Below are 1,153,433 nucleotides of genomic sequence, written 5' to 3' on the forward strand. Positions count from 1 at the left end.
TGCATTTTTGCGATGCTTTTGTAGTAGACATAAACCACACACAGCATTTTCCAGCACCAGCAAAGTGATGGAGATATGTGACCACTCGCGCACAGTCACTTTTCCTTCCTAGCAGTCTGAGATCAGCAGCATGTCAAGGCTTTCCGCATTATTGCCGTGTTTTCCACCAATTACAATGAATGGGCAAAAAATGGCCCAAATGCTCTTATTTTTCCTGCCAAGACATCAGTATTTGCAGCATTGTATGAGCAACTATACCACCACAGAGTAACTGAACACAATTCACTATGCTAACACCAAAACTACCAACAATACAGCTGCATAAAGAAAAGTACTCTCACCACTCAATGACCACATATAACCTCCACATGATGACCAAATAATACCACCATATGGTAATTAACAAAAAAAACACTCCACTAAAACCAATATTACCACCATACAGTGACCGTATAGTGGTAGATACCAGTTGTATATGTGGCACTCCAGGAGTCCAGTTGCCACAATGGCATTGCCTCCCTCACAGGGGGTGATGCCATGCCTGGAAGCAAGGAGGGGTCCCCTTATCAGGTAACACCAACATCCAACACTTTCCTGGCTCCAGACCAGAAGGGGGAGCTCTAACCAGGTTTCAGGGGAGCTTCCCCTTTAAATTGGGGCCCGGAGGCGGGGGTAGGAGAGTCAGTTGGAGACGGAGGAGAGTCAGTTGGAGACGAAGTAGAGTCAGTTGGGGACGGAGTAGAGTGAGAGAGAGACGAGGGAGAACCTGGGGAGGGATGCTGTGACCAAGCTTGCCCCAGAAAAAAGCGCCAGAAAAAGGACACCGGAGTCCGTGGTTGCTCAGGTACTGAAGCCCCGGCAGCTAAATCCAGAGGGCAGGAGACTGCAGGTCTCCTGGCCCCACCAAACACCCGGTGGCTCAGCGGCATACTAGAGCCCGGAGCATCCACGAAGGAGCGACACCTGTAAAAGGCTCGAGCTGCCTGCCATACGGGCTAGGATTTAATGATCACTCAGGAAAGAGGGCCTCAGCATAGCTTTAGGCAGCAGGGCTAAAGAGGACAGCGCAGAAGGAAGGCCTACAACCCCACCTGGCGAGGTGGATCCCAAATTGCTTCTAGGCTGCCCCGATTTCCATTACCTTCTGTTACCAGTGCCCCGGTCTGCACCATCAAACATCAAGTAAAGGTAGAGGAAACCACCATTCCTGTGTCGTCTGGTCATTATCTGCACCCTCAGTCCTTCACTCCAACATCCACAATTACCTACATAAACCGTACCGGTAGCCCTTGGGCCCCGCTCTACCCGTGGAGAGGAAATCCATCCCAGCTGCGTCACCAACGGCCCCAGCGGTCTCTTTAGGCAGCGGTGGCCACCTATAGCCGCATACCACTGGTGGCGTCACAAAACTTTTCCCCTAAATAAACTGTCCTTATGATTGACCTCCCAGAGCCCCGGGCCGGGTCATGCCCCCGTGACTATCTCAAGGAACCAACCAACCCGGTGGCGAGTACCGCACGGTCCTAGGGGGCGCGTCATTTTTGGCATCACGAACAGGATTGTCGTAGCCCAGTATAACCGGATACTGTGTGCCGTAGACTTTGTTGAACTGTATAATCGCATCATTTGACATTAGCCGGGGGGAAGTAGGAGGCCCCGATTTGGAACCGCCGGGTAAGCGATTCCTCTCGCCTGCAGAGTAGCAGACTGGTGCGCCAGCAGAAACCCAGGACCTGGCTGAGGTTCACTAGGGTGGGAGGAAGATGCCAAATCTAGAAGAGGGTCCTGTTGGGGGCGCGGACGCAGCAACTGTAATGCCTTTATCCATGCCGTATATCCCAGGGGCGGCATGGTTGCCTCAGTACTCAGGGGAGTCGCACACCCTGAGCGAACTTTGAGGAGAGACTTCATAGTTTGTTCGAAGTGTACCCCCTGTCTGAGAAGCAAAAAGTCAGCATCCTTATAGGCCAGGTAATCGGTGCAGCCCAGAGGGAGATGAAGTCCTGGCCGGGTTGGGACAAAAGAACTGTTAAGCAAATTCTGGCCAGGTTGAAGGATACCTTTGACACCCGCACAGTAGCGGAGATTAAAATGAAGTTCTACGGGTGCAAACAAAGGGTTCAGGACAGTGTACGGGACTATGCTCTAAACCTGCAGGAAGCGCTGCGGGCCATTCAACAGGTAGACCCCCGACAGTGTACGAGACAAGGACAGATTGCTAACCGAACAGTTTATTGAGGGGCTCCTGTCTAACGCTCACCGGACACAGCTGCGAATTATGGCTCTGCAAAACCCTGATCTAGACTTTGTGCAATTTAAAGACCGGGCCATCCGGGTGCTGCGAGAATCAACTCCGAGTGGCACTGCACCCCTCCGGCGCCCAGCTATCACATACCACCAGGAGGCGGCATCCTTTTCCCCGGCACCTGTGGAGGCTGACTCGCAGACCCTAGATAAAGACCCCTCTGCAGACCTACGCCTTCAGGTCCAGGATCTGACCAAAAGTGTGGCTACACTAACCAAAACCGTGCATGGCCATGCAAATGTCTCCAAAGGAAAGGATCCAGCTGGCTTCTAGTTCAAATGATGTCCTGTGGCCATGGTAGAGAAGAATTCCACCGATACAGCGATCGCTACGACCAGAACGGACAACCCATCTGCTGCCGCTATCAAAAGGCGGGGCACATTGCAAGATTCTGCTATTTAAATGAGCAACCTCTGGGGCAGAGGGTCAACCCCCAGGAGTAAGACGACCAGGCCCACAAAGCTGGCGAGACAAGTACATGGGAGGATGACCAGTCCTGCCTGTCGTGCTTGATGGCATCCCGGTGAACGCGTTACTGGACACTGGTTCCCATGTGACAACGATGCCATATATATGCATGTTTAAACGGTACTGGGCTGATTCAGACATTACCCGCAGTCCAGATGAACACTTTAACATCTTTGCAAGCAATGGTCAGCCCTTGCCTCAGGTGGGGTATAAAGAGGTGACCATAAAGGTTGGCCGTGTAGAATTGCCATCACAAGGGTTGATTATTGTAGATATTGATCTCCTAGAAAGCCATCTCATGATAACTTTAGACACCAATGTGATAGGGAATTGTCTTGTGGAAATTATTGTTTTGTTGCAACAGGTTGCAGAGACTGCCAGTTCCAGTCAGCAGCGAGTTCTGCAGAAGGAGATCAAAGCCCTGATACAGAGACAACAGGTAGAGCTGTCTGGTGGAGAAGTCGCCAGTGTCAGAGTGAGTGATCCATTCCCCATTGCAATACCCCCTAGGAGTGAAATGTTAATATGGTGTCGGGCAGCAATAGGTCTCAGGGGTCAAGATTATCAGACCCTGGTAGAACCCGTGTACTCTGATAGTAGGCCCACCATCTTGACGGCCAGGGGAATAGAGCAAGGGGAGAGTACCGATACGCATCCTGAATTGTGGGAGGAAAGAGGTCCATTTATCCCGGTATGCCACCCTTGCTATGCTGTTTACTGTCAGTAACAACGCAATAAAGGCAGTGGAACCCTTGCCTCCGTCTGAACAGGCGAAGGACTATGGCTCCAAGGGGCAGATGGAGGATTGGTGTCAGAAGCTACAAGTAGGCACTGACTCCACCCCTTCACACTAAAAGCATGAGGTATACCGGGTGGTCCAAGAATATGAGCAAGTCTTTAGCAAACACCCACTAGACTTTGGGCAGGTAAAAGGGGTCCAACATCATATCCCCACAGCAGATCATCCGCCCATTAAAGAGAGGTACCGGCCTGTACCCCCAGTTCACTATCAATGTGCCAAGGGAATGTTACGGGAGATGAAGGAGACTGGGGTGATCAGAGACAGTTGTAGCCCCTGGGCAGCTCCATTAGTCCTCGTTAGAAAGAAAGATGGTACAATGAGGATGTGTGTTGATTATAGGCAGATTAACCGCATTACACATAAGGACGCCTACCCATTACCCAGAATTGAGGATTCATTAGCTCCACTGAGATCCGCTAACTATTTCTCCACTTTAGATCTCACCAGTGGGTATTGGCAGGTTCCCGTGGCAGAAGCGGACAGAGAGAAGACCCCGTTTACGACACCAATGGGCCTCTGCGAGTTCAACTGCATGCCATTCGGGCTCTGCAACGCCCCCGGAACATTCCAACGTTTAATGGAGTGTTGTCTAGGACACAAAAACGTCAAAACCATTCTGCTGTACCTGGACGACGTAATCGTCTACTCAAAGACGTACAAAGACCACCTGGAGCACCTGGCCGAGGTGTTTGAGGCCTTATCCGGTTTTGGCCTGAAAGTAAAGCCGTCCAAGTGCCACCTGTTGAAGCCCAAAGTGCAGTACCTCGGCCATGTGGTAAGCGCCGAATGTGTAGCACCAGACCCTGAAAAAGTCACTGTGATCAAGGACTGGCTAAGACCCTCCAATATCAAGGAAGTGCGGCAGTTCCTCGGGCTGGTAGGCTACTGCAGGAGATTCATCAAGGGTTTCACCAAGATAGCGGCACCCATGCAGGACCTCTTAGTGGGCCAGTCCAAGAAGGCCAAGAACCTGAATCCTCTGTTCAAATGGGGTAAAAAAGAAGAAGAATCCTTCACTCGGCTGAAGGTGGCTCTTACGGGAGACAAAGTCCTGGCCTACCCCGACTATGGCCAATCCTTTATACTCTATACGGATGCCAGCAACATGGGATTGGGAGCGGTACTGTCCCAGGTACAGCAAGGCACAGAGAGAGTGATTGCCTATGCCAGCAGGAAGCTCCGTCCCACGGAAAGGAACCCCGACAACTATAGTTCCATTAAGTTGGAGTTTCTAGCCATAGTCTGGGCTGTAACGGAGCACTTCAAACACTATCTGGCTTCAGTGAAGTTTACCATTTTCACAGACAATAATCCACTGACCCACCTTGAAACAGAGAAGCTAGGTGCGCTGGAGCAGCGATGGATGGCCCGGCTGTCCAACTACGAGTTTACCACCAAGTATCAGGCGGGGCATAAAAATGCTAATGCTGAAGCGCTGTCCAGGATGCCCGACTTTTCAGATGGGGGAGAAGACCCGGAAGAGCTGGGGGAGAAAGCTACCAGCTTTCCATCGCCACGGGGTGACCCAGTGCTCCCACTGTGTGAGGGACAAGCGCTCCGCCAACAGAGAGGCCACGTTTAACCCATTGCCCCACCTTGGATGGGCAGAGATGCAGGAGAGTAACCCGGATGTCCACCTAGTAAAGGAGTTGCTGACACAAGCTGACTCGCACCCTGGTCAGATGCTCCACAGGAGACCCAACTGTTGTGGAAGGAGAAGGGCAAGCTGTTCATCTACGAGGGAAAGCTGTGTCGGAGAAGCATCAACTCCCGGACAAACAAACTGGTCTGGCCAGTGGTAGTCCCGAAGTGGGATGCGCCAATGGTCTTAGAGGTGTACCACGATGGAGCAGGACACGTTGGGTGGATGAAGTTGGAGTCCTGCTGCGTGACCGATTCTACTGGGTTGGCATGAGAAAAGCAATCGAGAGATGGTGTCAAGAATGTGATCCATGCAACCTGAGACGGAAAGACCGTGATAGCCAGAGGGCTCCCCTGCAGCCCATAATCACCAAACAACCACTTGAACTGTTAGCCTTGGACCACGTGAAGCTAGCCCCAAGCCGGTCAGGCTATGTCTACGCTCTCACCATAGTAGACCACTACTCCCGGTTCCTGGTAGTAGTGCCAGTGAAGGATCAGACGGCTAAGACGGCAGCCAAAGTGTTTCAACAACACTTGTTGTCCGCACGGTTACCCTGAACGAGTGCTTACTGACCAAGGCACAGCCTTTGAAGCAGAAGTGTTTCAGGAGTTCTGCAACTTGTACGGCTGCAAGAAAATAAGGACGATGCTGTATCATCCCCAGACCCACGAGTTTTGCGAGAAAATGAACCAGGTAGTAATAGACCTGTTGAAGATGCTGCCTGTTGAAGAGCGTAGCCTGTGGCCATTTACCATATTTGGTAGACCCATATAACCACATCCCGGTGAACTCCACCAACTGTACACCCACCTACCTGACGAGGGCAAGACCTGACAAGTTATCCATTGACTTAGACATGGGAGTTTCAGCACCTGAGACGACATCACCAGATGCAGATTGGGATACGGAGCGGCAGCAACAATACCGCAAGGTGCAAGAATGTTTAGAGAGAAGTTTGTCCCAGGCGAGACAGAGGCAGGAAAGAACTTATAATCAGCACGCACCTGTAGTTCCCTTGTCACCTAGAGAACAGGTACTCAAAAGGAAGAGACGAGTTCACAAATTAGATGATCAGTGGGATGTTGAGCCATACACCGTCTTACCTTCAAATTTCGACAACACCAAGATATGCCTCATCAGTAAAGATGGAGAAGAGACTTCGGCGGCAGTCTCAAGAGACCACCTAAAGATATGTGCTGATCAATTGAGACACCAAGAGGAAGACCAAATCAGCCCCCAGCACACAGAAAAGGTGGAAGAAACAGTCCAAACCATCCTTGGAGAATGTCTCCGGTCTTGGACGCAGGTGAACCAAGCACTCGTGGTACCTGTCCTGACCTTTCCCCAAGTAGCCTTACTAGAAGCTGAAGAGACTCTAGAACAGCTGGGAGACCAGACGACCCCAGCAACAGATGCCACAACCCCATTGGAATGAGTGAATCTACCCCCTGCTAGCGGTGAATCTGTCAGTCCCATTGTGAGTTTAGGAGTTCGCAGAAGGCAATCTGGTATACCAGTACTACGTAGGTCCACAAGTAGCGTAGTGAATAGGGCAACCACCACACCAGCGGTAGACACTAGAGACCCAGTTAGGTCATTAGCAAAAACTGTACTGCGTAGATCAACCCGTAGTACCAGAGGTCAGCTTCCTGCCTGTTATAGGGACTAAGGTGTAATAAGATAATAGTGTATAGTATATAATTGCAACCGTTAAGCATGAGAGCCTACAGAGACTTCCTGTAAGAACTTTTAAGCAATCGTGAGTGCATATAGTTATTATATTTATGGACAAATGGACCAGATGTGGTCAGAACAATATTGTGTAAAGTTAATTGTTAGCCTTGAAAATAAACCACAGGCGTGGCCGAAAACCAGGCCCAGTGACAGAGTGCTCTGAAGCCACGCCCAGGAACGATACACGAAGTGGGTTAAGGCGGTTCCCACAACCAACCTTCAGGTACCCGGAAAAAGACAATTCCCGGATAGCGGTGTAAAGAATAAGCGCCGCAATGACTGCTCCCATTTTTTTTTGTGTGTGTGTCCTGTAATTTTTGCCTTTTTTGAGACTTTACACATTTTTGGTAATATAAATAGCTATTGTTGTTAATTGTTTAACTCTAAAGGTGTCCTCAGTCCGGAAGTACTGAATTTAACTAGGGGGGAATGTGGCACTCCAGGAGTCCAGTTGCCACATTGGCATTGCGTCCCTCACAGGGGGTGATGCCATGCCTGGAAGCAAGGAGGGGTCCCCTTATCAGGTAACACCAGCATCCAACACTTTTCCTGGCTCCAGACCAGAAGGGGGAGCTCTAATTCGGTTTCAGGGGAGCTTCCCCTTTAAATTGGGGCCCGGGGGTTAGGAGAGTCAGTTGGAGACAGAGTAGAGTCAGTTGGAGGCGAAGGAGAGTTAGTTGGGGCAGAGGAGAGTGAGAGATGAGGGAGAACCTGGGGAGGGGAGCTGTGACCCAGCTCGCCCCAGAGAAAAGCGCCAGAAACCGGACACCGGAGTCCGTGGTTGCTCTTGTACTGAAGTCCCGGCAGTTAAATCCGGAGTGCAGGAGACTGCAGGTCTCCTGGCCCCACCAAACTGCCGGTGGCTCAGCAGCATACTAGAGCCCGGAGCCTCTACGAAGGAGCGACACCTGTTAAAGGCTCGGGCTGCCTGCCATACGGGCTAGGATTTAACGATCACTCAGGAAAGAGGGTCGCAGCTTAGCTTTAGGCTGCAGGGCTAAAGAGGACAGCGCAGAAGGAAGGCCTGCAACACCACCTGGCGAGGTGGATCCCAAATTGCTTCTAGGCTGCCTGGATTTCCATTACCTTCTGTTACCAGTGCCCCGGTCTGCACCATCAAACATCAAGTAAACGTAAAGGAAACCACCATTCCTGTGTCGTCTGGTCATTATTTGCACCCTCAGTCCTGCACCCCAACATCCACAATCCCCTACATAAACCGTACCGGTAGCCCCAGGGCCCCGCTCTACCCGTGGGGAGCAAATCCATCCCAGCTGCATCACCAACGGCCCCAGCGGTCTCTTTCAGCAGCGGTGGCCACCTATAGCCGCATACCACTGGTGGCGTCACAAAACTTTTCCCCTAAATAAACTGTCCTTTTTATTGACCGCCCATGGCCCCGGACCGGGTCACGCCCCCATGACTATCCCAAGGAACCGACCAACCCGGTGGCGAGTACCCCACGGTCCTAGGGAGCGCATCATATACATGTTCTCTGTATAGTATAATGCACGTATCATGTAGAGATAAATCCAGTAACTCACTGGAAACATTCTCTGTGATCGTAGCCATTTATTGTCTACAAAATGATGGTAGTCTTACGTTCAAAGCAGTATTGGATGGTGAAATATAGAGCCTGAAAGTCAAAACCTCAAAACATTGTTACCCATTTGCTCGTCACTATATACAGGTGCATCTCACTAACTTAGAATATCATCAAAAAGTTAATCTATTTCAGTTCTTCAATACAAAAAGTGAAACTCAAATATTATATAGAGTCATTACAAACAGAGTGATCTATTTCAAGTGTTTATTTCTTTTAATGTTGATGATTATGGATTACAGCCAATGAAAACACAAAAGTCATTATCTCAGTAAATTAGAATACTTTATAACAACAGCTTGAAAAATTATTTTAAAATCCAAAATGTTGGCCTACTGAAATGTATGTTCAGTAAATGCACTCAATTCTTGGTCGGGGCTTCTTTTGCATCAATTACTGCATCAATGCGGCGTGGCATGGAGGCTATCAGCCTTTGGCACTGCTGAGATGTTATGGAAGCCCAGGTTGCTTGGATAGCAGCCTTCAGCTCGTCTGCATTGTTGGGTCTGGTGTCTCTCATCTTCCTCTTGACAATATCCCATAGATTCTCTATGGGGTTAAGGTCAGGCGAGTTTGCTGGCCAATCAAGCACAGTGATACTGTTGTTTGTAAACCAGGTATTGGTACTTTTGGCAGTGTGGACAAGTCCTGCTGGAGAATGAAATTTCCATCTCCAAAAAAGCTTGTTGGCAGAGGGAAGTATGAAGTGCTCTAAAATTTCCTGGTAGATGGCTGCGCTGACTTTGGTCTTGATAAAACACAGTGGACTTACACAAGCAGATGACATGGCTCCCCAAACCATCACAGATTGTGCAAACGTGACAATCGACCTCAAGCAGCTTGGATTGTGTGCCTCTCCACTCTTCCTCCAGACTCTGCGACCTTGATTCCCAAATGAAAATTGGAACTCTGGGACCTTGTGGAGTGTGTCAATGACTGCCTTCTGGACATCTGTCAAATAACAACACAAACAACAATAACGTTGTTATTTTAATTTGTCCAATCATGGCATATGAGCATATTTGGTGGTGGGAGTTCCCACCTAAATGTAGTCTATTTAAAGGACCCATTTTCTAACACCAATTACCTGTTTGATACCCCCATCCATATCTTATAGGGTGGGTGTTTACATCTTATTCCTGATGTGGAGATGCATGTGCCATTCCGCTGATGACTCAGATTCCTGAAGAAACATGTCGGGAGGCACAAAGAGTCAGTTCAGGGCTGTGATAGTTCAATAGGGCCAGCTGTGGACTGCCCTTGTGAGGGCGGAAGCTTTGGGGTCTCAGGGCCTGCTCCAGTATACAGGGACTGGCAGGGACAGTGGATGACCAGGACTCCGCTACTCACAGGGGACATAGAGAGGACATAGAAGATATAACCACATATGGGTGAGATCTTTACTTTTTATTCCTCTTAATATTCTAACAGTGTATTTACATGAACCTGATCATTCCATAGGCTTATTCGTACTGTGACATTTTCTACATAGATGTCCTTACCCCAAGCGTTCTCCTACAGAGACAGGGGTCTCTTCTTTTGATTTTAACTTGAAATATGTTTGTCTGCCCTAAATAATGATTATATTTTAATCCTATCTAGTAAAAGTTAAGTTTTAAGTCCACAGTCTTGCTGTTTCTGATATTATTGCCTACGTGGATTCATAGAGTAGGTCCTGGACTGGATCTTTCTCTTATATTCTAGCTTCGATATATTTTTGCTTTTTTGGTTACACATCTGTCAAGTCAGCAGTCTTCCCCATGATTGTAGAGCCTACTGAAACAGACTAAGGGACCTTTTTAAATGCTTAGGAAGCCTTTGCAGGTGTTTTTTTGTTAATTATTTTAATTTACTGAGATAATGACTTTTGTGTTTTCATTGGCTGTAAGCCATAATCATCAACATTAATAGAAATAAACACTTGAAATAGATCACTTTGTTTGTAATGACTCTATTTAATGTATGAGTTTCACTTTTTGTATTGAAGAACTGAAATACTGAAATTTTTTGATGATATTCTAATTTAGTGAGATGCACCTGTAACTAACAAAGTTGCACTCTGTAGCGCTATAGTATGCAAAAATGAAATATATGAAATTGGAATTGCATTACTCCTCTAGAAAAAAGGAAAAAAAAAATTCTTAGCACAGGAATTGGACAATTTTAGCTGCCACTACCATAAAAGCGCAGCGGCGGCCCAGGGACACCGGAAAGATGTTCTTCATGCGATGTCCAGGTCAGGAGGGAGAAGAAGTCCTCAACCAGCGGCATCCAGCGCTTCGATTCTGAGGAAGACGATGACCAGCCTCCTCAGCGGCCACATTCTCCCACCGGAGGCTTGAGCGCAGGAGACGCTGAATCCATGGACCAGGATCTGGACAGTTCAAGGAGGGATGAGAGCATCAATGTTCCCCTGTCTGTCCCCAGTATACATAAGTTTAAATCCTTAAGGTACCGTCACACTTAGCGATGCTACAGCGATCCCGACAACGATACGACCTGGCAGGGATCGCTGCTGCGTCGCTATGTGGTCGCTGGTGAGATGTCAAACAGTCAGATCTTCCCAACGACGCAGCAGCGATACAGCGACCATAGCGACCTGTATAACGATGCAACTCAAATGCACGCCTATGTGTCTCAGTTCTGAGTCGCCAACGAGGTCGTTGGTAAGGTGTCAAACACACCAATGCATGCTACCCAGCGGGACCTCAACGATCTAAAAATGGTCCAGGCCATTTTGACACGACCAGCGAGCTCACAGCAGGGGCCTGGTCGCTGCTACGTGTCAAACTTGTGACTCAGCAGCGATCTCGCTAGCGATCTCGCTTCTTCTTTAATAAGAAGCGCCCTGTCAGAGCTACTAATTGAGAGTGAAGGGCACAATGATATTGAAAAACAGCAGGTTTTTCTTGATTCTGGTTCTGTGGTTAAATCCAAAGTTCCAGAATCACATTTAAAAGAAGCCTTAATTTGTGAGGTCTCCCCTCTAGGCTTTCACCTGAATAATTCTATGAAGGAGAGGATATGGAGGGGAGACTATACAGACTTATTTTCATTATTACCTAGTTTTAAGGAACAGCCTCATATATTGGAAAAGAGACATGATAAAAATGATAGAGATGAAAATAAGAAAGGTATGCCTAAACCTTTTAACAACTGGTTACAGGCTTTTGAAATCTATGCATCTGTTCTAGGTGAGAAATCACCTGGATTATGTAGTGGTTTGCAGGCTGGGATTGCTAATCTGCTTTATTGGGCAGATGCCCGGTGGGCTGGTCTGTTAGGTCATAAAATGGGCTGCCTGGCTACTGTTGTCAGCAGAAGGGGGCCCAGAGCCATCAGTAGCATTAACACTTAAGAGGAGTGGCTGCTGCACACTACACAAAATTATGCTGAAAGGGGCCTCTGTCCTCACCTGATAAGGGTTAATGCTGCTGTCCTGTCTTATCTATGTGCAGACACTGTGGGGGAGGAGGGCTGTGATTCCCTGTGCTGTGCTGATCTGTTGGTATATGAAAAGGAGGGAGGTGCTGGGAGGAAGAGCGGATCACTGAAGCAAGACATTAACCATGTCCTTATCACTATAAGAGGGTCTCCAGGGCACCCCTTCATACACCATTATAAAGTTATAGGCACTGCAGACAGTGACATTTGTGCCTCATTGCCTGTCAGCCAATCACAGACTTTGCTTTATAAGCACATCTGTGATTGGCTGACAGTGAATGCTATCTCTGTGTCCTCTCTGCCCTGCAGTCACAGCTTGGTGCAGCCATAAAGCTTCAGCAGAAGATGACTGTGGCCGAGACTGACAGGATGGTAAGACGCCCAGACTGACAGGATGGTAAGACGCCCAGACTGACAGGATGGTAAGACGCCCAGACTGACTGGATGGTAAGACGCCCAGACTGACAGGATGGTAAGACGCCCAGACTGACAGGATGGTAAGACGCCCAGACTGACAGGATGGTAAGACGCCCAGAATGACAGGATGGTAAGACGCCCAGACTGATAGGATGGTAAGACGCCCAGACTGACAGGATGGTAAGACGCCCAGACTGACAGGATGGTAAGACGCCCAGACTGACAGGATGGTAAGACGCCCAGACTGAAAGGATGGTAAGACGCCCAGACTGACAGGATGGTAAGACGCCCAGACTGACAGGATGGTAAGACGCCCAGACTGACAGGATGGTAAGACGCCCAGACTGATAGGATGGTAAGACGCCCAGACTGACAGGATGGTAAGACACGCAGCCTCTCCTGTTGAAGTTCTGGAATAGTATTGTTTTTAAGAAATCAAAAATTCCTATATGAACATGTTGGCAGCAGTGGTCACCTGCGGAAAGTGCCAGTCACATATCCACAAGTTGTGTGCACAGCGGCTGCCAGTGACATGCACTAGTGCCAGCTGCAATCTCACATAGACCATAAGTCTGTATGAAGAATCGCTGAAGTCCCCTGGTACACTGGTCATTATGGGGGCAGTTTCCTGTCTGTTGAACATGGGCATCATGCTGACCCAATGTACAGTACAATTGTTCAAATCAGCCTGTTACATCCCTTAAAATAAATTGCAGTCCTGATTCCCAGTGCAAGTGGGCAGTGGCGTGATCGCTTGTATGTATTTGCGCTGCTGTTGTAAGCAGCATGTACACAGTGTGTGGACCCATAGGATTACTATTCACCCCATGCACTGCTCTATGCGTGTGCTGCTTACAAGAGCAGCGTAGTTCTGAGTCGTGTTTTGAGCAATTGGTTGGGGACTCAGGACCCAGACACAAAGCGATCACAAGCTATTTGCAGTGCCTATTGTATATTTAACAAAATAATTGTTATAATACTAAATAAAATGACTGTGAATGTGAAGCAGCTGAATCACATGCCAAAGCCGTCTGTGACCCCTCTATGCCAGCACTGGGTAGGACAGGCAGGAAGTTAGCAACCATCTGCCTGTTAGCGCATAGGCCCATAGTAAAAAAAAAAAGAAACCGTTCCAGATAATCCCTTAGAGTTTTGAAAAAAAAAAAAAATTTCTCCTAACTACAGTATTATTTCCTCCAATATGTAAAGTAGTGAGAGTCTGGACCACTTGATAAGTGATAGGCCATGGTAAGCCCATCCAAATACGACGTATCAATGGCATGACTGCTCTGTGTGATATTCAGATATTAAATATCGAGCCTACATTTATTGTTTAGATTTAATAATTGTGTTCTAAACTACAGGGTGGGCCATTTATATGTACACGCCTAAATAAAATGGGAATGGTTGGTGATATCAACTTCCTGTTTGTGGCACATTAGTATATGGGAGGAGAAAAACTTTTCCAGTGCAGAGGATTATCGGGCAGAAAGATAAGGACTAGAATGAATCATGTCACAGGGATCATCTCCCTCATCAAACCCTCTCCCCCTCCATCACTATGCAGGATAAAGAATGCTGTGTAATATTGAGTCCTTGTGAAGGAAAAGCCTGTCCTTGTGTATGCATAGAAGTGTGCTGCTAAGAGATCTAATCTATGCAGAATTATGATACTGAAGAGACTGTAATACTGTGCCTTGGTGAAGAAATTACTGTATTGTTATTGGAGCCGGTTGCTCAAGAAACTCAGACTGTACTGTAATGAAGATTGTTGCTGTAGTATCCTTGAATTGCACTGGCCGTGCTTCAGATTAAATTCCAATGTTAAGCTGTTGAAAAAGACTCCTGTCAGATGTCTCTGGTCAGCAACTGAATCTATCGTGTGCCTGAGAGAAGCTGCATCCTATGGTCGCCCTGAGTAACGGTTCCCCCAGGATTCCAAAGAATTAATGAAACCCGTCTCATCCTATCTGAACCTAGCGGCGTGCATGTAACATTGGTGGCCTGTACAGGGAATCCTGAGTGGGAATTAGCGTGTAGAGGGAGAACAGGAAAATTATCTGGAAAAACACAGCAGCACAGCACCTCAATTCAACTCTGCTACACCAGTTAAAGGGGACCAGCCCTAAAGAAAACTCACTAGCAGCAATGGATGTGGAAATACAAATGGACAGAATTAGTGAGCTGCTTCTTCAGTGAACCTGCGCAGAATTGAGAACAGTAGCAGAATATATAAAGATGTCAGACGAACAGTTTTCTAAAACACACAACCGCAGGCAACTGTTAGCTGCCATTAATGCAAAAATGGATGAGCTGGGGGAGAAAGAAGCTGAAGACGTCATGGGGACGTTCCTCCAGGAGCTAACACAGTTTCTAACTAGGTTGAAGTTGAAGGATGGAGGGGCGGCACCAATTACCAAAAGCGGGAATCTCCATCCACAGACAGAACTACAGGAATTGAAAGAAAAATTCAAAGCCCTAACAACAGCCCTGCAGGAATTGACCAAAACCTCTGAACGGGCGATAGACTCAGACAGGACCTTTAACCTGCTCAGGTTAGATAAATCAGGAAGACAGTTCTCTTTAACACCACAAATCACTATAAGGAAAGAATTCAAGATCCTGGGACAGATTGGAGAGTGTGAACAGTAAGAGAAACTGTCAGTAGTGTAGCAGACCTATGTTATGTCAAACTCAATTTGACAGTTGCCACGCCCCTAGCAAAGTGTATCAAAGTGTGTAGCCACACCCCTCCTCCCGCTTCCCCTATCAGGCCATGTGTTGCATCTCGTTCAGCATTTTATAAGAATTTTATGAGTTTGATGTTGCTATCAGATTATTTCCTCTTATTTGTTAGTATAATTCTCATTTTATATGAGTTTATATGAGTATTATAGCCTCAACATTTTATTCTCATTTTATATGGGCATATTATCTATATGGTCAAGTTACAACTCCCAAGAATAAAGTGTGTGCTTTATGAGTTTGTAAAAACCAGCACTGCTAATCACCAAACTGATGATTCAGAGCTGGAATTTTGATGCTGCTATCAGATTATACAAGCCCAGGTATAAACAAGATATTACAGAAATGGTCAGACACTTCACTGATGAATTGTGATTCTTAGGTCATATATTTTATACCTTTGTAAAAAAGCAAAGACGCATTAAAAGTTTTAAAAGAATTTATTGTTCTAAAAATAAATATATGAAAATATAACACACATTTACCCCTACTGCTAATCACCAAGTAATGATCACATTTCACTGATGAAGACATGTAATGCAGTCTAAAATAAGATAGCTACACATTCATGCTGTTTCTGAACACATGTATTGTTCAGAAGAATCAGCTCAATGTGTTTCACAGAGCGCCTCAGACATGGGGGTGTAAAAGTCTTAATTTATTGTTCTTCAGCCAGCAGCTGCTCCGATGGTCAGGCAATTCCAATAGGGGCGCATAGGATGGAAATCATGATGCAAAAGTATTGGCTTTTAAGATCCATAGATCAGTTGCTTCTACAACAGACCATGTAGATCAGATACGTGAAGAATATTAATAAAACTGTCTAAAAGAAAAACTGCCTTGTTTACCCATTAGCTGTGGTCACAAAGCCGCACACATCTCTGCTTATAAAGACAACTATTATTATACCTTGAATGTTAGTTAGAAACACAGCCCAAAAATCAAGATTAAGGTGTACGTGGGGAGAACCACTTCCCCCAAACACCCCTCTATACCGACTCATTGGAAACATTTTTTATAAAGAGAAAGGCAGAGTCTTCACGGCTTAGAAAATAGTACATATTTTATTAGACAAAGTTCATTAAAAAAAGAGAACCCAAAACATCAGGGTAAAGTGCAAGGTGAACAATGATATGAGTGACCAGACTAAAACACAGCCCACTATATAAGGTGCTATACATTCATTCAATTTGTGCAAAGTTGCAAGAATTGGTACCTAAACAGCCATGGATTTAAGACACTACACCTGTAGCCCCCATTAATGGACAGAAAATAATCAATCGCTTATTATTAGAGCCAAAGTCACAGAAAAATATGTAGTACACCTGTGGCTCCGAGAGCTTATTAAGTGTGACAGCCACACCATGACTGGCAGGCTGACAGTAGGCTGGCCAAACAGTGACATGCCTGTGCGGCACAATAAAAGGAACGACCAGACCTGCAGTATATAAAGTGCTGCGTGCTATTAATATGGTAAGAGAATACCCTTATACCCCTTAATCACTAAGTAACAGGAGAAGATACCTATGGTTTTAAAGAATTATATTTGGGGTGGTATTCTTACCAGAGTGGTAGGCAGGGAGCAGGCTGGTCAAGCAGAGGTCACAGGGGGTTCCCCGATGCGCGTTTCGCGGCGTCTAAGGCCGCTTTCTCAAGGGGCAGTAGTTGTATTGACAGTAGAGGACCTTTTAAAATCTTTTGCACCGGTCACGTGCACTGTCACGTGACTGGTCACATGATCAGAGAGGGGCGGGTGCTGGTGTCCCACAGTCGCGATGGCGGCGCATGCGCCCGCCGGGTCCTACGTCAGACGCCAACCCTGGGCCGTCAATACCCTCCGCGCACGCGCGGGCACGCCGCAAGAGGATGCGGAAGTGCCCGACCGTGCGCGGACGTCATATAGACAGCTGGGAGCACGTCCAACCTCAGGAAAGCCGACGCATGCGCACCGCATCAGGGGACAGCAGCACTCGCCATTAGGTATATACAAGTGAAGGGATCCTAATTGGCAACCAGTCATATACAAAGGAAAAAGTTAAGATAAACAGATAAATAGATAGATGATTCAGTATATAGTATATTTGGTCCATAAGTGTTCTTTTCCTTTTCCTTTTTGATCATTTTGTCATCCCATCCTCTATGTGGTCTGAGATGTAGACTTCACAGAGTTCACTTGAGACAGATAAGGAAAGGTCCAATGCAGTGCAGAACGAGAAATTATTAAATTATCTAGAAAAAAACTAAAGAGATAAACCAGTTAGAAGAGAGGAGTAAAAACATGGGATTTTTAAAAACAAAAATAAGCCCGCAACCACTAGTGCCCAAATGGATGCAGTAGGGACAGCTGGAAGGGTCAACATGAGATATAATGTTATTCAAAAATACATAATATCCTATTACAGAAATGAAGAGAACGATAAAGACTCATTCAGACCATGAGGTGACAATGTACCAAGTCTTACGATCCACTTGGCTTCCACTTGTGCCAGGATCTTTCTTACATTGCCACCCCGTGCGCCTAAGTGTATAACATCTATCCCATGCACCTTAAGACAACTAGGATCACAATTGTGGGCTGCCCTAAAGTATGTGTCAGCCACAGGTGTACTACATATTTTTCTGTGACTCTAATAATAAGCAATTGATTATTTTCTGTCCATTAATGGGGGCTACAGGTGTAGTGTCTTAAATCCATGGCTGTTTAGGTACCAATTCTTGCAACTTTGCACAAATTGATTGAATATATAGCATATAGTGGGCTGTGTTTAGTCTGGTCGCTCATATCATTGTTCACCTTGCACTTTACCCTGATGTTTTGGGTTCTCTTTTATTAATGAACTTTGTCTAATAAAATATGTACTGTTTTCTAAGCCGTGAAGACTCTGCCTTTCTCTTTATAAAATTTTTTACCTTGAATGTGTAGATAAGAGTGATGTTACAAGACTCGAGACTAATGCATCATTTTTTTGTTTATTATCACCAAAGCACTTTAAAACATTATTGAAGGGCAAGCCAGGGGCTAAATGATACAAAACAAAAATACAGTAATGGCCACATACAGAGCTGTATGTATCCTAGAATTGAGAGTTTTGATAACAAATAAGACTCGCAATTCTTGTTCCGGAATGTCACAAAATCACGAGGAAAGATAATACTACTGGACAAAAGCCATAGCTATCAAAAAATATGCCCTTTTTATCATTGCAGAGTACGCCCAGTGCCGACTCGGCTGGCCGGCTGAGTCGGTGTTCACAATATATGCAGATGGTCTTTGATCCACTCTGTGCGACGGTAGCAAGTCACACGGAAACACACCGACGAATATGCATTCTGTATAGCGATTGGCCTTCAGCAGTGTTGTGAGTTGTAGATTGTAGATTATCCATTATCAGTTAAAATCATACAAGATCTCTCCTATTATTAATTTACAGAATGCTGGGATTGATTGCAAAAACAAGCATGTTTATTGTGTGGGGGGTCAGTAGAGCAAACCGAACTTCAGCGTGTAGGTTACCTGTTTTAATAAGCGAGAAATGCCCTCCCGGTTCTTGATCGGGCGATAAATCAAACGCAAACAAAGTGAAACCGTCCATAAATTCTTCACGATCTATTGCCATGGCACAATCAGCCTTTTGCTTCCCAGATATATGGGCAAGCGCCATATACTCTCTGATGGCTAAATCAATATTAAAATTAGGTTGAAAGGGTCTTGCAGCTGAAGCCTCGTTCTATCCTGGACTGCTATGCACCCGGATCGTGGTCCCTGGAGGATTCCTTTGGACTGGCCTGTCTGGATGGGATACCGGAGTCGGATCAACGGGACACTGTAAGTCTCTACATCTGAGACGCTGGACATCCACCCGGCAAAGCGCTCACCTGTGCCTGCTCCTTGGTCTGCGAGAGCTGGTGGCCGGGGACGCATCACTTCCTGCTCCGCTGGCTTCAGTCGGGGAGGCCTGGCGGTCGGAGGGTCCGTGCCCTGGGAACGGTGTCTGAGACCGGGGATTTCCCAGCGGAGCTTGTGGCACCGCCACATCGGTAGAGGAAGCCACGGCGGAACAGCTCTGTGGTATCAGGGGAAGGCTGGTAGACCCATAGTCTCAGTGGGGTCCTGTTAGCCCCCTGGGGTCGGAATTGTCCCCCCACCCCGCACCCCTATATTACAGGGAGATGAACTATTTGTTGATGGAGGAAATGTAAAAGTAAAAAAAAAAAAAAAAGAGAGTTGAGCATTTATATTTTTAGTGGATGTGACTTGTTCTAATCCTTGAGCTCCATCTAGTGGACCCTTGAGAAACAGCAGTTACAAATTATTGCCAGCTCCGATCATCGCCATCTTGTGGACCAAAAGGGAGTTGCAGCCCAAACTTATAAAAGCTGTTGTTTCATCTTCACCTTGTGGTCTCAACCAGGGTCTCTGCTGCCATCTAGTATCCAGTCCTGGCATTGCATCTAATAACCTGACGACCTCACAAACGCAGTTTATTACTGGACATTAGACAATCGGCTTTGGTGTTCCCTCCATTCCTTATCATGAAGTAACCACTATCTACAAACCATGATTCTGTGAGTCTTCCGGTTCAGGCGCCGACCATGTGATCTCTGTTTACCGGCTCATGTTCTCCCACCCTGTATATCACCTCCAAGTTCCTGATTTTTGATCCCGCAGCTCAGAAATTTTTTGTAATTTTCACACAGCTGAAGGTCGTCTTCAAAAAATATCTTTGGCCTATATGGACCGCTACCTTCTCCGTAGCGGGCAAAAACAATCTTCCTTTTCCAATCATTCTGACTTCTCCAATCTTCATAATATGGCTCCTACCCTAGACCAAGAGGAACAGCACGTCCATCTTGAAGATGGAGGGGATCTACGTCAACCCCCTAAAACACCCCGCAATTCTACTTTAAGAGAAGGGGAATCACAAATGGACCCTTCGGAACTAGCGGCTGAGGTCACTGCTAGGCTACTTCCTGAAATCAAAATCATAATTCAATCCACATTAAATACTGCCCTGATGGATCTTCAGGCCAGACAGGAAGAACAAGCCGAACAGCTTACTGAGCTAGAATCAAGAGTTTCAAACATTGAAGATGATTCAAATAAGGACCACTCCAAAATAATGGCTATGGTTCGATAAAACTCAATTCTGAGAGACCGTATAGATGACTTTGAGAACCGCTCTCGCAGAAGCAACCTGCGTTTGGTGGGTCTACCTGAATCATATCATCAGAACACTCTGAAGCCCCTATGTGAGAACGAAGTCCCAAAAGCCCTAAAATTATCTGAAGGTTTAAAGGTAGAAAGGGTCCACAGAATTGGTCCTCCACCCTCTGTCTCTGGAGCCCACAATACTACCAGGCCAAGACAGGTCATTATGAAATTTTTGGATTTCAATGATAAAGCTGACATTATCCGAGCTTACAAACAACTAAACCACCGATTGATCATTCAAGGCCATAAAATCCTGCTTTTCGAAGACTACTCAATTGAAGTAACCAGGAAAAGGAAGTCCTTCAGTGCTTTATGCACCAGACTGCAGAAAGAAAAAATCCGCTTTCAACTCCGCTACCCGGCTACTCTGCGCCCGAAAGACACTGATGGCTCTTTCTGGGAATTTATCTCACCTGATAAGGCAGATTCTTTTGTCAACAGTCTCCTAGGCCCAGGGGCCAGTCCTGAGTTTCTCCTTTTATACACCTGGAGACGCTGGAGTAAAAGTCTTTTATGGAGGCAATTGCTTGAGAAAATTCTGATAAATAACCTTAATTAAGGGGGGAGTTAGGTTTTGAATTTGAATCTAAATTTAAATTTAAATGTAATCTGTTATATTGTACACATGGTCGGGCAGAAGTCTAGCTCAGGAGATAGTTTTTTCCCTAGCGAGCAGTTAAAAATGTTTACGCTCTTGCTAGGTCAGTTCTTTAAAACTTTAGTATATTGTTTTTTGATTTTGGTTTCGCTGGTTAGTATATAATCTAACTACAGTCATGGCCAAAAGTTTTGAGAATGACACCAAAATTATATTTTCACATGATCTGCTGGCCTCTGGTTTTTATTAGTGTTTGTCTGATGTTTATATCACATACAGAAATATAATTGCAATCATATTATAAGTACCAATAGGTTATATTGACAGAATGAGTTAATGCAGCAAGTCAATATTTGCAGTGTTGCCCCTTCTTCTTCAAGACCTCTGTAATTCTCCCTGACATGCTCTCAATCAACTTTTGGACCAAATCCTGACCGATAGCAGTCCATTCTTGCATAATCAATGCTTGCATTTTGCCAGAATTTGTTGGTTTTTGTTTGTCCACCCGTCTCTTGATGATTGACCACAAGTTCTCAATGGGATTAAGATCTGGGGAGTTTCCAGGCCATGGACCCAAAATCTCTATGTTTTGTTCCATGAGCCATTTAGTTATCACCTTTGCTTTATGGCAAGGTGCTCCATCATGCTGGAAAAGGCATTGTTGGGCGCCAAACTGCTCTTGGACGGTTGGGAGAAGTTGCTCTTGGAGGACATTCTGGTACCATTCTTTATTCATGGCTGTGTTTTTAGGCAAGATGTAATGCACACGCCCGGGCTGAGCGGCGTGTGCGTGTGATTCCACTGGACCGTGCTGGAGAGTGAATGCCTGGAGGGGCGTAACTAGGTATTCACCCGATCCGACCAAGGTCGCACGACGGCATACGACGCCAGTGCACCAAGGAGGAACCGAGCAGAGGGACCAGGTGCTACTCCAGGACAGACCCCGGACACGGCTGTTGACCCACACAGGGGAATACAGGAACAGACTGGTTAGGCTGGCACACAGACTGGTGGGAATAGGCAGGCACGACTGGTATGCAGGCAGGCGGGTATGCAGGCAGGGGGGTACAGGCAAGCACGACTAGAGTGCAGACAGGGAGGCACTAGCAGGTAGGAACACAGGCGGGATAGGACCCAGTACACACTGGGACTCAGTAACAGAACCACAGATGTGGCGGACAAACAGCAGAGTGAGGCCGCCCAGAGAGGTGAGCGAGAGCAGGGCAGGACGAGACCGCTTGGAGCGGTGAGCAAGAGTAGAGCAGGACGAGGCCGCCAGGAGCGGTGAGCAAGAGTAAAGCAGGACGAGGCCGCCTGGAGCGGTGAGCAAAGGGTCAGAGCTGAGCGAGACTGCCGGAGCAGTGAGCAAGGAGTCAGAGCAGAGCGAGACTGCCGGGGCAGTGAGCAAAGGAGTCAGCAGAGCGAGACTGCCGGAGCAGTGAGCAAAGGAGTCAGAGCAGAGCGAGACTGCCGGAGCAGTGAGCAAAAGAGTCAGAGCAGAGCGAGACTGCCGGAGCAGTGAGCAAAGGAGTCAGAGCAGAGCGAGACTGCCGGAGCAGTGAGCAAAGGAGTCAGAGCAGAACGAGACTGCCGGAGCAGTGAGCAAAGGAGTCAGAGCAGAACAAGACTGCCGGAGCAGTGAGCAAAGGAGTCAGAGCAGGCTAGAACTGCCGGAGCGGTGAGCAAAGGCAGAGCAGGCTAGAACCGCCGGAGCGGTGAGCAAGGCAGAGCAGGCTAGAACCGCCGGAGCGGTGAGCAAAGGCAGAGCAGGCTAGAACCGCCGGAGCGGTGAGCAAAGGCAGAGCAGGCTAGAACCGCCGGAGTGGTGAGCAAGGCAGAGCAGGCTAGAACCGCCGGAGCGGTGAGCAAGGCAGAGCAGGCTAGAACCGCCGGAGCGGTGAGCAAGGCAGAGCAGGCTAGAACCGCCGGAGCGGTGAGCAAGGCAGAGCAGGCTAGAACCGCCGGAGCGGTGAGCAAGGCAGAGCAGGCTAGAACCGCCGGAGCGGTGAGCAAGGCAGAGCAGGCTAGAACCACCGGAGCAGTGAGCAAGGCAGAGCAGGCTAGAACCACCGGAGCGGTGAGCAAGGCAGAGCAGGCTAGAACCACCGGAGTGGTGAGCAAGGCAGAGCAGGCTAGAACCGCCGGAGTGGTGAGCAAGGCAGAGCAGGGGGGACAGGGCTCTGTTCACACGGAACAGACAGGAAGGGAAAGGCAGAACCAGATACCCACAGGGTACTTGCAGTGAAGTAGCGAGTGGACCACAAACTCACAAACGGAAGTACAGTGACAACGAGCAGGAGTTAGGTACGAGTTCAGACTCTGCAGAAAAAGGGAAAGTACGGACATAGAGAAACACGGGAAACAGGCTAGAAGAGTATACAGACAAGAACAGACACAGTAGCAAGATACAGGAGTGGGTCTAGGTAGCAGCCCCTAGAAGGCTGGAGGAACAGGCTAGGAGCGTGTTCAGACAGGACAGACAAGATACAGGAGCGGGTCTAGGTAATCGGCCCCTAGAAGGCGGGAGGAACAGGCTAGGAGCTTGTTCAGACAAGACAGACTAGATACAGGAGCGGGTCTAGGAATGCAGCCCCTAGAGGGCGAGAGGAACAGGCTAGGAGCGTGTTCAGACAGGCCTGGAAATACAGCCTCCAGGATAGGCAGACAAGAGAACACAGAAGGGACCTGGCACATTCAGAGTGCAAGAGCACACTAAATGAAACACAATGCTCAGGCATGGGTTAATTGGAGCAGCTGGTTTAAATACCAGGTGACAGACAGCAATAGGCTGAGGACGCACAAGGGGTGGGCCTGCAGCAGGTACAAAAAAGCAGGAAGTGATCGGGCGCCGCCCTTAAGCAGCAGCACACAGAAGCAAACAGACAGCATGGAGGGAAGCCAGAGAGATATTCTGGATTGGAGATCAAGTGCGCGCTCTTGCACAGTGGGAGATGGACCACTATGCAAGGACGCCGCCAGGTATGTTACACAAGACTGTGAGTGAGCCGATTCCCTTGGCTGAGAAGCAACCCCACACATGAATGGTTTCAGGATGCTTTACAGTTGGCATGAGACAAGACTGGTGGTAGCGCTCACCTCTTCTTCTCCGAATAAGCTGTTTTCCAGATGTCCCAAACAATCGAAAAGGGGATTCATCAGAGAAAATGACTTTGCCCCAGTCCTCAGCAGTCCACTCCCTGTACCTTTTGCAGAATATCAGTCGGTCCCTGATGTTTTTTCTGGAGAGAAGTGGCTTTTTTGCTGCCCTCATTGAAACCAGCCCTTGCTCAAAGAGTCTCCGCCTCACAGTGCGTGCAGAAGCACTCACACCAGCCTGCTGCCATTCCTGAGCAAGCTCGGCACTGCTGGTAGTCTGATCCCGCAGCTGAAACAGTTTTATGATACGGTCCTGGCGCTTGCTGGTCTTTCTTGGGTGCCCTGGAGCCTTTTTGACAACAATGGAAGCTCTCTCCTTGAAGTTCTTGATGATGCGATAGATTGTTGACTGAGGTGCAATCTTTGTAGCTGCGATAATCTTCCCTGTTAGGCCATTTTTGTGCAGTGCAATGATGGCTGCACGTGTTTCTTTACAGATAACCATGGTTAACTGAAGAGAAACAATGATACCAAGAACCAGCCTCCTTTTAAAGTGTCCAGTGATGTCATTCTTACTTAATCATGACTGATTGATCGCCAGCCCTGTCCTTATCAACACCCACACCTGTGTTAATGGATCAATCACTAAAACGATGTTAGCTGCTCCTTTTAAGGCAGGACTGCAATGATGTTGAAATGTGTTTTGGGGGTTAAAGTTCTCTGGGCAAATATTGACTTTGCAAGTACAGTAATTGCTGTTAAGCTGATCACTCTTTGACATTCAGGAGTATATGCAAATTGCCATTACAAAAAATGAAGCAGTAAACTTTGGAAAAATTACTATTTGTCTCATTCTCAATACTTTTGGCCATGACTGTACATGTCATCATTATTTTGTAAGTTGCTCACCACATATGTTTATCTTTACAGTCTTTGAATATGTATATCATATCTTGGAATGTTAAAGGTTTGCGCTCTCCCCAAAAACGGATGAAAGTCCTTAGACATTTAAAACGTTTAAAGCCTGACATAGCCCTTCTACAGGAAACGCATTTGCCTGAAGCAGATTTCCCCCGGATGAAAAAATTATGGGTTGGGGGTATCTATGGTTCACCGTCCGTAGATAGGAAGGCTGGAGTCTTAATCCTTATTAATAAACAGTTTATACACCAGGTCATAAGTTAGCAGCAGGATGGAGAAGGGAAGTTGATTCAATTAACATTATCTACGTCTTGTGGAACCTTCTCTATCTACAATGTATATGCGCCTAATATAGGCAACAAATCTTTTTTTAAACAATTGGAGACTAGACTCTTACTTGACTCCAACCCTAACAAAATAATAGGTGGAGACTTTAACTCGGTGGTTTCAGTTCATGAGGATAGGAAAAACACTACTGGTACTCCGCAATCGGTTACCTCGCATGACAAAGCACTAGCACCTCTTTTGTCTAGTTGCCAATTAATTGATTCATGGAAGTTTTTGAACCCCAGTAATAGAGAATATACTCACTTCTCACACGCCAATGACTCTTGGTCCCGTATTGACTACTTTTTTGTATCCTCTCCTCTGTTGGCTAAATTGGTAACAGTGCAAATTGATGATATTGTTATTTCTGATCATGGTCCGGTGAGGTTGGAACTGTCAAGGGATTTCCCTCGGGGCCCAGACTTCTTGTGGAAATTTCCAGATTATTTTTGCAAAGACGACTCTTTTATTTCCTCTCTCAAGATTTGGTGAAACGAGTTCTTATCTGACAATTCGGCACACCAAGATAACCCCACATTATTATGGGAATCGGCCAAGGCGGTACTTAGAGGGAAAATTTTGGCGTATACTTTTTCTCACAAAAAAAAGGGTTATGAAAAAATATAGTGAACTGTCCTCTGAACTGAAACAAGCTTACACTACATTTCTTCTTGATCCTTCCCCTCTTAATAAAACACATTGGTGTCAAAAGCAATCTGAATTCAACCAATATGCAGATATGAGAGAAAAATTCAATTTATCTCAAACAGAAGCATACTTTTATAGGTTTGGCAAGAAATCAGGGAGGATAATGGCCAATTTAGCTAAAGGTATGAGAAAGCCACAGGGAATTTTTCAATTAAGAAATAATAATGGGGTTATTCACACGGACCCTAAATCAATTAATGAGATTTTAGGCTCATTCTATAAGGACCTATACAAAAAAAACAAAAAAAAAAACAAAACTTGCCCCTCTCTGATACACTCTTGGATAAGGTCAAATTACCTATATTTTCGGAGGAACATAAATCTATATTAAATAAACCTATTTCATTGGTGGAGATTACCACTACAATTAAAAATTTGAAACCAAACAAAGCCCCTGGACCTGATGGATACACTTCTGACTTCTTTAAATCCTTAACGGAAGAGGTGTCCCCGCTATTAGTACCAATCTTCAACAAGATAATTTGTGGCAATCCAATTTTTCCTTAAGCAAATATGGCTTATGTCAAATTATTACTAAAGCCAGACAAAAATCCATTATCCCCCAATTCATACAGACCGATTTCACTTATAAATATCGACATTAAGCTTTTATCCAAAATAATGGCTGATAGACTGGCCTCCATTCTACCCCACCTTATATCCCCTGCACAAGCAGGCTTTGTTAAAGGTCGCTCAGCCACACTAAATATTAGGAAAGTATTACTGGCGCTCGATAAAATCCACTCTACTCCTGATCTAAAGGCTTCCACAGCAATTATCTCCCTTGACGCCGAAAAAGCCTTTGATAATATAAATTGGGATTGGTTATACATGGTTTTGACTAAAATGTCATTGTCAGGCACCTTTTTTAATCACATTCGTAATTTATACACGTCTCCTAAAGCCCAGGTATATACCCCGGGTTTTCTAGTTTTCTATCCTCTCCCTTCCCTCTTGAAAAGGGAACGAGACAAGAATGTCCTCTATCCCCCTTAATTTTTAATCTGGCTCTAGAACCCTTAGTCCGTATTTTGTCAGACCCTTAAACTTTTTCAGGCATCCAATTTAACAAAAAATCAGTTCAGGCGGCTTTTTTTTGCAGACGACATCATTTTATTCATGTCAGATCCCTTCTTACATTTACCTCTGGTGTTGGATCTACTTAAAAAATTTGGCTCATATTCTGGTTTCAAAATAAACACTAAAAAATGTGAATTGCTACCATTAACTGAAAAGGGTATGAAACTCTACCCAAAGAAATCTTTTTATGATATTAACATAATTACATCCCATATCACCTATTTGGGTATAAAAATAGGCCGGCTATCATCTTCTCTATATACATTAAATTATGCACCCCTCATCAAAAAAATTACTGATCAGTTGAAGTCGTGGCAGGATTTACCCTTGTCTTTTTTGGGTAGGGCGCATCTCGTTAAGATGATAAGTACCTCTAAAATTATGTATCAACTCCAAACTCTACCATTACTATTGAAACACTCTGACGTAATCACACTTAATAAGGCATTCAGTTATTTTATATGGAAAGGAAAACGTCCTAGGATTAGCCTTGACAAACTTATGTCGTCCAAGGATGATGGAGGCATCAATTTTCCAAGTATCAGGAATTACAACCTTGCTTGCCTTTTTCGCTACATAATTGACTGGCTCCACAAAAGACATACATGCTCTGATTACTCTTTGGAATCAGACTATGCTTACCCCTTTAATTTAACTGCTGTTCTACACTCTCGCTACTCTTCTGTACCCCCAGCAATCAAAAAATCAGTAACTTTTAAAAACACCATTTCCGCTTGGAAAGCAGTTAGAAAAAAATATGGCCTTTCTTTCAGAGTTTCTAAGCACCTGCCGCTATGGCGGACCCAGAATTTCCACAGGGCAGCGAAAATAAATTATTTCTTAAATGGCAGCAAGCAGGTATAAATAACATATCTCACCTACTTCACCCAACCGATCGGAGATGGTTGACGTTCCCAGAATGTATAGATAAATATGATCTACCTCTACAGCATGGCCTCCAATTTGAACAAATTAGATTATCCATTATGTCAAACTTAAAGGATGTCACCTTCGAGACCTTTCAAAACGAATTAGATATAATTTTACTATCTCCAACTGGTACTCCCTCAATTTCTAGTCTTTACTCGGCTATGAAATCTAATTTATTAAAGATACACCCTGATGTTTTCTTTAAATATTGGAAGCAGCAACTAGATGACGTTGAAATCCCTACTAAGATCAGATTAGTCTGGAAAATATTTAGAAAATGCATTATAAACGAATCATGGAGAGAGACTCAGTATAAAATAATACACGGGGCCATTTACGCCTTTAATATACCGAAAAAAGATCCCTTGTCAAATAGGATGATTGCATGCCCTAAATGTCATCACCCATACTCTGATCTTATGCATGGCCTATGGTCCTGCCCTGATTCAACAGTATACTGGAATCAAGTCTCAGATGTGATAAAGACTATATGGGGCCCAGGATACAATCTCTCTCCATATGTAGACATATTACATCATTGGGATAAACCAGAAAACCCTGACCAAAAATCAAAAGGCCCCCCAAAACTGCTTCATACTCTATTCTTGCTGGCAAAAAAACAATTACTTAAACATTGGCTGGATCCTATCATTCCCCCTATAGCAGAGCTAATAATCCAAATGAAACATTTTATGGGAGTAGAGCAATTAGATGCCCTTTGTAACAAAGAACAGCAAGCTGGCAAATTTCTATCAAAATGGAAACAGTTTATTATAACTTGCTGTTCTCTGTCTGAAAAGAATAAAATTGTCAAACCATTTACTTCTACAGAATGGTATATTCTGGAGGATCTAAATAATAACCTAGGACTCTTACGTGTTAACTAAAGCAGGGGAGAAATTCAACACAATTTATCGTTATTTAATTAATTCCATTGACTGTAGATGACTGTAACTTGCTAATACTTAGCTTAGATGTCTATTTGTTAAGCCAGCTAACCGGAACTTATTCATTATTCATTGTACATGATCTGTGTACAGGTCCTTTATTTTGTACATCCTGGCTTTATTTTATATGTTTTTCTATGATTTGTTCTGTTAAAAAAGCAAATAAAAATTATGTCTGAAAGAAAGGGTCTTGCAGGGATCTGCAGGCCGTCCAGGTATAGAGCTGTGTTGTTCACATTGTAGTTGCTGAAACAAAGTGGGTTTTTAGCATAATAGCTACTAAATGCTTCATTATCTACAAAGCACAATATAACAGCTTTAGGGATCTGTACTAGGAAGAGGTTCTCGTGGTTCGTGACCCGTGTACCGGCAGTGATGCTGTACACCTTTATGCAGGTTTGGTCAATAGCATACTTGGCTGTTGCGGATAAGAAGGCCTGACTGTGACCTATCGGGACTGCTGGAGAGACCTGCACTCTCTTTACATAGAGAGACGTTTGTAAGATTTGCGCTTCCAGAGGATCGACTTCTGATGACATCAAACAGAAAGTATCCTTATTTCTTGTTAACTTGACGTTAAGGTCAAGACCGTTCAGTATTAGCTTTGGTTGATTAAATATATCTCCAAAAATGGGGCCCAAGAGATCAACAGCTTGGAGTGGGAAGTTGCCAGGGATCTTTTGATAAACCCGACATTTGCGCCATCCAAGTTCCGATCATTATGATGGCCTGCAGTGTCTTTATAGAACAATCCTGCAGTAAACTGTATTGACAGTGTCTGCGAGCTGTAATTTAAAAGAGCCTCTATGTATGCTCTATAGCTGTAGAGATTGTCCGATTGTGAGATAAGGCGATCTACCAGAGTAATATCGACCTGAATAAAAAGAGTGGCTAGAGAGTAGTTTATAAGCGCCACACGTGCTCCATCACCGATAGGAGTATCATCCTGTTTGACGATGCGACAATTTATGTATAGCAGCGTGTTATTCAGGTCAAAATAATAATCTCCACTCCCCGATATGAAAATTCCAGGGGTACATTGTCTAACAGAGCTGCAATAGGTTGTACTTCTACAAAAAGAGATTTCTCTATACTCGTTTGTGTCGGAGGAATATCAAAAATATCTAGTTCAGATTTTGCGCACTCTACAGAAGCATCATGCAGGAAGGCCATGATAATTGGTTAGAAGATGTCGTCCGCAGAGCGTCTTACTCTTTTCTGACGGGCTTGTCTCTTGGTTGTATTTTTATTCATGAGCATCGGTGGTACTGGATGGTTCGCGCGTCTCTTTCTTTTTGTGTTTTTTTTAGCAACATAAACTATGCCAGATCCCTCCTGCGGTGGTGTATTTATCCTATCCATAATGGCTGATGAGACAGTTGTAACAGCATCTTTAGCAGTGTTTCTGACAGCCGTTGTAACATCCTTCGCGGCGTGGTGGCATGGCTTACCATGTCCCACCATGCAAGACTGCCAACTTACCTACCAGTCCAGGCTGCACACTATGCTCCTCGTCCTGCTGTGTGTATGTCTCTTGTCTACTGGCTTAGGGCAGCGGCGCTGGCACTTCCTGATTCTTAAAGTTACAGTGTGCGCAGTCCTAATGCGTCCCCAGCCTATTGTTGTGAGTCACTGGATACTTAAACCTCCTCCACCCAGTGGGAGGTGCCTGAGCAAAACTTTCTTTCAGTATGTTCTGTGCAACTGAGTTGCCAGGTCCTGTCCTGTATCTTGTCTGTTTCCGCCACCCTGGGGGCTGAGTACCCAGGCCCATTACCTGTATCTGTGACTTCTGGTCTTTTCCGCCACCCTGGAGGCTGTATGCCCAGGCTCGTTCCTGTATCTCATTCCAGTGTTAGTTCCTGTCTGAACAGTGTCCTAGTTTGTTACCTGTTTGTCTCTATGACCGATCCTTCCCTTTTCCTGCAGTGTCTGAACCAGTACCTAACTCCTACTCATTGTCTCTGTACTTCTGTTTGTGAGTTTTGTGTCCAATCGCTGCTTCATTGCAAGTACCTTGTGTGTATCTGGTTCTGCTTGTCCCGTTTCCCTGCCTCTGTATCTACCTCCTGTGTTCTAGCTATCTTCCTGTGTTTCCCAGTCTGTTCCATGTGAACAGAGCCCTGTCCTGTCTGCCCGCACCTGCAGCTCTGCTCCACTCTGCTTTGCTTCGCTTGCCCTCCGCACCTGTGGATTTGCTCTGCTCTGCTCCGCTTGTCCTCCGCACCTGCGGCTCTGCTCCACTTTCCTCCGCACCTGCGGCTCTGCTCTGCTCCGCTTGTCCTCTGCACCTGCGGCTCTGCTCCACTTGTCCTCTGCACCTGCGGCTCTGCTCCACTTGTTCTCTGCATCTGCGGCTCTGCTCTGATCCGCTTGTCCTCTGCACCTGCAGCTCTGCTCTGCTCCGCTTGCCCTCCGCACCTGCGGCTCTGCTCTGCTCCGCTTGTCCTCCGCACCTGCGGCTGTTACACTCGCACCCGGACTGACTGGCGTGAGCGTGATTAGTGATCCCACTGTACCATAAACCGAGGAGTGCCTGGAGGGGAGTAACTAAGTATCAACCCGATCCGACCAAGGTCGCACGCGTGGCTTAGTTGACTCCGTGGACCAAGGAGGAACCGAGCAGAGGGACTAGGTGCGACTCCAGGTCAGACCCCGGTCACAGTTGTTGACCCACACCGGGGAATTCAGGAACAGGCAGGTTAGACTGGCATACAGGCAGGTGGGTATTGGCAAGTACGGCTGGTATGCAGACAAGTGGGTACTGGCAAGTACTGCTGGTATGCAGACAGGTGGGCACAGGCAAGCAGGGCTGGTATGCAGACAGGTGGGCACTGGCAAGCACGGCTGGTATGCAGACAGGTGGGCACTGGCAAGCACGGCTGGTATCCAGACAGGTGGGCACTGGCAAGCACGGCTGGAGTGCAGACAGGGAGATACTGGCAAGCACGGCTGGAGTGCAGACAGGGAGATACTGGCAAGCACGGCTGGAATGCAGACAGGGAGGTACTAGCAGGTTGGAGCGCAGACTGGATAGGGTCCAGTACAGACTGGGAGACTGGTACAGAGCCGCAGATGCAGTAGACAAGCAGAGTAAAGCGAAACCGCCGGAGCGGAGGACAAGGCAGAGCAGAGAGGAACTGCCGGTGTGGTGAGCAAGCAGAGCGGAGCGAAAACCTGAGGTGCGGTGGGCGAGGCAGAGCAGAGCGGAACCGCCGGAGCGGTGGACAAGGCAGAGCAGAGAGAAACTGCCGGAGCGGTGGGTAAGTCAGGGCAGAGAGAGCCCGCCGGAGTGGTGGGTAAGGCAAGGCAAAGAGAAACCGTTGGAGCGGTGGGCAAGACAAAGCGGAGCGAAACCGCAGGTGCGGTGGGCGAGGCAGAGCAGAGCGGAACTGCCAGAGCGGTGGACAAGGCAGAGCAGAGAGAAACCGCCGGAGCGGTGGGTAAGTCAGGGCAGAGAGAAACCACCGGAGCAGTGGGTAAGGCAGGGCAGAGAGAAACCGCTGGAGTGGTGGGCAAGTCAGAGCAGAGAGAAACCGCCGGAGTGGTGGGCAAGTCAGAGCAGAGAGAAACCGCCAGAGCGGTGAGCAAGACAGAGTGGAGCGAAACCGCAGGTGCGGTGGACAAGTCAAAGCAGAGAGAAACCGCCGGAGTGGTGGGCAAGACAGAGCAGAGCGAAACCGCAGGTGCGGTGGATAAGGCAGAGCAGAGCGGAACCGCCGAAGCGGTGGATAAGTCAGAGCAGAGAGAAACCTCCGGATCGGTGGGCAAGACAGAGCGGAGCGAAACCGCAGGTGCGGTGGACAAGGCAGAGCAGTGTGGAACCGCCAGAACGGTGGGTAAGTCAGAGCAGAGAGAAACCGCCGGAGCGGTGGGCAACACTGAGCGGAGCGAAACCGCAGGTGCGGTGGACAAGGCAGAGCAGAACAGGGCTGAAGGTGCAGGCAGAGAGGTCAGGGCTCTGTTCACATGGAACAGACTGGAAAATGCAGGAAGGTGGCTAGAACACAGGAGGTGGATACGGAGGAAGGGAAAAGGGACAAGCAGAACCAGATACACACAAGGTACTTACTATGAAGTAGTGAGTGGACACAAAACTCACAAACAGAAGTACAGAGACAATGAGTTGGAGTTAGGTGTTGGTTCAGATACTGCAGGAAAAGGGAAGGTACGGACATAGAGAAAAACAGGTAACAGGCTAGGATACAGTTCAGACAGGAACTGCTACTGCAATGAGATACAAGAACGAGCCTGGGTATACAGCCCCCAGAGAGGCGGAACAGACTAGAAGACAGAGATAACAGGCCTGGGTAAACAGCCCTCAGAGATGGCGGAAACGGACAAGAAGTCACAGATAACAGGTCTGGGTATGCAGCCCCCAGAGATGGCGGAAACAGACAAGAAACAGAGCTGGACCTGGCAACTTCAGAGTCAAGGAGCACACTGAATGTTAGTGTTGCTCAGGCACCTCCTACTGGGTGGAGGGGGTTTAAATATCCAGTGACTCACAGCAATAGGCTGGAGATGCATTAGTGCGCCCACAGCAGCTATAAGAGTCAGGAAGTAACCTGGCCGCCGCCCTAAGCAGTCAGTCAAGAGACATGCACACAGCATGAACTGGAGCAAGGTTTGTAGGCTGGACTGACAGGTAAGATTTGCATAGTGGGAGGTGGTGCACTATGCAAGCACGCAGCCAGGGATGTTACAGCGGCTCTGCTCCGCTTGTCCTCTGCACCTGTTGCTCTGCTCTGCTCCGCTTGTCCTCTGCATCTGCGTCTCTCCTCTGCTCCGCTTGTACTCTGCACCTGCGGCTCTGCTCTGCTCCACTTGTCCTCCGCACCTGCGGCTCTGCGCTGCTCTGCTCCACTTGTCCTCTGCACCTGCAGCTCTGCTCTGCTTGTCCTCCGCACCTGCAGCTCTGCTCTGCTCAGCTTCCCCTCTGCGGCTCTGCTCCGCTTCCCCTCCGCACCTGCGGCTCTGCTCTGCTCCGCTTTCCCTCTGCACCTGCGGCTCTGTTCCTGTATCCCAGTCTGTACTGGTCCCTAACCAGCCTGTTTACCTACCTGCCAATACCCGCCTGTCTGTATACCAGCCGTGCCTGCCAGTACCCGCCGGTCTGTATACCAGCCGTGCCTGTCAGTACCCACCATTCTGCATACCAGCCAAACCTGCCCGTTCCTGCATTCCCCGGTGTGGGTCAACAGCTGTGTGACCGGGGTCTGATCTGGAGTAGCACCTGGGCCACCTCCCTCGTCCCTCCCCAGACCACAGAGTCGATTAAGCTGCCATGCATCAGTAGTCGGATCTGGCGAGGCCCCTAGTCACGCCCCTCCAGGCACTCCTCGGTTCGTGGCCCAGTGGAACCACTAACCATGCTCACGGCAAACAGTCTGGGCGTGAGCTTAACAGTTTGCTCAGGCCATGGTCCCCGTTGAGTGCCATGATACTTTGCTCTCGGAGACATTTGAAACCTTGTCTGGCGAACACATGCACCAAAAATTTTTGTTTTCCCAAGCTGAGGTCCAGGCGATTTACGCACCAGCCCAAATGGAGCTATCAGCACTCGTTCCTGCGGATCCACCACGGTACTATTAGAATCCAAAACAAAGCCGTGAGTTCGTGGAGCAATGCATGCTGCATTTCAAATTCTATGCTCACTATTTTCCCACCGATCGGGTTAAATTAGCATTTCTGATGTCCTACCTAGCGGGTGATGCCTTGAATTGGATCACCCCCCTATGGGAAGCCAGGGACCCTACCATCTCTGACCTGCAGGCCTTCCTGGTGGCCTTTCTAATGGTCTTTGATGACCCTAACCCTGAATCTTCCGCTAAACCTTCCCTTCCTAATATCCGGGAGCAGTCCAGATGGGTGATGCGTGTAGGTAGCCCACCAGTTCCCCAGCCTGAAGAGGCTGCTTCCCACGCAGAATCCACAGAGGATGACAATGCTCCACAGAATACTTCCCTTCCCAACCTCAAGAGGCAGTCCAGACGAGCAAGGCGTAGAGGTAAACTGTCACGTCAGGTTCTGTCCTCCCAAAGACCTCCTGTTCCCCAGCCTGTAGAGGCACCTACCCACACAGAATCCATGAAGGTTGACCATGTTCGTCAGGCAAAGCAGAGGCCGGAACTTAGTCATAAAATCAGATTGCGGACCCGGTGCGGTTGTTTGGAACACCCTGACGGTCTTTGTCCAGTGAGGGTTGGAGAGTCCCAAGACATTAGGCCTGTAGGAGAGGCTGCCCTTGGCGTTAGTGTTTCCTCTCCACAGATGACTGTGACTGTCTCCTTGGCAAGTGAAGGCCTCGTATTAACCGGAAGTTTCTGGCTGAAAGCCGTGAAGAGTTGGTGTCTGATCCCCGTCCAACAACTCTAGAATCCGGTTTGGGCATTGTCAGGGGTAGGATGAGCCCTACTCAGAAAGAGTCAAAATATGTCTGTACAAAAAAAGCTCCACATTGGAGCATTACACATGAAGAAGTTCACATTCCAGGTGCTGTCTGGTTTACCCACAGGTCATCCAGAGCCGAGAGCTCTAGTGCCCGCTCAGGTCTGGAGATCCTGCATGGTGTTTACTGGGGGACTGCTGAGGTACAAGGGGTGTCCAGTCCCCATACCTTCAGGACAGTTAGTAATGTCTTCTTCTTCTTCACCCGATCTGCTATTCGCTGACTCGCTGTGCGCTGAAGTCTCCGAAGGAAGGGAAGCGGAGGCGATGTCCTCACACAGTTTTGACGAATGATCTGGCTTCAGGTACCGCCCTGCCTCGTAGATGTGTCATCTCAGAGACCAGACTGAAGATGGTCCCGAAGCAAGGATCTTCCATCTCTAATAAGTCTGGCAATAAGTCCATCAAGGCGGTGGCTACCCCCAAGTCTCTGCACCCCTCCTACCAGGTGTAGGACCCCCAGTTGTCTCTTGAATCCTCCGGGGTGCTACCTGATTTTAAAAAATGGAGAGAGACTTTCCTACACCCTGTTCCTGGTACTTCACCACTTCATCCAGTAAGCTTGGCAAAGTATACGTCAAGGCTGTGGTTACCCCCGAGTTTCTGCACCCCTCCAACCCGGTGGAAGATCTCCAGTTGTCCCTTGAATCCTTTGAAGTGCTACCCGATAGTAACAAATGGAGATAGACTTTCTTAGGTCCTGTTCCTGGTACTTCGTCCACTTCATCTGATGCTGAGGATAGCTCGAAGGGAGGAAGCATCCTAGTCACCAAGATGGTGAGACCTGTCTCGTTCCCTCTAGTGCACAAAAGAGGTAGTCGTCTTGAAGAGAAGTCTTGGGAGTCCATTGAGAAGGATCGGCCTCCAACTTCTCTGCAGAAAATCCTTGCGGGCTTGAAGAAGATGGGGCGTAAAGGGGGGGTACTGTAACATCCATGGCGGCGTGCTGGCATGGCTTACCATCTCCCACCATGCAAGACCGCCAACTTACCTACCAGTCCAGGCTGCACACCATGCTCCTCTGCCTGCTATGTGCATGTCTCTTGTCTGCTGGCTTAGGGCGACGGCGCTGGCACTTCCTGATTCTTAAAGTTACAGTGTGCGCAGTCCTAATGCGTCCCCAGCCTATTGCTGTGAGTCACTGGATACTTAAACCTCCTCCACCTAGTGGGAGGTGCCTGAGCAACACTTTCTTTCAGTGTGTTCTGTGCAACTGAGTTGCCAGGTCCTGTCCTGTATCTTGTCTGTTTCCGCTACCCTGGGGGCTGAGTACCCAGGCCCGTTACCTGTATCTGTGACTTCTAGTCTTTTCCGCCACCCTGGTCGCTGTATGCCCAGGCTTGTTCCTGTGTCTCGTTCCAGTGTCTGTTCCTGTCTGAACTGTGTCCTAGCCCATTACCTGTTTGTCTCTATGTCCGATCCTTCCCTTTTCCTGCAGTGTCTGAACCAGTACCTAACTCCTACTCGTTGTCTCTGTACTTCTGTTTGTGAGTTTTGCGTCCACTCGCTACTTCATTGCAAGTACCTTCTGTGTATCTGGTTCTGTTGACCCGTTTCCCTGCCTCTGTATCTACCTCCTGTGTTCTAGCTATCTTCCTGTGTTTCCCAGTCTGTTCCATGTGAACAGACCCTGTCCTGTCTGCCCGCACCTGCAGCTCTGCTTCGCTTGCCCTCCGCACCTGCGGCTTTGCTCTGCTCCGCTTGTCCTCCGCACCTGCGGCCCTGCTCTGCTCCGCTTGCCCTCCGCACTAGTGCCTCTGTTCTGCTCCGCTTGTCCTCCGCACCTGCGGCTCTGCTTTTGGAAGTGCATTGAGGTGAAGGGTGCATTGCTGGAAAAGGGAAAAAAAAAACAAAAAAAAAACAAAACCCTCTTTAAATCTCTTAGTTTGCGAGTGTGAACGAGCTGCGTGTGTCCGGAGCGTAAGTGCGAACGAAAGTAAGTGTGTGACTTGTTTTTCAGTGAAGAGGTATTGGGAATCCTGCAGAAAATACCTGTGTGAATTGCGGTGAGTGCTGCATTGTGACCTGCTGAGTGGTTTTCTACCTGTTTAGATTTATTGGGCTTTTTAAAACTTATTTTCTCACTACAGTTTTAGTTTCTTAGTTTACTACCTGTGTATTTAAGGGTTAACTACATTGCACTAAAATCCTGAGGTGTAGATTTACTCACAAGGGGTTAATTAAGGGGAAGGGGTCATAATTAAGGGTTTATAAGGGGCAGCTGGTTGGGCATCAAGTCCTTTGGAAGTGCATTGAGGTGAAGGGTACATTGCTGGAAAAGGAAAAAAAAAACAAAAAAACCTCTTTAAATCTCTTAGTTTGCGAGTGTGAACGAGCTACGTGTGTCCGGAGTGTAAGTGCGAACGAAAGTAAGTGTGTGACTTGTTTTTCAGTGACTTTGTATTCAGGGAGTTTGGAAGGGAGGACTTAGGACTGAATTGCTGACTGTATTTCATTAATTCTTTACTTTACTTTTTACTTAACATTTCTGTCTAGTGCAATCCCCATTAGGAAATGAGCTCCATTATTGACAATGCTATCTAGTGTACATCTTGCCACATGTATGTATTCCTTGAACAGCCGGTCGTGGGTGCATACTGCTGTGCGAGATGTGTGCACGTTGTGCGTTTGGAAGCCCAGATACTGGATCTAAATGAGCAGCTGGCAACACTGAGATCCATTGACAACATGGAAAGGAGTCTGCTGCTCACTGAGCAGCAGCTCACTGGGGTAGATGTGGGGGAGGGTGGTAGTCGGGAGCTGCAGGACAGTGAGGTCGCTAGTTGGGTGACAGTTAGAAGGGGGGGGGTAGAGGGAAGAGTGCCAGGGAGGCTAGTCCTGATCTTGCACACCCCAATAAGTTTGAAAAGTTGGCAGATGAGGGGAGTGACGGTACAGGGGTAGCACTACTGCAGCAAGGCATGTCCTCTGAAAGCCGGAGGAGTGTCAGCTCCAGTAAAGAGGGAAATAGCAGAGTAGGGCAGGCCAGGCAGGTGCTGGTAGTGGGGGACTCAATTATTAGGGGAACAGATAGAGCAATCTGTCACAAAGACAGGGATCGTCGAACAGTGTGCTGCCTACCTGGCGCTCGCGTCCGGGACATCGCTGATCGGGTTGACAGATTACTGGGAGGGGCTGGTGAGGACCCAGCGGTCATGGTGCACATTGGCACAAATGACAAAGTTAGAGGTAGGTGGAAGGTCCTTAAAGATGATTGCAGGGAATTAGGCTGCAAGCTGAAAGCAAGGACCTCCAAGGTGGTATTCTCTGAAATACTTCCGGTACCACGTGCCACGCCAGAGAGGCAACGGGAGATTAGGGAGATAAATAAGTGGCTCAAGAACTGGTGTAGGAAGGAGGGATTTGGGTTCCTGGAGAACTGGGCCGACTTCTCAGTTAGCTACAGACTCTACGCTAGGGACCGGCTGCACCTTAATGGGGAGGGTGCAGCTGTGCTGGGGGAGAAAATGGCTAGAAGATTGGAGGAGTGTTTAAACTAGGGATTGGGGGGGAGGGTATTCATTTTATAGGTGGGGAAGATAGTGCAGATAGTGACCTGGGCACAAATAAAGAAATTGGGGTTGGGGTTAGAACAGTCAATAAAGTAAGAAGGAATAGAGGTACAGAGAGATACATAAAATGCATGTACACTAATGCCAGAAGGCTCACCAACAAAATGGAGGAATTAGAATTAATTTTGTTGGAAAATAATTATGACATGGTAGGGATATCTGAGACGTGGCTGGACGATAGCCATGACTGGGCAGTTAATTTACAGGGCTTTAGTCTGTTCAGAAATGACCGTACAAACAAGTGAGGGGGGGGGGTGTGTTTATATGTAAAATCATCCTTAAAACCTGTCTTGCGGGAGGATATATGTGAATCTAATGAAAATGTAGAGTCCCTGTGGGTGGAGATAAGGGGAGGGGGAAAAAATAATAAATTACTGATAGGGGTTTGTTATAAGTCTCCAAAAATAATGGAAGTAGCGGAGAATATCCTCGTAAAGCAAATAGATGAAGCAGCGACTCAAGGAGAAGTTATTATTATGGGAGACTTCAACTACCCTGAAATACATTGGGGTACAGAAACATGTAGTTCAAGCAAAATAAATAGGTTTTTGACTACTATTAGAGACAATTACCTTTCACAACTGGTTCAGGACCCAACAAGAAGGGGGGCACTGCTAGACCTAATATTAACCAATAGTCCAGACCGCATATCAAATATACGAGTTGGGGGTCACTTGGGTAATAGTGATCACAAAATAATAAGTTTTCATGTAACCTTTAATAAGATGTGTAGTAGAGGGGTTACAAGGACACTAAACTTCAGGAAAGCAAATTTCCAACAGTTAAGAGATGATCTTAGTGCAATAAACTGGGACGATATCCTGAGACATAAAACTACACAAAGCAAATGGGAGACATTTATTAACATCCTGAATAGGACCTGTGCACAATATATACCCCTTGGGAATAAACATGCTAGAAATAGGAGGAAACCACTATGGCTAAATAGAGCTGTAAGGGGCGCAATAAGTGACAAAAAGAAAACATTTAGAGAACTAAAGCAAGTAGGTAGTGATGAGGCATTAAATAAATGTAGAAAATTAAATAAATTATGTAAAAAACAAATCAAGGCAGCAAAGATTGAGGCAGAGAGAATCATTGCCAGAGAAAGTAAAAATAACCCCAAAATAGTCTTTAACTACATAAATAGTAAAAAACTAAAAAATGATAGTGTTAGCCCCCTTAAAAATAGTCTGGGTGAAATGGTGGATGAGGATGAGGAAAAAGCCAATATGCTAAATGATTTTTTTTCAACCGTATTTACACAAGAAAATCGCATGACAGAAAACATGATTAGTGATGACAAAAATTCTCCATTAAATGTCACTTGCTTAACCCAGCAGGAAGTACGGCGGCATCTAAAAATCACTAAAGTTGACAAATCCCCGGGCCCGGATGGGATACACCCGCGAGTACTGCAGGAATTAAGTAACGTCATAGATAGACCATTATTTTTAATCTTTAAAGATTCCATAATAACAGGGTCTGTACCACAGGACTGGCGTATACCAAATGTGGTGCCATTATTCAAAAAGGGGACAAAAACTGAACTTGGAAATTATAGGCCAGTAAGCTTAACCTCTACTGTGGGTAAAATCCTGGAGGGTTTCCTAAGAGATGCTATAATAGAGTATCTGAAGAAGAATAACCTCATGACCCAACATCAACATGGGTTTACGAGGGACCGTTCCTGTCAAACTAATCTGATCAGTTTTTATGAGGAGGTTAGTTCTGGACTGGACCAAGGACATGCAGTGGATGTTGTGTATATGGACTTTTCAAAAGCTTTTGATACGGTTCCACACAAAAGGTTGATACATAAAATGAGAACAATGGGGATAGGGGAAAATATATGTATGTGGGTTAAGAATTGGCTTAGTGATAGGAAACAAAGGGTGGTTATTAATGGAAAACACTCAGACTGGCTCTCAGTTAACAGTGGGGTACCACAGGGGTCAGTATTGGGCCCCCTTCTTTTTAACATATTTATTAATGACCTTGTAGGGGGCATGCAGAGTAATATTTCAATATCTGCAGATGACACTAAACTCTGCAGGGTAATCAATACAGAGGAGGACAATTTTATATTACAGGAGGATCTATGTAAACTAGAAGCTTGGGCTGATAAATGGCAAATGAGCTTTAATGGGGATAAATGTAAGGTAATGCACTTGGGCAGAGGAAATAAAATGTATAATTATATGCTTAATTGTAAAACACTGGGCAAAACTGTAACTGAAAAAGACCTGGGTGTATTGGTGGACGACAAGCTCACGTTTAGTGGCCAGTGTCAGGCAGCTGCTGCAAAGGCAAATAAAATAATGGGATGCATTAAAAGAGACATAGATGCTCATGAGGAGAACATAATTTTACCTCTATACAAGTCATTAGTGCGACCACACTTAGAATACTGTGTACAGTTCTGGTCTCCGGTGTATAAGAAAGACAAAGCTGAACTAGAGTGGGTGCAGAGAAGAGCGACCAAGGTTATTAGAGGACTGGGGGGTCTGCAATACCAAGACAGGTTATTACACTTGGGGTTATTTACTGTGGAAAAAAGAAGGCTTAGGGGTGATCTTATTACTATGTACAAGTATATGAGGGGACAGTACAAAGACCTTTCTACTGATCTTTTTACTCTGAGGCCTGAGACGGGGACAAGGGGGCATCTTCTACGTCTGGAGGAAAGAAGGTTTAATCATAATCACAGACGGGGATTCTTTACTGTAAGAGCAGTGAGACTATGGAACTCTCTGCCGCATGATGTTGTAATGAGTGATTCACTATTAAAATTTAAGAAGGGCATAGATGCCTTTCTTGAAAAGTATAATATTACAGGTTATAAATACTAGATTCCTTGATAGGGCGTTGATCCAGGGAACTAGTCTGATTGTCGTATGGAGTCGGGAAGGAATTTTTTTCCCCAATGTGGAGCTCTGCTCTGCTCCGCTAGTCCTGCGCACCTGCGGCTCTGCTCCGCTTGTCCTGCGCACCTGCGGCTCTGCTCCGCTTGTTCTGCGCACCTGCGGCTCAGCACTGCTCTGCTCCGCTTGTCCTGCGCACCTGCGGCTCTGCTCCGCTTGTCCTGCGCACCTGCGACTCTGCTCCACTTGTCCTCCGCACCTGCGGCTCTGCACTGCTCTGCTCCGCTTGTCCTCCGCACCTGCGGCTCTTCTCTGCTCCGCTTGTCCTCCGCACCTGCGGCTCTGCTCTGCTCCGCTTGTCCTCCGCACCTGCGGCTCTGCTCTCCTCCGCTTTCCCTCCACACCTGCGGCTCTATTCCTGTATCCCAGTCTGTACTGGTCCCTAACCAGCCTGTTTACCTACCTGCCAGTACCCGCCTGTCTGTATACCAGCCGTGCCTGCCAGTACCCGCCCGTCTGTATACCAGCCGTGCCTGTCAGTACCCACCAGTCTGCATACCAGCCAAACTTGCCCGTTCCTGCATTCCCCGGTGTGGGTCAACAGCTGTGTGACCGGGGTCTGATCTGGAGTAGCACCTGGGCCACCTCCCTCGTCCCTCCTCAGACCACGGAGTTGATTAAGCCGCCATGCGTCCGTGGTCGGATCTGACAAGGCCCCTAGTCATGCCCCTCCAGGCACTCCTTGGTTCGTGGCCCAGTGGGACCACTAACCACGCTCACGCCAAACAGTCCGGTCTTCAGCGTAACAGCCGTCTTCACGTGTGGTTTTACTAATTCTAAGCCCTTTCTGAAAAGGGGCACGGCGTGGCAAAATAAACCTTTAAATATGCTGGCCAATCCTGAGCCATACATGTACTCACTGCCGGTGAAACCCTCTAAACCGTGGCCCGACTGCGCAATATAGTAGCGGGCATAAATGGTGGGATCTCTGTATGCCCTTTGAGACACCATTTTATCGTGTCAATACTGGCGTGGTCTAAAATGTAATCGCACACGACTTTTTCCATACTTGAATTTAACTGGGGAACCTTGGTCTGATAAGATAGAGATTGTCACAGAATCAAAATGGTGCTTGCATAAGGGCACCCAATTGGGTCTTGCGTACTGAAGAGTGATAATTTCACAGCTCTTGCCGGTTACCTGAGCCGTTCTCGAAAGTTGGACATAACTGTCCCCCACAAGTTGATGCTGTATTATATCTGTGTACATAAATAATGTATACAATCCGTCTTTTATATCTTCATAAGCCTTCATCCGCTTAAGCAGGCTGTTATCTATAGAGGCCTCAATATAGGCGGGGAGGCCTAAAATGTGTGCCAGTTTCTGCCCTGGTGCAAAATGTATTGTCGAATCTGTTAGGGTAACACTTCTCTTCACATCATCATAACGCAGCTTAAAACCATCACCAGAAATTTTCAGAATATCAATTCTCTCATTAATCGCTCTTATAAGTTCTGTGATTGTTGAATAAAACCCTGACTTTACTTAATATTCCTTTAGCACATCTCCACGCTTGTCACATCAACCAGCCTGCAGCAGATTATACTGTGAAAGCTATGATTGTAGCTATGCACCAGATCAGCTAAAATATCAATATACCTAAAGGTATTATGCTTCGTAATATAGCGCCACATCCGGGTTTTCAGTGTGCGGTTAAATTGTTCAATAATGGAGGCTTTTACTGTATTATGCGTAAAAAAATTTTACCAACACCCTTCACAGCGCTATTCATAAATTCTTTGCCCTGGTCCGTCTATAATTTCTGCGGTATGCGCTGATCATTTTCAAATATTAATTCGAATGCACAAGAGACATATGATCCGGTCTTGTTTGGTAAGGCCACGCACCATGAAAATTTTGACAGCACATCAATTACCGTCAGGATGTATTTGATATCATCATTTTCACGTGAAATTTCAAACAAGCTAACCAAATCTGCCTGCCATTGCGAATCAATGTATGAGACACAAATTTTATTTGTCAAAAAGGCTTGTGTAGTGTGTACGAATCTTGTTTTATTCAGCCAATTACTTCAGGCTTTTTAATACCGTGCTTTCTAGTTTCTCTATATAAATTTTCAAAACCGCCAAATGAGGTGGCAGCTTTAGGTATGAAATATTGTTTCTGTAAAATTTTTTCATTGCGTTTAGCCGTCATGATTGAATAAATGAGTGAGTGGAGCTCATCAACACTCGCTTCCCTCTATCTGAAATATAAGTGTATAAAATGTTACACTGGTTTTAATCCAACTATATCATGATTGTGTTAATACAATCAATAATCATTGTGGAGAGGCGTACCTGGGCTGTGTTTGTGGGTGTTAACAGAAGGTGTGTTTTTCTGGTAGACTCCTTTATATTCATGTATTCTTCCAGCCTGTCAGTATGACACCCAGCTAAGAGACAGAAAGCCTTGACCCCCAGCAATTCTCACAGCTCAGATAGACTCCAAAAGGAAGTATAATCAGCCCATTATGCCTTATTCTAGTTATTTTGTCTTATCATTATACCCAGTTGTTTAATTTTGTTTAACCATGCATAGTTAAAGGCTCTGCAGTGTCTATGAAGGATGGCATGCTGGATGGCAGTGCTCAACTGCCATCCAGCCTGTCATCTCAATGCCATCCCAGCGTGGGAGAATTCTCCTGCTGAAGCGCTGAGCGCAGGAGAATTCTCCCACGCTGTCAGTGACGTGCATGAGGTGAGCCGAGTTCATTGGACATGACCTCGGCTCATCTTTATGCCGTCACAGCGAGACACTGAGGAGCGCAAGCATGCCTGTGCTTCTCAGTGTGTGCTTCATGGCTTCAGCAGGAACGGGCGTGACGGTAAGTATGGTTTAATTTAGAACATTAAAAAATTGTGTGTTTATTTCAATTAAAGGACTTTATTCTGGGTGTTGTGTTTTTTTAACAACTTTAATAGAAATTCATGGCGATCATGTCTAATATTGGCGTGACCCCATGAATTTTGGGCTTAGGGCCAGCTGATAATGCCAAGCTGGCCCTAACCCCTTTATTACCCAGTGAGCCACCGCACCAGGGCCCTGGATGAGTTGGGTACAGCGCCAGAAGATGGCGCTTCTATGAACGCGCCATTTTGTGGGGTAGCTGCGGACTGCAATTTGCAGCGGGGGGGGGGCCAAGAAAGCTTGGGCCTCCCTGCAATGCGGATTCCAGCCCCCAGCAGCCTAGATGTACCTGGCTGGACACAAAAATAGGGTGAAGCCCCACGTATTTTTTTTTTAAATTATTTCATGAAATTCATGAAATAATTAAAAAAAAAGGGCTTCCCTATATTGTTGAGTCCGGCCAGGTACAAATAGGCAGCTGGTGGTTGGGGGCAGCCCATTCCTGCCTGCTGTACCTGGCTGGACACAAAAATAGGGCGAAGCCCCACGGCAATTTTTTTTAATTATTTCATGAAATTCAGGAAATAATTAAAGAAAGGGCTTCCCTGTATTTTTGTTTCCAGCCAGGTACAAATAGGCATCTGGGGGTTGGGGGCAGCCCGTTCCTGCCTGCTGTACCTGGCTGGACACAAAAATATGGCGAAGGCCACGTCAAATTTTTGGTGAAAAATTCAATAAAATTAAAAAAAAAAACCACATTTAGGGACTGCATCTTTATTAACCCCTCCACGCGAGGGGTTAATAAAGATGCAGTTCCTAAATTATTCTCAGTCTCTGCAGCCCGGCAAGCTGGATGGCAGCTTTCGGCTGTGATCCAGCCTGTCATGTGAATGTAGCAGAGCTGGAGCCATCGTGGGAACCATGGAAAGGTAAGGATGAGGTTGCTTTATTATCTTACTTTTATTGCAGAAGACATTGGCTTCAGCTGGAATGGGCGTGATGGTAAGTATGGTTTAATTTAGAACAATAAAGAATTGTGTCTTTATTTCAATTAAAGGACTTTATTCTGGGTGTTTGTGTTTTTTTTAACTTTGACTATGGGGTTAGTAATGGGGGTGTCTTATAGACGCCTCTCCATTAGTAACCTGGGCTTGATGTCAGCTGGCATTATAAGCTGACATCAACCCCAACTCTATTACCCCACTGCCACCGCTACAGGGCAGTGGGAAGAGCGAGGCTAAGTGCCAGAATTGGCACATCCTATGGATGTGCCATTTCTGGGGCGGCTGACGGCTGGTGTTTCTAGCCTGGGAGGGGGCCAATATTCATGGCACCCTTCCTGGGCTATTAATATCAGCCCCCAGCTGTCTGCCAAGCCTTTGCTAGCTATAAAAATAAGGGGGACCCCACGTCATTTTTTGGGGGGTCCCCCATTTTAATAGCTAGTAAAGGCTAGGTATTCAGCTGAGGGCTGATATTAGTAGCCTGGGAAGCTCCGTGGGTATTACCCCCTTCCCAGGCTTCAAACCTCTGTCCCAGCCGTCTGCTTAACCTCCGCTAGAGACTAAAATTACGGGGAACCCCATGCCAATTTTTTTTTTAATAAATCCTTTATTTTAACACTAAATGACAAGTACAGTAATCAACACTATCACTGTACTTATTATATATGTGACAGACATGTTTCTATCTATCTAATCTATGTGTGATTCTCTATTCTTTCTATTCTAAATTGTCGGGTACCGCTGCTGAATTGCCGGCCGGCTTTTTTAAAGAGACGGTGCATGAAAACACTGTTATTTTCTTGAATAAATCCTTTACACTAAATGACAAGTACAGTAAGCAACACTGTCACTGTACTTCATATATATGTGACTGACGTGTTTCTATCTATCTAATCTATGTGTGATGCTCTATTCTTTCTGTTGTAAATTGTCGGGTACCGGTGTATGCCGCTGCTGAATTGCCGGCTTTTCATGTAATACATTCTACATTATTCTTAGTTCTTTTCCCACATGTAGAATTAACCTACAAGGAAAGAAAGGGTTTATTTTCATTCCGATATTTGTGTCCCATTGACTTGCATTGGTTTCAGGTATCGGAATCGGCGATATCCGATATTTTTTGGGTATCTGTCCGATCCAATCCGATCCAATATTTCCCGATTTTGGAAGGTATCGCTCAACACTAGTCACGTCTCTTTGAAAAACAACTGTCGTTCATATGTATTTACACATGAAACTAAATACAAATTTTTATGCAGGCGGCAAATTGGTTCATGCGGGGTCTGCAGGTGGAACCAACCGCGATTCTAAAGCAGCTAAAAGACCGGGAAAATCACTACGCGTGCTGGGCATAAATAGTAAAGGTAAGACTAATATGAAAAAATATGTGGAGTACGGGTTCCAAAAGAAAAGCATTTTTTCAACAGGCTAATGGTTTTATTTTATTCACAGGCCTTAAATTGAAGCCCAGGAAAATCAACTTTTCAAAAGAGAATAGACCTATACCACCAAGTGCAGACCAGAGGGACTCTAGCAGCAGCAACACGTCAGCCTGTGAAACACCAGCTAATATAGCGCAAGCAGTCGGCAAAACGACCTTTCATACTTGTAAGTATCTTCCTAAATATTTCTGTTCAATATTTATTCATACAGCGTTACACAGATTTCACACGTAACTGACACATGTATAACACTTTTCTTTTAGCTACACACTGCGACCAAAATGAAGCATCTACATCAGCTCTACTGCCGTCATTGGAGCCTCAGAACACCACAACGGCGCAGATCCCACTACAACCAGCTAATGGGGCTGTGAGAAGAATACCTCTATCTCCAATCTGTGTGATCCAGCAGGGAGGAAGCACTGTGACAGCAAAACGACCTGTAAAGATCTGGCCGCAACCACTACCCCGAAAAAATAAGAACCGTACAACTTAGAACACTACAGCACCTTTACCAACCACAACACCCCAGATCATTTCCATGAATGTCCCGACAAGTCTTGAAGCTCTTGACAGAGAAATTGATCAGCTCGCTGATGGTATGATGGTAAGCACCCTATCACAAATCTGAATATACGGGCGTGTCATACTGTAGAGAGCATGACGCGCCCCCTGGGACATATTCCTTTTTGAGGGGAATACCCGGCACCGGATCAGATGGGGGTGGGTTGTAGTCTCCAAGCGGCTGTGACCCGGCCCGTGCCCAGGGCGTCAAACTCAGTGTTATGTGGCAGTCCTACAGATGTTATTAAGAGTTCTTTTGTGTCGACTACGCCACCCGTTGTGATGCGGTCACTGTGGCCGCCGCTGCAGCAGGGTCCGCTGAGACTGATGGTGGGTGCGCAGCTTGGTGGGATAACCCCCAACGGGAGGGGTATAGCCTCAGGGAGGACAGGTGCAGAGGATGGGGGTTGTGGTGGTGTAGTGCAGCCGGCAATGAAGACAGAGTCGGGTTGTGCAGTTAAGGGTGTTTACTTACTGCAGATGTTGTACTGGTCACTCCAGCTGCGAGTGACCACCCGAGCCGTGCTGCGTCCACCAGGTCCTGGATCCCGCCAACCCCCAAACAAGTCCGGAGCGTGGCCCTGAGCTCTCCTTCTGTCCTGTTCTCTGGCCGTCCCCACCAGTGATCCACCTAGGTCCAGCTCCCTCGGGCCTTCTGTTGGGACACCCTTGGCCTTGGGTTCCCTGACCCTTCATGTGGTGTGCCTTCGGGGTGGATGTGATGGGTGACCGTGGCAAACGCTGCCCACGATCTCCGGTCTCTGGCTGGGGTGTGTTTTCTGCCCCCACCAGCTTGGGTTCCGGTACCCTGTGCCGACTCCTCACCCGGTGCTTTAATTTGGGTTCTTGGGTCCTCTCTGTTTTCCCCTCTGGGTACTCCTTCTCTGCTCCTCTCTCACTCAGGGTCTCTCTCTTGCTGCAGGCTGACTTCCTCTCTGCTTGCTGTCTGCTCCTCTGCAGCTGTCTTGCTGTCTCCAACTGACTTGTTCTCTGCATCTGACCCTGTTCTTAGTTGGTGCCCACCTTATATACACCCTCTATGTGTGAGCTCAGGTGACCAGCACCCAATGAGCTCCTAACTTTACCCAGGCTGCTCCCCCTATCTGCCCCTACACTACATGGGATGTACCACCCCCCTCCCACTCCAGCCAGGAACAGACTCGGTTGTACCTGCACATTTCTAAGTGGGAGTACCGTCGGTCTGCTCCTCGGAAATGGGATGTATGTAGTGCATGCAGCCTACCGAGCTCAGATCCACACTCCATCCTTACCCGGGAGTGGAATATCACACCTCTGGGTTGAGGTGCAATACCCCTGTAGCAGCCGAATCCTCAGGGTGCTACATTCCCCCCTGGTAAATCACAGCACGTCCTCGGGCTGTAAGACATAAACAACACCAAAAACATACATTTTTTTTTTTTTTTCCATAAACATATAAAACAACATATATTAGAAAATAAAACATTCTCGTCGCCTCTGGCTCCTCCTCCGGTCACTGTGCAACGTGTGACCGGGTAAAGTGCGACAGTCTCTCTGGAAAACTGGTTTCCCTATAAAACCAGTAGGGGGCGCTTTAGGAAGCGCAACTATATACAGGGGAAGTTGGCCGCTCTCAGTCCTCGGCCAGGTAAAGGGAAGGGAATGGCTGCTCACAGTCCTCAGCCTGGTATGGATTACGGAATAACGGGTAAACAGTTCACTCATGCTGGTCCCAACGGGGACTATATATATGTAGCAACAGTTTCTTTATACCCCGGTCGGGTAACTATTTACATCTCCTGCTCTGCCGCACTCAACGGCGTCTTCCTCCTGCTCTTTGCTTATAGCTGGTTGTAACTTCAGACCCGTCCGGGTCCTCTTGCTCCTCCTCCTCGCACTGCAACTCCTCCTCCGTCAGGCGGTGTACGTGGAGGGCATAAGGTCCTTTGGCACACTTGTGCCGGGTAAAGGTGACCTCGTCTCCGATGTAGAGGTCACGACCTCTGTGCCCCTCCGGCAGATGGGACTCCACGTCTCTGCGCGTGACAAAGACGTCGCCGGGGGTGTTGTTGTCTCGAATGAAGCCCCACCCATGCTGCTGGTTGAACTTGATCACTGTCCCGATGGTGCGGGGACAATGCGCTGCACGGGGGTCCCTCCTGGTCCGGCTCTTCTGCTCGGCGCTCCTTATTTGGGCCTGTTGTTCCCGGACCCGCCTCTCTCTCCGCTCCCTCGCGAACTCTTCGAGCTGCTGTCGGCAACACTCAGCGCGCTCTGCTGCAGCCGCCCTAGTTTCCTGAGTGAACCCCATTAGATCTTCTCCGGTGGGGTCCCACTCAAACTGTGCTTCCGCTAGCGGGGGCGAGATCCGTGCCACGGGCTTCGGAGCCGGAATCAGGGGTTCATCCAGGGGTCTTAGTTTCTGCTGCCGTTCCAGCTCATGGTATCCTTCGGGCCAGATGAAGGGCCGCCCGTCCGGCCATGTGAGCTGGCTGAACAAGTCCTCCCCCAGGTGTGGCACCCTTGGTTTTACGGGCGCGGGCGCGGTGGTGGTGGCGCCCGGGTTGCCCAGGCCTTGCGGCCAGGCCTGGGGCACCTGGAAGGTGAAGGGCACCGTTAGGACGGCGGCGCCCTGGGCTACCTGGCCTTGCGGCCAGGCCGGAGGCTCCGCGGAGGTAGGGGGCGCTGTTGGTGATGCGGCGCCCGGGGGTACTAGGCCTTGCGACCAGGCTGGTGGTGTTTCCTGCTTTGTCACGCTCCGGGTCGAGGCGCGTGACGTCACAGGGGTCGCTTCGGCGGCTTCCGGTCGGGGCCTAGTCCATAGCGGTGACATGGCGGCTACGGGCACAGCAGGGGGACTTTCGGGCTCTGCGACGGGGAGCTGGGGCAGGTGGGCGGTTTCTCGGCTTGGGGTATAGGCGTCCCCTTTACCTGCCTCCATGCGTTCGGCTCCCTTCTCGGCGCCGTCTTCAGCCTTTGGTCCTCCCGCGCCATCCTCAGAGGCGGTCTGTTTCCTCTTCCAGGGTAGCGTGCTCCGTTGACTGGTCTCAGCTTGCTGGGTCATCTCCCGGCTCCACTCCGCCAATATCTCGCGCTGTACCCGGGCCATCCTCCGTGCGAGGCCCTCCAGGGCAGTCTGTGCACACTCCCGGTCTCGGGGGAGCTGTGCTAGGACCTCCACTAGGCCTAGTGGGGTCGTGGTGTCTAGCAGGCTCCTGACCAACGGGTCGGTGCTGCTCTGCTCTTCTTCCAGCAGGCTCCTGGCCAGCGGGCCGGTGCTGCTCTGCTCTCCTTCCTCGGTCTCTAGCAGACTCCTGGCCAGCGGGCCGGTGCTGTTCTGCTTTCTCTCCATATCCGGGTAAGCTCCTCCGATACTCTTCGTTAGACCTCTTGCCTCCGGGTGCGCTCGCTCCAGACTGCTCCAGGCGGCACCCATCTTCGTTCTTTTCTTTCGTCTCCTCCCACTTCGAGGGCGGTCCCGGGGCAACTCGGTGACTGTCAGCTCCAGGGGTAGTTCTTTCACGCTGACAGACACCTCCAGCATCACAGTCTCTGTTGGTGGGGGCGGTTTCCACTTTTGGCGCCATTTTCTGTCCTGGCCCACGATGGGAGGCGGCCTCCTGCCCTCCTTTGGCACGCCCATAATGGCGTCCGCTGCTCTTCCAAGGCGGGAAATCTTCGGATTTGGCGGGAAGCGTCGCCCAGTGGCGGGAAACTCTGCAGATGGCGGGAACAAGCTGGAAATGGCGGACAATCGGCGGGAAACGACCTGTGATGGGGTCCGATGGCGTGGACCCTCCGGAACCGGCGGGAGACTTCTTTCTGAGGTAAACTTGCACTTTTCTTCAGGCACGCAGTACCCGGGTGTTGCGGGCACGTAATCCTGCCGACTACGCCAAAGTTGACGCGCCCCCTGGGACATATTCCTTTTTGAGGGGAATACCCGGCACCGGATCAGATGGGGGTGGGTTGTAGTCTCCGAGCGGCTGTGACCCGGCCCGTGCCCAGGGCGTCAAACTCAGTGTTATGTGGCAGTCCTACAGATGTTATTAAGAGTTCTTTTGTGTCGACTACGCCACCCGTTGTGATGCGGTCACTGTGGCCGCCGCTGCAGCAGGGTCCGCTGAGACTGATGGTGGGTGCGCAGCTTGGTGGGATAACCCCCAACGGGAGGGGTATAGCCTCAGGGAGGACAGGTGCAGAGGATGGGGGTTGTGGTGGTGTAGTGCAGCCGGCAATGAAGACAGAGTCGGGTTGTGCAGTTAAGGGTGTTTACTTACTGCAGATGTTGTACTGGTCACTCCAGCTGCGAGTGACCACCCGAGCCGTGCTGCGTCCACCAGGTCCTGGATCCCGCCAACCCCCAAACAAGTCCGGAGCGTGGCCCTGAGCTCTCCTTCTGTCCTGTTCTCTGGCCGTCCCCACCAGTGATCCACCTAGGTCCAGCTCCCTCGGGCCTTCTGTTGGGACACCCTTGGCCTTGGGTTCCCTGACCCTTCATGTGGTGTGCCTTCGGGGTGGATGTGATGGGTGACCGTGGCAAACGCTGCCCACGATCTCCGGTCTCTGGCTGGGGTGTGTTTTCTGCCCCCACCAGCTTGGGTTCCGGTACCCTGTGCCGACTCCTCACCCGGTGCTTTAATTTGGGTTCTTGGGTCCTCTCTGTTTTCCCCTCTGGGTACTCCTTCTCTGCTCCTCTCTCACTCAGGGTCTCTCTCTTGCTGCAGGCTGACTTCCTCTCTGCTTGCTGTCTGCTCCTCTGCAGCTGTCTTGCTGTCTCCAACTGACTTGTTCTCTGCATCTGACCCTGTTCTTAGTTGGTGCCCACCTTATATACACCCTCTATGTGTGAGCTCAGGTGACCAGCACCCAATGAGCTCCTAACTTTACCCAGGCTGCTCCCCCTATCTGCCCCTACACTACATGGGATGTACCACCCCCCTCCCACTCCAGCCAGGAACAGACTCGGTTGTACCTGCACATTTCTAAGTGGGAGTACCGTCGGTCTGCTCCTCGGAAATGGGATGTATGTAGTGCATGCAGCCTACCGAGCTCAGATCCACACTCCATCCTTACCCGGGAGTGGAATATCACACCTCTGGGTTGAGGTGCAATACCCCTGTAGCAGCCGAATCCTCAGGGTGCTACAAGCACAAATACAGGTCTCACTCACAAATCTAACGATTTTACTGCTGTAAGAGCTCCAAAGAGACAAGCACGTTCAGCTCCTACTAGAAGTAAAAGTCAGAAAACACATGACACGGCACCATACCCTACCCATATTGGGTGGGTTGGAGCTGAATTAAAAGTGTTTCATGACTTGGGTTGGCGCTACATAGAGTACAGAAACTTGCGCAACCAGATACATTTTTTCTGTGATACTTATGAAAGATTATTTTCAGCACTTCCAACACGTAGAAATATTGATGAGCTGCACACATTCAGACGCTTGTATGCAGATACAGCATCAACATCTGTAGATTCAAATAACATGTGACTGACACTGATTGGTTGTGGCCTTCAGGAAATGGATAAAACCCCAATACATCTGTATAACAGACCTAGAGTCATAAAACGAGCTCTAAAACTATTGATGAGCACTAAGCGGTCTCTAGCTGCTAGAAGGCGACGAGAGGCCTCTCGTGTCACAACAACTAATCAGGAGCCACAGTTGCTGATACAACAACCCCACCAACATTTACACAGTCAAGATGCCCTGGCAAATGTTAGCAGCAGCGTGTTTCAAAATTCACAAAACAACTCTCCCAATGAACCCCATGCTGAAAATGTAGAGGATTATGTTGCTGATGATGTTGCCGCAGGTATTGGTGGTGATGATAATGTAGCGGGGACAGATCATTCAGTATTTTTACAGCATTTTCACCACCATCAAAGACACCTCCGCAATTTCAATGCACACATGTATACTGATCATTTCAGATTTGAAAATTTAGACCGAATACATTCATTTGTAGATGCCATGAATGCTGTGCATGCCGCCATCCAGTCATTACTGGACAGAATCATCCAAGACATCGATCCTGGTGATTTTGTACAGTTAAGACTCGAAGGAGGTGACACCTTAGATCCCATTTTTGCTGCCAAACAAAGTCGGGAGGATTTTAGTTCGGAATCATTTTTAAATGCTGTTGCTCGCGCACTGCAAAGTAATGCTGAATGTTTAGCATCCAATTCCCTGAAATTAGTCATTACAGTCATTAAAAACAGACGAGGTGGTGTAAAAGGACGACTTAAATCTATAGCGTGCAGTCAAATCATCAAACAAAAGAGACAGTGGCTGTACGACTTTAACAATTACAGCACAAATCTGTGTTTTGCTGCTAGTGTGTGTGCACCTTGTTGGCAGACACTGATGTTGGTGATGCAGCTTTACTGCTAACAGCCTACACACAGACTTGTGCATACCTGATAGCCAGCTAGTAAGCTTCAGTGATATTGCAGCTTTTGAGAAGCATCTGGACGTCAACATTAACCCCTTAAGGACCCTGGGATTTTCTGTTTTTGCATATTCGTTTTTTGCTCCCCTTGTTCCCAGAGCCATAGTGTTTTTATTTTCGGTCAATATGGCCGTGTGAGAGCTTATTTTTTGCGGGACGAGTTGTAGTTTTGAACGACATTACTGGTTTTACCATATCTTGTACGGGAAAATGGGAAAAAAATTCCAAGAGCGGTGAAATTGCAAAAAAGTGAAATACCACAGATGTTTTTTTTTTATTTTTTTTACCACGTTCACTTAATGCTAAAACTGACCTGCCATTCTTATTCTCCAGCTCATTACGAGTTCGTAGACACTGAACATGTATAGGTTCTTTTTTATTTAAATGGTGAAAAAAAAATCCAAAGTTTGCTAAAAAAAAAAAAAAAAAATGGCGCCATTTTCCAAGACCCGTAGCATCTCCATTTTTCGAGATCTAGGGCCAGGTGAGGGCTTATTTTTTGCGTGCCAAGCTGAAGTTTTTATTGATACCATTTTGGGGTAGATCTGATGTTTTGATCGCCCGTTATTGCATTTTATTGCAATGTTGCGGCGACCAAAAAACGTAATTCTGTCGTTTAGAATTTTTTTTCTCGTTACGCCGTTTACCGATCGGATTAATTCTTTTTTTATACTGATAGATCGGGCGATTCTGAACGCGACAATACCAAAAAGGTGTATGTGTTTTTTTATTATTATTATTTTATTTTGAAAGGGGGGGTGATTTATATATTTTTTATTTTTTTTATATTTTTAAAAACATTTTTTTTACATTTTTTGCTTGCTTCTATAGTCTCCATAGGAGACTAGAAGCAGCAACTGTCCGATCGCCTCTGCTACATAGAGGTGATGAGCAGATCACCTCTATGTAGCAGAAATGCTCCTGTGCTATGAGCGCCGACCACTAGGTGGAGCTCATAGCGATCAGCACATGACAACCACTGGGGTCTGCAACAGTCCCAGGGTTGTCATGCCCACCCATCAGTGACCCGCGATCACGTGACGGGGTCACTGATGGGCGGGGTAAGTGATGAGCGGCACTGTTAAATGTCACTGTCAAAGATTGACAGCAGCATTTAACATATTAACAGCTGCAGGTGGATCGCAATTCCACCTGCGGCTGTTGCGGGCACATGTCAGCTGTATAAATCAGCTGACATGTGCTCGGTTCAGTGTGGGCTCAGCGCCGGAGCCCACACTGAACAGGGGGTGACAGCCTGGTGCGTACTATTACACCCCACGCTGTAAAGGGATTAAAGTGATGTACTACAGTCAGGGTGATTGGCGCCATCACCCCCTGCACTACACTGCACCACGAGTGCTACTTCCATAACAGCAACATCTACACTGCCCTGGAGTTAAGCTCTACCTGTGGAGAGCTAAACCAACTCTGCTGCATTCACACCAGCTCCAGAGGACCTGCTCCGCAGCGGCGGCTCCATATAGCCACATACCACAGGTGGCGTCACGAACTCTATATAAGAACTTTAATTCCCCTGTAAATATCTCCCTTTTACTGACCGCCCTGGGTCACGGACCGGGTCACCGCCACTGTAACATCTCCCCTAGCAACGAGTACCCCACGGCCCAGGGGGCACGTCACAGGTATCTTTCGTGGGTTATTCCACCGGGCCGTACCACTTTTCAGAAAAGGCCTAGAATTAGTCAAGCCGCATGTGAAGACGGCTGTCAATTACATTGCTAAAGACGCTGTCACTACCATCTCGACAGCCGTTATGAATAGGATAAATAAGACGTCGCAAGATGGCTCTGGAATAGTTTATGTAGCTAAAAAGCAAAACAAAAGAAAAAGACGCAATTCACAGCCACCAATGCTCATGAATAAAAGCGTTTCCAAGAGACGCCCCGACAGAAAAGAGTAAGACGTTCTGTGGAAGACATCTTCTAATCATGGCTTTCGTACACGATAGATCTGTAGCGTGTGAAAAATCTGAATTGGATATTTTTGACATCCCACCGACACAAACAAGTATTGAGAAAAATATTGCCTCTTTGTAGAGGGTCAGCCTATTGCTTCCCTGTCAGACAATGCACCTCTGGAATTCTACATATCGGAGTGTGATGAATATTATTATGATTTGAACAACACTCTGCTGTATATAAATTGCCGTATCGTCAAGCAAGATAATATGGCTATTCCTGAGGACGCGCGTGTGGCGCTTATAAACTATGCTATAGCGACGCTTTTTAATCAGGTTGATATCACTCTGGGGGATTGCCTTATCTCATAATCAGATAATCTCTACGGCTATACAGCTTACATCAAGACCATTTTAAATGATAGTTCATCGACACTGGCGTCGAAGTTTACTGCCGGATTGTTCTATAAAGACACCATAATGATCAGCGCTTGGATGACTCAATTGCCGGTTTTATCAAAAGAGCCAGGGCAATGACCCACTCTAAACCGGTCGATCTCTTGGGCCCCATTTTTGGAGATATATTTAATCAACCAAAGTTAATATTCAACGGACTTGACCTTAAGCTCAAGTTATCTAGAAGTAAGGATGCTTTCTGTCTCATGCCCGCAGAACCAATCTGTTTAACGTACAAATCTTACGGGCCGCTCTCTATGTAAAGAGGGTGCAAGTCTCACCGGCTGTCTGTATAGGCCACAGCCAGGCACTGCTTGCAGCCACTGCCAAATATGCCCTTGATCGGGCTTGTTTAAAAGTGTACCATATCCCAGCTGGTACTCGAGTAAGCAACCATGAAAATATCTTCCTCGGCCAACTACCTAAAACCGTTATATTAGGTTTTGTCAATAATGAAGCATTTAGAGGCACACTTAATAAAAATCCATTGATGTTACATCATTATAATGTGAACCACGCGGCGCTATAGCTGGATGGACAACAGATCCCAATTTTAATGTCGATTTAGCAATCAGGGAGTATATGGCCCTCACGCACATATCTGGCAGGTACAAGTCTGATAGCAGGCTGTCAATAGACCATGAAAATTTATGAACGGGTTCACCTTGTTTGTGCTTGATTTATCACCCGATCATGAATTGGTAGGTAATTTCTCCCTCATTAAAACAGGTAACCTGCGTGCTGAAATACTTTTTGCCCTACCAACACCCCACACAGTTAGCTTGATTGTCTATTCAAGAAGTACTGCCATCTTGGAAATAAATCATTGAAGAGAGGTCTTGTACGATTTTAACTGATGATGGATACTCTAGAACCTGTTGAAGTCTGACCGCTATACACAGCGCATATTTGCAGGTGTGCTGCCCTGTGATTTGCTGCTGTCAGAGAGAGTGACCCAGAGACCTGCTGCCTTCATTGTGAACACGGATCAATCAGGCCATCGCGGCCAGCACTGGCTATTGATATAGTGCTCTGCAATGATAAAAAAAAGCAATATTTTTCGATAGTTACAGGTTCGAGCCAAATAATATTTTATTTCTCTATGACATTCTTGAATAGGAACTGTGCAACATATGCCTATTAAAAACAGCAGTTTCAAGATACATATAGCAGTGTGTGTGGACATTTCTGTGTTTTTTTTTTCTGTATCATTTTGCCTGGATACTGACCTATAACAAGATATTGACATTCTTTAATAATGATTTAAAACGAAACGATCAAATAGTGGCTGAATTTCTGCAGAATAATCTATGTCCTGCACATTCAGCCTATAGAACAAGCTACCTTTATAAGCAGCGCTGTTTGGCCCTTTTTGATCATTGTTAATAATAAAATCTTTGTATCATTTTGTGGTTGCTCATGCTTTGTGTGTACAGTACAGGATGTATTTGTGATCATTATTAATAATAAATTTATGTATCAATAAAATGTTTAATCTTTGCAATATTGTGTAATCATTCGCTGCCTGATTTGTATTTGATAATACTTTGCATATGATCATACAGGATGGTTATTCTTAAAACACTACATGAGACCCACATTCCAGCTCATCATTAATAAGCCTTTGCTGTATTACTGACACTTTGAAATGCCTTATTGATGTAACTGCTGGATTTTCATTAAGTCTGAAATTACCTAATGACCTCAAATGATCTGTAGCGTGGTGATTTGTGCGTGGTCAGCTTAAGATACTGATCACAATGGGTCTTTGCTGTATTAGTGAACTAGCAAACCGCCTGATCAATAAATCTAAATGACCTAATGCCTTCATGATCAGCACGTGTGTTAGATACAATAACACAGTGAGAGCCACATTCTTTTTTTACAAACAGTATAAAATACACACTATTATACTTGGGGTAGTTATAAGTTGCCCATATACATAATCAAATCATTTGGGAATTACACTATCATATAATATTGATCAATTAATCGTGATAGTGACATATCGAAATTGATAATGACATACTCGTACATAACATGCCATTATCAAATTCTTTGTGCAGTACAAGTCACACAACATTAGCAGTAATGGGAATAGCAAGAATTCAACAATTACAATATCTTATTCCTTATTATGTCCAGCTATCTCTCATTAACTACTGTGCCTTACTGCCCTTCTTCTACTACTTCCACAGGCAAGTCTAATAATGATAGAACCATAACTACAGTAAGTCTTTCAATTAGTTTTTGTTGTTACTCTGACACAAATGGGATTCAGCGGTATTTACCATTAGGTTGCGAGTCTCTAGTGGCCAGTCACGCAACACTTTATATGCACTTGCCAATTTGGCCGGCCCTGGTTCACTCTGGTGCACATCGCTGTACCACACCCTGTACTGTGCATCCACGTATGAAGTAACGGCTCAGTTCACTCATATATATTTGTCACCATAGCAGACGTCTGGCCCTGTACAATGAAGAGGATTCAACTTTCGCTGCTTCATCCAGATATCGAGTCCAGTCAGGGTAACACTGAGCTTTGGGTCATAACCAGTGCAGTCTGGATCTGGGGTTTTGACCTGCAGCATCTGGAGTTTAGTGCTTGACTTATGATGTCCCACTGGTCTCAGTGCCTAGCCACTCCTCAGTTGCTCAGCCTCTGCACTCCACCGCTAATAAATCATTCCTCTCACTGGTTGGCACCAATTGCATTTCCGCCTTGCTGCTCCGCCCTTTTATATTTGATAACTGCACCAGAGCTACCACCTGACCTGATGCTTTCTTCAAAAACATTCCCCCAGGAACACTTCTTCCAGCTTCCACTTTACTCAGCTTACTAGTGGATGGCAAAATTTAGTTACAAGTGCCGTGGAACTTTGATAAACCGTATCTTCAATTCTCCACTCCCTTACATACTGTATGTATGATATAAAGTCAGTAAAATTTGTGTTCTCTGCTGTTCATCTCTTATATTTTGACATTGCACAATGCCACTTCAATTACTCTGCATACGTATGTGGGTACTATCAGTACAATTTCTGTTATTTTCTCAAAACGAGGGGTGTACAACCTTTTGGCGTCTTTCAGCCACAACGAAAGAACAGTTGTATTAGGCTGCACATACACACAAACACTAACAAAAGCTGATGTGCTAAAACAAAACCCGTGCATAACTTTTGTGGTTTCTGCCATCACAGATGAGCTAAAAAAGTCCTCACATAATGATTCTAATTATGCAGCAACCAATTTGGAGAGTGTTTTAAAATTGTCGAGTAGGTCTCAAGATTGTAATAAATAATATAGAAAATGTAGAATAAAATGCTACACTGAGGCTCCTGCATACATCATATAGGACACACTGAGATTCTGCTGTATTCATCACATAGGAGACGTGAAACTGCTATACACACGTGGTCAAAATTGTTGGTACCCCTCGTTTAATGAAAGAAAAACCCACAATGGTCACAGAAATAACTTGAATCTGACAAAAGTAATAATAAATTAAAAATCTATGAAAATGAACAAATGAAAGTCAGACATTGCTTTTCAACCCTGCTTCCACAGAATTTGTAAAAAAAATTAAACTCATGAAATAGGCCTGGACAGAAATGATGGTACTCCTGAAAATAATGTGACAAAAAGGACATGTTAAATCAAGTTGTGTCCACTAATTAGCATCACAGGTGTCTACAATCTTGTAATCAGTCAGTGGGCCGGTATATAGGGCTATAGATACTCACTGTGCTGTTTGGTGACATGGTGTGTACCACACTCAACATGGACCAGAGAAAGCAAAGGAAAGAGTTGTCTCAGGAAATTAGAAAGAAAATTATAGACAAGCATGTTAAAGGTAAAGGTTATGAGACCATCTCCAAGCAGCTTGATGTTCCTGTGACTACAGTTGCACATATTATTCAGAAATTTAAGATACATGGGACTGTAGTCAACCTCCCTGGATGTGGCCACAGGAGGAAAATTCAAAGAGACGGATAATTCAAATGATAACAAAAGAGCCCAGGATAACTTCTAAAGAGATTAAAGGTGAACTTCAAGCTCAAGGAACATCAGTGTCAGATCGCGCCATCCGTCGTTCATTGCTCCAAAATGGACTTCATGGGAGACGACCAAGGAGAACACCATTGTTGAAAAAAAAAAATCATAAAAAAGCCAGACTGGAATTTACCAAACTATATGTTGACAAACCACAAAGGTTCTGGGAGAATGACCTATGGACAGATGAGACAAAAATGGAAGTTTTTGGCAAGGCTCATCAGCTCTATGTTCACAGATGGAAAAATTAAGCATATCAAGAAAAGAACACTGTCCCTACTGTGAAACATGGAGGAGGCTCTGTTATGTTCTGGGGCTGCTTTGCTGCTTCGGGCACAGGGTGTCTTGAATCTGTGCAGGGTACAATGAAATCTCAAGACTATCAAGGGATTCTAGAGAGAAATGTGCTGCCCAGTGTCAAAGCTTGGTCTCAGTCGCAGGTCATGGGTCTTGCAACAGGATAATGACCCAAAACACACAACTAAAAACACCCAAGAATGGCTAAGAGGAAAACATTGGGCTATTTTGAAGTGGCTTCTATGTACCCTGACCTAAATCCTATTGAGCATCTTTGGAAAGAGCTGAAACATGCCGTCTGGAAAAGGCAACCTTCAAACACGAGACAACTGGAGCAGTTTGCTCATAAGGAGTGGGCCAAAATACCTGTCCAGAGGTGCAGAAGTCTTATTGACTGTTACAGGAATCGTTTGATTGCAGTGATTGCCTCAAAAGGTTGTTCAACAAAATATTAAGTTAAGAGTACCATCATTTCTGTCCAGGCCTATTTCATGAGTTTAATTTTTTTTTTAAATTCTGTGGAAGCAGAAAAGCAATGTCTGACTTTCATTTTCATAGATTTTTAATTTATTACTTTTGTCAGATTCAAGTTATTTCTGTGACCATTGTGGGTTTTTCTTTCATTAAACGAGGGGTACCAACAATTTGGGCCACGTGTGTATATACTTCAATAGAAAAAATTACCCTTAAAAAATAAATTTTCCTTATACCATCTTTAGTATTGCCGTCACACAGCTCCTCCTTGCTGTTTAAACATGCCACAAATGTATATACATTACATAGGAGACATGAGACTGCTGTTGGTAAGTGCACCAAATAGAAGAATGGTTAACTTTCATCCCTGTCAGGGCACTTTTATCTCCATTCATCCTCTTTGGGGCTTTCAGAAAAAGAAAGCGCTTAGGAAATAGATGTATCAGTGGTCGAATCAAACATTCTGCTGATCAGCCAAGTCCCAGCAGTTGAACCCCCACCAATCAACAACTTATCACTTTTCCTTTGGTCATGTTTACACGTTCAGTATTGGTCTATATTTTATATCAGTATTTTCCAAAATCAGGAGCGGAACAATCAGAGGAAAAGTATAATAAAAATACGTGTAGCACTTCAGCATTTTTTACCCATTCCAGGTTTTGGATTACAAATACTGATGTAAAATATTGGCAAACACTGAACGTGTGAACGTGGCCTTAAGATGGGTGATCATTACCTTTTTTCACCAGCGAAACCCTGTAAGGGCATATTTGCACTGTACAGGACAAGGAGGGGTTAAACTTCCAAGTATTTAATCTCTAATGGAAATAAAGAATCTTCTCCTTATTGATATCAGAGAGAACAAGTGACCTCCATACACAACACAATCCACTGTACCAAGACCAATAATACAACATGCAAGGGTCAAATGCTGCCACACCATGACTGGACTACATATTACCACAAAATAGTGACAGAATAATAACACAAACCAAGGAGAAATACCACCACACCATGACCAGACCAAATCTTATCAAAACAAAGTGACCAATTAATAATACATAGAAGGGACAAATACTGCCACACCATGACCAGACTACATATTACCACCAAATAGTGTCCGAAAAATACCACATAATAGAGTCAAATACCACCATACTGTGACCAGACCACATACTACTACCACAGTGTCACGGGTGTGTCGCCACGAAGATCGTCACGATTACACAGCCTGACTTCTCGCAGCTGACTTTTTGGTGCTTTGTGTTTTTCGGCAGTGAGGGAGTTAATTCTCTCTCTCTCTGTGCTAGACGAGGTCCAGCCTCGCCCAGCTGCAATCAATGCTGCTGTAGTGAGACTCCTTCAAATGCCTGCTGGTCTGTTAGGGAAGTGTCGGTGAAAGCATTTCATGCAGACTAACAGAGCGGATCGTGGTTTTTGGAGTTTCAGAGATAAGTGTATTTGGAGAGTTTTTTCCCTTCCTCGCTTTATCATTTATCTCCTTTCCCGTTGGTGTTCCCTCTGTTGTAGTTGTGTAGTTTTTGTATGCAAGGTGGTTTTGGTTTTTCCCTTGTACTGTCTCGTTCGTCTAAGTACTGTGTGTGGGCATATTATTACTTGTCCCCTTTTGTTGTGATCGGGGTCCTTCTCAGGACTAGATTACTTAGGTGCAGGGATCCTCAGGAGGTAGGGGTTACGCTGGTGGCCTGGACCTCTGTACCTTTAACAGTACCTCCAGGTTGAGGGATTAGTCAGGGCCCCAGCTTAGGGTCAGCTTAGGCCCCCCTCCTCCAGTATACAGAGACAGCGTGACACACAGTGACTAAATAATATCACATACAGTCATGGCCAAATGTGTTGGCACGTTTGAAATTGTTGCGAAAAATGTAATATTTCTCCCAGAAAATTATGACAATTTCACTTGTTTTATTATACACATGTTAATTTCCTTTGTGTGTATTGGAACACCAAATGAACTGAGAAAAAAGGTAAATTGGACATAATTTCACACAAAACTCTAAAAATGGGCGAGACAAAATTATTGGCACCTTTCCAAAATTGTGAGTTAGCAACTTTATTTCAGGCATGTGATGCCCATTCAAACTCACGTGTGGCAAGTAACAGGTGTGGGCAATATGGAAATCCCACCTGAAACCAGATAAAAAGGGGACAAGTTGACTCAATCTTTGCATTGTGTGTCTGTGTGTGCCACACCAAGCAAGAACAGAAAGAGGAAAGAAAACTGTCTGAGGACTTGAGAACCAAAATTGTTGAAAAATATCAACAATCTCAAGGTCACAAGTCCATCTCCAGAGATTTTGATGTTCCTCTGTCCATGGTGCGCAACATAATAATGAAGTTTAGAACCCATGGCACTGTAGCTAATCTCACTGGACGTGGACGGCAGAGAAAAATCCATGAAAGGTTGCAACACAGGATAGTCTGGATGGTGCAGGCTCAGGGTGCATTAGTGTCAGCACAAACTATCCATTAACATTTGAATGAAATTAAATGCTATGGCACGAGATCCTGGAGGACCCCACTGCTGACACAGACATGAAAAAGTTAAACTGCAGTTTGCCAAAATGTATGTAAGCTAAAATCCTTCTGAGAAAGGACACGTGAGACCAAGATAGAGCTTTTTCGTAAAACACATCATTCTACGGTTAACCGAAAATGGAATTAAGCCTACTAGTGATGAGCGAGCACTAAAATGCTCGGGTACTCATTGCTCGGGTTGAGCAAATTGGAATACTCGGGTGCTCGACCCGAGCAACGAGCCCAATGTAAGTCTATGGGAAACTCGAGCATTTTTCAGGTGGCTCCCCCCAGCGGTCTGCAGAGGGCCTAAAAATTGCCCAAATCGATGGGAACAGTGCTCAAATGACATGGGAACAGCATGGGGAAGACCCCTGGAAGCATTTCTGACTCCCAGGTCACTGCTGTCAACAATGTTGTCAGAGTATTACGCCACTTTACGGACTCACAATAAAATAGTTATGTTTTGCAACTTAGAACTAAGGAATAGGAGGGAAAAGCTGTCCCTGCACTGAGACTCACCTTAACCCTACGCTGGGGTGGGTGCCCTATTCCTTATGAATAGCCCTACCGAAACTCCTGCACTGAACTCAAACGCAGACATGTAGGACAGGGAAAGGGGTCCCTAAAAGATCTAAGGAGTGGGAGCAAAAGCAGGAGACCTCCTAACAGAAAAGTTAGTTGCAGAAATGAAAATTAAAGGAAACAAAACTGGTGGAACAAGAAGTCCCAGGATAACAAGAGTCCAAAGCAAGAAGAACTAAACAAGGCTACTTAGCCAGAGCACGAGCATTACAACACTGATGTCCAGCTGGGAATGGGAGAGAGGTGCTGGGTAATAAAGAGTGCAAAGATCAAGTGACAAAGAAACCCAGCACCAGAGGAAAAGACTAGAAGCCAGCAAACCACAACAAGATGGCCGATAGTAAAACAAAATAGATTCTAACAAAAACATACAAAAACGAAACCAAAATTGATTTTCCTGGGAAATATATTAAGGAACATCCTTTACAGGGTAATGACTTGTATATAAGGCAAAATAAATAACCAAAAATACTCCTCCACACCTTGGGCTATGTTCACACGTCGCGTTTTTGATGCGTTTTTGCACTTTTGCATTGCTTTCAACCAAGACAAATGCATTCACTGGGAAATGTCATTTTAACATTTTACAACCTTATCTGGCCATGTGCTGTGTGACACATCATCAGACTCATGTATACAGTGCTGAAAAGATATGGGAACAGCATGGGTAAGACCTCTGGAAGCATCTCTGACTCCCAGGTCACTGCCTAAAAGTGTGCCCATAAGTGATCCTTGGCGCATGCGAAGATGCCTCCCGCCATGCACCTGTCATTGCAGATTTGCGACAATCACCATCCACGTCCTTGTCCCAGTGCAGTGTTCAGTTGTCCCTACCCCATTCCTTGGAATGCAAGCGCAAGTATGCAGCCAGCCACCCACCCACCTACAGGCTGCAATACTATACTGCCAAATTTTTGACAGCTGCTTGCACTTGAAATGTGGCCTTTTAGGCTCGTGGAGGCGGAAGCTGTCTATAATCTTATGGTATCCATACTCAGTCCCCAGCCGCCACTATTTGTCCCGGTGTCGTCTCTGCCTTCCACAAGCACGGGTCCCACAACATTACCTGTGCCCTTCCCAGTGCACCTAATGGAAAGGACCACCTAACCACAAATACGTGGACATGTGAATGTGGCCAAGGAAGGTACGGAGCCAGTCCACAGCTTTTTTTGCTGAGTTGTATTTCACCACAGTCATATTCTTTAGCTTGGTGAAAGGACTTGGGAAACCATATCTACCCAGCTGTCATTTCTCCCAGAAAGTCCTCTAACGCTGCTTTCACTTGAAATGTGGGCTTTTAGGCTCGTGGAGGCGGAAGCTTTTCATAACCTCATGCCGGCGGCGGCCGGGTGTCCATACTCAGTCCCCAGCCGCCACTATTTCTCCCGGTATTGTCTCCGCCTTCCACAAGCACGGGTCCCTCAACATTACCCGTGCCCTCCCCAGTGCACTTACTGGGAAGGACCGCCTAACCACAAACACGTGGACAGGTGAATGTGGCTAGGGACGGTACGGAGCCAGTCCACAGCTTTTTTTGCTGAGAGTTGTATTTCACTACAGACATATTCTTTAGCTCGGTGAAAGGATTGGCATGGAGGGAAACCGTATCTACTCTGGGTGTCATTTCTCCTAGGAAGTCCTCTAATGCAGCTTGTTGCAGAAGCAATGGCAGCCCGTCCAACATCAACTCTAAGTTGTCGGTGGTGCTTTGACACACAAACATCTTTCTTTGCGCATTTAATCTCATGACTATAGAGTTGGGCAATGGCTTGATCTGTAATGCGGTTTGAGAAATAACATGCATAAACACGTCCGATCCACATTAAGAAAGCAGCCATAGAGTGTCCGGGAACCTTCCCCCACACTTTTCTTAGCCAGGGCTGCTTCTCGGCAGGGTAGACTCCTCTGGTGGGCCCTGGCTTCTCTTCAGGAGAGTTCATAGTGCCGAGGTGAAGCCATGATGATGATAGAGACCACCATCTGCTTAGTTTTCTGTTACTTGGAATGCAAGCGCAAGTATGCAGCCAGCCGCCCACCCATCCACAGGCGGCAATACTAAACTGCGAGATTTCTGGGCAGGTGCTTGCACTTGAAATGTGGCCTTTTAGGCTCGTGGAGGCGGAAGCTTTCACAACCTCATGCCTCATGTCCATACTCTGTCCCCAGCCATCACTATTTCTCCCGGTGTTATCTCCGCCTTCTACAAGCGCGGGTTCCTGAACATTACTGCTGGTACTTTTCTGTGGGAATTTGCTTGCCTCCTACCAGTCTGGAATATTTCCAGTAAACTATGGTACGACGCCATGGTATTAGCACTGCCCCCAGTACCAGTAGCGAAGCCATCCCCAATTTCCTTCTCAGGAATTTTATTTGGTAGACTGAGTGGCTGCCCAAATACATTAGTTTCTCACAAAGGAGCTGAAGATAGAGTGGCAGTAGGTGCAAGTTTCTCCAGCCTGTTAGATATTAGAGGGTGACCGGCAGCACATTGGATCAGTGGTTAGCACTGAAGCCTTTCAGCGCTGGGATGTTGGGTTCAAATCCCAGCAAGGACAACATCTGCAAGGACTTTGAATGTTTTCCCGTGTTTGGTGGGTTTCCACCTCAGTAAAAAAGGGAACCTTCCCACACACTTTTCTTAGCCAGAACTGCTTCTCGGCAGGGTTGGACGGTCCCACCAGAGAATCCTCTGGTGTGCCCTGGCTTCTACATCAGGAGAGTTCATGATAGTGCTAACTTTGCAGCTGCTTTGGGACTCTTAAGTGGGGGAGAAAGGTGAGCCCTCAGAATCAAATCCTCTGGTGGGCACAATGTTTTTCAATCTGAAACAGCTTCTCAGTGGGAGTTGTATTTCACCACAGCCATATTCTTTAGCTCGGTGAAAGGACTGGCATAGAGGAAAACCGTATCTACTCCGGCTGTCATTTCTTCGTCACCAGGTTCCACCCATTGTCACACACGACCATGCCTGGCTGTATGTTCAGCGGTGAGAGCCACAGATCAGGCTGTCGTATTACAGCTTTCAACAACTCTGCAGCGCTGGGCGGTTTGTCACCTAAGCATTAAGCATATTATCTTCAGCACAGCCTTTTGCCGCTTGGCCAAGGCAGTGCTGCAGTGCTTTCAGCTTGTGACTGATGTGGTCATTTCGGAGATGGAGGAGGAGGTGCAGGAGCTGAACAATGTGATTACATTGAGGTTACATTGGCGACTCTGTTTTTTATATTAAAGAAAGATCCTACTGTTATGGGTTTTTTTACCTTATTTTTTAAGACTGCATTCACTGGGAAATGTCATTTTAACATTTTACAACCTTATCTGGCAATGTGGTGTGTGACACATCATCAGACACACCTGTTTCATTTATGATGGAGGGATTCTGAAAGTCACAAAGCCTATTTTTATAGGGCCATTAGGCGGCCCTTACTATTCTTAAAAGGCCTCGCCATTGTTAGAAAGCCATCAGCCGGCTATGCTTTGTTGTTCCCATTATTAACGAGTGGGTCTTCTATACTGTTATTGCGTATGTAGTGACTGCAATGGCTGCCAAAATTTTGGACACAACCCAATACCCCTTTGAAGAGACATAGAGGAGGGTCTCAGTAAAAAAAAATGTTCCCTATAGTAGTAATGCCCATGCTGTGACTGCAAGGGCTGCCAAAATTTGAGAAAAACCCCACAAACAATTTAATGACACATACAGCAGAGCCACAGTAACGAGCATGACATGTTCCTATTAGAAAGGAGAGGGTCTGCTATACAGTTATAGGGTATGCAGTGAGTCCAATGGCTGACCAAATTTAGGAAAAACCCCACTAAGAATTTAAAGACACATAGAGCAGGGCCACAGTAACAAGTACAACATGTTCCCATTAGAAAGGAGAGGGTCTACTATCCAGTTATAGGGTATGCAGTGAGTCCAGCGGCAGACCAAATTTAGGAAAAACCCCACTAAGAATTTAAAGACACATAGAGCAGGGCCACAGTAATGAAAAATTCTCATTAGAAAGGAAAGGGTCTCCCATAGTGTTGGCCTATGCAGTGAATGCAAGGGCTGCCAAAAATTGGGATACACGCCAATGCCCCTTGAAGAGACTTAGAGGGCCTCATAAAAAAATGTTCCCATTAGAAAGGAGCGGGTCTCCTATACTTGTAATGCCCATGCACAAAGTGTATGGGCTGACAAACATTTACCCCTGGGGGGTATACATGAACATACTGTATACATTTTTTTTTTACGGGCATCATAAACACCCTTTAAAAAAATTATGTGGGTGTTGCATCACGGACCACGGTCACCCTGGTGATATGGTGGTGGAGGATGAGGATGAGGAGAAGGAGGAGGGCAAGAGCAAATAGCCAAAATCAGGAAGCGTATACTCATGTGTAGAATGGGAATACACCTCCCAAAAAAAAACACTGGATTTGAGTTTATGTTACGCTGCTATCATTCGGTGGTGTTGAGAAGTCTGGCCCAATCCAGCCCTTGTTCATTTTTATAACAGTCAGCCTGTCAGCATTTTCAGTTGACAGGCGGATGCACTTATCAGTTATAATTCCACCAGCGGCACTAAAAACCCGCTCTGATAAAACGCTAGCGGCAGGGCAGCTCAGGACCTCCAAGGCATAGAGAGCTAGTTCATTCCACGTATCCAGCTTGGATACCCAATAATTATAAGGCACAGAGGAATCACGGAGGACGTTGGTACGGTCGGCAAGGTACTCTCTCAGCATCTTCCCAAACTTTGCACTCCTTGTGAGAGTACCCCGCACCTCAGGGCCTGTGCGATGGTAGGGTCTGAGAAAACTTTCCCAGAACGTTGACAGTGTTCCCCTGCCTCTGCTGGATTGAAGTTGTGTCTCTCTAGCCTGTAATCCTTGGTTGTCCAACGAACTGTGACCTTTGCCGCCAGCGTTTTTAGATGGGAATTTTTTTAATAGTTCCTCAACAAGGGCCTTCTGGTACTGCCCCATTTATGTAGACCAGTCCGCCTCAGGAATAAGAGATATAAAGTTCTCTTTGTTGCGTGGGTCTAGAAGTGTCACCAACCAGTAATGACTGTCACCCAAAATTTTGAGAACGTGGGGGTCATGGGAAAGGCAGCGTAACATAAACTCAGCCATGTGTGAGAGACTGCTAACAGGCAAGACTCCCGTGTCCTCCTCACCAAGAGGATGACTGACCATACTCTCCTCCTCCTCCTCCTCTCTGTCCTCTGGCCATCCACGCTGAACAGACGGTATGACAGTTGTGCAGGTAGTACCATCTATAGCGCATGAAACTAGCTCCTGGTCTTCCTCCTCTTCCATATTGTCACCCAATCCACTTTGGGATGAGATGAGGCTGGGCTGTGTGTAATCACCCTGTATGGTTCCTTGCTCCATCTCATCGTGCTCTGCCTGCAATGCATCCTCTTTGATTGTGAGAAGAGAGCGTTTCAGAAGACAGAGAAGCGGGATGGTGATGCTAATTATGGAGTCATCGCCGCTCACCATCTTGGTGGAGTCCTCAAAGTTTTGGAGGATGCTACATATGTCTGACATCCGTGTCCACTCCTGAGGTCTTATGTGTGGAGTCTGAACTGAAAACCGATGGCCTTGTTGATGCTGGTACTCAACAACTGCCCTCTTCTGCTCACAAATCCTTCCCAACATCTGCAGTGTAGAGTTCCAACCCGTGGTGACATCACATACCAGTCTGTGAGCCGGAAGCTGCAAACGCTGCTGAAACACGGCAAGGGCGGTGGAAGCTGTAGGTGTCTTTCTAAAATGGGCACACAGGCAATGTACTTTAACAAGCAGATCCGGCAACTCCGGGTAGGATTTGAGAAACTGCTGAACCACAAGGTTAAGCACATGGGCCAGGCATGGTACGTTTGTGAGCTCGCCTCGCCTCAGAGCCGCCTCCAGGTTCCGGCCATTGTCACACACGACCATGCCTGGCTGTAGGTTCAGCGGTGTGAGCCACAGATTTGCCTGCTGTCCACAACTCTTCAGCATTGTGCGGTTTGTCACCTAAGCATATTAGCTTCAGCACAGCCTGTTGCCGCTTGTCCGAGGCAGTGCTGCAGTGCTTCCAGCTTGCGACTGATGTGGTCAGTTCAAAGATGGAGGCTGAAGAGGAGGAGGAGGCTGAGGATGATGAGGTGCAGGAGCTGTAGACTGTGGGGGTAACCCTGATTGACCTAGGGCCCGCAATCCTTGGCGTCAGGAGGACGTGTTCCGTCCCAAGGTCCGACTGAGTCCCGGCTTCCATTATGTTAACCCAGTGTGCCATCAGCGAGATGTACTGTTCTTGCCCACAAGCACTTGTCCACGTGTCCGTGGTTAGGTGGACTTTCCCGGCAACTGCGTTGTTGAGGGCACGGCTAATGTTTTGGGACATGTGCTTGTGTAATGTGGGGACGGCACACTGGGAGAAATAGTGGCGGCTGGGGAACGAGTACTGAGGAACGGCTGCCGCCATAAGGTTGCGGATTGCTTCCGTCTCCACGAGCCTAAAAGGCCACATTTCTAGCGCAAGCAGTCGCGAAATGTGGGAATTTAGTAGTGTGGGGCGTTGGCTGCGTATTTGCGCTTGAGTTCCAAGGACTGGGGTATGGACAACTGAACGCTGCGCTTAGACAAGGACGTGGACATGCTTCTTGATGCTGCTATTTGAAAGTGTGCAATGACAGGTGCAAGGCAGAAGGCATCTTCGCATGCACCATGGACAGGGGATTGACTTGAATGCACAAAAGCGGAAGAAGCAGTGGTGCCACCCGCTGACACTGGTCGTGGACCCTGGGTTTCGCCCCACAAAGTCGGGTGCTTTGCTGCCATGTGCCTGATCATGCTGGTGGTGGTCAGGCTGGTCATTTTGCCACCCCTGCTGATGCTGGCCTGGCAGGTGGTGCAAATGGCCTTTTTGGGGTTATCGTCAGAGTCTTTAAAAAACAACCAGACTCGGGAAGACCTAACAGTTGTACTGGCAACTTCCTTCGTGTTGGTGTTTCGGGGAACGGTTGCCTGCCTTCTTTCTGCAGCCACCACACTGCTTCTTCCTGCCTGTTGGGGTGCTCTGCCTCCCTCCCCCTGTGTGCTGCTCTCCTCACTCTGCATGTCCTCCTGTCAGGTTGGGTCAGTTACTATATCATCCACCACCTCGTCTTCCACTTCTGCACTCTGGTCCTCCTCCTGACTTTATGGCAATTGTGTCTCATCAACGTCCACCTCTTGTGACACTTTCCCACCGTCGCCTTCGTGTGACCGTGGCTGCTCAAATATTTGGGCATCGCTACGTGCGATCTCCTCTTGCCCCACTTCAAGTGGATCGGGCTTGATGCCCGAATCTATAAATGGAAAAGTGAACAGCTCTTCGGAGTGTCCAAGTGTGGGATCAGTTGCCTCTGGGCACTCGGCATGGTGGTAGGAAGGAGGTTCAGGGTGAGGAATATGCGGTCCAGACTCACAGCTACTGAGACTTGACCGTGTTGAAGTCAAGGTGGTGGAGGTTGTGGCTAAGTGACTGGAAGCATTATCTGCTATCCAACCAATAACCTTTTCACACTGCTCTGTGTTCAATAGTGGTGTTCTGCGGTCCCCTATTAATTGGGACAGGAAGGTCGAGCGAGAAGATGTGGGTGTTTGTTGTGGCACAATTTCAGCTTGCCCACGGCCTCGGCCTCTGCATGCACCATCATCACCATCATGTCTAGTTCCCCGTCCCTTGCCACGTGCCTTGCCCATTTTAAATGGAGGACAATATCTTGCACGCTCACTACAAATGACTGAATTTGGAGCGAACTTATATGTGATCTGTGTGACGGACAAACCACAGTTTTAAATACCTGGCCTGTAGGTAACTATTTTGAACAGCAAACTGGTGTCGATTGCAACACTGACACACTGAAATTGTTTTTAATGGAGGTCAGAAATGGCAGTACTTTCTGAAAATGTATATGTGATCCGTGTGACGGAGAAAACCCAGTTTTAAATACCTGGCCTGTAGGTAACAATTTTGAACAGCAAACTGGTGTCAATTGCTTCACTGACACACTGAAACAAATTTTTAATGGAGGTCAGAAATGGCAGTATTTTCTGAAAACGTATATGTGATCCGTGTGACGGAGAAAACACAGTTTTAAATAGCAATGAGTCCAGATCTAAATCCCATTGATCACCTGTGGAGAGATCTTAAAATTGCTGTTGGGAGAAGGCACCCTTCTGGAGCAGTTTGCTAAAGAAAAGTGGTCAAAAGTTCCAGTTGAGAGGTTTAAGAAACCTGTTGATGGTTATCAACCATAGTTGAGAGTGGCAACAATCTTGTTTGGCCCATGTTGGGGGTTTTGTGTAAAATGATGTCCAATTTGCCTTTCCCACAGTTTTTTTTTGTGTTGTTCCAATATACGCAAAGGAAATAAACATGTGTATAACAAAACATGTGTAATTGCAATAATTTTTCAAAGAGAAATATTTCACTTTCTGGAACAATTTCAAGGGTGCCACATCATGACCAGACCACATATTACCACCACGATGTGACTGAATAATACCACATACAAGGGACAAATACCACCACACTATGACCGGACTACATATTACCACATACAAGGAACAAATACCGCCATTTCATGACCAGACCACATATTACTATCACATAGTGACCAAAAAATACTGCAAAGCAAAAATAGAGACTATGTGGAAAATTGCATGAATATGAATAAAAACGTACTTTATTAGTTGTTCATTTAAAATGCAAAAACAGAATAGCAGTAATTCTGACGCATGATCACTGTATTACCTATATACTATACACTGAGCTCCTGTGTATCATGTCATCATTATATTAGTGTTATCAGTATTATCATTTTTATTCATGATCACTTTTGTACTATTATTCAGTCACTATGTAGTGATAATGTTATCTAATCATGGTGTGATGATATTTAACCCTTGTATGTAGTATTATTCAAACAAAGAGGATTAGGAGTCTTGATGGAGTGTGATGCAATAAAGTTGTTTATGTGAATCAAGCCTCAGTCTCATCGCAAGCTGCAGCAAAAACAGAGCAAAAATAGAAAGACAAAAGTGGCAAATTGCATGAAGATGAATAAAAAACTTACTTTATTAGTTCTTAATTTAAAATGCAAAAACAGGGTAGCAGTAATTCTGTAGAAGCTTTTCAACAGCTCCTCTGTCTTAATTGAAGCATGTCCATATCAGAGAAACCACTTCCTTTTAAAACTATACACCATACCCCAATTAATGACATCATAATAAACTCATAATCGATACAGAAGAAAAGTCAATATAATACAATCAATAAATATACATGAGGTCACTGCGATAATTCATACTTAACGGTTGTGTCATGCTCCCTTTCAGTATCCAAATAATTTCTTTATTTAACAACAGCTTTCACCAGTTTCCACCTCATCTAAATGTACTCACACAAACATTTCATGCTAGGTATGGTGAGAACCCAGCATATAAAGACGGGAAAAGGGGAGGGAGCCCCACAACTAGGGAAAGGGAGCATGGAGACCCCTAAACAGATCTAATGACAAACCCTGACTCCACTATAGACAGGTTCTGCACCTATCGCCAAGCAGGAACCTGGCCCTAGCTGACCCTTAGGCTAGACTCTAGGTAAGGAGCAGGAGGGGTGAGCACTAAGTCAGCCCCACTACAAAATAAAGTAAACACAGATGAAACAAACAGGGGAATATACTTAGCTCCAAGAAAACACCAGAGAAAGCACAGCAACAATCCACGAAGGAACTCCAAGGTAATTCTAGTCAACTACTAGAATCCCGGGACTGAATAGGTATAAAACGCTATCACCAGCAACTCTCTGAGGATCTGAGTGTGTTTAAGGACACAGCAAGAAAGTGCTTATTAACAGCAGAAAGGTGAGGATACCTCAGGGTCCTAAAGGGAAAGGTATAATCCCCAAGCAAGGTGAGGATCACCTCTGGGTCCTTGATAAAGGACGAGGTTTCCCTCCAAAAATATCAGTAATTAATGGGGGAACTCTCCTACACCTCTATTCAGGTCCGATGTTAACTATTAACATCAAACTTGACTATTAATAATTAATATCCACTAACGTTATCTGTGCCTTATACTATACACCAACTGATACAAAACCATGTGCTAATAAAAGGTATTTATTACACAAAAGTCTACAGTTAATATACTACTATTTATCCCACTAACACAGTACACAATAATAATAACAATATACAATTCCCAATTACCTATTTTCCACCCATGTTTCCTAATCACTCATGCGGCCCACCCAACTATACTAACTTTCCCTATATATATACAGATACAAGGATATCAATATTTAGGAGAGTTAGTACAGGGTATGTAGGGCTAGTAAGTAAAGAGTTACAGGGGAAGAGAGATACTCAGCCATGTGTTGTGTCCATGGTCTCCAAGAGTCCAAAGGGGCCTAGCACATGTGGGCTCTGGGGTTTTAAGTCCAGCACAGGAAATGAGGTATTATTCCCCGCCCACTGGCTAAGGTCTTTGTTCATGTCTAGCCAAACCTGTTTTAGTACATGGCTGGACATTCTGTTGATCCTCCCCCAGCAGCAGCAAACAGACTGAAGCACATAGGGAGATGTGAGGCCAATATATACATGTATACGTATCTGCAAGCATGGCTAGCATGCAGATATATATATACATGTACAACCTAAGACACTTCCCTTTACAATCCCCCTGTTGTCGAGAACACGACAATGAAATTTGAGGGAAGTGTTGTACTGGGATATATTTGCCTACTCAAGCACCATTTATAAGTTGTGACACTTCAGGATGGAATGAACTATAATACTGCACTTAGGTACCTAGACATCAACCATTACGGCCATCAACTCTTCCCTGCCTTTCACCGTAATCCAACGTATCTCTCCTCAGAAAACACTCTGTTTCTTTCTTGGATCTTTACTCAAAGTCTTTTTGTTGTTAAAGTCTTTTTGCTGTGGTCATGTCGTTGCCAGTCTTCAGGTATCTGCTTATCCCAAAGTCGTCTTGCTGGTCAGACTCTGGAATGGCTTTACCCTCAGTGTATAGGTTGGCCCAAGTCACTATCCTGTGTACACCCCTCACCCTGCCAGTCTTTCTATTCCTCTCCCGCAGCTTGCTTCTGCAGGGTTATGAGTAGGTCTGGCCTGATGAGACTGCTGGGTGTCAGTCTGTAGTTGGGCGTCACCACGTGGTTTCTTTGAGCACCTCCTTCTTTTTGGGGTACGGTCAATCGTGGTCTTTCAGTAGAGACACGACATCCCTCAGGCACGACTTTCATCAGGCACTTTTCCTGTAGTCTTGATTGAAGATCGTTGATGAGTTTCTTCCATGGGTAGATACACAGATCTTTACTAGGCAGATCAGAATTTCTCAAGTAGGGAGTGATGTCACAATACCTTAGTTGACTGCGGGAAGAAACACCATCTGATTCTAAGGCTATGTGCCCACGATGCAGAAATGCTCAGGATTTTTTCCTGAGCGTTTCTGCATCTCCCTGGCAGAAAAAACTAATTCGGATTGTACATGCGTTTTTCCTGCCAGGGGCATGCGGATGTGAAGCGTTCTTCACTTGCATTTCCACATGCGGTGTCAAGAGCTTTCCAAGCGATTTTAGCATCACTCGGAAAGTGCTTGGTCACACTATATAAATCCATGCAAACAGCATGGATTTCTATAGTGTGACCCGATAGAATGTCAAAAAAATAAAAAATAAACGTATACTTATCTTCCGATGGCCCCTGCAGTCTTGCTGCGGGCAGATCGCGGTACGCTGTACTGAAGGACCTGCCGTCACATGACTGTGACGTCACCGCAGGTCCTTCAGTCCTGCGCGATCTGTAGGCAAGCACAGGGAAGGAAACCGGGGGCCGTCGGAAGGTGAATATAATCTTTATTTTTTATTTTATTCTTTTTTTTACAGCTTTTTGGGTACCTGGGTGTGGAGGAGAGTCTCCTGTCCTCCACACCCGGGTACCATCAGCACATTAGAACGCGCCAATTATACAAGTACAGATGCAGTGATGCGGATTACATGCGTTCTAATGCAAGTCAATGGCGGCGAAAACGCAGCACTTCCGCAAAATAATTGGTAGTGCTGCGTTTTTTTACGCAATGATATTCCGCAGTGGAAATTTCCGCAGCATGTGCACAGCACATGCGGATTATCATTGGGGAACATGGCAGGCCTTCTACCATGCGTTTTTTAAGCGTTTCTGCAGCGTTTTTGCCGCTGTGGAAACACTTAAAAAACGCATCGTGGGCACACAGCCAATAACAGACATTCAATCCATCCCTTACAAACTTCACAATCGCTAGGGTTGAAGTGGCAAATACTTTATAAAGTGAGGGGACCTGTCCCTAGAGAAACCTAACTCTATTCCCCCATTCACACAGAACACACATTACAATTCGATTCCAAAATAAGCTTTTGGTTTGAATGCATATAGAGACTTGAGCTAAAATAGCATGTATTCTAACTGATCCATAGAGCACATGCAGATCATTGACCCATGTGCAATTGGAGTTCACTACCGGCTCCAAATGCATGAACACCGCTACATGAACACACTTACTGTGGACTGAGTATGTCCATGTGACTCGCCCCCTGGGCCGTGGGGCACCCGGAACCGGGCTTCTATGCGATGCTGGGGGTAGTAGTGGCAACCCGATCCCATGGCTCAGGGTGGTCAGACCAAATTGTGGCAGTCTATTTATCAGTGTTTTGAATGTCCGACTACGCCACCCGTGGATTGCGGTCAGAGATAACCGCCGCTGCGAGGCAGACCACTGAGGCTGGTGTTGGTGTGCAGCACAGGGGTAGGACAACTCCCCACGGGAAGAGTGTAGCCTCAGGGCAGTGTAGGTGAATGCTGGGGGTGATAGTGCAGGCCGCAATAGTAAGAGTTCAGAGTCCGCTTCAAACAGTCCAGGGTCTTTATTGCAGATGTTATTACTGACCCAACAGGAGTACTGGTTAGGAATGGGCCTGGGTATCTGAGAGCATTCGGGCGAGCCCCACTGGTCAGGGTGAGTGTGTAGGCCTACCGTTCTCTCTCTATGCTCTTGCTAACTATCCCCCTTTTCGTGGTGTAATAGCCCACGTCCCTGAGCTGGCCGTGTACTTTGCCTGTATGGCTTGCGACTCGGGCCATGGGTACCTTTTGCTTCTCCTTGCTGTACTGGTCCCTCTGAGTGGCGGAGCCTCCAGGCTTCTTAGGCCAAGGGACCTGAAATCCCTCGCGGGTTGGTTCTCTGCTGCTGGGCTTGCAACCCTGACAGCCTCGGACCCCAATGTCCGGTTGTGTACTTCTCTCAGCCAGGACCGGCTCTCGTCGCCTCTGTCCCTGGCTCGCAGTCTCTCCTCTGCCTCACGGACTCCTCAGTTGTTGCTGACCTGTCCCTCTTCTCTGAGAACCCTTCTAGGACACTTCAGAAGTGGGTTCTGGTCCCTCTAACCCTGCCCCAGTTCCAGCTTTTATAGGGGCAGCCTGCTCCCCCTACTGGCCTGGGACAGGAGGTGCTGCATGCTATTGGTCCCTGACCAGGGAACCTCCCTCCTGCTCTCAGACACAGCCTTTAATATTTGTGGCATCCAGGCCTGGGGTGACACACATGCACAGATAGTTCTGCACTTACACCTAAAGTGTCTATATGCACACATATGGAATTTCAGTATACAGTAAAACTCAAAAATTTACATTAAATTATATATATACACAATATATATTGGATTCGGGGTAAAGGACTGTGTTTGTCTTATGTCCTTAACCCCCGTCTCTGGCTGAGGTTATGGTGCTCAGCCTGACTTCTGTGCAGTTGGGCAGACAGTCTTTTGAGCCTCATGCAAATCAGAAAAAGTCCAATATATGAGATTACGACCAGGAGACAATGACAGGAAGAGGCAGCTTTGGGGCTTTATTACAGTCTCCTCCTCATGGCTGAAATCAAAGAGGAGATGTTTCAGCTCTGTGACAAACACAAGAGGGGTCTTCTGGTGTCTCTCAGGGGTATCTGCGTGAAGTTCAAGACTTCTCTCAGGAGTGATAGGGGTTCTTCAGCACTATGCTCTGCTACATCGATACCTAAAATGGGATTAAGGGAACAGTTCTCCCGGTGCAGTTATTCAACATCCTGGCACTGGATAACCTTCCTTGTTTTGATCTTCCCTGTCCCATCAAACTCCTGTTCCTTCAGGGTGACCTCCCCCTGTTACCCTTTCCTGGGCTGCCTAGCAAGTTCCTATTGCATAGGCAATGCCTTGACTCTCTTGAACCCCACAAAATGAATGTAATTTTTCTTTAGTATACTCCTAGTCAATTGCTTCTATTTCCCATACAGACACCCCTTCCAGTTTATCACAATACAAAAGAGTAACACACAGCCCTCGCAGCTACTTATTCTCCTGTACATAGCTTCAAACAGACTACACAGAGACAAAGGCTCATCGTGTATAGCTGGCTTGAACCAATACAGGATTTCTGGAGTAACATCCCAGTTTGCCAGCCTCATGCCTCATCATGAAACTGCCCATCCCTGGGTTCGGTACTCCCCGTTGCCACATACTACCGATTATGATATGTAGGCAACCACAACCAGCTGGACCTTCAAGACCTAGGTGCACAATATATACCTATCCACACCTTTCTACCTATCTTAGTCCATGCCGCAAAACCAGCTCACTTGTGGATATGGCTCTATTATCAAAGGAAAAATGTTAACACACTTAGGAAAACTAAACGTTAAACTAAGGTTCACTGTTTTAAGTTGTATCCTGCATCAAGATTTAAACAAAACCAGGTTATCCGTCCAAACTTCAAGGTCTAAGCACACAGTATAACACGACACTCCATAGTGTACGTCAGCTACCTGTCCATGCTTCTCTTCCTGTCTTAGCTCACGTAATACACCCTTTATTCAATCCAAAATGCATAGAAAACATAAAAAAAACAGCCATTAACAAATCCTGTTATAAATTGCATGCACATTGAGACCCCTATAAAGTCTTTCTGCCACCTGTCTGAGCCTCACAGGTCTAACCATATATTTAAACTGTAAAAGAACAAACCTAGTAAACAACAGAACAGTAAAATAAACTAATAAGACAAAACAAAGAGAGGAATCATAAAAGGATCAGGGAGATGTTTGTAAGGCCAAACGCAGCGATCTTCTTCAGCCGGACAACGTATGACTGTCTGTAAACCCGAACACACCCGTGATAAAAATGTCAGCAACATGTTCAGAAATACGTGATTTTAGCTTTCTAATGGTGCATCCAATATAAAATAAATTACATACAGTACAATTAATTTCATAAACAAGATATTTAGTGTAGCGCCGGCATCTCTGCATTGTTTCCTTTCTCCCCTGGCAGAGATGGCAACTTCCACATGGCCACATCCTCCGTCCCGCTCCTTCTACTCCTGCTTCTACTTTGGATCTGCGCATGGCTTGCAGGTCCATGGGCGCTGTGCTTAAAGGGACAGTGCATGCCGTCCTAAAGACGCTCATTATTTAAGGCATCTCCACCTGTTGGGAGGTGCTAGAGCAATGTTGTTAGTCTGTTACCTGCACGTTTGCTAGTTCTCAGGTTCCCCCAGTTTATTAGTAGCTGCCTGAACCCACCTGTTCCTGCTGGTGTCTGCACGTACCTGACTGTACCTGCTCGTTCTTGCCTTGTTCCTTCCTGTCCTTGCTTGTGCATTCCGGCATACCTGCCTACATCAGCCGTGCCACCTGTATACAAGCCGTACTTGCCTGTACCTGCAGGTGCCCATCTGTATACCAGCCGCACTTGACTTGTCCAACTGTATGCCAGCCGTGCCTGCCTGCACCTGCCTGTGCCCACATGTATACCAGCCGTATCCGCCTGCACCAGCCAGTGCCTGCCTGTCTACCAGCTGTGCCCGCCAGCACCTGCGAATCCTGGGTTCCTGTTGCGCCTACCTGTACCAGCTGACCTTTCCCTTCTAGGCCGTTCCAGCTTCCTGTCCCTTGGGGGTCAGCTGCCGTGCATCCAAAGTCAGTCCTGGTGTAGTACCTAGTTATACCTCTCCAGGAAAAGAGTGTTCGTCATATTAAACAAAAATCACTCTTTTACGGGCATAATGGCACATATTACATTTGACTTCCACACACTTGAAAAAAAACCTTTCTGGGCTAATCAAGTCCTATTGGAGAAAGAATCCTGAGAAAACAAGCTGGGAGAGAGAAGGTCACCCAGAGATTAACCCTTTATTGGAACATATTTTACACAAGGACTAGTGATGAGTGAGTATGTTCTGTTAACCCTTTCAGCGAGTATGCTTGGACGAACACCGAGTATCTTCCCGGTGTTCGGGTTTTATGTTTCAGTCTCTCTGTGTGCATGATTTGAGACTGTTTGACAGCTTTAATACATGTGAGGAATGCCTAAGAAGCAGACATTCCTCATATGTATTAAAGGTGTCAAATAGTCGCAAATCATGCACACAGAGACTGAAACATAAAACTCGAGCACCGGGAAAATACTCGGTGTTCACCCGGGCATACTCACTGAAAGGGTTAAGAGGACATACTCACTCATCACTAACAAGGAAGCAATACATTAATCAAAATAAGGTTCTAGAATAAAATAGGTAAGTATTTAGAAACAATCTTTATAGCATTAAATTGTGTTCCAGTTCATTTCTTTTGGTTTTGTTTCAGGTTCTTGCACTCAGTGCAGGTAAAGGTGTGACCTTCCTTTCTTTGAGCTGGGCATTATGTTTATATAGATTCTCATAGCTGGGTGTCCATAGTCAGGACCTGGCCCTGCTTGGCCCTTATTCACATTGACATCACTTTGACACATGGTAGGATTTTAATAATAGAGGTTAGGACCGTCTTAATTGGGTACACCTTGGCGCTAGTGGGATGGCTTTTACGCTTTTTTGATCAAAAACAGTGTTTACTAAGTACCCTATGTTATTTACATGCATTATTGCTTTTTACTTACTTACAGCACTGTATATGTTCATTTTGTTTTTATCTTAGGTTTTACATACAGTACAGACCAAAAGTTTGGACACACCTTCTCATTTAAAGATTTTTCTGTATTTTCATGACTATGAAAATTGTACATTCACACTGAAGGCATCAAAACTATGAATTAACACATGTGGAATTATATACTTAATAAAAAAGTGTGAAACAACTGAAAATATGTCTTATATTCTAGGTTCTTCAAAGTAGCCACCTTTTGCTTTGATGACTGCTTTGCACACTCTTGGCATTCTCTTGATGACCTTCAAGAGGTAGTCACCGGAAATGGTTTTCACTTCACAGGTGTGCCCTGTCAGGTTTAATAAGTGGGATTCCTTGCCTTATAAATGGGGTTGGGACCATCAGTTGTGTTGTGCAGAAGTCTGGTGGATACACAGCTGATAGTCCTACTGAATAGACTGTTAGAATTTGTATTATGGCAAGAAAAAAGCAGCTAAGTAAAGAAAAACGAGTGGTCATCATTACTTTAAGAAATGAAGGTCAGTCAGTCAGAAAAATTGGGAAAACTTTGAAAGTGTCCCCAAGTGCAGTTGCAAAAACCATCAAGCGCTACAAAGAAAAAGGCTCACATGAGGACTGCCCCAGGAAAGGAAGACCAAGAGTCACCTCTGCTTCTGAGGATAAGTTTATCCGAGTCACCAGCCTCAGAAATCGCAGGTTAACAGCAGCTCAGATTAGAGACCAGGTCAATACCACACAGAGTTCTAGCAGCAGACACATCCCTTCAACAACTGTTAAGAGGAGACTTTGTGCAGCAGGCCTTCATGGTAATATAGCTGCTAGGAAACCACTGCTTAGGACAGGCAACAAGCAGAAGAGACTTGTTTGGGCTAAAGAACACAAGGAATGGACATTAGACCAGTGGAAATCTGTGCTTTGGTCTGATGAGTCCAAATTTGAGATCTTTGGTTCCAACCACCGTGTCTTTGTGCGACGCAGAAAAGGTGAACGGATGGACTCTACATGCCTGGTTCCCACCTGTATGAAACTATAGGTGTATTTGATTTTTGTAATGCATATATTCAATAAACTTTGGAATACTTTTTTCTACATCTGATCAGTTCTACTTCCTTTGTATCGCTGTAGGTGCATATGTATACATCTCAGGTTACAGTACAGAGGATTAGGGGAGGCAGTACGCGAGATCTCGCACAAATACATTTGGCTTAAACTATGGGGGGAATTTATTAAGACTGGTGATTTGAGCTGGCATCAGTTTCACCTACAATATATCTGTCTTCTTGAGTACAATATACAGGTGCTTCTCACAAAATTAGAATATCCTCAAAAATGTAATTTATTTCAGTTCTTCAATACAAAAAGTGAAACTCATTATATAGAGTCATTACAGACAGAGTGATCTATTGCAAGTGTGTATTTCTGTTAATGTTGATGATTATGGATTGCAGCCAATGAAAACACAAAAGTCATTATCTCAGTAAATTAGAATACTTTACAACAACAGCTTGAAAAATGTTTTTAAAATCCGAAATGTTGGCTTACTGAAATGTATTTTCAGTAAATGCACTCAATGCTTGGTCGGGGCTCCTTTTGCATCAATTACTGCATTACTGCGGTGTGGCATGGAGGCGATCAGCCTATGGCACTGCTGAGGTGTTAAGGAAGCCCAGGTTGCTTTGAAAGCAGCCTTCAGCTCGTCTGCATTGTTGGGTCTGGTGTCAATAAATTGGAGGGTATGACAATTGAGGAGGATGCAATCCTGGCCTTGATTGATATGCTGCTATACAGAGACTCCACATCGCAAAGCTCGGGCCTAGAGACTGTTGAATATTATCTCAACACTAGGGGTCCACATCTTAGACCACATAGTGAGTTTGTTCTTACACTGCTGCAATTCATCCTCCACCACAATTTCTTTACACTCAGTGGTAAATACTTCCACCAGCTCAGGGGCACGGCGATGGGGAGCCCTTGTGCCCCCACCTACGCCAATCTGCTCCTGGGCTGGTGGGAGGATACCATTGTGTTTAGGGATGGGGTTGAGACCTGGTGCCCACAAATAATCTATTGGGGCAGATATATAGATCTTTGTACGTGATATGGGCAGGCACTGAAATTTCATTTAAATAATTTGTATCTCATCTGAACAACAATGAGATTGGCGGTGGCCATTTACCTTTTTTGGATATATCAGTCAGGAAGGGTGAGGGCGGCTCATTGAGTACATCTATCTTCAGGAAACCCACTGCAAAGAATAGCCTGTTGATATGGGAGAGCCATCACCTGACAAACCTGAAGAGGGGCATCCCCAAAGGGCAGGTGCTCCGACTTCGGAGGAACTGCTCAGATCGAAGGGACTTTAACATCAAGAGTGGGGATCTGAAACATAGGTTCATGGATAGGGGCTACCCACGCCAGGTCATTAACACAGCTTACCAACAAGCACTAGCCGAGAATAGGACAAACCTCCTGGTACCTAAATGAAAATTGACAAATGAACCCCTTACTCGATTAGTTGGCACGTATGATGACAAAGTGGACCAGGTAATGAACATTTTGAGGAGACACTATGAAATCCTTAAGGCTGACCAAGATATTAGTGGGATTATCCTGGATACACCATTGGTCACCTATAGGCGGAGGAAATCCCTTAGAGATCACCTGGTTTGGAGCTATATAGTGGCTCCGAAGCCAGGTGGAACTTGGCTGAACAGGAATGTCATCAGTACACATAGGTGCGGGTCATGCAGTTACTGCAATTATGTCACAGTGGGGAAAAAGTCCAACAGGGCCTCCACAGGGAGAACTTACGACATGAGACACTTTGCCAACTGCAGAACGGCAGGAGTTGTGTATTTATGTACTTGCTCATGTCTCGCCAACTATGTGGGGAAAACTATAAGACAATTAAGGGTGCGCATAAGCGAGTACCTTGGAGACATCAGGAACCAGAGGGACACGCCCCTGGAACGTCATGTTATAGAAAAACATGGAAGTAATCTGAACGCAATTCGATTTACGGTAATTGAGGTTGTTCCTCCCTCCACGCTATTGGGAAATTGGGACAAAAAAATCCTGCAAAGAGAGGCAAGGTGGACCTACTGGCTTGATACAGTCGCTCCTAAGGAATTAAATGATCATATCAGTTTTGTTAGTTTAATATAATGAGTGACATCTTTTGAGCCATCACCTTTCACTTGTACATATTTCTTACGTTTGAGGTTTCAGCCAGTATGTGTTGAATTTGGAATTGGGCTAACTGTAAATTCTGGTTTAGCTATTATGTTTATGAGACAAAAATTTGAAGAATTACCATATATACAGTGCTGGCCAAAAGTATTGGCACCCCTGCAATTCTGTCAGATAATACTCAGTTTCTTCCTGAAAATGATTGCAATCACAAATTCTTTGGTATTATTCTCTTCATTTAATTTGCTTGCAAGGAAAAAACACAAAAGAGAATGAAGCAAAAATCAAATCATTGATCATTTCACACAAAACTCCAAAAATGGGCCAGACAAAAGTATTGGCTACCTCAGCCTAATACTTGGTTGCACAACCTTTAGCCAAAATAACTGTGAACAACCGCTTCCGGTAACCATCAATGAGTTTCTTACAATGCTCTGCTGGAATTGTAGACCATTCTTCTTTGGCAAACTGCTCCAGGTCCCTGATATTTGAAGGGTGCCTTCTCCAAACTGCCATTTTGAGATCTCTCCACAGGTGTTCTATGGGATTCAGGTCTGGACTCATTGCTGGCCACCTTAGAAGTCTCCAGTGCTTTCTCTAAAACCATTTTATAGTGCTTTTGAAAGTGTGTTTTGGGTCATTGTCCTGCTGGAAGACCCATGACCTCTGAGGGAGACCCAGCTTTCTCACACTGGGCCCTACATTATGCTGCAAAATTTGTTGGTAGTCTTCAGACTTCATAATGCCATGCACACGGTCAAGCAGTCCAGTGCCAGAGGCATCAAAACAACCCCAAAACATCAGGGAACCTCCGCCATGTTTGACTGTAGGGACCGTGTTCTTTTCTTTGAATGCCTCTTTTTTTTCCTGTACACTCTATGTTGATGCTTTTTCCCAAAAAGCTCTACTTTTGTCTCATCTGACCAGAGAACATTCTTCCAAAACGTTTTAGGCTTTCTAAGGTAAGTTTTGGCAAACTCCAGCCTGACTTTTTTATGTCTCGGGGTAAGAAGTGGGGTCTTCCTGGGTATCCTACCATACAGTCCCTTTTCATTCAGACGTCGACGGATAGTACGGGTTGACACTGTTGTACCCTTGGACTGCAGGGCAGCTTGAACTTGTTTGGATGTTAGTCGAGGTTCTTTATCCACCATCCGCACAATCTTGCGTTGAAATCTCTCGTCAATTTTTCTTTTCTGTCCACATCTAGGGAGGTTAGCCACAGTGCCATGGGCTTTAAACTTCTTGATGACACTGCGCACGGAAGACACAGGAACATTCAGGTCTTTGGAGATGGACTTGTAGCCTTGAGATTGCTCATGCTTCCTCACAATTTGGTTTCTCGAGTCCTCAGACAGTTCTTTGGTCTTCTTTCTTTTCTCCATGCTCAATGTGGTACACACAAGGACACAGGACAGAGGTTGAGTCAACTTTAATCCATGTTAACTGGCTGCAAGTGTGATTTAGTTATTGCCAACACCTGTTAGGTGGCACAGGTAAGTTACAGGTGCTGTTAATTACACGAATTAGAGAAGCATCACAGGATTTTTCAAAGGGTGCCAATACTTTTGTCCACCACCTTTTTTAGGTTTGGTGTGGAATTATATCAAATTTGGCTTTAGGACAATTCTTTTTGTGCTTTTTTCATTGAAGACAAATTGAATGAAGAGAATAATACCAAAGAATTTGTGATTGCAATCATTTTCAGGAAGAAATTGAGTATTATCTGACAGAATTGCAGGGGTGCCAATACTTTTGGCCAGCACTGTATGATTGGACACATGATAGAAATGGGCCGTTGACATTACCAACACTATCCCTCTATGCAATAAGTGGTTTTACAATATAAGTGTTCCTTTCACTCTATGTAATAAGTTGTCATCTGATGTATATGTATATCCCTTTGGGATGTTGATATATTGCGCATAATGGTGTAATGTTGGAATATGCAACTTATGTTATTATCCCCCCTAGGGGATTGCTTTCTGCGTATTGCTCCTGCATGTGTGGTTACAATTAGGCACAAGGTGGGTGGACTAATGAGTATCCCACCGGTACTAAAGTTACCCTGGGGTGGAAACCCGCCTATCATATTCTTAGGATACAGTTGAGAATCCCGCCCATAATGGGAATAATAGGTGTATTACTTCCCGGCAGAGTGCGGGCAGATGGAGCGCATTTGGGGTCCACCGACGCGCATGTCATTCCCTGTGGGTGGTGACACTTCTTTTGGCCGCAAATCTGATGACGGCGTGGGCTGGTGGAGTGCATATGCGTTCCATCGGCGTCCACGTAGTTTTCGGGGGGCGGAGACATTGTTCTCGGCCAGACCCTTGATGGTAATGTGTGCTGGAGCGCATGATGAGTTCCAGCACTCTCTGCTGTGAATGGGAGGAAGTGATCTTGTGGCGCCCCTGAGGGTTCGGCCGCCACAGGAATGTTGCACTTCTTTAATGGAGTGTGGTGTTCCTCCTCTGAGGTAAGTCCGGTGATATGGTAGCTACCTGCTTTTGCATCCAACACCACACATTTCCACCAGAGGGAGCTAGTATGCACTAGTGCTGCTCCCCTGGTTACAGGGAGACTGGGGAACACAAAGTGGTAGGAACCAGTTAGTGGGTGTGGGTGGAGGAACAGTTAGTTAGTGACACTTCTAATTTCATATTTAATAGAATGCCATCTTTGATCTTGGTCTTTGCTGTTCTTCTGGTTCTCGGTGGTTCTGAGTTGGTCCATCTGACCTGTGTGGTCTCTGACAGTGTGTCTGTCAAGTGGTCGAACTGTGCTGTCCAAAATACTGTGCGTTAAGTGACTTCCCTCCGGGAGCGCAGATCCTGTGTGGGCCTGCACCGGCATGGGACACAGCCCTCGTACCCCAATCTATGGGACGAGAGGTAGGTTGCAGACAAGGAATGTCTCAACCCGACCAAGGACCAGGATCAAGAAGGCCCGGGAGCTTTAGAGTGTGGCTCCCTAGCAAATGGGTCCCGGGGAGGATGCAGACGGAGCGGAGGACGCCACCTGTCCTCTTCTACCTGATCTATTCAGAGGGATTCCGGCTGCAAGAGGGGTACCGGCCCCCGACACCCGACCTCGTACTCTATGTCCAGGATGGGAAAGCCCGGTTAGGCCCTGAGGATCCCGGCGGGCTTCGGATGGAGAGGAATTGCCACCTGAGCCGTACACCTGAGAGGTCAGAGGGAGACCCGGCCTATTCACACACGCACAGACGGGAAGGGGTAAAGTCTGTAGTGCAGGAACACTCTGGTGTAGGGACGCTGCCGGACACTGGACTTCCTCAGAGGTAGTCGGACCCCCGTTCCTGATGGCCGCAGGACTCCGCGAGGAGCAGGGAGAAGCCTTGCGCTGCTTATGAGAACTGTGAGTAAAGCCTTGGAAATTCATCCCTATGGCCTCCGGACTGTTCATTACGCGCCATCCCTAGCGACGCCGTGTCCCTTTTCCCACACTACTACCCCCTTCATCCCGGCCTGCCTGCCCTGAGGCCGCGCTCCGCCTGTGGGGAGCAGTGAGAACTTTAGCCGCCATGACATCGGGCCTCAGCGGACTGCTAGCGGCGCTGGTGGCGCATCACCAGACAACACAGGTGGCGTAGTCGACAAAATACCACTCAACCCGGATAGCCCTAACATAATTTTTAATGTGACGGCCCTGGGCACGGAACGGGTCGTGGCCACGACTGCATCCCCTCAACATCTGACCCGGCTCCGAGTACCCCATCTTCCCAGGGCAGGGCTTGAGAGGTGTCACAATCTCACTTAATGATGGAGGATATATGCAGCACATGATGTTTGGAGCGCACGCAGCGTTCCATTGGGATCTCTGGCGGCCACTGAGGGGCACACTGAAGCACCTCCAGGCCTTGTGATAATGACTGAAGATACAGATTGATGTACCCATTTCTCCTATACTTAGCCCCTGATGAACCCCGAATTGGAAGAAAAAGGGGGGGAACAAGTCGGGAATTGTCTGGAGAATCCGATGAGCTAAGTACATTTTCTTCTTAGCCCATATGACAAGGACTTTGTATGCCTAAGAGAGTCTCTGCATATTTTATGGCTGAGATAGCGTGTGCATAAATATAATATATGCCTGTCTCAAAACATTATCTTTTAGATGAGTTGTGCATACACATGTGGATATTCCGTCCTAGTACCTTATGTTGACCAACTGGTATTAAATATCTTTTTACGCGGTTTGGTCATAGGCAGTACAGGGCATTTCTTCCGCTCTTTGATCTGTCCCCTTTATCATTTCCCTTCCCAAACACTGCAGGGTCTGGGTAGGGACTGTAAAGATCAGTCGACGGTGAGTGGGGGTACCAGTACACAGCAGGGTTTCACTCTGCTGTCAGGTAGGGTCAGTGGTAGGGCGAATATTAGGCCCCAAGATATACCCTATGACTGTCTGCACAGATTCATTACTTAACTTTATTTTTGAGAATTGATTACCCTACTAGCACATTACACTACTATTTTATCACCGCCTGTGCCCATAGACCTCTATAGGGGTTATTAGGAACAAACAGGGTCAGCCAATGCGGAGCGGGGGCACCACTCGAACATTTATTAGGGTGCCAATCCCCGCAGACAGGCAGGGGCACTGAGAGGGCCTGATGAGGGACCGTTTAGTTCACTCATTTCCCTGCACTGGCCTATTTATGAATTTGTGTCATTTATGTGTGTGGTTTTTCATATTTTAAATATACCTAAAAAATAGTGATTTTATAGGAGGATTTTTTGAATTTGTTCTTGCTGTCATAAGGGCCCCTGATGTTATCTAGATTGCCTTTTTGGGTCTGGTGTCTCTCATCTTCGTCTTAACAATAAGGTCAGTCGAATTTGCTAGCCAATCAAGCACAGTGATACTGTTGTTTTTAAACCAGGTATTGGTACTTTTGGCAGTGTGGACAGGTGCAAAGTCCTGCTGGAGAAAAGCTTGTCAGCAGAGGGAAGCATGAAGTGCTCTAAAATTTCCTGGTAGACGGCTGCGCTGACTTTGGTCTTGATAAAACAGAGTGGACCTACACCAGCAGATGACATGGCTCCCCAAACCATCACCGATTGTGGAAACTTCACACTAGACCTCAAGCAGCTTGGATTGTGCGCCTCTCCACTCTTCCTCCAGTACTCTGGGACCTCGATTTCCAAATGAAATGCAAAATTTACTTTCATCTGAAAACAACACCTTGGACCACTGAGCAACAGTCCAGGTCTTTTTCTCCTTGGCCCAGGTAAGACGCTTCTGGCATTGTCTATTGGTCATGAGTGGCTTGACACAAGGAATGCAACACTTGTAGCCCCTGTCCTTGATACGCAAGTGTGTGGTGGCTCTTGACACAATGATTCCAGCAGCAGTCCACTCCTTGTGAATCTCCACCAACAATCCTTTCAAGGCTGCGGTTATCCCAGTTGCTTGTGAACCTTTTTCTACCACATTTTTTCTTTCCACTAAACTTTCCATTAATATGTTTGGATACAGCACTCTGTGAACACCCAGCTTCTTTAACAATGACCTTTTCTGGCTTATCCTCCTTGTGGAGTGTGTCAATGACTGCCTTCTGGACATCTCTCAAGTCAGCAGTCTTTCCCATGATTGTGGAGTGTACTGAAACAGACTAAGGGACCTTTTTAAAATGCTTAGGAAGCCTTTGCAGGTGTTTTTTGCTAATTATTCTAATTTACTGAGTTAATGACTTTTGTGTTTTCATTGGTTGTAATCCATAATCATCAACATTAACAGAAATAAACACTTGAAATTGATCCCTCTGTTTGTAATGACTCTATATAATATATGAGTTTCACTTTTGTATTGAAGAACTGAAATAAATTACATTTTTGGCAATATTCTAATTTTGTGAGAAGCTCCTGTATATATATAGTTTGCATTTGTTGTGGGTGACACCCTCCAGGGCTCAGAACCCTAATCAACACAGAAAGGTTTAAATTTAAAGCGAAGCCTGGACCCCGTCTCTTACTCAGTTCACATGAGGCCTGATTGGGCACACTGAGAAGTGAGTCATTAGAGAAGGGGTGGGGAACCTTTTTTCTGCCAAGAGCCATTTGCATATTTATACCATCATTTGCCGGTCGAACAGAATTATCAACTTAATTATCCTGCTATATTTCATTAAACATTTAATTAACTTACCCCTAATGTGATGTCTGGAACTCCTCTTTGGGGAAATATGTGATGTTAAAAGGTATTGATGTTGCTACTCACAACTGATTTTCCAGGTTTGCGTCGGTCTAGAGCGCAGCCGGATATTTATGCTGATAAGTTTTGTAAAGAATGGCTCACAGCAGTAAGTTACACAAATGTGTAACTGCATGTCTCCTCACCGTGGTAAATTCATCGCTGTTCAAATAACGTTTACAGAACTCAGGCAGTGGGATGTCTGCTGTATCCATCACATAACAGGCACTGAAACTGCTAAATACATCACATAGGAGACAATGAGGCAGCTGTGTGTACATTACTTGGATACACTGAGACTGCTGTATATATCAAATAGACACTAAGATTGCTGTATATATAGCACATAAGAGACACTGGGACTGGTGTATATATATCACATACGAGACACTGGGACTGGTGTATATATCACATAGGAGACACTGGGACTTCTGTATATACATCAGAAATTATATACAGGCTGCTGTATGCATTGCATAGGAGACATTCTGAGTGCTGCCTTCCCAATTGAGATGGCAGCATAGAGGGCACTATCTCCGCCGAAAGAGACAATGTCCTGATGCTAACACTGGCCAGCACCAGAACGTAATCCTTTCATTGCATGAATGCTGTCTGCATGTGTTCACAGTTTAGGAGGGAATTAAAAGGCTGGCAGTGGGCCAAGCTGGAAAAATGACATTGGGTTGGAGGTTCTCCACCCCTGCATTAGTGTTAAGGACAATCCAAAACTGAGGTACACCTTGGCGTGTTTGAATGGCATATTCATTTCTTGATTAAATTTTTTTTTTAATTAAATGGGTATTCCCATCTCCAAGATCCTATCCCAATATGTAATAGGTGTAATAATAATAATCTTAGCAAATACCTCCAATTAGAAATGTAGTTAAGTATTTTTGATTCACTATCTCTTTCCTCATGTGCAGGCATTGCAGGACCTTAGGTATCCATGGTTATGACCACTAGCAGCTAGCTAACTAAGGTCCTGCGATGCCTGCACATGAGGTAAGAGAAATAGCGAATCAAAAATACTATACTACATTTCTAATTGGAGGTATTTGCTAAGATTATTATTATTACACCTACTACATATTGGATGGGAATACCCCTTTAGGTATCTTAAGTTTTTTTGTGTAAAGCAATAATGGTATTCATGTATTCAGTAATCGCAGTGTGCTAACTGATAGTATAGATAGGTTTTTCTCAAATATATGTCATTAGCAAATAAGTTGCTTTTTCTCAGTATTACAGGGACACAGATTTTATTTTACCAGAGTGAGCTGAAAATCTGCTGAGATTTTCTTCTCTGGGATTTACTGTGAGGGAAAGATAATTCACTACATTATAGGAATAGTAAAATAGAACCCTACGCTCAAATCCAGCAAGATTTGGATAATTTTGCCGTTCTGTTGACTCTTTGGTCCATAGAATACAAAGAAAGAATCCATTCACCTATTCTTGTAAACTCATCTAAAGTAAATCAGTGAAATGGAAATCAAAAATTTACCTCAACTCCAAACAGGAGCCTAAGGCTATGTGCCCACGATGCAGAAATGAAGCAGAAAATTTCTGCATCATTTCTGCATCTCCCTGGCAGAAAAAACGCATGCAGATTGTGCATGCAGATTGTGCATGCGTTTTTCCTGCAGAATACATGCGGATTCACATGAGGATTCACATGCGTTTCCGCATGCAGATTGACAAGCGCTTTCCAGGCGATAGCATCACTTGGAAAGTGCTTGACAACTAGGTCACCGTAAAACAATAAAGCTATACTCACCGCCGATGCCCCGGCGTGTGCTGCAGTGCTCCTTCCTGTCTGGTTCCTGGCTGCCGGCATCTCGCGAGACACAGCGGTGAATGGCCTGTGACGTCACCGAAGGTCCTTCAGCGCTGCCGGCATGCAGAGAGAGCCGTCGGAAAGGTGAATATAACTTTATTTTTTATTTTATTCTTTTTTTTACAGGTACAATGGTACCCAGGTCTGGATGAGAGTCTTCTCTCCTCCAGAACTGGGTACCATCCGCACATTGAATTGCATATAATCCGCGTGTACAAATATACAGACGCGGATTATATGAGTCTCAATGCAAGTCAATGGCGGCGCTTCCGCTGCTTGTCCGCAAAATTAATGAACATGCTGCGGATTTATGAGCGCCGCAGAAACGCTGCGGAAAAATCCGCAGCATGTGCATTGACATTGCGGAATGCCATTGAGGACCATGTGGTGCGGATTACCAAGCGTTTCCGCAGCGGAAACGCATGAAAAACGCATCGTGGGCACACAGCCTAACAATTGAATATAGTTATTTATCAGCTAAGATGTCCATATGATAATGCAGCCCACACAAAGGATTAATCTGGGCAAGAAGGAATCGACAGTAATGGATAAACAGTCTCTCACTACATCCTGTACACGGAGGACCAGAGACAGAAAATGAAAGAATTGCAGCTGCTGTTTTAGCCTTCTCCATCACATAGAAATCAATCTTACATTCCTTCTTTCCTAACTAAATATAATCAACATAACAGCATCTCTTCTGTGCTTACATGCTGGTCAATTCCAGTCTTCCCTCCACACAATGTTATCCCCCTGCTAAGAAGCAGTTAGTTTCATACAGCTGTAAAGGGAATCTGTGGCTACATGTGACCTATCTAAACTATTATTATGGGCATACAGGTTATAAAAATGCTGAAAAAAGTCCTCCCTGTATGTCTCATATCAGATGCCTTGTTGTTGAGAAATCATCTTTTATCACTATATAAATGACCTCTTCCAGGCTATGGGGAGGACGCTGCCTGAAGAGAACTCTGCCTCCAGACCTTAGTTACCAGTGTGATGGGTAATGGCTGCTCTCTGCTCTCCTGATCTCACTGCAGAGCTGTGTGTGATTATAACTGACACATCTGCAGGTTCCTCTCAGCTTCAGCTTCCATCTCACAAGAAGACAGGGTTGCAATATTGTTGCAAAATTATTACAATACAGCAGAGCTGTGAGAGCTGCAAAAAATGTGTTTGCAAGAAGACAAATTTAATTTCTCCTGTTCTAGGTCAGCTACATGCGTAAAGGGAAAAACCAAAGACAAGCAAAATACCAAAATAACTGGAAGTAAATGGATAAAAAAATATGATAAATAATAAAGGGTATTTAGTTAACATAATTTTGATCAAAATAATGTAAAAGCCATCCCGCAACGTCAAGGCAACCCTTATGGGACAGCAGTCCTAACTCTAATATTAAAACCTTACCATAGTGACATACATATGGATAAGGGCAGAGAGACTGAACCCCTAGTAGAATTTACGTTTCAGTTCCGACTCCCAGGTTTTTTCTATGTGTAAACGGAAGCTGAAATATCCCTGAAGAGTCCTTGCGGAAGGTCACATTAGTGGAAAAAGACAGCCATCTGCTGGCCAGGTGAAATGAGACAGAACCAATTTGCACCGGAAGATTTGCAGGGAGAGCAACTTTGGGTGCTGGACCTGATCAGGTAACTGTCAGCCCAGAGTTCCAGAATATAAAATGCCTGGGCGCCAAACGGCAGGCAGATTTGGCACCAGGAAGGAGAGCAAAGCAGATGCAGACCAGAGATGGCGCCAAGGCCTGCATGACAGCGGGAGGTCCACGCCACCAAGATGCCGGTCACCGTCTGACAGGGCACAGACTACGGCCAGAAAAACCCAAAGTTCCAACTACACCGGTCAAGGCCCGGATCTGCACCCTACGCTGGTCAAGACCCAGAGGCAAGATGTCGCTCATCAAGAGCAGAGGCCCAGACCTTTCCGCCCTAGGCCCAAGAGACTGCTGCCAACGGTCAAGCCGCGAGATGATGACTAGAGGGGCATGCCTGCGGTTGCTTAGGGAGAGTGCTTGTGAGCAGGGCCGCCACTTCCAGCTCTAACAAACAGTATTAGTATTGCATTTAAACAATTGTACTGTTTCCTGACTGTTCCAGCCTTCTGTCCTCTGTGAGTTGCATCCTGACACTTGCATTATATTTGGCAAAGTCGGCAGGATGCAACATTCAGACACAGAAATGATAGACCAGTCCATGACTGAGCCTGCCATGGGACATATACCCTTGAGATGTATACCCTCTGCAATCTTCCTAAGTTTGCAGGAAGCAGCGTGTTGCTGTGCGATTGAGTAGAGAGGCTTAAAAGCATGCTGTGCATGTATCCCCTGACTCCCTCTGTTGAGGTCGAGTTAGCCCTCCTGACCCTCGACTGTGAGGCCCAGCAGATGGTTATGTACCGCCCATTTAGGGACCATGACAGTGCGGATAAGGTGATAAAAATCTTGGAGGACATGCACTGTGACAACCCGAACCTAGGGCGCCTTCACATGTGGTTGTTCCAGCGGGTCCAAGGGGAGTATGAGACTATAGCTCAGTGTGTTAATGCATTGCAGGAAGTGACGGCCCAAATCACCAAGAAAACCCAAAATGGGCAGAGAGGACTAGGTCTATTGGATGAAGTGCTGTGGGACCAACAAGTTGCAGAACTGAGGGATCCCTCCCTGAGGCAGGCCTTAAAGGAGTGCCTACGACTGAATCCAGATCTGGGCTTCCTTGAGGTCGTGCCTGAAGCTAGAGTTCTGGAGAGAGAGGCCCCAGTCCTGACCGGCGAGGTCCAGAGTCATCCCTAAGTCAACCCACACTGAGTCCACCTGGGTACGGGAGATACGTTAAGAAATCCGGGACGTCCGAGCTGAGCTATGCAGTATCAAGGGAACTCATGTTTTTGTCCCTCCAGCTGCACACACGACCCAACGTAAAATAAAGCCAGAGCGGGAAAGTCATTTCTCTAGAGTTACGCCACGCTGCGTTTGTAGTGTTGGAGCTACGGTGGAAGAGGGCATATCTCAAGAGACTGTTCGAGTCGAGAAAGAAGAAGGGGCGTCCGTTAAACTGATGCGCCCCACGGTCATGGAGCATACTGTGGGGTTTCAAGCCTCAGAGGGCGGAGGAGAGAACTCTTAGGGTATTGTCTCCGAGAGACCCATTACCTGGGCTGAGTTCAATGGGCAATGCATTCGCTGCTTGATGGACACCGGGTTCCAGGTGATCACTATCCAGATGATATTTCCAGAGTCACTTTCCCGAAGTGGCTTACTCCAGAAAAGAACACACCATCCGACTTGTGGCGACCAATCAACTGCCTATCCCAGTAGAGTAGTGTGGATGTTTGTATGGGTGTGCAGAAAAGACCTGGGCTGAAAAGGAATAGTGCTGATAAAGGGGTCCAGAAGAGTAAAACCCATCATAACCCTGGGCATGAATGTGCTAAAAGAAGTGGGACAGTTCTTGGCCAAGGGCCTGGACAAAAATAACTGCACCTGTACCACCCATGATCCAGCCAGTAAGAAGGTGTTTCAGCAACTTGTGCGAGTCAGCCAAATTCAGAAGCTAACCTCAGCCTTCCACATCTCGGCAAAGTATTGCTACCGCCCAAAGCCACAATAACACTGCCAGTGTGAAACACTGTAATCACTATGCTGGTACTTGCCCACATATCCTTAGAGGGTGTGGATGTATAAATTGAGCCAATAGAGGGAGAAATGATCTCCGGATTATTGGTTGCCCGCACTCTGGCCTGAGCATTGTATAAACCTGACTGGAGCAAGTTTACAGTTGATGCCCTGACAAGAAGTGGTCCGAGTTTGCATAATGCCAGAAGATCTCACCAGAGCTGATGATATAGGACTGACACCAGTGGGAGGAGACCCGTGGACCTTGAAAGTGTCCCTCAATTGCCAAGAGAGCAGTAGTGAACCACTGGCTGGACGTCATCTGTTGGAACAGATGGAGGCCAACCTCAAAGAATTTTCCTTGAGGCAAGTTGGACAGGTTGAACAGTTGTTACAGCGATATCAGGGGAGGTGTTTGCACGACATGAAGATGACTTGGGCTGCACCCAGGCTATTCAACACTTGATTCCTACAGAAACCACTTCTCCCATTCGAGAGAGGTATCAGCAGATTCCACCTGAGATGCATCAGGAGGTGAAAGAACTGCTGGCACACATGCTGTGCAATGGCGTGATCCGCAAAACTCAGAGTCCCTGGGCTCCATCATTGTATTAGTTCTGAAAAAGTTTGGTACCCTGAGGTTCTGCGTGGACTAATGGTGGCTAAATGTGTGTACAGTATGGGACTCCTATCCCTTTCCCAGAATCGATGTGCGTTGGGAAAACCAAATATTTCTCCTCCCTCAATCTAGCCAGTGGCTACTGGAAGTCCTGGTGGCTGTGAAGGAACGCCCGAAGACGGCCTTTGCCCTCCCTTCGGGGCTGTTCAAGTTTAACCAGATGCCTTTCAGACTGACAAATGCACCAAGTACCTTTCAGCGTTTGATGGAAAGATGCTTGGGAGGTCTGAATTTCGGAGCCACTTTGATGTATCTGGAAGACAATCATTTATCCCGCTACATTTGAAGATCACCTTAACCGGCTTGAACAAGTATTAGAGCAGCTTGGAAGCAAGCCCTGGAAGTGTCAAATATTCAAGAGGGATATTAAATACCTAGGACAAAAGGTGCCTAGTGCGAGAATTTACCCCACCGCAGCCTACCAACCTGAGGGAACTGAGAGTATTTCTGGGGCTAGCTGGATACTACCAAATGTTCATAAAAGACTTCGCCAAGATTGCGGTTCCACTCAACGAGTTGTTGCGGGGGAGGGCCGGGGGAGTCAAACGTCAGCCAATCCAGTGGGGCCCACGACAAGAAGAAGTGTTTCAGGCATTAAAGATGGTGCTGATGGATTTCCTAATCTTGGCCTACACTGACTTCTCGCAGCCCTTCGTGCTGTACACCGAAGGGAGCCTATATTTACTGGGGGCAGTACTGGCCCAGGCGCAAGAAGGAAGAGAGAGTAATTGCGTATGCCAGTAGGTCACTGAGAGACATGGAAAAGAATCCAGACAATTATAGTTAGTTGAAACTGGAGCTGCTGGCAAGGGTATGGGCCATGACAGAGAAAGTCACATAGTATTTGTCGGGGTCAGAAATACACATGCGGACAGACAATAACCTCCTGGCCCACCTAGAAAATACAAAGCTGAGCGCACTAGAACAGCGGTGGGTCACGAGGATGTCCATATATCAGTACAAGATCTCCTATCAATCTAAGTCTCAAAACACACATGCAGATGCCCTGTCCCAAGTCACCAAGCTGGGCCAACTGAACATGGATGAAGAGCTTGATGGTGTCAAGATCTCAGACTTTAGGCTGTTCGCAGCGGCTGTAGTAACCGCTCAGGAGTCCAGACCAACCCAGATTCTGGACCGCTCAAGAGACGTGTGGATACACCTGCAACAGTCCAATCTGAAGCTGGCGAGGCTGAGAAAATGGGTTGATCTGGAGCAAAGACCTGACCAGGAGGCTAGGACTGCTTTACCCCCAAGCACCCTGCAGATCTTTGGCCAGTGGGAAAGGTTCTTCCCGAAAGATGGCCTGCTGTGCCGGATTCAACTCCCTCGAGAGTTCGATGTTACCTGGCAAGTAGTGGCCCCAGAAGCACTGGTAGTACAGTTGGCTAAAGACGTTCATGAGAGGGGTGCCCACTTTGGTGTAGAGAAGAACTTTCGGTGGTTGCAACGATTGGTATACTGGCCCCAACTACGACAAGAGGTCAAAGGTGTTTGCCGAAGATGTCGCCAATGTGACCTCAGCTAAACAAAAAGCTCCTATTCAGCCTATCTGAACCTCTGCACCCTTGGAGGTCCTGATGATCGACTGTCTGATGATCAGATTTTCACACAATGGCTATGAGTATTGATTGTTGATTACTGATCACTTCATCAAGTTTGCGGTGGTGACCCCCACCCGGGATCAGACAGCGAAGCTGCAGCCAGGGCCATTTGTTGAGACTTCATCCAATATGTGAGTGCCCTAAGTGAGTTCACTTTGACCAAGGTGCATGCTTCCAGGTGAGTAATGGATGAGCTATACTGTATCTATGGAATCGATAAGTCCCGAACCACGCCGTATCGTCCATCAAGGGAACAAGGCCTTTGAATGCTTCAACCAGATCTTGTTATAGATGTTGCAGATCCTGGAAGAGGATAAGAAGATGAGGTGGCCCGAATTCATTTCTGAGTTGATGTGGGTTCTTAACAATCGAGTCCACGGGACTATAAGCTATACTCCTTACATGCTGTTTGGGCGAAGCGGACATAGATCTCTGAACTGGAGCTGGATTCGAGAAACCCTGTCTGGGCAGCAGTCCAAGTGCCTGGATCCGAGAATGCCGACACACACTTCAGACAGTAAGGAAGTTGGGTGAGCAGAGGCTTCGGGAAGTAAAGCACTCAGGCCGATCCCCGATGTCGGGGGACCTTGTGCTAGTGAGGGCCAAGCGCCCCAGAACCAAGCTGGATCACCATTGGGAAGCGGTACCCTACTGAGTAGTGAGGAAGATCCACCTGGATAACTCGGTCTATGAGTTTAGGCCTGAGAAAGATGACGCAGTGGTGCCTCGAGTGTTGCACCGAAATATGCTGCGACCCTGCTCCTCCAAAGCAGACCACACCGAGGCTGGGCCCCCAACAGAATTAGCCGAGGTCCCACTAAGGGAAGCACTTAGAGGAGCAAGGATAACTTGCAGTGCCGCTGAGACTCCACCGGAGTAGTACTCCAGAAGTCAGTCGCAGAACTGAGTGGGCCAATGCCGGAATTTTCCCCATTCGGTATGCCCAAGATGAATTTGTCTGATCACACATACAGTAGAAAACCAGGGAGTGTGTTCAGCTGTTGGCTGAACTTGGGCAAGAATTCTACCCACCCGAGAACTGGCTAGCTAAAAGGGGGGAGAAATGTAAGGGGAAGCAGAGATATCTCTGAAGAGACCCTGCGGAAGGTCACATTAGTGGAGAAAGACTACTATCTGCAGGCCATGCGAAATGAGACTGAACTAATTTGTATCAGAAGATTTGCAGGGAGAGCAACTTTGGGTGCTGGACCTGATCAAGTGACCAGCAGCCCAGAATTCCTGACTATAAAAGGCCTGCACGCCAAACGGCAGGCAGATTTGACTCCAGAAAGGAGAGTGAAGCAGTTGCAGACCAGAGATGGAGCCAAGGCCAGCGTGACAGGCCCCAGCGGGAAGTCCATGCCACCAAGGTGTCAGTCCCAGTCTGACAGGGCCTAAACTATGGCTGAGAAAACCCAGAGTTCCAACTATGCCGGTCAAGGCCACTATCTGCACCCTATGCTGGTCAAGACCCAGAGGCTAGACATTGAGAGGCGAAGCCCAGTGCTTTCTGCCCTAGACCCAAGAGACTGCCGATAGTCAAGCCGCAAGGAGACAATGACTAGAGGGGCACGCCGTCACGGGTGAAGTGACAGTCGCCCAGCAGTGGATTGCAGGAGATCTCTACATTTGGCATTGCAGACACCTTCTTAGAGGCTGTCTCTAGGACCCAGTGGCTACCTTCCTCTGGCTAATTAACACCCTGGCCTGGGTGTATAAATACCTGCTGTGTTCCAGAGGGAGGTGCTGGCGATATTCATTACTCTTTGGGAAGGCTTTAGCAAGAGCAGTACTTCTTCCTCCCTGGAGCTTGAAGATGTGTGCGCATTTGTCTGCAGTCATCTAAAGCTAGGCAATTTCCCCCGTTTGTCCTCTCTTGTCGTCTTTGGTGTTTGGTGGGGATCGAGCAGAGCTCATCTCCTCCCTTCCCTAGTCTTAGCTATACGCCAGGGAAAGACCAATATAGGGTCGTTAGGGGAGACAAGGTGACACTAGACCAGCCTAGGAGTTCTCACTCCCCCCTTTCCCTAGAGTCTGGGCTCCCTTTTCCTTTGTGTTGTACTAAGTCTTTCCCACACCTTGCGTGACACACGCCTGCGATTGTGGAGGGAGAGTGTCTGTGAGCAAGGCCGTCACTTCTAGCTGTAACAAACAGTATAGGGGTTGGCTGGGATTAGGACATGTTGGGAGGGGGCCGGATAGTGCGACGGAGGCTCAACGTGCTCTAATAGACGTCAGAAAGACTTGCAGCCTAGTAGGAAAACCCGGTGACCCCCGCTAGGGCCATACCTACAAGAACAACTCATGTGGTAATCCCTGTGAATGGGCATACCACCTCTCTAAAAGGAACATTTCAAACTTATCTTTATTTCGTTCATTTTTGATGTTCTTTGCCATTATTACTAATTGTTTAGAATTACTGTTAAGTACTATTGCATTTAAACAGAATTATATTGTTTGCTGACTGTTTCTGTCTTGTGTCCTCTGAGTTGCATCCCGACACTTGCATTACACATCTCACATTGGTAACGTCGCCTTTTATTTAAATTAAGTTCTGGAGGCAGAATTATCTTCCAGGCATCATCTTCCTCATAGCCTGGAAGAGGTCATTTATATATAAGAAAAACGTGGATTTCTCTGATATAAGACATCCAATCATTGTTATCAAGGTATCATTTTATTCAGCTTCCTATGACCTACATGCCTATATAGATGGCTTAGGAGGGTTGATGCTATTGAGATTCACTTTAAAATAGGGAGACAGCAGAAAGTCACACTTTCAGCCTCTTGTCCTTAAATAGATATTATTGCTAAATTTGATAGGAATTTTTTAGATTTCCTAATGATATACAGTATTGTGCACAACTTTTATGCAGGTGTGGAAAAAATGCTGCAAAGTAAGAAGAATGCTTTGAATAAATGAAATATTAATAGTACATATTTATGAATTCTTCTAGGTACACTTGCACACAGTTTTTGAAGGAACTTAGAAATGAAGTTGTTCCAAACATCTAGGTGAACTAACCACAGATCTTCCATGAATGCAGGCTTATGCAAATCCTTCTGTATCTTCATGTGATCCCAGACAGATTCAATGTTAAGATCAGGGGTCCATTTCATCACTTCCATGACTCCTTGTTCCTTAATAAAAAGTGATGTACTACAAAATTGTACCAATGAAAAGTGCAATGTGTCATGAAAAAGAAAAGATCATATACATTTCCACTGACAGAACAATTAAAAACTCCTAGACTATGACATCACTAATAATTTTTTTCAAACGGTTTAGGTATGTGCAAAAGTAGTGAAACATAATACTATATAAATTTGGTATCATCATCAGTAAGTTAATATGGACTCCAAAATGGTGCCACTGACAAACCTGTCACTCAAAAATAAAAATGAAAAAAGGCCTCACCATGTTGACGAGAAAATAAAAATCCAATTAATGGTCATTAGCGCCAAAGTAGGTCTTGTGCTTTAGCAGTTAAGAATTTGTCCACTGTCTAAAATTTGACAGTTTTAGCTAATCTGCAACATTGACTCCAATTGGATTGTACTCACCTGTTAGCAGGGTGTGGGTAAAATCACTTCTTAAAAAGTGTGCCCACAAACTTTTGGACTTTTAATGAAAATTGATGTAGGCTGCTCTATACACAATAATGTTTATAAGTATATTTGTTGCTCAGTGCAGCCTTTATCAAAACTGTAATAAATGAAATTAGTTAATATACCATAGGGTATAAAGTGACATGTTTCACTGTACAGTAACTTATAATTTCAATTTCTCTGTCTGCAATCAGTGTTTTGATTCAGAAAAATACTCTATAAATCGTGCAGTGTAACATGATAGAAAACGGAGAAAAGAGGAATGGGGAGCGCAGCTGCCGTATCACTTTTGCTGCGAGACTGCACAGTATGAGGAGGAATGGTGAGCATATTATTATCTTTTAATATTAAGCGAAGGAAAAGTATCACATGAGGTTGTCTACAGTAAATCACCATGCTTTTTTAACTTGTGTATAGAAGCATTAAAAGAAAACTCAAATCCCATAGGTTTGACCCGATCTTGTTGCATTACTTCTGATACACGTGTGGACAGGTTCTCTTTAATGTTTTGCGATTTACATTTCTAACTGAAATTGTTAGAACTTAAGTAAAGGATGTTCTGGGGAATAACAACCATTCCTGTGCTCTTCCCATCACTGCTAGTTTGTGCTTCCTGGTTCCATCTTCGACATGCCGGAAACGTTCACTCAGCCAGTCACTGGATGAATTGGGTCAGTACTGCTGCTAATGATTGCGTGAGTTGCGATTTCTAGCCATTTTTAGCGTGTTGAGGAAAGGATCAGGAAGCCCAGACCAGTGGACACTGGGTATGCACTAAAACTTGACCTGTGGGGTATCTATAAATTGTTTATTTTAACTAGTACAAAGACTTTAGGCAACATTTTGGATTTCCGATATACCCCATTACAAAATGGCTCCTAAAGTTCCCTTTACTAACAAGATGCAAAAGAAAGCTAGAAATGAAGATTTTTACAACTGTGTTTTAAATGTATTAGTAGAAGACTATAAAACATGTACACTTAATTTCCTTTTTTAAATATTTTATTAAGCAATAGTTATATAACCATTACAAATCCAAGTCATCATGGAAGAAACAGAGCAGTCATTTCCTTAAGACCATAAACTACCTACATCTACACAACCAGACAAACCACATTACGTCTTCCCAGTGCCAGTGGCACAGTTTTAATACAGTACACATAATAAAGAGAGATGATGAAAAATTGCAAAGTTTTTTTTTTCTTTTTACAATGCAATCAGCAATGATTCTTGAATGCATTTTAAAAAATATACATAAATAAGTAAAAATATTACATACGGGTTATACTAGAGTACATGCTGCTGCAGTCGATCATGACTGCATAACCAGTCTGTTTAGGGTTCTCATAGTGCACACACTGATCAGATTGTGTTGTGTTTTTTTTGTTTTCTTTTTTTTTTAATAGAAAACAGCAATATCAGCAATATGAATAGAAATAATCTCTAAAAATACAGCATTAAAGTGATGCTTTATCTGAAAATAAAGGTAAATAAAAACCATTGACTTTTTCTTTTAAAATCAGCAGCATGCTATATCATCTAAACAATACAAAGTATGTACAAGTAAAATTTGGCTCAGTGGTCACAGGACATCGTTTGTGATGTGTTTAAGGAACACAGATGTCTTCTTGTTTTGCTGCTTTAGTACATGTGTTACGTTTGCTGCATAACCCATATATGCAGTCATTTTGAAACGTTCCGATTTATATAAATATGTGACCTATCTGAAATAGAAATGATAAAATGATAACATCTCAACAATGTCAGTGGTTCCCAGCAAAAAAAAAAAAAAAAGAACTACAAAGTGGATCATCCCACAAAATAGCTACCAATAAGGGACATGGTAAAAGATGGCCAGATAATTTATTTTCTTCTATTTAAAGACAACATTAGGGATGCCCTTTATACAAAAAAACAAATAAACACAAAATTTCCTATCATTTTATTCTAGAAAAAAACTCAAAACATGCTGGCTTTATATATTGATAATTTGTCTATGCCTGTGAATGATCCTACAGTGATGGGGTAGCTAGAATGGGGAAACTAACATGATGAATAACACACATTTTAGTATTGCATACAATTACAAATTTGTAGAATACCATATAAAACAGGGATAAAAATTGCTAGGTAGATTAAAACAAAACCTGATTGATGGCCAGGAGAAATTGCTATTTTTTTTTTTTTTACAACAAACAAATTGGTAATAGGATAAGCAGCGAATACTATGTATTGTTTTCAATTGGTTCCAAAATGAAGTGCTCACCATTTGTTAATAGCTTTAAAAAGCAAAATTAGAGCAGTGGAAACTACATTTTTTAGCAAATATTTACATTGAGTTAAGCATTTTCCTATCAAATTATTTTTGAATCCCCATTAAACACTCATGTCTAGTTATATGATATATATACAGAGGGTGAAATAAGTATTGAACTGGTCACCAATTATCTAAGTGAATATATTTCTAAAGGTGCTATTGACATGAAATTCTCACCAGATGTCGGTAGCAGCCCATCCAATCCACACAGGTAAACAAATCAAACCATAGATGTCCATAAATCAAAAGGGTTGTCTGTTCCAAATGGATAAATTTGCAGATACTCTGTGTGACTGCAGACTTATGAATCCCACTAGCACACGCACTGCAGGGATTCACCGTTTTCTGAGCGGGGACCGGAGGGTATGTATGCGTTATAAATACTCCAGGCCAGTGGGTGCGATCTCGCTTCCATACACTTGTATGGAGCGAGGCTGCGCCCTCTAGATGCCTGTGTCTCTAGACAGGGCACGGTCTCGCTCAATGCAAGTGTATGGAGTGATGTTACGTTCACTAGACGAACCCTGGCTGGGAGTATGTATAACACATACATTCCCTCCGGTCCTGGCACAGAAAAACTGCAAATCCCAGCAGTGAATAGTGCATACGCTGGGGGAATTCATAAGTTTGCAGCCGCACAGAGTGACTGCAGACTTATCCATTTGGACCAGACAACCCTTTAAAGTTATGTGTAATAATGAGAAATGACAAAGGGAAAAAGTATTGAACACAAAGAAAGAAGTGCAAAAAGCCGTAGAAAGTCATCACACCAGTTGAAATCTATCAGTAATTAGAAAGCAATCCTGTTACTTAGTGAAAAATATCAGCCAGTTCAACTGATGGCCTATAAAAAGGGGTATCATTACCAAGGTGTCACACAAGAAACATCTCATGATGGGTAAAACCAGTGAGCTGTCTGAAGACCTTCACAACCTTATTATTGCAAAACATACTGATGGCATAGGTTACAGAAGAATTTCTAAACCAGTGAAAGGTTTCAATGAGCACTGTTGGGGCCATAATTGGAAGCAAAACAAACATAATTTCATCATAAACAGACGACCAGGTGCTCCCCGCAAGATTTCAGACAGGTGAATGAAAAGAATGATCTGAAGAGTTGTACAAGAGCCAAAGACCACCTGTAGAGAGCTACAGATAGACCTGGAATCAGCAGGTACCATTGTTTCAAAGAAAACTATAAGTAATGCACTCAACCTCCATGATGTCCAGTATGCATACTCACCACGCAAGATTCCATTGCTGAACAAAAAGCATGTTCAAGCACGTTTAAAGTTTGCTAACAACATTTAGACAAGCCTGTAAAATCCTGGGAGAATACAGTCTGGTCAGATGAAACCAAAATTGAACTCTCTGGATGCCATAATACACACCATGTTTGGAGGCCAAAAGGCAATGCATATCACCCCATAAATACCATACCAACAGTGAAAGTTTGGAAGTGGGATTGTCATGGTGTAGGGCTGTTTTTCAGCATACGGTAAACTTCATACGATTGAAGGAAGGTTGAATGGACAAATGTACCGAGCCATTCTTGAAAAAAATCAGCTGCCATCCACCAGGATGATGAAGATGAAATGAGGGTAAACATTTCAGCAAGACAATGATCCCAAAACACAGTCTAAATTGATTCAGAGAAAGAAAGCAACGCAGCTAGAATGGCCTAGCCAATCACCTCACCTGAATCCAATAGAAAAATTATGGAAGGAACCAAAGCTCAGAGTTCATAGAAGGAGCCCACGGAACCTTCAGGATTTGAACAGTGTTTCTGTGGAAGAATAGGCCAAAATCACACCTAACCAATGCATGCAGTTTCTCCATGCAGGAGGGGTCTTGAAGCTGTCATCATCAGCAAAGGCTTTTTTTTTAAAGCATTACCGTATCTTTCAGACTATAAGACGCACTTTTTTCCTCCAAAATTTAGGAGGAAAGTGGGAAGGGTGTCTTATAGTCCGAATGTATACTTGTTGCTGTTGCTGAGCGGGGAGCGGCAGTGGCGGAGGAGCAGGGCACAGGAGGCAGGAGCCGGCGGCTACAGCTCTTGCGTGTGCCCGCTGTTAAAAGAATATGAATATTGACTGCTCCCCATGCCCATGAGCGTGTGGAGCACTGAATATTCATTTTCTTTAATAGCGTGTTAGTCCAGCCATCGGCTTCCTGCAGCAGCTCGGTAGCCATGTGTGTCCGCTATTAAAGTGCATGAATATTCACTACTCCCGCACTTCCATGGGCGTGGGGAGTAGTGAATATTCATGTGCTTTAATAGCGGGCACATGTGATCGCCTGGTCGCTGCAGGAGCCGCGGCTGGGCTGACGCTGTGCGTGCTATTAAGGAAAGTGAATAGTCACTGCTCCTCACATCCATAGTCTCGGCATGGGCAGCAGTGACAGCTAATCTCACCGTATGAGGGAGCATTGCAGTGGTGTCATGCACGGCTCACACGCTAAGATCAGCTGCTGGCAGAACAGGACGCAGCAGTGGAGCAGAACAGTTTTTTTGTGTGCACAGTATTGGGGATGCCATGCATATCAGGATTGGGGTGCTATGCATACCAGGATGGAGGTGCCATGCAAACGAGGATGGGGATGCCATGCATACCAAGCTGGGGGTGCCATGCATACTATGATGGTGGTACCATGCATACCAAGCTGGGGGTGCCATGCATACCAGGATGGGGATGGGTTTGCGATGCATACCAGGATGAGGGGGCCATGCATACCAGGATGGGGATGGGGTGCCATACATACCAGGATGGGGATGGGGTGCCATGTATACCAGGATTGCGGACAATGTATACCAGGATGGGAATGGGGGCCACGTATAACAGGAAGGGGGGGGCATATATACCAGAATGGGGGCATAAATATACCAGGATGAGGGAGATAGATACAGAACTGGGGGGACATTACCTCTATAACAGTGTCAGCAGCCGCCCCCCTCACCCATAACAGGGCATTATGACCACATATTTTTTTCTATTTTCCTCCTCTAAAATACTTTTTCCCTGTGTCATTTCTCATTATTACACATAACTTAATTTATGGACATCTATGGTTTGATTTCTTTGCCTGGGTGGATTGGATGGTTTGTTACCGACATCTGGTTAGAATTACTTGTCAATAGTAGTGTTGAGCCACCCCCGTAGTGTTCGAGTTCGGTTCGTCGAACACCCTTGTGTTCGCCGAACTGTTCGTTGAACACCTTTGAACACCGTTAAAACCAATGGCAGGCAAACAAAAACACATAGAAACACATAGAAAACACCTTCAAAGGTGTCCAAAAGCTGACAAACTGCTCAGAAGACATAACTAACACATGGAAAAGTGACAAGTACATATAGTCATGCGAAAAGAAAAGAGGTGGAGGAGTAAAAGGAGGGGGAGACACAGATATAGGCATGTCATGCCCTTCTAAAATCCAAAAAGTGAGAAGCCGACACGGCCAGTCCGTTCCTGCCCGTGCCACCTCGGTGTCGCCGGGTTTGTGCCAGAGCCGCGGTGGACCCTGACGGCCAGCCCCCCTCTCCCAATACTGGTGCCTGTCCGCTGGTGGGTCGAGCGAGCCCCCCTGTGTTGGAGGCAGCTCTAAACTTTTTAATTTAAATTGTCTCTCTAAGGGTATGTGCACACGATGCAGAAATGCTCAGGATTTTTTCCTAAGCGTTTCTGCATCTCTCTGGCAGGAAAAAACGCATGCGGATTGTACATGCGGTTTCCTGCCAGGGACATGCGGAAATGAAGCGGTCTTCACTTTCATTTCCGCATGCGGGTTGACAAGCGCTTCCCAAGCGATTTTAGCATCACTTAGAAAGTGCTTGTCAACTTCACACTATATAAATCCATGCAACCGGCATGGATTTATATAGTGTGTGAATGTCAAAAAATAAATCTATACTTTACCCTCTGATGGCCCCCGGTGTCCTGCTTCATCGGTCCCGGCTGCCGGCAGTGAAGACTTTAGGACCTTCCGACGTCAGCGTCACGTGACCCGTCACATGACTCTGACGTCAGCGAAGGTCCTTCTTCATTCAACCGCGAAGTGCGCGGGAAGCCGGCAGGACGCAGCGCGGGCCGTCAGAAGGTGAGAATATATATATTTTTTATTTTATTCTTTTTTTTTTAATGGTACCTGGGTCTGGATGAGAGTCCTCTCATCCACACCCGGGTACCATCCGCACATTAGACCGCATGAAAAGCGCATCAACATATACAGTGATGCGGATTCCATGCGGTCTAATGCAAGTCAATGGCGGCAAAAGAGCAGCGTTTCCGCAAAATTAATTGACATGCTGCGGATTTTTGACCGCAGCGTTTACGCTGCGGAAAAATCCGCATCATGGTCACAGCACATGCGGATTTCCATTGGGGAACATTGCTGCCCTTCTACCATGCGTTTTTCATGCGTTTCCGCGGCGTTTCCGCAACTGCAAAAACGCCGCGGAAACGCATGAAAAACGCATCGTGTGAACTCAGCCTAATTTGAATGAATACACTTTAAATCCTTTTACAAGGATCTATTGGAGGGCAAGTCTCATGCCAGCAGCCGCGTAATTCCAGCTCCAGTAGCGTCCACTAAAGCTGCTGCAGTTAAAAAGCTTTTATAAGGATCGAGCTCGGCTGTCCACCGCAAGGCATCCTACCGCCAGTCCCAGCCCCTATGCCTTGGGGTGCCTCCTGATGCTCTTCACTGAGTATCCCGTGGTCCCGAAGCATTTCCTTTGAAAAAATTAAGTGTCCAAACTACAGGTGGTGTAGCTTGCTTAACAGCCGGGATAATCCGCTGACTAGCAGACACTGCTACTAGGCACAAAGTATTTCCTGGGCTAAATGCAGTTAAAAACTTGTAATTAAATACTCTCGTTGGATGCTGAGAAAGCATTCCATAGAGTCTCCTTGCACGCCATATATTATTCTCTTAAAAAGCTTGGGGTAGGGGTCTAGGGGACCCTTTTATAGCCAAAATCATGGCCCTGTATCGCAATACGTCACCTAGGCTGAAGATAAATGGAACTGTAGCACCCCGAGGGCTCGGTTGCTACAGAGGTATTGCACCTCACCCAGAGGTGTGATATCTCACTCTCAGGTAAGGATGGAGTGTGGATCAGGACCCGACACCTGCATGCATTACACCACATTGCCGTGGGGCAGGGCGACCAATATGCCCCTGAGATGGGCACGACAGTCCTTTTCCCTGGCTGGAGTGGGGGGAGGGAACACTGAGGAAGGGGAACCCTGTAGTGCAGGAGCAGGGAGGAAGCAGTTCCTGGGTGCATTGAGAAGGGAGTATAAAAGGTGGGCACCATCTTAGTTCAGTGCAGAGAAGTCTGAGCAGAAGTGACAGGGAGCAGGGGCTCTGCATGAGCTCTTCTCCGGAGGCGGGCCTAGTAACAGAGGCCCAGGCCTGGAAGAGGGAGAAGGAAGGAAGGGGAGCGGAGAAGGCTCCAGGAAAGAAGGGATCCCAGGGGTGTGGACGGGCGAGTCGCCACCGCACGCCTGAATCCACCTGTTTGGAGGGGTCAGGCCAAAGGGGGAGACCGGTCCCCGAAACTAGTGGAGGCGGGAAACGACCCTCAGCTAGAAACCGGAGGCTGTGACATTTTATGTGGCGCAGCCCCTCGCTACACCCGCTAGGAGGGCAGCACATAGGGTCAGGAAAACTGGCGCCAAGTTTACCAAGAGAAGGCCCGAGGCAGCCGGACAGAAGGGTTGGTAAGAAAGGCCAGACAAAGGACACACAAAGGGGGTCCTGTGAAGCGCTCCAAAGTTATCTGGGAGTTGTCTGAGCCCCTCACCTGGTGAGCACAGTACGACGTGGGCAGCCGTTACCTGCAGAAGTGGTCTGGATAATAAGAACTGTGAGTAAAGGCCCTGGACTGCATCACTGACTCCGTGTCGTTACTGCTGCTGCCCTGCACCATCACCCCCATCCTCCACATACACTGCCCTGAGGCTATACTCCTCCCGTGGGGAGTTATGCTATGCTCTGCTGCATCCACAACACCAGCCTCAGTGGTCTGCCCTGCAGCGGCGGTTCACTCTGACCGCAATCCACGGGTGGCGTAGTCGGACATTTAAACATCAAAACCACATAAATAGTTCCGCCACTGGTTTGACCGCCCTGAGCCACGGAACCAGGTCGCCGCCACGGAGACTACAACCACCAGCATCCACCAAAAAGGGTCCGGCTCTGGATGTCCCAAGGCCCAGGGGGCGCGTCAGAACATTTTCATCACTTTTCATAATCACCAATGGGACAAGGCAGGGATGTCCTCTGTCCCCTCTCTTATACATCCTAGTGACGGAGCACCTGCTCTCATCAATTCGCCATAACCCCAATATTAGGTGGATTGAGGTGGGAGGCACCGAGTACAAGTGCTCTCTATTTGCTGATGATGTCCTAGTATATATCACTCAATCACATATATCCATCCCTGCTGTTATGGCTGAAATAGATCACTTTGTTACATGGTCAAATTTTAAAATCAATACAGCGAAGTCTGAGGCCCTCGGTGTCTCCCTCCCCAAATCCATACAGGATTCCATCCAGTCCAACTTTCCCTTTGCCTGGCCCTCACAGGGTATCAAATTCTTAGGAATTCCTATTCATAGAGACCTCACCCATCTATGTTATCTTAATTTTGGGCCCTTTATTGAACAACTCCATACAGACCACGGTTGGCAAGTTAGAACTGTAAGATTAACTACGTGAACCACTGGTGTTTTGTGGAAAAGCACATGTACACTGTGTTCCAAATTATTATGCAAAAAGTGTTTAGGAGTGATAGGGGAAGAATTTGTTCGTTTGTCAGTTAAACTCATTGATGGTGATGTGTGGCAGGGCTCTTTATATCACTGTAAGCAATTGCAGACACCTGTGCTAATTAGTTTGGCAGGTGTGTCCAATGAACGGCAAGACTACTTAAGAAGGCTGTCCCACATTATTAAGCAGCCTACATTTTCTGCCAAAATGGGAAAGAAAAAGGATGTGTCGCCTGCTGAGAAGCAACAAATTGTGGAGTGTTTAGGTCAAGGCATGACTACAATCAACATTGTGCGATGATCAGGATGAAGTGTCTTGGCAATCAAGAAGTATGTAGCTGATTCACAGTACACACGTGTGCGTGCTGATAAGGGCAAATTGAGGACTCTTTCCTACAGGCAATTACGTCAGGTTAAAAGAGCAGCGGCAAAAAAGCCTTGTCATAGCAGCAGACAAGTTTTTGAAGCTGCTCCTTCAGAGGTTTGCAGCTGTGCATACGCCATCCTGTCGACCTCCTCTATCCACTGCACACAAGCAGAAACGGCTCCAGTGGGCCAAACATTACATGAAGACTGAATTCAAAACTGTTTTGTTCACGGATGAGTGCCGTGCAACGCTCGATGGTCCAGATGGATGGAGTGGAGGATGGCTGGTTGATGGACACCCCATGCAAACACGGCTACAGCGCCAACAAGGAGGAGGTGGAGTAATGTTTTGGGCTGGAATCATGGGGAGAGAGATTGTCGGCCCCTTTAGGATCCCTGAAGGGGTAAAGATGAACTCCATAATGTATGTGGAGTTTCTCAAACAGCACTTCCTGCCATGGTTCAAGAAGAAGAACCGTGTATTCCACAGCAACATCATTTTCATGCTGCACATAACACATCTGCATCTCTGGCTGATATGGGCATAAAAGGGGACAAACTTATGGTGTGACCCCCATGCTCCCCTGACCTCTACCCCATTCAGAACCTCTGGAGCATCATCAAAAGGAGTGTCTATGATGGCGGGAGGCAGTTCACATCTAAGCAACAGCTCTGGGAGGGTATTCTGTCCTCATGCAAAACAATTGAAGCAGAAACCATCCAAAACCTGACAAATACAATGGATGAGAGAGTTCAGAAGCTCCTTTCGAATAAGGGGTCCTATGTGCAAATGTAACATAACCTAGAATAAAGTTTTGAGTTGAAAACTGTTTGATTTCAGTTTCTAATAACCTGCTAATGCTTATAATTTCAAAAATGACCATTTTTTTGGTCTTTATTAAAATGAAAAGGTTGATCGAAGAGTGTGGGGGATCTAAGAGTGTGGCAACCCAGTAGTCAGGATTACTTCAAATTCTGACAATCTGAGGGTCATGTTGCAGGTAGTGCAGCAAGAAGGCACTTATGTGTCTTGCGCATCTCGGAGCCCAAAAATTATTTTCCAGGCTAGATGCAGCTAAAAATTATTATTAATTTTAAATCTGGTGGAGCTTAGTATAGATGGCCTAATAGAATCAGTACTGCACACTGCTACAAAGCCCAAATTATTTTCCAGCCAAGATACAGATAAACATGATTAGTAATTTGAAAGCTTAAAACGGTTGGTGAGGTGATTTTAACCAATCATCAAGCTTTTACTCTCCCCAGGATGACACAGGGGTAGAAAAGTCGTTTCGGATCCATGATTTGTTCATCTTTATGAACGTGAGTCTGTCTACATTATCAGTGGAGAGCCGCGTGCGCTTATCTGTCAGCACACCACCAGCAGCGCTGAACACACGTTCAGACAGAACGCTGGCTGCGGGGCATGACAAGATCTCCAAGGCGTAAGTGGCGAGCTCCGGCCATTTATCCAGATTGGAAGCCCAAAAAGAGCAAGGGTCCAGTGACACAGTCATGGCTTCAATGTTTACTTGGAGATTCTCCTGTACCATCGTCTCTAGGTGTTGACTATGTGTCAGACTTCTTGTCTCCTGTGGCCTTGCAAAGGATGGGCTAAAAAAGTGGTGAAATGATTCCGCAAAATTGATGTTACCAGCAGATACTGTGTTTCTGTTACGGTTTGAGTGCTGAACACTCGACGGTCCCACGGTTGGCAAGTTGGAACTGTGAGATTCACTACGTGCACCACTGGTGTTTTGTGGAAAAGCACATGTAAGATTCTGCAACAGTCTCTGCTGATACTCCTGCATGCGTGCATCCCTTTCTATGGCAGGAATAATTTCTGCTAATTTACTTTTGTACCGGGGATCTAACAGTGTGGCAACCCAGTAGTCAGGATTATTTCTAATTCTCACAATTTGAGGGTCATGTTGCAGGTAGTGCAGCAAGAAGGCACTCATGTGTCTTGCGCATCCAGGAGCACCAAGTCCCTGTTGTGTTGGTGGCGAGGTAACAATCATGCTTCCTTCCTCTGTCCTCTCCCTCCAACCTCGCACAACAGAAATGTGATCAAGGTCTCCCTCATCTGATGAGTCTTCCATCAGTTCGTCCTCCACTTCTTCCTGGGCTCCTGCACCTTCCTCACTAGTTTGGCTGCTACCATGCGCCCTGGTAAAACCATCTTCCCCACCCTCACATGCCTGCCGCCTTGGTGCTGCCGACCGTCTGGACCTTGCAGATGTTAGCCCTTCCGCATACAACTCCTCCTCCTCTACTTCCTCCACCTCCTCTTGTGCCACCACCTGACTCCGAATTCTGTTTAACATGTGCTCCAGCATGTAAATCACCGGAATAGTCATGCTGATAATGGCATCGTCAGCACTAAACATCTTCCTCGCCATTTCAAAACTGTGCAGAAGGGTGCATAGGTTCCTGATCTGAGACCACTCCTCCAGCGTGATTTGCCCCACCTCTGGATCTCGTTGGCCCAGGCTATACGTCAGAACGTATTGCACCAGGGCTTGTCGGTGCTGCCACAGTCGCTGCAACATGTGCAGAGTTGAATTCCACCGGGTAGGCACATCGCATTTTAGCCGGTGAAGTGGCAGGCCCAACGACTTCTGTAGAGATGTAAGTCGCTGAGCTGCGGGATGCGAACGGCGGAAGTGAGCACACAGCGACCGTGCCCTCTGCAGAAGGCCATCTAGTCCGGGATAGTGGGCTAAAAATTGCTGGACAACCAAGTTCAACACGTGAGCCATACAAGGCACGTGTGTGACATTGCCCCGGCGAAGGGCCGCACCCAGGTTTGCAGCATTGTCGCACACGGCCTTCCCTGGTTTCAGGTCCAGTGGAGACAACCATTCATGAAATTGGTTCTCCAGAGCTGACCACAACTCCTCAGCTGTGTGACTCACATTTCCCAGACATTTCAAAGTAAAAACCGCCTGATGACGTTGAGCCCTACTGCCAGCATAGTAAGGAGGTGTGCAGGATCCCTTCTGCGCAGTTAGAAAGCTTGTGGCATGACCAGACAGACTTTGGGTGCAGGTGGAGGACCGAGAGGAGGTTGAGGAGGCAGAAGCAGTGGAGGAATTTTGAGATAAAGAGGATTGACGCACAACTCGTGGGGACGGCAAGACTTGGACAGCAGCCCCTTGTCCTGCTGTCACCATAGTTACCCAGTGCCCAGTCAGCGACATGTAATGCCCCTGTCCATGCCTACTTGTCCAAGTGTCTGTGGTGAAATGCACCCTGTCACACACAGAGTTTCTCAAAGAAGCGGTGATGTTGTGTGCGACATGCGGGTGGAGCGCAGGCACACCTTTCTTTGAGAAGTAGTGCCGACTGGGCATCTGGTACTGGGGCACTGCGACGGACATAAGGTCTCGAAAATCCTGTGTGTCCACCAGGCGGAAAGGCAGCATTTCTGTAGCCAAGAGCTTGCAGATGGTGAAATTCAACCTCTTAGCTTTCTCATGGCTAGGAGGAAATGGTCTTTTACTTGTCCACATCTGAGGGACCGAGGGCTGGCTGTTGTGCTTAGACGGGGTTGATAAGGGTGTCCCCGGCAAACTGCTGGTCTGTGAGGAAGATGCAGGCGGACATGTTAGGTTGCCTTGATCCAAAGGTGGTGCTATCGATGTCGGACAGCGCTCAACACCAGCTGGTGTTACCACCTCCAAAGAAAATGATGACCTGCCAATCACGCTGGCTGTTGCGGGTAAAGAGGTGGCAGGTCTGCATCCCAAAACAGGTGTGACTGCTGTCCCCCCAGTCACAGAGGATGAAGAGGCCGTAGATGCACAAGATGGGGCAGATGGTGGTTGGCCCGGCCGGCTAGGCCGCATTGTAGCACAGTGAGCTTCCCACTGCAACTTATGCTTCATGTCCATGTGCCGGTTCATGCATGAAGTACTCAAACTATGTATTTTTTGGCCTCTACTTAGCTTTTGTTGACAAATGTTACAGATAACACGAGTTGGGTCATCTTTATCGATCTGAAAAAATGCCCAGGCTATGCAAGGCTTAGCACCCATGCTACCTGAAGAGTCACGACTTGTGGTCAGAGGCAGAGTTGTGTTTGAGGATGCAGTTGTTGACGTGCTTCCAGTACTATGTCTCTGTCCAGGAAGGCGCAACCTGACCTCGTCGTCACTAGCATCCTCCTCCACCTCCTCTGCTGACCTCATCTCTTGGCTGACTGTGGGTTGACAGTAAGTGGGATCTCCAACCTCATCATCATCACCCTGTGTGTTATCACACCCGTCGTCCTCAGAGCCAACCTGTTCCTGCCCTGACAAAAAACTAAAGTTGTCGCTCCAATCAGGTATTTGAGTCTCATCATCGTCTTCCTCATTGTCTCCACCAACAAGAGTTACAGTTTGGGAATGAGGGTCTACATTATGTTCAGAACGTTCTGCGTCTGGTCCTGGATCCGACTCAAAGATTCTGGGCATCAGTGCAGATCATTTCCTCGTCTGGCTTCACAGAAGCGCTGGAGCCGACCTTTGATTCCCAGGCTATAGTATGAGTAAACAGCTCTGCAGACTCAACCATCTGTTCTACCTCATACTCAGACGGGCAGCTGGAGATTTGGGAGCTGTGAGGAAGCAAGTGCGATTGGGGTGACACCTCTGAGGACTGGAGTATTTGTGATGTTGAAGTTGATGTGGAGGAGAGCCCACTTAAAGGAGCACTTGATATCCGTTGAAGCACCTGCTGTTTTTGTGCCTCATCTGGAATTTGTAGCGATTGGCGTGGCCGTAAGAAAGGGATCTTATCACATTGTCCACTAAAAGAAGTAGACATTTTAGTTTGACTGGAAGATGGTCTTTCTTCTGCAGATGTTACTGTTGCTTTAACACCTACCCCACGGACACAACCTTTTTTCCCCTTCCCAACACGCCTATTCCCCTTTCCACCAGCAGCAGGCCTTTTTCCACTCATTTTGGTGGTTAACTAATTCACAACTCTGGAGTTGTTTGCACAAAAAAACAATGGATGGGAACCGAGCAGAGCTGAGTGGCCAAACTGTGGTATTAGGCCAAAACTATCGTCTGGGTTAGATGCAGAAAAAAATTATATTCAGTTTGCAACCTGATGGAGGTCAGTATAGATGGACTAATAGAACAAGTCCCACACACTGCTAGAAGCCCAAATATTTTTTCAGAGCTAGATGCAGAAAAAAATTATATTCAATTTGCAACCTGATGGAGGTCAGTATAGATGGACTAATAGACCAAGTCCCACACACTGCTAGAAGGGCAAATATTTTTTCAGAGCTAGATGCAGATAAAAATTATTTTTAATTTGCAACTTGATGGAGGTCAGTATAGATGGACTAATAGAAGAAGTCCCACACACTGCTAGAAGGGCAAATATTTTTTCAGAGCTAGATGCAGATAAAAATTATTTTTAATTTGCAACCTGATGGAGGTCAGTATAGATGGACTAATAGAAGAAGTCCCACACACTGCTAGAAGGGCAAATATTTTTTTCAGAGCTAGATGCAGAAAAAAATTATATTCAATTTGCAAACTGATGGAGGTCAGTATAGATGGACTAATAGAATGATGCTATGCCCAAAAGGTTTTACTTCACTAGGTGCAGTAAAAAAATTGGTATTCTATACACAGGTGGTGTAGCTTGTAACACAGATAGGCTACTCCACTGACTAACACACTCTGCAATAGGCCAAAAAGGATTAGCTTTGCTAGATTTAGCCAAATGCTGTGAAAAAAACTTGCACAGCACTGGCACAGACCTGCCTGGCAAAAACTGATAGGAACTGATGTAACTTAGTCCTGAAAAGGACTGCAATTACAATTAGTCTTTACTCCCAACCTATCTATTTAAGAGCACAGACCTGCCTGATAAAAGTCGTAGGAAATGCTGTAACCTAGTCCTTAAAAGGACTGCAATCACAACTATTCCCTACTCCCAAGCTATCTGTAGATTTGTGCGAAAATTGGCTTGAAATTAACAAGGTATAGCGCACACAGCAACAGCGGTGCCGTCTAACACGCAGCTGCAGCAGTGAGAAAATGGTGGCGACGGGGAAAATGGCTTGGTCTTATAGGGCAAGGACATGTGACATACACTGCCAATGACACATGCCCTTGCTTGTGTGAAAAAAAGCACTTCGCTCCGTGTGTGCGCTGCTGATAGGCTGACAGACTGCACCTCCCCACTGTAAATGCGGGAAAGAGAAAAAAAAATGGAGATCTTCATTATTCCTGCAGAGATCCATCCCCTGCCCCTCCCCCCGCCCCGCTGTACACTCAAACTGCGTATTAACATTAATTTTCAGCATTACTGAGAAAAAATCCAGTTATGATTTTGGTGCACGAACAGTTATCGAACATAACCTCGAACAGCCGAATTCTTTTCAAATCGTTCGTGTTCGCCGAACGGCTCGAACACCGCCCAAAACAGCTCGAATTTGAGATTGGCGAACAGTTCGAGTCGAACAACGCTCATCTCTAGTCAATAGCACATTTAGAAATATATTCATTTAGAAATATATTCACTTAGAAAATTGGTGAAGTGTTCAATACTTAGATCACCCGCTGCATATGTATAAATTAGGGAACATAAGTAACAACACTGCTGATTTTGCAAGTTTTCCCACCTACAAAGAATGGAGAAATCTGTAATTTTTATCATAGGTACACTTCAACTGTAAGAGACAGAATCTAAATATAAAAAAACAGAAAATCACATTGTACGATTTTTAAATAATTAAATTGCATTTTATTGCATGAAATAAGTATTTGATCACCTACCAACCAGTAAAGAATTCTGTCTCTCACAGACCTGTTAGTTTTTCTTTAAGAAGCCCTTCTACTCTGCACTCATTACCTGTATTAATTGCATCTGTTTGAACTTGTTACCTGTATAAGACACCTGTCCACACGCTCAATCAATCGCACTCCAACCTCTCCACCATGTTCAAGACCAAAAAGCTGTCTAAGGACACCATGGACACAATTGTACACCTGCACAAGATTGGGATGAGCTACAGGACAAAAGGCAAGCAATTTGGTGAGTAGGCAAGCACGGTTGGCATAATTATTAGAAAATGGAAGAAAAACAAGATGACTGTCAATCTTCCTTGGTCTGGGGCCCCATGCAAGATCTCACCTAGTGGGGTAAGGATCAGAAATGTCAGGAAACAGCCCAGAACTACATGGGAGGACCTGGTCTATGACCTGAAGCTCAAACATTACCATTAGTAAGACACTACACCATCACAAATTAAAATTCTGCAGGGCATGCAAGGTCCCCCTGCTTACACCAGCATGTTCAGGCCAGTTTGAAGTTTGCCAATGACCATCTGGATGATCCAGAGGATGCATGGGAGTAGGCCATGTGGTCAGATGAGACCAAAATATAACTTTTTGGTATCAACTCCACTCACAGTGTTTGGAGCAAGAAGGATGAATACAACTCCAAGCACACCGTCCCAGCCGTGAAGCATAGTGGAGGAAACATCATACTTTGGAAGTGTTTTTCTGCAAGGACAGGATGACTGCACAGTCTTGATGGGAGGATGGATGGGTTCCTGTATCGCGAGATTTTGGCCAACAACCTCCTTCCCTCAGTAAGAGCATTGAAGATGGGTCGTGGCTGGGTCTTCCAGCATGACAATGACCCGAAACACACAGCCAAGGCAACTTAGGAGTGGCGCCGTAAGAAGCATTTCAAAGTCCTAGTGAGTCTCCAGACATGAACACAATAGAAAATACTTGGGGGGAGCTAAAACTCAATGTTGCCCAGCAATAGCCCCAAAACCTGAAAGATTTGGAGAAGATCTATATGGAGGCGTGGTTTAAAATCCCTGCTGCAGTGTGTACAAACTTGATCAAGAACTACAGCAAACGTCTGACCTCTGTAATTGCAAACAAAGGTTTCTGTACCAAATATTAAGTTTTGTTTTTCTATTGTATCAAACACTTATTTCATGCAATAGAATGCAAAATAATCATGTAAAAATCATACAATGTGATTTTACGGATTTTTTTCTAAGATTCTGTCTTTCACAGTTGAAGTGTACCTATGCTAAAAATTACAGACCTCTCCATTCTTTGTAGGTCGGAAAACTTGCAAAATCGGCAGTGTATCAAAGATTTATTTTCCACACTAATATATATATATATATATATATATATATATATATATATATATATATATACACACACATATACATACACATATATACATCTATATACCGGTATATATTACTGATCAGAAGGCGCCATGAATGTACCAATGTACCCAGATATGTTTTCTAGTTTGAAACCAGTAACTGTTTCATAAATATACATGATCTATGTGCCTCTGTAATAGCACTAGTAAGAATACTAGTAATAATAGCCAGATTCTGCAAATATGAAGTGACAAATGATTATCGCTTTGTATATTACACTGTGTCAGCTACAGATCATGTGATTGATGCATAGTCTCATGTTTAGTGCCCAAGTGCCTCGTAAGTGCCAATTTAGAAAACTACCAAGCTTTCAAAAGAGGCGCGTTCTTACCATTTGACATTTTATTTCTAGAAGACAGACAATTGAGAACTAGTGTAGTTATGAAGGCTTCCACTGTCCTTATGATATTCTCTTGCTATTTTATAAATATGATTGCCCTATAAAAGACAAGAAATGGTAGTTTTACCAAACAAAATAATTATCACCAACTATCAAGTAGGCAAGATTACAGAAGGTTTAAAGGGATTGTCCACCTTTGGCACATTTTTTTTCTTTAAACGCAAGATCATTTTTATTTTTACAATTGGGTTTCACTAAAAATGTTGTATCATTTGGCTTTTACAGGCTCTTTATTTTGCTGCACATTCAACTTTGATGTGCTCTATTTATATATACATAGAAAAGTAGATAATCAATACATTGGTAAAATGTGATGTGGGTTAGGAGGCTTTGTCCTATTGTATGCTTACCGCCATCTTGTGTTCCTTATTTTCATATTTATATCATCTTTTATGCACGTCTCTCCTTTGTAAACTTTACTTGAAAATGTTCTGAATATGGATGATTTCTATTCTCACTTTACATCTTTAAAATATATTAGCATTAACAATTCTCTGTTACTTGTTGCATTTTAATGTAATGCTAGTTGTATGTATCATTTATGGCTTCATATGATTGTATATATCCAAGTGGTTTAGAATGCTTGCCTGTATTTTTAGTATTTTTCCACTTCTCTATGTATACTTCTCTTATATCCTGTTTTTATATTGAATGAATAATTAAGCTAATGAAATGTATTTTTTTTGAAAGTGTCAGTATATATGTTAGCTGTAGGTGGTACAGGTGGCTATATGGCTGACGGTTTACTGCTAGCTCAGCGCATTATCGCCATGCATAGCAGACAGCTGGACAAAGCAGAGGAGGAGCCATGAAGAGGCTGTATTGTAGCGGTGCTTTGGCTACCTCCTCCTCCTCCTCCTCCTCAGCGCTGGTGATGTCATCCCCTCAGCAGGCAGCTGCCTTCATTTCCTCTTAGCTTCTTATTGTCTTCTGCAACTCTATATAGCCATTTCCCACAGCCTCTGCATACTTCTTTTCTCATCAGTATGTGTATTCAAAATGCACACACGACTCCCCATGACACTTCCCAAACCTGCACATTCTCTTTAATTATCAGTTTTTAGTTACAGGAGGGGAGTTCATAACAATGGCCATTTTACATCATTCCAATTCTGCTCGCTTAGATATCAAAAGGCTAAAGGTCCATCAGGTCAACAGATACCTGATGGGTCATGTGCATGATTGGGAGATATGGTGCACCTGTGTATGACACCTGCTGATGTTGCACTTGCCCCAGTGGGAATTTGTAGATTCACTGGCGCTGTTCACCTCCCAATACAGAAGGGAACTGGTATAATCCTTTAAAAATGAATTTGATTTAATTGTAAATTTTGCACCATTTATGTATATAAGTCTTGTGGATTATTCCTTGTCCTCTCACTTACGTATGTGGAGATTAGCAATGCTGGTAGCATCATATCTACAGACGTCTTCTGGGACACATGCCATTACCAGTTGCATCTATCCTATTTTAATGATATCTGTTGATCACGCAAAAGTTCTAGGAGGCATCTGTAGATGTCATTTGGTTTTGCAATTCAAAAGTGAGCAGCACTGTAACAACACTTTAACAACCAGTGATAGATATACAGTATCCAAAATTAGTAGCATCCCTATGTGTGGAGAGCGCTCAGAAGTTGAGCATTGTCTATACACAGCATGTTTTGGCTGTTTTACATAGTCTGCACTCGCGGGCAGCTGCTGATCCCAGCAGCTTAACTCCAGATAAGCCAAGTTCAATACCAACTATGACATCTGAAGAATCAGTCAAGGGGTATCCTTCGACCATTTGTTTCATTTGTGTTCTGTTTTCTATTGGTTATGTGGCTTTCATGATTTCTTCTCACAGATTGGGGCTCGTGACTATTTCTCATAGCTGAGTGTGGCTCTAAGGGTACGAAATGTGTATATTATACCTTAGGATAAGTTACATTTTTGTTACTTTTACATTTAGAAGATAGACATTACAAAATAGCAACAATGCTAGATTAATTTTCATCTATTAGCAATTTTATGTACAATACACAAGTTTGCTGTTTTTTTCATCAGGGCTCAGTGATTTTTTAGCAAGATGAAGTATTTTCACCTATAGCAAGTTATTCAACTATTTCTAGGTATTGAAAGCAAATTATTAACCTGTAGGATCGTAACACAACCTCAGAAACTTTGCTGAAAAAAACAGAGGTAATGCTTTCCAACAAAAATTAGTAGATGTGCTTCTGTCAGGGGTTCATATTAGCATTAAGAAAAAAAAAAAGGATTGCAACCTATGCCACTTTCAGAACATGTTTGAGTTCCCTTTCCAAATTCTGCTCGAGGCTTATGCCTGAAGGCCAGAAAAGTAGGATTCAAAAGAAATCCCTGATGGAGCTATAGAGTACAATGAGTCAAACAAAATACAAAATTACAACTTTCCAGTGGAGTTTGTCCTTTAAGCAAGACAATAGTATAGTAGACTACTGTACTGTTAAATTCTATCTAACTGAGGTACAGATAGGGGGGCACATAGGTAATAGCGATCATAATATTATCAATTTCAAAATGCCCTTCAGTAGGGTTATCAATAAGGGAACAACTAAAACATTAAACTTTAGGAGGGCGAAGTTTGATCAGCTGAAAGAAAGCCTTCAACTTATAGACTGGGACAAAGTTCTTAATCAAAGGAATACGAATAGTAAATGGGAAACCTTCAAAAGAATTCTGAATACTCAGTGCGAGAGGTATATACCGTATGGGAATAAAAGGGCCAGAAATAAGAGGAAACCAATATGGTTGAACAAGAACGTAAAAGGGGCGTTAAATAGCAAAAAAGAGGCATTCAAGAGATTAAAACAGGAAAACAGTAAGGAGGCACTAATGTGTTACAAGGAAAAAACGAGAACCTGCAAAAAACAAATAAAAATAGCAAAGGAGGAAACAGAGAGACGTATTGCTAGGGAAAGTAGATCAAATCCCAAACTGTTCTTTACATATATAAATAGTAAAAGGATTAAATCGGATAATATTGGACCGATAAATGAGGAAGGCAAAATCATAGAGAAAGATGAGGATAAAGCTAATCTATTAAATAATTTTTTTTCGACAACTTTCACAAAGGAAATAGAACTAACAGGAGAAATGAGAAGTGATAAGCTTAATCCTCCACTAAGTATGACTAATCTAACCCAAGCTGGGGTACAGAAACGCCTTAGTAACATTAAAATAAACAAATCACCAGAACCTGATGGCATACACCCACGGGTACTAAGGGAACTAAGTAATGTGATAGACAGACCGTTATATCTTATATTTAAGGACTCTGTTGAGACTGGGTCTGTACCACTTGATTGGCGACAGGCGAATGCAGTGCCAATATTCAAAAAGGGAGCGAAAAGTGACGCCGGAAACTATCGGCCGGTGAGTCTGACGTCCGTTGTGGGCAGAAGGCTTTATTAATGAGGCAATTATGGAGCATCTTGATGCTAATAATCTATTAACCCCGAACCAACATGGATTCATGAGGAATCGCTCCTGCCAAACAAACCTGATTGACTTCTACGAGGAGGTTAGCTCTCGAGTAGATCAGGGGGAACCAGTGGATGTCGTGTATCTCGACTTCTCAAAAGCGTTCGATAGCGTGCCACATAATAGGTTGGTATACAAAATGAGAATGATGGGGCTGGGGGAAAATGTCTGCAAGTGGGTAGCTAACTGGCTAAAGGATAGAAGGCAGAGGGTGGTTATAAATGGAATATACTCAGATTGGGTAAGCGTCACTAGTGGGGTACCACAGGGGTCTGTACTAGGCCCAATGTTATTTAATATCTTTATTAACGACATAGTCAACGGGTTAAATAATAAAATATCAATATTTGCAGATGACACAAAGTTATGTAAAACAATTAATACAAAAGAGGACAGTGCAGACCTACAGAGGGATTTGGATAAGCTGGGTAGGTGGAGCATTAAATGGCAAATGAGGTTTAACGAGGAGAAATGTAAGGTCATACATATGGGAAGGAAAAATGGAAGTCACCAGTACTCACTGAATGGGAAATCATTGGGGAATTCAGAGATGGAGAAGGACTTGGGCATCTTAATTGATAGCAAACTAAATTGGAGTGCCCAAAGTCAGGCCGCTGCTGTAAGGGCAAACAGGGTAATGGGATGTATCAGAAGAGGTATAGCTGCAAAGGATGAGAACATTGTTCTTCCACTGTACAAAGCACTGGTCAGACCACACTTGGAATACTGTGCTCAGTTATGGGCCCCAATATATAGAAAGGATATAAATGAGCTTGAAAAGGTACAAAGGAGGGCAACAAAATTAATAAGGGGAATGGAGGGACTGCAATACCCAGAGAGGTTGGCAAAACTAGGACTATTCAGCCTGGAAAAGAGAAGGTTGAGGGGGGACATAATAAATGTGTACAAATATGTTAGGGGACAGTATAGAGATCTTGCCCGGGATTTGTTCAAAAGGAGGAATATTACGGTAACAAGAGGGCACTCACTAAGACTGGAAGAGAAAAGGTTTCAGCACCAGCATAGGAAGGGGTTCTTTACGGTAAGAGCAGTGAGAATATGGAATTCACTGAGTGAGGAGACGGTAATGTCAGATTCACTACACCAGTTCAAGCGGGGACTGGATGCATTTCTAGATACCAGGCAGATTTCAGCGTATACTTAAAAATAAAATAAAATAGTAGGTTGATACAGGGATTTATTCTGACTGCTGGTTTCAGAGTCGGGAGGGAATTTTTCCTCAGGTGAAGATTGGCTAAATCATTTGGGGTTTTTGCCCTCCTCTGGATCAACTTCAGCAATTACAGAACTTACAGGTCGAACTTGATGGACGCAAGTCTTTATTCGGCTTTACTAACTATGTAACTATGTTCTGCTACTCATTTACATACAGGTATGTAGTCATTAAATATGTACAAGTAGCAATAATTAATGTCAACATTAAACATCAGAATCAGCCATCACTCACTTTAGATAGAAATGGGTTTAATGAGTAACAATTCACAAAATTTGATAAAACTATATCCACAACTAAGAATTGAATTTTGCATAGATTTTAGATATTCAATAAAACAACAAAATTCCTATGTTCCCCCTATAATGTGGCTAGTAAATGCCCCATGAAAAAAAACCATCTGCCATAGTCCAGTCCAGCAGTTTAGAGGGAGAATTTTTAACCATCATTTCAATAATACGATTTCTACAATTTTGTAGGAAAGCCAGAGAAATAGATACATATATATATATATATATATATATATATATATATATATATATATATAATATATATATATATATATATATATATATATATATATATGCACACTGTATAAATACACACGTACATATGTGTATTCAGGAGTGGAAACAGACTGCAGAGGGCCCCTGCACAAGGACAATATATGGGGGTCCTCCTGCTCTGGAGCCAGTAGTGGGCCCCCTTTCCTCTTGGACCCACTTCTGCATGTGTGTGCTTGTGTGTATATACATATATGTTTATATACCCACACACACACATAGATATTACATAAATGTCCAACCCCATTAATACTATGTAGACATGCAAATTTCTTTAAAGTGGATTGATGTTTTGGAAATGGCCACCTTATACAAGGTCTCATTGGTTGACCTCACTACACATTTATATGGGATCCAACTGAGAACCTAAACATCTCTATATGAAAAATTATAGGGAAGAATGTTTCTATAGGGCCATAGTAACCAAACACTTAACCCTATAACTACCAGAGGGTTATATATTTCCTTATTAGACATTTCCAACGACTTAATTTCTCTTTTCTTATATTTCATCCTAATCAGTGTGGATACCAACAAAAAGCCCTTGTTACATGTGCTTCATAAACATGCATTAGTTAATTGAAAAATGAAAAGGATCATTTAAGTGGATAATGGGATTCAAAACCCTTTGATTCTTATGAAGCTAGTCATGCTGTAGATTTGATCGGTAACATCTCAGGCAGGTAAAAGGCAGAGATCTTGCTTTTTCACTACGAGAGGGGCCACAGAGAGTTGTGGGATTAAGATCTGCATGCCAGGATCCTACAACATAGAAGTTCTAGCAAAAGTTAGGCCTCTTCAGGGCTTTAGGGGTGCTACTGAGCACTTTGGTTAATAGGTGATATTTAGAAAAATCACTAATCTGCGACTGTCAATTCTTGTATAAAAAGGGCAGCTGCAGATTGGTATTTTTAAATGTGGAAAGTGTGTCAGAACTGCAGCATTAACACATACAATCTTCAGTTGCCTTCTTAGGTGGTAAAAATTGTATAAAGTTTTCTTAATTTTTAGGTGCTGGTTAACAAACATTTCTGCCACTAACACAAACATGACAGGATTAGTCAGCTGGCTTTTCTAGAGCGTGAATATCAAATCTGTCTTGTGCAGTAACGCCTCCAGAATGATGGAAACATTACTGCATACCTCAGCAGATATGCCGTTCCAGGGACAGATAAACCCATGTGTGAGCTGGAATGGTGGCCATATAAGTTGCCATACATCTGTCTTAGAAACCAATATAAAGATTAAATGGTTGAGCAGAATTTTTTGCTAACTACACTTTTAAGAGTGACCAAGTAAAGAAGAACGTAATACTAAGATGACCGTGAAGTTACTTAAGTAACAGTGGTTCAGTGCAGTTGTGAATAATTTCAGTAATGTAGCAAATGCCCTTCAGTTACCCACATCACTACGGTGAAGCCTTAAAAATCTGGTGTAAACCATAGTAAGACGCCACTAGCAGTACCAATTTTTTTCTTATTTGCCTTGGGAAATGTAGATTGGAGATAAAATCTAAATGTAATACTGCTCCTATATTATAAAGTAGAAATTAGGAAACAAATAAATAAATGATGCAATGCTCCAACGTTTAGAGCAGAATGTGAAAAACATAAAATAAGAGGAATATTCCATACAAAATATACAGGAAGTCATTGTTATCAACAGTACAGCAAATTGATTAAACATAAAAATGAAGAGTAATTGGCAGAAATGTGGACACCATACACACTGCCCTTTTATCTGTAGCAGGTCCTATCTACTTTTAAATGTACAATAACAAGTCAAATTGGGGTTTGGGGCTAAATTTAGAAATAAAAGAATATAGAAATGTTAACGACACTTCTGCATTTTATCTTCTGATATGTTGCTCCATACTAGTATGTTCCTTTAACGTCCACCGATTTCAATGGTTGTTGAAAATATGCAGACCTCTCTCTTCCATTGGATGTGCTTAACTGCATGTTCTGAATGCCATCTACCCCTCTCCCCAAAAATGTCTTCTGATGGCAAACCAACATTAGAATACCCCTTTGCTCGGCAAATAGGGATCATTGATAAATTATTCTTCGAATAGTTGAGTGTTCCGGAGGAAAACATTTAATAAGTATTTTATGGATGGAACAAGTCTTTAAGTGGCATATTTTATATAAAACACCATCCTCTGTCACCACCTTATAAACAGCAGGCAAGAGGGCTAGGTCAAAACGTAAGGTAACCTGTCCAATTACCTAACTTATTTGGGTTCTGGTCCCTCATATCGTATTTTGAATGCAATGTTATTTTTGGAAGGCACACAGTCACTATGGACAAAATATACAAAAAAATCGCTGCACTGCTGTGTAATGGTGCTCAAGTAGGGGCCGAACCCACTGACATACAAAAATAGCCTTGGCACTCAAATATTCAAAGCAGTGAAATTTTATTTGCAGTCCATTAGTGAAAATAAAACGTTTCGGTCGCAGTGACCTTCATCAGTTAACTGCAAAAGTGTAGAACAACGTGAATACAAATGCATAACAATATTACAATTTACACTTGTCAATTTCAATTGCATAATGTATCCCATGAACCGGGATAGTAGAGAGGGAGGGAAGACATAACTGGGATAAAACAAAAGGAATAATTAGGTGGGGGGGGGGAGGGCCTAGGTAGGAAAGCGGATGGTTATCCATACTAAAATGAAACTAGGGCAGCGAGACCTACCGATATTGCAGTATAGTTTGGGGGTTTGGATGTTCAATAGGACAATCCTATGGGGAGCAACTGTTAAGGACCACATAGGAGTAGGAAAATAGATTCAACATAGATGAGCATACTATGTGGCACCTGGAACATAGAGACAACTGAAGATATTACCTTAATACATGGGACCTGGCAGGCTTCACAACGCGGTGTCCACCGCTTGTTGTTGTGGCCTGATATGTGCGGAGGGGTCCTTTAAATAGGGGGCAATTGACGCGTGTCTGAACGCTGTATGCGGAGACAGGAAATGCGAAACCAGAAGTTGGATGACGTCACCGGAAGTGACGTTCCTCCGTGACGTTTGCGTTCCAAGGCTGTGGTGCTTGCGTTCCAACGGACAGGAAGAGGTAATCTGCGCTATGAGGATCTAATACTATACTTCCTGGACTACAGTGTAGTTTTATCTGACAACGGAGTAGTAAGGAGAGGAGGCTGAGGAGGGGACCAGGGAGAGGGATCTGTAACAGAAATAACAGAGATCAGCATCATTGAATCTCATACATGGCATTACAATGGCAGTGCCTCATAATGGGAACTAAAAACATGGTGACAGTACAACATATGCAATATATACAATCAATATAAGGATCGAGTGCACTTAAGTGAAATATCACCTTGAGGTGGCTCAACATGAGGTTAAAACATGTAAATATATACGTGTGATATACGCAGAAACTATATGCATTGGATATCTTATGTGTAACGTCACTATGATGGCGGCTTAATACAAAATTGAAGTATGGTAGTTTACCGACACATGTGTATGTTACATTCTACATGCATACCTCTACCCATAAATGCACCAATAAGAGAACATTAAAGAGGTCAAAAAAAACCTTTGTCAGGGCGAGGCCTAATGGGATCTGTTTGCTGGGACTGTAAAATGGACGGAGGGTAACCCCTTGCGACAAACTTGGAACCCATCTCCTGTAATCTTTGTTGTCGAGTGTCGGGTGTCAGCACACATCAAAAAATCTATTCCTCAATCCCAATTCAAGAGAGTAGAAAGGATAGTATCAGACCCTGACACCCGACAACAAAGATTACAGGAGATGGGTTCCAAGTTTGTCGCAAGGGGTTACCCTCCGTCCATTTTACAGTCCCAGCAAACAGATCCCATTAGGCCTCGCCCTGACAATTCAGATCGGATTCCATTTATCCACACATATCACCCCTTTGCCTATACCCTACACAAAATAATCCGTAAACACTGGAATATTTTGAGTACAGGATATCCATCCATCACCAGTTTCCAAAAACCGTTTATGCCCTGTTTCAAGCGTGCCCGTAATCTCAGGGATTCCCTGGTGCGAGCGGACATTGGCAGCACTAAACAGGGACCTGTTCAGAGGTTCCTTCAAAATCCCAAAATGGGAACCTTCCCGTGCCTCCAATGCAGGCAGTGCAGCAATGTCCTGAAAGGCAGTACAATACATCATCCTTACACGGGTAAACAATACAACATCAAGGGCTACTACACTTGAGAAAGCTATTACGTGATATATTTGATCAAATGCCCGTGCGGTATGATATACATAGGGGAAACCACGCAACCCATCAGGGACAGAATCTCAAAGCATAAGTCTACTATACGGTGCAAAAATCTACTACTACCCATCCCCCACCACTTCATAAATAATGGACATAATATCTCCCAACTGAGATTTCAGATGTTGGAACAAGTTCAACAACCGCGGCGTGGTGGTGACCGCATCCGCCTCCTCAAACAGAGGGAGGCGCATTGGATTCACAAACTACAGTCACTTTCCCCTAAAGGTCTCAACAGGGAATATGACCTTCTCTCCTTTATCTAATCATGATTTAACCACTAGCACTGTAAAGGTTTTTTTTTACCTCTTTAATGTTCTCTTATTGGTGCATTTATGGGTAGAGGTATGCATGTAGAATGTAACATACAGTACAGACCAAAAATTTGGACACACCTTCTCATTTAAAGATTTTTCTGTATTCTCATGACTTTGAAAATTGTACATTCACACTGAAGGCATCAAAACTAGGAATTAACACATGTGGGATTATATACTTAACAAAAAAGTGTGAAACAACTGAAAATATGTCTTATATTCTAGGTTCTTCAAAGTAGCCACCTTTTGCTCTGACGACTGCTTTGCACACTCTTGGCATTCTCTTGATGAGCTTCAAGAGGTAGTCACCGAAAATGGTTTTCACTTCATAGGTGTGCCCTGACAGGTTTAATAAGTGGGATTTCTTGCCTTATAAATTGAGTTGGGACCATCAGTTGTGTTGTGCAGAAGTCAGGTGGATACACAGCTGATAGTCCTACTGAATAGACTGTTAGAATTTGTATTATGGCAAGAAAAAAGCAGCTAAGTAAAGAAAAATGAGTGGCCATCATTACTTTAAGAAATGAAGGTCAGCCAGTCCGAAAAATTGGGCAAACTTTGAATGTGTCCCAAAGTGCAGTTGCAAAAACCATCAAGCGCTACAAAGAAACTGGCTCACATGAGGACCGCCCCAGGAAAGGAAGACCAAGAGTCACCTCTGCTTCTGAGGATAAGTTTATCCGAGTCACCAGCCTCAGAAATTGCAGGTTAACAGCAGCTCAGATTAGAGACCATGCCAATGCCACACTGAGTTCTAGCAGCAGACACATCTCTACAACGTCTGTTAAGAGGAGACTTTGTGCAGCAGGCCTTCATGGTAAAATAGCTGCTAGGAAACCACTGCTAAGGACAGGCAACAAGCAGAATAGACTTGTGTGGGCTAAAGAATACAAGGAATGGACATTAGACCAGTGGAAATCTGTGCTTTGGTCTGATGAGTCCAAATTTGAGATCTTTGGTTCCAACCACCGTGTCTTTGTGCGATGCAGAAAAGGTGAACGGATGAACTCTACATGCCTGGTTCCCACCGTGAAGCATGGAGGAGGAGTGGGGGTGCTTTGCTGGTAACACTGTTGGGGATTTATTGAAAATTGAAGGCATATAAGGTATAGAATTCCACATGTGTTAATTCATAGTTTTGATGCCTTCAGTGTGAATGTACAATTTTCAAAGTCATGAAAATACAGAAAAATCTTTAAATGAGAAGGTGTGTCCAAACTTTTGGTCTGTACTGTACACATGTGTCGGTAAACTACCATACTTTAATTTTGTATTAAGCCGCCATCATAGTGACGTTACACATAAGATATCCAATGCATATCGTTTCTGCGTATATCACACGTATATATTTACATGTTTTAACCACATGTTGAGCCACCTCAAGGTGATATTTCACTTAAGTGCACTCGATCCTTATATTGATTGTATATATTGCATATGTTGTACTGTCACCATGTTTTTAGTTCCCATTATGAGGCACTGCCATTGTAATGCCATGTATGAGATTCAATGATGCTGATCTCTGTTATTTCTGTTACAGATCCCTCTCCCTGGTCCCCTCCTCAGCCTCCTCTCCTTACTACTCCGTTGTCAGATAAAACTACACTGTAGTCCAGGAAGTATACTATTAGATCCTCATAGCGCAGATTACCTCTTCCTGTCCGTTGGAACGCAAGCACCACAGCCTTGGAACGCAAACGTCATGGAGGAACGTCACTTCCGGTGACGTCATCCAACTTCTGGTTTCGCATTTCCTGTCTCCGCATACAGCGTTCAGACACGCGTCAATTGCCCCCTATTTAAAGGACCCCTCCGCACATATCAGGCCACAACAACAAGCGGTGGACACCGCGTTGTGAAGCCTGCCAGGTCCCATGTATTAAGGTAATATCTTCAGTTGTCTCTATGTTCCAGGTGCCACATAGTATGCTCATCTATGTTGAATCTATTTTCCTACCCCTATGTGGTCCTTAACAGTTGCTCCCCATAGGATTGTCCTATTGAACATCCAAACCCCCAAACTATACTGCAATATCGGTAGGTCTCGCTGCCCTAGTTTCATTTTAGTATGGATAACCATCCGCTTTCCTACCTAGGCCCTCCCCCCCCCACCTAATTATTCCTTTTGTTTTATCCCAGTTATGTCTTCCCTCCCTCTCTACTATCCTGGTTCATGGGATACATTATGCAATTGAAATTGACAAGTGTAAATTGTAATATTGTTATGCATTTGTATTCACATTGTTCTACACTTTTGCAGTTAACTGATTAAGGTCACTGCGACCGAAACGTTTTATGTTCACTAATGGACTGCAAATAAAATTTCACTGCTTTGAATATTTGAGTGCCAAGGCTATTTTTGTTTACTATGGACAAAATGTCACTGCAGGTATCACTTGGTCATGAGATGACAATATGTTGCCATCAAGGGTAGGCATTAGGAATTTTACAATTTTTGATTCAATTTAGTCCAATTCTGAGTTGCCAGTAGGCCATTACGATAGTGATTTTAACAATAATCCATTAATTTCTACACTTGGAATAACTGCGCAGGGCAGACTATGTAAATGCTTGCATTTTACAACAATTGAGTGGATTAGATTTCTGAGAACTATATTCAGATTTAATAACAAATCTACCCTAGAAATAAAAAAAACATCAAGAGTTTTTAGGGTTTGTAGAGATTCTATTAAAACCAATCTGCACACGGACTTGAATAAATACTAGCTAAATAAATGTATCCAACTCTCAGTACATACCATCCATCTTAAATGCATTCAAGTATTGAAAAATATTTTTAGATGCTATTTTTTGTTTGTGATTCTACAAAATGGAAAAAAAAGGTGAATGAACCACATCGCTTACAGTTAAAAAAAAAAAATTATAAATAAGGCAGTTTGTAATATTCTAACATCTATTGAACAAACACAACAGAACCGTCAACTGTCACACTCCCATCAGGACACTTAATGGCTCTTGTTCAATCAGCAATATTGCATGTAAAAGTAAGGAAAACAACAATAGTGCCTTCACACAGGAATTTATACATCTTTCCAGTTGAAATGGTTTCAATTTTTTTTGCTGTCCGATTTGAGCTATCTATACTATTGAAACTTTCCTTTATCCACTGCTGTTAAAATGCTCCCATGCCATAGCCTCATTTGAGACGCTGAGTCACATTAGCCAGAGCAACAGCAAAGGCTTGGACAGCTGAAAACGGATATTGAAAGTCTAAAATGTAGGCATTGCCATCAATCCTTCCAAACTGCATTACCTGTCAAGGAAAAAAGAAAAAGGCCAATGTATATTACAAAACATTTTGCAAGACAAGCTCAATTTACATTTCTTAACGGGGTTGTTTTGGATTATGTTTTTTTTTTTTGTCTATAGGGTTGGAACTGTAGAAAATTACCACCATAGCAATACTCACCAATCCCAAATGCAGTGATGCTGCTCCGATCTTTGCCGACATGCTGTAGCGGTGATGGCTGGTTAAAGTACATGTGACCACTGCAACCACTATTGTAGGTGGCACAAGCCTCTGGGCCCAGAGTTGCAGAAGTCACGTGCACATGTGAACTGGCAAAGTACTACAACTTTCAGCTAACTGCTTACAGGTATACTAAACACGGAAAATTGTCCTAATCTTCTATCTTTAACCTCCTCTCTATGCTTTTCGCAGCTTACTAACTGTCCTACACATGAAGACAGAAACACACTAAACCAGATCATCTCCGCTCTCTGTTCAGTGTATTATTTTACTTACTCTCCTATCACAATCTCTGACCATAACCTTCTTTATCAAGATTTGTCATCCTACTCGGAACATACCTAAAGACCACACACACAGAATTTTTTTGTGCCATTTTTACCCAGAAACTTATCAAGAATGTACAGTCATCATTGGCCCCAATCTCCTCCCTCTCCTGTCCTGACTTAGCTTTAACGCTGTTATGCACACGCCCGGGCTAAGCGGCGTGTGCGTGTGATTGGTAGTGATTCCACTGGACCGTGCCGGAGAGTGAATGCCTGGAGGGGCGTGACTAAGTATTCACCCGATCCGACCAGGGTCGCACGACGGCATACGACGCCAGTGCACCAAGGAGGAACCGAGCAGAGGGACCAGGTGCTACTCCAGGACAGACCCCGGACACGGCTGTTGACCCACACAGGGGAATACAGGAACAGGCTGGTAGGCTGGCACACAGACTGGTGGGTATAGGCAGGCACGACTGGTATGCAGGCAGGCGGGTATGCAGGCAGGGGGGTAAAGGCAAGCACAGCTAGAGTGCAGACAGGGAGGCACTAGCAGGTAGGAACACAGGCGGGATAGGACCCAGTACACACCGGGACTCAGGAACAATACAGGCAGAGGGTTACAGGCAAGCACAGCTAGAGTGCAGACAAGGCTGAGCAGGGAGGACAGGGCTCTGTTCACACGGAACAGACAGGAAGGGAAAGACAGAGCCAGATACTCACACAGTACTTGCAGAGACAACAAGCAGGAGTTAGGTACGAGTTCAGACTCTGCAGAAAAAGGAAGGGAACGGACATAGAGGCAAAACAGGTAAAGGATAGGAGAGAGTTCAGACTGGAACTGAGTGTACGGAGGAGACCGACACTGCAGCGGGATACAGGAGCGGGTCTGGGAATACGGCCCCCAGAGAGGCAGGACGAACAGGCAAGGAGCGTGTTCAGACAGGACAGACAAGATACAGGAGCGGGTCTAGGTAATCGGCCCCTAGAAGGCGGGAGGAACAGGCTAGGAGCGTGTTCAGACAGGACAGACAAGAGAACACAGAAAGGACTCAGTTCAGACACGGGAACTAATACCGAAAAGCAGGAGACATACAGGACTCAGTTCAGACACGGGAGCTGATACCGCAAAGCAGGAGACATACAGGACTCAGTTCAGACACGGGAGCTGATACCGCAAAGCAGGAGACATACAGGACTCAGTTCAGACACGGGAGCTGATACCGCAAAGCAGGAGACATACAGGACACAGTTCAGACACGGGAACTGATACAAAAAGCAGGAGACATACAGGACTCAGTTCAGACACGGGAGCTGATACCGCAAAGCAGGAGACATACAGGACACAGTTCAGACACGGGAACTGATACAAAAAGCAGGAGACAAGAGACGGGACCTGGCACCTTCAGAGTGCAAGCACACACTGAAGGAAACACTATGCTCAGGCAGGGATAGAAGGGAGCTGCTGAGCTATATACCAAGTGACAGACAGCAATAGGCTGAGGACGCACAAGGGGTGTGACCCACAGCAGGTACAAAAGGCAGGAAGTGATCGGGCGCCGCCCTTAAGCAGCAGAAACAGACACAAACAGACAGCATGGAGGGAAGCCAGAGAGACATTCTGGACAGGAGATCAAGTGCGCCCTCTTGCACAGTGGGAGATGGACCACCATGCAAGGACGCCGCCAGGTATGTTACAGTACCTCCCCCCTTACGCCCCCTCTTCTTCAGGCCTGCCAGAATCTTCCGCAGGGAATTCGAGGGCCAGTCGTTCACTGGGTTGGAGGGGGACAGAGACTTAAGGGTAATCTCTGCTTCGAGGTACATCTTGTCAGCTCACAGGAAGAAATAGACGGGTTATCAGGTACATAATGAGGAAAAGTCACTGTCTCTTTGTTATCTGGTGGTATCCCGGAGGATTCAGGAAACAACTGGAGGTCCTCCGCCGGGTCAGAAGAGTGCAGAGGCTCAGAGAAAACAACTGCTTCAGAGTACACTAGGTCGGACTCACTGGAGGAAGCAGGCGAGGTATCGGGTACCGAGTATAGGAAAGTCTCTGTCCATTCACCACCAGGTGGCACCCCGAAGGGTTCTGGAGACAGCTGGCGGTCCTCCGCCTGGTCAGAGGGGTGTAGAGACTCACGGGTAACCTCTGCTTCAGAGTACACTAGGTCGGACTCACTGGAGGAAGCAGGCGAGGTATCGGGTACCGAGTATAGGAAAGTCTCTGTCCATTCACCACCAGGTGGCACCCCGAAGGGTTCTGGAGGCAGCTGGCGGTCCTCCGCCTGGTCAGAGGGGTGTAGAGACTCACGGGTAACCTCTGCTTCAGAGTACACTAGGTCGGACTCACTGGACGAAGCAAGCGAGGTATCAGATCCAGGATATAGGAAAGTCTCTGTCCATTCACCACCAGGTGGCACCCCGAAGGATTCTGAACACAACTGGAGGTCCTCCGCCTGGTCGGAGGGGTGTAGAGACTCAGGAGTAACCTCTGCTTCGGAGTACACTAAGTTGGACTCACTGGGCGAAGCGAGCGAGGTATCAGGTACAGAGTATAGGAGAGTCTCTGTCCTTTCGCTACCAGGTAGCACCCCGAAGGGTTCAGGAGACAACTGGAGATCCTCCGCCTGGTCGGAGGGGTGTAGAGACTCGGAGGTAACTACCACTTTGGGGTACCCATTGTCAGGCTCACAGGACGAAGCGGACAAAGTATTGAGTACCGGGTGTAGAGAAGTCTCTCTCCATTTGTCATCGAGTGGTATCCCGGAGGGTTCAGGAGGCAACAGGGGATCCTCCGCCAGGTAGTAGAGGTGCACAGACTCTGAGGTAACCACAGCTTTGGAGCATCCTTGGACATGCACACCGGTTAAAGAGAAAGAAGCATCTGATGCCGGGTGCAGGAAGTTCTCCTGTGTGGAGTCTGGATGGGCAGAAGTCTCTTCGGCCAGGAGAACTGGTGCACTACCCACGCACATTACCCATTGGGGTTTCTCCGGGATACAGGGAGATGAAGCTTCAGTAGGGACTTCAAGGTTGGGGTCAGGAGGTCTCAGGGAGGACAGACCCTGGCGTGACGGCTTGCCTCTAAGTCTAGCACGTCTGGACTGCCTCTTGAGGTTGAGAGAAGTATTCCGGAAAGCGTAGTCACCCTGTGAGGATTCTGGGTGGGCAGTAGTCTCATTGGGCTGGAGGACTATTGCGCTACCCACACACATTACCCGTCGGGGCTGCTCCGGGATATTGGGAAGTGAAGCTTCAGCAGGGGCTTCAGAGTTAGGGTCCTCGAAGACCATACGAAAGGCCACCAGGAAGGCCTGCAGGTCAAGGATGACAGGATCCCATGCTTCCCATAGGGGGGTGACCCATTTCAAGGCATCACCCGCTAGGTAGTCAATCATAAAGGCCACTTTAGCCCAATCGGAAGGAAAATAGAGAGGGTAGGCCTTAAAGTGTAGCATGCATTGCTCCACAAATGCACGACACTGTCTTGGATCCCCATAGTAACGTGGCGGATCCGCAGGAACGAGAGCTGATAGATCCATCTGGACGGGTGCGTAATTCGCCTGGAACTCAGCTAAAGGGGGAAAAAAATTTATTTATTTATTTTAATGCATGTATTCGCTGGAAAAACTTCTCAAAGAGCGAAGGCCGTGGGGCTCAACGGGAACCATGGCCTGAGCATGCTGTTATGCACACGCCCGGGCTAAGCGGCGTGTGCGTGTGATTGGTAGTGATTCCACTGGACCGTGCCGGAGAGTGAATGCCTGGAGGGGCGTGACTAAGTATTCACCCGATCCGACCAGGGTCGCACGACGGCATACGACGCCAGTGCACCAAGGAGGAACCGAGCAGAGGGACCAGGTGCTACTCCAGGACAGACCCCGGACACGGCTGTTGACCCACACAGGGGAATACAGGAACAGGCTGGTAGGCTGGCACACAGACTGGTGGGTATAGGCAGGCACGACTGGTATGCAGGCAGGCGGGTATGCAGGCAGGGGGGTAAAGGCAAGCACAGCTAGAGTGCAGACAGGGAGGCACTAGCAGGTAGGAACACAGGCGGGATAGGACCCAGTACACACCGGGACTCAGGAACAATACAGGCAGAGGGTTACAGGCAAGCACAGCTAGAGTGCAGACAAGGCTGAGCAGGGAGGACAGGGCTCTGTTCACACGGAACAGACAGGAAGGGAAAGACAGAGCCAGATACTCACACAGTACTTGCAGAGACAACAAGCAGGAGTTAGGTACGAGTTCAGACTCTGCAGAAAAAGGAAGGGAACGGACATAGAGGCAAAACAGGTAAAGGATAGGAGAGAGTTCAGACTGGAACTGAGTGTACGGAGGAGACCGACACTGCAGCGGGATACAGGAGCGGGTCTGGGAATACGGCCCCCAGAGAGGCAGGACGAACAGGCAAGGAGCGTGTTCAGACAGGACAGACAAGATACAGGAGCGGGTCTAGGTAATCGGCCCCTAGAAGGCGGGAGGAACAGGCTAGGAGCGTGTTCAGACAGGACAGACAAGAGAACACAGAAAGGACTCAGTTCAGACACGGGAACTAATACCGAAAAGCAGGAGACATACAGGACTCAGTTCAGACACGGGAGCTGATACCGCAAAGCAGGAGACATACAGGACTCAGTTCAGACACGGGAGCTGATACCGCAAAGCAGGAGACATACAGGACACAGTTCAGACACGGGAACTGATACAAAAAGCAGGAGACATACAGGACTCAGTTCAGACACGGGAGCTGATACCGCAAAGCAGGAGACATACAGGACACAGTTCAGACACGGGAACTGATACAAAAAGCAGGAGACAAGAGACGGGACCTGGCACCTTCAGAGTGCAAGCACACACTGAAGGAAACACTATGCTCAGGCAGGGATAGAAGGGAGCTGCTGAGCTATATACCAAGTGACAGACAGCAATAGGCTGAGGACGCACAAGGGGTGTGACCCACAGCAGGTACAAAAGGCAGGAAGTGATCGGGCGCCGCCCTTAAGCAGCAGAAACAGACACAAACAGACAGCATGGAGGGAAGCCAGAGAGACATTCTGGACAGGAGATCAAGTGCGCCCTCTTGCACAGTGGGAGATGGACCACCATGCAAGGACGCCGCCAGGTATGTTACAAACGCATTATAGTACAACACCGAAAAGTGGTCTATATGAACCTGCATCTCTTGCACACAAATCAACCTGGCACAGATGACAGCAACCCTAGCTACCCAGTAAACATATTTTCTCCAGCAGTCACTACCAACCTAAACTATTTAAAAGATGTGGTTTGAAGTCCAACGTAATTTTCATCCTAAACCCCTATCTATTTAGTGCTATGATCGAAACTATTTTTAATATACTTGAATTAAAAATTCCCAATCCTTCCCTAACTACACTTTCTAACAGCTTTACTATTTTTTTTCACTTCCTTTTTGATAACGCTTTGTTTGAGAATCCCAGTGCATGCTGGGACACTCAAAAGAAGCATTATCAGGGGGTCACTGCCACAGCCTTGCTCCCTCCCTGAAAGCAAGCGTCATCATTGACACTCGTTACAGGGGCTGGGATAGTTCTTGCATGCTGTGCATTGTGTGATGTGCACAATGACAGCGAGCCCCTGTTGCCAGCACTGATCAGCAGTAGCAAGCCTGCAACAGAGCGCGTTGTCAGAATATTCAGCGTGCATAGACTAGCGCTGGCCCTGCAAGTGACATCACTGGTCTCGGCACATCTGTTTCCGCTCTTTAGACTACTACTCTAAGGCCAAGGCCCCACTATCAGTATTTGGTCAGCATTCAGTCAGTATTTTTTCTCAGGAATGGGTGCACTTGTTTCTATTATACCTGTTCTCTGATTGTTCCTCACCTGGTTTTGTCTCCCACTCCTAGAAAAAATCGTGACCAAATACTGATAGTGGAGCCATGGCCTAAAAGGGTTATGCGGACTTTGTTGACAAAAAAACTGTCTTTTTTTATTAAATCAAGGCAATTTTTTAAGTTGTTTTATTTTTACATTTTTTGATACATTGGTGCACTAAAATGGATGTGAATGTGTAAATATACATAACCATTTAGTTTATAAATACTTAGTTTATGAAAGTCTTCTTACATATTAAAAAAAATAGTTTCCATACCTGTCTACCTTCCAGTTCTATTTGGAAATTTTTTGCAGATTCCTGAGTAACCCGACCTCCAAAGTCCAACTGGTAGACCTGTGTTGCCTCATTCCAAAGAGGCTGCTTGTTGGCCATTACATATACAAATCCCTGACTTCCCAATCTGCCGTCATCCTTATCATTTGCTTTCCGACATTTAAACTCATCCAAGTCACTTGCTGTCCTAAGGTTTCGCTTTGTTTTCCAACCCTTTTTATTGCTCTGGCTCTGATTCATCAGCTCATCTCCACTTATGAAGAGCTCCGGTTCACTTTCTGAACTATCTTGAAATTCATTTGTCTTATTTAGCTTCTTGGATTTTAGCTGATCTTTTTGACTTTTGACCTTCTTTTTTTCTCTTCCAAGTCGGGGGCTAGATATGAGAGAATTAAAGTCACCCAAAGTTCTTGCTTCCTTTTTCACCTTACCCTCAGTAATAGCCGGAACGTTTCCTTCTTCAGCCCTGCTATCCAAACGCTTTCGATTTTTCTTACCAAATTTGTCTGTTCTCTGGGGTATCGGGCTCTCTGTCAAGGAAAGGACTTCTTGGGAATTATCAGCAGTTTCCACCATTACCTCTGTACCCACATTATTTTGGAGCTCAGGCTGAAGAGGAGCAATGACAGTTTTTTCTGGCAACAAAAGAGGTTTTGGTGGAAGGGCAGCCTGTGAGCTTGGAAGAGGGGGGCATGCACTGTATGTGTTCCATGGGTGCAAAGCTATTGCAGGAAGTTGCAAGCCATTGCAATTACTGCTTCCTGGATACATGGGTGGCAAGGGGCAAAAAGGCAAGTTGGGTGGATATGCTGGCTGTACTACTATAGCAGGCTCCTGTTGAACAAACTGTGTTGGAGCTAGAGCCTCTTTCGGGGAGCAAGGTTTTTGTACTTGTTGAAGAGGAGGTGGCATATTATAATTCCCAGAAAAAGGTATACCAACACCAAAATTTGATTGGAATGTCGAAATGGGGCTAGTAGTCGACTTAGGAGAAATAAATGGTACACGTGACATATCGTGATGTTGGCCTTGTCCTAATATTAAGGGAGGAGGCCTTTTGGGAATTGGCAACGTGTTGTGAGCTGTCCTTTCCTGTGGAACCCATACATCCTCACTTACCATTGGGTCCCATTGGTATGGCGGGGGGCGTTTTATTGTTAGTCCTGCCTCAGCCAGGTTAATATGCATGACTGGCTTTTCTACTTGGCAGTGTTGAGAAGCAGATTCATCTTCTGTAAAGGCTGAGTTTATATACTCTGTCCTGTCTCTGCAACTTTCAGCAGGACTTAAAAGGTTATAAGATGACTGAGAAGCTAAAGGAGTTGTGCTGGTAGAGTGAACTATAACAGTACTCTGTTGAGGACTACAGGCTGATGAGAGGTCAGGGCGAATACTTCCAGCACCAATGGTACTAGTGCTTATATTACTATTATGATTACTAATGCTACTGCTGATAACTCCAGTGCTACTGCTACACTGGCTGCATGTGTACAATGCTGTTGGTGTCCTCTGTTGGTACTGTCCGGTCACAACATTGCTCTTTGATTTGGGTAGATGTTGTAGTGTTGCCCTCTGGTTATCAGACATCTGAGCCATTTTAAGAGTAGCTTCACGACTATTTCTCCTTAGAGTAGCATGGATAAGACTGCTGTCTATTCTTTGAGCTGCACCCCTGCTTTGAGCAAGCTGTGCAGCAATCTCAGGATATGGTGGTGGATCTCCAGGGGGTATAGAATAACGAGGAACAGTCAGTCTATTCAGTGTGGCACTGGTGCAAGGTTGTTTAATCTTCTTTTCTGTTGCAGAAACTCTTAGTGTTGCAGAGCTTCCTGGGCCAGGAAGAGTATAAGTATTTTGAGTACACAGTATTCGAGTTCGTGGTCTGCACACCTCTTCCACATTGCCACTGCTATCAAATGTTGTGATTCTTTCATAACCTAGTGGAGTCTGGTAGTGCGCACTAGAAAACAAGGAGAAATCTACCTTTTTCAGGCAGAGATCTACAGGAGGCTGAGGAATTGGTGGTGGAGGTGCTGCCGAAGTTGGAGGAGCTGGGATTGTTCCTGGATATGGAGGGGGAGGATTGAGTTTGTTCAACTGCATTTCTTGAACAGTGGTGAAAACAACAGCATCAGCATCGGCAAACTGTGGAATTGGATGTATAGGTTTTGATTTTTGGGGAAAGTCATGGTCTCGTTCAGTGTGCTCCATAGACATCTTTACTGCATTTTGGGGTAGGTGAGGCAAAGGAATCTGGGGAGGTTGCAACATGCGGCTCATTTCAACTCCACCAAATATTACTTGCCCTGGATTAGAATATCGATTCTGTGCAGGATACTGAACAGAATTTTCCGTTGAATGATCTTGTGGTGCTGGGGCTACCATTTCTTTGGCCAAAACATCTAGTTGTACATTTTGATTTGCTAACAATGACTGAACTAAGCCAATGCTTTGAGATGGCGACATAGCTTGGGCAGAGCAATGGATAGGTGCAATGGGGATGTTCACAGTGCAAGGTGGGTTATTTTCAGGTGACCCAGAAGTTCCAGTTACTGTAAAAGAGGGAAAAAAATAAACATTTGAAACATTTTTTAAATAAATAAGCAATTATTTTAACTTAAATACAGTAAGTTGACCACTGAGTGGCAGTGCTAAGTATTAATACTGTAGACTGAAGAGAGAAAAATACTATTAAAAATATTTCTCCATACCTCAGCCTAGAATCATCAATCTATTCAGAAGGTGAGTACCGACATCTAGAACATATTACATAAGATGGGATAGACACATTATGGGCAACACCCAGTCAATTTAGATCTTTTTCAAGAAAGAGGCAAGCACCATAGTGGTGTTCAGTCTCCCTGGGTATCCATCCAACCATGCCCCCGATATTTCCGCAAATATATGTTTCCTCTTAATATATGTTGTCTTGTTACCTTTTCAGACATTTCTCTTTTCAACCATTTCATTGTATAGAGTAGAAAAAGGAACAGACATTTTAAGTGTGGGTAGTGTACAACAATTTACAGTATGTGCAGTTTGGTACTTGAAGTGGGTATGAGGTCACCCAAGGGCTAGACAAAACATACTATTTAAAATGGTTGTTCAGTTTTATATTGTATTACTTTGCAGGCTAAGAGACTAATAAAATAACAGAGTTAGATAGATGGCACAATGTCAACATCATAACATGACAACTTCAGAGTTTTTACTCAACCTCCATGGCCTTTTTGCCTCCACTCCATGATTTTTTAATTGGTTGTAGAGGCGACAGTATATGTATTAATTGGTTTTAATTGGTTGTAGAGGCGACAGTATATGTATAGCTCTGCACCCAATCAAAGGGTTCAGCAGCTCCTGTGGTCTCCATCGGTAGAGACGTAGAGCTCAATGATTGATACAGCAGTTATGAATGCTTGTAAACATGACATCACTGTTGTGGCCAATCAGCAAAAAACTGGTGCAGTGGCAAAAAGGCATCGCTGGACCAGTGGAGAGTGAGTAAAGCTCAGTTTATTTTGCCAGCCTCTGAGTCTATGGCATAATAAAGTTAACACAGTGTAACGGCTCTAATCAGTGAGTCTGATTTTGTAGGATCGTTAGCCTTGTTGGGAATAGCTTGCTTAGTAAATAAGGACCTGATTCCCCATTTTAACTCTAGATTGCATAGGTTTAATCTTCCATGCTACTACCTCATCATTAACAACCACAGCCAGTCTTTTAGCTAGTACTACTTGCCGAATGTGCCTACTAGTTTTTGAAAACCTGTACAATTATTCCCGCTTATCCAGCTCTCCTTAAACCTCATGGTTTCAACTAATTCTCTTGTTTTCACCCCAAAATACTTCCTATCATGTTTGTAGGCTTCAGAATATTTTAACTGGATTTTGTCAATTATAGTAAGCTATATATAAGGCTGCAAACGCACATACAATAGTGAATACTTCTTTCTAGTCAGGGCTGACTATGACAGATTTCACGAGTGTTGGATGGCTTCGACCAGTCTATAGTTTCTATTAATGTATCCAAATATTGGTGAGAAGAAAACAGATTAATGTACCGTAAGTAAAATTCCAATGGATAGGTTATTTTTTCAAATACTTACCTGGTAAATCATCTTCATCTTCACTGAAAACATTTGTATTAAATACTGGCAAATTGATGTAGTCCATAGAAATTTTTCGCACTTCCGGAAGGTAAATAGTCATCTGTCTTGGCTGGAGGTGCAGCAAACTCGTCTTATAAATAACTATATAATGATATTAAGAGGGTTAGTGTTAATAACAGACAATGTCAATAACTATTAATTAAACATTTATTCCCATCATTTAATTATATGGCATACTGCCATAGTCCTGACCACCTGCTGTGCAGAAAAGGTGTTACCAGTGTGACAGTGTCACTGGTGTTATATATGAGGGGAGGTATGTGTCACTCAGGTTGCTCTCCTGTATGAACTGAAACCTACCAAATTTCTGCCAGCATGTTATATGCTGGGGGATAACTCTCTTAAAGGGTGTGGTTTTATGGGAAGGCAAAGAGGGTGGGAGGCCATTCCCCTACCTCCCCCCAGGGTGTGGCTGAGCAGGGTTAAATGCTCAGTCAGTTTTTTTTTCTCTGGAGTGTGTGGTCTGGAGAGTGAAGCCTCCAGACTATGTTTGGTGAAGCCAGAGAGCAACACCGGAGGAATGGTGTTGGTGAGATTTCATTGTGCTACCTGGAGCGGGCAAAGGCTTGCTTGCTGATGGACTCTGTTCTACTTCATCTTTTGTTTTCCTGTTAACTCCCGAGAGGGTCTGTTTATTTTTATGGGATGCTGCTGGAGTTTATGCCACACAATAAACCAGCAGGAAGTTTAAGTGTGTCCTGTGTCTAGCTCTGGAGAGCCAAGCAAGTCGCTTTACCACAGCAGCTTTATTCACTTGCTAAAAAAAAAATTGCGTTAAATAACTTGAAAAATAACTGAGCTCCAACAATTCTGATCTTGTATTCTGTTTTGCACTGTATCATCAACTGCAGAGGATTTCATATTTGTTGCTTTTGTAGCGCAATATGTGAAATTTGTGCTTGTAATGCAACTGGGTGTAGTAGTCTCAGAAGCTGCTCAGCTGTGATTGGCAGTGTCTGAGGTAAAAGTGCACATCCTCAGCGAAGACTCAAACTGTTTTGCGGTGATTGGCAGCATCTAGGAGGGAGAAGTGATATCCCACACCCCCACAGAAGACTCTGAAAAAACACCTCAGTTGCACTACAAGTAGAGATTGCTCATAATGCACTCCAAAATCAATATGAATAACTCTGGAATGAAGCGACTAAACGTAAAATGGAAAAAATTGGCTAAATCAGGGGACCTCAGTGATTTTTGCAAGCTATTTAAGGCTATGCGACCACGATACAGAAATGCTCTGGATTTTTCCTGAGTGTTTCTGCATCCCTCTGGCAGAAAAAACACATGCGGATTTTACATGCGTTTTTTCAACCAGGGACAAGTGTTTGAGAAGCGTTTTTAGCACGCGATTTCACATGTCAAGCGCTTTCCAAGCGATTTTAGCATTACTTGGAAAGTGCTTGACAACTTGGTCACGCTATATAAATCCACGCAACCGGCATGGATTTTATATAGTGTGACCAATTTAGTTTAAAAAAGAATAAAAATAGTAAAAAATAAGAAAAAAACATTATTCTCACATTCAGATGGCCCCCGGTCTCCTTCTCCGGTCTTCCCAGTGTCTCGCGGTGGTGTAAAAGGACCTTCCATGACGTCATTTAGTAATGTGACAGGTCACGCGACCGCCGACGTCAACGGTCGCGTGAAATGTCACATGACTGAATGACGTCATGGAAGGTCCTTTTACTCCATCGCGAGCCACCAGGGAGCCAAGATGTACCGGATAGAAGACCGCTGAGTATGTGAGTATAATGTGTTTTTTTATTTTAATTTTTTTTTTTTTTACAGGTACTAATGGTACCCGGGTCTGGAGGAGAGTCTCCTCTTCTCCAGACCCGGGTACCATCCGCACATTGAATAGCTTAATATCCGCATGTGCACATGTAGTTATGCGGATATTAACCGGTTCCCGACCGCCCACTGTAGATAAACGTCGGCGCTTGCCGGGCTCTGTGCAGTGCCGACGTTTAAAAACGGTGGGTGGTCTCGCAGTGCTCAGGACCCCCAGGGTCCTGCAAGCACTGCGATTCCGGTGCAGAGCGTTAGCTCTGACAGGGTACATCATCGGGACCTGATTAGATCAGGTCCCAGTGATGTTAACCCTTTGCTGTCTTCTATATGCTGTGATCTATAGTGATCACGGCATATAGGAGACAGCAGGAAGAGAGGGGGTCGTCTTACTTACCTCCGAAGACCTCCGTTTCGTTTGAGGACCTGGGGTTGCTATGGCAGCTGGAGGTCACATGACCGCCTCCAGCTCTGCCATATATGGTGTCCTTCCTGTCTGACTTCAGCCTGTATGTAGCTGAAGTCAGACAGGAGACTCTGACTGAAACAGTCAGTGAAGATCTCATATAATGTAATATATGTGTATTACATTACATGAGATCAGTGATCAGAAAAATAAAAATTAATGTCCCATACAGGGACTAAGTAAAAATGTAAAAAAAAGTAAAAAAAAAGTTTTTAAACTATTAAAAAAAAAAATCACAAAATAAATAAAAATAAATAAATAAAATATTAAACCAATAAATCCGTAAATTATTACAAAACCAAAAAAAGTACACATATTTGGTATTGCCGCGTCCGAAACAACCCGAGCTATAAAACTGTCACACTAATTAACTCCTTCTGTGCACACCGTAATAAAAATAAATAAAAAACGAAGCAAAAAAATATGCTTTTTGATCATATCGCCAAACAAAAAGTGGAAAAAAATGCGATCAAAAAGCAGAATAGAAATAAAAATGGTACCACTGAAAACGTCATCTTGTTCCGCAAAAAAAAAGCCGCCATACAGCTCCATCAGCCAAAAAATAAAAAAGTTATAGCGCTCAGAATAAAGCAATGCAAAAAAAATATTTTTTTTTCTATAAAATTGTTTTATTGTGTAAAAGCGCCAAAACATGAAAAAAATACAGTAAGTGTAGTATCGCTGTAAACGTACTGACCCGAAGAATAACGCTGCCTGATCACTTTTACCACACGCAGAACGGCATAAAAAAAAACTCAAAAAACAATTCCTGAAGTGTTTGTTTTTGTTAACTTTACCTCCCAAAAAACGGAATAGAAAGCGATCAAAAAATGTCACGTGCCCAAAAATGGTTCCAATAAAAATTTCAACTCGTCCCGCAAAAAACAAGCCATCACATGACTCTATCGGCCGAAATATGGAAAAATTATAGCTCTCAAAATATGGTGATGCAAAAACTAGATTTTGCAAAAAAAGCGTATTTTAGTGTGTGACAGCTGTCAGTCATAAAAACCCGATATAAATCTGGTATCTCTGTAATCGCACCGACCCGAAGAATAAAGTAATCTCATCACTTATACCGCACGAGGAGCGGCGTAAAAAATAAATTAAACAAATATTATTCACCTGCTACTGATTTGTTTATTATGTCTCCCAAAGATCCCAGTAAGGCTCTGCTCACATTTATCCTGTGCTCTGCGCTGAGCACTTACACCAGAGTTTCCGTGTAAATCTCTGAAATACGTGATTCAGCCAGAACCCATGATGGAAGATTCCCTGTAATGAGGCAGATATAGGCCACTGTGGATGCCGTCTAGCCTGGGATCCCACGGTGTCATTTGTTTTAGGCGTGCATAAAAGTGCGGTTGGCCACAGTTTTGTGCACTTCTGAAAAAAAGGACACCACTAAACAGAGGCCAGACGGAGTCCAGAGTAACTCTGCTGCCTCATTACAGTGAATGGATCCTGCAGGGGTTTCATCTGAATTACATCACTTGGAAATTTAGATGGAAACCCCGATGTAAGTGCTCAGCCTAGAGCGCCGGATAAATGTTACGTAAAATGTTCCCAATAAAAGCTTCAACTCAGTCCTCAAAAAAAGCTAGTCCCCACTCAGGTCCATCATCTGTTAAAAATATAAGGGACTTCCAAGTTACTGGTAGCAGAAAGGCTCTGGAAAAGCAAAATGGTCCTTGCCCCCCAAAACAAATTCAGAAAATTTTGTGCTCCCAAATCCAAATGCCTATTCTACAATAATTTGTTCTCCAATTGTCAAATAGCGCTCCTTCCCCCTCAAATCTCATCGTATGGCTAAGTGGTACGATACAGCCACATATGGGGTATTGACACTTTTAGAAGAAATTGTGTGACACATTTCGGCACCATTTTTACCCATTGCCCTGTGTGAAAATGTAAAATCTGAGGGTAAAACATTTTTTTGTGGTAAAAATATAATTATGCTTTTTTCACTGCCCAATGGTATAAATTTAAAAATTAAAAAATGCTCACTACTTCCCTAGATGAATTCCTTGAGAGGTGTAGTTTACAAAATGGGGTCACTTGTGGGGGTTTCTGCTGTTTTGGCATGTCAGCGACTCTTCAAATGTGACATGGTGTCTGCTGCCTATCCCAGCCAACATAGCGCTTCTTTCTCTTCCGAACCCTGCCGTACACCAAAGCAGTGGTTTTCCCCCACATATGGGGTATCGGCGTACTCAGGAGAAATTGTACAACAAATTTCATGGTGCAATTTATCCTGTTACCCTTATGATAATGCAAAATTAGGGAATGAAAAACATTTTTTATGGGAAAAATGTGAAAATTTTATTTTTACGGCTCAATATTATAAACTTCTGTGAAGCAGCTGGGGGTGCAAGGTGCTCACCACACATCTAGATAAGTTCCCTAAGGGGTATAGTTTCCAAAATGGTGGCACTTGTGGGGGGTTTCCACTGTTTAGGCACATTAGGGGCTCCCCAAATGTGACACGGCGTCCGCTAATTATTCAAACAAATTTTACATTCAAAAAGTCAAATGGCGCTCCTTCCCTTTCAAACCCTGCCATGTGCCCAAACAGTAATTTGCCTCCACATATGGGGTATCGGCGTGTTCAGGAGAAATTGCACAACAAATTTCATGGTGCAATTTTTCCTGTTACCCTTATGATAATACAAAATTAGGGAATGAAAAACATTTTTTGAGGGAAAAATGTGAAAATTTTATTTTTACGGCTCAATATTATAAACTTCTGTGAAGCAGCTGGGGGTGCAAGGTGCTCACCACACATCTAGATAAGTTCCCTAAGGGGTCTAGTTTCCAAAATGGTGGCACTTGTGGGGGGTTTCCGCTATTTAGGCACATTAGGGGCTCCCCAAATGTGACATGGCGTCCGCTAATTATTCAAACAAATTTTACATTCAAAAAGTCAAATGGCGCTCCTTCCCTTTCAAACCCTGCCATGTGCCCAAACAGTAATTTGCCTTCACATATGGGGTATCGGCGTGTTCAGGAGAAATTGCACAACAAATTTCATGGTGCAATTTATCCTGTTACCCTTATGATAATACAAAATTAGGGAATGAAAAACATTTTTTGAGGGAAAAATGTGAAAATTTTATTTTTACGGCTCAATATTATAAACTTCTGTGAAGCAGCTGGGGGTACAAGGTGCTCACCACACATCTAGATAAGTTCCCTAAGGGGTCTAGTTTCCAAAATGGTGGCACTTGTGGGGGGTTTCCACTGTTTAGGCACATTAGGGGCTCCCCAAATGTGACATGGCGTCCGCTAATTATTCAAACAAATTTTACATTCAAAAAGTCAAATGGCGCTCCTTCCCTTTCAAACCCTGCCATGTGCCCAAACAGTAATTTGCCTCCACATATGGGGTATCAGCGTGTTCAGGAGAAATTGCATAACAAATTTCATGGTGCAATTTATCCTATTACCCTTATGATAATGCAAAATTAAGGGATGAAAAACGGTTTTGTGGGAAAAATGTGAAATTTTTATTTTTACAGCTCAATATTATAAACTTCTGTGAAGCACCTTGGGGTTCAAGGTGCTCACCACACATCTAGATAAGTTCCCTAAGGGGTCTAGTTTCCAAAATGGTGTCACTTGTGGGGGGTTTCCACTGTTTAGGCACATCAGGAGCTCTCCAAACGCAACATGGCGTCCGCTAATTATTCAGACAAATTTTACATTCAAAAAGTCTAATGGCGCTCCTTCCCTTCCGAACCCTGCCGTGCGCCCAAACAGTGGTTTTCCCTCACATATGGGGTATCAGCACGCTCAAGAGAAATTGCACAAAAAAATTTGGGGTCCATTTTTTCATGTTACCCCTGTGAAAATAAAAAAATTGGGTCTAAAGTAACATTTTTGTGAAAAAAGTTAAATGTTAATTTTTTTCTTCCACATTCCAAAAATTCCTGTGAATCACCTGAAGGGTTAATAAAGTTCTTGAATGTGGTTTTGAGCACCTTGAGGGGTGCAGTTTTTAGAATGGTGTCACTTTTGGGTATTTTCTGTCATAAAGACCCCTCAAAGTGACTTCAAATGTGATGTGGCCCCTAAAAAAATGGTTTTGTAAATTTTGTTGGAAAAATGAGAAATCACTGGTCAACTTTTAACCCTTATAGCTCCCTAACAAAAAAAAATTTGGGTTCCAAAATTGTGCTGATGTAAAGTAGACATGTGGGAAATGTTATTTATTAACTATTTTGTGTGACATATCTCTCTGATTTAAGGGCATGAAAATTCAAAGTTTGAAAATTGCAAAATTTTCAAAATTTTCACCAAATTTCTGATTTTTTCACAAATAAACGCAAGTGATATCGAAGAAATTTTACCACTATCATGAAGTACAATATGTCACGAAAAAACAATCTCAGAATCAGGGGAATACGTTGAAGCGTTCCAGGGTAATTACTTCATAAACTGGCAGTGGTCAGAATTGAAAAAATTGGCCCGGTCACGAAGGCAAAAACAGGCTCTGGCGCGAAGTGGTTAAGAGATTCAATGCAAGTCTATGGCAGTCAAATCGACGCGATTCAACAAAATATATGGTAGTGCTGCGGATTTTTCCGCAATGATAATCCGCAGCGGAAATTTCTGCAGCATGTGCACAGCACAATGGGATTATCATTGGGGAACATAGCAGACCTTCTACCAAGCGTTTTTAAGCGTTTCTGCGGCGGAATTGCTTAAAAAAGATGCATAGTGGGCACACAGCCTTTCATTGCAAAGATTGATGGGGGCCAGGAGGTCAGACCCCCATCAATTATTAAGCGATGGCATATACTAGCCACTTTGTGTGATGGGAAAACCCCTTTAAAACTTATATAAAGAGCCAGGCTCTTATAAAAAGAGACCATGCATTCATAGTAACAGCAACTAATAATATAAATACTATACTAGATATTGTATTAAAAAGTGTAAAAAATATATTCTCTAATTTGAGTCAGAATGTCAAACAGTATGTCTTTATTAACAAACTAACAGAAAAAAAGGAAGAACCAGATTATGCACAATCATTCTGTATCTAGACTAAATTGAACAAGTGCTTACCTGCTCCAAGATTGGCTGGTAAGAATGCTGCTAATCCTACTATTTTAAACTTGGTTCCCCATATATTGGATGTGACCTGAGCAAGATAGTTATGCTGCAATGACAGATGACATTATTCATGAATATGACTTATCATCAATGAGATATAATACATTTGAGCTTTTTTGGCAAAAACTTTCATCACATTCAAGCTGATATTTCAAATATTGGTCCTGAAAAAACATCCATGTGTCACGCATGTACATTTTTGGTCAACATTAAAGTCACCCCTGAATATTACTTCTTTAGCTTTATATACACTGCTCAAAAAAACAAAGGGAGCACTGAAATAACACATCCTAGATCTGAATGAATGAAATATTCTCATTGAATACTTTGTTCTGTACAAAGTTGAATGTGCTGACAACAAAATCACACAAAAATCATCAATGGAAATCACATTTATTAACCAATGGAGACCTGGATTTGGAGTCACCCCCAAAATTAAAGTGGAAAAACACACTACAGGCTGATCCAACTTTGATGTAATGTCCTTAAAACAAGTCAAAATGAGGCTCAGTATTGTGTGTGGCCTCCACGTGCCTGTATGACCTCCCTACAACGCCTGGGCATGCTCCTGATGAGGCGGAGTATTGTGTGTGGCCTCCACGTGCCTGTATGACCTCCCTACAATGCCTGGGCATGCTCCTGATGAGGCTGAGTATTGTGTGTGGCCTCCAAGTGCCTGTATGACCTCCCTACAATGCCTGGGCATGCTCCTGATGAGGCTGAGTATTGTGTGTGGCCTCCAAGTGCCTGTATGACCTCCCTACAATGCCTGGGCATGCTCCTGATGAGGCTGAGTATTGTATGTGGCCTCCACGTGCCTGTATGACCTCCCTACAACGCCTGGGCATGCTCCTGATGAGGCTGAGTATTGTGTGTGGCCTCCAAGTGCCTGTATGACCTCCCTACAATGCCTGGGCATGCTCCTGATGAGGCTGAGTATTGTGTGTGGCCTCCAAGTGCCTGTATGACCTCCCTACAATGCCTGGGCATGCTCCTGATGAGGCTGAGTATTGTGTGTGGCCTCCACGTGCCTGTATGACCTCCCTACAATGCCTGGGCATGCTCCTGATGAGGCTGAGTATTGTGTGTGGCCTCCACGTGCCTGTATGACCTCCCTACAACGCCTGGGCATGCTCCTGATGAGGCTGAGTATTGTGTGTGGCCTCCAAGTGCCTGTATGACCTCCCTACAACGCCTGGGCATGCTCCTGATGAGGCTGAGTATTGTGTGTGGCCTCCACGTGCCTGTATGACCTCCCTACAACGCCTGGGCATGCTCCTGATGAGGCTCAGTATTGTGTGTGGCCTCCACGTGCCTGTATGACCTCCCTACAACGCCTGGGCATGCTCCTGATGAGGTTGCAGATGGTCTCCTGTGGGATCTCCTCCCAGACATGGACTAAAGCATCCTCCAACTCCTGGACAGTCTGTGGTGCAACATGACGTTGGTGGATGGAGCGAGACATGATGTCCCAGATGTGCTCAATTGGATTCAGGTCTGGGGAACAGGCGAGCCAGTTCATAGCTTCAATGCCTTCATCTTGCAGGAACTGCTGACACACTCCAACCACATGAGGTCTGGCATTGTCCTGCATTAGGAGGAACCCATTGCCAACCGCACCAGCATATGGTCTCACAAGGGGTCTGAGGATCTTATCTCGGTACCTAATGGCAGTCAGGCTGCCTCTGGCGAGTACATGGAGGGCTGTGCGGCCCTCCAAAGAAATGCCACAGAACACAAGGATTGTTAAATCAGAGCGGGAATGGCTTCGGGTACCGTCTGCAACACAGCGTCTGGGGTGTGGAAGCGAGGTGAGTATGAGTTGTGTTTATTTTTTTAATTATATATATATATATCTCCAGCTATGGGGGGCTCATACTGTATATAACCAGCTATGGGGGGCTCATATTGTATATAACTAGCTATGGGGGGCTCATACTGTATATAACCAGCTATGGGGGGCTCATACTGTATATAACAGCTATGGGGGCTCACACTGTATATATCCAGCTATGGGGGGCTCATACTGTACATAACCAGCTATGGGGGGCTCATACTGTATATAACCAGCTATGGGGGCTCATACCTATGGGGGGCTCATACTGTATATAACCAGCTATGGGGGCTCACACTGTATATAACCAGCTATGGGGGGGCTCATACTGTATATAACCAGCTAAGGGGACTCACACTGTATATATCCAGCTATGGGGGGCTCATACTGTACATAACCAGCTATCAGGGGCACATACTGTATATAACCAGCTATCGGGGCTCATACCTATGGGGGGCTCATACTGTATATAACCAGCTATGGGGGGCTCATACTGTATATAGCCAGATATGGGGGGCTCATACTGTATATAGCTGGCTATGGGGGGCTCAAAGTGTATATTGCCAGCTATGGGGGCTCATACTGTACATACGTGTATGAGGGGAAAAAAAAGAAAAAAAATCAGCCTACCATACATATGCCATAAGGGTCCACTGGTGCACAAAAATCCTTGGTAGCAAATCCAGGGATGAGAAGCAGTAAGAAGTAGATTAGAAAAACTCCAGCACCTTCTCCATATCCATCACAAGAGATGTAAAGTTAAAACGTCCATTTTATTAGTTCCATTAAAAAAGCGCCATATGTAAGGCAGACCTTACGCGTTTCGAACCAAACAGGGGTTCTTAATCATAGGTTACATTGCTGTAGTTAAAAGACATTTACATATGGACTGAAAACAAAAGAGAAAATAGGGTGGAGACCAGAAAGAACAGCAAGTTCATTAGTGGATGAAAACCCTCCTGAGGATAATTGCTCAGTAATGTGCATAAATTAAACTTATCGGCAGGGTATGCTGGCAAATCATGTACACCATTAGATAAAAGTATCAAAAAATGTACATTAGATCATTGCGAAAATTGAGACCATTGGGAATGCGAGAGTTAAGTTTAAGAATCCATGAGGCTTCTCTGGCTAGGAGACCCTTGCCTCTATCTCCTCCACGTATTTGTCTTTGCACCTTGTCTATACCAATAACCTTAAGACTACGTTCACACAATGCGTATTTTTTGTGCGCTTTTTTTGCGCGCGCTTTTTCAAAATACGCAATGTGCCTTGTGTCTGCCGGCAAAGGGAATGGGAAATTCACTTTGCCGTTCAGACACTGTGTAATTTTACGCAGCGCGAAAGCGCAGCTGCGTAAAGAATTGACATGTCAATTCTTTACGCAGCTGCGTCCTGCGCTTTCTCCTATTGTGCCCATTATAAGCGATGGAATTACGCAGCGGTGTTCACACACTGCGTAATTCCAGCGCTTTTTTACGGAGGTGCAGGAGAAATGAAGGATGTGATGTCACACGGGGGCAGCCCTAGGGAAAACAGGAACCGGAAATCCCACTTCATAGTAGCACTTCAGCTACTAGAATGAACCCCAGCCGATGTCTGTTCCGCTTGCTGAGGCGTCTTTGACTCAAGGCCATTGCAGCTGCCAGATTAGCCATGCTGTATACTCCAGTGTATACTCTCTTCTCAGTAGAGAAGACAGGAAATGACATTAATGACACTTTTTTTTTCTCTTTTTTTTTCCAACAAACTTTGTCTGTCTTTGTAGTGTACACTGCAGAAAAAACCGCATGCGTAAAAAAAAAACGCAGCAAAAAACGCAGTGTGTGAATGGAGGTGTATTTTTTACCTGCGTAAAAAAACACAGGTAAAAACAGCAGGAAAATACTCACGCGTAAAAAAAAAGCAGCAAATACGCAGTGTGTAAACGTAGCCTAAGTGTGGTAAGATCACCACAGTGAAAATCAGCAAAATGTTTGCTGAGCCCTGACATGGAGGACTCCCTGCATTAGGATTCGGAGTCCTCCAGTAACGTGCTCTGCGATGCATCTTTTGAGCATGCGGCTAGTGCAACCCACATAAAAATTTTTGCAAGATGTGCACAGTGCTTGATAAATGACATATGTACTAGAGCAATTAATAAAGTGCTTAATATTATATATTTTGCCTGCACTGTCAGTAAATGTCTGGGTCTTAAAGATAAATTTGCAAATATTACACTTGGTTCCTCCACATTTCTAGGATCCATTAATATGAAGCCATGTGTCTGACCTTGGGCTTTTGGTGGACAAAAAACTTGTAGATAATAAATTTCCTATATTGGGGGATTTTTTTTAGCACCAAAATTAATTCCTTCCTTAAGGATCTCTGAAGTGCTTTGTCCTGATGTAATATACAAGCATATTTCCGAATTAAATCTGTAATAGCCTGATAGTCTGTACTATAATCTGTGGAGAAAGTAACTTGTTTCTTTCTCTTACATACCGTGTTATTCTCCAGTAAAGATGCTTGTGTTTTGTGAAAGGTTATGTTACAGGCTCTGCAAATATGTGCGTTTGAATAGCCTCTATGTATAAACCTGCGCTTCAGTATGTCACATTCATGAATGTAGCTCTCATCCATAGAGCATAGATGTCTGGCTCTAATGTGTTCACCTAGTGGTAGGTCTTTAATAGTATGTGCTGGATGACAGCTGTTTGCCATCAATGTCGCATTGCCACTGGTTGGTTTTCTGTCCAGACATGTGTGGATGCAGTTATTGCGGCTGTCTCCAGTTAAATATACATCCAAAAAGGCGGTCTCATTTTGACAAATGTTAATGGTAAATTGTAAATTAAATGTATTGTCATTTAAAAACTGTAGAAACGTGGATAGCATATAAAGTACCTCATCATCAGAGGTACGCCAGATCATGATGACATCACCAATGTGTCTGGCGTACCACCTGATGTAAGGCAAAAAAGGATTGTCAAGAGTGTGAATATGAAAGAATTCCCACCTAGCTACATATAAATTAGCTAATGATGGGGAAAAATACGCACCCCTGGGGCAACCGCAGATTTGCAGAAAAAAATCTCCATTAAAGTAAAAAAAATTATTTTCAAGTAAGAATCGTATCAAATTTAGCATAAACTCATTTAATTATTTTGTATAGAAATTGGTATTGTTAAGGTGATAGGAGATAGATTGTAATGAGAGATGGTGCGGAATGCTAGTGTACTGTATAATGACTAGTGATGAGCGAGCATGCTCGCCACTGCTCGGTATTCGCCCGAGCATCTCAGTACTCGATATGCTTGGAGCTCGTCGGGCTGGAGCTCGGGTTCCCGTCCTGCATGTTTGGCGCTATTTAGAGCACCAATCATGCGGGGATTGTCTGCCACTCACTGTAATGTCACAGCCATGGTGGTTGTGGCATTACAGTGATTGCCCAAATTTTAGTCTCTAGTGGAGGTTAAGCTGACGGCTGGGGCAGATGTTTGAAGCCTGGGAAAGGGTAATACCCACGGAGCTTCCCAGGCTACTAATATCAGGGGCTCATACTGTATATAACAGCTATGGGGGCTCACACTGTATATATCCAGCTATGGGGGGCTCATCTATATATATATAATCATCTAATTCTGTCTGTTTATCTGTAACGGAAATCCCGCGTCACTGATTGGTCACGCCAGCTGCCCGCGACCAATCAGCAACAGGCACAGTGCGGCCGCGAATTGGCGCGGGATTTGAACCACACTTCGCTGATTCGCTGACCAATCAGCGATATTGGCGCGCTACTTTAAATTAACCCCCCAATGAATTTCGTAAATACCTCATGTTGCCAATACTGCCTGTGCGCGGCGCTATCGCTGACCGCGCACAGGCAGCACGTTACCCCCGGCTGCAGCCGGCTCTTGCTTCCACTTACGTCACGACTATTTGCAGCTGCAGCCAGGGGTCTCCTGTTCCGCGTTCTATGGTGAGTGATGGGTTGTGGGCGGGGTTATCCCCCATCGCATCACACCCAGCATCCACTGCGCCCTCTCTCAATCAATGGGCACGAGGTGGATGCAGTAATCGAGGATTACTGCTTACGTCTTCACAACAGAAGTGGACATTGTCAAAATTGCGAATCTTATGCCATGCAAGATGTCTTACTACTGCATGGAAAAATGTTTTCAGACTTTAATTTGCCACAAACTGCAATTGAAGTTCCACAAGTTCCAGAGTATGACGAAGTATTACGAATTATTGTTGGCAATAGAGAAGAGAAACTCCTTAAATGAACAACAACGGATTGCATATGACACTAAACTGTGTGCAGAATTATTAGGCAAGATGTATTTTAGAGGATTATTTTTATTATTGATCAACAACTATGTTCTCAATCAACCCAAAAGACTCATAAATATCCAAGCTTAATATTTTTGGAAGTTGGAGTGGGCTTTTTTTCGATTTTGCTATCTTAGGAGGATATCTGCTTGTGCAGGTAACTATTACTGTGCAGAATTATTAGGCAACTTAATAAAAACCAAATATAATCCCATCTCACTTGCTTATTTTCAGCAGGTAAACTAATATCAGTGCACAAAATTTAGAAATAAACATTTCTGACATGCAAAAACAAAAACAAAAAAAATTAGTGATCAATATAGCCACCTTTCTTTACGATGACACTCAACAGCCTTCCATCCATAGATTGTCAGTTGTTTGATCTGTTTTCAATCAACATTGCGTGCAGCAGCCACCACAGCCTCCCAGACACTGTTCCGAGAGGTGTACTGTTTTCCCTCCCTGTAGATCTCACATTTTATGATGGACCACAGGTTCTCCATGGGGTTCAGATCAGGTGAACAAGGGGGCCATGTCATTATTTTTTCTTCTTTTAGACCTTTACTGGCCAGCCACGCTGTGGAGTAGCTGGATGCATGTGATGGAGCATTGTCCAGCATGAAAATCATGTTTTTCTTGAACAATACCGACTTCTTCCTGTACCACTGCTTGAAGAAGTTGTCTTCCAGAAACTGGCAGTAGGTCTGGGAGTTGAGCTTCACTCCATCCTCAACCCTAAAAGGTCCCACAAGTTCATCTTTGATGATACCAGCCCATACCAGTACCCCACCTCCACCTTGCTGGCATCTGAGTTGGAGTGGAACTCTCTGCCCTTTACTGATCCAGCCTCTGGCCCATCCATCTGGCCCATCAAGATTCACTCTCATTTCATCAGTCCATAAAACCTTTGAAAAATCAGTCTTAAGATATTTCTTTTCCCATTCTTGACGTTTTATCTTATGTTTCTTATTCAAAGGTGGTCGTTTTTCAGCCTTCCTTACTTTGGCCATGTCCCTGAGTATCGCACACCTTGTGCTTTTTGATACTCCAGTAACGTTGCAACTCTGAAATATGGCAAAACTGGTGGTGAATGGCATCTTGGCAGCTTCACGCTTGATTTTCCTCAATTCATAAGCAGTTATTTTGCGCCTTTTTTGGCCAACATACTTCTTGCGACCCTGTTGTCTATTTGCCATGAAACGCTTGATTGTTCGGTGATCACGCTTCAAAAGTTTGGAAATTTCAAGACTGCTGCATCCCTCTGCAAGACATCTCACAATTTTGGACTTTTCAGAGCCCGTCAAATCTCTCTTCTGACCCATTTTGCCAAAGGAAAGGAAGTTGCCTAATAATTAAGCACACCTTATATAGGGTGTTAATGTCATTAGTCAACACCCCTCCTCATTACAGAGATGCACATCACCAGATTTACTTAATTGGTAGTTGGTTCTCAAGCCTATGCAGCTTGGAGTAGGACAACATGTATAAAAAATATCATGTGATCAAAATACTCATTTGCCTAATAATTCTGCACGCGGTGTATTGTGAGCACTATAGAAAACCAAGCAGATGCAAGGCCAAAATGTTTCTTTATTGACGGTCCAGGAGGGAGCGGTAAAACATACCTCTATGAAGTTTTAATGCATCATGTTAGAGGGTTGGGAAAAGTCGTATTGCCATCGGCTACAACAGGTATTGCAGCAAACCTTTTACGAGGAGGTCGCACTATCTATCCATTCACTCTTTGGGATACCGGTTTGAGTCAACGAAATCTCCGTTTCCAGAATAAAACAAGACACATTTGCAGGAAGACAGTTAAACAACGCAAATCTTTTGATACTTGACGAGTGCACCATGGCACCCAAATACGCTTTGAGCTTAATTGACAGACTTTTGCATGAAGTAATGACTACAAATGTTACTGAAAAAAATGAAATTCCGTTTGGAGGTGAAGTTTTTGTCATTGGCGGAGATTTTAGGCAATGCCTTCCAGTCATACCAAATGGAACAAGAACAGATGTTATCGAGTCCAGCTTAAAAATGGCTGACCTTTGGAAACAGTTTAATAAACTTCAACTAATTAGCAACGAATACAACCTTGGAGAAGATATTATTGAAATACCAGAAGACATGTTGTGCACTGACTGCACCGTAAGTGATGTTTTTGGACAATGCATTGAAATTGATGTGAACGACCAAAGCAGTGTTTAGAGGGCCTGTTCCCATGCAATTCTCTGTCCCAAGAACGATGATGTGGCTCTACTAAATTCCCGTGTGATGGATAGAATGCTTGGAGAGTATAAGTTGTACAAAAGTAATGATTCAGTGGATGTAGACAATGAAGATGAACGAGAGCATTATCCAGTTGAATTTTTAAATAGTCTTACGCCATCAGGAATGCCATCCCACAGACTACAACTCAAAGTTGGAACAATCGTAATGTTGCTGCAGAATCTAAATACAAAAAATGGTTTATGTAATGGAATTTGCCTTATTGTTACTGGACTCCATGCCCATGTAATTCAAGCAAGAGTGATCACTGGATGATCAGCAAAAGGAGATGAAGTGTTCGTTCCACGCATTGATTTATGTTCTTCGGAGACCGGTCTTCTACTTAGGCTTCGGCGTCGACAGTTTCCGCTAAAACCAGCTTTTGCCATGACAATAAACAAGTCACAAGGTCAAACTCTACACCGTGTTGGCATATATCTACCGGAGCCGGTTTTTGGTCATGGACAACACTACGTTGCATTTTCAAGAGTTAAAATGAGATCCAACGTCAAGGTGCAAGTTCTTCATACCCCTTTATAAGGAAAGTTGCTTATAGTCAAAACGTATTCACAAGAAATGTGGTGTACAAAAATATTTAGGGTTGATATTGTTAACAAATATTATATTATAGTGTCGATGTACTTCTTTCGTCCGATGATTTATTTAAATACAGTTAGACATTCATGTAATGGTTTATATATTTTGATGATCTGTTTAAAAATTTCGTTCAGTTGTATTAAGTTCTATGAGCAATAAAATGTAATGATAATGTATATATTTTACCCGGAAAATCCTGTGTATTCATTGCATTATTCTTAAATCTTCATAAATAAACTGTTAAGCTCAAGCCCGGACTGACTGACGTGAGGGTGGTTAGTGATCCCACTGGGCCACGAACCGAGGAGTGCCTGGAGGGGAGTGACTAGGGGCCTCACCAGATCCGACCACGAACACACAATCGACTCTGTGGTCCGAGGAGGGACATGGGAGGTGGCCCAGGTGCTACTCCAGGTCAGAGCTGTTGACTCAAGTGGGTACTGGCAGTCACGGCTGATATGCAGACAGGTGGGTACTGGCAGGCACGGCTGGTATGCAGACAGGTGGGTACTGGCAGGCACGGCTGGTATGCAGACAGGTGGGTACTGGCAGGCACGGCTGGTATGCAGACAGGCGGGTACTGGCAGGTAGGAAAGCAGGCTGGATAGGGACCAGTACATACTGGGTTACAGGAACAGAGCCGCAGGTGCAGTGGAAAAGCAGATCAGAACCGTAGGCGCGGAGGACAAGCGAGCAGAGCAAAGCGAGACCGTAGGTGCGGAGGACAAGCAGAGCGGAGCGAAACCGCAGGTGCGGAGGACAAGCAGAGCAGAGCAAAACCGCAGCTGCGGAGAACAAGCAGAGCGAAACCGCAGGTGCGGAGGACAAGCAGAGCAGAGCGAAACCACAGGTGCGGAGGACAAGCAGAGCAGAGCGAAACCGCAGGTGCAGAGGACAAGCAGAGCAGAGCGAAACTGCAGGTGCAGAGGACAAGCAGAGCAGAGCGAAACCGCAGGTGCGGAGGACAAGCAGAGCAGAGCGAAACTGCAGGTGCGGAGGACAAGCAGAGCAGAGCGAAACCGCAGGTGCGGGGGACAAGCGAGGCAGAACAGAGCAGAGAGAAACCGCAAGTGCGGAGCACAAGCGAGGCAGAACAGAGCAGAGCGAAACCGCAAGTGAGGAGGACAAGCGAGGCAGAACAGGGCAGAGCAAAACCGAAGAGCAGAAGGTGCAGGCAGACAGGACAGGAGGTAGATATGGAGGCAGGGAAACGGGACAAGCAGAACCAGATACACACAAGGTACTTACAATGAAGTAGCGAGTGGACACAAAACTCACAAAACGAAGCACAGAGACAACGAGTTGGAGTTAGGTGTAGGTTCAGACACTGCAGGAAAAGGGAAGGTGCGGACATAGAGACAAACACGTAACGGGCTAGGGCACAGTTCAGACAGGAACTGAGCCAGGAACAAGATACAGGAAAGAGCCTGGGAACTCAGCCCCCAGGCTGGCGGAAACAGATTAGAAGTCACAGATACAGGTCACGTATCTGGGTATATAGCCCCCAGGGTGGCAAAAACAGACTAGAAGTCACAGATACAGGTAACGAGCCTGGCTATACAGCCCCCAGGGTGGCGGAAACAGACAAGATACAGGACAGGACCTGGCAACTCAGTTGCACAGAACAGACTGAAAGAAAGTGTTGCTCAGGCACCTCCTACTGGGTGGAGGGCGTTTAAGTATCCAGTGACTCACAGCAATAGGCTGGGGATGCATTAGGAGTGCGCACACTGTAACTTTAAGAATCAGACAGTAACCGCGCCGCCGCCCTAAGCAATCAGGCAAGAGACATCCACACAGCAAGTACTGGAGCAAAGTGTACAGCCTGGACTGATAAGTAAGTTGGCGGTCTTGCATGGTGGGAGATGGTAAGCCATGCCAGCACACCGCCCGGGATGTTACAGTACCCCCCCTTTACGCCCCCTCTTCTTCAAGCCTGCAATGATTTTCTGCAGAGAATTTGGAGGCCGATCCTTCTCTTCAAGAAGATTACCTCTTCTGTCCACTAGAGGGAACGAGACTGGTCTCACCATCTTGGTGACTAGGATGCTTCCTCCCATCGAGCCATCCTCAGCAACAGATGAAGTGGATGAAGTACCAGGAACAGGAAAGTCTCTCTCCATTTGTTAATATTGGGTAGCACCCCAAAGGATTCACGGGACAACTGGAGATCCTCCACCGGGTTGGATGGGTGCAGAGACTCGGGGGTAACCACCGCCTTGACGTACACTTTGCCAAGCTTACTGGATGAAGTGGGCGAAGTACCAGGTACAGGGTGTAGGAAAGTCTCTCTCCATTTGTTATCAGGTAGCACCCCAGAGGATACAAGAGATAACTGGAGGTCCTCCGCCTGGTTGGAGGGGTGCAGAGACTTGGAGGTAGCCACCGCCTTGATGGACTTATTGCCAGATTTATTAGAGATGGAAGATCCTTGCTTCGGGACCATCTTCAGTCTGGTTTCTGAGATGACACGTCTGCGAGGCAGGGCGAAACCTGAAGCCAGATCATTGGTACAATCGTTGAGACTGTGTGGGGACATTGCCTCCACTTGCCTTCCTTCGGAGACTTCAGCGCACAGCGAGTCAGCGATTAGCGTATCTGGTGAAAAAGAAGAAGACATTGCTGACTGTCCTGAAGGTATGGGGACTGGACACCCATTGTATCTCAGCAGTCACCCAGGAAACACCATGCAGGATCTCCAGACCTAAGCGAGCACTAGATCTCTTGGCTCTGGATGACCTGTGGGTAAACCAGACAGCACCTGGAATGTGAACTTCTTCATGTGCAATGCTCCATTCTGGAGCTTAATTTGTACAGACATATTTTGACTGTTTCTGAGTAGGGCTCGTCCTTCTGCTGACAATGCCCAAACCGGCTTCTGGAGAAGTCGGACGGGGATCAGACACCGACTCTTCACGGCTTTCAGCCCCGAAACTTCCGGTTAATCCGAGGTCTTCACTTGCCACGGAGACAGTCACGGTCATCTGTGGAGAGGAAACACTAACGCCAACGGCAGCCTCTCCAACCCGTGCTGGACAAAGACCATCAGGGACTCGGCGGCACTATGGGACTCGGCGGCACTATGGGACTTGGCAGCGGGTCCACAATACGATTTTATGACTTAGTTCCAGCCTCTGCTTTGCCTGACGAACATGGTCAACCTTCATGGATTCTGTGCAAGTAGCTGCCTCTACAGGCTGGAGAACAGGAGGTCTTCGAGAGGACAGAATCTGACGTAATGGTTTACCTCTACGCCTTGCACGTCTGGACTGCCTCTTCAGGTTGGGAAGGGAAGTATTCTGCGGAGCATTGTCATCCTGTGTGGATTCTGCGTCGAGGCTGGGGAACTGGTGGGCTACCTACACGCATCACCCATCTGGACTGCTCCAGGTTATTGGGAAGGGAAGCTTTAGCAGAAGCTTCAGGCTTAGGGTCATCGAAGACCATTAGAAAGGCCACCAGTAAGGCCTGCAGGTCAGAGACGATAGGATACCTTGCTTCACATAGGGGGGTGATCCAATTCAAGTCATCACCCGCCAGGTAGGACATCAGAAATGTTACTTTAACCCGATCGGTGGGAAAATAGTGAGCATACAATTTGAAATGCAGCATGCACTGCTCCACAAACGCACGGCTTTGTTTTGGATCCCCATAGTACCGTGGTGGATCCGCAGGAACAAGTGCTGATAGCTCCATTTGGGCTGGTGCGTAAGTCGCCTGGACCTCAGCTTGGGAAAACATTTTTTCTTGGTGCATGTATTTGCCAGACAAGGATTCAAATGTCTCCGAGAGCAAAGGGCCGTGGGACTCAACGGGGACCATGGCCTGAGCAAACTGTTACGCTCACGCCCGGACTGACTGACGTGAGCGTGGTTAGTGATCCCACTGGGCCATGAACCAAGGAGTGCCTGGAGGGGCGTGACTAGGGGCCTCGCCAGATCCTACCATGAAGACACGGCGGCTTAATTGACTCCATGGTCCGAGGAGGGACATGGGAGGTGGCCCAGGTGCTACTTCAGGTCAGACCCTGGTCACAGCTGTTGAACCACACCGGGGAATGCAGGAACGGGCAGGCACGGCTGGTATGCAGACAGGTGAGTACTGGCAGGCACGGCTGGTATGCAGACAGGTGGGTACTGGCAGGCACGGCTGTTATGCAGACAGGAGGGTACCGACAGGTCGGAAAGCAGGCTGGATAGGGACCAGTACAGATTGGGACACAGGAACAGAGCCGCAGGTGCGGTGGAAAAGCAGAGCAGAACCGCAGGCGTGGAGGACAAGCGGAGCAGAGCGAAACCGCAGGTGCGGAGGACAAGCAGAGCAGAGTGAAACCGCAGGTGTGGAGGACAAGCAGAGCAGAGCAAAACTGCATGTGTGGAGGACAAGCAGAGCAGAGCGAAACTGCATGTGCGGAGGACAAGCAGAGCAGAGCGAAACCGCAGGTGCAGGGGGACAAGCGAGGCAGAACAGAGCAGTGCTAAACCACAAGTGCGGAGGACAAGCGAGGCAGAACAGAGCAGAGCGAAACCAAACAGCAGAAGGTGCAGACAGACAGGACAGGGCACTGTTCACATGCAATAGACTGGGAAACACAGGAAGATAGAACACAGGATGTAGATACGGAGGCAGGGAAACGGGACAAGCAGAACCAGATACACACAAGGTACTTACAATGAAGTAGCGAGTGGACACAAAACTCACAAACAGAAGCACAAAGACAACGAGTTGGAGTTAGGTGCAGGTTCAGACACTGCAGGAAAAGGGAAGGTACGGACATAGACACAAACAGGTAACGGACACAGTTCAGACAGTAACTGAACCAGGAACAAGATACAGGAAAGAGCCTGGGAACTCAGCCCCCAGGGTGGCGGAAATAGACTAAAAGTCACAGATACAGGTAACGGGCCTGGGTATACAGCCCCCAGGGTGGCGGAAAACAGACTAGAAGTCACAGATACAGGTAACGGGCCTGGGAATACAGCCCCCAGGGTGGCAGAAAACAGACAAGATGCAGGACAGGACCAGGCAACTCAGTTGCACAGAACACACTGAAAGAAAGTGTTGCTCAGGCACCTCCTACTGGGTGGAGGGGATTTAAGTATCCAGTGACTCACAGCAATAGGCTGGGGACGCATTAGGAGTGCGCACACTGTGACTTTAAGAATCAAGCAGTAACCGCGCCGCCACCCTACGCAATCAGACAAAAGAGACATGCACACAGCAAGTACTGGAGCTAAGTGTGCAGCCTGGACTGATAGGCAAGTTGGCAGTCTTGCATGGTGGGAGATGGTAAGCCATGCCAGCACGCCGCCAGGGATGTTACATAAACTACATACATATTCTAGAATACCCGATGCGTTAGAATCAGGCCACCATCTAGTACTGTACATAACCAGCTATGGGGGGCTCATACTGTATATAACCAGCTATGGGGGGCTCATACTGTATATAACCAGCTATAGGGGGCACATACGGTATATAACCAGCTATGCGGGCTCACACTGTATATAACCAGCTATGGGGGCACATACTGTATATAACCAGCTATGGGGGCTCTCACTGTATATAACCAGCTATGGGGGGCTCATACTGTATATCACCAGCAATGGGGGCTCATACTGTATATAGCCAGCTATGGGGGCACATACTGTATATAACCAACTATGGGTGCTCACACTGTGTAACCAGCTATGGGGGGCTCACACTGTGTGTAATCAGCTATGGGGGCTCATACTGTATATAACCAGCTATGGGGGGCTCATACTGTCTATAACCAGCAATGGGGGCTCATACTGTATATAACCAGCTATGGGGGCACATACTGTATATAACCAGCTATGGGTGCTCACACTGTGTGTAACCAGCTATGGGGGGCTCACACTGTGTGTAATCAGCTATGGGGGGCTCACACTGTATGTAACCAGCTATGGAGGCCTCACACTGTATGTAACCAGCTATGTGGGCTCATACTGTATATAACCAGCTATGGGAGCACATACTGTATATAACCAGCTATGGGGGGCGCACACTGTGTGTAACCAGCTATGGGGGCTCACACTGTGTGTAATCAGCTATGGGGGACTCACACTGTAAGTAACCAGCTATGGGCGGCTTACACTGTATATAACCAGCTATGGGGGCTTACACTGTTGTATAACCAGCTATGGGGGGCTCATACTGTATATAACCAGCTATGGGGGCTCACACTGTATATAATCAGATATGGGGGCTCACACTGTATATAACCAGCTATGGGGGCTCACACTGTATATAACTAGCTATGGGGGGCTCATACTGTATATAACCAGATATGGGGGCTCACACTGTATATAACCAGCTATGGGGTCACACTGTATATAACCAGCTATGGGGGCTCACACTGTGTGTAACCAGCTATGGGGGGCTCACACTGTGTGTAATCAGCTATGTGGGGCTCACACTGTATGTAACCAGCTATGGGAGGCCCACACTGTGTTTAACCAGCTGTGGGGGGCTTATACTGTATATAACTAGCTATGGGGGCTCACACTGTATATAACCAGCTATGGGGACTCATACTGTATATAGCGGGATGTCAGCATACTTTATTCCGCTCTATATTAAGTCATACAATTAATGTAAACAAATAATTATAATTAATATGTTAATATTAATATTGTGCAGAATTAAAATTAATTTCAGCCTATTGATTCGGCCTCCACAACAGTCACGGTCTCTCATGTGGCCCCTTGGGAAAATTGATCTCCCACCCCTGCTCTATTTTGTATAACGCTATGTTATGTATAATGCTGTACACAAGGGAAAAATTAGCGCTATCTGCTTTTTTTCCATTTACAGATATGCACCAAACCACCTGTGTGTTGCTCACATGACCTATCACATGCTTTAACAAAGGGGATCATGTGACATGTCACGTGACACATCAGGTACCCGGGGGGCCCACACTTTCTAAACTGCACGGGGCCCTGGCTACTCTCAATCCACCCCTGCATGGGGTAATATAATTTATACCAAAAACAGTGATTAATCTAGTTAGTCATATCTGCAGCCAGAGCCAGATATACAGCCAGAGAGTCAGTCAGAGCCAAAGGGTGAAATATACAGCTAGTGAGCCAGCTCAACAGCCAGAGTCAGACATACAGCCAGAGAGACAGCCAGAGACAAAGAGCTAGATATATACAGCCAGAGCCAGAGAGCCAGATATACAGGGAGAGCCAGAGAGACAGTCAGAGAAAGAGAGCCAGATATACAGCCAGAAAGTCAGTCAGAGCCAAAGGGTGAAATATACAGCTAGTGAGCCAGATAAACAGCTAGAGTCAGACATACAGCCAGAGAGACAGAGAGCTAGATATATACAGCCAGAGCCAGAGAGACAGAGAGCCAGATATACAGGGAGAGCCAGAGAGACAGTCAGAGAAAGAGAGCCAGATATACAGCCAGAAAGTCAGTCAGAGCCAAAGAGTGAAATATACAGCTAGTGAGCCATCTAAACAGCCAGAGTCAGATATACAGCCAGAGAGACAGCCAGAGACAGAGAGCTAGATATACAGGCAAAGCCAGAGAGACAGATATACAGGGAGAGCCAGAGAGACAGTCAGAGAAAGAGAGTCAGATATACAGCCAGAGAGTCAGTCAGAGCCAAAGAGTGAAATCTACAGCTAGTGAGCCAGAGACAGAGAGTTAGATATACAGCCAGAGAGACAGAGAGCCAGATATACAGGGAGAGCCAGAGAGACAGTCAGAGAAAGAGAGACAGATATACAGCCAGAGAGTCAGTCAGAGCCAAAGAGTGAAATATACAGCTAGTGAGCCAGAGTCAGAGAGACAGCCAGAGACAGAGAGCTAGATATATACAGCCAGAGCCAGAGAGACAGATATACAGGGAGAGCCAGAGAGACAGTCAGAGAAAGAGAGCCAGATATACAGCCAGAGAGTCAGTCAGAGCCAAAGAGTGAAATATACAGCTAGTGAGCCAGATATACTGCTAGTGAGCCAGATATACAGCCAGAGTGACAGTCAGAGACAGAGAGCTAGATATACAGCCAGAGCGACAAAAAGCCAGATATACACAGCCAGAGCCAGTGTCAGGATTTCTCTTGCCCTTCTACACTTTAACCACTAGTAGCCGCTATTGTTCACTTCAATAATTGTGCTGCAGTTTCACTCCTTACTAGTGAAGATGGCGTGTGCCTCATTAACCCTTTTGGCGAGCATGCTAGACTGCTGTTCGCCAGGCTATTTCTGCATGTGTCACGGCTGTCTAACAGGCGTGACACTTACCGGTGCGGAAACAATGAATGAAACAACGAACACACCAAAATATTCGGCAAGCACCTAAGTGTGCTCGCCAAAAGGGTTGATGAGCCTTCTCGATCATCACTATTCCTTAACACTGGAGGCTGCTGTTGTGTTCTACAATTGTCCTTTACCAAGATGGCGGATTCTGGATCTATGGAATCCATCTTGTTTCCTGTTTGGGCCTACTTAAAGCCACACAGACCACTCACTCATTGCTTGAGTATTGTGTATAGCTGTTAAGCTAGTTTCAGGCTCCAGCTCCTGAACATTCTTACTCAGATTGTTCTAATTCATCTACGGATTGTTTCCTACAACTCCTTGCTAATTCCAAGGACTTCTACTACGGCCTGCAGTTCCTGCTTGTGCTCTGGTGCTAAGAAGACGTGTGTTATCTCTCTGAAGTCGGCTCAAGCTAAGTTATTTTTCCCCATGTCTGTCTTCCTTGTTGTCTTTAGTTGCTAGTGGGGATCGACTAGTGCTCATCCCTCTTCCCTATCCAGGGCCAAGAAATGGGGAATACAGGGGTAGCTTCCTGTGCGGCGATCGGTGAAGAACCAATATGGGGACGGTAAGGGAGACAGGGTGATATCAGATAAGCCTAGGAGGTCTCCACTCCCCCCTTTCCCTAGAATCTGGGCTCCCTTCCACTCTTCCTTTTGTGTTGCACTTAGTCTTTCCCACATCTTGCGTGACAGCAAGATCTAAGCAATAAGATTGCACTGCACTCTGAGCAGATCCTTCAATTACAAAATCAACATATTGCTCCAGCCCCTCCACCCACCCTTTCACTCCCACCTTTCAGGTTTGGTGGAGACCGTGATAAATTTTGTGGATCCAAATCAATCAGTGGAGATACTTTGCTGCACACCCTGCTCACTTCCATACTGACAGATCAAAAGTATTGTGTATTACTATGCTACTGACACAAAACATTGGCCTGGGCCAATTCGCTCATTGAAACTCATGATGATCGACTTAATGATCTGGAGGATTTCCTAGCAGCCATAAACCAGGTGTTTGATGACGCTAATTGTTGTGCAACAGCTTCAGCTACACTGATGGCTCTACGTCAGGGTAAGCGCTCTGTTGCAGAATACGCCACAGAATTCAGACGGTGGGTGACGGATACCGAATGGAATAATGCTGTGAAATTAAGGAACCTCTAGAGCACTCAAGGATGAACTACCCGGGCCAATGCCTACCACTAGTGGTAGTGGATCCCAACTTTTCTGACGAAGAATCAGTCTTGTCTGAGCCAGCGCCTCCAGTGAATGCTGTCATCCATACAATTTCTTCTATTGCACCCAACATTAAAGAAAACAAGGACTCTCACTCTTTAATTTCTATCAAATTTCAAGTTAATTCTCATTGAATGTCTACATCTGACATGGTTGATTCAGGAGCAAACGGACATTTTATAAACATCTCTTTCGCAAAAAAACATGAGGTAAAAATTCAAAACAAAGTTTCATCTATTATCATGGAAACTGTTGATGGATCTCCACTAAATTCTGGGCCAGTGAATCAAGAGACTGAACACTTAGAGATAGTTATGGAACCTAATCACCATGAGGTTTTATCCATCCCACTAATCTCATCTGCACATTTTCCAATAATCCTGGGGGTGCCATGGCTACAGACTCAAAATCCCACAATCAATTGGCGAACCAAAGAGGTGTCTTTTCATTCTGTTGTTCACTCCCCACAGGTTTCATCAAATGAAGAAGTGGCAAAGTATCCTGAACATTCTTCTAAAATACCATCTATATAAAAGGAAATGGCTGATATAGGTGACAAGAAAAATGCAGACAAACTCCCTCCTCATCTGCAGAATGATAGTCCAATTGCTCTAATACCTGGAGCAGCAATACCCTTTGGAAGCATTTACCCACTGGCAGAGCAGGGATTTAAATCACTCAAGGAATGAAGATGTAGCTAAAGGGTTTATTCGTCCATCTTCATCACAATCAGGTGCGCCTATATTTTTTGTCAAAAAGAAAGATGGTTTCCCTTAAGACCCTGTGTTAATTACAGAGAATTGAATAAAATTACTGTAAATAATCATTGCCCTCTAACTTTGATCACTAAGTTGCTGGACAGAGTTCGTTATGCAAAGTTGTTCACAAAACTGGATCTTCGAGGGACATACAACTTGGTTCGTGTTAGACCAGGTGATGAATGGATAACGGCACTCAGATTACGTTATGGACACTATGATTACTTAGTCATGTAATTTGGACTGTGCAATGCTCCTGAAATGTTTCAGCATTTTGTTAATGACATTTTCAGAGACTTGCTTGATCAATTTGTAGTGATTTATCTGGATGATATACTAATCTTTTCTAATTCTGCAGAAGAGAATCAGAATCCTGTGAAAACTGTGCTAGAGCGTCTAAGAACCCACTATCTTTATATTAAGCTGGAAAATGTTTGTTGCATCAAACAGAGATCCAATTCTTGAGGTATATAATCTCTACTCAAGGATTGCAAATGGACTCTAGCAAGATTCAAGCTATCACTGAGTGAGCAATGCCAAAAAAAAGTAAAAGTTGTCCAACAATTTGTGGGCTTTGCCAATTTTCACAGACGTTTCATAACAAATTTTTCAGGTATAATTGCACCAATCACTGAATTAACAAAGAAAAGCATATAGTTGGTTTGGCCTCCACAAGCACAAGGTGCTTTTTCTTGCCTGAAGACAAAGTTCACCACAGCTCCTATACTAATTCATCCCAATCCTGAACATGCCTTTATTGTAGAAGTGGATGCTTAAGACCGTACAGTAGGGGCCGTTCTATCAGAAAGAACAGGAACAAAAGATTTGCTACATTCTTGTGCTTATTTCTCCAGAAGTTTGACCGTGTCAGAGAAGAATTATGATGTGGGGAACAAAGAGCTCTTAGCTATCATTGCTGCTTTCAAGGAATGGAGACATCATCTAGAAGGAGCAGCTCAACAAATTGTTCTTCTAACTGACCATCGTAACCTTGAATTTATCAGGTCTGCCAAATGTCAGGCTCGATGGAGCCTCTTTCTAAACCGATTGAACTTCGTTATCTCTTACAGACCTGGCTCCCGTTACAGTAAGGCGGATGCTTTATCTAGGATCTTCTCCAAAGATCCTTCTACAGCAGCACCACCAATAACTATTCTGCCTGGGGGTCCAACTTCCTGAGGGTGATTCATAACAAAGACTTGCTGGAAGATATACGGGAAGCATATGAGACAGACCCAATTCTTCTGCATCCACCAGATGATATATCTCTTACCTTTCAAAATAAACATTGCATCTATGTTCCAGAAACTGTGAGACTTAGGCTATGTTCACACATCATGGTTTTTTCAGCGTCGATTTTCTGCAGCAAAACCTGATCTCTTGCCAGGAGGTTGTTAAGGATTTTTGTTGCTGCATTCTTGCTTTTTCTTTGGTGCATTTTTTTGAGCGTTTTTTTCACGGTCCTTAAGTCTCTGCTATGCATGTACATATAGTTCAGTGAAAAAAAAATCTCATTCTGGTTTAGGCACAAAAAACGCTGAAAAAACGACGAAAACTTGACACCTGCGTTTTTTCAGCGTTTTTTTTCACCACCCATTACTTACAATGGGTGAAAAAATGCTGAAAAAACGCTGAAAAGTAGTGACATGCTCTATTTTGCAAATAAAACATGCAAAGCACAAAACCCTGAACGAAAAAAAACATGATGTGTGCATGGGATTCTCATAAACTTTGCTGGTACTGCAAAACGCAGCTGAAAATCTGCATAAAAAAACGCTGAAAAACCATGATGTGTGAACATAGCCTTAAAGTATTAAAACTAATCCATGACTCCAAGTTAGCAGGACACAAAGGAATTCAAAAACCACAAGAATTTCTGTCTCTTTCTTTTGGTGGCCCAATTGCCAAAAAGATGTTAAACAATATGTATCTTCCTGGAACACCTGTGCTATGTATAAAACTCCCCGCACATCACCCACACATCACCAATGGAATTATTGCAGCCTCTGAAAATTCCATCTCGTCCTTGGGGCTCATATCTATGGACTTTATTGTGGAAATACCAGTTTCAAAGGGAAAGAGTTCAATCCTAGTAGTGGTGGACCGACTTACCAAAGCAGCACATTTTGTCTCCTGCACTGGTTTACCTTCTGCTAAAGAGACAGCTGATCTTGTAATTCAAAATGTGTTTAGTCTTTATGGGGTTCCAGATGAAGTCGTTTCTGATCGTGGAACACAATTTACATCGAGATTCTTAAAGAATTTTTGTGCAGCATTGGACACTGATCTCAGTTTATTTTCTGCATTCCACCCCCAATCTAATAGTCAGACTGAACTGACAAACCAAACCATAGAACAATATCTCAGATGCTACATTTGTCATCTCCAGGATGACTTGGTTGATTTGCTTCCTATTGCAGAATTTTCATACAATTCTCAAAATGCTTCGACCAAACAAACACCATTTTTCGCAAATTCTGGGCACCATCCAAGTATCCTTCCTGATTTTCCCAGAGAAACGCCTATCGTGCTGTCACCGACAGAATACAATCCATGCAACAGAATTTAGAAAAACTAAAAGACAATTTAAGAATTGCCCAAGAGAAATATAAGAAAGCAGCAGATAAATCTTGCAGACCTTCTCCAAGCTTCCAAGTGGGTGATGAAGTATGGCTTTCCACCAAGAATATGAAACTCCAAATAACCTCACCAAAACTGGGTCAAAAATATATTGGCCCTTTTAAAATAATAGGACAAGTTAGCTCAGTAGCTTTTCACCTTCAACTTCCCAGGACAATGAAGATACATCCAGTGGTCCATGTCTCCTTACTAAAGCCATTTGTTCCAAATCCTTTTCCAAAGCGTCGTCTACCTCCTCCAGATCCTAGTGAAGTGGATGGGCAAGAACACTACACAGTTGAAAATATCCTGGATTCCAGAATATTCAGAAACAAGTTGCAATACTTAAAAAAATGGCAAGAGTATGGCCCTGAAGATAACTCCTGGGAACCTGTAGAAAATGTCTATGCTCCTCAACTGTTTAAAGAGTTTCACCAAAAATACCCACAAAAACCAAGTCAAGCATCGTCCCGAGGCCGCTGTTGAAAGCGGAGTAATGTCAGAATTCCCCGGACACTTCTTCTTCGGCCGGGCCAGCACTGCAGCTGTTAACTTACCTGTGTGCTGACCCAGCCGCGTCACAGCTAGGAGACATGGCCCTGTGCGCGGCCGTGTCTCCTAGCTGTGATGTCACGCAGTGCGCGCCCGGCCTGCACTGCTGCACCGGAGAGGAGCAGGAGGACTGGAGCCGGGGGATGGTGAGTCTGTGCGTGTGTGAGTGAGTGTGTGTGTGTGATTGAGTGAGTATGTGATTGAGTGAGTGTGTGTGTGCGTGTGCAGGCAGATATCATTGTGTGATGTCTGTTTATATGTATTTTTGTGTTTCAAATGTGTTTGTGCGTGTATGTACATGTCTGTATATGTTTATGTGTGCGTGACTGCGTGCGGCCTCCCGCTGTCTCTGGGGGGGGGTGCCGTGCGGTCTCCTGCTGTGTATAGATGGCACCGTGTGGCCCCCTGCTGTGTATAGATGGCTATGTCTGGCCTCCTGCTGTGTATAGATGGCTACGTGTGGCCTCCTGCTGTGTATAGATGGCTACGTGTGGCCTCCTGCTGTGTATAGATGGCTACGTGCGGCCTCCCGCTGTGTATAGATGGCTACGTGCGGCCTCCCGCTGTGTATAGATGGCTCCGTGTGACCTCCCGCTGTGTATAGATGGCTACGAGCGGCCTCCTGCTGTGTTGGCTACGTGCGGCCTCCTGCTGTGTATAGATGGCTATGTGCGGCCTCCCGCTGTGTATAGATGGCTACGTGCGGCCTCCCGCTGTGTATAGATGGTTACGTGCGGCCTCCCGCTGTGTATAGATGGCTACGTGCAGCCTTCCGTGTGTATAGATGGCTACGTGTGCTCAATATTAAGCCATACAATTAATGTAAGGCTATGTGCCCACGATGCAGAAATGGTCTGGATTTTTTTTCAGCGTTTCTGCATCTCCCTGGCAGAAAAAACGCCTGCGGATTTTACATGTGTTTTTCCTGCCAGGGACAAGCGGAAGTGAAGCGTTCTTCACATGCATTTCCGCATGTGGGTTGACAAGCGCTTTCCAAGCGATTTTAGCATCACTTGGAAAGTGCTTGACAACTTGGTCACACTATATAAATCCATGCAACCAGCATGGATTTATATAGTGTGACCGTAAAAGAATGGTAAAAAATAACAAATAAATATATAATTACCTTCTGATGTCCTGCCGACGTCAGTGGTCGCGTGACCCGTCACATGACTAAATTACGTCACCACAGGTCCTTTAGTCTACTGCGAGCTGCCGGCAAGCCAGGACGCATCGGATAAAGACACAGGGAGCCATCAGAAGGTAAGTATAATATTTATTTTTTATCTTATTTTTTTTTACAGGTTCTATGATACCTGGGTCTGGAGGAGAGTCTCCTGTCCCCCACACCCGGGTATCATCCGCACATTGAAACGCATGGAATCCTCATGTACAGATGCAGTGATGCGGATTCCATGTGTTCCAATGCAAGTCAATGGCGGCGAAAAAGCTGCGCTTCCACAAAATAATTGGTAATGCTGCAGACTTTTCCGCAGTGATAATCCGCAGCGGAAATTTCCGCAGCATGTGCACAGCACATGCGGATTGTCATTGGGGAACATGGCAGACCTTCTACCAAGCGTGTTTCTGCAGCGGAATTGCAGCTGCGGAAACACTTAAAAAAAGCATAGTGGGCACACAGCCTAAAAAAAATATTATAATTAATATTGTGCCAAATTAATTTCACGTGAACTATCACATGATCTATCACAGGGGATCATGTGACATGTGATACATCAGGTGTGTGTGTGGGCGGGAGGGTGGGGGGCCCGCGCCTTCTAAACTGCCCGGGGCCCTTGCTACTCTTAATCCACCCCTGATGGCATGCATTATATATACCACCCAATTGAAAAAACATAATGATGTAAGGTACCAAACACCTACAGTGAAACATGGAGGTGGCAATGTCATAGTTTGGGGCTGCTTTTCTGCATCTGCCATTGGTCCTCTGCATAGAATTGATGGAAATATGAATGCTATCATGTACAAGGATATACAGTTGTGCTCAAAAGTTTACATTCCTCGGCAGAATTTTTGACTTCTTGGCCTTGTTTCAGAGAATATGAATGATAACAAAAAAACTTTCTCCACTCATGGTTATTGCTTCGGTGAAGCCATTTATTGTCAAACTACTGTGTTTTCTATTTTTAAATCTTAATGACAACCAAAGACATTCAAATGACCCTGATCAAAAGTTCACATACCCCAGTTCTTAATACCGTGCATTGCCCCCTCTAACATCAATGACAGCTTGAAGTCTTTTGTGGTAGATGTGGATGAGGTTTTTTATTTTCTCAGATGGTAAAGCTGCCCATTCTTCTTGGCAAAAAGCTTCCAGTTCCTGTAAATTCTTGGGCTGTCTAGCATGAACTGCGCGCTTGAGATTTCCCCAGAGTGGCTCAATGATATTGAGATCAGTAAACGGAGATGGCCATTCCAGAACCTTCATTTTGTTCTGCTGTAGCCAATGACAGGTCGACTTGGCCTTGTGTTTTGGATCGTTGTCATGTTGGAACGTCCAAGTACATCCCATGTGCAGCTTCCGGGCTGATGAGTGCAAATTTGCCTCCAGTATTTGCTGATAACGTGCTGCATTCATCTTTCCTTCCACTTTTACCAAATTTCCTGTGCCTTTGGAGCTCCCACATCCCCAAAACATCAGCGATCCACCTCCGCGTTTTACAGTAGGAATTGTGTTCCTTTCATCATAGACCTTGTTGACCTCTCTCCAAATGTAACGTTTATGGTTGTGGCCAAAAACTTCAATTTTGGTCTCATCACTCCAAATGACCTTGTTTTTGAGGATTGTTTCTGTGCTGTTTGGCATATTGTAGGCGAGATACTTTGTGGCAATTGCGCAGTAATGGCTTTCTTCTGGCGACTCGACCATGCAGCCCATTTTTCTTCAAGTGCCTCCTTATTGTACATTTTGAAACAGCCACACCACTATTTTTCAGAGAGTCCTGAATTTCAACTGATGTTATTTGTGGGTTTTTCTTTGCATCCCGAACAATTTTCCTGGCAGTTGTGGCCGAAATTTTTGTTGGTCCACCTGACAGTTGTTTGGTTTTTACAGAGCCCCTGATTTTCCATTTGTTAATCACAGTTTGAACGCTGGTGGCATTATCGATTCCTTGGATATCTTTTTGTATCCCTTTCCTGTGTTATACAGTTCAACTACCTTTTCCCGTAGATCCGTTGACAATTCTTTTGCTTTCCCCATGACTCACAATCCAGAAACGTCAGTGGCTGGATGAAAGATGCAAGAGTCTGTCTGGATCCCAGAAACTCACTCAGTTTTTATGCACACACACTGATTACAAGCAAATAGGTCACAGGTGAGGATGTTGCCTTTAGCAGCCATTCAAACCCATTTGTGTCAAATTCTGTGCATGTTATCAGGCCAAAATCACCAGGGTATGTGAACTTTTGATCAGGGTCATTTGGATGTTTTTGGTTGTCATTAAGATTTAAAAAGAGAAAACACAGAATTTTGACAATAAATGGCTCCACCCAACCAATAACCATGAGTGGAGAAAAAGTTTTTTTTGTTATCATTCATATTCTCTGAAACAAAAATTCTGCCGGGGTATATAAACTTTTGAGCACAACTGTATTGAAGATGAAAATTCCAGCAAGACAATGATCCTAAGCACACATCCAATTTAGTCAAAAACTGGTTAGCAAAGAAAAATGTTCACCTGTTGTAATGGCCAAGCCAATCACCTGATTTAAACCCTATACAGCACCTTTAGGATGAGTTAGGGCGACGAGTTGGGACCTTTACCCAAATCAATAATGACGAATTGTTTGCAGATTTTCAAATGGAATGGAGCAAGATCCCTCAAGATGTCTTGAATACCCTAGTGGCTTCAATGCCCGTTCAGTGTGGTGCAGTAATTAAAGCAAGAGATTATGCTACAAAATACTAAGTTATGGCATTGTAAACAATGAATTACTCTCTATGTTGTGATCAATAAATAGTATATGCAAAACTTTTGACAGTTTTCTTTAATTAAATGATCATACCTATATTCAAAAGCATTTTGGTTAAAATGAAGGTATTACATGATGTAAACTTCATGCATTTTCAATTCATCACCAAGCAAATGGCATCACAACAACCAGACTGAAGGAATCACAATTTTAAAAAAAAGCAAAACTTTTGGTTGCCATGTATGCCGAAATTAAGAGCTGACCTCTTCTTTTCTGGGAAAAAGACACTCGTCTGAGCTGTGTCGAACAACATTCCCAGAAAGAGTAGGCATTGTGCTGACACCAGAGAGGACTTTGCCCTGTTGAGAATCCACCTGAAACATGATAGGGTATTCAACACATGGCGTTCTCTCCAACTTCGTCACTTTGTTCGCTTCCTTCCAAATTATGCTCAAAATACACAAACTCCCTCCTTGTTTGAAACACTTTGTATGGGTGAGGGGGTGATTTGTCTTGCACTTTCCTCTGTATAGTCAATGCTAACTAACCCAATGGATTAGCCTCCTCCCAGATTTTTAACACAATGGGAAGATGACTTGGGCATCACTATCTCCATGGAACAAAGGGAAAAGGTTTTGTCCTTAACTCATAAATCTTCTACAAGTTCTCGTCTTCAGGAAGCGAATTTCAAACTTCTTTCAAGGTGGCACAGGGCTCCGATTAAGTTAAACAAAATGTTCCCCTCTATTGACCCTAAGTGTTGGAGATGTGGATTAGTCGAGGGAGATTTCCTTCATATCTTCTGGTCCTTTCTGGTTTTACAGTCGTTCTGGACTTAAGTGAAAAGCATTATCAGTTTGATTACAGGCATTTCATCTGAAATGAGTCGTAAATTATTCCTTCTACAGCTCTGTGAGACCTCTGTTTCCTCCTACAAACGGTCTTTACTAACATTTTTGGTGATGGCTGCCAGAGCTTCTGTTTTCTGTTATGGAAGAAAGCCAATCCACCTAGCCCATCCCTCTGGATTTCTAAGGTCATGGAGGATTTGACAGTTTCTCTCTACAGCAGTAGTTCTATAAAACATGGCTCTATTGGATGGAATTTAAGCACTCTAATGAACATGTAAAAGCCTTGTGCAACTCGACTCTCAGACTTGATTGCCATGTGGGTTTTGGTTCGAATGGATGCCTGGATTGGGATGGTTCTCTCCCCCCTCACCCCACTTTTTTTTTTAATTCTCACCCTTTCATTTCTACCTTCTCTTTTTGTGTCTTCCTTCATGCCTGAAGTTCTACTATTTTCTCTCGGCTTTTCATCTCCTCCCTGTCTTAATATGAAAATTGGACGAAACTAAAGTCACATGTGGATTCTTGATCACTTTACAGATTTTTTTAATATATATATATTGACAGTTCTGTGATAATTTGAGAAGAAACCCTTGGAAGTGTTCCTGAGGCAAGATTGGCACAATGACCCCTGCCCAGAGAAGAAAAGCCCTGGATAAGCAGAAACTGGATGAAAAACATCTGAAGAATTGGTCATGTGGGATAGTGGTGAATTTTATCTTGTAACTGGAAGAGACGACTTTTTGTCATCAACTGTGGAAAGCCATGCATCCTGGAAGGGAAGGAGATGGTCGCCCACTGGGGGGGATAGTCTGCCATGATACAGACATCCCATTGCCTCTTGCAGGACACTATTGCTCACAGCTTTGGCCAAGCAGACATCAGCATTCAAGGAAACTTAACAAAAATACTTGCCAGCGTGAGCAATCTGAATGGCCAGGAATATTAACCCCCGTTTTTGGAGTTCCAGAAAGAATCTCTGCTGGTGGTGATTAGTCCAGGTGGTAATCGCTTTGGAAACCCAATTGGCGGTGATAGTCAGGCACAGGGTAGAGCTTGCTGCTTCAAAAGCGGACCTGGCCATGGATATACACCTATACATAGGGTCCTTTAGAGCTGCTATCGGTGCGAAAGAGAGGGTGACAGTTCTCAATAAACGAGACACTAGCATTTCCACCACAGGGGGAGGGCTAAGTCGTTACCAGCACTGCTGGGAAGGAGTATAATATTTCCATACGCTTCCATCTATATAAGCGTCTGTCTGGATGTTCCCATTTCTTATCAAGCATCCCAACAAACTCTTCATGACTGGAGAAACATCTAGCCATACATCTGTCCCTTCTGAAAAACCCTGCCTCTGTAGAGGTAGAGGAGTTTTCGTTATTGACCTTTAGAGATTGATGGTCTTGTGTAGGCAGTGAACCAATCATGTCTTATAGCTTTCCTATCCATTATCGTCAGAGATAGGTTCTGTGGAGAGAAGGCCCCATGAGAGGTAAAGAGAGACCACAACTGCTTCACAGAAGATGTGGAGGAAGATGATTAACTGATCCGAGATTGCTTGGACTGCTTATGTGATCTGTTATCTTGGTTAGGTGTAGCTGGTGGGTATAACTCACTTTGGACAGTGGTCAGAGTACTAAAGGTGGCAGAGGCCTTGGGCAGATGTTCAACAACCAAAACCAACATCTGGGACACTATTGTTAACTCAGCCACTTAATGAGATAAAGCGACGGTCTACACTGAAAGAGAGGGGCATACTCTCGCTACATGCAGCGGAGGGGGGTTCCTGAGCCGGTATCGGCTGAGGAGGCTGGGTACCAGCTACACAGTTCGCTACAGATTGGCCCAAAGGAAACTTGTGCTTACAGGAGGTGCAGGCATAATTGGTAACCAGGCTAGGCTGGGCAGGCAAGCAAGCGCAATCCTCTCTGGGCTGAGACATAATAAGAGACAGAGAAGGTAAAAAGATAAGGAAAGTAAAAGGGATAGCTGGGGTCAGAAAAGAGGGAGAGATCTCCTGGGGCACAGTTTTTGTCAGTCCCCCAGCAGACAAACAGCCTACCTGGTACTGGAGAGATAGTCTGTGTGTGCTGAGGCCTAACAAGTCCAAGTATGATGGTGAGTAGATAGGCCCGATGCTGACTGAGGACAGGCTGGATGGTGACTGAAGATAGACTGGATAGGGCTCGCGGGGGAGCCGGATGGTTACCGTGGCAGGCAGGCAGCGCAAGGGAGGGCCCAGCGGTAATGAGCACCCAAGAGGCAGCAAGCATTGCTCGAAGTGTGGCTCAACACTGCATTGTGCGGTTGAGGAACTACAGGGCAATGGAACCATAGGAAGAGTCCCTGAAAGAGCTGTCCCAAAAATGGTTGTAACATAACGGCACCCATGGAAATGGAAACGGAAGAGTGGGAGCCTTTAGCTTGTGGGAACCAGCCGGCTAAGATAACTGACCGAAGAGGGAGAGAGAGCCTTGACCTGCCAGGAACTGTTTAGGCCGCAAAAAAGCCGGGGACTAAATTAGAGTCTTGGCCCTACCGGAAACACAGGGGCACTATGAGCAACCGGAAAAGGAGAGATGTGAACCTCCAAGCTCTGGGAGCCCAAGGGACCCGCGGAGTGCAGGGAGGAACACCCATAAGATGAAAGTGTAAAACCAAAAGAAAGGTCTAAGGGAACGGATAGGACCCTACACTAAAATGCCAAAGGAATGCCATGGACCCGTGAGGAAAATGTCACTGGAGAGGCCACAGGGAAAGCAAGCACAATGCAGGACCCAGCAAGTGACATACTTAACTGTTCTAAAGAGGCTTGATACTGTGGTCCTGGAAGTCAGGGTTCCATCCTCTTCTCCATGCAACGCGCCACATTCTTAGGGGGGAGAAGGGGTGAGCGGGCAGAAGTGAAAAAGGCTGTTTGCCCCAGTTACCTGATCGTCGCTGTGCCAAAATATGATACCAGGGTGCCATTCCCTGCTCTGTTACCCAATCTAAAAGGAAGTAAGGGTGCTTTTACATTGAGTTTGTGGATCCTGTTGGGACATACGTCCAAACTCCCTGCAAAACGAGGTTCGTACGTATGTGCTGACGGGGCCATAGACTGTAATGATGCAGACAGAGAGATGTGCGCTCTGACGTGCATCATTTTTGGGAGTGCATGCCTAAAGGAGGCAGACACTCAGACATACAATGGATGCAGAAAGTATTCAGACCCCTTTAAATTTTTCATTCTTTGTTTCATTGCAGCCATTTGGTAAATTCTAAAAAGTTCATTTTTTTTCTCATTAAAGTACACTCTGCACCCCATCTTGACTGAAAAAAAAACAGAAATGTAGATATTTTTGCAAATTTATTAAAAAAGAAAAACTGAAATATCACATGGTATCAAATTTGCAAAAATGTCTACATTTCTGGGTTTTTTTCAGTCAAGATGGGGTGCAGAGTGTACTTTAATGAGAAAAAAAATGAACCTTTTAGAACAGTGGTTCTTAACCTTGTTTGAGGTACCGAACCCACCAGTTTCAAATGCACATTCACCGAACCCTTCTTTAGTGATAAATCAAATATGATTTTTTTCCAAATTCAAGACATAGGTATATGTTTTTTTACTGGTACACAAAATGAACCGTGCATGAACATCACCTTGATGAAAGAACAAAACCAACACAGTGCATGAACTCACAACAAATTATATACCTGCAAATCAGTATGACTTCTGCTGTTGTTTTTGAGAGACCAGTTCAGATATGCGTGGCTTCACCTTGGCAAGTGCTACTCTCATGTCATTTTCACAGCAAAGTCTGTTCCTTTTCTTTATTTTTATGTCCAGCATCCTCGAAAAGGATTGTTCGCAGAGATATGTTGTAACAAATGGTATAAAAAATTCCAGGGCTTTCTTAGCAATAATTGGGTACTTTTCCAACTGTCGACACCAAAACGTTGAGAGTGTTGTTCTGAAGAGTTGCTGTTGAACCTGGCTCTGCTGAATTTCAATGATTTCGTCGAGGTATTCATAATTGACATCTGCTGTCTCAACAGCAAACGTGAACGGCTGTCTCATCCATGCTGGATATGACTCTCTTGTAGGGAAATATCCGTCGAGAGACTTTGCAAGCTCATCTAAGTGCATGGCAATTGTTTGCTTCAGTTCCATGGATACAGAAATGTCTCCGATTCCAGACACATCTTCCATCTTACTTACACAGTCATCCAGAAGGGGAAAGTTTGCGAAGTTATTGTTCTTTGTTCATCGTTTCCATAACGGTAGTTTTTTTTTAAAAGCCTTCAGGTTTTCTTCTGCTTCCATGATGTTGACTCCACCACCCTGCATCTGCTGATTGAGATGATTTAGAGCTGCAAATATATCAGCCATGTACGCTAAAATGAGAATGAACTCAGGATTTTTGAAACAATCTGCATGACAATGTTGGTGCTCTTGCAAAAACAGGGATCCACACGCATGGCAAAAACACGATTCAGCACCTGTCCCCGGGATAACCACCGAACATTAGAATGGTACAGGAGTACCTCGAATTCAGAGCCTATTTCTTTACACAGCTCACTGAAGATGTGGTGCCTCAGAGCACTATTTCGCACATAGTTCACACATTCCACACAGTTTTTAATACTTTTGCCATTTTTGGAGGCAAGGTTTTTGTTGCCAACGCATGCCTGTGCAGAATACAATGCGTAACAATGATGTGTGGTGCATTGGATTTTACTAGCGCACCAAAACCAGACTTTCTTCCCAGCATGACTGGAGCTCCGTCCATACAAACTGCAGAAACCATATCCCATGAAAGATTGTTGTCTCTGAGGAAGTCATCCACCAGCTTCTTCACATCGACTGCCTTAGTTGTTGTTGTAAGAGGCTTACAAAATAAAAACTCTTCTTTTATCATGTTGTCTTTCACATAGAGCACGAAAACAGCAAGCTGGCTTAGATTAGAAACGTCTGTGGTCTCGTCGAGTTGAAGGCTGAATTTTGCCGGACTTGAAATTAGATCTGCGACTACTTGAGCCAAGATGTCTTTACTCATGCACTCTATTCTGTCACTGATGGTGTCCTTTGAAAGAGGAATTTGGGATAATTTAGCTTCGGCCACTGTTCCGAGTATCAGATTCGCCATCTTTAACGCTGCTGGTTTTAGGAGTGTTTCACAGATGGTGTGCAGATTGCCCTGCTTTGCGATCAGGTAAGCAACTTCGTACGATGCGGTGAGGATCGGTTTGTTCACGGGTACAAATCCAAGAGCAGGCAGAGTGGCCCTTTCATCGAATCTGGCTCTTTTCACCTTGAATTCAGCAAGCGTTATGTTCTTGTATTCCCCATCTCCATGCAGCTTCAAGAAGTGTTCCTTCAGTTTTGCCGGTGCGAGACTAGAGTTGCTCAACTTGGCATTGCAAATCATGCAGATAGGACGCTGACTCCCATCACGTTCCGTGATACATGTGAATCCATGTTGTACATATTCGTCTGACCACTTTCTTTTTTTGCTCGACACAGTTAGTATGGATTACTGAGCACACTAAATTCCCCGCAGCACTGATTGGCCAATTAATGTAACGTGATCATCTGCAGCAAGTGATGGCCAAGCGGGGCGTGTCATCACAAATTTACTTAATGAGTTGGGTGTGTCTTGACATCCGTGGTGGAGGCTCCGCCGAACCCCTGAGGCCGACTCACCGAACCCCTAGGGTTCGAAAGAACCCCGGTTAAGAACCACTGTTTTAGAAATTACCAAATGGCTGCAAACAAAGAGTGAAAAATTTAAAGGGGTCTGAATACTTTCTGTACCCACTGTATATGCCAGTGTTTCTCTTTAGTTAATGCATACTCAACAACTTTGAAAGTTAGGAAGGTGGGACAAATACGGGAATTTTAATTTTTCACTAAGCCATTTCCTTAATCTCACCCAGTACTTTAAATGTCCTAGTGAATCATATTAGTATTCCCACACAGTAGGAAAGGCCTTTCAAAGCCCCCACAGTGTTCACCCCATAGACTATGATGCCACCACACACACACACACACACTGATGCTCCCCACAGTGCCTACCACACCCTAAGATGCACCCATAATTGTGCTACCAACACATAATATAGGATGATGCTCCCTGCCCCCCCACAATATGATGCCTCCAAAACCCTATACATTAAAATGCCCCTGCCAAATATAATGTCCTCCCAATCTCCTGCCCACAAAGTATCATATATCCAGAATCCCTCTCACCTCACAAAGTACAATGCCCACACAGACCCACACTCACAAAATACAATGCCCCCACAGAGTATAATGCCCCCCCACATTATGAATTTCCCATATTGGTACCCACACTGTATGAATTCACCAAAGTGGTTCCTACACAATATGATGCCCCGCAGTGTGAATTCCTCAAAGTGGCCCCCACGCAATCATCCCACTTGCTTGTGTGTTCTTTCACATCAACTGTTCCTCTGCCCAATCACATGACCTGAGCATGACATGTGACCTAAAACTGAAGGTCCTTGCCGGTCTACAGTCTCAACCCAGACATAATGGTGGAGCAGAGATCTGACGGCGTCCTGCGCCAAGATTTGACGGTTTCCTCAGGACACAAATACAGTTGGAGTCAGGGCATCCCCATATCTCCCGGGACAGCTCCCCAAATTTCAGACTGTCCCACTGTTATTTAGGGCAATTGGGAGATTTGGTTAATTTGTGTTCAGACTCAACTATTACACACAAACTAATTCCATTGCAAAACATGAATGTATCCTTTTAATTTCCATATCTTATGTATATAAAATAATGAGACCTTAATTCACTCTTATCACATTGGATGATCCAATGTGACCTCTGACCCTGCTTTTACAGCCATTCACGCGTTAAATCCCTAGTTAGATTTTAAACATTATAATGACCATTTTTTAATAAAGAAAAAACATATCCATAATAGCCTGGAAAAATCTTTTACACTTTACTACAATACTGATGACAGCGCATTCCAGAGTCTCCCATTTACTACTTGTATTTCTGGTTTTCACCAGTTGGCTCCCCCTTTGTTTTGATGTCTTAGCTGAAAGAGAAAGGCAGCAATCATCAACTATACATCACTTCATGAGAGTGGGGCTCTGAAATGCAATGTCGGAGTAAAATTCAAGTAATGAAAGTTAAAACGAAGCTGAATATGAATTACATCCACTAGCATGGAATTAGATTTTCGCAATACAGAAATAGCATGTATGTTAAAAATCTCACCTGTGTGATGTCATCTAAAGGAAATTCTCTTCGAATTAAGCTTGGTGACCCAATTGAAGGCTTCCTTATAGGTAATCGAGGGGACCTTGTAATCTCTTGTGCAGCACGTGACAGCTTAGGGGATTTTCTTGCTTCTATGTTAATTCTATAAACAGAATATATGTTGAAAATGGTGATTTAAAACAAAATCAAATTACACATAGAATTGCAGCAGTAGTGTAAAAAAATAAAAGGTATGCTATAATCACCTTCTCTGTCTGTTATATGGCTTCCTTGACTGATCTTCTGCAGGTCCCTGTACAAACTGGTTTCCTACAATAACACTTCATTTCATGTGAGCACTGCAAAATCTGATGGGCTGCAGTGGTCACATGGGATGAAAAATCTTCACAGAAGACCACCTTGAACAGACAGCGCATTACACATCCAGCTAAGATCCGAATTGGGAAAGGGAACGGCACATAAAATTTCCACTATATGGTGCAATAATTAGTTTAATTCAAGCTACATTTAACAACAGATGATTTAACAATTCCCTTCCATGAGAAATAACAAGTAACAAGAAGGTGAATTATTGATTTCAATCTGTTCTGTTAAAGCAGTTGTAGGAGTGTCATTGTCACTTTCATCTGGAAAAAGCATCACTTTTGTTCATGGGCTGTATCTGGAAGTGGAATTCACCTTAATGGGAAGGGGCCGCAATAACCGTAACAGACCAAGGACAATAACAGAACTGCTTCTAGGACAAAACATAATGGGGCAAATTTATTATATATATATGTCTAAACTAAAGACTTAGGGAGGCAGGCAGAATTTGCATCAAGTTAATTACAGTGGTATACACTGCATGATAAATTTCGTCCACCCTAACTAAACACTTTTCTCTAACTTAAACAATCTATTTGGTTACTTCCCATTAGATCATTATTTTGCGCTAAAATTGTGGGGCACATTAATAATAATTCTGGGACTCTGCTTTTTGAAGCCCTCTTTTCTAGACTCTTTTGAAAAGTGTCTAGTAAGACGCAAAATCAGACTCAGATGATGTATGTACCATATCTTGTATATTCTTACACACACAAACTACTGATTTTGCATATTACACTGTACTTTGCAAAAGTTTTATGCAGTTGTGGATAGAAGTGTTGCTGATTTATTTTTCTCAAGTAAGAAAATGCAAAGTGAATGAACAATAGGGAAATCTAAATCAATTAAATATTTGACTTGACCGCCCTTTTGCACTGAAAACAGCATCAATTCTTCTATGAATACTTGCTAAAGTCAAGGATTTTCTAGGGTTATAGTGAAGTGTATGAATATCAAATTATATCAAGCAGATGACAATGATCATCATTTTAATATGTAGACTGAAACCGTCACTAACTGAAAAAGCTGTGTAGGAGGCTTAAAACTGAGTGAGGAACATCCAATCTCTGCTACAAAAGTGAGGCTGCGGAAGACCGTTTCATGTCACAGGTCATACGCCATGGCAAGACTGAGTATAACAACATACAAAGTAGTTAGTTACACTTGTTATGGTTAAAATGTTATATCTTGCTTTGCTTATCATTTAAACAATTGATATCTCGCTTTAAGAACTGTTTTTTGCATTAGCTTTATAAGTATTATTCATAAAGCAATGAAAAAGCAACTATTTAAGACATTGAGAGATGATTTAAGCTTGTTTGAGAAAAGTTAGCAGAATCCATGCCTTTGTTCTTAAAAGTCACATTTTCTTTTCTGATGGAAACAATAAAAATCTGTCTATAGACCACTTGTGTTACACACCCCAAATAAGCTCTTCCACAAAAATGGTTTCCATGACATACAGGTCTCTTGCAGGCAAAGATTTTAAAGCAGATTGGAGCTTCAAGATGTGCTGTTCAAGCTCTTTTAAGAAGCTCGAACAAAAGAGCAATATTAAGGATGATAGGCACAGTGGTAGGCCAAGTTAAACAGATGAAAGATACATTTATGCTTACATCTCCTCAAAATTGGAAGATGTCCAGCAATGCTGGCAGTAAACAGTGAGATGCAGCTACACCCATTTACTGTATGGAGAAGTCTGGCCATAAGTAATTTTCATGGAAAAAAAAAGTGATTTATCGAAAAAGCCATACCTTCAACATAACAAGGTGAAGCAACTCAACTATTCAGGAAAACATAGGAATTGGGGTGCAGAAAATGGCAGCCGATGCTTTAAACTCAAAAAAGTCAAAATGTGAAATATTTGGCTGCAATGGAAGGCAGTTTATTGTACCACACAACAGTCCTTTAGTGAACAGAGTCTGCAGGTAAAAGTGAGACATAGTGGAGGCGTGTGGGCTGCACTACAGCAAATGGAGTTGGGGAGTTGGTCAGGACTAATGGTGTCCTCAGAGCTGAGAAATACAAGCAGATACTAATCCATCCTGTGATACCATCCAAGAGGTGTCCAATTGGCTCTAAATTTAGCGGCTGAAAAGCAAACCTAAAAATACAGCCAATGATATTAAAAGTTTTCTCGAGATTAACCGTTTAGGGACCGAGCCAATTTTGACCTCAATGACCAGGCCAAATTTTTGATATCTGACCAGTTTAAGTGATAACTCTGGAACGCTTCAACGGATCCCACCGATTCTGAGATTTTTTAGTGACAAATTGTACTTCATGATAGTAGTAAAATTCCTGTACAATGCAATATGTCCCACTGTCAGTTTTCATTGGGTGGATGCAGATATTTATCCTTTAGGGATACTGCAACACTTATTTATATATGTATATATATCTATATTAGCTCCTATAACTGGGTGGATTTAGATATAGATCCACTACGGATATTGTAACGTCCAAATACATATATGCACATATTAGGTAAAAGAACAATATGGCTCTATATAAGCACACTTCTATATACGGTATGGAGTCACACGTCACGTTGACTCCTGGGTTCATATTACTAGGGACAATGTTTTACCTATAGGCATACTGGAATGTTGTTGTAATTAATTCCATCTGGTCGTTCCCCTTTTATCCCTGTTAGCACACTGGCATTTAAATCCTATCTTACCTCTTTACATGGTGAGAGCACATGCGTGCTGATCCCCTCTTTGCTGTGCACCCATCTCCCTGTCTGATCTCCTGTCCCCGTTGAGTGGTTTGCGGCTGCCCTACGTGATCATGATATTAGGGTGACGGCCTGGTGGATGTGCCGTCGATTGTGAAATCGTCATGCATGTGCTGAACGAACCATCTCTCAGTGGACCAAGTCGGTCATGTGACCGTAAGGTCCTAATATTTAAACAGGACATTATCACACTATGGCCACGCCCCCGAGGAAGCTATTATAGCGAAATACGCGTTGGGGATCAGGAGTCTGGACTGCCACAACCTAGGACCATGGGTATTTAATCTTTTATATATTTACATAATCGTTCTATCACTACAGTTTACTGTTTTGATGTACAGGACTAATAGCGATGGATGTTAGCATACATGGGTAGGAGACCCTGCACATAGTCACATTGTATCATTGAGAGGGGCTCTCCAAACGCAACATGGTGTCCGCTAACAAATTGAATGGAAAATCGGCTCAAATTGTTAGCGGACACCATGTTGCGTTTGGAGAGCCCCTGTGTGCCTAAACATTGGAGCTCCCCCACAAGTGACCTCATTTTGGAAACTAGACCCCCCAAGGCACCTATCTAGATGCATAGTGAGCACTTGGAACCCCCAGGTGCTTCACAAATTGATTCGTAAAAATGAAAAAGTGGAAAAAAAAACAATTTTTCATTTTTACGAATCAATTTGTAAAGCACCTGGGGGTTCCAAGTGCTCACTATGCATCTAGATAGGTGCCTTGGGTGGTCTAGTTTCCAAAATGGGGTCACTTGTGGGGGGAGTTCCAATGTTTAGGCACACAGGGGCTCTCCAAACGCGACATGGTTCCAATTTGTTAGCGGACACCATGTCGCGTTTGGAGAGCCCCTGTGTGCCTAAACATTGGAGCTCCCCCACAAGTGACCCCATTTTGGAAACTAGACCCCCCAAGGCACCTATCTAGATGCATAGTGAGCACTTGGAACCCCCAGGTGCTTCACAAATTGATTCGTAAAAATGAAAAAGTGGAAAAAAAAACACTTTTTCATTTTTACGAATCAATTTGTGAAGCACCTGGGGGTTCCAAGTGCTCACTATGCATCTAGATAGGTGCCTTGGGTGGTCTAGTTTCCAAAATGGGGTCACTTGTGGGGGAGCTCCAATGTTTAGGCACACAGCGGCTCTCCAAACGCGACATGGTTCCAAATTGTTAGCGGACACCATGTCGCGTTTGGAGAGCCCCTGATGTGCCTAAACAGTGGCGCTCCCCCACAAGTGACCCCATTTTGGAAACTATACCCCTCAAGGATTTTATTAAGGGGTATAGTGAACATTTTGAACCCAGAGGTACGACACAGAATTTGATAACATTAGGTCATCATATTGAATAAGTTGTCATTACTCTTGAGCGCAAGTGCTCGCTACTTGAGTTTGCATAGGGTACTCAGTTATGCACCATGTATCACGGGTGCTCAAGTGAAATGCTTGAGTCCCAGCCCGCATGTTTCACGGTTATTAGACACCCCCCAAAAAACATGTGGGGATCGCTCGTGCATGGCAGGCAATCCCCGCGAGTTTTTTTTGGCCGCGAAGCATATGGGGCGGAGACTCGAGCACCTGCGATACTCAGTGCATACCCGAGCACCCGATGCAAACTCAAGTAGCGAGCACTTGCGTTCAACACTAGTTGCCATATCGTCATCTTTTTTTTTTTTTTTTTTTTTACTTTTGAAAAAAAACAACAACCCCAACCCTAACATTAGCATAACCCCCAACCCCAGCCCTAGCGTTTATTTTTTACGCCGTTCCTAGTGCGGTATAAGTTATTAGACGACTTTATACTTGGGGTCGGTGCGATTACAGCGATACCAGAATCATATTGGGTTTTTATGATTGACAGCTGTCACACACTAAAAGACACATATTTTGAAAAATCTAGTTTTTGCATCGCCATATTTTGAGAGCTATAATTTTTCCATATTTTGGCCGACAGAGTCATGTGACGGCTTGTTTTTTGCGGGGATGAGTTGACCTTTTTATTGGTGCCATTTTCAGGCACGTGACATTTTTTGATCGCTTTCTATTCCAGCTTTTGGGAGACAGAACAAACAAAAACCAACAATTCAGGAATTGTGTTTTTTTTACATTTTTTTATTCTACTCCGCGTGTGGTAAAATTGATAAGGTAGCTTTATTCTACGGGTCAGTACGTTTACAGCGGTACCACATTAATATCGTTTTTCTATGTTTTGGCGCTTTTACACAATAAAAGCTATTTTATAGAAAAAATTATTTTTTTGCACCGCTTTATTTTGAGAGCAATAACTTTTAGATTTTTCGGCTGATGGAGCTGTATGGCGGCTTGTTTTTTGCGGGACAAGATGACATTTTCAGCAGCACCATTTTTATTTATATTCGTCTTTTTGATCGCGTTATTCCATTTTTCGTTTGGCGGTATGATGAGAAAGCATTGTTTCTTGCTCCGCTTTTTTTTTTTTTTTTACCGTGTTCACTGAAGGGGTTAACTAGTGGAACAGTTTTATAGGTCAGGTCGTTACGGACGCGGCGATACCAAATATGTGTTTTTTTTTCATAATAATATTTATTGATGAGTACATTATATTTTTATTTTTAGTAGATTATTTTTTTATTTCTATTTTTTAAATATTTTTTTAAAAAAAATGTATTTATTTTTTCACTTTCTGAGAGTTTTTTTACTTTTTTACTTTGTCCCACTATGGGACTTTTACTTTTTTTATTCTGATCGCCTGCCTAGCATAGGGATGGAGCACAGTGATAAGACTGCTTGGTCATGCACTGCGCATGACCAAACAATCTTCCTGCTGTCTGGTGACCCGGATGTTGTCATGACGACATCGGGTCGTCATGGCAACACCCGGGAAGACGCAGCAGACAGCGCTGGAGGCCGGAAGAGGAGGTGAGTATACCGATCACCTCCCCTTAGCCACCGCAATGCTGCGATCGACTTAGATCGCAGCATTGCGGGGGTTAATGTGCCAGGAGCGGTGCAGGACCGCTCCCTGCACATAGTACCGGGTGTCAGCTGTGACAATCAGCTGACACCCGGCGGCGATCGTGCCCGCACAGCCGGTGTGCGCGCGCGATCGCGATGACGTACTAATACGGGTCAGGCTCTTAAAGCCCAGGGCACAGACGCGTATTAGTACGTCATGGGCTTTAAAGGGGTTAATTAAATAATCATACCTATATTCAAAAGCATTTTGGTTAAAATTAAGGTCTTGCATGATGACAACTTCATGCACTTTCAATTCATCACCAGGGAAATGGCATCACAACAACCAGACAGAAGTACCGTATTTTTCTGACTATAAGACACACTTTTTTCCTCCAAAATTTTGGAGAAAAGTGGGGGGTGCGTCTTATAGTCCGATATACATAAAATACTGTGGCTGTGGGTGGTGGGGGATGTGGGGGAAGCGACAGTGGCGGAGTAGCGGTGCACAGGAAGCAGCAGCGGCCTGCTAGAGCCTACACTGTGCCCGCTACAAAAGAAAATGAATATTCACCGCTCCCCACGCTCATGGGCTTGGGGAGCAGTGAATATTAATTTTCCTTAATAACCGGCACACTGTGCCTGCAGTGCGGCTCCTGATAAGTATGGCACCCTGTATGTATGGCCCCCCTCATCCTTCATCCCGGTATGCATGGCCCCCTCATCCTGGTATGCATGGCCCCCTTCATCCCTGCATGTATGGCCCCCTCATCCAAGTATGCTTGGCACTCCCTGATCCTCCTCACGCTGCACAGAAAAAAAATAAACTTTCATACTTACTTACTCTCTCCTCCAGCGCTGTGTCACGCTCTGTGCCGGAATAGTCACTGCTCCCCACGCCGGGACTGCACTCCCATGGGTGTGGTGAATATTCATGGCCTTTAATAGCGGGCACACTGAGAGCCGAGCGCAGCAGGAGCCGCGCTGCGGCTAAAGTGTGCAAGGATGAAGGGGGCCATACATACAGGGATGAGGCATGAGGGGGGCCATACATAAAGGGATGAGGCATGAGGGGGGCCATACATACAGGGATGAAGGGGGCCATAAATACAGGGATTAAGGGGGCCAAACATACAGGGATTAAGGGGGCCAAACATACAGGGATTAAGGGGGCCAAACATACAGGGATGATGGGGGCCAAGCATAGAGGGATGAAGGGGGCCAAACATAGAGGGATGAGGGGGCTATACATACAGGGATAAAGTGGGCCATACATAGCAGGATGAGGGGGCCATACATACAGGGATGAAGAGTCCCATACATACCAGGAAGAGGGATGAAGGTGCAATACATACCAGAATGGGTGGGGGGGGCATACATAACAGGATGAAGGGTGTCATACATAACAGGAAGAGGGATGAGGGGGCCGTGCATACGAGGATGGGGGATTGGGGTGCCATGCATATCAGGATGGGGATGAGGGCCACATATAACAGGAAGGAGGGGTCTATATATACCAGGATGGGGGATATTAACAGAATTAGGTGACATTAGGGGACATTACCCCTATAACAGTGTCAGCAGCAGACCCCCTCCCCCTTAACAGGGCATCATGACAACATTTTTTGCTTACATTTTTTATTCTATTTTCCTCCTCTAAAACCTAGATGCGTCTTATGGTCCGGTGAGTCTTATAGTCCGAAAAATACAGTAATCACACTTTAAAAAAAAATGCAAACAACCTTTGGTTACTACTGTATGCATTAACCCCTTTTGCACCAAATATTTCTGGTGCAAGTAATTACCTTAATAAATCACATGTTTAGTGAAAGGAAGTCCGCCTGAGTGCAATCTAAGTGTCACATGGTCTTTCAATATATATACACATCTTTTCTGAAAGGCCCCAGAGGCTGCAACACCATTAACCCTCCGTCAGGGGCAATATGGTTCATAACGAGTTTAGGGGCATTGCGCCTGTCAGGCACAGGCTAGAAAATTGGCTATATTTTCCTTTTTTTTTAAATTTCAATGCTTTAAAAGTGATCAGTTACCTTAATAGGAATGTAATAAATGAGAATACACATAATCACACAGCCTTTAAAGTTAGGAAGGTACTGGAAGGAGGGTGTTTCCCAGACAAACCACTGAAAATAGAGAAATGAAACTAAGTGAGCTGCGCCTGTCAGATCAGTTGCCACTGATGGAGGGTTAAGCAAGAGGCACCACTAACCAAACAACATCATGAAGACCAGGGAGATCTCCAAACAAGTCAGGAACAAAGTTGTTGAGAAGTACAAGTCAGGGTTAAATTATAAAAACAATCTCTGAGGATCCCCCGGAGCACCATCAAACCCATTATCATCAAATGGAAAGAACATGGTACCACAACAAACCTGTCAAGAGAGGGCCACTCACCAAAACTCTCAGCCCAGGCAAGGAGGGCATTAATCAGAGAGGCAGCACAGAGACCAAAGGTGAAACATGGTAGTGGTAGTATCATGCTGTGGGGATGGTTTTGGGCAGCAGGGACAGGGAAAATGGTCCACATTGAGGGGAAGATGGATGGTGCGAAATACAGGGATATTCTTGAGCAAAACCTGTTTCAGTCTGTCAGTGATTTGAGACAGACTGAGGTTCACCTTTCAATGACCCAAAGCATACTGCTTAAGCAACACTCGAGTGATTTAAGGGGAAATGTGTAAATGTGTTGAAGTGGCCTAGTCAAAGCCCAAACCTAAATTCAATTGAGAATCTGTGGTCTTGAAGATTGCTTTTCAACAGAGGAAACCATCTAACTTGAAGGAGCTGGAGCAGTTTTGCCTTGAGAAATGGGCAAAATCACAGTGGCAGATGTGGAAAGCTCATTGAGACATATACAAAGGGGCTTCCAGCTGTAATTGCAGCAAAAGGAGGCTATGCAAAGTTCTGACTTTAGGGGGGTGAATAGTTAGGACAAAATAACTGAAAACTTCAGCGTGCATATTTGTTGTTTGTCTCATAATAAAAAGAAAAACAAAATATTCACAGTTGTAAGTATGCTCTTTACATGAACTGATGTAAGCCCTAAAAAAATTAGGTTGTGAGGTGGCAAAACACAAAAGATACCAAGGCGGTGAATACTTTTGCAAGCCACTGTATAAATAAATACATACACATATATATTTATACATACATGCATATGGATCTATAGATATAGATCTATATATTGTAGGGATTTGCGCTCTCCGGTAGGCATTAAGTAGTGGTTCACACAGGCACTGGATTCTTGGGTTAAAACAATGTGACATTTATTTCCACTGGTTGCACAGAACCAAAACAAAATTATAAGCACAAAATCCCTGGCCATGCAACTAAACAGAACAGTTCCTGGCTACTGAAACATGGCTTATCTCGTCCCAAGTTTTGTCAAACAATGGCTATTGTCCATAGCAACTAGTGATACTTGCAGTTTGGTGCACATGGCCTGTGCAGAAACTTCTCAGAGAGGAATTCTAGCTTGTCTCTCTGTCTAGCTCCAATACAAGCCACTCTGGTCAACTTCCCCAGGTAAGGTAAACACCTAGAATGGTTAAATACAGGGCCAGCCAGGTGCAAATAATGAGAGCCTGTAGAGCTAGGATTTAACCATAGCCTACCTGGCTTTTCTAACATATATAGTGGCGAGAGGTTTTTATTGGGTCCGCATTATTCAATCATTACAGCTGGGTAAGACTTGCAGTTTCCATTCCTCCAGTTCCAGGTCTTGGAATGCCCTATTTTAGGCAGTCCAGCTGACTCATTCAGTGTCTGTGAGTGGAGGTAGAAAGACCTCTAGTGTTGTTTTGTCCTGGCAGAGACAAAGAGTTGGAAACTTATTTAAACGGGTGAGCCCATGATATTGTATGGACTATTTATTTCTGTTTTTTTGTTTGTCTTTATTGTGAAGGAAAGGCCGTTTGTTTCCCTTATGCTGAAAGTTTATGAAGCCTAATAAACTTTCCTTTTTGCACTAAGAAGCTTTGTGCCTGTGCAGACCTGGCGAACACCAAAGTGTGAAATTCCTATAGGGCACAGATGTCACGGGAATACCGCGACAGAGGGGCCAGAAGACTGCAGGTTCTGGTTTCACGAACTTCTGCACTGGTTAGAAGTACTTCACTATCTTATTAAACAGTGCTGTTTATTTTCCCTTGCTAACAGTGCAAGGTTTAATCTGTTCAGTAGAAGCTCCTGGAGCTTTCCTACATGGACTGTCTCAGCTGTTCAGTGTTGGCCACTCCCCTCTGCTATATACAGTACAGACCAAAAGTTTGGATTCACCTTCTCATTTAAAATTTTTTCTGTAATTTCATGACTTTCAAAATTGTACATTCACACTGAAGGCATCAAAACTATGAATTAACACATGTGGAATTATATACTTAACAAAAAAGTGTGAAACAACTGAAAATATGTCTTATATTCTAGGTTCTTCAAAGTAGCCACCTTTTGCTTTGATGACTGCTTTGCACACTCTTGGCATTCTCTTGATGAGCTTCAAGAGGTAGTCACCGGAAATGGTTTTCACTTCACAGGTGTGCCCTGTCAGGTTTAATAAGTGGGATTTCTTGCCTTATAAATGGGGTTGGGACCATCAGTTGTGTTGTGCAGAAGTCAGATGGATACACAGCTGATAGTCCTACTGAATAGACTGTTAGAATTTGTATTATGGCAAGAAAAAAGCAGCTAAGTAAAGAAAAACGAGTGGCCATCATTACTTTAAGAAATGAAGGTCAGTCAGTCCGAAAAATTGGGCAAACTTTGAATGTGTCCCCAAGTGCAGTTGCAACAACCATCAAGCGCTACAAAGAAACTGGCTTACATGAGGACCGCCCCAGGAAAAGAAGACCAAGAGTCACCTCTGCTTCTGAGGATAAGTTTATCCGAGTAACCAGCCTCAGAAATCACAGGTTAACAGCAGCTCAGATTAGAGACCAAGTCAATGCCACACAGAGCTCTAGCAGCAGACACAGCTCTACAACAACTGTTAAGAGGAAACTTTGTGCAGCAGGCTTTCATGGTAAAATAGTTGCTCGGAAATCACTGCTAAGGACAGGCAACAAGCAGAAGAGACTTGTCTCGGCTAAAGAACACAAGGAATGGACATTAGACCAGTGGAAATATGTGCTTTGGTCTGATGAGTCCAAATTTGAGATCTTTGGTTCCAACCACTGTGTCTTTGTGTGACGCAGAAAAGGTGAACGGATGGACTCTACATACCTGGTTCCCACCGCGAAGCATGGAGGAGGAGGTGTGATGGTGTGGGGGTGCTTTGCTGCTGACACTGTTGGGGATTTATTCAAAATTGAAGGCATACTGAACCAGCATGGCTACCACAGCATCTTGCAGCGGCATGCTATTACATCCGGTTTGCGTTTAGTTGGACCATCATTTATTTTTCAACAGGACAATGACCCCAAACATACCTCCAGGCTGTGTAATGGCTATTTGACCAAGAAGGAGAGTGATGGGGTGCTACGCCAGATGACCTGGCCTCCACAGTCACCAGACCTGAACCCAATCGAGATGGTTTGGGGTGAGCTGGACCGCAGAGTGAAGGCAAAAGGGCCAACAAGTGCTAAGCATCTCTGGGAACTCCTTCAAGATTGTTGGAAGACCATTTCCGGTGACTACCTCTTGAAGCTCATCAAGAGAATGCCAAGAGTGTGCAAAGCAGTCATCAAAGCAAAAGGTGGCTACTTTGAAGAACCTAGAATATAAGACATATTTTCAGTTGTTTCACACTTTTTTGTTAAGTATATAATTCCACATGTGTTAATTCATAGTTTTGATGCCTTCAGTGTGAATGTACAATTTTCAAAGTCATGAAAATACAGAATAATATTTAAATGAGAAGGTGTGTCCAAACTTTTGGTCTGTACTGTATGCTCGCCTCCAGCACTTTGGAATTGCCAGTGTTAGATCTTACTGTCTGGTTTGCAGTTGGAGGGGTAGTTTGTGGTTAGAGTTTGGAGATTGTTCAGGAGATTGTTGCTTGGAGTTTTGTTTGTGTGCGCATTCTTATCCTCTTCTATTTGGATTCTCCTTCCTTTAACTCCTCTTTGTTCCACTTCGTTGTTTGGTGATTGTATTTTGTATGATTGTTGTTTTCATTTATCCCTGTCCAAAATCCCTTGTTTGTCTGGTTAGTGTATACCTATACACTTCGGCTTCCACTTCCCTGGGTGGGGGACACATAGGGGCTCATATAGGAGTAAAGCGAGGCAAGCGAACCCAGTGTCTCCACCTTCAGGAGTAATCCGGGGGACAGGGATACACTAGGGCTCCCCTAGTTCTAGGGACCTGGTTAGTGCCTGCAGTCCCAAGGCACTGTGTGACATTAACAATGGCCCATCCCTTTTTTGATCCATCATGGATCCAATGGCTGCACTGGCAGGGCAACTGCAGAAACTCAGCCTGGAGGTGGCAGACTTGCACACAGTTGTTTTGCAGTGCCCAAACAATTCAGGCTTAGGGCTCACGGCTCTCGGGCAACTCCTGGTGAAGCCCAAGACCGCTCTACCGGGTAGGTTTTCTGGAGGTTGGGGTAAGTTCATTGTTTTCAGGAAGGCCTGTAAACTCTATTTTAAATTACATCCTCACTCCCCAGATACCGATGAGCAAAGGGTAGGGATTGTAATTTCTCTCCTCCAGGCATTATTTCTCCCATCAGACTCTCAGTCGCTTCGTACGGTTGAGGATTTTTTCTGGCTCTGGGTCATATACAGTACAGACCAAAAGTTTGGACACACCTTCTCATTTAAAGATTTTTCTGTAATTTCATGACTATGAAAATTGCGACTGTTTGACAACTTTAAACACGTGTGAGGAATGTGTAAGAAATAGACATTCCTTACATGTACTAAAGCTGTCAAACAGTCGCAAATCATGCACACGGGAGTGATTCACACATAACACCGAGTAGCTGTAACTACTCGGTGCTCAGCCCGAGCATACTAGCCGAAAGGGTTAACAGAACATACTCGCTCAACAATAATTATCATTGACTTTGCACCCTTGAGCAGGGGTATTTTACAGCCATGCACTCGGAATTGCGACTTTTGTGCTAGAAGGCTTGCCCTTTCCTGTGGCTCTTGGACTATCTTGCTTTACGTTGCACAATCCCATAGTGGACTGGCAGACTCGAGAGGTGGTAAGGTGGAGCAATTACTGTTAAGAACAGTTCTTGGGCCCCCGGTTAGCCGGGGTGGATACCCAGTCTCCGCCTGAATACCTTTTTGACGTCGGGGTGTCAGAAAATGGGCGTCAAGCACTCCCTCCTCATTGTCCTTATGATTGCGCCGTTCATCTTATTGCTGGGGCCAGGTTGCCTAAGAGCAGGTTATATAATATTTCTGGTTTGGAGAGGTAGGCCATGAAGGACTATATCGCAGAAAGTCTGGCAGAGGGTCATATAAGACCTTCCTCAACTTCTGTTGCAGCGTTTTTGTTTTCTTGATAAGAAAAATGATGGTGGGGGGGGGGTACGCCACTGCCTAGATTTCCGTGAACTTAATTGTATTAAGGTCCGGGACCCATATCCTCTCTCTCTCATTCTAGACCTCTTTAACCAGATTGTTGGGGTAAAATGATTTTCTAAACGGGATTTTCTAAACTTGGGATTATCCTGAAAACTTAAAAGCTATACATAGGATTTTAGGTTTCACCAATTATTACCGTAAGTTCATCGAGAACTTTTCGGCAGTCGCCAAACCTCTGATGGATATGGACGGACGGACTTTTCCAAATGGTCCAGTCCGGCCAGTGAGGAATTTGATACTTTAAAAAAATGCTTTGCTTATGTGCTAATTCTTATATAGCCTGACGACACGCAGGTGTCTCAAGTGGGGGCTGTATTGTCGCAGGGCGCATCTCCAAGTAAATGGTGTCCGTGTACATACTTTTCAAAGAACCTGTCGTCCGCTAAGAAAAACTGTGTTATGCTCGTGCTCGGACTACTTGACGCGAGCGTGGATCATGGACCCACTGTGCCAAACCCCAGGAGATCCTGGAGGGGCGTGACTAAGAACCACAGCGAGACTGACCCTGGATGCACAGCAACTGACGGTGACACATTCCGAGGAGAGCCCGGGAAGGCAATACCAGGTGCTACACGTCACCTGACCCCCAAGGTTACAGGGAAATGTAACGGCAGGTGGTGGCAGGAATGCAGCAGGTATACTGGCATGCACGGTCGATATACAGGAACAGGTAGGACTCAGTGCAGACTGGACGGACAAAAACAGCTTCAGGAAGAACTGGGTCAATAGCAGGTACGACTGGAATACAGGAACAGGTAAAACCAATTCAGACTGTACGAACAGTAACGGCTTCAGGAAGAACTGGGTCTCTGGCAGGGGAGGTACTGGACTGCAAGTGCGGACAGGCAGGGAAGCGGAGATGCGGATAGGCAGGGATCGGCAGATGCAGACAGGTACGGAACTGCAGATGCAGACAATCACGGAACTACAGATGCAGACAGGCATGGAACTGCAGATGCGGACAAGCAGGAAACCGCAGATGCAAACAGGTACAGAACTACAGGTGCAGACAGGCAAAGAACCGCAGATGCGGACAGGCAGGGATCCGCAGGTTCTCACAGGAGAGCTAGGACTCTGTTCATGTGGAACAGACAGGTCAGGTTAGCACAGGACAACTACAAGTACTTACAGGACAGACAGGACCAAGTTCACACAAGATCAATACAAGGACAGGTACACACAGGACAGACAGAGCCAAGTTCACACAGGGTACTTACAATGAAGTGTACATACTAATCACTAATGTTGCATAGTGACAACAGATTGGAGAGGTAAATATACAGACTCAACTGGTAAAGGAAAGGGAGCTGCTGCAGCAGGTTTATGGTAAGGACTAATTCAGACAAGAGGTTTGGAGGAAAAAACTGAATCAGACACAGCTGGTGTTGAAATATGTGCTGATTAGATACAGAGATAGGTTCAGATACTGGCAATACACAGAATGCACAGAGAAGGATAAAGACTAGATACAAACAGGAAAAGAGTCCAGTCCTAATTCAGACTAGATCAGACACAGGTACAGGATTCGGGCCTAGGTATACAGCCTCTAGGGTGGCAGACACAGACTAGATCAGACACAGGTACAGGTTCAGGGTACAGGCCTGGGCATACAGTCCCCAGTCTAACAGGTTCGTCAAGGAGTGAACCTGACAATGGACCTAGCAGCTTACAGGCAAGCCACACACTAAAGTCCTTGATGTTGAACAGGCACATCCCAATGGAGGAAGGTGCCTTAAGTATCAGATGCCTCTCAGGAATTAACTGGGGACATCTAAGGAGTGTGCACGCTACCCATTTAAGAAAGAGGAAGTGCACACACATGCAAACTAGGATGCCTGCAACAAAAACGCAGCCGGGATGATGAGTAATGCCAGCGAACCTGCCAGAAGGAGGCATGCATGGACGCTGGCATTACAGTACCCCACCTTTTACGCCCCCTCTTCAAGCCCGCAACAAACTTCTGCAGAGAAAGTAAGGCAAGAATATTCCCCTTGAACTTCCACAATCTTACTTTGGGGCAAAGCTCTCTCGAGTCCAGTAGAAAAAAATTTTGAGCAATTTTTTTCATGGTCATGATGCCTCTTCTCCCAAAGACATTCATGGGGTAGACTGGAGCAGGCGTAGTAGCGACAGGATCCATGAATTTCAAAGCCTCTTTCTGTCCAACTTAACTCCAAAATCAAGTTGTAGCTACTGCTCTAGGTCGGTGGTTAAGGGGACTTGGGAAGTGCCTCCACCTTGACAATTTTATCCTGTGGCGAATAGAGAACTGAAGTTGCCCTTCCCAGGGGCGTCTTCAAACTGGTGCCACAAAGGTACGTCTATCAGGAGGTGTGGATCTTGGGAGCAGATCTACCACTTGCTGCGAAAAGTCTCTAGTCAATATAAAATTGAAACAAACTGCCTCCACAAAGTGGAAAGATCCATAAGTCTCGGATGAGGGCAGGAGTCAATTGTGGAGAAGAGTTACTCCCACTCAGGGTAGCTTCTTCTACAGACCCTAGGTTGGGGAGTTCTCTAAACTTCACAGGGCAAATTCAGACAATAAGTTCTTTGCCACTAGTGCAGCAGCACAAGTCTTGCAAAGGCGGTTCTCCTGCTGTCGCTCAGCTGGCTCAATGTGGCCAACCTGCATAGGTCCACCATGGACCGCAACAGCAGGTGTCCTAGGAATGAGCAGCCTCTGAACGGATGGGGCCAAACGGATTAGTCGCTTCTCAGGTACTGGTTCTCTGGCACGTTCTTTGAGGGCGCCAGATTAGAGGAATCGGAGAGGTCCATGGCCTGTTCACTGTGCCAAGACCTGAGGAGGGCCTAGAGAGGCGTGACTAAGCACCACAGCAAGGCTGACCCCGGATGTACGGCAACTAACGGTGTCACGGTCTGAGGAGAGCCCGGGGAGGCAAGACGAGGTGCTACATGAAAATTGACTTCGGGTACACGGCAGCTGACCCCCAAGGGGAAAGGGAACTGTAACAACAGGTGTTGGCAGAAATGGCAAAGATACAGGCGGGTGAAGCAGGTATACTGACTGACACGGCTGATATACAGGCATGCAGGTGCTGGCGGGCATGGCTGATACACAAGCAGGCAGTGTTACGGGTGTGTCAGAGGTGACAGACAGTCGCCCTGCAGTTGATTGCAGGCGATCTCTACGCTTGGCATTACAAAAATCTTCCTAAAGGCTGGCTGTCTCTAGGACCCAGGAGCTACCTCCCTCTGGCTAATTAGCTCCCTCGCCTGGGTGTATAAATACTTGGTGTGTCTGAGAGGGAGGTGCCGACGATATTCATTACTACTTGTGAGGCTAAGCAAGAGCAGTACTTTGTCATCCCTGGAGCTTGAGGTCGTGGGCGCATTTGTTTGGAGTCGACTAAAGCTAAGCAATTCCTCCTGTTTGTATTCCCTTGTTGTCTATAGAGTTTAGTGGAGATTGACTAGTGCTCATCTCCTTTCTTCCCTAGTCTTAGCCATACGCCAGGGAAAGCCAGGGCGAGGCATGCGTGCGGCGATAGGTGAAGAGCCAATATATGGACGGTAGTTGAGACAGGGTGACACTAGACCAGACTAGGAGGTCTCCACTCCCCACTTTCCCTCTTCCCTCTGTGTTGCATGAAGTCTTATCCACACCTTGCGTGATAGGCAGGTGCTGATGGGCATGGTTGATATATAGGCAGGTAGGTGCTGGAGGGCAAGGCTGAGATACAGGAACAGGTAGAACCCAGTGCAGACTGGACGGACAGGAAAAGCTTCAGGAAGAACTGGGTCACTGGCAGGTATGACTGGAATACAGGAATGGGTAGGACCCAGTTTAGACTGGACGAACAGGAATGGCTTCAGGAAAGAACTGGGTCTCTGGCAGGGGAGGTACTGGACAACTAAGGAGTGTGCACGCTACCCCTTTAAAAAAGAGGAAGTGCACTCGTGTGCACACAATGTAAAATGTCTGCAACAGGAACACGGCCGGTATGGTGAGTACGACAGCGTTCCTACCAGGAGGAGGAAAAGAAACGCATGGACGCTGGCATTACACTATAACATTGGTAATGGGGAACTCTTGGCAATAATGTGGGCTTTTGAAGAGTGGCGACATTTTTTGAATGGGGCAGTACATTCGGTCATGGCAATCATTTTATATTCATATTTTATATTTGGAATCTGCAAAGCATTTGACATATAGACAGGCAAGATGGTCATTGTTCTTCACCAGATTCAACTTTTTTGTGACATATAGGCTGGAGGATAAGAACATTAAGGCGGATGCCATATCTTGTTGTTTTCCTGGGGGAGGAGATAATTGTGAACTGATTCCTATTTTACAGAAAGGGGTAGTTATTGCAACTATATGTTCTGATCTGGAGAGGGAAGTCGTAGAGGCTCAGGGGAACGCCCCTGCTGCCTGTCCTTTAGGTAAACTGTTTGTTGCTGAGAATCTCTGTCTAAACGCTTTAAGCAAACATCATGATTTAGTCTTGGCCGGACATTCTGGTAGTAAAGACATCAATGATATTCTTACTCGTAGTTTTTGATGGTCTGGGGTGCACCAGGATGTTCGGGATTATGTAGCTGCCTGCAGTATTTGTGTGCGTTCTAAGACCCCACATACTCGTCTGTCTGGGGCTCTTCAACCTTTGACGATTCCCTGTAGACCTTGGACTCATTTATCGGTAGATTTCATCACTGATCTACCCATGTCAGCAGGTAATATTGTTAAATTGGTGGTGGTGGACAGATTCAGCAAGATGTCTCATTTCAGTGCGCTACCCGCTATACCTAATACCAAGACCTTGGCGCTAATTTTTATCAAAGAAATGGTGAAATTACATGGGATTCCTAAAGATATTGTTTCCGACCAGGGGGTGAAATTTATTTCCAATTTTTGGAAAGCATTTTGTACTCGGTTGGAGATTCCTCTTTCATTTTCTTATGCCTTTCAGCCACAGTCTGAAGGGCATACTGAACGTGTGAACCAGAATTTTGAGAGATATCATAGGTGTTTTGTGCTTGAGAATCAGGAGGATTAGGTTTCTTACTTACCTCTACCTGTATTCACTTTGAATAACCCTTGTCTTGAGTCTACTGGCAAGTCCCCATTCTTCGTGGCATATGGATTTTATTTTCAATTCTGCTCTTTCAATAGAAATTGTTATTCAGGAGTATCTGAAGAAGAACAGTTTTTTTCATCTATTATATCAGTGTGGCAAGGTTCTTGATCATTTGAAGAAGACGGTGTCCAAATATAAGAGTGTGGCTGATCGGAGATGTTCGATGAGCCCTGTGTGTTGGAGATGTGGTGTGGCTGTCCTCGAAAAACATTAAAGAGGTTGTCACTACTTTTATATTGATTACCTATCCTTACGATAGGTCATCAATGTCTGATTGGCCAATGTCACTGATTTGAATAGGAGGTGGATGTGCAGTAACAAGCCCCGGCCACTACAAGTAGACAGGCAAGCTCCGCAAGTAATTACTTCCGGTCGGTGGCCGCTGTCGATAACAGCTGATCGGCCGGGGTGCCGGACCCATGCCGATTAGAGATTGATGAGCTAGTCTAAGGATAGGTCATCAATGTACAAGTAGTGGACACCCTCTTTAAGTTGAAGGTTCCTTCTTGGAAATTGGGACCCAGGTTAATCGGTTTCTATAAGATTGTGTTCGTCATCAATGCAGTGTCGTTATTCCCTGCTTTCCACCCACTTTTAGGATTCATAATGTGTTTCACCCATCTGTACACAAAAAATACATTGCTTCCTTTGAAACATCCCCCTCACCACCGTCCCCAGTCATTGTTGATGGGAATCTGGAGTTTTCCCTTCACCCATGACAGCACTCCTGAGAAAGGGATCCACACACCAAGGACAGAAAACCTACTGAAATAAAGGGTGGTACCTCTCTCCCCTTCATGAATTGGTTTCCTGTCTCTGATGGGAACCTATTGCTAAAGCAAGGTCCCACTCCCTGTTGGAAGCAACATAATTATGATCTCAGCAGTCTTGAGGAAGATAAGGGAGAATCAGACAAGGGTGATTTTGATTGCTCCATTCTGGCCAAAAAGACCATGGTTTTACTTAATAAAAATAATGTCTGTGTCAGATCCATGGATCCTGCCGGGGATCCCAGACCTTCTCACTCAGTTTCCAATGTGCCACTCTCAAGCAAAAGGCTTCCATCTAACAGCATGAAATTTGAGAAGGCATAGTTGAGTTAGAAAGGATTTTCTCCAGGGTTAGTTTCCACCCGTATTGAAGAGTAGTAAACCTATAACAACAAAAATTTATGACAGAACGTGGAAAAAGTTTTTTGAGCTTTCAGGAGAAGTCTTGCGAAAGAAAGTTCCAATCACTTCCATCCTAGAATTTCTCCAGAGGGGGTTTGAGCAAGGGTTAGCTACCAATACCCTTTAGGGTTCAGATTTCAGCCTCGGGAGCTTTATACAATTACAATCTCGCTGCTAATACACGGATATTGAGATTTATAAAATCCTAAGACAGCTCTAGATCAGTCCCAATCACAAGAGTTTCCCCATGGGGTCTAACCTTAGTGCAGGAGGCATTAGCCAAAAATGTATTTGTACCTTTACAGGATTTTTCGGTGAAGTATCTTACTTTATAAACAATAATATTGCACAACACTTTACACGGTGAATGGTTAGTCACTAGTGTTGATCGAGCACTAAAATGCTCGGGTGCTCGAAGCTCGGGCCGAGCTCGCCGTGATACTCGGGTGCTCGACCCGAGCAACGAGCCCAATGTTAGTCTATGGGAGACCCGAGCATTTTTGCAGTGGCACCCCCGGCAGTCTTTTAAAAGCCTAACAAGTGCCCAAAACGATAGTAACAGTGCTCAAATGACATGGGGACAGCATGGGGATCGCCCCAGGAAGAAGCATTTCTGACCCCCAGGTCACTGCTGTCAACAACGTGGTCAGAGGTATTAAGCCACTTTTACGGGCTCACAATAAAACGTTCAAAAACGAAAGTGAAACTTTTTTCCTGTGAAATATGTTAAGGAATTTCTTTTCCAGGGTAAAGACTTGTGTATAAGGTAAAATAAATAACCAAAAACAAAAATACTCCTCCACACCTTGGGCTATGTTCACAAGTAGCATTTTTTATGCGTTTTTGCACTTTTGTATTGCTTTCAACTGTGACAAATGCATTCACCGGGAAATGTCATTTTAACATTTTACAACCTTATCTGGCCATGTGCTGTGTGACACATGCATAAAATGCTGAAAAGACATGGGAACAGCATGGGGAAGACCCCTGGAAGCATCTCTGACACCCAGGTCACTGCCTAAAAGTGTGCCCATCAGAAGTGATCCTTGCCGCATCAGAAGATGCAGACTTGCAACTATCCCCGTGCAAGTTCTAGTCCCAGGGCAGTGTTCAATTGTACCTCCCCCATTCCTTGCAATACAAGCGCAAGTATGCAGTCTGCCACCCACCCACCCCCAGGCTGCAATACTATACTGCTTGCTTGCTTGCACTTGAAATTGGGCCTTTGAGGCATGTGGAGGCGGAATCTGGCCACCACGTCACGGCTGCGTTGGCGGCATGAAATCCATACTCAGTCCTCAGCCACCCGGCGGCCGGGTGTCCATGCTCGGTCCCCAGCCGCCCCGCGGCCGGGTGTCCACACACGGTTCCCAGCCGCCTGGGGGCAGCCGGGTGTCCATAAACGGTCCCTAGCCACCCCTATTTCTCCTTGGAACATCCCCCCACACACTTTTCTTAGCCCGGCCTGCTTTAGGGCAGCATTGGACGAGCCCACCAGAGAACCAGACTCCTCCGGTGGGCCCTGGCTTCTCCATCAGGGGAGTTGAGAGTGCCAAGGTGAGGAGCATGATGATGATGATAGAAGTTAGCATCTGCTTTGTTTTCTTTTAATGCAAGTGTAAGTGTGCAGCCTGACACCCACCCACCCCCAGACTGCAATGCCATACTTCTAGCTTGCACTTGAAATGGGGCCTTTTAGTTTGGAGGAGGCCGAAGCTGGCCACTACCTCATAGCTGCTTCGGCAGCGAGGTATCCAAACTCAGTCCCCAGCCGCCCCTATTTGTCCTGGTGTGCCTTATACATAAGATTAAGCGCGTATACCAAAACATTATCTGTGCCCTCCCCAGTGCATTTAGTGGGAAGGAGAGCCTATTCCGCTGTAGTGTGTGCATGCCAAACCCCTGTTCATGGTACATGCGAAGATGCCTCCCACCCTGCACCTGTCGTTGCAGACTTGCAACTATCCCCGTTCAAGTCCTTGTCCCAGGGCAGTGTTCAATTGTACCTCTCCCATTCCTTGCAATGCAAGCGCAAGTATGCAGCCTGCCACCCACCCACCCCCAGGCTGCAATACCATACTGCTTGCTTGCTTGCACTTGAAATTGGGCCTTTTAGGCATGTGGAGGCGGAATCTGGCCACCACGCCATGGCTGCGTCGGCGGCCTGGTATCCATACTCAGTCCCCAGCCGCCCGGTGGCCGGATGTCCCCGCCTGCTCCCCAGCCTCTAGGGGGCGGCCGGGTGTCCATACTCGGTCCCCAGCCACCCCTATTTGTCCCGGTAACCTTTCCCACACTTTTCTTAGCCTGGCCTGCTTTAGAGCAGCATTGGCAGAGCCCACCAGACAACCAGACTCCTCCGGTGGGCCCTGGCTTCTCCATCAGGGGAGTTGAGAGTGCCAAGGTGAGGAGCATGATGAGGATGATAGAAGTTAGCATCTGCTTTGTTTTGTTGGAATTCAAGCGCATGTATGTAGTAGCGGCTAGGCCTGAGGTGGTCAGCGTTTTGGCGCATATCCTACCTCCGAGGATTGCTGGATGTTTTCCTGCTACTATCCAAGTTCTATGACTCCCGTTAAAACAAAGCTTCAGGTGATAAATGATGGATGAGGTAGTGGCAAAGGAGAAAGAGCAGAAGGAACAGGGACCATTCACCTCAATATCAGGCCAGTCAACCAGATATGTCTTGTAGGATATGTTTCTGTAACAAAAGGAGTGGTTCGGCTACACAGTTATAGGGCATAGAGTGAGTGCAATGCCTACCAAAAATTTCGAGGCACTCCAATGCCCCTTGGAAATGACATGGAGGTCAGAGGGCCTTAACTAAACCTTTTTTTCCATTTATAGCAACTGGGTCTCCTGTGCACTGTTGGCCTAAGCAGTGAATGGAAGGCTTTCCAAAAATTATGAGGAACTGCAATGCCCCTTACAAGATCCATGCAGTACAGCATATTACAAACATAAGTCCCATTATTGGGGAGTGGGTCTCCCATAGGATTTGCTTATGCCTTCCAAGCAAAAGCTTCCAAAAAATTAGGATGGAGCAACTTGCAATGCCCCTTACAAGAGCCATGCAGTACAGCATATTACAAACATAAGTCCCATTATTGGGGAGTGGGTCTCCCATAGGATTTGCTTATGCCTTCCAAGCAAAAGCTTCCAAAAATTAGGATGGAGCAACTTGCAATGCCCTTTACAAGAGCCATGAAGTACAGCATATTACAAACATAAGTCCAATTATTTGGGAGTGGGTCTCCCATAGTATTTGCTTATGCCTTCCAAGCAAAAGCTTCCAAAAATTAGGACGGAGCAACTTGCAATGCCCCTTACAAGAACCATGCAGTACAGCATATTACAAACATAAGTCCCATTATTGGGGAGTGGGTCTCCCATAGGATTTGCTTATGCCTTCCAAGCAAAAGCTTCCAAAAATTAGGACGGAGCAACTTGCAATGCCCCTTACAAGAGCCATGCAGTACAGCATATTACAAACATAAGTCCCATTATTGGGGAGTGGGTCTCCCATAGTACCGTATATTCCGGCGTATAAGACGACCTGGTGTATAAGATGACCCACCTACTTTCCTGTTAAAATATAGAGTTTAGGATATATTCACCGTATAAGACTACCCCTTTTCCAACGCATACCAAACACCGGTGAAAATTAAAAAAAAAAACAGATTTGAATTTAACATGGTCCTTTTTTAATTTAAAATCTTATGACATGCAGGTATATAGCAGGAAAACTGTCACTCATAAACATAAGGCATACAACAACATTACTATCATCCATTTTACTGTAAATGTTACCATACTGTACTTTAAGTTTTTTTTAAGCTGTCAACCAAACAAGAACTGATAATGATAGGAGAAAGATATGGTACAGCAACAAACAAACTACCAACATCTATCATAACCGTCAGCTACAGTATTTTACAGGTTTCCCTTTCTTTAAAAGCCTTCAAAATCCTCCTGTTCGCCATCTGATATCATAAGTACATCAATGAGATCTTGTGACACATCTGTAAAGCAGTCATCATATGGATCGAATTCGGTATCAGATGGTGTGGTGTCAGATTCAGCTTCATCTTCATCTTGCCACAAGTAGTCGTCCTCCATACCATCTAAGGAATTAGATATGCCACACTTCTTGAAGGACTTTTTAACTGTTTCTGGATCAATATCATTCCAGGCATTTCTGACAAACTGGCACAGAACATCCAACTGTGGAGCACGCATGTTTCCTCCTTTTGTGAAAGTCTTTTCACCACTAACCATCCATTCATTCCACTGTTGTCGAATGCGATCTTTAAATGGCTTGTTTAGGCACACATCCAGTGGTTGCACCAATGATGTCAATCCTGCAGGAATAACTGCCGCATCTGTGTTTAGCTTTGCAAGTCTTTGCTTGGTGTTAGGCGTTAAATGAGCCCTAAACATATCCCACACCAGTAGACTTTGTTTTTGCGTAAGTCCACCTGGTCGCTTGCTCCATACATTGTCAAGCCATAGCTTTACCCCCTCTTCATCCATCCAGCCTTTCTCATGCACATGTACAAAACAACCAACAGGAAACTTTAGTTTTGGCATTGTTTTTCTTTTAAAAATAATCATAGGTCTCAGTTTGGCGCCATCAGCTGTGCATCCTAGAACCACCGTAAAACTGGACTTCTCATGTCCTGTTGTTTTAATTAAAATAGTTTTTTCTCCTTTTTGATGGACAGTTTTATTTCCAATCATATCAAAATTCATTGGAGTTTCATCCATATTTCCAATGTTATTTAATGTATAGCCATGTTTAGTGCGCTGTTGTATGACGTAACGATGGAAACTATTGACTTTATTGTCAAGATCTGCAGGTAATTTTTGGGAAATTTTTGTCTTTTGCCTCAGTACCAGATCATGCCTTGCCATAAATCTAGTACACCAGGATGCAGTGGCCCTAAAATTGTTGATATGATCTGGGTTTGATTTTGCCCACTTAAGTGCAAACAAACGTATTGTATTTCGTGTCACTACGTAACCATTTTGGCGATGTTCAGTGACCATATCTGCTACATGTTTTTCTAGTTCTGGCCAATGTGGGGTACCTTTTCTTAATGCACACTTCCCCCTTGGCATACTCTTTAATATTTTTTCATTTGCTTTCCAGTCCCGAACCATCTTTTCTGTTACTCCATATTGTCTTGCAGCAGCACAGTTTTTATGTTCCATGGCAAAGTTTACAACTTTAAGTTTGAAACTGGCATCATATTTCTTTCTTCTTGATGATGAAGCCATGGCAGGGTTTTCACAGTTGGACATTTTATACTGTATTGTGCTTTACTTAAAGACAGGTACAGTACTAGTGCTGTATTGCATGTGGAATACAGTATACAACAACCAGCCAATCATGGCAAATAATGTTCCAGCCAATGGCTGGTTGTTGTATACAAAACCTGCTCTCATTGGTCTGCCTAGCCCTCCCTGTCTCCATGACATCAGGGAAGACTTTTCTGTCCCACCCTTGTAGCCTAATACCGTACCACCCTCTGCCTCTCATAAACAGTAGCACTGCATCCTCAGAAGCAAGATCTAAAATGCAGAAAAGGAGGTACAATAATAGGGATACAAGGGTGGGCTGATATTGGCGCTGTGTGGAGGGCTATGTGGAGGGCTGATATCTGCAGGGGCTGGGGATGCGGCCGCGGCTCTCTTAACCCTTTACTGTTACTGTGCTGTCAATTGGAGCAGCGCTACTCATGTGACAGCATACAGCCTTAGTGAAGGCTGTCAGCTTATAGCCCGCACTATTATGATTATACCGTAATTAATACTGGGAAGTGAAGTCCGGACACAGCGCAGGGCTTCTGTGCTGACAGCTTTCACTTGTCACAGAAGCGATGCGAACTTCCCAGCTCCGGACACAGCGCAGCGCTTCAGTGACAAGTGAAAGCTGTCGGCACAGAAGCCCTGCGCTGTGTCCGGAGCTGGGAAGACACTGCGATGTGTCAGAAAAGTTCGCTAGGTTCTGTCTGTCTCCGCTGCTGGGAATACGCTGCGCTGTGTCCCAGGCCTGAGAAGACACAGCGCAGCGATGTGTCAGTTTCAGCACAGAAGCGCTGACTGTCTGGACCTACCGCCGCCGTATTTTAACTTCCTCCACCTTATATTAACTCCCACATGGCAGGGATACGGCCACGGCAGCTTATTAACACCCCCAGAGTATCCCCGCATGTCAATTTCTGAAAGTTCAAAAACATTACCGGCGTATAAGACGACCCCAGACTAGACAGAAGATTTTTCAGTCTTCAAAAGTCGTCTTATACGCCGGAATATACGGTATTTGCTTATGCCTTCCAAGCAAAAGCTTTCAAAAATTAGGACGGAGCAACTTGCAATGCCCCTTACAAGAGCCATGCAGTACAGCATATTACAAACATAAGTCCCATTATTGGGGAGTGGGTCTCCCATAGGATTTGCTTATGCCTTCCAAGCAAAAGCTTCCAAAAATTAGGACGGAGCAACTTGCAATGCCCCTTACAAGAGCCATGCAGTACAGCATATTACAAACATAAGTCCCATTATTGGGGAGTGGGTCTCCCATAGTATTTGCTTATGCCTTCCAAGCAAAAGCTTCCAAAAATTAGGACGGAGCAACTTGCAATGCCCCATTCAAGAGCCATGCAGTACAGCATATTACAAACATAAGTCCCATTATTGGGGAGTGGGTCTCCCACAGTCTTTGCTTATGCCTTCCAAGCAAAAGCTTTCAAAAATTAGGACGGAGCAACTTGCAATGCCCCTTACAAGAGCCATGCAGTACAGCATATTACAAACATAAGTCCCATTATTGGGGAGTGGGTCTCCCATAGTATTTGCTTATGCCTGGCAAGCAAAAGCTTTCAAAAATTAGGACGGAGCAACTTGCAATGCCCCTTACAAGAGCCATGCAGTACAGCATATTACAAACATAAGTCCCATTATTGGGGAGTGGGTCTCCCATAGGATTTGCTTATGCCTTCCAAGCAAAAGCTTCCAAAAATTAGGACGGAGCAACTTGCAATGCCCCTTACAAGAGCCATGCAGTACAGCATATTACAAACATAAGTCCCATTATTGGGGAGTGGGTCTCCCATAGTATTTGCTTATGCCTTCCAAGCAAAAGCTTCCAAAAATTAGGACGGAGCAACTTGCAATGCCCCATTCAAGAGCCATGCAGTACAGCATATTACAAACATAAGTCCCATTATTGGGGAGTGGGTCTCCCACAGTCTTTGCTTATGCCTTCCAAGCAAAAGCTGACAAAAATAAGGACGGTGGAACTTGCAATGCTGGCACCCTGGTGGTATAGTGGTGGTGGAGGCTGAGGATAAGGAGAAGAACATAAAACAGCCGAAATGAGGAAGCGTATACCCATGTGTGGGTGTGAAGCGGTGCATGTGAATACACCTCCCGAAATAACACACAGGATTTGACTTTATGTTACTCTGCTGTCATTTGGTGGTGATGAGAAGTCTGGCCCAATCCAGCCCTTGTTCATTTTGATAAGGGTCAGCTTGTCAGCATTGTCAGTTGACAGGCGAGTGCGCTTATCAGTTATAATTCCCCCAGCGGTGCTAAAAACACGGTCCGATAACACGCTAGCGGCAGGGCAGGCCAGGACCTCCAAAGCGTACAGAGCGAGTTCATTCCAAGTGTTCAGCTTGGATACCCAATAATTAAAAGGCACAGAGGAATCACGGAGGACGCTGGTACGGTTGGCAAGGTACTCCCTCACCATCTTTTGAAACTTTCCACTCCTTGTGAGAGTACCCCGCGCCTCAGGGCCTGTAAGCTGGGTGGGTGTCAGAAATCTGTCCCAGAACGTTGACAGTGTTCCCCTGCCTCTGCTGGATTGGAGTTGCATCTCTCTCGCCTGTACACCTTGGTTGGGCAACGAACTGTGACCTCTGCCGCTAGCGTGTTCAGATGGGAATTTTTTTAAGAGTTGTGCAGCAAGGACCTTCTGGTACTGCCCCACTTTTGTAGACCTCTCCACCTCAGGAATAAGAGAGTGAAAGTTCTCTTTGTAGCAGGGGTCTAAAAGTGTCACCAACCAGTAATGACTGTCACCCAACATTTTGACAACGCGAGGGTCCCGGTTAAGGCAGCGTAGCATAAAGTCAGCCATGCGTACCAGACTGGTAACGGGCAAGATTTCCGAGTCCTCACCAAGATGACGACTGACCATGCTCTCCTCCTCCTCCCCCCTGTCCTCAGGCCACCCACGCTGAACCGACGGTATGACACTTGCACAGGTACTCCGGTCTACAGCGCATGATAGCAGCTCCTGCTCTTCCTCCTCCTCCTCCTCTCCCTCATTGTCCCCCAATGCACGTTGGGATGAGATGAGGCTGGGCTGTGTGTAATCGCCCACTACGGCTTCTTGATCCATCATATCATACTCTGGCTGCAATGCCTCCTCTTTAATTCTCTGCAGAGAGCGTTGCAAAAGACAGACAAGAGGGATGCTGACACTAATGATGGCGTCATCGCCACTCACCATCCTGGTGGCCTCCTCAAAGTTTGTCAGAATGGTACATATGTCAGACATCCAGGTCCACTCTTGAGGTCTTATGTGTGGAGTCTGACCTGAATATCGACGGCCTTGTTGCATCTGGTACTTCCCAACTGCTCTCGTCTGCTCACAAATCCTTTGCAACATGTGGAGGGTAGAGTTCCAATGTGTGGGGACATCACACACCAGTCGGTGTACCGGAAGCTGCAAACACTGCTGCAACACAGCAAGGGTGGCGGAAGCTGTAGCCGACTTGCGAAAATGAGCTGACAGGTACTTTCACGAGCAGATCTGGCAACTTGGGGTACGATATAAGAAACCGCTGAACCACGAGGCTAAGCACATGAGCCAGGCATGGTACTTGTGTGATCTCACCTCGCCTCAGAGCCGCCACCAGGTTACGGGCATTGTCACACATGACCATGCCGGGATGTAAGTTCAGCGGTCTCAGCCACAGATCTGCCTGCTCTTTCACAGCTGTCCACAACTCACAAGCAGTGTGAGGTTTATCACCTAAGCTTATGAGTTTCAGCACAGCCTGTTGCCGCTTGGCGGAGGCAGTACTGCAGTGCTTCCAGCTTGTAACTGATGTGGTGATATCTGAGATGGAGGCTGAACATGAGGAGGAGGAGAAGGAAGATGATGCGCAGGAGCTATACACTGTGGGGGCAACTATGACTGACATAGGGCCCGCAATCCTCGGTGTGGGGAGGACGTGTTCCGTCCCAAGGTCCGACTGGGTCCCGGCTTCCACTATGTTTACCCAGTGTGCCGTCAGAGAGATGTACCGTCCCTGGCCACAAGCACTTGTCCACGTGTCCGTTGTCAGGTGGACTCTCCCAGTAACTGCGTTGTTGAGGGCACGGCAGATGCTTTGGGACACATGCTTGTGTAGTGCGGGGATGGCACACCGGGCAAAATAGTGTCGGCTGGGGACCGAGTACCGAGGGACAGCCACCGCCATAAGATTGTGGAAGGTTTCCGTCTCCACCAGCCTAAAAGGCAGCATTTCCAACGCAAGCAGTCGTGAAATGTGCGAATTTAGGACTGTGGCCTGTGGGGCGTTAGCTGCGAATTTCCGCTTTCGTTCAAAGGTCTGGGATATGGACAACTGAACGCTGCGGTGGGACGTGGACGTTGATGCTGTTTCTTGAGAAACTGCAATAACAAGTGAAGACTGAGAGGAGGGGGCATCTTTACATGCAGTATGGACAGGGGATTGCCTTGCACACACAACAGGGTTTCTATTGCACGCACAACAGTGGAAGAAGCAGTGGTGACACCCGCTGACACAGGTCGTGGACCCTGGGTTTCGCCCCACAAAGTCGGGTGCTTTGCTGCCATGTGCCTGATCATGCTGGTGGTGGTCAGGCTGGTAGTTTTGTCACCCCTGCTGATGCTGGCATGGCAGGTGGTACAAATGGCCTTTTGAGGTTATCAGCAGAGTCTTTAAAAAAATTCCAGACTCTGGAAGACCTACCGCTTGTACTGGCAACGTCCCTCGTGTTGGTGTTACGGGGAAAGGTTGCCCGCCTTCTGTCTGCGGCCACCAAACTGCTTCTTCCTGCCTGTTGGGGTACTCTGCCTCCCTCCCCCTGTGTACTGCTGGCCTCACTCTGCATGTCCTCCTGCCACGTTGGATCAGTTACTAGATCATCCACCACCTCCTCCTCTTCCACTTGCGCACCACGATGCTCCTCCTCACTTCCTTGCAATTGTGTCTCGTCATCGTCCACCTCTTGTGACAAATTGCCAGCGTCGACTTCCTGTGGCCGTGGCTGTTCAAATATTTGGGCATCGCTACATGGGATCTCCTCTTCCACCACTTTAAGCGTATCAGGCGAGGGGCACAAATATGGAAATGGACCAGTGAACAGCTCTTCAGAGTGTCCAAGTGTGGGATCAATTGCTGTCTGACGACACTCGGCATGGTGGGAGAAAGGAGCATTAGGGTGAGGAGGAGTATGCGGTCGATACTCACGGCTACTAAGAGTTGACCGTGTGGAAGACAGACCGGAGGTGGTGGTGCCCAGGTAACTGGAAGTATTATCTGCTATCCAATTAATAACCTGTTCACACTGATCAGTTCTCAATTATGGTGTTGTTCTGTGCTTCCCTAGTAATTCGGTCAAGAAGTGGGAGCGAGAAGATGTGGCTGTTGGTTGTGGCACATTTTCACCTTGGCCACGGCCCAGTCCTCTGCATGAACCATCACCAGAACGTCCACTTCCACGTCCCTTGCCACGCGCCTTGCCCATTGCAAAGGAAGTAAAATAGCTTACACTTGCACTATCAATGGAAAAAGGGTAATAAAAAGTAGATTAGAACCGTGGAAGAGGAAAACCACAGTTCTATTTCTCTGGCCTACACCCGACTCTTTTAAACAATCTGAACAATCAGGGAGAAACTATTACTGTTTTTCTTTACGTAAAAAATAACAAAACCTGTATAATAGAGATTTTTTACCGTGGGATGGTAAAACCACAGTTTTTGTTTACTGGGGTATACCAGACTTTTTTAAATATATAGATTTGCGGCTGAACAGTGAACGACACACTCAAACTGTGTTTTTTTAGATACCAAAGGCCCAAAACTGGATAGTACAGAGATTTGACCCGTGGAACTGCAAAACCACACTGGGATTTGTCGAGCCTACACCAGACTATTTTCAATAGATATATTTTTGTGTCACAACAGTCAGGAGACACTACTGTTTTTCTTTACGGAAAATATACCAAAACCTGAATAATAGAGATTTTTTACCGTGGGATGGCAAAACCACAGTTTTTGTTTACTGGGGTATACCAGACTTTTTTAAATATATAGATTTGCGGCTGAACAGTGAACGACACACTCAAACTGTGTTTTTTTAGATACCAAAGGCCCAAAACTGGATAGTACAGAGATTTGACCCGTGGAACTGCAAAACCACACTGGGATTTGTCGAGCCTACACCAGACTATTTTCAATAGATATATTTTTGTGTCACAACAGTCAGGAGACACTACTGTTTTTCTTTACGGAAAATATACCAAAACCTGAATAATAGAGATTTTTTACCGTGGGATGGCAAAACCACAGTTTTTGTTTACTGGGGTATACCAGACTTTTTTAAATATATAGATTTGCGGCTGAACAGTGAACGACACACTCAAACTGTTTTTTTTTTAGATACCAAAGGCCCAAAACTGGATAGTACAGAGATTTGACCTGTGGAACTGCAAAACCACACTGGGATTTGTCGAGCCTACACCAGACTATTTTCAACAGATATATTTTTGTGTCACAACAGTCAGGAGACACTACTGTTTTTCTTTACGGAAAATATACCAAAACCTGAATAATAGAGATTTTTTACCGTGGGATGGCAAAACCACAGTTATTGTTTACTGGGGTATACCAGACTTTTTTAAATAGATATATTTGCGGCTGAACAGTGAGCGACACACTCAAACAGTTTTTTTTTTTTAGATACAAATGGCCCAAAAGTGGATAATACAGAGGTTTGAACCGTGGAAGTGCAAAACAACACCTCTGTTTCTCTAGCCTACACCTGACTATTTTCAACAGATATATTTGTGTCTGAAAAATCAGAGACACGCTTTTTTTTGGGGGGGGGGGGGGGGACACCAAAAGGTTAATAAGACGGGTATTTGTACAGTGTGAAGGAGGAAAAAAAAAAAGAGGATTTAGATGAAAAAAAAAGGATTTTTCCTGTCCCCTGAGACCTGGAGCTAAGTCCAGCAATTTCAGCAACAGGAGCAGCACACAGGACTGTAATGCAGCGTTTGCTGGTATAACCACTGCGTCTCCTATAGAGCCTGCCTGCCTGATATCTGGGATGGATATTAGCCCTGAGAAGGACTGTTTGTTTGATCTGGTAGCCTTTACAGACCCTACACTAACTATTTTGCAGTTTATATCTCTCCCTAAATCAGCAGCGCTGTCCCTACACTGTCTGATCCGGAGCGACTGTGTCCAAGATGGCGGCGCCCGGTTTTAAATACTCGATGTGGCGCTGTGCAGCCAGCCAATCACTGTAATACCCACAACCAACATGGCTGCGGCATTACAGTGACTGGCTGGCAATCCCTGCATGTTCATTGGCTCTGTAAAGAGCGCCAAACATGCAGGACGGAGACCCGAGCTCCAGCCCGAGTAACCCGGAAATGCTCGGTGCTCGCCGAACATCCCGAGTAGCGTGCTGCTCGGGCGAGTACCGAACAGTGTCGAGCATGTTCGCTCAACACTATTAGTCACCAAGTAACAATAGAAGTAACTACAATATAGTATATTAAAATTAATCTTTTATTTTTGACATGATAAAATACAATAAAAAAGGAACAAGGTACCAAAAAAATAAGGGAAGATCAACAAAGCCTTTTTATACAACAAGCGTGATTGGTGAATATAAAAGACACTACAAATGGGTCATAGACATCCTTCAATTATTAACCATGGGGCAGGAAGCAGGAGCCTTCATATTGGTACGTGCTACACAAAACAGGTGACTATTTGACACCATCGGGGTCTCCTTTTGTCTACTACCATATAATGTGCCAGTGACCTAGAAAGCATTAGCTCACATTTGATAAGGTTGTATGCCATATATTTATGATTTATGCTGTGGTCTGCATGCACTAAAGCACTTTACTGATACCTATACTATATGCTGCTACTTATATACCTCATTAAACTCACCTGATTTAGAAGTGCCACATGTATTTGATATCGATTTGAGTAAGATGGCATGTTAGATTGGATGCTTTGTGTGATCTATATGCACTTAAGCACTTTATTAATATTACAAACTGCTAGTATCCATCTCATGTGACTTTGAGGTGATGAATGATTTTTTTTCAGTATAAAGGATCTTCATGGTTTATAATTGAAGGATGTCTATGACCCATTTGTAGTGTCTTTTATATTCACCAATCACGCTTTTTATATAAAAAAGGCTTCGTTGGTCTTACCTTATTTTTTGGGTACCTTGTTCCTTGTTTATTGTATTTTATCATGTCTAAAATAAAAGATTAATTTTAATATACTATATTGTAGTTACTTCTATTGTTACTTGGTGACTAACCATTCACCGTGTAAAGTGTTGTGTAAAATTGAATCTGGAAGTACAAATTAGCTCCGATATATAAATGGACCTTTTGTGTTAAACAATAATATTGGTAGCACTGACCTCAGCCCGTAGGGTATGTCATATTCAGGGCCTTTCAATAAACTCTCCCTACAACTCAGGTATATGATGATAGAATGTATTCAACTAGTCAGTGGATGAAAAAAACAGTCCTTGTTTGTAGTCTTTCAGGGTAGCAGGAGAGGGTGCAAGGCTTCAAAACGTACCAAAGCAAGGTGGATTAGGGAAGCTGTTAGTTTAGCTTACTCCGCTAGAGACGTTCCAGTTCCTGAGGGCATCAAAGCTCACTCCACCAGGGCTGTGGAAGCCTTGTGGGCAGAGAAAGCAGAGGTATCTATGTATCAGATTTGTAAAGCCGCAATCTGGCCTTCACCCTCTACTTTCTTTATGCACTATAGACTAGATCTATCCTCCTTCGCTGACTTAACCTTTGGTAGAAGGGTGCTGCAAGCGGTGGTCCCTTCCTAAGGTGTTTTGGTACTCCATAATTCTCTCAGGTGTGCTGTCATGGGTGAAGGGAAAAAACCTAGGTTACTTACTAGTAGCCAGTATTTCCAGAATCCATGAAAGCACTCGTATATTCTCCCCTCTTTTTCTCACTGTGTTGGCGTTCACTATAAATTTGGGTGAATTGATGTTGGTGTTGGTTATGCATATAATTTTTGGAGGTCCTCTCATGCTCTGTAACCCAACTGATTCAGGGGAGAGGTACCAACCTTTTATTTCAGTAGGTTTCCTGTCCTTGGTGGGTGGATCCCTCTCTCAGGTGTGATGTTATGGGTTCTGGAAAAACCGGCTACCCGTAAGTAACCTTGGTGTTTCAGATAGCTAAGATTATCAATTCTTGCTTGTTTTGCCATTCTCTTCAGTATCTGGTACACTGGAAGGGTTACGGTCCTCAAGAGATAATGTGGGTACCAGCTTCTGACGTTCATGCGATCAGGTTGGTCCTTTCTTTTCATGTGTCTCACCCAGATAAATCTGGCCCTGAGGTTCTGGAGGTCCCTCTTAGAAGTGGGAGTACTGTCACAAAAACACTGCGACACAGAGGGGTCAGAAGATCGCAGAGTCTGGTTTCACAAACTCCTGCACTGGTTAGAAGTACTTCACCATCTAATGAAACAGTGCTGTTTTTTTTCCTTGCTAACAGTACAAGGGTTAATCTGTTCAGTTGAAATTCCTGAAGCTTTCCTACCTGGATTGTCAGATGTTAAGTGTTGGCCACTCCCCTCTGCTATACACTGTGTGCAGAATTATTAGGCAAATGAGTATTTTGATCACATGATACTTTTTATACATGTTGTCCTACTCCAAGCTGCATAGGCTTGAGAGCCAACTACCAATTAAGTAAATCTGGTGATGTACATCTCTGTAATGAGGAGGGGTGTTGACTAATGACATCAACACCCTATATAAGGTGTGCTTAATTATTAGGCAACTTCCTTTCCTTTGGCAAAATGGGTCAGAAGAGAGATTTGAGGGGCTCTGAAAAGTCCAAAATTGTGAGATGTCTTGCAGAGGGATGCAGCAGTCTTGCAATTTCCAAACTTTTGAAGCGTGATCACCGAACAATCAAGCGTTTCATGGCAAATAGCCAACAGGGTCGCAAGAAGTGTGTTGGCCAAAAAAGGCGCAAAATAACTGCCCACGAATTGAGGAAAATCAAGCGTGAAGCTGCCAAGATGCCATTCGCCACCAGTTTCAAAATATTTCAGAGCTGCAACGTTACTTGAGTATCAAAAAGCACAAGGTGTGCGATACTCAGGGACATGGCCAAGGTAAGGAAGGCTGAAAAACGGCCACCTTTGAACAAGAAACATAAGATAAAATGTCAAGAATGGGCCAAGAAATATTTTAAGACTGATTTTTCAAAGGTTTTATGGACTGATGAAATGAGAGTGACTCGTGATGGACCAGATGGATGGGCCAGAGGCTGGATCAGTAAAGGGCAGAGAGCTCCACTCCGACTAAGACACCAGCAAGGTTGAGATGGGGTACTGGTATGGGCTGGTATCATCAAAGATGAACTTGTGGAACCTTTTTGGGTTGAGGATGGAGTGAAGCTCAACTCCTAGACCTACTGCCAGTTTCTGGAAGACAACTTCTTCAAGCAGTAAAAGAAAGGAAAAAATCAGATCACCCACCTAGAAGATCAACAGCACAGAGCCAGGAGTGCTACCAGACGAACAATGAGGAACCAGGAAGATCCAACTGAACAAATGTTCTAAAATCCATATTTTATTGGGTCATGCAAAAAATATTTTAAAAGTCCACCTTGGAGAAGAACAGCAAACGCGTTTCGAACTAAAAGTTCTTAATCATTGCAGAGCAAAAAAACAGCAAGGAAGTGGTATTTATATGTCATGTCCTACTATGCACCTGTTCAGAGCTAGGTTAATCAGAAATTTAAACACACATACCATATTAAAATCGTATAGCATAGAAACAATGCATATAAATGTGAATAATCCAAGAGAAAAAAGGGAACATAAACATAATAATAATCCATAAATAATCACTCATAATGATACATCAAATCATGTCTGATATTTAAACCTGCTGGTACTACTAAGCAGTTTTCTCCTATGATCACCCCCTCTAGGAGGTTTCAGCACTTTTTCTATGCCCGTTACTATAAATGTTGAAGTATCTCCATTATGGCATAACGAAAAATGTCCTGATGCTGCAGAACACCTGATACTTCATTTATTATGTGCATCTGATAAATGCCGTCTGATGCGTTTTTTCAAGGGAGTACACGTACATCCCACATATTGGAGACAGCACGCACTGCATGAAATAATATATATGACATAAGTAGTGTTACAATTAATAAAATTTTTTATGTTATATTTTATATAGAAAAAGATGTAAAAGTCGCTGCATTTTTAACATGGCTGCAGCAAGTGCAAATGGAGTGACCACATTTATAAAAACCAGTTGTGTGTAACCAGGTACTAGAATTAGAAGGATCTTGTTTGAGAAAAAGACTAGGGGATAAAAGATCCCCCAAAGTGGGGGGCTTATGAGCTGTGAACCTAACTGGTGTTAGTAGTACTTCTCTCAATTTGGGATCTGTAGAAAGCATAGGAAGATATTTGTTAATAATATTTTTGATCATGGAAAATTGGGGGCTATACTGAGAGACAAAGGTGACCTGGTTGGATCCATTCACACCGTCTGAAGGGTGATTGCTGAATTTAGGTCCAATCATATCACTCCTGTTTTTGGAGCTAACTATGTTGTATGCTCTTTTTAAAGTCCATTTGGGGTAATGTCTAGCTGATAGTCTATCTAGAACATTTTTTGCTTCAACCTCATATTGTGGTGGGTTACTAGTCTTTTTATTATGACAAGAGGAAGCCAATAAGGTAGAATTTCTTGATAAACTTTTTCTATAGGGTGTGACAGTAACGGTGTGATCAGTCAGAGTCAAAGTAATATCTAAAAAATCTATCGAATTGGATTGTATATTATGGGTGAATTTAAGATTCATAGAATTATCAGAAATGAATTTAAAAAATTCATTCGCCTCTGACCTTGTCCCGTCCCATATCAGGAGCAGGTCATCTATATAGCGACCATACCACCTGATATGGGAGGAGAAAGGACCAGAGTCAGAGAAAATGTACTGTTTTTCCCAAAAGGCCATGAAAATATTGGTTATAGAGGGAGAGAAAGCCGCCCCCATTGAAGCTCCGCATGTCGGTAGAAAAAATTGTTTATTAAAGGAAAAATAGTTGTGGCTGAGTAAATATTCGACTGAAAGCACCAAAAACCATTGTAAATCTTCACTATAAGTGCTATAAGTATGGAGATGGTATGATAATATGGAGATCATTAGTATGTGTGGTATACACGGATAAAGACCTATGACATCACATGAGAGCCAAAGGGATGAATTCCCCCATTCAGTATTATCAAGAGATGCTATAAGATGTTTAGTATCTTTAATGTAACCAGGTAATTGTTTGACTAAAGGTTGTAGGAATATATCGACCCACATACTGAGTTTTTCATTTAAGCTACCAATACCTGCCACTATTGGGCGGAAGGGTGGGGAAAAATACCTTTATGTATTTTAGGAAGGGAATTATATATGGGAGTAATAGGACATTTTACCAAAAGATCCTCTGCTAATTTATCAGTGATAACTCCCAATTGTATACCATAGGCTAATACATTTTCTAATTCTTTTTTAAATTTAGATGTAGGGTCATTTGATAGTGCGTCATAGGTATTGCTGTCCTGTAACATATCTAGATTCATTTTCTCATATAGGCCTCCATCTAGGAGGACCACTGCTCCTCCTTTATCTGCTGGTCTCACTATGAGATCATTATTATTTTTGATATCCATGATAGCATCTCTTTCCAGTTTAGTCAAATTGGAAGCCAGTCTCCCTTCATGTTTTAGAGATTGTTTTAGAGAATGCAAGTCCCTTTCAACAGCTTCCTGAAAGTCATCTAGAACAGCCGGTCTTGATTGAAGTGGATAGTAGTAAGGATTCTAGATGGTATATTTATGATTCAAATTAGTGCAGTCCTGTATATTCTCCAACTGTAATAATTGTAGATCAAAAAGGGATTTTTGTTCTTCATAGGTCCCTATGTTCGGGATTTCTGAAGTCCCCAAGTTAAATTGTCCCTGGTCCTGGTCTGTACTCATTAGATCAACTGGTTCTTCAAAAAAAAATGACAATGTGTAGCGCCGGCGTCCCTGCCCTCTGCTAGGCAGGGACGCTGTTCCCCTCACCTCTCTGCTCCGTGCCCGGCGTCCTCCTCCCGCTCTGCTGGCAGCGCGCGCTCCTTCCCGGCCACTGTGCTTAGGGCGCGCGCGCTCTCCCTCCCTCTTAAAGGGGCCGCGCGCGCCGTCCTAAGGAGTCCCCGGCCAATGGCCGGAGGACTTCACCATATATAAGGCACCTCCTCCAAAATGGAGGTGCCCGAGCAATGTTGTTGCACTGTTCACTACTCTGCTTCAGCCCTCAGGTCCCGTTGCCAGTTACCTGCCAGATACCTGCCAGCTTGCTGTCTTATTCCTGCCTGATATTCTGCTACCTGCCTGCTAGCCTGAGGTCCGACGGTCTGCCTTACAACTCCTGTCAGTCTGTCTAAGGACCAGCTTGCCCGCTCACCTGGGAGCGCACATCAGCTACCTGCCTGCTTGCCTGAGGTCCGACGGTCTGCCTTCCAACTCCTGTCAGTCTGTCTATGGACCAGCTTGCCCGCTCACCCGGGAGCGCACATCTGCTACCTGCCTGCTAGCCTACCTGGAGGCTCCGCCGTCACGTGCTGTGACCACCTGCCTGTCCAGTGACTCCTGCCCGCTCACCTGGGAGCGCTCATCTGCTGCCTGTCTGCTAGCCTACCTGGAGGCTCTGCCGTCACGTGCTGTGACCACCCGCCTGTCCAGAGACTTCTGCCCGCTCACCTGGGAGCGCTCATCTGCTGCCTGTCTGTTGGTCTTCCTGGAGGCTCCGCCGTCACATGCTGTGACCACCCGTTTATCCAGAGACTCTCGCCTGCTCACCTGGGAGCTCACGTCTACCATCGGCCGCCACAGGTCGTACCAACCCTTTACCCAGAGACTGCCCCGGTCACTTGCCGTGACCATCTGCCCGTTCATCCAGAGACTGTCCCGGTCACTTGCCGTGACCATCTGCCCGTTCATCAAGAGACTGCCCCGGTCACTTGCCGTGACCTCCTGCCCGTTCTTCCAGAGACTGTCCCGGTCACCTGCTGTGACTGCCTGCCTGGTCGCCACCCGCTCCCTTACAAGGACCGCCCCCTTGTATAGTAGCTCAGAGGTTCCGCCTCCCAGACCCGTTACACAATGTAAAGTCAGCGCTCTTGCAAATTTACTAACATCCATCATGGTTTTATATATATCAAATTCATTAGAAGGGGAAAAAGACAGTCCCTTGGATAAAACAGAAATTTGGGATTCGGACAATATATAGCTTGATAAGTTGATTAGCGGGCATTGTATTTCTTCTTGTATCTCAGCGGGTACGATATTTGTTCTTTTGTGTTTTCTGCCCCCTCGTTTCCTCCTCTTCCGCTTTTTGACGTTATAGTAGTATTGGGCGTGTTCACACCCATGGAACTTTTATTGTATGCAGTATTGCGCCTTGTTGCACTAAAAAAATCAGTTGAGGAGTCTGAAAGGTCATCTGAGGTGGTGGCTTCTGAATTATCCCAGGATGAATCTGATTCCAAAAAACTGACTTTTTTGCCAAAATGCCTATAGGTGCTTTTTTGTTATTATTTGGCGTGCCTCCCTGTCTGAGTATGGGTCTTTGGAAAAAATGTCTCGTTTTCCGTTTCCACAAATAAACTTCTTTATTAGCATAGTCCTGTGTGTCTCTATCAAACTTGTTCTTTTTCATTGCAATAATATTATTTTCCAAACTAATAATTCTTTGTTTCATAGAGGCATTCCAATCATCATATGTTTTGTCCATTGGAAGTGTATTAATGAGTGATTTAATTTTTAAAATTTCCTGTTTAGTAGATGATAACTGTTGTTCCTCAAAGGTTATTAGTAACTTCATCAATTGAAAAGAACAATTGTCCAAAATATCAAACCACTTCGTACTAAACTCATCATTAAATGCATGTGTAGCAAGTTTTCTAATGCGCAATCCCCGTGGTATCATATTGTTTTCCACGTAGGATTGCAGAGTAGTACTATCCCACCATAGTTTTGTCTCTTTAATGAGAAGGTTCTCTAATGCTTTCAGGTGTGGTGTAACTCTTCTCCTGCTTCTGCAGGTTGGGATGAGTTCAGACAGAATATAGACGCTGCTTTACTGCGTCTTTTTGTGTGGTCTTCATCATATTGAAAATCTGGCTTGCAATAAGCTCCATTTTCCACTTCCAAGGTTAGTGACATTTTACGACCCAAAGGAATTGTTTGTGGTAAAGTTTCCAGTAATAGTAAAAAACAATGGAAAAATATGTATATATAACCACAGAAAAAATGAATGATTATATTCAATAATGGATATATATCCTATAGTGGAGAGCACGATAGCACATGGCATATGGCAGGAAAAGAAAGGGAAAAATCAGCTCACCCACCTAGAAGATCAACAGCACGGAGCCAGGAGTGCTACCAGACGAACATGAGGAACCAGGAAGATCCAGCTAAACAAATCTTCTAAAATCCTTATTTTATTGGGTCATGCAAAAAATATTTTAAAAGTCCACCTTGGAGAGGAACAGCAAACGTGTTTCAAACTATAAGTTCTTAATCATTGCAGAGCAAAAAAACAGCAAGGAAGTGGTATTTATATGTCATGTCCTGCTATGCACCTGTTCAGAGCTAGGTTAATCAAAAATTTAAATACGCATACCATATTAATATCGTATAGCATAGAAACAATGCATATAAATGTGAATAATCCAAGAGAAAAAAAAAAAGAACATAAACATAATAATCCATAAATAATCACTCATAATGATACATCAAATCATGTCTGATATTTAAACCTGCTGGTACACGTGTATTTAAAGTATAAATCCACCAACTTTCTCTATTAAGGAGTTTTCTCCTATGATCACCCCCTCTATGAGGTTTCAAAACTTTTTCTATGCCCGTTACTATAAATGTTGAAGTATCTCCATTATGGCATAACGAAAAATGTCCTGATGCTGCAGAACACCTGATACTTCATTTATTATGTGCATCTGATAAATGCCGTCTGATGCGTCTTTTCAAGGGAGTCCACGTACATCCCACATATTGGAGACAGCACGCACTGCATGAAATAATATATATGACATAAGTAGTGTTACAATTAATAAAAATTTTTATGTTATATTTTATATTGGTAGAAAAAGATGTAAAAGTCGCTGCATTTTTAACATGGCAACATCCCTTTGGCTCTCATGTGATGTCATAGGTCTTTATCCGTGTATACCACACACACTAATGATCTCCATATTATCATACCATCTCCATACTTATAGCACTTATAGTGAAGATTTACAATGGTTTTTGGTGCTTTCAGTCGAATATTTACTCAGCCACAACTATTTTTCCTTTAATAAACAATTTTTTCTACAGACATGCGGAGCTTCAATGGGGGCGGCTTTCTCTCCCTCTATAACCAATATTTTCATGGCCTTTTGGGAAAAACAGTACATTTTCTCTGACTCTGGTCCTTTCTCCTCCCATATCAGGTGGTATGGTCGCTATATAGATGACCTGCTCCTGATATGGGACGGGACAAGGTCAGAGGCGAATTAATTTTTTTAATTCATTTCTGATAATTCTATGAATCTTAAATTCACCCATAATATACAATCCAATTCGATTGATTTTTTAGATATTACTTTGACTCTGACTGATCACACCGTTACTGTCACACCCTATAGAAAAAGTTTATCAAGAAATTCTACCTTATTGGCTTCCTCTTGTCATAATAAAAAGACTATAATTAATATACCAGTAGGAGAGTTAATACGAACAAAAAGGAACACTAGTAACCCACCACAATATGAGGTTGAAGCAAAAAAAGTTCTAGATAGACTATCAGCTAGACATTACCCCAAATGGACTTTAAAAAGAGCATACAATATAGTTAGCTCCAAAAACAGGAGTGATATGATTGGACCTAAATTCAGCAATCACCCTTCAGACGGTGTGAATGGATCCAACCAGGTCACCTTTGTCTCTCAGTATAGCCCCCAATTTTCTATGATCAAAAATATTATTAACAAATATCTTCCTATGCTTTCTACAGATCCCAAATTGAGAGAAGTACTACTAACACCAGTTAGGTTCACAGCTCATAAGGCCCCCACTTTGGGGGATCTTTTATCCCCTAGTCTTTTTCTCAAACAAGATCCTTCTAATTCTAGTACCTGGTTACACACAACTGGTTTTTATAAATGTGGTCACTCCATTTGCACTTGCTGCAGCCATGTTAAAAATGCAGCGACTTTTACATCTTTTTCTATATAAAATATAACATAAAACATTTTATTAATTGTAACACTACTTATGTCATATATATTATTTCATGCAGTGCGTGCTGTCTCCAATACGTGGGATGTACGTGGACTCCCTTGAAAAGATGCATCAGACGGCATTTATCAGATGCACATAATAAATGAAGTATCAGGTGTTCTGCAGCATCAGGACATTTTTCGTTCTGCCATAATGGAGATACTTCAACATTTATAGTAACGGGCATAGAAAAAGTGCTGAAACCTCCTAGAGGGGGTGATCATAGGAGAAAACTGCTTAGTAGTACCAGCAGGTTTAAATATCAGACATGATTTGATGTATCATTATGAGTGATTATTTATGGATTATTATTATGTTTATGTTCCCTTTTTTCTCTTGGATTATTCACATTTATATGCATTGTTTCTATGCTATACGATATTAATATGGTATGTGTGTTTAAATTTCTGATTAACCTAGCTCTGAACAGGTGCATAGCAGGACATGACATATAAATACCACTTCCTTGCTGTTTTTTTGCTCTGCAATGATTAAGAACTTATAGTTCGAAACGCGTTTGCTGTTCTTCTCCAAGGTGGACTTTTAAAATATTTTTTGCATGACCCAATAAAATATGGATTTTAGAACATTTGTTCAGCTGGATCTTCCTGGTTCCTCATTCTTCAAGCAGTGGTACAGGAAGAAGTCGGTATCGTTCAAGAAAAACATTATTTTCATGCAGGACAATGCTCCATCACATGCATCCAACTACTCCACAGCGTGGCTGGCCAGTAAAGGTCTAAAAGAAGAAAAATAATGACATGGCCCCCTTGTTCACCTGATCTGAACCCCATAGAGAACCTGTGGTAAATCATAAAATGTGAGATCTACAGGGAGGGAAAACAGTACACCTCTTGGAACAGTGTCTGGGAGGCTGTGGTGGCTGCTGCATGCAAAGTTGATCGAAAACAGATCAAGCAACTGACAGAATCTATGGATGGAAGGCTGTTGAGTGTCATCATAAAGAAAGGTGGCTATACTGATCACAAATTTTTTTGTTTTTGCATGTCAGAAATGTTTATTTCTAAATTTTGTGCACTGATACTGATTTACCTGGTGAAAATAAAAAAGTGAGATGGGATTATATTTGGTTTTTATTAAGTTGCCTAATAATTCTGCACAGTAATAGTTACCTGCACAAACAGATATCCTCCTAAAATAGCCAAATCTAAAAAAACCCACTCCAACTTCCAAAAATATTAAGCTTGGATATTTGTGAGTCTTTTGGGTTGATTGAGAACATAGTTGTTGATCAATAATAAAAATAATCCTCTAAAATACAACTTGTCTAATAATTCTGCACACAATGTATATGCCCGCCTCCAGCACTTTGGAATTGTCAGTGTTCTTACTTTCTAGATTCGTGGTTGGAGTTGGTGTTTGGAGATTGTTCAGGAGATTATTGCTTGGAGTTTTGTTTGTGTGAACATCCTTATCCTCTCCTATTTGGTTTCTTCTTCCTTTAACACCCCTGTGTTCCACTCTTTTGTTTGGTGAGTGTATTTTGTATGATTGTTGCTTCCTTTTATCCCTGTCCATCTTCCCTTATTTGTCTGGTTAGTGTATACCTATATACTTTGGCTTCCCACCTCCCTTGGATGGGAAAGGGGACAGATAAGGCCTGATATAGGAGCATGAACCCCCGTGAACCCAGCATCTCCACCTTTAGGAGTAATCTGGGGGACAAGGAAAGACTAAGGCGCCTCCAGTTCTAGGAACCGGGTTAGCGCCCACAGTCCTAAGGCACTGTGTGACAACAGATGTAAAATCAGAACTGGACAAATGCAAATCCAGGTTGCTATAGCAACTAGACAATCATCCTCAAATACAATATAAATTTTGCTAAGCACACTGGATTGACCTGATGGTGCTTACACCCACATTCCAATGCACGGGCTAAGACTTTAACATCAAAATAACCTCAAATATAACCTGTTCTAGACACAACACTCTTACAAGTAAGCCTACAAAAGAAACACCTGTGAAATGAGAACAACTGCCAGGTTATTGATTCATGATAGGAAGGTAGATGCTAGTAGCCTGACAGTTACATTGATAGGGGGCATAGTACAAAAACATAATGCAAGTCAGTGACTGACTACCCTGGTCATGCAGGATCAGGGTATCAGCCTCATAAGTAGCAATGCAATGAGCCATGGTATTTGTACTTGCTACGATATGCCAAAGTCAAAACTAAATGACACAATAGAAGTGAATTGAAGCATCTTTTATAATTCAGGAAAATTAAATTAATCTCATCCTGATATATTTATATGGGCAACACGGTGGCTCAGTGGTTAGCACTGCAGCACTGCAGCCCTGCAGTGCTGGGGTCCTGGGCTCAAATCCCACCAAGGACAACATATGTTTGTATGTTCTCCCTATGTTTGCGTGGGTTTCCTCCGGGTTCCTCCCATACTCCAAAGACATACTGATAGGGAATTTAGATTGTGAGCCCCAATGGGGACAGTGCCGACATTGTCTGTGAAGCGCTGGGGAATTAATGGCGCCATATAAGTGAGTAAAATAAATAAATAAATATTACTGCTCACTACATGGCAAAATGGTGATGAAACCCAAACATCACATGAATTAGTTTATTTTGTGCTTCCATACTCTGCGATAGTTTTCTCTGAATGCTGTAAATGGCTTTTGTCACGCTGATCATTGCCATTGTCCAAGTACTTCTATGTACAAATGATCTTTATTCCTCCCGGTAGCATTCGGGCTTCAGTCACGGGGTGGCATCGGGGTGGGTTCAGTCACCGCTCTGTTTAGAGAGTGGTAAACACGCCCTGGCTCTGATTGACAGCAGCTCAGCTTTAACAGAGCTTTAAGTAAAGGCGCTGGACTGGTTCAGAATACTATTAACCTGCAGATTAACCCCATATCGGCAGGTTGAAGGTAATCTGTCAGAAGGATTTTGCTACCTCATCTGAGAGCAGCCTGTTGTGGGCAAAGAGAAGCTGAATCCAATCAGAGCTTTTAGATTTAGAATGAAGCAGAGCTGAGAAAGCTAACCCCGCCCACACCACGCTCTCCATGTACAAAGTCCATAGTCAAAGTCCGCAGACAATGAGGTGCTTAGTTGATGGACTAGTCCAGCAATACATAGTAACGTAGGTTGAATAAAGACCTAGGTCCATCAAGTTCAACCTTTCTCTTACTGATAAATTCTTTACAGTCAGTAAACAACAGCAGTTTATGTGTTTATCCCTAAATTTTGTGTTTTAGCCTCTATCTCCTGCCGTCTTCGGTTTACATATCAAAAACCTGCTGTACAGATTGCCTTTAATAGAGTTTTTTCATGTGACAAGTTTCCTTTAAGTCTATGTTTTTTACTTAGCATTTACATGTTTCTTTCATGAAATAAAAATGAATGGAGCGGAGGTGCTCATGTTTGACACCCACTGTATTCAGCCAGGGTTCCACAGACTTATGTTCTCTGCATCAGTGATTTCCTAGCGGTCAGACATCAAGCTATCAGGAGGCTATACTTTATCCTACACATGGGATAACTTCTCAACTTGGCACAAATTTCTTAACCATTTCACAACATATGATGTACACTTAAAGGGGTATTCCCATCTCCAAGATCCTATCCCAATATGTAGTAGGTGTAATAATAATATTAGCAAATACCTCGAATTCTAAATTTAATATAGTATTTTTGATTCGCTATGTCTCTTTCCTCATGTGCAGGCATCGCAGGACCTTAGGTATCCATGGCTAGCTGCTAGTGGTCGTAACCAGAGAAACCTAAGGTCCTGTATTGCCTGCACATGAGGTAAGTGGCATAGTGAATCAAAAATACTATACTACATTTCTAATTGGAGGTATTTGCTAATAGTATTATTATTACACCTACTACATATTAGGATAGGATCTTGGAGATGGGAATACCCTTTTAAGTCATATGTTGTGGTCCCCACCTTTGATGCAGGATCACAAACTGAGCCTGTTCACATCTTTCCCTGCACATAACGGCTGATTTTAATCAGTGATCATCTACCTCTAAAAGCTGCAGGTCCACCCATGGCTGTTAACCTGTTAAATCCCATTGTCAATCTCTGACAGCGGAACTTAACATGCGCCAACAAAAAAAAGAAGAAGCCACAATTACGTTTGTTTTGGCCGCCGCAACATTGCAATAAAATGAAATAAGAGGAGATCAAAACATCATATCTACGCCAAGATTATATCAGAAAAAAACTCTCTGCTCAGGGAGCAAAAAATAAGCCCTTACACAGCCCAGTATCTTAAAAAATAAAAATTTTATGTTTCTCGGAAAATGGCGACAAAAGCTAAAAAAATTTTCATAACAATTTTCAAAATTTTTTCACCACTTAAATAAAAAAATATGCAAGTTTTGTGTCTGCGTACTTGTACTGACCTGGAGAATTATATTGCCAGGTAAGTTTTACCATATATTGAACATGGTAAATAAAAAACCCAAATAACAATTGTGAAATTGCCCTTTTTTTGCAATTTCAACGTAATTTTTTCCCCATTTTCTAGTAAACTATGTGGTATAATGAATGGAGTAATTCAAAAGTAAAACTTGTCCCACAAAATACAAGCCCTCTGACGGCTATATTGACGGAAAAATAAAAAAAAGTCATGGCTCTTGGAAGAAAGGGAAGAAAAAATTGAAAATGGCCATGGCGTAAAGGGGTTAGAGGGAACCTGTCAGCACGATTATGTAATTTAAAGTAAAGACATGGCAGTAATGGTACTATAATCCAGATAAAATGATTTTTCTGGTTAAGATATATTCTTTGTTGTTTTTTAATCATCATTTGAAGTTTTCTGCTAATCAGATCTGGTGCACAGGGGTGAACGGTACACTGGGTCTTCTCCTCCCGCTCTGCCATTCCCTGCCCTTCTGCCTGCCTCCAGTCTCTGGAATGACAGGTCACTGCTGAGATTTCAAGCAGGCACAGGCCGGTCATTCAAAGACCGGAGGCAGGCGGAGGGGCTGGGGAATTACAGACAATTTAACAATTCTTTTTGGGGGTTTTTATTTACAATGTTCACTATACAGTAAAATTGATCTGGCAGTATGATTCTACAGGTCAGTACCATTATGCATATACCAAATGTATAATTTTTTTTTATTTAAGCGGTGGAAAAAAAAATGGAAATCTATATAAAAAAAACAAACAAAAAAACAACAACTTTGCTTGTTTCCCTATTTTCCACAACCTACAATGCTTTCAGTTTTCAGAATAAAGAGCTGTGTGATGGTTTATTTTTTTTCCGCATGAGCTGGCGTTTTTACTGATGCAATTTTGGGCTAGGTACAATGTTTTGATGGCCTCTTATTGCATTTTATTGCAATGTTTTTCATATAACTTTCATTTAACTTTTCACTTTGTTAGTCCCTCTAGAGAACTTGAAGCTGCGATCATCTGATCACTTGTGCTATACTCTGCTACTGCTATATGTATAGAGAAAATCACAATCTCCTACAGGATGGCTTTCACAGGAGAATCACCATGACAAGCACAGAAGTCTGTGGTCTATAGCAGACCTCCAACTGTCATAGCAACCCATGGGCGCCTCGCAATCACGTCACAGGCACGCCAATGGGCACGTGGAATGATGCGCCTCCCTGTTGGCGCATGTTAAATGCCAATGTTAGAGAGTGAAAGCAGTCACCCATGGCTGTTAATGGCACATGATGGCTGATTAAATCAGCCATCACTTGCTGGGGAAGATGCGGGTCGGTGTGCGAGCCTGCATCAAATTCAAGGACACGACAACGTAAATATGTGTCATATGTCATGAAGGGATTAAAGAAGAACCACAAAGTGGATTTTTTTGCCAAAGGTATCAATTTAATCTGTGATACTTAGTACATTACAAAATTGTGCTGTACTCTTTAAATCCCCCAAAATTATTTTCTGGACTAATCTAAGGACAATTTTTCTTTTCAATCAAATTTTACAATTGGCACAATGAAGTAAGCATTTGATTCCAATTTAACAAACCTAGTTGTGGCAGCTCTAGCAAGGCAGAAATTTTTAAACCAGAATAGTGACAACATATACAATACTTAAATGCCTACATTTATTAATTAGCCAAGATGTACATACCAAATACTAAATCAATTTACCATACACACAGGTGTCAGTTTGTTAAAAAGAAGCACAGACAGGTAATATACCAATTCTCACCAGCTGACACAAGGGGTTCATGCATAACAGAGAAATTAATGTGGGCTGACAATATGGTAGTGTGACACACAATAGAACTGCAACGTGTCAGTGAGCTTATTGATTTTACAGGTGAAACATAATTAAGAAATATGTTTCAATCCACATAGGCAATAACTGCACCACACAACTATAGCGATTTTGCAGAGTGTCACACTACTGTTTGCATGAACCCAGCATGAAAACGATTGATCTCATTCTCTGCTATGGGCATCACTGGCACTTTTTCCCGTACAGATGTAAATAAATAAAATAAGACTTCAAGACCTGGATAATTTGGGTGATTTGCCGGCTCTTGTAATCTTTGGAGATTTCTTCGCCGCCCAGTCATCACTTAACTCGATGTCACTGGAGTCAGAACAATTACAGCTGTCAATAACGGTTGAAATCAATCCACTGCTGTAAATTTCATCTGGCAAAACAGAAAAAGAAAATAAACATTTTAAGGTAGAAATGTATATATATATAGTATACAAACAATCTATCTCCGCTACTTACAACCCACTATACATGGCTTTCGCTTGCGATATGGCTGGCTTGTCCATAAGGATCCAAAATACCAACCATCATAATTAACCTAAAGCTCGGACAGAACCCAATGAAGAGAAGCAGGGAAACAATTCCAACAGGAAAACTTTTGGAATGTTTCACTTTCCTGTACTAGGAACAACAATTTGGACAGTGGAACAACAGTGAATGAAGCCTTAGCCCCTTCACTCCGAAACCTGTTTTCACATTCCTGACCAGGCCAATTTTTTTTTTTAATTCTGACGACTGTCACTTTATGAGGTAATTACTCTTGAACGCTTTAATGGATCCCGCTGATTCTGAGATTATTTTTTCATGACATATTGTACTTCATGATTGTGGCAAAATGCATTTGATAGGACTTACGTTTATTTGTGAAAAACTTGGAAATTTTGCGAAAATTGTGAAAATCTTGCAATTTTCAAACTTTACATTTTTATGCTTTTAAATCAGAGAGCTATGTCACACAAAATAGTTCAGAAATAACTTTTCCTACATGTCTACTCTACTATCAGCACAATTTTGGAAACATATATTTTTTTTTGTTAGGAAGTTATAAGGATTAAAAGTTGACCAGCAATTTCTAACTTTTCCAACAAAATTGACAAAACCATTTTTTTTAAGGGACCACATCACATTTGAAGTGACTTTGAGGGGTCTACATGACAGAAAATACCCAAAAGTGACACCATTCTAAAATCTCTAGCCCTCGAGGTGCTTAAAATCACATTCAAGAAGTTTATCAACCCTTCAGGTGCTTCACAGGAATTAAGAGAATGTGGAAGGAAAAAATAAACATTTAACTTTTTTTTTCGCAAAAATTTTACTTTAGACCCAATTTGTTTTTAACTTTCACAAGGGTAAAAGGAGAAACCCCATAGTTTGTTGTGCAACTTCTCCTGAGCACATCTATACCCAATATGTGGGGGAAAACCACTGTTTGGGTGCATGGCAGGGCTCAGAAGGGAATGAGCGCCATTTGACTTTTTGAATGTAAAATTTGCTAGCATATTTAACGGACGCCATGTCACGTTTGGAGGGCCGCTGATGTGGCTAAACAGTGGAATTCCTCCACAAGTGACACCATTTTGAAAACTAGACCCCCTCAGGGAACTTATATACATGTGTGGTGAGCACCTTGAACCCACAGATGCTTCATAGAAGTTTATAACATTAAGCCGTGAAAATAAAGAAATCACATTTGTTTTTTTTTAGCCCCAAGTTTTGCATTTTCACTCGGGTAACAGGAAAAAACTGCACAATACAATTTGTTGTGCAATTTCTCCTGAGTATGCAGATACCCAACATGTGGAGGAAGACTATTGTTTGAGTGCACAGAAGGGCTTGGAACTAAAGGAGCGCTATTTGACCTTTTGAATGTAAACTTCGTTGGAATAATTAGTGGAAGCTATGTCGCGTTTGGAGAACCCCTAATGTGCCTAAACAGTGGAAACCCCCCACAAGTGAGACCATTTTGGAAGCTAGACCACTCTAGATGTGTGGTGAGCACCTTCAACTCCCAGGTGCTTCACAGAAGTTTATAACATTGAGCCGTGAAGAAAAGAAAAAAAAAGAAGAAAAAAAAAAGCACATTTTTCCTGCAAGAATGTTTTTTAGCACAAAATTTTGCATTTTCACAAGGGTAACAGAAGAAAATAGACCCCAACATTTTTTGGGCAATTTCTCCTGAGTACGCAGATACCCCATATGTGGTCGAAAACTACTTTTGAGGCATAGTGTAAAGCTCAAAAGGGAAGAAGCGCCATATTGGAGTTCAGATTTTGCTGGGCTGGTTTGAGGGTGCCATGTCACCCCTCATAAGTAACCCCATTTTACAAATTACACCTCTTAATGAATTAATCAAGGGGTGCAGTTATCATATTGACACCACAGGTGTGTCACAGATTTTTATTCCATTGGGCAGTGAAGAAAAAATAATGACATTTTTACGAATATTTTGTTTTAGCCCCAGATTTTACATTTTCACACAGGGAAATGGGTAAAAATGGCTCCAAAATTTGTCCAAAAATGTATGCTGAGTGTAGAAATATCCCATATGTGGCTGAACAGTACTACTTTGCCACACGACGAGACTCGGGAGGGACGGAGTGCTTTTTGCCTCCTGGAGCGCAGATTTTCCTAGAATAGTTTGCGGACTCCATATACAGAGCTCCTACGTGTTAGAAGAGCAGAATCCTGCTCAAGTGACCCCCATTTTGGAAATTATACCCCTTTGTGAATTTATCCAAGCAGCAGTAGATGTTGCTAAGTGAAGATTGCAAACTACCGTTGTAGTGTCAAGTACGCTGTAGTGACCAGGACGTTATGCCCAGCTTGTTCTTCTGGAGAAATGCACCCGTAAATTAGGCAGACTCATCGCTACAGAAATGCCAAACATATAGATGCTAACTGCGGTTTAGACACACACTGGAGACCAGAAAGGAGGGGGACATTTGGATTTGGGAGCACAGAATTTGCTGGATTTCTTTTGGAGGCCGAGGAGCCGTTTTTCCAGAGCCTTGCTACCAGTAACGTGGAAGCCCCCTATATTTTCGGGAACAGATGATGGACCTGAGTTGGGACTTGTTTTTTTTTGCGAATGGAGTTGAAGCTTTTATTGGGAACATTTTGCATAATATTTTGGATCACGCTTATCCTGCGCTCTACGCTGAGCAGTTATATCGGGATTTCCATCTAAATCTCTGAGTGACTTGATTCAGATGAAATCCCCAAGGGATCCATTCAATATAATGAGGCAGCAGAGTTAGTCTGGACTCCATCTGGCCTCTGTTCAGTGGAGTCCTTCTTTTCAGAAGCGCCCACAGTGTCTCCATCTGCCTCAATGTAGGGAATCTTCTGCCGGGGGTTATGTCTGAATCACAGATTTACACGGAAACCCCGGTGTAAGAGCTTAGCGCAGGATAAATATGAGCTGAGCCGTACTGTGATCTTTGGAAAACAGAAAGAACCAATCAACAGCAGGTGAAGAATAGGTTTTACTAATTTTTTTACACGCCGTTTCTCGTGTGGCATAATTGATTAGACGACTTTATTCTTTGGGTTGGAGCGATTACAGCGATACCAGATTTATATCGGGTTTTTATGTTTGGCAGTGGTCACACACTAAAAAACGCTTTTTATTGTAAAAACAAGTTTTTGTAGCGGTACCATTTTAAGGCAAATTACAATTTTTGATCACTTTCTATTCTGTTTATTGTGAGGCAGATTGAACAAAAACCAGCACTTCGGGAATTGTTTTTTGCCTATTTTTTTATGCCGTTCCCCATATGGTAAAATTAATAAGGCAGCTTTATTCTTCGGGTCAGTACGATTACAGCGATACCACATTTATATATTGTTTTATGTTTTGCCGCTTTTATACAATAAAAACAATTTTATAGAAAAAAATAATTATTTTGGCATCACTTTATTCTGAGCTGTAACTTGTTTTATTTTTCAGTTGACGGAACTGTATGGTGGCTTGTTGTTTTGCGGCACAAGATGACGTTTTCAGTGGTACCCTTTATTTACAGGCATCTTTTTGATCATGTTTTATTCCATTTTTTGTTTGGCCGTTTTTTTTATATTTTAACAATTTTCATTAACTTTTTTTTTACTGTTTCACATTGTCCCACATTGTCTGCACTATGCACTGCAGAGCATCAGATCAGAGTCTGACAGGCAGGAAGGAGGCATCTCAGCTCCTGCTCTCTGAGGAGGCACTGAATGGCCACCTGTCACGGGTGTGTCAGAGGTGACAAACAGTCGCCCTGCAGTTGGTTGCAGGAGATCTCTACAGACATTTTCTTAGAGGCTGTCTCAAGGATCCAGTGGCTACCTCCCCTATTGGCTAATTAACACCCTGCCTGGGTGTATAAATACCTGCTGTGTTTGAGAGGGAGGTGCATTCATTAGTACTGGTGAAGGCTTTAGCAAGAGCAGTACCTGTTCCTCTTTGGAGCTTGAGGACGTGTGCGCATTTGTCTGGATTTGTCTAAAGCTAGGGAAAGACAGGGCGAGGCACGCGTGAGGCTATTAGTGAAGAGCCAATACAGGGACGTTACGGGAGACAGGGGGACGCTAGATCAACCTAGCAGGTCTCCACTTTCCCCCTTTTCCTAGAGTCTGGGCTCCCTTTCCTTCTTCTTTTTGTGTTGCACTAAGTCTTTCCCACACCTTGTGTGACATTACCTTTCTGAAGGACCCCGCGCCCATCTTGGGACCGGGGGTCACCATGGAGACCATCAACACAACGCGATCGCATCACGTTGAAGGAATCACAGAGGGAGCTCACTCCCACTGCAATGCCCTCCGATGTTTCTGTCACTATTGACAGCGGCATCAGAGGGGTTAAATGCCTGTGATCGGTGCTAACACCGATCGTGGGAGTTGCTGCGGGGTGTCAGTTCTCACAAAGAGCTGACACCTGCATATGATCACAGTGGCACTCAGCGTGAGCCCGCGCGATCACTGCGCCGTACATATACTGCTCCGCAGAGTAGTACATGTACGGTGCATGTCAGGAAGGGGTTAATATTAGTACTTTAATAAATTAAAATATTTTTTCCCATGTAGGATTACTGTTTTCATGGTATGCACCACATATTTCTACATAACCCAGCACAGTTATAGAATATGATCGACTTAAATGTTTAGCTCAAATGCAGCATATCCTCCACATCTTCAAAGCCAAGCTGTAAAAAGTTAAGATAAATTGAGGACTCAGAGATTTAAAAAAAAAAAAAATTTCGCTTTAGCGTGTTTAGAGCTCAAGTTTAAAAATCTAGGAGCCGAATGATATTCCTTTCCAAATTGAAATATCAACTTTATTAAATGTGTAAAAAATATAACAAAAAAAACCCTGCAGCATTTCTACTAAATTGTAGCCTGTCCAGCAGCAGGTGCAAATGTTTGGTGTATTCAGCATCACGTCCACAGGTAATGATTAAAATCAAAGTCCTTTATTTTTCCTCTTAAAATTAAAGATTAAAAATATTCTTGAAAAATAGTGCAAAAATATTTGGGATAAACCTTCGAACAATTCAGTTTTTATTCATAGTACAATCCCAATATGTATAGAATCCATTTTATATGTAATGAAAAAGGAAGCGACGTTTCTGTATTAAAAAAAAATATATATTTTTTTCTTTTCTTTTTTTTCCCTTATCCTCCTTCCTTTCTCTTCCCTTCATAATAGAAATAATAAATCAATACTTTATGGAATATGCTACTTTAATAGATATACATAACATCTAATATTAATTTTTTTTTGCGTACTACAATTAATGAAGGATGTCATGCCTTCAGCATTAAGTTTCATTGTTGATTTTGTTTGCAGTACACAGGCTCCATCTAGTGGCTGAATTTATTTATTGGCAATAGTTTTTTGTCCCTCAGCTCTTTTTATCCCTTGCTCTGTAGTGGTGCATATTGGGAAGAAGCAGCTCATTACGTCACAGACTGGTATACAGAGGACATTTTACTCCTCTTCGTGATAGCATCGCTGGTATGAAGGATTATGTGGCACTTGTTTGCAGACACCAGATACGTAAGACTCTCACCCCTGCATTAGTCAGCTGCATTTATAAGATTGGATAGCAGGCTGGTTTAACACATGTTGTTTATAAACTGTTCTGCCATTTGCCTTGTGTATTTCTGTGTTACCTGTATACATGTACTGATACCTTGTTATTTCATTGCTCCTAGTTTCACTGAATGTATTTTCTAATGTTGAATAAACTGCACAGACTTCAAACTACAGTCTTCTTATTGAACTACGGTAGATCGGTTTAGCTGTCTGTCAGACTACGCGCACACCTCAGGGTAACTTGTAACGAGAACAGAACAAAACACCAAGGTTACTTACCGGTAGCCGGTTTTTCCTGAACCCGTGACAGCACACCTTGAGAGAGGGATCCGCCCCACCAAGGACAGGAAACCGTCTGAAATAAAAGGGCGGTACCTCTCCCTCGCTTCAGTTGGATTACAGAGCATTGAGTGGACCTCCAGAAAAGGTTAGACACATAACCAACACCTACAATATATATATATATTCACCCAAAATGTAAAGTGCTTCACCAGGGCGTGAGAAAGACGGGGGGAAAACTGCGGGTGCTGTCATGGGTTCAGGAAAAACCAGCTACCGGTAAGTAACTAGTGTTTTCCCCTCACCCATGACAGAACACCTTGAGAGAATTTTGGAGAATATGAGCACCCTAGGGAGGGACCACCGCCTGAAGTACCCTTCTCCCAAAGGTAAGGTCAGAGGAGGATAGATCCAACCGATAGTGCTTGTAGAAGGTGGATGGTGCAGACCAAGTAGCAGCTTTACATATCTGGTCAATCGAGACATCTGCTCTCTCTGCCCATGAGGTTGCGACAGCTCTGGTGGAATGAACTTTAATACGTCCAGTGCGGGAACACCTGTAGATGTATAAGCTAGACAAAGGGCCTCCCTAAGCCACCTAGAAATAGTTCCCTTTGATACCCCGTGACCTTTCCTACTCCCCTGAAAGGCCAGAAACAAGGACTTGTCCTTCCTCCACTGACTAGTCATGTTTATGTACTGTAGTAATGCCCTTCTAACATCTAGATTGTGGAACCTAACCTCCCCGGGGTTTTTAGGGTTAATGCAGAAAGAGGGAAGTACAATCTCCTGATTACAGTGGAATCTGGATACAACTTTTGGAAGGTACGCCGGATCTGTACGCAGGACAACCCGGTCCTCATGAATTTGGGTGTATGGGGGATCAACAGAAAGGGCCTGCAGGTCACTCACCCTACGGGCCGACGTTAGGGCCACTAAGAGGATGGTTTTGAGGGTGAGGATCTTTGGAGAGATAACCTGCAGGGGTTCAAATGGGTCGCCAGAGAGTGCATTTAAAACCAAATTCAGGTCCCAGGGAGGAACTCTGAGAGCCCGAACTGGCTTAGCTCTGGAACAGGATTTAATGAATCTAGAGACCCATCTGTTCCCTGCCAGGTTACAATTATAGAGCGCCCCTAGGGCGAACACCTGAACTTTAAGTGTTCCCGTAGCCAACCCTAGGTCACGTCTCTTTTGTAAAAACTCTAGGACTTCTCAAACTGGAGGTTTATCGGACAATGGGGAGTCTATAAAATCCAGGCATTTTCTCCAGATTCTGGAATAAATTTTAGTTGTTATGGGCTTTCTACTACCCAACAGGGTAGAAACTAGACCTGGTGAAAACCCCCTATTGCTCAGTAACATCCTCTCAAATTCCAAGCCGCCAGATGGAAACCTTTGGCTTGTGCATGGAATATTGGCACCTGGATGAGAAGGTCCGGCCTGTCCAGCAGGACCCAGGGATCTGAGACCGACATTAGGCGAAGCAGGGAGAACCAGGGTCTTTTGGGCCAAAAGGGGGCTATTAGAATTATCCTCGCCCCCTCCTCCCGAATTTTCCTCACAACTGCCGGGATCATCGCTATCGGTGGAAAAGCATAGGCCTTCCTGAACTTCCAGGGAATGTGGAGAGCGTCTACAGCATAGGGATTCTCTGTTGGATTTAGTGAACAGAATCTCTCCACCTTCCTGTTCGCCCTGGTGGCGAAAAAAATCTATGTCCGGTGACCCCCATAGCTGTATAATCTGTTGGAAGACTATTGGGTTTAGAGCCCACTCTCCTTGTCTTAAAGTGTGGCGACTGAGGAAATCTGCTCTTGAATTTTCTACCCCCCGGATGAAAAGAGCACTGAGGGATGGGAGATGCTGTTCTGCTAGATGCAGGATCCTGTTTGCCACTACCATAAGGGAGCAAGATCTTGTTCCTCCCTGGTGATTTATATACGCCACTGTTGTCCGATTGTCGGACCTGATCTGGACATGGCGACCCTGTATGTGGGGAAGGAAGCCTATCAGGGATTTCTCCACTGCCAAAAGCTCTTTTAGGTTTGATGACGCTTCTTTTTCGTGACGTAGCCAGAGCCCCTGAACTGAGAGCTCTGCCAGATGACCCCCCCAGCCGGAGCCACTTGCATCTGTTGTAATTGTGTGGTCGACTGGTTTGGACCATTGTAAGCCTGCGGTCAGATTCTCCCTGTTTGTCCACCAGGAGAGGGAGTTTACTGTCCCCAAAGAAAGAGATAGTTTTTTTCCTAAATGTCCGTTGAAGGATTTCCGAGCCGACAGGACCTCCCACTGAAGAAGCCTCATATGACTCTGGGCCCATTTGACTGTCAGGAGACAGGAAATCATGGAGCCTAGTATGGACATTGCTTCTCTCAAGGACATCACGGGAGACCTTAGGGCCCTTGAGACCAGGCTGATTATTTTGCAAACCTTGTCTTCCAGGAGGAAACAGGATTGGCGTTGGGAATCTAGGGTCAAGCCCAGAAAGATCTGAGTCCTTGAGGGGGATAGCTTTGATTTTTGAATATTTATTAACCACCCCAGGTGATGTAAAGGTGTCCTGACCTCTAAAAGTTGAGAGGAACAGTGGTCCTCCGATTTCCCTATTATCAGAAAGTCGTCCAGATAGGGAACAATCACCACGTTCTTAATTCGGAGAAAAGCTGTCACCTCCGCTATAACCTTTGTAAATACTTTCGGTGCTATCGAGAGTCCAAAAGGTAGGGCAGTGAATTGGAAATGTCTCAATTGCCCTTGGATGAACAGGGCTACCCTTAGGTACTTCCGGTAGTCTGGATGGATTGGGACGTGATAGTAGGCATCTTTTAGGTCGATGACCGCCATGAAACAATTGTGGTGTAAGAGTTTCACTGCAGAGTTCACTGATTCCATCTTGAAAGTCTAGTTGATTATCAGCTAATTTAGACTTTTGAGGTTGATAATGGTCCTTAAGGACCCATTTGTTTTTTTTTATCACAAACAGGGGGAATAAAATCCCCGTCCCCATTGTGAAACTCGAACTTCGTGAAGGACCTGCTTGTTGACTAAGTCTAATACCTCTGATTCTAGAGCCATCTGCTCCTCCCTGGACTTCCTCCTGGAGGTGATAATGAAGGTTCAATGAGGGACCTGACAGAAGCGTATCTTTAGGAAGTTCTTTATGATATCCAACACCCAGGGATTTGAAGTGATGGCTTTCCAAGCTGGGATAAAATGGGAAAGCCTTCCCCCGACCTCTAGCCTCGCGTCATTGGGGAGATTTTTTGGAACTGGAGGATGGTCCTCCAAACATGTAACCAGAGTCATTTTTAGATCTGGGCTCCCATCTTTTCCTTTCTCCCGGAGGGCGACCCCGATTAAATCTCTTCCTCCGAAAATAGGACCTTTTTGTTTCCCCCGTGATCACTGGGAAACCTCTCTTTCTGTCGCCAGCCTTCTCCAAAAGCTCGTCCAGTTTTTGGCCAAACAAAATTTTACCATCACAAGGAAGAGAACAAAGCTTATGCTTAGATTCTAGGTCTCCTGGGCAACCCTTGAGCCACAGGGCTCGTCTGGCAGCATTAGACAAATTCGCCGATCTGGCAGCGAGTTTAACTGAATCCGCTGAGGAGTCGGCCAAAAAAGCAGATGCTGCTTGTAGCAAAGGCAGATTAGAGAGGATTTTATCTCTGGACATCTTTTTATCCTTGAGCTGGTCTCCTAATTGCTGAAGCCACACCTTAAGTGACCTAGCGACACAAGTGCCTGCTACTGCTGGCTTCAGGCCCCCTGCCGCTGCTTCCCAGGTGTGACGCAGGAAGGAATCTGCCTTCTTATCCAGAGCATCCTTTAGGCTGCCCGAATCTTCCAGGGGTAGGGACGATCTTCTGGATGATCGGGCGACAGACCCGTCAACTTTAGGAATTTTGTCCCAGGACTCAGAGACACTATCCTCAAAGGGGTACCTCCTTTTAGAGGATGAGGGAAATACTCCTGATTTCTCTGGCTTCCTCCTTTCCCGGTCTATAAGGGTCTGAATTTGGGGATTCACTGGAAAGGAGCGTCTCTTTTTTTCCTCCAGGCCTGCGAACATAATATCTTCCAGGGACCTGGCTGCCTTCTCCTCCCTCAACCCCATGGTAGATCTGACCGCTCTGAGCAACTTGTCAGTATCCTCAATAGGGAAACAGGGCTTACCACTGTCTGATGAAGAGGAGGATGCCGAATCACTGAGGCAAAGATCCTCTGACTGGGAGGATAAATCATAGTCGGAGGAGATATCTTTATGGGATCTCTTTTTCCCCTTTAGTAAGCCTTTCAGGGAATCCTGCACCTCTGAACAGATTACGGACCTCAAATTAGAAGCAAAATCCAGGGTGCTCTCCGCTATCGTTTGGTTAATACAGCTTGCACAAAGCTGTTTCTGCCAATCTATGGAAAGGGGGGCCTGGCATAAGGCGCAAACCCTGTGCTTTTTTTTGGCGCTACTCTTCTTAGGTTCCTAAGGAATGAAGCACATAATAACTTTCCATTACTATTAAGTGACATTCACGAAGATCACTCACCCCTGAAGTCACAAAAGGGTACCGGATTTGGAGGCTGTGGCGGGACATAAGACGAATCCCTTCTGGATGGCCCTGAAGCGTCCGACACCTTACTCCTCCTGCTGCCGCTGCGGTTGCTGGAGCAGCCGTCCGTGTGCGAGGTGTCCGACTGCTTTTTCCGCTGGTGTTGATGCGGTGGAGGGGTCAGCTGCTGCTGCTCCTGGCTGTCCTGGTCTGCCATAGCTGCTACACCCGAGCTTGAGTATAAGCAGCGCTTATCAGGAGCCCCCCCACCTTAAATAGGGCACATCCGGACCCCCTCTGGTTCATGTGTTCTTTCCACTTCCTGACACCCACCGGCCGATCTTTGAAAAAACCGTCCGGCAAGCGGTTACAGGGAGCCACCATCTTGGTTCCAGGTGCCGGCCCCGACGTCATCGGGCACACCTCTCCCAGCGTGAACCGCGCCGTGACGTCAGGCGCGTCATACCCGGAAGACGCTGCTCCCGGCGTGCGACCAGCCAGGAGCCTGCGGCAGGGAGAGGACAGCGCAGCGGTCTGCGGGGAGCCTGAGCCCTCCTCACCGCCTGCGCCCGCTCGGACATGGCTCCAGGGAACCGCGGACGGCGCTTCTGGGACCCGGAACCCGGTGCACAGGCAGGTGCCCGCTCTTCCACACAGGAACGGGCCCAGGTAAGAAGACACCTTTCTTCAGACAGGTTCCCATCAAGGACAGGAAACCAACTGAAGTGAGGGAGAGGTACCGCCCTTTTATTTCAGATGGTTTCCTGTCCTTGGTGGGGCGGATCCCTCTCTCAAGGTGTGCTGTCATGGGTGAGGGGAAAATAATTCATTTTAAATTCTTTATTAATAGAAGTGGAAGTGCAGTTTTTTGTGTTGGCCATATGGGTCATAAACCGAAAGCTTTTTTGCCACATTATTATTATTTATTTATATAGTGCCATTGATTCCATGGTGCTGTACATAAGAAGGGGTTACATACTAAATACAGATATCACTTACAATAAACAAACTAACAAAGTTAGACTGGTACAGAGGGAAGAGGACCATGCCCTTGCGGGCTTAAATTCTACAGGAATGAGGAAGGAGACAGTAAGTTGGGGGGGGGGTTGCAGTAGCTCCGGTGTTATTGAGGTGGCAGCAAGCAAGGTCATGGCAGGCTATAAGCTTGTTTGAAGAGGTGGGTTTTCAGGTTACGTCTGAAGGATCCAAATGTGGAGGCTAATTGGACGTGTTGAGGCACAGAATTGCATAGAATGGGGGATATTTGGGAGAAATCTTGGATGTGATTGAGTGAGGAACAAATAAGTGTGGAGGAGAGAAGGAGGTCTTGGGAGGACAGGAGATTACATAAGGGAATATATCGGGAGATTAGTTCAGAGATGTATGTAAGAGAAAGGTTATGGATGGCTTTGTTAGTCAGTGTTAGCAGTTTCAACTGGACATGCAGGGCAATTGGGTGCCAGTGAAGCAATCTGCAAAGGGGGGTAGCAGAGGTGTAGAAAGTTGAGAGATGAACTAGTCACGCAGCAGAGTTAAGGATGGACTGGAGGGGTGTGAGAGTGTTAGCAGGTAGGCCACAGAAGAGGGTGTTACAGTAGTCAAGGCGGGAGATGATGAGGGCATGCACAAGCAGTTGAGTAGATTGAGGGTTGAGGAAAGGACGGATTTTGGAAATAATTTTGATCTGGAGGCGACAGGAGGTGGCAAGAGCTTGGATGTGGTGTTTGAAGGACAGGGCAGAGTCAAGAGTTACTCCGAGGCAGCAGATTGCCGGTACAGGGGAAAGTGTGATGTCATTTATTGTGATAGAAAGATCAGGTGGGGAAGATATGCAAGATGGGGGAAAGATGAGGAGTTCAGTTTTGTCCACATTGAGCTTGAGGAAGCGAGAGGAGAAGAAGGAGGATATGGCTGATAGACATGCTGGGATTCTGGACAGCAAAGAGGTGACATCTGGGCCAGAGAGGTAGATTTGGGTGTCATCAGCATACAGATGGTACTGGAAGCCATGGGATTTTATGAGCTGTCCCAGGCCAAGGGTATAGATTGAGAAGAGTAGGGGTCCTCGGACAGAGCCTTGAGGGACTCCAACAAAGAGGGGGCGGGATGAGGAGGTAGTGTGAGAGTGGGAGATGCTAAATGTGCAGTTAGAAAGGCATGAGAAGATCCAAGATAGGGCAAGGTCTTTGATGCCAAAGGAAGAGTGGATCTGTAGTAGGAGGCAGTGGTCAACTCTGTCGAAGGCAGAGGGCAGGTCAAGAAGAAGGAGTACAGAGAATTGTCTGTTAGCTTTGGCTGTAAGTAAGTCATTAGTAATTTTGGTAAGGGCAGATTCAGTGGAATGGTGGAGGCGGAAGCCAGATTGTTGGTTGTCGAAGAGAGAGTTAGATGAGAAGTGAGAGGAAAGTTCAGCGTGAACGTGTTGCTCAAGGAGTTTGGAGGCAAATGAAAGCAGCGATATGGGGCGATAGCTGGACAAGGCGGTTGGGTCGAGGGTAGCTTTTTGAGGATGGGGAGTGATTGTGGCATGATTGAAGGTACCAGAAGCTAGTGATAGGTTGAAGAGATGAGTTAGGAAAGGGATGAGTGTGGGGGAGAGGTTGGGGAGAAGATGGGATGGCATGGGGTCGAGTGCACAAGTAGTGAGGTGTGATTTGGAGAGGAGACAAGTAAGATCTCCTTCCGTTATGTTGGAAAGAGAGGTTATGGGGGAAAAGCAATGGTCTAGAAAACAAAGGGGTTGTGGTGGTTGGAAAGTAAAGACTTGCCTTGTTTGGGCAATCTTGTTTATGAAGTGTGTGCAAAACTCTTCAGCAGAGACGGTGGAGGTCAGAGGGGGCAGTGGTGGGCGGAGGAGAGAGTTAAAAGTGTTTCATAATTGTTTGGGGTTGTAGATATGAGGGTTGTGAAGTAGGCCTGTTTAACAGAGGTGAGGGCTGATTTGAATATGAGTGCTGCTTATTTGAATGCGGTGAAGTCATCTTGCGAATGTGTTTTCTTCCAAAGCAGCTCCGCAACCCTGGACGCTTGCCGAAGCTGTATAGTGAGGTTGTTGTGCCAGGGTTGCCTATTGACTCGTCGCGCTCTGCCATGCACAAGAGGTGCGACCGAGTTAATAGCTGATGTGAGAGTGCCATTGTAGAAAGAAGGCGCTGTCTGTGTTGTGGAGTGAAGATATGGATGTCAGTGGCTGAACAGAGTAAGAGAGTGTGCGTGTGTCTAGATGTGCAAGGTTTCTGCAGGGTGTGCTAGTTGCTGTACATGGGTGACAGGAGAGGAAGACAGTGATGAGAACGTGAGTAAATGGAGGTCAGATAGGGGTAGGGGGAGGTTTTGAGGCTAGATAGAGAGCAGAGTCGGGTGAAGATGAGGTCTAGTGTGTGTCCGTCTGTGTGGGTGGCTGAGGAGGACCACTGAGTAAGTCCAAAGGATGAAGTAAGTGACAGGAGTTTGGATGATGCTGACTGGCGAGTGTCAGTGGGGATGTTAAAATCGCCCATGATGATTGTGGGAATGTCAGCAGTGAGAAAATAAAGAAGCCACGTGGAGAATTGGTCAATAAAGGCAGTGATCGGGCCTGGAGGTCGGTATATGACAGCCACTTGGAGGTTGGAGGGAAAGTAGATGAGGACAGAGTGGACTTCAAAAGAAGGGAGAATAAGGGAGGGTAGAGGTGGGATAGGGCTAAAGGTCCAGTAGGTAGAAAGGAGAAGACCCACTCCTCCACCATGTCTGTTTCGAGGGCAAGCAGTGTGGGTGAAGTGGAGGCCACCATAACACAGCACAGGAGGGTAGGCAGTGTCGGTGGGTGTCAACTATGTCTCTGTGATGCCCAGGAAGGAGAGATTGCGAGAGGTAAAGAGGTCGTGGACATAATGGAGCTCGGTGCAGACAGAGTGGGCGTTCCAGAATGCTCCAGAGAGAGGGAGCAGGGCGATGGGCGTCCTGGGCATGGGTTTTACGTAGGAGAGGTTGCGGTAGTTTGCACTTGGTTGGAAGCGATAGGAGGGGGAAATGGTGGGAGGTGTAAGCTGTGGACGTCCAGAATTTGGAGATATGTCACCAGCAGTGAGGAGAAGCAGAGAGAGTGAGAGCAGGTAGGAGAAGGGTAGTGGCCGGCTTGTTTTATGCTTTGGCAGGCTAGATCTGAGGTTGAGGAGCAGGTCTGCAGAAGAGGTCAGGTGGGGACGTAAGAGAGAAGTAGAGATGATTATTTGATTAGAGGGTGCTGGAGTTTGAGGATAGCGAAGGAGAGTGAGGATTAGTGGTGCAAAGACAGTAAGGGTATAGACACGTGGTCAAAATTGTTGGTACCCCTCGTTTAATGAAAGAAAAACACACAATGGTCACAGAAATAACTTGAATCTGACAAAAGTAATAATAAATTAAAAATCTATGAAAATGAACAAATGAAAGTCAGTCATTGCTTTTCAACCCTGCTTCCACAGAATTTTTAAAAAAATGTAACTCATGAAATAGGCCTGGACAGAAATGATGGTACCTGTAAAAGGAAGTGTCCCAGGTTATACTTATATACACTGCTCAAAAAAATAATGATGGTACTCTTAACTTAATATTTTGTTGAACAACCTTTTGAGGCAATCACTGCATTCAAACGATTCCTGTAACTGTCAATGAGACTTCTGCACCCCTCGACAGGTATTTTGGCCCACTCCTCATGAGCAAACTGGATATATGAAGCACTTAAAAGCACATGGGGTGGATAGTGTGCAGGAGGGAGGAGCAGCAGGGAGAGTGGTCGCAGAGCTCGGGGTGGAGGGGGAGGGAGGGAGTAATTAGGACACAGAGGCTAAATGCTTTCAGGAAATAGACAGATAGGGACCAGTGTGCATTGGGATCAAAGGATTGAGGTGATAAAGTTTGCAGATGGGTTCAGAAGACACCAGGAGAGACAGGATAGATACAATATGAAAGGCAGTCAGATATGCAAAGGTGGGCCACATCTGCAAGGGTACGCTTTTTGTGCATTTTTGATTCGGTAAATCAACACGGAATTGGCCCCGAAAACGCATTACAAACCTTATCCCAGCATTTTCTATGAGAATTTGCAATATCTGTGCACATGATCAGGAATTTTCCTGAAAGGATTTCATGTGTGTTTAAATAAGCAGCATTTCAATTCTTTGTTTGTTTTTCCTATACAGTGCATTGGAAAAACCGCATGGCAAATCCGCAGGCAAAAACGCATCAAAAACACTGCGGAATCTCAAGAGGTGCAGAATCTTGCAGAAATGCTGTAGAAATTTCTGCAAGCAAATATGGATAGGGCACACATACCCCAAGAACCATTCGTTGATAACCAGTTTTAAGACGTTTTATTTATATTTTTATTAGTATGATCACTTGAGAATATAATGTTATCTATAGTGGTTCCATGTTTAGACACAAATTTGTAACCGGTTTGTAGAATATTTCTCAAAGAATTATCAGTGTCCAAAACAGTTAAATATTTTTTAATATTATTGGTAATTTGATAGTACAAATTACTATATTGAGTGGAAAAAATTATTGGATTATTTTGTGCATATTTTGTGTTATTTTTTTGTGTAAAAGATATTGATCCCGGGATTTGGAATTAGCTGTCTTTTTTGCCAGGATTAAAACTTGTTCTGAATATCCTCTTTTCAAAAAACTTAAAAAAATCTATAATATTCACGTGAATATTGTTTTTTCTGTGGTACATCTTTGCCCTCACATATTCTCCTACTGGTAGATTTTCTATGACATGTCTAGGGTGACAATTAGTATCATACATAGTTTTTAAGGTTGAAGGAAGACTAAGTCTTTCTAGTTTAACCCATAGCCTAACATGTTGATCCAGAGGAAGGCAAAAAAAAAAACATGTGGCAAACACTAAGCTCCACATTGGGGAAAAAAATTCCTTCCTGACTCCATACGGCAATCAGACTAGTTCCCTGGATCAACGCCCTATCAAGGAATCTAGTATATATAACCTGTAATATACTTTTCAAGAAAGACATCCATGCCCTTCTTAAATTTTAATAGTGAATCACTCATTACAACATCATGCGGCATAGAGTTCCATAGTCTCACTGCTCTTACAGTAAAGAATCCGCGTCTGTGATTATGATTAAACCTTCTTTCCTCCAGACGTAGAAGATGCCCCCTTGTCCCCGTCTCAGGCCTCAGAGTAAAAAGATCACTAGAAAGGTCTTTATACTGTCCCCTCATATATTTGTACATAGTAATAAGATCACCCCTAACCCCTAAGCCTTTGTTTTTCCAAACTAAATAACCCCAAGTGTAATAACCTGTCTTGGTATTGCAGACCCCCCAATCCTCTAATACCTTGGTCGTTCTTCTCTGCACCCGCTCTAGTTCAGCTATGTCTTTCTTATACACTGGAGACCAGAACTGTACACAGTATTCTAAGTGTGGTCGCACTAGTGACTTGTATAGAGGTAAAATTATGTTCTCCTCATGAGCATCTATGCCTCTTTTAATGCATCCCATTATTTTATTTGCCTTTACAGCAGCTGCCTGACACTGGCCACCAAACGTGAGCTTGTCGTCCACCAATACACCTAGGTTTCTTTCAGTGACAGTTTTGCCCAGTGTTAACAATTAAGCATATAATTATACATTTTATTTCCTCTGCCCAAGTGCATTACCTTACATTTATCCCCATTAAAGCTCATTTGCCATTTATCAGCCCAAGCTTCGAGTTTACATAGATCCTCCTGTAATATAAAATTGTCCTCCTCTGTATTGATTACCCTGCGGAGTTTAGTGTCATCTGCAAATATTGAAATACTACACTGTATGCCCTGTACAAGATCATTAATAAATATGTTAAAAAGAAGCGGGCCCAATACCGACCCCTGTGGTACCCCCACTGTTAACTGTGACCCAGTCTGAATGTGTTCCATTAATAACCACCCTTTATTTCCTATCACTGAGCCAGTTCTTAATCCATTACCATATATTTTCCCCTATCCCCATTTTTCTTATTTTATGTATCAACCTTTTGTGTGGAACCGTATCAAAAGCTTTTGAAAAGTCCATATACACAACATCCACTGCATTTCCTCGGTCCAGTCCGGAACTTACATTTTCATAAAAGCTTTTCAGATTAGTTTGACAGGAACGGTCCCACATAAACCCATGTTGATATTGGGTCATGAGGTTATTCTTCTTCAGATACTCTAGTATAGCATCTCTTAGGAAACCTTCCAGGATTTTACCCACAGTAGAGGTTAAGTTTACTGGCCTATAATTTCCAAGTACTGTTTTTGTCCCCTTTTTGAATATTGGCACCACATTTGCTATACGCCAGTCCTGTGGTACAGACCCTGTTATTATGGAATATTTAAAGATTAAAAATAATGGTCTATCTATGACGTTACTTAATTCCTGCAGTACTCGCGGGTGTATCCCATCCGGGCCCGGGGATTTGTCAACTTTAGTGATTTTTAGACACTGCCGTACTTCCTGCTGGGTTAAGCAAGTGACATTTAATGGAGAATTCTTGTTATCACTGATCATGTTTTCTGTCATGCGATTTTCTTCTATAAATACTGTTGAAAAAAAAATCATTTAGCATATTGGCTTTTTCCTCATCCTCATCCACCATTTCACCCAGACTATTTTTAAGGGGGCAAACACTATCATTTTTTAATTTCTTACTATTTATGTAGTTAAAGATATTTTGGGATTATTTTTACTTTCTCTGGCAATGAGTCTCTCGGTCTCAATCTTTGCTGCCTTGATTTGGTTTTTACAGAATTTATTTAATTTTCTGTATTTATTTAATGCCTCATCACTACCTACTTGCTTTAATTCTCTAAATGCTTTTTTTTTGTCACTTATTGCACCCCTTACAGCTCTATTTAGCCATAGTGGTTTCCTCCTATTTCTAGCATGTTTATTCCCATAGGGCATATATTGTGCACAGGTCCTATTCAGGATACTAATGAATATCTCCCATTTGCTTTGTGTAGTTTTATGTCTCAGGATATCGTCCCAGTTTATTGCACTAAGATCATCTCTCAACCGTTGGAAATTTGCCTTCCTGAAGTTTAGTGTCCTTGTAACCCCTCTACTACACATCTTATTAAAGGATACATGAAAGCTTATTATTTTGTGATCACTATTATCCAAGTGACCCCCAACTCGTATATTTGATATGCGGTCTGGCCTGTTGGTTAATATTAGGTCTAGCAGTGCCCCCCTTCTTGTTGGGTCCTGAACCAGATGTGAAAGGTAATTGTCTCTCATAGTTGTCAAAAACCTATTACCTTTGCTGGAACTACAAGTTTCTGTTCCCCAAAGTATTTCAGGGTAGTTGAAGTCCCCCATAATAATGACTTCTCCTTAAGTCGCTGCTTCATCTATTTGCTTTATGAGGATATTCTCTGCTGCTTCCATTATTTTTGGAGACTTATAACAAACCCCTATCAGTAATTTATTATTTTTTACCCCTCCCCTTATCTCCACCCACAGGGACTCTACATTATCATTAGAGTCACATATATTCTCACGCAAGATGGGTTTTAAGGATTATTTTACATATAAACACACTGTTAGAACCCTCCTGTTTGTTTTTTCCATCTTGTGTGCCTTTATATTCCAGCTCCGCCCTTTTGGCTGAGCTGGACTTCAGTGTTTGACTGTTTCTCTAGCCAGGTGCTTCTGTGCCTTTCTCTGTCAGTTTGCTTGGTCCTTCTGGGACCTCTAGTACCTTTTTGTCAGTTTGTCTTTTTGTGTTCTTTAACAACTTCCTTGGTTAGGAGGAGTCCCATTTTTGTCCCAGTCCTTAGTTCTTTTAGGGACCCCTCCCTTTATGCCATAGGTCTTTGTTCAGACTAGCTGAGGACTAAGGCGGGTCTGTTCGCTAGGAACAGGCAGCCCGCTACATCGTAGGGATTCAGCTTAGTCTTACTGTAGGGACAGCTTTTCCCTTTCTTTCCTTAGTTCATGTTGCAGATCACAACACACACACCCCCCTCACTTGTTTGTACGGTCATTTCTGAACAGACTATAGCCCAGTAAATTAACTGCCCAGTCATGGCAATCGTCCAGCCACGTCTCAGATATCCCCACCATGTCATAATTATTTTCCAACAAAATTAATTCTAATTCCTCCATTTGTTGGTGAGGCTTCTGGTATTAGTGTACATGCATTTCATGTACAGTACAGACCAAAAGTTTGGACACACCTTCTCATTTAAAGATTTTTCTGTATTTTCATGACTATGAAAATTGTACATTCACACTGAAGGCATCAAAACTATGAATTAACACATGTGGAATTATATACTTAACAAAAAAGTGTGAAACAACTGAAAATATGTCTTATATTCTAGGTTCTTCAAAGTAGCCACCTTTTGCTTTGATGACTGCTTTGCACACTCTTGGCATTCTCTTGATGAGCTTCAAGAGGTAGTCACCGGAAATGGTTTTCACTTCACAAGTGTGCCCTGTCAGGTTTAATAAGTGGGATTTCTTGCCTTATAAATGGGGTTGGGACCATCAGTTGTGTTGTGCAGAAGACAGGTGGATACACAGCTGATAGTCCTACTGAATAGACTGTTAGAATTTATATTATGGCAAGAAAAAAACAGCTAAGTAAAGAAAAACGAGTGGCCATCATTACTTTAAGAAATGAAGGTCAGTCAGTGCAAAAAATTGGGCAAACTTTGAAAGTGCCCCCAAGTGCAGTTGCAAAAACCATCAAGCGCTACAAAGAAACTAGCTCACATGAGGACCGCCCCAGGAAAGGAAGAACAAGAGTCACCTCTGCTTCTGAGGATAAGTTTATCCGAGTCACCAGCCTCAGTAATCGCAGGTTAACAGCAGCTCAGATTAGAGACCAGGTCAATGCCACACAGAGTTCTAGCAGCAGACACATCTCTACAACAACTGTTAAGAGGAGACTTTGTGCAGCAGGCCTTCATGGTAAAATAGCTGCTAGGAAACCACTGCTAAGGACAGGCAGCAAGCAGAAGAGACTTGTTTGGGCTAAAGAACACAAGGAATGGACATTAGACCAGTGGAAATCTGTGCTTTGGTCTGATGAGTCCAAATGGTTCCAACCACCGTGTCCGTGTATATCATTCAGATATATTCTATGGAAACACATGATTTTTGCTTTATTTACCTAAAGCATCCGACCAATCAGGGTGCCTGATACCAACAACCTCTAAAAAAAAAAAATATCCTCCCCGTGATTGGTAATAGTATTGACTATGGTGATTAGATCCCATACATCAGAGAATCACGCCTCCAAACAGGGAAGATAAATATACATATTTTTTATATGGTTTACCTTTTATACACCTGATGAATCTTCATAGAGTTGAAATGTGTTGCGTTTTTAATATTTTTTATTTATTAAATTACAGTCCTGCTCATCGTTATTGCCACTCATGAAGTTTAAGTACCTAATGTGGAACATCTCCTGAAAAAATGTATCAAGTGAAAGTTTTTTTGCATAGAGCACTCGTGTTAAAAACGAAAAAGTAAATGATAAACAATAATTTAAAACTAAAAACAATGGAAGGGAAAATTTGAAAAACCTAAAGCTTGCTGTGTCACTGGTATTGGCTCCCTTTACATTAATTTCGTATGAAACATATTTTGACTCGTCTGTGGTAAATAAAAAAAGAGATTCACCTGAGATTGTCGGTGCTCATGTGACATGAATTAGCCAATGAATGATGACTTCAGTGTTTTAAAAAGCCACATGGTAGGCCCAGTTCCTTTGTCATAATGGGAAGACAAAGGAGCTGCCTGAGGACATCAGAACTGCTATTATTAGAAAACACAAGACTTCCAAAGGGTATAAGGCCATCTTCAAAGATCTTAGTATCCCAGTTTCAACAGTGCCCAATTTTATTAAGATGTGGGGGAAAGAAGAAAATTGACAAGAGATGGCTTTGAAGGATGGTGCAAACTGTGGAAAAAACACCATATCAAATATCCAAAGACCTGAAGGCCAACCTGGAACAGTCTGGGGTCATGGTTTCAACAAGTACCATTAGCCGCACATTAAACCAAGCGTTTATGGGTGAAGGTCAAGGAAGAAACCATTGCTGAAGAAAAGACATAAAAGGAATGACTGTTCTTTGCCAAAGAGTATATTGACAAACCACAATCCTTCTGGGAAAATGTTCTGTGGATAGATGAAACAAAAATAAAGCTTTTAGGCAATGCAAAGCAACAGTTTGTCTACAGAGGAAACTTATAAGGAAAATAACACCTTACCAACAGTTAAGCCTGGTGGAGGATCTATAATGCGGTGGGCTTGCTTTGCTGTGTTTGGTCCTGTTCTCAAGGCTTTGACCGTATCACAGGAATCATGAAATCAGAGTATTATCAAGAGATTTTAGAGCGAAATGTTCTACCCAGTGTAAGACAACATGGTTTGAGTCGAAGATCATAGGTCCTCCAGCAAGACAACGACCCAAAGCACACATCAAAAAGTACACAGGAATGGTTGAAGAAGAAAATATGGACTGTTTTAAAATGGCCAACAATGTGTCCTAACTAGTGTTGAGCGAGTATGTACGGTTAACCCATTCGCCGAGTATACTCGGCCGAGCAAGGAGTATTTATAGAATGCTCGGGCTTTAAGTTTTCGTCGCTCCGTGAACATGATTTGCAATTGTTTGACAGATTTAATACATGTGAGGAATGCTGGAAAAACAGGCATTCCTCACGTCTTAAATATGTGCAAACAGTCGCAAATCATGTTCACGGAGCGACGAAAACTTAAAGCCCGAGCATTCTATAAATACTCGGTGCTCAGCCGAGTATACTCGGCGAAAGGGTTAACCGAACATACTCGCTTAACACTAGTGCTAACCTCAATCCCAATGAAAATCTTTGGGGTGAGCTTGAACAAACTGCAAAGAAAGAGTGGGAGAAAATTCCAGCTGAGAAGTGCAAGAAGCTTATGGATGGCTACAATAAATGTTTGGAGGCTGCCATCAATGCCAAAGGGTGTGCAAGTATTGATTAGGGGTGCATTTATTCCTGCACATTCTGTTTATTCTGCTTCTTCTTTGAAATTGCAATATGGAAGTTGAAAAACAATGTTTTATTGTTGTATTGCTTTGGACCGCTAATTAAAAATCCTGAGGATATAACTTTGGTACATTTCCATTTATTTCTGAAGATATTGTACAGTCTATAAAAAAATGAAGGGGTGCCAATAATAGTGAGCAGCACTGTATATGTGATTTAACAGTCTTACTTTGATTGTAATCACAACCAATAAATTTATATCGATTTCAATGATTATATATGGAAATTGATTTTTAAGCAACCAAGGTTCACAAATCACTTAGCATAGCCTACCAACTTAAAGGTATTGGGAATCCCTTCAAAAAAATGGAAGCCCCATCAGAGACTCACTTTCTATTGCATTCACGTGGAATAGCTTCTGGGCCAGGAAAAATACTGCCATGTTTATCAGATGAGTTGCATGTCGCATGAGAGATCCCAAGTGTTTGAAAGCTTCTTATAGTGTTGTGTCTGTATACCACAACCTGCTCAGGTGAGCACATTATTTTTATTCATATTAGTCTATATCACATCTACTGTACTTAGGTAGAGCTCTCCCTTTCTTTCCTCCCTGTTTTATCTGCCCAGGATATTTCTAAACAGCATGTAAAACATGTTTAGTATCACAAATATAGCTGGAGGACAATTGTGCCAAAGGTTGAAGTCTATCATCTAATTCACAGACATTCTCCAAGGAGGATACAATGCCAGATACAAAAGGTCTGAATGGTGGTGGAAATTTCTGCTTGTGCATTTTTAGGAGAGCATGAAATAGAGGAGTCCTTGGAAAGGGAGGATTTAAATATTCAGCTTGCTTAGTTGTAATAAGACCAAGTTGTACGCCTTCATCTAGACATTTTGTTAACGATTCCTTGATTTGGTTAAAAGGATCAGAAACCAATTGCTGATAAACCTTGGAATCTTTTAGCATATTTTAAATTTCTTTCTTATATAGACCTTTGTCCATAGAAAAATGGAACCCCCCTTTGTCAACAGTTTTTATGATGACATCGTCATTAGTTTGCAACTGTTTTAATGCTTGTTGTTCACATCTGGTAAGATTTTTTTGAAGATGTTTTTCAGTTTGATATAATTTTTTCAATTATTCTTCTACCAGGTATTGAAAATTGTCCAGAACTGGACTACGTGACTGTAGGAGGCAAAACTCTGGATTAGGTACCCTTTTCAAGAACTTATAATCATGTAATTTAGAAGACTCTGTAGTGGGATCTGATAGCGCTCATAAATTGGTCACAGTAAGCTGTTCCATGAAATGCAAGTTGATGAATACATTTTCAGGTGTGAAATCAGTAGTAGGTTGATTAGAGGTTAGTTCATCATTTAAAAAATGTTTCTTGATTTTTAGGCGTCATATGAATTTATTCACATCCATCATAGTTGAATAACTGGCAGCAGGTTTAGCACTGTGAATTGACTGGAGGCTTGACATTGATTGACAACAGCATTTTCATTAGGCCATCACTAGTAGGAGTGTAGATACTTAATGAACATTCTCATTAATTGAAGTTAATAACAAAGTAATATCATGTGCTTCCTCTAGTGGTGGTTATGTCATATTTCAAAGGGAACGTGTCACAACTGCAGCCAGTTATGTCATTTGACATGCTTTGGCGTATCAGAGAAAACATAGTTTGAAGAATAGCTGGGAACTTTAGGGAGAGACCTGATTACTGACTAATCTGGTGCCACTCCCGACCAGCTTCTCCTTCTTCTCCACCTCCAGGTAATTGACAGGTCTCTCCCGTGTATGTACATAAAGACCTGTCAATCACCGGAGTGGTGTGGGGAAAAGCCGGAGGTGGGACTACACCAGAGTTGTCTCATCACTCTCTATTAGTCCTCAGCAGCGTCATCAGTCTATGCAAAAAAAAAACATACCTGTCTGCAATTGTGCAGCCAGGCTTTGATTCATACCGCCCATGATTTGGGCAGCACAAATCGAGTGACAGGTTCCCTTTAAATCTATGTTTATTTTGAGAAAATCACTTGGTCACTTTTGGCTCCCAAGTCTTACAATTAGAGAATGAAATAATATTTTTTGGTTGAATTTGTTACTATTTTAGCAGCTATCTAAATTTTCCACCTTTTAAAGCTGTGACATTGTTTCAGAGACAGAGCTCTGAATCTCTGCGTTGGAAGGGTTAAATGACCAAACTCTAGCTGTTTACAACCACCATTTGTATAAGAGTACTGGAATTTTCTTACAGAGTTCAATCTAGCACAGTACACTATGCTCCCTAGCTCACACAAGCCTAGAAAATAAGTTATCAGCTTCATAATACTGAGAAAAAAAACTCTTTAAGAGCCATGATATACTCTTTTTCTGGGAGGGGGGGAGGGGGGAGGCACAAGAATTGGGTAGGTATATGTTTTAATCTTTTTGAACAATAAAGGCTTTTTTTGCTAAAAAAAAATTACTTATGAGCATAAGAAATATAAGTTTAGAAGATAACAGGATGTAAATAAAGCAGTAGAAATACCTGTTTTGCCATCTGTTTTAGGATCCATGATCACAAACTCAGGGCGCAGCTTGCTAATTCGACGTCCTTTGAGAACAGGCACCAAACCACCCAGATATTCTAAATAAAGTGTGTAGCATGGCCCCCCAACCTCTGGGTCATCCTCTGTCCTCTTCATAGTGCAGTGCAGCCTCTCATTTCCAGATGTTGGGTAACTGACAAAATCTCTCATATTATTGGGGTCTGGTATGGGAGGCTAGATAGTATGTAAAAAAAGAAATACATATGACACACAGAAAAACAGCACAATATAAATGAGTATAATTACTGGCGGTCTTACTAACTAGTTTTACATCATTATATATTGAGAAATATGTTTTGTGGATGGTAGGGTCAGGCATCAGGCATGAAGATTTTCTCCTTGTGACTGTTGAGACCTGCAGAAGGTAAGTCTCTGCCTGGGATCTCTTGCAGTGCCTTATACCCTCCCTCCATGGAAATAAACAGGCATGATTGGCCTAGCAAGAAGGTGTACAGTTGCATTAGGGTATTTCAAACCTTGTTTTTGCCATACAGTAAAAGCTTTTTTTATCACATAATGCAAAAAATAATACTGCTATAATATGTTAGCAACTCGATGCTTATACAGCTTGATCTGGTTGCTACTGACTAGTGTTGAGCGAGTGTGTTCTGTTAACCCTTTCACCGAGTATGCTCGGGCCGAGCACAGGGTAGTTATAGCTGCTCGGTGTTATGTTTAAATCGCTCCCGTGTGCATGATTTGTAACTGTTTCACAGTTTTATTACATGTGAGGAATGCAAAAGAAACAATCATTCCTTACATGTAATAAAGCTGCCAAACAGTCGTAAATCATGCACACGGGAGCGATTCAACCATATCACCGTGCAGCTGTAACTACTCGGTGCTCGCCCGAGCATACTCAGCGAAAGGGTTAACAGAACATACTCGCTCAACACTACTACTGACTTCTATAATAGGAAAAAAAAGTACACACGTGGTCAAAATTGTTGATACCCCTCATTTAAATGAAAGAAAAACCCACAATGGTCACAGACGTAACTTGAATCTGACAAAAGTAATAATAAATTAAAAATCTATGAATATGAATAAATGAAAGTCAGACATTGCTTTTCAACCCTGCTTCCACAGAATTTAAAAAAAAATTAAACTCATGAAATAGGCCTGGACAGAAATGATGTTACCCCTGAAAATAATTTGACAAAAGGGACATGTTAAATCAAGTTGTGTCCACTAATTAGCATTACAGGTGTCTACTACAGTGTCCATTTTAGGACATGATCAGATATCAAAATCAAACATCAGAATGATGTCAGTTTGAGGCTCAACACCCTGTCTGACAAGTGATTCTGACGAGTGATCCTGACGAGTGTCTTTAACAAGAGACTTTGACAAATGTAATAATAATAATAAAAAAAAAAGTAACTGTTCGCTGATGGGACTTGAATCCATAATTCTGTGTCCCAAAGCCAGTGCACTAACCATTGAGCTATAAACTCAGTTGTAAAAATCTAGGAGTTCTATTTGGTTATATGATTTTCAGTGCAAACTTGTCTGAAACTCATTGGGACTTATGCACAGACTGGAAGCAAGCCAAATTGAAATGATGTTTGATTTTGATGTGTGAGTCTGTGTAGCATCGGCGTCTCTGCCCCGTTCTAGGCAGAGACGCCGTCCCTCTCACCTCCCCGCTCCTGGCGCGGCGTCCTCCAGCGCTTCTCTCCCCGCTGCTTCCGGCACGCGCCCCTTCCCCGGCAGTGTGCTTAGGGCGCGCGCGCGCTCCCCCTCTCTTAAAGGGACCGCGCGCGCCGTCCTAAGGAGTCCCTGGCCAATTGCCGGAGGACCTCCCATATAAAAGGCACCTCCTCCAAAATGGAGGTGCCCGAGCAATGTTGTAGCACTGTTCACTACTCTGCTTCAGCCCTCAGGTCCCGTTGCCAGTTACCTGCCAGATTCCTGCCAGTCTACTGTCTAATTCCTGCCTGATATCCTGCTACCTGCCTGCTAGCCTGAGGTCCGACGGTCTGCCTTCCAACTTCTGTCAGTCTGTCTAAGGACCAGCTTGCCCGCTCACCTGGGAGCGCACATCTTCTACCTGCCTGCTTGCCTGAGGTCCGACGGTCTGCCTTCCAACTCCTGCCAGTCTGTCTAAGGACCAGCTTGCCCGCTCACCTGGGAGCGCTCATCTGCTGCCTGTCTGCTAGCCTACCAGGAGGCTCTGCCGTCACGTGCTGTGACCACCCGCCTGTCCAGAGACTCCTGCCCGCTCACCTGGGAGCGCTCATCTGCTACCTGTCTGTTGGTCTTCCTGGAGGCTCCGCCATCACATGCTGTGACCACCCGATTATCCAGAGACTCTCGCCTGCTCACCTGGGAGCTCACGTCTATCATCTGCCGCCACAGGTCGTACCAATCCTTTACCCAGAGACTGCCCCGGTCACTTGCCGTGACCTCCTGCCCGTTCATCCAGAGACTGCCCCGGTCACTTGCCGTGACCTCCTGCCCGTTCATCCAGAGACTGCCCCGGTCACTTGCCGTGACCTCCTGCCCGTTCATCCAGAGACTGCCCCGGTCACTTGCCGTGACCTCCTGTCCGTTCATTCAGAGACTGTCCCAGTCACCTGCTGTGACTGCCTGCCCGTCTACCCTGGTCGCCACCCGCTCCCTTACAAGGACCGCCCCCTTGTATAGTAGCTCAGAGGTTCCGCCTCCCAGACCCGTTACAGTTTGCTCGGGCCATGGAACCCGGTGGCACCCAAGCTCCCTCGCTCTCGGACCTGTGTCATGAACTGTCCCGTCAGAGGTCCCAACAGGAGTCCATCCTGGGTCACCTGCGGAATGTCAATTCTCGCCTGGACACTCTGACTGCTCTGCCTGCAACCACCGCCAGTGCCATGACTCGCAATCCGGCAGCTCCACTGCCCACTAATAACATGGTATCCTACCCCAGACCCCGGCTTTCTGCACCTCCTCGTTTCGGAGGCGACTCTGCCCAGGCTCGGGGCTTCATAAATCAGTGCACCCTGCACTTTGAACTCCTGTCTCACCAGTTTAACTCCGACCGGGCCAAAATTGCCTTCATCATGTCCCATCTCACCGGAGAGGCCCTGGCCTGGCTAAATCCTCTATGGGAGAGAGGAGACTCCCTGGTGTCCGACTTGCCTGCCTTTCTCACGGCTTTCCGGAAAGTCTTCGACGAACCCGGACGGAAGACCTCATCCGCATCATCTCTGCTACGCCTCCGTCAGGGAAGTCTCACCGTGGGCCAATATGCCACACGGTTCCGTACCCTTGCCTCGGAGCTGGCCTGGGATAATGATGCTCTGGTTTCCGTCTTCTGGGAGGGTCTGTCCGGCCGTATTAAAGATGAACTTGCCGGTCGGGACATTCCTACCACTCTCGATGACCTAATAACTCTTGCCACCCGGATTGACCTGCAGTTCCAGGAGCGTGCCAAAGAGGTCACCCGTGAGAGGAGGTTTCCACGTCTAGCGCCTACTTTTCAGAAACCCGTCACTCCCTCCGTCTCTCCTCAGCTACACTCTCCTGAGCCTATGCAGGTCGACCAGACCAAGATGGTCGGTTCTCGCCAAGAATCTCGCCTAGCCGAGGGAAGCTGTTTCTATTGTGGCAGTATGAAGCACTTCATCCGTTCCTGCCCGGAAAAGCCGGGAAACGCCAGTGTCTAGGACCACTCGGAGAGGTCGTCCTAGACAAAAGTAAGCCCTCTCCGTCTCTGACCTTACCGGTCTCTATTGCTTGGGGAGAAAACCGTCTCTTTGAACTCGCCCATCTGGATTCTGGAGCTGCTGGAAACCTCATCTCCCAGTCTCTGGTAGAGAGATACCATATTCCCACCAAGTCCCTGGCTGAACCATTGTCAGTCGCCTCCGTGGATGGAAGACTTCTCTCGGAGACCATCCTGCTCGTCACCGAACCCATAACCCTGCAGGTGGGAATGCTGCACTCTGAGGAGATCTCATTCCATGTGCTGTCCGGACTTTCTCACTCCCTGTTGCTAGGTCTACCTTGGCTCCAGACACATGAACCCGTATTGAACTGGCGGTCCGGTGAAGTACTCCGATGGGGTCCTGACTGCCATAGGACCTGCCTGGTCCCGGTCCGTCCACTTCGCCCTCAGCCTACTCCAGCTAACTTACCTGGTCTCCCGGCTCCCTACTGGCCCTATGCGGACGTCTTCGGTAAGAAGGAAGCTGAGACGTTGCCACCCCATAGGCCATACGATTGCCCAATCGACCTGGTACCTGGCACCACTCCTCCCCGTGGGCGTATCTACCCGTTGTCTGCAGCCGAGACCCGAGCCATGTCTGAGTACATTGAAGAGAATCTGGCTAGGGGATTTATCCGAAAATCTACCTCCCCGGCTGGAGCCGGATTCTTCTTTGTCAAAAAGAAAGACGGCTCGCTACGTCCCTGTATTGACTACAGAGGACTCAATCTCATCACGGTAAAAAACAAATATCCCCTGCCACCCATCTCCGAATTGTTTGACCGTCTCAAGGGCGCCAGGATCTTCTCCAAGCTGGATCTACGAGGAGCGTATAATCTGGTCCGTATCCGTCAAGGAGACGAGTGGAAGACGGCATTCAATACCCGGGACGGTCACTACGAGTACCTTGTGATGCCCTTTGGTCTCTGTAATGCTCCCGCTGTTAAAACCTTGCTGTTAGGTTTTTTTTCCTTTGCTGGTCACATGACCTTGTTGGCCTATTTAATCCTGCTCCGCCCTTCTGGCTTTGCTGGACTTCATTGTATATCTACTTTCTAGCTAGCCTGTGCTCTGTATCTAACTCTGTTAGTTTGCTTGGTCTACGGACCTCTATGTTCTATCTATTTTGTTTGTTCGTCTGTCTGCTACTATTTCTGTTAGGAGGTGTCCCATATTCCTCCCAGTCCTTAGTACTTGTAGGGATTCCCTCCCCACATCTATAGGTCTCCGTACAGACTAGATTAGGACTTTAGCAGGTCTGATCGCAGGATCAGGTTCCCTGTTACATCGTAGGGATTCAGCTGAGTCCTATAGTAGGGACAGATCTCCTCTCTTTCCTTAGCTTTGGTAGCAGAACATAACAGTAAGTCCAGCCTGCAAATTCTCTAAGGAAAGATTTTTTTTTTTTTTTGTTCCATCATGGTGTCGGTTCAGGATTTGGCTAAACACCTGCAGGGACTCTCTCTGGAAGTGGCCGAGCTCCGTCAGCACGTGAGTAACTGTCCTGGAGCATATTTCTTGGAGCCTAAGGTATGTTTGCCGGATTTATTTTTTGGTGAACATCGAGAATTTTTTTCATTTAAAAATGCTTGCTTATTGTATTTTCGTTTGAGACCCAAGTCCTCTGGGGATGAATCCCAGCGCGTAGGGTTCATAATGTCACTTTTGCGCAAAGAGCCTCAGGAGTGGGCCTTTTCTTTGCAACCTAGTGATACATGCTTCAGATCAGTGGATAGTTTTTTTTCTGCTTTAGGACTATTATATGATGATCCTGACTGTGTGGCATCAGCTGAGACTGAGTTGAGACGTTTAAAACAAGGATCAGGTAATGTCGAAAAATATTGTACTCATTTTCGTCGTTGGTCTACTCAAACAGGGTGGAACGATTCTGCTCTGAAAAGTCTATTTCTTGCTGGGCTCAGTGAAAGGGTTAAAGACCTGCTAATTGCTTATCCTACACCTGAGGATTTGCAACAGGCTATGCAATTAGCTATACGGGTGGATAGAAGACTGCGTGCTAGGGTTAATGAGAGCAAATCCTCTGCTATGTCAGTTTCTGGTTATGATAATGTGTGTACTAACAGTGGTGAACCGATGGAGATTGGATCGGTGGCACCTCGCTCTCAAGAAAAAGACCGTCGTTTTTCGGAAGGCTTGTGTTTCTATTGCGGAAAATCTGGTCATTTGATTAAAGGCTGTGAGCTTCGTATGAAGAAAGAAAAAAAAATGGTCAGTCATGCCCGTATTGCCTGTTTAAATTCCAAGGGTATATTTTTAGCTGCTTCCACGATTGCTCAGGAAAAATTAATGGAATTTCGGGTGTTTGTTGATTGCGGGTCTACACTGAATGTAATTGATGGGGGATTCGTGGAAAAACTCAATTTAAAACCTGAACCTTTATCATCCCCCATTGCTGTGGTTTCTGTGGATGGCTCCCCTTTGAAGAATATTACTCTCAAGGTCAGTGAATTTCCTCTCACTATTAATGGTGTTCACCACGAGAAATTGGATTTGGTAGTGTTGAATAACTTGCCTTCTCCAGTAATATTGGGTTTGCCCTGGTTAAAATTTCACAATCCTGTACTGGATTGGTCTACCAGTGAAATTAAATCCTGGAGCCATAAATGTTATGACAAGTGTTGTAACGGGCGTATTGCAGCTTTGGATAGGGGAGAATTGCCTGTTCCTATTCAGGATTTTTGGAGAGTTTTTTCTGAGAAGGAATCGCAGGTTTTGCCTCCCCATAGAGACTATGATTGTACCATTGAATTTGTCCCTGGAGCGACTCTTCCTAAAAGTCGTTTATTTAACCTTACTATTCCTGAGAGGAAGGCTTTGGAGGAATACATACAGACAAGTTTGGCCGCCGGTCACATTAGGCCCTCTAAGTCTCCTGTGGCGGTTGGATTTTTTTTTGTAAAAAAAAAGGACGGCGGTTTACGTCCTTGTCTGGATTTTCGTGAGATTAACAAAATTACGGTACGCAATCCTTACCCACTGCCATTGATTCCTGATCTGTTTAACCAGTTATTGGGGGCCAAGTGGTTCTCTAAAATTGACCTTAAGGGGGCATACAATCTGTTGCGCATGAAGGAGGGTGATGAATGGAAGACTGCTTTTAACACTCCTGTGGGTCATTTTGAGAATCTGGTTATGCCTTTTGGTCTTACTAATGCTCCTGCATTTTTTCAGAATCTGATTAATGACATCCTTAGACCTTTGATCGGTAAAAATGTGGTTGTGTATTTGGATGACATTTTGATTTATTCGCCAGATCTGGAGTCTCATTGGCGGAGCGTGCGTGAGGTATTACAGTTATTAATGGACAATTCGCTTTTTGCTAAGCTGGAGAAATGTGAGTTCGCTGTACAGAGAATTAGTTTTTTGGGCTACATTATCTCCAGCAAAGGTTTTGAGATGGATCCGGTTAAGGTTCAGGCTGTGCAGGAATGGCCTAGGCCTATTGGTTTGAAATCGATACAGAGGTTTTTGGGTTTCGCCAATTACTACAGAAAATTCATAAAAAATGTTTCTAGTATTGTCAAACCTCTGACTGATCTCACCAGGAAAGGTGCTGATGCGGTTCAGTGGTCTTCTGAGGCCATTGAAGCTTTTGTGTATCTCAAGGAGAGGTTCACCTCTGCTCCCATCCTTATGCAGCCTGATGTTACTAGGCCGTTTTTGGTTGAGGTTGATGCTTCCTCTGTGGGGGTTGGCGCAGTATTGTCTCAGGATAACGGGGATGGATTACATCCCTGTGCCTTTTTTTCAAAAAAATTTTCGGAGACTGAACTGAATTACGATATTGGTAATCGGGAATTATTGGCTATTAAACTCGCATTTGAACACTGGCGCCACTTCTTGGAAGGTGCGGAATTTCCCGTTCAGGTTCTTACGGATCATAAAAATCTGATATATCTTGATGCTGCCAAGCGCCTGAATGCCCGTCAGGCTAGGTGGGCACTGTTTTTCTCGCGGTTTAATTTCTCCGTTACTTACATCCCTGGTACTAAGAATGTTAAGGCGGATGCCTTGTCTCGCAGTTTTTCTCCCATAGTCGGTGCTGAGAAAGAGGAAAACATTTTACAAGAAGGTGTTGTGATAGCTGCTTTAGACTCCGTTTTGGAAGATGAGATTCTTAAAGCTCAGGAGAATGCCCCATCTAACACTCCTCATGGGAGGTTGTTTGTGCCTGGGACCTTTAGGAGAGATTTGTTTGTTGAGTGTCACGAATCTCGGTTGGCAGGTCATCCCGGAATCTCTGAGACCAAGAGACTGGTGGGTCGCAGTTTTTGGTGGCCTGGATGGCAGAAGGAAGTCATTAAGTGGGTGCGCCAATGTACTATATGTGCTAGATCTAAGTCCTCACATACTCCTGCTGCGGGGTTGCTTTGTCCTTTGGAGGTCCCCAGTGCTCCTTGGACACATTTGGCTATGGACTTTATAACTGACCTTCCCCCCTCTGAGGGTTTTACTGTCATCTGGGTGGTCGTGGACCGTTTTAGCAAGATGTGTCACTTGGTTCCCTTCGTCAAACTGCCCTGCGCTAAAACTCTCGCTAAGGCCTTTGTCAAGGAAATTGTCAGACTTCATGGCGTTCCTACTGACATTGTTTCTGATAGGGGTCCTCAGTTCGTGGCTCGTTTTTGGCGTGCCTTTTGTGACAGGTTGGGAATTCATTTGTCGTTTTCGTCCGGATATCATCCTGAATCTAATGGCCAGACAGAAAGGAAAAACCAGGATGTTGAGCAGTTCTTGCGTTGTTTTGTGGCAGACAATCAAGAGGGGTGGTCTGAGTTTCTGCCACTTGCCGAATTTGCTCTGAACAATCATACATCTTCTTCTGCTGGTTGTTCGCCTTTTTTTTGTTGTTCTGGGAGACATCCGTCGTTTGGGTCGTTCTCCAAGTTGGGATCTGCCGTGCCTGAGGAGGAGAATTTTTCCGGTGATTTGGAAAGAGTTTGGACGGATGTGCGTGGTAATCTTCAGGAGGCCAACAGAAAATCTAAAGACTACTTTGATAGGAAACGACAGGAGGTTTTGTTCGCTGTTGGTGACATGGTTTGGTTGTCCTCTAGGAATCTGCGGTTGAGGATTCCTTCTAAGAAATTGGGTCCCAAGTTTGTAGGGCCCTTTAAGGTGCTTCAGGTTGTCAACCAATCTGCTGTTAGGTTGGAGGTTCCTACCTCCTGGAGAATTAATCCGGTCTTTCATGTCTCTCTGTTAAAAAAAGCTGTTGTGTCGGATGGTGACGCCTCTGCCTCTGTTCCTCCGGTGGTGGAGGACGGGGAATATGAAATTTCTCGCATCCTTGACTCTAGACGGTATAGAGGTAGTTTGCAGTATCTTGTGGCCTGGAAAGGTTTCGGACCCGAGGATAACTCTTGGGTGAGGTCAGATGATGTTTCCGCGTCCAGACTTATCAGAGCGTTTCACAGGAGATTTCCTGATAAGCCTGGTCCTAGGGGATCCGGAGGATCCTCTTAGAAGGGGGGGTACTGTTAGAACCTTGCTGTTAGGTTTTTTTTCCTTTGCTGGTCACATGACCTTGTTGGCCTATTTAATCCTGCTCCGCCCTTCTGGCTTTGCTGGACTTCATTGTATATCTACTTTCTAGCTAGCCTGTGCTCTGTATCTAACTCTGTTAGTTTGCTTGGTCTACGGACCTCTATGTTCTATCTATTTTGTTTGTTCGTCTGTCTGCTACTATTTCTGTTAGGAGGTGTCCCATATTCCTCCCAGTCCTTAGTACTTGTAGGGATTCCCTCCCCACATCTATAGGTCTCCGTACAGACTAGATTAGGACTTTAGCAGGTCTGATCGCAGGATCAGGTTCCCTGTTACATCGTAGGGATTCAGCTGAGTCCTATAGTAGGGACAGATCTCCTCTCTTTCCTTAGCTTTGGTAGCAGAACATAACACCCGCGGTCTTTCAGGAACTAGTCAACGACATCTTCCGTGACCTCCTGTAATCCTGCGTAGTGGTATACCTGGACGATATCTTGGTCTTCTCTCCGGATCTCCCCACACACCGGAGGGATGTTCGTCAGGTCCTGCTTAGGCTTCGGCAGAACCACCTTTACGCCAAATACGAGAAGTGCCTCTTCGATCAGACCTCCCTTCCGTTCTTGGGCTATGTCATCTCCCAAACAGGTCTGCAAATGGATCCCGAGAAGCTCTCTTCCATTCTAAAATGGCCTCGTCCTGAAGGTTTGAAGGCGATACAGCGATTCCTGGGCTTCGCTAATTATTATCGTCTTTTCATCCCACACTTCTCGTCTCGGACTGCTCACATATCTGCACTTACCCGTAAGGGGGCTAACCCCAGGACATGGTCGCCTGAAGCCGAGGAGGCCTTCCTTTCCCTAAAGAAAGCCTTCGCCTCTGCTCCCGTCCTGCACCGTCCGGACTGTAATAAACAATTCTACCTGGAGGTTGATGCCTCCTCCTCCGGAGCCGGAGCGGTGCTCACCCAGAAGTCTTCTACCGGGAGAATGGTAACGTGCGGCTTCTTCTCCAAAATCTTCTCCTCGTCGGAGCGCAACTACTCCATAGGAGACCGTGAATTGCTAGCCATCAAATTGGCACTGGGAGAGTGGCGCTATCTGCTTGAGGGGGCTCTCTACCAGGTAATTATCTACACGGATCACAAAAACCTGGCATATCTCCAAAATGCCCAGAGACTCAATCCTCGCCAGGCCCGGTGGTCGTTGTTTTTTGCCCGCTTCGACTTCATTCTTCATTTCCGTCCGGCGGACAAGAACGTCAAAGCTGATGCCTTGTCCCGGTCCTTACTGTCCTCCGATCAAGAGGAGGAACCTACGCACATCATCGACTCCTCCAAGGTGATGAATGTGGCCCCCTTGGATCTGACTCGTCTTCCACCCGGTAAGACGTTCGTAGCTGTGCCAGATCGGGAGAGGGTTCTTCGCTGGGGACATTCTTCTAAACTAGCTGGCCATACTGGCCAAAAGAAGACCTTCCAACTTATTACCCGGCATTACTGGTGGCCTACCCTGCGTAAGGACGTGGTAGACTTCGTCGCGGCCTGTTCATCCTGTGCCCGTAACAAAGTTCCCCGACATCTACCTGCCGGCCATCTCCTGCCCCTTCCCGTACCTGCTGCTCTTTGGCAACACATCGCTATGGACTTTATCACCGACCTTCCAGTTTCTGCCGGTTGTACTGTCATTTGGGTTGTCGCTGACCGTTTTTCTAAGATGGCCCACTTCATTCCCCTGCCTGGTCTTCCGTCTGCACCCGAGCTGGCTAAAGACTTTATCCGCCACATCTTCCGTCTCCATGGTCTGCCCCTCCACATCGTGTCGGATCGTGGGGTTCAGTTCACCTCTCGCTTCTGGAGAGCCACATGTAAGCTGCTGGACATTACCCTGGATTTCTCCTCCGCTTACCACCCTCAGTCCAATGGTCAAGTGGAGCGGATCAATCAGATCTTGTCCAGCTACCTCCGGCACTTCGTTGATGCTCACCACTCGGACTGGGTGGATCTCCTACCATGGGCCGAGTTCTCTTATAACAACCATGAGAGCGAGTCCTCTTCCAAATCCCCGTTCTTTATAGTCGGTGGCCAACATCCCCGGATTCCACTTCCTGTCTCCGTTTCTGTGGACAACCCTGCTGCGGAGTCTCTTGTCAGCGAATTTTCTACTATTTGGGAGAGCACCAGGTCCGCTCTTCTTCTCTCCTCTGAGCGGATGAAGAGATATGCTGATAAGAGACATCTGGATCCGCCCCAATTCCGTCCGGGAGACAAGGTTTGGCTCTCATCCAAACATGTGCGGCTCAAAGTACCCTCCTACAAGTTGGGTCCTCGATTCATCGGCCCCTTCGAAGTCCTCAGGCAAATTAACCCTGTGGCCTACAAATTAAAACTCCCGGCCACCCTACGGATCCCCAACTCCTTCCACGTATCTCTCCTCAAACCCGTTGTCTTTAACTTTTTTTCCAAAAATCCAGGTGCCCCTCCTGCTCCGGTTTCCGCTGATGACATCTTTGAGGTAGAGAGTATTCTGGCCTCCAAGAGGGTAAGAGGAAAAACCTTTTTTCTGGTAGATTGGAAGGGGTTTGGTCCTGAGGAGAGAACTTGGGAACCCAGGGAGAACATCAACGCCCCGCTTCTCCTTGAGAAATTTCTTTCTGGCCATAAAAAGAGGGGGCCTAAAGGGGGGGGTACTGTAGCATCGGCGTCTCTGCCCCGTTCTAGGCAGAGACGCCGTCCCTCTCACCTCCCCGCTCCTGGCGCGGCGTCCTCCAGCGCTTCTCTCCCCGCTGCTTCCGGCACGCGCCCCTTCCCCGGCAGTGTGCTTAGGGCGCGCGCGCTCCCCCTCTCTTAAAGGGACCGCGCGCGCCGTCCTAAGGAATCCCCGGCCAATTGCCGGAGGACCTCCCATATAAAAGGCACCTCCTCCAAAATGGAGGTGCCCGAGCAATGTTGTAGCACTGTTCACTACTCTGCTTCAGCCCTCAGGTCCCGTTGCCAGTTACCTGCCAGATACCTGCCAGATTCCTGCCAGTCTACTGTCTAATTCCTGCCTGATATCCTGCTACCTGCCTGCTAGCCTGAGGTCCGACGGTCTGCCTTCCAACTTCTGTCAGTCTGTCTAAGGACCAGCTTGCCCGCTCACCTGGGAGCGCACATCTTCTACCTGCCTGCTTGCCTGAGGTCCGACGGTCTGCCTTCCAACTCCTGTCAGTCTGTCTAAGGACCAGCTTGCCCGCTCACCTGGGAGCGCTCATCTGCTGCCTGTCTGCTAGCCTACCAGGAGGCTCTGCCGTCACGTGCTGTGACCACCCGCCTGTCCAGAGACTCCTGCCCGCTCACCTGGGAGCGCTCATCTGCTACCTGTCTGTTGGTCTTCCTGGAGGCTCCGCCGTCACATGCTGTGACCACCCGATTATCCAGAGACTCTCGCCTGCTCACCTGGGAGCTCACGTCTATCATCTGCCGCCACAGGTCGTACCAATCCTTTACCCAGAGACTGCCCCGGTCACTTGCCGTGACCTCCTGCCCGTTCATCCAGAGACTGCCCCGGTCACTTGCCGTGACCTCCTGCCCGTTCATCCAGAGACTGCCCCGGTCACTTGCCGTGACCTCCTGCCCGTTCATCCAGAGACTGCCCCGGTCACTTGCCGTGACCTCCTGTCCGTTCATTCAGAGACTGTCCCAGTCACCTGCTGTGACTGCCTGCCCGTCTACCCTGGTCGCCACCCGCTCCCTTACAAGGACCGCCCCCTTGTATAGTAGCTCAGAGGTTCCGCCTCCCAGACCCGTTACAGTCTGATGTGTGACTTTCTTCAAACATCAGAATGACTTTTAGTCACCCTGAGTATTTTCATGGTTGATCTCATAAGACAAGAAAAGCTATCAGTTAGTATCATTTGACTGGATAGCTTAATGGTAAGGCAACAGCCTCTGAAACTACAGTGTTAGGGTTCAAATCTTGATAGGAGTATGAATTATTATTTTTTTTAATTATGCCTATTTAGCACACAAACTACAGGGGTGTTTTACTTTTAATATCTGACACTCTGATTGTCATCCTGATGTGTTAAGAATTTCAGACACGCTGTCTATTTGCATGGTAAATTACATAGCCAAAGTAAATTGGGAGTTTGCAGCCAGTACTTGGGTGGATGGAAATAAAAATTTACAATAAAGACATTTTAGCTTTAGACCCCTTTAAGAAATTATGCAAATATAAAGTCACTAGGAAATAGATATGTAGTAAATTATTGCCTCCCAATTTACTTTGGCTATGTAATTTACCATGCAAATAGACAGCGCGCCTGAAACTCTTAACACGTAAGGATGACAATCAGAGTGTCAGATATTAAAAGTAAAACACCCCTGTAGTTTGTGTGCTAAACAGCCATAATTAAAAAAAATAATAATTCTTATTCCTATCAGGACTTGAACTCGAACACTGTAGTTTCAGAAGCTGATGTCTTACCAGTAAGGTATCCAGTCAAGTGATACTAACTGATAGCTTTTCTTGTCTTATAAGATCAACCATGAAAATACTCAGGGTGATTAAAAGTCATTGTGATTCTGATGTTTCAAGAAAGTCACTCATCAGACTCACACATAAAAATCAAACATCATTTGAATTTAGCTTGCTTGCAGTCTGTGCCGGTTGCATGGATTTATATAGTGTGACCAAGCTGTCAAGCACTTTCCAAGTGATGCTAAAATCACTTGGAAAGCGCTTGTCAACCCGCATGCGGAAATGCATGTGAAGAACGCTTCACATCCGCATGTCCCTGGCAGGAAAACACATGTACAATCCGCATGTACAATCCGCATGTACAATCCGCATGCGGAAATGCATGTGAAGAACGCTTGACATCCGCTTGTCCCTGGCAGGAAAAACGCATGTACAATCCGCATGTACAATCCGCATGCGTTTTTTCTGCCAGGGAGATGCAGAAACGCTCAGGAAAAAATCTGCATCGTGGGCACATAGCCTAAAGCTAGGTACTTTTTACTCTGAGACCCTCCGGCATTTCAGAGAAAACACGGCCAGAGACTACAGGGAGAAGCCTGTTTAGGCCGATGTGGCTCCGGCCAGCTTCGCCTAGTCCTGTTCCAGGTGACTGGCTGGTCCCTCGCTTTGCAGACACTTGGGAAAATCCTGTCAATAAACTGGAGCAGAGCGGAGTGGCAAGAAGCCAGCAAGGGGCTGAGCTGGACTAGTAAGGTCTCTCCTTATAGTCTCCGGTCTGCTTTTCAAACTACGTTTTATCTGAAATGTTGCAGTATTTGAAAAACGCCATACCTGTTTGCTATCGTGCAGCTATGCTCCGATTCATGCTAGCCGTTATTCGGGCCGCATTAATCTAGTGACAGGTTCCCATTTTAATATAACTAATGTAGCCAAAGTAAACATTAATACTTACCTTAATGGTAGGTATAAAGGCGGTGGTGAGGTAAGAACAGAGACGAGGAGGCAGGGAAAGTTTGGAGATATCTTTGTCATCATGGAGAGAGCTGGCAATTGCTTGCTGGCAGAGAAGCTGTAAATTAGCAATTCTATGCTCCACACGAACAACATAGAGAGATGGACCAGAAGCCAGGAAAAGGCGGGAATCTCTGTGGCCCCAACATATAGAAGTGATGGGTCGCTGAAGAACACAAGTGACACAGCAGTTAGTTTGCTAAAAGTGTTTTAGTATGTCAAGTATTACTTGCAGTTTTACATTTCTTGGTTTACTGTTACATTTGATAGAATGTTAGAAAGCTTAAGAATTTAGCGGCAATCTTTTTTATTTTCTAAAAACAAATTCACACAACCTATTTTTTAGGGACCTCTTCACTTTTGAAGTGATTTTGAGAGGAATATATGAAAACCCATAAAAAGTACCCAATTTTTAAAACTGCACCCCGCAAAGAATTGAAAACTGCATTCCGAAAATGTATTAACCCTTCAAGTACTGCACTGGAATTAATAAAAAAGTCTTAGGAAAAATTATATTTTTTCCACAAAAGTGTTTTAATCTAAAAAAATTTCACCAAGGTTTTAATAGGAGAAAATGGACCCCACAATTTGTTATGCAATTTATTCTGAATATGGCAATACCCTATGTGTGACCGGAAACAACTGTTTGGGCAAGCAGTAGGGCTCAGAAAGGAGGGAGTACTATTTGTCTATTTTTAGTGTAAATTCAGATGAAATAGATTGCCGATGCCACATTGCATTTTCAAAGCCCGTTAAAGGTGCCAAAAAGCAGAAATTGCCCACAAATCATCCTATTTTGGAAACTACACTCCTCAAGGAATTCATCTAGAGATGTGGGGAGCATCTTGAAACCACAGATGCTTCACAGAATTTTATAAGTAGGCTGTGAAAATAATATAATGCTTTATTCCTAATTTTTACAACAAGGCAATACCCCATATGTGGCCAAAACTACTGTTTGAAAACATGGCAGGGCTTAGAAGGGAAAAGGCACTATTTGACTTTTGTAGTTCAATTCTGGTTAGAATATATTGTGGACACCATGTCACATAAGCAGAACCCCTGAGGTGCCAAAACAGCAGACACCTTCAAAAAATGACCCAATTTTTTAAACTACACCGCCTTAGAAAATAAATCTCTGGGAATAATGACCATTTTGAGTCCACAAGTGCTTCACATATATTTTTATTTAACGACAGGAGTTGAACATTTTGTTACAAAATTTCTCCAGAATAAATCAATACACGACATGTAGTAGGAAAATTCTGTCTGGGCACATGACAAGGCTCAAAAGTAAAGCAATATTTATGTTTTAGAGTGGAATTTTGGCTGGAATAGATTGTGGACGCCATGTCCCAGATGCAGTGCCCCTGAGGTGCCAAAACTGCAAACACCTCCCACAAGTAACCCTATTTTTAATAGTGCACCAATCAATGAATTCATCTAAGGCTATGTGCCCACGATGCAGACTTGAAGCAGAAATTTCCTGAGCATTTCTGCATCTCCCTGGCAGAAAAAACTCATGCGGATTTTACAGGTATTTTTTCAGCGTTTATTTCGAGCATTTTTCCAAGCGATTTTGAGCATCACTTGGAAAAGGGCTTGATAAGTTTGTCACACAATATAAATCCATGCAACTGGCATGGATTTATATTGTGTGACAAACTTAGAGGAAATTTATACTTCAAATGCTGCATCTAAAGTAAAAAAAAAAAAAAGAATTAAAAAGTAAAAAGAAATAAAAAAAAAACGTTATATTCACCTCTCCGGTGGTCCCCGGTCTCCTCAATGCAAGTCAATGGGCGCGGTTTCGCAGTGAAATCAGAAGAAATCAGAAGAATCAGACAAATTCAACAAACTTATTCACTTGTAAAGATCTTCATGAAATCACTGTATTAAAGCGGGAGATGCCTTTTGGCCAATAATTCAAGTAGCTCTGAAGCCAAGTGACAGACAAGGAGACTTACCAATCAGGAGGAGCCTTTTGTCAACAACTTCAGCAGTGGGAAAAGGAGTGTCTCACAGACTTATCTACCAGTGTATTATACTGTACTCAAGAATCAGGGGAGAATGTCTAAAAATTTTACACCAGAATCCATACTCTGTTCAAGGATCAAGGGTTTGATGAAGGTCAGAGGATCCAACAGAATCTGCTAGTCACTTCATTTGTTAGGGGACTCAGAGAGGAAATCTCAGCGAAGCTTACAGACTCCAGGCCAGAATACGTGGACATGTCCTCACAGAAGGTACTCCTTATTGCAAAACCTATAGAGAAACAATTGAATGCTGTACCAAGGCCTGCTCCAGAACCTGCTCAAGAGATTTACCCTATGAATCACTTATTTCTTATGATTTCCTTTCATGTGTGGGAGTGGATGGAAAACCACACTCGTCCCGACTAACATTTCCATTGCCTATTGAGAAAGAACAGAAGCTGCTGGCTAGATTGCTCGTTTCAGACACCTGCCCGCTTAATTTGTTGGGAGCAAATCAACTCCAGAAATTAAAGCTCAGATATCATATGATGAGAATGGAATGCATCTAGATGTCTCTACTCCGTTATCATTAGAGGAACAAAGGTACATGCCCTCCCATTATCTTGACTGCATACCACCTGAACTCTGGTCTCAAGGTCCTGATGATATAGGCCGACTGCCTGTCCCGCCAGTCCAAGTTTTCCTGAAAGAAGGTGCACGGATTCCCAGACTTCCACAGTACCCACTGAAAGCAGCCCAAGAACCATCATTAGATGTCCAGATCCAAGAATTACTCAAGAAAGAAGCATTAATTCCCTGTGTTTCTCCTGCTAATACTCCATTGTTTCCAGTGAAGACGAAAACTGCAAGAGGAGAACCGGACAAATTTAGGATGGTGCAAGATCTGAGAGCTGTGAATGCAGTTACAATCCTGGAGACCCCAGTGGTGCCAAATCCACATACATTACTCAGTGAAATTCCTCCTGATACAATGCATTTTACAGTAATCAACTTGGCAAACGCCTTCTTCATTGTGCCTCTGCATCCAGACTGTCAGTATCTTTTTGCTTTTACACACAGAGGAGTAAAGTACAAATGGACCGTTAAGGCTCAAGGAGCTCAGAACTCTCCTCATCACTTCACACTGGCCTTAACTACCTGTCTCCAACCCTGGAAGAGTGAGAACCCTGAAGTCACATTGATACAATACAATGACCAAACTTGCTCCAATTTCTGGCCACCATTGGATGCAAAGTTACTCTGCGAAAGCTACAATGGTGTTGTACCAAATTGTGTTTTTGGGTCATTGCATATCCCAAGGTACCAAGCATCCCACTGAAGAAGGGAAAACTGACATCCGTGACATCCCGTAACCGAGAACTGTCAAACAACTCCAAGCTTTCCTGGGAATGGTCACATACTGCAGGCAGTGGATCCCTAACGAATCAGTTCTCATGCAACCTCTATATGTTCGGGTCCACTCTTCTGAACTTGACCTGCATTTTGACCAAGAAGCTGAGGATGCAATGGACCAGTTGAAAGAACTCATCATTTCAGCCCCTGCACTGAGGATTCCCAACTATGAATTTCCATCTTTCTATTTGTCTCTGAAGCGTGTGGCTATGCTTCAGGAGTTCTGGCACAAAAACATGCAGGCCACATGATACCCATCGGATATTATTCCAGTATTTTGGATCCAGTGGCGCAAACAGCTCCAAAATGTCTCAAAGCAGTGCTGGCAGCTACAGAACTCTTCCACAGAAGAGCAGATGTTGTACTTGGCCATCCTACAACTATATTGGCCCCTCATGATTTGAAAGCTATCCTGTGTAATGCAGCGGCTTGCTTGGCATTAATGTAATGGTCCAGGATGTGTTTTGGGCTGACCATGTACCTCCCCCTCAGGTGACTCGTCACATGACTGTGACATAGTGCAGGTCCTGTGCACACAGAATGTCTGATCACATGACTGTGACATCAGCACAGATCCTGTGGGTGTGTACTACAGGATATATAAACCCTGGTAGTCTTGACACAGGGCGTGTGTGTAAGGCGTGAGGCCTGTTCCTGTGTGGGACACCACTAGAGAGTGAGGCCTAGTGGGGCCTATTGAAGCCTGGTGAAGCCTGAAAGGCGGAGGCTGGATCCTTAGCTGTGTAAGCGATCCCAGTAGCCTTGGAGGGCCAGAGGCTTGGAAGGCAAGAGTCCTGGAAGGCAAAGGCTGGATGTGAGGTGAGACCACATACCAGTAGCCTTTTGAAGGAACGAGGGCTGGAGATCCCCATCTGGGAAGCCGTAAAGCCACAGTGGTGGCAGAATAAACCTGAAGCAGCTAAAACCCGCCAAAGGTAAAAACACTGCGTTATATGGACATTTATGTTGTTGCCTAGCTGAGGGCTGTAACTGGAGTCAAGTGGATGTGTCTGTCGCTGGAAAGGCTCCCGAATGCTATGTGTGTAATATGCCGGTGAGCCACTAAGATGGACTGTGTGATAAGCAGTTATGAAGTGCAATAAACTGCTGAAGTGTGACAACTGAAAAACGTGGCTGGTGTGCTTTAATTGACGCGGTGCAGCGAGTATCCCCCATTATGATGACTAGCGCTGCCTTACACCTGGAACAAACCCAGCACAACCATCTATCTATGCAACGTCGTGTCAGAATCCAATGTGATCTCCTTTTACCAGAAAATATAGCTCTTCGGCGATGTACTGTCTTGAGCCCCTCCACTCTGCTTCCTCTGTCAAGGGGGGACTGCTCTGAAGACTTAGGGGGGACCTCAGAAGACCATGAATACCCTGATTCGAGTGACCATGATTGCCTTGAGGTCATGAAGGCAGAAACCTTTCACCTACCTACTATCTCTGAACATCCACTGCCTGATGCAGATCTGATAATGTATACTGACGGGTCCAGATACGCAGATGAATATGGAACTTACCATACCGGATATGCGGAGGTGTCCCCACCAATGGTTGTTTCTGCTGGACCACTGCCATCTTATATGTCAGCTCAAGAGGCCGAACTGTACGCTCTGACCGAAGCCTGCAAGTGCGCACAGAGTCGAGTGGCCAATATCTACATGGATTCGAGGTATGGATTCGGGATTGCCCACGACTTTGGCCTGATATGGGCCCTGAGGGGCTACAAGACAGCCAAGTGGAGCTCCAATCCGGAATGCAGCGGCAGTGAGAAGTCTGCTAGAAGCTCTGAAGTTACCTAGGCAAGTGGCTGTGATCAAAATTAAGGCTCATGGGAAACTGAATTTGGAGGAAGCCAAGGGGAATCATCTGGCTGACATTACAGCAAAAGCAGCAGCTATGGAACCAATATTTCCAGAGGAAGCAGAGGTGTCGGGGGGTACGGAGGTGTTTGTGCTCACCAGAAGTCAGAGACAACGAGGGGATGAGGAAGAAACGGGAATGATAAATTTGGGGTTGGAAGAAGAAGAGGAAGAAGATGAAGAGGAGCAAAGACTGGAAGAGAATACGGCACACAGGACTTTAGTGAACTGGCAGAATGCGGTAACGGAAGAAGAAAAACAAGGATGGATTGGACGGGGAGGAACGTTGTGTAATGACAGAATCTGGAGAGTGGGAAGAAGAATATGTCTGCCAAGAGCACTGTATCCTGCAGTGGTTCAGTGGGCTCATGGAAAGGTACATAGAGGGAAGAATCAGATGATTTCAGCTATCAATAAACTCTATATAGCACCCAAGATCTCAGTTCTTGCTACAAACTATACTAGGAGCTGTGAGATTTGTAGCACTTGTAATAGCGGAAGAACAGAACATGTGCCAAAGAAGAAACTGGCAAAGTCACAGTATCCTTTCCAGAGAATCCAAATTGATCATATGCAATTACCCATGAGTCGAAGATATGAATATGTTCTGGTCGTGGTGGATATGTTTTCCGGCTGGACAGAAGCATACTCAGTAGCCAACATGACCGCTAGAACTACAGTGAAAAGGCTTCTTGCAGAACTTATCTGCAGATTCGGGATTCCAAAAGTTATTGAAAGTGATCAAGCACCCGCCTTCACTGCAGAAGTTACCAAATCAATCTGGGAGATGATTGGGGCGGATTTGGGCCTGCATACTCCTTATCATCCTCAAAGTAGCGGCAAGGTTGAAAGGATGAATGGCACTTTGAAAAACAAAATTCTTAAAGCCAGTAAAGAATTGTCACTTCCATGGCCAGAGGTGCTGCCTATTGCCCTATACTCAGTCCAAAATACCCCGAGACAACCCACAGGGCTCACACCATATGAGATCTTGTTTGGGGTGCCACCCAGAATGGGTCGATATTACCCACAGCAGCTTAGTTCAGGGAATGATAAGCTTGTGAATTTTGTTGTCGGATTTGCTAAAGAGCTAACACATGCTACAGTGTACTCTTCTATTCCAGACTCAGATCTTGAACCAGGTACTCACAGCATCCAGCCTGGAGATTTTGTCTGGATAAAGAATCACGTGCGAGGCACACTGGATGCCAGATTTGAAGGGCCCTACCAAGTGTTGCATACATCACCAACGGCTGTGAAGTTCGAAGGCCGAACATCATGGGTCCACGCATCCCATTGCAAGAAGGCGGTCTCAGACCCACAACCCTGATTTTCCTTTTTCTGATGACGGTAGCTATGGGGGAAGCCTTTGTTACGGTAACACGTGCATTCCAAGCAATTTTAACTAAAGAGAATGATATTCCAGTTTTTTGGTACAACACTTCCTAAAATGTGGTGACTTTCCAATTTGATTACTGTAGGATAGTATCTTGTAAGAGGTATGAGAGATTGAGTAGTGACTTGTTAAGAGCTTTGTGGGTGGACGCTGACCATTATATCTGTGTCACTGACAATTACTGGGGACAAAATGTGATTACTGGGGTGCTGTTGGGTGGAACACAGGTGACTACGACTGGGGATACAAACCACAATCTGCTAAGGACAAAAAGGATAATAATGGGAAATCTTTGCTTGACTTTTTAAAACTACTAAAAAGACCATTTAAACCTGGGTGTAGGGTTATAGGTACATGTAATGGGTTGACTATCACCATAGAGAACCCTGCAGAGCAAGATGGAGGAATATATATATTAGGATCCTGGAGTGAAGGAAGGATGGGAGGTATGGGAAAGTTCAAATTGGCCAGTATTTCTAATAAAGTGGGTCCGAAGATAAACCCATTAGCCCCTCAGCACCACAGGATGGAAGGTATGGTAGCCATAGCCAATCCCACTTATGAGGATACCCTAACCATAGAAGCGGGATTTTCAGATCATAACTGGTGGTTAGAATGGATGAAGTATACAGCAACCCAACATAACTTTAGTGATTGTTATGTATGTTCAAAGGCCAGGCCATATTTGGGTACAGTCCCTCTAATTTTCCCAGAGGAGGTGCAAAGGTGTCTCTTGGATATGTACATCAACAGGACTTCAAATTCCAGTGTCTGCATCCCCTGGAGAACGAAATATTTCATTACCGCCAGAATATCAAGCTCCGGACAGGGAATAATCATCTACCCAGGAAATTATACTTGTTTCAAAAATACCAGGGGGAGTGGGAAGTTCTTAGGGAATTTTACACAAGGTTACTATGGGAATAACAGTACTATAGAGGGTACAGAGGCCCAGGACCAGAAACAATCTCTGAGTGACGTGCACTGGATTTGTGGTGACATGAAGATTAGGACTAGACTGGAGGGCAAATGGACTGGGGAATGTGCCTTAATTAAAGCAATAATGTGTGTTTACCTTATATCTGAGTCCCAGTTATCCAAAGAGGAAATAAAGGCTGCATTTTCAGGTACATACAGGGCCAAGAGAGAAGTTAGCCCCAAAGGCATTTTTGACCCACACATATATATTGATGTTCTCGGAGTGCCTAGGGGGGTACCAGAAGAATTCAAGGCCCGAGACCAAGTGAAGGCGGGATTTGAGTCCATAATACCCATAATAACCGTTAACAAGAACGTAGATTGGATAAATTACATATATTATAACCAACAAAGATTTGTCAATTACACCAAAGATGCATTACAAGGGATAGCTGACCAACTAGCACCCACATCTACCATGGCCTTCCAAAACAGAATAGCTCTGGCTATTTAACTTGCAGAAAAAGGAGGGGTATGCAAAATGATAGGTGAGCATTGTTGTACTTATATCCCAGACAATACCGGCCCCACAGGGAAAGTTACTAAGGCTCTCAAAAAATTGACAGATTTAAGTGAAGAACTGGAAAGGAATTAGGTGTGACTGATCCCTGAGATAAATATTTTTCTTAGATGAGAGATTGGACGAGATGGTTAATCCAAGGGGGAATTATTTTACTAAGTGTGATAATTCTAATTAGTGTATTGCTAATCTGTGTGATTCCCTGTGTCAAGAGGTTAATTGCAAACAGTAGATGCAGCAGTACCTGTCAGCGTCTTGTCCGAAGAATCTAATGAAGAGGCTTATGAACAAACAGTTCCCCTTAGAACAAAGGTGTTGTACCAGAGAGATTACCAGAAGTAAATGGGTTTGTAAAGTTAATATCCATATTTCTGTGTTAGGGGTGGCCCTCGATTACCCAGTCACTAGATCTTTTAGGGTCTCCATCCCTTTCCTGTAGGTTTCCGTATGGGTTCGATTTAGGAAACGTCGGTGGGTACGTCTAAAAGGGACGGGGCGCCCGCCACATCGTAGGGTTCCAGAATAGTCTTAACATAGGGTCAATTCCTTCTCCCCCTCTGATTTTTGGCATATGGATATTAAAAGCAAATAATTGATTTTAGGGGGGGGGGGGGGTCAATTCCTTCTCCCCCTCTGTTTTTTAGCATATGGATATTAAAAGCAAATAATTGATTTTAGGAGGGGTCTGTCAAGGTAAAATATATATATTATAGAAAATCAATTAGTTTCTTTTAATAGATTACCTAGTCAGTGTGAATTAATATAGAGATGATGGAATAATCTATGTGTATGTATGTATGCAAATGTGTATATGCACATGGATTATGTTAATAGTTAATGAATATATAACTAATAGTTTCTGTTCTTATTGTAGACATGAACAACTAAATGATTTCCTGGGAATGACGTATGCATGTGCATGGCTGATTAACAGAGAGATTCATGTCGAGTTGGCAAAGATGGCGCTGAGTGACGACTTCACCCCTCCCATCAGAATTCCTAAGGCGTTACTGAGGCCAAGAGATACATGGATGAGCAAATTGCAGTGTGCCAAGCTATCAGAAAGAGCAATGAATTTTACTAATCCCACCTAGAAGTAGAATACTATATAACCCCATGTCTACGTAATAAAGTATGCCATTTTGTGTGGTTCAGACTCTGAGTGAAGTTTTTTGACCAGATAAGCAAATTTGGTTGATTAGCTTCTTTGCATGCACTCGGACATCTTTAATTTGGAGGAGAGCAGTTACCTAGTGTATCTTAAATTGGTGAAACCTCCACACTAGAAAAAACCAGAACCCATCAAATGTGACCCAATTTACAAACTACAGATTATCTAGGGGTGCACTGAGTATTTTTACACTTCAGGTATTTCATAGAATTTAATACCACCAGGCTGTGACGGTATTACGTTACGGACCCAATTCATTAAGACTTGCCTTTTGCGTGGGATTGTTATAGTAAGGTGTGCCTAATTCATTAAGAGGAAGTTTGGGTCTGGGGTATATTTCGATCAAAGTCCCTGCCACTAAAGTGGCATAAATTTCGATGAATTAGACAGATGGGTTTCCATTTTGGCGAAGTTGGCTAGGACTGGCTTAAAAACGCCAAAAATTGCAAAATATTTGCGCAACTTTAAGTTTCATCAAGATTTTGCAACATTTTAAAGGTTTTTTTTTCACTCCACAAAACTTTAATGTATTGGCACCTACATGTTTTTCACTAAAATAAAATGTGGTTTTAGTTCCAGAGCTTAAAGTTTCACAAAGGTTAACAGGAGAAAATGGACCCCACAATTTGCTAAAAAAGTTCTCCTGAAAGAGACAATACCATATATGTGACCAGAAATCATGGTTTCAAAAAGGAACAAGCGATCAGAAAGGAGGGAGAGCTATTTGACTTTTGGGGGGCATATTTTCATGGAATAGTTTGCAGGTCTCATTTGCAGAGCCCTCAGAACTGCAGAAAACCCCACCCCCAGTGGCCTCAATATGGGAATTACACACCTCTGGTAGCTACACATGATTATTTTCACCCCACAGGTGTTTTCCAGAAATAGGCACATGTTGTTGCACAGTGAAAATAGCAAATCTGCCATTTTAGTGCACAATATGTTTTGTCCAGCCTCTATTTCTGGTGACATACACTCAATAAATTGTTAAGCGGGTTTTCCCTGTGGACTCGGACTATGGTTTTGGCACACACAGGCTCACAAGGGAGAGGGCCATTTGGATTTTGCGAGTGCAGATTTCACAGGTTTTTTTTTTGTCGGTTTTTTTGAGGGGGAAGAGAGTAAAATCGTTTTTCCTGAGCCCATGAGTAACCAGAAGTGTGGAAGTTCCCTACTTTATATTGACATTTTTCAATATGTTTTGTACTTTAGGGGGTTGACCAAATAATGGACAACATTTTTAACACTGATCAAACAAAAAAAATAATTGTACAGAATCCCAATGGGCTTCTTTACAATTCAACTTTACATTTACTTGGCCATCAATGGGGTTCCACATACATGAAGATCTCTCCCATATATTTGGCCTTCATTTTAAGCCTACTAACAAATCAATAGGGACTAGACTAATTGCATGGAACAGATTTTTCCTGATTTGGTAAATATACTAACTGCAATTTGTTACCAGCTTTTTGCTTCCCGATCTGACTGATGAATGATATAGGGGCAAAGAACCTGATTCCAGCGATATATCAACACTCAGATATTTAGTTTAGCTTAGTGTCATGTAGGAAGCAGATACAGATCTGAGTTTCAGGCCTTATTTTGCCTATGTCTTTTTATCGTGCAAAGACCTAACCTATCTCTCTTTGTAACAGAGCGGGTTGTGCCACTCCGCTGTGGAAATTCCGCGGCAAAAACGCTTGAAAAACGCATAGTGGGCACGCAGACTCAGGCCAAACGCAGCGACCTTCTACAGCCAGAAACCGTATGACTGTCAACCCTGACACACCCATGATAGTGAATCTGCAACCTGGGCACGATTTTGGCTACTTTTGGCAAAAGGTAATGTGGTACATCATTGAAATGATCAATTAAGCACTCTGACCTCGTTCCTGAGCGAGTCAGACAAGCCAAGAGTTCTCTCTAAAGGGTTAATTGCATATTTAGCGATCTACAGGCACTCTAACCACTTCCCACAGTGAGTCAGCACAACCAGTAGATACCTCTATAAAATGGGATGTCTCGCTGCCAATCCAGACAGCCCAAATTAATCCAAACGGTGCTCCGACCACTTTACACAATGGATCAGACCAACAAACAGATGTCTCTCACAAGGGTGTTTTGTTCTGGTCAGCAAAACATTACCTGCCATGCTACTGAATAGTTCAGAATAGCTAGCTGAGTCCTCTCAGCATTGTAAGGGCAGCTATGGCTAAATCCTCAAGAGTAGATCTTGGTAGCTGACCAGACAATGTTCTGATAACTTTCCAAGTGGTCAGACCATTACGTTCCACTTTCTGCCAGACAGATCACCCATGGGACTCTATCTCCCCTCTCTTAGAGGGGAGAGATTGTCTGGCAGTGTTCCATTAGTAGGATGTAACCACACAAGCAAACCTGTGCTCACACTCAAAGTGAGTCTGACTTGTTTAACCAGCATCTTCTCTCATTATTAGGTCATATAGAACAATCAAGCCTCAGAGTTCTTGGACCTCTTCCCAGAGTATTTCAGGTCAGCAAGCAGAGACCTTCCAGGTGGGTGTAGCACCCAAGAGAAACAGTCTGTGCGCTGTACTCTCTCCTAAATTAGCAAGAACAGCATCCTGAGATATCTGGCTGCAGCCTGTTCCACTCATTGATCACAATCAGTTTTTTTTCTAATCTGCATCTTCTCCCTTTTCGTTTCATTCCATTGATTTTCGTGTTTCCTTGTGCAAATGAGAATAGGGATGATCCCTCTACACGGTGACATCCTGTCAGATATTTGTATACAATTATTAAGTCTCCTCTCAGCCTTTTTTTTATGCAAGCTAAACATTCTCAGATATCTTAACTGTTCCTCATAGGACATAGTTTGCAGTCCGCTCACCATCCTAGTAGCTCTTCTCTAAACTTGCTCCAATTTTTCAATATCTTTTTTAAAATGTGGTGCTCAGAAATGAACATAGTATTCCAGATGAGGTCTGATCAAGTAGGAGTAGAGGGGGGTAATTATTTCATGTGATCTAGACTCAATGCTTCTCTTAATGCATCCCAGAACTGTGTTTGCCATTTTTGCTGCTTCCCTGGATGAGTCAGACCAGGCTCAGCCTGCTCATCTGAAGGTAGCACACAACCAATCCTGATAAGACTATGATCATCTCACAGGGTAAGTGCCTCTTCATAGGTGAGCTAGTCAAGCAGAGACCCTGAGTATCGCATATCACATAGGCAATACTCTGATCACTTTTCTCAGCAGGTCAGCAGAATTAGTAAGCCCTCTCATAAGGCGGATTATGCACGCCATCTAGTCAGCACTCTGACCACAATCCAGGGTCAGTAGGGCATATTTAACAGGTGATCAACAGATCTCCGACCTCGTCCTCGAGAGTCAGACCTATAAATGGAGAAATCTCGGTTTGGCAAATTTGCAAGACTAATGTGCACTTCTTTAAATTTTCCCTCTAGAAGAGACCTCTCTAGTGCATGCCTCAAGCAGTCCAGGTAGCCTTGCTTCAGCTTTTCGTGATCGAAGAGCATAGCTCCCTTTTAGTTGAGGATTCCAACCTTTAGCTGGGACATTTCCTCTAATTCTAAAAGCAGGGGTGACTGCCTCACTCAGCTAGACTTTTTTTTAGTTTGTAGTGGTGGGTTACATTTGATTTGGCTTTCTCAGCCAGTAGGAGTCCTTAGTTTGTGGTATCTTAGACCACGAGTCGGGTCACTTCGTATCATCTTGACGGTCTGACCTTCCTGCCACTGGGCTTCATTTTTTAAGGGAGTCCCCAGATTCTCTGCCCTTGTAGATCCTTCATCCCTGAGTAGGGTACCACTTTAGATGAATTAGCTGTCTAATGAAGCCTCCCCTTGAGGTGGCTAGTTCAGTGCTTATTTTCATCACTCATACTATCTCGGTCCACAAGGCGGTCTCCACCATATCCTAGTCCTTTTTGCATTCAGTCTAAGGTAACTGGGTTACAAAATACTAGCAGCGGTTCAATCTTTTCACCTTCTATGGGAGCGCTGGCCATTCAAGTCTTAAGGCAAGTTGTTCAGATGATTGACTTTTGTTGTGTTTCCTGAAAGGCCAGGGCATTTGGAGACTCTCATGTCTCTGTCTCCCAAGACGCCTACCTCCTCCACTAGAATTTTCTCTGGTTGGTACTGGTTCAGGGCGGAGGTCTAAGCTCTTCTACATTCCAGGGGATTCTTGGTCTTTTCCTATCAAGGCAAGATTCTCTAAAAACTTTGAATGCCTGTTAAGCTCTGAATTGTTCAGATTGCAGATACCCCCAGGCATTAACCATGGCATCCAGACAGACCTCTCCCAAGGGTCTACTCTTCTACCTAACTTCTATGTCATTTAATTTACTGGCAGCACATTATAGCAGAGGTGTATATAGGTTTTCCAGCACCCGGGGCAAGAATTCAGTTTGGTGTTTTCCCTCCCCCTCAAGTACATATGAGATTTGCACGCTTAGGCCACAGCCCCACTATCAGTATTTGGTCAGTATTCAGTCCGTAATTTTTGTCAGGAGTGAGATCCAAAACCAGGTGAGGAACAATCAGAAAAATGGTATAATAGAAACAAGTGCACCAATTCTGCATTTATCACCCACTCCTGGTTTTGTTTCCCACTCCTGAGAAAAAATACTGACCAAATGTCAACAAATTAAGGGAATATGTCACGCCAGGTGTGGGAAAGACTTAGTGCAACACAGAGGGAAGAGGGGAAGAGAGCCCAGACACAAGGGAAAGGGGGAAGTGGAGACCTCCTAGTCTGGTCTAGTGTCACCCTGTCTCAACTACCATCCCGATATTGCCTCTTCAGCATTCGCTGCACGTATGCCTCGCCCTGTCTTTCCCTGGCATATGGCTAAGGCTAGGGATGGGAGTAGATGAGCACTAGTCGATCTCCACTAAACTCTATAGACAACAAGGGAAGACAAACAGGGGGAAAATGCTTAACTTTAGATGACTCCAGACAAATGCGAACTCGGCCTCAAGCTCCAGAGAGGACGAAGCACTGCTCTTGCTTAGTCTTCACAAGTAGAAATTAATATAGACGGCACCTCCCTCTCAGACACACCAGGTATAAATACAACAAGGCCAGGGAGCTAATTACCAGAGGGAGGTAGCCGCTAGGTCCAAGAGACAGCCTCTCATCTAAGAAGATGTCTGTAATGCCAAACATAGAGATCTCCTGCAACCAACTTCAGGGCGACTGTCTGTCACCTCTGGTACACCCGTGACAGTACCTCCCCCTCTACGAGTGACCTCCGGACACTCAGGACCCGGTTTCTCAGGAAAAGAGGTGTGGAATGAACGAACCAATCTGGGAGCGTTCACCTCTGAAACCCACATCCTCTCCTCTGGACCATAGCCTTTCCAGTGCACCAAGTATTATAGAGAACGACGTTGGAGACGAGAATCTACAATCCTCAAAATCTGAAACTCCAGATTACCATAAACCATTACAGGTGCGGTGGTAGAGGTGAGGGCTCAAGAGGTTCCACATACTTTTTGAGTAAGGTCCCGTGGAACACAATGTGGACCTTAAAGGCCTGAGGAAGTTCAAGACGAAACGCTGCTAGGTTAATGATGGCGGTTATTTTATAGGGACCAATAAACCTAGGTCCCAGTTTCCAAGAAGGATGTTTCAATTTTATATTCCTGGTAGACAACCACACAAAGTTATTCACATTCAGGTCAGGACCTGGCAAGAGTTTTCGGTCACCCATAAGTTCATACCTGTCTCCTATGATTTTTAAATTACTCAGAACACCCTGCCATACCGAGGAGAGTGACGAAGCAAATCATTCCTCCTCAGGAACTCCTCAAGCTCCTCCCCCACTAAAGGTACCAAACTGTGGGTGATAACCGTATGCACCGAAAAACGGTTACCTGCCAGTGGATTCTTGCCGATGATTATTAATAGCAAATTCTGCCAGCGGTAAGTAGGTTGCCCAATCCTCCTGATTTTCTGAGACGAAACACCTGAGACAGGTCTTCAAGTTCTGATTGACAAGCTCAGTCTGACCATTCGAGTGAGGATGGAAGGCAGAGGAAAAGGACAGCTGCACCCCTAGTCGAGAACAGAATGCCATCCAGAACTTGGAAACAAACTGGGTCCCCCGATCTGACATCACATGGGAGGGAACCCTGTGAAGCTTCACAATCTCATTTATGAACACCTGAGCAAGTGTCTTAGCATTTGGAAGTGCAGGCAATGCGACGAAGTGAACCATTTTACTGAACCTATCTACTACTACCAAAAAACACCGTTTTGCCTGCAGAAACCGGTAGGTCAGTAATAAAATCCATGGATAAGTGTGTGCATGGCCTACTAGGGATAAGTAGTGGAAGAAGAGTACCAGAAGGACGGGTATGTGAAACCTTAGAACGCGGACAAATACTACAAACAGCTACGTGTTCAATCACATCTCGATGCAACCCCGGCCACCAAAAACGATGAGAGTGGAGGTCCGCAGTTACTTTACCACCTGGAAGCCCAGCAAGCACAGAGTTATGATGCTCTTTAATTACTTTGCGGTGCAGATCAAATGGTACAAATAACTTTCTTGAAGGGCAGGAGGCAGGGGCATCCCCCTGTGCCTCCAACACTTCACTCTCCAGTTCAAGATAAAGTGCCGAAATGACTACCCCTTTCTGTAATATCAGGGCAGGGTTCTCATGATCACCACCACCAGGGAAACTGCGGGACAAAGCATCAGCCTTGACATTTTTGACCCCTGGACGAAAAGTGACAACAAAATTGAACCTTGTAAAAAACAGGGACCATCTGGCTTGCCTAGGGTTGAGACGTTTAGCTGACTGAAGATATGACAGGTTCTTATGGTAAGTAATAACAGTAATAGGATGGACAGCCCCCTCCAACCAATGTCGCCATTCCTTGAACGCCAATTTGATCACTAAAAGTTCCCTATTATCCACGTCATAATTTCTCTCAGCCGAAGACAAATTTTTTTAGAAAAGAAGGCGCATGGACGCCATTTACCAAGGGACGAACCCTGAGACAACACAGCCCCAATTCCGACATCCGACGCATCAACCTCCAAAATAAAGGGTTGAGAAACATAGGGTTGACTGAGTATAGGTGCAGTGGCAAAATGATTCTTTAAGGAAGAAAAAGCCTGGAGGGAAGCACCCAGCCCCTTCTTAGTCATGTCAGTAAGGGGTTTCACAATAACAGAGTAATTTGGGATGAATTTCCGATAAAAATTAGTAAAGCCCAGAAACTGTTGTTGAGGCTTCAGGTTGTCGTGACATTATCAAGGACTGCACGGATCTTCTCCGGATCCATCCGAAAACCTGAAGAGGACAACAAGTACTCCAAAAACTGCACCTCCTGAACAGCGAAAACACATTTTTCTAGTTTGGCATAAAGTTTGTTATCCCTTAATATCTGGAGCACCTGCTTAACATGCCCTCGATGAGTCTCAAAATCAAGCTAGCAAACCAAAATATCGTCCAGATAGACCATCACAAACCTCCCCACCAAATGTTGGAAAATATAATTTATGAAATGCTGGAATACAGCAGGTGCAATGGCCAAACCAAACGGCATAACCAAACTCTCGAAATGTCCTTCCGGGGTATTGAACGCTGTTTCCCATTCGTCCCCTTCTCTGATTCTAACCAGGTTATAGGCTCCCCTTAAATCCAACTTGGAGAATACCTTAGCTCAAGCAACCTGGCTGAACAAATAAGTAATCAGAGGAAGAGGGTATGGATCACGGATGGTAATTTGATTTAATTCCTGGAAATCTAAACAGGGACATAGACCGCCATCTTTTTTCTTCACAAAGAAGAACCCTGCCGCCACGGGAGAAGATGAGGGTCTGATATGTCCCTTCTCCAGGCTTTCCTCAATGAAATCCTTCATGGCTTGTCTCTCAGGGCCAGAAAGATTATACAGTCTGGACTTCGGTAGTTTAGCTCCGGGGGTCAGGTTAATAGGACAGTCATAATAAGCACAATGACGAGGCAAATCCTGACACCCCTCTCAGAAAAAACACCCTCAAAACTAGACAGAAAAGCAGGTAAATTTCCGTAAAGACAGTAGCAAGGGAAATTTCTAAACAGTTCTCATGGCAGTAATCTCCCCATTCAATAATCTCCCCGGTTTGCCAATCCACCAGTGAATTATGTTTAACAAGCCAAGGTATACCCAAGACAATCGGTGTGGGAAGATTGTCCAGAACATAGCAAGGAATTATTTCACAATGAACTCACCCGACTCTCAGTTTTACATTATGTACAATCTGAGTAAATGTGTTCTGTGGAAGTAGCGCCGAGTCAATGGAAAAGATGGAAATAGGTTCAGCTAAAGCACAGGAAGCAAGACCATGAGTTTTTGACTCCGGCTCCACTGTCAACAAATACAGAAATTTTCTCGGTTTTGCTCTCTAGCACTACCTCAGCTGTCAGGACATAGCGGGAACTGCAGTTTGACCACAAATGCACCCCTTGTTTATCCAAATCCAGACTACCAAGAGTTAATCGAGTCTCCTTTTGTTTAGGAATTGAAGGACAGGTCCCAACAAAATGTCCCTTTTTCCCACAAAAAAAAAATACGCCTTTTTTCTTGCGAATCTCTGGGGAGATGTATGTTGTAGAGATACCCCCTAACGGAATGGGTTCCTCCACCTCCCCCACTACTGGTTCACCCCCAGACCACTCCCCGGGCAGAGGTACACAACCCCGACAAGAAGGCCCCGGAGAAGGTGGTCTCACCTGTCCATCCCAAAGGCGTCTATCAAGACGTATGGCCAAATACATGACAGCCTCCAAGTACTAAGGGGTTTCATATACTGCCAAGGCATCTTTCAACCTTTCAGTAAGCCCCTCACAAAACCGACTTCTAAGGGCTGAGTCATTCCATTTGGAATCCGTCGCCCATCTACGGAATTCCGAACTGTACGTTTCCACTGACTGATTCCCCTGCTGAAGACTAAGTAGCCTAGACTCAGCCAAGGTGACTCCGTCAGGGTCATCATAGATGAGGGCCAGAGCTCCGAAAAACCCCTCCACAGACTGGAGACAAACCGAGTCATGCTGTAACGAAAACGCCCATGACTGAGGATCTCCCTGTAATAGAGACATCACAATACGAACCCGTTGCTCCTCATTACCGGAGAAGCAAGGACAAAGTTTGAAATCCAATTTGCATGCCTCCTTAAATACAAAAAAATTGTCCCTACCTCCTCAAACCCGTCCGGCAGGGCAACCTTGGGTTCAGGCTGGACAGGCCTACCTGATGAGACCCCTACATTGGCGATCTGTAACCGCTGATGCTGCTGTACCTCACCGCGGAGATCATTCACATCCAGAGACAGCCTGTGCAGACGCTCAGCAAGCTCTGCAACTAAACCCATACCAAGGGAGAAAGGAAAAAAAAAGTGCACACCCAAAAACACACAGAAAAAAAATATCAGTTTTCCTTTTCAAAATGTGCTCGGCCAACTATAATGGCACACCAGGTGTGGGAAAGACTTAGTGCAACACAGAGGGAAGAGGGAAAGGGAGCCCAGACACAAGGGAAAGGGGGAAGTGGAGACCTCCTAGTCTGGTCTAGTGTCACCCTGTCTCAACTACCATCCCTATATTGCCTCTTCAGCAATCACCTCACGCATGCCTCGCCCTGTCTTTCCCTGGCGTATGGCTAAGCCTAGGGAGGGGAGTAGATGAGCACTAGTCGATCTCCACTAAACTCTATAGACAACAAGGGAAGACAAACAGGGGGAGAATGCTTAATAGTGATGAGCGAGTATGTTCGGTTAACCCTTTCGCCGAGTATACTCGGCTGAGCACCGAGTATTTATAGAATGGTCGTGCTTTAAGTTTTCGTCGCTCCGTGAACATGATTTGCAACTGTTTGACAGATTTAATACATGTGAGGAATGCTGGAAAAACAGGCATTCCTCACATGTATTAAATCTGTCAAACAGTTGCAAATCATGTTCACAGAGCGAAGAAAACTTAAAGCCCAAGCATTCTATAAATACTCGGTGCTCGGCCGAGTATACTCGGCGAAAGGGTTAACCGAACATACTCGCTCATCACTAATGCTTAACTTTAGACGACTCCAGACAAATGCGAACTCGGCCTTAAGCTCCAGAGAATACGAAGTACTGCTCTTGCTTAGCCTTCACAAGTAGAAATGAATATAGCCGGCACCTCCCTCTCAGACACACCAGGTATATATACACCCAGGCCAGGGAGCTACCGTAATTTCCAGAGGGAGGTCGCCGCTTGGTTCTAGAGACAGCCTCTCATCTAAGAAGATGTCTGTAATGCCAAACATAGAGATCTCCTGCAACGAACTGTAGCGCGACTGTCTGTCACCTCTGATACACCCGTAACAGAAGAGCTTAATCGTGTAGACTGGGACCCTGTCATAGTAACTGGGGATACCGAACGTAAATGGGACATGTTCAAAGAAATACTACTAGAATCCTGTAGAAAATTTATACCCTCTGGTAATAAAATGTCCAGGAATAAAAAGAAACCATTATGGATAAATAAGACTGTACAAAGTTTAATAAGACAAAAACAAAAGGGCATTCAAAATCTTGAAGGCCGAGAATACAGAAACAGCATTGCAGGAGTATAAAGATCTAAATAAGAAATGTAAAAAATATATCAAGCTATCAAAATTATCTAGAGAGCAACAAATCGCCAGCGACATTAAAATATATCCCAAAAAATTTTATACATACATCAATGCCAAAAAGAAAAAATCAGATGGTATCGGCACCTTAAAAAACGATAACAAGATAATTATAGAGGGCAAAGAAAAGGCTGAGATATTAAACAGGCACTTTTCATCCATGTTCACCAACAAACCGTCCGTTCCAGGGATCTTTCAACAGGGCAAAAATCAAAGTTCACCACCTAATATAACTTGTTTAACACAAAAAGAAGTACGCCTGCATCTGAGCAAATTAAACATTGACAAATCCCCTGGTATTCATCCACGGACACTGAGTGAATTAAGCTCAGTAATTGACAAACCACTGTATCTCGTATTCTTAGACTCTCTTGTAATAGGGGTAGTGCCACAAGAATGGAGGATAGCCGATGTGGTACCGATATTTTAAAAAAAGTGGATCCAGGTAACTACCGTCCGGTAAGTCTGACATCAGTAGTATGCAAAGTGTTTGAGGGCATCATAAGAGATGACCTGCACAGTTATATCGCAGAGAATAATATAATAAATGATAATCATCATGAATTCATTAAAAATAGGTCATGTCTAACCAACATGTTGGGGTTCTATGAGGAGGTAAGTGCACATTTGGATGTTGGTAATGCGGCGGATGTGATTTATCTGAACTTTGCAAAGGCATTTGATACTGTACTACACAGCAGTCTTATACTGAAGCTACAGAAGCAAGGACTTGGGGGAACTATATGCAGATGGGTAAGGAATTGGCTAAATGATAGGAAACAAAAAGTCGTCATAAGTGGTACATTCTCTAAATGGGACATAATCAGCAGGGATCTGTGCTAGGACCAATTCTTTTTAACCTCTTTATTAATGACCTTGGGGATGGGATTGAGAGTAAAGTGTCAGTTTTTGCTGATGACACCAAACTATGACTATGTAGGATATTAAAATCTGATCTTGACGTTACAATATTGCAGAACGATCTGGATAAGATGATTGAATGGGCAACACTTGGCAGATGAGGTTTAATGTAGATAAATGTAGAGTAATGCAGCTAGGATGGAGTAATCCTATTCCTGCATACACATTAAATGGGAGTATACTCAGGACTACAGAACAGGAGAAGGACTTGAGCATTCTGGTTACATGTAAGCAGAGCAGCAGTACTCAATGTCAAGCAGCAGCCACAAAAGAAAACAAGATTTTAGGATGTATAAATAGAGAAATAAAATCCCACAATCCCAATGTACTGTTACCCCTTTATAAATCACTGGTGAGGCCACATCTGGAATATGAGATCCAGTTTTGGGCTCCACATTTTAAAAAGGATATTCAGAAGTTAGAGTCAGTTCAAACGCGGGCAACTAGATTATTACAAGGGATGGAAGGCCTCATATGATGAGAGGTTGAAAAAGTTGAGTCTGTTTAGCTTAGAAAAACGACGCCTCAGAGGAGATCTCATTTACATGTATAAATATATGTGTGGTCAGTACAAAGGTCTAGCACATGACTTATTCCTTCCAAAGACCATACTAAGGACCAGGGGGCACTCATTACGGGTGGAAGAAAGACGATTCCGGTACCTAAACAGGAAAGGCTTATTAACTGTCAGAGCAGTCAGACTGTGGAATGCCCCACCACAAGAGGTAGTAATGGCCGACACTAACAGCTTTCAAAAAAGGGCTGGATGATTTCCTTGATATACATAACATTGTGGGTTACAGTTAAATTAGACAAAGTATTATACTCGACTACTCAAGTATAGTACTCGAGTAGTACATTTAATACGATAATAGTAATTACATAACTAGCATCATAATTAGGTTTGATCCAGGGTTCTATGACTGATCGCCCTTTCTCGGGGTCAAGAAGGAATTTTTCCCCGTGAAACAAATTGACTGAATGTGTCCTAGAGTTTTTACCTTCCTCGGGATCAACAGATTTAGGCATAGGGATTTTAGTAATACCATTACTAGAATCAATGTGTCAATGTAGCAGAGCTGAAGCCGTTCTGGGAACCAAGGAAAGGTAAGGATGAGGTTGGTTTATTATTTTTCTTTTATTGCAGGAGATCGTTGGCTTCAGCTGGAATGGGCGTGATGGTAAGTAGGGTTTAATTTAGAACAATAAAGAATTGTGTCTTTATTTCAATTAAAGGACTTTATTCTGGGTGTTTGTGTTTTTTTTAACTTTGACTATGGGGTTAGTAATGAGGGCGTCTTATAAACGCCTCTCCATTACTAACCTGGGCTTGATGTCAGCTGGCATTATAAGCTGACATCAACCCCAGCCCTATTACCCCACTGCCACCGCTACAGGGCAGTGGGAAGAGCGAGGCTAAGTGCCAGAATTGGCGCATCCTATGGATGCGCCATTTCTGGGGCAGCTGACGGCTGGTGTTTCTAGCCTGGGAGGGGGCCAATATTCATGGCACCCTTCCTGGGCTATTAATATCAGCCCCCCAGCTGTCTGACTAGCCTTTGCTAGCTATTAAAATAGGGGGGACCCCATGTCATTTTTTTTTTGGGTTCCCCATTTTAATAGCTAGTAAAGGCTAGGTATTCAGCTGGGGGCTGATATTAGTAGCCTGGGAAGCTCCATGGGTATTACCCCCTTCCCAGGCTTCAAACATCTGCCCCAGCCGTCAGCTTAACCTCCGCTAGAGACTAAAATTTCGGGGAACCCCACGCCAATTTTTTTTAAAATAAATCCTTTATTTTAAGACTAAATGACAAGTACATTAACCATCACTGTCACTGTACTTATTATATATGTGACTGACATGTTTCTATCTATCTAATCTATGTGTGATGCTTTATTCTTTCTGTTCTAAATTGTCGGTTACCGATGTATGCCGCTGATGAATTGCCGGCCGGCTTTTTTAAAGAGACGGGTGCATGAAAATCAGAGGGCACTAGTGTGTTCCAAGTGCCCTGCTATGTTTTTCATGCACCCTCCTATATACCCTGCCTGCCTATATATTCTGCCTTCCTGACATTTAATTGAGCACTGTTCCCATCGATTTGGGCAATTTTTGACCTTCTGCAGACCGCCGGGGGGGACCGCCAGAAAAATGCTCGAGTTTCCCATAGACTTACATTGGGCTCGTTGCTTGGGTCGAGCACCCGAGTATTCCAATGTGCTCGACCCGAGCTTCGAGCACTCGAGCATTTTAGTGCTCGCTCATCACTACTCCTAACATAAATAAAAAAGATGACATCATCTCTGATTGGAGTCATTCGCTTTCTTTTCTTCATCTTGTCCAGACTCCAAGATGACTTTTCTCATCCACAGCTCATCTCTGCAGACTTCCATCTTCTCCGTCTTCTGCAGCACATCCCAACACGATACCCTTAAAAATATCTGCCCTACACCGTGCCCCTGAATAAATAATTGCCCCTCACTATATTCCCTGCACAAAATATGACCCACATACTGTCCCTCTTATGGTACATGCCCTCCACACTGCCTCCTTACCATACTGGGCCCCCTCTACCCACTGTGCCCCCCCCATAGGGCCCAGTCTCTATACTGTGCCCCCTCATCACATCCCCCTCCTTGGCTTACTGTTCCCTCCTGGCTGTGACCTTACACTGTCACTCCATGCTACCCTCCCCCCACATTACTCAGTGTCTATTGTTTAACCCACACACACACTTCTCCCCCCATACTGTCTTCTCATACTATTCCCCTCAATAGTCTCATCATGCATTTACCTTCCCTCCTCATACCATCTCCTCTCACATCCCCCCAGCTAACCATACCGTCTCCTCCTATATTTACCCCCTCACTCTCCATACTGTGTTCGCACCCATCCCCCGCTTGCTCTCTTTACTGTGTCCGCACACATTCCCCTCCTTCGCTCCCCATACTGCGTGTGCATCCATCCTCCCCATTCTGTGTCCACACCAATCCCCCCACTCACAATACTGTGTCTGCACCCATCTCCCCCTCATATAATACCCTCCTCGCTTTTCATACTGTATCCGCACCCACTCCGCCACTCACCATACTGTGTCCGCACCCATCCCCCATACCGTTTCCTCACACATGCCCCCATCTCCTCCCTTGCTTCTCATACTGGGACTTGAAATTTGTCCCACTCCTCATATTGTTTATCGTGTCTGCACCTCTCCCTTCCTTGCTCCCCAAACTTGTGTTCTCAAATCTTCCCCACCCACGTTTCAGTAAATCTCCCCCCAACCACACACTAAATCTCCCCTCCGTTACATTAAATCTTTGGTGTCTTCAGCTCCACAGGAGCACTTTCCACCAATGTGCGCCTTCGCAGCGCCGGCAAGTGAGTACAGCATGATCACATGACCTGATCACGCTGCTGACGTCACCCTGACCCGGCGGTAAGATCTTCAATTGTACTTGCTTCTGAAAGACGAGAGTACAATTGTTCATTGGAAGCCGACACGCTTCACCATCTCTGAGCCGGCTGTCAGTTTGACCAACAATGTCAAATCTGAGGCAAGCATGGACTTTTCTTTGCCAATGGCCTTACAACAGCTGAGAGAATGTGATGCCAGTATGCACCTGCAGCTTATTGTACAGTACCAACAGACTGTTGCTGCAGGACAACAGGCCCAGTCTTAGAGAGATTTCTAGCTTCGGATGGCCCAAATAACAAAGGTTAACAGTTGTCCGCTATCCCATTCCCAGGACATAAATTCAAGGAGACCAAACTTGGAAAAATATGGAAACTTAAATACTTTTCTTCGGGGGTTTGAAAAAAAACCTGCTGGCAATACCATCTGCCCCATGATCAGTGGGCACAGTATTTAACTCCAGGGCTGAAATGAAAGGAAAAGCCTTGGAAGCTTTTGTTGATTGGTCCATTTTCCAATTTTTAAATGTAAAATATTTTTTACCTAAAATACAAAGGAAATGTGTTATCTTTAACTTTAGGCCTTTTAACCCCTTTACAACTCTGGGATTTTCCGTTTTTGCATTTTCGTTTTTTGCTCCCCTTGTTCCCAGAGCCATAGCGTTTTTATTTTTTGGTCAATATGGCCGTGTGAGGGCTTATTTTTTGCGGGACGAGTTGTACTTTTCAACGCCATTACTAGTTTTACCATACCGTGTACGGGAAAACCGGAAAAAAATTCCAAGTGCGGTGAAATTGCAAAAAAAGTGCAATACCACAGATGTTTTTTTTATTTTTTTTACCACATTCACTGAATGCTAAAACTGACCTGCCATTATTATTCTCCAGGTCATTACAAGTTCGTAGACACCAAACATGTATAGGTTCTTTTTTATTTAAGTGGTGAAAAAAAAATCCAAACGTTTGCTTTAAAAAAAAAATAAAAAAATGGCGCCATTTTCCAAGACTCGTAGCGTCTCCATTTTTCGGGATCTGGAGCCGGGTGAGGGCTTATTTTTTGCATGCCGAGCTGAAGTTTTTATTGATATCATTTTGATCGCCCGTTATTGCATTTTATTGCAATGTTGCGGCGACCAAAAAATGTAATTTTGGCGATTCTGAACACGGCGATACCAAATATGAGTATTTGGAGGTTTTTTTAAATTATTTTATTTTGAATGGGGCGAAAGGGGGGTGATTTAAACTTTTATATTTTTTTAAAACCATTTTTTTTCACTTTTTGCTTGCTTCTATAGTTTCCATAGGAGACTAGAAGCAGTACTTGTCTGATCACCTCTGCTACATAGAGGTGATCAGCAGATCATCTCTATGCAGCAGAAATGGTCCTGTGCTATGAGCGCCGACCACTAGGTAGTTTTCATAGCGATCAGCTCATGACAACCACTGGAGTCTGCTGCAGACCCAGGGTTGTCATGCCCATGCATCGGTGACCCGCGATCACATGACGGGGTCACCGATGGGCGGGGTAAGTGACGCGCTTCAGAGATTGACAGCGGCATTTAACATGTTAACAGCCGCGGGTGGATCGCGATTCCACCAGCGGCTGTTGCGGGCACATGTCAGCTGTAAGAATCAGCTAACATGTGCCCGGTTCAGTGCGGGCTCAGCGCCGGAGCCCTCACTGAACCGGGGGTTATAGCCTGTTGCGTACAAATACGGCACAGGCTGTAAAGGGGTTAAAGATAATTTCATCTTCAACTTGCTTAACTTTTCACAATATCAGTAATTCTGACCAGCCCAAACTTTTACATGCCACTGTATGTCTCATGGATCTACGGCAATTTGTGTGCGATCGAGATGCAATGATGCTGATCAGGCTGCAAAGATTGCTGACTCTTATGTGGCCAACAGAATGCCAGAAGCTCAGAAGCCATCAGGATTAAACTGGAAGGAACGTAAGCCATTTGGGGACCCCTCTACCTTTGTCAGCCGATCACAAGGGCATTCTACATCTACTTTCACCGTGTCCCCTGGGACCAGACATTCGTTTGTTGATAAACGCCGATGCTTTACTTCAGTGGGACATGTTAGTGTCACTTGCACTGTTGGAAAAAAGCCCCATTATGACCACTAAGCCATCGGGGTCCTCACCTTCTGTCTTATTTGTGGCTGGCACTGAAGTGAGGCATAAATAGAACTGTCAATCTGTCACTGTGGGCAATAAAGTTACCATTGGCTTCAGAGACCTCGGAACAGAAGTAAGCCTGGTGGATACAGAAATAGTGACCCCTGCAGATATAATTGCAAGAAACACAATGTGTGTTATCAGAGTCGGGGGAGTCAGCCCTGCTGTGCCCATGGCATGTGTCTATCTGGACAGGAGAGCAGTGAAAGGATTGAGGGAAGTGGGTGTATCAGACACTATCCCTACCAATGTGTTGCTATGCACGGACTTGGGCAGGATGGTGTCCCACTATATTCCTGCTTTGCAAATGAATGCCATAGAGATGGTGGAAGCCAGTAACCCACCCAAGATCCTGCAGATACCTGGAATTGTGCAGGTACGTACTGATGTGCAGGAATGTACTTATATGGCAGCTGTGACCCACAGTCAGGCTGCTGCTCAGACTCAACCCCAGGGATCAAGGGATGCGTCTCAGAAAGAACTGCCAGAACAATAGGCCCTACTATAGCCCAGGAGCACACCCACATGGCAGACATGCTAAGGTCCCCGATAACAGACTCAAGAGACTCAGCACCATATCAGAGTTGGGCCTTCTTACTAGACCGGGGCCTACAGACTGATAGTCAGAGCTTTCAAAACCTTTGCTAACAGATGCCAGTCTAGAGAAGCTGAGATGCCTTGCAGACCAACCCCATGCTTGGTCTGACAAAAAGATAGTATGCAGGGACCAGCGAAGGCTGTATAAAGAGACCCTAACCCATGATACAGCAGAATATTGGCCTGTGAGAAGCGTCACGTTGTTCCCTATCCATTCAGGGAACAGTTATTAAGGATTGCTCATGAGATTCCTCTTGCTGGACACCTTGGAGTACAAAAGATTGAAGCCCGTGAAACACAACTTTTTGGCCCAATATGTGGACGGACATAGCCAATTACTGTCGATCTTACACAATTTGTCAAAGATTTGGAAAGGCTTGGAACATCCAAAAAGCCCCATTGATACCACTATCAGTGATTGATGAGCCATTCCAAAAAGTGGCTGTGGATATTATAGGGCTACTGACAAAATTTTTCATATGAATATGATGAAAGATCACAACAGGGAGGTCTGTGCCTTGCCTGGCTGCAGCATGCATGAGGAGATGAGGGTAACCTGCTGCTGGACTTGGGACATGAGACTCAATGTATGGCGTACATAGAGTCAACAAAGATTAACCCTGAGCTAATACACAGTCAGAATTCAGAGCTACTTGGGGTGCTCAGGGAATTCATAGAAGCATTCACAGGAAAACTTGGGTGGACTCATGTAGCAAGTCACCATGTAGATACTGGAGCCTCACAGTGGAATGAGTAATCTGCATACCGAATATCAGCGGAGGTGAAAGCAAACTTGAAGGGACAGAAAGAGGAAATCCTGGGATATGGTGCAATACAAAAATCCCAAAGTGTCTGGGCCTCATTTGTGATTCTTGTCCCAAAAAAGGAAGCTACCACCCGATTTTGTGTAGAATACAGGAAATTAAATTTGCTTACAACATTTGATGCCTACCCCATGCCAAGGATAGAGGAGCTGTTAAAACAGCTGACTAATGTGTCCTACCTAACCATTAAGGACTTAATTAAGGGCTATTTGCAGATTCCTTTGACCAAAGAGGCACAGGAGAGGTCTGCCTTGATAACACCATTTGAGTTTCTAGAGATGCTATTTGGTATGAATGCCCCTGCCACCTTTCAGCGGTTGGCTATTCAGCTACTGGAGAGAGTTTTGCAGTTGCCTATTGTGATGATATAGCCATTTTTATTAATTCCTGGGAGGAACACCTTGTGCATCTGTCTCAGGTGCTACAGAGAATTCACACGGCAAGTCTAACTGTTACACCAGGGAAATGTCAGATAGCCAAGCTGGAAGTACATTACCTTGGACACCATGTGGGGGGAGGGGTGCTAAAACCTGAACAAGGTAAGGCAGAAGCCATCAAAGCCTGGCCTACCCCATGATCCAAGAAGCAGGTAATGTCCTTTCTGGGTACGGCTTGCTATTATAGGAAGTTTGCACCAAACTACAGTGCTCTGGCTAAGCAGTTAACTGATCTGACAAAGAAAAGCTTTCCCAAATTATTTCCTGGACTTCTCAACGTAAGGAATCCTTTGGTGCCCTAAAATCACTATTGGCAAAGCTCACTTGTCCTTCAGTCCCCAGATTTAACTCACAGGTTTGTAGTGCAGACTGATACCAGCACTTATGGGCCAGGTGTGTGTCACAGGTGTGTCAGAAGTGACAGACAGTCGCCCTGCACTTGGTTGCAGGAGAGCTCTACGTTTGGCATTAGACATCTTCTTAGAGGCTGTCTCTAGGACCTAGGGGCTACCTTCCTCTGGCTAATTAACTCCATGGTCTGGGTGTATAAATACCTGCAGTGTACAGAGGGAGGTGCCAGCGATATTCATTACTCCTTGTGAGACTTCAGAAAGAGCAGTACTTCTTACTCTCTGGTGTTTGAGGACGTGTGCACATTTGTCTGGACTCGTCTAAAAGCTAAGCGATTTCCCCTATTTGTCCTTCCTTTTTGTCTTTAGAGTTCAGTGGAGATCGACTAGTACTCATCTCCTCCCTTCCCTAGCCTGTGTCTAATGCCAGGAAAAGACAGGGCGAGGAACGCGTGCGGCGATTGGTTAACCACTTTATAGCCTGGGGCGTACTAGCCCGCACTGAACCAGGCACATGTCAGCTAATTCTTACAGCCCCGTGGCTGTTAACATGTTAAATGCCACTGTCAATCTCTGACAGCGGCAATTAACATTGCAACGCCGGAAGCGCTTCACTTACCCCGCCCATCGGTGACCCCGTCACGTGATCGCGGATCACTGATGGGTGGGCATGACAACCCATGTGTCTGCAGCAAACCCCAGTAATTGTCATGTGCTGATCGCTATGAGCGCCACCAAGTGGTCGGCGCTCGTAGCACAGAAGCATTTCTGCTACATAGAGGTGATCTGCTCATCACCTCTATGTAGCAGAGGCAATCAGACAAGTGTTGCTTCTAGTCTCCTATGGAAACTATAGAAGCATGCAAAAAGTGAAAAAAAAAAGTTTTTAAAAATATTAAAAAAAATTAAAAAATATAAAAGTTTAAATCACCCCCCTTTTCGCCCCAATCAAAATAAAATAATAATAAAAAAAAACACATACACATATTTGGTATCGCCGCGTTCAGAATCGCCCGATCTATCAATATAAAAAAAGAATTAATCCGATCGGTAAACGACGTAACGAGAAAAAAATTCTAAACGCCAGAATTACATTTTTTTGGTCACCACAACATTGCAATAAAATGCAATAACTGGCGATCTAAACATCGGATCTACTCCAAATGGTATCAATAAAAACTTCAGCTCGGCGTGCAAAAAATAAGCCCTCACCCGGCCCCAGATCCCGAAAAATGGAGACGCTACGGGTCTTGGAAAACGGCAACATTTTTTTTTATTTTTTTATTTTTTTTTTTAGCAAACTTTGGAATTTTTTTTCACCACTTAAATAAAAAAGAACCTATACATGTTTGGTATGTACGTACTGTGACTTGTACAGAATAGAGAATATTCATGGACTTTAATAGCCAGCACGCTGACTGCCGCCTGCTGCAGGAGCAGCGCTGTGGTACAGTGTGAGCGCTATTAAGGAAAATGAATATTCAGTGCTCCACATGCCCATGGGCGTGGGGAGCGGTGAATATTCATATTCTTTAGTAGCGGCCACAGTGTAGGCTGCAGCAGGCGGCTCCTGCCTCCTGTGCCAGCTCCACCGCTACTGCCGCTCCCCCACAGCCACCATATATAGTCAATATACATTCGGACTATAAGACGCACTATTTTCCTGCAAAATTTTGAAGTGGGGGGTGGTGCGTCTTATAGTCCGAAAAATACGCTAACTATAACCCACAAGGCTATGTGTATCGAGGAAATCATCCAGCCCTTTTTTAAAAGCTGTTATAGTGTCTGTCTGTAGTTATTACCTCTTGTGGTACGGCATTCCACAGTCTGACTGTAAAGAACCCTTTCCTATTAAGCTGCCGGAATCGCCTTTCTTCCACCCGTAGTGAGTGCCCCCTGGTCCTTAGTATGGTCTTTGGAAGGAATAAGTAACATGCCAGTACTTTGCACTGACCACACATATATTTGTACATGTAAATGAAATCTCCTCTGAGGCGTCTTTTTTCCTAAGCTAAACAGGCCCACCGTTTTCAACCTCTCATCACATGAGGCCTTCCATCCCTTGTAATAATCTAGTTGCCCGCCTTAGAACTGACTCTAACTTCTGAATATCCTTTTTAAAATGTGGAGCCCAAAACTGGATCCCATATTCTAGATGTGCCCGGATATAAACCTTCAGCACAATGATTGTGCTGAAGGTTTATATCTTATATGAAGTCTTCTTCCTTCGGAGCACAAATATATAGTCTGTGCAAGTTCTTTGGAAATTGCTAGAAGTGCCCTGACCATTGATTTATAAAGGGATAACAATACATTGGGATTGCAAGATTTTCTTTCACATTTACACGGAGACTTGATTACACACAGGTGGATTCAATTTATCATTACCAGTAATTTAGGAGAACATTGGATCATTCAGAGATCCTCACTGAACTTCTGGAGTGAGTTTGCTGCACTGAAAGTAAAGGGGCCGAATAATATTGCGCGCCCCACTTTTCATTTTTTATAAAAAAGTTTAAAATATCCAATAAATTTCGTTCCACTTCACGATTGTGTCCCACTTGTTGTTGATTCTTCCCAAAAAGATTAGAATTTTATATCTTTATGTTTGAAGCCAGAAATGTGGCAAAAGGTAGAAAAGTTCAAAGGGGCCAAATACTTTCACAATGCACTGTATAAGAAAGAAATCAGTTATGGGAAAAGAGGGCAGTAAAGGTAGAAAGGGAAAGTAAATAATAGGAAAAAATAAGATCAGGTTAATAAGGGAAGGGAAAGAAGAAGGAAGATTAGGGGAGAGGAAGGATAATAAAAATAAAAACAAAGACATAGCAACAAATCATCTAAGTATTGTTAAACCATAGGTGAACAGTAGAAAGTATTATTCAGCAATTCGAATTTAAAAATGTAAAATCTGACAAGGAAATACAAATATGTTTCTATGAATGGGCTCTTCTTACCTGCAGGAAAAATTGTTTTCCAAGAGGACCATCTGGAGTACTAACTCTTTAATAAATTATTCCTTAGGGCATAAGATAATTCAAACGAATTAGGAGTTCAATTTTTTTCGATAATCTCAGGAAGAGAAGGGGGTTCTATGGATTTCCACTTTGAGGCTATGAGAGACATCGTGGTAGCAAATACCGTATATTCCGGCGTATAAGACGACTTTTGAAGACTGAAAAATCTTCTGTCTAGTCTGGGGTCGTCTTATACGCCGGTAATGCTTTTGAACTTTCAGAAATTGACATGCGGGGATACTCTGGGGGTGTTAATAAGCTGCCGTGGCCGTATCCCTGCCATGTCGGAGTTAATATAAGGTGGAGGGAGTTAAAATACGGCGGCGGTAGGTCCAGACAGTCAGCGCTTCTGTGCTGAAACTGACACATCGCTGCGTATTCCCAGCTCCGGACACAGCGCAGGGCTTCTGTGCCGACAGCTTTCACTTGTCACAGAAGCGGTGCGCTGTGTCCGGAGCAGGGAAGTTCACATCGCTTCTGTGACAATATATGAAAAGCCGGCAATTCAGCAGCGGCATAAGCCGGCACCCGACAATTTAGAATAGAAAGAATAGAGCATCACACATAGATTAGATAGATAGAAACAGGTCAGTCACATATATATGAAGTACAGTGACAGTATTGCTTACTGTACTTGTCATTTAGTGTAAAGGATTTATTAAAACAAATAATAGTGTTTTCATGCACCGTCTCTTTAAAAAAGCCGGCCGGCAATTCAGCATCTGTACCCGACAATTTATAACAGAAAGATAGAGCATCACACATAGATTAGATAGATAGAAACATGTCAGTCACATATATATGAAGTACAGTGACAGTGTTGCTTACTGTACTTGTCATCTAGTGTTAAAATAACGGATTTATTAAAAAAAAAATTGGCGTGGGGTTCCCCTTAATTTTAGGCTCTAGCGGAGGTTAAGCAGACGGCTGGGGCAAATGTTTGAAGCCTGGGAAGGGGGTAATACCCACGGAGCTTCCCAGGCTACTAATATCAGCCCCCAGCTGAATACCTAGCCTTTACTAGCTATTAAAATGGGGGATCCCAAAAAAATGACGTGGGGTCCCCCCTATTTTAATAGCTAGCAAAGACTAGGCAGACAGCTGGGGGCTGATATTAATAGCCCAGGAAGGGAGCCATGAATATTGGCCCCCTCCCAGGCTAGAAACACCAGCCGTCAGCCGCCCCAGAAATGGCGCATCCATAGGATGCGCCAAATCTGGCACTTAGCCTCGCTCTTCCCACTGCCCTGTAGGGTGGCAGTGGGGTAATAGGGTTGGGGTTGATGTCAGCTTATAATGCCAGCTGACATCAAGCCCAGGTTAGTAATGGAGAGGCGTCTATAAGACACCCCCATTACTAACCCCATAGTCAAAGTTAAAAAAAACACAAACACCCAGAATAAAGTCCTTTAATTGAAATAAAGACACATTCCTTTATTGTTCTAAATTAAACCATACTTACCATCACGCCCATTCCAGCTGAAGCCAACGATCTCCTGCAATAAAAGAAAAATAATAAACCAACCTCATCCTTACCTTTCCATGGTTCCCAGGACGGGTCCAGCTCTGCTACATCGAGATGACAGGCTGGACCGCAGCAGAACGCTGCCATCCAGCCTGTCATCCCGCAGACACTGAGAAGCGCAGGCTTGTTTGCGCTCCTCAGTGTCTCGCTGTGACGGCATCCAGATGAGCCGACAATGAACTCAGCTCACCTCCTGGACGTCCGTCACTGACAGCGTGGGAAACTTCTACTGCGCATGCGGGGAGCAGGAGAATTTTCTCACGCTGTCAGTGACGTGCATGAGGTGAGCCGAGTTCATTGGACATGATCTCGGCTCATCTGGATGCCGTCACAGTCAGACACTGAGGAGCACAAGCATGCCTGCGCTTTTCAGTGTCTGCCGCATGGCAAGCTGAACGGCAGCGTTCTGCTGCGGTGCAGCCTGTCATGTGAATGTAGCAGAGCTGGACCCATCCTGGGAACCATGGAGAGGTAAGGATGAGGTTGCTTTATTATTTTACTTTTATTGCAGGAGATCGTTGGCTTCAGCTGGAATGGGCGTGATGGTAAGTATGGTTTAATTTAGAACATTAAAAAATTGTGTCTTTATTTCAATTAAAGGACTTTATTCTGGGTGTTGTGTTTTTTTTAATTACTTTACTAGAAATTCATGGTGGTCATGTCTAATATTGGCGTGACCCCATGAATTTCGGGCTTAGGGCCAGCTGATAATGCCAAGCTGGCCCTAACCCCTTTATTACCCAGTGAGCCACCGCACCAGGGCCCTGGATGAGTTGGGTACAGCGCCAGAAGATGGCGCTTCTATGAACGCGCCATTTTCCGGGGTGGCTGCGGACTGCAATTTGCAGCGGGGGGGGCCCAGAAAGCTTGAAATAATTAAAAAAAAAAGGGCTTCCCTATATTGTTGTGTCCGGCCAGGTACAAATAGGCAGCTGGTGGTTGGGGGCAGCCCGTTCCTGCCTGCTGTACCTGGCTGGACACAAAAATATGGCGAAGCCCCACGTCAACATTTTTGGGAAAAATGAATTACAAAATTAATAATTTAGGGACTGCATCTTTATTAACCCCTCAATTGTCATTTAGTGTTAAAATAAAGGATTTTTTAAAAAGAAAATTGGCGTGGGATCCACCATCATTATAGTCTCTAGCGGAGGTTAAGCAGACGGCTGGGGCAGATGTTTGAAGTCTGGGAAGGGGGTAATACCCACGGAGCTTCCCAGGCTACTAATATCAGCCCCCAGCTGAATACCTAGCCTTTACTAGCTATTAGAATGGGGGACCCCCCCAAAAAATGACGTGGGGTCCCCCCTATTTTAATATGTTTATGAGTGACAGTTTTCCTGCTATATACCTGCATGTCATAAGAATTTAAATTAAAAAAGGACCATGTTAAATTCAAATCTGTTTTTTTTTTTATTTTTACCGGTGTTTGGTATGCGTTGGAAAAGGGGTAGTCTTATACGGTGAATATATCCTAAACTCTATATTTTAACAGGAAAGTAGGGGGGTCGTCTTATACACCAGGTCGTCTTATACGCCGGAATATACGGTATATGTAATGCAATATATCTAATTTCTTTAGGAAGTAAATTTGCATCCAGAGATAAGAGATAAAGATGTGGAGGGATTTCTTTCAAAGAATTATCGAGTTCCTTCAACAGTTGAAAGATTTCTTTCCAGAGCATTAATATGAGATTTATAAGTCAATTCAATCGCTTTTTCCAATTTTCTGGAACAAAATGCATGTTCAAGTCTTTTTCCCATTTTATTATGTGATTTGACTTCTCAAAGGATACATCAGAGTTAAATATAGCGAATACGTTTTTAGAATTTATACATTGTTATTTAAGATGTTACCTATAAGAGTACTTATTGCTCTCAGGAGGGATAATGGGAGAAAGAGAGTTTGGTTCTAATATATTTCCTAAATTCAAAAAAATTGTATAATTCCTTTTTTGGAAGATTATGTGATAATCTAAGTGATTAGAAACGAACTATTGTATCTAGTTTAGGGCCAATAATCAGAAAAGAGCAATTTCTGATCCCATTTCTCAAATGGAAAGTTGGGTAGAGCTGTTTGAAAGATAGAAATTGGAAGAAAGGTTGCAACTTGTATGTTTTGTTAACTTTTCTAGCTTTTTCCATATCGAGATAGTTGAGTATAACATTAAATTATCCGACAACAGAACAGTAGCATCAGGTAAATATGAGAGAATCACAGAAGATAAAAGTAGGTTTTTAGTATATGATCTTTCCATTACTGCCCAAGGAGATTCTCCATATTCTGGAAACCAGTTCTTGCTTTGAATTAAAATATTGGTTTCATAATATGCTTGAATATTGGGTAGGCCAATGCCTCCTTTTAATTTTTGAATAGTAAGGTCTTTGCTATTCTGGGATGTTTGGTCTGCCAAATATATTGGGATAATTGTTTGTGAAGTTTTTGCATCCAGACATCTGGAATTTGTACTGGGATAGTCCTAAATATATATTGAAGCTAAGGTAGGATCATCATTTTATATAAAATGACTCTACTGAGCCATGAAATATTGTTTTTGTCGAATTTATCAATTGTGGTTTTGAAATGTTAAGTAAATTGTCGTCTAGTATTTTGTATGTTGGGTTTGTAATAATGATCCCTAGATATGAAATACTGGATTTTTCCCACGGGAAAGTAAACTCTTTTCCTATAGATTTCATTAGTTGTGAATCCAGGAAAAAACTTATAATTTTTCATTTTTTAACATTGATTTTGTAAAAAGAAACTAAAGAAAATTATTTTATTACTGATAAAACTGATCTTAGGCTAAGTGTCCACGATGCAGAAATGCTGCATTTTTTTTCAGCATCTCCCTGGCAGGAAAAACTCATGTGGATTTTACATGCGTTTTTCCTGACAGGCAGAAGCGTTTGTCAAGTGTTCTTCACTTGCATTTCTGCATGCGGGTTATTAAGCGCTTTTCCAAGTGATTTTAGCATCACTTGGAAAGTGCTTGACAACTTTGTCACACTATATAAATCCATGCAACCGGCATGGATTTTATATAGTGTGACCAAGTTAATAGTTAAAAAAATAACAAAATGGTAAAAAATAAAAGATTATACTTACCTTCCGATGGCCCCCGGTGTTTTCTTTGCTCCACCGTGACCCATACAACAGACCGGACGGAGCGGAGAAAACACCGGCGGCCATCGGAAGGCAAGTATAATCTTTATTTTTTATTTTAAATTCTTTTTTTTTAACAGATTCTTTGGTACCCGAGTCTGGAGGAGAGTCTCCTCTTCTCCAGACCCGGGTACCATTCGCACATAGAATCGTATAATATGCATATGTGCTCACGCAGATATTATGCTTTTCAATGCAAGTCAATGGCAGCAATTACACTGTGTGTCTGCAAAATTAATGGACATGCTGCGTATTTTTCCGCAATGATAATTGGGGACCATGGGGCACATATTACCAAGCGTTTTTTAAGCGTTTTCGCTGCGGAAATTCCACGGCAAAAACGCTTGAAAAAAGCATTGTGAGCACACAGCCTTAGTGAGTTGATAGGGTCTGTAATAGTTATTAAGGTATCGTCCGTGATTCATAGTTATGCCTTTTATCAGATTGTTGACTCATGGCTTCGACAAAGGGCTCCATTATCAATGCGAAGAATATTGGAGATAAAGGACATCCATGACGAGTACCATTAGATATGTTAAAATTTCTATATGGATAGTTATTGACCAAAACATTTGCCGATGGATTAGAGTATAAAGCTGTGATTGCCTTTAGAATCTGTTCCTGATATACAAATTTTATTTAAGTTGCAAACATGAAATTTCAGTAAACTCTATCAAATGCCTTTTCGGCATCTAGTGATAAAATTATGGTTGGGGCTTTCTTTTTTCCACAGATAATAACAGGTTTCGAATCCTTGTTCTGTCTGAAGCCTGTCTACCTTTGACAAAGCCTACTTGATCTGAATGGTCTAGGTGAGGAATTATTTCCAGGAGTCTCTCAGAGAGATTAGTTTTGAAAAAACTTTTATATCAGTATTTAAGAGAGACATGGGTCTATAATTTGGGATTTCTTGGAGATTGCTATCTTGTTTAGGGATGACTACTATGGTAGCATGCAAAGATTCTTTTGGGAATGAGGCCTTATTTGTAGCATAGTTAAACATAGCAGATAAAGGAAAAGATAGGTGATATTTAAATATTTTATTGTATTCATTAAGAATGCCATTAGGGCCTGGGTATTTGTTTTCTTTTAATTTTTTAACTGCTGCTTCTGTTTCATCTGTGGAAAAGGTGGAAGTTAACAGTTTAATTTGGTCATGAATTAAATGAGGTAGATTAATTTTTGAAAGGAATTGATTGATATTTTTAGGATTTGGTTGTGTTGTATTCGTATCTTCTTTTAAATTATATAATGAAGAATTGAAAGTAGCAAATTGTTAGGGGCAGGCAAACTAGGCATTTGCCTAAGGCCCTCATCCCCTAAGTGGCGCCTGCCCTTAGCGCAGTGGTGGCGAACCTATGGCACGTGTGCCAGAGGTGGCACTTGGAGCCCTCTCTGTGGGCACGCACGCCAGGCCTGCTGCTGCACTGTGCTCCGCTCCCATGTTCAAATGCATTTGCGTCTTCTAGACACGAATACATTTGAACAGTGCTGCGCCGGGACTGAGGGAGAGGAGCGCCTATCAGCCCTGGGTGTGACGTGCAGCAGTGTGATGACGTCATCCAGCTACTGACCTCATCACACTGCTGCCTGCGCCGGAGCCGCAGAGGAGCAGGGACAACACGCTGTGCGTAGGGAATTGTTAAGAGCTCTAGCAGGAGATTGGCTAGAGGCAGTGTGTGGGGATGGTGGGCTGCTTTATTTAGAGGGGCAGTGTGTGTCTGTGTATTTTCCAGAAGGCTGAGTGTATGCGTATGTGTATATTTTGCAGAGAAACTGTGTGCGTATATTTTACAGAGGAACTGTGTGTGTGTGTATGTATATATATAAATTTTGCAGAGGAACAGTGAGAGTGTGTGTAAGTGTTCAGGACCAGTGTCAGCACCCAAGCAAGTGCCGGAGCCCTGGACAAAGAGGGGGGGGACCCACTCACCGTCAGGGCCCGGGCTGCTCCTTAGCAGCTGTGCAGGGCCGCCAGCGCTGCTTGATTGCGGTCAGTTAAACAGAGCTGGCTGCGCACAGTGCACTGTGCGGCTGTGTCTGCTACTAATGGCGCAGCCAGGGTTGACGCACAAGCAAAATTAAAGGTGCAGTGCCGAACCAGCTGCGACATTACTAGCACACACCGCCACACAGTGCACTGCGCGCGGCCATGTCTATTTAAGTGACGGCAATAAAGCAGCGCGCCCTCCACAGCCACATGCCAGAGGAGCTGGACGTGACACAAGCCGGGGGGAGGTGAGCGAAGCTTGTTGCCGGAGTCACCATATTAAAAAAAAGTCTGATGTGTCTGTGTGTGTGCATGTATGATGTGTATGTTTATGTATGTCAGTGTGTATGGCAGTGTATATATTTATGTGTTTTTGTGAATTTGTCTTCAAATATGTCTTGGTGTATGTTTGCGTATGTGTATGTGAGCGCATGTCTGCGTACTGTGCATGTGCGCTTGTCTGCGTACCGTGCATACATGTCAGCGTACTGTATTATATGTGTGCATGCCTGCATATGTGAAGGATGAGGTGGCAGGCTGAGCCCTGTGTTCAGCCGTACCGTATATTTCTCTGCCGTATTTGTGCATCATGAATCGTAGTATGTGTTAAAAGGGCCCACTGAGACACTTTCGCCCTGGACCCACAAAAACCTGGAGCCGGCCCTATGTGTGTGTATATATTTTGCAGAGGGGCATTATTTGTGTGTACTTTGCAAAGGGCAGTGTGTGTGGGGAGTACTTGGAAAGTCTCCTGCTTCAGCTCCAAGTTAAATTGCCTTGTTGACACTTTGCAATAAATAAGTGGGTTTTGGGTTGCCGATTGGGCACTCTGTCTCCAAAAGGTTCGCCATCACTGCCCTAAGGCAATCATTATCTTTTTCCCCTGCGTGTATACTGAGCCTGTATCTAAAGTAACATGCACTGTACAAATGAGATCACAGAGAGTCAGAATGGGAGCAGTCCCAAATATTCAAAAAACTGGGCCCCCGGAATAAAGAATTCACAACACCATTCACCTAGTCCCCTCTAATCACAGAAAGAAAGGAGGGAAAAAAAATCAGTATGAGAAATCCTTGGGTGGCTGACAAGGATCCCTACTTTTCAATAGGAGAATTAACAATTGTAAAAGAAATATAGGCTTGGAATACAATAGTTTGTTTTATTAAATGTTGCATTTTTAGAAACTTAATTATAAGTTAATCTATCGAGTATTATTGGTGGACGTAAAGTTGGTATAAATGTATTTTCTTTAGTTAATAATAGGTAATAGAATGTTTTTACCAGTTTAAACAGATCAATTTTTTTAGAAAAACTCCTGTTTTTATTCTAGACTTGGATGTACCCATTTACCCTTGTAATCCCCTCTCCTTAAAAATGTAGCACCCTGAGGATTCGGCTGCTACAGGGGTATTGCACCTCAAGCCAGAGGTGTGGTATTCCACTCCCGGGTAAGGATGGAGCGTGGAACTGAGCTCAGTTAGCTGCATGCACTACACACATCCCATTTCCGGGGAGCAGACCGATGGTACTCCCACTAGAGAAATGTGCAGGTACAACAGTGTCTGTTCCTGGCTGGAGTGGGAGGGGGGTGGAACATCCCAGTAGTGTAGGGGCAGATAGGGGGAGCAGTCTGGGTAGTGCTAGGAGCTCATTGGGTGCTGGTCACCTGAGCTCACACATAGAGGGAGTATATAAGGTGGGCACCATCTTAGATCAGGGTCAGTCAGTGAGACATCAGTCTTTGCAGAGGAGTCTTTTGCAGAAGGCTGGTCAGTCTGTCAGTCTTTTGCAGAGCAGTGGAGGAAAGCAGAGGAGCAGAGCAGCCCCAAGGCCCAGAGAGAGAGAGGAGAAAGAAAGACCCAGAGGGGGAGAAAGAAGGAACTCCAAGAGCCCAAATTAGACCAGAGGGTGAAGAGTTGGCAACAGGGTACCGGATCCCAAGCTGGCAGAGGCTACAGCACACCTTAGCCAGGAACCGGAGGTCGTGGGCAGGATCGATCTGCCACGATCACCCACTATATCCACCCGGAAGGCAGATCATGCATAGGGTCAGGGAACCCAGAGACAAGGGTTTACCACCAAGAGGCCCAAGGGAGCCGGACATAGGTGGATCCCTGGTGGGGAAGGCCAGAGACGAGGACAGGACAGAAAGGGAGCTCAGAACCACGCTCCAGAACTACTTGGGGGTTGGCCGAGTCCAGGACCTGGTGGACGCAGCACGGCTCGGGTGGTCACTCAAGGCCGGAGTGACCGGTACAAGAACAGCAGTAAGTAAACAAACCCTGAACTGCACAGCCCGACTCTGACTCTCATTACCATCCTCACTGCACCTCCACAACCACCATCCTCTGCACCTGACCCCCTGAGGCTATACCCCTCCCGTTGGGGGTTATACTACCTGGGCTGCACAAACACCATCAGCCTCAGCGGACCCTGCTGCAGCGGCGGCCGTAGTGACCGCAATTCAACGGGTGGCGTAGTCGACATAAAGAACTTTAGTAACATCAGCAAGGACTGCCACACACTAAGCTTGACACCCTGGGCACGGACCGGGTCACAGCCACTCGGAGACTACAACCCCCATCTGATCCGGCTCCGGGTATCCCCAACAACACTGGCCCAGGGGGCGCGTCAACTTTGGCGTAGTCGGCAGGATAACGTGCCCGCAACAACCGGGTACTGCGTGCCTGAAGAAAAGTTCACCGTTACCTTAAAAAGAAGTCTCCTGTCGGTTCCGGAGGGTCCCCGCCATCGGGCCCCATCACAGGTCGTTTCCCGCCGGTTGTCCGCCATTTGCAGCTTTTTCCCGCCATCCATGGAGTTTCCCGCCACTGGGAGACGATTCCCGCCATTTCCAAAGATTTCCCGCCTTGGAAGAGCGGACGCCATTATGGGCGTGCCAGAGGGTGGCAAAAGGCCACCTCCCATCGTGGGCCAGGTCGAAGAATGGCGCCAAAAGCGGAAACCGCGCCCACCAACAGAGACTGTGATGCTGGAAGTGTCCATCAGCGTGAGAGAACTGCCCCTGGAACTGAAGTTGCCCCGGGACCACCCTCGATGTGGGCGGAGACAGAACAAGAGAACGAAGATTGGTGCAGCTTGGAGCAGTCTGGAGAGAGCGCACCCGGAGACAAGACGCCTGGAAGAGAGTCCAGGGAAAGCACACCCGGAGATGGAGGGAGAGCCAGGCAGCACCGACCCAATGGTCAGGAGCCTGATGCGGGCCGCCACTCCAGGCAGCACCGACCCAGTGGTCAGGAGCCTGTTGCAGGTCGCCACTCCAGAAGGCCTGCTGGAGATCCTAGCACAGCTCCCCCGAGACCGGGAGTGTGCACAGACTGCGCTGGAGGGCCTCGCACAGAGGTTGGCCCGGGTGCAACGAGAGACGTTGGCGGAGTGGAGCCGAGAGATGGCCCAGCAGACCGAGACTCGTCAGCGGAGCACGCCACCCGAGACGAGGAGACAGACCGCCTCTGAGGATGGCGCAGGAGGACTGAAGGCCGGAGACGGCGCCGAGAAGGGAGCCGAACGAATGGAGGCAGGTAAAGGGGACGTCTATACCCCGAGCCGGGAAACCGCGTGCCTGCCCCAGCTCCCCGTCGCAGAGCCCGAAGTACCCCCTGCCGTGCCCGTCGCTGCAACGTCACCGCCGCAGACTAGGCCTCAAACGGAAGCCGCGACCCCTGTGACGTCACACGCCTCGACCCCGAGCGTGGCCAAGCAGGAAGTACCATCGGCCTGGTCGCAAGGCCTAGTACCCCCGGGCGCCGCAATACCAACAGCGCCCCCTACCTCCGCGGAGCCCCCGGCCTGGTCGCAGGGCCAAGTAACACAGGGCGCCGCCGTTCTTACGGTGCCCTTTACTTTCAAGGTGCCCCAGGCCTGGTCGCAAGGCCTGGTTAACCCGGGCGCCGCTACCACCACGGCGCCCATAACACCTAAAGTACCGCACCTGGGTGAGGACCTGTTCGCCCAGCATACGTGCCCGGATGGGCAGCCCTTCGTATGGCCCCAGGAATACATCCAGCTGGAGCTGCAAAAAGCAAGGGCCATGTGCGAACCCCTGATCCCGGCTCCAAAGCCCATAAAGAGGATCTCGCCCCCGCTAGAAGAGACCCAGTTTGAGTGGGATCCCACCGGAGAAGACCTCATGGGGTTCACTCAGGAGACTCGGGCAGCCGCAGCGGAGCGTGCAGAGTGCTGCCGCCAGCAGCTCGAGGTCTTTGAGAGGGAGCGGAGAGAGAGGCGGGTCCGGGAACAACAAGCCCAAATAAGGAGTGCGGAGCAGAAGAGCCGGACCAGGAGAGACCCCCGTGCAGCGCATGGTCCCCGTACCATCGGGACTGTGATAAAGTTCAATCTGCAGCATGGGTGGGGTTTCATCAGGGATCACCGCACCCCAGGCGACGTCTTCGTGACCAGGAGAGACGTTGAGTCCCACCTACCGGAGGGACACAGAGGTCGTGACCTGTACGTAGGGGACGAGGTCACCTTCACCCGGCACAAGTGTGCCAAAGGACCCTACGCCCTCCATGTGCATCGCCTGACGGAGGAGGAGCTGCGGTGTGAGGAGGAGCAAGAGGACCCGGACGGGTCTGAAACTGAAACTGTCCACAAAGAAAGAGCAGGAGGACGCCGTCATTGAGTACGGTAGTGAAGAGACTGTATAAAGTTACCCGTCAGGGTATAAGAACTGTTACTGCTGCTAGTTAAAATATAGTCCCCGTTGGGACCAGCAAATTGAACTGTTAACCCCGTGTGTCCCTATTCCCACTGACCGAGGACTGAGAGCGGTCAATCCTCCCTAATACCTGGCCGAGGACTGAGAGCGGCCATATCCCCTTGTATATAGTTGCGCTTCCTAAAGCGCCCCCTACCGGTTTTATAGGAAACTGTTTTCTCCAAGAGAGACTGTCGCACTTTACCCGGTCACAAGTTGCACCGTGACCGGAGGAACCAGAAACAAGAATGTTTATATGAAAAGTTTATTGCTGCTGATGATGTTTTATATGTTTTATATGTTTATGTTTATGAAAAAAAAATTGTATGTTTTGGATGTTTTTGTTTATATCTTACAGCCCGAGGACGTGCTGTGATTTACCAGGGGGGAATGTAGCACCCTGAGGATTCGGCTGCTACAGGGGTATTGCACCTCAAGTCAGAGGTGTGGTATTCCACTCCCGGGTAAGGATGGAGTGTGGAACTGAGCTCAGTTAGCTGCATGCACTACACACATCCCATTTCCGGGGAGCAGACCGATGGTACTCCCACTAGAGAAATGTGCAGGTACAACAGTGTCTGTTCCTGGCTGGAGTGGGAGGGGGGTGGAACATCCCAGTAGTGTAGGGGCAGATAGGGGGAGCAGTCTGGGTAGTGCTAGGAGCTCATTGGGTGCTGGTCACCTGAGCTCACACATAGAGGGAGTATATAAGGTGGGCACCATCTTAGATCAGGGTCAGTCAGTGAGACATCAGTCTTTGCAGAGGAGTCTTTTGCAGAAGGCTGGTCAGTCTGTCAGTCTTTTGCAGAGCAGTGGAGGAAAGCAGAGGAGCAGAGCAGCCCCAAGGCCCAGAGAGAGAGAGGAGAAAGAAAGACCCAGAGGGGGAGAAAGAAGGAACTCCAAGAGCCCAAATTAGACCAGAGGGTGAAGAGTTGGCAACAGGGTACCGGATCCCAAGCTGGCAGAGGCTACAGCACACCTTAGCCAGGAACCGGAGGTCGTGGGCAGGATCGATCTGCCACGATCACCCACTATATCCACCCGGAAGGCAGACCACGCATAGGGTCAGGGAACCCAGAGACAAGGGTTTACCACCAAGAGGCCCGAGGGAGCCGGACATAGGTGGATCCCTGGTGGGGAAGGCCAGAGACGAGGACAGGACAGAAAGGGAGCTCAGAACCACGCTCCAGAACTACTTGGGGGTTGGCCGAGTCCAGGACCTGGTGGACGCAGCACGGCTCGGGTGGTCACTCAAGGCCGGAGTGACCGGTACAAGAACAGCAGTAAGTAAACAAACCCTGAACTGCACAGCCCGACTCTGACTCTCATTACCATCCTCACTGCACCTCCACAACCACCATCCTCTGCACCTGACCCCCTGAGGCTATACCCCTCCCGTTGGGGGTTATACTACCTGGGCTGCACAAACACCATCAGCCTCAGCGGACCCTGCTGCAGCGGCGGCCGTAGTGACCGCAATTCAACGGGTGGCGTAGTCGACATAAAGAACTTTAGTAACATCAGCAAGGACTGCCACACACTAAGCTTGACACCCTGGGCACGGACCGGGTCACAGCCACTCGGAGACTACAACCCCCATCTGATCCGGCTCCGGGTATCCCCAACAACACTGGCCCAGGGGGCGCGTCAGAATGTTTTTACCAGTTTAAACAGATCAATTTTTTTAGAAAAACTCCTGTTTTTATTCTAGACTTGGATGTACCCATTTACCCTTGTAATCCCCCCTCCTTAATAAAATTTGCTGTTGTCCTTCTTGCCCTTCCCCTGCCTATCTCTCCGCTTACAATAAATAATATGTCTTAAGCATAGTAAAATAGTATTAAGAGAAGATGTACTTAAAAGATGGAAGTGATGATAAGCCTCATGCACAGTTTGTTATTGTTGTTAAAAAAAATTGTTTTTTTTTTCCTTTTCTTTTTTTGGAAAAATAAATAAAAATGTATTGAAAGAGACCGGGAGCAGTGAGAACAGTCCTCCAATCAGAGTGCAGGGAGTGAGTCATGTGACCGCTCTTCTGCAGTCTGTGGAGGAGAGGGGGAGGGGAGATTTCTCACCCAATCCTGGCTCAGCGCGCTCCTCCAGAGAAGCCATCAGCTCCGCAGCAGCCAGACACAGCGGGGGTATGCTCTGACAGTGTGAGCTCAGCTCACTGTCTATACTTGTCTGCTTCTAACTGGGAGGAGCCTGACAAGGCCAGAGGCCAGGACTAGAGTGCATAAACAACACAGCAAACAAGCAGGCTGATAACAGAGGACAGTAGAACAAGTGCTGGATCACAAGGAAGACAGACACAGGGAGTGACAGGCTGATAACAGTGAACACTAGAACACAGGCACAAGGGGTGGATGGCAAGCAAATGACAGCACACAAGCACAAGGGTTGTGAGGCAGACAACAGAGGACAATAGCTCACAGAATGAGACAAATGACAGAGAATGAGATCACTGGATGAAAAAATAAGCATATAAATGGTCAATATGTCAGGAAATAAGAAGCGGATAACAGAGAACACTAGTAGTAAAGAAAATAGGGTAAGAGGTGCTGAGCAGGTTCCCCGGATATAGGGGTTGTGTGGCCACTATGGGCCCGATTCACCGTCTCCTGCCTTGACTGACTGACATGGCTGACGTCTCCTATGTCATCCACAGTTTGTTTTTCTCTCGCACCTGCACAGGAGGGAACAGGAGCTGCGCCGTACCACAGACTGTGAGTGAGATAGGAGACGTCAGTCACATCAATAAAGGCAGGAGGACGGTGATTGTGGGGTCAGAGAGGCAATGAGTACGGTCCATACATCCGACTGGATGGTGCTGATCAGCTTACAACAAGGAGAATGAGAAGTTATTTTCTTAGGTTTGCGGGCCGCTGGGATCTTGCAGGATGCCTTTTAAATACAGCTGAAAGCTGGTGACTACAGGTTATACAGATTAAAGGTACAGCCAGCATCTATAAGCCCTCTGTTACAGTATTCTAGTATGCTCTATATATGTCCCCAATCCCCTATGCAAGGCACAAAAAAGAGCTTTTATTATACTCCCAGACAACGCGGTGAGGTCCGATAGGCATCTCTGGTCTTGATCCGGCGCCTCCTCTCTTCTTACAATCATCATCCTCCATTTCTGCTTCATGTGGTCCTACGTCATCCACACAGTGTCCTCCATCACGCTCCTGTGCAGGCACACTTCTCTCTGACCTGCCGAGGGCAGAGCACAGTGCTGTAGTGCACATGCGCCAGCTTTACTTGAGGGTCATCTTTGGCCTTACCTGGCATATGCGTACTACAGTACTTTGTTCTGTCCCCGGCAGGGCAGAGAGAAGTGTGCCTGCACAGGAACACGATGGAGGTCACTGAGTGAATGACGTAGGACCACATAAAGCAGCGATGGAGGACGGCGATCGGAAGGAGACAGGAGGCGCCGGATCAAGACCAGGGACGTCCTTCAGACCGGACTGCGCAGGAAGTGATATAAGATGGCAACTGGACATGTCCTTGAGGGGAGATATGTATTGCTGGGGATGGTAACTTCAGTGATGTAAACCAGGAAACATGCTTCAGCACAAGTAGTGCTGAAAGGGTTAATTAGGTGCATCAGGGCTGGTTTTTATGAGCAGTCATAAGAGGTGATTGGCTGCTCACTTATCCCCACCCCAGGGCGTGTGTATAAGATGGAGACCAAGTGTCTCATTCAGTGTCTGTGGCTGGAGGTGTGGAGACCTCCAGCGTGTCTGTGCTAAAAGACACTGACTGTGATCGGGCGAACCTGCAGTAGTATATGGACTGTTTGTTTTCCTGTTTTGTTACTTTGTGCCTCACATGGCTGTGTTTTGTTTACTTTGAACATGCAGTTTATGAAGCACGAATAACCTGCCTTGGACATTTTAAAGAGACAGTGTCCTGTGCCTACCTCTAACGTGGCTGAGTGAGTACCAAACCCTACAGTGAGTATAATAAGAGGTCTTTTTTGTGACTTGCAGTGCTGATTGGGGACTTACTATAATATTCTGTATCTTTGCTGTAAAAGAGGGCTTAAAGATGCTGACCATACTTTATATGGGGAAAAACTGGTGACAAGTTCCCTTTAATATATTTGTCTAAAACTGACCCTCCATCTTTGAGTCCTTCACATGAACAATAATGGCTTTCCCCTTTTTATAGATAAAAAAAACATTTTTCCTGGAGTCACCCAGTTATACATAGTTTTCACAAGACTGCTGTGTAATGGTGCAATATGTTAGCATTTGGGGCCTCTGTTTTAATTTTGCCCATGGCCCCACTTAGTCTAAAACCAGCCCTGCATGGGGATAAACATAACTAGTGTTTGCAGTTTTAGTAGAGATTATTCTTGATTTCAATCGCTGTTGTCTTACTTTATTAGCCATTGATTTACTCATTTTATTTAGTTTGATGGAGTTCATTAAATTATCATATTCGTCCATCAGCAACTGTTTTAGTTCGGATCTTAAGCTTAATAATATAGTATGAGATTCGGCTGTCTGATTGTTCTGTTTTTTCTCTTCTTCATTTATTTTTTGTGAGTGATAGCTTGAATACTTACCTTAGGTTTTTTCCTGTGTTGGACATTCAGTGGTATGAGAACACCCCTGATGACTGCCTTGTGGGCATTCCATAATGTTGATGGGGAGATATCAGGAGCGGCGTTTTCTTGAAAGTACAGTTTTATGGCCTTATCAATTTTTTCCCTAAAAATAGGACAATGGGGGAGAAAGGAGTTACATCTACATATTCAGTTATTGTGTCTTTGGGAATCCGTCGTCTTCAAGGAGAAAACTATTGGGGTGTGATGCCACCAAGTGATATTTCCTATGTTGATATCCTTAAATTTCTGAAGAGAGTGAATGTTGGTCAATACCAGATCATTTCTAGAATAGGTTTTGTGTTTATGAAAATAATAAGTGTATTCTCTAGAAGAAGAGTGCAGACATCTAAAAACATCAAACATCTGTTCTTTTATAATCCAATTCCTTAATGTTAACTTTTTACTTTTGGTTGTGGTCGTGGAGTCTATGCTTTAATCGTGTATAATATTAAAATCCCCGAATATAATAAGATTACCTTTTTGGATTTTCTCCATTAGTTTAATAAGAAATTATATCTGGCCTCTATTAGGTGCGCATTTATTATCTAACGTATAGGTTACTGTGTTGGTGATACATATAAGGACGTGAAAAGGGCCGTTAATGTCCACCGTTTCTTTTAATAATTGAAATGAGACGTTGTCCCGAATGGCTTACACAACTCCTGCTTTTTTCTTTTCTGAAGAGGATTTGAATATATGGGGAAAATTTTTATGGAGAAAATTTGGTGGGCTGATTTGTGAGAATTTTGTCTCCTGAAAGGCTATTATCTCTGATTTAGAATTCTTAGCTTCCCTCCAGAGAAGTCCTTTAAAATTTAAGGATAAAATATTTAATGCCATTTGAAGATTAAGTACAGAGATTTAATTTTGCCAGATAAATATCAATCAGAGTAACCTTAAATGTATTAAAACAGCAAATACAAAGAAACATATACCTATAACCTTGAAACAAAACCTTAACCAGTGAATATCCAGGCTCTGATACGTTTCAGATGACCTGGTGATGTAGGCCGAGAATCGGATGTCTCTCGTATACCTCATCCTAAAGAAGGGGGGGGGGGGGGGGGGGGGGGGGGAGTTCGGCAAACTCTGCCCATGAGTCCTGGAATTAGGATAATACAAACAAAGAATCAAAGAAAATAATATCAGAAGACTTTGCATGGAACCTGAGAGGTAAAATCAACCTAAGAATCATCATTATCTATACAATAAGGCTTATTTTTACACCTACATATGGTGTCGCTCGAGAGGCTCTTGGTTTCTTTTATGGTGTGGGTTGCGTTCATATGCGGGTATATTATGATGTTTCAAAAAGTTACAACCCTCTTCTGGGTTATGTAGTACGTGTGATTTTCTGCTGAAAAACACAATAAGCTTAGTGGGAAATCCCCATTTTTAGGAAATATTATTATATCTTAAGATGGTGGTTATTCCTGTAAAGGATTTCTTAGCGCTTAGAGTGTTTTTTGGAAACTCCAGGAAAACGTTAATTGTTTCATAAGGAGGTGGTAAATTCTTGTGTTTCGTAAGATCGTCCAATAGATGGTCTTTTGTCTGGAAGAAGTGGAACCTGGCAATCACCTCTCTTGGGACTTCCTTTGAAAGAAAACTGGGCCTGTGCAGTCTATGGACACAGATGATGGTTAGGTCAGCATTAGAAGATGTTGGCAAAGTTTTATGGAGTAGTTCTTAAATGTATGGGATGAGATCCTCGGGAGATACATTTTCTGAAACACCTCTAAGTTTAAGATTATTTCTCCTATTGCAGTCTTCTAAGTCTGTGAGCTTTGCTTTTAATGCTTTTATTTAATTTATTAGTATATAATTATCCGCTTCCAATGTGTTTTTGTTTCGTGGCCATGGATTAAGTTTTCTTATCAGTATCTAAAATTTTTGGATTCATAACATCTATTGATGTATATAAAGCAGTGAACTTGTTAATTATGTTTACTTGTTGGATGGAGAATGTCAGTAGACCTAATAAATATTTTTCAGAGGCCAATAGGTTCACTGTATTTCCAGCAGAAGGAGGAGATTGATAAATGTCACTATTTATATTTGTAGATATAGGCGTAAAGGGGATAGAATATAAAGAAGAAGGACTTATATTATCCAATCTGGGTCGCTGTTTGAAGGGGGCCATGTTGGGAGAGAGAGCCTCAGTCATCTTCTGTATCTGATGCATACATTACTATATTGCTTTTAGTATTGTCATGCCCACTAACTAATGCCTTTCTTTTGTTCCTTGCTGTGGATCCTCCTGATATAAGTGATATATCCAGATCGGTAAGGTACTAGATGTAGGTGGCTTTTTGGGAGCTGACAGGTCTATTTTACTGCCTGTCATCGTGCTCCTGCTATACCATGCGCTGGATTCAATTACCGGAGCCGCGGTTGTATCAGAGTATTTACAATGCGCTGTCAGATGTAAATGTCAGTGTTTTTCCTGTGTGCAGGGACTCTTCAGACCCCTGCAGAAAGTTCTGTACTTGAATGCCGTCTGAGCTGCCGTCTATAATATTGGCACGGCGCTCCGTGTCACCATTAAAGCTGTCAGACTGTCAGGTGTGATCTGTTATCAGAGCTGCAGCTGTCATGTAGCATGGATGTGACGCTCTGACAGAGGAAGGCAAAGGAGATTTTCCCAAGTGTAGGGTCTCTTCAGAAAACAGTGAAGAGTCCTGCTTTTGAATGGGGTGGGAGCTGCCAGCTGTGTTACTGGCACGACGCTCAATGTCACTGATGAGACATGCAGAGTTGCGCTGGGAAAGAGAGATCCTACTCACCACAGCAACTTCATTATCTGCAGGCAGCACTTGTTCTTTTCATCCTTGAGGTGGCTCCTTACTTCTAACAACAACTGGGGGTGTCATTGGATCTTGCAGGTGGGTCCTTGATGAGACTTGAAGGTCCGGATTGCTCTTTACAGGTACCGGTGCTTTAGTAGGTGGGACGATGTGTGCAAGGCCGGATGGTTTATCACTTTTGTTTACAGGCGTCCAAATTATCCCAAATGGTCCAGGGGAGGTCTTGAAGCTTTCAGGCACAATAATATGAGTCTAGGTCTTCTGATTCAGTTATAAAAGGGCATTCCAGGCTCAATATCAGCAGAGCTTTAGCAGATTGCACCCATCTTCCTGCACCCTCTGGCCATACCCCCCCTTTATCTCTCTTTTTATACATCCTACAATCTTGTTTGCTTTTCCATCCTTGTGCTTCTATCTCCCTCATTATGGTGGGTGGTTTCATTGGGGGTTTTGTCTGAATCAGTTTTGTGAGATTTACACGGAAACCCTGAGATAAGTTCTGTGCATAGAACAGAAGAATGTGATCCCAGCCTTATTCTGGAAGCAATCGAGAAAAATGTTATGTACCCCAAAATGTTACCAATAAAACCCCTAAATTATCTTGCACAAAACCAGCCCCCCACTCAGGTCCATTATCTGTCACTGGAACTATAGGGGCGTTTCCCAGTTACTAGCAGAACAATGACTCTGGAAAAGCAACATGGCTCCCACCCCCTCAAATAAAATTCAGTGAATTCTGTGCTCCCAAATCCAAATGCCCCCCTCCTTCTGAGCCCCACTGTGCTTAAAGCGCAGTAAGGGGCCACATGTTTAGAATTATTGTAGTGGAGCACTTAACAATTTAGTGGGTGAGTGTCACCAGAAGTAAAAGCTGGGTACATTGTATGGGGCCACAATGTATGGGCACTAAACAGGCATATTTCCAATTCTCCAGAAAAAAAGCACGCTGTGGATCTTACAAAATAGTCACTGCAGCCATAGATTAATTAATTGAGAAATGTAATTTCTACAAATGGGGCACTTTTGGGGTATTTCTGCAGTTCTGGCACCTTTGGGGCTCCGCAAATGTAACCCGCTAACTATTCTAGCAAAATCTGTGCTCCAAAAGCCAAATAATGCTCCTTCCTTCTCAGCCCTGACTTGTGGCCTAAGGCTACGGGCACACTATTATGATTGGGTCAGTATTTTATCTCAGGAGTGGGAGCCAAAACCAGGTGAGGAACAATCAGAGAAAAGGTAGAATAGAACCAAGTCACCAATTCTGCATTTTGCACTCCTGGTTTTGTCTCCCACTCCTGAGAAAAATTATTGACCGCATACTGACCAAATATTGACAGTGGGGTCGTGGCCTAACAGTAATTTCTGTCAACATATGGGGCATAACTGCGTACGGGAGAAATTGCGCAATAAAATATGGGTACCAGTTTCACTTATTAACCCTTGTGTACTTGACAAATTTGCATCAAATACAAAAATTATATTTTAACCACAAAAATGTAATATTTCCACGTCTTAATGTTAAAAAATTCTGTGAGGCACCTATGGGTTCAAAATACTCACTACACCCTAAGAAGAATTCCGTAGGCAGTGAAGTTTCCAATATGGGGTCACATGGGGGGGTTTCTACTGTTCTGGCACCTCATGGCACTAATCGCGCCCACAATCTATTCAAACGGAATCTGTGTTTTAAAAGCCAAGTAGCACTCCTTCCCATCCAATCCCTGGCGTGTACTCAAACAGTAGCGTACAACCACATAAGGGGTATCAATGTGTTAAGTAAAAAATTGCATAACAAATTATGAGGTCACCTTTCCCCTATTACCCCTCGTGTAAATTATAAATTTGGTGCTAAAACAGTTTTTTGTGGAAAAAAAAAAATTTTTTTGTTCTCATATCTAGAAGTTATAAAGTTTCATGAATCACCTGTAGGTTAAAAAACTTAAAACATGAATTCATTGAGGGGTCTAGTTTTGTAAATGGGGTCACATGTGGGGGGGGGGTTTCTAATGTTTTCACATGTAAGGGGCTCTCCAAATGCAACATGGCAGTCATAATCTATTCCAGACAAATAGCGCTCTTTCCTTTCCTAACCCTGCGATGTGCCCAAACAGAAGTTTTTGACAACATATGGCATAAAATCGCATTCAAAAGAAATTGAACAACAAATTATGGGGTCTGTTTTCTCCAATTATCCACTGTGAAAATTACAAATATGGGGCTAAAACAACATTTTTGTGAAAAAAAAATTGAAATTTTCAATATAACGACCTAATGTTATCAAATTCTGTGTAGTACATGTGGGTACAATATGCTCACTCTACCCATAGATCAAATCCTTGAGGGGTGTAATTTCCAAAATGGGGTAACTCGTGGTGGGTTTCCCCTGTTCAGACACATCAGGGGCTCTCCAAACGTGACATGACTAGTCTCCATTCCAAAACGTCACTCCTTTCTTTCCAAGCTCTGCAGTGCGCCCAAACAGTAGTTTTACTCCACATATGTGATATAAGCGTACTTCGGAGCAATTGCACAACACATTTTGGGGTCCATTTTCTCTTCTTACCCTTGTGAAAATAAAAAGTTTGGGGCTAAAAGTATATTTTAATGGAAAAAATGTGATTTGTTTTATTTTCACGACTCTACGTTATAAACTTCTGTGAAGCACATGGGGGGTTCAAGGTGCTCACCAGACATCTACATACATTCCTTGAGGGGTCTAGTTTCCAAAATGCGGTCACTTGTGGGGGGTTTCCACTGTTTAGGCACATCAGGGACTCTCCTAATGTGACATGGCGTCCACTCTCGATTCCAGACATTTTTGCTTTCAAAAAGGATGCTCTTTCCTTTCCGAGTCCTACGGTGCGCCCAAACAGTAACTTTCCACATATGGGGTATCGGCGTACTCAGGAGAAATTTCACAACCTATTTTGGGGTCCATTTTCTCCTGTTACTCTTGTGAAAATAAAGAATTTGGGGCTAGAGTAAAATAGAGTAAAACTTCTGTGAAAACAAGTTATTTTTTTCCTTCCATATTGCAAAATTGCTGACCAATTTTTAACCCTTCTAACTTCCTAACAAAAAAAATCATTTTTCAAAAATTATGCAGATGTAAAATAGACATGTGGTAAATGTTATTTATTAGCCATTTTGTGTGACATAACTCTCTGGTTTACAAGAATAAGAATTAAAAGTTAGAAAATTGTGAAATTTTCGGCAAATTTTCAATATTTTCACAACTAAAAGCAAATCATATTGAACAAATTTTACCACTATTATGAAGCACAATATGTCATGAAAATACAACCTCAGAATGACTGGGATCCGTTGACGCATTCCAGACTTGTTACCTCAAAGTGACACTGGTCAGATTTAAAAAATTTGGCCTGATCGTTAAGGTCAAAATTGGCTCGGTCACTAAGGAATTAAGTAGATTCAAGTATAAACCAAATTTGTTTTTAAAAAATGTTGGCTCTGAATTTTTCCTACCTGCACTGGAGTCTCCAGATTGTAGATATGTTCTCCTCGGACATTGTAGAACTTGATTATGGCACTTTTAAGTGATGGACCATTGCCAAGATCAGGTAACAGATTCTGCTTCTCCATACCTGCAACAGCTAGCAAATCTCCTTGTGTGCACCACTGAACCACTACATCTGAAAATCAAACATGCACATGAAAATCAAACTTGAAACATATACAGCAAGAAATCATTGTACATTCTTTACAGACAATTGTTTATCTGATTAACAGATCTATGTAAGAAATGCTGTGGCTATACAATCCATTTCAAACCATCTATATTGAAGGTATTCCTGCTATTTGGGTTGAGTAAAAAATATGAGGGTCTCCGATTTCTTGCTTTAATACAAACTTGTACTGATTGTGCAGCTAGGAAGGCCAGCTGCAAAGTGAACAAAGGAGAGATAGAGGGTTATGCTACTAATTGAGGAACAAGCTGCGGAGAAGGTATTCATAACAACAAACATTATCCAACAAGTAAGCCTAAGGCTATGTGCCCACGATGCAGAAATGCTCCGGATTTTTCCTGAGTGTTTCTGCATCTCCCTGGCAGAAAAAATGCATGCGGATTTTACATGCGTTTTTTCAGCCAGGGACAAGCGTTTGTCACGCGTTTTGCACATGCGATTTCGCATGTGGGTTGTCGAGCGCTTTCCAAGCGATTTTAGCATCACTTGGAAAAGTGCTTGACAACTTGGTCACACTATATAAATCCATGCAATCGGCATTGATTTTATATAGTGTGACCAAGTTAGTTAAAAAAAAAGAATAAAAATGGTAAAAAATAAAATAAAACCATTATACTCACCTTCCGATGGTCCCCGGTCTCCTTCTCCGGTGCGTCCGGTGTCTTCGGTGGCTCGTGGTTCTCTAAAAAGGACCTTCCATGATGTCATTTAGTCATGTGACAGGTCACGCGACCGCCATCATTGACGGTCACGTGACCTGTCACATGACTAAATGATGTCATGGAAGGTCCTTTGACACCACCGCGAGCAGCCGAAGAGCCAGCAGCGCCGCAGGGAGCAGACTGGGGGCCATGGGAAGGTAAGTATATGGTTTTTTTTAACTACAGATATCATCCGCACATTGAATCGTGAACTTGTATGCATGCAGATGTTATGCGGTTCAATGCAAGTCAATTGCGGCGATTTTGCTGCGATTCCGCAAAATTAATGGTAGTGCTGCTTGGATTACCATAAGAACTGGGGTGAGTATTTTGGTTCATTTAAATGATTAAAGAATGAGTCTGTTGTATTTCAAATAAAGTGTTTATACTGTATCTGTGTATTTCTTTACTTTGTTTGGCCATGAAAAGGTCTGATTGACACCTTGACATCACCAAACAAAAGAGCTAGTCCCATTCACCCAATCTTCATTAGCATTTCTATTCACATAATTTATGCGACTGCTATGAGCTTTTTTTTTAGCCTGGGAATGTGCCACTAGGCAAACATTTTCCCTGGCCATAATTAACATCTCACAGTTGGCCCCTATGTCCCCCCTCCCCGATCAGCACTCAGCAGCGCTTTGGACACAAAACACAGAGTTCTAATGCCGCACTTTTGTTGTCGATAAATGTGAATCCACTGCATATAATGACACTTCAATCGGTCAAAATCTGCAGCGGAGACTAGCGTGTCCGCTACAGAAGTTGACATGCTACGGTTCAGTTTGGGTACGTCGCCACGGTCAGGAGCCGCTTTTTTTACAACACGCCTCCGCGAAGCCCTCGATCTCCTGAAAAAAATGTAAAAAAAACCAAAACAACAATATTCCTCACCTGTCCACCGTCAACGACGTAATGCCCAGGTCCCACGACGATACGGATAATTTCTACAGCTGTGACATCAGCAATCACTGATGTCACAGCTGTAGAATAAAGCACTGTATACTGACAAGGGTGTAAAATCACCCCCTGTCAGTATTCAGGCTGCAGGGGGTCACTGGGGTTCATTAGCTGAAGATCAGCTGATGAGCCCTGGTGAGCTCGAGAGCGTGGTAAAAATCTTGTGAATCTTCTCATGCTCAGCATCAACTGATTACCGACTTTAGCAATCAGCTGATGGTCAAGTGACCATCAGCTGATAGCTACGGCACTGATCACTTGATGGTCTTGTGACCATCAGGTGATCAGTGACGTCACCGCAGGTCCTGGAAGCACACTGCGGGGTGCGAGCCCAGGAGGACACCATGGGCCGCCGGAGAGGTGAGTATGAAGGTTTATTTTTACTTTTTAATTCTTTTTTTTACACTGCCGCTTGCACGCAGGCTGGGAGAAGTAGGCTGCCGCTTCTCCCATCCACGCTGCTTTCGCTGTTATCAGCCAGAGCAGCGTATGAGAGGAGAAGCAGCCTCCTCTCCCGACCCGGGTACAAGCGGCGGCGCGATTTTGGGCCTATTGTTTTACAGTGAAACGCAACAAATCCGCATGTATAGATATTATACATGCAGGTTTGCTGCGATTCAATGCAAGTCAATGGGCGCGATTTCGCCGCAAAAAAAGCGCTTAAATTGGTTGTGCTGCGGTTTGTGCCGCAATGATAATCCGGAGCGGAAATTTCCGCATCATGTGCACAGCACATGCGGATTATAATTGCTATACATGGCAGACCTGTTACCAAACGGTTTTAATACGTTTTCGCGGCGATTTAAATGCGCGGAAACGCAATAAAACCACATCATGTGCACTCAGCTTTAATACTCATTCATCTAGATGGCTGTATATGGACCCTGATGTACAAATTGTCCATAGGTCTCCCTGTGACAGCCTTATATATTCCTATGATACTGTAGGGTTCAGGTCAGGAGGCCCACAGCCAGTTCATGGGTTCGTATGAATGAGTCTTTACACCAGTGGTCCCAAACATTTTTTACCTATAGAGCCGCATTAAGCTCTGAGAAATGGTAACAAGCCACAATCTGTTATAAGAAATCATAGAAGCCATATTGTAAACAATCATGAATAACTAGCCATTAAAGGGTTATCACTAGTCGTTAGAGGATTGTTTTAGGTTTTCCAGGTTAATGTGTGTCAGTGGGCGAGTGCATCTACTACTCTTTCCTACGCTACATTCAGACGACTGTTGTAAAACTTGGGCCGGTCATGTCCGCAAATTTAGAAATTTACTTGCTCTGTGTGCCACTCCATCGGATTGTCCACATAGTGGATGAATGCATAACTGTTTGCTATTTCCTTGCATTAGATTGGCCTGTAAATCTAACCAGACTACTGTATTCTGTGTTTTTTTTTTGTACAGCACAAAGGCTAGCATTTGATAGTACATGGGCCTAAAAAAAGTTTGAACGTAGCTTAAGTATGAATTAAGACATCTGTATATCCCGGTCCGCCAAACTATGTTTAATCTGCAAGTTTAAACAAGGCCTTGGAGCTTCCTGCTGACACCCCGCCCCTCATGGCAGTATGCACACTGCGTTAATCAAAAGCTTGAAATGTAGCCTATAAAGCATTAGTTAGAAACTAATATTCAACTAGAAGATTGGTAATAATTCAATCAGTAGTAAGATGTTAATACAACCAACAAAGACGCTTAAATCTTGTATCTGATCTCTTTGCTATGCCCAAAAAAAGATACTGTATAAAGTTGTGCTCCAAAGTTTACATACCCCGGCAGAATTTGTCCTTTCTGGGCCTTGTTTTAGAGAATATGAATGATAACAAAAAACTTATTCTCCACTCATGGTTATTGGTTGGGTGAAGCCATTTATTGTCAAACATCCAAATGACCCTGATCAAAAGTTAACATACCCTGGTGATTTTGGCCTGATAACATGCACAGAATTTGACACAAATGGGTTTGAATGGCTACTAAAGGTAACATCCTCACCTGTGACCCATTTGCTTGTAATCAGTGTATGTGCATAAAAGCTGAGTGAGTTTCTGGGATCCAGTCTGGCTCTTGCAGAACAAAGTGAAGGTTCTGGAGTGGCCATCTCAGTCTCCTGACCTCAATATCATTGAGCCACTCTGGGGAGATCTCAAGCATGCAGTTCATGCTAGACAACCCAGGAATTTACAGGAACTTGAGGCTTTTTGCCAAGAAGAATGGGCAGCTTTACCATCTGAGAAAATAAAAAACCTCCTCCACAACTACCACAGAAGACTTCAAGCTGTCATTGATGTTAGAGGAGGCAATACATGGTATTAAGAACTGGGGTATGTGAACTTTTGATCAGGGTCATTTGGATGTTTTTGGTTGTCATTAAGATTTAAAAAGAGAAAACACAGTAGTTTGACAATAAATGGCTTCACCCAGCCAATAACCATGAGTGGAGAAAAAGTTTTTTGTTATCATTCATATTCTCTGAAACAAGGCCAAGAAAGCAAAAATTCTGCCGGGGTATGTAAACTTTTGAGCACAACTGTATGTATAGTGAAAACTGTAAATGTGTATTAACATCTCTAATAAACCTGGAATCTTGAGATACAGAAAACTGGTCTCTGACCTAATTTCCTCCGTCGACGGCATTCATCTGTGACACGAGGCTGATCCCTGCATGGCTGGTCCCATAGTTGCCATGACATTTCCTTGGTGGAGAAGGCGGGCACTACAGTACAAAAGCATCACCGACGATCTGCAGGCCTTTGAGCAGATCTGGACTCAGGACAACCGCAGTAAGTAACCCATTGTGTTACTGCCTGCCTCCTGTAGCTCTGTCCATAACTCTGTAGTCTGGTCACGTGACGTGGTTCCTGCACCGTGTCACAGTGAATGTAAAACGTTTTTTCTTTTTCCCTGCTTTTATATGTGCTTTACTGTCTATCGAGGCATATGATTCTGTGAGTGGTTGAAATAAGGGAACTCGGAGATATAAGACAACTCCTGAGGACACTCCTGGGAGTGGTGCAGTGAGGTGTTTATCAGACTGCCTTGTCTGTAATGTAAAGGTTGTGGGTTCGAAACAGAGGACTCACAGAAAAAAAAAACAACATTTTTAATTTCTTATTATTTTTACTACTTTAATAGGAACAAAAAAATATTTTTTTTCATCTCAGTATACAGACACCATAAAAATACATTGTTCTGCATCTCTATGGATATGTATAATCTGCTTCTGGATTCATTGTCTGCAATAGAAGTCAAGATAACCAAATTCTCCTATTTCCAGCAATCTAAGCTGTGGCTCATTGGTAAAGCAGAAGCCTGCAAACACAGATGCAAGGAGATGTGAGTTTGAGTCCCGGGAGACCTGATCATAGGGGAAAGCAGAAGTGAGTAATACAATTTATGTTATGTATGCACAATTTAAGTTATGCACTGAGCAGTCAGCAGCCCCGTCCCTGAGGAAGAGCCACGGAGGGAGCGATGAAGACTTGTCGGTGAGCATAAATAGAAGCCGGGAGAACAGCTGAAATGTGGCGGAACACGGGACTGAGCCCTCAAATCTAGACAGTCTCGCCGAATCCAGGACGGTTAGGCTTTACCTTTAATATATAGGTACAAAATGCTCATAATATTAAGAGCTTAGCTGAATTGTTTAATAATGTTACTAAAGATATATTCAATGCGTTGAATATTACTGCTTCTCAGCTACTCCTAATTACCACTGTCATTAACCAACATACTTTTGTTCTAGATTACCTTACTGTCTCCCAAGGAAGGCTTTGCAATAAATGAACAATACAGTGGTTCAGAGAGCGTGCTGCCCTAGGTTCAAAGATATGATGACACACGAAGGTGAAGGATGATTGTGGTTTATCATGTCAACGCATTTCAAGGTTTTCAAACATTTAATCAGGACCAAACCAAAATATCATCGTATCATTGTGATTTGGTAATGATGAAGAGGTTTGAAAACCTTGAAACGCATTGACATAATAAACCGCATTCATGCTTCACCTTCGTGTCTTTGAACCTTGCGCAGTGTGGACTCTGAACCATTGTATTCCTCATTTATTGCAACGTATCTCCTTGGTGATCCTGCTGCAGCCTTTATATGCTTCTACAGGAGTTATGACTGTCTCAACACCATCAGATGAGCGTACCTATAATATTTTATATCATTTGGTTATCAGATAAGACCTTATTTGTGCTTTTTTCTCTCTTCAGATTTTTCATTTGATTTCCAAGGAAGGCATTGTCAGATAGTGGGACTTGCCTGCTGCCACTATGTGGATAACACCACTAGAACAAGGATTATGCATGATGTCCAGCATGCCAGATTGTTCAGAGAAGAGTTAAGTAAACTTCATTTCCAAGAGGGCTGGAACGTAAAGGGGCCCAAATGGCTGAGCTGGCTTAATTCCGCCAACTGGTTCGTGTCGTGTACCTTGTTGCAAAGATATTAATAGCAATAATTTGTGTCTATTTTCATGTCAAAATAATTATGTTTTGCATCTCTAAACTTGGCAAACTTAGAACCAGGCATGTTAGGATTTTAATTAATGTGACATTTGATTTTGTTGTGTGCCCCATAGGTTCAAGGGTACATATCAAGAAGAAAAGAGCCACATTAAACGATAAGCATACCTGTCACTTATAATATATTAATTAATCAAATCTTTGTTCCTAGACAATAGACATACAAATTTAAAAACCGTTAAAAAAGTACATATCTCATGAAGCTCAAAAGCACCTGCACATCTAGGTATTCATATGTACAAATTTCATCCCACTGAGAGCAAAATAACATATACAGCCTGCCTCCAAAATGATCAATAATACATTTACCACATAGGTACCACAGATAGAATTCTAATGGTGTCTATAGGCTCCACATTGATAGCACAATAATTGGAGCTAAAACGTGCGGGTAAGGCATCACCTCTCTCGAAAATCAGCATGCAACAATTAATGAATACAATTATAAACAGTGCAAAAATTTCGAGCCACAATATATAGTAAATCAAGACAAGTATACTTCAGTAATGTCTTAAAATATGTAGCCCAAAAAGAGAGCACTATGATAGTTAAATAGGCATCGTAGGACCATATAGAAAAAAAATAAAACATAGAGGACTGTATACTATAGCAATGCCCTAGGCAAAGGATCTTATTGGGGAGAAAGAGGTTAAACCTGGAAATGGCCCTTCCCTCGAAAAATATTGTTACCTATACCAGCAAAAGGCACACCATATTGTAGCCCACGGAGGGGCTATAGCCTGTGAATAGTGGAGAGGCATAAGTGGTGCAGACGAGAGGCTCAAGACCCCACGCGTATCGCTGTGTTACACACGGCTTTGTCAGGGGAATGGCATTTTCATGTCAAAATAATTATTTTTTGCATCTATAAACTTGGCAAACTTAGAACTAGGCATGTTAGGATTTAAATTAATGTTACATTTGCTTTTGTGCCCCATAGGCTCAAGGGTAACTCTGGAAATAATAGTCTGATAGATAGATTAGCTTGACTGTCCCTACCTTCTGGAAGAAGATTCCCAAGTGTTTAAAAGGAGGGGCAGAGGACCTTATTTCTGGAAGGGAGTCCCACAGAAGTTGTGACCCAACAGTTTAGTTTATAATCCTTACGCTGGAGGATGTCCTTCACATAGGCCAAAAAAGTAGTTAACTCCTTCCCGACATTTGTAGTACATAAACATTGTCGGAAAGGACTTCCCGACTGATGTATATGTACGTCATGGTGATCGCCCGCCGTAAAGAGCTGTGCGCAGGCAATTGCCATCAGGTGTCAGCTGATTTTGATAGCTGACAACCGGACTCAGTGCCAGGAGCAGTGCCCACTATAACCCCCTAAATTCTGTGATAACAGCATTTCGCGTGCAAGCAGAGGTGCAGGCAGAGGGAAGAAAGTCTCTCTGCCCTAGGATCAGAGACGCCGCGACATCATCGTAGGGCCCGATCGCGACCATGGTGACCCAATGTCGTCATGACGACATCCGGGTCACCAGAGCTATCAAAGTGGCTAGATCATGCGCAGTGCATGATCTAACAAGTTTGCCTCCAGTGCAGCACTGACAGTTTATGAGGCATAGGAATGCTGATGCATCCCTATCTTGAATCACGTCATTCGGAGATTTAGATGGAAACCCAGATATAAGTGCTCAGCGTAGCATGCTCTGTAGTGATGAGAAACCGTCTAATTTACAGGGTACATGTCTCCAGAAGCATGAGCTGGGCACAACGTACTGGTCACTAAAAAGTACTGGTCACTACAACAGCAGTTTGCAATTTTCACTCAGCAACATCCACTGCTGTTTGTTTCTGGAAAACACCCATGGAGTCAAAATCGTCACTACACCTGTAGATAAATTCCCAAAGGGGTATAATTCTAAATTGGGTCACTTGAGGGGGGACTCTGCTCTTCTAGCACTTAGGAGCTGTGTATATGGAATCCACATACTATACTAGAAAAATCTGCGCTCCAAGAGGCAAATAGAGCTCCGTCCATCCAGAGTCTAGACGCGTGGCAAAGCAGTACTGTACAGCCACAAAGAGGGTAATTCTACATCCAGCAGAAATTGTGGGACAAATTTTGGTGGCATTTTTACCCATTTCCCAGGGTAAAAATGTAAAATCTGGGGCTAAAACAACATTTTGGTGGTAAAAATGTAATTACTTCTTTCTTCACTACCCAATGGTATAAAATTCTGTGACTGACCTGTAAAGTCAATATGGTCACTGCACCCCTAGATGAATTCATTGAGAAGTGTAGTTTGTAAAATGGGGTCTCTTATGGGGGGGGGGTCTGCTGTTCTGGCACCTCAGAGGCTCTGCCAATGTGACATGGCACCCTCAAACCAGTCCAGCAAAATCTGAACTCTAATATGGTGCTTCTTCCCTTCTGAGCTTTGCACTGTGCATCAAAAGTAGTTTTTGATCACATATGGTGTATATGTGTATAAATTGCAAAACAAATTTTGGGGTCCATTTTCTCCTACTATCTTTGTGAAAATAAAAAACATTTTTGTGGGAATTTATTTTTTCCATTTTTACAGATTCATAAAATTCTAAGAAGCATCTGTGGGTTTCAAGGTGCTCACAACACATCTTTTCTTTTAATCAGATCTTTTTTTATTAAACATACACGATATACACTACCATTCAAAAGTTTGGGGTCATTAAGAAATTTCATTATTTTTTAAAGAAAAGCACATTTTTTTTCAATGAAGCTAACATTAAATGAATCAGAAATACACTCTATACGTTGTTAATGTGGTTAATGACTATTCTAGCTGCAAACGTCTTGTTTTTATTGCAATATCTTCATAGGTGTATAGAGGCCCATTTTCAACAACAACCACTCCAGTGTTTTAATAGTACATTGTGTTTGCTAACTGTATAAAGAAGGCTAATGGATGTTTAGAAAACCCTAGAAAACCCTAGCACAAGTATGTTAGCCCAGCAGAAAACGGTTTCGCTGATTTGAGAAGCTATAAAATTGACCTTCCTTTGAGCTAGTTGAGAATCTGGAGAATTACATTTGTTTGTTCTACAAAACTCTCAAAATGGCCAGAAAAAGAGAACTTTCATGTGAAACTCGACAGTCTATCCTTGTTCTTAGAAATGAAGGCTACTCCATGCGAGAGATTGCCAAGAAACTGAAGATTTCCTACAACGGTGTGTACTACTCCCTTCAGAGGAGAGCACAAACAGGCTCTAACCAGAGTAGAAAGAGAAGTGGGAGGCCCCGCTGCACAACTGAGCAACAAGACAAGTACATTAGAATCTCTAGTTTGAGAAATTGACGCCTCGCAGCTCCTCAACTGGCAGCTTCATTAAATAGTACACGCAAAACGCCAGTGACAACGTCTACAGTGAAGAGGCAACTCAAGGATGCTGGCCTTCAGGGCAAAGTGGCAAAGAAAAAGTCATATCTGAGACTGGCTAATAAAAGGAAAAGATTAATATGGGCAAAAGAACACAGACATTGGACAGAGGAAGATTGTAAAAAAGTTTTATGGTCAGCCGAATCAAAGTTTGAGGTGTTTGGATCACACAGAAGAACATTTGTGAGACGCAGAACAACTGAAAAGATGCTGGAAGAGTGCCTGACGCCATCTGTCAAGCATGGTGGAGGTAATGTGATGGTCTGGGGTACCTTTGGTGCTGGTAATGTGGGAGATTTGTACAAGGTAAATGGGATTTTGACTAAGGAAGGTTATCACTCCATTTTGCAATGCCATGCCATACCCTGTGGACAGCGCTTGATTGGAGCCAATTTCATCCTAAAACAGGACAATGACCCAAAGCACACCTCCAAATTATGCATGAACTATTTAGAATACCAGCTGCCTGCTTCTTCCCTATCTGTAATGGAGTGGCCAGTGCAGTGACCAGATCTCAACCCCACTGAGCTGTTGTGGGAGAAGCTTGACCGTATGGTACGCAAAAAGTGCCCATCAAGCCAATCCAACTTGTGGGAGGGGCTTCAGGAAGCATGGGGTGAAATTTCTCAAGATTACCTCAGCAAATTAACAGCTAGAATGCCAAAGGTCTGCAATGCTGTAATTGCTGCAAAGGGAGCATTCTTTGACAAAAGCAAAGTTTGAAGGAGAAAATTATTCTTTCAAATAAAAAATCATTATTTCTAACCTTGTCAATGTCTGAATTATATTTTCTAATCATTTTGCAACTCATTTGATAAATAAAAGTATGAGTTTTCATGGAAAACACAAAATTGTCTGGGTGACCCCAAACTTTTCAATGGTAGTGTATAACATCTGTTATGCACAACAATTCTAAAACAATACCTTGCATATTTTATATTATATATATATATATATATATATATATATATATATATATATATATATATATATATATATATATATATATATATATATATACACATACACAGTACAGACCAAAAGTTTGGACACACCTTCTTATTTAAAGATTTTTCTGTATTTTCTTGACTATGAAAATTGTACATTCACACTGAAGGCATCAAAACTATGAATTAACACATATGGAATTATATACTTAACAAAAAAGTGTGAAACAACTGAAAATATGTCTTATATTCTAGGTTCTTCAAAGTAGCAACTTTTTGCTTTGATGACCGCTTTGCACACTCTTGGCATTCTCTTGATAAGCTTCAAAAGGTAGTCACCGGAAATGGTCTTCCAACAATCTTGAAGGAGTTCCCAGAGATGCTTAGCACTTGTTCGCCCTTTTGCCTTCACTCTGCGGTCCAGCTCACCCCAAACCATCTCGATTGGGTTCAGGTCTGGTGACTGTGGAGGCCAGGTCATCTGGCGTAGCACCCCATCACTCTCCTTCTTGGTCAAATAGCCCTTACACAGCCTGGAGGTGTGTTTGGGGTCATTGTCCTGTTGAAAAATAAATGATGGTCCAACTAAACGCAAACCGGATGGAATAGCATGCCGCTGCAAGATGCTGTGGTAGCCATGCTGGTTCAGTATGCCTTCAATTTTGAATAAATCCCCAACAGTGTCACCAGCAAAGCACCCCCACACCATCACACCTCCTCCTCCATGCTTCACGGTGGGAACCAGGCATGTAGAGTCCATCCGTTCACCTTTTCTGCGTCGCACAAAGACACGGTGGTTGGAACCAAAGATCTCAAATTTGGACTCATCAGACCAAAGCACAGATTTCCACTGGTCTAATGTCCATTCCTTGTGTTCTTTAGCCCAAACAAGTCTCTTCTGCTTGTTGCCTGTCCTTAGCAGTGGTTTCCTAGCAGCTATTTTACCATGAAGGCCTGCTGCACAAAGTCTCCTCTTAACAGTTGTTGTTGAGCTGTGTCTGCTGCTAGAACTCTGTGTGGCATTGACCCGGTCTCTAATCTGAGCTGCTGTTAACCTGCGATTTCTGAGGCTGGTGACTTGGATAAACTTATCCTCAGAAGGAGAGGTGACTCTTGGTCTTCCTTTCCTGGGGCGGTCCTCATGTGAGCCAGTTTCTTTGTAGCGTTTGATGGTTTTTGCAACTGCACTTGGGGACACTTTCAAAGTTTTCCCAATTTTTCGGACTGACTGACCTTCATTTCTTAAAGTAGTGATGGCCACTCGTTTTTCTTTACTTGGCTGCTTTTTTCTTGCCATAATACAAATTCTAAGTTTTGATGCCTTCAGTGTGAATGTACAATTTTCATAGTCATGAAAATACAGAAAAATCTTTAAATGAGAAGGTGTGTCCAAACTTTTGGTCAGTACTGTATATATATATGTATATATCTATCTATCTTTATATATATAAAATATATACACACCTATACATATCCTGCCTTCACATTATCATTTTAGCATTTTATTTCACTATCAACCTTTTGTATAATCATGTTCACTTTTTCTGTTTCATACATACATTAAATTATATATATATAGAGAGAGAGAGAAGGAAAAAAAACATAACTAAAAACAGAACTAAGAAGGAGCCCAAATAACCTCCCACGCTCTCCCCAATAATGCACCAGTACAAACCATGTAAATTATTCAAAGCACCACAGAAATCCCGGGTCCAATATACTAAGGGGTCGGCTCTGGTCATTGTGATGCTAGTCAGCTATTTTGAACATTATTAAGTAATATTGTGATGTTTTACCAAGATACCATCCATTACCAGATTGTATCTTGCAACAACACTACAGATTGAAGGCCAGGAACATTTAACCAGGGTCCCCAAATTTTTTCAAATTTCCCTATTGATTTTCTTTTTCTGTAAACCCCTTTTTTCAACCATATGTTGTTATTTATTCTATTTAATAGTTCATTTACTGATGGTGGGGGAGCATCCAACCAATGTATTGCAATTAACTTACAGTCCTGATACATTATACGAGTCACACCGATAACCAACGGGGATTCAAAGTCCGTTGACTCACCCAGATATCCCATCACACATATCTTGGAGATTGCCTGAATCTGTATTCCAAGACCCTTTGAATTAGAGCCAGGGTATTTTTCCAGTATAGGCCCAGTTTTCTACATTCCCAGAACACATGCACAAGATGAGCATCCTCTGAACTACATCTGGGGCAATTCACATCTGGGCGAACCCTGATTTTAAATAGGACACTTGGTTTTCTATACACCCTGTATGAGATATAACTACGAGAGTCTCTACGACTCACAGTAGGACAGTCTAGGAACATGCTCCATTATCTCTTTCCATTGTTCATCTGTGATTTGCCTCACAGCTGATTCCCACTACAATTTTACTTTTCCACTGTGATCATTAAAAACGTGATTGTAAAAGCTGCAAGTACATCCTAGATATTAGGTGGAACGTAAATTTTGCAGCTACTTATGACTCAAGGATATAACTTTTTTGAATTTGAGGTGTATTACTACCAAACTGACGCATGTCTTAATTTTAAGTACTGAAAGAAGGATACATGAGAAAACTGAATTCCTATTGGAGTTTGTTGAAATTTTTGAGTGTGCCATTATCTAGTATATTATCCACAGCCTGTATTTGTCTCAATTTCCATCCCCCAAACCTTTTTAATTTTCTAAATTCCGTCAATTTATAATTATGCCACAGTGGAGTAAACTTGGTGAGTCTAGTTGTAAAGTGCTGCGGAATATGTTGGCTCTATATAAATAAAAATGATTATTATTATTATTTAGTAATTCCCAACATTCTCTTCCCTCTGCCCCATACCTTATAAATTTGTGACAGGGTTGGTCTGTCCTGATCAAGGCATCCCGCACCCCACTCCAATGTCATGCCAGGTGTGAGTGCAACACAGAAGTGAAAGGAAAAGGGAGCCCAGACACTAGGGAAAGGGGGAAGAGGTGACCTCCTAATCTGGACTAACGTCACCCTGACTGCCCCTAACGTACATATACAGCCTCTGCAGCTGTCGCCGATCACATGCCTCACCCTACTATCCCTGGCGTAAGGCTATAGCTGGGGGTAGAAGGAGATGAGCACTAGTCAACCTCCGCTAGCACTCTAAAGACAAAAGGGGAACACAACACAGGGAAACAACAACTGCGCTTTAGAAGAACTCCAACAGGGAACACGGCCTCAAGACTCCAGAGAGGACGTGTTGCTGCTTCAGCCAAATCCAAGTAGAAATGAGTATAACCGGCGACGCCCACCTAGACACACCAGGTATATATACACCCAGTCTAAAGGGAAGTAGTTGCTGGGTCCTAAACACAGCCTCCTATCTAGGCAGCTGTCTGCACTGACAAACATGGAGATCTCCAGCACACCACTGCAGGGCGCCGTCTGTCACCTCTGACACACCCGTTACATCCAGTACATGAAGCATTTCTTATTTTTCAAACAAGACCACCGGGCCTTACCCATAACTTCCCTCGTTTCCCAACCATGAAAGTGCTGCATCTGTGAAGCTGTGAAGCTATAAGTAGATGCATGAGTCTGGTATCGCCAGTCCACCTTCCGTTTGTTTTCCCCCTGTAAAGTTAGCTTAATCCTTGCTCTACGTTTACACCAAATTAATTCTCTAAAAATTGTCTTATGAAATATAGGGGGGATGGAATCCAACAGTGGGAACTTTAACACATATAGCAGTTGGGGCGTTAAAATCATTTTGATAAGATTACTCCTTGGAGTTACTGATAGAGGGACTTTACACCAAGCATTTATTTTGGATCTAAATTTGTATTTGTAAATGTAAAAATGTATTTGTAAATTTGGATCTAAAAGAGAGGATAAATATTTAACAATATATAGTTTTTTATGTTTAAATTAATTACTACGCCAAGGTATTTAAATTGTCTACCACCTGTAATTGTGTTGATGAAATTAAATCCATCTACGGGAGGGGGTCCACTGGGAATAGTGATGATGTTTCCCAATTAATCTTTAGGCCAGGCCAATTACCACACTCCTCTATTTCCAACATTATTGGTTCTAGTGATGTCTCCAAATTTTCAACATATAGCAACATGTCATTAGCGTACAAGCTTATTTTCGCCTCTATATCATTACGCTCACCACACACCTAAATAAATTCCTTGAGGAGTTTATTTTCCAAAATGGTGTCAATTGTGTTTTTTTTCCACTGTTTAGGCACATCAGGGGCTCTCCAAAGGTGATCGGAAACCCACAGACCATTCCAACAGAGTCTGAGTTCCAAAATGCCACTCCTTCATTTCTGAACCCGTCATTGTGCCAAAACAATAGTTTTCCTCCATATATGGGGCATCTGCATGAAGAAATTGCCCAACAAATTTTGGGGTCCATTTTCTTCTCTTACCCCTTTGAAGAAAAAAAAATGGGGCTAAAAAAAAACATTTTTGTGGGAAAAGGGGTCATTTTTACTTCCACGGCTCTACGTTATAAACTTCTGTTAAGCACTAGGGGGTTCAAAGTGCTCACCACACATCTAGATAAATTCCCTGAGGGTCTAGTTTCCAAAATGGTGTCACTCTTTTGGCATATCAGGAGGCCTCCAAACGGAACATGTCCTTCACTAATTATTCCAGCAAATTTTACATTCAAAAAGTCAAATGGAGCTCCTTCCATTCCGAACCCTGCAGTGCACCCAAACAGTGTTTTTTCCCCATATATGGGGTATCGGTTAACTCAGGAGAAATTGTACAACAAATTTTATGGTGCAATTTCTCTTGTTACCATTATGAAAATACAAAATATGGGGCTGAAAAAACATTTTTGTGGGAAAAATGTGAACATTTTATTTTCCGGCTCAATGTCCTAAACTTCTGTAAAGTATCTGGGGGTTCAAGGTGCTCACCACACATCTAAATAAACTCTGTGAGGGGTCTAATTTCCAAAATGGTGTCAATTGTAGGTGGTTTCCACTATTTAGGTACATCAGGGGCTCTACAAACATGACATGGTGTTCGCTAATTATTCCAGCAAATTTTCTATTACATTTACATTCAAATGGTGTTCCTTCACTTCCGAGCCCTGCCATGAGCCCAAACTTTGGTTTTCCACATATGGGGTATCAGCGTGCTCAGGAGAAATTGCACAACAAATTTTGGGGTCCATTTTTTCCTGTTACCCTTGAAAAAATAAAAAAAAATTGTGAAAAAAAGTTAAATGTTCATGGTTTTCTTCCACAATCCAAAAAGTCCTGTTAAGCACCTGAAGGGTTGATTAACTTCTTGAATGTGGTTTTGAGCACCTTGATGGTTGCAATTTTTAGAATGGTGTCACTTTTGAGTATTTTTTTTCTGTCATAAAGGCCCCTCAAAGTCACTTCAAATGTAATGTGGTCCCTAAAAAAAAAAAGGTTTTGTAAATTTGGTTGGAAAAATGAGAAATGGCAGGGCAAATTTTATCCCTTATAACTTCCTAACAAAAAAAAATTTTGGTTCCAAAATTGTGCTGATGTAATGTAGACATGTGGAAAATGTTATTCTGTGTGACATATCTCTCTGATTTAAGGGCATAAAAATTCAATGTTTGAAAATTGCAAAATTTTCAAAATTTTCGCCAAATTTCCTTTTCTTTCACAAACGCAAGTGATCTCAAATAAATTTTACCACCATCATGAAATACAATATGTCACAAAAACAATCTCTGAATCACTGGCATCCGCTGAAGCGTTAGAGTTTTTACCTCAAAGTGACACTGGTCAGAATTCTAAAATTTGGCCTGGTCATGAAGGTGAAAACAGACTCGGGGAGAAGGAGTTAAACTGTGGACGTGTTAAAGGTTATCTGTCACCCCCCATGGGATTTATCAGACCTCTAATATGGGCATACAGGTTATAGAAATGTAAATCTATACATACCTGTATGGCCCATTTTACTGGTCTGAAATATAAAATTCTTTTTCCTAGGCTTGGCAATCGGGGGACGCCAAGAAATGCCCACCTTTCTGTTTAATATAAATATTCCCTCCCCCTCCCCTGCACATCACAGGGCCCTGTGATGTGCACTCTAGAGCTGCACATCCAGAGCATGCACAATGCACCTATAGCTTTAGTGGCTTTTCTTTTTTTTCTCCCTGTCCTATTTGAGTGCTCTGCTGTAGTGTGCAGGCACCAGGGAGTCACTGTGACTTCCGCTCCAGTGACCTCCGGCGTGGGCAACAATGAGGTTTGGTCCCCGCTTCCTCCCGGCATCCTGCTATGCGGAGGAGGTGGGGACCAAACCTCATTGTTGCGCATGTCTGAGGTCACTGGAGCGGAAGTCACAGTGACTCCCTGGTGCCTACGCACTACAGCAGAGCAGTCAAATAGGGCAGGGAGGAAAAAAAAGATGCGCCTTAAGCTATAGGCTAATTGCACATGCGCGGGACGTGCAGCCCTAGACTGCACATCACAGGGCCCTGTGACATGCAGGGGAGGGGCGAATATTTAAATTAAACAGATAGGCAGGCATTTCTTGGCGTCTCCCAGTTGCCAAGCCTAGGAAAAAGGATTCTCTGCAATCAAACCACTAATATGGGCCTTACAGGTATGTATAGATTTACATTTCTATCACCTGTATGCCCAAATTAGAGGTCTGATAACTCCCAGGGGGTGACAGATTTCCTTTAATGGAGTCTGAGTCACTGGTTCTGCCAGTCTTGTGCCCTGGCCTAGGGTGAGTGTGTTAGCTACAGTGAGCAACTGGTTCAGTCTAGGGACAAATCTCTGCATCCCCTGGTTTCAGTGGCCTATCCACACTATTGGGTAAGTACCAGCTTACAATAGGGGTTCACGCGCCTAGGCAGGTATAAATTATGGACATTTGAGGTGCACAACAATGGTTGGGGTATAAATATACGTTTAGAAATTCGAACAATAAGAGGGAAATTTAACAGTGGCATCCATTTTCTGTATAGTGTTCTGGACACACAATGCTTTTGTGTTGAATTTCTGAAAAGATACATTTCCCCGTACGCACTGACCCTCAGTATATATGTGAAGGAACATTATGTTTGTAAAGGGAAGTGTCCCACAAGATTTATATTTCTATATTATCCCCTGGTACCCTATATAATCTGTCCCATCCTCCTTTGCTCCTCACAGCCCCTGTTACATCCCTCTTCTGACCTGCTGTATCCCCTCTACCCCCTTGTGCTCCATAAGCACTACAGAAGCCCCACTTTTAACCCTCTGAGTCCCCTTTCTCTCTCTGTCTCCTGCTTCAGCAGCACACCTGCAACCAAGGCATCTTCAAGTGGCTAAGTATCACTGCTCGTAACCCCTTTTCCTCCATAGGGATAGTGTAGTGATAGGCGGGTGGGCTATAACTATTGCATGTATGTTTTTTTTCTAAGTGGGTGGGAAGTATAATTAGGTAATTGGGAATTAATTGTATATCCGTATTGAGTATTATTGTATACTGAATTAGTGTGGTAATTAGTAGTATTATAACTGTAGACTTGTGTGTACTAAATACTTTTTATTGATACACAGTTTCAGCTCAGTCGCGATTAGTATAGTATATTGCAAGGAATCATTGTAGTAACAGGTGAGGTATTAGCTGGATATTGATTATTGATTGTGCTTTTTGACTGATTGAGCTTTTATGCACACACACTGATTACAAGCAAACAGGTCACAGGTGAGGATGTTACCTTTAGTAGCCATTCAAACCCATTTATGTTATCAGGCCAAAATCACCAGGGTATGTGAACTTTTGATCAGGGTCATTTGGATGTTTTTGGTTGTCATTAAGATTTAAATAGAGAAAATACAGTAGTTTGACCATAAATGGCTTCACCCAACCAATAACCATGAGTGGAGAAAAAGTTTTTTTGTTATCATTCACATTCTCTGAAACAAGGCCAAGAAAGGAAAAATTCTGCCGGGGTATGTAAACTTTTGAGCACAACTGTATGTATAGTGAAAATCACAATCTACTATAAACGGCAGCTAAATGCTGGCTTTCACAGGAGAATTGTCATGACAAGCATATTTACCCTATAATTGTTTTTCTTTAGCACCTCGTACTTTACGCACTTTAAATATAGTTGCCCATTGTTCCTGTTATACATCTTCTTTAAAATGGTGCTCGTTGTGCGCATGCCTACTATGTCTCACTACTCCGAAACATTGCCGAAGGCATTGGAAACTGATGCGCACGGGTCGATGATGTCACGGGGATATCCCCCTGACTCACCACATCACATGGATTGCCGTAAGCAATGTGAATTCCGATGTGAGCATTAGGACGCATGCGTCACCTCATGCGGATGAATTAATATCACCTGCGGTGGATCAAATATACGAGCATTTAACACACAGTATTCCACAGCCCCCCAGGGGAAGCCCACGCGAAACGTGCATTGGGGCTGGTGGTCTGAGGTGCTTCACAGAGAGAAATGGGTATGTTATTTATTCAAGTACATTCCTTGTTATATTGTGATTAGCATTTTGGTCATCACTTGTGAATATACAGTACAGACCAAAAGTTTGGACACACCTTCTCATTTAAAGATTTTTCTGTATTTTCATGACTATGAAAATTGTACATTCACACTGAAGGCATCAAAACTATGAATTAACACATGTGGAATTATATACTTAACAAAAAGAGTGTGAAACAACTGAAAATATGTCTTATATTCTAGGTTCTTCAAAGTAGCCACCTTTTGCTTTGATGACTGTTTTGCACACTCTTTGCATTCTCTTGATGAGCTTCAAGAGGTAGTCACCATAAATGGTCTTCCAACAATCTTGAAGGAGTTCCCAGAGATGCTTAGCACTTGTTCGCCCTTTTGCCTTCACTCTGCCGTCCATCTCACCCCAAAGCATCTCGATTGGGTTCAGATCTGGTGACTGTGGAGGCCAGGTCATCTGGTGTAGCACCCCATCACTGTCCCTCTTGGTCAAATAGCCCTTACACAGCCTAGAGGTGTGTTTGGGGTCATTGTCCTGTTGAAAAATAAATGATGGTCCAACTAAACGCAAACCGGATGGAATAGCATGCCGCTGCAAGATGCTGTGGTAGCCATGCTGGTTCAGTATGCCTTCAATTTTGAATAAATCCCCAACAGTGTCACCAGCAAAGCACCCCCACACCATCACACCTCCTCCTCCATGCTTCACGGTGGGAACCAGGCATGTAGAGTCCATCCGTTCACCCTTTCTGCGTCGCACAAAGACACGGTGGTTGGAACCAAAGATCTCAAATTTGGACTCATCAGACCAAAGCACAGATTTCCACTGGTCTAATCTCCATTCCTCGTGTACTTTAGCCCAAACAAGTCTCTTCTGCTTGTTGCTTGTCCTTAGCAGTGGTTTCCTAGCAGCTATTTTACCATGAAGGCCTGCTTTACAAAGTTTCCTCTTAACAGTTGTTGAAGAGATGTGTCTGCTGCTAGAACTCTGTGTGGCATTGACCCGGTCTCTAATCTCAGCTGCTGTTAACTTGCGATTTCTGAGGCTGGTGACTCAGATAAACTTATCCTCAGAAGCAGAAGTGACTCTTGGTCTTCCTTTCCTGGGGCGGTCCTCATGTGAGCCAGTTTCTTTGTAGCGCTTGATGGTTTTTGCAACTGCACTTGGGGACACTTTCAAAGTTTTCCAAATTTTTCAGACTGACTGACCTTCATTTCTTAAAGTAATGATGGCCACTTGTTTTTCTTTACTTAGCTGCTTTTTTCTTGCCATAATACAAATTCTAACAGTCTATTCAGTAGGACTATCAGCTGGGTATCCACCAGACTTCTGCACAACACAACTGATGGTCCCAACCCCATTTATAAGGCAAGAAATCCCACTTATTAAACCAGACAGGGCACACCTGTGAAGTGAAAACCATTTCCGGTGACTACCTCTTGAAGCTCATCAAGAGAATGCCAAGAGTCTGTAAAGCTGTCATCAAAGCAAAAGGTGGCTACTTTGAAGAACCTAGAATATAAGACATATTTTCAGTTAGTTCACACTTTTTTGTTAACTATATAATTCCACATGTGTTAATTCATAGTTTTGATGCCTTCAGTGTGAATGTACAATTTTCATAGTCATGAAAATACAGAAAAATCTTTAAATGAGAAGATGTGTCCAAACTTTTGGTCTGTACTGTATACCTTGCATGTTACACTCTTCATACCATGCTGGATGTAAACCCTACAGGCTTCACTTTTCAGAATTGATGTACATGTGCTTGGGTATCTATACTGCCCCTCCCCATACTTATATGTGCATTTACCATGTTCATATACCACCTGAGTCTTTACGATCTATTTATATTATGTTTCTTACCACTTTTTGTTGTATTTAATAAACGGTTTGTCTATTTTGCACAGTGGACTTTGAACTCCACATTTTTTGCAGGATATAGACTTTCTTTAGGTCTCTTAAACTAAGGAATGTGCTCAATACCAGTTTCCAGATATTGAAAACTCTCATATCCTCATACCCTGTGTGGTAAAGCAACTTGTTTGGCTCTCACAAAGGCAGATACAGGACACACGCCTCTGGTTAACTTCCTGCTGATTTATTATATGACATAAACTCCAGTAGGGTTCCACAAAAATAAACTAGTCCTCTCTGGGATAACGGGAAAACAATAGATAAAGTATAGCACAGTCCATAAGTAAGCGGGGTTTTCGCCCACCATTACCAGTAACACAGTGAAGTCCCACCAAACACAAGTCTTTCGGTGGAGCTCTCTGGCTTCACCACAGACCGCCTGGAGACTTCACTCTCCAGACCACACCAGATAAAAAAAAAATAGTGACTGAACATTTAACCTTGCTCAGCCACACCCTGAGGGGAGGTAGGGTGAATGACTTCCCTCCCATCTCTATGTCATTCACACAAAACTACTCCCATCAAAATGGTGATTAAACCCACCAACATCTAACCTGCTAGAGAAAAGTTGTAGTTCAGTTCACTAGAGCTACCAGCCGTAGAGAAACATACATCCCCTCACATATTTCACTAGTGACTCTGTCACATATTCCCCTCTGCCCAAAGCCAGGGGTTTGGGCATCTTCAAACACCAGACAGGGAATTCTAGAGAGGGCATCAGCATCCTCGTGTAACTTCCCGGGCCTATGTTCCACGTGGGAATTAAGGTCCTGGAGACCTAAGAACTATCTAGCTACCCGGGCATTTTTACCCCTCTTTTCCCTCAACCATCTCAAAGGGGCATGGTCTGACACCAGTTTAAACTTCCGGCCTAGTAGGTAATATCTCAGTGTATCTACAGCCCATTTTATGGCTAAGCACTCTTTTTCTACTATAGCATAGTTCTTTTCGCAGGAAGAGAGCTTCCGGCTTAGAGAGAATGTCATGTCCTTCCCCATTTATCTCTTGAGAGAGTATGGCTCCTAGGCCAACTTCTGCAGCGTCTGTCTGGACCACGAATTCCTTCTTAAAGTCTGGTGCAACCAGGACTGGCTGCTTACACAGTGTTAGCTTCAACTGTTGTAACGCCGTCTCTGTTTCCTCAGTTCATTTCACCATTGTTTATCTGGTGCCTTTTAGGAGTTTCATAAGTGGCGCGGCCATCATGGCAAAATTTGTGATAAACCGCTGGTAATATTCCACAATTCCCAGGAACGTTTTCACTTGCTTTTTGGAGAGCGGTTGCGGCCAGTTCTGGATTGCCTCCACTTTATTGACTTGTGGCTTTATTTTGCCTTTCCTGACGACAAAGCCCAAGTACTTGGCCTCCTCCGTTCCAATGGCACATTTTTTCGGATTTATAGTAAATCCCTCCTTCCTCAGAACATCCAGAATCGCCTGTACCTTAGGTAGATGAATAGCCCAGTCTGGGCTAAAGACCACAATATCGTCAAGGTAGGCTGCGGCATACTTCTTATGGGGGGCTAGGATTCTATCCTTAACCCTTTGGAAGGTGGCTGGGGCCCCCTGCAGTCCGAACGGCATTTGAGTGTATAGGAAACACCCATCAGGTGTTGAGAAAGCCATCTTCTCCTTGGCCGTTCGGGACATGGGGATCTGCCAGTAGCCCTTTGTCAGGTTGAGGGTGGTAATATACTTCGTCGGTCCAACCCTCTCGATGAGTTCGTCAACGCGGGGCATCGGGTATGCGTCACTCTTGGACACCTCATTCAGCCGGCGGTAGTCATTGCAAAACCTCCACTCCCCATTGTGTTTTGGCATGAGGATGATGGGACTCGACCATCCACTCTTTGACGCCTCTATCACAACGAGGTCTAACATCCTTTTCACCTCGTTTGAGATCACCTCCCGGGGTGCTTCTGGAATCTTGTAGGGCTCCAGGTTCACCCTTATTTGCAGCTCTGTTGGCACGACATGCTCTACCACCTGTGTATGCCCCGGAAACTCTGAGAACAGGTCACAATTCCGCTGTAGCAGTTCTCGTCACTGTTGCTTCTAGGCCAGCGATAAAATCTCTGCTATTGTGACATCTTCCACCTAGCCTTCGGGAGCAGCACCCAGGCAAGGAGCTCTCACGGGTTCCTGATCTCGACACGGCTTGAGCAGGTTTACATGATATATCTGATGCGGCTTTCCACCACCTCATACGGGTCTTGCCACTCGGCCAGATACTTGCTCTCGACTGTGGGGATTAGGACCAGAACACGGTTCCCAGGCTGGAACTGCCTCAGCCTCTCTTATCGGTTATAGACCCTTGCCTGGGCCTCCTCAGCATGGAGGAGATGCGCCTTCACAATAGGCATCACTTTCGCCATTCTCTCTTGCATCTGGGCGACTTGTAAAATGATGCTCTGGGGTGACGTAACCTCGGCTTCCCAGGTTTCCTTGGCAATATCCAGAAGCCCTCGTGGATGTCATCCTTACAGTAGCTCAAACAGGGAGAAACCAGTAGATGCTTGCGGATCCTCCATTACCGAGAAGAGCAGAAACGGTAGAAGGTAGTCCCAGTCACGACCATCCTTCTCTACGACTTTCTTGAGCATCCCTTTTAAGGTTTTAGTAAAGCGCTCCACTAGGCCATCTGTCTGCGGATGGTAAACGGAGGTTCGCAGCTCGGCAATCTGGCGAACCTAACACAGCTCCTTCATTACCTTGCTCATGAATGGGGTTTCTTGATCGGTTAGTATCTCATTCGGCAGACCGTTCCTGGCAAATATATGGACGAGTTGCAGGGCTATGCTCCTACTCGATGAGTTCCTAAGTGGTACCGCTTCTGGGTATCGGGTCGCATAGTCCATGACCACCAAAATGTATTGGTGGCCCCCTGCCAATTTAACTAAGGGCCCCACTATGTCCATGGCAATCCTCTCAAAGGGGATTTCTATCACTGGTAGGGGGATTAGAGGACTATGGAAGTGGGTTATCTGGCAGGTGCTGTAATAGTTTAGGATCTCCCGGTAACATCCTGGTCAATAAAACCTCCTCAATATCCTCTCCTGAGTTTTCTCGACCCCTAGGTGTCCCCCCAGAACACTTGAATGGGCCATATCTAATACCCTCCGTCGGTATGGCCCCGGAACTAATAGTTGTTCCACTATCTCACTGCCCCTTAATCACCAGATATAACAACTCCCCATGAACTGCAAAGTGAGGGAATCTGGTGTCGGCCCCCGGCTCTTGAGCAACCCCATTACATACAGTAACCTGGTCAAATGCCCCCTTTAAGGTCAGGTCCCGAACTTGAGCAGTCCCAAAGTTCTCTCTTGACAAATCTAACTCAGGAAGGTCGGCCTCCTCAGTCATCGTCTCACCCTCATTGCCAGCGAGGACACACAGTGGGAACTCATCCACTTGATATGTTGACGGGTGTTCTTCCTTAGGGATCTGGTTTTTGTCCACACTACTTAGCCCGGTTCCCTTCCCCCACAAGTCCCAAAACAATGAAAAATTGCGGCCCAATATGACGGGATGTATCAGGTCCTTAACCACCCCAACCTCGTGGAACTGCGTACCACAGTCTGTTCCCACTGTCACTGTGACCAGAGGGTAGTCCTTGGCATCCCCATGGATGCTCTGAACGCCCACAGTTTTGGAAGGGACCAAATGGTGGGAAAGGGTGGCTCTGATTAGTGTCACCAGACTCACAGAGTCTAACAGTCCAAACACCTTTACTCCATTAATGGACAAGGCACATGCCTGCGTTCCCTAGCCATGTTGACAGTCCACACTGCAGGCTGGATAAGCATAATAGGAACACCGTCTGCCTAGGCTGGAGTCCATTTGCTCAGGGGACATATGACACCGGGCGGCTTCTTTTCCAGGGTTGTGACACCGCCAAAAAACCAAATCCTTAACGACAGTATTTGCGGCACTTTTAGTGCAAGTGGGACGCCCCCCAGTTGTGGCTCTAAACCCCTTCCGTGGTGAACCGGCCCCCTTTTGGGTATCCCAGTACGGGGAAGTGACTATATGTGGTTTCCCCAGGGATTTCTCAACGACCTAGTACTTCTCTACTAGGCTGACGAGGTCGTCCGCGTTCTGGGGGTCGCCCTGGGCAACCCAAGTCTGTACCGACATGGGAAGGGAGTGTATAAATCTATCAATCACCACCCGCTCGAACATCTGGGCAGGAGTGGAGGACTCTGGCTGCAAACATTTCTGAACGAGATGCAGTAAGTCAAACATCTGCGAGCAAGGGGGTTTTTCGCCAGCATATGTCTAGTGGTGGACTCGTTGGGCTCTCACTGCCATATTCACTCCCAGGCGTGCCAAGATCTATGTCTTTAGTTTGGCATATTCCTTGGCATCCTGCAGTGCTAAGTCATAATATGCCTTTTGGGGTTCACCCGACAAATATGGTGCCAGAACCTCAGCCCACTGTTCTGGTGGAAGTCTCTCCCGATCAGCCACCCTCTCAAAGACTGTCAGAAAGGCTTCTATATCATCCCCCGGGGTCATATTCTGCATGGCCTGCCTTACCGCCTTCCTGGCGCGTGAGTCATCAGTCGGACCTAAGGGTGGGGCAGTCGCTCTGTCCTGGATGGCGTCCGCCAAAAGCTGTTTCTGCTGCTGCGCTTTCTGCTGTAATTATCTGTTGTAACAACAGTTTGGTCATTTCCTGCTGAGCTTCCAGATTCTGCAGTAATTGCTGCAGGTGCTGCTGATGTTGCTGCTGCTGGCTCTGGACTAAATGCTTGATAAGATCCTCCATGCTGCCGGACATCTCTGGCTGACTGACGGCCTTCACCCAGGACATCAACCCTCCTATGTGGCAGGTACACATGTTCCTGGAATCTTGCCCGCATTCTCCCCCAACTGTGGTAAAGTGACTTCCTCGGCTCTCATAGAGGCATACATAGGACATACGACTCTGGTTAAGTTCCTGCGGGTTTATTATGTGGCATAAACTCCAGCAGGGTTCCACAAAAATAAAAAAGTCCTCTCTGGGATAAAAGGAAAACAAAAGATAAAGTATAGCACAGTCCATAAGTAAGCGGGGTTTCGCCCACTCCGGGAAACACAGTAAAGTCCCACCAAACCTAAGTTCTTCAATGGATCTCTATGGCTTCACTACACACAGCCCAGAGACTTCACTCTCCAGATCACACCAGAGAAAAAAAAATAGTAACTGAGCATTTAACCTTGCTCAGTCACACCCTGAGGGCAGGTAGGGTGAATGACTTCCCTCCCATCTCTGTCATTCACACAAAACCACTCCCACCAAAATGGTGATAAAACCCTCCAACATATAACCTGCTGGAGAAAAGTTGTAGTTCAGTTCACTAGGGCTAAGAGCCATAGAGAAACATACCTCCCCTCACATACTTCATCGGTGACTCTGTCACACCTTACTGGGATATTAAGGAACCAGGAACCCCAGGGGTTAATCTTTCTATATACCCAGTGAATGAGCAGGAGATACTTCTCATCGGCATAGTTAGTTGAGGCCAAATGGAAGACAATAATACCCTACCTAGGAGGATGGGGGTGAGGGCCTTGTCCTACCCCGCAATATGTTTTAACAGCAATAACTAACAAACTAATCCAAATGTATAGTTCATAGAGTCCATCAATGCTACCTGACACCTAGGAGGTAATATAAAATTGATAGATCCACCACTGCAGATTGCCATAGGTGTGGGGAGGAGGAGGTACATTTTATACACCTGATGTGGCGTTGCCCTCCTATTGTAGACTTTTGGAAAGAGTTCATAGCTATCCTCACTGAGATCTTACAATTCCCTGTACCAGTCTCTTATAAGGTGTGCTTACTGGGTATCCTTGATGAGGAGTCTTGGCCTCACCACCCTTGCACTCTTTTCAGGGAAACTTTGTTTACGGCCTGTAAGGCCATCACCATATGATGGATGGAAAGAAGACCCCTCTAGATTTCACACTGGGTCAATATGGTAAATAATGCAGCTTTCTTTGAAAGGGTGGTATATAAGAATACACATTGTCCTCAAAAGTTTGAAAAAGTATGAAAGCCTTGGTTTGATTCCCTGTTGACTCACCAGTCTTGTCAGGGTGGCGGGAAATTGTCATTACCCAGCCTTTCAGGGTGATGGGAAAGTGGTACTCACAGCCTGTCAGGATGATGGGATAGTGTTGTTATCCCCCAGTGTGACAGCCTACATAGCCACTGTCACCTACAGTCAGAGTATCCAGAATGCAGGAAACACACCACTTTCTGGACCCTCATCACCCAGAGGGGTAATAGAACCAGTTACTGACCTACAACAGGTCCCAGAGGGGTACAGTGAGGTTGGAGCCTTAATGTAGTTTCTGGTTACCTCTAGCAAATAGTTTCAGATGGCACTACACACAGATGACAGTCTAGAGGCTTTGAGTGACCCCGCAGAAAAGCCTACCTGAGTCCAAGATACATAGGGTATTGTGGGATCCAGGGACGTTGTGCCAGGAGATGGGCTTAGGAGACAATCTGTAAATCTATCTCCCATGCATTCTCTAAAAGGGGAGCTATCACAGATGGAATGGTAAAATGGGCCCAATCTATTAAGCCATCTCCTTCATATTGAGGATTGAAACATGACTTCATCATAACTTGGAAAGGGAACAAGAACTGGCACGCTAAATACTCCACATGACCCCTGTTCAGTTATGACCCCCTGCTGTGAACAGGTAATTGAAGTTGGTTATCTGATGGAGAGCAGATACAAAGCCTATGGCAAAGGCTGGAAGGTGACACTTAGCGCCTGTAGAGATAAGGCTTCCTAAGTTCAAAGGAATTACAGTCAGAAGCACCGAAGTCTAGTTATGAATATTGGGTTTTGTGTGACAGGCATAGGTCCTATAGTTATGGGAGACATATTTTCGGTGTTTTACAAATCGGCAAACTTAACTCATTTACTTACATGACTGTGCAGTCTGCATGTCAGCACCAAATTAATATCGGCCAGATAAAAAAAATTAGATATGACATGTCTCCTATCTATAGAAAGCTAAAATCATAATGGGAAATACGGCATTAATATCTCCTGCCTGGGACCTCCAGATAGAAGGAGCCGCATCCCATCGACCAACCCCATCAGAAGGGAGGTATGTGGGAGTAACATCTGATAAAAGCAGATTTTGAATTATAATCATTGTTTATTATTGGGAGATACAACTTTAGAACTGCGCCATTTTCGAATAGGAGTGCTCCTTCCACTAAGATTTCTCCCATTCCTGTGAGATCAGGTCAGGTATTTTGCTTGAACAATTAGCGGACGGCATGTTGTGTTCGGGGAGCCCCTGATGTGCCTAAACAGTGACAACTCTCCACAAGTGACCGCATTTTGGAAACTAGACACCTCAGGGAACTTATCTGGATGTGTGGTGAGCACCTTGAACCCCCAGGTGCTTCACAGAAGTTTATAACATTGAGTCGTAAAAATAACATTTTCACATTTTTTTCAACAAAAATGTTTTCAGCCTCCAATTTTGCATTTTCATAAAGGTAAAAGGAGAAATTGCCTCATGAAATTTGTTGCGCAATTTCTCCATAGGTGGGGGGAAAAACACTGTTTGGGCGCACGGCAGGGTTCGGAAGGGAAGGAGCACTGTTATTTATTGAACGCAAAATTGTCTGGAATCGAGAGTGGATGCCATGTTGTGTTTGGAGAGCACCTGATGCGCCTAAACATGGGAAACCCCCCCACAAGTGACCCCATTTTGGAAACTAAACCCCTCAAGGATTTTATCAAGGGGTATAGTCAACATTTTGAACCCAGAGGTACGACACAGAATTTGATAAGATTAGGTCATCATATTGAATAAGTTGTCATTAGTCTTGAGCGCAAGTGCTCACTACATGAGTTTGCTTCGGGTACTCAGGTAAGCACCATGTATCGCGGGGGCTCGAGTGACATGCTCGAGTCCCCGCCCGCATGGCAGGCAATCCCTGCGTGTTTTTTTTGGCTGTATAACAGCCACAAAACATATGGGACGGAGATTCGAGCGAGCATGTCACTCGAGCACCCGCGATACTCGTGGAATACCCGAGCACCCGATGCAAACTCAAGTAGTAAGCACTAGTCACCATATCATCAGCATTTTTTTTTTCTTTACTTTTGAAAAAATCCCAACCTCAACACAACCCTAACCCTAGCGCAACCCTAACCCCAGCACAACCAACTCCAACACAACCTTAACCCCAACCCTAATACAACCCTAATACAACCCTAACACAACCCTAACCCCAGCACAACCAACTCCAACACAACCCTAACCCCAACCGTAACACAACCCTAACCCTAGCAAAACCCTAACCCTAGGGTTTATTTTTTACGCCGTTCCTCATGCGGTATAAGTGATTAGACAACTGTATTCTTCGGGTCGGTGTGATTACAGCGATACTAGATTCATATTGGGTTTTTATGTTTGGCAGCTGTCACAAACTAAAAGACGCTTTTTTTTTGCAAAGACTAGTTTTTGCAATAATTTTTCCATATTTTGGTTGACAGAGTCATGTAAGGACTTGTTTTTTGCAGGACAAGTTGATGTTTTTATTGGTACCATTTCGGGCACGTGACGTTTTTTGATCACTTTCTATGCGATTTTTGGGAGGCAGAATAAACAAAAAGCAACAATTCAGAAATTGTTTTATTAATGCCGTTTCACATGTGGTAAAATCGATAAGGCAGCTTTATTCTTCGGGCCAGTACATTTACAGCGATACTATATTTATATAGTTTTTTTATGTTTTGGCGCTTTTACACAAACTATTTTATAGAAAAAAATAATTTTTTTTGTATCGCTTTATTCTGAGAGCTATAACTTTTTTATTTTTTGGCTGATGGAGCTATATGGGAGCTTGTTTTTTGAGGGACAAGATTACGTTTTCAGAGTTACCATTTTTATTTACATTTGTCTTTTTGACAGCGTTTTATTCCATTTTTTGTTTGGCGGTATGATGATAAAGCATAGGTTTCTTTTTTCGTTTTTTATTTATTTTTTTTATAGTGTTCACTAAACGGGTTAAATAATGGGACAGTTTTATAGGTCAGGTCGTTCCGGACACGGCGATACCAAATATGTGTACTTTTATATATATTTTTTTTTATAATATTGATGGGTACAGTATATTTTTATCTTTTTGGATTTTTTTTTCATTTTTTTTTATATATTTTTACAATGTTTTCATTTTTTTTCCCACTTTCTGACACTTTTTTTCACTTTTACACTTTGTCCCACTATGGGACTTTCATTTTTTGCAGGCTAATCGCTTGTATAGCATAGGGATGCAGCAGCATCCTTATGCTATTCAAGCTGTCAGCCCTGCACTGGCACAAATTAGATAGATCGTGCACTGTGCACGATCTATCTAACTTCCTGATGCCTGGTGACCTGGATGTTGTCATGACAACATCTGGTCACCAGTCACCATGGCAACAACCGGGACCCTGCGCACACAACGTGGGGTCTCCGATCCAAGGTAAGAGGGGGTGCTCTTACCTCTGCTTGCCCCGGAAATGCTGCGATCGACTTAGATTGCAGCATTTCGGTGGTTAATGTGCCGGGAGCGGTGTGGGACCGCTCCTGGCACATAGTACCGGGTGTCAGCTGTTAGAATAAGATGACACCCGGCGGCTCTGCAGGCGCGATCGCTGGGGAGTAATAATACGTACCTAGTCAATAAGGCGCAGGTATGTATTATTACGCTCTCAGAATGGGGTTAAAGGAAAATGACTTCCAGTTATGACGTTAGGAAAATTTATAAATGAAAACAAATGTAAGCAATGTCATTACCTTTCAATCCTGAGCAAATGATGGTTGGTGACAGGTCATCATAGTTGTTCATCAAGCTAATATCTCCAGATGTAAATCCAACAGTAAGTAGCGGCTTGATATTTTCCACTGGGATGGGATAGGCAGCAGGGCCATCTGCAATGATCAATAAATGCAAAGTAAGAAGGAAACTAATGATGAAATCAATAAAATTATGTGCATACAACAGACAATATACTCTGTAGCATGACATCCTGCTGAACCATCATTATATTAGGAACATAAACTAATAATCCTTTCCCCTCGGTTTCTATTACTGATGCTGTGAGCGGTCAATATTATGCAATACTGGTCTGCATTTTCAAAGGTTGTTTAACAAAAGAAGCTAAAAGAACAAAAATAAATCAAACCTTTGTTATATTATTTCATTTACAGGAAGGAAAATTTCTTAAATGTCAATTTGCCATATGTGTATGCAAAATAAATTCTTTAATAAAAATAATAGCTGCTCCATGAGGATGCATTAACTGACTGCATTGACTTTCCGTGTCATTGACTTTTACACCATTTTCTCAAAATCCTGACATAGCATGCTGATTTTACTTCACTTTTCCCAAAATTGCAGAAAAAAACACATTATGATCATGCAGTGTAAATACACCCTAAAGCCACACTTTATGGTCAAAAGGCACATTTTTTTGGCTCAGATTTGCTTAAAAAAATATATATATACAGATATTACAGGACGGAATCGCCGCTGATTCTTTTTGAGAGGAAAAACATTTCCCAGCCTGTTTTTAACCAATGTTTTAACTCAAAGATAGAATCAGTTGTGATCCCATGCCGTATACCCTCTTTTGCTCCCTCCCCTGCCCAGGAGATGTGGTATGATCAGACCATGTCCCTGTACGGTCAGACACAGCCATTACACAGTACACAGCAGGGGCACATTTATAAGATTATCTCAGCACAGGAACATTTTATTTAAACACATCCAATTGTGGAAGTTATTATTATTCCAAGATCTATTGATTAAAATATTGATTAAAATTAACTTTGTGGGAAAAAAAACTTTAAGACTGTTTAGAAAGCTGCTTAATTTTGCATTTAGGAAGCACATTAACAATAAAACCTTTAAAGTTTCTTAGGGCTTGTTTTAATAGAAAAGGCTGTCAGGTGTTTCCTACAGGGTGGTACAGAAATGTGCTACACAAATCTGCTGCGTGTTTTCTACTCCAGGTATGAACGATGATTCAGTGCACAATTTAACCATCAACTGTGTCCAGTTCAGGCAAAAACCATCTGACCATGCACAACATTGAAACAATATCCATAGAACAGAATGCATAGCACTACTATAAAATGGATGTGGTCTAATGTAATATAAGTTATGGGCCACTAATAATATAAGTTATGGGCACTCCCATACATGAACAGCCAAAAAAACATAAGCGTACAATGTCCATAAAAATCTCACAATTTAATTATCACAATTGGCCAATGGAAACGGCTCTGATCGTTAAGCTAAGATGTGCAGAGGAGGCATGCAATGCAGCATTAACCGAGGTCTCCTTTCAGTATAAATCCATATGGATTAATCCATCATTTTCTACATATAATTTGATGTCCAGAAAGGAGTCTCCATACATATATGGGTGCCATTCTGTGGATCCATTACTGAAGGCATGTACATTTATTTAGGTATATATAAATTAATAGAATATAAAGTGACAGTGATAATAACCAAAGTATTTTTGTATTAATTCTCAATAATATGTGATACTATAATAACATATATATTTGCATCCAGGGCCGGACTGGGACAAAAAAAGCAGCCCTGCCACACAAACCCCAGCAACCCACATACTATAACACTCATTACCCCTGATCAGTAAATTTGGCTATACTTTGTCTTGAACCTCATCACTCCAATTAAGGAGTTATTTGATGAGCCACATGTGAATGGCGCAGGAGTGTGTATGATCCCCCATAGCCCCACTTACATGGTGCTCTTCAGAGCTCTGGATGTCGGGATCATGAGGGTCTCAGTGGTTGGACCCCCAGTGATTGGAAAGTTCTCAGAATTGGGGATTACTTGGGATGATCCGTTTAAACGGGTTTTCCAATATTTATTCTTATTTTCCCATAGGAATATTGAAAATAATAAACCAATATTAACCCACCCAAAGTCTAATGTTGCCTCTCTGACAACAGGGCACGAAGTGGTACTGTGCATTGTGTCTGTGTATGTGTGTATATGTATGTGTGTGTGTGTGTGTGTGTGTGTGTGTGTGTGTGTGTGTGTATATATATATATATATATTTTTTTTTTTTTTTCACACACACACACATACAGGACAGGAGGAGTGGTACTGTGCAGTGTATATATACATTTGTACCCCGTAAAAGCCAGCCCACGTGACGACATTTCAGCTCCATAACAGAAATGTTCTGTTATGAATCCGAAACATTACCACATGGGCTAATAAAGACTCCTCCACTTTTTTTGACAATCAGAGTGTTGAGATATATATATTATTATATTATGCGTGTATGTATGTATGTATATACACACTGTGAGGCAGTGATGGAGATTGTATACAAGTGACGTTATATATCCCCCAGAATGTGTACAGAGTCCTATTAAATCCATTGGAGTGCATTGCAGTCATAGACACACCTGCGGCTGCAATGCAGGAATGAAGGTGAGCATTGACCTGGTCAGGCTATCTGGCTAAGGGAGACTAGTAGAACCCGGCAGGGCCTTCATTTCTTGGGGGAGGCTACAGGAAGGCAGTGGGGCGGCCTCCTCCCTCCAACCGGGTTTTCCAGTGGCTCTTGCCACAGGTCCTTTAAAATCCCTGCACTAAGGATTAGTGGTGGTCTATGTTGCAACCTGCTAGGAGCTTAGCAGGAAAACTCATCAGGACTGTGTATAGCTGAACCCACGCCTGGGAAGGCTCTGCACCCATCAGGCTCTGAGCGGCCCGGCGCGCCCGTTGTCCACGGCAACCGTTGTTTATGGACTCATGTTAACCCGGCTGCGACCTGGAGGACTTTCTGTTTACCCGTGAGTTGCTGAATAAAAGCTGTTTATGTTGGACTTGCTTGGGTCACTGCCTCAGTTACTGCACGGTGTGAACACCGCCGCCTTACAACACATACACGCAAACCTAATAAGAGCAGATACTGATAATGACATCATGCATACAGGGCAGGAGAAGTATACACATCATACACAGCTCCACAATATATGCTACAATCAATTATATACCCAGTTCCACACTATATACTGTGAAAAAGAATATAGAGTGCAGCTGTGTATATACTATATATTATACACTGCTCAAAAAAATAAAGGGAACACTTAAACAACAGAATATATCTCCAAGTAAATCAAACTTCTGTGAAATCAAACTGTCCACTTAGGAAGCAACACTGATTGACAATCAATTTCACATGCTGTTGTGCAAATGGAATAGACAATAGATGGAAATTATTGGCAATTATCAAGACACCCTCAATAAAGGAGTGGTTCTGCAGGTGGGGGCCACAGACTACATCTCAGTACCAGTGCTTTCTGGCTGATGTTTTGGTCACTTTTGAATGTTGGTTGTGCTTTCACATTCGTGGTAGCATGAGATGGACTCTACAACCCACAAAAGTTGCTCAGGTAGTTCAGCTCATCCAGGATGGCACATCAATGCGAGCTGTGGCAAGAAAGTTTGCTTTGTTTGTCAGTGTAGTGTCCAGAGGCTGGAGGCGCTACCAAGAGACAGGCCAGTACACCAGGAGACGTGGAGGGGGCCGTAGGAGGGCAACAACCCAGCAGCAGGACTGCTACCTCTGACTTTGTGCAAGGAGGAACAGGAGGAGCACTGCAAAATGACCTCCAGCAGGCCACAAATGTGCATATGTCTGCACAAACGGTTAGAAACCGACTCCATGAGGGTGGTATGAGGGCCTGACGTCCACAGCTGGGGGTGGAGCTCACAGCCCAACACCGTGCAGGACACTTGGCATTTGCCACAGAACACCAGGATTGGCAAAGTCGCCACTGGCGCCCTGTGCTCTTCACAGATGAAAGCAGGTTCATACTGAGCACATGTGACAGACGTGACAACGTCTGGAGATGCCGTGGAGAGCGATCTGCTGCCTGCAACATCCTTCAGCATGACCGGTTTGGCAGTGGGTCAGTAATGGTATGGGGTGGCATTTCTTTGGAGGGCCGCACAGCCCTCCATGTGCTCGCCAGAGGTAGCCTTACTGCCATTAGGTACCGAGATGAGATCCTCAGACCCCTTGTGAGACCATAAGCTGGTGCGATTGGCTCTGGGTTCCTCCTAATGCAGGACAATGCCAGACCTCATGTGGCTGGAGTGTGTCAGCAGTTCCTGCAAGATGAAGGCATTGAAGCTATGGACTGGCTCGCCCGTTCCCCAGACCTGAATCCGATTGAGCACATCTGGGACATCATGTCTCGCTCCATCCACCAACGTCACGTTGCACCACAGACTGTCCAGGAGTTGGCAGATGCTTTATTCCAGGTCTGGGACTAGATCCCACAGGAGACCATCCGCAACCTCATCAGGAGCATGCCCAGGCGTTGTAGGGAGGTCATACAGGCACGTGGAGGCCACACACAATACTGAGCCTCATTTTGACTTGTTTTAAGGACATTACATCAAAGTTGGATCAGCCTGTAGTGTGTTTTTCCACTTTAATTTTGGGGGTGACTCCAAATCCAGGCCTCCATTGGTTAATAAATGTGATTTCCATTGATGATTTTTGTGTGATTTTGTTGTCAGCACATTCAACTTTGTACACAACAAAGTATTCAATGAGAATATTTTATTCATTCAGATCTAGGATGTGTTATTTGAGTGTTCCCTTCATTTTTTTGAGCAGTGTATAGTGTAGGGATGTGCCAGTGTACATAGTGTGGATTCCACACTATATACTACAGTATGTACACAGCGCCATACTATATAAACATTTCTACACTATATATACACAACTTGACATTATAATTAAGACCGCTTTATACTACATTATGATGCACACATCACAGGGGACACATATACATCAAATAGGAGACACTGCGACTGCTCAATATGTATCACAGGCCCACAAACACATCAGTCAGCCCCCGAAGTCAGCAGTCAGCACAGGGCCCCATAAGTAAGTCCACAGTCACATATGTAAGCCCCCAGCCCCTAGTCCCAGAGGTCAGCCCCTAGTCCCAGAGGTAAGCCCCCAGCCCCTAATAGCTGAGACTACGGAGATTTTCAGTCTCTGGGGGCACGCTATACCCAGTTTTACAACGCACACACAGTTTTAAAACGCCAATGAGTGAATAAGGCCCCTTAGCAGCCGCTGTTTTTAATGTGTATCGGCGTTGGTTAAGGGATTAAATGAAAAAAATTACGTGTAGTCCACCCTATTTTTTGAAACCAGCAAAGGTAAAGTAAACAGCTATGAGCGGATATTATCAGTCTGGGAAGATCCATGGCTATTGGGCCCTTCCCAGCCTAAAAATAACAGCCCACAGCCCCCTCCTGAAGTGAAGCTTCACATTAGATGCTGCAATTCAGGCGCTTCACCTTGCACTGGTGTGTTGGCTATTGGGGTAACGGTTTTGGACTTGGTGTTGATGTCAGCTGTAAACTGTCCAAAAACACAGCGGGCATCAAGCCCTGGTGCTAGTAATGGAGATTACTAACCCAGTAATAAAAAAAAAAAACACTCTAATTAAAAACTCCCTAACACTTTCCCTCATTCCTCACTTCATTCAAAAAGGAAAAAAATCTCACGCAGGTCCGCCATAATCCACAAAATCCGACATAGTCCAGCTCTTATGCTCCATAGCCTTTGCGAACAGCCACTTTCAGGTCCTACTGTGGAGCTCAAGACATGGCAACGCTGAAGAGCGGTGATGTCTGTAATATTACCATTCTACACAGCTGCCGGGCCATGAAATGGGCGGCGCGAGACCTAAAATGTCTGGGTCTCCCCTGTACAGGAGCTGTGGTATGATCAGACCATGTCCCTGTATGGTGAGACACAGCCATTACACAGTACATATCAGGGGCACATTTAGAAGATTAGCTCAGCACAGGAACATTGTTTTAAACACATCCAATTGTGGAACTTATTATTATTCAAAGATTTATTGATTAAAAGGTTAAAATTAACTTTATTAATGGGAAAACCCCTTTAAGCTTGTTTGTTTTTTCACAAAATCTGTGCATGTGTATATATAGTGGATTCAACTGCAGTTCTGCCCCTCTTCTCAGTGACTGCTCTTCAAACGCTCCGGGTCACTCTCTGCCCTGTGTGTGAGATGGAAGTCTCTTTTACATTGTAAGCCTATCTAGTCTCGTTCTGATGCTCCATAGCCCTACATTATAAAAGCCACTCATGGGTCACGCAGAGCGCAATGTGACTTGGAGACCGATGACATCACTCACAAGAGGAGTGAAGCAGCGTTAGATACGAGAGAAGATGGCAGTGGGTGAGTATATTAATACGCTCACTGAACACTGTATACACATATACATACATTTATTGAAGAGAAAAAAAACTTCAAGGCAGTGCTTCATGCCTCTAAGTAAATCAGGCAAGGTAGTGTGTGCCTCACCACAAATCTTACTCTAATCCCAAAGTGAGTAAGATTTGTGGTGTAGTGAACCACATCCCCATTCTGCTCCACCCACTTTCTTGATGCTGGGAGAAAATGGCGTGAGGACGTCAAATGTCACAAAATTTTAGCACATCCTCAATAATTCTTGCATAAAAGCTTTGACTATTCGGGTCTATGGTCTTCTAAATTTTGCAGATATTGGCTCATTTTTCTTCAAGTGGCCGCGAAGGGCTTATCATCACTCCTGAGTAACAAATAAGCAAATAAATAGGCTCAGCACTCTTAACCCCTTAAAAGCCCAGGGCATACTAATACGTACTTGCGCCCTGGGCTTTAAGAGACAGGTACGTATTAGTACGCCCTGTTGATTTCGCCCGCACACGAGCTATGCGGGCGCAATCGCCGCCGGATGTCAACATTGTCACAGCTGACACCAGATGCTATGTGCTGGGAGCGGTCCCGCACCGCTCCCGGCACATTAACCCCCACAATGCTGCGATCAAACTCGATCAGAGCATTGCGGAGGCAACGTCGATACTCACCGCCCCACGCTGTCTAAGGTCGGGTCCCGTGGTTGTCATGGTGACCTGGATGTCGTCATGACAACATCCGGGTCACCAGACAGCAGGAAGACACTTAGATCATGCGCAGTGCGTGACCAAAGTATCTTCTGCATCAGCACTGACAGCCTGTATAGCACAGGGATGGTTCTCCATCCCTATGCTATACAGGCGATCAGAGTGAAAAAAGGTGAAAGTCCCATAGTGTGACAAAGTATAAAAGTAAAAAAATTGTTAAAAAATGGTTAAAAAAAAATAAAATTGTAAAAATATTAAAAAAAAATCAAAAAAATAATCCACAAAAAAAAAAATATAATGTACCCATCAAGAAATATTATTATGGAAAAAACAAAACAATAAAAGTACTCGTATTTGGTATACCCGTGTCTGGAATGACCTGACCTATAAAACTGTTCCACTAGTAAACCCCTTTAGTGAACACGGTAAAAAATAAAAAAGGAAGCAAAAACTTTGCTTTATCATCATACCGCCAAACAAAAAAATGGAATAAAACACGATCAAAAAGACGAATATAAATAAAAATGGTACCGCTGAAAACGTCATCTTGTCCCACAAAAAACAAGCCGCCATACAGCTCCATAAGCCGGAAAATAAAATAGTTACAGCTCCCAGAATAAAGCGATGCAAAAAAAATATTTTTTTCTATAAAATAGATTTTATTGTGTAAAAGTGCCAAAACATAGAAAAACGATATAAATGTGGTACCACTGTAAACATACTGAACCGAAGAATAAAGCTATCTTACACGCGGAACAGCATAAAAAAAAAAAACAATTCCTGAATTGTTGGTTTTTGTTTATTCTGCCTCCAAAAAATCGGAATAGAAAGTGATCAAAAAATGTCACGTGCCTGAAAATGGTACCAATAAAAATGTCAACTCAGCCCGCAAAAAACAAGTAGTCACATGACTCTGTCGGCCAAAATATGTAAAAATTATAACTCTCAAAATATGGTGATGCAAAAACTAGATTTTGCAAAAAAATGCGTCTTTTAGTCATAAAAACCCGATATGATTCTGGTATCGATGTAAACACACCGACCCGAAGAATAAAGTCGTCAAATCACGAGGATCGGCGAAAAAAATAACTCTAGGGTTAGGGTTGTGCTAGGGTTGAGCTAGGGTTAGGATTTTTTTCAAAAGTAAAAGAAAAAAAAAAAAAAAGATGACGATATGGCGACTAGTGTTGAGCGCAAGTGCTCGCTACTTGAGTTTGCATTGGGTATGAACTGAGTATCGCAGGTGCTCGAGTGACATGCTCGAGTCTCAGCCCCATATGCTTCGTGGCCAAAAAAAACCTCACGGGGATTGCCTGCCATGCACGAGATATTCCTGCATGTTTTTTTTTTTTTGGGTGTCTAATAACCGTGAAACATGCGGGGGGGGGGGACGGGACTCGAGCATGTCACTTAAGCATGCGCGATACATGGTGCATACCTGATATCCAATGCAAACTCAAGTAGCGAGCACTTGCGCTCAAGACTAATGTCAACTTATTCAATATGATGACCTAATGTTATCAAATTCTGTGTCGAAACCTCTGGGTTCAAAATGTTCACTATATCCTTGATAAAATCCTTGAGGGGTGTAGTTTCCAAAATGGGGTCACTTGTGAGGGGTTTCCACTATTTAGGCACATCAGGGGCTCTCCAAACGCGACATGGCGTCCGCTCTCAATTCCAGCCAATTTTGCGTTCAAAAAGTCACACAGTGCTCCTTCCCTTCTGAACTCTGATGTGTGCCCAAACACAGTATTTTCAACACATATGGGGTATTGGCGTACTCAGGAGAAATTGCAAAAAAAGATTTTGGGGTCCATTTTCTCCTCCTACCCTTGTGTAAATAAAAAAATTGGGGCTAAAACATAATTTTTGTGGAAAAAGTTTGAGTCTTTTATTTTCACGGCTCCATGTTGTAAACTTCTGTAAAGCACTTGGGGGTTCAGGGTGCTCACCACACATCTAGATAAGTTCCCTGAGGGGTCTAGTTTCCAAAATGGTGTCACTTTTGGAGGTTTTCCACTGTTTAGGCACATCAGGGGCACATCCGCTAATTATTCAAGCACATTTTACATTCAAAAAGTCAAATGATGCTCCTTCTCTTCCGAACCCTGCCGTATGCCCAAGCAGTAATTTTCCCCCACATATGGGGTATCGGCTTACTCAGGAGAGATTGCACAACAAGTTGCAATCTGCAATTTCTCCTGTTACCCTTATGAAAATGCAAAATTAGGGGCTGAAAAACATTTTCGTGGGAAAAATGTGAAAATTTTATTTTTACAGCTCAATGTTATAAACTTCTGTGAAGCACCTGGGGGTTCAAGGTGACCACCACACATCTAGATAAGTTCTAGTTTCCAAAATGGTGTCACTTGTGGGGGATTTCCACTGTTTAGGCACATCAGGGGCTCTCAAACGCAACATGGCATCCGCTAATAATTCAAGCAAATTTTACATTCAAAAAGTCGAAAATAAAAAAAATTGGGTCTAAAGTAACATTTTTGTGAAAAAAGTTAAATGTTAATTTTTTTCTGCCACATTCCAAAAATTGCTGGGAAGCACCTGAAGGGTTAATAAAGTTCTTGAATGTGGTTTTGAGACCTTGAGGGGTGCAGTTTTTAGAATGGTGTCACTTTTGGGTATTTTCTGTCAAAGACCCCTCAAAGTGAGTTCAAATGTGATGTGGTCCCTAAAAAAATGGTTTTGTAAATTTTGTTAGAAAAAGGAGAAATTAAAATTTTGAAAATTGCAAAATTTTTGCCAAATTTCCGTTTTTTTCACAAATAAACGCAAGTGATATCGAAGAAATTTTACCACAATAAGTCACGAAAAAACAATCTCAGAATCAGGGGGATCCGTTGAAGCGTTCCAGAGTAATTACCTCATAAAGTGACAATGGTCAGAACTGTAAAAATTGGCCCGGTCATTAACGTGCAAACCACCCTCGGGGGTAAAGGGGATAAACACCATTGCCTTATGTCCTGTGTTATCAGCCATCTGAACTAACAAATATGGCGTATTAACGGTCAGTTGCAAGAGAGACCACCAATGCAATAGTGGGAAACGGAAAAGGTATATTCACATTTATTATAATTTTGCAATGGTTTCAAAAACTAAAAAAATAAAGAGTTTTCCCACTAACATTTTTAATGCCTATCAGCTTGCTTGTTAAAAATAATAAATCCAAAATCACAGACTCCTGCGACGCCTCACCCCCGCTACTTTCGTTTACAAGCTGCAGTAGTGATGTCACAACTACAGCGCATGAGACCTCTGCAATGACTCAGTGGCTTGTGCGGAGCTATAACAGTCATAACTGTGCCACAAAAAACACTAATATAGCCCCTGTATATGAAATGGTTGTAAATGAAAGGGGAAGACGATTTAAAATATTTATGTCATGGGGGACGTGGATTGGCAGCTGACTAACATGGCTCTGAGAGTACTGCGCTCCCTCTCATCCAGAGCCTGTTCAGCAACATATGCAGCGTTCATTCTACTTTTTATGGCTCATCCCTCTCAGCTGACACCTGGCATCATGACTCGAGGTAAAAGAAATCAGAAGAAACAAGGAAAATTGGAGTTTTACATCAGAGAAGACCAGAGCAAAAAGAGCACTGAGACCTCCATTCACAGCCGTGTCTCTGCTGACAGCGTGATGCCCCCTGTGACCCGGACACCTCCAGCGGAGTTGCACTCCCCACCTACAATGAGTGCAGGACCCCCGGGTCCCTCCCCGAAGCAAAACACTTAAAGGGGTATTCCCATCTCCAAGATCCTATCCCAATATGTAGTAGGTGTAGTAATAATAATAATAATAATAATAATAATATTAGCAAATATTTCCAATTAGAAATGTAGTATAGTATTTTTGATTCGCTATGTCTCTTATCTCATGGGCAGGCAATACAGGAACTTAGGTATCCATGGCTACGACCAGAAAGAAAATGTAACATCAACTGACCTTCACTGTCCTATTAAAGGAATAGAATAATCCAAGTTATCTGTAAACAGAGAGATTGTGAGGGAATATTTAGCTAACATAAATGAGTTCAAGTCTCCAGGTCCAGATGAATTACACCCCAGAGTACTGAAGGAGATCGTAGAAGAAATTTTAGAACCACTCTCCATAATCTTTGAAAATTCTTGGAGAACAGGAGAAGTACCAGAAGAGTGGAGAAGAGCAAATGTTGTTCCTATCTTCAAAAAGGGGAAGAAGGTGGACCCAGGGAACTATAGGCCAGTGAGTCTGACTTCTATACCAGGAAAGATCTTTTAACAAATTATTAAACAACATGTATGCAAGTACCTGAATAAGAATGAAGTGATTAACCAGAGTCAGCAAGGGTTTGTAACTAATAAGTCATGTCAGACTAACTTAATTTCCTTCTATGACAGAAACACTGACTGGGTGGATCAGGGAAATGCTGTAGATGTAGCATATATTGACTTCAGCAAAGCATTTGACAAAGTATCTCACACCATCCTTATTGAAAAAATGACCAAGTATGGAATGGACAAGGCAACTGTTAGGTGGATTCATAACTGACTTAGTGATAGGACTCAAAGAGTGGTCGTAAATGGCTTCACATCCAGTTGGATGAATGTCTCAAGTGGGGTACCACAAGGCTCTGTCCTGGGACCTGTATTGTTCAACATCTTTATCAATGATTTAGATGAAGGAATTGAGGGTAAATTGATTACATTTGCTGATGACACAAAGCTAGGAGGGATAGCTAACACTAGAGAAGAGAGAGAGAGGCTTCAAAAAGACCTAAATAAACTGGAGTAGTGGGCAGCAACTAACAGAATGGTTTTTAACAGGGAAAAATGCAAAGTACTACATCTGGGCAATAAAAATGAAAAAAGCATATACAGAATGGGAGGAATAGCGCTAAGCAGCAGTACATGTGAAAAAGACTTAGGTATACTAATAGATCATAGACTGAACATGAGTCAACAGTGTGATGCAGCAGCAAAAAAGGCAACTACAATTCTGGGATGTATTAACAGAAGCATACAGTCTAGATCACGTGAAGTCATTATCGGACTTTACTCCTCTTTGGTCAGACCTCATCTGGAATACTGTGTCCAGTTTTGGGCACCACATTTTAAAAAAGACATTGACAAACTGGAGCAAGTTCAGAGAAGAGCAACCAGAATGGTGACCGGTCTGCAAACCATGTCCTATGAGGAGCGGTTACAGGATTTGGGAATGTTTAGCTTGCAAAAAAGAAGACTGAGAGGAGACTTAATAGCTGTCTACAAATATCTCAAGGGCTGTCACATTGTAGAAGGATCATCTTTATTCTCATTTGCACAAGGAAAGACTAGAAGCAATGGGATGAAACCGAATGGGAGGAGACACAGATTAGATATTGGAAAAAACTTTTTGACAGTTAGGGTGATCAATGAGTGGAACAGGCTGCCACGAGAGGTGGTGAGTTCTCCTTCAATGGATGTCTTCAAACAGAGGCTGGACAGACATCTGTGTGAGATGATTTAGTGAATCCTGATTTGAGCAGGGGGTTGGACCAGATGACCCAGGAGGTCCCTTCCAACTCTACCATTCTATGATTCTATGAATCAGCCAATAGCACTGGCACAGTTCAACACATCAGATGAACCAGCATCAGGCAACTTACTTAGAGATATGCTGATAGCTTTCAGCAGTTCTATGCAAAAGGACTTTGCCACTCTATTATTGTCTATACCAACTCTAAGGAACTAGATAAGAGAGTATCTCACTTGGAAAATAAAATGGGAGACTTTGCCGAGTCATACAACAAGCTCATAGATGCACATAATGAACTTTCAGATGAATTGGAAGCCATAAAAAACTAAACTAGTGGATTTAGAGCAGGGGTCTCAAACTCAGCTGGGAATATGGGCAGCACGCGGTAAAACATTTAATTTGGGGGGCCGCATTATTTGCATGACAAAGTGACCTTTTTAGTGATAACATTTTATTTTCTATACACCTTTTGAACTGGTCCTCATCTTGCAGACATGGTCTCCCCTCCAGGTCCCCCATATTGCAGACATGGTCTCCCCTCCAGGTCCCCCATATTGCAGACATGGTCTCCCCTCCAGGTCCCCCATATTGCAGACATGGTCTCCCCTCCAGGTCCCCCATATTGCAGACATGATCTCCCATCCAGGTCCCCCATATTGCAGACATGGTCTCCCATCCAGGTCCCCCATATTGCAGACATGGTCTCCCCTCCAGGTCCCCCATATTGCAGACATGGTCTCCCATCCAGGTCCCCCATATTGCAGACATGATCTCCCATCCAGGTCCCCCATATTGCAGACATGGTCTCCCATCCAGGTCCCCCATATTGCAGACATGGTCTCCCATCCAGGTCCCCCATATTGCAGACATGGTCTCCCATCCAGGTCCCCCATATTGCAGACATGGTCTCCCATCCAGGTCCCCCATATTGCAGACATGGTCTCCCATCAAGGTCCCCCATATTGCAGACATGGTCTCCCATCCAGGTCCCCCATATTGCAGACATGGTCTCCCATCCAGGTCCCCCATATTGCAGACATGGTCCCCCATATTGCAGACATGGTCCCCCATCCAGGTTCCCCATATTGCAGACATGGTCCCCCATTCTTGTCCTTATCTTGCAGACATGTCCCCCATCCAGGTCCCAATGTTGCAGACATGTCCCCCATCCAGGTCCCCCCCATACTGCGCACAGGGCCGCCCCCCCCATACTGCGCACAGGGTCCCCGTCCCCCCATACTGCGCACAGGGACCTCGTCCCCCCATACTGCGCACAGGTTTCCCGTCCCCCCATACTGCGCACAGGGTCCCCGTCCCCCCATACTGCGCTCAGTGTGCCCACCCCCCCATACTGCGCTCAGGGTGCCCGTCCCCCCCATACTGTGCTCAGGGTCCCCCGTCCCCCTTATACTGCGCCCAGGGTCCCCGCCCCCCATACTGTGCTCAGGGTCCCCCCCTCCCATACTGCGCTCAGGGTCCCCCCCCATACTGCTCTCAGGGTCACCGTCCCCATACTGCGCTCAGGGTCACCGCCCCCCCCATACTGCGCTCAGGGTCCCCGTACCCCCCCATACTGCGCTCAGGGTCCCCGTCGCCCCCCCATACTGCGCTCAGGGTCCCCGTCGCCCCCCCCTTACTGCGCTCAGGGTCCCCGTCCCCCCCATACTGCGCTCAGGGTCCCCCCCCCATACTGCGCTCAGGGTCACCGTCCCCATACTGCGCTCAGGGTCACCGCCCCCCCCATACTGCGCTCAGGGTCCCCGTACCCCCCCATACTGCGCTCAGGGTCCCCGTCGCCCCCCCATACTGCGCTCAGGGTGCCCGTCGCCCCCCCCCTTACTGCGCTCAGGGTCCCCGTCCCCCTCATACTGCGCTCAGGGTCCCCGTCCCCCCATACTGCGCTCAGGGTCCCCGTCCCCCCCCATACTGCGCTCAGGGTCCCCGTCCCCCCATACTGCGCTCAAGGTGCCCCCCCCCCATACTGAGCACAGGTCCCCTGTAGTGTATTTCACATGACAGAGGAAAAAAAAAAAAAAAAAAGATTCTCACCTGTCCTCCGTTCCTTTGGCGTCCTTTCTGCACCTGTGGCAGGCACAGACCCCATAACGATGGTGGATCTCTCCAGCAGCCGCCGTCATCAGCGCTGTTATGCAGTGTATTGCCGCGCAGAGACCGGCTCTCTGCACAGCAATACCAGTGCCAGCCACCGGCCTATCAGAGGCAATCAGCTGACATCTGCGCATGGCAGTGACATCATACGCCGCTGTGCTGGGACGCCAATGTCAGCTGTAGGCCTCTGATAAGCCGGCGGCTGACACTGGTATTGCTGTGCAGAGAGCCGGTCTCTGAGCAGCAATACACTGCATTACAGCGCTGATGTCGGCGGCTGCTGTAGAGAGCCGCTATAGTTACGGGGTCTATGTGCCTGCGGGCCGCAAGAAGCAGCCGGAGGGGCCGCATGCGGCCCGCGGGCCGCGTGTTTGAGATTCCTGATTTAAAGGATCGCTCTCGGTGTAACAATGTATAATTGCGAGGGATACCAGAAGATGTGCCTCCTCAAGAACTGAGAGGATTCCTTCAAGGTCTGATTAAAGCAGCTATTCCTAACTGCTCCCAAATAGACACTATCATTGACAGAATTCACAGGGTACAGCGCCCAAAGCATCTACCTAAATCAATGACCAGAGATGTGCTGGCCTGCATCCACTTTTTACATATAAAAGAAGACCTACTACTCTTTCTAGAAAAAAGGGAGAACTCCCACAACCCTTATCAGCAAATTAAAATATTCGCAGATGTTTCGGCAGCGACTCTCCGTTTCTGCAAATTATTGACTCCCATCACTTTGACTCTGAGAGAAAGGGAAGTGCCATATAGATGGGGTTTCTCGCTGAAGCTTCTCATAAATGACAGAGGAGAGTGGCACACGGTTACTTCCTTTGAAGAGGGAGAAAACCTCATGTGTAACTGGAACTTTACACTAAGGCTGTGTGCCCACTATGCGTTTTTTAAGAGTTTCCGCAGCAGAAACGCTTAAACACTTGGTAGAAGGTCTGCAATGTTCTCCAATGATAATACGCATGTGTTGTGCACATGATGCAGAAATTTCCGCTGGGGAGTATCATTGTGGAAAAATCCGCAGCACTACCAATTATTTTACAGAATCGCGGCATTTTCGTCGCCATTGACTTGCATTGAAGCGCTTAATATCCGCATGAATACATGTGCACATGCCGATATTAAGCGATTCAATGTGCGGATGGTACCCGGGTCTGGAGAAGAGGAGACTCTAATCCAGACCCGGGTACCATAGTACCTGTGAAAAAAAAAAAAGAATTTAAAATAAAAACACCAAGGTTACTTACCGGTAGCTGGTTTTTCCTGAGCCCATGACAGCACACCTTGAGAGAGGGATCCGCCCCACCAAGGACAGGGAACTGTCTGAAATAAAAGGGCGGTACCTCTCCCTCGCTTCAGTTGTTTACAGAGCATTGAGAGGACCTCCCAAACAGGTTAGGCATATAACCAACACCTACAATATATATATATATAACACCCAAAACAGTGCACACCAGGGTGTGAGAAACAGAAAAAATAGGGGGGGGGACTACGGGTGCTGTCATGGGCTCAGGAAAAACCGGCTACCGGTAAGTAACCTTGGTGTTTTCCCCTCACCCATGACAGCACACCTTGAGAGAATTTTGGAGAATTATGAGCACCCTAGGGAGGGACCACCGCCTGAAGTACCCTTCTCCCAAAGGTGAGGTCAGAGGAGGACAGATCCAACCGATAGTGTTTAAAGAAGGTGGATGGTGTAGACCAAGTAGCAGCTCTACATATCTGACCAATTGAGACGTCTGCCCTTTCCCCCCAGGAGGTTGCGACGGCTCTGGTGGAATGAGCCCTGACATTGTCCGGGGCCAGAACTCCTGTGGACGTATATGCTAAGTAAATGGCCTCCCTAAGCCACCTAGAAATGGTACCCTTGGACACCCCGTGACCTTTCCTACTCCCCTGAAAGGCCAGGAACAAGGAATAGTCCTTCCTCCATACACTAGTCATGTTAATGTACTGTAGTAGGGATCTTCTAACATCTAGGTTATGGAATCTAACATCTCCTGGGTTTTTGCTGCAAAACGAGGGTAGTACAATCTCCTGGTCACAGTGAAATCTAGATACCACTTTGGGAGGTATGCTGGATCTGGACGCAAGGTGACCCTATCGTCAAAAATTTGTGTGTAGGGAGGATTAACCGAAAGGGCCAGCAAGTCACCCACCCTAAGAGCCGACGTTAAGGCCACTAAGAGGATGGTCTTAAGGGTGAGGATCTTTGGAGAGACATCCTGTAGGGGTTCGAGTGGGTCACTGGTAAGTGCATTCAAGACCAAATTCAGGTCCCAGGAAGGAACTCTTAGGGACCAAACCGGTCTGGCTCTGGCACAGGACTTGATAAACCTCGAGACCCACCTGTTCCCAGCCAAGTTACAATTATAGAGCGCCCCCAATGCCGACACCTGAACTTTAAGAGTCCCTGTGGCTAGACCCAGGTCACGCCCCTTTGGCAGAAATTCCAAGATTCCCCTGATTGGAGGCTTGTCTGATAATGGGGCATCTATAAATTCTAGGAATTTACTCCAGACTCGGTTATAAATCTTAGTCGTTATTGGTTTCCTACTACCCAGCAAGGTAGAGACTAACCCTGGTGAAAACCCCTTGCTACTTAGTAGTGACCTCTCAAATTCCACGCCGCAAGATGGAAACCTCTGGCTTGGGCGTGGAATACTGGTCCCTGAATGAGAAGGTCCGGCCTCTCTGGTAGAACCCAGGGATCTGAAACAGACATTAGTCGAAGCAGGGAGAACCAAGGCCTCTTGGGCCAAAAAGGGGCTATAAGAATTACCCTTGTGCCTTCCTCCCAAATCTTCCTCACCACTACTGGAACCATTACTAACGGGGGAAAGGCATAGGCCTTCCTGAACTTCCAAGGGATCTGGAGGGCATCCACGGCATGGGGACTTTCTGCTGGATTTAAGAACAGAATCTGTCTACCTTCCTGTTTGCTCTTGTGGCGAACAGGTCTATGTCTGCCTGCCCCCATAACTGGACAATCTGTTGGAAGACCCCTGGGTTTAAGCTCCATTCCACCTGTCTTAGGGTACGGCGGCTGAGAAAATCTGCCTTTACGTTTTCTACCCCCTTTATGTGAAGGGCACTGAGGGATGGGAGAGGTGTCGCTCTGCCAGATGAAGGATTCTGTCTGCCACAGCCATCAGAGAGCGTGATCTTGTTCCCCCCTTATGATTCACATAGGCTACTGATGTCCGGTTGTCGGACCTGACCTGGACGTGGTGACCCTGAATGTGAGGAAGGAAGCCTATGAGGGATCTCTCTACTGCCCAAAGCTCTTTTATGTTTGAGGATGCCCCGATCTCGTGGTATGTCCAGTGACCCTGTATTGAGAGCTCTGCCAGATGACCCCCCCAACCGGAACTGCTCGCATCGGTTGTAATCACCCGATCTACTGGTCTGGACCACTGTATGCCTGAGGTCAGATTTCCCCTGTCTGTCCACCATGAAAGGGAATCTACAGCTTCTGGGGAGAGAGAGAACTTGCTTTCTAAATGCCTGTTGAAGGACCTCTGCGCTGACAGGACCTCCCACTGAAGAAGTCTCATATGCCCCTGAGCCCATTTGACTGCTGGGAGACAGGCAGTCATAGAGGCCAGGAGGGATATTCCTTGAGGGGGTTAGTTTTGACTTTTGGGAATTTATCAACCACCCTAGCTGATGCAACACCGTCGTGACTTCTAGAAGTTGACTGGAGCAGTGGACTTCTGATTTCCCTACTATTAAGAAGTCGTCTAAATAGGGCACGATCACTACATTCTTGATTGGTAGAAAGGCTGTTACTTCCGCTATTAGTTTTGTAAATATTCTCGGGGCTATGGAGAGGCCGAAGGGTAGGGCAGCAAACTGAAAATGCCTCAGCTCTTCCTGAATGAACAGGGCTACTCTCAGATACTTCTGGTAGTCTGGATGAATTGGGACGTGATAATATGCGTCCTTCAAGTCTATTACTGCCATAAAGCAATTGTGGTGTAAGAGCTTCAATGCCGAGTTCACTGACTCCATCTTGAAAGTCTGGTTTTCTATTAACTGGTTCAGACTCCTGAGGTTGATGATGGTCCTTAAGGACCCGTTGTTTTTTTTTATCATGAACAGAGGGGAATAGAATGCCCTCCCTCTTTGTGTTATCGGCACTTCGAGAAGGACTTGTTTCCTTACTAGCCCTAATATTTCTGCTTCCAGTGTTATCTGTTGTTCCTGGACCTTCCTTTTGGGGGTAACCACAAAGGTCCTACAAGTGATCTTACTGAACCGTATCTTCAGGCCAACACTTACAATGTTCAAAATCCAGGGGTTTGCTGTAATTGCTTTCCAAGCTGGAAAAAAGTGGGAAAGCCTCCCCCCAACCTCCGGCTTGGCGTCATTGGGAGGATCTCTTTGCATTTGAGGACGGTCCTCCAAACATATAGCCCGACTCCTTTTGGGACTTGGTCTCCCATTTTCTCCTGTCTCCTGGAGGGTGACCCCGATTAAATTTCATCCTCCGAAAACCAAACCTTTTTGAGTCTCCTGAAAATCCTGGGAACCCTTTGTTCTTATCGCCCGCCTTTGCTAAAAGGTCTTTCAACTTCTGGCCAAACAGGAGTCTACCGTCACACGGGAGGGAACACAATTTATGCATTGACTGTAGGTTGCCTGGGCAACCTTTGAGCCACAAGGCCCGTCTGGCAGCATTAGATAGACCTGCTGCTCTAGCCGAAAGCCTGACAGAGTCTGCTGAAGAGTCCGCCAGGAAGGCCGATGCAGCCTGCATTAGGGGTAGATCTGAAAGGATTCTATCCCTAGAGACCTTTTTATCTTTAAGTTGGTCCTCCAACTGTTGGAGCCACACCATTAGGGATCTTGCCACACAGCACAGGTGCCAGCTACCGCTGGCTTCAGGCCTCCTGCTGCAGCTTCCCAAGTGTGACGCAGAAAGGAGTCAGCCTTTTTATCAAGGGCATCTTTTAGGATGCCAGAGTCCTCCAAGGGCAGGGAAGATTTTTTGGACGACCTGGCTACAGTTCTGTCAACTTTGGGGATTTTATCCCAAGGCTCAGAGTCCTTCTCTTTGAAGGGGTACCTTTTTTTAGAGAAGGAGGGTAAGGCCCCTGATCTTTCTGGTTTCCTCCACTCCTGGTCAATGAGGCCCAGAATTTTAATGTTTACCGGAAAGGAGCGTCTCTTTTTCTCTCCAAGGCCCGCAAACATAATGTCTTCCCGGGATTTGGATGCTTTCTCCTCCCCCAGACCCATGGTTGATCTGACTGCTCTAACCAGCCTATCCGTACTCTCAATGGGGAAGCAGGGTCTACCATTATCCGATGAGGAAGAGGATGATGAATCACTCAGCCACAGATCCTCGGACTGGGAGGAATCAGAGTTGGAGGAGACATCTCTATGGGATCTTTTCTTTCCTCTAAGCAACCCCTTCAGGGACCCCTGAACCTCTGCGTGGACTATAGACTTTAAATTAGATGCGAAATCCAGGGAATTTTCCGCTATAGTTTTAGCAACGCAGTTCGGGCAAAGCGGCTTTTGCCAATCTATGGGGAGTGAAGTTTGGCATAGGGCACACATTCTGTGCTTTTTCTTGGCGCTACTCTTCTTAGGCTCCGGATTCGGAGGCTGTAGCGGAACCGATGATTCCTTTCTGGATGGTCCAGAGGCGCTTGACACCTTGCTCCTGCGGCTGCCACTACGATTGCTGGAGCGGCTGTCCGTGTGCGAGGCATCCCTCTGCTCTTCCGTTGCTGAGGGGGGGGGGGGTAGCTGCTGCTCTTGGCTATCCTGGTCAGCCATGCTTCAGAAGCGTAACAAGCTTCCAGGATAACACCCACCCCCAAATAGGGCCATCCAGAACATCCTCCGGTTCATGGGCCCTCCCCCTTTTCCAGGCCGGAGCTCCAATCCGAAAAAAAACGGCCTGGAACGCTTCACAGGGCGCCGCCATCTTGGATCGGGCGCCGTCCCCTGACGTCACCTGGCACACCTCTCCCAGCATGCCCCGCGCTGTGACGTCAGGCGCGTCATAGCCGGAAGTGCGGCCGACAGGAGGGGCAGGGGGAGGACGGCGCCTGCCTCACAACGTGCGCCCGCTCGGACGCAGGACCCCAGGGGAGCTGCGGACGGCGCTTCTGGAGACTGGAACCCGGTGCACAGGCCAGTGCCCGCTCTTCCACACCGGAACAGCCCCAGGTAAGTCTTCTTTCTTCCAGACAGGTTCCCATCAAGGACAGGAAATGAACTGAAGAAAGGGAGAGGTACCGCCCTTTTATTTCAGACGGTTTCCTGTCCTTGGTGGGGCAGATCCCTCTCTCAAGGTGTGCTGTCATGGGTGAGGGGAAAAAATACATTATACTCAGCTTCTGATGGCCCCCGGTCTCCTTAGTGATGCGTCCTGGCTTCCCGGCGGCTTGCGATGGTCTAAAAGGACCTTCCATGACGACGCGTGACCTGTCACATGTCTGAATGACGTCATGGAAGGTCCTTTTCGACCACCGGGAGACACCGGACGCATCGGATAAGGAGTCTGGAGGCCATTGGAAGGAGAGTATAATGTATTTTTTACCATTTTTATTCTATTTTTTTAGCTAACTTGGTCACACTACATAAAATCCATGCCGGTTGCATGGATTTATATAGTGTGAACAAGTTGTCAAGGACTATCCAAGCGATGATAAAATCGTTTGGAAAGCGCTTGACAACCCACATGCGAAATAACATGTGCAAAACGCGTGACAAACACATGTCCCTGCGGATTTTACATGCATTTTTTCAGCCAGAGAGATACAGAAGAGAGATACAGAAGCGCTCAGGAAAAATCCAGAGCATTTCTGCATTGTGGGCACACAGACTAATAGAACCCACTTGTCCTAACAGACCCCACTCACAATTTGTGGAAACCGGCTGGCAACTTTCTTCAGCTAAAAACAAGTATAAGCGCTGAATGATAGAATCTTCTTCGTCTGGGTGGAGAGGGAACTGTGTACCTTTTTCTGCAAATCCGGCAGAACTTTTCCCCCCTTCTGGGTTACTGACTAGTCAGTCGCACATAATAAGTAGATCCTTTAAGTTGATCTGTTACTTAATTGTTAATGTTGGACAAATTAATGTTTAGTATTTTTATGTTCTCTTTTACATACAGGCTAATTCTGAAATTTTGGTGGATTTTGGGAAAGATGGAGTTGATGTTGCACATTTGTATATGGTTGGTCACAGATTTCATCTGGCTTCAGCATTTTCCTAATTATAAAAATTGTGATTAAGATATGTTCAATCAATGTTAATGGTCTTAACAGTCCACAGAAAAGATCTTTTATGTGGAAGGAGGCGGTTTCCTCTAAATGTGACATCTTTTGTGCTCAGGAAACTCATAATATCCATAGAGATGCTGGTAGACTGCGACATCCCCTTTTTCCACATGTGTTACAGGCCAATTATAAGAAAAAACTGAGGGGTGTGATGCTGGCTGTCAGCAGCTCTGTGGCTTTCTCTCCAATATGCTTGGTTTCTGATTCACAGGGAGATATACATATAATACGTATAATTGAAGTCTGTTCCATTAACCCCTTTACCCCCGAGGGTGGTTTACACGTTAATGACCAGGCCAATTTTTTCAATTATGACCACTGTCACTTTATGAAGTAATTACTCTGGAACGCTTCAACGGATCCCCCTGATTCTGAGACTGTTTTTTCATGACATATTGTACTTCATGGTAGTGGTAAAATTTCTTCGATATCACTTGCGTTTATTTGTGAAAAAACTATGAAATTTGGCGAAAATTTCGCAATTTTCAAACTTTGAATTTTCATGACCTAAAATCAGAGAGATATGTCACACAAAATAGTTAATAAATAACATTTCCCACATGTCTACTTTACATCAGCACAATTTTGGAACCAACATTTTTTTTTATTAGGGAGCTATAAGGGTTAAAAGTTGACCAGCGATTTCTCATTTTTACAACAAAATTTGCAAAACCATTCTTTATTAGAGACATCACATTTGAAGTGACTTTGAGGGGCCTTTATGACAGAAAATACCCAAAAGTGACACCATTCTAAAAACTGCACCCCTCAAGGTGCTCAAAACCACAATCAAGAACTTTATTAACCCCTTTGTAGCGTCGGCGTCCCTGCCTCCTGCTAGGCAGGAACGCTGTTCCCCTCACTCCTTCCATGTATCTCTCCTCAAACCCGTGGTACTTAACTCTTTTTCCAAGTCTACAGGTACGCCACCTGCTCCGGTTTCCGCTGAGAACGAGTTTGAGGTAGAGAACATTCTGGCCACCAAAAGGGTAAGAGGAAAAACCTTTTTTCTGGTAGATTGGAAGGGGTTTGGTCCTGAGGAGAGAACGTGGGAGCCTCGGGAGAACATCCATGCCCCTCTCATCCTTGATAAATTTCTCTCTGGCCTAAAAAAGGGGGGGCCTAAAGGGGGCGGTACTGTAGCGTCGGCGTCCCTGCCTCCTGCTAGGCAGGGACGCTGTTCCCCTCACCTCTCCGCTCCGTGCCCGGCGGCTTCCTCCCGCCCTGCTGGCAGCGCGCGCTGCTTCCCGGCCACGGTGCTTAGGGCGCGCGCGCACGCTCCCCCTCTCTTAAAGGGGCCGCGCGCGTCGTCCTAAGGAGTCCCCGGCCAATGGCCGGAGGACTTCACCATATATAAGGCACCTCCTCCAAAATGGAGGTGCCTGAGCAATGTTGTTGCAAAGCCTTCACTCTGCTTCAGCCCTCAGGTCCCGTTACCAGTTACCTGCCAGTCACCTGCCAGATTCCTGCCTGTTACCTGCCAGTCACCTGACAGTCACCTGCCAGATTCCTGCTTGTTACCTGCCAGTCACCTGCCAGATTCCTGCTTGATACCTGCCTGATATCCGTTTACCTGCTTGCAAGCCTGCGGTCCGACGGTCTGCCTTCCGACACCTGTCAGTCTGTCTATGGACCAGCCTGCCCGCTCACCTGGGAGCGCTCACCTGCTACCTGCCTGCTAGCCTACCTGGAGGCTCTGCCGTCACTTGCCGTGACCACCTGCCTGTCCAAAGACTCTCGCCCGCTCACCTGGGAGCGCCCACCAGCCACCTGCCTGCTGTCCTTCTACCCAGAGACTGTCCCTGTCACTTGCCGTGAGTACCCGTCCTTCTACTCAGAGACTGTCCCTGTCACTTGCCGTGACTACCTGCCCTTCTACCCAGAAACTGTCCCTGTCACTTGCCGTGACTACCTGCCCTTCTACCCAGAGACTGTCCCTGTCACTTGCCGTGACTACCTGCCCGTCTTCCCTGGGAGCCACCCGCTTCCTTACAAGGACCGCCCCCTTGTATAGTTGCTCAGAGGTTCCGCCTCCCAGACCCGTTACAGTTTGCTCGGGCCATGGAACCCGGTGGCACCCAAGCTCCCTCGCTCTCGGATCTATGTCATGAACTGTCCTGTCAGAAGTCCCAACAGGAGTCCATCCTGAGTCACCTGCGGAATGTCAACTCACGCCTGGACACTCTGACTGCTCCACCAGCTACCACCGCTAGTGTCATGACTCGCAACCCGGCAACGCCGCTGCCCACCAATACCATGGTATCCTGCCCCGGACCCCGGCTTTCTGCACCTCCTCGCTTCGGAGGTGACTCCGCTCAAGCTCGGGGCTTCATAAACCAGTGCACCCTGCACTTTGAACTTTGGTCCCACCAGTTTATCTCTGACCGGTCCAAAGTAGCCTTTATCATGTCCCACCTCACGGGGGAGGCTCTGGCTTGGCTAAATCCTCTATGGGAGAGAGGAGACCCCCTGGTGTCCGACCTGCCAGCCTTTCTCACGGCTTTCCGGAAAGTCTTCGACGAACCCGGACGGAAGACCTCATCCGCATCGTCTCTGCTACGCCTCCATCAAGGAAATCTCATGTAGGCCAATATGCCATACGGTTCCGTACCCTTGCTTCGGAGCTGGCCTGGGATAACGACGCCCTGGTGTCTGTCTTCTGGGAGGGTCTGTCCGGCCGTATTAAAGATGAACTCGCCGGTCGGGACATTCCTACCACTCTCGACGACTTAATAACACTTGCCACCCGGATTGACATCCGGTTCCAGGAGTGCGCCAAAGAGGTCACCCGTGAGAGGAGGTTTCCACGTCTATCTCCTACCTTCCAGAAACCCGTCACTCCCTCCGTTACTCCCCAGGCACACTCACCTGAGCCTATGCAGGTCGACCAGACCAAGATGGTCAAAACCCGTCAAGACTTTCGCCGTGCCGAGGGGAGCTGCTTCTACTGTGGCAGTAAGGAGCACCGGATCCGTTCCTGCCCAGAGAGGTCGGGAAACGCCTGTGTCTAGGATCACTCAGAGAGGTCGCCCTAGACAAAAGTAAACCCTCTCCATCCCTGATGCTGTCAGTCTCTATCATCTGCGGAGAGAACCGCTATTTTGAACTGGCTCAACTTGACTCAGGAGCTGCTGGAAATCTCATCTCTCAAACCCTGGTAGAGAAATACCGTATTCCCACCAAACCTCTGGCCGTACCTTTATCTGTCGCCGCCGTGGATGGGGGCCTCTTACCACATCCCATCCAACTCATCACCGAATCTCTAACTCTACAGGTGGGAATGCTGCATTCTGAGAGCATCTCCTTTCATGTTCTGCCTGGACTCTCTCACGCACTCTTGCTAGGCCTACCTTGGCTCCAGAAACATGCACCCGTGCTTGACTGGCAGACCGGAGAAGTCCTTCGCTGGGGACAGGACTGCCATAAGACTTGTCTAGTTCCCGTTCATCCTGCTCGTCCTTCTCCTACCCCAGTCAATCTACCCGGTCTACCGGTTCCCTATTGGTCTTATGCGGATGTCTTCAATAAAAAAGAAGCAGAGACATTACCCCCTCATAGACCATACGACTGCCCAATCGACCTGATACCCGGCTCTACTCCTCCCCGTGGGCGTATCTACCCTTTGTCCGCTGCAGAGACCCGGTCCATGTCAGAATATATTGAGGAGAATCTGGCCTGGGGATTTATCCGGAAGTCTACCTCCCCGGCGGGAGCAGGCTTCTTCTTCGTCAAAAAGAAGGACGGCTCACTCCGTCCATGTATAGATTATAGAGGCCTTAACCAGATTACAGTGAAAAATAAATACCCCCTCCCGCTCATTCCTGAATTATTTGACCGTCTGAGGGGGGCTAGAATCTTCTCCAAACTGGATCTCCGTGGGGCATATAACCTGGTCCGTATCCCTCAGGGGGATGAGTGGAAGACGGCATTCAACACCCGGGACGGCCACTATGAGTACCTTGTAATGCCCTTCGGTCTCTGTAACGCTCCTGCCGTCTTTCAAGAGTTGGTCAATGACATCTTCCGTGACCTTCTCTACTCCTGCGTGGAGGTGTACCTGGACGACATCTTGGTCTTCTCTCCGGACCTTCCTACTCACCGGAGGGATGTTCGTCAGGTTCTGCTCAGGCTCAGGCAGAATCACCTCTACGCTAAATATGAGAAGTGCATCTTTGAACAGACCTCTCTTCCATTTCTGGGCTACATAATCTCTCAGACCGGCCTACAAATGGATCCTGAGAAACTGTCTGCCATCCAGAAGTGGCCCCGACCAGAGGGGTTGAAGGCTATTCAGCGGTTTCTGGGCTTCGCCAACTATTACCGCCTCTTCATACCGCACTTCTCTTCCCGGACTGCCCCAGTCTCTGCGCTCACCCGTAAGGGCACTAATCCCAGAAGATGGCCGCCCGAAGCTGAGGAGGCCTTTCTTTCCTTAAAACAGGCCTTCTCCTCCGCCCCGGTGCTGCATCGTCCGGACGGCAACAAACAATTCTTCCTAGAAGTTGACGCTTCCTCCTCCAGAGCCGGGGCGGTACTTACCCAAAAGTCATCTTCCGGAAGAATGGTAACCTGCGGTTTTTTCTCCAAACTCTTCTCCTCTTCTGAGCGCAATTATTCTATTGGAAACCGAGAATTGTTAGCCATTAAGCTGGCACTGGAGGAGTGGCGTTACCTGCTCGAGGGGGCTCTTCACCCGGTAATAATTTACACAGACCACAAGAACTTGGCTTACCTTCAGAGCGCCCAGAGACTTAACCCGCACCAAGCCCGGTGGTCCTTGTTTTTTGCCCGCTTTGATTTTGTTCTTCATTTTCGCCCGGCAGACAAAAACATCAAAGCTGACGCCTTGTCCCGATCCTTCCTGGTATCTGATCTAGAGGAGGAACCTAAGCACATCTTTGATCCCGCCAGAGTAATGCAAGTGGCCCCCGTGAATCTAAATCGTCTCCCTCCCGGTAAGACGTTCGTAACTGTACCTGATCGGAGGAGGGTCCTACACTGGGGTCACTCGTCTAAGCTAGCTGGCCACGCCGGTCAGAAAAAGACCCTCCAGCTCATTACCCGGCATTATTGGTGGCCTACCCTGCACAAGGATGTAATAGACTTTGTTTCTGCCTGTGTGTCTTGCGCCCGCAACAAAGTTCCGAGACACCTGCCAGCCGGTCGCCTCCTTCCTCTTCCAGTACCTGCTGCCCCGTGGCAGCATATAGCTATGGACTTTATAATGGATCTCCCTGTCTCTGCCGGTTGTACGGTCATTTGGGTGGTCGCTGATCGCTTTTCCAAGATGGCGCACTTCATTCCCCTGCCGGGCCTCCCGTCTGCACCCGAACTGGCTAAAGACTTTATCCGCCACATCTTCCGTCTCCATGGCCTGCCCCTCCACATCGTGTCAGATCGTGGGGTTCAGTTCACCTCACGCTTCTGGAGAGCCACATGTAAGTTGCTTGACGTCACTCTGGACTTCTCCTCCGCTTACCATCCACAGTCCAATGGTCAAGTGGAGCGGATCAATCAGAACCTGACCAGTTACCTCCGGCACTTCGTTAATGCCCACCATTCGGACTGGGTGGATCTCCTACCATGGGCCGAGTTCTCTTACAATAATCACGAGAGCGAATCTTCCTCCAAATCCCTGTTTTTTGTAGTCTTCGGTCAGCATCCTCGGATCCCGTTTCCCGTCTCCACCTCGGTGGACAATCTGGCTGCGGAATCTCTCGTTAGCGAATTCTCCTCCATTTGGGAGAGTACCCGATCCGCACTCCTTCAGTCGTCCGAGCGGATGAAAAAACACGCTGACAAAAAACGCCTGGATCCTCCACAATTCCGTCCTGGAGATAAAGTCTGGCTCTCGTCCAAGTATGTCCGGCTCAAGGTTCCTTCCTACAAGTTAGGGCCTCGGTTCATCGGCCCACTGGAAGTTATCAAACAGATCAATCCGGTGGCCTATAAATTGAAACTCCCGGCCAACCTACGGATCCCTAACTCCTTCCATGTATCTCTCCTCAAACCCGTGGTACTTAACTCTTTTTCCAAGTCTACAGGTACGCCTCCTGCTCCGGTTTCCGCTGAGAACGAGTTTGAGGTAGAGAACATTCTGGCCACCAAAAGGGTAAGAGGAAAAACCTTTTTTCTGGTAGATTGGAAGGGGTTTGGTCCTGAGGAGAGAACGTGGGAGCCTCGGGAGAACATCCATGCCCCTCTCATCCTTGATAAATTTCTCTCTGGCCTAAAAAAGGGGGGGCCTAAAGGGGGCGGTACTGTAGCGTCGGCGTCCCTGCCTCCTGCTAGGCAGGGACGCTGTTCCCCTCACCTCTCCGCTCCGTGCCCGGCGTCTTCCTCCCGCCCTGCTGGCAGCGCGCGCTGCTTCCCGGCCACGGTGCTTAGGGCGCGCGCACGTTCCCCCTCTCTTAAAGGGGCCGCGCGCGTCGTCCTAAGGAGTCCCCGGCCAATGGCCGGAGGACTTCACCATATATAAGGCACCTCCTCCAAAATGGAGGTGCCCGAGCAATGTTGTTGCAAAGCCTTCACTCTGCTTCAGCCCTCAGGTCCCGTTACCAGTTACCTGCCAGTCACCTGCCAGATTCCTGCCTGTTACCTGCCAGTCACCTGCCAGATTCCTGCTTGTTACCTGCCAGTCACCTGCCAGATTCCTGCCTGTTACCTGCCAGATTCCTGCTTGATACCTGCCTGATATCCGTTTACCTGCTTGCAAGCCTGCGGTCTGACGGTCTGCCTTCCGACACCTGTCAGTCTGTCTATGGACCAGCCTGCCCGCTCACCTGCTACCTGCCTGCTAGCCTACCTGGAGGCTCTGCCGTCACTTGCCGTGACCACCTGCCTGTCCAAAGACTCTCGCCCGCTCACCTGGGAGCGCTCACCAGCCACCTGCCTGCTGTCCTTCTACCCAGAGACTGTCCCTGTCACTTGCCGTGAGTACCCGTCCTTCTACTGAGACTGTCCCTGTCACTTGCCGTGACTACCTGCCCTTCTACCCAGAGACTGTCCCTGTCACTTGCCGTGACTACCTGCCCTTCTACCCAGAGACTGTCCCTGTCACTTGCCATGACTACCTGCCCGTCTTCCCTGGGAGCCACCCGCTTCCTTACAAGGACCGCCCCCTTGTATAGTTGCTCAGAGGTTCCGCCTCCCAGACCCGTTACACCCTTCAGGTGCTTCACAGGATTTCTGGAATGGGGAAGAAAAAAATGAACATTTAACTTTTTTCACAAAAATGTTACTTTAGACCCAATTTTTTTTTTATTTTTGCAAGGGTAACAGAAAAAAATGGACCCCAAAATTTGTTGTGCAATTTCCCCTGAGCACGCAGATACCCCATACGTGGGGAAAAAACACTGTTTGGGCGCATGGCAGGGCTCAGAAGGGAATGAGCGCCATTTGACTTATTGAATGTAAAATTTGCTTGAATAATTAGCGGACGCCATGTTGCGCTTAGAGAGCCCCTGATGTGCCTAAACAGTGGAAACCCCCCATAAGTGACAGCATTTTGGAAACTAGACCCCTGAGGGAACTTATCTAGATGTGTGGGAGCACCCTTAACCCCCAGGTACTTCACAGAAGTTTATAACATGGAGCAGTGAAAAAAAAAAAAAAAAAGAACATTTTTTCCACAAAAATAACCTTATAGCCCCAAACTTTTTATTTTCACAAGGGTAAGGGGAGAAAATGGAACCTAAAAACTGTTGTGCAATTACTTCTGAGTACGTAGATACCCCATATGTGGGGAAAATACACTATTTGGGCGCACGTCAGGGTTCAGAAGGGAAGGAGCAGTGACTTTTTGAACGCAAAATTGGCTTGTTGGCTTGAATCAAGAGCGGATGCCATGTCGCAATTCGGGAGCCCCTGATGTGCCTAAATAGTGGAAACCCCAACAATTGACTCCATTTTGGAAACTAGACCCCTCAAGGATTTTATCAATGGGCATAGTGTACATTTTGAACCCAGAGGTACGACAGAATTTGATAAAATTAGGTCATCATATTGAGTAAGTTGTCATTAGCCTTGAGAGCAAGTGCTCGCTACTTGAGTTTGCATCGGTTACTCGGGTATGCACCATGTATCATGGGTGCTCAAGTGACATGTTCGAGTCCCCGCCCCGCATATTTCACGGTTGTTAGACAACCAAAAAAAAAAACATGCAGGGATTGCTTGTGCATGGCATGCGATCCCAGCAACGTTTCTTTTGGCGCGAAGCATATGGGGCAGAGACTCGAGCATGTCACTCGAACACCCGCAATACTCAGTACATACCCGAGCACCCGATAAAAACTCAAGTAGTGAGCACTTGCGCTCAACACTGGTCGCTATATCGTCATTATTTTTTTTTCTTTACTTTTGAAAAAATCCCAACCCTAATTCAACCCCAACCCTAACCCTAGAGTTTACTTTTTTAAGCCGTTCCTTTATTCTTCGGGTCGGTACGAATACAGCGATACCAGAATCATATGAGGTTTTTATGACTGACAGCTGTCACACACTAAAAGACGCTTTCTTTTGCAAAGACTAGTTTTTGCATCGCCATTTTGAGATAGATAATTTTTCCATATTTTGGCCGATAGTCATGTGACAGCTTGTTTTTTGCGGGACAAGTGGACGTTTTTATTGGTACCATTTTCGCGCATGTGACATTTTTTGAGCGCTTTCCATTCCAATTTTTGGGAGGCAGAATAAACAAAAAACAGCAATTCCGGAATTGTTTTTTTTTTATGCTGTGTGGTAAAATTGATAAGGCAGATTTATTCTTCGGGTCAGTACGTTTACAGCAGTAATGCATTCATACAGTTTTTTTATGTTTTGACGCTTTTACACAACAAAAACTATTTTCTAGAAAAAATAATTTTTTTTTATCGCTTTATTCTGAGAGCTATAACTTTTTTTTTTTTTAGGATGATGGAGATGTATGGCGGCTTGTTTTTTGCGGGACAAGATGACGTTTTCAGCAGTACCATTTTTATTTACATAGTCTTTTTGATCGCGTATTATTCCATTTTCTGTTTGATGGTATGGTGATAAAGCATTGTTTTTTGCTTCTTTTTTTAATTATTTTTTTTTCGTGTTCACTAAAGGGGTTAACTAGTGGGACATTTTTATAGGTCAGGTCGTTCCGGACGCGGCAATACTAAGTATGTGTACTTTTATTGGTTTAATTTTTTTTTCCATAATAAATAAATATTATGGGTACAATATATTATTTTTTGCCTGATCGGCTGTATAGCATAGAGAGCAGCAGCTCCCTATGCCATGCAGCCTGTCAGCGCTGCACACAGGGAGACATTACTTTGGTCATGCACTGCGCATGAAAAAAGTAACGTCCTGCCTCCTGGTGACCAGAATCTCGTCATGACAACATCTGGGAGCCACCGCAGACATCGCTGGAGGCCGGAGAGGAGGTGAGTACAGGCGCTTACCCCCCCCCCCCCCCTTGCCCCCGCAATGCGGCAATCGACTTTGATCGCAGCATTGCGGGGGTTAATGTGCAGGGAGCGGTGCGGGACTGCTCCCTGCACATAGTCACAGCTGACACCCGGCGGCGATCGCCCCGCACCGCTTGTTTGCGGGAGCAATCGCATTATGCGTAATAGTACGTAGCTGGTCCATAAGTCCCAGGGCACAGCTACGTACTATTCGTGACACCGTCGGAAAGGGGTTAATATTGTAATATAAAAATTAAACTAAGTAAAACAAGGCCATGTCATCTCCTGCGGAGATTTCAATTTAGGGCTATGTGCCCACGATGCAGAAATGCTCCGGATTTTTCCTGAGCGTTTCTGCATCTCCCTGGCAGAAAAAAAAAGCATGCGGATTTTACATCCGTTTTTTCCTGCCAGGGACAAGCGGAAGTGAAGCATTTTCCACAAGCATTTTCGCATGCGGGTGTCACACTGTCACAGAATACTGGAGGTAGGGGGCCTAAGCTGACCCTAAGCTGGGGCCCTGACTAATCCCTCATCCTGGAGGTACTGTTAAAGGTACAGAGGTCCAGGCCGCCAGCGTAACCCCTACCTCCTGAGGATCCCTGCACCACAGTAATCTAGTCCTGAGAAGGACCCCGATCACAACAATTGGGAACCAGCGATAATATGCCCACACACAGTATTTAGACGAACGAGACAGTACAAGGGAAAAACCAAAACCACCTTGCATACAACTTCAACAAAACTACAACAGAGGGAACACCAACGGGAAAGGAGATAAATGATAAAGCGAGGAAAGGGAAATAACACTTTCAAATACACTTATCTCAGCAACTCCAAACACCACGATCCGCTCTGTAAGTCTGAATGAAAAGCTTTCACCGACACCTCACAAACAGACCTGCAGGAATATAAAGGAGTCTCACTAAAGAAGAATTGATTGCAGCTGGGCGAGGCTGGACCTCAGCTAGCCCAGAGAGAGAGAGAATTAACTCCTTCACTGCCGAGAAAACACAAAGCACCAACAAGTCAGCTGCGAGAAGTCAGGCTGTGTACTCGTGACGATCTTCGTGGCAACACACCCGTGACAGTACCCCCCCTTCTACGAGGGGCCTCCGGACCCTCAGGGCCAGGTTTATCCGGGTGAGTCGTGTGGAAGGCCCGAACTAATCGGTCTGCGTTAATATCCGACGCAGGAACCCACATCCTCTCCTCAGGACCATACCCCTTCCAATGAACCAAGTACTGAAGGGACCGGCGATTAAAGCGTGAATCAATGACCCTCGATACCTGGAACTCCAAGTTACCATTGACAACCACAGGAGGGGGAGGTAAAGGTGACGGTACCACCGGCGCCACATACCTCTTAAGCAATGATCTGTGAAACACGTTGTGAATTTTAAACGTAGGGGGGAGGTCAAGACGGAATGCCACCGGATTAATAATAGAACTGATTCTGTACGGCCCGATGAACCTGGGACCCAGTTTCCAGGAGGGAACCTTAAGTTTAATATTCCTGGTAGACAACCATACCTGATCGTTCACACTTAGGTCCGGACCAGACACTCTCCTCCTGTCAGCCATACGTTTGTATCGGTTCCCCATAGTATTCAGATTCTTCAGCACCCCTCTCCATACTGAAGCGAGAGATGAGGAAAATCGTTCCTCCTCCGGAACCCCCGAAGAGCCCCCCCTACTGAAAGTACAAAACTGGGGGTGAAAACCATATGCCCCAAAAAACGGGGACTTACCAGTGGACTCGCTTCGCCTATTATTGAGAGCAAACTCTGCCAGAGGTAGGAAAGAAGCCCAGTCCTCCTGGTTCTCTGACACAAAACACCGAAGATATGTCTCCAAGCTCTGGTTCATACGTTCCGTCTGACCATTGGTCTGAGGATGAAAAGCCGACGAGAATGACAAATGCATCCCCCGCCGTGCACAAAACGCCTTCCAGAACTTGGACACAAACTGAGACCCCCGATCAGACACCACCTCGGAGGGTACCCCGTGAAGCCTCACAATCTCCCCAATGAACACCTGCGCAAGAGTTTTAGCATTAGGGAGAGCCGGAAGAGCGATAAAATGTGCCATCTTGCTGAACCTGTCCACTACAACGAGTATGACCGTTTTACCCGAAGACGGAGGGAGGTCCGTAATAAAGTCCATAGACAGATGAGTCCAAGGACGCTCCGGGATCTTCAAAGGTAAGAGGGCCCCAGACGGACGGGTATGTGAGGTCTTAGAGCGCGCACAAACCCCACAGGACGCGACAAAAGTTACCACCTCTTTATGTAAGTTAGGCCACCAAAACCGACGCGAGAGGAGATCCACAGTTGCTTTACTCCCCGGGTGTCCTGCAAAAACTGAGTTATGGTGTGCCTCGATCACCTTTTGTCGCAACTGATCTGGAACGAACAGTCTCCCCGGAGGTCCAACAGGGGCGTCCCCCTGAGCCTCCAATATCTCCTCCTCCAGCTCAGAGCATACTGCCGAAACCACCACCCCCACCTGAAGAACAGGAATCGGGTCGTCCGTATTCCCGGCCCCAGGGAAACTACGAGATAAGGCATCCGCCTTTACATTTTTAGACCCAGGACGATATGTAACGACGAAATTAAACCTGGTAAAAAACAATGACCACCTAGCTTGTCTGGGATTCAGACGTTTAGCGGACTCCAGATATAGCAGGTTCTTGTGATCGGTGATGACGGTGACCGGATGAACTGCCCCCTCCAAAAAATGGCGCCACTCCTCAAAAGCTAACTTAATGGCCAGGAGTTCCCTATTGCCGACATCGTAATTCCTCTCAGCGGACGACAATTTTTTAGAGAAAAAGGCGCACGGATGCCACTTACCAGGGGACGAACCCTGTGACAATACTGCTCCCACCCCTACCTCGGAAGCGTCTACCTCTACAAAGAATGGCTGAGACGCATCAGGTTGAATGAGTATGGGTGCCGAGGCAAAACATTTTTTCAAGGAGGAGAATGCTTGACAAGCCTTGTCAGACCACCTAGAAAAATCCGTCCCCTTTTTAGTCATGTCTGTGAGAGGCTTAACCACGGACGAGAAATTACGAATGAACTTCCGGTAATAGTTAGCAAACCCCAGGAAACGTTGTAGTGCCTTAAGATTCTCCGGCCGATCCCACTCAAGAACTGCCCGCACTTTCCCAGGGTCCATACGAAAACCGGACGCAGAAACCAGGAAGCCTAAAAACTGGAGTTCCTGTACGGCGAACACACACTTTTCCCACTTGGCATACAGTTTATTATCCCGCAAGATCTGTAACACCTGTCTAACGTGCTCCTGATGAGACACCAGATCCGGCGAGTAAATTAAGATATCATCCAGATATATGACAACAAACTGTCCCACCAGGTGGCGAAAAATATCATTAACAAAGTGTTGAAACACCGCCGGGGCATTAGTCAGACCGAATGGCATGACAAGGTTCTCATAATGCCCCTACGGAGTGTTAAAAGCCGTCTTCCACTCATCCCCCTCCTTCATCCTAATCAAATTGTACGCCCCCCTGAGATCCAACTTAGAGAACCATTTGGCGCCCACGATCTGATTAAAGAGATCGGGAATAAGTGGGAGCGGATACGGATCTCGGACCGTAATCCGATTAAGTTCACGGAAATCCAGGCAAGGGCGTAGGCCTCCATCTTTCTTCTTAACAAAGAAGAACCCCGCGGCCACCGGTGAAGATGAAGGTCTAATATGCCCCTTAGCCAGACTTTCAGAAATATAATCCTTCATGGCCTGCCTCTCAGGACCAGAAAGGTTATACAACCTAGCTTTAGGTAACTTGGCCTCAGGGAGCAGTTTTACAGAACAGTCATACTCGCGATGAGGAGGTAGTTCCTGACACCCATTCTCCGAGAATACATCCTCAAAGTCTGCCAGAAATGGAGGTAAGACCCAAGGAGTAACCGCACCGATGACCGTGTTCATGCAGTTTTTATTACAGAATTTACTCCATTGGCTTATCTCTCTGGTTTGCCAATTAATAACAGGGTTATGCTTAGCTAACCAAGGAAGGCCCAACACTATAGGAGTGGGAAGACCCTCCAACACGTAGCAAGACAACAGTTCTTTATGTATTGCCCCCACTTGAAGTTTTACGCCATGCACAGCTTGCAAAAAACTTCCCTGACCGAGAGGCCTGGCATCGATCGAGAATATGGGGATGGGTTTAGCCAACTCACTCAATCGCATACCTTGAACCCGGGCAAACCGAGCATCAACCAGATTAGCCCCGGCCCCACTATCCAGAAGAACAGATATCCTCTCAGTTCTCGTACCCACCACCACCTCCGCCGGTACGAGAAACTGAGACGAACCTAGGGACGAAATACCTACTCCCAGATTGCCGTCCACCACACAACCTGGGATCAACAGTTTTTTCGACGACTCTTTACTCAGCAAGGGGCGGGATGGACACCCCCCAATAAAATGTCCCTTTTTCCCGCAGAGGAAACACCTTCCTGTCTTATGGCGCACCACCGGTCCCCTTCCCCGAAATGATGTCCCTCCTAATTGCATAGGCTCCTCCGGACTGACCAGGGGAACCACCATATGAGGGGACCTTGTAAGAGGTGGAGACATTACAGGGGGTAGAGTTATCCCGCACCTCTCCCGAAGCTGTCTGTCAACGCGAACAGCAAGGGCCATAGCGGCTTCCAGTGACGCGGGAGAGTCATACTGTGCCAACACATCCTGTAATTTGTCGGATAAACCATGACAAAACTGGCTCCTAAGAGCCGGGTCATTCCACTGGGTGTCCGTGGCCCACCTACGGAACTCCGAACAGAATTCCTCCGCCGGACGATCTCCCTGCTGAATCCTACGTAACTTAGACTCAGCAAGGGAGATCCGATCTGGGTCATCATATACGAGTCCCAAAGCAGCGAAAAACCTATCCACTGACTGGAGAACTGGGGAGCTAGGGGGAAGAGAGAACGCCCAAGATTGTGGGTCCCCTTGTAGGAGCGAGATGACAATTCCCACCCTTTGTTCTTCACTGCCCGATGACCGAGGCCGCAGCCGAAAGTACAATTTGCATGCCTCCCGGAAAACAAAAAACTTGTCCCGCCCCCCAGTGAACCTGTCAGGGAGAGCTACTTTAGGTTCTGGTCCGGCTTGCTCCAGAGGATGCAAAACCTTGGACCTAACGTCCGCCAGCCCCATGGACAAACTCTGCAACTGCCGAGCTAGACCGGCTACTGGATCCATGGTAGCTGGAGAAAAACTAAGTTGGTCGGTGAAAATGTCACACTGTCACAGAATACTGGAGGTAGGGGGCCTAAGCTGACCCTAAGCTGGGGCCCTGACTAATCCCTCATCCTGGAGGTACTGTTAAAGGTACAGAGGTCCAGGCCGCCAGCGTAACCCCTACCTCCTGAGGATCCCTGCACCACAGTAATCTAGTCCTGAGAAGGACCCCGATCACAACAATTGGGAACCAGCGATAATATGCCCACACACAGTATTTAGACGAACGAGACAGTACAAGGGAAAAACCAAAACCACCTTGCATACAACTTCAACAAAACTACAACAGAGGGAACACCAACGGGAAAGGAGATAAATGATAAAGCGAGGAAAGGGAAATAACACTTTCAAATACACTTATCTCAGCAACTCCAAACACCACGATCCGCTCTGTAAGTCTGAATGAAAAGCTTTCACCGACACCTCACAAACAGACCTGCAGGAATATAAAGGAGTCTCACTAAAGAAGAATTGATTGCAGCTGGGCGAGGCTGGACCTCAGCTAGCCCAGAGAGAGAGAGAATTAACTCCTTCACTGCCGAGAAAACACAAAGCACCAACAAGTCAGCTGCGAGAAGTCAGGCTGTGTACTCGTGACGATCTTCGTGGCAACACACCCGTGACAGCGGGTTGTCAAGCGCTTTGCAAGCGATTTTGACATCACTTGGAAAGTGCTTGACAACTTGGTCACACTATATAAATCCATGCAAACGGCATGGATTTATATAGTGTGACCGAAAGAATGGTAAAAAATAAAGATTATACTTACCTTCTGATGGCCCCCGATGTCCTTGTCTTGCCGGCAGCTCGCGGTAGATTAAAGGACCTGTCGACGTCAGTGGTCGCGTGACCCGTCACATGACTAAATGACGTCACCGCATGTCCTTTTAGTCTACCGCGAGCTGCCGGTAAGCCGAGACAATGACACCGGGGGCCATCAGAAGGTAAGTATAATATTTATTTTTTATTTTATTCTTTTGTTTTACAGGTACTATGGTACCCTGGTCCGGAGGAGAGTCTCCTCTTCTCCAAACCAGAGTACCATCCGCACATTGAATCGCATGTCATCCGCATGTACAGATCCAGTGGTGCGGATGACATGTGGTCCAATGCAAGTCCAACGCAAAATAATTGGTAGTGCTGCGTATTTTTCTGCAATGATAATCTGCAGCGGACATTTCCGCAGCATGTGCACAGCACATGCAGATTATCATTGGGGAACATGCCAGACCTTCTAACAAGCGTTTTTTAAGCATTTCTGCAGCGGAGTTGCTGGCGGTGTGCTTGTGATCATTGTCATGCTGGAAGACCCAGCCACTTTCATCTTCAATGCCCTTGCTGATGGAAGGAGGTTTGCACTCAAAATCTCATGATGAATGGCCCCATTCATTCTTTCATGTACACGGATCCCTTAGCAGAAAAACACCCCCAAAGCATGATGTTGCCACCCCCAAGCTTCACAGTAGGTATGGTGTTCTTAGGATGCAACTCAGCATTCTTTCTCCTCCAAACACGCCGAGTTGTGTTTCGACCAAACAGTTCTTTGGTTTTATCTGACCATATGACAATCTCCCAATACTCTTCTGGATCATCCAAATGCTCTCTAGCAAACGTTAGACGGGCCCGGACATGTAATGGCTCAAGCAGGGGGACACGTCTGGCACTGCAGGATCTGAGTCCCTGGCGGCGTAGGGTGTTACTGATGGTAGCCTGTGTAACGTTGGTCCCAGCTCTCTGCAAGTCATTCACTAGGTTCCCCAGTGTGGTTCTGGGATTTTTGCTCACAGTTCTTGAGATAATTTTGACCCCACGGGGTGTGATCTTGTGTGGAGCCCCAGATCGAGGGAGATTATCAGTGGTCTTGTATGTCTTCCATTTTCTAATTATTGCTCCCACAGTTGATTTCTTCACACCAAGCTGCTTGCCTATTGCAGATTCAGTCTTCCAAGCCTGGTGCAGGGCTACAATTTTGTTTCTGGTGTCCTTCGACAGCTCTTTGGGCTTCACCATAGTGGAGTTTGGAGTGTGACTGTTTGAGGTTGCGGACAGGTGTCTTTTATACTGAAAACAAGTTCAAACAGGTGCCAGTACTACAGGTAATGAGTGGAGGACAGAGGAGCCTCTAAAAGAAGAAGTTACAGGTCTCTGAGAGCCAGAAATCTTGCTTGTTTGTAATTGACCAAATACTACCAAAATGTAAAAAAAATTTCTTTCCAAATCAGACAATGTGATTTTCAGGATTTTCTCATTTTGTCTCTCATAGTTGAGGTCTACCTATGATGTCAATTACAGGCCTCTCTCATATTTTTAAGTGGGAGAACTTACACAATTGGTGGCTGACTATATACTTTTATTCCCCACTTTATGCTGATGACGTGATTTTAACCCTTTCGCAACCCTGGGATTTTCTGTTTTTGCAGTTTCGTTTTTTGCTCCCCTTGTTCCCAGAGCCATAGCGTTTTTATTTTTTTGTCAATATGGTCGTGTGAGGGCTTATTTTTGCGGGACTAGTTGTACTTTTCAATGCCATTACTAGTTTTACCATATCTTGTACGGGAAAACGGGAAAAAAATTTCAAGTGCTGTGAAATTGCAAAAAAAGTGCAATACCACAGTTGTTTTTTATTTATTTTTTTTACCACATTCACTGAATGCTAAAACTGACCGGCCATTATTATTCTCCAGGTGATTATGAGTTCGTAGACACCAAACATGTATAGGTTCATTTTATTTAAGTGGTGAAAAAAAATTCCAAAATTTGGTTAAAAAAAAAAAAAAAAAATAGCGCCATTTTCTAAGACCAGTAGCGTCTCCATTTTTCGGGATCTGGGGCTGGGTGAGGGCTTATTTTTTGCGCACCGGGCTGACGTGTATATTGATAACATTTTGGGGTAGATCCGATGTTTTGATCGCCCGTTATTGCATTTTATTGCAATTTTGCGGCGACCAAAAAACGTAATTCTGGCGTTTGGAATTTTTTTCTCGTTACGCCATTTACCGATCGGATTGATTCTTTTTTTATATTGATAGATCGGGCGATTCTGAACACGGCGATACCAAATATGTGTATGTAGGTTTTTTTTTATTATTATTTTATTTTGAATGGGGCGAAAGGGGGGTGATTTAAACTTTTATATTTGTTTCATTTTTTTTATATTTTTAAAAACTTTTTTTTTTTCAGTTTTTGCTTGCTTCTATAGTCTCCATAGGAGACTAGAAGCAGCAACTGTCCGATCACCTCTGCTACATACAGGGGGATCAGCAGATCCCTTGTATGCAGCAGAAATGGTCCTGTGCTATGAGCGCTGACCACTAGGTGGTGCTCAAAGCGACCAGCTCATGACAACCACAGGGGTCTGCTGCAGACCCTGGGTTGTCATGCCCACCCATCAGTGACCCGCGATCACGCGACGGGGTCGCCGATGGGGGGGTAAGTGACGCGCTTCCCGGAAGCGCGAGTTAAATGCTGCTGTCAGAGACTGACCGGAGGATTACAGTCTGTGCGTACTAATACGGCACAGGCTGTAAAGGGGTTAGCCTTAGCAGAGCCTGAGACTTCACTTGGGGAAGCCCTAGAGACAATCAAACATTTCAGAAACATGTCATACTATAAAGTAAATGAAAACAAATCCCAGATTCTGCCTTTAAACACCCCAGATGAGGTTCTATTACAAAAGAATGTTCTTCTTGATTGGCGTCAGGACCAAATTATTTAAGAACGTCAATAACCATATCTACATCAACCTTATAAATCAAATTATCTTCCTTTATTACAGACTCTAGAATCAGACCTAAATAAAATAGGCCAATACGAGGTTTCATGGGTGGGACATGTTGCGGCCTTTCATATATGTTCTCACTACCCAAATTATTATACATGTTTCGCACTGTTACTATTTTCCTCCCAAAAACCTTTTTCTACCAGGTACACAGAATCTTAAACTCTTTTGTGTGGAGGAACAAAAGCTCTCGCTTATCTAATCACCTCAAGAAAAGACCCAAGAACTCCAGGTAGTCCGGGGTCCTCTGATGCAAGCGCTTCTCTTCAACTGGATGTGTCCCCTCAGATGCACATTCAGCTGAAATGTATTGAGACTCAGAGGCGAGTGAATGTAAAGAGAGGCAGAATGAAGGACATTGTTACAAGATGAGGACATTACTACAAGAAGGAGACTAGGATGGGGACATTACTGCAAGAAATGCATCAGGATGTAGACATTACTACAAGAAGGGCGCCAAGATGGGGACATGACTACAAGAAGCAGACCAGTATGAGGACATTAGTACAAGAAGGGCACCAGTATGGGGATATTATTATAAGATGGGGACATTACTACAAGATTATATTACTACAAGATGGGACCAGAATGGTGACATTACAACAAGATGGGACCAGGATGGGAACATTACTACAAGAAGGGGACCATTATTACAGGAAAAGGGACATTATTTCAGGACAAGGGACAATATTACAGAATGGAGGACATTATTACAAGACATGAGACATTATTACATAAAAGGCAACATTATTATAGGATGGGGACCAATATTAATGGACTAGAGACATTATTTTAGGACAGGGGACATTATTTTACTGCAGCGGACATTATAACAGGACGAGGGACATTATTACAGGACAGAGATTAACCCCTTTCCGACATGGTCAGTAATAGTATGCAACACATCGGAAAGGTCGGTACAGCACGGGCTTCGACTCTGAGCCCGAGCTGAACCGGGCACTTATGTCAGCTGATTTATACAGCTGACATGTGCCCGCAACAGCCGCAGGTGGAATCGCAATCCACCCGCGGCTGTTAACCAGTTAAATACTGCTGTCAATCTCTGACAGCGGCATTTAACATCGCCGCGTCAGAAGCGCAGCATTGGCCCCGCCCATCGGTGACCCCGTCACATGATCGCGGGACACCAATGGGTTGGCATTACAACCCGGGGTCTGCAGCAGACCCCTGTGTTTGTCATCTCAGGAGTGCTACGAGCGCCGCCCAGTCTGCTATGAGCTCCAGACTGTGTGGGTAAAAGCCAGAGAGCTTCACAGAAGAACTGTGGTGCAATGTTGTTATGTTACCCAGAGCGGGAGAAACCCCGCTCACTTATGAACTGTGCGTTATATTTTTGTTTTGATTCTCATTATGTCGGAAAGGCCATGCTTATTTTTGTAGAACCCTACAGTGGTTTATACCGTGCCCTAATAAATTAGCAGGAGGTTAACCCAAGAAGTGTTCCCGTGACTACCTCTGTGAGAGCCGCATGAGTTGCCTTATAAATATCTACCAAGGCAAAGAAATCAAACCATAAATGTCCATAAATTAAGTTGTGTGTAATAATGAGAAGTGACACAGGGAAATAGCATTGAACATTCTTACTGAAATTTTTACTTCGTACATAAACCTCTGTTGGTGATGACAGCTTCCAGGCACCTTTTATACTGAGAAACTAGTCGCATGCATTACTCAGGTATGATTTTGGCCCATTCTTCCACACAAACACTCTTCAAATCCCAAAGGTTCAGTGGTCTCCTTCTATAAACTCTGAGCTCCTTCCATAAATTTTCTATTAGATTCAGGTCAGGTGATTGGTTGGGCCTATCTAAAAATAAAAAATATTTAACCTATGTGGAATACGTCATAAAGAAAAAAAAACTTGAAATGCTGAAACTGCCATCTAGTTATTTATTACTAGCATAGGGATAGTTGGTCAATACCTACGACCAAATTCTTCTTTTTCTAATTGGACTGCTATAGTGCTGCAGGGAGAGTTTCTGAACCTTGTTTGAATTTATATTGATTTGATGCTTTGTCATAACTTATATTCTATGTGATTTCACAATAAACATTTTTACAAGACTAGTTGATGAAATCTAAAATTTGCAGGTTCACATCTAATCTAACAAGGTGTGCTGGCTGATGCCATTTTTTGACTCATCTTTTGAATGTTATACTATTGGCCATTATGTTATTGATTATCCATCCAGGGTATCTATTATAGACACCAGAAACTCTTATAAAACATAATTAAATGTTACTTGTTATTTATCTATTGTGCTAATTATGTAAGTTTTGAGCTTCAATGTTCTTTATTATTAGCACCTTTTTCCTATTTTTATGTGTTTTTAATATTATGCTAATAAAATGTATATTTTACATCTCATTTATGTGTCACTTCTAGTGTTTATCAGGCCATAGCTAGTACCTGGTAAGTTTTTGTTGAAAATATGTTTATCTTGAAGTGCAAAAATTGTGTAATTTTGGACGAATTTTAATATAGATTTAAAATATTGGATGGTGACTAGCTAAAGCAGCCTTTATCTATCCCCTACTCCCTCAAGATGGCTGGACCATTATTGTAAATAAGCACCAGTACTTTGCGTTATCCCTACCTCATTGTAGATTGTAAGCTCTTATGAGCAGGGTCGTCATTATTTTTGCTTTAATTATTGTATTATCTTTAATGTTGTTACTTATGACTGTTGTATATGAACATCTGAATTGTAAAGCGCTGCAGAATATGTTGGCGCTTACAAATAAAAATTATTATTATTGACTGACAGGTTTACTATATGTGGGAGCCACACACAATAGAGTAGTGGCCAGCAGCTGAAGAACAGGGACAGGCAAGTACAAATGGTGTAATGTGTAGACATCTCTGATCTGTTAACTCGTTTGCCACTCCAGAAAGTAGTCTGTGATTTAGACTGATGGCTTCCGTGTCTGTGGCTCACTCCACTGTAGTCTATGGGTGTAACACTGGTGGGTGTGGACCGACTGCGCCACGGGCCAGGCTTACCCTGGAGGGGTGTGTCTAGGTGTCTACCAGGTCTTCATTAGAGCCTCTGATGATGAGGATAGACTAGGCGGCCGGTAGACACCAGGTACCACTCCAGAGCAGTCCATGCGTCTGCAGCAGCAGATCGGAGGGTTAGAGACACAGAGTTATGAGGTACAGGAGACAGAGGAAAGATGTGGTCAGACAATCCGAGGTTAGGGCAGGCAGCACAGGTTCAGTTTACGTAGCTGAAATCAGGAGTGGAGAGGTCGGACAGGATGGGTTGGCAAGCCGGGTTAATAACAGGAGAAACACAAGCACACACATACAAACTGGAAACTAGCAGGCAAACTGACTAGGATCCAATGTTCAGGCCAAGGAACGATGGGAAGAGCTGCCTAATAATATATAATAAAGCAGGGTTAAATTCCTGCAGAGACTAGCCACGCCCCCTAAAGCCAAATGGAAACACATTCCGATACAGCAGTGCTAAGGAGTGCTGCAAGAGGCAAAACTCAGCGAGCCGGCCAGACGCAAGAAGAATCCATGTGGTGACCACAGTGAGCAGGGCACTGCCGAGGAGGCATACGAGTTACCGCCCTGACAAAGGGAGTTCTGAAACACTAGGCATCAAGTAAAAAAAACATGATCTATTGTAGAGAGCCATGTGCATGCATCAATTTAAAAGCCAATTTAACTGCAAATCCACAAAAAATGGATTTTTGAATAAACTTATTATTAGTTTTAGTGGGAAATGCTCAAAATAACGTGAAAAACACAATGCTGTGTGCACTAAAAGTGCTAACTAATTCACTTCAGTAGCAAACACAGTTTCTGATGTGGATTTAGGAGCAGAATCGATTTTAACCCCTTTAAAGCCCATGACGTACTAATACGCGTCAGTGCCCTGGGCTTTAAGAGCCTGACCCGTATTAGTACGTCATGGCGATCGCGCGCGCACACAGGCTGTGCGGGCGCAATCGCCGCCGGGTGTCAGCTGATTGTTACAGCTGACACCCGATACTATGTGCAGGGAGCGGTACTGCACCACTCCCAGCACATTAACCCCCGCAATGCTGCGATCGAAGTCGATCGCAGCATTGCGGAGGCAAGGGGAGGTGATCAGTATACTCACCTCCTCTTCTGGCCTCCAGCGCTGTCTGAAGCGGCTTCCCGGGTGTTGCCATGACGACCCGATGTCGTCATGACAACATCCGGGTCACCAGACTGCAGGAAGATTGTTTGGACATGCGCAGTGCATCTCCAAACTATCTTCTCCCTGTCCAGCTCTGACTGCCTGCATGGCACAGGGATGGTGCTGCATTCCTGTGCCATGCAGGCGATCAGAATAAAAAAAAGTGAAAGTCCCATAGTGGGACAAAGTAAAAAAGTAAAAAAACTGTCTGAAAGTGAAAAAAAAAAAAAAAAAATTGTAAAAAAAAAAAAAAAAAAAAAAATCCACTAAAAATAAAAATATAATGTACCCATCAATAAATATTATGAAAAAAAACCAAACAAACAATAAAAGTACACATATTTGGTATCGCCACGTCCGTAACGACCTGACCTAGAAAACTGTTCCGCTAGTTAACCCCTTCAGTGAACACGGTAAAAAAAAAAAAAGCAAACAACAATGCTTTATCATCATACCGCCAAACAAAAAATGGAATAACACGCGATCAAAAAGTCGAATATAAATAAAAATGGTACCTCTGAAAACGTCATCTCATCCCGCAAAAAACAAGCCACCATACAGCTCCATCATCCGAAAAATCAAAAAGTTACAGCTCTCAGTATAAAGCGATGCAAAAAATTTTTTTTTTCTATAAAATAGCTTTTACTATGTAAAAACGCCAAAACATAAAAAACTATATAAATGTGGTACCGCTGAAAACGTACTGATCCGAAGAATAAAGCTGCCTTATCAATTTTACCACACCCGGAGCAGAATAAAAAATTTAAAAAAAACACAATTCCTGAATTGTTGGTTTTTGTTTATTCTGCCTCCCAAAAATAGGAATAGAAAGCGATCAAAAACTGTCACGTGCCTGAAAATGGCACCAATAAAAACGTCAACTCATCTCGCAAAAAACAAGCCGTCACATGACTCTGTCTGCCAAAATATGGCGATGCAAAAACTAGATTTTACAAAATATGTATCTTTTAGTGTGTGACAGCTGTCAGTCATAAAAACCCGATATGATTCTGGTATCGCTGTAATCGCACCGACCCGAAGAATAAAGTAATCTCATCACTTATACCGCATGAGGAACGGCGTAAAAAATAAACGCTAGGGCTGGGGTTGTGCTAATGTTAGGGTTGGGGTTGTTTTTTTTTTTCCAATGTTAAAAAAAATAAAGAAAAAAAGATGACGATATGGCGACTAGTGTTGAGCGCAAGTGCTCGCTACTTGAGTATGCATCGGGTGCTCGGGTATGCACTGAGTATCGCGGGTGCTCGAGTCTCCGATCCATATGCTTCGCGGCCAAAAAAACCTTGCGGGGATTGCCTGCCATGCACGAGCGATCCCCACATGTTTTTTTGGGGGTGTCTAATAACCGTGAAACATGTGGGCGGGGACTCAAGCATTTCACTTGAGCACCCGTGATACATGGTGCATACCTGAGTACCAGATGCAAACTCAAGTAGCGAGCACTTGCGCTCAAGAGTAATGACAACTTATTCAATATGATGACCTAATGTTATCAAATTCTGTGTCGTACCTCTGGGTTCAAAATGTTCGGTATACCCCTTAATAAAATCCTTGAGGGGTATAGTTTCCAAAATGGGGTCACTTGTGGGGGAGCTCCACTGTTTAGGAACAAAAGGGGCTCTCCAAACGCGACATGGTGTCCGCTAACAAATTGAATGGAAAATCGGCTCAAATTGTTAGCGGACACCATGTTGCGTTTGGAGAGCCCCTGTGCGCCTAAATATTTGAGCTCCCCCACAAGTGACGCCATTTTGGAAACTAGACCACCCAAGGCACCTATTTAGATGCATAGTGAGCACTTGGAACCCCCAGGTGCTTCACAAATTGATTCGTAAAAATGAAAAAGTGTTTTTTTTTCCACTTTTTCATTTTTACAAATCAATTTGTGAAGCACCTGGGGGTTCCAAGTGCTCACTATGCATCTAGATTGGTGCCTTGGGGGGGTCTAGTTTCTAAAATGGGGTCACTTGTGGGGGAGCTCCACTGTTTAGGCACATCAGGGGCTCTCCAAACGCGACATGGTGTCCGCTAACAAATTGAATGGAAAATCGGCTCAAATTTTTAGCAGATACCATGTTGCGTTTGGAGAGCCCCTGTGTGCCTAAACATTGGAGCTCCCCCACAAGTGACCCCATTTTGGAAACTAGACCCCCCAAGGCACCAATCTAGATGCATAGTGAGCACTTGGAACCCTCACGTGCTTCACAAATTGATTCGTAAAAATGAAAAAGTGGAGAAAAAAATACTTTTTCATTTTTAAGAATCAATTTGTGAAGCACCTGGGGGTTCCAAGTGCTCACTATGCATCTAGATAGGTGCCTTGGGGGGGTCTAGTTTCTAAAATGGGGTCACTTGTGGGGGTTTTCACTGTTTAGGCACATCAGGGGCTCTCCAAACGCAACATGGCGTCAGCTAATTATTCAAGCAAATTTTACAATCAAAAAGACAAATGGCGCTCCTTCCCTTCCCAGCCCTGCCGTGCGCCCAAACAGTGGTTTTTCCCCACATATGGGGTATCTGCGTGCCCAGGGGAAATTGCACAACAAATTTTGGGGTCCATTTTTTCCTGTTACCCCTGCGAAAATAAAAAAAATTGGGTCTAAAGTAACATTTTTGTGAAAAAAGTTAAATGTTAATTTTTTTCTTCCACATTCCAAAAATTCCTGTGAAGCACCTGAAGGGTTAATAAAGTTCTTGAATGCGGTTTTGAGACCTTGAGGGGTGCAGTTTTTAGAATGGTGTCACTTTTGGGTATTTTCTGTCATAAAGACCTCTCAAAGTAACTTCAAATGTGATGTGGTCCCTAAAAAAATGGATTTGTAAATTTTGTTGGAAAAATGAGAAATCGCTGGTCAACTTTTAACCCTTATAGCTACCTAACAAAAAAAAATTTGGGTTCCAAAATTGTGCTGATGTAAAGTAGACATCTGGGAAATGTTATTTATTAACTCTTTTGTGTGACATATCTCTCTGATTTAAGGGCATAAAAATTCTAATTTTGAAAATTGCTAAATTTTCAAAATTTTCGCCAAATTTCCGTTTTTTTCACAAATAAACGCAAGTGATATCAAAGAAATTTCACCACAATCATGAAGTACAATATGTCACGAAAAAAACAATCTCAGAATCAGAGGGATCCGGTGAAGCGTTCCAGAGTAATTACCTCATAAAGTGACAGTGGTCAGAATTGTAAAAATTGGCCCGGTCATTAACATGGAAACCACCTTGGGTTGTAAAGGGGTTAAATCTTCATAGAAAAACAAACAAAAAAAACTGAACGAGGCTATCATGAGGCTACATTCCAACAATGATTATATGGCAAATTTTTCATGTTGCAGCTCTCCTGTAGTATTTCTGCACTTATTAGATAAATTAGGTTACTTGTGTTTTTTCATTGCTTTATTCAGTGCATTTTTTTTTTTACATACGTTTCAATCACGTTTTTGATGCTGGGGTTTTTGTCACTTTTTGTTATGTTTTAACTAGCTGCTTCGTTTTTGATACTTCCTGGTATTTGGCTTTGACAAAACCTTATTGCTACAGTCACGTCCGCATTACATTTGTATTTCACCTGTGGATTTTCGCATCAAATGCAATTTCATGGGGAATATCTGCATACTTGAAAGAGAAATTGATATGTTGCAGATTTAAAACATAAACCACAGGTCAGTTTATTCTGTGTAAAAGAAAAAAAAAAAGCACAGAGGGAATGAGATCTCTGTAAATCCCATCCACTTTGCTGGATTTGTAAGTTGCTACATTTTTGATGCAGTGATAACACGCAACAGGAAACGCTCACTAAAAACTCTGCGTGCACACACAGCCATAGAGTGAAATTCTGATTGGTGGAGGTAAGAGTCCTGTAAGAAGAATTTGTACTTATCACACATTTATGGAATATACTTTCAATATGCCATAAATGTCACAGAAGGTAGTACTCTCACTTTTTAGTGCAGCCCTTTGATTGGTTCAGGATGACAATGAGGCCTTTGGACCAAAAAAGGTTGTGTACCCCTGCTCTAATGATGCTACAAAGAAGACATTTGGAAATGTTTATACAGAGTGCTCAGCATAACTGAGTACGCCTCTTTGAAAAGTAAGATTTTAATCAATATGTCACTAAATACAAGAACAATTTCCAAAATTTTGACACGTCTGAAGTTCATAGAACACTTTTTTTTTATATAACTGTAATTTTTATTAAAATTTTTCACATATTTTAGCAAACATAGAACACAGAAAAGTCATTCACATTTTCATATCAGAGAAAACCCTTAGGCCTCCAACAGGCCGGCCCATTAGAGATCACTTTAAAGCTTTCAAATTCAAATATCTGATATGACATCCATTTTACTTAATAGTCCATGAAACACAAAGAAAGAGAAAAACAACACAACACAGAGAGAAGGAAGGGAAAGGAAGAACGATATAGACAAAAGATCAAGAAGCAGTTGATCATTCACTATGCTGCGCCCAATAGTAGTCCCATGGGGCCCATACTGTCTCAAACAGGTCCATCTTTGCATTAAGACTTGCAGTCAAGGACTCCATCCGCCTCACATCACAGACCCTAGCGTAGTACTCTTGTCTAGAGGGTGGTGAGTCCCTTTTCCAGCAAAGAGCAATCATGCATCTCGCTGCTGTCAACAAGTGGAGGAGCAATTTGGAAGAATGTCTACCCATTCCCCCAGGGGTCACATTGAGAAGGAAAACAGAGGGCTCCAGAGAAATCTCTGTAAATAGCACCTCCTGAACCAGTTTTCTTATTGTTTCCCAAAAGGGAACTATTTTGCTGCAGGACCAGAAAACATGTGTCAGAGTGCCGACAGATGATCCACATCTCCAGCATATACTCGAGACCGGTGGGTTCATTTTATTCAGGACATCATCTGCAAATACGGAAATTTTAAATACTTTACCCCTTACCTCCACCCCCGATATGTCAGGATTGACTCTTATTGCTGCTGCTAGAGGCTCGATACACATGGCAAACAAGAGTGGGGATAAAGGACAGCCTTGCCTTGTACCATTTGCTATAGAGAAACTGGGTGATACACAATGGGGAAGTTTAATGGACGCCGTGGGAGAAGAATAAAGGGCCTTTAGTGCTGTTAGAAAAGCACCCGATATCCCAAAAGTCTTCACTGTCTCAAACATAAAGGGCCAATTAAGGCGATCAAAAGCCTTTTCCGCATCAAGACTGAGGAGAAGAAACCGAGACTTATTCCTATTGACCACATCCATCAGGTCCACAGCCCTCCTTGTGTTGTCTCCTCCCTGCCTGAAGGGCACAAACCCCACCTGATCCTTATGAATCATGTGCGAAGCCAGACATTCAGTCTATTTGCAAGGAGACGGGTAAATATTTTTAAATCCGAGTTCAAGAGGGCTATGGGCCTATAGTTGGCGCAGTCAAGGGGATCTCTACCAGCCTTGTGAATTAACACCAAATATGAATGAGACAGTGAGCTAGGAATCGGTGTTCCCGTCAGGAAGGAGTTAAAAAGGTCAACCATATAGGGGAGTAGTATATCCGCAAAAGTTTTATAATATAGATAGGTCAAACCGTCCGGGCCTGGTGACTTACCCATGGGCAAATCTTTCAAAATGTCAGTTAATTCCTCAAGAGTGATCTGCTTGTTAAGGGAATCTTGTGCCTCCGTTGAAAGAACTGGTAGACTACTCCTCCGAAAAAAGCTGTCAATCTCTGATCGCCTATATTCTGGATTGCCTGCCAGTGGGTCCTGAAGATTATATAATTTCTTATAAAATTTATAAAAGATATTTGACAATTCCCCCGGGTCATAGTGGGTAGTTCCCTCATCGTATCTAAGAGCCTGAGGAGCCGCGGCCACAGAGCGATCCTGTAATTGCCTAGCCAACAAGGTATGGGCCTTGTTCCCTTTTTCATAATATCTCCGTTTTGAAAATACAAGCATCTTCTCCACTTTACGGATGGAGAGATCCTTCAATTTGTCCCTAGTGGCCAACAGCTTCCTCAGAGTCCCAGTCGACGGAGAAGAGGCAAATCTACGTTCCAGAAGGCGAATCTGAGAATTAAGATTCGAGAAAAGTTGCCTTGAATTTGTTTTAAGCCTCGCTCCCTCTGCAATACAACACCCTTTTATTACCGCCTTATGCGCTTCCCACAAAATAGGAAGGGAGGACACAGATCCCAAATTTAGTTCAAAATACTGGGTTCAATGATTTGATAAAGATTTTTGAATACAGGGATCCTTTACCAGAAATTCATTCAGTCGCCAGTGACAGGCTCTGGAGGAACTGAGACCCAACTTTAAATTTAATATTACCGGCGCATGAGCCGACCATGTTATGGACCCCACCCCCACATTCTCTAGCATTCTAAGTGTGACAATATTAGCAAAAAAGTAATCGATTCTGGTACGAGTCTGATGCGGATTTGAATAAAAAGTGTAAGCTTTTTCTTTGGGATGATCTATTCTCCACATATCAAAAAGGGAATTTGCCCGGATCAATTTTCTAAATTCCAATGATAATCGGGACGAACCAGCAGATGGCGGGTTCCCCCTCAAAGCAAGCCTATCATTTATTTCTGAGAACGGGATATTAAAGACCCCCCCCACCAACAATGCCCCAGGCTGCAGCCGTCGAAGGCTTGTTCGAATCTTGCGAATAAAGGGTATTTGGCCCGAATTTGGGGCGTAAATGTTGCACAATATTATTGCTTTGCCCTGAAAAAAGCCCTCCAGTATCAAGAATCTACCTGCCGGGTCCTCATGAGATTTAGAGATTTGAATTGGACATAAAGATGATATAAGTATGGCCACTCCACCCTTTTTATTATTATTATAGGCAGAGTAGGCAGAAGGGTAATGATGGGCCGCAAATCTAAACGTCCCACTCCGGTCATAATGGGTCTCCTGTAAAAAGGCAATGTCTGCTCTCTGAGCCTTCAACTCCTGCAGTGTGAGCCTTCTTTTTCTAGGGGAATTAAGCCCCTTTACATTCAAAGTGATCAACTTAACCATTGCTAGTGAGAAAAGGTGAACTATTGCTTATAATCATACTCACTGACAATCGTTGCAGCCTCCCGCCCCATAATGACCTGCCATGGAGCTTCATGAATGACCCCTGCTCTCTTGATAAGCAAAAGAAAAGGTAAAAAGGAGGGAGGGGAAAGACAGTGGGATGTGGGGGAGACACAGACTGAAGCAAACCAACATTAAGAGAAAACATGTACAAATATCAAAACAGATCAGAACACTTTTCCCAAGAGTAACTCTTGGAGAAGGGTTGTTACCGTGGCACAAGGTGAGCCCACTAAGTTTCAAAAACGTACTATGCAGTTAAGGGAAATCACAATGTCCTTGCTGTCCAACAACCCTTTGGAAAAATATATTGGAGGGAGTCCAGAAAAAGGGAAAAAAAAAAAACCTTCCTGTGAGAAGAGAAACAATAACCAAAATCCTGTCCCAAAACCCAAGGAACCCCACTGAGCATTTATAAACAGGTTGTCAAAGTGACACTTTAAAATATTCATTCATTTAAGGCATAGAAAAATATCAAACATAAGAATTTCAGAACTTGACGTCGAGTACTGGCTTGTAAGTGAAAAAGAGCGATAAAGACAAAAAGTAAACCCTCAAGCGAAGCCGCTTATGCTCTGGGTTTTACAGTCAACCATAGTTATTCTTATGCACTCCAGAGGGCGGGCCCTGCTCTCCAGGCCTGCGAGGTGTCTTTCCCTCTTTGCCCCGCCTCCCCACCTTTTGCCATACGGGAGGTGGGGAGAAGATAGTCCCATTCCGGAATGTTCGGTGCTGTTAGTTGGAGGTCCCCACAAAACTTGGCCAAATCCCCCGTAGAGCGGAGCACTGCCGACACCCCATCCCTGCGAGCCATTAAAGCAAAGGGGAAGTCCCACCTATAGGGAATCTTCTTATCCAGGAGCATGCTGAGCAGAGGTTTAAGATGCTTTCTCTTCTGCAGGGTAATTCTATACAGGTCCGGGAAGACCTGGATGTTAGCCCCCCTATACTTTATGGCTTTCTGGGCCCGTGCCTTGGCCATTATCTTTTCTTTCAGCTCAAAGTCATGCAAGCAGCATATTACATCCCTCGGAAATGCTGTAGTACCTTTTGGCTTCAAGGTTCTGTGAGCTCTATCAAATTTGATCGAGGCAGGCTGACTATCACCCAGGATAGAGTTAAAGATCTCCTGAAGTATAGCTCTGAGATCCTCCACCCTCTCCGACTCGGGGAGACCCCTCACCCATATATTGCTCCTTCTTCCCCTATTATCAAGATCTTCAATGTGGGCATGCATTGTTAGAACCTTGCTGTTAGGTTTTTTTTCCTTTGCTGGTCACATGACCTTGTTGGCCTATTTAATCCTGCTCCGCCCTTCTGGCTTTGCTGGACTTCATTGTATATCTACTTTCTAGCTAGCCTGTGCTCTGTATCTAACTCTGTTAGTTTGCTTGGTCTACGGACCTCTATGTTCTATCTATTTTGTTTGTTCGTCTGTCTGCTACTATTTCTGTTAGGAGGTGTCCCATATTCCTCCCAGTCCTTAGTACTTGTAGGGATTCCCTCCCCACATCTATAGGTCTTCGTACAGACTAGATTAGGACTTTAGCAGGTCTGATCGCATGATCAGGTTCCCTGTTACATCGTAGGGATTCAGCTGAGTCTTATAGTAGGGACAGATCTCCTCTCTTTCCTTAGCTTTGGTAGCAGAACATAACAGTAAGTCCAGCCTGCAAATTCTCTAAGGAAAGATTTTTTCTGTTCCATCATGGTGTCGGTTCAGGATTTGGCTCATCGCCTGCAGGGACTCTCTCTGGAGGTGGCCGAGCTCCGTCAGCACGTGAGTAACTGTCCTGGAGCACATTTCTTGGAGCCTAAGGTATGTTTGCCGGATTTATTTTTTGGTGAACACCGAGAATTTTTTTCATTTAAAAATGCTTGCTTATTGTATTTTCGTTTGAGACCTAAGTCCTCTGGGGATGAATCCCAGCGCGTAGGGTTCATAATGTCACTTTTGCGCAAAGAGCCTCAGGAGTGGGCCTTTTCTTTGCAACCTAGTGATTCATGCTTCAGATCAGTGGATAGTTTTTTTTCTGCTTTGGGACTATTATATGATGATCCTGACCGTGTCGCATCAGCTGAGACTGAGTTGAGACGTCTAAAACAAGGATCGGGTAATGTGGAAAAATATTGTACACATTTTCGTCGTTGGTCCACTCAAACAGGGTGGAACGATTCTGCTCTGAAAAGTCTATTTCTTGCTGGGCTCAGTGAAAGGGTTAAAGACCTGCTAATTGCTTATCCTACACCTGAGGATTTGCAACAGGCTATGCAATTAGCTATACGGGTGGATAGAAGACTGCGTGCTAGGGTTAATGAGAGCAAATCCTCTGCTATGTCAGTTTCTGGTTATGATAATGTGTGTACTAACAGTGGTGAACCGATGGAGATTGGATCGGTGGCACCTCGCTCTCAAGAAAAAGACCGTCGTTTTTCGCAAGGCTTGTGCTTCTATTGCGGAAAATCTGGTCATTTGATTAAAGGCTGTGAGCTTCGGATGAAGAAAGAAAAAAAAATGGTCAGTCACGCCCGTATTGCCTGTTTAAATTCCAAGGGTATATTTTTAGCTGCTTCCACGATTGCTCAGGAAAAATTAATGGAATTTCGGGTGTTTATTGATTGCGGGTCTACACTGAATGTAATTGATGGGGGATTCGTGGAAAAACTCAATTTAAAACCTGAACCTTTATCATCCCCCATTGCTGTGGTTTCTGTGGATGGCTCCCCTTTGAAGAATATTACTCTCAAGGTCAGTGAATTTCCTCTCACTATTAATGGTGTTCACCATGAGAAATTGGATTTGGTAGTGTTGAATAACTTGCCTTCTCCAGTAATATTGGGTTTGCCCTGGTTAAAATTTCACAATCCTGTACTGGATTGGTCTACCAGTGAAATTAAATCCTGGAGCCATAAATGTTATGACAAGTGTTGTAATGGGCGTATTGCAGCTTTGGATAGGGGAGAATTGCCTGTTCCTATTCAGGATTTTTGGAGAGTTTTTTCTGAGAAGGAATCGCAGGTTTTGCCTCCCCATAGAGACTATGATTGTTCTATTGAATTTGTCCCTGGAGCGACTCTTCCTAAAAGTCGTTTATTTAACCTTACTATTCCTGAGAGGAAGGCTTTGGAGGAATACATACAGACAAGTTTGGCCGCCGGTCACATTAGGCCCTCTAAGTCTCCTGTGGCGGTTGGATTTTTTTTTGTAAAAAAAAAGGACGGCGGTTTACGTCCTTGTCTGGATTTTCGTGAGATTAACAAAATTACGGTACGCAATCCTTACCCACTGCCATTGATTCCTGATCTGTTTAACCAGTTATTGGGGGCCAAGTGGTTCTCTAAAATTGACCTTAAGGGGGCATACAATCTGTTGCGCATGAAGGAGGGTGATGAATGGAAGACTGCTTTTAACACTCCTGTGGGTCATTTTGAGAATCTGGTTATGCCTTTTGGTCTTACTAATGCTCCTGCATTTTTTCAGAATCTGATTAATGACATCCTTAGACCTTTGATCGGTAAAAATGTGGTTGTGTATTTGGATGACATTTTGATTTATTCGCCAGATCTGGAGTCTCATTGGCGGAGCGTGCGTGAGGTATTACAGTTATTAATGGACAATTCGCTTTTTGCTAAGCTGGAGAAATGTGAGTTCGCTGTACAGAGAATTAGTTTTTTGGGCTACATTATCTCCAGCAAAGGTTTTGAGATGGATCCGGTTAAGGTTCAGGCTGTGCAGGAATGGCCTAGGCCTATTGGTTTGAAATCGATACAGAGGTTTTTGGGTTTCGCCAATTACTACAGAAAATTCATAAAAAAATTTTCTAGTATTGTCAAACCTCTGACTGATCTCACCAGGAAAGGTGCTGATGCGGTTCAGTGGTCTTCTGAGGCCATCGAAGCTTTTGTGTATCTCAAGGAGAGGTTCACCTCTGCTCCCATCCTTATGCAGCCTGATGTTACTAGGCCGTTTTTGGTTGAGGTTGATGCTTCCTCTGTGGGGGTTGGCGCAGTATTGTCTCAGGATAACGGGGATGGATTACATCCCTGTGCCTTTTTTTCAAAAAAATTTTCGGAGACTGAACTGAATTACGATATTGGTAATCGGGAATTATTGGCTATTAAACTCGCATTTGAACACTGGCGCCACTTCTTGGAAGGTGCGGAATTTCCCGTTCAGGTTCTTACGGATCATAAAAATCTGATATATCTTGATGCTGCCAAGCGCCTGAATGCCCGTCAGGCTAGGTGGGCACTGTTTTTCTCGCGGTTTAATTTCTCCGTTACTTACATCCCTGGTACTAAGAATGTTAAGGCGGATGCCTTGTCTCGCAGTTTTTCTCCCATAGTCGGTGCTGAGAAAGAGGAAAACATTTTACAAGAAGGTGTTGTGATAGCTGCTTTAGACTCCGTTTTGGAAGATGAGATTCTTAAAGCTCAGGAGAATGCCCCATCTAACACTCCTCATGGGAGGTTGTTTGTGCCTGGGACCTTTAGGAGAGATTTGTTTGTTGAGTGTCACGAATCTCGGTTGGCAGGTCATCCCGGAATCTCTGAGACCAAGAGACTGGTGGGTCGCAGTTTTTGGTGGCCTGGATGGCAGAAGGAAGTCATTAAGTGGGTGCGCCAATGTACTATATGTGCTAGATCTAAGTCCTCACATACTCCTGCTGCGGGGTTGCTTTGTCCTTTGGAGGTCCCCAGTGCTCCTTGGACACATTTGGCTATGGACTTTATAACTGACCTTCCCCCCTCTGAGGGTTTTACTGTCATCTGGGTGGTCGTGGACCGTTTTAGCAAGATGTGTCACTTGGTTCCCTTCGTCAAACTGCCCTGCGCTAAAACTCTCGCTAAGGCCTTTGTCAAGGAAATTGTCAGACTTCATGGCGTTCCTACTGACATTGTTTCTGATAGGGGTCCTCAGTTCGTGGCTCGTTTTTGGCGTGCCTTTTGTGACAGGTTGGGAATTCATTTGTCGTTTTCGTCTGGATATCATCCTGAATCTAATGGCCAGACAGAAAGGAAAAACCAGGATGTTGAGCAGTTCTTGCGTTGTTTTGTGGCAGACAATCAAGAGGGGTGGTCTGAGTTTCTGCCACTTGCCGAATTTGCTCTGAACAATCATACATCTTCTTCTGCTGATTGTTCGCCTTTTTTTTGTTGTTCTGGGAGACATCCGTCGTTTGGGTCGTTCTCCAAGTTGGGATCTGCCGTGCCTGAGGAGGAGAATTTTTCCGGTGATTTGGAAAGAGTTTGGACGGATGTGCGTGGTAATCTTCAGGAGGCCAACAGAAAATCTAAAGACTACTTTGATAGGAAACGACAGGAGGTTTTGTTCGCTGTTGGTGACATGGTTTGGTTGTCCTCTAGGAATCTGCGGTTGAGGATTCCTTCTAAGAAATTGGGTCCCAAGTTTGTAGGGCCCTTTAAGGTGCTTCAGGTTGTCAACCAATCTGCTGTTAGGTTGGAGGTTCCTACCTCCTGGAGAATTAATCCGGTCTTTCATGTCTCTCTGTTAAAAAAAGCTGTTGTGTCGGATGGTGACGCCTCTGCCTCTGTTCCTCCGGTGGTGGAGGACGGGGAATATGAAATTTCTCGCATCCTTGACTCTAGACGGTATAGAGGTAGTTTGCAGTATCTTGTGGCCTGGAAAGGTTTCGGACCCGAGGATAACTCTTGGGTGAGGTCAGATGATGTTTCCGCGTCCAGACTTATCAGAGCGTTTCACAGGAGATTTCCTGATAAGCCTGGTCCTAGGGGATCCGGAGGATCCTCTTAGAAGGGGGGGTACTGTTAGAACCTTGCTGTTAGGTTTTTTTTCCTTTGCTGGTCACATGACCTTGTTGGCCTATTTAATCCTGCTCCGCCCTTCTGGCTTTGCTGGACTTCATTGTATATCTACTTTCTAGCTAGCCTGTGCTCTGTATCTAACTCTGTTAGTTTGCTTGGTCTACGGACCTCTATGTTCTATCTATTTTGTTTGTTCGTCTGTCTGCTACTATTTCTGTTAGGAGGTGTCCCATATTCCTCCCAGTCCTTAGTACTTGTAGGGATTCCCTCCCCACATCTATAGGTCTTCGTACAGACTAGATTAGGACTTTAGCAGGTCTGATCGCAGGATCAGGTTCCCTGTTACATCGTAGGGATTCAGCTGAGTCTTATAGTAGGGACAGATCTCCTCTCTTTCCTTAGCTTTGGTAGCAGAACATAACATGCATATCCTGCATCACTGATTTTTGCTGGGTGGTCACTTGTTGTAGTTTGGTTACATGAGCTCTAGTAGTATTATGATCATCCTCCAGTATTTCTATACGATTTGCCAAGTGCCTCAGGTCTTGTCTCACACAAGCAATCTCTGACCTGCAGGTATCCTTGACTTCCTTTATAAGGTTTTTGAAGTCTGTCTTGGAGGGTAAATGCTCTTGGTAACTCTGCCATGCAGGGGCACAGGACTGCAGGCTCCCAACCCCCCATTCATCCTCAGTATAGCCAGGGGAAGAGGACAAGTCTCCACCCCCTTTACCATGGACAGTGAAAATATTCCCCTCTCCCTCAATCTCCCCGGCTGCCTCTCCGTCTTCTGATGGGGGCTGGGGATGATCAGCAGCAGATGCTGTTATCTGTGCAATTGTCTGTGGGGAGGAGGGGGAGGGGGGCTCTGATGTGCACCTCATGTGAGCTGCAACAGTCCCATTTGCAGAGGAGACGACTCTCATAGCTCTGCCTCGGCTTTTTGCTGTTAGGTGCCCCTGCAAATCCACATCAGCAGGGACCGCAAGCTGAGATTGGTTCCCACTCCCCTCACCTCTGTGCTCTGTCTGAGGCCGCTGCAGCCCAGTTTGTTCCAGCAAAGATGGCTCCGGGACACCACGAGGTGCTGAGTCCTTCTGAAGAAAGGTGTCCAGTGCGGTCGCTATCACTGGAGTGGATGCCGGTGTCCTAGCATGTCATGGCCCCATGTGTGCTGTAATTGAGGTGAAAATGCCTCTTCTATGCCTCTATTGTGTTCAGCTCAGCAGGAGCTCCTCACACACACTTCTTCTCACATTGAGGTCCTGGCCACGCCCCCATAGAACACTTTTTTAACCCATAACATGAAACTAAAGTTAATAATATATCTTTCATTACTAAATCTGCAATTTTTCTCAAATTAGTTGATGCAAAAATGAATACACCCCACATCAACAAATACTACATCTAGCATTTTGTATGACCTCCATGATTTGTAAGGAAAGCACCAAGCCTACTAGACATAGAATGAACATGTTGGCGACATATTACAACAGCTATTTTATTTCTATTCTTCATGAACAACCTTTTTTGGATCCTGGAAGCTGGATGGAGAATGATGCTTAAAAAGTTTCAAAGGGGCCACAAAGATTATGAAACTCGGATTTTTAGATGGCAATATTCCAAAAAGAAATCTATTGCCAGGAATCCCGATGGCCCTGAACCGTCGACTCGGGCTTTCACTACATCTGAGAGCAGTTTATCCTGTAGTGAGTCTGAGAATGCATCTGACGTTTATCCATATACAAGGGCTGGGTGAAAAGGCACAAGAAGGTATCCAGATATATTCACCAAAAGGGATAATAAAAGAACTAAAGACAAAATGAATGTAGTGAATCTGTCTGATTATAACTTAACTGAGTGTCAGATTAAAGTGTTGAAGAGAGGCTTAACTTTTTCTCCCTCATGCTACTTAGACAAGTTCACGGTGGTAAAAGACCTACACATGTTCGCAAGGAAAATTATCCTTAAGAAACTACATTCCAGGGGTGAACTGGATACTTAGTTCCCCACTGATGCGGAAAGGAGAGCTCTATCTGATCTAGAGGAATTAGCACAAGAAAACGCAACAGATTATACAGGTAAATTTCCTACCAAATCGATTTCGAGAAATAAAACTTTTCCGGCGCTCAGTAGCCGTTCCTCTGTTGAGGTTTTCGTGAAAATGGTTAGTACAGATATTGAAGATCTCCCTAATAGCCTAAAATGGGTTTCTAACGTAAATATACAGGAGCAGACAGCTCTGCTTGAGTTACATACAAACTATTATCATGAAGTCTGCCGATAAAGGAGGAAATGTGGTAATTTGGCCTAATGAATTGTATGAAAAGCAGGCATATAAGATTCTACATATTTCCACCAGCTACAAGAAACTGAATTTCAATCCCACTACATGCTTTCAAAATGAATTGGTGTATATTTTAGAAAAGGCCTATGAACAGGATATTATTCCTAAGAGGTTGGTGGAATTTATCAAGAAAAGCCATCCAAAATTACAGACATTCTATCTTCTACCTAAATTACACAAAAATCCAGCAGACCCGCCAGGCAGACCGATAATCTCTGGCAATGGAGGACTCTGAGAGACAGTGTGTCTGATACTCAATTACTTTCTGAAGTCTCTAGTCCAAACTTTACCATCGTATATACAAGACAGAACATCAGCCTAACAGAGGATTAACAGTTTACAACTTGAGGAGAATACGATCATGGTAACGGCTGATGTTGAGACCTTGCATTCATTTATTAGGCATGAGGATGGCCTTTCCGCTGTAAGTTCTTGGATTCCAGCAGCCTTTAAAAACCCTTAATCCATCTTATACTGGAACTTCTTCAGTTCATGCTGGAACATAATATCTTTATTTTTAAGAAAGATATATTCTTGCAACTATAAGGCACAGCGATGGGGCAGCTTGTGCCCCCTCCTATGCAAACCTTTTCATGGTGGCGTGGGAAAGAGACATCTTTATGAACGACGGGGTTCCAGGTATTGAAATAATTCAAACCTGGATGGGATATATAGATGATATTTGGTTAGTCTGGGAGGGCTCGATTGATTAACTTCATGATCTGATTGTACATCTGAATGACAATGATCGAAATATCAAATTGACCTTCAACTACGGTTGAGAACTTGAGATTCTTGATCTTAAGATCAAAGCCCCCCCAGACGGACAAATCGTCACAGATGTCTACCGGAAACCTACAACCACCAACTCTCTTCTTCATGCTGAATCTTCTCAGATGCCAGGTACAATTAATGGAATACCAATTGGGCAATTCCTACGTGTGAAGAGGATCTGCGCAACAGATGAAGCTTTTCATAAACAGTCATGCGAACTGGCACAGAGATTCATAGAGAGAGGTTACAGCAAGAGGCAGATAAAGAGAGGATTTAAGAGAGCAGATAGAACACCAAGGAATGAATTACTATTTGGTAAAAGGGATGCTTTGGAGCAAACCTCCCAATTAATCCAAAAGAGAAACAATATACGGATGGTTACAACACAAAACAATGGTTATAACATATAACAAACAGTGGAATGAAATTACAAATATCTTGAGGAGACATTGAGATATTCTCCTAACAGATCCTGCTCTTAAGAAGGTTCTGGTGGTAGCTCGGAGATCGAAAAACTTGAGGGATACATTAGTGCATAGTCACTACTCTCCATCTCCTCCATTGCCGTACAAGATCCATTCCAATGCAGGATTTTTTCCATGCGGCTCATATAAAGCCTTTAGAAATTTTGTTAGGGATAAACATTTTTTGAATCAAGATGGATCTCGTGTATTTAGTATCAGGAAGCATTTAAATTGCTCCTCAAAAGGGGTTATTTACCATGCCATCTGCCCCTGAGGCAATATTTACGCCGGATTGACGACCAGAGAAATCAGGATCAGAACTAGGGAACATGTTAGGAATATATAAAAATCTGCAACAGGAATAGCCTCAAAACCCTGCCCAGACATTTCAAACAATGGAACAACAGCAAACCTGATGGCCTTAAGATCAAGGCTATTGACCAAGTTGTCCTGGGACCCAGGGGAGGTGATTTGGGGAAAATTTTGGCTCAGGACTGAAAGCCAGTGGATTTTCAGGTTTGGAGCACTCGCCCCTCAGGGGTTAAATGAAAATCTCGGTTTTAGCTCCTTTCTCTGATCTCTCTATCTCTGACATTATTTCTTATTCCGATTTTCTGCTTTAGTGTCCCTTCGGTGCGCATTCATTTACTTCCCTTCACCTCCGGGTATTAAATAGGGTTCACATTTTCACCATCTTTTGGACTCATGTGGTGTGGGCACATTTTTAATCTGTTGTGGTTTTAGCTATTCATGCATATATTTTTTTATTATCTAGATATGAAAATTACATTACTTGGTATGTTGTCTGACCATGATGGACGTATTGATGAGGCTGAACAACTGTATACATTGAGGAGGCTTTCATTGTTTCATCTGGATGACATGGGCATGCGGATCGATTGAAGAGAATATTTCTTCCAGAATTATGAAGACCTAGTATTTGGCCTTGCCTGCGTTTTTATCTGGACATTGACTCATTTGGATATGCCAATGGGTCTGACTATATATTTGATCATAAACATTTTCTATGTTTATCATGCATTTTTCATTTTATGGGATAAAATTTATGGTATTTTGTGAACATGTGTATCCCCTTAGTCCCTCACTATTAGTCAGTAAGCTTGGTGCGATTCCTCCAGATTTGTTATTTTTCTGTGCAATATCTAAGAGATGAGTAATCATCTCATCCACTATAATCTAGGTTCATCGTTCATGGTGTTGGATCTAATTTTGTATTCTGGTTAGATTTAGTGTGTTTCTCTAATGACGCCCCTTCCTTCTTTTTTCTTAAAAAAAACATATGCGGCATATGGTTATCTTAGTCCTTTATTCCGTTTGGTAAGGAGACGCATACTTACCTCCGTCATCTATTGATCCCTCCCTTTTTGTACTACGTTCGATATAGGCTAGCCCCATTCTTATTCCCAGGTTTGCTCAGCGGTGTGTGCATGGGCACTCGAAACGCTGGTGGACTTCCGGTCCTGCGCATTAGGAGCTCCGTGCGGTCCATGCGCATGAAACGGAAGTCCTCTTTTTCTGACGAGTGGTATATGAGTGTTTCATACGCCGTCCTTTCCTCCGGACAACCCTATTGGCTAGTCACATATTCAAGCCCTATTTAATGAACCTTCCACGCTTTTAAAACCACACCCCTTAGAAGAAGCTAATGGCGAAATGGATGTGTCGGGGTTCCACAAACATGTAATCTACAAGTAGCATGTAAGTGTCATTCACATTTTCCACTCTTGTTATCTTTTGTAGATCTCTCTGTGTTTATGTATTTTCCTATGAGAAATATAGGATAATATTTCATTAGGACTTTTAGGATCTCTGGCATAGATATTATATTGCACTAAGCACTTTATTTCAGAGTCTTTGCCCATAGATATATACATCATTGTTCGAAGTGGATACATCCCTTTTTAGGTTTAGTATATACTTAATGAGGTTTCACAACTGATTATATAGCTTTGATATTTTATGGACGCTTGAGCTTTCCATCTACCTCCTTATGCTGCTTGTGGCCGCTATGTGTTGTTTGTTCTCTTTTTATGCATTTTTTTTTTTAAATGTAATTGCTAATAAAAAGTAATTTTAAATTGACCCAGTTTTCTGGGTTGCTGATCATTACTCAGAATTGTGTTTATATGATTACAGTTTGAAGAGTGGTTGAGAATTTTTGGACATTAGTGGTAAATACTACATCTAGTATTTTGTAGGACCTCCATGATTTGTAAGGAAAGCACCAAGCCTACTAGACATGTAATGTGTCACCAACATGTTCATTCTAACAGCTATCTTTTTCCATTCTTCAGGAACAACCTTTTTTATATCCTGGAAGCTGGATGGAGAATGATGCTCAACTTGACACTTTAGAATTCTCCATAGGTGTCTGTTTGGGTACGGATCAAGAGACATACTTGTTCACTGAATCACTTTTACCATGTTCATCATCCAAAATGCAATAGATGTGTGTTTTGGATCATTGTCATGTTGGAAAAGTGCACATCTACCAAGAACATGGTAGAATCTTCCCTTTTAATATAGAGCAGTACATCTGTAAATTCATGATACCATCAATGAAATCTAGCTCCACGACACTAGGGGCACTCATACAGCCCCATATAAGCATACAGCCACCACGTTTCACTGAAGGCACCATGTATTTAGAAAAATAAATTTAGAAAATTGCATTTTGCTTACAGTGAAACATGGTGGTGGCAGTGTCCTTATGTGGGGCTGCAAGAGTGCTCCTTGTGTTGGGGAGCTACATTTCATTGATGGCATCATGAATTCACAGATGTACGATCACTCAAAAGCCCTTGGCAGACGTGCACTTTTCCAACATCACTATGATCCAAAGCACACAACTGTTGCATTTCGGAAGAACAGGATGAAAGTGATTCAGTGACCAAGTGACTCCTGGTCTGAACACAACTGAAACACCTGTGGGGAATTCTGAAGAGACAGGCCGAGCATCACTCTCCATCCAGCATCCAGCCTCTCAAAGCGGTCATTCTTGAAAGATGGAAAAAGCTAAATATTGCAATAGGTTGCCAACTTGTTCAATCCATGCCTAGAAAACTTAGTGCTGGCCTTAAAAATCATGGAGGTCAAACAAAATACTAGTAATTTTTGATGTGGGGTGTATTCATTTTTTGCATCAACTAATTTGATTAAACCTGCAGATTTTGTAATTAAAGTTATATTATTAACTTTAATTTCATGTTATGGGTTAAAAAAATGTTCTATGAAACTCAGTCTTGTCAAAGTTCTGGAAATAGTTTTTGTGTGACATATTGATTAAAATTTTACTTTTCAAACAGGGTGCACTCGTTTATTCTGAGCATTGTATAATCCTATACTAAGTAGAAAACTAAGCAAAGTAAAATAGGAAAGATGCCATTTTTTCAATGTACAGTACACACTAGATGTGCCCATCGTTCATATTCAGAATAGCATCAAGTACTGACATGCTTACTAGTTTTAAATGATAAGAATATGATGTGTAAAAATTATTTTTGGTAAGCTTATATTATATTACTTGAAGTGGTTTGTTCTCCCTCACTGAAACACACCGAGCCTGTGCTAGATTCCTAAAGTCCAGGAACTCCGTGGGGCGAAATAGAAAGGGCTCGTTATGTGTCAATGGAAGAGGGTGAATGATACAACTTGGCACATGCCTCTCAATATGTATCCATTTTATGGTGGGAACGCCTTTCAAACAGGACAAAAGTGTGGTTTAGCCAGGGATGTGACTTAAAATAACTTAGGAAATTCAAACCAAAGAATAGTATTAGTTCTATATTACAAAATTTAGAACAAATGTCCAACTTCCTTAAGCACTGTAAAACATACCTGAGTGCACACCTCCAATATTTTTGTCATACATGGGTTAAGCCAGATTGTTGCCAACAACTGATTAGCCATATACATAACTAACATCATTATGACATGTGTTATTAAATTTACTGAAATCTAATATATAAAGCTGAGTGTGTGTGTGTGTGTGTGTGTGTCCGGGATTCGCATCCGCACCATCGCAGCTACAGCCACAAAATTTTGCACAGTCACACGTCTGGACCCCGTGAGCGTCATAGGCTATGTTGTGAGGCAATACACCAAACAATTTTGCCCCTATCTACATAATGGGGAAAAAGTGAAAGGAAAAGTGTTGGAGGCAAATTGACAGCTGCCACATGTGAACAAGGGAGAATTAAAGAACGAGAGCGATGGCGCCAAAGAGTATATACCGTACAGTTGCTAAGGTGGGGCCCCGACATGGGATACTCATACTCACCACACATGGGGATATGAACACTTACATAAAATGCGCCACACACTACCACTACCACATATACCACCCTCAGCACACACAAAACTCATCTCACAAAGATTTATCAGGCTGCCAATAACAACCAATCACAGCTCAGCTTCTATTTTGCAACAGTTAATTAATCTGAGCTGTGATTGGTTAATATAGGCAACAAAGGACATTCTCAGTATAACAAAGCTTGTGTAAGGTAATAAGATGTCAGTTAGGGTGTGTTGGTGGAAAGGCTGATCTCAGTCACATTACTTCTATGTGAGAGGATATAGAAACTGCCAGTTACAGACTATTTTTACCACAATAATGCCTAATAAGAAAAGGAATTTCAAGGCACGAATGTCAGCTGATGCGAAAAGAAAAGCTGCATTACGGGCCAATGAAAAATGTGAAGACCGAGAAACAAGGCTGACACACATGAGAACAGCAGCTGCTTCCCAAGAGCCAATGAACTTTCTGAGGAGAGGGAAGCGAGGCTTGCAAACAAGAGAACAAGAGCTGCTTCCTCAAGGGCCAATGAACTTTCTGAGGAGAGGGAAGCGAGGCTTGCAGACATGAAAACAAGAGCTGCTTCCTCAAGAGCCAATTAACTTTCCGAGGAGAGGGAAGAGAGGCTTGCAGACATGAAAACAAGAGCTGCTTCCTCAAGGGCCAATGAACTTTCTGAGGAGAGGGAAGCGAGGCTTGCAGACAAGAGAACAAGAACTGCTTCCTCAAGAGCCAATGAACTTTCTGAGGAGAGGGAAGCGAGGCTTTCAGATAAGAGAAGAAGAGCTGCTTCCTCAAGGGCCAATGAGTCATCTCAGCAGAGAGAAGGCCGACTTGCCACTAAGAGAATTGCTATTTCTTGCACCAGGGCACAGGAAATGGTTGGAGATTTGAAACATGCTGCCTTTTGTTACCAGTCAGACATAAACTAATCAGGATAATCCTAAAGTTCAGATAGGAAAAATGGATGTGGTCTGCATGTACTTCAGTGCCCTGAAATGGAAAGATGAACCGCCAGGTTTATGCTGTGCAAATGGCAAGATAAAACTTCCACCTCTCCTGTCACCACTAGATCCCCTAAAGTCTCTGATGACAGGTACCAGTACAATATCAAAGCATTTTTTGGACAACATTAGGAAGTACAACTCCTGCTTCCAAATGACATCATTTGGTGCAACAAAAGAAATGTTTACAACAGGATTTATGCCGACATTTAAAGTTCAAGGACAGGTTTACCACTCAATTGGCTCACTGCTTCCATTACAAGGAGAAGAACCTCAATTTCTTCAACTCTTCTTTATGGGAAATGCAGAAGCAGAGGCTCAGCGGAGATGCTCTTTAATTCCTAACACTCGCCTTGATATTGTCACTATTTTGCAGCAGTTCCTTCACTCCAACAATCTATATGTTCAACTTTTCAAGACTGCACTTGAATGCATGCCAAATGACGATTACAAGGTTGTCATTCGAGCTGACAGAACACCACAAGGTGAACATCAGCGACGTTTCAATGCTCCCACATTTGATGAGGTAGCCATCTTGATTGTAGGTAATGATTTTCAAAGCCGTGACATTGTGCTTCAGAAAAGGAACAATAGTTTGCAACGAGTAGCAGAAACTCACAGGTCCTAAGATGCTCTGCAATATCCAATCAACTTTTGGCAGGGACAGGATGGCTATCACTTTGGAATACCTCAGACAGATCCTACAACAGGCAACCCTTCAGGAAAAAAAGTGTCTGCCATCGACTTCTATGCATATAGGATCAGGACAAGATTTGCAGAGGAAAATCACATCTTGAAATGCAAACACCTCTCCCACCAATTTATTGTTGACATGTATGTAAAGATTGAGAGTGAACGTCTTTTATATATCCGACTAAATCAAAAGAAGCTCAGGGCAGAGGAATATTTTCACCTTAGAGATGCTGTTGCAAATGATGCTGATCCAAAAGAGTTGGGGAAAATGGTTATTCTTCCACCAACTGTCACTGGAAGCCCACGACACATGCATGAATACACACAGGATGCAATGACTTATGTGAGAAAGTATGGCCGTCCAGATCTTTTCATCACCTTTACTTGCAACCCTGCCGGGGAGGAAATTGGAGGGCACCTGTTGCCGGGCCAAAAAACAGTGAAATCGCCATGACCTTATTGCTCGGGTTTTCAAACACAAACTTTCAAAAATGACTAGTCTCATCACAAAATCACATATTTATGGTGAGACGCAGTGCTGGATGTATTCAGTTGAATGGCAAAAAAGAGGCCTTCCTCACGCCCACATCTTGATTTGGCGGAAGCAAAAAATACAGCCTACCGAAATTGACAATATCATCAGCGCCGAATTGCCAGACCCTCAGATTGACCCATTGCTGTTTGACACCATCACAAAAAACATGATCCATGGACCGTGTGGGAGTCTGAACAAAAATTCTCCCTGTATGATTGATGGCAGGTGTTCAAAGCATTACCCACGATCCCTGGCCCAAGAAACCCAAACAGGACAAGATGGATATCCAGTCTCCCGAAGAAGAAAGCCAGGGGATTGTGGTTTCATAGCAAAGCTCAAAATGCGTGTTGGATCATGACTCCAAGAGATAGAAATTCACAACAGGTGGGTAGTGCCTTACAACCCTTTGCTCTCAAAAGTCTTCCAGGCCCACATAAATGTCGAATCTTGCCACTCTGTGAAATCAATCAAGTATATCTGCAAATATGTCCACAAAGGAAATGATCAAGCAGTTTTTGAACTCCAGAAAAATGGACCTATTATTCATGAAGTGGAGGCATTCCAGATGGGCAGGTACACAAGCAGCAATGAAGCTGTTTGGAGAATACTAGGATTCTCCATTCATGAGCGCTACCCACCAGTTGTGCATCTGAGTGTGCACTTGGAAAATGGACAGAGAATTTACTTTAACCCAGCAAACTTGCAGCAGCAGCTCCTAACACCACCTAAGACCACCCTCTTGGCATTTTTTTGAGCTGTGTCAACAAGACCCTTTTGCAAAAACAATTCTCTACTGTGATTTACCAAAGTACTACACTTGGAATGCCTCCAGAAAAACACTGGAACGGAGAAAACGGGGGCTTGATATTGAAGGCTATCCAGGGGTGAAAGCAACTGATACTCTTGGTCGTGTCTACACTATTCATCCGTCAAATGCAGAGTGCTTCTACCTGCGCATGTTACTTCATGTTGTCAAAGGTCCTACATCATTTTCTGACCTGAAGACCGTCGGAGGCCATGTGTGTGAAACATTCAGGGAAGCTTGCCAAAGAAAAGGACTTTTGGAAAATGATGGACACTGGGACATGACCCTCAGTGAAGAAGCAGCCACACAAACCCCAAAGCGACTAAGACACCTCTTTGCTATTATTCTAACAACCTGTAGCATTTCAAATCCTCTTGAGATTTGGACAAAGTACAAAACTGATCTCAGTGAGGACATCCTCATGCAGATTAGAAGGGAAAATCCTCAGCAACTCATCAACTTCACTGAGGAAATGTTCAATGAAACTTTAATGCTCCTTGAAGATCAGTGCATAGCAATGTCAGGAAAAGCCTTACAGTTGCTTGGTTTGCCTGCTCCAATAAGAAATCCTGAAGGCATCCAAATGTGTAGGGAGATTTTCCTAGAAACAAACTACAATATTGATGAACTGACAGCATTTGTGTCTCAGAACGAGTTAATATTGGTACCAGATCAAAGGGACGCCTATAACTACATTTTAAGTTTCAGTGAAACCAACAAAGGAGGGATTGTCTTCCTTGATGCTCCAGGTGGAACAGGAAAGACATTTGTAATCATCTTGCTCCTGGCAAAATTTTGACAACAAAAAAAGATTGCACTTGCAGTGTTATCTTCTGGAATTGCAGCTACGCTTTTAAAAGGTGGCAGGACAGCACATTCGACATTAAAACTACCACTTAACCTGTCTCATAGTGACAGCCCCATGTGTAATATTGCCAAGGGATCAGGAGTGGCCAAATTGCTTCAAAAATGCAGTGCCATCATTTGGGATGAATGCACCATGTCACACAAAAGGGCTCTGGAAGCAGTGGACAGACTGCTGCAAGACCTGCGTAGCAACAAATATATCATGGGAGGAGTTGTTGTTGATTTGGCAGGTGACTTCCGCCAAACACTACCTGTAATTCCAAGATCAACCCCTGCAGACGAACTGAATACCTGTGTCAAAACATCGTACCTTTGGAGAAAAGTAAAGAAAATGTCACTGAACACAAACATGAGGGTCTACATGACAGGCGATGTTTCTGCTGGACTGTTTTCGAGCCAGCTGTTGACTATTGGAGATGGCAAGGAACCAGTAAACTCAACCACTGGACAGATCACCTTCCCAAGCAACTTTTGTTGCATTGTGACTTCCATTGAGGAGTTGAAAGCAAAGGTTTTTCCAAACATTCAACTCCACTTCAAAAATTCTGGCTGTGTGAAAGGGCTATTCTAGCTCCCAAAAATGACAGTGTCAACAAGATCAATCTCCAAATTCTAAATCTCCTTCCAGGTGTGTGCACAACCTACAAGTCAGTGGATACTGTAATAGACCCTGCTCAATCATTATTTTATTCAAATGAGTTCCTCAATTCCTTGGAGCCACAAGGACTTCCTCCTCACAACCTCTTTCTAAAACCTGGAGCACCTATTCTGCTATTGAGAAATTTGGATCCACCAAAGCTCTGTAATGGAACAAGACTATTGATTAAGAACCTGTTTCCACATGTAATTGAGGCAACTATTTTGACAGGATGTGCCACAGGAGAAGATGTTTTCATTCCAACAATTCCTCTCATTCCATCTGATTTGCCTTTTGATTTTAAACGCCTCCAGTTTCCTGTTCGACTGGAATTTGCTATGTCCATCAACAAGGCTCAGGGACAGTCCTTGAAAGTAGTTGGAATCGATTTACAATCTCCATGCTTTTCTCATGGTCAACTTTATGTGGCCTGTTCGAGAGTTGGAACAGCCAAAAATCTGATTGTGTTTGCACCTGAAGGAAGAACTAAGAATGTCGTTTATCAAAAGGCTCTCGAATAAGGAGTAGAAGATTACTTCACATTACTTGGCCAATTTAGTTAAATCTGTGTGGAATATCTCTGGTGTTGAAATATATGTTGTGAAATGCTTCTATTAGCTTAGTTTTTGCCTTTTAATAATTACATTTCTATCTATTTGTTTTGTGGTTTTTGTGTGGTGAATAAATTTTTGTTAACACATTCTATTTTGCTAACAGCAATTATTAACCCGGGGGGTCGGGTAGTACAGCTAGTAGGGAATATAGAGCATTCAGAACAATGAAAATATGGACTGAAACACACAAGGATTTGATTATTCAACACCATTTCATTAGCCTACTAAAAATATAAGCCCAACATGGAGAATATTATGTGTATCCACTTTTTAAGTCTTTTGTGGAGAATAAAGTACAATTATTTTGCTTGTTACCTTGAGGTGGAGAATAGTCATCAGAATCGGTGTCACTTTCACTGCTATCTTCCACCAAGAAGTTGGGGTAATTCCATGACATGCTCAGAATGCCATCTGACTCGTGCAAGAGAACATGTGCCAACATCCTGCCATGACAGTCCATAACTATAACCTGGCCATCTGCAGTGCCAAACAGAACCTAGCAAACAAAAGGACAGACATATTTTTAGCTGTATCTCTATAATACCTTGAATACCAGTTTGGAGAATAATTTTATGACAGCAGTTTCACAGCTTTCATTATTTTCTTCATACTGTACAACGGTCTTTTCATGGACATGCAAACCACATTTCAACATGTAGAGTCAGACAGTCAGGCTCTGCAGCACAGCTCCTCGCTTCTTCTCGGACTACAACCTGCAACAGTGACCCCATTCCTTCACATCTCCTGCAGTCTATCTCACCGGTGGTCACCACTCACCAGACTAAAATATTTAACCTATCCCTTTCTTCAGGTATCTTTCCCTCCTCATTTAAACATGCCATCATAACCCCTTTACTTAAAAAGCCATCCCTGGACCAGAACGGCACTGCTTACTACAGACCCGTCTCTAACCTTCCTTTCATCTCCAAACTCCTGGAACGCTTGGTCCACTCCCGTCTAATCTGCTATCTCTCAGCTAACTCTCTCCTCGACCCTCTACAATCTGGTTCAGCTCTTCACACTCCACTGAAACTGCCCTCACTAAAATCTCTAATGATCTACTAACAGCTAAATCCAAAGGTCACTGCTCCCTTCTGATTCTCCTGATTTCTCTGCAGCATTCGACACTGTGGATCACCGCTCCTCCTCACTATGATCCGCTCTATAGGCCTCAAGGAAACCGTTATCTCCTGGTTCTCCTCCTACCCCTCTGACAACTCCTTCGCTGTATCTTTTGCCGGTTCCTCTTCCTCTCCTCGTCCCCTTACTATCGGGGTTCCGCAGGGCTCAGTCCTAGGTCCCCTCCTCTTCTCTTTATACACTGCCCCTTATTGGACAATCAGCAGATTTGGATTCCATTATCATCTCTATGCTGAAGACACCCAATTATACACTTCTTCCCCTGACATCATCCCTACCCTAATACAAAATACCAAGGATTGTCTGTCTGCTGTCTCTAACATCATGTCCTCCCTCTATCTTAAACTGAATCTCTCCAAAACTGAACTTCTTGCGTTTCTCCCCTCTACTAACCTAACTCTACCTAACATTGAAATTACCTTGGAGGGTTCAACCATAACTCCCAAGGAGCATGCCCGCTGTCTTGGGGTCATATTTGACCTTTCCTTTACCCCCTATATCCGATCACTCACTCGCTCTTGTCACCTGCATCTTAAAAACATCTCCAGAATCCGACCTTTTCTCACCTTTGAAACTAATAAACTCTTACTGCTGCTCTTATTCACCCTTGTCTGGACTACTGCAAGTCACTTCTGATCGCTCTCCCTCTTACCAAACTTTCTCCTCTCCAATCCGTCCTGAATGCGGCAGCCAGGGTCGTATTTCTGTCCAGCCGCTTCACCGATGCCTGCATCTTGTACCAGTCATTACACTGGTTGCCCATTTGCTACAGGGTTCAATATAAACTCATCACTCTCACCAACAAAGCTCTCCACAATACACAATATAAGCTCTCCGCCTTATATTTCCTCTCTCATCTCTGTCTATCGCACTACACGTGCCCTCCGTTCTATAAATGACCCAAGACTAACATCCCCCATAATCCTAACATCGCACCTCCGTCTCCAAGACTTCTCTCGTGCTGCGCCAGTTCTCTGGAATGCTCTACCCCAGACAATCCGACTGATGCCTAGCCCCCACGTCTTCAAGAGTGCTTTAAAAACCCATCTCTTTAAACAAGCCTACCACCTCAACTACTCAGTAAACTAACTTTCCCCTGTTCCCTCCTTCTAAATATTATTCAAAATCTGCACCCTACTATTCATCTGTCTCCACACTCTCCATGCACACGATAACTGCACTCAATACTTGATTATTGCACTTAAGTATACTGGCTGATAACCGGATCATGCAGCTTTATATGAAAATCCCTATTATAATTGCTAGACCTGAAATAACAAGCACTTTTCACCTATTGTTTCACCCCATTTCCTTGTAGAATGTAAGCTAGCGAGCAGGGACCTCACTCCTAATGTAACTGATAAACTGTCTTACCTTGTATTGAATTTATTGTATGTACATGTTCCCGCTTAATTATAAAGTGCTGTGGAATATGTTGGCGCTATATAAATAAAAATTATTATTAATTATTATTATGCGCATTTCACTAGTAAAACACTAATACTGTTGAAATATATGCAGACATTGGCTGTCTAGTAGCACCTCTTTACAGTATTTTATGGCACTACATTTTCCTGTACCAGGATAACAGCTGCTTCTGTAAACGTCAGCTGATAGCAGCTTCAAATTATTGTTGTACAACATGAATTTATTATAAAGAATGTTGAGAAAACCCATGTATTTTATTTTCATAAGAACTTGCTTTACTTGTATCAATCAGTTATCTGCTTGTTGCATTCATCTTGATTTTTTACATGTTTTATGGTTTTTCGCATAATTTAGTTGCATGGAACTAATTACCAGTTTTTCATACAACTACAGATCTTAAATTACAAATTAATATCTTAACTGGGTGCACGAAGGCACCAATTCATCTCGATGAGGGAGCGTTTTAAAGTCAGATTATCCTAATTTATTAAAGGGAAGGTGCTGCAGTTATTATTTTTGTATCAATAATTATTTGTAATACAAAATTAAATGTACCACTTTAATAGTTTTTTATTCAGTAATTTTTACTTTAGCAACTGGGGGCTGCAAGTGTCTGAGCATGACACTTACACACCTTTAATACCCTGTGCGCCGTCCGACCTCATCTCTTGTATTGAGGCTCCCTTAGCTGTGACATAGGCTTGAACCCTCGGCTGTCCAGGTCACAGCTGTGGGAGGAGATCGGCACCATCTTTGTGAAGGCAGTAGGGAATGCTGAAGGCTGCACTTTCCCCCTGTCATTACCCACACTGCTCGGTGAGTGCGATGACAGGAGCTGTCAAGGAGTGGAGGTCCAGGGTGAAGGGAGTATCGGTGGTGGTGGGGAGAGGTGATTGCAGCCGGTCATCAGAATTACAGTACGATCACAGCTCACCACCGACCTGTTCAGAGCACAACAGGGAAATCATCAAGCTGCTGTGCTCTGAACACACAAAAGTGGACAATGCAGGGAAGGGGAGTAGAAGCGTTTTTTTTTTACGCATTGAACATCGGCAGAATGGCTGACATATACGATAATAGGGACATATACCAGGATGGGGGAACATATAGACATATACCAGGATTTGGGAACAGAAGGAAATATACAGTGGCATGTAAAAATTTGAACAACTCTGGTCAAAATTAGGCTGTGTGCACACTGCGTTTTTGGTGAATTTTTGCAGTCGTTTTTCCGCGTGGAATTGGCCAAAAACGCTAGGGAATCCTTGTGCCAGCAAGTCATAGTGTACATAATCAGGAGTTTTCCTGTCAGGATTTGCAGTGCATTTAAAATCTGCAGCATGTCAATTCTTTGGGCGGTTTTGCTGCGTTTTCCATCCATTGACTTCAATTGAGTCAGTCAATATAAAAAGGCAGGTATAAAAAGGTTTACAAATTTGCAGCGGATTTTGGCAGCATATCTGACTGACTCAATTGAAGTCAATGGGTCAAAAATGCACCATGAATTGACCATGGATCACAGGCATTGGCTGATTAGAGACTACTCCTCCCATTAGCCTACGGCTGCTATCGCTGATAATAGCGAGAGCAGGTGCCGCTAATGGGAGATATCATCAGTTAAAGTAAATATATATACACATATATACACACACAGATATAAAAAAAAAAAAAAAATAGGCCACCATATACTCACCTATCCAACGTAATCCTGAGAGTCCCATGGCGATCGGATCACACAGCAGCCGGCGATAGACTGACAAGAGCGTGATCGCTCATAGCAGTGTATAGCGCTAAGCTGCCATAAGTGAGGTCACCAAAGCTCATCAGCTGATTGAACTCCTGTGACCTCTTTCCCGGCAGCTCAGCGTTATGCACCAACACAGGAGTGATTATACTCCTGTGTCAGTGTATTGTGATTTCTGATTTGACTGCTCTAGAACTGTGCCCAGATCTTTGTGGGACACTGTGGATTATCTCATCACATCGGACAGGTGACGGATATGGTTGTTTTTGGGTTTTGTTTTTTTTTATACAAAGAACAATGGCTTCAAATGGAATGGGCGATACAAGTGCTTCTCAATAAGTTAGAATATCATCAAAAAGTTAACTTATTTCAGTTCTTCAATACAAAAAGTGGAACTCATATTATATAGAGTCATTATAAACAGAGTGATCTATTTCAAGTGTTTATTTCTGTTAATGTTGATGCTTATGGCTTACAGCCAATGAAAGCACAAAAGTCATTATCTCAGTAAATTAGAAAAATAAACAAAAAACACCTGCAAAGGCTTCCTAAGCTTTTAAAAAGGTCCCTTAGTCTGTTTCAGTAGACCACACAATCATGGGGAAGACTGCTGACTGGACAGATGTCCAGAAGGCAGTCATTAACACACTCCACAAGGAGGGTAAGCCACAAAAAGTCATTGCTAAAGAAGCTGGCTGTTCACAGAGTGCTGTATCCAAGCATATTAATGGAATGTTGAGTGGAAGGAAAAAGTGTGGTAGAAAAAGGTGAACAAGCAACCAGGAAAACCGCAGCCTTTCAAAGGATTGTTAAGAAAAGGACATTCAAAAATTTGGGGGAGATTCACAAGGAGTGGACTGCTGCTGGAGTCATTGCTTCAAGAGCCATCACACACAAACGTATCCAGGACATAGGCTACAAGTGTCGCATTCCTTGTGTCAAGCCAATCACGACCAATAGACAACGCCAGAAGCATCTTATATGGGACAAGGAGAAAAAAGACCTGGACTGTTGCTCAGTGGTCCAAGGTGTTGTTTTCAGGTGAAAGTAAATTTTGCATTTCATTTGATGATCCTTCCTCCCACCATGCCGAGTGTCGTCAGACAACAACTGATCCCACACTTGGACACTCTGAAGAGCTGTTCACTGGACCATTTCCAGATTTGTGCCCCTCGCCTGCTCCGCTTGAAGTGGTGGAAGAGGAGATCCCATGTAGCGATGCCCAAATATTTGAACAGCCACGGCCACAGGTAGTCGACGCTGGCAATTTGTCACAAGAGGTGGTCGATGAGGAGACACAATTGCCAGGAAGTGAGGAGGAGGATCGCAGTGCGCAAGTGGTAGAGGAGGAGGTGGCAGGAGGACATGCAAAGCGAGGCCAGCAGCACACAGGGTGAGGGAGGCAGAGTACGCCAACAGGCAGGAAGAAGCAGTGTGGTGGCCGCACACAGAAGGCGGGCAACAGTTCCCCGTAACACCAACACAAGGGACGTTGCCAGTACAACCTGTAGGTCTTCCAGAGTCTGGAATTTTTTTAAAGACTCTGCTGATAACCCCAAACAGGCCATTTGTACCACCTGCCATGCCAGCATCAGCAGGGGTGACAAAAATAGCAGCCTTACCACCACCAGCATGATCAGGCACATAGCAGCAAAGCACCCGAATTTGTGGGGCGAACCCCAGGGTCCACGACCAGTGTCAGCGGGTGTCACCACTGCTTCTTCCGCTGTTGTGCGGGCAATAGAACCCCCTGTTGTGTGTGCAAGGCAATCCCCTGTCCATACTGCATGCAAAGATGCCCCCTCCTCTCAGTCTTCACTTGTTATGGCAGTTTCTCAAGAAACAGCATCAATGTCCACGTCCACGTCCCACAGCAGCGTTCAATTGTCCATATCCCAGACCTTTGAACGAAAGCGGAAATTCGCAGCTAACGCCCCACAGGCCACAGTCCTAGATTCGCACATTTCACGACTGCTTGCATTGGAAATGCTGCCTTTTAGGCTGGTGGAGACGGAATCCTTCCGCAACCTTATGGTGGTGGCCGTCCCTCGGTACTCTGTCCCCAGCCGACACTATTTTGCCTGGTGTGCCATCCCCGCATTACACAAGCACGTGTTCCAAAACATCTGCCGTGCCCTCAACAGCGCAGTTACTGGGAGAGTCCACCTGACAACGGACACGTGGACAAGTGCTTGTGGCCAGGGATGGTACATCTCCCTGACGGCACACTGGGTAAACATAGTGGAAGCCGGGACCCAGTCGGACCTTGGACGGAACACATCCTCCCCACACCGAGGATTGCGGGCCCTATGTCAGTCAGAGTTGCCCCCACAGTGTACAGCTCCTGCGCATCATCCTCCTCCTCATGTTCAGCCTCCATCTCAGATATCACCACATCAGTTACAAGCTGGAAGCACGGCAGTACTGCCTCCACCAAGCGGCAACAGGCTGTGCTGAAACTCATAAGCTTAGGTGAGAAACCTCACACAGCTTGTGAGTTGTGGACAGCTGTGAAAGAGCAGGCAGATCTGTGGCTGAGACCGCTGGACCTACATCCAGGCATGGTCGTGTGTGACAATGCCCGTAACCTGGTGGCGGCTCTGAGGCGAGGCGAGATCACACACGTACCATGCCTGGCTCATGTGCTTAACCTCGTGGTTCAGCGGTTTCTTAAATCGTACCCCGAGTTGCCAGATCTGCTCGTCAAAGTACGCCGCCTGTCAGCTCATTTTCGCAAGTCGGCTACAGCTTCCGCCGCCCTTGCTGTGTTGCAGCAGTGTTTGCAGCTCCCGTCACACCGACTGGTGTGTGATGTCCCCACACGTTGGAACTCTACCCTCCACATGTTGCAAAGGATTTGTGAGCAGAAGAGAGCAGTTGTCGAGTACCTGCTGCAACAAGGCCGTCGATATTCAGGTCAGACTCCACACATAAGACCTCAGGAGTGGACCTGGATGTCTGACATATGTACCATCTTGACAAACTTTGAGGAGTACACCCAGATGGTGAGTAGCGATGACGCCATCATTAGCGTCAGCATTCCACTTGTCTGTCTTTTGCAACACTCTCTGCAGAGAATTAAAGAGGAGGCATTGCAGCCAGAGTATGATGAGATGGATGAAGAAGCCATAGCGGTCGATTACACACAGCCCAGCCTCATCTCATCCCAACGTGCATGGGGGGACAATGAGGGAGAGGAGGAGGAGGAGGAGGAGGAAGAAAAGGAGCTTGTATCATGAGCTGTAGACGGTAGTTCCTGTACAACTGTCATACCGTCTGGGACAGGGGCGAGGAGGAGGATGAGAGCATGGTCAGTTGTCAACTTGGTGAGGACACGGAAATCTTGCCCGTTATCAGTCTGGCACGCATGGCTGACTTTATGTTACGCTGCCTTAACCGTGACCATTGCGTTGTCAAAATGTTGGGTGACAGTCATTACTGGTAGGTGACACTTTTACACCCCTGCTACAAAGAGAACTTATTCCTGAGGTGGAGAGGTCTACAAAAATGGGGCAGTACCAGAAGGCCCTTGCTGCAGAACTGATAAAAAAAATTCCCATCTGAACATGCTAGCGGCAGAGGTCACAGTTCGTTGACCAACCAAGGCGTACAAGCGAGAGAGAGGCAACTCCAATCCAGCAGAGGCAGGGGAACACTGTCAACGTTCTGGGACAGTTTTCTGAGACCCGCCCAGCTTACAGGCCCTGAGGAGCGGGGTACTCTCACAAGGAGTGGAAAGTTTCAAAACATGGTGAGGGAGTACCTTGCCGACCGTACCAGCATCCTCCGTGATTCCTCTGTGCCTTTTAATCATTGGGTATCCAAGCTGGACACTTGGAATGAACTTGCTCTGTACGTTTGGAGGTCCTGGCCTGCCCTGCCGCTAGCGTGTTATCGGAGTGTGTTTTTAGCACCGCTGGGGGAATTATAATTGATAAGCGCACTCGCCTGTCAACTGACAATGCTGACAAGCTGACCCTTATCAAAATGAACAAGGGCTGGATTGGGCCAGACTTCTCATCACCACCAAATGACAGCAGAGTAACAAAGTCAAATCCACTGTGTTATTTCGGGAGGTGTATAAACATGCACCGCTTCACACCCACACATGGGTATACGCTTCCTCATTTCGGCTGTTTTATGTTATTCTCCTTATCCTCAGCCTCCACCACCACTATACCACCAGGGTGACCGTGGTCCGTGTTGCCATTATTGAAAGTTCCTCCGTCCCTACTTTTATCAGCTTTTGCTTGGAAGGCATAAGCAAAGACTGTGGGAGACCCACTCCCCAATAATGGGAATAATATTTTTAAGATGCTGTACTGTATGGCTCTTGGAAGGGGCATTAAAAGCGTCTTGTTAAGCTACTGCGACCTCCACCACTTTTCCGAGGGGCATTCAAACCGTCTTGTTAAGCTACTACGACCTCCACCACTTTGCCAAGGGGCATTAAAAGCGTCTTGTTAAACCACTCTGAACTCCACAGCTCTTCCAAGGGGCATTGAAATGTTGTTTTTAATTAACTCTAACCTCAACGACTCTTCGAACGGGCATTGCAAGTTCCTCCTAATTTTTGGCAGCTTTTTCTTGGAAGGCATAAGCAAAGACTATGGGAGACCCACTCCCCAATAATGGGAATAATGTTTTTAAGATGCTGTACTGTATGGCTCTTGTAAGGGGCATTGCAAGTTCCTCCGTCCAAATTTTTGGCAGCTTTTGCTTGGAAGGCATAAGCAAAGACTATGGGAGAGACGCTCCCCAATAATGGGAATAATGTTTGTAATATGCTGTACTGCATGGCTCTTGTAAGGGGCATTGCAAGTTCCTCCGTCCTAATTTTTGGCAGCTTTTGCTTGGAAGGCATAAGCAAATACTATGGGAGACCCACTCCCCAATAATGGGAATAATGTTTGTAATATCCTGTACTGCATGGCTCTTGTAAGGGGCATTGCAAGTTCCTCCGTCCTAATTTTTGGCAGCTTTTGCTTGGAAGGCATAAGCAAATACTATGGGAGACACACTCCCCAATAATGGGATTAATGTTTGTAATATGCTGTACTGCATGGCTCTTGTAAGGGGCATTGCAAGTTCCTCCATCCTAATTTTTGGCAGCTTATGCTTGGAAGGCATAAGCAAAGACTATGGGAGACACACTCCCCAATAATGGGAATAATGTTGGTAATATGCTGTACTGCATGGCTCTTGTAAAGGGCATTGCAAGTTCCTCCGTCCTAATTTTTGGCAGCTTTTGCTTGGAAGGCATAAGCAAAGACTATGGGAGACACACTCCCCAATAATGGGAATAATGTTTGTAATATGCTGTACTACATGGCTCTTGTAAGGGGCATTGCAAGTTCCTCTGTCCTAATTTTTGGCAGCTTTTGCTTGGAAGGCATAAGCAAAGACTATGGGAGAAACACTCCCCAATAATGGGAATAATGTTTGTAATATGCTGTACTGTATGGCTCTTGGAAGGGGCATTAAAAGCGTCTTGTTAAGCTACTGCGACCTCCACCACTTTTCCGAGGGGCATTAAAACCGTCTTGTTAAGCTACTGTGACCTCCACGTCTCTTCCAAGGGGCATTCAAACCGTCTTGTTAAGCTACTGGGACCTCCACGTCTTTTCCAAGGGGCATTAAAACCGTCTTGTTAAGCTACTGTGACCTCCACGTCTCTTCAAAGGGGCATTAAAAGCGTCTTCTTAAGCCACTCTGAACTCCACAGCTCTCCCAAGGGGCATTGAAATGTTGTTTTTAATTACCTCTAACCTCCACGACTCTTCCAACGGGCATTGCATTTCCTCCTAATTTTAGTCAGCTTTTGCTTTTCAATGCAAAGGTGAAAACTAAGGGAGACCCACTCCCCAATAATGGGTAGAAGGTTTTTAGCATGCTGTAATCCACGTCTGTTTCAAGGGGCATTGCAGTTCATCATAATTTTTGGAAAGCCTTCCATTCACTGCTTAGGCCAACAGTGTACAAGAGACCTAGTTGCTATAAATGGAAAAAACGGTTTAGTTAAGGCCCTCTGACCTCCATGTCATTTCCAAGGGACATTGGCGTGCCTCAAAATTTTTGGTAGGCATTGCACTCACTGTATGCCCTATAACTGTGTAGCCGAACCGCTCCTTTTGTTACAGAAACATATCCCACAAGACATATGTGGTTGACTGGCTTGATATTGATGTGAATGGTCCCTTTTCCTCCTGCTCTTTCTCCTTTGCCACTACCTCATCCATCATTTATCACCTGAAGCTTTGCTTTAACGGGAGTCATAGAACTGAGATAGTAGCAGGAAAACATCCAGCAATCCTCGGAGGTAGGATATGCGCCAAAACGTTGACCACCTCAGGCCTAGCCACTACTACATACATGTGCTTGCATTCCAAGAAAACAAAGCAGATGCTAACTTGTATCATCATCATCATGGTCCTCACCTTGGCATTCTCAACTCCCCTGATGGAGAAGCCAGGGCCCACCGGAGGAATCTGATTCTCTGGTGGGCTCATCCAATGCTGCCCTAAAGCAGGCCGGGCTAAGAAAAGTGTGTGGGGGGATGTTCCAAGGAGAAATAGGGGCGGCTGGGTATCGTTTATGGACACTCGGCAGCCCCCAGGCGGCTGGGGACCGTGTGTGGACACCCGGCTGCGGGGTGGCTGGGGACCGAGTATGGACACCTGGCCGCGGGGTGGCTGGGGACAGAGTGTGGACACCCGGCCGCCGGGCGGCTGGGGACTGAGTGTGGACACCCGGCCGCCGGGCGGCTGGGGACTGAGTATGAATTCCAGGCTGCCAACGCAGCCATAACGTGGTGGCCAGATTCCGCCTCCACATGCCTAAAAGGCCCAATTTCAAATGCAAGCAAGCAGTATGGTATTGCAGCCTGGGGGTGGGTGGGTGGGTGGGTGGCAGGCTCCATACTTGCACTTGCATTGCAAGGAATGGGAGAGGTACAATTGAACACAGTCCTGGGACAAGGACTTGAACGGGGATAGTTGCAAGTCAGCAACGACAGGTGCAGGGTGGGAGGCATCTTAGCATGTACCATGAACAGGGGTTTGGCATGCACACACTACAGCGGAATAGGCTGTCCTTCACACTAAATGAACTGGGGAGGGCACAGGTAATGTTTTGGTATGCGCGCTTAATCTTATGTATAAGGCACACCGGGACAAATAGGGGCGGCTGGGGACTGAATATGGATACCTCGCTGCTGAAGCAGCCATGAGGTAGTGGCCAGCTTCGGCCTCCTCCAAACTAAAAGGCCCCATTTCAAGTGCAAGCTAGCAGTATGGCATTGCAGCCTGGGGGTGGGTGGGTGGCAGGCTGCACACTTACGCTTGCAATAAAAGAAAACAAAGCAGATGCTAACTTCTATCATCATCATCATGCTCTCACCTTGGCACTCTCAACTCCCCTGATGGAGAAGCCAGGGCCCACCGGAGGAGTCTGGTTCTCTGGTGGGCTCGTCCAATGCTGCCCTAAAGCAGGCCGGGCTAAGAAAAGTGTGTGGGGGGATGTTCCAAGGAGAAATAGGGGCGACTGGGGACCGTTTATGGACACCCGGCTGCCCCAAGGCGGCTGGGGACCGTGTGTGGACACCCGGCCGCGGGGCGGCTGGGGACCGAATATGGACACCCGGCCGCCCCCTGGCGGCTGAGGACCGAGTGTGGACACCCGTCCACCGGGCGGCTGGGGACTGAGTATGGATTCCAGGCCGCCAACGCAGCCATGACGCAGTGGCCAGATTCTGCCTCCACATGCCTAAGAGGCCCAATTTCAAGTGCAAGCAAGCAAGCAGTATGGTATTGCAGCCTGGGGATGGGTGGGTGGCAGGCTGCACACTTACGCTTGCATTCCAAGAAAACAAAGCAGATGCTAACTTGTATCATCATCATCATGGTCCTCACCTTGGCACTCTCACCTCCCCTGATGAAGAAGCCAGGGCCCACCGGAGGAGTCTGGTTCTCTGGTGGGCTCGTCCAATGCTGCCCTAAAGCAGGCCGGGCTAAGAAAAGTGTGTGGGGGGGATGTTCCAAGGAGAAGTAGGGGCGACTGGGGACCGTTTATGGACACCCGGCTGCCCCCAGGCGGCTTGGGACCGTGTGTGGACACCCGGACGTGGGGCGGCTGGGGACCGAGTATGGACACCCGGCCGCCCCCTGGCAGCTGGGGACCGAGTGTGGACACCCGGCTGCCGGGCGGCTGGGGACTGAGTATGGATACCAGGCCGCCAACGCAGCCATGACGTGGTGGCCAGATTCCGCCTCCACATGCCTAAAAGGCCCAATTTCAAGTGCAAGCAAGCAAGCAGTATGGTATTGCAGCCTGGGGGTGGGTGGGTGGTTGGCTGCATATTTGCGCTTGCATTGCAAGGAATGGGGGAGGTACAATTGAACACTGCCCTGGGACAAGAACTAGCACGGGGATAGTTGCAAGTCTGCATCTTCTGATGCGGCAAGGATGACTTCTGATGGGCACACTTTTAGGCAGTGACCTGGGTGTCAGAGATGCTTCCAGGAGTCTTCCCCATGCTGTTCCCATGTCTTTTCAGCACTGTATGCATGTTTCACACAGCACATGGCCAGATAAGGTTGTAAAATGTTAAAATGACATTTCCCGGTGAATGCATTTGTCACGGTTGAAAGCAATACAAAAGTGCAAAAACGCATAAAAAATGCTACTTGTGAACATAGCTCAAGGTGTGGAGAATTTTTTTGGGGGGTTATTTATTTTACCTTATACACAAGTCTTCACCCTGGAAAGGAACTTCCTTAACATATTTCACAGCAAAGCAGTTTCAGTTTCCTTTTTGAACATTTTATTGTGAGCCATTAAAAGTGGCTTAATACCTCTGACCACGTTGTTGACAGCAGTGACATGGGGGTCAGAAATGCTTCCTGGGGCGATCCCCATGCTGTCCCCATGTCATTTGAGCACTGTCACTATCATTTTGGGCACTTGTTAGGCTTTCAAAAGACTGCCGGGTGTGTAGCCGCAAAAATGCTCGGGTCTCCCATAGACTAACATTGGGCTCATTGCTCGGGTAGAGCACCCGAGTATCACGGCGAGCTCAGCCCGAGCTTCGAGCACCCGAGCATTTTAAAGCTCGCTCAACACTAGTAGTCACTGCATACCAGGATTGGGGGGTGAGGGGACCATGCCTACTCTGGTATGAAGGGACCACACATATCAGGATTGTGGGGTACCATGCATACCAGGATTGAGGGGTACCACACATACAAGGATTGGAGGGTGAGGGGACCACGCATACAAGGATTGCGGGGTGAGGGGACCACGCATACAAGGATTGGGGGGTGAGGGGACCACGTATACAAGGATTGGGGGGTGAGGGGACCACACATACAAAGATTGAGGGGGTGAGGGGACCACGCATACAAGGATTTGTGGGGGTGAGGGGACCACGCATACAAGGATTGGGGGGTGAGGGGACCATGCATAAAAGGATTGGGGGGGTGAGGGGACCACGCATACCAGGGTGAGGGGACCATGCATACCAGGGTGAGGGGACCACGCATACCAGGATTGGGGGATGAGGGGTGCCATGCATACCATTATTAGGGGATGAGGGGTGCCATGCATACCAGGATTGGGGCGATGAGGGGTGCCATGCATACCAGGATTGGGGCGATGAGGGGTGCCATGCATACCGGGATTGGGGCGATGAGGGGTGCCATGCATACCGGGATTGGGGCGATGAGGGGTGCCATGCATATGGGGATTGGGCATGAGGGATGCCATGCATACCGGGATTGGGGATGAGGGGTGTCATACATACCGGGATTGGGGATGAGGGGGGCCATGCATACCGGGATTGGGGATGAGGGGGGCCATGCATACCGAGATTGGGCATGAGGGGTGCTATGCATACCGGGATTTGGCATGAGGGGTGCCATGCATACTGGGATTGGGCATGAGGGGTGCCATGCATACGAGATTGGGGATGAGGGGTGCCATGCATACCGGGATTCAGATGAGGGGCCATGCATACCAGGATGGGGATGAGAGGTGCCATGCATACCAGGATGGGGATGAGAGGTGCCATGCATACCAGGATGGGGATGAGAGGTGCCATGCATACCAGGATGTGGGTGAGGGGCCCATGCATACCAGGATGAGGAATACCATAAATACCAGGATAGGGATGAGGGATGGGGTACCATGCATACCAGGATAGGGATGAGGAGTACCACACATACCAGGATTGGGGGTGAGGGGTGCCACACATACCAGGATTGGGGGTGAGGGGTGCCACACATACCAGGATTGGGGGTGAGGGGTGCCACACATACCAGGATTGGGGGTGAGGGGTGCCACGCATACCAGGATTGGGGCGATGAGGGGTGCCGCGCATACCAGGATTGGGGCGATGAGGGGTGCCGCGCATACCAGGATTGGGGAGATGAGGGGTGCCACGCATACCAGGATTGGGGCGATGAGGGGTGCCACGCATACCTGGATTGGGGCGATGAGGGGTGCCACACATACCAGAATTGGGGGTGAGGGGTGCCACACATATCAGGATTGGGGATGAGGGGTGCCACGCATACCAGGATTGAGGATGAGGGGTGCCATGCATACCAAGATAGGATGGTGGGGACAGGATGGGGACAGCACAAATACCAGGAGGGGGGCAGCACATACCAGCATGGGAGACCACATACCAATAAAAATGCTCGCCACCCGTGTGTAGAACGGGTTCAATAGCTAGTCTATAATATAACCGGAGACGCGTGTCTCTGTCTGAAGCCTTTATAGACTGCGCAAATGCAACATGCCTGTGCAGTCTGGCTCTAGACAGAAGAAAAAAATCGAGCCGTTACAGGTAAGAGGAGTGTGTATGGCGCCGGAGATCACGGTATGCGTAGACACTGAACGCATAGCGCGATCTCCGACGCCATACTTACATACTTGACTGACCGAGAGGAGCGTTGTCACGGCGCCTCTCTTCGCCGGGTACCGGGGCAGGAGTGAGGCGTCAGATTCGGCGCATGTGCATAGCGCTATCTGGCACCATTTTACTGAAGACACATTTACAGTGTGTCTTCAGCAAAATGGCGCCGGACAGCGCGGTATGGGCATCCGTGTACTCCGGCGCCGCATTCCTCCCCCGGCCTCCAGCAGAACAGGACACAGCAGTGCTGGAGCACAGGGAAGAAAGGTGAGTGTAAGTGTTTCTTTTTTTGTATGTGTGCAGCATGAAAGGGATGAGGGGTGCCATACATAACAGGATTGGGGGATGAGGGGTGCCATACATACCAGGATTGGGAGATGTGTGGACCATGCATACCAGAATGAGGAATGGGGTGCCATGCATACCAGGATGAGGGGTACCACACAACAGAATTGGGGGGTGAGGGGTACCATACATACCAGAATTGGGGGTTGAGGGGTACCATACATACCAGCATTGGGGGGTGAGGGGTACCATACATACCAAGATTAGGGGGTGAGGGGACAATGCATACCAGGATTGGGGGGTGAGGGGACCATGCATACCAGGATTGGGGGGTGAGGGGTGCCATGCATACCAGCAATGGGGATGAGGGGTGCCATGCATACCAGGATTGGGGACAAGGAGTGCCATGCATTCCAGGATAGGGATGAGGGGGCCATTCATACCAGGATGAGGGACTGGGTGCCATGCATACCCGGTTTCTGGGAAGAGGAGGCCATACATACCAGAATTGGGATGAGGGGTACCATGTATACCAGGATGAGGGGTACCATACATACCAGAATAAGGATACGGGGTTCCATGCATACCAGGATGAGGGATGGGATGCCATGCATACCAGGATGAGGGGTACCATACATACCAGGATAGGGATGAGGGGTACCATACATACCAGGATGAGGGATGAGTGGTGCCATGCATACCAGGATGAGGGATTGGGTACCATACATACCAGGATTGGGGATGAGGGGTGCCATGCATACCAGGATTGGGGATGAGGGGTGCCATACATACCAGGATTGGGATGATGGGTGCCATGTATACCAAATTTAGGATGAGGGGGCCATGTATACCAGGATGAGAGATGGGGTGCCATGCATACCAGGATTGGGATGAGGGGTGCCATGCATACCAGGATTGGGATGAGGTGTGCAATGTATACCAGATTTGGAATGAGGGGTGCCATGCATACCAGGGTTGGGAATGAGAGGTGCCATGCATACCAGGACTGGGGATGAGGGGTGCCATGCATACCAGGATAGGGATGAGGGGTACCATGCATACCAGGATGAGGTTTGAGGTGTACCATACATACCAGGATAGGGATGAGGGATGAGGGATGGGGTTCCATGCATACCAGGGATGGGGATGAGGATGAGGGATGGGGTGCCATGCATACCAGGATTGGGGGTGAGGTGTACCATACATACCAGGATTAGGGGGTGAGGGGACCATGCATACCAGGATTGGGGGGGTGAGGGGTGCCATGCATACCAGCAATGGGGATGAGGGGTCCCATGCATACCAGAATAGGGATGAGGGGTACCATGCATACCAGGATTGGGGACAAGGAGTGCCATGCATACCAGGATAGGGATGAGGGGGCCATGTATACCAGGATTGGGGGTGAGGTGTGCCATGCATACCAGGATTGGGGGTGAGGGGTGCCATGCATACCAGGATTGGGGTGAGGAGTGCCATGCATACCAGGATTGGGGGTGAGGGGTGCCATGCATACCAGGATTGGGGGGTGAGGTGCGCCATGCATACCAAAATTAGGGGTGAGGGGTGCCATGCATACCAGGATTGGATGTGAGGGGTGCCATGCATACCAGGATTGGGAGTGAAGGGTGCCATGCATACCAGGATTGGGGATGAGGGGTGCCATGCATACCAGGATTGGGGATGAGGGGTGCCATGCATACCAGGATTGGGGATGAGGGGTGCCATGCATACCAGGATAGGGATGAGGGGTGCCATGCATACTAGGATAGGGATGAGGGGTGCCATTCATACCAAGATAGGGATAAGGGGTGTCATGCATACCACGATAGGGATGAGGGGTGCCATGCATACCAGGATAGGGATGAGGGGTGCCATGCATACCAGGATAGGGATGAGGGGTGCCATGCATACCAGGATAGGGATGAGGGGTGCCATGTATACCAGGATAGGGATGAGGGGTGCCATGCATACCAGGATAGGATGGTGGGGACGGGATGGAGGCAGCACAAATGCCGGGATGGGGCAGCACAAATACCAGGAGGGGGGCAGCACATACCAGCATGGGAAACCATATACCAATAAAAATGTTCGCCACCCGGGCGTAGAACGGGTTCAATAGCTAGTCAAATATAAAGGGTTCTGAAAAGGGCTGCAATTTGAGAAGAATTGCACTGAAAATATTTGGCTAGTTAATTTTTTAATGAATATTAAAGCCTTATGAGTTAAAGAAGCACTCCCATCAAAGTTTTTATCCTCTTAATATATTGCAGTCATCATATACTGGCACTGTGTACTTGCAATTGCTCATTTTGCCCTTCTACGCAGTTAATTCTCTTTTCAATTAGGTCAATGAGATTAAGAGATTAAAAATAGAGTAGCTAAATTTTACATCACTGCAAAGTCCCTGGCAGCCCAGCTGCACCACCTCTTCAACTTCTGACTCAGCCTCTCCGCTTTTCTCCCTGCCAGGGATTTTGCAGTGATGTAAAATTGTAGCTCTAATGATGACTATTGCAGGCAAAAGACACTTCCTGTTTCTACATAGAGCTTAGAAGGATAGACCTAATGGAAAAGAGAAAAAATAACTGGGCAGAAGCGAAACGTGAGCAATTGTAAGCACACAGTGCCATATAATATGATGACTGCAATATATTAAGAGAATAAAGACTTTGATGGGAGTGCTTCTTTAAATATTGCACATCCTTTCAGAAATGTAAATATAAATATATTTTTGTAATTTAGTACATCCATGATACCTGCTGATCATCCGGTGTCCAAATACCACAGGTGATTTGACTTTCCAAGTTTATCTCTGATGACCAATGTCGTTGACCACTCACTGATCCCACAAGTACAAATCCATCTCGGTATGATATCAACGCTTGAGTGCCATCATGACTCCAAGTAAAGTCACTAACCTAAGGATAAAAGAAACAAACCTGATTAGTTTGTCTGCAATACTAAAGAGATTATCCACTACTTTATCCATGATGACCTAGCCTTAGGATAGGTCATCAATGTCTGATCAGGCGGGGTCCAATACCTGGCGCCCCTGCTGATTAACTTTCTCGGTGTTGGCGGCCAGCCGGAACTGCTCAATTGTGGAGCTGCTCCGTCTTGTGATACTGGGTGCGAAAGCGTACTGCACATCCGCTTCCTATTGATTTGAGTAGTAATTGGATATGCAGTACCCTGCCTTGGCCACTATCAGAAGACAGGAAAAAAACAGGGAATGGGGATGCACTACCAATCGGGATAATGATGTACTGGCGGGCGCGCTACATCACATTTTGGGGCTTATCATTCCCTTTCCGTATTCCATATTGATCTTACATGGTAGTTAATATAAATATCGGGGGCCTGTATTTCTGTGATATATGCTTATTTATGAAAATTGTTGTGTGGGGGACATTCTATGTAGCATGTTTATGGTTTCTAACACTGTGCGTCTGTGTTCAATAAACCTTTCTGTACTTAATACTATAAGAGGTGTGCACGTCTCTATGTAGTGCTTTACTCCGACGGAGCAGCTCTGCAACTGAGCAGCTCTGGCTGGTGGCCGCCGCCACAGAGATCAGCTGATAAGAAGGGGTGCTAGACCCTGACCCATCAGACATTGATGACCTAAGGGTAGGTCATCAATGATAAAGTAGTGGACAACCTCTAAGAATATTTCAATAAGTGTGTGTACATAAGATGAAAATGTATTCCAAAATCTTATTTTTAATCTTTCATCTGTCATAAATAAGTAAAAAGAAACAAAATCAAACAAGGGTAATTCTAGCACAAAGTCCAATGATAGGAGGATTTCAAATGAATCTATATGGGCGTGTAGGGTCACAGTAAAAAATGATACCTCGATATCTGCGATCCAATGTTTTATTCCAGATATATCCACATTTTTCTTATGACCTCTTACAGGCTATGGGCTTGACACTAATCTCCGCTACAATCGGTCTCCAGAGCTTATTTTTAATAACATGTAATAAACCCAGTACAGTGAAACTGAACTTTCTTTCCTTACAAACACATTTGCTACAGCTCTCACAGCTCTGCTGTATTGCAACAATATTGCTACCCGGTCTGCCTGAGAGATGGACGTTGAAGCACTGAGAGTTATCGTAACCTGCAGATTTGTCAGTTAGGCCACATGCACACATTCAGTATTTTACCTCGGTATTTGTAAGCCAAAACCAGGGCTGGGTAAAAAACGCAGATGTGGTGCATGTGTTTCTATTATACTTTTCCCCTGACTGTTTCAGTCATGGTTTTGGCTTACAAATAATGATATAAAAAACTCATTGTGTGCATGTGGCCTTAGGCTGTGTGCCCACTATGCGTTTTCCAAGCGTTTATGCTGCGGAATTTCCGCAGCAGAAACGCTTGGTAATCCGCCCCCCATGGTCCGCAATGTCAATGCCCATGCTGCGGATTTTTCCCCAGCGTTTATGCTGCGCTCAAAAATCCGCAGTATGTCCATTAATTTTGCGCACACGCAGTGTAATCGCCGCCATTGACTTGCATTGAGATGCATATAATCCGTGTCAGTACATTTGTACACACGGATATTATGCGTTTCTATGTGCGGATGGTACCCAGGTCTAGAGGAGAGGAGACTCTCATCCAGACCTGGGTACCATAGAAACTGTAAAAAAAAGAATAAAATAAAAAATAAAGTTTATACTCACCTTCCGGTGTCCTCCTGGTGTTTTGTCTGCTCCGTCCGGTCTCTTGCAATTCTCGCGCTGTTGTGAGGGACCTGCCATGACGTCACTGAGTCATGTGACCCATCACATGACTCAATGACGTCACGGCAGGTCCTTCACAACAGCGCGAGCCGCCCAACACACCGGACGCAGCGGAGATAACACGGGGAGGACACCGGAAGGTGAGTATAATGTTTTTTTTTTATTTTTTACCATTCTTATTCTTTTTTTTTTTTTAACTAACTTGGTCACACTATATATATGCCGGTTGCATGGATTTATATAGTATGAACAAGTTGTCAAGCACTTTCCAAGTGATGCTAAAATAAATTGGAAAAGCGCTTGATAAGCCGCATGTAAAAATGCAAGTGAAGAACGCTTCACAAACGCTTCTACCTGGCTGGAAAAACGCATGTAAAATCCGCATGTAAAATCCGCATGTGTTTTTCCTGCCAGGGAGAAGTGTAAAAAATATGCAGCATTTCTGCATCGTGGATACATAGCCTTATAATCACTCACAGCTCTGCAGTGAGATCTGTCAATCATTACAAGTCTCACTGTTAATGCACCCAATTATAAAAAATAAGCCCTGGAGGCAGATTCTCTGGAAGGTTAATGTCCTGTTATTAAATCCCAACAGCTCATTTACATGTAATAAAAATGTGGATCTCTCTGGAATAAGACATCAGGTCACAGATATCAAGGTATCACTTTATTTAACTTCTTATCACCTACATGCCCATATAGATAGCTTAGGAGGGTTAATCCTAATGACTTATTCCCTTTAAAAAGCCTTCAACATGATTATGAAACAAGCATCACATGTGAATCTTTAACCCACTGAAGTACTGGGTAATATAGGATTTATCCCATGTGAATATAATAGTTTAGTACTTCTTTTATGTAGCAATTCACATTACAAAAAGATTCCATACATATAATTATAAAAAAACTACCATATTCCACATTTTTTTATTAAGTAAAACAAGAGAGGATGAATTTCATATATCAAATATGTATTATATGGTCAATATCAAAAGAAGACATGACAGAGTTTGACATTAAATGAAAACATTAAGTTTGCATAATCTGCATCATGTGAATAGGTACAAAACATGTTCTACATAATATTTGATTGGCGTTGGTAAAGCATTCCATTCTGTAATCAAAATAAAACATAACTGAGTTTGTTCAAGATTAAATTAAAGCGCGCAGTTTGCACAGAAAACATGTTCTACATCCTTTCATATAATGCCGTTTAATACGTTCACGACTTGGCCAATTTCTGTTTTTGCGTTATCGTTTTTTCTTCCCCTTCTTCCCAGAGCCATAACTTTTTATTTTTCTGCCCACATTGACATATAAGGGCTTGATTTTTTGAGGGACGAGTTGAACTTTTGAATGGCACAATTCATTTTACCACATGGTGTACTGGAAAACAGTAAAAAAAATCCAATTGTAGAGAGATTGCGAAATGTTTTTACCGTGTACATTGTATAATAAAAATTACCTTGCAATATGATTTTCCTCATCACTACGATTACAGTGATACCAAACGTCCAGGTTTTATTTTTAGTGGTGAAATAAAATCCTAAGTTTAAAAAAAAAAATGTAGGGGATTGTGTCGCCATTTTCTGAGACCCATAACGTTTTCATTTTGGAATAGATATGATGTATTGATCGGTTGTTACAGAATTTTTGGTGTTATTGAAGAGATAAAAAAAACGTAACTTTGGCATTATTGAATTTTTTGTTTACGGTTTTTAATAATTGGGCTAATTATTTTTGTATTAATGATTTTTTTATTTTTGAGTTTAACAATAGGTAAAAGGTAAATCAACAATATCAATAATAATTAATTTTTTAACCTTCCTCTTGAGTTAGCTTTCTGTTACTCTTTCTTATGTTAACGGGTCGGTTTTGACCCGTGTCTTAAATCATCCCTAGGATACCCTAAAAACAGTTATTTATGATCCAATTTGTTTCTTACCTCTTAGTTACCTTGTTAGGGTTTCTCATCCATGGAAGAATTGATTTTAATATTTTTGTTGTGGCCCCCTGGGCCTTTCATTTGAGAGCATACCCTTCATTTTCAATATAAAAATATTGTCAAATGAACCTCAAGAGAATAATATAAACTTAAAAAAGTTTGTTATATTACCTGACTATTACTGAAGGGTTTTAGAACACATTTCTTAAATGTAAAAATAGTATACATATATATATTTTATATTATTAACTCTAGTAACATCTATGGTGTTCCGGGTCAATTTTGACCCATATCTAACTACTTTATGAAAAAGGCAAAAAAACAGATTTTTTTTTTTTTTATAGAACTTTAATACAAATAAAAGATGAAAATTATATTAACATTAATAGAAATAATAATAAAAAGTAGCTTTTCTAGGTCAAACAAACAAACAATCAATGAAGCAAATCAACAGAAATCAAGTACTAGTTTTTAGATGCATTAGTATTTAGATGCATGTGTGGCAAAAAGTGACACTTTTTGTGTGTTCTTTGCAGAGGTATTTTTTGCAGCCGAAGCACGATGTGTTTGTCTTTCTGTCCTTATTGCTAGGGCAGACCTGACACCTCTTTCTTTTAGAATCAGGTGGTCTCACTGGGGTTGTGGCTGTTGTGGTTGATGTTGAGATAGGCCTGGTTGAGGAGGATGCTGGTGATGATGCTCTTTGTGTTGCTGTGGGTGTGGACGAAGCACTTGTTGAGTTCTGGTGTTGTCGGACCAAGGCTGCAGCGGCTGGGTCTCGGGGCACTCGTTCCCTTTGGTCAATGTGCGCCTTGACAAGGGATCTTCCTAGTTCCTCAAGAAACATCCTCCGCTTGTGTTTTTTCTTTGAATTCCATCCTTGGTGAATGTGGGTCCACAACACAAATGACTTGCATGCTGACACATCAAGGATGTTGTAAAATACAACCATTGGCCATCTCCTAGTCATTCGCTGGCAAGTGTAGGCGGCAGTCAGCTTGTCCAGGTTGTCCACTCCTCCTTTATTTTTGTTATAGTCCAGGATGATTCTGGGCTTTTTGTCACTTCCTGATGACACAGCTGCATCTTTGTGAAGTGTGGACATAAGTACCACATTCCGTCCTTTTTTGGGGCAGTATGAAACAGCAGTGGTGGTGTCTGTAAAAACAAACTTTGAGGAAAGGGGAGCCCTGTCCTTCATCTGCAACAATTCAGCGGGCAGCTCAGGTTTGGTTTTTTTCACTGTACCCACCATGGTGATTTTCCTCCTGAGAAGTTCTTGTCCAAGGTCATAGCTAGTAAAAAAATTGTCACAAGTAATGTAGTGACCCTGCAGTCCAGTAGTCATATCGAGGACTAGACGTTTTCCTTGTTTTTTTTCAGGGATGCCGCTTGCAGACTTGCCTGTGTAAATCTGTAGATTCCATGCATAGCTAGTTTTTGCATCACAGGCTGCCCAAATTTTTATGCTGTATTTGCCTGGCTTACTTGGCATGTATTGCCGAAAGGGGCATTTTCCACGGAAAGGGAGAAAACGTTCGTCTACTGTCACCTCTGGCCCTGGGTTGAACATCAGTGGAAGGAGCTGCACCCATTTCTCCCAAACATCCCTGATGGGAGCAAGTTTGCCAGATTTTGTTCTGGTGTCTCTGTTGTCAAATCTGAGGACTCTTGATATCATTTGAAAATTTTGAAGTGACATTTTTGCCCGGAAAATATTCCTGCCTGTCGATGCATCCCAGAGACTATCAGTGGCCTAATTGCAGGATTTGTACACTCCAGCAAGGAGAAGAACACCAATGTAGGCATCCAGGACATCATCATGAAGGTCATTCCACATGTTGCCGTGGACTTTTTTTCCTTCAAGGTTTGTCATAGCAATAATGACTTTTTTTATTGACAATGGCATAAACAGATCAAAACATGACTTGATGTCACTTACTCTTGTCACAGCAAACCTTGTGATCCCAGGGGTCATTTTTATGACATTTGCAGCATCTGCCCTGCCATGTACACCTGGAGGTACTGAGCTCCAACTGATCTTGCCACTTTTGGATTTGAATCTTTCAGCGGGAGCAGCTTCAGCACCAGTGACCTCCTCATCAGACTGATCAGAACTGTGTGTCTTCCGGTTGATACTCCACATCATCTTCCGCCTCAGAAACCTGTTCATCTGTATCAGTTTGCTGCTGTGTGTCCTCTGATTCATTATCATCTAAGATATAATCCAGAATTTGGCTTACATCAAATCTTCTCCTCATTGTTGCATGTGTAAACTGGAGATGTATACTCAGCAGAGTACCAACTCTAAGCTGATTTGGCCATACGTGCCTGGACATGTCCCTAACTCAAGTTGTTGGAGGTAGAGCTGACTGTGGGCTGTTGGTTTATATTGTGTTTATGAGTTCAGTTTTGGGACTTATTATTGTTTTTTTACTCTTATATTAGACCTGGGTCGAAATTGACCCCAACAACACAAATGTTATAATTTTAATAAGAGCATTTTTACAATTTAGTAAAATAGTTTTATTTATTGTATTTTGTTTAAAAATAAATTCCTGAAAAAATCAAAGTCTTGATGCAATAAACAAATGTATGTAGAATTTGTATGCATTTAAAACCTAAAACGGGTCGGTCACGACCCTAACACAAGAGGAAGGTTAACAGGAAATGGAGAGAGGGAGGGAAAAGCAGGAAGGAAAAGTAAGGAAAAATTAGGACAAATTTTATTAGCATAAATGAAGTATTCATATGAGGGCTCTTTCACACATCAGTATCTCGGGTACGAGTAGTGACAGTTTCCACACGTATTGGAAACACTGACACACGCAGCCCGAATCAAATGAATGGGTCTGTGCACATCTAAGTGTGTATTCATGGACCGCATGTCCATGTGCTCCACATGGAGACAAGTCAGTTTTTTGCAGATACACGGTCTGCAAAAGTGCCTCCCGCTGAACACACACGCATGACATCCGTGTGTCATTAGTGTGACACGTACAGGCTCTGCGATCAGCACCTGCAGGGACCATGATGAGGGTAATGGTAGTCTGCTCCCGCAGTGTCTTCACCTGTAAAAATAATTATAAAATCCATACACTCACCTCTCCTAGGTGTCCCCCGGTGTAATCCATGCGAATGCTGCTGCAGAGGAGCTGAGGAGAATGAGCCGCTCTGGAGCTGCGCTCAGTGAGTGACAGGACACCGCTCCTCAACTGCATCTCCGGAGCGGCTCATTCTCCCAGGCTGCTCGGCAGCAGCGGTCGCATGGATTACAGCAGGGGATACCTAGGAGAGGTGAGTACATGGATTTTATTATTTTATTCTTATTTTTACATGTGGGGACACTGTGGGATCAGACTACCACTACCCTCATCATGGTCCCTGCTGGTGCTGATCGCAGCGCCGGCAGTGAACCATGATGAGGGCAGTGTTCAGCACTGGCGCTTGGGAACAGCGGTAAGTGTAGCGTTGATTCCCAGGTGCCTTCCGTGTGATCCTGATGCGGCATGCGGTTGCCTCACGTGTGACACACACGGACATACGGGACATGGATATCTCCACTACCAGTTTTTCTGGTACTGGAAATATCCGGACATGTGAAACCGGCATAATTGGGATAACACAAAGGTAGAGGGAAGGGAAAAGAAACCGGAGAGATTTGGGAAAGAATGGTAAGGAGTCAATACAAAACAATCACATAGACAAACAAAGAACACAGAGATAGAAAAGTGTTGTGCCTATAAGCTTATACTACTGGGCTATCCATTGTATTATCACAGATAGACTTATAATATTCTTATATGTGTTGTTTTTTAAGGCGTGATTATGCTCAGCTATCCGTTCGATTATGTGAGAATTTCTCTTTTTTTCCAAAATGTGGCAATCAAGTGGTTGCTGTTGATTAGAATATGTGAAACTATAAATTGGTGTTCTTTAAGCAACTTTTAATACCTAGGAATAATAGTGCCATCTAAGGGGTGAGCACAATGATACCTCCAATAACCTCAGAGATGAGAGTTTAAATTTTCTTCCATAATTTGTTGATACAATTGCATTCCCAGAACAGATGTTTTATGTTACCCTTCTGTTCGCATTCTCTCCAACATAGAGGAAATTGAGTTGGAAAAATATTGTTTAATCTCTGGGAGGTTAAGTACCACCTAGTGAGAAGCTTATAGTGAATTTCGTGAAGGTTGACACAGGTGCTAGATTTATAAACTATGTTTAACCCCATTCTGACGCGAGGCATAATAATACGTACCTGTGACCTGGGCCTTAATAATCAGGTACGTATTATTACGCCTCATCGATTACGCCTCACCGGGTGCGATAGCCGCTGGGTGTCAGATGATTCTAACAGCGGAAACCCGGTACTATGTGCCAGGAGCGGTCCCGCACGGCTCCTGGCACATTAACCCCCGAAATATTGTGATCGAAGTCGATTGCAGCATTGCGGGAGCAGGCAGAGGTAAGAGAGCCTCTCTTAACTTGGATGGGGGACTTTGCACAAAGCGCGGTGTCCCGATCGTTGCGTTGGTGACCTGATGTCGTCATGGCAACATGTTGGTCACCAGGTATCAGGAAGTTAGATAGATTATGCACAGTGCACGATCTATCTAACTAGTGTCTGCAGCATTGACAGGCTGAATAGCACAGGGATGCTGCTGCATCCCTATGCTATGCAAGCGATAAGCCTGCAAATAATGAAAGTCCCATAGTGGGACAAAGTGTAGACATGTCAAAAAGTGAAAGCAAATGAAAAAATAATCCAAAAAAAATAAATATATACTGTACCATAAATAAATGTTATAAAAAAATTAAAATTATGAAAAAAATAAACAATAAAAGTACACATATTTGGTATTGCGGTGTCCAGAACAACCTTACCTATAAAACTGTCCCATTAGTTAACCCCTTAATTGAACACGGTAAAAAAATAAATAAAAAACAAGGCAAAAAGCGGTGCTTTATCATTATACCAAACAAAAAAAAGGAATAAAACACAATTAAAAAAATACGAATGTAAATAAAAATGGTACCGCTGAAAACTTCATTTTGTCCCGCAAAAACCAAGCCGCCATACAGCTCCATCAGCCGAAAAATTAAAAAAAGCTCTCCAAATAAAATGATACAAAAAAATTCTTTTTTCTATAAAATAGTTTTTATTGTGTAAAAGCGCCAAAACATAAAAAAAGATATAAATGTGGTACCGTTGTAAACATACTGACCCGAAGAATAAAACTGCCTTATCAATTTTACCACACACAGAACAGCATAAAAAAAAAAGAAAAACAATTCCTGAGTTGTTGGTTTTTGTTTATTTTGCTTTCTAAAAGTCGGAATAGAAAGTGATCAAAAAATGTCAAGTGCCCAAAAATGGTACCAATAAAAACGTCAACTTGTCTCCCAAAAATCAAGCCCTTACATGACTTTTTCTGAGGCTATTATTTTCAGAATATTAATCAGTCTTCTGGTGGCATCGGAGGCTTGTCTACCACTTGTAAAACAACTTGGTCCTGATGGACCAGATCAGGAATTACTGTTTTACCACTCTGCTACGGTGAGCGGTAACCTCCCGCTCACCGTAGCAGAGTGGTAACCATGATAAACAGCGGATTACTAGGAGTGCGTGTGCCCCTAGTAACCCGATGTTTATCATGGTTACCAGCCTGCTCCTGCTTCAGCAGGCTGGTAAACAGGAGCAGGACATCATGGAAAAATTCTTTCCACGATGTCGCTGCTCCCCTGATCGCTGGTGAGCCTGCCTGTTTGACAGCTCACCAGCGATCACATAGTGACGCAGCAACGATCCCTGACAGGTCGTATCGTTGTCGGAATCGCTGTAGCGTCGCTATGTGTGACGGGGCCTTAAGCCAGGTGGGCTAATCAACACTATTGTATGGCTTTATTATTTTATGTTTTACCTTCAGCCAGACAAAGGCTGTATTTACGTTTTCTGGTGACATGGTTTATAAAGGATTGAAAAAAAACAGCTGCACTTTAAATAGAAATGGTTCATGTGTCTGCCTTTTTAAGGAACTCGATCTACCACAAGGGATAGATGCTAGTCATCATCTGCTGGAAATGAGTGTTTATTCTGGTGACATCCATCTCTTCCACTGTACATAACTTTATTGCTTTTTTCCATACACTCATTGACAGATTCGTGAATTTTACCATGATCTGTACTCAGAAATTCATCAAAGCAAGCAGGGTTGCTTACGTTCCTCCACAGTTTGGTGCTGCCACATACAAAAAAACTCTTTTCAGGGCAGATTCAAATCCATTCTATATTCTACAATAATACCGCTCTTATCTGCAATTTGTGTACAGTGAGCTGTCACACTAGGGATAGCATATTACAGGCATCTATTCAGGGATTATTGCTTTATAGTCCTTTCTGCTGCAACCAAAAAAAAAATATATATATATATATATATATATATATACACACACACAGAGTGGGCCATTTATATGGATACACCTAAATTAAATGGGAATGGTTGGTGATATCAACTTCCTGTTTGTGGCGTATTAGTATATGGGAGGGGGAAAACTTTTCCTGATGAGTGGTGACCATGGCGGCTATTTTGAAGTCGGCAATTTTGGATCCAACTTTATTTTTTTCAATGGGAAGAGGGTCAGGTAACACATCAACCTTATTGAGAATTTCATAAGAAAAACAATGGTGTGCTTGGTTTTAATGTAACTTTATTCTTTCATGAGTTTTTTACAAGTTTATGACCACTTATAAAATGTGCTCAAAGTGCTGCCCATTGTGTTGGATTGTCAATGCAGCCCTCTTCTCCCACTTTTGACACACTGATAGCAACACCACAGAAGAAATGCTAGCACAGGCTTCCAGTATCCGTTGTTTCAGATGCTGCACATCTTGTATCTTGATGGTATGGTGTGGTATATGGGGTACAAAGATAATGGGGCCATTCTTCATTAATGGAAACCTCAAAGGCACTGGATATCTGAAATTGCTACATGATGATGTGTTGCCCTCCTTATGCACTGAAGATGGCAAGTTCCCTGAAGATGGTGCACCACCACATTATGGGTGTCAGGTCTGAGCATTCCTACATGAACAGTTTCCTGGAAAGTGAATTGGTCGTCGTGGGCCAGTTGAATGGCCACCAAGGTCTCCCGTTCTGACCCCGGTAGACTTTTATCTTTGGGGTCATCTGAAGGCAATTGTCTATGCTGTGAAGATACGGGATTTACAGCATCTGAAACAACGGATACTGGAAGCCTGTGCTAGCATTTCATCTGTGGTGTTGCCATCAGTGTGTCAAGAGTGGGAGAAGAGGGTTGCATTGACAATCCAACACAATGGGCAGCACTTTGAACACATTTTATAAGTGGTCATAAACTTGTAAAAAAAAGTCATGAAAGAATAAAGTTACGTTAAAACCAAGCACACCATTGTTTTTCTTATGAAATTCTCAATAAGTTTGATATGTCACATGACCCTCTTCCAATTGAAAAAAATAAAGTTGGATCCAAAATGGCAGACTTCAAAATGGCCGCCATGGTCACCACCCATCTGGAAAAGTTTTCCACCTCAAATATACTTATGTGCCACAAACAGGAAGTTGATATCACCAACCGTTCCCATTTCATTTAGGTGTATCCATATAGATGGCCCACCCTGTATATTCTACTCCCTTTTAATATCGCTGTTAGCAATGTTTAGTATAGGGATAGGTGCTAGGTATAATTTGCTAGAAATGAGTGTTAATTCTGATGACATACATCTCTTCCACTGTCCATAACTTGATTGCTTTTTTCCACACACGCATTGACAATTTTTTTTTTGACGGTGATATGTACTTAGAAACTTTTCAAATCAGGCAAAATTAATTGATTTAATGTGTCCATTCACAGTTTCTCTGCAGCTTCTTTATGTAAGAGGTAGTGGTGGGAGACTTGATGCTACTGGAGCTGGGAATTACCACTTCAGAACTTACCAGTGCTTTCTTTCCATCCATTTCTGGGTTCTTCTTTAAGTATTTTTGGGGTCATTGTCCTAGGATGCAAACCCAGCTTTCTGACACTGGGCACTACATTGCAACCCAAAATCCTTTGGGAATCTTCACATTTCATGATGCCTTGCACACAGTCAAGGCAACCAGTGCCAGAGGCAGCAAAATAACCCCTAAATATCTTTGAACCTCCACCATATTTGACTAAGTACTGTGTTGTTTTATTTGCAGGCCTCACCCCATTTACTGTAAATAGTTGAATGACGTGCTTTAAACAAAAGCTCTATCTTGGTATAATCTGTCCACAAGATGCCTGGGGGTCCTCTAAAAATAGTGGGAGCCGCCTGCTGGCACGCTATAAATTCTGAGGGCCACCTGCTGGCCCTCCAAGATTAAATTACAACTTTACAGTATTAATACAAAAAAGAAAATTTGACCACCTCAGATGGGTACATTATATTGCAGCAGCAATATAAGGCTATGCAAAGCATAGCCGGCTGCTGGCCCTCCGAAAATGTTGAGTGAGGGCCTCCTGATGGCTTTGAAAAAAAAAATTGTGATTTTCAGAGTCCCTCATTCATAAATTAAACAGGATGTGTCTGGTCATACCTCACACACCACAATGCCAGATAAGGCAGTAAATTGGTAAAGTTATATTTACAGGTGAATGTTTTTATCACCACTGAAAACATGCAAACGTGAAAAAAAAATACATGTAAACATAGCCCAAGATGTGGAGGAGCATTTATTTGTTCTCTTATTTATTTTGCCTTATGACGAAAAGTTTTTCTTTTTTTTTTCTTTTTTTTTTTAAGGTGTGATTACTTCTGTCTGGTTGTTGTGATGCCATTTTCCTGGTGATTTTAGTAAACAGGAAAGAAATTGTCAGTTATAAGGACGAAAATTATGTTTGACATTGTTGTATCCCTTTATGTATTCATTTTCAACATTTGCTGGGCCAAATGTTTAGCATATTTTGACATGGGCAGTCGAATTTTGCCTAAACAATTTTTTTGTGTGTGTGTTTTTAGATTAAAACATGGCAAAGACCAAGAGAAATTTATCACCAGATGTTAAGAAGCTTAATATTCTGAGGGTAAAGTCAGGCGTAAGCCAAAAAGAGGTAGCCATGGAATTCAACTGTTCTCAGAGTAAAGTATCATGCATATTAAAGAAAGAAAAAGGTTATGGAACAGCTGACAAATCTACAAGTGGATGAACACGGAAAACTTCCTCCAGAGTTGATCCCATTAATAAGAAAAATTCAGTAACTAATGTCTATAAAAGTGCTGTACAGAGTTCGTACAAAATGAATGAAGAATATGGGGTCAACGTGAGTTGCCAAACTATGGTGCGACGGGTAAGAGCTGTAGGGTTGAATGCACAAGTTCCAGTCAAGAAGCCTTTCATCTCTGCAAAGAACCGGAAGGTCCAACTTGAGTTTGCCAAAGAACATAGCCAACGGAAAGAGACAGATTGAAGTTGTATTCATCCGACCACACCACCTTAGACCAATCTGTTTTGTAGTGATGGTAAGCACTAAATATACCGCCCAATTCGAAAACTTAATGATGTATAATATCAAACACCTACAGTGAAACATGGTGGTGGCAATTTCATGGTTTGGGGCTGCTTTTCTGCATCTGCCATTGGCCCTCTGCATAGAATTGTTGGAAATATGAATGCTACCATGTACAAGGATATACTGGAGAATGTAATGCTGCCACATGGTGAAACCAAAATAGGCAGGGGATGGAAATTCCAGCAAGACAATGATCCTAAGCACACGTCCAATTTAGTAAAAAATTGGTTAGCAAACAAAAATGTTCTCTTGTTGCAATGGCCAAGCCTATCACCTGATTTAAACCCTATAGAGCACCTTTGGCATGAGTTAGGGCGACGAGTTGGGGCTTGTACCCATAGTAATAAAGATGAATTGTTTAAAGATTTGCAAATGGAATGGAGCAAGAGCCCTCAAGATGTCTTGAATACCCTAGTGGCTTCAATGCCCCGTCCGTGTAGTACAGTAATTAAAGCAAGAGGTTATCCTACAAAATACAAAGCTATGGCATTGTAAACAATGAATTACTCTCTATGTTGTGATCAATAAATAGTATATGCAAAACCTTTGGCAGTCAATTTTCATTAATTTAATGACCATACCTACACACGTGGTCAAAATTGTTGGTACCCCTAATTTAAAGAAAGAAAAATCTACAATCGTCACAGAAATAACTTGAATCTGACAAAAGTAATAAATTAAAAATCTATGAAAATGAACAAATGACAGCTTTTCAACCCCGCTTCCACAGAAATTGAAAAAAAAATTAACTCATGAAATAGGCCTGGACAGAAATGATGGTACTCTTAACTTAATATTTTGTTGAACAACCTTTTGAGGCAATCACTGCAATCAAACGATTCCTGTAATTGTCAATGAGACTTCTGCACCTCTCGACAGGTGTTTTGACCCACTCCTCATGAGCAAACTGCTACAGTTGTCTCGTGTTTGAAGGTTGCCTTTTCCAGACAGCATGTTTCAGCTCTTTCCAAAGATGTTCAATAGGAGTTAGGTAAAGGCTCATAGAAGGCCACTTCAGATTAGTCCAATGTTTTCATCTTAGCCATTCTTGGGTCATTATCCTGTTGCAACACCCATGACCTGCGACTGAGACTAAGCACATTTTTCTCTAGAATCCCTTGATAGTCTTGAGATTTCATCGTACCCTGCACAGGTTCAAGACATCCTGTGCCAGATGCAGCAAAGCAGCCCCAGAACATAGCGGCGCCTCCTCCATGTTTCACAGTAGGTACAGTGTTCTTTTCTTGATATGCTTCATTTTTCCGTCTGTGAACATAGAGCTGATGTGCCTTGTCAAAAACTTCCATTTGTGTCTCATCTGTCCATAGGATATTCTCCCAGAAGCTTTGTGGCTTGTCAACATGTAATTTGGCAAATTCCAGTCTGGCTTTTTTATTTTTTGTCAACAATGGTGTTCTCTTTGGTCGTCTCCCATGAAGTCCACTTTGGATCAAACAAAGACGGATGGTGCGATCTGACACTGATGTTCCTTGAGCTTGAAGTTCACCTTTAATCTCTTTAGAAGTTTTCCTGGGCTCTTTTGTTACAATTCGTATTATCCGTCTCTTTGATTTGTCATCAATTTTCCTCCTGCGGCCACGTCCAGGGAGGTTGACTACAGTCCCATGGATCTTAAATTTCTGAATAATATGTGCAACTGTAGTCACAGGAGCATCAGGCTGCTTGGAGACTGTCTTATAACCTTTACCTTTAACATGCTTGTCTATAATTTTCTTTCTAACCTCCTGAGACAACTCTTTCCTTTGTTTCCTCTGGTCCATGTTGAGTGTGGTACACACCATGTCACCAAACAGCACAGTGAGTATCTGTAGCCCTATATACCGGCCCACTGACTGATTACAAGATTGTAGACACCTGTGATGCTAATCAGTGGACACAACTTTATGTAACATGTCCCTTTTGTCACATTTTCAGGGGTACAATCATTTCTGTCCAGGCCTATTTCATGACTTCAATTTTTTAAAAAATTCTGTGGAAGCAGGGTTGAAAAACAATGTCTGACTTTCATTTGTTAATTTTCATAGATTTTTAATTTATTATTACTTTTGTCAGATTCAAGTTATTTCTGTGACCATTGTGGATTTTCTTTCATTAAAGGAGGGGTACCAACAATTTTGACCACGTGTGTATATTCAAAAGCATTTTCGTTAAAATAAAGGTCTTGCATGATAACTTCATGCATTTTCAATTCATCACCAGGGAAATGGCATCACAACAACCAGACAGAAGTAATCACACTTGAAAAAAAAAAGCAAAACTTTTGGTCGCTACTGTATATACAAGTCATTATGCTGGAAAGAATGTTTCTTTCAAGTAAAATACATTTCATCTTCGGCTTTGTATGTTTTATTGTCAGCCTGTAAAAGTGGCGTACGGTTAAGTTCACAAGTAGCGTTTTTGATGCGTTTTCGCAGCGTTTTTTCGCCACAAAAACGCTTGGTTATGGGTCTGCCAGCTATTGCAATGGCAATCCTGATGTGCTGCGCATATGATGCGGAAATTTCCGATTAGGATTACCACTGTGGAAAAAAACGCAGAATGTCCATTCTCTGTAGCGTTTCCGCAGCGTTTCCCGCCCACTGACTTTAATTGAACAGCAGCAAATCCACAGGAATCTAATATATACTTACCTTGTAATGTCTTCATATTCTGTTCTGTCCAAATGTGTCACACACCACAAACACACACTGTATACGCCGTACGCACACACACACACAGTATACGCCGTAAACACCACACACACACTGTATAAGCCGTACACACCACACACACACTGCATACGCCGTACGCACCACACACACACTGTATACGCCGTACGCACCCCCCACACAAACTGTATACGCCGTACACACACACACTGTATAAGCCGTACACACCACACACACACTGCATACGCCGTACGCACCACACACTGTATACGCCGTACGCACCCCCCACACACACTGTATACGCCGTACACACACGCACTGTATACGCTGTACGTAACACACACACACACTGTATACGCCGAACGCACCCCACACACACTGTATACGCCGTATGCACCACACACACTATATATGCACCACACACACTGTATATGCCTTACGCACCAAAACACACACACACACTCTGTATACGCACCACACACACACTGTATACGCCGTATGCACCACACACACTATATATGCACCACACACACTGTATATGCCTTACGCACCACCACACACACACACTGTATACGCCGTATGCACCACACACACTATATATGCACCACACACACTGTATATGTCTTACGCACCACCACACACACACACACTCTGTATACGCACCACACACACACACTCTGTATACGCCGTATGTACGTGTTGTCCTTATGTGGATACAATGTAAATTAAAGCACCTTTGTCATAAATTTTTCAATGTTAATAAAATGTTACCTTTACCTACTTTTCTTTCATTTTAACACAGGGGGAGGGGTGAGTCTATATAGGAAAGAGGACACACAGGGGGGAGACAGCTCAAACGAGAGAACACATGAGGGAAGAAGACAGCACAGGGGTGGAGAGAGAGAGGGCAGACAAGGGGGAGAGCACATGGGGTACACAGGTCAAAGAAGAGATCACATGAGAGGAGAAGACAGGAGATGGGGAAGAGAGACAGAGCACAGGGGGGAGAGAGACAGAGCACAGGAGGGAGACAGCTCAAACAGGACAGCACATGAGGGGAGAACACAGCACTGGAAGGAGAGAGACAGCAGACAAGGGGGATAGCACATGGGGTAGACAGGTCAAAGAAGACAGCACAGACGGGAGAAGTCAGCACATGAGGGAAAGAGAGTGGATAGGTGGGTGAGCACATGGGGGGGAGAGATTCTCAAAGCTGTAAAGCCTGCCCCCATCGTGACATTACCGCGATAGCATTGGGCCTCCATCTAGTAATATTTATGCCTGCGGATTTGCTGCATTTCAATTAAAGCAAATGGGCGGTGAAAAGCTGCGGAAACGCTGCGGGTGGTACCCGGATCAGCTGGGGAGGACTACTATTCCCCTCATCCGACTGCCGCTCCCGCAGATAACAGCAAGAGCCGCGCAGCAGTAGTGTCCTCAGCCGCGCTGGGAACCACTCGCGGTAAAAATAGGGAAAAAAAATGAAAAAAAAAACACTATACTGACCTGTCAAGCACCCCCTGGTGTCCTCCTGGTCTTCAGTCCCCAAAGATCTGATCAGGTTGGCGCACTCGCTCCCAGCAGTGTACTGCTCTGCCAGGACCTGTAGTCACATGAGCTCTCAGCTGAAGTAAAGCGGCGACCACTTTACTATGTGGTTAGTAATGGGGACGTCTTATAGACGCCCACCATTACTAACCAGGGCTTCACGTCAGCCGCCAATACAAGGCTGACGTGAACTCCAACCTCATTACCCCACCGCTACAGGGCAGTGGTAAGAGCGGAGGATAAGCGGCGCATCTTATGGATTGGGAATGGGACTGGGACTGCTAAGGGGTGATATTATTAGCCACGAAGGGGGCTAGCATCCATGGCCCCTTCCCTAGCTATTAATATCAGCCTGCAATTGTCTATTTAGTCTTTTCTGGTTAGATTTTATAGGGGGACCCTACGTCAATTTTTTTCTGGGGTTCCCCTGTAATCTAGCCAGTAAAGGCTAAGCAAACAGCTGTGGGCTGATATTAATAGCCAGGGAACATTTTTGGCTAATGGCCCCTTCCCGGATACTAACATCAGCCCCCAGTGGTCGGCTTTCCCTCTGCTGGTTATAAAAATGAAGCGGTAGCCAAAGAAATATTTTTTTAAAAATTTTAGGCTCTGTGCACCTGATCCGAATGTAGCAGCGCTTTGGACGCATATTTTTTGCTGCGTCCAAAATGTAGCATTCTATTGAACGCAGGTAAATCCACATGTGTTCACTGAACCATGCGGATTTACCGCATTCAATACATTCTAGTGGTCAAATTTAGGTTGCGGAGACTAGGGACTCTGCAAGAGAATTTGACATGATGCGGTCCTGAAAGACGCACCGCATGTCAGTGTCCGCAAGTGATTCGCAGCCTCTGATGCATGCATAGGGAATATGGCATTTCTAGAGATCCCATCCACCATGCTGTAACATCTGGATGCTGCGGGTTTGATGCTGTATAAACAAGCATCATCAAACCTGCAGCGGCCACGTACCCAAACTCACCCGCAGCATGTCAATTTCTGTAGCGAACATGCTAGTCTCCGCTGCAGATTTTGACTGATTGAAGTGTCATTATATGCGGTGGATTCACATGTACTGAAATAAAAGTGCGGCATTAGAACACAGCGCTTTGGACACAGCAAAAATACGCTGCGTCCAAAGCGATGCTTGTTGCTGTTTGTGGGGACGTAGCGGCTAACGAAACAGCTGTGAGCTGTTAATTTCCAGGGACCATGTTTGTCTAATGGCACCTTCCTAGGCTAAAAACAGCAGCTCACAGCTGCCTCAGAAATTACATGAATAGAAATGCTAATGAAGATTGGGTGAATGGGACTAGCTGACACCTAGCTCTTTTGTTTGGTGATGACAAGGTGTCAATCGGACCCCTTTATTACCAAACCTAATTAAAGGAAAGAGTTAAATAAACACACAAACACAGAGTAAACACTTTACTCGAAATACAACAGACACATTCTTTAATCATTTAAATTAATCAATATACTCACCCCAGTTCTGACGGTAATCCAAAAACTATGTCCCACCAAATAACTTACTTTAACTCCAAAAAGCATTCATTGATGTACAAAAACGCTTGAAAAAATGCTTGAAAAAACACATAAAAACCGCATAAAAAATGCGGCAAAACCGCACAGTTTTTCTGCAGGAAGAAGCGCTGCGGAAATTTCGGCTTCAAATCCTGAACGAGCGCACATACCCTAATACAGCAGTGACCTGGGAGTTAGAGTTGTTTCCAGGGGTCTTCCCTATGCTGTTCCCATGCCAATTCAGCACTGTTTCCATCGATTTGAGCAATTTTTAGACCACATCCAGACCTCAAGGGGAGTGGGCCCCTAGAAAAATGTTTGAGTTTCATATCGACTTCCATTATACTTGTTACTAGGGTCGACACCTGATCATTCCGATTTGCTTGACTCGTGTAATGAGCATCTGAGCATTTTATTATTACTATTATTCTTATTACTATTATTATTATCCTTTCAAACCAAAACTATGTGTGACAGATGCCTTACCATTAAAGGTAGGTTCATTATTTGATTATTTAGGTAGTGATATATAATAATAGTTACATAGCAAAAGTAAATTGGGAGTTTGCAGCCAGTTCTTGGGTGGATGGAAAGAAAAATTTACAATAAAGAAATGTTATCATTAGACCCCTTTAAGAAATTATGCAAATGTACAGTCACTTGGAAATAGATATGTAGTAAATTAGTGCCTCCCAATTTACTTTGGCTATGTAATTTACCATGCAAATAAACAAAGTGTCTGAAACATCATTTGAATTTTGTTTGGAGGAGGTATTTCTGAAAGTCCCAGTTTCAGACAGGTTTGCACTGAAAATCATATAACCAAATAGAACTTCTGGGTTTCATCAACTGAATATATAACTCAGTGGTTAGTGCACTGGTTTCTGGACACAGAATTTTGGGTTCAAGTCCCATCAGCAAAGTGACTTTTTTTTTTTTTAAGAATTACAGTTGTAAAAGTCACTTCTCAAAGTCACTTGTCAGGATCACTTGTCAGACAGGGTATTTAGCCTCAAACTGACATCATTCTGATGTTTGATTTTCATATCTGATCATGTCCTAAAATGGACACTGTACGCTTTAATCTGATCTGAATTGTCAAAAGACTTTAACATCTGGGCAATCCATATCTAACTTTGCAGTGATCTTTTAGAAAGTCACAGCGTTGTTCATCACACTGCATTGAATCCTCTGTGACCTCACTGATACTAAACCGCTAAGATCACAAAGTAAACTATGGAGACAACTCAAAGAAAAATTTGTAACAGTGTGGCACCCCCACCTGGCCTCCATGGACCATATTGTAATTAGACCTCCATTAGCATTCCCTTTCCTGCATCTGGGGGGTGGGAATGTATTTCTTTGTTGCTCTCTGCAGGGGGCCTCCCTGATACACAATATTACAGACTGGCTGGAGACTTCAATGAATTTCTTAGGGTATGTGCACACGATGCAGAAATGAAGCAGAAAATGAGGCTCTCCTCTTCTCCACACCCGGGTACCATCCGCACATTAGAACGCGCCAATTACGCAAGTACAGATGCAGTCTTGCGGAATTGGCGCGTTCTAATGCAAGTCAATGGCGGCGAAAAAGCTGCGTTTCCGCAAAATTAATTGATATGCTGCGGATTTTTGAGCGCAGCGTTTACGCTGCGGAAAAATCCGCATCATGGGCACAGCACATGCGGATTTCAATTGGGGAACATTGCTGTCCTTCTACCATGCGTTTTTAATGCGTTTACGCGGCGTTTACGCAACTGCAAAAACGCCGCGGAAACCCATTAAATACGCATCGTGTGAACTCAGCCTTACACACTTTGAATTTAATGTACCAGGTGTTTAAGGATGTGGAGCATGAGCACCTCTACCCAACCAGGGGGCTCATTCCAAGAGGCAGGCAGACATGAAAAGACACAAGTTTGAGAGTCTGTCCATAGGACAACAATCAGTCATACACTGCCCAAATCTGGCCTTTATGGAAGAGTAGCAAGAAGAAAGCCATTTCTCAAAGATATCCATAAAAAGTCTCGTTTGACGTTTGCCACAAGCCACCTAGGAGACACATCAAACCTGTGGAATAAGGTACTCTGGTCAGATGAAGCCAAAATCGAACTTTTTGGCCACAATGCAAAACGATATGTTTGGCATAAAAGCAACACAGCTCATCACCCTCAAAACACCATCCCCACTGTCCAACATGGTGGTGGCAGCATCATGGTTTGGGCCTGCTTTTCTTTAGCAGGGTCAGGGAAGATGGTTAAAATTGATGGGAAGATGGACGGAGCCAAATACAGGACCATTCTGGAAGAAAACCTGTTGGAGTCTGCAAAAGACCTGAGACTGAGACGGAGATTTATCTTCCAACAAGACAATGATCCCAACTATAAAGCAAAATCTACAATGGAATGGTTCAAAAATAAATGTATCCAGGTGTTAGAATGGCCAAGTCAAAGTCCAGACCTGAATCCAATCGAGAATCTGTGGAAAGAGCTGAAAACTGCTGTTCACAAATGCCCTCCATCCAACCTCAATGAGCTCGAGCTGTTTTGCAAGGAAGAATGGGCAAGAATTTCAGCCTCTCGATGTGCAAAACTTATAGAGACCAACCCCAAGCAACTTGCAGCTGTAATCGCAGCAAAAGGTGCCGCTGCAAAGTATTAACTCAAGGGGGCCGAATAATATTGCACACCCCACTTTTCAGTTTTTAATTTGTTAAAAAAAAGTTTAAAGTGACGAATAAATTTCGTTCCACTTCACAATTGTGTCCCAGTTGTTGTTGATTCTTCCCAAAACAATTAGAATTTTATATCTTTATGTTTGAAGCCAGAAATGTAGCAAAAGGTAGAAAAGTTCAAGGGGGCCAAATACTTTCACAAGGCACTGTATATATTTTTTGTAAACTGTCTCCACAAGAATCAAAATGGACCTGGGGTCAGTAAATATATACACACATGCCCACTGGAGGCTGAGGGACGTCAGGCATTACACGTGCTTCACTGGTCACAACTCCCTATTAAGGTAATTACCCCCTTGTAATAATTTGTAAATTTACTTCTTATACCATATCTCCTACTAGGGGTGGTATCCCAGCCAATAATATGGTCCATTAAATGTACAATGGTGGGTATCTTTTAAGGGGTAGTATGCCACTGAGAATGAGTGTATATATTTATTGACATCAGGTCCATTTTGGTTCTTATGTAGACAGTTGCAAAAAATTTTTATGTTAAACATGGCTGTAGAAAATGTATTTATATGATCTGATTTCCCTCACAGTGTGAGGTACTGTTTTTTTAGCTATTTTTGTTCTGTCATGTTTATTGCCATTTGTATAATAAAGGCTACTTTATGTACGCTGTGCTGTGGTTGGTGGGTTATTTAGGGGCTTTGACCTCTAGTGGTAACCTACCCTTTGATTCCTAGATCCGGCAGTCATTGCCTGCAAAGGATTCTCTACAAAGTATTAAAAGACGTAGTTACTTACAGGTAACGGGATTTCTCAGAGCCCATGACGGCACCACGGAGAGAGGGGGTCCGCCCTTCAAGGACAGGAAACCTACAGATAAAAGGGCGGTGCCTCTCTCCCGCATCAGTTGTTTACAGAGCATGAGAGGACCACCAGGTTAGTAACACAAAATTTTACAATTTAAGACCTCGTCAGACACACCAAGTGGCTACAACAAGTAACTAATAAGTGTGCGCACCCACACGTGAAGGGAGGGAATGTACGGGTGCAGTCATGGGCTCTGAGAAATCCCGTTACCGGTAAGTAACTACGTCTTTCTCCTTCCCCCATGACGGCACCACGGAGAGAATTACAGAGAAGTGCCTCATTAGGGGGGGACCACAGCTTTCAGAACCCTTCTCCCGAAAGTAAGGTCCGAAGAAGAGGTTAAGTCTAGCCGGTAGTGATTAAAGAAGGTAGAGGGGGAAGACCAGGTTACCGCTCTACATATCTGCTCTATCGTAGCACCGGCCTTCTCCGCCCAGGAGGCTGCCACCGCTCTTGTTGAGTGGGCCTTCAGTTTCTCTGGGCCAGCTTCTCCACGTGAGGAGTAAGATAGTGTGATGGCCTCCCTTATCCATCTGGCCAGCGTGCCCTTAGAATCTTTCTTCCCCTTACGAGGGCCCTGAAAGCAAACAAAGAGAACTATCCTGCCTACACTCTTGTGCCGCCTCTAGATATTGGATTAGGCACCTTCTGATGTCTAGTGTATGCAAGACCTTCTCTTTCGTGTTCTTAGGGTTAGGGCAGAAAGAAGGAAGGGTGATTTCCTGGGACCTGTGAAATCTTGAAGCCACTTTTGGTAGATAGGCAGGGTCGGTTTTCAGAATAACCCTATCCTCCAATATTTGTGTGAAGGGGGAGCCTGCCGATAGAGCCTGAATATCACTAACCCTACGTGCAGATGTGAGAGCTACCAAGAGTGCTGTTTTTAGGGACAGAATTTTTAGGGATGCTTCCAACAGGGGTTCAAAAGGGGCCTCCGTTAAAGCTGAAAGGACCAAGTTTAAATCCCAGGGTGTAGTATTTCGGGATGGGATGGGTCAGGATCTAGCTGATGTCTTAATAAACCTAGATACCCATCTATCCCTAGCTAGGTCAAAATGATAGAGCTCCCAGGACCGCATCTTGAACTTTTAAGGTACTTGTGGCCAGGCCCTGCTCCAAACCCCTCTGTAAAAATTCCAGGATGGCTGTCAATGGAACCTCCCCACCCAACCTGGAACCTGAGACTGAAAGGAATTTCTTCCAGGTTTTCCCATACAGTTTGGTGGTGACTGGTTTTCTACTTTGAAGTAGTGTGGTGATAAGATTTGGGGAGAAACCTTTGTCTTTCAGAAGAGCCCTCTCAAATTCCAGGCTGTCAAGTGTAAGCTTGACGCCCGAGGATGGAGGACCGGACCCTGAGAAAAAAGGTCCGGGAGCTCCGGAAGAACCCATGGGTCGGAGATTGATAACCTCCTCAGCCATGAAAACCATGCCCTCTTTGGCCAAAAGGGGGCTATCAAGATTACCCTCGCTTCCTCTTCTTTGATTTTCCTCAGAATAGCTGGAATCAGAGCGGTCGGAGGAAAAGCATAAGCTAGAGGGTAATTCCATGGGATCATGAAGGCATCCACAGCCACGGGGTTCCCTTTGGGATCTAGGGAGCAAAAAGAGCGTGCTTTTTTTGTTCTGATTGTTGGCGAACAGATCTATGGAGGGCCGGCCCCACCTTTGTACAATCTGCCGAAAAACTGCCTGACTTAATTCCCACTCGCCCTGCTTCAGCTGTGTCCGACTCAGAAAGTCTGCGGTGCGATTTTCTATCCCTTTTATGTGTAGAGCGGATAGGGATTGTAAGTTCTCCTCGGCTAAGCGAAAGAGGACCTCTGTCGTCTGCATTAGGGAATGGGACCGTGTACCCCCCTGGTGGTTCAGGTATGCCACTACTAGTCGGTTGTCTGAAAAGACCCTCACGTGATGTCCTTGTAGTGTATGCATGAACTCCCGGTGTGCCCACTCTACTGCTAGGAGCTCCTTTATGTTTGAGGACATTCGTTTTAGGCGTTCTGTCCAGACCCCCTGAGCTACCAGGTTGTTGAGGTGAGCCCCCCAGACCCCAGGACTTTCATCTGTGGTCAGCATTTGCGGTGTTGGGATTGTCCAAAGAATCCCCCGGGCTAGATTGTCTATGTTCCCCCACCACTCTAGGGAAAGTGTGGTTTTTGCAGATACCATTAACAGCCCTTCTAAATGCCCTTTTAGGGCTTTTTCTGCCTCTAGGATTTACCACTGAAGGGTCCTGGTATGTATTTGAGCCCATTGGACAGCCGGAAAGCATGCTGTCAGGGAACCTAGAAGGGACATGGCTTTCCGAAGGGACATAGACGGGTGGGACTTTGCCCGTGATATCTGGCCTAAGATTTTTTGAATTTTCCCTTTGGGGAGACGACACTCCTGACCTTTTGAATCCAGCACGATGCTTAGGTATTCCTGTATTTGGCATGGTTCTGTTTTGGACTTTTCCAGATTCAAAAGCCATCCTAAGCAAGTCAAGGAATCCATGACCTTTTTCATATGGGATTTGCAGTCTAGGAAGGAGCTGCCTATTATCAGGAAGTCTTCTAGGTATGGGACGACCAGGGTGTTCTGTTCCCTTAGATGAGCCATCACTTCTGCAACAACTTGAAGACCCTTGGGGCTATGGCGATGCCGAATGGGAGGGCTGTATATTGGTAGTGTTTGACCACTCCACCCATAGGAACTGCTACCCCGAGGAACTTCCGGTAGTCTTTGTGTATCAGGACGTGATAATAAGCGTCTTTTAAGTCCAGGACGGCCATGAAACAACCGGGAAACGGAATTTTTACTGAAGATTTCATTGTTTCCATTTTGAAGGCTTCCACCTTCAACAGTTTGTTCAGCTTTTTTAGATTCACAATCGTCCTGTATGTCCCATCTGTTTTTTTTCTCAGGGAAAATGGATAACAGAAGCCCATGCCTCCCCCCCCCCAGGACCTCCTGAAGGACTGCCTTCCCTACCAGTCCCTGGATTTCCTGCTCCAAGGCCAGTTGCTCCTCGTTTGAAGACCTTTCGGGGGGTTATAACAAAGTTTTGCTGAGGGAATTTGAGGAACTGGAGTTTCAGGCCCAGAATTAGGCTCAGAATCCATGAGCTGTTGGATATTAGCTCCCAGGCCGGGAGAAAACTTGATAGCCTTCCCCCCACCCGGGGCAAATCTTCATTGGGGGGGCTTTCTGTTATCACTGGAGGGCTTGTTAAATAGGAATCCCTTGGTCTTCCTTCTCCTGTCTTCCCACCTATCCTGTTCTTTAGGGGGCTTTCTACGTATAAACCTTCTACTCCGAAAAGGTTTCCTGTAAGCAGTGTTAGACAGGATAGGAAACCGCTTCTTATTGTCCCTTGCCTTATCCAAGATGTCATCAAGGGCGGGCCCAAATAGAAACTCGCCCTCACAGGGGATGGAGCACAACCTAGATTTAGTCTGCAGATCCCCGGGCCAACATTTGAGCCAGAGGGCTCGTCTTGCCGCGTTAGCAAGCCCTGCCGCCCTAGCACCTAACCTGACGGAGTCCGCTGAGGCGTCAGCCAGGAAGGCCGCTGCCCCTTTCATTATCGGGATAGATTCAAGGATTGTGTCTCTCGATGTTTTTTGCCTCAGTTGTGATTCAAGCTGATCCAGCCAGACCATTAGTGACCTGGCCGTACACGTGGCAGCTACCGCAGGTTTTAACCCCACCTAGGGGCTTCCCAGGAACCCTTTAGGAAGGTGTCTGCCTTTTTATCCATGGGGTCTTTTAAGACGCCCATGTCCTCAAATGGAAGGGAGTATTTCTTTGAGGCTTTGGCTATGGCGACATCCAGTTTTGGTGCTTTCTCCCAAAAGAAATATGCCGGATCCTCAAACGGGTACTTTCGTTTAGGGGAAAGGAAGCCCTTCCTCTCCGGTCCTTTTCCACTCTTTCTTAATCAGTGAGTGAACATGTTCGTTGAGTGGAAAAGATCTCCTCTTTTTTTGTTCTAGACCACTGAACATCACGTCTTGTATGGATTTTTTGGGCCGGGGATCTGTTAATCCCATGGTAGACCTGACAGCCTTGAGGAGGCTATCTGTTTCCTCGATAGGGAAACAGCTCCGTCCTCCTCTATCTGTAGAAGAGGAAGAGGAGGAGGAAGAGGTGGAAGTGTCCGAATCTCCGCCATCCTCAGAACTGCTAGACCTAGACTCGGGGGATATGTTTTTAGTTTTCCTTAACCTTTTGCCCCCCTTTAATGGTGTTTTCGACCTGCGATTTAATTAGGTCTCTAAGTTCAGAGGCAAATCTCGGGGTTCCCTCGCATATAGTCTGCTCAATGCAGGAGCTGTAGAGTCTCTTATCCCAAGTAGTGGGCAAGGCTTCAGTGCATAGTGCACAAGTCCTATTTTTGGTTTTCTCTGTACTCTTTTTTCCCTATAGGAGACAAAAGAGAGAGAGCAAGGGCCCCTAGTTACAAAGTGGACTTTCACGAAGCTCACTTACCAACCAGACGGAAGAGCGGGTACCGGTTCAGGAGGTGGAGCCATCTTTGTAGACGGAGTCCTCCTGGAAGATGTCGAGGTGGAGTCCTTGCTGCGCTGCGACGATCTGCCGGAGCGCCCGCTTCCACTGTTCCGGTCCTGGTGCCCCGTCTCTTCCGGCCTCTTCTTTCGTTGAGTTGGAGGTGGTGGTGGCGACTGAGGATGTAGCTCTTGCTCCTCAGGTAGCTCCTGGTCACTCATTATATTTTTTTTTTCCACAGCGTGACAGAGCTCTGATGAGCAACTTCTGGCATCCTTCGCTGTCTTTTAAGGCACTGGGAGTCCCTCCCATAGTGCCTGTAGTGACCCGACGCCCCCTCCTCCCCAGCACCAGCAGGAGGACGCCCGCGCAGACTGGCTACCCAGTCATGCATTGCGTCATCCAGAGGCGCCCGGCGCGCATGCGGGAGGAGGGAGGGATGCCCGCGCCTGCGCAGACTGGCTACCCAGTCATGCATTGCGGCGCCGCGTCATTCAGGGGCGCCTCGCGCGCACGCGTGGCAGACCCGGAAGCTCAAATGCACGCCGCCGGGCCGCGCTCTCACCTCCGCAATCAGGGGGGTTCAGCACAGTCCTCGACGGCCCCGACAGGCCCTGTCCTCTTCGTCTGGACCTCCCTCCGCACACCCTAAAGGCCCACTGACCCCAGCACTGGCGCCTCAGGACACCGCACCAGCCGAGGCAGGGGACTCCCGCTGCCTGGATCGGGCTGGCCGGGCCTGGCATCCCACGACATCCATCTTCTGGCACCCCGCAGGTATGCCTCCTCCGGACTGTAGGATCTCGTCAAGGACAGGAAACCAACTGATGCGGGAGAGAGGCACTGCCCTTTTATCTGTAGGTTTCCTGTCCTTGAAGGGCGGATCCCCTCTCTCCGTGGTGCCATCATGGGGGTAGGAGAAAATGAACATTTTATGTATGGTAAAGTTGATTATCTACCATATTTTTCGGACCATAAGACGCACTTTTTTCCCCCAAAATTTGGAAGAAAAATGGGGGGTGAGTCTTATGGTTCTAATGTTACTTTACCGATGGTGGAGGAGCGGGGAACGCAGGGTCCTCCGGCGGCGGCAGAGGTGAGATGCGGCTGGAGCCTGTACCTGTGCTGGAATGGCTGGTGAACCAGAGGAGCTGGGGCCTGTGCCGGGCTGTGAGTGGCGTCCGGCGGTGAGGCAGAGGAGCCGGGGCCCCTGGCGGACTGTGAGCGGTGTCCGGCGGTGCGGCAGAGCAGCGTGTGCGGCTTCCGGTGGCCGCGGCCATCTTCCTGAGGCCGTGATCCACGGGAAAATAGCCTCCTGAGCCGTCGCATGCGCCGATCGGGAACTCCAGCGGCCATTTTGCCTGTAGATCACGGCCTCAGGAAGATGGCCGCGGCCACCGGAAGCCGCACACGCTGCTCTGCCACATCGCCGGATGCCGCTCACAGCCCGGCACAGGCCCCGGCCCCAGGCAGGTGCACAGGCCCCAGCAAGTCCACATGCCCCAGCCAGACACCGGCATCGCACCTCTTCTGCTGCCACCGGGTTCCTGAGGCAGGGAACGGAGGGACCTGCGATCCTGTTCCACCATCACCGCAATTCACAGCTGCTGGAGCACCGGCTTCATGTATCCAGGGTCCACAGCATTCCTCCACTTCTGCCGGGCCAGTTTCCTGAAGGACCCTGCCTCCTGCTTCACCCCCCCAAGGTAAGATACCTAATCAGACTATAAGATGGACCCCATCAAACAAAAAAACATTTTTTTTCTTATTTTCCACCCCAAAATTTGGGGTGCGCCTTATAGTCCGAAAAATATGGTAATTACTTTTGAGCGCCTGAAATAAGGAGGTATTTAGAAAAATTGTAGCAATATTTTTGTTCAACCCCTTTAATTCCTTCACAACATTTGACGCAAGTTTAAATTGTGATCGGGAAGGGGTTCCCGCAAAACTACATAAACATACGTCATGGAGGGCGCAGAAGCAGTGCCCACACAATCACTGCTGGGAGCTCGGTTTAAGTAAAAGCCAAGCCTCGGCTGTCACCGCCAGGAGCGGTGCCCACACCCGCCCAGGCTATTTAACCCCATAAAGGCAGCGATCAATAGCCAACTCAGCATTTAGAAAGCTGAAAGAGGAAGGGGGCTCCCTCTCTCTGCAGATCGGCACTCTCGCGACATCACCAAGAGGGTCCAATCGTTGCTATGCAACCTTTAGTCGTCATGACTACCTTTGGGTCTGATAGCTAACGTGACCTGCATAGACCATGCAGGCAGCACCATCTAAAAGGCGTTCTGTCAGTGTAAGACTGACAGCTATAATGCACTGCAATTTTTGAAATATTTCATATACACATTTGTAGCGCTTTCTTATGTTTCTATTGCAGTAATGCAGTTTCAATGTCTTAAAGCAATCACTCCTACCAATTTAGGAGACATTATTGACCCTTTTTTTTTTATAATAGGTATATTTATGAAAAAAATAAACAAAAAAGTACATTTATTTGGTATTGCCTTGTCGGGAACGATCTGATCTATAAGAATGTCATACTATTTAACCCCTGAAGTGAATTCCGTGAAAAAAAAAAAAGTGGTAGAAAAACAATGCACTCTTTAATCATACTGCCAAAAATAAAAATACATTTGAATATAAAAAACTGTTTTTACTGTGTAAGAGAGCCAAACCATGAAAAAATTATATAAATGTAGCATCTCTGTAATCGTACTTACCTGAAGATTAAAGCTGTCTTTTCAATTTTACCTAACGGTGAACAGCACGAAAAAAAATAATTCTGAATTGCTGGTTCCAGAGCATTCGGCCTCCCAAAAATCATAATAGAAAGCAATCAAAAAAGGTCATATGCCCGAAAATGGTACCAATAAAAACCTAAACTCATCCCACATAAAACAAGCCCTCTCATAACTGTCAGCATTAAGATAGAAAAATTATAGCTCTTAAAAGAGTTTGATACAAAAATTTATTTTTACAAAAAAAAAAAAGTCTTTCAGAGTGTAATATATATATATTCGACACCTGTTAGGTGCCACAGGTAAGTTACAGGTGCTTTTAATTACACGAATTAGAGAAGCATCTCATGATTTTTCAAAGGGTGCCAATACTTTTGTCCACCCCCTTTTTTTAGGTTTGGTGTGGAATTATATCCAATTTGGCTTTAAGACAATTCTTTTTGTGTTTTTTTCATTGAAGACAAATTAAATGAAGAGAATAATACCAAAGAATTTGTAATTCCAATCATTTTCAGGAAGAAACTGAGTATTATCTGACAGAATGGCAGGGGTGCCAATACTTTTGGCCAACACTGTGTATATATATATATATATATATATATATATATATATATATATATATATATATATATATATATATACATACATACATATACACATACATATATATATATATATATACACATATATATATACACATACATATATATATATATATATATATATATATATATATATATATATATATATATATAATCTGCTGTTGATTTGTTTATTCTGCCTCCCAAAGATCACAGCAAGGTTTGGCTCACATTTATCCTGAACTCTACGCTGAGAGCTTACACTGGGGTTTCCGTGTAAATCTCTGAAATACGTGATTCAGAGGGCACCCTTGGAGAAAGATTCCCTATAAGGCTGTGTGCCCACGATGTGGTTTTTAAGCGTTTCCGTGGCGTTATTTCCGCCGCGGAAATGCTTAAAAAAAGCTCGCTGAAAGGTCTGTAATGTTCCCCAATGATAATCCGCAGCGGAAATTTCTGCTGCGGATTATCATTGCGCAGCACTATTCATTTTGCGGAATTGCGCCAAAATCGCCACCATTAACTTGCATTGAATCACATAATATCCGCATGATTACATGTACACACGCGGATATTATGCGATTCAATGTGCGGATGGTACCCGGGTCTAGAGAAGAGGAGACTCTCCTCCAGACCCGGGTACCATAGTACCTGTAGTTAAAAAAGAATTAAAATAAAAAAAAAACTTATACTCACCTTTCCGGCGCCCCCCAGTCTCCTCTGAGCGGTGCTGCTGTGTCCTTGGCTTCCGGCGGTGGTCTGCAAGGACCTTTTGTGACGTCCTTCAGTCATGTGACGGTCACGCAACCGCTGATGTCAGCGGTCAGGTGATGGTCGCGTGACCATCACATGACTAAATGACGTCATGGAAGCTCCTTTTTAGAGCACCACGAGCCGCCGAAGACACCGGACGCATCGCTGAGGAGACCGGTGGCCATCGGAAGATGAGTGTAATGTTCTTTTTTATATTTTAACATTTTTATTCCTTTTTTTTTTTTTTTTAAACTAATGATGCTGAATTTGCAGCATCGTAACTTGGTCACACAACATAAATCATGCCGGTTGCATGGATTGATATAGTGTGACCAAGTTGTCAAGCACTTTTCCAAATGAAGCTAAAATCGCTTGGAAAAGCGCTTGACAACCCACATGCGAAATCGCATGTTAAAAAAGCTTCACAAACGCTTCTACAAGGCAGAAAAAAACACATGTGAAATTCGTGTGCGGTTTTTCTGCCAGGGAGATGCAGAAACGCTCAGGAAAAACCCAGCATTTTAAGGCTACGTTCCCATGTTGAGGTTTTGGCGCGATTTTAATGTTGCAGAATTTCTGCACTATTTCTACTTCTATTATTTAAATTCAGGTCAGTTTACGCAGTGATACAAATTAGCATAGTGAGCATGAGATTTCTATAAATCCCATTCACTTTGCTGTAACTGTAAGACGCTGCTTTTTTGAAGGACCAAAAAAATGCAGCGTCAAAAACACAAGTAAAGCTCATCGTTGGAATGTAGCCTAAGTGGTAAAAATGTAATTATTTTTTCCTCATCGCCTAATGGTCTAAAAGTCCATGACACACCCGTGGTGTCGACATCCTCACTAACCCACAAGATGAATTCATTGAGGGATGAAATTTGTAAAATAGGGTCGATTATGGGTGGGGGGGGGGGGAATTGCTGTCATGGAGCTTTATGGAACACTCGCTCCGTTTGCAACAAACTTTCCTACAGCCATGATATTTTTTCATCACTAACAAACTTTCCTTCCTTCATCACCGGAAACCTGGCTCACCCCCTCTGACACAGCCTCTTCAGTTGCACTTACGTTCGGTGAATTCCATCGGACTCAAACCCCCCACCCCATTGGCAAGCATGGTGGAGGAGTAGGTTTACTACTTTCAGATAACTGCTCCTTCACCCAAATCCCAATGCTACCCTCCGTTACTCTCCCCTCTTTTGAGGTGCACTGTGTGCGCATCTACTCCATCTCCAACCTCCAACTGGCTGTCATTTAACGCCCCCCAGGACCAGCCACCACTTTCTTTGACCACTTCACCACCGGGCTACTTCATTTCTTTTCCGCTGACATCCCCACTATCATCATGGGCGACATCAACATCCCCAATAACATTTCCCTCTCAGCTCTCTCTAAGCTTCTATCCCTCACCTCCTCCTTCGGCTTTGATCAGTGGTCTTCCACAGTCACTCACAAAGATAGCCACACACTCGACCTCATCTTCACCAGCATGTTTACTATCTAACCTCTCTAACTCACCTCTCCCTCTTTCTGACCACAACCTACTTACATTCTCTCATTCTCTACCCTCTCCTCTCCAAGGTCATAATCCCCACTCCACAAACTTACATATCCTCGCAGAAATCTCAAACACCTTGACCTACACTCACTCTCTAAATCCCTCCTCCCTCTTAGGCTGGGTGCCCACGTAGCGTTTTTCAAGTGTTTATGCTGCGGAATTTCCGCAGCGTAAACGCTTGTGAAACGCTAGGTAATCCGCACCCCATGGTCCCCAAGGGGATTCCGCATGTTCTATGCACATGCTGCGGATTTTTCCACAGCGTTTATGCTGCGTACAAAAATCTGCAGCATGTCATTTAATTTTGCGGAAGCGCAGCGGAATGGCCGCCACTGACTTGCATTGAGACGCATAGAATGCGCGTCTGTACATTTCTACAAGCGAATTCTATGCGTCTCTATGTGCGGATGGTACCCAGTTCTGGAGGAGAGAAGACTCTCATCCAGACCTGGGTACCATTGTACCTGTAAAAAATAAAATAAAATAATAAATAAAATTTATACTCACCTTTCCGAAGGCTTCTCTGCATGCCGGCATCGCTGAAGGACCTTCGGTGACGTCACAGTCATGTGACCGCAGGCCCTTCACCACTCTGTCTCGCGATATGCCGGCAGCCAGGAACCAGCGCTGCAGCCATGCCGGGGCATCGGGGGTGAGTATAGCTTTATTTTATTATTTTTACATTTCACACTGTATAAATCCATGCTGTTTGCATGGATTTATACAGTGTGACCTAGTTGTCAAGCACTTTCCAAGTAATGCTATCGCCTGGAAAGCGCTTGTCAATCTGCATGCGGAAACGCATGTGAATCCGCATGTGGATCCGCATGTATTCCGCATGTATTCTGCAGGAAAAACGCATGCACAAGCTGCATGCGTTTTTTCTGCCAGGGAGATGCAGAAATGCTGCAGAAATTTTCTGCTTCATTTCTGCATCATGGGCACATAGCCTTACAGACATAAGTTCCTTACACGATGCAGACATTGCTGCTGCTTTATATAACACCACAACAGCTGCAGCTCTCGATTCGGTCGCCCCTCTCACACTCACCAAAGCTCGCACAATCAATAGGCATCCCTGGCACACCAACCAGACTAAAGAACTGCGACGGGCCTGCAGGGTTGCTGAGTGGAGATGGAAAAGGTCCCGCTCCAACGAGTACTTCATCACATTCAAACAATCGCTCACCATTTTCAAGTCCACACTCACTGCAGCAAAACTTACTTCTCATCTCTCATATCCTCCCTGTCTCACAACCCTAAACAGCTATTCAACACTTTCAATTCTCTCCGCCGTCCCCAATGCCTCCTTCCTCTCCTCTCATCTCAGCCGAAGACTTTGCCTCATTCTTCAAGCAGAAGATTGACATCAGACAAAGAGTTTGCCTCAAGTCCCCACAGCCCCTCCTCATATCAGCCCAACCTTCCTCCTACATAACCAGCTTCTCCACCATTACAGAACATCAAGTTTCCTCTTTACTCTCCAAATCACACCTTACCACCTGTGAACTCGACCCAATCCCATCCCACCTAATCCCTAACCTTTCCACAGTCTTTATCCCAACTCTAACCCACCTCTTCAACCTGTCAATAACAACTGGCGTCTTTCCCTCATGTTTCAATTATGAGTCAATCACACACATTCTCAAAAAGCCTTCCCATGACCCACCCTCTCTTTCTAGCTATCGTCCCATAACTCCCCCCCTATGCCTAAAAACTACTGGAACAACAAGTCCACCTTGAACTTCCTCCCACCTCTCCTCCTGCTCCCTATTCGACTGCTTACAATCAGGCTTCTGACTGCACCATTCTACTGAAACTGCACTGACTAAAGTCACCAACGACCTACTAGCCGCCAAATTTAAGCGGCACTACTCAGTCCTCCTCCTTTTGGACCTGTCATCTGCCTTGGACACAATGGATCATTCCCTCTTACTACAGACTCGCTCATCTCCCGGTACTAACCTGCAAGCAATCTCCGATCCTCACAGGATCTCCTTCTCTACTCCCCTCTTATCTCCTCTTCCCACAATCGCATACAAGATTTCTCCCGTGCATCCCCCCTACTCTGAAACGCTCTACCCCAACATATTAGGCTCTCGCCTACCTTCGTTACTAATTCTTACATGAGTTGTGCATTACACAACTCATAAAGGTGAGCACATTTTCTTTTTACCTACTTGGTTGTTGTTGGATAACAGCGCTATTGCGCCCCTATCTTTCTACTTACATTTGAAAAATGTGAGGCTAAAGCATAATTTTCAATAAAAAATCTTAATATTTCATTTTCACAAATTATGTGAAGCACCAGTGGGTAAAGATACTCATCACACCCTTAAATCAATTACTTGAGAAGTGTGGTTACCAAAATGGGGTCACTTGTGGGGGGATTCTGCCTTTTTGGCATGTCAGGGGCTCTCTAAATGCAACTAGGAATCTGCAATTTATTCCAGTCAAATTTGCACTCCAAAAATCAAATAGCGCTACTTCCATTACAAGCCCTGTAGTGTGCCTAAACAATAAATCCCGGTCACACATAAAATATCAGCGTACTCAGGAGGCATTGTACAACAACTTGTGGGCTCCTCCTGATTCCCTTGTGAAAATTATAAATTTGGGGCTACAGTAACATGTTCAGGAAAAAAAAAAAAAACAATCTTTGATTTTCATGGCCCAATGTTATAAAAATGTACAATTCATCTCTTGGTTTAAAGTTAGAAAAATTTCTCAAGAAGTGTAGTTTCCAAAATAAGGTCACTTGTGTGAAGTTTCAGCTGTTTTTGTACCTCAGGGGCTCTGTAAATGCAACATAGCATCCACAATCTATTACAGCTACAAAAGCCAATAATAACTCTTCAACGGATCGATCTGACTGAGACTGTTTTTTCATGACATAATGTACTTCATGACGGAAGTAAAATTTCTTCGACATAACTTGCGTTTATTTGTGAAAAAAACGCATTTGGGTGAAAATCTTGAACATTTAGCAATTTTCAAACTTTAAATTTTTATGCCCTTAAATCAGAGAGATATGTCACATAAAATAGTTCATAAATAACATTTCCCACACGTCTATCTACATTTACCAAAACATAATTTGTAGGGACCACATCACATTTGAAGTGACTTTGGGGGGCCTATATGACATAAAATACCCAAGTGACACCATTCTATTAACTGCACCCCTCAAGGTGCTCAAAACCACATTGAAGAAATTTATTAACCCTTCAGGTGTTCACAGGAATTAATGGAATGTGGAAGGAAAAAATGAACATTTAACTTTCTTTCACCAAATTTTTTTATTTTAGACCAAATTTTTTTCATTTTCTCATAAGGTAATAGGAAAATATGAATGCAAAAATTTGTTTTGCAATTTCTCCTGAGCATGCCGATATCCCATATGTGGGGGGTAGGGGGCACATGGCAGGACTCAGAAGGGAAGGAGCGCCTTTTGACTTTTTCAATGTAAAATTTGCTGAAACAATTAGCAGACGCCATGTCGCGTTTGCAGAGTTCCTGCCCACAAGTGACAACATTTTGAAAACTAGACCCCTCAGGGAACTTATCTACATGTGTGGTGAGCACCTTGAACCTCCAGGTGCTTCACAGAAATGTATAATGTTAAGCCGTGAAAAAAAAATAAAATCACATTTTTCCCACAAAAATGTTCTTTTAGCCCCAAATGCTTTATTTGCACAAGGGTAAAAGGAGAAAATTAGACCCAAAATTTGTTGTGCAATTTCTCCTGAGTAAGAAGATACACTATATGTGGGAGTAAACTACTGTTTGGGCACACATCAGAGCTCCGAAAAGAAGGAGTGACTGTTTGGAATGCAGACTTTGATGGAATGGCCTTTGGAATTCATATCGCGTTTGGAGAGACCCTGATGTGCCTAAACAGTGGAAAACCCCACAAGTGCTTCACAGAATTTTACAATATTGATCAGTGAAAAGTAAAAATATATATTTTTCCCACAAATATATTGTTTTAGCCCCAATTTTATCATTTTCACAAGGATAACAGGAGAAAATGGACCGCAAAAATTTGCTGTGCAATTTTTCCTGAGTACGCCAATAAACCATATGTGGTCGAAAACTACTTTGAGGCACAGGGGGAAGTTCAGAAGGGAAGGAGCGCCATAATCTAACTAACTTGCTAGTGCTTAGTGATCTTGATGTTATGTCGACACTGGGTCACCAAGGCAACGATCAGGCACCATTCGTGGCACTGAGTGCAGGGTGTCAGCTGTCAGTATCAGCTGACACTCAGGTGCACACAGTCTTTGTGCGCGCAACATCACCATGACAGGTACTTACCGACCTTGGATGTATGTATACATCAACTTGGACGTATGTATACTTCCAAAGTTGTAAAGGGGTTAATAGTAGATTCCAACCAAATGTGGGGTATCAGGGTACTCAGGAGAAAATGGAACCCACTATCTATTGTTGGAAGGCCACATAGACAATATCTATTACATGTGTAATATGAATCACTGAACTCACAATTAGATACATGAAGTCTGGATAACAACAAAGGCCTACACCAAAGAGATAGACCATGAGTTGTAATGAGGGTTGCAAAACCTGTGAGGCAGGAAGGCAGTTGTGTGTCATTTGATGTATTGATCTTTGATCTGGTAATAGAGTAAAGAGTGAGTCTACATGTGAAATGTCTCCAGCCTCTTGAAAGGTACATAACTCCTGTGCTGTTTGGATTACAAACTATTATTCTTGATGGACATATTGTCTCCAGACCAAATGGAATTTGAACTCATCATCAAGCCTTTTTGACACACGGACCTTTTCCTTAAATAAAAGGACTCCATCCGAGGAAGATGAAGACCACTGCAATCACATTTGACCTTTGACCCTCTAATCCATTCCAAACGTCCCACCTTCAGGAGAGCGTTGACATCAGCAGCCAAGTACGTGTTCCTGGAGAACTCTGTGACCCGATTGGATGGTACTATTATATGGAAGTGTTACAGGGATGTGCAATGAATGGCATTTAAACCAACAAGAAGCTGATCATATAGCAATAAATAGTCACTGAGACGCACCTGACAACTAAAACTATCAGCCAAAGAAAATAGTGCACTAAAGTCTCAAACTGAATCTTTCATTAAAGAGAATACAATAAATTTACAACCAATAGTTAAAAGGCAGAGTACCACAAAATGCAATAAAACATAAAAGATGTTAATTATATAGTGTTTATCCCAATGCCTAGAGAATATGTACCTGTGGACAATGTAGAAAACTACATACAGTATGTACTAAGGTAACACTTACATCATGTGATGAAGATAAGGGATAGTTGATGTGTGGCCCACGAGACTCAATGTGCGTTTCACCCTTGCTTTATCAGGGGGCGAAGCAAGAGTCTAACATGTTTGACTGTGTGACTGACCAAGTTATAACAGCAAGCAAGAGAGGTATCTTCCCACTTCAAGTCCTCCACCTGTCTCTCCTATTACCTTTTAAAGATCCATTAACTATTGTTCATTAATATTAACTGGCAAGTCAAAACTCTGCAGATTCTACACTACTGTGCAATTTCTCTTGTTACCCTTTTGAAAATATGAAATTGGAGGCTAAAGCAACATTTTCATGTCCAAAAACGTAATTCATTTTCACGACCCAATATTATAAAATTCAATGATGTATCAGTAGGTTTAACATGGTCATCAAACCAGTCTAAAAATTCATTGAGGGGTGTAGTTTTCAAAATGGGGTCACCTGTGTATGGTGTCTGCTATTTTGGCACCTTGTGGGCTCTGTAAATGCATCATGGCATCCGCAATCTATTCCAGCCAAATTTACACTCCAAAAATTAAATAGCTATGTTAAGGACTATGTTAAAGGACCCTGCCTCTAATGTGGGCTCGCAAGTTGAGCCCGCATCTTTCCCAGCAGCCATCATCTGCCTCTAACAGCTGCAGGTGGAGTGGAGTTCTGCCCGTGGCTGTTAACCTGTCAAATGCCACTGTCAATCCGATCAGTAAACAGCGTAACAAGAAAAAAAAACAAAATGCCAGAATTGAGTTTTTTTGACTATCCCAACAACACAATAAAATTTAATAAAAGGCGATCAAAACATCTTATGTACCGCAAAATCATATTAATAAAACATTGGCTCCAGGAGCAAAAAACAAGCCCTCACCGAGCTCCAGATCCTGAAAATTGAAAGTGTTCCGGCTCTCAGAAAATGTTATCAGAAACAAATTTATTCATTTACAAATTTTGGATTTTTCACCTCTTAAATAAACCATAAACTATGCATATTTGGTATTTCTGTAATCACACTGACCTGGAGAATCATATTGCCAGGTCATTTTTACTGTTAAATAAACACTGTAAATAAAAAAAAAAAAAAAAAAAATTGCAGAATTGTGTTTTTTTGCTATTTTGCCACAGTTGGATTTTTTTTCCGCTTTACAGTACATCACATGACAAAATGGATGGTGTCATTCAAAAGTTCAACTCGGCCCGCAGAAAACAAGCCCTCACACAGATACACCGGTTGAAAAATAAAAAAAGTTATGGCTCTTGCAATAAGTGGAGGAAAAAACGTTAGAGCAAAAACAAAAAACTGCCCAGTCCTCAAGGAGATAAAAAACATTGCCAGAATCTGGTGTCTGCCAACTTGTAGCAAGTCATAATAGCCAGAGAATGCTCTGCTAAGTACTATATGCAAATTGCCTCTTCAGAGAGAAAAAGGACTTGAACTCTATAGCGCCACCTATTGGAAGCAGCAATCCTACAAGTCACAATCAACCCTTTAACTAGTCTTGTAATATGACTTAGGATAAAAGCCAAATCAGAATCTCAATTTGCACACACAGTGTTTCGGGCTGTTGGCCCTCGTCAGTGCAAAGTATGAGAACTGATTTGGCTAGATGAGAGGCTCTGGACTAAGGGGTAACGTTTCTCCTTATGGAGAGTGACACACCAGCTCCGGCATGTCAAGGTAAGGAGGCTTATTCACCGTGCAATGCTCCTCTGGGAAATCTAATATGCAAATTGCCAAAAGTACTAAAGACACTTGCAGGGGTGGATTAAAAGAAGCCAGGGCCCATGCAGTTTAGAAGGAGCACCCCCCCTGCCCCCTCCCGCTGACAGAAATAGCGGTGAGCGTATCGCGGCGCGCACATTTTCCCCTTATATACAGAACTATATATAACATAGCGCTATACATAATAGGGCAGGAGTGGGAGATTAATTTTCAGAAGGGCCACATGAGAGACCGTGACTGTTGTGGAGGCCGAACAATACGCTGAAATTAATTCTGCTCAATATTAACATATTAATTCTAATTATTTTTAATTTTATTTCTATCACTTAATATTGAGCAGAATTAATATGCTGACATAACCTATATACGGTATGAGCCTCCACATAATCCCCTCAGTCAACAACCAAAGCTATCAACCTATGGGGCCTTTATACATGTAAACCATAAAAATAAAAAAAATAAAAAAATTCTCTTTATTTTAAAAACTCAATACATAAAGACATTAGTGATGAGCGAACGTGCTCAGATAACTTGTTATCCCTGCACACTCCGGTGTTATCCGAGTATCTTGCAGTGCTCGGATAATATATTCCAGTCCCTGCGGCTGCATGTTTTGTTTTTGTCTGTTAGACAACCACAACACTTAACAAACAGGCAATCCCGCATGTGTTGTATCTGTCTAACAGCAGATACAACATTATATACACTGCTCAAAAAAATAAAGGGAACACTCAAATAACACATCCTAGATCTGAGTGAATGAAATATTCTCATTGAATACTTTGTTCTGTACAAAGTTGAATGTGCTGACAACAAAATCACACAAAAATCATCAATGGAAATCACATTTATTAACCAATGGAGGCCTGGATTTGGAGTCACCCCCAAAATTAAAGTGGAATAACACACTACAGGTTGATCCAATTTTGATGCAATGTCCTTAAAACAAGTAAAAATGAGGCTCAGTATTGTGTGTGGCCTCCACGTGCCTGTATGACCTCCCTACAATGCCTGGGCATGCTCCTGATGAGGCTGAGTATTGTGTGTGGCCTCCACGTGCCTGTATGACCTCCCTACAACGCCTGGGCTTGCTCCTGATGAGGCTGAGTATTGTGTGTGGCCTCCACGTGCCTGTATGACCTCCCTACAACGCCTGGGCATGCTCCTGATGAGGCTGAGTATTGTGTGTGGCCTCCACGTGCCTGTATGACCTCCCTACAACGCCAGGGCATGCTCCTGATGAGGCTGAGTATTGTGTGTGGCCTCCACGTGCCTGTATGACCTCCCTACAACGCCAGGGCATGCTCCTGATGAGGTTGCGGATGGTCTCCTGTGGGATCTCCTCCCAGACCTGGACTAAAGCATCCGCCAACTCCTGGACAGTCTGTGGTGCAACGTGACGTTGGTGGATGTGCTCAATCGGATTCAGGTCTGGGGAACGGACGGGCCAGTCCATAGCTTCAATGCCTTCATCTTGCAGGAACTGCTGACACACTCCAGCCACATGAAGTCTGGCATTGTCCTGCATTAGGAGGAACCCAGGGCCAACCGCACCAGCATATGGTCTCACGAGGGATCTGAGGATCTCCTCTCGGTACCTAATGGCAGTCGGGCTACCTCTGGCGAGCACATGGAGGGCTGTGCGGCCCTCCAAAGAAATGCCACCCCACACCATTACTGACCCACTGCCAAACCGGTCATGCTGAAGGATGTTGCAGGCAGAAGATCGCTCTCCGCGGCGTCTCCAGACTCTGTCATGTCTGTCACATGTGCTCAGTGTGAACCTGCTTTCATCTGTGAAGAGCACAGGGCGCCAGTGGTGACTTTGCCAATCCTGGTGTTCTGTGGCAAATGACAAGCGTCCTGCATGGTGTTGGGCTGTGAGCACAACCCCCATCTGTGGACGTCATGCCCTCATACCACCCTGATGGAGTCAGTTTCTAACCGTCTGTGCAGACACATGCACATTTGTGGCCTGCTGGAGGTAATTTTGCAGGGCTCTGGCAGTGCTCCTCCTGTTCTTCCTTGTACAAAGGCGGAAGTAGCGGTCCTGCTGCTGGGTTGTTGCCCTCCTACGGCCCCCTCCACATCTCCTGGTGTACTGGCCTGTCTCCTGGTAGCGCCTCCAACCTCTGGACACTACGATGACAGACACGGCAAACCTTCTTGTCACAGCTCGCATTGATGTGCCATCCTGGATGAGCTGCGCTACCTGAGCAACTTCTGTGGGTTGTAGAGTCTATCTCATGCTACCACGAGTGTGAAAGCACAACCAACATTCAAAAGTGACCAAAACATCAACCAGAAAGCATTGGTACTGAGATGTGGTCTGTGGTCCCCACCTGCAGAACCACTCCTTTATTGAGGGTGTCTTGATAATTGCCAGTAATAATTTCCATCTATTGTCTATTCCATTTGCACAACAGCATGTGAAATTGTTTGTCAATCAGTGTTGCTTCCTAAGTGGACAGTTTGATTTCACAGAAGTTTGATTTACTTGGATTTATATTCTGTTGTGTAAGTGTTCCCTTTATTTTTTTGAGCAGTGCATATATACCCTATAGGGCCTGAACAGTTGTGTACTTAGCTTAATGGAATCTTCTTCCGACACTTTTTCTCCTCCTTTGGTCATTCAGGGATCCATCAGGGAATTCCTTAAATCAGGAGGAAGAGGAGACTATAAGCCGAACTGCAATGAGGATAACAGCTCACACGTGCAGGCAATATGCCCCCACAAAGCCCCTACATACAATATGAGCCCCCACACAGCCCCTTACATACAAAATGAGCCCCCATAGCCCTGTACATACAGTAGGAGCCCACACACAGCCCCCTACATACAGTATGAGCCCCCATAGCCCTGTACATACAGTAGGAGGCCACACAAAGCCCCCTACATACAGTATGAGCCCCCCATAGCCCTGTACATACAGTAGGAGCCCACACACAGCCCCCTACATATAGTATGAGCCCCTACATAGCTACCTAGATAAGGTAAGAGCTCTCACACAGCCCCATAGATACAGTATGAGCTCCCACATAACTCCCTTTATACAGTATAAATCCACACAAAGTCCCCTACATACAATGACACCACAGTACCCCAATATACAGTATGAGCCCCCAACATAGGCCCCTACATACAGTATGAGCTCCTTGCATACAATATGACACTACACAGTCCCCAATATACAGTATGAGCCTCCACATAGCCTCCTATATACAGTATGAGCTTACACATACAGTATGAGTCCACACAAAGTCCCCTACATACCATGACACCACACAGTCCCCCATTATAGAGTATGAGCCCCCAACATACAGTATGACCCCCCCACATACATGAGCCCCCACACAGCCATACACATACAGTATGAGTCCTCACATAGCTCCCAATATATATATATAGTATGAGCCCCCACATAGCTCCTTGCAGCCCCCAAACCCACAGGATAACATTAATCTGTAGCCCCCAAGATAATATATTATGCAGCCACTAGCATCCCCCACGGTCACATACCCTGCGGCCCCCCCATGGTCACATCCCCTGCTGCCCTCCACCCATGGTCACATACCCTGCAGCCCTCCACCCATGGTCACATACCCTGCAGCCCTCCACCCATGGTCACATACCTTGCCCCCCCATGGTTACATACCCTGCAGCCCCCCATGGTCACATACCCTGCTGCCCCCCCATGTTCCCATACCCTGCTGCCCTCCCTTGGTCACATACCCTGCTGCCCTCCCCCCATGGTCACATACCCAGCATCCCTCCCATGGTCATGTACCCTGCTTCCCCCATAGTCACATACCCTGCAGCCCCCCCCATGGTCACATACCCTGCTGACCCCCATGGTCACATACCCTGCTGACCCCCATGGTCACATACCCTGCTGACCCCCATGGTCACATACCCTGCTGACCCCCATGGTCACATATCTTGAGTCCCCCCACATGGTCACATACCCTGCAGCCCTTCCCCATGGTCACATACCCTGCAGCCCCCCCACCCCCATGGTCACATACCCTGCAGCCCACAGGATGACATGCCCAAGTCACTCTCTCACAGAACAGGAAGCAGTTATTTGCTTCTTACTGTCACCAGGAGCTGCCAGGAGGAGAGAACAGGAAGAAAGGCAGCACTGAGCACAAGATGAGCAGGGGGCGGAGCCAGCACCGAGCACCACAGGAGCAGCAGTGCAGGAGCCGACAGCCGGGAGGGGCTCCGCGCATGAGTACAGCAGATGTGGGCATGCAGAGTGCGCTGCGTGTTCGCGTCTGCTGCCTTGTCCTGCGGGCAGCGCACATAACATTCTAATGAGGGCAATCTGGCCATGGGCCCCCTCGGAGCTCCAGGCCCCGGGCGGTAGCCCAGATTGCCCTCATTATAATCCGCCTATGGACACTTGTTAAGAACAGGTTGAATAAGGGCTCATTCAGACATTAGTGTTTTTCTGAGTCTGGTCAGACCCTCTGCGTGAATCATTTGGTCTGTGGAAAAAATCTGACAAGTGAACAACCTCATAGGCTGTGATTGGTACAAGAGTGCTATATGTGAAAACATGGGTAGCACTCAACTGAAAAAAATTACACCTGAATGAGCAATTACTAGGACTTAGCATATCTGCTTTCATCTATTCTTAGCCAGAAAAGGTATACTGCCCATTATGAGAAGCAGCGTTGATTTACTGAAAGCCGATTTCCTTTACTGGCCAACACAATTTCAGGGGGTAATCATATAAATTCTGGGTTGCAGGGAATTAATTGAATTCTGCAGTGCATTCTGGATATATGAGGACAGGAGTCAGAGCCAGGAAAGTACTGGCAGATTCCAGCACAAGTTCACTGCTCTCCTGGAGAGAAAAGCAAGTTGTTTAGTGGAGGAAGTAGGGCACAGAGCTGAAAATTAGACTGTGACAGCATTCAAACTAGAGGCAAAGTAGAGCTAAACAAAAAGACCCTTCTTCAGGTTGTGGTTAAAAAGGAAAATACTCTTTGAAGATCAGATACATTTTAAGAATTTATAGATAATAAAATTCATATTATATATAATTATTACATCATTACATATAATGATATTTTATTATTATAATGGATGATCATAAAACTCAATTATCCTCCCTCCAGCAACTTCCTTCCAGCCATCGGGGCGGTGCAGGGAACTGTTCCAGTCACTGTTCACTATTCTGAGAGCACTGCTGTAATCACTCCCTGGCACACTGCTTAACAGCCTGCTTTGCACACACACGCTGTAAAGCAAGCTGTCAATCAAAGTGGTGGGGAGTGATTACAGCTTAACTCACAGTATATAATGCAGTATATATTGTATGCATGTTATATAATATAAAAATATCATTATATAACGATAATAAATAATTTGAATAATTTTCTCCCTTTAGACACTGCTCCAGAAAGCAGCCAGGCAGGATTTTAACACTATATACCTGCATATTAACCCTTTATCTGCACGCAAATCGCATTTCTGGACATGACAGGTTCACTTTTTCTCATTATCAAACTTAAATCTACACACCATTCACTGTCTTCCCAAAAATTTCTCTGCTCTTTAAAAAGAAAATAACTTTCCTTGCACCAAATCAAATTAATTTATAGAAAACACTCCAGATTTACCACCCACCTGTGCTCCACGATCATTGACTAGTTCCACAGACCATCTACCTTCATACTGGATCCAGACGAATATTCCTCCATCTGCATCGCAGGTTGCCAACTTTTGAAAAGGTTCATTCCATCTCACTAGCACTACCTGAAAAACAACAAAAACTAGATCAATCAGCATTATCAAAGACTGTGCATGAGTTTAGGACATCTTTCCTTGTTAGGATTCATTAACTTCTAATTTATCTCCTGAGGTTGGAGCGGTCAACCATTAATAATCACTATATTCAGAAATGTTTAGTGAGCTTTAAAGGTAAGCCAATAAAGAAAAATAAATAAACTTGACCACCTAACACTGTGTATTTGGGAATGGATGTGCAGATATACCCATGTCTGACATGCTTACTGCTTACTGCTTACTACATATCTGCATTCCATATAAAACAACAACGGCAAAGCAACACAAAAACAGTGTTGTGCCATTCCTCTGGTATTCATTCTGGTAGTAAATGAAATGACAACTAAATGTTAAGAAAATATATAAATGTCATGGAGAATGCAATTATTTACCAAAACAGAAAAGCTTCCAACTCACTACAAATAACACCTGCCTAAAGATTTTCACACCTCAAATACATTTATAATTGGTTAAGGACCACCCGCTACATGTATACAGTAGGAGGATCAGATCCTTAAAGGGTTATTCCTACTCTCTATGACTGGTATATTTGCTATTTGAGTGGAAAAGAAAATTAAAATGTGTCCCCATTCTCCATTTCTACTCTTTAATTTTATTATTTACTGTCTTTTACTAATGGAACAAGACAGCAGCAATAGCCGAAATGCACTTTCATAGTCAATCAGCTTGTAAGCACTGCACTAAAGCTGGACGGGATAGCTGGGGCAAGCTGTTAGCTCATGATCCCAGACAGGTTCAATTGCACTGTGCTTCCAATGGAGGCTGTAAGGCCACGTTCACACGTTCAGTGTTTGCAGGGCTGTGTAGTCGGTAAGCCAAACCTCCAACTCTGACTCCTCAATTTCCATAACACCGACTCCCTCATACATGGCTCATGTTTAAGTGATAAATTTACTGTAGCACAGATTCATCTCAGCTAAAAGTCTAGACCCTTAGATCAGGAATAGGACAGACATTTATAGGACATTTCATAACTTTCCCAAATTCTTATGAAATAAATGCTCCCCACAAACTGCACTGAACTACTGTACCCAATTTATTATATATTTTAAGAGTTGGACTTGGTTCATTTTATGCCGACTCCACCAAAATGGGCTCCGACTCAACAGCACTGAGTATTTGGTCTGTATTTTACATCAGTATTTGTAAACCAAACCAGGAGTGGGTAAAAAATACATAAGTGGTGACGTGTTTCTATTAAATTTTCCCTCTGATTGTTCCACTCCTGATTATGGCTTACATATACTGATGCAAAATATTAACCAAACACTGAACGTGTGCAAGTGGCCTTATAGCAGGAGTGCAGTTTACGCCACAGGTTCAACAATGGAGCTTTCCTGAACAGTCAATTAATCTGGAGTGTCTGCCCCCTTGCAATCAACCATGGGTGCACTCATGAAAAAAAATATTAAATGTAATCCCTTTACCCCCGAGGGTGATTTGCACGTTAATGACTTGGCCAATTTTTACAAATCTGACCACTGTCACTTTATGAGATAATACCTCTGGAACGCTAGAACGGATCCCACTGATTCTGAGACAGTTTTTTCTTGACATATTGTACTTCATGATAGTGGTAAAATTTCTTCAATATCACTTGCGTTTATTTGTGAAAAATCGGAAATTTGCTGAAAATTTTGAAACTTTCGCAAATTTCAAAATTTTAATTTTTATGCCCTTAAATCAGAGAGATATATCACAAAAATAGTTAATAAATAACATTTCCCACGTGTCTACTTTATATCAGCACAATTTTGGAAACAAATTTTTTTTTTTTATTAGGGAGCTATAAGGGTTAAAAGTTGATCAGCAATTTCTCATTTTTACAACAAAATTTGCAAAACCATTTTTTAAGGGACCACATAACATTTGAAGTGACTCTGAGGGGTCTTTATGACAGAAAATACCCAAAAGTGACACCATTCTAAAAACTTAACCCTTCAAGGTGCTCAAAACAACATTCAAGAAGTTTATTAACCCTTCATGTGCTTCACAGGAATTTTTGGAATGGGTGAGAATAAAATGAACATTTAACTTTCAACACAAAAATGTTACTTTAGACCCCAATTTTTTTTATTTTCGCAGGGGTAACAGGAAAAAATGGACCCCAAAATTCATTGTGCAAATTCTCCTGAGCACGCAGATACCCCATATGTGGGGAAAAACCACTATTTGGGCGCACGGCAGGGCTCAGAAGGGAAGGAGCGCCATTTGACTTTTTGAATGTAAAATTTGCTTGAAAAATTAGAGGACGCCATGTTACATTTGGAGAGCCTATAATGTGCCTAAACAGTGGAAACACCCCATAAGTGATACCATTTTGGAAACTAGACCCCTCAGGGAACTTATCTAGATGTGTGGTGAGCATCTTGAACCCCCAGGTGCTTCACAGACGTTTAGAACATGAAGCTGTGAAAATAAAATTTTCACATTTTTCCCACAAAAATGTTTTTCAGCCCCCAGTTTTGCATTTTCATAAGGGTAACAGGAGAAATTGCACCATGCAACTTGTTGTGCAATCTCTCCTGAGTAAGCAGATACCCCATATGTGGGGGAAAACCACTGCTTGGGCGCACAGCAGGGTTCGGAATGGAAGGAGCGCCATTTTACTTTTTGAATGTCAAATTTGCTTGAATAATTAAAGGACGCCATGTTGCGTTTGGAGAGCCCATGATGTGCCTAAACAGTGGAAACCCCCCACAAGTGACACCATTTTGGAAACTAGACCCCTCAGGGAACTTATCTAGATATGTGGTGAGCACCTTGAACCCCCAGGTGCTTCACAGAAGTTTATAACATGGAGCCGTGAAAATAAAAAAATCTAACTTTTTCCACAAAAATAATCTTTTAGCCCCAAATTTTTTAGTTTCACAAGGGTAAGAGGAGAAAATGGAGCCCAAAAACTGTTGTGCAATTTCTCCAAAGTACGCCAATACCCCATATGTGGGGAAAATACACCGTTTGGGCGCCCATCAGGGATCAGTAGGGAAGGAGCACTGTGTGACTTTTTGAATGCAAAAATGGCTGGAATCAAGAACGGACACCATGTCACATTTCGGGAGACCCTGATGTGCCTAAATAGTGGAAACCCCCCACAACTGACTGCATTTTGGAAACTAGATCCCTCAAGGATTTTATCAAGTGATATAGTGTACATTTTGAACCCAGAGGTACAACAGAATTTGATAACATTAGGCCATCATATTGAATAAGTTGTCATTAGTCATGAGCGTAAGTGCTCTCTACTTGAGTTTGCATCGGGTACTCAGGTATGCACCATGTATCACGGGTGCTCGAGTGACATGCTCGAGTCCCCACCCCGCATGTTTCACGGTTGATAAGACACCCCAAAAAAAAAAAAACATGCGGGGATTGCTCGTGCATGGCAGGCAATCCCAGCAACGTTTTTTTGGCCACGAAGCATATGGGGCGGAGACTCGAGCATGTCACTCGAACACCCACGATACTCCATGCATACACGAGCACCCGATGCAAACTCAAGTAGCGAGCACTTGCGCTCAACGCTGGTCACCATATCATCATCATTTTTATTTTCTTTACTTTTGAAAAAACCCCAAGCCTAATACAACCCCAACCCTAACCCTAACCCCAACCCTAGCCCGACTCTAACCCTAGCTCTACCCTAGCCCAGCCCTAACCCCATCCCCAACCCCAACCCTAACCCTAGCCCAACCCTAAAGTTTATTTTTTTTTACATCATTCCTCATGTGGTATAAGTAATTAGGCGACTTTATTCTTCGGGTCGGTGCGATTACAGTGATGCCAGATTCATATCAGGTTTTTATGATTGACAGCTGTCACACTAAAATACGCTTTTTTTTTGCATCACCATTTTTGGAGAGCTATAATTTTTCCACAGTTTGGCTGACAGAGTCAAGTGATGGCTTGTTTTTTGCGGGAGAAGTTGACGTTTTTATTGGTACCATTTTCGAAAATGTGACATTTTTTGATCTCTTTCTATTCCAATTTTTAGGAGGCAGAATAAACAAAAAACAGCAATTCCGGATTTGTTTTCATGTTTTTTTTATGCCACTACGCATGTGGTAAAATTGATAAGGCAGCTTTATTCTTCGGGTCAGTACGTTTACAGCGGTACCGCATTTATATCTATTTTTTTATGTTTTGGCGCTTTTACACAATAAAAACTATTTTCTAGAAAAAAATATTTTTTTGCATCGCTTTATTCGGAGACCTTTAACTTTTTAATTTTTCGGCTGATGGAGCTGTATGGCGGCTTGTTTTTTGCAGGACAACATGACGTTTTGAGCAGTAACATTTTTATTTACATTCGTCTTTTTGATCGTGTGTTATTTCATTTTTTTGTTTGGCAATATGATTATAAAGTATTGTTTTTTTCTTTGTTTTTTATTTTTATATTTTTACCGTGTTCACTAAAGGGGTTAACTAGTGGGACAGTTTTATAGGTCAGGTCATTCCGGACGTGGCGATACCAAATATGTGTACTTTTATTGGTTTATTTTTTTTTCATAATCAATAAATATTATGGGTTCAATATATTTTTTATTTTGGGGGGATTCTTTTTTTCAGTTTTCTTTTAATATTTTTACATTTTTTTTTTTTTTTACTCCTACACTATGTCCCACTATGGGACTTTTACTTTTTGCAGCCTGATCAGCTGTATAGCATAGAGAGCAGCGGCTTCCTATGCCATGCAGCCCGTCAGCGCTGCACACAGGGAGACATTACTTTGGTCAAGCACTGCGCATGACCAAAGTAACGTCCTGCCTCCTGGTGACCCGGATGTTGTCATGACGACATCGGGTCGTCATGGCAACATCCAGGAAACTGCGGCAGACATTGCTAGAGGCTGGCAGGAGAGGTGAGTATCGCGATCACCTCCTCTTGCCCCCGCAATGCTGCGATCGATTTTGATCGCAACATTGTGGGGGTTAATGTGCCGGGAGCTCCCTGCACATAGCACCAGGTGTCAGCTGTAACAATCAGCTGACACCCGGCGGCGATCGCCCAGCACCACTTGTGCGCGGGCGCGATCGCCGCTCGCGTAATAGTATGTAGCTGGTCCTTAAGTCCCAGGGCACAGCTACGTACTATTACTGATGTCATCGGAAAGAGGTTAACCTTTATCCCCTGCACACCGTGTCCAATTTCCGTTTTTTATTTTTTTCTGTTTTCGTTTTTCCTTTCCTTTTTCCAAAAACCATAACTTTTTATTTTCCACATAGTAGTATGAGGATTTGCTTTATTTGCGGGAGGAGCTGTACTTTTCAACGACACCATTCATTTTACCATATAGTGTACTGGAACGTGGGAAAAAATTTCCAAGTGCGTTAAAATTGCAAAAAAGTACAATTCCAAAATTTTTTTTTCCATGTTCACTATATGGTAAAACTGACCTGGCAATTTGATTCTCCAGGTCAGCACAATTCCACAAATCCCAAACATGTATAGGTTGCTTTTTTTTTAAGTGGTGGGGAAAAAAAAAAAAGATTGCTTGAGTCACCATTTTCTGATACCTGCAACATTCTCAATTTTCGGGATCTGGGGCCGTGTAAGTGTAGCGTCGGTGTCTCTGCCTTCTGCCCTCACCTCACCACCGTGACCCAGATCTGGCATCCTCCGGCGCTCCAGCTGCATCTGCCCGGGATGCGCACACCACGCGCAATTTCCCGGGCACTACACTTAGGGAAAGGGGCCGCGCGCGCCGTCCTAAAAAGTCCCCGGCCAATGCCAGGAGGACTGCCTTTATATAAGGCACTTCCTCCAAAATGGAGGTGCCTGTGCAAGGTTGTTGTTTGTGTGCTAACACTCTCCTCAGCCCTCAGGTTCCAGTGCCCGCAAGCCTGTCTATCAGCCGTGCCCGCCAGCCTGTCTATCAGCCGTGCCGGCCTGCTTGTCTACCCGCATCACCTGCCTGTCTGCCAGCCGTGCTCATCAGCTGTGCCTGTCGGCTTCTGCCATCTGTCCCATGGGAGTCGCCTGCTCTTACACAAGGTCGGTCAAAGAAGGTTCACCTTCCCGGTCCCTCCTTGGTTCACGGAGTCGACTAAGCCGCCGTGTGGCCAGGGTCGGTCCAGGTAGGCACTTAGTTACGCCCTTCTGGTCTCTCCTTGTATCACAGAACAGAGGTTGCCATCTTAAAGTGGCCCCGACCTGAGGGGTTGAAGGCTATTCAGCGGTTTCTGAGATTTGCTAACTATTATCTCCTCTTCATTCCTCATTTCTCCTCCCGGACTGCTCCAATCTGGGTTCTCGCCGGCAAAGGAGCAAAAATCCCAGGGAATGGATTTCCGAGGTGGAAAGTGCCTTTGTCTCTCTTAAACAAGCCTTGTCCTCCACTCCAGTGCTACATCGTCCAGATTGCAATAAACAATCTGGAAGTTGATGCCTCTTCCTCTGGGGCCGGAGCAGTGCTCACCCAGAAATCCTCGTCCGAGCGAATGGTGACCTGCGGCTTCTTCTCCAAACTCTTTTCTCCGTCCGAGCGCAATTACTCCATAGGAGATTGAGAACTACTGGCCATCAAATTAGCGCTGGAGGAGTGGCGCTACTTGCTTGAGGGGGCTCTGCACTAGATGGTCATCTACACTGACCATAAAAACCTTGCTTACTTGCAGACCACCCAAAGACTAAATCCATGTCAGGTCAGATGGTCTTTGTTCTTTGCTCGTTTCAGCTTCACTCTCCATTACTGCCCGGCAGACAAGAATATTAAAGCTGAAGCTCTATCCCGCTCTTTCCTGTCTACCGACCTAGAGGAGGAGCCTCTACACATCATTGACCCCTCCAGAATAATGACTGTTGCTCCGTTTGACCTGTCTCATCTACCTCCTGGTCAGACCTTTGTAAAGGCTCAGGATCGGAAGAGGGTCTTACTCTGGGGTCATTCGTCCAAACTGGCTGGTCATGCCGGCCAAAGGAAGACGCTTCTGCTCATTGCCTGACATTATTGGTGATCCACCCTGCGCAAGGATGTTGAGGATTTTGTCGCGGCTTGTTCCTCCTGTGCCTTGGACCTGACTGCAAGGATATCGCTCTCGGTACACTGAATGATCCGTGGTAAGCCATTGTGTTACTAAAAATCCAGTGTTACCTAGAGGGCTCCAAGAATTGGAGGTCCGAACAAGACAATCACTGTTTTACCTTTGCCGGTATTTGAATTTTGTATGTATATTTTGTGGTCTGTCATATGTTTCCATGTGTCTTTAGATGTATAACTGATGATAGAATGACGGTTGAATGACCATTGAATGAAGTGACAAGTAGCCAACCTTGCCTAACCATTCTGGTCAGGAATCTTCGCAGCTCAGCCTGTATATTTCAGGAGTTGGAGAATTGTTATGTATTGTCCTCATTGTCTATGTAATTGTAAAGACTGGAGAGATATTTTTGTAAACTTTGAGGAGTCTTTGATTTGGGACTAAATACTTTTTGAGTGACCAATAAGGGACTACGGTCTCTGATTGCTAAGGGATCCAGTTAGGAGTTGTTATGCACACGCCCGGGCTAAGCGGCGTGTGCGTGTGATTGGTAGTGATTCCACTGGACCGTGCCGGAGAGTGTATGCCTGGAGGGGCGTGACTAAGTATTCACCCGATCCGACCAGGGTCGCACGACGGCATACGACGCCAGTGCACCAAGGAGGAACCGAGCAGAGGGACCAGGTGCTACTCCAGGACAGACCCCGGACACGGCTGTTGACCCACACAGGGGAATACAGGAACAGGCTGGTAGGCTGGCACACAGACTGGAGGGTATAGGCAGGCACGACTGGAATGCAGGCAGGCGGGTATGCAGGCAGGGAGGTAAAGGCAAGCACAGCTAGAGTGCAGACAGGGAGGCACTAGCAGGTAGGAACACAGGCGGGATAGAACCCAGTACACACCGGGACTCAGGAACAATACAGGCAGGATAGGGCCCAGTACACACTGGGACTCAGGAACTATACAGGCAGGATAGGGCCCAGTACACACTGGGACTCAGGAACATTACAGGCAGAGGGGTACAGGCAGGGCAGGACAGGACTGCCGGAGCAGCGGGCAGAAGCAGGGCAGGACAGGACTGCCGGAGCAGCGGGCAGAAGCAGGGCAGGACAGGACTGCCGGAGCAGCGGGCAGAAGCAGGGCAGGACAGGACTGCCGGAGCAGCGGGCAGAAGCAGGGCAGGACAGGACTCTGTTCACACGGAACAGACAGGAAGGGAAAGACAGAGCCAGACACCCACAGGGTACTTGCAGTGAAGTAGCGAGTGGACCACAAACTCACAAACGGGAGTACAGAGACAACAGGCAGGAGTTAGGTACGAGTTCAGACTCTGCAGAAAAAGGAAGGGAACGGACATAGAGGCAAAACAGGTAAAGGATAGGAGAGAGTTCAGACTGGAACTGAGTGTACGGAGGAGACCGACACTGCAGCGGGATACAGGAGCGGGTCTGGGAATACTGCCCCCAGAGAGGCGGGACGAACAGGCAAGGAGCGTGTTCAGACAGGACAGACAAGATACAGCAGCGGGTCTAGGTAATCGGCCCCTAGAAGGCGGGAGGAACAGGCTAGGAGCGTGTTCAGACAGGACAGACAAGATACACAGAAAGGACTCAGTTCAGACACGGGAACTAATACCGCAAAGCAGGAGACATACAGGACTTAGTTCAGACACGGGAACTAACACCGCAAAGCAGGAGACATACAGGACACAGTTCAGACACGGGAACTAATACCGCAAAGCAGGAGACAAACAGGACTCAGTTCAGACACGGGAACTAATACCGCAAAGCAGGAGACATACAGGACTTAGTTCAGACACGGGAACTAATACCGCAAAGCAGGAGACATACAGGACACAGTTCAGACACGGGAGCTGATACCGCAAAGCAGGAGACATACAGGACTAAGTTCAGACAGGCCTGGAAATACAGCCTCCAGGAAAGGCAGACAAGGAAACAAAGACGGGACCTGGCACCTTCAGAGTGCAAGCACACACTGAAGGAAAACACTTATGCTCAGGCCGGGATAGAAGGGAGCTGCTGAGCTATATACCAAGTGTCAGACAGCAATAGGCTGAGGACGCACAAGGGGTGTGACCCACAGCAGGTACAAAAAGCAGGAAGTGATCGGGCGCCGCCCTTAAGCAGCAGAAACAGACAAACAGACAGCAAGGAGGGAAGCCAGAGAGACATTCTGGACAGGAGATCAAGTGCGCTCTCTTGCACAGTGGGAGATGGACCACTATGCAAGGACGCCGCCAGGTATGTTACAGTACCTCCCCCCTTACGCCCCCTCTTCTTCAGGCCTGCCAGAATCTTCCGCAGGGAATTCGAGGACCAGTCGTTCACTGGGTTGGAGGGGGACAGAGACTTGAGGGTAATCTCTGCTTCGAGGTACATCTTGTCAAGCTCACAGGAAAAAATAGACGGGTTATCAGGTACATAATGAGGAAAAGTCACTGTCTCTTTGTTATCTGGTGGTACCCCGGAGGATTCAGGAAACAACTGGAGGTCCTCCGCCGGGTCAGAAGAGTGCAGAGGCTCAGAGAAAACAATTGCTTCAGAGTACACTAGGTCGGACTCACTGGAGGAAGCAGGCGAGGTATCGGGTACCGAGTATAGGAAAGTCTCTGTCCATTCACCACCAGGTGGCACCCCGAAGGGTTCTGAACACAACTGGAGGTCCTCCGCCTGGTCGGAGGGGTGTAGAGACTCGGGAGTAACCTCTGCTTCGGAGTACACTAGGTTGGACTCACTGGAGGAAGCAGGCGAGGTATCGGGTACCGAGTATAGGAAAGTCTCTGTCCATTCACCACCAGGTGGCACCCCGAAGGGTTCTGAACACAACTGGAGGTCCTCCGCCTGGTCGGAGGGGTGTAGAGACTCAGGAGTAACCTCTGCTTCGGAGTACACTAAGTTGGACTCACTGGACGAAGCGAGCGAGGTATCAGGTACAGAGTATAGGAGAGTCTCTGTCCTTTCGCTACCAGGTAGCACCCCGAAGGGTTCAGGAGACAACTGGAGATCCTCCGCCTGGTCGGAGGGGTGTAGAGACTCGGAGGTAACTACCACTTTGGGGTACCCATTGTCAGGCTCACAGGACGAAGCGGACAAAGTATTGAGTACCGGGTGTAGAGAAGTCTCTCTCCATTTGTCATCGAGTGGTATCCCGGAGGGTTCAGGAGGCAACAGGGAATCCTCCGCCAGGTAGTAGAGGTGCACAGACTCTGAGGTAACCACAGCTTTGGAGCATCCTTGGACATGCACACCGGTTAAAGAGAGAGAAGCAACTGATGCCGGGTGCAGGAAGTTCTCCAGTGTGGAGTCTGGATGGGCAGAAGTCTCTTCGGGCAGGAGAACTGGTGCACTACCCACGCACATTACCCATTGGGGTTTCTCCGGGATACAGGGAGATGAAGCTTCAGCAGGAGCCTCCGGGTTAGGATCATCGAAGACCATTAGAAAGGCCACCAGGAAGGCCATTAGGTCCCGGAGGATCGGATCCTGTGTTTCATATAGGGGGTTGATCCATTCCAAGGCATCACCCGCCAGGTAAGACATCATAAAGGCCACTTTAGCCCCATCGGAAGGAAAATAAAGAGGGTAGGCCTTGAAGTGTAGCATGCATTGCTCCACAAATGCACGACACTGTCTTGGATCCCCATAGTAACGTGGCGGATCCGCAGGAACGAGAGCTGATAGATCCATCTGGACGGTGCGTAATTCGCCTGGAACTCAGCTAAGGGAAAAAAAAAATTTATTTATTTATTTTAATGCATGTATTCGCTGGAAAACTTCTCAAAGAGCGAAGGCCGTGGGGCTCAACGGGAACCATGGCCTGAGCATGCTGTTATGCACACGCCCGGGCTAAGCGGCGTGTGCGTGTGATTGGTAGTGATTCCACTGGACCGTGCCGGAGAGTGTATGCCTGGAGGGGCGTGACTAAGTATTCACCCGATCCGACCAGGGTCGCACGACGGCATACGACGCCAGTGCACCAAGGAGGAACCGAGCAGAGGGACCAGGTGCTACTCCAGGACAGACCCCGGACACGGCTGTTGACCCACACAGGGGAATACAGGAACAGGCTGGTAGGCTGGCACACAGACTGGAGGGTATAGGCAGGCACGACTGGAATGCAGGCAGGCGGGTATGCAGGCAGGGAGGTAAAGGCAAGCACAGCTAGAGTGCAGACAGGGAGGCACTAGCAGGTAGGAACACAGGCGGGATAGAACCCAGTACACACCGGGACTCAGGAACAATACAGGCAGGATAGGGCCCAGTACACACTGGGACTCAGGAACTATACAGGCAGGATAGGGCCCAGTACACACTGGGACTCAGGAACATTACAGGCAGAGGGGTACAGGCAGGGCAGGACAGGACTGCCAGAGCAGCGGGCAGAAGCAGGGCAGGACAGGACTGCCGGAGCAGCGGGCAGAAGCAGGGCAGGACAGGACTGCCGGAGCAGCGGGCAGAAGCAGGGCAGGACAGGACTGCCGGAGCAGCGGGCAGAAGCAGGGCAGGACAGGACTGCCGGAGCAGCGGGCAGAAGCAGGGCAGGACAGGACTCTGTTCACACGGAACAGACAGGAAGGGAAAGACAGAGCCAGACACCCACAGGGTACTTGCAGTGAAGTAGCGAGTGGACCACAAACTCACAAACGGGAGTACAGAGACAACAGGCAGGAGTTAGGTACGAGTTCAGACTCTGCAGAAAAAGGAAGGGAACGGACATAGAGGCAAAACAGGTAAAGGATAGGAGAGAGTTCAGACTGGAACTGAGTGTACGGAGGAGACCGACACTGCAGCGGGATACAGGAGCGGGTCTGGGAATACTGCCCCCAGAGAGGCGGGACGAACAGGCAAGGAGCGTGTTCAGACAGGACAGACAAGATACAGGAGCGGGTCTAGGTAATCGGCCCCTAGAAGGCGGGAGGAACAGGCTAGGAGCGTGTTCAGACAGGACAGACAAGATACACAGAAAGGACTCAGTTCAGACACGGGAACTAATACCGCAAAGCAGGAGACAAACAGGACTCAGTTCAGACACGGGAACTAATACCGCAAAGCAGGAGACATACAGGACTTAGTTCAGACACGGGAACTAATACCGCAAAGCAGGAGACATACAGGACTAGTTCAGACACGGGAACTAACACCGCAAAGCAGGAGACATACAGGACTAGTTCAGACACGGGAACTAACACCGCAAAGCAGGAGACATACAGGACTAAGTTCAGACAGGCCTGGAAATACAGCCTCCAGGAAAGGCAGACAAGGAAACAAAGACGGGACCTGGCACCTTCAGAGTGCAAGCACACACTGAAGGAAAACACTTATGCTCAGGCCGGGATAGAAGGGAGCTGCTGAGCTATATACCAAGTGTCAGACAGCAATAGGCTGAGGACGCACAAGGGGTGTGACGCACAGCAGGTACAAAAAGCAGGAAGTGATCGGGCGCCGCCCTTAAGCAGCAGAAACAGACAAACAGACAGCAAGGAGGGAAGCCAGAGAGACATTCTGGACAGGAGATCAAGTGCGCTCTCTTGCACAGTGGGAGATGGACCACTATGCAAGGACGCCGCCAGGTATGTTACAGGAGTGTTCCTTCACATGTGGTGAAGAGAAAAATTGATCCTTAGCAGGATCAGGGTAGTGTGACTGTTCATAAAAGAGGAATCCTTCACAGTAAGGTAGTACTCTGAGGGTATTAATTGTCCACTGTACATTGATAATGGGACTCTATTGAAAGAGGCGTTGAATGGAGCCTGAGCCCAAATACAGCAAGAGGATTTTATACCAGTGATTGTGGAGTGTGGATAGAGTGACTGACGTATTGTAAAATTGTGTTGATGAATCAAAATAGTTGTCCTCAGTGCCTGTGCTCTACCAAAGAAAAAAGTATATGCACACTATTGTGATCACCTCAAAAATGGCAACATTTTTATTGGTCACATAACATAACAAAACATCAAACCACTAATAAATTAAAAAGCAAAAAAAGGCATAGAATAGATCACACTAGGTCTATGTTAAGGCTCAGTGACCCTAGCCCGTGGTTATGGGTCCAAAACAACGCATGGATGATAAAGTGCACCAATGGAATAGAAATAATTAGGGATTTATGACTCACAATGAACCAGGTAGATGTTATTAACCAAAGATCAGTACCACAAAAAATATGCACATGTTCAACTTCATAAGAAGAAAACATGATGACAAAAAAAATACAAAATGAACATAGTATGAATTTGGAACATGATCTGTGGTATATAATGTTAATTCAATATATAAAGTGCTCAGTGCGATAAATTATCGAAATAATCCAATATGATATGAGGAAGTATACCTGTATCAAGATTTTAACAATATAGTTGCCTGACCACTGAATTTAGATATAAAACATGATTAGTAGTATATAGTCATAATTTAACATACAAAGTGCTTAGTGCAAGCAATAGCTCAAACAGTCCATGTAAATATCTCAAATAATATAGTAAAGGAAAGTACCCCTAGAACAGGGATGTGAAAATAAGATATCATGAATACTGATATGAGTCAAAGTCTAGCAGAGGCACATAAAATCCCATCCAGAGTAGGTGCAAAAAGGTCATAAGTATGGCAGGTATACAGATTAAATCATGCCATAAAACCCCACCATATTTCAGAGGGACATTAACCAGGACAACAGCATTGTTACCACAGGCAGGTAAGAGTCCAACGCGCGTCACCGCTAGACATGCAGCTTCATTAGGGACAGCGTTCTGAACAAAGCAGCTGATACAGTGTTAAATACTATCTGCAACCAAATTAATTACCTCACAGCTGAGTCACAGGGCTGCACAGATAGATGAAGCATGTATCCGTCATCAGAGAGCCAAGAGGCCGGAAGTGGCCTCCAGAAACTACAGGAAATATCTGCTCTAGACAGCACATCACAATAGAGTCCATGGAGTGGATTACAAAAACACGGTGGACGTCATGTAAAACTGACTAGCAATAAGCCTAGGATGAAATGGAGGACAAAGAATGATAACTTAGGTTCCAAAATAATTGTTCCAAAAATCAGACAGAAATAATATATACAACATGGGAGCGTCAAAAGAAGCAGACATGCCGCAAAAAAAGTTGCAATATTTTTTCAAGGGACGGTACACACAAAAATGTATAATAGCACGGGATACACAAATTATATACAAAAGTTACACACATGGTTCTAATATCCTAAATATGATACCTAGTATAAGACTTATCTACAAAATCAGAAACTTTCTCTGTTTGCAAAAACCTGAAAAAAGCAACTCCTCATTAAGGTCATTAGGTGACATACTATTTAGCTCAAAGATACAACATGATTTCTCACCACTTAAATAAAAAAAAAGAACATATACATGTTTGGCATCTCCGAACTCATAATGACCTGGAGAATAATGATGGCAAGTCAGCTTTATCATTTAGTGAATGTGGTAAAAAAAAACAAAAAAAACAAAACAAAACAAAGCTACAACTGTTAAATTGCACTTTTTTTGCAATTTTACTGCACTTGGATTTTTTTCCAGTTTTCCAGTACACGATATGGTAAAATCAATGGTGTTTTCCAGCAAAAAAATAAGCCCTTGGGCCGTGACCAAAGTTCATAACAAAATTTTGATAAGTGAGGTGGTTTGTAGATATGGGGTACCCCAAACCATAGAGAGTGACAGAGACACACTAAACTGGAGAACTGATGAAACAGATCATGGCCACTCTGGGGATAGAACAGGTTTTCCATGTTCCCTATCACTCACAAAGTAGTGGGAAGGTAGAACGCCTTAATGGTACTCTGAAATTAAAAATCCAGAAGGGCATAGAGGAAACACACTTGTCCAGGGTAGATTGCTTGCCCATTGCAATGTATTCAGTGAGGACAGCCCCAAGAGGTAGAGAGAAGCTGTTCCCAATGAAATACTGTTTGGTAGTGTCCCTAAGACAGGGTTGTATTTTCCGCAGCAGCAGGCCTCCTACTATTCCCTCACTGAATATGTTTTGGAGTTACACAAACATTTGACTGTTACTCTGTTACTCATAATTGTTGTTTCCTTGCAGTGCTCCTAACCCCATATGAGGCTTTCAACTATAGCTGTTTCCACGAACAGACTTAATTCTGCCCGTTGCAATGGAGGAAACATCACCAGCAGCCATGGGGTTCCAGTCTAGATTGTGGGGTGAGTGGAGAATCCATGGTCACAGCTATATCTTATGGGTAGCTTAAAATGTTGGTATTCCTAGTGTATGTAGCCACTAGAACGGGTTTATTTGTCATGACGACACTATGTAAAGAGACATATAAGATCAGACATCACAGACCGTCACTTAACAAATCTGCAAAATATCATAGCGCTTCTTCATAAACATATATGACGAGATTTACAAACAAGGTATCTGTCGGTGAACGGGTTTGTCCCCTCCAGGCTCCAATAGCATGAGGAAGTAGCTGATGGATAAATGGTCTGTAAATAATAAAATGGGAGAAATTGCTATAGTAAATATTTATACTTTGCTTTATTATTTTAGACAATTAAATATACATATATCTTTGATAATTTTGTATTTTAATATTAGTTTATAAGTGTTATTCATCAGCTATAACACAGGGAATTGTATCTTATATAGAGATGTCTTTGTATTAAAGCTTTCCTTTGTTTCCGAAAGTATAGTAAACTAGATATAGCCAGTCTCCTAAGGAATTCAGCAGAATACATAACTTACGACTTTGTTATTCCCAACTTAAATATCTTCCTTTTAGGTAATGTAATGTATTATTAAGCCATTCCCACTTTCCTTATTTTTGTAGTTATAATAAAAACTTGTCTGAGAGCAGACAAGCCTTGTACATAGATAGAATTGGTTGTGTTCTCTTGTCTCTGATCAATCGACTCCCTGATTTGATCAATCAAAACTAGCAAACGTGTGAAACCTCTTAAGTTTCTCCTAAAACTTTCCATGTTGGTTTCTCCATCATACAAATTAGGATAGGATCTTGGAGATGGGAACACCCAGTTAACTATAAGGAGTTTAATAAGAATACTGTTCATTTTTGTATTTAGAAGGCTGAGGTTTTGATTCTATAAGCTTAAAATTGTGGACTGAAGAGGCTTTGAGTGAGCTTGTACCCACAGCACTGCTGAAATACAAGCAGTAAGAGTTCCAAGAACTGACATTGCTTTCCTGGGCTCACCATTTCTCCACTGTGGAGGCCACTATTAATAGATCGTCCAAGTAGGGAATAAACAGAAAGTCTCTCTCTCTCATGTGGGCTGCCACTTCAGCCATGATTTTAGTAAATATGAGTGGGGTACAAACGATATTCCAAATGGTAGGGCTTGGTACTGGAAAAGACAAATTCCCAAATAATAATAGCACAACCATGAGGAATTTTGGAAAATTTTTGCCAATCAGTACATGATAAAAAAAAACTCATTTGTGTACGGGATTGACATGAAGTAGTCGTGAAAAAAAGTCTACAGTTTATCATGTAGTCTCCATCTTGAATACCAGATGTTTGTTTAGACTTTCTAAATTGACGCATTTTTCAGACCATAAGACGCGCTTCACCCCCCCAAATTTGGGGGAAAAAGGGGGTGCATCTTATGGTCCAAATGTAGCACAAATACAGTTCTAGTGCAAAATGTGGGGTGGAGTGCGGTGGAAGAAGTGGCGATGGAGCATGGTCGCGCGCAGGTAGCGGGGCTGCAAGATTGCAGGGTAGGGCAGGACGAGGGATCGTACAGCAGGGATCAGTGGCAACGCCATTAATGCACTATCGCCATGTTAGACAGGAGAAAGGGGGCGGTCTACGGTCCAGATCAGGTGCTGCAGTGACGTTACTTAGAGACAGGGCCGGGACAACACAGAACAGCGCGCAGTCCCCCCGGCCCTGACTCTTAGCAACGTCACTGCAGCAAGTGATCTGGACCAGAGACCACCCCCTTTCTCCTGTCTAACACGGCCATAGTGCACTAATGGCGGTGAGGCAGTGGCAGCGATGCAGCGTGGTCGCACTGCAGGTAGCGGGGTCGCACAACAGGGTGAAGGATCACACAGCAGGGATGAACAGCGCTGTTATGAATTCACTACCACCGTTCTCAAAATAGATTGATAGTGACCAAGGACTCTGGTCATTAGAAAGCTTTGGGGGTGGGATCTGAATTCTAAATTTAGTTGCTCTGACAAGGTGCCTAGGACCACAGCCATAAAATAAATAAAAATAAAATTGGGAAAAATTGCAGCAGGGGCTTTTCTTGTCCTATTTACTGACCAGACTTGTGCAGACATCTCGGGTACCGGCCCGAAGCCAGTCACGCTGTCAAACTGCATATAAAAACAATAGTCCAAGCGTACTAAAATTGCAGACATGAAGGGCCCCATGTGCAACCAAGATCCTGTTTCATGTACAGTACAGACCAAAAGTTTGGACACACCTTCTCATTTAAGGATTTTTATGTATTTTCATGACTTTGAAAATTGTACATTCAGACTGAAGGCATCAAAACTATGAATTAACACATGTGGAATTATATACTTAACAAAAAAGTGTGAAACAACTGAAAATATGTCTTATATTCTAGGTTCTTCAAAGTAGCCACCTTTTGCTTTGATGACTGCTTTGCACACACTTGGCATTCTCTTGATGAGCTTCAAGAGGTATTCACCGGAAATGGTCTTCCAACAATCTTGAAGGAGTTCCCAGTGATGCTTAGCACTTTTTGGCCCTTTTGCCTTCACGCTACGGTCCAGCTCACCCCAAACCATCTCGATTACGTTCAGTTCTGGTGACTGTGGAGGCCAGGTCATCTGGCGTAGCACCCCATCACTCTCCTTCTTGGTCAAATAGCCCTTACACAGCCTGGAGGTGTATTGTCCTGTTGAAAAATAAATGATGGTCCAACTAAACGCAAACCGGATGGAATAGCATGCCGCTGCAAGATGCTGTGGTAGCCAAGCTGGCTCAGTATGCCTTAATTTTTGAATAAATCCCCAACAGTGTCACCAGAAAAGCACCCCCACACCATCACACCTCCTCCTCCATGCTTCACGGTGGGAACCAGCCATGTAGAGTCCATCCGTTCACCTTTTCTGCGTCGCACAAAGATACGGTGGTTGGAACCAAAGATCTCAAATTTGGACTCATCAGACCAAAGCACAGATTTCCAGTGGTCTAATGTCCATTCCTTGCGTTCTTTAGCCAAAACAAGTCTCTTCTGCTTGTTGCCTGTTCTTAGCAGTGGTTTCCTAGCAGCTATTTTACCATGAAGGCCTGCTGCACAAAGTCTCCTCTTAACAGTTGTTGAAGAGATGTGTCTGCTGCTAGAACTCTGTGTGGCATTGACCTGGTCTCTAATCTGAGCTGCTGTTAACCTGCGATTTCTGAGGCTGGTGACTCGGATAAACTTATCCTCAGAAGCAGAGGTGACTCTTGGTCTTCCTTTCCTGGGGCGGTCCTCATGCAAGCCAGTTTCTTTGTAGCGCTTGATGGTTTTTGCAACTGCACTTGGGGACACTTTCAAAGTTTTCCCAATTTTTTCGGACTGACTGACCTTCATTTCTTAAAGTAATGATGGCCACTCGTTTTTCTTTACTTAGCTGCTTTTTTCTTGCCATAATACAAATTCTAACAGTCTATTCAGTAGGACTATCAGCTGTGTATCCACCAGACTTCTGCACAACACAACTGATGGTCTCAACCCCATTTATAAGGCAAGAAATCCCACTTATTAAACCTGACAGGGCACACCTGTGAAGTGAAAACCATTTCCAGTGACTACCTCTTGAAGCTCATCAAGAGAATGCCAAGAGTGTGCAAAGCAGTCATCAAAGCAAAAGGTGGCTACTTTGAAGAACCTAGAATATAAGACATATTTTCAGTTGTTTCACACTTTTTTGTTAAGTATATAATTCCACATGTGTTAATTCATAGTTTTGATGCCTCCAGTGTGAATGTACAATTTTCATAGTCATGAAAATACAGAAAAATCTTTAAATGAGAAGGTGTGTCCAAACTTTTGGTCTGTAGTGTACCTTCCCATCTACCTAATCTATACCTGTTTCAGCTACTGCCATGTACCCATAATTATAAACATACCTTTCTTACTTTTCTTCACTTTTAGCCGTGACTTGTTATATGTAATTTCTGGGTCTATACTACTATATGGCCATTTCCCATACATGCATGAAACAAGTTGCCTCTATATATACAATTTTTATATCCTGTTTTTATGATATTATGTGGACCTGTTCTTCTGCAATTTCACTGTACACCAACTTGTGTTCTAATAAAGATTTTTTGTACTGTCATTACAAATAGGGTATATGACTTTTTGTTTACTTTTTGACCTTATATCAGATTTTCCTCTCTAATGGTTTTTCAGTTTCACACCGATTGGTTAAATCATTTTATCTGGCAGACATACGGTATGTGTGTGGGATATTCATAGCCAGTATTGACCCCTGTATGTGGACTGACATATATTTACATATAATACTCTTATTCACATGATTGCACATACAGCGGGGAAAATAAGTATTTGATACACTGCCGATTTTGCAAGTTTTCCCACCTACAAAGAATGTAGAGGTCTGTAATTTTTATCATAGGTACACTTCAACTGTGAGAGACAGAATCTAAAAATAAAAACCAGAAAATTACATTTGTAAATAATTAAATTACATTTAATTGCATGAAATAAGTATTTGATCACTTATCAGCCAGCAAGAATTCTTGTTCTCACAGATCTGTTAGTTTTTCTTTAAGAAGCCCTTCTACTCTGCACTCATTACCTGTATTAATTGCACCTGTTTGAACAAGTTACCTGTATAAAAGACACTTGTCCACACACTCAAACCTCTCCACCATGGCCAAAACCAAAGAGCTAAGGACACCAGGAACAAAATTGTAGACATGCACAAGACAGTGATGGGCTACAGGACAATAGGCAAGCAGCTTGGTGAGAAGGCAACAACTGTTGGCACAATTATTAGAAAATAGAAGAAACACAAGATGACAGTCAATCTTCCTCGATCTGGGGCTCCATGCAAGATCTCGCCTCATGGGTTAAGGATGATTCTGAGAAAGGTCAGGAAAAAGCCCAGAACTACACGAGAGGACCTGGTCAATGACCTGAAGAGAGCTGGGACCACAGTTTCAAAAATTACAGTACGGCCATGGCCCCACTATCAGTATTTGGTCAGTATTTTTTCTCAGGAGTTGAAGCCAAAACCAGGAGTGGGTGATAAATGCAGAAGTGGTGACTTGTTTCTATGATACCTTTTCTCTGATTGTTCTTCACCTGGTTTTGACTCCCACTTCTGAGAAAAAATACTGACCGAATACTGGCCAAACACTGATAGTGGGGGCGTGGCCTTAGTAACATACTACGCCGTCATGTATTAAAATCCTGCAGGGCACGCAAGTTCCCACTGCTCATGCCAGCACATGTTCAGGCCCGTTTGAAGTTCGTCAATAACCATCTGAATTATCCAAAGGAGGCATGGGAGAAGGTCATGTGGTCAGATGAGACCAAAATAGAACTTTTTGGTATCAACTATGATTTTTACATAATTAATTTGCATTTTATTGCATTAAATAAGTATTTGATACAATAGAAAAACAGAACTTAATATTTGGTACAGAAACCTTTGTTTGCAATTACAGAGGTCAGGCGTTTGCTGTAGTTCTTGACCAAGTTTGTACACACTGCAGCAGAGATTTTAGTCCACTCCTCCATACAGATCTTCTCCAGATCTTTAAGGTTTCGGGGTAGTCGCTGGGGAACATTGAGTTTCAGCTCCCTCCAAAGATTTTCTATTGGGCTCAGGTCTGAAGACTGGCTAGGCATTCCAGGACCTTGAAATGCTTCTTAGAGCTACTCCTTAGTTGCCTTGGCTGTGTGTTTCGTGTCATCGTCATGCTGGAAGACCCAGCCGCAACCAATCTTCAATGTTTAATGAGGGAAGGAGGTTGTTGGCCAAAATGTTGCAATACATGACCCCATCCATCCTCCCTTCAATACGCTGCAGTCGTCCTGTCCCCTTTGCAGAAACGTACCCCAAAGTATGAAGTTTCCCCCAAGTTTCAACCTTCTTCCTCCAAACACGGAGTAAGGAGTTGATACCAAAAAAGTTTATTTTGGTCTCATCTGACCACATGATCTTCTCTGGATCATTGGCGAACTTCAAACGGGCCTGTGCTGGCGTGAACAGGGGGACCTTGCGTACCCTGCTGGATTTAAATCCATGACGGCGTAGTGTGTTATTAATGGTAATGTTTGAGACTATGGTGCCAGCTCTCTTCGGGTCATTGACCAGGTCCTCCTGTGTAGTTCTGGCCTTATACCTAACCTTTCTCAGAATCATCCTTAACCCAAAAGGCAAGATCTTGCATGGAGCCCCAGACTGTGGAAGATTGTCATCTTGTGTTTCTTCTATTTTCTAATAATTGTGCCAACAGTTGTTGCCTTCTCACCAAGCTGCTTGCCTATTGTCCTGTAGCCCATCCCAGCCTTGTGCAGGTCTACAATTTTGTCCCTGGTGTCCTTAGAGTTAGGAGTTATGCTACAGACTCTGCCTATTGGGGGGGGGGGGAGTTATGCTACAGACTCTGCCTATGGGGGTGCATTATGCTACAGACTCTGCCTATGGGGGTGCATTATGCTACAGACTCTGCCTATGGGGGTACATTATGCTACAGACTCTGCCTATGGGGGTGCATTATGCTACAGACTCTGCCTATGGGGGTGCATTATGCTACAGACTCTGCCTATGGGGGTGCATTATGCTACAGACTCTGCCTATGGGGGTGCATTATGCTACAGACTCTGCCTATGGGGGTGCATTATGCTACAGACTCTGCCTATGGGGGTGCATTATGCTACAGACTCTGCCTATGGGGGTGCATTATTCTACAGATTCTGCCTATGGGGGTGCATTATGCTACAGACTCTGCCTATGGGGGTGCATTATTCTACAGATTCTGCCTATGGGGGTGCATTATGCTACAGACTCTGCCTATGGGGGTGCATTATGCTACAGACTGACTATGGGGGTGCATTATGCTACAGACTCTGACTATGGGGGTGCATTATACTACAGACTCTGCCTATGGGGGTGCATTATATTACAGACCCTGCCTATGGGGGTGCATTATACTACAGACCCTGCTTATGGGGAGTGCATTATACTATATTGAGGACTATCTGGTGCATTATACTATTTCTAAGCTATTTATACAGTGTGGGGATTACAGTTAGGATCATACAGTGTGGGAGATAATGTGGGGTCTTTGCAAAGTGTGGGGGCCATCATACAGTGTGGGAGATAATGTGGGTTCTTTGTATAGTGTGGGGGCCATCATACAGTGTTGGAGCCATCAGTTTGGAGGCTACTAAGGGGTCAGTATGCTGTATGGGGGGTACTATACAGTGAGGGGGGATTATACTGTGTAAAAGAAAGAATCATACTCTGTATAAGGGAGCTACAATTTTGTTTCTGGTGTCCTTCGACTGCTCTTTGGTCTTCACCATAGTGGAGTTTGGAGTGTGGCTGTTTGAGGTTGCAGACAGATGTCTTTAACTCTGATAACAAGTTCAAACAGGTGCCAGTACTACAGGTAATGAGTGGAGGACAGAGGAGCCTCTTAAAGAAGAAGTTACACGTCTGTGAGAGCCGGAAATCTTGCTTGTTTGTAATTGACCAAATACTTATTTTCCACCAAAATTAAAAAAAAAAAATTCTTTCTACATCAGACAATGTGATTTTCAGGATTTTCTCATTTTGTCTCTCATAGTTGAGGTGTGATGTCAATTACAGGCGCCTCTCTCATCTTTTTAAGTGGGGGAACTTGCACAATTGGTGGCTGACTAAATAGTTTTTTTCACCGTTGTATAACTGTGCTGTGATCTCATATATGTTCTGCAAGACTGGCATCTATCAATATATGTAAACATATGTCAGTAATATCAGTGCTGGTCTTTGTATAAAAAATATTTTCAGTAAAAGCGCGGTCATCTGCTGAGGTTCTCCTACATCCACTATCTGGGTTACCTGGTTAGGGGCCCATTCAGAAGTTTCGCCCCCCCCCTGAACCAAAACCCTAGCTACGCCTCTGCTCATATGCCATGAGTATTCATAAAATCACATCCTCTTTTCTTGAACTGTTAAACACAGATTTTTTGCACAAAAGAATAAAGTAGAATGAAAAGGAAAACGCAGCACTCAGGTTACATGAGAACATGGCGTAATGTGTATTAACAGAGAAATAAATTTATTTATTACTTCTGAGCCACTGGTTCCCTCCACTTGCCCCAATCTATCATGCTTAAAAAAAGCAAAAAAACAGCTTCCTAAAACTACAAGCATAGAATATCACGTTATTCTCTCTGCCGGCAGCATGTCACAGCATTGGCAGTACATCACCCGCATACACAGGGCGATAATGCTGCGGATAACAGTATTTATTTTACTCACTCACAGAGTGCCATCATATTCTACAACTCTTTACAGACATTATCACGACAATCTCCATTGGGCTTCAGAATAAATTCCCTATCAATAAGTCCAGCACGTGGAGGAAGCTGGAGAACCCAGAGGAAACCCACACAAACACGGGGAGAACAAACTATCTGCAAATGGGAATGGTGGGATTTAAACCCAGGACCCAAGAGCTGCAGAGCAACACTGCTACCCACTGAGCTACCGTGTTGTCCAACATTGATATTAAAAGCAAACTTAAGGGGTTGTCCAGTACTTTATATTACCCCCCCCCTCCTCCCCCAATGTATCCCCCCGGAGCCCCTAAGGATTTTTGTAATTACCTGACGTTGCAGTTATTGCCTGTGAGCGGCGCTATCGCTGGCCGCTCACAGGCATCACGTGACCCCGCGCTGCAGCCGGCTCTGACATCCGCTGACATCACAACAAGTGCTGGCAGCAGCCAGGGATCTGTCTTCTGCATTCCACGGTGGATTATGGTTCAGTGACTTTCATATCTACTGTAATTTCCTTTAGCACGTGAGAAATTGATTTGGTCTAGAAGCATATATTGTTGGAAGTACTCCGCAATGAAAGCGACACTATTACACATAAAATGCATCCTCCATAGCTATAATGTGCTAATCTTCCTGATTTGATTAGATTATCTTATCTGATGTTTCCTGAATGCCTACTGCCTTTATAACAAGATTTCTCTTCTGACTACATTTCTCCATTCTTCACTCTAAAAAGCACCCTAATTATCTGTCCACCATGCTGGAACTCCAGACACTCACTGATCATCAGCATTAGATCTCGCCCTGTCTAGTACAACACCTTATGTGGGTCAGCAATGTCTAACAGCGAGATGCCAAAGAGTCTTATTGTGCAGCAATAACACAATCCTGTACAGCTTGTGAGTAGTGTTGAGTGATACCTTCCGATATCGGGAAATATCAGATCGGATCGGACCGATACCCAAAAAGTATTGGATATCACCGATACCGGAAACCAATGCAAGTCAATGGGACACAAATATCGGAATGAAAATAAACCCTTTCTTTCCTTGTAGGTTAATGCTACATGAAGTAAAACAACTAAGAATAATGTAGAATGTATTACATGAAAAGCCGGCAATTCATCAGCGGCGTACACCGGTACCCGACAATTTACAACAGAAAGAATAGAGCTTCACACATAGATTAGGTAGATAGAAACATGTCAGTCTATAGACATGTTCCTATGGATGCGCCATTTCTGGGGCGGCTGACGGCTGGTGTTTCTAGCCTGGGAGGGGGCCAATATTCATGGCACCCTTCCTGGGCTATTAATATCAGCCCCCAGCTGTCTGCCTAGCCTTTGCTAGCTATTAAAATAGGGGGGACGCCACGTCATTTTTTTGGGGGGGTCCCCCATTTTAATAGCTAGTAAAGGCTAGGTATTCAGCTGGGGGCTGATATTAGTAGCCTGGGAAGCTCCATGGGTATTACCCCCTTCCCAGGCTTCAAACATCTGCCCCAGCTGTCTGCTTAACCTCCGCTAGAGACTAAAATTACGGGGAACCCCACGCCAATTTTTTTTTTAATAAATTCTTTATTTTAACACTAAATGACAAGTACAGTAATCAACACTGTCACTGTACTTCATATATATGTGACTGACATGTTTCTATCTATCTAATCTATGTGTGATGCTCTATTCTTTCTGTTGTAAATTGTCAGGTACCGATGTATGCCGCTGATGAATTGCCGGCCGGCTTTTTTAAAGAGACGGTGCATGAAAACACTATTATTTTTTTTAATAAATCCTTTAACACTAAATGACAAGTACAGTAAGCTGAGCGCTGCCATCCAGCTTGTCATCCTTCAGAGACACTGCAGAGCGCAGGCATTATGGGAACTTCCGATTCCGGTATTCGATTTTCTAAAAGTATCGGAACTCCGATACCACGAATATCGGTCGATACCCGATATTTCAGTATCGGAATGCTCAACACTACTTGTGAGGAAATGCAGAACAATCACACCGGCACTTAGATCCATCCCTCACACATGAAAAGTACAAGAATACAGCCATTCACTCCCTAATAAGTCACTCTCCACAAGGAGAAACGTTACCCCTTAGTCCTCAGTCCAGAGACTCTCATCTAGCCAAATCAGTTCTCATACTTTGCACTGACGAGGGCCAACAGCCCAAAACACTGTGTGTGCAAACTGAGATTCTGATTTGGCTTTTATCCTAAGTCATGTTGCACGGACTCGTTAAAGGGTTGATTGTGACTTGTAGGATTGCTGCTTCCAATAGGTGGCGCTATAGAGTTCAAGTCCTCTTTTTCTCTTAAGAGGCAATTTGCATACTAATTCAAAGAAACTTCTAATCACAGCTAAATTCTTCAGTAACAATTAGTCTACAGCACATGTACAGTAGTTATAAAAGCAAGGTTGAGTGTATCTCCAAATACCGTCTTCCAAATACGCAATTAAACAGCACATTATATGGCAAACCAGTAAGCAGTTATGTAGTTACTGTGGCTTCACTGTGCAAGATAAGTGTCGGCACCAGGCAGGTTAGTAACGCTATTTAGCTGCAGATTAACTCCATATCCGCAGGTTAATAGCATTTTTTTGGGTGACAGGTTCACTTTAAATGGGTTATCCACTATTGGACAATCCCAGCTTAATTAATTCAGCACTCCATATAAGATAAAAGTGGTGTCTACTTACCTCCCAATGTAGTACCATTCTAGCGGTGTCAGCACTACTGTTACCGGAGAGTCACATCAGATTGTTGTGTTACGTGCCCGTTGCAAGCAATGAGCGACTGCTGTTTGGCTGAAGCTCAACAATACTCCGTCAGGGTAGATGGTCACTGTGACAAAACGGTAAAGGCTGCAGCAGGGCATATGAGACATCAGTGTGATGTCACGCTCAGGGAAAAGTGGAGTCAACTTCTCTGAAATGGTGCCGCTGTGATAGCTGAGTATAGACTGATTTTATTTTATATTTTGTGTTGAATTTGCAGAAACCACTTGTTAGATTACTTGTGTAGAGCTGTTTAAATCCCTTTTTGATTGGTTTATTGCAAACAGAAGAAAGCTTGTACATTTTGCTAATCAATCTAGTTTGCAATCAAAGTTAAATCATTTTGACTGCAACTATATGCTAGTACTATCAGAATAGATGTCAGCTAAAAACACGGCGTATACCATGTTGCAATGGACACAGGAGCAAAGTAGCTCTGATCCCATCTATTTAACCTGCCATGGCAACAGAAAATACTTTCACGGACTGGCGCACCGAAACATTGAAATATATTGTCTAAGTGATCAAATGATTGAAGGATGAATAGTGGCACTAAAATAAAAAATAAGCTAAGTAATTTGAAGTTTATAGGAAAACAATGCAAGAATAACTTTGTAAACATTTTTGCTCCTGTTTTAGGGAATCAGAATGAGCAACAAAGTTGTACGTAACACAACACCATAGAGATGAAATCTACAAATTACATCTACAATTTGTCCCACAAAAAAAAAGCTAATAAAGCTACAAAATGAAAAATATTATGAATCTTGCAATATGGCGAAGAAAAGAAACAATATTCTGTACAAAAATACACTTTTGTCAAATAAATGTAGTACAACAAATTAAACAGCAAAAATGAAATAACATTTATGGTACATAATAACTTGCATAATATGGTTAACATGCTATACATGACAGTAAATGCTATTAAAATATATCCTCAGTACACAACAGTAGAACATTTTTTTAGGGGGAATTTTGGGTTTTCCCTAAAACTTTTATAAGGGTATGAGCACACGATGCAGAAATGAAGCAGAAAATTTCTGCATCATTTCTGCATCTCCCTGGCAGAAAAAACGCATGCAGATTGTGCATGCGTTTTTCCTGCAGAATACATGCGGATCCACATGTGGATTCACATGCGTTTCCGCATGCAGATTGACAAGCGCTTTTCAGGTGATATTAGCATCACTTGGAAAGTGCTTGACAACTAGGTCACACTATATAAATCCATGCAAACGGCATGGATTTATATAGTGTGAGCCGAGAGAGTGTATATACTTACCTCCGATGGCCCGCGCTGTCCCGCTCACTCCGTTCTCCCTCGCCGGCAACTTTGAATTGAAAGACCTGCCGACGTCAGCGTCACGTGACCCGTCACATGACTCTGACGTCAGCGCAGGTCCTACAACTCACTGCAAGTGCCGGGAACCAAGCAGGAGCGCTGCGTGGGCCGACAGAAGGTAAGTATACATTTATTTTTTATTTTATTCTTGTTTTACAGCTTTTTTAATGGTACCTGGGTGTGGATGAGACTCTCCTCTTCTCCACACCCGGGTACCATCCGCACATTAGAACGCGCCAATAACGCAAGTACAGATGCAGTCTTGCGGAATTGGCGCGTTCTAATGCAAGTCAATGGCGGCGAAAATGCAGCGCTTCCGCAAAATTAATAGACATGCTGCGGATTTTTGAGCGCAGCGTTTACGCTGCGGAAAAATCCGCATCATGGGCACAGCACATGCGGATTTCAATTGGGGAACATTGCTGCCCTTCTACCATGCGTTTTTAATGCGTTTCCGCAACTGCAAAAACGCCGCGGAAACGCATTAAATACGCATCGTGTGAACTCAGCCTAAAAGTTATTCAATGCTTTAGATATGCACTTCAATATTATGCCATAAAAACACAATTCACTCAGAAAAAAAACAAGCCCTTATACAGTTGACAAAACAAAAAGTGTGATTTAGTGAAGTGTATTAACATACTTATTGATCGCCATCACCGTTTTTCAGCGCAGCGCACTCACAGGCTTTATATGTGGAGTGTAAGTTGCATAGGCCAGAAGAGGAACGTAACTGCACTGGAAACCAGGGAAGTCAGCGATCGGTAAGTATATTAACATACTTGGATGACAACACATCTATAACTAAAAGGGAACATTTTTACAGAGACTTCTTTAAGATAAAAGTAACAAAAAGGAGCTCATTCATATTATAGAGAATATACAGAAAAGGCAACAATGCAAATAATCTTTACACAATTGCCTAATTAAAAATTATATTTGTTGTACAGATCATCTCCCAATTTAACATGTTTTTTTTTTCGTCAAAGGAGAAATGTCATTGTAAAAAAAAAACTCAAACACTCAAAAACTTGTGGCTACATCATCTAGTTTCTTCTGGAGGACAGAAAATTAGTACCAGCGAGAGAATGCGTAAACTTTACCAGCTCATGATGGAGGAAAGTAGGGGGTGCGTATTATTACCCAACTATATGGTATCTTATAGTCCAGCGGTGGATGGTGGGGAGGAGCGGCAGCGACAGAGAAGCGGGTCACAGGAGGCAGGAGCCGCCCGCTGCAGCCAATACTGTGCCCGATGTTAAAGAAAATGAATATTCACTGCCAGCCGCTCATCTCCCGGCTGCTCGCAGCAGAAGTACCCCGACTGGCGGCCTCACTCCCCAATCCTCCCTTCACACTTGCCGTCGGGAGATCAGCGGCCCTAGGCGCATGGAGCTCAACGGCGCTAGCCGTTCATCTCCCGGCTGCTGACAGCGGAAGTACCCGCACAGGCAGCGCTGCTCCCCGCTGCTCACTAACATAGTTCGCAGATTGGTCGCAGTCGCCAGCCGCGACCAATCAGCGACTGCCGCAGCACTTCCGCAAATTGGCGCCGGATTTTAAACACGCAGGTCACCGTCGGGAGATCAGCGGCGACGCAGCCGAGAGATGAGCGGTGCTAGCCGCTCATCTCCCAGCTGCTCGCATCAGAAGTGCCCCGACCGGCGGCCTCACTCCCCGATCCTCCCTTCACACTTGCCGTCGGGAGATCAGCGGCCCTAGGCGCATGGAGCTCAACGGCGATGCAGCCGAGAGATGACCGGCGCTAGGCGTTCATCTCCCGGCTGCGCACACCGGAAGTGCCAGCACATCAACGCCACTCCCCGTCCTCAGTAAACACGGGTCGCTGATTGGTCGCGGCCGGCGGCTGCGACCAATCAGCGATATGGGCGCCAAATTTAAACGCCGCTCTGCTGATTGGTCACGGCCGCCGCCCGCGACCAATCAGCGATTTTGGCGCCAAATTTAAACACGGTCTCCGGCCAATTGGCGCCAGATTTCAAAGAAGTACTCCACCTTCGGGAGATAGCAGGGCTGACTCCGCCCATGTCGTCATGTGACTCACCAACTGCCCATAACGTACTGAACATCTTTTGTCAGTCACAGTGTGTGATGGACTTCGGTCACGTTTACTGAACACGTTCTGCCAGTGACAGCGCGCTGAACAGATACTTCTTGACGCTTCCTGTCTTCCAATGGGTCGGAAGCGAAAATACGCCACTGAGGATGACAGAAAAGCAGCAGAAGCAGCAAGAAAACGACAACGTCGAGAGCAACAGACACCACAACACACTGCCGCCAGACAAGCCGAGGATGCGAAATCTCACAGACAACGTCGGGAACGGAAGACACCGCAACACACTGCCGCCAGACAAGTCCGGAATACGGAATCTCACCAAAAACGGCGGGAACAGGAGACACCACAACACACTGCCGGCAGACAAGCCCAGGATGCGGAAGCTCACAGAAAACGTCGGGAACAGGAGACACCACAACACACTGCCGCCAGACAAGCCCAGGATGCGGAAGCTCACAGAAAACGTTGGGAACAGGAGACACCACAACACACTGCCGCCAGACAAGCCCAGGATGCAGAATCTCACAGACGTCGTCGGGAACAGGAGACACCACAACACACTGCCGCCAGACAAGCCCAGGATGCGGAATCTCACAGACAACGTCGGGAACGAGAGACACCGCAACACACTGCCGCTAGACAGGAACACGACGCGGAATCCCATAGACAATGTCGGGTGAATGAATCTCCAGAATCCAGGACAAACAGAGAACAACACGATAGCCAAATTTATCAAAAACGAATGCTCTACCAACTAAGGCAGACCCAGCAGAATATTGAACAGCTTGCACGTTACGTAACAGACAATGAAACTATAATTATTCAACACTACTGTGTGAAAATGAATGTAGTTTGTTCTAAATGCGACTCTTAATTTCATTGAGGAAAAACCATCTGACAATCAGTTTACTCAGTGCTGCCAAAAAGGAAAAGTTATGCTACCGAGACATCACTACTCAGATCTGTTTGAGCAGTTGATGAAAGGAACGCATGAACACAGTAGAAAATTTATGGAAAATATCAGAAGTATCAACAGTTCTCATGCGTTTGCTTCATTTGGTGCCAACATTGCACCGCCCCCTGGATTCGGACCGTATTGTTTTAAAATTCATGGCCAGATCTACCACCGCACTGGAACATTTCACCCAGAACTAGGACAACCACCAAAATTTGCACAATTATACATCTTTGATCCAAGTGAGGCTACAGAACAAAGGATGAACCTGAAAGAAAATGAAAAGTGTAATGCAGAACTGATGAACCTAATTGCCATACATTTACAAACAATCAGCCCATTTGCTGCCGCATATCGCATGCTAAAAGAAGTCGAAGCTGAGGAGGAACGGAGAGCTATACAAAATGGGACGGAAATGCCTTCTATTATCATGGCCATTAAACAAGAACGTAAACAATATCCCCGATGTTACAACAAACCAAGTGTAAGTGAGGTCGCAGTTGTTTTTCAAAACGACGATGGAGAGCCTCCTTTTCAAAGGGATATATTAGTCCATCTTAAGCCAGACTAAAACAACCCTTTCGTTCCTAAAACACAACGAATTAGCATTTTGCACAGCAACCTTGATGCGCTCTTCTGTATCCGCTATTCTTTCCAAGCGGTGATCAAGGGTGGCATGAAAACCTACACCAGCAAGGAACTTCAAGAAGAATTACACAACTCCAGTACTACAGTTTTCTTCTGTCTGTCCGAAATTACTTCAATCCTATTTTAAACTGTGGGAAACTGACACAACAGTACTTAGTCGACGCATAAGTTAAAATTGAAGCTAATTGGCTCAATTTCATATGAATGAACCAAAAACAACTTAAAGTTGAAGACTTGTGCATTCTTCAAGAACATTTGCAGAAACAATCCATTCAAAAAGGAATTCCAATTGGAAAAACAGTAATTCTCCCGTCGTCGTTTGAAGGTAGCCCCCGCAACATGCAACAATGTTATCAAGATGCAATGGCAATAGTAACAAAGTATGGAAGACCTGACATTTTTTTAACAATGACCTGTAATCCTAAATGGCCGGAAATTACAGAAAATCTACAACCCTGGCAGCAAGTTGAACACAGGCCGGACTTAGTTTCACGCATATTTCGACTAAAACTCAGCAGCCTTTTAAAGACATCAAAAATGGGCTTTTTGGAACTGTCGTAGCAATGGTACACGTCATAGAGTTTCAGAAAAGAGGTCTTCCACATGCCCATATACTAATTATCTTAGATGCGGATTCCAAGTTACGCACGGAGGATGAAATTGACAACATAGTGTGGGCTGAAATTCCTAACCAAGCAAAGTATCCTGAATTGTATAATATTGTAATCTGTAATATAGTTCATGGCCCATGCGGTGTAGCAAATGCAAAAAGTCCATGCATGCAAAACGGAAAGTGTACAAAAGGGTTTCCAAAGCAGTTGAAACAGCACACTGTTAAAGATTTGGATGGCTACCCATCCTACCGGCGACAACTCATTGATAACATTGTACACAACAAAAAAATTATAAACAACTCATGGATAGTTCCATACAACCCGTACTTATTAAAACGCTACAACTGTCACATCAACGTTGAAATCTGCGCTTCAATAAAAAGTGTAAAATATCTTTTCAAGTACATCTACAAGGGGCATGACAAAGCTAACGTCGAAATACAACAGAAAACAGTCAATCACGATGAATCATCACGTTTTGTTGACTCAAGATAAGTGAGTGCTCCAGTAGCTGCTTGGAAGATATTTGCATTTCCAATGCATTCACAGTCCCATGCCATTATACGTTTAGCTATTCATTTACCAAATCAACAGCAGCTTTATTTCTTTGAAAATGCTCAAGTCGAAGATGTCTCAAAAACTTTAAGCACAACGTCAACATTTATGGAATGGTTTTGCTGACCCAACGTGACGAAAACGCAAGGCAGTATTTGTATCGAGAGATTCCAGAGCATTACGTTTGGAATAAAACTTGGAATCCAAGACAACGAGGACTTAGCAGAATAACTGGACGCATGTATACTGTTAGTGTCAAGGATCAAGAAAGATATTGCCTTCGGCTGTTACTACTGCATGTCAAAGGAGCTAGAAGTTACGACGATTTGAAAACAGTTAACGGAGTATTGCACGATACATTTAAAGCTGCAGCTTTGTCTTTAGGACTTCTATTGGATGATACTGTGTGGACACTTACTTTAGAAGATGCAGGTACCCTACATAAGCCTAAGAAACTTCGCGAATTGTTTGCCTACATTTGTGTCTTTGGACCGCCTACAAATCCCGCTTAACTTTGGACAATTTTCAAAGAACATATAATTGAGGATTACAGCTTAAGTCTTCACAACAGAAGTGGAAATTGTCTAAATTGCGAATCTTATGCCATGCAAGATGTCCAAAATGTCCTACTACTGCATGGAAAAACGTTTTCTGACTTTAATTTGCCACAGCCTGCAAGTCAAGTTCCACAAATTCAAGAGTATGACGAAGCTTATGAATTATTGTTGGCAACAGAGAAGAAAAACTCTTTAAATAAACAACAACGGATTGCATATGACACTATTGTGAGCGCTGTAGAAAACCAAGCAGATCCAACGCCAAAATGTTTCTTTATTGACAGTCCTGGAGGCAGTGGTAAAACATACCTCTATGAAGTTTTAATGCATCACGTTAGAGGGTTGGGAAAAGTCGTACTGCCATTGGCTACAACAGGTATTGCACCAAACCTTTTACGAGGAGGTCGCACTATGCATTCACTCTTTGGGATACCAGTTCCAGTCAATGAAATCTCCGTTTCCAGGATCAAACAAGACACATTTGCAGGAAGACAGTTAAACAGTGCAAATCTTTTGATACTTGATGAGTGCACCATGGCACCCAAATATGCTTTGAGCTTAATTGACAGACTTCTGCGTGAAGTTATGACTACAACAAATGTTGCTGAAAAAAATGAAATTCCTTTTCGAGGTAAAGTTTTTGTCATTGGCGGAGATTTTAGGCAATGCCTTCCAGTTATACCAAATGGAACAAGAACAAATATTATCGAGTCCACCTTAAAAATGTCTGACCTTTGTAAAGAGTTTAATAAACTCCAACTAATTAACAACATGCGATCTTCTGACCCCGAGTACAGCAACTGGCTTCTTAAACTTGGTAATGGTGGACTTAGCAATGAATATAACCTTGGAGAAGACATTATTGAAATACCAGAAGACATGTTGTGCACTGACTGCATCGTAAGTGATGTTTTTGGACAATGTGTTGAAATTGATGTGAACGACAAAAGCAGTGTTGAGAGGGCCTATTCCTATGCAATTCTCTGTCCCAAGAACGATGACATGGCTCTGCTAAATTCCCGTGTGATGGATAGAATGCATGGACACTATAAATTGTACAAAAGTGATGATTCGGTGGATGTAGACAATGAAGATGAACGAGAGCTGCAGCCGGCTCTTGCTTCCGCTTACATCACGACTATTTGCGGCTGCAGCCAGGGGTCTCCTGTTCCGCGTACCACGGTGAATGACGGGCTGTGGGCGGGGTTATCCCCCATCGTGTCACACCCAGCATCCACCGCACGTGACAGAAGTATGTCACAAAGTGACTGGCAGAACGTGTTCACTGAACGTGACAGAAGTACATCACACACTGTGACTGACAAAACATGTTCAGTACGTCATGGGCAGTTGGCGAGTCACATGACCACCGCAGCCGGACCAATCAGCGACGAGGGATTTCCTGGACTGACAGACAGACGGGATAAGCCGATTATATAGTAGATAATACAGCCCCAATATACAGTATATGCAGCCGCCATATAGAGTATAATGTAGCGCCCATATACAGTATAATGCAGCCGCCATATAGAGTATAATGTAGCTCCCATATACAGTATAATGCAGCCGCCATAAAGAGTATAATGCAGTCCCCATATAGAGTATAATGTAGCAGACATTTAGAGAATAATGCAACCGCCGTATACAGTATGATGCAGCCACCATATAGAGTATAATGCAGCAGTCATATAGAGTATAATGCAGTCTCCATAGAGTATAATGCAGCCACCATATAGAGTATAATGCAGCCCCCATAGAGTATAATGCAGCAGCCATATAGAGTATAATGCAGCCCCCATATAGAGTATAATGCAGTCTCCATATAGAGTATAATGCAGCAGTCATATAGAGTAATGCAGCCGTCATATAGAGTATAATGCAGCCGTCATATAGAGTATAATGCAGCCGCCATATAGAGTATAATGCAGCCCCCAGAGTATAATGCAGCCGCCATATAGAGTATAATGCAGCCCCCATATAGAGTATAATGCAGTCTCCATATAGAGTATAATGCAGCAGTCATATAGAGTATAATGCTGCCGTCATATAGAGTATAATGCAGCCGCCATAGAGTATAATGCAGCCGCCATATAGAGTATAATGCAGCCCCCATAGAGTATAATGCAGCCGCCATATAGAGTATAATGCAGCCCCCATATAGAGTATAATGCAGCCGCCATATAGAGTATAATGCAGCCGCAATATAGAGTATAATGCAGCCGCAATATAGAGTATAATGCAGCCGCAATATAGAGTATAATGCAGCCTCCATATACAGTATAATGCAGCAGCCATATAGAGTATAATGCAGTCAACATATAGAGTATAATGCAGCAGCCATATAGAGTATACTGCAGCCCCCATATAGAGTATAATGTAGCCCCCATATACAGTATAATCCTGCAGCCATATAGACTATAATGTAGTCCCCATATAGAGTATAATGCAGCAGACATATAGAGTATAATGTAGCCCCCAGTCCTCCAGTATTATGGCCTCAGTGAGTTAAAAATAAATACCTCTCCTCCTCATTCCCCCGCAGCTCCGGTATCTGCAGCTCTTCGCAGTAGCTCCACTGCCCTGCACAGCGTGGCACGCGATGAGGTCATGACTCTGCGTAAGAAGCAGAGGGGTAATGATGGGAGAGAGAGCGTCACAGGACGCTATCTCCTCCATCATTACTGTCAACTGTATCGGCATCTACGATGCCGATACAGTTGAATATGCGATGGGGGGGGGGGCAGCGCTGACATCGGGCCCCGACTCACGGGCCCCATAGCAGCCACGTGGTGTACTGGCACACCACTGCCGGCGGTGGCAGGCCGGGGGCCTGTAGGAGAGTGGGGGTCTTAGGCAGAAGCCTGGTCTGTCTGCTCGTAACACCAGCCCAGGGACCACCCAAATGGGGGCTATTAGTACAGAATTGGGGGACATTACCCTATAACATTGTTAGCAGAAGACCCCCACCCCCATAACAGGGCATCATGGCCATATTTTTTGCTTCAATTTTTTTTTCTATTTTCCTCCTCTAAAACCTGGGTGCGTCTTATGGACCGGGGTGTGTTATAATCCAAAAAATACGGTACTTAGCAGCCAGCCTGTCAAACAACTTATCTATTCCTCTCAGATCTGCAATGACACTATATGAATAGTAAATATGATAAAGTCATAATGTGCCATCCTATTATCTTAGGTTGCATTAATAACTTAGAAGAAAAAAATCCAATACAGAAAGGAAGCATGTGCCTATAGATAAATAATTCTAGATTTTGAAAACAAAATTATCCAACTACACTTATGGCTTTGATTGTACTCCATCCAGTTTAAATCCCTTCAAGTAAATCCAAAAGTAAAAAATGGAAGTTTGTGGTCTGTATCCGCGCTGCCAATGATGATGAAGTGATGTCAAATGCCAGCGATATCGTAAAAAAAGGTTTCTTTTATCCTTTTTATTTTTCTATGCTTTTCGAAGTGTAACCCACTTCTTCAGAAACAAAAAACATAAAGAGGTCTATATACATACTAGTACATAGTATACACTCTATGCTTGATAATTATTACTAGATAAGACCCTATTTTTTGCGCTATTTTTTCTCCTCAGCCATTTATATCTTTTAAGTAAATCGAGTCGTCATTGCACCCCAAAAGTCAAGCATTCAATATTTTCTTAATACTATACAGCTGATTTATTTACATGTACATTACTTAAAGGAAATCCTGGAGTTGTGGGTGTTCCATAAGAATTGACTTGAAACATTTATCTGAATAAATCATTACAAAAGTGTACCATAACAGCGTATCTTTACCTTTTTAGGTTTAAGAAAAGGGCCTTTTGAAGAATACAATTCTTTATGTTTTTCTGCTTTCTTCGGTTACGAGACTTTCAGCCATTGGTAGTTATATAGTTTATCAATCGCATGAGGTTAAAATATATGATTACATATATTCAATTGTAGATCAAACCTTTTTGAATGTTAAATCAATTACCTTACATGGAAAAATAAAGGAATCAACATTGCTGTGACTTTTTTAATTTAAATCATAGTCACCTCAAAGCTAAATCTACAATCATAAAAGATGTATTGAAATAATTTTCCAAACACATTAATAATAGCCGACAAGCTTCCAAAATCAAGACATACATTTTCATTGGATCATAGGATGTAATTGGTAGTTACCAACAACATTTCAAAACAAAGGACAGCAACACAATATTGAGTCCTAACATGGCAAAGGCATGCTCTATAAGCTTGTACTACAACCCTGCTTATGAGTCTTTATACTGGTAACTGTATATTTTGGTTTAAAGCCACCTGCTTTCCCCCTTCAAGCTGCACCCAATTTCTGCTTTTTTTTCCTCCCTTCTTCCAAGAACCATAACTTTTTTATTTTTCCGTCCACAGAACCATATGATGGCTTGGTTTTTTTTTTTGCGGGACAAGTTGTAGTTTTGAATAACATAATTCATTTTTATCATGTGATGCACTGGAAAGCTGGAAAAAAATTCTATTCTGTTTAAATTGCAAAAAAAGGACAATTTCACAATTTTTTATTTTCCTTATTTACTATTTTCACTATATGGTAAAACTGACTTGGCAATATGATTCTCCAGATCAGTACGAGTACGAAGGTACCAAATGAAAAAAATAAAAAGTGTTTCCTTTTCGCAGATACAAAAACATCTATACTTTTTTTTTTTTCGTGGTGAACAAAAAAAAATTCGGAAACTTATAAATAGAAAAAAAATAGCTTTTGTAACCATTTGCAGAGACCTGTAACGTTTTCATTTTTCGGGGTATGTCGCTATGTGATGGTTTATTTTTTTTAGCCCTGAGCGGATGTTTTTACTTACACCTTTTTGGGGTAGACACAATGTATTATTGCATTTTATTGCAATGTTGCAAAGGCCCAAAAAAAGTTATTCTGACATTTTTATTTTTTTGCTCGTTACATCACTTACCGATCGCATTAATTTATTTTATATTTTGATAAATAGGACTTTTATGAACAGCGATACAAATGTGTTTTCTTTTTTAATTGTAATATGTTTAATGGGATGCAATTTGAACTTTTGTATGTTTTGTAATTTTTTTTCACCTTTTACTGTATTTAATTAAAGCTGTGATTACCTGATTGCTTGTGCTACACATATCAGTGCATGAGCACTTCTATTTATAGCGAAAATCACAGACTCATATGAACGGCTTTCACAGGACAATAGTCATGACAAGCACGGAGGTCTTCAGCAGATGCCCGACCTACATGACATTCCATAGGTGCCCTGTGTTAATGTCTCAAATGACACACCCCCTGCTGGCGTCTGTTAAATGCCGCCATCAGACATAGATATTTGACAGGTTAACTGTAAAGTTGCTAGAGGCATATGACGGCTAAATAATTCAGCCATCATCAGCCATGAATGATGTGGGCTCCCCGTCCGAGCCAGCATCAAAGTTATGGACACGACATATGACGTAAATGTACATCACATGTTGTTGAAGGGGTTAATAAGTGAAGTTAAGTGGAAACTGTCATGCTGCCCTAACCGTGGACATCATAAATCAGAGCCAGGCAGCAGGACTGAAACCAGGCATATTTTGTTCTGAAACTTTCTGGCATTTCAGAGAAAATATATGTTAAAGATCTGGCCGGGGATTAGAGCCAAAGACCAGACTAGTCCAGTGCCACACCCAGTTGTCTTTTCACAGCGCTACTACAGGCAATTGACAAGTCTTTCCATATGTACACGGGAGGCAGAATCCAGACAATCACCTTCAGAGGTGATGGAAAAACTAGGATCTGTATGTATGTATGTATGTACAGATATATGAAAAAGTTTGGGCACCCCTATTAATCTTAAGCTTAATGTTTTATAAAAATTGGTGTTTTTGCAACAGCTATTTCAGTTTGATATATGTAATAACTGTTGGACACAGTAATGTTTCTGCCTTGAAATGAGGTTTATTGTACTAACAGAAAATGTGCAATCTGCATTCAAACAAAATTTGACAGGTGCATAAGTATGGGCACCCTTATTTTCTTGTTTTAAATACCCCTACCTACTTTTTACTGACTTACTAAAGCCCTTTTTTTGGTTTTGTAACCTCATTGAGCTTTGAACTTCATAGCCAGGTGTATGCAATCATGAGAAAAGCTACTTAAAGTGGCCACTTGCAAGTTGTTCTCCTGTTTGAATCTCCTCTGAAGAGTGGCATCATGGGCTCCTCAAAACAACTGTCAAATGATCTGAAAACAAAGATTATTCAACATAGTTGTTCAGGGGAAGGATACAAAAAGCTGTCTCAGAGATTTAACCTGTCAGTTTCCACTGTGAGGAACATGGTAAGGAAATGGAAGAACACAGGGACAGTTCTTGTTAAGGCCAGAAGTGGCAGGCCAAGATAAACATCAGAAAGGCAGAGAAGAAGAATGGTGAGATCAGTCAAGGACAATCCTCAGATCACCTCCAGAGAGCTGCAGCATCAACTTGCTGCAGATGGTGTCACTGTGCATCGGTCAACTATACAACGCACTTTGCACAAGGAGAAGCTGTATGGGAGAGTGATGCAAAAGAAGCCGTTTCTGCAAGCACGCCACAAACAGAGTCGGCTAAGGTATGCAAAAGCACATTTGGAGAAGCCAATTTCTTTTTGGAAGAAGGTCCTGTGGACTGATGAAACCAAGATTGAGTTGTTTGGTCATACAAAAAGGCGTCATGCATGGCGGCAAAAAAACACAGCATTCCAAGAAAAACACTTGCTACCCACAGTAAAATTTGTGGAGGTTCCATCATGCTTTGGAGCTGTGTGGCCAATGCCGGCACCGGGAATCTTGTTAAAGTTGAGGGACGCATGGATTCCACTCAATATCAGCAGATTCTTGACAATAATATTCAAGAATCAGTGATAAAGTTGAAGTCACGCAGGGGATGGATCTTTCAGCAAGACAATGATCCAAAACACCGCTCCAAATCTACTCAGGCATTCATGCAGAGGAACAATTACAATGTTCTGGAATGGCCATCCCAGTCCCCAGACCTGAATATCATTGAACATCTGTGGGATCATTTGAAGAGGGCTGTCCATGCTCGGCGACCATCAAACTTAACTGAACTGGAATTGTTTTCTAAAGAGGAATGGTCAAAAATACCTTCATCCAGGATCCAGGAATTCATTAAAAGCTACAGGAAGCGACTAGAGGCTGTTATTTTTGCAAAAGGAGGATCTACTAAATATTAATGTCACTTTTCTGGTGAGGTGCCCATACTTATGCACCTGTCAAATTTTGTTTGAATGCAGATTGCACATTTTCTGTTAGTACAATAAACCTCATTTCAAGGCAGAAACATTACTGTGTCCAACAGTTATTACATATATCAAACTGAAATAGCTGTTGCAAAAACACCAATTTTTATAAAACATTAAGCTTAAGATTAATAGGGGTGCCCAAACATTTTCATATAACTGTATATATCCCCTGAAATGCCGAAACATTTGAGAGTATAGTATACTCGCCTAGTAAACGTGCCTCTAGGCTACGGTCTGGGCACCATGATATAAACCTTTTATGGAATTAAAGGGAACCAAAGGTTTCAATTTAACGCTAGACCTTCGCACAAAAAATATAGTGCATAACATTTTCTAACTCACTGAGACAGAAAGCCTTGTATTTGTCATAGCCCAATATTTATATCTTGTAGACAAAGCTTAAGGAATCATGCTGTTCATGTTTCTATCAAAGGAGGTATGGGGTTCCTCAGAAACACCCATCCAGGCATTTTAGAAAAAAAACATGGAAGTTTTGTACAGTGGTCTAAAATTAACTTTAACTTAAGTAAAATGTGCCAAATTAATTTAAGGGAATTCCCATCTCCAAGATCCAAATATGTAGGTGTAATAATAATAATATTAGCTAATACCTCCAATTAGAAATGTAGTATAGTTTTTCTGATTCGCTCTGTCATTGCAAGACCTTAGGTATCCATGGTTACGACCACTAGCAACTAGCTAACTGTCTACATATCAGTGCTCGTAACCATGGATACCTAAGGTCCTGCAATGCCTGCAATTGAGGAAAGACATAGCGAAATCAGAAAAACTATACTACAATTCTAATTAGAGGTACTTGCGAATATTGTTACACCTACTACATATCGGGATAAGATCTTGGAGATGGGAATGCTAATCCCTTAGGGACCACCAATACGTCTTTTTAGTGACCAGCAATATAAGAGACTAGCATCCCCCAACTGGTGACAATCCTGTAGCCGTCAGCTGTACAATATAGCTAATACCCTACTGCATCAGCCACGATCAGTGTTGGCACCGACAATGGATGTTTAACACCTTAGATGCTGCTTGCAATAGTTAGAACAGAATATAAATGGTTCCATCGAATCAGGTAACCATTTTGCTGTTGGATGGCTAAAAATTGATGACTTAGTTAAAGGATCTTTTCCACAACATTGACAATAGCCTGTGGCACTATCCCAGTCTTCTCCACTGTATGGTATTGGATAAACCAGGAACACTTCAACTGCAATCAATGGTGGTGCTACAGGGTGCCAAAGCAACAATACCCTCATTCCACAATAAAGTAGGAAAAAAAAAAAAAAGCACTCACAAGTGTCCTTGCACAGATTTCAAAAAGTGGCACAACAGTGGACAAAGCCATGAAGGGCGAGAGGTGCAGTAAAGGCGATGGCCCCTTACCTACATTGCATTTCTTTGGGCCATTGATCCTGAGGTAACTTCATTAAACTGTATACACGTACCCACACTCTAGTAAATATAAAACAACTACATGAAAAGCATATAGTGATAGTTAATACACCACATTACACATAAAATACAAATGAAAAAATTGAGCAATAAATGAAAAAGCAGAGTGAAAAGTATTTGGTTTTACAAAGATTTTTTCCATAATCTATTTCAACCTCTACTCGAGGCAGATCCCTATGATGTTCGCCACCCATTTTTTTTTTCTGCTCAATGCGAGCAAACCACAGAACCCTGGGATCAACCTGATGGCAGGTTTTAATCAGTGCCAAGATGGATTCCATTTCCTCTTCACCAGTTCATTTGAGACCTGGTCAAGAACACAGAAAGGTGAATAAAAATAAAAAAGAGTTTATCCAATGAGATCACTTTGTTGCTGGTAGATTGCTTAAAACTGATGGCTTTAAAAGTTATCTGTCAGTAGGATCAACTCTCTTCAGCTGTCAATATCGGCATGTAGGTCATAGCAAGCCGAATAAAATGATACGCCAGAGGAATCCACTTTATTCTTATATGTGAATAAGCTGTTCAGGGCTATGGCCAGACAGTGATCTGCATGAGAATCTGCCTCCAGAGCTTATTTTAAATGATCAGTATGACACATGTAATTAACATAATACAGCAAAGCAGAACATTGCTTTCTTACAAACACATTTGCTGCGGCTCTCAAAGGTCTGCTGTATTGCAACCCTGTCTGCCTGAAGCGGAGAGCAACCTGCAGATATGTCAGTTATAATCACGCACAGCTCTGCAGTGAGATCCGGAGAGCAGCCATCACATGACTCACACTGGTAATGCCCCTTTTACTTAAAATAAGCTTCGGGGGGCGTGGCTTGCTGATGGCGGGATACAGACGTGCTTTTGCTGAGCTTCTGCTGATCCATCCGTGTTACTGGGTACCCGCAGCTTTCCCGTACCGTCTTAAGGATGTCCCACGAGCAGGATATGATCCTTTATCACTCCAGGCACGGGTCTCCAGTCATCGGAGGTAGGTATCTCCCGTTATTTACGGCACAGACCATTGCAATTCACTGCCGGAGACGCCATTAAACATGGCGCCCACACCAGGGAACAACGACTGGCATGGAAGTGTCTGTGAATACAGCAGCTCAGCACTCGGCGACACAAGCAGTTCTGTCAGCAGAGGACTCTCCCTCTCAGCAGGGTTGTGGAGTCGGTAAGCCACAGTTGCGACTCCGACTCCTGGATTTTATCAGGTTCCGACTCCGACTCCAGCTCCGACTCCTTCATAAATGGCCAATTCGTAACAATAAATTTACTGTTGTAAAATATTAACATCGTGCTTATTCAGTTTCTCACCATCATATAAGTAATCAGACCACTTAGAGCAAAAACTTTATTTATTAGAATACAATTAGAATATAGCATATAACTTTTATAAACTTTTATAAACTCTTGTAAGTAAATATGCAATAAACACTGTTATGCAGTTAATAAGAAGAAATCTATAAATTTGTCCTCAGAAAAAGTATTGCCTCTGTCAGATCCTCCTTCATGGATGCCCTCAAAACTGATCTAATTATTTTGAGTGCAGAGAACAACCTCTCTACACTAACTTGGGTTGGTGGCAAAGCAGTAACCACTCGGGCAATATCTCTGACAATGTCAGGATACAGAGGAATCGCTTGTTGCACTGTTATTTTAGATGAACGGTCAAATTTCTCAATTTCTTTTAGTGCACATGAAAAATTATGCTGAAATGTACTGGCTGTGTTCTTTGATGGGGATGACTCCTCTTCTATGCGGGAACGCTTTGCACGGTCCTTGTGATCCAAATATTTTTCGAAATTGAATTCTTCATCAGTTGATGATGAGGGTGAAGATGTGGCAGGACGACCAAATTCTTCTTGTTACTCCTGACTGTTCTGCAACCCTTTCATCCTTACTGCTATTTCAAACAGAGCTTCTTTTCCTATAGTTAGCTGTTGATCATCTAGAAGAATCCGATGCATTGGGTCTACATAAACAGCTGCCAAAAGAATGTTATTTTGTAATAGTAGCTCCTCTCTCCTTTCATTGATGTAGCAGTGTCACTTGCAATTAACCCTCCTCTTTGGGACAGGCGAAACATCAGGTTCTTCCACTCCTTTAAGAAAATACCTGGAGCTAAGTCCTCTGCTTGTAATTTTTTAGTCACTGTAAATGGGTGCTCTAGCAATTTTTCCAGCTCAGTCACCTGATTCCACTGACTTTCATTTAGCGTCAGTTGAGGGTTAGCCATGTCTACAAGAAAGGTTTTCAGTTCAACCAAGTGCTGAATCATTAAGTAAGTACTGCCCCATCGTGTGGCTTGACCAATAATTGCCCCTTTTCCAGCACGTCTCTTCAAAATTGAGTCAACTTTAGGGGTTCTGGCAACAGTAGCCAATTTTCTCACCTTGCCAATCAGTGCAGCAGCATGTCCTTCTTGCAGACTGTCTCTTATAGCCAGCTGTAGCGTATGCACAACACAGCGCATGTGATGAATGAAAGAACGTATTGACACAGTTTCAACAAGATCATCTAAACTATCATGTTGCTGTTCATCTGAAGCAACTTCAGTTTGCTCCTCAGTTACAATACTGTGTTCCTCTATTTCAAACATTTCTGTGTCTGTGGACCCAGAATGTTCTTCTAGCTGCTGGTCACCATCATTACTCTCATTCATTAGCTTAATAGTACTTATCATATTTGAAGCATTGTCAGTTACGACAGAAAGAACTTGCTCTTTTTTAAGTTCATAGTCTTGCAGAACCTTTTCTACCGACTCCGACCAAAACTAACTCCGACTCCGACTCCACGACTCCGACTCCGCAGCCCTGCCTCTCAGGCCCATGACGATGAGTGGGACTGGAGAGAACACCTACAGCTCTGGCAAAAATTACAGACCACTGAACAGTTTTCTATTGGAAAGCATGGAAAGACTAGTGGAAAGCATGCCAAGACGCATGAAAACTGTGATTAAAAATGATGGTTAGTCCACCAAATATTGATTTCTGAACTGTTCCTGAGTTAAAAGATGAGCAATTTGAGGTCTGAAAGCACTTTTTCTTTTTTAGTATTTTGACGCTTTATCGTTTGCTGCAAATACAAAATTATTAGCTTTGAATTTCAGAGACATGTTGTCAGTAGTTTATAGACTAAAACACCAATATACATTTTACTCAAAAATATACCTATAAAGAGAAAAATCAGAGAAACTGAAAATTTGGCAGTGGTTTCTTAATTTTTGCCAGATCTGTATGTTCCATACCCTAGAGACAGGACCTGGAGGCCATGTTTACCAGGCTAGAAGAGAAGCAGGCCAGCGCAATTGCTTCTGTTGTACAAGAAATCACTCAGGTGGGTAATATAGTGAGGATGAGTCAATCTCAAGATCATCCACTCTATCAAAAGATAGAGAAACATAATCTTATTTTGTCTGAGCATATCACACAGTTTTAAGATCTTATAACACACTTGGATGATATAGAAAATCGTCACAGACTAAACAATCTGAGTATTTGTTGACTTACTGAAGAAGTCTCTGCTCAGCAGCTGGAAGAAACAGTTAATACTTTATTCTGTGGTCTCCTGGGGAGATAAGAGGGCCATGTTATTGAAAAGGACAGGATCCACAGATCACTTGGTCCTAAACCTTCTATGCCCTCAAGACCACAAGATATAATTTGTAGAATACACTTTTATAAGGAGAATGAAGAGATTCTGCAAGCAGCTAGAATCAAAAGGAATTTCCAAATAAAGGGAAGTGAAATTTTGGTTCTGCCTGATCAAGCTAGAAGCACTCTCCAGCTTCACAAGGCCTTAAGACCACTCACCCAGCTTCTGCGTGATAAAGGAATTCCATACCGCTGGGAATTCCTTTTTCACACGACAGCAAAAAAAAATGGACGTTCTGTTATTTTTATTATTATTAAGTTTATTGGAGACCTTCCTGGTGATCTGTCTGCCTTTCACAGATCCAGATAGGCCAACTCTTAATATTCAACCACCATTAATTTCACGGTCAGACTGGGAGACAGTTCAAACGCCGAAGTCACAACGCCAATCCCGCCGTGATGACAATCACCAAGATGCAAAATCTTCCCCAGAATGATGTGGACTTTTGTCAGCTTTTTCTAAATTTCTCACTGACGCACTGTCAAGGGTTTATATGCATGTTGGAGGGTGTCTTACATAATTAAACATCTCAGAAAACATCTGACACTCTAGCTGTTCCTTTCTCCCTTGCATCTTTCTCTCTTCTTATCCTTTCTTTCCCTCTCTCTCTTTTTATTTCTTCCTTACTAATTTTCTACATGTGAGTGCAATAGGAAACATTTTTGTTATATGAGTATTTTGTAATCTTGCAGGAGTTACTCCTGTTATGGCTTCCTCGACCCCAATTAGATACAGGGGCCTGTTTAATAGGTCTGCTTTTCTTCGGTTGGGAGTAAACAATTTAGTTTGGATGGTGGAAGCCTCCAATAAGGTCTGTCTTGCCTAGTCTGTCTTGTTCATCCTGTTTGTCTTGTAAGTCAGGTTTGTCCGGTCTGGTCTTGTTCACTCCCTCCCCTCACCTCCCCTTCCCCTTCTTGCCCCTGTTGAGTGATATGGCTAGATAGACTTTTTCGTCCTTTAAATTAGTTGTTCACTACTTTTTAAGAGACCCCCCAATGTATTAACCCAGTGATTATAAGAAGTTTTGTAAATACCTTGTTGTGTCCTTCTTACCTGTAAGCGGAGCTATCCTTGGCTGTTCACAGGCATCACGTGAACCCCCACTGATGTCATGTCAAGTGAGGCGTGACATCAGTGACGCTGTCCCCGCGGTAGATGATGGGCTGTGGGCGGGGTTACCCTGCGTGTCACACCCAGCATCCACCGCGGGCTTTCCCGATGAATGGAGAGCGCACAGTGGATGCTGGGTAAGACGCGTGAGATAACCCCGCCCATAGCCCATCACTCACAGTTGAACGCAGAAGTCAGTCACCCCCGGCTACAGCCGGAACTTGACCTGACATCAACGGATGTCAGAGCCGGCTGCACCCAGGGGTCATGTGATGCCTGTGAGCGGCCAAGGATAGACCCAGTCACAGGCAAGAAGGACACAGCAAGGTATTTACAAAACGTCTTATAATCACTGGGTTAATACATTGGGGGTCTCGTAAAAAGTAGTGGACAACTCCTTTAATGTCAGGAGACTGAATGGTCCTATGAATCAGAACCATATACAGAATTACCTTTAAAAAATAAATAAATAGACATAGCTATGTTACAGGAGACATATTTTAAGGCATCTTCTATCTTAAAGTGTTCCAACAGGTACTACAGTGTCTGGTCTCATTACACTATTCCAAACAATAAAATAAAGAGAGATAATATGGCTTTTTTTATAAGTCTTTACCGGTAAAGATTCTGGAATCAAAAGTGGATGCTGATGGTAGATTTATTTTTCTTAAAATTACTGTTTCTAATAAAAATATTATAATCGCAAATGTCTATTTTCCTATAACAGATAGAAAGACATTCAGAACCAGGCTTCTCCGGGCACTGGATGAGTTCGCCGGGGGTTCCTCTATTATACTGGAAGATTTCAACATTCCATTTGATCCTTCTATTTACTTTTCAATGGGTAGGTCCTCTGTTCCTTCCTCAGCAGTTCATGGCATTAGGAAGTTACTTGTGAGACTCTACTAAGTAGACCTATGGCGCATACTGCACCTGGGACAGCAAGACTACAGTTATCACTCGGTCATTCATAACACATACAACGTATAGATTATATTTTCCTGTCCTATAATCTTTTGTATTCCTCCACTATGTGTTCTATGGACTCCTTTTTGTGGTTGCATCATGCACCGGTGTTGGGCACAATCTTAAAATGGGACTGATGGGACTTTCATTATAGAGGATGAGGAGACCGTGGAATCATTTGTATCCAGCCATAGGGAAGACAACCATCAACCATCAAATGAGGGGAGCTTAAATGTGTCTCAAGAGGAATCTTTATTTCTCATGGATCTAGGATGAAAAAAAGAAAGAGCCGAGTCCTTGGGTTTGTTTCTGTCTTCTTTAGCTCAGATGGAGAGCACTAATAAATCTAGACAGCCTGACATGATTAAAGCAGAAATATTGGATGTCCATAGGCAAGATCTAAAAATTCTAGATTGCAAATCTCTATGTATTAGGGACAAAATTCATAAAGGTTATTTTAAATACGGAAATAAATGCGTCAGACTGCTTTCAAAAGCTTTGTACCCTAAAATAGCTCCCACAGACATTATGAATCTCAATTTCCCGTTAAAAGGTCTGATTCACTCCCCAGCAGATGTTTTAGAAGAATTTAGGTCCTACTATTTCTCTCCCTATAACATCAGAGGTCTACAAAAAGGGGGTTTGGATAGATCCAGAGATACTGTGACCTACTTGTACAGCTTTGCCCCCCCTTCTTTAGAAATAGATCAAATCAAGGAAATGGAGAATGATCTTGAGTTGAGTGAGGTCTTGGAGGTGATTAGGGACCTGAATGTAGGCAAGAGCCCAGGCCCGGGTGAATTCTCTCCAAGATTTTACAAATTGCTCAAAAGATCAGTTGGCTCCTATTCTTTTACATTCTTACAACTCTGTTGCACAGGGGAAGATGTGTCCAACACAGTTGCTACTAGCACATATCACAGTGATTTCCAAGGAAGGAAAGGATCAAACTCCTTGTATTAATTTTCATCAAATCTCATTTATCAACATAGATTTACAAATGTATTAAAAATTTGGCGCTTTGGTTACAGCCCCTGATCCAGAAGATCATCCATAAAGAGCAGATGGGCTTTGTCATGGGCAGGGAGGCTAGGGATAATACTATTAAGAGAGTGTCCATTATTGATTGGGTGCGATCCCCGGGGGTTCCATTCTGCCTATTGTCCATTGATGCCGAGAAAGCTATTGTTAGGGTGGGGTGGGACTTTCAAGGGGCAACACTAAAGAAGATTGGTCTGGATGATAACGCGATAATCCGAATTATGGCCCTATACGATTCTCCTGTGACGCAGGTAAGGGTTAATGGCGGTCTATCTAAACCTTTTAATATTTTTAATGGCATACGCCAGGGGTGCCCCCTAAACCCCATTCTCTATATTTTTGTTATGGAAGCGTTGGCTAATGCGATTAAATCTAATCCTTCCATCAAAGGAATCACGATAGATAAAAACACATAAAATGTAAATTTTTGCAGACAAGCGCCTGCTCTATATCACTTCTCAAAGAGTCTCTATTCCGGTGGTCTTAGAGGAATTTAAACGCTTCTCTTTGATATCCAATTTTAAAGTGAATATCTCTAAATCAGAGATTCTTAATGTCAACATAGATGGACCGGATAGGCAGGGTTCTTGGTTTGGCAGGATTAATATTTTGAAGATGGATATCCTTCGAAGGATTCTCCATTTGTTCCAAACTATTTCATCTAATCTCCTGAGGTCTTTTTTTAACACAAACTCAAAAACACTCATTCAAGTTCATCTAGGGAACTTCGAGACCTAGACTATCTTATTAGATTTTGACACGATATAGAATTAGAGGCGGTACTGCTTTAACCAAATTTTTATGCATACCACAAAGCCTCCCTACTTAACTTTATTTAAATTTAATTACAAAGCCATGCAATAAAATTTGGTCTTTACTAGAGGGCTGATTGAATCACATCGTTATGGTTAGACTTCTTTGGGGTCGCCTCTTCCAAGCCGAAGTCTCATCTTTGTTGCCTTTATTTCACACCCTGTTATCCAGCTCGGATAAGATACTACATAAATATAATATCTCATCAGTACCAGGTCCGATGTCCCCGCTCTTAGGTAGCGTTCAAGGTCCTAGGTATTTTTCATTTTTAGACTCAGCCCAAAACCCAGTCTTTCAAATGAGACGTGTTCCATATCACGGGGATTACAACCCATAGTGGATCTGATCTCTAATGAGAGTTCCTACTGTCGAGCCTGGATGGAGTACGCCTTGTATTTATTCATAGGCTTTTCTATTTGATTCCACAGAAAGAGGTTTGGCTGAGGCTTTCAACAAAATTTCAAAGATTATGTATTAAGGAGGAGATGCCCTTACACTGTGTTTCTTTGGTCTATGGTCTACTGAGGGAGAAGGAGGAAGTAAATATAGTGGCTCCATTCCAGAAAATATGTGAGTGTGAGCTTCTGTCATGGGTGTACCAGAGGTGACAGTCACCCTGCAATGGTTTGCAGGAGATCTCCACGTTTGGCAATGCAGACAGCTGCCTAGATAGGAGACTGTGTTTAGAACCCAGCGACTACCTCCCTTTAGTCTGGGTGTATATACACACGTGGTCAAAACTGTTGGTACCCCTCATTTAATGAAAGAAAAACCAACAATGGTCACAGAAATAACTTGAATCTGACAAAAGCAATAATAAATTAAAAATCTATGAAAATGAACAAATGAAAGTCAGACATTTGTTTTCAACCCTGCTTCCACAGAATTAAAAAAAAAATAAACTCATGAAAAAGGCCTGGACAGAAGTGATGGTACCCCTGAAAATAATGTGACAAAAGGGACATGTTAAATCAAGTTGTGTCCACAATCTTGTAATCAGTCAGTGGGCCTGTATATAGGGCTACAGATACTCACTGTGCTGTTTGGTGACATGGTGTGTACCACACTCAACATGAACCAGAGGAAGAAAAGGAAAGAGTTGTCTCAGGAGATTAGAATGAAAATTATAGACAACATGTCAAAGGTAAAGGATATAAGGCCATCTCCAAGCAGCTTGATGTTCCTGTGACTACAGTTGCACATATTATTCAGAAATTTAAGATCCATGGGACTGTAGCCAGCCTCCCTGGACATGGCCGCAGGAGGAAAATTGATGACAAATCAAAGAGATGGATAATACGAATGGTAACAAAAGAGCCCAGGATAACTTCTAAAGAGATTAAAGGTGAACTTCAAGCTCAAGGAACATCAGTGTCAGATCGCACCATCCATCGTTGTTTGATCCAAAGTGGACTTCATGGGAGATGACCAAGGAGAACACCATTGTTGAAAAAAAAATCATAAAATAAGCCAGACTGGAATTTGCCAAATCACATGTTGACAAGCCACAAAGCTTCTGGGAGAATGTCCTATGGACAGATGAGACAAAAATGGAAGTTTTTGGCAAGGCACATCAGCTCTATATCCACAGACGGAAAAATGAAGCAAATCAAGAAAAGAACACTGTCCCTACTGTGAAACATGGAGGAGGTTATGTTATGTTCTGGGGCTGCTATGCTTCATCTGGCACAGGGTGTCTTAAACCTGTGCAGGGTACAATGAAATTTAAAGAATAGCAAGGGATTCTAGAGAAAAATGTGCTGCCCAATGTCAGAAAGCTTGGTCTCAGCCACAGGTCATGGGTCTTGCAACAGAATAATGACCCAAAACACATAACTAAAAAGACCCAAGAATGGCTAAGAGAAAAACATTAGACTATTCTGAAGTGGCCTTCTATGAGCCCTGACCTAAATCCCATTGAACATCTTTTGAAAGAGCTGAAACATGCAGTCTGGAAAAGGCAACCTTCAAACACAAGACAACTGGAGTGGTCATGAGGAGTGGGCCAAAATACCTGTCGAGAGGTGCAGAAGTCTTATTGGCAGTTACAGGAATCGTTTGATTGCAGTGATTGCCTCAAAAGGTTGTTCAACAAAATATTAAGTTAAGAGTACCATCATTTCTGTCCAGGCCTATTTCATGAGTTGATTTTTTTTTTAAATTCTGTGATAGCAGGGTTGAAAAGCAATGTCCGACTTTCATTTGTTCATTTTCAAAGATTTTTAATTTATTATTACTTTTGTCAGATTCAAGTTATTTCTGTGACCATTGTGGGTTTTTCTGTCATTAAACAAGGGGTACCAACAATTTTGACCACGTGTGTATACCTGGTGTGTCTAGGTGGGCGTCACCGGTTATACTCATTTCTACTTGGAACTTGGCTGAAGCAACATCAAGTCCTCTCTGGAGTCTTGAGGCCGTGTGCCCTGTTGGAGTTCTTCTAAAGCTGAGTTGTTGTTCCCCTGTGTTGTCTTCCCCTTTTGTCTTTAGAGTGCAAGCGGAGGTTGACTAGTGCTCATCTCCTTCCACCCCCAGCTATAGCCTTAAGCCAGGGATAGTATGGCGAGGCACGTGATCAGTGACAGCTGCGGAGGATGTATAGGGACGTTAGGGGGAGACAGGGTGACGCTAGTCCAGATTAGGAGGTCACTTCTTCCCTCTTTCCCCTCTGTGTTGCACTCACACCAAGCGTGACAGCTTCATAGGGTATTCTCCCATGTAGAGTGGAGAAAAATCTTCATACTCACATGTATGATCTGTGTCCTGTCATATCTAGAAATGCAATTATAAGATCCTTTCCAGGTGGAAAAGGATCCCCGTTGGTTTCTGCCAGATGTACAATGGAATCTCTGAAAAATGTTTGAGATTTAATTTGGAGGTGGGAAATATGAGTCATACTGGTGGGCATGCTCTAAGATTAATGGACTTTGGAATTCAGTCTTTTATTTATTTAATAAATTGTTCGGCACAAGCTTCAAAAATTCCCCGGAGATGTTTCTTTTTTTCCCTATTCCCTTACTCGTTTCCTTCCATCAAAAAGGGACTCATCCAAATTTTTCTGACAGCAACAAGACAAGTTATTCCAAGGCACTGGAAATCATCATCTGCTCCCTCTAAACTTGAAAGGGTCAAATCTGTAGACTTATTAATTTAAATGGAGGACTTAATTATTTCCGATGATTGGTTCCAATAATAATAATCTTTATTTTTATATAGCGCTCACATATTCCGCGGCGCTTTACATACATTATCATCACTGTCCCCATTGGGGCTCACAATCTAGATTCCCTATCAGTATGTCTTGGGAGTGTGGGAGGAAACCGGAGAACTCGGAGGAAACCCACGCAAACACAGGGAGAACATACAGACTCCTGGCAGATGTTGTCATTAGTGGGATTTGAACCCAGGACCCCAGTTGCAGTGCTAAACACTGTGCCACCATGCTGCCCATGAATACGTGAGGGCATGGTTGCCCTGGTCAAACTTTAGGAGTTACCCTGACTTTGAGGTTTTGTTAAATTCAACCTAAAGTTCTAGTTAAGTTTATTATTTGTTAAGTATTTTGTTGATTCTCTCATTTTTCCCAGTGTGTCTGACATTGTATTTTTCTTTCCTTTGTGTAGTTTATGTTTTCTTCCCTTCCCAACTAATTCCTCCTGTGTTAGCCTCTGTAGGTTGATAAAAACATATTTGTCAATTTTATTATATGATCTGACGTTTAAATGATACAATGTAATACATGTTCTGACATATATTCTCAACACTGGATGTTGACTTTGAAACATAATTGTACAATCTAATTGAGGTTAAAGCGTGTTGCATGAAAACAATAAAAATCTTATTGAACTATAAAAAGCTCTGAAGGCAGAATCTCATGCACATCAGTGTCCAATCCATAGTCCTAAACCGCTCATTTACATATAAGAAAAACATGGATTTCTCAGGAATAAGACAACAGTTCACAGATATCAAGGTATCATTTCATTCAACTTCCTATGACCTACATGCCCATAAAGACGGCTTTGGAAGGTTGGTAGAAAAAGCAAATCCCGGCACTCACGTGTTGATGATTAACTCGTTTATTCCACAACTCACAAAAAGACGTTTCAGCCTCTCCAAGGCTTCTTTCAAAGCCTTAGAGAGGCTGAAACGTCTTTTTGTGAGTTGTGGAATAAACGAGTTAATCATCAACACGTGAGTGCCGGGATTTGCTTTTTCTACAGACATTATTTTCCACATGCACCACCCTAACTACACGGAGTGCTGACTTTCTTCTTGTGCTTTGGAAGGTTGATCCTACTAACAGATTCCCTTTAAAAATGAATAGTTTATACTTTGAATAAAACCGGATAAGCTTTTTGAACACCCTAATTAACAATATTTGTTATAAAACATAAAAAAAGTTGACAAAGTTACAAAGTGATGGATAGTGTGTAAGGCTGAGTGCCCACTATGCGTTTTTCAAGCGTTTTTGCCGCAGAATTTCTGCAGCGAAAACGCTTAAAAAATGCTTGGTAATACGTGCCCCATGGTCCCCAATGATAATCCGCATGTGCTGTGCACAAGCTGCGGAAATTTCCGTTCCGGATTATCATTGTGGAAAAATACGCAGCATGTCCATTAATTTTGCGGACACGCAGAATAATTGCCGCCATTGACTTGCATTGAATCGCTTAATATCCGCATGAGCACGTGTACATACGGATATTAAGCGATTCAATGTACGGGTGGTACCTGGGTCTGGAAAAGAGGAGACTGTCATCCAGACCCAGGTACCATAGAATATGTTAAAAAAAAGAATTTAAAATAAAAAAATAAAGATTATACTTACCTTCCGATGGCCCCCGGTCTTTTCTCCGCTTCTCAGTTAACTATTAACTTGGTCACACTATATGAATCCATGCCGGTTGCATGCTTAGAAAAGCGCTTCATAACTCGCATGCAAAAACACTTGACAAACGCTTCTACCTGGCAGGAAAAATGCTTGTAAAATCCGCATGCGTTTTTCCTGAAGGTGAGATGCAGAAAAAATCTGCAGCATTTCTGCATCGTGGGCACTTAACCTAAAAGTGTGAGTAAAGGGAGGTTTGGAGTGTCTTGAGCAAGAAAGCACTTGAACACAGTATATAAAAGTCTTCTATGTAAGCCTGCCACATTTATCAGCTAGCCCCACTTTAAGGCTAAGTGCCCACGTTGCGGAAATGCTGCATATTTTTTACGCTTCTCCCTGGCAGGAAAACCGCATGCGGTTTTTACATGCGTTTTTCCTGCCAGGTAGAAGCATTTGTCAAGCGTTTTTGCATGCATTTCTGCATGCGGGTTATCAAGCGCTTTCCAAGCGATTTTAGCATCACTTGGAGAAGTGCTTGACACCTTGTTCACACTATATAAATCCATGCAACCGGCAACCGGCATATATAGTGTGACCAAGTTAGTTAAAAAAAAGAATAAGAATGGTGAAAAATAAAAAAAATAAAGTTTATATTCACCTTCCAGTGTCCTCCCGGTGTTTTGTCTGCTCCGTCCGGTGTGTTGGGCGGCTCGCGGTGGTGTGAAGGACCTGCGGTGACGTCATTGAGCCATGTGATGGGTCACGTGACTCAGTGACGTCATGGCAGGTCCTTCACAACAAAGCGAACATTGCAAGACACTGGACGAAGCAGACAAAACACCGGGAGGACACTGGAAGGTGAATATAAACTTTATTTTTTATTTTAAATTCTTTTTTTTACAGTTTCTATGGTACCCAGGTCTGGATGAGAGTCTCCTCTCCTCTAGACCTGGGTACCATCCGCACATTGAAACGCATATAATCCGTGAGTACAAATGTACTGACACGGATTATATGCATCTCAATGCAAGTCAATGGCGGCGATTACGCTGCGCTTCCGCAAAATGAATGGACATGCTGCATAAACGCTGCGGAAAAAAACGCAGCATGGGCATTGAAAGTGCGGCTTGTCATTGGGGACCATGGGGTGCGGATTACCAAGTGTTTTTGAAGCGTTTATGCTGCGGAAATTCCACAGCATAAACGCTTGAAAAACGCATCGAGGGCACACAGCCTGAGAAGAGACAAGGTTTAATCTGAATGATAAACTTCCCATATTATTAAAACATTTACTTTGTTACTAGCCCTTACTTAATCCAGTAAAATGTTACACCCTAGAAATAAAAGAGATACATCTGTTTCATTAAAAAAAAATGTAATCAACTCCTTTTTATTAGTTGACTCTTAGATTACTAGGCCAGTAAAAAGGAGCCCTACAGCACGACGTGCTGTTTTATGTAGCTTACTAAAACGGAGTTACTATGTACCAACATGTAATCTTTTCTTTTTTTCCTTTGAAATAAATGTCAAACAGCTCTGCTTTCAGCTTAGTGATTTGGTGTAAAGCAACAGTATGGACCAAGAATATTAATAAGGTATGCTTTGGAATAATTGAGAGACCTTTTTCGTGCTTTATATATCAAGTGTTTTTTAGAGGTCAGTCTTTAGAAATGTAGAGGCTAGAAAGCAGCTCAGAAATGTTGCAAAAAAATGGCAAAAGCAACAGAAGTGATCACTGGAAGATTAATAAAGATAATTGGCAGTGTGGTCAAATGATAGATCATTAATATATGGCCCACAGCAAGCCTGTGTCAGGGTCTGCTCATACCAAGGGGTGTGCTACTGTATGCAATGTTCAATAACTTGTTAAAGAAGCACTCCCATAAACGTTTTCATCCTGTTGATATATTGCAGTCATCATATTACATAGCATTGTGTGCTTGCAATTGCTCATTTTGCCTTTCTACGCAACTAATTCTTCTCTTTTCCCTGATTTATGAAAAAACAGATGTCTCTTGTCCCTGCATTGATCCTTCCCATCTTCAACTCCTGACCCAGCTTCTCCCCCCACACCCCCATCTCCGCCACAAGTCACTTTCGCAGTGACTCATGAGTCATGCAGGGAAAATTGAACTTCTGTTTCAACATAGAACTTAGATGGATTCAGCAAGTTAGTTTTGATCATGTGATGTAATAGACATAATGGAAAACAGAAGAATTAGCTGCGTAGAAGGGCAAAATGACCAATTGTAAATAAACAGAGCAATATAATATGATGAGATGTATATTAAAATTAACAAACTTTTGATGGGAGTGCTTCTTGAAAAAAACTTAAACTTTTTTTTAAATTATTTATTGATCAATCTTTGCAAAGTTATGTCCTTTAGTAATGTACTCCACTACCTTATATCCTTTTCTCCCAAACTCAACTCTGAATGGACTGTTTCTACTACCTTGTTAATTCACTTAAAATAGCTGTTTTGAATTAACAAATATCTGTTTGGTTTCTCCATAATAAGAAGCTATTTACAAACACTATACCTCTCTGAGCATTGGGGTTGGAGGAATGAAGCTCACACAGGAAAACAGATACAATTCTGTGCAAAAGTTTTAGGCAGGTATGGAAAAAAATGTTACAAAGTAATCACTCTTGCAAAACTAGAAGAGCTATTTTTTTTTAACATTAAAATACAAAAGTGAATGAAAAATAGAGAAACCTAAATCACATATTTGGTGTGATCACCCTTTGACTTCAAAATAGCATCAATTCTTCTATGTATATTTGCACATAGTTTTTGGAGGAACTCAACAGGGAGGTTGTTCCAAGCATCTTGGAGAACCAACCACAGATCTTAAGTGAATGTAAGCTTGAGCAAATCCTTCAGTCTGTTCATGTAATCCCAGAGAGATTCTATGATGTTGCAATCAGGCTGTGTGTGTATGGGGGACGACGACATGTTCTTCTTTACATAATGATATTGGCTGTTTATTTGGGGTCATTATCCTGCTGCAGAATAAATCTGGAGCCAATCATTACATGATGGAAAGTATTCACCTATATTTCTTAGCATTGAGGACTCTAATAAATGGGAAATGTGGAAGGCCATACTACTTTATCTACAGTCGGCAGCAGATGAAAGACAAATTATGCTTAATTCTCTTTGAAAATCTCAGAAAATGTCCAGCAGTCAGCAGAGCCATCAGCTCTGAACTGGCAGCAGCTAGAGTGACCCAGCTCCAGCTCCATCCATTTACTGTTCAAAGAAGACTGGCCAAAAGTGATTTTCATGGAATGGCGGCCAAAAACCATACCTTCAACACAGAAACAAGGCCAAGTGACTCAACTATGCATGAAAACAGGAACCAGTTTGCAGAAAGTGCAGAAGGTGCCCTGAACTGTTTATTCAACAAGTAAAAGAAAATTATTATAATAGAAGGCAATTTGTTCACCAAAAGGCTGGAGAATGGCACATTAATGTGAGTCTTCAGGCAACAGTGAAGTATGGTGAAGATTTCTTGCACGTTTGAAGCTGAATTTCAGCAAACTGAGTAGGAGATTTGGACAGGATTAATGGTGTCTTCAATACGGCAAAATAAAGTAAGATGCTTACCCAACATGCATGCCTATCAGTGAAGCATTTAAATGGATCTGAATGTATTCTACAATAGGACAAAGACCCCAAATATATAGCCAATGTCATAAAGAACTATATTCAGCATAAAGAAGAACTTAGGAAACCTGGAAGCAATGATATGGCCCCAGAAGGAACTGATCTAAACATTATAAATTCTTTGAGGAGGTAATTTCCAGACAGAACCAAAGTAATGTTGCCTATCTGGACTTTGCCACATAAAAGGTTGGTACATAAAATGTGAGAAAAGGGATTAGAAGAAAATGTGTAATTGGGTAAATAAATGACTCAGAAATCGGAGCGAGAGGGTGGTTATTAATGGAACACACTCAGTTTGGGTCACAGTTAGCACAGTGGTACCATATGGGTCAGTATTGAGCCCTCTTCTTTTTAATATATTTAGTAATGACTGGGTAGAGGACATACAAAGTAGAATTTTAATATTTGAAGATGATACTAAACTCTGCAAGGTAATCAACACAGGATAATATTGATATTACAGAGGAATTTATATAAGCTGGAGGCATGTGCTGAAAAATGGCAATTGAAGTTTAATGTAGATAAAGTTAAGGCCATGCACTTGGGTAGAATAAATTAAATGTATACTTATGTGCCAAGTTGTAGAACACTGGGTAAAACCATCACTGAAAAATATCTGGGTGGACAGCAAACTCAACTTTAGTGATCAGTGCCAGGACGCTGCTAACAAGGCAAAAAACATCATGGGACGCATTAAAACGGGCAGAGACACTCCTAACAAAAAACTTAATTTTGCCGCTATACATGTCACCAGTGCGGCTACACTTTCAATACTGTATACAATTTTGGGCTCTACTGTATAATAAGGACATAGCTGAACGAAGGTGGGTGTAAATACCAAGGTTATTAAGGGAACCTGTTACGTCTCATAACAATATTATTCTGCAGATATAGGGTTAACGCTCAGTTTAATAGCGCTATAAAAATGCCTGCACGTGAAACTGTGGCATCCAGAAGAAAATTTACTTAATTTCTCCCGGAAACTGCCACCTTTAAATTATGCAGGTGTGACCTGATCAATTTACTCACCGCTCACCCTACTGAGAACGTCTGCTGCAAGCATGCCGCTGCATTGACTGACAGCTTGTTTTGTACTACAACCCCTGGCAAAAATTATGGAATCACCGGGCACGGAGGATGTTCATTCAGTTGTTTAATCGTGTTTAAAAAAAGCAGATCACAGACATGACACAAAACTAAAGTAATTTCAAATGGCAACTTTAGGGCTTTAAGAAACACTAAAAGATATCAAGATAAAAAATGTGGTACTCAATAAGGGTAATATTTTTCAAATTAAGGAATCACTTAATTCTGAGGAAAAAATTATGGAATCACCCTGTAAATTTTCATTTCCAAAACTAACACCTGCATCAAATTAGATCTGCTCATTAGTCTGCATCTAAAAAGGAGTGATCACATCTTGGAGAGCTGTTGCACCAAGTGGACTGACATCTATCATGGCTCCAACAGGAGAGATGTCAATTGAAACAAGGAGATGATTATCAAACTCTTAAAAGAAGGTAAATCATCACACAATGTTGCAAAAGATGTTGGTTTTTCATAGTCAGCTGTGTCTAAAATCTGGACCAAATACAAACAACATGAGAAGGTTGTTAAAGGCAAACATATTGGTAGACCAAAGAAGACATCAAAGCGTCAAGACCGGAAACTTAAAGCAATATGTCTCCAAAACAGAAAATGCACAACAAAACAAATGAGGAACGAATGGGAGGAAACTGGAGTCAATGTCTGTGACCGAACTGTAAGAAACCGCCTAAAGGAAATGGGATTTACATACAGAAAAGCTTAACAAAAGCCATCATTAACACCTAAACAGAAAAAAACAAGGTTACAATGGGCTAAGGAAAAGAAATCGTGGACTGTGGATGACTGGATGAAAGTCATATTCAGTGATGAATCGAGAATCTGCATTGGGCAAGGTGATGATGCTGGAACTTTTGTTTGGTGCCGTTCCAATGAGATTTATAAAGATGACTGCATGAAGAGAACATGCAAATTTCCAGAGTCATTTATGATATGGGGCTGCATGTCAGGTAAAGGCACTGGGGAGATGGCTGTCATTACATCTTCAATAAATGCCCAAGTTTACATTGATATTTTGGACAGTTTTCTTATCCCATCAATTGAAAGGATGTTTGGGGATGATGACATCATTTTTCAAGATGATAATGCATCCTGCCATAGAGCAAAAACTGTGAAAACATTCCTTGAAAGAAGACACATAAGGTCAATGTCATGGCCTGCAAATAGTCCGGATCTCAATCCAATTGAAAATCTTTGGTGGAAGTTGTAGAAAATGGTCTATGACAAGGCTCCAACTTGCAAAACTGATCTGGCAACAGCAATCAGAGAAAGTTGGAGCCAGATTGATGAAGAGTACTGTTTGTCACTCATTAAGTCCATGCCTCAGAGACTGCAAGCTGTTATTAAAGCCAGAGGTGGTGCAACAAAATACTAGTGATGTAAGGAGTGTTCTTTTGTGTGTTTGTTTTACATGATTCCATAATTTTTTCCCTCTGCTTGGTCTGAAAAAAATTACTCTTACTGAGTACCACATTTTTCATCTTGATTTCTTTTAGTGTTTCTTAAAGCCCTAAAGTTGCCATTTGAAATGACTTTAGTTTTGTGCCATGTCTGTGATCTGCTTTTTTTCAACAACATTAAAAACAACTGAATAAACATCCTCTGAGCCCGGTGATTCCATAATTTTTGCCAGGGGTTGTAGTACCGGATCTCTAGTTCCTGCTGCAGCCAGCGATGATGTCAAGTCATGGGGACATGTGATCACTGCAACCAATCACTGGTTGTAGCAGCTCATTCCCCAGACCATCCTTTTAAGGCCACGGCCCCACTATCGGTATTTGGTCAGTATTTTTTCTCAGGAGTCGGAGCCAAAACCAGGAGTAAAAAGTAAAAACAATGATCAGCTCACCCATTCATGTAGAAGATAGGCTTCCTCGCATGGAAACTGGCAGTTCCACAGGAAAAGTATTCAAAAGACAAGGACTATCCAGCGTGGAAAAAATCTTCATAAAAATAGAAAATGTATTAATGAAAAATATTTAAATCAGTACAGAGTACTTGGACGCGTTTCGGAATGAAACTTCTTTATTCATTGCTATCCATAACCATGTGCTTGTCGGCGTTTTATGTCATATCTAGTGTTGAGCATTCCAAAACTGAAATATCGGGTATCGGCCCTATATTCGCGGTATCGGAATTCCGATACTTTTAGAATATCGAATACCGGAATCGGAAGTTCCCATAATGCCTGCGCTCTGCAGTGTCTCTGAAGGATGACAAGCTGGATGGCAGCACTCAGCTGCGATCCAGGCTGTCATCAGAATGCCATCCCAGCGTGGGAGAATTCTCCTGATTGTTTAAAAGCCGGCGGGCGGTAAAAAGCCGCCGGCTTTTAAACAATCACACAGCCCCATACTGCTTTCCTGCAGCCTCCCACCCCGATCCTCCGCTCCCCTCGCCACCTCCCATCCCGATCGTAAGTTAGGACCGGGCGGAGAGCACAGCACCAAGGAGCAGGGAGCGAAGGACCCGGGAGGGGAAGCCGGCAGTGAAAAGACTTCACCGCCGGCTTTCCCGTTCTGTGCTGCCCTTTCCCGCCGGTTATTTCAAATGAACAGCTGAGGTATCAGGTGATGCTGATCAGCTGTTCATTTGAAGTCGGCGGTGCCCTCAGAGGGTTCATGTGAGTTCATGCTTGACTGCATTGCATGAACTCACATGAACTTTCCCACGGCCGCACAGGTCAGCCTCACCTCCCAGACAGGTCATGATTGGTGTGTGTGGGTGTCTGTGCGATGTGTGCGGTGTCTGCGGGTGTGCGCGGTGTCTGTGCGATGTGTGTGGGTGTGCACGGTGTCTGTGCGATGTGTGCGGGTGTGCGCGGTGTCTGTGCGTGCAGGCAGACATAGGCCGATGAGACACTACTACTCCCATCGGCCTATGTCTGTCCCCCGTCCAGTCGTGCCAGCAGGATCAGCTTGATGGGAGCAGTAGTTCCCATCAGCCTGATCCTGCTATTTAAATTGCCCCATATGTTATTTTGGCCCCCACAGGTTTATATTTTTGCCCCTATACATGTTTTATTTTTTTAGGCCCTTATATATATATTTTTTTTTGGTCCCCAATAAATTTTAAATACATTTCATTGGTGGCCAGTGGTTACCTAAAATAAATTAGTTTATACATTACCTGTCCCCGCCGATCGCCACCTAAAATAAAATAAAAAATAAAAAAATACACCTATACTCACCTAGACACCTAATTCCCCGAAGCCATCGATCTCCTGTAATAAAATAATAAACCACAACCTTATCCTTACCCCTCCGTAGTGGTCCACGAGTGTCCCACAAAGATCTCCAGTTCAGAGCAGCCACATAGAATGTGACCGCTCTGAAACGCTGCCGCCGCTAGAATGACGGGGCCGTAAAACAGCTCCGTAATTGCATAAGCGGGTTCGCCGAAGTTCAGGCTGCGCTGCTCCGGTTAGCTCCTTTACGGCCCTGCTGTATCGTGAGAAATTCCCACGGTACAGCAGTGCCGTAAAGGAGGTCTCCGGAGCTGCGCTGACTGAATGCACTCCGGTGACCTCAGTCAGTGGCTCCCGCTGCAGGGAGCGGATGTGTTCCCGGCAGCGTGAGCTTACAGCAGCAATGACAGCTGTCACATCTCCAGATGTGACAGCTGTGCATGGGAGATCAGCGCAGGAACGTGGACAGGTAACTATTTTTTTTTTTAGTAAACTAAGAATGAAATAAAATGGTGTGCTTTATTTCAAATAAATTTTTTTTTTCTGGGTGTAGTGTGTTTTTTCTTTTTAACACTTTGTAGGTTAGTAATGGGGGTGTCTTAGAGACGCCCATCATTACTAACCTGGGCTTCATGGCAGCTGGCGCTGACATGAACCCCACCACTATTACCCCCTGCCACAGCACTAGGGCAGCGTGGAAGAGAGAGGCTAAGTGCCAGAATTGGCGCATCCTATGGATGCGCCATTTCTGGGGCGGCTGACGGCTGGTGTTTCTAGCCTGGGAGGGGGCCAATATTCATGGCACCCTTCCTGGGCTATTAATATCAGCCCCCAGCTGTCTGCCTAGCCTTTGCTAGCTATTAAAATAGGGAGGACCCCACGTCATTTTTTTGGGGGGTCTTCCATTTTAATAGCTAGTAAAGGCTAGGTATACAGCTGGGGGCTGATATTAGTAGCCTGGGAAGCTCCATGGGTATTACCCCCTTCCCAGGCTTCAAACATCTGCCCCAGCCGCCTGCTTAACCTCCGCTAGAGACTAAAATTAAGGGGAACCCACGCCAATTTTATTTTTAATAAATCCTTTATTTTAACACTAAATGACACTTGAGGGGTTAATAAAGATGCAGTCCCTAAATTATTATTTATTTTTTAATTAATTTTTCCCAAAAATTTTGACGTGGGCTTTGCCATATTTTTGAATGCCAGCCAGGTTCAGCATCCAGGAACGGGCTGCCCCCAACTCCCAGCTGCCTATTTGTACCTGGCCGGACACAACAATATAGGGAAGCCCTTTTTTTTAAATTATTTCATGAAATAATTTAAAAAAAATTGACGTGAGGCTTCGCACTATATTTGTGTCCAGCCAGGTACAGCAGGCAGAAACGGGCTGCCCCCAACCACCAGCTACCTATTTGTACCTGGCCGGACACAACAATATAGGGAAGCCCTTTTTTTCTTAATTATTTCATGAATTTCATGAAATAATTAAAAAAAAATTGATGTGGAGCTTCGCCCTATTTTTGTGTCCAGCCAGGTACAACTAGGCAGCTGGGGGCTGGAATCCGCAGCGCTGGGAGGCCCAAGCTTTCTGGGCCCCCCGGCTGCAAATTGCAGTCCGCAGCCGCCCCGGAAAATGGCGCGTTCATAGAAGCGCCATCTTCTGGCGCTGTACCCAACTCATCCAGGGCCCTGATGCGGTGGCTCACTGGGTAATAAAGGGGTTAGGGCCAGCTTGGCATTATCAGCTGGCCCTAAGCCTGAAATTCATGGGGTCACGCCAATATTAGACATGACCGCCATGAATTTCTAGTAAAGTATTTTTAAAAAAACACAACACCCAGAATAAAGTCCTTTAATTGAAATAAACACACAATTCTTTATTGTTCTAAATTAAACCATACTTACCATCACGCCCATTCCAGCTGAAGCCAACGATCTCCCGCAATTAAAGAAAAATAATAAAGCAACCTCATCCTTACCTTTCCATGGTTCCCACGACAGCTTCAGCTCTGCTACATCGAGATGACAGGCTGGACCGCAGCAGAACGCTGCCATCCAGCCTGTCATCCCGCAGACACTGAGAAGCGCAGGCATGCTTGCGCTCCTCAGTGTCTCACTGTGACGGCATAAAGATGAGCCGAGGTCATGTCCAATGAACTCGGCTCACATCATGCACGTCACTGACAGCGTGGGAAAATTCTCCTGCACTCAGCGCTTCAGCGTGAGAATTCTCCCACACTGTCAGTGACGTGCATGAGGTCAGCTGAGTTCATTAGACATGAACTCACCTCATGCACGTCACTGACAGCGTGGGAAAATTCTCACGCTGAAGCGCCGAGTGCAGGGGAATTTTCCCACGCTGTCAGTGACGTGCATGAGGTGAGGTCATGTCCAATGAACTCAGCTCACCTCATGCACGTCACTGACAGCGTGGGAAAATTCTCCTGCACTCAGCGCTTCAGCGTGAGAATTTTCCCACGCTGTCAGTGACGTGCATGAGGTGAGCTCATGTCGAATGAACTCAGCTGACCTTATGCACGTCACTGACAGCGTGGGAAAATTCTCCTGCACTCAGCGCTTCAGCGTGAGAATTCTCCCACGCTGTCAGTGACATGCATGAGGTGAGCCGAGTTCATTGGACATGAACTCAGCTCATCTGGATGCCGTCACAGAGAGACACTGAGGAGTTCAAGCAAGCCTGCGCTTCTCAGTGTCTGCGGGATGACAGGCTGAATGGCAGCGTTCTGCTGCGGTCCAGCCTGTCATCTCGATGTAGCTGAGCTGAAGCTGTCGTGGGAACCATGGAAAGGTAAGGATGATGTTGCTTTATTATTTTTCTTTTATTGCAGGAGATCGTTGGCTTCAGCTGGAATGGGCGTGACGGTAAGTATGGTTTAATTTAGAACAATAAAGAATTGTGTCTATTTCAATTAAAGGACTTTATTCTGGGTGTTTATGGTTTTTTTTTAACTTTGACGATGGGGTTAGTAATGGGGGTGTCTTATAGACGCCTCTCCATTACTAACCTGGGCTTGATGTCAGCTGGCATTATAAGCTGACGTCAACCCCAGCCCTATTACCCCACTGCCACCGCTACAGGGCAGTGGGAAGAGCAAGGCTAAGTGCCAGAATTGGCGCATCCTATGGATGCGCCATTTCTGGGGCGGCTAACGGCTGGTGTTTCTAGCCTGGGAGGGGGCCAATATTCATGGCACCCTTCCTGGGTTATTAAAATCAGCCCCCAGCTGTCTGCCTAGCCTTTGCTAGCTATTAAATTAGGGGGGAACCCACGTAATTTTTTTGGGGGGGTCCCCCATTTTAATAGCTAGTAAAGGCTAAGTATTCAGCTGGGGGCTGATATTAGTAGCCTGGGAAGCTCCGTGGGTATTACCCCCTTTTCAGGCTTCATACATCTGCCCCAGGCGTCTGCTTAACCTCCGCTAGAGACTAAAATTACGGGGAACCCCACGCCAATTTTTTTTTAGATAAATCCTTTATTTTAACACTAAATGACAAGTACAGTAATCAACACTGTCACTGTACTTCATATATATGTGACTGACATGTTTCTATCTATCTAATCTATGTATGATTCTCTATTTCTTGTATTCTAAATTGTCGGGTACCGCTGCTGAATTGCTGGCCGGCTTTTTTAAAGAGACGGTGCATGAAAACACTATTATTTTTTTTAATAAATTCTTTACACTAAACGACAAGTACAGTAATCAACACTGTCACTGTACTTCATATATATATGTGACTGACATGTTTCTATCTATCTAATCTATGTGTGATCATAGGCGAATTATAATGAGGGCAATCCGGGCGACCGCCCGGGGCCCCGAGCCTGTAGGGGGCCCGCGGCTCCAGGCGGGGTGTCTAATGCCGGATTGCCCTCATTATATGTGCGGGCCGCCGCGGCACATACCGGTAGCAGTGGCGGGAGGGGGGGCCCCGTACCGCTCCCCCAGCAGCGGCCGCCGCTACTTCTTCATCAGCCGGGCCAGCACTGCAGCAGTTAACTTCCCTGTGCTGGCCCGGCCGCGTCACTGCTAGGAGACACGGCCCTGTGCGCGGCTGTGTCTCCTAGCTGTGACGTCACGCAGTGCGCCCCGGCCTGCAGTGCTGCACCGGAAAAGAGAGCAGGCAGGAGGAATGGAGCCGGGGGATGGTGAGTATGTGTGTGTGGGCAGATGTGTGTTTGTGGGCAGGTGTCTGTGTGGGCAGGTGTGTGTGTATATGTGTGTGTGTGTGTGTGTGTTTGTGGGCAGATGTGTGTGTGGGCAGATGTGTGTGTGTGGGCAGGTGTGTGTGTGTGTGGGCAGGTGTGTGTATATGTGTGTGTGTGTGTGGGCAGGTGTGTGTGTGTTTGTGGGCAGGTATCTGTGTGGGCAGGTGTGTGTGTGTGTGGGCAGGTGTGTGTGTATGTGGGCAGGTGTGTGTGGGTGTGGGCAGGTGTGTGTGTGTGGGCAGGTATGTGTGTGTGTGGGCAGGTGTGTGTGTGTGTGTGGGCAGGTGTGTGTGTGTGTGATGTCTGTCTGTTTGTGTGTGTGTGTGTGTGGGCAGATGTCATTGTGTGATGTCTGTTTGTATGTATTTTTGTGTTTCAAATGTGTTTATGCGTGTCTGTATATGTTTGTGTGTGTGTGTATGACTGCATGCGGCCTCCTGCTGATTATAGTTTGCGCCGTGCGGCCTCCTGATGTCTCTGGGGGGGGGAGCCGTGCAGCCTCCCGCTGTGTATAGATGGCTACGTGCGGCCCCCCGCTGTGTATAGATGGCTACGTGCGGCCCCCCGCTGTGTATAGATGGCGCCGTGCGGCCCCCCGCTGTGTATAGATGGCTACGTGCGCCCCCCGCTGTGTATAGATGGCTACGTGCGGCCCCCCGCTGAGTATAGATGTCGCCGTGCGGCCTCCTGCTGTGTATAGATGGCTACGTGCGGTCTCCCGCTGAGTATAGATGGCGCTGTGTGGCCTCCTGCTGTCTCTGGGGGGAGCGCCGTGCGGCATCTATACTCAGCAGGAGGCCGCACGTAGCCATCTATATACGTATACTCAGCAGGAGGCCGCACGTAGCCATCTATACACGTATACTCAGCAGGAGGCCGCACGTAGCCATCTATACACGTATACTCAGCAGGAGGCCGCACGTAGCCATCTATACGGTGCCATCTATACACAGCGGGAGGCCGCACGGCGCCATCTATACACAGCGGGAGTCTCAGTGCTTTGCAAGAGCAGTCAATAAATTCTGCTTGACTAATTCTGAGCACCATAAAGTCTGGTTCGCTTCTAACCTGCTGTCTTCATTTTCAGCTTGCTGAATTCTAACTCATTTACTGTCATTCGAGACGATGCCTTTGCTGGTCTCTTTCACCTTGAATACCTGTAAGTGCTCCACTTATTGTCATATTTTTGATTCTGTTCTTCTTCATCTTTTGGCATGTGCAATTGTATGAGCAAGTATTCATATGAATTTATGACCTACTTAAACCTTCGAGGACCTTAAATTTTATTCAATCAAATTTTTTTCCAGTTTAAAACTATGGGACATATATGTGCCTTGGTCCTCAAAGGGTTTTTAAAGGGGCTGCAAACATAAATACGAAAAAAATAATTCAATTAGTGCTTTTTGTGTTCATTTAATTTTTATTTGAAGTCCATTTTTTTTTTATATACCTTGAAATTAAGCCCTACCCCATGGAATGAAGCCCTACCTACATGACATCTGAGAGCTACATGGATCCCGCTTGTGAGGTGCCTGTCCGTCACTACTATTCAGTTTTAGGGTCCACTCACTAAGCCATATATTCTCTCATGCAAGAGAATAGGGCCAATTATGCTAATGACACTCGGCTCAAACTCTGTCAGAGCTTCAACTGAGTGTGATCCGATTCTCTCGCAGCACAGATATGGAGAAGATGGAGAACTTAATTTCTCCATCTTCTCCATAGTCTCTGTGAGTGTTCATCGGACTGCACTTGGATGACATCCGAGTGCAGTCCAATGTTTTACGTGCACCCATAGATTGTATGGGTGCACATGGTCCGAATATCGAATGAGATTATTTTCTCATGCCAATAATCGCACTGTCCCATAGTATAACATAGGGCCGAGTCCTATCCGATAAACCATCACATAGCATTCGGCCGTGTTATACGACCGTGTGAGCGAGCCCTTAGAGTCAAGGAATATTTACATGCAGATGATGATATTACTCTCCAAGTGTATATTTTTTTAGGCGAGTTCATAGTAAATGCTTTGCCTTTTTGACATGTGATCAACTAAAGAACCAGAAAGATTTAGGACCTCCCCTATAGAGAAACGGAAAATAGTTTGGAGGACTTGCATGTCCTTTTTTATTTATTATGAGAAAATCATAAAAGATCCCATTTTTTAACCATGCTGTGACTTTCTTCTGAGGGAGAGGGAGAGAGCTGCCCTATTCAGAGTCTGTAATAAGACCTGCTGACAAAAGTGTTGAAGATACAGTCTAATGTGAATTAACAATGAAAAAAAGTTAATTTCACAAATGGCTTGTATTTTTTTTAATACAAACTTTTTTGTGTTTACAGCTCCTTTAAAGGGAATCTGTCATCAGGTTTTTGCCACCTTATCTGAGCGCAGCATAATGTAGGGTTAGAGGCACTGATTCCAGTAATGTGTCACTTACTGGGCTGCTTAGTGTTGTTTTGATAAAATCATTGATTTGTCAGAAGGTAATTATCACTAGATGACTAGTAAGTTCTGTAGGACCCCACCCCCATCACTGATCAGTAGATTTCTGTGTACACTGAGCATGGGCAGAAAGCTGCCAATCAGTGGTGTGGGTGGGGCTATACAGAGCGCAGCATTCAGAGAGCTGCTAGATCTGCAGCAGATAAAACGGTGATTTTCTCAAAATGACAACAAGCAGCTGAAAAAGTGACACATCGCTGGAATCAGGGTATCTGCCCCAATATTGTGCTGCTCTCAGATGAGGCAGCACAATTAATATTGTGCCAAATTAATTTCCAGTGAACTATCACATGATCTATCACAGGGGATCATGTGACATGTCACGTGATAAATCAGGTGGGGGGGGGGGCCCGCGCCTTCTAAACTGCCCGGGGCCCTTGCTACTCTTAATCCACCCCTGTGTGTGATGCTCTATTCTTTCTGTTGTAAATTGTTGGGTACCGCTGCTGAATTGCCGGCCGGCTTTTTTAAAGAGACGGTGCATGAAAACACTATTATTTTTTTTTAATAAATCCTTTACACTAAATGACAAGTACAGTAAGCAACACTGTCACTGTACTTCATATATATGTGACTGACATGTTTCTATCTATCTAATCTGTGTGTGAAGCTCTATTCTGTCTGTTATAAATTGTCGGGTACCGCAGCTGAATTGCCGGCCGGCTTTTTTAAAGAGACGGTGCATGAAAACACAATTATTTTTTTAAATAAATCCTTTACACTAAATGACAAGTACAGTAAGCAACACTGTCACTGTACTTCATATATATGTGACTGACATGTTTCTATCTATCTAATCTATGTGTGAAGCTCTATTCTGTCTGTTATAAATTGTCGGGTACCGCTGCTGAATTGCCGGCCGGCTTTTTTAAAGAGACGGTGCATGAAAACACTATTATTTTTTTTTTATAAATCCTTTACACTAAATGACAAGTACAGTAAGCAACACTGTCACTGTACTTCATATATATGTGACTGACATGTTTCTATGTATCTAATCTATGTGTGAAGCTCTATTCTTTCTGTTGTAAATTGTCGGATTCCGGTGTATGCCGCTGCTGAATTGCCGGCTTTTCATGTAATACATTCTACATTATTCTTAGTTGTTTTACTTCATGTAGAATTAACCTACAAGGAAAGAAAGGGTTTATTTTCATTCCGATATTTGTGTCCCATTGACTTGCATTGGTTTCCGGTATCGGAATCGGCGATATCAGATACACAAAAAGTATCGGTCCGATCCAATCCGATACGATATTTCCTGATATCGGAAGGTATCGCTCAACACTAGTCATATCCTGACTATGCACGTGGTAGGATATGGCCAATCCCATCTTGTGGGGATCTTTGATATTTTTTCCACACTAGATAATCCTTGTCTTCCAAAACCAGGAGTGGGTGATAAATGCAGAATTGGTGACTTGTTTCTATTACACCTTTTCTCTGATTGTTCTTCACCTTTTTTTGGCTCCTACTACTGAGAAAAAATACTGACCAAATACTGATAGTGGGGCCGTGGCCTTAACATGAGCCTTTCATCAGTTTATGTTAAATTGGCCACATCATGTTATAGTGTTTGCAGTGCTGTGTAAATTTTATTTTTTTTATTCAAGTTATCAGAGATTTGTCTCTGGAGAGTGTGTACTTCTCCTGCATGAGGCTGCCCAATCGTAAACAGGCAGCATTATGCAGGAAGAAAATTACACATGCCTATACAGCCTGATCTCTGCAGCTACTGTGTAGGTATGCAGCAGAGCTGTGTTATGTATCATTACATAAGTTCCAGATCTCATCTCACGGCAGTCTACTGTGTAGAAATACAGCTGAGCCTAGATACCCTATTTTTTGGACTATGAGACGCACTTTTTTCCTCCAAAATTTTGGAGGAAAATGGGGGTGGGGGGTGAGTGAATATTCATGGCCTTTAATAGCGGGCACACGCGATTGCCCGGCAGCAGCAGGAGCTGCGCTGCGGCTACACTGTGTGTCGGCTATTAAGGAGCATGAAGTCACTGCTCCCCACGCACACAGTCACGGCGTGGAGAGCATTGACTTTTCCAGCAGCTGATCTCACCTTTTGAGCCGCGCATGGCAGTGACGCCATGCACAGCTCACATGGCGAGATCAGTGCGGGCAGACAGGATGCAGTGCTGGAGGACAGAGAAGGAAGGTGAGTAGGAGTGTTTATTTTTTTTTCTGTGCAGTGTGTTGGGGATTAGGGGTGCCATGCATACCAGGATAAGGATGAGGGGTGCCATGCATTCCAGGATAGGGATGAAGGGTGCCATGCATACCAGGATAGGGATGAGGGGTGCCATGCATAACAGGATAGGGTTGAGGGGTGCCATGCATACCAGGATAGGGATGAGGGGTGCCATGCATACCAGGACAGGGATGAGGGGTGCCATGTATACCAGGATAAGGATGAGGGGTGCCATGCATACAAGGATGGAGGGGTGCCATGCACACCAGGATGAGGGGTACCATGCATACGAGGATGGTCATCAGGGGTGGCAGGCATATCAGGATGGGGGGATTGGGGTGCCATGCATGCCAGGATGGGGATGAGGGTTGCCATGCATACCAGCATGGGGATGGGGGCCAGGTATAATAGGAAGGGGGGGCATATATACCAGGATGGGGGATATTAACAGAATTGGGGGACATTACCCCTATACCAGCGTCAGCAGCAGACCCCCTCCCCCTTAACAGTGAATCGTGACCACATTTTTTGCTTACATTTTTGTTTCTATTTTCCTCCTCTAAAACCTAGGTCTTATAGTCCGAAAATCTGAGATTACTTACCGATAATCGTATTTTACGGAGACCACGACAACACCCACTGAGAGAGGGTATCCGCCCATAGGGACAGGAAACCTACCGATAAAAAGGGGCGGTCTCCCTCGCCTCCTCAGTTGGTTATAGAGAATTAGGAGGAACCACCATAACAGGATGAATACATGAACATCCTAACCAGTATATCAGAACAATATCACCATAAGTGTGAAAAAGCAAACAAATACCTTTTCTAAGTGCAGAAACCGGTGAGTAAATAATAACAGGGGGGGGAGTGAATGAAGTGAATGTGGCTGTTGTGGTCTCCGTAAAATACGATTACCGGTAAGTAATCTCGGATTTTCCTATCGCCACGACAGCACACACTGAAAGACTTTGAGAGACCATCACCTGGGAGGGACCACAGTATTGAGAACTGATCTCCCAAATACAAGGTCCGAGGAAGAAGACAAATCAAGACGATAGTGTCTGAAAAAGGTGGAAGGCGAGTCCCAGGTTGCAGCCTTACAAATTAAATCTATAGGGACATCAGCTCTCTCAGCCCAGGAGGAAGCCATGGCCCGAGTACAATAGGCTCTTATGCCATTCGGAGGGCTCTCACCTTTGGCCGAGTAGGCTGTGCAGACCGCGTCCCGTATCCATCAGGATAGAGTGTTTTTTGTGATGCCAGACCCCTCTCTGTGGTACTGAAATGAGACAAACGAGGTCCTACTCTTCCTCCAGGACGGAGTTCTAGCTATGTATTCTAGCACTATTCTCTTGACGTCTAACGTATGGAACCTGTGTTCCTCTGGAGTAGACAGGTTTTCATAAAAGGAAGGTAGACATATCTCCTGACTCCTATGAAATCTGGAGGAAACCTTTGGAAGATAAGCTAGATCTGGTTTTAGGATTAGCTTGTCCTGAAAAACTAAAAGGTAGGGGGCATCTATTGAAAGAGCCTGTATATCGCCCACCCTTCTGGCTGACGTTAAGGCTACCAGTAAGGCTGTCTTTATAGTCAAATTTTTGATGGAGGCAAAAGACAGGGGTTCAAAGGGGGGCCTGTCAAAGCGTCCAGTACAAAGTTTGGGTCCCAGAGTGGAAGCCTGGCTATATGTACAGGGTCACTACGCTCACAAGCCTGTATAAACCTAGAGACCCATCTATCCCCCGCTATATTGCAGTTGTACAATGAGCCCAGAGCCGAGATTTGCACATTGAAAGTGCTGATGGATAGAACCAGTTCACGACCCTTCTGTAAAAATTCTAGGATAGCTGGGATAGGCATCTAGGTAGTAAGGGGGCCTGAATAGAATTGTAGGAATTTCATCCACACTCTACTGTAGATTTTTGTACTAACTTCTTTCCTACTTTGAAGAAGAGTTGACACTTAGGCTGTGTGCCCACGATGCGTTTTTTAAGCGTTTCCGCAGCGGCAATTCCGCTGCAGAAACGATTATAAAATGCTTGGTAGAAGGCCTGCCATGTTCCCCAATGATAATCCGCATGTGCTGTGCACATACTGCAGAAATTTCCGCTGCGGATTATCATTGCGGAAAAAAACGCAGCACTACCAATTATTTTGCGGAAGTGCTGCGTTTTCGCCGCCATTGACTTGTACTGGAACGCATGTATTACGCATCACTGCATCTGTACTTGTGGAATCCATGCGTTTCAATGTGCGGATGGTACCCGGGTACCATAGAACCTGGAAAAAAAAGAATAAAATAAAAAATAAATATTACATTTACCTTCTGATGGCCCCCGGTGTGCTTGTCTTCACTTGCCAGCAGATCGCGGTGGACTGAAGGACCTGCACTGACGTCATTTAGTCATGTTACGGCAGGTCCTTCAGTGTACCGCGAGCTGCCGGCAAGCCAGGACGGATCGAATAAAGACTCCGGGGGCCATCAGAAGGTGAGTATATATTTATTTTTTTATTTTTTACCATTCTTTACGGTCAAACTAAATAAATCCATGCCGTTTGCATGGATTTATATAGTGTGACCAAGTTGTCAAGCACTTTCCAAGTGATGCTAAAATCACTTGGAAAGCGCTTGTCAACCCGCATGCATGTGAAGAACGCTTCACATACGCTTGTCCCTGGCATGAAAAACACATGTACAATCCGCATGCGTTTTATCTGCCAGGGAGATTCAGAAACGCTCAGGAAAAAATCCGGAGCATTTCTGCATCGTGGGCACATATTCTAAGGCTTCAGAAAATCCTCTCTGCCTTAGAAGCTGCTTCGCAAATTCAACGCCGCCAGATTGTGACCCTCCACTTGAGGGTGATGGAATTAACCCTGAGAGAGCAGTGCCGGACCCGATGGCAGGATCCATGGGTCGGTTACTGACATGGCTTTCAGCCACGAAAACCAAGGCCTCCTGGGCCAAAAAGGAGCAATTAGGATCACCCTCGCTCCTTCCTCCCTGATCTTTCTGAGGACTTTTGGAATCAGACACATCGGGGGAAAGGCATAGGCTAGATTGTAAGACCACAGAGTCTGTAGAGCATCCACTACTTCTGGGTGATCCGATGGCCGTAGTGAAGCAAATCGTCTGACCGGTCTGTTGCTTCTGGTTGAAAAGAGGTCTATGTCCGGAACCCCCCATAGCCAAACTATTTGCTGGAAAATCTGTCTGTTTAGAGCCCACTCACCTTGGTGTAGAAAATGATGACTCAGGTAGTCTGCTTTGATATTGTCTATCTCCCTGATGTGTAGGGCTGAGAGGGAGAGGGGATGTTTGTCTGCCAGCATGAAAATCCCTTCCGCAGTGGACATCAGAGAAGGTGACCGTGAACCTCCCTGGTGATTCAGATAGGCAACTACTGTGGTATTGTCGGTGTATATTCGCACATGGGAATTCTGAAGGATGGGCAGGAATCCGAAGTGGGCATATTTCACTGCCTTTAACTCCTTCAGATTTGAGGAGCCTATTGCATCGTTTGTCGTCCACCGTCCGTGGACTATGTGGTCGCCTATATGAGCCCCCCACCCCAAAGGGCTGGCATCTGTCGTCACTATGCTGTCCGATGTTATGACCCATTGGACAAATGAGCTGGATCTAGCCACCAACATAGAGGGTCTACTGTGGAAGCTGACAGATGCATCTTTCCTTCTAGATGACCCTGCAAAATCTTGTCCGCCCTTAGAATATTGTATTGTAGATCCCTGGAGTTGAATTGTGCCCACTGGACTACTGGTATACAGGAGATTAGGGATCCCATCAGGGACATGGCATCTCTCAGAGACCGTTCTGGGTTGTGTACTACCCTGCGGACCTTGCTTATAATATTCTGAAGTTTGTCTTCCGGCAGAAAATACAGCAGAGTCACTGAATCTAGGTGGAGACCTAGAAAACTCTGCAAAGTTGATGGAGACAGTCTTGATTTTTGCAGGTTTATGATCCAACCCAGATCCTGTAAGGACGATATATTATGGTTTAGTCGGTAAGTACATTGAGCTGCAGATTTTCCCACTACCAGGAAGTCATTCAGATATGGGATAACCAGAGTATCCCTTTCTCGCAAATGGGCCATTACTTCTGCAATCACCTTTGTGAAGATACCTGGAGCCATGGACAGGCCAAATGGCATTGCGGTGAACTGGAAGTGCCTGACCTGGTCATTCAGATGCACTGCAACTCTTAGAAACCGTTGGTGGTATTGATGAATAGGAAGATGATAATATGCATCCTTTAGATCCAGTACGGCCATGAAACACCTGGCAAACAGAAGCCGAATATGGATTCAATTTTTAAGGTTTGGAATCTAAGGAAGGAGTTCAATTTACGTAAATTAATAATTCTAAAGGAACCATCGGGTTTGGGAACCAGGAATAGAGGGGAATAAAACCCCCTCCCTTCCTGGCCCCCAGGAACCTCTACCAGAACCTGTTTTTTTAACAGATCCCTAACCTCTGCTTCTAAAGCCCGTTGCTGGACAAGGTTGGCTAGAGTAGTTTGAAGAAAGGAATTCCTAGGGATTCTCTGAAAATCCATTTTCAACCCAGCAGAAATTAGGTTGAGAATCCATCTACTGGATGTAACTTGATTCCATTTATCATAGAAATATTTCAATCTACCACCAACTGGGGTGTCTGGATTAGTGGAACTTGTGTTAGCATTTTGACGAGGATGGACCACTGAAGTAGGCACCTTTGTGCATCTGCTCAGTGGGCTCCCATCTGCTTTTTTTCGTGCAAACGACCGCTTCCTGAAAGCCTTCCTATAATTAGGAGTAGATGGTTTAGGGATGCCCTTCTTGACATCACCTGCCTTTGCCACAATGTCATCAAGCACCGGGCCAAACATGTATTCACCCTGGCATGGAATGGAGCACAATTTGGTTTTAGGGTGCGCATCTCCCTTCCATTCCTTTAACCATAGGGCCCGACGAGCAGCGTTGGATAAACCAGCAGTTCTGGCTGCTAACCTGAGCGAATCAGCCGATGCATCCACCAAATAAGCCGCACCACTGTGGGGCTGGGGAACAGAGGCTAACAGTCTATCTCTGGGTGTTTCTGCCTTAATCTGATCCTCCAGTGGGTCAACCCATACCAGCATAGATCTTGCAATGCAGGGACTGGCTACTGCTGGCTTGAAAGCACCTGCAGATGACCCCCAGGCTCGCTTTAGTAACGTATCTGTAACATACCTGGCGGCGTCCTTGCATAGTGGTCCATCTCCCACTGTGCAAGAGCGCGCACTTGATCTCCTGTCCAGAATGTCTCTCTGGCTTCCCTCCATGCTGTCTGTTTGTGTCTGTTTCTGCTGCTTAAGGGCGGCGCCCGATCACTTCCTGCTTTTTGTACCTGCTGTGGGTCACACCTCTTGTGCGTCCTCAGCCTATTGCTGTCTGTCACCTGGTATATAGCTCAGCTGCGGCCATCTATCCCTGCCTGAGCATAGTGTTTCTTTCAGTGTGTGCTTGCACTCTGAAGGTGCCAGGTCCCAGGTCCCGTTCTGTGTTCTCTTGTCTGCCCATCCTGGAGGCTGTATTTCCAGGCCTGTCTGAACACGCTCCTAGCCTGTTCCTCCTGCCTTCTAGGGGCCGATTACCTAGACCTGTTCCTGTATCTTGTCTGACCTGTCTGAACACGCTCCTAGCCTGTTCCTCTCGCCTTCTAGGGGCTGATTACCTAGACCCGCTCCTGTATCTTGTCTGTCCTGTCTGAACACGCTCCTTGCCTGTTCGTCCTGCCTCTCTGGGGGCCGTATTCCCAGACCCGCTCCTGTATCCCGCTGCAGTGTCGGTCTCCTCCGTACACTCAGTTCCAGTCTGAACTCTCTCCTATCCTTTACCTGTTTTGCCTCTATGTCCGTTCCCTTCCTTTTTCTTCAGAGTCTGAACTCGTACCTAACTCCTGCTTGTTGTCTCTGTACTCCCGTTTGTGAGTTTGTGGTCCACTCGCTACTTCACTGCAAGTACCCTGTGGGTGTCTGGCTCTGCCTTTCCCTTCCTGTCTGTTCCGTGTGAACAGAGCCCTGTCCCCCCTACTCAGCCTAGCCTGCTCTTACTCCTCTGCCCACTGCTCCGGCAGTCCTGTCCTGCCCTGCTTCTGCCCGCTGCTCCGGCAGTCCTGTCCTGCCCTGCTTCTGCCCGCTGCTCCGGCAGTCCTGTCCTGCCCTGCTTCTGCCCGCTGCTCCGGCAGTCCTGTCCTGCCCTGCTTCTGCCCGCTGCTCCGGCAGTCCTGTCCTGCCCTGCTTCTGCCCGCTGCTCCGGCAGTCCTGTCCTGCCCTGCTTCTGCCCGCTGCTCCGGCAGTCCTGTCCTGCCCTGCTTCTGCCCGCTGCTCCGGCAGTCCTGTCCTGCCCTGCTTCTGCCCGCTGCTCCGGCAGTCCTGTCCTGCCCTGCTTCTGCCCGCTGCTCCGGCAGTCCTGTCCTGCCCTGCTTCTGCCCGCTGCTCCGGCAGTCCTGTCCTGCCCTGCTTCTGCCCGCTGCTCCTGCAGCCCCGTCCTGCTCTGTTCTTGCCCACCGCTTCGGGCGTTCCCTCTCTGCTGTGGTTGTCTACCGCATCTGCGGTTCTGTGACCCAGTCTGTACTGGGTCTTAACCTTTCTGTGCTCCAGCCCGTCCTTTCGGCCAGTACCTCCCTGCCTGCATACTCGCCTGTATCCACCCATCTGCATACCTGCCGTGTTTGCTTATATCCACCAGTCTGTGCCAGCCTAACCTGCCTGTTCCTGAGTCCCAGTGTGTACTGGGTCCTATCCCGCCTGTGTTCCTACCTGCTAGTGCCTCCCTGTCTGCACTCTAGCTGTGCTTGTCTGTACCCCTCTACCTGTATTGTTCCTGAGTCCCAGTGTGTACTGGGTCCTATCCCGCCTGTGTTCCTACCTGCTAGTGCCTCCCTGTCTGCACTCTAGCTGCGCTTGCCTTTACCCGCCTGCCTGCATACCAGTCGTGCCTGCCTATACCCTCCAGTCTGTGCGCCAGCCTAACCAGCCTGATCCAGTAATCCCTGTGTGGGTCAACCCCCGTGTCCGGAGTTTGACCTGGAGTAGCACCTGGTCCCTCTGCCCGGTTTCTCCCTGGTGCACTGGCGTCGTATGCCGTCGTGCCATCTTGGTCGGATCGGCCAGATACTTAGTCACGCCCCTCCAGGCACTCTCCGGTTCATGGTCCAGTGGAATCACTACAATCACACGCACACGCCGCTCAGCCCGGGCGTGTGCATAACAGCATGCTCAGGCCATGGTTCCCGTTGAGCCCCACGGCCTTCGCTCTCTGAGAAGTTTTCCAGCGAATACATGCATTAAAATAAATAAATAAATATTTTTTTTTTTCCTTTAGCTGAGTTCCAGGCGAATTACGCACCCGTCCAGATGGATCTATCTGCTCTCGTTCCCGCGGATCCGCTACGTTATTATGGGGATCCTAGACAAAGTCGTGCATTTGTGGAGCAATGCATGCTACACTTCAAGTTCTACCCTCTATGTTTTCCCACCGATCGGGTTAAGGTGGCATTCATTATGTCTTACCTGGCGGGTGATGCCTTGGAATGGATCAACCCCCTATATGAAACACAGGATCCGATCCTCCTGGACCTAATGGCCTTCCTGGTGGCCTTTCTAATGGTCTTCGATGATCCTAACCCGGAGGCTCCTGCTGAAGCTTCACTTCCCAATATCCCGGAGCAGCCCCAATGGGTAATGTGTGTGGGTAGCGCAATAGTCCTCCAGCCCAATGAGACTACTGCCCACCCAGAATCCTCACAGGGTGACTACGCTTTCCGGAATACTTCTCCCAACCTCAAGAGGCAGTCCAGACGTGCTAGACGTAGAGGCAAGCCGTCACGCCAGGGTCTGTCCTCCCTGAGACCTCCTGACCCCAACCTTGAAGTCCCTACTGAAGCTTCATCTCCCTGTATCCCGGAGAAGCCCCAACGGGTAATGTGCGTGGGTAGTGCACCAGTTCTCCTGCCCGAAGAGACTTCTGCCCATCCAGACTCCACACAGGAGAACTTCCTGCACCCGGCATCAGATGCTTCACCCACTTTAACCGGTGTGCATGTCCAAGGATGCTCCAAAGCTGTGGTTACCTCAGAGTCTGTGCACCTCTACTACCTGGCGGAGGACCCCCTGTTGCCTCCTGAATCCTCCGGGATACCACTCGATGACAAATGGAGAGAGAATTCTCTACACCCGGTACTCGATACTTTGTCCGCTTCGTCCTGTGAGCTTGACAATGGGTACCCCAAAGTGGTAGTTACCCCCGAGTCTCTACACCCCTCCGACCAGGCGGAGGACCTCCAGTTGTCTCCTGAACCCTTCGGGGTGCTACCTGGTAGCGAAAGGACAGAGACTCTCCTATACTCTGTACCTGATACCTCGCTCGCTTCGTCCAGTGAGTCCAACCTAGTGTACTCCGAAGCAGAGGTTACTCCCGAGTCTCTACACCCCTCCGACCAGGCGGAGGACCTCCAGTTGTCTCCTGAACCCTTCGGGGTGCTACCTGGTAGCGAAAGGACAGAGACTCTCCTATACTCTGTACCTGATACCTCGCTCGCTTCGTCCAGTGAGTCCAACCTAGTGTACTCTGAAGCAGTGGTTACTCCCGAGTCTCTACACTCCTCTGACCAGGCGGAGGACCTCCAGTTGTCTCCAGAACCCTTCGGGGTGCCACCTGGTGGTAAATGGACAGAGACTTTCCTATATCCTGGATCTGATACCTCGCTTGCTTCGTCCAGTGAGTCCGACCTAGTGTACTCTGAAGCAGAGGTTACCCGTGAGTCTCTACACCCCTCTGACCAGGCGGAGGACCGCCAGTTGTCTCCAGAACCCTTCGGGGTGCCACCTGGTGGAGAATGGACAGAGACTTTCCTATACTCGGTACCCGATACCTCGCCTGCTTCGTCCAGTGAGTCCGACCTAGTGTACTCTGAAGCAGATGTTTTCTCTGAGCCTCTGCACTCTTCTGACCCGGCGGAGGACCTCCAGTTGTTTCCTGAATCCTCCGGGGTACCACCAGAAAACAAAGAGACAGTGACTTTTCCTCATTATGTACCTGATAACCCGTCTATTTCTTCCTGTGAGCTTGACAAGATGTACCTCGAAGCAGAGATTACCCCCAAGTCTCTGTCCCCCTCCAACCCGGTGGAGGACTTCCAGTTGTCTCCTGTACCCTCTGGGGTGCCACCTGAAAATATGTGGAGAGAGACTTCCTTGTGTGCTGTTCCTGGTACTCCACCCGTTTCGTCTGTTGCTAAGGGTGGCTGGATGGGAGGTAGCATCCTAGCTACCCAGAGGAGACCAGTTTTTCCGGTGGACAGTGGAAGTGATCTCTTCGAAGTGAAGAATTGGCCCTCGAATTCCCTGCGGAAGATTCTGGCAGGCCTGAAGAAGAGGGGGCGTAAGGGGGGGGGGTACTGTAACATACCTGGCGGCGTCCTTGCATAGTGGTCCATCTCCCACTGTGCAAGAGCGCGCACTTGATCTCCTGTCCAGAATGTCTCTCTGGCTTCCCTCCATGCTGTCTGTTTGTGTCTGTTTCTGCTGCTTAAGGGCGGCGCCCGATCACTTCCTGCTTTTTGTACCTGCTGTGGGTCACACCTCTTGTGCGTCCTCAGCCTATTGCTGTCTGTCACCTGGTATATAGCTCAGCTGCGGCCATCTATCCCTGCCTGAGCATAGTGTTTCTTTCAGTGTGTGCTTGCACTCTGAAGGTGCCAGGTCCCAGGTCCCGTTCTGTGTTCTCTTGTCTGCCCATCCTGGAGGCTGTATTTCCAGGCCTGTCTGAACACGCTCCTAGCCTGTTCCTCCTGCCTTCTAGGGGCCGATTACCTAGACCTGTTCCTGTATCTTGTCTGACCTGTCTGAACACGCTCCTAGCCTGTTCCTCTCGCCTTCTAGGGGCTGATTACCTAGACCCACTCCTGTATCTTGTCTGTCCTGTCTGAACACGCTCCTTGCCTGTTCGTCCTGCCTCTCTGGGGGCCGTATTCCCAGACCCGCTCCTGTATCCCGCTGCAGTGTCGGTCTCCTCCGTACACTCAGTTCCAGTCTGAACTCTCTCCTATCCTTTACCTGTTTTGCCTCTATGTCCGTTCCCTTCCTTTTTCTTCAGAGTCTGAACTCGTACCTAACTCCTGCTTGTTGTCTCTGTACTCCCGTTTGTGAGTTTGTGGTCCACTCGCTACTTCACTGCAAGTACCCTGTGGGTGTCTGGCTCTGCCTTTCCCTTCCTGTCTGTTCCGTGTGAACAGAGCCCTGTCCCCCCTACTCAGCCTAGCCTGCTCTTACTCCTCTGCCCACTGCTCCGGCAGTCCTGTCCTGCCCTGCTTCTGCCCGCTGCTCCGGCAGTCCTGTCCTGCCCTGCTTCTGCCCGCTGCTCCGGCAGTCCTGTCCTGCCCTGCTTCTGCCCGCTGCTCTGGCAGTCCTGTCCTGCCCTGCTTCTGCCCGCTGCTCCGGCAGTCCTGTCCTGCCCTGCTTCTGCCCGCTGCTCCGGCAGTCCTGTCCTGCCCTGCTTCTGCCCGCTGCTCCGGCAGTCCTGTCCTGCCCTGCTTGTGCTCGCTGCTCCTGCAGCCCCGTCCTGCTCTGTTCTTGCCCACCGCTTCGGGCGTTCCCTCTCTGCTGTGGTTGTCTACCGCATCTGCGGTTCTGTGACCCAGTCTGTACTGGGTCTTAACCTTTCTGTGCTCCAGCCCGTCCTTTCGGCCAGTACCTCCCTGCCTGCATACTCGCCTGTATCCACCCATCTGCATACCTGCCGTGTTTGCTTATATCCACCAGTCTGTGCCAGCCTAACCTGCCTGTTCCTGAGTCCCAGTGTGTACTGGGTCCTATCCCGCCTGTGTTCCTACCTGCTAGTGCCTCCCTGTCTGCACTCTAGCTGTGCTTGCCTGTACCCCTCTACCTGTATTGTTCCTGAGTCCCAGTGTGTACTGGGTCCTATCCCGCCTGTGTTCCTACCTGCTAGTGCCTCCCTGTCTGCACTCTAGCTGCGCTTGCCTTTACCCGCCTGCCTGCATACCAGTCGTGCCTGCCTATACCCTCCAGTCTGTGCGCCAGCCTAACCAGCCTGATCCAGTAATCCCTGTGTGGGTCAACCCCCGTGTCCGGAGTTTGACCTGGAGTAGCACCTGGTCCCTCTGCCCGGTTTCTCCCTGGTGCACTGGCGTCGTATGCCGTCGTGCCATCTTGGTCGGATCGGCCAGATACTTAGTCACGCCCCTCCAGGCACTCTCCGGTTCATGGTCCAGTGGAATCACTACAATCACACGCACACGCCGCTCAGCCCGGGCGTGTGCATAACAGTATCAAGCTTTTCAGTCCGATGGGTCCTTAAGGAGGCCCCCATCCTCTAAGGTTAGTACATTTCGTTTAGAGGAAGAAGCAACAGCCGCCTCAACTTTTGGGACCTTGCTCCATTCAGACAGCTGGGTATCATCAAAGGGGTATTTACGCTTTGATGACGAGGGAAGGAAACCCCGGGTATCCTGTTCCTCCCATTCCTGTCGCACAATATCTTTTTTTGCGTCAATGATTGGAAAGGACCAGCGCTTCCTTTGGGACATGCCTGCAAACATCAATTCTTGAGCCGATTTCGGTTCCCTGGAATTTGATATACCCATAGTAGAATGGACAGATTTTACTAGGGAGTCTATGTCCTGAATAGGGAAACACGATCTCCCTTCCTCATCGGATGATGACGATGATTGGGAGGATTCTAATAATTCCTCCTCCTGTATCTCTACCACGGATTCAGACCCGGAATCATACACTTCCTGGCTAGCCTTCTGTTTCTTAGGTTTATGTACACTATTAAAGGTATTCCTCATTTCCTCCCTAATAAATGACTTTAGGTCTGCATTACGGACACGAGTTTCCTCGTGGAAGGTCTGAGTTATGCAAGGATGACATAAACGTTAGAAATAATTATCAGGGAGGGGCTGCATACACTTAGCACACTCTTTATGCTTATTCTTGGACCCCTTCTTTTTAACCTAAGGGCACATAGAAAGAAGGGGGATTCAGCTCACCAGGTGGTCACATAGATACACTCACCGTCTGAAGTTTGTTAATGGGATACCGTCTCTGGAGGTGGAGGCATAGCGCTGGATTTGGAGGGCTTGGACTGAAGGCACTGCTCACTCCTGCTGATGGTATCACTGCCTTTAGGGTGACCACCATCGCTGCTCCTGCTGCTTTTACGCTGCTTAGTCACCTGTGGGTGCTCCTCTACATCTCCGGAGGAAGACATTTCGAAGCACAATGTGTGCTAGGACGCCGGCCTATTTCATTTGAAGGCCACGCCCCCATCCTTCCCGCTGACCGATGCATCTCCCTGGTCCCACCGGAAGTCAATCAACCACTTTCGCGCTATCGGGCGTGTGATCAGGCCGGCGCACATGCGTGAAGAACCTGGAACCGGCCTGCATGAGGCCTAGGGCGGCCGATGCCCGCACCCTGTGCCCTCCGGATGTATGCAGGGAGATTCTCTCAACCTGCACCTCGCCCACGCGACCCATGGCGGAACCACCCGGACCATGGGATCGCGCCATCATTCCCAGCGGAGGGGGGAGTCTGACAGGCAGGGCTCCCCTGACGATGCAACTGGACATTCGGACTCTGCCGTCCCCACAGAGACATCAGGACCCAGGTAATATTTTCCATGCTGCAGGTTCCCGTAGGAACAGGAAACCGACTGAGGTGGTGAGGGGGACGGCCCCTTTTTATCTGTAGGTTTCCTGTCCCTATGGGCAGATCCCCTCTCTCAGTGGGTGCTGTCGTGGCAATAGGAAAAATACGGTATTTATTATAAAACCCTTGCAGATCTCATCTCACAGTGATATCAGCTTCCTCCCCCCACACTGACTGCAATGAGTTGAGATCTGAAAAGGTTTGTAATGATAAATAACTCATATCTCTGTATCTTTTTACCATTGTGGGTTGCTGTCCGCTTATAATTGGTTAACCTCAAGCAGGGAAAGAAATACACATCCCACAGACAAATCTCTGGTAACACCCAGTTGAACTTGAAGTGTAACCGACATTTGCTGGTTACACTAGTCTAAACATTTCCAAAATTCTCAATTCTTAAGTAAAATCTGTATTCAGTGAAGACAGAATGCTACATTACTTTTGAACGAAGGTGACAGTTACTACTGATAAAATTCTATGTAGGCCAGAAAAGGGAGGCGTTCTGGCCGCAGCTGCTCCCTTAACCCCACCCCCTCTTCTTTACACAGAACCTTATCAGTAGTAAATGCCATCTCATATCTCAGTAATGCCTCAATCTGTCTTCAATGAAAACAGATTTTACCCTAAAATTGAACATGCAAATTGCCTCTTCACAGAGAAAAAGGACTTGAACTCTATAGCGCCACCTATTGGAAGCAGCAGTCCTACAAGTCACAATCAACCCTTTAACGAGTCGTGCAATATGACTTAGGATAAAAGCCAAATCAGAATCTCAATTTGCACACACAGTGTTTCGGGCTGTTGGCCCTCGTCAGTGCAAAGTATGAGAACTGATTTGGCTAGATGAGAGGCTCTGGACTGAGGTCTAAGGGGTAACGTTTCTCCTTATGGAGAGTGACACACCAGCTCCGGCATGTCAAGGTAAGGAGGCTTATTCGCCGTGCAATGCACCTCACAAGGAGAAACGTTCACTCCAGAATGGAGTATTTTGGAAAATGACTGCTCAATCCAGGAGGAGAAAGAAGCAGATTTCTCTGATTGTCATATATCCTAAGTTTCTTATTTTCACGAGTTCTATTGATTTTTTAATCAAAAATTTAAACAACGGTTACTCTTTAACAAACTATGAGCTAAACTTTACAAACTAAAATCGATTGTAGAGGTTTTATCCTGCTTTCTGTGCAAAATATGGTGGCAGCCATTCTGCTACTGGTGACAGGTTTCCCCTTTAAGTTTGGGAAAGACAGCTTGGTAGGGACTCCAACTAATTTTTCGCTTCCGGCAGCAGGGTAGAATTGGCCCTGCATAACACTTTGTCACAGTGAAGCTGCCGGACACAGAAACTACCTTCCTAGCACAGTGCATCATGATACCTCACTTCCTCCCGGGCTTCTGCTTTCCCACGCGCTTCACCTACAAATATGACAGACAGGTAAGAAAAGCTAAATCCCTCAGATTAATATCCGGCTTTATCTCCTGATCGGTGAAACACTGCAAGGCCGGGATAGGTGCATCCTGGCTGCTATCTTTTCTGAAGAGCGTGGAACCCTTCTCAGCCTCTGCACACCATAAATGCAGGTCTAGTGCGGGTACAAGTGTGATCTTTTGGTAGAACTGCGGGAACTTGTTTCTTCAAATTGACTGCACTACCTGAATTTACTACCCAGCAATTAGTTACCCCTTCTCACAGTAAGACGAGGTGGAGGAGAAACATTTGATTTTACATAACAGAATGCTATTTAACGGCTCAGAGTCCTGCTCCCAGAGCCTGTGAGAAGTACAGACATACACTACATGGCTGCACTGAAAATCAGAGGGAATAACGGTCATAATAAAGATGGATAAGATAGGGGAAAAAATAAGGGTGCTTTCACATTGCGTTCAGGCACACGTTCAGTGGCTCACGTCAGGGCTCATGTCCAACCACCTGCAAAACTGGATTTGGACATATTGGGCAGACATGGCTGTAGTCTAGAATGGTGCCGGTAGAGCAATCGTGCCCTCTGCCGTGCATCACTTTCAGGCATGTACGCCTACTGGAGGCAGACACTTGGACATACCAGTAGATTTTCTTGTGTAAAGGTGCCAAAACATAAAAAAAAATATAAAACGTGATATCCCTGTCATCGTATGGATCTGAAGAATAAAACTTCATTATCAATTTTACCACATGTGGAACAGCATAATAAACAAACAAAACAAAAAAAATCCCTGAATTGCTGATTTTTGTTCATTCTGCCATTCAAAAACCAGAATAGAAAGCGATCAAAATATGTCAAGTGCCCGAAAATTGTACCAATAAAAAAGTCAACTCGTCTGGCAAAAAACAAGCCCTCACATGACTCTGTTGGCAGAAATATGGAAAAATTATAGCTCTCAAATATGGCAATGCAAAAACTAGTTTTTGTAACTAAAAAAAAAAAGCGTCTTTCAGTGTGTGACCGCAACCAAACATAAAATCTCAATATAAATCTGTTATCACTGTAATCGCTCCGACCTGAAGAATAACGTCGTCTAATCACTTATACAGCACGAGGAACGGTGTAAAAAATAAATAAATAAAACCAATTCTTCACCAGCTGTTGATTTACTTATTACACCTCCCAAATATCACAGTAAAACTCGGCTCGCATTTATCCTGTGCCCTGCGCTGAGCGCTGGCGCCTGGGTTTCCATGTAAATCTCTGAAATACGTGATTCAGACGGAACCCCCGGCAGAAGATTCCCTATAATGAGGCAAAAATGGAGACACTGGATGCCATCTGGCCTATGATCTGGCGGTGTCCATCTTTTCAGGTGTGCATAAAAGTGCCGTCAGCCACAGTTTTGAGCACTTCTGAAAAGAAGGACAATGCTGAACAGAGGCCAGATGGAGTCCAGAGTAACTCTGCCGCCTCATTATAGTGAATGGATCATCTGAATCATGTCACTTGGAGTTTAGAAAATCGTGATATAAGTGCTCAGCGTAGAGCGCCAGATAAATTTGATCCAAAATGTTATGTAAAATGAACAACAAAAGCTTCAAATCAATCCACAAAAAAAGCAAGTCCTCACTTAGGTCCATCATCTGTCAATGGAACTATAGGGAAATACAGGGGGCTTCAACGTTACTGGTAGCACAAAGGTTCAGGAAAAGTGAAATGGCTCCTTCACCCCCCAAAAGAAATTCAGCAAACTCTGCACACCCAAATCCAAATTCCCCCCTCACTTCTGAGCCCCAGTGTGCCTAAATTACATTTAGCACCCACAGGTTTGGCATTTCCATAGCGACGAGAGCCCGCCTAATTTACGGGTGCATGTCTCCAGAAGCATTAGCTTGGCACTACAATGCACTGGGAACTACAAAGTATCGGGCACTACAATGACAGTTTGCAATTTTCACTCAGCAACATCCGCTACTGCTTGTTTCTGGAAAAGACCCATGGAGTCAAAATAGTCATTACACCTGTAGATACGCAAATACCCAAAAGGGATATAATTTTCAAAATGGGGTCACTTGATGGGGGATTCTGGTATTCTAGAATCTGGAAGCTCTGCATATGAAATGCCCAAACTATTCTAGGAAAATCTGTGCACCAGGAGGCAAATCGCACTCTGTCCCTCCTGAGTCTTGCCCCGTGTGGCCAAGCAGTACTGTACAGCCAAATAAGGGGTATTGCCTCGTTCAGTAGACATAGTGGGACACATTTTACTGTAATTTTTAACCATTTCCCAGTGTGAAAATGTAAAATCAGGGGCTAAAACAAAATTTTGGTGGTAAAAATGTAATTATTCTTTCTACACCGCCCAATGGTATAAAATTCTGTGAGACATGTGGTGTTAACATGCTCACTGCACCCCTACATGAATTCATTGGGGGTTGTATTTTGTAAAATGAGGCCACATATATGGGAGTTTCTGCTGTTCTGGCATCTCGGGGGTTCTGCCAATGTGAGATGGCACCCTCAAATCATTCCAGCAAAATCTGATCTCCAATATGCCACTTCTTCCCTTCTGAGCTTTGCACAGTTGCTCAAAAGTAGTTTTCGACCACATGTGGGGCATCTGCATACTCAGGAGAAATTGCACAACAAATTTTTGGTTCCATTTCCTCCTGTTAGCCTTGTGAAAATAAAAAAAAATTGGGGCAAGAACAACATTTTTGTTGGAAAAATTAGATTTTTGATTTTCACGGCTCTACGTTGTAAACTTCTATGAAGCACCTGGGGGGTCTAGTTTCCAAATGGGGTGGAGGATTTTTACTGTTTAGGCACTTCAGGGGCTCTCCAAGCGAGACTAATGATTCAAGTCAATTTGAGGCCAGAAAGTCAAGCAGTGCTCCTTACCTTCTGAGCCATGCCATGCACATAAACAGTAGTTTTCCCCCACATATGGGCTATCGGCCTGAGTATGGGTCTAAAGTAAAAAATGTTGTGAAATAAAGTTAAATGTTAAGTTTTTCCTTCCACATTGCAAAAAGTCCTGTGAAACACCCGAAGGGATAATAAACTTCTTGAATTTGGTTTTAAACATCTTGAAGGGTGCAGTTTCTAGAATGGTGTCAATGTTGGCTATTTTCTGTCATATAGGCCACTCAGTCACTTTAAATGTGACCTAAATGGTCCCTAAAAATGGTTTTGTAAATTGCTTGAAAAATGAGAAATCGCTGGTCAACTTTTAAGCCCTGGAACTTTCTAACAAAAAAATAAATCTTTAAAAAATTGTGCTAATGTAAAGTAGACATGTGGGAAATATTTATTAACTATTTTGTGTGACATAGAACTCTGATTTAAGGGCATAAAAATTAAAATAATAAGAAAAAAATAGTTAGCTCACCAGTAAGGGCGTGTAAAGCAGACCAGAGCCACGCACGGATCAGGGAAGAGCAGCCTCAACATGAACAGGCAAAGAGCAAATTTACTCCACATTAGCACACTTGGTTACAAATATGTGAAGGGTATAGGTACTTAGAAATACGACATACATGTTTTGACTTTTGTCTTAGTCATGGTCTGACCAAAAAGTGGTCTAAAGTTACTCTTTTAATGGTTCAAATAAAAGCTGTATTTTATTAATACAAGACTAAGAGCCTGCATCACTGGATCCTTCTACTTTTTGGCTGTATAAAAATTAAAAGTTTGAACATTATGAAATTTTACAAATTTTCACCAAATTTCCAATTTTTCCACAAATAAACGCAAGTCATATCGAAGAAATGTTGCCACTATCAGGAAGTACAATATGTCACAAGAAAAATTCTCTCAGAATCAGTGGGATTCGTTAAAGCGTTCCAGAGTTATTACCTCATAAAATGACAGTGGTGAGAATTGTAAAATTTGGCCTGGTTATGAAGGTGAAAATAGGCTTGGGGGTGGTGGGTAAAGAAGTTAAATAAGTTGGACTTTTAGATGGCATGAAAGACTGTTCTTCCTCCTTGAGTAGATATAGTTTGCATACTTTTATCCTCACTGCCTGAGCTGCAAGACTCTCTGCCAGCAGGTAGTCTCCACAAGAAGAAACCAGGACAGCACAAAATTAAACAGGTTCCTATAAGTTATCGCCCTGTGAAGATCTGAGGTTGTGGATTGTAATAATCACCTAGGCAGGCTAACAATGCAACTATTTTTTATTCCTCACATCCATAGTCTTACATCAATTCCAAGTAATAACAATGCAATGTCCCCAGTCCAACAGATCCAATCCTGAGGCTGATAGTTGCACTGCCCCCTGTAGCATATGACATCTACCGTCTCCCAACTTTTTGTTGGCTCACAGATTTTTGTATTGCCCGCCAGTATAGTCTGTAGTCACAGTCCATGCTCCATGCCACGACTTTAGCACGTCTCCCGTTCCAGCTGGCAACAACAGTCCTTTAATTAGTTCATCACATCCAGACCGTAGCATGTGTATTAAGCTCCAGCCAGCAACCGATCTCCAATCTCCATAGACCATCAATACAGGGGCATCAGGACCTCATCAACACATCTTAGCTCCTCGGCGTCAATCCATCAACTGCTCCACTGCACATGTGGCTTATTGTTCGTCCTCTCCTGGGATCAGCTGCCTGGATGGGCAGAAGGGTTCTCACCCGTCTCCCTTCAACATTTGCTTTTAGCTCAAAGAATGAAGAGTGCTTCAGAAGCCCAGTCTCTGCAGGGTTGTGTTTTAGGGAGGTTCACAGCAAAGAGGAACAAAGAGACACATGTCTCCACCAGATGCAGGACAGAAATGCTAATGTAGTACTTACATATACATGAGATCCAGCCCGCATGTCTTCCTCTGCTTACTGTCACAGAATGGAAACAATGATTTGTGAGGCTGAACATTTTCCAGGAGAGATTTGTGCACCTTATACTGACGAGCAAGCAAATCTCTAATAAACACAACAATAAGATTGAAATAACGGTGCCCTGTGCTGGAAAAAGTCTGTGGCCAGCTCCTCACTCTCCCATTCATGGCATAAGTAATAGCTTGTCGTTCTTTTGGGATCTGACCACTGTAATCCCACAGATCCTGAGAAAGGGATTCTGTAGAGCTCAGTTTTAATGAGTTTAAACATACTCCCCTCCATTCCACTCATTTTCCTTGTGACTGACAGAGATATCTGAGCACTGTGCTCTGCAATTTCTGGCAGTCCCAGAGATTGAACATAGCAAATATGTGCATTTGCAACCTCTGCTCCATTAAGTCGGGCTCTGAGGACCCCCTGTTCTCAGGATTGGTGGATGTCCAAGCAGTCAGACCACCAGCGATCACTATCTTATCGACAGTGGATAACCTATACACCTGGAACAACCCCTTTAATGTCGAAAGTATATAACTGCAAAACGCATTATGTTCTGGGTATGGGGAGTTGTCATTTTTACAAAATGAGGTTCTATTTTCATTGGAATAATTACCAGTCCTAAGAAAGCAACTTTGTACCAACCTTTTGCAGATAATTCAGCAGCAGTCAGTAGCATCAGTAAAACTGCTGTATATGATGATACACACTGGCTAGCACCATAGTAACAAGGCTTCTTTTACATGTCCACAGTGTACCATCACCATGGTTACTCCATGAACATACACCAGGGCCTATCTGGCAAAATAGGACTGGAAAAAAAATAATGCTTAAGAAGAACTGAAAAAAACAAACGTAAAATTTTTTTATTATACATGTATGCTGTATTTGTGCAGCCAAATTAATCACATGAAGATAACTCTGGATTTCTATATTTGCTTACTTAAATACGTATAAATGAAATATTTTTCTTTCTCACAGTCACTATCATAAGAATGGGACTGAACACATTTCTGCTAATGGGTAGTCTTAGGTCATTTTTTCATGATAGCTTCCCTTTAATGAACCATTGTTTAAATGTTAAGTTACATTTTAAAAAATGTTTGGCAAAGTTTGTTTTTTTTTCATATCATGATCTTTATTAAATACAATTAACAAAGTTGCATTTTTCACACTGGGCTTTTTTAGACTTGCACTTCCTATCCTTTCAGGAAGTTTTCATCAGGCTCCTTATCACCACAGGCAGGAATACAATGACAGTTAACACCTCTGGCGGATAACACAGAGTCTACTAATCACAATAGATGATGTCTCATCTGACCCCGATCCCCCTCCTCCCTTAACACTGGACACTACAGTACAATACTAAGGATAGGGTCAGTGTCTGACCATTGTGGTCATATGTGTTGTCTCCTAAAATAACAGGAATTATGAGACTAAAAAAACAAAACAGTGTTCTATGTGAGGATTACAAAATATGATATGTAAAAAAAAATGGCAAAACAGTTTTTAAAAATACATTTAACATAAAAACCGGATTTAAAACAATAGTTAATTTTGTGATGATAGATTTCTGTTAAGCGTTTTCAGTCCATTAGTAATCAGATCCAACACTTTTGGATTTGTCTAATATTCCTGTCTGAACCTTGATAACTTTGTACATGGTCTCTCTCCATCATAGGCGACATCCAACTTCTGCTCCTAATGCCTTACCACAATTTACATCCTGACTTCTGGTTCCCCTACACAAGTGGTAGTCAGTATTGTTAGCAATGGTGAGGAAGAAATCCCTATAATTATAAGAATATCATCACTCTAGGTTTACCTTATATTACTACTGACTGTGGGTTTCTCACCACGTACAATTCACGTCCCACCTATGAGGTTGCAGTTAAAAGTAAATGAAGCGATTTACTGAAGAATCAGCAAGAATTGCTCCATATAACACAAGCATGTGCAGGCTTTGAAAACTGACAGGAGCATCCTCTTCTGACACTGGCTGGTACCGAAATGTTGGTTGCCATCATTATTTGGAGCCATTCTTGCTGAAAAAGGAATAAATCAGTTCATTTCTTCTACCATTACTTCTGAGCACAGACTGGGATTTCTTCCTTACCACTGATCCATCTGCTTTCAGCAGCTTTCAATTCTTAAACTGTTCTGGAAATTAAAGATGTGCAGAAGTAACATATACCAATCATTAAAAAGCATGAGCCTCTTAATGAGTATGAAACATCTTTAACTGGAATTTATGTAACTTGTGTGGTGTAAATTATGAGCAATTTGTTAGGCAGGTTTCACCATGCCCTGTCCCACCTAAGCTCTATCCAAAGTCACACAATTTTTCCACAACTGAAAATTTTCAGTTTTATGGCAAAATTCTGAAGGAAACAGCGGTATGAAATGGTTCGTGAATTTCTATAATGCAATTAGCCTCAAACAGGCAGGTATTTTCAGAGAACGCACTAGATGCCCTTTTGTGAACACTAATCCTTTTAGCAGTCCGTAGTCCACAACACTTCATACTGACAGATTTAATTTGAATGTTATTAAAAGAAAAAAAAACAGGTTAAATAACATTTGAGTTATATTAATGAGGAATGTATTTCCTCCAAAGATAGAGAAGATGAAGTTAACATGATAAATTAACATTGAGTGGGTTTTTGAGCACAATGTATAATGGATGAAGATGACAACTACTGAACAGCTTTTCTTCAGTTTTTACAGATTGTATATTTAAAAGAGGCCTATCGGTTATGAGAAACACATAAAAAATTAGACTTCCCTTAACGACCTTTGACGCAATCACTCATTTTACCATATCATGTACTGGAAAAAGGGGAAAAAATTCGGCGAAATTGCAAAAAAAATGCTATTCCACAGTTGTTTTTTGGGTCCTTCTTTTACCACGTTCACTGAATGCTAAAACTGACCTGCCATTATTATTCTCCAGGTCATTACGAGTTCGTAGACACCAAACATGTATAGGTTATTTTTATTTAAGCGGTGAAAAAAAAAATCCAAAGTTTGCTTAAAAAACAAAACAACAAAAAAAACACCATAGAATTTTTTTCTCGTTACGCCATTTACCGATCGGATTAATTGTTTTTTTATATTGATAGATCGGGCGATTCTGAATGCAGCGATACCAAATATGTGTATGTGGGTTTTTTTTTAATTCTTTTATTTTGAATGGGGCGAAAGGGGGGTGATTTAAACTTTTAGATTTTATTTTTTTTAATATTTTTAAAAACATTTTTTTTTTTTTTACACTTTCTGCATGCTTCAATAGTCTCCATAGGAGACTAGAAGCAGCAGTTGTCTGATTGTTTCTACTGCATACAGGCGATGAGCAGATCGCTTGTATGCAGCAGAAATGCTCACTTGCTATGAGCGCTGACCACTAGGTGGCGCTCATAGCAATTGAGACCTGACAGCCACAGGCGTCTGCTGCAGACCCTGGGTTGTCATGCCCACCCATTGGTGACCCGTGATCATCTTTTCGATCTTTAATCAAGGACAATTTATATGCCTCTGTCAAAATCCCTCTAGGGTAACCTCTTTCTAAAAAACGCTGTCTCAAATCATCCGCTTGTTCTTTGAATTTATTAATATTGGAACAATTCCTGCGTATCCTCAAATACTGTCCCTTTGGAATGCCCTTCCCATCTCAAAAGGGAATTAGTTGCAGTGGGTTTTCTAAACGTGCTCGTGGTTAGTTCTCCCCTTTTTGGATGTGGACATAAAGAAATGCTAGCTTTTCTCGATTCATTTCATATGTGAATCGTAAACCCATATCGTTACACTAGCCCCCTAATTGTCGGTCGGACATGCGAACTCAGGACCCCCACCCCCCATATTTTCAATTGCTATAACTGATTTGTGATGAATCATTGGTCTGAAACCTCACTTTGGTCCTATATCCATGTATGTATGATTATTGCTATTGACAGGAACTGGCACATACTTAGATAGAAAAGGTCCTGTTTGGAAGAACAGTTTCCTCCGACCTTTAAGTACTACTTTGTATGTTGGGGATAGGGAAATATCTCGAGGGTGGACTACACCCTACAATATACCCCCTCAGTATATTTCGCAATATAAATGTGCCCTTTGAGGTGGTAGGCATGACCGTAACCCTGAGAGCGCAGGCTTTGACGGTTCTGGAACGTGGTGGGTTCCACTTCGGAGCTTGCGTCCCACGGGCCGGATACACATCACGGAGAAACCGGAAGTGACTTGGAATACCGGCGGCGAGTGCATGCGCAATAGGAGACCTTGCGCTTCAGCGTGCATGTCAGGAAGTAGATACAAGCATGACTATGGAGCGCAATTCTGTAGGGACACTAATACCGGAAATGCACACCATATGGCAGGTCGGGTGGTTAGCATATAAAGTGTACGCAGTTCACTAACAGTGTCAGACATTCTTGGAAGATGGCATAATGCTCTTAACTCCCCTGAAGAATAATGAAACGCATAATCTGCACTGACACCTATGAAGGAGACTTCAGGACAGATAAGTCTGCCTATATATATTAGAATTGGTGAAATGGTTTAAATTGTGCCAAACTACTTTATTAGAATAGAATCTATGGGCTGCTAAGAGAGTTTGACAAGCGGCAAGATGATGTACAAGTTATGACATTGTGTTCTGAGGTTCATGATTTATTAGTACCTCATAAAACTGACAGTATGCCAAATCAATCTATTTTATTCGAGGGCTGCTGAAGACAAGTATAATAAGCAACAGGATTGTACATTAAATAAAAGTAACAATCATGACATTATATTTGAGGATTATGGTAATTCTGTGTCTCGCAAATTATGGTCTATTAAAAAAGGAAAAAAAAGGGGGTACAATATTTATTCACTCTTATCCCTCAAGTAAGTGGTTTAATAGGGGTGCTTGATGACTAATAATGCAAAAAGGACCCCCCATTTAGTAGAGCTCGAACTGGGGTACAATGATTGAATAATTATCAGTAAGCCTTTTCTGAGCCTCCTGTAGGCAACAGGGTATATGAATTGCAATTGCGCAGTCAATCTAAAAACTTGGTTTCATAATGGTATAAATCCAGGAGTATTGTCTGTTTTCTTCTTCAGAGTGCATATATGCATATCTGATTTTTATATATGAACAGTGCACTTTTTTTCTGGGTGAAAATTCTATATGTTTTTTATTAGAACTAAATAAAACATTGATATTTTAACCTCTTGATACTATTTTCTGATTGATAATTGAGGTTATCTATACTAGCTGCATTGTTGGATTCAGGAATTATGAGATTAATAAATAAATTATTAAAACCATGTGTAATTTTATTTCAATGAAATACTTTATTCTGGTCGTGTCTTTATTGAAAAAGCAACGTAAACCTTTACTACGGGGTTAGTAATGGGGGAGTCTTATAGACACCCTCCATTACTAACCTGGGCTTCATGTCAGCCACCAATACAAGGCCAACATGAACTCCAACCCTATTACCCCCCACTCGCCAACGCTACAGGGCAGTGGGAAGAGTGAGAATAAGAGCCAGATTTGGCGCATCTTATGATGCACTGTTTCTGGGACTGCTGAGAGCTGATATTATTAGCCTCGGAAGGGGCCAGGGTCCATGGCCCCTTCCCTGGCTATTACTATCAGCCCACAGCTGTCTGTTTAGCCTTTGCTGCTTAGATTTTATAGAGGGACCCTACGTCAATTTTTTTCTGGGTTCCCCTGTAATCTAGCCACAAAAGGCTAAGCAAACAGCTGTGGGTTGTTAATAGCCAGGGAACATTTTTGGCTAATAGCCCCTTCCACAGCTACTAATATCAGCCCCCAGAGGTCGGTTTTCCCTCTGCTAATTATGATAATGACGCAGGAGCCCACGCAATTTTTTTTTCCATTTTAGTCTATGTGCCCACAATCCGGACATCCGGAGCTTTATTTGACCTCAAACTTGAATATGATTGTATATCAGCCATGTAATAAGATGTCCCTGTGTATAATGCAGCTCGTGTAAAGGAGGAAGATACAGCTGCTTCAAGGGTCTAATCTGTAAGAGGACATAGCTGCTATAAAGCACCTTAAGGACCTTGGGTTTTTCCGTTTTTGTTTTTTGCTCCCCTTCTTCCCAGAGCCATAGCCTTTTTATTTTTCGATCAATATGGCCGTGTGAGGGCTTATTTTTTGCGGGACGAGTTGTACTTTTAAACGTCATCACTGGTTTTACCATATTGTGAACCAGAAAACGGGAAAAAAATTCCAAGTGCGGTGAAATTGCAAAAAAAAATGCCATTCCACAGTTTGTTTGTTTTTTTAACCACGTTCACTGAATGCTAAAACTGACCTGCCATTATTATTCTCCAGGCCCTTACGAGTTCGTAGATACCAAACATGTATAAGTTATTTATTTAACTGGTGAAAAAAAAAATACGTTTGCTTAAATTTTTTTTTAAAAAAATGCATTTTCCGAGACCCGTAGCGTCTCCATTTCTCATGATCTGGGGCCGGGTAAGTGCTTATTTTTTGCGTGCCAAGCTGGCGTTTTTATTGATACCATTTTGGGGTAAATCTGATGTTTTGATCGCCCGTTATTGCATTTTATTGCAATGTTGCGACGACCAAAAAAAACGTAATTCTGGCATTTAGTATTTTTTTCCCGTTACGCCGTTTACCAGTCGGATTAATTCTTTTTTTATATCGATAGATCGGGCGATTCTGAACGCAGCGATACCAAATATGTGTATGTGGGAATTTTTTTATTTTTATTTTATTTTGAATCGGGCAAAAGGGGGGGTGATTTAAACTTTTATATTTTTAAAACCATTTTTTTTTTACACTTTCTGCATGCTTCAATAGTCTCCATAGGAGACTAGAAGCTGCAGTTTCCTGATCGTTTCTACTGTTTACCGGCGACGAGCAGATCGCCTGTATGCAGGAGAAATGCTCCTGTGCTATGAGCGCCGACCACTAGGTGGCACTCATAGCTAGTGAGACATGACAACCACAGGGGTCTGCTGCAGACCGCGGGTTGCGATGCCCACCCATCAGTGACCCACGATCAAGTAATGGGGTCACTGATGGGCGGGGATAAGGCCGTGCTTCCAGTGCGGCGCTGTTAAATGCCTAACTAGTTAACAGCCGCGGGTGGATCGCGATTCCACCTGCGGCAGTTGCGGGAACATGTCAGCTGTAAGAATCAGCTGACATGTGCCTGGTTCAGTGCGGGCTCAGCGCCGGAGCCCGTGCTGAATCGGGGGTGATAGCCTATAGCGTACTAATACGTAATAGGCTATTAAGGGGTTGAAGGGGTTGTCCCACGAACAAAAGTACATTTTAATATATATACCATATATTCCGGCGTATAAGACGACCTGGTGTATAAGACGACCCCCCTACTTTCCTGTTAAAATATAGAGTTTAGGATATATTCACCGTATAAGACTACCCCTTTTCCAACGCATACCAAACACCGGTAAAAATTTTAAAAAAACAGATTTGAATTTAACATGGTCCTTTTTTAATTTAAATTCTTATGACATGCAGGTATATAGCAGGAAAACTGTCACTCATAAACATATTAAAATAGGGGGGACCCCACGTCATTTTTTGGGGGGGTCCCCCATTCTAATAGCTAGTAAAGGCTAGGTATTCAGCTGGGGGCTGATATTAGTAGCCTGGGAAGCTCCGTGGGTATTACCCTCTTCCCAGACTTCAAACATCTGCCCCAGCCGTCTGCTTAACCTCCGCTAGAGACTATAATGATGGTGGATCCCACGCCAATTTTCTTTTTAAAAAATCCTTTATTTTAACACTAAATGACAATTGAGGGGTTAATAAAGATGCAGTCCCTAAATTATTAATTTTGTAATTAATTTTTCCCAAAAATGTTGACGTGGGGCTTCGCCATATTTTTGTGTCCAGCCAGGTACAGCAGGCAGGAACGGGCTGCCCCCAACCACCAGCTGCCTATTTGTACCTGGCCGGACACAACAATATAGGGAAGCCCTTTTTTTTTTAATTATTTCATTAAATAATTAAAAAAAAAAATACGTGGGGCTTCGCCCTATTTTTGTGTCCAGCCAGGTACAACTAGGCAGCTGGGGACTGGAATCTGCAGCGCAGGGAGGCCCAAGCTTTCTGGGCCCCACCCGCTGCAAATTGCAGTCCGCAGCCACCCCGGAAAATGGCACGTTCATAGAAGCGCCATCTTCTGGCGCTGTACCCAACTCATCCAGGGCCCTGGTGCGGTGGCTCACTGGGTAATAAAGGGGTTAAGGCCAGCTTGGCATTATCAGCTGGCCCTAAGCCCGAAATTCATGGGGTCACGCCAATATTAGACATGAACACCATGAATTTCTAGTAAAGTAATTAAAAAAAACACAACACCCAGAATAAAGTCCTTTAATTGAAATAAAGACACAATTTTTTAATGTTCTAAATTAAACCATACTTACCATCACGCCCATTCCAGCTGAAGCCAACGATCTCCTGCAATAAAAGTAAAATAATAAAGCAACCTCATCCTTACCTCTCCATGGTTCCCAGGACCGGTCCAGCTCTGCTACATTCACATGACAGGCTGCACCGCAGCAGAACGCTGCCGTTCAGCTTGCCATGCGGCAGACACTGAGAAGCGCAGGCTTGCTTGTGCTCCTCAGTGTCTGACTGTGACGGCATCCAGATGAGCCGAGATCATGTCCAATGAACTCGGCTCACCTCATGCACGTCACTGACAGCGTGGGAAAATTCTCCTGCTCCCCGCATGCGCAGTAGAAGTTTCCCACGCTGTCAGTGACGGACGTCCAGGAGGTGAGCTGAGTTCATTGTCGGCTCATCTGGATGCCGTCACAGCCAGACACTGAGGAGCGCAAGCATGCCTGCGCTTCTCAGTGTCTGCGGGATGACAGGCTGGATGGCAGCGTTCTGCTGCGGTCCAGCCTGTCATCTCGATGTAGCAGAGCTGGAGCCGTCGTGGGAACCATGGAAAGGTAAGGATGAGGTTTCTTTATTATTTTTCTTTTATTGCAGGAGATCGTTGGCTTCAGCTGGAATGGGCGTGCCAGTAAGTATGGTTTAATTTAGAACAATAAAGGAATGTGTCTTTATTTCAATTAAAGGACTTTATTCTGGGTGTTTGTGTTTTCTTTTAACTTTGACTATGGGGTTAGTAATGGGGGTGTCTTATAGACGCCTCTCCATTACTAACCTGGGCTTGATGTCAGCTGGCATTATAAGCTGACATCAACCCCAGCCCTATTACCCCACTGCCACCGCTACAGGGCAGTGGGAAGAGCGAGGCTAAGTGCCAGAATTGGCGCATCCTATGGATGCGCCATTCCTGGGGCGGCTGACGGCTGGTGTTTCTAGCCTGGGAGGGGGCCAATATTCATGGCTCCCTTCCTGGGCTATTAATATCAGCCTCCAGCTGTCTGCCTAGCCTTTGCTAGCTATTAAAATAGGGGGGACCCCACGTCATTTTTTTGGGATCCCCCATTTTAATAGCTAGTAAAGGCTAGGTATTCAGCTGGGGGCTGATATTAGTAGCCTGGGAAGCTCCGTGGGTATTACCCCCTTCCCAGGCTTCAAACATTTGCCCCAGCTGTCTGCTTAACCTCCGCTAGAGACTAAAATTAAGGGGAACCCCACGCCAATTTTTTTTTAAATAAATCCGTTATTTTAACACTAGATGACAAGTACAGTAACCAACACTATCACTGTACTTCATATATATGTGACTGACATGTTTCTATCTATCTAATCTATGTGTGAAGCTCTATTCTGTCTGTTATAAATTGTCGGGTACAGATGCTGAATTGCCGGCCGGCTTTTTTAAAGAGACGGTGCATGAAAACACTATTATTTGTTTTAATAAATCCTTTACACTAAATGACAAGTACAGTAAGCAACACTGTCACTGTACTTCATATATATGTGACTGACATGTTTCTATCTATCTAATCTATGTGTGAAGCTCTATTCTTTCTATTCTAAATTGTCGGGTGCCGGCTTATGCCGCTGCTGAATTGCCGGCTTTTCATATATTGTCACAGAATCGATGCGAACTTCCCAGCTCCGGACACAGCGCAGCGCTTCTGTGACAAGTGAAAGCTGTCAGCACAGAAGCCCTGCGCTGTGTCCGGAGCTGGGAATACGCAGCGATGTGTCCGTTTCAGCACAGAAGCGCTGACCGTCTGGACCTACCGCCACCGTATTTTAACTCCCTCCACCTTATATTAACTCCGACATGGCAGGGATACGGCCACGGCAGCTTATTAACACCCCCAGAGTATCCCCGCATGTCAATTTCTGAAAGCTCAAAAGCATTACCGGCGTATAAGACGACCCCAGACTAGACAGAAGATTTTTCAGTCTTCAAAAGTCGTCTTATACGCCGGAATATACGGTATCTTGAAATAATAATAATTTCCACAATTGGATGTGATTAACAAAAATGTTGCTATGCTAAGATAATCTTATAAATGTGCCCTTGCTGTGTCCTGTGTAATGTCTGTGAGCAGGGGAGGAAGCACAGGAGAGTATACAGATATTACAGCACGGAACCACAGCTGATTCTTTTTGTGAGGTAAAACATTTCCCTGCCCATTTTTAAACAATGTTTTACTTCAAAGAAAGAATCAGCTTTGATCCCCTGCTGTAATGTCTGTATACTCTTTTGTTTCATCCCCTGCCCAAGAGCTGTGATATGATCAGACCATGTCCCTGCATGGTCAGACACATGGTGCGTATAGCGCACTTCCGGCGCCGTTTTATTCCGGCGCTGATTATGGTGCCACAATCCCGCAGCAGCACATGACAGAATGGGGGCGCACGATGGGAGAACAGGATGGCAGCAGCACACGACAGGACGGGGGCGCAGGATGGGAGCAGCACACGACAGGACGGGGGCGTAGCATGGGAGCAGCACCCGACAGGACGGGGGTGCAGGATGGGAGCAGCACATGACAGGATGGGGGCGCAGGATGGGAGCAGCACACGACAGGACGGGGGCACAGGATGGGAGCAGCACACGACAGGACGGGGGCACAGGATGGGAGCAGCACACGACAGGACGGGGGCGCAGGATGGGAGCAGCACACGACAGGACGGGGGCGAGGATGGGAGCAGCACACGACAGGACGGGGGCGTAGCATGGGAGCAGCACCCGACAGGACGGGGGCGCAGGATGGGAGCAGCACATGACAGGATGGGGGCGCAGGATGGGAGCAGCACACGACAGGACGGGGGCACAGGATGGGAGCAGCACACGACAGGACGGGGGCGCAGGATGAGAGCAGCACACGACAGGACGGGGGCGCAGGATGGGAGCAGCACACGACAGGACGGGGGCGCAGGATGGGAGCAGCACACGACAGGACGGGGGCGCAGGATGGGAGCAGCACACGACAGGACGGGGGCGCAGGATGGGAGCAGCACACGACAGGACGGGGGCGCAGGATGGGAGCAGCACACGACAGGACGGGGGCCCAGGATGGGAGCAGCACACGACAGGACGGGGGCGTAGCATAGGAGCAGCACACAACAGGACAGGGGCGCAGGATGGGAGAATCACACGACAGGACGGGGGCGCAGGGTGGGAGCATCACACGACAGGACGGGGCACCACACGACAGGACGGGGGCGCAGGATGGGAGGATGGGAGCAGCACACGACAGGACGGGGGCGTAGGATGGGAGCAGCACACGACAGGACAGGGGGCGCAGGATGGGAGCAGCACACGACAGGACGGGGGCGCAGGATGGGAGCAGCACACGACAGGACGGGGGCGTAGCATGGGAGCAGCACCCGACAGGACGGGGGCGCAGGATGGGAGCAGCACATGACAGGATGGGGGCGCAGGATGGGAGCAGCACACGACAGGACGGGGGCACAGGATGGGAGCAGCACACGACAGGACGGGGGCGCAGGATGGGAGCAGCACACGACAGGACGGGGGCGCAGGATGGGAGCAGCACACGACAGGACGGGGGCCCAGGATGGGAGCAGCACACGACAGGACGGGGGCGTAGCATAGGAGCAGCACACAACAGGACAGGGGCGCAGGATGGGAGAATCACACGACAGGACGGGGGCGCAGGGTGGGAGCATCACACGACAGGACGGGGCACCACACGACAGGACGGGGGCGCAGGATGGGAGGATGGGAGCAGCACACGACAGGACGGGGGCGTAGGATGGGAGCAGCACACGACAGGACAGGGGGCGCAGGATGGGAGCAGCACACGACAGGACGGGGCGCAGGATGGGAGCAGCACACGACAGGACGGGGGCGCAGGATGGGAGCAGCACACGACAGGACGGGGGCGCAGGATGGGAGCAGCACGACAGGACGGGGGCGCAGGATGGGAGCAGCACACGACAGGACGGGGGCGCAGGATGGGAGCAGCACACGACAGGACGGGGGCGCAGGATGGGAGCAGCACACGACAGGACGGGGGCGCAGGATGGGAGCAGCACACGACAGGACGGGGGCGCAGGATGGGAGCAGCACATGACAGGACGGGGGCGCAGGATGGGAGCAGCACACGACAGGACGGGGGCGTAGCATAGGAGCAGCACACAACAGGACAGGGGTGCAGGATGGGAGAATCACACGACAGGACGGGGGCGCAGGGTGGGAGCATCACACGACAGGACGGGGCACCACACGACAGGACGGGGGCGCAGGATGGGAGGATGGGAGCAGCACACGACAGGACGGGGGCGTAGGATGGGAGCAGCACACGACAGGACGGGGGCGCAGGATGGAAGCAGCACACGACAGGACGGGGGCGCAGGATGGGAAGAGCACATGACAGGACAGGGACGCAGGATGGGAGCAGCACATGACAGGACGAGGGCGCAGGATTGGAGCAGCACATACCAGGATGGGGGTGCAGGATGGGAGCAGCACACGACAGGACGGGGGTGCAGGATGGCAGCAGCACATGAAAGGATGGGGGCGCAGGATAGGAGCACCACATGACAGGATGGGGCGCAAGATGGGAGCACCACATGACAGAATGGGGGCGCAGGATGGCAGCAGCACAAGACAGGATGGGGGCGCAGGATGGCAGCAGCACACGACAGGATAGGGGTGCAGGATGGGAGCACCACACAATAGGACGGGGGCACAGGATGGGAGCACCACACGACAGGACGGGGCGCAGGATGGGAGCAGCACATGACAGGATGGGGGCGCAGGACGGGAGCACCACATGACAGGATGGGGGCGCAGGATGGGAGCACCACATGACAGGATGGGGGCATCACATGACAGGATGGGGGCGCAGGATGGGGGTAGCACATGAAAGAATCGGAGCGCAGGATGGGGGCAGCACATGACAGGATGGGGGATGGGGGCGCAGGATGGGAGCAGCACATGACAGGATGGGGGAGCAGCACATACCAATATGGGGGCAGCACATGGCTTGATGGGGGGCGCAGGATGGGGGCAGCACATTCCAGGATGAGGGAACAGGATGGGAGCAACACATGACAGAATGGGGGCGCAGGATGGCGGCAGCACATTCCAGGATGGGGGCAGCACATTTCAGGATGGGGGGGGGCACATACCAATATGGGGGCAGCACATGGCTTGATGGGGAGAACAGGATGGGGACAGCACATACCAGGATGGGGGCGCAGGATGGGAGCAGCACATACCAGGCTGGAGGCGCATGATGGGAGCACCACATGACAGAATGGGGGCGCAGGATGTGGGTAGCACATGACAGAATGGGGGCGCAGGATGGCAGCACCACATAACAGAATGGGGGTAGCACATCACAGAATGGGGCGCAGGATGGCAGCAGCACATGACAAGATGGAGGCGAAGGATGGAAGCAGCACATGACAAGATGAAGGCGCAGGATGGGGGCAGCACATACTAGGATGAAGACCATATACCAATATAAATGCTCGCCACCCGGGAATAGAACGGGTTCAATAGCTAGTACAAATATATTGTGGTAGATCAGCTCACTCGGCTGCTTAACCAGGTAGTCACAGGAATTTCAACTGCTTTAATAACCCTTCCACCCCAAAGCCTGTTTTTTACCTTCATGACCAAGCCAATTTTTTGAATTCTGATCAGTGTCACTTTATGAGGTCATTACTCTGGAACGCTTCAATGGATCCCGGTGATTCTGAGAATTTTCGTGACATATTGTACTTCATGACAGTGATAACATTTCTTTGATATAATTTATGCTTATATGTGAAAAAAATCAGTAATTTGGTGAAAATTGTGAAAAATGTTACATTTTCAAACTTCAAATTTTTATGCCCTTAAATCAAAGTCATGTCACACAAAATAGTTAATAAATAATATTTCCCACATGTCTACTTAACTTCAGCACAATCTTGGAAACATTTTTTTTGTTAGAAAGTTATAAGGGTAGCCTTTATGTTACCCATGTTGTGGGGGTTTTTTTCAGTCAGAAATTTGCAGCAAAACTGATCTCTGGCAGGAAATCTGCTGTGTAAAATCTGCAGGTTTTGCTGCATTTTTTTCCATTGTCCTTCTGTCTCTATTTATGCATGTACATAAAGTTCAGTGAAAAAAGAGCCCCATTTGGAAGTGCATTGAGCTGTAGGGTGCATTGTTGGAAAAGGGGAAAAAAAAAAAAAAAACTCTTTAAATTTCTTAGTTTGCGAGTGTGAATGAGCTGAGTGTGACCGGAGCGTAAGTGCGAACAAAAGTAAGTGTGTGACTTGTTTTTCAGTGAAGAGGTATTTGGGAATCCTGCAGAAATACCTGTGTGAATTGCGGTGAGTTGCTGCATTGTGACCTGCTGAGTGCTTTTCTACCGGTTTAGTTTTATTGGGCTTTTAAAAACCTATTTTCTCACTACAGTTTTACAGTTTCTTAGTTTACTACCTGTGTATTTAAGGGTTAACTAAATTGCACTAAAATCCTGAGGTGTAGCTATACTCACAAGGGGTTAATTAAGGGGGAGGGGTCATAATTAAGGGTTTATAAGGGGCAGCTGGTTGGGCATCCAGTCCTTTGGAAGTACATTGAGCTGTAGGGTGCATTGTTGGAAAAGGGGGGGGGGGGGAAACAAAAAAACACTCTTTCAATCTCTTAGTTTGCGAGTGTGAACTAGCTGAGTGTGACCGGAGTGACTTTGGATTCAGGGAGTTTGGAAGGGAGGAATTTGGACGGAATTGCTGTCTGTATTTTATTATTTCTTTACTTTCCTTTTTACTTAACATTCTGTCTAGTGCAATCCCCATTAGGAAATGAGCCCCATTATTGACAATGCTATCCAGTGTACATCTTGCCACATGTATGCAATCCTTGAACAGCCGGTCGGGGTTGCTTACTGCTGTGCGAGATGTGTGCACGTTGTGCGTTTGGAAGCCCAGGTACTGGATCTAAATGAGCAGCTGGCAACACTGAGATCCATTGACAATATGGAAAGGAGTCTGCTGCTCACTGAGCAGCAGCTCACTGGGGTAGATGTGGGGGAGGGTGGCAGTCGGGAGCTGCAGGACAGTGAGGCCGTTAGTGGGGTGACAGTTAGAAGGGGGGGTAGAGGGAAGAGTGCCAGGGAGGCTAGTCCTGATCTGGCACACCCCAATAAGTTTGCAAAGTTGGCAGATGAGGGGAGTGACGGTGCAGGGGTAGCACTGCTGCAGCAAGGCATGTCCCCTGAAAGCCGGAGGAGTGTCAGCTCCAATAAAGAGGGAAATAGGAGAGCAGGGCAGGCCAGGCAGGTGCTGGTAGTGGGGGACTCAATTATTAGGGGAACAGATAGGGCAATCTGTCACAAAGACAGGGATCGTCGCACAGTGTGCTGCCTACCTGGCGCTCGAGTCCAGCACATCGCTTATCGGGTTGACAGATTACTGGGAGGGGCTGGTGAGGACCCAGCGATCATGGTGCACATTGGCACAAATTACAAAGTTAGAGGTAGGTGTTATGTTCTGCTACCAGAGCTAAGGAAAGAGAGGAGATCTGTCCCTACGATAGAACTCAGCTTAATCCCTACGATGTAACAGGGAACCTGATCCTGCGATCAGACCTGCTAAAGTCCTAAGCTAGTCTGTACGGAGACCTATAGATGTGGGGAAGGAATCCCTACAAGTACTAAGGACTGGGAGGAAAATGGGACACCTCCTAACAGAAATAGTAGCAGACAGACGAACAAACAAAATATATAGAACATAGAGGTCCGTAGACCAAGCAAACTAACAGAGTTAGATACAGAGCACAGGCTAGCTAGAAAGTAGTTAAACAATGAAGTCCAGCAAAGCCAGAAGGGCGGAGCAGGATTAAATAGGCCAACAAGGTCATGTGACCAGCAAAGGAAAAAACCTAAGAACAAGGTTCTAACAGTAGGTGGAAGGTCCTTAAAGAGGATTTGAGGGAATTAGGCTGCAAACTTAAAGCAAGGACCTCCAAGGTGGTATTCTCTGAAATACTACCGGTACTACGTGCCACGCCAGAGAGGCAACGGGAGATTAGAGAGATAAATAAGTGGCTCAAGAACTGGTGTAGGAAGGAGGGATTTGGGTTCCTGGAGAACTGGGCCGACTTCTCAGTTGGCTACAGACTCTACGCTAGGGACCGGCTGCACCTCAATGGGGAGGGTGCAGCTGTGCTGGGGGAGAAAATGGCTAGAAAGTTGGAGGAGTGCTTAAACTAGGGATTGGGGGTGGGGTTAGAACAGTCAATAAAGTAAGAAGGAACAGAGGTACAGAGAGATACATAAAATGCATGTACACTAATGCCAGAAGCCTCACCAACAAAATGGAGGAATTAGAATTAATTTTGTTGGACAATAATTATGACATGGTAGGGATATCTGAGACGTGGCTGGATGAGAGCCATGACTGGGCAGTTATTTTAAAGGGCAGTTAATTTACAGGGCTATAGTCTGTTCAGAAATGACCGTACAAACAAGCAAGGGGGGGTGTGTATATATGTAAAATCATCCTTAAAACCCATCTTGCGGGAGGATATAGGTGAATCTAATGAAAATGTAGAGTCCCTGTGGGTGGAGATAAGGGGAGGGGGAAAAAATAATAAATTACTGATGGGGGTTTGTTAAGTCTCCAAAAATAATGGAAGTAGCGGAGAATATCCTCGTAAAGCAAATAGATGAAGCAGCGACTCAAGGAGAAGTCATTATTGTGGGAGACTTCAACTACCCTGAAATATATTGGGGGACAGAAACTTGTAGTTCAAGCAAGGGTAATAGGTTTTTGACAACTATGAGAGACAATTACCTTTCACAACTGGTTCAGGACCCAACAAGAAGGGGGGCACTGCTAGACCTAATATTAACCAATAGGCCAGACCGCATATCAATTATACGAGTTGGGGGTCACTTGGGTAATAGTGATCACAAAATAATACGTTTTCATGTAACCTTTAATAAGATGTGTAGCAGAGGGGTTACAAGGACACTAAACTTCAGGAAGGCAAAATTCCAACGGTTGAGAGATGATCTTAGTGCAATAAACTGGGACGATATCCTGAGACATAAAACTACACAAAGCAAATGGGAGACATTTATTAACATCCTGAATAGGACCTGTGCACAATATATACCCGTTGGGAATAAACATGCTAGAAATAGGAGGAAACCACTATGGCTAAATAGAGCTGTAAGGGGCGCAATAAGGGACAAAAAGAAAGCATTTAGAGAACTAAAGCAAGTAGGTAGTGATGAGGCATTAAATAAATATAGAAAATTAAATAAATTCTGTAAAAACCAAATCAAGGCAGCAAAGATTGAGGCAGAGAGAATCATTGCCAGAGAAAGTAAAAATAACCCCAAAATATTCTTTAACTACATAAATAGTAAAAAACTAAAATATGATAGTGTTGGCCCCCTTAAAAATAGTCTGGGTGAAATGGTGGATGAGGAAAAATCCAATATGCTAAATGATTTTTTTTCAACCGTATTTACAAGAAAATCGCATGACAGAAAACATGATTAGTGATAACAAAAATTCTCCAGTAAATGTCACTAGCTTAACCCAGCAGGAAGTACGGCGGCGTCTAAAAATCACTAAAGTTGACAAATCCCCGGGCCCGGATGGGATACACCCGCGAGTACTGCAGGAATTAAGTAACATCATAGATAGACCATTATTTTTAATCTTTAAAGATTCGATAATAACAGGGTCTGTACCACAGGACTGGCGTATAGCAAATGTGGTGCCAATATTCAAAAAGGGGACAAAAACTGAACTTGGAAATTATAGGCCGGTAAGCTTAACCTCTACTGTGGGTAAAATCCTGGAGGGTTTCCTAAGAGATGCTATAATAGAGTATCTGAAGAAGAATAACCTCATGACCCAATATCAACATGGGTTTACGAGGGACCGTTCCTGTCAGACTAATCTAATCAGCTTCTACGAGGAGGCAAGTTCCGGACTGGACCAAGGAAATGCAGTGGATGTTGTGTATATAGACTTTTCAAAAGCTTTTGATACGGTTCCACACAAAAGGTTGATACATAAAATGAGAACAATGGGGATAGGAGAAAATATATGTATGTGGGTTAAGAATTGGCTCAGTGATAGGAAACAAAGGGTGGTTATTAATGGAAAACACTCAGACTGGGTCTCCGTTAACAGTGGGGTACCACAGGGGTCAGTATTGGGCCCCCTTCTTTTTAACATATTTATTAATGACCTTGTAGGGGGCATACAGAGTAATATTTCAATATTTGCAGATGACACTAAACTCTGCAGGGTAATCAATACAGAGGAGGACAATTTTATATTACAGGAGGATCTATGTAAACTAGAAGCTTGGGCTGATAAATGGCAAATGAGCTTTAATGGAGATAAATGTAAGGTAATGCACTTGGGCAGAGGAAATGAAATGTATAATTATATGCTTAATTGTAAAACACTGGGCAAAACTGTAACTGAAAAAGACCTGGGTGTATTGGTGGATGACAAGCTCACGTTTAGTGGCCAGTGTCAGGCAGCTGCTGCAAAGGCAAATAAAATAATGGGATGCATTAAAAGAGGCATAGATGCTCATGAGGAGAACATAATTTTACCTCTATACAAGTCACTAGTGTGACCGCACTTAGAATACTGTGTACAGTTTTGGTCTCCGGTGTATAAGAAAGACATAGCTGAACTAGAGCGGGTGCAGAGAAGAGCGACCAAGGTTATCAGAGGACTGGGGGGTCTGCAATACCAAGACAGGTTATTACACTTGGGGTTATTTACTGTGGAAAAAAGAAGGCTTAGGGGTGATCTTATTACTATGTACAAGTATATGAGGGGACAGTACAAAGACCTTTCTACTGATCTTTTTACTCTGAGGCCTGAGACGCGGACAAGGGGGCATCTTCTACGTCTGGAGGAAAGAAGGTTTAATCATAATCACAGATGCGGATTCTTTACTGTAAGAGCAGTGAGACTATGGAACTCTCTGCCGCATGATGTTGTAATGAGTGATTCACTACTAAAATCTAAGAAGGGCCTGGATTCCTTTCTTGAAAAGTATAATATTACAGGTTATATATACTAGATTCCTTGATAGGGCGTTGATCCAGGGAACTAGTCTGATTGTCGTATGGAGTCGGGAAGGAATTTTTTCCCCAATGTGGAGGTTAGTGTTTGCCACATGTTTTTTTTTTGCCTTCCTCTGGATCAACATGTTAGGCTATGGGTTGAACTAGATGGACTTAGTCTTCCTTCAACCTTAAAACTATGTTACTATGTTATTCTATCTTGCCATCAAAAACGCTGAAACAAATTTATCTGCGCTTTTTGGTGCATTTTTTCACCACCCATTACTTCCTATGGGTGAAAAAATGCTGTGAGTGACATGCTCTATTTTCTAAAAACCCAACCAATGCACAAAATCCGCAAAAAAAAAAATGTGTGAACAGAGAATTCTGGTTTCTCATAGACTTTGCTGGTACTGCAAAACACAGTTGAAAATTTGCATAAAAATCTTTAACAAAATACGGTGAAAAGCACAATGTGTGTGAACAGAGCCTAAAAGCGATTTTTCATTTTTACAACAAAATTTCCAAAACATTTTTTTTAGAGACCACATCATATTTGAAGTGACTTTGAGGGGTCATATGACATAACACCCAAAAGTGACACCATTCTAAAAACTACACCCCTCAAGGTGCTCAAAACCACATTCAATAAGTTTATTAACCCTTCAGGTGCTTCACAGTAATTAATGGAAAGTGGAAGGAAAAAATAAACATTTCATTTTTTTCACAAACAAATTACTTTAGACCCAATTTTTTTTTCTTTCACAAGCGTAATATGAGAAAAGGGACCCTAAATATTGTTGCATAGTTTCTCCTGAGCACGCAGATACCCAATATGTGAGGGAAAACCATTGTTTGAACACATGGCAGGGATCGGAAGGAGCGCCAATTGACTTTTTGAATGTAAAATTTGCTGGAATAATTAGCAGACGCTATGTCCGTTTGGAGAGCCCCTGATGTGCCTAAACAGTCGAAACCCCCCAAAATGTGTCCCAAAATTTCTGCTAAATGTAGAACTACCCCATATGTGGCTGTACAGTATTGATTAGCCATGCAGTGGGTCCCAGGAGGGACAGGGCGCTTTTTTCCGCCTAGAGCGCAGATTTTCCTAGAATAGTTTGCAGTCTCCATATACAGAGCCCCGACGTACTAAAGAGCAGAATCCCCCTGAAGTGACCGCATTTTGGAAATTATACCCCTTTGTATATCCTACAGATGAAGTGACGATTTGGACTCCGTGGGTGTTTTCCAGAAACAAGCAGCATTGGATGTTACAGAGTGAAAATTGCAAACTGCCATTCTAGTGACCAGTATGTTATTGCCCAGCTCATTCTTCTGGAGACATGCACCTGTAAATTAGGCGGGCTCTTATCGCTACAGAAATGCCAAACATATGGATGCTAAATGTATTTGCATTTTGGAGAGCAAAATAAGCTGGATTCGTAGTATTCTGCTCCCACTGTGTCTCGGTGTAAAAATAAGAATAAAAAAAAATAATATCATTATACTCACCTGTCCGAAGAGGTCACCTGCTGTAATACACCTGAGCACTCACGCAGAGGAGCCGGGGAGAATGATTCGCTCCAGCGAGAAAGCCCTGGAGTTGGGCTGAGCTCAGTAAGTGACAGGACACCGCTCGCTGAGAGCAGCTCCGGGTCCCGCTAGCTCGCTGGTGCGAGTCAGTCATTCTCCTCCGCGTGAGCGGTCAGATGGGTTACAGCAGGGGACATCTTTAGGCAGTTGAGCATAACGATTTTATATTTTATTTTTTACACCAGGTCACAGCGGGAGCAGAATACAACTCTCAATATTGTCCCTTGCTCGCGCAGATCAGCATCCGGCGGGTGCTTTGGAACAGCCCAAACTACACCACTGATTACCAGGCACCGGTATGTGTACTCCTGATGCGGCACACAGTTGCCACACGGATATCTCCGGTACCGGAAATATCAGGACGTGAGAAACCGGCCATACTATGGACTCAGTCTGGCCTCTGTTTAGCTGTGTCCTTTTTTTTTTCAGAGGTTCACAAAACTGTGGCAGACAACACTTTTATGCATGCCTAAAAAGAAGACGGACACTCTGGGATCATACCCAGAAGGCGTCCATGGTGCCTCCATCTGCCACATTACAGGAAATCCTCCTCCAGGGTTTCCGTCTAAATCACGTATTTCAAAGATTTACATGAAAACCCCGATGTAAGAGCTCAGCACAAGAAAAATGTGAGCCGAGCCATACTGTGATGTAAGGGAGGCAGAATGAACAAATCAGAAGCAGGTGAATTGGTTTTATTTATTTTTTACGCCGTTCCTCATGCGATCTAAGTCATTAGATGACTTAATTCATTAGGTCGATGCAATTACCGTGATACCAGATTTATATCGGGTTTTTATGTTTGGAAGCTGTCACACAATAAAAAACATTTTTTGTTTTGCAAAGTTTTTGCATCGCCATATTTTGAGAGCTATAATTTTTCCATATTTCAGCCGACAGTCATGTAAGGGCTTGTTTCTTGCGGGACAAGTTGACATTTTCCTTGGTACCATTTTCCGGCAAGTGACATATTTTGATCACTTCCTATTCCGATTTTTGTGAGGCAGAATAAACAAAAACTAATAATTCCGGATTTGCTTTTTGTGGAGTTTTTTTATGCAGTTTCGTATGTGGTAAAATTGAAAATGCAGCTTTATTCTTCGGGTCAGTATATTTACAGCAATACTACATTCATATTGTTTTTTTATGTTTTGGCGCATGTACACAAAAACTTCAGCGGTACCATTTTTATTTACATTCTCCTTTTTGATTGCGTTTTAGGCTATGTGCCCACAATGCAGAAATGAAGCAGAAAATTTCTTCAGCGTTTCTGCATGGTATTGGCAGTCAAAAACGCTTGTGGATTTTACACGCGTTTTTACATGCGGATTTGACTTGCGTTTTCCAAGTCCATTGGGACCTCAAATTCGCATGCAGAAACGCACAAATAATGGACATGCTGCGGATTTTTCTGCAGGGAAAATCCGCAGAGGAAAATTCTGCAGCATGGGCACAGAACATGCAGATTTCCATTGGGGATCATGGGGCATGGGTTACCAAGCGTTTTTAAAGCATTTCTGCTGCGGAAATTCCGAAACAAAAACGCTTGAAAAACGCATAGTGGGCACACAGTCTTATTCCATTTTTTGTTTGGTGGTATGATGATAAAGTACCGTATTTTGCTTCATTTTTTTTACCATGTTCATTAACTTCTTAAAAGCCCAAGGCGTACTAATAAGTACCTGGGACTTAAGAGCCAGGTACAGAATAGTACGTCATGGCGATCGATCGCGCCCGCACACAGGCTGTGCGGGCACGATTGCCGCTGGGTGTCAGCTGATTGTCACAGCTGACACCCAGTGCTATGTGCTGGGAGGGGTCCCGCACAGCTCCCGACACATTAACCCCCGCAATTCTGCGATCTAAGTCAATCGCAGCATTGCGGTGGCGAGGGGAAGTGATCGTGATACTCACGTCTCCTGCCGATGTCCAACACTATCGCTTTCCCGGATGTTGCCATGATGACCCAATGTTGTCATGACAATATCCGGGGCACCAGACAGCAGGGAGATACTTTGGTCATGCGCAGTGCATGACCAAAGTATCTTCTGCCTCTGCAGTGCTGACAGCCTGTATCGCACAGGGATAGTGCTCCATCCCTATGCTATACAGGTGATAAGAATAAAAAAAGTGAAAGTCCCATAGTGGGACAAAGAACAAAAGTAAAAAAAAGTGTTAAAAAAAATAATAATAATAATAATAATTATCCACCAAAAATATAAACGTACCAATAAATAAATATTATTACGAAAGAAAAAAAACAATAAAAGTACACATATTTGGTATCACCGCGTCCGGAACAACCTGACCTATAAAACTGTCCCACTAGTTAACCCCTTTAGTGAACAAAGTGAAAAAACCAATGCTTTATCATCATACCGCCAAAACAAAAATAGGAAAAATATGCGATCAAAAAGATGAATATAAATAAAAATGGTACAGCTTAAAACTTCATCTTGTCACGCAAAAAACAAGCCGCCATACAGAGTTATCAGCCGAAAAATAAAAAAGTTATAGCGCTCAGATTAGAGATGCAAAAAAATATATTTTTCTATAAAATAGCTTTTATTGTGTAAAAGCGCCAAAAACAAAAAGAAAAACTATATAAATGTTGCACTGCTGTAAACGTACTGACCCGAAGAATAAAGCTACCTTGTCAATTTTACCACACGCGGAACAGAATAAAAATTATAAAAAAAAAAACAATTCCTGAATTGTTGGTTATTGTTTATTCTGCCTCCCAAAAATTGGAATAGAAAGCGATCAAAAAATATCACGTGCCTGAAAATGGCACCAATAACAACATCAACTCATCCCGCAAAAAACAAGCCGTCACATGACTCTGTCGGCCAAAATATTGAAAAATTATATCTCTCAAAATATGGCGATGCAAAAACTAGATTTTACCCAACAAAAATGCTTCTCTTAGTGTGTGACAGCTGTCAATCATAAAAACCCGATATGAATCTGGTATCGCTGTAATCGCACCGACCCGAAGAATAAAGTCGTCTAATCACTTATACTGCACGAGGAACGAAGTAAAAAGTAAACACTGGGGTTAGGGTTGGGGTCGGGCTAGGGCTAGGGTTGGGATTTTTTTCAAAAGTAAAAAAAAAATATGACGATATGGCGACTAGTGTTGAGCGCAAGTGCTCGCTACTTGAGTTTGCATTGGGTGCTCGGGTATGCACTGAGTATCGCAGGTGCTCGAGTGACATGCTCGAGTCTCCGCCCCATACGCTTCGTGGCCAAAAAATCGTGGGGATTGCCTGCCATGTTTTTTTTTGGGTGTCTAATAACCGTGAAACATGCGGGCGGGGACTCGAGCATGTCACTCGAGCACACGCGATACATGGTGCATACCTGAGTACCCGATGCAAACTCAAGTAGAGAGCACTTGCGCTCAAGACTAATGACAAATTATTCAATATGATGACCTAATGTTATCAAACTCTGTGTCGTACCTCTTTGTTCAAAATGTTCAATAAACCCTTTGATAAAATCCTTGAGGGGTGTAGTTTCCAAAATGGGGTAACTTGTGGGAGGTTTTCATTATTTAGGCACATCAGAGGCTCCCCAAACGCAACATGGCATCCGCTCTCGATTCCAGACAATTTTGCGTTCGTCACACAGTGCTCCTTCCCTTCTGAACTCTGCCGTGCGCACAAACACTGTATTTTCCCCACATATTGGGTAATTGGTATTGGTATTTTGTGCTCAGGAGAAATTGCACAAAAGTTTTTGGGGTGCATCTTCTCCTCTTACCATTGTGAAAATTAAAAAAATTGGGGCTAAAACATCATTTTTGCGGAAAAAGTTTATTTTTTTTATTTTCACGGCTCCATGTTATAAACTTCTGTAAAGCACTTGGGGGTTAAGGGTGCTCCCACACATCTAGATAAGTTCCCTGAGGGGTCTAGTTTCCAAAATGATGTCACTTGTGGGGGGTTTCCACTGTTTAGGCACATCAGGGGCTCCCCAAACGCAACATGGCGTCCGCTAATTATTCAAGCAAATTTTACATTAAAAAAGTCAAATGGCGCTCCTTCCCTTCCAAGCCTTGCCGTGCGCCCAAACAGTGTTTTTTCCCCACATATGGGGTATCTGCGTGCTCAGGGGAAATTGCACAACAAATTTTGGGGTCTATTTTTTCCTCTTACCCCTGCGAAAAAAAAATGGGTCTAAAGTAATATTTTTGTGAAAAAGTTAAATGTTAAACCTTGAGGGGTGCAGTTTTTACAATGGTGTCACTTTTGGGTATTTTCTGTCATAAAGGCCCCTCAAAATGACTTCAAATATGATGTGGTCTCTTAAAAAAATGGTTTTATAAATTTTGTTGGAAAAATGAGAAATTGCTGGTCAACTTTTAACCCTTTAAGCTCCCTAATTTTAAAAAAAAAAATTGGTTCCAAAATTGTGCTTTTGTAAAGTAAACATGTGGGAAATGTTATTTATTAACTTTTTTTTTTTTTTTTACATCTCTTTTTTTTTAACATTTTACCACAATCATGAAGTACAATATGCCACGAGAAAATATATACATATATATATATATATATATATATATATATATACAGTACAGACCAAAAGTTTGGACACACCTTCTCATTTAAAGATTTTTCTGTTTTTTCATGACTATGAAAATTGTACATTCACACTGAAGGCATCAAAACTATGAATTACCACATGTGGAATTATATACTTAACAAAAAAGTGTAAAACAACTGAAAATATGTCTTATATTCTAGGTTCTTCAAAGTAGCCACCTTTTGCTTTGATGACTGCTTTGCACACCCTTGGCATTCTCTTGATGAGCTTCAAGAGGTAGTCACCAGAAATGGTTTTCACTTCACAGGTGTGCCCTGTCAGGTTTAATAAGTGGGATTTCTTGCCTTATAAATGGGGTTGGGACCATCAGTTGTGTTGTGCAGAAGTCTGGTGCATAGACAGCTGATAGTCCTACTGAATAGACTGCTAGAATTTGTATTATGGCAAGAAAAAAGCAGCTGAGTAAAGAAAAATTAGTGGCCATCATTACTTTAAGAAATGAAGGTCAGTCAGTATGAAAAATTGGGCAAACTTTGAAAGTGTCCCCAAGTGCAGTTGCAAAAACCATCAAGCGCTACAAAGAAACTGGCTCACATGAGGACCGCCCAAGGAAAGGAAGACCAAGAGTCACCTCTGCTTCTGAGGATAAGTTTATCCGAGTCACAAGCCTCAGAAATCGCAGGTTAACAGCAGCTCAGATTAGAGACCAGGTCAATGCCACACAGAGTTCTAGCAGCAGACACAACTCTACAACTGTTAAGAGGAGACTTTGTGCAGCAGACCTTCATGGTAAAATACCTGCTAGGAAACCACTGTTAAGGACAGGCAACAAGCAGAAGAGACTTGTTTGGGCTAAAGAACACAAGGAATGGACATTAGACCAGTGGAAATCTGTGCTTTGGTCTGATGTGTCCAAATTTGAGATCTTTGGTTCCAACCACCGTGTCTTTGTGCGACGCAGAAAAGGTGAACGGATGGACTCTACATGCCTGGTTCCCACCGTGAAGCATGGAGGAGGAGGTGTGATGGTGTGGGGGTGCTTTGCTGGTGACACTGTTGGGGATTTATTCAAAATTGAAGGCATACTGAACCAGCATGGCTACCACAGCATCTTGCATCGGCATGCTATTCCATCCGGTTTGCGTTTAGTTGGACCATCATTTATTTTTCAACAGGACAATGACCCCAAACACACCTCCAGGCTGTGTAAGGGCTATTTTACCAAGAAGGAGAGTGATGGGGTGCTACGCCAGATGACCTGGCCTCCACAGTCACCAGACCTGAATCCAATCGAGATGGTTTGGGGTGAACTGAACCGCAGAGTGAAGGCAAAAGGGCCAACAAGTGCTAAGTATCTCTGGGAACTCCTTCAAGATTATTGGAAGACCATTTCTGGTGACTACCTCTTGAAGCTCATCAAGAGTGTGCAAAGCAGTCATCAAAGCCAGAACCTAGAATATAAGACATATTTTCAGCTGTTTCACACCTTTTTGTTAAGTATATAATTCCACATGTGTTAATTCATAGTTTTGATGCCTTCAGTGTGAATGTACAACTTTCAAAGTCATGAAAATACTGAAAAATCTTTAAATGAGAAGGTGTGTCCAAACTTTTGGTCAGTACTGTGTGTGTGTATATATATATATATATATATACACACACACACATTTTTTTTGCACTTTTTTACTTCGTCCCACTATGGTACTTTCACTTTCTGCAGTCTGATCGCAGTTTTAATGTATAGCAGTGCAGGATCACTGCTACACATTATAACCTGTCAGCTTGGCAGACACAAGTTCATCCAGTGCGCATGATCAAAGTAACTTGCTGGTGTCTGGATGTCATCATGAGGTCACCATGGCAACAATTGGGACACCGCGCTAACGGCGCTGGGTCTGCGATCCAAAAGCAGAGGGGCTTCTGTCGCACCGATTCAAGCATTTAGGAGGTTAAAGTAGCGGTGTCAGCTCTCATGCTATGTGCCCTCGATGCAGAAATGAAGCAGAAAATTTCTGTAGCGTTTCTGCATCTCCCTGGCAGAAAAAACGCATGCAGATTGTGCATGCAGATTGTGCATGCAGATTGTGCATGCGTTTTTCCTGCAGAATACATGCGGATTCACATGCGTTTCCACATGCGTTAACGCATGTGTTTCCGCATGCGGACTGACAAGCACTTTCCAGGCAATAGCATCACTTGGAAAGTGCTTGACAACTAGGTCACACTGTATAAATCCATACAAACGGCATGCATTTATACAGTGTGAACCGTAAAAATAAAAGAATAAAGCTATACTCACCCCCGATCCCCCGCCGCGTGTGCTGCAGCGCTCGTCCTGGCTTCTTCCGGGTTGCCGGCATCTCGCGAGACAGCCTGCGGTCACATGACCGTGACGTCATCTCAGGTCCTGGAAGGAGAAGCGCTGCTGGGGCCGCCGGACCGGTGAATATAAACTTTATTTGTTATTTTATTCTTTTTTTCACAGGTACAATGGTACCCAGGTCTGGATGAGAGTCTCCTCTCCTCCAGAACTGGGTACCATCTGCACATAGAGACACATATAATCCGCTTGTACAAATGTACAGACATGGATTCTATGCGTCTCAATGCAAGTCAATGGCGGCAATTCCGCTGCGCTTCCGCAAAATTAATAGACATGCTGCAGATTTATGAGCGCTGCAGAAACGCTGCGGAAAAATCCGCAGCATGTGCATTGACATTGTGGAATGCCATTGGGGACCATGGGGTGCGGATTACCATGCGTTTTTGATGCGTTTCCGCTGCGGAAATTCCGCAGCGGAAACGCATGTAAAACGCATCGTGTGCACGCAGCCTCAGAATCTGCTGACACCCGGCAGCGATCGCGCCCACACAGCCTATGTGCGGGCGCGATTGCCATGTTGTAATAGTACGTATCTGGTCGATAAGTACCAGGGTACAGGGACGTACTTTTACTGACAATATCAGAAAGGGGTTAAAGAAGATTACACAGTTACATATATATTTTCAATGGCTAACATCATTCCACAGCTCTCAAAATATGGCGATACAAAAACTTGTTTTTGCAAAAAAAAAAAAGAACGTCTTTTAGTGAGTAACAGCAGCCAAACAGAAAAAAAAACAAAACTATATAAATCTGGTATCGCTGTAATAGCACCGACTCCAAGAATAGTCGTCTGAGCGCTTACACAGCTGTTTCCGTGTAAATCTCTGAAGTACGTGATTCAGACAAAACCCCCGGCAAAAGATTCCCTATAATGAGACAGATAGGGACACTAGGGATGCCATCTGGCCTGTGATCCGGCGGTGTGTCTTTTTATGAGTGCATAAAAATACCATGAGCCAAAGTGTCGTGCACCTCAAAAAAGAAGGATACAGCTGAACAAAGGCCAGACGGAATCCAGATTAACTCTGCTGCCTCATTATAGTGAATGGAACCCGTTACTGAACTACGTCATTCGGAGATTTAGATGGAAACCCCGATTTAAGTGCTCAGCATAGAGCGCCGGATTAATGTGATCCCAAACGTTATGTAATATATTTCCAATAAAAGCTTCAACTCAATCCACAACAAAATCCCCCACTCAGGTCCGTCATCTTTTAACAGAAATATAGGGGGTTTCCACGTTACTGGTAGTATAAAGGCACTGGAAAAGAAAAAAAAATACAGAAATTCACATTGTATGATTTTTACATAATTAATTTGCATTTAATTGCATGGAATCAATATTTGATGCAATAGAAAAACAGAACTTAATATTTGGTACAGAAACCTTTGTTTTGAGTTACAAAAGTCAGACGTTTCCTGTAGTTCTTGACCAAAGTTTGAACACACTGCAGCAGGGATTTTGGCCCACTGCTTTATACAGATCTTCCTCCGATCTTTCCGGTTTCAGGGCTGTCACCGGGCAATATTGAGTTTCAGCTCCCTCCAAAGATTTTCTATTGGGTTCAGGTCTGGAGTCTGGCTACGCCGCTCCAGGACCTTGAAATGCTTCTTACAGAGCTACTCCTTAGTTGCCCTGTGTGTTTCGGGTCATTGTCATGCTGGAAGACCCAGCCACGACCCATCTTCAATGCTCTTACTGAGGGAAGGAGGTTGTTGGGCCTAATTTCACAATATATGACCCCATGTAGCCTCCCTTCAATATGGTCTAGTTGTCCTTTCCCCTTTGCAGAAAAGCACACACAAAGTATGAAATTTCCCCCAGCATACTTCACGGTTTGAATGGTGTTCTTGGAGTTGTACTCATCCTTCTTCTTCCTCCAAACACGGCGAGTGTAGTTGATACCAAAAGTTCTATTTTGGTCTCATCTGTCCACATAACCTTCTCCCACGTCTCCTCTGGATCATCCACGTGGTCATTGGTGAACTTCAAACCGGCCTGGACATGTGCTGGCATGAGCAGGGGGATCTTGCATGCCCTGCAGGTTTCTAATCCATGACAGACTAGTGTGCTACTAATGGTAATGTTTGAGACTGTGGTACCAGCTTTCTTGAGGTCATTAACCAGGTCTTCCCATGTAGTTCTGGGCTGATTCATGACCTCTCTCAGAATGAGCCTTACCCCAGGAAGAGAGATCTTGCATGTAGCCACAGACCAAGGAAGATTGCCAGTCATCTTGTGTGTCTTCCATTTTCTAATAATTATGCTAACAGTTGTTTACTTGTCATCAAGCTGCTTGCCTATTGTGCTGTAGCCCATCCCAGCCTTGTGCAGGTCTAGAATTTTGTTCCTGGTGTCCTTAGACAGCTCTTTCGTCTTGGCCATGTTGGAGAGGTTGGAGTGTGATTACCTATCTTTTATATAGGTAACAATATAGGTGCAATTAGTACAGCTAATGAGTGCAGAGTAGGAGGGTTTCATAAACAACTAACAGGTCTGTGAGAGCCAGAATTCTTGCTGGCTGGTAAGTGATCAAATACTTATTTCAAGATATAAAATGCCATTTAATGATTTAAAAAATAATACAATATAATTTTGTTTTTTTATTTTTAGATTCTGTCTCTCACAGTTGAAGTGTACCTATGATAAAAATCACAGACCTCTCCATTCTTTGTAGGTGGGAAAACTTGCAAAAATCAGCAGTGTATTAAATACTTATTTTCCCCACTGTACATAAAAAAAAATGTTGAGATCCATCGGTGATTGAAAATGCAACTTGGATGATTTCTTTATAGAGCAAAATGGTAATTTTGGTTATATGGTTTTTGAAGTTGAAACCAGAAGTTTACATACACTATATAAAAAGACACACATGCATGTTTCTCTCAATATCTGACATGAAATCAGAATAAACCTTTCCCGTTTTAGGTCAATTAGGATTACCATAATTTTTAATATTTCCCAAATGCCAGAATAATGAGAGAGAGAGAATGTTTTAAGGCATTTTTATTACTTACTGCAAAGTCAAAAGTTTACATATACTAAGATTACTATGCCTTTAAACAATTCTGGACTGTAGATATGATGATATCATGTGTTTCGAAGCTTCTTATAGGTTTTTTGGCAACATCTGAGTTCATTAGAGACACACCTGGGGATGTATTTTAGTGCACACCTGAAACACACTGCTTCTTTGTGTAGCATCATGTGAAAGTCTAAAGAAATCAGCCAAGATATCAGAAAGAAAATTGACTTGCACAGGTCTGGCTCATCCTTGGATACAATTTCAAGAAACCTGAAGGCAGGGCTGTGTAGTCGGTAAGCCAAACCTCCGACTTCTCAATTTCCATAACACCGACTCCCTCATACATGGCTCATGTTTAAGTGATAAATTTACTGTAGCACAGATTCATCTCAGCTAAAAGTCTAGACCCTTAGATCAGGAATAGGACAGACATTTATAGGACATTTCATAACTTTCCCAAATTCTTATAAAATATTCCCCACAAACTGCATTGAACTAGTGTCCCCAATTTAGAATATATTTTAGGAGTCGGAGTTGGTCCATTTTATACAGACTCCACTAAAATATGCTCCGACTCACTGACTTTGACTCCACAGCCCTGCCTGAAGGTGCCTTGTTCATCTATACAAACAATTAACGCAAGTACAAACATGATGGCAATATCCAGCAATCATACTGGTCAGGAAGTAGAAGGCTTCTTTGTCCCAGAGATTAACGTGCTTTGGTAAGATACATGCATATCAACCCAAGGTAAAAAAGCATAACACCTTGTGAACATGGCTGAAGCTGGTAAGTTTGTGTCAATATCCACAGTGAAACGAGTACTGTATCAACATGGGCTGAAAGGTCACTCTGCCAGGAAGAAGCCATAACTCCAAAGAAACATAAAAAAAGCCAGATCAAGGTTTGCAAATGCACACAGACATGTCGTGTGGTCTGATGAAACTAAAATTTAAGTTTTTGGGCATAATGACCATCATTACGTTTGGAGGAAAAAGGGAGAAGCTTCAGCATCATGTTGTGGGGTTGTTTTGCTGCAGGAGGGACTGGTGCAATTCACAAAATAGATGAAATCATGCGAAAATAAGATTATGTGGCAATACTGAAGCAACATCTCAAGACATCAGCCATGAAGTTAAAGCTTGGGAGGAAATGGGTCTTACACACAGACAATGACCCGACATATACAGCCAAAATGGTATAATCATCATCTGTCAGTGCTGCAAACACAAATTACTTTGATCATGCACTGCGCATCATCAAAGTAACTTGCTGGTGCTTGGAGACCCGGATGTCGTCATGACAACATCGGGTCACCATGGCAATGGTCGGGATCTCCGATCCAAGAGCAAAGGGGCTTCTGTCCCTCTGGTCGTTCGCTAAATGCTGTGATCGCACCGATCTCAGCATTTAGGGGCTTTAAGTGCTAGGAGCGGTGCGAGCACCGCTCCTGGCACTGAGTGCCATGTGTCAGTGCCATGTGTCAGCTGTCAGAACCAGCTGACACCCACCATCGATCGCGCCCGCACAATTTGTGTGTGGGCGCAATCACCATGTCGCAAAAAATCGTACCTGGTGCATAAGTACCAGGGAACCAAGGACGTACTATTATTGACTATTTCGGAAAGGGATTAAAGGGGTTGTCCCATGAATAAAGTTCATTTTTATCAATAGATCTTGGAATAATAATAATTGTATAGAGGCCCATTTCCAACAACCACCACTCCAGTGTTTTAATGGTACATTGTGTTTGCTAACTGTGTAAGAAGGCTAATGGATGTTTAGAAAACCCTAGAAAACCCTTGCATAAGTATGTTAGCCCAGCTGAAAAAAGTTTGGCTGATTTGAGAAGCTATACAATTGACCTTCCTTTGAGCTAGTTGACAATCTGGAGCATTACATTTATTTTTTCTATGAAACTCTCAAAATGGCCAGAAAAAGAGAACTTTCATGTGAAACTCGACAGTCTATTCTTGTTCTTAGAAATGAAGGCTATTCTATGAGAGAAATTGCTAAGTAACTGAAGATTTCCTCGCAGAGGAAAGCACAAACAGGCTCTAACCAGAGTAGAGAGAGAAGTGGGAGGCCCCGCTGCACAACTGAGCAACAAGACAAGTACATTAGAGTCTCTAGTTTGAGAAATCGACGCCTCACAGCTCCTCAACTGGCAGCTTCATTAAATAGTACACGCAAAACGCCAGTGTCAACGTCTACAGTGAAGAGGCAACTCAAGGATGCTGGCCTTCAGGGCAAAGTGGCAAAGAAAAAGCAGTATCTGAGACTGGCTAATAAAAGGAAAAGATTAATATGGGCAAAAGAACACAGACATTGGACAGAGGAAGATTGGAAAAAAGTTTTATGGTCAGCCGAATCAAAGTTTGAGGTGTTTGGATAACACAGAAGAACATTTGTGAGACGCAGAACAACTGAAAAGATGCTGGAAGAGTGCCTGACGCCATCTGTCATGCATGGTGGAGGTAATGTGATAGTCTGGGGTTGCTTTGGTGCTGGTAAAGTGGGAGATTTGTACAAGGTAAATGGGATTTTGAATAAGGAAGGCTATCACTCCATTTTGCAACGCCATGCCATACCCTGTGGACAGCGCTTGATTGGAGACAGTTTCATCCTACAACAGGACAATGACCCAAAGCACACCTCCAAATTATGCATGAACTATTTAGGGAAGAAGCAGGCAGCAGGTATTCTATCTGTAATGGAGTGGCCATCGCAGTCACCAGATCTCAACCCCATTGAGCTGTTATGGGAGCAGCTTGACCGTATGGTACGCAAAAAGTGCCAATCAAGCCAATCCGACTTGTGGGAGGGGCTTCAGGAAGCTTTGGGGGAAATTTCTCAAGATTACCTCAGCAAATTAACAGTTAGAATGCCAAAGGTCTGCAATGCTGGAATTACTGCAAAGGGAGCATTCTGTGACGAAAGCAAAGTTTGAAGGAGTAAATTATTCTTTCTAATAAAAATCATTATTTCTAACCTTGTCAATGTCTGGACTATAGTTTCTAATCATTTTGCAACTCATTTGATAAATAAAAGTATGAGTTTTCATGGAAAACACAGAATTGTCTGGGTGACCCTAAACTTTTGAACGGTAGTGTAGCCCGGATCACATTTTTTAAGATTATCTCAGTACAGCAAGATTTAAACACATCCAATTGTGGAAAATTATTATTATTCTAAGATGTACTGATTAAAATTAACTTTAAAGAGGTTGTCCACTACTTTTACAAAGTTAATTTTAAAGGGGTTTTCCCATGAACATTGATGCCCTATCCTTAGGATAGGTAAGGCGTAATGCACACGCCCGGGCTGAGCGGCGTGTGCGTGTGTTTGTAGTGATTCCACTGGACCGTGCCAGAGAGTGAATGCCTGGAGGGGCGTAACTAGGTATTCACCCGATCCCACCAGGGTCGCAAGACGGCATACGACGCCAGTGCACCAAGGAGGAACCGAGCAGAGGGACCAGGTGCTACTCCAGGACAGACCCCGGACACGGCTGTTGACCCACACAGGGGAATACAGGAACAGACTGGTTAGGCTGGCACACAGACTGGTGGGTATAGGCAGGCACGACTGGTATGCAGGCAGGGGGGTACAGGCAAGCACGGCTAGAGTGCAGACAGGGAGGCACTAGCAGGTAGGAACACAGGCGGGATAGGACCCAGTACACACTGGGACTCAGGAACAGAACCACAGATGTGGCGGACAAACACAGCAGAGTGAGGCCGCCCAGAGAGGTGAGCGAGAGCAGGGCAGGACGAGACCGCCAGGAGCGGTGAGCAAGAGTAGAGCAGGACAAGGCCGCCTGGAGCGGAGAGCAAGAGTAGAGCAGGACAAGGCCGCCTGGAGCGGAGAGCAAGAGTAGAGCAGGACAAGGCCGCCTGGAGCGGTGAGCAAGAGTAGAGCAGGACAAGGCCGCCTGGAGCGGTGAGCAAAGGATCAGAGCTGAGCGAGACTGCCGGAGCAGTGAGCAAAGGCAGAGCAGACCAGAGCCGCCGGAGCGGTGAGCAAAGGCAGAGCAGGCCAGAGCCGCCGGAGCGGTGAGCAAAGGCAGAGCAGGCCAGAGCCGCCGGAGCGGTGAGCAAAGGCAGAGCAGGCCAGAGCCGCCGGAGCGGTGAGCAAAGGCAGAGCAGGCCAGAGCCGCCGGAGCGGTGAGCAAAGGCAGAGCAGGCCAGAGCCGCCGGAGCGGTGAGCAAAGGCAGAGCAGGCCAGAGCCGCCGGAGCGGTGAGCAAAGGCAGAGCAGGCCAGAGCCGCCGGAGCGGTGAGCAAAGGCAGAGCAGGCCAGAGCCGCCGGAGCGGTGAGCAAAGGCAGAGCAGGCCAGAGCCGCCGGAGCGGTGAGCAAAGGCAGAGCAGGCCAGAGCCGCCGGAGCGGTGAGCAAAGGCAGAGCAGGCCAGAACCGCCAGAGCGGTGAGCAAAGGCAGAGCAGGCCAGAGCCGCCGGAGCGGTGAGCAAAGGCAGAGCAGGCCAGAGCCGCCGGAGCGGTGAGCAAAGGCAGAGCAGGCCAGAGCCGCCGGAGCGGTGAGCAAAGGCAGAGCAGGCCAGAACCGCCAGAGCGGTGAGCAAAGGCAGAGCAGGCCAGAGCGGTGAGCAAAGGCAGAGCAGGCCAGAGCCGCCGGAGCGGTGAGCAAAGGCAGAGCAGGCCAGAGCCGCCGGAGCGGTGAGCAAAGGCAGAGCAGGCCAGAACCGCCGGAGCGGTGAGCAAAGGCAGAGCAGGCCAGAACCGCCGGAGCGGTGAGCAAAGGCAGAGCAGGCCAGAACCGCCGGAGCGGTGAGCAAAGGCAGAGCAGGCCAGAACCGCCGGAGCGGTGAGCAAAGGCAGAGCAGGCCAGAACCGCCGGAGCGGTGAGCAAAGGCAGAGCAGGCCAGAACCGCCGGAGCGGTGAGCAAAGGCAGAGCAGGTAGAACCGCCGGAGCGGTGAGCAAAGGCAGAGCAGGCCAGAACCGCCGGAGCGGTGAGCAAAGGCAGAGCAGGCCAGAACCGCCGGAGCGGTGAGCAAAAGCAGAGCAGGCTAGAACCGCCGGAGCGGTGAGCAAAGGCAGAGCAGGCTAGAACCGCCGGAGCGGTGAGCAAAGGCAGAGCAGGCCAGAACCGCCGGAGCGGTGAGCAAAGGCAGAGCAGGCTAGAACCGCCGGAGCGGTGAGCAAAGGCAGAGCAGGCTAGAACCGCCGGAGCGGTGAGCAAAGGCAGAGCAGGGGGGACAGGGCTCTGTTCACACGGAACAGACAGGAAGGGAAAGGCAGAACCAGATACCCACAGGGTACTTGCTGTGAAGTAGCGAGTGGACCACAAATTCACAAACAGGAGTACAGTGACAACGAGCAGGAGTTAGGTACGAGTTCATACTCTGCAGAAAAAGGAAAGGAACGGACATAGAGAAACTCAGGAAACAGGCTAGAAGAGTATACAGACAAGAACAGACACAGTAGCAAGATACAGGAGCGGGTCTAGGTATGCAGCCCCTAGAAGGCGAGAGGAACAGGCTAGGAGCGTGTTCAGACAGGACAGACAAGATACGGTAGCGGGTCTAGGTATGCGGCCCCTAGAAGGCGGAGGAACAGGCTAGGAGCGTGTTCAGACAGGACTGGAAATACAGCCTACAAGAAAGGCAAGCAAGCAAACACAGAAAGGGACCTGGCACATTCAGAGTGAAAGACCACACTGAATGAAACACAAAGCTCAGGCATGGGTAAATTGGAGCAGCTGGGTTAAATACCAGGTGACAGACAGCAATAGGCTGAGGACGCACAAGGGGTGTGCCTGCAGCAGGTACAAAAAGCAGGAAGTGATCGGGCGCCGCCTTTAAGCAGCAGAAAGAGAAGCAAACAGACAGCATGGAGGGAAGCCAGGCTAGCAGACTGGACTGGAGAACAAGTGCGTGCTCTTGCACAGTGGGAGATGGACCACTATGCAAAGACGCCGCCAGGTATGTTACATAAGGCTTGGCCAACAATGTCTTATTGGCAGGGGCCAGACTCCTGGCACCGTCACCAATCAGCTGTTATCAGTGCTGACGGACAGGCGGCCGGAAGTACTCACTTGGCAAGCTGCTCCATCTACTTGTAGTGGCTGTCGCAGGGTACTACACATCCGCCTCCTATTGATTTGAATAGGAGGCAGATGTGCAGTTCCAAGCCCCAGCCACTACAAGTAGAAGGAGCAGCTCAGCAAGTGAGTATTTCTGGCCAGCGGCTGTCGATACCAATAGCAGCAGATCGGCAGTGGTGCCAGATGTCGGACCCCGGCCGATCAGGCATCGATGACCTATACTGAGGATAGGCCATCAATGTAAAGTAGAGGACAACCTCTTAGTAACAAAAAATATGACCAATGAAAACTATATCTTGTCATGCATAAAATAAGACTTCACATAACTTTTATACTAGCAGCAGAATATGGTGATACTATTTGAAACATTTTTTTTCTGTATTTGTTTACAAAAAAACAAAAAAAAAAAAAGACAAATTTGGTATCATGATAATCATGCTTACCCACAGATGAAAGAAAACATCATTTGTGCAGCAAATGAAATAAGTAAAATATAAAAAATTCTTAGAAAAATGTGTTTTTTTTTTTTTATTTATTCTCGTGAAGAGCTAATAGAAGTTTGATATTTGCTGTGTACACCTGAACATTGTGTCACTGACAAATACAACTCCAAGAGGGAAACTTTCTAGATAACAGCATCATAGCTCCATGACAAACACCTTTATCTCCGCATGGACTCCTTGGTTTAGTTACCAGAGATTTCCAATGTTTTCTTTCAAAGTACCTGCCATGCATAAATGATACATTGTAGACTGTTTATTCCTTATATACAGTATGCTGTGCTGTCTGTTTTGCCATTGTGTGTATGTTTTTGGCTTCATTTTGAAAATTGTAAAGTTCTCTTTTCTCAAAAATAAAGAAACTAAAAATATCCTGCAGGAAGGGATTGAAATGTTGGGAGGTCTCTAATATCCAATTCTGTGCTCTCTTATAAACAGATGAATAAAAGATAATAGGCACGATTCATCACAGCTTTCACGTCAGAATTCTGGCGAAAAAACTTTGAAAAGACGCAAAACGTAGGCGCAACTCAAAGTTGTGCCTAATTTCTGCGACTTTTGGCATCTTCACACTAGTTTCTCCCAGCTGCCCCAAAATGTTTAGGACATGGGTGCAGCAGGGGTGTGACGCCACAGCCAGTCTTACTGTGGCGTTCCTTATGCCAGAAATCTCATCCCACTACCTAACTGGAGTGAGATTTCTAGCTTAGTGATGCCGATCATCAGACAGTCCAGATTCAGGAAGAGGTGTGCACCTCTTCATCAATCAGGAGCGAATGGCTCCACCACACTACGTCATCAAGACTAGCGTGAACAAAGCCAATCATAATGAATTGATCCCATAATGTATTACATCAAAATCAAATTAAAAATAAACAAGATTAAAGATCCTTTACCTCAAAACCGTCCGTGAGATGTCACCTTCTTCAAAGAAGCACTCCCAAGAAATGCTTTTGTGCTTTAAATCTGTGTAAATCCGTATGGAATGTAGTGTAAATGTAGTAATATACTGAACAATTGCAGTCTTCCTGGTTTCCAGCGCCGCTCCATTCCTCTTAACAATCATGTGCAATCAGGGCTCACACAGGGGTACGTGTGACCCGGAAGATGCTTTTACAATGTGAGTATATGGAGTGTCAGAATGAGGCTCCATAAGATATACATTCTAAAAACGACTCCCGCCTTACACATAGACCCCAGTGTGAGCCGGGAAGCCGGAATAATCGTCTTGTGAATGAGAAAAGGATCGAAGTTGCGCTGGAAACCGGAGAAGACTGCCATCGGTGAGTATATTAGCACACATTTCATGGGAGTGCTTCTTTAATGCCGTTATTTTCCAGATCCCATTACATACAAGATTGCATGGTTGACAATACTGACTATCAGATCAAATCATAATGTCCTTGTACATGGTTAGAATTCATTTCTTTTCTGCCCAATTTAAATCATATGTTTAAAAATGCCGTAATTGTATAGATCTTTTTGTGCCACCTAAACAGTACTGTATATATTTCCAGATATACTTACAGAACTGTTTTTTTTTTTAAGCAGAGCAAAACTTGAGCGTTTGCACAAGCCGTAAAATACCATAATATGCGTATATCATTTCTCCATGAAATGCTTTTTGCTGGGACTAAAACCACTGTATATGACATATGTGCTTTACCCTGTAAAATCAAGCAGGTTACAAACCTCAGGCATCCCTCTTCACACTCATTCAATGCCCTCAGGAGAAGAAGCCATAAATAGCTGTGGATTTTTTTTTCTGCAAATATTCCTTCACCCTCCCACTTAGAAAATGTACGCAAGAGTTATCTGCAAGCACCAAGGTGCAGTACATTTTCATTCATTCTGCAACAAAACTATTGGAGTCTTGAGAAAACACATAAAAAAACTTAACAATGCATATCAGTAATATTTTCATGACAGGAAATATATTTCTTATTATGTGCAGTGTGCACCATATTCCTGATCAGAACTATAAAATGTAAAAAAATATGCAGAATGTCAAAAATGAAGTAAAAAAAGCACCAGCACAACTGTCTTGCTGTACAAAATCATAACCCATAATAGGGAAGAGAGAAAACCTGATATATTATACAAATTAAATTGAGGTTTCATAAAGATAATATAAAAACACTTTAGTGGGCTCTGGGGACTTGGTGGGCCCCCGAGCAGTACGTAGAGGGGGCCCGCTGGTTTCAACTGAATGTTCATCCTCGGACGCACTTTCAGTTGAAACGTATTGCCCCGGTGTCGTCACATTAGGCCGCCGACCTAGCAGAGGCCAGCAGCTGACGTGAGTGCACCCGTTGAAGGCAGCGCATGACAATGACGTTGCCAGCGTATGACGGCACTGACATGCAGCGCCTGCGACGGGCGCACTCACGTCAGCCGTCGGCCTCTGCTAGATCGGCAGCCATTTTAACATGAGCCGGATTAAATAAGAGGGCGCCAGGAGCGCAGGCAGGTAAGGGATCTTCTTTTTTATTTTTTTTTTCGCTTCCATTATTGTGGATGCGGCATGATGCTGGGGCCAGGGCCAAGAGACCTAGGGGCCACAGCCAGGGCCAAGGGAAAAAGCCAGGATGAAGGACTTAAAAGGGAATCTGTCAGGTCCCCTATACCTTCCAACCCAGCAGCATTTACTTATTTATGAGTAAATTCCCTGCCTGACCAGCCCTGTATAACGTTTTTGTGTAAAAATGAGGTTTAAAAAAAGCATTTATTTGTCCCAGTTTCCTATTCTAATGAGGGCTTTGACTAGTTGATGGGGCGTTAGTTGCCTAGTTGACTAGTTAGCCCTCTTTCCATGTTATCACGGGATTCAGAGGCGTTGTAAGGATCTGAACCATATACCTGTTCTGCCTGGCTTTGCCCTTATCCAAGATGGAGTTGTCAGCTTCACGGGGGTCATCTTGTTTCCTGTCTGACATTTCCTGCCTCCTGTTTGCTGGATATATAAAGGGACTCCGTCCACTATACCTTTGCTTGTGTATCTCGGGCTTCACCTGTTGCCAAGCATGGAGGATTTGTATTGTACTTGCCTCTTCTCATCATCGGGGTTCCCCGTCTGCTACTTATCTACCATTCATCTTTAGATTCTACTCGTTCTGATCTGCTCTGCATCTATCTACATTGCGGCTTGCTCCCCGCAAGGAGCCCAGTCCAGGCTCCGGATCTTTGGACTTCTCTCCAGCCCGACAGTCTGCCTACACCCGCCAGTCTGTCTATGGGCCCTGCCCGCCTGTTTACCTGGAAGCACCTGCCTGTTACCTGTTGTGCCCGCCAGCTTGCCTACCCGGAGCGCCTGTTTTGCTACCAGCCGAATCAGTCTGCATGTCTACCCGGACCACCGGTAAGCCTACCTGCTGTACCCTTCCGCTGTACGGGTCAGCTTCTGCCTTCTGACCCGTGGGAGTCACCTGCTCTCATACAAGGTTGGTCCCAGAGAGGCACCTGGTCCCTCTGCTCGGTCCCTCCCTGGTTCACGGAGTCGACTGAGCTGCCGTGCGACCTTGGTCAGGCCGAGTAGACACTTAGTCACGCCCCTCTGGTCCCTCCTAGCACCGCAGCACAGAGGTTCCACCACCCGGATCCGTAACAGTTTTCACTCTGACCCATGCCATCGGTCTCCATAGCCTCAAGTAGTATATACTTGACAGGCATACTGCGCATGATTGGAAGTTCAGAATACGGCTTACGGTCATGCCCAGTTTGCCTCTAAAGCCGGGAAGCGTACACCTGGCTGCAGAGGTGCAGTGGCGCTGCCGATATGTGAGACGGCCGTGCTTAAGATTTGCAGGGGATGGCGATGACGACAGCTACAGCAAATTATGTTATCACGCCAACAGAGGCATAATAACATGGAAAAAGGGCTGGCAGTGGCTAGTCAAGGGCAACTAATGCCCCATCAACTAGTCAAAGCCCTCATTAGCATAGGAATCAGGAACAGTATAAATACTTTTTTTACGCTTCATTTTTACAGAAAAACATTATACAGGGTTGGTTAGGCAGGGAAGTTACTCATAAATAAGTGAATGCTGCCGGGTTGGAGAGCATGAGGGACCTGACAGGTTCCCTTTAGTTACTGTATGGGGGCAGAATGAGGAAAATACATTATTAGTTGTACACACACACTTTACACTATAAACAGAGCTCCTGTGTATAATGTCACTAGTGATCACTGTATTACATGTACATTATACACTATATAAAGAGCTCCTGTGTATAATGTCACTGGTTATCAGCTAGTGTTGAGCGAGTATGTTCTATTAACCCTTTCGCCGAGTATGCTTGGGCCGAGCTCCGAGTATTTACAGCTGCTCGGTGATGAGGTTAAATCGCTGTGATTTGCAACTGTTTGACAGTTTTATTACATGTGAGGAATGTCTATTTCTTACACATTCCTCACATGTAATAAAGCTGTCAAACAGTTGCAAATCACAGCGATTTAACCTCATCACCAAGCAGCTGTAAATACTCGGTGCTCGACCCGAGCATACTCGGACAGAACATACTCGCTCAGCCCTAGTGATCACTGTATTACATGTACACTATGCACAGCGCTCCTGTGTATAATGTCACTGGTGATCACTGTTTTACCTGTACACTATACACAGAGCTCCTGTGTATAATGTCACTGGTGATCATTGTATTATCTGTACACTAACACTCAGGGCTGTATTTGGTGGGCATACAGGTTATAGAAAAGTAAATCTATACATACCTGTATGGCCCATAGTAGAGGTTTGATTGCAGAGAAATTAGTTTTTATAAACTCTGTTTTGCTCAGGCCGCCTGTTTATTATTCCCCTAAATCCCCGCCTATATGCTTAGTTACGATATTCCCCCACCCCCACACCACCACCCTCTCCGCCTCACCTGAACGTCACAGAGCCATGTGACGTGCACTGGTTTCTCTCAGTCCCCGGGCATGGTGCAAGAAGAGCGTGCTTTGCTTCATCCCGGCCCAGTCTCTCTGTGCACTGCGCCGCAGGGTTCTATTGCGCAGGCGTGTCACTGTCACTTCCCGCGCAATAGATTCCTTCAGCGCAGTGCACAGAGAGACGGGGCCAGGAGGAAGCAAGGCGCGCTGTATGTGAGCTTTATGTGAGCGGCACTTTGCACATGCCCAGGAAGTGAGGGAGACCAGTGCACGTCACAAGGCCCTGTGACGTGCAGGGAAGGGGTGGGGGTAGAGTATGGCGGGGATTTAGGGGAATAATAAACAGTTATGCGGGGAATTCTTGTCATCCCATGGACGCCAAGTCTGTGCTCTACCATGGGCCATACAGGTATGTATACATTTACTTTTCTATAACCTGTATGCCTGTATTTGGCCAAACAATGATTCATTAAAGTTTTTTTAAGTAACCTGCTTACCTTTGATCTTTTTTGTTCGGTAATTCTCTGCTTGTTTATTGTTATTGTCCGAATTGATCAAGTACAATGCATAGTTGTTTATATGGGTAATAATGATACATACAGGAAATCTGACTATTTCAGACTTAATATCAAGTATAATAATTTATATATATTTTGCTGTGTTTTGCACAGGTTTTTCAATATACTTGAGTATGGACTTCAAAGCCAGAGAAATCTCTTGGCAAAGCCAGGTGAATCAGACGTTTGGAAATAGTGACACTGCTACAACTGGTTTTACTGTTACACAGAATGAAATGTTTTTAAATACAATCAGGAACCTTTTACACAAAAGAACGAAGCTGTGGTGGAACAGGGCTTTTTTGGAAAGCTATGTTCTAAAAAAGTTGATACCAAGGGGACTGAGAGTCAGAGTCATACCGTCTTTTCCGATTAATGATGCAGAATTTATACAACAATGGGAGTCGTTGTGCAATGAGAAGTCTTACAAATTTATGGATCTCCTAATTAAATTTAACACTAAAACATTGATGGAGGTAGATGAGAAATTAGAACAGACATATACTACAGCGAAAAAGGAATTACCAAATGATCAATTCCAAAACATTGTCATTCAGATGGAGAAATCAATCGATAGTTGGGTCAAAAATATACAGGAGGTCCAGTCAACAAAATTTGCAAGAGATTTAAAAGACTTCAACTTTGGAAGTATATATAAATGGAGGAAGACGCCTCCCCAAGATATGACAAAAAGTACATCCTTGGTCTCTATCCCTTCCGTTAGTGACCTCTCTGACTCATCTTCAACAAATCCCAGTGTGACAAACTTGACACCGAAACGAAAAAGGAATCTACGATTCCAACCAAATAAACGAACATATGGATCCGGTGAAGGAGGCACCACCAACTCAAAGGTAATTAATTTGAGTACACACTCATTTACCCCATCCGAGTTGGCGGTACTAGGAAAAGGTCTGATGTTTTGCCCTGTGGCACAATTTGATGAATTCTCTATAGTTAAGGATTTACATCTATTTGCCCGGGCTTTAACTTTTAAAAGATTTTTCCACAATGAAATTTGTTTCCCACAGAGGTGGAACAGGAGGCACTAGTCGATCTTGAATGTTTGGCATCCAAACATGAATTGGGCCCTGGAGGTAAGATACCAAGATCCAGGAAATCCCCCCCCCCCCCGTCTGCCTGTTCCAATATAGACCTGTTTGTCCAAATGGTGAGCCAAGAGTTTGGCAAAATACCCAAACATGTTCCAAATAACAATTTAACTTGGAATGAGAGACAGAGTTTAAAGCGATTACAGAACATCAAGGACGTGGTATTCAAGCCGGCAGACAAGGGGAGGAATTTGGTGGTATGGCCAAAAACTATATATGAGACAGAGGCCTTTAAACATCTAAAAAACAAAACATGTTATTCAAGACTAACGTTTAATCCCCTCTCTAAGTTTCAGAGTGAACTCTCTAAATTGTTACTACAAGCAAAAGATGATGAAATCATAACTAAGGCAGTGCATTCAGCATTAACAGTGGAGGAACCGACAATTTCTACCCTATATCTGTTACCTAAAATACACAAGGACAGCAGTGTACCACCGGGGAGGCCGATAATTTCAGGTAGGGGTAACTACCTGGAAAAGGTGAACAGATATATTGATGCACAGTTAGAGCCTCTTGTGGGCCTGTTGCCATCATATATCAAAGATACTGGGGACTTCCTCAAGAAAATAGATGGACTCCACATCGAGGCAAATGCTATATTAGTAACCTGCGATGTGGAGTCCTTGTATACCAACATCCGTCATATTGATGGGGTGGGAGCGGTCAAGTTTTTTCTTGATACATCACCAAACCCCTCGGTCTTTAACGGGTTTCTGGGTCAACTTTTACAATTTTTACAATTTGCGCTCTTTCATAATTTTTTTCTTATTTAAGGGGGCCTTCTACCTGTAGCTCCAGTGTACCACTATGGGGGCATCTTTAGCACTGGCATATGCCAATTTATTCCTGGGGCTGTGGGAGAGGGACCTCTTCCTGTCAGTACTCTAATACTGCTTGTGACATGCATTACTATATGGATATTATTATGGGTATTTCTCTGTGGCTATCCGATAGTCCTCCTTATTGACATTACAGATGAAGGACTAGATATATATATGTTTTTGCTGTGGTGCTGAGGCCCCCCCTTCGTTATTTGTGGACCACATCGTCCCTTCAGTGAGACGGTTTTTTCTACATGTTATATGTCTTTTCGTATTTCTATACTGTGCCCTATATTGACTATGTAGTAACTTTTTATACTATTTATGAATAAAAGTTAATTTTTATTACAACTTTGGGTTGATATGGTCGTATTCTTTCTCTTCAAGTATTTAACTATGTTCAAACGACCCAACCTTGATTTTCATCAGTAGGTGCTAGCTATTTAGCAAGAGACACACTATCTTTAATATGCACCGATTGAGAAACTTACATTACATTAGGTTTCCACAAATGCAAAGTTGTAGAACGATGGGACTGGACCATTCCTCAGGCAGCTTAAACTTGAAAGTTGCTCACTAGTTTATTTAATAAATTAAAAACCGGTCCCCAAAAGATGTTGGAAAAGATAACTGAACAGAAGCAAAAGAGTAGCTTTAGCACAAAAGACGCCGGCATGTCCTACAGAGTATTTGGAGTGTGGGGTGGCAGGAGCAGCACTCAGCATGAATATTTGTCGGTAATCTGACTTATTTTCTTATCTCCATATTCACACTTAGTAAACTTTATCCTCATTATGCATGAGAATATATTTTTCTAGTGCCATAAAATTGCTCTGACATTTAGTGACATCTTATTGCTGGATTCAGATACTTATTTATATATACAGGTGCATCTCACTAAATTGGAATATCATCAAAAAGTATGAAGGGAAGCATGAAGTGCTCTAAAATTTCCTGGTAGACGGCTGCGCTGACTTTGGTCTTGATTAAACACAGTGGACCTACACCAGCAGATGATATGGCTCCCCAAACCATCACAGATTGTGGAAACTTCACACTAGACCTCAAGCAGAATGGATTGTGTGCCTCTCAACTCTTCCTCCAGACTCTGGGACCTTGACTTCCAAATGAAACTTGGAACTCTGGAAAATTGGAACTCTGGGACCTTGTGGAGTGTGTCAGTGACTGCCTTCTGAACATCTGTCAAGCCAGCAGTTTTCCCCATGATTGTGGAGCCTACTGAAACAGACTAAGGGACCTTTTTAAATGCTTAGGAAGCCTTTGCAGGTGTTTTTTGTTAATTATTTTAATTTACGGAGATAATGACTTGTGTTTTCATTGACTGTAATCCATAATCATCAACATCAACATTAACAGAAATAAACACTTGAAATACATCACTCTGTTTGTAATGACTATATAATATAGGAGTTTCACTTTCTGTATTGAAGAACTGAAATAAATTAACTTTTTGATGATATTCTAGTTTTGGGAGATGCCCTTGTATCAATATGCCGCACTTGTTTATCAAGCATTAAGTGTCTATGTCCTTTCATACAGGTTTTCTTGGACTTCTTATATACCCTGCATTGCACTTTATCTAGCACTGCAACAAAAAAATAGAGGTCCATATTTTCTGTGTATAACAATAAGTAAAAATGGCAGCAATGTTTACCTGCCCAGATCTTCAAAGCCAAATGCACTACCAGGATGCAGCAGACCCACATAAAGAGTGGGCATTGTAAACTAGGGTGTCTGTTCCCAGGGGGGGTACACTTGGATAGTACCAGGCAGCCCGCCTAGTCTAATAGTATGGGCATAACTAATAGGCTGTAAGCCGGATACAGTACACTACCCCAGTGTGAACAACACCCTATAGAAGCCTTTTTTGTGCAATTTAAATACTAAGCAGTCACCCCCTCCATGAAATGGTAGGTTGTGAGTGATTGTCTCATCAGTATTTTGCACCTGTGTAGGCGCCATCTTTATGTTGGTCTGCTGCATCCTGGTAGTGCATTTGGCTTTGAAGATCTGGGCAGGTACATTGCTGCCCTTTTTTGCTGTTTTTTCTTGAATTTTTGGGGGAATTTTAATTCTTCTTAGTGTGGCTTTTGCTGTTCGTGTATAACAATAAGTACAATGAATTTTTTTTCACATACTCTCCTTATTGCACCTCATACAATCTAGTACTATTCTGTGTGAATTAGGATTATGATGCATTGGCACTAGGGTTGAGCGAGTATGTTCTGTCCGAGTATGCTCGGGCCGAGCTCCGAGTATTTACAGCTGCTCGGTGATAAGTTTAAATCTGTGCATGATTTGCAACTGTTTGACAGCTTTATTACATGTGAGGAATGTCTATTTCTTACACATTCCTCACATGTAATAAAACTGTCAAACAGTTACAAATCATGCACACGGGAGCGATTCAAACATATTACCGAGCAGCTGTAAATACTCGGAGCTCGACCCGAGCATACTCGGCGAAAGGATTAATAGAACATACTCGCTCAACACTAATTGGCACTTTATTCATATTTATTAATTTTTGTTCTGATTGTTGCTCTGCCTCCTTTTTTAAACTATATGTTTTTTATTTATTTTTTCATGTCTATCCATGTTTTTTAATAGGTCTTGTTTCTTTTGGTGTCTCTAATAAAATTGTGTTGTTGATTCAAGAAAGTATATACTTTTTTTTTTTCAGTTTAAGCAGTTTTTGCTAGGTTAACATTGTTGTGTGTCTGTTAATATATGTGCTCCAAAAAGCATTAATTTCAATTATTTAAAATGTCGGGGATATTATCCTCCTTATCTTTTGGTTTACAGCATAAACTTGGAAGCTGCTTGCTAGTTTAATTAAATTAAAAACCTGTACCCAAAAGATGTTGGAAAAGATGACCGAAAAGAAGCAAAAAAGTAGCTTTATTACAAATACGTCGACGTCTCCTAAAGAGTCTTCTGCCTGAAAAACTCATTAAATTTGCAGAAATCTAAAAGACATTGTGCGCCCACACCCTTTAGATAGTAGTTAAGCCCTCCCATATACAGACTAAAATTGACAGAATCCGCCATTATCGACAGATTCTGCTGAAAGTCTAATAGTCTGTATGGGTTCTCCTGACCGATATCCTGGGAGATGCGAATCCAGCATATTTTATTTAGGGCGGAAAATCCTTTTTTTCTCTAAATGAAAAGCCTCCAGAGAGGTCTGTCAGCGGCTCTCTTAGGCTACGTTCCCATAATGAGTTTTTATTGAGTTTTTTACGCTGTGAATTTTCTAAAAATGCAAGTAACCTATTTTACTTAATGGGTACAGAAAATCTGAAACATCCAAATCTCAAAAAAAAAAAAGCTTGTTGTGGTAACACGGCCTTATAGAGCACAGAATCGCTTGGCAGTGAGCACTACTGTATATGAGAGAGTTAGGGCGAGATAGCTGCCGGACGACTGATCAGACAGCTGTTTATAATGTATGGGGCATTAAACACTTGTTCAGCTGACAAATGCAGTGTAATCCAGATGGCTGTATTATCAGTCCCGCACCCTGAACTTATAATAATCAACTATCATGTCTAATAAATTAAAGATTACAACATCTACATTGATAATTCACCAGAACCACCAACAGTACACAACTACATTACCAGAACCATTACCAGCACTTAAATACAATCACCAGAACCACTGTCAGTATATAAATACATCACCAAGATTAGTACAGCAATCACTTGCGATGTCAGGATAGCCCCCAGGTATACCATTGTATCGCATGAAACTGCAACTCCCAGTATGTCCTTAAAAATGGCAAGGAGATTATTGGAGTTGTTGTTGCTAACCATCATCAAATTACGGACCGTACAAAAACCACAGTACTGAAGCCGAAGCACTAGCAAACCTTAAAGGGGTGGTCTCAAGGCAAAGTTATTTTCATTCTAAATCCTTAGCTATTTAGTGTCATAATCGAAACTATTTACAAATATACGTGTCATAAAAAATTCATATCATTCCTTAACTACACTATCTGAATTTCTTTCTTTTAATTATACTTCATTTTTAAAGATGCTCTGAGAATTTCAGTGCATGCTGGGATACTCAAAGTGTGATCAGTGGGCAGAGGCTGCAGTCACTGCCGCTACCTCTCGCCCTCCCTGAAATTAAGGGTCATCAGCGACGTTCAAGTCAGGGGCTGGACTAGTCCCTGCATGCTGTGCGATGTGCACAATGACAGTGTGCGTCAGTTGCCGGTTTAGATCAATGGCAATGAGCCAGCAACAGAGCGGTGTCAGAGCAGGTGTGCAGGGACCAGCATCGCCCCAAGTGACGTCACTGGTCTCTGCATGCTGGGTATTCTGACACCGCTCTGTTGCTGGCTCATTACCACTGATCTGAGCCAACAACAAATCAGATTGCATACTGATTAAACTTTATTTCTGGGAAGGGGAGGAGGCTTCGGCAGTGATCGCAGCCTCTGCCCCCTGATCACACTTCGTTTGAGTATCCCAGCATGTACTGGGATTCAAAAACAAAGCATCATCAAAAGGATGTAGGGAAGAAAAAATAGAAAAGCAATTAATTAGTGTAGTTAGGGAACGATGGGGAAGTTTAATGAATGTATATCAGAAAATAGGTTAGATTATGGCACTAAATAGATAGAGATTTAGAATGAAAATTACTTTACCTTCAGACCATCCCCTTAACTTTTGGGAGATACCTTATATGTTTTGGGTCCATTAATTCTGAGGAGGTTGGTGCAGCAATGTGTGCTGAGACCCCCACTAATTGCTCAAAAGACCTCTTAAAAGTACACAGCTCATGAGACAGGACTATGACTTTATACTGCATACGTTCTGCTGTTGTGAGCTCTCCTGTCTCATGACCTGCGCTTTTCTAAGGTTTTTTGATTGATTGGTGGGGGGCTCGTAACAATGTTCCCCACAGATCTGCTCAGAATTAATGATCTTAAAATATATAAAATAATCTCTCAAACGTATACTCTACAAGGTGCATTTACACTGCAGCTGATTATCGGTCTACCTAAACAGGCTGGCAATCACCAGATGCAGGAGCAAAACATTTGTTTGTATGGTGAAATTTTTAAGCTTACTTAAATGGGTATTCCCATCTCCAAGATCCTATCTCAATATGTAGTAGGTGTAATAATAGTAATATTAGCAAATATCTAAGATTAGAAATGTAGTATAGTTTTTCTGATTCGCCATGTCTCTTTCCTCATGTGCAGGTATAGTAGGACCTTAGGTATCCATGGTTACATCCACTGATGAAGTCACAGTTGGCTAGCTAGCTGCTAGTGGTCGTAACTATGGATACCTAAGGTCCTGCGATGCCTGCACATGAGGAAAGAGATAGTGAATCAAAAATACTATATTACATTTCTAATTGAAGGTATTTGCTAATATTATTATTATTATTACATGGGATCTTGGAGATGGGAATACCCCTTTAAAGGAAGACTGTCACCCACAAAATGCCAATTAAACTGCATAAACATTTATAATAGGGATTGTATGATGCCTGGTATGATTTTAATATTGGCTACATTCCCTAAACAAATGATTACGTAGTTTGATTGCCTTTGGGGTGTTCTTTCTTGGCAGCACATTGTCTTGTGATCACATGCTGCCAAGAACAATCCTATTATGTGCACAAGACGATCATGTAAAAATCGTCCTGTGTACATGAAAGTGCGGTCACAGACTGTCTAAAACAGGCTATTAAACAACTGACAATCGGCTTGATATAGCAGCTCAGCTATCAAGATAATTTAAAACCTGCATTTAGCTAATGTATTTAGCCACTCTTAGATCTAGGTACATCACAGGTCCTGGGGACATGCAGACTTTTCCCATCCACAGCTCGTCTCCACAGAATTCCATCTTCTCCGATCTTCTGCAACACATCCCCACACAATGCCCTTAAAGATAGCAGCGTCATTATAGCGCTCTCTAATAAAAAGAACCACCCATGCACAAAAAAATGACCCCACACTGTCCATTTGATAGTACATTTCCAGCATGCAATCCTCCCTTCTACAATATGAGCACCGCGCCGTCCCCCCTTCTACACTATGAGCGCCATGCCGTCCCCCTCTTATATACTATGGCCACCACGTCACCGTCCATTAAATACTATGATCAACCCACCGACCCCCATATGAATTCTACCAATCACACCCCACTTATGAACTACAGTTTCCACACTGACCCCACCCCATGCTGCCCCTTCTTTGAACTGTCTCCCTCATAGTAACATAGGTTGAATAAAGACCTAGGTACATCCAGTTCAACCATTCTCCCCCAACTGTACTCCCTACACTCACATACTCCCTTACTGGGACTTGGCCTCACAAATGTATTATTACCATTTTTATTATTGCTGCACATTACAATTAAAAATTAATCTGTTCATAATTTTTTTGATTAATTTTATATTTTGTATTACGCTTGTGATTCTAGTAATGGTATTGATAAAATCCCTATGCCTAAATCTGTTGATCCAGAAGAAGGCAGAAACCCCAGGATACATTCAGCCAATTTGCATCACGGGGAAAAATTCCTTCTTGACCCCGAGAAAGGGCGATCAGTCCTAGAACTCTGGATCAAACCTAATTATGATCCTAGTTATGTAATTACTATTACGTTACTAAATGTACTACTATAGGTGTAACATTTTGTCTAATTTAACTGTTACCCACAATGTTATGTGTATCGAGGAAATCATCCAGCCCTTTTTTGAAAGCTATTATAGTGTCGGCCATTACTACCTCTTGTGGTGGGGCATTCCACAGTCTGACTGCTCTGACTGTAAAGAACCCTTTCCTGTTTAGGTACCGGAATCGTCTTTCTTCCACCCTTAATGAGTGCCCTCTGGTCCTTAGTATGGTCTTTGGAAGGAATAAGTCATGTGCCAGTCATTTTACTGACCCCACATATATTTATACATGTAAATGAGATCCCCTGTGAGGCGTCGTTTTTCTAAGCAAAACAAGCTCAGCTTTTTCAACCTCTCATCACATGAGGCCTTCCATCCCTTGTAATAATCTAGTTGCCCGCGTTTGAACTGACTCTAACTTCTGAATATCCTTTTTAAAATGTGGAGCCCAAAACAGGATCCAATATTCCAGATGTGGCATCACCAGTGATTTATAAAGGGGTAACAATACGTTGGGATCACAGGATTATATTTCGCTTTTTATACATCCTAAAATCTTGTTTGTTTTTGTGGCTGCTGCTTGATATTGAGTACTGCTGCTCAGCTTACTTGTAACCAGAATGCCCAAGTTCTTCTCCTGTTCTGTAGTCCTGAGTATACTCCCATTTAATGTATATGTAGCAATAGGATTACTCCAGCCTAGGTGCATTACTTTACATTTATCTACATTAAACCTCATCTGCCAAGTGTTTGCCCATTCAAGCATCTTATCCAGATTGTTATGCAATATCGTAATGTCAAGATCAGATTTGATTATTTTGCATTCTAAGTCAGCCTTCTCCATATTGCACCCATTTCCCTATACTGAACCATCAACACTACTCCTACAAACGGAGCCCGTTTTTTCCCATAGACATCTTCATCGCAATCCCACCCATTCTGCCCCTTCTCTATTGCAATCCCCCCCATGCGGCCCCCTTTTCCACAAACAACCATCCCTCCCTTCCTCCCTTGCAACCCCCTTTTAAACAGACAACCCCCTCTCTCATGCAGCTCCCTTTTTCACAGACAACCCCTTTATCTTGCAGTCCCCCTTTTTCAGAGACAACCCCCCTTCCTCCCATGCAGCCCCCTATATCTTCGGCTTACCTGGTTGCTCTCGTCTCTGGCAGAGTCTCCCCCCTCTGTGGCGGTCAGCAGTAAAGTAGGCAGCGTGATGAGGTAACCTCATCGCGCTGCCCTGACGTCAGTTGCATGCACAAGCCGCCAGGGTCAGGGAGCTTATTAAAGCTCCACTGATCTGGAAGTGCCGGAACACACAGACTTTCATTTGTATTAGCGTCTTAAAGATGCTAATACAAATGATTACAGGGACACCTTCCCCTCCCACCTGCATAGACTCTGGTTTTCTTATTCGACTCTTGAGAGGGGAGATTTAAAAAATAAAAAATCATTTTACTTCCAGAGCCGGGAGCCGCCCTAGGCATCGGCCCCTGGTGCCTAGTGGCAAATACGAGCTGGCTGACACTATATACAGAGCTCTTATGTATAATGTCACCGGTGATCCCTGTATTACCTGTACACTGACATTATATAAAGGACTCCTGCGTATAATGTCACTGGTGGTAATAACAGTGTTGTTATTATTGTGATTTTTATTCATGATCAGTATTGTAGTATTCGGTCACTATGTGGTGGTAATATGTGGTCTGGCCACTGTGTGGAGGTATTTCTCCCTTGTATGTAGTATTATTCGGTCACTATGTGGTGGTAATTGTAACATCCCTGGCGGCGTGCTTGCATGGCTTACCATCTCCCACCATGCAAGACCGCAATCTTACCTTTCAGGCCAGGCTGCACACTTTTGCTCAAGTACCTGCTGTTTGTATGTCTCTTGTCTACTGGCTTAGGGCGTCGGTGCTGTTGCTTTCTGATTCTTAAAGCTACAGTGTGTGCAGTCTTAATGCGTCCAGAGCCTATTGCTGTGAGTCACTGGATACTTAAACCCCCTCCACCCAGTAAGAGGGGCCTGAGCAACACTTTCTTACAGTCTGTTCTGTGCAACTGTGAGTTGCCAGGTCCTGTCCTGACTCTAGTCTGTCAGCCACCCTGGGGGCTGAGTACCCAGGGCCTCTACCTGTACCTGTGACTTCTAGTCAGTTTCTGCCACCCTGGGGGCTGAGTTCCCAGGCTCGTTCCTGTATCTTGTTCCTGGTTCACATCCTGTCTGAACAGTGTCCTAGTCCGTTACTTGTTTGCCTCTATGTCTGTATCTTCCTTCTTTCCTGCAGTATCGGAACCTGCACCTAACTCCAACTCGTTGTCTCTGTACTTCTGTTTGTGAGTCTTGTGTCCACTCGCTACTTCATTGTAAGTACCTTGCGTGTATCTGGTTCTGCTCGTTCTGTTTCTCTCCCTCTGTATCTATCTCCTGTGTTCCAGCTATCTTCTTGTGTTTTCCATTCTGTTCCATGTGAACAGAGCCCTGTGCTGTCTGCCTGCACCTTCCGCTCTGTTCCGCTCTGCTTGCTCACCGCACCTGCGGTTTTGCTGCTTTGCTTGTTCACCGCATCTGCGGGTTTTGCTCTGCTTTGCTTGTTCACTGCATCTGCGGTTTTGCTCTGCTTTGCTGGTTCACCGCATCTGCGGTTTTGCTCTGCTTTGCTTATTCACCGCATCTGCGGTTTTGCTCTGCTATGCTTGTTCACCACATCTGCGGGTTTTGCTCTGCTTGTTCACCGCATCTGCGGGTTTTGCTCCGCTCTGCTTGTCTACCGCACCTGCGGCTCTGTTCCTGTATCCCAGTCTGTACTGGTCCCTATCCTGCCTACGTTTCTACTTGCCAGTACCCGCCTGTCTGCATGTCAGCCGTGCCTCCCTGTGCCTACCTGTCTGCATGCCAGCCGTGCCTGCCAGTGCACCACCTGTCTGCATACCAGCTGTGCCTGTCAATATCCACCTGTCTGCATACCAGCCGTGCCGGCCAGTACCCACCAGTCCATATGCCAGTTTAACCTGCCTGTTCCTGCATTCCCCGGTGTGGGTCAACAGCTGTGACCGGGGTCTGACCTGGAGTAGCACCTGGTCCCTCTGCTCGGTTCCTCCCTGGTTCATGGAGTCGACTGAGCCGCCGTGTGACCTTGGTCGGATCGGGTTGATACTTAGTGACGCCCCTCCAGGCACTCCTCGGTTCATGGTACAGTGGGATCACTAATCACGCTCACGCCAGTCTGCCCGGGCGTGTGCGTAACAGTAATATGTGGTCTGGTCAGGTGTGGGGGTATTTAACCTCTGTATGTGATATTATTTGGTCACTGTGGTGGAATATTAAATATACATACTCCATACGATCTGTAAATTATGTCCCGTGGACAATAGTTAACAGGCACATAAAAACTCCAACCATGGGACAAAAACACAAAAACGAAAAGGGAGAGAAAGTGTGCAATTAAGATATTTAATCAAATGAGATAATAACTTTGTTTTAGTACAGCTTCTTATTGAAGCCAGAGGCAGGTGCAAAAAAAGGGGAAATCATTACATGGCACATACAATTATGTAGCCCCAGGATGGACCCATAAGCCCATACCTCAATTGTAACATACAATGATGCATTCCACAAAGACATATTAATACATCATGATAAATCATCCTGAATAATCAACAGTATATCAAAATGTCAACAATCCACATTAAAATATAAAATAGTAATAACAGGTGGCTATGTATGACTACATGTCACAAAAGTGGCAAAACATCATGCTGAGGGAAGGAACAAAATGGCAAACAATCACAAGAGGGATAAACTATTATTAAAAATGCATAGTATAATGCAAAAGACATCAAGTCCATAATAGACCTAATTTGGCGCCATGCAAGACCCCAACGGTGGAAGAATCCCCAGCTTACAAACCCCAACGCACGTTTCTTCTTTAAGTTATAGCTTCATCAAGGGGAATATGATGTGTCACAGACCGCGACCTCTTTATATATCCCATGGTGTTTGCATAACGCCAAACGCTGGACACTTGGCGGCGCTACGTCACTTCCCGCCTCTCACCTCCGAACCGGAAGTGCACCAGCGTCATCGCGGCAAACAGTGCGCACACGCCCGGGAGCAGGGACGAGTCACCATGACTCCCGAGCATGCGCACTCGCGATCTAAGACGCTGTGTCTCCCAGAGGAGGGGGCAGGAAGTGAAGGAGCGCAGATCACAGCAATGGATAAAATGAAGGTAGATCTGAATCCCATCAAGGCCTGGGCTAAATAGCACCACTTGCATCAACCCGGAAACAATCCATCCCAAAACAGTAAACATATAAAAGTCCAGAAAACAGTCATAATGATGCAATGATATTTCAGCCCATGCCAGTCTCATCCAGAAGATGGAATCCCTTCACATGGATCATGCAGAGGGCGAGGAGGGAGGCAACATCAAACAAGGCAGGAACTGTTAAAAGAATTTTTTAGAAAAATGTATATTAAAAAAGTGATAGGTGTACAAAACAGAAGACACTGGAGGTAATGATCACAAAAAGGGGCAAAACTAAGAGATTCATTTAAACCCCCAGGGGTCATCGTCCCTAGGGTTACAATCCAGCGTGTTTCACGTTGGGCGCGGATCCTTCTAATATTGCCACCGCGGATCCCACCATGCACGACCTCAATCCCCCTAATTTTAAGGGAGGCAGGGTCGCAATCATGGTGGGTCCTAAAATGACGGGGCAAAGTTTTTAACAAAGAGGGATCCTCCACTGTCCGGGCCGCCGCAATGTCCCTCACATGTCTACGTAACTCTTTAGATGTTAGACCAACATATATAAGTTGGCACCCGCAAGTGGCACAGTACACCACATTGCGGGTGCCACAATTCACATATTCCTTAATGTCATATGTTTTGGTCCTATCTGCTGATGTAAATGAAGCAATGCGAAGGACATTGCTGCAGGCTAGAAAGGGTCCACACTGGAAACAGCCCCTCAAGGATCCACTGGATCCAAACAAGGATGGTGTGTGGGGCACATAATGACTCCGAATAAGTATGTTGCGCAAATTTCTAGACCTGCGAGCTGTCATTAATGGGTAGTCCATCAGGGAGTCCCTTAAATGAGGATCGGTTTGGAGGACCAACCAATGACGCTTCAGAATAGACCTCATGCTCTCCCACTCCTGGTTGTAAGTAGTAATAAATCTAACATGCGACTGATTAGTAATCATTCTCCTAGGCATCTTAGTACGAAGCAACTCTAAACCAGGGGCATATTTAGCCCCAAGATACCCCCTTCTTAATGCTACGGTTACTGTAGCCTCTTTCCCTGAAGCGTGATGCCAGATCAGACGCCTGCTCCTCGAATTGTCCGAGGAGCAGATACGTCACATGCGTAAAAACTGTCCGGTAGGGATGGCGCGAATCGTAGACCTGTCATGGGCAGATGATGTGTGTAAAAGGGCATTGACAGAGGTGGGTTTATGGTATACGTCGGTTGTAATCAGCCGATCTATCCCCACCTCTATCAAAATGTCCAAAAATTCCACTTTCTTAACATAAAATTTGTATGCATGTTAACATAATGTTAAATGGATTAATGCCCAATCTGTCCACGAATATACCGAGCTCCTCCGCCGTGCCCTGCCACAAAAAAAGTAAATCGTCAATATAGCGGAACCAGCACTGCACATGATCGCAGCCCGCCACACCCGTCACCGAACAACCAACGTTCCCAGTATCCCAGGAAGAGGTTGGTGTACGAGGGTGCGCAGGCAGCACCGCGTCCCTGCAAATAAAAAACATCCTTAAATATGAAAAAATTATGAGTCAGGGCAAAACAGAGAAGCTCAAGTATCAGGTTATTCATCGCACCATCCCGACCTGTAGACGTCAAAAAGAATCTCACAGCCTTTGTACAGTCCTCTCATGATGTGGCTTCCGGTCAATGGAACGCAAGACACCACAGGGTGCATCTGGTTTGAGCACAAATGCTCTAATATCCATAGCAACCACGGTACTGTTTTAGCCCAGGATAGGAACTTCTGACGCTCACTCCCAAATACGTTTAACCTATTAACTGCAGATAGGGCTAAATATCCAAGGTACATCCCCTCATTCTAGAGACCATACACTCCGACCCAATAATGGGTGCATGGAACCAATAAGAACCAGGGAAGAAATTGGGTTTAGCAGTGGCGTAGCCCAAGTTGATGACTACAATAGTCCCTCTCTATATAGCGGTTCACTTATTGCGGCTTCACTGTATTGCTGGATTATATTTAATTATTTATTGCGGATTTTTCGCTATATTGCGGGATTTTGCAATACTGTATATGGCATACGATTGGCTGATTGATGGAAGGCGACCAACCAGAACATTATCTTGTGAATCCTGGGCACTGATTGGCTTAGTAACTTTAGCATCCGCCTGTCTGCTATCTCACATATGTTCAGCATTAGAACTTATTGCAAGCTCTACGATGCCACCCAAACGTTCTGCATCTTCTAAGGATTCAGGCAGTGAACCCAAACGCCAGAGGAAGAGGTTTACCATAAAAGAGAAGGTGGAACTTCAAGACATGTTGATGGAAGGGAGAAGCTATGCATCTGTTGGCAGTTATTACGGAATCAACGAGTCTACGGTTAGCTATATAAAGAAGGACGAGACGAATATCAGGGCTACGGCATCAGTGACTTTCAACAAAACAGCAAAGAGGGTAGTAACTTCCCGCAATAAGATCACTGTAAAGATGGAGTCTGCATTAGCTGTGTGGATAAACGATTGCAGAAAAAAAAATATCTCGCTATATACAAACAACATTCAGACGAAGGCCAAGCAACTGTATGATAGTTCAGCAGCAAAAAGGTATGACGACGGTGATGAGAATGCTGCCTATTGTTGACATTTACCTGCCTATTGGGAGACCTATGCTGCCTATTGGGGATATTTACCTGCCTACTGAGGACCTATTCTGCCTATTGGGGACATTTACCTGCCTATTGGGAACCTATGCTGCCTATTGGGGACATTTACCTGCCTATTGGGGACCTATGCTGCCTATTGGGGACATTTACCTGCCTATTGGGGACCTATGCTGCCTATTGGGGACCTATGCTGCCTATTGGGGACATTTACCTGCCTATTGGGGACCGGTGCTGCCTATTGGGGACCGGTGCTGCCTATTGGGGACAATTACCTGCCTATTGTGGACCTATTAGGGACATTAACCTGCCTATCGGGGACTTATGCTGTCTACTGGGGACATGTACCTGCCTATTAAAATACCGGTAAGTTTGTGGATTTAACTTTACTTGTTCTTCATTTTAAATATTGTATTTGTTCCCGTTTTGTTTTTTTTACTTCAAAATAAGATATGTGCAGTGTGCATAGGAATTTGTTCATAGTTTTTTTTAAAACTATATTCCGGCCCTCCAATGGTCTGAGGGACAGTGAACTGGCCCTCTATTTAAAAAGTTTGAGGACCCCTGGGATAGATCTTACAAGCTCAACAGTAAGTGCCTTTACTGGTAATGCATGTGCCACATAAAAAATGTCTATCCTTGACTATGGTGCAGAGGTGGGAAATCTTTCTTTTTTATGCCAAGGGCCATTTGGATATTTATAAACGTCATTCACGGGACGTACAAAGTTATTTCCTTGAAAATTATCCTGGTATATTTCGTCAAATTAACTCACCACAAATGTGATGGCTGGAGTGGCTTCTCTTTGGTGAGGAGTGTGATGTTAGGAGGTATGGATGAAGCTGCTACTTGCAACTGATTTTCCAGGTTTGCGTCGGTCTGAAGCACAGCTGACTCTGCGATGAGTTTTGTAAAAAACTGATCGCAGCAGTAAGTTGTCTCAAACACAGATGTATATTACACTGCAGGTCTCCAAACAGTGAGAAATTCATCACTACTCATGTTACATTTATAATTGCGAGGCAAAAAAAAAAAATGTGGCGACGCTGTCACAATGAAGACAAGGATGAGAATGTGTAGAAAAACAACAAACATTTATTAGCGTCCACAACATTTTTTTTTCTAATATTTTTACCTTGCAAATGTTTTAAAGAGCCATTCCGGCAGCTTCAATGGGTAGAGCAGCAGTTTATACAAGAAATACCACTTCACTACTACTTTTATCAGAGTTGCGCCTGCCCTGCACAACTCCCCCAGGTGAGCAGATTTCATCTACTCTGCCCGTATATTTTCACCAGGACTTCACCATGGAGCACTCCTATTTTGTGTTCACATTACATGTATAAAACTCAAGCAGTGGGAGGTCTGCTGCATACATCACATAGGAAACCCTGGGCTGGTGCATCTCATAAAATTAGAATATCATCAAAAAGTTAATTTATTTCAGTTCTTCAATACAAAAAGTGAAACTCAAATATTATATAGAGTCATTACAAACAGAGTGATCTATTACAAGTGTTTATTTCTGTTAATGTTGATGATTATGGCTTACAGTCAATTGAAAAAGCCTAAGTCATTAACTCAGTAAATTAGAAGAATTAACAAAAAAAAACACTTGCAAAGGCTTCCTAAGCATTTAAAAAGGTCCCTTAGTCTGTTTCAATAGTCTCCATAATCATGGGGAAGACTGCTGACTTGACAGATGTCCAGAAGGCAGTCATTGACATTAAGTAAATGCAAAGTAAATTTTGCATTTCATTTGGAAATCAAGGTCCCAGAGTCTGGAGGAAGAGTGGAGAGGCCACAATCCAAGCTGCTTGAGGTCTAGTGTGAAGTTTCCACAATCAGTGATGGTTTGGGGAGCCATGTCATCTGCTGATGTAGATCCACTGTGTTTTATCAAGACCAAAGTCAGCGCAGCCGTCTACCAGGAAATTTTAGAGCACTTCATGCTTCCCTCTGCTGACAAGCTTTTTGTAGATGGAAATTTCATTCTCCAGCAGGACTTGGCACCTGTCCACACTGCTAAAAGTACCAATACCTGGTTTAAAAACAACAGTATCACTGTGCTTGATTGTCCAGCAAACTCGCCTGACCTTAGCCCCATAGAGAAAATATGGGGTATTGTCAAGGGGAAGATGAGAGACGCAAGACCCAACAATGCAGACGAGCTGAAGGCTGCTATCAAAGCAACCTGGGCTTCCATAACACCTCAGCAGTGCCACAGGCTGATCGCCTCCATGCCACGCCGCATTGATGCAGTAATTGATGCAAAAGGAGCCCTGACCAAGTATTGAGTGCATTTACTGAACATACCATTGGCTGAGGCGATGGTGAAGACAACAAGGATTTGGATTCCTGGACCACGGTGTGAATTACCTCTATGACGGACTCCTTGCCAGAGACGGACTACACCTCAACAAACCCGGGAAACACACATTTGCCAGGAGACTCGCAACACTCATCAGGAGGGCGTTAAACTAGAAGAAGATTGGATGGGAAGAAAAACGCGGGACACGAACATGAAACCAGAGAACATACTAATGAAAGATATGAAGTGCGACAAAGAAGGTCCAAGACAAGATACTTGGAAGGGAGGTAAGAAAATTTCTAATACAATCCACAGGGAGAAGATTGGAACAAAACAAAATCGTGTAAACTGCGTGCTAGCAAATGACAGAAGCCTGACAAACAAGATGGATGAACTGGAAGCAGAAATATCTACAGGTAACTATGACATAGTGGAAATAACCGAGACATGGTTAGATGAAAGCTATGACTGGGCAGTTAACTTACAGGGTTACAGTCTGTTTAGAAAAGATCGAAGAAATCGGAAAGGGGGTGGAGTCTGTCTATATGTAAAGATGTGTCTAAAGCCTACAATACGGGAGGATGTATGGGAGGGAAATGAGGAGGTCGAGTCCTTATGGGTGGAAATACATGGGGCAAAAAACAATAATAAAATTATCATAGGAGTCTGTTATAAACCACCAAATATAGCAGAAGCCACGGAAAGTCTATTAATGAGACAAATAGACGAAGTAGCAAAAAATAACGAGGTGATTATTATGGGGGACTTCAACTACCCCGACATAGACTGGGAAACCGAAAGCTGTAGATCTCAGAAAGGAAACAGGTTTCTGTCAATTATCAAAGACAATTATTTGTCACAACTTGTGCAGGAACCAACTAGAGGGACGGCCCTTTTAGACTTAATATTAACTAACAGGCCAGACAGAATAACTGAGGTGCAGGTCGGTGGGCACCTGGGAAATAGTGACCACAACATTATACAATTCCATATGTGCTTCAGTAGGTGCCCAACGAGGGAGTCACAAAAACACTGAACTTCAGGAGGGCAAAGTTTGATCCGCTAAGAGATGCCCTTCACCTTATAGACTGGGATAGTATCTTCAGTAATAGGAGCACGGATAGAAAATGGGAAATTTTCAAAACAGTCCTACATAGTCACTGTAGAAGGTACATACCTTATGGGAATAAAAGGGCTAGGAATAGGAGGAAGCCAATGTGGCTAAATAAGTAAGTCAAGAGGGCAATGAAAAACAAAAAAAGGGCTTTCGGTAAACTTAAACAAGAAGGCAGCGAGGAAGCGCTAATATCTTATAGGGAAAAAAACAAAATCTGTAAGAAACAAATAAGAATAGCAAAAGAGAAGAGAGAGAGACTAATTGCCAAGGAAAGTAAAACAAATCCCAAACTGTTCTTTAACTATATAAACAGTAAAAGGATTAAAACTGATGGCGTTGGCCCATTGAAAAATAACCTGGGTAAAATCATAGAGGGCGATGAGGGTAAAGCAAACCTACTCAATAGCTTCTTCTCCACTGTTTTCACAAAAGAAAACAATTTATGGGAGGAAATGCAGAGTGATAAAGTAAACCCTCCGCTAAATATCACCCACCTAACCCAGGAGGAAGTTCAGAAACGCCTAAATAATATCAAAATAGACAAGTCACCAGGCCCAGATGGCATACACCCCCAGGTACTAAAAGAATTAAGTAATGTGATAGACAGGCCGCTGTATCTTATATTCAAGCACTCTTTATGGACAGGGACTGTCCCACTTGACTGGCGCCAAGCAAATGTGGTACCAATATTCAAAAAGGGGTCTAAAAGTGACCCTGGGAACTATAGAGCAGTCAGCTTAACGTCTGTTGTGGGTAAATAGTTTGAAGGATTTCTTAGAGATGCTATTGTAGAATATCTTAATGATAATAACTGTCTAACTCCATATCAACATGGATTCATGAGGGATCGCTCCTGCCAAACAAACCTGATCGCCTTCTACGAGGAGGTGAGCTCACAGCTGGACCGGGGAGAGTCAGTGGATGTTGTATACCTTGACTTCTCCAAAGCGTTTGATACCGTGCCACACAAAAGGTTGGTATATAAAATGAGAATGCTTGGTCTGGGGGATAATGTGTGCAAGTGGGTAAATAGCTGGCTGAGTGATAGAAAGCAGAGGGTGGTTATCAATGGAGTAAGCTCAGGGGGTGTCAGGGTTACTAGCGGGGTGCCTCAAGGGTCTGTCTTGGGCCCTATATTATTTAATATATTTATTAATGATCTAGTGGAAGGGTTGCATAGTAAAATAGCAATATTCGCAGATGATACTAAACTTTGTAAAGTAGTTAATACAGATGAGGATAGGGCACAGCTACAGGAGGATTTAGATAAATTGGGGAGTTGGGCCAAAAAATGGCAAATGGGATTCAATGCCGATAAATGTAAGGTCATGCACATGGGAAAGAAAAACAGCAGTCACCCATACATATTAAATGGGAAACCGTTGGGGAAATCTGACATGGAGAAGGACCTGGGCGTCTTGGTTAATAGCAAATTAAATTGGAGTGCCCAGTGTCAGGCAGCAGCTGCGAAGGCAAATAGAGTCATGGCATGCATCAGAAGAGGAATAGGGGCATATGATGAGAACATTGTTCTTCCTCTGTATAAAGCACTGGTAAGGCCGCACTTAGAATATTGTGCACAGTTCTGGGCTCCGGGGCTCAGGAAAGACATATTGGAGCTAGAGACGGTACAAAGGAGGGCGACTAAGGCAATAAAGGGAATGGAGGGACTAGAATGCCCAGAGAGGTTGTCAAAATTAGGCCTATTTACATTGGAAAAGAGAAGGCTTAGGGGAGACCTCATAAACATGTATAAATACATCAGGGGGCAGTACAGAGATCTCTCCCATGACCTGTTTATACCAAGGATGGTGACAAAGACTAGGGGGCACACTATGCGTCTGGAGGAAAGGAGGTTCCTGCACCAGCATAGAAGGGGATTCTTTACGGTCAGAGCCGTGAGACTCTGGAACTCTCTGGGAGAGGAAGTGGTGATGTCCAACACACTTAATGAGTTCAAGAGAGGCCTGGACGCCTTTCTTGAGAACAATAAAATTACATCTTATGCTTAGTGATAGTTAATTAATCCAGGGATTTAATCTGACTGCCAGATTGGAGTCGGGAAGTGAATTTTTCCTCAATTATGTAAATTGGCCTATACCGCATGTTTTTTTTTTGCCTTCCCCTGGATCAACGCTGCGGAATAGCTGCAGTGCACAAGAAATAGGCTGAACTAGATGGATGCTTGTCTTTTTTCGGCCTTGTAAACTATGTAACTATGTACATTTCAGTAAGCCAACATTTGGGATTTTACAAACTGCTGATATAAAGTATTCTAATTTACTGAGATAATGATTTCAGGTTTTCATTGGCTGTAAGCCATAATCATCAACATTAACAGAAATAAACACCTGAAATAGATCACTCTGTAATGACTTTATATTATATATGGAGTTTTACTTTTTGTATTTAAGAACTGAAATAAATTAACTTTTTGATGATATTCTAATTTAGTGAGATGCACATGTACATCACATATGACACACTGCGGCTGAAGCATATACATCAAATACGCTGGGGCTGTAGCATATAAATCACATAGGAGACATTGGGGCAAGTGCATATATAGTGGCTTGTGAAAGTATTCAACCCACTTGGCTTTTTACCTATTTTATTACATTACAACATGTGTTTAACATTTTTCTAAGGCCACAGAGGCTACAACACCATTAAGCAAGAGGCACCAAATAAGTCAGGGATAAAGTTATTGAGAAGTACAAGTCAGGGTTGGGTTCTAAAAAAAATATTCCAATCTCTGAGGATCCCCGGAGCACCATTAAATCTAATATCATCAAATGGTAAGAACTTGGTATCACAACAAACCTGCCAAGAGTGCTGCCCACCCAAACTCTCAGCTCTGGCAAGAAGGGCATTAAACAGAGAGGCAGCACAGAGCCTTGGCTATGTTCACACACGTTGTGTTTTTTTCTGCTGCAAATCTACTGCTAACTTTTCTCTGGCAGGAGTTTAGCGGTGTCAAAAACGCAGGTTTAGCTGCGTTTTTTGTTGCGTTTTTTTCACTGTCCTTCTGTCTCTATTTAGTAATGCACATAAAGTTCTGTGAAAAAAAAGACTCCCATTCTATTTTGCCATCAGAAAGGCTGCAAATACGCAGCAAAATATGCAGGTGCATTTTTGGTGTGTTTCTGGTGCGTTTTTTCATCCCCCCATTACTTCCTATGGGTGAAAAAACGCTGAAAGTGACATGTCACTTCTTTCAGTGTTTTTCTAATCACTGAAAATAAGCAGTAAACAAAAAAGCAACATGTGTGAACAGAGAATTCTGATTTGTCATAGACTTTGCTGTTACTGCTAGACGCAGCTGAAAATTTGCATAAAAATCTGCTGCAAAATACACAGCAAAACAAAACGTGTGTGAACATAGCCTAAAGGTAAACCTGAAAGAGCTGCAGAGTATCTGTTCATACGACCACAATAAGCCGTACACTCCATAGAGGTGGTTTTTAAGAAAGAATGGGCAGAAAAAAAGCCTTTACTTATGCACAAAAATTGTAAGGCTTGTTTTGAGTTTGCCAAAAGACATGTGGGAGACTCCCCAAATGTATGGAGGAAGGTGCTGTGGTCAGATGAGACCAAAATAGATTTTTTTGGCCATTAAGGTAAACGCTATGTCTGTGGCGGTTTGTCAGTGATTTGAGACTGGGACAGAGGTTCACCTTCCAACAAGACAACAACCCAAAGCATACTGTTAAAGCAACACTCGAGTGGTTTAAGGGCAAACATGTAAATGTTTTGGAGTGGCCTACTCAAATCCCAGACCTTAATCCAACTGGTAATCTGTGGTCAGACTTGAAGATTGCTGTTCACCAGAGGAAAACATCTAACTTGAAGGAGCTGGAGCAGTTTTGTATTCATGAATGGGCAAAATCCCAGGTGCAAGATGTGAAAATTTGAGAGACTTATCCAAGCGACTTGCAGCTGTAATTGCTGAAAAATGAGGCTCTATAAAATACTGACTTTAGGGGGGTGAATACTTAAACACAATGAAGTTTTCAGTAATTTTGTCCTATTTGTGGTTTGCTTCACAATAAAAAGAAAAACAAATGTTCTCAAATCGTAGGAATTGTCGTTACATGGACTGATGCAAACTCTCAAAAAACTGAAATTCCAGGTTGTGAGGTAGCAAAACACGAAAATTGCACAGGTGGTTGAATACTTTTGTAAACCACTGTACATCACACATATGAGACACTGGGGCTGAAGGATATATATCACATAGTAAAACACTGGGGTGGGGGCATCTTAATGCTGTGTGCGTGCTTCCAATGTGAGGAATTAAGGGGTTGGCAAAATGGGACCACTGGCCTGAGCACTGCGGTCCATGAGAAAGTTTCACACCCTTGCTATAGTGTGATGCAATATAGAGTCAGTCTTGATCCCCAAGAAATGAATTTTCATGGTCGAGCAGCTGTAAACAAGCAAAAGAGCATCATGAACAAAGTCAAGCTTCAGCTAAAGCGGTGTAAAGCACAGCACCACTGGCTCTGGACAACCTACAACATATTAAAAATCACTTCACTGGCAGTGTGATGGATAACTAAAACTGTGCGGATGATCAGAGAATACTATCTACAAGAATGAACAATGTCTACTATAGATTGGAGAATATAAGGCATGGGAGCTGGGGCTATTTTTGGAGTTTGGGCGAGGCTCCTTATTGAAACTGTGGTGGTGAAATACAAATAACCTGCACAGAGCCATGACCTAAACCCACATCAACTAATCAACTACCTTTAAGATTAATTGGGTGCAGAAACATAAGAGACAAAACAACCATAAATGGTTCACATAAATCGAAAATTGTGAAATACAATTAAACTTTATTAGAGATCAGATGGTAAAGGATAACAAAAATGACCATATAAAAACAAAGGGGCGCACACCCAGGATGGTATAAAAATCGCATGTTGTTAGGGAGTCAAATTATCATATTAAAGTGTAACACCAGTAATGATGAACATGTTTATGCCCTAGTCTCTTACCAACTGTCCGGTTCGCAATTATGGCCCTATAATATCATGTGGATTCTTATCGAGTACTACACAGTTGCAGATACTAAGTATGTATTATATATAAATAATTTCCTCATATATCAATTTTCCCTTGTGTTCTTTTTCTCTTTAAGATTAATTATAATGTTCCTTTCTAGGCTAGCCATAACGTCTTCCATAGCACCAATGCACGGCCTCCACAGAATGATGTGGAGGCTAAATTCCAGACTTGTTTTTACAACAGAGGTAAATGACATAAGGGTAGAAAGTGTTGCATTTTTTGTAGGCAGGTGGCGTCAACAGCTTGTGGTTTCATACATATAACTAGGACATGGCTTTACCCTGGAGCCATAAGTTATCCGGTTATAATCACTTAAAAAAAAAAAAAAAGTAACTCCTAAATGTTTAATTTGGGAAATTATTTTGTAATTAAGTATGATAGAATTTGATCCGGTTTCTGGCTCTAAAATATACTTATGTTAAACCACTTCATGGCCAACCACTTTGATAGTCAGTTCTCACCAGTTTCCTCCACAAAAACATGCATTTTCTGCTTGGCAAAGGGGATCGGTAATAATGTATTTAGACCAAAATGTCATCAGCATATCAGAAAGTACAATCCCAAAAGAATATTCTGATAATTAGAACATTAGAACTTTTGGAATAGGAAACAAAACACTTACCTCACTGTTGTGGCCTCGAAGGTTGAAGTTGGTTCTCTGAGGTGTGTTTCTGTCTCTTCTACAATGGCTCAGGGTAAAAGTAACACCCACAACTCCCCTTCCATTGCCTGTAGCTAGCCACCCTTCTTCATAGTAGCGCCTTCGACACACTGGTTTCTCTTTTTCACTTTTTGGCACCCTTCCTTTCCAAGAAAGGCATAAAATGTTGGAGTCACTGCAAAGCACAGGCCCATGCTCCACCGATGCGTACATGCTTTTAAAAGTTTTGTTGCCAGTCCTCACAAAATTTTCAAAAATTAAAGTAAAATAAACCAAGTTCCAAAAGTCAGGTGCATTTACACTAGATCAGAGTTCTCAAAATGTTAAAGTTGACCATAAGCATGTTAAGTGGCCAGTTACCTTTAAACAGCCTTAATGCATAGTAACAGTTATTGACATACACAACTACAGGAATTTGGCTTAAAATTAACCAGCAGTCTGGATTCTTGTTGTGAAGGTTGTGTGGATGATTTCCCTTTGGACACTCATGGTTTCTCGACTTGCTTTCGTTCTATCCCACAATGTGTCTCATCAGCAAATTACTATGCAAAATGTATGTAGCCTGAGATTCCAGTTCCAGGATAGTCCAATAAAGTCACATACATAATTCCATAAATTAGAGGATTATAAAGGTTTCAAGTATTCAAGGCTTAAAAGAACAGACACCAGATGCCTCAACATGCACAGCAAACTGTCCTAACTCATTGTTTTCTTCCTTCAAATCACTTTCTGGCAGGTTCTTGTAGCCAAAGCAAATTTGCATAAAAAGCAGAAGGAAAAGGCACATAAAATGTGCAACATTATTTCCAGCCAACAATTTTTTTTCCCAAACTTCTAAAAACAATATCCAGTTCTGCAAAAAAAAAAAAAACTTTTGTCTCTACAGTACAGCTAAAGCATACCTCAGTTTGGTTATGCAACCGACCATATAAGAATGTTCAAGCTGTGCAATCAGAAATACTGAGAGTCCAAAACAGTGATCACTACTGGCTCCAACAAGACATTTATATATAAGAAGCAGATACTCTCCCATGGTCCTCCAATCACCTGATGTTACTGCTAGCTGAGGATTTCTCTGCGCTTCCTAAAACACCAAGACATGAACAAAGCATTCATTATCCTATTATCTGGCTGATTTCCTCACTACATTAGATTAATGCTATGACTTGGGTAAGATGTGTTACTACCAGAAACCAAAAAAAGAAGTTTCTTATACACAAAATGGTTAAATCATTAGATCGCTCAGGCAGTAAAGCCAGTTACTGGCACAGAATTGCTACTTTAAGCTTCTGATCATTCTTAAGGAGAAACCAGACATAGGAATTTCCTTTCAACAATCAGTCAACCACTAAGTTATGATTTAAAAGATATTTAAGTCATTTGAGGAAGTGAGAAGAGACTAGCAAAATACGGGGATGAAAAAAAGTAAATCTCACGGCCCAATTCACAGTGCACTGTGTAGTCTACTTGTCAGAAAAATGTCCAGTCTTGCCTTGTTTCTAATGTGTTCTCTTCCACATCATCAACACACATATGGCATTGCTATTTACTAGCATTTTTATCCTGAGGCAAAGGCTTTTTCTTTTTTACTTAACTATACGTTTTGGGGTCTTTATTATTTACTGCTGCTTTGTAGATTAAGCTTGGATAATACGTCTAGGGGGGTTTGTTTTAATTCTCTAATCAGTTTTTTCCATTTCAGCTGAACCTCTGGTATTATGCTTCAGTTTTTCAACATGGTATGGGAACAGTACACATCCAGTCTTCTGTCATTTAGGATGACGTGGCAAATGGTTTGATGAAGTTAGAGGTGTCCATAGCTGCTTGCATGATGTCAACAATGGGATACAATAAAGTTAGCTTTGGCAATGCTGCTCTGTAGGTAATTTTCAGGAGGAGAGTTAGACCAGGTTCAATCTTGAAGTTACCTGAAAGAATTAAAAAGACATTACAAAAAATGCACTTAAAGAGGCTGTCCAGGACTTTACTTATTATTCCCTATGGGGCTAAAAACTTACATGCAGGTAGCTCCCAACTAATGTGCCTGTTCTGCCAGATGTCAATGACTGTCGGCTCAAAACTGCCATGGTCCACTACTGCCAGGGATTCTGCCGATTCAGTTGAACTCACATTAACATAGCAGCTCTTCCTTTTTTTGGTCCTCTTTGTCGACGGGGCGTCAGTGCTGACGTCATGCTAATTGACAGCCAACTCCCCGAAGTTATCAGCATGACATTAGAAGTAACGCCGTGTCAGCAGAAGAGAAGATGTGACATCACCGGGTTTCACAGAATTAACGGCAGGAGCAATCAATGACTGCTATGAGCTAGCAGAGATCAGCACCTAACAGAACAGAAAGGTAGTTAGCAACTACCTGCTTCTACCTGATCTCCTTAAACCCTAGTGCAAACTGTCTTTTACACAACGGGTGAGATATATTTCCATCTATAATGAGAAGCGTGGCCTAATGAAGAATGTTCTACACAAATTCTGGATTATTCTGCAAAATGACCAAGTTATATCTAAATATACCACCAACTTCCCCTTGATTACCTACAGGAGAACACAAAATCTAAAGGATTTACTCGCCACAGCAACAAGAGACCCTGTTTGGAATAAGTCTTTGGCTCCAAAGACCCACGATGGGGATTTTTCCCTTGCACGAATTGTGCTGCTTGTACTAACATGGAAAGACCATTTGTTTTCCATTCCAGTAATGGGATCTAAACAATTCCAGATTATACAACACATCACTTGTGACACTGAGGGGTGTGGTGTACTACGCCACATGTCCCTGTAAGCTTATTTATGTGGGCCTTTTCTCTTGAAAGCTCAGAATTCACACTAGGGAGCATATCCAGGATATCAGTAATGCTTGGGAGGCTACAGATGAATCACAGTTGAAATCGATACCCATACAATTTTTTTTTTTTATATATAACTAATTTTTATTAAGATTTTTCACATATTTTAGCAAACATAGAACACAGAAAAGTCATTCACATTTTCATATCAGAGAAAACCCTTAGGCCTCCAACAGGCCGGCCCATTAGAGATCACTTTAAAGCTTTCAAATTCAAATATCTGATATGACATCCATTTTACTTAATAGTCCATGAAACACAAAGAAAAAAAAAAGACAACACAGAGAGAAGGAAGGGAAAGGAAGAACGATATAGACAAAAGATCAAGAAGCAGTTGATCATTCACTACGCTGCGCCCAATAGTAGTCCCATGGGGCCCATACTGTCTCAAACAGGTCCATCTTTGCAGTAAGACTTGCAGTCAAGGACTCCATCCGCCTCACATCACAGACCCTATCGTAGTACTCTTGTCTAGAGGGTGGTGAGTCCCTTTTCCAGCAAAGAGCAATCATGCATCTCGCTGCTGTCAACAAGTGGAGGAGCAATTTGGAAGAATGTCTACCCATTCCCCCAGGGGTCACATTGAGAAGGAAAACAGAGGGCTCCAGAGAAATCTCTGTAAATAGCACCTCCTGAACCAGTTTTCTTATTGTTTCCCAAAAGGGAACTATTTTGCTGCAGGTCCAGAAAACATGTGTCAGAGTGCCGACAGATGATCCACATCTCCAGCATATACTCGGGACCTGCGGGTTCATTTTATTCAGGACATCCGGCGTGTGGTACCAATGCATTAAAATTTTATATTGGTTCTCCTTGTATAGGGTACAGATTGATGTCTTAGCTGCCTTAGACCATATTGTCTGCCATGTCTGAGGGGAAAGCCTCCTTCCCAAGAATCCCTCCCACTTAGACATATAGGGGTGCTGGAAGATGGGTCCACTCACCGGTGAACTGATTACTTTATATATATCCGAGATCAACCCCTTGGTAGAGGGACCTCTCCTGCACAGCCTCTCATACTCCGTGGGGATGGACACTTTATATGAGCCAAACAGGGATCTTGCAAAATACTGAATCTGTATGTACTGATAGAATTCCCGGTTAGTGATGTTAAAACTTTCTTTTAAATAATCAAACTGATGTATTACTAAGGTGTTTCTGTCCACTATATCCGCAAATCTAAACAATCCCGCGTTGATCCAGGGGTGAACTATCGATGATTCTTGGCTCTGAGGGAACAAAGGCTGAAAGACAAACAATATCATCGGGGAGTGCTTAGAAGAAAGAGGAAATCTCCTCGTACAGGTGTCCCATATGTCTCTAGTGAATTGCATAGGGCCCAGTAAAGTGGTTTGGAGTTTAACAGATTTCTCAGACCACAGTAGTGAATTCGGATGAACTGGGACTATCCATAATTTTTCAATTTCTGTCCACTTATTATATGCCCAAAGGGATGACAATGAAGGAATCCTTCTCAAGTGAGCCGCCCAATAGTATTTTAACACATCCGGGACCGATAACCCCCCCCCCTGCTCCCTCCCCGAGATCAGTACCTGCTTGGAGATTCTGTGCCTCCCATTATTCCATATAAACTTCATTATACAGGATTGGAGAGAGCCCTCAACTCCCCCATAGGAACCCCAACTGGTAGAGTTTCAAAATAGTAGCTGAGTTTAGGAATAAGGGACATTTTCACCGCCGATATACGTCTCAAAAATGAGATATGAAGATTGGCCCACTTGACCATAAGACCCTTCAATTCTTTAAAAAGGGGCGGAAAATTATGAGCAAACAGGGTCCCATAGTCTGACGTTATGTTAATCCCCAGATATTTGATACTCTCTGACTTCCACCGGAATTTGTAATTCAGCTTAAGATGATCTAATTCTTCATGGGGAAGGTTTAGTGGAAGTGCCTCTGCTTTTTTAGAATTAATCTTATATCCTGAGATCATGCCATATTCCCGAAGTGTCACTTTAAGATTAGGGAGGGTGATATGCAGATTCGTGAGGGTCAGTAGCACATCGTCTGCAAATAGGGAAATTTTAAATACTTTACCCCATACCTCCACCCCCGATATGTCAGGATTAACTCTTATTGCTGCCGCTAGCGGCTCGATACACATGGCAAACAAGAGTGGGGATAAAGGACAGCCTTGCCTTGTACAATTTGCTATAGAGAAACTGGGTGATACACAATGGGGAAGTTTAATGAACGCCGTGGGAGAAGAATAAAGGGCCTTTAGTGCTGTTAGAAAAGCACCCGATATCCCAAAAGTCTTCACTGTCTCAAACATAAAGGGCCAATTAAGGCGATCAAAAGCCTTTTCCGCATCAAGACTGAGGAGAAGCGCCCGAGACTTATTCCTATTGACCACATCCACCAGGTCCACAGCCCTCCTTGTGTTGTTTCCTTCCTGCCTGAAGGGCACAAACCCCACCTGATCCTTATGAATCCTGTGCGGAAGCCAGACATGCAGTCTGTTTGCAAGGAGACAGGTAAATATTTTTAAGTCCAAGTTCAAGAGGGCTATGGGCCTATAGTTGGCGCAGTCAAGGGGATCTATACCAGCCTTGTGAATTAACACCAAATATGAATGAGACAGCGAGCTAGGAATCGGGGTTCCCGTCAGGAAGGAGTTAAAAAGGTCAACCATATAGGGGAGTAGTATATCCGCAAAAGTTTTATAATATAGATCGGTCAAACCATCCGGCCCTGGTGACTTACCCAGGGGCAAATCTTTCAAAATGTCAGTTAATTCCTCAAGAGTGATCTGTTTGTTAAGGGAATCTTGTGCCTCCGTTGAAAGAACAGGCAGACTAATCTTCCAAAAAAAGCTGCATCTCTGATCGCCTATATTCTGGATTGCCTGCTAGTGGGTCCTGAAGATTATATAATTTCTTATAAAATTTATAAAAGATATTTGACAATTCCCCCGGGTCATAGTGGGTAGTTCCCTCATCGTATCTAAGAGCCTGAGGAGCCGCGGCCACAGAGCGATCCTGTAATTGCCTAGCCAACAAGGTATGGGCCTTGTTCCCTTTTTCATAATATCTCTGTTTTGAAAATACAAGCATCTTCTCCACTTTACGGATGGAGAGATCCTTCAATTTGTCCCTAGTGGCCAACAGCTTCCTCAGAGTCCCAGTCGACGGAGAAGAGGCAAATCTACGTTCCAGAAGGCGAATCTGAGAATTAAGATTCGAGAGAAGTTGCCTTGAATTTGTTTAAGCCTCGCTCCCTCTGCGATACAACACCCTCTTATTACCGCCTTATGCGCATCCCACAAAATAGGAATGGCACAGATCCCGAATGTAGTTCAAAATACTGGGTTAAATGATTTTATAAAGATTTTCGAATACAGGGATCCTTTACCAGAAATTCATTCAGTCGCCAGTGACAGGCTCTGGAGGAACTGAGACCCAACTTTAAATTTAATATTACCGGCGCATGATCCGACCATGTTATGGACCCCACCTCCACATTCTCTAGCATTCTAAGTGTGACAATATTAGCAAAAAAGTAATCGATTCTGGTATGAGTCTGATGCGGATTTGAATAAAAAGTGTAAGCTTTTTCTTTGGGATGATCTATTCTCCACATATCAAAAAGGGAATTTGCCCGGATCAATTTTCTAAATTCCAATGATAATCGGGACGAACCAGCAGATGGCAGGTTCCCCCTCAAAGCAAGCCTATCATTTATTTCTGAGAACGGGATATTAACGTCCCCCCCCACCAACAATGCCCCAGGCTGCAGCCGTCGAAGGCTTGTTCGAATCTTGCGAATAAAGGGTACTTGGCCCGAATTTGGGGCGTAAATGTTGCACAATATTATTGCTTTGCCCTGAAAAAAGCCCTCCAGTATCAAGAATCTACCTGAAGGGTCCTCATGAGATTTAGAGATTTGAATTGGACACAAAGAAGATGATACCCAGACATTTTAAATTGGCCCAGAGCTAAACTGCTATATTATTTCGAGACCTTACTGGTAATGGTCCCTGGGGAGGCACTTATGGCTCTTCAGGCTTGCATAATGAAATTCTTTTGGAACAACAAGAGACATAGAATATCCAAACAAATATTAACCTCTAGTAGCTCACATTGGGGTTTGTCAGTGCTAGATCTCTCTAAGTATTCCTGGGCCACACATATGAGGAGGATTCCATCCTGGACCTCTTTATGGGCATTTTGTTTGGACGTTTTGCAATAAGCGATTTGCTCTATCCTCCAAACATTGCCCCATATAATCTTTCATATTTCAGCCTCTGTTGGCAAATAGTGTAAAGTCACGGATGGTCTCTCCATGGTTTACTGAGGGGTTGTTTAAATATGCAGACATAGTAAATAGACACTCAGATTTTTCAGCTCGATTTCTTAAAGTCCTGTAGAGGACATACTGATACTCATGCTAGAGCAACTCCATTTTATCTACTCGCTTTAAAATCATGTTATTATCACTCCTTGCATAACATACATTCTTTCTTTCTCTTCCCATAGAACTTATCTCACACTAACCTTTTCTCAAGAGAACATTTTGTCGGACACTCTGTTATCTAACTTGTTTAGGCCAAGTTTGACCTTGTAAAATTTCCATAATGCTTCAAACTAACAATGATAATATGACCATATATGTGTTTTCCGTAATAATTGTACTAACATCAGTTAGCCTATAGTATTGTAGTATGGCTGTAGAGTTGATTGGCTATTTGATATACTCAAAACAATATAAAATGCTACGCAAAATAAACGGGATCAGAGATTCTTTGAATCCTCCCAATACAGAACATTGTTTCCGTTTGGTTTTCTGTGGATTGCAATCAACATAATAATTTGACACTCACTTGGTCAACCGTGAAGGGTTATTGCCCTCCCTTAACAGTCCAACTATGGATTAACTAATCGTGAATTTATGCAAACCTTACAATTAAACATCTTGCAAGATCTTTATTTGGATCACACAGGGTTTCAACCCCTTCTGATTTTGAGATAAAGGTAAAAAGGGTCCTTCCACCAAGGGCCTTATCTCAGATATTTATAATTTGATTGGTTCTCCCAGGGGCGACCTCCCCTCCAAAACACCCCTATAAGACGAGGTGGGAGGACTTCCTGGGAAGAATTTTTTCTCCTCAGACTTGGCAGGTAATATGGGCTAAGCCAGCAAAGACTTCATTTTCTACTCTGTATTAAGAAAACCAGTATAAGACCATGATGTTTTGGTATCATACTCTAGAGCTGCTCAATAAAATGAATCCTCAAATTTCAAAACTTTGCTGGCAATGTGGAGCCTCTATAGGTACTTTACTGGATATTTTTTTAGACATGTGGGGATATAATCGCCTTTTGGGAAGTGGTTAAATCTATGATCCAGGAGGTCCTATTGGTGGAGTTAGACTTCGATCCCTCAGTTTTTCTTCTTAATGATCCTCCTACAGGGTTGGGCATGTTATGGTAAATATTTAGACTTTTCATTATTTTAGACAATTCATATATCTTTGATAATTTTGTATTTTAATATTAGCTTTATAAGTGTTATTCATAAAAGCAGGGTGTTGTCTCTGATATAAAGATGTATTAAAGCCTTCCTTTGTTTCTGAAAGTATAGTAAAACTAGATATAGCCAGTTTCTAAGGAATTTTGAAATAATTTACGATTTTGTTTTTCCCAACTTAAATATTCCTTTTTAGGTAATGAAATGTAAGCCATTCCCACTTTCCTTGTCTTTGTGGTTTGTAATAAAAACTTGTGACCAGGCATCTGAGGGCAGACAAGTCTAGAACACAGACAGAATTGGTCTTGTTTCTCTGGTCTTCGATCGATCGACTCCATGATTTGATCAAAACTGGCAAAAATTGTGAAACCCTTTGAGTTTCTCCTAAAACTTTCTATACAGGTTTCCACATCAGGCAAAAACTCCATAAAATTGCTTCTCCATTTACTAAGATCAGCTAGATGTATAATTGCATGTTTTTTGAAGAGATTCTTTCCTCAATCCAGACAAGAATATCCCTCAAGAATCTGTGAGGTTTGCCGAATGGAATTCCTAAAAGCTACTTTAAATGCCAAGATTGAATTGTTTAATATGGTGTGGGCTCCATGGGATTATTATTGGGCCCAACAAATTGTATAGTTTCTCTTCCTTAACATACGATATATTATCTTTTTCTTCTCTCTTCCCTTCTCTCTAGCCAATTACAAACACTCCCTACACCTTTCCCTTCCGTTGTGTCTTGTGTTTTGTGTCAACTATAAATTTTTTACTTTATTGTTAAAGTCTAAGTGAACAATCGTTCCTTTGAAATGGTTGTCTATTAAGAAAATCTGATGTTAAAGATTTTTTGCTAGACAAAGAAAAAAAATTATTTCTCGGTTGAAATAAGTGTTGCTTGTTTGTTCATTTGTACTTGTTTGCTATGTTAAATTGGATTTATAAAATATTGGATAAAATTTAATAAAAATACAGTTATATAAAAAAAAATTGGTCCACGGCTGTGATGCAAGTCTTTTCGGGATGATTGGGATTAACCACAATTTGATATACAGCCGTGGTGGGAACCGGAGAAATAAATTAGCACAACTAGAGACAAAATGGATCATGAGAAATGACTCCATTCGACCCAAGGGTCTTAACGAGGTTCTTAGTTTTGCCCCTTTCCTTTTAAATTTGAGGTGTCTTTGGTATTATGTATTATTTTATTTATTTATTTTTTAAAGCTCCGTGCCTTATTCCCACTATTTTTCCATTTTTGCTTTTTGTCAGGTATCATTGACTCACCTCTTCTATATCCAGATTGTATCCTGGATCTTTTGGTGGATCGTTTGGAATAGCGTCACACAGTTTACTGGTGGACCCCTCTATTACGTCAACTGTTATGCTTACAATATATTTTCCTGTCAGCTTTGATCTTTTATTTTTTAAGTTCACACCATTGTGGGTACTGTAGCGCAGAGGTCCCCAACCGCCGGTCCGCGGACCAGGACCGGGCCGTTGGGGTTTTTCAGCCGGTCCGCGGGGAGAGGGGGCCCCTCCAGCCTCCAGCAGGGCCGCCATCAGGGCATGACTGCCCTGACTCCAGTATGGGGCCCGGCCGGTAGGAGCCCCCTCGGAGCCCCCCTCTTGTGCGTCTCTCTCCTCATGGGGCCCCCGGCCGCATGCTAAGCGCCGGGTCCGGGACATCTTAGCGCTGCGCTGCTGCGGCAGCACCTTCATGATTCCCCTGACTTCCGGTCATGTGACGGCGCCGTCACATGGCCGGAAGTCAGGAGAACCTGGTGTCAGCGATTTGGACGAGCGCCAGGATTCTGCAGGGATCGCATGGGGGTAAGTATAACAAGTTTTATTTTTTTTTAAATACAATTAACTAGGAGTGGGGGGAATGGGAGATGCACATGGGGGGAGGGGAGAGATGAGAGATGCACATGGGGGGGAGGGGAGAGATGAGAGATGCACATGGGGGAGGGGAGAGATGAGAGATCCACATGGGGGGGAGGGGAGAGATGAGAGATGCACATGGGGGAGGGGAGAGATGAGAGATCCACATGGGGGGAGGGGAGAGATGAGAGATGCACATGGGGGGAGGGGAGAGATGAGAGATGCACATGGGGGAGGGGAGAGATGAGAGATGCACATGGGAGGGAGGGGAGAGATGAGAGATGCACGGGGGGGTGAGAGATGCACGGGGGGGATGAGAGATGCACGGGGGGTGGATGAGAGATGCACGGGGGGTGGATGAGAGATGCACGGGGGGGTGAGAGATGCACGGGGGGGATGAGAGATGCATGGGGGGTGGATGAGAGATGCACGGGGGGGTGAGAGATGCACGGGGGGGGATGAGAGATGCACGGAGGGGATGAGAGATGCACGGGGGGTGGATGAGAGATGCACGGAGGGGGATGAGAGATGCACGGGGGTGAGCTGCACATGGGGGGGTGAGAGATGCACATGGGGGGGGTTATGTTTACATAACTTTGTTGCCTTATGAAGGGCGGGGGGGGCCCCCAAAAATTTCTTGCACAGGGGCCCACTACAGTCTGTGTCCGCCCCTGGGATGAAGCAAATGCAGCTGAACAGCAGCTGTCAGGACAGCTGCCCTGTCCTGCTGCAGGGCGTGATGGGGCCTCAGTGATGCGGCTCCTGGCACAGCACATTATGTGGGGCTCCTGGCATAGCTCCTGGCGGGGACCTGGTCTACACTATATGATAAGTATGCACTAAACTCCAAATCCCTCCATTACCCCGCCCCCATATGACCAAAGCCCCGCCCACCCCACCCCCTCCTTGCTGGGCCATGGAAAAATGATCTTGCTTCAAGCCGGTCCCTGGTGCAAAAAAGGTTGGGGACCACTGCTGTAGCGCATACGGTTACATGTTTTTTTCGATAAGCCTTTTGGATCCCTGTCCTTCAGTCCATTGGACTAAGGGTGACCTATTCTGACAGTTTTACACTGTTCATGTCTCTTCATTCATGTTTTTTTTACATATTTTTTATTTTCTGTGCCTCATTTGTTCACCCATTTGACTTATCCCATATACTTTTTGAAATGGTTTTATGATCAGTGTCTTCCTCCTTTGTCTACACCCTATTCATTTTTTCTTTTTCATTTGATGGTAAAATGAATAAAGATAAGTAGAGTAAATAGCAATCATTCTGGCCCAAAAGTATTGTGTCACCCTAATTATTTTTATTCACCTTGTTTTACTGCAATGGCACTTTAACAGTTTTAGTTCATTATGAAGCTCACTATTGAGTGATTATTCATTTTGCATTTTGGTTTGTTTATGCAAGTGCTGAAATTGTGTTTATACATCTCATTGTGGCTTTTCCCTTCACATGCACTGTTTACTTATGTACTACAGATTGTGGGTATAAGTTTAGCAAGTGTTTATATTTGCTCTGGTACTTTATGGAACCTAGTTCACTGTTTGCTGGGTAATTTAATAAACAATGTTGAATGTTTCACTATGGCCATTGTCACTTTATTGCACTGACATTATATGCACCTTTACACCCCTATTTTTATATAGCTAATCATTTTATATACACTATTGCATTGGGTATATATTTTTATTGTCATTAGACAACCCCTGGCAAAAATTATGGAATCACCGGGCTCGGAGGACGTTCATTCAGTTGTTTAATATTGTTGAAAAAAAAGCAGATCACAGACATGGCACAAAACTAAAGTCATTTCAAATGGCAACTTTATGACTTTAAGAAACACTAAAAGAAATCAAGATTAAAAATGTGGTACTCAGTAAGGGTAATTTTTTTTTAGACCAAGCAGAGAGAAAAAAAAATCATGGAATCACTCAATTCAGAGGAAAAAATTATGGAATCACCCTGTAAATTTTAATTTACAAAACTAACACCTGCATCAAATTAGATTTGCAGTTTGTCTGCATCTAAAAAGGAGTGATCACACCTTGGAGAGCTGTTGCACCAAGTGGACTGACATGAATCATGGCTCCAACACGAGAGATGTCAATTGAAACAAAGGAGAGGATTATCAAATGCTTTAAAGAAGGTAAATCATCACGCAATGTTGCAAAAGATGTTGGTTGTTCACAGTCAGCTGTGTCTAAAATCTGGACCAAATACAAACAACATAGGAAGGTTATTAAAGGCAAACATATTGGTAGACCAAGGAAGACATCAAAGCGTCAAGACAGGAAACTTAAAGCAATTTGTCACCAAAACAGGAAATGCACAAAAAAAAAATGAGGAACTGGAGTCAATGTCTGTGACCGAAATGTAAGAAACCGCCTAAAGGAAATGGGATTTACATACAGAAAAGCTTAACAAAAGCCATCATTAACACCAAAGCAAAAAAAAACAATGTTACAATGGGCTAAGGAAAAGCAATCATGGACTGTGGATGACTGGATGAAAGTCATATTCAGTGATGAATCGCGAATCTGCATTGGGCAAGGTGATGATGCTGGAACTTTTGTTTGGTGCCGTTCCAATGAGATTTATAAAGATGACTGCATGAGGTGAACATGCAAATTTCCACAGTCATTGATGATATGGGGCTGCATGTCAGGTAAAGGCACTGGGGAGATGGCTGTCATTACATCTTCAATAAATGCCGAAGTTTCCTTTGATATTTTGGACAGTTTTCTTATCCGATCAATTGAAAGGATGTTTGGGGATGATGACATCATTATTCAAGATGATAATGCATCCTGCCATAGAGCAAAAACTGTGAAAACATTCATTGAAAGAAGACACATAAGGTCAATGTCATGGCCTGCAAATAGTCCGGATCTCAATCCAATTGAAAATCTTTGGTGGAAGTTGAAGAAAATGGTCCATGACAAGGCTCCAACCTGCAAAGCTGATCTGGCAACCGCAATCAGAGAAAGTTGGAGCCAGATTGACGAAGAGTACTGTTTGTCACTCATTATGTCCATGCCTTAGAGACTGCAAGCTGTTATTAAAGCCAGAGGTGATGCAACAAAATACTAGTGATGTATTGGAGTGTTCTTTTGTGTGTTTGTTTTTCATGATTCCATAATTTTTTCCCTCTGCTTGGTCTGAAAAAAAATTACCCTTAGGCTATGTGCCCACGATGCAGAAATGCTCCAGATTTTTCCTGAGCGTTTCTGCATCTCCCTGGCAGAAAAAAACGCATGCGGATTGTACATGCGTTTTTCCTGCCAGGGACATGCGGATGTGAAGAGTTCTTCACATGCATTTCCGCATGCGGATTGACAAGCGCTTTCCAAGCTATTTTAGCATCACTTGGAAAGTGCTTGTCAACTTGGTCACACTATATAAATTCATGCAAACGGCATGGATTTATATAGTGTGACCCCAAAGAATGGTTAAAAATAAAAAAAATAAATCTATACTTACCTTCTGATGGCCCCCGGAGTTTTGCTTCGCTCCGTCCTGGCTGCTGGCAGATTGCGGTACACTGAAGGACCTGCCTACGTCAGCATTGCGTGACCCGTCACATGACTATCACGTCAGCACAGGTCATTCAGTTCACCGCGATCTGCCAGCATGGGAGGACGAGAACAGCAGGGGCCGTCAGAAGGTAAATATGATATTTACTTTATTCTTTTTTTCACAGGTTCTATGGTACCCGGGTCCAGAGGAGAGTCTCCTCTCCTCCACACCCGGGTACCATCCGCACATTGGAACGCATGGATTCTGCATCTACATATACAGTGATTCGGAATCCAGGCGTTCCAATGCAAGTCAATGGCGGCGAAAACGCAGCGCTACCACAAAATAATTGGTAGTGCTGTGTTTTTTTCCGCAATGATGATCCGCAGCAGAAATTTCCGCAGCATGTGCACAGCACATGAGGATTATCATTGGGGAACATGGCAGGCCTTCCACCATGCGTCTAAGCGTTTCGGCCGCTGGGGAAACGCTTAAAAAACGCATCGTGGGCACACAGCCTTACTTAGTACCATATTTTTAATCTTGATTTCTTTTAGTGTTTCTTAAAGCCCTAAAGTTGCCATTTGAAATGACTTTAGTTTTGTGCCATGTCTGATCTGTTTTTTTTCAACAACATTAAAAACAACTGAATGAACATCCTCCGAGCTCGGTGATTCCATAATTTTTGCCAGGGGTTGTATAAGGCTTCTTTGCCTCTTATATTGGATGGGTGACATTTTAATAGTACCCGTTATTTATTATTACTGTACCACAAGTTAGATTTTTATACCATTCCTTTCTCACATTGATTTTCATCAGCTCTTTCCATGTTCTTATGCAGCGTGCGCTTGCCTCAGCCGATGGGTGTCTGGTTGCTGTGGTCAGGTGCCCTCTAACATCCGACCCCCCCGCCCCGCCCTACACCTAGTGTTTCAGTGGAGGGCGGTGACCTATCACATCAGACATTAAACACACTCCAGAATGACAGATTAATCCCATTAAATCGATTTATTTATAAAAGAAGGCAGAAAATCAAATATAAAGTGGTCATGCCACAATGTAATGGGCAAAATCCATGTAATAAGCCCAGGTACATATACCAAAAGCACTTAGAGAAGGAGACATTAAATAAATACAAATAAGAAAGTAGAAGTTTGAACAGCCTGGGTGGGTGGGATATAGACCTCAATGTGGGTTTCCCTTCAGCTTCTTCATGGGGTACTAAAGGGGTGTTCAAGTCACATTTATATAGTGCATAGAAAACAAAAAATGAATGCCCAGGGCTCCAAAGAAGAGCTGCCAAGAATTGGGAGATGGAAAACCTATATAAAAATGTTTTATTCAAGTTATCCGTTTCAAAGCTGGACTAGCTCCTTCCTCAGGTTTATACAGACAAATAATACCCCCAAACTTTTTATATTGTCCACACTGACATCACAAGTCAGGTTAATTAATAGCCACATGTAATACTAAAATAAATACTAAAACATGAACAATTAATGTTAGAAAAATGTATCTATAGGAATATAAAATGCTCAAATGCATATAATAAAAATTTAGTCTTAAGAAAGAAATCCCACCAACCCCGAAAAATAAACCTTATACCACCCTTCATTGAATGGTGTTCGATATGCAATCATTAAGGCCCTCAGCTGTTAATGTGGATAATTTGAATATTCAATAGGATAATAATGAGTCTTTGGAATCTGTTGGGTACATTCTCCAATATTTGTTCAAGGATAATGAGTTTTAAACCACTAGGATCTTATTGTGCTCGGTTAGGAAACGCCTTGCCAAACTATGACACGTTACACCATTCCTTAGGTTATATCTATGGCCGTTCATCCGGTTATGAATTGCTTGTGTTGTGCAACCAACATATTGAAGATTATAATCGCATTCTAATAAGTAAATTGCAAAGTTCGTATTGCAACTCACAAATTGGTCAATGTTAAAAACCTTCTCCTGTTGTCTAGGAAAAAAATTCAGTAGAGCCATGTATGATCATTTTGCAGCATAGACATGTGTTTGTTTCACAACTTTATGATCCCTTAATAGTGACTGGTAAGATGGAACCAGATGTAGGATAAATCTGCAACGTGTTAGATTTCACCCTACTTGTAGCGATATGACTTTTTAGATGCATGCTCATGTGAAAAATGTTAGGTTTTTCTATTAGGCTATGTGCACACTGTGCGTTTTCGCGGCAGTTTTTCCGTGTGGAAATTGGCCAAAAATGCTAGGTAATCCGTGTGCCAGCTAATGCAATGACAATCCTGAAGTGCTGTGCACATGGTTATGCTCATGCCCGGACTGTTAGGCGTGAGCATGGTTTGTGGTCCCACTGGGCCACAAAAAGAGGAGTGCCTGCAGGGGCGTCACAAGATCCGACCCCGGACACACAGCGGCTTAACGACTCCGTGATCTGAAGAGGGCGAGGGAGGTGGCCCAGGTGCTAATCCAAGGCAGACATCAGTCACACAGCTGTTGACCCACACCGGGATATGCAGGAACAGGCAGGTCTAACGGGAATGCAGACAGGCTGGCTAGGGACCAGTGCGGACGGAAGCCGAGCAGAGCCGCAGGGGCGGACGGGAGCCGAGCAGAGCCGCAGGGGCGGACGGGAGCCGAGCAGAGCAGCAGAGCGTGGCTAGGCCAGAATGCCTCAAGAGCGGCCAGGCAAAACAGTGCTCTGTTCACATGGAACAGACAGGTACCGGAAAGCACAGGGGAATATCAAGTAAACTGAGGTTAAGTACTGGGACAGAGAAACGGGACTGGCGCAGAACCAGATTCAAACAGGGTACTTACTAGGAAGTAGCGAGTGGACACATTCCCAAGCTTAAGTACAGAGACATCAGGTAGAAGACAGCTGTCACGGGTGTGTTAGAAGTGACAGACAATATATAAAGTGAAAACTTTGGCACTTTAATTAGGATACAAGAAAAATGGTTTATTTATTTTTTATTTATGCAAAAAGCCCCTCCATGGCAAAAAAACAAATTATTTTGTATTCATGAACCAAAAAACTTTATGATCATAAACCAACGTTTCGACCTATATCGGTCTTTAGCAAGGTTTCTCTAAACAAAAAGAAAAACAATAGGAGCATCAAATTCAAATAAAATAACGAGACTTAGACAGATCTTTATTTGTTTATGTCTAGGGACAAGATTGGACAACATTATGTATTCAGCAACATAGTGGAAATAATCATGGCAATAAACAGAAATTCAACTAGTTCATCTGAAAAGGAGGAATTAATCGCAACATACCATTATGGCATATGAATTGAAGCACATACTCCAAAATAAGAAGGAATCATAATTGGTATAAGACTCACTGAATAGTTGTTTTTGGTTCAATATGAATGTACACCGGGTGCTGAGTAGGTCAATGAGGTACTATATAGAGAGAAAGGAATGACATGTAGAAAATGGTAGAGCCTTAGCATAAGACTACTAACAAAACATGTCATAATATGCAAGAGAGTGGAGCTCATGTACAGTACAGACCAAAAGTTTGGACACACCTTCTCATTTAAAGTTTTTCTGTATTTTCATGACTATGAAAATTGTACATTCACACTGAAGGCATCAAAACTATGAATTAACACATGTGGAATTATATACTTAACAAAAAAGTGTGAAACAACTGAAAATATGTCTTATATTCTAGGTTCTTCAAAGTAGCCACCTTTTGCTTTGATGACTGCTTTGCACACTCTTGGCATTCTCTTGATGAGCTTCAAGAGGTAGTCACCGGAAATGGTCTTCCAATAATCTTGAAGGAGTTCCCAGAGATGCTAAGCACTTGTTGGCCCTTTTGCCTTCACTCTGGGGTCCAGCTCACCCCAAACCATCTCAATTGGGTTCAGGTCTGGTGACTGTGGAGGCCAGGTCATCTGGCGTAGCACCCCATCACTCTCCTTCTTGGTCAAATAGCCCTTACACAGCCTGGAGGTGTGTTTGGGGTCATTGTCCTGTTGAAAAATAAATGATGGTCCATCTAAACGCAAACCGGATGGAATAGCATGCCGCTGCAAGATGCTGTGGTAGCCATGCTGGTTCAGTATGCCTTCAGTTTTGAATAAATCCCCAACAGTGTCAGCAGCAAAGCACCCTCACACCATCACACCTCCTCCTCCATGCTTCACGGTGGGAACCAGGCATGTAGAGTCCATCCATTCACCTTTTCTGCGTCGTACAAAGACACGGTAGTTGGAACCAAAGATCTCAAATTTGGACTCATCAGACCAAAGCACAGATTTCCACTGGTCTAATGTCCATTCCTTGTGTTCTTTAGCCCAAACAAGTCTCTTCTGCTTGTTGCCTGTCCTTAGCAGTGGTTTCCTAGCAGCTATTTTACCATGAAGGCCTGCTGCACAAAGTCTCCTCTTAACAGTTGTTGAAGAGATGTGTCTGCTGCTAGAACTCTGTGTGGCATTGACCTGGTGTCTAATCTGAGCTGCTGTTAACCTGCAATTTCTGAGGCTGGTGACTCGGATAAACTTATCCTCAGAAGCAGAGGTGACTCTTGGTCTTTCTTTCCTGGGGCAGTCCTCATGTGAGCCAGTTTCTTTGTAGCACTTGATGGTTTTTGCAACTGCACTTGGAGACACATTCAAAGTTTTCCCAATTTTTCGGACTGACTGACCTTCATTTCTTAAAGTAATGATGGCCACTCGTTTTTCTTTACTTAGAATTTGTATTATGACAAGAAAAAAGCAGCTAACAGTCTATTACCGCGCCCCTTCAGAACAAGGCGAGGAGGGGCAGGCGAACAATATCAAAAAAGATCACTCCAGGATGACAACCCGGTCCCAGGTCAGGACAAATAATATTGTCTTCAATATCTCGTCATACAACCTAGCACCAGCTGAATTAACTGAGCTCCAAAAAGGACTTTCCTTTTGTCCCACATCGGCACTCAATACATTTACTCTGGAACAGGAGTTGTTTCGCTTCAATAGGACTCAGACTTAAAGTACATTTCTCTAAGGACAGGGGACACACGGTTCCCCCTCCAGAGAACCATAAGGTTTATATGTTTCATTTACAGGATCTAGAACTACGTAATCCAAGCAATTTCCAACCCCCACGGCATATCATGTGGAAGCATATATTGACTTAGTGCAGAGAGACATCAATGACATTTTACTGGCAATTAAGAGGGGGCCAATTCCATAATAGAAATAATCTGACGATAGAGGAGAATAGGGCTCTTTATTCTCTCAAGAATAGAAAAGATTTGATCATAAAACCTGCCGATAAGGGGGGTGCAGTGGTGGTAATGGATCGTTCATACTATGTCTCGGAGATCCAAACACAATCAAGGGACACGGACACATATTTACCTATACCACATAACCCCTCTTCCGAAATAGCCAACCTCATTGCTGGTTTGATTACCACACACCAGCATATAGGCACTATTGACTCAAAACTTGCTGAATTTCTGGTTAAAAACGTATCCAACTACACCCGTATTCTATACTCTTCCCACAATACACAAAAATCTACAAACTCCACCAGGCAGACCGATCATTGCCTCTACTGATTCTATTTTATCACCCCTGGCTATAGCCCCCGAGAAGATTCTAACCCCACACATTTCAAAGATTACTTCATATTTGAAGGATACTTCTCATTTCCTAACCACTATTAGAGAACTAGGCCCCATCCCTCCTAACAGTATATTCGTGACTATGGACGTCAATAGTCTAATAATCTATACCAGTATAGATCATGTAGGGGGCATCCAAGCAAATTCTCATTTCCTCCATACCCACACTGATTTTACATCACAACAGATTTGCTTCTGTATTGACTAGCTTACCCTCATCTTAACAAAAAAAAATTTTTTTGAAGATAAATTTTACCTACAAAAAAGGGGGACCGCCATGGGTTCAAAGTGTTGCTCCCCCTTATGCAAATATTTTCATGGCAAATTTTGATAACCATTTTGTATATACCTATTCCTCCTACCAAAAAAACGTACTGTATTGGCAAAGGTTTATAGATTACATTTTTTTTTTTTTTATCTGGACCGGTATGGACAACGAACTTAAGACGTTTTCTGATTACCTTAATACAAGGGTACCTAACCTTACTTTTACCAAACATTGTGACCAACATTCAATCCATTTTTTGGACACAATAATCACATTGTCCAACTCAGGAATACTTGAAAGTGACCTATATAAAACCAACTGACAAGAATAGCCTTCTTATGTATACCAGTTGCCAAACACAACATGTAAAGAAATCTCTCCCTAAATCCAGGGCTGTGGAGTCGGTAAGCCACAGTTGCGACTCCGACGCCGACTCCTGGATTTACTCCAGCTCCAACTCCTTCATAAATGGCCAATTCGTAACAATAAATTTACTGTTGTAAAATATTAACATCGTGCTTATTCAGTTTCTCACCATCATATAAGTAATCAGACCATGTAGAGCAAAAACTTTATTTATTAGAATACAATTAGAATATAGCAAATAACTTTTATAAACTTTTCTAAACTCTTGTAAGTAAATATGCAATAAACACTGTTATGCAGTTAATAAGAAGAAATCTATAAATTTGTCCTCAGAAAACGTATTGCCTCTGTCAGATCCTCCTTCATGGATGCCCTCAAATCTGATCTAATTATTTTGAGAGCAGAGAACAACCTCTCTACACTAACTTGGGTTGGTGGCAAAGCAGTAACCACTCGGGCAACATCTCTGACTATGTCAGGATACAGAGGAATCGCTTGTTGCACTGTTATTTTTGATGAACGGTCAAATTTCTCAATTTCTTTTAGCGCACATGAAAAATTATGCTGAAATGTACTGGCTGTGTTCTTTGATGGGGATGACTCCTCTTCTATGCGGGAACGCTTTGCACGGTCCTTGTGATCCAAATATTTTTCGAAATTGAATTCTTCATCAGTTGATGATGAGGGTGAAGATGTGGCAGGACGACCAAATTCTTCTTGTTCCTCCTGACTGTTCTGCAACCCTTTCATCCTTACTGCTATTTCAAACAGAGCTTCTTTTCCTATAGTTAGCTGTTGATCATCTAGAACAGAGGACCCCAAACCGCCGGTCCGCGGACCAGGACCGGGCCGTTGGGGTTTTTCAGCCGGTCCGCGGCGCAGCTGACAGTTGTAGAGGATCAGCAGGGAGAAAGCCAGCATGTGATCAGTAGCCTATAAGAAAAGAGGAGGAGGGACTGGCAGTGAATAGATAATTAGCCATGCGGCCCTACTCGCAGAATGTGCTCAGGCAGGAGCAGGGACAAGCAGGTCATGTGTGTCCAGCGTTCCTTCCCCTCCTGCTAGCTGCGAGTTGGAGGGGGAGGGGCTCTGGATGCTAATGGGCAGCTAGATATGATGTCAGGTGTCCCACCCTTATGACTCCTGTAGCTGTGTTCTGGTGTCGTGTGGCCCAGCAGCAGATTTTCTGGTTAAAGTGAAAAAAGCAAATAACAGTGAAAATTCATAGCAGCAGTGGCTGTGTCCAGTAGCAGCAGTAGTGGTCATCATCATCAGATGGGACCGTCTTGTTGCAGGAAAACAAGCCCAGTGCTCCCACTGATCCAGGGAAACAAGCCTGGTGCTCCCACTCATTCTGAACCTATGGTAAGTTGAATCACATTCTCATTATAAATGTCATAATTATATGATAAGTATGCACTAAGCTCCACCCCTCCATAACCCCACCCACATATGACCAAAGCCCCGCCCCCACCGGGCCATTGAAAACTGGTCTTGCTTAAAGCCGGTCCCTGGTGCAAAAAAGTTTGCCGACCACTGATCTAGAAGAATCCGATGCATTGGGTCTACATAAACAGCTGCCAAAAGAATGTTATTTTGTAATAGCTCCTCTCTCCGTTTCATGGATGTAGCAATGCCACTTGCAATTAACCCTCCTCTTTGGGACAGGCGAAACATCAGGTTCTTCAACTCCTTTAAGAAAATACCTGGAGTTAAGTCCTCTGCTTGTAATTTTTTAGTCACTGTAAATGGGTGCTCTAGCAATTTTTCCAGCTCAGTCACCTGATTCCTCTGACTTTCATTTAGCGTCAGTTGAGGTTTAGCCATGTCTAAAAGAAAGGTTTTCAGTTCAACCAAGCGGTGAATCATTAAGTAAGTACTGCCCCATCGTGTGGCTTGATCAATAATTGCCCCTTTTCCAGCACGTCTCTTCAAAATTGAGTCAACTTTAGGGGTTCTGGCAACAGTAGCCAATTTTCTCACCTTGCCAATCAGTGCAGCAGCAAGTCCTTCTTGCAGACTGTCTCTTATAGCCAGCTGTAGCGTATGCACAACACAGCGCATGTGATGAATGAAAGAACGTATTGACACAGTTTCAACAAGATCATCTAAACTATCATGTTGCTGTTCATCTGAAGCAACTTCAGTTTGCTCCTCAGTTACAATACTGTGTTCCTCTATTTCAAACATTTCTGTGTCTGTGGACCCAGAATGTTCTTCTAGCTGCTGGTCACCATCATTACTCTCATTCATTAGCTTAATAGTACTTATCATATTTGAAGCATTGTCAGTTACGACAGAAAGAACTTGCTCTTTTTTAAGTTCATAGTCTTGCAGAACCTTTTCCACAAAGACCTGGAGAAACTCACTGGTGTGATGAGCTTTGGTGTCTTTTACTGCCAATGTCTTAGTAACTATTTCATTTCTGTCACAAACAAATCGGACATTGATGGCAAAATAGTTCACTCTGTGACGTGTGCAGGCATCCATTTTAAGAAACAGAAAGCGTCCCTTGAGAGTTTTTTTAAGTTCTTCCTTTTGTTTAAAAGCTTCTTCGATTACTAATTTTCTAATACTCTCTCTCTCCAGAGAAACACCAAGCTTGCGGGCCATTTCCCCATTCAGACACATAAAAGCTGGTCGTGAAAATAATGAAATAGGCACACTATCCTTTACAACAAGCTCTATGATCTGTTTTTTTAAATGTATCTACTGTCATTGTCACAGTAACTTTGTCACTGACAAAATATCTTGCAACTGATGGCTGCAAAGTTCTCTGCTCCTTTGTTTGGCTGGAAGAGCTGGGCATTGGTTCATTGGTTTGGATGCAGTCTCTCATCCACTGCTTTCAGTACTTCTGGATGAAAGCGCTGTAAATGTCTCTTTAGATTAGAAGCTCTGGTAGGAGCATTTTTATCTTTGCCTGAATATGCACTGATTTTGGCTTCACAGCATTTGTTTTCGTCTAGATCATTTGTCATACACTGACAGACATAATGTTTTCTATCTTGAGTGATGGTGAAATGTTCAAATACAGCTGATTTAATGTGACGCTTCGACATGCTCAGGTTTTTTATTCTGCATTCACAATCCAAATGACAATTGTTTTTCCTAAAAACAATTGTACAAAATTATTGCCAGGTCATACAACTGATATAGTGGTCAGTAATACTGTTATTTCTCATGTATTCACAGTTAACTGATGCAAAGTTTGTTGAAAGGATAATACTTCTTACAGTCTTTCACTTCTGAGTAGCAGATGTGAGATGCTTGGAAGACGCACACCTAGTAAACATCTAGTCTAGAGGAGGAGCTTTACTACTAAGAATTTGCAACACATTTTCACTTTCAGCTTCATACATTGTAAGTAGGGGGGTTGGGGCAGCATGAGGTTAACCAAGTATAAGATTAGATAAGGGCAGTGGAGAACAGTGACACACAAGAAGTAAGAAATGTCTCTATCTCCAGCAGAACTGCTTATCACTGCTGTTCATAGTTTGATAGAACATATATATTTGAGTAACATTTATAAAATTCATATGAAAGTTCAATTATGAAATATTAATACATTTTTTTTTTAAAGCTGGAGTCGGAGTCGGTACATTTCTACAAAACTAACTCCGACTCCACAGCCCTGCCTAAATCCCAACATTGTAGGCTTGATCGGATTGAATCCGATAGTACAACAAGGAGCATTAGACATTCCAGATGGATGAGAAGTTCCGCCAAAGAGGTTACCCCAACGAGACCTTGAAACAAAATAGCCGGACCCAGGAGATTAACAAAATCCCACGACTGGCATTTGTTAATACGTACCACCCTTTTAGTGGGTTTATTTACAAATGTATCCAAAGCCATTGGCCCCTGTTGACACGGTCTTACCCTACAGTACCAGAATTCTTAGCTACACCCTTACTTTGCCATAAAAGAACGCGGAATGTTCGGGACTATCTAGTCAAGGCAGATGTAGGCTCAACAAGTGTTGGACCAATCCAGCACACCTTAGCTACCCCTCGCAGAGGTACCTTTCCCTGCTTGGGATGCTTACAGTGTTCAAATATCACCAAGGGGGACTCCTTCACACACCCTCAATCTGGTAAAAGATATCCCATCAAAGGGTACTTCACATGTGATTCTAGTTATGTTATATACTTAATCAAGTGCCCGTGCGGTCTCGGTTATGTTGGGGAAACCACCCGGCATATCCGGGATCGCATTTCACAACATAAATCTACTATTAGGTGCAATCGGACGATTTTACCCATTCCGGCCCATTTTTTCAGCCATATCCCACTCAGTGTCCCAGATTTCAGGTGATTGACCATGTTCCACTCAACAGAAGAAGAATGGGCAATTGCATATTGAGACATTAAGAGCATGAATCCTATTGGATTCATACATTACAAACCCTGACACCAAAGGGTCTAAACAGGGAGTATGAATTACAATATTGATTATTTGGAAATGTACTAATGGCTTAAATTGGCTTGTGTATTATAGTCCTTACATGTTTAGTACTTGCTAAACCATTATGTTTACTTCTATTCCATGCATTCCATATCTTTGAGACATTTTTGATATACCCTTGGAAATAACTTTGTTATTTTAACATACTATAACAGTAGATTCTGCTGTATTCTGTTCACTTTCCTTCTTTTCTTTCATAGGTCACCAATTAGTATCTGTTCATGTGATACCTGTGATCCATTGGGGCAACAGGTTTTCCCTTCCCCCTCTTTTTTACAGGATTCTGTTTCCCACAACTCACCCAGTGATACTTCTAATACGTTCTTTATTCTTGCGCTTCGGAGATACACTGGAGGCACTTCTGCACAAGACCGGCAGTTTCATGCGCTTCACTGATGCGTCTCAGTTCCATACCGCGAGTGCACAAAACGCATGTCCGGAAGTCCCAAGTGTTTCACATATGTGTTTCACCAGGGATCAATAATGCACATGTCCGGAAGTCCTATGCGCTTCAACATGCGCTCCAGCCCCTAACAGGAAGTGCACTATACGCACGTCCAGATGTTCTATGTGGTTAAATCCGCTGTGTCCATGCGTCTCACCTCTATTGCGCATGACCGGTAATGCTGAAAAGTGCGCGCTCCTCAAATTACTTTGGGACACTGGGTGTGTATATAAGCAAGTTGATACGTTCTGTTACTTCACGCACAGCCCGTCACCGACACCTATCCAGAAGGCAGTTCCCCTCATAAGCAGCTACGTACATGAGCTCCACTCTCTTGCATATTATGACATGTTTTGTTAGTAGTCTTATGCTAAGGCTCTACCATTTTCTACATGTCATTCCTTTCTCTCTATATAGTACCTCATTGACCTACTCAGCACCCGGTGTACATTCATATTGAACCAAAAACAACTATTCAGTGAGTCTTATACCAATTATGATTCCTTCTTATTTTGGAGTATGTGCTTCAATTCATATGCCATAATGGTATGTTGCGATTAATTCCTCCTTTTCAGATGAACTAGTTGAATTTCTGTTTATTGCCATGATTATTTCCACTATGTTGCTGAATACATAATGTTGTCCAATCTTGTCCCTAGACAGATCTTTATTTGTTTATGTCTAAGTCTCGTTATTTTATTTGAATTTGATGCTCCTATTGTTTTTCTTTTTGTTTAGAGAAACCTTGCTAAAGACTGATATAGGTCGAAACGTTGGTTTATGATCATAAAGTTTTTTGGTTCATGAATACAAAATAATTTGTTTTTTTGCCATGGAGGGGCTTTTTGCATAAATAAAAAATAAATAAACCATTTTTCTTGTATCCTAACTGGAGTGGCGAAGTTTTCTCTATATATATTGGATCTCTTTTTCTTCAGAGCACCCTACTAAAATAAAAGAGTGAGCGACCCCTCATTAGACTTTTTATTTAGAAGTGACAGACCGTTGCCCTGCAGTTGGTTGAAGGAGATCTCTACGTTTGGCATTACAGACACCTTCTTAGAGGCTGTCTCTAGGACCCATCGGTTACCTTCCTCTGGCTAATTAACTCCCTGGTCTGGGTGTATAAATACCTGCTGTGTATCAGAGGGAGATGCCGGCGATATTCATTACCCCTTGTGAGACTTTAGCAAGAGCATTACTTCCTCCTCTCTGGTGTTTGAGGACGTGTGCGCATTTGTCTGGAGTAGTCTAAAAGCTATGAGATTTCCCCTGTTTGTCCTTCCTTTTTGTCTTTAGAGTTCAGTGGAGATCGACTAGTGCTCATCTCCTCCCTTCCCTAGCCTGAGTCTAACGCCAGGGAAAGACAGGGCGAGGAAAGATTGCGGCGACTGGTTAAGAGCCAATATAGGGTCGATAGATTTAAAGGGTGACACTAGACCAGACTTGGAGGTCTCCACTCCCCCCCTTTACCTAGTGTCTGGGCTCCCTTTCCCTCTGTGTTGCACTAAATCTTTCCCACACCTTGCGTGACAATAGGTTGTGATACAGACACTGCAGGATATGAGAAAGATACTGGAACAGACACAGGCGGTAAAGGGAAGGATAGGACACAGAGGTAAACAATAACGGGCTAGGACAAAGCTCAGACAGGAACGAGATACAGGGACGGACCTGGGTATTCAGCCCTCAGGGTGGATTAACAGGATAGATACAAGACACAGTTACAGGCCTGGGTTCTCAGCCCCCAGGGTGGCAGAAACAAGGAAGATACAGGACACGACCTGGCAACTCAGCAGTTGCACAGAACACACTGAAGGATAGTGTTACATAGCAATAGGCTGGGGACAGATTAGGAACGCATGCACTGTTCCTTTAAGACCCAGGAAGTGCTGGTGCCACCGCCCTAAGCCTGCAGATAAGAAACATGCACACAGCAGACATAGAAACACAGTGCGCGGCTTGGACTGGTGGGTAAGTTGGCGGCATTGCATGGTGGGAGATGGAAAGTCATGCCGGCACGCAGCCAGGAATATTACACACGATCAGGAATTTTCCTGTCAGGATTGTCATTGTATTTAAATCTACAGCATGTCAATTCTTCCTTGACTTCAATTGAGTCAATCAAATCCACAAAAATGCAGGTATAAAAATATTTGTGGATTTGCTACGGATATTTTCTGTGTATTTCACTGACTCAATTTAAGTCAATGAGTCAAAAACACACAAAGAATTGCCGCGAGAGACTAAGCCACTGCTAATATCGGTAGCAGGCGCAGCTGAGGGGAGAAGTAGTCTCCTCAACCGGCGTCTGTGCGCAGTGTAAAAAAGAAAAAAAAGTTAAAACAAATGGATATTAACCCCTTCACCCTAAAACCTGTTTTCACCTTCCGGACCAGGCCAATTTTTTGAGTTCTGACCACTGTCACTTTATGAGGTAATTACTCTGAAACGCTTCAACGGATCCCAGTGATACGGAGACTGTTTTTTCATGACAATGTATTTCATGATAGTGGTAACATTTATTTGATATGACTAACGTTTGTGAAAAGAAAAACGGAAAATTCGCGAAAATTTTGAAAATTAAAAAGTTTTAATCTTTATGCCCTTAAATCAGAGAGATATGTCACACAAAATAGTTAATAAATAACATTTCCCACATGTCTACTTTACATCAGCACAATTTTGGAAACAAATTTTTTCTTCCGTTAGGATTAACTAAGGGTTAAAAGTTAAACAGCAATTTTTCATTTTTCCAACAAAATTTACAAAACCATTTTTTTTTTTTTTTTTTTTTTTTTTAGGTACATTCGAAGTGACTTTGAGGGGTCTATATGACAGAAAATACCCAAACGTGGCACCATTCTAACAACTGCACCCCTCAAGGTGCTCAAAACCACATTCAAGAAGTTTATTAACCCTTCAGGTGCTTCACAGGAATTTTTGGAATATGTAAGAAAAAAAATAAACATTAACTTTTTTTTCTTATTTTTACAAAAATGTTACTTTAGACCCTATTTTTTACTTTCACAAGAGTAACAGGAGAAAATAGACCCCAAAATGTGTTGTGCAGTTTCTCTTGAGCACACCAATACCCAATATGTGGGGGAAAACCACTGTTTGGGCGCACGGCAGGGTTCGGAAGGTAATGAGCGCCATTTGACTTTTTGAATGTAAGATTTGCTGGAATAATTAGTGGTCGCAATGTCACGTTTGGGGAGCCCCTGATGTGCCTAAACAGTGGAAACCCCCTACAAGTGACACCATTTTGGAAACTAGACCCCTCAGGGTACTAATCTAGATGGGTGGTGAGCACCTTGAAACCCCAGGTGCTGAGCAGAAGTTTATAACATTGAGCAGTAAAAATAAAATGTTCACATTTTTCCAACATAAAATGTTTTTCAGCTCCCAATTTTGCGTTTCCATAAGAGTAACAGGAGAAATTAACCCATACCATTTGTTGTGCAATTTTTCCTGAGTAAGCCGATACCCAATATGTGGGGAAAAAAAAAACACTGTTTGGGTGTACGGCAGGGCTTGGAAGGGAAGGAGCGCCATTTTACTTTTTGAATGTAAAATTTGCTGTAATTAGTGTACGCCATGTCACGTTTGGGGAGCCCTTGATGTGCCTAAACAGTGGAAACCCCCCTCAAGTGACACCGTTTTGGAAGCTAGGCACCTCAGGGAACATATCTAGATGTGAGGTGAGTACTTTGAATCTCCAAGTGCATCACGGAAGTTTACAACATTGAGCCATGAAAATAAAATAAAAAAAATTCCCGCAAGAATGTTTTTTAGCACAAAAATTAGCATTTTCATTAGGGAAACAGGAGAAAATGGACCCCAAAATTTGTTGTGCAATTTTTCTTGAGTATGCAGATACCCCATATGAGGTCAAAAACTACATTTGAGGCATAGTGCAAAGCTCAGAAGGGAAGAAGCACCATATTGGAGTTCAGATTTTGTTGGACTGGTTTGAGGGTGCCATGTCACATTGGTAGAGCCCCTGAGGTGCCAGATCAGCTGAGCCCCCCCATAAGTGACCTCATTTTATAAACTACACCTCTCAATGAATTCATCTAGGGGTGCAGTGATCATATTGGCAACACAGGTGTGTCACATAGTTTTATACCATTGGGCAGTGAAGAAAAAATAATTACATTTTTACCATGAAAATTCTGCTTTAGCCCCAGATTTTACATTTTCACACTGGGAAATGGGTAAAAATGGCACCAAAATTTGTCCCACAATTTCTCCTGAATGTAGAAATACCCCATATGTGGCTGTACAGTACTGCTTAGCCACATGGCGAGACTCGGGAGTTACGGATCGCTTTTTGTCTCCTGGAGCGCAGATTTTCCTAGAATAGTTTGCGGATTCCATTTACAGAGACCCTTCATGGTAGAAGAGCAGAATGTAGTGAAGATTTTGACTCCATGGGTGTTTTCCATTAACAAGCACAGTGGATGTTGCTAAGTGAAGATTGCAAACAGCCGTTGTAGTGACCAGTACATTATACCCAGCTCGTTCTTCTGTAGACATGCACCCATAAATTAGGCAGGCTTTCATTGCTACAGGAATGCCAAACATGTGGACGTTAATTGCGGTTTAGACACATTGGAAAGCAGAGTGGAGGGGGACATTTGGATTTGGGAGAATTCGCTGGATTTCTTTTGGAGGGAGAGGAGCCATTTAGTTTTTCCAGGGCCTTTGTGCTACCAGTAATGTGGAAGCCCCTATATTATTGTTAACAGGTGACAGACCTGAGTGGGGGCTTTTTTTGTGAATGGAGTTGAAGCTTTTATTGGCAACATTTTACATAACATTTTGGATCACGTTTTTCTTGTGCTCTACGCTGAGCACTTAAAAAGAGGTTTCCATCTAAATTTTCGAGTGATGTGATTTAGATGAAATCCCCAAGGGATCCATTCACTATAATGAGGCAGCAGAGTTAATCTGGACTACGTCTAGCCTCTGTTCAGCGTCGTCCTTTTTTGCAGAAGTGCACAGAACTGTGGCCAACGGCACTTCTATGCACGCCTAATAAAAAGACGGACACAGTGGGATCACAAGTCCTACGCCATCCATAGTGCCTCCATCTGCCTCATTACAGAGAATCTTCCGCCGGGGGTTCCCTCTGAATCACATATTTCAGAGATTTACAGGGAAACCCAGGTGTAAGCGGTCAGCGCAGAGCACAGGATAAATGTGAGCCGAGCCTTACTACAATCTTTGAAAGGCAGAATGAATAAATCAACAGCATGTGAAGAATTGGTTTTATATATTTTTTAAGCCTTTCCTCGTGCGGTATAAGTGATTAGATTACTTTATTTTTCGGGCCGGTGCGATTACAGAGATACCAGATTTATACCGAGTTTTTATGATTGACAGCTGTCACACAATAAAAGACGCTTTTTATTGTAAAAACAAGTTTTTGTATCGCTATATTTTGAGATAGAATTTTTCTATATTTTCGCCGACCGTGTCATGTAAGGGCTTTTTTTTTTTCAGGGCGAGTTGTATTTATTGGTACCATTTTCGGGCACGTGACATTTTTTTTGATCGCTTTCTATTCCGTTTTTTGGGAGGCAGAATGAACAAAATACAGCAATTCAGGAATTGTTTTTTTGGGAACTATTTAATGCCATTCCGCGTGTGGTAAAATTGATAAAGGCAGATTTATTCTTCGGGTCGGTGCGATTACAGCGATACCACATTTATATCTTTTTTTGTTTTGGCGCTTTTACACAAAAACTATTTTATACATTTTTATGTACATTTATTTATTCTGAGAGCTGTAACTTTTTTATTTTTCTGCCGACGGAGCTGTATGGCAGCTTGTTTTCAGTGGTACAATATTTATTTACAGGCGTCTTTTTGATCGCGTTTTATTCCACTTTCTGTTTGGCGATATAATGATCAAGCATAGTTTTTTGCCTTGTTTTTTACGGTGTTCACTGAAGGGCTGTTATTAATAGTCAGGGAACATGTTGGCCTAGGCTAAAAATAGCAGCTCTCAGCTGCCCCAGAAATTACATGAATGAGAATTAGGCTATGTGCCCATGATGCAGAAATGCTCAGGATTTTTTCCAGAGCGTTTCTGCATCTCCCTGGCAGAAAAAACACATGCGGATTGTACATGCGTTTTCCTGCCAGGGGCATGCGGATGTGAAGCGTTCTTCACATGCATTTCCGCATGCGGGTTGACAAGTGCTTTCCAAGCGATTTTAGCATCACTTGGAAAGTGCTTGTCAACTTGGTCACACTATATAAATCCATGCAAACCCTCTGATGGCCCCCACAGTCTTGCTTCACCGTCCCGGCTGCCAGCAGCGGTACACTGAATGACCTGCAAACGTCAGCGTCGCGTGACCAGTCACATGACTATGACATCAGCGCAGGTCCTTCAGTCCATCGCGAACTGCCGGCAAGCAAGGAGGAGTGCAGCGGGGGCCGCCAGAAGGTAAGTATATATATATTTTTTGTACAGTTTTCTATGGTACCCGGGTCCGGAGGAGTGTCTCCTCTCCTCTAGACCTGGGTACCATCCGCACATGAGAACGCATGGAATGCGCATCTACATATACAGTCATGCGTAATCCATGCGATCTAATGCAAGTCAATGGCAGCGGAAACGCAGCACTTCCACAAAATAATTGGTAGTGCTGCGTTTTTTTCTGCAATGATAATCCGCAGCGGAAATTTCCGCAGCATGTGCACAGCACATGCGGATTATCATTGGGTAACATGGCAGGCCTTCTACCATGCGTTTAAAAGTTTTTGCCGCTGCGGAAACGCTTAAAAAACGCATCGTGGGCACACAGCCTTAGAGCTAAATGTATTAGGGTTTATGGGATTAGGTGTCGCTGACACCAGGCCCTTTGTTTAGTGATGAAGAGGTGTCAACCATACACCCTCATTAATAAACCTCTAAGTAAAGAGTTAAATAAACACACACACAGACACACAGAGTAAAAAACACTTTATTTGAAATACAACAGACATTCTTTAATCATTTAAATTAACCAATATACTCACCCCAGGTCTGACAGTAATCCAAGGGTTAAAGCGATGTCCCACATTTCTTTATTCAAATATCTTTATTTAGCTCCAAATGCATTCATTGATTTTCAAAAACGATAAAAAAAAAAAAGCATAAAAACGCGGCAAAACGCGCGTTTTTGCTGCAGCTTTTTTCCTACCAAGAGATGCAGAAATCTCTGCAATCAAATCCTGAACATGCGCACACAGCCTTACATCCCCTGAAAGGATTTGGTCATTGGTTAGGATCACCCAATATTTTGTCAAAGCATCCCTTATTTTGCTATGGGGTCTAATAAATGTAGTTATAAACCATAATTGATTTTCTCTAGTCACTCTCCACGACAGCACCTTAGGAGGGTACTCCCCATACCCTAATAGCGACAGGAAACAAATGAAGAGGTTAAATAGCCCCCCTACTTCTGGTCTCCAATGTTTTTTTCCTGTCCCTACAGGGCATCAGGAGATCCTCCTGCGGTGCTCTGTGGCTGGTCACAGACACTACGTTCCACCTACCTGGCAACCAGGCAGCTGAGGATCGCTGCGGCCTTCCCCTCCATGATGCTGCTCCCGTCTCCCATGGATTCAGGACTGTCCGCCCTTCCTGTGCCTCCGTGCAACGCAGGGCAGCATAGGCTGGGGGCCTCTTGCAGCTCCCCGGTGTTCTACTTCTTTCTCACCCATGCGTTGGGCCAGCGTTAACCGTAAGTAAAGTCGGACGCAAATTTATGACGTCACTTCTGGTTGCGTTCCAGAGTGGAACGCACCGCCGGAGCGCATTACAAAGGAGATTTTCATTGCGCTGGCGAGCTCTGCGTGCACATTTCCGAGGCCCAGTTTCTGGTGGTGCTTTGGGTACAGGTAATGAACAGCACCTGGGGATGCCAACTAGGAGGCAGTCCTGAGACCTGGAGAGGGAAGTGCATCCTATCAGGATGCAGCGCTGGGATCTCGTTTCCTATACAGGAGCCAGATGGAAGACATCACAAGGTAGGACCTTGCCATAATGGAGGGTTATCATACTTTGTGCTCTGCTACTACAGAACCCGGCGCTATCCCGAACCCAGTAAGTACCTGGCTATGGGGGTTCCTTTATCTTTGCAGCAAGGTTTCCTATTGAATCCACATTTATTAGCCTTCTCTCCATTTATTTTAGGGAGACAAGGAACCTGCTCCAAAACTAAAGACAGAGGGTCCCATAAATGTGCCATTTGTCTTAAGAAATTGTCGTCTTCTTCACACAAAAAACACCTGTGCCAAAAATACACAGATAAAATTGTCAGACAAAAACAACCCTCCCGGATATTAGAATTTAAGGGAATGGTCCGGCAGAAGGTCCAATCTTCTTCCATGGCAGTTTTCTCCCAATCTCTCACTACAACCTCTTCGGGAGCTAAAAAGAGGAAGTTGCATATGGAGGAAAAATCTGACTCGGACTCCCGGGAAGATCGGGAATCCTTATCTCAGTGGGGAGAAGAAGACGGATCAGTCTAGGAGGCTGACCAGTCCCAAGGCAGTAAAAAATTATCTATTCTCATCAGAAAACATGGAAGAGCTTCTTGCAGCGGTAAGAACCACCATGGATGTAGAAGATGAGGAGACTGCTCAGAACACTGTTCGCGACAAACTGTTTGGCGGTCTTACAGCACAAAGGCAGTTAGTATTCCCGGTCCATGAGAACATACATAAGCTAATACTCGAAGAGTAGGAGATCCCGGAAAATGCCTATCAACACCTGTGGAGTTGAAGGAAAGATTCCCTCTGGAAGCACAAATATCCAAATTCTGGACAGAGGTACCTAAAGTGGATATCCAGGTAGCAAAGGTGGCTAAAAAGACTACCCTACCTTCTGAGGACTCTTTCCAGTTGTGAGATCCCATGGATCACAAAACAGAGTCTGCTGAAAAAATCCTGGGAAACCTCAGAGGCATTATTAAACGCAAATGTGTGTCTACCTGTATAGCAAGGTCAATAGTTCAAGTGTCTTCAGCAGCTGGAGAAACATTAGTGCAAATACCTCAAGAGAACAGATACTGGAGTCCATACCTCTTTTGCAAAGTGCTACGGGATTCCTAGCCGATTCTTCCACGGAATTGGTGAGAATGGAAGCCAGATCTTCAGTATTGTCGAACTCGGCAAGACCTGCACTATGGCTGAAATTATGGAGTGGAGATATCGCTTCCAATATCAAACTCTGCTCTATCCCCTTCAAAGGGGAATATATGTTTGGACCAGCTCTGGACGAGTTGCTAGAAAAGGCAACAGACAAGAAAAAAAAAAATCACTGCCAGAACCAAAAAAAAACAACAAAATGCTGTTCTTTCGTCCCCCCACAAGATCAAGCCCCTTCATATAGGGGAAGAGGAAAAACTGGACACTGGAGCTACCCTAGAGGAGGCAGAAACATCTCTCTCTCCCACGGGTTACCTACGCCAAGGGAAACAATTTTGTCACATCAGTAGAAGATCGAATTTCCCAATTTCTCTCCCAGTGGCAAAATGTTAGAAAAAAATCAATGGGTGCTACAATCTGTCCAGAATGGGGTGAAGATAGAGTTCTCCTCCAGACCTCCTCAGATCCTGAGGGTAACTACTCTACCATCTCAGGAGTTAAAAAACGCCTTATCGTCAAATCTCCAGAACCTTCTCGCTGCAGCGGTAGTGTCCGCAGTTCTAAAAACACAGTGGGGAACGGGACACTATTCCCGGGAGTTCCTTATAAATAAAAACAACGTAACACACCGGATGATAATATATCGAACTACCCTCAATATGCACATAAAATACAAGAGATTAAAAATGGAGTCAATAAAGACAACCATTCCATTGATAGGCAAGAACTTTGTGATGGCAACCATAGACCTTCAGGATTCCTACTATCATATTCCTATCCATCCAACGCATCGAAGGTATCTAAGGTTTGCAGAAACCCAGGTTAGTGTAATTCTGCATTATCAATTCAACGCCCTACCTTTGGGCCAGGGCTGTGGAGTCGGTAAGCCAAACCTCCGACTCCTCAATTTCCATGACACAGACTCCCTCATACATGGCTCATGTTTAAGTGATAAATTTACTGTAGCACAGATTCATCTCAGCTAAAAGTCTAGACCCTTAGATCAGGAATAGGACATTTCATAACTTTCCCAAATTCTTATGAAAAAATATTCCCCACAAACTGCATTGATTTAGTGTACCCAATTTATTATATATTTTAGAAGTCGTAGTTGGTCCATTTTATACCGACCCAGACTCCACCGCCCTGCTTTTGGAATCTCTTCCGCTCCCCAGATTTTTACCAAAATAATGGCGGAGATAATAGCATCCATCAGACACAAAAACATTTGTATAGTGCCTTACCTCGACGACCTATTACTGATTGGCCTATCAGAAGTAATCCTTGACAGACAAATACAGGAAGTCCTGGATCTTCTTACACCCTTGGGGTGGCTGATAAATTACAAAAAAAATCCCAAAAAAATCTTCCTGGGAATACTATTGGATTCACAGGAACAGATGTCTCTATTGCCAAAAGACAAACAGGAGCTCTTGAGATCCAAACTAACAAACCTGCGAGATCAGAGGAAAATATCTTTACGATTGGCCATGTCGGTGTTGGGGTCGATGACTTCTTGCATCCCGGTGGTAGCCTGGGCTCAGGCTCAAGCCCACACAAGAACTCTGCAATCCCACATTCTTTAGTGTTGGGATGGCGCTTCAGGATCCCTAAACAAAACTATTCACTTCTCAGGACAAGTAAAAGCCTCTCTCTCCTGGTGGCTCATCCCAAAAAATCTACCAAGAGGGGTAGCCTGGCAAAATAGGATGGGGAGCAGTAATCTCCCACACCACGTTCCAGGGTACATGGGCCCAATACATCGGCATTCGCTCTTCCAACTTCAGAAAGCCAAAAGCGGTGGAAGAGGACCTGAAAGCAGCAGTAGACAAAATAAAGGGTACCCACATAAAGGTATACTCGGACAATATAACCACGGTGGCTCTTCTACGACACCAGGGGAGCATGAGGTACGAGAGTCTAAAATCAATCTCAAGCAGAATCTTTGCATGGGCGGAATGACATGTTCTTTCCCTGTCAGCATTCCATCTGAAGAGATCCGCCAATATTCAAGCAGACTTTCTCAGCAGAAAGACATTACATCCAGGGAAATGAAGCTTACACAACAAAACGTTCTTCCTAACAAAAAGATGGGGTCTACCAGAGGTAGACCTATTCGCCACTCGTCAAAACACAAAAGGGAAAACTTTTCTCTAAACCCAAATGACCCTGGCCTGGTGGTGGATCTAAATATAGTTCTCAAAGGTCTCACATTACCTCCCATTGAGACTATAGAAAATACATAGACATTGATAAGCTATCCTGGAAAACAGACTTCCTGGTTGCCATTACAACGGCTAGGAAAGTGAGTGCGCTACAAGCCCTCTCAGTTAGAAAGCCCTGAGAACTTTAGATGACAGGCTTGTTTTTCACCTTGATCCAACCTTTCCACTCAAAGAAACCTCTGAATTTCTCTTGTCACAGATCATAATATTACCTTCTTTCTGTCAAAATCCATCCAATAGTATTAAGAATTCCATACTCTGGATGTACAGAGATCCGTACTTCGGTATCTTCAAATAACAAGTCCTTGGAGAAAACACCAGAATATGGTCAGAACAAACGAAAAAAGGCGGCAAAAAAACACAATTGCAAACTGGATCAAAAACACGATTGTCGCAACTTACGAAAACCAAAAAATGGTTCCTACAGAAAAACTTAAGGCACAGAAACATTATAGACTTGATATGATGTCCAATACTAATTTGGAAGGAAGGTGCTCCAGGCCATTATCCACCCCCCTAGGAATGATTCTTTGGCATTCCTCCTAAGGTGCTGTCATGGACTAGAGAAAATAGAATTAGTCTTACTGTTAATTCGGTTTCTAGGAACCTTCCACGACAGCACGGGTAATCTCACCCTATTATACACTGTATTATTCTTTCTTATAAATAAAAAAAATTGAAGCAGTCCTAACGGTGTGGTCCTTTGTAAAAAAAAACACTGTAGACAGGAAGTTAAGGGGTGCTCTTTAACCTCTTCATGTGTTTCCTGTCCCTATTAGGGTATGGGAAGTATCCTCCTAAGGTGCTGTCGTGGAGGGTTCCTAGAAACCGAATTAACGGTAAGACTAATTCTATTTTTTTTTATTTAACTTACTGTTCTCCATCTTGGGTAAATTTTGTTCTATCATTAGTTTCTCTTAAATAATCCCCTTTATTGAGACAATCATTTTGATTCAATTGTATTGTGTATTTTAATGCATCTTTTATTATTTTGTTGGGGTACTTTTTTTTTTCCTCTAAACCTCTTTTCTAAAATGCGGGCTTAATTCAAAAATTGCCCATTGGTTGTGCAATTCTTCCTGATTCACCTGTATTGGCGATAGGGAATGTTTTTTATCCAATCTAGATAATGGCCACTGCTGAATTCCAGGTGACTATTCATATCAACATTTTTGAAAAATGTTGAAGTGTAAATAGTATCTCGTTCTCCCTTGTATATAACCAAATCTAGGAACTCGATTCTTGATGAACAAAATGGATAGGAGAACACTAGACCCTATGAATTACTATTGAGCTCTTGTACAAAATAATTCTGCTTCTTCAGGAGTTCCTGCCCAAATGAAAAAGAAGTAATCTAGATATCTTCTAGAATATAGAATGTGACCCAATGGCAGGGGGGAGCCGGCGATATGGAGGGACTCGAATAGCCTCATCAACAGGTTGGCATAACTGGGAGCGAACAGAGTACACATAACACAGCCCCTCAACTGCCGGTAGGTCCCACCCTCAAAAGAAAATATATGGTGTTCCAACACAAATTTGATGTGATCAATTGAAAATGAAGACTGAATCTCTGGTAATGGTCTATCTTGGCTCAAATAATGTTTGCTAGCTGTTAGACCCAAATCATGTTTAATATTAGAGTATAATGAACTGATGTCCAATGTAAAGATAGAGTAATTACATGGTAACTCTAACCTCAATTCCAAGATGAGATGGGAGTGGAGGGAGCACCATGCGTCTTCTTCCTGCCAGAGAGGAGCTTTTGGGCAGCACAGACAGGAGTCCTCAATAAGTACTAGCTTCTGTGCTCTCTGTACAGTGAGGAGGTGGACGCTGCGCACCTCCTGATAACTTCAGGGCCGGGTCCTATATTGTGTCAGTGGTCGCTCTGCTGATGCTCATAGATTTATTGCAGGAGTCTGTACTTTCAGGGTCACCCTGTCAGTGCCAGGTCACCGGCTCCAGCATCAACAGACCATAGGAAAGTTCAGACTGCTGCAATAAATCTCCCCATACCTCAGAGTGACAAAATATTACTATACAGAATCCGCACCGGACTGATCAACCCAGAGCCTGGTTACTGGCCACACATGCTAATATATATATATATATATATATATATATATATATATATATATATATATATATATATATATATATATATATATATATATATATATATATATATATATATATATATATATCTGTACATACAGCAAGTATATAACATATTTTGGGATTATAAGGCGCACCGGATTATAATACGCACCCCAAATTTTGGGGTGGAAAATAGAAAAAAAGGTTGTTGTTTTTTTAAATAAAATGGTGCACATTATAATCAGTTTTACCTGGGGGGTGGCAGGGTCACTGCCTCAAGAGGTTGGCGGTGACTGCGGCAGGAGTTGGGGGATGCTGCGGGCCCCGTCCTCTCAGAAGGGTTGCCGATTCAGGAGGACTAGAGCGGTGGCGAGAGTGGGCCGATGCTGTGGGCCCTGTCCTCAGAATTAGTCACCGGTGAGCGAAGGTACCCTCTCCCGTACATACCCCTGTGGTGGGCTTAGGAAAGATCTTGAGAGACGAGATCTCCTGATGTCACAAATCATTTGGGGCGGATGGTGTAACCAATCTTGGTGAAGTATTATTAACTTTGTAACTGACTTAAGGTGGATTTGTGCCCATTTTGATTACTCAGTCAGTGTGTTACGAGGTTTATGAGGAACTGACATATATATATTTCCTGCTACTCATTAAGCAAAGTTGCACTTTATATATTCACTTAGACAACAAATGATTGTGCAATATAGTCTATTTATTCTTCTGTGGACTTACCATAAATATTATATCTACTGTGGGATGTAGCAAAAGCTCCCCCTTGTGGAGTAATTTGGTTTGACGAGCGAATTAATTTTTGTCTATTTCACCTTTTTTAAATGATTTTAATCTATTGTTCTCAATAAAGATTGATTTGCACATATTATAATGGATTCCTGACTTCCATATATATAACAACAAACTACAAACAGATGCAAGTGCCTTACACTCTATTTGGCCATACTTGGCTGAATCTAAGGGTTATTGTTAGTCTCTTGCTGCCAGTTTTTTGTGGTGGCTCAGCTGATGTTGGCTGGTACCACTCTCACCTCCCTTTAGTCTATGTGCCCACGTTGCAGAAATGAAGCAAAAAATTTCTGCAAGTCCTCTCCCGGAAAAACGCATGCGGAATTCCGCACGCGTTTATCGCGCGATTTCCACATGCGGAATTGCCTTGAGTTTTTTATTGCATTGCACAAAGGCAATTCCGCTTGCGGAAACGCAAAATTAATGAACATGCTGCGGATTTTTCCGCGCATCAAAAACGCTGCGGAAAAATCCGCAGCATGTGCATCGAACTTGCGGAATCCCCTTGGGGACCATGGGGGGCAGATTACCAAGCGTTTATGCTGCGGAAATTCTGCAGCATATACGCATGAAAAACGCTACGTGGGCACACAGCCTTAAACCTTTAAATAGCCACATGACCTATCAGCTGACCGTCAGTTATAGAGTTCATTCTATTGCTAGGTGTGTGGAGCTGCTGTTGGAGATTTGCTGATGATTATACGTTATGTTGTTCTTCTTCCGTCCCGTCCCTTGTTAGTCATCTTACCATGTGTAACATTACAAGTAGTGATAATGCAAGCGTCTTTGTCGGCCAGTTCACTAGCTAGAGTAAATTGAGATGACAGGGATAAGGCATGTGACGGCGGTGTGGGATGGGTGGGGGGTGAAGACCCGCATAAGGTGTTAGCGGAGCTTAGGGACAGACAGATTTGTGTCAGGAAATGTCCCATCTCTCGCTCCCTACCGTTAGGGTCTTCCTCCCCCCTTTTATCATCCCGCTGTTACAGTGTGTTGTGCCATTCGTCGAACATCCCCTTGTCCGGCCTTGACACCCAAGATCTCAATCTGAGCATGCTCTGGCGGCCATTTTCCCAAAGCCCACTGCAGGGCTATGTATGGGCGAGAGAACCTCCGCTCACTGCCAAATTATTTTGAAAGATCGGGGCCAGTAGCATCGCCACCAACCTCCTTTATCTGTGACCCCGCTCAACCGAAGACGCCACCCCCCCTCCCCCCAGGTATAATACTATACCTTCGCATTTTAAGACATCCCCTTTTCCTCCCAAATTTTTTTGGGAAAAATAAGTGTCTTATAATCCGAAAAATAAAGTAATATGCATGTCCTTTGCCAGGTGTAGGATTGATCAATCCAGAGTATATAACATAATACATCTGTGCACATAGTATATCAATATAATAAAGAATAAGCCAGACATCAGCAGTTATATAGTATACACACTGTCATATCTGTATATACATACAACAATGTATATACTGTATAATACCTGCCAAGAAATGCAGAAATGGTGCAAAAATTTATGCACCAAATACAGTATTTTTCGGTTTATAAGACACACTTCTCACCAAATTTAGGAGGAAAAGGGGGGGTGCGTCTTATCAGAAGGTACGGTCTTTTACCTGAAAGTGGCGGAGCGGGGTCACAGCTTCAGGTGGTCAGCGGCGGCTGGAGTAGGGAGATGCTGCGGGCTCCCTCCTCTCATAAGAAGTTGGAGATGAGCGGCTGGGCTCGTCTACTAAGCATGCATCAGTTGCCATATCTAATGTATGCTCAAGAGATTCATGTCACTGTCATTGTTCTTCATAGTGTACAGTGACAATACACTCTCTCGCCGGCTCTGATCAGAAGTGACGAACAGAGTGTGACAAAGTCTGAACAGAGTGCACTGTTGATGCACTGCCCCCAAGCTGCCTCAACAGAAGAAATTTTATCCAGCATTTTCAACCCACAGGTACTCCACAGAATTTGATTATATCAGGTCATCATATTTAAACATTTTTTTTTTTTTTTTTTTTTTTAAATGTTGCTTTAGCCCTAAATTTTTCACTTTTGCAATAGGTAAAAGTGGATACCCACCGTTTGTAACTCACTTCATTCCGAGTGCTGTGATACCCCACATTTACTCAAAAAGTTCTGTTTGGTCACATGGCAGGGCTCAAAAGGGAAGAAGAGACATTTGGTATTTGGAGTGTAAATTTGGCAGGAATAGATTGCAAACACCATGTCTCATTTCTAGTGAAAGCAAAAATTAATTTTATTCTGCTAAAATGTTTTAGCCCAAAATTTGAAATTTTCACAATGGATAACAGGAGAAAAAGGACCCAGTAAGTTGTTACTCAATTTCTCCAGAATGTGAGGATACCCTATGTGTGGTCAAAAACTGCAGTTTGAGCACAAAGCAGGGCTCTGAAAGTAAATCGCACCCAGTAGATTTTTGGAGTGTAAATTTGTTAATGCCATGTATTTGCAGAGGCCTCCCAACATACCAAAACAGCATAAACCCAACAGCGACCTTATTTTGGAAACTAGATCCCTCAAGGAATTAATCTTGGGGTGTACTGAGTATTTTAACTTACGGGTGATTCACAGACCTCTTACTAAGCTGTTTTAATGCGTTTAAATCGCCGTGGAAATGCATTAAAACTGCATCGTGTGCACTCAACCTTAGATATAAAAACAAAAAGTTACATTTTTCCAATTACAATACAAGGAGTTTTTTTTTAGCACCAAATTTATCATTTACACAAGGGGTAATAGGAGAAAATGAACCCCATAATTTGTTATTCAATTTCTCCCAAACACAGTGGTACTCAATAAGTTGTCAAAAACTAATGTTTGGGCACATGGCAAAACTCGGAAAGCAAACAACACCATTTAATTTTTGGAACACAAATTTTGACACTGTTGCTTTTGCAGAGCCCCAGAGGTGCAAAAAAAGCAGAAACCCCACAAGTGATCCCATCTTGGAAACTTCACTACTTAAAGGGTAACAGTCACCAGGTTTTCCTCATATGATTAACAGCCATCATCTTTCAGTTCCATGTGACAACATTCTAAAATGCTGTGCAGTGGCTTGCAAAAGTATTCACCCCCTTGGCTTTACCTATTTTGTTACATTACGTGTTTAAATATTTTTGTAATCAGATTTGTGTGTGATGCCTCAGTACTAAATAGTCCAAGTTGGTGAAGTGAGAAAAATATAGGTATAAATGCCATTTATGGGATCAAATAATTAAAAATTGGTATGTGCATATGTATTCACCCATTTTGTGATGAAGCCCTTAAAAATGGTGCAAGCAATTACCATCATAGGTCACATGCTTAGTGAAATAAAGTCCACCTGTGCAATCCTAGTGTCACATGGACTGTCAGAATAAGCACAGGTTTCTGAAAGGCCATTGCAGAGTTCCCAAGCACAGACTGGAGTATTTGTCCATACCACCACAATAAGCCAAACACCAAATAGAGGTGGCCTTTATGGAAGAGTGGGCAGAAAAAAAACTTCTCAGCAGAGGAAATCATCTAACTTGAAGGAGCTGGAGCAGTTTTGCCTTGAGGAATGGACAAAAAAAAAAAACACTGGCAAGATGTGGAAAGCTCAGAGACTCATCCAAAGTGACATGCAGCCATAACTGCTGCAAAATGAGGCTCTACAAAGTACTTACTTTAGGGGGTGAGTAGTTATGCATACTGAAGTTTTCAGTTATACAAATATCAAAAGACTGACCGTCACTTCCAAAACAGAAAACTGGTGTGTACAGGTGCTTACTAAGAGTAGACATCTCCACATATAACCAACAAAAAAGGAGCACTCTGTGGCGCTATAGTATGCAAATATGTAATTTGAATTGCATTACTGCTCTAGAAAATACAAATAAATGAGAATTCTTAGCACATTAATTGTCCAATTCATGTGTACTCGGCAGCCAAAGTAAGGCGACTCATTGTTGGGAACCTATGTAGTGTGAATCCTCTCATACTGATGTCTACATATACAGGTGCATCTCACTAAATTAGAATATTATCAAAAAGTTAATTTAAGTTCTTTAATACAAAAAGTGAAACTCATATTATATAGAGTCATTACAATCTGATCTATTTCAAGTGTTTATTTCTGTTAATGTTGATTATGGCTTACAGACAATGAAAACACAAAAGTCACTATCTCAGTAAATTAGGATGATTAACAAAAAACACACACCTGCAAAGGCTTCCTAAGTATTTAAAAAGGTCCCCAAGTCTGTTTCAGTAGGTTCCACAATCATGGGGAACACTGCAGACTTGACAGATGTCCAGAAGGCAGTCATTGACACACTAAGTAAATGCAAAGTAAGTTTTGCATTTCATTTGGAAATCAAGGTCCCAGAGTCTGGAGGAAGAGTGGAGAGGCCACAATCCAAGCTGCTTGAGGTCTAGTGTGAAGTTTCCACAATCAGTGATGGTTTGGGGAGCCATGTCATCTGCTGGTGTAGGTCCACATTGACTTATCAGGACCAAAGTCAGCGCAGCCGTCTACCAGGAAATTTTATAGCACTTCATGCTTCCCTCTGCCAACAAGCTTTTTTGGAGATGGAAATTTCATTCTCCAGCAGGTCTTGGCACCTGTCCACACTGCTAAAAGTACCAATATCTGGTTTAAAAGCAACAATATCACTGTGCTTGATTGGCAAGCAAACTCACCTGACCTTAGCCCCATAGAGAATCTATGAGGCATTGTCAAGGGGAAGATGAGAGACCCCAGACCCAACAATGCAGACGAGCTGAAGGCTGCTATCAAAGCAACCTGGGCTTCCATAACACCTCAGCAGTGCCACAGGCTGATCGCCTCCATGCCACGCCGCATTGATGCAGCAATTGATGCAAAAGGAGCCACGACCAAGTATTGAGTGCATTTACTGAACATACATTTCAGTAGGCCAACATTTTGGATTTGAAAAACATTTTTCAAGCGGTTATAAAGTATTCTAATTTACTGAGATGATGACTTTTGGGTTTTTATTGGCTGTAAGCCATAATCATCAACATTACCAGAAATAAACACTTGAAATAGATCACTCTGTGTGTAATGACTCATATATAATGAGTTTCACTTTTTGTATTGAAGAATTGAAATAAATTAACTTTTTGATGATATTCTAATTTAGTGAGATGCACCTGTATATGGGAAGGTAAGCTCCCGCTATAATTAAAACCGCCTCTAGGCTTAAGGGTGGATTTCTCAGGCTTTAGGGGGGTGAATAGTTATGCACACTGAAGTTTTCAGTTTTGTCTTATTTATTATTTGCATCACAATAAAAAGAAAACCATATGTTCACAGTTGCAGGCGTGTTCCTTACATGAACTGATGCAAACCCAGAAAAAAAAAAAAAAAAAAAAAAAAAAAAAAAGGACATTCCAGGTTGCGAGGTAGAAAAACACGAAAAATGCCATGGGGGGAGTAAGTGGTATACTTTCGCAAGCCATTGCATATGACTTCAATTCACTTTGTAAGGCAAAAAACAAACACCTTTTATTACTACAGGAGGGTACAATGGGCGTCACTGGACTTGTACCAGTGCCTCCTCCTCTGCTTCGTGTGGATGACGCATCAGACATCATCCAGTGTGTTTCCTTCTGCGCTCCTGCATAGGTGCACTTCTTTCTGCCCTACTAAGGGCAGAGGAAAGTACTGTTCTACGCAAGCAGGGGAAAAGGCCAGAGACCGCCAGCACATGCGCATTACAGTATTTTGCCCTGCCCTAGGCAGGGCAGAGAGAAATGCACCTATGAAGGCGCACAAAAGGGAAACACTGAGGATGACATTGGATGCTTCATCCACAAGAAACAGAAAGACAGCATCACAAGAAGAGAGGTGCAGGATGAAAACCAGAGACACCAATCAGACCAGACCACACTGTAGGCAAGTATAATATATAAGGAGTATTTTTTTTGCCTTACAGGGCGAATTCGAGGCATACATACACAGCATTTTAGAATGTCGTTACATGGGGCTGAAAAGTGGGGGCTGTAGGTTATATGGGAAAAACCTGGTGACAGGTTCCCATTAGGCTGTGTGCACACGATGCGGATTTGAAGCAGAAATTTCCTGCGCATTTTTGCCTCTCCCTGGAAGAAAAAAAAAGCATATAAATTTTACATGCGTTTTTGACGCTTTTTAATGCGTTTTTTTGAAGTGTTTTCGTACATGACTGAATGCTTTTTGGAGTCAAATAAAGTTATTTGGTGGGACAATGCTTAAACCCTTGGATTACCATAAAACTGGGGTGAGTATATTGGTTCATTTAAATTATTTAAGAAAGTGTTTGCTTAAATTCAAATTTAGTGTTTACTCTGTTTCTGTGTATTTATTTAACGCTTTACTTAAATTAAATTTGTTAATGAAAAGGTCTGATTGACACCTTGTCATCACCAAACAAAAGAAGTAGTCCCATTCACCCAATCTTCATTAGCATTTCGATTCATGTAATTTATGTGGTTGCTGTGAGCTGTTATTTTTAGCCTTGGCAGGTACCATTAGGCAAACATTTTCCCTGACAATAATTAACATCTCACAGCTGGTTCGTTAGCCCCTACATCCCCCCGATCAGCACTCAGCAGCGCTCTGAATGCATATTTTTGTTGCATCCAAAACGTGGTGTTTTAATGCCGCACTTTTGTTGTCGGTACATGTGAATCCACCGCATATAATGACACTTCAATCGGTCAAAATCTGCAGCGGAGACTAGCATTTCTGCTACAGAAAGTGACATGCTGTGAGTGAGTTTCGGTACATCGCCACGGTCAGGAGCCGCTGCAGGTTTGACGCTGCCTGTTAATACAGCGTCAAACCCGCAGCGTCCAGATGTTACAGCATAGTGGATGGGATCTCTAGAAATCCCATGTCCACTATGCGTGCATCAGAGGTTGCGAATCACTCAAGGACACTGACATGTAGCGCATCTTTCAGGACCGCATCTCAAATTCTCTTGCAGAGTCGCTAGTCTCCACAACAGAAATTGGACCACTAGAATGTATTGAATGCGGTAAATCAGCACGGTTTAGTGAATTTACCTGCATTCAATAGACTGCAACGTTTTGGATAAAGAAAACATTTGCGTCCGAAGCGCTGCTAGGTCCGAATTATGGGCACAGAGCCTAAAATGTAAAAAAAAAAAAAAAAAAGAAAAGCGTAGGCTCTTGCATCATTTTTATAACCAGCAGAGGGAAAGCCGATCGCTGGGGGCTGATATTTAGTAGCCGAGGAAGGGGCAATTAGCCAACAATGTTCCCTGGCTATTAATATCAGCCCACAGCTGTTTGTTTAGCCTTTACTGACTGGATTACAGGGGGCCCTCAGAAACAAATAAACGTGAGGTCCCCCTATAAAATCTAACTGAAAAATCTCCTGAAAAAAGGTAAAAAAAAACAAGCAACCATATCCCTCACCTGTCCGCCGTCAACAAGTGTCCCATGGCGATCCGGGTCACTTCTACAGCAGTGACATCAGCCATCACTGATGTCACTGCTGTAGAAAACAGCAATATACACTGACTGGGGTGTAAAATCACTCCTGTCAGTGTACATGCTGCTGCAGGAGGTCACTGGGGCTGATCAGCTTAAGATCAGCTGATCAGCCCCAGTGAGCTTACCACCCTGGGAACATTCTTGCGAATGTTCCCAGGGTGAGCATCAGCTGATGGTCACATAACTATCAGCGGATCGCTGCCAGCACTGAGCAGCTGATGGCCACGTGACTATCAGCTGATTAGTGACATCACCGCAGATCCTGGAAGCTCTGTACACTGCGGGGCGCGAGCCCGCTTCCCGTACTGTATATCGCTGGCCACCGGGGAGACCGCATCGCCGGGGACCAGGAGGACACCAGGGGCCGCCAGACAGGTGAGTATAAAGGTTTTTTTTTGTTTGTTTTTTTTTACCAACACGGGCTGCGCAGAGCAGACTGCTGCTCCTCCCATCCACACAGCTCTTGCTGTTATCAGCCAGAACAGCAGTCGGATGAGAGGAGTAATAGCATCCTCTCCCAACCCGGGTACCACCCGCACCTCGTTTCCGCGCCTATTGATTTTAATTGAAACCCAGCAATTAAGCAGGTATATAGATATTCTACCTGCGGGTTTGCTGCGATTCAATGCTAGTCAATGGGCACAAATTCACCGCAGAATCGTGCAATAAATGGTAATGCTGCGATTTTTATGGCAATGGTAATCTAGAGCGGAAACTTCCGAATCATGTGCACAGAACATCCGGATTACCATTGCTATACATGGCAGACCTATTAACAAGCGTTTTAATGCATTTCTGCGACGGAAACACATCCACAAACTATAATCACAGAATTTTATAAGATGGACCAAGAAAATGAAAAACTTAGGGTTTTCCTGGAAAAATTTTACTTTAGCCTCAAAGTTTAAATTCACACAAGGGCTAATAGAAAATGGATTGGACAATTTGTTATGCAAATTATACCAAATGTGGCAGTACCCATATGTAGTTGTACACTTAGAGTAAAAGATAGGGATTGGAGGGGAAGGAGCATGACTTGACTTTTAGAAAGATTTCATTTGAATAGATTGAATAGATTCTGGGCTCTATTAGCAGAGGCCCTGAGGTGTCAGTTCAGCAGAAACCCCCACAAGTGACCCCATATTGGAAACTTTTCTGCTTAAGGAATATAGGGTTGTAGTGAGGTGTTTCGAACCCACAGGTGCATCACAGAATTTTATAACACTGAGCCATGGAAATGTAACATTTTAGTGGTAAAAAAGTAATTTTTATTTTAGATGCAAATTTGTCGGTTACACTAGGGTTAATAAGTAAAACTGGACCCCACAATTTATTGCACAATTTCTCTCGAACATGGTTATGCCCCATATTTGTTTAGAAACAACTGTCACAAGTCAGGGCTGAGAAGAGGTCGTAGTCCCGTATGTGCTAGAAAAGCAGAAAAGTCCAAAAAATTACCTCATTGTAGAAATTGCACCTGTTAATGAATTAATCTACGACTGCAGTGACTTATGTAATATCCTCGCCATACTTTTTTCTGGAGAATAGCAAATATGCCACTTTAGGGTCCATAGATAGTGCCCCCACACAGTATATTACACACTTAGGGTATGTGCACACGATGCAGAAATGAAGCAGAAAATTTCTGCATCATTTCTGCATCTCCCTGGCAGAAAAAACGCATGCAGATTGTGCATGCGTTTTTCCTGCAGAATACATGCGGATCCACATGCGTTTCCGCATGCAGATTGACAAGCGCTTTCCAGGCGATCTTAGCATCACCTGGAAAGTGCTTGATAACTAGGTCACACTATATAAATCCATGCAAACAGCATGGATTTATATAGTGTGACCCGAGAGAGTGTATATACTTACCTCCGATGGCCCGCGCTGTCCTGCTTTACACTCCGTTCTCCCGGCTGCCGGCAACTTTGAATTGAAATACCTGCCGACGTCAGCGTCACGTGACCCGTCACATGACTCTGACGTCACCGCAGGTCCTACAACTCACTGCAAGTGCCGGGAACCAAGCGGGAGCGCTGCGCGGGCCGACAGAAGGTAAGAATACATTTATTTTTTATTTTATTCTTTTTACAGCTTTTTTAATGGTACCTGGGTGTGGATGAGACTCTCCTCTCCTCCACACCCGGGTACCATCCGCACATTAGAACGCACCAATTACGCAAGTACAAATGCTGTCTTGCGGAATTGGCGCGTTCTAATGCAAGTCAATGGCGGCGAAATCGCCGCGTTTCCGCAAAATTAATTGACATGCTGCGGATTTTTGACCGCAGCGTTAACGCTGCGGAAAAATCCGCATCATGGGCACAGCACATGCGGATTTCCATTGGGGAACATTGCTTCCCTTCTACCATGCGTTTTTCATGCGTTTCCGCGGCGTTTACGCAACTGCAAAAACGCCGCGGAAACGCATGAAATACGCATCGTGTGAACACAGCCTTATATTGTAGCGCCCCCATACATTGTGCCCAGCTTGTGCTTCTCAAGACACATACCCTGTAAATTGTTAAATGGCCTCCCCCGCTACAGAAATGTCAAACATGCGTCCGCTTACTGCGGTTTAGGAACAGTGGGTTCAGGAGGGGGGCATTTGGATTTAGGAGAGCAGAAATCACTGGATTTATTTGGGTGGGGGCAGCCATGTCGCTTTCCCAGAGAGTCTTTGTTCTACCAGTAACATGGGAACCCTTTAGATTTCCAATGATCGATGACAGACCTGAGTAGGGGCAGCTTTTGTGCAGGACAAGCTGGGTTATTTTTTTTTTTTATTGTTAATATTTTGGGGTAAATAACATTTTTTTTGATTACTTTCAGTATAAGGCTGGGAAGACATTCTTGTGTTCTACGCTGAGCGACTACATCAGGGTTTCCGTGTAAATCCCACAAAATGTGATTCAGACAACTCTGAGGATGGAATCGCTCACTATAATGAGGCAGATGTAGAAACTTTGGACTCCCATTTGGCATCAACCCATCTTTTTAGGCGTTCACAGAACTGTGGTTGCCCGCACTTGTGCGCTAAAAAGACGCCTAAAATGATAGGAAACCGCGGGAACACAGACCAGACGAAGACCAAAGAGATTCATAGTTAATGGATTCGTTGGGGATTTTATCTGAAATCGCAGTTTATGGGTTTAACACGGAAATCCTGAAGTAAGAGCTCAGCAGGATAAATATAAAGAAAATTATTCTGATTTTTGGCCAGTAGAATCAACAGATAGACAAAGGTCGGTGCAGTTGAAGCGATATCAGATGCATATATATATATATATATACACGACCTTTGTCTGTTGATTCTACTGGCCAAAAATCAGAGTAATTTTCTTTGTATTTATCCTGCTGAGTACAGACCAAAAGTTTGGACACACCTTCTCATTTAAAGATTTTTCTGTATTTTCATGACTATGAAAATTGTACATTCACACTGAAGGCATCAAAACTATGAATTACCACATGTGGAATTATATATTTAACAAAAAAGTGTGAAACAACTGAAAATATGTCTTATATTCTAGGTTCTTCAAAGTAGCCACCTTTTGCTTTGATGACTGCTTTGCACACTCTTGGCATTCTCTTGATAAGCTTCAAGAGGTAGTCACCGGAAATGGTTTTCACTTCACAGGTGTGCCGTTTAATAAGTGGGATTTCTTGCCTTATAAATGGGGTTGGGACCATCAGTTGTGTTGTGCAGAAGTCTGGTGGATACACAGCTGATAGTCCTACTGAATAGACTGTTAGAATTTGCATTATGTCAAGAAAAAAGCAGCTAAGTAAAGAAAAACGAGTGGCCATCATTACTTTAACCACTTCGCACCAGAGCCTGTTTTTGCCTTCATGACCAGGCCAATTTTTTCAATTCTGACCAGTGTCACTTTATGAAGTAATTACTCTGGAACGCTTCAACGGATCCCCCTGATTCTGAGATTATCCTGAAGTACAATATGTCACGAAAAAACAGTGGTAAAATTTCTTCGATATCAGTTGTGTTTTTTTGTGAAAAAAAAAAATCGGAAATTTGGCGAAAATTTTGCAATCTTCAAACTTTGAATTTTCATGCCCTTAAATCGGAGAGATATGTCACACAAAATAGTTAATAAATAACATTTCCCACTTGTCTACTTTACATCAGCACAATTTTGGAAACAAATTTTTTTTTTGTTAGGGAGCTATAAGGGTTAAAAGTTGACCAGCGATTTCTCATTTATCCAACACAATTTACAAAAACTTTTTTTTTTTTTGGAACCACATCATATTTGAAGTCACTTTGAGGGGTCTACATGACAGAAAATACCCAAAAGTGACACCATTCTAAAAACTGCACCCCTCAAGGTGCTCAACACCACATTCAAGAACTTTATTAACCCTTCAGGTGCTGAACAGGAATTTTTGGAATGTGGAAGAAAAAAATTAACATTTAACTTTTTTCACAAAAATGTTACTTTAGACCCAATTTTTTTTATTTTCACAGGGGTAACAGGAAAAAATGGACCCCAAAATTTTTTGTGCAATTTCTCTTGAGCGCGCTGATACCCAATATGTGGGGGAAAACCACTGCTTTGGTGTACGGCAGGGTTCGGAAGAGAAAGGAGAGCTATGTTGGCTGGGATAGGTTGCAGACACCATGTCACATTTGAAGAGTCGCTGACATGCCGAAACAGCAGAAACCCCCACAAGTGACCCCATTTTGTAAACTACACCTCTCAAGGAATTCATCTAGGGAAGTAGTGAATATTTAATTTTTACATTTATACCATTGGGCAGTGAAAAAAGCATAATTATATTTTTACCACAAAAAAATGTTTTACCCTCAGATTTTACATTTTCATACAGGGAAATGGGTAAAAATGGTGCCGAAATGTGTCACACAATTTCTTCTAAAAGTGGCAATACCCCATATGTGGCTGTATCGTACCGCTCAGCCATACCGCGAGATCTGGGGGGTACGGAGTGCTATTTGACAATTGGAGAACAACTTATTGTAGAATAGGCATTTGGATTTGGGAGCACAAAATTTTCTGAATTTCTTTTGGGGGGCAAGGGTCATTTCGCTTTTCCAGAACCTTTCTGCTACCAGTAACTTGGAAGTCCCTTATATTTTTAACAGATGACGGACCTGAGTGGGGACTAGCTTTTTTTGAAGACTGAGTTGAAGCTTTTATTGGGAACATTTTACGTAACATTTATCCGGCGCTCTAGGCTGAGCACTTACATCGGGGTTTCCATCTAAATTTCCAAGTGATGTAATTCAGATGAAACCCCTGCGGGATCCATTCACTGTAATGAGGCAGCAGAGTTACTCTGGACTCCGTCTGGCCTCTGTTTAGCGGTGTCCTTTTTTTCAGAAGTGCACAAAACTGTGGCCAACCGCACTTTTATGCACGCCTAAAACAAATGACACCGTGGGATCACAGGCCAGACGGCATCCACAGTGGCCTATATCTGCCTCATTACAGGGAATCTTCCATCATGGGTTCCGGCTGAATCACGTATTTCAGATTTACACGGAAACTCTGGTGTAAGTGCTCAGCGCAGAGCACAGGATAAATGTGAGCAGAGCCTTACTGCAATCTTTGGGAGACATAATAAACAAATCAGTAGCAGGTGAAGAATTGGTTTTATTTTTTTTTTTACGCCGTTCCTCGTGCGGTATAAGTGATGAGATTACTTTATTCTTCGGGTCGGTGCGATTACAGAGATACCAGATTTATATCGGGTTTTTATGACTGACAGCTGTCACACACCAATACGCTTTTTTTTTTTGCAAAATCTAGTTTTTGCATCGCCATATTTTGAGAGCTATAATTTTTCCATATTTCGGCCGACAGTCATGTGACGGCTTGTTTTTTGCGGGACGAGTTGACATTTTTATTAGTACCATTTTTGGGTACGTGACATTTTTTGATCGCTTTCTATTCTGTTTTTTGGGAGGTAAAATTAACAAAAAACAACAATTCAGGAATTGTTTTTTGAGGGTTTTTTTTATGCCGTTCTGCGTGTGGTAAAAGTGATAAGGCAGCATTATTCTTCGGGTCAGTACGTTTACAGCGATATTACACTTACTGTATATTTTTTTATGTTTTGGCGCTTTTACACGATAAAACCATGTTATAGAAAAAATATTTTTTTTTGCATTGCTTTATTCTGAGCGCTATAACTTTTTTATTTTTCGGCTGATGGAGCTGTATGGCGGCTTTTTTTTTTGCGCAACAAGATGACGTTTTCAGCGGTACCATTTTTATTTCCATTTTGCTTTTTGATCGCATTTTTTTCCACTTTGTTTGGCGATATGAGGAAAAAGCATAGTTTTTTGGTCCGTTTTTTATTTATTTTTATTACGGTGTGCACAGAAGGAGTTAATTAGTGTGACAGTTTTAGAGCTCGGGTTGTTTCGGACACGGCGATACCAAATGTGTACTTTTTTTATTTTTGCATAAATATACGGATTTATCGGTTTAATATTTTTTTTATTTATTTTAATTTATTTTGCATTTTTTTACATTTTTACTTAGTCCCTGTATGGGACAATAATTTTTATTTTTCTGATCACTGATCTCATGTAACGTAATAGACATATATTACATTACATAAGATCTTCACTGACTGTTTCACAGTCAGAGTCTCCTGCCTGGCTTCAGAAGCAGGCTGAGCCAGGCAGGACACCATATATGGCAGAGCTGGAGGCGGTCATGTGACCTCCAGCTGCCATAGCAACCCAAGGTACTGGAAGGTATCAGGGGTCTTCGGAGAGGTAAGTATACCATCCCCTCTCCTCCTGCTGTCTTCTATATGCCGCGATCACTATAGATCGCGGCATATAGAAGACAGCAAAGGGTTAACATTACTGGGACCTGATCCAATCAGGTCCCGATGATGTTCCCTGTCAGAGCCATCGCTCTGCACCGCTCCCGCAGCGCTTTCAGGACCCTGGGGGTCCTGAGCGCTGCGGGACCACCCACAGTTTTTAAACGTCCGCGCTGCACAGAGCCCAGCAAGCGCCGACGTTTATCTACAGTGGGCGGTCGGGATGCGGTTAAGAAATGAAGGTCAGTCAGTGCGAAAAATTGGGAAAACTTTGAAAGTGTCCCTAAGTGCAGTTGCAAAAACCATCAAGCGCTACAAAGAAACTGGCTCACATGAGGACCGCCCCAGGAAAGGAAGACCAAGAGTCACCTCTGCTTCTGAGGATAAGTTTATCCGAGTCACCAGCCTCAGAAATTGCAGGTTAACAGCAGCTCAGATTAGAGACCAAGGTCAATGCCACACAGAGTTCTAGCAGCAGACACATCTCTACAACAACTGTTAAGAGGAGACTTTGTGCAGCAGGCCTTCATGGTAAAATAGCTGCTAGGAAACCACTGCTAAGGACAGGCAACAAGCAGAAGAGACTTGTTTGGGCTAAAGAACACAAGGAATGGACATTAGACCAGTGGAAATCTGTGTTTTGGTCTGATGAGTCCAAATTTGAGATCTTTGGTTCCAACCACCGTGTCTTTGTGCGACGCAGAAAAGGTGAAAGGATGGACTCTACATGCCTGGTTCCCACCGTGAAGCATGGAGGAGAAGGTGTGATGGTGTGTGGGTGCTTTGCTGGTGACACTGTTGGGGATTTATTCAAAATTGAAGCCATACTGAACCAGCATGGCTACCACAGCGGCATGCTATTCCATCCGGTTTGCGTTTAGTTGGACCATCATGTATTTTTCAACAGGACAATGACCCCAAACACACCTCTTGTGTAAGGGCTATTTGACCAAGAAGGAGAGTGATGGGGTGCTACGCCAGATGACCTGGCCTCCACAATCACCAGACCTGAACCCAATCGAGACGGTTTGGGGTGAGCTGGACCGCAGAGTGAAGGCAAAAGGGCCAACAAGTGCCAAGCATCTCTGGGAACTCCTCCAAGATTGTTGGAAGACCATTTCCGGTGACTACCTCTTGAAGCTCATCGAGCGAATGCCAAGAGTGTGCAAAGCAGTCATCAAAGCAAAAGGTGGCTACTTTGAAGAACCTAGAATATAAGACATATTTTCAGTTGTTTCACACTTTTTTGTTAAGTATATAATTCCACATGTGTTAATTCATAGTTTTGATGCCTATAGTGTGAATGTACAATTTTCAAGGTCATGAAAATACAGAAAAATCTTTAAATGAGAAGGTGTGTCCAAACTTTTGGTCTGTACTGTATATACTGTATATTCTTTTTCCATGCTGTCACACATTAAAAATGATTTTATTTATAGAAACAATAATGTATCTGCTATCATTTTTTGCCGAACAGAGCTGTGAGGGGGCTTTTTTAAACGACTAGTTGAAGATTTATTGCCACCATTTTAGGGCACATAACATTTTTGATGCCTAATTATTCAGATTTTTCAGACGCAAACAAACAAACCAGCAATTCAGTTAACGTTTAATTTTTTATTTTTTTAACACAGTAGAGTATGTGCGGTAAAAGCGACAGATGCAGTAAAAGAAAAACACAGATTTCTTTTCTGGGTCAGTATTATTACAGTGATACCAGATTTATATTGTTTTTAATCATTAAAAACAATACTTTACAAAAATGTATTTGTTTTTGCATTGCCATTTTCTGAGAGCTGTAACTTTTTTTTTTTTTTTTTTTTTTTTTTTAACAACTCTGATTGCTTTTTCTTCAATTTTTGAGTGTCGGACTATGAAAAAGTGTCATTTTTGGAGTATGTATTATTTTTTACTGTGTTCGCCACATGGAATAAAGTGAAGTTATATAGCTCCGGTATTTCTGGTCACAGCAATACTAATTATGTGTATGTTTTGTTATTTTGGTTTTAATACAGAAGCTTCAGTTTTATTTTGTGCACATTTTTGTGTTTAATTTTTCCCTTCTTTCACTTAGTCCCATTGTGGGACATGTTATCACCATCAACGCTTTTTTACTTTGATCACTTGGTTCATGCACTGCAGTAACTTCAGCGGTGTTTAATGGATTAATCCGCCCTGGTCGGATCCAAAACTGCTCGGGGTCTATACTACAGAGTGTCAGCTGTCACCTGTGGGATTTTCTGGGGGACGCTATTCACTTAATCCTCAGCGCAGCTTTTCACGGTGCTTTTAAGGCCCTTTATTGGCAGTCAGTCATTAAAGGGGTTTTCCCCAATAATATTATACTTGTGATCAGAGGGACAACATGACTAAGAGACTAAGTAGAAAAAAATTGTAAAAATTAAATATATTATATAATATATAACAAAATAATAAAAAAAATATTACACTCAAATACATATTTTTATGTTAAGAAAAAAAAAAAAAAAGTACACATTTGGTATTGCCGTGTCCGGAACGACCCGACCTATAAGTGTTGCACTAGTTAACCCCTTCAGTGACAGCAGTAAAAAAAATTAAAAAAAAAAAAACACGAGGCAAAGGATGCTTTATCATCATAACGCTGGAAAAAAGTGGAATTAAACGCAATACAAAAATATAAGTAAAATTGGTACAGCTGAAAAGGTCATCTAGTCCACAAAAAAACAAGCCGCCATGCAGCCCCATTAGCAGAAAAATAAAAAAAAAGTTATTTCAGAATACAGCAATGACAAAATAATTACTTGATCTATAAAAGATTGTGTAAAAGCGCCAAAATATTTTCAACAAATCGTACTGTAATCGTAATTTTTAGTGAAACAAAGTTAAATGTTAATCTATTTCTTCCTCATTGCTTCAGCACCTGAAGGGTTAATAAAGTTCTTGAATGTGGTTTTGAGCACCTTGAGGGGTGCAGTTTTTAGAATGGTGTCACTTTTGGGTATTTCTGTCATAAAGACCTCTCAAAGTGACTTCAAATATGATCTGGTCCCTAAAAAAATGGTTTAGTAAATTTTGTAGGAAAAATGAGAAATCGCTGGTCAACTTTTAACCCTTATAGCTTCCTAACAAAAAAAAATTGGGGTTCCAAAATTGTGCTGATGTAAAGTAGACATGTGGGAAATGTTATTTATTAACTATTTTGTGTGACATATCTCTCTGATTTAAGGGCATAAAAATTCTAAGTTTGAAAATTGCAAAATTTTCACAAAATTTCAGTTTTTTTTCACAAATGAACGCAAGTGATATCGAAGAAATTTTACCACTATCATAAAAGTACAATATGTCATGAAAAAAAAAAACAAACAGTCTCAGAATCAGTGGGATCCATTAAAGTGTTCTAGAGCTATTACCTCATAAAGTGACAGTGGTCAGATTAAAAAAAAAATGACGCCTGGTCATTAACCTACCAAGTGGCTCAGTCCTTAAGCAGTTAATGAACATTTTAAGGCTGTGTTCACACGATGCGTTTTTAATGCTTTTCCGCTGCGTTTTTTGCAGTTGCGAAAACGCATTAAAAACGCATGGTAGAAGGGCAGCAATGTTCCCCAATTGAAATCCGCATGTGCTGTGCCCATGATGCGGATTTTTCCGCAGCATGTCAATTAATTTTGCGTAAACGCGGCGTTTTTGCCGCCATTGACTTGCATTAGAACGCGCCAATTCCGCAAGACTGCATTTGTACTTGCGTTATTGGCGCGTTCTAATGTGCGGATGGTACCCGGGTGTGGAGAAGAGGAGAGTCTCATCCACACCCAGGTACCATTAAAAAAATCTGTAAAACAAGAATAAAATAAAAAATAAATGTATACTTACCTTCTGTCGGCCCGCGCAGCGCTCCTGCTTGGTTCCCGGCACTTTGCAGTGAGTTGAAGGGCCTGCGCTGACGTCAGAGTCATGTGATGGGTCACGTGACGCTGACGTTGGCAGGTCTTTCAATTCAATGTTGCCGGCGAGGGAGAACGGATTGAGCAGGACAGCGCGGGCCATCGGAGGGTAAAGTATACATTTATTTTTTACCATTCTTTTGGTCACACTATATAAATCCATGCCGGTTGCCGGTTGCATGGATTTATATAGTGTGACCAAGTTGTCAAGCACTTTCCAAGTGATGCTAAAATCGCCTGGAAAGCGCTTGTCAATCCGCATGCAGAAACGCATGTGGAAACGCATGTATTCCGCAGGAAAAACGCATGCACAATCTGCATGCGTTTTTTCTGCCAGGGAGATGCAGAAACACTGCAGAAATTTTCTGCTTCATTTCTGCATCGTGGGCACATAGCCTTAGTTGAATAAATCAACTTTTTTTTTATTTTTTTTTATTTTTTTTTTTATCTGCCACTGCCCACCCTTCTTCATTTTTTACTGTGTCACGGCTCCTGAGCAGGACGCCAGGAGCAGACGGAAGGTACTGCAGCCCTCTAGGACCACCGTCTTTCATCACTTAGCATCAGCGTTGTGCCTGGCATGCACAACTACCAGAGGTTAGTTAAATACCTCTTCCCCCACTGCATATGTGTTGTGACATTCTTCATATGGAGGGCCCTCTCTTTTTGTTTACTTAAAAGTATGCAGGAGGTTAGACCAGAAGATCAGACCAGTATTATTACATCTCACAGACTGAGAAATCTAAGCTATGGTGGTGACGTGTTATCTTTCTGCCATGTTGCCGCCTGCTTATGACAAGTCAACTCATACAGGGAGAAGGAATATACACTCCCATTGAAAACAATGATAACACCCACTTGAATTTAATATACATTGGGGGGGTAATACAAAGTACTGGACAACCCCTTTAATTTAGTATGGGAACACATTTTGACTCGCCTGTGGTAAATTACAGAAGAGATTCATTCACCTGTGATCAATTGCAGGTGCCCATGTGACATGAATTAACCAATGAATGATGACTTCACTGTTTTAAAAAGCCACATGGTAGGCACTGTTCCTACCCAAGAATGGAACCGTCAAGAACCCACCTGGACGTGGGGTTAAGAGATTGGTGCAAAAAGACATGAACAGCTACCTGGAAAAGAATCATACGTCGCACACTAAACCAAGCAGAGTGTTATGGGCGAAGGCCATGGAGGAAACCATTGCTAAAGAAAAGATAAAAAGGAACGACTGATCTTTGCCAAAGAGTACCTTGACAAACCACAATCATTCTTGAAAAATGTTCTGTGGACAGACAAAACAAAAATAGAGCTTTTTGGCAATGCAAAGCAACAGTTTACAGACGGCGCAATGAAGCTTATAAGGAAAATAACACCGTACTAACAGTTAAGCATGATGGAGGAAGCATAATGCTATGGGGTTGCTTTGCTGCATCCGGTACTGGAGGCCTTGACTGCATCACAGGAATCATGAAATCAAAGCATTATCAAGAGATATTAGGGCGAAATGTCCTACCCAGTGTAAGAAAACTTGGTTTGAATCGAAGATCAAGGGTCGTCCAGCAAGACAATGATTCAAAGCACACATCCAAAAGTACACAGGAATGGTTGAAAAAGAAAAAACGGACTGTTTTAAAATGGCCAGCAAGGAGTCCTGACCTTAATTCTATTGAAAATCTTTGGGCGAGCTGAAATCTGCCATTGGGATAAAGAACCCTGCAAACATTCAAGAACTTGAACAAACTGCAAAGGAAGAATGGGAGAAAATTCCAGCTGAGAAGTGCAAGAAGCTTCTAGATGGCTACAAGAAATATTAGGATGCTGTCATTAACGTCAAGGGCGTGCAACCAAGTATTCATTAGGGGTGCCTTTATTGCTGCACATGCTGTTTATTCTGTTGCTTCTTTGAAATTGCAACATGAAGGTTAGAAAAATAGAATTAGTCCTTAACGGTAATTTGTTTTCTAGGAGCCTTCCACGACAGCATTGGAGGATGTCGTCCATGCCCTATTGGGGGACAGGAACACAGAGAGGTTAAAAGTCCCTCTACACCGTCAATCACCAGTGTTTACCAAGATCACCTGGAAAATGGTTACCTGACAGTTTATATGGAAATCCAAGAAACACATAGGGAGGTTAATTCGTTTTGTCATGGAAGGCTCCTTGAAAACAAATTACCGGTAAGGACTAATTCTATTTTCTCAAAACGCCTTCCACGACAGCATTGGAGGAATACCAACGAAATTTCATTAGGGAGGGAATAGCTTGGAGGACTTTCCTACCAAAGGCTAAATCCCTATTGGATGGTAGATCTAATCTATAACGTTTGGAGAAAGTGTGAAGGGAAGACCATGTAGCTGCCCAGCAAATCTTCTCTGAAGATGCTCCAGCTTTCTCGGCCCATGAAGCTGATGTGGACCTGGTAGAATGTGCCTTCAGGACTATCGGAGGATCTAGCTGTTGGTTGATGTAGGCTCCGCTGATTGCTTTCTTGATCCAGTTAGCTATAGTGGATTTGGCTGCCTTCTTTCCTCTGTTATGCCCTGAATGCTGGATAAATAGGTTATGATCTAATCCCCAGGATTCAGTTTGTTGAAGATAATGAAGAACAATTCTGTGGACATCTAGAAGATGTAACTCTGCTTTCTTTGAATTAGAAGGCTTCTGGCAGAAGGAGGGAAGGATGATTTCCTGGGAACGATGAAAATCTGAAACCACCTTCAGGAGAAAAGAAAGGTCCAGATGAAGTGTAATTCTATCCTCGGTCACAATCATGTAAGGTTCTCTGATGGAGATAGCCTGCAGTTTTCCCACTGAGCAGAGGTGATAGCCACTAAAAAGGCAGTCTTGTGAGAGACTGTATGGTGTTAGAGGACAGAGGTTCAAAGGGAGAGAGACTTCTACCCTAAAAAACTACATTTAGATCCCAGGTTGGGACATAAATTGTAAATCTTGGGTGAAGTCTTAGTGCCGATGACATGAATCTCTTGACCCATCTGTGAGAGGCCAGATCTTGATCGAACACTGCACTTAGGGCTGAGATCTGGACTTTAAGGGTACTAGGTTTAAGTCCTAACTCTAATACATTCTGAGGAAAATCAAGGATTTGAGCGATGTTAGGGTGCAAGGGATCACGAGCATCCGGAGTATACCAAGATAAAAAAAAAATTCTATATCTGGTCATATATTGCATTGGTTACTGTTTTTTTTTTTTTATTTGTTCAAGAGTCCTTACCACCTTTTCCGAGAGACCTTTGGATTTTAGGATCTCGGCTTCAGTAACCAGGCTGCAAGGTTCAGCCACTGAGGGTTTGGGTTGAATAGGGGGCCCTGTGAGAGAAGGTTGTTGAGTTGAGGAAGTATCACCGGACCTTCCAGGCAAATATCTGTGATTGCTCCGAACCAAGGCTTTTGGGCCATAGAGGCTCCACTAGAATTGCAATAACTTTCTCTAACCGGATCTTCTGGATATTTCTTGACAGTAGTGGGATTGGAGGAAATGCATAAACCAGTTTGAAGTGCCAGGGTTGAGCTAATGCGTCCAGCTCCATGGCATTGTCTCTTCTGTCCAGAGAAAATAAGAGGAACCTTTGCATTTCTGCGACTGACAAACCGGTCCACATCGGGAAGGCCCCACCTTGCTACTAGTGACAGGAACACCTGATGATTCAGGCTCCATTCTCCTGGCAGGAAGTCCTTTCTGCTTAGAAAGTCTGCCTGAGTATTGTTTGAGCCCTTCAGGTGAGTAGCTGAAAGCGATAGATGTTGTCCTGCCCAAGAAAATATTCGACCCGCGACTTGTTTCAGACTTACTACCTTCGTGCCTCCCTGATGATGAAGGGAGGCGACTTTAGTCTCATTATTCGAGGGCACTTTATGTGAGACCCTTAGACCAAGTTGGCTGCTGCTCTGGCTCTGAGGGTTTCCTCTACTGCCTTCAACTCCCTGAAGTTGGAGGATTTGACACTTGTCTCATAACTCCATCTGCTGTGAAATGGAGTCTGGGCCGCCATGGCCTCCCAACTTCGTATGCTGGTGTCGGTAGTGACTAATTAGAGGGTCTTGGGTCCAAGAGATCCCCTTCTGAAGATTCCTGGAGTTTAGCCACCAAGCAAGAGAAGCTCTCACCCGGCAGGGGGTTCTAGTCCGTTTGTTTAACGAGTCCCTCTGTCTGTTCCAGGATTTCAAGATATGATCCTGGAGGAATCTTGATTGGATACATGCTGTCATTGATCCCAACAAGGACATTGCAGCTCTCAATGTTGGGTTCTCCCAGTGTCTGAAAGTTGAGACCTTGTTTCTTAGGGCTATTTGATGCTCCAATGGAAGAAAAGAGGTTTGTTTGTTGGAGTCTAGCATGACACCCAGGAATTTTCTCCTCGAAGGAAGGAGTTCTGATTTTTTGAGGTTTATAATCCAGCCTAGGGAGCGGAGAGTGTCTAAGGTCATGGATACATGAAGATTTAGGGTCCCCACTGAAGGGGCGATGATCAACATGCCGTTGAGGTATGGGATTATACAGACGCCCTGCTTTTGTATGAGCGCGATTACAAAGATTATGGCAGAAGTAAACACACAGGGTGCTGAAGAAATGCCGAATGGTAGAACATTGTACTGGGAGCGATTTATTATATTGTCCCAGGTGATTGCAAAGCGCAGGAACTTCATGGGTAACTGATGGATTGGTACATGGTAGTATGCATCTTTTAAATCTATTATTGCCATTACATAATTTTTTCCTATTAATGGGATAATCGATCTTATGGATTCCATCTTGAATCTTCTGTATTCGATATGATGGTTCAGGGACTTTAAATTGATTATGATGCGTGGGGTAACCGAAGGCTTCCGTATTAGTTACAGCTTTGAGTAATGACCTGTCCCCTCCCAACCGGGGTGAACTGGAGTTATTACTCCAGAGTATAGAAGGTCCTGTAAACCAACTGATGACAGGTCCGGAGGTCCTTGAGACGGAAGGGTAATAACCCTCAAGACTTGAAAGGGAAGCGTCTCAAATTCCAACAGGAGACCCTCCTTGATGGTATCGAGGATTCACTGGCAGGAAGATATTCCTGCCACTGAGGAAAGAAATCCGAGAGACGACGCCCGACACGGATCAAGTCAATGTTTCTCCTGCTGTTGGTGCTGTTGGGCCACGAGGATGTTGCGTCCTTTGGGATAGCCCCAGCGCACAGATTTTCCCTTACCTTTATACTGGGAGGGGGGACTCTGAGAAAGTCGAAAGGAACATTTCCAAGCTTGATTTTGTTCAGGAAGTGTTTTCTTCCTATCTGAGGCCTTTTCCAGGAAATCATCCAGGGCTGGCCCAAACACATTTTCATTTTACTGGATGGAGCAAAGCTTCACCTTGGAGGTAACATCCCCACTCCATGTTTTAAGCCATAGAGCGTGGTGAGCGGTATTGGATAGAACTGCAGCTCTAGCCGCAATCTAGACTGACTCAGCTGAGGCATCCGTCAAGATGCCCGTGGCTTTTTGAAGGAGGGGAATGGAGTCTAGTAGATCTTCTCTAGATGTGCCTCATGAAAGATGGTCTTCTAGTTGGGCCAGCCACTTGAAAAGGGATTTGGCAACACAGGTTGACGAGAAATTGACCTTAAGGGATGCGGAGGAAGTTTCCCAAGATTTTTTGAGGACACTTAACATTTTCAGATCCAAGGGGTCCTTCAATTGGGAGGAGTCCTCAAAGGGGAGAGAGGTTTTCCTCACCACCCTTGCCACCTGGATGTCTACCTTAGGAATGTCCCACATAAACTCATCACCTTCCAGCAGAAATCTAGGTTTTAATTCTGAGGGGGTGGAGAGACGGCTTTCTGGAGCTTCCCATTCCTATTGAATGAGATCTCTAATGATCTCATGAACCGGGAATCCAGTCTGCTTTTTAGATTTAAGACCCCTAAGCATCTCATCTTGAACTGAATAGGGAACTTCAACTTCCTCTATTCCTATAGTGCCCCTGACTGAGTCAATCAACTCTCCTAAATAGTCCGAGGATAAATAATATCTTCCCGTCTCCTTCTGTCTGGCAGAGCTTAATGATTCTCTGTCTTCAAGATCATCAGAGAAGATACTGGTCTTTATGGAAAATAGCTCAGAGTCAAACTCCTCAATCTTCCTCTTTAGGGAGGAGAGGGCCTAGAGGAGGAAGAGTAGATGGGCAAGGCCGAAATGGAAGCCTGGACCTCCTGTCTAATTACCTGGACCTCTCTAACAAGAGACCTAAGCGCCTCAATTATTGAGGGGTTTTCTTCCTAGACTATTCTGTCCATAAAACAAAAAGGAGGGATAAGAAACCGACCATAGAGTCCCAGACATCAAATACAGTGAAAAATTATATATTTATTAATTGCAGGTGACAAAAAATGGATAGCGAACAATATACATGATAAAAAATAAATTATTAAAAATATCTATCTAAAAACAGGGGCGCATATCCGGGTTATGTATAGAATAATTCATGTTGGGAAACAGAATTAATGAATAGAAAATCTAATCAATAAACCACAAATTACATATATACACACACGTGCATACACGTGACCGTCACATGAAAATCATACAGGAGGTAAACAAAATATAATATACTAGATGGTGGCCCGATTCTAACGCATCGGGTATTCTAGAATATGTATGCGGCAGAGCGGGCGCAATTAGCAGAGCGGTGTTTAAATTTGGCGCCAAAATCGGACGTCTAAGCGTCCGAGCTCACAGCGTGAGCGTCCGAGCGTGTCGGCCGCTAACGGCCACCATCTTGTTCTGAAATCCTGCGTCGCTGATTGGCCGCGGCCTGACCAATCAGCGACGTGGGATTTCCTGGACAGACAGACAGACAGAGACAGGATAAGACAATTATATATATATATTAGATAATATATAAAGTGCAAATACTATATCACTCTCTCTCCCCGTAAAAGTGTACCGAGTTGTAATATACATTTCCCTCACTTTCTCCCAAAATGTGCAAAATTACAGAGTATATATCTCACATTCATGCAATGGAGGAAAGGGTAAGGAGAAGCCATGCGACGGCCAAATAACACAAAAAGAGTAGTCAAAAAGAATCATATATGGTAAGGTGAAATCACAGGCAACTATGTGCACAGGGAATACTCATTAATCATTGGACCATATAATTGGCATGTATCATAGGTATATAATACTTACAATAGATTACAAAAAGTTCCCAAGCCCGGACTTCTTATTGAGTGAGAGCATTAGTGTGTGACAGCCGCCAAACATAAAAACCTGATATAAATCTGGTATTGCCGTAATCGCACCAACAAGAAGAATAAAGTTGTCTAATCACTTATACAGCACGAGGAACGGCGTAAAAAAATAAAACCAATGCGTCACCTGCTGCTGATTTGTTCATTCTGTCTCCCAAAGATCGCAGTAAGGCTTTACTCACACTCACTCTGCGCTCAGCGCTTACACCAGAGAGATACCGCCTTTTTATCTGTAGGTTTCCTGTCCTTGAAGGGTGGATCCCCTCTCTCCGTGGTGCTGTCATGGGAGGTGGGGGGGGGGGGGGGGTGGAATAGGCTACATTCCTACCTCATATGCATCAAATATGCCTCATCAGTGGTTAGCACTGCTGCTTTGATGTATTCGGGTCTTGTGTTTAATCCCACCAAAGACAACATTGGCAAGGAGTTTGTATGTTCTCTCCACGTTTGCTGGGTTTTCCATTTTACTCCCAGTCTCCAAAGACATAGTGGTAGAACATTTAGAATATGAGCCCCAAAGGGAACAATGACAATTTTTGTGCTGCAAAAAATGATAGTGATATATAAGCAATCATATTCACTAAATTTACCCTTATGCAACAATCGTGTGGCAGGCAAAATCTGGAGGGGAACCAAGACCGTTAAAAGCATAATGGAAATATATGGACCTCTCCCAGGTTTTGGACCCTTTTCTGGCTTTCACTTATAAACACTGATGCAAAATAAGGTCCAGAATATAACCACATGAAAGGGGAATAAGGCTGAAAGCTGTCGGATCACCACAATTACCTAAAGGGCTCGCCCACTACTGGGAGACAACCCTTTCACTATATTTCCATCATGTAAAATAATAACAGTTATACTCACCTCCGAGGCAGATGCAGTTCCAGCGATGTTGGTGCCAGCTCTCCCTGCAGCCAATCAGTGCTGGCTTCACGCTTAATTCCTTCAAAAATAACTCTGAGGGAGTCAGAGAGAAACCACAGACGTCACTTCTTCCGGGTGTCAGTTTCATCCAAAGAAATTGAAAGTAAAGAGGCCATTAAATGGCTGCACGGGTTGCGTGACATAACTATCATGAAAGCCCCGGGAATCCAGACTCTTACAATGCTGGAACAGCGCATGCATCGGCAGGGAGAATACGCTATTATTTTACAAGGGGGAAAATATGATTGAGAAGGGGTTGTTTGAGTGGACTAAACCTTTAAAAGGCAATACAAGTAATACAAAGATGATAACAAAAAATCATTATGTTTGTTCTAAATTATTGGTAGCATTTTGGGGACTTATAGGGGTGGTCACATAAGCAAGCCAAACTAGAGATCAGTTGTTTAAGACCACAGTTAATAAAAGGGGATTGCATTAACTGGAATCCACTCAATGACATATCTACAAACATCATACCAGACTAGGAGATTAAAGTGTGCATCTTATATACATTTATAAAGCTGTAACTATGGTATTGCTGGTTCTTGTATCACCTCAGCTGGAACTAGCCTTCTACATTCTGGGTTACTAGGAAATATGGAGACTATTTTGAAAACTGACGATTTCCAGACCAAAAGTGTTTTACATTGACCTTAAAAAGGAACATGGACAAGAACTTCTCACTGGCATTATTTACAGCAGAATCCCAATGTTTACACCACTGGATGGTGAAACTGGATAGGACAAACCACAGAACTCTATGTCTCTTATCTTTTTTATTGTTTCCAATGATGTCAAGTGGAGACCTTATTTTGGACCATAATTTTATTGATTTTTTTTTAGTTTTTTTGTGTGACATGCAGAAGTAGTGCTGTTGCTTTAAAAGCATTCAGCAACTATTAGAAGTAACACAAGCACATGAGAAGGAAAGTGTTGTGCTTCAGAAGCATCCAGCAACTAGAGGGGTTAACACAGTCACAGGAGAAGGGGAGTGTTTTAGCAGAGCCCCAGGGGGATTGTGGGGAAGTTGTTTACTGTCTGTCTGGAGTCAAAGAGAAAGGTGGTGTGTGTGTTCTTTATCTCACAGAAGCAACCCTGCAAGTGAAAAAGATTCAAGTCTGGAGTGAAGCTAAGCACAGGTCAGGTAGAGTTCCTGAACTAGCAGTGCAGAGTATTGTCAGGCAGAAAGATAAGGACTGGAAGAAATGGTGTCACAGGGATCATCTCCCTCAGCAAACCCTCCCTCCATCTCACTGTGCTGTAAAGAATGCTGTGTTCATTAATGTGCCTTTGCATTAGAACTGTGCTATCCTGTACTACTGGGAAAACTGAACTGCTGCGCTGCTAAGAAAGCTGTACTGTTTGTCACTGGAGCCTGTTGCTCATGAGACTTAACTTGCTCTGGCTTTGCAGCTTCTTATTAAACGCTACTGTTCTACCGTTTATGAGGACTCTTGTCAAGTGTGTCTGATCAGCAAGTGAAACAACCTACGTTTCTGTGCCTGAGGGTCAATACCCCTGTGTGCCTGAGAGAAGCTGCAGCACATGGTCTATGGTTGCCCTGAGTAACGGTTCCCCCAGGATTCCAAAGAATTCATGTAACCTGTCTCGCCCCTATCTGAACCTGGCGGTGTGGGTGTAACATTTACTTACTTATAAAGCGCAATTAATTCCACAGCGCTTTACAGACATTAAGGGCACTGTCCCCAATGGGGCTCACAATCTAGATTGCCTATCAGTATGTCTTTCGAGTGTGGGAGGAAACCCACGCAGACACGGGGAGTACATACAAACTCCTTGCAGATGTTGTTCCTTTGTGGGATTTGAACCCAGGACCCCAGTGCTGCAAGGCTGCAGTGTTAACCACTGAGCTTAATATAAAAGGAAACACCCACTGAGCATTGAGTGATACAGTAGCCATGACAACGGTACCACACCTGAAGAGTATTGTGCACAGGTTCAAATATTTTGAACTAGAGCAGTGGCGGATACTCTATGGGTGGGTACACTTGGCATGGCAAGAGCACATGTTGGAGTGTCTCACCATGTCACATGGATAGGTGGGAGATCAAAAGTGTTGCTATGCTGAAGGAGCATGCCGTTCAGGCCATCAGTAGCCCATGGCTGGACAGCAGTTTTACTAATTTATACACTATAATCATTCTGGAACTTTTGAAGCAAAATACTGCAATTTCATGTATTTGTATTTTCAATGCGCAACTAATTATACTATTTTTTTAAGCAAAATGCTTGCAGTGAGTGTAAAATAAATTATCAAGCAGCCCAGACGTGGCATTTACAGACACAGTACCAGTGCGTGCAGGACATTGTTAAGGATTCCCTGGGTTATTATAAGTGTACTACAGGCTCCCCCTTCTACCATCATTAAGACACTGGAGACAAGAGATGACATCATTTATGACAAAAGACTATACAGTGGCCCCGCGGCGACAGCGCACGGGGCCACTATATCGTACTGTCATTACCACACATTACTGGGAAGGACAGTGGATGTAAGCAGCCAGTAAAGCCGGGGGATTGTCTGCTTCTAAACGCAAATGCAATCTTACAGGGAGATCACTGAATTACAATGGTGAAAAAAAAGCAACAAGGTATTTCAAGTAGCAACAAAGAAAAATGGGCAACTGTGATCGGGATGAATATGATGGACGCCAACCACACATTACAGGAGTGATAGAGGATGGGGTATCTCAGGAGCCCACCCCGCCCGCTCGCCACACAGGGGACCTACAGGGAGATGCCACTGATGCCAACATACCAGCCAGCACCCAGCCGTGATCGCCCCGGGCCTCCTGCCCTGCCCCGGGAGCGGCTCACTGCCCATGTAATGCCCGCACAGCGAAGCACTACAACAGCTGCACACAGCAGTGCTGGCAGGAGCCGCTCATGGACTGCACCAATGCACGCACTCGGCGAGCGGCCCCGTTACTCCAGCAGGCAATGGCGGATTACATGGAGAGGCAGACAGCAGGCAGACACGGACGCAGCTCACCTCGGGCCAGGAGCAGCTCTCCTCCGCCGTCCCGTGTCTCTATGCAGGGCCTAGCTCGCTACCGCCGCCCCCCTCACCTCCTCCTCCAGCTCGCAGCACACGTGATCCCTGTCACATGACTCCCTCCCCAGCTCCCCCTGCTCCCGGCTCTCTGTCACTTCCCTGCTTCCTCCTCTGCTCCTGAGTGCCTGGAATTAGAGACATGATGTCATGGCTGTGCTGGGCTTAGCTCACTGATGGCAGGGCTGCGCTCGCCTCACTCTCACCTTCCCACAGGAAATGATGAAGAAAAGCCAAAATTCACGTCTGCATTAAATATTTAAGAGTTCTATCAAGACTGGGACTACTGGCCTTGTTGCCCCTGGCAACCTATGGGGGGATATCAGCTTTTATACTCTACAAAGAATGTTCTGTGCTCTCTGATTGGTTGTCAGGGACATTTTTTCCAGGGAGTCATCACGAGGTTAACCTGGGGAGTATCACTGTCACCATTTTTCTAGGGCCCACAATACTAATAAAATTATACGTCATTGCAGTTTGTTGGCTGAGAGCATGGTTAGAGAGTGCCAGAGCCTGGATTACACATGGAGGGCAGATAGAGAGAGACAGATCTCAGATTACACCTGGACGGCAGGTAGAGAGTGACAGATCCCAGATTACACATGGAGGGCAGATAGAGAGAGACAGATCCCAGATTACACCTGGACGGCAGGTAGAGAGTGACAGATCCCAGATTACACATGGAGGGCAGGTAGAGAGTGACAGATCCCAGATTACACATGGAGGGCAAGTAGAGTGACAGATCCCAGATTACACATGGAGGGCAAGTAGAGTGACAGATCCCAGACTACACCTGGAGGGCAGGTAGAGAGTGACAGATCCCAGATTACACATGGAGGACAGGTAGAGAGTGACAGATCCCAGACTACACATGGAGGGCAGATAGAGAGTGCCAGATCCCAGACTACACCTGGAGGGCAGGTAGAGAGTGACAGATCCCAGACTACACCTGGAGGGCAGGTAGAGAATGACGGATCCCAGACTACACCTGGAGGGCAGGTAGAGAGTGACAGATCCCAGGTACACATGGAGAGCAGATAGAGAGTGACAGATCCCAGATTACACCTGGAGGGCAGGTAGAGAGTGACATCCCAGATTACACCTGGAGGGCAGGTAGAGAGTAACAGATCCCAGATTACACATAGAGGGCAGGTAGAGAGTGAAAGGCTCCGCAATACACATGGAGGACAGGTAGAGAGTGCCAGAGCCTGGATTACACATGGAGGGCAGATAGAGAGAGACAGATCTCAGATTACACCTGGACGGCAGGTAGAGAGTGACAGATCCCAGATTACACATGGAGGGCAGGTAGAGAGTGACAGATCCCAGGATACACCTGGAGGGCAGATAGAGAGAGACAGATCCCAGATTACACCTGGAGGGCAGGTAGAGAGAGACAGATCCCAGATTACACCTGGAGGGCAGGTAGAGAGTGACAGATCCCAGATTACACATGGAGGGCAAGTAGAGTGACAGATCCCAGACTACACCTGGAGGGCAGGTAGAGAGTGACAGATCCCAGATTACACATGGAGGACAGGTAGAGAGTGACAGATCCCAGACTACACATGGAGGGCAGATAGAGAGTGCCAGATCCCAGACTACACCTGGAGGGCAGGTAGAGAGTGACAGATCCCAGACTACACCTGGAGGGCAGGTAGAGAATGACGGATCCCAGACTACACCTGGAGGGCAGGTAGAGAGTGACAGATCCCAGGTACACATGGAGAGCAGATAGAGAGTGACAGATCCCAGATTACACCTGGAGGGCAGGTAGAGAGTGACAGATCCCAGATTACACCTGGAGGGCAGGTAGAGAGTAACAGATCCCAGATTACACATAGAGGGCAGGTAGAGAGTGAAAGGCTCCGCAATACACATGGAGGACAGGTAGAGAGTGACAGATCCCAGATTACACATGGAGGGCAAGTAGAGTGACAGATCCCAGACTACACCTGGAGGGCAGGTACAGAGTGACAGATCCCAGACTACACCTGGAGGGCAGGTAGAGAATGACGGATCCCAGACTACACCTGTAGGGCAGGTAGAGAGTGACAAATCCCAGGTACACATGGAGAGCAGATAGAGAGTGACAGATCCCAGATTACACCTGGAGGGCAGGTAGAGAGTGACAGATCCCAGATTACACCTGGAGGGCAGGTAGAGAGTAACAGATCCCAGATTACACATAGAGGGCAGGTAGAGAGTGACAGGCTCCGCAATACACATGGAGGACAGGTAGAGAGTGACAGATCCCAGATTACACATGGAGGGCAGGTAGAGAGTGACAGATCCCAGATTACACCTGGAGGGCGGGTAGAGAGTAACAGATCCCAGATTACACATAGAGGGCAGGTAGAGAGTGAAAGGCTCCGCAATACACATGGAGGACAGGTAGAGAGTGACAGATCCCAGATTACACATGGAGGGCAAGTAGAGTGACAGATCCCAGACTACACCTGGAGGGCAGGTACAGAGTGACAGATCCCAGACTACACCTGGAGGGCAGGTAGAGAATGACGGATCCCAGACTACACCTGTAGGGCAGGTAGAGAGTGACAGATCCCAGGTACACATGGAGAGCAGATAGAGAGTGACAGATCCCAGATTACACCTGGAGGGCAGGTAGAGAGTGACAGATCCCAGATTACACCTGGAGGGCAGGTAGAGAGTAACAGATCCCAGATTACACATAGAGGGCAGGTAGAGAGTGACAGGCTCCGCAATACACATGGAGGACAGGTAGAGAGTGACAGATCCCAGATTACACATGGAGGGCAGGTAGAGAGTGACAGATCCCAGATTACACCTAGAGGGCAGGTAGAGAGTGACAGATACCAGATTACACGTAGAGGGCAGGTAGAGAGTGACAGGCTCCGCAATACACATGGAGGACAGGTAGAGAGTGACAGATACCAGATTACACATGGAGGACAGGTAGAGAGTGACAGATCGCAGACTAAACATGGAGGACAGGTACAGAGTGACAGATCGCAGACTAAACATGGAGGACAGGTACAGAGTGACAGATCCGAGATCACACATGGAGGGCAAGTAAAGTGACAGATCCCAGACTACACCTGGAGGGCAGGTAGAGAGTGACAGATCCCAGATTACACATGGAGGACAGGTAGAGAGTGACAGATCCCAGACTACACATGGAGAGCAGATAGAGAGTGACAGATCCCAGACTACACCTGGAGGGCAGGTAGAGAGTGACAGATCCCAGACTACACCTGGAGGGCAGGTAGAGAATGACAGATCCCAGACTACACCTGGAGGGCAGGTAGAGAGTGACAGATCCCAGGTACACATGGAGGGCAGGTAGAGAGTGACAGATCCCAGATTACACGTAGAGGGCAAGTAGAGAGTGACAGGCTCCGCAATACACATGGAGGACAGGTAGAGAGTGACAGATACCAGATTACACATGGAGGGCAAGTAGAGTGACAGATCCCAGACTACACCTGGAGGGCAGGTAGAGAATGACGGATCCCAGACTACACCTGGAGAGCAGGTAGAGAGTGACAGATCCCAGGTACACATGGAGAGCAGATAGAGAGTGACAGATCCCAGATTACACCTGGAGGGCAGGTAGAGAGTGACAGACCCCAGAGTACACCTGGAGGGCAGGTAGAGAGTAACAGATCCCAGATTACACATTGAGGGCAGGTAGAGAGTGACAGGCTCCGCAATACACATGGAGGACAGGTAGAGAGTGGAAGATCCCAGATTACACATGGAGGGCAAGTAGAGTGAAAGATCCCAGACTGCACCTGGAGGGCAGGTAGAGAGTGACAGATTCCAGATTACACATGGAGGACAGGTAGAGAGTGTCAGATCCCAGAATACACCTGGAGGGCAGGTAGAGAGTGACAGATCCCATGTACACATGGAGGGCAGCTAGAGAGTGACAGATCCCAGATTACACCTGGAGGGCAGGTAGAGAGTGACAGATCCCAGATTACACATGGAGGGCAGGTAGAGAGTGACAGATCCCAGATTACACCTGGAGGGCAGGTAGAGAGTGACAGATCCCAGATTACACGTAGAGGGTGACAGGCTCCGCAATACACATGGAGGACAGGTAGAGAGTGACAGATCCCAGACTACACATGGAGGGCATGTAGAGAGTGACAGTTCCCAGACTACACATGGAGGGCAGGTAGAGAGTGACAGATCCCTGACTACACATGGAGGGCAGGTAGAGAGTGACAGATCCCTGACTACACATGGAGGGCAGATAGAGAGTGACAGATCCCAGACTACACATGGAGGGCAGGTAGAGAGTGACAGATCCCTGACTACACATGGAGGGCAGGTAGAGAGTGACAGATCCGAGACCACACATGGAGGGCAGGTAGAGAGTGACAGATCCCTGACTACACATGGAGGGCAGGTAGAGAGTGACAGATCCCAGACTACACATGTAGGGCATGTAGTGAGTGACAGATCCCAGACTACACATGGAGGGCAGGTAGAGAGTGACAGATCCGAGACTACACATGGAGGGCAGATAGAGAGTGACAGATCCCAGACTACACATGGAGGACAGGTAGAGAGTGACAGGCTCCGCAATACATATGGAGGGCAGGTAGAGTGACAGATTCCAGACAACACCTGGAGGGCAGATAGAGAGTGACAGATCCCAAATTACACCTGGAGGGCAGGTAGAGAGTGACAGATCCCAGATTACACGTAGAGGACAGGTAGAGAGTGACAGGCTCCGCAATACACATGGAGGACAGGTAGAGAGTGACACATACCAGATTACACATGGAGGGCAAGTAGAGTGACAGATCCCAGACTACACCTGGAGGGCAGGTAGAGAGTGACAGATCCCAGATTACACATGGAGGACAGGTAGAGAGTGACGGATCGCAGACTAAACATGGAGGACAGGTACAGAGTGACAGATCCGAGATCACACATGGAGGGCAAGTAAAGTGACAGATCCCAGACTACACCTGGAGGGCAGGTAGAGAGTGACAGATCCCAGATTACACATGGAGGGCAGGTAGAGAGTGACAGATCCCAGACTACACATGGAGGGCAGGTAGAGAGTGACAGAGTGACAGATCCGAGACCACACATAGAGGGCATGTAGATAGTGACAGTTCCCAGACTACACATAGAGGGCAGGTAGAGAGTGACAAATCCCAGACTACACATGGAGGGCAGGTACAGAGTGACAGATCCCAGACTACACATGGAGGGCAGGTAGAGAGTGACAGATCCCAGACTACACATGGAGGGCAGCTGGAGAGTGACAGATCCCAGACTACACGTAGAGGGCAGGTGGAGAGTGACAGATCCAAGACTACACAAGGAGGGCAGGTACAGAGTGACAGATCCCAGACTACACATGGAGGGCAGGTAGAGAGTGACAGATCCCAGACTACACCTGGAGGGCAGGTAGAGAGTGACAGATCCCAGACTACACATGGAGTGCAGGAAGAGAGTGACAGATCCCAGACTACACATGGAGGGCAGGTAGAGAGTGATAGATCCCAGACTACAAATGGAGTGCAGGAAGAGAGTGACAGATCCCAGACTACACATGGAGTGCAGGAAGAGAGTGACAGATCCGAGACCACACATGGAGGGCAGGTAGAGAGTGACAGATCCCAGACTACACATGGAGGGCATGTAGAGAGTGACAGTTCCCAGACTACACATGGAGGGCAGGTAGAGAGTGACAGATCCCTGACTACACATGGAGGGCAGGTAGAGAGTGACAGATCCCTGACTACACATGGAGGGCAGGTAGAGAGTGACAGATCCCTGACTACACATGGAGGGCAGGTAGAGAGTGACAGATCCGAGACCACACATGGAGGGCAGGTAGAGAGTGACAGATCCCTGACTACACATGGAGGGCAGGTAGAGAGTGACAGATCCCAGACTACACATGTAGGGCATGTAGTGAGTGACAGATCCCAGACTACACATGGAGGGCAGGTAGAGAGTGACAGATCCGAGACTACACATGGAGGGCAGATAGAGAGTGACAGATCCCAGACTACACATGGAGGACAGGTAGAGAGTGACAGGCTCCGCAATACATATGGAGGGCAGGTAGAGTGACAGATCCCAGACAACACCTGGAGGGCAGATAGAGAGTGACAGATCCCAGACTACACCTGGAGAGCAGGTAGAGAATGACAGATCCCAGACTACACATGGAGGGCAGGTAGAGAGTGACAGATCCCAGACTGAACATGGAGGGCAGGTAGAGAGTGACAGATCCCCGACTACACATGGAGGGCAGGTAGACAGTGACAGATCCCAGACTACACCTGGAGGGCAGGTAGAGAGTGACAGATCCCAGACTACACATGGAGGACAGGTAGAGAGTGACAGATTCAAAACTACACATGGGGGGCGTGTATATAGTGGGGTGTGTATATAGAGTATATACTGGGTTGTGTATATTCTGGGGTGTGTATATTATGGGGTATGTATATAGTGTATATACTGGAGTGTGTGCATATAGTGAGGTGTGTATATCGTGGGGTGTGTATATACAGTGTTTATACTGGGGTGTGTATATAGTGGGGTGTGTATAGTGTATATACTGGGGTCTGTATATAGCGTATTTAATGGGGTGTGTGTATATAGTGGGGTGTGTATATACTGGGGTGTATATAATGGGGTGTGTATATAGTGTATATACTGGGGTTTGTATATAGTAGGATGTGTAGTGTATGTATTGGGGTGTATGTATATAGTGGGGTGTGTATAAAGTGAGGTGTGTATATAGTGTATATAGTGGGGTGTGTAGTGTATATACTGGGGTGTGTATATAGTGCATATACTTAGGCTTGTATATATTGGGGTGTTTATATAGTGTATATAGTGTATTTAATGGGGTCTGAATATAGTGGGGTGTGTATATATTGGGTTGTGTATATAGTGAGGTATATAGTATATGTACTGCGGTGTGTATACAGTGGGGTGTGTATATAGTGGGGTGTGTATATAGTGTATATACTGGGGTGTGTATATAGTGGGGTGTGTATATAGTGGGGTGTGCATATAGTGGGGTGTGTATATAGTGTGTATACTAAGATGTGTATATAGTGTATATGCTGGGGTGTGTATATAGTGGGGTTTGCATATGTTAGGTTGTGTATATAGTGTATATACTGGGATGTGTATATAGTGGGGTGTGCATATAGTGGGGTGTGTGTATACTAATGTGTGTATATAGTGTGGTGTGTATATGGTGGGGTGTGTATATAGTGTATATGCTGGGGTGTGTATATAGTGGGGTTTGTATATGTTAGGTTGTGTATATACTGGGGTGTGTATATAGTGGGGTGTGTGTATATACTGGGTTGTATATAGTGTATATACTGGGGTGTGTATATAGTGGGGTGTGTATATATTGGGGTGTGTATATAGTGTATATACTGAGGTGTGTATATAGTGGGATGTGTAGTGTATATACTGGGGTGTTTATGTAGGAGGGTGTTTATATAGTGGGGTGTATATAGTGTACATACTAGGGTGTGTATATAGTGGGGTGTGTATATAGTGTATATACTGGGCTGTGTATATATTGGGGTGTATATAGTGTATATAGTGGTGTATGTAGTGTACATACTGGGGTGTGTATATAGTGCATGTACTTGGACTTGTATATATTGGGGAGTGTATATAGTGTATATATTGGGGAGTGTATATAGTGTATATAGTGTGGTGTGTATATAGTGGGGTGTGTATATAGTATATATACTGGGGTGTGTATATAGTGGGGTGTGTATATATTGGGGTGTGTATATAGTGTATATACTGGGATGTGTATACAGTGGGATGTGTAGTGTATATACTGGGGTGTTTATATAGGAGGGTGTTTATATAGTGGGGTGTATATAGTGTACATACTAGGGTGTGTATATAGTGGGGGGTGTACTGTATATATAGTGGGATGTGTATATATTGGAGTCTGTATATAGTGTATATACTGGGATGTGTATATAGTGTATATACTGGGGTGTGTATATAGTGGAGTGTGTATATTTTGGGTTGTGTATATAGTGTATATATTGAGGTGTGTATATAATGGGGTATATAGTGTATATATTGGGGTGTGTATATAGTTGGGTGTGTATATAGTGGGGTGTGTATATAGTGGGGTGTGCATATAGTATATATACTAAGGTGTATATATAATGTATATGCTGGGGTGTGTATATAGTGGGATGTATATCTAGTGGGGTGTGTAGTGTATATACTGGGGTGTGTATATAGTGTATATACCGGGGTGAATATATAGTGGGGTGTGTATATAGTGTATATACTGGGGTGTGTATATAGTGGTGTGTGCATATACTGGGGTGTGTATATAGTGTATATACTGGGGTGTGTATATAGTGGGCTGTGTATATATTGGGGTGTTTATAGTGTATATAGTGGGGTGTGTAGTGTACATACTGGGGTGTGTATATAGTGTATATAGTGGGGTGTGTATATAGTGTATATACTGGGGTGTATATATAGTGTATTTACTGGATTTTGTATTTACTGGGGTGTGTATATAGTGGGATGTATAGTGTATATACTGGGGTGTGTATATAGTGCATATACTGGGATGTGTATATAGTGGGGTGTATATAGTGCATATACTGGGATGTGTATATAGTGGGGTGTTTATATAGTGGGGTGTGAATATAGTGGGGTGTATATAGTGTATATACTGGGGTGTGTATATAGTGGGGTGTGAATATAGTGGGTGTATATAGTGTACATACTGGGGTGTGTACTGTATATATAGTGGGGTGTGTATATATTGGGGTGTATATAGTGTACATACTGGAATGTGTATATAGTGTATATACTGGGGTGTGTATATAGTGGGTTGTGTAGTGTATATATTGGGTTGTGTATATAGTGGGGTGTGTTTATCGTGGGGTATATAGTGTATATACTGGGGTGTGTATATAGTGGGGTTTGTATATAGTGGTGTGTGTATATAGTGGTGTGTGCATATAGTGGGGTGTGTATATAGTGGGGTGTGTATATAGTGTATATACTGGGGTGTGTATATAGTGGGGTGTGTATATAGTGGGGTGTGCATATAGTGGGGTGTGTATATAGTGTGTATACTAAGATGTGTATATAGTGTATATGCTGGGGTGTGTATATAGTGGGGTTTGCATATGTTAGGTTGTGTATATAGTGTATATACTGGGATGTGTATATAGTGGGGTGTGCATATAGTGGGGTGTGTGTATACTAATGTGTGTATATAGTGTGGTGTGTATATGGTGGGGTGTGTATATAGTGTATATGCTGGGGTGTGTATATAGTGGGGTTTGTATATGTTAGGTTGTGTATATACTGGGGTGTGTATATAGTGGGGTGTGTGTATATACTGGGTTGTATATAGTGTATATACTGGGGTGTGTATATAGTGGGGTGTGTATATATTGGGGTGTGTATATAGTGTATATACTGAGGTGTGTATATAGTGGGATGTGTAGTGTATATACTGGGGTGTTTATGTAGGAGGGTGTTTATATAGTGGGGTGTATATAGTGTACATACTAGGGTGTGTATATAGTGGGGTGTGTATATAGTGTATATACTGGGCTGTGTATATATTGGGGTGTATATAGTGTATATAGTGGTGTATGTAGTGTACATACTGGGGTGTGTATATAGTGCATGTACTTGGACTTGTATATATTGGGGAGTGTATATAGTGTATATATTGGGGAGTGTATATAGTGTATATAGTGTGGTGTGTATATAGTGGGGTGTGTATATAGTATATATACTGGGGTGTGTATATAGTGGGGTGTGTATATATTGGGGTGTGTATATAGTGTATATACTGGGATGTGTATACAGTGGGATGTGTAGTGTATATACTGGGGTGTTTATATAGGAGGGTGTTTATATAGTGGGGTGTATATAGTGTACATACTAGGGTGTGTATATAGTGGGGGGTGTACTGTATATATAGTGGGATGTGTATATATTGGAGTCTGTATATAGTGTATATACTGGGATGTGTATATAGTGTATATACTGGGGTGTGTATATAGTGGAGTGTGTATATTTTGGGTTGTGTATATAGTGTATATATTGAGGTGTGTATATAATGGGGTATATAGTGTATATATTGGGGTGTGTATATAGTTGGGTGTGTATATAGTGGGGTGTGTATATAGTGGGGTGTGCATATAGTATATATACTAAGGTGTATATATAATGTATATGCTGGGGTGTGTATATAGTGGGATGTATATCTAGTGGGGTGTGTAGTGTATATACTGGGGTGTGTATATAGTGTATATACCGGGGTGAATATATAGTGGGGTGTGTATATAGTGTATATACTGGGGTGTGTATATAGTGGTGTGTGCATATACTGGGGTGTGTATATAGTGTATATACTGGGGTGTGTATATAGTGGGCTGTGTATATATTGGGGTGTTTATAGTGTATATAGTGGGGTGTGTAGTGTACATACTGGGGTGTGTATATAGTGTATATAGTGGGGTGTGTATATAGTGTATATACTGGGGTGTATATATAGTGTATTTACTGGATTTTGTATTTACTGGGGTGTGTATATAGTGGGATGTATAGTGTATATACTGGGGTGTGTATATAGTGCATATACTGGGATGTGTATATAGTGGGGTGTATATAGTGCATATACTGGGATGTGTATATAGTGGGGTGTTTATATAGTGGGGTGTGAATATAGTGGGGTGTATATAGTGTATATACTGGGGTGTGTATATAGTGGGGTGTGAATATAGTGGGTGTATATAGTGTATATACTGGGGTGTGTACTGTATATATAGTGGGGTGTGTATATATTGGGGTGTATATAGTGTACATACTGGAATGTGTATATAGTGTATATACTGGGGTGTGTATATAGTGGGTTGTGTAGTGTATATATTGGGTTGTGTATATAGTGGGGTGTGTTTATCGTGGGGTATATAGTGTATATACTGGGGTGTGTATATAGTGGGGTTTGTATATAGTGGTGTGTGTATATAGTGGTGTGTGCATATAGTGGGGTGTGTATATAGTGGGGTGTGTATATACTGGGATGTGTATATAGTGTATATAGTGGGGTGTGTATATAGTGGGGTGTGTATATATTGTGGTGTATATAGTGTATATACTGGAGTGTGTATATGGTGTATATTCTAGGGTGTGTATTTAGTGGGGTGTGTGGTGTATATATAGTGGGATGTGTATATGTATATATAGTGTATATACTGGGGTGTGTATATAGTGGGGTGTGTAGTGTATATACTGGGGTGTGTATATAGTGTATATACTGGGGTGTGTATTTAGTGGCGTGTGTTTATAGTGGGGTGTGTTTATAGTGTATATACTTAGGTGTGTATATAGTGGGGTGTGTATATACTAGGGTGTGTACATAGTGTACAGTACAGACCAAAAGTTTGGACACACCTTCTCATTTAAAGATTTTTCTGTATTTTCATGACTATGAAAATTGTACATTCACACTGAAGACATCAAACTATGAATTAACACATGTGGAATTATATACTTAACAAAAAAGTGTGAAACAACTGAAAATATGTCTTATATTCTAGGTTCTTCAAAGTAGCCACCTTTTGCTTTGATGACTGCTTTGCACACTCTTGGCATTCTCTTGATGAGCTTCAAGAGGTAGTCACCGGAAATGGTCTTCCAACAATCTTGAAGGAGTTCCCAGAGATGCTTAGCACTTGTTGGCCCTTTTGCCTTCACTCTGCGGTCCAGCTCACCCCAAACCATCTTGATTGGGTTCTAGTCTGGTGACTGTGGTGTCCAAACTTTTGGTCTGTACTGTATATGCTGGGGTGTGTATATAGTGTATATACTGGGGTGAGTAGTGTATATACTGGGGTGTGTATATAGTGGGGTGAGTAGTGTATATACTGGGGTGTGTACATAGTGTATATGCTGGGGTGTGTATATACTGGGATGTGTATATAGTGTATATACTCAGAAGTGTATATAGTGGGGTGAGTAGTGTATATACTGGGGTGTGTATATGTAACGGGTCCGGGAGGCGGAACCTCTGAGCTACTATACAAGGGGGCGGCCCTTGTAAGGGAGCGGGTGGCAGTGTCTGGGAGAACGGACAGGGAGTTACGGCAAGTGATCAGGGCAGTCTCTGGGTAAGGGGTAGGTACGACCTGTGATGGCAGAGCCTCCGGGTAGGCTAGCAGGCAGATGGTAGATGTGTGCTCCCAGGTGAGCAAGCGAGAGTCTCTGGAATAGCAGGTGGTCACGGCACGTGACGGCGGAACCTCCGGGCTGGCAGGCAGGTAGGTAACGGAGAAGCGCTCCCAGGTGAGCGGGCAAGAGTCTCTGGAATAGCTGGTGGTCACCGCACGTGACAACGGGACCTCCGGGCTGGCAAGCAGGCAGGTAACGGAGATGCGCTCCCAGGTGAGCGGGCAAGAGTCTCTGAGATAGCTGGTGGTCACAGCACGTGACAACGGAGCCTCCGGGCTGGCAAGCAGGCAGATAACGGAGAAGCGCTCCCAGGTGAGCGGGCAAGCTGGTCCATAGACAGACTGACCGGAGTAGTAAGGCAGACCGTCGGACCTCAGGCAAGCAGGCAGGTAGCTGATATGCGCTCCCAGGTGAGCGGGCAGGCTGGTCCTTTAGACAGACTGACAGGAGTAGTAAGGCAGACCGTCGGACCTCAGACTGGCAGACAGGTAACAAGTATTCAGGCAGGAATCAGGCAGGTAACTGGCAGGAAACTGGCAGGAAACTGGCAACGGGACCTGAGGGCTGAAGCACAGGTGAGACACAGGTGCAAACAACATTGCTCGGGCACCTCCATTTTGGAGGAGGTGCCTTATATATGATGAAGTCCTCCGGCCATTGGCCGGGGACTCCTTAGGACGGCGCGCGCGGCCCCTTTAAGAGGAGGGGAGCGCGCGCGCGCCCTAAGCACAGGGGCCGGGAAGGAGCGCGCGCCGAGAGCAGAGCGGGAGGAGGACGCCGGGAAGGAGCGCGCGCTGACAGCAGAGCGGGGAGAGGACGCCGGGCACGGAGCAGAGCGGTGAGGGGAGCAGCGTCCCTGCCTAGCAGAGGGCAGGGACGCCAGCGCTACAGTACCCCCCCCTTTAGGCCCCCCCTTTTTTAGGCCAGACAGAAATTTAGCTAGGATGAGAGGGGCATGGATATTCTCCCGGGGCTCCCACGTTCTCTCCTCAGGACCAAACCCCCTCCAATCTACCAAGAAAAAGGTCTTTCCTCTTACCCTTTTGGTGGCAAGAATGTTCTCTACCTCAAACTCGTCCTCAGCAGAAACCGGAGCAAGAGGCGTACCTGTAGACTTAGAAAAAGAGTTAAGTACCACAGGTTTGAGGAGAGATACATGGAAGGAGTTAGGGATCCGTAAGTTGGCCGGGAGTTTCAATTTATAGGCCACCGGGTTAATCTGACTGATAACCTCCAGTGGGCCGATGAACCGAGGCCCCAACTTATAGGAAGGGATCTTGAGCCGGACATATTTGGACGAGAGCCAGACTTTATCCCCAGGACGGAATTGAGGAGGATCCAGACGTCCTTTGTCAGCGTGCCTTTTCATACGCTCGGATGACAGAAGGAGTGCGGACCGGGTACTCTCCCATAATCAGGAAGACTCGCTCTCGTGATTGTTGTACGAGAATTCGGCCCATGGCAGGAGATCCACCCAGTCAGAATGGTGAGCATTAACGAAGTGCCGGAGGTAACTGGTCAGGTTCAGATTGATCCGCTCCACTTGACCATTAGACTGTGGGTGGTAAGCGGAGGAGAAGTCCAGAGTGACGTCTAGCAATCTACAAGTGGCTCTCCAGAAACGAGAAGTGAACTGTACTCCTCGATCCGACACGATGTGACGGGGCAGGCCATGAAGACGGAAGATGTGGCGGATAAAGACTCTAGCCAGCTCGGGTGCAGACGGAAGACCTGGCAGGGGAATGAAGTGAGCCATCTTGGAAAAGCGGTCAGCGACCACCCAAATGACCGTACAACCGGCAGAGACGGGCAGATCAGTTACGAAGTCCATCGCTATATGCTGCCAGGGGGCAGCAGGTGCTGGCAGAGGAAGAAGGCGGCCGGCCGACAGGTGTCTCGGAACCTTGTTGCGGGCGCAGGACACACAGGCAGAAACAAAGTCCATAACATCCTTGTGCAGGTTAGGCCACCAGTAGTGCCGGGTAATAAGCTGGAGGGTCTTTTTCTGACCGGCGTGGCCAGCTAGTTTAGACGAATGACCCCAGTGTAGGATCCTCTCCCGATCAGGTACCGATACGAACGTCTTACCAGGAGGGAGACAATTTAGACTCACGGGAGCCACCTGCATTACTCTGGCGGGATCGATGGGGCAGTCACATGGTCTATGAGGTGGTAATGTCTCTGCCTCCTCCATATCAAAGACATCAGCACAAGACCAAAAAGGAATCGGAAGTCCAGGTAGATTAGCTGGGATAGGAGAGGGACGGACGGAATGGACGGGAACCAGACAGGTTTTATGACAGTCTTGTCCCCAGCGAAGGACTTCTCCGGTTTGCCAGTCAAGCACGGGTGCATGTCTCTGGAGCCAAGGCAGACCTAGCAAGAGGGCGTGAGAGAGTCCAGGCAGAACGTGAAGGGAGATACTCTCTGAATGCAGCATACCCACTTGCAGAGTAATGGATTCGGTGATGAATTGGATGGGGCGAGATAAGAGGCCCCCATCCACGGCAACAACAGACAAGGGTACAGCCAGAGGTTTGGTGGGGATGCGATATTTCTCCACCAGGGACAGTGAAATAAGATTTCCGGCTGCTCCAGAGTCAAGTTGGGCTAGTTCGGAATAACGATTCTCCCCGCAGATGATTGAGACAGACAGCAGCAGGGATGGAGAGGATTTATTTTTGTCTAGATCAAGTCCTCTGAGCGAACCTAGACACAGGCGTTCTCCCGACCTCTCCGGGCAGGCACGGATCCGATGCTCCTTACTGCCACAGTAGAAGCAGCTCCCCTCGGCACGGCGAAAGTCCTGACGGGATTTGACCATCTTGGTCTGGTCGACCTGCATAGGCTCAGGAGAGTGTACCTGGGGAGAAACGGAAGGAGTGACGGGTTTCAGAAAAGTAGGAACCAGACGTGGAAGCCCCTTTTCACGGGTGACCTCTTTGGCACGTTCCTGGAACCGTAGGTCAATCCGGGTGGCAAGAGTTATTAGGTCATCGAGAGTGGTAGGAATGTCCCGACCAGCAAGTTCATCTTTAATACGGCCGGACAGACCCTCCCAGAAGACGGATACCAGAGCTTCGTTATCCCAGGCCAGCTCCGAGGCAAGGGTACGGAACCGTATGGCATATTGACCCACGGTGAGGCTTCCCTGACGGAGGCGTAGCAGAGATGATGCGGATGAGGTCCTCCGTCCGGGTTCGTCGAAGGCTTTCCGGAAAGCCGTGAGAAAGGCAGGCAAGTCGGACACCAGGGGGTCTCCTCTCTCCCATAGAGGATTTAGCCAGGCCAGAGCCTCCCCGGTGAGATGGGACATGATGAATGCAATTTTGGCTCGGTCGGAGTTAAACTGGTGGGACAATAGTTCAAAATGCAGGGTGCACTGATTTATGAAGCCCCGAGCCAGGACGGAGTCGCCTCCGAAGCGAGGAGGTGCAGAGAGCCGGGGTCCGGAAAAGGATACCATGGTACTGGCCGTAGTTGCAGGTGGTGTTGTCAGAGTATCCAGGCGAGTACTGACATTCCGCAGGTGACCCAGGATGGACTCCTGTTGGGACCTTTGACGGGACAGTTCATGACACAGGTCCGTGAGCGAGGGAGCTTGGGTGCCACCGGGTTCCATGGCCCGAGCAAACTGTAACGGGTCCGGGAGGCGGAACCTCTGAGCTACTATACAAGGGGGCGGCCCTTGTAAGGGAGCGGGTGGCAGTGTCTGGGAGAACGGACAGGGAGTTACGGCAAGTGATCAGGGCAGTCTCTGGGTAAGGGGTAGGTACGACCTGTGATGGCAGAGCCTCCGGGTAGGCTAGCAGGCAGATGGTAGATGTGTGCTCCCAGGTGAGCAAGCGAGAGTCTCTGGAATAGCAGGTGGTCACGGCACGTGACGGCGGAACCTCCGGGCTGGCAGGCAGGTAGGTAACGGAGAAGCGCTCCCAGGTGAGCGGGCAAGAGTCTCTGGAATAGCTGGTGGTCACCGCACGTGACAACGGGACCTCCGGGCTGGCAAGCAGGCAGGTAACGGAGATGCGCTCCCAGGTGAGCGGGCAAGAGTCTCTGAGATAGCTGGTGGTCACAGCACGTGACAACGGAGCCTCCGGGCTGGCAAGCAGGCAGATAACGGAGAAGCGCTCCCAGGTGAGCGGGCAAGCTGGTCCATAGACAGACTGACCGGAGTAGTAAGGCAGACCGTCGGACCTCAGGCAAGCAGGCAGGTAGCTGATATGCGCTCCCAGGTGAGCGGGCAGGCTGGTCCTTTAGACAGACTGACAGGAGTAGTAAGGCAGACCGTCGGACCTCAGACTGGCAGACAGGTAACAAGTATTCAGGCAGGAATCAGGCAGGTAACTGGCAGGAAACTGGCAGGAAACTGGCAACGGGACCTGAGGGCTGAAGCACAGGTGAGACACAGGTGCAAACAACATTGCTCGGGCACCTCCATTTTGGAGGAGGTGCCTTATATATGATGAAGTCCTCCGGCCATTGGCCGGGGACTCCTTAGGACGGCGCGCGCGGCCCCTTTAAGAGGAGGGGAGCGCGCGCGCGCGCGCCCTAAGCACAGGGGCCGGGAAGGAGCGCGCGCCGAGAGCAGAGCGGGAGGAGGACGCCGGGAAGGAGCGCGCGCTGACAGCAGAGCGGGGAGAGGACGCCGGGCACGGAGCAGAGCGGTGAGGGGAGCAGCGTCCCTGCCTAGCAGAGGGCAGGGACGCCAGCGCTACAGTATATAGTGGGGTGAGAAGTGTATATACTGGGGTGTGTATATAGTGTATATACTGGGGTGAGTATATATTGGGGTGAGTAGTGTATATACTGGGGTGTGTATATAGTGGGGTGTGTAGTGTACATACTGGGGTGTGTATATAGTTTATGTACCGGGGCTTGTATATATTGGGGTGTGTATATAGTGTATATACTGAGGTGTGTATATAGTGTATTTACTGGGGTTTGTATTTACTGGGGTGTGTATATAGTGGGGTGTGTATATAGTGTATATACTGGGATGTGTATATAGTGGGGTGTGTAGTGTATATACTGGGGTGTGTATATAGTGGGGTGTATAAAGTGTATATACTGGGGTGTGTATATAGTGGGGTGTGTACTGTATAGTGGGGTGTGTATATATTGGGGTGTATATAGTGTATATACTGGGGTGTGTATATAGTGGGTTGTGTAGTGTATATATTGGGTTGTGTATATAGTGGGTGTGTTTATAGTGGGGTATATAGTGTATATACTGGGGTGTGTATATAGTGGGGTGTGTATATAGTGGAGTGGGTATACAGTGGGGTGTGCAAATAGTGGGGTGTGTATATAGTGTATATACTCTGGTGTGTATATAGTGTATATAGTGGGGTGTGTAAATACTGGGGTGTGTATATACTGGGATGTGTATATAGTGGGGTGTGTATATACTGGGGTGTGTAGATAGTGTATATACTGGGGTGTGTATATAGTGGGCTGTGTATATATTGGGGTGTTTATAGTATATATAGTGGGGTGTGTAGTGTACATACTGGGGTGTGTATATATTGGGGTGTGTATATAGTGTATATACTGGGGTGTGTATATAGTGTATTTACTGGATTTTGTATATACTGGGGTGTGTATATAGTGGGGTGTATATAGTGCATATACTGGGATGTGTATATAGTGGGGTGTGTATATAGTGTGGTGTGAATATAGTGGGGTGTATATAGTGTATATACTGGGGTGTGTATATAGTGGGGTGTGTGCTGAATATATACTGGGATGTGTATATATTGGGGTGTGTATATACTGGAGTGTGTATATGGTGTATATTCTAGGGTGTGTATTTAGTGGGGTGTGTGGTGTATATATAGTGGGATGTGTGTATATATAGTGTATATACTGGGGTGTGTATATAGTGGGGTGTGTAGTGTATATACTGGGGTGTGTATATAGTGGCGTGTGTTTATAGTGGGGTGTGTTTATAGTGTATATACTGAGGTGTGTATATAGTGTATATTCAGAGGTGTGTAGTGTATATATAGTGGGATGTGTGTATATATAGTGTATATACTGGGGTGTGTATATAGTGGGGTGTGTATATACTAGGGTGTGTACATAGTGTATATGCTGGGGTGTGTATATAGTGTATATACTAGCGTGAGTAGTGTATATACTGGGGTGTGTATATAGTGCGGTGAGTAGCGTATATACTAGGGTGTGTACATAGTGTATATGCTGGGGTGTGTATATACTGGGATGTGTATATAGTGTATATACTGGGGTGTGTATATAGTGGGGTGAATAGTGTATATACTGGGGTGTGTATATAGTGGGGTGAGTAGTGTATATACTGGGGTGTGTATATAGTGTATATACTGGGGTGAGTATATATTGGGGTGAGTAGTGTATATACTGGGGTGTGTATATAGTGGGGTGAGTAGTGTATATACTGGGGTGTTTATATATTGTATATACTGGGGTGAGTAGTGTATATACTGGGGTGTGTATATAGTGGGGTGAGTAGTTTATATACTGGGGTGTGTATATAGTGTATATACTGGGGTGTGTATATACTGGGATGTGTATATAGTGCATATACTCAGAAGTGTATATAGTGGGGTGAGTGTGTATATAGTGTATATAATGGGGTGTGTATATAGTGGGGTGTGTATATAGTGGAGTGGGTATATAGTGGGGTGTGCATATAGTGGGGTGTGCATATAGTGTATATAATGGGGTGTGTATATAGTGGGGTGTGTATATAGTGGAGTGGGTATATAGTGGGGTGTGCATATAGTGGGGTGTGCATATAGTGTATATACTCTGGCGTGTATATAGTGTATATAGTGGGGTGTGTAAATACTGGGGTGTGTATATACTGGGATGTGTGTATAGTGGGGTGTGTATATACTGGGGTGTGTATATAGTGGGCTGTGTATATATTGGGGTGTTTATAGTGTATATAGTGGGGTGAGTAGTGTACATACTGGAGTGTGTATATAGTGTATATACTGGGGTGTGTATATAGTGGGGTGAGTAGTGTATATATTGGGGTGTGTATATAGTGTATATACTGGGGTGTGTATATAGTGTATTTACTGGATTTTGTATTTACTGGGGTGTGTATATAGTGGGGTGTGAATATAGTGGGGTGTATATAGTGCATATACTGGGATGTGTATATAGTGGGGTGTGAATATAGTGGGGTGTATATAGTGTATATACTGGGGTGAGTATATAGTGGGGTGTGTATATATTGGGGTGTATATATTGGAATGTGTATATAGTGTTTATACTGGGTGTGTATATAGTGGGTTGTGTAGTGTATATATTGGGTTGTGTATATAGTGGGGTGTGTTTATAGTGAGGTATATAGTATATATACTGGGGTGTGTATATAGTGGGGTTTGTATATAGTGGAGTGTGTATATAGTGGTGTGTGCATATAGTGGGGTGTGTATATAGTGGGGTGTGTATATACTGGGATGTGTATATAGTGTATATAGTGGGGTGTGTATATAGTGGGGTGTATATAGTGTATATACTGGAGTGTGTATATGGTGTATATTCTAGGGTGTGTATTTAGTGGGGTGTGTGGTGTATATATAGTGGGATGTGTATATGTATATATAGTGTATATACTGGGGTGTGTATATAGTGGCGTGTTTATAGTGGGGTGTGTTTATAGTGTATATACTGAGGTGTGTATATAGTGGGGTGTGTATATACTAGGGTGTGTACATAGTGTATATGCTGGGGTGTGTATATAGTGTATATACTGGGGTGAGTAGTGTATATAGTGGGGTGTGTATATAGTGGGGTGAGTAGTGTATATAGTGGGGTGTGTATATAGTGGGGTGAGTAGTGTATATACTGGGATGTGTATATAGTGTATATACTGGGATGTGTATATAGTGTATATACTCAGAAGTGTATATAGTGGGGTGAGTAGTGTATATACGGGGGTGTGTATATAGTGGGGTGAATAGTGTATATACTGGGGTGTGTATATAGTGTATATACTGGGGTGAGTATATATTGGGGTGAGTAGTGTATATACTGGGGTGTGTATATAGTGTATATACTGGGGTGTGTATATAGTGGCGTGTGTAGTGTACATACTGGGGTGTGTATATAGTGTATATACTGGGGTGTGTATATAGTGTATTTACTGGGGTTTGTATTTACTGGGGTGTGTATATAGTGGGGTGTGTATATAGTGTATATACTGGGATGTGTATATAGTGGGGTGTGTAGTGTATATACTGGGGTGTGTATATAGTGGGGTGTATATAGTGTATATACTGGAGTGTGTATATAGTGGGTTGTGTAGTGTATATATTGGGTTGTGTATATAGTGGGTGTGTTTATAGTGGGGTATATAGTGTATATACTGGGGTGTGTATATAGTGGGTGTGTATATAATGGGGTATATAGTGTATATATTGGGGTGTGTATATAGTGGAGTGGGTATATAGTGGGGTGTGCATATAGTGGGGTGTGCATATAGTGTATATACTCTGGTGTGTATATAGTGTATATAGTGGGGTGTGTAAATACTGGGGTGTGTATATGCTGGGATGTGTATATAGTGGGGTGTGTATATAGTGGGGTGTGTATATACTGGGGTGTGTATATAGTGTATATACTGGGGTGTGTATATAGTGGGCTGTGTATATATTGGGGTGTTTATAGTGTATATAGTGGGGTGTGTAGTGTACATACTGGGGTGTGTATATAGTGTATATATTGGGGTGTGTATATAGTGTATATACTGGGGTGTGTATATAGTGTATTTATTGGATTTTGTATTTACTGGGGTGTGTATATAGTGGGGTGTATATAGTGCATATACTGGGATGTGTATATAGTGGGGTGTGTATATAGTGGGGTGTATATAGTGCATATAATGGGATGTGTATATAGTGGGGTGTGTATATAGTGGGGTGTATATAGTGTATATACTGGGGTGTGTATATAGTGGGGTGTGTACTGTATATATAGTGGGGTGTGTATATATTGGGGTGTATATAGTGTATATACTGGAATGTGTATATACTGGGGTGTGTATATAGTGGGTTGTGTAGTGTATATATTGGGTTGTGTATATAGTGGGGTGTGTTTATAGTGGGGTATATAGTGTATATACTGGGGTGTGTATATAGTGGGGTGTGTATATAGTGGTGTGTGCATATAGTGGGGTGTGTATATACTGGGATGTGTATATAGTGTATATAGTGGGGTGTGTATATAGTGGGGTGTGTATATACTGGGATGTGTATATAGTGTATATAGTGGGGTGTGTATATAGTGGGGTTTGTATATAGTGGTGTGTGCATATAGTGGGGTGTGTATATAGTGGGGTGTGTATATACTGGGATGTGTATATAGTGTATATAGTGGGGTGTGTATATAGTGGGGTGTGTATATATTGGGGTGTATATAGTGTATATACTGGAGTGTGTATATGGTGTATATTCTAGGGTGTGTATTTAGTGGGGTGTGTGGTGTATATATAGTGGGATGTGTATATGTATATATAGTGTATATACTGGGGTGTGTATATAGTGGCGTGTGTTTATAGTGGGGTGTGTTTATAGTGTATATACTGAGGTGTGTATATAGTGGGGTGTGTATATACTAGGGTGTGTACATAGTGTATATGCTGGGGTGTGTATATAGTGTATATACTGGGGTGAGTAGTGTATATAGTGGGGTGTGTATATAGTGGGGTGAGTAGTGTATATAGTGGGGTGTGTATATAGTGGGGTGAGTAGTGTATATACTGGGATGTGTATATAGTGTATATACTCAGAAGTGTATATAGTGGGGTGAGTAGTGTATATACTGGGGTGTGTATATAGTGGGGTGAATAGTGTATATACTGGGGTGTGTATATAGTGTATATACTGGGGTGAGTATATATTGGGGTGAGTAGTGTATATACTGGGGTGTGTATATAGTGTATATACTGGGGTGTGTATATAGTGGCGTGTGTAGTATACATACTGGGGTGTGTATATAGTGTATATACTGGGGTGTGTATATAGTGTATTTACTGGGGTTTGTATTTACTGGGGTGTGTATATAGTGGGGTGTGAATATAGAGTATATACTGGGATGTGTATATAGTGGGGTGTGTAGTGTATATACTGGGGTGTGTATATAGTGGGGTGTATATAGTGTATATACTGGAGTGTGTATATAGTGGGTTGTGTAGTGTATATATTGGGTTGTGTATATAGTGGGTGTGTTTATAGTGGGGTATATAGTGTATATACTGGGGTGTGTATATAGTGGGTGTGTATATAATGGGGTATATAGTGTATATATTGGGGTGTGTATATAGTGGAGTGGGTATATAGTGGGGTGTGCATATAGTGGGGTGTGCATATAGTGTATATACTCTGGTGTGTATATAGTGTATATAGTGGGGTGTGTAAATACTGGGGTGTGTATATGCTGGGATGTGTATATAGTGGGGTGTGTATATAGTGGGGTGTGTATATACTGGGGTGTGTATATAGTGTATATACTGGGGTGTGTATATAGTGGGCTGTGTATATATTGGGGTGTTTATAGTGTATATAGTGGGGTGTGTAGTGTACATACTGGGGTGTGTATATAGTGTATATACTGGGGTGTGTATATAGTGGGGTGTATATAGTGCATATACTGGGATGTGTATATAGTGGGGTGTGTATATAGTAGGGTGTATATAGTGCATATAATGGGATGTGTATATAGTGGGGTGTGTATATAGTGGGGTGTATATAGTGTATATACTGGGGTGTGTATATAGTGGGGTGTGTACTGTATATATAGTGGGGTGTGTATATATTGGGGTGTATATAGTGTATATACTGGAATGTGTATATACTGGGGTGTGTATATAGTGGGTTGTGTAGTGTATATATTGGGTTGTGTATATAGTGGGGTGTGTTTATAGTGGGGTATATAGTGTATATACTGGGGTGTGTATATAGTGGGGTGTGTATATAGTGGTGTGTGCATATACTGGGATGTGTATATAGTGTATATAGTGGGGTGTGTATATAGTGGGGTGTGTATATACTGGGATGTGTATATAGTGTATATAGTGGGGTGTGTATATAGTGGGGTTTGTATATAGTGGAGTGTGTATATAGTGGTGTGTGCATATAGTGGGGTGTGTATATAGTGGGGTGTGTATATACTGGGATGTGTATATAGTGTATATAGTGGGGTGTGTATATAGTGGGGTATATAGTGTATATACTGGGGTGTGTATATAGTGGGGTGTGTATATAGTGGTGTGTGCATATAGTGGGGTGTGTATATACTGGGATGTGTATATAGTGTATATAGTGGGGTGTGTATATAGTGGGGTGTGTATATACTTTGATGTGTATATAGTGTATATAGTGGGGTGTGTATATAGTGGGGTTTGTATATAGTGGAGTGTGTATATAGTGGTGTGTGCATATAGTGGGGTGTGTATATAGTGGGGTGTGTATATACTGGGATGTGTATATAGTGTATATAGTGGGGTGTGTATATAGTGGGGTGTGTTTATATTGGGGTGTATATAGCGTATAAACTGGAGTGTGTATATGGTGTATATTCTAGGGTGTGTATTTAGTGGGGTGTGTGGTGTATATATAGTGGGATGTGTATATGTATATATAGTGTATATACTGGGGTGTGTATATAGTGGGGTGTGTAGTGTATATACTGGGGTGTGTATATAGTGGCGTGTGTTTATGGTGGGGTGTGTTTATAGTGTATATACTGAGGTGTGTATATAGTGTATATTCAGAGGTGTGTAGTGTATATATAGTGGGATGTGTGTATATATAGTGTATATACTGGGGTGTGTATATACTGGAGTGTGTATATAGTGGGGTGTGTATATACTAGGGTGTGTACATAGTGTATATGCTGGGGTGTGTATATAGTGTATATACTGGGGTGAGTATATAGTGCGGTGAGTAGCATATATACTAGGGTGTGTATATACTGGGATGTGTATATAGTGTATATACTCAGAAGTGTATATAGTGGGGTGAGTAGTGTATATACTGGGGTGTGTATATAGTGGGGTGAGTAGTGTATATACTGGGGTGTGTATATAGTGTATATACCGGGGTGAGTATATATTGGGGTGAGTAGTGTATATACTGGGGTGTGTATATAGTGGGGTGAGTAGTGTATATACTGGGGTGTGTATATAGTGGGATGTATAGTGTATATACTGGGGTGTGTATATAGTGTATATACTGGGGTGTGTATATACTGGGATGTGTATATACTCAGAAGTGTATATAGTGGGGTGAGTAGTGTATATATTGGGGTGTGTATATACTGGGGTGAGTATATAGTGGGGTGAGTAGTGTATATATTGGGGTGTGTATATACTGGGGTGTGTATATAGTGTATATACTGGGGTGAGTATATATTGGGGTGAGTAGTGTATATACTGGGGTGTGTATATAGTGGGGTGAGTAGTGTATATACTGGGGTGTTTATATATTGTATATACTGGGGTGAGTAGTGTATATACTGGGGTGTGTATATAGTGGGATGTATAGTGTATATACTGGGGTGTGTATATAGTGTATATACTGGGGTGTGTATATACTGGGATGTGTATATACTCAGAAGTGTATATAGTGGGGTGAGTAGTGTATATACTGGGGTGTGTATATAGTGTATATACTGGGGTGTGTATATACTGGGATGTGTATATAGTGTATATACTCAGAAGTGTATATAGTGGGGTGAGTAGTGTATATACTGGGGTGTGTATATAGTGTATATATTGGGGTGAGTAGTGTATATACTGGGGTGTGTATATAGTGGGGTGAGTAGTGTATATACTGGGGTGTGTATATAGTGGGGTGAGTAGTGTATATACTGGGGTGTGTATATAGTGTATATACTGGGGTGAGTATATAGTGGGGTGAGTAGTGTATATACTGGGGTGTGTATATAGTGGGGTGTGTAGTGTACATACTGGGGTGTGTATATAGTGGATATACTGGTGTGAGTAGTGTATATACTGGGGTGTGTATATAGTGGGGTGAGTAGTGTAAATATTGGGGTGTGTATATAGTGTATATACTGGGGTGTGTATATAGTGGGGTGAGTAGTGTATATACTGGGGTGTGTATATAGTGTATATACTGGGGTGTGTATATACTGGGATGTGTATATAGTGTATATACTCAGAAGTGTATATACTGGGGTGTGTATATAGTGTATATATTGGGGTGAGTAGTGTATATACTGGGGTGTGTATATAGTGGGGTGAGTAGTGTATATACTGGGGTGTGTATATAGTGGGGTGAGTAGTGTATATACTGGGGTGTGTATATAGTGTATATACTGGGGTGAGTATATAGTGGGGTGAGTAGTGTATATACTGGGGTGTGTATATAGTGGGGTGTGTAGTGTACATACTGGGGTGTGTATATAGTGGATATACTGGTGTGAGTAGTGTATATACTGGGGTGTGTATATAGTGGGGTGACTAGTGTATATATTGGGGTGTGTATATAGTGTATATACTGGGGTGTGTATATAGTGGGGTGAGTAGTGTATATACTGGAATGTGTATATAGTGTATATACTGGGGTGTGTATATAGTGGGGTGAGTAGTGTATATACTGGAATGTGTATATAGTGTATATACTGGGGTGTGTATATAGTGGGGTGAGTAGTGTATATACTGGGGTGAGTATATATTGGGTTGTGTATATGAGAAAATAATTTTGGTGAGTCCCAAAAATAATTAAAATCCTCAATTTATTGCAAAATAATTAAAAGATCATACAGGTTGGGGATACATCTCAACGTGTTTCTGGCAAAAAGCCCTTATTCACTGAGATACAGATTCCTTATGATACATGGTATAAAAACAAATGGTGACCAACTGTTGATCAATAAACACATACAGTACAGACCAAAAGTTTGGACACACCTTCTCATTTAAAGATTTTTCTGTATTTTTATGACTATGAAAATTGTACATTCACACTGAAGACATCAAACTATGAATTAACACATGTGGAATTATATACTTAACAAAAAAGTGTGAAACAACTGAAAATATGTCTTATATTCTAGGGTCTTCAAAGTAGTCACCTTTTGCTTTGCACACTCTTGGCATTCTCTTGATGAGCTTCAAGAGGTAGTCACCGGAAATGGTTTTTACTTCACAGGTGTGCCCTGTCAGGTTTAATAAGTGGGATTTCTTGCCTTATAAATGGGGTTGGGACCACCAGTTGTGTTGTGCAGAAGTCTGGTGGATACACAGCTGATAGTCCTACTGAATAGACTGTTAGAATTTGTATTATGGCAAGAAAAAAGCAGCTAAGTAAAGAAGAACGAGTGGCCATCATTACTTTAAGAAATGAAGGTCAGTCAGTGCGAAAAATTGGGCAGACTTTGAAAGTGTTCCCAAGTGCAGTTGCAAAAACCATCAAGCGCTATGAATAGAATCCACCTGTGTGTAATCAAGTCTCCGTATAAATGCACCTGCTCTGTGATAGTCTCAGGGTTCTGTTTCAATGCAGAGAGCATCATAAAGACCAAGGAACACACCAGGCAGGTCCAAGATACTGTTGTGGCGAAGTTTAAAGCCGGATTTGGATACAAAAAGATTTCCCAAGTTTTATACATCTCAAGGAGCACTGTGCAAGCGATCATATTAAAATGGAAGGATTATCAGACCACTGCAAATCTACCAAGACCCGGCCGTCCCTTTAAACTTTCATCTCGAACAAGGAGAAGACTGATCAGAGATGCTTCACACTTTTTTTTGTTCAGTATATAATTCCACATGTGTTAATTCATAGTTTTGATGCCTTCAGTGTGAATGTACAATTTTCAAAATTCATGAAAATACAGAAAAATCTTTAAATGAGAAGGTGTGTCCAAACTTTTTGTCTGTACTGTATGTTGACAATCAATCACATTAGAGATTAATTAGCATAATCACAAGAAAAACCAGAAGGAGAGAAGAGAAAAAAAAAACAAAACCTACATTCAAATCCCTAAGATGTAATATAGGTAAAGAGTATCATCCTATGGTTCATGTCGTTGAGGTATTTTGTATCAAGTTTAATGATCCAAAATAATTCTCTTAGGAGGAGTTTTTTCCTCCAATCCCCTCCTCTAATAGGAATATCCACTTTTTATAACCCATAGAAAGAAAAATTATTTAATTCCTCTTTATGTCTCTCTACAAAATGTTCGCATGCTCCTGAATAGGATGCATTTTTATTTTTGATGTTGGTGACATGTTCTCCATCCTTTTCTTTAATTTGCGTATTGTGCAGCCAATGTATTTTATTTTACATTCTTTGCAAAATATGCAATACACAACATATGGTTCAGAGTGTGTATCCAGCCAATTGAGCGCTCCCAGGGTCACAAGAAATGATTATCCAAAAAAAGGATTTGCTTCTTCAGAAGATTTATTCAAGTTAATAAATGGATAAAACTTATAAATAAAACAACGCATTTCGGCTATTAAAATTAAAGATATATAGCCTTCCTCAGGTCTAATGTAAGAGAGTCAATAGTGGTGGTTATATAGTCTCTATAAAAACTTACCTAGTGAAATAATTATCCTAATCACATGTAAATTGGTTTGAGTTGGAACGCCCAAATCCCATTCTATAGAGACTCAGGTTTCTCAGAGTTAGGATTTTCCAACTTTTCCCTCTGATTGTAGAATAAACAAATTATATAAAATATATAAATTGTAAAACAGCTAAACTTGTCATAATAAAATTTTGGTAACGAAGGTATTATACTTTCTCCTTCTCTTTCTTTCCTTTCTTTTTCTATCCCTTTAAGAGGAGAAAATAAGTGCATTGGTAGAAGAATCTATACCATGAACCTGGATTCAAGAAGATATTCATTCAATAGGTATATTAATAAAATTCAGATAAGGGGAGTTTAATTCACATGGATATGTATGCTAAAGGTAGTAAAACGGAAGGCAGAGAGAGAGAAAAAAAAAAAATTAAAAAATTAAAAAAATATATATATTAAAAAAAAAAAATTTTTTTCCTTTTCTCTTATTTCCCCCTTCCTCTCCCTCTCCTTCCCTCCCCTTCTTTTTCTCTAAAATTGATAAAAAACGCACCAAAAACGCATATAAGGAAAAAAAAAAGAGAGAGGTTATTTTTATACATAGTGAATGAAACATTAATTGTGGAGATATCTCCGTGAACTCTATACATTCTCCAATTTATCATTGAGGCCATCAGGATATAAACACCGTAGTCTATATATCCAGAAGGCCTCCATCTTGTTAAGTTGTTGGATCCTGTCAGGAATATCAGCCGGGATCTGCTCCACCGGTGTAAGTCTCACTTTGAATTTTTTATTATGGGTAGTGAGAAGATGTCTGGAGAGGCTGTGTGTTAATAAGCCATTTTTGGCGTTATATCTGTGGGCATTGAGTCGGGATCTCACCATTTGTATGGTCCTACCCACGTACTGGAGACCGCAATCACATGTAATAACGTAGATTACATGGTCACTAGTACAGGTCAGATGATCCTTGATATAAAAAGTCTCTCCTGTGCTATTCGATGTAATGGAATGGGACCCATGAGTTATTATATGGCAGCACTGACATTTTTTCTGAGAGCACCTATAGGTACCATTCTGTGTGGATCTATTTGTACTAATAAAGGGACAAATGCTTTTCGATTGAGAGAACACTGGTTGGCCTCCTGGTTTCCTTTTTTTTAAACGACTGGGTGCAAGGAGGTTTCTTAGAGTTTTTCCTCTCCTAAATGTAATGCCAGGTATTTTTGGCAATATATCTCGTAGGAGAGGATCTTGTTTCAAGATATGCCAATGCTTTTGCAAAATATTCCTAATCAATTGGTTCCCCTTATTATAAGAGGTGATAAAATTATGATTCCATTTATTCATATTCCTAGTGTCACTATCCCTGGATTCCTTATGGGGCAATTCATCCCCATTCCCCAAACAATCAGTTTGGGTTTTAGTAAAATTTATACGGTATGCCTCATCGATAATTTGCTTGGGGTACTTTTTCTCTTTAAATCTCTTCTTGAGTATATCCGATTGTCGGATGTAATCCGAATCCTTAGTATTATTTTTTCTGATTCGATGGAATTGACTGAAAGGGATGTTATTTTTCCATTTGATGTAATGGGCACTTTGATAGTCCAAGTAGCCATTCACATCAACAGATTTGAAATGAGTTTTCGTTATTATTTTCTTTTCTTCATGTGAAATTTCTAAATCAAGAAAAACAGCTATTTTTGGTTCGATACTAGAAGAAAAAGTAATACCCCAGGTGTTCTCATTCAATTCATTGACTAGAGACTGAGCATCCTCTTTACTGCCCCTCCATATCACGAATAGGTCATCTATATAGCGCTTGTACAGTACTATATTGTTGCTATATTTAGGGGAGCATAGGGGCGACTGGGACTCGAATAGCCCCATGAATAAATTAGCAAAACTTGGGGCTACCCGAGTCCCCATCGCTGTACCAAGCCTCTGTAAGTAGAGGTGTCCCTCAAATTCAAAAAGATTATGTTTGAGGATAAAATTTAAGCCTCTCAAAAGGAAATCTACCTGACCTTGTGGCATATCTTTATCCTGCTGTAAAAAAATTTCACTGAATTTATACCTAAATCATAACCAATATTTGAATAAAGTGCATTAACATCCATTGTAATCATGAGATAATTATCTTACCATTGTAGTGCATTCAATTCAAAAATAAGTTGAGTAGAATCTTTTAAATAGGAGGCGAGAGATTTTACATATTGCTGAAGGTACAGATCTATAAAGTGGGAGAGTGGACTAGTAAGGGAATTAATTCCTGAAATGATAGGTCGTCCAGGAGGATTATTACAATCCTTGTGAATTTTCGGCAAGTGATAAAAGAATGCCAATGATGGTTCTTTATTGTTTAAAAAGGTTTTTTCTTTTTTTGTAAGGATACCTGCTGTGTAGGCATAATTGATCAGGTCATGGTATTCCCTTGTGAAATCCTTTGAGGGATCCACCTCTAGCTTTTCATAATATTTAGCATCTGATAAAATGTTATATGCTTCCTTGATATAGGTCTCCCTATCTTGGACCACCACGCCCCCTCCTTTATCAGCTTCCTTAATAATAATATCCCCATTGTTTTTTAATTTGGTAATTGCTGTTCTCTCTCTTTTAGTAATATTTGGTCTCCGCATTTGGAATGCACCTTTCTTATTAATATTGTCCCTATTTTTTATTGTTAATTGATTTTTAGAAATTTTTTTTGAATCTAGGGTACGAAAATCTTCATTAACTAGTGCTAGGAAGGTTTCTATATAACTACCCCTATGGTGTACTGGATTAAAATTTGAATGGGTTTTGATCTCCAGATGTATATTTTTATCAAGTTCCATACTATTATCAGGGGGTATTATCAAATCTGATGTTGTTTTTGTAGTGGGTTTCTCTGCATTTTTCTTTTTCAATTCGAAGCACCTTGTAAGAGTAACGCGTCTCACAAACTTATTCAAGTCAACAAAGAGATCAAAGTGATTCGTTTCTTGACTTGGGCAAAAATTAAGACCCTTAGTAAGGACTTTTTGTTCAACCTCATCCAAAGGGTATTTGGATAAGTTGAAGATCCTATTAAGTTCTTTTGTAGGTGGTTTACAAATTGTTCTTACAGTCTGCGATCCTATGTCATCAGTGTAGGTAGATTGACAAGTTTTTTTGGATTTATCCCTATTTTTTGGGTGCTTGTACCTGCTCTAGTCCCTCTGGGCCTCCTTTTCTTTTCTTTGGGAGGGTAGTCACTGAGGCGAAGTATCTCGTGATCTGGGGTTGGGAACACGGAATCACTTCTTCTGGCGGTGTCACGGCGGGTACGAATTCTGAGTGTCTTAGGATTGCAGGGACAATCGTTTCGACTAAAGGGAGTGGGCGTATCGGGCCAATCTCTAAAAAAGAGATATGGGAACTTGAAGAAGTGGGTGACGGAGCGGGTGCTGGAAGCACAGTAACAAATGTGCATGGGGAATTATCTATGCTATGTGTTGTAAGGTCATTGAAATAAAAAAAACTGTTGTCGTTATTTGTAATATCATTAATACTCGCAATTGAATTATTCCCATTACAAATATCAGCTTCTTGGTTTCCCTGCTGAGTGCATTCCAGGGGGGGTAAACCTGGATTAGGAGCTGGCAATTCATGACTTGGAATCACCATGCTAGATTTAGTAATTGTTTCAGTGTTTTTACGAGAAACTGATGTATTCTCACAACTTGGTATAGTAATAGGAGTGGAATGTTTGAAATTAGTCCATTTAGATATTGCTCCAGCATTTTTTCCCATATTTTTTATATGTTTACTAGTGGAAATAAATCTAGGATTGGTAGGTAGTCTAGAATTATAAAAGGTGCGTAAATGATCTACTGTGTCTCTTTGTTTCTTAGGAAGGGGGTTCATGGGTATAGATTGATTACTATTAGTGGGAACTCTATTAATTTTATTCCCATTATTTTTATTATTGTTGTTAGTATTTACTTTGAAAAAAACATCCCTTCTAAGTTTTTTAGTTTTTGTTTCCATAAGAACATTCTCAAATTTTTTTACATTTTTGTTAGTGTCAGTGTTGAGTGCACTGTAATAGGAAGTCGTATTAAAGACTTCAAGTTCTTGTACCAAAATTTCACATTTGTGTGTGGCAAGGAATCACTTTGATCTCTTTGTTGACTTGAATAAGTTTGTGAGACGCGTTACTCTTACAAGGTACTTCGAATTGAAAAAGAAAAATGCAGAGAAACCCACTACAAAAACAACATCAGATTTGATAATACCCCCTGATAATAGTATGGAACTTGATAAAAATATACATCTGGAGATCAAAACCCAAATTTTAATCCAGTACACCATAGGGGTAGTTATATAGAAACCTTCCTGGCACTAGTTAATGAAGATTTTCGTACCCTAGATTCAAAAAAATTTTCTAAAAATCAATTAACAATAAAAAATAGGGACAATATTAATAAGAAATGTGCATTCCAAATGCGGAGACCAAATATTACTAAAAGAGAGAGAACAGCAATTACCAAATTAAAAAACAATGGGGATATTATTATTAAGGAAGCTGATAAAGGAGGGGGCGTGGTGGTCCAAGATAGGGAGACCTATATCAAGGAAGCATATAACATTTTATCAGATGCTAAATAATATGAAAAGCTAGAGGTGGATCCCTCAAAGGATTTCACAAGGGAATACCATGACCTGATCAATTATGCCTACACAGCAGGTATCCTTACAAAAAAATAAAAAAACCTTTTTAAACAATAAAGAACCATCATTGGCATTCTTTTATCACTTGCCGAAAATTCACAAGGATTGTAATAATCCTCCTGGACGACCTATCATTTCAGGAATTAATTCCCTTACTAGTCCACTCTCCCACTTTATAGATCTGTACCTTCAGCAATATGTAAAATCTCTCGCCTCCTATTTAAAAGATTCTACTCAACTTATTTTTTAATTGAATGCACTACAATGGTAAGATAATTATCTCATGATTACAATGGATGTTAATGCACTTTATTCAAATATTGGTCATGATTTAGGTATAAATGCAGTGAAATTTTTTTTACAGCAGGATAAAGATATGCCACAAGGTCAGGTAGATTTCCTTTTGAGAGGCTTAAATTTTATCCTCAAACATAATCTTTTTGAATTTGAGAGACACCTCTACTTACAGAGGCTTGGTACCGCGATGGGGACTCGGGTAGCCCCAAGTTTTGCTAATTTATTCATGGGGCTATTCGAGTCCCAGTCGCCCCTATGCTCCCCTAAATATAGCAACAATATAGTACTGTACAAGCGCTATATAGATGACCTATTCGTGATATGGAGGGGCAGTAAAGAGGATGCTCAGTCTCTAGTCAATGAATTGAATGAGAACACCTGGGGTATTACTTTTTCTTCTAGTATCGAACCAAAAATAGCTGTTTTTCTTGATTTAGAAATTTCACATGAAGAAAAGAAAATAATAACGAAAACTCATTTCAAATCTGTTGATGTGAATGGCTACTTGGACTATCAAAGTGCCCATTACATCAAATGGAAAAATAACATCCCTTTCAGTCAATTCCATCGAATCAGAAAAAATAATACTAAGGATTCGGATTACATCCGACAATCGGATATACTCAAGAAGAGATTTAAAGAGAAAAAGTACCCCAAGCAAATTATCGATGAGGCATACCGTATAAATTTGACTAAAACCCAAACTGATTGTTTGGGGAATGGGGATGAATTGCCCCATAAGGAATCCAGGGATAGTGACACTAGGAATATGAATAAATGGAATCATAATTTTATCACCTCTTATAATAAGGGGAACCAATTGATTAGGAATATTTTGCAAAAGCATTGGCATATCTTGAAACAAGATCCTCTCCTACGAGATATATTGCCAAAAATACCTGGCATTACATTTAGGAGAGGAAAAACTCTAAGAAACCTCCTCGCACCTAGTCGTTTAAAAAAAAGGAAACCAGGAGGCCAACCAGTGTTCTCTCAATCTAAAAGCATTTGTCCCTTGATTAGTACAAATAGACTCACACAGAATGGTACCTATAGGTGCTCTCAGAAAAAATGTCAGTGCTGCCATATAATAACTCATGGGTCCCATTCCATTACATCGAATAGCACAGGAGAGACTTTTTATATCAAGGATCATCTGACCTGTACTAGTGACTATGTAATCTATGTTATTACATGTGATTGCGGTCTCCAGTACGTGGGTAGGACCATACAAATGGTGAGATCCCGACTCAATGCCCACAGATATAACGCCAAAAATGGCTTATTAACACACAGCCTCTCCAGACATCTTCTCACTACCCATAATAAAAAATTCAAAGTGAGACTTACACCGGTGGAGCAGATCCCGGCTGATATTCCTGACAGGATCCAACAACTTAACAAGATGGAGGCCTTCTGGATATATAGACTACGGTGTTTATATCCTGATGGCCTCAATGATAAATTGGAGAATGTATAGAGTTCACGGAGATATCTCCACAATTAATGTTTCATTCACTATGTATAAAAATAACCTCTCTCTTTTTTTTTTCCTTATATGCGTTTTTGGTGCGTTTTTTATCAATTTTAGAGAAAAAGAAGGGGAGGGAAGGAGAGGGAGAGGAAGGGGGAAAAAAGAGAAAAGGAAAAATTTTTTTTTTTTTAATATATATATTTTTTTAATTTTTTAATTTTTTTTTTTTCTCTCTCTCTGCCTTCCGTTTTACTACCTTTAGCATACATATCCATGTGAATTAAACTCCCCTTATCTGAATTTTATTAATATACCTATTGAATGAATATCTTCTTGAATCCAGGTTCATGGTATAGATTCTTCTACCAATGCACTTATTTTCTCCTCTTAAAGGGATAGAAAAAGAAAGGAAAGAAAGAGAAGGAGAAAGTATAATACCTTCGTTACCAAAATTTTATTATGACAAGTTTAGCTGTTTTACAATTTATATATTTTATATAATTTGTTTATTCTACAATCAGAGGGAAAAGTTGGAAAATCCTAACTCTGAGAAACCTGAGTCTCTATAGAATGGGATTTGGGCGTTCCAACTCAAACCAATTTACATGTGATTAGGATAATTATTTCACTAGGTAAGTTTTTATAGAGACTATATAACCACCACTATTGACTCTCTTACATTAGACCTGAGGAAGGCTATATATCTTTAATTTTAATAGCCGAAATGCGTTGTTTTATTTATAAGTTTTATCCATTTATTAACTTGAATAAATCTTCTGAAGAAGCAAATCCTTTTTTTGGATAATCATTTCTTGTGACCCTGGGAGCGCTCAATTGGCTGGATACACACTCTGAACCTTATTCTTACGGACTCCAGCTGGGAGATCTGTTTAATCCGGATAGAAGCTGCATACCGGTGGACCAGCTACCCACATTAGACCAGAATTGGTCGATAAGCCTTGGTACAAGATCTGCTAAAGATCTGCGCCTGTTTTTTGTTTCTCCCCCCACCAGACCTACAGCCTTGGGGTCGAATACATTCAATACACAACATAGTTAGTATTGCAATTAATACATCTTTTTATATCATTGGCTGCATCAATTTTCTGAGTTTGCAATGTATACTGGCACATCGTACATTTGGAACATGCACATTTAAAAAAAACTTTACTACTTAACCAGGTTTTTTTTATCACTTTTTTGTGGCATGTATAGACTTGGGGAAAGAGTAGCACCTAATGATCTCCCTTTTCTCGGCACACATACTAATCCATTTTCCAGGATTTTGTTTAAATCTCGATCCTGAAATAATATAGGGACATATCTGTTTATAATATTTTTTATTTCCTGAAATTGCCAGCTATATGGGGTACTGAAGATGGTTTTTTTGTCCATATTGTTTGTTTTTTTTGTTATTAGTTTCTGGCTGTTATTAATACCATCCTCTCTGTTGTTTAAATGAGTGTTTCTTACAATAACTTTTTTTAATGCTGAATCAATATGTTTTTTCTTATACCTCCTTTCCATTAATCTAGATGTTGCTGCCTTTGCTTGTTCATTAAATAGTGTAATATCAGAGCTGTTTCTATAAATTCTATTTAATTCCCCACAGCGGATTGAATTCACAGTATGGGTGGAGTGGCAGCTGTCTGCTCTAAGTGTAGTGTTCCCACTAATAGGTTTTCTATAGTTGCGATATTTAACCCTTTGTTGTTTTACATCCCCTATGAAATACAAATCCAACAAGCTGATTTTGTCCTGCGGTTCAGTATAAGTAAATTTTAAATTTATATCATTAGCATTAATATAGCATAAAAAATATGGGATTTATTCCACTTCTCCTACCCATATTAGTAAAACATCGTCCAAATATCTAACATATAGTTCAATGTCATTTTTAAAAGGATTTTTGTCTGTGAAAATAGTACTTTCTTCCCACCATGATACAAAAAGTATGGCTAAAGATGGGGAGAAACATGAGCCCATTGGGCAACCTTTGATTTGGAAATAATATTCTTCATTGAATTTAAAAAATTATGCTCCAGAAGATATTCAATACTCCGGATAATCATTTCCTTCGTTTCGTCCGTAGAGCCACTATATTTTTGTAGATGGTGGAACACAGCAGTTAATGCCAGATTATGTGTAATAGATGAGAACAGATTTACCACATCACAAGACAGAAATTTTGATTTTTCAGACCATTTTACATTTTTCATATAATCAATCACTGATGACGTGTCTTTTAAATAACCTGGTGTTCTGGGAATTAATGGCTGTAGATAAAATTCTACCCACCGACTTAAATTTTCATTCAAAGAAGAAATACTCGATATAATGGGGCGTAAAGGTGTAGGAAATTCTAGTTTGTGGGTTTTAGGGAGCCCATGAAAAATTGGTGTCATCGGATTATCAGGTATTATATTATAACTAGTGTTGAGCAATACCTTCCGATATCAGGAAATATCGTATCGGATTGGATCGGACCGATTCCGATACCGGAAACCAATGCAAGTCAATGGGACAGAAATATCGGAATGAAAATAAACCCTTTCTTTCCTTGTAGGTTAATTCTACATGAAGTAAAACAACTAAGAATAATGTAGAATGTATTACATGAAAAGCCGGCAATTCATCAGCGGCATACACCGGTACCCGACAATTTACAACAGAAAGAATAGAGAATCACACATAGATTAGATAGATAGAAACATGTCAGTCACATATATATGAAGTACAGTGACAGTGTTGCTTACTGTACTTGTCATTTAGTGTAAAGGATTTATTTAAAAAAATAATAGTGTTTTCATGCACCGTCTCTTTAAAAAAGCCGGCCGGCAATTCAGCATCTGTACCCGACAATTTATAACAGACAGAATAGAGCATCACACATAGATTAGATAGAAACATGTCAGTCACATATATATGAAGTACAGTGATAGTGATGGTTACTGTACTTGTCATTTAGTGTTAAAATAAAGGATTTATTTAAAAAAAAATTGGCGTGGGGTTCCCCTTAATTTTAGTCTCTAGCGGAGGTTAAGCAGACAGCTGGGGCAGATGTTTGAAGCCTGGGAAGGGGGTAATACCCACGGAGCTTCCCAGGCTACTAATATCAGCCCCCAGCTGAATACTTAGCCTTTACTAGCTATTAAAATGGGGGACCCCCCCAAAAAAATGACGTGGGGTCCCCCCTAATTTAATAGCTAGCAAAGGCTAGGCAGACAGCTGGGGCTGATATTAATAGCCCAGGAAGGGAGCCATGAATATTGGCCCCCTCCCAGGCTAGAAACACCAGCCGTCAGCCGCCCCAGAAATGGCGCATCCATAGGATGTGCCAATTCTGGCACTTAGCCTCGCTCTTCCCACTGCCCTGTAGCGGTGGCAGTGGGGTAATAGGGTTGGGGTTGATGTCAGCTTATAATACCAGCTGACATCAAGCCCAGGTTAGTAATGGAGAGGCGTCTTTAAGACACCCCCATTACTAACCCCATAGTCAAAGTTAAAAAAAAAACCACAAACACCCAGAATAAAGTCCTTTAATTGAAATAAACACACAATTCTTTATTGTTCTAAATTAAACCATACTTACCATCACGCCCATTCCAGCTGAAGCCAACGATCTCCTGCAATAAAAGAAAAATAATAAAGCAACCTCATCCTTACCTTTCCATGGTTCCCAGGACAGCTTCAGCTCTGCTACATCGAGATGACAGGCTGGACCGCAGCAGAACGCTGCCATCCAGCCTGTCATCCCGCAGACACTGAGAAGCGCAGGCATGCTTGCGCTCCTCAGTGTCTCTCTGTGACGGCATCCAGATGAGCCGACAATGAACTCAGCTCACCTCATGCACGTCACTGACAGCGTGGGAGAATTCTCCTGCACTCAGCGCTTCAGCGTGAGAATTTTCCCACGCTGTCAGTGACGTGCATGAGGTGAGGCATTGTCCAATGAACTCAGCTCACCTCATGCACGTCACTGACAGCGTGGGAAAATTCTCCTGCACTCAGCGCTTCAGCGTGAGAATTTTCCCACGCTGTCAGTGACGTGCATGAGGTGAGCTGAGTTCATTGGACATGAACTTGGCTCATCTGGATGACGTCACAGAGAGACACTGAGGAGCGCAAGCATGCCTGCGCTTCTCAGTGTCTGCGGGATGACAGGCTGGATGGCAGCGTTCTGCTGCGGTCCAGCCTGTCATCTCGATGTAGCAGAGCTGAAGCTGTCGTGGGATCCATGGGAAGGTAAGGATGAGGTTGGTTTATTATTTTTCTTTTATTGCAGGAGATCGTTGACTTCAGCTGGAATGGGCGTGACGGTAAGTATGGTTTAATTTAGAACAATAAAGAATTGTGTCTTTATTTCAATTAAAGGACTTTATTCTGGGTGTTGTGTTTTTTTTAAATACTTTACTAGAAATTCATGGTGGTCATGTCTAATATTGGCGTGACCCCATGAATTTCGGGCTTAGGGCCAGCTGATAATGCCAAGCTGGCCTTAACCCTTTTATTACCCAGTGAGCCACCGCACCAGCGCCCTGGATGAGTTGGGTACAGCGCCAGAAGATGGCGCTTCTATGAACGTGCCATTTTCCGGGGCGGCTGCGGACTGCAATTTGCAGCGGGTGGGGCCCAGAAAGCTTGGGCCTCCCTGCGCTGCGGATTCCAGCCCCCAGCTGCCTGCTGTACCTGGCTGGACACAAATATAGTGCGAAGCCCCACGTCAATTTTTTTTAAATTATTTCATGAATTTCCTGAAATAATTTAAAAAAAATTGACGTGGGGCTTCGCACTATATTTGTGTCCTGCCAGGTACAGCAGGCAGGAACGGGCTGCCCCCAACCACCAGCTGCCTATTTGTACCTGGCCGGACACAACAATATCGGGAAGCCCTTTTTTAAAAAAAATATTTCATGAAATAATTAAAAAAAAAAATACGTGGGGCTTCTCCCTATTTTTGTGTCCAGCCAGGTACAACTAGGCAGCTGGGGGATGGAATCTGCAGCGCAGGGAGACCCAAGCTTTCTGGGCCTCCCCCCCACTGCAAATTGCAGTCCGCAGCCACCCCAGAAAATGGCGCGTTCATAGAAGCTGGATGCTGTACCTGGCTGGCATACAAAAATATGGCAAAGCCCACGTCAAAATTTTTGGGAAAAATTAATTAAAAAATAAATAATAATTTAGGGACTGCATCTTTATTAACTCCTCAAATGTCATTTAGTGTTAAAATAAAGGATTTATTTAAAAAAAAAATTGGCGTGGGATCCCCCATAATTTTAGTCTCTAGCGGAGGTTAAGCAGATGGCTGGGGCAGATGTTTGAAGCCTGGGAAGGGGGTAATACCCACGGAGCTTCCCAGACTACTAATATCAGCCCCCAGCTGAATACCTAGCCTTTACTAGCTATTAAAATGGGGGACCCCCCAAAAAAATGACGTGGGGTCCCCCCTATTTTAATAGCTAGCAAAGGCTAGGCAGACAGCTGGGGGCTGATATTAATAGCCCAGGAAGGGTGTCATGAATATTGGCCCCCTCTCAGGCTAGAAACACCAGCCGTCAGCCGCCCCAGAAATGGCGCATCCATAGGATGTGCCAATTCTGGAATTTAGCCTCGCTCTTCCACTCTGCCCTGGTGCGGTGGCAGGGGGTAATGGGGCTGGGGTTCATGTCAGCGCCAGCTGCCATGAAGCCCAGGTTAGTAATGATGGGCGTCTATAAGACACCCCCATTACTAACCTACAAAGTGTTAAAAATAAAAAACACACTACACCCAGAAAAAAATAATTTATTTGAAATAAAACACACCATTTTATTTAATTCTTAGTTTACTAAAAAAAAATAGTTACCTGTCCACGTTCCTGCGCTGATCTCCCATGCACAGCTGTCACATCTGGAGATGTGACAGCTGTGCATGGCTGCTGTAAGCTCACACTGCCGGGAACACATCCGCTCCCTGCAGCGGGAGCCACTGACTGAGGTCACCGGAGTGCATTCAGTCAGCGCAGCTCCGGAGACCTACTTTACGGCACTGCTGTACCGTGGGAATTTCTCACGATACAGCAGGGCTGTAAAGGAGCTGACCGGAGCAGCGCTGCCTGAACTCCGGCGAACCCGCTTATGCAATGACGGGGCTGCTTTACGGCCCCATCATTCTAGCGGCGGCAGCGGTTCAGAGCGGTCACATTCTATGTGGCTGCTCTGAACTGGAGATCATCGTGGGACACTCGTGGACCACTACGGAGGGGTAAGGATAAGGTTGTGGTTTATTATTTTATATTTTATTTCAGGAGATCGATGGCTTCGGGGAATTAGGTGTCTAGGTGAGTATAGGTGTATCTTTTTATTTTTTACTTTATTTTAGGTGGCGATCGGCGGGGACAGGTAATGTATGAACTAATTTATTGTAGGTAACCACTGGCCACCAATGACATGTATTTAATATTTATTGGGGACACAGTAGGGCAATTTAAATAGCAGGATCAGGCTGATGGGAACTACTGCTCCCATCGAGCTGATCCTGCTGGCACGAATGGACGGGGGACAGACATAGGCCGATGGGAGTAGTAGTGTCACATCGGCCTATGTCTGCCTGCACGCACACACCCCCAGACATCGCACAGACACCGCACACACCCGCAGACATCGCGCAGACATCGCACAGACACCGCACACACTCGCAGACATCGCACAGACACCGCACACACCCGCAGACACCGCACAGACACCGCACACACCCGCAGACACCGCACACACCCGCAGACACCGCACAGACACCCCACACACCGCGCACACCCGCACAGACACCCACACACACCAATCATGACCGGTCTGATGGTCTGGGAGGTGAGGCTGACCTGTGCGGCCGTGGGAAAGTTCATGTGAGTTCATGCAATGCAGTAAAGCATGAACTCACATGAACCCTCCGAGGGCACCGCGGCTACTTCAAATGAACAGCTGATCAGCGTCACCTGATACCTCAGCTGTTCATTTGAAATAACCGGCGGGAAAGCGCAGCACAGAACGGGAAAGCCGGCGGTGAAGTCTTTTCACTGCCGGCTTCCCCGCCCGGGTCCTTCGCTCCCCGCTCCTTGGTGCTGCGCTCCCCGCCCGGTCCTAACTTACGATCGGGATGGGAGGTGGCGAGGGGAGCGGAGGATCGGGGTGGGAGGCTGCGGGGAAGCAGTATGGGGCTGTGTGATTGTTTAAAAGCCGGCGGCTTTTTACCGCGCGCCGGCTTTTAAACAATCAGGAGAATTCTCCCACGCTGGGATGGCATTCTGATGACAGGCTGGATCTCAGCTGAGCGCTGCCATCCCGCTTGTCATCCTTCAGAGACACTGCAGCGCACAGGCATTATGGGAACTTCCGATTCCGGTATTCGATATTGTAAAAGTATCGGAATTAAGTATCGGAATTCCGATACCGCGAATATCGGCCGATACCCGATATTTCAGTATCGGAATGCTCAACACTAATTATAACTCATTTTTTCAGTAAACACCCCCATTTCTTCTCCATCTTCAACCAATTTACTCAAGATTTTTCTGCATGATTCTGTAGGGTTAAATTGTATCCTTTTATACGTCTCATTATCATCCAGGATATCATAAACACATTTTTCATAGAGTTTCTTATCCATAAGAACAATGCAGCCAGCTTTGTCGGATCTCTCTTTGATAAGCTTGTGATTGCTTTTTTCTCATCTATGGTTAAATTATTTTTTTTTATTTGATACACTCTGTTTAATTTTTTGAGAAAGTTCTATCAAATCTCTTTCAATTAAAGACTGAAAAGTAGAAATGCTTTCAGCCTTAGAATCTTCTGGATAGAAAGATGGATTCAAAATACGAAAATCCTTAGTATCAACATGTATAAGATCAACATCACCTGATTCACCTTTTAAATCCTCCAAAGCAAGCCGTGCACATTGTTCATCAAACGTCAATTGTGCAAGGGTTTCACAATTATCCTCCTCCTTATACAATTCCCCAGGGACATTGAGATCATTATAAAAATGCTTGTTTACTGTCAATAATCTGGCTAGTTTATTTACATCTAGAATCGTTTGAAATAAATCAAAATCCTGATTAGGAGCAAAATTAGTCCCTTTATTTAAGATATTAATCTCATGTTCAGAGAGAATTGTAGGGGTAAGCACGATAACACTGGACCATGGGTTGTCTACTTTTTCTTGCCCCTCGTATTGAAACTTGGGGGATCTGGATTTCCTCCTCGGTCGCTTCTCCTGTCGTTTTTTGAAGCAGGATTACTACAGTCTCCTCCTGTTCCATCTTCTGAGCTCTCTGCATATACATCTGAAAAACCTTCCTCAGATGAAAAAGTTACATTTCTGGATGGAGTTTTGTCATCTATATTATTCTTCAAGATAGATTTTAAGTCAGTTTTATCCCTCAGTTTTTTTGGATTTTGGGAAATAGATCTTATATTCCTCTTCCAATCATAAACTTTATCATGTTTATAATCCAAACAGTCTCTTTGAAACTTTTTATTTTTTATTGTCATGATGTTATTTTCATTTTTGTCCAAATTTTCTTTCATTTTAAGATGCAACAATTCATACTCCTGAGTTTTATTAAAACTCACAAGTGAGGATTTTATCTGTGCAATGTCCAAATTAATTTGTTGTAATTTTTTCTCTTCCTCAGAGATGATCAACTTCATGAGGTCATTTGAGCATTGTGATAAAATGTCATTCCATTGTGTTAGAAATACTGCTGCTTCCGTCCGTCTGGTACTCTTCCTCCGCTACCTATCCCTAGTAGGCCATGGACACACTTGTCCATGGATTTTATTACTGACCCACCGGTTTTTTCAGGCAAAATGGTGGTTTTGGTGGTAGTAGATGGGTTCAGTAAAATGGTTCACTTTGTTGCATTGCCTGCACTTCCAAATACCAAGACACTTGCTCAGGTGTTCATAAATATGATTGTGAAGCTTCACGGGGTTTCCTCCAATGTGGTGTCAGATTGGGGGACCCAGTTTGTTTCCAAGTTCTTCTACCCTCAGTCGAATGGTCAGACTGTTAATCAGAATTTGAAGACCTACCTCAGGTGTTTCATCTCCGAAAATCAGAAGGATTGGGCATCCTACTTACCGCTGGCAGAATTTGCCATTAACAATCATTGTCAAGAATCCACTGGCAGGTCACCGTTCTTCGGTGCATACGGTTATCACCTTCAGTGGGGGAGGAGGTTCAGGAGTTCCTGAGAAGGAACGTTTTGCTTTGTCGCTCTCCTCAGTATGGCAGGGTGTTCTGAGTAATTTAAAGATCATGGGAGACAGGTATAAATGCATGGCTGACATAAAATGCTTGCCAGGTCTGGACCTGAATGTGAATGACTTTGTGTGGTTGTCTACCAGGAATATAAGATTGAAAGTTCCTTCTTGGAAGCTGGGACCTAGGTTTATAAAATAACCGCGTCATTAACCCAGCAGCATTTCGTCTTGAACTTCCTCAGTCCCTTAAGGTCCAAAACATGTTCCACAGCTTCTTACTCAAGAAGTATGTGGAACCTCTTGAGCCCTCACCTCTACAACCGCCCCCAGTTACGGTTGATGGAAATCTGGAGTTCCAGATTTTGAGGATTGTAGATTCTTGTCTCCAACGTCATTCTCTACAATACTTAGTGCACTAGAAAGGCTATGGCCCAGAGGAGAGGATGTGGGTTTCAGCATCAGAGGCGAAAGCTCCCAGGTTGGTTCGTTCAATCCGCACCTCTTATCCTGAGAAACCTGGTCCTGAGTGTCAGGAGGGCACTCGTAGAGGAAGGATGGGGTACTGTCACGGGTGTGTCAGAAGTGACAGACACTCGCCCTGCAGTTGGTTTCAGGAAATCTCTACGTTTGGCATTACAGATACCTTCTTAGAGGCTGTTTCTAGGACCAAGTGGCTATTTTCCTCTGGCTAATTAACACCCTGGCCTGAGTGTATAAATACCTGCTGTGTATCAGAGGGAGGTGCCGGCATTATTCATTACTTCTTGTGAAGGCTTTAGCAAGGGCAGTATTCTTCCTCTCTGGAGCTTGAGGACGTGTGCGCATTTGTCAGAAGTTGTCTAAAGCTAAGCAATTTCCCCCTGTTTGTCCTCCCTTGTTATCTTTAGTGTAGAGTGGGGATCGACTAGTGCTCATCTCCTCCCTTCCCTAGCCTTAGCCATACGCCAGGGAAACACAGGGCGAGGTACGCGTGTGGCGACTGGTGAAGAACCAATATAGGGTCGTTAGGGGAGACAGGGTGACACTAGACCAGCCTAGGACGTCTCCACTCCCCCCTTTCCCTAGAGTCTGGGCTCCCTTTCTCTCTTCCCTTTGTGTTGCACTAAGTCTTTCCCACAACTTGCGTGACACATTCGGGTCTCAATCACAGAGGTGCCGCCAGTTCAGTCACTGCTCTGAGAATACAGAGTGGATACTGTAACTGCGCTCCAGGTCCTGACTGACAGCTGGCCCCAATGCAGAGCCGTTATCAGTCTGCGCCGCGGTTACAGCATCTACTCTGCATTCTTAGAGTGGTGACTGAACCAGTGCTGGCGCCACCCCATGACACTAATGTCACAGAAGGTGATACCCTTTTAAATTTTAGTACAGCCCTCAGATAAATTCAGTAGGACAGTGTGGCCCTTGGACCAAAAACAATTGTGCACCCCTGTCTTATAGTATCAATAGCAAGAGCCATGGAAGACATGGAGGCGAGACCCTAAAAGTGATAGTTTTTAGTACTGCAGCTCAGTACTATTGAATTAAATGAAACTAGCATACAAGTTTCCAAAACATAAATCAATGGAATGAAAATTTTCAAAGCAAATTTTAGGGCATATTATAAACTATAGAAGACTCACAGCAAAGAAGTTGTTAGTGAAGCATTGAGGGTGTGGTGCTCGGAAGAGAATAGATTTGGAGGTACAGAGGCTTGGGAAGAGCTCCCCAGGAAAGCAATTCAGTTGTATTTGCATATCCATTCAAATGCTGATTTCTCAGGAATGGATGAATAGACTGGCTAGGTAAAGGTATTGCTGGATTTGTCTTTGAAATAGTTACACACACATAATAGTTTCGGGTTGAAATTCTGCTGACAGATTACCTTAAGGCTATGTGCCCACGATGCAGAAATGCTCCTGATTTTTTCCTAAGCATTTCTACATCTCCCTGGCAGAAAAAACGCATGCGGATTGTACATGTGGATTGTACATGCGGATTGTACATGCAGATTGTACATGTGGATTGTACATGCGGATTGTACATGCGTTTTCCTGCCAGGGACATGCGGATGTGAAGCATTCTTCACATGCATTTCCGCATGCGGGTTGTCAAGCGCTTTCCAAGCGATTTTAGCATCACTTGGAAAAATGCTTGTCAACTTGGTCACACAATATAAATCCATGCAACCGGCATGGATTTATATAGTGTGACCCGAGAGAATGTAAAAAAAAAAAAATATATATATATATACTTACCTTCTGATGGCCCCCGCAGTCTTGCTTCACCGTCCCGGCTACCAGCAGCGGTACACTGAAGGACCTGCCGACGTCAGCGTCGCGTGACCCGTCACATGACTATGACGTCAGCGCAGGTCCTTCAGTCCATCGCGAACTGCCGGCAAGCAAGGAGGAGCGCAGCGCAGGCCGCCAGAAGGTAAGGATATATTTATTTTTTATTTTATTTTTTTTTTTTTTACAGTTTTCTATGGTACCCGGGTACAGAGGAGAGTCTCCTTTCCTCCACACCCGGGTACCATCCGCACATTGGAACGCATGGAATGCGCATCTACATATCCAGTGATGCGTAATCCATGCGATCTAATGCAAGTCAATGGCGGCGAAAATGCAGCACTTCCGCAAAATAATTGGTAGTGCTGCGTTTTTTTCCGCAATGATAATCCACAGCGGAATTTTCCGCAGCATGTGCACAGCACATGCGGATTATCATTGGGGAACATGGCAGGCCTTCTACCATGCATTTTTTAAGTGTTTCTGCAGCATTTTTGCCGCTGCGGAAAAGCTTATAAAACGCATCGTGGGCACACAGCCTTAAAGTAGTTGTCCCACCAAGACAATGCATTTTTTTTTTAGACAAAACTGTTCCTCTCTGTTTTGGCTATTAAAGGTTGGTTCAAGTTGTTGACCTAACGTCTATATGCTCCATGGATGGGATTTTCCTTTATACGATAACCCCTTTAAAAAATGCAAAACCTCCAAATATAAATGATCGTGAATTTATTAATTGTACAATTATTGGGGCATACATTTTACAAATAGGTGTGAAATATAAGTATAAAAGATTAAGAGTTTTTTCAGTTGGTCACTGCTTTTTAAGGTCAGCGTCTAATGCATCCATAATGAACTGCAAAGTATCTTGGTAGATGAGTGAATCCTTACTCTTTGGTTTGCAGATGTTTAGGTGGTTTACTTGTACGGGAATAATGTTGCCAATACCCAAATCTGAAAAAAATAATAATAAAAAAAAACATACTTATTAATTAACTTATTTTGAAATTGTGTTCACATTTTTCACCTAAAGCAAAAATGCTGCTATTCATTGACAGCACGATGAGGTTGCAGACCTATTCATAATACAACTATTACATAAGTAATTTTCTCATATGCTAATAATAAAAAATAATAAATTTCAAACCTTCTCCTATACATTACAATGTTAAAAATGAACAGCATGTGGCCAGCAAAAGAATGACCATCTGATTTTCACAGACCCATAGACTTAGACTTGCGTGGGTGATTTTTATCCGTTACTCGGATCAAAAATGGACATGTCTACAAAAATAGAACATATGCATGAAAAATGGACATCTGGATGAGGCCCAAGGCAGGGTTTACATTAGGTTTCTGCTACATATCTATGCCTCTGTGTGGGGCGCAAGGTGGTAATCGTGGCAATGGGCTGCTGTTCTCCTCCCACAGCCTAGAATCCCACAAATAAAAGATAAAGTCCTATTCTTCGTGTAGCTTGTGTGTATTTGATAACACTCACAATTTTCCTTGAGGGTCCGATCTGCTCTGGGACTCCAACCTCAGCTGCAGGCAAATAATCAAGCACACTCTCTTGTGCCTTATTTAAAAGTTTAACTTTACTTAAACCGTTCAGTTCAGTTTTGGTCTCAGTTACTGCACATTGGGGTACAACAGATACAGGTTCAGCTTTCTTAAATACCCCTTTCACTCCTAACTCTTTGTTTCCCAGGTATGGTCCACCCGGTACTGCAGCTTTCCAGAACCCGGTTCTGCTTCCTATAGTGACGTCCACGTCCGTTTCCCCTTCTTGGGGAGTGAGTAAGGTCTCCACGCCTTTTCTGGGCCATAGGTCCCGGACATTTAGGGAAGTTTCCCTACAGTTTACAGCTCCATTTTCCATAGTGCTGCTCCTGTCTTTCTCTGCCTCTTGTTGAATCACTGTCAACCTTCAGCCCACTGGCTCTGAACTTTTCCACTCCTCTCAGTTATCCCTCCTGCACACACTTCAACGTTTCAACCAACAACTACACCTCTGACTGACTGACTGGAAAAAGAAAAATTGTTGCTCTTCCCTGGCCTAAACTCCTCCCCTTTTTTACTGGACAAATCACCAACTCTTCTTCAGTTGTGGGCAAAACTCCTTTGTTACTACCCTACTGCAGTCACTAAACTTTCTATGTCCTAAACTCTGCCTTATCTCTTATACACTAATAGGCCGAGCACTGCCTATCAGCCCTAATGTTGCTATCTTTCACTAACAGAACCCTAAACTATATCCTATGCATTTACTATACACTATACATGAATAACATTATACATTAATCACAGTACATTAAATTATCCATATACATTAGTGCCTATGAAACTATATGCAGACTCACATTTTAATACAGTCATAAAAATACAAAAAATGCCATACACGTGGTACAAAGATTGTTTAAAGAGGGAGAGGCATATGACAGCCCCTGTCACACCCTTACTCCTCCATTAGGTGTTCTGTCCATCTGACTGAAAAATGTGTTTTCAAAAGTCTGTATCTTTGGGCTCCATTTGTCCTCTTTTCCAGCAGTGTCTGTCTTTCTAGCCAGGCACAATAGCATGGTCGGCTATTTCTGTTGGAGTCATGGATGGAGAGCAATAATCTAATGCAGAGGTCCCCAACCGCCGGTCCGCGGACCAGGACCGGGCCGTTGGGGTTTTTCAGCCGGTCCGCGGGGAGAGGGGGCCCCTCCAGCCTCCAGCAGGGCCGCCATCAGGGCATGACTGCCCTGACTCCAGTATGGGGCCCGGCCGGTAGGAGCCCCCTCGGAGCCCCCCTCTTGTGCGTCTCTCTCCTCATGGGGCCCCCGGCCGCATGCTAAGCGCCGGGTCCGGGACATCTTAGCGCTGCGCTGCTGCGGCAGCACCTTCATGATTCCCCTGACTTCCAGTCATGTGACGGCGCCGTCACATGGCCGGAAGTCAGGAGAACCTGGTGTCAGCGATTTGGACGAGCGCCAGGATTCTGCAGGGATCGCATGGGGGTAAGTATAACAAGTTTTATTTTTTTTTAAATACAATTAACTAGGAGTGGGGGGAATGGGAGATGCACATGGGGGGAGGGGAGAGATGAGAGATGCACATGGGGGAGGGGAGAGATGAGAGATCCACATGGGGGGGAGGGGAGAGATGAGAGATGCACATGGGGGAGGGGAGAGATGAGAGATCCACATGGGGGGAGGGGAGAGATGAGAGATGCACATGGGAGGGAGGGGAGAGATGAGAGATGCACGGGGGGGTGAGAGATGCACGGGGGGGTGAGAGATGCACGGGGGGTGAGAGATGCACGGGGGGGATGAGAGATGCACGGGTAGGATGAGAGATGCACGGAGGGGGATGAGAGATGCACGGAGGGGGATGAGAGATGCACGGAGGGGGATGAGAGATGCACGGGGGTGAGCTGCACATGGGGGGGTGAGAGATGCACATGGGGGGGTTATGTTTACATAACTTTGTTGCCTTATGAAGGGCGGGGGGGGCCCCCAAAAATTTCTTGCACAGGGGCCCACTACAGTCTGTGTCCGCCCCTGGGATGAAGTAAATGCAGCTGAACAGCAGCTGTCAGGACAGCTGCCCTGTCCTGCTGCAGGGCGTGATGGGGCCTCAGTGATGCGGCTCCTGGCACAGCACATTATGTGGGGCTCCTGGCATAGCTCCTGGCGGGGACCTGGTCTACACTATATGATAAGTATGCACTAAACTCCAAATCCCTCCATTACCCCGCCCCCATATGACCAAAGCCCCGCCCACCCCACCCCCTCCTTGCTGGGCCATGGAAAAATGATCTTGCTTCAAGCCGGTCCCTGGTGCAAAAAAGTTTGGGGACCACTGATCTAATGTGAACTCAGCCTAATCTTCTACATATTGTTATGTAGCCAAAAAAATTAAGGCAAAGAAGTATAAATCTTTACTGAAAACATATACACAAAGAATGTTTAAAAAAAGGCACAATGAGCAAACACTAAAGGCGACACATAGAAGCAGCAGGGGGTGAGGTATAGCCCCTGGCGGGGGTTATACGCTGAAACACGTGTTGGGACCTGGTGCCATTCCAGCGGAAGGAGATGAATTCAGGTATTCATATGGATTTACTTCCTTAAGATTCCGCTTTATTAATTAAACTATGGCAAAACTATATGATGTTTATTAGATAGTTATTTCTTTAGTGTTGCTGATATTTTATATTTACTTGTCATATCTACCTTACCCCCTCCTATTGCTATGTGTCACCTTTAGTGTTTGCTTACCGTGCCTTTTTTACACATTCTTTGGATATGTTTTAAATAAAGATTTATACTTCTTTACCTTAATTTTCTTGGCTATACTGTATATTCTTGTGAATAGGTTTATATATAATTTTATTATTCTAACCTTACCCGATAATATTTTGCTCATTAGTGCTAATATAGTATGTGCTCGTACATACACTCTGTCTTGACATAAAGCGTACAAGTAATTAAAGATCTACTGGATCTTGGTCTGGTCATTCATGGTCACTGTGCTTTCTCGGAAGCTTTACTATTTCTCTATAAGCTGGATGTAGAAGCAGGATGCTTGACCTTCAGGTATAATAAAGAGCTTTTCCCTTCTGCTGCATTAGGCCTCAGTCATTACACATGAGTAACAGTCATGTCTGTATGGGGGAGAGTGTACAGAAAGTTATGTTCCTTGGAAGTCATGAAATCAAGCACAACTATGTGAACTAGTAAAAAGCCGGGTGTGCGTGACATTTTACTCACATGTTAGTGGTTTCGGTGAGGCTTTTGTTGGAAGTCCTGAGAAATGGAATTCAGGTGTATCCAAATATGGGGCTACTTACTTTAATGAAGCAGACGGAGTCACTTTGTGCTCTAACCTCATTTTAGCAGTCTGCCTTTTTTAGGTGGGCACAAAAATATGGTAGACCCTGCTGAAAATTATGTCAGACAGGCACAAAGTGGCTTTGTCTGCTTCATCAAAGTCAATGGCCCAGTTGGTGGATACACATGAACCCCATTTTTCAGGGTTTCAGACAGAAGTCCCAATAGAGCTACTGACGTAAGGCAAAAACTTAATGTGAGCCTAGGCTAAGAGCTGTGAAAATATTCTGCTCATGGACATTACACATGCAGCTGTAGACAGTGAGTTGGGTAGGTGTTATAGGAGCAATGTTTTCTCTCTCATGGATATATGTCAGGTATGCCATATGGTGGTAACAGGAGAACATGGTTTGTAATATGACAAACTTGTGTATTTTGTGCCCCATATACAGGTCCATGCACACAGCATTGCTGTCCCTAAGGTTTTGATAAGTATTTGCTATTATGTGATAAGCTAAACAAACATCCATGAGAACATAGCCACATTTTATGCTACTTTATATTACCGTAAATTGGTTGGCAAGTCTTTTTTGCATACATTAGGCATGTTATAAGATTATTCTTTATTGATGAATGCTTGGTTAAAACAATATTATATTTGCATTTCTTAATACCAGCAAAATCTTCTTACACAATGATTAAGAACACTGGTCTGTGAGTATACTTACCTGCTGATTCTGCTGGCACCACGTGTAACCTCATCATGCTGCCTATTCGTGTTGGCAACGTTTCTGCAAAGCTGACAACTTTGAAATCCTTGTTTTTGGCAAATTCCAGGAACTCTTCATTTAGCTCTTTTAGTGCAGGAGAATCTTTTAGAAAATGTATTAGTTAATTAGTTGTATACCGGTAAGTACATTCTGAAATGAGCAGAATTTGTAGCACAAACTGTTAATAGCAGAAAAAAAGACATTGTCCCCAATTCAGGTGTATCTTTTCTACTCCTAATATAGTTTAAGAATATGCTGTGAATTCTTTCTACAAAAAAATATAAACTTTCAGTAACTTCTCTTAAACTGCATACTTAAACTTGTATTTGATGAAAGAGAAAAAGTGGCATCCTTTTTTTTTGCAATGCAAATGTGACTTTTGTTTTTGGGAGGGCTTGGCTTTAAAGGCAACTGTCACTTCCTAAAATGTCAAGTAGTTGCATATATAGGGGTAATCTGCAGATAAATAGCATTTAAATCTTGTAAACAGACTTGGGCTGTGTGCCCACGATGCGTTTTTTAAGCGTTTCTGCTTGGTAGAAGGTCTGCCATGTTCCCCAAAGATAATCCGCATGTGCTGTGCACATGCTGCGGAAATTTCTGCTGCGGATTATCATGGCGGAAAAAAACGCAGCACTACCAATTATTTTGCGTTAGTGCTGCGTTTTCGCAGCCATTGACTTGCATTAGAACGCATGTATTCCGCATCACTGGATCTGTACATGCGGATTCCATGCATTCCAATGTGCGGATGGTACCCGGGTGTGGAGGACAGGAGACTCTCCTCCGGACCCAGATACCATAGAACCTGTGAAAAAAAGAATAAAATAAAAAATAAATGTTATATTTACCTTCTGATGGCCCTGGGAGTGCTCGTCTTCACTTGCCGGCAGATCGCAGTGGACTCAAGGACCTGCGCTGACGTCATTTAGTCATGTGACGGCAGGTCCTTCAGTGTACTGCTGCCGGCAGCCAGGACGGAGAGAATAAAGACTGCGGGGGCCATCAGAAGGTAAGTATAGATTTATATTTTTATTTTTTAACAATCTTTTGGTCACACTATATAAATCCATGCCGGTTGCATGGTATATAGTGTGACCAAGGTGTCAAGCACTTTCCAAGTGATGCTAAAATCGCTTGGAAAGCGCTTGTCAATCCGCATGTGGAAATGCATGTGAAGAACGCTTCACATCCGCATGTCCCTGGCAGGAAAAACGCATGTACAATCCGCATGTGGAAATGTCAGTGGGTAACCGCTCCACATCCGCATGTCCCTGGCAGGAAAAACGCATGTACAATCCGCATGTACAATCCGCATGCGGAAATGTCAGTGGGTAACCGCTCCACATCCGCATGTCCCTGGCAGGAAAAACACATGTACAATAAGCATGTACAATCCGCATGTACAATCCGCATGCGTTTTTTTCTGCCAGGGAGATGCAGAAACGCTCAGGAAAAATCCGGAGCATTTCTGCATCGTGGGCACATAGCCTTACTGAAGGAGCGGATACAGGTAGAAAATGAAGTTCTATTCTCCTGTTCATTGAAGAGGTGCAGAGAGCTTTTACAGTCACCGCCCATTACACAGTGAACTTGCTGCGATCATTCCTTCTGCACCGTGATTGACAGGCAGTGTGTGCAGAGCAGGGTGTCATTGTGCTGAGGAGTGATTACAGTGCACGTACTGCGTAGTGAGCGGCAACAGTATCCACTCCCTGCACCACCCCTATGACTGGAAGCCAGCAGCAACAGGGAGGAAATAACTTAATTTTTCCCTGTAGAAGCATGTCCAGTAAGCACAACAGACATTATTTATACACTATTAACCTGCAGATTATCACTATATTTGCAGGTAAGTAGCATTTTTGCAAGTGACAGGTTCCCTTTATATAATGTGCACGTAAAAAGGATTTGCCTACATTTTCCTCCACTTCTCTGTTTAGAATGAAAGATTGTCAACAATAGGTGCAACCTGGTTTTTATCCAGTTGCTGCATCTGAACATACTGTATAAACAGTCATAGGCCAGGTGCCTTGGAGGGTATTTTGGGTCCGAGTGTGATCCGATGTTTTGTCGGACTGCACTCGGATAATGTTATTCTATGGGGCCGAGCAAAATGTCTTATTTTTTTTTCTCAGACCAAGTTGGTATGAGGTTATAATTGCAGTATGTCCAATTTTGATCCAATATTTGGATCACACTCAGCCATGCAAGTCAATGAGTGCATGGAAATCATCAGAATGCACTTAGATGACATCTGAGTGCAGTCCGATTTCCTCGCACTGGCATAACGGAGAAGATGGAAAAATGTTTCTCCATCTTCTCCTCATGGTGTATGTACTATGCTGACACAATGATCAGAGTTTGATCAGAGTGTCATTTGCATAATAGGCCCAATTCTGTCAGATGAGAGAATCTACGGCCATCCCACCCTCACCTTTTTCTTACCAAAATAAGTATTTGGTGAGTTTTTTTATGTTGCAAATTTACTGTGGCATTCCTGTATCATTTAGCTAAATAAGATTACTTTCTTTTTGAGAGCGTTTTTTTACATACATTTTTATTGAGTTTTATCAGCTGTGTTTTTTCTCTTTTTGGAATGTTTTAAATAAAACTGTTTCTTTGTAAATTTCTTATTACTTGGCCTTGATAAACCTTTATTGATACGGATTACATATGTTTTTTATCTGCGGATTTTCCTCATTTCATTCAAGTCTATGGGGAAAATCCACAAAAAAAACAACATTTACAGCAAGAGAAATTGACATTTTGCAGATTTGAAAAATAAACCACAGGACAATTTACACTGCTTAAAAAAACAACAAAAAACATAAGAATGGGCATGAGATTTTTATAAACCCCATCCATTTTGATGGCACTGTAAGATGCTGTGTTTTTTTGCTAAGCAAAACTATGCACTGTCAAAATTGCAACAAATGCTCATCAGGGGAACTAGCCTAATAATTCATCAGTAGTAGTGAACCTTAAAAATTGTAGTAAAGCTTAACCATTGCAGATTACACTTTTCAGACAGAGAATTATGCCGATAGTTGGCAGATTTTACTACCAATTTATCCATCTATAAATCGATAAGTATTAGATCTATAGACATTTTTAGCCCTTAGATATAATGAGAATGATCATACTCGTAAATATCAACAAGCAGCAGAGATCCCCAAAATAGTAACTAATTAAAAGATCAAGGCCCCGATTCATCAAGACAGGAGATTAGGAGATTTTCTCGGGGAGGTAGGGGGGTGTGGGGGGTGGACAAGTTGATGTCAGACACTCCTGATTCATTAAGAGGCGCACGCCTTTTAATTAATCAGGCAAGTCTGACAAGTGGCACTCGCCTCGCCACAAATCATACTCCAATGACTGGAGTAAGATATATGGTATAAGGAACTCCACAGCTCATCATAATTTAGATGAGCTGGGGAGTCAGGCCATTGTTCCACCTCAGCTCCACCTATTTTGGTAAAGTTAGGAAAACTGGAGTAAAAATGATAAAAGTCGCAAACGTTTTGAAACTTTTCAAAGTGATTTAAGTTAAAATTCTAGTGCAACTGCTTTGTTGATTTGGGGCTAGGTGTTTAAAAAAATCTGTAAATTAAAGGGGTTGTCCAGGGTATGAGAAACTGTACTGATAAGTAGCTACACTACTAAAGCAATACAATAATACATACTCCCCCTCCATTACAGAACTGTGCTTACACTGCTATACATTGGCTGCAGACACCAAAGCTCATATGTGCTATGTGATGTCTACAGCCAATCATTGGCCTCAATGGTTTATGACACAAAATGACTAAGGCCACTGACTGGCTGCAGATGACAGACGTCTGAATATGACGTGTAATTAATATAATGTCTGGAAGCTGTGGGGATGCTGCGCTTTCCACAGTAAGAATATATTCTGTTTTATCAGTGTAGTTGCCTCTGCAAATTTTCACATACTGTAATTGGAGAATCCCTTTAAGGACATTACATATATTGTCTTTTTGACCCTGAATACAACAGGAAAATATAAGCACCTTAGTCAAAGCCTCAAAAAATGCCAAGTCTGGGTCCTCTATTGATACTAAGACCAATTTCCAAACAAGTTTAGATTGTAAAAGTATCTATGCTAAATGTCTCAGTGTACATTAGACTAATGTTGGCCAAAACCGTTGCTATTGATAGGTTCAGTCAACACTGTAATTTGTATGAATGCAATGGAAAATAGATTGTCGTAGAAGATGTCAATTCGGGAAGAGGTTCCATTTTGGACTGCCAATTGCTTTGATCTCTTGAAGATAAGCAGCCGGCAGAGATGTCTGTCGGCGGCTTTCTCATACAGAACCCAGGAACGCTCGGCCTAATGTGTATGACAGGGTTAACAATTACATGCAAATATAAAACATGGTGCAACATTGAGTCTCCTTCTTGAAGTGTTTAATTAACACCTAGGATTGAATGAACATTGGTCCAAATGGTTAAAGGCAACTACAGAGTTATTGCAGGTGCTGGAAGTATCAGGTTCTCATGTATCTAGTCCTACATTAGTATGCCCAGAAATTAAGTACAAGAAAGAAGCCTCTACTACAAGAACTTCAACAAATGCTAGACTGAAGTTTGCTATTGTGGTAGGACGACTCACTGGGTCGCTTTGAGATGTAGACTAAGGAACCGGTTTCCTCTGCAGGTTTATTGTATGGCATAAAGTCCTGCAGACTCAGCAAATATAAACATGGCCTTTCTGGCAAAACGACAAAACAAAAGATAAACGATAGCACAGTTCATAGGAATGTGGGGTTCGCCCACACAGGTTGCAGCACAGCCTTCAGCTCCTCCTGAGCTATAGCCTTCCAGTCTGGAGTCCTTGTCTCTTCAGACACACAACAACAACAGAAAAAAAAATAGTGACTGAACATTTAAGCTTGCTCAGCCCCACCCTGAGGGTAGATAGGGTGGATGACTTCCCACCCACCTCTATGCCATTCACACAAAACCACACCCTTTAGGTGAATTAACCTCCAACATATACCATGCTGGAGAAAAATTGTAGGTTCAGTTCACACAGGCTAGCAGCCGGAGTGACACATACCTCCCCTCACATATAACGCCAGTGACTCTGTCACACTATGTTCAGTGGAGTATCAGTATGGAGTTAAAAAGGTGAGGCTGTTATTCCAAAAAACACCATCCCAACAGAGAAGCATGAGGAAGGTTTATCTATAAATAATAAAGCAAAACAAAGAAAGCATTGTAGTGGCAATCATCAAGCCCTGACAAAGCTAATAGTAACTTTGTGAACTGAAAAAAACGCTTCCTATCAAAATAAAAAAGCCAAACTGTCGGACTTTCATCAGTTCTGTCAAAAGGAATGGACAAAAATTTCAGTAAATCACTCTGGTAAGTTTGAAAAATGAATGTATTTTGTATCAATGTACGGAAAGTTTCAGCATTGTAATAGTATTCACTTATATGACCATCTGATTTATATCATTAGACAAGTATTTTGAAAGGTTTCAGATTTCTAATATGTTCAGTTATTATCGTCTTACCTTTGCTAAGCTCCTTAACTTCTATAGATGGAAATAGTAGTAGTCTTGCATTAACGGAATATTCTGCTAGTCGAGAGCCATGGTGGGGAACACTGTAAAAGGCAATCCCTCTGGTGTTCTTGACAAAATCTTGCAAGTCTTTATCCTTTGATGCATTTACCAGCATCTTTTTCACTAGCAGTCCTGAATAAAAATTACTAAACTTACTCTTTAGTGTTATTTTAATTATGAGAAATGCTTTAAGTAGAAAAATGAGTCAAACCACATAAGTCTACAAAAAGTGGTCAACAAAACAGTGACAGGTCACCACTTTTGTCTCCTGCAGGGGTAATATACAGGTCATATAAACAGAGCAAGAGGTAGCCATTTAATTTATCAGTGATAGGTTCTCTTTAAGTACTTATCGATCTTTTGTTTTTTTCTCCCTTTTCAAGACCTGTAAGTTTTTTAATTTTCTATTGACATAGCCCTATGAGGATATGGGGTTTTGTGGGATAAGTTGTAGTTGTATGTGACATTATTCATTTTAATGTATAAATAAAAATCTCAAGTGAAATGGTAAAAACAACATAATTCCGATAACATTTCTTGGGCTTTGTTTTACAGCATTAATTGTACAGTACAAATGACCTGACAATTTGATTCTCCAGATCAGTATCACAATACCAAACTTATAAGGTTCATTTTTATATATATTGGGATTAAGGCTAACACCTAGCTGAAACACGTTGGGACTACCATGCTCTGTGGATTAGTACTCCATGTGTTGTCGTTGTGACATGGCTGCTTTTACATGTTTTCAATAAAAGCTATATTTTAATGAAGATCCGCTGGATACCTGGTGCTCTCTTTTTCCTTGCTCTATATTCCAAGATATACGAGAACTCATCCACATACAGTACAGACCAAAAGTTTGGTCACATCTTCTCATTTAAAGATTTTTCTGTATTTTCATGACTATAAAAATTGTACATTCACACTGAAGGCATCAAAACTATGAATTAACACATGTGGAATTATATAGTTAACAAAAAAGTGTGAAACAACTGAAAATATGTCTTATATTCTAGGTTCTTCAAAGTAGCCATCTTTTGCTTTGATGACTGCTTTGCACACTCTTGGCATTCTCTTGATGAGCTTCAAGAGGTAGTCACCAGAAATGGTCTTCCAACAATCTTGGAGGAGTTTCCAGAGATGCTTAGCAGGTCTGGTAACTGTGGAAGCCAGGTCATCTAGCGTAGCACCCCATCACTCTCCTTCTTGGTCAAATAGCCCTTACACAGCCTGGAGGTGTGTTTGGGGTCATTGTCCTGTTAAAAAATAAATGATGGTCCAACTAAACGCAAACCGGATGGAATAGCATGCCGCTGCAAGATGGTGTGGTAGCCATGCTGGTTCAGTATGCCTTCAATTTTGAATAAATCCCCAACAGTGTCACCAGCAAAGCACCCCCACACCATCACACCTTCTCCTCCATGCTTCACGGTGGGAACCAGGCATGTAGAGTTCATCCGTTCACCTTTTCTGAGTCGCACAAAGACACGGTGGTTGGAACCAAAGATCTCAAATTTGGACTTTCCACTGGTATAATGTCCATTCCTTGTGTTCTTTAGCCCAAACAAGTCTCTTCTGCTTGTTGCCTGTCCCTAGCAATGGTTTCCTAGCAGCTATTTTACCATGAAGGCGTGCTGCACAAAGTCTCCTCTTAACAGTTGTAGAGATGTGTCTGCTGCTAGAACTCTGTGTGGCATTGACCTGGTCTCTAATCTGAGCTGCAGTTAACCTGAAATTTCGGAGGCTGGTGACTCGGATAAACTTATCCTCAGAAGCAGAGGTGACTCTTGGTCTTCCTTTCCTGGGGCGGTCCTCATGTGAGCCAGTTTCTTTGTAGCGCTTGATGGTTTTTGCAACTACACTTGGGGACACATTCAAAGTTTGCCCAATTTTTCGCACTGGCTGACCTTCATTTCTTAAAGTAATGATGGCCACTCGTTTTTCTTTACTTAGAATTTGTATTATGGCAAGAAAAAAGCAGTTAACAGTCTATTCAGTAGGACTATCAGCTGTGTATCCACCAGACTTCTGCACAACACAACTGATGGTCCCAACCCCATTTATAAGGCAAGAAATCCCACTTATTAAACCTGACAGGGCACACCTGTGAAGTGAAAACCATTTCCGGTGACTACCTCTTGAAGCTCATCAAGAGAATGCCAAGAGTGTGCAAAGCAGTGATCAAAGCAAAAGGTGGCTACTTTGAAGAACCTAGAATATAAGACATATTTTCAGTTGTTTCCCACTTTTTTGTTACGTATATAATTCCACATGTGATAATTCATAGTTTTGATGCCTTCAGTGTGAATGTACAATTTTGTATGAAAATACAGAAAAATCTTTAAATGAGAAGGTGTGTCCAAACTTTTGGTCTGTACTGTACATTAAGACAGGAGGGCCAGGCATAGCAGGGAGAGAAGAGACACCAAGGTCAAACCAGAGACATCCTTTGGGCTGGACTGTGCCGATTAGCATACAGGGCAAGATAATTCTTAAAGGTATATTCATAGATCTACATGGGGGCAGGGGCTTATACACAGATTGTGGGAGTAATGTGTAAAAGGGCTTAAAGGTGGTGCTTTGAATTTATATGGGGAAAAATTGGTGACAATTAAATTCCTTTAAATGTAATTCTAAGTACGGCCCTATCCTCAAAGCTCCTCCAAGACACTGCTTTAGAAAAGCAAAATCTTTAGCCAAACAATTGCTTACAGCAGTCCCGACAAGGTATTTTATAAATGCAAAAAATTGAGACATTTCCCTGCTCATCATGCCAGAAATGCTCTTATTAAAGGAAGTGTGATTAATCAACCTAGCATGGCATCTAAGGTCAACAGAAACGTTTTTGTTTTTTTACTTATCTTGCCAAGAATGTCATTTTATACACTAAAATGTCCTTGCGGCATGACTTATGTTGACCAAGCAAGCAGATCACAATGAGCATCATTTGGCCACTGGGACGTTTATGGAAATAATAATAATAAAAAAATCTGTGAAATTCTTGCACCGAAAAGGGAAGAAAGTAAAAAAAAGATGAAAAATTAACCCCTTTACCCCTGAGGGTGGTTTGCACGTTAATGACCAGGCCAATTTTTACAATTCTGACCACTGTCACTTTATGAGGTAATTACTCTTGAACGCTTCAACGGATCCCCCTGATTCTGAGAATGTTTTTTCGTGACATATTGTACTTCATGATTGTGGTGAAATTTCTTCGATATGACTTGTGTTTATTTATGAAAAAAATGGAAATTTGGTGAAAATTTAGAAAATATCACAATTTTCAAACTTTGAATTTTCATGCCCTTAAATCAGAGAGATATGTCACACAAAATAGTTAATAAATAACATTTCCCACATGTCTACTTTACATCAGCACAATTTTGGAAATAAATTTGTTTTTGTTAGGGAGCTATAAGGGTTAAAAGTTGACCAGCGATTTCTCATTTTTTCAACAAAATTTACAAAACCATTTTTTTAGGGTCCACGTCACATTTGAAGTCACTTTGAGGGGTCTTTATGACAGAAAATACCCCAAAGTGACACCATTCTAAAACCTGCACCCCTCGAGGAGCTCAAAACCACATTCAAGAACTTTATTAACCCTTCACGTGCTTCACAGCAATTAATTGAACGTGAAACGAAAAAATTAATATTTAACTTTTTTTCAATAAAATTTTACTTTAGACCCCAATTTTTTTTATTTTCACGAGGGTAACAAGAAAAATTAGAAAACAAAAGTTGTTGTGCAATTTCTCCTTAGTACGCTTATACCTCATATGTGGGGACAAAACATTGTTTGGGCGCACGGCAGGGCTCGGAAGGGAAGGAGCACCAATTGACGTTTTCAATGCAAAACTCACTGAAATTGACAGCGGACCCCATGACGCGATTGGAGAGCCCATGATGTGCCTAAACAGTGAAAACCCACCACTAGTGATCCCATTTTGGAAACTAGACCCCTTAAGGAACTTATTTAGAAGTGTGGTGAGCACTTTGAACCCCCAAGTGTTTTGCAAATATTTATGACGTAGAGCAGTGAAAAAAATTTTTTTTCCACAAAAATGATCTTTTAGCCGCAATACTTTTATTTTCACGAGGGTACCAGGAGAAATTGGACCCCAAAAGTTGTTGTGCAATTTCTCCTGAGTACGCTGATACCTCATATGTGGGGGCAAGCCATTGTTTGGGCGCATGGTAAGGCTCAGAAGGGAAGGAGTGACTCTTTGTAATGCAGACTTTAATAGAATGGTCTGCGGGCGTCAGGTCACGTTTTTAGAGCCCCTGATATGCCTTAACAGTGGAAATGCCCAACAAGTGCCCCCTTTTTTCAACTGATACCTGATTTTGAATTTTATAATGTAGTGTCATACGTCAGTTGTGTAGGACAACCTGACAAACACTACACAACTGACATATGACAACCTGACGATAACTACGTCAGTTCTGTAGTGTTCGTCAGGTTGTCATACGTCAGAAATTAATTTAGTAGTCCATGGAAGTATGGTACCTTCTGAAGCATTCTTTCGCGCACAGGCCAGGATTGTCGGGGCAGGTGTCACATTGATAAATGGTGTCTTTGCGTATTCCCCTTTTATAACACACTCGGCACTTCTTTTGTAACTTACCTTTTTTTCCGCGGTAAGGGATCTGCCCCGGGAATAACTGGCCTGGTACAATTCGAGGTCCTTCAGCTTCGGAAGTACTGGAGCCCACACCGTCACCACTGCCAAATATCAGGGCCTTGATAACTGTCTACTGGAAGTGAAGGTACGACGTAGAAGTCTGGCCTGCACATTGTGACAGAAGGAAAGCGTTGTGCATTGCCATCTGTACGATGTGCACGGCCAGCTTCTTATACCATACCTTGGCCTTTCTCAAAGCACTGTACGGCTGGAGGACTTGATCAGAGAGATCAATTCCCCCCATGTACTTGTTGTACCCCACTACACAGTCTGGTTTGATGACCTGTGTAGTGGAACCTCGTACAGTGCTGAGGGGGCTGCCATTACCATGTATTGTGGTCAAGAGAAGGACATCCCTCTTCTCATTGTACTTGACCACCATCAGGTGGTCGCTACATTGGGCTCTGCTCTCACCCCTTCTGAGCAGCTGCCCAATTAGCGTCTTTGGGAGGCCTCTTTGATTTTTGCGGTACCTTGCGCAGAGAGGGACTTGAAGAGATGGACACTGGTATAAAAGTTATCCACGTACAGGTGATAACCTTTATTCAGCAGTTGGTGCACTAAGTCCCACACAATTTTCCCAGTCACTCCCAGAACAGGGGGGCATTCAGGGGGTTCAATCTGGGAGTCCTTCACTTTGTAAACTCTAAACTTGTGAGTGTCCCCTGAGGTACTCTCACAAAGTTTATACAGCTTGATCCCTTACCTGGCCCTCTTACTGGACAGGTACTGCGAGAATCCAAGCCGCCCCTTAAAATGAACTAAGGACTCATCCACGCAGATGTCCCTTTGGGGTAGATACACTTAAGCAAACTTGTTGTTGAAGTGCTCGATGACCAGTCGAACTTTGAAAAGACGATCAAAGTTCGGGTCATCGAGTGCAGGACACCTTGCATTATCGTTGTAATGCAAGAACTTGTGAATGGCCTCAAAATGTCTCCGGATCATGACCATTCGGAACACTGGAGTGTTATACAAAACGTCAACACTCCAGTATTGCCAAACTTCTGGCTTCTTCAGGATCCCCATATGAAGGACCAGGCCCCAAAACTTCATCATTTCTTCTGCATCTACAGGAGACCAGTTAGAAAATGATGAAGAGGGGTTTTGTTCCAAAAATTGATGAGCATACAAATTAGTTTGGCCCACCACGAGGTTTAAGAAATCCTCAGAGAAAAAGACTTTGAAAAAGTCTATTTCTGTGAGGCCGGTGGTGTCAAACTTGATTCCTGATTCCGCCATGAAATCAGGAATTAGTGGCTCATAATTTTTGGAGGGTAGGTCCACATGGGGTCAGTAGTGGGGGGTGCCGGTTCATCTTCTCTTCTGGGGCGACTTCGGGGAAGTCCAGCAGCACCTGAGGAGGAAGAAGAGGAAGAAGAGGAGGAGGAGGAAGACAACGAGGATTCGGAAAAATAAAGAAATGCGGGATCCTCGCCCTCGCTGTCAGTGTCGGAGGCAAGAAAAGCATATGCCTCCTCCGCTAAATAGCGAGTTTGGGATGAACAGGACATTTTTTTTCTTATGTATGTGGTGCGTGTGTATCAGTACTTTATTTAGAGTGTGTGTGTGTCAGTGTGCTTGGTGTGACCTTTTTTTTTCTGAAAAAAAAAAGAGAAAAAAAGGAACTACCATAGGTTGTGCAAACAGCGAGCACGAGTGCAGATCGGTGAACTATTTCACCAATCAACTCAAGGCAGCTGCAGGGTGTGCGCGCAGATGTGGTGCAAAGAAGGGGGAGTGTAAAACAGCGAGCACGAGTGCAGATCAGTGATCTGTGGTCACTAATCAGCGTTCAGCTGCTGCAGAAAGCAGGGGGAAACAAAACGGACAAAAGTCGAGCGATCAAGTAACGATCGGCACTTGGTGGGAGAAAGGGGGATGGGAAGGGGGGAAGGAGGAGAGAGGGGGATTGGGGTGGATGAGGAGGGATAAAAAAAATCCTACTTACAGTTGTCGTCTTTCAGATGTCTTCTGTAAGATGTCGTCTTTCAGATGTCTTCTGGAGCAGGATCGGTGATTGTGGTATCACAGGCTTCTGTGGCACCACAAGGCCCAGCAATCGGACAGCAATGCCGCCCTCTAGAAAAGAAAAATGTTAGTTGAAAAAAAAAGGGTAAAGTAGCGAGCGCGAGTGCTGATCGATGATTAGCGTCACCGATCAACTCTCGGCGGCTGCTGGATGCACGGAGGTGGTGCAATGTGAGGGGGGGGGGTTAGAAAGAATTGACAGGGACTAAAAAAAGTCCTGAAAAGCAGCAAGCATGGTCGTTGATCAGTGATGTAGAGGGGAGGGGTTGGGGTGGATGAAGGGAGAACACAGATGGACTTAATAAAGTCTTCTCTGTTCTTCTTTCAGCAGCAGGATCAGCAGCAGGTTTTGGAGGAGGCTCTGGAGTAGGAACCGCAGCAACAGGACACGGAGCAGGAGACCCAGGACCCAGGAGACCGCAGCAGGACGCCGGAGCAGCAGCAGCGACTGGAACAGGAGAGAAGAAGGTCTTGTAGTGTCACAGAAGATTCTGTGGCACTACAAGGCCCAGCAACAGAGTAGATCGGACGTGACCGCTCTGTAGAAATCCTCACCATGTGTGAGGAGGTGCAGGGCGGTCACAGGGGGGTGATAGGGTGGTGACAGGCAGGTCACAGGCCGGTCACCACCCGGTCAGGTACTTTGATTGGTGCGATTGATGATGACATCGATCGCACCAATCAAAGATGGCTGGGGCCTGGGCACGCACCACAGGGGGTCACAGGGAGGTGACAGGCAGATCACAAGCCGGTCACTGCCCTGTGACCGTCCTGTCACCTGTGTTCAGGTACTCTGATTGGAGCGATCGATGTCATCATTGATTGCTCCAATCAGAGCTGGCTGGGGGCTCTGCTCACTCACAGGGGGTCATGAGGCGGTGACAGGCAGGTCAGAAGCCGGTCACCGCCCCGTGACCGCACTGTTACCGCGCGGTAGCGCTATGATCGGCGCGATCGCATCGATCGTAGTGGGTTCGGGCCAGGGCTGGGGTCTTCTAGCCACAGCCTAGGATCGGTGCTCTTAAGAGCACCGATCCTAGGTTGCACATCACTGTTTCCGGCAATCAGATTGCCGGAAACAGTGAGAAATGCTGTGATTGGCTGTTGAAAATTCACACACGATCGTGGGTGCAGAGACACTCCCTGGGATGACGGCGCCATCTACCCTGAGGTAAAATGGCGCCAGAAATTTAATGCGATCACCGCGACCGAAGTCGCGATGCCGCATTAAAGAGAGGGCGTACTAATACGTATCAGGCCCATAAGGCCCAGGGCACAGATACGTATTAGTACGCCCTGGGCCAGAAAGGGGTTAAAAACACTACGTGTGTGATCTAAGGGCTATTCTGAAGGAAGTGGAAAAAATGAGAATGGAATTACTTTACGTCTTCCCCAAAGAGAAGCCTAAATGATGTTCTTGTTAGATACCTGGGACCCAAAAGGATTGAATTAACAATTTTATTTTCAATGTATTTCTGCAGTTTATTTCACAATAAAGAGGATTTTTGTTATTCTAGCCCATCATGATGAATGGAAACAAACTTGCATACTTGTTTGTTGTCCTGTAAACCATAACCTGAGCCTGGGCTTCATAGGAGGACTAAGATGGCAACCATTGGCTCACCGCAATTGTGTTGGAATTCATATTTTTAAACTGGTGCAATCAGAGTTAGCTCAGATTACTGCTACAGGCAGATGTTAACTGCGCAACACAGACAGTTTCTGCTTGTTGCGGAGCAGGCACCATCCACTCCACAAATGATCAGTGACTAAAATGTACTTTACAGGTTGTTAAGAGGTTGCAGGGTTACTCCCAGTATTTAAAGTTTAAAGTTATCCCAAATTCTTTGATAACTTGAGGATCGGTGTGGGTTTGACAGCTGGGACACCCACTGATAAGCAGGGCTTTAAAATGTCCATTAGAATGGTGATGTGGTTATGTGTGCGTGCCGCTGCTCTATTAATTCTCTAAGGCATTGCCAGAGATAGCCAAGTATAGCACTCAGCTGTTCACATACAAAATGATTGGTAGATGAAGACATTTCAACTTCTATACTAAATTAGGACTTAAGTATAAATTTTATTATTCCTATAGACTGTGATATTGCTTTCTAAAAAGTAATATTTATACGACTATGCTGACAGCAATGTTATATTCAAACAGTTACATTTTATCAGTTGATTCACACGGCATAAAACTACCTGTTAAAGAAGGTATAAATTTGTACCTATACTGACCTCCCATGCTATGTGACATCCATACTATTGGCCGTTTCCCAACACCTGCCATCTTCAGTTTCTTAAGGAGTTCAGAACTTCTGTAAGCCATAGATTTACTGTGGAATATATAAACATGCTTTACCATTACATGTGTTATAAAAATGTGCAAATAAACTGTAATCACTGTATAATGAAAAATTATGTCATTTCCTAAGATTCTGACTTGTTCAATCACTGTAAGTAAATTATAAGATTTTTAATTATATGACACCCAGAGGCTGAAAACCCATACAGACCTGAATTCTACTAATGACTGAAGATTTGTGAATATTGTACTAAACATGTATTCCCATATTTATAGATGGATATTTTCAGATAGAGCTTGTAAAAACAAGAACTTTAGCAATTTACTGCTAACTGAAATGTGCAGCCTTTCTTGAGATATTAACATATTGCTTTTGATTTGCTAACAGTTTGTTGCCTCGGAGACCGGCCACTGCTGCTGTCTAGCTTGTACGCACTCCGCTAGAGATGGCTGGGTTAGGAGATAACAGCATGCTCCCATGATCCTGGTCAGGTTCAAAACAGTGCCTAAAGCTCAAAAGAAAATAATTTGTAAGCATAAACACTGCACATGTTCTGCTATCTAGCAGGTGTGATCTGTCTCTAAGGCAAGAACAGCTAAAATTTTAGTTTCAAAACTTGTTTCATTACACTTTTTTTCTTAACAGTTTAGAATATGAACTTTCTTCATTATGAAAAATATAGAAACTTATTCCACGCAGGGAAGACATCGGATATGAAAGTTTACATTCAGATAGAAATACAATAACATTATTATTATTATTATTATTTATAATAGCGCCATTTATTCCATGGCGCTTTCCATGTGAAAAGGTGGTATACATACAAGAACAATTACAATAATCTTGAACAAAACGTGACTGCAACTGGTACAGGAGGAGCGAGGACCCTGCCCGCGAGGGCTCACAGCCTACAAAGAATGGGTGAGGATACAGAAGGTGAGGGTAGAGCTGGTCGTGCAGCGGTATGGTGTGGCGAGGGTGGCTGCAGGTTGTACGCTTGTCAAAAGAGATAGGTCTTCAGGTTCCTTTTGAAGGTTTCCACGGTAGACGAGAGTCTGATATGTTGAGGTAGAGAGTTCCAGAGTAGGGGGGATGCACGGGAGAAATCTTGTATGCGATTGTGGGAGGAAGAGATAAGAGGGTAGTAGAGAAGGAGATCTTGTGAAGATCGGAGGTTGCGTTCAGGTACCGGGAGACTAAGTCACAGACAAACCGGGGAATATCGGGGGGACAGGTGGATTAGTCGGGCAGCAGAGTTTAGGATAGATTGGAGGGGTGCAAGACTGTTGGAAGGCAGGCCATAGAGCAGGAGGTTGCAGTAGCCGAGGAGGGAGATGAGGGCATGCACTAGTGTTTTTGCAGAATCGTGGTTGAGGAATGTGCGGATACAGGAGATATTTTTGAGTTCGAGGTGAGTGAGATTGTAGAAAGATGATGAATTCAGTTTTATCCATGTTACGTTTTAGAAATCTATCAGAGAAGAATGATGAAATAGCAGACAGACATTGTGGGATTCTGGTTAATAAGGAGGTGATATCAGGTCCAGAGAGGTAGATTTGTGTGTCATCAGCATAGAGATGATACTGAAAGCCGTGGGACTCTATGAGCTGTCCCAAAGCAAAGGTGTAGATGGAAAAGAGCAGGGGTCCTAGAACTGAACCTTGGGGGACACCGACAGATAGGGGACGAGATGAGGAGGTGATTTGTGAGTGGGAGACACTGAATGTCTGGTCTGTTAGGTATGAGGAGATCTAAGCTAAAGCCAAGTCTGTGATGCCAAGAGATGAGAGAGTTTGTAGTAAGATGGAATGGTCCACTGTGTCAAAGGCAGCTGACAGGTCCAGGAGGACAGAGTAGTGTCGCTTAGATTTGGACTTTAGTACGACGTTGGTGACTGTAGTCAGGGCAGTTTCAGTAGAAAGGTGCAGTCGGAAGCCAGCCAGATTGGAGGCGGTCAAAGAGAGAGCAGGAGGAGAGGTGGGAGGACAGTTCAAGGTGGACATGTTGTTCCAGTAGTTTTGAGGCATAAGGGAGAAGTGATACGGGGCGATAGCTAGTCAGAGAGGATGGGTCAAGGGAGGGCTTTTTGAGGATGGGTGTGATCGAGACATGTTTGAAGCATGAGGGGAAGACACCAGTTGTTAGTGACAGGTTGATAAGGTGGGTTAGGGTTGGGATGAAGGGTTGGGGATGAGGTGGGACGGGATTGGGTCAAGTTCACAGGTGATGAGGTGTGATTTGGAGAGTAAAGAGGAAATCTGATCTTCCCTTTGGAAGTGCATTGAGCTGTAGGGTGCATTGCTGCAAAAGGGGAAAAAAAAGAAAAAAAAGAAAACCTCTTTAAATCTTCTTACTTAGCAAGTGTGAACGAGCTGAGTGTGATCGGAATGTAAGTGCAAACGGAAGTAAGTGTGTGACTTGTTTTTCAGTGACTTGGATTCAGGGAGTTTGGAAGGGAGGAATTTGGACTGAATTGCTGTCTGTATTTTATTAATTCTTTGCATTTCTTTTTACTTAACATTTCTGTCTAGTGCAATCCCCATTAGGAAATGAGCTCCATTAATGGAAATGCTATCCAGTGTACATCTTGCCACATGTATGCAATCCTTGAACAGCCGGTCGGGGTTGCATACTGCTGCGCGAGATGTGTGCACGTTGTGCGTTTGGAAGCCCAGGTACTGGATCTAAATGAGCAGCTGGCAACACTGAGATCCATTGACAATATGGAAAGGAGTCTGCTGCTCACTGAGCAGCCGCTCACTGGGGTAGATATGGGGGAGGGTGGTAGTAGGGAGCTGCAGGACAGTGAGGCAGCTAGCTGTGTGACAGTTAGAAGGGGGGGTAGAGGGAAGAGGGAGGCTAGTCCTGATCTGGCACACCCCAATAAGTTTGCAAAGTTGGCAGATGAGGAGGGTGACGGTACAGGGGTAGCACTGCTGCAGCAAGGCATGTCCCCTGAAAACCGGAGGAGTGTCAGCTCCAGTAAGGAGGGAAATAGGAGAGCAGGGCAGGCCAGGCAGGTGCTGGTAGTGGGGGACTCAATTATTAGGGAAACAGATAGGGCAATCTGTCACAAAGACAGGGATCGTCAAACAGTGTGCTGCCTACTTGGCGCTCGAGTCTGGCACATCGCTGATCGGGTTGACTGATTAATGGGAGGGGCTGGTGAAGACCCAGCAGTCATGGTGCACATTGGCACAAATGACAAAGTTAGAGGTAGGTGGAAGGTCCTTAAAGATGATTTCAGGGAATTAGGCTGCAAGCTTAAAGCAAGGACCTCCAAGGTGGTATTCTCTGAAATATTACCTGTACCACGCACCACGCCAGAGAGGCAACGGTAGATTAGGGAGATAAATAAATGGCTCAAGAACTGGTGTAGGAAGGAGGGATTTGGGTTCCTGGAGAACTGGGCCGACTTCTCAGTTGCCTACAGACTCTACGCTAGGGACCAGCTGTACCTCAATGGGGAGGGTGCAGCTGTGCTGGGGGAGAAAATAGCTAGAAGGTTGGAGAAGTGTTTAAACTAGGGATTGGGGGGAAAGGGTATTCATTTTATAGGCGGGGAAGATAGTGCAGATAGTGACCTGGGCACAAATAAAGAAATTGGGGGTGGGGTTAGAACAGTCAATAAAGTAAGAAGGAATAGAGGTACAGAGAGATGCATAAAATGCATGTACACTAATGCCAGAAGCCTCACCAACAAAATGGAGGAATTAGAATTAATTTTGTTGGAAAATAATTATGACATGGTGGGGATATCTGAGACATGGCTGGACGAGAGCCATGACTGGGCAGTTAATTTACTGGGCTATAGTCTGTTCAGAAATGACTGTACAAACAAGCGAGGAGGGTGTGTGTGTTTATATGTTAAATCATCCTTAAAACCCATCTTGCGGGAGGATATATGTGGGAAAAAAATAATAAATTAATGATAGGGGTTTGTTATAAGTCTCCAAAAATAATGGAAGCAGCGGAGAATATCCTCCTAAAGCAAATAGATGAAGCAGCGACTCAAGGAGAAGTCATTATTATGGGGGACTTCAACTACCCTGAAATACATTGGGGGACAGAAACCTGTAGTTCAAGCAAAGATAATAGGTTTTTGACAACTATGAGAGACAATTACCTTTCACAACTGGTTCAGGACCCAACAAGAAGGGGGGCACTGCTAGACCTAATATTAAACAACAGGCCAGACCGCATATCAAATATACGAGTTGGGGGTCACTTGGGTAATGGTGATCACAAAATAATACGTTTTCATGTAACCTTTAATAAGGTGTGTAGTAGAGGCGTTACAAGGACACTAAACTTCAGGAAGGCAAATTTCCAACGGTTGAGAGATGATCTTAGTGCAATAAACTGGGACGATATCCTAAGACATAAAGCTACACAAAGCAAATGGGAGACATTTATTAGCATCCTGAATAGGACCTGTGCACAATCTACGTATACCCTATGGGAATAGACATGCTAAAAATAGGAGGAAACCACTATGGCTAAATAGAGCTGTAAGGGGCGCAATAAGTGCCAAAAAGAAAGCATTTAGAGAACTAAAGCAAGTAGGTACTGATGAGGCATTAAATAAATATAGAAAATTAAATAAATTCTGTAAAAACCAAATCAAGGCAGCAAAGATTGAGACAGAGAGAATGATTGCCAGAGAAAGTAAAAATAATCCCAAAATATTCTTTAACTACATAAATAGTAAAAAACGATAGTGTTGGCCCCCTTAAAAATAGTCTGGGTGAAATGGTGGATGAGGAAAAAGCCAATATGCTCAATGATTTTTTTTCAACCGTATTTACACAAGAAAATCGCATGACAGAAAACATGATTAGTGATAACAAAAAATTGTCAATTAAATGTCACTTGCTTAACCCAGCAGGAAGTACGGCGGCGTCTAAAAATCACTAAAGTTGACAAATCCCCGGGCCCGGATGGGATACACCCACGAGTACTGCAGGAATTAAGTAACATCATAGATAGACCATTATTTTTAATCTTTAAAGATTCGATAATAACAGGGTCTGTACCACACGACTGGCGTATAGCAAATGTGGTGCCAATATTAAAAAAGGGGACAAAAACTGAACTTGGAAATTATAGGCCAGTAAGCTTAACCTCTACTGTGGGTAAAATCCTGGAGGGTTTCCTAAGAGATGCTATACTACAGTATCTGAAGAAGAATAACCTCATGACCCAATATCAACATGGGTTTACGAGGGACCGTTCCTGTCAAACTAATCTGATCAGTTTTTATGAGGAGGCAAGTTGCGGACTGGACCAAGGAAATGCAGTGGATGTTGTGTATATGGACTTTTCAAAAGCTTTTGATACGGTTCCACACAAAAGGTTGATACATAAAATAAGAACAATGGGGATAGGGGAAAATATATGTATGTGGGTTAAGAATTGGCTCAGTGATAGGAAACAAAGGGTGGCTATTAATGGAAAACACTCAGACTAGGTCTCAGTTAACAGTGGGGTACCACAGGGGTCAGTATTGGGCCCCCTTCTTTTTAACATATTTATTAATGACCTTGTAGGGGGCATACAGAGTAATATTGCAATATTTGCAGATGACCCTAAACTCTGCAGGGTCATCAATACAGAGGAGGACAATTTCATATTACAGCAGGATCCCATGTAAACTAGAAGCTTGGGCTGATAAATGGCAAATGAGCTTTAATGGGGATAAATGTAAGGTAATGCACTTGGGCAGAGGAAATAAAATGTATAATTACATGCTTAATTGTAAAACACTGGGCAAAACTGTAACTGAAAAAGACCTGGGTGTATTGGTGGATGACAAGCTCACGTTTAGTGGCCAATGTCAGGCAGCTGCTGTAAAGGCAAATAAAATAATGGGATGCATTAAAAGAGGCATAGATGCTCATGAGGAGAACATAATTTTACCTCTATACAAGTCACTAGTGCGACCACATTTAGAAAACTGTGTACAGTTCTGGTCTCCGGTGTATAAGAAAGACATAGCTGAACTAGAGAGGGTGCAGAGAAGAGCAACCAAGGTTATTAGAGGACTGGGGGATCTGCAATACCAAGACAGGTTATTACACTTGGGGTTATTTACTGTGGAAAAACAAAGGCTTAGGGGTGATCTTATTACTATGTACAAGTATATGATGGGACAGTACAAAGACCTGTCTACTGATCTTTTAATTCTGAGGCCAGAGACGGGGACAAGGGGGCATCTTCTACGTCTGGAGGAAAGGAGGTTTAATCATAATCACAGACGGGGATTCTTTACTGTAAGAGCAGTGAGACTATGAAACTCTCTGCCGCATGATGTTGTAATGAGTGATTCACTATTAAAATTTAAGAAGGGCATGGATGCCTTTCTTGAAAAGTATAATATTACAGGTTATATACACTAGATTCCGTGATAGGGCGTTGATCCAGGGAACTAGTCTGATTGTCGTATGGAGTGGGGAAGGAATTTTTTTCCCCAATGTGGAGCTTAGTGTTTGCCACGTGTTTTTTTTTTGCCTTCCTCTGGATCAACATGTTAGGCTATGGGTTGAACTAGATGGACTTAGTCTTCCTTCAACCTTAAAAACTATGTTACTATGTAATGGTGGAGAAGCTGGTTTTGGAGGAGGAGGATTGAGTAGCTGTGGGGAGGGGCTGGGGGGGACTTTAGGCAAAAATTTTGTCTTATGATGTCAATCTTCTGCTTGAAGAATGAGGCAAAGTCTTCAACTGAGATGAGAGGAGAGGGAGGAGGCGCAGGGGGGCCGAGGAGAGAATTGAAGGTGTTGAATAGTTGAGGGAGGATATGAGACATGAGAAGTATGTTTGTTTTGCTGTAGTGGGTGTGGACTTGAAGGTAGTGAGGGACTGCTTGAATGCGATGAAGTGCTCATTGGAGTGAGACCTTTTCCATCTACGCTCAGCAACCCTGGGGGCCCGTTGCAGTTCCTTGGTTAGGCTGGTGTGCCAGGGCTGCCTGTTGATTGTGTGAGCTTTGGTATGTGTGAGGGGGGCAATCGAATTGAGAGCTGCAGTTGTTGTGGTGTTATATAACGCGGCAGCAACATCTTTGTCATGTAGGGAACTGATGTCTGTAACAGGGAGGAGGGATTCAGAGAGTGAGTGTAGATCAAGGTGTTTGAAGTTTCTGCGAGAGTATGCTAGTTTGTGGAGTGGGCATTGTTGCCCTGGAGAGGACAGGATGGAGAATGTAAGTAGGCTGTGGTCAGAAAGAGGGAGGTGTAAGCTAGAGAGGTTAGACAGGGACGGGTGAAGATGAGGTCCGGAGTGTGGCCATCTTCATGAGTGGCTGCGGAAGAACATTGAGTAAGGCCAAAGGAGGAAGTGAGGGATAGAAGCTTAGAGGCAGCTGAGAGAGAAGTGTCAATGTGGATGTTGAATCGCCCATGATGATAGTGGGGATGTCAGCGGAAAGGAAATAAAGTAGTCAGGTGGTGAAATGGTCTAGGAAGGTGGTGGCTGATCCTGGGGCACGGTAAATGACAGCCAGTTGGAAGATGGAGGGGGAACAGATGCTCACACAGTGCACTTCAAAAGAGGGGAGAGTAATGGAGGGTGGCAGTGGGATTTGGGTGAAGGAGCAGTTATCTGGCAGGGGAAAGCCAACTCCTCCACCATGCTTGCCAATAGGGCTGGGTGTGTGGGTAAGGTGGAATCCACCATATGAAAGTGCAGCTGGAGAGGCTGTGTCAGAGGGGGTGAGCCAGGTTTCGGTGATGCCGAGGAAGGAAAATTTGTTAGTTATGAAGAGATCATGGATGTAGGAAAGTTTGTTGCAGACAGAGTGAGTGTTTCCAGAGAGCTCCTGTTAGTGGAACTGGGGAAGTGGGGGCTGGGCGGATGTGTATGAGGTTAGAAGGGTTGTGAGAGTTTGTGATAGATCGTGGATAGGAGGTGGTAGAGACTGTGGGGATGTGGTGAGGAGGGCCAGGATTTGGGGAAATATTGCCAGCAGTGAGGAGGAGCAGAGAAAGTGTTAGTAGGTGAAAGCAGGAGAGAGCATGAGGTGGCTGTCTGTGCTTAAACACACAGGATTGAATGTTGAGGAATAGTTCAGAGGAAGAGGAGAGATGAATTGGGAGGATGGAGGGAGAGATGAAGAGTTCATTACTGGGTGTAGGGATTAGGGGTGGTTGTAAGAAGTGAAGGATTAACAGGGTGAGAGAGAAGACAAACACAAATTGTTTACAGTGTCCAAGTATCCAGTTCCCTTCAGGTACAATTCAGGTATAATTCATATCTCACACTTAAGCAATACACTTAATGCAATGCACAGCAGACATGTCTATAGCAGACTCCTTGTTCACAATATATGTGCTACATTAAAACAGGTATACAATATTTAAGGGTAACAAAGGTACAAGGGGAGGGTTAAAAGGGGGGTAAGGATAATCTCTGTTGGGAATATCTGTTAAGGATTAATATTTATTTAGTTAACTAAGTAAAAGTTAATTTAAACTTGCAGTTAAAGTTAGCTGATGGTTTGTATAGTTTATTTAGTATTATATTATGTCGCACCACCAAAAATGTTAGGGTGTAAGTGTCAACTGGAGACTAATAACCTTCTACATTTTCTCATCCTCATTGCACAATGAGTTTACAGGGATACTCTTAGAGAACAAGATAGATGAGGGTCAAAGTGGGAGTCTATCCAGCGCGTCCAAACTTCAGAACAGCTAAACTTTGAATTAAGCAGTAAATTGAAAAAAAGAAACAACCTTGTATTTACAAGCACTCTATTTCAATACCCAGGGGCGGACACAGACTGTAGTGGGCCCCTGTGCAAGAAATTTTTGGGGCCCCCCCCTGCCCTTCATAAGGCAACAAAGTTATGTAAACATAACCCCCCCATGTGCATCTCTCATCCCCCCCCATGTGCATCTTTCATCGCCCCCCATGTGCATCTTTCATCGCCCCCCATGTGCATCTCTCATCCCCCCCCATGTGCATCTCTCATCCCCCCCCATGTGCATCTCTCACCCCCCCCATGTGCATCTCTCACCCCCCCCCCATGTGCATCTCTCATCCCCCCCGTGCATCTCATCCCCCCCGTTCCTAGTTAATTAATTGTATTTAAAAAAAATAAAACTTGTTATACTTACCCCCATGCGATCCCTGCAGAATCCTGGCGCTCGTCCACGTCGCTGCCACCAGGTTCTCCTGACGTTCGGCCATGTGACGGCGGCACATACATAGCCAGCAGCTTTTGTTTTGGCCAAAAGATTTTTAAAGCCGCCACCACGATAAGGTAGACTCTTCTGGCCGGGCCCTACTCTAACCTATTAAAATTTTCTTAAAACATCCAATACTCTTTTTAGATATATTTTTATTTCGTTTTCTTTAAGGGAATGTGTCATATACATTTTTTTTTAAATGACCAATAATACCACATACAGGGAATACCGCCACACCATGACCAGACCACATATTACCACAACATAGTGACCGAATAATACCACACAGAAGGAAGAAAAACTGCCACACCATGACCAGACCACATATTACCACCACATTACTAATATTACCATAAGTGTCATTATACACGGGAGCTCTATACATGGTATGTATAATTTAAGTGTCCAGGTAATCTAGTGATCACCAGTGACATTATACACAGGAGCTCTGTATATAGTGTCAGTGTACAGGTAATACAGTGATCACCAGTGACATTATACACAGGAGCTCTGTATATAGTGTCAGTGTACAGGTAATACAGTGATCACCAGTGACATTATACACAGGAGCCCGGTACATAGTATATAGTGTAAGTGTACATGTAATACACTGACTCACTGGTGACGTCTCTAGGTGAAGTCCTTCAGCTACGCTTTTCTCCTTCATCCAGCACAGACCGCCATCACGTCTTCCAGCCAGGACTCGTCTCTGCATAAAATAACACAGTTATCTAGAGCACATTCCCCAACTTCTACATTACGCAGCTGAATACAGACGTGCACCCACCATTAATATATAGTTATTATGCCACCCACCATTCCAAATATAAATTGTAATCCACCACGGTGCCCCCATTAACTGTAAATAGGCACTTAATATATAATTTAATTAGAACCTCTACTCTTTCCACCAATTTGTTACCAGTTACACTCCTGCATCCGCAACGCCCCCTACTCTATACTTCCTGCTCCCCGCATTCAATATTTACATGCACCCCCTGCCCCAATTCATTATATCATGTCCGTGCTCTCCCCACCCCATCATCATTTACTCTCCCCCACCCCACATTCATTATGTGCAGCTCATTATCCCCCTACTCCCAATTCCCCCATGTGCAGCTCATTTTCTCCCAATTCCCCCATGTGCAGCTCTCATCCCCCCCATGTGCACATCTCTCATCCCCCTCCCCATGTGCATCTCTCATCCCCCCACATGTGCAGCTCTCACCACCCCCCCATGTGCAGCTCTCTCATCCCCCACATGTGCACCTCTCTCATCCCCCTCCCCCACATGTGTACCTCTCTCATCCCCCTCCCCCACATGTGCACCTCTCATCCCCCTCCCCCACATGTGCACCTCTCATCCCCCTCCCCCCATGTGCATCTCCCATTCCCCCCCCATGTGCACCTCTCTCATCCCCCTACCCCCATGTGCATCTCCCATTCCCCCCCCATGTTCATCTCCCATTCCCCCCCATATGTGCATCTCCCATTTCCCCCCCCCCCTCCATATGTGCATCTCCCATTTCCCCCCCCCATATGTGCATCTCCCATTTCCCCCCCCCATATGTGCATCTCCCATTTCCCCCCCCCATATGTGCATCTCCCATTTCCCCCCCCATATGTGCATCTCCCATTTCCCCCCCCCATATGTGCATCTCCCATTCCCCTTCCCCCCCATGTGCATCTCCCATCCCCCCCCCCATATGTGCATCTCCCATCCCCCCCCCCATATGTGCATCTCCCATTCCCCTTCCCCCCCATGTGCATCTCCCATTTCCCCCCACTCCTAGTTAATTGTATTTAAAAAAAAAAAATAAAACTTGTTATACTTACCCCCATGCGATCCCTGCAGAATCCTGGCGCTCGTCCAAATCGCTGACACCAGGTTCTCCTGACTTCCGGTCATGTGACGGCGCGGTCACATGACCGGAAGTCAGGGGAATCATAAAGGCGCTGCCGCAGCAGAGCATCGCAGCGCTGATGTCCCGGACCCGGCGCTTAGCATGGGGCCGGGGGCCCCATGAGGAGAGAGACGCACAAGAGGGGGGGCTCCGAGGGGGCCCCTACCGGCCGGGCCCCTACCGGCCGGGCCCCATACTGGAGTCAGGGCAGTCATGCCCTGATGGCGGCCCTGCTGGAGGCTGGAGGGGCCCCCTCTCCCTCGGGGCCCCCGTTCAATGAACCGGCTGCACGGTCGGTAGTTCCGCCCCTGTCAATACCCACTTATGAACATTTGAATAACCCTTCAAATCCAAACAATGCCATATTAAATAAGAAGCCTGGTCTCTGGTCTAATACAGTTTACAGGTAAGAAAGCTGTGCTGCTGTTTTAGGATTACACAGGATACCGATGAAGTGATGTCAAAATGTTCCCTTTATTGCTACATCCCTGCAGTCTTTTGCTACATCATTCCCTTGGCCTCTTTTTCCTATTAGAGAGTAGTAATGAGGCTAGATAGATGGGAATATAAAGTGGGGAAAATAAGTATTTCCCAACTACAAAGAATGGAGGTCTGTAACTTTTACCGCATGTACACTTCAAATGTGAGAGACAGAATCTTAAAAAAATCCAGAAAATTACACTGTATGATTTTTACATAATTAATTTGCATTTTGTTGCATGAAATATGTATTTCGTACAATAGAAATCCAGAACTTAATATTTGTTACAGAAACCTTTGTTTGAAATTACAGAGGTCAGACATTTCCCATAGTTCTTGACCAAGATTGTACACACTGCAGCAGGGATTTTGGCCCACTCATCTATACAGATCTTTCAGGATTTGGGGCTGTCGCTTGGTAATATTGAGTTTCAGCTCCCTCCAAAGATTTTCTACTGGGTTCAGGTCTGGAGACTGGCTAGGTCATTCCAGGACCTTGAAGCTCATCAAGAGAATGCCAAGAGTGTGCAAAGCAGTCATCAAAGCAAAAGGTGGCTACTTTGAAGAACCTAGAATATAAGACATATTTTCAGTTGTTTCACACTTTTTTTTGATAAGTATATAATTCCACATGTGTTAATTCATAGTTTTGATGCCTTCAGTATGAATGTACAATTTTCATAGTTATGAAAATACAGAAAAATCTTTAAATGAGAAGGTGTGTCTAAACTTTTGGTCTGTACTGTATATATATATATATATACATATAAATATATATAGCACTGAGATCAATAGCTGCAGTAATTATACATAAGAAAAAGGTTCCAGTACACAAGTAGGTTAATCAGCCATCTTAGTGCTAGGGTGATAAACACCTGTAGATAGGGAGGCACTCAGAGGATAAAATCACAGCGTTTCAGACAATTTGGTGTGGGGAGGGCCTGGAGGCACAAGCTCTGGAGCTGTGGTGAACCGATTAAGGAAAGCTAAACCTTGGGTTGTTTTTGTTCCTGAAGCTGGCGGTTACAAGGACTGTGCCATACATTATGTTTTGTTTTCCTGTTAGGCAGAGTAGGCCGTGTTTGTTTTGCTAACAATGCTGTGGCTTATGCAGTGCTCTTAATAAACCACAGAAGATTTAAAGAGATAGTGTTCCTGTGTACCTCTGTGTTCAACCAAGTGAGCCAATCTATCATAATTGGTGGAGAATGCGGGCAAGATTCCCCCAGGAAGCAAGTGTGACGGCTGTGGACAGACTGCATGTTCTAGGTGAAGACGGCAATGAGCATTGAACAGTGGTCAGACAAAATGGAGGAGCTAATCAAGCACCTGGTCCAAAGCCAACACCAGTAGCACCGGGAACAGCTGCAGCAGCAACAGCTGGCACAACAGGAGACAAGTAAGCTACTTACGCAACAGAGTCGACAAGAGCAGCAGATTGGTTTACTCAAAGAGGCGGTTCGTGCACTGCAGCGGCTTAGACTCCAATGTCAGCTGATGATTTCTCTGTCCGAAAGACGGTGAGGAGAGCCTTGCAGAAAATGACCCCAGGTGATGACATAGAGGCCTTTTTAACCGTTTTTGAAAGGGTCACCGATAGAGAGAAACTCCTGCCAGATCAGTGGGCGGAGGTCCTGGTGCCATACTTAATGGGGGAGCCACAAAATTTGGCTTTACAGGACGCCAAAGAATATGAAAAATTTAAAACACAAATTCTGGCACGCTTGGGGGTGACTATGCCTGTCAGGGCACAAGGGGTCCACCACTGGGCATATTACTGTGACAAACCCCCTCGCTCCCAAATGTTTGATCTGCTGCACCTCGTCCAAAAGTGGTTACAGACGGAGCCCTCTACCCCAGCGCAGATGGTGGAGCGAGCTGTAATGGACCAGTTCGTTCACTCCCTTCCGAGCCCGATGCAGACCCATTCCATACTGGGGGGGCGGAGGTTAAAAAGTGGTTGGGGCATCCAAAGTCCAAGTGGGCGGCAGAGGTCATGTCAAAACCCTCAACGGGGGTTGTAATTTGCTGGAGATGTCACGGTGCAGGTCATATAGCAGCCCATTGTCCTCTGATCACGGAGCTAATGGACTGTAGCATGGATCGATAGTGTTCCGTATACGCATATCCAGCTTGCAATGTGGACTGTCCACCTGGCAAGGGGCCCCAAGCTTGTCCTATAACAGTGAATAGCCTGCAAATGACTGAACTACTAGACTCAGGAAGTTCGGTAACCCTCGTGAGGGCCACACTCCCTCTCCAATTGATCCTTGGGAAGAAGGTTGGCATCCGCTGCATTCACGGAGATGCTAAAGACTATCAGTGGTCAGAGTGGTCATTGATACGGCCCTAGGCACTGAGTCCCATGAGGTTGGAGTGGTCCCGGATTTGTTGCACCCAATCATCATAGGCCGGGACTTTCTTTTGTTTTGGGACTTGGGGTAAGAAACGTGTCTCACCAACCCCAGAGTCTGACGGGTTTCCCTTCTGTGTAATGGGAAAAGAGGAGAAAGTAGTATTCCCTGAGGCAGAAATTCCTGAGATAGGGCTGACCAAACAAAATTTGGGGCTCACCCAACATAGAGACCTATCACTAAAAGAAGCATTCAATCAGGTAACCATCATAAACGGGATATCACAGGAGTCGGAGGCTGCCACCAGGTTTCCCTATTTTATGTTGAGTGGGGATATGTTATACCGAGTTAATAAAGTGAGGGAGGAGATAGTGGAGCAATTATTGGTACCAGGTCCCTATAGACAAAGGGTGTTGGACAGGGCTCATTCACATGTCTTGGGTGGCCATCTGGGGGTGGACAAAACTCAACAATGGGTCATGCAGAGGTACTATTGGCCCAGATGTCACCGTGAAATCCTAAAATATTGCAACTCCTGTCCTACCTGCCAGGTAACCGCTACCACCTCTCTATTCCAAAATTCTCTCATGTCGCTATCCGTCAAGGCTGGAAAACAGAGAAACCAAGTTGAAACTCCATATGGGCTGGACAGACCACAAGGTGACAACTGTGATGTTCCTGTCGTAGGAACACTGTCACCAGCCCAGAAACAACAGTGCCGAGAACTTCTTCAGCGGAATAGGGGCCTGTTTTTGGAGTTACCAAGTAGTACGCAGGTTGATGAACAAGGAATTATGACCGAACAACATGTGCAGGTGAACCAAAAGCCATATAGAATCCCCGAAGTCCGCCACAAGGTGATTTCAAAGGAAGGGACTAAAAATTATGCGTATCTGATACCCCGCGAAGAACTCATATCGAAGCTAGGGTCAGCCACATACATCACCTCCCTGGACTTAATGAAAAGTTACTGGCAAATCCTCTTCTCTCATAGTGCCAAGAAGGAGATGGTCTCTTCTACTCCTGATGGTAGCTTCCAGTATTCCAGAAACCCATTGGTCCTGCAAAGAGACCCAGCTACCTTCCGGAGGGCCATAGACCGTATCTTAGCCCCTCACAAAAAGTATGCCACAGCTTACCTCGATGATATTGTGATATTCAGCCCGGATTTGGGAAGTCATCTGCAGAAGGTCCAGGTCTTGCTGGATGCGCTGAGGAAAGGGGGTTTACCATAAACCCAAAGAAGTGTGCCATCGGGATAAGAAGGGAAAATACCTGGCTACATCGTTGGAAGAAGCTAAGTAAAGCCGCAAGTGAGTAATGTGGAGGCAGTCCAAAGTTGGCCGAAACCGGTCTCCAAGGAACAGCTTCAGGCATTTCTTGGAATGGTGGGATACCATCAGCGGTGTAGCTAGAATTTCACTATGATAGCCGCACCCCTGACCGTCATTCTTAAGGGCATGAAGATGTCAATGGCCAAATGGTCTCTTGAAGCAGAGATGGCGTTCCAAGAGTTGAAACTCAGGGCTACAGGACTTCATCTTTCACGTGAACACAGGCCTGGGAAGCTGCATAGTAATGCAGATGCCAGTTTAGACTCCCCTGTTTGTGAATGAAGGTGTCAAAACCTATGGCTTTGGGCAGAGGGGGGAATATGTGACAAAGTCACTGGTAAAGTACTGGAGGCAAGATATGTAGCACTGAGATTAATAGCTCGAGAAGGCCGTGTTTGTTTTGCTAACAATGCCGTGGCTTATGCATTGCTCTTAATAAACCACAGAAGATTTTAAGAGACAGTGTTCCTGTGTACTTCTGTGTGCAACCAAGTAAGCCTATCTTCCACAATATATACACACACACATATATATACTGTATATATATACATATTAAAAAAAAATTGGTCCTGTCAAGTAGCTTACTGACCAGATGCAGAGTCTTCTGGGAATGTTCCAGGATTTGGCGGGCACCGTGAACCAGCACAGCCAGACTTTGGCTCAGGAGGTACCCCCCACAGAAGCAAGTTCTGACCCCAGTTCTGCTTCCCATAGAACCTAAGTTCCCCCCTGCCTGATTTTTCAGGGGAAGATTGGAAACAAATTAATAATTTTAAGGAGGGATGTAAATTATATTTCCAACTTCATCCTGTTTCCTCTGGGAACGAAGGTACTCGTGTGAGTCTTGTTATTTCCCTTCATAAGCTATATGCCCACGATGCAGAAATGCTCAGTATTTTTTCCTGAGCCTTTCTGCATCTCCCTGGCAGAAAAAACGCATGCGGATTGTACATGCGTTTTCCTGCCAGGGGCATGCGGATGTGAAGCGTTCTTCACATGCATTTCCGCATGCGGGTTGACAATCGCTTTCCAAGCGATTTTAGCATCACTTGGAAAGTGCTTGTCAACTTGGTCACACTATATAAATCCATGCAAAAGGCATGGATTTATATACTGTGACCTTAAAGAATGTTTAAAAATAAAAAAATAAATCTATACTTACCTTCCGATGGCCCCCGCAGTCTTGCTTCGCTCCGTCCTGGCTTAAAGGGAGCTCGCGGTACACTACACTGAAGGACCTGCCGTCACATAACTATGAAGTAAGCGCAGGTCCTTCAGTCCACCGCGAGTTGCCGGCAAGGGAGGACAAGCGCAGCGGGGGCCGTCAGAAGGTAAATATATATTTATTTTTTATTTTATTCTTTTTTTTACAGGTTCTGTGGTACCCGGGTCCGGAGGAGAGTCTCCTCTCCTCCACACCAGGGTACCATCCGCACATTGAAACACTTGGATTCCGCATGTACAGATCCAGTGATGCGGAATCCAAGCGATTCAATGCAAGTCAATGACGGCAAAAACGCAGCGCTTCCGCAAAATAATTGGTAATGCTGCGTTTTTTTCCGCAATGATAATCCGCAGCGGAAATTTCCGCAGCATGTGCACAGCACATGCGGATTATCATTGAGGAACATGACAGGCCTTATACCATGCATTTTTTAAGCGTTTCTGCAGCGTTTTTGCCGCTGCGGAAACGCTTAAAAAACGCATCGTGGGCACACAGCCTTAGAGGGGATCCCCAGGATTGGGCATTTTTATTACCCTCAGGTTCACCCATACTCTCATCAGTGGATTCATTTTTTTAAGGTTATCGGGCAGATTTATGACGAACCAGGCCGGGTGGCCTTAGCTGAATCCCATCTTAATGCATTGTGTCAGCGGGATCTCACTGCCGAGGACTACTGCTCCCTGTTTCGTAGGTGGGCTATAGAGACTGGGTGAAACGATACCATTCTTCATAGTACTTTCCTGTCTGGGCTTAATGACCATATTAAAGATAGTGCACCACTCTCCTCCCTGGACGCTGTGCGTCTTGATCGGAGAAGGTGGGAGAGATATCGGGAGCAATTGTTCCTCGAGCGGAGTTCATCCTTACCCTCCACCAGTCCTGAGGCTGAGGGAGAACCCATGCAGCTTAGTGGAATTGGTACCTCTCAGGAGTTAAGGCAGCAAAGATGGCGTCAGCGACAGTGTATCCTATGCGGTTCCTCGCGCCATGTGGTTCGTGAATGTGCACGTCTGGGGCCAGCGGATAACGACCGGTTCAAGGATCCCCAGTTAGGTGCTTAGGTACCCCTAGCAAAAATATTACTGTTACCTATTGTTATCATGGTCAGTGGTAAAAGAGTGTAGAGGTATGCTTTTGTTGATTGCAGGGTTGAGATAAGTTTTTTTAATGCTGCCATGGCCAAGGAGTTGGAGGTTCCTCTTATCTCCTTGAATGCTTATACAACATTATCTTCTATAATTCTCCCCTTGCCTAAAGTATTGGATATCGCACCGCCGAACCATTATCTATCACCACAGGTTGTCTGCATAAGGAAGATGTCACGTACGGACAAGGGGATGTCTGGTGGACGGTACCACACACGGGATACAACGGATGATAAAGGGGGAGGAGGCTTTAATGGTAGTCAGTGAGGGATGGGACACCTCCTCACACCAACCTGTTTCTGCCCCTAAGCTCCCCTAACACCCTATGCGGGTCCTTCCCCCTGCCGCCGTCATGTGCCTAGTCCGTCACATCAACAAACCCTGGCTAGTGCACTGGCCAACAAGGACGCTAGCGTTGTCACTACAGGTAATGAACACAGGGTAGGAAGACAAACAAGGGACAGGCAGCAAGAAAAACAACTTAACTTAGAATCTGCAGCAAATCTCCGAATCTGCAGCAAAGCTTCAACAACGGCACCAGGGTACAGAACTCCTACAGCAGCCCCACCTCAGTCACAGAAGGGCTCCACAACTCTAGCTTGTCTGCATAGAATGAACTCTATAACCGAACATCAGCTGATGGATCATGTGACTATTTAAAGAGATGTGGGAGTGGTTACCATCCAACATCAGCTGATCGGACAAAAAGAACCTTCCCGGCAAGAAACTGATATTAAATATTGCTTAACCAAAGGAAAAAAAAAACAAACTTAAATTCCATCAACCCAGAGCTGCCATGAATCCTTAATGGTTCGTGACATAAGAGGCATGCTTTTTCATTTTACAGGATCTTTCTACTGCTGTGGGGATATTGTTAAGTGGTCCTCCAACTGCCAATCCCTTTGTATTATCAAGCCTCCTATGTAGTAGGTTTCATCAGGGGCGTACATAGAAATCATGAGACCCTATAGCAAAAATTCTAATTGGGCTTCCCCCTTAAAAAAAATGTAAATAATTGTCGGAGTCACAAAAGAGCAGATCTCACAACTTTCCAGCCTTTACATAGTAATTTTCCTCCTGCTGAAGTCCTAGATTCCTTTTTCATTGCCCCATAAAGTATGATGTCAATAAAAGTGCCCCCAAACACAGTATGATACCCCCATGGTGAATTCCTCCACATGCACAGTATAATGACCCTACTGTACCCCACCTCAACTCCCAAGGCAAAGTATGGTGACCCCAACACAGTATGATCCCCCCAACTGTGACCCCCACACAGCCCTCCATGCACATTAAAGGGCCTACATACAGTATAATGGCCCCCCACCTCTCCACACTCCACAGAGTATAAGGCACTCGCCATGGTCCTCCACACTGTATAAGGGCTGTGGAGTCGGTAAGCCAAACCTCAGACTCCTCAATTTCCATGACAAACTCCAACTCCCTCATGCATGGCTCATATTTAAGTGATAAATTTACTGTAGCACAGATTCATCTCAGCTAAAAGTCTAGACCCTTAGATCAGGAAAGGACAGACATTTATAGGACATTTCATAACTTTCCCAAATTCTTATGAAAAAAATATTCCCCACAAACTGCATTCAACTGCTATACCCAATTTATTATATATTTTAGGAGTCGGTCCATTTTATACTGACTCCGACTCCACCAAAATGGGCTCCGACTCCACAGCCTTGCTCCCCATCGTCCTCCATACAGTATAAGGCACTCTCCATGATCCTTTATACAGTATAATGCACTCACCATGGTCCTCCACACAGTATAATGCACTCACCATGGTCCTCCACTCAGTATAATGCACTCCCCATGGTCATCCACACAGTATAATGCACTCACCATGGTCCTCCACACAGTATAATGAACTCCCCATGGTCCTCCACACAGTATAATGCACTCACCATGGTCCTCCACTCAGTATAATGCACTCCCCATGGTCATCCACACAGTATAATGCACTCACCATGGTCCTCCACACAGTATAATGAACTCCCCATGGTCCTCCACACAGTATAATGCACTCACCATGGTCCTGCACACAGTATAATGCACTCACCATGGTCCTCCACACAATATAATGCACTCACCATGGTCCTCCACACAGTATAATGCACTCGCCATGGTCCTCCACACAGTATAATGCACTCGCCATGGTCCTCCACACAGTATAATGCACTCGCCATGGTCCTCCACACAGTATAATGCACTCACCACTGTTCTCCACACAGTATAATGAACTCCCCATGGTCCTCCAAGTAGTATAATGAACTCCCCATGGTCCTCCACGCAGTATAATGCACTCACCATGGTCCGCCACACAGTATAATGCACTCGACATGGTCCTCCACACAGTTTAATGCACTTGACATGGTCCTCCACACAGCATAATGCACTCGCCATGGTCCTCCACGCAGTATAATGCACTCGCCATGGTCCTGTATGCAATATAATGCACTCCCCATGGTCCTCCACACAGTATAATGCACTTCTCCTGGTCCTGCACGCAGTATAATGCACTCCTCCTGGTCCCGCAAGCAGTATAATGCACTCCCCATGGTCCTCAACACAGTATAATGCACTCCCCATGGTCCTCCACACAGTATAAGACACTCCCCATGGTCCTCCACACAGTATAATGCTCTCCCTATGGTCCTCCGCACAGTATAATGCACCCCCCATGGTCCTCCACACAGTATAATACACTCCCCATGGTCCTGTACGCAGTATAATGCAGCCCCTCATAGGGTAAAATGCAGCCCCAGTCCTCCAGTATTATCAGTACACACTGATTTAAAAATAAATGAATACATACTTACCGCTCCTCGTTCCCCGCTGCTTCAGTCTCTGCAGCGCATCTCTCTCATCACCTCAGTAGCTGCCAGCTCCACTGTCTGACACAGCGTGGCGCGTCAACACACCACTACATCAGAGACGCAGAGGAGGAATGAAGGGAGAGGGAGTGTCATATGACGCTCCCTCCTCCATCATTGCTTTCAACCAGGGCTGGCTCCAGGTTTTCGTGGGCCCCGGGCGAAAGAGTCTCAGTGGCTCCTTTAACACATACTGTGATTCTTGATGCACAAATACAGCAGAGAAATATAGGTATACAACACATGGCCCAGACTCTCCCCTCATCCTTCACATATGCAAACATGCACATATACAATACGCAGACATGCATGCACATATACAGTACACAGACATGCGCACACACACAGTATGCAGACACGCACACACACAGTACGCAGACACGCATGCACACGGTACACAGACATGCACACAATACACAGACATGCACACAGTACGCAGACATGCACGCACAAGGTACGCAGATACGCACATACACAAATAGATACGTACACATACAGACATACGTACATATTATATATATATATATATATATATATATATATATATATATATATATATATATATATACATACACACACACACAAGACAAATTAGAAATATATTTAATATGGGGATTGGGGAATCTGGCGACAAGCCTCACTTACCTGCCCCCTGACCTGTGTCCGGTCCAGCTGTGCAGGGCCGCTGGCTTGTCTGATGGCCATCACAGCCCCTGGACCGTCAGAGGGGCCCACTCGCCATCGGGGCCCAGATCACTCCCCCAGCATCTCCGCAGGGAGGACGTCCGGCGGTGTTTGTTTGCCGGCACTTCATCGGGGTCCCCCTCCTGCCCCCCCCCCCCCTGCTCCGCCAGTGTGGGCTCCCTTCATCAGGGCCCCTCTCGGGGCCTCCCTTCAACAGAAAAATCTGTTTTCAAAGTGCAGGAGTTGGGGTTCCTGGGACTCATTCTGTCCCCCACTGGGTTTCGGATGGACCCCGAGAAGGTGAGGGTGGTATTGGAGTGGGCACAACCGGTTAACCCCAAGGGATTGCAACGTTTTTTGGATTTCGCTTTTGCCAATTATTACCTCTGCTCCAGTTTTGGTCCAGCCTGATGTCAATAAGGCTTTTGTGGTGGAAGTGGATGCCTCTGAGGTAGGGGTGGGAGAAGTGCTCTCCCATGGTTTCAACACTCTAACGTATTTGAGGCCTTGTGCTTTTTTTTTTCTCGGAAATCTCTCCTCCAGAGCTCAATTATGACATTAGCAATCGTGAACTTCTTTCCATAAAGGTAGCTCTGAAGTAGTGGAGGCATCTCCTTGAGGGAGCTAAGCACCCATTCACGGTGCTTACTGACCATAAGAATCTGTTTTTTTAGAGAATGCTAAGAGACTGAACTCGAGACAAGCCCGATGGGCCTGGTTTTTTAACAAGATTCAATTTATCAATCTCTTACCTGCTTGGGACCAAGAATGTTCGGGCAGATGCTCTCTCTGAGTCTTGGTCCTAGTGATTCTGAAATTACAAAACCTGATTTCATTCTTCCAAGGGGCATTGTAGTCTCTTCTGTCAATTTAGCTTGGGAGGTGGTTAAGGCTCAGGGGATGGCTCAGTCCAGCACACCTCATGATAAATTATTCGTTCTGGTGAAGTTACGGTTGGGCTTACTCAGAGTGTCATGACTTGGTCACAGCAGGCCAGCCGGGCATTAATGGGACTTGTCACCTGTTTAACAGAAAGTCTTGATGGCCGTGCTTGGGTTAAGGATGTTAAAGCTTATGTTAAGACATGTGAGATCTATGCTAGGAACAAGGTGCCTCGCGTTGCCCTGGCAGGGAAACATCTCCCTTTGTCCATTCCTGTACGTCCTTGATCCCACATACCCATGGACTTCATTAAGGATCTCCCTGACTCCAAGGGTATGACTATGGTGTGGGTTATTGTAGACCGATTTTCCTTGTTCAGATGGTAAGATTAAACATCTCCATGTTTTGAAGGAGGGGATGATGTACTTCCGGCAGTCTCTGCCACTATGCACCGCCTCCGGAAGGTTTGGTAGGGAAGCCCGTATCTATCTCAAGAAAGCAGGGGAGAGCATGAAGAGGCAGGTCGATAAGCGTCATAAACAAGGATGCAAACTCAGAGTGGGGAACAGAGTTTAGGTATCTACTAAGAATCTCAAGATTAAGGTACCATCTCCTAAGCTCGCACACAGGTTTATAGGACCATTTCCGATTATCGAGGTTGTCAATAAGGTGGCTTTTTGGGTAAGGCTGTCTTCTTCTATTGGGGTTCTCAATGTCTTTCACAAGATATTATTAACCCTAGAATGCATGACCATAAAAATGGGTATTTTCAAAAAAGAGTTGTTATACCGAAAATGCCTGTAACATAAAAATAAATGAACAACTGGAAATGACAAACAACTATATACCTGAGGAATACCTAGAGTTTCAAAATTCTAACTAAAGCAATCTTGCAGAAAATAGAAAACAATTAACAGGGCGGGCCTGCGAGGCCCCAGGTATGCGTTCTAGGGTTAAAGAAGGTGGTTACTCCGCTTGTGACCTAGGATCCTCCTCCCCCTATTCTTGTAGAGAATACTGAAGAATTTGAGATAGAGAGTATTGTGGACTCTCATAGAGTTCGGAACTCCATTCAGTATTTTTTTCATTGGAAGGGGTACAGTGCTGAGGAAAGGTCCTGGATCTCGAGAGGTAATATACAATCCAATCGTCTCATCACTGAGTTGCATAAGAGGTTTCCGGACAAGGTGGGTGGTGAAAGCCCGGAGGTCTCTCCTACGGAGAGCATACTGTTAGGAATTGTGGTTCTGTTCTCCCACCTGGGAAAGGATCAGGTCCGGTGCTATGCTACTAGCAGGTAGCAGGTGCCAACATTGTTCTGACCCTGGAGGCGGAGCTACTAAGCGTGCAGGGAAACCATCCCAATCTTATGGAGCATCACGTTCTGATGTTGTAGGATGTGTGAGGATGCCGGACGCCGTGTCTTTCACTGATTTCTCTGCCCGGGGAACATGGGATGCTGTGTTCCCCGGTTGCCAGGCAATGCAGGACGCTGCTGAGTCAGGCACTAGGCAGTGGTGGGATTTTGTTCATCCTGTTGAGCAAACTAGGAAGGAGTGGTTGTCTGGGGATGATTGGGAGGTATTCAACACCTGATCATTAGGCAGGCTATTTAACCCTGTTCCCCGCTCAGTCCTTTGCTGTTTATTTCAGTTCCTATGTGCTGTGGTGGTGATTGGTGGTGGTAGTAGTGTTGCTATCTTATCAGGGTTTTTTCATTTTCTCTTCTGGATACACTTTCTGTGGTTCTTGCAGAGGTACTCAACTGGTCCTTGACTAGTCATCAACCATGTCACCAGATGCCAGCTGTCTGGCGACAGTGGGCCCAGGAGGGGCTTTGCCAAAGTCCCCTTTCCATTTACTGAGAACTGGGTGAAGAGTATTCCTGACCCTTAAGGGCTCACCTAGCTGGGCAACTTGTGGCAAGTGCGTCTGTGCCTTTGCTGGCTTGGTGCAAGTCTTGCTGGATCTCTCTGCATAGCGCATAACACATGCTTCACAGTTGGGACGGTGTTCTTGGGGTTGTACTCATCCTTCTACTTCCTCCAGACACGGCGAGTGGAGTTGATACCAAAAAGTTCTATTTTGGTCTCATCTGACCACATGATTAGAGATGAATGAACTTGTATAGAAAACATTTGCCAATCTCAAAGTCGGCACGGACATTGCACATTCGGATTTGTGTTTGGAACGCTGGGTGTTTTTACTCAAAATCAAAATTCGACCAAAGTGCGGTAAATGATTGCGTTTGCAGTAATGCTTTTTTAGGACTTTGGCTAGGATAGTGGTGCAGTATGATGAGCGGGCGGGGGGACGTGTTTGATGAGGGCAGAGGGTTTGAGAGATGTCAGAAGAGCGGCGGACTCTTATTAAATGTTTTTCTTCATTTAATGTGTGGAGATTCTGGCTGCCAAACAGTGGGCAGAAACCATCCACTTGTGACCTAGGATCCTCCTCCTATTCTGTTAGATATTACTGAAGAATTTGAGATAGGGGCTTGTGTCACTGGCTGCCAAAGTCACATGTCCCTCTCCATATAAAGAGTGGATAAGTTGTTTTGGCGCCATTTTGTCAGTGTAACAGCTGCTCCTGCTACTGGACAGTGAGATAATTAGCTAAGCGGTTGATTGTCAGTCAACTAGTTCAGATAGATAGGATCCTCTGTAGCTGTGAAATCGACTTTCCAGCAGATCAATCCTTTTGTGTGGTCCAGAGACACCAGGCCACATTTCAGCATATAACTCTTTTGTGCTCCTGATATTATGCTCCAGGCAGGAGTCCACATTTGAAAATCTAAATTCTTTCTGCTAATAAAGTGGTCCTGAAACAAGGCCACATTTGTGCATAGAAATATTTTGTGCTGGTAATATTTTTGGTAAGGCAGGAGTCCACATTTGAAAATCTAAATTCTTTCTGCTAATAGCGTGCTACATAAAGCAGGCCACATTTCTGCATATAAATATTTTGTGCTACTAGTTTTGCTTCAGCCAGGAATTTACATTTCAAAACCTATATTCTTTGTGGAACTAGTGTGCTACAGAAAGCAGGCCACATTTCTGCATATAAATATTTTGTGCTACCAGTTTTGCTTCAGCCATGAGTTTACATTTCAAAAGCTAAATTCTTTGTGCTACTAGTGTGCTACAGACACACTATGTCAGCAAATAAATACTGATTGGTAATTTAGTGACAGGTGTCTGGGCCCAGGGTTGTGAAACAGCTCATTACAACATCAGAGGGAAAAAGCGAGGTCGTGGTGGAATGGGGAATAGGCTTGGTGTTCGAGATGTTTGTGGGGTAGGTGGTAATGTTAGTAAAAGCTCTACGGAACAAACACTGTCTTGTCCTATTCAAAGAAAACTGACAGATGGCCAGAAAGAGCATGTGCTCCAGTGGATGGCAAGCGCTGCATCAAGTGGCCTCTCCTCCTCTTCCTCCAAATCAACATCACACACAGTACAGTCCTCAGAGGTGGCACCCCAATTACCCTTGTTTTTTCCCCGTGTCACAACTCTCCAACCAACCAACTGACTGTGGGGAACCACAGATGGGCAAGTCTGCAGAGCTGTTCACACATTCATATGCCATAATCATCAGAGGTCTGCTCCAAAGTTTCAAAGACTAAAGAGGAGGAAAGCATCTGCACCGATGCTCAAATTTTTTCTGTTGAATCTGGGGCTGGATGAAGTAGGGTCCGAGCTTAATCCGGACCCTCGTTAGTGACATTAGCTCCCGGGGGTGGAGGTGATCCTGATGAGACTCAGATACCTGAGGAGCATGCGGACTGTACTGTGCTTTCAAGGCAGGAAGAGGAGGAGGGTGACTCTCAGAGTGAGGAGTGGGATAACAGAGAGGATGACGATGAGGTTGTAGATCCCACTTGGTATGAACCCAGAGGCATGCAGATTAGTAGATCAACAGAGGAGGTGGAGGAGGAAGACTAGGAGGTTACGTTGCGGCCTCCCACACAGACACAGAATGATGCAGCCACGACAAGCACTGCATCCTCAGCCACAACTGTGGTAGGCCAGAAGCTGTCGCGGGTCAGCAGTTTGCAGGGGCGGCAAGGGTTGCCTAGCCTGGGCCTTTTTTGAGACCACAAAGGATGACCCAATTCATGTTATCTGCCAAACGACTCAATGGAGGCAAAAATTGCAATAATTTGACTACTACATGCATAAAACGGCACATGCGCGATCAACAGGTGTTTGTCTGGGAATCTCACTGCGCTAATATGCGGACTAAAGGGCCTCGCCAACCACCGGCTGCCCCATCAACAGCATCTGCTGCTTCTTCCTTCTCCGTCACCGTGGCAAGTGTTCTCACACAGGTCTCCAGTCCAGAACCTTCACTTGTTTACCTGCCACAGTCGGGGTGAGTGAGAGCCCGTCAGCTGTTACGGAAGTGGACATGCCTGCTGTTTTTGTTCTACTGAGCACACCACATGTTTCTCAATCCACCATAACATCTCCGCCTGCACCTGCAACAGTTTGTCATGTTCACCCTACTCCACCCTCTCTCAACACCGCAGCCACCCCTCAGTTGCGCAGTTGTGGTCACGTAAAGGATTGTTTCCTCCTACATATAACAAAGCTAAGAGCTTGAACTCCACCATCTCCAATCTGTTGGCCACGGAAATGCAGCCTTTCCACCTAGTGGATTCAGACGTATTCCGAATGCTGATGGCCATCGCAGTCCCCCAGTACCAGTGTACCAGTTGCCTAATCGCCATTACTTCTCTAAGAAAGCGGTGTCTGTGCTACACAGCATGACGCAGACAACATCACCCGTTCCTTGAAAAAATCTATGTCTGCCAGGGTACTTTTCACCACGGACACCTGGACAAGCAAGCATGGCCAGGAGCGTTATATCTCGCTGACTGGGCATTGGATGACTCTGGTGGCTGTGGGGACAAGCGGGGAAGGGGCTGCTAAAAAAGGCTTGGAATACCCAAGGTTTGTGGGACAAACCTCTGTATTTAACACTTCCTCCACCTGCTTCTACCTTCTCCACCTCCCCTAGGGTCTCCACCTGAGCCCTCAACCTCTGCCTTAATGAGACACAAGTTCCAATAGTGCAGAGTGAATCCCCCCACTTCCGTACTGGGTAGCCAGGGCTCACCGCAATAAGGCAGTGTTAAAATTAATATGCCTTGGAAATCGCAGTCACACAGCTATCCAGGCCAAGTTTGAACAATGGCTGTCTCCACTGAACCTGGGGCCAGGGAAGGCCGTGTGCAATAACTGTGTGAACCTGGTAGCGGCCCTACACTGGGGCAACCTCACACACGTTCTCAACCTGGTGGTACAGCAATTTCTCTGCCACCATCCCAGCCTGGATGTGCTGCTGCAGAAATCACGGTCGCTGTGTGCTCTCTTCAGCCGTTCGCATCCCGCAGGTCATCGACTTGTATTGCTACAGATGTCTTTGGCCGTAACGGTTAACCGGTTGACATGCGATGTGATGACATGTTAGAATTCCACTATGCACATGTTGCAGCATCTGTGGCAGCAGCGACGATCTCTGGCGCAGTATCTCATTTTGCATAGCCTGTGCCAATGCAGTACAGACGTGGTGCGGAGTGGGCACAGATTAAGGACCTCTGCACCCTTCTGCACTGTTTCAAAATGGCTACTAAGATGGTTAACACTGATGATGCCATCATCATCACTATTCCGGTCATCTACATGCTGGAGCACACTTTGAGTAGTCTGCGGGAGGAGGTGGTGGCCCCCGAGGAAGAAGGAGGAAGCAGAGGACAATGCGGAAGGGACAACAATATCTCTAAGTTCCAGACTGTTGTCGCACAGGCGGGTGCCAAGGGAGGGTGGATCACAGCGATTGAGGTGGGCTCATGGGCCCAGACAATCTGTTAGCGAAGGTTCAGGAGCCAAGGAAGAAATAGAGAAGGAAGTGGTGATAAGTGCGCTACAGTCAGGAAATGAGGAGGATAATGATCCCCTCTATGTTGTCCGTGGTTGGCAGATGGGGATGGAGGAAGCAACCTTTGGTGTTACCCCGCCACCAACACACCATGGACTTAGACCTCATGGAAGAGCCTGATACATGAGCGCCTTCTTGCTGCACTATCTGCAACATGATGCCTATATTGTTAGGATTCAAAATAGTACATACTACTGGGTTGCCACTCTGTTAGATCCACGGTACAAGAATACATTTTGCCAGATGCTTCCCCCCCAGAAAGGCACGAGCACATGCTGAAATATCGAAACACGCTTGTGGACTACCTTAGGAGTGGTTTTCCCCAAGACAGCAATGAGACACACAATGTACATACCAGTTGTAGACTTCTAACCCCGGGAACGTTGAGTTGTCAACGCAAAAACATTAGCAGCAGCAGTGTAAGTGGCTGTCATGCAAGGTGAGGGAAGGAATAAGTATACAACAACGGGAAGAGGGGAAAGGGAGCCCAACAACTAGGGAAAGGGGGAGTGGAGACCCCTATGCAGATCTAATATTACCCTGCCTACTCTATCATCCCTATATAGGCTCTGCATCTATCGCCGAGCAGGAACCTAAACCCTGAATTTCCCTAGAGCTAGGCCCTAGATAGGGAGGGGAATGGGTGAGCACTAGTCAGGCACCACTACAAACTAAAGACAACAAGAGAAAAAATACAAAGGGGATATACTTAGCTTGAGAAGACACCAGAGAGATAACACCAACTGTCCTCCAAGGGCACCAAAGACGAGACTGCCAACTACCAGTACCAAGCCTGCACACAGATACCTAGAACTATCACCGGCGACTCTCTGGAGAAACTGAGAGTTTTTAACTACAAGCAAGGGTGTGTCAATCTGCAGCAGAAGGTTGCGGTCGCTGCTGGGTCCTAAAGGGAGAAGGATATAACTATACTACAGAGATAAGAGGATCAAGAAGGTGTCTGCAATGCAAAGCGCAGTGCTGCTTATCACTTTATATTTTCCACAGCCAGATCCAGAGCGACTGTCACACCTGACACTCGTGAAAGTGGCAGAAGCAATTTCTGTGAATGGTTTCACACTTTTTTTACACCAGCACGTGCACCAGCAGAACAGAGTACAAGTCTGACATAGAGTGAATGACTGGAGAAAATAGTGCAGTAGTATCTCAAGCTCAATATTATTAACATCAATGCCATAATATTATAATTTAATGCCATAATAATATGAATATTAATGCCATCAGGAAGGGGTTTGGACCCTTTAAGATTTTGGACTTCAAAAATGGAAGAGTGGCCTGAACTCGCCTGTCACGCCTTAGAGGTTTTATCACGCCCGGCACCCAGCATTCTCTCAGAACGTGTCTTCGGCGCTGCTGGTGGTGTCCTGACGGATAAGTGCATCCGGCTGTCCCCTGAAAGTACTGACCGCCTAACTTTCATCAAGATGAACAAGTCATGGATCTCCAAGGACTTTTGCACCACAATTGCAGACTGTGCAGACTAGGCGATAGTGTAGTTTTTAGTGTGCTGCATTGATCTTGCGAGGGGCCGACCTACCGCCGATTCAGCCGTTGCAACTGCACCGTGGCCCGGTGGTGCCGGGGGGGCCATTGCCTGGCGGCTGATGATGAGGGCAATCTGGCTTGCTTCTCGGAGCCCCAGGCTCTGGGGGACCCATGGCCAGATTTCCCTCATCATATGCGTCAGGCTGGGAGCGATCACTGCAGCTCCGCTGCTGACAGGAATAAGATGGCAGCAGAGCAGAGTTGCAGGGATCGGTCCTCACCTCTGCTTCCTGCCCGGCACTTATTCCCTGACACAGGCCCACGCAGCTTGATGACGTCATCATGCAGCGTGGGCCTGTGTCAGGGAGAAAGTTACCGGAGACGAGGAGGATGCTGCAGGGGAGCGGGGTGAGAGGTAAGTTGTGTGTTTTTTTTTATACTGAAATGCTGGGAGAGGAACAGGAGAATGAGGAGAGGTGGGTGAGAGCAATGATGGGGCTCGGGAGAGCAATGATGGGGCTGGGGAGAGCAATGATGGGGCTGGGGAGAGCAATGATGGGGCTGGGGTGAGCAATGATGGGGCTGGGGTGAGCAATGATGGTGATAGGAAGAGAAATTATGGGGAAAGAAATGATGGGGCTGGAGAGAGCAATGATGGAGCTGGGGTGAGAAATGATGGGGCTGGGGAGAGCAATGATGGGGCTGGGGAGAGCAATGATGGAGCTGGGGAGAGCAATGATGGGGCTGGGGAGAGCAATGATGGGGCTGGGGAGAGCAATGATGAGGCTGGGGAGAGCAATGATGGGGCTGGGGTGAGCACTGATGGGGCTGGGGTGAGCAGTGATGGAGCTGGGGTGAGCAATGATGGTGATGGGAAGAGAAATGATGGGGATGGGGAGAGCAATGATGGGGCTGGGGAGAGCAATGATGGGGCTGGGGTGAGCAATGATGGGGCTGTGTAGAGCAATGATGGGGCTGTGGAGAGCAATGATGAGGTTGGGGTGCGCAATGATGGGGTTGGGGTGAGAAATGATGGTTATGGGGAGAGAAATGATGGGGAGAGAAATGATGGGGCAGGGGGGAGCAATGACAGGGCTGGGGTGAGCAATGACGAGGTTGGGGTGAGCAATGACGGGGATGGGGAGAGAAATGATGGGGAGAGAAATGATGGGGATGGGGAGAGCACTGATGAGGCTGGGGTGAGCACTGATGGGGTTGGCATGAGCACTGATGGGGCTGAAGTGAGCACTGATGGGGCTGAAGTGAGCAATGATGGGGCTGAAGTGAGCAATGATGGGGAGAGCAATGATGGGGATGGGGAGAGCAATGATGGGGATGGGGAGAGCAATGATGGGGATGGGGAGAGCAATGATGGGGATGGGGAGAGCAATGATGGGGCTTGAGAGAGCAATGATGGGGAGAGCAATGATAGGGAGAGCCTTGATGGGGAGAGGAATGATGGGGCTGGGGAGAGCAATTATGGTGCTGGGGAGAGCAATGGTGGGGCTAGGGAGAGCAATGGTGGGGCTGGGAAGAGAAATGGTGGGGCTGGGAAGAGAAATGGTGGGGCTGGGAAGAGAAATGGTGGGGCTGGGAAGAGAAATAGTGGGGCTGCTAAGAGCAATGATGGGGCTGGGGAGAGCAATGATGGGGCTGGGGAGAGCAATGACGAGAATAGTGGGGATGGGGAGAGCAATGTTGGGAATGGGGAGAACAATGATAGGCTGGGGAGAGCAATGATGGGGATGGTGGGGATGGGGAAAGCAATGATGAGGATGGTGGGGATGGGGAGAGCAATGATAAGGATGGGGAGAGCAATGACGGGGGTGCTGGGGGAGAGCAATGACGGGGGTGCTGGGGGAGAGCAATAACGGGGGTGCTGGGAGAGAGCATTGATGGGGGTGCTGGGAGAGAGCAATGATGGGGGTTTCACTTTACTGAACAGGCAGAACAGGACACAGCAGCGCTGGAGCACAGGGAAGAAAGGTGAGTATAAGTGTTTTTCTTGTATGTGTGCAGCGTGAAAGGGGTGAGGGGACCATGCATACCAGGATTGGGGGTGAGGGGACCATGCATACCAGGATTGGGGATGAGGGATGCCATGCATACCATCATTGGGGATGAGTGGGCCACACATACCAGGATTGGGGGGTGAGGGGTACCACGCATACCAGGATTGGGGGTGAGGGGACCATGCATACCAGGATTGTGGGGTGAGGAGACCATGCATACTAGGATTGGGGGATGAGGGATGTCATGCATACCAGCATTGGGGATGAGGGGTACCATGCATACCAGGGTAGGGATGACGGGTACCATGCATACCAGGATAGGAATGCGGGGTACCATGCATACCAGGATGATGGATGGGGTGCCATGCATACCAGGATTGGGGGATGAGGAGTGCCATGCATACCAGGATAGGGATAAGGGAGCCATACATACCAGGATGAGGGATTGGGTGCCATGCATACCAGGATTGGGGGATGAGGAGGCCATACATACCAGGATTGGGGGATGAGTGGTGCCATACATACCAGAATTGGGATGAGGGGTACCATGCATACCAGAATAAGGATGTGGGGTACCATGCATACCAGGATGAGGGATGGAGTGCCATGCATACCAGGATGAGGGGTACAATGAATACCAGAATAGGGATGAGGGGTACCATGCATACCAGTATAGGAAGGCAGGGTACCATGCATACCAGGATGAGGAATGGTGTGCCATGCATACCAGGATGAGGGGGGTACCATGCATACCAGAATAGGGATCAGGGGTACCATGCATACCAGAATAGGGATGCGGGGTACCATGCATACCAAGGTGAGGTATGGGGTGCTATGCATACCAGGAGGAGGGGTACCATACATACCAGGATAGGGATGCGGGGTACCATGCATACCAGGATGTGGGGTACCATACATACCAAGATAGGGATAAGGAGTGCCATGCATACCAGGATTGGGGATGAGGAAGCCATGCATACCAGGATGAGGGATTGGTGTACCATACATACCAGGATTGGGGGATGTGGGGTACCATACATACCAGGATAGGGATGAGGGGTATCATGTATACCAGGATAGGGATGAGGGGTACCATGCATACCAGGATGAGGGATGGGTTGCCACGCATACCAGGATAGGAATGAGGGGTACCATGCATACCAGGATAGGGATGAGGAGTGCCATGCATACCAGGATTGGGGGTGAGGTGTGCCATGCATACCAGGATTAGTGGTGAGGGGTGCCATGCATAACAGGATAGAGATGAGGGCAGCACATAAAAGGAAGGGAGAACAGGATTGGGGAGCACAAATACCAGGATGGGGGCAGCACAAATACCAGGATGGGGATAGCACAAATACCAGCATGGGAGACCATATATCAATAAAAATGCTCGCCACCCGGGCGTAAACGGGCTCAATAGCTATATATATATATATATGTGAATTGGGGTACATGAAAATTACCTGTCATTGTCTGCAGGGCATTTGGCTTTCCAGTCACTTAGATGAGTGTCATATTCCACTGAAATAATTCTTAAGGCAGGACAGTCTTCTGCCAGCCAGTCCTAAATAATAAGAAAGGATGTTAAGATCAAATGTATAAATCAAGGCAAATATTTAGTTTTTCTGACATGATTTTGTTACCATACCATATAACCAGTCTGTCTTATTTTACTGAGGTCTTTAGCTTTCAACCAAACTTGGTTGAAAATTATTTGTCCACCCTTTTTCAAAAAAGACTTTAAAGGGTACATGTAATCAGGATTTGATACCCCAAACTATGACATATATGTAAAGATGCTTAAATGCCGATTAAATCGTAGAATGGAAGCCCGCAAGGGCAGGGTCCTCTTCCCTCCGTACCAGTCTATCATTGTTAGTTAGTTTACTGTAGTGATATTCTTATTTTGTATGTAACCCCTTATGTACAGCGCGATGGAATCAATGGCGCTATATAAATAAATAATAAGAATAATAAGACTAATAATAAATCCGTACCTTGCTTGTAGAATTTTGTTTTGCTGTTTTAGAAAAATCCATTGTTTACATTTTATGCTAATTGCCTCTTCAGAGAAAAAGAGGACTTGAACTCTATAGCGCCACCTATTGGAAGCAGCAGTCCTACAAGTCACAATCAACCCTTTAACGAGGCGTGCAATATGACTTAGGATAAGTGTCTGCAAATTGAGATTCTGATTTGGCCTTTATCCTAAGTCATATTGCACGATTCGTTAAAGAGTTGATTGTGACTTGTAGGATTATTACTTCCAATAGGTGGTGCTATAGAGTACAAGTCCTCTTTTTCTCTGAAGAGGCAATTTGCATATTAAATTTCCCAGAGGAGCAATGCACGGCGAATAAGCCTCCTTACCTTGACATGCCAGAGCTGGTGTGTCACTCTCCATAAGGAGAAACAGGTTATAGGAAGTTTCGCCCCCAGCAGTTCACCCCCAGCAATTTGCCCCCAGGTACATTTCGCCCCCAGACGTTTCGCGGGGCGAAACATCCGGGGGCGAACTGGGGGCGATATGTGGGGGGCAAAACATCCTGGGGGCCAAATGCTGGGGACGAATTGTGCGGGGGCGAAATGTACCCGGGGACAAATTGCTGGGGGCGAAACATCCAATTCCCGGAGTAACGCTACCCCTTAGACCTCATTTTATGCTATTGAGTCAGTGCAGTGGGATGGAAAACTGCGCTTACAGCTCTTTCGCCTCTCTAGCCTACTCCTCACCATCGCCCAGCCTCTGGACTCTGCCAAACAAGTCACTCTAGTTTCAATGACATGCCTCCTGTGCCTGACATTTCAAGCAAGCGCAGTTATTGCCTGGAGCGGTGCAAGTGCAGTAAAGTCCTGAGAACATTGTGAGAGCCAGACTATTTGATCTGTGCATGCAGTGTCCTCTCTGAGAAGACTACCCCACTGAGGCAGGTCACAGAGACCAGAGTGACTGGTCTACCAGAAACCAGAGGTAGGCAGGGAATAGGTAGAGAGGCAGTGAAGCTGGAGGTGCAGTGCCACTCCATAGCACTTGCAACTCATTAGCATAAAATAAAAAAACGGAATTTCTCTAAAATTTCAAAAGCAAATGCTGCAAACAAGTTAAGAATTTCATCAGAAGCAAAGCACATTTGCACACATGCCATTAGGAAGGGATAGAAAATCCTGATAACAGTTTCCATTAAACATTACATAAACCACATTATTATGTCCTGCACTACAATATTCAGGAATTCAAGTCGTAATACCACCTGGCTGCCTAAAAAAGGGTTAAATAGTTTATATGGTTGAAAAAAACACCACCAGGTTCAACATCTGTCATTCAGTATGCCATAAAATATCAGCTTTATCCAAAATCTTAAAAACACACAAGGCACAGAGCTTACACATATCAGGCTTAGCAACCCTTAGTCATACTTTTTGTTTGTACTTTGTTATGTACCGTATGTTATATTATTACTGTGCAAATGTCACAATAATGTTATATGTGCCATGAGAATGCCATGTCATGTTATGCCATGATTTGTGTGTTGCATACTGCCAGCAAAGCATCGTTGCTACTTGCTAATATACCCTCATAGTTAGGTTTCCCGTAGAATTATAATATTTATACATGACTTATGCAACCTTATTCCAGCCATAATATGTTAATGTATGTCAAATGCAATTTTATACTCTGTCAAAAAAGTGACAATAAGCCACATGGAAGATACCAGTAAGTGATGGTGTCATGCCTGTAGTTAGCAGTATGCTCATCTCGGAGTCAGGAAACGCCTCATGCAGAGTATTGGTAGTAAAATGTGTAGTCATGGGGAGTCATGAATCAGCGTGGAGGCAGCGCAATAGGCATCCTCACAATCTCACAACGTCTCAGAGATCATAAGGAAAGGGATTTTCCTGCAATAAAAGTCAGGCTAACAGATGACACAGGAGAAGGTTGTGTAGGAATAAGTAAGTCCGGGGTGGGTTCCCCAGGATACAGTGAAGCAATGGACAAGGAAAGCTGTAAACACTAAACTTGCCACTTAGCACTTCCACCACCCAACAAAATGTAGCAGGTTAATTTACATACACCCAGTGAGAACTGACTGGGACCACTATGCTGCGTCACTCAATAGGCACAGAAATGTTGACTAAGTTACTATAATTTACCTAGTTGTGCAGCCGCCTAATGCAACTACTGAGAATTTACCTGGAAAACTGGAACAATCAAATGAATGCCAGGGGTGGCCTTTTGGTGATGCAGCACAGCAGCTTACAAACTTAACAAAACGACTCTAAACCCACTAAGTAGAACCCAGTTATTGAATTATACACAGTCGTGTTCACTTTAAGGACTATGTGAGCGCAATGGGCCGCTCCTTGGAACATTTTTGTATACTTCGGTAGATTCCCTTTTAATTCTGTAGTCTCTGTAAGTCACTAGTGGTTCAGCAAGATGAGTCTGATGGGCACTGATGCATTCAAGTGCATGTATCTGCCTGTCTGAGTTTGGCACCAAACTAACTGTATGTGCGTGCACGCTCCCACCGTAATCCATGCAGTGGTCCTGAGATCAGGACTTATCGACCTGTGTATGGTCACTGAATCATTGCAGAGATAAGGCTGCCTGGACAACAGTTGTTTGAGCAAGGGATGGCGAGTCTCTAACGTGGTGAGTTGTACCACTGCTGACTTGCTGGAGGGCCCTCCGTGTGTGTCACGGATGTTGGATCCTGGGGATTTCGGCTCCGCTACTTCTTGTGGACGTCGTCACTTGAAACTTCTCCCCTGCCAGTGAAACTGGAACATAATGGTATCTGCTGCTACCTGGTACAGTCCTTGTACCACTGGAACACCCAGCTCCACAGATGGCACTTGATGATGTCAGCCATCCTCCTCCTTCCAGCTCTCCTCACTCTATCAAGATGGCCACTGAACCAACCCCTTCCTGTCAGGCACTTCCTCACAAATGCTTGTCTCCTCATAGAACTGTGTAACTGTCTCTGAATAAAAATCCTGCAAAAAAAAGTTTAAGCCAGAGTCATTGAGCAGTTACAGGGGAAACATTGGCCCCCTGTGGCCAGTGATTAGTACTGCAGGCAACAATATTCTCAATGTGCATATATATTACTAATAAAATAAAACAGCAGATGCAAATTTATGCAAATGGTTACCGATAGGTGACAGTCATTGGCATATTCCCCATCACCTCGCAAATATACAACCAGCTATAGGGTGTGAGGTGTAGGAGTCCAACTAACCTGTGCACAGAAAAGCAGATATTAGAAGACAAGGACTCTGAGCAGGACATATAGAGGCTAGTGTTGAGCGAGTATGTTCTGTTCCGAGTATGCTCGGGCCGAGCTCCGAGTTTTTACAGCTGCTCGGTATTATGTTTGAATCACTCCCGTGTGCATGATTTGCGACTGTTTGACAGCTTTATTGCATGTGCGGAATGTGTAAGAAATAGACATTTCTCACATGTAATAAAGCTGTCAAACAGTCGCAAATCATGCACACGGGAGTGATTCACACATAACACCGAGTAGCTGTAACTACTCGGAGCTCGGCCCGAGCATACTCGGCGAAAGGGTTAACAGAACAGACTCGCTCAACACTAATAGAGGCATATGACTGTCTGAGAAGAGCACATTAACCTCTAAAGCCGTGAGGAGATAACTGCCTGTTTGGTAGCGTGGGGAGCAGTGAATATTCATTTTCTTTAGCAGTGGGCACAGCGTAGGCTGCAGCAGGCGGTTGCTGCTTCCTGTGACCAGCTCATCTACCTCTGCCAATCCCCCCCACACACCCCACCACCCACAGCCACAGTATATAGTTTGGACATGTATAGTTCGGACTATAAGATGCACCCCCCACTTTCCTCCAATATTTTGGAGGAAAAAAGTGCGTCTTATAGTCCGAAAAATATGGTACATTTCGAATTGAGGTAAGGGCATCTTGAAAATGCTTTGCTATCTTCTTATGGCCTTCTCCTGCTTTGTGGGCTTCCACCATTTTCATTTTCAGAGTGCTAGGCAGGTGCTTAGAAGAACCCATGCCTGCTGTTTTTTGGCACAGGGTTAGAGGAGGCGGAGTTTTTATAAAGCTGGGTGTCAGGAATTCGGCACATGCACGATTCCAATTACTCACTACATTCCAGCAAATCGAATATGTGTATATGCCCCCGTACCATCACTGCCCCGTACGATCACTTCACGATAACCCAATTAAGATTATTTGCTGCCACCACCAATCAGTTTTAAAATATTCAAATACAAGATAGGCCTGATTGGACGCCTGCTTTCAGTTTGCATATATGGCTTCGGGGGAGGAACGATTACGAAACAGAAGAAACAGGACTATTCAATTTTATATTTAATCCAAAAGGGAGGCAGTGTTTATGAAAAAATATACAAAAGGTTTTACAAAGGGGGACAATACAATACAGAATATACAGTTACACAAAATAAAAAGGGATTAACAGAAGAATTTACCAGACAGATAGCAGAGACAATTCAGTTTAGTTGGAGGGAGGCGCTCCAATGGACCGTTATCGAACGGGACCCGTGCTTACAAAATATGTATCTCCCGGCATGAGTATAGATCTTTTATGCCAAAGGGGGGCCCTGCCCACACAATCCCCTGTGATGACCTCACGTGGGCTGGTCTCCGGTCTTCATGGTTTTTAGTAAATCTCTAACTTCTGCGATAACTTCTCACTGGTTGATCGCAGAAGTTAGTAAGTGATGCCATATTTTTTATTGCGAATTTACCTTTCTTTAGAGACCAGACATGACATGGCTGCTGTCTGTTATTTCCATACCCCTGCGACATAGCTCACCGACAGCGCTCACAAATACGGAAAAATATGCGTATTGTTCCTTAGCCAGCCTCTCCACTAAAAATGTGGGATTTATTGGAATTATAGAACTTCTGATATTTCGTGTAGGTGCCTAAGAGAATGATGATTCCACACATGTGCAAATGAGAATGACCGGTTATTGTGAGGAGTGTGGTAGATGAGATCCCCTTTGAAGTTTTAACGAATTGTTTCCTCTTTACTCAGGTGTCTATTCATCACAGGTCTTCTCTATTTGGTGTGGTAATTAGCCTGGATAATTGAGTTTGGGGATTTTTTTTGTCCCCTGTCATTTGTATAGAGGCAGCTGTCTAGATTGCTAGCTCCTCTTCCTTTGACAGATGGTATAGAGGAAGGGGGATGAGGGAGAGAGAGAGAGATTGGTAATACCTTCTAATGTTTCCTGACACTGGGAAATTTGCACCACCTAGTCTTTTGTAACGATGACCAAGCCATAACCCTAACAGACCAATTAAGGTCAGAAACCTTGGTCAATGTTATCCTAGCACACAAATCTCCAATGGTGCCCAAACATTTGCATCGGCCCATGAAAATATATACATATTTTTTTGTCTAAAATACAAAGGAAATGTATCACCTTTAACTTTAAGCCTTTTACAGATTATTTCATTTTCAACCTGCTTAATTGTTCACAATAACAGTAATTCTGATCAGGGGTGCCCAAACTTATACATGCCACTGTAATGAAATGGGGTGTGTGAGGACATAACATTATAATGAATTAGGGGTGGGGTATGGGAGAGACACATGCAAGTATAATGAATTAGGAGTGAGAAATAGGACATAACATCATAACCAATTGGGGGAGGACATGAAAATACACTGCTCAAAAAAATAAAGGGAACACTTAAACAACAGAATATAACTACAAGTGAATCAAACTTCTGTGAAATCAAACAGTCCACTTAGGAAGCAATACTGATTGACAATCAATTTCACATGCTGTTGTGCAAATGGAATAGACAATAGATGGAAATTATTGGCAATTATCAAGACACCCTCAATAAAGGAGTGGTTCTGCAGGTGGGGACCACAGTCCACATCTCAGTACCAATGCTTTCTGGCTGATGTTTTGGTCACTATTGAATGTTGGTTGTGCTTGCACACTCGTGGTAGCATAAGACGGACTCTACAACCCATAGAAGTTGCTCAGGTAGTGCAGCTCATCCAGGATGGCACATCAATGCGAGCTGTGGCAAGAAGGTTTGCTGTGTCTGTCAGCGTAATGTCCAGAGGCTGGAGGCGCTACCAGGAGACAGGCCAGTACACCAGTAGACGTGGAGGGGGCCGTAGGAGGGCAACAACCCAGCAGCAGGACCGCTACCTCCGCCTTTGTGCAAGGAGGAACAGGAGGAGCACTGCCAGAGCCCTGCAAAATGACCTCCAGCAGGCTACAAATGTGCATGTGTCTGCACAAACAGTTAGAAACCGACTCCATGAGGGTGGTATGGGGGCCCGACGTCCTCAGATGGGGGTTGTGCTCACAGCCCAACACGGTGCAGGACGCTTGCCATTTGCAACAGAACACCAGGATTGGCAAAGTCGCCACTGGCGCCCTGTGCTCTTCAGAGATGAAAGCAGGTTTACACTGAGCACATGTGACAGACATGACAGAGTCTGGAGACGCCATGGAGAGCGATCTGCTGCCTGCAACAGACTTCAGCATGACTGGTTTGGCAGTGAGTCAATAATGGTGTGGGGTGGCATTTCTTGGGAGGGTCGCACAGCCCTCTATGTGCTCGCCAGCAGTAGCCTGACTGCCATTAGGTACCGAGATGAGATACTCAGACCCCTTGTGAGACCATATGCTGGTGCAGTTTGCCCTGGGTTCCTCCTAATGCAGGACAATGCCAGACCTCATGTGGCTGGAGTGTGTCAGCAGTTCCTGCAAGATGAAGGCATTGAAGCTATGGACTGGCCCGCCGGATTCCCAGACCTCAATCCGATTGAGCACATCTGGGACATCATGTTGCACCACAGACTGTCCAGGAGTTGGCGGATGCTTTAGTCCAGGTCTGGGAGGAGATCCCACAGGAGACCATCCGCAACCTCATCAGCAGCATGCCCAGGCGTTGTAGCGAGGTCATACAAGGCACGTGGAGGCCACACACAATACTGAGCCTCATTTTGACTTGTTTTAAGGACATTACATCAAAGTTGGATCAGCCTGTAGTGTGTTTTTCCACTTTAATTTTGGGGGTGACTAAAAATCCAGGCCTCCATTGCTTAATAAATTTGATTTCCATTGATGATTTTTGTGTGATTTTGTTGTCAGCACATTCAACTTTGTACAGAACAAAGTATTCAATGAGAATCATTCAGATCTAGGATGTGTTATTTGAGTGTTCCCTTTATTTTTTTTGAGCAGTGTATAATGAATAGGGAGAAGGACATGTCATTTTAATAAATTCAGAGAGGACATGTAATTATAATGAATTGGGGGAATGGGAGGAGCACAGTGGGAGTGGGGTTGAGGACACACAATACCAACTGGCAATTAATTGTGGGAAATTAGAGCGCTGCTGCCGGGAGGAAATTAACTTTATTTCCCCCGGCAGCATTCCTATTTCAGGCACGGATGTGGCGCCGGAGGGGGTTCAGTCACTGCTCCTGCCACTGACTGACAACTTACCCTAATGCTGAGCCGGCTGTCAGTCAGTGCCAGGGCCGCAGTTTAAGTCGCCGCTATCTATACACAGAGCGATGACTGAACCCGCAGCGACGCCACCCCCGTGACTAAAACCCGAACTCTCCCTGGTGGAATAAATTTAATTTTTTTCAAGCCTCTAAGTGTAGTCACCGGTCAGGTGCAGAAAGTTATTATCCTGCAAATTAACCTCATATCTGCAGATTAATAGCGTTTTTTCATGTGACAGGTTCACTTTCATGGGGGCACAAAGCTGGCTTATCAATTTATATTCTGAATATAAATTGCACAATGGCTAATTAAATAGTAATAGTATGCTGAATATTTGTATTGTGGGAAATTTTCCATTTAGGAAACTAATATTAATATATGTGTTTCTCTGCAGTGACCGAGTCACAGTTCTAAGACGTGAACATGAAAATTTGGCAAGATGGAGAAGAAACAAATCTAATCAGATGAGACATCAGTGGTAAGTATTTCTTCTGTAGTTTTACATGGACCCACTGGCAACATTAAAGTATAATAGATTACTCAGTGTGCACAGGTTGCCACTTTTTCACAGGACGATTCAGTGCCAAGAGCAATGATTTTTTGTGATGGCCAATAGATCATTTCACCCAATCAATGAGTGGTTTGATCATTCATCAGGTGATCACCAGCCTGCTTTCACTTAACCCTTTCACCCTCCTGACCAGGCCAATTTTTTTTAATTCTGACCAGTGTCACTTTATGAGGCATGCTCTGCTCTGCTCTGGAATGCTTCAATAGATCCCAGTGATTCTGAGATTGTTTTATTTGGTGACATATTGTACTTCATGACAGTGGTAAAATTAATTTGATATAACTTACGTTTATTTGTGAAAAAAATGGAAATTTGTCAAAAATTGTGAAAATTTTGCAGTCTTCAATCTTTTAATTTTTATGCCCTTAAATCAGAGTCATGTCACATAAAATAGTTAATAAATAACATTTCCCACATGTCTACTTTACATCAACACAAATTTGGAAACATATTTTTTTTTTTCGTTAGGAAGTTATAAGGGTTTAAAGTTGACAAGTGATTTCTTATTTTTCCAACAAAATTTGCAAAACCAAATGTGATGTGAACATTCTAAAAAAATGAAGTGACTTTGAGGGGTCTATATGACAGAAAGTACCCAAAAGTGACTCAATTCTAAATACTGTACCACTCAAGGTGCTCAAAATCACATTCTAAAAGTTTATTAATCCTTCAGGTGCTTCACAGGAATTAATGGAATGTGGAAGGAAAAAAGAAACATTTAATTTTTTTTAACAAAAATGTTACTTTAGACCAATTTTTTTTTCACAGTAGAAAATGGAACCCAAATTTGTTGTGCAATTTCTCCTGAGCACACCAATATCCATTATGTGGGGGGGAAACCACAGTTTGGGCGCATGGCAGGGATTGGAAGGGAACGAGCACTATTCAACTTTTTGAATGTAAAATTTGCTGGCATAATTAGCGGATGCCATGTCGCGTTTGGAGAACCCCTGATGTTCCTGAACAGTGGAAATCTCCCACAAGTGACACCATTCTGGAAACTAGACCCCTCAGGGAACTTGTATAGATGTGTAGTGAGCATCGTGAACCCTCAGGTGCTTCGCAGAAGTTCATAATATTGAGCCATGAGATTAAAACAAAATCTAATTTTTCCACAAAAATGTTTTTTTAGCCCCAGATTTTTCATTTTCACTAGGGTAACAGGAGAAATTGCATCAAACAATTTGTTTTACAATTTCTCCTGAGTACACTGATACTCCATATGTGGGGGAAAACTACTGTTTGGGTATGCGGCAGAGCTCGGAAGGGAAGGACAGCTATTTGCCTTTTTGAATGTAAAATTTGCTGGCATAATTAGCGGACGCCGTGTCACGTTTGGAGAGCCCCTGATGTGCCTAAACAGTGGAAACTCCCCACAAGTGACACCATTTTGGAAACAAGACCCCTCAGGGAACTTATCTAGATGTTTGATGAGCACTTTGAAACCCAAGGTGCTTCACAGAAGTTTATAACGTTGAGCCGTGAAAATAAAAAAAAAAATCACATTTTTGCGCATAAATATTTTTTAGCCCCAAATTTTGCATTTTCACAAAGGTAGCAGGAGAAAATGGACCATAAACTGTGTTGTGCAATTTCTCTTGAGTACGCAGATACCCCATATGTGGTCAAAAACTACTTTTGAGGCATAGTGCAAAGCTCAGAAGGGAAGAAGAGCCATATTTCAGTTCAGATTTTGCTGTACTGGTTTGAGGGTGCCATGTCATATTGGTAGAGCCCCTGAGGTGCCAGATCAGCTGAGTCCCCTATAAGTGACCCCATTTTACAAACTACACCTCTCAGTGAATTCATCTAGGGGATCATATTGACACCACAGGTGTGTCACAGCATTTTATACCAGAGGGCGATGAAGAAAAATAATTACATTTTTACCACCAAAATTTTGTTTTAGCCCCAGATTTTCCATTTTCACACAGAGAAATGGGTAAAAATGGCACCAAAATTTGTCACACAATTTCTGCTGAATTTAGAAACACCCCATATCTGGCTGTGCAGTACTGCTAAGCCATATGTTGAGACTCGGAAGGGATGGAGCGCTTTTTGGCTCCTGAAGCGCAGATTTTTCTAGAATAGTTTGCGGACTCCATATACAGAGACCCTAAGTGCTAGGAGAGCAGAATTCCCCCTCAAGTGACCCCATATTGAAAATTATTCCCCTTTATGAATGTATTTACAGGTATAGTGATGATTTTGACTTCATGGGTGTTTTCCAGAAACAAGCAGCAGTGGATGTTACTAAGTGAAGATTGCAAACTGCCGTTGTAGTGACCAAAACGCTGCAGTGACAGGTACTTTATGCTTCTGGAGACATGCACCTGAAAATTAGGCAGGCTCTCATCGCTACAGGAATGCAAAGTATGTGGACGCTAACTGCAGTTTAGGCACACTGTAGAGCTCAGGAGGGAGGGGGACATTTGGACTTGGGAGTGCAGAATTCACTGGATTTCTTTTGGAGGGCGAGGTGCCATTTAGTTTTTATAGAGCCTTTGTGCTAGCAGTAACGATGAAGCCCTCTCTACTTGCTTTAACAGATGATGGACCTGAGTGGGGACTTGCTTTTTTTGTGAATGGAGTTGAAGCTTTTATTGGGAACATTTTACATAACATTTTGGGTCACATTTATCTTGAGCTTTATGCTGAGCACTTATAGTACCGACCAAAAGTTTGGACACACCTTCTCATTTAAAGATTTTTCTATATTTTCATGACTATGAAAATTGTACATTCACACTGAAGGCATCAAAACTATGAATTAACACATGTAGAATTATATACTTAACAAAAAAGTGTGAAACAACTGAAAATATGTCTTATATTCTAGGTTCTTCAAAGTAGCCACCTTTTGCTTTGATGACTGCTTTGCACACTATTGGCATTCTCTTGATGAGCTTCAAGAGGTAGTCATCGGAAATGGTTTTCACTTCACAGGTGTGCCCTGTCAGGTTTAAACACACCTTCTCATTTAAAGATTTTTCTGTATTTTCATGACTATGAAAATTGTACATTCACACTGAAGGCATCAAAACTATGAATTAACACATGTGGAATTATATACTTAACAAAAAAGGGTGAAACCACTGAAAATATGTCTTATATTCTAGGTTCTTCAAAGTAGCCACCTTTTGCTTTGATGACTGCTTTGCACACTCTTGGCATTCTCTTGATGAGCTTCAAGAGGTAGTCACCGGAAATGGTCTTCCAATAATCTTGAAGGAGTTCCCAGAGATGCTTAGCACTTGTTGGCCCTTTTGCCTTCACTCTGCGGTCCAGCTCACCCCAAACCATCTCGATTGGGTTCAGGTCTGGTGACTGTGGAGGCCAGGTCATCTGGCGTAGCACCCCATCACTCTCCTTCTAGGTCAAATAGCCCTTACACAGCCTGGAGGTGTGTTTGAGGTCATTGTCCTGTTGAAAAATAAATGATGGTCCAACTAAACGCAAACCGGATGGAATAGCATGCCGCTGCAAGATGCTGTGGTAGCCATGCTGGTTCAGTATGCCTTCAATTTTGAATAAATCCCCAACAGTGTCACCAGCAAAGCACCCCCACACCATTACACCTCCTCCTCCATGCTTCACAGTGGGAACCAGGCATGTAGAGTCCATCCGTTCACCTTTTCTGCATCGCACAAAGACACGGTGGTTGGAACTAAAGATCTCAAATTTGGACTCATCAGACCAAAGCACAGATTTCCACTGGTCTAATGTCCATTCCTTGTGTTCTTTAGCCCAAACAATTCTCTTCTGCTTGTTGCCTGTCCTTAGCAGTGGTTTCCTAGCAGCTATTTTACCATGAAGGCCTGCTGCACAAAGTCTCCTCTTAACAGTTGTTGTAGAGATGTGTCTGCTGCTAGAACTCTGTGTGGCATTGACCTGGTCTCTAATCTGAGCTGCTGTTAACCTGCGATTTCTGAGGCTGGTGACTCGGATAAATTTATCCTCAGAAGCAGAGGTGACTCTTGGTCTTCCTTTCCTGGGGCATTCCTCATGTGAGCCAGTTTCTTTGTAGCGCTTGATGGTTTTTGCAACTGCACTTGGGGACACTTTCAAAGTTTGCCCAATTTTTCGCACTGACTGACCTTCATTTCTTAAAGTAATGATGGACACTCGTTTTTCTTTACTTAGCTGCTTTTTTCTTGCCATCATACAAATTAAATTCTAACAGTCTATCAGCTGTGTATCCACCAGACTTCTGCACAACACAAATGATGGTCCCAACCCCATTTATAAGGCAAGAAATCCCACTTATTAAAAAAAAAAGTGTGAAAGAACTGAAAATATGTCTTATATTCTAGGTTCTTCAAAGTATCCACCTTTTGCTTTGATGAATGGTTTGCACACTCTTGGCATTCTCTTGATGAGCTTCAAGAGGTAGTCACCGGAAATGGTTTTCATTTCACAGGTGTGCCCTGTCAGGTTTAATAAGTGGGATTTCTTGCCTTATAAATGGGGTTGAGACCATCAGTTGTGTTGTGCAGAAGTCTGGTGGATACACAGCTGATAGTCCTACTGAATAGACTGTTAACTGCTTTTTTCTTGCCATAATACAAATTCTAAGTAAAGAAAAACGAGTGGCCATCATTACTTTAAGAAATGAAGGTCAGTCAGTCCATCAAGCGCTACAAAGAAACTGGCTCACATGAGGACCGCCCCAGGAAAGGAAGACCAAGAGTCACCTCAGCGTCTGAGGATAAGTTTATCCAAGTCACCAGGCTCAGAAATCGCAGGTTAACAGCAGCTCAGATTAGAAACCAGGTCAATGCCACACAGAGTTCTAGCAGCAGACACATCTCTACAACAACTGTTAAGAGGAGACTTTGTGCAGCAGACCTTCATGGTAAAATAGCTGCTAGGAAACCACTGCTAAGGACAGGCAACAAGCAGAAGAGACTTGTTTGGACTAAAGAACACAAGGAATGTACATTAGACCAGTGGAAATCTGTGCTTTGGTCTGATGAGTCCAAATTTGAGATCTTTGGTTCCAACCACCGTGTCTTTGTGCGAACTTTGTGGTTCCCACCGTGAAGCATGGAGGAGGAGTTGTGATGGTGTGGGGGTGCTTTGCTGGTGACACTGTTGGGGATTTATTCAAAATTGAAGGCATACTGAAGCAGCATGGCTACCACAGCATCTTGCAGCTATTCCATCCGGTTTGCGTTTATTTGGACCATTATTTATTTTTCAACAGGACAATGACCTCAAACACACCTCCAGGATGTGTAAGGGCTATTTGACCAAGAAGGAGAGTGATGGGGTTCTACGCCAGATGACCTGGCCTCCACAGTCACCAGACCTGAACCCAATCGAGATGGTTTGGGGTGAGCTGGACCGCAGAGTGAAGGCAAAAGGGCCAACAAGTGCTAAGCATCTCTGGGCACTCCTTCAAGATTGTTGGAAGACCATTTCTGGTGACTACCTCTTGAAGCTCGCTCGAGTGTGCAAAGCAGTCATCAAAGCAAAAGGTGGCTACTTTGAAGAACCTAGAATATAAGACATATTTTCAGTTGTTTCACACTTTTTTGTTAAGTATATAATTCCACATGTGTTAATTCATAGTTTTGATGCCTTCAGTGTGAATGTACAATGTTGAAAGTCATGAAAATACAGAAAAATCTTTAAATGAGAAGGTGTGTCCAAACTTTTGGTCTGTACTGTATATATAGTTCTTTTTGTGATTTTTTTAAATATTTTTAGAATTTTTATTAATATTTTTTTTACTTTACTAAATTGTCCCACTATGGGACATCAACTTTCCCTGCCCTGATCAGCGCTGTGCTGATGGAAGCAAATAGGGAGCTCACTCCCTATGCGATGTTGCTGTCACTATTGACAGCGGAATCACAGGGGTTAAACACTCACGATCGGTGCTAGTACCAATAATGGGCATTGCTGCGAGGTGTCAGCTCTCACATACAGCTGACACTCGCACTCGATCGCAGCACCCCTCAGCGTGAGCCCGCCCGATCACAGCACCATATATATATAAGCTTGCTAGCTCTGGAGACCCGGATGTCGACATTGGGTGACCATGTCAACGATCGGCCCCTTGCAATGACGTCCCAGGGGCACTGATTGGAGGGGAGCCCCTTCTCTATCCCTGCCTTCTAAATGCTGCGATCAATATCGATCACAGCATTCAGTGGGTTAAACTGTCGGAAGCGGTGCTGGCACCACTCCTGGCAGTGAGTATCAGGTGTCAGTTGTCATGTCAGCTCCTGTGCACGCAAAATTGCCAGTATGTATCCATATGTCCAAAGTCGGGAAGTACATCTCAACCTGGATGTATGGATATGTCTAAGGTTGTGAAGGGGTTAAATAATGTGTAATTTATAGAGTGTGTCGATCTAGTCGCAGCGATACAAAATATCTGTATTTTTTTATTACTGTAATTTTTACATTAAAACAGCATTTTTACTTTCCCTTTTACTTTTCCCTTTTTTTGTACTTTCCCTTTAATTCTTTTCAGATTTTTAAAAATGTTATTTTACTTTTTTTACTTGGTCCCAACTTTCACTGCTCTGATCACTGGTCTAATACTCTGCAATGTTCTGTATTGCTGGGTATTAGACCTGACAGTAAGATCTGGCAGCTTATAGGCCACAGTAGTTTTGTGATCTTGTGGCCATTATTTTTTTTTTAACAATAAATTTTTATTGAAGTTTTTCAACATAACATGGGAAAAGGGTATCAGGTACATCACATGTGACATTTAGAGTATAATAACGCATTTGAGAGTAAATACCAAGAAACTTCTAGAGTTATGAACCTGGGGAACAAGAGAGGAAAGGCGACAAAATGTACGCCAACCTCTGAGCAGAGGAGGAGGGAAGGGAGGGGGAAGACCAGGAAAGGGTATATTCTCCAAAATAAATACCGTCAGAACTAGTTTCCATGGAAAAGCAAAACATGGTATACCGGTAAGAGAGAAAAAATTACACCTAAGATTTTTGGCCAAGAAAAAATGCTTTAACTTCCGGCCATGCGCACCACTGTTGTTGGGTCTTGTCTTTTTTCGAAGTGTCCCATGACAGAATCATTTCATAAGAGTTATATGAGTCCATTCTCCACCAGATGTCATCCGTTGATGGAGCAGATTGGGATTTCCACTTGGAAGCAAGGGCTTGTCTGGCCGCAGTTAATACAAAAAGAGCAAAGCCATCTGTTCTTATATGGGAGGTCGGTAATGCCAATGTTCAGTAGGGCCAATGCTGGATTCATTGGGACGTAATTTCCCACACAGGACGATAATATCTTAAATACATCTTTCCAAAAGCTATTTAGATTAGGACATGACCACCAAGAGTGCAAAAGTGAACCCATTCCTCCACATTTTTTCCAACATAAGGGAGATGTTCCCTGAGAAAGGTGAGCTATGCGGTTTGGTGGTAAATACCAACGGAGTTGGATTTTTTTTGCAATTTCTAGGTGGTTTATGCATGATGAACTTTTAAGGGGCCATGATAAGGCTAATTGCCATTGGTCAAGAGTAAACGAAGTGCCCAAATCCGATTCCCATTTAACCATGTACGGGAGCTTAGTATTATTAGTGGGAGAATTGAGAAAGTTATATGCTACCGAAACACCCCTGGAGAATCCTTTCTTCCCCAAAATAAAGTGTTGTATTGTGGATGGAGCTAGCCGTGGCACAATTGTTGGAGAAGAAGATAGAAAACTCTTCAGTTGAACATAGGAAAAGTGAAGATTACCGGGGAGTTGATATATGGAGGATAATTCGTCAAGCGCTTTGATAGAACTAGCTGAGAACATAGATTGTAAATTAGGAACGCCGTAATCTTCCCAACGGCGGAAGTGGGAGAATGGGATCACCAAATCAACGCTCCTAAGCGAGATATATTTCAACGGAATGTGTATAATCTTTTTAAAAATCAGCTCTCTCCATATTTTAAAAGCATGTGTCATTGTAGGGAGGGAGCAAGATTGAGACTTCGGGAGCAGAAATTCTGCTTCCAACATGAGTCTAGTGGAATAAAATTTGGTATCCGATTTTTCCATTTGAACCCAAGAGAGATTGGACTTAGTGTCCCACCATTCTCTAAGAGCATCAATCGTGCATGCTTTATAATAAAGGTGGATATTCGGTAGTCCCAAACCCCCCTCTCCCAATTTATAAAACAGCAAGGAGCTCTGAAATCTAGATTTTTTGCCACCCAAAATAAAACAAAGTAGTAGAGTTTGGATTTCGTCTAGTAGTTTTTTTTTTTATGGGAAGTGGTATACATCTTAGAAGATATAGAATTTTGGGTAAAAAGGTCATTTTACACGTTTGTATAGGGGCCATCCAAGAAAGTTCTAAGGTGCTCAGTCTTTTGAGCTCTGGCTTGATTGAATTTAGTAGCTCTGAAATATTTTTAGTGACTAAGGTTTTTGAGGGGGAGATTAGGTGAATTCCTAGGTAGATAATAGAGTTTTTAGCCCATGTAAATGGCAGAGATTTTTTTAAATTTGAAATTAATTCTGGGGGATAATCAATTGGAAGGGCCATTGATTTTGCAGAATTCAATCTGTAAAGGGAAACTTCTGAGAACTGAGAAAGAATGGAAAGCAGTGCTCGGAGGGAAGTTTCGGGGTGTGTTACAGAGATAATTACATCATCTGCATACAGACCAACTGGGTGGGCCACAGACCCTATTTTTATTCCAAAGAAATCTTTACAAGTACAAATTTCCTGCACCAAGGGTTCCATTACCAATGCAAAAATTGCAGGCGACAACGGGCACCCCTGGCGGGTTCCATTCGAGATATGAAACTGGTCTGAGCTAAAGCCTGCTGCTAATACCTTCGCACTCGGGGAGGAGTATAACGCCATTATATCCTTTTGTATGTGTCCAATTAACCCGAATTTAGTCAAGACTGCTTGGAGGTATCCCCAGTGTACTCGATCGAACGCCTTTTCTGCATCTAACGAAACTAGCACACTGGGGACCCCAGATTTTTCTGCTCTGTGGATCAGGTTTAGAACCCGTCGAGTAGCGTCTCTGGTTTGCCTCCCTGGCACAAAACCCATTTGATCTGGCGCTACCAGCAGGGGGAGGACCGTATTAATTCTTTGAGCTAAGATCTTAGAATACAATTTAAGATCACAGTTCAGTAGCGAATAGGTCGAAAATTCTCTATTTGGGGGTTTACCTGGTTTTGGGAGGGTAACAATAGTTGCTTCCAAGAATAATTGGTTGATTTTACCCTTGTTTCTCCAGTGTAAAAATAGACGCTACAAGTATGGGAATAACTGCTCCGAAAACAATTTATAAAATTCGTTAGCAAAGCCATCTGGCCCTGGAGTGGAGTGTAGTTTAGACGCTTTAATTGCACTTTTTGTTTCACCAATCTGTATGGGCGAGTTCAAAGATTCAAGTTGGGATTGTGAGATTTTCGGTAAGTCTATAGATTTTAGAAATTGTTCTATATGTGGAGTCGAGGGGTAACGGATGGTATGGTCCGAGTTCAGATTGTACAGATGAGAATAATAGTCCGCAAATGCGTTGGCAATCTCTATTGGGTCGTAAATTTTATCCCCGTTTGGCTGTAGCAAATGGTCAATCCTCCCCCTTAGCAGTCAGTTTTTTCACTCTACGGGCCAGTACAGCGCTTGCTCTATCACCCAAAGCATAGTATTTTGCTTTAACTCGCTTTAGATTATGTTCATAGTTGAATAATAAGAGTTTCCGAAGGTCATTTCTACTCTCCAGCAAAGCATTATTAACTGCCAGGGACTTGTTTTGTTTTTGGTTGATCTCCAAGATTTTAATTTTATTTATGACCGATTGCACCTCGCACTCTCTGCGTCTCTTTTCTCGCGAAGCCAATTTTATACATAAACCCCTCATAAATGCTTTTTGCGATAACCATAAAGTCTCACCGGAAACTTCTCCATCGTCATTAATTTCGAAAAAATGTTTCAGTTCATTAGAGAGATATTCCCTATTATGAGCAGATTTTAAAAGAAAAGTGTTCAAGCGCCAAGTAAACACAGAGTGTGAAGAGCCGCCATCAGCGAGTTCCAATGTAATTGGGGCATGATCAGACCAGGTTATCGAACCTATATGTGAGGATTTACAGAATGGTAAGGCTGTTTTATTTACTAAAAAATAGTCTATTCGAGAAAGTGATGAAAATCTAGGGGAAAAGTACGTATAGTCCCTTTCGTTAGCATGATGGTATCTCCAGACATCGTGGAGAGCTTCTTCTGATATAATACCTTTTAACTTCTCCCGACCCGTATTTCGAACCGAGTCCTTGTCTAAATCTCTAGATACAGGGGCGTTGAAATCTCCGCAAATTATCAATGGTCCCTGAGAAACAGAACAAATTTTTTTAAGAACTTTAGAGAAGAAAATTTTGGGCTTATCATTAGGGCTATATAAGGTCACAATCGTGTATTTGGAATTATTTAGTAAACAGGATAGGAGTATATATCTCCCTCTGGGATCAGTATAAAGGGACAACATGGAGTATGATATGGTATGTTTTATGAGTATCGCAACACCCGCTTTTTTATGTGGAGCATTAGCCTGAATTATTGTGGGGAAGTGCATGTTGGATAATCTAGGTGCGTCTTGGGAAAGCAAATGGGTCTCCTGTAAACAGATAACTTCGCATTTGGATGATCCTATTTCTTTCCAAAGGAGAGACCTTTTAAAGGAGGAATTTAAACCCCTTACATTAAGAGATAAGATCTTAATACCCATGGTGGAGCTCAAAGTTCTCGAATATGATCAAAGAATAAAGCATTTGAACATCAATACATATTACTGACATGGAGAGAGACAGAACAATACAATATCGTGTATTTGGAGAACAGGGACCCAATGGTTGAAGGTTAATTAACCAAACAAACACATTTAGGGAAAAAATAAAATAGAGCAACTAAAAACACATATATGAAATAAATGTTCAAATGATAGCGAACCATCTGGATATACGCTATCGAGTGAGGGTATTCAAAGAGCACAGCCATAGCAGAAGAGGACAACTGAGGTTGTCAAGACCGTACTCCCGTGCCAGAAGGCAACAAAAGGAAACAGCAAGTACAGATTCAGAGATTAGAGGTGAACTCCTAAAAAGGAAAAATTGCAGACCTCAACGATTTACAGTGATCCAATCAGTTGGGATTTTTTTATGCTGTTGCTCTGAGGAGAGAGGTGAAACAAACCCTTCCGGAAGGAGCTTCCATTTGGCGAGTTGCTTTTCTGCATGTCGCGGTGATAGGCAGACCACCACGTCATCATCTTTAATGATTAACAATTTGACTGGGTGTCCCCAGCGGTAGGAAATGTCGACGTTTCTCAAAATTGCTGTGTAAGGAGCAAGCTCTTTGCGTTTTGCTAAAGAGCAAACAGATCTTGAAAAATAGCAATCCCTTGAAACGGAGCAGGTAGATCTGGTTTATCTCTGATGCAGCGTAGAAATTTTTCTTTGATGGTGAAAAAGTGAATCCTTGCCAGAGTGTCTCTAGGCAGTGAGGGATTTACGTGTTTAGGTTTAGGAACCCTGTGAATTCTGTCCACTACCAACTCAGAGTTTGATGCGTCTGGGAGTATGGACTGCAGCAGATTGTGAAAAAATTGGGGTAGATCAGAATTTTTAACGCTTTCAGGAATCCCACGAAGTCTCACGTTATTCCTACGAGACCTGTCCTCCTGGTTTCCTATTTTATTTCTGAGATATTCTGAGGTATCTTTTAGTTCATAGTATGCATCGATCAGAGAGTTGTGAGAATCCGCAAAATCCACCATTTTGTCCTCTAACCGTGAGGTACGTTCCTCCAGGTTTTTCACATCTTTTTTCAAGGCACTCGCCATTTGTTTCATGTCATCTTTTAAAGACTTACGCAGAGTGCTCAGTAGTTGTTGCATCGTGTTTTTGGTTAATGGAGCATCTGCAGTCCCTGGGTCCTCTCCCGTAGTTGAACTTTCACGGGAGGAGCGACCAGAGGGTGGCGAGGAGACTCGTTGGGATTCGCTCAGATTGGATGTAGAATGTGCCACTCCTCGTGGGAAAAATTCAGTCAGTTTAGTAGGGGACGCTGTTTTACGAGGTCTGCCCCTGGTCATTTTTGGTTTTATTAATGGGATCAAGATATAAAAGTATTAAACGTGTTCTCTGTCTTGGAGAATTAGCTTAGCTTCACTGTTCTCTGTGAGAAGAAATGCGTTGTGACGCTTTTTTAGAGGTCTATGCAGTAGGAGTCACCTCATCTTGGGGCTAACATAGTGGGTTAAACACTGGACAAAGTCATGTTACTATATATTGGAAATGACTTGGTATTATCTACTATTCCCAAAAGCTCCAGCAGATGGCAGACTTGTGTTAGAAAACACAGGGAGAGAGTCTCACAGCAGTAGCGTAGAGATTATAGCTCACAACATAGGCAACTCCAGGCAGTTGTCTCCACAGTAATGGAACCACGGAGTAAATAAAAAAACAAACAAAGTGGGGGTCAAACCCATGTGGGGTTAAATTGCGATTACAGTTCTGGCCCGTCTAGCCCTTATTGAGGAATGGGGAGCAGAGTGCTGCAAACCGCGCTCTTAGCATCCAGAGGAGAGGGACCGAGTAAGATGGCCGCCGTCTTTTCTTTCTCCCCGGCTGACTTCCTCACTCACCACCACCGACACCGAACACAGTACTCCGGGGGCCGGTCCCCGCAGTCACCTCCGCTACCGCTTATCTCCCAGAGACCGTAGAGCTCACCAAGCGACGGACCGCTCCGTGGGGAGAGTGGGTGGAAGCAATGATCCAGGAGGCCACCCGACCAGGCCTCCGACTCCGCAGTGCTCCACAACGGCCCCTCAAGAGCTCCGGACTCATGCTCGACGTCTCCACCGACTCCCGACGTCCACTCAGTGCTGTTCCCGGAGGGTGAAGCGGTAAGCAGCCGGGTAGGGCCAAGATAGGATGCAGGTATCAGCAGGAGCTCCGCTCCACACGTCCGTCTCCTTCGGCCTTCAGACACGCCCCCCCTTGTGGCCATTATTTGACCGGTAGTCATCATGGCTGCCATCAGCACTGCACAATATCAATCACAGGGTGCCAATGGGGAAAAGAGGGAGCGCCTTTCCTTAAATAAGCAGTTATTGTTAGTGGCGTTAGGGGAGTTACCGTATTTTTCAGACTATAAGACACACCTTTTTCCTCCAAAATTTTGGAGGAAAGTGGTGGGTGAGTCCTATAGTCCGATATATATATATATATATATATATATATATATATATATATATATATATATATATATATATATATATATATATATATATATATATATATATATATATATATATATATATATATACACAGTATATATATATAAATATATATATATATACTGTGGCTGTGGGTGGCATGGGGGGAGCGGGGCACAGGAGGCAGCAGCCGCCTGCTGCAGCCTACACTGTGCCCGCTACTAAAGAAAATTAATATCCACTACTCCCCATGCCCATGTGTGAATATTAATTTTCCTTAATAGCCGGCACACAGTGTAGCAGCAGCGTGGCTCCTGGTATGTATGGCACCCCTCATCCCTCTTCCTGGTATGTATGGCACCCTTCATCCCTCTTACTAGTATGTATGGCCCCCCTCATCCCCTCTTCCTGGTATGCCTGGCACCCCTCATCTCCATCATGTTGAACACAAAAAAATAAACAATTATACTCACCTCCTCTATCCTCCAGCGCTGTGTCCCGCTCTGCTGCCGACAGGGATCTCACTGTGTGAGCCGCGCATGGCGTAACTGCCATGTGCCCTCACACTGTGAGATGCTGTGCCAGAATAGTCCCTGCTCCCCATGCCGCTCTGCGGTCTGTGTGCTCGCTATTAAAGACCATAAATATTCACTACAACCCATGGGAGTGGGTCATGACCACATCATGACCACATTTTTTGCTTAATTTTTTTTTTCTATTTTCCACCTCCAAGGTGCATCTTATTATTATTATTTATTTATATAGCGCCATTGATTCCATGGTGCTATACAAAAGGAGGGGTTACATACCAAATACAGATATCACTTACAGTAAACAAACTAACAATGATAGAACGGTACAGAGGGAAGAGGACCCTGCCCTTTAGGGCTTACATTCTCTTATGGTTCAGTGCGTCTTATAGTCCGAAAAATACGGTAAATGGCTGCAATCAGTGCTAGCACTGACCACAACCGCTACAGCAGGGTGTCTTCTATGATATAATAATCATGCCGTGCATGTACCGAAAACCGCAGGAAGGGTTAACCCTATAACTGCAGGTTAATTATGTTTGGGAACATGGCAAGTTCCTTTTAAACAAGTACTGATTGACTAACATGTCATTGAAGAGATTTAAGTGATGTATTGAATGATGTTATCACAAATTTGTTCAGGGTAGTGAAATGTTCTAAAGTAATAAAAGAAAAAAATATTCACTATTTAAATCACGCTGCCACCCTGGTCCTTCGTACACAGTCTACCACATGTGACGGCTACTGCCTATCGCTGGTATTAGTATATGTTATTATTTGACTCAATGGATATATTTGTCAAAACATGGAAAACCACTAATAAAAGAAGTGACAGTACAGCACCCTAGATTGTACAGACAGTGCTTACATAGTGATCAAAAAGACAGTGATGGGAATTGTTAAAAAAATAAACTGTTTTCCCTTTGCATTTTATACGAGGCATATAATCTAAAGTCTAACAATCTACAAGTGAACATAAAGCACAATAGCTTGTAAGGTAGCGCTCTTCATCACGCTGGGGGCACTCGCTTCACCGGGTCAATCAAAGCACACATGTAACGTTTTTCCGGTGATTCACAGTACAGCAGTTTATTACATCTCATAAACCGCTCATAACATAGTCCATCTCAGTGGCTCGCCGACATGTTACATATAATATCCCAGAGCCTTTCTAGTGACAGACATGCCCACTTGGCTCCAGACACAGCCTTCAGCAAGGTAACAATATCAATCTCCACATCAAGCAGCGTTTTTACCTTTGCCGGGTCGTAGCTGCTTCAGTCAGCTCGATTCTGCCACAGCTGTGGCTTTAAGGCTTCCCAGATGTGGCCTCCGGGCCACGTACCTTCAAAGGCTACTGGTATCTCAAACACAGGGGGATCCAGCCTCTGCCTTCCAGGCTAGTGGAGTCCCACACAGGGACCAGGTCTCTCGCCCTCAAACGCTACTGGTATCCTAAACACAGGGGGATCCAGCCTCAGCCTTCCAGGCTTCACCAGGCCTCTCTCTCTAGGCCTCACTCTTTCTCTCCCTGTTTCAAAACTACCAGGGTTTATATATCCTTTTGTGCACACAGGACCTGTGATGATGTCACAGTCACATGATCAGTCACCTGAGGGGGAGGTAAATGGTCAGCTAGAGTACACCCCCTGGACATTCTAGTAATGCCGCAAGCCGCTGCATTACAAGCTATAATCATGTTGCAATATTTTTCATCACTTCTGTGTAAATAAGATTTTAACCCAATGCATATTGCAAATGTAGGTGAAGGGATATCAGTACCTTTGGCCAACATTCTGTATAGTCCTCTTCTTGAGAAGCACTTTCATCCAATGGTTGATCACGATCTTGCTGGCGCCAAGTTTTGAAAGCTGCTCCCATGAGACCATGGACAAAAAGAACATCGGCTTTCGTTAGCTGGCTACAATTTTAGGGAAAAAAAAAGGATATTGTTAAAAATGCTGACCTTTTGATAAAAAAACAACAGGCCATTAATTGTATGCAAATGAAAGCACAGGTATAAAATAAAAAACAAACTAAATAAAAGAAAACCTACCAAATATCATGCTGAAATGTTACATCCTCGTAAGCTATTACTGTTGCTGAACGTTCAGAAGTGAGTATTAACTGTGAATGCAATCTGACAGTGTAATCAGGACAGGCCAGGTAGATTACAAGGTTATCAAGCTGTATATAATTTTCATCAAATCTACAGTTATATGAAAAAGTTTGGGCACCCCTATTAATCTTAAGCTTAATGCTTTATAAAAATTGGTGTTTTTGCAACAGCTATTTCAGTTTGATATATGTAATAACTGTTGGACACAGTAATGTTTCTGCCTTGAAATGAGGTTTATTGTACTAACAGAAAATGTGCAATCTGCATTCAAACAAAATTTGACAGGTGCATAAGTATGGGCACCTCACCAGAAAAGTGACATTAATAGTTAGTAGATCCTCCTTTTGCAAAAATAACAGCCTCTAGTCGCTTCTTGTAGCTTTTAATGATTTCCTGGATCCTGGATGAAGGTATTTTTGACCATTCCTCTTTACAAAACAATTCCAGTTCAGTTAAGTTTGATGTTCGCCGAGCATGGACAGCCCTCTTCAAATGATCCCACAGATGTTCAATGATATTCAGGTCTGGGGACTGGGATGGCCATTCCAGAACATTGTAATTGTTCCTCTGCATGAATGCCTGAGTAGATTTGGAGCGGTGTTTTGGATCATTGTCTTGCTGAAAGATCCATCCCCTGCGTAACTTCAACGTTGTCACTGATTCTTGAACATTATTGTCAAGAATCTGCTGATACTGAGTGGAATCCATGCGTCCCTCAACTTTAACAAGATTCCCGGTGCCGGCATTGGCCACACAGCCCCAAAGCATGATGGAACCTCCACCAAATTTTACTGTGGGTAGCAAGTGTTTTTCTTGGAATGCTGTGTTTTTTTGCCGCCATGCATAACACCTTTTTGTATGATCAAACAACTCAATCTTGGTTTCATCAGTCCACAGGACCTTCTTGCAAAAATAAATTGGCTTCTCCAAATGTGCTTTTGCATACCTCAGCCGACTCTGTTTGTGGCGTGCTTGCAGAAACGGCTTCTTTCGCATCACTCTCCCATACAGCTTCTCCTTGTGCAAAGTGCGTTGTATAGTTGACCGATGCACAGTGACACCATCTGCAGCAAGTTGATGCTGCAGCTCTCTGGAGGTGATCTGAGGATTGTCCTTGACTGATCTCACCATTCTTCTTCTCTGCCTTTCTGATGTTTTTCTTGGCCTGCCACTTCTGGCCTTAACAAGAACTGTCCCTGTGTTCTTCCATTTCCTTACTATGTTCCTCACAGTGGAAACTGACAGGTTAAATCTCTGAGACAGCTTTTTATATCCTTCCCCTGAACAACTATGTTGAATAATCTTTGTTTTCAGATCATTTGACAGTTGTTTTGAGGAGCCCACGATGCCACTCTTCAGAGGAGATTCAAACAGGAGAACAACTTGCAAGTGGCCACTTTAAGTAGCTTTTCTCATGATTGCATACACCTGGCTATGAAGTTCAAAGCTCAATGAGGTTACAAAACCAAAAAAAGGGCTTTAGTAAGTCAGTAAAAAGTAGGTAGGAGTATTTAGAACAAGAAAATGATAAGGGTGCCCTTACTTATGCACTTGTCAAATTTAGTTTGAATACAGATTGCACATTTTCTGTTAGTACAATAAACCTCACTTCAAGGCAGAAACATTACTGTGTCCAACAGTTATTACATATATCAAACTGAAATAATTGTTGCAAAAACACCAATTTTTATAAAACATTATTCTTAAGATTAATAGGGGTGCCCAAACTTTTTCATGTAACTGTATACTAATATGTAACTCTCAACTTTGAAAGATAGGAAAAAGTGACATGTACTGTAATTGACACGTGGGGTAAATATTTGTTCGCTAACCAGTCTCTGACCAAGCACATTTTTTTTGTACATGTGGTTTAAAGAGCTGAAAATTTTTTCTCATTTAGATAATTTTCTGCATCCATTCATTTCGTGATACATGCCTGTCACTTTTTTTTAAGACAACAAAGGACCACTAACATGCAAGTATTTGTTCCCATTTCTGTAAGTTATTTTTATACATCGGACACTAGACAGGGCTAGTAACAGCAATTTGAATTGGCAGTGGCTTTTTTTTACATTTATTTATTTTTTTGCCTGCTTTTTATTTTTCTATTTTTTTGTCATTTATTTCACATATTGTGTCCCCATGAAAGACCTTTGGGGGCAATTCAATATTTAGATACTTTTTTACCTGATTTCACCTCTAAGTGGGGATGGTATATTATCCTCAGTTACAGTGGAAATGCAGTCTCCTTGCTGCATAACAAAACTGACTGGGTCTCTTAGGACAGAAGGCAGAGACGGTAATTATTATTATTATTATTATTAATTTATATAGCGCCATTGATTCCATGGTGCTGTACATAAGAAGGTGTACATACCAAATACAGATATCACTTACAGTAAACAAACTAACAATGATAGAACAGTACGGAGGGAAGAGGACCCTGCCCTTGCGGACTTATATTCTACAGGAATGGGGCGGAGACAGTAGGTTGAGAGGTTGCAGTAGCTCCGGTGTTGTTGGGGGTGGCAGCAAGCAAGGTCACGGCAGGCTGTAAGCTTGTTTGAAGAGATGGGTTTTCAGGTTCCGTCTGAAGGATCCAGGTGTGGTGGATAATCGGATGTGTTGAGGCACAGAATTCCATAGGACGGGGGATATTCGGGAGAAATCTTGGAGGCCATTGCGTGAGAAACGAATAGGTGTGGAGGAGAGAAGGAGGTCTTGGGAGGACCGGAGGTTACGTGAGGGAATATATCGGTAGATTAGTTCAGAGATGTACGGAGGACAGAGGTTATGGATGGCTTTGTAGGTCAGTGTTAGTAGTTTGAACTGGATACGCTGGGGGAATGGGAGCCAGTGAAGGGATCTGCAAAGGGGGGTAGCAGAGGAGTAGCGAAGCGAGAGATGAACAAGTCGTGCAGCAGAGTTGAGGATGGACTGGAGGGGTGCGAGAGTGTTAGCAGGTAGGCCACAGAGGAGGATGTTGCAATAGTCGAGAGGTAGATGATGAGGGCACGCACAAGCAGTTGAGTAGATTGAGGGTTGAGGAAAGGACGAATTCTGGAAATATTTTTGAGCTGGAGGCGACAGGAGGTGGCGAGAGCTTGGATGTGGGGTTTGAAGGACAGGGCAGAGTCATGGGTTACTCCAAGGCAGTGGATTGTCTGTACAGTGGAAAGAGTGATGTCATTTATTGTGATAGAAAGATCAGGTGGGAAAGATATGCGAGATGGGGGAAAGATAATGAGTTCAGTTTTGTCCACATTGAGCTTGAGGGAGCGGGAGGAGAAGGAGGATATGACAGCTAGACATGCTGGGATTCTGGACAGCAGAGAGGTGACATCTGGGCCAGACAGGTAGATCTGGGTGTCATCAGCGTACAGATGGTACTGGAAGCCATGGGATTTTATGAGCTGTCCCAGGCCAAGGGTATAGATTGAGAAGAGTACGGGTCCTAGCACAATGTCATGCTGTCTCTGTATACTGGAGGTAGGGGGCCTAAGCTGACCCTAAGCTGGGGCCCTGACTAATCCCTCAACCTGGAGGTACTGTTAAAGGTACAGAGGTCCAGGCCGCCAGCGTAACCCCTACCTCCTGAAGATCCCTGCACCTAAGTAATCTAGTCCTGAGAAGGACCCCAATCACAACAAAAGGGGACAAGTAATAATATGCCCACACACAGTACTTAGACGAACGAGACAGTACAAGGGAAAAACCAAAACCACCTTGCATACAAAAACTACACAACTACAACAGAGGGAACACCAACGGGAAAGGAGATAAATGATAAAGCGATGAAGGGAAAAAACACTCCAAATGCACTTAGCTCTGAAACTCCAAATACCACAATCCGCTCTGTTAGTCTGCATGAAATGCTTTCACCGACACTTCCCTAACAGACCAGCAGGCATTTGAAGGAGTCTCACTACAGCAGCATTGATTGCAGCTGGGCGAGGCTGGACCTCGTCTAGCACAGAGAGAGAGAGAATTAACTCCCTCACTGCCGAAAAACACAAAGCACCAAAAAGTCAGCTGCGAGAAGTCAGGCTGTGTAATCGTGACGATCTTCGTGGCGACACACCCGTGACAGTACCCCCCCTTCTACGAGGGGCCTCCGGACCCTCAGGGCCAGATTTATCCGGGTGAGTCGTGTGGAAGGCCCGAACTAATCGGTCTGCGTTAATATCCGACGCAGGAACCCACATCCTCTCCTCAGGACCATACCCTTTCCAATGAACCAGGTACTGAAGGGACCGGCGATTAAAGCGTGAATCGATGACCCTCGATACCTGGAACTCCAAGTTACCCTTGACCACCACTGGAGGGGGAGGTAAAGGTGACGGTACCATCGGCGCCACATACCTCTTAAGCAACGATCTGTGGAACACGTTGTGAATTTTAAACGTAGGGGGGAGGTCAAGACGGAATGCCACCGGATTAATAATAGAACTGATTCTGTACGGCCCGATGAACCTGGGACCCAGTTTCCAGGAGGGAACCTTAAGTTTTATATTCCTGGTAGACAACCATACCCGATCGTTCACACTTAGGTCCGGATCAGACACTCTCCTCCTATCAGCCATACGTTTGTATCGGTTCCCCATAGTATTCAGATTCTTCAGCACCCCTCTCCATACTGAAGCGAGTGATGAGGAAAATCGTTCCTCCTCAGGAACCCCCGAAGAGCCCCCCCTACTGAAAGTACAAAACTGGGGGTGAAAACCATATGCCCCAAAAAACGGGGACTTACCAGTGGACTCGCTCCGCCTATTATTAAGAGCAAACTCTGCCAGAGGTAAGAAAGAAGCCCAGTCCTCCTGGTTCTCTGACACAAAACACCGGAGATATGTCTCCAAGCTCTGGTTCATACGTTCCGTCTGACCATTGGTCTGAGGATGAAAAGCCGATGAGAACGACAAATGCATACCCCGCCGTGCACAAAACGCCTTCCAGAACTTGGACACAAACTGAGACCCCCGATCAGACACCACCTCGGAGGGTACCCCGTGAAGCCTCACAATCTCCCCAATGAACACCTGCGCAAGAGTTTTAGCATTAGGGAGAGCCGGAAGAGCGATAAAATGTGCCATCTTGCTGAACCTGTCCACTACAACGAGTATGACCGTTTTACCCGAAGACGGAGGGAGGTCCGTAATAAAGTCCATAGACAGATGAGTCCAAGGACGCTCCGGGATCTTCAAAGGTAAGAGGGCCCCAGACGGACGGGTATGTGAGGTCTTAGAGCGCGCACAAACCCCACAGGACGCGACAAAAGTTACCACCTCCTTATGTAAGTTAGGCCACCAAAACCGACGCGAGAGGAGATCCACAGTTGCTCTACTCCCCGGGTGTCCTGCAAAAACTGAGTTATGGTGTGCCTCGATCACCTTTTGTCGCCACTGATCTGGAACAAACAGTCTCCCCGGAGGTCCAACAGGGGCGTCCCCCTGAGCCTCCAATACCTCCTCCTCCAGCTCAGAGCATACTGCCGAAACCACCACCCCCTCCTGAAGGATAGGAATCGGGTCGTCTGTATTCCCGGCCCCAGGGAAACTACGAGATAAGGCATCCGCCTTTACATTTTTTGACCCAGGACGATATGTAACGACAAAATTAAACCTGGTAAAAAACAATGACCACCTAGCTTGTCTGGGATTCAGACGTTTCGCGGACTCCAGATATAGCAGGTTCTTGTGATCGGTGATGACGGTGACCGGATGGACTGCCCCCTCCAAAAAATGGCGCCACTCCTCAAAAGCTAACTTAATGGCCAAGAGTTCCCTATTGCCGACATCGTAATTCCTCTCAGCGGACGACAATTTTTTAGAGAAAAAGGCGCACGGATGCCACTTACCAGGGGACGAACATTGTGACAATACTGCTCCCACCCCTACCTCGGAAGCGTCTACCTCTACAATGAATGGCTGTGACGCATCCGGTTGAATGAGTATGGGTGCCGAGGCAAAACATTTTTTCAAGGAGGAGAATGCTTGACAAGCCTTGTCAGACCACCTAGAAAAATCCGTCCCCTTTTTAGTCATGTCTGTGAGAGGCTTAACCATGGACGAGAAATTACGAATGAACTTCCGGTAATAATTAGCAAACCCCAGGAAACGTTGTAGTGCCTTAAGATTCTCTGGCCGATCCCACTCAAGAACTGCCCGCACTTTCCCAGGGTCCATACGAAAACCGGACGCTGAAACCAGGAAGCCTAAAAACTGGAGTTCCTGTACGGCGAACACACACTTTTCCCATTTGGCATAGAGTTTATTATCCCGCAAGATCTGTAACACCTGCCTAACGTGCTCCTGATGAGACACCAGATCCGGCGAGTAAATTAAGATATCATCCAGATATATGACAACAAACTGTCCCACCAGGCGGCGAAAAATGTCATTAACAAAGTGTTGGAACACCGCCGGGGCATTAGTCAGACCGAATGGCATGACAAGGTTCTCATAATGCCCCTCCGGAGTGTTAAACGCCGTCTTCCACTCATCCCCCTCCTTCATCCTAATCAGATTGTAAGCCCCCCTGAGATCCAACTTAGAGAACCATTTGGCGCCCACGATCTGATTAAAGAGATCGGGAATAAGTGGGAGCGGATACGGATCTCGGACCGTAATCCGATTAAGTTCACGGAAATCCAGGCAAGGGCGTAGGCCTCCATCTTTCTTCTTAACAAAGAAGAACCCTGCAGCCACCGGTGAAGATGAAGGTCTAATATGCCCCTTAGCCAGACTTTCTGAAATATAATCCTTCATGGCCTGCCTCTCAGGACCAGAAAGGTTATACAACCTAGCTTTAGGTAACTTGGCCTCAGGGAGCAGTTTTACAGAACAGTCATACTCGCGATGAGGAGGTAGTTCCTGACACCCTTTCTCCGAGAATACATCCTCAAAGTCCGTCAGAAATGGAGGTAAGACCCAAGGAGTAACCGCACCGATGACCGTGTTCATGCAGTTTTTATTACAGAATTTACTCCATTGGCTTATCTCTCTGGTTTGCCAATTAATATCCGGGTTATGCTTAGTTAACCAAGGAAGGCCCAACACTATAGGAGTGGGAAGACCCTCCAACACGTAGCAAGACAACAGTTCTTTATGTATCGCCCCCACTTGAAGTTTTACGTCATGCACAGCTTGCAAAAAACTTCCCTGACCGAGAGGCCTGGCATCGATCGAGAATATGGGGATGGGTTTAGCCAACTCACTCAATCGCATACCTTGAACCCGGGCAAACCGAGCATCAACCAGATTAGCCCCGGCCCCAATATCCAGAAGAACAGATATCCTCTCAGTTCTCGTACCCACCACCACCTCCGCCGGTACGAGAAACTGAGACGAACCTAGGGACGAAATACCTACTCCCAGATTGCCGTCCACCACACAACCTGGGATCAACAGTTTTCCGACGACTCTTCACTCTGCAAGGGACGGGATGGACACCCCCCAATAAAATGTCCCTTTCTCCCGCAGAAGAAACACCTTCCTGTCTTATGGCGCACCACCGGTCCCCTCCCCCGAAATGATGTCCCTCCTAATTGCATAGGCTCCTCTGGACTGACCAGGGGAACCACCATATGAGGGGACCTTGTAGGAGGTGGAGTCATCACAGGGGGTAGAGTTATCCCGCACCTCTCCCGAAGCCGTCTGTCAACGCGAATAGCAAGGGCCATAGCGGCTTCCAGTGACGCGGGAGAGTCATACTGTGCCAACACATCCTGTAATTTGTCGGATAAACCTTGACAAAACTGGCTCCTAAGAGCCGGGTCATTCCACTGGGTGTCCGTGGCCCACCTACGGAACTCCGAACAGAATTCCTCCGCCGGACGATCTCCCTGCTGGATCCTACGTAACTTAGACTCAGCAAGGGAGATCCGATCTGGGTCATCATATACGAGTCCCAGAGCAGCGAAAAACCTATCCACTGACTGGAGAGCCGGGGAGCCCGGGGGAAGAGAGAACGCCCAAGATTGTGGGTCCCCTTGTAGGAGCGAGATGACAATTCCCACCCTTTGTTCTTCACTCCCCGATGACCGAGGCCGCAGCCGAAAGTACAACTTGCATGCCTCCCGGAAAACAAAAAACTTGTCCCGCCCCCCAGTGAACCTGTCAGGGAGAGCTACTTTAGGTTCTGGTCCGGCTTGCTCCTGAGGATACAAAACCTTGGACCTAACGTCCGCCAGCTCCATGGACAAACTCTGCAACTGCCGAGCTAGACCGGCTACTGGATCCATGGTAGCTGGAGAAAAACTAAGTGGTCGGTCAAAATGTCACGCTGTCTCTGTATACTGGAGGTAGGGGGCCTAAGCTGACCCTAAGCTGGGGCCCTGACTAATCCCTCAACCTGGAGGTACTGTTAAAGGTACAGAGGTCCAGGCCGCCAGCGTAACCCCTACCTCCTGAGGATCCCTGCACCTAAGTAATCTAGTCCTGAGAAGGACCCCAATCACAACAAAAGGGGACAAGTAATAATATGCCCACACACAGTACTTAGACGAATGAGACAGTACAAGGGAAAAACCAAAACCACCTTGCATACAAAAACTACACAACTACAACAGAGGGAACACCAACGGGAAAGGAGATAAATGATAAAGCGATGAAGGGAAAAAACACTCCAAATGCACTTAGCTCTGAAACTCCAAATACCACAATCCGCTCTGTTAGTCTGCATGAAATGCTTTCACCGACACTTCCCTAACAGACCAGCAGGCATTTGAAGGAGTCTCACTACAGCAGCATTGATTGCAGCTGGGCGAGGCTGGACCTCGTCTAGCACAGAGAGAGAGAGAATTAACTCCCTCACTGCCGAAAAACACAAAGCACCAAAAAGTCAGCTGCGAGAAGTCAGGCTGTGTAATCGTGACGATCTTCGTGGCGACACACCCGTGACACACAGAGCCTTGAGGGACTCCAACAAAGAGGGGGCAGGGTAAGGAGGTAGTGTGGGAGTGGGAGACGCTAAATGTGCGGTTAGAAAGGTATGAGGAGATCCAGGATAGGGCAAGGTCGTTGACGCCAAAGGTAGAGAGGATCTTTAGTAGGAGGCAGTGGCCAACTGTATCGAAAGCAGGGGTTAGGTCAAGAAGGATTACAGAGAATTGTCTGTTAGCTTTGGCTGTAAGTAAGTCATTGGTGATTTTGGTAAGGGCAGTTTCGGTGGAATGGTGGGGGCGGAAGCTGTATTGTCGGTTGTTGAAGAGAGAGTTAGCTTGAACGTGTTGATCAAAGAGTTTGGAGGCAAATGGGAAGAGCAATAAGGGGCGATAGCTGGACAAGGCGGTTGGGTCGAGGGATGGCTTTTTGAGGATGGGCGTGATTTTGGCATGTTTGAAGGCAGCGGGGAAAGTACCATAAGATAGTGATAGGTTGAAGAGATGGGTTAGGGATGGGATGAGTGTAGGGGTGAGGTTGGGGAGGAGGCGGGATGGGATGGGGTCGAGTGCACATGTGGTGAGGAGTGATTTGCAGAGGAGATGAGTAAGGTCTCTCTCCGTGATGTTGGGAAGGGAGGTTATGGGGGTAGGGAAATGGTGTGGAAAACAAAGGGGTTGTGGTGGTCGGACAGTAAAGACTTGCCGTGCTTGGTCAATCTTGTTTTTGAAATGTGTGGCAAACTCCTCAGCAGAGATGACGGAGGTCGGAGGGGGCAGTGGAGGGCGGAGGAGAGAGTTAAAAGTGTTGAATAGCTGTTTGGGGTTGTAGGATAGGGAGGATATGAGGGTTGTGAAGTAGATCTGTTTAGCAGAAGTGAGTGCTGATTTGAATGCGAGTGTTGCTTGTTTGAATGCAGTGAAGTCATCTTGAGTATGTGTTTTCTTCCAAAGCCGCTCAGCAACCCTGGACGCTTGTCGAAGCTGTTGAGTGAGGTTGTTGTGCCAGGGTTGCCTGTTGACTCATCGCGCTCTGCCATGCACAAAAGGTGCGACCGAGTTAATAGCTGATGTGAGAGTGCCATTGTAGAAAGCAGTGGCGCTGTCTGTGTTGTGGAGTGAAGATATGGATGTCAGTGGTAGAACAGAGTCAGAGAGTGTGTGAGTGTCTAGATGTGCAAGGTTTCTGCGGGGATGTGCTAGTTACCGGACATGGGTGACAGGTGAGGAGGACAGGGGTGAGAATGTGAGTAGATGGTGGTCAGATAGGGGTAGGGGGGAGGTTGTGAGGTTAGATAGGGAGCAGAGTCGGGTGTAGATAAGGTCTAGTGTGTGTCCGTCTGTATGGGTGGCTTAGGAGGGCCACTGATTAAGTCCAAAGGATGAAGTAAGCGACAAGAGTTTGGATGCTGCTGATTGGCGAGTGTCAGTGGGGATGTTGAAATTGCCCATGATGATTGTGGGAATGTCACCCGAGAGAAAGTAAAGAAGCCAGATGGAGAATTGGTCAATAAAGGCAGTGATCGGGCCCGGGGGTCGGTATATGACAGCCACTTGGAGATTAGAGGGAGAGTAGATGCGGACAGAGTGGACTTCAAAAGAAGGGAGAATAAGGGAGGGAAGAGGAGGAGTAGGGCTAAAGGTGCAGTTGTTAGAGAGGAGAAGACCCACTCCTCCACCATGTCTGTTTCCAGGGCGAGGAGTGTGGGTTAAGTGGAGGAGGTTCAGAGGGTGTTAGCCATGTCTCTGTGATGCCCAGGAAGGAGAGATGATGAGAGGTAAAGAGGTCGTGGACAAAATGTAGCTTGTTGCAGACAAAGCGTGCATTCCACAGTGCTCCAGAGAGAGGAAGCGGCGGGGTGGGCGTCAGGGGGACCGGTTTTGCGTAAGAGAGGTTATGGTAGTTTGCAGTTGGTTTGATGCGGTAGGTGGGGGAATTGGTGGAAGGTGCAAGCTGTGAGGGTCCAGGATTGGGAGATATGTCGCCAGCAGTGAGGAGAAGCAGAGAGAGGGAGAGCAGGTGGGAGAAGGAGAGTGTCCGGCTTGTGTTATGTTTTGGTAGGATCGATCTGAAGTTGATGAGCAGGTCTGTAGATGAGGTTAGGTGGGGGAGGTAGTAGGGAAGGAGAGATGATGATAGGGAAGGAGAGATGATGATTTGGTTAGACGGTGCCGGGGTTTGGGGATAGCGAAGGAGAGTGAGGATTAGTGGGGCAAAAACAGTAAGGGCATATGTAAGCATAGTTAATGTTAGGTGTGAATCAGAAAGAGAATCTAATTAATAATGGTAGATAGTTATCCATACCTTCTGGTCACGTCTGGCATATTTCATTTTTAGCCCCTTAAAAAGCAACCCTATAAAAGCCAGACTCGTCTGTGCCCGACTTGGCTTGCTTGATTTATGGAGCTCTGGCCAGCACAATTAGGTGGGTCAGGTGTGCAGTAGGGGAGAAGTCACAGGGACACTGCTCACAAAAGCATGGATGGAGGGGGAGTAATTAGGACACAGAGGCTAAATGAATTCAGGAAACAGACAGATAGGGACCAGTGTGTATTGGGATCAAACAGTAATAAACCAAAGACATACTGATAGGGAATCTAGATTGTGGGCCCCAATGGGGATAGTGCTGATAATGACTGTAAAAGCATTGTGGAATTATTGCCGCTATATATGTGAGTAAAATAAATAAATATTGGCCTTCTATATAGGGAATGTGTCTGACAGCCGGCTCCATGTTCTAGAAACTGCACGATCACGTAAAACTGCCCCACTATGCAGTGACATTTTAGAACATCAATACAGAGTAGAACTTGGACCGCCCAGATGTTTAGTATCTATGGGCTGTCCAGAAGTAGATAAAGGGATTATCCAGTCTACAACTACTGGCCTGCATTCACTCTTTGTGACTGCAGACTTATGAATCCTCACATCACGTGCTCTGCAAGCAGTGAGGATTCTCCGATGCCGAGAAAGACGGTCATGTGACTGCAAGTATGCAATATGCAAACTCCTGGCTACAATCCAACTAGACTGTTTCTGGCCTCACTCAATACACTTGCACTGAGCGTGGCCGTGCCCATCTAGTCGGATTGTAGCCACTAGTTTGCATATTGCATATTTGCAGTCCCATCACCACTGTTCCCAATGCTGACATTGGAGAATCCTCACAGCGCACCTGTCCTGTGAAACCCCTTATGCTTCACTATGGCACCCATATTTTGCCCCTCCACAAAGTAAGGTAAAAAAGGCCTCCTCACAATAACACAGTATGAGGCACCCACAAATTCCTTTCCACAAAAATTATAATACCCCAACAGCTCCCATTATTAAATAGTAATTTCACAATGCCCCATTAAGGCTACAATCAGATGTCCGTGTTTACATTTATGAAAAAAAATTGTACTGGTGTCATCAGTGTTTTGGATCTGAGGGTCATCAGTGTTTTTCACGGGCAGATAAATAAATAAATTACAAGGCTTCTCCTATCCTTTGCAATGTAAAAAAACAACACATTAATGGCACACAGATTCCATCCATGTGCTGTACGTGTTTTTCACGGACCCATAGATTTCCATTGGCACTTTTCATCTGTGCTGATGGAAAAAAAGGACATGTCTCCATGAGTTTTGTATGGATGCACTGTCCATGAAAAAACATGGACATGTGAATAGACACAAAGACTTTAATGTGTAAGTGTTGTGTCCGTGAAAAACTCGTATAGAACACGTTCAAACATGTACATGCAAAACGGACGGCTGAATGAGTGCTCTCCATGGTACCCCCTCCTCAGTGGCTAGAGCGGTAGCCTTGTGCAGCTGTGGTCCTGGGCTTAACCCCTTCACCCCGAAGCCTGTTTTCACCTTCCTAACCAGGCCAATTTTTTGAATTCTGACCACTGTCACTTTATGAGGTAATTACTCTGGAATACTTCAACGGATCCCGGTGATTCTGAGAGTGTTTTTTCATGACATATTGTACTGCATGACAGTGGCAAAATTTATTTGATATGACTTACGTTTATTTGTGAAAGAAATCGGAAATTTGGCGAAAATTTAGCAAATTTCAAAATTTTAATCTTTATGCCCTTAAATCAGAGAAACCCTGTATGTCACACAAAATAGTTAAAAAATAACATTTCCCACATGTCTACTTTACATCAGCACAATTTTGGAACCAAATTTTTTTTCATTAGGAAGTTATAAGGGTTATAAGTACACCAGCGATTTCTCATTTTTCCAACAAAATTCACACAACTATTTTTTTTAGGGACCAGATCACATTTGAAGTGACTTTGAGGAGTCTATATGACAGAAAATACCCAAAAGTGACACCATTGTAAAAACTGCTCCCCTCAGGGTGCTCAAAACCACATTCAAGAAGTTTATTAACCCTATTCACAAAAATGTTACTTTAGACCCATTTTTTTTTTACTTTCACAAGAGTAACAGGAGAAAATAGACCCCAAAATGTGTTGTGCAGTTTCTTTTGAGCACACCAATATCCAATATGTGGGGGAAAACCACTGTTTGGGCGCACGGCAGGGTTCGGAAGGGAATGAGCGCCATTTGACTTTTTGAATGTAAAATTTGCTGGCATAATTAACGGACGTCATGTCGTGTTTGGAGGGCCGCTGATGTGCCTAAACAGTGGAAACCCTCCACAAGTGACACAATTTTATAAATTAAACGCCTCTGGGAACTTATCTAGATGAGTGATGAGCACTTTGAACTCCCAGGTGCTTCACAGAAGTTTATAACGTTGAGTCGTAAAAATAAAGAAATCAAATTTTTCCACAAAAATGTTTTTTTCAGCCTCAAATTTTGCACTTTCACTAGAGTAACAGGAAAAATTGCACCATACAAGTTGTTGTGCAATTTCTGCTGAGTACTCAGATACCCAATATGTGGAGGAAGACTACTCTTTGGGCGCACAGAAGGGCTTGGAACTAAAGGAGCGCCATTTGCCTTTTTTGAACGTAAAATTTGCTGAAATAATTAGCAGACGTTATGTCGCATTTGGAGAGCCCATGATGTGCCTAAACAGTGGAACTCCAACACAAGGGACACCATTTTGGAAACTAGACCCCCTCAGGGAACTAATCTAGATGGGTGGTGAGCACCTTGAACCCACAGGTGCTGAGCAGAAGTTTATAACATTGAGCCGTAAAAATAAAATGTTCAAATTTTTCCCACAAAAATATTTTTCAGCCCCCAATTTTGTGGTTTCATTAGGGTAAAAGGAAGAAATTGCACCATACCATTTGTTGTGCAATTTCTCCTGAGTAAGCCGATACCCCATATGTGGGGAAAAAACACTGTTTGGGTGCACGGCAGGGTTCGGAAGGGAAGGAGCACTATTTGACTTTTTGAATGTAAAATTTGCTGGAATAATTAGTGGACACTATGTTGCGTTTGGAGAGCCCCTGATGTGCCTAAACAGTGGAAACCCCCCACAAGTGACACCATTTTGGAAGCTAGACATCTCAGGGAACTTATCTAGATGTGTGGTGAGTACTTTGAACCCCCAAATGCTTCACAGAAGTTTACAACATTGAGCCGTGAAAATAAAAAAAATAAAAAAAATTCCCGCAAGAATGTTTTTTAGCACAAAATTTTGCATTTTCTCAAGGGTAACAGGAGAAAATGGACCCCAAAATTTGTTGTGCAATTTTTCTTGAGTATGCAGATACCCCGTACGAGGTCAAAAACTATATTTGAGGCATAGTGCAAAGCTCAGAAAGGAAGAAGCACCATATTGGAGTTCAGATATTGTTCGACTGGTTTGAGGGTGCCATGTCACATTGGTTGAGCCCCTGAGGTGCCAGATCAGCCGAACCCCCCATAAGTGACCTCATTTAACAAACTACACCTCTCAATTAATTCATCTAGGGGTGCAGCGATCATATTGACACCACAGGTGTGTCACATAATTTTATACCATTGGGCAGTGAAGAAAAAATAATTACATTTTTACCATGAAAATTTTGTTTTAGCCCCAGATTTTACATTTTCACACGATTTCTGCTGAATGTAGAAATACTTTATATGTGGCTTTACAGTACTGCTTAGCTACACAGCGATACTCGGGAAGGACAGAGCGCTTTTTGCCTCCGGAAACGCAGATTTTCCTAGAATAGTTTGTGGACTCCATATACAGAGACCCTACATGATGGAAGAGCAGAATCCCCCTCAAGTGACCCCATTTTGGTAATTATACCCCTTTGTGAATTTATCTACAGGTGTAGTGACGATTTTGACTCCATGGGTGTTTTCCAGAAACAAGCACAGTGGATGTTGCTAAATGAAGATTGCAAACTGCCGTTGTAGTGATCAGTACGCTGTAGTGACCAGCACATTGTAGTGACCAGTACATTATGCCCAGCTCGTTCTTCTGGAGACATGCACCCATAAATTATGCAGGCTCTCATTGCTACAGGAATGCCAAACATGTGGACTAGTGTTGAGCGAGCACTAAAATGCTCGAAGCTCGGGCCGAGCTCACCGTGATACTCGGGTGCTCGACCCGAGCAATGAGCCCAATGTTAGTCTGTTAGTCTATGGGAGACCCGAGCATTTTTGCGGCGGCACCCCTAGGTCACTGCTGTCAACAACGTGGTCAGAGGTATTAAGCCACTTTTACAGGCTCACAATAAAACGTTCAAAAACGAAACTGAAACTGTTTTCCTGTGAAATATGTTAAGGAACATCCTTTCCAGGGTAAAGACTTGTGTATAAGGTAAAATAAATAACCAAAAACAAAAATAATCCTCCACACCTTGGGCTATGTTCACAAGTAGCATTTTTTATGCGTTTTTGCACTTTTGTATTGCTTTCAACCGTGACAAATGCATTCACTGGGAAATGTCATTTTAACATTTTACAACCTTATCTGGCCATGTGCTGTGTGACACATGCATACAGTGCTGAAAAGACATGGGAACAGCATGGGAAAGACCCCTGGAAGCATCTCTGACACCCAGGTCACTGCCTAAAAGTGTGCCCATCAGAAGTGATCCTTGCAGCATCAGAAGATGCAGACTTGCAACTATCCCCGTGCAAGTCCTTGTCTATCTGGGATGGATATTAGCCCTCAGAAGGACTGTTAGTTTGATTTTGCATGCTTTAGAGACCCTACACTACCTATTTCGCAGTATAAATCTCTCCCTAGCTCAGCAGCACTCTCCCTACACTGTCTGATCCGGAGCGACTGTGTCCAAGATAGCGGCGCCCGGTTTTAAATACTCGAGGAGACGCTGTCCGGCCAGCCAATCACTGTAATGCCCACAGCCAACATGGCTGTGGCATTACAGTGACTGGCTGGCAATCCCTGCATGTTCATTAGCTCTGTAAAGAGCGCCAAACATGCAGGGCAGAGACCGGAGCTCCCGCCCAAGTAACCCGAAAATGCTCGCTGCTCGCCGAACATCCCGAGTAGTGAGATGCTCGGCCGTGTACCGAGCAGTGTCGAGCATGCTCGCTCAACACTAATGAGGACGTTAACTGCGGTTTAGACACACACTGGAGTGCAGAATGGAGGGGGACATTTGTAGTTGGGAGCACAGCATTCGCTGGATTTATTTTGGAGGGCGAGGAACCATTTAGTTTTTTCAGAGTGCTTGGAGCATTGGCGTCTCTGCCCCCTGACAGGCAGAGACACCGTCCCCCTTACCGCCACGCTCCTGGCCCGGCGTCTTCCAGCTCTACTGCTGCCGGCGCGCGCAGCTTCCCGGGCACTGTGCTTAGGGTGCGCGTTCCCTCCCTCTTAAAGGGGCCGCGCACCGTCCTAAGGAGTCCCCGTCCAATGGCCGGAGGACTTCCCATATAAAAGGCACCTCCTCCAAAATGGAGGTGCCAGTGCAAGGTTGTAGCTCTGTGTGTTATGTTCTGCTACCAGAGCTAAGGAAAGAGAGGAGATCTGTCCCTACGATAGAACTCAGCTTGATCCCTACGATGTAACAGGGGACCTGATCCTGCGATCAGACCTGCTAAAGTCCTAAGCTAGTCTGTACAGAGACCTATAGATGTGGGGAAGAAATCCCTACAAGTACTAAGGACTGGGAGGAAAATGGGACACCTCCTAACAGAAATAGTAGCAGACAGACGAACAAACAAAATATATAGAGCATAGAGGTCCGTAGACCAAGCAAACTAACAGAGTTAGATACAGAGCACAGGCTAGCTAGAAAGTAGTTATACAATGAAGTCCAGCAAAGCCGGAAGGGCGGAGCAGGATTAAATAGGCCAACAAGGTCATGTGACCAGCAAAGGAAAAAACCTAAGAGCAAGGTTCTAACAGTACCCCCCCTTCTAAGAGGATCCTCCGGATCCCCTAGGACCAGGCTTATCAGGAAATCTCCTGTGAAACGCTCTGATAAGCCTGGACGCGGAAACATCATCTGACCTCACCCAAGAGTTATCCTCGGGTCCGAAACCTTTCCAGGCCACAAGATACTGCAAACTACCTCTATACCGTCTAGAGTTAAGGAAAGAGAGGAGATCTGTCCCTACGATAGAACTCAGCTTGATCCCTACGATGTAACAGGGGACCTGATCCTGCGATCAGACCTGCTAAAGTCCTAAGCTAGTCTGTACGGAGACCTATAGATGTGGGGAAGGAATCCCTACAAGTACTAAGGACTGGGAGGAAAATGGGACACCTCCTAACAGAAATAGTAGCAGACAGACGAATAAACAAAATATATAGAACATAGAGGTCCGTAGACCAAGCAAACTAACAGAGTTAGATACAGAGCACAGGCTAGCTAGAAAGTAGTTATACAATGAAGTCCAGCAAAGCCAGAAGGGCGGAGCAGGATTAAATAGGCCAACAAGGTCATGTGACCAGCAAAGGAAAAAACCTAAGAGCAAGGTTCTAACACTGTGAACTTACACTACCGTTCAAAAGTTTGGGGTCATTTAGAAATGTCATTATTTTTGAAAGAAAAGCACATTTTTTTCAATGAAGCTAACATTAAATGAATCAGAAATACACTCTATACCTCTATACATTGTTAATGTGGTAAATGACTATTCTAGCTGCAAACGTCTTGTTTTTGTTGCAATATCTACATAGGTGTATAGAGGCCCATTTCCAACAACCACCACTCCAGTGTTTTAATGGTACATTGTGTTTGCTAACTGTGTAAGAAGGCTAATGGATGTTTAGAAAACTCTAGAAAACCCTTGCACAAGTATGTTAGCCCAGCTGAAAATTGTTTGGCTGATTTGAGAAGCTATAAAATTGACCTTCCTTTGAGCTAGTTGAGAATCTGGAGTATTACATTTGTTTGTTCTATGAAATTCTCAAAATGGCCAGAAAAAGAGAACTTTCATGTGAAACTCAATAGTCTATTCTTCTTCTTAGAAATGAAGGCTATTCCATGCGAGAGATTGCCAAGAAACTGAAGATTTCCTACCACGGTGTGTACTACTCCCTTTAGAGGAGAGCACAAACAGTCTCTAACCAGAATAGAAAGAGAAGTGGGAGGCCCCGCTGCACAACTGAGCAATAAGACAAGTACATTAGAGTCTCTAGTTTGAGAAATCGATGCCTCACAGCTCCTCAACTGGCAGCTTCATTAAATAGTACACGCAAGTCAACATGTCAACATCTACAGTGAAGAGGCGACTCCGGGATGCTGGCCTTCAGGGCAAAGTGGCAAAGAAAAAGCCATATCTGAGACTGGCTAATGAAGGGAAAAGATTAATATGGGCAAAAAAACACAGACATTGGACAGAGGAAGATTGGAAAAAAGTTTTATGGACAGACGAATCAAAGTTTGAGGTGTTTGGATCACACAGAAGAACATTTGTGAGACGCAGAACAACTGAAAAGATGCTGGAAGAATGCCTGACGACATCTGTCAAGCATGGTGGAGGTAATGGGATGGTCTGGGGTTGCTTTGGTGCTGGTAAAGTGGGAGATTTGTACAAAGTAAATGGGATTTTGAATAAGGACGGCTATCACTCCATTTCGCAACGCCATACCCTGTGGACAGCGCTTGATTGGAGCCAATTTCATCGTACAATAGGACAATGACCCAAAGCACACCTGCAAATTATGCATGAACTATTTAGGGAAGAAGCAGGCAGCTGGTATTCTATCTGTAATGGAGTGGCCAGCGCAGTCACCAGATCTCAACCCCATTGAGCTGTTGTGGGAGTAGCTTGACCGTATGGTACGCAAAAAGTGCCAATAAAGCCAATCCAACTTGTGGGAGGGGCTTCAGGAAGCATGGGGGGAAATTTCTCAAGATTACCTCAGCAAATTAACAGCTAGAATGCCAAAGGTCAGCAATGCTGTAATTGATGCAAAGGGAGCATTCTTGTCACGGGTGTGTCGCCACGAAGATCGTCACGAGTACACAGCCTGACTTCTCGCAGCTGACTTGTTGGTGCTTTGTGTTTTTCGGCAGTGAGGGAGTTAATTCTCTCTCTCTCTGTGCTAGACGAGGTCCAGCCTCGCCCAGCTGCAATCAATACTGCTGTAGTGAGACTCCTTCAAATGCCTGCTGGTCTGTTTGGGAAGTGTCGGTGAAAGCATTTCATTCAGACTAACAGAGCGGATCGTGGTGTTTGGAGTTTCTGAGATAAGTGTATTTGGAGTGTTTTTTCCCTTCCTCGCTTTATCATTTATCTCCTTTCCCGTTGGTGTTCCCTCTGTTGTAGTTGTGTAGTTGTTGTATGCAAGGTGGTTGTCACACTGTCACAGAATACTGGAGGTAGGGGGCCTAAGCTGACCCTAAGCTGGGGCCCTGACTAATCCCTCATCCTGGAGGTACTGTTAAAGGTACAGAGGTCCAGGCCGCCAGCGTAACCCCTACCTCCTGAGGATCCCTGCACCACAGTAATCTAGTCCTGAGAAGGACCCCGATCACAACAATAGGGAACCAGCAATAATATGCCCACACACAGTATTTAGACGAACGAGACAGTACAAGGGAAAAACCAAAACCACCTTGCATACAACTTCAACAAAACTACAACAGAGGGAACACCAACGGGAAAGGAGATAAATGATAAAGCGAGGAAAGGGAAATAACACTTTCAAATACACTTATCTCAGCAACTCCAAACACCACGATCCGCTCTGTAAGTCTGAATGAAAAGCTTTCACCGACACCTCACAAACAGACCTGCAGGAATATAAAGGAGTCTCACTAACGAAGCATTGATTGCAGCTGGGCGAGGCTGGACCTCAGCTAGCCCAGAGAGAGAGAGAATTAACTCCTTCACTGCCGAGAAAACACAAAGCACCAACAAGTCAGCTGCGAGAAGTCAGGCTGTGTACTCGTGACGATCTTCGTGGCAACACACCCGTGACAGTACCCCCCCTTCTACGAGGGGCCTCCGGACCCTCAGGGCCAGGTTTATCCGGGTGAGTCGTGTGGAAGGCCCGAACTAATCGGTCTGCGTTAATATCCGACGCAGGAACCCACATCCTCTCCTCAGGACCATACCCCTTCCAATGAACCAAGTACTGAAGGGACCGGCGATTAAAGCGTGAATCAATGACCCTCGATACCTGGAACTCCAAGTTACCATTGACAACCACAGGAGGGGGAGGTAAAGGTGACGGTACCACCGGCGCCACATACCTCTTAAGCAATGATCTGTGAAACACGTTGTGAATTTTAAACGTAGGGGGGAGGTCAAGACGGAATGCCACCGGATTAATAACAGAACTGATTCTGTACGGCCCGATGAACCTGGGACCCAGTTTCCAGGAGGGAACCTTAAGTTTAATATTCCTGGTAGACAACCATACCTGATCGTTCACACTTAGGTCCGGACCAGACACTCTCCTCCTATCAGCCATACGTTTGTATCGGTTCCCCATAGTATTCAGATTCTTCAGCACCCCTCTCCATACTGAAGCGAGAGATGAGGAAAATCGTTCCTCCTCCGGAACCCCCGAAGAGCCCCCCCTACTGAAAGTACAAAACTGGGGGTGAAAACCATATGCCCCAAAAAACGGGGACTTACCAGTGGACTCGCTTCGCCTATTATTGAGAGCAAACTCTGCCAGAGGTAGGAAAGAAGCCCAGTCCTCCTGGTTCTCTGACACAAAACACCGAAGATATGTCTCCAAGCTCTGGTTCATACGTTCCGTCTGACCATTGGTCTGAGGATGAAAAGCCGACGAGAATGACAAATGCATCCCCCGCCGTGCACAAAACGCCTTCCAGAACTTGGACACAAACTGAGACCCCCGATCAGACACCACCTCGGAGGGTACCCCGTGAAGCCTCACAATCTCCCCAATGAACACCTGCGCAAGAGTTTTAGCATTAGGGAGAGCCGGAAGAGCGATAAAATGTGCCATCTTGCTGAACCTGTCCACTACAACGAGTATGACCGTTTTACCCGAAGACGGAGGGAGGTCCGTAATAAAGTCCATAGACAGATGAGTCCAAGGACGCTCCGGGATCTTCAAAGGTAAGAGGGCCCCAGACGGACGGGTATGTGAGGTCTTAGAGCGCGCACAAACCCCACAGGACGCGACAAAAGTTACCACCTCTTTATGTAAGTTAGGCCACCAAAACCGACGCGAGAGGAGATCCACAGTTGCTTTACTCCCCGGGTGTCCTGCAAAAACTGAGTTATGGTGTGCCTCGATCACCTTTTGTCGCAACTGATCTGGAACGAACAGTCTCCCCGGAGGTCCAACAGGGGCGTCCCCCTGAGCCTCCAATATCTCCTCCTCCAGCTCAGAGCATACTGCCGAAACCACCACCCCCTCCTGAAGAACAGGAATCGGGTCGTCCGTATTCCCGGCCCCAGGGAAACTACGAGATAAGGCATCCGCCTTTACATTTTTAGACCCAGGACGATATGTAACGACAAAATTAAACCTGGTAAAAAACAATGACCACCTAGCTTGTCTGGGATTCAGACGTTTAGCGGACTCCAGATATAGCAGGTTCTTGTGATCGGTGATGACGGTGACCGGATGAACTGCCCCCTCCAAAAAATGGCGCCACTCCTCAAAAGCTAACTTAATGGCCAGGAGTTCCCTATTGCCGACATCGTAATTCCTCTCAGCGGACGACAATTTTTTAGAGAAAAAGGCGCACGGATGCCACTTACCAGGGGACGAACCCTGTGACAATACTGCTCCCACCCCTACCTCGGAAGCGTCTACCTCTACAAAGAATGGCTGAGACGCATCAGGTTGAATGAGTATGGGTGCCGAGGCAAAACATTTTTTCAAGGAGGAGAATGCTTGACAAGCCTTGTCAGACCACCTAGAAAAATCCGTCCCCTTTTTAGTCATGTCTGTGAGAGGCTTAACCACGGACGAGAAATTACGAATGAACTTCCGGTAATAGTTAGCAAACCCCAGGAAACGTTGTAGTGCCTTAAGATTCTCCGGCCGATCCCACTCAAGAACTGCCCGCACTTTCCCAGGGTCCATACGAAAACCGGACGCAGAAACCAGGAAGCCTAAAAACTGGAGTTCCTGTACGGCGAACACACACTTTTCCCACTTGGCATACAGTTTATTATCCCGCAAGATCTGTAACACCTGTCTAACGTGCTCCTGATGAGACACCAGATCCGGCGAGTAAATTAAGATATCATCCAGATATATGACAACAAACTGTCCCACCAGGTGGCGAAAAATATCATTAACAAAGTGTTGAAACACCGCCGGGGCATTAGTCAGACCGAATGGCATGACAAGGTTCTCATAATGCCCCTCCGGAGTGTTAAAAGCCGTCTTCCACTCATCCCCCTCCTTCATCCTAATCAAATTGTACGCCCCCCTGAGATCCAACTTAGAGAACCATTTGGCGCCCACGATCTGATTAAAGAGATCGGGAATAAGTGGGAGCGGATACGGATCTCGGACCGTAATCCGATTAAGTTCACGGAAATCCAGGCAAGGGCGTAGGCCTCCATCTTTCTTCTTAACAAAGAAGAACCCCGCGGCCACCGGTGAAGATGAAGGTCTAATATGCCCCTTAGCCAGACTTTCAGAAATATAATCCTTCATGGCCTGCCTCTCAGGACCAGAAAGGTTATACAACCTAGCTTTAGGTAACTTGGCCTCAGGGAGCAGTTTTACAGAACAGTCATACTCGCGATGAGGAGGTAGTTCCTGACACCCATTCTCCGAGAATACATCCTCAAAGTCTGCCAGAAATGGAGGTAAGACCCAAGGAGTAACCGCACCGATGACCGTGTTCATGCAGTTTTTATTACAGAATTTACTCCATTGGCTTATCTCTCTGGTTTGCCAATTAATAACAGGGTTATGCTTAGCTAACCAAGGAAGGCCCAACACTATAGGAGTGGGAAGACCCTCCAACACGTAGCAAGACAACAGTTCTTTATGTATTGCCCCCACTTGAAGTTTTACGCCATGCACAGCTTGCAAAAAACTTCCCTGACCGAGAGGCCTGGCATCGATCGAGAATATGGGGATGGGTTTAGCCAACTCACTCAATCGCATACCTTGAACCCGGGCAAACCGAGCATCAACCAGATTAGCCCCGGCCCCACTATCCAGAAGAACAGATATCCTCTCAGTTCTCGTACCCACCACCACCTCCGCCGGTACGAGAAACTGAGACGAACCTAGGGACGAAATACCTACTCCCAGATTGCCGTCTACCACACAACCTGGGATCAACAGTTTTTTCGACGACTCTTTACTCAGCAAGGGGCGGGATGGACACCCCCCAATAAAATGTCCCTTTTTCCCGCAGAGGAAACACCTTCCTGTCTTATGGCGCACCACCGGTCCCCTTCCCCGAAATGATGTCCCTCCTAATTGCATAGGCTCCTCCGGACTGACCAGGGGAACCACCATATGAGGGGACCTTGTAAGAGGTGGAGACATTACAGGGGGTAGAGTTATCCCGCACCTCTCCCGAAGCCGTCTGTCAACGCGAATAGCAAGGGCCATAGCGGCTTCCAGTGACGCGGGAGAGTCATACTGTGCCAACACATCCTGTAATTTGTCGGATAAACCATGACAAAACTGGCTCCTAAGAGCCGGGTCATTCCACTGGGTGTCCGTGGCCCACCTACGGAACTCCGAACAGAATTCCTCCGCCGGACGATCTCCCTGCTGAATCCTACGTAACTTAGACTCAGCAAGGGAGATCCGATCTGGGTCATCATACACGAGTCCCAAAGCAGCGAAAAACCTATCCACTGACTGGAGAACTGGGGAGCTAGGGGGAAGAGAGAACGCCCAAGATTGTGGGTCCCCTTGTAGGAGCGAGATGACAATTCCCACCCTTTGTTCTTCACTGCCCGATGACCGAGGCCGCAGCCGAAAGTACAATTTGCATGCCTCCCGGAAAACAAAAAACTTGTCCCGCCCCCCAGTGAACCTGTCAGGGAGAGCTACTTTAGGTTCTGGTCCGGCTTGCTCCAGAGGATGCAAAACCTTGGACCTAACGTCCGCCAGCCCCATGGACAAACTCTGCAACTGCTGAGCTAGACCGGCTACTGGATCCATGGTAGCTGGAGAAAAACTAAGATGGTCGGTGAAAATGTCACACTGTCACAGAATACTGGAGGTAGGGGGCCTAAGCTGACCCTAAGCTGGGGCCCTGACTAATCCCTCATCCTGGAGGTACTGTTAAAGGTACAGAGGTCCAGGCCGCCAGCGTAACCCCTACCTCCTGAGGATCCCTGCACCACAGTAATCTAGTCCTGAGAAGGACCCCGATCACAACAATAGGGAACCAGCAATAATATGCCCACACACAGTATTTAGACGAACGAGACAGTACAAGGGAAAAACCAAAACCACCTTGCATACAACTTCAACAAAACTACAACAGAGGGAACACCAACGGGAAAGGAGATAAATGATAAAGCGAGGAAAGGGAAATAACACTTTCAAATACACTTATCTCAGCAACTCCAAACACCACGATCCGCTCTGTAAGTCTGAATGAAAAGCTTTCACCGACACCTCACAAACAGACCTGCAGGAATATAAAGGAGTCTCACTAACGAAGCATTGATTGCAGCTGGGCGAGGCTGGACCTCAGCTAGCCCAGAGAGAGAGAGAATTAACTCCTTCACTGCCGAGAAAACACAAAGCACCAACAAGTCAGCTGCGAGAAGTCAGGCTGTGTACTCGTGACGATCTTCGTGGCAACACACCCGTGACAGTGGTTTTGGTTTTTCCCTTGTACTGTCTCGTTCGTCTAAGTACTGTGTGTGGGCATATTATTACTTGTCCCCTTTTGTTGTGATCGGGGTCCTTCTCAGGACTAGATTACTTAGGTGCAGGGATCCTCAGGAGGTAGGGGTTACGCTGGCGGCCTGGACCTTTGTACCTTTAACAGTACCTCCAGGTTGAGGGACTAGTCAGGGCCCCAGCTTAGGGTCAGCTTAGGCCCCCTACCTCCAGTATACAGAGACAGCGTGACAATTCTTTGATGAAAGCAAAGTTTGAAGGAGAAAATTATTCTTTCAAATAAAAATCATTATTTCTAACCTTGTCAATGTCTGGACTATATTTTCTAATCATTTTGCAACTCATTTGATAAATAAAATTATGAGTTTCCATGGAAAACACAAAATTGTCTGGGTGACCCCAACCTTTTGAACGGTAGTGTACCACTGCTTCAGCCCTCAGGTCCCTCTGCTAGCCTGACTACCAGTCCAGTCTGCCAGCTTGACTACCAGTCCTGTCCGCCAGCCTACCACTCCAGCCCGACGGTCTGCCTACAGTCCAAACCCAACAGTCTGTCTATGGGCCAGGCTAGCCTGCCTGCCCGGAGAACGTACCAGTTACCTGCCGTGCCTACCAGCCAGCCTACCTGGAGGCTCCTGCTTGTTACCTACCGTGACTACCAGCTCGCCTACCTGGAGGCTCCTGCCAGTTACCTGTAGTGTCTGCCAGTCCGTCTACCCGGATCACCCGTCGGCCTGCCTGCCGTGCTCATCTGCTGTACCGGTCAGTCCCTGCCTTCTGACCCATGGGAGTCACCTGCAATCATAAAAGGACTGGCCCAGAGTAGCACCTAGTCCCTCTGCTTGGTCCTTCCCTGGTTCACGGAGTCGATTGAGCAGCCGTGCGAAGTTGGTCAGTCCGAGTTGATACCTAGTTACGCCCCTCTAGTCCCTCGTTGCACCGCAGCACAGAGGTTCCACCACCCGGATCCGTAACAGTTTGCATGGGCCATGGAACCCGGTGGCCCCCAGGCTCCTTCGCTTGCTGAACTGTACCAGGAGGTTTCTCGTCAGAAATCCCAACAGGAAACCATCCTGACCTACCTACGGTCTGTCAACTCTCGCCTGGACACGCTGTTCGTCCCACCTGTGTCCGCCTCGAGCCGAGAGGCACCCGCTCCCGCGGCGCCTCTGCCTACCAGTGCCACGGCATCCAGCTCTGGACCCCAGCTCTCTGCGCCTCCTCGTTTTGGGGGTGACCCCGTCTTATGACGGGGTTTTCTGAACCAGTGCACGCTGCACTTTGAACTACTGGCACATCAGTTTCCCTCTGACCGGGCCAAGGTGGCGTTCATCATGTCTCACCTCACCGGGGAAGCATTGGCATGGCTAAACCCTCTTTGGGAGAGAGGGGATCCCCTGGTGTCCGATCTTCCGGCTTTCCTCACTGCCTCCCGGAAGGTCTTTGATGAGCCCAGACAAAGGACTTCTACTGCCTCCTCATTGCTCCATCTCCACCAAGGGAGTCTCACCGTGGGCTAGTATAACATACAGTTCCATACCCTCGCATCTGAGCTTGCCTGGAACAACGAGGCCCTGGTGTCCACCTTCTGGGAGGGTCTTTAAGGATGGAACAAGGACGAGCTAGCCAGCCGGGACATTCCTACCACCCTGGATGACCTGGTGTCACTAGCTACATGGATTGACATCCGTTTCCTGGAACGAGCTAAAGAGACTACCCAGGAGAGAAGATTTCCTCGTCTTGCTCCTGTCTTCCAGAAACCTGCCTCCAAGCCAGCAACTCCCAGGGCACGCTCGCCCGAACCCATGCAGATCGACCAGACCAAGATGGTAAAGTCTTGCCAAGAAACACGCCGTGGCGAAGGGAGCTGTTTCTACTGTGGTAGTAAAGAGCATCTGATCCGTTCCTGTCCGGTGAAGCCGGGAAACTCCAGTGTCTAGGAACGCTCGAAGAGTAAATCCTCTTCGTCCTTGACTCCATCCGTTTCTATTTCCTGTAGAAAGACCCGCTTCTTTGAAACCGCCCAACTAGATTCCGGAGCCGCTGGGAATCTCATTTCTCTGTCCCTTGTAGAGAAGTATCAGTGTCCCACCAAACCTCTGAATGAACCATTGGCAGTCGCTTCCGTGGATGGAAGACTCCTTCCGGTGATCATCTTGCTCGTCACAGAGCCTGTAACCCTTCAGGTGGGAATGCTGCACTCGGAGAGGATCTCCTTCCATGTGCTATCCGGACTCTCTCACTCCCTTTTGCTAGGTCTACCCTGGCTACAGAGACATGAACCCGTTCTGAATTGGCGATCCGGTGAGGTGCTGTGTTGGGGGCAGGATTGTCATGAGACCTGCCTGGTTCCGGTTCGCCCAGCTCGACCTCCGTCTACTCCGGCTAATTTACCTGGTCTACCGGCACCTTTCTGGTCCTATGCTGATGTCTTCGACAAGAAGGAGGCAGAGACACTGCCACCTCATAGGCCATATGATTGCAATATCGACCTGGTACCTGTAACGGGTCTGGGAGGCGGAACCTCTGAGCAACTATACAAGGGGGCGGCCCTTGTAAGGAAGCGGGTGGCGCCCAGGGAAGACGGGCAGGTAGTCACAGCAAGTGACAGGGACAGTCTCTGGGTAAACGGGCAGGTGGTCACGGCAAGTGACCGGGACAGTCTCTGGGTAAACGGGCAGGTGGTCACGGCAAGTGACCGGGACAGTCTCTTGACAGGCGGGTGGTCACGGCAAGTGACGGCAGAGCCTCCAGGTAGGCAAGCAGGCTGGTAGGAGGTGGACACTCCCAGGTGAGCGGGCAAGAGTCTCTGGACAGGCAGGTGGTCACAGCACGTGACGGCAGGGCCTCCAGGTAGGCTAACAGGCAGGTAGCAGATGAGCGCTCCCAGGTGAGCGTGCAAGAGTCACTGGACAGGCAGGTGGTCACAGCACGTGACGGCGGAGCCTCCAGGTAGGCTAGCAGACAGGTAGCAGATGAGCGCTCCCAGATGAGCGGGCAAGAGTCTCTGGACAGGCTGGTGGTCACAGCACGTGACGGCGGAGCCTCCAGGTAGGCTAGCAGGCAGGCAGCAGATGTGCGCTCCCAGGTGAGCAGGCAGACGGATCCATAGACAGACTGGCAGGGCTGGTAGGCAGACTGTCGGACCGCAGGAATAGAAGCAGGTTGACACGAGACAGGCAGGTATCAGACAGGAAACTGGCAGGAAACTGGCAGGTAACTGGCAGGTAACTGGAAACGGGACCTGAGGGCTGAAGCAGAGTGATGAACTGTGCTACAACATTGCTCGGGCACCTCCATTTTGGAGGAGGTGCCTTATATATGGTGAAGTCCTCCGGCCATTGGCTGGGGACTCCTTAGGACGGCGCGCGCGGCCCCTTTAAGAGAGGGGGAGCGCGCGCGCGCGCGCCCTAAGCACTGTGGCTGGGAAGGAGCGCGCGCTGCTAGCAGAGCGGGAGGAAGACGCCGGGCACGGAGCGGAGAGGTGAGGGGAACAGCGTCCCTGCCTAGCAGGAGGCAGGGACGCCGACGCTACAGTACCCCCCCCTTTAGGCCTCCCCTTTTTTAGGCCAGACAGGAATTTAGCAAGGATGAGAGGGGCATGGATGTTCTCCCGGGGCTCCCACGTTCTCTCCTCAGGACCAAACCCCTTCCAATCTACCAGAAAAAAAGTCTTTCCTCTTACCCTTTTGGTGGCCAGAATGTTCTCTACCTCAAACTCGTCTTCAGCAGAAACCGGAGCAGGAGGCGTACCTGTAGACTTGGAAAAAGAGTTAAGTACCACGGGTTTGAGGAGAGATACATGGAAGGAGTTAGGGATCCGCAGGTTGGCCGGCAGTTTCAATTTATAGGCCACCGGGTTGATCTGTTTGATAACCTCCAGTGGGCCGATGAACTGAGGCCCTAACTTGTAGGAGGGAATCTTGAGCCGGACATACTTGGACGAGAGCCAGACTTTATCTCCAGGACGGAATTGTGGAGGATCCAGGCGTTTTTTGTCAGCGTGTTTTTTCATCCGCTCGGACGACTGAAGGAGTGCGGATCGGGTACTCTCCCAAATGGAGGAAAATTCGCTAACGAGAGATTCCGCAGCCGGATTATCCACCGAGGTGGAGACGGGAAATGGGATCCGAGGATGCTGACCGAAGACTACAAAAAACGGGGATTTGGAGGAAGATTTGCTCTCGTGATTGTTGTAAGAGAATTCGGCCCATGGCAGGAGATCCACCCAGTCTGAATGGTGGGCATTAACGAAGTGCCGGAGGTAACTAGTCAGGTTCTGATTGATCCGCTCCACTTGACCATTGGACTGTGGGTGGTAAGCGGAGGAGAAGTCCAGGGTGACGTCGAGCAGTTTACATGTGGCTCTCCAGAAGCGTGAGGTGAACTGAACCCCACGATCCGACACGATGTGGAGAGGCAGACCATGGAGACAGAAGATGTGGCGGATAAAGTCCTTAGCTAGCTCGGGAGCAGACGGGAGGCCTGGCAGGGGAATGAAATGGGCCATTTTGGAAAAGCGGTCAGCGACCACCCAAATGATTGTACAGCCGGCAGAGACAGGGAGATCTGTTATGAAGTCCATAGCTATATGCTGCCAGGGGGCAGCAGGTACTGGAAGAGGAAGGAGGCGACCGACTGGCAGGTGTCTCGGAACCTTGTTGCGGGCGCAGGACACACAGGCAGAAACAAAGTCTATTACGTCCTTGTGCAGGGTAGGCCACCAGTAGTGCCGGGTAATAAGCTGGAGGGTCTTTTTCTGACCGGCGTGGCCAGCTAGTTTAGTGACCCCAGTGTAGGATTCTCTCCCGATCAGGTACAGTGACGAACGTCTTACCGGGAGGGAGACGATTTAGACTCAAGGGAGCCACCTGCATTACTCTGGCGGGATCGATGATATGTTTAGGTTCCTCCTCTAGATCAGACACCAGGAAGGATCGGGACAAGGCGTCAGCTTTGATGTTTTTGTCAGCCGGGCGAAAATGAAGAACAAAATCAAAGCGAGCAAAAAACAAGGACCACCGGGCTTGGCGCGGGTTAAGTCTCTGGGCACTCTGGAGGTAAGCCAAGTTCTTGTGGTCAGTGTAAATTATTACCGGGTGAAGAGCCACCTCGAGCAGGTAACGCCACTCCTCCAAAGCCAGCTTAATGGCCAATAACTCTCGGTCTCCAATAGAATAGTTGCGCTCAGAAGAGGAGAAGAGTTTGGAGAAGAAGCCGCAAGTTACCATTCTCCCGGAAGACGATCTTTGGGTAAGTACCGCTCCGGCTCCAGAGGAGGAGGCGTCAACTTCCAGGAAGAACTGCTTGTTGCCGTCCGGGCGATGCAGCACCGGGGCGGAAGAGAAAGCCTGTTTTAAGGAAAGAAAGGCTTCCTCTGCTGCGGGCGGCCATTCTCTGAAATTAGTGCCCTTACGGGTGAGCGCGGAAATTGGGGCAGTCCGGGAAGAGAAGTGCGGTATAAAGAGGCGGTAATAGTTGGCGAAGCCCTGGAACCGCTGAATAGCCTTCAACCCCTCTGGTCGAGGCCACTTCTCGATGGCAGACAGTTTCTCAGGATCCATTCGTAGGCCGGTCTGAGAAATTATGTAGCCCAAAAACGGAAGCGAGGTCTGCTCAAAGAGGCACTTCTCATATTTAGCATAGAGGTGGTTCTGCCTGAGCCTGAGCAGGACCTGACGAACATCCTTCCGGTGAGTCTGGAGATCCGGAGAGAAGACCAAGATGTCGTCCAGGTACACGACTACGCAGGAGTAGAGAAGGTCCCGGAAGATGTCATTGACCAACTCTTGAAAGACGGCGGGAGCGTTACAGAGACCAAAGGGCATTACCAGATATTCATAGTGGCCGTCCCGGGTGTTGAATGCCGTCTTCCATTCATCCCCCTGACGGATACGAACCAGGTTATACGCCCCACGGAGGTCCAGTTTGGTGAAGATTCTAGCCCCCCTCAGGCGGTCAAATAATTCAGGAATGAGCGGGAGGAGGTATTTATTCTTCACTGTAATCTGGTTAAGGCCTCAATAATCTATACATGGACGGAGTGAGCCGTCCTTCTTTTTGACGAAGAAGAAGCCTGCTCCCGCCGGGGAGGTAGATTTCCGGATAAATCCCCGGGCCAGATTCTCCTCAATATATTCAGACATGGACCGGGTCTCTACTGCGGACAAAGGGTAGATACACCCACGGGGAGGAGTAGAGCCGGGTATCAGGTCGATTGGACAGTCATATGGTCTATGAGGGGGTAATGTCTCTGCTTCTTTTTTATTGAAGACATCCGCATAAGACCAATAGGGAACCGGTAGACCGGGTAGATTGACTGGGGTAGGAGAAGGACGAGCAGGATGAACGGGAACTAGACAAGTCTTATGGCAGTCCTGTCCCCAGCGAAGGACTTCTCCGGTCTGCCAGTCTAGCACGGGTGCATGTTTCTGGAGCCAAGGTAGACCCAGCAAGAGTGCGTGAGAGAGTCCAGGTAGAACATGAAAGGAGATGCTCTCAGAATGCAGCATTCCCACCTGCAGAGTTATGGATTCTGTGATGAGTTGGATGGGATGTGGTAAGAGGCCCCCATCCACGGCGGCGACAGATAAAGGTACGGCCAGAGGTTTGGTAGGAATGCGGTACCTCTCTACCAGGGATTGAGAGATGAGATTACCAGCAGCTCCTGAGTCAAGTTGAGCCAGTTCGAAATAGCGGTTCTCTCCGCAGGTGATAGAGACTGACAGCATCAGGGATGGAGAGGGTTTACTTTTGTCTAGGGCGACCTCTCTGAGCGACCCTAGACACAGGCGTTTCCCGATCTCTCAGGGCAGGAACGGATCCGGTGCTCCTTACTGCCACAGTAGAAGCAGCTCCCCTCGGCACGGCGTGAGTCTTGACGGGTTTTGACCATCTTGGTCTGGTCGACCTGCATAGGCTCAGGTGAGTGTGCCTGGGGAGTAACGGAGGGAGTGACGGGTTTCTGGAAAGTAGGGGCTAGACGTGGAAACCTCCTCTCACGGGTGACCTCTTTGGCGCGCTCCTGGAACCGGATGTCAATCCGGGTGGCAAGTGTTATCAAGTCGTCGAGAGTGGTAGGAATGTCCTGACCGGCGAGTTCATCTTTAATACGGCCGGACAGACCCTCCCAGAAGACAGACACCAGAGCGTCGTTATCCCAGGCCAGCTCCGAAGCAAGGGTACGGAACCGTATGGCATATTGGCCCACGGTGAGATCTCCTTGACGGAGGCGTAGCAGAGACGATGCGGATGAGGTCTTCCGTCCGGGTTCGTCGAAGACTTTCCGGAAAGCCGTGAGAAAGGCTTGCAGGTCGGACACCAGGAGGTCTCCTCTCTCCCATAGAGGATTTAGCCAAGCCAGTGCCTCCCCCGTGAGATGAGACATGATGAAGGCAACTTTGGCCCGGTCGGAGATAAACTGGTGGGACAGGAGTTCAAAGTGCAGGGTGCACTGGTTTATGAAACCCCGAGCTTGAGCGGGGTCGCCTCCGAAGCGAGGAGGTGCAGAAAGCCGGGGTCTGGGGCAGGATACCATGGTATTGGTGGGCAGCGGCGCTGCCGGTTTGCGAGTCATGACGCTAGCGGTGGTTGCTGGTGGAGCAGTCAGAGTGTCCAGGCGAGAGTTGACATTCCGCAGGTGACCCAGGATGGACTCCTGTTGGGACCTCTGACGGGACAGTTCATGACATAGGTCCGAGAGCGAGGGAGCTTGGGTGCCACCGGGTTCCAGGCCCGAGCAAACTGTAACGGGTCTGGGAGGCGGAACCTCTGAGCAACTATACAAGGGGGCGGCCCTTGTAAGGAAGCGGGTGGCGCCCAGGGAAGACGGGCAGGTAGTCACAGCAAGTGACAGGGACAGTCTCTGGGTAAACGGGCAGGTGGTCACGGCAAGTGACCGGGACAGTCTCTGGGTAAACGGGCAGGTGGTCACGGCAAGTGACCGGGACAGTCTCTGGGTAAATGGGCAGGTGGTCACGGCAAGTGACCGGGACAGTCTCTTGACAGGCGGGTGGTCACGGCAAGTGACGGCAGAGCCTCCAGGTAGCCAAGCAGGCTGGTAGCAGGTGGACGCTCCCAGGTGAGCGGGCAAGAGTCTCTGGACAGGCAGGTGGTCACAGCACATGACGGCAGGGACTCCAGGTAGGCTAACAGGCAGGTAGCAGATGAGCGCTCCCAGGTGAGCGGGCAAGAGTCACTGGACAGGCAGGTGGTCACAGCACGTGACGGCGGAGCCTCCAGGTAGGCTAGCAGACAGGTAGCAGGTGAGCGCTCCCAGGTGAGCGGGCAAGAGTCTCTGGACAGGCTGGTGGTCACAGCACGTGACGGCGGAGCCTCCAGGTAGGCTAGCAGGCAGGCAGCAGATGTGCGTTCCCAGGTGAGCGGGCAGACGGATCCATAGACAGACTGGCAGGGCTGGTAGGCAGACTGTCGGACCGCAGGAATAGAAGCAGGTTGACACGAGACAGGCAGGTATCAGACAGGAAACTGGCAGGTAACTGGCAGGTAACTGGAAAAGGGACCTGAGGGCTGAAGCAGAGTGATGAACTGTGCTACAACATTGCTCGGGCACCTCCATTTTGGAGGAGGTGCCTTATATATGGTGAAGTCCTCCGGCCATTGGCCGGGGACTCCTTAGGACGGCGCGCGCGGCCCCTTTAAGAGAGGGGGAGCGCGCGCGCGCCCTAAGCACTGTGGCCGGGAAGGAGCGCGCGCTGCTAGCAGAGAGGGAGGAAGACGCCGGGCACGGAGCGGAGAGGTGAGGGGAACAGCGTCCCTGCCTAGCAGGAGGCAGGGACGCCGACGCTACAGTACCAGGTACCTCTCCACCCTGTGGGCGTATCTACCCCTTGTCGCTGGCCGAAACCCGGGCCATGTCTGTGTATATCAAAGAAAATCTGGCTAGGCGATTCATCCAGAAATCTACCTCCCTGCCAGAGCAGGATTCTTCTTCTTAAAAAAGAAAGACGGTTCACTACACCCCTGTGTCGATTATAGGGGACTCAACCAGATTACCATAAAAAACAAATACGCCCTGCTGCTCATCTCAGAGCTGTTCGACCGCCTTAAAGGCGCGAAGATCTTCACCCAGCTCGATCTTCGTGGGGCGTATAACTTGGTTCGGATCTGCCAAGGAGACGAGTGGAAGACGGCATTCAATACCCGGGACGGCCACTATGAATACCGTGTAATGCCCTTCGGCCTCCGTAATGCTCCAGCCGTCTTCCAAGAACTAGTTAACGACATCTTCCGTGACCTCTTATATTCATGCGTGGTGGTGTACCTGGACAACATCTTGGTCTCCTCTCCGGATCTACCCACACACCGGAGGGATGTTCGTCAGGTCCTGCTTAGGATCAGGCAGAATCACCTATACGCAAAATTTGAGAAATGCCTCTTCGAGCAGATCTCTCTTCCGTTCCTGGGCTATATTATCTCTAAGACTGGTCTACGTATGGATCCCGAGAAGGTCTCTGCTGTCTTAAAGTGGCCCCGACCGGAGGGGTTGAAGGCGATTCAACGATTCCCGGGCTTCGCTAACTATTACCGCCTCTTCATCCCACATTTCTCTTCTCGGACTGCACCCATCTCTGCGCTCACCCGTAAGGGAGCAAATCCTAAGGAGTTGACATCCAAAGCGGAGGAGGACTTCTTCTCCTTAAAACAAGCCTTCTCTTCTGCCCCGGAGCTGCACCGTCCGGATTGCAACAAAATGTTCTTTCTGAAGGTTGATGCTTCCTCTGCCGGAGCGGTGCTCACCCAGAAATCTCCGTCCAGGAAAATGGTAACCTGCGGCTTCTTCTCCAAGCTCTTCTCCTCGTCCGAGCGCAACTACTCCATAGGAGACCGAGAACTGCTAGCCATCAAATTAGCACTGGAGGAGTAGCGTTACCTGTTAGAGGGGGCTCTGCACCCGGTGGTCATCTACACTGGCCACAAAAACCTGGCATATCTACAAAATGCCCAAAGACTTAATCCGGTGGTCTTTGTTCTTCGCCCGTTTCAACTTTACCGTACATTACCGCCCTGCGGACAAGAACGTTACAGCCGACGCTTTGTCCCGATCCTTCCTGTCTTCCGATCAAGAGGAGGAGCCTATACATATCATTGATCCCTTCAAAGTGTTGAATGTGGCTCCCTTGGACCTGTCTCGTCTCCCACCCGGTAAGACGTTTGTAGCGGATTCGGATCGTAAGAAGGTTCTTCACTGGGGTCATTCATCTAAATTAGCCGGCCATGCTGGCCAGAGGAAGACCTTCTGCTCATTACCCGACATTACTGGTGGCCCTCCCTGCGCAAGGATGTTGTAGACTTTGTCACGGCCTATTCATTCTGTGCCCGCAACAAGGTTCCCAGACATCTTCCAGCCGGCCGTCTCCTGCCTCTTCCCGTACCTGCTGCCCCATGGCAACACATTGCTATGGACTTTATTACTGATATCCCTGTTTCTGCCGGTTGTCCTGTCATTTGGGTGGTCGCTGACCGCTTTTCTAAAATGGCCCACTTTATCCCTCTGCCTGGTCTTCCGTCTGCATCTGTGCTGGCTAAGGACTTCATCCATCACATCTTTCGTCTCCACGGCTTACAACTCCACATTGTGTCTGATCGAGGGGTCCAGCCCACTTCACGTTTCTGGAGAGCTACGTGTAAGCTGGATGTCTCTCTGGATTTCTCCTCTGCTTATCATCCTCAGTCCAATGCCCAAGTGGAACGTATCAACCAGATCCTTACCAGCTTCCTCCGGTACTTCGTCAACGCTCACCATACCGATTGGGTAGAGCTCCTACCTTGGGCCGAGTTCTCCTATAACAACCATGAGAGCGAATCTTCTTCCAAGTCCCCGTTCTTTGTGGTCTACGGTCTACACCCCCGGATTCCGTTTCCCGTCTAAGCTTCAGTGGACAATCCTGCTGCGGAGTCCCTGGTCAGCGAAGTTTCCACTATCTGGGAGGACACTATATCCGCACTTCTTCAATCCTCCGAGCGGATGAAGAGACATGCCGACAAGAGACGTCTGGACCCACCTCAATTCCGTCCGGGAGACAAGGTTTGGCTCTCCTCCAAACATGTTAGTCTCAAAATACCCTCCTATAAGCTGGGTCCACGGTTCATCGGTCCATTTGAAGTCCTCAAGCAAATCAATCCAGTGGCATACAAGTTAAAACTCTCGGCCACCTTACGGATTCCCAACTCCTTCCACGTATCTCTCCTCAAACCGGTTGTTGTTAATTCTTTTTCCGACGATCCAGGTACCTCCCCAGCTCCGATCTCTGCTGAGGACGTCTATGAGGTAGAGAACATTCTGGCCAACAAGAGGGTAAGAGGAAAAACCTTTTTTCTGGTGGATTGGAAGGGGTTTGGCCCAGAGGAGAGAACTTGGGAACCCAGGGAGAATATCCAAGCCCCGCTTCTTAAAAAATTTCTTTCAGGCCTAAAAAAGAGGGGGCGTAAATGAGGGGGTACTGTAGCATCGGCGTCTCTGCCACCTGACAGGCAGAGACGCCGTCCCCCTTACCGCCGTGTTACTGGCCCGGCGTCTTCCGGCTCTCCTGCTGCTGCGCGCAGCTTCCCGGGCACTGTGCTTAGGGCGTGCGCGCTCCCTCCCTCTTGAAGGGGCCACGCGCGCCGTCCTAAGGAGTCCCTGGCCAATGGCCGGAGGACTTCCCATATAAAAGGCACCTCCTCCAAAATGGAGGTGCCCGTGTAAGGTTGTAGCTCTGTGTACTTACCTCTGCTTCAGCCCTCAGGCCCCGCTGCCAGCCTGACTACCAGTCCAGTCAGCCAGCCTGACTACTAGTCCAGTCCGCCAGCCTGACTACCAGTCCAGTCCACCAGCCTGACTACCAGCCCTGTCCGCCAGCTGGTCTACTCTCCTGCCCGACAGTCTGTCTACAGTCCAGTCCGTCAGTCTGTCTATGGGCCCTGCCTGCTTACCTAGAAGCACCTGCCTGTTACCTGCCGTGCCTGCCAGCCTGCTTACCTAGAAGCACCTGCCTGTTACCTGCCGTGCCTGCCAGCCCGCTTACCTGGAAGATCTTGCCTGTTACCTGTCGTGCCTACCAGCCAGCCTACCTGGAGGCTCCTGCTTGTTACCTGTCGTGTCTGCCAGTCCGCCTACCCGGATCACCCGTCAGCTGGCCTGCCGTGCTCATCTGCTATACCAGTCAGTCCCTGCCTTCTGACCCGTGGGAGTCACCTGCTCTCATACAAGGTCGGTCCCAGAGTAGCACCTGGTCCCTCTGCTCGGTCCCTCCCTGATCACGGAGTCGATTGAGCTGCCGTATGACCTTGGTCGGTCCGAGTTGATACCTAGTTACGCCCCTCTGGCCCCTCCTTGCACTGCAGCAGAGAGGTTCCACCACCCGGATCCTTAACAGTGCTACCAGTAATGTGGAAACCCCTATATTATTGTTAACAGATGATGGACCTGAGTGGGGGCTTTTTTTGTTAATGGAGTTGAAGCTTTTATTGGGAACATTTTACATAACATTTTTGGATCATGTTTTTCCTGCACTCTACGCTGAGCATTTATATCGGGGTTTCCATCTACATCTCCGAGTGGTGTGACTTAGATGAAATCCTCAAGGGATCCATTCACTATAATGAGGCAGCAGAGTTAGTCCGGACTACTTCTGGCCTCTGTTCAGCGTCGTCCTTCTTTTCAGAAGTGCACAGATCTGTGGCTGACGGCACTTTTATGCACGCCTAATAAAAAGACAGACACCCTGGGATCACGGCGTACACAGTGCCTCCATCTGCTTCATTACAGGGAATCTTCCACGGGGGTTCAGTCTGAATCACACATTTCAGAGATTTACATGGGAACCCCGATGAAAGAGCTTGGCGCAGAGCGCTGGAAAAATGTGAGCCGAGCCTTACTGTAATCTTTGGGAGGCAGAATGAATAAATCAACAGCATGTGAAGAATAGGTTTTATATATTTTTTACGCCTTTCCTCGTGCGGTATAAGTGATTAGACGATTTTATTCTTCGGGTCGGTGAGATTACAGTGATACCAGAATCATATCGGGTTTTTATGATTGACTACTGTCACACACTAAAAGACGCTTTTTTTGTAAAAACAAGTTTTTGCATTACTATATTTTGAGAGCTATAATTTTTCTATATTTTTGCCAACAGAGTCATGTAAGGGCTTGTTTTTTGGGGGAGGAGTTGATGTATTTATTGGTACCATTTTCGGGCATGTGACATTTTTTGATCGCTTTCTATTCCACTTTTTTGGGAGGCAGAATGAACAAAATACAGCAATTCAGGAATTGTTTTTGGGGGATTTTTTTATGCCGTTCCGCGTGTGGTAAAATTGATAAGGCAGATTTATTCTTCGAGTTGGTGCGATTACAGCGATACCACATTTATATTTTTTGTTATGTTTTGGCGTTTTTACACAGTAAAAACTATTTTATAGAAAAAATAATTATTTTGGCATCGCTTAATTCGGAGAACTGTAACTTTTTTATTTTTCTGCTAACGGAGCTGTATGGCGGCTTGTTTTTTGCGGGACAAGATGACATTTTTAGTGGTACCATATTTATTTACAGGAGTCTTTTTTATCGCATTTTATTCCACTTTTTGTTTGGCGGTATGATGATAAAGCATTGTTTTTTGCCTTGTTTTTTTACTTTTTTTTTTACGGTGTTCACTGAAGGGGTTAATTATTGGAACAGTTTTATAGGTAGGGTCGTTACGGATACCAAAGATGTGTATTTTTATTGTTGTTTTTTTTTTTTTTACACAAATAAATATATTTATTGGATTAATGTTTTCTTTTTTTTTTCTTTATTTTGGTCGTGATTTTTTTTTAAAATATTTTTATATTTTTTATTAAATGTTTTATTATTTTTTTACATTGTCCGAGGGTGGTACATCATTATGAAACTGTCAGATCACTGATCTCATTCTCTGCAATGCATGTGCACTGCAGAGCATCAGAGCAGCGTCTGACAGGCAGAAAGGAGGCGTCTCAGCTCCTGGTCTCTGAGCAGGCACAGACAGGCCACCTTCCTGAAGGACCCAGCGGCCATCTTGGGATCGGGGGTCACCATGGAGACCATCAACACAACGCTATCACATCACGTTGTGTTGATGGGATCACAGAGGGAACCCACTCTCTCTGCAATGCCCTGCGATGTCGCTGTCACATGGGTTAAACGCCCGTGATCGGTGCTAGAATCGATCGTGGGCAGTACTGCGGGGTGTCAGCTCTCACACAGAGCTGACACCCCCATGTGATCACGGCGGAGCTCAGCGTGAGCTCGCCCGATCATCGCATCGTACATGTACTGCTCTTTGCAGGAACGCAGCTCCCGCAGAGCAGTACATGTATGGCGCATGTCGGGAAGGGGTTCAATCCCACCAAGGACAACATCTGCAAGGAGTTTGTATCTTCTTTACAGTTTCCTCCCACACTCCAAAGACATACTGATAGGCATTCAGGATTGTGAGCCTCAGTCGTGGCATTGCGAATAATGTCTGCAAGCACTGTGGAATTAATGGCGCTATATAAATTAGTAAAATAAATACAATTTGAAAAATTATTCGTTAAGTGAGTATTTTGAACATGTAATTTTTGTGCATACTTCCAACTCCAGGCTGTATAAACTTGAATGCTTATTGGGTGAATCAGAACAGGTGATGTTTATTTTGGTAATGAGGGAGCATGGGGCCTAAGAATACAACACCCTTTATCAAAGTATGCAGAATTATTAGGCAGCTTGTTTTCCGCCAATAAAATAGGCCAAAAAAGAGATTTAACTGACTCTGAAAATTCAAAAAAATGTTACAAGTTTTACAGAGGCATGAAGCACTCTTGAAATTGCTAAGATATTGGGGCATGATTACAGAACCATCAAAAGTTTTATTGCAAATAGTCAACGGGGTCCTAAAAAAAAAAGATGTACTTTAACTGCCTAAGACATGAGAAGAATCAAATATGAAGAGACTAGGAACCCATTATCCTTCAGTGCTGTCATATTCCAGAACTGCAACCTCCCTGGAGAGCTTAGAAGTTCAAGGTGTTCAGTGCTCAGAGACATGTACAAAGGTGAGGGAGGATGAACCCCGACCACCCCCGAAAAAGTCCCAGAGGTTGAAACATCAAGACTGGACCAAGAAATATCTGAAGACAGATTTTTCAAAGGTTTATGGACCAATGAGATGAGAGCCACTCTTCACAGAACAGAAGGATGTGAGTGTGGCTGGATGAGTAAAGGGCAAAGACCTTCACTTCAACTGAGACGCCAGCAAGGTGAAGGTGGGGTAATGCTATGGGATGATGTTAATAAAGTTGAGCTTGTTGGATATTTTCTTGTTGAAGATGGACTCAAAATCAACTACTAAACACACTGCCAGGTTTTACAAGAAACTTTCTCCAAGAAGTGGTACAGAGGAATCTGCATCTTTCAAGAAAACCACGATTTTTATGCAGGACAAAGTTCCATCACATGCATCACAGTACACCACTGTTTATCTAGCCAGTAAAGGTTTTAAAGATGACTTTATCATGTCATGGCCCCTTCCTCACTTGACCTAAACCCTACTGAGAACTTGTGATCCCTTTTTAAATGGGAGATTTACGGTGAAGGAAAACAGTACACCTCTCTGAACAGTGGGAGGCTGTGGTTGATGATGTCCAAAAAGTTTATAATGAACAGATTAAGAAGCTGACAGACTCCATGTATGGAAGGATTATGACTCTTATTGAAAAGAAGGGTGACTATATTGGTCACTGATATTTTTTTAAAATGTCAAACATATTTTTGTACATTGTGAGTTGTTTGGTTATTATGATGAGCGAGTGTGCTCGCAACTGCTCGAGATGCTCGGCGAATACTTGCGGGATGCTCGGGCGGGAGCTCAGGTCTCCGCCACGCATGATTGGCGCTCTTTAGACAGCAAATAAACATGCAGGGATTGCCTGCCACTCACTGTAATGCCGTAGGCATGTTGGTTGTGGCATTACAGTGATTGGCTGGCCACATAGCGTCATAGGGTCTATATAAGACCCGGGACCCTATGCTCGTCACAGTCTACCCTTCAGACAGGCAGAGCAGGGAGAGCTGCACCTGAGTGAGGGAGAGAATTGGCAGTTTATTAGTGAGGCATAGGTATTCCACATCAAGATATATATATATCTGTACTAAAAGTCCTTCTAAGGACTAATCCAGTTGCATATATTAATTCTGGTGATAGCAGGAGTTAAGCAGGCAGAGTTTGTGGACAGTGTATACAGCAAAACAGGGTCCATTGCACGTTCTGTCGGCTGCTGCTGTTGCAGATATCCATAGCCATAGATATCAGGACTAATATTCTTTTTGCTCTTAATCCTGATTATGTGTTTAAAAAGCAATATAATATACAATTTTTACTGCTGCATTTGCTTGTTAGCAGAATACAGACAGATTTGGTTGATTTTATTTGCATTGCTGTATTGTGGAAGTAGAGAAACTTGTCCATCATCAAACGTGATCCAATATTACTGCCTTAATAATACAGATGTGAAGCGTGCCAAATATTATACACCATTTAAAGTCTGCCAACTGTGTGTTGTTCAACCTATTCACACTTGGTCGCTGACCAAGAACATATTACAAGGCCACTGCCCAAAACCGTGGTCATCACACGTGATCCCATATTACTGCGGTAATAATACAGACATTTTGTGGAGCGTGTAAAATATTATACTCCATTTAAAATGGGCAAGGCGCATGGCAAGGGACGTGGAAGTGGAAGTGATGGTGATGGCGAACGTAGACCCTGAGGCCATGGCCAAGATGAAACTGTGCCTGTTGGGGGAGCACAATAAACACCCACATCATGTCAAACTACCTTCCTGTTGTAATTATAGGGGGCCGAGGAACACCACTCTTGAAGCCAGAGCAGTGTGAAAAGTTTGTTAGTTGGTTATCAGATAATGCTTCCAGTAAGTTTGCCACCACCACCACCCTGTCTTCCACACGGTCCAGTCAGTAGCCTTGAGTCTGGACAAAATATTCCTCACCCTGATCCTCCTTCCTCCCACCAGGACGAGTGCCCGGAGACAAGTGATCCCACACTTGGACCCTCCGAAGAGCTGTTCACTTTTCCATTTAAAGATTTGGGCCTCTCACCCGGCCCACTTCAAGCGGGGCAAGAGGAGATCGGATGTAGCGATGCCCTCAATATTTGAGCAGCCACGGTCACACGAAGGTGACGGTGGGAAAGTGCAATTACTGTCACAAGAGGTGGATGATGATGATGAGACACAATTGCCACCAAGTCAGGATGAGGTCCAGCGTGCGTACATGAAAAACGAGGTGGTGGACGATGAAGTCACTGACCTAACCTGGCAAGGTGACATACATAGCGAGGACAGCAGCACAGGAGGGGGAGGGAGGCATAGCACTACAACAGGCAGGAACAAGCAGTGGGGTGGCCACAGACACAAGGCGAGCAGCTGTTCCCCAGAACATCAACATGAGGGAAGTTGCCAGTCCAATAGTTAGGTCTTCCAGAGTCTGGCTCTTTTTTAAAGACTGTCCAGATAACACAAAAAAGGCCATTTGCAACATCTGCCATGCCGGCATCAGCAGGGGTAGCAAAACTACCAGCCTGACCACCATCAGCATGCTCAGGTACATGACACCAAAGCACCCGACTAGTTGGGCCAAATACCAGGGTCCAGAAACAGTGTCTGCGGGTGACACCACTGCCTGTTCCGATGTTGTCCGTGCACGCCAATCCTCTGCTCATGGCGCAGGCGAATATGCCTCCCACCCTGCACCTGTTGTTGCACACTTGCAACCATCACGGTCAGCAACCACGCCCTTGTCAAAGCACAGCGTTCAGTTGTCCCTATTTCAGTCCTTTGAACGCAAGTGCAAATACGCAGCCAACAGCCCACAGGCCACAATATTAAACTCCCACATTTCTCGAATGCGTGCACTTGAAATGTTGCCGTTTAGGCTCGTGGAGATGGAATCTTTCTGCAACCTGATGGCGACGACTGTCCCTCAGTATTCGATCCCCAGCCACCACTAGTTCTCCCGGTGTGCCATCCCCGCACTACTAAAACATGTTTCCCAGAACATTACCCATGCCCTCAACAACGCAGTTATTGGAAAGGTCCACCTAACCACAGACACATTGACAAGTGCCTGTGGCCAGGGATGGTACATCGTGCTGACGGCACACTGGGTTAATATAGTGGAAGCCGGGACCCAATAGGAACACGTCCTCCCGACACCGAGGATTGCAGGTCCTGAGTCAGTCAGGGTTGCCCCCACATTCTACAGCTCCTGCACCTCTTCTTCAGCCTCCATCTCCAAAATGACCACATTTCAGTCGGAAGCTGGAAGTAATGCAGCACTGCCTCGGTCAAGCGGCAACAGGCTGTGTTGAAGCTAATATGCTTAGGGGACAAACCACACACCGCTGCAGAGCTGTTAACAGATGTAACAGAGCAGGCAGATCTGTGGCTGTCACTGCTGAACCTGTAGTGGTCATGTGTGACAATGGTCGGAACCTGGTGGTGACTCTGAAACTAGGCAAGCTTGCACACGTACCATGCCTGGCCTATATGGTCAACCTAGTGGCTCAGAGGTTTCTAAAAAACCTACCCAGATCTGCCAGAGCTGCTTCTCAAAGTACGCAGCATGTGTGCCCATTTTTAAAAGTCGATCACACAAGGATATGAATTCAAAAAACATCACAGAAAAAAACAGGCCTTACCAACACCAGGTCAGATTACCAAAGCACAAGCAGGATGCAGCAGACTTCCATGATAAAGGCGGGGGCAAGTGACGCGCCCCCTGGGCCATATTCGTTAGTGGGAATATCCGGAGCCGGATCAGATGGGGGTTGTAGTCTTCCGAGTGGCTGTGACCCGGTCCGTGCCCAGGGTGTCAAACTCAGTTGTATGTGGCAGTCCTACAGATGTTATAAGTTCTTAATGTCGACTACGCCACCCGTTGTGTTGCGGTCACTATGGCCGCCGTTGCAGCAGGGTCCGCTGAGGCTGATGGTGTAGGTGCAGCTTGTGATGGTATAACCCCCAACGGGTGGGGTATAGCCTCAGGGGATCAGGTGCAGAGGATGGGAGTTGTGGTGGTACAGTGTAGACGGCAATCAGAGACAGAGTCGGGTTCTGCAGTTTAGGATGTTTTACTCACTGCTGATGTTCTGGTCACTCCAGCTTCGAGTGACCTCCCGAGCCGTGCTGCGTCCACCAGGTTCTGGATCCGGCCAACTCCCAAATAAGTCCGGAGCGTGACCCTGAGCTCTCCTTCAGTCCTTTCTCTGGCCGTCCCCACTATTGATCCACCCAGGTCCAGCTCCCTCGGGCCTTCTGTTGGGACACCCTTGGCCTTGGGTTCCCTGACCCTCCTCGTGGTATGCCTTCGTGGTGGATGTGGTGGGTGACCGTGGCAAACGCTGCCCACGGTCTCCGGTCTCTGGCTGGGGAATGTTTTTACCCCCACCAGCTTGGGTTCCGGTACCCTGATGCCGACTCTTCACCCGGGGATTTAGTTTGGGGTCTTAGAGTCCTTTTCTTCTGTGCCTCTGAGTCTCTCTCTCTCTCCTCTCTCACACTGGGTCTCTCTTCTCCTCTGCTCCTGACTTTCTCTCTGCAACTGACCCTGTTCTTAGTTGGTGCCCACCTTATATACACCCTCTATGTGTGAGCTCAGGTGACCAGCACCCAATGAGCTCCTATCTTTACTCAGGCTGCTCCCCCTATCTGCCCCTACACTACTTGGGATGTACCACCCCCCTCCCACTCCAGCCAGGAACAGACTCGGTCGTACCTGCACATTTCTAAGTGGGAGTACCGTCGGTCTGCTCCTCGGAAATGGGATGTGTGTAGTGCATGCAGCCTACCGAGCTCAGATCCACACTCCTTCCTTACCCGGGAGTGGAATATCACACCTCTGGATTGAGGTGCAATACCCCTGTAGCAGCCGAATCCTCAGGGTGTTACATTCCCCCCTGGTAAATCACAGCACGTCCTCGGGCTGTAAGACATAAACACCAAAACATACAAATTTTTATAAACATATAAAACATATAAAACATTATATAAATAACATATCTTAGCAGATAAAACTTTCTCGTCGTCTCAGGCTCCTCCTCCGGTCACTGTGCAACGTGTGACCGGGTAAAGTGCGACAGTCTCTCTAGAAAACTGGTTTTCCTATAAAACCGGTAGGGGGCGCTTTAGGACGCGCAACTATTTACAAGGGTATGGCCGCTCTCAGTCCTCGGCCAGTTAAGGAGGGGAAGGGAATGGCTGCTCACAGTCCTCAGCCTGTGGGATTAAGGGTAAACGGGTAAACAGTTCACACACACTGGTCCCAACGGGGACTATGATAGCAGCAGTAACAGTTCACTGTGCCCCGACGGGCAACTATATACAGCTTGTACTCCGCTGTACTTAACAACGGCGTCCTCCTGCTCTTTCTTTATTGTTACCTTCGACTCTAGTTTCAGACCCGTCCGGGTCCTCTTGTTCTTCCTCCTCACATCGCAGCTCTTCCTCCGTCAGGCGATGCACATGGAGGGCGTAGGGTCCTTTGGCACACTTGTGCCGGGTAAAGGTGACCTCGTCCCCGATATAAAGGTCACGACCTCTGTGCCCCTCCGGCAGATGGGACTCCACATCTCTGCGCGTGACAAAGACGTCGCCGGGGGTGTTGTGGTCTCTGATGAAGCCCCACCCATGCTGCATGTTGAACTTAATTACAGTCCCGGTGGTGCGGGGACTGTGCGCTGCACGGGGGTCCCTCCTGGTTCGGCTCTTCTGCTCGGCGCTCCTTATTTGGGCCTGTTGTTCCCGGACCCGCCTCTCTCTCCGCTCCCTCGCAAACTCCTCGAGCTGCTGTCGGCAGCACTCTGCACGCTCCGCTGCAGCTGCCCTGGTTTCTTGAGTGAACCCCATTAGGTCTTCTCCGGTGGGGTCCCACTCAAACTGTGCCTCCGCTAGCGGGGGCGAGATCCTTATTACGGGCTTCGGAGCCGGAATCAGGGGTGCACACATGGCCCCAACTCTCCTCTGGTGCTCCAGTTCGTAATATTCCTGGGGCCAGATGAAAGGCTGCCCGTCCGGCCACGTGTGCTGGGCAAACAAGTCCTCTCCCAGACGCGGCACCCTTGGTTTTACAGGTGCGGGCGCGGTGGTGGTGGCGCCCGGGTTGCCCAGGCCTTGCGGCCAGGCCTGGGGCACCTGGAAGGTGAAGGGCACCGTTAGGACGGCGGCACCCTGGGCTACCTGGCCTTGCGGCCAGGCCGGAGGCTCCACGGAGGTAGGGGGCGCTGTTGGTATTGCGGCGCCCGGGGGTACTAGGCCTTGCGACCAGGCTGGTGGTACTTCCTGCTTGGTCACGCTCGGGGTCGAGGCGTGTGACGTCACAGGGGTCGCGGCGGCGGCTTCCGGTTGGGGCCTAGTCTGCATCGGTGACATGGCGTTTTCGGGCACAGCAGGGGGACTTTCGGGCTCTGCGACGGGGAGCTGGGGCAGGCAAGCGGCGTCCCGGCTTGGGGTATAGACGTCCCCTTTACCTGCCTCCATGCGTTCGGCTCCCTTCTCAGCGCCGTCTCCGGCCTTGGGTCCTCCCGCGCCATCCTCAGAGGCGGTCTGTCTCCTCATCTTGGCTGGCGTGCTCCGGGTCTTGGTTTGCTGGGCCATCTCTCGGCTCCACTCCGCCAATGTCTCTCGCTGTACCCGGGCCATCCTCCGTGCGAGGCCCTCCAGGGCAGTTTGTGCACACTCCCGGTCTCGGGGGAGCTGTGCAAGGACCTCCACTAGGCCTAGTGGGGTCGCGGTTTCCAGCAGGCTCCTGACCAACGGGTCGGTGCTGCTCTGCTCTTCTTCCAGCAGGCTCCTGGCCAGCGGGCCGGTGCTGCTCTGCTCTCTCGCCATCTCCGGGTGAGATTCTCTGCCACTCCTCTCCAGGCTTCCTGCCTCCGGGTGCGCTCGCTCTAGACTGCTCCAGACGGCACCCATCTTCGTTCTTTTCTTTCGTCTCCTCCCCCTTCGAGGGCGGTCCCGGGACCACTGGGTGATTGTCAGCTCCAGGGGCTGTTCTTTCACGCTGACAGACACCTCTAGCATCACAGTCTCTGTTGGTGGGGGCGGTTTCCACTTTTGGCGCCATTTTCGGTCCTGGCCCACGATGGGAGGTGGCCTCTCGCCACCCTCTGGCACGCCCATAATGGCGTCCGCTCTTCCAAGGCGGGAAACCTTTGGAAATGGCGGGAATCGCTTCCCAGTGGCGGGAAACTCTGCAGATGGCGGGAAAAAGTTGTTAATGGCGGACAACCGGCTGGAATCGACTGGTGATGGGGTCCGATGGCGGGGACCCTCCGGAACCGGCAGGAGACTTCTTTTTGAGGTAAACTCGTTCTTTTCTTCAGGCACGCAGTACCCGGTTGTTGTGGGCACGTAATCCTGCCGACTACGCCAAAGTTGACGCGCCCCCTGGGCCATATTCGTTAGTGGGAATATCCGGAGCCGGATCAGATGGGGGTTGTAGTCTTCCGAGTGGCTGTGACCCGGTCCGTGCCCAGGGTGTCAAACTCAGTTGTATGTGGCAGTCCTACAGATGTTATAAGTTCTTAATGTCGACTACGCCACCCGTTGTGTTGCGGTCACTATGGCCGCCGCTGCAGCAGGGTCCGCTGAGGCTGATGGTGTAGGTGCAGCTTGTGATGGTATAACCCCCAACGGGTGGGGTATAGCCTCAGGGGATCAGGTGCAGAGGATGGGAGTTGTGGTGGTACAGTGTAGACGGCAATCAGAGACAGAGTCGGGTTCTGCAGTTTAGGATGTTTTACTCACTGCTGATGTTCTGGTCACTCCAGCTTCGAGTGACCTCCCGAGCCGTGCTGCGTCCACCAGGTTCTGGATCCGGCCAACTCCCAAATAAGTCCGGAGCGTGACCCTGAGCTCTCCTTCAGTCCTTTCTCTGGCCGTCCCCACTATTGATCCACCCAGGTCCAGCTCCCTCGGGCCTTCTGTTGGGACACCCTTGGCCTTGGGTTCCCTGACCCTCCTCGTGGTATGCCTTCGTGGTGGATGTGGTGGGTGACCGTGGCAAACGCTGCCCACGGTCTCCGGTCTCTGGCTGGGGAATGTTTTTACCCCCACCAGCTTGGGTTCCGGTACCCTGATGCCGACTCTTCACCCGGGGATTTAGTTTGGGGTCTTAGAGTCCTTTTCTTCTGTGCCTCTGAGTCTCTCTCTCTCTCCTCTCTCACACTGGGTCTCTCTTCTCCTCTGCTCCTGACTTTCTCTCTGCAACTGACCCTGTTCTTAGTTGGTGCCCACCTTATATACACCCTCTATGTGTGAGCTCAGGTGACCAGCACCCAATGAGCTCCTATCTTTACTCAGGCTGCTCCCCCTATCTGCCCCTACACTACTTGGGATGTACCACCCCCCTCCCACTCCAGCCAGGAACAGACTCGGTCGTACCTGCACATTTCTAAGTGGGAGTACCGTCGGTCTGCTCCTCGGAAATGGGATGTGTGTAGTGCATGCAGCCTACCGAGCTCAGATCCACACTCCTTCCTTACCCGGGAGTGGAATATCACACCTCTGGATTGAGGTGCAATACCCCTGTAGCAGCCGAATCCTCAGGGTGCTACACAAGCACATGTGTAAAATACTGATGCGACAGCCATCACCCTCCCCCCATGAATTGGCAGATATGTGAGTGGCTGTGTAGTATTACAAATACACACAAGTGGAGCTTGCAGAGGACGTCAATCACACAGATAGGTGTGATGCACAGTGTCTAGCTTACAGACTATTAATGATGCCCATAATTTTAAATCAAGCGGGCTGTCCAGCACTATATACGTGCACCTCACAAGACAGATGCCCCAATTCACACAACCAACAATAAAAGGCCTGGCTGCATCCTGCAAAAAATGAAAAATGTGCAAAAAAGATGAAAAATAAAGTATAAGATAAATACATTACATGAGGTATTGGTCGATATTTTGACCAAATTACTGAAGCTCGCAACCAGCGTCAAGGGTCCTCATACTTGCGAGTCTCTACTCTAAAATTAAAAATGGCTTATACAAGGACATGAATTCAAAAAATATCACAGAAAAAAACAGGCCTTACCAACACCAGATCAGATTACCAAACTACAAGCAGGATGCAGCAGACATCTGTGTGCATGGACATTAAGTGCATGGGCATTACCACTATAGGAGATCCACTCTTTAACAATGGTAACTATTTTTTTAATGAGGACTCTGCTCTACGTCTCTTCAATGGGGTATTGGAGTGCGTTCAAATTTTTGGCAGCCCTTACAGTCATGGCATGCGCAAGAACAGTATAGGAGACCCACTCATTTATTATGGGAACATTTTATTTTACTGAGGCCCTCGTCTATGTCTCTTCAAAGGTGTATTGGGGTGCGTGAAAATTTTTGGCAGCCCTTGCAATCACTGCATACACAATAACAGTATAGTTGACCCACTCTGTAATAATGGGAACAACAAAGCATAGCTGGCTGATAGCCCTCTAACAATAGTGAAGGCCGACTGCTGGCCCTTTAACAATAGTAAGGCTCTCTTGATGGCCCTGTAAAAATAGGCTTTGTGACTTTCAGAGTCCGTCCTTTATAAATTAAACAGGATGTGTCTGATCATGTCTCACACGCCACAGGTTAAAATCACATTTACTGGTGAATGTATTTTTGACCATTGAAATCAATGCAAAAGTACAAAAATGCATCAAAAATGCTGCATGTTAACATAGCCCAAGGTGTGGAGGAGCATTTTTTTGTGTTTTTTTTTTTGCCTTACATACAAGTCATTACCCTGGAAAGAATGTTCCTTAACATTTTTTTCCAAGAAAATCCATTTTGGTTTAGTTTTTGTATGTTTTATTGTGAGTCTGTAAAGTTTTCCATTGACTTACACTACTGTTCAAAAGTTTGGGGTCATTTAGAAAGTTCATCATTTTTGAAAGAAAAGCACATTTTTTTTTCAATGAAGCTAACATTAAATGAATCAGAAATACACTCTATACATTGTTAATGTGGTAAATGACTATTCTAGCTGCAAACGTCTTGTTTTTATTGCAATATCTACATAGGTGTATAGAGGCTGTAGCGTCGGCGTCCCTGCCTCCTGCTAGGCAGGGACGCTGTTCCCCTCACCTCTCCGCTCCGTGCCCGGCGTCCTCCTCCCGCTCTGCTGGCAGCGCGCACTGCTTCCCGGCCACTGTGCTTAGGGCGCGCGCGCGCACGCTCCCCCTCTCTTAAAGGGGCCGCGCGCGCCGTCCTAAGGAGTCCCCGGCCAATGGCTGGAGGACCTCACCATATATAAGGCACTTCCTCCAAAATGGAGGTGCCCGAGCAATGTTGTTGCAAAGCCTTCACTCTGCTTCAGCCCTCAGGTCCCGTTACCAGTTACCTGCCAGTCACCTGCCAGATTCCTGCCAGTCACCTGCCAGATTCCTGCTTGAAACCTGCCTGATATCCGCTTACCTGCTTGCAAGCCTGCGGTCTGACGGTCTGCCTTCCGACACCTGTCAGTCTGTCTATGGACCAGCCTGCCCGCTCACCTGGGAGCGCTCACCTGCTACCTGCCTGCTTGCCTACCTGGAGGCTCTGCCGTCACATGCCATGACCACCTGCCTGTCCAGAGACTCTTGCCCGCTCACCTGGGAGCGCTCACCTGCTACCTGCCTGCTACCCTACCTGGAGGCTCTGCCGTCACTTGCCGTGACCACCTGCCTGTCCAGAGACTCTTGCCCGCTCACCTGGGAGCGCTCACCTGCTACCTGCCTGCTAGCCTACCTGGAGGCTCTGCCGTCACTTGCCGTGACCACCTGCCCGTCCAGAGACTCTTGCCCGCTCACCTGGGAGCGCTCACCTGCTACCTGCCTGCTAGCCTACCTGGAGGCTCTGCCGTCACTTGCCGTGACCACCTGCCCGTCCAGAGACTCTTGCCCGCTCACCTGGGAGCTTCCACCGGCTACCTGTCTGCTAGTCTACCCAGAGACTGTCCATGTTACTTGCCGTGACTACCTGCCCTTCTACCCAGAGACTGTCCCTGTCACTTGCCGTGACTACCTGCCCTTCTACCCAGAGACTGTCCCTGTTACTTGCCGTGACTACCTGCCCTTCTACCCAGAGACTGTCCCTGTCACTTGCCGTGACTACCTGCCCATCTTCCCTACCCGCTTCCTTACACGGAACGCCCCCTTGTATAGTTGCTCAGAGGTTCCGCCTCCAAGACCCGTTACAGTTTGCTCGGGCCATGGAACCCGGTGGCACCCAAGCTCCCTCGCTCTCGGACCTATGTCATGAACTGTCCCGGCAGAGGTCCCAACAGCAGTCCTTCCTGAGTCACCTGCGGAATGTCAACTCTCGCCTGGACACCCTGACTGCTCCACCAGTAACCACCGCTAGTGTCATGACTCGCAACCCGGCAGCGCCGCTGCCCACCAATACAATGGTATCCTGCCCCGGACCCCGGCTTTCTGCACCTCCTCGCTTCGGAGGCGATCCAGCTCAAGCCCGGGGCTTTATAAACCAGTGCACCCTGCACTTTGAACTCCTGTCCCACCAGTTTATCTCCGACCGGGCCAAAATAGCCTTCATTATGTCCCATCTCACGGGGGAGGCACTGGCTTGGCTAAATCCTCTATGGGAGAGAGGAGACCCCCTAGTGTCCGACCTGCCAGCCTTTCTCACGGCTTTCCGGAAAGTCTTCGACGAACTCGGACGGAAGACCTCATCCGCATCATCTCTGCTACGCCTCTATCAAGGAAATCTCACCGTGGGCCAATATGCCATACGGTTCCGTACCCTTGCTTCAGAGCTGGCCTGGGATAACGACGCCCTGGTGTCTGTCTTTTGGGAGGGTCTATCCGGTCGTATTAAAGATGAACTCGCCGGTCGGGACATTCCTACCACTCTCGACGACTTAATAACACTTGCCACCCGGATTGACATCCGGTTCCAGGAGCGCGCCAAAGAGGTCACCCGTGAGAGGAGGTTTCCACGTCTAGCGCCTACCTTCCAGAAACCTGTCACTTCTCCCGTTACTACCCAGGCACACTCACCTGAGCCTATGCAGGTCGACCAGACCAAGATGGTCAAAACCCGTCAAGTGTTACGCCGTGCCGAGGGGAGCTGCTTCTACTGTGGCAGTAAGGAGCACCGGATCCGTTCCTGTCCGGAGAGGTCGGGAAACGCCTGTGTCTAGGATCGCTCAGAGAGGTCGTCCTAGACTAGAGTAAACCCTCTCCATCTCTGTTGCTGTCGGTCTCTATCATCTGTGGGGAGAGCCGTTATTTTGAACTAGCCCAACTTGACTCTGGAGCTGCCGGAAATCTCATTTCTCAGTCTCTGGTAGAGAAATACCGCATTCCCACCAAACCTCTAGCTGTACCCTTATCTGTCGCTGCCCTGGATGGGGGCCTCTTACCACATCCCATCCAACTCATCACCGAATCCATAACCCTGCAGGAGGGAATGCTGCACTCTGAGAGCATCTTCTTTCATGTTCTGCCTGGACTCTCTCATGCCCTCTTACTAGGCCTACCTTGGCTTCAGAGACATGCACCCGTGCTTGATTGGCAGACCGGAGAAGTCCTTCGCTGGGGACAGGACTGCCATAAGACTTGTTTAGTTCCTGTCCATCCTGTCCGTCCTTCTCCTACTCCAGCCAATCTACCTGGTCTCCCGGCTCCTTATTGGTCGTATGCGGACGTCTTTAATAAAAAGGAGGCAGAGACATTACCCCCTCATAGACCATACGACTGCCCAATCGACCTGATGCCCGGCGCTACTCCTCCTCGTGGGAGCATTTACCCTTTGTCCGCTGCTGAGACCCGATCCATGTCAGAATATATTGAGGAGAATCTGGCCAGGGGATTCATCCGGAAATCTACTTCCCCGGCGGGAGCAGGCTTCTTCTTCGTCAAAAAGAAGGACGGCTCATTCCGTCCCTGTATAGACTATAGAGGCCTTAACCAGATCACGGTGAAGAATAAATACCCCCTTCCGCTCATTCCGGAATTATTTGACCGTCTGAGGGGGGCTAGAATCTTCACCAAGCTGGACCTCCGTGGGGCGTATAACCTGGTCCGTATCCGTCAGGGGGATGAATGGAAGACGGCATTCAACACCCGGGACGGCCACTATGAATACCTGGTAATGCCCTTCGGTCTCTGTAACGCTCCCGCCGTCTTTCAAGAGTTGGTCAACGACATCTTCCGGGACCTTCTCTACTCCTGCGTAGTCATGTACCTGGACGACATCTTGGTCTTCTCTCCGGATCTCCCCACACACCGGAGGGATGTTCGTCAGGTTCTGCTCAGGCTCAGGCAGAACCACCTCTACGCTAAATATGAGAAGTGCCTCTTTGAGCAGACCTCGCTTCCGTTTTTGGGCTACATAATTTCTCAGACCGGCCTACGAATGGATCCTGAGAAACTGTCTGCCATCGAGAAGTGGCCTCGACCATAGGGGTTGAAGGCTATTCAGCGGTTCCTGGGCTTCGCCAACTACTTCCGCCTCTTCATACCGCACTTCTCTTCCCGGACTGCCCCAATCTCTGCGCTCACCCGTAAGGGCACTAATCCCAGAGAATGGCCGCCCGAAGCAGAGGAAGCCTTTCTTTCCTTAAAACAGGCTTTCTCTTCCGCCCCGGTGCTGCATCGCCCGGACGGCAACAAGCAATTCTTCCTGGAAGTTGACGCCTCCTCCTCTGGAGCCGGAGCGGTACTTACCCAAAAATCGTCTTCCGGGAGAATGGTAACTTGCTGCTTCTTCTCCAAACTCTTCTCCTCTTCCGAGCGCAACTATTCTATAGGAGACCGAGAGTTATTGGCCATTAAGCTGGCATTGGAGGAGTGGCGTTACCAGCTCGAGGGGGCTCTTCACCCGGTAATAATTTACACGGACCGCAAGAACTTGACTTACCTCCAGAGTGCCCAGAGACTTAACCCGCGCCAAGCCCGGTGGTCCTTGTTTTTTGCTCGCTTTGATTTTGTTCTTCATTTTCGCCCGGCTGACAAAAACATCAAAGCTGACGCCTTGTCCCGATCCTTCCTGGTGTCTGATCTTGAGGAGGAACCTAAACACATCATCGATCCCGCCAGAGTAATGCAGGTGGCCCTCGTGAGTCTAAATCGTCTCCCTCCCGGTAAGACATTCATAACGGTACCTGATCGGGAAAAGATCCTACACTGGGGTCACTCGTCTAAGCTAGCTGGCCACGCCGGTCAGAAAAAGACCCTCCAGCTTATCACCCGGCACTACTGGTGGCCTACCCTGCACAAGGACGTAATAGACTTTGTTTCTGCCTGTGTGTCCTGCGCCCGCAACAAGGTTCCGAGACACCTGCCAGCCGGTCGCCTCCTTCCTCTTCCAGTACCTGCTGCCCCCTGGCAGCATATTGCTATGGACTTCATAACAGATCTCCCTGTCTCTGCCGGTTGTACGGTCATTTGGGTGGTCGCTGACCGCTTTTCCAAAATGGCTCATTTCATTCCCCTGCCAGGCCTCCCGTTTGCACCCGAGCTGGCTAAAGACTTTATCCGCCACATCTTCCGTCACCATGGCCTGCCCCTCCACATCGTGTCGGATCGTGGGGTTCAGTTCACCTCACGCTTCTGGAGAGCCACATGTAAGCTGCTAGACGTCACCCTGGACTTCTCCTCCGCATACCACCCACAGTCCAATGGTCAAGTGGAGCGGATCAATCAGATCCTGACCAGTTACCTCCGGCACTTCGTTAATGCCCACCATTCAGACTGGGTGGATCTCCTGCCATGGGCCGAATTCTCTTACAATAATCATGAGAGCGAATCTTCCTCCAAATCCCCGTTTTTTGTAGTCTTCGGTCAGCATCCTCGGATCCCATTTCCCGTCTCCACCTCGGTGGACAATCCGGCTGCGGAATCTCTCATTAGCGAATTCTCCTCCATTTGGGAGAGTACCCGATCCGCACTCCTTCAGTCGTCCGAGCGGATGAAAAAACACGCTGACAAAAAACGCCTGGATCCTCCACAATTCCGTCCTGGAGATAGAGTCTGGCTCTCGTCCAAGTATGTCCGGCTCAAGGTTCCTTCCTACAAGTTAGGGCCTCGGTTCATCGGCCCACTGGAGGTTATCAAACAGATCAACCCGGTGGCCTATAAATTGAAACTCCCGGCCAACTTGCGAATCCCTAATTCCTTCGATGTATCTCTCCTCAAACCCGTGGTACTTAACTCTTTTTCCAAGTCTACAGGTACGCCTCCTGCTCCGGTTTCCGCTGAAAACGAGTTTGAGGTAGAGAACATTCTGGCCACCAAAAGGGTAAGAGGAAAGACCTTTTTTCTAGTGGATTGGAAGGGGTTTGGTCCTGAGGAGAGAACTTGGGAGCCCCGGGAGAACATCCATGCCCCTCTCATCCTTGATAAATTTCTGTCTGGCCTAAAAAAGGGGGGGCCTAAAGGGGGGGTACTGTAGCGTCGGCGTCCCTGCCTCCTGCTAGGCAGGGACGCTGTTCCCCTCACCTCTCCGCTCCGTGCCCGGCGTCCTCCTCCCGCTCTGCTGGCAGCGCGCGCTGCTTCCCGGCCACTGTGCTTAGGGCGCGCGCGCTCCCCCTCTCTTAAAGGGGCCACGCGCGCCGTCCTAAGGAGTCCCCGGCCAATGGCCGGAGGACCTCACCATATATAAGGCACCTCCTCCAAAATGGAGGTGCCCGAGCAATGTTGTTGCAAAGCCTTCACTCTGCTTCAGCCCTCAGGTCCCGTTACCAGTTACCTGCCAGTCACCTGCCAGATTCCTGTTTGTTACCTGCCAGTCACCTGCCAGATTCCTGCTTGAAACCTGCCTGATATCCGCTTACCTGCTTGCAAGCCTGCAGTCCGACGGTCTGCCTTCCGACACCTGTCAGTCTGTCTATGGACCAGCCTGCAAGCTCACCTGGGAGCGCTCACCTGCTACCTGCCTGCTTGCCTACCTGGAGGCTCTGCCGTCACTTGCCGTGACCACCTGCCTGTCCAGAGACTCTTGCCCGCTCACCTGGGAGCGCTCACCTGCTACCTGCCTGCTATCCTACCTGGAGGCTCTGCAGTAACTTGCCGTGACCACCTGCCTGTCCAGAGACTCTTGCCCGCTCACCTGGGAGCGCTCACCTGCTACCTGCCTGCTAGCCTACCTGGAGGCTCTGCCGTCACTTGCCGTGACCACCTGCCCGTCCAGAGACTCTTGCCCGCTCACCTGGGAGAGCTCACCTGCTACCTGCCTGCTAGCCTACCTGGAGGCTCTGCCCTCACTTGCCGTGACCACCTGCCCGTCCAGAGACTCTTGCCCACTCACCTGGGAGCGTCCACCTGCTACCTGTCTGCTAGTCTACCCAGAGACTGTCCCTGTTACTTGCCGTGACTACCTGCCCTTCTACCCAGAGACTGTCCCTGTCACTTGCCGTGACTACCTGCCCTTCTACCCAGAGACTGTCCCTGTCACTTGCCGTGACTACCTGCCCTTCTACCCAGAGACTGTCCCTGTTACTTGCCGTGACTACCTGCCCTTCTACCCAGAGACTGTCCCTGTCACTTGCCGTGACTACCTGCCCGTCTTCCCTGGGAGCCACCCGCTTCCTTACCAGGACCGCCCCCTTGTACAGTTGCTCAGAGGTTCCGCCTCCCAGACCTGTTACAGAGGCCCATTTCCAATAACCACCACTCCAGTGTTTTAATGGTACACTGTGTTTGCTAACTGTGTAAGAAGGCTAATGGAGGTTTAGAAAACCCTTGCACAAGTATGTTAGCCCAGCTGAAAACGGTTTGGCTGATTTGAGAAGCTATAAATTGACCTTCCTTTGAGCTAGTTGAGAATCTGGAGCATTACATTTGTTTGTTCTATGAAACTCTCAAAATGGCCAGAAAAAGAGAACTTTCATATGAAACTCAACAGTCTATTCTTGTTCTTAGAAATGAAGGCTAGTCTATGAGAGAAATTGCCAAGAAACTTCAGATTTCCTACAAAGGTGTGTATTACTCCCTTCAGAGGAGAGCACAAACAGGCTCTAACCAGAGTAGAAAGAGAAGTGGGAGGCCGCGCTGCACAATTGAACAAGGAGACAAGTATATTAGAGTCTCTAGTTTGAGAAATCGACGCCTCACAGCTTCTCAACTGGCAGCTTCATTAAATAGTACACGTAAAACGCCAGTGTCAACATCTGCAGTGAAGAGGCGACTCCGGGATGCTGGCCTTCAGGGCAAAGTGGCAAAGAAAAAGCCATATCTGAGACTGGCTAATAAAAGGCAAAGATTAATATGGGCTAAAGAACACAGACATTGGACAGAGGAAGATTGGAAAAAAGTTTTATGGACAGACGAATCAAAGTTTGAGGTGTTTGGATCACACAGAACATTTGTGAGATGCAGAACAACTGAAAAGATGCTGGAAGAGTTCTGTCATCTGTCAAGCATGGTGGAGGTAATGTGATGGTCTGGGGTTGCTTTGGTGCTGGTAATGTGGGAGATTTGTTTAAGGTAAATGGGATTTTGACTAAGGAAGGTTATCACTCCATTTTGCAACGCCATGCCATACCCTGTGGACAGCGCTTGATTGGAGCCAATTTCATCCTACAACAGGACAATGACCCAAAGCACACCTCCAAATTATGCATGAACTATTTAGGGAAGAAGCCGGCAGCTGGTATTCTATCTGTAATGGAGTGGCCAGCGCAGTCACCAGATCTCAACCCCATTGAGCTGTTGTGGGAGCAGCTTGACCGTATGGTACGCAAAAAGTGCCCATCAAGCCAATCCAACTTGTGGGACGGGCTTCAGGAAGCATGGGGGGAAATTTCTCAAGATTACCTCAGCAAATTAACAGCTAGAATGCCAAAGGTCTGCAATGCTGTAATTGCCGCAAAGGAGCATTCTGTGACGAAAGCAAAGCTTGAAGGAGAAAATTATTCTTTCAAATAAAAATCATTATTTCTAACCTTGTCAATGTCTGGACTATATTTTCTAATCATTTTGCAACTCATTTGATAAATAAAAGTATGAGTTTTCATGGAAAACACAAAATTGTCTGGGTGACCCTAAACTTTTAAACAGTAGTGTACATTGGGCAAATTGCTCGGGGGGGGAGGGGGAATACCCAAGCATTCCAATTTGCTCGACCCGAGCAACAAGTGCCAGAGCATTTTACTGCTCGCTCATCACTAGTTATTATTTTCACTGTTACAGATGAAAATAAACAACTGAGATGGGAAAATTTATGCTTTTCATTTAGTTGCATAATAATTTTGCACGTTAATAGTTGCCAATAATTCTGCACACATAAATATTCTCCTAATAAAGACTTAACCTCACTTTTACTCTGTGAAATATTCAGATTTATTAACCTTTTGGATTGACAGACCGCACAGTAGTTGTTCAAAAATAAAATTAATAATCAAAAATACAAATTGTCTAATAATTGTGCACACACTGTAGCATGATGCATCTGCAACTATGTCCCTCATACATATTGATGACCTCACAGTACCTCTCACACAGTATAATGCCTTTACAGGGTCGCACCACTTAGAATGGGCTAAAAAAAAATAATAAAAGCAAATATTCAGCTAGCCACATTACCACAGAGTTAAGAATATCCTGCAAGATCTGGGAAGGTTGAAGGGAAATGCAAGCCCATTTTATTCTTACCTTCCACACATGACTTACCAAAAAAATAAATTCAGTTGGGATCAGGCCATTACTCTAATGAATATCCAACCACCAAAATTTTAATCCCTTAAAGGACGTCTGTCAGTAGGCTTCTGAATCATAAACAAAACATATCTATGTTAGGTCACTGTCATTTTTATTAAATCTTTACCTTCATTTTTGGAATTTTTGCTTCAATTCCAAAGCAATTCCTTATCCAATTGGATAAGGAGCCATCATTTCCAGCTGCAAAACAACCAAAAAAAAACTGGCTAGCACCTCTGAACAGAATAAAGGAAGTGTGAACAAGTGCAAACTGCCATGGCTGCATAATATACAAAATAAAGAGATTACAGCAGCACATTGCAAGTTCCAAGATGTATGCAAACATTGAATATATGAAATTTGAGTGGCATTACCATTATATAGAATATACTTACAAAAATGAAGGTACTTAGCGCATAAATTGGCCAATTCATGTGTGTCCATCAACCATGGGAAGGTGACCTTTCTTTCAAGGCAATCCTAAACCTAATATTTATCAAACATGCTATTCCTGGGCTATATGTCTACGAATTTAAAGGAAATCTAGGATCCAAATTAATTTAAAACAATCTTTAGGCTGGAGTTACACTAGTGTAAAAAAAAATTGGTCCGATGTTGATCCAGAAAAGTAGTACAAGTGTAATGTAAGTACAATGCGATTTTTCTCAACTAGCATCAGTATGACATCTGTATGCAATGCGCTTTTAACATCATCTTTTACATACCAGAATTCTCTATTATTGTCTGGGTGACCCTAAACTTTTAAAAGGTAGTGTACATTGGGCTAATTGCTCGGGGGGGGGGGGGGGGACACCCAAGCATTACAATTTGCTATTGTTTACAAAACTAATAAAGTAACATAGTAACATAGTTTTTAAGGTTGAAGGAAGACTAAGTCCATCTAGTTCAACCCATAGCCTAACATGTTGATCCAGAGGAAGGCAAAAAAAAACCATGTGGCAAACACTAAGCTCCACATTGGGGAAAAAAATCCCTTCCTGACTCCATACGACAATCAGACTAGTTCCCTGGATCAACGCCCTATCAAGGAATCTAGTGTATATAACCTGTAATATTATACTTTTCAAGAAAGACATCCATGCCCTTCTTAAATTTTAACAGTGAATCACTCATTACAACATCATGCAGCAGAGAGTTCCATAGTCTCACTGCTCTTACAGTAAAGAATCCGCATCTGTGATTATGATTAAACCTTCTGTCCTCCAGAGGTAGAAGATGCCCCCTTTGCCCCCGTCTTTGGCTTCAGAGTAAAAAGATCAGTAGACAGGTCTTTGTACTGTCCCCTCATATACTTGTACATAGTAATAAGATCACCCCTAAGCCTTCTTTTTTCCACAGTAAATAACCCCAAGTGTAATAACCCGTCTTGGTATTGCAGACCCCCAGTCCTCTAATAACCTTGCTCGCTCTTCTCTGCACCAGCTCTAGTTCAGCTATGTCTTTCTTATACACCAGAGACCAGAACTGTACACAGTATTCTAAGTGTGGTCGCACTAGTGACTTGTATAGAGGTAAAATTATGTTCTCCTCATGAGCATCTATGCATCTTTTAATGCATCCCATTATTTTATTTGCCTTTGCAGCTGCTGCCTGACACTGGCCTCCAAACGTGAGCTTGTCGTCCACCCAATACACCCAGGTCTTTTTGAGTGACAGTTTTGCCCAGTGTTTAAAAATTAAGCATATAATTATACATTTTATTCCCTCTGCCCAAGTGCATTACCTTACATTTATCCCCATTAAAGCTCATTTGCCATTTATCAGCCCAAGCTTCTAGTTTACATAGATCCTCCTGTAATATAAAATTGTCCTCCTCTGTATTGATTACCGTGCAGAGTTTAGTGTCATCTGCAAATATTGAAATACTACTCTGTATGCCCCCTACAAGGTCATTAATAAATATGTTAAAAAGAAACGGGCCCAATACTGACCCCTGTGGTACCCCACTGTTAGCTGTGACCCAGTCTGAGTGTGTTCCATTAATAACCACCCTTTGTTTCTTATCACTGAGCCAATTCTTAACCCACATACATATATTTTCCCCTCTCTCCATTGTTCTCATTTTATGTATCAACCTTTTGTGTGGAACCGTATCAAAAGCTTTTGAAAAGTCCATATACACAACATCCACTGCATTTCCAATCTAGAACTTGCCTCCTCATAAAAGCTGATCAGACTAGTTTGACAGGAACGGTCCCTCGTAAACCCATGTTGATATTGGGTCATGAGGTTACTCTTCTTCAGATACTCTAGTATAGCATCTCTTAGGAAACCCTCCAGGATTTTACCCACAGTAGAGGTGAAGCTTACTGGCCTATAATTTCCAAGTTCTGTTTTTGTCCCCTTTTTGAATATTGGCACCACATTTGCTATACGCCAGTCCTGTGGTACAGACCCTGTTATTATGGAATCTTTAATGATTAAAAATAATGGTCTATCTATGTTACTTAATTCCTGCAATACTTGCGGGTGTATCCCATCCGTGCCCGAGGATTTGTCAACTTTAGTGATTTTTAGACGCCGCCGTACTTCCTGCTGGGTTAAGCAAGTGACATTTAATGGAGAATTTTTGATACCACTGATTAGCATATTGGCTTTTTCCTCATCCTCATCCACCATTTCACCCAGACTATTTTTAAGGGGGCCAACACTATCATTTTTTAGTTTCTTACTATTTATGTAGTTAAAGAATATTTTGGGATTATTTTTACTTTCTCTGGAATTGAGTCTCTCTGTCTCAATCTTTGCTGCCTTGATTTGGTTTTTACAGAATTGATTTAATTTTCTGTATTTATTTAATGCCTCATCACTACCTACTTGCTTTAGTTCTCTAAATGCTTTTTTTTCGTCACTTATTGCGCCCCTTACAGCTCTAATTAGCCATAGTGGTTTCCTCCTATTTCTAGCATGTTTATTGCCATAGGGTTTATATTGTGCACAGGTCCTATTCAGGATGCTAATAAATGTCTCCCATTTGCTTTGTGTAGTTTTATGTCTCAGGATATCGTCCCAGTTTATTGCACTGAGATCATCTCTCAACCGTTGGAAATTTGCTTTCCTGAAGATTAATGTCCTTGTAACCCCTCTACTACACATCTTATTAAAAGATAAATGAAAACTTATTATTTTGTGATCACTATTACCCAAGTGACCCCCAACTCATATATTTGATATTTGATCTGGCCTGTTGGTTAATATAAGGTCTAGCAGTGCCCCCCTTCTTGTTGGGTCCTGAACCAGTTGTGAAAGGTAATTGTCTCTCATAGTTGCCAAAAACCTATTACCTTTGCTGGGACTACAGGTTTCTGTTCCCCAATGTATTTCAGGGTAGTTAAAGTCACCCATAATAATGACTTCTCCTTGAGTTGCTGCTTCATCTATTCGCTTTATGAGGATATTCTCTGCTGCTTCCATTATCTTTGGAGACTTATAACAAACTCCTATCAGTAATTTATTACCCCCCCCCTTATCTCCACCCACAGGGACTCTACATTTTCATTACATTCACATATATTCTCATGCAAGATGGGTTTTTAGGATGATTTTACATATAAACACCCCCCTCGCTTGTTTGTATGGTCATTCCTGAACAGAATATAGCTCTGGAAAGTAACTGCCCAGTCATGGCTCTCGTCCAGCCATGGCTCTCGTCCAGCCATGTCTCAGATATCCCCACCATGTCATAATTATTTTCCAACAAAATTAATTCTAATTCCTCCATTTTGTTGGTGAGGCTTCTGGCATTAGTGTACATGCATTTTATGTATATCTTTGTACCTCTATTCTTTCTTACTATATTGACTGTTCTAACCCCACCCCCCAATTTCTTTATTTGTGCCCAGGTCACTATCTGCATTAACTTCCCCACCTATAAAATGAATACCGCCCCCCCCAAACCCTAGTTTAAACACTTTTCCAACCATCTAGCCATTTTCTCCCCCAGCACAGCTGCACCCTCCCCACTGAGGTGCAGCCCATCCCTAGCGTAGAACCTATAGCCAACTGAGAAGTCGGCCCAGTTCTCCAGGAACCCAAACCCCTCCTTCCTATACCAATTCCTGAGCCACTTATTTATCTCCCTAATCTCCCATTGCATCTCTGGCGTGGCACGTGGTACAGGTAGTATTTCAGAGAATTCCACCTTGGGGGTCCTTGCTTTAAGCTTGCAGCCTAATTCCCTGAAATCATCTTAAAGGACCTTCCACCTGCCTCTAACTTTGTCATTTGTGCCAATGTGCACCATGACCACTGGGTCCTCACCAGCCCCTCCCAGTTATCTATCAACCGTATCAGCGATGTGCCGGACTCGAGCGCCAGGTAGGCAGCACACTGTTCGACGATCCCTGTCTTTGTGACAGATTGCCCTATCTGTTCCCCTAATAATTGAGTCCCCCACTTCCAGCACCTGCCTGGCCTTCCCTGCTCTCCTATTTCCCCCCTTACTGGAGCTGACACTCCCCCGGCTTTCAGAGGACATGCCTTGCTGCAGCAGTGCTACCGCTGTACTGACACCGCCCTCATCAGCCAACTTTGCAAACTTATTGGTGTGTGCCAGATCAGGACTAGCCTTCCTGGCACACTTCCCTCTACCCCTCCTTCTAACTGTCACCCAGCTAGCTGCCTCACTGTCCTGCAGCTCCATACTACCATCCTCCCCCACATCTACCCCAGTGAGCAGCTGCTCAGTGAGCAACAGACTCCTTTCCATATTGTCTATAGATCTCAGTGTTGCCAGCTGCTCATTTAGATCCAGTACCTGGGCTTCCAAACGCACAACGTGCTCACATCTCTAACAGCAGTATGCATACACGACCGGCTGTTCAAGGATTGCATACATGTGGAAAGATGTACACTGGATAGCATTGTCAATAATGGAGCTCATTTCCTAATGGGGATTACACAAGACAGAAATGTAAAGTAAAACGAAATGTAAAGAATTAATAAAATACAGACCGCAATTCAGTCCAAATTCCTCCATTCCAAACTCCCTGAATCCAAAGTCATTGAATCACAAGTCACACACTTACTTCTGTTGGCACTTATGCTCTGGTCACACTCCACTCGTTCACACTCACTAAGGAAGAAGATTTAAACAGTTTTTGCTTTTTTTCCCTTTAGCAGCAATCCAACCTACAGCTCAATGCACTTCCAAAGGACTGGAAGACCCAACCAGCTAAGGAATATAAGGAATCTTATATAAAGTGTGGTAGATAGGCTCATTCGGCTGCATATACAGTAGTATTCAAAATAATACCAGTCCAATATGACTAACCAGATTAATCACTGTTTTTGGTATAAATTATATTACCACATGTCAAACCAGATGGTGCAGTATATTCTAAAAAAAAATCACCAGACTCAGCATTCATGATATGCATGTTTTAGTGTCTGTGTATTTGAATAATTAATTGAAAGGGGGTATGTTCAAAACAATAGCAGTATGGAGTTCAATTAGTGAGGTCAATCATTCTGTAAAGAAACAGGTGTGAATCAGATGGCCATTATTTAAGGGTGAAGCCAACACATATTGTACCTGCATTTCTCCTTGAAAGCCTGAGAAATATGGGTCGTTCGAGACATTGTTCAGAAGAACAGCGTATTTTCATTGCAAAGTTGATCGAAGAGGGTAAAACTTATAAAGAAATGCAGAAAATGATAGGCTTTTCAGCTAAAATGATCTCCAATGCTTTAAAATGGAATGCAAAACCAGAGAGACGTGGAAGAGAATGGAAGACAACCATTCAAATGGATAAAAGAATAGCCAGAATGCCAACGGCTCAGCCAATGATCAGCTCCAGGATGATCAAAGACAGTCTCAAGTTACGTATGAGTACTATGAGTTAGAAGATGCATGTGTTAAGCTAATCTCTTAGCAAGAAGTCCCCGCTAAGTCCCACTGTTAAAAAAAAAAAAAGACGTACTGAAGCGGATACAATTTGCCAAAGAACACATCAACTGACCTAAAGAGAAATGGAGAAATATTTTGTGGACCGATGAACGTACACAAGAAGAGAAGAACTTGGGATGGTGCTTCAGTTTGAATGTGGTGATCAGACAGTCCATATATCCATATTAGATTTATTGGTTTTAAAAACAGATTTTACTGTCAAACCACATTTACCATATAAAACTTTTAAAAACACTATAAGAGAAAGAAAAGAAGTATGTATAGACAGGGATTACCAACTTTTAATCATACATTTTTATATATGCTTTAACAACATTACTTTTCTCCTGATGAAGCCACCCTGGAAGTGGCGATACGTGTGGGGTTGGGGGGGTTTTCTTCCCCTTTTTTCACCTCTTCATGCATTTTTACACACATCACATGCATGGCACTTTGGGTATTTTCCCTAGATAAAAGTCCTATATTGTTTTCTTGATATAGTTGTACCTACAGCAGAATAGCAATTACCTATGTGAGTATCATTTCACATGTTTCCTTGCTTTATCCTGTATTATAAGCAGGGATTATATTTATTGGTATAACAATTTCTTGGATTGCGCCATTTTGTGTCTATTATGACTCTATGTTTGAGGTTTAGCCCACACAATATTGTGATGGGGCTCGTTGTTATACAGTTAGGTCCATATATATTTGGACAGAGACAACATTTTTCTAATTTTGGTTCTAGACATTACCACAATGAATTTTAAACAAAACAATTCAGATGCAGCTGAAGTTCAGACTTTCAGCTTTCATTTGTGGTTATCCACATTAAAATTGGATGAAGGGTTTAGGAGTTTCAACTCCTTAACATGTGCCACCCTGTTTTTAAAGGGACCAAAAGTAATTGGAGAGATTAAATAATTGTAAATAAAATGTTCATTTCTAGTACTTGGTTGAAAACCCTTTGTTGGCAATGACTGCCTGAAGTCTTGAACTCATGGACATCACCAGATGCTGTGTTTCCTCCTTTTTGATGCTCTGCCAGGCCTTCACTGCGGTGGTTTTCAGTTGCTGTTTGTTTGTGGGCCTTTCTGTCTGAAGTTTAGTCTTTAATAGAGATGAGCAGTGTTCGAATCGAACTGTTCTCGAATCTCAAATTCGAGCTGTTTTGGGCGGTGTTCGAGCCGTTCGACGAACCCGAACGATTTGAAAAAAATCCGGCTGTTCGAGGTTATGTTCGATAACTGTTCGTCCACCCAAATCGTAACTGGATTTTTTCACAGTAATGCTGATAATCAATGTTAATACACAGCTTGAGTGTACAGCGGGGCGGGGGGAGGGGCATGGGATGGATCTCAGCAGGAATAATGAAGATCTCCATTTTTTTTTCTCTTTCCCGCATTTACAGTTGGGAGGTACAGTCTGTCAGCCTATCAGCAGCGCACACACGGAGCAAAAGTGCTTTTTTTCACACAAGCAAGGGCATGTGTCATTGGCTGTGTATGTCACATGTCCATGCCCTATAAGACCCAGCCATTTTCCCCGTCGCCACCATTTTCTCACTGCTGCAGCTGAATGTTAGACGGCACTGCTGCTGCTGTTAGCGCTATATTGTGTAACTCAGTTGCAAGCGAATTTTCTCTTAAATAGACAGAAAGGTTTAGGGAGTAGGGACTAGTTTGTAATTGCAGCCCTTTTGAGGGCTAGGTTACAGCAGTTCCTAGCACTTTTAGCAGGCAGGTCTGTGCTCTTAAATCGACAGATAGGTTGGGAGTAGTGACTAGTTGTAATTCCAGCCCTTTTGAGGGCTAGGTTACATCAGTTCCTATCACTTTTTGCCAGGCAGGTCTGTTTTAGTGCTGTGCAAGTGTTTTTCACAGCATCTGGCTAAATCTAGCTAAGCAAATCCTTTTGGGCCTCTTGCAGTGTGTGTTAGTCAGTGGAGTAGCCTATCTGTGTTGCAAGCTACACCAATTGTGTATGTAATACAATTTTTTTACTGCACCTAGCCAAGTAAAACCTTTTGGGCCTGTAGTAGTGTGTGGTACTCAATCTATTAGGCCATCTATACTAAGCTCCACCAGCTTTGAAATTAATAATAATTTTTAGCTGCATCTAGCCCGGAAAATAATTTTGGGCTTAGTAGCAGTGTGTGGTACTCATTGTATTAGACCATCTATACCAAGCTCCACCAGCTTTGAAATTAATAATAATTTTTAGCTGCATCTTGCCTGTAAAATAATTTTGGGCATATTAGCAGTGTGTGGTACTCATTCTATTAGACCATCTATACCAAGCTCCACCAGCTTTGAAATTAATAATAATTTTTAGCTGCATCTAGCCCGGTAAATAATTTTGGGCATAGTAGCAGTGTGTGGTACTCATTGTATTAGGCCATCTATACCAAGCTCCACCAGCTTTGAAATTAATAATAATTTTTAGCTGCATCTAGCCCGGAAAATAATTTTGGGCTTAGTAGCAGTGTGTGGTACTCATTGTATTAGGCCATCTATACCAAGCTCCACCAGCTTTGAAATTAATAATAATTTTTAGCTGCATCTAGCCCGGAAAATAATTTTGGGCTTAGTAGCAGTGTGTGGTACTCATTGTATTAGGCCATCTATACCAAGCTCCACCAGCTTTGAAATTAATAATAATTTTTAGCTGCATCTTGCCTGTAAAATAATTTTGGGCATATTAGCAGTGTGTGGTACTCATTATATTAGACCATCTATACCAAGCTCCACCAGCTTTGAAATTAATAATAATTTTTAGCTGCATCTAGCCCGGAAAATAATTTTGGGCATAGTAGCAGTGTGTGGTACTCATTGTATTAGGCCATCTATACCAAGCTCCACCAGCTTTGAAATTAATAATAATTTTTAGCTGCATCTAGCAAGGAAAATAATTTTGGGCTTAGTAGCAGTGTGTGGTACTCATTGTATTAGGCCATCTATACCAAGCTCCACCAGCTTTGAAATTAATAATAATTTTTAGCTGCATCTAGCCCGGAAAATAATTTTGGGCTTAGTAGCAGTGTGTGGTACTCATTGTATTAGGCCATCTATACCAAGCTCCACCAGCTTTGAAATTAATAATAATTTTTAGCTGCATCTAGCCCGGAAAATAATTTTGGGCATAGTAGCAGTGTGTGGTACTCATTGTATTAGGCCATCTATACCAAGCTCCACCAGCTTTGAAATTAATAATAATTTTTAGCTGCATCTAGCCCGGAAAATAATTTTGGGCTTAGTAGCAGTATGTGGTACTCATTGTACTAGGCCATCTATACCAAGCTCCACCAGCTTTGAAATTAATAATAATTTTTAGCTGCACCTAGCCCGGAAAATAATTTTGGGCTTAGTAGCAGTGTGTGGTACTCATTGTATTAGGCCATCTATATCAAGCTTCACCAGCTTTGAAATTAATAATAATTTTTAGCTGCATCTAGCCCGGAAAATAATTTTGGGCATAGTAGCAGTGTGTCGTACTCATTGTATTAGGCCATCTATACCAAGCTCCACCAGCTTTGAAATTAATAATAATTTTTAGCTGCATCTTGCCTGTAAAATAATTTTGGGCATATTAGCAGTGTGTGGTACTCATTCTATTAGGCCATCTATACCAAGCTCCACCAGCTTTCAAATTGCTAATAATTTTTAGCTGCATCTTGCCTGTAAAATAATTTTGGGCATATTAGCAGTGTGTGGTACTCATTCTATTAGGCCATCTATACTAAGCTCCACCAGCTTTCAAATTCCTAATAATTTTTAGCTGCATCTTGCCTGTAAAATAATTTTGGGCATATTAGCAGTGTGTGGTACTCATTCTATTAGGCCATCTATACTAAGCTCCACCAGCTTTCAAATTCCTAATAATTTTTTTCTGCATCTTGCCTGGAAAATAATTTTGGGCCTGTAGCAGTGTGTAGAACTCATTGTATTAGGCCATCTATACCAAGCTCCACCACCTGTGTATGTAATAAAATTGTTTTACTGCTTCTAACCCAGCCAATCCTTTTGGGCTAGTACCACAATTTGGTCACTCAGCTTTGCTCGGTTTCCATCCATTGTTCTTTGTGCAAACAACTCCAGAGTTGTCAATTAGTTAACCACCAAAATGAGTGGCAAAAGGCCTGCTGCTGGTGGAAAAGCGAATAGGCATGTTGGGAAGGGAAAAAAAGGTTGTGTCCGTGGGGTAGGTGTTAAAGCAACAGTAACATCTGCAGAAGAAAGACCATCTTCCAGCCAAACTAAGATGTCTACTTCTTTTAGTGGACAATGTGATAAGATCCCTTTCTTACGACCACGCCCATCGCTACAAATTCCAGATGAGGCACAAAAACAGCAGGTGCTTCAACGGATATCAAGTGCTCCTTTAAGTGGGCTCTCCTCCACCTCAACTTCAACATCACAAATACTCCAGTCCTCAGAGGTGTCACCCCAATCGCACTTGCTTCCTCACAGCTCCCTAGTCTCCAGCTGTCCGTCTGAGTATGGGGTAGAACAGATGGTTGAGTCTGCAGAGCTGTTTACTCATACTATAGCCTGGGAATCAGAGGTCGGCACCCACCAGAGCTTCTGTGAATCTAGACGAGGAAATGATCTGCACTGATGCCCAGAATCTTTATGAGTCGGATCCAGGACCAGATGAAGAAGGTTCTGAGCATAATGTAGACCCTCGTTCCCAAACTGTAACTCCTGTTGGTGGAGACAATGAGGAAGACGATGATGAGACTCAAATACCTGATTGGAGCGACAACTTGAGTTTTTTGTCAGGGCAGAAAGAGGTTTGCTCTGAGGACAACAGTTGTGAGAACACACAGGGTGATGATGACGAGGTTGCAGATCCCACTTACTGTCAACCCACAGTCAGCCAGTTGATGAGGTCAGCAGAGGAGGTTGAGGAGGATGCTAGTGACGACGAGGTCAGGTTGCGCCTTCCTGGACAGAGACGTAGTACTGGAAGCACGTCAACAACTGCATCCTCAAACACAACTCTGCCTTTGACCACAAGTCGTGGTGGCTCTTCAGGTCGCATGGGTTTTAAGCCTTGCATAGCCTGGGCATTTTTTCAGATCGATAAGGATGACCCAACTCGTGTTATCTGTAACATTTGTCACCAAAAGCTAAGTAGAGGCCAAAAAATCCATAGTTTGAGTACTTCATGCATGAACCGTCACACGGATATGAAGCATAAGTTGCAGTGCGAAGCTCACTGTGCTACAATGCGGCCTAGTGGGCCGGGACAACCACCATCTGCCCCACCTGTGTCATTCTGGGGAGACTAAAAGCTTGAGGATTTTGGAAAATCACCTCACCAACCATTTTAAGCAACTCTGGGTCAATTGATGCCACTTAAGTGGTGTCTGTGCCACAATTTTGGGAAAAAATGGAGACTCTTTTTGGAGTCCCCTTGCCGTGATTTACATGACGTTGCCATCGTCAATTCCAGGGCCCCCCCCCCCCCCTTTTAACCGTAAGAAACTACATACACTATGGCTTGGGGTAACACAGATGGTTGAGTCTGAAGAGCTGTTTACTCATACTATAGCCTGGGAATCAGAGGTCTGCTCCAAAGCTTCAGTGTCTGCTAGTCAGCGGAGTAGCCACCGCCTGTAGATCTAATTACAATTTTTTTTTTCAAATTCAAGTTTTTTTTTATTTTTGTGTTGAAAAAGTACAAGAAAATACAATATACATAGTAAAAGGGGTAGTATAACTATAAATCTATGCATAACGTCAGTACATTGGGGGGTACAGGGAGGGTTTTCCATCAATATCCAGATCAAGCATGTATTTTCTATATGAAAGATAGAGAGAGAGGGAGCGGACCACGGCAGACCACCAATCAATAGAGTGCGATTATGATCATTGGTGTGCCAACATCACAGATAACTTTAGTTGGGGGCTAGATGGTAGGCGTCATCAGAGTTTTGCAAATCAATCCAATCCCTCCAAATCACACAGTATCTATCAACATCAGCCGGTGGGATGGCAATCAGATGCTCCATCCTATTAAGGAGGGAGATCTCCGCAAACCATTCCTCCACAGTGGGTGAGTCTCTGCTTTTCCAGTGTCGTGCAATGACATTCTTAGCCACCTGTATTAGGTAGCCTATTGATGACCTTTTATAACTACATTTACTTATTGGTAACATTGATAAAAGGAGGGCTTCTGGCGTATTAGGGATAGTCAAACCAGTTATTTTCTCAATCATGGGAACCACCTTTGCCCAAAATGCATTTATTATAGGGCATGCCCACTATATGTGTGACATTGTCCCTTCCCCCTCCCCACATCTCCAACATCTATCTGAGACCACTGGATACCATCTATGAAGAACTGCTGGTACCCGGTACCATCTAGAGATAATTTTGAAGGAGGTTTCCTGAGCTTTGGACCCTATTGAGGTTTTATGTGTTAGGAAGAAACATTTATCCCATTGTGAGTCAGAGAAGGACTTCCCCAGTTCCCTTTCCCATGCAGCGCAGAATCCTGGCCTATTGTCAGTTACCTGGGCAATGAGGAGATTATACAGTAGGGAGATGGAGTGTGTAGGGGGTGACAATGATAGGCTCAATTTTTCAAAGTTTGTGAGATCTCTATGAAGATGTGTGCGCTTCTTCACAGTTGAATAGAAGTGTTGTAACTGGCTATATTCAAAATTAGCCTTCGGGGAAGTGGCTCTTCCCTGTAACAAGTCATTGAGGGGGAGCAGCGAAGTATTGGAGATGACATGAGAAAATAATATCGGATGGGATTTATTTGAACCGAGAAATCTATTTGCAGATAGTCCTGGTGGGAAATCTGGATTATCTGAAATCGGGAGCAAGGGGCCCTGGGGGTCGATTGAGGATAAGCTTTTTTTTTGGGATCTCAAAGCCAAAGCAGTGGCATAAGTACTATATGACATGAGGCCAAGAGAGGGGACAATTAAATGGACGCACCATGGGAGAGTGGTAAGAGCTTTAGGACAAATGGATTGAGCTATTTTGACCCACAATTTCCCCCCCCGAATGATGGAAGAAGTCCAGGATTCTAGCGTGTACTGCTGCCATGTAATACATTCTACAATCCGGAAGGCTAAGGCCCCCCTTTTGTTTGTGTCTGATCAGAACGTCCCCCCGAATGCGTGGACGCCCACTTGCCCAGATAAATCTGCAAAAGCTACTGCGTAGTCTTTTCAAAAAATTTGAGGGAATTACCACGGGAATGGTTTGGAAGAGGTATAAGAGTTTAGGTAGGACGTTCATTTTTAGTATATTTATTCTGCCGAACCAGGAAAAATCCTTCACTGGCCAATAAGTAAGATCTCTATGGAGTTGTTCAATAAAGGGCCCAAAATTAAGATAAAATAGACGGGAGAGATCTCTATGAATACAAATTCCTAAGTATTTGATACCCTGTGAGGGCCAGGCAAAGGGAAAGTTGGACTGGATGGAATCCTGTATGGATTTGGGGAGGGAGACATCGAGGGCCTCAGACTTCGCTGCATTGATTTTAAAATTTGACCATGTACCAAAGTGATCTATTTCAGCCATAAGAGCAGTGATGGATATATGTGGTTGAGTGATATATACTAGGACATCATCAGCAAATGCAGAGCACTTGTACTCGGTGCCTCCCACCTCAATCCCCCTAATATTGGGGTTATCGTGAATTGATGAGAGCAGGTGCTCCATCACTAGGATGTATAAGAGAGGGGACAGAGGACATCCCTGCCTTGTCCCATTGGTGATTATGAAAGGTGATGATAATGTTCCATTTATCTTCAGCCTAGCTGACGGATTGCGATACAGGGCCATGATTTTGGCTATAAAAGGGTCCCCTACCCCAAGCTTTTTAAGAGAATAATATATGGCGTGCCAGGAGACTCTATGGAATGCTTTCTCAGCATCCAACGAGAGTATCTAATTACAAATTTTTAACTGTATCTAGCCCAAGCAATACTTTGGGCCTAGTAGCAGTGTCTGCTAGTCAGCGGATTAACCCAGCTGTTAAGCAAGCTACACCACCTGTAGTTTGGACACTTAATTTTTTCAAAGGAAATGGTTTGGGCCCCCGGGACACTCAGTGAAGAGCATCGGGGAGGCACCCCAAGGCACAGGGGCTGGGACTGGCGGTAGGACGCCTTGTGGTGGACCACCAAGCTCGATCCTTATAAAAGCTTTTTAACTGCAGCAGCTTTACTGGACGCTACTGGAGCTGGAATTACCGTGGCTGCTGGCATGAGACTTGCCCTCCAATAGATCCTTGTAAAAGGATTTAAAGTGTACTCATTCAAATTAGAGAGACAATTTAAATTAAAAAGATTAGACCTGCCTCCACCGCAGGGGGGGCTCGCTCGACCCACCAGCGGACAGGCACCAGTATTGGGAGAGGGGGGCTGGCCGTCAGGGTCCACCGCGGCTCTGGCACAAACCCGGCGACACGGAGGTCGCATGGGCAGGAACGGACTGGCCGTGTCGGCTTTGCACTTTTTTGGTTTTAGAAGGGCATGACATGCCTATATCTGTGTCTCCCCCTCCTTTTACTCCTCCACCTCTTTTCTTTTCGCATGACTATATGCACTTGTCACTTTTCCATGTGTTAGTTGTGTCTTCTGAGCAGTTTGTCAGCTTTTGGACACCTTTGAGGTGTTTTCTATGTGTTTTCTATGTGTTTCTATGTGTTTTTGTTTGCCTGCCATTGGTTTTAATGGTGTTCGAAGGTGTTTGATGAACAGTTTGACGAACAGTTCGGCCAACATATGGGTGTTCGACGAACCGAACTCGAACACTACGGGGGTGGCTCAACACTAGTCTTTAACAAGTGAAATGCATGCTCAATTGGGTTGAGATCAAGTGACTGACTTGGCCATTCAAGAATATTCCACTTCTTTGCTTTAATAAACTCCTGGGTTGCTTTGGCTTTAAGTTTTGGGTCATTGTCCATCTGTAGTATGAAATGACGACCAATCAGTTTGGCTGCATTTGGCTGGATCTGAGCACACAGTATGGCTCTGAATACATCAGAATTCATTCGGCTGCTTCTGTACTGTGTCACATCATCAATAAATACTAGTGACCCAGTGCCACTGGCAACCATGCATGTCCAAGCCATCACACTGCCTCCGCCGTGTTTTACAGATGATGTGGTATGCTTTGGATCATGAGCTGTACCACGCCTTCGCCATACTTTTCTCTTTCCATCATTCTGGTAGAGGTTGATCTTGGTTTCATCTGTCCAAAGAACTGTGCTGGCTTTTTTAGATGTTTTTTAGCAAAGTCCAGTCTAGCCTTTTTATTCTTGATGCTTATGAGTGGCTTGCACCGTGCAGTGAACCCTCTGTATTTACTTTCATGCAGTCGTCTCTTTATGGTAGATTTCGATATTGATTCGCCTACCTCCTGGAGAGTGTTGTTCACTTGGTTGGCTGTTGTGAAGGGGTTTCTCTTCACCATGGAGATTATTCTGCGATCATTCACCACTGTTGTCTTTTTGCATTGATGAGTTCACCAGTGCTTTCTTTCTCAGGATGTACCAAACTGTAGATTTTGCCACTCCTAATAGTGTAGCAATTTCTCGGATGGGTTTTTCTGTTTTTGCAGCTTAAGGATGGCTTGTTTCACCTGCATGGAGAGCTCCTTTGACCGCATGTTTACTTCACAGCAAAACCTTCCAAATGCAAGCACCACACCTCAAATCAACTCCAGGCCTTTTATCTGCATAATTGAGAATGACATAACGAAGGGATTGCCCACACCTGTCCATTAAATAGCCTTGGAGTCAATTGTCCAATTACTTTTGGTCCCTTTGAAAACAGGGTGGCACATGTTAAGGAGCTGAAACTCCTAAACCCTTCATCCAATTTTAAAGTGGATACCCTCAAATGAAAGCTGAAAGTCTGAACTTCAACTGCATCTGAATTGTTTTGTTTAAAATTCATTGTGGTAATGTCTAGAACCAAAATTAGAAAAATGTTGTCTCTGTCCAAATATATATGGACCTAACTGTATTGAAGCCTTCTGCTTTTTAAATGTTTTTAACTGGGTTTGTTTGTCTAGTTACTTGTCCAATAAAAATGTATGATTAAAAGTTGGTGATCCCTGTCTATACATACTTCTTTTCTTTCTCTTATGATGTAACTGCAATTGTCTGGTATGTGACGGGTTGAACACCATAGTATTACTATTATTGCTATTGTGGTGCGCTCCGTTTTTCTCCCTAATTTTACTTTTAAAAACACAACACGTTTCAACGTCTATGAGACGGTGTCATACTCTGGGTCATTGATTTTCTTCCTCCTGGTTCCTCTCCTTACACTAACTGCTTATCAGGTACTTACTAATTTCACAGTATCTGCTGTTTATGATTATTATTTTCATCTTAAAGTTGGGGTTACTCTGGTGGCATAAGATATCTGGATCTATAGTAGAGGTTTATCTTTAGCCCAGGTTAAGATCATACAGGTGCATCTCACTAAATTAGAATATCATGAAAAAGTTAATTTATTTCAGTTCGTCAATATAAAAAGTAAACTCACATATTATATAGAGTCATTACAAACAGAGTGATCTATTTCAAGTGTTTATTTCTGTCGATGTTGAGGATTATGGCTTACAGCCAATGAAAACACAAAAGTCATTATCTCAGTAAATTATGTGGCAAGATGACTCGCTCGGCTCTCCCGGAGGCAGACTCAGGACACACGTTCTCAGGTTACCTTTCTGCTGGTTTATTATGGCATAAACTCATGTAGGGTTCCACAGGAAAAATAAACAAGACCCCTCTGGGTTAAACGGGAAAACAAAATATAGCTCAGTCCATAGGTGAGTAGGTTCCGCCTGCTCTCGGTAGCATAAACTGCACAGGCAAGTCCTTGTGAAAAGCTCTACAGCTTCCACAACACTGTATGGATACTTCACTCTCCAGACCACACTCCAGAGAAAAAAAGGGACTGAGCTTTTACACATTTCTCAGCCACACCCTGAGGGGAGGTAGGGGGAATGATGTCCCGCCCTCTTTGTCATTCCTATAAAATCACACACCCTTTAACAGAGTAAACCCATCAGCATATAAAATGCTGGCAGAAATAAAGTAGGTCTTAGTTCACACAGGAGAGCATCCTGAGTGACACATAACTTCCCTCACATATAAAGCGAGTGACACTGGCACCTTCTGACACCAGGCAGGGAATCCTAGAGAGGGCATTTGCATTCCAATGTAACTCCCCGGGCCTATGCTCCACATGAAAGTTAAAATCTTGGAGCCCTAGGAACCATCTAGTTACCCTGGCATTTTTACCCCTCTTCTCCCTCAACCATCTCAATGGGGCATGGTCTGAAACTAATTTAAGCTTCCGGCCTAGTAGGTAATATTTCAGTGTATCCACGGCCCATTTTATGGCTAAACACTCTTTCTCTACTACGGCGCAGTTCTTCTTGCAGGAGGGTAGCTTTCAAGTCAGATAGAGAATGGGATGTTCTTCCCCATTTATCTCTTGAGAGAGTACAGCCCCTAAACCAACCTCTGAAGCGTCCGTCTGGACCACAAATTCTTTCTTAAAGTCTGGCGCGACCAGGACCGGCTGCTTGCACAGTGTTAGCTTCAACTGTTGAAAGGCGGTCTCCATTTCTTTAGTCCATTTCACCATGGTTGATTTGGTGCCTTTTAGAAGATCCGTTAGTGGCGAGGCCATCATGGCGAAATTCGGGATAAACCGCTGGTAATATCCCACCATTCCCAGGAACGCTCTCACCTGCTTCTTCTAGAGAGGTTGCAGCCAGGTTTGAATTGCCTCCACTTTCTTGATTTACGGCTTTATTTCGCCTCTGCCTCCGATGGCACACTTTCTCAGATTTATGGTAAATCCCACCTTCCTTAGCGCCTCCAGAACGGACTGTAGTTTAGGTAGGTGACTAGCCCAGTCTGGGCTAAAGACCACAATGTCGTCAAGGTAGGCAGTGGCATACTTCTTATGTGGGGCTAGGATCTGATCCATAGCCCACTGGAAAGTGTCTGGGGCCCCCTGTAGTCCGAACGGCATCCGCGTGTATTGAAAACACCCATCAGGTGTTGAGAAAGCAGTCTTCTCCTTAGCCGTCTGGGACATGGGGATCTGCCAGTAGCCCTTCGTCAAGTCAAGAGTGGTGATGTACCTCACCGGTCCAAGCCTATGAGTTCGTTGAAGCAGGGCATCGAGTATGCGTCACACTTGGATATCTCATTCAGCCGGCGGTAGTCATTACAAAACCTCCATTCTCCATTGGGTTTTGGCACGAGGACGATTGGGCTCGACCACACACTCTTTGACTCCTCTATTACCCCGAGTTCTAACATCCTCTTCACCTCAGCCAAGATCACCTCCCGGTGTGCTTCCGGAATCCGGTACGGCTTCAGATTCACTCATACGTGTGTCTCTGTTAGCACGTCACACTCTACCACTTGAGTATGCCCCAGCAACTCTGAGAACAGCTCCCGATTCCGCTGTCGTAATTCTCGACACTGTTTCTTCTGGGCCGGTGATAGAGTCTCTGCAATAGTGACCTCCTCCACCTTGCCTTCTACTGTGGCTCCCAGGCAAGGAGTTTCCACAGGACTTTCTCCACCACCTCGTACGGACCTTGCCATTTGGCGAGGAAATTGCTCTCGACAGTAGGGATTAGCACCAAAACACGGTCCCCGGGCTGGAACTGTCTTAGTCTTGCCGACCAGTTATATACCCTCGCCTAGGCTTCCTGCGCCTGGAGGAGATGTTCCTACACGATGGCCATCACCTTTGACATTCTCTTCTGTAACTGGGCGACATGTTCGATGATACTCCGGTGTGGCGTGACTTCGGCCTCCCAACTTTCCTTGGCGATGTCTAGGAGACCTCTTGGATGCCGCCCATATAGGAGCTCAAACGGAGAGAAGCCAGTGGAGGCTTGAGGAACTTCTCTGACCGAGAAAAGCAGAAATGGGAGCAGGTAGGCCCAGTCTCGCCCATCCTTTTCAACGACCTTCCTGAGCATCGCCTTTAAGGTCTTGTTGAAGAGTTCCACTAGGCCGTCCGTCTGTGGATGATGAACCAAGGTCCGAATCTGAGTTATCTGAAGGACTCTGCAAAGCTCCTTCATCACCTTGCTCATGAAGGGGGTTCCTTGGTCTGTCAGAATCTCTTTTGGCAGACCTATTCGAGCAAAAATATGGACCAGCTCTAGGGCTATACTTTTACTGGACGAGTTCCTTAGGAGAACCGCTTCAGGGTACCGGGTCGCATAGTCCATGACGACCAGGATATATTGGTGGTAGCTGATTTAACTAAGGGGCCCTCGAGGTCCAAGGCAATCCTCTCAAAGGGAACCTCTATCACAGGTAGTGGGACTAAGGGGCTATGGAAGTGGGAGGAGGGAGAGCCTCTCGGTAACACCCTGGCCAATAAAACCTTCTCAGTATCCTCTCCTGAGTTTTGTCGACCCCTAGGTGTCCCCCCAGAACATGTAAATGGGCCATATCTAGTACCCTCCGACTTCATGTGATTGGGTACCACAGTCTGTCCCCACTGTCACTGTGGCTACGGGAAAGTCCTTGGCGTCACTCACCATGGATGCACCGAAAGCCCACAGTTTTGGAAGGGATCAACTGGTGGGGAAGGGTAGCTCTGATCAAGGTCACCAGACTCCCAGAGTCCAACAGCCCAAGCACTTTTACTCCATTAATGGACACTGCACACGCCTGCGGCCCCTCGCCGGGGCTACAGTCCACGCTACAGGCTGGATAGGCATAATAGGAGACTGGTCTGCCTAGGTTGCAGTCCATGGGCTCAGGAGATATTTGACACCTGGCGGCTACGTGTCCAGGGTTGTGACACCGCCAACAGATTATATCTTTACCAACAGTCCTAACGGCATCTTCAGTGGGAGTGGGGCATCCCCCAGTGGTGGCTCTAGACCCCTTCCGTGCTGAACCCGCCCCCTTTTGTGTATCCCAGTACGGAGAAATGACTGCATCTGGTTTCCCGAGGGATCTCTCAACTACCTGGTACCTTTCTACCAGACCGATGAAGTCATCTGCGTTCTGGGGATCACCCTGCGCATCCCAGATCTGTACTGGCTTGGGAAGGGAATGCATGAATCTGTCAATCACCACCAGCTCAACCATCTGGGCCGGAGTGGAGGACTCCGGTTGTAGTCACTTCTGAACAAGATCCAGTAGGTCAAACATCTGCGAGCGAGGGGGTTTGTCGCTAGGCTACGCCCAGTGATGAACTCGTTGGGCTCTCACTGCCATATTTACTCCCAGGCGTGCCAAGATCTCTGTCCTTAGCTTGGGATACTCCTTAGCAACTTGCAGCGCCAAGTCGAAATATGCCTTTTGGGGTTCACAAGATAAATATGGTGTCAGAACCTCTGCCCACTGTCCTGGTGGAAGTTTCTCCCGATCAGCCACCCTCTCAAAAAGAGTCAGAAATGCTTCTAAATCCCCAGGGGTCATCTTCCGCATGGCCCGCCTTACCGCCTTCCTGACGTGAAAACATCACTCGGCCCTGGAGGTGGGGCGACTGCCCTGCTCTGGATGGCGTCCGCCAGAAGCTTTATCTGCTGTTGCGCCTCCTGCTGGTGCTGCTTCTGCGCCTTATGCTGCAACTGGATTTGCTGAAGCAACAGTTCGGTCGTCTCCTGCTCTGCTGGGCCTGCTGCATGTGTGACGCCCTGCGGCTGCAGACTGTCACAGAACTCCTGGGTGTTGAACAGACGGATTCTCCCCAGTGGCCTCAATACATGCAGACACCTCCACCCAAGTCCACTAGATGGAGCCCTGTCAGGTATATATATACTGGGGGGTGGAGTTCAGGAAGTCAGTCAGTGGGAAGCAGTGAGTGTGACACAATGCTGCAGCACCAGACAAGCTGAAGTCTGTGTGGCTGAAGGCCAGGCTAGGCCCCAGGCTGCGGGCTAGTCTGGCCAGTGAGGGCCTAGAGTGGGCCAGAAGGCAGAGGAGAGGAGAAGAGCCATGAGGGACAGAGGAACCACAGAGGGTTCGTCCCCTGATGCAAGCCGGGCACCGGGCCCGAGACTATTGGGACCTCCATGCCCAGTAGGGAATCCGGCATACTGAGGAGGATTTCATATCCCTCGGCCCACCCGTGAATATTGCACATTTAGAGGACTAGGTACCATGAAGGCCCCGGCGTCCAGGGATAGTTGTAACCGTGGGAAAGCCCTCGCCGCAAAGAGCAGACGGGTGAGAGAAACATGAAGGAAGCTAGACCCTGTTCCAGGCAGGTCAGAAGCTCCAGGGAGAGAGGCAGGAAGATACAGGCAAGGAGGCCTTACACACACTCACTGGGGAGCAAGTCCAGAAGTGCACACCACCTACAAGTACCCCAGACCGTACCTGACTACCGTCATCAGTAAAGGTACTAAAGCGAATCCCTGTGTGCGTGTCTGTTCTTCCTCTGACCCAGCTGGGTCCCCTCTCTCCTGCATCCCTTCATATCATCCCTGCCCCGGGGGCCCGCTCCACCTATGGGGAGCAGAAACACCTCAGCTGCCATCCCAACACCCCCGGAGGTCTGAAGCAGCGCTGGTAATCATTACCAGGTACCACAGGTGGCGTCACGAACTGTTTATTTATTTTATCCAAGTTCCAATCCCCTTTTTCAAGAGTGACCCCAGGGTACGGGCCCGGGAGCCGACCACCGCGACATCCCCCAAACCAGGTAAAGGCCCGGGCACTGAGTCATCCCCATCCCCTGGGCGCGTCACATGCTCTGCAGGTGTTGCTGCTGCATGGTCTGCTGGCTCTGGACCAGGTGCTTAAAGAGCTCCTCCATGCTGCCAGACTTCTCTGGCTGGCTGCCGGCCTTCAGCCAGGACATCCACCGGTCTTTGTGGCAGGTACACGTGTTCCTGGAATTCTGCACGTACTCTCACACCAACTGTGGCAAGACGACTTGCTCGGCTCTCCCGGAGGCAGACTCAGGACACACGTTCTCAGGTTACCTTTCTGCTGGTTTATTACGGCATAAACTCATGCAGGGTTCCAAAGGAAAAATAAACAAGACCCCCTTTGGGTTAAACGGGAAAACAAAACAAAATATAGCTCAGTCCATAGGTGAGTGGTTTCCGCCCACTCTCGGTAGCACAAACTGCACAGGCAAGTCCTTGTGAAAAGCTCTGCAGCTTCCACAAGACAGTCTGGATACTTCACTCTCCAGACCACACTCCAGAGAAAAAAAAAAAGGGACTGAACTTTTACACATTGCTCAGACACACCCTGAGGGGAGGTAGAAGGAATGGCGTCCCACCCTCTTTGCCATTCCCATAAAACCGCTCCCCCTTTAACAGAGTAAACACACCAGCATATATCATGCTGGCAGAAATAAAGTAGGTGTTAGTTCACACAGGAGAGCAACCCTAGTGACACATACCTCCCCTCACTTATAAAACCAGTGACACTGTCACAATTAGAATACTCTATAACAAGAGCTTGAAAAATGTTTTTAAAATCCTAAATGTTGGCCTACTGAAATGTATGTTCAGTAAATGCACTGAAAACTTGGTCGGGGCTCCTTTTGCATCAATTACTGCATCAATGCGGCATGGCATGGAGGTGATCAGCCTGTGGCACTGCTCAGGTGTTATGGAAGCTCAGGTTGCTTTGATAGCAGCCTTCAACTCGTCTTTGTTGGGTGTGGTGTCTCTCATCTTCCTCTTGACAATACCCCATAGATTCTCTATGGGGTTAAGGTCAGGCGAGTTTGCTGGTCAATCAAGCACCTTGATAATGTTGATTTTAAACCAGGTATTGGTACTTTTGGCAGTGTGGACAGGTGCCAAATCCTGCTGGAGAAAGAAATTTCCATCTCCAAAAAGCTTGTCGGCAGAGGGAAGCATGAAGTGCTCTAAAATTTACTGGTAGATGGCTGTGCTGACTTTGGTCTTGATTAAACACAGTGGACCTACACAAGCAGATGACATGGCTACCCAAACCATCACTGATTGTGGAAACTTCACACTAGACCTTCAAGCAGCTTGGATTGTGGCCTCTCCACTCTTCCTCAAGACTCTGGGACCTTGATTTCCAAATGAAAATTGGAACTCTGGGACCTTGTGTAGTATGTCAATGACTGCCTTCTGGACATCAATCAAGCCAACAGTTTTCCCCAAGATTGTGGGGCCTACTGAAACAGACTAAGGGACCTTTTTAAATGCTTAGGAAGCCTTTGCAGGTGTTTTTTGTTAATTATTTTAATTTACTAAGATAATGACTTTTGTGTTTTCATTGGCTGTAAGCCATAATCATCAACATTAACAGAAATAAACACTTGTAATAGATCACTCTGTTTGTAATGAGTCTATATAATATATGAGCTTCACTTTTTGTATTGAAGAACTGAAATAAATTAACTTTTTGATGATATTCCAATTTAGTGAGATGCACCTGTATATAATGCCCTCCACATGTTCTTACCAGTAATATATGATTTAGGACTGTATGCTAAGGTGAGTGTCTAGGGTTATAAATTTAACTCATTATATTAGGCTATAAACAATTGTAGTAGAGCCTACATTTCTCTTTTGGACCCTCAATTAGGAACCTTTCCCCTTACTGGGCACTCTTGCTTTCTAGTATTGTACACTGCTCAAAAAAATAAAGGAAACACTCAAATAACACATTCTAGATCTGAATGAATGAAATATTCTCATTGAATACTTTGTTCTGTACAGAGCTGAATGTGCTGTCAACAAAAGCACACAAAAATCATCAATGGAAATTTTATCAACCAATGGAGGCCTGGATTTGGAGTCACCCCCCAAAATTAAAGTGGAAAAACACTACAGGCTGATCCAACTTTGATGTAATGTCCTTAAAACAAGTAAAAATGAAGCTCAGTATTGTGTGTGGCCTCCACGTGCCTGTATGACCTCCTTTCAATGCCTGGGCATGCTCCTGATGAGGTTGCATATGGTCTCCTGTGTGATCTCCTAACAGACCTGGACTAAAGCATCCGCCAACTCCTGGACAGTCTGTGGCGCAACGTGACGTTGGTGCATGGAGCGAGACATGATGTCCCAGATGTGCTCAATAGGATTGAGGTCTGGGGAATGGGCGGGCCAGTCCATGGCTTCAATGCCTTCATCTTGCAGGAACTGCTGACACACTCCAGCCACATGAGGTCTGGCATTGTCCTGCATTAGGAGGAACCCAGGGCCAACCGCACCAGCATATGGTCTCACAAGGGGTCTGAGTAGATCATCTCGGTACCTAATGGCAGTCAGGCTACCTCTGGCGAGCACATGGAGGGCTGTGCGGCCCGCCAAAGAAATGCCACCCCACACCATTACTGACCTACTGCCAAACCGGTCATGCTGAAGGATGTTGCAGGCAGCAGATCGCTCTCCACGGCGTCTCCAGACTCTGTCACATCTCTCACATGTGCTCAGTGTGAACCTGCTTTCATCTGTGAATAGCACAGGGCGCCAGGTGCAACTTTGCCAATCCTGGTGTTCTGTGGCAAATGCCAAGCATCCTGCACGGTATTGGGCTGTGACCACAACCCCCATCTGTGGACGTCGGGCCCTTATACCACCCTCATGGAGTTGGTTTCTAACTGTTTGTGCAGACACATGCACATTTGTGGCCAGCTGGAGGTCATTTTGCGGGGCTCTGGCAGTGCTCCTCCTGTTCCTCCTTGCACAAAGGCGGAGGTAGCGGTCCTGCTGCTGGGTTGTTGGCCTCCTACGGAACCCTCTACGTCTCATGGTGTACTGGCCTGTCTCCTTGTATTTTTTTGAGCAGTGTATGTACTGATTTTAGTTACTGATGAAATAAAATTAATTATTTTTATATTTATGGATCTCTTTGTCTCTCTGCGCTAGTTTTTTTTAGGGCAGGAGTTATATATTATATTTTTTTATAACAGCCCAATGTAAATTTTTTGTTAGTTTCTGTAGTTAAAATGATATACATTTCTCTTCATGTTTTGAATTAGAAAACAGTATGCAATGTTCCCAATGCATGGAAAAAAAATAAAAAGATTTTGTGCTTAACTCATGTTTTTGAACACACTGCTATTATCTTGAACACTACAGTAGAGTGTGAAAGAGTCACTGGTGTTATGTGCAAGGGGAGGTATGTGTCATCACGGCTGCTAGCCTGTGTGAACTGAACCTACAACTTTTTTCAGCATATTATATGTTGGGGGTTAATTCACCTAAAAAGGGTGTGGGTTTTGTGTGAATGGCATAGAGATAGATTGGAAGTCATTCACCCTACCTCCTCTCAGGGTTTGGCTGAGCTAGGTTAAAGGCTCAGTCACTATTTTTTTTCTGTTGTGTGTCTGGAGAGGCAGACTGGAAAGCTATAGCTCAGGAGGATCTGAAGGCTGTGATACAACCTGTGAGGGCGAACACCACACTCCTATGGACTGTGATATCATTTATTTTTTGTTCTTGCCATTATGCAAGGAAGGCTGAATCTGCAGAGCTTTATGCCATACAGTAAACCTGTTACGGATCCGGGTGGTGGAACCTCTGTGCTGCGGTGCAAGGAGGCACCAGAGGGGCGTAACTAGGTATCAACTTGGACCGACCAAGGTCATACGGCGGCTCAATCGACTCCGTGACCAGGGAGGGACCGAGCAGAGGGACCAGGTGCTACTCTGGGACCGACCTTGTATGAGAGCAGGTGACTCCCACGGGTCAGAAGGCAGGGACTGACCGGTACAGCAGATGAGCACGGCAGGCAGGCTGACGGGTGATCCGGGCAGACGGACTGGTAGGCACGGCAGGCAACAGGCAGGTGCTTCTAGATAAGTGGGCTGGCAGGCACGGCAGGTAATGGACTGGAGCCTCCAAGTAGGCTGGCTGGTAGGCATGGCAGGTAACAGGCAGATGCTTCTGGATAAGCGGGCTGGCAGGCACGCCAGGCAAAGGCAGGTGCTTCCAGGTAAGCAGGCGGGCAGAGCCCATAGACAGACTGGCGGACTGGACTGTAGACAGACTGTCGGGCTGAAGAGTAGACAAGCTGGCAGACAGGACTGGTAGTCAGGCTGGCGGACTGGACTAGTAGTCAGGCTGGCGGACTGGACTTGTAGTCAGGCTGGCGGACTGGACTTGTAGTCAGGCTGGCGGACTGGACTTGTAGTCAGGCTGGCGGACTGGACTTGTAGTCAGGCTGGCGGACTGGACTTGTAGTCAGGCTGGCGGACTGGACTTGTAGTCAGGCTGGCGGACTGGACTTGTAGTCAGGCTGGCGGACTGGACTTGTAGTCAGGCTGGCGGGCTGGACTTGTAGTTAAGCTGGCGGGCTGGACTGGTAGTCAGGCTAGCAGCGGGACCTGAGGGCTGAAGCAGAGTATAACACACAAAGCTACAACCTTGCACGGGCACTTCCATTTTGGAGGAGGTGCCTTTTAAATGAGAGGTCCTCCGGCCATTGGCCGGGGACTCCTTAGGACGGCGCGTGGCCCCTTTAAGAGGGAGGGAGCGTGCGCGCACCCTAAGCACAGTGCCGGGGAGCTGTGCGTGCCAGCAGCAACAGAGGCAGGAGCGCCGGAGGACGCCAGGCAGGGAGCGCGGCGGTGAGTGGGACGGCGTCTCTGCCTGTCAGGGGGCAGAGACGCCGATACTACAAAACCTGCAGAGAAAACCGTGTTCTGAGTCTTCTCCTGAAGCAGCCGAGTGAGTCGTCTTACTACAAGAGGTAGACATTGGAACGCGGTCTCTTTAAATCTTCCACTGGTTTCTTAAAGATACTGCATAAACCAGTGCAGAGTTAGCAAAAAAAACCACAGCCTTTCTTGCCTAATGAGAAAACAAAAACATAACGTATGGCACAGTCCGTGTTGCTGAGGGCATCTGCCCGCACAGGTACCAACATATGAAGGTTCAGCTTTCCTCAACATAAACATCCAGCTCTGGAGCTCCCTACTCCAGACACACCCCACCATGAATGAGCCAGAAGGCTTTGTATGTATCCTCTGGACTCCACCCTGGGGTGGAGATATGGTGAAAAGCCTCCCACCCAATCAACCTAGCCCAAAACATGGTCGATTAACCCCTGCCAGCACTTAGTGTGCTGGAGCATTTTTATAGGTTCATATCACTAAAGCTAATAACTTCTTGTATATAATTTTAACTACTTTACGGAAAATAACAAAACATCAACATTGGGCTGTTCTAAAAAATAGCAGTGACTGCATTTGTCTTTACAAACTCACAATATGTACTTTTTTTTGAGGATATAGCATTCCTGTGAATCACTAACCTAATATTTAGTTGTATACTCACAGGTTTTTTTAGAACTGCTTCACATCCATGTTGCATATAGTCAACCAACTTCTTGCACCTGTTAACTGTTAATCCAGCCCAGGATGATTTGACTACATCCCACAACTTTTTGGCATTTGTGGGCTTTGCTTCAGAAACGGCATTTTTAATGTCACCCAACGAGTGTTCTATCGGATTAAGGTCCAGGGATTGGGCTGGCCACTCCATAACCTCAATTTTGTTGGACTGGAACCAAGATTTTGCTCGTTTACTGGTGTGTTTAGGGTCATTGTCTTGTTGAAACACCCATTTCAAGGGCATATCCTCTTCAGAGTAAGGCAACATGAGCTCTTCCAAGTATTTTAATATATGCAAACTGGCCCATGATCCCTAGTATGCGGTAAATAGGCCTGGGACCATAGTAAGAGAAACATGCCCATATCATGATGCTTGCACCACCATGCTTCACTGTCTTCAGAGTGTACTGTGGCTTGAAAGCAGAGTTTGGGGGTCGTCTGACAAACTGTCTGCGGCCCTTGGACCCAAAAAGAAAAATTTTACTTTCATCAGTCCACAAAATGTTTCTCCATTTCTCTTTAGGCCAGTTGATGTGTTCTTTGGCAAATTGTATCCACTTCAGTACATGTCTATTTTTTAACAGTTGGACTTTGTGGGGACTTCTTGCTAAGAGATTAGCTTCACACAGGCGTCTTTTAACTGTCACAGTACTCACAGGTAACTTAAGACTGTCTTTTATCATTCTAGAACTGATCATTGGCTGAGCCTTTGGCATTCTGGCTATTCTTCGATCCATTTGAATGGTAGTCTTCTGTTTTCTTCCACGTTTCTTTGGTTTTGCGTTCCATTTTAAAGCATTGTAGATCATTTTAGCTTAACAGCCTATCATTGTCTGCACTTCTTTATAAGTTTTACCCTCTCCAATCAACTTCTTAATCAATGTACGCTGTTCTTCTGCATAGTGTCTCGAACGACCCACATTTCTCAGGCTTTAAAGGAGAAATGCATGTACAACATGTGCTGGCTTCACCCTTAAATAAGGGACACCTGATTCACACCTGTTTCTTCACAGAATGAGTGACTTCACTAATTGAACTCCACACTGCTATTATTTTGTGATTTTCTGGTTAGTCATATTGGACAGCAATTATTTTGAACACTTCTGTACAAGTCCACTATAGAAGTTTTAAATTGTTCTGACCACTTTTAATGGAAAAGTAATAAAAGTTATTTTTAGCATTTCCCTTAAATAGGGTTCTCTGGGTAACATGTTTAGAATTTTTCGTCCCTAAAGGGGTGCTAGCATCTTTATGTATTAATAGTTTTCTTGCATTACACTTGTCTGATTTATATGCTCGTGTGAGTGAGCCCTTAGGCTGTTGGGAGGAGTGCACAGTCAGAAAAGGAGGCAGTCACAACCTCCAATAGTAAACTACACAAAAAAACAATAAAAATAATGGACACACATTAATTGGCCAATTTATGACCTAAGTACCTTCAATTTTCTAAGTATATAGCAGTAATGTAGTTAAAATTTCATATATTCAGTGTTGAAGATAGAAATAATTTGTTGTATGCGGTCATTTCTTGAACAAGTGCTAGACACTTTGAAACGCGTTGACTAAAACCCACATGTTTGAAAGAGAAATGACGTCTTCCATACACAGCAGCATGGGAGGTACCCACAAATTATTCCTATCTTCATGCTTGTCAGTTTTGCAACCCGTGGATCCGCAGCAGCTGTACAATGATTTAAAATGCTTTATAATTCATAACTCAGGTTAGTATAATTTGATAGATAACTTCTACTGTATGTCGGATAAGGCCCTATTTGCGCTACATTCTACCTGTTTTATCTCATATATTCAATGTTTGCATACATCTTAGCACATAGAGTGCAGCTGTATTCTCTTGTTTGTGTATTATACAGTCATGGCAGCTTGCACCTGTTCACACTCGCTGTATTCTGTTCGGAGGCTGTATTTGTCAATGCCATCATTTTGGTTGTAAGGTGACTAATGGTCGAGTAGTCGATGGAAGGTATATATCACAGAGATGGCTGATCTCTGTTATGTAACCTGGAGTATTTTCTCTAGTGCACACAAGCACAAAGAGGACTAATTGATGCACCTGGGACCGGGTTACGGGTAGTTTGAGAGATGGGGGGGTCTTGCTACCCACATACCTCAACTCTGAGTGTGGTTATCAGCCTATTTAATGGAGGCTGTTTGATACATGGTCTGTGTTTGGAGGGAGAAGGCCTCCTGTGTGTGGTTGTCTACAGACTGAACCATGTACTGGATGCTATCCAGCCTGTGTGCCCACAGGACTGGCTAACCAGCGGCTTTGCTAAAAGGACTGTTTTCTTTGTTTTTGCCTGCACTAAAGGCTGTTTGTTTGCATTTTGCTTTTGACGGTTGATCAAGCCAATATACCGCTATGGACATTTAAAGGAACATGCCTCTTGTTTGCCTCTCAACGCACTTGAGTGAGCACAATCCCTACATGGTGTACATATACAGTAATGTGAAAAATAGATAGAACAGCTCACCCTCAAAATGGCACTGCAACACTCCAGAGCAAGAAAAAGTGTTGTTCAGATGTATTGGATAGCAAACCATGAAACATTCCAGCTCTGCAGAAAAATGGATTTAATAGAAATCCAAGGGTAAAATTCAGACATTAAATGTCATGTACAAAATCCAGAAAAATAGTGTAGATCTATGCGTTTCAGATGAGAACCATCCTTAATCATGATTATCATTTTGCCTTTTAAATTTACCTTTGGATTTCTTTGAAATACATTTTTCTGCACACCATAGAGCTGGAATTTTTACTTGTTTCTTATCCAATACATATAATGTATCAAAAACTTATCATTATCATTTTTCCAAGGGGTACTGAAAAAACACAGTAATTCCGCAATCTTTTTTTTATTTTGATTTTACAACAATCAATGTGTATCTTAATCCTGCTGTACTGTTCAAGTCTATTTGACCTGAAAAAAAGTTTGTGAAGCTGCAGCTTATTTATTATGAGAATCTGCAAATCGTGTTCAGGTGAATTTGTCTATGGATATTGTTATTGTTATTATGAGTGTTTTTTCTTGCATGAAATAATGATTGTTATTATTGATGTTACTGTTCGGGTCAATAAGACCCGACAGTGTTTTATACAGATCTCCCGCCATACTTTAAGTCACATAAACGATTTATAAGATTGTGGATTATTAATTGCATCTATTACTTGTAGTATGTTTATCGATTTCTCCAGTTCCTACCAATCCGTGCGCTCGATACATTTGCAAGTTAATGCAGATGGATGGGCTTTGATTACAGGTCTGTGCTGTAGTATATAAGCTCTTATTAGTGTTTGACGCAATATTATTATTATTATTATTGTTGTTTATTTATATAGTGCTATTTTATTCCACAATGCTGATTTTACTTTGTGAAAGTTGTGAGTGTCCATTATTTCGAAAGTTGGATAAAAATATGGTGAAGACGTCCATTGAGTGAAGCTGAATTGGAAAAGCTTGCCAACGCCTCAGATTCCGAAGAAGATATCCAACTGGAGAAAGTGTCTGAAAATGCGGACCACATAAGCGGTGGGGAAAGTGATTATGCAATTTTTTATTCTGAAGATGAATCTGATGAGGCACAATACCCAGGCAACTAATTCGATGTAAGCAATTCAGTCTAAGAACAAACATGTAATTTGGAACTTGCAGCCTTCTGGCCCAGCCAGTAAAATTGTCCTCTGGTAACATCAGATAATTCTCTAATAACTAGCCACTATTAGAGAAGTTTGGGATAAATGGATAGAGATTCTTCCAAAATTATATAATACTGAAGAAAATGTCACTGTGGATGAACAACTTGTGACATTCCGAGGTAGGTGCCCATTCACACAATACATACAGAGTAAGCCAGCAAACTACAGCATCAAGATATGGACACTTTGTGACAGCAGCAGTTCATATGCTCTAAATGCTCTGGTATATTCAGAAATATAGCTGGAGAAAAACCTGAAAAGAACCAGGGTATGCGAGTGGTTTCAAATTTGACATATAGACTAAGAGGACAAAATGTGATATGTGACAACTTTTTTATGCGCCAACTAGGGCAGCTGTTGCTAAAATGAAAACTTACAATGCTGAGCACTATAAGAAAAAGCAAGTCTGAACTGCTGCAAGGTATCTTTGGTAAAAGAGATGTTCATAGCTCAACACTTTACTTTACTGGAGATACAACAGTGGTTTCTTACATTTTCAAAAATAACCAAACAGGTTATTCTGATGAGCACGATGCACCATGACAAAGTGGTAAGTGGTTGAGATGACAAAAAGCCGATGTTTTTGGTTGTCATTAAGATTTAAAAAGAGAAAACACAGTAGTTTGACAATAAATGGCTTCACCCAACCAATAACCATGAGTGGAGAAAAAGTTTTTTTGTTATCATTCACATTCTCTGAAACAAGGCCAAGAAAGGAAAAATATTCTGCCGGGGTATGTAAACTTTTGAGCACAACTGTATATATATATACACATACACACACATCTGTATGTATAATATATATATATTTTTTTTTGGCGACCAAAAGTTTTACAATTTTTATAAAGTGTGATTACTTCAGTCTGGCTGTTGTGTTGCCATTTTCCTGGTGATGAATTTTAAGTGCATGAAGTTGTTATCCTGCAAGACCATTTTAACCAAAATGCTTTTGAATATAGGTAAGGTTATTTAATTAAAGAAAACTGACTGCCAAAAGTTTTGCATATACTATTTATTGATCACAACATAGAGAGTAATTCATTGTTTACAGTGCCATAACTTAGTATTTTCTAGCATAACTTCTTACGTTAATTACTGCACTATACCGACAGGGCATTGAAGCCACTAGGGTATTCAAGACATCTTGAGGGATCTTGCTGGATTCCATTTGCAAATCTGCAAACAATTCATCTTTATTGCTATGGGTACGGGCCCCAACTCGTCACCCTAACTCATGCCAAAGGTGCTCTATAGGGTATAAATCAGGTGGTTGGCTAGGCCTTCGCAACAGGAGAACATTTTTCTTTGCTAACCAATTTTTGGCTAAATTGAATGTTTGCTTAGGAACATTTTCTTGCTGGAATTTCCATCCCCTGCCTACTTTGGTTTTACCATGTGGCAGCATTGCATTCTCCAGTATATCCTTGTACATGGTAGCATTCTAATATCCATCAATTCTATGCAGAGGGCCAATGGCAGATGCAGAAAAGCAGCCCCAAACCATGACATTGCCAACACCATGTTTAACTGTAGGCCTTTGTTACCTTACATCATTATGTTTTCCAATTGGGCGGTATATATAATGCTTGCCATCACTACCAAATAGATTGAACTTGGATTCTTACGTTTTTTTGCAGACACGAAAGGCTTCTTGACTGGAACTTGTGCATTCAACCCTACTGCTCTTAGCCATCGCACCACAGTTTGGCGACTCACCTTGACCCCATATTCTTCATTCATTTCATGCAAAATCTGTACAGCACTTTTCTAGACATCAGACATGACTTTTTCTTAATAATGTGATCAACTCTGGAGGAAGTTTTCTGTGGTTGTCCACTACTAGATTTGTCAGCTGTTCCATAACCTTCTTTTTCTTTCTTTATTATACACAGGGCCGTATTTGGTGCTCATGCTGCCCTAGGCACACAAAGTTGTGACGCGTCCTCCTGATAAGTCAGACTAAAAGTGCCCATACCCTTCAGATAGTAGTTAAAGTCTCCCATGCACACCAAACTAATGTTGGCCAAACTTGCCGGTATTACCTGGTTCGGCTAACAGTCTAAGGGTGCCTGTAGATGAGCATATGAGAAATCACCTGAGATTCATTAAGAAAGCTCAGATGATTTTTTTTCTAATTTTCATCAGGTTTTAATCCATGTGCCATCAATGTGTCTATTTTTTATGTCTGTGCGTGATCCGTTTTTATACAACTACTTTAAAATATCCCCGTATGCACCCCCACAAAAAGTATGCACCCCCATATATATTTTAATTTATTATGCATTGCTTATAAAGCGGCATCATTTTCTGCAGCACTTTACAGACATTATCATCCCTGTCCCCAAAGGGGCTCACAATCTAGATTCCCTATCAGTATGTCTTTGGAGTGTGTCAGGAAACCCGAGAACCTGGAGGAAACCCATGAAAGACGGAGGGAACATACAAGCTCCTTGCAGATGTTGTTATTGGTGAGTGGGTATCTTACTTACCATTGGCAGAATTTGCTGTTAATAATCATCGCCAAGAATCTACTGGCAGGTCACAGTTCTTTGGTGCATGCGTTTTCCATCCACAGTTTGGTACTTTTAGTGGGGGGTGGGGGGGCTTCAGGAGTTCCTGAGAAGGAACGTTTTGCTTCGTCGCTCTCCTCTGTTTGGCGGGGGATTCTGAGTAATCTGAAGATCATGGGAGACAGGTACAAAGATATCGCTGACAGGAAATGCTCGCCAGGTCCGGACTTAAGTGTGAATGACTTTGTGTGGTTGTCTACCAGGAATATCAAATTCAAGGTTCCTTCCTGGAAGCTGGGACCTAGATTAATCGGTCCCTATAAAATAACCGCCGACATTAACCCAGTAGTGTTTCATCTTGAACTACCTCAGGCCCTTAAGATCCACAAAGTGTTTCACAGGTCTCTGCTCAAGAAATATTTAGAACCTCTTGAGTCCTCTCCTCTGCCGCCGCCACCAATCATGGTTGATGGTAATTTGGAGTTTCAGATTTAGAGGATTGTTAATTCCCATCTCCAGCGTAGTTCCCTACAGTACTTGTGCACTGGAAGGGTTATGGTCCAGAGGAAAGGATGTGGGTTTCGGCATCAGTGGTGAATGCCCCTAGGCTGGTTCGTTCGGTCTACACCTCTCATCCTGAGAAACCTGGTTCTGAGTGTCCGGAGGCCACTCGTAGAAAGGGGGGTACTGTCACGAGTGTGTCAGGTGTGACAGACAGTCGCTCTGGATCTGGTTGTAGAAGGTCACTGCGCTTGACATTACAGACGCCTTCTTCATCCTCTTATCTCTGTAGTATAGTGATAGCCTTCTCCCTTTAGGACCCAGCAGCGTCCTTCTGCTGCTGATTGACACACTCTTAATGGGTAGTTAAAAACTCTCAGTCAGAGAGTCGCCGGTGATAGTTCTATGTACGTCTGTCCAGGTTTGGAGTACTAGCAGTCGGCTAGTTTCTTCTTTGGTACCTTTGGAGAACAGTTGGTGTTATCTCTCTGGTGTCTGCTCAAGCTAAGTGTATCCCCTTTGTTTACCTTGTTGTCTTTAGTTGTAGTGGGGCCTGACTAGTGCTCATCCCGTCCTGTCCCTACCTAGGGCCTAGCTCTAGGGACATTTAGGGTTTAGGTTCCTGCTTGAAAATAGGTGCAGAACCTATATAGGGACGATAGGATAGGCAAGGTGATATTAGATCTGCCTAGGGGTCTCCACTCCCCCTTTCCCTAGTTGTTTGGCTCCCTTCCCCCTCTTCCCATCGTTGTACACTTATTCCTTCCCTCACCTTGCGTGACACATATGCCCCCTCACATAAACCCTGGACGTCTCATATGTAGTCCCACATATCTCCAGCACCTCCTATGAGTACCCCAAGATATAGCTTGCACCCTCATATTTACCCCCACATATCTCCAGCACCTCCTATATGTATCCCCACATATAGCCTGTACCCCCATATGTACCCCACATATCTTCAACACCTCCTATATGTACCCCCTCTTATAGCCTGCACCCTCCATACGTACCACCACATATATCCAGCACCTCCGATATGTACCCACACATACAGCCTCCACCCCCATATGTACCCCCACATATAAGCCTACACCCAGATATTTACCCCCACATATAGCCTGCACAACTATATGTACCCCCACTTCTGTTGCTTCCTTCCCGGGAAAACATTTTAATTGTAATCTGAAGCATGGCTCCACCCATAAGAGTTACATTGGCATGACGTCATCACAGGTTCTTCACCTCTATCATTTATCTTCCTCCGTGGGGGCAGGGAGCTGATCGGTTCTCCTCTGCCCATGCACCCCTCTTCCCCCAATGTACAGTACAGACCAAAAGTTTGGACACACCTTCTCATTTAAAGATTTTTCTGTATTTTCATGACTATGAAAATTGTACATTCACACTGAAGGCATCAAAACTATGAATTAACACATGTGGAATTATATACTTAACAAAAAAGTGTGAAACAACTGAAAATATGTCTTATATTCTAGGTTTTTCAAAGTAGCCACCTTTTGCTTTGATGACTGCTTTGCACACTCTTGGCATTCTCTTGATGAGCTTCAAGAGGTAGTCTCCGGAAATGGTCTTCCAACAATCTTGAAGGAGTTCCCAGAGATGCTTAGCACTTGTTGGCCCTTTTGCCTTCACTCTGCGGTCCAGCTCACCCCAAACCATCTCGATTGCATTCAGCTCTGGTGACTGTGGAGGCCAGGTCATCTGGTGTAGCACCCCATCACTCTCCTTCTTGGTCAAATAGTCCTTACACAGCCTGGAGGTGTGCTTGGGGTCATTGTCCTGTTGAAAAATAAATAATGATGGTCCAACTAAACGCAAACCGGATGGAATAGCATGCCGCTGCAAGATGTTGTGGTAGCCATGCTGGTTCACTATGCCTTCAATTTTGAATAAATCTCCAACACTGTCACCACCAAAGCACACCCACACCATCACACCTCCTCCTTCATGCTTCACGGTGGGAACCAGGCATGTAGAGTCCATCCGTTCACCTTTTCTGCGTAGCACAAAGACATGGTGTTTGGAACCAAAGATCTCAAATTTAGACTCATCAGATCAAAGCACAGATTCCCACTGTTCTAATGTCCATTCCTTGTGTTCTTTAGCCCAAACAAGTCTCTTCTGCTTGTTGCTTGTCCTTAGCAGTGGTTTCCTAGCAGCTATTTTACCATGAAGGCCTGCTGCACAAAGTCTCCTCTTAACAGTTGTTGAAGAGATGTGTCTGCTGCTAGAACTCTGTGTGGCATTGACCTGGTCTCTAATCTGAGCTGCTGTTAACCTGCAATTTCTGAGGCTGGTGACTCGGATAAACTTATCCTCAGAAGCAGAGGTGACTCTTTGTCTTCCTTTCCTGGGGCAGTCCTCATGTGAGCCAGTTTCTTTGTAGTGCTTGATGGTTTTTGCAACTGCACTTGGGGACACTTTCAAAGTTTTCCCAATTTTTCGCACTGACTGACCTTCATTTCTTAAAGTAATGATGGCCACTCGTTTTTCTTTACTTAGAATTTGTATTATGGCAAGAAAAAAGCAGCTAACAGTCTATTCAGTAGGACTACCAGCTGTGTATCCATCTGACTTCTGCACAACACAACTGATGGTCCCAACCCCATTTATAAGGCAAGAAATCCCACTTATTAAACCTGACAGGGCACACCTGTGAAGTGAAAACCATTTCCGGTGACTACCTCTTGAAGCTCATCAAGAGAATGCCAAGAGTGTGCAAAGCAGTCATCAAAGCAAAAGGTGGCTACTTTGAAGAACCTAGAATATAAGACATATTTTCAGTTGTTTCACACTTTTTTGTTAAGTATATAATTCCACATGTGTTAATTCATAGTTTTGATGCCTTCAGTGTGAATGTACAATTTTCATAGTCATGAAAATACAGAAAAATCTTTAAATGAGAAGGTGTGTCCAAACTTTTGGTCTGTACTATAAATGGCGGCTTTCATACTACATCTAGCAGAAGTAGGAAGAAGGGGAAAATTAAAAAACAAACATTTTTTATTTAAATATTCCTTCATGGCGGTGCTCCTCCACCCGCAACCTGCTGCGCTAGGTACCCGCCATCGGGTGCCTAATGGCAAATACAGCCCTGATTCTACATAATACTTGACTGAGAACAGTTGAATTCCATAGCTACATCTTTTTGGCTTTTGCCTGACTCTCAGAATAAAAAGCTTCTTGACATCTGGTGATAAATTTGGCTTTGTGTTTGCCATGTTTCAACCTAAAAACACACACATTAAAAAAAAATTAGGCAAAATTCGACAACCCATGTCAAAATATGCAATACATGTGGATAAGGAAATGTTGAAAACTAACACATAAAGGGATAAAACAATGTCAAACACAATTTACGTCCCTATAGCCGACAACCATTTGCTTCCAGTATACTAAAATCACCAGGAAAATGGCATCACAACAACCAGACAGAAGTAACCACACTTTTAAAAAAAATGCAAAACTTTTGGTCGCCACTGTATGTGTATGTATGTGACTTGTAGGATTGCTACTTCCAATAGGTGGCGCTATAGAGTACAAGTCCTCTTTTTCTCTGAAGAGGCAATTTGCATATTAAATTTCCCAGAGGAGCATTGCACGGCGAATAAGCCTCCTTACCTTGACATGCCAGAGCTGGTGTGTCACTCTCCATAAGGAGAAACATTACCCCTTAGACCTCAGTCCAGAGCCTCTCACCTAGCCAAATCAGTTCTCATACTTTGCACTGATGAGGGCGCTATAGAGTACAAGTCCTCTTCTTCTGTGAAGAGGCAATTTGCATATATATAGATAGATAGATATGTGTGTGTGTGTATATATATTATATATATATATTTTGTGACAGAGTCACTGGCAGGTTATTGGGGAGAGAGATGTGTAGCTCTGATATTAATAGTTGCAGTGATTGTGCATAGTGAAAAGTTTCCAGCACCCGACTGGGTTTAACCTCCATCTTGGACCTAGGGTGATTAAAGCAGTTGTATAAAGGGAGGAACTGGGGGTATAGAAAAACACAGCCTTGCAGAGTATTTGGGTGTGTGGTGAGCTGGAGGTGAGATCTCTGAGCTGTATGTGGCATAAATACTGGAAATATGGAGATTTCAGGTCTGCTGGTGTGAATTCCTTGGCTAAGGGACATGGACGCTGAAATTTAAGCCAGGTGGGCTAACCAGCACTATTGTATGGACTTGTTATTTTATATTTTACCTTTTCCTGGACAAAGGCAGCATTTACATTTTCTGGTGATGTGATTTATGAGAACTGCAATAAATCAGTCGTACTTTAAACAGAAATAGTTCCTGTGACTGCCTCTTTAAGAAGCCGAGTGAGTTGATCGACTACAACATATATATATATATTTTATATATATATATATATATATATATATATATATATATATATATATATACACATATATATATATATATATATATATATACACATATATATATATATATATATATATATATACATACATATTCACACAAACATACACACACACACACACAGTCATGGCCAAAAGTGTTGGCACCCTTGAAAATGTTCCAGATAATGTATTTTTCCCACAAAACTATTGCAATTACATGTTTTGTTGAGCACACATTTATTTCCTTTGTGTGTATTGGAACAACACAAAAAATCTGAGAAAATGAAGCAAATTGCACATAATTCACACAAAAGCCCAAAAATGGGCAGGACAAAGTTGTTGGCACCCTCAACTTAATATTTGGTTGCACACCCTTGGTAATAAATTATTGCAATCAATTGCTTTCTATAACCATCAACTGGAATTTTGGGTTGTTTACCCACAATTTTGGAGAGGTGCCAACAATTTTGTGTGGCTCATTTTGGGGTTGTGTGTGGAATGTTGTCCCATTTGCCTTTTTTTTCCCTGTTTTTTTTGTGTTTTTCCAATACACATGAAGGAAATAAACATGAGTATGACAAAACATGTAATTGCAATAATTTTCTGAAAGAAATACTTTATTTTCTGGAACAATTTCAAGGGTGCCAACACTTTCTGCAATGACTGTATACTACACCATCATAAACAGTCTTACCTAGTTCTGTGTTGTGGGTAAAGCACATAAACTCCATCAAGGTATTTTTCAGTAACTGTATCCCGGTCCAAATTAGCCAGCGCCCTGGCAGCGTGTGATGTCTGAATGACATAAGGAGATTTCATTGCTTCTGCCAGGAACGAGATCCAGCCTTGAGAAACAAACATATGATATACAGCAAATTCTAGCACTGTGAGTATTTCTGTTAACAGGCACTTATGTGCCTGCTGGATAGCATCTCTACTTCAAGTAATATATCCTACCAATGGAAGAAGCAAATAATACAATGTATAATATTCTATGTCCCGTATGACTGTTGTACAATACCTTCCAACATTGAAATACAGGAGAGAGGGACACATAGTGTGGCTCTCATAGCGTGCTGTGGCAATTTCTATTTTACACTATGCCAGTACCCTAACCTCCCCTAGACCTTTATATGTGCTTACACAAAATATTGCTTACAGTTAGACTCATTAGTGTTTCCAAACAGTATGTTACCGCTTTCATGGCCACCCACACAGTATGATTTCCCCACAGTAAATGACCTCTCACAAAGTATAATATCTCCCATGTGTATATTCCACCATTCACAGCATAATGCCCCCACAGTACATTACCCCAACATACAGTATAATGCCACCCACAGTACATTTCCCCGCAAAATGTATGATGTCCCCACTGTACATTTCCCCACACTCCGCATGATGTCTCTACACTATATTTGCTTCACACACGGTATGATACTTCCACACCACATTTCCAAACACACAGTATGATGCCCCCTACGGCCCCAACCCCACACACAGTATGATGTCCTTAAAGAGAACCTGTCACCAGGTTTGGCTGATATGAGATACGGCCAGCACCTTTTAGCCCTCATATACAGCATTCTATAATGCTGTATATAAGCCCCAGCTCCGACCTGCAAGAGAAGAAAAAGAGCTTTTATTATACTCACCTGGGGGGCGGTCCGGTCCAATAGGTGTTGCTTCGTCCTGGTCCCAGCGCCTCCCTTTTTCTTTTGATACCATCCTCCTTCTTCCTTCATGTGGATGACGCGTCCTTACATCATCTACAGTCTCCCCCGCAACGTGCTCCTGCGCAGGCGTACATCTCTGCCCTGACTAGGGCAGAGTAAAGTACTGCAGTGTGCATGCGCTGGGTCTCTTTGACCTTTCCAGGCACCTGCGCACTGCAGTACCTTGCTCTACACTAATCAGGGCAGAGAAGTACACCTACGCTGGAGTGCTTTGCCGGAGAGACTGTGTGGATGACATAAGGACACATTATCCACATGGAGCAATAAGGAGGACAGCATCGACAGAAGAAAGGATGCACCGGACCAGGATGAGCGTCACCCATCGGACTGGACCTCCCCGCCCCCGCCGGTGAGTATAATAAAAGCTCTTTTTCTTCTCTTCCAGGTCGGATCAGGGGCTTATATACAGCATTATAGAATGCTGTATATGAGGGCTAAAAGGTGCTGGGCGTATCTCATATCGGCCAAACCTGGTGACAGGTTCTCTTTAAAGTACATTCCTAAGTATACAGATTAAGATGAGTACCAAAAATCCTCTTTTCTTGGATGCTTCATTGGGGGACACAGAAAACCATGGTACGTCGCAAATCAGTACCTGGGTGGGAATACTAATAATAATAATATTGGCGAAGGAGGAGTAGCAATCACGCAGGTTACCACCGGAGTGACTAATGATTGCAGAACCTTTCTGCCAAGACTTGTACCTACCGCCATACCGACACAAAGGCAAGAACTTTGCAAAGATAGTGGAATGAAGATTAAGTAGTGGCTTTACAGAGCTGAAGAACAGATGCCTGAAGGTGTACAATCCGGGAGGCTCTTACCGCTTGGGTGAGTGAGCAATAACCTGGTGGGGGTGCCCTGGCTTAGCCCGATCTCTACAAGGGCCTACTGGGATGACAACAAGGAATCCAAACATCTGAACAGACCCGCGAGTGGCAGTTAGAGCTGCAGAGCTCTGAACACATCAGATTGTGTAAGAACTCATCAGGAAGATGAGAGGAGAAGCGCATAAGGAAAAAGAGCAATTTCCTCATTAAAGTGGAAGGTAGAAAACATGTTATGGTGAAAGGAGGGTGCCTGATGCAAGACCTCCCTGTCCTGATGAAGGAAAATGACAGTTGAGAGCCACCTCTTGGGGATTCACCTGATGGAAGAGATAACTAAGAGAAAAACACCACCTTGCCAGAGAGGGAAGATGGCTTTGATCAGCATGAAAGGAGAAGGCTGAATGGGTCCAAGACCAGTCTGAGATCCCACAGATCGAAAAAGGCCAATATAGAGGTCCCAAGTTTGTCCTGCAATGGCAGACAGTCTTGACATAGGGCCTAGAAATTAGGTTCTCCTGGAAAAGGATAGACAAAACAAAGCAGTAAACATGGATGAAGCTGGAAGTATTTGCTCAAGCTCTGTGACCCTGCCAAGCTATCTATAACAATCCTTCTGCATTCTAAGCCATCTTAGGCCCTTTTTGCCCACATATTACTCTCCTGATTGTGAGCTACTATCTGAGACCTCTCTGGACCGGATCGGCCTAATTTAGGCAAAGATAGGGATTGAGGCCTACTCCCGCCTCGTGACCGCGACTTCTCCATTGGGCCCTCACCCATCCCTGCATCATCGCCAGCCTACCTCTCCAGCGCGGAGGCCCGCAACCGCAGATTGAGGTACTGTGACAGATGGGGTCCCTCTATGGAGCCTTTGCGGGCGCCCGTGATGTGCTGTGCTGAGACGTAGGGAGCCTGTGTCGGCGGTTGGACCCGTGCGAGGCTGCGGTGGTTCCTGCCCCTGGGGTCAGCCCATCTTTCATCGCGGATAGCAGCCCTGCTGGTTGGGGCGCGCGGTGCCGGCAAAGGATGCGGAGCCTGTGTCTCCTGGGACGGCTGAGGGTGAGGAGAGGAGTTTGAGAGGAGGGGCGCCATCTTGGGACTCGGCCCCCTTCTGTGACCCACGTTCAGCGGAGACTGCAGTGTGGTGGAGGTGTGGTGCTACGATCGCAGGAGCGACGACTGGCCGGTGACAACCCCCCTCCCCTTTGGAGAACCGGAGGGAAGTGAAGATCCAACTGGCGGAGGGGTACGGGTGGATCGCCGCCAACTTGTATTTAATGGGTGCTGCGCCGCAGACCTTGCACGGTGAGTAACCTCTCCAGTGACTAAACAATCCTCCTATCATTCCCCCGTTATCTCTCAGCATACTACCAACCTCCAGTGGCTCTTGTACTTTATCTGAGCTTTAGGACTTCCCCTGCACTATCACTTATAAAAGGCCATTGGTGTGTGTGTGTGTGTGAGAAATTTGAACCGGAGAAGGAGCAAAACTGCAGACATAGGATTTGGATGCTGCAGTGTGCTACTGCCAGCTTCTGTCCTTTTTTGGAATCGCACTTGCTGCACATATTCTACAGCATGACTTAGAGAAATGACTCTATGATCTTCTAAATATTAATATTTGAACCACTGACAATATCCTGAAACACATATTAAATTGCCAACTACAAGTTCACCCCTTATACTGCACACGTTTCTCGGGGAAAGCCACATGAGTCCTAATAGACCACAATCTGCAGCTGAGAAACTGAAACCCTACGCCAGAGGGAATAACTCGGCGACAGCCCGGAGATACTCAAAACTATCTCAAGGGGAGAAACCATTACTGCAAGAACAAGATGATATGGACTCAGACCCTACTCTGAAGCAGGTCTCTACACAATTGCTGGCTGCTATTCAAGACTGCACAGCCTCCCTGATGGGGAAAATTGAGGAGGTTAAAACTGATCTGGGACTCCTTCGCAATGATATGTCAACTTTGGGAGAGAAAGTCCGACAGGTGGAGGATAGAATCTCGAATCTGGAGGACCAAGTAACACCTTTGGCAGAGCGTATTCGAGAAATAGAACAAAAAATGGAACGGTGTATACAAAAGAATGATGATTTGGAGAATAGACTGAGGCGAAACAACATCCATATAATTGGATTGCCTGAAACAGCAGAAGGAAACAACCCCAGTGACTTTGTGAAAAAATAGATACGTAGCCTATTTCCAGATGCCACCTTTTCTGCTGCATATGCGGTGGAAAGGGCACACCGGGTTCCTGGGAGACCAAATCCTCCGGGGCCCCTCCCAGACCTATACTGACCAGATTCCTTAACTGGAAAGACAGAGACTATACTCTACAATTGGCACAGAAGGCCCAAGTGATTAAGCATGAAAAAGTCACCGTAATGTTGTTTCCAGACTTTTCAGCTGACTTACAGAAATAAAGGGCCTCATTTATATTGATTAAAACATGTCTGGAAAAGTTCCAATGTGAGCTACTCTATGGCATATCCAGCCAGGCTAAGGGTGGTGGATGGCGAGAGGGTAGTTTTCTTTCAGAATCCTGTGGAAGCAGAGGAGTGGATTTCCAGGAGAGACGTCAGAGGCAGTAATGATAATACATGTTGATATGAAAAGTTTATTGTTATGATCTGCTACAAGCACTAAGGAAAGACAGGAGATCTGTCCCTACAATAGAACTAAACTGGATCCCTACGATGTAACAGGGAACCTGATCCTGCGATCAGACCCGCTAAAGTCCTCGGCTAGTCTGAACGAAGACCTATAGATGTGAGGAGGGGATCCCTACAAGAATTAGGAACTGGGAGAAAGATGGACACCTCCTAGCAGAAATTGTAGCAGTAAAAAGACAAACAAACAACATAGAACATAGAGGTCCGAAGACCTAGCAAAACTGACTGAGAAAGGTAACAGAGCACCTAGCTAGCTCAAGAGTAGAAATTACAATGAAGTCCAGCATGGCCAAGAGGGCGGAGCAGGATGCGGGAAACTTCATATTCCCCATCCTCCACCACCGGAGGAACAGTGGCAGTGGCATCTCTATTAGATACATCAGCTTTTTTCAATAGAGAAACATGAAACACCGGATTAATCTTCCAGGAGGTGGGGACCTCCAACCTAACAGCAGACTGGTTAACTACCTGAAGCACCTTAAAGGCCCCTACAAACTTGGGACCCAATTTTTTAGAAGGAATCCTCAACCGCAGATTCTTAGAGGACAACCAAACCATGTCACCAATAGCAAACAAAACCTCTTGCCGTTTCCTATCAAAGTACCTCTTAGATTTTTTGTTAGCCTCCTGAAGATTACCACGCACATCCGTCCAAACTCTCTCCAAATCACCGGAAAAACTCTCCTCCTCAGGCACAGCCGATACCAATTTGGAGAATGACCCAAAAGACGGATGCCTCCTAGAACAACAAAAAAAAGGCGAACACCCAGCAGAAGAGGATGTATGGTTGTTAAGAGCAAATTCAGCAAGCGGCAGAAACTCAGACCACCCCTCTTGATTGTCTGCCACAAAACAACGCAAGAACTGCTCAACATCCTGATTCTTCCTTTCTGTCTGGCCATTAGACTCAGGATGATATCCGGATGAAAACGACAAATGAACTCCCAACCTGTCACAAAAGGCACGCCAAAAACGAGCCACGAACTGAGGACCCCTATCAGAAACAATGTCAGTAGGAACGCCATGGAGTCTGACAATTTCCTTGACAAAGGCCTTAGCGAGTGTCTTAGCGCAGGGCAATTTGATGAAGGGAACCAAGTGACACATCTTGCTAAAACGGTCCACGACCACCCAGATGACCGTGAAACCCTCAGAGGGGGGAAGGTCAGTAATAAAGTCCATAGCCAGATGTGTCCAAGGTGCACTAGGAACCTCCAGAGGGCAAAGCAAGCCCGCAGCAGGAGTATGTGAAGACTTAGATCTAGCACATACAGTACATTGACGCACCCACTTAATGACTTCCTTCTGCCATCCAGGCCACCAAAAACTGCGACCCACAAGTCTCTTGGTCTCAGAAATTTCTGGATTACCTGCCAACCTAGTCTCATGACACTCCACAAACAAATCTCTCCTAAAGGTCCTAGGCACAAACAACCTCCCATGGGGAGTGTTAGATGGGGCATTCTCCTGTGCTTTAAGAATCTCATCTTACAAAATGGAGTCCAATGCAGCAATCACAACACCTTCTTGTAAAATGCTCTCCTCCTCCTCAGCACCGACCATGGGAGAAAAGCTGCAAGACAAAGCATCAGCTTTAACATTCTTGGTGCCCAGGATGTAAGTAAAGGAAAAATTAAACCGCGAGAAAAAAAGTGCCCACCTAGCCTGACGGGCATTCAAGCGCTTGGCAGCATCAAGATAGATCAGATTTTTATGATCAGTGAAAACCTGAATGGGAAATTCAGCACCTTCCAAGAGATGACGCCAGTGTTCAAATGCGAGTTTAATAGCCAGCAATTCCCGATTACCAATATCGTAATTAAGTTCAGTCTCAGAAATTTTTTTTGAAAAAAAGGCACAAGGATGTACTCCATCCTTGTTTTCCTGAGACAACACCGCATCGACCCCCACAGAAGAAGCATCAACTTCAACCAAAAACGGCTTAGTCACATCAGGCTGCATAAAGATGGGGGCAGAGCTGAACCTCTCCTTTAGAAACACAAAGGCTTCAATGGCCTCAGTAGTCCACTGAACCGTATTAGCACCTTTCCTGGTGAGATCGGTCAGTGGTTTAACAATAATAGAAAAATTTTTAATGAATTTTCTGTAATAATTGGCGAAACCCAAAAACCTCTGTATCGATTTCAAACCAATAGGCCTAGGCCATTCCTGCACAGCTTGAACTTTCACCGGGTCCATCTCAAAGCCCTCGCTGGAGATAATGTAGCCCAAAAAACTAATTCTCTGTACAGCGAACTCACATTTCTCTAGCTTAGCAAAAAGCGAATTGTCAATTAATAACTGTAATACCTCACGTACGCTCCGACAATGAGACTCCAGATCCGGCGAATAAATCAAAATGTCATCCAAATATACAACCACATTTTTGCCGATCAAAGGTCTAAGGATGTCATTAATAAGATTCTGAAAAAATGCTGGTGCATTGGTAAGACCAAAAGGCATAACCAGATTCTCAAAATGACCCACAGGAGTGTTAAAAGCAGTCTTCCATTCATCACCCTCCTTCATGCGCAACAAATTGTATGCCCCCCGGAGATCAATTTTAGAGAACCACTTGGCCCCCACTAACTGGTTAAACAAATCAGGAATCAATGGTAGTGGGTAGGGATTGCGTACAGTAATTTTATTAATCTCGCGAAAGTCCAGACAAGGACGTAAACCGCCGTCCTTTTTTTTAACAAAAAAAATCCAACAGCCACAGGTGACTTAGAAGGTCTGATATGACCGGCGGCCAAGCTCGTCTGTATGTATTCCTCCAAAGCCTTTCTCTCAGGAATAGTAAGATTAAATAAACGACTTTTAGGAAGAGTCGCTCCAGGGACAAATTCAATGGTACAATCCTAGTCTCTATGGGGAGGCAAAATTTGCGACTCCTCCTCAGAAAAAACTTTCCAAAAATCCTGAATAGGTACAGGTAATTCCCCTTTATCCACAGAAGCAATGCGCCCGTTACAACACTTGTCATAACACTTAGGGCTCCAGGACTTAATTTCATTGGTAGACCAATCCAGTAAAGGATTGTGCAATTTTAACCAGGGTAACCCCAAAACTACTGGAGAAGGCAAATTATTTAATACCGCCAAATCCAAATTCTCTTGGTGAATACCATTAATAGTGAGGGGAAATTCATAAACCTTGTGAGTAACACATTTCAAGGGAGAGCCATCGACATAAACCACGGAAATAGGGGATGACAAAGGTTTGGGTTTTAATTTAAGTTTTTCCAAGAATCCCCCATCAATCACATTCAGAGTAGAACCACAATCCACAAATACCCGAAATTCAATTAATTCTTCCTGAGCAGCAGTAGTAGCAGAAAGAAATACACCCTTAGTGTTTAAACAGGCTATACGGGCGTAACTGACCTTTTTTTTTTTTCTATGTTCATACGAAGCACACAGTTCTTAATGAAATGGTCAGATCCACCGCAATGAAAGCACAAACCTTCAGAAAATCTGCGGTCTTTTTCCTGAGAGCGGGGTGACATCGCCCCAATCTCCATCGGCTCTCCAATGTCATCACAGACCCTCTCAAGACTCGGAGCTGACATGGCAGAGGATTTACTCTCATTAACCCTTGCACGCAGTCTCCTGTCCACCCGTATAGCTAACTGCATTGCCTCCTGCAAGTTTCCAGGTGTAGGATAAGCAATCAGCAGATCCTTAACCCTTTCACCTAGCCCAGCAAGAAACAAACTTTTCAAAGCTGAATCGTTCCACCCCACCTGAGCAGACCACCGACGGAAGTGAGTACAATAATTTTCCACATTACCTGATCCCTGCCTCAAACGTCTTAATTCAGACTCAGCAGATGAGACACGATCAGGATCATCATACAACAACCCCAAAGCAGAAAAAAAACTATCCACTGATCTAAAGCACAGATCACTAGGTTGGAGAGAAAAGACCCATCCCTGAGGTTCTTTGCGCAAAAGTGACATTATGAACCCTATGCGCTGTGATTCATCACCAGAGGATCTGGGTCTCAAATGAAAATACAGCAAACAAGCATTTTTAAAGGAAAAAAAATCTTGTTGTTCACCAAAAAATAAATCAGGCAATCGTACCTTTGGCTCCACAAAATGCGCTCCAGAACAGCTACTCACGTGTTGTTGGAGCTCAGCCACCTCCAGAGAGAGTCCCTGCAGGCGTTGAGCCAAATCCTGAACCGACACCATGATGGAAACTGGAAGTCTTTCCTTAGAGAAATTTTTGGGCTGGACTTACTGTTATGATCTGATACAAGCACTAAGGAAAGACAGGAGATCTGTCCCTACAATAGAACTAAACTGGATCCCTACGATGTAAAGGGGAACCTGATCCTGCGATCAGACCAGCTAAAGTCCTCGGCTAGTCTGAACGAAGACCTATAGATGTGAGGAGGGGATCCCTACAAGAACTAGGGACTGGGAGAAAGATGGACACCTCCTAGCAGAAATTGTAGCAGTAAAAAGACAAACAAACAACATAGAACATAGAGGTCCGAAGACCTAGCAAAACTGACTGAGAAAGGTAACAGAGCACCTAGCTAGCTCAAGAGTAGAAATTACAATGAAGTCCAGCATGGCCAGGAGGGCGGAGCAGTATTAAATAGGCAAAAAAGGTCATGTGACCAGCAAGATAGAAAAAACCTAACAGGAGAGTTCTAACATTTATTGTATTAATATTGAATTATTTGATTCAGATGGAGGACATCAATTTTAACTCTGCGGATATTGTTGAAATGTTCTATGTTTATACCTCTGAAGAATTATCATAATGATTAATCAGAATGATTTTCCAAGGACCTTCAGGAGGGGAATACATGGCATTATCTGGTGCCCTGTATTCCTCTGCTACTGAAGGGGTTAAATGGAGGGAAGATGTTTTCTCGCTATTTTTCTTAGGTCACGTCCACAAGGTGATAGGGTTAAGTGATTGGTGAGTGGGTCCGGCCACTCAGGGGTCAGTAGTAGGGCAGATAGTAGTTTCTGCCCTGGTGACTGCCCCTGATTGGTCTGGACTTTGGTTACCGGGGGGGGGAGTGCAGAGTGATATAAGTGTGCAGCGCCGGGGGATGGGGTGCGTGTCTGTTCTCCGGCGCTGTCATACCTGGGAGCTGCAGGATATTAGAATATGGAGGTCCTCCTGGATGAGCTGCGGGTGAAGATGGGAGAAGAGGGAGCGCGGGCTGTAATCCAGCGGTGCCTTACCGAAGCAAGCGCTGATGTTGCTGTGCCGGCGGTCGGAGAGCAAGTGAGCCGGGACCACGAAGTGAGCGGGGACGTCACGGATGATGCGACCCCTGGTGAGGGAGCGTCATCAGGACCTGCCGATGTGCGCTCTGGAGCGCGCATGAAGAAGAGGAGGATTGCCTTTTCACCACCGCAAGGCACCAGGGCCAGACGGTCTGACAGGAGGAGGAAGCTAAGAGGGCACCAGGAGCAGGTGCAGAGAGTCTGCGGGCTGGCCAGGGCTCGGTTGACCTCCGGCTGTCTAAAGCCGTTGATGGTCCCGGGTCAGGCAGAGTGCAGGCTGGAGGTGCTGGCGGTCACAGCGGCAGGATCCAGGACAGCACAACGGGTGGTGAGTACGACACTGCTCATCCCCAACTCCCCACTACCTTATCTCAGCTAGCTAGTTTATTGGGGTCGCTGAAGGGTATGCTCCCCTGTCAGTCTGACATGTCAGCCTCAGTGAACCAGTCTTCTCAGCATCATGATGCTGCTGAAGTATGGAGGCATTTGTATGAGGGTCTGGATGGGCCAGTGGGGGGAGATGACTCAGTAGTGACACCCATAGCGTCAGGAGTCAAAGGGGTGGGGGAGGCATGTTATAAAGAGGCACTAACGTGCGTAGTTTCGCCGTTAGGTTACCATTTGCCTATGTCTATTAAAGAGAAAATATGGCGCGGTGAGTTTATAGATGTATTGTCATTACTACTTGCGTCTAAAGAAGTGTTAGCTTGTATAGAGAGGAAAGATGAGGATGATAGGAGGAGACCTATTGCGAGATCTTTTAATAATTGGTTGCAGGCGCTTTGTATATAAGCTAGTATAATGGGGGAAAAGTTCCCTGGCAGATGTTCAGGCTTATTCCAGCATGTAGACATTGTCCTGGAAGCATATAAAAATTTTAGCGGATTAAGCTGGTTCTTTTATGACGAGAATTTCAGGCAGAAATTAGCTGTGTACCCATCCTTAAAATGGGGGGTTAAAGATGGGGGCTGTGGTTAAATTTAATGACACCTACTAAGGTTAATAATTTTCAGAAACCACAAACCCAGGGGGTGAGTTCGGACACACGGAGTGCTTATTTGCTGAGAAAAGGGACGTGCTTTGCATTTAATGAAAATCAGTGTAAATGGCCTAACACCCGCAGATATAGGCACGAGTGCTCCTTTTGTGGAGGGGCTCACCCGATGGCAAGATGCTTTAAAAAAGCCAGCTTGCCAGGGCAGCCCTCCACAAGGGAGTACCTTAACAAGGGCATTGACGCCGGTGAAAGTGGAGAGTATGCGGGTATTGTTAAATCAGTACCCAAATCACAAGATAGCCAGGCTGCTAATTGACGGGTTTACAAATGGATTTGATATACCGTCCTTTTGGTGGTACTTGATGTCAATGGGTAAATAATTTAAAGTCTGTAGCTTTGCATCCTGAAGTGGTGAAGTCGAAAATTGTTAAGTAAACTGCTGCAGGGAGAGTGGCGGGACCATTTGATGTTCCACCTTTTGCTAATTTTCGTTTATCACCGCTTGGGGCTGTACCCAAGAAAGAACCTAATGCTTTTAGACTTATCCATCTTTTGTCTTATCCTTTGGTGCATCCCTTAATGACAGTATTGATGAGAATCTAAAGACTGTGTGTTATACTTCATTTGATACTGCAGTGGAGATAGTAAAGGGGTTTGGGTCTGGTGCTTTGATGGCTAAGGCTGATGTGGAAGCTGCGTTCAGATTGTTGCCTATTCATCCCGATAGTTTTACCTCTTTAGGTTTTCAGTTTGACGGTTCATTTTATGTGGATAAATGTCTTCCGATGGGTTGTGTGTTGTCATGTTCTTATTTTGAGGCATTTTCTACTTTTATAGAATGGGTTGTTGCCATGCAGTGTGCTAAAGGTGGCGTGGTCCATTATTTAGACGATTTCTTGTTTGTAGGGCCTAAGGAGAGTGAGGTTTGTTTGGAATTGTTGAGGACATCTGAGAATATTTGTCATGATTTTGGGATTCCACTAGCATTTGAAAAGACAGTTTATCCAACTTGTTGTATGGAATTTTTAGGAATTGTCATTGATTCATTGAGAGGTGAGCTCAGATTACCAACTAATAAGGTTGAGAAATGTAAGACGGCAATATTAGAGCTGTATGTTAAGAAGAAAACTAAAGTGAAGGAAATTGAATCGGTTCTCGGATTATTAGCTTTTGCTGCTAGAGTGATTCCTATGGGTAGAGTGTTTCGTAGAAGATTGTCATTGCATATAGCAGGTTTTAGGAATTCATCATTTCATGTCTGTGTTACCAAGGAGATTATGGAGATTATGGTTGGAATTTTTACAGGATTTTAATGGAAAGGCAGGAGCCGTTTATAAAAAGTGATGAGTTGAATTTGTGTATAGACGCTTCAAGTGCAGTAGGTTTTGGAGTATATTGTAACGATAATTGGTGCGCGGAGGGTTGGCAGCATATGTGGGTAGCTAACAATGTTACAAAGAATAAGGTGTTGTTGGAGCTTTTTCCAGTGGCGGTTGACTTGGTTTTGTGGGGGCGGAGTTTGGCTAATAGAGGGATTTTGTTACAGTCAGATAGCAAAGGGTTAGTTTTCGCTATTAATTGTGTTTCCTCTAAATGCTCTATGGTGGTGAAGCTGTTGCGTCATTTAGTCCTTATTTTCCTCAAGCGTAATATTTGGTTGAAGGCTGTGCATGTTGAACGGAAGGTGAATTTAATTGCCAATGCGCTTTCTCATTTGCAGTTCAGAAAGTTTTTCGAGCTGGTGCCAGAGGCCAGAGCAACGGGAGAAAGTGTCCGGATTACTTATGGGGCTTAATATGGTCCTAATTATGGAATTGTTGGAGCGTTCGGTTGCAGCGTTAACATGGAAAGGTTATTTAGCGGCGTGGGAATTGTGGGTGTCATTTTGTAGTAGTAGAGGTGGGGATAGGTTTAGGAGTACTAGAACAAGCGCTTTGTCTTTTTGCATGTCGATCTGTGAGAAAGGTGTAGCATATAGTACGTTAGTGAAGCAGTTGGCAGGTGTTTCATTTTTTCTGAAAATAGCAGGTAAGCGTCCTTTGAATAGTTATTTTATAGTTAAACAGGTATTGAAAGGGTGTAGAAAGGATCATTGTGTAAGAGATGGTAGGTGTCCTATCACTCCAGGTATACTAGTTGATTTATGTAAAGCAGCCGCGGCGTGTTGTTATAATGCTTTTGAAGCAGTGCTTTTTTCCACAGCAGCATCTTTGTTATTTTTTGGGGCCCTTAGAATTGGGGAATTGTTAGCTAGAAGGAAAAGAGGAGGCGACGGTTTGAAGATGGGGTGCATATCAGTTGGATCGGGCTATATGTTAATTAATATTGCTAGATACAAAACTGATCAGTTAGGCAAAGGGATTTGTTTAAAATTGATATGTTTTCCGGAAAGCAATATATGTCCAATATGTTTAACACGTAAATATTTGAGTATGCGCCCTAACAAGGTTGAGCTTTTACTGTTCCACCAGTCTGGCGTGCCTCTGACGCAGTTTCAATTTAGAAGCGTCTTTCACAAGTGTATGGCTGACATAGGTTTTGGTCATAAATTCTTCTCCACACATTCTTTTCGCATTGGAGCTGCTACAGAAGCTGCGAGACTGGGTTTGGATGCATCAGTTATTAAGAAGCTGGGGAGGTGGCAGTCAAATTGTTATAAATTGTATATTAGGAAGTAATATTTAATGTCCATTTATGTAGTTTTTAGAGGTTTCACAGTTTGGATCCTAGGCTATTCGTTTGTACATTGGGCGGAACAGAGAGCACTGGAGAGGTGTTATGGACCCAATCTACCTTTGCCCACGGAGAGGGTAAGAGTGTATTGGGTGGGCATGAGAGGGCAAACATGTGATGGACTACTGGAGCAAATTTTGGTTATGGGTGATACCTTTCCAGCCCCCGACATTATAATTGTGCATCTTGGGGGTAATGATATCGGAAAATTAGGAACTGTGGACCTTTTGTTTATGATAAAAAAAAAAAAGTTTACAGAGAATCACCAGTTCATTTTCAGGAGTGAAGATCATCTTTTCAGAGCTTATCCCAAGATTGTTGTGGTCAGAGTCGAAGGATCTGCGCTTTTGTAACAAGATTAGAAAAAGGCTGAATAGATATATGTGTAATTTTTTTGCCATCCTTAGGAGGTTTTGCATCTTGACACATTGATTTAGAGGGTAGTGTCTGCGACCTCTTTCGGAATGGTTTGGTTAATTTATCGGATATCGGTAATGATATCTTTAATTTGAATTTGCAAGCAATGGTGGAAATAGCCCTTGGTGGGGTGGGGCCATGCTTGCCTGGTTAGGCAAGATGGCCAGTTGTGGTTAGTCGTCCAGGGATCTGGATGGACACGTAATTTTGGTTAACCGGCTTGAACTGTGGATTGGTAAAGGTTTCAACTTGTTTTTAATAAAGTTGATTTATTGGTTTATACTTAAATTTTATGAGTTTTTAATATTTTAAATATTTAAATAAAGGCAGTGGCCAATTGTTTTCCATCTAGTCAATGTGTCGAGTAGTTTGTTTTCTGCGCTGTTTAGATAAAGGTTGGGGTAATGTATAATGCCATACCTCTCTGAATTTAATCTAATGTCCGATTATCAAAACAAAACAGAACTTACACCCATAAGGTTGAGTTGGACAGTTCATATAGTGATTAAACAAAAGAAGTTTTGTCTTTCCTGAATTTATTAGCCAGGAGGGAGGGGCGAAGTGTATATTGAAAAGGGTGGGGTCCAGATTGTGATTATATATCCTCATGTTAATGTTCTTGGAAAGGGCTGATGGAAACTATTAGAAATTCGCATTGGGAAGGTGGCAAGGTATCCAATTCTTTGGGTACTAGTGCCTCAGTCCCGGGTCCGAGGACTTGTTTACCCTTTGGGTTTACTAAAAACCCGATTATTGGACCAATAATCCTTTAGTAGCTTTTATACAGAATTATTTAAGGTATATATTTTGAATTTATTGCAATTTGATATTAGTGGTTCAGATAGAAAAGTAGATAATTCCTTCTTTTCATAAAGGGGGGGGATTTTCTATTCATAACTGTACTTAAGTTTTTGAAAGTTTATGGGCATCTCCAGTTGTATTTCTATGGCCACTATTGGTCATTTGTTTTATATCTGATTGTAAGTTTAACTGAATGCGAGCACTGTGCTCACTTCTTTGTTCAGAAATGGCCTACAAATGATTGAAGCATGCACTCTTGAGGGGAATAATTTGCTTGGTCAAAATTTTAAATGGAACCTTTATGGCGTCACTTAAACTTCTCTCATGGAACATTAGGGGATTGGGGAATGCCAAGCAACGGAATATTGTATTCTCCCAGATACGTAAATCTCAGGTGGAAATAATATACCTTCGGGAAACCCATTTAACCCCGAACACTGTGTCCAGAATGAACAAACCCTGGATACAGTGGCAGAAACAAGCTACACATACTTCTTATTTTAGAGGTGTAGTCACCATTGTGCATAAGTCAATGAGATGGTCAGTTCAAACTGTCAAAAGAGACTCAGAGGGTAGATATATTTTCATATACGCATTTGTAGATATGGTGACATATGTAATACTCAATATATACAACCCACCACCAGCCAAAATGGATGCACTCCAACAGGCAGTGATTTTTGTATCACAGTACCCAGATGCTAAAATGTTATGTATGGGAGACTTTAATATGATTCTTAATACACACTTGGACAAAATGAGCCCTGCCAACACTAGGTCTGATAGTCAAGACACCACTGCTTTACATACTTTCATAACAGAGGTGGGTTGGATTGATTTGTGGAGACAGCAGCACCCACTCAAGAGAGAATTTTCCTGCTACACACCGGCTGTTCCATGTTTATCTAGAATGGATCATATATTTGGAAACAGTACTGCATTTTCGGATTTAAGTAAAATTGAATATTCCCCTAGAACGGTATCGGACCATGCTCCACTGATAGTATCCCTTCATTTGGGGGGGTCCTAATAGACCCAAGAGGTTTCGCATACATCCGTTTTGGTTGTCCCTTATAGGAGAACATGATAGGATACCAGATCAAGGGGAAGTATTTATAGCGGACCATGGGGACTTCCCTGACAGATTGATAGTATGGGGCACACTTAAAGCATATATAACGGGATGCGTGAAATCAACGATTTTATACATTAAAAGGGAATCGTCTATTGGGGAGCAGAGGCTTGCCAAAGAATGCAAACTACTAGAATCTGAATATATTAACAATCCCTCAGATAAGTCCTTACATAATTGGCTTTGGAAAGCGAGGGAGTATCTGACCCATTTGCATGAAAAAGCCCAGAGAAAACTTTTCAAAACAAATAAACTTCGAGCTGGGTAACCAATCGAGTAAATTTTTAGCATACATAGACCAACAAAATCAGATGTCCCCATCAATACTGGCCATTCACACAAGGGAGGGTAGCCCGCTGCTTAAATCAGATCAGATTGCAAGCAGATTTGAAGAATACTATAGAGAATTTTATAACTTCCAATCCAATCACACTATAGAGGAAATTGATGAATACCTAAATCAAATAGAATTTCCTAAACTCTCTTGTGAACATCGGATGGTCCTGGATGGATCTATCTAATGGGAAGGCACCGGGACCCGATGGCATACCCCTAGAATTATATAAAAGATATATAGACCTAATAGCTCCAGTTCTGTTGCAAACCATTTCTGAAACACTTTCGGGACACTCACTTCCCCAATCCTTCTATGATGCTACTATAGTATTGATCCCCAAGCCAGATAAACCAATAGAGGAATGTAGTTCTTATCGCCCTATATCCCTATTGAATACAGATTGCAAAATACTTACGAAACTCATAGCCAATAGATTAAAAACCGTAATATTAAACATTATACATGAGGATCAATCTGGCTTTATGCCGGGAAGGTCTACTTCATCTAATATTAGAAGAGTTCAAGTGTTAACACAGATAGGCCATAAATATCAGGAACCCTGGGCTATAACTTCTTTAGATACAGTGAAAGCCTTTGACTCCTTGGAGTGGACGCTTCTACAGCGTGTGCTCCTGAAATGTGGGTTTTCTGATAAATTTTGTAGCTGGATTAAATTGATCTACTATATGCCAAGGGCTAACATTCTAGTAAATGGAATATTATCGGAATACTTTAACCTGGGTAGAGGAACTAGACAGGGCTGCCCCTTATCTCCGATGCTCTTCGCTCTAGCGATAGAGCCTATTGCACTTAAAATTAGGGAGGACCACCTGGTAGAAGGTATTAGTGTAAACTCTAGAACAGATAAAGTGGGGTTATATGCAGACGACCTGATCCTCTTCCTAAACAAAACAGAACAATCCCTCCCAATAGCAATTGGCCTTATTAATTACTTTGGGGAATTATCGGGCCTTAAAATCAATTGAAGCAAATCAGATAACATAACTGAACCGTTTTTTTTTTTATTACAGGTAGTACAAAAATTCAAATATCTAGGTATTATAATTAATCAAAACCCAATTATGGACCTGAAGGACAATGTGTACCCCATAAAGTATATGATGAGGAAAAAATTTGAAAGCTGGTCCCAACTCCCATTGTCTGTGGCGGGAAGAATCAAACTAATCAAAATGATCATCCTTACAAAATGTTTGTATGCATTAGAACATTCATCCATTAAAATCCCCAAAGAATTTTTTCGGAAACGGCACGGCATGATGGTGACATTTATATGGGGCTCAGCAAGGCCCAAACTAAGTATTAGATATCTGCAGAGCCCCAAAGATCAGGGGGATAGCGCGGTGCCTGACCTATTTCTCTATTATTTAGCTGGTCAGATACGATATTTGAAGTGTTGGATAAGCAGTGATAAACTAACTAATGCAGAAGTGCATCTTATACATTTTTTAAATGGGAATACACCATGGGCTATATTAGAAGGCTCTTACAGACCACCACAGGGCTTATTATTTGCACATAGCCTAGCGACGCAGGTGTGGCGCGAGAGTAAGCGTATCGTGGGGTTTACTGATCAAATGGGAGAAACCCAAATGTGGGATAATCCTGAATTTCTACAGCTTAAAAACCTACAGGACACAATCTTCTGGAAGCAACACGGAATAATAAGACTTAATCAGATTTTTGAAAACTAAATTTTGTCATTTGATCAAATTCGTATAAAGTTTGGGATCCCTCATAGGGATTTCTACAGATATCTACAAATGAGGCATGCCATAACACACCAATTCCCACATCCTAGGAGGCGAATATCTAAATACCCATTAATAGGAGTACTAAAAACTCAAGGACCCTCAGGCGAGGTGTCCTCTCTATATACCTTTATACTGAATTCTAAAATCACTTCAACCCAACTTGTTGTTGAGAATAAATGGCAGCAATTTATCCCTTCTATAACTGATGATTAGTGGAATGATGCAATGGAAGCGCATATGGTGGTGTCACCAGCCGCCAATAATAAATTTATTCAATTATATATACTCCATCAATCTTACCTGACCCCAGTGAGAATGCATAGATTTGGTAGAATGGCGTCTGATGAATGTCACAGATGTGGGGAATCGGGAGCGGATTTCTGGCATCTTATTTGGAATTGTGGGATAATACGAAGATATTGGAGTGAAGTGATAACTACATTGGAACAGATAATTGGGATGCCAATTGAATGTAGTCCAGAGTTTTGTGTCTTGGGTATTGTGGACGAGGAAATGTGGACACACTATGATCGGATATTCCTTCGGGAGGTTATATTTATGGCCAGGAAAGCGATAGCACTAAGATGGATGGGAGGGAAATCTCCTACTATCAATCAATGGAAAAAACTAATGAATGATACAATACCGTATGAAAATTTAGTATATAGAAATAGGGGATGTCCCCAGAAATTCCAAAGGATATGGGGAAGATGGTGTAATTCGCCCTTAACACACTTGTCCCCTGGTGCTATGACCTCGTTAATCTCACGTTATAAGTCCTGATATATGCCTTTTTGAGTGCATGGGAAATTATATATGATATATACGGGCTGTAAAGGCTATGTGCCCACAATGCAGAAATGCTCCGGATTTTTCCTGAGCGTTTCTGCATCTCCCTGGCAGAAAAAACACATGCGGATTGTACATGCAGATTGTACATGTGTTTTCCTGCCAGGGACATGCGGATGTGAAGCGTTCTTCACATGCATTTTCGCATGCGGGTTGACAAGCGCTTTCCAAGCGATTTTAGCATCACTTGGAAAGTGCTTGACAACTTGGTCACACTATATAAATCCATGCAAACGGGCATGGATTTATATAGTGTGACCGAAAGATTGTTAAAAAATAAAAAATAAATATATACTTACCTTCTGATGGCCCCCGGAGTCTTTATCCGATGTGACCTGGCTTGCTGGCAGCTCACGGTACAACTAAAGGACCTGCCGACGTCAGCGGTCGCGTGACCCGTCACATAACTAAATGACGTCATGGCTGGTCCTTTTCAGACCATCGAGAGCTGCAGTCAATGGCGGCGAAAACGCCGCGCTTCCGCAAAATTGGTGGTGCTGCAGATTTTTCCGCAATGATAATCCGCAGCGGAAATTTCCGCAGCATGTGCACAGCACATGTGGATTATCATTGGGGAACATGGCAGTTTCTGCAATGGAATTGCCGCTGCGGAAAAGCTTAAAAAATGCATAGTGGGCACACAGCCTAAGAGTGTACCTCTACTGCAACAATAATTGATAAATACACTGAATTCTGATAGAGAATTGGCCAGGTTAGTAAAGAGTGCAGTGCTCCACAATGAAACTTATGTTTCAAACTATTTGTTTTTTTCTTTAACTGTTTACTCCGATTATTGAGAACGTGATGTAAACTGTATTGAACTGAGAATGGTTAATGTTTGGATTACCCTGACCTTATATTATGACAGTATCTGTTTGTAACCATTATCCTGTGGAATTTTTCAATTAAAAGAGTTTAAAAAAAAAGCAGTAAACATGACTCGGAGAAGCAAACACTGGCTCAGAATCAGAATGCACAAATTAAAAGGAGGATAATGACATATCAGCGCTGCCGTTAGATCATCACCTTGTGAAGTCTAAGGCCCTTGTTCCTTAATCCTAGTTAGACCAGCTTGAGCAGAAGGGCCTAAAGCCTTCAGAACTGCAGTCTCAACTATCCTGCTGATAAATTAAATGACTGAGAATTCAAGTGGAAGCGAAAGGGAAAGGTCTATCTGGATGTTAAGGGTGGCACTAGCTGAAGAATCCTGGGCTTAGCGGGCATTCAAAGACTTCAGTCTGAAATGGGGTGTGGAAGAATTCTACCTTAGTGGTAGGGAAGACCCAAGATGTCCTTGGAATATAGAACAACCTTGACTGTCGCCATATGGCTCAGGCAACACAACAAAAAATATCATGTATGATCTTCTTTAAGCCTTGAATTAGATGGACCTAGCCAGAATTCCCCATTAGAAGTAAGGCGATGGGAGCACTGCTAGTATTCTCTGACCCCAACCATACAATACTCTAGGGGGTAAATACTAGAATAAAGTGGAGAATGTGCTCGATACAGAGATAGCCAGAAGGCTGACCCGAAGAAGCGAGCCAGCAGCCTCAATGGTCTCATCAGGGATTTACTGCATCTAAAGTGGTTCATTACCCAGAAATTATGGATCTACGAGGGAAGAGAATCTGAGGACTCCCTGAACAATTAAGCACACTAGATAGAAGGCCAGAAGGTCCAGAGGATATGAGGTGACTTGACCCTAAGTCTTCTGAGAGTGTCAATCCTGGTGTTTGTGATCTATGGTCAAGGATATGACAAGAAAAGGATTAGTTGTTGAAGCCTAAAAGAGTGTGACCCGTCAGCATCTCACACTGCAAGGTAAAACTAGCTGAGTGAGACAGTTGCCCCTTCTGTGGGAATTACAGGATGGGTCTTGCTAAAGGTCAGAATCACAACCCAAAAGGGAGCTAACCTCCGCCAGCAAGAGAAAAGCTGGAGCAAGGCTACATGGACGGCTTGAGGTATAAGCAAAGCGGAGAGGTCTCTTCCAGAGGAAAAGAATCCGGCTGGAAGTTAAAGGAGCACCAGAAGTCATGTTGCTTCGCCCAACAGAGAGGTCTCAGTTGTAAGGTGGGAATCACTCAAGGAAATGGATAGACACTTGTCTGGTTTGCTTGTGAACTACACCCAACTGAAGGGTCTCAGCTAGCAGTACTGACACACCTAAGACAAGGCCAGAATACCGTCTTGTCAGTGTACACAAAATTACATACAAAGCATGCTAGATGGTCTGACCTGTTCCTTATGAAGAGACTTGGTCCTGTGGTCCTGGAACTATATCCTGCTTCATACAATGTGCCACACTCTGGCAGAAGTCAAAAGGCAAAAGACCGTCCACCTGGTTATATAATCGTCGACTGCACCAAGGTACTTTGGCCTTGCCATCTCGATGAGCGAGGTTACAAATGGACCGCTACAATGTGTTTTATCCATCGCTTAGTGGGATTTAACAGAATGACCCATCCCATTGTCTAACTCCTGCATGACACTAAAGCTAAACTAAATACCTGGGTGATGGCAGGCAAGTTGCAGCCTGTTGGGGGAGAAGCCAACTTTTTTTTATTAAGATGTATTCTTAGTGTAAGTCTCCATGTGTCAGCAGACTTCACACTTGGTTTCTTGTGTCCCCCAGAGGAGTGTCCGAGAAAAATATGATGCTGTGTGTACATTCCCAGACACACAGTTTGACACACAGGTCTCCACCCTCCCACACAGTATGATAACCACAGTGGCGCCTCACAAATATAGTATGAAGCCTCAGAGTACATTCCCCCCACAGTATTATCCCCTGCATAGTGGTCCACATAGCCGCCGTGCACAGAATAATGCCCACCTCATCCCTTCACGGTACTCACATACAGTATGATGCCCACACAGTCCCCCTTAAACATTACGATGTTGGCTGTCCTTAAAACACTGTGTGGTACTCGCAGAGTACCACAACAGTATGATACCCTTACAATCCCCTGAAACATATGCATCACACTGGCTTGACTCAAAACTGCTTGCTGCTCCTGGCTTACTGGTCACTACTGCCAGTCTAGGTAGCACCTAAAAACCTGCCAAGACCTTTAGGTCATTAGACATTTTCAGGTCACATGACCAGTAGGCCCTTCAGGACCTTTAGGCTCTACTTTGAAAGAATGGTGAAACAAGAACCTATTCGCTAATTGCTCCACTTTTATCTTCAACTGTATCTGAAGACACAGGTGCAATTGAAGTCGGGAAATACCCCCGATCTTGCAGGCCAGCATCACAGCTCGTAAAAATTAGGTCTGTCCCACTGGATCCAGGGTGGTTGTGAGGTGTGCAGGATGTCAGTGCTACCACTCTCATCAGCAAGTTAGTGGAAACATTGTAACTAGTGATGGGCGAACCCGTGACTGTTCGAGTTTGGCTAATTCAGCTGAACGCCAAAAAGTTTATTAAAAGTTCGGGTTTGGGTACCAGAGCAGTACCCGAACCCGGACCCCATTAATATGAATGGGGGACCCGAACATACCTGGTTTCCCGCGCTGTCACGCAGATGTCACGAGCTCTGATCGGCGGTAACATCGTTAGAACACTGCGGGATCATGCTGTCAGATGTCAGCGTGATCCCACAGCTGTGACAGTGACCCGCACTAAAAAGCTTTCCGCGGGTCACTACTATCCCCATCAGTCGGCACCTGCTGTCATTGGAAATAGGGAGCGCAGGTTCCGCTAGATGGGAGCAGTAGTCTCTCACCAGCAGTGCCTGTGCTGAAAGTAATTTTTTTTTTTTTATAAATTAATAGATAAATAAAAAAACACATGATATTCACCTACACCTTGTCCCCGATGCCCAAGTCTGAAATAAATAAAAAATAATAAACCACCATAATCCTCACCTATCCACCGTAGTCCACGTAATAGCGAGTGTTCCATGGCGATCTCATGAACAAGACAGTCACATCCTTAGATGTGACCGCTCTGTTAATCAGCCAGCTATCCAGTCAGTATATAGCGCTGAGGGGAGTGAGGTCACACAAGTTCATCAGCTGATTGAACTCCAGTGACGTCACTCGCCTCAGCGCTATTCACTGACACAGAAGTGATTACACTCCTGTGTCAGTGTATAGCCGGCTGTCTTGTAGAGTAGTCACATCAGTGACTGATGTGACTATCCTACAAATTATCGCAATGGGAGACTCGGGATTATGTCATTATGGCGGACAGGTGAGGGATATGGTTGTTTTTTATTTTTGTTTTCTTACAGGAGACAAGGGCTTCAATGAAATGGGCGTTAGGTAAGTATTTGTTTTTGCTAAATTAAGAATTATTGATAAAGGATTGTGTCGTTATTTCAAATGAAGGATTTTTTTCTGGCTGTGTCTTTATTTCTCAAATTTTACTATGGGGTTAGTAATGGAGGCGTCGTATAGACGCCTCTCCATTACTAATTTGGGCTTCATGTCAGCTGCCAATACAAGGCTAACATGAACCCCAACCCTATTACCCCACTCGCCACCAGGGCAAGTGGGAAGTGCCGATGCTAAGCGCCAGTTTTGGCGCGTCTTGTTGATTCACCATTTCTGGGGCGACTGAGAGCTGATATTATTAGTTTCGTAGGGTGCTAGTATCCATGGCCACTTCCCTGGCTATTAATATCAGCCCACAGCTGTCTGTTTAGCCTTTGATAATTGGATTTTATAGGGGGACCCTATGTAAATTTTTTTCTGGCGTCCCCCTGTAAACCATCTATCTATACAACTACCTATTCATCTACCGATAGATATATGGATAGACAGATATATGGATAGATAGATATATGGATAGATAGATACATGGATAGATAGATAGATATACAGATACATACATAAAAGATAGATATACAGATAGATAATACACACTTGGTCAATATTGTTGGTACCCCTCGTTTAATGAAAGAAAAACTCACAATGGTAACAGAAATAACTTAAATCTGACAAAAGTAATAATAAATTAAAAAACTTAATATTTTGTTGAACAACCTTTTGAGGCAATCACTGCAATCAAACGATTACTGTAACTGTCATTAAGACTTCTGCACCTCTCGACAGGTATTTTGGCCCACTCATGAGCAAACTGCTCCAGTTGTCTCGTGTTTGAAGGTTGCCTTTTCCAGACGGCATGTTTCAGCTCTTTCTAAAGATGCTTAATTGGATTTAGGTCAGGGCTCATAGAAGGCCACTTCAAAATAGTCCAATGTTTTCCTCTTAGCCATTCTTGGGTGTTTTTAACTGTGTGTTTTGGGTCATTATCCTGTTGCAAGACCCATGACCTGTGACTGAGACCAAGCTTTCTAACACTGGGCAGCTCATTTCTATCTAGAATCCCTTGATAGTCTTGAGATTTCATTGTACACTTCACATATTCAAAACACCCTGTGCCAGATGCAGCAAAGCAGCCCCAGAACATAACAGAGCCTCCTCCATGTTTCACAGTAGGGACAGTGTTCTTTTCTTGATATGCTTCATTTTTCCGTCTGTGAACATAGAGCTGATGTGCCTTGCCAAAAACTTCCATTTTTGTCTCATCTGTCCATAGAACATTCTCCCAGAAGCTTTGTGGCTTGTCAACATGTAGTTTGGCAAATTCCAGTCTGGCTTTATGATTTTTTTTCAACAATGGTGTTCTCCTTGGTCGTCTCCCATGAAGTCCACTTTGGATCAAACAACGACGGATGGTGCGATCTGACACTGATGTTCACCTTTAATGTCTTTAGAAGTTATCCTGGGCTCTTTTGTTATCATTCGTATTATCCATCTCTTTGATTTGTCATCAATTTTCCTCCTGCGGCCACGTCCAGGGAGGTAGGCTACAGTCCCATGGATCTTAAATTTCTGAATAATATGTGCAACTGTCGCCACAGGAACATCAGGCAGCTTGGAGATGGTTTTATAATCTTTACCATTAACATGCTAGTCTATAATTTTCTTTCTAATCTCCTGAGACAACTTTCCTTTGCTTCCTCTGGTCCATGTCACCAAACAGCACAGTGAGTATCTGTAGCCCTATATACAGGCCCAATGACTGATTACAAGATTGTAGACACCTGTGATGCTAATTAGTGGACACAATTTGATTTAACATGTCCCTTTTGTCACATTATTTTCATGTGTACCGTCATTTCTGTCCAGGCCTATTTCATGAGTTTATTTTTTTTTTTAATTCTGTGAAAGCAGGGTTGAAAAGCAATGTCTGACTTTCATTTGTTCATTTTCAAAGATTTTAAATTTATTATTACTTTTGTCAGATTCAAGATATTTCTGTGACCATTGTGGATTTTTCTTTCATTATATAGATTTTAGATAATAGATATATATGGATAGATGGATAATTAGATAGATAATAGATAGATAAATAGATATATGGCTAGATAGATAAAAGATAGATATAGTAATAGATAACTATATGGATAGATTGATAATTGGATAGATAAATAGACAGACAATAAATAGATAAATAGATATATGGATAGATATATTTATTTTACTCACTTATATAGCGCCATTAATTGCATAGCACTTTACAGACATTATCGGCACAGTCCCCATTGGGGCTCACAATCTACATTCCCTATCAATATGTCTCTGGAGTGTGGGAGGAAACCGGAGAACGCGGAGAAAACCCACACAAACACGGAGAGAACATACAAACTCCTTGCAGATGTTGTCCTTGGTGGGATTTGAAGCCAGGATCTCAGTGCTACAAGGCTGCAGTGCTAACCACTGAGCAACCGTGCTGATAGATAGATAGATAGATAGATAACTGGATAGATAATAGATATATGGATAGATAGTTAGACAGATAATTAGATAGGTAGATAGATAATAGATAAATAAATAAATATATGTATAGATAGATATATGGATAGATAGATATACAGTATTTTTTTATTTTACTCACTTATATAGCACCATTAATTCCACAGCGCTTTACAGACATTATAGGAACTGTTCCCATTGGGGCTCACAATCTAAATTCCCTATCAGTATGTCTTTGGAATGTGAGAGGAAACTGGAGAACCTGGAGGAAACCCACGCAAACACAGGGAGGACATACAAACTCCTTGCAGATGTTGTCCTTAGTGGGATTTGAACCCAGGACCCCACCGCTGCAAGGCTGCAGTGCTAACCACTGAGCCACTGTGCAGCCCATGGTAGATAGACATATGAATAGATAGATAACAGATGTATGGATAGATAGATAACAGATGTATGGATAGATAGATATACAGATAGATAGAAATATGTGATATATATAATCAGTGCTTTGCGTGTATACCTTACTCTTCATGTAATTTATTAATAAATTATAAAATTTCTGAAAAAAATGGCGTGGGATCCACCGTAATTTTATTAACCAGAAGAGGGAAAGCGGACAGCTGGGGCTGATTTTTATAGCCTGGGAAGAGGGCAATACCCATGGAGCTTCCCAGGCTATTAATATCAGCTCACAGCTGTATACTTAGCCTTTACTGATAATTAAATTGGGGGACCAAAAAACTGACATACGGCCCCCTATAATTGATAACCAGCAAAGAATGGGCAGAGAGCAGTGGGCTGATATTAATAGCCAGGGAAGGGGCCATGGATACTGCCCCCCTCCCAGACTAAAAAATTCTGCTTTCAGCTGCTCCAGAATAGGTGCATCCATAAGATGCACCAAATCTGGCACTTTGCCTCCGCTCTTCCCACTGCCATGTAGCAGTGGCGAGTCGGGTAATAGGGTTGGGGTTCATGTCAGCCTTGTATTGGCTGCTGACATGAAGCCCAGGTTAGCAATGGAGCGGCATCTAGAAGACGCCTATCCATTACTTATCCAATAGTAAAATTTGAGAAATAAAGACAAGGCCAGAAAACAAGTCCTTTATTTGAAGTAAAAAGCACACACAATTTTATTTGCTTCTTAATTAACAAAAAAAAATACTTACCTAACACCCATTCCATTGAAGCTCTTGTCTGCTGTAACAAAAATAAAATAAAAAAACAACCATATCCCTCACCTGTCCGACGCGATGACAATCCAGATTGTTCCACAGCGATCTGGGTCACCTCTAGAACAGTCACATCAGCAGTCACTGATGTGTCTGTTCTAGAGGACAGAAGGCTATACACTGACACAGGAGTGTAATCACTTCTGTGTCAGTGTACAGGCTGAGTTGAGTTACTGGCAGAGAGGTCACACGAGTTCATCAGATGATGAACCTGTGTGACCTCCCTTACGGCACTACTGCTGCATGAGAAAATTCTCACGCAGCAGTAGTGCCGTAAGTGAGGTCACACGAGTTCATAAGCTGATGAACTTTTGTGACCTCTCTGCCGGCAACTCATTGCGATAAACTGTGGGAGCAATCATGTTTCTGTCAGTGTATCGCGGCTGCTGAATAAAGCGGTCACATTTTCTGATGTTGCCGTTCTATTCATGAGATCAACGTGGGAAACTCGGATTATATGGACTACGGCGGTCAGGTGAGGATTATGGTGGTTTATCATTTTTACTTTATTTCAGGAGACATGGGCATCGGGGATTTGGTGCAAGGTGAGTATAATGTGTTTTTTTTTTAATATGAATAGTTGTGCCTGTGCTCGCTATTTCCAATGACAGCAGACGGCGCCTATGACCCGCAGTAAGCTTTTGACTGCGGGTCACTTTCACAGCTGCGGGATCATGTTGACATCAGCATGATCCCGCAGCGCTCTGATGGAGCACATGCTGCCCACGCTGTCACACAGATGACAGTGCGGGAAACACCCAAACAGTAACACAGACTTCCTGAGGAAGTCAGTGTTCAGGGTCCGTGCCCAAACAGTAGGTGTACGGTACGGACCCCGAACTTCACTGGGGTTCGCCCATCACTAATTATGACAACAAAAATTCATGTAGAAGAAAAATACCCAAACCAAGCAGACAGGAAGGACATTCATATTCACTGAACACATATCTGAACTACAACCCTGGCAAAAATTATGGAATCACCGGGCTCAGAGGATGTTCATTCAGTTGTTTAATGTTGCTGAAAAAAAAAAACAGAGCACAGACATGGCACAAAACTAAAGTCATTACTAATGGCAATTTTAGGGCTTTAAGAAACACTAAAAGAAATCAAGATTAAAAATGTGGTACTCAGTAAGGGTAATTTTTTTCAGACTGAGCAGAGGGAAAAAATTATTGGATCACAATGAAAATTTTAATTTCCAACACTAAAGCGTGCATCAAATTAGATTTGCTGTTTGTCTGCATCTAAAAAGGAGTGATCACACCTTGGAGAGCTGTTGCACCAAGTGGACTGACATGAATCATCGCTCCAACACGAGAGATGTCAAATGAAACAAAGGAGAGGATTATCAAACTCTTAAAAGAAGGTAAATCATCACGCAATGTTGCAAAGATGTTGGTTGTTCACAGTCAGCTGTGTCTAAAATCTGGACCAAATACAAACAACATAGGAAGGTTATTAAAGGTAAACATACTGGTAGACCAAGGAAGACATCAACGCGTCAAGACCGGAAACTTAAAGCAATTTGTCACCAAAACAGGCAATGCACAACAAAACAAATGAGGAACGAATGGGAGGAAACTGGAGTCAATGTCTGTGACTGAACTGTAAGAAAAAGCCTAAAGGAAATGGGATTTACATACAGAAAAGCTAAACATAAGCCATCATTAACACCTAAACAGAAAGAAACAAGGTTACAATGGGCTAAGGAAAAGCAATCGTGGACTGTGGATGACTGGATGAAAGTCATATTCAGTGATGAATCGCGAATCTGCATTGGGTAAGGTGATGATGCCGGAACTTTTGTTTGGTGCTGTTCCAATGAGATTTATAAAGATGACTCCATGAAGAGAACATGCAAATTTCCACAGTCATTGATGATATGGGGCTGCATGTCAGGTAAAGGCACTGGGGAGATGGCTGTCATTATATCTTCAATAAATGCCCAAGTTTACATTGATATTTTAAACAGTTTTCTTATCCCATCAATTGAAAGGATGTTTGGGGATGATGGCATCATTTTTCAAGATGATAATGCATCCTGCCATAGAGCAAAAACTATGAAAACATTCCTTGAAAGAAGACACATAAGGTCAATGTCATGGCCTGCAAATAGTCCGGATCTCAATCCAATTGAAATCTTTGGTGGAAGATGAAGAAAATGGTCCATGACAAGGCTCCAACCTGCAAAGCTGATCTGGCCACAGCAATCAGAGAAAGTTGGAGCCAGATTGATGAAGAGTACTGTTTGTCACTCATTAAGTCGCCCCAGGCCATCACCCCCGGTTCAGTGAGGGCTCAGGCGATGAGCCCGCACTTAATCGGGCACATGTCAGCTGATTATTACAGCTGACATGTGCCTGCAACAGCCGCGAGTTGAATCGCAATCCACCCGCAGCTGTTAACTTGTTAAATGCCGCTGTCAATCTCTGACAGCGGCATTTAACATCGCCGCGCCGGAAGTGCGGCATTAGCCCCGCCCATTGGTGACCCCGTCAAGTGATTGTGGGTCACCGATAGGGTGGTCATGACAAAACTGGGTCTGCAGCAGACCCCATTGGTTGTCATGTACTGATCGCTATGAGCGCCATCTAGTGGTCGGCGCTCATAGCACAGGAGCATTTCTGCTACATAGAGGTGATCTGCTGATCACCTCTATGTAGCAGAGGCGATCAGACAAGTGCTGCTTCTAGTCTTTTAAAAAAATGTTTTTAAAAATATTTAAAAAATTTTAAAAATATAAAAGTTAAATCACCCCCCTTTTGCCCCATTCAAAATAAATAAAAAATAAACCCCACATACAAATATTTGGTATCGCCGCATTCAGAATCGCCCGATCTATCAATATAAAAAAAAAGAATTAATTCGATCGGTAAACGGCGTAACGAGAAAAAAATTCCAAACGCCAGAATTACGTTTTTTTGGTCGTCGCAACATTGCAATAAAATGCAATAACTGGAGATCAAAACATCGCATCTACCCAAAAATGGTATCAATAAAAACGTCAGCCCGGCGCGCAAAAAATAAGCCCTCACTCGGCCCCAGATCCCGAAAAATGGAGTTGTTTTTTTTAGCAAACTTTGGATTTTTTTTTCACCACTTAAATAAAAAATAACCTGTACATGCTTGGGGTCTATGAAATCGTAATGACCTGGAGAATAATAATGGCAGGTCAGTTTTAGCATCCAGTGAACGTGGAAAAAAAAACTGTGGAATTGCATTTGTTTTGCAATTTCACCGCACTTGGAATTTTTTCCCATTTTCCAGTACACGATATGGTAAAACTAGTAATGGCGTTTAAAAGTACAACTCGTCCCGCAAAAAATAAGCCCTCACACGGCCATATTGACCAAAAAATAAAAACGCTATGACTCGGGGAGCAAAAAACAAAAATGCAAAACCGGAAAATCCCAAGGTCGCGAAGGGGTTAAAGCCAGAGGTGGTGCAACAAAATACTAGTGATGTATTGGATTGTTCTTGTGTGTGTTTGTTTTTCATGATTCCATAATTTTTTCCCTCTGCTTGGTATGAAAAAAATTACCCTTACTGAGTACCACATTTTTTTTCTTGATTTCTTTTAGTGTTTCTTAAAGCCCTAAAGTTGCCATTTGAAATGACTTTAGTTTTGTGCCATATCTGTGATCTCCTTTTTTTCAACAACATTAAACAATTGAATGAACATCCTCCGAGCCCGGTGATTCCATAATTTTTGCCAGGGGTTGTAGTTTTAAGTATTGGTGAGGTCCAATCATGGGATTACCACATTTGAAAGAGCATCTTTTCACGTGCATTAATTTGTTGCATAATTTTGCTCCTTATAAAGTTCTGTTTATTGAAATGAGTAAGATTTATATATTTACTTATGTTATTCATTTACTTAGAACCAATATGATCTCAAGTGCTGAATCAAGATTATCATTACTCACTTTGGTCCCTATCCTCATTGTGTGTCAAGATCTAAATTCACCTATCAGCATGTTTGCGGAATGAGGAAGGAAATAGGAGTACCTAGAGAAAACACATGCAAACATGGGGAGTACAAAAAAACAAAATACAAAACAGTATATGAGGGGCAAGAATTTGAATACTATGGTATGTATCAGCTTTTTTAAAAACGATAAGAAATATAGAAAGAAAAGAAAAAAATAATATACTATATATTTTAATTGTTTTATATCTAATTATAGGATTTATTTAGAGAAATGGCAGCATACCTGAATCCACAATGCTCGAGTGCAGATGCTCATGTAGGGCCAGGTTTCCAATTACTCGCATTATACTTCTTTGTATTTTCTGAGAATCCTTGCGGAGCAGGTATATTCTCTGCAGCAGCTGCAAACCTCCATTTGACACTATGCTGTCAGCATGCGTGGATATCTATGTAGTATATCACACAAAAAATAATGAAAAAAAGTCAATTAAAGTTTTTATTTCACCAAACCAAAATTGCTCTTGAACAGAAGCAACATGTTTATAAAACATATATAAAGGTTTTCATGCTGCTAAATTAAGAGGTATGTACATTTTTGCAACTAGTTTCACTGCGCTAATGCAACTAAAATAGAAAGAAACTTTAGGTTAACTTAGTTTTTGTTTGAGTTTCTCACAAATTTTAAGACATTTGCTTGCCACTGAAAGGAAACATTGGACACAATAGTGTTATAAGATGCATGAACTAAGGACTTCTAAATAGTGTATGATGCATCTTTTTATTTGGCTCAACTTTCAAGGTGCTAGGTATGTCATACAGTTTAGTTCTTATTCCAATCATTCAGTCAGTTGTATATTGCTGTGAATTTAGTCAAAGACAAATCTAGTAGGCGTACATTACCCTAGAGTGTTTTAATAAAGCCTGTAGGCTATATACTTCCAGTTTCTCTGATGGAACAGAACTGAGACTTTCAGCATACGGTAGCCCATTCCCACCAAAGCACCACAATCCTCTCTGAAAAAGAAATGTATGGTAGTTGACTGTATTACTGCACATTCAAATCTGACAAACATTGGAGTCATGTAGCCTGAGAAAGTATGTGACTTTCTTTTAATAACTTCCTAACATGAAATGCTGTTTGAAAGCAGTGAAGTGGCTAAAAGTAGTGACCTGAATATTCTTTACTTAGCTTAGGAAGTCACTCACTAGTTTATATATACACCGCGTGCAGAATTATTAGGCAAATGAGTATCTTGATCACTGATACTTTTTATACATGTTGTCCTACTCCAAGCTGCATAGGCTTGAGAGCCAACTACCAATTAAGTAATTCTGGTGATGTGCATCTCTGTAATGAGGAGGGGTGTTGACTAATTACATCAACACCCTATATAAGGTGTGCTTAATTATTAGGCAACTTCCTTTCCTTTGGCAAAATGGGTCAGAAGAGAGATTTGAGGGGCTCTGAAAAGTCCAAAGTTGTGAGATGTCTTGCAGAGGGATGCAGCAGTCTTAAAATTTCCAAACTTTTGAAGCGTGATCACCGAACAATCAAGCGTTTCATGGCAAATAGCCAACAGGGTAGCAAGAAGCGTGTTAGCCAAAAAAGGCGCAAAATAACTGCCCATGAATTGAGGAAAATCAAGCATGAAGCTGCCAAGATGCCATTCGCCACCAGTTTTGCCATATTTCAGAGTTGCAACGTTACTGGAGTATCAAAAAGCACAAGGTGTGTGATGCTCAGGGACATGGTCAAGGTAAGGAAGGCTGAAAAACAACCACCTTTGAACAAGAAACATAAGATAAAACATCAAGAATGGGTCAAGAAATATCTTAAGACTGATTTTTCAAAGGTTTTATGGCCTGATGAAATGAGAGTGACTCTTGATGGGCCAGATGGATGGGCCAGAGGCTGGATCAGTAAAGGGCAGAGACCTCCACTCCGACTAAGACGCCAGCAAGGTGGAGGTGGGGTACTGGTATGGGCTGGTATCATCAAAGATGAACTTGTGGGACCTTTTCGGGTTGAGGATGGAGTGAAGCTCAACTCCCAGACCTACTGCCAGTTTCTGGAAGACAACTTCTTCAAGCAGTGGTACAGGAAGAAATCGGTATAGTTCAAGAAATACATGATTTTCATGCAGGACAATGCTCCATCACATGCATCCAACTACTCCACAGACTGGCTGGCCAGTAAAGGTCTAAAAGAAGAAAAAATAATGACATGGCGCCCTTGTTCACCTGATCTGAACCCCATAGAGAACCTGTGGTTCATCATAAAATGTGAGATCTACAGGGAGGGAAAACAGTACACCTCTCGGAACAGTGTCTGGGAGGCTGTGGTGGCAGCTGCACGCAATGTTGATCGAAAACAGATCAAGCAACTGACAGAATCTATGGATGGAAGGCTGTTGAGTGTCATCATAAAGAAAGGTGGCTATATTGATCACTAATTTTTTTGGTTTTTGTTTTTGCATGTCAGAAATGTTTATTTCTAAATTTTGTGCACTGATATTGGTTTACATGGTGAAAATAAACAAGTAAGATGGGATTATATTTGGTTTTTATTAAGTTGCCTAATAATTCTGCACAGTAATAGTTACCTGCACAAACAGATATCCTCCTAAGATAGCCAAATCTAAAAAAAAAACACTCCAACTTCAAAAAATATTAAGCTTGGATATTTATGAGTCTTTTGGGTTGATTGAGAACATAGTTGTTGATCAATAATAAAAATAATCCTCTAAAATACAACTTGCCTAATAATTCTGCACACAGTGTACAGTTAAGAAAAATCAACGCAAAAAAACAACCAACAAGACATTAAAAAAGATGCTTCAAGAAAACATCGCCAGATTTTCCTGAAGAGCCTGCTACTTTCTATAAGACACTGCCTGCACATATGCTAATATAAGCCTGGAATATAACCAATTAGATTAGAAGCAGATGTGTTAGGCCATATTCACAAGTTCAGTATTTGGTCAGTATTTTACATCAGCATTTATAAGCCAAAACCAAAAGTGGAACAATCAGAGGATAAGTATAATAGACACATGTGCACCACTTCTGCGTTTTTCGCTCCCTCCTGGTTTTGGCTTACAAATACTGATATAAAATACTGACCAAATACTGAACATGGCTTTATAAGAATGCACAGCTCTCTTTGTAAGGAATGCACAGAATGAAGACAGGTGTGCTCTCCCATTAACCAAAATGGAACAGAAATTATTGTGTTCTTTGACTGTCGCACTTCTTGTTCACCAATTAACATTTGCCAGTTGCTTTACTACTCAGCATTGAAAACAGTTTTGACTAAACAAGTCACAAGTGTGGCGAAGTGTTAAGTGGTTGATTAAGTGATTGATTCACTAAAACAGTACAAGGAGGGCCAGGGTGGCTTACTTGAAAAATAGAATAGTGAAGATCTGAGGTTGTGGGTTGTAATAATCACCTAGACGGGTTAACGATGCAATTAGCTTTATTCCTTCTGTCCACAGTCATACAGCAATTCCTGGTAGATGGCCAAAATACAGTGCCCTCAGTCCACAAGTTCCCAACCCAGGATTTGTAGTTCCACTGATCCCGTACCAGGTGATATCCACTGTCTCCCGAGTTTTGATTAGCCCACAGCTTTGGGTATCGTCCGCCAGTATAATCTGCAGTCACAGCCTGTGTTCCTCCAGACGAAGGATATCATGAGCATAGCACCTGTATCCCACTCCAGCCAGCAAAAAAAAACCACATTCCTTCGTCAGTGTCCCAAATACCCCAGGCTGCCCCCCCCCCCCCCCAAAGCTAACTGTATATTGGTGGAGGTATTTTCCTGAGGCCGAGTCCATCACCTGGGACTGCAAGTGAGAACCCCTGTGGTGGTGGCTTCACTGGGTCTACTACCCCCATGCACACAATGGGAATAGTGGCTGGGAGAACAATGGCGCTTAATTGATGCCCTTGAGACACTGATGAGAGAAACTGAATGATTGCTTCTACCTTTACCTTTAATAATCTTGTGTCTGGCCTTATATATACATAAGATACAACCCACACGTTTTCCTCTGCTTACTGTCACTGAATGGAAACATTGATTCCTGAAGCTGAACACTTTCCAGATGAAATTAGTGCACTTAAATTGATGAGTAAGCAAATCTGTAATAAAACATAGCAAGCAAATCTCTAATAAAACACAACAGTAAGATCAACGGAACCGGTGCTTCGTGCTGGAAGAAGTATGCATCCCTTAGAGATGCAGATTCCGCGCTATGTTTATTGGTCCAATAGTCTTTAGAACAAGGACAGCTCCCATTATAGGTTATGGGTACTGTATTCTATTAGTCTTCGAACTCAAACACTACTCAGCCGGCTGTCAGTCAGTACAGGGGCATGGTTATATCTCACTACTCACTATGTACTGATTGGTCGCTGAAGCCATGCCTCTATGACTGAAAGCCAGAAGCTGCTAGGAGGAAAGAAACAGATTTTTTACTTACCATAAAATCTGTTTCTTGTAGTCTTCATTGGAGGACACAGAACTATGAGGATAGTCTGCTGCCACCTGGAGGCTGACACTATTATTGCACTTAAATAAAATTGGCTCCTCCCCAGCAGACTATACCTCGTCTGCTGAAGCCAGGTTTCCTCAGTTATGTGAGAAAGCAATAGCAGGAAAATAGAAAATGAGAGAACTAAGGCAATTAGAAACATAACTGTACACCGAAAAGGGCAACCAAGGGAGTGTAATATGTCCACCAGTGAAGACCACGAGAAACAGATTTTATGGTAACATATTCTTTTCGTTCATTTTACTGGGGGACACAGAACCATGGGACATACTAAAGCTGTCCCTAGGGTGGGCTATAGTATTAAATATATAGTTTCCACCTAGTCTTCCAGCCGTAACTCAAGCAGAAATCTGGGCAACTGCCGCCTGCAGTATCTTCCTACCAAAATTTGCATATACGAAGGCAAAAGTGTGCACCTTGTAAAACTTAGAAATGTATGCACCGATTCCCAAGTAGCTACTTTACAAAGCTGCAAAGCCGATGCCTGATGACGAACCACTCAGGAAGCTCCTACCGCTCGCTTGATGTGCGCTGTAATCCTAAATGGGGCCACCCTGGACTTAGTCTTATAGGTCTGGATAATTACCGTCTTGATCCAGCAGGCAATGGATATTTTAGAAGCGGCCTTACCTCTACGAGAGCCCTGAGATATAACAAACAAGTTATCAGATCACCTAAATGAAGTGGTGGCCGAGAAATAATACCTTACAGCTCTAACAACGTCCAACCTATGCAGAACATTCTCAATAGGATGAAATGGTGCCGGAGAAAAGGATGGTAAAACATCATCCTCATTAAGGTGAAAACTCAAAAATACCTTTGGAAGAAAAGACGGAACTGGCCTCAACACTACCTTATACTGATGAAGAATAAGGTAAGGGTCACGAAAAGAGAAGACTGAGCCACCAGCTCCGAGACCCTCCTAATAGAAGTGATGGCTATAAGAAAAGCTATCTTACAAGAAAGAAAAAAAAAATGTAGAGATCTCTCTGATAGGCTCAAAAAGTCTAAAACAAGATTGAGATCCCAAGAGAACTCGAGAGGGTGGCTTAACATGTGCCACCCCCTGGAGAAAGGTCTTATCTTGGGGTATAGATGCCAAATCCCTCTGGGACATAACAGCCAGAAAAAATACATGCCCTGCATCCAATCTGGACTGTAAGAAGGAGAGCAGCACTGGCAAGGAAAAAAATATTGGCGAATGAAGTAAGCCATCCAAGTACTTCCGAGCTCTAATCATAGTCTGGATGACTGATTCAGCCAGACCTGTTGTCTTCAAAATCATGGCTTCAACAGTCACACCATCAAATTGAGCGCCCGTAAATTCGGATGGAAGAATGAACCCGGGGACCGAAGGTCTTTTCGGTCCGGAAGAGCCCATGGGACATGTGCAGGGAGATCGATCACATCCGAATACCAGGCCCTTCGAGGTCAATCTGAAGCAATGAGAGACTGGAACACCCTCTGTTCTGATCTTCTTGAGAAGTCTGGGTTGAAGTGGTAGAGGTGTAAAGAGATAATGCAGCATGAACTGGGATCAAGGGATTACAAGGGCGTCAACTGAGATTGCCTAGGGTCCCGGGACCTTGTCCCAGATTTTGGCACTTTGTGATTTAGTCTGGATGCCAATAGATCTAAATCCGGCATACCCCACTACCAACAAATATGCCTGAATCTGCACATCTGGGTGAAGATCCCATTCTCCTGCGAGTAGTTGCTGGTGACTTAAAAAGTCAGCTTCCCAATTGTCTACTTCTAGTATATGAACTGCAGAGATTAGAGGAACCTTGTTCTCTGCCCACTCCAGAGTTCCTGCGACCTCTGCCATGGCTGATGGGCTTAGTGTGCCCTCTTGGCGATTGATACAGGCCATAGCAATAGCATTGTCTGATTAAATTCTGATTGGCAATCTCTGTAGTAAGGGCTGCCAATGTGCAGGAGTGAGGCGGACAGCTCTGAGATCCAGCACATTGATTGGGAGAAGTCTCTCCTGCCTGCTCCAAACCCCCTGAACAGTCAAGTGACGGAAGATTGCCACTCAGCCGGATAGGCTGGCATCTGTCATGAGCACCTGCCACTGAACTGGATGAAAAGAGCGACTCCGAATTAACAGGGGTGATGTCAAACACCACCTGAGAGATTGGCGAAAATTCAGGGAGAGACGAACAAGTAAGTCAAGGGACTGGACTGATGTTCCAAGAGGTTAGAAGCATGTTCTGTAGATGCATTGACAAAAATTGAGCAAACAGCACTGTCTCGCAAGTCGCCACCATCTTTTCCCTGAACCTTCATGCAAAATCTAAGGGAATACATGCCCGGATGTTTCAAAGTTCTGATGGAAGACTGAAGAGATATTCTCTTCTCTTCAGGAAGAAATGTCAATGCCTGTACGGTGTCGAATACCATTCCCAGAAACTGTAGCCTCTATATTGGAACTAAAACAGACCTTGTCCTGTTGACAATCCAACCAAATTGCTTCAGAGTCTGAAGAACAATCTGTAGGCTCTTTAGATTTTGGATGGTGCTTTGGCAAGAATATCGTCCAGATGGGGGAAAACAATTATCCCCCTAGACCGTAGCAGTGCCATAATCGGGGCCAGGATCTTTGTGAATACCCTGGGCACTGTGGCCAGGATGAATGAGAGGGCCCTGAACTGATTAGTGCAAATCTGGATGTTGGTAATATTGCTTATGTGATTTATTTGGACTTTGCAAAGGCATTTAATACTGTACCACATAACAGCCTTATACTGAAGTTACAGAAGCAAGGACTGGGGGAAACTATATTTAGATGGGTAAGGAATTGGCTAAATGACAGGAAACTAAGTTCTCATAAATGGTACGTTCTCTAAATGGGATATAGTCAGCAGTGGGGACCACAGGGATCTGTGTTAGGACTGATTCTTTTTAACCTCTTTATTTATGACCTAATGGATGGGATTGAGAGTAAAGTGTCAGTCAATACTGACGACACCAAACTATGGAGGATATTAAAATCTGATCTTGATATTACAATATTACAAAACGATCTGGACAATATGACTGAATGAGCATACAGCGGCGTGCGGGAGCAAGCTGGAAAAGGAAGAACTGCATGTGTAGAGCCAGGGATTCTCCGGCTGGTAGCATCCCTGGATACCAAGCAGGAAATGGTCAACGGAGCTTGAAAAGGCATGCAACGTCACGGACTACAGAGTCCCAAGAGGGCCAAAAAGCTTTGTCAGGGTATATGCTCCTAGTGGCATGGAAAGGTATTTTATAGGCAGGTGCTACGCCTCTTATCAAACCAGTGCCTGGTTTTCTACACACATACTGCTTAGAATTACCACCAAAAAGTTCTATCTTCGTCTCATCAGACCAGAGAATCTTATTTCTCCTAGTCTGGGAGACCTTCATGTGTTTTTGAGCAAACTCTATGCGGGCTTTTATATGTCTTGCACTCAGCAGAGACTTCCGTCGGGCCGCTCTGCCATAAAGGCCCGACTGGTGGAGGGCTGCAGTGATAGTTGACTTTGTGGAACTTTCTCCCATCTCCCTACTGCATCTCTGGAGATCAGCCACAGTGATCTTGGGGTTCTTCTTTACCTCTCTCACCAAGGCTCTAATCCCATGATTGCTCAGTTTTGCTGGACGGCCAGGTCTAGGAAGACTTCTGGTGGTCCCAAACTTCTTCCATTTAATAATTATGGAGGCCACTGTGCTCATAGGAACCTTGAGTACTGCACAAATTTTTTTGTAACCTTGACCAGATCTGTGCCTTGCCACAATTCTGTCTCTGAGCTCCTTGGGCAGTTCCTTTGAGCTCATGATTCTCATTTGGTCTGAAATGCACTGTAAGGTCTTATATAGACAGGTGTGTGCCTTTCCAAATCAAGTCCTATCAGTTTAATTAAACACAGCTAGACTCCAATGAAGGAGTAGAACCATCTCAAGGAGGATCACAAGGAAATGGACAGCATGTGACTTGAATATGAGTGTCTGAGCAAAGGGTCTGAATACTTATGACCTTGTGATATTTCAGTTTTTCTTTTTTTTAATAAATTTGCAAACATTTCTACATTTCTGTTTTTTTTTTCAGTCAAGATGGGGTGCAGAGTGTACTTTAATGAGAAAAAAATGAACTTTTTAGAATTTACCAAATGGCTGCAATGAAACAAAGAGTGAAAAATTTAAAGGGGAGAGAGTGTGAGAGAATCATTTGTCAACCTGCATTGCATGAATGAGTAGAGGGAGACTTGGTAAAATTAGAAAGCACATGCTGCCAACAGTTTTGGGGTCAAGGGGTAAAAAAATATAATGGACTAGTGAAAAAAGATACTAACCGAATGGTATTGTTACAAGAAGGGAATGATTAACGCCAATTGAAAATGCAAAAAAAATTATATATAGATGGGGATAAATAGTCATAATAGGAGGGAAGGAGGAAAAAAAAGAGGGGGAGGAGGGATGGGCAACACAGAAAAGGAGCTATTTTTGAAAAAAAACATGAAAAACCTTGATACCTATACAGGTTATTTGGATAGCATTAAAAAGCATGTAATTCTATGTCACAGTTGAGACTGTTTGGTGCCAGACTGTTTAATAGAAAGATCCATTTTGTTTCTACCCTAGACATCTGACCAATATAATCACCCCTCTCCAATGTTTGGGGTTTGGCGATAGTCTGGATGACAAAAAATGTTATGCCTTTACAGTATTGGTTATGAATGTCTTTAAAATATGACCCCCACACTGTCCCTCTTATGGTACATGATCTCAACACTGTCACTCTTATGGTACATGCTCTTCACACTGCCCTCTCCTTTCCATACTGGGCCCCCTCTTCACAATGCCCTCACTTTGTGTCCCCCCTACAAGGCCCAGTCTCTATACTGTGTCCCCTCGTCATACTCCCCCCCCCCCCTCCTTGGCTTACTGTGGCCTCCTGGCTGTACCCTTACACTCTACCCCCACACTACTCAGCCTCTATTCTGTGTCCACTCACACTTTTCTCCCCCCCATTATTTTCCCCTCCTCCTCATATTGCCTTCTCTCACATCCTCCTGCTAAGTAGCCATACCGTCTCCTCATATATTTAACTCCTCACACATCCCCCCCAATTCCTCATACTGGGTCTGCACACATAACATCACCCTCGCTCCCCTTACTGTGTCCGTATACATTCCCCTCTTTCGCTCCTCATATTGCGTACACACCCATCCTCCCCATTCTGTGTCCGCACCAATTACCCATACACAAAATATCCCCCAACTCTCCCACCACACAAAATGTCCCCCTCAGCCATACAATAAATCTCTCCCCATAGTAAATCACTCCCCAGCCATAGCATAAATCACTCCCCCAGCCATAGCGTAAATCACCCCCCCAGCCATACAATAAATCTCTCCCCATAGTAAATCACTCCCCAGCCATAGCGTAAATCCCCCCCCCAGCCATAGCGTAAATCATCCCCCCAGCCATACAATAAATCTCTCCCCATAGTAAATCACTCCCCAGCCATAGCGTAAATCCCCCCCCAGCCATAGCGTAAATCCCCCCCCAGCCATAGCGTAAATCACCCCCCCAGCCATAGCATAAATCACCCCCCCAGCCATACAATAAATCTCTCCCCATAGTAAATCACTCCCCAGCCACAGTATAAATCACCCCCCCAGCCATAGCGTAAATCCCCCCCATCTATAGCATAAACCCCCCATCCATAGCGTAAATCACCCCCCCAGCCAAAGTTTAAATCACCCCACCAGCCATAGCATAAATCACCCCCCCAGCCATACAATAAATCTCTCCCCATAGTAAATCACTCTCCAGCCATAGTATAAATCACCCCCCCAGCCATAGCGTAAATCCCCCCCAGCCATAGCATAAATCACCCCCCCAGCCATAGCATAAATCACCCTCTCGCCATAGCATAAATCACCCCCCAGCTATAGCATAAATCACCCCCCCAGCCATACGATAAATCTCTCCCCATAGTAAATCACCCCCCCGAGCCATAGCGTAAATCACCCCCCCAGCCATAGCGTAAATCACCCCCCCAGCCATAGCATAAATCACGCCCCCAGCCATAGCATAAATCACACCCCCAGCCATACAATAAATCTCTCCCCATAGTAAATCACTCCCCAGCCATAGCATAAATCACCCACCCCAGTCATACCGTAAATCACCTCCCCCCCAGCCATAGCATAACTCACCCTCCACAATTAATCTTCACCTCCATCGTCGGTGTCTTCAGCACTTTCCACCAAGGGCCGCCTCTGCCTGAGCTGCAGTGCCGGTGAGTGACATCAGCAGCGTGATCACAAAACCAGATCACGCTGCTGGCGTCTCTCTGATCCTGAAATCAGAGCTTCGACACTGGGAGCCAGCAGCTGCAGTTTCTCTGAGTGTGGTGTCAGCTTGACAGCCTGCTCAGAGAACTACAGACTCCCAGTCTGGGGGGCGGCAGAACGCAGCTGCCGGGGGAGACGGACTGTATTTGACCGCCGCATTAGGCAGCCCGACTGCGCCCCCCTGCCGGCCGCGCCCTTCCTAGATACGCCCCTGCAGGATTCAAAAGATGAGAGAACTTGGCTACATTTTAACTATAAAGGCATGTGCACACTCCGCAGACTTGTCACAAAACCTGAAGGGTTTCCTGATGCCAGCACCGAGAATGAGAATCTTTTAGTCTTAAGCACGTGTGGCTTATTTTTCACTTGAAGATTTGGCATAGATTTAAACCTGCAGCATGGCAATTGTTTCAGTGTTTTTTGTTTCATCCGTACTGATGAGTGGGAAAAAATCTGCAATGAAAACATGCAATAAATACATAAAAAGACATTAAAAATGTGGCAAAAACACTCCCATTTTATGCTGTATTTTTCCTGCCAAGAGGAAAAACAAGCTGGACAACCCCTTTAAGAACTATAAAAAGGGTATATGACCAAATATTTATCACAGCCACAGAGTAATATCTTAAATCATCAAATATTCCGACTAGGACTAACGGGGGAAGCACCAGAATTTTGGATTTTCAGAGGATATCCTCTGCCTCAACTGGTAGATAGGATATGATGGCAGATGTAGGAATTGGAAAAAAAAACCTGTTAATAGAAAAAGAAGTGAAAAGAACCATAACTTGTAATGCACATGACTAGTAGACACAAAAAGGGTACCAGTATTGGCAGGCTATAGATTCCTATTATATTTCCTCAAGGAGAATCAGTACTCTTTACTTGGTCATGTTCACACATTCAGAATCTGGTCAGTATTTTACATAAGTATTTGTAAGCCAGAACCAGGAGTGGGTGATAAATACAGGAGTGGTGACGAGTTTCTATTATACTTCTCCTCTGATCGTTCCACTCTTGATTTTGGCTTACATATACCGAGGTAAAATACTGACATAACACGAGATGTGTGAACAAGTCCTTTGTCTGTGGTTAAGAAGATATGTTCTCACCATGGTAAACCACGTCCATATGCATTATAGATGATGAGTTCCCCGACAACAACCTACCTATTGGTAGACTGGCATTGGATTATCAAGAAATAACTTCTTTAATAAAACCACTGAACAACAGCAAAGAATCGCATCGGAAATTCAGAAATTAAGTCATCTGACTGACATGTCTCAGACCAATTTGTTCTTTACAGATAGATAAAGAATTGTCAGCCTATTTTGATGGTTCAGTGTTAGGTTTAATAATTGCACAATTTTAAGAACCATTACTTTTTTTTTGAGGAAAATAAAATAAACAAAAACAGCAACAAAAGAGAGCTAGTTTACCAATAAAATAATTTCTTTGATGCTCTAATCCCTTCAAACTGATCAAAAACAATATGCCCTCACTATCCAGAATAAGAACAGACTATTGTAGAATATTTAGCAATTAGAAACATGTAAATCTCTTCACTTACCCTTTGAGTCAGTAGGGAATGACTGCTTTCTTTTAATGCCAATGATGTAAAATACCTTATGCACTTGTCAAGGTCTGTATGTGGAAGGGAAGACAGCAACTGACGCACTTCATCCTCCATTGAATAATTCTGTAACAATTAAAAAAGAAGATATAGAATAAAATAATATATGGAATATGGAATAAAAGGATCTGTTAATCTATACAGATGAACCAGTTGAAGTGTACCTATGCTAAAAATCACAGACCTCTCCATTCTTTGTAGGTGGGAAAATTTGCAAAAATCAGCAGTGTATCAAAGACTTATTTTCCCCACTGTACATAAAAAAATGTTGTGATCCATCGGTGATATTTGCCAAATGCCAGAATAATGAGAGAGAGAATGCTTTAAGGCATTTTTATTACTTACTGCCAAGTCAAAAGTTTACATACACTGAGTTTACTATGCCTTTAAACAATTCTGGACTGTCCATATGATGATATCATGTGTTTGGAAGCTTCTGTTTTTTTGGCAACATCTTAGTTAATTAGAGACACACCTGTGGATGTATTTTAATGCACACCTGAAATACTTTTTATATAGTCTATGTAAACTTCTGGTTTCAACTGTATGACACTGAATTTAATTTAATAATCTCTTAATTGTAATCAGTTACCAGGTGTTTGCTCCCCCAACTGGGTGAAGCATGATGTAGGAGCAGAGACCTTGATTCTAGCTATGTGTTACTTACTGGGCTGGTTACTGTATTTTTGACAAAATCAATGTTTTATCTGCTGCAGAGCTACCATTTTATGAATAGTGAGCTCTGTATAAGCAGCATAACAGGATTCCAGAAGAATTCCAAGAGAGCAGATCCAAATTCAGCTTGTTAAAACTTGTCTTTATTGTAATCCTCAGGGACATCAAACATGTAATCGCTTCCATACAGAAAGATCTGGGTATAGAGGAGATTAACAAGTTTTTGAATAATATACCACAACCCTTCAGGATCTATAGTGGATCATCATAACTTTGTTATTTGCTAACACATACCATATTTTTTGGACTATAAGACACACCGGGCCATAAGATGCACCTCAAATTTTAGGGAGGAAAATAGGAAAAATGTATCTTAATAAAATGGTGGTGCATCTTATAGTCCGCTTTTATGATAGCTTACCAGGGGGGGCACCAGGAGGCAGGGTCGCTACTGCAGGAAACTGGTGGCGGCGGCAGGAGTGGGGTGATGCTCCTGGCCTCTGGCTGGGAGGAGGGCTTTCAGAAAATGTCGGGAGTCACCGCACTTCCTATCTTTTTCATTGTAGTGGATTTCGGGAAAATTGCACCCGAAGTAGACAAATGCACAGTTTGAGATCTCGGCAGTCAAGATCTTGGGAAACGAGATCTTGTGAGCAGTGATCTTAGTATGTGCATGTGCCGCCTCTAGCAGCCATTTTCCTAAGGTCTCGCACTGTCGAACACCCCCTTCTCCCAGCCCAGGGCCAGCGTCAGGACCCAGCACACCTGGGCAAATGCCAGGGCCCTGACCAAGCGGGGAGCCCACTTGCCTTTGGGGACACCAGCACGCTATGGGGCCTGTGAGTTGGGGGAGCCCGATGGCAGCATCCGCGAGTGGGCCCCTCGCTTGCTCAGGGCCCCGGCACTTGCAATACTTACCTCTCCCTGTTCCACTGCAGCTCTGATGTCTTCCACGTCTTCTGACTGTGTGACCTCTCAGGGTAAAGGGCACGATGACGTCACTACAGTGCGCTATCTGCTCTAAGCAGTCACAGTGCAGAGAGCTGGAAGACGGCGACGCTGAGGAGCGGCCAGCGAGGAGAGGTGAGCATTTGATTTTTTTTATGTATAGAGTAATATATGGGGCCCATACGTTATGAAGCATCAAGAGAATGCCAAGAGTGTGCAAAGCAGTCATCAAAGCAAAAGGTGGCTACTTTGAAGAACCTAGAATATAAGACATATTTTCAATTGTTTCACACTTTTTTGTTAAGTATATAATTCCACATGTGTTAATTCATAGTTTTGATGCCTTCAGTGTGAATGCACAATTTTCATAGTCATGAAAATACAGAAAAATCTTTAAAATGAGAAGGTGTGTCCAAACTTTTGGTCTGTACTGTATATATATATATATATATATATATAAATATATATATATATATATATATACACACACAGTATATATATGTATATATATATATATATATATATATATATACACACACAGTATATATTAAAAAATAAAAACAATACAGAAAAATGAGATAAAAAGTATATAAAATATATAACATGCATAAGAGGACAAAAAAGTCCACAACAAAGTTTTTGCATCGCCATATTTTGTGAGTATAATTTTCTATATTTTTGCAGACAGTCATGTGAGGGCTTGTTTTCTGTGGGACGTGTTGACATTTTTTATTGGTTCCATTTTTGGTCACAATGTTTTTTGATCGCTTTCTATTCCGATTTTTGGGAGGCAGACTGAACAAAAACCTGCAATTCAGGAATTGATTTTTGTTTTGTTTTTCAATGCCGTTCACCGTATGGTAAAAGTGATAAGACAAATTTATTCTTCGGGTCAGTAAAATTACAGCAATACCACATTTATATAATTCTTTTATGTTTTGGTGCTTTTACACAATAAAAACTAATTGTTTTTGCATCACTTTATTCTGAGAGTTATAACTTTTTTATTTTTGCGTTGTTGGAGCTGTATGGTGGCTTATTTTTTGCAAGATAAGATGACGTTTTCAGGGATACCATTTTTATTTACATATGACTTTTTGATTGCATTTTATTCCACTTTTTGTTCAGCCGTATTATGAAAAAGCTGAGTTTTTGCCACGTTTTTTATCTATGGTGTTCAGTGGAGGGGCGAACTTGTGGGACAGTTTTATAGGTCGTTACGGATGTGGCGATACCAAATACATGTACTTTTTTTAATTTATTTTTGTTTTGACATGATTCAATGCATTTATTAGGCTATGTTCCCACAATGCAGAAATGCTCCGGATTTTTTCCTGAGCGTTTCTGCATCTCCCGGGCAGAAAAAACACATGCAGATTGTTCATGCGGATTGTACATGCGGATTGCACATGCGTTTTTCTGCCAGGGACAAGCGTATGTCCCACGTTTTTCACATGCTATATCGCATGCGGGTTGTCAAGCGCTTTTCCAAGCGATTTTAGCATCACTTGGAAAGTGCTTGACAACTTGGTCACATTATATAAATCCATGCAACCGGCATGGATTTATATAGTGTGACCAAGTTAATAGTTAAAAAGAATGGTAAAAAATAAACCGTATACTCACCTTCTGATGGCTCCCGGTCTCCTTCTCCGGTGCGTCCGGTGTGTTGGGCGGCTCGCGGTGGTCTAAAAGGATCTTCCATGACGTCATTTGGTCATGTGACAGGTAACGCGACCGCCGACGTCACATGTAGTCATGCGGATATTATGCGATTCAATGCAAGTCAATGGCGGCGAAAAAGCTGCGATTACGCAAAATTAACGGTAGTGCTGCGGATTTTTCCGCAATGATAATCCACAGCGGAATTTCCGCAGCATGTGCACAGCACATGCGGATTATCATTGGGGAACATTGCAGACCTTCGATCAAGCATTTTTTAAGCGTTTCTGCAGCAAAACGCATCGTAGGCACACAGCCTTAGTGTGGGACATTTTCTTTCCCTGCCCTGACCGCTGATCAAATACTCAGCAATGCTTTTGTATTGCAGGGCATCAGATCAGCATCTCGCAGGCAGGGAGGAGGCGTGTTAGCTCCTGCAGAAGCTTACAGACCACCGTAACTGGGTGACCCTGTGGCCAACTTTCTGCCCGGGGTCACCATGGAGACCACTGGTACAACGCGATTACAATTGCCTTGTGCCAATGGGAGCAGAGAGGGCACTCCCTCCCTCTGCGATGCCCATCGACGTGGCGGTGGCATCAAAGGGCTTAAACACCCGCGGTCGGTGTTGACGTCAATTGTGGGCGTTGCTGCAGGGTGTCAGCTCTCATATCGAGCTGACACCCGCATTTGAACGCGGCGGTGCAAGGTGTGAGCCCGCGCGATTGTCATACATTATACGTATGGCAGTTTGCAGGAACCCAGCTCTGGAAGCGGCGTACATTATACGGCACTTGTTGTGAAGGGGTTAATATAAATATATATATCAAATATAAACCAAATGGTCTCACCAACTTGGTATAACAGGAACCTTTCAAACTATAACATAGACTATCCACCAGCTCCGTGTTTCTTCAGTCTCAGCATGATCCGGATTGGAGTATGGGACAAATCTCTCCTACCCACGCCCTTTAGATTGCTCCTAAATACGGGACTCAAAATCCAGTCAAAATAAAACCATCTCAGTAACATATTGTTACTGGTGCTCCTCTCCTGGGACTTACATCAACAAGCCCAGCCACTTGGCAGACACATACACTATCGTTCAAAAGTTTAGGGTCACCCAGACAATTTTGTGTTTTCCATGAAAACTCATACTTTTATTTATCAAATGAGTTGCAAAATGATTAGAAAATATAGTCCAGACATTGACAAGGTTAGAAATAATGATTTTTATTAGAATAATTTTCTCCTTCAAACTTTGCTTTCGTCAAAGAATGCTCCCTTTGCAGCAATTACAGCATTGCTGACCTTTGGCATTCTAGCTGTTAATTTGCTGAGGTAATCTTGAGAAATTTCCCCCCATGCTTCCTTAAGCCCCTCCCACAAGTTGGATTGGCTTGATGGGCACTTTTTGCGTACCATACGGTCAAGCTGCTCCCACAACAGCTCAATGGGGTTGAGATCTGGTGACTGCGCTGGCCACTCCATTATAGATAGAATACCAGCTGCCTGCTTCTTCCCTAAATAGTTCATGCATAATTTGGAGGTGTGCTTTGGGTCATTGTCCTGTTGTAGGATGAAACTGTCTCCAATCAAGCGCTGTCCACAGGGTATGGCATGGCGCTGCAAAATGGAGTGATAGCCTTCCTTATTCAAAATCCCATTTATCTTGTACAAATCTCCCACTTCACCAGCACCAAAGCAACCCCAGACCATCACATTACCTCAACCATGCATGACAGATGGCGTCAGGCACCCTTCCAGCATCTTTTCAGTTGTTCTGCGTCTCACAAATGTTCTTCTGTGTGATCCAAACACCTCAAACTTTGATTCGTCTGTCCATAAAACTTTTTTCCAATCTTCCTCTGTCCAATGTCTGTGTTCTTTTGCCCATATTGAGCTTTTCCTTTTATTAGCCAGTCTCAGATATGGCTTTTTCTTTGCCACTTTGTCCTGAAGACCAGCATCCTGGAGTCGCCTCTTCACTGTAGACGCTGACACTGGCGTTTTGCGTCTACTATTTAATGAGGCTACCAGTTGAGGAGCTGTGAGGCGTCGATTTCTCCAACTAGAGACTCTAATGTACTTGTCTTGTTGCTCAGTTGTGCAGCGGGGCCTCCCACTTCTCTTTCTACTCTGGTTAGAGCCTGTTTGTGCTCTCCTCTGAAGGGAGTAGTACACACCATTGTAGGAAATCTTCAGTTTCATGGCAATTTCTAGCATGGAATAGCCTTCATTTCTAAGAACAAAAATAGACTGTCGAGTTTCACATGAAAGTTCTCTTTTTCTGGCCATTTTGAGAGTTTCATAGAATAAACAAATGTAATGCTCCAGACTGTCAACTAGCTCAAAGGAAGGTCAATTTTATAGCTTCTTAAATCAGCCAAACCATTTTCAGCTGGGCTAACATACTTGTGCAAGGGTTTTCTAGGGTTTTCTAAACATCCATTAGCCTTCTTACACAGTTAACAAACACAATGTATCATTAAAACACTGGAGTGGTGGTTGTTGGAAATGGGCCTCTATACACCTATCTAGATATGGCAATAAAAACAAGACGTTTGCAGCTAGAATAGTAATTTACCACATTAACAATGTATAGAGTATATTTCTGATTCATTTAATGTTAGCTTCATTGAAAAAAATGTGCTTTTCTTTCAAAAATAATGAAATTTCTAAATGACCCCAAACTTTTGAACAGTAGTGTACCTGCCATCCAGGACTTTACCTCCTGCCTTCTTACATACCCCCCTAAACAGTGTACCCTTCAAAGAGCATCCACATTTCCATGTTCCTTACTGGGTCTATGCTCTACCTGAAAATTGAAATTCTCCAGAGCCAAAAACCAGTAGGTTGCCTGGGCATTGTTCCCCTTTTTCTCCGGTATCCACCTTAGCGGGGCATGATCTCACACCAGCATACATTTTCAGCCCAAATGGTAATACCTACAATTTCCAGAAATGCTCTGACCTATTTTTCCATGTGGGGGCGTGGATACCTCTGTATCGCCTCCACCTTGTTAACTTAAGGCTTGATCTTGCCATTCCCTACTATGTAACCCAAATATTTGACTTCCTCCATCCTCATGGCACATTTTTCGGGATTAATAGTAAAGCCAGCTTTTCATAGGGCATCTAAAACTGCTTGGACTTTTCTCAAGTAACTCCCCAAATCCTGGCTGAAGATGACAATATCATCCAAGTAGGAAGCAACACACTTTTTATGAAGGGCTAGGATCCGGTCCATGGCTCTCTGAAAAGTGGCATGAGCTTCCTGTTGCCCAAAAGCATCCTGATATATTGATAACACCCATCTGGCATTGGGCAGGCTGTCTTTTCCTTGGCCTCCTTGGATAGGGGTATCTGCCTGTATGCTTTTGTGAAATTAAGGATGGTGATGTACTGAGCTGCTCTAGCCTTTCAATTAACTCATCTACACGGGGCTAAACCTAGCGATTTCATTAAATTTTCAGAATCGCCATTCTCCATCTGGCTTTGGCACCAACACTATGGTGCTTGACCACCCACTCTTTGACTCCTCAATTACCTCCAGGTTTAGCATTTTTTTTCAAACTCCTTTGAGATCATCTCCCAGTGGGCTTCAGGAATCCTATAGAGCTTTAAAATGACCAGAACATGAGGCTCACTGAGTATTTTATGCTCAATATGACATGAGTGAGATCTGGTAACTCTAACAACATGTCACCATTTTTGTATAACAATTCCTGCCACTTCTGTTTTTGGGATGGTGACAAAGTTTCTCAAGTTTGAGATCCTCAAGGTCGGCTTCTGACTTAGCCAATAAGCAATTGGTTTCAAGAGGCTACATATCCTTCCAGGGTTTTATTAGGTTGATATACAGTATATTTGGAAGGGCTTCCTTTTCCCTGGTTGGTGTATTTTACAGTTGACCTCTTCCACCTCTTCATAGGGTCCCTGCCAATTGGTAAGGAACTTGCTCTCCACTGTGGGCACTAGCACAAGTACCCGATCACCAGACTTAAACTGTCTCACTCGAGCTAACCTATTATACACCGTGGATTGTGCATCTTGTGCTTTGAGGAGGTGCTCTTTAACAAAATGCATAACGTTGACAATCCTCGCCTACATCTGGACCACATGCTCTATTATACTTTTGTAAGATGTGGTCTCAGATTCCATTGTCTCCTTTGCTATATCAAAGAGTCCTCAGGGGTGTCAGTCATACAGTAGCTCAACGGAGAAAACCCCATTGAGGCTTGTGGAACTTACCCTATCTTTTGTTCTCTATAAGGGAAGAGGCAATCCCAATCCCAACCGTCCTTCTCTATCACCTTCTTTACCACAGCCTTCAAGGTTTTATTAAACCGTTATAAAGGGCCATCCATCTGTGGATGGTACACCATTGTGAAATTTGTAGGGTCCTACACAATTCCCTCATGACTTTTGACATAAATGGTGTCCCCTAATCTGGTAATATCTTTTTGGGAAGGCCAGTTTGAGAGAATATGTAGAATAAATCTTGAGCAATGCACATAGAGGAGATGTTTCTCAAAGGCACTGCCTCTGGGTACTGATGGCCTCTCACAAACTTCACCAAGGGTCCCATCAGATCCATGGCTATCCGGTCATATGGGAACCCAATAATTCACAATGGGACCAATGCAGAAATGAGCCACCAGAAAGGTCAACTGGCATACAGGGCAAAACCGTCGGTAATCCAATATTTCCCTATAACAACCCACACTGAGTGCAGAAACCTGAAACTTAACCAAACAAAAGTGTTTATATATTTATATGTACTATTGGAATTATTTGCTTACAGCAGTGTATATGTTCATTTGAGCTGGACATTACATTTTTATATCTTCCAATTACTGGGTATCCATATTTGGGACCCGTCCTGCTCAACCCTAATTCATATTGACATCACTTTGACACATGGTAAGGTTTTAATACTAGAGATTAGGACCATCCCAATTTGGGTACACCTTGACTCCCCTCAGAAACGAACAGCAAGCAAGACAAAGAGAGACAGCACATGGCCTTACACAAGCATTTAAGCCCTCGGTCGGTCACTAACCTTTCTGCCCCTGGGATGGTCCATATCCCCACTTCCCTGGGGTTTGTAGCTAAAATTCCAAAACCTATGAATGATCATAACTCTACCCACATGAGTTTGATTAGGTTGAAGTCTGGGGATTGTATGGGGAAATCCAACACCTCTACTTTATTATCACTAAACCATTTCTTTGCCAATCTCGACATATGCTTTGAGTCGTTGTCCTGCTGGAACACTGTTGTCCTTTTCATATCCATAGTACTCGAGTGTAAAAAGTAACTGACATAGGATACTCACATATAGCCCAAAATTTAGACCACCATCGCTCCCGGTCAAGTATCCAATGCCTTTGGCTGTGAAACAACCCCATATCACAGGTCTCCTCCACCGATCTTGACAGTTTCTTCAATTTCTCGATCCGTTAGATACTTTTTCTTTTCAGATCCATTTGCACCCGTCAGAGCCTAGTCTATTGACTTTTGTCTCATAACTTGAATCACCCGTTTCCAATCTTCTACTGTCTACTTTTCATACTTCGAGCTGACGCTTCTTATGACTATATTGAAGTCGAGGCTTCTTCACCTTTTTTCAAGCTACCATTTCATACTTGTTTAACGTGCATCGCACGGTGCTTGCATGAATGTCTGTAATCTCACTATTATGAAGCATATGAGCCACCTTCACTGCCGTGTGTGACGTGCCAAAACTGATAGACCTTGTGATGAGCCAACTTGCTGACTCCAAAATTTTGTCTGGATATCCCCCTCTTAGCTTTTGAATGGATGGATAGATGGATTGGCTTCATTTTATATTCTTCCAATTGTCATGACACTCACATGATGCAGTTTGTCAATTTTCATGGCCGAGAGACCAATATCGATGGGCTGGATGTTTCTGTTTCTCTTTTTTTACTGAAATATTCTTCATGGCTGTTCCTCAATTTGAACCAGTGACCTTTCACTTGTGAATCAACCTAATAACACACAGCTATTAGGGAATGTGAAAACAGGTTGCATTTTACAGCATACATGAAGAAAAATATTTTTCTACCACCAGGTTCAAAACCAGGGGCGGATCTACCGCCGATGCAGCTGGTGCAATTGCACCGGGCCCGGCGGTGCAGTGGGGCCCTTGCCAGGCAACCAATGATGAGGGCAATCTGGCCTGCTTCTCGGAGCCCGAGGCTCCGGTGGGACCCATGGCCAGATTGACCTCCTTTTATGCGTCATGCAGGGAGCGATCCCTCCAGCTCTGCTGCTGACAAGAGAAAATGGCAGCGGAGCTGGAGGGATCCGTCCTCTGCTGCGGCTTCCTTCCTGACACAGGCCCACGCTGCTTGATGACGTCTTCATGCAGCGCGGGTCTGTGTCAGAGAGAACGATGCCGGTGAGGACGATGTTGCAGAGGAGCGCGCTGAGAGGTAAGTTGTGTGTGTTTTTTATTTTTATATACTGAAACGCTGGGGAGAACAGGAGAATGAGGGGAGGTGGGGGAGAGCAATAATGGGGCTAAGGAGAGCAATGGTGGCGATGAGGAGAACAATGATGGGGCTAAGGAGAGCAATGGTGACGAAAGGGAGAGCAATGGTGGCGATGGGGAAAGCAATGGTGGCAATGGGGAAAGCAATGGTGGGAATGGGGAAAGTAATGGTGGGAATGGGGAAAGCAATGGTGGGAATGGGGAGAGCAGTGATGGGGCTGGAGAGAGCAATGACGGGGTTTGCTGGGAGAGAGCAATGACGGGGTTTGCTGGGAGAGAGCAATGATGGGGTTTGCTGGGAGAGAGCAATGACGGGGTTTGCTGGGAGAGATCAATTACGGGGTTTGCTGGGAGAGAGCAATGACGGGGTTTGCTGGGAGAGAGCAATGACGGAGTTTGCTGGAAGAGAGCAATGACGGGGTTTGCTGGGAGAGAGCAATAACGGGGTTTTCTGGGAGAGAGCAATGATGGGGTTTGCTGGGAGAGAGGAATGACGGGGTTTGCTGGGAGACAGCAATGATGGGGTTTGCTGTGAGAGAGCAATGACGAGGGGTGCTGGGAGAGAGCAATGACGGGGGGGTGCTAGGAGAGAGCAATGACGGGGGGTGCTGGGAGAGAGCAATGATGGGGGTTTCACTTTGCTTGTACTGTACAGCCTTGTATATTTTTTTTATATTTGACCAGATGGAGAAGGAACAGCAGAAACTGAGTCTGATCAGATGAGACGTCAGCGGTAAGTGCCTGGATGTAAATATTATTCTGTATCTGCATGGGGGACTTGGAGTGATAATGTTATCTGTAAAATCCCTTAGGCTGCATTCTCACATTTGTGTGAAATGTCCGTGTGCTGCCAGATTTTTTCATCGGACAGTCCATAGACTCGTAGAGTTTTACAGATCCATTCACACATCCATGAAAATCACAGATCTGAGAATGAGATCTGTGAGGGTCAGAGAATGTCCTGTTCTGATCTGATTTTGAGGATCAGAATAGGACATGCTCAATGCGTCTGTAAAAGCGGGCAGCACATCGACACTGTACACGGATACAGGAATGTAGCCTTATTATGTATAGCACAGTTCCTTAGTATATAGTGTACTCACTTATTATGTATAGCGCCATCCTTAGTTATATAGTTTCATCTTTTATTATGTATAAAACCACCCCTTATTACGTACCATCCTCTTGTTATATATGGTGCCTTCTCTTATTATATAGCTTCCTCTGCTGTTATGTACAGTGCTGTCCCTTACATAGTGTATTCTTGTTGTTTTTATCAGTCACAGTGCGCTCTTTTATTACAAAGGCGTCTCTTGTTAGATATAAAATGACGGATGATGGAGCACTCGGGGACCAGAAGACACATATCGGGACACCGTCCCGATATGTAAGGGACAGTGCTGTACATAACAAGAGAGGGAACTGTGTAATAAAGGACAGCAATATACATAATAAACGAGGCCCATGTAAGGGGTATATATGTGTGTGTGGCTATATATACATTTGTAGCTTTGTCGCCATAAAAGGTGGGGGGCCCAGACACATTTCTTGCACAGAGGCCCCAAGTAGTCAGTGTCCGCCCCTGTGCAAAACAGTAACAATGCAGTGACATGACGAGAACCTACACAACTAATCATGTGCAAGTCAAATTTATTACCGAGAGCCAAGATGATTGTCTATAAAATGATGGCAGTCTGAGCTCTCTGGTAGTTGCTTGGACACACAGGCACCAGGTTTTAATATCAAAACAAAATAAAAAGTTTGTTCTTTTTCTTAAACTTTTCAGCTCAAAGATGAAAACAGTTTTCTAAAGCAAAAAAATGAATAAAAGTCCCTTCTTCGGGTAAGACAAAATAAAACAAACGGTCTCACCTACCTCTCAATTACAACATAGACTATCCACCAGCCTCAACATAACTACCCTTTCCTGGGCTAGTCCAACTGCCTTTTATTAGACCTTTAAAACCCGAAATGGAGTATAGGGGCGACTCTGCCCACCTAGGCTCTTTTGGTCTTCCTTAAAGGGGTATTCCCATCTCCAAGATCCTATCCCAATATGTAGTAGGTGTAATAATAATAATAATATTAGCAAATACCTCCAATTAGAAATGTAGAATAGTTTTTCTGATTCGCTATCTCTCTTACCTCATGTGCAGGCATTCCAGGGCCTTAGGTATCCATGGTTACGTCCACTGATATAATGATAGTTAGTTATCTAGCTGCCAGTGGCCGTAACCGTGGATACCTAAGGTCCTGTATTGCCTGCACATGAAGTGACATAGCGAATCAAAAATGCTACACTACATTTCTAATTGGAGATATTTGCTAATATTATTATTATTATTATTACTACACCTACTGCATATTGGGATAGGATCTTGGAGATGGGAATACCCCTTTAAATCTCAGACCCAAAATCTAGTAAACATAAAATCATCTTAGTAACCTATTATTACTGGCTCACCTCCTCTGGGACTTGCATCACCAAGGTCAACCACCTAAGTGACACATACCTGCCATTCAAAACCTTACCTCCTGATTTCTTACAACCCTTAGCATTCTCCTAAGCAGCTTAATCAGATCATCACCTGAAATGAAGGTATGCCTTGTCAATAGTTTATTTGTGTAATCACCGGCCAAACACCAGAAAGTGTTTGTGACTATCAGGTGTGTCTTGCAGATGCAGTGCAGACACACAAGGTATGCTCAAGAAAGGTATACTCAAGAAATGTATACTCAAGTGCAGTCATAAAAATAATCAACCCCTATGATTACACTTACTCTCATGAGAACCATCCCAGAAAAGGAACACCAATATTTACTTCTACTGTACATTATAGGTAAATCAAGAGTTACCAGTCTCAAAAAAAACTGCAAGTTGACAGCAACTCAGATAACAGCTCTAATAAATGATGCACAGATATGAAGTAGCACATCTCAACATCAAATGTCCAAAGGAGACTATGAGAAGCAGGCTTTTAAGGTCAAATTCATGCAAAGAAGCCACTACTGAGGACTGCAGAAAAAAGACTTGTTTGGGTCAAGCAACACAAGGACTGGATATTAGCTCAGTCGAAATCTATACAGTGGTCTTTTGAGTCAAAATTTGAGCTATTTGGTATAAATTGCTATGTCTTTGTGAACCACATGGAAAAAATGAGCATATGGTCTCTACATATGTGGTGCCCACTGTAAAACATTGAGGGGAAGGTAGATGATGACATTCTTGGTGATTTATTCCAAAAATCAAGGCACATTATCCAGCATTGCTACTACAGCATTCTGCAATGACATGCCATCCCAACTGGTTTGCACATGGTGGGACCATCATTTGTGTAGCTACAGGACAATGACCCAATACACACATCCAGACTATTTAAGGGCTTTGCGACTGAGAAGTAGAAGGACAGAGCTGCTGCATCAGATAACATGACCTCCACAATCACCCGACATCAACTCAGTTTTTATTTTTTGGTATGGGTTAGGCTGCAGCGTAAAATCAAAGTAGTCAACTAGTGATCAGCACCTCTGTGAAGTCCTTCAATACTGTTAGAAAGTAATTCCAAGTGACTGCCTGATGAAGCTGCCTGAGAAAAAGCTGTTATCATAGTAAAAGGTAGGGTACTTAGAGGAATCCAAGGTTTAACACATATTCTGGTTTGTTTCTTTATTCCTTGTTTCCATATGTGTTCCTTTGGGGGTCTTGCTGCCGTCAGTATGAATCACTATGTGCACATTCTAATAAGAACAAGGAAAACTACTCCAGGAACCGGTGTGTCCAAACTTTTGACAGGTAATGTAATTAAAGGCATACTAGATTTAAGAGCCCTTAATTAAAAAGCATACTGTTGTATTTGTGAGTATTCACAAGTGATATGCTTATTATAAATCTGTTAAGTTACTCACTTCATGTATTTTTGGCAGTGGTGGAGGTGGAAGGAAAAGTCGCAGGTCTACATCTTTGCTCCTCGCTAAGCCAACAATGGTTCTTCTGTCACATGCTTGAGCCATTGTCTGATACTGGTAATCTAAAAAAAACAAAAAAAAAACCCCACTAAATCTGGAGCTAGCAGAGGAAAATATTTTACTAGTTTTAATAAAAGTTACAAATTAAAGTGTTACTGTTGCCATTCTACTGGTCAAGAAAAATGTATATTATATATACTTATGTTTACTGGCCACCTTCTTTGAAAGGACTAACACTTGAGGACTATTTTTTTGACGGTTGTCTTCGAGGATTCAATGTATGCCTTAAAGAAAACTGATATCAGAAAAACTCTGCCACTTTTATCTGGTAAGTCTGTATTAAAACATTTTTAAAATGTTCACATAAACAACATTCAGAATGGTGAATGCAGCCGTGGGATATAATTCAGGCTGTAATTTACGGACGGTTTATAAAAACCTAAAACATAACTTTAAGGCTATGTGCCCACGATGCAGAAATGCTCCGGATTTTTCCTGAGCGTTTCTGCATCTCCCTGGCAGAAAAAAAACATGTGGATTGTACATGTGGATTGCACATGCGTTTTTTCCTGCCAGGGACATGCGGAAGTGAAGCGTTCTTCATATGCATTTCCGCATGCGGGTTGACAAGCGCTTTCCAAGCGATTTTATCATCATTTGGAAAGTGCTTGTCAACTTGGTCACACTATATAAATCCATGCAACAGGCATGGATTTTATATAGTGTAACCAAGTTAGTTAAAAAAAAGAATAAAAATTGTAAAAAAAAAAACAAAAAAAAACAAATACTCACTTTCCGATGGCCCCCAGTCTCCTTATCCGATGCGTCCGGTCTTCCCGGTGTCTCGCGGTTGTGTAAAAGGACCTTCTATGACGTCATTTAGTCATGTGACAGGTCACGCGACCATCGACGTCAGCGGTCGTGTGACCTGTCACATGACTAAATGACGTCATGGCAGGTCCTTTTACACCATCGCGAGCCGCCAGGGAGCCAGGATGCACCGTACAGGAGACCAGGGGCCATCAGAAGGTGAGTATAATGTATATTTTTTATTTTAATTCATTTTTTTTTTACAGGTACTATAGTACCCGTGTCTGGAGGAGAGCCTCCTCTTCTCCAGACCCGGGTACCATCCGCACATTGAATCGCTTAATATCCGCATGTGCACATGTAGTCATGCGGATATTAAGCGATTCAATGCAAGTCAATGGTGGCGAGAACGCCGCGATTACGCAAAATAATTGGTAGTGCTGCGGATTTTTCCCCAATGATAATCTGCAGCCGAAATTTCCGCAGTATGTGCATAGCACATGCGGATTATCATTGGGGAACATAGCAGACCTTCTACCAAGCGGTTTTTAAGCGTTTCTGCAGCGGAATTGCAGCTGCAGAAACGCTTAAAAAACGCCTAGTAGGCACACAGCCTAACTCCCAAATATGTAAATGTAATGCAGATGCCGGAATGCAACGCACTGAGACACAAGATGAGAACAGTCAGGGGTTGATATAACCACTTTATATGTATAACAACTATTCTACAAAGGGGGTTAGTAGCAAGGGTAATAAACAGCAACTTGGAATAGCAATGAGAAATATTTCAGTGAATAACAGTACAGTCCTTTGCAGCAGTGTGATGCACCCAGTCTTGGGAGACACCATGTGAGTTCTCCTTCTTTTTATATGGCCCTAGCGGGGCTCACTGGTTCTTCCCGCTAGGCCGCAAGTCTCTTCCAGATAAAGTCTATCAGATTCCGTTTAACCTCCCACACACCAAACAGCCCCCACCCAACCTGAGATCCTAATCCCAACTGTCCCCTGTACCGTAGGTGAGAGTTTTAAGTGACGGCTCTGTTCACTTGCGCGGTTCCACTGCTGTTGCATCTTTCTTGTCGCGGTCCTCTCTCAGCTCTTCTGGGCTTGACTGTCAATGGTAGTCTCTCACGCTTGGGGGAAGAGGGTCCCGACCTCAGCTCTTGACAGGTGACGTCAGATCCCGGTGACTTACTCAGTGTGGGGAGCAGGTCTTGACTCTGATCAACATGCACAGAGCTCAGGGGGGACTTCTGTGAGGAGTGCAGAGCCTCTCAGGCTATGTCCAACTCTGGTGCAGCACAGTCCTCCGGCTGAGGCCTATCACGCTGGGCTCTGCTGTCCCTCTGGAGCACATCTGTTCCACTCTGCAGCTTGGCGCCAAATCTCTGGCTGCAGCGCCTCCTGTGGTGCACATGCGCACCCTGCGCTCTCTTGGCGCCAAAAGCCCCTGCAATCTGGCCTTTATACCCAGGAAACTCTCTGGGTCACATGATCAGGTCCAGCATACAAAGTCTCTCCCCTGCCAATCCGCTACACAACATTTGGTTCCTGCTAACACAATTCTTTGTTTCACTTTCAGTTTGTTCCAGCAGGGGGTGGTGTTTGCTCACAGTTACTTAGTCTCTCTTGTCCATCTCTCTACATTCCTACCCTTTTTAAACTCACCAGTCCTAGGGCGAGAAGAGCCTCTATGCCCCTTAATGTTCTTCAGGGACGGGCCAGATGCCCGCAGTTTTTGCACCCATTCCGGCCTCTCTTGCACTAAGTTTTGCCAGAGGAAATCATTCCATGAGCATCTCATGGGCAGGAAGCCAGCGTGGACATGCTGAGTTCTTAGAGACCCCTCTTGAATTTTCTTGTCAGGAGTACTCAGGAACTCCAGGTACCTCGTGCGGAAGTTCGACATTTGGCTCTTCTTCATGGTACTCAGTGACCTCCTCCACTAAGTCATGGAACGGCACTTCACCATCAGGCCGCAGGCCTCGGGTCTCTCTAGCCCCATGGTCATCCAGAACACAGCGTGATACCTTTGTACACGGTACCTCCTTCAGCTGCATTAGTATGGTGTCCTCAACAATTGACTGTGCTCCAGTCTTGAGTCCTACCTCCGCCTCTCCTCTAGGGCCTCTCCTCTGGGGCTACCATCATCTTCAACTTCCGTGGCGCACACCGGCTCCACTCGAGTTGCTTTCCTGCTCCAGGGAACTGCAGACACCTCCTTGCCGGAAAATGATGCCGTCTCCCTCACTTCTCATTGTCCTGTGTCACAGTTCTGCCTTGCTCTGGGTGAGTTTCTCCTATGCTCACCATTTTGTTTTGTCCAGGTCCCCTCCTGTCCTCTGTGGTCACTCTGCAATGGGCGGACCTTCTCACTCCACTCCATCCTATGGGGGCAGGCATTCCTATCCAAGGACCGACTCCTCCAGGCGCGGCCCTCTTTCCAGCATGCATGACAGTTGCAAGAGTATGCAACTCTTCGTCATTGCCTGTCTCGCATAGGGCAACTCCTCGACATGTGTCCCATTTTTCCACACGTCCAACACTCAATTCTGCGCCTGCCTGGTGGGCACTTCGGTCTGTATCGCTGTCCTCCAGGAGAGGGATACCCCCTCTGTAATTGTTCTTCATCCCCGAATAGGGGATGAGATTCCGGGGCAGCTACATGGGTTTTTCTCATGTTCAGTATCTCTCGTTTAATTTCTCGCATTTCCTGCTATAAATCACCCCGGGGTATGGAATTAGATTCCAAAGTATCAGCAATTGCCTCTTTTATGCTCCGTAGTTCTCCTCTAATTTCTTGCATTTCCTGCCATAATTCACGGGCCCAGTCTGGTTCAGTATCGAGCGCCCCCAAGGCGGTAACTTCTCGGCTTTGGACCATACCAGCCACAGTCGGGGCCTCTTGCTCTCGGACTCTAGCTTCTGCTCCGACCTCGAGGAAGCTCACGTTAGGATTATAATGCAGACGTTCCTTCAGGGCCTGTCTCAGGTAAGGGTCTCTCAGACCTGCAACTAAATGATCTCTCAATACTTCATCCAGGGCGCCTGCTCCCACATATTTACCGCCATATTTCTTGGTGATCTTTGCCGTCACTTCCTACACCACGTGAGTTCTCTTTCTCTTTATATGGCCCTAACAGGGTCACCAGTTCTTCCCGCTAGGCCGCAAGTCTATTCCATATAAAGTCTATCAGATCCCGTTTAGCCTTCCACGCACCGAATGGCCCCCACCCAATCTGAGATCCTAATCCCAACTGTCCTCTGTACCGTAGGTGAGAGTTGTAAGTGACGGCTCTGTTCACTTGCGAGGTTCCCCTGCTGCTGCGTCTTTCTTGTCGCGGTCCTCTCTCAGCTCTTCTTGGCTTGGCCATCTACTGTAGTCTCTCACGCTTGGGGGAAGGAGGTCCCGACCTTGGCTCATGACAGGTGGCGTCGGATCCCGGGGACTTACTCAGTGTGGGGTGCAGGTCCTGACTGACCAACATGCTCAGGGGGGGGGGGCTTCTGTGAGGAGTGCAGAGGCTCTCAGGCTATGTCCAACTCTGGTGCAGCGCAGCCATCCGGCTGAGGCCTGTCGCACTGGGCTCTGCTGTCCCTCTGGAGCACGTCTGTTCCACTCTGCAGCTTGGCGCCAAATCTCTGGCTGCAGCGTCCCCTGCACATGTGCACCCTGCGCTCTCTTGACGCCAAAAGCCTCAGCAATCTGGCACACAGGGCCTTTATACCCAGGAAACTCTCCGGGTCACATGATCAGGTCCTGCATACAAAGTCTCTCCCCTGCCAATCTGTTGCATCACTCCCAAGAAGATACATGGCTGTACTAGCTCAAAAGGATGCTTCTATTCAATACTGAGCAAAGCATCTGAATACTTAAGACCATGTGATATTTCGGTTTTTCTTTTTCAATAAATTTGAAAAAAATTCTACATTTCTGTTTTTTTCAGTCAAGATGGGGTGCAGAGTGTACTTTAATGAGAAAAAAATTAACTTTTTAGAATTTACCAAATGGCTGCAATGAAATAAAGAGTGAAAAATGTAAAGGAGTCTGAATACGTTCCGTACCCACTGTAATTTATACTTCATTTAGAAAATGAGTCAGTACCATGCCAATAGTGGATACCCGCCATGTTCTGGACAGCTTCAAATTGAACTCTCTTATCTGTGGACTGAGTCCCCTTCAATAGAAGCCAAGGCAGAAGATCACGGTCCTCCATGTTTGATTTGCTGTAATTTTCTATAAATAAACACATACATTTTTTTCCAGAATGTTGTATTTGGTCAGAGGTAAAAAGTTATTTTAATATAAATATTTAATAGTTATAATACAAATTTTTTAAGCGCCAACTTCAGCTTCATCTTTCTCAGTCCTAGGCAGCTAGGGATTTTAGCATTAGGGTATGTGCCCACGTAGCGTTTTACAAGGGTATTTGATGCGGAATTTCCTCAGCGGAAACGCTTGTACAACGCTTGTTAATCCGCGCCCCATGGTCCCCAAGGGGATTCCGCAAGTTCTATGCCCATGCTGTGGATTTTTCCGCAGCGTTTTTTATGCGCACAAAAATCCACAGCATGTCAATTAATTTTGCGCTTCCGCATGCGGAATTGCCTTTGCAATGCAAAGTTTCCGCTTCAATTCCGCAACGTGGGCACATAGCCTTAATCCCTTCTCTGCCATAGATCACCATTAACTCTTACTCTGCTCTAGACTACCAGGGATGCTGACAATAGCGCTTTCACACCACCCCTATGACTTATGGGAGCTCAATTCAGTTGACAATCAATTGTACGAGGTCCCAATACACATTAGACTGTCAGCCGAATCCATAGTTATTAGCGGATTTGGATGATGTGTATGGAGGCTTTACTCTAAAAGATTTCTAAAATCCTCCTGGTTACTTACTTACAATCATGGCTGAAAGTGTTGGCACCCTTGAAAATTGCTCCAGAAAAGGAAGTATTTCTCCCAAAAAATTATTACAATTATACGTTTTGTTATACACGTTTTTTGTGTACTGGAGGAACACAAAAAAACATAGAAAAAAAGACAAAATGGACACAATTTCACACAAAACCCCCAAAATGGGCTGAACAAAAATGTTGGCACCTTTCCAAAATTCTAGGTAAACAACTTTGTTTCAAGCACATGATGCTTCACACAGGTGTGGCAATATGAAAATCGCACCTAAAAACCAATTAAAAAGGGGAGAAGTTGACTCGATCTTTGCATTGTGTTTCTGTGTGTCCCACACCAAGCATGGCGATCAGAAAGGGGAGAAGAGAACTGTCTGAGGACTTGAGAACCAAAATTGGTGAAAAAAATTCAATAATATCAAGATTAGAAGTCCACCTCCGGAGATATTGATGTTCCTTTGTCCAAAGTGCGCAACATAATCAAGAAGTTTACAACCCATAGCACTGTAGCTAATCTCCCTGGACATGGACGGCAGAGAAAAATTCATGATAGGTTGCAATGCAGGATAGTCCAGATGGTGGCTAAGTAGCCCAAATTAAGCTTCAAAGAAATTCAAGCTGTGCTGCAGGATCACGGTGCGTCAGTGTCAGTGTAAACTATCTGTCGACTACAGTTTGCCAACATGTACAAGAGTAAGCCAAAATCCTTCTGGAAAAGTGTCTTGTGGACAGATGAGACCAAGACTTTTTGTTTAAGCACCTCATTCTAATGTTTCACCAAAAACAGAATGAAGTCTACAAAGAAAATAACAAAGTACCTACAGTCAAATATGGTGGAGGTTCAAAGATGTTTTGGGGGTTAGTTTTGCTGCCTCTAGCACTGGGTGCCTTGAAGGGGTGCAAGACATCATGAAATGTGAAGATTACAAGAGGATTTTGAGTCGCACTGTAGTGCCCAGTGTCAGAAAGCTGGGTTTGCATCCTAGGTCATGGAACTTCCAGCAAGACAATGACTCCAGACATACTTCAAGAAGCACCCAGAAATGGGTGGAAACAAAGCGCTGGAAAGTTTTGAAGTGGCCAGAAATGAGTCCAGTTCTAAATCCCATTGAACACCTGTGGAAAGATCTTAAAATTGCTGTTGGGAGAAGGCACCCTTCAAAAATGAGAGACCTGGAGGAGTTTGCAAAAGAAGAGTGCTCAAAATTCCAGTTGAGAGGTGTAAGAAGCCTGTAGGTTGTAGGAAATGATTGATTTGAAGTTATTTATGCAAAAGGGTGTGCAAACAAATATTAAGTTGAGGATGCTAACAATTTTGTTCGGTCCATTTTTGGGGTTTTATGTAAAATGATGTCCAATTTGCCTTTTTTCTATGTTGTTTTTGTTTTGTTCCAATACACACAAAGGAAATAAACATGTGTATAACAAACTAAGTGTAATTGCAATAATATTCTGGTAGAAATACTTCATTTTCTAGAACAATTTCAAGGGTGTCAAAACTTTCGGCCATGACAGTAGGTCTAGGACCTTGCGTAATTTTTATTGCACATGTTTATATACATTCCATCTTATTAATATCTTTTTTGGTTGGTGAAATATCAAGTAACGAGCACAGTATCCAAAATTGTCTACTTTAACTTAAAATTTTCTTACAATTTTACTTTTACCTCTATCATATTCTTTTCTGAACAATCTGGTTGAAACTTCCAGAACTTTTATAGCTGTTTTGTGAAGCTCTTTTCTCAAGCTACTTGTGATTCCTGAAAATACAATATGCAATTATATTATTTAGAAGATAGTAAAAATTGTGGAAGAAAACAGTAATTGATAATTATTAATATTGCATAAAAATATACTCTATAGTGGCAAATGTATGAGAACACCTGACCCTCACAGCTATATAAGCTTGTTGGACATCCTATTGACTAACATATGACTATGGTTAAACAAATGATAACCCATGTTACGCAAAAGCATATGAGAAAGAAACATTGTCCAAAAATTATCCCTTACTGAGAGCAGATGGCTGCTGTGCCAGTGTTTTATACACATACAGTCGTGAATTTTTTACAAGCGGTGGTCCACTAGCACTGGCAGCTCCAGCAAATAAAGCATGATGAACACACAGGAAATGCCCAACTGTGTGGAGGCATCGGTGCAGGCGACAGTTGAACAGTATAAAACACAATACATAGTAACATAGTTTTTAAGGTTGAAGGAAGACTAAGTCCATCTAGTTCAACCCATAGCCTAACATGTTGATCCAGAGGAAGGCAAGAAAAAAACCATGTGGCAAACACTAAGCTCCACATTGGGGGAAAAAATTCCTTCCCGACTCCATACGACAATCAGACTAGTTCCCTGGATCAACGCCCTATCAAGGAATCTAGTATATATAACCTGTAATATTATACTTTTCAAGAAAGGCATCCATGCCCTTCTTAAATTTTAATAGTGAATCACTCATTACAACATCATGCGGCAGAGAGTTCCATAGTCTCACTGCTCTTACAGTAAAGAATCCCCGTCTGTGATTATGATTAAACCTTCTTTCCTCCAGACGTAGAAGATGCCCCCTTGTCCCCGTCTCTGGCCTCAGAGTAAAAAGATCAGTAGAAAGGTCTTTGTACTGTCCCTTCATATACTTGTACATAATAATAAGATCACCCCTAAGCCTTCTTTTTTCCACAGTAAATAACCCCAAGTGTAATAACCTGTCTTGGTATTGCAGACCCCCCAGTCCTCTAATAACCTTGGTCGCTCTTCTCTGCACCCTCTCTAGTTCAGCTATGTCTTTCTTATACACCGGAGACCAGAACTGTATACAGTATTCTAAGTGTGGTCGCACTAGTGACTTGTATAGAGGTAAAATTATGTTCTCCTCATGAGCATCTATGCATCTTTTAATGCATCCCATTATTTTATTTGCCTTTGCAGCAGCTGCCTGACACTGGCCACTAAACGTGAGCTTGTCGTCCACCAATACACCCAGGACTTTTTCAGTTACAGTTTTGCCTAGTGTTTTACAATTAAGCATATAATTATACATTTTATTCCCTCTGCCCAAGTGCATTACCTTACATTTATCCCCATTAAAGCTCATTTGCCATTTATCAGCCCAAGCTTCTAGTTTACATAGATCCTCCTGTAATATAAAATTGTCCTCCTCTGTATTGATTACCCTGCAGAGTTTAGTGTCATCTGCAAATATTGAAATATTACTCTGTATGCCCCCTACAAGGTCATTAATAAATATGTTAAAAACAAGGGGGCCCAATACTGATCCCTGTGGTACCCCACTGTTAACTGAGACCCAGTCTGAGTGTTTTCCATTAATAACCACCCTTTGTTTCCTATCACTGAGCCAATTCTTAACCCACATACATATATTTTCCCCTATCCCCATTGTTCTCATTTTATGTATCAACCTTTTGTGTGGAACCGTATCAAAAGCTTTTGAAAAGTCCATATACACAACATCCACTGCATTTCCTTGGTCCAGTCCAGAACTTGCCTCCTCATAAAAACTGCTCAGATTAGTCTGACAGGAACAGTCCCTCGTAAACCCATGTTGATATTGGGTCATGAGGTTCTACTTCTTCAGATACTCTAGTATAGCATCTCTTAGGAAACCCTCCAGGATTTTACCCACAGTAGAGGTTAAGCTTACCGGCCTATAATTTCCAAGTTCAGTTTTTGTCCCCTTTTTGAATAATGGCACCACATTTGCTATACGCCAGTCCTGTGGTACAGACCCTGTTATTATGGAATCTTTAAAGATTAAAAATAATGGTCCATCTATGACGTTACTTAATTCCTGCAGTACTCGCGGGTGTATCCCATCCGGGCCTGGGTATTTGTCAACTTTAGTGATTTTTAGACGCCGCCATACTTCCTGCTGAGTTAAGCAAGTGACATTTAATGGAGAATTTTTGTCATCACTAATCATGTTTTCTGTCATGCGATTTTCTTGTGTAAATACTGTTGAAAAAAAATCATTTAGCATATTGGCTTTTTCCTCATCCTCATCCACCATTTCACCCAGACTATTTTTAAGGGGCCCAACACTATCATTTTTTAGTATTTTACTATTTATGTAGTTAAAGAATATTTTGGGGTTATTTTTACTTTCTCTGGCAATGATTCTCTCTGCCTCAGTCTTTGCTGCCTTGATTTGGTTTTTACAGAATTTATTTAATTTTCTATATTTAATTAATGCCTCATCACTACCTACTTGCTTTAGTTCTCTAAATGCTTTACTTTTGTCACTTATTGCACCCCTTACAGCTCTATTTAGCCATAGTGGTTTCCTCCTATTTCTAGCATGTTTATTGCCATAGGGTATATATTGTGCACAGGTCCTATTCAGGATGTAATAAATGTCTCCCATTTGCTTTGTGTAGCTTTATGTCTCAGGATATCATCCCAGTATCAACCATTGGAAATTTGCCTTCATGAAGTTTAGTGTCCTTGTAACGCCTCTACTACACATCTTATTAAAGGTTACATGAAAATGTATTATTTTGTGTTCACTATTACCCAAGTGACCCCCAACTCGTATATTTGATATGCAGCCTGGCCTATTGGTTAATATTAGGTCTAGCAGTGCCCCCCTTTTTGTTGGGTCCTGAACCAGTTGTGAAAAGTAATTGTCTCTCATAGCTGTCAAACACCTATTACCTTAGCTTGAACTACAGGTTTCTGTCCCCCAATGTATTTCAGGGTAGTTGAAGTCCCCCATAATAATGACTTCTCCTTGAGTCGCTGCTTCATCTATTTGCTTTACGAGGATATTCTCCGCTGCTTCCATTATTTTTGGAGACTTATAACAAACCCCTATCAGTAATTTATTATTTTTTTCCCCTCCCCTTAGCTCCACCCACAGGGACTCTACATTTTCATTAGATTCACATATATCCTCCCGCAAGATGGGTTTTAAGGATGATTTTACATATAAACACGCACACCCCCCTCGCTTGTTTGAACGGTCATTTCTGAACAGACTATAGCCCAGTAAATTAACTGCCCAGTCATGGCTCTCGTCCAGCCACGTCTCAGATATCCCCACCATGTCATAATTATTTTCCAACAAAATTAATTCTAATTCCTCCATTTTGTTGTTGAGGCTTCTGGCAATAGTTTACATGCATTTTATGTATCTCTCTGTACCTCTATTCCTTCTTACTTTATTGACTGTTCTAACCCCACCCCTAATTTCTTTATTTGTGCCCAGGTCACTATCTGCGCTATCTTCCTCACCTATAAAATGAATACCCTCTCCCCAATCCCTAGTTTAAACACTCCTCCAACCTTCTAGCCATTTTCTCCCCCAACACAGCTGCACCCTCCCTATTGAGGTGCAGCCGGTGTTATGATCTGCTACAGAGACTAAGGAAAGACAGGAGATCTGTCCCTACAATAGAACTAAACTAGATCCCTACGATGTAACGGGGAACCTGATCCTGCGATCAGACCCGCTAAAGTCCTCGCCTAGTCTGTACGAAGACCTATAGATGTAAGGGAGGGATCCCTACAAGAACTAGGGATTGGGATAAGTTGGACACCTCCTAGCAGAAATAGTAGCAGTCAAAGACAAACACACAACAAAAAGCATAAAGGTCAGAAGACCTAGCAAAACTAACAGAAAACGGCAACAGAGCACCAAGCTAGCTCAAGAGTAATAAATACAATGAAGTCCAGCAAGGTCAGGAGGGCGGAGCCGGATTAAATAGGCAAAAATGGTCATGTGACCAGCAAACTAAAAAAAACCTAACAGGAGAGTTCTAACAGTACCCCCTCTTCTAAGAGGATCCTCCGGATCCCCTAGGCCCAGGCTTACCAGGAAACCTCCTGTGAAACGCTCTGACAAGTCTGGAACCAGAAACATCATCCGCCCTCACCCATGAGTTATCCTCAGGTCCGAAACCCTTCCAAGCGACGAGATACTGCAAACTCCCTCTATACCGTCTAGAATTTAGGATGCGGGAAATTTCATATTCCCCGTCCTCCACCACCGGAGGAACAGTGGCAGAGGCGTCACCATCCGACATATCAGCTTTTTTCAACAGAGAAACATGAAACACCGGGTTAATCTTCCAGGACGTAGGAACCTCCAACCTAACAGCAGATTGGTTAACTATCTGAAGCACCTTAAAGGGCCCTACGAACTTGGGACCCAATTTTTTAGAAGGAATCCTCAATCGCAGATTCTTAGAGGACAACCAAACCATGTCACCAACAGCAAACAAAACCTCTTGCCGTTTCCTATCAAAGTACCTCTTAGATTTTTTATTAGCCTCCTGAAGATTACCACGCACATCCGTCCAAACTCTCTCCAAATCACCGGAAAAACTCTCCTCCTCAGGCACAGCCGAAACCAAGTTGGAGAGTGACCCAAAAGACGGATGTCTCCCAGAACAACAAAAAAAAGGCGAACACCCAGCAGAAGAGGATGTATGGTTGTTAAGAGCAAATTCAGCAAGTGGCAGAAACTCAGACCACCCCTCTTGATTGTCTGCCACAAAACAATGCAAGAACTGCTCAACATCCTGGTTCTTCCTTTCTGTCTGGCCATTAGACTCAGGATGATATCCGGATGAAAACGACAAATGAACTCCCAACTTGTCACAAAAGGCAAGCCAAAAACGAGCCACGAACTGAGGTCCCTTATCAGAAACAATGTCAGTAGGAACACCATGTAGTCTGACAATTTCCTTGACAAAGGCCTTAGCGAGTGTCTTAGCGCAAGGCAGTTTGATGAAGGGAACCAAGTGACACATCTTGCTAAAACGGTCCACGACCACCCAGATGACCGTGAAACCTTCAGAGGGGGCAAGGTCAGTAATAAAGTCCATAGCCAGATGTGTCCAAGGTGCACTAGGAACCTCCAGAGAGCAAAGCAACCCCGCAGCAGGAGCATGCGAAGACTTGGATCTAGCACACACAGTACATTGGCGCACCCACTTAATGACTTCCTTCTGCCATCCAGGCCACCAAAAACTGCGACCCACAAGTCTCTTGGTCTCAGAAATTCCTGGATGACCTGCCAACCGAGACTCATGACACTCAACAAACAAATCTCTCCTAAAGGTCCTAGGCACAAACAACCTCCCATGGGGAGTGTTAGATGGGGCATTCTCCTGAGCTTTAAGAATCTCATCCTCCAAAACGGAGTCCAAAGCAGCAATCACAACACCTTCTTGTAAAATGGTCTCCTCTTCCTCCTCAACACCGACCATGGGAGAAAAGCTGCGAGACAAAGCATCCGCTTTAACATTCTTGGTACCCGGGATGTAAGTAACGGAAAAATTAAACCGCGAGAAAAAAAGTGCCCACCTAGCCTGACGGGCATTCAAGCGCTTGGCAGCATCAAGATAGATCAGATTTTTATGATCAGTGAAAACCTGAATGGGAAATTCAGCACCTTCCAAGAGGTGACGCCAGTGTTCAAATGCGAGTTTAATCGCCAGCAATTCCTGATTACCAATATCGTAATTAAGTTCAGTCTCAGAAAATTTTTTTGAAAAAAAGGCACAGGGATGTACTCCATCCTTGTTTTCCTGAGACAACACCGCACCGACCCCCACCGAAGAAGCATCAACCTCAACCAAAAACGGCTTAGTCACATCAGGCTGCATAAGGATGGGAGCAGAGGTGAACCTCTCCTTTAGAAACACAAAAGCTTCAATGGCCTCAGAAGTCTACTGAACCGCATTAGCACCTTTCCTGGTGAGATCGGTCAGCGGTTTAACAATAATAGAAATTTTTTTTATGAATTTTCTGTAATAATTGGCGAAACCCAAAAACCTCTGTATCGATTTCAAACCAATAGGCCTAGGCCATTCCTGCACAGCTTGAACTTTAACCGGGTCCATCTCAAAACCTTCACTGGAGATAATGTAGTCCAAAAAACTAATTCTCTGTACAGCGAACTCACATTTCTCCAGCTTAGCAAAAAGCGAATTGTCCATTAATAACTGTAATATCTCACGTACGCTCCGCCAATGAGACTCCAGATCAGGCGAATAAATCAGAATGTCATCCAAATACACAACCACATTTTTGCCGATTAAAGGTCTAAGGATGTCATTAATAAGATTCTGAAAAAATGCTGGAGCATTGGTAAGACCAAAAGGCATCACCAGATTCTCAAAATGACCCACAGGAGTGTTAAAAGCAGTCTTCCATTCATCACCCTCCTTCATGCGCAACAAATTGTATGCCCCCTGGAGATCAATTTTAGAGAACCGCTTGGCCCCCACTAACTGGTTAAATAAATCAGGAATCAATGGCAGTGGGTAAGGATTGCGTACAGTAATTTTATTAATCTCACGAAAGTCCAGACAAGGACGTAAACCGCCATCTTTTTTTTTTACAAAAAAAAGTCCAACAGCCACAGGAGACTTGGAAGGCCTAATGTGACCGGCGGCCAAGCTTGTCTGTATGTATTCCTCCAAAGCCTTTCTCTCAGGAATAATAAGATCCAGGGACAAATTCAATGGTACAATCATAGTCTCTATGGGGAGGCAAAATTTGTGACTCCTCCTCAGAAAAAACTCTCCAAAAATCCTGAATAGGTACAGGTAATTCCCCTTTATCCACAGCAGCAATGCGCCCGTTACAACACTTGTCATAACACTTAGGGCTCCAGGACTTAATTTCATTGGTAGACCAATCCAGTACAGGATTGTGCAATTTTAACCAGGGTAACCCCAATATTACTGGAGAAGGCAAATTATCCAATACCACCAAATCCAAATTCTCTTGATGAATACCATTAATAGTGAGGGGAAATTCACAGACCTTATGAGTAACACTCTTCAAGGGAGAGCCATCAACAGAAACCACAGCAATAGGGGATGACAAAGTTTTAGGTTCTAATCTAAGTTTTTCCAAGAATCCCCCATCAATCACATTCAGAGTAGAACCACAATCCACAAATACCCGAAATTCAATTAATTCATCCTGAGCAGCAGTAGTGGCAGATAGGAATACTCCCTTAGAATTTAAACACGCTATACGTGCATGACTGACCATTTTTTTTTCTTTCTTCATACGAAGCACACAGTTCTTAATGAAATGACCAGAATTTCCGCAATAGAAGCACAAGCCTTCAGAAAGCCTGCGGTCTTTTTCCTGAGAGCGGGATGCCATCGCCCCAATCTCCATCGGCTCTCCATTGTCAGCACAGACCCTCTCAGGACTCGGAGCTGACATAGCAGAGGATTTGCTCTCATTAACCCTTGCACGCAGTCTCCTGTCCACCCGTATAGCTAATTGCATTGCCTCCTGCAAGTTTCCAGGTGTGGGATAAGCAATCAGTAAATCCTTAACCCTTTCACCTAGCCCTGCAAGAAACAAGCTTTTCAAAGCTGAATCGTTCCACCCCACCTGGGCAGACCACCGACGGAAGTGAGAACAATATTTTTCCACATTACCTGATCCTTGCCTCAGATGTCTCAATTCAGACTCAGCAGATGAGACACGATCAGGATCATCGTACAACAAACCCAAAGCAGAAAAAAAACTATCCACTGATCTAAAGCACGGATCACTAGGTTGGAGAGAGAAGGCCCATCCCTGAGGATCTTTGCGCAAAAGTGACATTATGAACCCTATGAGCTGTGATTCATCACCAGAGGATCCAGGTCTCAAACGAAAATACAATAAACAAGCATTTTTAAAAGAAAAAAAATCTTGTTGTTTGCCAAAAAATAGATCAGGCAGAAGTACCTTTGGTTCCACAAAATGTGCTCCAGAACAGCTACTCACGTGTTGTTGGAGCTTGGCCACCTCCAGAGAGAGTCCCTGCAAGCGTTGAGCCAAATCTTGAACCAAGACCATGATGGAAAACTGGAGGTCTTTCCTTAGAGAAAATTTTTTTTTTCTTTTAGGGCTGGACTTACTGTTATGATCTGCTACAGAGACTAAGGAAAGACAGGAGATCTGTCCCTACAATAGAACTAAACTAGATCCCTACGATGTAACGGGGAACCTGATTATGCGATCAGACCCGCTAAAGTCCTCGGCTAGTCTGTACGAAGACCTATAGATGTGAGGGAGGGATCCCTACAAGAACTAGGGACTGGGATAAGTTGGACACCTCCTAGCAGAAATAGTAGCAGTCAAAGACAAACACACAACAAAAAGCATAAAGGTCAGAAGACCTAGCAAAACTAACAGAGAACGGCAACAGAGCACCAAGCTAGCTCAAGAGTAATAAATACAATGAAGTCCAGCAAGGCCAGAAGGGCGGAGCTGGATTAAATAGGCAAAAATGGTCATGTGACCAGCAAACTAAAAAAAACCTAACAGGAGAGTTCTAACAGCCGGTCCCTAGTGTAGAGTCTGTAGCCAACTGAGAAGTCGGCCCAGTTCTCCAGGAACCCAAATCCCTCCTTCCTACACCAGTTCTTGAGCCATTTATTTATCTCCCTAATCTCCCGTTGCCTCTCTGGCATGGCACGTGGTACCGGTAGTATTTCAGAGAATACCACCTTGGAGGTCCTTGCTTTAAGCTTGCAGCCTAATTCCCTGAAATCATCTTTAAGAACCTTCCACCTACCTCTAACTTTGTCATTTGTGCCAATGTGCACCATGACTGCTGGGTCCTCACCGGCCCCTCCCAGTAATCTGTCAACCCGATCAGCGATGTGCCGGACTCGAGCGCCAGGTAGGCAGCACACTGTTTGACGATCCCTGTCTTTGTGACAGATTGCCCTATCTGTTCCCCTAATAATTGAGTCCCCCACTACCAGCACCTGCCTGGCCTGCCCTGCTCTCCTATTTCCCTCCTTACTGGAGCTGACACTCCTCCGGTTTTCAGGGGACATGCCTTGCTGCAGCAGTGCTACCCCTGTACCGTCACCCCCCTCATCTGCCAACTTTGCAAACTTATTGGGGTGTGCCAGATCAGGACTAGCCTCCCTGGCACTCTTCCCTCTACCCCCCCTTCTAACTATCACCCAACTAGCGGCCTCACTGTCCTGCAGCTCCCTACTACCACCCTCCCCCACATCTACCCCAGTGAGCAGCTGTTCATTGAGCAGCAGACTCCTTTCCATATTGTCAATGGATCTCAGTGTTGCCAGCTGCTCATTTAGATACAGTACCTGGGCTTCCAAATGCACAACGTGCACACATCTCGCGCAGCAGTATGCAACCCCGACCGGCTGTTCAAGGAATGCATACATGTGGCAAGATGTACACTGGATAGTATTGCCAATAATGGAGCTCATTTCCTAATGGGGATTGCACTAGACAGAATGTTAGGTAAAAAGAAATGTAAAAAATTAATAAAATACAGATAGCAATTCAGTCCAAATTCCTCTCTTCCAAACTCCCTGAATCCAAAGTCACTGAAAAACAAGTCACACACATACTTTCGTTTGCACTTACACTCCGGTCACACTCAGCTCGTTCACACTCGCTAAGGAAAAAGATTTAAAGCGGTTTGATTTATTTTTTTCCCTTTTGCAGCAATGCACCCTACAGCTCAATGCACTTCCAAAGGGGAATTTGGAATAGACAGCCAGATTCTAGGGGCTGTTTCATTTTGACAAATTTAAGGTTTTCCACAGTTTCAGAGGACAATTTGGGAGTGACAAAGCCATCTGCCAAGGTGAATTCCCTTTTTTTGACAGTACACTTGTGGCTGAACAAGACAGTGCGCCTATGATAAACTTGGTCATTTTTTGTTGCAATCTACTGTCCCAGAAGTCTAAGGTGTTGGTGCTCAGGGGTATCTGCTAAACTCAGAACACAGTCGCAGTACAGCTAAACCTGGTTGTTCAGGCAGTGAGTCTCTTTGTCATCATCATCATTAATTTCACACTGACTGCTGGCCTTATTTACTGGCTTTGCCTGGGATAACTCAATGCTCCCCTCCACATCCACTCGCCACTTTCTTCTCATCCTCAACATCTTGCTGCATGTGCGTCCATGAGGGTCCCCAACAACATCAGGGCGGTTAAGAACATGTAGAAATTGCTGTTCTTCCTCCACCCTTTGTTGAATGCTTATGAGTGTATTTTCCAATATAAATATGAGGTTGACATCACTGATACAACAGTTTTTCCCTACTGACAAATTTTATAGCTCTTTTGATGGGCTTCAGTAGGCTTCACACATTAAGATGTCAAAAGTGTATAAAATTTTTCATATGTTTGACCTTAAATATGATATTAGACTAAAAGTCAAGTGAATTATACTAAAGTAGATGCATATTTGGTGTAGAATTATAATAAGACCACTTATGGGAAGAATGTATGCTAGGTACTGAATGCTCTCATACATGTGTACCGCAGTTGTAATGGCAGTCACATAAGGTTCATATAAAAGCATTTAAAAGAATTAAAAGTTAAAACAATCATACAGACACAACAACTTATTAAACTGGGGCTTTAGATATCAGCCATTCCCGATAAGCCAATTTTCCATTTTCTTTTTCGTCTTCCCTTTCTTCCAAGAGTCACAACTTTTTTTTATTTTTCCGCACACACAACCATATTAGATCTTGTTTTTTTGCGGGACAAGTTGTAGTTTTCAATGGCACCATTCATTTTACAATTCAATGTAGTGGAAAATGGGAAAAAAATTCCAAGTGCAGTAAAATTGTGTAAATAAATGCAATTCCACAATTGTTTTGGTGGTTTTATTTTTATAGCATTCATTGCGTTGTAACAATGACCTGGAAGAATGGTTCTTCAGGTCTGTATGATTACAGCGATACCAAACCTTTAGAGTATGTTACCACAATTTTTTTTCTCATGACGCTGTTCACCAATTGGGTTAACTATATATATATATATATATATATATATATATATATATATATCAAAAGAATGCAGCAGCACTCCATACCAAAGTGGCATGTTAGGCAGAGTAGTTACCCATCAGGGGGAGGTTACCTTGCCGTGGTTGATGGGCACACATGAATTGGCCAATTTATGCGCTAAAAATCTTCATTGTTTGTAAGTACTTGTTGCTAAGCAAAACAGTTTAGATCTAATATTTTCAATATTTTCATTGTTAAGACGTATCTTGGCCATATGGAGTGCTGCTGCATTTTTTTAATATATTTTATAGTTACGGCAGCTGGCACCAGTTCACACTAGGAGGTGCTGGTCAGGTTTCTCTGGCTTGTATAATATATATATGTATATATATATATATATATATATATATATTAGTTTTATATATTGATAAACTAGACTTTTTTGGGTGCGGTGACATCAAATAAGTTTTTTTTTTTCCATTATTTTAATGGGGGATATAAGTTAGGTGATTAAAATTTTTAATCACCTTAGGGCAGTGAGGGCGAACCTATGGTATGCTTGCCAGAGGGGGCACTCATAGCCCTCTCTGTGGGCGGGCACACACGCCAGGCCTGGGAGACGCTGCTCCCTTCTTCCCATGTTCAAATGTACTCGCGTCTTTTAGACGCAAATACATTTCAACAATGCTGCGCTGGGACTGGGGCAGAGAGAGCACCTGTCAGTCCCGGGTCCGACGTACAGCAGTGTGATGACATCATCACGCTACTGACCTCATCACACTTATGCCTGTGCCGGGGCTGCAGAGGTGCAGATACAGAGCAGGCAGTGGTCAGAGCTCCAGGAGGAGCCGAACATTAAATTTATCATTGTGAAAGGGGGCACAGTTTTAACAGTTTTGCTAGCAGCAGTGTGTGAGGATGGGGGGGGGGCTGCATAATTCAGAGGAACGGTGTGTATGTGTGCATATCTTTATTTTGCAGAGGGGCAATGTGTGTGTGTGTGTGTGTGTGTGTGTGTGTGGGGTGGGGGTGGGGGGGGGGTATTTTGCCGGGAAGCAGTGTGTGTGTGGGGCGGAGGGCAGAGGAGAGAATTTTGCATGTCTTCTGCAATGCCGGTGTAAGGGTGTGTTGCTGCCTATGCATGCTCTTCATCCCTTCCTGGTAAAACAGTAAATATGTTATGCGAGTAATAACCAGACTTTAATAATGGTATTATGTATAATAATGTTGAATAATTAAAATATGTTTTGTGATGTAATAATATAGGGAAAGGATAGGATATAAGTTAAGGACAAGATAAGGTTAGTTAGGAACGGGGAGTGCAGAAGGCGCACTGTAGTGTAAGAAATAGGTAAAGTTATAGTTATGAGGCTCAGGGACTTTTCCAGATGAGAGCTGGAGTGACGTGATACATTGGAGGAATATTTCCTGGTTCTAGGCAGATAGTGTTAAGTAGTGATAGTTGCAATGTTTAAGAGTGCAGGAGAGGAAAGATCTGAAGAGAAGCAGATTAGGCCAGGGGGCCTGGAGAACTACAAGAAGCACATTTACAGAAAGGAAAGACAGATTGTGGATGGCCACAACTTTGTTCAGTGGTAACTCCCAGGAAATTTCTAGTGCCCCAATCTGGCATGGAAGCAGAGGCCTTTTTCACCTCCCTAAGGGAGCCGGATGGGATGCTGAACCAGCAGAAGAATGGGTCAGGAGTAGTGTTGAGCATTCCGATACTGAAATATCGGGTATCGGCCGATATTCGCGGTATCGGAATTCCGATACTTAATTCCGATACTTTTACAATATCGAATACCGGAATCGGAAGTTCCCATAATGCCTGCGCTCTGCAATGTCTCTGAAGTATGACAAGCTAGATGGCAGCGCTCAGCTGAGATCCAGCCTGTCATCAGAATGCCATCCCAGCGTGGGAGAATTCTCCTGATCGTTTAAAAGCCGGCGGGCAGTAAAAAGCCACCGGCTTTTAAACAATCACACAGCCCCATACTGCTTCCCCGCAGCCTCCCACCCCGATCCTCCGCTCCCCTCGCCACCTCCCATCCCGATCGTAAGTTAGGACCGGGCGGGGAGCGCAGCACCAAGGAGCGGGGAGCGAAGGACCCGGGCGGGAAAGCCGGCATTGAAAAGACTTCACCGCCGGCTTTCCCGTTCTGTGCTGCGCTTTCCCGCCGGTTATTTCAAATGAACAGCTGAGGTATCAGGTGATGCTGATCAGCTGTTCATTTGAAGTAGCCGCGGTGCCCTCAGAGGGTTCACGTGAGTTCATGCTTGACTGCATTGCATGAACTCACATGAACTTTCCCATGGCCGCACAGGTCAGCCTCACCTCCCAGACGATCAGCCCGTCATGATTGGTGTGTGTGGGTGTCTGTGCGTGTGTCTGCGAGTGTGTGCGTGGTGTCTGTGCGTGTGTCTGCGAGTGTGTGCGGTGTCTGTGCGATGTCTGCGGGTGTGTGCGGTGTCTGTGCGATGTGTGCGGGTGTGTGCGATGTCTGCGGGTGTGTGCGGTGTCTGTGCGGGTGTGCGCGGTGTCTGTGCGATGTCTGCAAGTGTGTGCGGTGTCTGTGCGATGTCTGCGAGTGTGTGCGGTGTCTGTGCGATGTCTGCGAGTGTGTGCGGTGTCTGTGCGATGTCTGCGGGTGTGTGCGTGCAGGCAGACATAGGCCGATGTGACACTACTACTCCCATCGGCCTATGTCTGTCCCCCGTCCACTCGTGCCAGCAGGATCAGCTCGATGGGAGCAGTAGTTCCCATCAGCCTGATCCTGCTATATAAATTGCCCTACTGTGTCCCCAATAAATTTTAAATACATGTAATTGGTGGCCAGTGGTTGCCTACAATAGATTAGTTCATACATTACCTGTCCCCGCCGATCGCCACCTAAAATAAAGTAAAAAATAAAAAACTACACCTATACTCACCTAGACACCTAATTCCCCGAAGCCATCGATCTCCTGTAATAAAATATAAAATAATAAACCACAACCTTATTCTTACCCCTCCGTAGTAGTCCACGAGTGTCCCACGATGATCTCCAGTTTAGAGCAGCCACATAGAATGTGACCGCTCTGAACCGCTGCCGCCGCTAGAATGATGGGGCCGTAAAGCAGCCCCGTCACTGCATAAGCGGGTTCGCCGGAGTTCAGGCAGCGCTGCTCCGGTTAGCTCCTTTACGGCCCTGCTGTATCGTGAGAAATTCCCACGGTACAGCAGTGACGTAAAGGAGGTCTCCGGAGCTGCGCTGCCTGAATGCACTCCGGTGACCTCAGTCAGTGGCTCCCGCTGCCGGGAGCGGACGTGTTCCCGGCAGTGTGAGCTTACAGCAGCCATGCACAGCTGTCACCTTCTCCAGATGTAACAGCTGTGCATGGGAGATCAGCGCAGGAACGTGGACAGGTAACTATTTTTTTTTAGTAAACTAAGAATTAAATAAAATTGTGTGTTTTATTTCAAATAAATAATTTTTTTCTGGGTGTAGTGTGTTTTTTCTTTTTAACACTTTGTAGGTTAGTAATGGGGGTGTCTTATAGACGCCCATCATTACTAACCTGGGCTTCATGGCAGCTGGCGCTGACATGAACCCCAACTCTATTACCCCCTGCCACCGCACCAGGGCAGCGTGGAAGAGCGAGGCTAAGTGCCAGAGTTGGCGCATCCTATGGATGCGCCATTTCTGGGGCGGCTGACGACTGGTGTTTCTAGCCTGGGAGGGGGCCAATATTCATGGCACCCTTCCTGGGCTATTAATATCAGCCCCAAGCTGTCTGCCTAGCCTTTGCTAGCTATTAAATAGGGGCTACCCCACGTCATTTTTTGGGGGGGGGGGCCCCCATTTTAATAGCTAGTAAAGGCTAGGTATTCAGCTGGGGGCTGATATTAGTAGTCTGGGAAGCTCCGTGGGTATTACCCACTTCCCAGGCTTCAAACATCTGCCCCAGCCGTCTGCTTAACCTCCGCTAGAGCCTAAAATTATGGGGGATCCCACGCCAATTTTTTTTTAAATAAATCCTTTATTTTAACACTAAATGACATTTGAGGAGTTAATAAAGATGCAGTCCCTAAATTATTATTTATTTTTTAATTAATTTTTCCCAAAAATTTTGACGTGGGCTTTGCCATATTTTTGTATGCCAGCCAGGTACAGCATCCAGCTTCTATGAACGCGCCATTTTCCGGGGCGGCTGCGGACTGCAATTTGCACCGGGGGGGGGGGGGCAGAAAGTTTGGGCCTCCCTGCGCTGCAGATTCCATCCCCCAGCTGCCTAGTTGTACCTGGCTGGACACACAAATAGGGAGAAGCCCCACGTATTTTTTTTTTTTATTATTTCATGAAATTCATGAAATAATTAAGAAAAAAAGGGCTTCCCTATATTGTTGTGTCCGGCCAAGTACAAATAGGCAGCTGGTGGTTGAGCGCAGCCCGTTCCTGCCTGCTGTACCTGGCTGGACACAAATATAGGGCGAAGCCCCACGTCAATTTTTTTTTAATTATTTCAGGAAATTCATGAAATAATTAAAAAAAAATTGATGTGGGGCTTCGCCCTATATTTGTGTCCAGCCAGGTACAGCAGGCAGGAACGGGCTGCGCCCAACCACCAGCTGCCTATTTGTACCTGGCCGGACACAACAATATAGGGAAGCCCTTTTTTTCTTAATTATTTCATGAATTTCATGAAATAATTTAAAAAAAAAATACGTGGGGCTTCGCCCTATTTTTGTGTCCAGCCAGGTACAACTAGGCAGCTGGGGGCTGGAATCCGCAGCGCAGGGAGGCCCAAGCTTTCTGGGCCACCCCCGCTGCAAATTGCAGTCCGCAGCCGCCCCGGAAAATGGCGCGTTCATAGAAGCGCCATCTTCTGGCGCTGTACCCAACTCATCCAGGGCCCTGGTGCGGTGGCTCACTGGGTAATAAAGGGGTTAAGGCCAGCTTGGCATTATCAGCTGGCCCTAAGCCCGAAATTCATGGGGTCACGCCAATATTAGACATGACCACCATGAATTTCTAGTAAAGTATTTAAAAAAAACACAAACACCCAGAAAAAAGTCCTTTAATTGAAATAAACACACAATTCTTTATTGTTCTAAATTAAACTATACTTACCATCACGCCCATTCCAGCTGAAGCCAACAATCTCCTGCAATAAAAGAAAAATAATAAAGCAACCTCATCCTTACCTTTCCATGGTTCCCACGACAGCTTCAGCTCTGCTACATCGAGATGACAGGCTGGACCGCAGCAGAACGCTGCCATCCAGCCTGTCATCCCGCAGACACTGAGAAGCACAGGCTTGCCTGCGCTCCTCAGTGTCTCTCTGTGACGGCATAAAGATGAGCCCAGGTCATGTCCAATGAACTCGGCTCACCTCATGCACGTCACTGACAGCGTGGGAAAATTCTCCTGCACTCAGCGCTTCAGCGTGAGAATTTTCCCACGCTGTCAGTGACGTGAATGAGGTGAGGTCATGTCCAATGAACTCAGCTCACCTCATGCACGTCACTGACAGCGTGGGAAAATTCTCACGCTGAAGAGCTGAGTGCAGGGGAATTCTCCCACGCTGTCAGTGACGTGCATGAGGTGAGCTGAGTTCATTGGACATGAACTCGGCTCATCTGGATGCCGTCACAGAGAGACACTGAGGAGCGCAAGCATGCCTGCGCTTCTCAGTGTCTGCGGGATGACAGGCTGGATGGCAGCGTTCTGCTGCGGTCCAGCCTGTCATCTCAATGTAGCTGAGCTGGAGCTGTCCTGGGAACCATGGAAAGGTAAGGATGAGGTTGCTTTATTATTTTTCTTTTATTGCAGGAGATCGTTGGCTTCAGCTGGAATGGGCGTGACGGTAAGTATGGTTTAATTTAGAACAATAAAGAATTGCGTGTTTATTTCAATTAAAGGACTTTATTCTGGGTGTTTGTGGTTTTTTTTTTAACTTTGACTATGGGGTTAGTAATGGGGGTGTCTTATAGACGCCTCTCCATTACTAACCTGGGCTTGATGTCAGCTGGCATTATAAGCTGACATCAACCCCAACCCTATTACCCCACTGCCACCGCTACTGGGCAGTGGGAAGAGCGAGGCTAAGTGCCAGAATTGGCGCATCCTATGGATGCGCCATTTCTGGGGTGACTGACGGCTGGTGTTTCTAGCCTGGGAGGGGGCCAATATTTATGGCACCCTTCCTGGGCTATTAATATCAGCCCCCAGCTGTCTGCCTAGCCTTTGCTAGCTATTAAATTAGGGGGGACCCCACGTCATTTTTTTGAGGGGGTCCCCCATTTTAATAGCTAGTAAAGGCTAGGTATTCAGCTGGGGGCTCATATTAGTAGCCCGGGAAGCTCCGTGGGTATTACCCCCTTCCCAGGCTTCAAACATCTGCCCCAGCCGTCTGCTTAACCTCCGCTAGAGACTAAAATTAAGGGGAACCCCACGACAATTTTTTTTTAAATAAATCCTTTATTTTAACACTAAATGACAAGTACAGTAATCAACACTGTCACTGTACTTCATATATATGTGACTGACATGTTTCTATCTATCTAATCTATGTATGATTCTCTATTCCTTCTATTCTAAATTGTCGGGTACAGATGCTGAATTGCCGGCCGGCTTTTTTAAAGAGACGGTGCATGAAAACACTATTATATTTTTAAATAAATCCTTTACACTAAATGACAAGTACAGTAAGCAACACTGTCACTGTACTTCATATATATGTGACTGACATGTTTCTATCTATCTAATCTATGTGTGAAGCTCTATTCTGTCTGTTATAAATTGTCGGGTACCGCTGCTGAATTGCCGGCCGGCTTTTTTAAAGAGACAGTGCATGAAAACGCAATTATTTTTTTAAATAAATCCTTTACACTAAATGACAAGTACAGTAAGCAACACTGTCCTTGTACTTCATATATATGTGACTGACATGTTTCTATCTATCTAATCTATGTGTGAAGCTCTATTCTTTCTGTTGTAAATTGTCGGATTCCGGTGTATGCCGCTGCTGAATTGCCGGCTTTTCGCGTAATACATTCTACATTATTCTTAGTTGTTTTACTTCAGGTAGAATTAACCTACAAGGAAAGAAAGGGTTTATTTTCATTCCGATATTTGTGTCCCATTGACTTGCATTGGTTTCCGGTATCGGAATCGGCGATATCCGATACTTTTTGGGTATCGGTCCGATCCAATCCGATACGATATTTCCTGATATCGGAAGGTATCGCTCAACACTAGTCAGGAGGCATGAGAGCTGTGACGACAGGAGGAGTAATTTAGGAGCCTAAGGCACCAGAAGGCGAAGGGAGAGCTCAGGATGAGTAATTGAATTTATGCTGTACTGAATCTGCCATGGAAACTGAAGTTGTTGAGTAAAGTTGGGCTGTTACAAAAGAAAACAGAGTCAGTCATTGACATCCGGATCTGGGACCATGAAGCCAGCAGAAGCTACAAAAGTGAATGTCATGCACTACACCCAGACCACACAACAGACGGGACACTATTTTTTATTTGTGGGAAGCCAGGGTATAAGAAGACAACAGCCCCTAGCCACAACTACCAACCTGTGCCCCTCACACCCGCACCAGCTTCACCATTTCCTGCGATGCCCATACCAGCCCCACCATTTATTGCGATCTTCACACCAGCCCCACAGTTTACTGCGATGCCAGCACCAGCCCCACTGTTTCCTGCAATGTCGGCACCAGCCCCACCGTTTCCTGCGATGTTCGCACCACCCCTCAGGTATGAATTTCTGTGTTGGCACTTTGTGATAAATAAGTGGTTTTTGGACTTCTCTTTGGGCACTCAGTCTGCAAAAGTTTCGCCACAACAACCTTTTGTGACTTGAGCCTGTAATTATATGATTGCTCATGCAATACATTGTGGTATCACATTATTTCAGTATACAGTTCACAGGAGCACCATGATGGCGGTGACAGAGGCTCTAGCAGGCTCTTTGCTGCCCTAACGACCCATTTGTTTCCTGCAATCACATTGCCGGGAGCTGTTGGAGGCCACTTACCACACTGTTTAAATCCAGCTTTAGTTACATGCATATGCCATCTACACATAACAACTGGCATCGGCCTTGTATGGAGTAGACTCCATTCCTGAACCAGCTCCATATGCTGGGAAGAGGTAATGGTTTATAAGAAATCTCAAAACAGAATTAATATATTTGCTTAGTAGATTAGAGAATACAAGTGCTGTATCTGAATAACACAATGTGGGATCTTTAGAATTACTATAAACCGTAGTTCAAATATTTCTTACCTTGGAAATAATTTTGATCTGCTGAAAGAGTAGGCACATAGATGTATGACTGGAGCTTTTCTTGTTGGACTGCTTGCGTGTCAAGTGTGATGGCTTTTCTAAGAGACTGTATTTCATATGTGATAAACACAGAACCACTGTTTGCAAAAAAAAAAAAAAAAATGAATATTAAACAATTGAAAATACTATCTTCAGCACCTTTCCTAGAAGAGTAATACCTAATATTTACTGTAGATAACTTGTGTGCCCAGTTCATATTAACTAAGAAGAAAATATTGTTGGCACTCAAGAATCCTTTGTGGGTGCTCAGTTTAAGGATCCAGGTGAATCCACAGCATATCAATGCACTCAGAATGTTGAAAATTAATTATGAGTTTATTGAGATCAGCATGAGGCAAGAATCCACAGTGTATTAGACGGCCAACGTTTTTGATCCATTCATGGACCTTTGTCAACCAATGTGAGAAAGCAGACATGGAGACAGCTGCACATATCCACGCTGCTTGATAAAGGTAAATGTGGAGCCTTTGAACTCATTTAGTGTTTGGTGTGTCTGGAGATGAGAACTCCAGAGCTATGCTCGTGTTAAAGAGAACTGAACCTTGTTTTTGTTCCCCTGAGCAGGTGGATGCCCGCAGCCACACAGACTGTACTGTATGATATTTTGTTTTTCCCATTATGTCAGAAGGGCAGTATTTGTTTAGCTAATTTTGGAATGGTTTATGCAGTACGGATTTAATAAACCAGTTGGAAACTTAAAAGAAAAGTGTTCCTGTGGCCACCCCTTTAAGCAGCCAAATGAGTTGATCTACCATAATCTGTGTTAGAAGTGCGGGCAGGGTTCCCAGAGAACTCGTGACTGCTACTGAGGTACTGCATGTCCTGAGTGAAGGCGGCCATAACCCAGCAAGCAACATCAGACATCATGGAGGACCTGTTTAAACATCTGGTGCAAGCACAGCAGCAGCACCAGCAGCAGTTCCAGCAACAGCAACCGCAGCTCCAGCAACAGCAGCAACAAGTCCAGCACCGACAAAAGCAGCAGCAGATTGAATTGCTCACACAGGCGGTCCGTGGCATGGCGGCAGATCCGAATCCAAGGTCAGCTGATGATTTTTCCATCCGGAAGGTGATAAGAGTCCTGCAGAAAATGACCCCAAGTGACGATATAGAGGCCTTTTTGACTGTTTTTGAAAGGGTTATTAAGAGGGAGAAACTCCCACCAGCGCAGTGGGCGAAAGTGCTGGTGCCATACTTAACGGGGGAGCCCCAGAAAGCCTACTATGACTTAGCCTTACAAGACACCAAAGAATATGTGAAACTGAAATTTTGGTGCGCTTGGCGGTTAAAATGACTGTCAGGGCACAACAGGTCCATCACTGGACGTATCAACATGACAAACCCCCTTATTCCAAAATGTTTGATCTGCTGTGATGATGGACCAGTTCTTGCACTCCTTTCCTTGGTTAATGCAGACTTGGGTCACCCGGAACACCGATGACCTGGTTGGACTGGTCGAAGTTATCAGGGGGTCGAGGGTTCCTTGGGGAGGCAACCCACTCAATACTGAGGGTCCCAACGGAGGGGGCAGAGGCACAAAAGGGGTGGGGCGTCCAAGGTCCACAGGGGCGGGGAAGGTGGTGCTGAGGGTCCCAGCTGGCGATATTATATGCTGGAAATGTTACGGCCCAGACCATGTAGCCGCTCGTTGTCCCCTGACCTCTGAGCAGATGGACTGTAGCCTGGGACGCCACTATTCATACTATGCGTATCCGGCCTGCAGTGTGAACAGTTCACCCAGCGAGTAGCCACAAGCTTGTTCCATAAAGGTGAATGGTCTAAAAGCGACTGGACTGCTAGACAGGGAGTTTTGTGACCCTCGTGAGGGCCACATTTCCTCTATAGCTGATCCCTGGGAATTAGACTGTCATCTGCTGCATCCACAAGGATGCTGAAAACTAACCAGTGGCCAGAGTGGACATTGAAATGGCCCAAGGTACTGAGTCCCACAAGGTTGGCGTGGTCCAGGACTTACTGCATCCCATTATTATAGGCCGGGACTTTTTTTTTTGGGACTTGTGGGTGAAGGAGATAGACAGGTTGCCCCTAAAGAAGCATCAACACTCTTAGAGTCTGACGGATTCCCTTCTGTGTCCTTGTGGGGACACAGAAGGGAAGTAGTGTACCCTGAGGCCGATATTCCTGAGTTATAGGTGACAAAGGACCTTACATTAAAAGGGGCGTTTGACTGTTACTTGTCTAAATGGGGTCGCTAAAGAGCCGGGGGCCAAAACCAGGTTTCCATACTTTGCAATAAAGGAGAACTTGCTATACCGAGTTACTAAACTGAGGGAGGGTTTAAAAGAGCAACTGTTAGTACAGGGACCCTATAGGTGTCGGGTGTTAGACCTGGCCCATTCTCATGCCTTGGTTGGCATCTGGGCATAGACAAAGCCTAAGAGCGGATCCTTCAGAGGTTCTACTGGCCTGGATGTCACCGATTGTTAACTTTTGCCGGTACTGTTACACTTTTCAGCTAACTGCTCCAGTCTCTCACTTCAGTAATCTCCTAGTGCCATTACCCATTATAGAGGTCCCATTTGACCATATTGCTATGGGTTTTGTTGGACCCCTAGTTAAGTCTGCCAGAGGTCACCAATATATCCTGGTGGTCATGAACTATGCAACACTGTACCACTGAGAAACTCCTCCGCCCGGAGTATAGCCCGAGAGCTAGTTCATACTTTTTCCCGGACAAGCCTGCCTAAGGAGATCCTGATAGACCAAGGAACTACTTTTATGTCTAAAGTGATGAGGAAATTGTGTAAGACCCTCCATATTACACAACTAAGTATATCAGAGTACCATCCGTAGACGGACGGCCTAATAGAGAGGTTCAACAAAACCTAGACGTCAATTCTCAAGAAGGTCGTGGAGTAGGATGGCCGAGACTGAGAATGTCTACTCCCATATCTGCTGTTTTTTGTTAGAGAAGTCTCACAGGTCTCTATGGGGTTGTCACCATTCGAGCTGTTGAACGGCCAGCACCCTCGTGGACTTCTGGTTATTGCAAAAGAGACCTGGGAACCAGAGGTTACACCCCACTGGAGCATTGCAAAGGGAAGGTTGTACATGTATATACAGTCATATGAAAAAGTTTGGGCACCCCTATTATTCTTAAGCTTAATGTTTTCTAAAAATTGGTGTTTCTGCAACAGCTATTTCAGTTTGATATATGTAATAACTGTTGGACACAGTAATGTTTCTACCTTGAAATGAGGTTTATTGTACTAACAGAAAATGTGCAATCTGCATTCAAACAAAATTTGACAGGTGCATAAGTATGGGCACCCTTATCATTTTCTTGTTTTAAATATTCCTACCTACTTTTTACTGACTTACTAAAGCACTTTTTTGGGTTTTGTAACCTCATTGAGCTTTGAACTTCATAGCCAGATGTATGCAATCATGAGAAAAGCTACTTAAAGTGGCCACTTGCAAGTTGTTCTCCTGTTTGAAGCTCCACTGAAGAGTGCCATCATGGGCTCCTCAAAACAACTGTCAAATGATCTGAAAACAAAGATTATTCAACATAGTTGTTCAGGGGAAGGATACAAAAAGCTGTCTCAGAGATTTAACCTGTCAGTTTCCACTGTGAGGAACATAGTAAGGAAATGGAAGAACACAGGGACAGTTCTTGTTAAGGCCAGAAGTGGCAGGCCAAGAAAAACTTCAGAAAGGCAGAGAAGAAGAATGGTGAGATCAGTCAAGGACAATCCTCAGACCACCTCCAGAGAGCTGCAGCATCAACTTGCTGCAGATGGTGTCACTGTGCATCGGTCAACTATACAACGCACTTTGCACAAGGAGAAGCTGTATGGGAGAGTGATGCGAAAGAAGCCGTTTCTGCAAGCACGCCACAAATAGAGTCGGCTGAGGTATGCAAAAGCACATTTGGAGAAGCCAATTTCTTTTTGGAAGAAGGTCCCATGGACTGATGAAACCAAGATTGAGTTGTTTGGTCATACAAAAAGGCGTTATGCATGGTGGCAAAAAAACACAGCATTCCAAGAAAAACACTTGCTACCCACAGTAAAATTTGGTGGAGGTTCCATCATGCTTTGGGGCTGTGTGGCCAATGCCGGCACCGGGAATCTTGTTAAAGTTGAGGGACGCATGGATTCCACTCAGTATCAGCAGTTTCTTGACAATAATTTTCAAGAATCAGTGATAAAGTTGAAGTTACACAGGGGATGGATCTTTCAGCAAGACAATGATCCAAAACACCGCTCCAAATCTACTCAGGCATTCATGCAGAGGAACAATTACAATGTTCTGGAATGGCCATCCCAGTCCCCAGACCTGAATATCATTGAACATCTGTGGGATCATTTGAAGAGGGCTGTCCATGCTCGGCGACCATCAAACTTAACTGAACTGGAATTGTTTTGTAAAGAGGAATGGTCAAAAATACCTTCATCCAGGATCCAGGAACTCATTAAAAGCTACAGGAAGCGACTAGAGGCTGTTATTTTTGCAAAAGGAGGATCTACTAAATATTAATGTCACTTTTCTGGTGAGGTGCCCATACTTATGCACCTGTCAAATTTTGTTTCAATACAGATTGCACATTTTCTGTTAGTACAATAAACCTCATTTCAAGGCAGAAACATTACTGTGTCCAACAGTTATTACATATATCAAACTGAAATAGCTGTTGCAAAAACACCAATTTTTATAAAACATTAAGCTTAAGATTAATAGGGGTGCCCAAACTTTTTCATATGACTGTATGTATCTACATGCTAGCCATGCTTGCAGATAAGTATACATGTATATATTGGCCCCCCATCTCCTTATGTGTTTCAGTCTGCTTGCTGCTGTTGGGGGCAGGATCAACAAAATGTCCAGCCATGTACTAAAACAGGTTTTGCGAGTATGGCTGGACATGAACAAAGACCTTAGCCAGTGGGCGGGGAATACCACCTCATTTCCTGTGCTGGACATAAAACCTCAGAGCACTCATGTGCTGGCCCCTTTTGCTCTTTGGACAGAGAGATGGAGAGATGGACCTAACACATGGCTGAGTATCTCTCTTCCCCTGTAACTCTTTACTTACTAGCCCTACATACATTGTACTAACCTTACTATCCTTGTATCTATATACAGTATATATAGGGAAAGTTAGTATAGTTGGGTGGGCTGATATTGCATGAGTGATTAGGAAACATGGGTGGAAAATAGGTAATTGGAAATTGTATATTGTTATTGTGTACTGTGTTAGTGGGATAAATAGTAGTATATTAACTGTAGACTTTTGTGTAATAAATACTTTTTATTAGCACACGGTTTTTTCTCAGTTGGTGTATAGTATAAGGCACAGATAACGTTAGTGGATATTAATTATTAATAATCAAGTTTGATGTTAATAGTTAATATCGGACCTCAATAGAGGAGTAGGAGAGTTCCCCCATTAATTACTGATATTTTTGGAGGGAAAACCTCGTCCTTTTACAATGGTGAGCCAGGCCTAACTGTTGATTTAGTTTTCGTGTTTCACTCTGTGAAGACCTATGTCTGTGGGCTGATAAGGCCGGAGGGACGTGGACAGAGATAGCATTGATACACGGTGAAGTGTTCTGCTATTCTGTGCGTTCGGTGCCCTGATGTAGCGTCGGCGTCCCTGCCTCCTGCTAGGCAGGGACACTGTTCCCCTCACCTCTCCGCTCCGTGCCCGGCGTCTTCCTCCCACTCTGCTGGCAGCGCGCGCTGCTTCCCGGCCACTGTGCTTAGGGCGCGCGCGCTCCCCCTCTCTTAAAGGGGCCGCGTGCGTCGTCCTAAGGAGTCCCCGGCCAATGGCCGGAGGACTTCACCATATATAAGGTACCTCCTCCAAAATGGAGGTGCCCGAGCAATGCTGTTGCAAAGCCTTCACTCTGCTTCAGTCCTCAGGTCCCGCTACCAGTTACCTGCCAGTCACCTGCCAGATTCCTGCTTGATACTTGCCTGATATCCGCTTACCTGCTTGCAAGCCTGCGGTCCGACGGTCTGCCTTCCGACACCTGTCAGTCAGTCTATGGACCAGCCTGCCCGCTCACCTGGGAGCGCTCACCTGCTACCTGCCTGCTAGCCTACCTGGAGGCTCTGCCATCACTTGCCGTGACCACTTGCCTGTCCAGAGACTCTTGCCCGCTCACCTGGGAGCGTCCACCTGCTACCTGCCTGCTAGCCTACCTGGAGGCTCTGCCGTCACTTGCCGTGACCACCTGCCTGTCCAGAGACTCTTGCCTGCTCACCTGGGAGCGTCCACCTGCTACCTGTCTGCTAGTCTACCTGGAGGTTCTGCTGTCACTTGCTGTGACCACCTGCCTGTCCAGAGACTCTCGCCCGCTCACCTGGGAGCGCTCACCAGCCGCCCGCCTGCTGTCCTTCTACCCAGAGACTGTCCCTGTCACTTGCCGTGACTACCTGCACTTCTACCCAGAGACTGTCCCTGTCACTTGCCGTAACTACCTGCTCTTCTACCCAGAGACTGTTCCTGTCACTTGCCGTGACTACCTGCCCGTCTTCCCTGGGAGCCACCCGCTTCCTTACAAGGACCGCCCCCTTGTATAGTTGCTCAGAGGTTCCACCTCCCAGACCCGTTACAGTTTGCTCGGGCCATGGAATCCGGTGGCACCCAAGCTCCCTCGCTCTCGGACCTATGTCATGAACTGTCCCGTCAGAGGTCCCAACAGGAGTCCATCCTGAGTCACCTGCGGAATGTCAACTCTCACCTGGACACTCTGACTGCTCCACCAGCAACCACCGCTAGTGTCATGACTCGCAACCCGGCAGCGCCGCTGCCCACCAATACCATGGTATCCTGCCCTGGACCCCGGCTTTCTGCACCTCCTCGCTTTGGAGGTGACCCCGCTCAAGCTCGGGGCTTCATAAACCAGTGCACCCTGCACTTTGAACTCTTGTCCCACCAGTTTATCTCCGACCGGTCCAAAGTAGCCTTTATCATGTCCCACCTCACGGGGGAGGCTCTGGCTTGGCTAAATCCTCTATGGGAGAGAGGAGACTCCCTGGTGTCCGACCTGCCAGCCTTTCTCTCGGCTTTCCGGAAAGTCTTCGACGAACCCGGACGGAAGACCTCTTCCGCATCGTCTCTGCTACACCTCCATCAAGGAAATCTCACCGTGGGCCAATATGCCATACGGTTCCGTACCCTTGCTTCGGAGCTGGCCTGGGATAACGAGGCCCTGGTGTCTGTCTTCTGGGAGGGTCTGTCCGGCAGTATTAAAGATGAACTCGCCGGTCGGGACATTCCTACCACTCTCGACGACTTAATAACACTTGCCACCCGGATTGACATCCGGTTCCCGGAGCGCGCCAAAGAGGTCACCCGTGAGAGGAGGTTTCCACGTCTAGCCCCTATCTTCCTAAAACCCGTCACTCCCTCCGTTACTCCCCAGGCACACTCACCTGAGCCTATGCAGGTCGACCAGACCAAGATGGTCAAAACCCGTCAAGTGTTACGCCGTGCCGAGGGGAGCTGCTTCTACTGTGGCAGCAAGGAGCACCGGATCCGTTCCTGCCCAGAGAGGTCGGGAAACGCTTGTGTCTAGGATCGCTCAGAGAGGTCGCCCTAGACAAAAATAAACCCTCTCCATCCCTGATGCTGTCAGCCTCAATCATCTGCGGAGAGAACCGCTATTTTGAACTGGCTCAACTTGACTCAGGAGCTGCTTGAAATCTCATCTCTCAATCCCTGGTAGAAAAATACCGCATTCCCACCAAACCTCTGGCCGTACCTTTATCTGTCGCCGCCGTGGATGGGGGCCTCTTACCTCATCCCATTCAACTCATCACCGAATCTCTAACTCTACAGGTGGGAATGCTGCATTCTGAGTGCATCTCCTTTCATGTTCTGCCTGGACTCTCTCATGCCCTCTTACTAGGCCTACCTTGGCTTCAGAAACATGCACCCGTGCTTGATTGGCAGACCGGAGAAGTCCTTCGCTGGGGACAGGACTGCCATAAGACTTGTTTAGTTCCCGTCCATCCTGTCCGTCCTTCTCCTACTCCAGCCAATCTACCTGGTCTTCCGGCTCCTTATTGGTCGTATGCGGACGTCTTTAATAAAAAAGAGGCAGAGACATTACCCCCTCATAGACCATACGACTGCCCAATCGACCTGATGCCCGGCGCTACTCCTCCTCGTGGGCGCATTTACACTTTGTCCGCTGCTGAGACCCGATCCATGTCAGAATATATTGAGGAGAATCTGGCCCGGGGATTCATCCGGAAATCTACTTCCCCGGTGGGAGCAGGCTTCTTCTTTGTCAAAAAGAAGGACGGCTCACTCCGTCCCTGTATAGACTATAGAGGCCTTAACCAAATCATGGTGAAGAATAAATACCCCCTTCCGCTCATTCCGGAATTATTTGACCGTCTGAGGGGGGCTAGAATCTTCACCAAGCTGGACCTCCGTGGGGCGTATAACCTGGTCCGTATCCGTCAGGGGGATGAATGGAAGACGGCATTCAACACTCGGGACGGCCACTATGAATACCTGGTAATGCCCTTCGGTCTCTGTAACGCTCCCGCCGTCTTTCAAGAGTTGGTCAATGACATCTTCCGGGACCTTCTCTACTCCTGCATAGTGGTGTACCTGGACGACATCTTGGTCTTCTCTCCGGAGCTCCCCACACACCGGAGGGATGTTCGTCAGGTTCTGCTCAGGCTCAGGCAGAACCATCTCTACGCTAAATATGAGAAGTGCCTCTTTGAGCAGACCTCGCTTCCGTTTCTGGGCTACATAATCTCTCAGACCGGCCTACAAATGGACCCTGAGAAACTGTCTGCCATCCAGAAGTGGCCCCGACCAGAGGGGTTGAAAGCTATTCAGCGGTTCCTGGGTTTCGCCAACTACTACCGCCTCTTCATACCGCACTTCTCTTCCCGGACTGCCCCAATCTCTGCGCTCACCCGTAAGGGCACTAATCCCAGAGAATGGCCGCCCGAAGCAGAGGAAGCATTTCTTTCCTTAAAACAGGCTTTCTCTTCCGCCCCGGTGCTGCATAGTCCGGACGGCAACAAACAATTCTTCCTGGAAGTTGACGCCTCCTCCTCGGGAGCCGGAGCGGTACTTACCCAAAAGTCGCCTTCCGGAAGAATGGTAACTTGCGGCTTCTTCTCCAAACTCTTCTCCTCTTCTGAGCGCAATTATTCTATAGGAGATCGAGAGTTATTGGCCATTAAGCTGGCACTGGAGGAGTGGCGTTACTTGCTCGAGGGGGCTCTTCACCCGGTAATTATTTACACTGACCACAAGAACTTGGCTTACCTCCAGAGCGCCCAGAGACTTAACCCGCGCCAAGCCCGGTGGTCCTTGTTTTTTGCCCGCTTTGACTTCGTTCTTCATTTTCGCCCGGAAGACAAAAACATCAAAGCCGACGCCTTGTCCCGATCCTTCCTGGTGTCTGATCTAGGGGAGGAACCGAAGCACATCATTGATCCCGCCAGAGTAATACAGGTGGCTCCCGTGAATCTAAATCGTCTCCCTCCCGGTAAGACGTTTGTAACAGTACCTGATCGGAAGAAGGTCCTACTCTGGGGTCACTCGTCTAAACTAGCTGGCCATGCCGGTCAGAAAAAGACCCTCCAGCTTATTACCCGACATTACTGGTGGCCTACCCTGCACAAGGATGTAATAGACTTTGTTTCAGCCTGTGTGTCCTGCGCCCGCAACAAAGTTCCGAGACACCTGCCAGCCGGTCGCCTTCTTCCTCTTCCAGTACCTGCTGCCCCGTGGCAGCATATAGCTAAAGACTTTATAACGGATCTCCCTGTCTCTGCCGGTTGTACGGTCATTTGGGTGGTCGCTGACCGCTTTTCCAAGATGGCTCACTTCATTCCCCTGCCGGGCCTCCCGTCTGCACCCGAACTGGCTAAAGACTTTATCCGCCACATCTTCCGTCTCCATGGCCTGCCCCTCCACATCGTGTCAGATCGTGGCGTTCAGTTCACCTCATGCTTCTGGAGAGCCACATGTAAGCTGCTTGACGTCACCCTGGACTTCTCCTCCGCTTACCACCCACAGTCCAATGGTCAAGAGGAGCGGATCAATCAGATCCTGACCAGTTACCTCCGGCACTTCGTTAATGCCCACCATTCGGACTGGGTGGATCTCCTACCATGGGCCGAATTCTCTTACAATAATCACGAGAGCGAATCTTCCTCCAAATCCCCGTTTTTTGTAGTCTTCGGTCAGCATCCTCGGATCCCATTTCCCGTCTCCACCTCGGTGGACAATCCGGCTGCGGAATCTCTCATTAGCGAATTCTCCTCCATTTGGGAGAGTACCCGATCCGCACTCCTTCAGTCGTCCGAGCGGATGAAAAAACACGATGACAAAAAACGCCTGGATCCTCCACTATTCTGTCATGGAGATAAAGTCTGGCTCTCTTCCAAGTATGTCCGGCTCAAGATTCCCTCCTACAAGTTAGGGCCTCGGTTCATCGGCCCACTGGAAGTTGTCAAACAAATCAATCCGGTGGCCTATAAATTGAAACTCCCGGCCAACTTACGGATCCCTAACTCCTTCCATGTATCTCTCCTCAAACCCGTGGTACTTAACTCTTTTTCCAAGTCTACAGGTACGCCCCCTGCTCCGGTTTCCGCTGAGAACGAGTTTGAGGTAGAGAACATTCTGGCCACCAAAAGGGTAAGAGGAAAGACCTTTTTCTGGTAGATTGGAAGGGGTTTGGTCCTGAGGAGAGAACGTGGGAGCCCCGGGAGAACATCCATGCCCCTCTCATCCTTGATAAATTTCTCTCTGGCCTAAAAAAGGGGGGGCCTAAAGGGGGGGGTACTGTAGCGTCGGCGTCCCTGCCTCCTGCTAGGCAGGGACGCGGTTCCCCTCACCTCTCCGCTCCGTGCCCGGCGTCTTCCTCCCGCTCTGCTGGCAGCGCGCGCTGCTTCCCGGCCACTGTGCTTAGGGCGCGCGCGCTCCCCCTCTCTTAAAGGGGCCGCGCGCGTCGTCCTAAGGAGTCCCCGGCCAATGGCCGGAGGACTTCACCATATATAAGGCACCTCCTCCAAAATGGAGGTGCCCGAGCAATGCTGTTGCAAAGCCTTCAGTCTGCTTCAGTCCTCAGGTCCCGCTACCAGTTACCTGCCAGTCACCTGCCAGATTCCTGCTTGATACTTGCCTGATATCCGCTTACCTGCTTGGAAGCCTGCGGTCCGACGGTCTGCCTTCCGACACCTGTCAGTCTGTCTATGGACCAGCCTGCCCGCTCACCTGGGAGCGCTCACCTGCTACCTGCCTGCTAGCCTACCTGGAGGCCCTGCCGTCACTTGCCGTGACCACCTGCCTGTCCAGAGACTCTAGCCCGCTCACCTGGGAGCGTCCACCTGCTACCTGCCTGCTAGCCTACCTGGAGGCTCTGCCGTCACTTGCCGTGACCACCTGCCTGTCCAGAGACTCTTGCCCGCTCACCTGGGAGTGTCCACCTGCTACCTGCCTGCTAGCCTACCTGGAGGCTCTGCCGTCACTTGCCGTGACCACCTGCCTGTCCAGAGACTCTTGCCCGCTCACCTGCTACCTGCCTGCTAGCCTACCTGGAGGCTCTGCCGTCACTTGCCGTGACCACCTGCCCGTCCAGAGACTCTTGCCCGCTCACCTGGGAGCGTCCACCTGCTACCTGTCTGCTAGTCTACCTGGAGGTACTGCCGTCACTTGCTGTGACCACCTGCCTGCCCAGAGACTCTCGACCGCTCACCTGGGAGCGCTCACCAGCCACCCGCCTGCTGTCCTTCTACCCAGAGACTGTCCCTGTCACTTGCTGTGACTACCTGCCCTTCTACTCAGAGACTGTCCCTGTCACTTGCCGTGACTACCTGCCCTTCTACCCAGAGACTGTCCCTATCACTTGCCGTGACTACCTGCCCGTCTTCCCTGGGAGCCACCCGCTTCCTTACAAGGACCGCCCCCTTGTATAGTTGCTCAGAGGTTCCACCTCCCAGACCCGTTACACCTGATAGTTCGGATGAGCGATGCAGCTCTTCAGCCTGAGTGATATACAGTACAAAATCCACAACAGAAGAACCCAATCTTTTGTTTTCTTTTAATCTCGTCCTTTTACAATGGCGAGCCAGGCCCAACTGTTGTGATTTTGTTTTTCGTGTTTTGCTCTGTGATTATCTGTCGTTATTGTTTGTGAACTGATCAGGCCAGGGGGACATGGACAGATTACATTGATACAGAGTGAACTGTTGTGTAATTCTGTGTGTTCAGAGCGCTGAAAGTTCAGACGAATGACACAGCTTTTCAGCACGAGCTGTACACGAGACAAAAACTATAACAGAGAACCAAATCTTTTGTTTTCTTCTGATTTTAACGTTTTTCTGTTTGCTTTACAATCTTTGAGCATTTGGTGTGATCTATACCAAGGCATTCTTCCAAAGAGGCATAGTCGTTCTCAAGAGAAAGTCCAGTTGGTCAGGAAAAGGCGTTCCGGAGGTAAAAGGACCTTTTTCAAGCAGCACAGAAGGGACCAGGAGGATGACCGTGATGGCTCCAGGAAGAGTGAGTATGGATTTATCCACCCTGAAATGCTTGGCAAAACACAGTAAATTTAACCCAGTGCACCCCAGTACACCCAAATCTGCAGAATTGCTGTGGTCTGCTCTATTGGAGCAAGCATGTGCTCATGATAGCATGTGTATAGACAGACGGTCTGTTTTGAATAAAACAAGCAAACGGCTCCACATGCTAGCAAAACTGATTTGTGTATATGAGGACTCACTGTGTAAGGAAGATCCTCCAAAGTTTCACTGCCAGTGTTGTGTAACAAATTTGCAGAGAGTTTGTGCCTTACAGACACAACTGGCAGAGAATAGTAAATGTGATATGGATAGAGATAAGCAGATCTGCATGCTTGAATCGCAACTGCTTGAGATGAAAAATCATTGTATTGATAGTGGTGCACAGCTGACTCGGTCTGGGGCTGAAATCAAAGCTTTTAAGGACAAGGCAGCAGCTAGTGATGCCATAATCAATCAGTTGAGTGTTGATCTTGATACTAGATCCCAACTGATTAAAAATTTGCAAAATATCATCAATGATTTTTCAAACATGGTGCCGGCCTTTTCTTTGTCTCTGAGACCAAGGCCAGATTCTCTACCAATTGTGCCCTGTGCAGGGCAAAAAGGGGGGAGTGATGGATCAAGTATTTCATCAAATTGTGATCCAATCAATAAATGTAACGACAAGTGTAAAATGATGAGAAAATTCAAACGTAAAATTGTTAAAAGTGCATCCCTAGTGATGGAACAGTTTAAAATATCCAGACAAAAGGAAGTATGTTCTGTTAGGGGCCCTACATCAAGCATGGCATCCATTAGATGTTATGCATGTGCTGGCTCAGGTCATATTGACAGGTACTGCAAATTGTCAGGTACAAGGAGAGAGAGAAAATATTGCTTTGTTAAATGTTTTAAATGTGGTCACTTTGGGCACATTGCAAGGAATTGTCATTGTGAGAAGTCCAGCATGGAGAACAGACATTTACAGAGACAAAATAGTATTTTCTCTCAGTCTCATGTGCCCCACCATGTGTAGATGTGTCAGGATGGCCGACTGCAAGCAAGGGATGAAAGGGTAAATTTTGGTCCCTAGTTGTCACGCTGTCTCTGTATACTGGAGGTAGGGGGCCTAAGCTGACCCTAAGCTGGGGCCCTGACTAATCCCTCAACCTGGAGGTACTGTTAAAGGTACAGAGGTCCAGGCCGCCAGCGTAACCCCTACCTCCTGAGGATCCCTGCACCTAAGTAATCTAGTCCTGAGAAGGACCCCGATCACAACAAAAGGGGACAAGTAATAATATGCCCACACACAGTACTTAGACGAACGAGACAGTACAAGGGAAAAACCAAAACCACCTTGCATACAAAAACTACACAACTACAACAGAGGGAACACCAACGGGAAAGGAGATAAATGATAAAGCGAGGAAGGGAAAAAACACTCCAAATACACTTATCTCTGAAACTCCAAATACCACGATCAGCTCTGTTAGTCTGCATGAAATGCTTTCACCGACACTTCCTTAACAGACCAGCAGGCATTTGAAGGAGTCTCACTACAGCAGCATTGATTGCAGCTGGGCGAGGCTGGACCTCGTCTAGCACAGAGAGAGAGAGAATTAACTCCCTCACTGCCGAAAAACACAAAGCACCAAAAAGTCAGCTGCGAGAAGTCAGGCTGTGTAATCGTGACGATCTTCGTGGCGACACACCCGTGACAGTACCCCCCCTTCTACGAGGGGCCTCCGGACCCTCAGGGCCAGGTTTATCCGGGTGAGTCGTGTGGAAGGCCCGAACTAATCGGTCTGCGTTAATATCCGACGCAGGAACCCACATCCTCTCCTCAGGACCATACCCTTTCCAATGAACCAGGTACTGAAGGGACCGGCGATTAAAGCGTGAATCGATGACCCTCGATACCTGGAACTCCAAGTTACCCTTGACCACCACTGGAGGGGGAGGTAAAGGTGACGGTACCACCGGCGCCACATACCTCTTAAGCAACGATCTGTGGAACACGTTGTGAATTTTAAACGTAGGGGGGAGGTCAAGACGGAATGCCACCGGATTAATAATAGAACTGATTCTGTACGGCCCGATGAACCTGGGACCCAGTTTCCAGGAGGGAACCTTAAGTTTTATATTCCTGGTAGACAACCATACCCGATCGTTCACACTTAGGTCCGGACCAGACACTCTCCTCCTATCAGCCATACGTTTGTATCGGTTCCCCATAGTATTCAGATTCTTCAGCACCCCTCTCCATACTGAAGCGAGTGATGAGGAAAATCGTTCCTCCTCAGGAACCCCCGAAGAGCCCCCCCTACTGAAAGTAAAAAACTGGGGGTGAAAACCATATGCCCCAAAAAACGGGGACTTACCAGTGGACTCGCTCCGCCTATTATTAAGAGCAAACTCTGCCAGAGGTAAGAAAGAAGCCCAGTCCTCCTGGTTCTCTGACACAAAACACCGGAGATATGTCTCCAAGCTCTGGTTCATATGTTCCGTCTGACCATTGGTCTGAGGATGAAAAGCCGATGAGAACGACAAATGCATCCCCCGCCGTGCACAAAACGCCTTCCAGAACTTGGACACAAACTGAGACCCCCGAACAGACACCACCTCGGAGGGTACCCCGTGAAGCCTCACAATCTCCCCAATGAACACCTGCGCAAGAGTTTTAGCATTAGGGAGAGCCGGAAGAGCGATAAAATGTGCCATCTTGCTGAACCTGTCCACTACAACGAGTATGACCGTTTTACCCGAAGACGGAGGGAGGTCCGTAATAAAGTCCATAGACAGATGAGTCCAAGGACGCTCCGGGATCTTCAAAGGTAAGAGGGCCCCAGACGGACGGGTATGTGAGGTCTTAGAGCGCGCACAAACCCCACAGGACGCGACAAAAGTTACCACCTCCTTACGTAAGTTAGGCCACCAAAACCGACGCGAGAGGAGATCCACAGTTGCTCTACTCCCCGGTTGTCCTGCGAAAACTGAGTTATGGTGTGCCTCGATCACCTTTTGTCGCAACTGATCTGGACCAAACAGTCTCCCCGGAGGTCCAACAGGGGCGTCCCCCTGAGCCTCCAATACCTCCTCCTCCAGCTCAGAGCATACTGCCGAAACCACCACCCCCTCCTGAAGGATAGGAATCGGGTCGTCCGTATTCCCGGCCCCAGGGAAACTACGAGATAAGGCATCCGCCTTTACATTTTTTGACCCAGGACGATATGTAACGACAAAATTAAACCTGGTAAAAAACAATGACCACCTAGCTTGTCTGGGATTCAGACGTTTCGCGGACTCCAGATATAGCAGGTTCTTGTGATCGGTGATGACGGTGACCGGATGGACTGCCCCCTCCAAAAAATGGCGCCACTCCTCAAAAGCTAACTTAATGGCCAAGAGTTCCCTATTGCCGACATCGTAATTCCTCTCAGCGGACGACAATTTTTTAGAGAAAAAGGCGCACGGATGCCACTTACCAGGGGACGAACCTTGTGACAATACTGCTCCCACCCCTACCTCGGAAGCGTCTACCTCTACAATGAATGGCTGTGACGCATCAGGTTGAATGAGTATGGGTGCCGAGGCAAAACATTTTTTCAAGGAGGAGAATGCTTGACAAGCCTTGTCAGACCACCTAGAAAAATCCGTCCCCTTTTTAGTCATGTCTATGAGAGGCTTAACCATGGACGAGAAATTACGAATGAACTTCCGGTAATAATTAGCAAACCCCAGGAAACGTTGTAGTGCCTTAAGATTCTCTGGCCGATCCCACTCAAGAACTGCCCGCACTTTCCCAGGGTCCATACGAAAACCGGACGCTGAAACCAGGAAGCCTAAAAACTGGAGTTCCTGTACGGCGAACACACACTTTTCCCATTTGGCATACAGTTTATTATCCCGCAAGATCTGTAACACCTGCCTAACGTGCTCCTGATGAGACACCAGATCCGGCGAGTAAATTAAGATATCATCCAGATATATGACAACAAACTGTCCCACCAGGCGGCGAAAAATGTCATTAACAAAGTGTTGGAACACCGCCGGGGCATTAGTCAGACCGAATGGCATGACAAGGTTCTCATAATGCCCCTCCGGAGTGTTAAACGCCGTCTTCCACTCATCCCCCTCCTTCATCCTAATCAGATTGTACGCCCCCCTGAGATCCAACTTAGAGAACCATTTGGCGCCCACGATCTGATTAAAGAGATCGGGAATAAGTGGGAGCGGATACGGATCTCGGACCGTAATCCGATTAAGTTCACGGAAATCCAGGCAAGGGCGTAGGCCTCCATCTTTCTTCTTAACAAAGAAGAACCCCGCAGCCACCGGTGAAGATGAAGGTCTAATATGCCCCTTAGCCAGACTTTCTGAAATATAATCCTTCATGGCCTGCCTCTCAGGACCAGAAAGGTTATACAACCTAGCATTAGGTAACTTGGCCTCAGGGAGCAGTTTTACAGAACAGTCATACTCGCGATGAGGAGGTAGTTCCTGACACCCTTTCTCCGAGAATACATCCTCAAAGTCCGCCAGAAATGGAGGTAAGACCCAAGGAGTAACCGCACCGATGACCGTGTTCATGCAGTTTTTATTACAGAATTTACTCCATTGGCTTATCTCTCTGGTTTGCCAATTAATAACCCTGCAACCGAAGGGGTTGAACGAGAGTATTAGCTTCGTCCCATTTCTTTAATTTCCGGTCTGCATGTGATGTCCTCAGTTGTTTCTATATTCTTTTTTGCATTTCAGATTTTATCATTGTTCTTATTTTAATGCTGCACATTGATTCTCCACTAGATTGTTGCCCGTGACATATTGTCTGCCCTGTTACCAGTGATGAGTGAGTTGCCCTTACCTCCCGGTTCTCCATTGTTTGACATCATGCAGCTATCTACCTGGATTCCATGGAGGATGGTGATGATGTAGTCTTGCAGACACCATGAGAAGATGATTGCATAATTCACTGATATAGCATATATTGAGAGATATATGTGGTTTTTGCTGTTACATCAATGTATTATTTTTTCTAATGAGACGAATCTGCAGAAGATTGTATTGCACAATGCTCTAATGGGATTGATATTTATGTACTCTATATTGTATGTACTGATATGGATATAGGTTAACAGTTTTGGATATACATATGTCTTCCATCTATTATGGTAATATTTTTGATTGCAGTACTTATTTGTATACACATTTCCTATTTGCTCCCTTTCTTGTCTGCCTCCTATGTTCCACCTGAGTCAATTTTGTCCTCTCCTCCTTCTCCTTTAAATCTTTCTTCTTTCGTTCCCTTTCTTTGTCTTCTGCCAGCTGTCAGGTGCCTTGGTGGTGGCTCCGGTGCACGCCATCGCTGTCTGGCCGGTACGCGGTCCCTCCGCTTCGCGCATGCGCCCGGTGGCTCTCGACGTCCTTGTGATGCCGACGCCGCTGTGCGCCTGTGGTGCGGCGGAGTTCCCGCGTCATTTTTGGCCGGGCAGCGGTGGTGTTTATATCCCATGATCATGGGGGTGGCACCTTGGGCTTGATCATGTGAAGCGAGGGGGCGGAACTTGGAGCCACATGACAGGGCTGTTGATGCCTCTCCATGGATACGCAGTGAATGTGGCAGGAAGTTAGTCACATGCAGTGAGTGAGACAGGAAGCCAGTTACTCGGGCTTGATCATGTGAAGTGAGGGGGTGGAACTTGGAGCCACATGACAGGGCTGTTGACGCCTCTCCATGGAGACGCTGTGAGTGAGGCAGGAAGTCAGTTACATGCAGTGAGTGAAACAGGAAGTCAGTTACATGGCACTTCCGCTTTACTGTGCAACATGTGCACGCTGCAGATATGATATGGATGTGGGGGTATAAAAGGTGGATAGTTGGTGTGCAGTATTACCCCTTGAAAAAGGTTTTCCTACCGAAACGTGCGTCGGGGTGACGGTAGCAGAGCCTGTCTGGTGGCCTTACCCAGGTACATAGCTATTTTAGCTTATTTATGACCAATTGGTTGTATTACTTCCATCTGTATAAGGGTTTTAACCCTTTTGCTTCTGGGTATTTTGATTGTGATGGGATATTATTGTTTTGGGGGTACTATTTGTAAAAGGTATTCATGATGGGTGGTATATATTTATTAATACATGTGACCCTGTCGCTGTCCCCCTTATATTTCCACTTGCTATATAGGCTGACCTTTCGGGCGCTGTGTCACAGTTTTTAACATTGTTTTATTCATGTGGATCCAGCACTCTGTGTCTACTCTGTCGTCCGCATTTATCTTTGTAATTTGTGTTTACTACATGTGTTAATAAAGGAATTTTCTTACTTCTTTACAATTTTGAACTTGTGTGGCCATCTTTTTGTTTCTCTGCTTCACAGAGGAACAATCCCCCCTTATCTTTATTGTTACAAGATGATGGCCCGTTCTCTTTATTAGTCCTATATGCAATAACATGGGTCCATTGGGATTAGATTTATCTTCACTGTGTTGTTTGCATCTGAGTTTCTGTCTCTCACTATATATATCTACTGTGTTCAGCACAGGTTTGGCTACTGAGACCATGGACTACAGAGCCAAAGAACGTACTTGGCATTTACAAGCGGAGCAGGTTTTTGGGGCAGAGGCTGGTGGTTCACAGCAGATCGGAGATGCGAAGTGGGATGATGAATCTAATAATCTACAGGGGCTACTATGTAGACATACTAAATTATGGTGGAACCATGCCCTGCTGGAAACCTACATATCGAGAAAATTGATTCCAAGGGGGTTACGTGTTCGAGTGGTGCCGGCCTTTCATGTGGAGGATGACGAATTTGTAGCAAAGTGGGAGGAATTAGGAAACAGTTGTTCAATTGGATTTATGAAATTATTAATAGGTATAAATACCCACACGATCGACAAATTGGACAGTCTGATTGATGCCTCTCAGGCCTCTATTAAATTGGACCCTAAGTCTGATAGATTGACCAAGTTTGAAACCACGACTGATCAGATGATTGATGACCTTGTCAAAAAAATTCAAATAAACCATGCTGCTAAACTCAAGAGGGATACACGTGATTATCAAATGAAGCAAGTGTATAAATGGAGACCATCCCCTAGTGCACGATCCAATGTACCTCGTATGTCATTTGCGGCTTCTACGTCTTCCCTAAGTGATATTTCTGATGAGTCCACCTCATCGATTACAACGGGACCTGGGACGTATACCAGAAAGTACCGCAATTTTCATCCGTATAAACGTCGTAATGGTGGACCTCCTGAACAATCTGATTCTGGGAATGCTAAGGTAAACAGTTCCTCCAGTGCTGTTGTACATCATACGTGCATAGGCAGTGATTCTGATAATAAGGTGGTTAACCTTAGTGGTCATTTACTCTCTGCGGAGGACCTGTCGCTTCTCAGCAGGGGCCTTTCCTTTTCGCCGTCTGCTGGGTTCGATGAGTTCACCGCGGTGAAGGACCTACATATGTTTGCACGATCATTGCTGTTCAAGCGCCATTTTCATAATGATAATACCTGTAAATTATTTCCTTCAGAAAAAGAACAAATGGCATTAAAGGCACTGGAGGAACTGGCAGTAGATCACAATACATCTGAAAGCGGTAAGATACCCCCTTCCATCCGCCCTAGATCAAAGAAATTCCCTCCATTATCCTCCTGTACCAATGTGGACGTGTTTGTTCAGATTGTCAGCAAAGAATTTCATAAAATTCCTAAATACATATCTGGTGACAATCTGACCAAGAATGAAAGGAGGAGATTAAAGGTACTTAGGGAACTTCCAGGAGTAGTAATTAAGCCTGCCGACAAAGGGGGAAACGTTGTTATCTGGCCTCTTGATATGTATGAATGCGAAGCATTCCGCCAGCTTCACAATAAAAATTGCTACAAGAAGCTTACGTTCAACCCCTTGTCGGCATTCTGTGTACAATTGGAATCTATTTTGGATAGGGCGAGTGGAGAGGGGGTGATCACCCGTGAACTAGCGTCAGCATTGAGAGTGACTGAGCCTACCATCCCTACAATGTACCTACTCCCGAAATTACATAAAAACATTAATAAACCAACTGGGCGTCCGATAATTTCGGGAAGGGGTAACTTTCTCGAGAATGTTAGCCGCTGGATTGATTCCAAATTGCAGCCTTTGGTAGAGAACCTCCCATCATTTCTACGTGATACGGGTGATCTCCTTAGGAGAGTTGATGGCCTTTATTTAGATCATGACACTATGATGGTAACAGTGGATATTGAATCCCTGTATACCAATATCAAGCATGCTGACGGTTTACGGGCTGTGGCTTTTTTCCTGGGGGGGTCTAACCTGTCAGAAGAAATGAGGTCCTTACTGTTGGAATTGTTGGATTTCACACTGACGCACAATTTTTTTATTTTTAAGGGGTCTTTCTACCTACAGCTCCAGGGGACAGCGATGGGGGCGGCTTTCGCCCCTTCATATGCTAACCTCTTCCTGGGGCTGTGGGAGAGAGACCTCTCCCTGTCAGATCTAGGGTCGTCGATGGACCGTGTCCTCTTTTGGGCACGCTACATCGACGACATCTTCCTGATCTGGCAGGGCTCACAGCAATGCTTAATTGAATTTATGGACAAACTCAATTGCAATAACGTAAATATCCACGTTACATATCAGTGTGATCCCAACAGGGCAGAATTTCTGGACGTGACTCTCAATAGAGAAGCGAATCAGAGCATTAAGACCAATATATTCAGGAAACCCACATCCACCAATACATTGCTGCATGCATCGTCATCCCACCCACAACACATGATAAGGTCGGTTCCGGTGGGCCAATTTCTGCGTTTAAGACGGCTCTGCTCAACGGACAGTGATTTTCTCACTCAGTCCAGGGAGTTAATGGAGAGGTTTTATGCCCGTGGTTATAGCCGTAGATCTGTGAAAAAGGCCTTTAATAGGGCTAAATACTCTGCACGAGATGACCTCTTATATGGGTCAAGAGATGATACCAACACTGAGATCGTTAGGTTCATCACTAAGTACCACACTCAAGCACCGGCTATGAGGAGAGCACTGGAGAAAGCATGACCGGTGCTCATGAATGACCCGATTCTAACGAGATATGTGTCTGAAAAACCATGCATAACTTTCAGACGCGCTAAAAATTTAGGGGATCATCTCGTGCGGAGTCATTATGAGGGGGTACCCCGACAGACTTTTTTGAGTGGTGTGGGTGGTGTACGGCGTGGATGTAGTCCGTGTGGCCGGTGTGTCGCCTGTCCCAACATTGATCGAAGTAATGAATTTTGGGACTCTGATGGTAATAGACTTCCGATCACTAGTTACATCACCTGCCAAACACGGTACGTGATATACCATGCAACCTGTCCGTGTGGTCTCATCTATGTGGGCATGACTACTCGTCAGTTTAAAACACGGGTAAGGGAACACGTACTGGGCATAGAGGCGGCACTTGGCCACACTGATGCATCCACCCTCAAGACCATCCCACGCCACTTCAAATTATACCATGGATGTGACTCCACTGGGCTGAGTGTGAGAGGCATAGACAATATAGTTGTAGGTATCCGTGGTGGTCGAGTGACCCAGAGGTTGGCCCAGCTGGAGTCTAAATGGATATGGGCACTTAAAACCCTGCAACCGAAGGGGTTGAACGAGAGTATTAGCTTCGTCCCATTTCTTTAATTTCCGGTCTGCATGTGATGTCCTCAGTTGTTTCTATATTCTTTTTTGCATTTCAGATTTTATCATTGTTCTTATTTTAATGCTGCACATTGATTCTCCACTAGATTGTTGCCCGTGACATACTGTCTGCCCTGTTACCAGTGATGAGTGAGTTGCCCTTACCTCCCGGTTCTCCATTGTTTGACATCATGCAGCTATCTACCTGGATTCCATGGAGGATGGTGATGATGTAGTCTTGCAGACATCATGAGAAGATGATTGCATAATTCACTGATATAGCATATATTGAGAGATATATGTGGTTTTTGCTGTTACATCAATGTATTATTTTTTCTAATGAGAAGAATCTGCAGAAGATTGTATTGCACAATGCTCTAATGGGATTGATATTTATGTACTCTATATTGTATGTACTGATATGGATATAGGTTAACAGTTTTGGATATACATATGTCTTCCATCTATTATGGTAATATTTTTGATTGCAGTACTTATTTGTATACACATTTCCTATTTGCTCCCTTTCTTGTCTGCCTCCTATGTTCCACCTGAGTCAATTTTGTCCTCTCCTCCTTCTCCTTTAAATCTTTCTTCTTTCGTTCCCTTTCTTTGTCTTCTGCCAGCTGTCAGGTGCCTTGGTGGTGGCTCCGGTGCACGCCATCGCTGTCTGGCCGGTACGCGGTCCCTCCGCTTCGCGCATGCGCCCGGTGGCTCTCGACGTCCTTGTGATGCCGACGCCGCTGTGCGCCTGTGGTGCGGCGGAGTTCCCGCGTCATTTTTGGCCGGGCAGCGGTGGTGTTTATATCCCATGATCATGGGGGTGGCACCTTGGGCTTGATCATGTGAAGCGAGGGGGCGGAACTTGGAGCCACATGACAGGGCTGTTGATGCCTCTCCATGGATACGCAGTGAATGTGGCAGGAAGTTAGTCACATGCAGTGAGTGAGACAGGAAGCCAGTTACTCGGGCTTGATCATGTGAAGTGAGGGGGTGGAACTTGGAGCCACATGACAGGGCTGTTGACGCCTCTCCATGGAGACGCTGTGAGTGAGGCAGGAAGTCAGTTACATGCAGTGAGTGAAACAGGAAGTCAGTTACATGGCACTTCCGCTTTACTGTGCAACATGTGCACGCTGCAGATATGGATGTGGGGGTATAAAAGGTGGATAGTTGGTGTGCAGTATTACCCCTTGAAAAAGGTTTTCCTACCGAAACGTGCGTCGGGGTGACGGTAGCAGAGCCTGTCTGGTGGCCTTACCCAGGTACATAGCTATTTTAGCTTATTTATGACCAATTGGTTGTATTACTTCCATCTGTATAAGGGTTTTAACCCTTTTGCTTCTGGGTATTTTGATTGTGATGGGATATTATTGTTTTGGGGGTACTATTTGTAAAAGGTATTCATGATGGGTGGTATATATTTATTAATACATGTGACCCTGTCGCTGTCCCCCTTATATTTCCACTTGCTATATAGGCTGACCTTTCGGGCGCTGTCACAGTTTTTAACATTGTTTTATTCATGTGGATCCAGCACTCTGTGTCTACTCTGTCGTCCGCATTTATCTTTGTAATTTGTGTTTACTACATGTGTTAATAAAGGAATTTTCTTACTTCTTTACAATTTTGAACTTGTGTGGCCATCTTTTTGTTTCTCTGCTTCACAGAGGAACAATCCCCCTTATCTTTATTGCTACAAGATGATGGCCCGTTCTCTTTATTAGTCCTATATGCAATAACATGGGTCCATTGGGATTAGATTTATCTTCACTGTGTTGTTTGCATCTGAGTTTCTGTCTCTCACAATTAATAACCGGGTTATGCTTAGTTAACCAAGGAAGGCCCAACACTATAGGAGTGGGAAGACCCTCCAACACGTAGCAAGACAACAGTTCTTTATGTATCGCCCCCACTTGAAGTTTTACGTCATGCACAGCTTGCAGAAAACTTCCCTGACCGAGAGGCCTGGCATCGATCGAGAATATGGGGATGGGTTTAGCCAACTCACTCAATCGCATACCTTGAACCCGGGCAAACCGAGCATCAACCAGATTAGCCCCGGCCCCACTATCCAGAAGAACAGATATCCTCTCAGTTCTCGTACCCACCACCACCTCCGCCGGTACGAGAAACTGAGACGAACCTAGGGACGAAATACCTACTCCCAGATTGCCGTCCACCACACAACCTGGGATCAACAGTTTTCCGACGACTCTTCACTCTGCAAGGGACGGGATGGACACCCCCCAATAAAATGTCCCTTTCTCCCGCAGAAGAAACACCTTCCTGTCTTATGGCGCACCACCGGTCCCCTCCCCCGAAATGATGTCCCTCCTAATTGCATAGGCTCCTCTGGACTGACCAGGGGAACAACCATATGAGGGGACCTTGTAGGAGGTGGAGTCATCACAGGGGGTAGAGTTATCCCGCACCTCTCCCGAAGCCGTCTGTCAACGCGAATAGCAAGGGCCATAGCGGCTTCCAGTGACACGGGAGAGTCATACTGTGCCAACACATCCTGTAATTTGTCGGATAAACCTTGACAAAACTGGCTCCTAAGAGCCGGGTCATTCCACTGGGTGTCCGTGGCCCACCTACGGAACTCCGAACAGAATTCCTCCGCCGGACGATCTCCCTTCTGGATCCTACGTAACTTAGACTCAGCAAGGGAGATCCGATCTGGGTCATCATATACGAGTCCCAGAGCAGCGAAAAACCTATCCACTGACTGGAGAGCCGGGGAGCCCGGGGGAAGAGAGAACGCCCAAGATTGTGGGTCCACTTGTAGGAGCGAGATGACAATTCCCACCCTTTGTTCTTCACTCCCCGATGACCGAGGCCGCAGCCGAAAGTACAACTTGCATGCCTCCCGGAAAACAAAAAACTTGTCCCGCCCCCCAGTGAACCTGTCAGGGAGAGCTACTTTAGGTTCTGGTCCGGCTTGCTCCTGAGGATACAAAACCTTGGACCTAACGTCCGCCAGCTCCATGGACAAACTCTGCAACTGCCGAGCTAGACCGGCTACTGGATCCATGGTAGCTGGAGAAAAACTAAGTGGTCGGTGAAAATGTCACGCTGTCTCTGTATACTGGAGGTAGGGGGCCTAAGCTGACCCTAAGCTGGGGCCCTGACTAATCCCTCAACCTGGAGGTACTGTTAAAGGTACAGAGGTCCAGGCCGCCAGCGTAACCCCTACCTCCTGAGGATCCCTGCACCTAAGTAATCTAGTCCTGAGAAGGACCCCGATCACAACAAAAGGGGACAAGTAATAATATGCCCACACACAGTACTTAGACGAACGAGACAGTACAAGGGAAAAACCAAAACCACCTTGCATACAAAAACTACACAACTACAACAGAGGGAACACCAACGGGAAAGGAGATAAATGATAAAGCGAGGAAGGGAAAAAACACTCCAAATACACTTATCTCTGAAACTCCAAATACCACGATCCGCTCTGTTAGTCTGCATGAAATGCTTTCACCGACACTTCCCTAACAGACCAGCAGGCATTTGAAGGAGTCTCACTACAGCAGCATTGATTGCAGCTGGGCGAGGCTGGACCTCGTCTAGCACAGAGAGAGAGAGAATTAACTCCCTCACTGCCGAAAAACACAAAGCACCAAAAAGTCAGCTGCGAGAAGTCAGGCTGTGTAATCGTGACGATCTTCGTGGCGACACACCCGTGACACTAGTATGCCTTGATTTAAACTCAATCAGCAGAGCTTCTAACAGACCTGTACTGTTCTTTATGTATACAGTTGTTTTGTCTTATTAGTTTATTTTACTGTTCTGTTGTTACTAGGTTTGTTCTTTTACAGTTTAAATATATGGTTAGACCTGTGAGGCTCAGACAGGTGGCAGAAAGACTTTATAGGAGTCTCAATGTGCATGCAATTTATAACAGGATTTGTTAGTATGCTGGTTGTTTTCTGTTTTCTATCAGACCCCCTGTCAAGTAAATGAGGTGTATTTGCTGGTACTTTTATTTTTAGCTCCAGTTTTTCCATAGGATTCATAAGGTGAAGAGTAGCACAGATCGCAGGAATGTGTATTTTATTTTTTTTGTTTTCATTTGGTAATAGAGCCACATCCGTGGATGAGCTGGTTTGGCAGCATGGACTAAGATAGGTAGAAACGTGTGGACAGGTACAGTACAGACCAAAAGTTTGGACACACCTTCTCATTTCAAGATTTTTCTGTATTTTCATGACTATGAAAATTGTACATTCACACTGAAGGCATCAAAACTATGAATTAACACATGTAGAATTATATACTTAACAAAAAAGTGTGAAACAACTGAAAATATGTCTTATATTTTAGGTTCTTCAAAGTAGCCACCTTTTGCTTTGATGACTGCTTTGCACACGCTTGGCATTCTCTTGATGATCTTCAAGAGGTAGTCACCGGAAATGTTTTTCACTTCTCAGGTGTGCTCTGACAGGTTTAATAAGTGGGATTTCTTGCCTTATAAATGGGGTTGGGACCATCAGTTGTGTTGTGCAGTAGTCTGGTGGTTACACAGCTGATAGTCCTACTGAATAGACTGGTAGAATTTGTATTATGGCAAGAAAAAAACAGCTAAGTAAAGAAAAACAAGTGGCCATCATTACTTTAAGAAATGAAGGTCAGTCAGTGCGAAAAATTGGGAAAACTTTGAAAGTGTCCCCAAGTGCAGTTGCAAAAACCATCCAGCGCTATAAAGAAACTGGCTCACATGAGGACCGCCCCAGGAAAGGAAGACCAAGAGTCACCTCTGCTTCTGAGGATAAGTTTATCCGAGTCACCAGCCTCAGAAATTGCAGGTTAACAGCAGCTCAGATTAGAGACCAGGTCAATGCCACACAGAGTTCTAGCAGCACACACATCTCTTCAACAACTGTTAAGAGGAGACTTTGTGCAGCAGGCCTTCATGGTAAAATAGCTGTTAGGAAACCACTGTTAAGGACAGGCAACAAGCAAAAGAGACTTGTTTGGGCTAAAGAACACAAGGAATGGACATTAGACCAGTGGAAATCTGTGCTTTGGTCTGATGATTTCAAATTTGAGATCTTTGGTTCCAACCACCATGTCTTTGTGCGACGCAGAAAATGTGAACGGATGGACTCTGCATGTCTGGTTCCCACCGTGAAGCATGGAGGAGGAGGTGTGATGGTGTGGGGGTGCTTTGCTGGTGACACTATTGGGGATTTATTCAAAATTAAAGGCATACTGAACCAGCATGGCTACCACAGCATCTTGCAGCGGCATGCTATTCCATCTGGTTTGTTGAACCATCATTTATTTTTCAACAGGACAATGACCCCAAACACACCTCCAGGCGGTGTAAGGGCCATTTGACCAAGAAGGAGAGCTATGGGGTGCTACGCCAGATGACCTTGGCTCCACAGTCACTAGACCTGAACCCAATCGAGATGGTTTGGGGTGAGCTGGACCACAGAGTGAAGGCAAAAGGGCCAATAAGTGCTAAGCATCTCTGGGAACTCCTTCAAGATTGTTGGAAGACCATTTCCGGTGACTACCTCTTGAAGCTCATCAAGAGAATGCCAAGAGTGTGCAAAGCAGTCATCAAAGCAAAAGGTGGCTACTTTGAAGAACCTAGAATATAAGACATATTTTCAGCTGTTTCACATTTTTTTGTTAAGTACATAATTCCACATCTGTTAATTCATAGTTTTGATGCCTTCAGTGTGAATGTACAATTTTTGTAGCCATGAAAATACATAAAAATCTTTAAATGAGAAGGTGTGTCCAAACTTTTGGTCTGTACTGTATATATTGTGCACGTAGGCCTTGAAGTTCAAGCGGATAATTTGTTAATGGATTGTTTTTTTTATGTTTTCTATGCATTTTGGATTGAATAAAGGGTGTATTACGTGAGCTAAGACAGGAAGAGAAGCATGGACAGGTACCGGACGTACACGATGGAGTGTCCTGTTATACTGTGTGCTTAGACCTTGAAGTTTGGACGGATAACCTTTTTTGTTTAAATCTTGATGCAGGATACAACTTAAAACAGAGAACCTTAGTTTGACTTTTAGTTTTCCTAAGTGTGTTAACATTTTCCACGAGTGAGCTGGTTTTTCGGCATGGACTAAGATAGGAAGAAAGGTGTGGATAGGTATATATTGTGCACCTAGGCCTTGAAGGTCCAGCTGGTTGTGGTTGCCTACATATCATAATCGGTAGTATGTGGCAACGGGGAGTACCAAACCCAGGGATGGGCAGTTTCATGATGAGGCATGAGGCTGGCAAACTGGGATGTTACTCCAGAAATCCTGAATTAGTTCAAGCCAACTATACACGATGAGCCTTTGTCTCTGTGTAGTCTGTTTTAAGCTATGTATAGGAGAATAAGTAGCTGCGAGGGCTGTGTGTTACTCTTTTGTATTGTGATAAACTGGAAGGGGTGTCTGTATGGGATGCAGAAGCAATTGACTAGGAGCATACTAAAGAAAAATTGCATTCATTTTGTGGGGTTCAAGAGAGTCAAGGCATTGCCTATGCAATAGGAACTTGCTAGGCAGCTGAGGAAGGTTAACAGGGGGAGGTCACCCTAAAGGAACAGGACTTTGATGGGACAGGGAAGATATCCAGTGCCAGGATGTTGAATAACTGCACCGGGAGAACTCCCAGGAGCGTATTGTTCCCTTAATCCCATTTTAGGTATCGATGTAGCAGAGCATAGTGCTGAAGAACACCTATCCCTCCTGAGAGAAGTCTTGACCTTCACCCAGATACCCCCTGAGAGACGCCAGAAGACCCCTCTTGTGTTTGTCACAGAGCTGAAACATCTCCTCTCATATTTTAGCCATGAGGAGGAGACTGTAATAAAGCCCCAAAGCTGCCTCTTCCTGTCATTGTCTCCTGGTCGTAATCTCATATATTGGACTGTTTCTGATTTGCAGGAGGATCAAAAGACTGTCTGCCCAACTGCACAGAAGTCAGGCTGAGCACCATAACCTCAGCCAGAGACGGGGGTTAAGGACATAAGACAAACACAATCCTTTACCCCGAATCCAATATATATTGTGTATATATATAATTTAATGTAAATTTTTGAGTTTTACTGTATACTGAAATTCCATATGTGTGCATATAGACACTTTAGGTGTAAGTGCAGAACTACCTGTGCATGGACATACTCAGTCCACAATAAGTGTGTTCATGTGACGGTGTTCATGCATTTGCAGACGGTAGTGAACTCCAATTGCACATGGGTCAATGATCTGCATGTGCTTTATGGATCAGTTAGTATACATGCTATTTTAGCTCAAGTCTCTATATGCATTCAAACCAAAAGCTTATTTTGGAATGGAATTGTAATGTGTGTTCTGTGTGAATGGGGGAATAGAGTTAGGTTTCTCTAGGGACAGGTCACCTCACTTTATAAGGTATTTGCCACTTCAACCCTAGCTATTGTGAAGTTCGTAAGGGATGGATTGAATATCTGTTAGAATCAGACGGTGTTTCTTCCCGCAGTCAACTTAGGTATTGTGACATCACTCCCTACTCGAGAAATTCTGACCTGCCTAGTAAAGATCTGCGTATCTATCCATGGAAGAGACTCATCAACGATCTTCAATCAAGACTACAGGATGAAAGTCGTGCCTGAGGGATGTCGTGCCTCTACTGAAAGACCACGATTGACCGTACCCCAAAAAGAAGGAGGTGCTCAAAGAAACCACCTGGTGAGGCCCAACTACAGACTGTGACACCCAGCAGTCTCATCACGGCAGGAGTACTCATAACCCTGCAGAAGCAAGCTGCGGGAGAGGACTAGAAAGACTGGCAGGGTGAGGGGTGTACACAGGATAGTGACTCGGGCCAACCTATACACTGAGGGTAAAGCCATTCCAGAGTCTGACCAGCAAGACGACTTTGGGGTAGGCAGATATCTGTAGACAGGCAACGACATGACCACAGCAAAAAGACTTGAACAACAAAAAGACTTTGATTAAAGATCCAAGAAAGAAGCAGAGTGTATTCTGTGGAGGGATACGTTGGATTACGGTGAAAGGCAGGGAAGAGTTGATGGCCGTAATGGCTGATGTCTAGGTACCTAAGTGCAGTATTATACTTCATTCCATCCTGAACTGTCACAACTTATAAATGGGGCTTGAGTAGGCAAATATATCCCAGTACAACACTTCCCTCAAATTTCATTGTCGTGTTCTCGACAACAGGGGGATTGTAAAGGGAAGTGTCCTAGGTTGAACATTTATATGTATATACATGCTAGCCATGCTTGCAGATAAGTATACATGTATATATTGGCCCCCATATCCTTATGTGTTTCAGTCTGCTTGCTGCTGTTGGGGGCAGGATCAACAAAATGTCCAGCCATGTACTAAAACAGGTTTTGCGAGTATGGCTGGACATGAACAAAGACCTTAGCCAGTGGGCGGGGAATACCACCTCATTTCCTGTGCTGGACATAAAACCTCAGAGCACTCATGTGCTGGCCCCTTTTGCTCTTTGGACAGAGAGATGGAGAGATGGACCTAACACATGGCTGAGTATCTCTCTTCCCCTGTAACTCTTTACTTATTAGCCCTACATACATTGTACTAACCTTACTATCCTTGTATCTATATACAGTATATATAGGGAAAGTTAGTATACTTGGGTGGGCTGATATTGCATGAGTGATTAGGAAACATGGGTGGAAAATAGGTAATTGGGAATTGTATATTGTTATTATTATTGTGTACTGTGTTAGTGGGATAAATAGTAGTATATTAACTGTAGACTTTTGTGTAATAAATACCTTTTATTAGCACACGGTTTTGTCTCAGTTGGTGTATAGTATAAGGCACAGATAACGTTAGTGGATATTAATTATTAATAATCAAGTTTGATGTTAATAGTTAATATCGGACCTCAATAGAGGAGTAGGAGAGTCCCCCCATTAATTACTGATATTTTTGGAGGGAAAACCTCGTCCTTTTACAAGCATCATCGAGTATGGGGCTCAGATGCAGGAAAGGATTGTGAAGGTGGTACCTTTAGGCACAAGAGGCCCACCCAAGAGTTTACAGTCCGTCGGCGAGGCTGAGACAGTTTAGTCCTGGAGATCGAGTGTTAGTGCTGATTCCCACTGTCAAAAGTAAATTTCTGGCGGGGGTCATACAAAGTGGTCGAAAAGCTGGGCCACGTCAACTACAAGGTCCACCAGCCAGAGAGAAGACCGTACCTGGTGTCCTACGTCAACCTGTTTAAACCGTGGCAAGACAGGAAACTGGTGAAAGCTACGTGCCTGGGGACCAATCCCGAAGCCAAGGTCGAAGATCTCACAGTGGGAGAGATACTGTCACCGGCCCAAAAACGGTGTCTGGAATTACTTCAGTGGAACAGAGACTTGTTTTCAGAGTTGCCAGGATGTACACAGGACTTCTAGCATGAAATTCTGACAGAACCGCATGTGCGGGTAAACCTAGAACCATATAGAATCCCCGAAGCCCACCGCAAGATGATTCCGAAGGAGGTGAGGAGAATGTTGAGCCTGGGCATCACTGAGGAGTCAATGAGTGACTTTTCCAGCCCTAATGTCCTTGTGCCGCTGCCCAATGGAGAATGACACTTTTGTAATGATTATAGAAAGCTAAATGAGATGTCCAAGTTCGATGCATATCCGATGCCCTGGGTCGATGAACTCATTGAGAGGCTAGGGTCAGCCAGATACATCACTACCCTTGAACTAACGAAGGTGGACTGGTAAATTCTGTCTTAAAGTGTCAAGGCTAAAATAGCCTTCTATACACATGACGATTGCTTCCAATATACCAGAATTCCTTTTGGGCTGTAGGGAGCCCCAGTCACCTTACAGAGGGCCATGGACAGGATCCTAACCCCTCAGAAAAAAAGTATGCCGCAGCTTACCTGGACGATACTGAGATCTTTAGCTCTGATTAGGGAAAAAATCTGCAGAAGGTCCAGGCCGTACTGGATGCGCTAAGGAAGGCAGGGTTTACTATAAACCCAAAGAAGTGCGCCATGGGGAAGGAGGCCAAATACTTTGGCCATAACATTGTCAGGGGCGAAATAAAGCCGCAAGTGAACAAAGTATAGGTGATCCAAAATTGGCTGCAACCAATCTCGAAGAAACAGGTTAGGGTTTTTTCTGTGAATTGTGGGATACTATTGGCGGTTCATCCCGAATTTCGCCATGATAGCTGCACTCCTAACTGACCTCCTTAAGGGAACAAAGACACCAATGGGCAAGTAGTTTTCTGAAGAGGAGATGGTGTTAAAGATTGACGTATGTAAACAGCCGGTCTTTGTCACACCTGACTTCAAAAAGGAGTACGTGGCCCAGACGTCTCAGAGGTTGGGTGGGAGCCGAGTTGTCCCAGGAAATAAATAGTTATAAACATCCAATTCTATACCTACGTAGGTAACTATATTGCTGTGAAAATAATTATGCTATTGTGGAAAAAAATTCTTGGCTATCAAATGGGCAATTGACACTCTGAGGTACCACCTGCTAGGCAGAAAGTTAAAACTAGTGTCAGACCATGCACCTCTGAGATGGATGAGAGACAGGAAAGAGAAGAATGCCCAGGTGCCTAGGTGGTTTCTAGCGCTCCAGGACTTCCATGTGGAGCATAGGCCCAGGATACTACACAGTAACAAAGATGCCCTGTCTAGACTTCCTTGTTTAGTGTCTGAAGGTGACAACCCCTAGCTTTGGGCAGAGGGGGGATATGTGACAATGTCACTAGTGAAAAACTGCAGGAGGAGTTATGTGTCACTCAGGATGTTAGCCTCAGTAATATGAACCTGGAAAAATGCTCCAGCATACTAAGTGTTGAGAGGTCTTAATCAGCCATATAAAGGGCTGGGTTTTTGAAAACATCTGAAAAGTTGGTGGGAGGCTACGCACCATATCTCCACCCCAGGGTGTAGTGCAGAAGGTAAACGTTGAGTTTTTGGACTCATTTAGTGTTCGGTGTGTCTGGAGATGAGAACTCCAGAGTTGTGCTCATGGTATAGAGAATTGAACCTTGTATTTGTTCGCCTAATAGGGTGGATCCCCGCAGCCACACAGACTGTACTGTATGCTGTTTTTTTTTCCCATTATGCCAGAAGGTATGTTTGTTTAGCCAATTATGCAATATGGTTTTAATAAACAAGTTGGAAACTTTAAACAGAAAGTGTTCCTGTGACTATCTCTTTAGCAGCAGAGTGAGTCGATCGTTTTCTTTCAATCCCCTCAGAGTCTGGATCCCCTTAACTCCCCACACCTCAAGCTCACTTTCCACCTTTGAACCTGTTACAGAAAACGAAATTGCCAGGCTCCTCGTTTCTTCTTGCCCTACAACCTGCACTAGTGACCCTAATTCCTCACATTCCTTCAGTCCTTCTCCCCAGTTGTCATTACTAGTTGCCCAACTAACTAAAATATTTAACTTCTCTCCTTTTTCCCGTATCTTTCCCTCTTTATTCAAACACGCCATCATAATCCCTTTACTATAAAAACATACCTCGTCCTGCACTGCACTGCTAACTACAGACTTGTCTCTAATTTCCCCTTCATCTCTAATTTGACATAACTTTCCTTTATTCCCTATTTCCAATTGCTCACTCGCTCAAGTTTTCAAGACGCAGGTAACATCTCCAGAATCCGACCTTTTCTCACCTTAGAAGCTGCGAAAGCTCTTAATGTCACTCTTATTCATTCTTGTTTTGACTACAGCAAGTCTCTACTGATTGGTCTCACTCTAACCAGACTTCCTCCTCTCCAATCCATCCTGAATGCGGCAGCCTGGGTCATATTTCTGTCCAGCCGCTACACTGATATCTCCACTTTGTGCCAGTCATTTACTACAGAATACAATACAAACATATCTCTCTCACACACAAGGCTCTCCACAGTTCTGCACCACCCTACATCTCCTTCCTCATCTATGACTATCACCCTATCCATGTTCTGCATTCTGCAATTGATGGAAGACTGATGTAAGACTAACATCCTTCATAATCTGAACCTCACACCTCGGTCTCCAAGACTCCTCTCAAGCTGCACCAGTTTTCTGGAATGCTGTACCCCAGACGATCCGATTAATACCTAGCCGTCACATTTTTAAGCATGCTTTAAAAACACATCTCTTTAGACAAGTTTTAACCTGACTTAACTAACCTAACTGTTCCCTGTTTCCTCTTTCTAAATTTAGACAGATCCTAGCTGATCACCGGCTCATGCAGCTTATTTGAAATGCCCCATTTATTATAATGATGGCTGGACCATACATCACCAGTACCTATTGTGCCCCCCTGTAAGCTTGCAAGCAGGGCCCTCAGTCCTCCTGTAACGGTTGAACTAGGTTTTACTTTGCATTGTCTTTATTGTCTATACATGTCCCCGATTAATTTGTAAAATGCTGCGGAATTTGGCGCTAACTAAAAAAAAATTATTATTTTCATTACTGTATGTGGATGACCTAGAGACTGACAAGCTGGGGAAGACTTAGCATAACATTTGTTAGATGAGATGAAAACAATAAACAATTATTTTCATTGAATAATCCATATCTGAAGCATTCAATGCACATATTAAGGTAGAATTTCAATACAGTTTAACAAAAAAATAAACTGGAAGGTTGTAGATTGCACCATCTTGTAATTTAGCCTGAGGTCTGTTTCTCATAGCAAAAAAAAAGAAGAGAAAAAAACAACTGAAATAATTGTTACTAGAAGCTTAAATCACCACTCCAGAGTTTTTACTTTCTTTCAGCGATGGAGTGGTGCTTTAAATGTAAGCCCCTTGTCGTATACCCACCCTCCAGTGTCTTCCCTGGTTTTCAGCATCGCTCCGGTCCTGTGGCGTCATTTTGTGAGTGCCGCTTCTGACAGCCGGAAGTCAGAAGCTCCGCTCACAAACTCTCGATACAAGTCTATGTGAGCCAGAACGAGGTTCTAACAGACTTGTATTGCGTTGGGACCGCCGCGCAACTCCCTGAAACACTGGAGTTGTTAGCAGGTCACAAACTGCAGGAGACGGACCGGAGCGACACTGGAAATGGATGAAGGTGGCAGAAAGTGAGTACAAGACAGGGGGCAGGGGCTTACATTTAAAGTACCACTCCAGCAGTGCTATAAAAAAAACACTGGAGTGGTGCTTTAAAGGGTTTGTCTTACCATAGGTACAAGTCTGAAGTCTTGCACACTATGACGATTCTCTGGTGCTAGCAGTGGAAGGTCATGTGATAGCAAGTATGTGTGCGATTGCCACATTCCAACTTGTATTGAGCAAGTCCGCACACGTCTATTCGGCATGTGACCACATGCATGCAAATCACATACTTTGCAGTCACGCACCCACCACCATCACTGGAGAATCCTCACAGAGCACAGGGCGCACAGAGTGACTGAAGACTTGTACCCTGAGGCTAGACAACCCTTTGTAGCAAAGCTAGGTGGGCTAGGGTTATATCCTAGCCTACAGGTTCTGATTAGATGGTATGGCCTGGCTAGCCTTGCATATAACTAGGCTAGCTGTTCTACTTAGTCAGCTCAGGGATTCTGACCAGAAACTATCAATGGTAGACCGGGTTGGACTGGGGCACCGGGACACTGGAGAATTCTCCGGTGGGCCCGGGTCCTCGGCGGGCCCCTGAGCAGAACGCACGGGGCCCGCTGGTTAACATTGCTGCCGGTGCACCTGCATTGGGACCTGAAGGTGGAGGGGGGGGGGTCCTTTGCAGTGAGGCTGATGAGGGCAATCTGGCCTGCTTCGTGGACCCCCAGGCTCCGGGGGGGCCCATGGCCAGATTGCCCTCATAGTGTGCGGCGGGCAGGGAGCGATGCGATCCCTCCCACTCCGCTGTTGACCGGAGGAAAATTGCAGCGGAGAGGAGGGATCTGTCCTGTGCTTCCTGTCCGCATCTTTCTCCCTGACACAGGCTCACGCTGCTTGATGATGTCACCATGCAATGCGGGCCTGTGTCAGGGAGAAAGATGCCGGGCAGGAAGCCGTGGACGATGCTCGATGCTGTGGGGCAACGAGCAGAGAGCGTGTTGTTTTTTTTTTTTTTTAACTAATATAGTGGTGAGGGAGGAAGTGGGGGGGAGATGAGGGAGAGCAATGGTGATGGAGGAGGTGGTGAGAGATATGTATGCATGGTGATAGAGCATGTGGGGGGATATGGCATGGTGATGAAGGATGTGGGGGGGATATGGCATGGCAATGGTGATGGAGGAGGTGGGGGAGATATGGCAATGATGGAGGAGGTGGGGGAGATATGGCAATGATGGAGGAGGTGGGGGAGATATGGCAATGATGGAGGAGGTGGGGGGAGATATGGCAATGATGATGGAGGAGGTAGGGGAGATATGGCGATGATGGAGGAGGTGGAGTAGATATGAAAATGATGGAGGAGGTGGGTGAGAGCAATGATGGAGGAGGTGGGGGAGAGCAATGATGGGGATGGGGGAGAGCAATGATGGAATTATTTGGACGCTATATGCTGTTAATATGTGGTCTGGTCACGGTGTGGTGGTATTTCTCCCTTGTATGTGGTATTATTCAGTCACTATGTGGTGGTAATATGTGGTCTGGTCAATCAAATGAGTGTAAAGAAACAGAGGGAATGGAACCAATAGTAACCAGTAAATCTAAATGTACCCCGTAGGGGTGTACGCTGCGCAGTGGGTTGCTAATACACAGGTATGTCATTGTACATTTAGATATACTGGTTACTATTGATTCCATTCCCTCTCTTTCTTTACACTCATTTGATTGTTGATCCGGCATGGATACAATTGGAGATAAGGGCTATGCACACATCTGTTAGGCATACATACAATGGTTTATATAGTTTGTCCTTTATTTAGAGGTCATTCAAATCTTATTAGCCTGTGGTGCATTTACCTATCCCCTCTTTTCTCTGTGGTGGTGACACTAATCCGGATTCATACCAAGGACATATTACCCCTTTTTTGTGGAGTAGTGGAGTGAGATCTAGGCCATATGGTATAGCTTAGATTACTATACATCAATTGCCTGCCCTGTGATATCATAATGTTGAATATGCATTACTAATTATTAATGTAGCACATGTCACGTGCTGCACACGTACTCTTCTCTTGTATGGTGTACCATTGTTTCTACATATTTAATAAAGGTTTTTTATTTATCCTTAGCCACTATTCAATTGTTTTCTATTGATTTAGGGACTGTATGTTTGGTTGTTTTTTTCTCTTTTCTTATGTATCCTTACCGAATGGTCTGCCATTCTATGGTCCTTGTGCTGACTTCCATAATTTGGATTTCATGCCAGAGACTGGATTCCAATACATTTTCATACCTGTATAGTTTTCCAGTGTTTTTTTCTTCCGATTGGTAGAATGTGGAGCTTTTATCCCATTAGACTGGAGCTCATGTCGACTTGACGACTGATCCATTCATTCCCTCAGTGGCTGTTTTTGCTTTTTTCTGGAAGCCACAAAGAGAATGAATGAGGCTGCGGTCAGATGTCCCACCAGCCGCTGCATTATAAAATGGGGATAACTAAGTGTCCTGTCAGGGACAAAATGTCCCCATTCTTCTGATCAGTGCGTTTTCCAATGTTCGAACCCAAACGATCAATAAGTTATCACCTATTTTGTAGTGCCCATGGATCAATGATAACTTGTTTTAACCAAAGAACCCCTTAATGCAAACTAACGGAATAGTACATCCCATTTATGGTGGTGCACAGTATATGTGCAGGAACCGCCTGTGACTTACAGTCGACGCTCCACTATAACAAGAATAACGGCTAACAGGTATTTGCATATAGCTGTAGGGTGGGCCCCAAGGATCAATTCCCCCTGTGGGCCCCAGACACCCCAGTCTGACACTGATGGTAGATATGGACAATAGCTGTTTTGTTTGACAGAGTTGGGACTAGCTCAGCAGTGTCTGAGTAGCCAGGGTCTGTTCAGTTTAGTTAGTGCCTGGACAAGGCTAGGGATTTATTTTTTAGTTTCTTTTGGTGCTGTCTCACTGTTGTAAGCAATAAAAACGGCACGTGTTTGGACCAAAACTGCATTGCCTGTGTGAAAGCTACCTAATACCTACTAGAGATAGTGAATCCATACAATTGGTGGATGTAATGCAGATGTGAAGATCCAAAGAGCACAGACAATTTCACTGTAAACAGTGAATGTCCTGGGTAAAGGCAGCTGCAGCATTATGAACACAGTCTGAAAGCATGGAGGAGCTTGTTAAGCAATTAGTACAGGTGCAGCAACAGCAGCAACACACCCTACAGCAAACCAACAATCTCCAGATTCAGCAGTATCAGCAGCAGCAGGAGTTAAAGCAGCAGATGCAGTTAAAGCAGGTTCAGCAGCATCAGTTACAGAAAATTCAGTAGCACCATCAGCAACCGGTGGCTCCCATGGCAGAAACTGTCCCGGCCAGGGAGATGGCATCACTCGCCAGCCAAAGTTAAGGTAACCGGGTGAAGTGAACAGTACGAGAGACCTTACAGAAAATTACTCTGGAGGAAAACGTTAAGGCTTTCCTGACTGCATCTTAGAAGAAGGTGGCAGCCCAACAACCAGTGCCCCCAGAGCAATGGGCAAGGGTTCTAGCCCCATACCTTCGGGGGAATCGCAGAAAGCATACTACAACCTTGCCTTGCAGGATGCAGAATGCCAAAGAGAACAACATGCTGAAGGTGGAAATTATGGCACACTTGTGAGTCACCCTGGCAGTCTGATCACAATGGGTGCACCTCTGGTGCTACCAAAAGGACAATCCTCCCTGGTTCCAGATGTTAGACCTGTTACACCTGGTGCAAAAATGGCTGCAGCCCGAGACCTGCTCTCCAGCACTGATGGTGGAAAGAGTGGTAGTGGACCTGTTTATCCACTCACTACCAAAATCTGTGCAAAGCTGGGTTACGCAAGGAGATCTCCAGAATTAAGATGACCTTGTGAGCCTAATGGAAAGATACTTGGCCATGGAAGGCTCCCTGAGCAATCAAGGGAGTCAAGTGTAACATTTCTGGGGGGACTCAAAAAAAGGGGCCCAAGGTCACGTCTGAGGAGCGCACAAAGACCCAGTAGGGGTCAGTGCCGGGTTCAAAGGTTACAACTTGTACCATAATCTGTTGGTGGTGTAAAGTCCCGGGTTATATATCAGCCATTTGTCCCTTGACCTCAGAGTCGATAGACTGTAGCATAGACTGGCGCGACCTCCACTTGTCCTACGCTGCCTACAGTGCTGTTGTTCATCCTGGCGAGGGGCCTCAGAAATGTCAGGTGATTGTGAACGGTGTCCAAGTGATGGGACTTCTGGACTCAGGGAGTTTGGAGACTCTGGCAAGGGCCACATTTCAGCAAGAGCTAGTCCCTGGGTAGGGAGTGGAGGTAAGGTATATCCATGAAGATGCCAAGAACTATGCCATGGCCCAGGTCAACATATACACAGACTGTGGTACCATGTCCCACTAAGTGGGAGTGGTCATGGACTTGTTGCATGCAATTATTGTTGGCCGAGATTTTCCTTTGTTCTGGGACTTATGGACTAAAGCTGTAGTACCAAGTAGTCCAGTATGCCTCCAGGAGTTGGCTATGGTGACAAAGTCACATGTTGCAAACGGTGATTTGGCTTTCACTGGACTGGCTAGAAAGGAGGATCAGGAAGCATCCCCTGAATCCTTTGTCCCTGACCTAGAGGAGTCGCAGGTTAACTTTGGGACTGCCCAGCTCAGAGACAAGGGCCGCCATCAGGGCATTACTGCCCTTACTGCTGTATTGGGCCTGGAGAGCAGAAGTACAAAGGGTGGGCCCGGGCCCAGGCAGGGCCCTCACTCTTGTGCTTCTGCTCACTGGGCCTTGTGATGTAAGAAAGTGCCGTGTGCCGGGGCGCTGTACACCTCAGCGCGGGGAGCTTTCCCAGAGCTACAGGGCCTTAAAACTTGAACGGCTGTGCAGCTCCAACTCCCTTATACTTCTCTGGACTACTGGTCAGGTGATGACGCGTACGCGATGACATAATCGCGTACGCGAGACACTGGCCATTGCCAGGACACCAGAAGCCGAGCTGTGCCTTCAGGGGATCGTAAGTGAGGTAAGTATGAACAACTTTTTTTTCTTTTTCATTTATAAAATTTATTAAATGGGTGAGGGAGGGTGACTGCAAATGATTAAGTGAGGGGGAGAGGGTGACTGCAAATGATGAAATGAGGGGGACTGCAAATGATCAAGTGAGGGGGACAACTAATGATGAAGTGAGGGGGACAACTAATGATGAAGTGAGGGGGACAACTAATGATGAAGTGAGGGGGACAACTAATGATGAAGTGAGGAGGGCTGCAAATGATGGAGTGAGTGGGGAACGAGGGACTACAAATGATGTGGTGAGGGGTGGGGGCTGAAAATGATCGAGTGAGGGGGGCTGCAAATGATGGAATGAGGGAGGGGGGTGACTGCAAATGATGGAGTGAGGGGGAACTGCAAATGTTCAAATGTGGGGGAGAAAGGGTGACTGCAAATGATGACGTACAGAGTGGGGATATTGAGGTTGCAGGTGTGTGACTGATATTGAATTAGCGGAAAGAGTACTGGTGCTAACTAATTTATATATTAGGTGGGGAAAAGTGGCTATTTATAGTTAGTGGGGGCACAGCGGTGGATTACAATTTATATTTGGAACGGTCGGTTGCATAATAACTACTGATATATTAATGGTGGGTGCACGTCTGTATTCAGCTGAGAAGAAGAAGGAGAAAAAGTGGGGAATGTGCTCTGGAAGCGGTGCTCTAGATAATTGTGTGTTTATTTTATGCAGAGACAAGTCCAGGCTGAAAGAAGTGATGGCGGTCTGTGCTGGATGAAAAAGGAAAGCAAAGATGAAGGACTTCAACTAGAGAAGTCACTGGTGAGTCAGTGTATTACCTGTACACTTACACTATACACTGTACACTATACACAGAGCTTCCATGTATAATGTCACTGGTGATCCCTATATTACCTGGACACTATACACTATATTGTCACGGGTGTGACAGGTGTGACAGTCGCTCTGGATCTGACTGTAGAAGGTCACTGCTTGGCATTGCAGATGCCTTCTTGATCCTCTCATCCGTGTAGTATAGTTATATCCTTCTTCCTTTAGGACCCAGCAGCTACCTCCACCTTCTGCTGCTGATTGACACACCCTTGCTTGGTAGTTAAAAACTCTCAGTTTCTCCAGAGAGTTGCCGGTGATAGTTCTGCTAAAGCTAAGTGTATCCCCTTTGCTTGTTTACCTTGTTGACTTTAGTTTGTAGTGGGGGCTCTGGGGACATTCAGGGTTTAGGTTCCCGCTAGGAGATAGGTGCAGAACCTATATAGGGACGATAGGGTAGGCAGGGTGATATTAGATCTACCTAGGGGTCTCCACTCCCACTTACCCTAGTTGTTGGGCTCCCTTCCCCCTCTTATCGTCGTTGTACACTTATTCTTCTCTCACCTTGCGTGACATATATACAGAGCTCCTGTGTATAATGTCACTGGTGATCCCTGTATTACCTGTACAGTGACACTATATACAGAGCTCCCATGTATAATGGCACTTATGGTAATATTAGTATTGTGTATTTTCATGAATAATCAGTATTATCATATTCGTCCACTATGTGGTGGGAATACGTGGTCTGATGGTGGTGTGGCAGTATTTCTCCCTAGTAAGAGGCATTATTTGGTTACTATGCAGTGGTAATATGTGATCTGGTTATAGAATCTGGTTATCAAACCGGATTAACTTCTAAACAAACCTGATTGACTTCTTAAACAAACCTGATTGACTTCTACGAGGAGGTTAGCTCTCGAGTAGATCAGGGGGAACCAGTGGATGTCGTGTATCTCGACTTCTCAAAAGCGTTTGATAGCGTGCCACATAATAGGTTGGTATACAAAATGAGAATGATGGGGCTGGGGGAAAATGTCTGCAAGTGGGTAGCTAGCTGGCTAAAGGATAGAAGGCAGAGGGTGGTTATAAATGGAATATACTCAGATTGGGTAAGCGTCACTAGTGGGGTACCACAGGGGTCTGTACTAGGCCCAATGTTATTTAATATCTTTATTAACGACATAGTCAACGGGATAAATAGTAAAATATCAATATTTGCAGATGACACAAAGTTATGTAAAACAATTAATACAAAAGAGGATAGTGAAGACCTACAGAGGGATTTGGATAAGCTGGGTAGGTGGAGCATTAAATGGCAAATGAGGTTTAACGAGGAGAAATGTAAGGTCATACATATGGGAAGGAAAAATGGAAGTCACCAGTACTCACTGAATGGGAAATCATTGGGGCATTCAGAGATGGAGAAGGACTTGGGCATCTTGATTGATAGCAAACTAAATTGGAGTGCCCAAAGTCAGGCCGCTGCTGTAAGGGCAAACAGGGTAATGGGATGTATCAGAAGAGGTATAGCTGCAAAGGAGGAGAACATTGTTCTTCCACTGTACAAAGCTCTGGTCAGACCACACTTGGAATACTGTGCTCAGTTATGGGCCCCAATATATAGAAAGGATATAAATGAGCTTGAAAAGGTACAAAGGAGGGCAACAAAATTAATAAAGGGAATGGAGGGACTGCAATACCCAGAGAGGTTGGCAAAACTAGGACTATTCAGCCTGGAAAAGAGAAGGTTGAGGGGGGACATAATAAATGTGTACAAATATGTTAGGGGACAGTATAGAGACCTTGCCCGGGATTTGTTCAAAAGGAGGGATATTACGGTAACAAGAGGGCACTCACTAAGACTGGAAGAGAAAAGGTTTCAGCACCAGCATAGGAAGGGGTTCTTTACGGTAAGAGCAGTGAGAATATGGAATTCACTGAGTGAGGAGACGGTAATGTCGGATTCACTAAACCAGTTCAAGCGGGGACTGGATGCTTTTCTAGATACCAGGCAGATTTCTGCATATACTTAAAAATAGAATAAAATAGTAGGTTGATACAGGGATTTATTCTGACTGCTGGTTTCAGAGTCGGGAGGGAATTTTTCCTCAGGTGAAGATTGGCTAAATCATTTGGGGTTTTTGCCCTCCTCTGGATCAACTTTAGCAATTACAGAACTAACAGGTCGAACTTGATGGACGCAAGTCTTTATTCGGCTTTACTAACTATGTAACTATGTAAGGGTGATATTGGTTCCTTGTATGTGGTATTATTTAGTTGCTATATGGTGGTAATATGTGATCTGGTCATAGTGTGGCGGTAATAGTTCCTTTCATGTGGTATTACTCAGTTGCTATGTCGTGGCAATATGGTCTGGTCATAGTGTGACAGTATTTCTCCCTTGTATGTGGTATTATTTGGTTACTATGCAGTGGTAATATGTGATCTGGTCATAGAGTGGCAACATTTGTTCCTTGTATGTGGTATTATTTAGTTGCTATGTGGTGGTAATATGTGATCTGGTCATGGTGTGGCTGTATTTGTTCATTGTATGTGATATTATTCGGTCACTATCCGGTGGTAATATATGGTCAGGCCATAGTGTGATGGTATTTCGCTCTTCTATGTGATATTATTAGTAATTTTAAAAAATGTACATGACACATTCCCTTAAAGAAATATAAAAAAATATACCTAAAGAGTATTGGATATTTTAACAAATGTTTAATAGGTTAGAGTAGAGTAGGGCCCAACTAGAAGAGTCTCCTTGTCGTGGTGGTGGCTTAAAAAATCTTTTTGCCACGACAAAAGTTGATGGCTATGTTTGATATGGTGTTCGATGGGAACTGATAATGTGTGACTGCTGAGGACGGTGTTAGAACCCTCCTGTTTGTTTTTTCTATCTTGTGTTTTACGGTCACGTGACCATCTGCCTTTATATTCCAGCTCCGCCCTTCTGGCTGTGCTGGACTTCAGTGTTTGACTGTTTCTCTAGCCTGGTGCTTCGGTGCCTTTCTCTGTTAGTTCGCTTGGTCCTCTGGGACCTCTAGTACATTTTTGTCAGTTTGTCTTTTTGTGTTCTGCAACAACTTCTCTGTTTAGGAGGTGTCCCATTTTGGTCCCAGTCCTTAGTTCTTTTAGGGACCCCTCCCTTAATTCTATAGGTCTTCGTTCAGACTAGCCGAGGACTAAGGCGGGTCTGTTTGCTAGGAACAGGCAGCCTGCTACATCGTAGGGATTCAGCTTAGTGTTACTGTAGGGACAGCTTTCCCCTATCTTTCCTTAGTACATGTTGCAGATCATAACAGTAAGTTCAGCCCAAAAACCTAAAAGGAAAGAAATTCGGGGATCAGTATGGTTTACGTCCAGGATTTGGCTAAACGCCTGCAGGGATTGTGTCTGGAGGTGGCCGAGCTTCAGCAACACGTGAGTAGCTGTTCTGGAGCGCATTTTGTCAAACCCAAGGTAGGACTGCCTGATGGTTTTTATGGTAAACAGCAAGATTTTTTTTCCTTTAAAAATGCTTGTTTATTATATTTTCGTTTGAGACCAAGGTCCTCTGGGAATGAATCACAGCGCATTGGATTTATGATGTCACTTTTGCGCAATGAACCATAGGTGTGGGCCTTTTCTCACCAGCCTAATGATCCGTGTTTAAGTTCTGTTGAAGAATTTTTTTCTGCTATGGGACTATTATATGACGATCCTGATCGAATCTCATCTGCTGAATCAGAACTCAGATGTTTGAATCAGGGGTCAGATGATGTTGAAAATTATTGCACACACTTCAGGAGATGGGCTTCAGAAGTTAAGTGGAATGATCCTGCGCTGAGATGTTTATTTCTTGCTGGTCTGAGTGAAAGGGTTAAGGATTTGCTAATTGCATTCCCTGCACCTGAGACTCTGCAGGATGCCATGCAGTTAGCAGTTCGTATAGACAGGAGACTGAGGTGCAGGCTTAATGAGGTAAAGACTCCTGTAATGTCAGGTCCTAGTCCCCAGAAAATCTGCTCTGACGGCGGAGAACCGATGGAGGTTGGGGGGATGTCACTCCGCTCTCAGGAAAGAGACCGGAGGTTTACTGAGGGATTGTGTCTTTATTGTGGTAAAGCTGACCATTTGATTAAGTATTGTGAGCGTCGTTTAAGTAAAGAAAAAAAAAAGGTCAGTTAAGCCCGTATAGCTTGTTTACGCTCTGCAGGAGTATTTCTTTCTGGGAGTACTACTTTGCAGGGAGATTTGATTGAATTTCAGGTATTGAGGTTCAACACTTAATGTGATTGATAAAGTGTTTTTTGGAACACCTTAAATTGAAATCCAAACCTTTGTCATCACCTATTTCTGTGATTGCAATTGATAACACTCCTTTGAAATGTATTACTCACAAGACTGCTGCATTTCCCCTCACTATCAATGGAGTTCACCAAGAAATTTTGGACTTGGTTGTTTTGGATAATTTGCCCTCTCCAGTTGTTCTAGGATTGTGCCTTGGTTAAAACTGCACAATCCTTTATTGGACTGGTCTACTAATGTGATTAAGTCTTGGAGTCCAAAGTGCTATGATAAATGTTGTAATGGTCGCATTGCGGCTGTGGAAAAAGGGGAATTACCGGTACCTATTCAAGATTTTTGGAGGTTTTTTCGGAGGAGGAGTCGCAAGTTTTACCTCCTCATAGGGATTACGATTGCGCCATTGAGTTTGTTCCGGGTGCTACTATTTCCAAAAGTCGCTTGTTTAATCTGACTATCCCTGAAAGAAAGGCCTTGGAGGAGTAGAGACTAGCCTGGCTGCTGGTCACATTAGACCTTCTAAGTCGCCAGTGGCAGTTGAATTCTTCTTTGTTAAAAAAAAGGACAGCGGTTTACGTCCATGTCTGGATTTTCGTGAAATTAATAAGATTACCGTACGCAATTCCTACCCATTGCCGTTAATTCCTGACTTGCTTAACCAGTTAGTGGGAGCCAAGTGGTTCTCCAAAATTGATCTCCGGGGGGCATACAATTTGTTACGAGTGAAGGAGGGTGATGAATGGAAAACTGCTTTTAACATTCCGGTAGGTCATTTTGAGAATCTGGTGATGCCTTTTGGTCTTACCAATGCACCTGCATTTTTTCAGAACCTTATTAATGACATCCTGAGACCTTTGATTGGTAAGAATGTGGTTGTGTATTTGGATGACATTTTGATTTATTCACCAGATCTAGAGTCCCATTGGCAGAGTGTACGTGAAGTTTGGCAGTTATTGAGTGATAATTCACTCTTTGCTAAGCTGGAGAAATGTGAGTTCGCTGTGCAGAAAATTAGTTTTTCGGGCTACATTGTCTCCAGCGAGGGCTTTGAGATGTACCCTGTGAAGTTTCAGGTTGTGCAGGAATGGCCTAGGCCTATTAGTTTGAAATTTATACAGAGATTTTGGGGTTTTGCCAATTATTACAGGAAATTCATTAAGAATTTTTCTGCAATTGTTAAACCTCTAACCGATCTCACCAGGAAAGGTGCGAATACGGCCCAGTGGACTACTGAGGCCATTGAAGCGTTTGAGTATCTCAAAGAGAGGTTCAGTTCTGCCCCTATCCTTATGCAGCCTGATGAGACCAAGCCTTTTTTGGTTGAGGTCGATGCTTCATCGGTGGGGGTCGGGGCAGTTTTGTCTCAGGAGAACAAGGGTGGAGGACATCCTTGTGCCTTCTTTTCGAAAAAAATTTCGGAAACCGAACTGAATTATGATCTTGGAAATCGGGAGTTGCTGGCTATTAAACTTGCATTTGAACATTGGCGTCATTTTTTGGAAGGCGCTAGATTTCCTATTCAGGTTTTCACAGATCATAAGAATTTGATCTATCTGGATGCTGCCAAGCGCTTGAATGCCCGTCAAGCTAGGTGGGCACTTTTTTTTTCTCGGTTTCATTTTTCTGTTACGTATATCCCTGGTACTAAGCATGTTAAAGCTGATGCTTTATCTCACAGCTTCTCTCCTACGGTCGGTGCCGAGGAGGAGGAGAGCATTTTACAGAAAGGAGTTGTGGTGGCGGCTTTGGACTCCGTTTTGGAGAATGGGATTCTGAAAGCTCAAGATTATGCTCCATCTAACACTCCCCATGGGAGGTTGTTCGTGCCTAGAGCCTTTAGGAGAGATTTGTTTGTGGAGTGTCATGAGTCTCGGTTGGCAGGTCATCCAGGAATTTCGGAGACTAAGAGACTTATCAGTCGCAGTTTTTGGTGGCCTGGATGGCAGAAGGAAGTCATCAAGTGGGTGCGTCAGTGTACTGTGTGTGCTAGGTCAAAGGCTTCACATACTCCTGCTGCGGGATTGCTTTGCCCTCTGGAGGTTCCTAGTGCACCTTGGATGCATCTCACAATGGATTTTACTACTGATCTTCCTGTGTCCGAGGGTTTTACTGTCATCTGGGTGGTCATGGACCGTTTTAGTAAGATGTGTCATTTGGTTCCATTCATTAAGTTGCCCTGGGCCAAGACACTCGCTAAGGCGTTTGTAAAGGAGATTGTCAAGCTCCATGGCGTTCCCACGGATATTGTTTCTGATAGAGGACCTCAGTTTGTGGCTCGCTTTTGGCGTGCTTTTTGTGACAAGTTGGGAGTCCATTTGTAATTTTCGTCTGGTTATCATCCTGAGTCTAATGGACAGACTGAAAGAAAGAACCAGGATGTTGAACAGTTTTTGTGTTGTTTTGTGGCGGACAATCAAGAGGTGTGGTCTGAGTTTCTGAATCTCGCAGAATTTGCTCTTAAAAATCATACCGCCTCCTCTGCTGGGTGTTCTCCTTTTTTTTTGTTGTGCTGGGAGACATCCGTCTTTTGGTTCATTCTCCAAATTGGGGTCGGCGGTGCCGGAGGAGAATTTTTCCGGTGATTTGGAGTGAGTCTGGACTGAAGTACGTTGCAACCTTCAAGAGGCTAACAAGAAGTCTAAGAAGTATTTTGACAGGAAACGTAAAGAGGTTTTGTTTACTGTGGGTGACATGGTTTAGTTGTCCTCGAAGAACCTGCAGTTGAGGATTCCCTCTAAAAAACTGGGTCCTAAGTTTGTGGGTCCATTTAAAGTGCTTCAGGTTGTTAACCCGTCTGCTGTTAGGTTGGATGTCCCTACTTCCTGGAAGATTAATCCTGTGTTAAATGTTTCACAGTTCCTCCTGTGGTGGAAGACGGCGAATATGAAATTTCTCGTATCTTGAATTCTAGATGGCATAGAGGGAGATTACAGTATCTTGTCTCCTGGAAGGGTTTCGGTCCCGAAGACAACTCCTGGGTAAGGACAGATGATGTCTCTGCTCCTAGGCTTGTTATGCAGTGCCCCGAGGGTTCGGCCGCTACAGGGGTATGGCACCTTAACCAGAGGTGTGATATTCCACTCCCAGGTGAGGATAGAGTGTGGACCAGGGCTCGGTAAGCGACATGCATCACACACACCCCATTTCCGGGGGACAGCTCAACGGTGCTCCCATTAGTACAGTAACGCAGGCACGACAGATCATGTCCCTGGCTGGAGTGGGGAGGGGGGAGGAAAACCCAGTGATGTAGGAGCAGGAGGGGACGGTTTCTGAGCATAGGTAGGAGCCCATTGGTTGTAAGTCACCTGGGCTCATACACAGAGAGGGAGGTATATAAGGTGGGCACCATCTTAGAACAGTAGTCAGTTCAGTCAGGAGAAGAAGAAAAGGAGTTCAGCCAGGAGGGCTGACAGGGAGCTGTGGCTCAGTCTGGGCCCAGCTCCACGAGGCAGGCCTGGAGTGGAGGCCAGAGCCAGCAGAAAGAACAGAAACAGAAAGGAACAGAAAGGAAAGTAAGAGAGGCCCAGAGACACGAAGGCAGAAGGAACCCTAAGGACCCAGGAGATTGCGGGTGACGGGTTGGCAGAACAGGGTACCGGATCCCAAGTTGGTGGAGGCGACTAATCCTCAGCCAAGGACCGGCGGTCGTGACCATTTACTGGTGCGACACCTCACTACACCTACTAGAAAGGCACACCACATAGGGTCAGGGAAGTGGACACCCAGCCTCCCAAGAGAAGACCCGAGGCAGCCGGACAAAAGTAGTGTCACTGTTGGGGCACGGCTGACGAAAGGATAGAAGGGAGTCCTGGGCCACGCTCTGGAATTACCTGGGGGTTGACCAAGCCCCCTGCCTGGTGGACGCAGCACGGCTCGGGCGGTCCTACCTGTGCACAAGTGACCTGGATGAGAACTGTGAGTAAAGAACTTGAACTGCAACACCTTGTCTCTGTGCTTTCTCACCGCATACAGCACTACTGGTACTGGGACCCCCGTGCACCATCACCCCCACCGTCTACTACACTGCCCTGGGGCTGCACTCTTCCCGTGGGGAGTCACACTACCTCAGCTGCATACAACATCAGCCCCAGTGGTCTGCCTTGCAGTGGCAGTTCGCACTGACAGCAATCCATGGGTGGCATAGTCGGACATTAAATCATAAAAGTCCCCCCACAAAAGACCGCCATTGGCCTGACCACCCTGAGCCACGGGTCCGGGTCACTGCCACGGAGACTACAACCCCTAGAAGCCCGGTTCCGGGTGCCCCTCGGCCCAGGGGGCGAGTCAGCTTTGGCGTAGTCAGCAGGATCGTTATCAACCCGCCACAAATGGGTGTTGCGCGCCTGAAAAGAGACTGTTTTACTGTATTAAAGATGGCGACCGCCCCAGAAGAACGAGCGCCATAATGTGCGCGCCAAAAGACAACAGGAAGCCACCTCCCATCGTGGGCCAGGTCCCAGAATGGCGCCAAAGAAGGAGCCCACCCCTAACAGCCATGAATGCGGCTGTAGAGATGCCCATCAATGTGGGGGGGCTGCCCCTGAAGGTGATTGTCAGCAGGTGGCCCCAAGACCACCCCCAATGGGGGCGGACAGGAAAGAAAACTGTGGGGCAGGGTGTGGTCTGGATCAGTCTGGACATACCGCACCCGGGAATGAAAGGAGCACTGAACACCACCAGCACCTTGGCCCGTAGCAGGTTGAACCGCCATGCAGCCTAACAGAGTTGCTGGCACAGCTCCCCAGGGACCCGGAGCGTGTGCAAGCCGCGCTAGAAGACCTGGAACGGAGGATGGTCCGGGCGCAGCGGGATGTGATTGCCGGGTGGAAGGAGGAGTTGGCCCGGCAAGCCGTGACCCGACCGCAGGAGGCGCTACCACCGCCCAGCCGCACGCCTGCCTCCGAGGGCGGTGAAGGTGGACCGGAGTCCGGGGACGCCGCCGCGGAGGAGACCGCAACGACCGAGGCAGGTAACGGGGACGTCACCACCCCCAGCCCTGAAACCGCGAGCATACCTCAGCCTCCCATTGCAAGGCCCGAAGCTCTGGGAACCGCACCTGTCGCCACGCCTCCGCCGCTACCAGCTAGGCCTCAGGCTACAAGCGCTGCTGTCACGCCCCGCCCAGCGCCGTACCGTACCCTTTAACCCCGGGCGCGATAAAGAAACAGGCGCCACAGGCCGGGTCGCAAGGCCTAGTGCACCCGGGCGTCACTGCCTCACCAGCGCCCCCTTCTTTGACTGCGCCACTCCCGGGCACGACCAGCAGACGACCACCGGCCTGGTCGCAAGGCCGAGTGCCCCCGGGCGCTGCTCCCCAACCGGGGCCCCTGCCATACTACCCCTGGGTGTGGATCTGTTCGCCAAGCACACCGGCCCGGATGGACTGCCCCTGGTATGGCCGGCCGACCTGATCAGTAGCCGTCCATGGAGAGACCAGCCTCCGCGTGAACCCCTGATACCAGCTCCGGAGCCCAGAGAGATAAGCCATCCCCCGCTGGAGGACGTCCTGTTCGAGTGGGACCCCACTGGGGAAAACCTGATGGGGTTCACCCAGGAAACCCAGGCGGACGCAGCCCGTCGACTGGAGTCCTGCCGCCAGCAGCTGGCGACATTTGAGAGGGAGCGGCGGGAGCGACGTGTCAGGGAGGAGCGGCTCCAAGCACGGAGTGCGGAGCAGAAGAGGAGGGCCCGACAGGATCCCCAAGCCGCCCGCGGTCCCCGAAACCATGGTGAAATTCCAGATGGAGCGCGGCTGGGGCTTCATTAGAGACCCAGAGATCACAGACGACGTCTTTGTGACCCGAAGGGACGTCGAGAGCCACCTGCCAGAGGGACATCGCGGACGAGATCTGTACCCTGGTGATGTGGTCACCTACACCCGGCACAAGGGTGCAAAGGGATTGTACGCCCTCCACGTTCACCGGCTAACGGAGGAAGAGCTGCAGTACCACTCAGACACCGAGTACCAAGAGGGTCCGGATGGGCCTGAAGATTACCCGGAAGAACAAGGAGCATCAGGAAAACACCGTTACCAGTAAACGGTAGAGTGTGACTGTATATAGTTGCCCGTCAGGGTATAGGAATTGTTGTGGGACTGTTTCCACAGAAAGTGTGGTCCCCGTTGGGACTGATATAGAACTGATAAAAGTTGCCCCATCCCCTAAGTTATCTGGCTGGGGACTGAGAACAGCCATCCCTTTTCCCTAACCTGGCTGGGGACTGAGAACAGCCACCCCCTTCCCTACCTGGCTGAGGACTGAGAGCGGCCATCCTGTACATAGTTGCGCTTCCTAAAGCGCTCCCTACTGGTTTTATAAAAAGACTGCAACGTCTACCTCAAGACAAATTTGCTGGACTGTTGCACCTTTAAGAAGAGTGAACACCTGGTCGCAAGTTGCACCGTGGCCAGTACCCAAGAATGTGTTTTACTTAAGAATGTTTTATACTGAAAAGTTTTATATGCTGCTAACAAGAGTTTTATAGTATTTTATATGTGTGAAGAAAGTCTTGTAATATTTGTTAAAAGAGAAAAAGTGTACCAGTAACGTTGAAAGAGAAAAGTGCCTCCAATAAAGGGATGGGTTAAATGGTTATTGTCTTATATGCGAATGCATTCTAAAAATTTTCGCATGTTTTTGAATTGTCTTTGCTCTTTTCCAGCCCGAGGACGTGCTGTGGTTTACCAGGGGGGAATGTAGCGCCCCGAGGGTTCGGCCGCTACAGGGGTATTGCACCTCAACCAGAGGTGTGATATTCCACTCCCGGGTGAGGATAGAGTGTGGACCAGGGCTCGGTAAGCTGCATGCATCACACACACCCCATTTCCGGGGGACAGCTCAACGGTGCTCCCATTAGTACAGTAACGCAGGCACGACAGATCATGTCCCTGGCTGGAGTGGGGAAGGGGGAGGAAAACCCAGTGATGTAGGAGCAGGAGGGGACGGTTTCTGGGCATAGGTAGGAGCCCATTGGTTGTAAGTCACCTGGGCTCATACACAGAGAGGGAGGTATATAAGGTGGGCACCATCTTAGAACACACATCTAGATAAGTTCCCAGAGACACGAAGGCAGAAGGAACCATAAGGACCCAGGAGATTGCGGGTGACGGGTTGGCAGAACAGGGTACCGGATCCCAAGTTGGTGGAGGCGACTAATCCTCAGCCAAGGACCGGCGGTCGTGACCATTTACTGGTGAGACCCCTCACTACACCTACTAGAAAGGCACACCACATAGGGTCAGGGAAGTGGACACCCAGCCTCTCAAGAGAAGACCCGAGGCAGCCGGAGAAAAGTAGTGTCACTGGTGGGGCACGGCTGACGAAAGGATAGAAGGGAGTCCTGGACACGCTCTGGAATTACCTGGGGGTTGACCGAGCCCCCTGCCTGGTGGACGCAGCACAGCTCGGGCGGTCCTACCTGTGCACAAGTGACCTGGATGAGAACTGTGAGTAAAGAACTAGAACTGCAACACCTTGTCTCTGTGCTTTCTCACCGCATACAGCACTACTGGTACTGGGACCCCCGTGCACCATCACCCCCACCGTCTACTACACTGCCCTGGGGCTGCACTCTTCCCGTGGAGAGTCACACTACCTTAGCTGCATACACCATCAGCCCCAGCGGTCTGCCTTGCAGCGGCGGTTCGCACTGACCGCAATCCATGGGTGGCGTTGTCGGACTTTAAATCATAAAAGTCCCCCCACAAAAGACCGCCATTGGCCTGACCACCCTGAGCCACGGGACCGGGTCACCGCCACGGAGACTACAACCCCTAGAAGCCCGGTTCCGGGTGTCCCTCGGCCCAGGGGGCGAGTCAGTTACAGCTTTCCACAGGAGGTTTCCTGATAGGCCTGGGACTGGAGTATCCTCATAAAAGAGGGGATACTGTTAGAACCCTCCTGTTTGTTTTTTCTATCTTGTGTTTTGCGGTCACGTGACCATCTGCCTTTATATTCCAGCTCCGCCCTTCTGGCTGTGCTGGACTTCAGTGTTTGACTGTTTCTCTAGCCTGGTGCTTCGGAGCCTTTCTCTGTTAGTTCGCTTGGTCCTCTGGGACCTCTAGTACATTTTTTTCAGTTTGTCTTTTTGTGTTCTGATACAACTTCTCTGTTTAGGATGTGTCCCATTTTTGTCCCAGTCCTTAGTTCTTTTAGGGACCCCTCCCTTAATTCTATAGGTCTTCGTTCAGACTAGCCGAGGACTAAGGCGGGTCTGTTCACTAGGAACAGGCAGCCCGCTACATCGTAGGGATTCAGCTTAGTGTTACTGTAGGGACAGCTTTCCCCTATCTTTCCTTAGTACATGTTGCAGATCATAACAGACGGGGTGCAGAAGTTGAGTTTTTCCAAGAATTCGCGGTGGGACTGTGGAAGGCTCGAAGAGTGGAAGCTGAGCTGGGGTGGAGGCAGAGTTGTGGTGGAGCCTGGGCAGAGTCTCAAGGGGGCCCAAAAATTTTACCAGTATGGGGCCCTGAAATTCCTGGTGGCATCCCTGTCAGAGACTTTACGGTAAAATGTACTTTGGAAAATGTAAGTGTGCTAAATTGGGTTCCCCAGGAGCCATGAGCCAAGAGTTGTTTTCCGCAAGGTGCCAAGCATAATTATTTGTTGTGTTGTTGGAACAAAGAAAAGGGAAAAGTGAAAGGGCACCTCCTCAAGGAACAAGAGGAAAAATCAAGGGGTATAATTGGTTGACTCCAGTGAGACAATTTAAGTCTGGAGATTGCGTACTTGTGTTAGTGCCCACAGGGGAGAGCAAGTGCTTTACCCACTGGCAGGTGCCCTATAGCGTGATGGAAAAGGTGGGAGAGGTTAACTATAAAGTACTCTGACCATGGAAATGGAAGGTCTTTCCCATATATTATGGCAACCTACTAGAACCCTGGAAGGGTAGGGAACCGCTCGAGACCCCCTTGTCGACTGGCCCAGTCAGAAGCCAATGTTGCAGGTGTCAAAGTGGCAGGAATTTTGCAGCCCTCCAAAAATCAGCAAGGCCGAAAATCGGTACCCAAAAATAGAGGCATGTTCTTGGAGTTACTAGGTCACCCTTGTGTCGTCAAACATGAGCCTCCCATTCGGGTCATTTTTAAAGCCCTGTAGGTTCTGTGTGTTCGAGCAGGAAAGGGGTATATTTAGCATTAAATCCTAACCAACAGGTTCTGAATGGATCACCTGGCTAACCCTGCATATATAGGCTATGATATAAGCCACTCATCAGATACATCTGCATGCTTACGGTCAATACATTATGATAATATTTAAATTATATGCACTATTATGGCCTACAAACAAAGGTACAATCGCTAGAAATCATAACAAAGGACAAGACAAAAAAACGATCAAAAAAGTCCAAATACCACAGAATGTAAGTTTAATTCATGAAGATTTATTCAAATATACTAAAAATTAAAACTTACAGGTAGTTGGAGGATGGTAACACAGAAACACATAAATGTTGAAAGGGACATGCGTGCCACACAGAAATGAATCAAACATCCTATACATCCCATAGAATTGTAGACACCAGAATGCATCATTAATCAAATTTTTACATGTTGCAACACCCCATTTAGCCTAGGACTAAAAGTGTGATAAGTATAACACACATATCCGCATGAACTAACATAAGCTAGCATTTAATGGTAACAGACAGCAAATAAATTATACCTGATAAGATATGACCAAGGGGTCAGCAGATTCGCTGGGTGTGCGCACGTTCCTTTCCACATGTATGTTTTTCTCTGTTACCATCCTCCATCTATCTTTAAGTTTTAATTTTTAGTATCTTTGAATAAAGCATTATGCATTAAACTTATATTCTATTTGATTTGGGATTTTTTGATCAATTTTTTAGTCTAGTCCTTTGATATAATTAGGCTAGTTGTTCTCCTTAGTCAGCTTAGGGATGCTGACCAGACTGGATGTGTCTTGGAGTTCAAGAGAGACACAGGCCAAAATCCCCCTTTAAGAAGACTTTGCACAAGAAATGTGCAGAGACCTGCAATTATCAGTAGTTGCTATGGACAATAGCTGTTTTGTTTGACGGTGCTGGGGCTAGCTTAGCAGTTTATGAGTAGCCTGGGTCTGTTCTGTTTAGCACCTGGACAAGGCTAGGGATTTATGTTTTATGAGTTTGTTTAGGTGCTGTGTAACCTGTGGAAAGCCATAAAAACTGCAAACTGCATGTGTTTGGACCAAAATGTCATTGCCTTTGTGAATGCTACCTAAGGCCTAATGCCTACCAGAGAGAGTGACTCTCTACACACTTTAACCCCTTTACTCCCGAAGTTTTTTTGCACGTTAATGACCAGGCCAATTTTTACAAAATAAAGTGTCACTTTATGAGGTAATAACTCTAGAATGCTTCAATGGATCCCACTGATTTTGTGACATATTGTACTTCATGATAGTGGTAACATTTACTTGATATGACTTAGTTTATTTGTAAAAAAAAAAATCTGAACTTTGGCAAAAATTTTCATGCCCTTAAATCAGAGATATGTCACACAAAATAGTTAATAAATAACATTTCCCACATGTCTACTTTACATCAGCACAATTTTGGAACAAATTTTTTTTTTGTTAGGAAGTCATAGGGATTAAAAGGTGACCAGCAATTTCTCATTTATCCAACAAAATTTACAAAACCATTTTTTAGGGACCATATCACATTTGAAGTGACTCTGAGGGGCCTTTATGACAGAAAATACCCAAAAGTGACACCATTCTAAAAACTGTACCCCTCAAGGTGCTCAAAACCACATTCAATAAGTCTATTAACCCTTCAGGTGCCTCACAGGAATGTATGGTATGTGGAAGAAAACAATGAACATTTAACTCTTTTTCACAAAAATGGTACTTTAGACCCATTTTTTTTATTTTTGCAAGGGTAACAGGACAAAATGGACCATAAAATTTGTTGTGCAATTTCTCCTGAGCAGGCCGATACCCCATACGTGGTGAAAAAACACAGTTTGGGTGCAAAGCAGCGCTCAGAAAGGAAGGAGTGCCATTTGACTTTTTGAATGTAAAATTTGCTTGAATAATTAGTGGACGCAATGCTGTGTTTGGCGAGCCCCTGATGTGTCTAAACAGTGGAAAGCCCCCATAAGTAACACCATTTTGAAAACTAGACCCTTCAGGGAACTTATCTAGATGTGTGTTGAGCACCTTGAACCCCCAGGTGCTTTACAGAAGTTTAGAACATTGAGCTGTAAAAATAAAATGTTCACATTTTTCCCACAAAAATATTTTTCAGCCCTCAATTTTGTGTTTTCATAAGGGTAAAAGGGAGAAATTGCACCATACCATTTTTTGTGCAATTTCTCCAGAGTAAGCCGATACCCCATAAGTGGGGAAAAAACACTGTCTGGACGCACGGTAAGGCTCGGAAGGGAAGGAGCGCCATTTGACTTTTTGAATGTAAAATTTGCTTGAACAATAGCGGACTCCATGTCGCGTTTGGAGAGCCCCTGATGTGCCTAAACAGTGGAAACCCTCCACAAGTGACCCCCTATTGGAAATTAGACCCTTCAAAGAACTTATCTAGATGTGTGAACACCTTGAACCTCCCAGGTGCTTCACAGAAGTTTATAACGTAGAGCTGTGAAAATAAAGGAATCAAACTTTTTCCACAAAAATGAACTTTTAGCCACCAATTTTTTTTTTTACAAGGGTAAGAGGAGAAAATGGACCCCAAAAATTGTTGTGAAATTTCTCCTGAGTAATTCCCCATATATGGGGAAAACCATTGTTTGGGCGCACAGCAGGGTTCAGAAGGGAAGGACCACTGTGTGACTTTTTGATCGCAAAATTGTCTGGAATCGAGAGCGGATGCCATGTTGCCTTTGGAGATCCCCTGATGTGCCTAAATAGTGGAAACCCCTCACAAGTGACCCCATTTTGGAAACTACACCCCTCAAGGATTTTATCAAGGGATATAGTGAACATTTTGAACCCAGAGGCACGACACAGAATTTGATAACATTAGGTCATCATATTGAATATGTTCTCATTAGTCTTGAGTGCAGGTTTGCACCCGATGCTACTGTGCATGCGCGGCTGGCGGCGACATACGTTGCGTATTTTTAACTTGCAGATTTGGTGCAGAAATTTGGTGCAGAAAATAATTTGCAGCATGTCAATTCTTTGTGCGTTTTGACAGCGTTTTTCAATGACTTCAATGAAGTCAGTCAAAAAATGCTACAAAAACGCAGGTCTAAAAATGATTAAATAAATGAAAATGAAATTAAATTATTGCATTTTTAGTGCAAGTTTGTTATAAAAATGCATGGGTGTTAACAAAGAAAATACATATGAGGTTACCAGCAAGAAAAAAAAAATGAAGGCAAAAACGAATGCAAAAACACATGTTTTTGAGGCTGCATTTTCCTGCCAAGAGATGCAGAAATGGTGCAGAAATTTCTGACCACAAAACACTCAACGTGTGCACATGATAACACACAGCACAGCAGTGAGATCAGGAGAGCAGAGAGCGGCCATTACACATCACACTGGTAACGCCCCCTTCATGTATACACTGCTTTCCAAATTATTATGCAAATAATATTTTCTCAGATTTTCCCAAATTACCTATATGAATTGCAGTCATTGTAATTTTCCAGTCAAATAACTATTAGAGTACAATTGAAAGGTTTTTGTACAAACTGCCTATGATAACAGTATATTTAAAAAAAAATAAAACACTCAAAATGCATGTTCCAAATTATTATGCACAGCTGAGTTTTCAACCTTTTCATTTTAATAAAGAAAAAAAAAATGGTCATTTCTGAAATTATAAGCATTAGCAGGTTATTACACACTGAAATCAAACAGTTTTCAACTCAAAACTTTATTCTAGGTGATGTTACATTTGCACATAGGACCCTTTGTTCGAAAGGAGCTTCTGAACTCTCTCGTCCATTGAATTTGTCAGGTTTTGGATGGTTTCTGTTTCCAATTGTTTTGCATGAGGACAGAATACCCTCCCAGAGCTGTTGCTTAGATGTGAACTGCCTCCCGCCATCATAGACACTACTTTTGATGATGCTCCAGAGGTTCTCAATGGGGTTGAGGTCAGGGGAGCATGGGGGCCACACCATAAGTTTGTCCCCTTTTATGCCCATAGCAGCCAGAGATGCAGATGTCTTATGTGAAGCATGAGATGGGGCATTATCATGCATGAAAATGATCTTGTTGCGGAATGCACGGTTCTTCTTCTTGAACCATGGAAGGAAGTGCTGTTTGAGAAACCCAACATACATTATGGAGTTCATCTTTACCCCTTCAGGGATCCTAAAAGGGCCGACAATCTCTCTCCCCATGATTCCAGCCCAAAACATTACTCCACCTCCTCCTTGTTAGCGCCGTAGCCGTGTTTGCATGGGGTGTCCATCAACCAGCCATGCTCCACTCCATCCATCTGGACCATCGAGATCATTTCATGCATGATAATGCCCCGTCTCATGCTGCACATAACACATCTGCATCTCTGGCTGCTATGGGTATAAAAGAGGACAAACTTATGGTGTGGCACCCATGCTCCCCTGACCTCAACCCCATTGAGAACCTCTGGAGCATCATCAAAAGGAGTGTCTATGATGGCGGGAGGCAGTTCACATCTAAGCAACAGCTCTGGGAGGGTATTCTGTCCTCATGCAAAACAATTGAAGCAGAAACCATCCAAAACCTGACAAATTCAATGGACGAGAGAGTTCAGAAGCTCCTTTCGAACAAGGGGTCCTATGTGCAAATGTAACATCACCTAGAATAAAGTTTTAAGTTGAAAACTGTTTGATTTCAGTTTGTAATAACCTGCTAATGCTTATAATTTCAAAAATGACCATTTTTTTGTTCTTTATTAAAATGAAAAGGTTGGAAACTCTGCTGTGCATAATAATTTGGAACATGCATTTTGAGTGCAGTTTGAGTTTTTTATTTTTTAAAAAATATACTGTTATCATAGGCAGTTTGTACAAAAACTTTCAATTGTACTCAAATAGTTATTTGACTGGAAATTACAATGACTGCAATTCATATAGGTAATTTGGGAAAATCTGAGAAAATATTATTTGCATAATAATTTGGAACACAGTGTAATAAGCTTTGGAGGCAGAGTTCTCTTCCAGGCAGCGTCCTCCCCATAGCCTGGAAGAGGTCATTTATATAGTGATAAAATATGATTTGATTTCTCAACAACAAGGCATCTAATATGAGACATACAGGGAGGACTTTTTTCAGTTGTCTATAATCTGTATGCCCATATTAATAGTTTAGCTAAGTTAAACGTGGTGACAGATTTCCTTTAACCCCTTCACGACCTTGCACGTATCCATACATCCAGGTCGATAGGTTTTTACTGACCTTTGACCTATGGATACATCCAGGAGATTTTGTGTGCACAGAGGCTGTGCGCGAGTGATCGCCGCCAGACGTCAACTGATTTTGACAGATGACACCTGGCACTAAGTGTCAGGAGTGGTGCCGCTCCAGGCACTTTAACCCCTGTAGGGATTGTACTCACTCAGGGGCGATGAGAGGCAAGCAGGAGGCATGTTCCTTTAAATGTCCATAGTAGTTTATTGGCTTCATAAACATCAAAAGCAAAACAAAAACAAACAGCCTTTAGTCCAGGCAAAAGCAAAAGAAAGCAGTCCTTTAAGCAAAGTCTCTGGTAAACCGGACCTGTGGTCCCACAGGCTGGTGAGCATCCAGCACACAGCTCAGTCTTGAGACAAAACATAGGAGGCCTTTTCCCTCCAAACACATACCATGTGCCAAACAGCCTCCATTATTTAGGCTGATAACCACACCCAGAGGTGAGGTATGTGGGTAGCTAGACCTGTCCATCTCTCTAAACTACCCGTAACCCAGCTCCCAGGTGCACCCAACGATCCTCTTAGTGCTACATGCACTACAGAAATGCTCCGGGTTACAACACAGAGACCAGCCATCTCTGTGACACATACCTCCCATCAAGAAAAACGAAAAAAAGGCGGTTTGGAAGGAGCGCCAAATAGCTAAAATGAGGCAAATAAGTGGGATTAAACATTTTTATTTATTAATCACAATATATTTAGGCGGAAAAAAAACGCCTTCATCAGGTGACCGCCTTAACGTGTTGTGATTAATAAATAAAAATCTTTAATCCCACTTATTTGCCTCATCCTAGCTATTTGGTGCTCCTTCCAAACCGCCTTTTTTTCTTTTTCCTTGTTGCCTATTTCCCTCTTTGAGGGTTGCGGTGGAGCTGCCTATTGCTTGGAGATCGTTTTAGGACCTTGCCTTTACCCCTTGTCTCTCCAGGACCCTCCAGTGGTGTGTGAGCTGCCAGCGGCATGCGATCGCTCCAGGACCTGTGTTGATGCTGGGCCACGTGACTGCCGGTCTACAGCCCTCCAGCGGCGTGCGAGCTGTGTCAGCGTCTCCCTCTTGTCTTGTTCGAGGTTGTGCAGGGGTACACAACCTAGTAAGGTGACCCCACCAGTTTCTTTTAACCCCTTCACATCCAGGTTTCAACCATTTGCGCCCCTATGTCCTTTCTTCTTTTCTACATACCTCCCATCGACTAAGCGACCATTAGCGACCTTACACCCCCTAAATGTTGTGATTGAATTTGATCACAGCTTTTACAGAGTAGGCAAAGGGAAGAAGCCCCCTCTGTCTTTGGATCGGCGCCCCCACGACGTCATCACCAGGGGCCAATCATTGCTATGGTGACCTGATGTCGTTATGACGACATCCGGGTCACCAGAGCTAGCAAACTTGGTAGATCATGCTCAATGCATGATCTAATAAGTTTGTCAGTGCGAGCGCTGACAGTTTGTATAGCATAGAAATGCTCTTGCATTCCTATACTATACAAGCGATCAGCCAGCAAAAAGTGACAGTCTCATAATGGGACAAAGTAAAAAAGTAAGAAAAAGTAAAAAAAAAAAATTTTCTTTGTAAAATTATATATAAAAAAATAATAAAAAATATATATATTGTATCTATAAATAAATATTTTTATGAAAGAAAAAAAAGTATCTAATAAAAAAGTACACATATTTGGGTATTGCTGCATCCGGAACGACCTGACCTATAAAACGTTATCACTGGTTAACACCTTTAGTGAACAACTTAAAAAAAATAAATAAAAAATGACGCAAAAAACTATCATACGGCTGAACAAAAAGTGTAATAAAACACTATCAAAAAGAAGAATGTAAATAAAAATGGTACTGCTTAAAAGATAATCTTGTTCAACAAAAAACAAGCCACCATACAGCTCAATCAGCGGAAAAATAAAAAAGTTATAGCTCTCAGAATAAAGTGATGCAAGAATAATTACTTTTCCTATAAAATAATTTTGCGAGCACAGAGCTAGGTATCACTGTAATTGTACTGACCCGAAGAATAAAGTCGCGTTATCAATTTTACCACAAATGGAACAACAAAAAAACAAAAACAAATCCTTTATTGCTGGCTTTTGTTTATTATGCCTCCCAAAAATCAGAATAGAAAGCGATCAAAAAAATGTCATGTGCCCAAAAATGGTACCAATAAAAATGTCAACTCGTCCTGCAAAAAAGAAGCCCTCTCATGACTCTGTTTGCCGAAATATGGAAAAATTATAGCTCTAAAAATATGGTGATGGAAAAACTTTTTTTTTTTTTTCTTAAAAAGCGTCTTTTAGTGTGTGACAGTAGCCAAACATAGAAACCCGATATAATTCTGGTATTGCTGTAATCGCACCGACCCAAAGAATAAAGTTGTCTAATCACTTATACCGCATGAGAAATGGCGTAAAAAAAAAAAAAAAAATCCTTCACCTGCTGGTGATTTGTTCATTCTGCCTCCCTAAGATTGCAGTTTGGCTTGACACACATTTATCCTTCGCTCTACGCTGAGCACTTACATCGGGGTGTCCGTGTAAATCTCTGAAATACGTGATTCAGACAGAAACCCCAGCAGAAGATTTCCTATAGCTTTCCTGAGGCAGATGGAGGCAACCATGTACACGGTTTGACCTGTGATCCGGCTGTGTCCTTTTTTTTAGGCATGCAAAAAAATGCTGTCGGCCATTGTTTTGTGCACTTCTGAAGTGGACACCACTGAACAGAGGCCAGTCAGAGTCCAGAGTAACTCTGTTGGCTCATTATAGTGAATGAATCCCTCGGGGGTTTCATCTGAATGACATCACTCAGAGATTTAGATGGAAACCCTGAAGTAAGTGTTCAGCATAGAGCACAGGATAAATGTGATCCAAAATGTTATATAAAATGTTCAAAACAAAACCTTCAACTCAGTCCACAAAATAGTCCCCACTCAGGTCCATCATCTGTTACCGCAAATATAGGAAGCTTACACGTTACTGCTTGTACAAAGGCTCTGGAAAAATGAAATGGCTCCTTGCCCCCCAAAAGAAATCCAGCGAATTCTGCGCTCACAAATCCAAATTCCGCACCTCACTTGTGAGCACTAGTTAGCGTCCGCAGTTAGCCACATGTTTGGCATTTCTATAGAGATGAGAGCCCACCTAATTTATGGGTTTGTGTCTCCAGAAGTACGAGCTGGGCATAACGTACTGGTCACAACAACGGCAGTTTGCAATTTTCACTCTGCAACATCCACTTCTGCTTGTTTCTTGAAAAAACCCATGGAGTCAAAATTCTCACAACACCTGTAAATAAATTCCCAAAGGGATATAATTTCCAACATGGGGTCACTTGAGGGGGCATTCTTCTCTTCTAATATGGAGTCTGCATACTATTCTAGGAAAATCTGCGGTCCAGCAGGCAAATAGTGCTCCGTCCTTCCAGAGTCTCGCCATGTGACTAAGCAGTACTGTACAGTCACATATGGGGTATTTCTACATTAAGCAGAAAAAGTGGGACAAATTTTGGTGCCATTTTTACCCATCCATTTAAAATCTGGGGCTAAAACAAAATTTTGGTGCTAAAAATATAATTCTTTCTTTCACTGCCCAATGGTATACAATTCTGTGACCCACCTGTGGTGTCAATATGATCACTGCACCCTTAGATGAATTCACGGAGAGGTGTACTTTGTAAAATGGGGTCTCTTATGGGGGGGTTCTGCAGTTCTGGCACCTCAGGGGCTCTGCCAATGTGACATGGCACCCTCAAACCAGTCCAGCAAAATCTGAACCCTAATATGGCGCTCCTTCTCTTCTGAGTGTTGAACTGTGCCTCAAAAGTCATTTTCAACGCAATATGGGGTATCTGCATACTCAGGAGAAATTGCACAACAATTTTTGTGGTCCATTTTCTCTTGCTATCCTCGTGAAAAATTTGAAAATTTGTACTAAAAACATTTTTGTGGGAAAAATATATATTTTTTCATTTTTTACGTATCAACGTAAAATTCTTTGAGGATAAATTCCTTGATGGTTCTAGTTTGCAAAATGGGGTCACTTATGGGGGTTTTCCACTGTTTAGGCACAACATAGGCTCTCCAAACACAACAAGACATCCGCAGACACCCTGTATTCCAAAACATTACTCCTTCCTTTCTGAGCCCTGCCGTGCGCCCAAACAGTTGTTTTACCCCTACACATTGAGTATGTACGTACTCAAGACAAATTTCACAATAAATGTTGGGTTCCAGTTTTTGCTGTTACCCTTGTCAAAATAAAAAATTTGGAGCTAAAAGCATTTTTGTGAGAAAAATGAAATTGCTTTTTATTTTCACACCTGTGGCTTCAAGGTGTTCACCCCACATCTAGAAAAGTTCCTCAGGGAACTTATCTAGATTTGTGTGAGCACCTTGAACCTCCAAGTGCTTCAAAAAAGTTTATAACGTTGAGCCGTGAAAATAAACAAATCATATTTTTCCCCCAAAATGATTTTTTTTAGCCCCAAATTTTGAATTTCCACTAGGGGAACAAGGGAAATTGCACCATAAAATTCATTGTGCAATTTCTCCTGAATGCGCTGATACCCAATATGTGGAGGAAAACTACTATTTGAACGCACGGCAGAACTCTGATTTGCTGGAATAATTAGCGGACACCATGTCACATTTTTAGGGCCCCTGATGTGCCTAAATTGACACTATTTTGGAAACTAGACCCCTCAAATTCACTTTAATTGTGATGTGGTCCTTAAAAAATGGTTTTGTAAATTTTGTTGGAAAAATGAGAAATCACTTTTAACCCTTATAACAGCCTAAATTTTTTTTTCCAAAAATGTTGCTGATGTAAAGTAGACAAGTGGGAAACGTTATTGATGAACTATTTTGTGTGACATAACGCTGATTTAAAGGCATACAAATCAAAATATTGAAAATGGGAACATTTTCATAATTTTGCCTTTTTATTTTTTTCACACAAATACAAGTCAAATCGAACAAATTTTACCACTATCATGAAGTACAACATGTCATGAAAAAAACAAACTCAGAATCAGGGGGATCCATTGAAGCGTTCCAGAGTTATTATCTCATAAAGTGACAGTTGTGAAAATTGTAAAATTTAGCCTGGTCTTGAAGGTGAAAACAGGCTTGGGGAGTGCAGGGGTTAAATAACCTTGGTGAGTTACCAGGTTGTGAAAATGTAAATAAAACTATGGGAGAATAGAAAAACAGATATTTGGCTTCCCAAAAAAATGAAAAAAAGTTGTTTTATTCTTGTTCTTTATAACAAGGATTAGTACTTTTGTTTGGTCCTGTGAACTTGGCCTCAGATTGCTCTTTGTTCTTCACATTGTCACTCTCTCTGAATCTTTAACTCCTTGTGGTAGATCGACTCACTCGGCTTCTTAAAGAGGTAGACTTTTTAAAGTCCGGCTGGTTTATTGTAATCCTCATAAAACACGTCACCATAAAACTGAAATACAGCCTGTCAGGTGTTCCAGTGACCACACCGGGGAGATCACACAATATCTCACGTGCCGTCACTCTGTCAGGATTTCGTCAGGGATCCGCGAGCACACGGTCCTCACTACTCTCTATGTAGGTATCGGCAAGCGACCAGTGAGCATATGGCATCACACATCTGGATTCCAACGCATGGAATACGTGTTTACGCCCTCTGTACAATCACTGTCAGCTTCACGATAGCCCGATTATTAATATTATTTGCTGCCACACCGGCCGAGTTAGAAATATAATACAGGCCTGGCCGGACGCCTGCGTTCTGGTAACGTATGGCTTCTGGTGAGGGAATGATTACAGGACAAAAGGAACAGAACTATTACATTTTATATTGAATCAAAAAGGGAAGCAGTGTTTAAGAAAAATATACAAGATTTTACAAAGGAGACATTACAATACACAGTTACACAAAATAATGATTAAAGAAGAAACTTAGTCAATACAGTTCGCAAAGACGAATCAGCATAGGTGGAGGGGAGACGCTCCAGATTTGACTGTTATCGAACAAAATTCATTGCTATACTAAATATATACTCCCGGCAAGAATATTGATCAATTTTCCGTCGGCTCTCTTATGCCAAATGGGAAGATCGGCCCACACTCCCCTGTGATGACATCATGTGGGATCGGGCTCCACCTTTCATGTTTTTATTAAAAATCAGGTTTTAGGGATAAACTTATTGCTCTTTGATCCCAGAAGCCGAAAAGTGGTACCATATTTTCTATTATGACTTTACCTTTCTTTAGTGACCACACATGATGTAGCTGTGATCTGCTATTCTTGTACTTTTGCATTGCTGCTCCCCAAAGGGGCTTACAGCATTGGAAAAATAAGCATATGGTTCCTTGGATGACCCTGCCACTAAAAATATAGGTCCAGTTATTGTCAGGCTTATGGAACTTTAGTTATTCCATATTTCGTATCAGCTCCGAGAATCCTGCAGTCTGCAGCTGGGGAATTTTTTTTAAATTATTTGTGAGTGCCTTTGAACTTAACGAGCTACGTCCTCCTCTCTGTGTCAGAGGAAAACACATTTGCATGCTAAATGGGTTCTGTAGCACCTCTGTTGTGCCAGAATTTGTCTACCTAGACACTTTTCCTGTGTGCTGACTTGCATACAGGCAGCTGCGTGGAGTGTTAAATTGTATAGGAGACACTGTAGATTGTCATCTCTGGACAAATACTATAGGGGAGGGCTGAGAGGGAATGAGGGGTCAGAGAGAGATTTCTTTATATCCTCTTAATATCTATGACAGGGGAGAAGAAAAGGATTTCAATATTTCTCAATATTTCCCTGACACAGCCTTTGTCTGGCACAAGGTAGAACATAAAGTAACAAGTCCATACAATAATTCTGGTTAGCCATGTGGTTTGAATCCAGATTCCATGTCATTGAGCAAAGAACATTCAATCCAGGACACCTGCATCCTAAATACGTCCAGCATGTGTGAGACAATCAGCTCTCAATTTACCCAGTGAATCCCACCCAGGGGTAGAGATATAGTGAGAGCTGTTCAGCTGCTCATAATCAACCTGTCATGGCCGATTAACCCCTTTTAGTCCTATATACACTAAAGCATTACTTCAAGGATATCTCCCAGCTACTAGATGTCTAACAGCTGATACCCCATATGTGGTGGAAAACTACTGTTTTGGCACATGGCAGGGCTCGGAAGGGAAGGAGTGATGGTTTGGAGTGCAGACTTTGATGAAATGGTCTGCGTGCACCATGTCGCGTTTGGAGAGCTCCTGGTGTGACTAAAAAGTGGAAACCCCCCTCATGTGAACTTATTTTGGAAACTAGACCCCCCCAAGAAATGTATCTAGAGGCATAGTTTTATACTAATGATTATAATGCTTTTGGTTTTGAATTTATAATGTGGTGGTATGTGTAAGTTGTTTGGAGTACATCAGATTATAAAAGTGTGTTGTGTCAACAAGGTAAAACCAAACTTTATCAATTCATGGACATGTGGTAAGCTTTGAAGCAGTCCTTAATGCAAAGGCCTGGTTTCACAATGGTAAATTGTCTTTTCATATTCCAGTCTTGGAGCTTACTCTACACCTTTTTTGTGATCATCCCTTCTTTGCTGTTTGGGGAATGTTGACCTGTAACTATAGGGGCACCATCAGTATTAGAAGTACTGGGACCCTCACCTTCCTGAGTGCCAAACATTAGGGCTTTGATGACTACCTCCTGAAACTCAAGGAAGGTCCCTGTATTGCCTGCAGATTGAAACAGCACAAAAGCATTGTACGGTGCCATCTGTACAATGTGCACGGCCAATTTTTTGTACCATACTTTAACTTTTCGCATGGCACTTTATGGTTTGAGGCCTGATCTGGGAGATCTACACCCCTTGTGACGATACAGCATAAAATCTTAATTAACCAGAGATCGCTGACAGTGTATTATTAATGTTCTGCTTGCTCGTCAGTTTATGTACACTAATTTAACTTGTAAAGTGTCCAGCATTCCATTAATCTCATTAGTATCTCAGGAGCCTCTAACCATTGTTCAAAAATCATCTAGGCCCATTGTGTAAGTGTTGAAAAAAGATCCGGCGGAGCCTTCACCACAGGAAGTCTCACATGTAGACCCAGGTGATGTCGTTAACCTGAGAACGATACCTCCATTAATGCACATTTTAGCTTTGGGTAGGGAGGGTGAGTTCTGCAATTCGGGGGGCTGAGCCCAGAGAAGCAGAAGGGACATGGGTTTTTGTAGCAGTTTGACAGTTTGAGAGGGAGAATCAATGAGCATCAGAAAGACTTTTTGCAAGGAGAATGAGAGACATCCTTTAGGAAAGTATATGGATAGCATGGAATCCAAAGAGATATAGATTTGGATTATTCGGGCCTAAGGGTGTGGCCCTGAGTGAAAATATATGGATCTGCTCCCCTAACCATCAGGGAGACCATTGATACGTTTTGGGGAGACCAGGTTGGGAAGATGAAGTCACCTGGCCGCATGGATATGTTTGGGGTTGCCAGGAGGGACCCACCCATCGCCTGCAACCCATGGAGACATTCAGGGAAGCCAGATTGGGACCCGCCGGTCATCTGGCCCCATCAAAACTCTAAGAGAGGCCAGGTTAGGACCCTCACTTCTCCTGGTCTTGCACCTCGATGGACTGCTAGCTTCCTAAGTTTGCTGCTATCTTCTCTCTGTGGGGGCCCGCCAGAAGTGGGGGCCACTAGTTGAGGTAGTCGGCCTTGGAAGTCTCCAAAGTCACAGCTGTTCTATCCAAGGCGGGCGGAGAAGGAAGGGTGAGATTGTGTAATGTTGTACCATCTTGGGTATTTGCTGAGACTGTTCTGAGTTAATTGTCCGCTTTGTGGTTCAATAAAGTATTGCCACGGTGTTTTACTCTCACCCTGTGTTGTCTGAGTAGTGTTACACGTACGGAAGACCCCAGGTCTTCACACACCCCCCATGTACTTATTATAATCGAGGATACAATCTGGCTTTTGGGCTTGTGTTGTGGTAACTCAGACAGTGACAAGGGAACTGTTGTCAAGGTGTATGGTGGTCAAGACTCTTGTATTTGTACTGGAGCACCAGCATGTTGTCGCTGCATTGGGCTCAGCTTTCGATCTCGCTCAGCAGTTTCTCAATTAGCGGCTTAGGGAGGCCTCTCTGACTTCTTTGCATGCAACTGTATACAGCGAAGGGAAAGATGCGATCAAAGCTACACGGCAGGTGATTAATCATAAAATATAGCTTTTATTAAATATATAATTAAGAAAAAATACACCACATAATATGGCAGAGACAGTGCAAGACATACAGTACAGACCAAAAGTTTGGACACACCTTCTCATTTAAAGATTTTTCTGTATTTTCATGACTATGAAAATTGTACATTCACACTGAAGGCATCAAAACTATGAATTACCACATGTGGAATTATATACTTAACAAAAAAGTGTGAAACAACTGAAAATATGTCTTATATTCTAGGTTCTTCAAAGTAGCCACCTTTTGCTTTGATGACTGCTTTGCACACTCTTGGCATTCTCTTGATGAGCTTCAAGAGGTAGTCACCGGAAATGGTTTTCACTTCACAGGTGTGCCCTGTCAGGTTTAATAAGTGGGATTTCTTGCCTTATAAATGGGGTTGGGACCATCAGTTGTGTTGTGCAGAAGTCAGGTGGATACACAGCTGATAGTCCTACTGAATAGACTGTTAGAATTTGTATAATGGCAAGAAAAAAGCAGCCAAGTAAAGAAAAATGAGTGGTCATCATTACTTTAATAAATGAAGGTCAGTCAGTCTGAAAAATTGGGCAAACTTTGAAAGTGTCCCCAAGTGCAGTTGCAAAAACCATCAAGCGCTACAAAGAAACTGGCTCACATGAGTACCGCCCCAGGAAAGGAAGACCAAGAGTCACCTCTGCTTCTGAGGATAAGTTTATCCGAGTCACCAGCCTCAGAAATCGCATGTTAACAGCAGCTCAGATTAGAGACCAGGTCAATGCCACACAGAGTTCTAGCAGCAGACACATCTCTACAACAACTGTTAAGAGGAGACTTTGTGCAGGAGGTCTTCATGGTAAAATAGCTGCTAGGAAACCACTGCTAAGGACAGGCAACAAGCAGAAGAGACTTGTTTGGGCTAAAGAACACAAGGAATGGACATTAGACCAGTGGAAATCTGTGCTTTGGTCTGATGAGTCCAAATTTGAGATCTTTCGTTCCAACCACCGTGTCTTTGTGCGACGCAGAAAAGGTGAACGGATGGACTCTACATGCCTGGTTCCCACCGTGAAGCATGGAGGAGGAGGTGTGATGGTGTGGGGGTGCTTTGCTGGTGACACTGTTGGGGATTTATTCAAAATTGAAGGCACACTGAACCAGCATGGCTACCACAGCATCTTGCAGCGGCATGCTATTCCATCCGGTTTGCGTTTAGTTGGACCATGATTTATTTTTCAACAGGACAATGACCCTAAACACACCTCCAGGCTGTGTAAGGGCTATTTCACCAAGAAGGAGAGTGATGAGGTGCTACACCAGATGACCTGACCTCCACAGTCACCAGACCTGAACCCAATCGAGATGGTTTGGGGTGAGGTGGACCGCAGAGTGAAGGCAAAAGGGCCAACAAGTGCTAAGCATCTCTGGGAACTCCTTCAAGATTGTTGGAAGACCATTTCCGGTGACTACCTCTTGAAGCTCATCAAGAGAATGCCAAGAGTGTGCAAAGCAGTCATCAAAGCAAAAGGTGGCTACTTTGAAGAACCTAGAATATAAGACATATTTTCAGTTGTTTCACACTTTTTTGTTAAGTATATAATTCCACATGTGTTAATTCATAGTTTTGATGCCTTCAGTGTGAATGTACAATTGTCATAGTCATGAAAATACAGAAAAATCTTTAAATGAGAAGGTGTGTCCAAACTTTTGGTCTGTACTGTACATATCAAAAATATCTAAAATACCATCATGCTCAATGGACACAGAGGTCCACATATAAAACACCCACCAGGACTATAATATAGACCCTAATGCACCTGATCAACGGATCTCTAATATATATATCCAAGTAGTGTATCACTAGTGGTCAGCTCATACAACCTAGCTGTGTAGCGACATAACCATGTAAATGAGCATTTAATGTAATAATAGAGTCTACCTGGACAGAGGGCTGACAACGGGGATGCTTACATGTGGACCGCGCGTCCACCCCAACTGTACCTGTGAGGGTCTTGAACAGTGCTGGTGTAAAAGTTATCTATGTAGAGGTGATAACACTTATCCAGCAGTGAGTGCTGCAATTGCCACACAATTTTTCCCACTCACCCCCAGGACAAGGGGACATTCAGGGGGATCAATCTGGGTGTCCTTCCCTTCAAAGACTCTAAATCTGTGGGTGTACCCTGAGGTACTCTCGCACAGCTTGGGGGGTTGTACGCCTCAGCAACTTTTTTGCTTAAGTGATCAACTACTGTCTGAATTTTATATAGACAATCAAAGTTAGGATTGTCTTGGTGAGGACACTGCGCATTATCACTATAATGCAAAAATTTTTGGATCGCTTCAAATCGTGTCCTTGTCATGATCATACGGAATACCAGTGTGCTGTAGAGTATATCAGTACTCTAGGATTGTTGAAGCTCTGGTTTTCTGATTATGCCCCTATGCAGCACAATGCCCCAAAATGTCATAATTTCTGCTGCATTTACAGAGGTCCAACTGGTTTATGATGACGTGGGATTTTGTTAGAAAAATTAGTGAGCATACAAAAATTTGTCTGGGCCACCAAAATATTTATTATTTCCTCTCTGAAAGAGAATTTGAAAAAGTCAAATTCAGTGAGGCCTGTAACGTAAAGTTGGATTCCTGAGCTGCCCATGAAGTCCGGAATAACAGGCTGTTCATTTTCAGGGGTGGAGTCCACATAGGATCGATTGCCGTAGGGGCTGCCAGGGTCCTAACCTTGCTTGTGGTCCTGACTCACTAGATGAGGAGGAAAAAGAAATAGATGAATGTGTTAACTTCCTCACTGCCTAAATCATTGTTGGAAGCAAGGAAAGGGTATGCCTCCTCTGGCGTATAGTGTCTTCTTGACGAATGTTTTTTTTATGGTTCAAAACACTGGGGGGGTGCAAGTGGTGCTTTCACACATATATTGTGTGGGGCTTCTGTGAAGGGTACTATTTATTATAAAAAGTAGAGAAAAAAAAGGAAAAATTTAGAACAAACACTATAACATCTGCTACTCTAAAGTGCTACCACCTTATCAATAAAGCTACACTGTACTAAATGCCATAATTTTTTTTTTTAAAGAAAATTGGATGTCACTTACACTGAAGCGTCCGCTACTCTAACTAGAAATTCCTTTGGTGCAGACTCTGATCAGCAGCGATACTGATTAGAGCCTGTGGCCACGGGAAGAGCACGACACAGCACAAGATGCAAAAAAAGTGTGCCAAAAATACAAGTGGGAGTGGGGTAGATTGGGAGTTGGGGGGGACTGGGACAGGGATTGGGGAACTGCTGCTGTGATCACAGATCAGTCACACAGCAGCCAGCACACAGACAGCACAGCACAGGAGACAGATTGCAAGAGACACAGGATATCGCAGGAGGATTGCACTGGCCACCAATGAATTTCTCTATCTCAGGTACACAGAGGGTGTATACAACCACTCTACATGCCAACCCTGAGACTGGTGATCGCTGTTTTAGATTAACACCTTTGGCGCTGATTGCTCAGTAACTATTGTTCAGCCAATCATTGCCAAAGGGGTTAGTCAGCTGAGGTGACGACACGATCAACTCATCCATTGTGATTGATTTTTTTTCCAGACCTTATTGAGACATTGCTGTGATTGGCTTGCTATAATTGATCAGCTAATACCAGCAATCGCTGATGCAGGGGGGCAGTATAGCCCCCAAGGGCGACATGCAGGAATGGCCTATTGTCAGTGACAGCAGCCATCTTAACTAGGCCACCGCACAATGCAGCACAGTGACTGGAAATAGCGGCGCCGTATATATAATTCGCTTTGCAGGAACTCAGCCCCACAGCGCAGTACATATACGTCGTATGTCGGGAAGGTTGTTAACCATTGTAATGTTTCTTTGCGACATTTTTCAGTACCATTCACTTTGAGGTGAAAGTGTTACAAATTGTGGTTCTGTGCTCCCACCTTGTAATTGAGCAGGTCCAGTACTATGCTACTCCGGTCGTAATCGCCATCATTGTCCTGACCCTGGAGGCAGAGTTACCATGCGTGCAGGAAAACTGTCCCAGTCTTGTGGAGTATCGAATTCTGGTGTTGTGGGATGTGTGAGGACAAGGGACGCCGTGTTCCTCACTGACTTCTCTGCCTGGGAAAGAAGGGACGCTATTTTGTTTGGCAATAAGCAATGGAGGGATTTTGTCCAGCCTACTGTTGTTTCTAGTAGAGAGTGTATCTGGGGATTATTGGTAGGTAATCAACACCTGATCATTAGGTGGGTTAAAAAATCCTGCTCCCTGCTCAGTCCTTTGCTGTTTATTGCAGTTCCCTATGTGCTTGTTGGTGAGTGGTACTAGCATTAGGTTTTGCTATCTTAGCAGGGTTTTCTCATTTTCTCTTTTGGTTACACTTCCTGGAGTTCTGGCAGAGGAATACACCTAGTCCACGACTAGGCACCAGCTGAATCATAAGACGCCTGGGACTGGGAAGGGCTCAGCCAAAGTTCCCCTTCCATTTACTGGGATCTGGGTGAAGGGTAGAGATTAATGAAAGTTTTGATGATCTGGTTCATCGACTAAACTCGATCTTCAAAAAAAAGCTCATGTTTGGGCAACTGAACTCAAACCTGAAGGTCCGCAGTTTCCTACGCTGTCTTGTGTGTGACAGTGTGGGAAACATGACCTTTTTATCTGCGGTAACATAGTTACCACCGGTCAGAGCGCTGTGGAATCACGCTGTCCGATGTCAGCATGATCCCGCAGCTGTCATGGTGACCCGCGGTAAAAAGTTTACTGCGGGTCACAGGCGCTGGCTGATAGGACTACCGTGCTTCTCCCATCATCTGGTGCCCGCTCTGACTGTTAACAGTGATCGCAAGTAGTCTCATCAGCAGTGAAAGGAAAAAAAAAAAGTTTAAATTAATAAATAATTATTTAAATAAAAATAAAAAACACATTATACTCACCTTCATCTAATTGACGATGGACTTGTCCCCTGTAAAAAATAAAAACACCATATACTCACCTTAATGCCTAATCCCCGATGCCCTGTCTCCTGTAATAAAGAAAAAATAATAAACCACCATAATTCTCACCTATCCGCTGTAATCCCAAGTGTCTTACGCAGATCTCATGAATAGGACAGCCACATTGTGAGATGTGACTTCTCTATTCAGCAGCTAGCGACACATTGACAGGAGCGTCATCGCTACTCGAGGTGTACAGCGCTGAGCTGCAGGGAGAGAGGTCACACGAGTTCATCAGCTGATGAGTTCATGTGACTTCACTTAATGCACTGCCGCGTGAGAAAATTCTCACACAGCAGTAGTGCCATAAGTGAAGGTCACCGGAGCTAACTGAACTGACTGAACTCCGGTGACCTCTCTCCCGGCAGCTCAGCGTTGTACGGACACAGGAGTGAATACACTCCTTTATCAGTGTATAGCCTGCTGTCTTGTAGAGCAGTCAAGTAAGTGACTGCTGATGTGACTGTGCTAAAAATGATCGCGTGGGACACTCAGGATTATGTCTTCACGGCGGACAGGTGAGGGATATGTTTTTTTTTTTATTTTGGATTTTTTACAGGTGACAATGGCTTCGGCGGATTAGGCGTTAGGTGAGTATACAGTGTTTTTTATTAAATAAGTGATTAAAACCATGTGGACTTTTATTTCAAATAAAGGATTTTTTTCAGGCCGTGTGTTTATTTCTATGGGGTTAGTAATAGGGGCATCTTACAGTCGCTTCTCCATTACTCACCTGGGCTTTATGTCAGTTGCCAATAAGAGGCTAACATGAGCCCTAACCGTATTACCCCACTTGCCACTGCACCAGGGCAAGTGGGAAGAGCGGAGACTAAGCGTCAGAATTGGCGTATCTTATGGATGCGCCATTTCTGGGATGGCTGAGAGCTGATGTTTTTAGCCTTGGAACGGGGCCAATATCCATAGCTCCTTCCTAGGGTATTAATATCAGCCTGCAGCCGTCTGCCTAGCCTCTGATGGTTATTAATTTATAGGTGGGGCCCAACATCAAATTTTTGGGGGGTCCACCATTTTAATGACCAGTAAAGGCTAAGTATACCGTTGTGGGCTGATATTAAGTGCTTGGGAACCTCCATGGGTATTATACTCTTTCCAGGCTATAAACATCAGCCCCAGCTGTCCGCTTTCCCTCTGCTGCGTAATAAAATTATGGGTGATCTCGCGCCATTTTTTTTGAAAATGTATTAATTTATTAATAAATTACATGTACAGTAAGGTACACACGCAAAGCACTGATTATATATCTCACATTTCTATCTATCCTTCTATCTATCCATCAACAATACATATATACTGTATATACACACACACATATAGATTAGATAGATATACAGATAAATAGATAGAAAATGGATAGATACATGGATACAGACATGTGATAGATGGATACATGGATAGATGGATGGATAGATAGATATTTGATAGACAGATATGTCATAGATGGATATATACAGTGGGTATGAAAAGTATTCAGACCCATTTAAAGTTTTCACTCTTTGTTTCATTGCAGCCATTTGGTAAATTCTAAAAAGTTCATTTTTTTCTCATTAATGTACACTCTGCACCCCATCTTGACTGAAAAAAACCCAGAAATGTAGAATTTTTTGAAAATTTATTAAAAAAGAAAAACTGAAATATCACAAGGTCATAAGTATTCAGACCCTTTGCTCAGTATTGAGTAGAAGCACCCTTTTGAGCTAGTACAGCCATGAGTCCTCTTGGGAATGATGCAACAAGTTTTTCACACCAGAATTTGGGGATCCTGTGCCATTCTACCTTGCATATCCTCTCCAGTTCCGTCAGGTTGGATGGTCAACGTTGGTGGAGAGCCATTTTCAGGTCTCTCCAGAGATGCTCAATTGGGTTTAGGTCAAGGCTCTGGCTGATCCAGTCAAGAATGGTCACAGAGTTGTTCTGAAGCCACTCCTTTGTTATTTTAGCTGTCAGCTTAGGGTCATTGTCTTGTTGGAAGGTGAAGCTTTGGCCAAGGCTGAGGTCCAGAGCACTCTGGAAGAGGTTTTCATCCAGGATATCTCTGTACTTGGCCGCATTCATGTTTCGTTCGGTTATAGTAAGTTTCGCCCCAGCAGTTCACCCCCAGGTACATTTCGCCCCCCGCACATTTCGCCCCTATCATTTCGCCCCCGGATGTTTCGAACTGGGGGCGATATGTGCGGAGGTGAGATGTGCGGGGGCAAAACATCCTGGGGGCCAAATTCTGGGTACGATATGTGTGGGGGCGAAATGTACCCGGGGGCGAATTGCTGGGGGCGAACTGCTGGGGGGGGGGGGGAATTCAATTCCCGTTTCATTCAATTGTAACTAGTCATCCTGTCCCTGCAGCTGAAAAACACCCCCATAGCATGATGCTGCCACCACCATGTTTCACTGTTGGGATTGTATTGGGCAGGTGATGATCAGTGCCTGGTTTTCTCCACATATACCGCTTAGAATTATCACCAAAAAGTTCTCTTTTCGTCTCATCAGACCAGAGAATCTTATTTCTCATAGTCTGGGAGTCCTTCATGTGTTCAGGCCCGACTGGTGGAGGGCTGAAGTGATAGTTGTCTTTGTAGAACTTTCTCCCATCTCCCTACTGCATCTCTGGAGCTCAGCCACAGTGATCTTGGGGTTCTTCTTTACCTCTCTCACCAAGGCTCTTCTCCCACGATTGCTCAGTTTGGCTGGACGGCCAGGTCTAGGAAGACTTCTGGTGGTCCCAAACTACTTCCATTTAAGGATTATGGAGGCCACTGTGCTCTTAGGAACCTTGAGTACTGCAGAATTTTTTCGTAACCTTAGCCAGATCTGTGCCTTGCCTCAATTCTGTCTCTGAGCTCCTTGGGTACTTCCTTTGAGCTCATGATTCTCATTTAGTCTGACATGCACTGTGAGCTGTGAGGTCTTATATAGACAGGTGTGTGCCTTTCAAAATCAAGTCCTATCAGTTTAATTAAACACAGCTGGACTCCAATGAAGAAGTAGAACCATCTCAAAGAGGATCACGGGGAAATGGACAGCATGTGACTTAAATATGAGTGTGTGAGCAAAGGATCTGAATACTTATGACCATGTGATATTTCAGTTTTTCTTTTTTAATAAATTTGCAAAAATTTACAACATCTGGGTCACCAGACAGCAGGAAGATACTTTGATCATGCGCAGTGCATGACCAAAGTATCTTCTCCTTCTGCAGCAGTGACCGCCTGTATAGCACAGGGAGCTGCTGCTGCTCTCTGTGCTATACAGGCGATCTGAAATAAAAAGTGAATGTCCCATAGTGGGAAAGTGGAACAAGGTGTAAAAGTAAAAAAAGAATCAGAACGTGAAAAAAAAAATTAATTGTAAAAATATAAAAAAAAAAGAAAAAAGAAAAAAATGATCCAAAAAAATAAAAATATATTGTACCCATAAATAAATATTATTGTGTAAAAAAAATACAACAATAAAAGTACCCATATATGGTATCGCCGCGTCTGGAACGACCTGTCCTATAAAACAGTCCCACTAGTTAACCCCTTTAGTGAACACGGTAAAAAAAAAACAAAGCAAAAAAACATGCTTTATCATCATACTGCCAAACAAAAAATGCAATAAAATGCAATAAAACGTGATCAAAAAGACGAATAAAACAAAAAGCAAAAAACAAGCCGCCATACAACTCCATAGACCGAAAAATAAAAAAAGTTATAGCTCTAAGAATAAAGAGATACAAAAATAATATTTTTTCTATAAAATAGTTTTTACTGTGTAAAAGCGCCAAAACATAAATAAATATATAAATGTAGTACCATTGTAATCATACTGACCTGAAGAATAAAGCTGCATTATCAATTTTACCACAAGGGGAAAGGTATATAAAAAAAAGAAAAAAATAAGAAAACAATTCCGGAATTGTAGGTTTTTGTTTATTCTCCCTCCCAAAAATCAGAATAGAAAGCGATCAAAAAAGGTCATGTGCCCAAAAATGGTAGCAATAAAAACGTCAACTTGTCCCGCAAAAATCAAGCCGTCGCATGACTCTGTCGGCCGAAATACGGAAAAATTATAGCTCTCAAAATATGGTGATGCAAAAACTGGTCTTCGCAAAAAAAGCGTCTTTTAGTGGGTGACAGCAGTCAATCATAAAAACCCGCTATAAATCTGGTATCTCTGTATTCGCACCGACCCAAAGAATAAAGCGATCTAATCACTTATACCGCATGAGGAACGGTGTAAAAAAACCTCTAGGGATAGGGTTGTGCTAGGGTTAGGGTTGGGATTTCTTCAAAAGTAAAGAAAAAAATTACGACGATATGGCGACTAGTGAGCGCAAGTGCTCGCTACTTGAGTTTGCATAGGGTGCTCGGGTATGCACCGAGTATCGCGGGTGCTGGAGTGACATACTCGAATCTCCACCCGAAATGTTTTGCAGCTGTTATACAGCCAAAAAAACCTTGCAGGGATTGTCTGCCATGCACGAGTGATCCCTGCATATTGTTTTTTCTTTGGGTGTCTAATAATGGTGAAACATGTGGGCGGGGACTCGAGCATGTCACTCGAGCACACGCGATACATGGTGCATATCTGAGTACCCGATGCAAACTCAAGAAGGAGCACTTGCACTCAAGACTAATGACAACTTATTCAATATGATGACCTAATGTTATCAAGTTCTGTGTCGTACCTCTGAGTTCAAAATGTTCACTATATCCCTTGATAAAATCCTTGAGGGGTCTAGTTTCCAAAATGGGGTCACTTGTGGGGGGTTTCAACTGTTACGGCACGTCAGGAGCTCTCCAAAAGCAACATGGCGTGAGCTAATTATTCAAGCAAATTTTACATTCAAAAAGTCAAATGGTGCTCCTTCCCTTCCGAGCCCTGCCGTGTGCCCAAACAGTGGTTACCCCACATATGGGGTATTGGCGTGCTCAGGAGAAATTGCACAGCAAATTTTGGGGTCCATTTTTTCCTGTTACCCTTGCAAAAATAAAAAAAATTGGGGTCAAAATTAACAAGTTAAATGTTCATTTTTTTCTTCCACATTCCAAAAATTCCTATGAAGCACAAGAAGTGTTAAATAAACTTCTTGAATGTGGTTTTAATCACCTTGAGGGGTGCAGTTTTTAGAATGGCGTCACTTTTGGGTATTTTCTGTCATAAAGGCCCGTCAAAGTCACTTCAAAAAAATTGTTTTGTAAATTTTGTTGGAAAATTTAGAAATCGCTGGTCAACTTTTAACCCTTATAGCTCCCTATCAAAAAAAAATGTTGGTTCCAAAATTGCGCTGATATTAAGTAGACATGTGGGAAATGTTATTTATTAACTATTTTGTGTGACACATCTCTGATTTCAGGGCATAAAAATTAAAATTCTGAAAATTTGCAAAATTTTTGCCAATTTTCCGTTTTTTTCACAAATAAACCCAAGAGTTATCAAAGAAATTTTACCACTATCATGAAGTACAATATGTCATGAAAAGCAATCTCAGAATCAGGGGGATCCATTGAAGCCTTCCAGAGTAATTACCTCATAAAGTGACAGTGGTCAGAATTGTAAAAATTGGCTTGGTCAACGTGCAAACCACCCTCGGGGGTAAGGGGGTTAATGGAGAATTTTTGTTATCACTAATCATGTTTTCTGTCATGTGATTTTCTTGTGTAAATACTGTTGAAAAAAAAATCATTTAGCATATTGTTTTTTTTCCTAATCCTCATCCACCATTTCACCCAGACTATTTTTAAGGGGGCCAACACTATCATTTTTTAGTTTTTTACTATTTATGTAGTTAAAGAATATTTTGGGGTTATTTTTACTTTCTCTGGCAATGAGTCTCTCTGTCTCAATCTTTGTTGCCTTGATTTGGTTTTTACAGAATTTATTTAATTTTCTATATTTATTTAATGCCTCATCACTACCTACTTGCTTTATTTCTCTAAATGCTTTCTTTTTGTCCCTTATTGAGCCCCTTACATCTCTATTTAGCCGTAGTGGTTTCCTCCTATTTCTATCATGTTTATTCCCAAGGGGTATATATTATGCACAGGTCCTATTCAGGATGTTAATAAATGTCTTCCATTTGCTTTGAGTAGCTTTATGTCTTAGGATATCGTCCCAGTTTATTGCACTAAGATCATCTCTCAACCGTTGGAAATTTGTCTTCCTGAAGTTTAGTGTCCTTGTAACCCCTCTACTACACATCTTATTAAAGGATACATGAAAGCTTATTATTTTGTGATAACTATTACCCAAGTGACCCCCAACTCGTATATTTGATATGTGGTCTGGCCTATTGGTTAATATTAGGTCTCTAGTAGTGCCCCCCTTCTTGTTGGGTCCTGAACCAGTTGTGAAAGGTAATGGTCTCTCATAGTTGTCAAAAACCTATTACCTTTGCTGGAACTACAGGTTTCTGTTCCCAAAGTATTTCAGGGTAGTTGAAGTCCCACATATTAATGACTGATTGAGTCGCTGCTTCATCTATTTGCTTTATGAGGATATTCTCCGCATCTTCCATTATTTTTGGAGACTTATAACAAACCCCTACCAGTAATTTATTTTTTCCCTCTCCCCTTATCTCCACCCATAGGGACTCTACATTTTCATTAGATTCACATATATTCTCACGTAAGATGGGTTTTAAGGATGATTTTATATAAACACACTCCCCCCTCACCACCTTCGCTTGTTTGTACGGTCATTTCTGAACAGACTACACTGTGTGCCGAATTATTAGGCAAATGCGTATTTTGATCACTTTGATACTTTTTATACATGTTGTCCTACTCCAAGCTGCATAGGCTTGAGAGCCAACTACCAATTAAGTAAATCTGGTGATGTGCATCTCTGTAGTGAGGAGGGGTGTTGACTAATGACATCAACACCCTATATAAGGTGTGCTTAATTATTAGGCAACTTCCTTTCCTTTGGCAAAATGGGTCAGAAGAGAGATTTGACAGGCTCTGAAAAGACCAAAATTGTGAGATGTCTTGCAGAGGGATGCAGCAGTCTTGAAATTTCCAAACTTTTGAAGCGTGATCACCAAACAATCAAGCATTTCATGGCAAATAGCCAAGAGGGTCGCAAGAAGCATGTTGGACAAAAAAGGAGCAAAAAAACTGTCCATGAACTGAGGAAAATCAAGCGTGAAGCTGCCAAGATGCCATTCGCCACCAGTTTTGCCATATTTCAGAGCTGCAATGCTACTAAAGTATCAAAAAGCACAAGGTGTGCGATACTCAGGGACATGGTCAAGGTAAGGAAGGCTGAAAAACGACCACCTTTGAACAAGAAACATAAGATAAAACGTCAAAAATGGGTCAAGAAATATCTTAAGACTGATTTTTCAAAGCTTTTATGGACTGATGAAATGAGCATGACTCTTGATGGGCCAGATGGATGGGCCAGAGGCTGGATTAGTAAAGGGCAGAGAGCTCCACTTCGACTCAGATACCAGCAAGGTGGAGGTGGGGTACTGGTATGGGCTGGTATCATCAAAGATGAACTTGTGGGACCTTTTAGGCTTGAGGATGGAGTAAAGCTCAACTCCCAGACCTACTGCCAGCTTCTGGAAGACAACTTCTTCAAGCAGTGGTACAGGAAGAAGTCGGTATCGTTCAAGAAAAACATGATTTTCATGCAGGACAATGATCCATCACATGCATCCAACTACTCCACAACGTGGCTGGCCAGTAAAGGTCTAAAAGAAGAAAAAATAATGACATGGCCCCCTTGTTCACCTGATCTGAACCCCATAGAGAACCTGTGGTCCATCATAAAATGTGAGATCTACAGGGAGGGAAAACAGTATACCTCTAGGAACAGTGTCTGGGAGGCTGTGGTGACTGCTGCACGCAATGTTGATCGAAAACAGATCAAGCAACTGACAGAATCTATGGATGGAAGGCTGTTGAGTGTTATCATAAAGAAAGGTGGCTATATTGATCACTAATTTTTTTGGTTTTTGTTCTTGCATGTCAGAAATGTTTATTTCTAAATTTTGTGCACTGATATTGGTTTACCTGGTGAAAATAAACAAGTAAGATGGGATTATATTTGGTTTTTATTAAGTTGCCTAATAATTCGGCACAGTAATAGTTACTTGCACAAACAGATATCCTCCTAAGATAGCCAAATCTAAAAAAAAAACACCCCAACTTCCAAAAATATTAAGCTTAGATATTTATGAGTCTTTTCGGTTGATTGAGAACATAGTTGTTGATCAATAATAAAAATAACCCTCTAAAATACAACTTGCCTAATAATTCTGCACACAGTGTATAGCCCTGTACATTAACTGCCCAGCCATGGCTCTCGTCCAGCCATGTCTCAGATATCCTCACCATGTCATAATTATTTTCCAACAAAATTAATTCTAATTCCTCCATTTTATTAGTGGGCCTTCTGGCATTGGTGTACATGCATTTTATGTATCTCTCTACCTCTATTCCTTCATATTATATTGACTTTTCTAACCCCACCCCCAATTTCTTAATTTGTGCCCAGGTCACTATCTGCACTATCTTCCCCACCTATAAAATGAATACCCTCCCCCGAATCCCTAGTTTAAACACTTTTCCAACCTTCTAGCCATTTTCTCTCCCAGCACAGCTGCACACTCCCCATTGAGGTGCAGCCTGTCCCTAGTGTAGAATCTGTAGCCAACTGAGAAGTCAGCCCAGTTCTCCAGGAACCCAAAAACCCCTCCTTCCTACACCAATTCCTGAGCCACTTATTTATCTCCCTAATCTCCTGTTGCCTCTCTGTCGTGGCATGTGGTACAGGCAGTATTTCAGAGAATACCACCTTGGAGGTCCTTGCTTTAAGCTTGCAGCCTAATTCCCTGAAATCATCTTTAAGGACCTTCCACCTACCTCTAACTTTGTCATTTGTGCCAATGTGCACCATGACTGCTGGGTCCTCACCAGCCCCTCCCAGTAATCTGTCAACCCGATCAGCGATGTGCCGGACTCTAGCGCCAGGTAGGCAGACGATTCCTATCTTTGTGACAGATTGCCCTATCTGTTCCCCTAATAATTGAGTGACCCACTACCAGCACCTGCCTGGCCTGCCCTGCTCTCCTATTTTACCCCTTACTGGAGCTGACACTCCTCCAGCTTTCAGAGGACATGGCTTGCTGCAGCAGTGCTACCCCTGTACTGACACCCCCCTCATCTGCCAACTTTGCAAACTTATTGAGGTGTGCCAGATCAGGACTAGCCTCCCTGGCACTCTTCCCTCTACCCCACCTTTTGTCACTCAGCTAGCTACCTCACTGTCCTGCATCTCCATACTACCATCCTCTCCCACATCTACCCCAGTGAGCAGCTGCTCAGTGAGCAGCAGACTCCTTTCCATATTGTCTATGGATCTCAGTATTGTCAGCTGCTCACTTAGATTAGACTGATATATTTCAAGTGTTTATTTCTGTTAAGGTTGATGATTATGGCTTACAGCCAATGAAAACACAAAAGTCATTATCTCAGTAAACTAGAATAATTAACAAAAAACACCTGCAAAGGCTTCCCACGTGTTTAAAAAGGACCCTTAGTCTGTTTCAGTAGGCTCCACAATCATAGGGAAGATTGCTGACTTGACAGAAGTAAATTTTGCATTTCATTTGGAAATCAAAGTCCCAGAGTCTGGAGAGGCGCACAATCCAAGCTGCTTGAGGTCTAGTGCGACGTTTTTACAATCAGTGATGGTTTGGGGAGCCATGTCATCTGCTGGTGTAGGTCCACTGTGTTTTATCAAGACCAAAGACAGCGCAGTCGTCTACCGGGTAATTTTAGAGCACTTCATGCTTCCCTCTGCCAGCAAGCTTTTTGGAGATGGAAATTTCATTCTCCAGCAGGACTTGGCACCTATCCACACTGCCAAAAATACCAATACTCCATGCCATGCCGGATTGATGCAGAAATTGATGCAAAAGGAGCCCGACCAAGTACTGAGTGTAATTACTGAACATATGTTTCAGTAGGCCAACATTTCGGATTTTAAAAAAAATTTCAAGCTGTTGTTATAAAGTAGTCTAAATTACTGAGATGAGTTTTGGGTTTTTATTGGCTGTAAGCCATAATCATCAACATTAACAGAAAAAAGCACTTGAGATATTCACTGTTTGTATTGACTCTATATAATATGAGTTTCACTTTTTGTATTGAAGAACTGACATAAATTAACTTTTTGATGATATTCTAATTTTGTGAGAAGCACCTGTATTTCTATCAATCACATATCTACAGTTGAAACCAGAAGTTTACATACACTATATAAAAAGACACACATGCAAGTTTTTCTCAATATCTGACATGAAATCAGAATAAACCTTTCCCTTTTTTGGTCAATTAGGATTACCATAATTTTTAATATTTGCCAAATGCCAGAATGATGAGAGAATAAGATTATTTTAAGGCATTTTTATTACTTATCAATATATCAAGTAGTAATTCGCGCTTAAGGAACGGGATACAGACGCAAAGGGAGGTATTGGAAGTAAAAAGTGGGTCTTTATTAGAATATCAAGACATAAAATGTAAAAGGTATAAAAAGGTATAGAATATATAAGGAAGGGGGGGGTTTTGGAGTAAGAGCTAAGAGAAGGGGGGTCTAGAATCTAAAAAACACACACTGAGGTGTGTATAGTGAAACAATGGTCCTGAGGAACAATAATTGCTGGGTACAGATAGATCCTCTGTGGAGCTCAGAGTGGGAGGACCTGTAAGGAAGAGGAGTGGGTGGTTAGGATATTTAAGATTTTTTAAAGATATTTTAAAATCATTTTATTTAAAATTGGTCCTGGAAGAGTAGTAGGGGTGGTATGAATGGATAAATACCTGATCAGATGAGTAGGGATGATCAGGTGGGTCGTCTCGGGCGATCCTCAGGTTAATACCTATGGTATCATAGATAATGAGTAACTGGTATGATACGGTATTATGGTACAATATGGGGGTCTTAGTACCTGTATATGGGGTCGTGCTCCTGAGTCCAATCTGTTGATCACGTAGTAGGGATGCGGCTTATTGGGGGGTATGGTAACCTGCTCAGTGGCTGGGTTCCATTGCAGGCGGTACCTCTGAATGGTAGCAATAAAATAAGTAAGGCTAGTAAGAGGGTGGTGGGTTGGGTGTGCTGATCTAAGATGGGGGGGGGGAAATGGAGGTTACCTGGCTTTCATCATACTCAGATATGTTGTGGTGGGTATCTAAATGGTCCAGAGAAATCTGATATATAAGTAGCCGTGGGGATCCACAAGTGGTATTTGATATCACCTGTAAATGAGAATACAATATTATAGTATTGGGCAGAGATAGAGACCAGGAGGAGTAAGTGGTTGTAGGTTACCTGAGTCACTAGATATTTGAGTGCTATCCTATAATATTCCTGGTGGGATGATAATGAGCTGTTGGTGGCCTATAGCCTCTGATCCAATATGTCCAGTAGTAAATAATATTACCTGTAGACGGAAATACAGGATTATGGTATTGGGCAGAGATAAGGACCAGGAGAAGTAAGTGGTTATTGATTGATTACCTGAGTCGCTGGGTTTATAAGTGCTATCCTATAATATTCCTGGTGGGATAGTGATGAGCTGTTGGTGGCTAATAGCCTCTGATCCAATATGTCCAGTGGGGCACGAAAGTGGATGGTAACGTCTTTAAGAGGTCGTCCCTGGATGGGGTAGATAGTACTGGAGGGAGGTCAAGGGATAAGATTAATGATCAGAGGGAGACGGTGCAGAGTGCAGTATACTCACAGTTGGGTGGCCTTACGTGGGGGTAGTCGCGGTCGGTCGTGCAGGATGTACCGCTGTCTGATGGGGCTGGTAGAAGTGTCCTGGATCCGGAGCGGGAGCGGAGTCCCGGCCGGTGACTACCGCTTCCCGCGTCTTCCGGATATAGAAGTAAGTGTGCTCCCTGCAGAGAGCGCTTGAGGACCTGGGTCACGTGACGGCACGTGATACTAAAGATACGGTGGCTGTAGTGGGGCAATCTTCCAACGCGTTTAGAAAGGCTCGGCTTTCTTCTTCAGCCACCGTATCTTTAGTATCACGTGCCGTCACGTGACCCAGGTCCTCAAGTCATCTCTGCAGGGAGCACACTTACTTCTATATCCGGAAGACGCGGGAAGTGGTAGTCACCGGCCGGGACTCCGCTCCCGCTCCGGATCCAGGACACTTCTACCAGCCCCATCAGACAGCGGTACATCCTGCACGACCGACCGCGACTACCCCCACGTAAGGCCACCCAACTGTGAGTATACTGCACTCTGCACCGTCTCCCTCTGATCATTAATCTTATCCCTTGACCTCCCTCCAGTACTATCTACCCCATCCAGGGACGACCTCTTAAAGACGTTACCATCCACTTTTGTGCCCCACTGGACATATTGGATCAGAGGCTATTAGCCACCAACAGCTCATCACTATCCCACCAGGAATATTATAGGATAGCACTTATAAACCCAGCGACTCAGGTAATCAATCAATAACCACTTACTTCTCCTGGTCCTTATCTCTGCCCAATACCATAATCCTGTATTTCCGTCTACAGGTAATATTATTTACTACTGGACATATTGGATCAGAGGCTATAGGCCACCAACAGCTCATTATCATCCCACCAGGAATATTATAGGATAGCACTCAAATATCTGGTGACTCAGGTAACCTACAACCACTTACTCCTCCTGGTCTCTATCTCTGCCCAATACTATAATATTGTATTCTCATTTACAGGTGATATCAAATACCACTTGTGGATCCCCACGGCTACTTATATATCAGATTTCTCTGGACCATTTAGATACCCACCACAACATATCTGAGTATGATGAAAGCCAGGTAACCTCCATTCCACCCCCCCCCCCCCATCTTAGATCAGCACACCCAACCCACCACCCTCTTACTAGCCTTACTTATTTTATTGCTACCATTCAGAGGTACCGCCTGCAATGGAACCCAGCCACTGAGCAGGTTACCATACCCCCCAATAAGCCGCATCCCTACTACGTGATCAACAGATTGGACTCAGGAGCACGACCCCATATACAGGTACTAAGACCCCCATATTGTACCATAATACCGTATCATACCAGTTACTCATTATCTATGATACCATAGGTATTAACCTGAGGATCGCCCGAGACGACCCACCTGATCATCCCTACTAATCTGATCAGGTATTTATCCATTCATACCACCCCTACTACTCTTCCAGGACCAATTTTAAATAAAATGATTTTAAAATATCTTTAAAAAATCTTAAATATCCTAACCACCCACTCCTCTTCCTTACAGGTCCTCCCACTCTGAGCTCCACAGAGGATCTATCTGTACCCAGCAATTATTGTTCCTCGGGACTATTGTTTCACTATACACACCTCAGTGTGTGTTTTTTAGATTCTAGACCCCCCTTCTCTTAGCTCTTACTCCAAAAACCCCCCCTTCCTTATATATTCTATACCTTTTTATACCTTTTACATTTTATGTCTTGATATTCTAATAAAGACCCACTTTTTACTTCCAATACCTCCCTTTGTGTCTGTATCCCGTTCCTTAAGCGCGAATTACTACTTGATATATTGATATCCCTACTCACTGACACATAGTGGTTTGTGTTTCCCAAATTCGCTGCTGTAGATTGACTAGCCTGCCAGCGCCTCTTTATTTGCATTATTCCATTTTTATTACTTACTGCAAAATCAAAAGTTTACATACAGTACAGACCAAAAGTTTGGACACACCTTCTCATTTAAAGATTTTTCTGTATTTTCATGACTATGAAAATTGTACATTCACACTATGAAAACACATCACACATCAAAACTATGAATTAACACATGTGGAATTATATACTTAACAAAAAAGTGTGAAACAACCGAAAATATGTCTTATATTCTAGGTTCTTCAAAGTAGCCACTTTTTTCTTTGACGACTGCTTTGCACACTCTTGGCATTCTCTTGATGAGCTTCAAGAGGTAGTCACCGGAAATGTTTTTCACTTCACAGGTGTGCCCTGTCAGGTTTAATAAGTGGGATTTCTTGCCTTATAAATGGGGTTGGGACCATCAGTTGTGTTGTGCAGAAGTCTGGTGGATACACAGCTGATAGTCCTACTGAATAGACTGTTAGAATTTGTATTATGGCAAGAAAAAAGCAGCTAAGTAAAGAAAAACGAGTGGCCATCATTACTTTAAGAAATGAAGGTCAGTCAGTGCGAAAAATTGGGCAAACTTTGAAAGTGTCCCCAAGTGCAGTTGCAAAAACCATCAAGCGCTACAAAGAAACTGGCTCACACGAGGACCACCCCAGGAAAGGAAGACCAAGAGTAACCTCTGCTTCTGAGGATAAGTTTATCCGAGTCACCAGCCTCAAAAATCGCAGGTTAACAGCAGCTCAGATTAGAGACCAGGTCAATGCCACACAGAGTTCTAGCAGCAGACACATCTCTTCAACAACTGTTAAGAGGAGACTTTGTGCAGTAGGCCTTCATGGTAAAATAGCTGCTAGGAAACCACTGCTAAGGACTGGCAACAAGCAGAAGAGACTTGTTTGGGCTAAAGAACACAAGGAATGGACATTAGACCAGTGGAAATCTGTGCTTTGGTCTGATGAGTTCAAATTTGAGATCTTTGGTTCCAACCACCGTGTCTTTGTGCGACGCAGAAAAGGTGAATGGACGGACTCTACATGCCTGGTTCCCACCGTGAAGCATGGAGGAGGAGGTGTGATGGTGTGGGGGTGCTTTGCTGGTGACACTGTTGGGGATTTATTCAAAATTGAAGACATACTGAACCAGCATGGCTACCACAGTGTTACGCACACGCCCGGACTGACTGGCGTGAGCGTGGTTAGTGATCTCACTGGACCATGAACCGAGGAGTGCCTGGAGGGGCGTGACTAAGTATCAACTCGGTCCGACCAAGGTCACACAGTGGCTCAGTCGACTCCGTGAACCAGGGAGGAACCGAGAAGAGGGACCAGGTGCTACTCCAGGTCAGACCCCGGTCACAGCTGTTGACCCACACTGGGGAATGTAAGAACAGGCAGGTTAGGCTGGCATACAGATGGGTGGGTACTGGCAGGCACGGCTGGTATGCAGACAGGTGGGTACTGGCAGGCTCGGCTGGTGTGCAGACAGGTGGGTATTGGTAGGTAGGAACGCAGGCAAGATAGGGACCAGTACAGACTGGGATACAAGAACAGAGCCGCAGGTGCGGTAGACAAGCAGAGGAGAGCAAAACCCGCAGGTGCGGTAGACAAGCAGAGCAGAGCAAAACCCGCAGGTGCGGTAGACAAGCAGAGCAGAGCAAAAAGCCGCAGGTGCGGTAGACAAGCAGAGCAGAGCAAAAACCTGCAGGTGCGGTAGACAAGCAGAGCAGAGCAAAACTCACAGGTGCGGTAGACAAGCAGAGCAGAGCAAAACCCGCAGGTGCGGTAGACAAGCAGAGCAGAGCAAAACCCACAGGTGCAGTTGACAAGCAGAGCAGAGCAAAACCCTCAGGTGCAGTAGACAAGCAGAGCAGAGCAAAACACGCAGGTGCGGTAGACAAGCAGAGCAGAGCAAAACCTGTAGATGCGGTAGACAAGCAGAGCAGAGCAAAACCCGCAGATACGGTAGAAAAGCAGAGCAGAGCAAAACCCGCAGGTGCGGTAGACAAGCAGAGCAAAACCCGCAGGTGCGGTAAACAAGCAGAGCAGAGCAAAACCCGCAGGTGCCGTAGACAAGCAAAGCAGAGCAAAACCCGCAGGTGCGGTAAACAAGCAGAGCAGAGCAAATACACACAAGGTACTTACAATGAAGTAGCGAGTGGACACTAAACTCACAAACAGAAGTACAGAGACAACGAGTTGGAGTTAGGTGCAGGTTCAGACAGTGTAGGAAAAGGGAAGATACGGACATAGAGACAAGTAACGGGCTAGGACACTGTTCAGACAGGAGCTGAACCAGGAACAAGATACAGGAACGAGCCTGGAAACTCAGCCCCCAGGGTGGCGGAAACAGACAAGATACAGGACAGGACCTGGCAACTCAGTTGCACAGAACACACTGAAAGAAAGTGTTGCTCAGGCACCTCCTACTAGGTGGAGGGGGTTTAAGTATCCAGTGACTCACAGCAATAGGCTGGGGGACACATTAGGACTGAGCACACAGTAACTATAAGAAACAGGCAGTAACCGCGCCGCCGCCCTAAGCAATCAGACAAGAGACATGCACACAGCAGGTACTGGAGCAAAGTGTGCAGCCTAGACTGATAGGCAAGATGGCGGTCTTGCATGGTGGTAGGTGGTAAGCCATGCCAGCACACCGCCAGGGATGTTACACATAGCATCTTGCAGCGGCATGCTATTCCATCCGGTTTGCGTTTAGTTGGACCATCATTTGTTTTTCAACAGGACAATGACCCCAAACACACCTCCAGGCTGTGTAAGGGCTATTTGACCAAGAAGGAGAGTGATGGGGTGCTACACCAGATTACCTGGCCTCCAGTCACCAGACCTGAACCCAATCAAGATGGTTTGGGGTGAGTGAAGGCAAAAGGGCCAACAAGTGCTAAGCATCTCTGGGAACTCCTTCAAGATTGTTGGAAGACCATTTTCGGTGACTACCTCTTGAAGCTCATCAAGAGAATGCCAAGAGTGTGCAAAGCAGTCATCAAAGCAAAATGTGGCTACTTTGAAGAACCTAGAATATAAGACATATTTTCAGTTGTTTCACACTTTTTTGTTAAGTATATAATTCCACATGTGTTAATTCATAGTTTTGATGCCTTCAGTGTGAATGTACAATTTTCATAGTCATGAAAATACAGAAAAATCTTTAAATGAGAAGGTGTGTCCAAAATTTTGGTCTGTATTGTACATTTCATTAGTATTTGGTACCATTGCCCTTAAACTGAATAACTTCAGTCAAACATTTGGGATATTCTTCCACAAGCTTCTCACAATAGTTGGTTGGAATTTGGGCCCATTCCTCTAGACAAAACTGATGTAATTGATCCAGGTTTGTAGGTCGCCTTATTTGCACCTAACTTTTCAGCTTTGCCCATAAATTTTCAATTAATCTGGCTTTCTTATTTTTCTGTTGGAGTAATGGCTTTTTCCTGGCAGAGTGGCCTTTCAGCCCATGTTGACACAATCTTACCAGCTTCGGCCATAATCTACACAAGGTCTTTTGATTTTATACTTGGGTTGATATGCGCATGTCGGACCAAAGCACGTTCATCTCTGGGACACAGAACCCGTCTCCTTCGTGAGCGGTATGATGGCTTGTTTGTACTTGCGTATAATTGTTTGTACAGATGAACGAGGCACCTTCAGGTATCTTGAAATTGTACCCAAGGATAAGCCAGACTTGTGCAAGTCCACAATTCCCTTCCTGACATCTTGGCTGATTTCTTTAGACTTTCCCATGATGCTACACACAGAAGCAGTGTGTTTCAGGTGTGCATTAAAATACATCTACAGGTGTCTCTCTAATTAAATCAGATGTTGCAAAAAAAACTATCTGAAGCTTCCAAGCACATGACAACATCATATGGGCAGTCCAGAATTGGTAGTAATTTGGTAGTAATTTTAGTGTATGTAAACTTTTGACTTTGCAGTAAGTAATAAAAATCATTCTCTCTCTCATTATTCTGGCATTTGGCAAATATTAAAAGTTATGGTAATCTTAATTGACCTAAAACGGGAAAGGTTTATTCTGATTTCATGTCAGATATTGAGAAAAACATGCATATGTGTCTTTTTATATAGTGTACTGTATGTAAACTTCTGGTTTCAACTGTATCCATCACATATCTATTTCTCCATATACAGTGAAGAAAATAAGTATTTGATCACTTGCTGTTTTTGTAAGTTTGCCCACTGACAAAGACATGAACAGTCTATAATTTTAAGGGTAGGTTAATTTAACATTGAGAGACAGAATATCTAAAAAAAAATCAAGAAAATCACATTGTATAAATTAGATAAGTTTATTTGCATTTTGCAGTGAGAAATAAGTATTTGATTCCTCTGGAAAACAACACTTAATACTTGGTGGAAAAACCCTTGTTGGCAAAGTCAGACGTTTTTTGTAGTTGATGATGAAGGTTGCGCACATGTCAGGAGGAATTTTAGTCCACTCCTCTTTGCAGATCATCTCTAAATCATTCAAATTTTGAGGCTGTCGCTTGGCAACTTGGAGCTTCAACTCCCTCCATAAGTTTTCTAAGGGATTAAGGTCTGGAGACTCCCTAGGCCACTCCATGACCATAATGTACTTCTTTTTGAGGCACTCCTTTGTTACCTTGGCTGTATGTATTGGGTCACTGTCTTGCTGAAAGACCCAGCCACCACCCATTTTTAAAGTCCTGGCGGAGGGAAGGAGGCTGTCACTCAGGATTTTACGGTACATGGCTCCATCCATTCTCCCATTGATGCTGTGAAGTAGTCCTGTGCCCTTAGCAGAGAAACACTCCCAAAACATAATGTTTCCACCTCCATGCTTCACAGTGGGGACGGTGTTCTTTGGGTCATAGGCAGCATTTTTCTTCCTCCAAACACGGCGAGTTGAGGTAATGTCTTGGCTGTATGCTTTGGGTCGTTGTCTTGCTGGAAGACCCAGCCACGACCCATCTTCAATGTTCTTACTGAGGGAAGGAGGTTGTTGGCCAAAATCTCGTGATACATGACCCCATGCATCTTCCCTACAGTACGGTGCATTCGTCTTGTCCCCTTTGCAGAAAAGCACCCCCAAAGTATGTTTCCTCCACCATGCTTGGGACGATGTTCTTAGGGTTGTACTCACCTTTCTTCTTCCTCCAAACATGGCGAGTTGAGTTAATGCCAAAGAACTAAATTTTTGTCTCATCTGACCACAGCACCTTCTCCCAATAACTCACAGAATCATTCAGGTGTTCATAGGCAAACTTCAGACGGGCCTGCACATGTGCCTTCTTGAGCAGGGGGACCTTGCGAGCACTGCAGGATTTTAAACCTTTAAGGCGTAATTTGTTACCAATGGTTTTATTGGTGACTGTGGTTACAGCTGCCTTGAGATCATTAACAAGTTCCCCCCCGTGTAGTTTTAGGCTGATCTCTCACCTTCCTCATGATCAAGGATACCCCACGAGGTGAGATTTTGCATGGTGCCGCAGATTGATGTCGATTGACAGACATTTTGTATTTCTTCCATTTCCTTACTATTGCACCAACAGTTGTCTCCTTCTCACCCAGCATCTTACTTATGGTTTTGTAGCCCAATCCAGCTTTGTGCAGGTCTATGATCTTGTCCCTGACATCCTTAGAAAGCTCTTTGATCTTGCCCACATTGTAGAGGTTAGAGTCGGACTGATTAATTGAGTCTGTGGACAGTAGTCTTTTATACAGGTGACTATGTAAGACAGCTGTCTTTAATGCAGGTAACGAGTTGATTAGGAGCGTCTAACTGGTCTGTAGGAGCCAGAACTCATCATGGTTTGTAGGGGATCAAATACTTATTTCTGACTGCAAAATGCAAATAAATTTATCTAATTCATACAATGTGATTTTCTGTTTTTTTTTTTTTTTTTTTTTTAATATTCTATCTCTCAATGTTAAAATTAACCTACCCTTGAAATTATAGACTGTTCATGTATTTGTCAGTAGGCAAACTTACAGAAACAGCAAGGGATCAAATAATTATTTCCTTGATAGATGTATACATAGATGGATAGATAGAAATATGTGAGATATATAATCAGTGCTTTGCGTGTGTACCTTATTGTACATGTAATTTATTAATAAATGATTAGATTTCACAAAAAAATGGAATGTGATTCCCCATAATTTTATTAAGCAGCAGAGGTTAAGCGGACAGCTGGGGCTAATGTTTATAGCCTGGGCAGAGGGAAAAAGACTTAAAAAACACTGTATACTCAATTCGACTAATCCGCTGAAGCCATTGTCACCTGTAAAAAATAAAGAAAAAACATATCCCTCATCTGTCCGCCGTGATAACATGAGTCCGAGTGTCCCACAGCGATCACTTGTAGTACAGTCACATCAGCAGGCTGTACACTGAAAAAAAGGAGTGTAATCACTCAGTGTGACCTCACTTACGGCACCACGGCTGCGTGAGAAAAATCTCATGCGGAGGTGCAGTACGTGAGGTCACATGAGCGCATCAGTTGATGTACTCGTGTGACCTCTCTCTCTGTAGCTCAGCGCTGTACACTGCATAAGCGATGGCGCTCCTGTTAGTTTATCACCAGCTGCTGAATAGAGTGGTCACATCTCACGATGTGGCTGTCCTAGTCATGAGATCTGCGTGGGACACTCGGGACTACGGTGGATAGGTGAGGATTATGGTGGTTTATTATTATTTTTTTTTTACATGGGACAAGACCATCGGCGATTAGTTGTAGGTGAGTATAATGTGTTTGATATTTTTATTGAAATATTTATTAACTTTTTTTTTTTTTTTACTTTCACTGCACAAGCGCTTATGAGTATTGTGTCACACCCTTTAGGCTCTGTAATGCTTCAGCTGTGTTTCAAGCGCTTGTAAATGATATTTCCCGTGATATTTGGGGTATTTGTGTTATTGTTTACATCGATAATATCCTCATCTTCTCCAGAAACCTGGCTGCACATAGGGACCATGTGTGCACTGTCCTGAAAAGATTGGAGGATCATTTTCTTTGTCAAAAAAGAAAAATGTGTGTTCTAAGTGCAGGAGTTGGGGTTCCTGGGACTCATTCTGTCCCCTACGGGGTTTCGGATGGACCTCTAGAAAGTGAGGGTGATGTTGGAGTGGGCACAACCTGTTAACTTCAAGGGATTGCAGCGGTTTTAGGTTTTGACAATTAGAGAATATAGATAGACGGGTGGGAACTGCTAGATTTTACATGCAATACAAGCATAGATGTTATGGGGTGCTACAGGAACCCTATATGTGAACCACTATATGTAGAGAGGAGAGCAAAAAAACCAAAGACGTGCACTCCCAGTATATGCAAAAGGTACAAAATAATATTTATTAAAGTATTAACAAATAGGACACATGAAAAGGACATAAAAACATTTAAAAAAAAAATGTACAATAGAATCCAATAAATAAAGGTTCAGGTATAATGACCTGCATAACCTAAGAAGCATGCAAGAATGATAATACATACAAAATTTAGACTATATATGTAAACGACCCCCCATACTGGTGTGCAATAGAGATGACATCAAATACAAAGTATGATGATATAAAACAAGTTTGTATCAAATAAATGATGCAGAGTAACAAGATATCCTGAGAAAATAATTCCTAATCGGCAAATGGGGGAAAGGTGGCTATACCTGCAAGCTGCTGGACCCAAAGCGTATCGCTGCTCCCACGCATCTTCGTCAGGGGTAGTGAATCAAGTGGCCTATCTGCTTTTTTATATATGTGGTTGAGATGTACATGTGACCCTGAAAGCGGAAAACACAGCTGAGGACCAGGTAAATAATGATAGACCGAGGTACTGGTGGCTTGTGTTTCAATGTGTGGAATGCAGGCACCGGACATGAGCAGTGTGTCATGTCCTGTGAGCCTCATATCCGGTTTGCAATGTGCTCCAGCAAGCGATCGCGATGGAGCGCAACTGGGAATGACGTTATGTGGGAACCGGATGTGACGTCCTGCGATCCTAATATAACTATCAAGGAGGAGCCAGAATGCGTTCCACCAACAATACGGTGGAACGCAAACCGTAAATAGCGCGTCCGATATATAAAGACCGGCAAAGAGAGTACAAAAGCAGGTAATTATAGTATGAAGGTGGTAAGAATGAAAAAATATATGTAAGTTACAAACAATGACAACAACCAACAAATATGAAAATAAAATACTACGAATATACATACAATAAACAAGGACCATAATAAACAGACACACAATGAAAGGATAGTAATACATAAATTAAGACACATAGATAAATAAAAAATAGAAAATACTTACCAACCTTCAGCTAAAGGGCACCCGGTTAAGTATTAGAAGCAGAAGGAATAGAGAAAGACAACGTGTAAAAATCGTAGCCAAGCAGAGCCAAAGTGCCAGTCCATCAGGAACAACCCAAGGTAAGCACCAATGGACTATTATATAAATATCCTAATTCAAATAACCCGTGAAAGAAAGCTCCTCGTTTATCCCTTTGGGCGCGACGGAATCGAGCAAAAATATCCATCTTGATTCCGATCTCAAGATGTCACTAGTATGGTCGGTTTTCCGTAGGTTTGGTTTCATTTTTTGGAGACCCATCATCTGCAAGCATCTCGGGCTACCAGAATGAAAGTTTAGAAAGTGGTCAGCCACAGTGGAAATGGGACGGCCCTTCCTTAAATCCTGCTACGCCAGATTAATATTAGAGACGTGCTGCTGCACTCTCTTGCGTGATTCTTGAGACGTCTGTCCCACATAGATTTTAGGACAAGAACATTTAAGGATATAAACTACATTTCACGTTCTACAATTGCTAAAATCCCTAAGAAGATATTGTGCACGATCGGTGGGATTAGTAAAAAATTTTCCAGGAGAAAGATATGAACATGCGGAGCCGACACCACATGGGTAAGAACCCCTGAAGCGTGTGCCACCACAAGTATTACGTGTGGGGCGTGTGTAATGGCTTCTTAACAATTTCCCCTTGAGGCTAGGCGCACGCCTGGCCATGACCAGGGGTCTGTCAGGTACGATTCCAGACAGGCACTTGTCTGTTCTGAGGATGTTCCAATGTCGACACAGTAGCTCATTCAGGTGGCTCCATTGGTTATTGAATCTGGTAATAAATCTAATTTGAGAATCCTCCATTCTAGTTCGAGGTTGTAAAAGTAGCTTATGTAACTTGGTAGAAATTTTCGAATGCACCTTGGAGACCACTGACTTAGGGTATCTGTGGCGCCCCTGAGGGTTCGGCCGCCACAGGAATGCTGCACTTCTTTAATGGAGTGTGGTGTTCCTCCTCTGAGGTAAGTCCGGTGCGATGGTAGTTACCTAGCTTTTTGCATCCAACACCACATTTGTCCACCAGAGGGAGCTAGTATGCACTAGGTCCTGCTCCCCTGGTTACAGGGAGACTGGGGAACACAAAGTGGTAGGAACCAGTTAGTGGGTGTGGGTGGAGGAACAGTTAGTTAGTGACACTTCTAATTTCATATTTAATAGTATGCCATCTTAGATCTTGGTCCTTCAGTCCTTTGATCTTGGTTCTGCTCTGGTCCTGTGTGGACCTGTCCAGCCCTTCAGACCTGTGTGGTCTCGGACAGTCTGTCTGTCAAGTGGTCGTACTGTGCTGTCAAAATACTGTGTGTTAAGTGACTTCCCTCCGGGAGCGCAGATCCTGTGTGGGCCTGCACCGGCATGGGACACAGCCCTCGTACCCCGATCTATGGGACGAGAGGGAGGTTGCAGACAAGGAATGTCTCGACCCGGCCAAGGACCAGGATCAAGAAGGCCCGGGAGCTTTAGAGTGTGGCTCCCTAGCAAATGGGTCCCGGGGAGGATGCAGACGGAGCGGAGTACGCCACCTGTCCTCTTCTACCTGATCTATTCAGAGGGATTCCGGCTGCAAGAGGGGTACCGGCCCCCGACACCCGACCTTGTACACTATGTCCAGGATGGGAAAGCCCGGTTAGGCCCTGAGGATCCCGCTGGGCTTGGGATGGAGAGGAATTGCCACCCGAGCCATACACCTGAGAGGAGGTCAGAGGGAGACCCGGCCTACCTCCACAAGCACAGACGGGAAAGGGTAAAGTCTGTAGTGCAGGAACACTCTGGTGCAGGGACGCTACCAAACACTGGACTTCCTCGGAGGTAGTCGGACCCCCGTCCCTGGTGGCCGCAGGACTCCGCGAGGAGCAGGGATAAGCCTTGCGCTGCTTATGAGAACTGTGAGTAAAGCCTTGGAAATTCATCCCTATGGCCTCCGGACTGTTCATTACGCGCCATACCGTGCGACGCCGCGTCCCTACTCCCGCACTACTACCCCCCCTTCATCCTGCCTTGCCTGCCCTGAGGCCGCGCTCCGCCTGTGGGGATCAGCGAGAACTTTAGCCGCCATGACACCGGGCCTCAGCGGACCACAGGTGGCGTAGTCGACAATTACCACTCAACCCGGAAAGCCCTAACATCATTTTCAATGTGACGGCCCTGGGCACGGAAAGGGTCGAGGCCACGACTACATCCCTGTCCTCAACATCTGACCCGGCTCCGAGTACCCCATCTTCCCAGGGCAGGGCTTGCGAGCGTCACATATCCCTGTTCTCGAAATCTAGAAGTCCGATCCCTGCCTTCCAGCCTATAATCCAGACTATCAGAGAAGTTTCTCACACACGTAGTCAAAATTGTTGGTACCCCTCATTTAATGAAAGAAAAAACCACAATGGTCACAGAAATAATTTGAATCTGACAGAAGAAATAATTAAAAATCTATGAAAATGAACAAATTTTCAGACATTGCTTTTCAACCCTGCTTCCAGAGAATTTTTTTTAAAAATTAAAGTCATGAAATAGGCCTGGACAGAAATGATGGTACCCCTGAAAATAATGTGACAAAAGGGACATGTTAAATCAAGTTGTGTCCACTAATTATCATCACAGGTGTCTACAATCTTGTAATCAGTCAGTGGGCCTGTATATAGGGCTACAGATACTCACTGTGCTGTTTGGTGACATGGTGTGTACCACACTCAACATGGACCAGAGGAAGCAAAGGAAAGAGTTGTCTCAGGAGATTAGAAAGAAAATTATAGACAAGCATGTTAAAGGTAAAGGTTATAAGACCATCTCCAAGCAGCTTGATGCTCCTGTGACTACAGTTGCACATATTATTCAGAAATTTAAGATCCATGGGACTGTAGTCAACCTCCATGGACATGGCTGCAGGAGCAAAATTGATGACAAATCAAAGAGATGGATAATACAAATGGTAACAAAAGAGCCCATGATAACTTCTAAAGAGATTAAAGGTGAACTTCAAGCTCAAGAAACATCAGTGTCAGATCGCACCATCCGTCATTGATTGATCCAAAATGGACTTCATGGGAGACGACCAAGGAGAACACCATTGTTGAAAAAAATTCATAAAGCTAGACTGGAATTTGCCAAACTACATGTTGACAAGCCACAAAGCTTCTGGGAGAATGTCCTATGGACAATCAGACAAAAATGGAAGTTTTTGGCAAGGCACATCAGCTCTATGTTCACAGACGGAAAAGTGAAGCATATCAAGAAAAGAACACTGTCCCTACTGTGAAACATGGATGAGGCTCTGTTATGTTCTTGGGCTGCTTTGCTGCATCTGGCACAGGGTGTCTTGAATCTGTGCAGTGTACAACAAAATCTCAAGACTATCAAGGGATTCTAGAGAGAAATGTGCAGCCCAGTGTCAGAAAGCTTGGTCTCAGTCGCAGGTCATGGGCCTTGCAACAGGATAATGAACCAAAACACACAGCTAAAAACACCCAAGAATGTCTAAAAGGAAAACATTGGACTATTCTGAAGTGGCCTACTATAAGCCCTGACCTAAATCCTATTTAGCATCTTTGTAAAGAGCTGAAACATGCCATCTGGAAAAGGCAACCTTCAAACACGACACAACTGGAGCAGTTTGCTTATGAGGAGTGGGCCAAAATACCTGCCGAGAAGTGCAGAAATCTCATTGACAGTTAGAGGAATCGTTTGATTGCAGTGATTGCCTCAAAAGGTTGTTCAACAAAATATTAAGTCAAGAGTACCATCATTTCTGTCCAGGCCTATTTCATGAGTTCAATTTTTTTTTTTTTAATTCTGTGAAAGCAGGGTTGAAAAGTAATGTCAGACTTTCATTTGTTCATTTTCATAGATTTTTAATTTATTATTACTTTTGTCAGATTCAAGTTATTTCTGTGACCATTGTGGGTTTTTCTTTCATTAAACGAGGGGTACCAACAATTCTGACCACGTGTGTAATTCTTGAAAACTGTCCAACTGGGATTCCATCTTTAAGATTCCAAGGGTGAAAGCTTTGATAGTGAAGAAGGCTATTTGTGGCCTTTTCTTTTCTGAACAATTTTGTTATGAGAGAGTTATCTGTCACTTTTATCTCCAGGTCCAGGAAGTTGACTGAAACACAAGATATTTGGTACATCAAGTGAAAGTTGATGTTATTATCATTCAGGTTCTCAATAAAAGTCACAGCCTCCAACTCAGTGCCCCTCCAAATGACAAAAATGTTGTCTATATAACGTAGCCATTTATAGACATATCGGCAAAATTCGGGTTTGGGGTAAACGTGCATGTCCTCCCACCAACCCATAAAAAGGTTGGCAAAGGAGGGCACACAGCATGCACCCATGGCCGTCCCCAAAATCTGGTGGTAAAAGGTGTGATCAAAAACAAAATAATTGTGTGTTAGTCTAAAATAACACATGCAAGAAGAAATCAACATAAATACATGATTTTTCGCAAATACCACCAACGCCCGACACTATTGGTCTTCCAGGGGGGCATTCCAAATTCTTATGTATTTTGGGCAGGATATAAAAGGTTGGTATCATTGGTTTTCTAACAAGCATGTAATCCCTTTGTTGTTTAGTAATAATACCCAAACTAAATGCCCTCAACAATAGTTGTTCAAGCTTACTCAGGAAAACTGAGGTTGGATCAGAAGGAAGCTTATGATAATAATTGAGTTACTCAATTGTCTCTGTACCTCAGAGATGTACATATCTCTGGGCCACAGGACAATGTTCACCCCCTTGTCCGCCTCTTTAATTAGGAAATCCTGATTGTTTTGTAATCCCAACAGTGCACACCTTTCACGCGGTGTCAAATTTTGGTGAGTGGAGTTATTGACAGGAAAACTTTTAATTTTATCTTTCATCACCTCAAAAAAGGTGGACACCGCTTGGACCAATGTTAAAGATGGTAAAACTTTGGAGGGTAAACGATGGGGGGAACTTCAACCTACATGAGTTATCCTGGTTTTCACATAAGAGACCTAGCAGATCAGAAAAGACCGGTCTGTCAATTTAAGTGGAGAGCCCAGAGACCGCGTCCGGTTTGTTGAAGATAACCCTAAAAACAATCTTTCTGTAAAAGAGGTATAAATCTTTGAGTAGGGTAAATTTATCGGCCGGGGCCATAGCTGAAAAAGTAAGTCCTTTTTGCAGTACTGACCTCTCATTTGTTGTCAAAACGTGCTAGGAGAGGTTAACAATCTGCAATTGGGTATCGGTATGAGTTAGTACTTGCCCCTCCTTCTGCTCGGCCTCTTTGTGGTGGCTCTGTTGTACATGGCAACCGGTCTTCTGCTACGTCTGCCGCGTCTCGTCCTCCTTCGGTATCGCTCGCTTCAGAGCTTAAAAAAATCGCTTTTATCATTATTGACAGTAGATGGTATCTCATGGTTTCTGTCCATGAGAGGGAAACGTGGGTTGTCTCTATGTCTCCACTGGAAGGCGTGACCCTTCTCATAATCCCTCTAATCCCACCGATGGTGCACAATATCTTCTTAGGCATTTTATCAATTGTAGAACGTCAAATGTGGATTATGTCCTTAAATGTTCTTGTCCTAAAATCTATGTGCGACAGACGTCTCAGGAATCGCGCAAGAGAGTACAGCAGCACGTCTCTAATATTAATCTGGCGTAACAGGATTTAAGGAAGGGGAACCCCATTTCCACTGTGGCTGCCCACTTTCTTCACCTTCATTCTGGTAGCCCGAGATGCTTGCAAGTGGTGGGTCTCCAAAGAATGAAACCAAACCTACGTAAAACCGACCCTACTAGTGACCTCTTGAAATCGTAATCAAGATGAATATTTTTGCTCGATTCCGTCGCGCCCAATAATAGTCCATTGGTGCTTACCTTGGGTTGTTCCTGATGGACTGGCACTTTGACTCTGCTTGGCTACGATTTTTACACGTTGTCGTTCTCTATTTCTTCTGCTTCTGATACTTAACCGGGTGCCCATTAGCTGAAGGTTGGTAAGTATTTTCTATTTTTTATTTATCTATGTGTCTTATTTTATGTATTACTATCCTTTCATTGTGTGTCTATGTTTATTATGGTCCTTGTTTATTGCATGTATATTCGTTGTATTTTATTTTTCATATTTGTTGGTTATTGTCATTGTTCGTGACATATATATTTTTTCATTCTTACCACCTTCCTACTATAATTACCTGTTTCTGTACTCTCTATACCGGTCTTTATATAGCGGACGTGATATTTCCGGTTTGCGTTCCACTGGCTCCTCCTTGATAGTTATATTAGAATCGCGAGAAGTCACATCCGGTTCCCAGGTAACATCATTTCCGATTGTGCTTCACCGCAATTGCTTGCTGGAGCGCATTGCAAACCGGATATGACGCACACAGGACATGACACACTGCTCATGTCCGGTGCCTGTGTTGCACAAATTGAAATGCAAGCCACCAGTACCTCGGTCTATCATTATTTATCTGGTCCTCAGCTGTGCTTTCCGCTTTCAGGGTCACATGTACATCTCAACCGCATATATAAAAAAGCAGATAGGTCACTTGATTCACTACCCCTGACGAAGCTGCGTAAGAGCAGCGATACGCTTTGGGTCCATCAGCTTGCAGGTTTAACAACCTTTCCCCGCATTTGCCTATTAGGGATTATTTTCTCAGGATATCTTGTTACTCTGCATCACTTATTTTATACAAACTTGTTTGATATCATCCTACGTTGTATTTGATGTCATCTCTATTGCACACCAGTATGGGGGGTGGTTTACATATATAGTCTAAATTTTGTATGTATTATCATCCTTGCAAGCTTCTTAGGTTATGCAGGTCATTATACCTGAACCTTTACTTATTGGATTCTATTGTACATTTTTGTTTTAAATGTTTTATATCCTTTTCATGTGTCCTATTTGTTAATACTTTAAAAAAGATTATTTCGTACCTTTTGCATATACTGGGAGTGCACGGCTTTGTTTTTTTTGCCCTGCGTCTATTTCTCTCCTCTCTACATATAAGGGTTTTGACAAGTATTAGGTTTATAAAGGGTTTCTCCAAGGTGGTGACACCCCTCACCGATCTTACCCATAAGGGGGCAGATGTGTCTAATTGAGGACCGGAGACCTTTAATACACTTAAGAAGGCCTTTTCCGCCGCTTCAGTTTAGGTCCAGCCTGATGTCAATAAGGTTTTTGTGGTGGAAGTGGATGCGTCTGAGGTAGGAGCTCTCCCAGGGTTCCACCACTATAACGCACTTGAGGTCTTGTGCATTTTTTATTCTTAGAAATTCTCTCCTCCAGAGCTCAATTATGAAATTGGCAAGCATGAACTTCTTGCCATAAAAGTAGTGCTGGAGGATTGGAGGCATGTCCTTGAAGAAGCTAAGCACCCATTCACGGTGTTTACTGACCATAAGAATCTAATTTTTAGAGAATGCTAAGAGGCTTTACATGAGAAAAGCCCGATGGGCCTTGTTTTTTTACCAGATTCAATTTTTCAATCTCTTACCTTCCTGGGACCAAGAATGTTCGGGCAGATGCCCTCTCTCGGAGTCTTTGTCCATGTGAGTCTGAGATTACCGAACCGATTTCATTCTTCCAAGGGCATTGTAGTCTCTTCTGTCGATTTAGCTTGGAAGGTGGTTAAGGCACAGTGAATGGCACACCTCTTGATAAATTATTTGTTCCAGTGCCGTTTCGGTTGAGCTTACTCAGAGTGACATGACTCAGTCACAGCTTGCCACCCGGAAATTGAAGTGACCTGTCATCTGCTTAGCAGAAAGTATTGGTGGCCTTCCTTGGGTAAGGATGTTGAAGCTTATGTTAAGGCATGTGAGATCTGTGCAAAGAACAAGGTGTCTTGCGTCGCCCTGGCAGGGAAACTTCTCCCTTTGCCCATTCCTATATGTCCTTGGTCTCACATATCCATGGACTTCATTAGGAATCTCCCTGACTCTAAGGGTATGACTACGGTGTGGGTTATTTTCTGAACAATGCCATTTAGTCCCTTTGGCTCAGTTGCCCAGTGCGCAGGACTTGGTGGATTTGTTCCTTGTTCAGGTGGTAAGAATACATGGGGTTCCCATAAACTGGGACCCACGATCGGAGACAATATTTATCTCCAGATTCTGGAGGGCTTTCTATAAACACCTCAAGTCGAAACTCTCGTTTTCATCTGCATACTATCCTCAAACTAATGGGCAAACAGAGCAAATCAACTAGTGTCTTGAGTCCTATCTTAGATGTTTTTTCTCCCATACTAAGCATCATTGGGGATCATACTTAGACTTGGCAGAGTTCGCCCTCAACAACAGACACCACAAGGGTTTGGGGATGTCTCCCTTCTTTTGTAATCTAGGATTCCATCCTAGGTCCTCTTGTTTTGTGGGAGAGAACAATGTGCTTCCAGCGATCTCTGCTACTATCCACTGCCTCTGGAAGGTTTGGAGGAAAGCCCGCATCCATCGCAAGAAAGCAGGGGAGAGCATTAAGAGGCCAATAAGCGTCACCAGCTAGGTTGCAAATTCAGAGTGGGGAACAGAGTTTGGGTATCTATTAAGAATCTCAAGATTAAGGTCCAATCTCCTAAGCTCACACCCAGGTTTATAGGACCATTTCTCATTATCGCGGTTGTCAATAAAGTGGCTTTTCGGGTAGGTCTGCATTCCTCTATGCGGGTTCTCAATGTTTTTCACAAAACATTAAAGAAAGTGGTTACTCCGCTTGTGACCCAGAATCCTCCTCCTCCTATTCTGGTTGATAATACTTAATAAATACAATTCATGGAGGAATGGTAGTATATGCCCGCTAAAGGAGCATATATTAAATATCTATGTATATACAAAAAATTTTAACTACCATGATAAAGGACCAAGTCAGGGCCAAATCGTCAATAACCAGAAGAGCTAAGACAAAGAAAATAATGATAAGGTTAACGATAAGGACCCTTCTTTTTCTCAGTCACCTGCTCTTGCTCTGAATGCAAAGAACCGTCTCAACATCTTTATGAACACTTTGGATCAATAGCATATTATAATATATTCAATTATATCATGATGTATGTACATTGCTATTATTGTTATTACTGTATACTATGCATTGTAAATTATACACTGTGGTTTTAGCTTAACAATCATGTGATGCATTATGGCTCCTATACCAGCCCCATCCTATTTACTTCTATTTTCTTATGCAAATATATATGTAATAATCTATTTTCGAGATTTAGTAAGCGTTCTATACTTTGATAGTAAGTGATGATGGGATTGATATGTGTTGTCTTTGTAACAATGTATTTTGATATGCAATTAGGATGGAGGGCCTTTTGTGCCTTTCCCCTATTTATTTCTGCTCTTTTCTATGTATTTTGGTTCATAAATGATGCAGTCTAACTCACCCTTGCTGTTATATGAGAATGTACGGTTCTAATATGCACAGCGTAACACACTGCAATTGTGACCGTGCACGCATGCGTGCCATGAGTTCCGGGGCCCCAGCTGGCTCTCTGTATCTCCAGGTGGCGTCCGACATCAGGTCTTGTTAGTCCTGCCGTCGTCTATCACGTGACGTGGACGCCGGCTGGCGTCCCGGTCTCTATGGCTACGCGATGCGTAACTTCCGGTCCTGCGGCGTTCTTTGGCGCTTTTATAAAATCCTGCAAAGCCTACTTCCCCATGCCTCCTGACGAAAGGAAACTGAAACGCGCATTGGGGCGATAGCTCCACGTGTGCAGCTTACACCGTATGCCCCTGCACCTGTCCTGTCTTCTACACTCTTTACTCTTCACCCCTCGGTATGTATATACAAGGTTTGGGTGATCCTTTTCTACTCTTTGATATATGAGTTTGGATTATACTATACTAAGCTAAATATTAAGGGCAATATATCAATATATCAGATTTTTTAACCAATTTTGGCAGTTGTACAGGGCCTTATTAGTATTATATTGTGTACATCGTGTTGGATAATCTATATTAATTGATATATACTCTCTTGATTTCATATCCGTTTGGTGTACCACCCATCAAGCATGTTTGCAGATTGGGTACAATTACACCACATATATACATCATGTATGGCAGCTGCTGCGTGGAGCTATCTTTAAGGTTTTTTCCGTCTGCACTTTGCACTTTACCCCCTCCTTTTTTGCCTGTCATTACTCCCTAATAAATTTTGATGTTTTTGCATAAATTTAGTGGCCTCTTTATCGTTATTTTCTTTGTCTTAGCTCTTCTGGTTGATAATACTGAAGAATTTGAGATAGGAAGTATTGTGGACTCTCAAAGAGTTCAGAACTCAATTCAGTATTTGATTCATTGGAAGTGGTACGGTTCTGAGGAGAGAGGTAATATACATGCCAATCATCTCATCGCCGAGTTTCAAAAGAGGTTTCTGGACAAGGTGGGTAGTGAGAGCCCGGAGGTCTTTCCTAGGTAGAGGGGTACTGTGATGAATTTTGGTTCTGTGCTCCAAAACACCAGTCGCAAGCCCAGTCATTGTCCTGATCCCAAAGACTGTATTACCACACGTGAAGGGAAACTGTCCCAATCTTGTGGAGCGTCGAGTTCTGGTGCTGTGGGATGTGTGAGGACGCCGTGTCCCTCACTGACTTCTCTGCCTGGAGAAGATGGGACGAATGGTTCCTGGTTGCCAATGCAGGATGCTGCTTTGTTTAGCAATAAGCAATGGAGGGATTTTGTCCAGCCTGCAGCTGAAGCTAGCAGAGAGTTTCTATCTGCGGATGATTGGAAAATAATCAACACCTGATTATTAGGCGGGCTATATAATCCTGCTCCCTGCTCAGTCCTTTACTGTTTATTGCAGTTTCCTTTATGCTTGGTGGTGAATGGTGCTAGCATTAGGTTTTGCTATCTTAGCAGGGTTTTCTTATTTTCTCTTTTGTTTACACTTCCAGAGGTACTCAGCTGGTCCTTGACTTGGCACCAGCCGCGTTACAAGATGCCAGCTGTCCGGCGACAGTGAGACTGGAAAGGGCTCTGCCCAAGTGCCCCTTCCATTTACTGGAAGCTGGGTGAAGAGTATTCCCGGCCCTTAAGGGCTCGGCTAGCTGGGCAGCTTGTACCAAGTGCGTCTGTGGCTGCGCCTTTGCTGGTTTGGTGCTAGTCTTGCTGGGTCCTTCAGTGAAGCGCATAACAGAATGGTTACAAGGGTTTGCGTATGTTTAAAAATTAGTCTGATGTCGGCAGCTGCAGTGAATCAATTAATATGTCATCAGACATAACACTGAAACCATTGACTGTTAAAGAGAATATCATTCAGATCTTGGCACTTTTCAAAGGGTGCAATATATTCTACTGCAAGGTGATAGTTCTTGAAGTTGATGTAATGGTAGAAAGAAAATTGGGCATGCATAATTATTTGGGTTATTTTCACAAGGGCCATATTATGGTCCCTAGACGTACCTAAACACACAGAAAAAGAGTACTTTGGGGTCTCTAACTCTTTGGTGACATGTGATATATATGACTTGCTGTGTAACATATTTTTTACAGCTAAAGCGCCTACAACTGCTGTAATCGCAGATGGCCCTGATCTAGACAGTTCATTCAAACTCTTGGTCAATAGCAACTGAGCATAAATCGCAAATGGGTTGTCACACCAGATGAATCCTAATGAAAATAAAATAAAGCGTATAAAATATTAATTTCAAATCACCTCCTCTCCTCCTATTTATAACACAAAATCTAAACAAAAAAAACAGTAACATATATTTGGTAGCAGAATTATTCACTCTAATTCAAACAAATATTAAAAACATTGTTGTTTTGTCATCTTGCTTACTAAAAAATGTAATAAAAAGTGATGAATTTGTGCAGTACTTTTTTTGAATTGCCCCAAAGTATTTAGCATGTGACCGTAAGTGTTTTTGTAATTCCCTTTAGTTGTATGTATTGCCTGTGAGTGGCACTATCACTGGCCGCTCATAGACATCTAGTGACCCCCGGCGGCCGCTAGATTTTTCTTCCGCTGATGTCACGTCAAGTGATGCCTCACATCAGTGACGCGGTCCCTGATGTGGATGCTGGGCTGTGGGCGGGGTTACCCCCGAGTCACACCCAGTATCCACCGCGCGCTTTCCCAATGAATCAGGAGAGGAAAAACGCGTGGTGGTAACCCCGCCCACAGCCCAGCAACCACCGTGGAACGCAGACCTGAGTCATGCCCAGCTGCAGCCGGAACTTGACGTGACATCAGTGGATGTCAGAGGCGGCTGCAGCCGGGTGTCACGTGATGCCTGTGAGCGGCCAGTGATAGAGCCACTCACAGGCAACACATACAACTAAAGGTATTTACAAAAAAACTTATGGCTACATGCCAAATAATACATTGGGGCAATTCAAAAAAGTACTGGACAGCACCATTAAAAAAGTAATATGCATGAAAAAACTGTACCAATAATAATAATAATAATTTTTATTTTTATAGCGCCAACATATTCCGCAGCACTTTCATTTTGGAGGGGACTTGTACAGACAATAAAAGACATTACAGGATAACGATAATCACAAAAATCAACAGATACCAGAAGGAGAGAAGGCCCTGCTCGCAAGCTTACAATCTATGAAAAAATGATACAGCTTTAACTCTACTAATCCACAGAATAAAGTTAGATGGATTTTCTCAAAATCATTAAAGGGAACAAGTCAATAGAATCATGAACCACAATCAAACTTGCCAGTACAAGTCTATGGGTCAATAAGAAAAATCAGACCGCACTCTGATTCCATCTGTGAGCTGTTTCTCATCGACTGCTGAATAGGAGAAGCTGAAGAAACATTTTTTTCCAAGAAAAACTGATGAAACTTGTACCAAACTCTGATGGAAATCGGATTAAAAATACAGATGTAACTTGGACCCTTTTCCCCATACGAGAAAATAACTGATACCTAAATGAGCTCTAAGAGAAAACATGAATAAACCTAGATTCATTTTAGGCACGGGATTATGAATCATAGTGGATTGAAACACTTTATCCTAGAATATCAGGTTTATGATAATAGTGAGCCCTATTGATCAAGTAGGGAAATAGTTCAGATTTAGAGAATTACGTGGGTGGGCAATGTTTTGGATCTTAAGTTTTAGACTATTTGGCACTGAAAGGCTTTAATTTGTCCCTGGTAAAAGTATATTAAAAGTACTAAAAAGCTTTATGTCTGCTACATACTCAGGTAAAAATTATTATAAGGGAGTCGTTGCCCTTCATCATTAGAATTATTAAAATGAGGGATGATCATTATACTGCACTCTCCTGAGATTGTGATTTAAAGTAATAATATTGTGCATAACTGGGGACATTAATGTATTGTATTCTTTAAATTTTATATTTTGTCACTGATATTTTGAATGTGGGAATAGTTGGATGGATAATGTTTAAACTAATGTAGCAAATGGAAAGTCAGCTACATCTGAAACGCCTTCATCTGAAATGCATTTGCATGTTCAACCAGGGTGTTATAGCTGCGACTACTTTTAAACTGTGTTTTTTTTTTTTATAATAAAGATTTTTGGATTTTATTGGATGTCCTCGGAAGCTGGAGTTATACTTACCTCTTGATAATATTAAAGTTATATTTACAAGAGCACAGCATCAAGTCTGGTGTCCTCAGCAGTGACTTAACAGTGCTGGTAGTTTGTTTCGGAGGGCAGAGGTTTCATTACTACCAAGTTTGATTGTAGAGAAGCACTAACAGTGGGTGTTTAAACATTGTGTGATAACTATCAATGCTATATCCTGACTGTGAAGAATAATGAGATATAATTCCATGTCAATCATTGTATCCTATTTGGCATGGGATTATAAACCCCCTTTCAGTGTGCAGTTGTAACAGAACAACTAGCAGCAAGGGGGTCAAGAGACTGTGAGTGACAGATATCACACCTTGAGCCTGCTCAACTCAGAACAAAGGACTTGCTTGCCATGTGGACCCAAGCCATGCGGTCTCCTGAGCAGACAGACAGGAATTTCATACCGAATTATGGAAATGCAATACGTTCTAGCCATACATCGAATATATTTCCGAGATCCCCAGGACATGGTGAATGTCCGCTTGGGTCTCAACCCAGTCTAGCACACAGGGATAGGGAGATGCATAGAACAGCTATTCGGAAACCAATAATACGGCTATGTTTAGTCTCCATGGCTAGCAGGAGCCCGGCTGGATCCGATGACGCTAGAACTGCCTCCCTAGGACTGTCCATTAAGGAGTTATGAGCCATCTGAAGTTTTGAAGTTATTCTCTGCCAGGGGCACTGGGAGGAGACTCAGATTGAGCCCAGGGGGCAAGAGGGGAGGTACCCTTAAAAGATAGAGCAAGAGCAACATGGCCTTACTCTAGCTTATATCTCTCTCGGATACATGCGGCACATTCAAACAGGGCAATCACGTCCAGTAACATCTTGCTAAGGACCGAGGAACCCATGACGCCCCATGCACACATGGTCAGATGTCACCGGGAATTGCTATGATTAATCTGGCTATATGTTTTGCCCTATCACTGTTGTATTTGCATCTCTGACCATTATATCTGTATAACCCTTTTGTATATAGTGTATTATCTAGTGTGCCCTTAAGGCAATTAAATATATCATTTAACTTTGGGCTGTTCATTTATCTCAATCCACGAATCCACAAGTCTGTTGTTTAGTTAACTCTCATACTACTGGGGCTGGTTTAAGGCCCGATATAATTACTGTTAACAGACCGGGACTTATATCGAAAAGGAACTGGTGGCGGCTCTACCGGGCTGTTAAGGTTCTATTTCACTGGGGCTAGTGGAAGGGGCCTCTCAGCCTGTTAGGGGTGTGAGCGAATGTGATCCCATGTCAGTGACTGAGTGGGCCACCACTTCTCACTCTTGGTACCTTCCTGAACCTGTCTGGACAGGGGATGTCTGTGTAAAAATGTACCAACGTGACCTTACGTGTGCGGTAGGGGTGCAGAACGTCACATTGGTGCAAAGTGTGGATCTGTATCACGTGATCAGTCTGACGTATTAGCAACGTCAGGCGTGTGGCAAGGTGGTGATCCTTCACACTGACAAAAGCACAATCCCTGAAATGCACCGATTGTTTATTGTGATCTTGTTCATATACATTTTGTATATTTCAAAATTTTAAGTAAAAGTGAATAAAAAGGGCTACAACACTGAAGAAGATTGGTGGCCATATCACTTGTTCATCTTTATTACTGAAGGTCCAGTAAAGTAATTTACTAAAGTGGAAAAAGACATGGGGGAACATCAGATTGGTCCTCCCATAAAAAGTGAGTGTGGCTTTATTTGTATGATACGGATAGATACTACTATGCATATCCAGTTAGCTGGCGCTCCTTTGTTTTCTTCACTGTCTTCTATTAGAAGATGGGAATGAAAATAAAGGCAAAAAAAACTTTGCTGTGGCACCAAGGGGTACACAATAAAAGTAGAATCATATTGTTTGTGCACGTTTGACTCTCAGGGGCTTCTCTTCATTCTTTGTTGATAAAGTAAATAAAAAGTATTTGGTTTCTCATTTTTTTCACTCATGTCTAGGTTTTGCGTTACCTAAAAATGATGGTTTGCAAAAGGAAAAGTAATTTGTGTACTTGAGATGTATAACCATGGCAGATTTTCATGTAAATTCCCCTTTCATTCTGTGAGGAATTGATTCACAGTTTATTAGATAATTGCATGACTAAGACCATAAATAAGCTTTTTTGTTGCGATTGTAAAAATTATTTAAGAAAAATGCACAACAGAATGCAGCAAGCCCCCTTTTGTAAGAAGGAGGTAACACAGGAACAGAATGCTGATGAACAACCACTCTCAACCTCTTCCTCCATGGAGGGGGTGATTGCCTAGCACTAAAACTGCACACTGATGAAACTTGCAATAGGGCGCAATTCACACTGAAGTAGCACCGTGCCTAGCCAGCAACCTATTACACGTCCCTACTATTCGATTAGGCGGGATACCAGACACCCTATCAGTGCATAACATAGGTGAAAGCCCCTAATTTACAAGGTCACCATTGATGGGCCCGGCTGCACCCTGTAAGATGAAAACAGTGCATAAAAATATAATATGAGGTATTAGTTAATATTTTTGGGGCTTGCTGAATCCTTTTGTGCATTTTCCTTGAACATCTTGGCTGGTAACTACCATTGCCTTTTTGCTATTTTCTACTTGAATTTTTGTAAAAAAAGATTCCGTCTATTGCTTTGGCTATGCTGTTTGGTTTTACAACTTATTTAACTTTATGGTTTGTGCATACAGAAGCAAGGTATTTTGTGCCTTCTATAAAAAAAAAACTAAAGTTCCAAAAAAAAAAAAAAAGCTATCCTTCAGCCTTTTTTATGGCAGTCATTAATGGGCCTTCTTCTACAGTGTTGTGCTTTTATGACCCTGTATAATGATGGTTGCATACGATATCATTTTGTACACACATAAGCATTTTATATCCAATAAAGGTAGAGCCAATCTGACAGGTCATATGATCATGGTGCTGGCTAGCTGACCTTTTTGGGGAATATATCATATAAAAAAAGGTTAAAAATGAAAATCAGATGGAATAAAAAAAAACACCCACCAATCATATACAAATACCTGACACAGTGCAGAATATATTATAATAAAATGTGCTGCAAAACCAGTTATATTGGCTACACTAATATGGTTTATGCCCCTTTCAGAGCCATAAAAGCTTTTTAGATACTTGCCATTTCATTTTGTTTGCATTTACCATATGTATTGAAAAAAGTACTTACCCTAAAAAGAGTGATCCAGTTATCCTGGCAATGTTTCCTAAATAAAAAGAAGAGCAAATGGCATATTAGGATTGTATTAACATATACCACATTTTCAGACTACAGGACTCATTTTACCAGGGGTGGACTGGGACTAAAATTCAGCCCTGGCCTTTGAAAGTGAACATGCCCATGTTGTCCCCACCACTTTTCCCAAGGTAATACTAATATTACCTTGTCTGGAGGAAATAAAGATTTATTACAAGAACAAAATTTCCAATAATACCAATATATAAGACTTAAAAATAATAATACTGACATAGTAATATTGCAGCATAATAGACTAATACCACTACCATATATTACTAGTTTATACAGTAGTGATAATACCACCATACTGATCATTAATCAATTCACAATTCAAACAAGTGTGGAAAATTGTGACTGATCCACTTGTGACCGAACAACGTTTGAATGAAATGCAGGTCAAATTTTCTGATAGGGGCTATCCTGATGATCTATTAAATAAGAATAGAAGCATACAGTCAAGATCTATAAGACCTGGGCAGGGCAAACGTCTGGTGTTTGTCCACAATTTCTACCCATTTATCTATAGACTACACAGGCAGATTAGGAAACATTGGCACATTTTGGCTCAGGGTTACCCTACAATTGAGGAGTTTAATAACCCCTTTTTACCTTGTTTTAAAAGGCCAAAAAATTTACAGGACGGATTGGTAAGGGCAGACATAGGCTCAGACACGAGAAAGACAACAAATTAGTTTTTGTCCACACGGTAAAATGGGACAATGTTTACAATGTTTGCATTGTAATCATATAATCAAGGGCAATAAAGTCTTTTATCCGCATACAGGGGTTGGCATGCTTATCAAAGTTTTTTTTACATGCAAAACTTCATTTGTGTCTGTGTGGACTTATATATGTGGTAGAGATGACGCAACAGGTACGTGATCGTATCTCGCTGCAAAAAAATCACTCTGCCCGTGCCCTATCATTTCTCTGAAGCTAATCACACTGTGGCACAATTAAGGTTCCAAGTTCTGGAACATATCCCAGCTCCCAGACGAGAGGGAGACCGAATAGGTTTGCTGAAACAACGTGAGGCATTCTGGATCTATCGCTTGCAAACTCTATATCCTGAAGGTCTTAATTGGGACTATGACATCTCCAGCTATACTTGAATTCTGACATGTTCTCTCTTTTTACTGAACCGGTAAAATTGGTGATGGGTACATCCAAATGATGGTATGTCTATCTCACTGGTGGCTTCCACACAATAGTCATGTTATATAGACTGATGGGTTGTCAGTTTTATGACTTCTTTATACAATGGCCATTTTGACATTATTCACTTTTTCCCTGCAGCAGCTCCTTTTTGTTCTTCTTTCCCCTTATAGTTGTATACAAGATCTTCTGGGTCCTCTTTCTGATATACAGTAACATTTTTTTAAGTATTTCTTCATGTACAACATTAGTTTAAAATTTATCTTCATACATTAGTATGCACAATAAATAAATATATTTATATACACACACACTGCTCAAAAAAAAACAAAGGGAACACTCAAATAACACATCCTAGATCTGAATGAAATATTCTCATTGAATACTTTGTTCTGTACAAAGTTGAATGTGCTGACAACAAAATCACACAAAAATCATCAATGGAAATCAAATTTATTAACCAATGGAGGCCTGGATTTGGAGTCACCCCCAAAATTAAAGTGGAAAAACACACTACAGGCTGATCCAACTTTGATGTAATGTCCTTAAAACAAGTCAAAATGAGGCTCAGTATTGTGTGTGGCCTCCACGTGCCTGTATGACCTCCCTACAACGCCTGGGCATGCTCCTGATGAGGCTGAGTATTGTGTGTGGCCTCCACGTGCCTGTATGACCTCCCTACAATGCCTGGGCATGCTCCTGATGAGGTTGCGGATGGTCTCCTGTGGGATCTCCTCCCAGACCTGGACTAAAGCATCCTCCAACTCCTGGACAGTCTCTGGTGCAACGTGACGTTGGTGGATGGAGCGAGACATGATGTCCCAGATGTGCTCAATCGGATTCAGGTCTGAGGAACGGGCGGGCCAGTTCATAGCTTCAATGCCTTCATCTTGCAGGAACTGCTGACACACTCCAGCCACATGAGGTCTGGCATTGTCCTACATTAGGAGGAACCCAGGGCCAACCGCACCACAAGGGGTCTGAGGATCTCATCTCAATACCTAATGGCAGTCAGGTTACCTCTGGCGAGCACATGGAGGGCTGTGCGGCCCTCCAAAGAAATGTCACCCCACACCATTACTGACCCACTGCCAAACCGGTCATGATGAAGGATGTTGCAGGCAGCAGATCGCTCTCCAAGGCGTCTCCAGACTCTGCCACGTCTGTCACATGTGCTCAGTGTGAACCTGCTTTCATCTGTGAAGAGCACAGGGCGCCAGGGGCAACTTTGCCAATCCTGGTGTTCTGTGGCAAATACCAAGCGTTATGCACGGTGTTGGGCTGTGAGCACAACCCCCATCTGTGGACGTCGAGCCCTCATACTACCCTCATGGAGTCTGATTCCAACCATTTGTGCAGACACATGCACATTTCTGGCCTGCTGGAGGTAATTTTGCAGGGCTCTGGCAGTGCTCCTCTTGTTCCTCCTTGTACAAAGGCTGAGGTATCAGTCCTGCTGCTTGGTTGTTGGCCTCCTAAGGCTCCCTCCACATCTCCTGGTGTACTGGCCTGTCTCCTGGTAGCGCTTCCAGCCTCTGGACACTACGCTGACAGACACAGCAAACCTTCTTGCCACAGCTCACATTGATGTGCCATCCTGGAGGAGATGCCACAGGAGACCATCCGCAACCTCATCAGGAGCATGCCAAGGCATTCTAGGGAGGTCATACACAATACTGAGCCACATTTTGACTTGTTTTAAGGACATTACATCAAAGTTGGATCAGCCTGTAGTGTGTTTTTCCACTTTAATTTTGGGGGTGACTCCAAATCCAGGCCTCCATTGGTTACTAAATTTGATTTCCATTGATGATTTTTGTGTGATTTTGTTATCAGCACATTCAACTTTGTACAGAACAAAGTATTCAATGAGAATATTTCATTCATTCAGCTCTAGGAAGTGTTATTTGAGTGTTCCCTTTATTTTTTTGAGCAGTGTGTATATATATATATGTACATATATACAGTGTGGTCCAAAAATAGGTGGACAGAAAGTGTAATAAGGTTATGAAGGGGGAGATTTATCAAACAAAATCCAGTAATTTTAGATAACATTATGTGGAGTGATGAAGCTTCTTTCAAATTTTCCGGCAATATTAACAGACATAATTGTATTTACTGGTATAATGAGAACATGCATTTAACATTAGAGCAACAACTAAATGAGCCTGGTGTCAATGTTTGGGGTGGTATTTCTATATTTTTTGATGGAACAGTCACAGGAGATAAGTATCTCGAAATTCTAATGAATCAGGTTGTTCCCCAGTTACAGCAACAGCCTGATTCAAATGACCTTTATTTCCAACAAGATGCGGCCCCTCCACATTATTCAAGAGCAGTCCACGAGTATCTTGATGAAACATTTCCTAATAAATGGATTGGCCGAAGAGGCCCACTTGATTGGCCGGCACGTTCACCAGACTTAACCCCAATGGATTTTTTCTTTTCGGGAGTTCTCAAGGACAAAGTTTATAGTCGAAAACCAAAAAGTGTCAGTGATTTGAAAAATTACATAAGAGATGCATTTCAAGAAATGAATACCCAAAGAGACTTGTGCAAAAAATTTTGTCGAAGCGTAAGAGGCGACTTCAAAGCTGTGCAAATTATAATGGAAAACAGTTTGAGCACCTGCGTTGATAAAATTTAAGGGCTTTTGTAGCATTGTTCAGAATAAAATTTAATTGTCAATGTTATGCTTTTATGCTTGTGTTAGTAAATATAATTTTATATATAAATCAAAATAAATGTTATTTGGAGTCCACCTACTTTTGGACCACCCTGTATATATATATATATATATATATATATATATATATATATATATATATATATATATATATATATATATATATATATATATATATATATATATATATATATATACACACACACACACACACACACACACAGGGCCGGCGTCAGCACCCGGCGTACCCGGGCAAGTGCCGGGGCCCTGGAAAATCAGAGGGGCCCAGCCGCCCACTCACTGTCGGGGTCCGGGCCCACACACCCACCCGCCCACTCACTGTCGGGGCCGGGCCCACACACCCACCCGCCCACTCACTGTCGGGGCCCTGGCCGCTTCCTCGGCACCTGTTCAGGGACGCAGGCGCTGCTTGATTGCCGGCACTTCCCCCAGACATGGCCGCGCGCTGTCCGGCTGTGTCTGCTAGTAATGACACGGCAGGGTCGACGGCACTGCACCTTTAATTGTGCTTGTGTGTCGCTCCTGCCGCGTCATTACTAGCAGACACAGCCGCACAGCGCGCGGCCATGTCTGGGGGAGTGCCGGCAATCAAACACCGTCGGAGCGGAGGTCCTGCACAGATGGGCGGGAGGGGCCCGGACCCGACCGCAAGTGGGCCCCTCTGATGTTCCAGGGCCATGAAGTCTGTGACACGCCGGGGGCCCTGCACTGCCCCATACCCGAGGAGCTGCTGGACAGGACACTGGACCGGGGACAGGTGAGTGAGGCTTCCCCAATCCCCATATTAAAAATATTAGTAATGGGTCTGTGTGAGTGCATGTATGTGAATGTCAGTGTATATGACTGTGTATATATATTTGTCTGTTTTATCTATGTGTATATCTGTATGTGTACATATGTCTGCGTACCGTGTGTGCGCGCGCATATGTCTGCGTACCGTGTGTGCGCGCGCATATGTCTGCGTACCGTGTGTGCGCGCGCATATGTCTGCGTACCGTGTGTGCGCGCGCATATGTCTGCGTACCGTGTGTGCGCGCGCATATGTCTGCGTACCGTGTGTGCGCGCGCATATGTCTGCGTACCGTGTGTGCGCGCGCATATGTCTGCGTACCGTGTGTGCGCGCGCATATGTGCGTATGTGAAGGATGAGGGGGCAGGCTGGGCCATGTGTAATAAATAAATAAATATATATATATATATATATATTTATATATTTATTTCTCCGCCGTATCTGTGCATCATGAATCGTGTATGTGTTAAAAGGGCCCACTGAGACTCTTTCGCCCGGGGCCCAGAAAAACCTGGAGCCGGCCCTGTATATACACACACATATGTATGTATATATATATATATATATATATATATATATATATATATATATATATATATATATATATATATATATATATATATATACATATACACAGCACAGACCAAAAGATTGGACACACCTTCTCATTTAAAGATTTTTCTGTATTTTCATGACTATGAAAATTGTACATTCACACTGAAGGCATCAAAACTATGAATTAACACATGTGGAATTATATACTTAACAAAAAAGTGTGAAACAACTGAAAATATGTCTTATATTCTAGGTTCTTCAAAGTAGCCACGTTTTGCTTTGATGACTGCTTTGCACACTCTTGGCATTCTCTTGATGAGCTTCAAGAGGTAGTCACCGGAAAAGGTTTTCACTTCACAGGTGTGCCCTGTCAGGTTTAATAAGTGGGATTTCTTGCCTTATAAATGGGGTTGGGACCATCAGTTGTGTGGTGCAGAAGTTTGGTGAATACACAGCTGATAGTCCTACAGAATAGACTGTTAAAATTTGTATTATGGCAAGAAAAAAGCAGCTAAGTAAAGAAAAACGAGTGGCCATCATTACTTTAAGAAATGAAGGTCAGTCAGTGCGAAAAATTGGGAAAACTTTGAAAGTGTCCCCATGTGCAGTTGCAAAAAACATCAAGCGCTACAAAGAAACTGGCTCACATGAGGACTGCCCCAGGAAAGGAAGACCAAGAGTCACCTCTGCTTCTGAGGATAAGTTTATCCGAGTCACCAGCCTCAGAAATCGCAGGTTACCAGCAGCTCAGATTAGAGAACAGGTCAATGCCACACAGAGTTCTAGCAGCAGACACATCTCTTCAACAACTGTTAAGAGGAGATTTTGTGCAGCAGGTCTTCATGGTAAAACAGCTGCTAGGAAACCACTGCTAAGGACAGGCAACAAGCAGAAGAGACTTGTTTTGGCTAAAGAAGGACATTAGACCAGTGGAAATCTGTGCTTTGGTCTGATAAGTCCAAATTTGAGATCTTTGGTTCCAACCACTGTGTGTGACGCAGAAAAGGTCAACGGATGAACTCTACATGCCTGGTTCCCACCGTGAAGCATGGAGGAGGAGGTGTGATGGTGTAGGGGGGCTTTGCTGATGACACTGTTGGGGATTTATTCAAAATTGAAGGCATACTGAACCAGCATGGCTACCACAGCATCTTGCAGCGGCATGCTATTACATCCAGTTTGCGTTTAGTTGGACCATGATTTATTTTTCAACAGGACAATGACCCCAAACACACCTCCAGGCTGTGTAAGGGCTATTTGACCAAGAAAGAGAGTGATGGGGTGCAACGCCAGATGACCTGGCCTCCACAGTCACCAGACCTGAACCCAATCGAGATGGTTTGGGGTGAGCTGGACCGCAGAGTGAAGGCAAAAGGGCCAACAAGTGCTTAGCATCTCTGGGAACTCCTTCAAGATTGTTGGAAGACCATTTCCGGTGACTACCTTTTGAAGCTCATCAAGAGAATGCCAAGCGTGTGCAAAGCAGTCATCAAAGCAAAAGGTGGCTACTTTGAAGAACCTAGAATATAAGACATATTTTCAGTTGTTTCACACTTTTTTGTTAAGTATATAATTCCACATGTGTTAATTCATAGTTTTAATGCCTTCAGTGTGAATGTATAATTTTCATAGTCAAAAATATACAGAAAAATCTTTAAATGAGAAGGTGTGTCCAAACTTTTGGTTTGTACTGTATATTCGTGTACCGTGTTAGCCAGTAGATAGAAAAATATTTAGATTTGAGAGTCCTCAGTGGTTAATACCTTTCAATGGCTAAATGAAAAGATGGTAAATTGCAAGCTTTCGAGACTACTCAGGTCTCTTCATCAGGCTAGGTTACTACAAAATCTGAAGAGTCACATATTTATACATAATAAGACACAAAAATAATGCAATAGATAAGACAGGTGATGAAAAGCAGAGTTATTATGAAAGAGATAAACAGTTCTGGCTATAAATATTTTAGCAGTTAATAGATAAGGAGTGTGAAGGTTTTATTCTCCTGTGACTAGGTCCAGTGTTATGAAGCCTCACAAGTCTGAGGGGCACATTCCTTAGTTGATGTAGAAAGACATAAATCCATGCGACGCATTCATTCCTGCTCTGAAAGTATTAAAGGTCATCATCAGTTAATATTCTGAGATTCTTCTTTCTCTTTGAGATTTGAAGTTACCTTTTAATACCAGTAATTACATGTCTTTTATGCTGTGATCATGTCCCATCAGGCCTCTGGCCTACTATCGTTTCATTGACGATATTTTAATCATCTGGACAGGGTCTGAGCAACAGCTGAAGACGTTCCATGAACACTTTAATCGATTTCATCCCACCATCAACCTAACACTCAACTACTCCTGTACTGAAATTAACTTTTTGGACACCATCATCAAGCTACAGAACAATGAAATAGAGACATCCTTGTACCGGAAACCAATCGACCGTCCTACATACCTTAAATGGGACATCCAAAACACATAAAAAACTCTATTGTTTACAGCCAAGCCATCAGATACAGTCGGATATGTTCCAACCAGATGTATAGAGACAAACACCTTGATGGCCTCAGAAAGACCTTTTTGAATCAGGGATACCATCCAAGAACAATTGATAACCAGATTACAAGAGCCACCAGAATATCAAGGAATCATCTCCTACATTACAAAACCGAACAAGAAAGGAACCGGTGCCTCTAGTAGTCACCTACAATCTAAATCTGGAGGCGCTAAGGAGAGTTGCACGGAAACTACAACCCTTACTACAAAAAGATGCCCGATTACAATCCATATTTACAGACCCCCCACTTCTGTGTTTCAGGCAGCCCCCAAATCTAAGAAGCATCATTGTCAGAAGCTCCCTGTCATCTCCACCAGCTACAGGAACCTTTCCTTGCAACCAGAAAAAATGTAAAACCTGTCCGTTTATAACGACCACAGACAAGATAAAGATTCCCAATTCACATCAGGACTATAAGATCCCAGGTACGTTCAGCTGTATCACATCTAATGTAGTGTACTTAATTATATGTACCAAATGTCCAGCTGGGGGTCTATATGTAGGGGAGACAGGGCAAAAACTTAGGACAAGGCTGAATCATCATCGCCACACAATTAAAGAAAAAAGAATAGATCTACTTGTAGCCATTCATTTTTGTTCCCCTGATCACAGCATAAAAGACATGAAATTATTGGTATTAAAAGGTAACTTCTAGTGATGAGCGAGCATGCTCGCCACTGCTCGGTACTCGCCCAAGCATCTCAGTACACGAGATGCTCGGAGCTCGCCGAGTACTTGCGCGATGCTCGGGCAACAGTGAAACATGAAAAGCCGGCAATTCATCAGCAGCATACACCGGTACCCGACAATTTAGAACAGAAAGAATAGAGCATCACACATACACTGTGTTCCAAATTATTATGCAAATAATATTTTCTCAGATTTTCCCAAATTACCTATATGAATTGCAGTCATTGTAATTTTCCAGTCAAATAACGATTAGAGTACAATTGAAAGGTTTTTGTACAAACTGCCTATGATAACAGTATATTTTTAAAAAAATAAAAACTCAAACTGCACTCAAAATGCATGTTCCAAATTATTATGCACAGCAGAGTTTTCAAACTTTTCACTTTAATAAAGAACAAAAAAATGGTCATTTTTGAAATTATAAGCATTAGCAGGTTATTACACACTGAAATCAAACAGTTTTCAACTCAAAACTTTTCTAGGTGATGTTACATTTGCACATAGGACCCCTTGTTTGAAAGGAGCTTCTGAACTCTCTCGTCCATTGAATTTGTCAGGTTTTGGATGGTTTCTGCTTCCAATTGTTTTGCATGAGGACAGAATACCCTCCCAGAGCTGTTGCTTAGATGTGAACTGCCTCCCACCATCATAGACACTCCTTTTGATGATGCTCCAGAGGTTCTCAATGGGGTTAAGGTCAGGGGAGCATATGTGCCACACCATAAGTTTGTCCCCTTTTATGCCCATAGCAGCCAGAGATGCAGATGTGTTATGTGCAGCATGAGACATGGTTAATAACTGCTGTTAGCAAAATAGAATGTGTTAACAAAAATTTATTCTCCACACAAAACCACAAAACAAATAGATAGAAATGTAATTATTAAAAGGCAAAAACTAAGCTAATAGAAGCATTTCACAACATATATTTCAACACCAGAGATATTCCACACAGATTTAACTAAACTGGCCAAGTAATGTGAAGTAATCTTCTACTCCTTATTCGAGAGCCTTTTGATAAACGACATTCTTAGTTCTTCCTTCAGGTGCAAACACGAACAGATTTTTGGCTGTTCCAACTCTTGAACAGGCCACATAAAGTTGACCATGAGAAAAGCATGGAGATTGTAAATCGATTCCAACTACTTTCAAGGACTGTCCCTGAGCCTTGTTGATGGACATAGCAAATGCCAGTCGAACAGGAAACTGGAGGCGTTTAAAATCAAAAGGCAAATCAGATGGAATGAGAGGAATTGTTGGAATGAAAACATCTTCTCCTGTGGCACATCCTGTCAAAATAGTTGCCTCAATTACATGTGGAAACTTTATGTCTGACTGGTAACAAAAGGCAGCATGTTTCAAATCTCCAACCATTTCCTGTGCCCTGGTGCAAGAAATAGCAATTCTCTTAGTGGCAAGTCGGCCTTCTCTCTGCTGAGATGACTCATTGGCCCCTTGAGGAAGCAGCTCTTCTTCTCTTATCTGCAAGCCTCGCTTCCCTCTCCTCAGAAAGTTTATTGGCTCTTGAGGAAGCAGTTCTTGTTCTCTTGTCTGCAAGCCTGGCTTCCCTCTCCTCAGAAAGTTCATTGGCTCTTGAGGAAGCAGCTCTTGTTTTCATGTCTGCAAGCCTTGCTTCCCTCTCCTCAGAAAGTTCATTGGCCCTTGAGGAAGCAGCTCTTGTTTTCATGTCTGCAAGCCTTGCTTCCCTGTCCTCAGAAAGTTCACTGGCCCTTGAGGAAGCAGCTCTTGTTCTCTTGTCTGCAAGTCTCGCTTCCCTCTCCTCAGAAAGTTCATTGGCTCTTGAGGAAGCAGCTCTTGTTCTCTTGTCTGCAAGTCTCGCTTCCCTCTCCTCAGAAAGTTCATTGGCTCTTGAGGAAGCAGCTGCTGTTCTCATGTGTGTCAGCCTTGTTTCTCGGTCTTCACATTTTTCATTGGCCCGTAATGCAGCTTTTCTTTTCGCATCAGCTGACATTCGTGCCATGAAATCCCTTTTCTTATGAGGCAGCATTGTGGTAAAAATAGTCTGTAACTGGCAGTTTCGATATCGTCTCACATAGAAGTAATGTGACTGACATCAGCCTTTCCACCAACACACCCAAACTGACTGTTAGAACCTTGCTCTTAGGTTTTTTCTATTGCTGGTCACATGACCTTGTTGGCCTATTTAGTCCTGCTCCGCCCTTCTGGCTTTGCTGGACTTCATTGTATTACTACTCTTTAGCTAGCCTGTGCTCAGTATCTAACTCTGTTAGTTTGCTTGGTCTCCGGACCTCTGTGTTCTATATATTTTGATTGTTCGTCTGTCTGCTACTATTTCTGTTAGGAGGTGTCCATTTTGCTCCCAGTCCCTAGTACTTGTAGGGATTCCTTCCCCACATCTATAGGTCTCCGTACAGACTAGCTGAGGACTTTAGCAGGTCTGATCGCAGGATCAGGTTCCCTGTTACATCGTAGGGATCAAGCTGAGTTCTATCGTAGGGACAGATCTCCTCTCTTTCCTTAGCTCTGGTAGCAGAACATAACAGTAAGTCCAGCCTGCAAATTCTCTAAGGAAAGATTTTTCTGTTCCATCATGGTGTCGGTTCTGGATTTGGCTAAACGCCTGCAGGGACTCTCTCTGGAGGTGGCCGAGCTCCGTCAGCACGTGAGTAACTGTCCTGGAGCACATTTCTTGGAGCCTAAGGTATGTTTGCCTGATTTATTTTTTGGTGAACACCAAGAATTTTTTTCATTTAAAAATGCTTGCTTATTGTATTTTCGTTTGAGACCCAGCTCCTCTGGGGATGAATCCCAGCGCATAGGGTTCATAATGTCACTTTTGCGCAAAGAGCCTCAGGAGTGGGCCTTTTCTTTGCAACCTAGTGATACATGCTTTAGATCAGTGGATAGTTTTTTTCTGCTTTGGGGCTATTATATGATGATCCTGACCGTGTCTCATCTGCTGAGACTGAGTTGAGACGTTTGAGACAGGGATCAGGTAATGTGGAAAAATATTGTACTCATTTCCGTCGGTGGTCTACTCAAATAGGGTGGAACGATTCTGCTCTGAAGAGTCTGTTTCTTGCTGGGCTTAGTGAAAGGGTTAAAGACCTGCTAATTGCTTATCCCACACCTGAAGATTTGCAACAGGCTATGCAATTAGCTATACGGGTGGATAGGAGACTGCGTGCAAGGGTTAATGAGAGCAAATCCTCTGCTATGTCAGTTTCTGGTCATGAGAATGTGTGTACTGACAGTAGAGAGCCGATGGAGATTGGAGCGATGGCACCTCGCTCTCAAGAAAAGGACCGCAGATTTTCTGAAGGTTTGTGTTTCTATTGCGGAAATTCTGGTCATTTCATTAAAAGCTGTGTGCTTCGTATGAAGAAAGAAAAAAAAATGGTCAGTCATGCCCGTATTGCCTGTTTAAATTCCAAGGGTGTATTTTTAGCTGCTTCCACTATTGCTCAGGAAAAATTAATGGAATTTCGGGTGTTTGTCGATTGTGGGTCTACTCTAAATGTAATTGATGGGGGATTCTTGGAAAAACTCAATTTAAAACCCGAACCTTTGTCATCCCCCATTGCTGTGGTTTCTGTGGATGGCTCCCCTTTGAAGAATGTTACTCTCAAGGTCTGTGAATTTCCTCTCACTATTAATGGTGTTCACCATGAGAAATTGGATTTGGTGGTATTGGATAATTTGCCTTCTCCGGTGGTGTTGGGATTGCCCTGGTTAAAATTGCACAATCCTGTACTGGATTGGTCTACCAATGAAATTAAATCCTGGAGCCATAAATGTTATGACAAGTGTTGTAACGGGCGTATTGCAGCTGTGGATAGGGGGGAATTGCCTGTTCCTATTCAGGATTTTTGGAGAGTTTTTTCTGAGAAGGAATCGCAGGTTTTGCCTCCCCATAGAGACTATGATTGTACTATTGAATTTGTCCCTGGAGCGACTCTTCCTAAAAGTCGTTTATTTAACCTTACTATTCCTGAGAGAAAGGCTTTGGAGGAATACATACAGACAAGTTTGGCCGCCGGTCACATTAGGCCCTCTAAGTCTCCTGTGGCGGTTGGATTTTTTTTTGTAAAAAAAAAAGGACGGCGGTTTACGTCCTTGTCTGGATTTTCGTGAGATTAACAAAATTATTGTACGCAATCCTTACCCACTGCCATTGATTCCTGATCTGTTTAACCAGTTAGTGGGGGCCAAGTGGTTTTCTAAAATTGACCTTCGGGGGGCATACAATCTGTTGCGCATGAAGGAGGGTGACGAATGGAAGACTGCTTTTAACACTCCTGTGGGTCATTTTGAGAATTTGGTTATGCCTTTTGGTCTCACCAATGCTCCAGCATTTTTTCAGAATCTTATTAATGACATCCTTAGACCTTTGATCGGCAAAAATGTGGTTGTGTATTTGGATGACATTTTGATTTATTCGCCGGATCTGGAATCTCATTGGCGGAGCGTACGTGAAGTATTACAGTTATTAATTGACAATTCGCTTTTTGCTAAGCTGGAGAAATGTGAGTTCGCTGTACAGAGAATTAGTTTTTTGGGCTACATTATCTCCAGCGAAGGTTTTGAGATGGACCCGGTGAAAGTTCAAGCTGTGCAGGAATGGCCTAGGCCTATTGGTTTGAAATCGATACAGAGGTTTTTGGGTTTCGCCAATTATTATAGAAAATTCATTAAAAATTTTTCTATTATTGTCAAACCTCTGACCAATCTCACCAGGAAAGGTGCTGATTGGTGTTGAGCCACCCCCGTAGTGTTCGAGTTCGGTTCGGTTCGTCGAACACCCGTGTGCTCGCCGAACTGTTCGTCGAACACCGTTAAAACCAATGGCAGGCAAACAAAAACACATAGAAACACATAGAAAACACCTTCAAAGGTGTCCAAAAGCTGACAAACTGCTCAGAAGACACAACTAACACATGGAAAAGTGACAAGTACATATAGTCATGCGAAAAGAAAAGAGGTGGAGGAGTAAAAGGAGGGGGAGACACAGATATAGGCATGTCATGCCCTTCTAAAATCCAAAAAGTGAGAAGCCGAGACGGCCAGTCCGCTCCTGCCCGTGCCACCTCCGTGTCGCCGGGTTTGTGCCAGAGCCGCGGTGAACCCTGACGGCCAGCCCCCCTCTCCCAATACTGGTGCCTGTCCGCTGGTGGGTCGAGAGAGCCCCCCTGTGGTGGAGGCAGCTCTAAGCTTTTTAATTTATATTGTCCCTCTAATTTGAATGAATACACTTTAAATCCATTTACAAGGATCTATTGGAGGGCAAGTCTCATGCCAGCAGCTGCGTAATTCCAGCTCCAGTAGCGTCCACTAAAGCTGCTGCAGTTAAAAAGCTTTTATAAGGATCGAGCTCGGCTGTCCACCGCAAGGCATCCTAGTGCCAGTC

At 44.4% G+C, this 1,153,433-nt stretch overlaps 2 protein-coding genes across 8 annotated transcripts in view; both read right to left on the reverse strand.

The window, feature by feature from the left end:
- Positions 1–132,596: 132,596 nt before the first annotated feature.
- TULP4 (TUB like protein 4) lies at positions 132,597–721,713 on the reverse strand. 3 transcript variants are annotated; one of them, XM_073671512.1, is made up of 17 exons: positions 721,581–721,713; positions 689,447–689,538; positions 686,944–687,146; positions 652,889–654,855; positions 494,903–495,031; positions 449,301–449,462; positions 431,345–431,525; positions 360,272–360,406; positions 329,342–329,508; positions 275,229–275,453; positions 260,563–260,797; positions 235,334–235,478; positions 186,256–186,400; positions 151,700–151,793; positions 144,316–144,459; positions 140,193–142,762; positions 132,597–133,566 (listed from the first exon to the last, which is right to left on the reverse strand). In XM_073671512.1, the coding sequence occupies exons 4-17, from the start codon at positions 653,138–653,140 to the stop codon at positions 133,450–133,452; spliced, it is 4,701 nt and encodes a 1,566-aa protein (XP_073527613.1). In that variant the 5' UTR covers positions 653,141–654,855; positions 686,944–687,146; positions 689,447–689,538; positions 721,581–721,713; the 3' UTR covers positions 132,597–133,449. The 3 variants fall into 3 exon arrangements, with proteins under 3 accessions (XP_073527613.1, XP_073527614.1, XP_073527612.1); XM_073671513.1 differs by lacking the exon at positions 686,944–687,146; XM_073671511.1 differs by lacking the exons at positions 686,944–687,146; positions 689,447–689,538.
- Positions 721,714–768,103: 46,390 nt separating this feature from the next.
- The window catches only part of SERAC1 (serine active site containing 1), a 564,154-nt gene continuing 178,824 nt past the window's right edge, over positions 768,104–1,153,433 (reverse strand). For all 5 annotated transcript variants that reach the window (XM_073671518.1, XM_073671517.1, XM_073671519.1 and 2 more), the window contains 15 exons: positions 1,139,529–1,139,565; positions 1,026,769–1,026,905; positions 1,007,379–1,007,471; positions 1,004,903–1,005,034; positions 999,928–1,000,049; positions 986,152–986,280; positions 974,591–974,704; positions 973,974–974,136; positions 942,903–943,053; positions 844,750–844,888; positions 820,613–820,713; positions 787,534–787,631; positions 778,526–778,708; positions 772,938–773,081; positions 768,104–768,343 (listed from right to left, as the gene is read on the reverse strand). In XM_073671518.1, the coding sequence (XP_073527619.1) occupies positions 768,204–768,343; positions 772,938–773,081; positions 778,526–778,708; positions 787,534–787,631; positions 820,613–820,713; positions 844,750–844,888; positions 942,903–943,053; positions 973,974–974,136; positions 974,591–974,704; positions 986,152–986,280; positions 999,928–1,000,049; positions 1,004,903–1,005,034; positions 1,007,379–1,007,471; positions 1,026,769–1,026,905; positions 1,139,529–1,139,565 (1,883 nt within the window). In that variant the 3' untranslated portion in view covers positions 768,104–768,203. The remainder of the gene's footprint in view (positions 768,344–772,937; positions 773,082–778,525; positions 778,709–787,533; positions 787,632–820,612; positions 820,714–844,749; positions 844,889–942,902; positions 943,054–973,973; positions 974,137–974,590; positions 974,705–986,151; positions 986,281–999,927; positions 1,000,050–1,004,902; positions 1,005,035–1,007,378; positions 1,007,472–1,026,768; positions 1,026,906–1,139,528; positions 1,139,566–1,153,433) is intronic.

This window comes from Phyllobates terribilis, unplaced genomic scaffold, assembly GCF_046119375.1.
Source record: "Phyllobates terribilis strain yellow unplaced genomic scaffold, ASM4611937v1 Scaffold_3__8_contigs__length_932513732, whole genome shotgun sequence".
Lineage (NCBI taxonomy): Eukaryota > Metazoa > Chordata > Amphibia > Anura > Dendrobatidae > Phyllobates > Phyllobates terribilis.

Bases quoted from the DNA above. Each gene is read 5' to 3' on its own strand.
- TULP4 (XM_073671511.1), bottom strand. From the start codon at position 653,140: ATGTACGCATCGGTGGAGCATGGGCCTGTGCTTTGCAGTGACTCCAAC. The intron at 360,407-431,344 runs GTAACAAGCAAA...TGATCATTGCAG, and splicing joins TGACTATTCTCCACCTCAAG to ATGGCCCTGCTGCCTATCCC. The intron at 186,401-235,333 runs GTCTTGAAGTCT...TTCTGTTTATAG, and splicing joins AAATCACCCAAATTATCCAG to AATTAACATAGAAGCAAGAA.